The sequence below is a fragment of the Triturus cristatus genome, chromosome 5_1 (assembly GCF_964204655.1).
Source record: "Triturus cristatus chromosome 5_1, aTriCri1.1, whole genome shotgun sequence".
Taxonomy (NCBI): Eukaryota; Metazoa; Chordata; class Amphibia; order Caudata; family Salamandridae; genus Triturus; species Triturus cristatus.
The window spans coordinates 690,933,443-692,086,875 of NC_140587.1; the positions used below are offsets into that span (position 1 = coordinate 690,933,443).

Consider the following 1,153,433-nt stretch of genomic DNA (forward strand, 5'->3'; position numbering starts at 1 on the left):
TGACAGGGCTGGGGAAACCCAGAGGGGCAGGGCTAGGTAGCCTGGTGGTGAATAGAGAGATTGACATCCAGATGGGTGGGAGGAGTGCACCTGGACTCTGAATAGGGCTGTGCTCTGCCACCACAATGCTGGCTCCACCTCCTGTGGAGCGGCTGATGTCTCTGCCCTGCACCCTGAATAGAAAGTCAGAGTCATGTCAACAAAGTGCTCAGGAACTGGTTTGGACTGGGCAAAGGCCCCTCTACCCCAGAGGAACAAAGGAATTAGGGGTATAAGTATTATGACCCTGCTCCCAAGAAATTAGATCCTGCTTGACAAGAAGAACCTCTGCCTGAGGAGAAGGTACTGGGAAAGCTGCAAGGAGGAGTACTGTCCCTATCCTGGGGGATTGGCCTGCAGTGGTTGCCTTGCTGCTGAAGGAGAGGAGAAAGACTACAAAGGCTTTATTTCAACTTGTGCTTAAAAAGATCTCCAAGGGCTTGGAATAGAGCTTGCCTCCTGCTGAAGTCTCAGGAACAACAGACTTCACCCCCAGCTCCCCAAAGTTCTTTGGAAGTGCCTGCTGCTGTTGTTGGGCCTTTTGAGGGACAGCGTGTCACAAGGAGCTGGAAGCGCGACTCGATGAGGAGAAGCGTGCCGCCGTCGGAGCTGTTGTCGTCGCATCACGTAAAGGGTGTCGCCGCTGCAGCATCGCATCGAGCGGAAGCATCTCGCATCATCCAAGACGTGTCTCGCAACGCCGAAGAAGCGTGTCGCCATCGCAGCCATCCTAGCTGACGCATCGCACCGCATCAAGAGAAGAGTCTCGCATCGAGGAAGAAGCGTGTCGCCATCGTAGCTGTCGCATTGCACCGCATCAAGAAAAGCGCCTCGCATCCACGGAGAAGCGTGCCGCCGTCGGAGCTGCTGACGTCGCATCGCATAAAGGGGTGTCGCCGCTGCAACATCGCATCGAGCGGAAGCGTCTCGCAAATGTCAGAGAAGAGTGCCGCTGCCAAGGCCGCTGTCGTCGCATTGCGTAAAGGGTGACGCCGCTGCAGCTGACGCATCGAGTCGAGTCTTCTTGCAACTTCGGAGAAGCGTAACGCATCTGGAAGATCTTCACGTCTTTATTTCTTTGCACCAAAAATTTCATCGCATCAACAACGTTGCAACACTTTCGTTGCCCTGCGTGTCGCATCTAAAAGGTACATTGACTTAAAGTGTCGCATTCAAGAACTTAAGGGAACTAAGCAAACTTCTACCATCTCAAGTAACAGTATTGTGTATTTTTGTCATTTAATGGTCTTGTGGTAACTCTATATAAAGAATCCTTATTTTTAATATAAAAACCTGTGTGGTGTCCATTTGTAGTGTTGTCACTGGGTTACTGTATGTGTTCACAAATGCTTAACCTATAGTGCTCTGAGATAAGCCTTGTCTGCTCGCGCCAAGCTACCTATAGGGTGAGCAGGGGTTATTTTAGGAGTGTAACCCCTTACCCTGACTAGAGGAAAGGTTTCCTGCTTGTCACAAGTACCTACCTGTGCCAACCAGAGAACCCGGATTCTAATAGATTGCGAAACAACCACTTGTACTGTAAGATAGAAAAGTGTTGCTTCCATACCACGGAAGTAAGTTTTCTTGGATGTGTGTTAACTCCCCAAGGAATCAGTATGGACCCACAGAAGGTGGAAGCCATTATGCATTGGCAAGCACCACAAAATGTAAAAGAAATCCAGAGTTTTCTTGGTTTTGCCAACTTTTACAGGCGTTTTATTAGTAATTTCTCTGATGTAGTGTCACCTATAACCAGGTTGTTAAGGAAAGGGGTCAAGTTTAGTTGGACTAATGAGGCAGAAAGAGCTTTTACCACACTTAAGAACGCCTTTATGAGATCACCGATTCTACGACATCCGGACCCTTCTCGACCCTTTATAGTAGAGGCCGATGCCTCTCAAGTGGCTGTGGGAGGGGTTCTTTCTCAAACTGATCCTGAAACCGGACACCTACACCCTATAGCATATTTTTCTCGAAAATTGTCACCAGCTGAACAGAATTATACCACCGGGGATAAGGAGCTATTAGCCATAAAGAGGGTATTTGAGGAATGGAGACAATTCTTATTAGGAGCAAATCACATAATACTTGTACTCACAGATCACCGTAACTTACAATTCCTGAAATCTGCTAGGGCTCTACCTATGAGGCAACTACGCTGGACGCAATTCTTTAGTGACTACGATTTCCTGATTCAGTTCCAAGCAGGAAAACGAAACGGCAAAGCAGATGCTTTGTCCCACTTAGGCTAAGAAACCTCGGAAATGCAGGGTGACCCTCCCCTATTATAGCCCAAGACAGGATAATTGGGGTCCTAAGCTCCGAGGATGACTTTTTGAGAGCTGTCAAAAAAAAACAATCGTCCCCCGCTATGAAACAAACAGTAGAAAATCATGAAGTCACTAGAGAACAGGATTTCTTTTATGTCCAAGGGGGTTTAGTTCTCCCCACCCAGGCATTGAGGTCACAGGCACTAGAATGGAGTCATGCCCATCCTCTAGCGGGACATCCAGGGTATAGGAAGACTCTGGACCTATTAAGAAGACACTTTTGGTGGCCTAGTATGGGGAGAGATGCAAAACGTTATGTTCAAACATGTCATATCTGTGCCCAAGGGAAAGCCTCACACCAGAGCCCTGCGGGTTTGTTGCAGCCGTTACCTACACCACCTAGTCCCTGGCACACTGTGTCTTTAGATTTTATAGTGGATTTACCCCAAACTGCACAGGCAAATACAACACTTCTTGTAGCAGTGGATTTACTAATCAAAATGGCACATTTTGTCCCACTGAAGGCTCTCCCTTCAGCAAAGGTTTTAGCCTCTGTCTTCGTTCAACATATAGTCCGGTTACACGGCCTTCCATCTGTGCTAATATCAGATAGGGGAGCTCAGTTCGTTTCCAAATTCTGGAAGGGGATAGGAGCCTTATTACAGGTAGATGTCCGATTATCCTCTAGTCACCACCCTCAAACAGACGGCCAAACTGAGAAAGTAAACCAATGCTTCGAGCAATACATCAGATGTTACACCTTTTGGTCTCTAGAAGACTGGGATAAAATGGTATGGATTGCAGAGTTTTCCTATGACAATAGCTGTCATACATCCACATCCTTCTCCCCCTCCTACTGCAATTATGGCTTTCACCCACGCACACTACTAACATCCCAATCCGCTTCTTGTCCTGCCCCTGCAACCATAGATTTCATAGAGGGAATACAAGAGATACACAAGACAGCTCGAATTACACTAGAAAACACCAAGGCCTGTTATAAAAGGGGGGCAGATTCCCACAGGCGCACAGAACCCAAGTATCAACAAGGAGATAGAGTTTGGCTATCCTTGACATTGAGAGGACCTTGTAAATTTAAACCCATACAAGATATGCAAGGTGGTTAATCCTGTTGCTATGAAACTGGATCTTCCAGCTTCTTTGAAGATCCATCCTGTTTTTCATGTGTCGCTACTAAAACCAGTGGAACCTGGTACACATCACCCCAAGACTCCACACACTATAATAGTGAATGGGGAACCAGAGTATGAAATCGGGGCAATCATTGACTCCCGTAGAGTTCGAAGCCAACTCCAATACTTGATACATTGGAAGGGGTATGGTATTGAGGAACCTACTTGGGAGCCGGCCAGCCAGGTACACACTCCTCGAATGGTACGCACGTTCCATAGACTGCACCCAGATAAACCCAAGCCGGTTGCAAGGATTGTGGGGGGGGGTATACTGTCGGGACTACCGTTCCCGGACCATCTAAACTACCAAGATGGCCGCCGTAACTAGAGCGCATGCGCGGAGGGAGGTCAGGTGTGTGTAAAGTCCGACCTCCCACGTCTGCTGACGCTTCGCGCTCTTTGGAAGCTCTTGCTGTTTCTTCGTCAGGTACCTGGGGCTCCTGTGCTCGCCGCGTTTCCTCGGTTGCCCTCGGGGTTTGGAGCAGCGTTGGGTCACTGGTCTGCTTCCTGGGACGTTGGCTGCGTGGTGTGCCGGGACCGGCGTCCTAGCTGCGGTGATTGCAGTGGGCTGTAGCCTTCTCAGTGGCGTTTCCCTCGTCACGCACGCTCCCTTCTTCTTTGGCGCCCTCGGTGGTCGCACCTATAGGCGGTCCAGGTGGGACTACAGTGGACTTCGAGTGGCTTCTTAATTCCTGTAATATAAAACAAGAAAGAAGTAAAGACATTACGGTAACAGCGCTCTTGCGCTGCTTTTTGTACTTTGTTTCACTGCAATATATTTACCTGAGTTATCCTGGCACTGTGGGATCCATCTTCTTTTTATTTGGGGGAAATTAAATACACTTGAGAAAGGAGAACCTGAAGTTAAGTTGCCACATGTGTTTTGTTCACATGGCCTAAACATACAAGCAAGACGCATTATAAGGTGGGTCTGCATTATATGACAGACACTTTTCCTGCAGTTTTCCTCATATACACGTAGAGTATTCAGCATTTTTTCTTTTGTGGTTAATTTCAGGAGTGTTCTACATAGACCAAGAAGAAGGGAAACATTGGAACACTCCTCTTTATTTTCAGAGCTAGGTAAGAGGATAATTCATTGGGAGAAAAGAAAAGGGAATCAGTTCACATTAGTATACAGGTCCTTAGTTACATTTGTTTGTTTGTTGTATAGTCCTGTTCCTGTCCTGACGGGTCCTGTGCCACAGAGAGAGAGTCGTCGAGGGATTTTCAACCCTTGTTGTGTTTCCCCTCTTCCCCAGAGTACCATTGGCACTTTGACATTGTTGGGTGCGGTTGGTGTTTTGGGGAAGTTGTGGATATTGCTTCATGCCTCTGACGTTCCTGCAAGCAGATAGCGAATCCCGTCACGTTGGTGTTAATAAAGTGTGACAAGCTGATAAAAATTCTGGACAGCAGCAAAGCAAACGTAACATAGATTTTCTTCTGTATTCACAAAACCTGCTATTAATTATAACAGTAGGCACAATCTTCCATTTTAGCTCTGGTCTCGTAAATTGGGAAACCATGAGTCTTGCATGGAGCATTAGATTTATACATGCCCTGCTTAATGCCACTTTTACATATGCTTGTCTTTAATTCATAGGATTTTAGAATTGGTTTTGAGTAAGTGACTGATTGTTATTTTTCTATGTAGGCCTTCTTTGACAGAGCTAATACCTGCTTTTTCCAGATATCTTTTTGACCGAATATGAAGCAGAAGTGTTTGTTAGATTATCAATAATCAGCATTATGTCCTTAGCTGCAGTGTCAAAGTATAAGGCCAGCGGTTGGTCTCCTTGTTGAAGATCTCTTGTAAGGCCATCTTGAGTGTGCCTGGTTTTGCCTGAGTAACTAAGTAATAATATTTTATTAATGATGCCCTATATTCTAGCTCGTGCCCCGACAAAACAAACTCCAAATGCAGCTGGGATCGGTGGGTGTGTTTTGGTAAATGAAAAAACTACCTGTATGCAGTGCACTGCAGTTTGTCCAACACTGGTAGAAGCTTCACCGGATGAGCTTGAAGGCAATAGGAAATCCTCCGTAGCAACTCTGCCCTTATGATTCTTATAATGACTTCTGCTGATGGACTATATAGATGATTGTTTAATCGGTACAGGGTGAATATTAAACTTGTGGCTTTTCCTGTGATGTCCTTTAGATAAAGATTTGTGTTTCCACTTTCCATGAGCCACACACCCAGAGAGTTATATTTTGGTGTATGTGCTATTTTTAACTGACTCAACCTTCAATGCTGCATGGATCTGTTCTTGTACTTCCCGAAAACCTTTGCCTTAGGTTTAATTACATTGGCCACCAGTTTATTGATTAAATTATGTTTGTTTAATTCATCAAGTATGCTCTGCATGACAATTTTTATCTGATCAAGAATGACCAAGTCATCTGCATATTGAAAGATCTGTAGCTTATATGATCCAATCCTTGATGGAATTGTGTTCTCTCTTGTCAGTGCACTACCTAGAACTGCTGTGTAAATATTGAAGAGCATGAGGGCAAGGACACAGCCTTCGTTGGGGCTCGGGTTGGTGAATATTTAATCTGTGGCTATATTTTCTGTCTTAATTTGATGCAAACCCAAGTATTGGAATAAAGAGAAAAAATGGCTTTGAGTAGAGTATGTGTTATGTAGCATTTTGTTAGCTTAGTCCATAGTACGTTTCGATCTACCCCATCAAAAGCTGCAGAGTAGTCTGCAAAGCGTGCAGAGATAGGGGAACGAGCGTGCAGAGAGGAGTGATGTTCCATGTAAATCAGAGCGACTATTTTGAATGATTTTTGTTTGAATCCGGTTTGGTAAAAAGGGATTAATTGCTCTCCATACCCCCAAACATATTAACTATTTTCCCCTAAAAATATTTTTGCATGCATTTTTGCCTCAACATCAGTAGCACAATTAACTAATAATTTGTCAGGTCTTTGTTGTTTCCCTTTTTAGGTCGAGCCTAGCGCAGCGCGCATGCGTTGCTCTATGGGAGGCTTCTTGTGGGCACTCCACACTTCTTCTTAACTTCTCCGTGTGACTTTGGCAACTCCCACACATTCCATTGCCTTTGTGTGTGGCTTTCAATAATGAAAGCACGCAAATGCCCAAAGACGGGTGCATGACGTTTGGGTCTCGGGAGTGAGCAGCAGCGTGTAGGGTGCAAGCTGCATTCCTGGATCATATTACTAATTAACATAGCGCGGTTGCTTTCATTTTCGCTGCCGCGCTTGTTTTCTGTTCCATGAAGAAATCACATGGAGTAAACATTAACTTCCTCTTGAGGCACAAACGGTGTTACTTTACCCTGTCAGTAGAAAACTGCCGAAGCTGCATTCCTCGTGGGTGATTTAAATAATTTGCTCGTGTGCCGCGAGGCGTACAATGGCGCCTGGTTTTATGTATTTTCCTAAACTTTACCCGACCTCGTTTGAGTTGCGTTTTGCCTCCGGGAGCGAGTGGACATGCTTTGGTGCCGCAGTTATTTTTATTTTTACTCGACCCAAAGTCTTTCCAACATAGGTCCATTGAGTACCGTTCCGTGACGAAGCCGTGACACCAACCATCACGGGTCGCTTTTTAATATTCTTTTTAAAGAAAGGACAATTGATTGCTCATTCTCCTCGATGCAGTGTGTTGTAATAAGACCGATTGCTTTTGTGTTTTTTTTATCGTTTGGGATATTCCCAGGTGCTTTTTGCCAAATGAAACATTTGCTTATATTTTTGGACTTAAGATTTTGTTTTGTGAAACGTGAATCAGTGCAAATATTGTTCCACTTTGACGTTTGTATTAAATACGACATGCAGCTTTACGTGTTATTTCATGCATACCATGTATTTGTGAAGCGCGCACTCACCCATATGTTTCTTGGCGCTGAGTAACAGATTTTTTTGGGGACATCTAACTCAATGGTACACATTTGATGGACTTCAGGAGGATGAAGGGCTGATGGAACCCATAGACACCCATAGAGATCAAACCTGTGGTCATCGGGTCTCTGATGTGGATTCATTGGTCCATGGAGCCAGTGTCTTTGCCCTATGAAAGTCACTTTGCCAGCTGCTGATGTTCCAGTGTGCCCTGCGGACTTTTATCCTACCTGTGAGTTTCAAGTGCAGTCAATCTGCTGGGTATGTATGCTTTGTTTTTTTGTGTTTTCTAAATATATCCAATCAACAAACAAGTCACCAGTCGTCTGTTGTTTATCTCGTGTGGAGGTTTGCACAACGCCAAAGCATGCCACCGCTATGTCGCGCCACGACGTTTTGTGTGGGTATTGGACCAGTGCGTTCATTTTATATAATTTAAAAAAAGGGATTTTAATTTACCATTCTTAATCCTTATACAGGAAAAGCGGACAAAGTATATGTCAAACATTACACAACCCTATTTTGTATTGATAAATGTCCAAGTATAATCATCCTAAATCAGGGCTTTAAGTGGGATGACAAAACTGGGGGGTCTCTCAAAGGGGCGTGGCCAATGTAATTAAGGGTGTGGCTTAATTGTCAATGGTTGTTAACTGCATAATATAAATAAGCAGCAACTATGGCTTGTTGTATATAATATTGAAAAGGAGGCCAACGAACAGGGCCCCCTAATAACTGTTCCCAGTTTCACTGTGGTGCTTAAGCATTATTGTGTAAACAGAGCCCGTCTGTGTTTCTTTACAGCCGTGCACGTGGATGGCTTGTGCCTGCTGCGCGCTACGATCTTCACAGCATGCGCTTCCTGGCTGCACACGGCTGGCAGCTTCCGCGCGAGGTGAAGGAAGGGACAGGCCCCCATTACGGCGAATATATTGGCCGCCTTGAGTGAATTCCTCCCTCTCCCTCTTTCTTTCACTTCCCTGCACTTCCTCCTTCTTGCAGGCTCTCTTTCATCCCTGATTTCCTCACCTTTTCACCGTTTTACATCCTTTCTTTTCCTCCTTTGTTCCCACCTTTCTCTCTCTTGCTGTAGCTCAAATTCTGATTATGAAAACTAAGTCCTGGTCCCCGGAAATAACTTCCGAAGCTCACCACTTGCAACAACTGGCACAAATTAAGCAATTTGTCTAAGTGCAAATATTAATCCATCCTGACCAGAATAATATGGCGGTCCACAACTCCCGTCTGTGCTACTGATGTGTCTTCTCAAATATGTCAACGCAACAAAGAAACTTGCGCAGCAGGTACTTTCGTTCGATATTTCAGCTTTCGCTTATGCCCAAATACACAAGGGATAGGGAACCACACACACAGCATACCGGAACCAGCAATCAGAGAGTCTAGTCCTTAATCTTTCTTCGGTCACTTTGACACAGACAGAAAGTGAAGTACTTGAAAGGGGACTAGGTTTTGTGCCTACTGCACGGCTAGATCGCTTCCGATTACACTGTGAACTCTCTGAATTCTTCAGAAAATTGAAACTAAAGTCCTTTTTTGAGAAAAATAAATCTGATGTCCCTGTAGATCATCCCAGTGATACTACCTTACGTTTGAAATCTACATTTACACCTCCTCCACATCTGGTTCCAGCAGAAATTACTGTATTTGAACAAGCAGTTTTTAATGATGTTGAAGCCTTCCAGGACCAAGGAGCTTACAAGAACATGAGTGCGCTGGAGTTTCAAGCTCTTCAATCATTGCAAACCAATCCGTCCATTGTGATAAAACCTGCTGATAAGGGGGGAGGGATCGTGATCCAGAATGCCAGAGATTATGACTTGGAATGCAGAGGTCTTTTAAACAACTTGAAGAACTACATTCCTCTAACTACTGATCCCTCTCCAATTTTGAACACTACTATATGTAATCTTGTTGAACATGCTGAGACCAGCGGATTCATTAGCAAGCATGAAGCGGATTTTTTGACCAAGGGAAAAGGCATAATTCCATACTTCTATACATTGCCAAAAATTAACAAAAATAAGTCACCCCCTCCGGGCCGCCCAATAGTATCGAGCATAGGCTCTCTTTTAGAGCCCCTTTCCATTTTTTGTGATTTTTTTCTAAAACCCATAATTCAGGATACCCCTACCTACCTTAAAGATACCAAAAGTTTTTTGGCATCTTTACAAGAGCTTAGGGTAGATCATGACAATACTATCCTTGTTTCTATGGATATCAAGAGTCTTTATACGAACATTCCCCAGGACGATACCATCAAGGTCATTGGGGAAGCTTTGGACTCTATAAACTGGTCATTTCAAACACCGAAAGGATTTATCATTGAGTGTGCTACTCTGGCACTCAAGAAGAATTTCTTTGAATATCAAGGCACACTGTACCTCCAGTCCACCGGTACTTCGATGGACAGCACTTTTGCGCCGAGTGTGGCAGGACTTTCTGTTTTTGATTTTGAACGTAAATTTATCTTGAGTCAAGCTAACCCTTTTTCCTCTTACCTTTCCTTTTGGAAGAGGTATATCGATGATATTTTTATCATCTGGCAGGGTCCCGAGAGTATCCTACTTGATTTTCTGGCATGGATCAATACCTGTGACCCTCATCTGCTATTTACCCATGCTTTCCACAACAACAAGATGATTTTCCTGGATGTGGTTGTTACTAAGATTGATGGTGTACTATCGACTAAAACACACTACAAACCCACAGCCAAAAATAATCTTTTGGCCTTTTCCAGCTTTCACCCTCGACCACTACGGGAAAATCTCCCCTATGGTCAGTATTTACGAATTAGACGTAATTGCAGCAAAGTGGAGGACTTTCGTAAACAGTCTAAAGATCTTACACATAAACTGAAACAGAGGGGTTATCCTGGCACAATTTTGGCCAAAAGTTGTAAACGAGCAAGAAATCAACCTAGAGAGGTCCTCTTACAAGATTTTCCCAGACAGCCCACAGACATGCCATTAACGTGCGTAACTACCTACAACGTTGCCTCCAATGCTATTTCAAAATCCATTAAAAAACATTGGCGGATTTTGGAGAGCAACAATATGAAATGGGAAAAACCTTTATTTTCATATAAGAAAGCTATGAGTATCAAAGACTCGCTTGTCCACACGAGACCGAGGATCCTTAAGAAGCCAACTGAAATCTCTGTCCTTAACACCTGGGGCCTACCACCTATTCTTGGCCATTACCCATGTGGGTCATGTAGTGTTTGCCATCTCACGTCCCCCACAAAAACTTTAGCTTTGGAAACCGGTAAAACATGGATTCAACGTAGTCACACGAATTGCAACACGACTGATGTGGTCTACCTAATCACATGTCCATGTGATCTGAAATACGTGGGCATGACCACACGGAAGGTTAAGTTACGCATCGGCGAACATCGGAGTAATGCCCAATGCAAAAGAAGTGTGACAAAACTGACTGAGCATTTCCTACGTTTCAACCATACTGCGGATGATCTACAGTGGACCATCATTGAACAAGTGAAACCATCCTCACTGTTTGAAAAGGAACAGCGTTGGGTATATCGGTTATCAACGCACTTGTTGGGTCTTAACGATAATATCCCTTGGGGAACAGTTTTGAGGCGCAATAACTAGTGTTCTCTGTACTGTGGGGTTCCAATTTTGAGAAATACCCTCTACTTCTTAAACTGTCTAGTATCAAGGTTTTTGACTGGCTTTACAAGTTTTGGTTCATAAATGTACAATACAGCTAGTTTTAGAAAACTTAAAGCCTTTTTGCTCCCATTACTATTTTTTTGTATTCCGAGGCCTGTAATCAACATTTGGGTCTTGACTGAATTTGCCATTTGTGGCGGCTTGGTATTCCACATGCCTCCCCCCCTTTTGGTAATGTTTGCGCTGGACAATACTCTTCAATAAAGTTTTTACGAAAGGAGAGTTTGACGTTTCAGCTTTTTCCTGAGGGCCAGCGGCTTAGTCCTTCCTCCCTGTCTCTACTGACGATGTGCACGCAGACCGGCAGATGAGTTGATTTTCGGACTCTTCACGTTGGCCGTCTTCACTTAATGTTTGCGCTGGACAATACTCTTCAATAAAGTTTTTACGAAAGGAGAGTTTGACGTTTCAGCCTTTTCTGAAGGCCAGCGGCTTAGTCCTTCCTCCCTGTCTCTGCTGACGATGCGCACGTAGACCGGCAGACGAGTTGACTTCCGGACTTCCCGCTTTGGCCGTCTTTATTTAAACACGAATGCTCCATTCCTTGTTGACTCCGGGCTCGGCGGTCTTTTTAGGTGAAATCTCCTGTTTGAAGACTTGGACAACGTAAGTACCGCCCGTTAGAAATACTTAAGGTTTTTTCTGTGCTGAGCGGTACAGCGTGGTACTATGGAATAACGGGCTGCATCACAGTGAAACGTTCCCGTTTTTTCTTTCCCTGCCACAGTTGTTCTGTAGTCCCGCAACCCGCCTTCTTGCCCAAGGAGAACTCTTTTATCTACGTATACGTAAGCTCTTATTGTTTTTCCTTGTTGTTTTTCCTATTTTGGGCTGATCTGTTGCCCCATTTAAGACGTATATCACCTCAAAGTGCCATTTCCTAACGTGATCCACACTTACTCTATAAGATCATTCCATGCCTGATTATTGATCAAATGGCTCAATCGTCTTGTTTATATAGATTTTGGCATGTTTGTAATACTAAAACTAAACACAGCTTTCAAAATTACACGGAAGCTGTTGGATATTACCATGGGTCATGTAAATTACAGGGACCTCATTGTTGATTTTATTTTGTGCTACGTTTGATACTCGATCTGTCTTTTGATGAATACAACTTAGTGAGTATTATGTATGCTGATCAAACATATGTATTTTTTCACAGATATACGAGGGTTCTTTCGGAATAGTGGAAGGCCTCTACTGTAACCGTGAGTGTATCGGTTCGTTGCACCTGAGGTTAGGGTAAGCCTTAGCGAGCTTATACCGCCAAGGTGCATCTTTTTTCATGTTTAGGTCCTGATGAAAGCTTAGTGAATAACATTGATAAGCTGAAACATGTCGACCATTTGACCACTTATAGGATAAGTCTGACCAAGTTAAAGTCAGGAATAACTATCCTTCACTACCTTTTAACCTGTTCATGTCTCGTCACTATTAAAATGTTCTGGTGTACGACACGTGATTTTTAATCATTTTCTTAAATTTCACCCACCAATCACCTCACTTTTTCTAGTCTGAAGCTGCTGCTCCGCCTTAACATAAGCGTTGAAGCACACCGGAGGTGCACAAGGCACCCCTGGCTAAACCCCATGATGAAGCATGTCACCAACTATGTTGGAGAGTGAGGGTTTTATTTCATATCAGACTGATTCTGTCTCTGGCACTTCGTCCGATCACAAGGAGAATCACCGGACGTGTGACTTTCTCCTTCTCATCACACTCTTTTGTTGTTATTACATTGACTCTGGGGGAGTAAGAGTGTGGCTTAACCCTCTCTCTCTTGTTGTTTCTAGCTATATCTAGGCATCGTGCAGCTGCGAGAGTTTCTTTTTGGCTTAAGTGTTTTGAGATCACGTTTTGATAATTCGACTGGCACTACAATGGAAAATACAGGGCTTACGTATACTGATGCAGAGGTTGATGCTCTTTTAGCTGATTCCTCACTTTTTGCTGACTCCTCGATAGCGCAAACAATTTCACAGACGAGTGAGTGGGATAAACTGACTGAACAAAAACGATGCCGCATCCGTACCATCTTATATGGTACTATACTAACTGAGTACCTACGAAATAATGTGGCTCCTAAGGGTTTGTTGGTCACCAATGCTCCTCGTATTTTTCTTGAAGATCCCGTTTTTCGAAGGGACTGGGCCCAAATCGCGTGGCACTGTACTCGCGACTGGCTTGTACTAATTATAAAAACAGCTCTTAGACTCTCAGAGGCGCTAATGGTAGAAATTCAATTAACAGAAACGCACTTTCGGACAACTTTGACCGGTTATAAAAAGAAATTGGATGAGCTCAATAAAGAAATTAATGAATATAAAGACACCTTGACACAGTCTAAAGCTCAAAAATTTCAGAAAGATCTGAAACGTTTTTCGTTTATTAAAGTATACCCTTATGCAAACCCTGATTATGTTCCTCTAACTGATAGTAATGATCAGGCAGATACCACAGATGATAATGACTCCTTTTCGAGTGGCTCAAGTAATGAGAGTACGAAATCTAGACAGCGAGGTAGAGGTAGGAATAGACCTTACCAATACCAACCTAATTGGCAACCCTTGCCCAACCAAGTGAGTCTAGGTTACCATAACCAGTTTCAACCCCCTCAGTTCCCAATGATGGGCTGGAATCCTGGTTTTGTCCAGTTGCCTCCCTTTCAACATAATTCGTTCCGCCCTCCTTTTTTAGACAGAGGCCGGCGAGGACGGGGGCGAAGGAGAGGAAACAATCAAGTCCACTGGGAGCAGGAGGAAGGGATAGGGAACCACACACGCAGCAAGGCCGGAACCAGCAATCAAAGAGTCTAGTCCTTAATCTTTCTTCGGTCACTTTGACACAGACAGAAAGTGAAGTACTCGAAAGGGGACTAGGTTTTGTGCCTACTGCACAGCTAGATCGCTTCCGATTACACTGTGAACTCTCTGAATTCTTCAGAAAATTGAAACTAAAGTCCTTTTTTGAGAAAAATAAATCTGATGTCCCTGTAGATCATCCCAGTGATACTACCTTACGTTTGAAATCTACATGTACACCTCCTCCACATCTGGTTCCAGCAGAAATTACTGCATTTGAACAAGCAGTTTTTAATGATGTTGAAGCCTTCCAGGACCAAGGAGCTTACAAGAACATGAGTGCGCTGGAGTTTCAAGCTCTTCAATCATTGCAAACCAATCCGTCCATTGTGATAAAACCTGCTGATAAGGGGGGAGGGATCGTGATCCAGAATGCCAGAGATTATGACTTGGAATGCAGAGGTCTTTTAAACAACTTGAAGAACTACATTCCTCTAACTACTGATCCCTCTCCAATTTTGAAAACTACTATATGTAATCTTGTTGAACATGCTGAGACCAGCGGATTCATTAGCAAGCATGAAGCGGATTTTTTGACCAAGGGAAAAGGCATAATTCCATACTTCTATACATTGCCAAAAAATTCTCAAAAATAAGTCACCCCCTCCGGGCCGCCCAATAGTATCGGGCATAGGCTCTCTTTTAGAGACCCTTTCCATTTTTTGTGATTTTTTTCTAAAACCCATAATTCAGGATACCCCTACCTACCTTAAAGATACCAAAAGTTTTTGGGCATCTTTACAAGAGCTTAGGGTAGATCATGACAATACTATCCTTGTTTCTCTGGATATCGAGAGTCTTTATACGAGCATTCCCCAGGACAATACCATCAAGGTCATTGGGGAAGCTTTGGACTCTATAAACTGGTCATTTCAAACACCGAAAGGATTTATCATTGAGTGTGCTACTCTGGCACTCAAGAAGAATTTCTTTGAATATCAAGGCACACTGTACCTCCAGTCCACCGGTACTTCGATGGGCAGCACTTTTGCGCCGAGTGTGGCAGGACTTTCTGTTTTTGATTTTGAACGTAAATTTATCTTGAGTCCAGCTAACCCTTTTTCCTCTTACCTTTCCTTTTGGAAGAGGTATATCGATGATATTTTTATCATCTGGCAGGGTCCCGAGAGTATCCTACTTGATTTTCTGGCATGGATCAATACCTGTGACCCTCATCTGCTATTTACCCATGCTTTCCACAACAACGAGATGATTTTCCTGGATGTGGTTGTTACTAAGATTGATGGTGTACTATCGACTAAAACACACTACAAACCCACAGCCAAAAATAATCTTTTGGCCTTTTCCAGCTTTCACCCTCGACCACTACGGGAAAATCTCCCCTATGGTCAGTATTTACGAATTAGACGTAATTGCAGCAAAGTGGAGGACTTTCGTAAACAGTCTAAAGATCTTACACATAAACTGAAACAGAGGGGTTATCCTGACACAATTTTGGCCAAAAGTTGTAAACGAGCAAGAAATCAACCTAGAGAGGTCCTCTTACAAGATTTTCCCAGACAGCCCACAGACATGCCATTAACATGCGTAACTACCTACAACGTTGCCTCCAATGCTATTTCAAAATCCATTAAAAAACATTGGCGGATTTTGGAGAGCAACAATATGAAATGGGAAAAACCTTTATTTTCATATAAGAAAGCTATGAGTATCAAAGACTCGCTTGTCCACACGAGACCGAGGATCCTTAAGAAGCCAACTGAAATCTCTGTCCTTAACACCTGGGGCCTACCACCTATTCTTGGCCATTACCCATGTGGGTCATGTAGTGTTTGCCATCTCACGTCCCCCACAAAAACTTTAGCTTTGGAAACCGGTAAAACCTGGATTCAACGTAGTCACACGAATTGCAACACGACTGATGTGGTCTACCTAATCACATGTCCATGTGATGTGAAATACGTGGGCATGACCACATGGAAGGTTAAGTTACGCATTGGCGAACATCGGAGTAATGTCCGATGCAAAAGAAGTGTGACAAAACTGACTGAGCATTTCCTACGTTTCAACCATACTGCAGATGATCTACAGTGGACCATCATTGAACAAGTGAAACCATCCTCACTGTTTGAAAAGGAACAGCGTTGGGTATATCGGTTATCAACGCACTTGTTGGGTCTTAACGATAATATCCCTTGGGGAACAGTTTTGAGGCGCAATAACTAGTGTTCTCTGTACTGTGGGGTTCCAATTTTGAGAAATACCCTCTACTTCTTAAACTGTCTAGTATCAAGGTTTTTGACTGGCTTTACAAGTTTTGGTTCATAAATGTACAATACAGCTAGTTTTAGAAAACGTAAAGCCTTTTTGCTCCCATTATTATTTTTTGTATTCCGAGGCCAGTAATCAACATTTGGGTCTTGACTGAATTTGCCATTTGTGGCGGCTTGGTATTCCACATGCCTCCCCCCCTTTTGGTAATGTTTGCGCTGGACAATACTCTTCAATAAAGTTTTTACGAAAGGAGAGTTTGACGTTTCAGCCTTTTCTGAAGGCCAGCGGCTTAGTCCTTCCTCCCTGTCTCTACTGACGATGTGCACGCAGACCGGCAGACGAGTTGACTTCCGGACTTCCCGCTTTGGCCGTCTTTATTTAAACACGAATGCTCCATTCCTTGTTGACTCCGGGTTCGGCGGTCTTTTTAGGTGAAATCTCCTGGTTGAGGACTTGGACGCCGTAAGTACCGCCCGTTAGAAATACTTAAGGTTTTTTCTGTGCTGAGCGGTACAGCGTGGTACTATGGAATAACGGGCTGCATCACAGTGAAACTTTCCCGTTTTTTCTTTCCCTGCCACAGTTGTTCTGTAGTCCCGCAACCCGCCTTCTTGCCCAAGGAGCACTCTTTTATCTACCTATACGTAAGCTCTTATTGCTTTTCCTTGTTGTTTTTCCTATTTTGGGCTGATCTGTTGCCCCATTTAAGACGTATATCACCTCAAAGTGCCATTTCCTAACGTGATCCACACTTACTCTATAAGATCATTCCATGCCTGATTATTGACCAAATGGCTCAATCGTCTTGTTTATATAGATTTTGGCATGTTTGTAATACTAAAACTAAACACAGCTTTCAAAATTACACGGAAGCTGTTGGATATTACCATGGGTCATGTAAATTACAGGGACCTCATTGTTGATTTTATTTTGTGCTACGTTTGATACTCGATCTGTCTTTTGATGAATACAACTTAGTGAGTATTATGTATGCTGATCAAACATATGTATTTTTTCACAGATATACGAGGGTTCTTTCGGAATAGTGGAAGGCCTCTACTGTAACCGTGAGTGTATCGGTTCGTTGCACCTGAGGTTAGGGTAAGCCTTAGCGAGCTTATACCGCCAAGGTGCATCTTTTTTCATGATTAGGTCCTGATGAAAGCTTAGTGAATAACATTGATAAGCTGAAACATGTCGACCATTTGACCACTTATAGGATAAGTCTGACCAAGTTAAAGTCAGGAATAACTATCCTTCACTACCTTTGAACCTGTTCATGTCTCGTCACTATTAAAATGTTCTGGTGTACGACACGTGATTTTTAATCATTTTCTTAAATTTCACCCACCAATCACCTCACTTTTTCTAGTCTGAAGCTGCTGCTCCGCCTTAACATAAGCGTTGAAGCACACCGGAGGTGCACAAGGCACCCCTGGCTAAACCCCATGATGAAGCATGTCACCAACTATGTTGGAGAGTGAGGGTTTTATTTCATATCAGACTGATTCTGTCTCTGGCACTTCGTCCGATCACAAGGAGAATCACCGGACGTGTGACTTTCTCCTTCTCATCACACTCTTTTGTTGTTATTACATTGACTCTGGGGGAGTAAGAGTGTGGCTTAACCCTCTCTCTCTTGTTGTTTCTAGCTATATCTAGGCATCGTGCAGCTGCGAGAGTTTCTTTTTGGCTTAAGTGTTTTGAGATCACGTTTTGATAATTCGACTGGCACTACAATGGAAAATACAGGGCTTACGTATACTGATGCAGAGGTTGATGCTCTTTTAGCTGATTCCTCACTTTTTGCTGACTCCTCGATAGCGCAAACAATTTCACAGACGAGTGAGTGGGATAAACTGACTGAACAAAAACGATGCCGCATCCGTACCATCTTACATGGTACTATACTAACTGAGTACCTACGAAATAATGTGGCTCCTAAGGGTTTGTTGGTCACCAATGCTCCTCGTATTTTTCTTGAAGATCCCGTTTTTCGAAGGGACTGGGCCCAAATCGCGTGGCACTGTACTCGCGACTGGCTTGTACTAATTATAAAAACAGCTCTTAGACTCTCAGAGGCGCTAATGGTAGAAATTCAATTAACAGAAACGCACTTTCGGACAACTTTGACCGGTTATAAAAAGAAATTGGATGAGCTCAATAAAGAAATTAATGAATATAAAGACACCTTGACACAGTCTAAAGCTCAAAAATTTCAGAAAGATCTGAAACGTTTTTCGTTTATTAAAGTATACCCTTATGCAAACCCTGATTATGTTCCTCTAACTGATAGTAATGATCAGGCAGATACCACAGATGATAATGACTCCTTTTCGAGTGGCTCAAGTAATGAGAGTACGAAATCTAGACAGCGAGGTAGAGGTAGGAATAGACCTTACCAATACCAACCTAATTGGCAACCCTTGCCCAACCAAGTGAGTCTAGGTTACCATAACCAGTTTCAACCCCCTCAGTTCCCAATGATGGGCTGGAATCCTGGTTTTGTCCAGTTGCCTCCCTTTCAACATAATTCGTTCCGCCCTCCTTTTTTAGACAGAGGCCGGCGAGGACGGGGGCGAAGGAGAGGAAACAATCAAGTCCACTGGGAGCAGGAGGAAGGGATAGGGAACCACACACGCAGCAAGGCCGGAACCAGCAATCAAAGAGTCTAGTCCTTAATCTTTCTTCGGTCACTTTGACACAGACAGAAAGTGAAGTACTCGAAAGGGGACTAGGTTTTGTGCCTACTGCACAGCTAGATCGCTTCCGATTACACTGTGAACTCTCTGAATTCTTCAGAAAATTGAAACTAAAGTCCTTTTTTGAGAAAAATAAATCTGATGTCCCTGTAGATCATCCCAGTGATACTACCTTACGTTTGAAATCTACATGTACACCTCCTCCACATCTGGTTCCAGCAGAAATTACTGCATTTGAACAAGCAGTTTTTAATGATGTTGAAGCCTTCCAGGACCAAGGAGCTTACAAGAACATGAGTGCGCTGGAGTTTCAAGCTCTTCAATCATTGCAAACCAATCCGTCCATTGTGATAAAACCTGCTGATAAGGGGGGAGGGATCGTGATCCAGAATGCCAGAGATTATGACTTGGAATGCAGAGGTCTTTTAAACAACTTGAAGAACTACATTCCTCTAACTACTGATCCCTCTCCAATTTTGAAAACTACTATATGTAATCTTGTTGAACATGCTGAGACCAGCGGATTCATTAGCAAGCATGAAGCGGATTTTTTGACCAAGGGAAAAGGCATAATTCCATACTTCTATACATTGCCAAAAAATTCTCAAAAATAAGTCACCCCCTCCGGGCCGCCCAATAGTATCGGGCATAGGCTCTCTTTTAGAGACCCTTTCCATTTTTTGTGATTTTTTTCTAAAACCCATAATTCAGGATACCCCTACCTACCTTAAAGATACCAAAAGTTTTTGGGCATCTTTACAAGAGCTTAGGGTAGATCATGACAATACTATCCTTGTTTCTCTGGATATCGAGAGTCTTTATACGAGCATTCCCCAGGACAATACCATCAAGGTCATTGGGGAAGCTTTGGACTCTATAAACTGGTCATTTCAAACACCGAAAGGATTTATCATTGAGTGTGCTACTCTGGCACTCAAGAAGAATTTCTTTGAATATCAAGGCACACTGTACCTCCAGTCCACCGGTACTTCGATGGGCAGCACTTTTGCGCCGAGTGTGGCAGGACTTTCGGTTTTTGATTTTGAACGTAAATTTATCTTGAGTCCAGCTAACCCTTTTTCCTCTTACCTTTCCTTTTGGAAGAGGTATATCGATGATATTTTTATCATCTGGCAGGGTCCCGAGAGTATCCTACTTGATTTTCTGGCATGGATCAATACCTGTGACCCTCATCTGCTATTTACCCATGCTTTCCACAACAACGAGATGATTTTCCTGGATGTGGTTGTTACTAAGATTGATGGTGTACTATCGACTAAAACACACTACAAACCCACAGCCAAAAATAATCTTTTGGCCTTTTCCAGCTTTCACCCTCGACCACTACGGGAAAATCTCCCCTATGGTCAGTATTTACGAATTAGACGTAATTGCAGCAAAGTGGAGGACTTTCGTAAACAGTCTAAAGATCTTACACATAAACTGAAACAGAGGGGTTATCCTGACACAATTTTGGCCAAAAGTTGTAAACGAGCAAGAAATCAACCTAGAGAGGTCCTCTTACAAGATTTTCCCAGACAGCCCACAGACATGCCATTAACATGCGTAACTACCTACAACGTTGCCTCCAATGCTATTTCAAAATCCATTAAAAAACATTGGCGGATTTTGGAGAGCAACAATATGAAATGGGAAAAACCTTTATTTTCATATAAGAAAGCTATGAGTATCAAAGACTCGCTTGTCCACACGAGACCGAGGATCCTTAAGAAGCCAACTGAAATCTCTGTCCTTAACACCTGGGGCCTACCACCTATTCTTGGCCATTACCCATGTGGGTCATGTAGTGTTTGCCATCTCACGTCCCCCACAAAAACTTTAGCTTTGGAAACCGGTAAAACCTGGATTCAACGTAGTCACACGAATTGCAACACGACTGATGTGGTCTACCTAATCACATGTCCATGTGATGTGAAATACGTGGGCATGACCACACGGAAGGTTAAGTTACGCATTGGCGAACATCGGAGTAATGTCCGATGCAAAAGAAGTGTGACAAAACTGACTGAGCATTTCCTACGTTTCAACCATACTGCAGATGATCTACAGTGGACCATCATTGAACAAGTGAAACCATCCTCACTGTTTGAAAAGGAACAGCGTTGGGTATATCGGTTATCAACGCACTTGTTGGGTCTTAACGATAATATCCCTTGGGGAACAGTTTTGAGGCGCAATAACTAGTGTTCTCTGTACTGTGGGGTTCCAATTTTGAGAAATACCCTCTACTTCTTAAACTGTCTAGTATCAAGGTTTTTGACTGGCTTTACAAGTTTTGGTTCATAAATGTACAATACAGCTAGTTTTAGAAAACTTAAAGCCTTTTTGCTCCCATTATTATTTTTTGTATTCCGAGGCCAGTAATCAACATTTGGGTCTTGACTGAATTTGCCATTTGTGGCGGCTTGGTATTCCACATGCCTCCCCCCCTTTTGGTAATGTTTGCGCTGGACAATACTCTTCAATAAAGTTTTTACGAAAGGAGAGTTTGACGTTTCAGCCTTTTCTGAAGGCCAGCGGCTTAGTCCTTCCTCCCTGTCTCTACTGACGATGTGCACGCAGACCGGCAGACGAGTTGACTTCCGGACTTCCCGCTTTGGCCGTCTTTATTTAAACACGAATGCTCCATTCCTTGTTGACTCCGGGTTCGGCGGTCTTTTTAGGTGAAATCTCCTGGTTGAGGACTTGGACGCCGTAAGTACCGCCCGTTAGAAATACTTAAGGTTTTTTCTGTGCTGAGCGGTACAGCGTGGTACTATGGAATAACGGGCTGCATCACAGTGAAACTTTCCCGTTTTTTCTTTCCCTGCCACAGTTGTTCTGTAGTCCCGCAACCCGCCTTCTTGCCCAAGGAGCACTCTTTTATCTACCTATACGTAAGCTCTTATTGCTTTTCCTTGTTGTTTTTCCTATTTTGGGCTGATCTGTTGCCCCATTTAAGACGTATATCACCTCAAAGTGCCATTTCCTAACGTGATCCACACTTACTCTATAAGATCATTCCATGCCTGATTATTGATCAAATGGCTCAATCGTCTTGTTTATATAGATTTTGGCATGTTTGTAATACTAAAACTAAACACAGCTTTCAAAATTACACGGAAGCTGTTGGATATTACCATGGGTCATGTAAATTACAGGGACCTCATTGTTGATTTTATTTTGTGCTACGTTTGATACTCGATCTGTCTTTTGATGAATACAACTTAGTGAGTATTATGTATGCTGATCAAACATATGTATTTTTTCACAGATATACAAGGGTTCTTTCGGAATAGTGGAAGGCCTCTACTGTAACCGTGAGTGTATCGGTTCGTTGCACCTGAGGTTAGGGTAAGCCTTAGCGAGCTTATACCGCCAAGGTGCATCTTTTTTCATGATTAGGTCCTGATGAAAGCTTAGTGAATAACATTGATAAGCAGAAACATGTCGACCATTTGACCACTTATAGGATAAGTCTGACCAAGTTAAAGTCAGGAATAACTATCCTTCACTACCTTTTAACCTGTTCATGTCTCGTCACTATTAAAATGTTCTGGTGTACGACACGTGATTTTTAATCATTTTCTTAAATTTCACCCACCAATCACCTCACTTTTTTTAGTCTGAAGCTGCTGCTCCGCCTTAACATAAGCGTTGAAGCACACCGGAGGTGCACAAGGCACCACTGGCTAAATCCCATGATGAAGCATGTCACCAACTATGTTGGTGAGTGAGGGTTTTATTTCATATCAGACTGATTCTGTCTCTCTGGCTGTTCGTCCGATCACAAGGAGAATCACCGGCCGTGTGACTGTCTCCTTCTCATCACAGTCTTTTGTTGTTATTACAAATACACAACCATCCTTATTTTAGCAGCCGGAACGTAAGGCAAGGGGTGTGCAGTAATGGCGTGTATTTTTTGTTTGCAAGAACATTATTACGTTTAAAGTGCATGGCTGATTTGTTTATTTTTATTTACCGCTTTTGTTTCTTAAAGCTCTCGGTTCCTCAGAGGCACCCACTTACAAGGTCCCAAAGGCAAGACATATTGGCTATGCCAATGCTTGTTATAAATTGGATGCAGGATAGAGCCTCATGATGATTGCTTCTCTTGGGCATTCAGTAAGTGTTCTTTGTACAGTGGTGTTAAGTAATTCACCCAAAACCCTATGTAAGCTCTAAAATGATAGCCTCACAAACAGTTGGGACCAGGTGCCCTGTCTTCTCTGACTGACTTAAATACTTTATTAACAGCAACCGAATTAATTGAGCGAGTGTCATGTTTTTGGTTCGGCAGTCCAGTACTTTCGGAGTTGATGGCGTCTTGTGCACTCCTGTCCACGTTGAGCCCATGGACGTGCTCACTTCCATTTATAATATATGGATAAATAGGTTTGGCGTAGATTAGGAGTGAAATGGCCTGTTCATCTTTTACTGAATGGCAATTTCACTTATCAGTTTGTGAACAGGGAAAGTGAAATGGGAATTCGGTAATGAAATGAGATGATCATATTTCAAACTTCTTGCCTTTCTCATCGGTGCCCTAGCTTAACCACGTACATACCAGTACCATCATGGCACTCCGCCTTTCAGGAGCATATACACCAGCAGAAAGTTGCTTATGTTTGCTTTATGTTATCTTGCAAACTGTAATTACTTGTGCAATTATGTTCTTTTCTAATATCATTGTGTATGTATGAGAGTCTCAAGAACAACATTTACTGCATTATTGATACTGTAATCCACAGAGGTACTTTTTACCCTTCATCTTTTAAATCACTAACAACATTTGAATTAAAAATGCGGGCTCCACAGCAGAGAGCTACCTCTGAATAGATCTCAAGGGAATCCATAGCCTCTTAGGCAATCCAACACTTTCCATTTGTGCATTGTTATTTCCATGAGTTATCTGAATATTAAGAAGAAATACATACTGCTTTTCTGCATCTTTAAGGTATTTCCAACATTGAAATAGTAAGCAATGTTACAGCTGAGATTACTTTCTTTCTAGTCCAGCTGTTATCTGGGGGCACCTATATTACATGTAACCAGCCCAGTGGTTCACCAGGCAGCATTAACATTGCATGTGCATCCTCTTTCACTTACAGTAAAAATGGAGAGCAAGCTCTAGAATGTGCAATTACCATAAAAAGCAGTGTTTCCACAGAAAGGTCATGTTCTCATTAAAAAGTATGCATATTTATATGAATTGCAGACCTCGAATAGGCTGTTCATCAGTTTGCTCTTTGTGATATTCAAAGGACCCCAAAATTAATTGAATGAGGCTTTTTCAGCAATGGGCAATGAAATGCTGTGAACGTACATCTATGAGAATGTGCAACAGAGATTAAGGTGTAGTTCCTTCAGATGGTGTTCTTGTGGTATTTTTTTCTGACCTGGGGCAATGACCATCATTTAAGGTAATGTTTCTTTAAAAGACCTTGAAGATTCGTCAGCCATTCTGTGTGAGGCTAGATTTTTTGTCTATCTGCCAGTGGAGTAATGCAAAATGGTGCCCCTCCCTCAGCACAAGACACCCAATTGATGGACGGAATACAGAACAAATCAAAAGATTCACCCTCAGTCAAGAGATCTGGATTAAATCCATCATTCTTTTGCTCACCATGCCCCCCCTGTTCAGACCTGACCATCTGGAAATCAGTCTTGACCCTGTGCCTCATGGGAAAAGTCCAGCATGAGCTTCCAAGCCAGGTCCCCCCTGGACTGAAAACCAGCATCCTAGGGCTGGTTTCAGGGTTTCACCCCATATCAGCCAGGATAGCTTGAATCCAGTAGCACAGTGAGCCCTGGACCCACGTCTGGGCATACCCGGCACACTTAGGACAAGAAAGCAAAAGCCACACAATTGATGGTCAGAATGCAGAACAAATCAAAACATGCACCCCAGTCAAGAGATCTGGGTTAAATCTATCATTCTTTTGCTCACCATGCCACTCCAGTTCCGACCTGGCCATATGCAAATCAGTCTTGACCCTGTGTCTCATGGGAACAGTCCAGCCCGAACGGACAAGCCAGGTCCTCCCTGTACCGGAAACAAGCATCCTAGGACCGGTTTCGGGGTTTCACCCCTCAACAGCCAGGATAGCTTAAATCCAGTAGCACAGTGAGCCCGGGACCCACGTCAGGGCATACCTGGCACACTTAGGACGAGAAAGCAAAAGCCACACAATTGACGGACGGAATGCAGAACAAATCAAAACATTCACCCCCAGTCAAGAGATCTGGGTTAAATCCATCATTATTTTGCTCACCATGCCACCCCAGTTCAGACCAGTCCATATGTAAATCAGTCTTGACCCTGTGCCTCATGGGAACAGTCCAGGCCAAACTGCTAGGCCAGGTCCTCCTTGGAACAGAAACAAGCATCCTAGGACCGGTTTGGGGTTTCACCCCTCATCAGCCAGGATAGCCTTCCCCATAGAACTTTACGCCACGTACTCCCACAGCTAGACACAGTCTTTAAAGCAGCCTTAGAGGTGAGGTAGCTTGTCAAATCTATGTAGGAATCCATACTAGGGACGTTTTCTAAACCAGACCGGGACCCCCTGCTCCTGTCATCATACCGCCCTATCACCCTCCTGACTGCGGATTGCAAAATACTCAGGAAGATCTTAGCAGACAGAATCACGGATGTTCTCCCCCGTCTCATACACCCCAACCTATGCGGATTCGTGCCCGGCAGGAGCACCTCCCAAAACATATGCCGGCTGTTCCAGATCCAGGATAATGTGCGGGGCAGGTTCCCACATGTGGCGTGCCTTGTGCTGGATCTCGAGAAAGCCTTTGATACTCTTGCATGGCAGTATTTATTCGAGGTTCTGCAGCGGGTGGGACTGGGTCCCCAACTCATAGCGTACATCCAGTTACTGTACACCGGGCTTACCGCGCGGGTTAGAATAGGTAGGCACATCTCGCCCCCTATTTCAGTCATGCGTGGAATGCGATAGGGATGTCCCCTGTCCCCCATAATATTTGCCATTGCAATGGAGCCACTGGCAGTATGACTGAGGGAGGAGGGTGAGCTCTGGGGTATACCGCAGGAGGGCCATACACACAGTGTGTCCCTGTACGTGGATGACCTCCTCATCTATGTCAGGGACATCACGGTAGACCTCACCACTCTTTGGACAGTGCTCACTGACTTTGAGAAAGCCGCAGGGGTGAAGGTAAACTGGGCCAAATCCTCCGTTTACCCCCTGCACCCGGATGTACCTCACTGGGAGGTTAGGGTGGGAGACGCCACATTGTCCTGGACTAGTGATGCTCCAAGATTCATGGGAATTAGACTCTATCATACACCTCAGGACCTCCTGGAGGGCACCCACTATCGGGCCCTCCGAGGCCTAAAAAGCCAAGTCAACTTCTGGCGCACACTGCCCCGGCCACAATCGGAATGGTAGCTCTATCCAAAATGATCATGATGCCCCGGCTCCTCTACTAATTCGCCAGTGTCCCAGTTATCCCCCCACGCTCCTTTTTTCAAGAGCTAGACTTGTTACTGACCTCACTGATCTGGGGGAAGGGCCGCTGTAGAGTAGCCCTGACAACCCTGCAGCTGCCACAAGACCGGGTGTGGGGGGCTGGGAGCCCCATCCTTCGAGGCCTACTTCCTCGCAGCGCAACTGCAATGGCTATCGCGATGGACAGCAAGCCGAATCCTGGGGAAACGGAAACACAAACAGAAGCTATGTCAATTCTGGAACTGATCCGGATGCTCCTCCCGGGGACCTAGCCCAACTCGGCGCACCCCCTACCGGTCAAAGTGGCCAGATTCTGCACCCTACGAATCCACCGTCTATCCAAGGTGACGCCCATATACTCCCCATTATTGCCGCTAGCGGGCCTCCCCAAGGGGAAAGGGTACTATGCCACGGGTGAACTGCAAGTGTGGACAGAGTATGCGCTCACCGAGATAGAAGCCCTGTTCACTGACGGTCAGCTGACGTCGTTCGCAGGGTTGACTGAAGAGAATGGGCTTCCTGCCGGCCAGTTCCTATTACATCGATAACTGGTGGCTGACTGCAGAAAGACGTGGGACCTCACGGACGGAGAACCCAAGACACACCCCGAAATGCATACGCTCCTAAACATGGGGACGGGAAACACCTCATCACATGGATCTATAAATCCATCATGGAACTTACACGTGCACCCCTAACACGACTGAGACTCCACTGTGAGGAGGATTTCGGCCTGGCTCTCCACGACGAAGAATGGCTTACAGCACTAGAACACCACAAAAAAGTGTCCCGTAATCAAAGGTTCAAAAACATCCAATTTAACATACTGCACCGTGCATACCTTACGACGGCGCAGCTTAAGCGCTTCTTCCCAGCGACACAGTTTGACTGCCCCCGCTGCCACACCCCCGAAGCACCATTCATCCCCATGTTCTGGACCTGCCCCACACTTCAACCCCTCTGGACAACAGTGCACACAACTCTGCAGACGGTCATGGGCCTGGCTGGACTCACCACGTGGGAGGCATGTGCCCTAGGCATCTTTAAGCCACACAAGCAGAGAAAGGTAGAGACCCGATTTGCATTAGTAGCTATACTCCTCGCAAAGCGAAGCATCACAATGCACTGGCGCTCACGGGGTGGTCCCCCAACACTCGCATGGTGGGGGGCGGTTAAGAAGTGGGGCACGGCCCAGGAGGACATCATCAGACAGGAAGAGGCGCGCGGCACGCGACGAAACCCCATATCAATGGAATGGTCAATGCTCCTCCATAACTTTGTACAAACACAGGCCGTCCCGGTGGAGACTCCACAGGCCACCCAGAAGGAGTCAGGTCCAAATACACCTGGACCCTCACAAGACCCCCCCCCTGTAATAGGCCACCCCCTCGACCTCCCTGAGTGGATCACCCTGCTAGCACTGATGGGAAATCAAAGCTTGCTGATAATGGACCTGCGAGGAGCAACGCCCTTATCCCCCGCCCCCTTCTACCCGAGTTCTATCTTCCCAGTTCAGTTGTACATATGGATCATCCCCTCACACTGTCACACATAGACAACATAGGTCCAACACTCACTCCCCAGGATATGGGTATTCCATAAGGCCCCGCGACATCCCCAAACAGGCATGCATCTAGGCCTGCCCCATACACGAAGAGCGGCACCCCCCTCAACGGACACGCAGTTATTCACACTGAAAATGTTGACAATGAATGTTCTGCTAGGATAAACACTATCAACTGTTATATAACCTGTACGATGACTGTAAAATCCAATAAAAAGGTTTACAAAAAAAAACAATCAGCCAGGATAGCTTGAATGCAGTGGCACAGTGAGCCCGGGACCCACGTCTGGGCATACCGGGCGCACTTAGGGCGAGAAAGCAAAAGACACGGCAGAATGTGATATGGAGCCCCTGAGACTCCCATATCTCACAAATATTCATAGGCTTTAAGCTGAATGGGGGTGGAGGGTTCCTGAAGGGTGAGTCCCCTCTGCCCACAGGGACTGCAGGGGCCTTTGTACGCCCCTGTTGTCTGCATCATCCTATTACACTCTCACAGACAACTGAAACCGGGATATTTGCTCTATTCTCGTCTATTTCAGCTGCAATAGCCAAGCATTCACTAAAGCATAGCCAATGCATGAGTGAGACCCTGCTTCAAGGCAGGACTACCATGTGTTCTAAATGTAGCTTTATTTGAAAGTGTTCCTGTGAAGGTGCTTACATAGGTCACACTAGACACATGCAGTTTTATTTTCATTGTGCTGTAACTCACAACATATATTTCCTATTTCATCCAGGGTTCCCTGGCCATGCGCTAATAGTTACTTTCAAGAAACAAATCAAATTTGTCTATCTTGTCAGTGGCAGTACAGAATAACTTGTGTATTTATGCGGATGAAGCTTTCTGTTATTATGACGACACTGCTAGAAACTTTCTGTACAAGTCTGTTTGAAACCACCGAAAAAAATATTAGCCTCCGTGTCCTTAATAAAATCCAGGTTTTCTGCCCAGCAGGCTGTGAAAAATCTAAATTTTCCAGTCAATACAGTAAAATACATCTTTATGTTCCTCTGTTGAGAACATCTTATTTAAATTCACAAATGTACGAAAGAAATATCACTTGCAAATAGTTCCTTGATGAGTTGTGCTTAGCTATGAACTAGGCTAGATTGTATGTCGTCTGAAAAGGGGATAACAAACACTTGTCATTGACTGAGTTTGAGACCTCTCTTCCCTTGACTCTCAGGAGCAATAGGCCTTTCAAGTACCCTCATGGGGGCAAAAAGCGAATTACCAAGAACCCAGTTTATGCTCATGCTGGCGTCTGCAGGAAGTGTGGCAGAGGCATGATGATATGAATACCAAAAAGTGAGACCTATGAGATTTCACCATGACCATTTCTATTTGCTTCCCAGTTGTAACGCACTATAACTGAATATCTTCTGAACTCGAAGTGATGACCTTATTTCAAATACAAGATTTATTGTAGCTACTTTCATCTTTGCTGGACTGAATCTTGCTGCCAAAAGTAGTAAACACCTGTTCCTTGATATTGTTACCAGAAAAATTGGACATTTTGCCCTTTTATGAAGGCATGGATCTGCATTGCTGAGCCCATGAACTTGTGTTGATCAGGCTCCGTAGTTTGAAAGTTATTCTAGAACCATTACAAACTCAGATGTAAGACTTTACTGGCTAAACCATCCCCTGAAAGTACTGGGCTCAGGACATGATAAAAGCTGTGCTGTGGCAGCTAATGCATCGATTCCTGTACAGTTCTGTGACATTCTATTGCACTGCCCATAAAATAAATGATATACAAAAACCAGAAATAAAACTGACAGGGTTGCATTGGTCAGAAGAAGAAACACATTTCTTATCCTTGCACAGTGGTTCTTCCCATTCGAGCATTTCCAACTATGCAAAAACTCTTGACCCTCCACCCCCATAAAGTTGAGCCATCATCAAACATAGCTGTTGTCAAACTTCAGCAAATACGAAAAACAGCTAAGAATTCCCCTGTCCCTGAATCACTCTGGAGGCATCAACCATAGAAAGAAGCAGAACATGGGAAAGGGAGAGAAAACACACAAAAACTCTGTCATAAGGTTGTGTTTGTAAAACCTGGGATGGACTGCCATCTACTTATGGACTCTTGCTCTGACTCATTCTCTTGTGTTATTTGGAGTGAATGATGGATAAGAGCAATAAATACCAAACAGACAATGGTTAGGTAATGGCAATATATATCAGGTTCGGAAATCTTGCCTAAATTCAGGGCAGAGTAAACAGTAATGAGACTAGACATTGACCAGGATACCATTGCTGTTCTCCAAGATACCCAAGACCATCAGACTGTTGGTAAAAGACAGCAAACACACAAACAATAAGAATAGGTCAGAGTGAATCTCTTAGGGACTAACTAAAAAGGTACTGAGTAATGGGAAACATAAAAAAGGAGGGGGGACACAGACTCATGTGGACTAACTAAATGGAAGTGGAGAGCCAATACAATTATGAATCATTGTCAGATAAGAAGACATTAAGATAGTGTTGCAGTTATATATGCTCTGCTAGTAATGACCCAGTATTTGACTTCTTATCTTGGACTTTCCTACCCAAACAGTCTAGTAGCAGTTTAGTAGCAAAAACCAATACCCATTCTTCAACAGTTTCCAATCCCATCCCTATCCAAACTCTCTAATATTGGTGTGGGGATAAGAATGGAATGACATGCATATTTAAGATGATTTGGGTTGAACTCCTGTCAACTGTTGATTAGTGCTCCAGAAAAACATATCAAAAGAACTGAGAAGAAGAAACCATAGCATGAATACAACTGCTGATTGTTTACTTGTATACTGTGTGGTGCTTTTGTTGATCTGCAACATTGCCATCATTTTGTGTGGGTAACCAAGGGCTTTCACTGAGAAGAAACCACAAACACATTCAAATAAAGACTCGGGTTGGATTGCCTCCACACTAACTTTGAGGAATATAAATTATTCCTAACACAAGCCAAAAATGTAAAGGGGAAGCCTAGCTAAGCAAGTACCAACCAACAGTAATATCCTGGAATGTCGCAGTTCTAAAGCACACATTTAGCAATACTGAAGCCTTTAACTTCATATAAACTGGAGACATAGTCTGCTTGCAGGAAAACTTAGCAGTGAAGCTACATTTCGTCGAAGGATACCACGAAAAACAACAATCAGCTAACAAAACCAACTATTGCAGTTGACCATCTGGAGGAATTTTAATCTACATATTTACAGGCACAACGTTGGAAACAACTGTATTAGACACAGAAAATCCTTTTTTTCAAGCAATCATAATCAATGGATGTAAATTAGATGGTTGTATTAAGCCAGTACTAGTTAATGATGTATACTTAAACCTCCACAGGACTGATAGGATGTGAATTGTAGAAGGCCTCGTTGAAGCACCAGATGAACTAATTTGCAGATTCGCTACGCATGAGATCATATTGACAGGAGATTTTAAGGTGATGAGTTTGGGTAATAAATCAAGAGGTACACAGCTAGCTGGTTTGTTCTCCCTTGCAAGGAGAAGTGAATGATTATCTCCAAGTTCACAAACTAAAATCCAAACATGCCATCCAAACATCTAAGAAACCATTAAAAAAAATCCCACATTCAATTCAATACTGGATTACACCTTTGTGAGCAACCTCATTCTAGAATCATATCATGACTTCACTATAATCCAGCAATCTGAAAACAACCATCTCCCATTGATATCACTGTTTCACCTTGAGCACAACATCAGTGAACAGTTAAAGATAATGGGAACTTCAGAAGAGGAAGAGAATTATTCCCTAAAAAAGAGGTTATAGTGGAGCTAGGTCTTAGCTAATCATAAAAAAACATTACCCAAAAAAACGTTCGTAGTCAATCACTAGTTGATAAACACATCCTATCAAACTGGGACTCGATAATTGACTTGCTATACAACCATTGAAGGTTAAAAGGCAACTATAAAACAACAGCAATGGTGAGAGCTAGGTCATTGAATAAACCTATGATACACCATTGAAGTAAAAAAACTTTAGAGGCGCAACAAGAATTTACAATAACAAGTCAAACAAGGAGGCGGAGCTCCATCTAAAATGCTCCAAAGAACCCTTCTTCATTTTACTCTGGAATGCAAAGGTGAGACACCTGGAATCTGAATGGCAACACGTACATGCCTTGCTAGGGCATAACAACCATGTGAAATTTTGGCAATATATCAACTCTTTAAATTACAAAAATCATATAAGAGGGAATGTACTGGCCTGGGGAGCCTAAAACATGACACTCGCTCGATAAATGAGGTTGATGTTAATAAAGTATTAAAGTCAAGCAGAGAAGATGGGGAACCTGATCCCAATGGCTTATGGGACTCTCTTTTTAGAGCTGACAGAAGGTTTTGGGTGAATTACTTACCACCACTGTACCAGGAATGATTCCTGAACACCTAAGTGTTGCAATCATGGTGATGCTCCATCCTACACCAATTTACAAAAAGGGCAACAACAAAGACCCACCAAATTATCGGATAATTGCACTACTAATGTTGAGGAAAAAGTGTATCCAAAAATATTGTTATGGGAGCTAGGGGTTTGGGCATATAAAGAGAAATGATTCCCTTTTTACGAAACAAAAATCTTTCACTTTATATAATATACTTGCTCTGGCTTACATGGAATACCACTTCTCTCTGCATGCTTGTTCCCCCCTCTTTGCATACTTTGTAGGCTGCTCTGCAGCTTTTGACGGGGTGGATCAAAATATACTCTGGGCTAAGCTAACAAAATGGGGCATACAATGTGTTCTTCTCAAAGACATTATTTCTCCTTATTCTGGTATTTGGGTTTGTATCATTAGGACAGAAAATAATAGTCACAACTTGCATTTTCATCAACCAGGGCCTCAAACAAGGCTTTGTCCTTGCCCCATGCTCTTCAATCTTTACACAGTGGATCTAGGTGTGCACTGACAAGAGCGAACACAATTCCATCAAGGATTGGATCATATAGGCAAATGATCTTTCAATATGCAGATGACTTGGTCATTCTTAATCAGATACAAATTTGGCATGCAGCACACACTTGATTAAACAAATATAAATTAATCAATAAACTGGTGGCCAATGTAAACTAAGGTAATGGTTTTCAGGAAGTACAAGAACAAATCCATGCAGCATTGGAGTTTGGGTCAGCTAAAAATGTCACATAAACAAAAATATAACTATCTGGGTGTTTGGCTTATGGAAAGTGGAAACATTTATATTCATCTAAAGCACATCACAGGAAAAGCACCAAGATTAAAATTCGCCCTATACTGATGAAATAGTAATCTATATATCCATCAGCAGAAATGATTACAAGAATCATAAGAGAAAAGCTGCAACCCACAATTTCCTGTTGCCATCAAGCCCATCCAGCGAAGCTTCCACCAGTGTAGGACAAACTGCAGTGCACTTTATATATGGGCAGATGTTTCATTTACCAAAACACACCCATCGATATCAGCAACATTTATAGCTTGGTTTGTCGAGGCATGAGCTAGAATGTAAGGCATCATTTATCAAATATTATTACATAGTTGCTCATGTAAATCCAGGCACACTCAAGATGGACTTACAAGAGATCTTCAACAAGGAGGCCAACCCCGGGTCCTTATACCTCAACACTACAGATAAGTACATAAAGCTCATTATTGGTAATCTAACAAATACTTCTGCTTCATATTCGGTCAAAAAGACATCATAAAAAGAAGGAATTGGCTCTCTCAGGGAAGATCTACATAGAAAAATAATCAGTGGCTTATTCAAAACCAATTCTAAAATCCTATGAAGGAAAGACAAACATACCTAAAAGTGGCATTAAGCAGGACATGTATAAATCAAATACTCCACACAAGATTCATGGTTCTCCCAATTTATGAAAACAGAACTAAATGGAAGAATATGCCTACTGTTATAATGAACAGCAGGTTTTGTGAATACAAGAGAAAATCCATGTTACTTTTGCTTGGCTGCTGTGCAGAATTGTTATCAGCATGTCACACTTTATTGAAAACTATGTTTCTAAAACACAGGATTGTGACATGTAAGGCAGCCCTTGACTTCCACCTGGCAACAGAATTACCTTGATGTGGAAAACACATAATTGTAAGTTTTATTAGCATCAAATCCCTGAAAAAAGTTTGAGATGAAGATGGAGGACCCCTAAAAATGTTCTGGATGCTAAAAGAACACCTGCAATAGGGGTCAGAAATGCCTTGACACATTGGGGATGAATTGTGTGTGGTAACTCTCTGAAAGAGTAAGAGTATTGGCCTATGGACTCGGGAATATATACAAAAGGTATCTGTGTACCATTAACTTGAGCAAAACCCATGTTGGTACAAATTACCTTAAAAGTCTTAATTCCTTTCTATTTTTTTAATTGAAATGAGCGTTTATAGATCACACAGCTTATTATATTGTATGACATATTTTACTATTGGGTGCATCAAATTGTACAATTATAAGTAATTTAACAAAACAACAATAATCACAGCCATTGGGATACCATGAAAGCACTATGAACATCGTTTGTGACTTCCTTAAACTGGGTAAACTGACCAAATCACTTTTATCCACCTACCAGTCAACCAGGTGCACTTGATGGACTTTCCCATTTACCCTGGTCTCCCTAAAAACCAAAGGAGACGGCTTGAAGAATTTCTGGGCTTTTTACTTAATCCCAAAGACTCAAGTGACTTTTATTATAATGAAGACCCAACTGACATTTATCATAAACTATTTTTATATGCTGTTCTTCACCAGTGACGATGTCAGAATATTTAGTTCTTTTTTTTTTTATTATTTAAATATCTCTCTTAGTTTGAACTTACTTTTCTCATCTCTCAAAATAATTGAATTTGGTAGTTTGTACTTCTCCAAGTACTCCTGCATTCTGTTGTCTAACTTTTGAACTTTTGAAGAAGGTCTATTTATCGAAATTCTGTGAATGCCTTGATTTTCATTGTTGATTTCCCAAATAAATAATTGACTATGCTTTATTAGTATGTATTAACACGTGTTTTGAGTCTTTAAAATCAGCTTTCCGATAAATCTGTATGATAAATATTGCAAATTTTGAAATCTCGTTTTGGGCATGCTCTTGCTTGCTCCGGACCAAAGGCATGTTTGGGGCTTTTAGATTTACCCCGCACAGTGATGGTAAGGCCCATTCTGGGGACATTTGAAATGGAAAAGGAAAAAAAAAAGGTGCTTCATTTCCCGCCTATAATGTTCTGGTCTGCAGTACATATAGGAAGAGAATAAGAAAATGGTCATTTTCATTTAAAAGAAACCCCAAAATAAATCAGAGATTACTTTAGAAGTTCTTACCTTGCGCAAAATAATGTTCCCAAAAACTTTAAAGCAGATACCCACCTGTGGGAAATGACCATCTTCTGCGTGGTATTTCCCCAGATTTTTGCCTTCTGGTATTGGACCCATTTTCTTTTTACCATGGGTATCTGCACACTTTAATTCTGTTAACTAGGGGTAAGGTGCTGGTGCTCTCTCCCCTAAAACATGTTGCAATTGGTATACAATTAATTGGCACATTTAATTTACATTTAAGTCCCTAGTATATGGTACTACAGGTACCCAGGGACTTTCAATTAAAAGCTACTGGTGGGTTGCAGCACTCATTTTGCCACCCTCTAAAGTAGCACGGTAAAAATATCAGAATGCCTGCCCCTGCAGCCTAGGTATGCAGTTTAAACTGCCATTTCGACCTGGAGAAAAAAGCTTTTGCCAGGCGTAAAATTTCCTTCTTAGTAATGATAGGGCACCACTAATGTAGGCCCTAAATGCCCAGAAGGCAGGGTGCATGGTATGTTAAAAGTAGCACATATATTTTTAAAGTTTTACCTGCTCTAACAGTGAAAAATATCCACTTAATGATCAAATGGGATTTTATATTACTATTTTAGAAAATGCACTTTTAGATAGTTGCCATTTCTCTGTCTAGGTCAAAAGGGCTTTTTCCAGTGTCACCTTGCTGGTGAATGGCTCCCCTGAGGTGAGACGAGGACTGCTCCCAGACAGTGGACAATGGGGTTGGATGTGCTCAGCCTCTTTCTGAGCTACAAGGGATACCTACTGTGTCACTGGCAGATGTAGTTCACACGTAGGCCTCCCTCCCTTTGTCTTCCTAGTCAGCTTAACTCCAAACCCAGTGGATGTGGGAGCTGCCCCAGAACTGATATAAAGTCACCCCCAAGGAGGGTTTGCCCATTCCTCTGCATGGGCACATGGAGCTATGACCAAGGGAAGAAGGGTTCTGCCATGTTAGATTTAGGTAGACAGGGACATCACTGGATAATTTACAGCGAAACATACAGGAAGTGTTGCAAAAATCGGTAGGGTCACCTCTGTTTTTTATCTTATTGGTAAGGAAATGGCCAGAAGTTTTCCCCACCCAAAGGATGGCACTGGGCATACATGTGGCTAGCCCAGTACCGTCGTCAGAACACTCCTTGACCCGTGAATAATCGGAAAAAGGATTGCCCTGCTCTCTAAAGAAACTGAAGGAAGACTGGTCCTGCTTGCCTTGAACCCAGGATCCCTGAAATGAATCCAAGGGTTAGTTGGCTGACCTCCAATTTGACCCACAGGACATAAAACACTTCCAGAGTCCTTTTCCCCTGCAACTACCCAGCTGACTAGTTCCATCCTGACATTCCCTGAACCTTGCTCCTTGCCTCTGTTGGAGAGAGTCTAATGAAAAAGTAACACCTCACTGGTACTGGACCTTGAGCTGGAGTTAGAGTGTATGCCTCCTGTCCACAGTGCAAAAGCTGGGACTTAGAAACATTTCGCCAGCTTTTCCTCCAGAGAACCAGCGACAGACCAAGGACAACCTTGAGGCGAAGCCATCGACATTGAATCGCTGGTAGGATTCAACTGACTGGTTTGGCCCACTGAAGAAGACCTGACTTCCAGAAAAAGTATGAACATAGAGAACTTTATCGGGACCGACATAAAGTAGCAACCTGTCAGCGTCGAGGTCTTTCTGGGCACAGGCTTCAGACTTTGCCCCTTCATAGCTTCCCCGCCGTTGTCCAAGACTGCACTGGGTTCTCCTCTTTTCAACATCCTACTGTGGTTAAGCCCCACTTTGGATCCCACTTGCAGCCTGCCTCTCTGACAACTCGTCAATAACAACTTTTTACCCATAAATATTTCTAAGTCGGAAGGTAAAAATTTCACCAGACCAACCTGGTCCCTTTGCCTGAACCACACTGCATTGCAGTGGGAAACGGCCACTACAACGTGGTCGTTTCCATGCATAACATTAACCACGCATGCATTACAGCGCATGCGTGGTTACTATGAATAGCCTTTACCACGCATACCTTTACTACGAAATGCGTAGTAAAGGCATGTGTGGTAAAGGCTATTATTAAAAAAGGGGGCTTGGTGGGTCTCCCCCACCCAAAAAAAAATGCGAAAAAGAAGGGGGCTTGGGGGGTCACCTGTTTCCATCGCAATGTGGAGGCATTTGGCATTGTTAGAAGAAACGGAAAGACACTTCCGCTTCCTCTTTACGACGTGCAACGTCACAACGGAAGAGCTTGAAGAGGAGAGGTCGAGGAAAGGTAAGGGGGATTTTCGTTTTTAAAAATTAAAATGTAAGGGATGAGGAGGTTGTGAAGAGATGGGGTAGATTATTAGGGTTAAGGGGAGGGGTATTTGATATAAGGGTTTGTCGGTGGGAATCAGGAGCAGTTTATAGAATTGGGGCAGGGATCGGAGATAACCTTTACCAAAGAAATGCCATTAACATGCATAGATTCACAACGAAAATCGTTGTAAAAATATGCATGGTAAAGGCATTTTCGTGGTAAAGGTTATGCGTAGTAATTGCATACGCGTTGTAACGCATGCGTGGTAAAGGCATGCTTTGCAACGGAATGTGTTGTAACGTCATACAACCCATTGCAGTTGGCCTTTAGATCTGAGTTTGGCCTGGTCTAGCATGGATAGATAGCCACAGTTGGCTTTTTGGTTCTATTTTCATTTCAAGTATTTAGAAGTCGTATGTCCTGTTCTAATTAATGGATTTTCGGCATTTGGATGTGATATTATTCATCACTATTTACTCTATTATTCTAAATTGGGTTGGGAATTTTATTTTGATGTGTTTTCACCTTTCTACTGTTTGAGTACTCCATAAATACTTCACACATTGCCACTAAGTTAAGCCTGACTGCTTTGCGCCAAGCTACCAAAGGGTTAAGCACAGGTTTATTTTGGGACCTTTTTTGTTCACCCTGACAAACATTGTGGTTATTGCTTGAGGTGAATTCTCACCCCTCTCAATTAATACCCCAATTTCTTACACCACCTTTTGTAGCTGATCGCAGCTCCATGTGGGTAATGACTTTTCCCACTGGCCATCCGTTTATGTGAATTCAGCTTAGTCCGCTGATTTCAGCTCTGCACGCAAGCACTAACAGCATTTTTGGAACGCATCTCAAAGCATGACATGAGAGAGCTACAACTGCTAAGTCTCTACAGACCTTTATGTAGCTCTTCCTACCAACATATGGAGTAATTGTACTTAAGGGTTTTTGGTGAATTAGGATGTGTTTTGTGAGATATCCGTATCCCGTGAGCAGAGCAAAAAGGAGGAGGTAGTTATTTTAATATGAGTATCAGAGGGTTTAATCTTCATCTATTCCCTAGCACCGTAAAAAAGAACTATCAAAATATCTAAGTTACTTTAAATAAGTTTAAGAAGAGCTGGTTTGACATCGGGAGGAGCAACTTCTCTCACCGATCTCTGTTATTGCGTACAGCACATCGCTGACGCATTTGAACAACCACCTGTAAGACGCACTCCTCAGTGGCCCTCACTACACAGGACACTCGGTCCCCCTTCTCTTCTTGAAGAGTAGAGCGTCCTGTTGGCACTTATTCTTCTGACTCGCTACCCACGAGTACTCTCTCTTGCCTACCTCATTAAACGAGAGTTAGGTATTTGTAATAGTTTTCTCCTTGGTGTGCATGCTCTCACTGCATGCTCCATTCATCTACTTTAAGGATGTCCCTACATTTGTAGGTTTGATGAGACCCCTCCATCTCCTTTGGGGTCGAAACCTCATCAACAGTTCTAAAGTCTGTAACAGACAAGCTTATTTTGTTAATTTCCCAACAAGATATACTGTTAATTCATTTGAGTAGTTGTCCGTTATTCAACAAAAGCTCTCTTTCTTGTTCACTACTGTATGTAATGGTCATCATTGTTTTTGTGCTTTGACACTGGGGACACATTTAACACACTTAAACGATTACCGGTTCTGCCAATTACTTTAATTGAGAGTTCTCGGTGTGGTCAAGTCTGCCTTACTTGCCCTTTGAAATTGCACTACTGCACAATTAATCATTACAAATTTTCATTTTTTACCTGCTGTCCATTGTTACTTTTGTTGTCTTATATATATGTGCCAGTACCTAATTGGGTCTGGTGTGTGTGTTGTTAACCTTTTGTGAATATCTTTGAGATGTCATTTTTCTCATAATTGTATTCTATTACTATTTTTCAAATTGATTCGTGTGAGAGCCACTGTAGCAAAATATAACTTTTAGAAAGTTGGCATTTTGTTGCCTTAGCCCTTTGGTACCTGAAGCCTATCTCTGGGTCAAATGACTGAGTGCAGCTGACAGTTGGGCTTTGTGTATACCTCCTAGACAGCCACACACAACGGGGAGCTTAGGTGTGACTGGATGGGCCATCACTTGCAGGATGAGAAGAATGAGCTGGTCCCAACCCCGATTACACTAGTAATAGGCTATACCCTGTCTCCATACAAAGGGCTGCATACCTCCTGTAGTTAGTCTGGAGCCAGGGTCAGGAAGGCAGGACACTGGTGCAATTCAAAGGCATGCCTCTAGAAACTTCTCTCCACTTCAAAGGCACAACTGTGTATAAATACTGGAACTCTTCAGTACACCTCTGGACCTGTGGATACTCTGCCAGGAAGAAGGACTGCTCTGCTGCTCAAGGGGCTAGCACTCTTCTGGACTGCTGCTCTGAAGGAACTACTGCCCTGCTGTGGTGTCCTGCTGCCATTTTGTCTGGGAAGGAGAAGTGAACATGCAACTTCATGTTGAACCCAGGACACCAGAGTAACTCCAAGGGCTAGTCTGCTGGCCTAGTGACCTGAGCCTCAGGGACATAAAAGACTTCTCAACATCCTGTGCCAGTCCCTGGACCCAGCTGCAGCACGTTCCTGACCACCAAGCGGTACCCCTCAGGTCCTGGACCCTTGGTGTGGTTCAATGAGCTGAAATCAAGCTTTTGGGCTCTTCGTGACCGCGAACGTGTCTGTTCACACTGAGACCCCGCCTATTGCACTACGATTCTATACAAAGTGCCACAAGCCAGACTCTTCACACTCCGGTATCAAATGCTCACCGACAGCCTCCTGCAATGCTCTCCTTGCACCTTGCAGCCCTCTCCAATGTGAACGGGAGTCTTGGTGCTCTCTCAAGAAGGTAAAACATCAGCTAGAATAATCTAGGGACTGTAGCTGACCTGCACTTCATTGCAGTTGCCCTGAACATGTGACTTTGGCACAGTCGAGTATGCCCAGATACCTTAAGTTGATGCTTTGTGACACTATTTTCACTAAATTCTCTAAAAATCCATATCGCCATTTCTACTGATAGGATATTTTTGACATTTCGATCTTGTTTTTTAAATTAAATGTACTCTATTTTTCTAACTTGGTGTGGTATCCTTTTTGTGTGGTGTTTTTACTATTTGAAGTGCTGCAAAACTACTTTACACATTGCCTCAAAGTTAAGCCTGACTGCTCTGTACTAAGCTATCAGGGGATTGAGCACAGGTTAATTTGGGGTTTATTTGTATCGTGCCCTGACAAGGACTGTTGGTGCTGCTTGACTAGGGCTCACACCCCAGTCAACTAGTCACCCAGTTTCTCACAGTCACTTTGACCTTTGTTTTTTCTAAGAGTTTCACAGAGTTTTTAATGTATGTTAAGGTCTTAATACTATAACTAAATATAACATCTCTTTAATGGATTTCAGTATTTTTTATCCTATTCTGAATGTTCCATGAGTAACATCTTCTTCTAGCGTGAGGGGCATGTTTAGTACTTGGATGGGGAACTGCCTGGGACTTCCAGGCTCTGTAGGCATGTGAGAGAGTGTAGAAAAGTGGGCTTTGGAAAACAGGAATGTTGAAGCGTGGTTGAAGTTGAAGGGTGGTGGGAGAGCAGGCTGTGAACCTGTGCCCATGTCAACATACGAGGTATAAAATTGCAGTCTTCCATGACAGTGGCCATTCCACCCTCAATTGCGCCTAGTGTCACCTGTTATATGTGACTTTGCTTGCTTTGATTTCTATTTTTTTATTATGAATTTCTTTCTGCATCTTGTTTGTATTTCCTCCCTTAGATACCTCTACATTGCTTCTGCCTTCTTGCACATCTTTCTTGATTCGTTGTTTGGCATCCTCCGCCTTCCTCTCAGTACATCTAGATGGCAATGGTGAGACTTCAGAGGGTGATCACCATATTAAGGAACCTGAGAGGACATAGCAGTTGTAGGTGCTTGGAGATCTCGAAATGCTTCTATTAAGCAGTTCAAGTAGCATTATCCATCACCATCTAGGCAAGAATACTTTTAATATCTATCACCCTGAGAGATGCTTCTGTTAAGTTCATACAGACTTGTTCCTCGGATCACACGCCAATCAGCACCAGGCAGAGTGCTTGTACCTCTACTTGCTAAAAGGTTTTCTAGCTCAATAATTAAAAAAGCAAGAGATGAGACAGACTGCTGGTTGGTCTTATCTACAGAGATCAACCAACATTTTTCTATTATAATCTTATATGATATTGTCTAATAACTGTTTAAATATCATTTACATGCATGATTATTATAGGGGAGGATTTTAATTTTTTGCTATCAACAACCTCTGATTCTTTAAAACTTAACCCAAACCAGAGATGTTCTAGTGTTGAAAACCATCAAAGAAGAGGAAGGCATTTTAGACCCTGCAGATCTCAAAATGCTACCACTAAGGTGTTTATGTAGCACTATTAATCAGCATTTATGCTAGATTATTTTTTAATATCTAACTCCCTGAGTAACACTTCTGTTAAGTTTATATCGGATTGTTTCTCAGATTATGAAGCAATACGTTTAAGGATAAAACCTCCCCATTGCTGATAAAATTACTCTAACAGATACAGCTTAAAGACAGCCCAATTAATAGATGCTAAAATCACGATCTATATGAAAAACAGGTCATTTAGTAGAAAGAGTTCTACATTTTTCAGCAACCCCCCCTTGTCCTTCCCACATTTACTTCAAAATGTATACCTATGCGGGTGGAGAGCTCCACAGCTCTCCACCACATGACAGAGATCTCCTCACACAAAAGATTTGTAAACCTCATTCTGTAGTGCATGAGTAGTACTACTGTAGTTTAACTTTACCTACTATAAAATGCAGTTTGTGAATCAGGTATCTGATTTCTAATGATCATTTCCAAACTACACCCTTTAGTTTAATCTGTTTACACAATATATAAGGTGTGTGGAATAGTTGATCAGAAAATGGATGAATGCTCTTGACCACCCTGATTGAACTATTTATGTAAAGAATGGAAACAGTCCAAATCACGTTATTGACCCTTTAACCTTGTATGCGTGTAAATTGTAAACATATTCAAACAAGATTGTTTTATGCTTTAAAATATAAATGAAACAGAATTTTAGCCCAGTGGATAGTACATAGTTAAAAATAGAATGCTCTCTGGAAAAACGATGGATGAATGTTATGTCTGTGGAACCCCTAGCCATCAAACGGACAGTTTCTCATGGGACTGGAAGTTCACCCTCCCTGTGTCAGTGATTTTGGTTTGGCCCCGATTACGTAGGTAACAGTACAAACATATTGGGCATGTGTACATAATTCAGAGTGACTACCAGCTAAACGATTGCACCACATCCATGTGTTGTCTCTCATTTCCTGCGCTGGCCTGATACTCACTCTAGCACAACTGAACACACCATTCTGGCAACAAAGTGGAGACTGGATGACTCTGTGCAGAATGAAGAACACAGAGCATTTGTGAAAGTCCCACTCTACTTCACCACCTCAGGACAATCTTGAACCACTTGCTTTAATGGCGTAACAAAACTTGAGGAGGCCCCCCTGCACAGTACATGGACGGGGGCCCTCTCCCCATCCAACCACCAACCACTATTGCTGAGGGGGCCCCCTGGAGCTCAAGGCCCCCACGCACTGCGGGACTGAGGTGGCTTATGTTACGCCACTGACTCACCGCCTATTTTGGTTGACACAGAGCACTCTTCCAGAGTGTGTGCCAGAGGAAACATCTGGTGCTACCACTAGGTGCAGCACTTATATCGCTAGACCAACTTGTGACCCTGTATTACAGAAAAGCAGAGCTGAAGCAGCTATGTGCTTTTTCCCATGGTTATTGTGCTTAAGGAACAAGCAAGACCACAAAACACTCTGCAACACAGTTTACTTTTCAAATGATTTCCAGAGATGAATAATACAACAGTGAAGGAAAGACTGCCTAGAGAGTGTGCAAAACTAGAAAGCAAAATAGCAGATATCTCAAGTACAGGAGTACAGGTGTCAGACTCTGCCCATTTGAATTACAGACGATAAAGGAAGAAACTGTACATGGTTTGCAATGGCGCTACTTAACATTACTCATACTATTCAACCTTTTAACATGCTGTCTGCCCCTCCCCAGTGGCTGCTAGGTGGTTTACGTGGATATCCAGATTTAAAAATGACTTGTCTGCCATGAAAGAAACATACCCTGCAACAAAATTATATATACTGCTACATTAGCAGGAAAAGGGGTGTACAAAATGTTTTTTTTTTTACACTGCCTAAAATGTGGCCAAAACATGACTATAATGCTGCACTAACTAAGTGGACAATTCACTACACAAGCAAGGTGGAGTATGTAAAATTAATCTTCCGATAAGCCAAACCAGTCCCCACAGAGCCAATTGATGCCTTCTATGATTCTCTCAGAGAGTTGGCAAATACCTTTGTGTTTGATAATGTGGATGAAGAGATTAGGGTGCACATTATCCAAGAATGCCATTTTCCTAAGCTAACTAGAGTGATATTGAGATAAGACAAGCTGGTGCTACCAGTCATGTTCATGCTTGATAGATCTCATGAAATGGTAGACGCATGTGCAGCACATATGTTGCTATCTCTAGTTCGAAAACCAATTACAACAGAACCAACTGAGCCCTTGTCTGAAATAAGTGGCATGATCCACAAGGTATTGCTAAAGAGGGCAAACAGATCTTACTGTTACTGCAGAAACTCTCCACACAGGGGCACTCGCTGCCCAGTGAAAGATAAAACCTGATCAGCTTGCGGAAAGGCCAACCATTTTTCAACAGCAAAGCTCTCTAATGCTAGAAGCCAAGCCAAACAAAACAGTAGTGAAACTTCTGGAAGTAACTCAAGAGCCACACCAGAGGGACTAATCTGGTCAAAAGAACATGTCCATATCATCTCAACTGTAAGGGACCACTCAGAGCAGAAGAGACACTCAAAGCCTTGAAACCAGTTAGCTATGTAAGGATCCATAATTTACTGGCTCTCTTACAATACGTGTGATATCCTGGCAGGACTATACCACCTTGCAAGTGCAATGTTGGCGTGCTGGCATCATTACATAACTGCCATCTTCATTCCTCTGACCAATCCTGTTGAAATGCATCTACCACCGCTGCACCTGGGACTAGCAACTAACTGAAGTACCTGTCGATCTGAAAAGTCAACCTGCTGGCAAAGAGATCCACCTCCAATGGACCTTGTCCTCTCCAGCTTCCAAGCATTGTAGTCAGTCAAATACCTTGAGTGCCAATCTGAAAGAGAATTAAAGTTCCGTGGTGAATACTCCACAATTTATCCTGTGCTCTAAACAAAAATATCACATCTCCTTCGCAATGTCTGACAGATTCTGAGATTTTCTCCCTTCAAATGGATTTTTGTAAGACACAGCCGACATAATGTCCATTTTCATCAATACTGTCTGACCCTACAATACTCCCCTGAAACTCTTCAATGAAAACACCTGCTGCCAATTCCAAACAGTTTATGTGCAAACTCCTCTCCAAACCTGACTAAATTCCACCTGTCTCCTGCTCTCCTAGCCGAGCTCCCCATCCTTACAGACTGACATCTGCCTCCAGTACAAAATTTGTCCTGCACCCAAAATCGCTCGTCCATTCCAAGCCTCCAGATTGTGCAGCCACGAACACAGTTCCTGTTTTTCTTCCTGATTCAACTCCACTTTGTCGCTATAACATAAGCCCTTCCTTAATGCCTCTGCTTTCACCCTCTGTAACGCAATATATTGCAAATGCCCTGGAAAAATAGTCTGGATTGACGATGAAAACAGACATATTATTCTTGCCAAATCTCTCAATATTAAACTCTTTTTCTTCAAAACACGTAATGTCTCCTTCTTTAACATCTTTGTTTTCTTCCCAGGTAATAATAATGTTACTCTCACTGTATCTATCTGGAACCCCAAAAACTGGGCTTCTCTTCATCTATTAGAAAACCCAAACTCTCCAAGAGACTGCTCACCTTCTTTAATTGCTCTACCAACTCCTCTACAGGCTGTGACATCAACAGTATGTCATCCAAATAAACAATCAAATGAAATTAATCTTTTCTCAAATGAGCTACCACAGCCCTCATCACCTTTGTAAAGCACCATGGCGCTGACGTCAAACCAAATGGGAGACAAAACAACTGGTGTCACTGACTCCTCTATCTGAATTGTAATACCTCTGGCTTTCCTCTTCCATTGGTACAGTAAAATAAACATCTTTCAGACCTAGTTTTACTAACCAGTCCCTCTCCAGAAGCACATCTCCCATAGATGGATCCCCTCCATTTTGACATGCCTTTAAACTAGAAACCGAATCAGAGACCTCAAATTTATCACAGGTCTCCATCCGTTGTCCTTTTTCCACTACGAAAAGAGTGCCTACTATCCCTTTTTACTGTTCTTCCAGTGGTCGTAAAGCTTTCTTTAGTAACATCACCTCTATTTCCCTATTGACTTCTAAACTGTGAACCTGAGTCATATGCAACTCAATCGGTTCTTCTTTCTCAATCAGCAAATCTACAGATTCTATTGGGAATCTTGAAATGTTTTTAACACCCATGGCCCTCCTGTTATCCTTCTCAATTCATCCACAAACATCTTTATATGACCCCATTTATTTGGAAAAAATCAATTGGTGTCTACGTACTCACCTTGGAACCCTGAAGAATTCTGGCTAGTTCCTTGGATACTCCTGGTTCTCCCTGATCTTACTGGTTGTGGGAAAAATCCTGTTGTTCCTTGGAAGCCACTTCCAACACCTCTGAAGGCTTAATTATACTGGGACCTTTGCAGACCTCAGCCAGCATGATGTCCACGTCTGATGGCCCTACCAAAAACACTTTCCTCATGTTAGACTGAACTTTATCTTCCGCTATAAATATTGCCACAAATGTGCATAGACTTTTTAGTAGACCCTTACCAAAGAGCATCCCTCTTGCATCATCACTGGCCTCCTTATTTGCCATTTACCCCAATTTAGGATACCTTTTCATGAGTATTGTCTTTTTACATTCGGCTAAGAGCACACAGCATTGGTATTACCTAGAAGTATAGGGCCATATGTAGGTAAATTATATTTACCGATTCTTAAATACCGAATTTTACCGATTCGGTATTTATGAATCGGTAAATGTAATGTAGGTAAATTATTACCGATTCGGTAAATATCGGTATTTAAGAATCGGTATTTACCGAATCGGTAATATTGCATCCCTTCCCATTCATTCCTATGGGCCTGGAGGCCCATAGGAATGAATGGGAAGCCAGTTGCCATTACCGATTCGGTAAATACCGAATCAGTAATAGGGGAGGCATTATCATGGGTGGCAGGGTGTCACATTGACACCCTGTTGCACCCCTGATTCGTGCATGTGTGCACATGTGGCGCACATACATGCCCTAAGGGCATGTATGTCTGCCACATTGCATTTTTCAAATAGCACAATAATGCTTTTTTAAAGGTATTCGTCATTTACCATCAACTTTTAGTTGGTGGTAAATAACGAATCCACACACCGATGATGCACTCCCCCTACATAGCATTTCTGGATTCGGTATTTACCGAATCGGTATTTTACCGATTTCTTAATTTCCGATTCGGTAAATACCGAATCCAGAAATCAGCCCCCTACATCTCAAATAGCTAAATACCGGTTGGTAACGGGATATTTACTGAATTTCGTCCATTACCGACCGGTATTTAGCTACCTACATATGGCCCATAGTATTATTGCCCTTTGGCGCCACCCTCTTAATAATTCCACGTAAATGTTTTCCTCATTCAAGTGGTCCTCTTCTACCATATCTATTATTTTCTCTACTGGCCATATAACATCAAACAGGCAATCATGACATTGTTTCAATGATTGCTCTAAACCTTTGCGTGGGTCTCTCCCCATTTTAAATAAAAAAGTTATCATGTCAAGATCTAGATTTGGTGAATTGCACACCTTCTTCTCAATCACTGGCCATGAACACTCCACCCTAAGCATTTTTCTAACCTCTTTTTCCAAAGGTTTCCTTAGCCATTCCTCAATGAATCTACCTACATATTCTTGAGGCCACCAACCGGCACTTCCAGGATGGCAAATATCATAAGAACTAAACATATCTTCGCAGAGCGGGTTCTTAATTGTCACCTTTGATGAACAACCCACATCACCTTTTAGATCGTCATTTAAATTGTCATCCTGATTTAAATCGAATATGTATTCATCATACATCTTATCTGAACCCTGTGCGATGTCACCATATACATTCATGATTTCATCATCAGACAAAACTTGTGTGCTGCACATCGACCTTTGTTATGGAGTTAATTCCATCTTTCTTTATTTTGCTCAATGGTTTTTCTTCTAAATGTTTAGCTTTCTTCTGTCTTTTCCCTATTTTCACACTCTTTTCAGCCACCTCGTCTGACAAGGACCAATACTCCTTTCCAGGACCAACATCCTTTTTCTTTTTCTCCATAACAATATCCACTACTTCCTTTACAGAAGCCCTAACCTCCTTCTGAATTAACTTTTTTTAAATGTCCTCACAATTTCTAACTGCTGATCCTCCTGGCGCCACACTGCTATCCTCAGAAGCCATTTAGTTTAGCTTAAAACCTGTGCTTTTATTAGTAATCTGCCTTTCCTTACTAGAATATCCTTCTCCTCTGGCAATCGCCGAACAGCTGAAGTGCAATGCTGACCAACGTTAAAAAGCACCTTACACACTTCCATATAATGTAACCTTTCCCTTTCATAACAGCTCAAGCCAATGTGACTGCCAGTTCACGCGACAGCTGCTGACCTCGCGTGTGCACTGACGTTACCAGCTCCTGCCCGAGACTGGCTGCACGTGAGGAACAGCAGTAAGAGCTTATTTGCGCACTGCCGTTTGTAAAGAAATAGCAAGTGCACAATGCTCCCCACGTCATGCGCTCACACTTCTATACGATTAGGCCCATAATCCATCTATGTATACCTCTAAAATGTCAGCACTAGCACAACTCAGCATTTTAAATGCGCTGACAGACAATATTAGTTGAAACTCTTGCGCTTCAAGTCGCTCCTTAGTCCTCTTTTTCTCTTTTTCTCTTCTTCTTTCTCTCTCTCTTTCTTCTTATCCTTTTCTTTTCTTTTCCTCCTCTTCTTTCTCTGTTCGTTTTTTCTTTTTTCTTGTGGGTCTTTTTGTTTATCCTTTCTGTGATCAATTATTCTTACTTAAATGTAATACAAATGAAATGACATTATTAGGTTCTTATCTATCTGTCTTTATTAGGGTTTATCCATTATATATATTATTGCTCATATTTATTCTTTTTATTAGTTATTTATTGTTCAAGATTTTTTTTAATGTATTACATGTTGTAATACCTTAATTATTTATACTCTCTCTCTTAAATTAATAAAAAAAAGGAAAGAAAAAAAAAGTCGCTACTTAGTTCTTATGCCGCTGACTTTTCCTATACCCGATTACATACTAAATCACATTTTCATTCCGCTGATCTTAATAAAACACATGCCATCACTTATCAAAACCAGTAAAAGTGTAATAACGTACTTAATATATTATAGAATGACTCGCTCCCACTGTAACCAAAACCTACATAAGCCAAAGTAAACTATCTTTCAAACACCACTCGTACTGCTTCTATAAATTAGAAGCTTGTTAACTTATATCCATACAGCCTCAAACTGCATTCAAATAAGACATTCAGTACTTAATGTACTAATCTGAACAGGAGCAGCATTTAGAAGAGGAGGAACATTCTAATACAGTGTTATTTATGGGTTTTTAAGATTGCAGTTCTGGGTTGGTTTATTATTGTGAAAAGTTCTGTAAAGGTCCTGCGGAAGTGGCAATTAAAAGGTTGATGCATAATGGTAGCCTCCAGTCTTGTAATGAAATCAAGTGGATGAGACCAAAGAATATGTCAAACTGGTAAAAAAAATGTATACTGGCCCAACCATTAACACTGTAGGACATCAGTGCAGTCATTCAAGATGATGAGCGCCTAGGCCTGGCGAATCATGCCATAACATCCAAGGGATGGGAAGTCCTGATGAGCATGCTGTAGTACAGAACAACAGATGCCTGGACGTGGCTTGGAGTCTTGCACAATGTCTAAGGTGAATTATCATTACTGACGAGGCCCTTAAACCGCAAGTACTAGACCGGGCACTTAGGCATAATGCACACTAAGATGCACTTCCAGCCAAAATGATGGTTTACTGAGGTTGACTCTCAAGTCGAGAACACAGTGGCCTTTCATGCCAAGTTGCTGGACTCTCTGGCACTCCCACACTATAATCTGTGAAGAGATGTAAACAGTTCTGTGTACAGGGTTAAGCACAGACTTTGTGAGTTTGCCAGATAAGCAGCATTTGTTGGAGGTAGTTGATGCCTACAGTAAATATCCAGAGGTAGAGATCTTCCAGTCCATGGCTGCAGATGATCGCATAGCGAAGGTGCAAAAGATACTCGCTACCCATAGACTCCCAGAAGCAATCTGAACAGACCAGACAATCGGTCACCATTTCAAGTAAAGAGTTTGCCAAATACTCAACGTCTCTGAAGATCAAACACAGACAGATAATGCTGAAGTGGCCCCATGAAAATGGGGAACAGAAGATATTTGTTCATACTTTAAATAAAGTGGCACGGAGTTAGAAAATAATATTTTAGAATTGGCTGTCTACAAATTCCTCAGGGAATACCAGAACATCCCAACCAACTGGAAAGTTTTCAGCAGTTGTGTTTGGTCAATGTCTAGCCAAGGCCATTCCCTGACAACCCTCATATGCTTCTGTAAGTCACAATAACAGATTACTCTGAAAAGAATGAAAGTTAATATTAAAGTTAACAAAAGAAGGGAAGCAAACAAGAGAAACCTGTAGGTAGAAGATCCTGTACTTCTGTGAGACAGAATCAGCTGCAGTAAATTTAAGGCTTTATTTGAACCAAGATCATGGATGGTGACCGAAGAAAAAAGGACAATGATCTCTGCAGAAAGGGGTGGTTTAAAGATAACCTACAACATATCTTTCTTTAGTTTAAAGGCTCTATTGAGATACCGGAAGTGTCTGCACCAGGCCGAAGAGAGAGTTTGTAGGTGGATCATGCTAACAGTTCAGCCATTGGCATTTAGTGTGACTGCAGTCTGATCTCAGGACAGAGGCACATTGAATAATCCCCATGCATCAAGGTGACATCATCTTTCATCTTTGAGAACCACAGCCAGTGAAGGGGGTATAAGTACTCACTCAGCCCAATCCAATGCTGTTTCAAAAGTACCGAGACTTTGTGGTTTTACTCCTACAAAGACTGGACTTAGAGAAACACATTGTTAGAAAATATCAGAATGTCTTCTGCTGATAAGTTTGTTTTCTTTCCGTGTTTTGAATGTTATGTCTGTGGGTCTCCTAGACATCAAGAGGGGAGTTTGCCATCAGGCTGTGATTCCCCATCTCCTTGTCAGTGATTTTCTTTTGGTCCTTGTTATGTTGCTGAAGGTATAAATAAAGGTGGTGGGCTAAGCGATTGCACTGTCTGTGTACCTCTTGCCCCTCATGCAGACCTGATCTCACTGTGGCGCTGATCTCACTGTGGTACTGCTCTACAGAACAGGTGAGCACTACACTTCAACCCAATCACTATTGGACATATATGGCCCTACAAAATGCAAATGTGATCCTCATGATTGCTGGAATGAGGAATAACATGCAAGGTTTGCATGTTACTTTCCATTCCTTTGTTGTTAGATGCAAATTGCACATCTGTTCATTAGGGAACACCACATTATCACAAATTTCCAGGTGCAAAATTTGACCTTTTAAAATGTTAATCAGCCCTTCAATTGTGAATTATGCCCTCAATTAGAGGTTAGTACCAATAGTTGTTCCTTTTAGTTTTATCACTGATTTGATTTAGGCATTATTGAGAAAGGGCACATGCACTTATTGTGTGCTTGTACAACCAATCTTGATAGTAACAGTTAGAGCAAAACAGCAAAAATGCAGAAATAGGAGGATAGGTGGCCAAATTGCTAGAGCTGCTGACCTTTGCAATGTAAAAACAGGTGTGAATCCTGGTCTCAGCTTAACATCTTGTGATTCTAGGCAAATCCCTTTCTTGCCCCATGCTTAAAAAAGTCTAACGTTTTAAAGCCCTCTGATGCTTTCGTGCCGTGTTCGTGCTATATAAAAACGCAAAAAGATAAAAATCTACAGGCTTCGGGTGATTTTGGGTGGGAACACCCCTTGGAACGCAAAACAGGAATCCAAGTCATGTGAAATTGGCCCAGGTGCTAATTGCACATGTGTTATTTGCACCCGACTTGATGGCAGGTAAAACTTGGCAAAAACGTTTTAGGAAAATAGTGTCATATTTCTATTGGTGCACCATAGAGCATGTTCCTGAGTGCCCAAATCAGAATTTCATGCTATTTGAAAAAATGATTCCTCTCCAGATTTTACCTGATATAATCTTGAAGATCAGTGCATATTCTAAACCCAGTTATACATTTGTTATTTAAACACTCACTCCAACAAGCCTTAGTTTACAAGTTGTGGAAACATGCTAAATTGATCCCTCTGTTGAAAACGCCTCCAGCAGACCCTTAGATCTAAGCAAAATTCAGACATATTTCTCTCTTAAGGGCATTATCTAAAATGCAGGAGAATATAGTTATTGACTAGATCAACTGCTATCTCAAGGCCAATAATCTTTTACATGGCTCACAGTCTGGTTTCAGGCCTGGTCCTAGTACTGAATCGGCTCTGCAAGAAGTTACTCAGTTCATAAAGCTGAATTTAGATCAAGGTCATGCAGCTGCAGTGGTATTATTAGATCTCTCCGTGACTTTTGACACTGTATCGCATCAGATTTTGCTACAATGTTTAGCAAATCGTAGCATTTGCGGATCTGCCCTACTTTGGCTTAAATCCTTTTTTATTTGACCATTATTAATCTGTTCATTTGCCACTTTTCACATCCACAGCCAAGTCTTTGAAATGGGGTGTTCCACAGGGCTTGGCCCTGAGCCCTAAGTTGTTTAACATCTAATTTTCCCCCTTTGGCAGATATTATCCAACCATTCAGTTAGATGGTGGTATCAGATGCAGACAATACACAACTGCTGTTCTCTTTTGTGGAGGCTAACAGTGAAGTACAGAATTCCTTTCAATCCTACCTTTTGAGAGTGGCTGATTGGATAAAGAACAGCCATCTAACATCAAATTCTGCTAGAACCGAAGTACTGCTCTTTCAATGTTATCCTTCAATCTTGCTCGGTGCGTAGAGCCCTCTACAATTTTGTGCCCCTCCCAATCGGGTGGAGGAGGTATGGAACATAGGAGTCTAATTTGATAATCTTCCCATACAGGAAACCATTTAATTAAACTTGAGGAACCTACATTGGCTTCCGGTGCGACAATTAATTCACTTCAAATGACTATGTTAACTTTTAGGTCATTTCATAGCAGAGGTCCTGTGTGTTTGAGGGACAGAAATCAAGAATGCTATCCAATGAGAGCATTGGGGAGGCTGATATTTTCCCTTTTTGGCCCCTAAACTATGGAATGCCCTTCCACTCAAAATTTGTGTCCTCCCCAGCAAATAGATTTCTAAATAACAACTGAAAACCTGGCTATTTCAGTCATGGTAATTGGGCTTTCACTCCTCGAATTTCAGCCATAATGTAGCTGCTCGGTTGCTCGACAGCTACATGCTTTGCGAAGGGTTCATTCATTGTTTCAAGGCAAATAGTATGTGGTACAGCTGAGCCGGATCCAGGAATTTTTATCTGGATAGGCCAACGGTGCATTCAGGTGGGCTATGTCAGGCCCAATTTTTGTCACTTCTGGAGGTAACCTTCAAGCTCTAGATTACATCATATCTACTTCCAAACAGATACCATGATGCAAACATTAGACTCTAAGTGTATACAGATCATTAGAGGGTAGGGTAGTGGTAAATTGAGCAAAAGTTAATTTTAGGGGTGGGTAGTGGTAAAATGATATAAAGCTGAATATAGGGTTTAGGGGTGTGTAACGGTAAAGCATTTTGTGCATTGTAGCCTTAGTTTGCTTCTGTCAAATTAATTGGACAAACACCAGGAATACCAATGATTTGTGAGTTTAAATTGCAGGACTGGAAACAATGTCTGTGTTTGCATGGAGGAAAGTTGTCAACCTACACACAGGCGAATGATTCTGGTACCTCCAAAATTGTGTTTCCTAAATGGAACAGGAACTAAACAGAACTGCTGGAATAGGGATTGAAATCGCCAACTCTCTAGGCTGCAATCCTCTTATCCTTTGCACAGAAGCACGGGAGGGGACTCTATTATGTGGAAGTGTTAAAACTGCATTTCTACCATCTCAGACAAGTGAGTAAAAGGAGTAAGGAAGGTAAGCAAGGTAAGCAAGAATAGGTTAATATAACAGAAATCTGCAAGAACTGGTAGCAAAGCAGAGAGTCAAAAAGTGAAAATGGGCAGAAGTAAATCCTCGAGATCAAATGATAAGGGTCCAAAAGAAGTGGGTGAACTCAGAATAACAACGGTCTACCTTCAGGAGGTCTTTTAATCATAATTACCAGATGAGGCACCTCAATAAGATGCCACCCGTATCCCAGACAGACTGGAATCTGGTTCCGGGAAGAGTAGCACACAGCCATCCGATTCATTGTAACTCACTCTGGGTTAATCTCTCCTTTACTCTATTAGTACAACTACACAAAACATTGCAGTGATGCTGGCTGTGGAGTAGAGCATAAGGCAACTCATCACCACAAGCACCAGGCATGCAACTGGCTCACAGGTAAGCCTATATCAACTTTAGGGTGTTTGCCTCTTTCGCAAGAGTTGGTTGCCACTTACAAGAGGAGATCAAATCCTAAGCCCCTACGCAGAAGATATTCTCCTTCTTCCATATTCGAAAAACGTCCCCTAGAATAGAATTAGGTACAAATGTTGACCACTAATACTATGTTAAATGATCTGTGCATTCCAGCCAATCAGACTCCAAAAAAGCAGATTAAAATGTGTCTGTTTTACTTATGACGGTGTGTCAAACTTTTCATTTATAAACAATTTTCCATTTGTAATTTACATTTGAGAGCTGTGCCCCAGAGCACTTTAATTCTGCATATTTCTATGCTGGTCATAGCTTAGAATAGAATGCTTAGGGGTGTAACCAGCAATCTGCAGCACCTGTCGGGGGGGGGGGCCCGACCCTCTAAGGGGCCTCTCAATGCTTCAGAGGGCCTCATTCATCCCAAGGCGAATTAATATCTGTGAGATATGTGAGTCTTGGGGGCACCTCATTGCATTTTTGCAGATTAACCCCATCATTTACGTTACACCACTGTGAATGATCTGGCTCTATCAGGGTCCAGGAGATCCCACCACACCGGTCTGCCGACCCCGCAGCAGTCCTGAGAAAGGTGCATTGTGTTCTCACAACACGAGGCCTCCACTAGTTGAGGAAGAAATTACAATTTTTGGCTATATTTATAAACTTGAAAAAAATACATAAAAAGCCTCACTTCCAAAAATCTTCATCCCTGGTATCTGTGAGTGGCGTAGCCAGTGTGTCATGGGCCCTAGTGCCAGAAAGAAAATAAGCCCCCTGTTTGAGCTGTGAAACACTGCAATATAAGGGATCTGTGCCCCCTCTTGCCTCTGGCTCCCAGTGCCACTGCACCTACTGCACCCTGGTATCTAATGCCATCTGCTTACCAGTGTACCTGTCCTACAGGGTTGGAAAGGGGCAAAAGAAATCGACCGGGCACTAAAATGAAAGTGGCCCCCTTAGCGAACAAGAACTTAAAATATGTGGCACACATTTGCAAATCATGCCAGTTATTAACTTGTAAAGATACAGTGTATGGGTATTTTGCAAGATATGGGAGACTGCATGGATTTGTGTTTAATGTAGGCAATATTTGTGGTAATATCAGGGAAATCAATAGTAAAAACCAGCCCACAAGACTATAAAATAGGTCCACAAACTGCTAAAAACTGTCCCACACATTGTTCTGTCAGACTAGCCCATTGGGCACTACTTGATTGCCCTATAGGTCAGTCCGATCCTGTTGTCCTATCTTTGCCTGGGCTAAAATTCCGTTCCGCTCACGGAAATTGCGATAATTTGACATTTTCGCGTTCCGCGGAGAGCGCGAAAATGTAAAGATTTCCGCAATCCGCAGTTTACCGGAAATTTTTTGCTTGTTCGCGCTGTAAAATAATACATTCTCGCGTGCGCGCGATCGCCTTACCTGAATCCCCGCGTTCGCCGACAAGTTTTCCCGGTCCGGTCGCATTCTCCACGAGATGTTGGATTGTTGGTAGCCATTTGCGACAGTTCGCGCCCGCAGTAATGTCATTCGTCGCGCGATCACGTCTTTCTTCTCGCGATCATGCACCACGAGACAAGTGAAAACAAGATGGCCGCGCCCGCGAGCAACCGCATGGGTAAGTTGGCGAGCCGCGACCACGCAGAAAATACCGCGAACGGGCGGGAAAAAAACTTACGCATCTTCGCGATATTTCCGCGTGTTTGCGGAGATTTTTAACATTTTTGCGATAATTTGCAAAAGTGAATTTCGCAAATTCCGCCCACCCCTAGTCCTATCCTCACCCCAACATCCCTACCTTCCACCCAAAGTATCCAATGTCTCTAAAATAGATCACTGCCTCACTGTCTCTGTCCTGTAGCTTAAATTTCAAATATTAGTGGGTGTTACATCCCACACATAGGGTTGCCACATAGCCTGTTTTATGCAAGCCTCAGTGGAATTGTAATGCCCCGGCTAGTACTAAAATTAGGAACATCACCTAAAATTGGTATTTGTTCCACTTTCATACTTAAAATAGTAAATATAAGAAGAATGCAATTTGAAACGTGTTCACAGTAAACAAAATCTTCAGAAAGGGAATGTTTAAAAAGAAAACCAATTAGTTTACATTAAGTTCTATTTATGGATCATGTCCAAGCCTTTGCAGAATCTCAAAAACGTGAACAAATGGTCAGTCTTTTTCTGTGGGAAAGGTGTCAGCTCGACCCACACACCAGGCATGATATTATAAAAGAGCTGCAGGGCTCAGAAAAGGTGCAAGGCTATCACATGCTTCATTTCTGTCCTCAGGGGCTGGAGAGAAAAGGTGAGGTCCGCAGAGTAGCATGTGCAGCAGGATGGAGCCCCCAAACAGCAGTAAAGGTTGCTCTATGGCCGAAAAAAACCAGAGGATCTGGAAATCCAAATCATCCGTTTCGAAGAGAGGAAAGAATGTATTCCCCTCACCATGCCCCTAATGTGCTTTTACGAGAGTGTGGAGATAAAGCCAACCTCTCCAAAATGAGATGGGTCTCCTTTGAGGCCGAGACTCCGGCCCAATCAAACATCTCCAGTACCAAGAAGCAGGATCTGCTAAAACACTTCAACGTTCAGCCCACTACACAGAGCAAGCTAGAGGAATCTTGCAGGAGTATTTTTCCCTGTGACTGGGAGGGCCGAGGGGCATCTTTGAGTGGGCCTGGCCCACCCGGAAGCTAGAACCAGGCCCACCCTGAACACCCGCAAGAACCGAGCCTGGTGGTACGCAAGAAGCACATGGAAAAATACCACCGTCTATAGAATGTCATCTCAGGCCCAATGTTGCCTGCATTATCCTCCCTATTGTAAGTTGATAATAAATTGGAAGTAAAATGCAACAGACTCTAAATAAGTGCGAGTCTTATTCTTTCGATTCGAATTTGTGCTTCTTAGTGTCATTTTCAGGCAGCCGTGCTGATGAGCAGAATGATTCATTAACTGCATTTTGATGGTGAGCTGAATCTACAACTTCTGTTGTCTGCAACTTCATCTGAATGTATTATGATTATGGAACCCTCCCGCGGGAATCTTTTGCTGCCTCCATTTTTCAGGATTAGAAAACAGAAAGCCTGGAGCGAAAGGCGGCTGCCCAAATGAAAGGAGAGGAACCATAAATCACATTATCAACAATTGAAACACACATTACATGAAATGAGATTCAATTACAAACATGGTAATATTTCCCCAAGGGGGCATAAATGGGAAACATTCAATAACGATAGACAATGATATATAGCTACTGGCAATAACCTTCCGAATGGAGTCCTTTTATATTTGTCCTTTTAGACTTCTGTCTTTAAACGCATCTCCTCCTTTTATCCAACTAGGCCTAGATCCAGCACACGGATGCGCCGTGCCTCCAGATTCATAAACAGAAATACGAAATTCCTACAGCACATTGGCCTGTATTCGAGGCATATTCCATAAAACTACACAAAAACACTTGGACTGTATTAACAAAGGCAAATTCTGTTATAAACAGACGTGTATGACCAAATGTATCTTCATTGCATCTGCCAGGAATTCCCTAACGGGACACCTGGCTGGGTAAGCCAAGGGGCGCAGAGACCCCCCTGTGAACAGGTCTCTGCTGTGGAAAATCCCACACAGTGGGAATAAGACACCACCCAGAAGTATCTCTGGAACCCTTCCCCTGGCGCAGCTTAACCAAGTCGTGGGAATGTCTGTGAATGAGCAGTGGTTGTAGAGAGCCCCACCGACAATGTCTCCACTTTCTTTATGAATTGGGCCTTTTTTTTAAAATGATAAGTCGAATTATTCTAAATTCACTGTTGATGGTATGCGAGGCTCCTCCAAGATTGATGTGATGGCGAATGTGAGTGCAGACATCTTTGAAGTTGAATTCAAATTATTTTGTTACATCTTGGCCCGGTTTAAAGTTGTTCATGCCTAATTGACCTGTTTCAGTGTTGCAGCTCTGTATTCAGTCTAACTGCATCGAATGTTGCCACATTTTAAGATCTCTGTCTCTTTAACTGGAATTTCTCTTTCAGAGTGGTGGTCCCCATGAATGGAAGACCTGTTTGGCAGGGGAATTCTCTGTTGGAAATTCTGCCTCTGCCCATGTTGTATGGTAGAATTTCCATCATCCATGTACCCACTGGAAACGTACCCCCTAAGTGTGGTATATTGGTAGGGCCCATGTTGCTTGTCTAACTTAAGTGATGAGGGTGTTTCCTAACATGTGATTTATTAAGAAAGAATGCCACCCTTTCTCTGCAGGCCCCACCTCAGCCTCTGAGGCAACTCCTAATGGGGCAGGCTGCTGCTATTCATTCAAGACCATGAATATGGCAAGAGCTTGAATTATTCCATGGTAACAATGAACTGACTGTAAATAGGAAGGAAGGGGACCCGAAAGTGGGAAGAGTAGTCAGAAATTCAGACAAAATCTTAGGTTCAGTTGAAATAGGTGCAGAATCAGGGTCAGGCTCAAAATTGGTCGGATGCATAAATCATGTGGCATCAGGAGTAATGTGAAATTTTAGGTTGGACAATCAGAGCCCTGAGTCATCTGGCAAAGGAAAAAAAAACAATACCAATCGAGTTTGTAGGTTCAGAGTAAATATGACATAGTTGAGCTAGGAAGGTAGTCTGGGGTGTGTGTTCACTACAGTCAAAAACACACCCTGAACTGCCTTCCCAGCTCAACTGTGCCTAAATTACTTTGTACTATGTCCACCTCACAGCCAATGTAATATTACCGCAGAAGAATTCAAGCTCTTTCCATATTCCACGTCTTGTCCTGATGATGGGCCTAAAATGAATTTGGACCAAAACTCTGTCTGCAATTACGGCTAAAGACATATATGTTCAAAATGTGGTTGTGTAGGGTTTTTTTTTGCATGTATAATTCTACATGCTCCTAAAAACATTTTACTTTTTTAACTGTCCATCTCCCCATGTTTGTCTTCTACACATTTCCAGGTCCCCTTCATTTATACACTGTGTTTTCACTTTCTTGGGAATGAGCACTTCTCCTTCATAACTATGATTTTTGATGAAGGTATTCTTTTGCACATCATGGCTCATGTGACTCTTTGGTATTGACTGTGCATCACAGAGTTATAGTGATGCTGTTCTCCATGACCTCCTATTGAAAAGACTGGAAAGGAGGAAAGGTCTGGAAGGGAAATCAAACACATGGTTCAGCTTTTTTCTAGAGAGCAGTAACCAAACTCTTCACCTGGAAGGCCACTTTTCTTCCTCCAGACAGGTAGAATGTAGGATACAACAAGGCTCCTTCTTTATAATATCAGCCCGATGCCACCAGCATATTTATACAAGAAACACCAGGGACTAGATTAGATGTTGTGCGGTCATTGCACATCTGTAATCCTGCACTTGTATTACTGATTCCATAGTAATCTGTCCTTATTGGATGCAGAATTACATGGTTATAAGGTTTTTGGACTCATGAATGGGGAATTACCTTGGGAATTGTGTTTTTTCAGTGTAAGGGCTGGCAGGTTTTCACATTACTTAGGCTGTTTCCCACAAATACAATTCATTAGGTCAGCTTTCTGACATTTGGAGTCCACATGTTTGTCCTGGGTACAAGAGGGAGAGCAGGTCCCGTCTTCAGGGCTCTTCTCAGGCCATAGGCTGCCCAGCAGCTCTTCTTCTGTTCTTCTTAGGACCAGAGAGTGTTTTCTGAAATGGGTGCCTGGGGGTGGCACACAAATACCTGACCCAAGGTAGTGGGTAGGAATGACTCCTGGGGACGCCCTAACCAATGTGTTAAATGTTGCCCAGACTCAATGGCTAGATTTTTTTAAACCCCAATATGCTCGTAGCCTAGGTGAGGAGGAGTGTCCATTACCACGAGAAATATTTTATCAAACCCAGGTATTTACTATTACCTATGTCAGCTTGGCATTGGATTGTGTGACAGGGGGTAGAGCTCCAGGTATGGATGGCATTCCGGCTGATGTTTTTTTGAGTGACAGACCAACTTGGTGTCAATACTTTGTAATTCTAGCAAATGCTGTGGCCAGGGGTGCTCCAATTCCAATGTCCTGGAAGGGAGCAGAAATCATTCCGGTTTTTAAGAAAGGTGACAAATCCCTCCCAAGCAACTATAGACCCATCAGTCTTATTGACTCTGCGCAAAAATTGGTGGGTCGTTTAGTTTTAAATAAAGTGCAATCCTGGATTGAGGGAAATACCATTTTATCCCCTTATCAAGCTGGTTTTCGCCCCTGTACCAGTTCTGTAGATCAGGTTTTTTACTTTATTATGCTTTACTGGAGGAATGTGGTTTTAACTAAAGGGTCGCTCTACGCAGCTTTTGTAGATTTAAAATCGGCCTTTGACTTGGTTCCCCGATGCAAACTTTGGAGAGTTCTTGCTGAATTAGGAATGGCCCCGGAGTTACTGACTATTCTCGTCCGCTTGCATGAGGGCAATTTTGCTAGAATCAGATGGGGGGCACAGGGGGAGGTCACGGACACATTCCCTGTCGAGCGCGGTGTTCGGCAGGGTTGTGTCCTGGCCCCCACCCTATTTTCATTATATATAAACGGAATAGTTAACCATCTTCGTAGCTCCCCCACTGACGCCCCTGCAATAGCTGGTAAACATGTACCTGTTCTCATGTTTGCGGACGACACAATGATTATTTCAAAGACTCCTAACGGGCTACAGAAGGCAGTAAATGCTTTTGGTGATTTTTGTCAGGAGCGTGGACTTGTAATCAATACATCGAAAACAAAGTTCATGTCTATCAATCCACATAAATCCTTTAGAGGTAATATCATACTAAATAATACTCCTTTGGAGCAAGTAGAGGCTTTTACATATTTAGGAATCCTACTCCAGAGTAATATGTGTTGGAATCGCCATCTGGATATGGCAACCTTAAAATTCCATCAGCATGCGGGTGTTCTATTGTCCACATTCAAATCTTCTCTCACTAAACCAATCACCCCTGCATTGGAGGTATACAATATGAAAGTGTTGAGTGCCACCTTGTATGGGTCAGAATTATGGGGGTTTAATAATTTGAGCCAACTGTCTAAAGCAGAAAACAAAACCCTACGTAGTTTAGTTGGCGTCCCCCAAAGTACTCCCACTGTTCCTCTTTTACTTGATCTAGGTAGGAAAAATGTGGTTGATATAGTGAGGTTGCGTCCTCTCCAATATTGGAGGCGAATCTGGACCACACCAGAACTGTTACATTATGCTCAAGCTCTGAAGGATGTAATTCGGGCTGATCGATTCCACAAAATCCATTGGCTTAGCGAGATCAGGTTGCTAATAAAAAAACTAGACCTCAATTCCCTATGGGAAGCACCGGATTCAACATCCTTCCCATCAAAAAAGCAACTAAAAGCCACATATTGGGAAACGGTCCTTTCCACACTTCATACTGTTAATATGAATACTAACCTCACAAGCCGTTTTTTAAAATTTAAGTCTAAACCATGGTGTGAATCCTACTGGGATATTATTGAAAGTCCCCTAGATCGTAAACTGTTTTTTCAGTTTAGGGTTGGATCACTGCCAGTTAAAGCTTTTACCTGTAAATGGGTGCAACCTCCAGATGACAAATGCATTAAGTGTCTTGATATGGCTGAGTCAATTGTTCATTTATTTTTTGTATGTCCCCTATACATCGGTCCAAGACGCAAGTGGTTGAAACCCATCTGCTCAAACATGGGTACACGACGGCATTTCGAAGCTGTGAGGATATTGGAGTCAGATTGCTCCCCTTGCATAGCTATTGCTGTAGCAACATTTTTAAGAGGGGTTTGGATTATACGTTCACGTTTTGCACAATTCTAGCTGCTAGTTAAATAATTTAGGATGGTTTTATTATTGCTGGTTTTTCGGAAATTTTTTTTAGTGGCTATATATGAATTTTATGATGAATTATTCGACAACAATGAACTGTATTTAATAACTTCTTAACATGTGTAAACTTAGGTACTATTTAATTGTTTGTGTTATATGTATTGTTTGTGCTTTTATGACATGCTGTTGAATAAAGCTATTTGTATCCGTTAAATGCTACCATGGCTAAACCTGCCCTTTTTGAGCATTTTTAGGATGGTAGAAGTCTTTGACCACACTAACCTTGGGTTCTGAGGACTGAGAGTGTGAGTGGAGAGTGTACAATTGTAATCCCAGTGTCCTCTCACATCTAACATCATAGTCCAGTTTGATGCAGTCCTTGTATCTACAAGAAACTCAGAGACAGAAGTCTAATAGAACAAAAGCTGGTCTTTCAGCAGCCAGACAGCGAAAATACAAGAACTGTTATGGTATTCTGTTCTTGCCCTTTTGAAGTGCACCTCAAATATAATATGTAAAGTTCCAGCAGACTTGGCGCGGTAATGTCAAAAAGCAGCCCACTGTGATTGGAACCTGCCTGGATAGCTGGAAAAAAGAGGGCACAGGGCTATGTGTTAGTCACATTTGTCTGTGACAGGAGGGGTCTCATTCAAAGTTAATCACATCACAGGTAGAGCCCACAGGCCATCGTACCAAAGGAAGGGAAACACTACCCCTACTCAAGACCCTTTGTCCATTGTCTTAGTGCAATGCGCATACACTCCAGGGGAGCCATTTGGGGTCAGGTGACACTGAACACTGTCTGTAAAGCCATTCAGGTTTAGGCTGAAAAATTGGAACTTTCTAATAGTGGCATTTCCAAACTGGTAAAATATAATCTGACTTTACCATTAAGTTGGAATTTAATACCTATTAAAATGAGTCTTTGAAATATTTCTCAAGCCGCTCTCAATATGAATTCAGCCTTTATTAAATGTAATATGGCAAACCAATGTTGGTTTATGGGAGGCCAGCCTTGCCATAGTGAAAAACGATTTTGGAGATTTATCACTGCCAGGACATGTAAAAGATTAAATATACATATCCTACTTGTTAAATGCCATGCACCCTTCCCTTCAGGTGTTTAAGACCTACCTGAGGGGTGACTTAAAAGTATTTAACTGAAAGGGTCAGACCTGGCAAAAGGTGTTTTTTCCAGGTCAACATGGTAGTTTTGAACTGCACACTTAGACTGCAATGGCAGGCCTGAGACATGTCTTAAAGTGCTACTTTAGTGGGTGGCACAACAGAGCTGCGGCCCACTGGTAGCATTTAATGTACAGGCCCTGGGTACCGATAGTACCATATACTAGGGGCCTAATGGGAAATAAAAAGTGACAATTGTGCTTATGCCAGTTTTACCATGTTTCAAAAGGAGAGCACGTTACCCCTTCTTAGCTGAGGTAAAGTGTACAGAGTCCTATGGGCAACAACAACAGGTCTGGCAACAGAAGGCAAAAATCTAGGATGACCAAGTAGAAAGGGCTAATTTCCACCAGCTGCATTTTGGGTGCATCAGAATTAGCAGGCAATCAGGCCATAAGTATCATACCAGATTGATGCATATTGTAAAATAATGTGGACAGTCAAAGAGCAAACTAGATACTACAATGACATATGACCAGCTAAATCTCCAGCTGCTGTATAAAGGGATGATGGTCATGCCAACTCAATGAGACAAAAGCAGTATGACATATGTGGAGTCTGCAGGGATAAAAAGGCAAATCTTAACTATGGAGTGGTGCTATATTCATAGAAATGTTGAGATGTGGGGAGGACTCACCATTTGCAGTGAGAAGGAGGGGGAGCATCCTCTTGGGATAAAAGACCAGCTTGTCTCTGAAGAAAAACAGGGTAGGGGCAGGGACTGACCCGTTTGTGTTATAATACTCATTCAATATTCAACAACGCCAAAATTAACAGATTAGACAGAAAAGGAATAATGCAGAAAGTACCTCACAAACATTGCATAAAGACATCTTTCTTCAAGCTTGTCAGGATTTAGCCAAGAGTGCGAAGCATTGTTGTCCACACAGGTGTACGTGACAATATTAACAAGTGCCTTTCTATTGCATAACAAAGACTCTTCAAAGTCCACACCCTAAGATCTTAGCATTATGTTGGTGACTGGTGCTTCTACTCCACCAACAGGAGGCACGCAAGAGAAATTCTACTATGAGCTGATCCAAAATCTGAATGAGACTCTCATAAAACAATTGCTATATGAAGCTGACCCAAAAACAAGCAATCATTGAAAGGGTCTGACCAAAATCCTCTAACTGTAAATTTGTTGTTTCTGTCATGTTTCTGGCTAATATCTGGCTATTGACAGACCCAAAGCAAATCTAACAAATGTAAAATAGAAAAGTGCTAAAACCTTAACTAAAAAATGCTGGTAAAATTCTTGAAGCAGTCTTGCACAGCCAATGAAGAGTCAAATCAACATCAGTGCCCACTTAAATTGCTAGCAGAGTGCCAGAGGAACACTCCAGGCCACATGCTAGTGCCAGAAAGTTCATCAGCCAAACAAAAACAAATCCATAGTGGTTTATTAATGAGCAATCCATCCCATTGTTCAACACTCCACTCAGTATATGTCTTTTCAGGTGAATGGGAGCCATCGCCAACAAAGCCCAATCCCAGGGGTGAGTTTTGATTTTGTGATTAGCCATGATTACTCAGAGAAGCCTAAATGAGGGTTCAAGATAATGATAGAGTATAGACCCTAGGATTATTCTGGATATGAGTACTGGTGCTGGATGAAGTAGCTACTTTACCCATGAAATGGGCTGAAGTCCAGGACAATACACTTCTCTGAAGGCAGATGATGTTTCTTGACTTTGTTCAGTTTTGTCCAAGGTGAAGATTCCAACTGCTGTCCCAACATCAGTTATAATTTCCCGCTCACCCATGTCCAAGAACTGGATATAGAAAAGGAAATCAGAGCAGCTGATGCCTTGCAAACACCAATTCTGCATTTTCATACTAGAAGATGTAGTAACATAATTTAAATGAATGTTATCTACTTCTTCTAAAGAAGAAGATTGTTCTTCACTCATTGTTCAAAAAACATAGCCGTACTTTGGTGTCCTACTTACTGGCCATTATAAATTCTTACTTGGTGTCGAGATCACTATCTCATACTGTAAAAGATAAAAGCAGATGCAAAGATGTATTCCAACTTTAAAACTATCAAAAATTGGGTTACAGGCCAAATTGGTTGAGCCCCTACTCAAGCAGTCACAATGATTCCCTGTTAGGGTAAAGACACAAACAAACCCTAAATTAACCTGTGTTTGACCCTCTTGTAGCTGGGCACAGAACAGTCAGGCTTAACTTAGCGGCGATGTGTGAAGAGTATTCATGCAGCACTTCAAACAGTCATAAAGTGAAACACAACACAGGAAAAGCCCCATACCAATTTTGAAAAGTAGAGCAAAATATAGTAAATAATTTCAGACCAAAATGACGAATATCCACACAGTAGAACCAGAAATATGCAATTTTAAAGATGTCAGTGAAAATAGCACCAAAAAACACAAAGCGACAACTGTGGTTACATAGCTGTACCGCACCGGGGCAAAGTCCCAAGTTCAGACCAACCTCGATGGAGCGCGGGCCGGATGCAGGAACCCTGTTAGGCCTGCTGAACAAGAGTACAGTAAACCTGGTTGCAGAAGGTTGCACTGTCCCGCGTTGAGGTTGAGTTGCACAGCTGAAGCGAGGTCCTGTTGTGGAGATGCATCGCACAGCAATGGGTATGTTTTTAGAGCTGCTCCATGGTATCATAGCAGGACTCTGGGCCTCAATGTCAATTTCTGCCCTAGGCTTCCAGTATGCACACAGGGTTTCATGTGTGTTGAGGCAAAATAAAGTCAGGATACCAGATTCACTTGCAGTTGAGTCACTCAGGGCACTAGCAAATGTCCTTTACTATGAAGGGGGGTGGGGGCGCATTCCCATCCTAACATAGGCCATCTCAATAAAAAGAGCAGATGGCTCTAGATAACAGTACATGAATTAAGGGAACCGATTTTCCATGTTTAACAGTGTAGAAAATTGGTTTATTAGTTGAGGTGAATGGAAGCCCCACTCAAATAACAAAATCAATCTCTATCTCCTCTGGTACCTTGGCATTATGTAGTCAGGCGTAACTTAGAGGGAATTTATAAAGTATTTATGCAGCACTCAAATAGTAATACAATGAGACTACAACTCACATAACCAAATACAGTACATTTTAATAAATAAAATGACACCAAAACAACAAAATTCCAATCAGTATAACTGTAGATATAAGTTTTTTAAATTGTATGTGAAAATAGCACCTAGAAGCACAAAGCACCACTCGTGGTTATCTGGTAATGCTGGACCGGGGAAAAGTCACAGGCTCAGGCTGAATGGGATGGAGCTTAGGCTGGATACAGGGACCAGGTTATAGGAATCCTTGCTCCTATCCAAATTTCCACTACAAGAACCATAAGCCAAACCAGCCTGCTCTTTAAGGGACACCTTGAAAAGGATTTGGTTTGTCCATCGCGTCCTTTGATTCGAACAGGTGACAAACAGGCAAAGCTAGTAGGATGCTCGAAGGGTGCGATTGATCATTAGAACTGAGGTATATAATCACGGACCTGAATCAATGAGTGAAGTGTTTTCAGTATTTGCACTTGTGATATTTTGTGAGTTTAACTAGGGCCTAGCCTTACTGATTAAGGGCCTAACCCTGTGAGTTTACACTTTTAGAAAGTTGGCATTATTGTACTTAAACCATCCTGTGACTCTGCCTGTCTGTGAATGCATGTATGTGTTGTGTAACAGCTGTGCTTTGTGTACTCCCTTGACAAAGTCACACACAGAGGGAGCTAGAGTGTGATATTTGCATCCTGTTGTCCATCACCAGGCTGATGGGCCTTCCTGAGGTAGATTAGGATGGAGGAGCTGACACTTGCACCTGGAAAGGGTGGTGCCTGTCCAAACACAAAGAGCTGCATACCCCCTTGTAGTGAGTCTGCAGCCAGGGCAGAAAAAGGAAGGGACCTTGTGATCTTTGAAGTCTCCCCCACTTCAAAGACACAACTGGGTAAAAGTACTAGACCCCTGACACCACCAAATCAGATCTTTGCTGAAACCAAGGACATTCTGCAAGGAAGAAGAGCTGCTGTGCTGCAAGAAGGACTGCCACTTTGCTAACTGCGGTACTATGTTGGCTTGCTGCCTGCTGATAGCTGCGCTGTAGGAGGGACAACCACTTTGCTACCTGCTTTGCTGTATTGGCCTGCTGCTTCTTTTCTGGCAGCGAAAAGGACTGGACCTGCTTCTACATTCTGGAACTCAAGTTTCACCCAGGGCTTGCTGGATTACCCTCAGTTCTTAAAGTCTCAGGGCCATTAAAGATTTCCTTCAACTCTGCTCAGCTACTGGACTCTGTCATCTGTGATTCCTTACTTGCCTGACATGCCACTCCAGTCCTGGGCCTCATTTGTGGGATCTGCAACTGTTTTTGCTTTAAAACCGATGCATTACACTTCGACGCAGGTGATGATCAATGACATGGCCTCGACAGACTGCGCGGCTTGCCGACAATGGACAGCACGGCTCGACAATGGCACAGCACCTGCATCGTAATGGGGTCCGATGCAGAAGCCTTTCAGGAGATCTGAAAGGCTGTGATGCAAGGTCCTGCATCATCGCTGAGGATGCCGTCGATGAGGTGCTTGCAATGAATGCGGAGACCTGCGTCAAGGATGCAGCGCACATCGGCTGTTCCGATGGGGCTGCAGGGTGGCATCGCACAGCAGCTCCGATGCAGAGTTTTTAGGATGATCTACATCACACAGAGGGTACAATGTGGAATTTTTGGGAGGTGATGCGTCGCAGTGCGTCAGTTCTGCTTGGACCATAGTTGGGATGGCCAAGCACTTTCAGGCCTACTTCCAAGGGTCCAGTACTGGGGTGGCACTATTTGGGAGGGCAGGACTCATACCTGGCAGAGTCCAGGTGCTGGGCTCGATGTGGAGGAAGCCTGTTCTGTCCCTAAGGCTTTTGATTAGGAGGCCAGCCAACTAGCCCTTGGAGTCACTCTGGTGGTCCTGTGTTCAAGATGCAGGCCCAGTCTTTTAGAAATTGGACCTCTAGTTGGCAGAGGTTTGCACCCTGTCCAAGTAGAGACCAAAATCCTAGTCAGGGCAAGTCAGACCTAAATTAACCTGTGCTCACTCTTTTGTAGCTTGGCACAGAGCAGTCAGGCTTCACTTAAGAGGCAATGTGTAAAGTTTTTGTAATAATCCCCACTGGTTTAGAACAATAGAGATTATTTATCTGAGTAAAACAAGACCAAAATGACATCTAATAAAAAGAAGCGGAGTTATGAATTTTTAAAGAATAAACCAAAAGTAGTGCTTAGACGTCAATAGTTACTTGACATCGTGCCAAACTGGGGTGAATTAAAAGTTCATGCAGACCATGATGGAGGGCAGGCCTGCTACAGGACTCAGTCAGGTCTGCTGACAAAGCACCTTGGAAGGAGCAAGGGTTGATGTTTGAAGACTCCATGCAATCCTGTGGATGGAGGTGAAGCATTGGGGACAATCCGCACAGTTGATGAAGGCTTCTGCATCGGACCCCATTACGATGCAGGTGCTGTGCCATTGTTGAGCAGTGCTGTCCATTGTCGGCGAGCCGCGCAGTCTGTCGAGGCCATGTCATTGATCATCACCTGCGTCGAAGAGTAATGCATCGGTTTTAAAGCAAAAACAGTTGCAGATCCCACAAATGAGGCCCAGGACTGGAGTGGCACGTCAGGCAAGTAAGGAATCACAGATGACAGAGTCCAGTAGCTGAGCAGAGTTGAAGGAAATCTTTAATGGCCCTGAGACTTTGAGAACTGAGGGTAATCCAGCAAGCCCTGGGAGAAACTTGAGTTCCAGAATGTAGAAGCAGGTCCAGTCCTTTTCACTGCCAGAAAAGAAGCAGCAGGCCAATACAGCAAAGCAGGTAGCAAAGTGGTTGTCCCTCCTACAGCGCAGCTATCAGCAGGCAGCAAGCCAACATAGTACCGCAGTTAGCAAAGTGGCAGTCCTTCTTAGAGCACAGCAGCTCTTCTTCCTTGCAGAATGTCCTTGGTTTCAGCAAAGATCTGATTTGGTGGTGTCAGGGGTCTAGTACTTTTACCCAGTTGTGTCTTTGAAGTGGGGGAGACTTCAAAGATCACAAGGTCCCTTCCTTTTTCTGCCCTGGCTGCAGACTCACTACAGGGGGGGTATGCAGCTCTTTGTGTTTGGACAGGCACCACCCTTTCCAGGTGCAAGTGTCAGCTCCTCCATCCTAATCTACCTCAGGAAGGCCCATCAGCCTGGTGATGGACAACAGGATGCAAATATCACACTCTAGCTCCCTCTGTGTGTGACTTTGTCAAGGGAGTACACAAAGCACAGCTGTTACACAACGCAGACATGCATTCACAGACAGGCAGAGTCACAGGATGGGTTAAGTACAATAATGCCAACTTTCTAAAAGTGTAAACTCACAGGGTTAGGCCCTTAATCAGTAAGGCTAGGCCCTAGTTAAACTCACAAAATATCACAAGTGCAAATACTGAAAACACTTCACTCATTGATTCAGGTCCGTGATTATATACCTCAGTTCTAATGATCAATCGCACCCTTCGAGCATCCTTCTAGCTTTGCCTGTTTGTCACCTGTTCGAATCAAAGGACGCGATGGACAAACCAAATCCTTTTCAAGGTGTCCCTTAAAGAGCAGGCTGGTTTGGCTTATGGTTCTTGTAGTGGAAATTTGGATAGGAGCAAGGATTCCTATAACCTGGTCAGCCTGAGCCTGTGACTTTTCCCCGGTCCAGCATTACCAGATAATCACGAGTGGTGCTTTGTGCTTCTAGGTGCTATTTTCACATACAATTTAAAAAACTTATATCTACAGTTATACTGATTGGAATTTTGTTGTTTTGGTGTCATTTTATTTATTAAAATGTACTGTATTTGGTTATGTGAGTTGTGGTCTCATTGTATTACTATTTGAGTGCTGCATAAATACTTTATAAATTCCCTCTAAGTTAAGCCTGACTACATAATGCCAAGGTACCAGAGGAGATAGAGATTGATTTTGTTATTTGAGTGGGGCTTCCATTCCCCTCAACTAATAAACCAATTTTCTACACTGTTAAACATGGAAAATCGGTTCCCTTAATTCATGTACTGTTATCTAGAGCCATCTGCTCTTTTTATTGAGATGGCCTATGTTAGGATGGGAATGCGCCCCCACCCCCCTTCATAGTAAAGGAGATTTGCTAGTGCCCTGAGTGACTCAACTGCAAGTGAATCTGGTATCCTGACTTTATTTTGCCTCAACACACATGAAACCCTGTGTGCATGCTGGAAGCCTAGGGCAGAAATTGACATTGAGGCCCAGAGTCCTGCTATGATACCATGGAGCAGCTCTAAAAACATACCCATTGCCGTGCAGAAGACTACCATCTGCGTCCCTGGCCATATACAGTGAGTGATGATGACAGCATACCTTGTTTTTTTATTGATCAGCAACTTGAACAAGCCTTTTTACCAGATCACGGATATGAGTACAGTAGCTATGGGCCTACTTGAGTAAAGTTCTGCTCACATGCCATGACCAGACTATCCGCTGACATCCTTGTGTGAATGTCGATTCCTTGTGCATGTATGGTGCATGGTACCAGGACGGCACAATATTTGTGAGTGTATATGACTGTTGGTACAAGTGGGATCCATTCTGGATTGCCTCAGGTCAGACATTGCACAAAAATAGATGTTGTGAAACAGCCCCTACATACTAGAAGTGTATTGCCTACATTCCAGAGGACTAGGAAGTAACTTTAGACACAGAAGTATGGAGGGATGAAGACAGAACTTCCTTTAGAAATTCCATCTGCACTTTAGCAAGCGATTGCTGTAACGCCCTTAGTGAGCACTACCATTTGGTTAATGGTAGACAAATAATGGCGAGTCTGCAAGAACAGTAGCTAGTGAAAAATGCGTTTCTGGGGAAAGCCTAAGTCCCTTGTTTTCCTTTGAGTGGTCCATCATGGAAGGCTTATGAGATCCAGGGGCATATCTTGACACTAATGATGCAATGCTGTGGATGCTCCTGCTTAGAGGCTGAATCGCCAATACCTGTTGTGAGGAGCCATCACTTTGCATATACATTTTTCTGTACTGCAGGGGAAAAATGAACTATGAAAACAAATCAGACTAAACCAGTTTCTAAATCCAGACAGTTGAACAACATTCACTGTCTGGAAATGCTGTATAAAAGTGAGTCTCAAACTTACCCACACTGTTTCAGTGTGACCTGCTTCACTGCCCAACAAGACAAGCCACTATGTTCCACTGTGTTCCAGGACTGGTACATCTCTCATACTCAATCTCCTAAAGGTAAGAACACATCGTCTTGTTTCTGCAAGCTTTTCTGGAAAAGGCAAAAGGTTTGCCAATAACCCTGGGAGATACTGGCCTGCTGAGAGGGCAGAGGAGAGAGTCTTGTCCTGCAGGTGTCTACATGTCCATGGTAGGGAAACCAGCTGCCAAGCTCAGTGTAAGGCACAGAGGGTGCCGAGGAAATGTGGGAGAGTGGCAAGAGGACCTGGGAAGTGTCCAGGGTCCTCTAGATAACCTGCCCAATTGCTGAGTCAAATCTGACCGAGGATAGGAAGTATCCAACTTGCCAGTGTCCCCAAAAAAATAAAGCCTGCCCAATTCAGAGATGGCTGACTCTTCCTTTGTTGCACTACAGCAGTTTCACCAGAGCCCCAGACTGAAGGAGGAAGACCTCTCTTTCGTGACTGCTGGAACAAACTGCTATAGGTGTCATCGTGGAGCTGACCATGACGGAGGAAGATGGTGGGTTGCCCAAGTGAACCCCGGTGAGTGCAACTACTCTCCCTGTGCCCTGCTCACCGGCATACACGCACTTGGGAATTTCGAGTGTGCACCACATCAGGTAATTCCATGTGCCTGAGAAAATATTGGGTGTGAACTTTTGACTAACAGTTTGGTTAGACACTTTATTGAACATTGCTGTCCCAGTACAAGAAATACATAGTAATTTGCTACAGATTGACCTACGGGTCATAGAAAACTTAGAAGCTGCTCTGCTGCAACATAGTGACCCAACACCTAAGTTTTAATCATGATTACTTATATGTTTTCATTCGTTAAAGAACCCTGTAGACCTCACAGTGCATCTCTGAAGAGTTGCTTACCATGTTTGTACTGTATAAGTCCTGCTGTGATTAAAATACATATCTTTTTGTATTAAGTGCTTAAAATATATTAGGAGCACATGCCGCAACACAATGAAGAAAATTAATTTACAGTTACAATTATGCTTTTAATTCCATACAACCAATAATAACCTTCCAAATGTTACAGGCTTTACACTAGCTTACAATAGTTGTTCATTTTGTAGAGCTACCTGCAAATTCGGCAAATCATTTAAAAACAAGCATTGGCATAGCCAAAAGGTCTCGCCTTTGGGACCTTTTAAGTGTTTAGCCATGCAACAGTTGATGTTGTTGTACCAAGGATATTGTGCTGCATAACTAAATACTGATAAGGTCCCAAAAGCAAGACCTATTGGCTATGCCAAAGCTTGTTTTTGTTTTCTTTTAAGCAAGAATGTTGCTTTAAAAAAAATTGTGATTTGTTCGGCAATGAATTGTTAACCCGAGAATGCATTTATCCACGGAGGTTACTACTGCATGACAGTAGGCACTTTTTTTGAGTCGCTTTATAAGGCAGAGAAAAGTGGGAAGCGCAGGTAGGAGGGCGCAGCAACCCCACTGCATTGCTGGATCAGGGGGCCTTGTGAGTTGCTACACTTTTAACAGGCTGGCTGTCCCGACAGTTCCACTCCAGTATTAATGGCACTTCTGGGCAAGGCTGCTGAACTCTTAGGTGCTATCTATCAGTTGCTCATATTAAGGAGATCTCAGCTGAGAGCTTTGTCAGAGCAGCACACACAACGCAGGGGAAGCGCTGGATGCCCGTGAGAGCATCGAGAAGATCCGGATCCCAGAATGCACCACCATGGGACAGGGGGTGGAGGGTGGTACAGAGGGGCGGAGGCAGTGTGAACAAATGAGAAGAGTATGCACAGAGCCCGGCCAGGGAACACACAAAGGGAGCATGCTCCTTGAATGTGTTCACAAAATAGCTAAAACGTGACTTCTGCATTGTCCACATCAGGGGTGCAATCTGGATTTCGCGGCCGCGAATGTGATCCTGCGCTGGAAGAAAATGAAAGTGAGCGGCTGGCAGCACGGCCGCTAAAGTGATCCCGCGCTGGAAGAAAATGAAAGTGAGCGGCCGCAAAAGTAATTGCAGGGAGGGGGCGGGTATTGAAAGTGATCGCGGGGAGGGGGAAAAAGTGACGTGGCTGTGTGGCCATGAAAGTGGCCAGGAGCAGCAGCAGCCAGTGGGAGGAGCTGGACGCTGGAGGGGCGTGCGTTGAGGCATGGGAGCGAGAGGAATGCCAGATGGTGGCTGCGCGCGTGCACAAGCATGTAACTGCACGCTGGTGGCCGGCAAAAGCCTTTGGTAGCACTTTAAAAACCCGCTTACTAAATTTCTCGCAATGCAGCGCATGCGCTGGCTCAGGCAAGACCTAAAAAAGAGCGATAGCCCAGATCCCCTTACTTGCCATCATTGATGAAATTACATTTTTATGAAGTCAAGCTCAAGAATACGAAGAGAAGACTTTTATCAGCCTGTGATGCATTCGGCAGCACTTGCCCCGCCCTGTCCTGACACTTAGTTCAGGACAGGTTGCTAAAAAACAAAATGGTAATAAATAAACTTTATTACCAATTTATTTTTCAGCTCTGAGGCTTGTGGGACGACACTCCTCCGCTCAAATGGAGGAGCTGAAATGGAGGAGCTGCCCCCGCCCTGCTGTGATGATGAAAACATAAACAGTTGTAGCCATCACATGCATTTTATGAGGAAGCAGTGGTGTAACCAATCTTGAGTCCCCCCCCACAAAGTACGTGGAGGGCCTTCCCTCTACGGACTCACTCAGAAGCACTCAGGCCAGAGTGCTGTGCTGAGGGGGCCCCCCTGGAGCCCGGGCCCCACCCCCGCACCGCGGGGGCTGTGGGGGACTTTGTTACACCACTGGGAGGAAGCCATTGGCAAGTTGAAAGGATAGATCCAGACTAGACTCAATCTTTAAAACACTTAGGGGCATATCAGCAACAACCGGCGATAATTATCGCTAAGCGCACTTAGCGCTAGGATAATTATCGCCGGCTATCGTAGATTTTTATCACTGAGATAGCGTGCTTTTAGCAACGCTTATCTCAAAAGCGATAAAAATCCTAGCGCTAACTGCCTAACGTGAGATTATCGCTGGAAACCCAGCGATAATCTCACGTAGTGTGGCGTTAGCTTGTTGATAGGGCCCCACAAACTTAGCCATGATATCCACCTTCCATAGGATATCATGGCTAAGTCAGTCCTGAAGCAGGCGTAAGGAAAGTAGCGATAACAGGGGTTATCGCTACTTTTCCTGCCGCTATGCTTCATAGCGTGTGGTTTGATGATAGGAGAAATGTCGCTTAGTGACATTTCTCCAGTCATGTTAGGTCAGGGACGCCCACTTTGCATCTCATTAGAGATGCAAAGCTGGGCGTTAAGAATTTGGGCGCTAATGCAAGGTTTCACGCGTTAGCGTGACCTTGCTAATTAGGCGATAAAATTATCTATTGCCGCCCTGTAAATATGACCCCAATTTAGGGGCATATTATCAAGCCAGGCGATAAAATTATCGCCGCTTTAGCTGAGCTGAAGAAGTGCACAAAAACAATGCGTGCTGCAGAATGCATAGAAAGAAGAAATAAAAAGGAGAAATAAAAGCATTTCTCCTCATTGCGCCTCCTTACGCCTCCCATGGGGAGGCATAGGATTCTGACACATTCCTAGATTGACAAAATGTTGTAAAATTGTGAATGCGTCAGGTTCCATGGATGTTGTGTGGAAGCCCCCACAGCAACTCCATGGAATGCCCCATTCATGCATAGTTAAGTGTGAAAGGGAAATATTTACAAGGCCATGGCAAGTCATGCAGGGTGTCTTTACATGGCCTTGTAAATATGGGGAAACCCATTGTGCTGCCAGTGAGTCAATAAAAGTGACTCACCGGCGGTGCAATAGGCTTGTAAATAAGTACCTTTCTTCTCTGCATTCAGGGTGAATCCAGTTTGTTATTGTGGCATACGAGCAGACTTTCTGATTTAGTTCATTTCTCTTGGAGCATGATCGGGGCAAAAATAAAATGTTTGTGTCCAAGCTTTGTAAAAGAGAGAAGCACAGCAGTGCAATTCACCTGTCTTTTGATCGGTTACATGTGAGTATGCTGTTGTAGTTTTTTGCTGTAGGTGAGTCTCCTAGATAAGATGCTACTGCTATAACTCAAAGTCATAAAGATACCTTTTCATTTCTGAGAAAGGCTAAGAAATTTCAGAAGTCATGTGGCTACAACTCTACTCAGATACCAACTAGGAGGGCAACATTGTTGAACGGCTGCTCATTGCCCATGTGCAGATCATTCTTTTGGGTTAGATTTGGGTTTCAAGATTGAGATTGTTGCCAGAGATTCAGGAGTGTAATTATTGTTTTAGTTATTTTCAGGAGGAGCCCCGCAAGCAGTGATTCAACCACCATTGTGTGGTGGAGGTCAGCACCCTGTCTGCTGGTTGCACCATTTGCTTCTCTCTATTTTGAAGCTTGACAGTTACAAAGGGATATCTAACTTGCCGACTCTCCTGGACCTATCTAAGAATAGGCACAGACGGTACTTAAATAAAAGAGTGTGTATTATGTGCACAATCTACTTGTTTGCTGTTCTCTTTCCGGCAGAATTGGGCTATTGGCCTGCATTGAGAGATGTGCAGTGTGATGAACCTCAGTATCCCCCAGTAAAAATAATGGTCTTTATCACATATTTCATAGGCATGTACCCTGTAGGCCCACAGCCCACAGGAAAGGTGTGGGGCTCACGTCAGTGAGACAGTTCTGATAGAGGATTGTCTGGAGAGATTTTAGAGAGTCTAATCCCTTTGTTTCTCTGAGGAGGGCTTGTACCCATTTGTCTGTGTCTCACTCCAGCAGCATTTTGACATGGGCTGGAAAAGTGTATTTAACTCACAACATAACCTGTGTCAGCTGAGGTTCTTTTTGCGATTTTGCATTCACTGCACAACAGGCAAGAGTGGGAATTAAGTACAGAAACTGGGGCAGTAGAGCAAGAATTGCTGTACAATTGGTAAATGTTTTCTGCTTGAAAGGAAGGCTGTGTCACCCTGCCCACTGAATGGGGGAATCTTACCTGTATTTGTGAAACTCCTTGACTATGGGTGTTCCTACCCTGTAGAGATATTTTAACCTCTGATACGAATTGGGTTCATGAAGTGGGTTGCTGGATCTTCGAGGCAGAAACCTTATTTTGTAAACAATGCTGGAAAGGTCAATCTATGTACCCTCTGGATGGGGAAGATTACATACCCTGTTTGGTAAAATTTGTGGAATATATTGACAAGCTAGAAATAGACTGTAGAAACCATAACCAGATGAAAGTACAAGTTTACTTTATCATTATTGGTGAATAGAATACACAAACCAGCCAGGTTTAGTCTCTGTATAAGCTATTGTCATGAGTTGTGCAGCTGTGACCTTTCCCCTGGTAACTGCTAAAAATAACCAACTTCCCAGACTTGTTTCCCTCCAGCTACTTGACTATTCACGTGCTTGTAAACATTTAGTAGAGCAAAGGTAACTATGTGGCTGGCGGGAAATAGAAACACCAGCATGTCATGCTACAACACAAAATGATTTCAATGACATTTAGTTGAACTCAAAACAAGTGCAAAGTTCGTCATACAAACCCGTTGAACATTCATCCTATCATTAAACAAACAGATTTTCCTGGCTAGAAATTCATGTTTTGTAAATAATGTAAAGCTATTTTATATTAAAAAAATAACATAGTAATTTATAACTATGGACTGTGCAACACTTATTTTTGTAAAACTCGCTTCAAAGCAGTTTTTTAGACGATACATTACTGGCGTGTGCCTTACTCTGCCCCAAGGCAAGTTGAATGTGTGCTGCTGAGTCAATATTTGATCTTATGAGTAACCAAGGTTGTAATCAGCTTGATAGTGTTGCTTTTGAAACTGTACATTCTGTTTTTTTCAGACTGGACTTTTGCATTTTCTTTAGCCACCCTGCAAATGTATTGCATCATCAACAGCACAATGGCTTGATAAGCAAATGGGGCTCACAGTATGTCAATATCCTTTGAAAAACAGAGAGCATGATAGAAAGCAAGCAGCACAGAAGGCTGTTTGTGCAAAAAGGGAGAATGTGTGACAAACACATAACGTTTCCTTGAAAGTCACCAACATTTTCAAATTAAAGTTAATGGCCACAAATAAAGAAAACATCTACAAAGCCACTCAACCCAGAAAAGCACTGCTTAATTATTTGTGAGTCCTGTACTCGCACAGAAGAAACTAGTTAAGAAACTTCTCTGCAGATGGGAAATTCGTCACACGGTGGTTTTATGTTATATGAACTGGATGTAGGAGTGCGCTGTAATTTACGCTCACTTGCAAACGTACTTGTATGTTGGTTTTCACAAACGTCTTCCCAACACATTCCCATACTGGAAGACGTCGCAAATTTACTCCTTTAAAGGACAAGAGGAAATCCCTTTCCTGGGTGGCAATGGGCAAAGAAACCCACACATGCCCTTTAGGGCACCAAGCATTTTATTTGTGGTGTGTTGGAATGGTGAGGGCAGATTTTGATAGGGGTGGAGCCGATTTCGGTGCTGGGAGCTGGGGCTGCTGCTGCACGAGGGCCGTGCCTCCAGCTGGCTGTGATTTAAAACCAATTGCAAAACAATAGATTGTAAAGTGTTTTCAGAGTGTGTGCAGTCAGTGAGTTATTGTTTGCACACACGTCCAAACCCAGTTGGCAAAACAAAGGATTTAAAGTTTGTTCATTGAGTGCAGACAATGATTGGTGACCACCTAGTGTGCACACTTTAAAAGACATCCATTGGTGTTTGCAGTTGTTTTAATGGCCTGACATGAGGAAGAGATAATTGCCACCCAGCTCCTGCCTCCCACCGTGATGAGCAGCTCAGGCCTCTGCTCTCTGGGATGGCACCGGAAGGGGGGATCTAGCTGTTGTTGACGATCCCTGCCTGGGGGTGCCTCAGGCATAGCACCACCTGGTGGGCAGAGTGATGTCACTCCCTCAGTCCAAGACTGGCATCTTCTTCTGCATGTAAATTAATGCAGTGTGAGGTCTGTTTCACTGCGCGAGGACTGCAGACAGCGGGCCTGCTAGGCCAAGCCCATTGGGGGAACATACATAAGTAGTCATTTCTTGCAGTCCTAGTTGGGACGTGCACTTGCCTTCTTTTGATTATACAATTCTTGTATGTATGGAGAGGTGTGGTGCAGCGGCCAGGGCAGCTGACTTCAGAGCACAGGGTTCACGGTTCGATCCCCGGTTCCTGCGGCAGCTCAGCTCAGCACCATGTGACTCTGGGCAATAGCTCACTTAATTTCCACAACGGCCCCCAGTGCCTTGAAATCCGTAAGCGTGAGTAGTTCGCGCTTTACAAATACGGATTTAAATTTATATTTATCCCAGTGAGATGGACTAGATTAACACCCCTTAATCAAGGAAAGCTACAAGTGACCAACGTGAATTTATAAACTGTAGGATTTTGTAAAAAGGACACGTGTTGCTGTGCCCTGCCCTTTTGTAACCCAGACAAGGAATTTTCTGACTGGTCTAATTGAAGAGAATCGCTGTTTTAAACATTATTAATGACTTCCTTCATAGCCTGAGGCAGTGTAGTAGGCCAAGGTCTCGCAAGAGCTGGAGGATGGCAGATTACAGTTTTGACACTCTCACAACTTGAAGTTATGCTCAGACAGACAAAGCTACATGCTGACACAGGCGCACATGGTTCTTCGAATCAGCACACAACAGCAGATAGAAGCCTTCTCATCCTCTCATGCACTGCCGCTCAGTGGCAGGTCCTCACTAAGGTTGTCCCACTGTGCACAAACGAAAAATAAAATGACAATAAGATATCATTATTGCATTTTAGTTTTCCTATTGCATGCAATCAGTGTCCTGTGTGCAGTGTGGGGCGGGGCCGACCAGAGCAGGGAAAGAGTGGTTTGCACTCCCAAAGTGCGCATGAACTGTTTGGCCGGCCCTCTTTAGCCAACCAAACAGTTCATGAGCACTTGGCATGTTCTTACCCGGCTGCATTACACAGCCTGGTGAGAAACATGCACAGGCTCCCTGTCCCCGTCTGAGCACCGAACCACGGCGCTCAGACCAATCACAGCGCTGCATTACAGCGTTCTAATTGGCTCAGGGGAGCCTGTGTGCCGGGTGCTTCCTGCTGCCAGCCGGACTGGAGAAAGGAAGATGGGAGTGGAGGCAGGGGAGACAGCAGCTGGCCATTTCAAGGTAAGTATTTTTGTGCTTATTAACCCCCACCCCACCACCTCATCCAGTAACATCCGCTACTGATGCTGCCATAATAACCTTCATTACAGTGGCGGCTCCCCCATTGGGGCGTGGGGGCTTCGCCCTCCCTCCTTTCTCGCCGTGCGAGAAGACAGAAACATAATGGTAATAAGTACCATTTTATGTTTCTGCCAGCTCGCACGGTGAGAAAGCAGAAGTGCCTGGTTGGGGGTGGGCGGTCTTGCTCCAGGGCATGGGGGGAGTGGTTTGCCAACTGTTATGCATACTGACTGTTTGGTCGGCCACAGGCCGACCAAACAGTCACTATGCACAACAGTGGGCAAGCCACTCCCCCATGCCCTGGAGCAGGACCGCCCACTCTCCCTTTTCTCTATGTAGGCTGCTGCATGCAGCCTACATAGAGAAAATGGCCCGGGTGGGGCGCGCGGCAATGCGCCTCACCACTTGTGATTGGTGGAGCCTGGATGGGAGGGAGGCTCAGGCTGCCTTTGCTGATGACGAGAGCTGCAGGCAATGAAAAAACGCAGGACGGCGGGAGCGGGAGCCGGGACCCATCTAGAAGCGGGATAGTACGTTTTATGTAATTTCTTTTTTTTAATTAGCTTGTTTTTTAACGAACCTCTCCCCCCTGCCAGGGGCAGTGTGTAGGGTTAGGTGGTAGGGCTTGGGGTGGTGTTTAGGGTTGTGTGTTGGGGTTCGGGCTGGTTTTCTAGGGCTTAGGGTTGAAATTTAGTAGGGTTCCTGGAGTCTAGGGCTCAGGGCCCAATTCAGGTTCGTGCATAATGGTGTTGGGAAGGTTTCAGGGTGGTTTGGCTCGATTCCATCCAGATTTGGCTGATTTTGGGGTGTTTTTGTGGGTTTGCGTGTTTGGGTGAAAATTCGTCCCCGTTCCAGTGGATGGATTTTGGTAATTCTTGCTGAGATTGTTGGGAATCGCTGGAACTAGTGTCCCAGTGAGTTTGAAGATAATCGAAGTAGTGGAAGTGCTGAAAAGAGCATTTTTTGTGAAGGCCCGGATTGCATTGTTATCCAAGGGGCGGTGTAGGGGTGCGTGGAGAAGTGGTTTTTAGGGGGTTCCAGTTGCTCGACAGGAACGGGGCTGCTGTGAGTGGTAGGGAGGGGGAATTCATGGGTGTGCAGGAAGTTTGGGAGGAATCGATCGATGGGAAGGGTGTTTTTTGGCAAAGTCGAGGAAGGGAAACTGCTGCCATAGGAGCCCATGTTAAACGTGAGTTTTGCATGTTTTTGGGGTTCGATTGTAGGGTGGTGCAGGTGGTTCCGAGTGGATTTGCTTAGCTGGTATGAGAGTTGGGAAGGTTTAGTTTTGATTGCAAGTGGTTTGAAGAAAATCCATGGAGGGGAAGCGGTGTTTTGAGCCTAGTTTCAAAGTGCGTTTTGACGCGATTTTAGGCCTTGTGGAGCTCGCGGTAATGCACGTTTTCGGGATGGTAATTTGGGGTGTTCTAGGGTTTTGGGAATGGGTTTAGGGGTTGGGAGCAATGTTGGGAAGGTCTAGTTTGTGGGAAAAATAGCAGTTTGGTTGTAGGTTGAGGGGAAAGGGTAATTTGGGCCTGTTTTCTAGGTGCACTTTGTGCCATTGGCAAACATTGCCTGTAATGGGTAATTGCAGACGAGAGCCACAGGAGGGCGACTGATTTCAAGCCTTTCACTTGTATGCATCAGTGGCGGGCAGAACCATTGGAATTATATGGTTTTGTGGGTGCAACATTTTCTTCATAATTATGGATTTGGCGTATTTGCACCGTAATCCAGCACCAGCAGCATAATCTGTAGATTTTTAAAAAAAAATAGCTTTTAGCTCGAAACAATCGCCAACCACTAGCACAATTGAAGCACTGGTTACACCACCGATTCCCCCTTAAGTTGTTTGGGTTAGCTCCCTATGCTTGCTCGCCATAGGGCAGTATGGCAATAATTTTATGCTTACCACTTTTGAATGTCACCAGCCGCCACTGCTTCATTACCATGGTAAATAGCCACCACCGGCTACACGTATCATTCATCAGTCCTTGCCATTCTTTCCCAGTGCTTGTCTCGGCCACAGCTCAGACATTCTCAGGCCAAGGCAGCATCTCCAATCAAATAATGCATGCTCAGCTATAAGCACCATACTTGCACTTGCTTGATTTGATCAATCATAGAATACTGAAATCAGTTCCGATAAGATATGGCAACAATTGAAAGTTTATGTGCGCTAGGATTATGAAAACCATTAAAGAGTGACAAAAAAGGATAGACTTAGAAAGGATAATTTATGGCAGAAATGGAAAAGACACAAGCCATCAGAAGGGTGACACAGTGAGAAAACAAACTGGGCGACAATCGAGTGCAGTAAGACAGCAGTACATTGAGACCAAGCAGAAATAGAAGGACTGATTGTAAAATAGAAAGCAACAGGGCTTAATTTGTAAGAGACTGAGTGCCAGTGCCCAAAGCTTTGCTCAGAAGCCCATAACAGCCAATGCAGCTAAATGGCGGCGTGCCCATTATCAGAGGCTGCTAGTCTTGACTTTCAGCAGTGCAATGTCAGAGGCATTCCCAGCATGTTGGAAACAATTCTCAGAATGTTGTTCTAGCTTGGGGGAAAAGTGTGTTTTGAACAGGAATGCATTCATTCACTGCACAAATTCTAGAAATGGCGGCCTCCCGTAAGTGGTAACCAGACCCACATGATTTTATGGAAACGTGAATTGCAGGTACATTTAGTCCACGCCCTCCTGCAGCTTTTTCCTCGTCTGTTTATATTACTGGATGGCTGTAGGACTGATAAGTGGATTAAAGCAAATGCTTAGAAATGCTGTGTGAGCAATGTTCAATTTGTCCCAGTGGTGGTGTTAGAAGGTGGGGACACTGGGATTAGATATTGGGGACTGGGACTTATTTATCTACATCAGACTTCGAGTCAGAGAAAGAAAAGAAAGAAAAAGGCAGACAAGTGATAAAGAGGTATAGTACACATAGAAGACAGTGACAAAGGGAGAAAGCAGGGAAGAGAAAGAACCTCGAATAGTAAGATAAAGAGACAAGACGTATACAGTGATGTAAAAAAGAGGTGTTAATTGGAATCTAATCAAACAGCCTCGGTATTTTGCAACCCTGGTATTAGGCAGAGCTGACAGTAGACACCTAAGAGTCGATTGCACTTAGGAGCATATTTGCAAGAGCTTATTGCGTTTTGTGATGTTCTGGTAGCAATAAGTCCTTCGCCTGATTTACTTAACGTGGCTTAACGCCGCCTTGTAAATAAGGCCCCCTTTAACGCAGCGTGAAAGGGTTGGGCAGTGGTGTGTTGCGGTGGGCCTTTCGCCGCAACACCCATTGCTTTTTGACGCTGCCCCATATTTACAAGGGTGGCATAAATATGGGGCAGCACCAAAAATAAGACCAGGGAAAACCTGGTCTTAAACTGGCAAAACATTTCTCCTCGGTTTTGCTTTTTCTATGTGTGCTGCATTCTGCAGCACACATAGAAAAAGCAAATCACCACAAATGACTGTTACACATAAACAACAGCAGCACCCGTGCAGGTAAGAGCGGTGGCGCAGTGGGATCAGGTTGGAGGGGGATTCGACAAATGACCACAATGAAAAATTAAATAAATAATTGTTTTTCCCTCATCGTCGTCTGTCGAAATCTCCCCAACTTGGCCCCATGGCTCTTACCTGCATGGGCTGCTGCTGATAAACAATCATTAAAAAATGATGAGTTGCAACTTCTATGTGTGCTGCATAAAGCAGCATACATAGACATTACAAATCTCCATTACTGATTTCTTATGTGCAGGAAGGGACACCTTCCTGCACATGAACAATAATTCACCGCAACACAGGCACCCCTGCACTATTGTGCAAGGGTGCCTGCGTTGGCGTTAGGCAGCTAAATTTAGCGCCAGCGCTAGGGAAAACGCAGGGGTGCAGTGCATTATTGTAAATGCAGTGCATCCCTGCGTTTGGAAAATGTCAGAGCTCTGTGTTAGCAATCTAGGCTTAACACCATGCTTCAACAGTTTCCATGTAAATATGCCCCTTCATTTTTATCTTTTACAAATTACGCAATGCAGGGGAGCTTTGTGGGTGAAGTGCACGTCATTGTTTTATTCTTTTTTCTACCCAGCAGATGGGTGGTGGCAGAGGGTGGGGTTCCAAAGGCTGGAAAAGGGACATTGACAGCCTACAAAATACGCAATGTGCCATACGCTGCCTGATGAGGGACCAACACCAGTGGCAGTCCTCAGTTGTTCCTAATGTGGCAAACGCAACCTTTGGGATAAAATGCAAAAGCAATAATTTTGCACTCTTTATTGATGCTGTGTCAAGCAAGTCACATAATTCAATGCTGAACAGGGGAATCCGTCTTGATAGGATACAAATACACCATTCCAAAAATCTTCATGAAAAGTACTGGATTAAAGAACAAGCTGAAGGACATTGATGGATACGTATGAGTCAATCACCTGTAAGATAGGTCATTGCATTCTTAGGGGCTCTGAGTGAGCTCTTTGTAACCTGCACATCATAGGTTTATCAGGAGCCCAGTGGGGATGCTTGAGAAGATGCTGAAAATGGTTGAAATGGTGGCCTGCAAGGATACCTGTATGCATACAAAGAAGGTGGAAGTGCCAATGTGTGGCAGATCACTCAATGCAGACAGGACACAGTTTAAACAGTCATGCCCTTTTATTGAGCAATCCTATAGTGCAGGCTCTTCATACCGAGGAAGGAGGACAAAGGAGACCTATCTTTTCACTAATGAGCTTTTATTATCGTACATGCTCTCTTGTTCTCACACAGTCATTATCCAGGAATATTATTGTCATATTCCATTCACAAACTCCCATTGCCCAGTTTAGTTAAACAGGCCTACTAAGACCAGTTTCCAACAGCCAAAAGAAATCTCTCACTCCTTAGAAAGTGTTATGGAAATATGGAATTTTGTCCGTTACAGTTCATAGCCGGTTATTTAGTGTGCCTTGACTCCCTGTTCCTGCAGGGTATAGAAATGAGAATGTCCTTCGGAGAGTATACTTCTGCTTCCTAGCTTACTGTTGCAGAGATTCTGCACATATACAGAACTATGCGCAGGAAACCAGGACCTCAGTCTGTAGTGGTGTACCAAAATACCCACCTCGGTACCCAGAACCCCTATCCGACTAGCTATAGTGTCTCATTCGTTCTCCGTGCTACTGCGAAGCTACCGATGATCCCTCTCAGGATAAGTGGGAACAAGAACACTCTTTCGTTCAAACTCTCGTACTTGTCCACAACATGAGTAAATAGAGCCAAGGAATAGTTTAAAATGTTTACTTTAACTAACGTGCTCTATAATTCTATAATGCAGTACACACGCCAATACTAGCAACAATATGCATAAGATCAAACAAATCAGCATTGTTACAATTCCATATAGAACAAAAGGGGAAATCATATTATAATGATAGTGGGAACAGGTCTATAGCGCCTTGCCACCCTCCCCATACTAGAAGCTAGTTTATTATAATTATAGAAGACCTCCAGGCTTTGTCAGAGGGACCCCATACCTCCGAGTTAAGATGCAGGAATTTACATCTCCGGACAAGCACAGCTCTTCTATCCTGGAAAGCATTTCTCCAAGTGTGTTAACATGCATGCAATGCAATATTAAAAGCACCAGATTTCCAGGTTTGCAGCTGTGTTCTATTTTAATGCTAGGGACGTGAGACTGACCAAAGCAAATCAACAGAGCTCATTGTTTTTTTACCTTGAACACGCTGTACAGACGAAGAGCAGAGTGTTCAACTAGATATGTGAAATGCAGACAGTTCTCATGTGAAAGGGAGCAGGCAAAGTGTTTGTGGCATGTAGTAAAATGAGCAAAAGCTGCAAAATGGCGGCCAAGCATATCTAACTTATGCTAATTAAGCAATGTCTGCAGGCGTGTCCATATCCTCACTACATTACCTCCTACACTCATCCCACTCCTCCCAATTTTTAGTTGACTATTACCTCTACTAGGTGTTCCCACCTGCCTGCAGGGTAAAAGAGAGAGAGAGAGAGGTCACCATAGAGTATACTCCTGCTTCCTGGCTTCCTTCCATCTCTCCTCTCTCCCTTCTTTTTATAGCTGTTTGCATGCGCTGGATCCTCCCTGGTTGACTTTGGCCCATCCGGAATTAGTATCCAAGATGTAGGAAAACTGACTGTTCCCACCCATCTCTCTGTCTATCGATCAAGAGGAAGGGCCGGTACTGCAAACTCCTCCACCACTTAAGTTGTCCCCACTCTCTTCTTCTCTGTGTTCTCACTATGGCGAAGTCGGCATCCTCTACATTGCTACTCTGTCCTCACCTCTTCAGCGGTTCTGGACAGCTCGCTCCCAAACCAATATGTTCTGTACAACCTGCCGCAGGAGCTGAGCTAACATAACTCACCGGTGAGTTGGGCGTGCTGCTTCCCATTTCACATTGCTCTTTCCTCTTTCACAGTGAAGTCAATGAATGTAGTGTGCTTCTACCAGGCTAAAAAATCCACCGCTATGCTGGGAGCCAGAGGGGATGAACACTGCCATGCCAAGAATTACCAAAATATGCCAACGACTAACACTATTAATCAATGGCTGTCTTTATAGTACTACATACAATCATCATGCACTAGAAGCCCACAATATGACAAGCATTAATAAATGTATGGCAGTGCCTGTGTTGTACCAGAAATGATCATCCACATACCTTGACTGCCTACAGCTTGCCAAGAACTGACACAATTATATCAGGGCCAGCATTATGCGAGGGCGGGCATTGTCATTCCCTGGACTAGAACAAAAAATGTGGAAATAAATACCTCCGCTATGAAGGGGCAAGAGTTGTGGTAGGGGTTGCACCATGCACCATACATGCCAGTAAGATACCAGGATAAATGAGCATAAATTCTGTGCCAGCATTATTCCAGGAGTGGTCACTATCTTACTATGAATGATAACAGTATGCCAAGAAATACCATAATTATCTCTAGGCCTGTATTATGCCATCATTATCTATGTATCTACATTATACACGTAGTACACAATGTTATGCCATGAGTGCTTCCAATATTCAAATATTTTACCAACATTGTGCAAGGAATATCCCTCATTTATCCAGAGAAGGTACCCTTTTGTAGGGGTATCATTGAGGTCAAACCTGTGCTAGAAACAGACAATTCCATTCAGCAAAGCATCACAAACACCAATGATACACTCTATACCTCATATACACCCACATAAACACATGTGCATACTACAACCACACAGGTATATACGTTCACAAGCATACCCCAGCATCGACCACAAACACACACAGACAAACGAAAAAACAGGTATGCCTCAGCCACACAGAACAGTAACATTTTTACTTTACTTAAAATAAATTCTGCTCTGGCTCTACCCCTAGAGTTAGCCTGGATGGTGCCTTCTGTTCCTCTGTTCTTTCTATACACTGTTTTGAAGAGCCTCACAGTTTGTAAGTGGCAGTCTAGTGCCTGCAATACAGCCAATCACCATACACTAAGAACCACAGTGTAACTGGCTTTGCTACAGCCTTATGCTGTTGGTCATAATCTAGATGCGCATCCCGGGGCAGCTGTTAGCTTTGGAATATGGACATAGAGTTGGCTGCTGGATAGCTAAGGACGACAATTTTATCCATTTATCTATCAATGTGTATCTATCTAAGTAATCAATAACTATCAATATCAGGAATCTGTACTCTCTTTGAAATCAGCATTTTGTTGCCTTTCGGAGCTCTAGCCTTTGACCTTTGTTGTGGAGTGGACCTACAAAATAAGGTCTCAACACATGTAGTGCTTAGTTCTTGCCATTTAGTATTATGTGAGCTACCTGATAACAATTAAGGAAGGAGGCACTGAGTAGGTTTCACAGAACACATTGAACATGCATATACGTATGGAAACAGAGAACTTTTGTCTAACCCAGCTTGCTATCTGTAGACAGGCAGGCCTGTGGCATATGAGGCTCATTTAAAGTTTTGATGTAGATCAAAGACATAGTGGTTCTAGGTCCTCATAGTTCATTTGGGTTATGAAATAGGAATGACCATTCCCTTTGACAAATTGTGCTGTCCCCGGTGTACTTAAAAGGCAGCATTCTTTTTATGATTAAATTGAGGTAAATTATATTTCCTTATATTTCCTTATTAGCGCCTTGTACGGCAATGAGACAACGTTCTGCAGCTACCCCAGAGGCCACCTATGGGCTGAAGAATGTATTATGCCACCCATGAGAGACCATGCAAAATGGAACTACAGGCCTGCCATTGCAGCCTGTGTAAGTTGGTGCATGCACCACTTACTTAAGATATAGGTTACTATATCTAAGGGTCACTGCACTTAGAACCTATAACTCACCCCTCTAGCAGACCTTTACAATCCTGAGGGCAGGGTGCTTGGTTCAAAGTGAGAGGGTGCCCCTGCATGAGCAGGACACCCCTGCAGCCTATGGAGTCTATTCTCCCGGGTTGTTGGTGAAGCAGCCTTAGACTACTATAGAGGGGCATTATGCGACCGAGTGATGACCAACTCTAAAACGTCTGAAACAAACCCTATCGTGTTTGGTGTCAAACATGTTGGAATCATACCCCCACACCAGTAACTGGTGTGGGAGGTATGATTCTACTCCTCAGAAGCATCCTTCGTGGGGACCCTGGTGTTCCCGGTACCAGCCTTCGAGCTCCGGACAACACAAAATGGTTGCTGCAGACCAGAGACATATTTCTGCCCTCCTGCTGAGCCAAGCTCAAGCAGGGGAAGGCAGAACAATAGGCATCCTGTCGCAGGGCGGTGTGACCACCTCCCAGACAGGATTTAGTGTAGTAGGGCTGGGTGGGTGTGCTTGCCAGCAACTGAAAGTCTGCATGAGGGGCACATTTGGTGTCCCTGTGCACAGTCCAGTTCAAACCAGTCCTGGGAGCTGTTGGCTCCAACTCTGGCGCAAAACTGGACAAAGGACATGGGAGTAACCTCCCCCCTGTCCAGACCCTCCCCTGGGAGGGTCCCCTAAATCTTCCCAACCCTCTCTTGTGGGTACTTAAGGGCTTACCTGGCTGTAGGACCTTAGATTCATCATGGACAAGATTCAGAACAGAAACCACTGCACTTCGACTGTCTGGGCACTCTGGACTTCGTTGGACTTCGTTTCGGCCTGACTTCGTCTCTCTCTCAGTCTGCTGCATCATCTGTCCTTGTGCACTGTACAGGATCCATATGGGACCTGTAGAGCATCCAAGACACCTGAAGATAATCTCCCTTGGAGTGAAGAAGTCACTCCCCTGCATTCACAGGCACCACAACACTGCTGACAGTCTGCTGATCTCGAGCTCCTACAGACTCTGAAAGGCTCAGCAACACAGGAGGTGGATTTCTATGTCCCTTGAGGTCTGAGCTGCTCTCTTACCGAGATTGAGTTCAGAATCCTTCATGGGGGCTGCAATACTCAAACCCCTGTGCAGGGCGTACTTTTACAAGTGCATGTGCTTGTTGACAATCCTGCTACAAGTGCATTAGGCTCCAAGTAGCCCCCACCTCTGGCAACATTTCCTACAAAGATCTTCAACCACCTCACAACGAGTGCTCTGTGGCCTGTTCTTTTGTATAGCTACCCGAGGTCCTCTCGCAACTCCTGTGCCTTTGGCCTGTGGGTCCAATTGAGGGTCAGCTTTAATGTCCTTGGGCTCCCCTGATTGCTTGGGGCCTGCCCTGACTACCCTGTGTATTTTGAGTCTCCTGGACCTTGCTGGTCCAAACCGTACGGTTCATTGACTTCCTGCGTGGGTTGCTTTTGCCAAGGCTTGTTGTTGCTCTCGCCGGACACCGACCCCTCAACACTCGACATCCTTTGTGGTACAGCTTTCATCAAGCTCTTGGTTGTCCTCAACATCGCCTGGTCCCTGCAGCTGCAGAGTCAAGGTCCCCGTTAACTATCCTGAAGCACCCGACATCGGTGGGCATTCGTCTACCGAGCCACTGGCCACTCTCAAGTGACCCAGACTCTGTCCCCTCCGCTTTCAGGTACTCTTCGACAAGAATCCATGTTTGGATTCCAACTGACACTTTCTCCTCTTCCAGCAACGGCTCTTCTTCGAAGTCCTCCATTGGGTTCAACAGCGGTTTCCGACGCCACTTCACACCTATGCACCCAGCTTCCCTGGGTTAGGTAACTTGGGTACTTTGGTATCCACTGGTATGGTGTCTCTCCAAACTTCAGTCTTCCACGAGGTTTCTTCATAGTCCACTGGGAAAGGTCCTTAATCTTTAAAATTCCAACCGCGACTTGCACATAGACTTGTATGAGGCACTCGGTTGTGTACTCACACTGCACACGCACTCCGTGGGGTCCCTATCTACTCATCTTGGGTGGTTCCTTGGGATCCCAGCAATTCTACGTCCTCGGGACATTGTCCTGACTGGAGCCGTGGTTCTTATACCAACTTTGTTTATATGGTTTGGTTCCCCCCTGGGGCCCACTGTGTATTAGTGCTATGTACTGTGATTTATTTGCTATACTATTGTGTGCTTTGTGTATATCTCTGTGAAGGAGATACTGGAACGTACTAGGGAGTATTATATAATAAACACATAATTTTATAAATGCCTTGTGTGGTTCTCTTTCATTTAATCTATACTATAAGATTCCACTCTGGTAAAACAAGCTGCTTTACACTCCTTCAAGACTAAGCTGGAAGGCTGCCCTCCACAGCTACCACTTGAATAGCTTTCTAAGGTTGTCTGAGACCTCTTTAATCACCATAAGGGTTGTCTGGACTGGTGCAAGGTGCCCACTTACATTAGTGGGCAGTATATACCAGGCCAGCCTCTCACATTGGTGTGCAGCGGTTGGGATTCAAGCCTGAATTGTTTTACCTGATAAATCTTTGTATAGATTAACTGAAAAACCACTAGTACTAAGCACATATAATACAAGCTTAGAATAAGTAAGTTCTACTGAACTTGGGGTTGGGTAAGTTAAGGGTCCAGCACACCCTGCCTCCAACCTAAGAGAGTTTAGCTCCCACTAGGTAAGGTAGGTGCAACACCACACCACACTTAGTATGTCCACTAAAGGAGATGCCAGTGGCTCTCTACTTTCTAGAGACAGTGAACTTTCGTTCCAAGAACTGAAAGAACTGTATGCCTCTAGGAAGCTAAAGACAGGGAGGAGTGCCAACACTCAACGCTTGGTAGAGGTGTTACTGTTAGATGACCAAAGGAAGACTCCGGGTTCAGATGAACAGGATAGAGTGGGTGTGCCAGGGTATGAAGATAGGGCTGGAGTGGAACCCCCCCTTTGACCTAAAATCTAACCGGGACCAGGGGGAACCTGATGGCTCCTCCCTGGACAACTCAGATCTTCAAGAGGAAAATGAAGAAGGCCTTGGGGGGGGGGGGGGCTTTTCTCCTCCTGCAAGAGTGCAGAATTTACCAAGGAGATCTAGATCTCCCTCTGGAGAGTCTGATCACTCAGGACAGTCTGTAGGGGCCTCTGTATCTAGCAAGAGGGGCCACTCTTTTGATAGGGAATACCAACTTCTTGAACTTGAGAAAGCTATGCTTAGGCTCAGGAAAGATCAGCTGGCCCTTGACAAAGAGCCCCTAGAAGTCCAGAGAGCTAGAAATAAAATGGTTAGAGTCCCATGGTGGCAGTAACAGTGTCCCTAGCGTTAAGGAACATTCTTATGATCATAGGAACCTGAGCAAAATTGTTCCTCCCTAGCATGTTGGGAATGACATCCACAAATGGATAACTGCTTTAGAGAGGGCCTGTCAAGTTCATAAGGTCCATCAAGAGCAGTGGGCAGCAATCTTATGGCTCTCCTTTGCTGACACAGCTAGAGATATGCTCCTCACTGTTAGAGAAGAGGATGCTGACAATTATTCAGTTTTGAAGAGTGCTCTCATTGATGGGTTTGGCTTAATCACTGAACAGTGCATGATTAAGTTCAGAGACACACAGAAGGCACAGAATCAGGACTGGGTAGACTTTGTGGATAGTGCTATAAGGTTTAGGGGCTTCCTACTCACCATAACACATGACATTCCCTTAGCAGAACACCTAGGCCAAAGTAAGACTTGGAACAGGCTTGTCCCTTACTTTCTCTGGCCTCACATGTCTGAGGACACCGAGGAATTTTATCGCTCCAGTACCAACCGCCAAGCCAGTGGTAAGGCAGGTGGTACCACAAAGGCCCCCCTCATAGAACTACTCATAGAACTACCAGTGGTGGAGGTTTACTTTGAAAGGGTTGGGATTGACATAATTTGTCCCTTGAACCCTCCAACAGCATCTGCACACAGTTATATTCTACTGTTGGTGGACCATGCCACTAGGTACCCATAAGCAATTCCCCTTAGAACCACCACAGCTCCTGTGGTGGCCAGGGCCCTCCTGGGAATTCTTTCTAGAGTAGGTTTCCCTAAGGAGGACTTAACTGACAGAGGAACAAACTTCATGTCAAGTTACATAACTGCAATGTGGAAGAAGTGTGAAGTGAACTACAAGTTCACCACACCCTATCACCCACAATGCAATGGTTTAGTTGAAAAGTTCAACAAAACCCTCAAGGGCAGTATCAAGGGCCTCCCAGAAAAGCTTAGCTGAAAATGGGATGTTCTTTTGCCCTGCCTTCTCTTTGCCTACAAAGAGGTCCTTCAGAAGGGGGTTGGCTACAGCCCTTTTTTGAATTTCTGTTTGGGCATCCAGTTAGGGGTCCCTTGTGTTTGGTAAAGGAGGGATGGAGGTTATCTATCAAACCTCCCAAACAAGACATTGTGGACTATGTACTTGGTCTCCACTCCAGGATGGCTGAGTACATGAAGAGGGCAAGTAAAAACCTGGAGGCCAGTCAAGAATTGCAAAATGCTTGGCATGACCAAAAGGCTCTTCTGACTGTTTACCAGCCAGGGCAGAAGGTGTGGGTGCTGGAACCTCTGGGCAAAAAGGTGAAGTCACCTATCTGGTGGACCTTGGCACTCCATGGAGTCCACACACGGTGCTGCATGTGAACAGGCTCAAACCTTTTATAGACATGTCTGACATGGGCTTGCTCATGGCAACTGATGAGGGACAAGAGGAAGACAGTGACCCTCTCCCTGATCTCCTCTCACAAAGCCCTGGTGATGGGTCAGTTAATGGTGTAGCTTTGACAGGCAGCCTCACTGGCCAGCAGCAGATTGAGTGTAGGAAGGTCCTCACTCAATATAGGCACATGTTCTCTTTGACACCCAGTCAAACCACCTGGTGTACCCATGAAGTGGACACAGGTGAGAGTCTACACGTGAAAAAAAAAATCTACAGGCAGCCTAACTATGTCAGAGATTGCATCAGGACAGAGGTCCAAAAGATGCTGGAGTTGGGAGTCAATTGTCATCCTCAGCTAGTCTGATTTGCCAATAGCCAACAGTGAGGTCAAATGTGCTCAAGAATTTGGCTTACGCCAAAGTATCAATAAGCTCATCTACCCCAGGAATTGGGTGAGCATCAGTCCTAGTGACTGCATTGAACCGCCTGTAATCCAAACAAAAACTCATCTCTCTCTTACCATCCTGAGTGTGAGGTTCTGGTACCAGGACCACTGGACCAGACAAGGGCTATCTGAGGGTTCATTCACTACCAACTCCAGCACGCTGTGCAAGTAATTCTTTATTGTTCACGTATTACAAAACCCAACACATTTCGGCACACTTCGGCCTTGATCATGGGTTGGCGCCCATACTCCAACAAGTGCTTATGAACAGTTCAACAACGATGCCTCAGTAGTGCACAATATATTGAACAAAAATGTTGCCATATTGGACTGGAACCTCATTATCAGTATAAATACTGCTAAACCACATGCATAGCTCCATATGACAATTATACTTCATTCATTTTTTTGTATTTCCATAATCATAATCACAGAAGTACTGTGATAATTCAAAACATGTATATCAATTTATAGAAGCATACCATGCCTGTTGATATATCGCAGGCAATTATGCAGTAGCCCAGTAACCCAGTGAGCCACAATTATACATCATTATTGCAAGTGATGCACTATATTTATAAAATAATAATGTGATGTAAAAAAAGAAAAATGGAAAAAAGAAACAGGCTAGCTACAAAACCTAAAACTCGAGTTCTCAGATTATTGATAGTCCTGCATGATTATATTCAAATTATTCAAACATTACCATAATTTCATTGTGTCACAGAGATCCCTAACATAGCCCAAAAGGGAAAAATACATATGTGCATATACAATCAACATAATGATAATCAAATATATAAATCTTACCTCTCTGTAAATCCTAATCTTCCTTTCTCGACTTTCTGAAATCCCAATCAGTTCCCCATCTTCCTGCATGAAAATTATAACAACTGTTAAAAACATGAATAAAAACATAAAACAAATATGACTCACATGACCAGCCAAGCAGATTAAATTAAGGCAACTTAATTCTAACTTATTCCTAAATGTAAGCTCAGTTTCTTTGCTGTATTGAGGCCTTGCTGGCCCTTGGTTTCCATGAGATAGATAGATAGATAGATAGATAGATAGATAGATAGATAGATAGATAGATAGATAGATAGATAGATAGATAGATAGATAGATAGATAGATAGATAGATAGATAGATAGATAGATAGATAGATACTGAAAAAAACACAGTTAAATTCTGAGTTATGGTGCTGGTACAAGCGCGTAAAGTCACTGACATTCGTCTGGTAGGGCTAGCAGTACAATTGCTTACTCCCCCCTTTACTTCTTTTCCCCAGCACGGAAATATATGAAACTTGGAATGCCAAACCCCATGACTCACACCCCCACCATTTGTCCCTCTCACTGCACTGTGTCCTTTTGCCAGCTCTCCCTGTTCCTGTCTGCATTCAAATGCATTTTGGTCACTATGTGGCCCTGCATCAGCGGCGATAGGTGTTCCTTTTGGGTACAATATCGCCCTGCATCTGCTGGAATATTGGTTTCCCTTTTTTTTTATTTTGTTAATGACTCACAATATTCCAAAATGATATTGTGTAGATCCTCTCGCGGAACCTTAGGGGCATATCAACAAGGGCTTTATCTCTGCTTTTTTGGCTTTAAAAGCCAAAAAAGTACAGATAAAACTAGCGCCCTATCAACAACAGGGTGCTAACATGCAAATTTGCATGTTAGCACCCTTTTACTCTACGCTTACCCTTGCATCTCTAATGAGATGCAAAGGGGGCGTTCCAGAGTAAAATAATAGGAGAAATGTCGCTAAGCGACATTTCTCCTATTATCAAGACTGTCGCTAACCCTGTTAGAGACAAAAAAAGCAGCGCTAACCGCGGTTAACTCTGCTTTTTTACGTCTGGTATTTTTCAGACTTAGCCATGATATCCTATGGAAGGAGGATATCATGGCTAAGTTTGCCTGTCCCTATCAACAAGGTAACGTGAGATTATCGCTGGGTTTCCAGCGATAATCTCACGTTAGCCTGTTAGCGTGAGGATTTTTATCGCTATTGAGATAAGCGTTGCTAATAGCACGCTATCTCAGCGATAAAAATTCACGCTAGCCGGCGATAATTATCCTAGCGCTAAGTGCGCTTAGAGATAATTATCGCCGGTTGTTGTTGATATGCCCCTTAGTTTCCCTGTATCGGTCTACTAAGCAAAACTCGGGGGCCCGAGTATACAATCTGAAGTATGCAACCCCCTATTTACTTACTTTATAGTCTGTCAATCACGAGCAACTTTGTTGTTGTTGTGTCCCAAGTATAGATTTTTCACACCTTGAGTAACATGCATAAGGAGACTGACTATGAAGGCAGCCTGCCAGCAGACGGGAAATATATACCCCTGACAGGATCTATTCACTCAAGGCCATCTGTATTCCGTCCGTCACACATTAGCTTTACACTCCTCGCGTGTCTTGAAGGTCGGGCAGTCAGGACGAGCATCTCCCATCCCTCCGCTGATCACTTCCTGTTGGAGATCATTCGGACTGTGATTGCTGCCAGTGATAAGTCCGGCTCGTCTGCTGAGTTATTTCTCGGCAGTCTGCAGAAGGCGGTATCTGAAAGAGCTCAAGATGTCTGATCCTCGTCCGGCAGCCTTAGAGGGTAGCGCGGCGCCGCTTGGTGTGAACTTTCTGAAGCTTTCAAAGAAGAGTTTTTCTACCGAACAGTGGCGAATCACATTCAAAATTGTGCTCTTAGGAGAACAAGCTTAACAAGTGAAAACTACTTAGCGAACAAACATTTTTCAAAAAATCATTTTTCCTCCACAGGTCGATTTTGTAGATGTTTTTTCATTTCCCTGTTTTCTTATCTCATTAAAGGCTATATTGAGCAATAACCTTTAAATGATTCGGAGAATTCAATTTCTTCGCATGAATGTAAACTCTTGAGCACTGAAAAACAATTTGGGCTTCGGTTGGAAATGGCAGGTTTTTGTTATCCTGCCGTCCTCTCCCGAAGATGGAAATGAACAAACTGATTGAAACTTTCATTTAAATACGCACCCGGTGCCCGTTTCATGATGATCTCGCGGGGTGCCACAAAATAGTCAAGGACTGAGAATGTTCACAGATTACAGCTGGGCCACTGTCCGTTTGTGTAACCAATGTCTCTTTATGCCACTGAAGGTTAATGCTCATTCAGGGTAGTCAGTCCTTGATTTGGGTAAGAATGAGTGCTGAGTCCAAAAACTCTGCTCAGAAGCCTGCAGCTGGTGCTATTCCATGCTGCTGCCCAAAGACCAAGATTACAGTAGTCTTGAATGCATCTCATGCTGCTTTAAACCAGTACCAGGCACTTCCTGCCAGTTGGAAAATAGGCCTCTCCGCAGGGTCACGCCAAGCATTTTGCCTTGTTTCTCCAATTTTTCTGACCTTGTTTCTGTTGGCTTTACAACTCTGAGCACTTTACCGCTGCTGAACAGTGCCAAAGTGCATGTGCCCTCGCTTCTAAAAATGATTATATTGGTTTTTACCCAATTGGTATATTAAATGTACTTATAAGTCTATAGTAAAGTGCAGTACATGTGCCAAGGGCCGGTACATTTAATGCTACTAGTGGGCCTGCAGCACTACTTGTCCCATCCACTTAAGAAGCCCTCTAACCATGTCTCAGGCCTGCCATTACAGAGCCTGTGTGTGCCGTTTAAAATGCAATTTCGACCTGACAAAATAAACGTTTTTCCAGGCCCAAACCTTCCTTTTTAATACATATAAGTTAACCCTAGGGTAGGCCCTGGACAGCCCAGAGGGCAGGGTGCAATGAATTGAAAAAGTAGAACATGTACTTTTGAGTTTTACATGTCCTGGTAGTGAAAAACTCTTAAATTCGTATGTCACAACAGCAAGACCCATCTCTCCCTTTGGATAACATTGGGATTATCTTATTACATTTTACAAGAGACTTTTCCAACTTGGAAGAGATAAGACCCACAAGTGTTAATATCGATGAATGTGATGCCAATGTACACCATAATATATGTACACATAACAATGTCAATATCGGTAAATACGATGTCGATGTACGCCACAACAAATGCACGCATAATAATGAGAATGACGATAAATGCAATATCAATGACCACCATGTTATATGTACACATAATATCAAACTTGTATCATTGCTGTTGAATCCACTCAAGCAGACCTTCCCATCAACACAGAGTCAGAGATACATGGTCAGATAGGCCCTGTGACCCAAACCAAAGCCTACTGATTGACAGGTCACAGGTGGGGTTATACTTAGCCTGAAGACAAATGCGCAAACAGGGAAAACCCAGATCGTACCCACAGATAGGCAGCTACACCACAAAAGGTCTGAGGAGATTGACTCCAAAAAAAGGCGTTTGGCCAAAATACCACAAAGTCAGATGCCTCATGTAGTTAGGAACACTCAGCCAATCAGAACACAGCATGCACACTACACGCAGTGATCACGTGCTCCCCATGCTGGACATCTGGACACATACACACTGACCCATATTTGATCCCCACAAAATCAAGAGCCACCTGCGCCCCCTCATCAGTTGGTTGAATTTATGGTTTATGAATAGGCCCAGATTTTCGTGCTCTACAAGAATGTGTAATTGGTTTATTGTAATTCAAGGGCTCTACATAATGCCGACAAAACCTCTGTATATTGAGACAGTCTTCAGACACGACTCTGTTGCTACTCTCCCAGCCGCTGCATTTAATTAAAACAACTTGTTCCTGTTTTAAAAAACGCCTATTGTCTTTTACTTTTGTCCAGGTAAATTCATATCCGAGCAGCACAAGTCTGTATTCTCTGGAATCCTAATATAAAACCGTAACTTTTGGTGAAGTTGGATTTTCAAATTACAGTTTTGAAAATCCCACTTTTAGAAAGTTGGCATTTGCTTACTTTAGCCATTTGGTGCCTGCTGTCTGTCTCCGATCACATGTCTCAGGTGAGTGACGATTGTGCTTTGTGTATTCCTCCTAGATGGTCACACACAATAAGAGCATAGGTGTGACTTGATGGGCCATCCTAGAAGGATGGAAGGGAGGAGCTGGGCACAGCATCACTAACGCATGAATAGGCTGTGTACTGTCTACACACAAACTGCATTGAAACATGTTGATGGTGCCCCTGTCGCTCCTGGGGCACCAAAAAGGACCAATATATCAATCTTATCCCTTTGCAAGTGTTTATTGTGAGCTCCATTGCAGTAAGAGCTTCTGAACAACTTTTCTGCATTGATTTACAGCTGTTTCAACAGCCTCACACCACGTTTTTTCTTTGATATGGGTTCCACTTGGGCACCCATATGCTTTTTTCTCAACAGGGCTTCTCTGTGCCTCCGTGGTCCCTGCCAGTTTTCTGTACTTGAGCTGCACTCCTCATGCGGCATGCAGGAGCCAACTCTCTTCTCTGATCTCTTGCCTTCTGCGAGTGTGAGTGAGAAAATGCTGGCAGTGTGTCTCGCTTCTCTCTCCCTGACATGGGTGTTTTGAGTGAGGGTGGAACACTGCCTCACCAATGAAGCATGGTTGTGCTCATCCTTTTATTCTGTACCGGTTAGATGGAGTCCCCAAGAAAATTATCTGTGGTTTTGGCCCTCTGGGGTTTGTGCTCCAGGGGGTGAGGTATGCTCTGTGGAGGGTGACCCACTACCCCCACTCCCCATAAAAGATATTGAAAAAAGATTGTGCCAACTCACAGGGTCTTGGCCTTCCCGTGGGGCTTTGTCGATGATTAGGGCAGAGTGCTATGCGCTTCCTCTCTGCCCGGGCCACCTGGTGTCCATGCTTCTTTTGAGGTTTTCTCTGGCCTTGTAGAGCTGATATCAGTCATTCTATCCTCATTTTGCTCCTAGTGGTGAACCCTAGCCACCAGCAGCATTTACTTCAGGCCTCCTGGCCTCTAGAGCTGATTTTCATTAGGGAGCTGATATTTGCTACTTCCTTCTCAGACCTGTACTCTGGGGTTCTTATGCTCTCTCCTCTCCTGCTTGGGAGACATCGTCCACAGTCTCTCTGCAGCCAGTAAGCTGATCACCCTCCCTGCTGCTCTTGACAGGTCCCTCAGCCTCCTACTTGAAGGACACCTGTGTGTCAGTGGAGTCAAGAGCCAGTCCACAGAGGTCTTCTAGGAAAACATCAAGGTCCCCCAGCAGGTCTATTTTCCCAACTGTTCCTCAGGAGGCATAAAGGGGCCAGAGCCACTGGCCCTGGTGGGACCAATTCTAGTCCTGGGGGCAGTTAAAGTCATTCAGTACCTCCTCTCAGTTGCATCAGATGGCTTCTCCTTTCAGTTGGGCATTCTTTCATCATTGTCAGTGACAGGTAGTGTCTTCTCAAGAGTCTATCCCATGTGCAGAGTTTTGTAAGTGGAGGTGGAAATTTCTAGGAGCCAGGCACCCCTGGCCAATCCTAGGGTGTCACATCATCAATCCACCCCTGTCCCAATCCTCGCACACAGGAGGGAGACATTTAAACATGGTGACTTCAAGTGGTCTATGAATAGACCTTCCCTGGGAGACTGGGAGACTCAGCTCCATCCTCATCTGACACAGCTGTGTGATCCCTTCTCACCATAACTTCACAGGGGAGTGCTGTGTTTTGCTTCAGATGACTGACCTTCCTCCTTCGGTTCTATGGGCTTGGGCTTTTACGAGCCAATATACAGTGTGAGGAGTTAATTAACACATGCAGATTTCCTCCTCACCCCTTTCTTTCCCAGGAACTGTTAATGGCTATATTGTGGGGGGAGGCCTTAGGTCCTGTGGATGGACAGCAGAGCAATTAACTTGGCCCAGTAGTGTGGACATAGGCCTGGAATCTGATTATGACTGAGTCAGGGAATTATGATAATTCTTAAAGTGCCATAAGGAGTGTAGATATGATGAAAGTAACTGTGGACCTACCCTCAGGATGCATGTTTACCCTAACATTGAAACCTCACTGGACCCTATAGCCCTAAGTCCTGTGAAACTGTACTGTGGTTTCGCCTATATCATGTAATTGAGTTAAGCACCACAGACTTTCAGAAAGCATTACAAACCTACTCTATCACTGCCCACTCAAATTATAAAGCCTACTGCAGGTCAGCACCAATACTTGAACAGTCACTTCTGCGACAGGCTACCTGTGTGTAGATGCTGGCCTGCGCAACATGATAGTCTCACTTATGTAGTCAGCACACGTGCTCACATGTGGGTGCTCAGATGCTCATATGTAACCAGGCCAGATCGCCTTATCCTAGCTGCACAACAGCTTCCTTATCTTAAAAGGTGGACACTGGCGGTTAGCTCTTTCAGTCCATTTCCATAGAATTTGCTGTGAGTGAGAATCAAATGGTGAGACTCACTCACAGTAAAGGTCAAGGACCGGGTGGTCAAAAGCAAAATATCCAACGGAATGAAATCTGTGGAACCCATTTGATATAGCCTCTTGTGTCTTTAGAGAACTTTTCTTAGAACATAAAACTTATAATATATGAAATCCAGGCTATATGAGGGCGAGTGACTGCTCACATCAGCAGGAGCTGCTTGTGCAGGTAAGAGTGGTGGAGCACGGTGGAGGGACTCGACAGACGACGAGGGAAAATTAAATATTTATTTAATTTTCACTCGTCATCAGATTAGTCCCCATCCCACCCGCCCCACTGCTCTTGCAGATCAGTGGCCATAATTAGGAAAGCCATTCTGATCATGAGGGCTACTATTTTATTATGTTTTCTTATTGCTAACTATTTTAGGTTTGCTCACACGGTAGTGAGTAATACATAGAGGTCCTTCTAATAGTGAGTATGTTATTACATATGTATGGTATAAGATATCTTTTATTCAATAGCTAATAAAATCCATCACAGTAACAATATCTTTCCATATATACACAGGAACAAACACCATTAGAATTATAGAAGTACCTTAGGAACATATTAGTCATCGCTATCTCTTTGCATAATACAAACTTATCTTTCTAGAGTAGCTTCAATAAATATTTTAAGAAACAGCACAACACTCAAGCATGTGCATATTAGCAGCATTTAGAGCTGAGTTAGCCACGACCATAAACTTTAGGAAACCGCATATGATCTGTGAATCGCTACAACTAAATAATGTTGACATTTAAACTGTTGCGAATACCCAATCTGTGAAATGACGGTCATAAATAGACATGTCTTGCATTCGAATAGGCTAAACGGCAGCAGGAACATGTTTGATTGACACGTTATTAAAATTACAGAGTATGCCACTATCCACATCGGCAGAAAATGACTATTTTCAGCTTTGTTTCAGCTCCCCTAATGAGAATAAGCCAACTTGTGTCCTCATATTAACAAGCATTTGCAATGCAATAGGACTTGCATTTACGCAAGACCTGTTGCATTGCAAACTAATGCGGGCAGGCGACAGTGCATGAGGGGGTGCGGGCGAGAAGGCATCAGATTGTGGGAGGGGGGCACGGGAAAAAAGTAGTCTGTGCTGTAAAGGGGCCAGTAGAGATGGTAGGGCACAACTGACGACATGGCCGTCATAAGGGGGGACTAACAAGCCTACAACCAATCGGAAGGCAGCATTTAAGACACAAGCCAATGAAAATGATAGGCAGAGAGTGGACGGAGCTTCCACAAAGCTTCCACGCTATACTGAATACTGCATGCCTCGCAAAGCGAGCAGCACATGCACTGCAACGCTGGGCTCTACCTAATAAATGGAAGGTACTGCATGGAAGATACATTTATAGTGTATTCTGTGTATGAGTCAACAACTAAGACAGCATGTAGCACAGTAAGAACTCATATTTAGCTTATGAAATACAAGGGCCAGTTGTGTTACTAATATTAATATTTTTGAATAAGGAATGATTCGAATTTGGCTTCCATGCACCCACCTTTTGTTTTGCTGTCAGCGTGTATAAGGAATTTGATAAGTAAACTGCGAAAAACAAAATGAAGTACTACTTGTAAAGTTGCCCCACAGCAAGCTCTTCAAAGAGTTCTCCTCAAAATGTCTGATGTGATGCCATGTACAAAGACCACTGGCCTGTAAAGCCAATGATTGGGGAGATAAGCACAATTCTAGACTGGATTATCCTGCGGTTGAATACAGAAAACAAAAAAGAGTTCTATGAATATTGCATTATTCCAGGTTAAACCATTTCAATATTTTACCAGGAAAAGCCTTACGGGCATATCTGATTGAACACGTTGATTTAACTTCTTTCAATATAACAGCAATTGCTAGCCCTGATAGACTTCTAAATATTCTATGCACAGTCCATTTGAGTGAGGCTGCTGTTTAGGACTAATTACAATTGATCGCTGCCTTTCTCATGAAAAATAATGCCCGACATTCTTATATGTTTTCCCTGGAATTTAAAGGCTTGAATTAAATCTTGGCGGATGGGTTACTCAGTCACAAGGGAGACGAATATCCCGACCGCCAAAATATAAATCCCAGAAGACAATTTAGGATTCTTATTTCGGCTGACGGAATATCCGTTACCTGTTATGACTGAGTAACCCATCTGCCGACATCTAAATCAGGCCCTAAGTGTCTGTAGGGACGCCACTTCCCTGGTTTCTAATTTCCCTAAAAAAATAATAATTTTTGTTTTATATATGTTAAAGAGCATCCAATTCTACAGGCCCCAACTAATCCTATCCAGTAGGGCCATGTAGTCAATTTACTGGAGAATAGGGGTTCGTTTTCATCCTAATATTGGAGGTTATGAAGCAAAGGAATTGAGGGGCAGATTTATCAATCTTTTACACAGCCACCTTGCTGCACTTTGCTGTGTGCAAGGGAAAGGATAGGAATGCACCATATTTAACATTATGCAGTGCATTCATGTCCTATTCTAGCACTGACACACTCTTAACTGCCTAGTGCCAATGCTGGCATCCTTGCGTCATGGTACAAGGGTGCCTGCATTGTAGGCAGGATGGGTTTTGTGCAGGAAGAGACACATTATAGTTCAAAAACAATCCTGTGTGACATTTTCCTCTTTCCTTGTTGGCTGTGGAATGCAGCCCACATAGAAAGAGAAAAACACAAGGAGAAATGAAGATATTTCTCCCCATTATTCCGAACCTGGGGAGGCGTAGCTTTGTGATGCATTTCCAGGTTTGTAACTAAGAATAAATGCAGAATGTAGCACACATAGAAAAAGCAAAAATGAGGAGAAATACAAATATTTCTCCTTGTTGTGCCAATCTAATGCTTGCTTTTGCATGGTGTTAGTTTTTGGTGCTGCCTCAGATTTACTGATCATTGTAAATCTGGGGCAGCGTCAACAAGCGATGGGTGTTACGGTGGAACGCCCACAGCAACATCCATTGTACGTTCCTTTCATGCAGATAACTGCGTGAAAGGATACCATGGTGAACAAAGCGGCGTTAAGCCACAAAAAGTGGCTTAACGTCACTGTGCAAATATGGAGCAGGGCATTGCACCACTGGAACGTCACAAAAAAGTGATGTTCTAGTGGCGCAATTTCCTTGAACATATGCCCCTTAATTTCCTTATTCAGTTGCTTCTTTGTTATTCTCAAATGATGGGTGTACTAGCTTCTTTGTACAAATTAATATCTTGGTTACAATCTTTTTCTTGTGTGTCTCTTGTGTGTCATCTGGTGATGACAGTGAGTCATCAAAGACACAAAAGGTGATTGGAGGAATGCTTGCAATAAATCTAACCACTGAAAATCGGTCCGAGTAGCATTACAATCCATCATTCTTTTGACCAGCTTGCCACCTCATAGTAGACCCATTTATATGCTAATCTGTTGTGTTCCAGTTCCAAGAGCACTATTCTAGTCCAAGCTGCCAAGCCGGGTCTTCTTTGACTGAGAACACAAGCAACCAAAGACTGGGTTGGCTGGGCCTCTGCAGCTGGGTGCAGGCGCCACAGAACATGAAGGCGCTCCTCTGCACCTCTCTGGAAATGAGACACCTGTGGTGCGCATTGGTACAAGTCGCACCAGAAAATTTGGTCACACACACGAAGAGTTGCAAATTCCGTACCTCCCTTGAAATGAGACACAATGGTGCCGATTCCGATTCGGAAAAATAAAATACCGTACGACTCGCATCCGTATTTTTTTACGTACGAGTCGCTCAAGTACCGTACAAACTGGCAAGTACGATTCGCATGGGAAAAACTCCATACGAATCACATCCGGAAAACTCCCCCACAAGTCCTCGGGTCGGAAAATGTTTCTGACACATCCCCGGACGATTTACCGTATGAGTCGGAAAAATGAAGTCGGACCGCGCTAGTACGATCACTCCCGTTCTTTAGATTTTACAACTGTATGCTAAAAACACCGTACGGACCAAACTCCCACAGCAAGCATGGAGACACGTGTCCGCATACGTGCCGAACACCCCACCACAGACCCCGCATGTACGCGCAAAATGCCCCCCGGCCGCGGATGTACGCGCCGAACCCCCACCGCACCCGTGCATGTACGGACCGTACCCCCACCCCACCAGTGTACGTACGGACCGTACCCCCACCCGTGTATGAATGGAGCGTACCAACACCCCACCAGTGTATGTACGGACCGTACCCCCCACCCGTGTATGTACGGACCGTACCCCCACCCCACCAGTGTATGTACGGACCGTACCCCCACCCCACCAGTGTACGTACGGACCGTACCCCCACCCGTGTATGAATGGAGCGTACCAACACCCCACCAGTGTATGTACGGACCGAACCCCCCACCCGTGTATGTACAGACCATACCCCCTCCCCGTGTATGTACGGACCGTACCCCCCCGTGTATGTATGGACCGTACCCCCACCCCACCAGTGTATGTACGGACCGTACCCCCACCCCACCAGTGTACGTACGGACCGTACCCCCACCCGTGTATGAATGGAGCGTACCAACACCCCACCAGTGTATATACAGACCGAACCCCCACCCCGTGTATGTACGGACCATACCCCCACCCCGTGTATGTACGGACCGTACCCCCCGTGTATGTACGGACCGTACCCCCACCCCACCAGTGTATGTACGGACCGTACCCCCACCCCACCAGTGTACGTACGGACCGTACCCCCACCCGTGTATGAATGGAGCGTACCAACACCCCACCAGTGTATGTACGGACCGTACCCCCCACCCGTGTATGAATGGAGCGTACCAACACCCCACCAGTGTATGTACGGACTGTACCCCCCACCCGTGTATGTACGGACCGTACCGCCACCCCGTGTATGTATGGACCGTACCCCCCGTGTATGTACGGACCGTACCCCCACCCCACCAGTGTATGTACGGACCGTACCCCCACCCCACCAGTGTATGTACGGACCGCACCCCCCACCCGTGTACGAACGGACCGTACCCCCACCCCGTGTATGTACGGACCGTACCCCCACCCCGTGTATGTACGGACCGTGCCCCCACCCCACCAGTGTATGTACGGACCATACCCCCACCCCACCAGTGTATGTACAGACCATACCCCCACCCCACCAGTGTATGTACGGACCGTACCCCCACCCCACCAGTGTACGTACGGACCGTACCCCCACCCGTGTATGAATGGAGCGTACCAACACCCCACCAGTGTATGTACGGACCGCACCCCCCACCCGTGTATGTACGGACCGTACCTCCACCCCGTGTATGTACGGACCGTACCCCCACCCCACCAGTGTATGTATGGACCGTACCCCCACTCGTGTATGAATGGAGCGTACCAACACCCCACCAGTGTATGTACAGACCGCACCCCCCACCCGTGTATGTACGGACCATACCCCCACCCCATCAGTGTATGTACGGACCGTACCCCCACCCCACCAGTGTATGTACGGACCGTACCCCCACCCCACCAGTGTATGTACGGACCGTACCCCCACCCCACCAGTGTATGTACGGACTGAACCCCCACCCCACCCGTGTTCGTACGCACCCTACCCCAGGCCCACACACCAGCACCCTCACCCAACATCGGGCATGTACGAGTCGTACTAAGCCATAGCAAAGGACAGCACTGTACAACAACATGGCCCATGTACGCACCGTACAGACGCCAAAAACACTCCTACTGAACCATAACTAACCAAAAAAACACAAGGACAGTCAATCCGAGGCACACAACACCACAAAACATATCCAACAAGGCCAAATACATCCTATACACTGACCTGCAACTGACAAACAGAGAAACAGAGGCCCAAACCACTACCACTCCTTATAACACACCCACCCAAAGTTCAAACACAGCCACACCCACAAATGGACCAATAAAAAGGCACAACACACACAAACCATGATCCTTTGCAACAGATCCGCTGCTGCCAGACCCCAGAGACAACGCACTGCACCATACTTCAACCATCAATACACCTTACACTTGCACTCCTTCACACAACCACCATCCCAAACACACCCTCATCACATTCACACACACTCACCTGCACACCCACAACCATCCACACCCACACCCATCCACACCCCCACCCCCACAACCATCCACACCCACACCCCACACCATGCCCACCAACAAGAATCCAAAGTTCACAAAGGACGAGCTGGAGTCCCTTGTCGACGAAATCATCAGAGTCGAGCCACAGCTCTTCGGAACATTGATCAGACGGACCAGCATATCAGAAAAAACTGCCATGTGGGAGAGGATAGTCAATTCCGTGAATGCTGTTGGGTCCACCAGAAGGACCAGGCATGAGTGCCAAGCCAGGTGGTACGATCTGCAAAATGACGGACGAGCACAACCAGGCCAACATCACTGGAGGAGGGCCATCCCGCAGACCGGTACACTACCATCCCTGGGAGGAGAAGGTGATGACCACGCTGGAGCCGTTGGCATGTGACGGACTAGAAGGACTCCGAGAGCCTGGTGAGTACACAAACAACTCACCTCACATGGGGGGAACGCCATATACAACCCAAATACCAATCATGCACGCAACCCCCACAAAGCCAGCACCGGACACAACCACACTCCAAAAACACACACATGCCACTAGTGCCTCCATGCACCATGCCCCAAGCAAGGCCAGGCCAAGTCACAGGCCACACAAAACACAAACACAAGACAGGATGTCCCCGATGCCGGGAGGGTGGGCCTCAAAACTAACATAGAGCAACTCTGAAACACACAACAATGCCCTCGGCCCATATGGCTTAGGGCACAGCCATACCAACAGTGTGTCCCCACACAGTACTGTTTTGCCTGCTAATGGTGGCCGTGTTGCAGGACGACATGGGTATGAAGGCACAATTTGCACATAACAGCAGCCAATGAAGACGCAGCACACTGAAAGAGTGTCAGCACACACCGCCACAGCAGCAGTGCAGACTCACACACTCCGCCCAATGGGTGCCCGCAGAGAAGAAACAAAGCCACATGAACAAGCCAATGGCCTTTGCAAGACCTGCAAACTCCGTGTGCCCAGGAAGCTGGGCTGAGGTGACAGAGGGTGACACACAGAGGGAGGGAGAGGGGCAGAGAGAGGGACAGAGACAGAGGTGGACACAGGGAGACAGACAGAGTGAGGGACGAGGCTGACAGAGGGAGGGAGAAAGGGAGACGGACAGAGGGAGGACGCTGACAGAGGGAGGGAGAAAGGGAGAGGGACAGAGGGAGGAGGCTGACAGAGGGAGGGAGTAAAGGGAGATGGACAGAGGGAGGAGGCTGATAGAGGTAGGGAGAAAGGGAGATAGAGGGAGACGGACAGTGGGAGGAGGCTGACAGAGGGAGGGAGTAAGGGAGACAGAGGGAGACCAAATCACCCTTGGGTGGTGTGGCCATGTCCGCTCGTCAGCAGGTGGACTGTGTTCATGTAGACAAGGTTTGGCAGTGCCTTAACCCCCCCCTCCAACCTTTGATAAACACTAGGCCATGTGTCAATCTGTGCACGAGTACATCCGTGCTGCAGGCACAAACAGAACCGTACACCCAGTATACCTACCCACTGTGTTCGTCAGAACCCTGTCACAAATTGTTAAGTTACCTACCTGCATTCTCAAATAGCATTGAAAAAACACCATTTGGCCACGTACAGTGCAACACGTAAGGCGGCTCTGCATGGCTTGCTACGCCCGCTCACTACACTGCTGACTGCGTTCACAAAATATGTATCAACTAAGATTGTGTCACACATAGGTCAGGTGCCGAAAGCTGTGGCCAAGGGACATACCCATGCACAAGTGCACTGTGTGAGGAATGCTAGCCAAATCCAACCACCCAGAGGAACTGTGCCAAATCAAAAAATAATGAAACATGGATGTTGCATGTAACACAATTAACACTGTCTCTCTCACACACAGGTCAACGTCATCGATCTCCCCCCAACACTGGGGGGGAAGACTCACAGGACCAGGCTCTACGTGAAGAGGACCCCAACACCAGCGACGACTCTCACCACTCCGTGGATGACCCAGACCAACCTGGCCCCTCTGGTGTCCAACCACCTGCAGCACCTGCGTCAGGTACAACTGTGCCAACCACCACCCCCATTCCTGCCACATCCCAGGAGACACCCAGGAGCCCTGCCCGCACACAACAACGCAGCCAGTCTGTCCAGGAGGGACAAGGTTCTTCGGGCACCCAGGAGGAGGCAGGCGACACCGCAAATGCCATCCTTCAGGGGTCCCGGAGACTCGATGTGCCCACAACAGCAGGCCAGGTGCAAGTGGGCAAGGGTGGTGGGAGTGGAGGACGGCGGAGGCCCGAACGTGCCCAGTTGGCTCAGGACCCGGCTATGGCACACGTCAGACCCATCCTGGATGCATACCGGCGTGACTCCAGAGGCATCGCCCAGGTAGTGGAGACCCTCAATGAGATGAAGGCCCTGCAGGTTGAGCATCATGCCAGGATGGAGGCAAGACATGCAGAGCACTTGGCGGTGCAGAGGGACCTGAGCCAATCCCTCCGTCAGATCGCCCAAAGCCTGGCAAACCCTCCCTGTGCCAGCAGGCGTAGAGCAGCACCAGCCCCAGGGAGGGGGGAGGAGGAGGAATCATCTGACGGAACGTCCCTTGCACCGTCAAGCCAGGCGTCTGAGGGTCCCCGCAGGAAGGTGGGTCGTCCACGCAAGAAAACGTGAGAGTCAGCGGAACATCACCATCTCCCAGGTCACCTGGCCTGGCACCTGGCCCTATGGCCCAACAGCAGCACAGCAGCAAAGGACATTCTCTGCCACATGGCCTTGCTGGTCACTGTCTGACCAATGTTGACAAAGACTGTGGCACAGACTCTGATGACTGTCAATGGCAAGGACACCAACTCCCCCTGTGAACTTTGGATTCTACACTCCCGCCAAGCACCTCTTGTCACCCCCCCAAACACGTACCCCAGCACTAATTAAATTCATCACAATCACAAGATGATGCCTCCATTTTGCATTATTCCACTACATGTGTGTGTTGTAAAGTCAAACCATGCCTGATTCCTGAATTAACTTCGAACCACCATACCCTGGGGTCTGAGTCTGGCACAGGACACACATGGGTCACAACGTACCATCCAAGACAGACATGGAGCACCATACTCACCCATGATGGGCCCAACCAGCTGAGGGGGTGCCCGCACAACTGTGCCCACAGACCTATTTAGAAGAGCAACAGTCATGCGCAGAGGTCAGGGATCATGTGGAGTGTCCTGTGCTGGGAGTCCCAGGTATGTGTAGACACGTGGCAGAACCATGTCCTGCATGCTTGAGTCAGGTGGATGTGGCGAATGGTGGGCCAGCCAAGGTTGGATGCATGGAGATGGCACAATAGGGTGTTGGATCACAGTGCCACAAGGTTGTGTTGTGGGTGTGGGCTGCATCCTGAGGGTGTGCGTGGATTGAGAAGGTCATCCTGCAGCTGGCAGTGATCCACTCCCCCCATCTCTGTTTGACGTTGATGTGGCCTGGTCGCCGGATGTAGTAGCAGAGCTGTGCAGATGCACCCTGGATGTGGACAAGTATCATGGGATTTCTAACGCACATGTCCGTAGAGTGAAGGGTAGGAGTAGACACGGATGTCATAGTTGACCTGGGGGATGCTCTCCCTCTTGCCTAGAGGTGGATGGAACTGGGGATCTAGTGCATGATGCAGAGTGTGCTGCCGCATGAGGCGCAGATGCTGCTGATCAGCATAGCACATGTCAGCAAGCAATCCATGATGGACACCAGCTCGTTTGCGTGGACACTGGGTGCCCTTGCAGCAGGGCCTGCAGCAGCATGCGCCATGTCAAGGAAACAATGCCACAATTAGCACACAAAGACAAGGATCTCAGGAAGGAACCATGCAAAAGGTGCATGTCAAGGAAGGAATGTCTGGTTCAACATGGCACACACACACACAATGGATTCACATGCAGCACAGTGGCCTTCGTGGAGACTGACAGGCCATAAAACCTACACAGCCATGGACATCATGCACAATACAGAATCTAATCCCTGACAAACAGCTTGCATCTTGCTACTCTACACATAGACTCATATGCACCATCTCTGAGAACAATGGCAGACATGCCGCATGCACATTGGCAACAGACCACCATTGACAGAGATGAGGCACCTTGGAGGCAGAGGGACACCTTTATTACTCATGTGTGTTGGAATGCCAATGCAACTCTGTCTACACATACACAGGTCATGTGGATGAAGACGTGGGACCAACACTGGCATCCCCCTTAGCACCACAGATGCTGGAAATCCATGGCACTGGCACACAAGTGACAGGTGACAGCTAAACACCCCCTGCTGCTCACGGAGAGCCTGCTATACACCATTGAGCCCCTAATGGGGAATTCACACACCATGTCAACCCGGTGCAACCCGTATGTTTCCGAGGCCAGTGTTACACACATTGATGGCTTCATCACAATCCACAATCCCATTACAGATGACTGTCACCAAGTCTGACCATCAATTCAGGTGAATTCTGCTCCAGGTCATGTGCCCCATGGTGATTCTACATGTATGCAAAGTAACCAAACACGAACAGGAGCAGTGCACACACATTCCAAACAAATACCACTCCCAAAAAGCCGTGCTGCATCCCTTACCCGAAGGAGATTTTCGAACTTGTCCGTGCATGTAACGCTGAATCAGCACATGTTGCTGTGATCATGAGGAATAGCAGGAGAACAACAATGCCACCAGCAGACAGCATGCGCAAGTACCTGTGGGTGGGAGATACACCAGAAGTCAGCCAAAAGAAGTACATCCGCATGCATGTGCATGTACTCGACACGTATAAGGTTGTCAACATGCGAGGTGACAATGATGACTCAGGAAAGACATTCTTCTATTGCACCATCACTCGAGTGACACATCCAAACACACCTCAGACTCACTTGGAAGACATTCAGATGGACACACACATTGCAACACATGCCACACACAGCCCAATGCGTGCACACTCAGACACTGGAACTCACCACTAATCAAAGAAGTCGCATATGAGCCGACTCCGCATGTCCTCCGCCGCCTCCTCCTCCTCCACATCACTTGCCTCGTGCCCAAGCCCTTCATCCTCCACGGGTGGATGGTCCTGCTCATCTGGATCCAGGATGAGTGGCACAGCTTTCTCCACTGCCATGTTGTGCAGCATGCAGTACACGAGGAAGATCTTGCAGACCTTCACTGGTGCATATGGGAGTGCGCCACCGGTCTTGTGGAGGCAACGGAATCGGCTCTTCAGGAGGCCAAACGTCCTCTCTATCACTCGCCTGGTCCGCCCATGGGCGTTGTTGTAGCGGTGATCGGCTGCCGTTCTGGGGTTGCGGAGAGGCGTGATCAGCCATGGCATGTTGGGATAGCCAGCGTCCCCTACATGGAAACATAATGGACAAGAGTGGGTCAGAGAAGCAGTAAGACAGGAAGATGACGTTAAATACAGGACTGGCAGAGTATACCCACAAACAATGCATGCTCGTTCGTTGCGCAGCTGCAGCATCATTTCAGGCACCCTGCTACGCCTCATGATGTACGCATCGTGTGCTGATCCTGGAAAACGAGCACAGACATGTGAAATCACCATGTTGGCAAGACACACCGCAAGGGCATTAATGGAGTGGTAATGCTTGCGGTTACAGAAGGCTACCTCCTGTGCCTGTGGTGGTACCAAAGCCACATGTGTTCCATCTATGGACCCAATGACATGGGGCATCCCTCCCAGGGCATAGAACTCACGCTTGACAGCTGTCAACTGCTCAGGAGTTGGGAATTTAATGAACTCATCAAGGTGCTCCAACATGGCCTCTAAAAAATCATGCAGTGCACGGCTCAACAGGGTTTGGGACATCCCACCCACATGGGCAATGGTATGTTGAAAGGTACCCGTGGCCAAGAAATGTAGGGCTGCCATCACCTTCACGTTGGGTGTCAGTGCACCAGGATACCTGTGTAGCGGTTGGAGGTGTGCTGCCAGCCGTGTCGTCAAGTCCTCAATCAAACGTTGGGGGAAGCGGTAGCGGCGTATACAGTCATTTTCACGCATGTCAGCCAAGTCCGGAATTGCTCGAGGGAGAGGCGGAGCCCTGCAGTGAATTAGAAGTAACAACGAAGAGTGAGTACAGTACACCGCCAATGTCAATGTACTCAGCACATGGTCAACAGGCAATACACATATGCTACATACAGAGTCAGGTCTGTGCAATATGCCCTGGACACGTATGACAGCCATGTGACACTCCTACCAAGAGACAGCTCCACATGTTTATTCCCAACCTCATAATGCCATGCCATAAAACTAGCTGTGGGCCAGTGTAAGTGAGCAGGCAGACGCATTACAGGAGTGACAGACAACCAAATATGTGCAGAGGAAGGATGTTCATTGTACAGACAGGTTGCGGAACACTAGAGGCACAGGTCACATGTACTAGAAAAATGACACACCACACACCTTGCCATTAAGGAGTACATTTCAAGAATGATCCCACATACATTGAGAGTATGCAGATATGTCCTTGTTGTGAAACTCTGTGTCGATGCATACACACACACCTTACGTCGGATTCCACATGTGGCGTGGTATGCGTAACACTGTGCCATGGCCTTCTACACACAGACACATGTTGGTTCCAGCAACTGCAGATGCATTTGACCAAACACCTACAGCAAGCCCATGGGAACACACGACTCATACATGACATAGTCACATCGTGCAACGCGGGTAGTCACATGTCAGGTGTGAAAACCCCTGTAGCTGGCATGAGGGGACAGTTGCGTGTGTTGTTGACTGTGCCATGGCGGTGACGCTTTTCACAAGTGTTCTGTACTACATGCACACATGTCAAAGGAGTGAAGGGGATGTCTGGCACATACTCCACCATCACACATGACACCTGTACACATCTCATCATACAGCTATTGCCTTCACAACTCAGGAGTAATGTGCCACATTACAGCATGACACACCTGTACCCGACACATGTAGTACTGCACAGACATTGCCATGATGTCCAGCCTTGGACATGTATGTCAGCTCTATTCCTTTCTGTGTGCTGCCTGTCACCACTGTCAGGTGTGAAATGCACCGTACATGCGCTCTGAGGGCGTGTGTACGTTCCCCATCACTATGGGAGTGCTGCCGTAGGCCTACCCATAGTGAAACGGGCCGTACATGCGCGTGTACGGGGCGTATCACTATGGGTACGCATACGCGAGCAAAGCCATAGTGAAACGGGCTGTACACGCGCATGTACGGGGTGTATCACTATGGGTACGCATACGCGAGCAAAGCCATAGTGAAACGGGCCGTACACGCGCGTGTACGGGGCGTATAACTATGGGTACGCATACGCGAGCAAAGCCATAGTGAAATGGGCCGTACACACGCGTGTACGGCCGTGAGGCAGACCGATGGTCGGAAGCGGCGCCTAGCCCAGGTGAGGAAACGCTGGCAGGATATCCGGTGCTGGACGCCGAGGATTGCACGGGTCCTGCTGGGGGACTCACCTGTGACCCACATCCACAAGCGTGTGCTGGCGGTCGTCTTCCCTGACATGGACAGGCGCTTACAGGAAAAGCAGCAGCAGGAAGGGGGTAGGTACATGTGTGTTTGTTGTGTGTCACCAGCATTTGTAAGTGCACAGTTGCATGGACACACTGCCAGGGTTTACATGTGCAGTGCAGTTCCTGGTCCCCAAAGTGTAGCGGTGCTGTCCTTCCTCCCTTCCCCTCCTTGCCATGTGTACCCTGGTCTGTGTTTAGTCACACTTGCACAAGGTTATCTAGGCTGCCAGTTTATCGATGTGCCCAATGCTTGCAGCTTCATGTGTGGGGGTGGTTTTGGGACCTTGCCTGTGCCCTGTCCAGTTCAGTACTTGTGGGGTCAATGTCAGATGGCACTGATGCTGAGTCCAGACATAGGAGTGTCCTATTTTGTGGCCTGTGACATGATGTGCATGAGTGTGAGATATGCTGAGTGCAGGGATGGTGGATTGTGTTGCAGTCAGTACCATTCAGGACCATGGAGTAGTGTGGCCACTACTGTCCCCTGGGGCATCTTTTCCTAGGTATCATGTGTGTAATCCAAAAATGTCAACGATCTCCGTGTCTACAGCATAGGTTGTGCTCTGTGCCATAGTACCCTGCCACCATTTGTATTTACGTGAACTCTGCTACATGTGTCCACTGTACAGGCTGACCAAATGTCCCTTGTTCATACTCACGGGGGCCAGTGCCTGTGTGTCTTGGTAAAATGGTCTGATGATGGCCATTTGTAGATGATGTATTTGTACCGACGCACCAGGGTTTTTTTGTGTCCAATCAGGATTTCTTGCAGGCCATGTGTTTTTATTCCAGACTAAGAGATGTAAGTGCTTCCTGTGTCTCCAAAAATTGTCTCATGTAGGGGGTGGTTGGTGCGGGCAAGGCCTACATGTCTAAACCTGGAGTCTCCTTGCTAGGTCTGGGCAGTGTGTGATGTTTGTCTGGACATACACTCAAGGTGCAGTGACCCATTAATGTTGGGAATGTTTTTAAGTATGACCTTTGCAGCATGTGCCTACAGTTAATATACATGGTTCCTGCTCATCCCTTTTTACGCCAACGCTGTGTGCCGCAGATGCTGTGCTGTATGGTCCCCAGTGCCTGGCTCCTCTGTCCTAATCCATATCATGTTATTTGCTTTTGTGTCATGCTCTCCATAGTTGCTCAGTGGCATGGTGGGTCAACCACCTGTGTGTTGCAGGGCCTACATATGTACCTTGTATTGTAGATGTTACTCATGTTGCTTTTCAGGAATAGCACTGTGACCTATGTGGATTCTACTCCTGTGACATATGTATACAGGTGTCTGATTATTTTCTGTCTCTTCACCTTGCCCACAGCATCATCGGGGGACACCGAGGGAGACTGTGGCACGGACCGTGTGGGGGGAGCGAGCACCAGTGCCAGCAGTGCAGAGCTGTCTGGCACATCGAGTGGCACGGAGGCCGACGGGAGTGCAGCGGAGGACCTGTCCAGTCACAACACCAGCGACTATGACGCAGACGGGTCCGAGGCTGAGCACTCCGAGGGGGCGGTGGCTGGTCCCACAGCTGACACCAGCACTCCATTCCGATCACCGGCCTCCAACTTGCTCGTGTCCCTTCCCGCCGTGCTCGGTCACCACGTGTCTCCTTCTTGCCAGGCACCGCACCCCCTGCCCCTGTCTCCACTGCTGCCACCAATGCCGAGTCTGTGGATATCCTGCGGCAGTTGCGGGTTGGTCAGACTGCGACGCTTAATGTCCTCCATGGCCACAGCCAAGTGCTGAACCAGATGGAGGCATACTTGGAGGGCATTTCAGCCGCACAGTCTGACCAACGCAACTTGCTGAGGTCCATAGACTCGACACTGACTGCAGCAGTGGGTCTCCTGCAGCGCTACGTCCCACCCCCTACCCCTGCCCCATCCACACTTCCCACTCCCATGCCTGTCCCACGTACACCCAGAAGTCAGCATGCACGCACCCCACCAGACACAGGCACCACACCAGCAGGGCAAGGCAAGCGCACACCTCCTGGCACGCACACACAGGGTGAGGTAGGCACACCCACTGGGTCGGGGGGCAAACGTAAGTCACGCAGCCAGAGTGGGAGTCCGCATTCCGCAAAATCCACTCCCTCCAAATCCACTCCCCTCAGCTCTCCTGGCCACGAATCCAGCAAGGATTCCTTCATGGCTGCTCTGTCCCTGAGCCCAACTGTGTCACCACCCCGCAAGCGGGCAAAGGAGTCCCCGGTCAGAGTAGTTGAGTGCCCCCCTGTCCACACCCTCCCCCAGCGGCGCTGCGACCCATTCATCCACCCCCCCTCCTCCTTGGGGCCTGTGGTTCCTTCGGGTGCAGGGGAGACGCTGGGGGACCTTGCAACCGTGTGCAGCGCCATCCTCACCACCTCCTTTGGCGCTGCCCCACCCCCTGTGGTGGAGTCCTCCGTCCCTGCACCCACAACGCCTGCCCTTGCCCCTGCTGTCCCTGCGGTGCCAGGTCCTTCCCCCCACATGATGCCCTCCCCCCCTGTGGAAGACAGGGTGGTCTGAACTGTGCAGGCAAGCTAGGGGACACGCGTCCCACTGTGTCCCCCATCCAGCTGTGACTCATGGACTGCCCTATGGGCTTTGTAAATATTGAACTTTCTACGAACAAACAGTTTTTGATCATGCTGATTAAAGCCATTTGTGTTTCCTTTGAACACTACTGCTTTTCTGATATTGCTGTTGGTGGGGCTGCTACATGATTTTGGGTGGTGATCATGTGTTGGGTGTGTGGGAAATGTAGTAGTGTGCTGGTCACAGGGGGGACCCTGGTATCTGTGTGCCATCACAAGGTGTTAGCTAAGTTTCTTTGTTAATGTAAGCAGTTACTGCATGGTGAAATTGTCCCAAGGTGTGTTCCTTCCTCTGTGTACCCTGACATCTTCCCTGCAGGGTGTTTCCAATGTGTTGTGCTGAGCTGTGTGTACATTAGCTGGGTGTGTGACGGACCCCTTCAAATTTGGCCATGCATGCAGAGCGATGTCTCCACCTGCATCCTTCGTGGCATCCTTGGTGATCACTGTACTTGTGTATGTGGACTGTTGACATGACTTCATGTGGACATGTTCCCTTTTAGGCAGTATGCATGTGTGTACTCCCAGCCTCGCACACATGTGTTACATGTACTGCAGGGTCTTTGTGCACCTGACTGACAATTGTGGCCATTGGATCTGTGGGTACTCCTACCTTTTTCTTTCCATGGGCACTGCTGGGGGCCGCTGCACACATCCCTCCTGTGTCTGGGCACTGCTGGGAGGACTCTGCACCCACCCCTCCTGCGTCTGGGCACTGCTGGGAGTGATAGGCACCCACCCCTCCTGCGTCTGGGCACTGCTGGGAGTGACAGGCACCCACCCCTCCTGTGTCTGGGCACTGCTGGGAGGACTCTGCACCCACCCCTCCTGTGTCTGGGCACTGCTGGGAGGACTCTGCAACCACCCCTCCTATGTCTGGGCACTGCTGGGAGGAATCTGCAACCACCCCTCCTGTGTCTGGGCACTGCTGGGAGGACTCTACAACCACCCCTCCTATGTCTGGGCACTGCTGGGAGGACTCTGCAACCACCCCTCCTGTGTCTGGGCACTGCTGGGAGGACTCTGCAACCACCCCTCATATGTCTGGGCACTGCTGGGAGAACTCTGCATACACCCCTCCTATGTCTGGGAACTGCTGGGAGTGATAGGCACCCACCCCTCCTGTGTCTGGGCACTGCTGGGAGGGCTCTGCAACCACTCCTCCTGTGTCTGGGCACTGCTGGGAGGACTCTGCACCCACCCCTCCTGTGTCTGGGCACTGCTGGGAGGACTCTGCAACCACCCCTTATATGTCTGGGCACTGCTGGGAGGACTCTGCACACACCCCTCCTATGTCTGGGAACTGCTGGGAGTGATAGGCACCCACCCCTCCTATGCCTGGGAACTGCTGGGAGTGATAGGCACCCACCCCTCCTGTGTCTGGGCACTGCTGGGAGTGATAGGCACCCACCCCTCCTGTGTCTGGGCACTGCTGGGAGGACTCTGCACCCACCCCTCCTGTGTCTGGGCACTGCTGGGAGGACTCTGCAACCACCCCTCATATGTCTGGGCACTGCTGGGAGGACTCTGCACACACACCTCCTGTGTCTGGGCACTGCTGGGAGGACTCTGCAACCACCCCTCATATGTATGGGCACTGCTGGGAGGACTCTGCACACACCCCTCCTATGTCTGGGAACTGCTGGGAGTGATAGGCACCCACCCCTCCTATGTCTGGGAACTGCTGGGAGTGATAGGCACCCACCCCTCCTGTGTCTGGGCACTGCTGGGAGGACTCTGCAACCACCCCTCCTGCGTCTGGGCACTGCTGGGAGTGATAGGCACCCACCCCTCCTGTGTCTGGGCACTGCTGGGAGTGATAGGCACCCACCCCTCCTGTGTCTGGGCACTGCTGGGAGGACTCTGCACCCACCCCTCCTGTGTCTGGGCACTGCTGGGAGGACTCTGCAACCACCCCTCATATGTCTGGGCACTGCTGGGAGGACTCTGCACACACCCCTCCTATGTCTCGGAACTGCCGGGAGTGATAGGCACCCACCCCTCCTGTGTCTGGGCACTGCTGGGAGGACTCTGCAACCACCCCTCCTGTGTCTGGGCACTGCTGGGAGGACTCTGCAAACACCCCTCCTGTGTCTGGGCACTGCTGGGAGTGATAGGCACCCACCCCTCCTGTGTCTGGGCACTGCTGGGAGGACTCTGCAACCACCCCTCCTATGTCTGGGCACTGCTGGGAGGACTCTGCAACCACCCCTCCTGTGTCTGGGCACTGCTGGGAGGACTCTGCAGCCACCCCTCCTGCGTCTGGGCACTGCTGGGAGTGATAGGCACCCACCCCTCCTGTCTCTGGGCACTGCTGGGAGGACTCTGCAACCACCCCTCCTGCGTCTGGGCACTGCTGGGAGTGATAGGCACCCACCCCTCCTGTGTCTGGGCACTGCTGGGAGGACTCTGCAACCACCCCTCCTGCGTCTGGGCACTGCTGGGAGTGATAGGCACCCACCCCTCCTGTGTCTGGGCACTGCTGGGAGGACTCTGCACCCACCCCTCCTGTGTCTGGGCACTGCTGGGAGGACTCTGCAACCACCCCTCATATGTCTGGGCACTGCTGGGAGGACTCTGCACACACCCCTCCTGTGTCTGGGCACTGCTGGGAGGACTCTGCAACCACCCCTCATATGTCTGGGCACTGCTGGGAGGACTCTGCACACACCCCTCCTATGTCTGGGAACTGCTGGGAGTGATAGGCACCCACCCCTCCTATGTCTGGGAACTGCTGGGAGTGATAGGCACCCACCCCTCCTGTGTCTGGGCACTGCTGGGAGTGATAGGCACCCACCCCTCATGTGTCTGGGCACTGCTGGGAGGACTCTGCACCCACCCCTCCTGTGTCTGGGCACTGCTGGGAGGACTCTGCAACCACCCCTCATATGTCTGGGCACTGCTGGGAGGACTCTGCACACACCCCTCCTGTGTCTGGGAACTGCTGGGAGTGATAGGCACCCACCCCTCCTATGTCTGGGCACTGCTGGGAGGACTCTGCAACCACCCCTCATATGTCTGGGCACTGCTGGGAGGACTCTGCACACACCCCTCCTGTGTCTGGGAACTGCTGGGAGTGATAGGCACCCACCCCTCCTATGTCTGGGAACTGCTGGGAGTGATAGGCACCCACCCCTCCTGTGTCTGGGCACTGCTGGGAGGACTCTGCAACCACCCCTCCTGCGTCTGGGCACTGCTGGGAGTGATAGGCACCCACCCTTCCTGTGTCTGGGCACTGCTGGGAGTGATAGGCACCCACCCCTCCTGTGTCTGGGCACTGCTGGGAGGACTCTGCAACCACCCCTCATATGTCTGGGCACTGCTGGGAGGACTCTGCACACACCTCTCCTGTGTCTGGGAACTGCTGGGAGTGATAGGCACCCACCCCTCCTATGTCTGGGAACTGCTGGGAGTGATAGGCACCCACCCCTCCTGTGTCTGGGCACTGCTGGGAGGACTCTGCAACCACCCCTCCTGCATCTGGGCACTGCTGGGAGTGATAGGCACCCACCCCTCCTGTGTCTGGGCACTGCTGGGAGTGATAGGCACCCACCCCTCCTGTGTCTGGGCACTGCTGGGAGGACTCTGCACCCACCTGTCCTATGTCTGGGAACTGCTGGGAGTGATAGGCACCCACCCCTCCTGTGTCTGGGCACTGCTGGGAGGACTCTGCACCCACCCCTCATATGTCTGGGCACTGCTGGGAGGACTCTGCACACACCCCTCCTATGTCTGGGAACTGCTGGGAGTGATAGGCACCCACCCCTCCTGTGTCTGGGCACTGCTGGGAGGACTCTGCAACCACCCCTCATATGTCTGGGCACTGCTGGGAGGACTCTGCACACACCCTCCTATGTCTGGGAACTGCTGGGAGTGATAGGCACCCACCCCTCCTATGTCTGGGAACTGCTGGGAGTGATAGGCACCCACCTCTCCTGTGTCTGGGCACTGCTGGGAGTGATAGGCACCCACCCCTCCTGTGTCTGGGCACTGCTGGGAGGACTCTGCACCCACCCCTCCTGTGTCTGGGCACTGCTGGGAGGACTCTGCAACCACCCCTCATATGTCTGGGCACTGCTGGGAGGACTCTGCACACACCCCTCCTGTGTCTGGGCACTGCTGGGAGGACTCTGCAACCACCCCTCATATGTCTGGGCACTGCTGGGAGGACTCTGCACACACCCCTCCTATGTCTGGGAACTGCTGGGAGTGATAGGCACCCACCCCTCCTATGTCTGGGAACTGCTGGGAGTGATAGGCACCCACCCCTCCTGTGTCTGGGCACTGCTGGGAGGACTCTGCAACCACCCCTCCTGCGTCTGGGCACTGCTGGGAGTGATAGGCACCCACCCCTTATGTGTCTGGGCACTGCTGGGAGTGATAGGCACCCACTCCTCCTGTGTCTGGGCACTGCTGGGAGGACTCTGCACCCACCCCTCGTGTGTCTGGGCACTGCTGGGAGGACTCTGCACACACCCCACCTATGTCTGGGAACTGCTGGGAGTGATAGGCACCCACCCCTCCTGTGTCTGGGCACTGCTGGGAGGACTCTGCAACCACCCCTCCTGTGTCTGGGCACTGCTGGGAGGACTCTGCAACCACCCCTCCTGCGTCTGGGCACTGCTGGGAGTGATAGGCACCCACCCCTCCTGTGTCTGGGTACTGCTGGGAGGACTCTGCAACCACCCCTCCTATGTCTGGGCACTGCTGGGAGGACTCTGCAACCACCCCTCCTGTGTCTGGGCACTGCTGGGAGGACTCTGCAATCACCCCTCCTGCGTCTGGGCACTGCTGGGAGGACTCTGCACACACCCCTCCTGTGTCTGGGCACTGCTGGGAGGACTCTGCACACACCCCTCCTGTGTCTGGCCATGTACACTCCATACATACACGGGTGTGGGTACGGTCCGTACATACACTGGTGGGGTGGGGGTACGCTCCATTCATACACGGGTGGCGGTACGGTCCGTACATACACTGTTGGGGTGGGGGTACGCTCCATGCATACACGGGTGGGGGTACGGTCCGTACATACACTGGTGGGGTGGGGGTACGCTCCATTCATGCACTGTTGGGGTGGGGGTACGCTCCATACGTACGCGGGTGTGGGTACGGTCCGTACATACACTGTTGGGGTGGGGGTACGCTCCATACATATACTGTTGGGGTGGGGGTACGCTCCATACGTACGCGGGTGTGGGTACGGTCCGTACATACACTGTTGGGGTGGGGGTACGCTCCATACATACACTGTTGGGGTGGGGGTATGCTCCATACGTACGCGGGTGTGGGTACGGTCTGTACATACACTGTTGGGGTGGGGGTACGCTCCATACATACACTGTTGGGGTGGGGGTACGCTCCATACGTACGCGGGTGTGGGTACAGTCCGTACATACACTGTTGGGGTGGGGGTACGCTCCATACATACACGGGTGGCGGTACGGTCCGTACATGGACTGGTGGTGTGGGGGTACGGTCCGTACATACGCTGTTGGGGTGGGGGTACTCTCCATGCATACACGGGTGGGGGTACGGTCCATACATACACTGTTGGGGTGGGGGTACACTCCATACGTACGCGGGTGTGGGTGCGCTCCATGCATACACGGGTGGGGGTACGGTCCGTACATACACTGTTGGGGTAGGGGTACGCTCCAAACGTACGCGGGTGTGGGTACGGTCCCTACATACACGGGTGGGGGTACGGTTCGTACATGCACTGTTGGGGTGTTGGTACGCGCCGTACATGCACGGGTGGGGGTGCGGCCCGTACCCATGCCTTTGGAACATGGGTACGGGCCGTACCGCCATTATTGGGGTGACGTAGGGGTGGGTGTGGTACGACTCATACCCACGCTCTTAAGGCGTGGGTACAGTACGTACCGGACTTGTTGTGTTGCCGGTTCGCGTGTACATCCACTTCCGTTGCTGGACACGCCCCCACCCCCTCGAAGTGACCAGGCCCTGACGGTCAGGTATGTCCAAGTCATGTATGATTTGTGACTTGGGTGGGGGTTTTGTGTCCTGCCCCTGCCCCCCCCCCCTTTTCCCCCCCCCTTTGCCCCTGGGTGTTGTTCTGACCTTCTGCGGCGTCTGCGTCAGTTCCTGTAGAGCAGGTGGACTGCTATGAGGGCTGGGATGACACGTAGGTTCGGGTCCATGGCTGTCCGTCAAGTACAGGTGCTCCTTGCGCGCGTCGTCCTGATTTCCCGGCAGTTTTTGGCAGCCGGAGAATTTTATCCGTGCGGGGTGACGTCGGTGCGGTTCGTACTTCCTGGTTCGTGAAACGCTGCCTGAAAGCGTCCCGACGTCACGTCGGCGCTTTCCCCGGATCACATTTGTATGTATATTTTCGTCGGTCGGTGTTTTGTACGACTCGTACGGAAATGGTGTTTCCGTGCGAATCGTACTTCCATGTTTGTAATGTTTTTTTCCCGGGTACGAGTCGGACGGAGAAAATGCTCCGACCGACGGTTCGTACCCGGTTTTTCCCGGATCAGAATCGGCACCTATATCTGTTGTGCGTTTTTTTTTAGTCATACCAGACAATTCCAGTCACACACAAAGAAGAGTTGCAAATTCCCTACCTTCCTGGAAATAAGGAATAATGTCTAGTGCATGTTGTTTTGAGTCTCACCAGACAATTCCAGTCACACACAACAAAGTGTAGCTAATTCTGTATCTCGCTTGAAATGAAACACAACATCAGGTGCGCGTTGTTCTGAGTCGCACCAGACAATTCGAGTCACACAAACAGGCGCAAGTTCAGTAGTGCTGCACGAGGTAGACTGAGGTAATACTACAGGTATGCCCCCAACACCAAGGGTCGCAACCTGTAAATCGGACACCGCACCGAATGAGCACGTAGATGATGTGTCGCAAGAGAGAGATGTGGCATGATCGATGAAGCAGGCCACATGGGGTCCCACAACTGGTGAATCTGCTCACAACCAGCAAGGCGCTTCTAAACAATGCAGGGCCACCCTCCTGATGTGGGCAGTACTTCTTGGGGCTCCGAACAAGGAAATCCGGTAATCAGGCACAATTCTTAGCTCCACGTTCACACCACAACTAGCAGTTGGGATCCAGCAGATGACGTGGGCAATTAAGTGGGTACTGATCTCCAGGTGTGACAGGTAGATGATGTGGGTCCCTCACAGGAGGTCTTTGATGTCCCTGAGACCTCCACCAGAGAACAGGGGGAAAGCGAACAAGTCCTTGCAGAGCACACTTCATGGTACCATACAGCAGCAGGTACTCATCCTAGACCAGCCACTATTCAGGAAGGGTGCACTGTCCCTTCCAAAGACAGTAATCCTCCTTGTGCACAACAGAATTATCTGGCAGTATGCACCGCACAGTCCCAAGGTCTCAGATACCACATCCCCACAAGTGTATCTCTGCACTGCTGAATATGGCACCAGTAGCTATACTGCAGTGTGCCTTTGAAGTTGGGGGTGATTCAGAGGTTTTCCCTTTGAATTAAAAATGTCTTCCCTAAATTTCAGTCATGTCTGCCATGGGGCCGTGGAATGCAGATCTTAATCTTCAGTGGGGCCATGATCTGGCTCCCAGAGGCCAAGTGTCAACATCTCTTCCTCCAATCTATCCAGCCAGGCCCTCAGATGGCAGGGGTCTGTCATTCCAGTTGAATGCCTAATCTTTATAGCTGTCTCTGGGGAATGAACAAATGTGCTCCCCCATCCTCCAGTACAGACTGGAGTCAAACTAAAAGGCACACAAAGAGTTTTAGAGCAAAGAAACACCCACTTTCTAGAAGTGGCATTTCTAAGCTATTAATGACAAATCTATCTTTACCAAAAGAGAGGGATTGTTATTCTGAATCCAATGATAGGAAACATTATGAGGCTGTTCAACTGTATGCCACTATTGCAGCTTGAAGTAATTTCAACCGTTCTCCCATGTTAACCTATGGGAAGAACCTCACAGGTAGTGAAAACACACATGGGTATTCTTCACTAACTGGGCAGGAAACACACGTGTTCCTGCCCTGCCTTTCACCTCCCACTTGCTTCACCCCTTAAGGCTAATCCTAGGGGTGCCCTAGTGGTAGCGAAAGGTCCCCTCAGGTTTGGCCAATGATTTAGAAAGGCAACCTGAGCATAAGTGCAATTGTGCACACACAGGCCTGCAATGGCAGGCTTTGACACATGTTTAAATCAATAGGACAGGTTACCACGCAAACTTTTACAACACATGCCTTTACAACGCGGTTTTTACATCACAACATCCATTACAACGCATGATTTTACAATGCATGCCATCACAACGCATTTTTAGAAACTACACTTACAACGTATTCCATTACAAAGCATACCATTACAACGCATACCATTATAAGCATAATACTTTTAGGGCAACAGTAGTGTAAGTGTTGGATAGTTTAGGGGTAAAAATTACTATTCCCACTCCAGTGAGTGCAACAGTAGGGTAAGTGTTGGATAGTGTAGGGGTAAACATTACTATTCCCACTCCAGTGAGTGCAACAGTAGGGTAAGTGTTGGATAGTGTAGGGATAACATTTGCTGTTTCCCATTACTTACCTTATAATGCGTTGTAATGACATGCGTTATAGTGGCATGCATTGTAATGGTATGCATTGTAGTGACATGAGTTGTAATGGTTGCATTGTAATTGCATGCGATGTAAATGCTGTTGTGTTGTAATGACCGCGTTGTAAAGGTAGTGCGTTGTAATGGCTGCGTTGTAATGGTTGTTTCCCTGTTTAAATACTCCATGGGTGCAAGTGTGCACAGACAGGCCTGCAAAACAGGCTGGAGTCAGGTTTTTAAAACATCATACTTGCAAGTGCACACCCCCAGGCCTGCAATGGAAGGCTTCAGAAATGTTTAAAAACATCAGGAAAGCAGCCCTTCCTAAAGTGTGTAGGAAGGGCACGCACACTTTCACACTGCATTTACAGTAGGAAAGTGCTCAGGGCCCTAAGGCCACAGAAAGAGAATGCAAAACCCATGCATTGTTCCATGCGAAGAGTCGACCTCCTAGGTAGGGAATCCCCACATGGGGGTTCTTCACTACCTGGGCAGGGAGCACTCATGTGGACCTGCCCTGTCTTTCACCTATGACTTGCTCCACCCCTCAGGGCTTACCCTAGGCGTGATCTAGTGGAAGTGGAAGGCCCACTCAGGGTTGGCTACTGAGATAAAATTGCTACCCTGGGCATAGGCGCAACTGTGCAACCACAGACTTGCAATGGCAGGCTTGATACATGTTTGAACGACTATTCTGGTGGGTGGCACAATCAGTGCAGCATCCCACCATCAGCCAGTGCCCTGGGTATGTGGTGTACCTTTTTACAGGGCACTCACGGGTACAACACCTAAACCAATCAAGTAAGCACCACTTTCTAGCATGTGTAGGAAGGGTACACGAGTTTTCACATTGCATTACAGTGGGAAACTTCCCAGAGTCCTAAGGCCATGGAAAGAGATCCACCAAACACCAGGAGGAGACAGACAGACAGACGGACAGACAGACAGACAGATAGACAGCCAGCCAGCCAGACAGACAGACAGACAGACAGACAGACAGACAGACAGACAGACAGACAGACAGACAGACAGACAGACAAATAGATAGATGGATGGATGGATGGATGGATGGATGGATGGATGGATGGATGGATGGATGGATGGATGGATGGATGGATGGATGGATGGATGGATGGATGGATGGATGGATGGGTAGGTAGGTAGGTAGGTAGGTAGGTAGATAGATAGATAGATAGATAGATAGATAGATAGATAGATAGATAGATAGATAGATAGATAGATAGATAGATAGATAGATAGATAGATAGATAGATAGATAGATAGATAGATAGATAGATAGATAGATAGATAGATAGATAGATAGATAGATAGATAGATAGATAGATTTGACTATGTACTTGTAGATTGGAGGACTTTGTAAACATTTGTTTAGTCCTAAAGTTGCTGGTCATCTCTTTTATGTATGCATGTTTAATGGAAATCCAGTTTTATTTTCGAAATAAACATTGTGATTATGAACTTTATATCATTACATTGATTTGTATATTTATTATAAATAACAGCATCTCACATTTCTTTTTCTGCTGTTTTAATCCAGGTACAAATAGCTCACACCCAGGAGAGTGAAAATCCTAAAAAGGAAATTAGAGATCTCTCTGGGAATCGCCAAGTATATCTTTAAACAGTGGAGAGCCTCTGTCAGTGACAGCTATGAAAAGGAACTGCAAGAACTAAACGTTCGGCAAAATTAAAAATACTGGGGCAGATTTATGTTTCCTGGCACATCCCTGCAGCGCATCGTGGCGCAAGGATAAACAGATGCGTGATGCATCTGATGGCATAAGGGCGGCGCATTGCTGGAGTCATGTCGCAAGCACGACGCAACTCCAGCAATGCTCAGGGGCTTCCCATACCTAACATGCTGCGTCGTGCCTTACGCCTGCTACAAGCAGGTGCAGGGTTTTGACGCAGCAGCGTCGGAAAAGTGACTCAGTGAAATCTTGTAGATTTCACTGCGTCACTTTTCCGAGGCTTTTTCCGACGGAACGCCCACCCTGCATACATTAAACCTGACGCAGGTTTAATGGAGCGCAGGGCTTTACAACGTGACGCATCTCCCTAGATGCGTCACATTGTAAATAAGGCGCAACATAGCACATGGTTTACACCGCCGCTGCGTCACAGAAGTGACGCAACTGCGGCGTAAATGTCTTGCAAGGGACTTGTAAATCTGCCCCACTGTTTACAGTGGACGCATTGCAGAATCCGACCATGGTCTCTGCTAAAATGTTTGTCAATGTGCTCTCTCCAGGTCAGCTGTAAGTTTCAAGTTCTGCAGCCAGGCTCTTAAAAACATTAGTATACACCAGTTTCTCGTCATAATACAAAACCATATGGGATGCGTCTTACACTAGAATGTATATTATTTTGACTTGTAGATTGAGTCATATGCCCTCTTTCTTTACTTTGATGAAACCATGCCACAGAGAACTGGGGCAATATTTGACCTACGATGAGCTTTAATATAAATGTTCTCACCCTCGCTCTCTGTCTCCTCCCACAGACACATGTGCACAGTTCCTATCATGTTGCTACGGTGTTGATGTCACGTTGCGAAAGCCATATGTTGTATCTTGAAGCATGTTATTTTGCACATGCTTGTTGCTGTGCTGCTTTGCCTTGTAATGCGGGAGCCATGCTGTGCACGTGCCGTGGATGCTGTTTACATTTCCAAATGTAATTGAGCACCTTCTGAGGGGGTTTTCACAGTCTGCCATTCCGTGTAGTGATCGGTCATTTCTTTCAATAAGTTAACGGGATGCACAGGTGGAAGTTGTCAGAGGATGCGCTCCTTGTCATTTACTAAAGAAGAATAAACTCACCTGTAACTGGATCCTTACCAATGGTATTGTCTTTATTTGAGGGGGTCCTGAGTACAACACCATACCTAATTTCACTTGTTGAGGCTGTATTCCATAGTGTAAATTCCTCTGAAACAGTTACAAATGGTTTCGATTGAATCGAATGAATGAATGAATGAAAATAAATTTATAACGCGCAAAACTCAGCCCGATGGGCATCAAGGCGCCTAACATAATATATTGAATAACCATGCAATGCTTAATAATAGGCTTTCCCAAAATACCAGGTCTTGAGAGCTCTCTTAAAGAGGGGCAAGGATGAAATGGCCTTGAGCTCGCAGGGGAGAGCATTCCATAGTCGAGGGGCCACTGATGCAAAGGCTCTACCTCCCCATCTTGTCTTTTTAGTTCGGGGGATAACAAGGAGGTTCTGTTGAGAAGATCTGAGACATCTGCTGGGTACATAGTTAGAAAGCAGAGATCCCAGTCCGTCGGCCGGTCCTGCTGTAAGAGCCTTATGGACTAGGCAAGTAATTTTAAAAGAGATGCGTTGCTCAATGGGTAGCCAATGAAGATTCTTCCTGGCTAATGTGGCGGAGGCGGAGCAAGGAAGGTCCAGAACAAATCTCGCTGCTGCATTCTGTGTTACTTGCAGGCGATGTACCAATCCCTTGTTAATCTCAGTGTATAGCGCATTGCAATAATCTAAGCGAGATCCAATCAATGCTACCACTGTTTGTTTTCTTGCCTGCGGGGATAAGTAGTGAGCTATTCTGCGAAGGATTTTTAGAACTCCCCAGCAGGTAGCTACAGTTCTATTGATCTGTAGGTTCATGGCCAGCTCAATGTCAAAGATGACCCCCAGGTTTCTTGCCGACTGTGAAGGGGTCGGACAGGTTCCCAGTGATGGCGGCCACCATTCACTCGACCAGGCGTCCCTGTCCTTTTCGAATATCAGCACCTTGGTCTTGTCGCCATTCAGCTTCAAGGAATTGAGCGTCATCCAATCGGCAACCGATTGCATGCAACTCCTGAAGCTGAACGCTGTGGTGCTGACAGACCGTGGCAGGGACACCATGATCTGAGTGTCGTCTGCATACGACACTACCTCCATCCCCTGAGATCTTACTAGTCTAGCAAGTGGGGCCACATAGATGTTGAATAGGGTCGGACTTAGAGCCGACCCTTGTGGCACCCCACATTGCAAGGACTTTACAGGGGAGAGGTATTTGCCCATTTGGACCCTCTGCTCCCTAAGCTCTAGAAAGGAGGATAGAAGGTTAAGGGCGGGCCCCTCCACCCCCAACTCCCTCAGTCAAGATGTTAAGACTGAGGGAGAAAGGGTGTCGAATGCAGCGGTCAGATCCAATAAGACCACCATCGTGGTCTGTCCTTTGTCTACATTTATCCTGATGTTGTTGGTCATAACAGTGAGTGCAAACTCTGCGCTGTGTAGTTTTCTGAAACCATGTTGAGTCTGATCAAGGAATCCAGAGGAGTCCAGGAAGGCAGACAGATGATGGTTCAGGTGTATCTCAAGCATTTTGGCTGGGGCAGGTAGAAGAGAAATAGGTCTAAAGTTTTTTAGCACTGCAGGATCCAAAGAGGGTTTCTTCAGTAACGGCCTGACGATGGCCCTCTTCCAAGCCGAGGGAAATACACCGTGCTGTAAAGCACTATTCATAACCTCCAAGATGTAGGGAAGATAGGTGTCCCTGCATTCCTTCAGAGTTTTAAGCGAACATGGATCCAAGGGAGAGGAGGACTTCGTCCTATTCAGCAGGAGGTTAAGATTTTCCAGAGTGACAGGAGGGAATTTGGTAAGGGTCTTGTCAGGATCCTTTGACCATGTTTCTAAAATTGACAGATCCGTGGCTATATGTGTTCCCAGACGCTTCCTCTGTATTTCCAATTGCATGGAAATGTCTACAATTTTCATATGAAAGAAGCTTGAGATGTTGTCACAGAGCTCCTGAGAGCCTATTATAGGATAAGGTGTCTGTAATGAGCAGAGGGAATCTACGATTTTGAAAAGTTCCCTAGATGATGTCAAGGATGTAGTAATGTTGGAGAAGTGGTCTTGTTTGGTTTTGATAACTGAGGTCTTATAAATCTTTAGGGAACTTTTGTACAGTTCTCTATCCTTAGTGTCCCATGTCCTCCTCCACTGTCTTTCCTGTCTTCTACATCCTTGTCTCATCAGCCTAAGTTGCTCCCCAAACCACGGGGCAGAGGGTTTACGCCTCACAGCACACCTAGGGGTGGTAGGAGCTAAAATATCCACAGCCCCAGAAATGCAGTTGGCTAGTTCCGAGGCTGCCTTCTCTGGGTCTGAAGTCAGGAAAAAGGTTCCGAAAAACGGGGCCAGGGATTCATTAGAGATATTTTTGTAATTTCGCTTACATTCTCTTGAAGAAAACTCCTTCATGGGAAACTCTATACTAGAGGTGGTAAGTACGATAGGTACTGCTAAGTGGTCAGTCCAAACTAGCTGTTCCGGTGGGCCTGTCATGATCCAGGAGTCATTAGAAAAAATTGCGTCCAGCGTATGGCCTGCTCTATGTGTGGGTTCCCTGACCAGCTGTGTGAAACCGCAAGCATCTAGAGGATCAATCAAGGATATAGTATCTTTAGATGTGATGTCCTCTAGATGAAAGTTAAAGTCCCCTAGTATGGTGAAGTGCGGTTTGCCTGCATAAGGTTCTAATAATCTAAAGAGGTCACTGCTGAACTGTGATCTCAGCTCAGGGGGCCTATACATCAGAATCCCTGAGAATGACGAGGATGGTGATGATGAAATACAGAAATGAAGGGCCTCAAAGGGGTCTAATAGTTTTGACAGAGCATTAGTTCTACAAGTGAGATGAGACCGGTGAAGGATAGCTAGGCCGCCACCTCTACGTTTAACTCTGTCTAATCTCTGTAGGGCATAGTTCTCTGGGATGGCTAGGAGGAGATCATGTCCCGATGTGTCTGTGGCCCAAGTCTCCGTGATAAAAACCCATGCTGGATTCCTAGCTGTCACGAAATCGTGAAAGTAGATGTTATTTTTGATGATGGAACGGGCGTTGATCAAATAGCCTTTCTCAGCAGTGGCCTCATTAAGCAGTTGGCGAGGAGACTGAACATTGTTATTAAATTCGGGGATAGTGGATAAGTTAAACCTGCATGTACCACATAAATATCCTTCACGGAGAGCTTCCGGGGTGTGTCTATGATGGCAGGAGAGCGAGCTAGGTTTCATAGCAAGCAAATCTTGGATGGTATATGAGTGAGTTACCTTGGAGGAAAGCTCTAGATTCCCCTTACTCAGCCCGCCCTGCAGCCCGTCCTCAGCGCGGACGGGCTGAACTCTGGCGTAACTCCGGCGTTGACCCGACGATCCCTCTGCGCGTCGCCATGGCCTCTTTTAAATGCGCGGGCGGAGCCCTTGTGACACCTAGAGCGTCCGGATCGCCTTCCGGCGTGCCTCGCCTGTAATAAGATGGCCGCCGCCTGGCTTCAGAGCGTAACTGGAGTGAAGTGTAACCCGCAAAATAGCGGTGCGTTTTAGCTTCAGAGCAGCTATTTTATCGTGCAAGTATGTGGTCAAGAATTTTAAAAACAGGGGAAATGCAAAATCATACAAAAATGAAATATACAAATCGGGTAGTTTAAAAACGCCTAAAATTCGGCAAAGCAATCTTATGCTGTCTTCCTCAATCAAAGTCCAGCTGAAGCACGTGTCTTTGGACGTCCAGCAGCTTGAGGAGTCTGATCGAGCAACCAAGACGCAGTATTTGAGTCCTTCCCGCCACCACGAAGATGAAATATACCAAGCAGAAACATTGGTAGAAAAGTAGATGTGCAACAACAGAGCTACACTTTGCATGCCAAAGTCTATCAGAAGTAAAGCAAAGTTCGTAAAAATATAACAAAGCCCCAGCAACATTGACAGACCCAGAAAGGCCCCCACGTATTACCAAACAATGATTCGTTTTTGGCACAATTCATATACCTCAGTTACAGTCCAGCTTCTAACATATCTTGCAGCTTCTATCATATCTTGAAGACACTAAGGGACTCATTTACAATGTTTTGGCGCAGAGCAGTGCCGTAAGGCTACCTGATGCGCTGCCGTACAGCAAAAGAAAAGGGCAGGAATGCGCCGTATCTATGAGAAACAACACATTCATGTCTTTTTCCTCAGTGCTGGTGCACAAATGGCTGCCATGCGCCAATGCAGGCACCCTTGCACCATGGTGCGAGGGTGTCTGCGTTGAAATTAGGTAGTTTTTGTGGGGGAAGGGACACCTTCCCTCACAAAAACACTCTTAAGCCACCCCTAGAGAGGCCTAGGCTTTTGACACATTCCCAGGATTACAACTTGTTGTAAATCTGTGAATTTGTCAAATGCCATGGGTGTTAAGTGGGAACTCCCACCGTAACGCCCCTGGAACGCCTCCCCATCGCAGTGTGAGGTATCGCTATGTCGCCTCACATCATATCTACAATGCTTATGAAAAGCCCCACAGAGTGGCTTTATGTGGCTTCCGGAACGTTTTTAAAAGTAACATTGCAGCAACCCACTGGGCATGTAACTAAGCCCCTAAGAGTGCAGGCAAATTAGCAGCACATGAACAGTATCCTGGACAGCAGCATTGCATAGCACACACTCATGCTTAATACTATACCATGGGGCATCCCACCAGATGTTAGAGTCGTGAACATTGTGGTACAAAAATATATTCGCCAGAATACTGACCATAAAAATATTGCAACGGTAAGTATATATATATATATAGGTAAGTATACATTTTCTGTTCTTAACTCCACATCATGCACATCACAGTATTCTTCTACATTGTGTTCTGGCTGAAATATTTCTGTAGCACAATAATTATTTTCTCGATATTCGAACATACAGCCCTACCATAACTGATATCAAGCAGCAAACCAGATGTTGGAAAATTAATGAATAACTACACAATTTAGGATCATTTATTAATTTTAAGGGTTTAAAATCCTAAATTACGCCTGTGAAATATTTAGAATTAACAAATCTCAGGTTTTGTGAAAATCTTTGAATTTTTCAGGTTTGAAATTTCTGTTTATTTTCTGTTCAAGTAGAACATGTCTTGCAGAAGTCTGGCTCAACCAAAAAATGTCTTCTCAGATAATTTCTGTTCATGAATCAGTTCTCTTATGCTCATTTCTCATTACTTTTAAACATAAATGCCCAGAATTACGAACCTGACACACAACCCAGTGTAGCAACCAAAGAGGCTGTGCTGCGTGAGAGGGAGAGAGCAATAATGTGCCACACTTTCAGAGATGTGGCACTATCCTGCTCTTTCCCTAGCGCTGGTGCACAATCAGGGTGCCGAGCGACATGAACACACCTTTGCACCATAGTGCAAAGGAGTCTGCATGAGTCTAGCATAGGTTTTGTACTTGAAGAGTACACTTCTAGTACAAAATACTATGCTTAGACAAACTACAGTGTTTTATACAGTGCAAACTTGACCCAAAGGTATCGGGTATCAGGGCACTTTACACATGCACCAGTTACGTTACAAGTGGACACACTAATTTTTGTTAGGCACAGGGAGATTACGTGTTTTGCTCAGAATCACAGGATGTTGTGCGTCCTTGCCAAGACATGAACCCAGTTCCCCATATTTGAGGCTCCTCTCCCCTTTACAACTTTACAACTCTTCTCACTTTGAACAGCACACATGCAAAGTGGGAAAAGTTAGGAGAAATAAAAGCAGTTCTCCTTTTTAATGCCAGCTTTGAGTGGCATTCATTTTTGGCAAATAACCCTGTTTACTACTGTTAGAAGATGGAATTTTGCTTCAAAAACAATGGATGGTTGCTCAGGAATACATATGTACCACCCATGGAATGCCCACTTGATGCAGAGTAATGCGGAGCAGCACTTGTGCTGAAAAGTAAATCTAACAAAAAAAGAGTTGCACAGCTTTGTGTCACTTTTGTGGCACAAACACAGTGCAAAAACTTTGTAAATCTGGCTCAGAGTATGCCACTGTGTTCATTTCTCATTTGAGATACTGCCGAAATTAATTTTGTTTAATTTTTGCAAAATGTTGCAAAAATAAATGAGTGATTTTACGTGCGCCTAATTATTTTCATATATTATTGAATCCAGATGTCATATGTAATAAAAACAACCAGGTGAAATCGCTTACTAGTTCTACAGTGTTCCATATCCCACATAAAGCTGAAGTTGGTACACAAAGATCACCATATCCAATCAGAGGAAAACTTCAACAACCACAATGGACGAATATAAAACACGCAGGGAAACAAGTAAACATTGTATAGCTAAACAAACGATATACAGATAATGTCCTTCTCACTTTTACACTGTAATGTACTGAACTCTCACCAAGTAAACCCTCCACGTACAAATATGCCCACAAACCTAAAAGCAGCAAAACCCTATGTCAGCAGTGAGTGGAGTCCCCACATGGACAAACTGTAAAATCCAACACCACATTCACTTCTCAATGAATGTAACACAATCAAAAATTGTCCAGAAATGTACCAAAATATGACACAAACCCAAGGGTGCATGAAAAAAACAAGTTCAAGAGAAAGGACCACCACGTGGTACATGAGTTACCACTTCCAACAAGAGACTCATGCATAGACAGGTTAGAGGAAAATAATGAAGGGCTAAATCAGCCATCACCAGGCTTTATAGAGTATGTTGTAGAGTTTGTTGAACCAACACCCTTTTATCCTTTCTTATGTAAAGTGTCAAAATATATAGAAGAAGTCACCCCTCTGCCCATCATCATACAGACTCTTGAACTGAAAGGTGACACCCATGTAAACAACTACAACCCAAGTTGTGAATGACAGCTGGATCCAACACAATGGTCAGAAAAAACCGTGATGTCAGTGAAAACTTCTAACTCCCACAATAAGGACTCCGACACCACCAAAGACATCTGAATTCTTATGCAGGGGGAATTCATACTGAACCCACTCCCACACAACCAATTTAAACATCCCTTCCCAACTAGCTCAACATGATGCATAGTGTATATTCAACATCAACAATCTCCCAAGCACATTCGAGCAAAACACAGGTCCCTCACCGTTATGGTCAATTAAACCACACAAGGACTCTCAGACATAGAGGACACATAGACTTTGATATCTCTGCCCATATATGAAAGCAGAGGTTTTAAATCATGCAAATATGTTGACCTATTATCAAAACGAACTTTTGTCTGTGGTATTGCATGGCTGGTATCCAATATATCTACCAAGTAAGACCCATTTTCCTTCCTGAGTCTCAAATTACCATTTGTGCCTCTTACAACGCTCAAATAGTAATGTCGTTCCCACCATCTCAAGTTGACCTTACCCCCTAACCAAGATCATTAGAAGAGCAATTTCATTGATGGAAGGCCCCAGGATGGCCTTAATTACCTTGATGGCTGACATGACCTGTTTCCAATTTCGCAAAATCCTAGAGGACATCCCCCACATGTACAGAACTGAACCTTTTCCCACTCATTGGCTCCAGCACCTTTCAAATCTTTCTGGATATATGCAATGCAGCTTATATGGAGTCAAATACCAGACAACTATCTCATCTGTTCTATATTCTGATTGGATAGATTAATTTTTGGTATGTCTCCTCACAGCCATGCCCATAGGTTGCTGGTATACTCAACAACAATCCTTTAATTTTTTTCAGGATCCTATAATATTATGAATATCATTGCCATCTAGTATTTTCCCTTTGCAAGTAGTTACAAATATCTCATCTAACCCTTCTATTTTCTAAAGTCCAAGCTGTCATTTGAAGACTTCAGAAAGTTTAATCAGCGGCTGGTTTCTCAACGTGAACAGTAGCGACCTACCGTGACCACCGCGTTGTAAAATCTCACAGGGAGGCGGTCTAGCAAATGATTTTCTTCGCTTACACTCGCCAAGGTAACCTTTGCGCTCTACACAGAGTGCAAAGGGGGCAAAACTCCACAAACTTCACAGGCGGAGCAGAGTTCACTGCCCACCCCTAGCTTTAATTCATTGGTGTATGTGGGTGGGAAAGCGGGTGAGACCTTTTTTGAGGGAAAGTTCATCCTTTCTCTCCAGTACAGTGTTAGCAAGCTCTTTATACTACAGACTAGTTGATCTGTTTTTTGCTGGCATCCTGATGATGTCACAACATGTCAGAATTTCAAAATGAAAAAAACCCTGAAACAGGAGCAATGATAGTTTCCACACTTCACCAACACCACATACCATCATCCCCATGATTCCCAGAAGGCCTGAGGAAGAGGGAATGGGACAAGAGAAATAAATGGTGCTATCTTTTTGATTAGGTTCTGATATACAAATGCCACAAGCAAACAGACAGTGTATATCTTCATATGCCTGCTTGCACAGCTTGGCTTAATCTGCACCAAAGAAGTATTGATCTATAAAAAGTAAAGATGATCTGTGGCATGACTATTATTTGGAAGTTTTAACATACAAATATTATCTGTGATGTTCCTGCTGACAATCTTTCCATTTCCACTTCATATTATCAACTGAAACTTGCTCTTTCTTCTGGGATAAATGCAATACAGGTATTTCTTTATATATTATTTAATCACATTCACTGTTACAATAGGAACGTTGCTAAAGAGGGCTACCTTCATCTTTAATTCTAAGGAGGGCCCTGACCACCCCTAGGCCATGGTATTTAAAAAAAAGTAAGACGTGTATTTAGAGTTGTTTTCACTGTTGTAAGGCTATCTCTCCCATAGGTAACACTTTGATCTTATTAAACGTAATAAGTGATACCTTGAGTTTGGGAACAGATAAAGAACTGCTTCTTCTACTCATTTGAATTGTGTAGGAAATTGAGGCACTGGTTAAGGGAGATGAAACACTACACAAGCAGCAAGCACAACTCTCATCAGGGTGAAACACAAGCAAACCCCAAATTAACATGTGCTTAACCCTCTGGAAGCTTGACACAATGTAGTCTGGTTTAATGTAGAAGTAATGTGTAAAGTATTTATGCAGCACATTAAACAGAAAGAAAAAACCCACACCATTGTAGAGAAATAGAGTACAATGTAATAAATTATTTGACACCAAAATGACAAAAATTCAATAAGTAGTTCAGGAGATATGCAATTTTAAATGTTTTGTAGCAATCAAACTCTAAGAAGCCAAAAGCCCCAACTGCGGTTATCTGGTTGCGGTAGGCTGTGTCCAAGTCACAAGTACAGGCATACTGTGATGGAGCGCGAGATGGATAAAGGACTGAGTTCAGTCCTCTGAAAAGTACCTTATGGCCGGGGCATCGAGATGTGAATTCCTTGCATTGAGCTCCGCAAACCAATGTCAAGGAGCTGTTGACGAGGTGCAACAATGTGAGTTTAAGCATCGAGATGCATCGTTCAGCAGCGTTGTTGATGACTGTGGTTTAGACTTGCAATGTGAGGTCCTGCACCAGAATTGATGGCCGGCTGCGACGTTCTGCTTTGAGATATGTGGAATTGCGCCAACGTCAGAGAAGCCTGTTATGTCCCTATATCTGCAGACAAGGGGCCATCCAATTGACCCTAGGAGATGTTTTGAAGTCCTGGGTTCACAGAGGTAGGCTGGATTCCACAGGGCCGCTAACAGCAGCAGAAGAGTCCTGGGCAGCAAAGCTGTCCTTCATCAGCAAGCAGGTCAGCAGGGCAGACTTCACAGTTGAGCAGTCCCACTTCCACAGGTCCAGACGTGATCTGAAGAGGTGGGGCTGAGGATCCACTATGTATCCTTGGTGCCAGCTTTAAAGCTGCTGGACTTTTCCTCCCTCAAAGGTATCTGGAATTCCCTTCTGCCGTGCTCTGGCTCCAGCTTGTCTAGGGGTACAAAAGACGAATGTGAAACCCTCTGTGAGTGCGCTAAGGCAGAGTCTTTGTGATGTGCAAGTGTGGTAGGTGACAGCTCCTCTTCCTCATCCTGACAGAGATGGCCTATCCTGCCAACACCTATTCCCCATTTCTCTCAATTTCTGGGAATAATACACAAACGCTAACTGTCAGCTACACATAGCCATGTGACCCAACATAAACTGTGCAGTCCTCCGAAAAGTACATTATGGCCTGGGCATCAAGATGCGAAGTCCTTGCATTGCGTTCCGCAAACCAATGTCAAGGAGCTGTTAGCGAGGAGCAACAATGCTGAGATGCATCGTTTAGCGATAGACCGGTGGCAAGATGGCGGCTGCCCGACCGCTGCGAGAGTCACTCCCTGACCGCTATGCACTGAAATCTTGGTGAACCCTCGGCGTTATTCTTCACGAAATTCTTCTCTGTTTAAAAAAACTCTGGTGAAGAAGTTGAACCGGAGCCTTGCTGATCGTTTAGCAGTATCTCACAGCGCTACTGCGACGAGCAGCGGAGGTTTTTGTCAGCGGCGTGCAGTTATTTAGAAACCGGACGTACCTGCCGCCTGTGAAGGCTCTGCTTGCAGGGAATCTTCGGCAGAGATCCAGCTTGTACAGGATGGCTCCACGGAAACCTGTAGCGAAGGGGGGAGCAACCGGCACCAAGACTCTTCCTGCCCCCAAGAAACCGGCAGTTCCAAAGGGATCAGACGCTACTTGCACGCTTAGCCAGGAGGGGGCGGAGAGTATCGGCAGAGCTCCCGGCGGCGAGCAGTGTCCCGATGATGTAGCATTAAGACCAAAGATACAGACGGTTCCCGGGATGTTCTCAGGAAAGGGGGTAAGCGGTAGACAGGTTAAACTCTTGCTTAAGGACAAGACAGTAAATAAATCTCCAGTGTGGGAAGGAGATTTAGACACTGTAAGAAAGGATTTACCTAATACACCGCCTGAGATTATAATACCTGAAGCCCCCAATGCTCCCAATGTGCAATCGGAGGATGCTCATAATACCGGGCTTAATGAATGTGGGGGGCAGGAGGGAATAGTACTCAGAGATAAAGCACAGATTGACAACATGGAATTGGCAGCATCTGCAGAGCTCAAAGACTACAGTACCGATCTAGCCAAGGCAGGAGATAAAACCTTCGGCACACTGGATGGGGAAAATTTCTTCTCTCTAACTGATGAATCGGATCATACCAATGCTAGTGATCCTGATAACACTGAGCTTGATGCTTCTGGGGATGACAGCGACAGCCCCCCACAACAGCAGATACTTTGAGGAGGGCAGTTAATCGCACAAAGAGAAAGAGTTTTAATGGTCTGGAGAATAGAAGTTTTCACTCTGATACTAGCAAACCTGAGCATCTTCAGTGGGACTATTCCGGTTCTGGATACAGGAGCTGAGGAAGGAAACACAAATGGGTCCTTGTTTAAAGACCTAAAGGCTACTGGCAATAAGACGGATCCTGCCCCCTCTATGGGATTAATTTATGCCACACTTAAATCAATGCAGGTAGAGGCTCGCCAAGAGCATAAAAGAGCACAGCTTGCGAATAAAAAATTCAGGGTGCGATTCGCCAGACAACGAAAGCTTGCACAGAAATTGTTGCACGAACCGCTGCCTTGGAGGAACGTGTGGTGGGGCTAGAGGCCGGCCTGGAGAGTACTGATCAATAAACCACTGCAAACAATGCTTGAATGACTGATATACTCTGGAAATTGGAAGAATCTGAAAATAGGCAGCGAAGAAACAATTTACGATTGCTGGGTATAGAAGAAAATGTGGAAGGGAATGATATCCGTGGGTTCGTGCTGAAACTATTTAAAGCCGCTTTTCCCGAACTATCACACAGGAATTGGGAAGCCGAACTTCAGCGGGTGCATAGATTTCCATTGATGTTAAAAAAAAAATAATGCTGGCCCAAATACGAAACCTTGAGCTATCCTAATTTTTGGGGGGAACTTTTTATTGCATCAGGCAATATTCGAAGAAGCAAGACCAGATGCAAAAAGATCGGCTGAAGGGCAGACTTTTTTTGTACGGACGGATTTCTGCCATACAACGGTGGAAAGAAGATGGAGGCTTCGTCAAATGATTAGCCCCTTCCAAAAACAGGGTTGTGAAGTATATTTAATGAATCCAGCACACTTAAAAGTTATCCATCAGGGAAAGGTTAGGCTATTCACCTCAGAGATTCAGGCGCCTAACTATCTGCAGGAACTTATAGGTGGCTGAAAAAAGGTTGTTAACTCTGTTAAAGGACGTTAGTATACTGCTTATGGGGTTGTAGTTTTTTGGGTTTTTTCTTGATTAGGTCAGGGAGTGGCCTGGGAGCACAGCGGAATGCAGGAGGCATCACAAGGTTCTGAGGACCTTTTTTGCCTTAGTAAGGGGTGGGATGGGGTGGGAGAGGTGGGTGGGGTGGGAGAGGGGTGGGGGGAGTGGGCGGATCCGAACTATATAAGGGGAATTTTGCACGGTGTTGTATTTTTGGGATTTTCTAGATGTGTTAGGTTTGGTTGTAATGCATTTGGACTCGCTTTTCATTTTTGATGGGGAAACTTAGAATTGCTTCTATTAACATCTGTGGGCTAAATGATCCCGTCAAAAAGCGTAGGTTCAATCAGGACTTTCGGTTCTTGAAGGCAGATATTATCTGTCTTCAAGAGACCCACATTGAAGCTGGTAGAAGTAAGGTTATGTATTTTGATGGGTATCAACTGATTTCATGGACCACGCAGGATGTTAGAACTAGAGGTGTCGCAATATTCGCCCGGCGGGGTCTTGCCAATTTCCCACATTCCCTTACGGATAAATTTGGTAGATGGGTATTTCTACAATGTACAATTGACAATAGTTCATTTACACTATGTTTGGTTTACGGATCGGTATTAGATGACCCAGCAATATTTAACTGGTTGAACATAGAACTGGTGGGCTGGTCTCTCCCAATTATCCTATATGGGGATTTTAATTTTAATTTTAGTTGCCCGATATCTAACTATCCTGAGATAGCATATCAGGGGCGGAAACCCAAAGTTTATGAATCTCTATCCCAATTAAAGGAGTTTCATGGATTAACAGACATATGGGAAACGACCCTGGGTTTACATACTTCTCCGCCCCACATAGAAGATTGGACTATTTCTTCGTCTCTCAATGTATGGTTCAGGGCAGCAAAATTACTAAATTTCCGAGCGTAATTTCAGACCACAACCCTCTGGTACTGGAAGTTAATATTAAATGTAAAGTTCAAGCTACACGTTGGACATTTAACAGGGCTCTGTTAAATGATAATTCTTATATTCAATATATGGAGAGATGGATCCCTAGGTTTACAGAGGAAAACTTGGGCAGCACTAGTATTTAAAATGTTTGGGATACTCTTAAAGCAGGGATCAGGGGCGAAACGTCTAAATTTGACTGGGAGATCCAAAAAGAGGAGAAGAATAAACTTAATATATTATATGATGCATTAGGGAAGGCTGAAACTCATCTGGTTAAAGTTTTATCTGAGGGGGGGAATCAGACACTGCACAAACAAGGATTATATTTGCCAAATCTGCTATAACCGAAATCTCACTTACTAAATCAGCAGGTAGATACTTGGCCTGGCGGACCAAACTCTATGAGAGTAACAAAAGGGTGGGACATGTGTTGGCAGTTTGTGCTAGAGAAAAGGAGGTACAAACACGTATTATTGAAATCTTGGATCCTGATATTGGCTTAGTTAACGACCCAGAAGCAATACTTTCGGTATTCCAAAAATGTTCCCAAAAATTATACATGGAAGATATAGAAGATAACCGAGGGATCCAAGAATAGATAGAGAGATATCTTAAAGAGATTAAATTAGTACATCTCACCCTTCAGGACAAAAATATGTTAGAAGCTCCAATCAGACTGGAGGAAATTCAAATAGCTATAGAATCTCTCCCTCCTGGTAAAGCGGTTGGAACTGATTTTTTACCAGGTGAATTTTATAAGAAATTCAGGACTCAATTGACCCCCCTATTGCTCGAGATTTTTAACATAGTGCAAGGTGGTGAAGCACCTCCAGATTCCTGGAAGACTGCTAAGATCGTCGTTTTCCTGAAAAAAGGTAAATTGGCAACCGACCCTGGGTCATATAGACCTATTACATTGATCAATAGCGATACGAAAATGTATTCAAAATTTGTTGCAAATAGATTGGCGTTGGATATTAAAAAGCTGGTATCTCCCCAACAACATGGCTTTGTTCCTGGCCGGGAAACTATTGATCATATTCGTCGGACGATTGCCCTTTTTGATTATACCAAGGTTATTTATGGGCTGCCATGGCAAAAAATGGTCTAGGAGAAGGATTCATTAAAGCTATCAAAAGTATGTATAAAGAACCAACTGCTAGGATAGCAGTGATCTGAACAGGTGGGGCTAAGGGTCCACTATGTATCCTTGGTGTCAGCTTTAAAGCACAAGAGGCTTCTGGACTTTTCCACCCCCAAAGGTATCTGAAATTCCCTTCTGCCGTGCCCTGGCTTCAGATTGTCTAGGGGTGCAAAAGACTAATGTGAAACCCTCTGTGAGTGTGCTAAGGCAGCGTCTTTGTGATGTGCAAGTGTGGTAGGTGACAGCTCGTCTCCCTCACCCTGACAGAGATGGCCTATCCTGCCAACATCTATTCCCTATTTCTCTAAATTTCCGGGAATAATACACAAACGCTAACTGTCAGCTACACCTAGCCATGTGACCCAGCATAAACTCTGCAGGCACCAAATGGTTGGGACATGAAAATACCAACTATCTAAAAGTGGCATTTTTAAGAATTGTGACTTAAAATCCAACTTTACCATTTGTTTTTGGTGGCCAGCGGCTGGGGGACTTCATCTACCAGCATTCCCTGCTCTCCCAGGAGGGAGGAGCAAGCCCTGAAGTCTCGCTCTAAAAAGCGCTCAAGAACCTTGCAGCGCGGGATGCGCTCTTTGTTATTGGTGGCCAGCGGCTGGGGGACTGCATCGAGGAAGATAACTTGCCCTATTTTACACATTATATTCGTTTCTTGCTGCTGTTGTATCATCAGTCTCGTTGCTTAAATACTTATGGGTATTATGGTTATTATTAGTGTTTTTATTCATCAGCATCTTTTGTTTCGTGGGTGGGGGAGTGGAAGTCCCTGCCCTCCTGATTTGCAAGTCCATCTCTGATATGGGGAAAAGAAAAGCCACTGAGAGTGATAACATGGAGGGGGGAAGCTGGAAGGAGGTCGTAGGAAGGTTAGTAAAGCCAAAATGGCGCGTAAGTCAGCTGCTAAAATTGTGTTCTTAATCGTATTGATGACTTACTGGTAGATTGTCATGACATTTTGGCCTTACCCATAACCTCCTGCAGCCCTTCAACTCCACCTAGAATAGCTAGTCAGCCCGCTATTATAGAACCAGCAATTGTATCTCACATGGTATCTAATCATGTCAGTAAAACTAAGCGAATCCCGTCTATCTTTACCAGGCGCACTACACGAAGTACTAAAACATCCAGGCATAATAATAACAAGCAAAGCATTATAGGGGATAATGATGGGAAATTAGGGGCTCTCCCCTATTCTACTCAAGGGGCAAACAGTAGCGCGGGGAATGATAGAAGTGACTGCATTATCACCACTACTATCCCTCTATCAAATTGATATTCACCACTACAAGAACAGCCAGAACAAATGCTGGGAGAGCGGGTAGAGACACAGGAACGCAGTCTGTTAGATCTGGGGGTCTCTAGTTGGCAGAGGTAGGTGCCACTGTCCAAATAGGGACCCTTACTTCTAGTCAGGGTAAGGGGGATACACTCTTAAGATAACCCCTGCTCACCCCCTTGGTAGATTGGCACGAGCAGACAGGCTTATCAAAGGCAATGTGTAAAGTATTTGTACCAACACTCACAGTAACACAGTGAAAACACCACAAATGGACTCCACACCATTGCAGATAAATAAAGTACTTTTATATAAACTACACAAGACCAAAACGACAAAAATCCAACATACACAGTTCAAGAATATGGTTTCAAAAGAGTTCGTAGCTTAGCGACAAAATAATGCACATTAGCGTAAATTTTAGCCAACAGTAACTGGTGATGCAATAAAAGTTCCTAGCGGCACTCAGGCGTTGAAAAACAAGCAACAGCGTCAGTCCTGAGACCCTGGGGAGGCGATCCGACAACCCCGCTGCACGCAGCGGGCGTGTGCGACGAATTCGGCCTGTATGGGGAGTGAGGCAAAACTTGTATGGATTCCAAGGCGTAGCTTCTCTGGTAGAAATTTACTCGCAAAGGCACGATGCGACAATCTCGATGTTTCTGCGATGATGTTCGCAGCGATGAAATACGGCCCGCTAACGAGCGGTGCGATGATCTTCGATGGCTCTGCGATGATGTTCACAGCGATGAAATGCGGCAAGCTAATGAGCGGTGCGACGATCTCACTCAGCGGGGGCAGGTGCTGCGACGACCTTCGCGGCGACGGAAATTTTCTCGCTAAGCCAGCGGTGCGTGAAAAAGTTGCAGATCTTTTACTTCTTTTCTCTTGGTCAGCTTCCCAACAGCAGGCACCACTTCCAGAGGCCCCACAATTGGATCAAGCACTCTAGGAAGGGCAGAACTCACACAGCAGAGTTCAGGGGGAAGCTGGGGGTGAAGTCCTTTTGTTCCTGGGACTTCTTAACAGGAGGCCAGCTCTACTCAGGCCCTTGCAGATTCCTTCAAGCCAGGGGACACAGCACACACCAAAGTCCTTCCCCTCTCCTTGGCAGCAAAGCAACTGCAGGCCTTACAGCAGGTCAGTCCTTCTTCTTCAGTCTTCCAGCTTTCTCCTTGGCAGAGGTTCCTTCTTGATTCCAGGATGATCTAATTTTCTGTAGTCTGGGTCCCAATATTTATACGCCAAAATCCTTTGTCCTCTGAGGGCAGAGGGGCCTTTGCCCAGTCCAAACCAGTTCTGGAGCACTCTGTTTACATGACTCCTTCTTTCCTTTCACAGTGCAGGGCAGAAACATCAGACGCCCCACAGGAGGTGGAGCCAGCATTGTGGAGGGAAAGCACAGCCCTGGAGCACTTTGTTGACATGATTCCTTTTCTCCTTTCACAGTGCAGGGCAGAGACATCAGACACACCACAGGGGTGGAGCCAGCACTGTGGGGAGCAGGCACTGGCCTATTCAGGTCCCAGGTGCAACTCCTCCCTCCCATCTAGATGCAGACCTCGCTATTCAGCCCTGTGCTGGCTCACCCTGTCTCCGGGAATTCCCCAGCCCACTGGAATTCCCCAGCCCCTGTCACTCAAACTCCAGACAAGGAATACACAGCCTAGCAAAGGCAGGTTTGGATGGTTATACAAGAAAATACCTACTTTCTAAAAGTGGTATTTTCAAACACAGAATGTTAAAACCAACTTCACTAAAAGATGTATTTTATCATTCTGAGTTCAGGCATAATAAACCCGAATTTCTACCATGTTCCCTGAGTCAGTTTAGGATTATAAGATGTAATAATCAAACTGCCCACACTAGTACATGCTCTACCTTTCACATACACTGCACCCTGCCCAGGGGAGTACCTAGGGCATTCCATAGGGGTGTCCAATGTGTAAAGAAAGGGAAGGGTTAGGCCTGGCCAGTGTGGACTCTGGTCAGGGCAGCATGGCAGTTAGCAACTGCACCCAGGCACCGCGGTGGCAGGCCTGAGACACCATTTTAGGTCTACTCATGTGGGTGGCACAATCAGTGCTGCAGGCCCACTAGTAGCATTTGAATCACCAGCCGTGGCACACTTGGTGCACTTTACTAGGGACTTCCTGGTAACACAAATATGCCAATCATGGATAACCAATTACAATAACAATTTACCTAGGGAGCACTTGCACTTTAACACTGATCAGCAATGGCAATGTGCCCAAAGCATCTAAACCAGCAAAAACTAAATCCAGCACAGCGTCAAAAATACAGGAGGTAGAGGCAAAAAGTCAGGGGAATCCACGCCAAAGATGCCAGGTCTAACACTGTCCATCCCCAATCCAAGTCTGTATGTTGCTTGTACGATTACGCATAGTGAGGTAGTAGATAGGAGGGGGGAGGCTTTTCAAGCTCAGCAGCCTATTCAAGGATGTGATGTCAGTAAGATTATTACTGAACTTAGGGAAGAAATCAGTTCGCTAAAATCCACAATCTTAGCGCTTTCTAATCAAGTGAAGTTACTTGTGAATGAGGAGCAATTTAGAGATCAAGTGGCTGTACCATCTACTAGTCCCCCATTAAGCCATGCTCCAGCAACAGTAAAACGTGTAATTGCTATGCCTGTGAGTGACATAGTTCCTTTAATGTCTATTCCAGCCTACTGCCCATTAGGAAATCGGAACATAAATAGAAACATAAGCCATTTTAGAGCAATACGGGATGAGAACAAATTCCCTTCTATTTTTAGGCAGAGTCTAGAGAAATGCTCAACCAAGAGTATTTTTTTGATTAACATGCCTAAAATTAAATCGAAAAGCGATCATGAGGACCAACACTCACTGCTCAACAAAACAATTCATTGGATTAGAAAAATAAGGGGCTGTAGGTCACAATTAGGGACGATAGTCTTGGGGTAAAGAGATTGTCACATAGCGCCTCACCTACAGATTCTGTTGAACTCCATCTAAGCGACGAGGGGCTAGCTCATAATCTTATAGCCCTGGAGGCAAGTATATGCTCTCCTGTAGTCACCAATATTCAGATGAAATATAGTCCATTTACTTCATTACATTTGTGTGAAAATAGAAGGGTTGGTGCCCTGATGGGATCTGACTCATCTCTAGCCCAGAATGGTTGACTGTTGAGCGCCAATACTATACCCCATGTGAACCTAAGCCGTCATGATAGGAGTAATCCTCTTACGCCAGTGGTACCGATGATAGGAGAGCTTCATATTATTCTGTCACTTATGATGCAGACATACTGTCCCGATCCCTCTATTCCCTCACAATCTACCAGTGAAACCTTAATAACGGTATGCTCAGATAAGCTAGCAAACTCCTCACCTCCGCATGCCAGCCAAGTATTGGAGGAACCTTATCAAGTAGCTTCCCCAAGATCAGAAGATTGGACATCCACATTTCGTATATTGTCATGGAATGTCGTTGGGCTAAGATCAAAGTTGGCACTCCCCCATTGGATTGAATATATTGAGCAATTTGATGTATGTATCCTTCAAGAATCCTGGGCGACTGCACCCATTTTAATTCCTGGGTATGTTACATTCTCCCATCTGGCAGTTACTAGTCATCCAGGAAGGCCTGCAGGGGGTGTGGTGACATGGGTTAAAATGGAATTGCTTTTCTCTATTAAAGAGGTTAAGACTAATAGCCCTGATATACTTGCTATACGTTTAAGGGGCAGAAATGGTAGGATGATGGATATCTTTAATGTTTATGCTCGGGGCACCAAGGCAGGTACATGTTCATTGACTCTTCAAGTGGTAGAAAAAATTCTTGATGAGAGAGTCATCGTCACCACTAATAGTAGCTGGAGATTTTAACACTTAATTTGAGCCGCTGGATCTGATAGATGTATCATATTGCGATCTGATAGAGGTGCAATGGAATGTTCCTTCCCTTGGTCTACCTCCAATTAGAAGATGGACTCAAACAGCATTGCTAATTTAGGCTATAACCTTAGAGTATGGGCTTAGGGCAGCAAATGGCCGTACTCAGTCCGATAGGATGAGAGCTAATGCTTTTAATAGAACCACCTCTAGGAGTGGAAATGATTACATTCTGTTAGACGTGAGGCTGTGGCCGGAAGTACAAGACATGGTGGTTGGTACAACCAGTGATAGCGACCGCAACCCGCTTGAGCTTTACTACGCCATGGAGTAAATATACTGAAAGCTTGGGGGTTAGGCTTACGTCCATGGGGGAAACATCCGTTACCACGCAACCATTACAACGCGGTATGGTTACATCGTGGTTTTAACAACGCAAGTCGTTACACCGACTTGCACTGGAGGGCGCTGTAGGATAAGGAATAGTGTGAATTACTTTCCAACACCTTCCCTACTGTACGTAGACTGGAGTTGGAATAGTAATTCACACTATTCCTATGTCCAGCGCCCTCCAACGCAAGTCGATGTAACGACTTGCGTTGTTAAAACCGCAATGTAACATACCGCGTTGTAATGGTACGCGTTGTTACATCATACATCCGTCCATGGATGTGTATCCCACAAATGACAACAGACAATTAAAGTGGGCGAGTGTAGCAATGGATGCTATGAAGATCGATGACATTAAACAAGCTCTTCAACAAACCACCATAAAGCTCCAAATGAGTATTGAGCAGCAGGAGGATCTTGCTCTGATCACAGAAACCCACACGTGCTTTTTTAAACAAATAGCATCTCATTTCATTTGTTCGAGACCGCAGCGTAAGAAACCAATATCTACCCTGCAGCACTCATGGTTTAATCAAAAGTGCAAGGAAGCCTGGTTAAATCTGGCAGATGAGATCAAAAATAAGAACTCAGTGAATATTAGATTAGCTAGGAGTGCATACAAAAAGATCCAAAGGGAAGCTAAAAAGGAGTGGGTTGAGGACAGATGGTTACAGATTCGAGTTGCCTGTCAAAGAAAGCACTCTCAGCAATTTTGGGGACTTGTAACAAGGGGAGAGGCGGATAGACCGAGACAGCCGATCAACAACATTACAGAAGCAGCCTGGTTTGATCATTTCACAGTAGTATATTCAGGATTGGAAAGGATGGACAACGATGGTCTTTCTATGGATTATAACAGCATGCAGCCCAATAATGACTTATTTTCTCTGGCGAATATTGTTGAAAGTATTAATTCCGTACTCAAAAGCAAAGCTACAGTGCCAGATGGTGTACCTGGTGCTGTCTTTCTGTCTGATATCCCAAATTGGTAGTTGTACATCAGGTCTTTGGCTAATGGTATTGTAGCTGGTGCTCCCGTACCTCCATCTTGGCATGGAGCAGAGGTTATGATGGTCTTTAAGAAGGGGGATCGGTCGCTGCCTTCCAATTATAGGCCGATTAGCCTATTGGACGGGGTGCAGAAAGTTTTCTCCCGTGCCCTGCTCACTAAAATTGCCGATTGGATGGAGGACAACAATATACTTTCCCCTTACCAAGTAGGTTTCAGGAGGAAAATTAGTACCATTGATCAGGTTGATCATAGTCTGGATGCAGGTGGATGAGACTGTCTCTCCTTACTGGCCGGGAAGACCGTAACATTAGAGCAGGGTAGTCTTTACACTGCCTTTATTGATCTAAGGTCAGCCTTTGATCTTATCCCAAGGGCCAAACTGGAAAATCCTTTAAGATCTGGGGCTTCCACATGACATTCTGGCTCTTTTAGTACGGCTGCATGAAGAAAGTTATGCAAAAGTACGATGGAGGGATCAAGGGCAGTTGTCGGATCCAATAAAGGTTTTAAGAAGGGTTAGACAAGGCTGTGTATTGGCCCCCACTCTATTTTCACTTTTCATAAATGGAGTAGTTAAACATCTAGTGGAAGTCCATGCAGATGCACCTTTATTGGGGAGTGCAAAAATAACCACTTTCTTGTTTCCAGACGATACGCTTTTGGTTTTGAAAACTCCTAGTAGCCTCCAATTACTACTTGACTGGTTTATGTCTTTTTGTGTAATGAGAGGCTTGGAAATTAACATCAATAAGACAAAACTATTGCTAATGAATCCGCACAAATCATTCAGAGGCTATTGTTACTGGGTGGGATTCCATTAGAAACAGTGGACTCTTTTGAATATCTTGGTGTAACAGAGACAGAGAAACTAACCTGGAAACTGCATATCTCCAAGTGTAATCTCCAGCAGAGGAATACATCTGGGGCTTTAATCTTAGAGCATAGGGCATCACAAACAAAACTGATTGCTGCCCCGCTCCAGATATATGACCAGAAGGTGGTTGGTTCAGCCATGTATGGGGCAGAACTCTGGGGTTTTGACAACCTAGAGGGTTTGCTTCGTACTGAAAATACATTTTTAAGATCACTCTGTTCTCTCCCCCAGAGCACCCCACTAATTCCATTAAGGTTGGATATGGGCAGAACAACAATAATGGATAAGGCGAGGCTTCGCCCACTTCTTTTTTGGCTCCGCCTAAAACAGACTCTTGAGCTTTACCACTATTCAGCTGCCATGGACGAAGTGCTAAAGCTTGACAGTTTTAAAAAAACTGACTGGTTTAACAACATCCAGAAATGGCTTGAAGCACTAGGCCTGAGCAATTTATGGAAGGTAACAGATACCAGTTCTCTTCCCAGCAAAGAGTGGATTCAGTCACACTACTGGAATTGGGTGGCAGAGAGAGTTATTACACACACACAAGCATGCCGACTCAAGTTAGCATTCCTGGAATTTAAGTTGTTTGGTGTATATGAGCAATATATGGAGCTTATTACGATTCCTCAGGAAAGAAAGCTATACATTCAACTTAGGTTCGACTGTCTCCCTTTGAGATCGCTCACGGGATCATGGAACAGTGGCTCTTTGGCTACATCACATCACAATTCATGTTGTCCTGAGATTGATGAGATGAGAAAACACATTATTTTTGTATGTTTGTCTTACAAATCTGTAAGACACAAATGGCTAGCCCGTGTTTGTAGACAACTGGGAACCCGTTGCCATCAGGAGGCATTGTGCATCCTCCGAACAGATAAGAGTCCGGTGGTGGTATGCCCAGTGGCCAAATTCTTGGGGAAAATGTGGCTCATCAGGAGACTGGTAATACAGAATGTCTCAAGCAGACCCTTATCAAGTGATGTAACTCTAGCTCCTTCAGCTACTAGTGTAACCTGATGTCTCTATTCCTATTTTTTCTAAATTGAACACAGTAATACGGCACAATCTACTTAGATTTTGTTCATGGTTTCCAGGCATTGTTTTGCATTGGGGCTAGGCCTAGAGATTGATTGAGGTTCATATAGATATGTATGCTCCTCTGAATGTTTCAAAGTATTCTTTTATATGACTCATGCACTTTATTCACTTTAAAAGGCCCTTTTTCTCCTGAGGCTTTTATGGAAAGGTTGTCTGGCTCTAGCAAATGGGTTAATATATATGAAACATTGTTTTAGATTGAGATTTTATCTGATGGATTTCTCTTAATGATATTAATGTTTAATACTTTTTAAATTTTGTAACAAATTTTTATTTCTATTTTTATATTGTATAGTCCACAGGAAAGGGCCTTTGCGGGTATTTCTCCTTGGATTTTTTTTTGTGGGAGATTCTGTCAACAGTACATTCTATGTTTGATGTGAATAGGGACTTTATTGATTAAGATGCTATTTAACACTGTTATCATCTTAGGCTTTATAGTATAATACGTCAAGTTCTGCTTTTTAATATCATTGACTGAATATTGTACGGTAAGCCTATATACATTGATGGTCGTAAAGAGCAAACAACGTCTGATGAATGAATGGTTTTAGATTACTATTCTTTAGAGACCAAACTTGACTTCGCTACCAGCACCCACTTGAAAGATATCTATTATTGAACATAATAAGGTAACTGTAGGATCTGGCCCTCTCTGTACAGTCACACCCAAACATTTTGGCTTCCTCCTCCCCCTTTTTGCTGAATTTGTGTTTGTTTGCTTTAGGACTCTTGACATTTTACCCCTGCTAACCTGTGTTAAAATGCATGTGCTCGCTGCTTTGAAAATGGTAACATTGGCTTATTCACAATTGGCATTTTTAATTCACCTATAAGTTCATAGTAAAGTGTACCACATGTATGCCCAGGGCCTGTGAGTTAAATGCTACTGCTGGGCCTGCAGCACTGATTGTGCCACCCAGTTCAGTAGCTCATTAAGCATGTCTCGGGCCTGCCATTGCAGAGCCTGTGTGAGCAGTTTTAAACTGCCATGTCGACCTGGGGAGTTAACCCTGTTGCCAGGCCCAAACATTATTTTTTAATATATTAAGTCACCTCTAAGGCGGGCCTTTGCCAGCCCTAAGTGCCGTGTGCAGTGTATTTAAAAGGTAGGACATGTACTTTTAAGTTTTTCTTGCCCTGGTAATCAAAATCTATTAAATAAATATTTCATTACTGCAAGGTATATCTCTCCCGTAGATTAACATTGCGATTACCTTCTAAATCAAACAATCAATGATTTATAAAGGGTGGCAAATCACCCTTGAGGGTCTCAAGGTGCCAGAACCACTAACTGCTTCATGGTGATCTGTTGACTCAAAAAGCCAGGTCTTGAGTCCTTTCCTGAATTCCTGGTGTGATGAGGCAATCCTGAGGTGCGGGGGAAGGTTGTTCCAAGCTTTGGCCTCCTGTTGTGAAAAGGAGTAAAGGAGTGTCCTCCGCTGTTGCCTCGCTGGAAATGTGGGTGTCTGCAAGAAAGAGGAAGGCAGAATGTAGGTGTCTGGTCTGTTCGTGGAAGGTCATGTGTTTGTTGATGTACGCTGGCCCTTCGTTGTGCAGGGCTTTGTATGCGTAGTTCAACATCTTGAACTGGTATTTCTTCTGGATCGGGAGCCAGTGTAGTTTCTTGAAATGCAGTGTGATGTGCATCTGCCTAGGGAGGTCGAGGATGATTCTTGCCGCTGAATTTTGTACGGTCTGTAGTCTCTTCAGGAGGTGTGTGGTGATTCCTACATAAAGTGTGTCCTCATAGTCCAGCCTGCTGGTGATGAGGGCCTGTGTGATTGCCTTTCTCGTGTTGACTGTGAGCCACCTGAAGATCTCGAAGAGCATACGTAGGGTGTTGGAAGCAGGTGGATGAGACTGTTTACCCAGCTCCTCATAGATAGCTTGATGTCAAAGATGATGTCAAGGTTGTGGGTGTGGTCTTTTGGGGTGAGGGAAGGGTCGAGTTCAGCAGACCACAATGCATCATTGAATGGCAAGGTATTGTTCCCTAAGATGAGGACTTCCATCTTGTCTGTGTTAAGCTTGAAACACTTGTCCTTCATCCAGTCTGCGACGTTCATCATATACCTGTGGAAGTTGGCTCTAGTGGTGGAGGGTCTTCTGACAGCAAGAGGATGAGCTGGGTGACATCAGCATAGAAGATGATGTTGAGTCCATACGATCTGACCATTTAGGGCCGGAGGGTGTTGAAGAGGTTGTAACGCAATGTTATCCTATGGGTGAGGTAGGCTTGCAGTAGTGAAAAACAATTTTAAGAGTTTTTCACTACCAGGGCATGTAAAAGTTAAAAGTACAAGCCTAATGTTTTTAAATATATTATACTAGTTTGGGATTTTTCTTATTGAGTTGTGCTTTCACTTCAATACTCTTTGAGAGCTGCATACATAATTTACACATTGCCTCTAAATTAAGCCTGACTGCTTTGGCATCAGGCTACCAGAGGGTTAATCAAAGTTTTATTTAGTAACTTTTGTGGTTCATACTGACAAGAATTGTGGTTATTATTTGAGTGAGGCTTCCGCCACTCTCAACTAATATTGCAGTTTCTTACATAGGGAATAGCTTTTCACGCTTGGGTTACATTCAAAGTGATGAGTGAACAACTGTAACTTGAAAAGTGTAAGTATTGCATGTTTAGTTTCTACCCTTGGTCATCATATGTTTACTAACAGTGATATCAGCATATCATACAACAATAATTCTGTGCCAATATACATTCACTGAGATTTATAAAAAAAACTGTATATATACCACACAGGTAACTTCTTGTAGAGTTTCAAATATCACATGGTTTAGAATACTAAGGAATGTGAAAACAAACAATTGCATTAGAGGATGCAGCCTTAAATACATGACTCCTGGTGCAAACAAACAAGTGCTTCAAAGTTCGTAATCTGAAGAGATGTCGCCTTGTGAAGACAACAATTGCAAGTCTATATCCTAGCAATATAATTCTCTGGTCTTTCATTAACTTCGCAGAAGGACAAATGACAGGATTCCAAAAAGAAGTCTCTGGTCAAGCAAACTATGGATCACTATTACCTACCAAGCATGCTTTGGACCTTGAGGAACTTAGGCACAGATGTACATAGACTCAAGTTTGCGATTCACTATTAGGTAATCACAAACAGCTATGTACAGCATTGGGCCTAATTCACAGAACTAACTTAAGACAAAATCCCAAACTTACTACTATTTACTCATTTTGGTATTCACAGAAGGCACTCACTCATTTTGGTATTCACAGAAGGCACTTACTCATTGATGAGTAAGTGCCTTCTGTGAATACCAAAATGAGTAAGTACACTTACTCATTTTGGTATTCACAGAAGGCCCTTACTCATCATCAATGAGTAAGTGCCTTCTGTGAATAACAAAATGAGTAAGTGCCTTCTGTGAATACCAAAATGGTAGTAAGTTTAGGATTTTGTCTTCAATAAGTTCTCTGAATCGGGCCAAATGTGTTTTTTACTGTTTGTGAATCCCACTGGGTGAGAAATTGACCTACCTCATTAATATTCATGAGGTAGATTTCTGTGTGCGAACCATTGGAATTCGGTAAAACCACAGGGATGGTGGCCTGCTGTGGTCAGCAGACCACCATGTCTGTGAATGCTTTGGGGTAAAATATTGTTTTTTTTTTAAATGCAGCTCGTTTTCCTTGAAGGACCACTGCCTGCTCTTAAATTTTTTTTTACGACCATTCACGAATGAGAAGGGGTCCCTTTGGAAGCCGTTCCTGTTTGCGAATGGGTTACCACCTACTTGAAGTAGGCGGTAAACTGCAAATGTTTTGTGACTGCATTTTGGTTGCAAAACATTCAAACATACCAATGAGAGTTGATATTAAGACGGGACGCCCTCAACATGTCCCTTCCTAATAACGAATCACTAATGCAATTTGTGATTTAGTAATAGTTTACTGAATCGCAAAAAGGGATTTGGCACATAGGAAAATGCTATTTTCCAGTCCCAAAAGGCCCCTTTCTGTGAATTGGGCCTTTTGCGACATAAAAATAGTTAAAGTACATCTGGCCCTTATAATCTTTGCTTTGAAGATGACCCCATTATTGGCAAATCTTGTGAGAGGTGTGTGTGCTCATGAGACAAATAGTTCTTCTTGACTTTACTTAGGTGTTTTATGAAACATGTCCTTCTGAGATGTAAGGCTTCTGTCCAAGCATTTCTCACACCCAGAACACCCTTTCATCATCTTCAACTCCCAAAAACATGCAAGTTTAGGATCCTCAGAGTAGTGCATAAGGAAGAACCAGCACATAGGCGTATGCGTGACTTTTCCTGCATCTTGACACAGGTGCAGGAAATAGCCATCAATTCGAATTGGTAAAGCCTGGAAGACCTGCAACAATCTGAATCCAGCATTCATCTTTATTGCTTGCATCCTAAAGAGCTAAAATGCATATATGCTGTGACACTAGTGCATGTCATTCAACTGTTCTAGTAGAACCACAAATGTCACACAGTGCAAATGCTTGTTGATATAGCTAATATTTCACAAAATGCTAATCCCCTCAGAGTCACCATAAATTTATATTGAAGGCCAGGAGTTCAGATTTGACATATTGGCCTTGAATCCTCCTATTCTGCCAAACTCTAGCCTCTCCTTGATCGGTAAGAGGATAGAGTACCCTGAATGAGTCAACAAGAATTTAACATTGTCTTTAGATATAGACACATTATGTTTCTTCACCCAAAGCTTAAACCCTTCACTAATTTAGGCAATCTGATTTTACCAGGGAATGGTTCTATGGCCATGAAGATTAGGATGAGCAAAAATGGGCCATACTGTCTGGTCCTCCTCTAAAATTATAGTTTCCAGGTAAGGCATTAGTTGAGCGGTGGCAGCAGGTCATTGTGGGAATGGAATCACAGTCACAAACCCACACCCTTTTAATCGTGGCCTATTTACACATGATAAATAATTGTGTGTGTTCTTCTTGGTACCCGATGTCTGAACCCAGGGGTGTAGTTTTAGGGGGGTGTTTGGGGTGTAACACCACCCAAATGAATGCATTATTGGCATGTTTGTTGGGTCTGTGGGCCTTGAGTCAGTTCTGCTATCTCTGGGTTGTTTTTTTCATAGTGCACCAAAAATAAAAGACAATACAGTGACATTTGAAGTAAGAGAGAGAGAGAGACATAGATATACACGTGGTGGCTAAATTTCAAATTGTGAAACTAGATACCTTGGAATCAATACCAGTTTTCCTGCTTGTCCAAATTGTGTGATACTAGGCAAACATTTTCTTCACAAAACCTCCTTTTTCTTTATTATCTCATATGACAACACTTTTAAATACTTGAGTACAGGGTATACTCTGTAAAAGTATGTCTTATGTTTGATTTAATAGACTATAATGTTGCTCTATCTATAATATGAATCTAGGTCACATTTAGGGTTGACATGACTACTGACTTGCATCTAAATGCACTAATGGCATTGTTGTTGGGTAGGTGAGACATTAATGTTTCTAAGTTTATATTTAAAAAGGATTACTTTAAATAAATGTCTGTCTACATAGTTATATAATGTGATGTGCTATGGTGAAACGCTTTCACATCTTAAAGAAATACACTTTTTGGAATTTTGAAGAGTCTTTATTATATTATTATGTTTGTTGCACAATATACATGCAGAGCATGTTTATGGTTTAGCTCATGCATGGCTTCTTAGGACCAGATTGACAAAGATTTTGCTCTGGGTTTGTGTCACAAAAGTGATGCAAACCTGCACAAAATGTGCTTTTAGGGATTTACTTTCCAGGCCAAAACTTGTTTTGCTCTGGAAAGTGCCTCAATGTAAGGCAAAGCAAAGTAAAGAAGAGGGTGTGCCTTGAAAATACATTTAAAAGATATAATCCCAGCGCAGCGGCTCCAGGCTGTCACTCTGTACGTTACTAAAGTCATGTTCTCAGGGAGAACTACCAGGCCTAGATGCGGCGTAGCTCCAGAGAGGGGTGCTTCAGGTGTGACACGCCCAAATGCATTCTGGGCTTCATAGTTAGGTTTGGGGCCAGGTTTGCTATGTCTGGGTTGTTTTTTCTTATTGTTCTCATTTCACTAAGAACTTTTAAATTGTTCATTTTTTTGTAATGGAAATGTTTATAGCGTCAGTTTCCCAAAAATAGTAAATCTGCACCCACAGAAGTACTCCTTGAATGGTTGCAGGTTTCCTACTTATTGGAAATTACAAACATTGGCAGTAGTAGGCTTGGAAAGGTGTATCAGCCTCAGGTTTCCAGACATACTACTGGCAATAAAGCACAGAAAAGGTGATGGGATGAATGCTTGTAAATAGTCTAACCAGTGGCAATCAATCCAGGTAGCATTCCGACCCATTATTTTTCACCCACTCTGCCACTCTAGACAGAGGCCCCCCTAATGGAAATCAGTACTGTCCCTGCTCCTCGTGGAAAAAGTCACTCTCTAACCTCGAACATCTCATTGCTCCACTCTGCATCCCACTGCCCTTTTAGTTGGGAAATGTTAGATTAACCGGCATCTGCTTCCACCCCCCCTTAGAACCTCACTGACTAAGGTACGCCCCTGTTCCCCTGTCTGAACCTCACTGTAAGAGAGTTTAAGGCAGATAGGTACTTTCCGGTAGCCCTCTGCAAGTCCTGCCCTAGACGGAACATCATTCAAGATCTTGTAACCCACCCTTTCCGTCTCGTGACAGAGTTTGGTGGGCTCAGCAAACTTCAGTGTCCACTCTCTGTGTGGGTGTGTGTGTGTAAGGTGTGTAAGAACCAGCCTGCGTGAAACATTGCATCACAGAAATACACCATGTGCCATGCAGAGGAACGGGGGTCCTTTCATTGAGAACAGTGAACCAAGCTGGTCATAACAATCTTCAGAGATTACTGTCCAGACAAACAGGAAGTCAAACTCCTCTTTCTAAAGAGGTGAGCAGATCTCTCTGAGACTGTGCCTGTCAATTAAAACATAAAAACTTCCCGCAAAAGGGGCAAATGCAGGCAAGTGTTTAATCACACAACGTATAAAAGCAGTATTCCGGAAACAAGAAGATTTTTTCAAATTATTAAGATTTTGCATTTAAACATGTCCTCAGGTTAACAGGCAAGCAGTGGACCAGGTTCTGACCACTATGTGCTTACAGTTTTAACTCTCTGCGCCCAACCACTAGACATGTAATCCCCTGTCACTGAAGCAGAGCCCTCTTCCTGGATTCTTCTTTCTTTCATTACTAAACTCTAAGGTTGCTGCTTCCGAGGAGTCGGGTTATATTTCTATGAAATGAATGCCATTATTAACAACTCCCTCCACAGTTCTACAAATATGATGACTCTCCTCTAAAAATAGACTACACCTCCCAGAAAAATCTATTTAGATTTTTTCCAAAGCTGACTTCCAAGGAACATCTTACCATGATTTAGGCATGAGAGGTGTTGGAATGTGTGTGTCATTTTCTCGATTAATACGGACGCCGATGTGAGATGCGAGTGGAGTTGTGGTTTCTTATCCTGTAACACTGCAACCAAAAACAGATGCCTGTCTAATGTGGATGAAGAAGTGCAATAAAGATCACATCACTTAAAATTCTTTTTTTAATAATGAAAATCGTTTTACATGATGCTCTGGAAGAGAAGTAGTTTATCACAGTCAACAAGCATGAGATGGAGTAGGGCATGCAAATGTTGTTGCCTTCACTTACATTACAACCTTGCATACGGTGTATGTCTCCCAGAGACAGTTATGAGGGCAGGCGGGCACTGCTAAAAGCAGCAGTTTTCGTCACACTCAGGGTAAGAAAGTGCTGCAGGCTGATAGGAGCTAACCCCATCCCCTCAGCCTCTGCCATCTCCTCTCATTGAGAGAGCTTTCTGAGAGTCAGCCAGTGAGAGAAGAGATGGAATCTGGGCAACTACCGTTGCTGATGGCCTGTATCCCTGCTCTCATCCTCCGACTGTCCCCTGCTAGCCTTGGCCTCTCTGCTGCAGTCTTGGGACCGCTCTTTGTCGGTGTTAGGTATACTTAGGATTCAGCAGTGAGGGAGATCCTTGCTGAAACTTTCTATCTTATAGTAACGCGTGGCATGGCACCACAGGCCACTGCCCTCTCATCACAGTGGTACCCAGCTACGCATACATTCCAATAGAAAAACCAGAGATGGGAAGGAAGGATCACAGTGATGCCCAGATCCCTTACAAGGAGCCAAGATCACTGCTGCCACCTTGGAGGTAAACAATGAGGTGGTCTTGGACGAAAACACAGACATGTATTGTGTATTTTTGCATGAGTGAATTTTTGTGTTATCAAGTGTGGGTGGGAGTTAGCATGCGTAAGTGTGTATTTGTGCTTGTGTGTTTATATGTGCTTGTGTATGCATCTAACTAAATCTATGTGTGAATGAATGTGTCAGAGCTGACAGGTTAATGTTAACCCTGCAGATTGTGACACTGCAAAATATTAGCATATGTCCACCGATGGCATACTACTGGCCTATTCCTGACATATCTTGAGCACTGTTGAAAACATTGGGGCAAATTTACAAGCCCCTCATGTCATTTTCGCACCGCTGTTGCGTCACTTTTTGTGATGCAGCAGTTGCGTAAAAATATGCCCCAGTTACAACTTGATGCATCTAGGGAGATACGTCATGTTGTAAAGCCCTGCGTCACATAATACTTGCGTCAGGTATAATGTATGTAGGGTGGGCGTTCTCACGCAAAAAAGCCTTGTAGAAGTGACACAGTGAAATCTTGTAGATTTCACTGCACCACTTCTAGGACGCCACTGTGTCAAAACCTTACGCCTGCTCGGAGCAGGCGTAAGGAGTGACGCAGCACAATGTGGATAGGCCTCCCCATGCATTGCCGGAGTTGCGTCGTGCTTGCGACATAACTCCAGCAATGTGTGACTTTTGCGGCAACAGATGCATCAGAATTTCTGACACATTTGTCAAAGCTTGCACCAAAGTGCGCAGTATTGTAAATACGGCGCATCCATGGTGGCGCAAGGGTTTCTCAGGGTGGCACAGGGAAAGTGAGGCATCTCTACAGATGCGTCACTTTCTTGTAAATCTGCCCCATTGTTGCTATCTTTGACATAGTAGTGACCCCACTTTGGCATACCTTGAGCATTCTTAGCAACATTCTGGCTATCCTTAGCATAATATTGGTCCATCGTTAAGATACTGTAGGCATTCTTCACAACATTTTGGCTACCTTGAAATAATAGTGGTACATCCTTGAAATATTGGGGCCATTGTTGACAACAAGTTCCCTATCCCCGGTGCAAAACTGTCCCTACCTTAATTTACTACTGACATTTGTGACATTATTTTGGCTATGCCTGACCTATTAGTTAACTCTAATTGGCATATTATGGGAAATGTTAATTTAAATATGGTTAGCGATGCCATAACTGTGGTGAAAGTCCTTTCCATATAATGACATCTCTGGTATTTAATAAAGGTATATGGGAATAAATATCATAATCTGTCCATGCGTGGCAGTGGTTGATAGAAATTGGTGCTTGGCGGTTAAACAAAGAAGCGTTTACTAACATTTGCTAACAAAATTAATAGAATGTCTGGACAAACAATAGATTTCATTTCATGAATATTATACATTTTTAGGTGAGGGGGACTGGTAGGGGATTGACGTTCCATATGCCAAATTAAAGGTCTGCACTTAATAGCAAGATCTAGGCATTTTCAGAAACCAGCAAGCTGATGTTTGCGTTCAAATGGGTACATTTCTTATATTCATTACTAATTTCTAAGTGATAATCCATGCTAGGTTCAAAAGACCTTTTGCCAGTCTTGTACCAGAGAAGACCTATTGCTACAGCAGTTACTCTTTTTTTTTTCCAGAGTTTTATATAGCGCGATCTTGACCCGAGTCGGGTATCAGAGCGCTTTACATAGCACCAGTTACTTTACATGAGGACACACACACACACATTAATTTTTTTGTTTGTCTTTTTGTTAGGCACGGTCTTTGACTTGTCTATATACATGCCATCATCTTTATTGATAATGATGTTTGATATATCACTGTCTGAGCACAGTAAGGCTGGCGCACCATGCCTGCTTTTTTTATACTGAGTCTATGAATTGAATGATAGCACTGCTAAGCCATTGGGCTTCTTTTACACCCACATTCGATGACTTTATTATAAGATTTCTGTCATGTTTGCTTCCTCCAAGCCGCACCTTTTAAGTAGATTCACCAACATAACTGTATAACTGAGAATCTACTTGAAAGGGGTGGGGTGGATAAATCAAAAGAAGTAGAATGTAGAAGTGAAGAAAGATTCTGTATTTTGGAAAATTATAGGCCAATGGAAATTTCTTACCCTGATTTTCTGAACCACCTGTAACACATATATTTCAAGAGACAATATTTATGGAAAGTTTGCTAAAAATGCAATGGTTGGCACAAAATTCGAAAAGTCAAGGTTTTCTTCAGAAGGTTGCTCCCCTAGCATCCATGGGAAGGGCAAGGTTTAACTGGCTTGCCATGAAATTATTTGAATTTTTAATTTGTGCATCTTCAAAATCTCTTAATTTTTAGCCAATACAGGTAGAATTTGAGTTGCAAAATGCACAATATGCCCTTTTTAGGTCTCACCTACACAGCGAGCATGCGCTGCTTAGGAAAAGACCTTTAGTAATCGATTCCGTTTTGCTGCCAAAAATGTTCACGCATTGCATTGCTTTGAATGGCAACGCGTGCACGTTTGGCGTTTCCCCTGCAGGAGCGAGCTTTCAAACCATCTGTTTGTAATTAACCGATGGTTCCTGGTCGCTCCCGCAAGGGAAACAGGCTCCTCTCTCCCCTCCTCCTGATGCCTCCTCCTCAAACTTGGGGGCATATCAACAACAACCGGCGATAATTATCTCTAAGCGCACTTAGCGCTAGGATAATTATCGCCGGCTAGCGTGAATTTTTATCTCAATAGCGATAAAAATCCTCACGCTAAAAGGCTAACGTGAGATTATCGCTGGAAACCCAGCGATAATCTCACGTTACCTTGTTGATAGGGACAGGCAAACTTAGCCATGATATCCTCCTTCCATAGGATATCATGGCTAAGTCTGAAAAATACCAGACGTAAAAAAGCAGCGTTAACCGCGGTTATTTTTTGTCTCTAACAGGGTTAGCGACATTCTTGATAATAGGAGAAATGTCGCTTAGCGACATTTCTCCTATTATTTTACTCTGGAACGCCCCCTTTGCATCTCATTAGAGATGCAAGGAGAAGCGTAGAGTAAAAGGGTGCTAACATGCAAATTTGCATGTTAGCACCCTGTTGTTGATAGGGCTCTAGTTTTATCTCTCCTTTTCTGGCTTTTAAAGCCAAAAAAGCAGAGATAAAGCCCTAGTTGATATGCCCCCAAATTTTTTAACTTTCAGGGCGAGGCGCCCGCGCCTGTTTTTTATCAGAAAGCGAGCTTTGGGGGACATTTTATAAGGTTTTCAACATCATCTCATTTGTCCAAAGTAATGTTGTATGCTGTATATTTTCAGTGCCTTTTATGTACTCGTCGGTGCATGGGCCCTACACTTAGTTACATAAGTGGTCTCAAACTAACCGTTCGCTTCTATGGAGAACGTTGCAAGTCCCAAAGAAACAGCATTGTGGCGATGCCAGACATGTGAAAGCACTTGTGTGTGGAAAGAGGATTACTTTTTAGCCAGCACAGCCCTCCTCCGTTCTTGCACCACGAGTGGACAGTGCACCCTGTGTGTTGCTAGCAACTGCTTCCCTGACGGCTACAAACAGCTCGTGGGGACAGCGGGGTGGGCGTCAGAATAGCTAGCTGGGCGCAGTAATTACATATAACAGCAGCACTGTTGGATTACCTTCAGCTTGGTTCTTTGGCCTTCGACTCCAGCCACGTTTCCAGACAAGCATTTGCTGAAGCAGCGTAGGAATGCTTGGAACTCGTCCAAGAATTCTTTTGAGGAACAGATATTTGGAGGCATTCCCTTGAAAAGTACAATGTCACTTATTATTTTGTCCGACGTCCACTCTGCCATCCTGTTATTTCAGTGCACGGAGCAGTATCAATCATCTTAAAGAATGTTGTACCCTGCAATCTCAGTTTCAGAAATTGTAACAATTTCTCAAGCAAATGGTTCCTAAACTCCCAAAAAGGAGGTTACATGGCGTGTCACCCATTAAACTGCTGTTATTCACTAATCGTCCACGGAAACACGATATCAAACATAAAACAAACAAGCACTGAAAATGCAATAGGTCTTGCCTTTGATTAAGTTAAAGCCATTTGCTTTGCTAATGGTACTGTATAGCTAAGCAAATTACTTTAACTTAATGAAAGGCGAGACCTATTGCATTTTTTCAATGCTTATTTTAAATACCATCCTCCTCAACTCCTTGAGCCCTCCAATGAGAAGACAGGCCCACTCGTTCACTGTGTTTTAGAGTATTTATCTCAGTGACAACACTATCAAATTTCACCGACCTCCATTGCTGTTTAATGCTGCTCCAGTAGTCAGAGATTTTAACGAGACGTGACCAGCTCTATAAAGTGGGGGCATAATCCATACTAAAGCAAAGTCGGACCAATAAATTACCAGTACATTCTACCAAAAGTATTTTCTGCATGTAATGGAATAAGGAGCTTTTTTATGTTCACTTTTTCAACAAGGTGAGCTAATCTATAAATGTTATTGAGTCTCTGTCAGACACAGAATCATCTCAATTACTGCCCTGGTACCAGGGTAAGGAGGCAGCAGCCAGGGCTTTTACATGTGCTGTGGTACCAAATGTGAATAAAACTGGTCGAAAGGAGGATCACAGGTGTATTTCCCTAGCTACTGGGTGACAAATACGTCAGGACATGCTATGACATGTTTTCAGAATTTGAGGGAATTAAACATTTTAGTCAACTGTTTCACAGTGGTGGATCCAATTTTCTATAAAACAGCCACATAATCTGCCTAGGCCAGGGGTCTTGGTTGAAGTCCCATTATAGAACCCTGGACCTCCTTTTCCTCGATTTCCATTTCTGAGTACTCAGTCTCCTCTGTGGGTACTTTAGGGGTTCTTAACTCCAGCTATGCATTCCTTATATAATTCTGGTGATTCTGGTAAGAATATTTATCCTCCTGAAAGTATCTAAAGGCTTGAGGTTTCTGCAATTCTCCAAAAATGGAAGAACATTTCGGAGTTTTTAACCTGGGTCTTGTCCTTATTTTTTCCTGCTTTGAGCCTTTGGGCTTAGATACAACCATGTCACATTGTGGCTTAGGCCTCAATGTTGTATTGTCAAAATGCATCTGTATTTTATATTTCAATAATACATCTGATATTAAGTAAGGCATAGGTGTGCAGATAAAATACCCATTCTCTTGATGTTATAGAAATTAATGAAATCGTAAATCTTTGGTGAACTCATATTTTTAGCACAAATGCTTTAAGAAGATGTTTTAGATATGTGACTGACTTTATACCTTTCTAAACCGCTATTAAACCCAGTTGTTATACTGTAGCTGGTCTCTAGGGCTTTCTTCAATACACTGTTTCTTCAGCAAGGGTTAATTGAGTGAGGTATGATGAAGGGACCATTGTTTGAGAGCTGTGTCCAGTCCACGCAACACCCATGGAACCAGACACATTTCCAGATTTACGAGGAATCATAAACCTGGAAATACGTCAGTATGCTAGACCACCCTAGGGGTGGCGTAGTGAGGCGCAACGAGGAGAAATGTTTTAATTACTCCTTGTTTTTTTCCTCTTTCAATGCGTACTGCATTCTACAGCATTGAAAGAGGAAAATGCCTGTAGTGATTCTTTTCGTGCAGGAAGGTGCCCCTTCCTGCACAAAAACAATCTCCCCATGATGCAGGCATCCTTGCACCATGGTGCCTGCTCCGGCGCATGGCAGCTGTTTGTGTGCCAGCGCAGGGGAGAGCAAAGTAATACGACAAATCATTGTAAATATGTCACATTCCTGTGCTCTGAAAGTGTCGCAGCGTGGCAGAGCCAAAGGGCTTGCAGTGCCACGCTGTGGCACCTTCTTGTAAATCTGCCCCTTAGTGCCTAGGGATTAGCTACGTGTATTCATATTTTAAATACATAGAATTGGCTAATCCCAGAGCTCATGCACTGGGGCCTGATTAGAAGGTTTCCAGTGCAATAGAGGCGTAAACCAGCAGCATCAGTTTAAAAAACAGGGTTAGGTTATCACGCAAAAGAGCTCTTTCCTTACACTTATCCAGCAAACATATTACCAATTTTTGATCAATTGGTTTTTGGATGACTTCGACATCTTAGCCCATACCCAAGGACCTGTTCTCTTCTAGAAAATGCAGACCAAATGTTCTCCTCAAAGAGCTCATTACTAAGGGTGGGCGTAGTTCGCGAAGTAGCACTTCGCGAAGCTACGCAAAGTGAAGTTCGCACTACGCGAGCTACGCGTAGCACTTCGCGAACTGCGAAGTAACATGTTCGCACTGTGCAAGATGTTGTTTTCAATGATTGCACAGTGCGGACAAGCAACCGGCACTGTGCAATCATTGAAAATGGCATCTTGCACAGTGCGAGCTGTAGTTTTCTGCTGCTCGAGTAGATTTTTACTCGAGCTGCAGCTTTCTCAACGCGAACTGGTAGTTTCTCATCGCGAGCGGTCGCGAGCATACGCGACCCCTCGCAATGAGAAACCTGACCTTCTCGCGTTGGGAATCTCGCCGGGAGGTTTATTTTCCATGCTCGCGATCGCGAACAAGGAAAAAGTCTCGCCAGGATGTCATTTTGCTTGCTCGCGGTCGCCAACTTGACGTTGAGGACCGCGAGCAAGCAAAAAATGACCGCAGCACTACGCAACACTACGCTACGCGTGTTCGCACTGTGCTACGTGCAGTTCGCGTAGCGCGAAGTAGCGCGAACTTCGCAAACTACGCGAGCGTAGCGTAGTGCTTCGCCCAGGCCTACTCATTACCCTGAACCCTGCAAACCAGACATCGCAGCTCAATTTGAAGAACTGATCCAATCAATTGGACAAGAAACACTCCCTCCAACATCATAGGGCAAACAGAATAATAATACAGAGTGCCAAGAAAAATTATTATTCTGTCCATTTTTGCTTTGCCTCCTGACTTCCAAAGAACGCATCTCTGAACTTTACACCTTGCTCTTGCCAGCAGCTCTGTGATTTTTCAAGAAAAAGGTCAAGATTTGGACACCTATCTTGCTGCCAAAATGTCTTCCTAGGGCCCCAACCTTCACACCCTACAGACTCAGAGACATGGGGTATTTTTTTTACAAAGAAAATCTTACTTCCAGCTTACTTGGTAAGCTCACTGATAGCAATAGTTTTCTTGCATCTCTCTATTCAGTTAACCAAATTCTCTATTCAGTAAGATTTTAGGTCAAATTTACTAAGCGACGCTAAGCCACCTTACCTGGCTCAGCGTGGCGTAGTAAATATAGAGTACCGCAAGGCAGCACAAGTCACTGTGTTGTGTTTCCCTGCACTGAGAAGGCATTCCATGGGTGGTGTGTGGATGTTCCCACACATCCACCCATGGATTTTGGCGCATTCACAGAATAGAAGTAAGAAAACCTGGGAATACGTCAAAATGGAATGCCATCCCAAGAGGCATAATGAAGACAAATACGTTTTTTTGTCCTCATTACTTCCTCTTTCTACATGTGCTACACATAGAAATGTCTCTAAGGATGTGTTTTTGTGCAGGAAGGTATTCCTTCCTGAACAAAAACAATCCTGCCTGTAATGCAGGCTGCCTTGCACCATGTTGCAAGGGTGCTGCATTGGCACTAGGCTGCACACGCTGTGCCAGCGCAGATAGAGAGCATGAATGGGCCATATCTTAATAATTATGGCACTTTCCCGCCCTCTCCGTTTGACGCAGTGTAGCAAGATGTCTTGCTGCGCTGCGTTAAGTGTTAGTAAACCTGACCAATACTTACTTGGAACAATGGGCCACATTTATAAACATTTGACACAATGCAGCAAGCCTCTTTGCACTCTGCGGCATGAAAAAGAAAGAAAGGACAGGAATGGGCTGTATTTACCATCAAACTGCGCTTTCCTATCCTTTCCTAGCACTGGCTAGCCTAGCGCCAATGCAGGCCCCCTTGCCTCATGTTCCAAGGGTGTCTGCATTGCAGGCAGGATTGTTTTTGTGTGGGAAGTGACACCTCCCTGCACAAAAGCAATCCTCAGAGGCATTTTCCTATTTCTAAGTGTGCTGCAGAAAGGTGTTATGCTTTACCTGGAAAGATGTGTTGGATAAAATATTTCAACGTTGTACTTCTGCAGCAGTATGTCACGCTTTCAATATTTAGGGACTGAGCCATAGAATGGTTGGGCTGAAATGAAGAGTACTGTTAAGCAGTCACAACAACAGCCAATTCCAGCAGTCACAACAACAGCCAATTCCAGCAGCCACAACAACAGCCACTTCCAGCAGCCAAAACAGCAACCACTTCCAGCAGCCACAACAACCACTTCCAGGAGTCAACAGAATTCAGTTGGAATTTTGCCTACAACAGTCAGTCACAGGCCAGAGACTAGACACAATAGAGGAAACATTGTCCTATACAAGAAATATTTTCTGTAAGGTTCTCCCTAAAAACCAACCACATGCACTAAAAATAGCGAGAACGTAGCCCAAGCTCTTGGACAATAAAGGAAAGAATAAATAACAGCAAGTATATTTCACGATTTCTTTTTCACACGGTGTGCTCATAATAAACCTACTGATATTTCTGTTCATTTATTTTTCATTGACATGTCAGCTATTGAGAAGCAGTGGCATTGAACGCGTATGCTTCTGTGTCCTTGCTCTGTCAACGTTCGAGATTCCCTGAACACCGACCTCCAGTTATGTAGCGAAGTTCGACTGTAACCTTTGACTCAAATATTGACATGATTCACTATTAACAAAGATCTCGCTGGCAGAATGGCAAACAATGTCACTGTTTTTCACACAGTGTTTTCATTATGGCTCGTACACTTCTCTTTTTGTTTGAGTGCAGCATCCACTAGTCTTAAAAATGCAATTTGCCTGCAAGTCAAATAAAATAATCCAAGCGAACGTTCATGAACTATAAACGACAGCATTCCTTAATCTCTTCTGCCCTCTGGCGCACAGTCGATGCATAACATGCGGAGGACAGCTATACCAGAAGCATTAGTTAGTGAAACCTAATAAGAGTCAAATTGAGATCAGCAAGTTTAGAATGTTATTGCATGCTTTCCTATTCCCAGCAATGAAACTTTGGGTAATAAACATTTGCTAAGCATTAAGCTAATATTGCCTTAAAGGGAAATTAAATAGCGCGATCTGCGTTGCACAAGCAAAAACATAAGGGTCCTATTTATTAAGTAGTTGCGTCGCCATGCTCCCCGCAAAGGGGTGCAAGGGTGACGCCACGACTAAGTTAGATTTATCAAGCCATGCAAGACCACCTTGCGTGGCCCTGAGCGGCTTGATAAATCTGGAGTAATGCGACGCACGCAAATAGCTGCATTGCGCTACTCTGCCCCAGTGAGGCGATCTATGGGTTGTGGTGCATTCCCAGATTTACCATTAGTGGTACCCCGGAAATGCTTCAAAGTCCTACGGATCCCCAGGGGAGGGGTAACGAGGAGAAATATCTTTATAACTTCTCTTTTTTTCCTTTTTCTATGTGTGCTGCACACAATGCAAGAGGAGAATGCCTTAGGGGATTGTTTTTGTGTAGAAAGGGACACCTTCCTGCACAAAAGCAATCCTGCTTACAATGCAGGCACCCTTGCACCATAGTGCATGGGTGCTTGAGTAGGTGCTAGGCAGCACATTGTGGGCTGGAAACAGGGCCGGCTTTAGTGCTGGTGGTGCCCTGTAGGACACTGTTTGTTGGTGCCACAATGACCACCTCCATCGTGGATTCCTTCACTACCACCCTTTAAAAGTGCCCCTCAAGTCTCCATAACCACTCTCTCTCAGATGCATTTAATTAGTTTTGTAGCGCCACACATACCAGTGTAGGGTGTGAGAGCACTTTATATCTCACACACACATTACACAGAGACAATCAATCATAGGTGTGTAAATTAGTGTACAGGAAATGCTGCATAAGACAGAAGACTACAAGGTGTAGGAGTCACCTGTCATCCATACTGGTAGGCAGAATAGTTTAAAAGTGCTTAGTCTGGAGAAGCGTAAACTCAGAATTTAAAACGTACCACAATGGTTGGGGGTTGTCTTTACTAATAAGATTTGATGTCTACCCAAATGAAGCCTTTTTGTGACATTGGGATACTGAAAGAAGGGGAAAAAAATCATAAGCTTTAATCAATACCGAGTAGTTTGCATACAGCTCTCAATGCTCTATTTTAGGATTTTAATTTATAAACTGCAAGTAACAAAAGGATCTCTCTGACAAAAGCAGTAATCTACGGACCTATTTTCATTATATGCACTTTGGGACCTGCATAATACACGCTGTTTGCAGCAGGCATATTAACCCCTGTGCTTACTTATGATGAGTCAAAACTTCCACTAGACAAGGCTCCGATCTCTCTCCAGGAAGAACATTCGTCATCGGAGCTACTGTTACATTTTTATTGCTGCCTTGAAACTGCTGGAGGCAAGGAATGTGGCAGCAGGTGTTGTTCGAAACCATAATATACTTGGAAACAGGGTGCCCCCACCTGAAGTCAGCACCCAGTGTGGTGGCACTGGTCGCACAGCACAGGAGCCAGCCCAGGAGCCAGCCCTGGCTGGAAAAAGACAGATATGTGCTGTAATCTGTTAAATACAGCACATTTCTGCCATTTCCCCACTCAGCGAGGCACAGCAAGGTGGCTTGCTGCGCTGCATGATTTTTTTTATAAATATGCCCCTATACATATCGAAATATTTTGTGACGGTGTGAATGAAGCACAAATACATGTGTCTGGTTTTTGTCTGTGCAAGAGGTCATCTTAACCCCTTCGCTGCGGCGGAAATTCCGCCGCAGCGCTGGTGGGTGCGGGGGGGGCAGCACGGTGGCGTGGTGCTCATGACGGAGCCACTCCGTCATGAGCCACGGTTGGGCTGTGCTCATGACGGAGTGGTTCCGTCATGACTCCGCCCACAGCGCTAATCGACCGCACAGGCGGGGAATTAGCGCCGCGTGGGCGGTGCGGCCGCCAACGGCCGCAACATGACGGAACCACTCCGTCATGAGCACACGGCAACCGTGGCTCATGACGGCGTGGTTCCGTCATGAGCACGGAACGAGTTAAAGTATGTGATCCTATGTTATTTTATCTGAGATTGTATTGTATTTTGTGATTAATTATTTTTATGCTAAATGAATGTCATGAGAAAATATGGAAGAGTGGTTACAGTGGCATTAACTAGAGGTGTGAGCCTATGACTGACACCCTCCAACAAGCACAGATTATGGGCCAGATATATTAAAATTTTGCGTCCTCTTTGCACGACTTTTTTGGTGTATCCATGATGTAAAATGCTAGTAAATATTTTCAAAGTCATGCAAGGGTCAATCTGCGCTGCCTTTCGCGGCTTTGAAAACATATGTAACACAATGCAGCAGCTTGCACTGCATTGTGTTACATTTCATTTCGGGAAGCATTGCATGAGTGGAGCTTGGGAGTTCTCATGCATCCACCCATGGATTTCATGCAATCCCAAATTTACAAAGGTTCGTAAACCTGGGTTTGCGTGAGATCGCTACACCTCCCAGAGGATGGCGTAAGAGAAACATCTTTTTTTCTCCTTGCTATTTTCTCTTCCTATGTGTGTTGCAATCTGCAGCACACATAGAAGGCTGAAAATGCCTTGAGAGATTGTTTTGTTGTAGGAAGTTGCCCCTTCCTGCACAAAAACAATCTACTTGTAATGCAGGTGGTGCAAGGGTCCCTCAGTTGGCGCTAGGCTGCCTGAAGTGTGCCGGGGCTATGAGAGAGCACTTCTGCTCTCTCCGTTTCATGCTTTGCATGAAAGGTTAGTAAATCTGACTCTATATATTTAATATTCTAACATAAATTTTGAATGGCTTGCCTTTTAAGCTAAATATGTGCATGCATTTCTTTGCTATTTCAAGGAAATACACATTTTTTAGTTGGGCACTGTTGTTCTCACTTAAGTGCCAGTGACTAGGTCATTGAATTAGATATTTTGCAAAATACGCACTTATGATCCAATAATGAGTAGGCGGGAAAGGAGCCCTGTGTTCCTTCCCACCAGTTTTAGATTCAATAGGTATTGAGAATTCCACTAGGGTAGTGGTTCTCAACCTTGTGACTTCTGTGGACCCCCACTTACTCATTACTGGAACCAGCGGACCCTCACTGAACCATTATTGGAATCCGTGGGTGCCCAATGAGTCATTACTGGAAGCCGGGGACACTGGCATAAGCATTTTCAATGATTTGTAGTTAAAAAAACTACACTACAAATACAGAAACAAGAATCTATCGTACAAATATACAAATGCTGAAATATTTACAAACACACTTAAAAAAAAACTTAATGGGGAGGTTGGAGCTTTACTAAATTGAATTGAGGCCACTCCTCCATACCATATTCTCTTTGATGCACTTGTTCTGCTGCCTCAAATCAATCTGAGGATACTAACATAATTGTATCCTCCAATTTCAAATTCTTTAACATTTACAAAACATTTTAAAAGTTAATTTTTACATTTTGCTTCTTTATTTATATAAACTTTATTAATCTGATCATATTATTTAATTTTCGAAGCAGTCAGCGACTCCCTGAGTAGGCTTTGAGGATCCCCAGGTGTCACTGGACCACAGGTTAAGAACCACTGCACTAGAGGACTGGTCGCTTTTTCAGAGTACCAGACGCAGCACAGTGCTGAGTGCCTGTATTACGCACATGCTCCGTGTAAAGTGAATTCATCTATCCTAACATCTCTCATAGTTAGAGCTTTATTGTCACACAGTGCATCTCAGAAACAGAAAGAGAAAAAACTTGCTCACTGTTTCCGAGCTGTACTACCTGAAAATAAAGCACCAACCCAGCTTCCTCGCCTTTTACTCGTTACATTTATACTTGTCTTTGCCTCTGTACAGCACTCTGCTGCCTTTTAACCAGGTTTGTGCTTTAAAATACCATATGCATACATGCATACATACTAACTCAGAGAAATGTTGGGTTAAATTAATTAACTTTACCCACTGCACTACAGGTGCATAAAATAGTCACATGGCTCAGTGCTGCACCAACCTCTGCAGTTCTTATCCATTTCCCCCAGGATTTTCGCTGGACATTTACCCTGCTTTCAGAAGCACAGAAAATGCCAAAAAGCATTCTGTTACCATGCAGCTCAGAAAATGGGATTGTGATATAGATCCAGATCCATAGAGTCAGCAAATATTTTCTAAACTCGATGGGACCGATAAGTGGTGTTACCAGCCCCAACATGATCAAAGGAGTCCTTGTAATGAAGCCATGAGATTCTAAATGATTTTAATGTGTGCAGAGGTATGCATTAAAGATCTTTTGTTATTATTGACACTGCATTCTAGTAGAAGGTGTCTGTGGTTATTGGGGCCACTGGAGAGAGAGAAAATTGGCACTTTTTTTGCATATCATGGTGCATCAAAAGCGCTCTAAGTTCAAGGACCCTCCTGCTTTCTAGTGCCATCTCCATGGTGATGTCATGGTAAAGAGTGACAAGATGATGGTATGGGCCCTGAGAGAAGGTGCTAAGTCATTATCTATACATATCCAAGGATGTGCATTTCCAAGAGTTGACTGTTATACCATCCAGTCTGTTATTATCACCCTCTCACGTATGTGTTGAAGATGGGTCTGAGTCTTCTCACTAATATGCTGGTTCTAATATTGCAGCACATCATGACCACAGGAAAATCAAACAAGAGGATAAAAGAAATACACACTGACCTTCACCAAAAACATCTCAGGAAGGAAAGATGCAGCTTTCCACCAGGTCAAAGTAAAAAACACTCAGCCATATAGATTTTGATGGTTAAATTTGTTAACAAGCCTGAGGAAAAACAAGTGCAAAATGGTGAGATTCTTTTGCCCCACAGTTCCCTTTCTGATTGTTCTGTATGTTTTTGGATCAATCAGCCCAAAGACTTCTCGTAATGAGTTGGGCATGGTGGGTTACCTTAGGATCTTTGGGCTTACATGGTACACAGGTTGTAAGAAATTGAAGTATTAGTTGAAAGTTAAATCAGCAAGCAGTGTTAATTGTGTTCCCCATGCGGCATGGAGACATTGTCCTTGAGATCCTTTCATCATACTAGGCAAGACATTCATCCATTTAACTACAGATAGGAGGTTCTCCTGGTCATTTCTAACATCGATCGTGCATCATTTTAAGGATCGCATGTCAGCTCCAATAGGGTATAGGGGAACACAATCCAAGCTACATCAAGCCATTCCCTCAACACAAAAAGAAAACCTCGCACAAGACTTGCAGCATGTGCATGTGGTATATAAAAGAGAAAAATTGAGTGTAATTTTCTAAACGGAGATTATCACCACTTGCCGATTTATTATATCCCAAAGAGCCTGACCCACAAGTAAACTAGACAGGCATCCTCAGATACCCCACATGTTGCTCCACCATTTTTATGAGGTATTATCATAGGTGGTCCTGAAGAAGGTGGGGTTTCTACATAGTCTCCACCGAAACGTACGTAGATGGGACTATTCAAGATTCCGACCTACAACAGAGCAACGGCTGAGATATTTGTCACTTTCCAGTTGTTTTCTGTCAGTGATTATCAACAATGGTTGGAATAAACATGTATAGTATAAGTGAGGGAATGAATGTGTGAGAGTGTGAGGTATGAGTGGTATAGTCAGTTTTGGGGTCAGAAAATTGTCGTGAGTGATCACCCTCCATGAAGAAATGTATACACTTGTAAATAACTCCTTGTGTCTCAAAGACTGAAAAGATGGTCTATATATGTGAAATGTAATGTATTTATGAAACAGAATTGGTATCACCTATTGTATTACATTGTATAGCACTTTCTATATATTTGTAAAGCAAATATTGTTTGTTTTTACCTTTCTGAAAAAAAATGTTCTTCTCAATTAAGTCATACATCGTAGACTAAGAAACTAAAATTAAAAATAAGAGAAAATGGTTCAAATTAATGAAAAAATAGGAGAAAATGACACTGACACGAGTAAATAATGGTTTTATTTCAGAAATACTTTTCTCCAGCCTTGGGACCCATCCAGAGCCCCATAAGAAGCAATCCAGGTCGAATGGAACAGCTCATTGTAGTATAATAAGTGCTGCAGTCAACTAATGCTATTTAGCTTGCCGGCTCTGGGTACAGAAGGTGCCCTTTACAAGGGAATTACAGGTAAGGTAAATATGTCAGTCAATGAAGAATATTTTTTTTATTTAAATTTTGCACCACAAAGGTCTTTTTGATGCTTTTCTGGCAGACCATTTATATTTACAGAAATTCTTCAGTCGGTGGCATAGACAGGGCCTGTTCTAGAGCGGTGCGAGCTGTGCCACCGCACCGGGTACTGACTTTGCATGGGGGCGCCTGCTTGCTATACTATATTGTTTTTACAAGCACCTGTAACAGCGTTCCTGACCTCCAGCAATTTTCAGCCAACAATAAAAATGTCAAGCCTACTCCGGTGATTGACGTTCTTCCTGGAGAGAGAAAGAAATTTTGTCTAGTGGAAGTTTTGACTGGGGGATGTTTTGATTCATCATAAGTTAGTGCAGTGGGTTAATATGCCTGCTGCAAAGAATGTGCATCATGCAAATCACAAAGTGAACATAACGTAAATAGGTCAGGGGGTTACTGCTTTCCTCAGAGTCTTTGTTTTGTTACTTGTAGTTATTAGTTAAAATACTAATAAAATCAGTGAGCTATTAACTGTCATCAAAGAACTGAAATGCAGACTTCAAATATAGATTAGAGCGTATTATTTTTTTCCCCATACTTTCAATAGTCTAATGTTGTACAAAGTGTTGATTTGGGTAGAAATCAATTCCAATTATTAAAGATAATTCCCAACCATGGTCTTACGTTTTAAATTCTGAGTTTGTGCTTCTCCAGATCAAGCCCCCCTAAACTTTACTGCCTACCAGAATGGATGACATAGAAATCTTACCACTCTGTCTTATGTAACGTATCCTATACATTGATTTATACACATATGATTGAGTAACGTGTGTACAATGTAAAGTGGTCTGACACGCTTCACTTTTATGAGTGACCATATAAAACAAATTAAATGCATCTGAGTGAGAGTGGTTATGGAGACTGTTACGGGGTAGTGGTAGTGCGAGAATTCGTTGCGCAGGTGGTCATAGTGGGGCGCCAAAAACATTGTCGCACTGGGCTAAAGCCGGACCGAGGCATAGACACCAAGCTTATTCTTCCAACCTCTGGACAGTACCCTTCTCTGAAACATAGATACCATCCAAGAACTTTTGGATATCCTTGTTCTTTACGGTGGTGGCTTGCTGGATCAAGGCAGCTGAACTTGAAACCAGTTCAGTGTCATTCCCTTCAAGAATCAACTCGTCTTTCTGGGCTTGAGAAAGAACACAGTTAATGTTCCGCTCCTACTCACCAAAATACCAAACACTGCAGGAACAAAGATCATCCCAGCCCTCTACCCATGCATCTAATACTCTCGCCATATATATTAAGGTGAGAGCAAAAGAATACATTGGGAGAAAGTGGGGAAAAATAAGGGGGAATAAAGGACACAAGGCGATGGACTACAGTTCTAGGCTCCTCTGTCTGGCTGAGAACAATTTCCAAGAAGAGTACTGGCAGCTTCAGAAAAGAAGAAAAAGAAACAAGAAAAGCATTAATACCAATGAAATAGGAGCCAGCCCTCATACACACTGTCCCCAACAGTAATTCACAGGGATCTATCAAAACATAGCTTACCCCAGCAGAAACAAAGCGCAATCCTCATGGAAGGGTCAATATCCACAAAGTTCTGTGTCCAGCCTTTCATGTAAATAAATAAAAAATCCAGGAATAGTGCTGCTCCATAAAGTCTCTACGGGAAAAAACAATATGGTAAAAAAAAAAGCACACTAGTAGGAAAAAGGCTAAAGGGATCTCTTATAATAGTAAATGAAAAAAACACCAAAACCAAGAAGCTACTTAAGTAGCACTAAGAACATCTACAGTGAGGTGAGAGGGATGCACAAGGTAAATATGTGACAGAGGAAATAAGAGGCGTGAGACTGCCACGTCTCTGTTTTCACCGAACAACGTGCCTCTCCTCCGTACAAGTACCCACAACGAGGGAAAAAGAGGAGGGGAAGTGCCAAAGTCCAAACAAATTTTTCAGGTGAAGCCCAAAGAAACAAATGTCACTGTAGAGCGCGTACTCCAGTCCGCACTCCTGATGAAGGACAGACAAGGAAATGTCAGCGTGATCCTGAGACGCTCACAGCAAAGTCCTTCTGGGGGCGAAACGCTGTAAAAGAAACCAAGAGCGGAAGCACTTACAAGCTTGGATTATATGCTGAGCATACCGCCAGTGCATCCACAGCTGCGCCCTACGCACAACGCGGCTAGATCGCCGAAACAGAAAGAGGAAAGGACGAAGGAAGAACAGAGCCACTCCTACTCTACCGGACTACAGGTCATAATAGTTAACACCGGTACACAAAAAGTACTCCCCTGATGTCTTAACCATTTCCCAAGGGTAATGTTATAGATGGAACCTGATCAACCAGTGGTGGGAACTCCCTACGGGAAGTTGGGGACCTTGCGCCACTAGGAAGTGGGAAAGGAGACATGTCCTATTGTTTTATATTCCCTCACACACCCTAGTGGTGTCATGCTTCATCATCATGACACCCTTACGCCTAAAAGTCAGGGTGGGCTCGACCATATTTCAGGGAGCTCTTAGAAAGGTGTTTGGCCAGGGGGGCTAAAGATTAGAAGTCCACAGGCAGATCCCAGTTTACCTTTATTCTTGGATCTGTCAGGGAGATTAAAAGAATAGAATTAAGGGTCGTATGGGATATTATGGTCCTAAAACCCTAATGCCAACATGTTTCAGTCCGCTAATGCCCCTAAAGGGTGCTGGACTTTCTTCAATCTTTATCCCCCCTGGCCAAACACCTCTCTAAGAGCTCCCTGAAATATGGTCGAGCCCATCCAGACTTTTAGGCGTTAGGGTGTCCCGATGATGAAGCATGACACCACTAGGGTGTGTGAGGGAATATAAAACAAAAGGACGTGCCTCCTTTCCCACCTCCTATTGGCGCAAGGTCCCCAGCTTCACGTAGGGAGTTCCCACCATTGGTTGATAAGGTTCCATCTATAACTTTAACCGTGGAAAACAGTTAAGACATCAGGGGAGTACATTTTGTGTACCGATGTGCCAACACGGGAGGGTGTACCCCTCTCTCTAGTTCCTCTAGGCCCTTCAAGTAGCGAGAGCTTCCTCTCGCTATATTTGTGTATCATGACAGTTAAGACCTTGCCTCATGTGCACTCTGTGGATGTACTTCTCCCCCAAGAAGTTACAGATTTCTACTAGCGAGCAAGTTTCCTGGATTACTACGTTATTATGGAAATGAGCATACACGGACCTCATCTGGTAACGAAAGCCCAATTTGGCACCCTTAATCATGTTTTGAACATGGCTGCAGATTGTGCGCACCGTGGCCAGCTCTTTGCGATTACCCCACCATTTGTCAACACAAAGCTTCCTATGCTTCTTGCCTATGGGAAAAAGCTCAACATTAATATGGTTGAAGTCCCGGCGAAGACTTCTGCGAGGACCCTTCACAAAAACAGTGCTCCCTTTCAAGGTGATGTCCACCTTGTCGAGGATGTCCACAGTCTGGTTGTTGAGAATGGTCTTCATTCTCGCAGGAGACTAAATATGTCAGTCAAGGATTATCCCATTTGTCAGAACACATGCACTGGGGGCTGGCTAGCAGGGCCCAAGTGCAACACAGTCAAAATATTGAATAATAAATGCATTTAATTTAAATATATTAAACTAAATGTAATAATATTTATCAAAGGTTTAAATAAAAAAGGAAATAATTGTAATTAGTATTATTGTTATTATTATTTTCCAACATTAAACTATATGTATGTATATGGTTAACTATTTTAAATACATTAATTTACTAATATTTCCATTGAGTTTTTTATTTTAAGCCCATACCACTATTAATAACTTAAAGAATTAATAAAAGTTATTTAATTATATATTTTGTTTTAATTGCAACTTACATTATTTAATGCAAAAATGGTGTTGGCACTTTGTAATTAAATGATACATATGTATTATTATTATTATTATTATTATTGTTTAACCCTTTCGCTGCCAGGCCTTTTCCCCCTCCTGTGCCTGGCGCTTCCCCCGTGGGTGGGTGTCATGACGAGATAGTCTCGTCATGGGCACAGCGCGACTGTGCTCCATGACGAGACCATCTCGTCATGGGCACACAAGAGGTTAACATTAAACTATATTTATTTATAAGTTTAACTATTTTAAATTATTCACATTATTTACCAATATTTACACTGGGGCTTTGATTTTAAGTCCATAGCACCATTACTATCTATGGCAGGGTGTTGCAGTACCAGTGGTTGGCCTTGTATGGTGCTGGACTTACTTTAGCTCATAGCAGGAGTAATTTACTACTTTTGTGGGTCCCTTTTTGGCTGCAGTAGCTTTGCAAGGGCAGTTTGTGAATAGCTATGGGCTGACTCTTTTTTGGGTGGGTACACATCACTCCCTAAACCCCTCATCACTCACTTAAATTCTCCTTACTCCTCCCTAAGCTTCTCCCCTTTAGTAATAAAGATTCCCCATTTTTCCAGCCACAATCAAATGCAACTACAACTACAAGTGGAGCAGAGTAGTAACCTTTGGTGGGATAACGCCATTTCCAATTACAACTGAGACGATGTTTGTGCATCTGGACCTCATTTTACCTGCTGGAAAATCCGGCTGGTAACATTACTATGAGATTAGGCTTCAAATACTGCCTGGCTCAAGTCTTTGAGGCACGTTCAACCACCTTCTAGACTACATCCTACATTTTCCTCTGAAACCCTACCCATTCCGCCATCAACACCCCACCCAGACTCTTACATTAATACCCAGAGAAAGGATAAAACCTTTGGTCGGCAGTCCTGACACCACAATTACAATGCGACCTCACATGGTGTGGTCGTAAACTCCCATTTTTCTATTGGAGCTTGTGCTTAGCCACCTGCGTTCGAAAAACGGCCACAGCAGAAGCTCCCATGGAGAAATAGGAGCTTCTGGTAATCTCTGCACCGCGTGGCAGGCACCTTGCAGGGATTAACATGGAGGTGCCCCCATGGCCTCCAACCGGAGGCTACTGAGGGATGAGGACCATGCTAGTGGCCCCCAAAGTCGCTTTCTGATAGGCTTTTCATGTGGAAAGCCCCACATGAAAAGCCTGTCACCCTGTTGGAAACCGACATCATAATCCCGACTGCGGAAACGCTGTCCATGGGGATTATGAAAGGTTTCCAACTCCCGTCGGAAGCTAGTTTGAAAGACCGGCCAGTTTACACTCTGACCGCCTACATTATAATTGGGTAGTCGGACTGTAACCCCAACATGTCGGTCGGTAAGCGACATCGTAATCGGCCCCTTTTATTCGCCGTTCCCTTGGACAGTGCCTGGATAAGCCGCAGCAAATACATCTATTAATTTAAAGGATAAGGATGAATTTTGTTGAACATTTCAGTTGAGAGTCATATATGAAAGATTTATTTGAGGAAAAAGACAAAAACATTTTTCTTTTTTTTTGGATACAACATGATCTATTTCGAAAGTAAAACCATTAGCAATGATTTAGAGCAAGAAATAAAAAGAGTCTGTACAGAGTCATTTCAACCAGACACGAACTTCGGGGTTTGTCTTCCTCTTCCATGGCTCAAAGGAATACTTTGCTTCTATAAGCTTTTGAGGATTATGTGCGGGTGTAGGCACAAGTCTCTTCTGTAAAGCATTACTATGACAAAGAGTTCGGAGGACCTACTTTTAATGTAATTAATTTAATTTCGCTTTTGTCAGGTTAGAACTGAATTACTTTCAGTCAAACATTGGCTGCCAATGCGAACACCGGCATTCTGGTACTTGCAGCCCTTTACTTTCTAAACCTTTATATTTTTTCTTCAACTCAAAGTTAATTATACAAAGCCTTTGCACAGTCATGTATGTTTAATTGGCATTGTCAATCTTCAGAGAACCTTTGCTTATCCGTTGCTTTACTTTATAAGATTGAAAAGCCAAGTGTCTCCAGTGTAAGGTTTTTTTAAGCGTTTAAGCATTTAGATGTCCTTTCTCTACAAGAAGCAAGGATGTTAGGCTATTTGTTACATTTTGGCTCCACCGTCTGGACATGTTTGGTAGTACCATAATGCAGCAGACTTCTGTGGCCCTGCTATATTACTGAAACATCCTATGTAAAATGTTGTGAAGATTATCGATGATACAGTTAGAATTTGAGAGAGGCTGTGGCGTAAAGACCAGAACTGCTGAGTTTGAAGCTTTGAAACCGGGGGGCATGTTTATGGGAGGCTTGCGTCGGTACATTCGTGAAGCAAACTTCTAAGTCAGATTTATGAAGCCACGCAAAGCCACTTTGCATGGCCTCATAAATTTGGAGGAGTGCACCGCAGTGCAAATTGCTGCGTTGAGCTTTTCTGTCTTGGGTAGGTGCTCTATGGGCTTTGGGGTGGGGTAGGCAGCTTACACCCGACCGCATCCAGTTAATCGCTAACATGCCACCACCCAAGACACAAAAGGAGGTGCGGGCTTTTATAGGCCTCACTTCATACTGTAGGCAGTGGATCCCTCAATATGCATTTCTAGCAAAACCACTCATCCAGTTGACAACACAGTATCTATACTGGATGGTAGTCCATAAAATTTCTTGATATGACTCGAGTGCAACCACCCTTTGCGACCCTCAATCTTCACGGCCGTCCTTGTAGTCAGTAGAACCAACTTAGGCGACTTCCACCTAGGATCCAGTTGGGTCTTCCGGTCGAAATTCCTGACCAAAACCAGGTCACCAGGAACCACGTCATGGGGCTTCACCTCAGTATTATCGGGAAAAGCTGCGGTTACCTGTGAACGACAAGATTGTAGTGCAGACATCAAGGAAGCCAGGTAATCTGTCAGCATATTACAGTCAACATCAGTTATTTTGCGAGGTATAGGCGTCCCTCACATATTTGGTGGTCTACCGAAGATCACCTCGTACGGGGATAGCCCAGTTCGAGAATGTGCTACCATTCTCATGTAAAAGAGCGCAACTGGTAAAGCTACTATCCAGTCGACACCTTTTTCCCTACATATTTTGGACAATCTAATTTTCAGAGTTTGATTATGGCGTTCCACGAGACCTGCGGCCTCGGGATGCCGGACACAGTGGAATTTCCATTGGTAGCCTAGCAAAAGGGAAACGTGTTTCATTAGTTCAGATGAGAACGGCTGGCCGTTATCTGAGTAGACAACACGTGGTAAACCGTACCGTGGGAAGAATTCTCGAACTAACTGTTTGGCAGTAGTCGGAGCAGTGTAATCTGAAACCGGGTATGCTTCTGTCCAACGGGAAAGAGCACAGACAACTACGAGAACATATTTGAATCCTCGACATCGTTCCATCTGGATATAATCCATCTGGAGGACTTCAAAAGCATGATCGGGAGGTTGAAATCCACCCTGCTCTACGGGGATGCTTTTACCTGGATTAAACTGACAACATATCATACAGGTACGAACTTTTTGTTTAGCTGCTGCTCGCAAGTGCTTGTTGAACCAAATGTGTTGAATGCTGTCTAGCATAGCTTTTTCTCCTAGGTGCGCTGGACTATGTATTGTGTTAATGATGACTTGAACCATAGAGTCGGGAAGAAACCATATAGATTTTTCCTTCGTCATCCATCCTTGATCCGTTTGGATCCCTCCTAATTCAGTCCATTTCTTTATTTCTTCTGGTGTAGCATGTGTCTGTATGTCAATTACATCAAGGGCGGGATCCTTAACTGTCATGCAATGTGTTAGTGTCTGAACTATTGTCTTTGTCATGTCAGTTGTGAGAGTCTGATTCTGAGCAGTCTGTTTAGCTGTTCTGTCAGCTAGGTCATTACCCTGAGAAATGATATCGGTAACTTTTGTATGGGCTTTGCATTTCATGATCGATATTGCAGTAGGTAGATGAATCGCGTCTAATAGGGTTTGAATGAGGGGTCCGTGTTGGATGTGGGCACCGTGAGAAGTTAAATAACCTCTCTCTCGCCACAGTACGCCGAAGTCATGGACGACTCCGAATGCATAACGTGAATCTGTGTATATGTTGACTTTCTTATTTTTGGCTTGAATACAGGCTTGTGTCAGAGCGATGAGCTCTGCTGCTTGAGCTGACAAAGTGTTAATACGATTTGTTTCAATGACTTCAGTGTCTGTTGTGACTGCGTAAGCGGCCACTAACTCTCCTGTACTTGTTCTCATACATGACCCATCTACATACAATGTCAAGTCTGGATCTGACAAAGGGATATCTGTCAAGTCTTGTCTGGGTTTCGTCGTGATAGTAATAACTTCGACACAATCATGTGCCAATGGATCTGTTCCGCCCACTGGTAACAGTGTGGCAGGGTTTAACGTATTGCAACGTCTGATTTCTATGTGTGGCTGAAACAATGTCAGTTCGTAACCGGTGAGTCTCGCTATAGTCAAGTGTTGTGTTTGTGTGCGGTTCAAGAGAACCTCTACTGCATGTGGTACTTGTACTGTCAATTGATGTCCTAACACTATGGCATCGCTTTGTCTGATTGCTAAAGCTGTTGCTGCCACCGATTTCAGGCACGCAGGAAGAGCCTGAGCTACTGGATCTAATGTACTAGAGAAATAAGCACATGGTTTGTGTGATCCTGCTTGTTCCTGAGTGAGTACTGACAAGGCAGTACCTTCGCGTTCTGTAACAAAGAGTGTAAACTGTTTACTGTAACATGGTGTTGCTAAAACAGGTGCTTGGCATAAAGCTTTCTTTAAACTTTCAAAGGCGTGTGTATGTTCTTGAGTCCAAGGGAGGACAGTCGATGTGGCTGCCTCCTGTGTTGTCAACTGGATGAGTGGTTTTGCTAGAAATGCATATTGAGGGATCCACTGCCTACAGTATGAAGTGAGGCCTATAAAAGCCCGCACCTCCTTTTGTGTCTTGGGTGGTGGCATGTTAGCGATTAACTGGATGCGGTCGGGTGTAAGCTGCCTTCCCTCCTTGGACAGCGAGTGTCCAAGGTAAACAACTCGCTGGACACAGAATTGCAGCTTAGAAGGGGACACCTTGTGCCCCTTGTCAGCCAAAAATTTCAAAACCGTCAGTGACGCTATTTCACATTCAGGTTCGCTTCGAGCGGTGATCAGCAGATCATCGACATATTGAAGCAAGGCAGTGTTAACTGGCATGTGGATACTGTCAAGTTCTCGTTTCAGTGCTTGGCTATAGATGCTGGGGCTTTCTGTAAATCCTTGAGGTGCGCGTGTGAATTTAAAACTTCGTCCATTTAAACTGAACCCGAACAAGTATTGACTTTCCGGATCTATTGGGACGCTAAAGAAAGCATTCTTGAGATCGATTACAGTGAAGAACGTTGCTTCTGAGTCAATAGCTGTTAGTAATGAAGAGATATCTGGGACCACGGGGTATTGTGGTACAATACATTTATTTAATTCGCGCAGATCAATAACTAATCGATATACTGGTGGTGCTTTTGGATCCGTTCTTTTAAGAATCGGAATTATCGGGGAATTACATACATTGGAGTCGGTTTCGACAACCACTCCTTGTGCAATGAGCTCATCAATGATTTGCAGCAAAGCCACAACAGCATCGGGTGGTAACTTGTATTGTCGTATTCGTGGTAGTATTACTCCTGTTTTTAGTGTGACACGATATGGTGTAATATTCATGCAACCAACATCAGTGGGGCCTTGTGCCCATAAATGTGTAGGTAAATTCTGCAGTCGGTGATCCATGTCTCTGGACACGTAGTGACCTTTAAAGTCACGTAAAAATAGTCGTACTCCTTCCGGAGAACAACATATTATAGCTCCTAGAGCTTTCAATGTTTTTATACCTAACAAGTTTTCTGGACATGATTTAGTAAGCAATAAATCTGTAGTACGTGTCAATGGACCAATCGTAAGTGGAAGAGGTTGTGTCACGTCATTTATTATAGGTTTTCCTGAGAATCCAAGGGAAATATTCTGTGAGCCTGAGAGGGGTGCCCCTGGAACTTCACTGCGTCTTATAGTTGTTCTGCTTGCCCCTGTATCAAGTAAAAACTTTCTGTCTTCCCCTAATAGTTCACTATGTACATAAGGTCCCTCTTGGTCTACAGGAACCTCTATAAGGGGTAAGCCAAATTCCCTCCCTAGGCTATTTCATGTGTATCGCTGATAATCGGGATAATCTGCTTGTGCATACTGATACATCTGTTGTGTCGTTGCTTGTGTTGCAGCAATAGGCTGCGCTTGTGGTGGTGCTACGGTCTGTTGTGGAACTGTCTGTTGCGGAGCTAGTTGTTGCGGAGCTAACCTAGGTTGTGTATGCTGAGGAATTTGTTGTTGATTCTGATCCTGTCTAGGTGGACGTGGTCTCTCCTGAGTTCTACCTGTAGCAATATTATGTTTCAGGACGGGACAATCGTGTATATAATGACCTTGTTGTTTACAATAGTTACATGTCCCTTTCGTAGGACCTGCGGAATTACCCTTATGATGACCATCGGCTGGAACTGACTGAGCAACAAGCATTTTCATTTTTGTATCTTTCATACGTCTTTGTTCGTGTTCTTGCTCTTCTCTTATTCTATTGTGATGATATTGTAACATCTGTAACATCTGTGATGGGGTATTACCTTGCCAGGTACTTTCGAATTTCAATACTCTATTCTTGACTTGTAGCAGAGAATTTTCAACTAATTTTGTCACGAACAGATGCGGATATGACTCACTACTGGCTTTTATACCACTATTTATACCAAAACATTTTTCAAATCTGGAATAGAAATCACTAGTGTCTTCATCTGGCTTTTGTTTACAGGCTGAGATTGCACCCCAGTCTTCCTTTTTCGTAGTTAATAAACGTGGCAGTACCTGTACTAGTAGCCCTGCTAGTGCTGTAGTCTTTTCCCCAAGCCCTGATCCTGCAGCTCGGGCCCTCTCTTCGTTTTCTAATGCTGTCCAATCTATCTTTTGGTCTCCCACCTCCCATTCTTTTTCTTTGAGTTTCTCATAAACACCGGCGGGTAATAGGACTTTTAATATTTTCATGTTGTCGGGATAGGTATACTCTCCCATGAGTAACATGTCTTTTATCTCGCGGTGGAAACCAGCTGGGTCCTTGTCATGGCTGGGTACTACTTTCTTCATTTCCAATAATTCTAGTTTAGTTATAGGCGTGTACACAAACACGCGTGTAAAGTTATTACCGTCACCTCTGATTGGGTGTACTTCGCGTAACGGGTTCTGTCTATCTATATGATACATTTTTCTTCCCATGATGGGAACTGGAACGTGTTCTGAGCATACGAAATTTAAATATTGGTTTCGGAATTCTAGAATTTCTTTAATCAAATCAGTACTTGACCCTCTCCATATGTTCGTTAGTAGTTCTGTCAATATGTCAGGTAAGGATCCTGGATCGGAGTGTTGGCTTTTATATAATATAAGGAGGTGTTGAATCATGTATATGCTAGCTAAGCGCTGTTCGTATGGGTCAAGATTCAGAAACGTGTGTGCAAGTACATCATCATTGTAGTCGCTGGGACTGTCAGCCCATTGTACTGCTGACCTGGCTAATTCTTGTTCGTCCATGGAATCGAGCACATGGTACCCTCTTCGATCTCGGAGTAATTTATCAACGGCTTGGAATAGGTGTTCGGGGGATTTTGTATTTAACATAGGATTTGGAAAATGTCTATTATATTCTGGACGTATTGGACGTATCGGGTCGTTAAAGTCTCTAGTATTATTATGGGGTCTTCCTCTACCTACATAAGCTATTGTTTCGACTTGTTCTGATTCTTGCTCCTCCTCCTCTTCTGATTCTACTCTGTCTGTTTCTCGTCTTTCTTTATGTATTCGTTCTACTTCCTTGCGGATCTTTCGACTCATGGCGATTATACACGCCTGTCTATCGTGTTTCTCTTCTGATATGTTCTGACCCCATTTGACAAGTCTTTGCATGGTATCGTGATCTGCCCCGGGCCTGTCTTGATTCCTAATTACACAATTTATGAAAAAACGCAGTAGTTGTCTTTGGACATCCACTTTCTGATATTCCATAGCTTCGTTAATACTTTCTGGACCTTGCCCTGTTTGGACAAAGCGATATATTTCGTCTAGGTGTTCACCCATTCCTGGTATTGTCATTAAATATAATGTAGCTCGTCTTATACGTAGTGATGATATGAGCAATTTATCCTGTCTACCTGGTACTGGGTCGTATCTACAATCCACAAGCTGTTCTTTAAACATGTCGGATGTCGCTAATTGGGGTGTACGTTGGAGTGCTAAATCTCTAAGAGTCTGTTTATTTCGCGGCGGGGTGGCAAACATGTCTGTCGTACCTCCGGTAGCACCATCTGAGGCGCTAGGCACGAAAGGATTCGTTGGACGTAGGATAGAGATTGTAGATGCAGGAAAAACTGTAGAAACGGACGGACCTGTGGGAACTTGTGTAGGAGTTTGTAGTTGTGGGGATACAGACGGATGCTCTTGGTGTTGAACACCATCGGCAAGCGGTATGTGTGGTATGGCATTAGCATACTCGGGAGCTACGTCATCTAAATAGGAGGAAAGGAAAACGTCCTTTGCTGTTTTGGGATGTGCTTTTATCGGGAGCAATGGAGGGGTTAAATCTTTTGGTATTTCCGGGGTAGCCTTAGGTAACCCTTCGGCCAGAAGAGGATACATACCATTCATAAGAGTGTTTCTTTGTCTATCTACTTGTTCTGAGTTTACTCGGGTACCTTCCTCAAGTAATAGATTTTCTCGGGTTTTATTTGAACTCTCTCTACCTTTCTCTTCCTGTCTGAGTGCTTTTTCTGTACGTCTGTATGATTCTTTACGCCATAATTCAATGGCATCTTTCTGTGACTGTCTGGCTTTCTTTTTCCATAATTCTTCTTCTACTCTCATGATGCAATCTGCATCCCAGGTCCCCGTTGCGGGCCATCTCTGACTCTCTGGTAATTCTTTGGTGTAGTCCACCCATAAATCAAGAAATAATACGGCATCTAGACCATGCTTATGATACATAAAGTATCCTGGAGTGTCCCTAGGTGGGATGGGAACAGCTTCTTCGAGTACCCCTTTTCTAGTTTTGATCTGTCTTAGTTTCGAAAAGAGCGGCATTTTTAGATCTGGTTACTTAATCTTAAACACACTTAATACAAATAAACGTAAATAATGAACAGTCATTCACACCACAATATATAGAACGTATTAAAACATTTAACGCTTAACATTTTTAACGAACAATGATAACCAATAGAAAACTAGTTACTGACATAATACTGACACTAGATAATATTTATTTATATGCAAGACATACTATATATACTGCTAAACAGTACAGATACACTGCTGAAACAGTGCAGACCGGACTTGTGTACCCAAACCTGTCTTGACCGGCACAGACTATGTGCACGTTAAATGCCTCCCCGGTAATGGTACTCACCTGGTAGCTCGGAACGGAAGGCCTCGGAACGGAACTGAAACTGGACCGGACTGGACTCGACTCGACTGGACTCGGAACTTCGGAACCTGGTGGGCCTCTGTATACCTCGGATCTTGCTCTCTCAGCTAGGCTCTGGTCGGGATACTTCGCACTTCTCACCGCCTCGTCTGGGTGTTGATCGCAGCCTCAGTCGTCCCCGCTTGGCCGGAGGGAGATACAGGAAATCCTGCAGGTACGCGTTTTTTGTCCGTTCAGCTGTGGTAGGAGACCGGGCCTGCAACGCACCGCCGGCGCGTGAGATGAGAAAGTGTCCCTATTCGGGCGCCAATAAATACCCAGTAAATAGTAAATATTTCGTTACCGGTACTATTTTTTATGCGGTAAAGTCTTAGTGAGAATAACTCAGTAAAAATAAGAGGCAGAATCCGTGGTATTAGAGGTTTTAAAAGGCTTTATTCCTATACAAAGGAATACAATTCGAATTGTGGGCCTTCTATTCCATCACCACGAAAGTTCAGGAAGGAAGGGACATATATTATTGACAGATAAGCAGTTTTATAGAAAATGCATTACAGTGAAACAGATGCAAGAGGCGTAACAGCTGATAGTATAGATAAAAGGTACATACGTAGCTAATAGAGGCGTATACATGGGTGTAACTAAAATACGTCATTAAACATGATGTCACAAGTGGGTGGATCCACAGAAGAATCCTGCAATGTCAGCAGAAATATTTGGCAGAGATGCGCGCGCAGCCGCATGACGTGTGATTGACGTGCAACTAGAGAGTGAAGGAGACTTGACATTTAGCTCTACATGTGGAGACAGAAGTCTGGGGGTTATGTCAACCTAATCCCAAATCATATCTAATATCCTATGTTTAAAGAACTGTGTTATCCAAAAGGAAAGGTCTCTAGGATAGAATCTATTCTATACTGACTGTTAGTGCGTGTACAAGCGTCTAAGTGTCTACATGAGATGCGAGGGGATAGGAATATTCCATGGTAACGGGGCTATGAATTACTTGCATGAGGACAGCGAGGCCTGGCCCCTTTGCACGGTAGCTGGAGGAATGTTTACCTAAACTACTAGACAGGAATGCATCGGATGAGGAGGGAGGAGATAATCTTGAAGGTGAAATACAGTTTTTGGCAGGCGATAGGCTGGATCAGGCACCGTTAGCCGCACAGGGAGTAGGACAAAGTTCATGGATACAGATGCAGGCTCAGACTGGAGCTTTCAGAGGCAGAAGACAGGAAAAGGCTTGATGACAGAATTCAGGGCCTACTCGCCTGAATCTGTAAAATGTGGAAAGTGAACCACATAAAGTCGGTGGCCTTTCATACTTAGGAATGGAATATCTGACCCATTCATGGCGGATCTGAAAGAGGACTTGTTGACGGTGGACGCACATATATTTGCATCTTCAAAACTGGAGTAGGAGGGAACATACATGTACTTATAGCATGTACATGGAGCCGTTGGGGTCTACGATAGGGGACATAACTGATCACAAAATTCATATTTCCTCATTCCCTCCTTGTCCCCTACGGACCCTCAGGAGATATCGATCTTCATCAATCCATCGATCTGTTCATATAGCATCATTTGTTCTTCTTTCTTCTTCCGGGATCTTGAACGAAAACTTGGATGTGGGATACACGATGTGGCACACAGACCACAAATCGCTGGCCCACATTGTAGACATAAGCAGCAACTGAATAGTATGAGAAAGCCAATACCTAGGAAGGATAGGATTCTCCATCCCCAGGCTGACAACACGCCCCAGAACCAACCGGACCAAGTCCAGGTGCCTGGACTCTGGTGTATCTGGCTTATAATCTTATGAAGGCGGGTTATGGCTTTATATACTGACGGCGAATTTTCTGGTATGAAAATACAGCAACTTGATCCGATGACCCTACAAGCTCCGCCCCTATCAGCCAGGATGACGTCAAGGACAAGACGATTTTGAAGCACAACAATCCGCATAGCAGACTGCTCTTCTGTTAAATTGCCTAAAGCGGAAATAGTCTCGTTCACTACTGCTTCAAGGGTTCTGGTTAATCTACGTATCAGCTTACTATTAGTGACTGTACCTATATAGGGAAAGAATCCTTTATTGAAATCTGTGTATTTTTCCCATGCTGTTTCAGTGTAATCGACAATTGGGAGATCTCTCTGTTGTCTATTGTGTACTAAATTGGTATTTCTATGATAATCAGGAGGAGCTAGGAAAACAGGTGGCAGAAGGAATGCTATGTAACAAGTACCCTCCCAATCTAGAGGTAAACATATATATGCGGTCTGGCCACATATGAAGTAGGAATGATGGGAAGCTCTAAATGTAGACTTGCCTTGATCACTGAATTTTATTACAGTGGTGCATTTACTATGGCCCATGTGTATGGAACCATTCTTTCTTATACATAATTCCCCTTTTACTGGGAATACTGACATGGCGGGCAAGATTGGTGTAGTTTCAGATTCAACGTTCAGGATCATGAGGTTAAGTGTAAAATTACCTAATCCATATACTTCATTTTCTAGATCAGTTCCTGTTCTTTTGGGGAGTCCCTCCTTGTTAGGGTAGCAGACTTTAAGTAAAACTAGGTTCAGGTTTCCCCATACCCAGTTGTCTTGATAAACTGCGGAATTTGAATCTAGGGAATTAATCAAACTAAACCATGCTCCACAGGAGCCATTGTGTGTGAACGGATATGGAAAGAGGGGCAAAACTCCCTTATAGTTTTGATAGGGAGGGAGTCGGCCACATATCCAACAATTTGTGGCATTGCTGGTCTGATGGGAATGATGTAACATACTAATGAATGTGTTGTTGCGCAGCGCAAATCTATAGGACAATTCATGCGGAGGTAATTCGCTAAACGAATGTTCTGCAGTTATGTTGTAAGCACGTTTAAGAATAGGGTAATACATATGCAATAGTATGCTAAAAATAATGATCAGAAGACTTAGAAAAAACAAAATTAATAATGTTACTATGCAGTGACTACGAAGTGATTTACAATATACATGTTTTTTCAGCTGCATCTGTTGATTTCTTTCTCTATTCCGGTCTAGAGGATACATGTCAGAGACAAATTCAACCGATTCACCTTGGAGAGGACTTAAACAATCAAATTGTCTGACTTACTAGACCTCAATTTTAGTTTGTAAAGTTCTGGTTTTGTTAATTCAGCCAAGGGGAGCTTTGAGTCTGTCTGTGAGGGAATACAGGGTTGAGTATCTATACTGGATGGTAGTCCATAAAATTTCTTGATATGACTCGAGTGCAACCACCCTTTGCGACCCTCAATCTTCACGGCCGTCCTTGTAGTCAGTAGAACCAACTTAGGCGACTTCCACCTAGGATCCAGTTGGGTCTTCCGGTCGAAATTCCTGACCAAAACCAGGTCACCAGGAACCACGTCATGGGGCTTCACCTCAGTATTATCGGGAAAAGCTGCGGTTACCTGTGAACGACAAGATTGTAGTGCAGACATCAAGGAAGCCAGGTAATCTGTCAGCATATTACAGTCAACATCAGTTATTTTGCGAGGTATAGGCGTCCCCCACATATTTGGTGGTCTACCGAAGATCACCTCGTACGGGGATAGCCCAGTTCGAGAATGTGCTACCATTCTCATGTAAAAGAGCGCAACTGGTAAGGCTACTATCCAGTCGACACCTTTTTCCCTACATATTTTGGACAATCTAATTTTCAGAGTTTGATTATGGCGTTCCACGAGACCTGCGGCCTCGGGATGCCGGACACAGTGGAATTTCCATTGGTAGCCTAGCAAAAGGGAAACGTGTTTCATTAGTTCAGATGAGAACGGCTGGCCGTTATCTGAGTAGACAACACGTGGTAAACCGTACCGTGGGAAGAATTCTCGAACTAACTGTTTGGCAGTAGTCGGAGCAGTGTAATCTGAAACCGGGTATGCTTCTGTCCAACGGGAAAGAGCACAGACAACTACGAGAACATATTTGAATCCTCGACATCGTTCCATCTGGATATAATCCATCTGGAGGACTTCAAAAGCATGATCGGGAGGTTGAAATCCACCCTGCTCTACGGGGATGCTTTTACCTGGATTAAACTGACAACATATCATACAGGTACGAACTTTTTGTTTAGCTGCTGCTCGCAAGTGCTTGTTGAACCAAATGTGTTGAATGCTGTCTAGCATAGCTTTTTCTCCTAGGTGCGCTGGACTATGTATTGTGTTAATGATGACTTGAACCATAGAGTCGGGAAGAAACCATATAGATTTTTCCTTCGTCATCCATCCTTGATCCGTTTGGATCCCTCCTAATTCAGTCCATTTCTTTATTTCTTCTGGTGTAGCATATGTCTGTATGTCAATTACATCAAGGGCGGGATCCTTAACTGTCATGCAATGTGTTAGTGTCTGAACTATTGTCTTTGTCATGTCAGTTGTGAGAGTCTGATTCTGAGCAGTCTGTTTAGCTGTTCTGTCAGCTAGGTCATTACCCTGAGAAATGATATCGGTAACTTTTGTATGGGCTTTGCATTTCATGATCGATATTGCAGTAGGTAGATGAATCGCGTCTAATAGGGTTTGAATGAGGGGTCCGTGTTGGATGTGGGCACCGTGAGAAGTTAAATAACCTCTCTCTCGCCACAGTACGCCGAAGTCATGGACGACTCCGAATGCATAACGTGAATCTGTGTATATGTTGACTTTCTTATTTTTGGCTTGAATACAGGCTTGTGTCAGAGCGATGAGCTCTGCTGCTTGAGCTGACAAAGTGTTAATACGATTTGTTTCAATGACTTCAGTGTCTGTTGTGACTGCGTAAGCGGCCACTAACTCTCCTGTACTTGTTCTCATACATGACCCATCTACATACAATGTCAAGTCTGGATCTGACAAAGGGATATCTGTCAAGTCTTGTCTGGGTTTCGTCGTGATAGTAATAACTTCGACACAATCATGTGCCAATGTATCTGTTCCGCCCACTGGTAACAGTGTGGCAGGGTTTAACGTATTGCAACGTCTGATTTCTATGTGTGGCTGAAACAATGTCAGTTCGTAACCGGTGAGTCTCGCTATAGTCAAGTGTTGTGTTTGTGTGCGGTTCAAGAGAACCTCTACTGCATGTGGTACATGTACTGTCAATTGATGTCCTAACACTATGGCATCGCTTTGTCTGATTGCTAAAGCTGTTGCTGCCACCGATTTCAGGCACGCAGGAAGAGCCTGAGCTACTGGATCTAATGTACTAGAGAAATAAGCACATGGTTTGTGTGATCCTGCTTGTTCCTGAGTGAGTACTGACAAGGCAGTACCTTCGCGTTCTGTAACAAAGAGTGTAAACTGTTTACTGTAACATGGTGTTGCTAAAACAGGTGCTTGGCATAAAGCTTTCTTTAAACTTTCAAAGGCGTGTGTATGTTCTTGAGTCCAAGGGAGGACAGTCGATGTGGCTGCCTCCTGTGTTGTCAACTGGATGAGTGGTTTTGCTAGAAATGCATATTGAGGGATCCACTGCCTACAGTATGAAGTGAGGCCTATAAAAGCCTGCACCTCCTTTTGTGTCTTGGGTGGTGGCATGTTAGCGATTAACTGGATGCGGTCGGGTGTAAGCTGCCTTCCCTCCTTGGACAGCGAGTGTCCAAGGTAAACAACTCGCTGGACACAGAATTGCAGCTTAGAAGGGGACACCTTGTGCCCCTTGTCAGCCAAAAATTTCAAAACCGTCAGTGACGCTATTTCACATTCAGGTTCGCTTCGAGCGGTGATCAGCAGATCATCGACATATTGAAGCAAGGCAGTGTTAACTGGCATGTGGATACTGTCAAGTTCTCGTTTCAGTGCTTGGCTATAGATGCTGGGGCTTTCTGTAAATCCTTGAGGTGCGCGTGTGAATTTAAAACTTCGTCCATTTAAACTGAACCCGAACAAGTATTGACTTTCCGGATCTATTGGGACGCTAAAGAAAGCATTCTTGAGATCGATTACAGTGAAGAACGTTGCTTCTGAGTCAATAGCTGTTAGTAATGAAGAGATATCTGGGACCACGGGGTATTGTGGTACAATACATTTATTTAATTCGCGCAGATCAATAACTAATCGATATACTGGTGGTGCTTTTGGATCCGTTCTTTTAAGAATCGGAATTATCGGGGAATTACATACATTGGAGTCGGTTTCGACAACCACTCCTTGTGCAATGAGCTCATCAATGATTTGCAGCAAAGCCACAACAGCATCGGGTGGTAACTTGTATTGTCGTATTCGTGGTAGTATTACTCCTGTTTTTAGTGTGACACGATATGGTGTAATATTCATGCAACCAACATCAGTGGGGCCTTGTGCCCATAAATGTGTAGGTAAATTCTGCAGTCGGTGATCCATGTCTCTGGACACGTAGTGACCTTTAAAGTCACGTAAAAATAGTCGTACTCCTTCCGGAGAACAACATATTATAGCTCCTAGAGCTTTCAATGTTTTTATACCTAACAAGTTTTCTGGACATGATTTAGTAAGCAATAAATCTGTAGTACGTGTCAATGGACCAATCGTAAGTGGACGAGGTTGTGTCACGTCATTTATTATAGGTTTTCCTGAGAATCCAAGGGAAATATTCTGTGAGCCTGAGAGGGGTGCCCCTGGAACTTCACTGCGTCTTATAGTTGTTCTGCTTGCCCCTGTATCAAGTAAAAACTTTCTGTCTTCCCCTAATAGTTCACTATGTACATAAGGTCCCTCTTGGTCTACAGGAACCTCTATAAGGGGTAAGCCAAATTCCCTCCCTAGGCTATTTCATGTGTATCGCTGATAATCGGGATAATCTGCTTGTGCATACTGATACATCTGTTGTGTCGTTGCTTGTGTTGCAGCAATAGGCTGCGCTTGTGGTGGTGCTACGGTCTGTTGTGGAACTGTCTGTTGCGGAGCTAGTTGTTGCGGAGCTAACCTAGGTTGTGTATGCTGAGGAATTTGTTGTTGATTCTGATCCTGTCTAGGTGGACGTGGTCTCTCCTGAGTTCTACCTGTAGCAATATTATGTTTCAGGACGGGACAATCGTGTATATAATGACCTTGTTGTTTACAATAGTTACATGTCCCTTTCGTAGGACCTGCGGAATTACCCTTATGATGACCATCGGCTGGAACTGACTGAGCAACAAGCATTTTCATTTTTGTATCTTTCATACGTCTTTGTTCGTGTTCTTGCTCTTCTCTTATTCTATTGTGATGATATTGTAACATCTGTAACATCTGTGATGGGGTATTACCTTGCCAGGTACTTTCGAATTTCAATACTCTATTCTTGACTTGTAGCAGAGAATTTTCAACTAATTTTGTCACGAACAGATGCGGATATGACTCACTACTGGCTTTTATACCACTATTTACGCCAAAACATTTTTCAAATCGGGAATAGAAATCACTAGTGTCTTCATCTGGCTTTTGTTTACAGGCTGAGATTGCACCCCAGTCTTCCTTTTTCGTAGTTAATAAACGTGGCAGTACCTGTACTAGTAGCCCTGCTAGTGCTGTAGTCTTTTCCCCAAGCCCTGATCCTGCAGCTCGGGCCCTCTCTTCGTTTTCTAATGCTGTCCAATCTATCTTTTGGTCTCCCACCTCCCATTCTTTTTCTTTGAGTTTCTCATAAACACCGGCGGGTAATAGGACTTTTAATATTTTCATGATGTCGGGATAGGTATACTCTCCCATGAGTAACATGTCTTTTATCTCGCGGTGGAAACCAGCTGGGTCCTTGTCATGGCTGGGTACTACTTTCTTCATTTCCAATAATTCTAGTTTAGTTATAGGCGTGTACACAAACACGCGTGTAAAGTTATTACCGTCACCTCTGATTGGGTGTACTTCGCGTAACGGGTTCTGTCTATCTATATGATACATTTTTCTTCCCATGATGGGAACTGGAACGTGTTCTGAGCATACGAAATTTAAATATTGGTTTCGGAATTCTAGAATTTCTTTAATCAAATCAGTACTTGACCCTCTCCATATGTTCGTTAGTAGTTCTGTCAATATGTCAGGTAAGGATCCTGGATCGGAGTGTTGGCTTTTATATAATATAAGGAGGTGTTGAATCATGTATATGCTAGCTAAGCGCTGTTCGTATGGGTCAAGATTCAGAAACGTGTGTGCAAGTACATCATCATTGTAGTCGCTGGGACTGTCAGCCCATTGTACTGCTGACCTGGCTAATTCTTGTTCGTCCATGGAATCGAGCACATGGTACCCTCTTCGATCTCGGAGTAATTTATCAACGGCTTGGAATAGGTGTTCGGGGGATTTTGTATTTAACATAGGATTTGGAAAATGTCTATTATATTCTGGACGTATTGGACGTATCGGGTCGTTAAAGTCTCTAGTATTATTATGGGGTCTTCCTCTACCTACATAAGCTATTGTTTCGACTTGTTCTGATTCTTGCTCCTCCTCCTCTTCTGATTCTACTCTGTCTGTTTCTCGTCTTTCTTTATGTATTCGTTCTACTTCCTTGCGGATCTTTCGACTCATGGCGATTATACACGCCTGTCTATCGTGTTTCTCTTCTGATATGTTCTGACCCCATTTGACAAGTCTTTGCATGGTATCGTGATCTGCCCCGGGCCTGTCTTGATTCCTAATTACACAATTTATGAAAAAACATAGTAGTTGTCTTTGGACATCCACTTTCTGATATTCCATAGCTTTGTTAATACTTTCTGGACCTTGCCCTGTTTGGACAAAGCGATATATTTCGTCTAGGTGTTCACCCATTCCTGGTATTGTCATTAAATATAATGTAGCTCGTCTTATACGTAGTGATGATATGAGCAATTTATCCTGTCTACCTGGTACTGGGTCGTATCTACAATCCACAAGCTGTTCTTTAAACATGTCGGATGTCGCTAATTGGGGTGTACGTTGGAGTGCTAAATCTCTAAGAGTCTGTTTATTTCGCGGCGGGGTGGCAAACATGTCTGTCGTACCTCCGGTAGCACCATCTGAGGCGCTAGGCACGAAAGGATTCGTTGGACGTAGGATAGAGATTGTAGATGCAGGAAAAACTGTAGAAACGGACGGACCTGTGGGAACTTGTGTAGGAGTTTGTAGTTGTGGGGATACAGACGGATGCTCTTGGTGTTGAACACCATCGGCAAGCGGTATGTGTGGTATGGCATTAGCATACTCGGGAACTACGTCATCTAAATAGGAGGAAAGGAAAACGTCCTTTGCTGTTTTGGGATGTGCTTTTATCGGGAGCAATGGAGGGGTTAAATCTTTTGGTATTTCCGGGGTAGCCTTAGGTAACCCTTCGGCCAGAAGAGGATACATACCATTCATAAGAGTGTTTCTTTGTCTATCTACTTGTTCTGAGTTTACTCGGGTACCTTCCTCAAGTAATAGATTTTCTCGGGTTTTATTTGAACTCTCTCTACCTTTCTCTTCCTGTCTGAGTGCTTTTTCTGTACGTCTGTATGATTCTTTACGCCATAATTCAATGGCATCTTTCTGTGACTGTCTGGCTTTCTTTTTCCATAATTCTTCTTCTACTCTCATGATGCAATCTGCATCCCAGGTCCCCGTTGCGGGCCATCTCTGACTCTCTGGTAATTCTTTGGTGTAGTCCACCCATAAATCAAGAAATAATACGGCATCTAGACCATGCTTATGATACATAAAGTATCCTGGAGTGTCCCTAGGTGGGATGGGAACAGCTTCTTCGAGTACCCCTTTTCTAGTTTTGATCTGTCTTAGTTTCGAAAAGAGCGGCATTTTTAGATCTGGTTACTTAATCTTAAACACACTTAATACAAATAAACGTAAATAATGAACAGTCATTCACACCACAATATATAGAACGTATTAAAACATTTAACGCTTAACATTTTTAACGAACAATGATAACCAATAGAAAACTAGTTACTGACATAATACTGACACTAGATAATATTTATTTATATGCAAGACATACTATATATACTGCTAAACAGTACAGATACACTGCTGAAACAGTGCAGACCGGACTTGTGTACCCAAACCCGTCTTGACCGGCACAGACTATGTGCACGTTAAATGCCTCCCCGGTAATGGTACTCACCGGGTAGCTCGGAACGGAAGGCCTCGGAACGGAACTGAAACTGGACCGGACTGGACTCGACTCGACTGGACTCGGAACTTCGGAACCTGGTGGGCCTCTGTATACCTCGGATCTTGCTCTCTCAGCTAGGCTCTGGTCGGGATACTTCGCACTTCTCACCGCCTCGTCTGGGTGTTGATCGCAGCCTCAGTCGTCCCCGCTTGGCCGGAGGGAGATACAGGAAATCCTGCAGGTACGCGTTTTTTGTCCGTTCAGCTGTGGTAGGAGACCGGGCCTGCAACGCACCGCCGGCGCGTGAGATGAGAAAGTGTCCCTGTTCGGGCGCCAATTTATGTGGTAAATATTTCGTTACCGGTACTATTTTTTATGCGGTAAAGTCTTAGTGAGAATAACTCAGTAAAAATAAGAGGCAGAATCCGTGGTATTAGAGGTTTTAAAAGGCTTTATTCCTATACAAAGGAATACAATTCGAATTGTGGGCCTTCTATTCCATCACCACGAAAGTTCAGGAAGGAAGGGACATATATTATTGACAGATAAGCAGTTTTATAGAAAATGCATTACAGTGAAACAGATGCAAGAGGCGTAACAGCTGATAGTATAGATAAAAGGTACATACGTAGCTAATAGAGGCGTATACATGGGTGTAACTAAAATACGTCATTAAACATGATGTCACAAGTGGGTGGATCCACAGAAGAATCCTGCAATGTCAGCAGAAATATTTGGCAGAGATGCGCGCGCAGCCGCATGACGTGTGATTGACGTGCAACTAGAGAGTGAAGGAGACAGGACATTTAGCTCTACATGTGGAGACAGAAGTCTGGGGGTTATGTCAACCTAATCCCAAATCATATCTAATATCCTATGTTTAAAGAACTGTGTTATCCAAAAGGAAAGGTCTCTAGGATAGAATCTATTCTATACTGACTGTTAGTGCGTGTACAAGCGTCTAAGTGTCTACATGAGATGCGAGGGGATAGGAATATTCCATGGTAACGGGGCTATGAATTACTTGCATGAGGACAGCGAGGCCTGGCCCCTTTGCACGGTAGCTGGAGGAATGTTTACCTAAACTACTAGACAGGAATGCATCGGATGAGGAGGGAGGAGATAATCTTGAAGGTGAAATACAGTTTTTGGCAGGCGATAGGCTGGATCAGGCACCGTTAGCCGCACAGGGAGTAGGACAAAGTTCATGGATACAGATGCAGGCTCAGACTGGAGCTTTCAGAGGCAGAAGACAGGAAAAGGCTTGATGACAGAATTCAGGGCCTACTCGCCTGAATCTGTAAAATGTGGAAAGTGAACCACATAAAGTCGGTGGCCTTTCATACTTAGGAATGGAATATCTGACCCATTCATGGCGGATCTGAAAGAGGACTTGTTGACGGTGGACGCACATATATTTGCGTCTTCAAAACTGGAGTAGGAGGGAACATACATGTACTTATAGCATGTACATGGAGCCGTTGGGGTCTACGATAGGGGACATAACTGATCACAAAATTCATATTTCCTCACCATGCAACTCCCATGGATTTTCTTGCGTTCCCAGATTTACACGTACTTACAACCCTAGGACTGTGCAAAAATCTTATGCCTTCCTAAGAGAGGCATAACAAGGAGATATATCTTTACTTCTCATTTTTTCCTCTTTCTATGTGTGCTGCATTCTTTAGCACACATAGGGAAATAGCCTCTCAGGATTGTTTTTTTGCAGGAAGGGCACCTTCTTCCACAAAAATAATCCTGCCTACAACCCAGGCACCCTTGCACCAAGGATGATGGCATTGGTGTTAGCCTGCCAAAATGGCACCAGCACAGGGGAAAAGGACAGGAGTGCACTGGATTAGATAAATATGGCACATTCCTGTCTTTCCCATGTGAAGCAGGGTAGAGCAGCAAGGTGACTTGATACTCTGGCCTGTGCCTCAAAAGTCATAAATAAGCCCCAGGTTCCACTCTCTGCATCTGCTCAACATCCTGTGATTCTAGGCAAATGAAATCACTCGTGCCTAAAAATATTTTTAAATGTCCTTGTGTAATATAACTGGTGCTCAAGTAAAGTGCTCCGATACCTTCGGATTGAGTTTGCATTATTATATAAAACTGCAACAACAACAAAAAACCTACAGAGGAAGGTTAGAAGGGGCATGATCTGGCCCTCTCCAATGGACCCCACACTAGAAAAAAAATCATCTCTTAAGCACTTAGCTGAAACCTCAAAGAGCCACAAGGAGGTTATTTTTGCTCTTTGCCTCCTCTGTTCAGTAAATCTTCATTTGCAGCAAACATCTTCCCCAGAACCTAAATCATCAGAGGAAGACAAGGAATGGGTTACTACGTTGATATGCAAACATTGTGTAATATAACACAGCAGATAAATAAAGTGATTTTATATAACTAAGACAATTTTACTTTCAATCCTTTTGAATGTATACAATATAGATTTTAATCAAGAGTAAACGAGGCTGTAAAACTGTGCAGCATTGCAGAAGACATGGGAGATGGGCGATGGCATGAAAGCTAGATATGCTTGCAGTGCGAAGGTTGTATTAATTTAGCTCCATTTTTGATATGCTGTGTATTGGTTCTTCTGGAGAGGAAGATATTTTGTTCTAGGTGGACTGGTGAAGTAGAGGAGTGAGGGTCTTTGTCGGATCTGTATTGGGCTGGAGTTACAGATCCTTGGGGCTAGATCTATCATAAGATTGCAGTACCCTTGCGTCAGGCAATGTGATGCAATGGAAATGCAATCCTTATGTCATATTTACCAAGCAATGCAAGGCCACCTTGCGTGGCTTAATAATCGGCAGTAATACAAGCAGCGCAAGTCGCTGCCTTGAGTTACTCTGCAACAGGAAGGCGTTAAGTGGGTGCAGTGTGGGTATTCCCATACATCCACTCATGTATTTAGAAGCATTCCCAGATTTACCAAGACTTGTAAACCTGTGAATACATCACAGTTGTACGCCTTACCGATAGAGTCTCAACAAGGAGAATTATCTTTATTTCTCCTCATTGTTTGCCTCTTATGATTGTTTTTGTGCAGGAAGATGCACCTTCCAGGGATGTTCTGACGTGGGTGCCTGGAGATTCAACATTTATGCCTGGGTACACCCTAACCAAATGAGTAAATGTTCCCGGGCCAACCCTACCCACTTTAGGCATTTTGATGGCACAAGTCTTTGGCCACACTCAATGTGAGCTCAGAGGGCTGGGGATGTGTATGGGGAGTGTACTATGATAATCCTAGTGTCTGTCCATATTTAACACTAGATCCAGTTTAGTGTTGTAACTGTACCCCTAATAAGCACAGAAGCAGAAGTATGTTTGAACTCAGCAGGTTTTTCCAGCCATCAGACAGTAGATACACAAGAATTGTATTGGAATCTTGTTTCCCTTCCTTTCAAGTGCATTCCCCGTGTTATATGTAAAAATCCAGAGACAGAAGTCTTGTATAGCAAAAGCTGAGTCTTCCAGAAACTAGACAGTGTATATGAAAGAATTGCCTTACATGTTATCCTCATCCTTTGAGGTGCGCCCAAGTGTTAAATGTAAAACCCCAGAAAACCTGTCAAGCAGGAGTTGACATTCAAGCAAGATTTGACACTGTAATGTCAAAAAGGATGCTCACAGCCTCACCCTGCATATTCTGTCAGGTTCAGATGGGCCATCCATGCCCATTTAGGTCAGCCTATTGTTGGCTCCTGAGTTGCGTTTCACACCCATCACACCTTATTTAAATGCTACTTACTGGCCAACAAATGTACTATTACAAATATGTGTTTATTTATTTCCTAGCTTTTTCCTAACCGAAATACGCATTATTAAATGTAATAATGTACCCAGTGTTTTCCTATAAAACAGTCAGCCCTGCTACAGTAAAAATAGTTGTTGTTGCATTTTTACTATAAGGACATGTTTAATGTTAAATTCTTATGGGCCTGATTGCGAGTTTAATGGTGCGGCGGCGGGACCGCCCCGCCGCTACACCGCCAAGCGCCAAACTCACATAAGAACTGCCTATTGTTTTATGACTTTTTTAGCCATTCCCAGGCAATTCTTTGGTGATCCCACGGTGGTGCCTATCTAGGCACCGCAATGGGAACGTCCAAGGATGTTCCAGCTTGGCATGTACTGTGAGGGTGCATGTACACAGGGGCGCACATTTTGTGCCCTCATGTGTGCATCCACATTGAGTGAGGCACAAGGCCCTTTCTTTCCTCACTGCCACTGTTTTCATGGAGGAAAGACCTCCATAAAATCAGTGGTGTTGAGGGAAGTCGCAATATGCTTGGCAGGACCGCAACGGTCTTGTCAAGCATATTACCGTCTCAAGACCACTGTGCCACTGCAAGGGAATCATAGTTCACTGGTGAAGTCCCAGGGCAGCCTGACTGCCAAGGTCGTAATGCAGCGGTCGGAAGACCGCCACCGCTGCCCTACCAGAGCCTGGTGGTCAGAGGACCACCGGACTTGTAATTAGGCCCTATGTGTTCTACTTTTAAATACCATGCACCCTGCCTTATGGGCAATACGGCTTACATAGCGGTGGCTTATAAATGTTAGAAAAAATAATTTGACCTGCTAAAATGAGTTATTTTAACAGGTCAAATTTCCAGTTTAAAACTGCAATAGCCCGGCTCCAATTGTTGGGACCCACGTCTAGGCATACCCTGCCAACTAAGGGCAAATGAAGCAAACACTTGGAGATGATCGTGGGTCCCTTGCTCACTTTGCCACTGGATTCAAGCTAGCCAGGCTGATGAAGGCTGTTAGCTTGAAACCAGTCCCAGGATGCTTGTTTCCGGCGGTCCAGGGAAGACATGGCTTGGCAGTTCGGGCTGGACTGTTCCCATGAGGCACAAGGTCAATACTGATTTGATATATAGCTGTGTCTGAACTGGGGTGGCGAAGTGAGCTAAAGAATGATGATGGATTCAACCCAGATCTGTGACTGTGGGTGAGTGTCTGAAAAGTTTAAGCGCTCCGTCCATCATTTCCTTGTGTTTGACTTGGGCTATAGTCAGACACTATGTGCTGTTCTACAAGTGTATCATATGAAGGTTGCAGAATCTGCAATTTAAGGAGACAAATTGCGGGGCTTAATAGTCAGCAAAGAATTGCAAACTATTGAAAATAATTTTTTTTGGTCTGTCTGAGATTAAGGCCAGGTTGGCCGTTGACAGCTCTTCATTTACTGCTCCACATGAAACCTATTTCTGAGATTATAGCACCTGCACCATTATATTGGATTTGTTTACACATAAATCATAAGACATGAGACTAGATGCAAACACAGAAAGAAATAAACATCTTTTAAATTGACTTCCTCCACCAAATTGCTTGCTTATGTTACAAATAACGTGAAAGGGTTTGGGCAACTAAGTGAAAATCCTGCCTTTATAGAGAGCGATATTATACATTGATCCAATGAGGAATATTGGCTTCTTAAATATAAATGCACCTCCAAGGATTCAAAATGGGATCGTTGGAGTACAATTACACGTCTCATAAACATTTCATAGGCTACCAAACATATTTAGAGTGAGCACATCGTACTTTGTAACTTACATTTAGGTTTGGTTTTCTAGTTATTAGTACTTGTATCTCAAAGTGGGACCCGGTCAATTACAATAATGGCTTTTGTGATTGGAAATCAGAAAGGTTCGAAACTATCTGTAATTTTATATTTAGTTTAATTTCATATTCACGTATTGACACATTTAGTTAACTAATATGGCACCATAAACTATACCAACAAATTGGAACACTGGTCCAGTACAGATGAACCATAACTTCGTTTATATTTGGTCACTTATCTCTGGCAGACTTGTCTGCATACAGGAAAGCCCTAGTGTCAATTAATTGATGTAGATAGTAGATCTTACTTTAGTGGGACAATGTTGGTATTTATTTTTAATTGACTTAAGCAATCACTGCATTTCAATAAAAAACTTGAATGATCTTTACATTTCTAATGTTATTTATTGGTTTTGCTAACTCTTACACACAAATGTGCTGCCTTTTTAATTTGTTACTGTTGGACCTGGCCTTCTCTGCATGGTCACCCCCAACCTATTTGCCTTTTTCCCTCTACTTTTCACTGAGTTCGTTTTAGTTGATCTTTGGACTGTGCAATTTACCACTAAACCAGTGCTAAAGTGCTTGTGTTCACTCCCCTAAAACATGGTTAACTTGGCATACACCCAATTGGCATATTCAATTTACTAATAAGTTCCATGTAAAGTGTTATGCCATACACCCCGGGTCTGTAAATTAAATGCTACCAGTGGGCCTGCAGCATTTATTGTGACACCCACTTAAGTAGCACCTTAAAACCTGTCCCAGGCCTGCCACTGCAGCCTAAATGCAGTTTTAAACTGCCATATTTACTTAGCCAGAAAACCCCCTTACCAAGCCTTAAACTTCCCTTTTATTAGATATAGGTCACCCCTAAGGTAGACCCTAGGTAGCCCATGAGGCAGTGTGATGTGTAATTAAAAGGTTGGACATGTACTTTTAAGTTTTACATGTCCTGGTAGTGAAAAACTCCTAAATTCCTTTTTCACTATTGTGAGGCCTACTCCTCCTATAGGATAGAATTGGGGATTCCTTCATACATTTAGCAATCAGTAATGTCTACTTGGGAGCAGGTAACTGTGTCATTTGTGATGTCTTTGAAATTGTAATGAAAAGGCCTGTTTAATGGTAAAGTCAGGTTTTTGATTGCAATTTAAAAAATTTCACTTTTAGAAAGTTGACATTTTTTTGCCCTTAGCCTTTATGTGCCAGTAGCCTGTCTTAGGACATATGACTGGGTGTAACTGACTTTGTGAATTTCTCCCAGTCACACAATCGAAGGATATAGTGTGCTTTAATGGGCCATCTGCTGTCAAGATGAACCCAACTTGCAACTGAATAGGGAGTGCTCTGCCCCTATACAAAGGACCTATCACCTCCACATTGTCACTACGGCCAGATTGGAGCCAAGGTTGTGGAGTCAGGAAAGTCCATGTAGTTCAAAGCCATTTTCTAGAAGCCTCTCCCACCTTCCAGAAGGAGGGCACAAGGGTATAAAAAGGGGAACTCAGACACCAACTCTTCAGTTTGCTCATGGACCTGCTGAAGGACTCTCCGAGGACTGCCTGCTGCTGTTACCTGTGGTGCACTCCGTAAGACTGCTTTGCTGTACCTGGAAGGACTACTTTGCTGCCAGCAACCTGCTTTGAACCCACAGAGGCCAGCTCTGGTGTTGAGCTTGCCTCTTCGTCTGAATCCAGGGCTAGTAGAGTGACTACAAGGGCTAATTTGCTAGCCTACTGTCTAGAGCCACAGAGACACAAACGGTTCCCACCATCTTGGTCCTTAACTTGCTCACAGATGCATCCCAGTAAGAAGGCAGTACCGTCATTGCCATCGAAGTGATGTGACCCATTCCACCCCTTGAATCAAACTTCTGTCCCTTACCTAAGGAAATCTCTGCCCATAAGGATAGCAAGCAGCAGAGGCAACTGACAGCTGTCAGTTTCAACAGCCAGGCCCCAGGCCATCCACGTGCCTCTGATCTCTGAGGTTTCGCAGAGCAGTAACATCAGCCCCAGGTGTTAGGCACCCTTTTTCCCCTCTTCCTCCCAAAAGTACAGGGATGGCAGCCTGAGACTGGTCACTCAGCCCGGTGTCTGTACCCAGAGGCTAAACAAGTGACAGGGATGAGTCCTTCCTCTCCAGCCCCTCCATCTGGACCTCAGTATCCTGGATTTGGGAGTGGTATGCCGAAATATCTGAGCATTCAGGGCACCCTGGGCAACCCCCCCTCTTGCCTTTCCCAAGAATGCAGTCAATGGGCATCTGGGGACTAACTATCAACCTTCTCTGGGTCACATCCCCACCCCCCTGCAGGGATACTAGGACCATGGGGCAGATAAAGTCATGCCCTTGTGCCTGGGTTACCCTACACATCTGAATGGTGTACTTCTCAGGCGAAACTAGCCTTTCTACTACCATGGTCTGGCTAGCCCCAGTGTCCCTCAGAACAATGACAGGGACCCTTTGACCTGGTGAAAGGGACAACTCCCACCCTCAGGGATCATCAGTCTACCCTCTGAGTTCGCTCCACAACTAAGGGAATTAGGGCATGATCTATCACCTGCTTCTGGGGACTACCTAGCCCTAAGACCATATTGGCCTCGCCTGTAGAAATCCCACCAGTGGGTGGCTTGTTTGGACAGACAGAGCCCCTCTGCTTGTCTCCTTGCTGAGAACAATCAAAGCAGTGGGTGCCATGGGCCACCATCCACCAGAACCTTCCTTTTTCTCAGGAGATGCATGGGAACATTTTCCTTTCCCCTTAGTCTGGAAATTGTTTGGGTCTCGCTTCACCTCCCCCTCACTCTGCAGGAGGGAACCTGAGCCACCCTTCTTGGGGTTACCCCCAAGTACCTTTTTGGAGACTCAGGGTCATTTTTACAAGGAGCTAGCGCTGCAGCAGAGTAATTTTTCTTGTGCTGCGGTGGCTATTTTTTTGGGGCCCTATTATGAAAGTGACGCAAGAGGCCATTAGCGGCACTTTTTCAACTCCTGCACCTATTTTTCTCAGCACCAGATCAGGTTGCAGCTGTAAGCGATAATGATATGCAAGGTAGGCGTTCCCCTTAAAAAACATACAAAACTGATACATCCGTATTTACAACAATTTGGGAAAATAACTCTACAATAGCAGCAGGTTTTTACTGCAATGGAAATCAGGCATAGAAATGACACCTGTCCTCTACTGGCATAAAAGCAGAACAAACCCAAATTGCTCTGGCAAGCTCATCAGCACTATGGACCTACTCCTATTGCAGACCGGAGCACCAAGAAGACCACTAACATTACCATCACCACCACCATCATCTCCACAATTACAACCACCATCAACACGGAAGCACAGCAGGTGAAGGGAGCGGACATATCGCCAGAGGATTACCCTCATTGACCTCAGGGAGGAGGAGGTAACTTCCCATTACCGGCTCAGGAGGGAGTCCATTGTCCACCTTCTGCACCATATTGCACCAAGGCTACAGTCAACATCGCAGCGGTGCACCATCACCTCAGCTATTGGCTGTCCTACATATGCAGTAATCTGAAACTTTCCAACCTACCACAGCCAGAGTGGTGGGTGTATCCCAGGTATCCTTCTCTAAAGACCTCCCCGCCGTCCTGAATGTCATCATAAGCCTCACACCCCAGTACCTCTTCTTCCCCAACACAACACAACACAGGGAAACAAGGAAGGCTTGTATACCATTGCAGGATTTCCACATGTGTTGGGGGCAATGGACTGCATCCATGTGCAACTTGTGCCTCCAGTGGCTTCATCACACCTGTACCGGAATAGGAAGCACACGTGCAGGAAATCATGGACCGTCTCGGCCTCTTCATCAATGTCCTCGCAAAGTACCCGGGCAGTGCTCATGATTCCTTCATCTTCTGTCAATTCACCATCAGTGAGCACTTCCAGAATGAGACATATGGGAATGGCCTGCTGGTTGTTAAGTACGTCTCAAGCACATGACAGACCAAATGATGGTCAAATATGTTGGAATATATTGCCATATTAGTCTTGGGCTGAGTAAGGCAGTGCATACGTAGTTGGAGTGGATCTACATATGTGCAACATACTCCTACTATTCACACATGTAGAGACTGCCTACGCCACCGTGGGCCACTTGTACATGTGAACCGTGCTGCTGGAGCATCACTGGTCATGGTGCTCTGGTAGAGCAGGTGTCCAACTCATATCAATAAGGCAATGCAGAGTTTGTCTGCGTGCCCCAGCTTGGCCTCATAGATATGCAGTAAGGCAAGCCAGAGCAAAGTGCAGCATTGATGCACCCTACGTTGTGGATGTGTTCCATGGGCTTTGTGTTGGCTTTTCCCATGCAAAATCAATGAAGATCTCATACATTTCCACATAGCTGAGAATCAGAGCCCCGGGGAATGTTTGCAAATAGTGTGCTTCCCAAGGGGAGGTGAAATGAGGATACATAATTACATGTCCAATTACAATGTGACCTGCATTCTGCAGGACACATAGATTGAAGAAATTGCCTAGATTGTTTGCTTTTGGTGCAGGGAGGTGTCCCTTAAACTATTAAGTTATTTGAGGACACAACGCTGACATGCGTGCACCATGGTGAAAGGGGGGTATTGGCGCTAGTAAACTAATATGTGATGGTGTGTATTGGAGAACATTTTGCTGGCTGTGTGTAATGGGGGTAAAGGATAGTGAGTTCATGCTAGAATAATGAGGTGTTAAAATGCAGCTAACGGAGCATAAAATACAATGGATTTTGGGAGCTGTAGTAAGGAGGATGGAGTAGGTTCATGTAATTGGTTGGTTCGAAGGGGTGGGGCGATGACTTATAAAAAGAATGTCAACTTGTTTGCGTGAAGACAGAGAACAAGGAATTCAGGCCGTTAAAATGACCAAAGGTTAAAGAATGCCGTTTTTCACGGGGAGTGTAAAACTAAAATGTGGTTTACTTTCGACTGGTGGAGTTTGATGATCGGAAGTTCAGGGAGAGGTTGGTCTGAGTACTTTATATTTAGCCTGTAGACACGCGATTAGAGGGAAAACGTCAATGTAGGGGCTATTTTAAAATGAAGCATGTATTGTCAGATGCACTGTTAACTTTTTATCAACATCCTGTTCTGTTTTCTTATGTCGATGTTTTTTTTGTAGTGTACCCCTGAGGAAGGGCGATAATGAGCCCGAAATGCATTGGGAATTACGCTGACTACCGAGGATTATTTGTGTATATTCTTACTGTAGAAAAGGGCCAGGATTAGCATATCTGCAGTATTATATATAAAACACACAGCATCTCTTATGTGACATGATAAAAATTGAGGAACCAGTGTGAAAATTGTGGAATACAAGGAATAAAATTAATGGAAAATAGATAAACATGTGGAAAATCTGTTATGATTAAGATGTCAAGCTGTGCGCCCGGTTAGGAGTGATACTTCGCTCCAGCTTTTGATGAAGTTTCTAAACACGTGGCTGTTGGGCAGACCACGGTTCGGGCTGCACGCACACAGACTATATTGATTAACTGGAATTGAAAATCTTGAAGACAGGTGTGTACTTGGACACCCCCCTTTTTCGTGTATGTGGACGAACCATGGATGTGCTGTATGTTAGGAATATGGCACATTCCAGCCCTTCACTTTGGATGCAGGTCAGCTTAGCCAGATGACATCCATTACTGGCCTGTGGCAACAAATGCTGCAAGAGGCTCTGTGTGTGCATTCAATTGTTTGAAAGAGCTTCACTAATGCAACACTATGTGAAATGCTGTGTCCAACACCATGTTGATGTAAGGGATTCCCTTCCCTTAGTCTGTGTGTCCACAGGTAAATGTGGACATATTGCACCCTCGTAAGATCATGTCTACCCAGCTACATTGTACTAATCATCATATACACACATCCTGTCCTATGTGCACACATTTTGCAATGCACAAACCCCTCTATCAGTCCTCCAAGGCTCCAGGCTGTACAGCAAGGTAGAGTCTCATGCACAAACTACATCTCACATGACAGCCAACAACACAGTCATCTTGGTAATATTGTGCCTGTCTTAGAACAATGCTACACATTTCCTGCCAGCTCAGGCACAATCCCTGGACACTGAATTATGTGGAAAATATCAATCAATCAGTTACATTTATAAAGCGCGCTACTCACCCGTAAGGGTCTCAAGGCGCTGGGGGGGAGGGGAACGGGGGGTCAGTGCTCGTAGAGCCAGGTCTTGAGCTGCCTTCTGAAGGAGAGGTGGTCCTGTATGGTGCGTAGGTGGCTAGGAAGGGAGTTCCAGGTCTTCGCTGCCAGAAAAGAGAAAGATCTTCCTCCGGCGGTGGCTTTGCGGATGCGGGGTACGGCTGCCAGGGCTTGTCCGGTCGAGCGTAAGGTGCGCGGAGGAGTGTAGAAGGAGACGCGGTGGTTGATGAATTTTGGTCCGAGGTTGTGCAGGGCTTTGTGTGCGTGGGTAAGGAGTCTGAAGATCTTGCGGAGCATGCGGAGGGTGTTGAAGCATGCCGAGGTCACCGAATTGACCTGTCTGGTCATGGAGAGGGATGAGTCCAGGATGAAGCCGAGGTTGCGTGCGTGGTCGGTGGGTTGGGGAGTGCTGCCCAGGGCGGGAGGCCACCAGGAGTCGTCCCAGGCGGAGGGTGTAGGGCCGAGTATGAGGACCTCCGTCTTCTCTGTGTTCAGTTTAAGCCAGCTGTCTGTCATCCAGTTCACTACTTCTTTCATGCCCTCGTGTAGTCTGGTTCTAGCTGAGGTGGGGTTGTTGGTGAGGGATAAGATGAGCTGGGTGTCGTCGGCGTAGGATATGATGTCGAGTCCGTGTTTTCGTGCGATGTTCGCCAGGGGGGTCATGTAGATGTTGTAGAGGGTGGGGCTGAGGGAGGATCCTTGGGGGACGCCGCAGATGATCTCTGTGGCTGTGGATCTGAAGGGGGGGAGGCGGACTCTCTGGGTTCTTCCGGAGAGGAAGGAGATGATCCATTCCAGGGCCTTGCCTCTGATGCCGGCATTGCTGAGGCGACGTATCAGGGTATGGTGGCATACCGTGTCGAAGGCTGCAGAGAGGTCCAGGAGTATGAGGGCCACGGTTTCTCCTTTGTCAGTCAGGGATCTGATGTCGTCCGTGGCTGCGATGAGGGCGGTCTCGGTGCTGTGGTTAGCTCTGAAGCCGAACTGTGAGGGGTCGAGTGAGTCGTTGATTTCCAGGGCGGTGGTGAGTTGAGCGTTGACGATTTTCTCAATCACTTTGGCGGGGAACGGTAGGAGCGAGATGGGCCGGAAGTTTTTGAGTTCGGTGGGGTCTGCTGTTGGTTTCTTTAGGAGGGCGTTGAGTTCGGCGTGTTTCCATTTCTCCGGGAAGGTGGCAGTGGTGAAAGACGCGTTGATGATGTCTCGGAGGTGGGGTGCGATGATGTTGTCGGCTTTGTTGAAGATGTGGTGCGGGCAGGGGTCGGATGGTGATCCTGAGTGGATGGAGTTCATGATGCGGGTGGTTTCCTCGGTGGTGGTTGGGTTCCAGGTGAGGATGGTGGTATTGTCGGTGGCGGGTTCCAGTGGTGGGTTCGTGTTGGTTGTGGTGAAGCTGTTGTAGATGTCGGTGATCTTGTGGTGGAAGAAGGCTGCGAGGGAGTCGCAGAGGACCTGTGAGGGAGGGATGGAGTTGTTTTCTGCGTCGGGGTTGGAGAGTTCTTTGACGATGCCAAATAGTTCCTTGCTGTTGTGGGCGTTGTTGTCTAGTCTGTTCTGGAAGGCTGATTTTCGTGTGGCGCGGAGGCGTTGGTGGTGTTGGCGGGTGGCGTTTTTGAGAGCAGACATGTTCTCCTCGGTCTGGTTGAGGCGCCAAGTCTTTTCGAGGGTGCGGCATTCTTTTTTGGAGTCCTTGAGGTCGGGGGTGAACCAGGAGTTTTTCTTGTGGTTGTTGGTGTTTGCTTGGGTCTTCAGGGGGGCCAGGAGGTTGGCGCAGTCGGAGATCCAGCTCGTGAGGTTGTTGGTGGCTTCGTTGGGGTCTGTGGTGCTGGTGGGTTGCTTCTGAGAGAGGGTCGATGTGAGTTGTTCCATGGTGATTCGATTCCACTGTCTTCTTGGTGGTTGCTGGGTGTGGTGGTGCACGGTGGTCTTCTTGAAGCTGAAGTGGACACAGCTGTGGTCCGACCAGGCGAGTTCGGTGGTGTGGCTGAAAGAGATGTGTTTGCTGGAGGAGAAGATGGGGTCGAGCGTGTGTCCGGCGTAGTGGGTGGGGGTGTTGACTAGCTGTTTCAGTCCCAGGTTGGCGAGGTTGTCCAGTAAGGCGGTGGTGTTGTTGTCGGTGTGGTTCTCCAGGTGGAAGTTGAGGTCCCCTAGGAGGATGTAGTCGGTGGACGGGAGTGCGTGTGGGCTGACGAAGTCTGCGATGTCTTCGCTGAACTTAGTGCGTGGTCCTGGTGGTCTGTACATGAGGGTGCCTCTGAGGGTGGTCTTGGGGTCGCTGTGGATCGCGAAGTGGAGGTGTTCGGCGTCGGGGAGTGAGTTGTCGACGTGGGTCGAGATGCGGATGGAGCTTTTGTGTGCGATGGCGATGCCTCCTCCGGTGCGGTTGGTGCGGTCTTTCCGGATGATTTTGTAGCTGTCGGGGATGGCTATGGCGATGTCGGGTGTCGAGGAGGGGTTCATCCAGGTCTCGGTGAGAAAGGCGATGTCCGGGTTTGTTGAGTCGATGAGGTTCCATAGTTCGATGGCATGCCTGTGGACGGATCGGGTGTTGATCAGGATGCAGTCATGGTTGTTTCCGGGGGAGTCGTTCTTGTCGGATGCGATGTGTGTTCGTAGGCAGGTAAAGCGGCAGTTGCGGCAGGTGAAGGATCCGTGGGTCCGCTTCGGGGTAGCGCGGTAGCAGCCGGGCGTGCGGCCGGGGTTGAGGGCGGTGAGGGTGGTGGTGTCGTAGGTCAGGCGGGGGTGGCGGATGGGGTGGGGGTCGTGGGGACCAGGGGGACGGGTGCTGGGCGCAGTCCAGGCACGGACGGGCGCAGACGGGCTTGCCTTAGGCGCGCCTTCGGCACACCAGCGGCGCGCCCGCTGCACGCGTCCGCTGCGCCGCATCGCAGCGGCCGCCATATATGGGGTAGCCGGGGAGGGGGGGTCTGCTGGGAGGCGGGAGGGTAGGTGGGCCAATGGGATTACGCTTGAGGAGTGCAAAAACGGCGGAAAAAGCGGGAGGCGGGCGGCGGGCGGCGGGAAAAACGAGGAAAAAACGGCTTTGGGAAGGTGGCGAGAGAACAGGGGAAGAAGCGATGCGGACGACGAGAAAGGCGGGAAAAGGACGAGAAAAAAAGGCGGAGAAAAACAAGCACAACGAGCAGGGGCACCGGGCGCACAAGGGGGGGGGCCACGCACTCGGGGATACAGAAAAAAGGTGGAATTACATTCAACCAGGCAGTCTCTGAGGCAGGCACTCGAGGGTACAAAATAGAAGGAGGGAACCGGGCACTCTGGGGCCACACACTTGGGGAACAAGGAGAGAAGTGGGAGCGGCAGTCACGGGGGCACACAGGCAGAACTAGGCAACACTGAGGCAGGCAAGCACTGGTGGCACTGCGGAGGCGGGGGAGCGGCCTACCCTAAGGTCAAGGGTCGCTACCTCTGCCTCGCAGCGGCCGCCATATATGGGATAGCCGGGGAGGGGGGGTCAGCTGGGAGGCGGGAGGCGGGAGGGTAGGTGGGCCAATGGGATTACACTTGAGGAGCGCAAAAACGGCGGGAAAAGCGGGAGGCGGGCGGCGGGAAAAACGAGGAAAAAACGGCTTTGGGAAGGTGGCGAGAGAACAGGGGAAGAAGTGATGCGGACGACGAGAAAGGCGGGAAAAGGACGAGAAAAAAAGGCGGAGAAAAACAAGCACAACGAGCAGGGGCAGCGGGCGCACGGGGGGGGGGCACGCACTCGGGGATACAGAAAAAAGGGGGAATTACATTCAACCAGGCAGTCTCTGAGGCAGGCACTCGAGGGTACAAAATAGAAGGAGGGAACCGGGCACTCTGGGGCCACGCACTCGGGGAACAAGGAGAGAAGTGGGAGCGGCAGTCACGGGGGCACACAGGCAGAACTAGGCAACACTGAGGCAGGCAAGCACTGGTGGCGCTGCGGAGGCGGGGAGCGGCCTACCCTAAGGTCAAGGGTCGCTACCTCCGCCTCGCAGCGGCCGCCATATATGGGGTAGCCGGGGAGGGGGGGTCAGCTGGGAGGCGGGAGGCGGGAGGGTAGGTGGGCCAATGGGATTATGCTTGAGGAGCGCAAAAACGGTGGGAAAAGCGGGAGGCGGGCGGCGGGAAAAACGAGGAAAAAACGGCTTTGGGAAGGTGGCGAGAGAACAGGGGAAGAAGCGATGCGGGCGACGAGAAAGGCGGGAAAAGGACGAGAAAAAAAAGGCGGAGAAAAACAAGCACAACGAGCAGGGGCACCGGGCGCACAGGGGGGGGCCACGCACTCGGGGATACAGAAAAAAGGTGGAATTACATTCAACCAGGCAGTCTCTGATGGAGGCACTCGAGGGTACAAAATAGAAGGAGGGAACCGGGCACTCTGGGGCCACGCACTCGGGGAACAAGGAGAGAAGTGGGAGCGGCAGTCACGGGGGCACACAGGCAAAACTAGGCAACAATGAGGCAGGCAAGCACTGGTGGCGCTGCGGAGGCGGGGGAGCGGCCTACCCTAAGGTCAAGGGAAAATATCTTATACACTGTCCCCAAGCAGTGAGTCACTGTAATGTGGTTAGTCTACCAGTTGCACTGTACAATGCAAGACTCCAACATAACTCAATCCCCTTCCTAGATGTGGGTTTGGACCTGCCACTTTGATACATATGTGTTATGGTTGCGACAAGCTGGCTCTACTTAAAGAAGGCCTGTCAGGTTTTTGGGAAATATTGTTTGGTTTTAGACCAGAATTAACTCTGACCCTGCTGATTCTCGGATATGATAGGACTCTGGGTCTCAACAACGAGCAAAAATATGGTTTGTTCCTGGGGGCAGCAGTATACAGGTTATTATTGGAAACAAGATGGAAAGACCCGGAGCCACCAACCTTTCATATGTGGCTTGCTAGGCTCCTTGGGATATACAAACAAGAGATGCCTATATATGCTTGTAGAGGCAGACAGGCCAGGAACCGGGGCAGGAAGATCTGGGTGCATATCGCTGAATGGAGTAGAGATGTGAGGACGAACTAGTTGAGGTTCTCCACGAACCTTAATTGATAATGCTTGGTAAACTGTACTGGAATGTCGGTTGTTCTTTTTGTCTGTGTAAAATTTTCTAAATCATCAATTTTTTTTCTTCGTATTTTGTAAACTGTCTCCATCTTAATTTAATGAACTTTTATGTATTTGTATTTATTATTCCTGGATATGCTGATAATAAAATAAATAATAAAAAAAAAAATACAAAAAATAACTTAATCCCCTTGTGTACTGCCAACATAGTAGACATGGTGCACTGCCATGTGTATACTATCATGTCCCACATTGATATCCACTCACTACCCTCCCCATGCCAGTACACAATTAACAACATTGACTCCAACTTTCACAGCCAAATATGTGTGACTGAAGTACACAACATCATCAGTTCCAGCTACAGGTTGTAAAATCAGACATGTATCATTTCAGTACTGGCAATGGTAGTGGGTAACAGACACAATAGAGTAGTGTCAGAGATTTGACTATTCAATGACTAATTGACTCTCCTTACTGGTGAAATATTATCACCTTCAAGGCATTGGCACTGCCAAGTATGATAGATATTAAGTGAATCACAGAGGACAGCACACCTCTATGTGTAGTACAGTGTCAGTCATTTCCAATTCCTTCTTGGTGTAGGCCAAGCAAAGTGTATGAGTCATTCAGGACACATAACAGAATGTACATGAATGTGGCGCCATCCCTTGTCATGACTGTTAACTAATTGTACCCCTCCTGTCTTTGCAACTGACCAAAGATATCCTCTGCAGCCGTGGTTGATGACACCTCTTAAAACCCCCAGACGGAAACACAACTCAGGTACAATCATGCCCTAAACAGGACTCGGTCCATAGTAGAGCAGACATTTGGCATACTGAAATCCCGCTTCAGGAGCCTATATATGCCAGGGAGCCAATTGCTTTACTCGCCACGGTATGCAAATTTACACTTGTCTGCTGCATATTGCACGATATTTGTCTGCAGACAAATGTACCATGGCTGATGCCAATGAGGAGCAGGAACTACCAAACGATGAGGATGAGGAAGATGAGGAGCTACATCAAACTGTTCCATCAGTAGCAGCAACACGGCAGAGGGACCAAATCATTCACAATTTTTTGACTTACATCATGTCACAAAATGACGACTACATAAAATTGTGTACATATATATATATATAAATAAACATATGAGCACTACAAGTGTGTGTGCATTTTGATTTCATAGTCACAGTTAACATCAAAACATTCACATCACCTCTGCTTCTAATTGGTACACAGAAAATGTATGTAGCAATAGCATAGTATACCATCCCGTACAAACGAAATAGTGTGCATGCCAACTACCTGTAGCAATAGTCCTCCATTCACAACCACAATTAACATGGTGAGGTAACGCAGATAGTGTGCTATGACTCTGTGTGTGTCTCTCCTACAACTAGCCATTCGTACAGCCTCAAACTTGTGGATGATAGTAAGGTCAACTCATAGTATGATGACTATGAAGCCATCCACATAGTATGTGCATGGAAACACAGTCCCAAACCTACAGTCTACATATGCTACATCAAAAACTGCACCCACATATGAAATCCATTAGGACACTTCATATCACACATACAATTGCTACATACTATACTTTGCCAGTGCAGCAGTGAGAATGTTGCCACACTTGCCCCACTAGGGTAACATGCCAATGGGTCAAACATGGCCTACCATGTTGGTGTATTGCATTCAGATACAAAGAATGCCTAAACTCCTATCAGTACAGTCTGAGTGTGAATATTAAGACACAACACCTAGATTCAGAATACCTAACAATTGAGCATCAGAAATCACATAAAGCAAGGTCAATGCCGCCAAGGTACCAATTGTGTTCCAATGTGACTAGAAAATTGTAGGTGAACTTCATGTCTGCATGCATAGACACCACCATGCTTTTTTTTCCAGAAGTCTTATATATCGCAAACTTGACCCAAAATCTGGTATCAGAGCGCTTTACATGAGCACCAGTTGCGTTACATGAGGACATATGAATTTTTTTGTTAGGCACGGGGAGATTAAGGGATTTTCCCAGAATTACAGGATGTTGAGCGTCTTTGCCGAGACTCGAACCCGGTTTCCCCAGATTTGAGGTCGACCGCCCTAGCCGTTAGGCTACATCCTCTCCCCTTAAAGTAACCACACAACCTAGAAACATATTGTGATGGGTCCCAATGGCAAACATATTAATTTCTGTACTACACCTGGCTAGCTGTGGCTAGACAAGCTGGCTTTGTGATCCACAAATCACAGGCTACGCTTGGTGGGCAATTACTATGTGCAATTGCAATGTGCATATCCCACACTTATCCTTCCAGACTCAGCCGATGTATGTGTACCTCAACATGATATGGTGGGTTCTCTCTACACTTCGGTGCACATAAACCATTCTTGGAATAGTTCAACATGGCCAATGTGAGATACAGGATGCAGGACACATGGAAACAGATGAGCCAAGATTACATTAATTGATACATCCTTGTTCTGGCTCTACTGGGGATGGCTGTCAAGTTTTGGAGTGTGCTAGGTCCATCTGAGTCTCATCACTTGTCTCAGTGTCATACTACATGAGTATTGCTTGTGAGCACCCACTGTTACACACAAGCAACCACACCTTGATGCAGAGTGTAGGTATGGCGAGATTTACACAGACTTACTGTCGGCAATATGTAGGAGGTCACGCAACTGCTTGCATGTTGATCTAGCATAGGACCATCAGCATGATTGAGAATCATGCTGCCAACAAATGATGACTCTGTTACTTTGCAGTGGGGTATGACCCTTGAATATGAATTGCCTAACTCAACCACTCATATAGCATCTTCCATACCTCCCTTGCAGGTGGTTGCAGCCAATCGCAGCACTTGCCTGTGAGGGAAAATGTAACCCTCCCATGTATCCCCACTGCTTGTTGCATGCACTGTGGTACACAGCGCAGATTGGCAGTAGGCTGCGCTGATGTAGATATAGGTGCACTGGCACTATAGCCGTACTAGTTTGAAGCATTCCTGGGGCTAACTAAAGCAATGTCATTGGGTGCTAATACAAATTTAGCACACAGGGCACCTCTTGTAAGGTGTGTCCTTGCGCTACCAGAAGGATTTGGCCCTATGCACAGTGTGATCCCAGAAAAGCATGAACTCACACAAATGTACACTGTCAATACACATATTAAACACATGCAAAGGCAGTAATCAGGTCATCTCCACTATTCACACCAATACAGCAATCCCTGTAAATGATTACATGCATTACACATCCCAATACACCAAAAAACACTTGCCCGATTGTGTCAAAACAACACTTCCCAGCCGACAAGTCTGAATGACCACATAGTGCTTTGTCAGGCCTTGTGTGAAATCGACGCATTGACTGGTAGCGTAAAAAAAAAGGATGCATCATTTGAAAAAGTGACGCATCCGCTTAAGAAGTGATGTCATGTCTCATGCATGCGGGAACTAGGAAGTGTGAAGTTACTTTCATTTTCCCTTTAAGTCACAGTTTTGCTGTCTTTGTTACTGAGTGGTTGTGTGTTGTCTGTGCTGGAGAGTATTTTGGTGTGTGTTGTGCGTGGAGCTGGTTAGTTGTGTCTGCTGTCCCTGTAGTGTCCCCGAAGTTCTTTTTGTGCTTTCTTGTTGTGTATTGTTCTGTGTTCAGTCAGGTGTTTGTCTTCTGGGGTATTGTTGCAATAGGGCTAGTTATGGGTTTTTAGGCGGCTCTTTTTTGTTTGGGTGTTTGTTCTGGTTGTGTGGGGTCATGCCTGGGAAGGGTAGGGATCACCCCATGAGCTCAGACGAGTTTAGGAGCTTCCTGTGGCTGGCAACCTATCACCTGCCCAACATGGTAGCTAGTGAGGGACGTATACTCCTGGGCTACCCTGTGGCAGTGCGGAGGCAACGTTGGGAGAAGGTGCGGGCACTGATGCGGAGGCTGTTTGGAATCGACCGGACAGTCTATCCGCTGAAACATCGCTGTGGTTGGCAGAGAGTCATATCTGCTAGACTACATTGGCATCCAAGTTGGTGCATAAGTACACATGATTTGTGTGTTTTCCTCTGTGTCTTATTTACCCATTGATGAATAGTGGTAACATTAAGTATGGATCACATAACCTTTTGCTTAAAATAGCCATGCCCCCATGCAAGTGAGGAAAATGCAATGCCAATAGTGCTGGCATGATCTGTGCATCAATGCTGTCTGTGACACTGAGTGGGCCACACCAGTGTTAGTGTCATTTTAGGTGATACAAAAGAGTTCCTTCAAGTCCCCTTAAACAAACTACGGCTGCATAGTATGATCCCTGACCGGATGCAACTTGCTGCAATGTGCAGAATGCGCTAGACCATGTGGCCCCCACTTGCACAGCTCTCCTTAATTGAATTACTCAGCCCTTTCATACGGGTTCTTTGTAAGCAGACTACTCTATTTGGATCCAGCCTTAGCACTCTGTGCTTCACTTCAATGCCCCCTGCAGTGGAATTAATTCATTCTTGTACTTTCCCCGGCCTCTACCCTGCTCTAAATATCAGTTTCCTCACTATTTCTATGTCCTGAAGATGATCTCGATTACCTGTGATCGAAACGCCATCGACCTCCTACAACAAGAACTCCGTACATTCTGTATAAAATTCTTGAGGAGTTCTCCTATATGTTGTCAATGCAATGTTTATGTTTAAAAGTCACCATCACTTTATCACGTCACACATCTTGTCACTTACTTATGTGAGCACTTGATTTTTTGAAAAATCTTAAAAAAAATAAATAACTTGCATTATTCTGAACTTCATGTCCCTGTGCATATTACTCATCGCTACCTGAGATATTGATCATCAAGTACAACTGTAGCACCTTGTCACCTGAAGGGAGACTACCTACTTTGGACCTTGTTGTCCATTTCCGAACCACTGTTTTCTAATATATATCAGTAGTGCAAGGGGCTTGCAAAATTGCCCTCAGGTGTTCCTAGAGTACACAACCACCCACAGCTCTCAGCACAAAGAAATGCAAAGGCAGAGTATAAAACTTTTGTATTTGTGTATTGGAATGCAGCACACATAAAATACTGAATGATACATAGTAATATGCCGATGACCCTCCTTGGCAAACCTCCCTTGAGTAGTCACGCATTAATGAGGCCTGCCATGGCTTACACAGCTTAGCTAACTTGTGAATGTGTCAAATCACATATCACTGGTCCTGAACAGTAATTCCTATGTAAAAGGTATGGCTTGATGTCGACTATGGCTATGCTGTGCTTTGCACTGGCTTGCCTGACTCCACACCTCTGAATGCATAGCAAATCCTGCATGTTGGCTTTGCATGGCCTCATGGAGGTGTTTTTGAGGCCCGAGCCACTGGAGCTGTCCCTACATATCAGACTCCCGTTTTACATGCCTCTTGTATAAGAGGCGCACTGTATGCCAGAGGGGAGCGCACTCACATGGTTTTGTATCCAAGATTATACCACCCTGAATCTGACACATCTCAACATATCCTATACATGTTATTGTTCAATTTCCCAATAATATACTTAGGTATGCAAAGGACATGTCTGAACAATATCTGGTACTCTGCAGCATTGACAGGTATAGAACTCATCTAACTTAAGTCACAAGTACGCATAACGTGTGATGTATGTAGCATACTCATTTCCTGTTGTCAAAATTCTGAAGGCATGAGTACTGCAATACCATGCTGAGTATGGTCTGTGAGTTATGTAGGTGCAGAGACTCATCAAAATAGGCTACCATAGTGTAATAAAGTAGTAATGAGGTCAAAGAACTGGTTCCGCAAATTAGCCAACAGGTGCATGTTTTGGGTCATCATATGTATGTACAATTCAGCCTGCCTTACCACTGTGTATAATTTAGGCATGTCAACTGTGACATTTGATTACTTACAACCTGAAGGATTACATGGTCAATAGCTATGCATATGTACTGTGCGTTTATTGCATACAATATATGTGTTCTAATTTAACTGATTTGTTTTTACATGTTTTGTCTTGTAGGTGGCGAGCACCATACACAGTTTGTGGGGTGGATGGTTTCAAGGACCCCAACCTCACCAGTGAGTGCCTTCGTCAATGCTAATTGTGTGGTGCAAGAATTGAATGTGATGTCAGATGCAGTTTGAATTGCCAGATTCAATGTGCATTCCTACCACAAATAAACTTTTGTGTAATGAATAATGGGTCAGGAAAAATGGATGTTAAATGTTGCATGTGCATCAACCTCTGACTAATGTCAAGGAGAATACATAGCCAATCTGGGATGGGCCACATGATAGATGCTTGACAGGGGAGCCATGATCACAGTGACAGACTGTGTGAAAATATGTGGCAGTGGATACATATCTTAACATGGCCATTGATGTGAACACTTCGGAATGCATGTCAATTGCACATGCTATGACACTGGGAGCATGTAATCAACGGTGTCATGGTCCACCATGGACTTACAAAAGTTCAGATAGGAGAGGTTTTAAATGTCTCTGTGTGATGTAAGTTACTTATCCAGCATCCATTGTTACATATAATACCTGCCAAGTGTTCAGTATAGTTAGCAATGTGTCCTGATATGGATCCTTGCAATTTCCATTACACTACATTGTGAGACAATAGATGCCCTTTGCAGACATTGCACATCTTACTGTGGTGAATGCCAATGGCATAAAAACCATTGCAGGATGCAAAAGGCACACTAATGTTCAGTAAAAATGACATGTGTACCATACCATTGGTACTAAACACATTGCTCCTAAGCATACTATGTACTGACATGATCATACCTAGATGTACCAAGGTGGTGCAATTGCATTGTGCAACAATTGCCATGCCTTTGTACTTTGACCTTGGCAAAACTGAGATGATAGTTATTAGGCATGGGTATGCTCACTCTAAGCTGCAAGATGAATTTATGCTGTAGGGTCTACTACCTTTGATTTTGAGAAAATATTATTGTTTCATGATGTTTGTACCTGTTCCTAGTCACCATTTGCCTGACAGTTTTACTTTTTAGGTCTCGCAGACCTAGCGCTGGAGCAGGCAGGCGCTCCTCGCTCTGCGAGGCTTATTGTAATCAGTACAGGGCTTTGAAAAGCTCACCACACGCTTGTGCGTCTGTTTTTTCTTCCTGACAGGCTATTGGCTTTTGCGTGCGTCTTTCTAAGAAAAACAGCACGCAATTGGGCAAAGGCGGGTGCATGTCCCGCCTTTGCTCCGCCCACGGCCTATTGCTTGCGGTTACCCGCCCAGGCCACATCTGTTTTCAATTATCACGCACAGATGCGTGCGCGATAATTCTAAACAGATTGCTCGCTGTGGTGCGTGCGTGCGCACCACTCGTTTCTTCTTGTTCTGCAATGCGAGTCTGCAGTAAGGGGAAGTAATGGATCTGCAGTGAAGGGTTCTGCACCGAGAGTCTGCATTAAGAGACTGTAGTTGATGTGTGCGTGAAGTTGTTCTGCAGTGAAGTGTTCTGCAGTGAATGTCTCTGCAGACAGTGCAATAGTCCAAGTTTGCAATGGGTCTGCCCTGCCTTGAACATGGGGAGCCTGGCTCCCTGCCCTCTTGTCTATCTCTCACTCACACATACTGCCTTGCTCTGTAGTGGGTGCTGCGAGGGGCCGTGTCTGCTGCTGCTAAGGGTGTTTAGCTGCTGCTGAGGTTGGCATGTGCAGCAGGCGCCCCTTTGTGTAACGTTTCCCATAGAGTCCGGTACATTGCCGCATGAGCTCACCCTACAGATATATTCCTCGCAGACCTGGGTTTAATCTGCCGGCAAAGGCACCGGTTTGTGCTTCCACAGTATTGTTACATCCTTTGTGGAGAAAGGGAGGGGGCTGCAGCTTCCTGTTAACTCTTCTCCCATACGGTGAACGCATCCAAAGCTGCGTGTGCAGACAGACACATGATTAGTTAAATGTTATCATTTTGTTACCGCTTCACTGACGTTGATATTTCCGTACAGCAGTTTTTCAAAATAATGCTGTTGTTCTGTTTAAAAGTTAATGTATTTATTATTTTAAATTACCTATTTTGGTGGTCTTTTAAAATATTTTTACGCACCCATCATGACTCATATATTTTGATTGATGTTGCAGTTAAGATGCACAAACATTTGTGTGCACACGTTTTAAATCTTTGTTTATTGTAGTTAAGAAGTATGGAAATTGGCATAGGGTGTGGCTTGGAGCACACGTTCAACTTTTGTTTTCAAAGTCGTTACTGTAGCGCTTACATTTGGACATGTCTGCCTGGCTTCAGACGTACAGTGAAACAGAGCGCAGAAAAGTGAGCTTCCAGGTGACTGAATCTGGGGACGCATTTTTTGCAGTCCAGGGTGCTTCTGGTACCATAGCAAACTCATATTTTACGACAATGATTTAGTTGAAGTAAAACTAAGGCTCAGCCTCACAGAGTTTAGCGCTTAGTGTAGCCATCAAATAAGTCTGCTTTCATTACCAGGGAAGACACCAAGTGCGCCTTGGGATCGAATGCTGTTGAGTCATGTATCAACTTGTCAACTCTGGGAATCAGTTTTGTATTAGTAGCAGAATGACTAAAGCAGTGAAGGAACATCACATGCTACTATCATTTAATTTACAGTTTCAGAAACGTGTGTGGAGACTTCTACAGGACCGTAATTCTGTCTATCAAAATCGTATTTGAGCCAGTCCCAGAGCCTGAATTTTATAGGAGTATTTAGGCTAACCTGCATATCCTTTTTAGGTCTGGTTAGCGACAGCTTTAGCTGTGTGTCAGACATTACTATCTACATAAAAGAGAGGGGCAATAAGGTAAGCCCTCTCGATAAAAAACACATGTTCATCTGCTATATGTTGCTTTTAAGTCATTTATGCTCAATATAGTTTTTCCTCTACACTGTCATATATATGGCTGTTACGTTATAACATAAGCTCCTGAAATTTGCATGGAAGGGATGCACACTTTTTTTTCTTTCTGCCCAGAGCATATTCTTTAGCACGAATAACCTGTAGTCAGAGCTACATATACCGAATAAACACATGCAAACCTGAAGCTTTAAGCAACACACCAGGCGAGCTAACAGCAGAAAAGGTGCCGGTGAACAGATTTGATTGTTGCTCACTTTTTGCATTAGTTGCATCTTCAGTTAGTCATGTTGTTGGATGCTTTTGGCTCCCACTGGTATGCACTCCCGTCATTTTGAATCCAATAATTTGAGTGTCATAAAGTTTCTCTCATAAAAGTTTTTTTTGGGCCTGAAGCCTGTTGTATCACTATGGAGGCATCTCATCTTGGGTCTCACCTTAGACAGCATATGCTCTGTAACATTTTGTTATCTTACAGTGGGCTTAGAGCCAAGCTGTTGCTTACCATTTGTTGATCTAATTGTCACTCCCATTTGTTAGCATGCGTCGTTTTTCCTTCTTCTTGTCTTTATCCGCCCTCTGGAGCATTAATGCAGTACTATGTGTTTCCACTGCTTGCTTTTTCAGACACTACTTTTTCGTTTTTGTTTATGCACTCACTGAAAGTGCATGCATTGTCCTACTGTCTCCCTCGTGTGACTATTTCCCACCTCTCTGCTTCCTCTCTCTCGCCCGTATGCTTCTCCGCACTCACCCATGCTGCCTTCTCTTTGTGTGCTTGGTCCCCACCATCACCATGTTGCTGTCTTTTGCCCATGTGATCCTCCCACCCGCAATCCTATATTGCAGCTTCCCACCTGTGCCCTGTGTTGCTTTTTTCCCCCAATTATGTCCTATGTTCCTTCCGCACCTCATCCCCAGTGTTGCTTCTGCCCCCACCCACACCATCGCTTTGCTTCCATCACTGGTTGCTTCCTCCTACTTGCTTTAAAAACCATCTCCCCACCTGCCTTCCTTTTTACTTCTGTCATTCACCTTGCACCCCCGTGTTGCTCCCATGCCCACATTATCTTTAAAAAAACACTTTTTGTGTTCTTTTACATTTTTTAATTTTTTTATTTTAGTTACTGACCCATCTTGATTCAGTACTAAAAAGGAACAAGCATTGGCATAGCCAATCGGTCTCGCTTTTGGGACCTTATAAGTATTTAGTTATGCAGCACAATATCCTTGGTGCAACAACATTACCTAAACACTTATAAGGTCCCAAAGGCGAGACCTATTGTCTATGCCAATGCTTGTTTCTTAAACAGACAACATGAGCCCAGAGAAGAGGAGGCAGCACAACCTTAGAAAGGACCTGGACCACCACATACAACATGTTGCAAAGGCTCACAGGGTTTAGGTGTAGGTTTAGTTTTAGGTTTACATATTTGCAGAGCGCATGGCTATCCAGAGGCTTTCCAGCGCTAGATAAGTTGTTCTGACTAGTAGGGTGGAAGAGCGAGGAACCACAGAGGGAATCACCAGGTTTTGAGGCCTTTCCTAAAACGTCCGCATGCCTCAGCTCCTGGAACATAGAGTTCCAAAGTTTGGGGGCCAGATAGGTGAATGATCTGCATCCCCATCTCATCCTCCTGATTCTGGGGATTCTCAGTAAATGGCCATGAGCTGATCTTAGGGACCTGGTTGATACAGGAGGGCTCTGATCTTAAGAGGGTCATTGCTGTAAATAGCTTCATGAGCGAGGCATAGGGATTTAAACTTAATCATCGCTTCAATAGGCAGCTAAGGGAGATTTTGTATTGCCTCCCTCACTGGTTCATGGAAAGGAATTTTGAAACGTCTGCAGTTTTTTTGTCACATAATTTGGTGAGCCTAAATAGAGTGAATTGCCATAATCTAATCGGGACAGCACCAAACATTGTATTAGAATTCATCTTGAGTATTCCAGGCTGAGCTCCAAAATCTTACGGATCATTATAGCCCAAAGCAGGTTGCAGCAAGATTTTTTGCTTGGGACTCCAATACTAAGGCTGTGTCCAGTCACATTTCTAGGCCATTTATAGGGGAATTGGGGATAGGTGGATTTCCCATATCACTAGGCCGGCCAATCACAGGCCGGGGGAGAGGATTGTTCCTCAGTTGACAATCAAGGTTCAATGCATACATTTCACTTTCAGTTCCTCATTGATGCATAGGACACCTGTAACGTATGGATTGCAAATTGAGCAGTATTTCCCTTTCAGATGACAGGATCTGTCTCATTGTCTCACTACCACTGTACACCTACTCTGAATGGATGGGCCTTGTCATAATAGTCAGATTACAATCACTGACGTTCAACCCATTTCATCATGACCACAGTTGGTTATCTCAAGGGTGTCACAGTTCATTTTTATCAGACCCATGCACTTGTATGTGTACATGCATCCTCTGGCTGTTCTCAATGTGGTCCTGGCAGCGGACTTACTCCTACACGGTCCAAGATCATACATTGACTCTCATGTTCCTACAACACCTACATTATGCATGACCATATCCAATGGACTGACATGGCAGGCTGTTATAGAGTGATATGGATCAGGCAGCACCCCACATGGTAGTAGTGCTGGGAATGGTGACATGTACTACCCACTTTTCTAAGACAACAGGGCCCATCCACCTCAGCCTCTGACATTCCCAGACTCGTGTCTTTTGTGGTGACCAAGGGGTATATTTACTAGGAAATGGCACAAGGCGGTGCTGCGAGCAATTTTGCAGCACCGCGCAGCACCATTTAAAAAAACACTGGGATGCACTGTATTTATAAGATAATGACACACTCCTGTGTTTTGCCTTGCACCAGTGCTAACAAAAGCTGCCTAGTGCCAACACAGACACCATTGTGCCATAGTGCAAGGGTGCCTTCATTGCAGGAAATCATACCTGCAATGCAGGCACCCTTGGACTATGGCGCAAGGGTGTCTGTATTGCAGGGAACTATTGTTTATGTGCAGGAAAGAAGCAAAAACAAGGAAATGTTGCACGGAGCGCTGACACCTTTCAGACACTCACCCCCAATCACAGATCTGGATGAATCCATCATCATTCTTTAGCTCACTTTGCCACCCCAGTTCAGACCTAGCCATATGCAAATCAGTCTTGACCCTGTTCCTCATGGGAACAGTCCAGTCTAAACTGCCGAGCCAGGTCTTCCTTAGACCAGAATCAATAAACAACAGACAACCCTTTTCAGTAATATTCACGCTAGAAATGTCCCACAGAAAAGATAACTCTTAATCTTTAACATTTTTTTATTTTACTTTCAATTTTTTTTTTCTTATTTCAATAGGTTAATATCCATACTTTATAAAATATACATAAGTACATTTAGCCAAAATGAGAGAATCTCAAAAGACGACAAAGCTATACACTTTGGTGAAAGTACATGATTCAACACTATAATGAATAACAACACAAACAAAAACAATAAAAGTATCATTCAATGGGGGACAAAAAATACAGTAATTCAAGATAACAGACACAATATTAACAAAGACAATACATAACGATAATATACATTACAGACAATATATACAACACAAATGCGCCGACACGCGTTTCGGAATTCCATGTACCATCCTTCCTCAGGGCACTGATGGTGAATTCAAAATAATCAAAATTAACTCATACACAAATTTCATTCGGTACACTGACACTTCCAAATATAAGTCAGAGCTCCGTCAATAGTATCTGTGGGAACAGTTACAACATATTTTTATTATCTGAATTAATCATATATTTAGCATAAAATGTCTCTAAAGAGCTAAGTCTGAAAGTCAGTGTATTCCGATAGGGTGAATAAAAAAGAACCAATCCAGATCCATAGAGCTTGCGGAATCTGGGTCTATAAGAGTCAAGAAGAAGAATAGAATGAACCATAGAACAGTAGCCCAGTGGGAAAGAGTAGACTGGTGAATCTAGAGAAACTAAATCCACCCATATTAAAAGCAAAAAAACTCAGATTCTACGTACTTGTTATTGCCAGAAGCAGTCTATCAATAAGCAGTAGCTGAGTCTTTCGGGCTTTCTTCGTACGGATCAATAAATATGTCTTCAAATGAAGATATGATAAAAGGAGAGAGGCTGTTAGGTCAGGATATATCAGACAGCGAAGTAAATAGATATTCGCCGAGGTTCAAGTTTCAGGTCAAAACAGGCCTCCACTACAGGAAAAGGGGAAATTTTGATCTAAAAAGTCAAACAAAGAGGTTCTATAAGAGCCAAAAGGAGCACACACCAACCTATATCGGGTGAAGTGCTTATGTGTCCAAAGTGAGTAGCACACTGGATTAGGCGATACAATTTGAAAAGGACACATCCAAAGTTACTATTACCAGAAGAAATTATACGATAAGTGAACAGTAGAGCAAAAGTAGTTAAAAATTCTGTTTAGTATTACTATGGTAGCGGAACACCTACTAGTGTCAAAATGGCTTACTTGATATTTAGAGTAGCTAGAATAGTAGAGGTATTACCCTATCAGGTCCGTGCTTTTTCTAGACAAAAAGCTAGCACAGCTTTGCAATAATTCCAAAATAAAACAGATCTAAACACAAGAGAAAAAGAAAAAATTAACGATAAAGTTAAAAATATACATCCGCCTTGACGATTGTATATTCCAAAATACTTGTGGCTAGTATAGAGAGCCGAAAGTAAGGCTGATATAACATCTAGGGTATAATGTCAGATATAAAGACCGTGTACGGTCCATCATGACAACATATTCCACAGAGATTGTATACTATAGCTGAAAGGTGTTTTCTAGCAAAACAAGTAAAAGTTATAGGCACCCAAATGGGATCGCACTTACTCGATAGTGAGGTTCCTCTAAAGTTAGGGGTCCGCCATGCAGCTTCGGCTTATACGTAACCAGGAATACTGGGACTCCATTTTGGAGCCTGTATGTATAGGTCTAGTGTGTCAGTTAAAGTAACAAATAGACCTCACCTGAGGGCTGAATGCTCGTATAGCCCGCGGAGATCCTGGAAACACGACACAGAACCGTCGCCATATTGGATAGATAAAAACCCATAATGTAAACGGACTACATCTAAAGCTAGAGGAACGTCTAGTCCGAGTGTAATATTCAAAGTAAGCCTCAAATAGCCGCCATATTGAAGTTTCTCAAGGGCATAAACAAGACTATTCAGTCGAATAGAGAATAAAAAAAATAGATGCCTATAAAGGAAATACCCAAATGCACCTAAATAGATCAAAAAAACATATAAACAAACATTCTAGTAAATAACAAAAAATGTAGAGAATCATATCCAGATATGAAGGGCATCATCCGCCCATAGAAGTTAAATAGATTTTATAAGTAAACCGTACTATTACCAAAGCCACAAACTATATATTTTCAAATACATGATACGTATTTCCAATGAAAATTATTTTTTTATATATAGAGAGGGGAACGACGTTATAGATGGAAAAAGACGCCTGTGCACCCTATAGATATGGAGCGAGGCCTGGCATAATAACAGCCATCTTGATTAGAGGAAACAGGGAATCTCACTCCCAAATAGCTGAATGCGAAAGGGGAATATCAATAAAGAATATAGGACTACAAGAGGAACCAGATGGAAAAAATGACACCTATAAATAAAGAGAAAAGCCGTACCTAGAGGCCGTCATCTTCGATAGAGAAAACAGAAAAATTCTATCCCATAATACTAAACGCCTAGGGGGAAACACGGGTAGAGAATATAGAGCTGTAATCAGAACTAAGCTAGAATAAACACTCCGCTTCGTAAAGAAGAGGTAAATACAGAATAGATATAACATGGGTAGATGCAAAGCTTGAATTTACATAATGGCATTTTCCCAGGGCAGATATTCATTAAGGCCTGTTTCAAAGGACTGGAGGGGATATATCCAGAAGACTTCCCTTTTTCGTCTGAGGGCATCAATATTGCCATCTTTAGGAGTATGTATTAGTTCTAATATCAGCCAATTAAGATCTTTGATAGAATGTTGGTTCTCTAGCCAGTGCTTCACTAGTGGGGCTCCTATGAGTTTATTGTTTATGGCAGATTTGTGCTCACTGAATCTGACCCGCATTTCTTTACTGGTTTCTCCCACGTAACCTTTGCCACAGGGGCAAAGGATAAGATAGATCAGGTTCGAGGTCTTACAGTTGGTAATTTCTTTAAAATGAAAAATCCGGTTGCCCCATTGAAAGTTGGAGGTATAATGTGTCTACGGATCCTGCTAATCAGAGCGACCATCAATATTGGTCTAGCAATCGAGTCCTCACTTTCTCTGATACCTCAGAATCTGACGGTGAGGGAGGCCAGAATACCTTTGATAATTATGGCAATAGAAGAACGACCTTTGAGGGCCAAAGAAGAAACACTCGTTTTTAAGGTAACCGACGAGGGAATATGAGAGGGAGATAGAGAACCCAAGAGAGGGGACGATACCAACAAACAGACAATCCCCACAATTTCTACAAACAAGACGGAATCAATATTGAAGAGAATAGATTCCTCTATACATAGTAAACCTATTCCAATCATTAATCTCTCAAAGATTGTCTTAGACATCCCTTCCAAAGACCTACTGGTTAGAGGTCTTTCGTTTATACCTAGTACGGGCCTGAACTGCTTTGAACTAAATCAGGATCTTCAATCCTTTTTTCGCAAAATCCGTCTGAAAAGTTACTTTGAAAATCGGGATACTAGAGAGATTGAAAACAAATCAGGACTTCGACCAAAGTCGGTATTTACTCGCAATTTGGATGAGATTGGTCCTGAGATCGGGATCTTCGAAAAGGTAGTTAATACTAAAATCAACAATATGATGACATTTGTGCCCAAACCCATATTCAATTTGAACTATGAAGAATACAAGGCGATGCAGTCACTTTCCAATAACAAGAAACTGACTCTTAAAGCTAGTGATAAGGAAGGTGGGATTGTTATTATGGATTCTGACAAATATAAGTCTGAAATACAGAGGATGCTTAATGTTCCAGATAACTATATTAAAGTCATGAGCTATCCTGAACGAAGAATTAAGAACAATATTCTGGATATCACTCAAAGAGCCTTAGATACTGGGAGTATCTGTGTTCAGGAATTTGAATATTTGAATAAAGAGCATTTTCAGATCCCTGTTCTATATGGTCTCCCTAAGGTACACAAAGACATGGAGAATCCTCCTTTCAGACCCATAGTTTCTACCATCGGTTCCCTTACTGAACCACTATCCAAATTTGTGGATGTTTTTCTGGCATCTATAGTTAGCAACCTTCCAGCTTATGTGAGGGACACAGGTCACCTGATAAGCAAAATTGAAGGCCTAGAATTCAATGCCACCACAGATTTTCTTGTCTCAATGGATATCGAGGCACTGTATTCCAATACACCCCAAGTTGGTGCTTTGGAAGCGGTGAAAAGTGCTTTAGAACGAAATACGAATAATATAGACAACCTCTTTGTTGTGGAGTGTCTTGCGATTGTTTTACAAGAAAACTACTTTGAATTTAATAATACCATCTATAAACAGACTTTGGGCATCAGCATGGGAGCAGCATGTGCTCCTAATGTGGCAAATCTGTATATGGGTGCTTTTGAGAATAAGTTCATCTACAATGAGGTTGCTTCATTTTTCGAGAATATCACCCACTATTTCCGTTTTATTGATGACATCTTTTTTATTTGGAGTGGACCTAAGGAACAACTTTCAGAATGTATCCTATGGATCAATCTATGTGATCTACATCTCAATTTTACTCCTAAATCAGTAAGGAGAGAATTGAGTTTTTAGACATATGGATTGAGACAATTGATGAACACATTGAGGTTTCGCTGTATACTAAACCTACAGCACGAAACACTCTTTTGCAATACCAAAGCTACCATCCGTGCAGTCAAAAGGATAGTATTCCGTTTAGTCAGTTCCTGCGTCTCCGCAGGAACTGCACTTGCATTAAATCCTTCGACATACATGCCGAAAACCTGAAAATCAAACTTCGAAACAGAGGATATCCACTTAGACTTATCAGAGAGTCTTATAAAAGGGCTAAGTATTATAATCGTGACATCCTTCTGCAACATAAACCAAAAACAATTCAAGAAAGCTTAGTCTGTATGACTAGGCATTCCAGTTTTAACAACAAATTGCGTCAAGCAATTAATTCTTCTTGGCATATTCTCAACTCGGGGAACCAGATGAAGAATATACCCAAACCCGCAGAAATAGGAATCTAAGAAATGTATTGGTTAAATCTAAATTGCCCGAGAAAAATGGAATGATTCAGCGTTCCATTGTGGGGACCAATCCTATTTTAGGCACACATAAATGTGGCGGATGCCACACTTGTGCCTTCGTTACTAAAACCTCCAGCTTTCAATGGGGCAACTGGATTTTTCATTTTAAAGAAATGACCAACTGTAAGACCTCGAACCTGATCTATCTTATCCTTTGCCCCTGTGGCAAAGGTTACGTGGGTGAAACCAGTAGAGAAATGCGGGTCAAATTCAGTGAGCACAAATCTGCCATAAACAATAAACGCATAGGAGCCCCACTAGTGAAGCACTGGCTAGAGAACCAACATTCTATCAAAGATCTTAATTGGCTGATATTAGAACGAATACATACTCCTAAAGATGGCAATATTGATGCCCTCAGACAAAAAAGGAAAGTCATCTGGATATATACCCTCCAGACCTTTGAAACAGGCCTTAATGAATATCTGCCCTGGGAAAATGCCATTATGTAAATTCAAGCTTTGCATCTACCCATGGTATATCTATTCTGTATTTACCTCTTCTTTACGAAGCGGAGTGTTTATTCTAGCTTAGTTCTGATTACAGCTCTATATTCTCTATCGGTGTTTCCCCCTAGGCGTTTAGTATTATGGGATAGAATTTTTCTGTTTTCTCTATCGAAGATGACGGCCTCTATGTTCGGCTTTTCTCTTTATTTATAGGTGTCATTTTTCCCATCTGGTTCCTATTGTAGTCCTATATTCTTTATTAATATTCCCCTTTCGCATTCAGCTATTTGGGAGTGAGATTCCCTGTTTCCTCTATTCAAGATGGCTGTTATTATGCCAGGCCTCTCTCCATATCTATAGGGTGCACAGGCGTCTTTTTCCATCTATAACGTCGTTCCCCTCTCTATATATAAAAAATAATTTTCTTTGGAAATACGTATCATGTATTTGAAAATATATAGTCCGTGGCTTTGGGAATAGTACGGTTTACTTATAACATCTATTTAACTTCTATGGGCGGATGATGCCCTTCATATCTGGATATGATTCTCTACATTTTTTGTTATTTACTATAATGTTTGTTTATATGTATTTTGATCTATTTAGGTGCCATTGGGTATTTCCTTTATAGGCATCTATTTTCTTTATTCTCTATTCGACTGAATCGTCTTGTTTATGCCCGAGAAACTTCAATATGGCGGCTCTTTGAGGCTTACTTTGAATATTACACTCGGGCTAGACGTTCCTCTAGCTTTAGATGTAGTCCATTCACATTATGAGTTTACGTCTATCCAATATGGCGACGGCTCTGCGTCGTGTTTCCAGGATCTCCACGGGCTATATGACCATTCAGCACTCATGTGAGGTCTATTTGTTACTTTAACTGACACACTAGACCTATATATAAAGGCTCCAAGATGGAGACCCAGTATTCCTGGTTACGTATAAGCCGATGCTGCATGGCAGACCCCCGACTTTAGAGGAACCTCACTATCGAGTAAGTGCGATCCCATTTGGGTGTCTATAACTTTTACTTGTTTTGCTAGAAAAAAACTTTCAGCTATAGTATACAATCTCTGTGGAATATTTTGTCATGATGGACCGTACACGGTCTTTATATCTGACATTATACCCTAGATGTTATATCAGCCTTACTTTCGGCTATCTATACTAGTCACAAGTATTTTGGAATATATGATCGTCAAGGCGGATATATATTTTTAACTTTATCGTTAATTTTTTTTTTCTCTCTTGTGTTTAGATCTGTTTTATTTTGGAATTATTACAAAGCTGTGCTAGCTTTTTGTCTAGAAAAAGCACGGACCTGATAGGATAATACCTCTACTATTCTAGCTACTCTAAATATCGAGTAAGCCATTTTGACACTAGTAGGTGTTCCGCTACCATAGTAATTCTAAACAGAATTTTTAACTACTTTTGCTCTACTGCTCACTTATCGTATAATTTCTTCTGGTAATAGTAACTTTGGATGTGTCCTTTTCAAATTGTATCGCCTAATCCAGTGTGCTACTCACTTTGGACACATAAGCACTTCACCCGATATAGGTTGGTGTGTGCTCCTTTTGGCTCTTATAGAACCTCTTTGTTTGACTTTTTAGATCAAAATTTGAATACCTATTCCCCATTTCCTGTAGTGGAGGCCTGTTTTGACCTGAAACTTGAACCTCAGCGAATATCTATTTACTTCGCTGTCTGATATATCCTGACCTAACAGCCTCTCTCCTTTTATCATATCTTCATTTGAAGACATATTTATTGATCCGTACGAAGAAAGCCCGAAAGACTCAGCTACTGCTTATTGATAGACTGCTTCTGGCAATAACAAGTACGTAGAATCTGAGTTTTTTTGCTTTTAATATGGGTGGATTTAGTTTCTCTAGATTCACCAGTCTACTCTTTCCCACTGGGCTACTGTTCTATGGTTCATTCTATTCTTCTTCTTGACTCTTATAGACCCAGATTCCGCAAGCTCTATGGATCTGGATTGGTTCTTTTTTATTCACCCTATCAGAATACACTGACTTTCAGACTTAGCTCTTTAGAGACATTTTATGTTAAATATATGATTAATTCAGATAATAAAAATATGTTGTAACTGTTCCCACAGATACTATTGACGGAGTTCTGACTTATATTTGGAAGTATCAGTGTACCGAATGAAATTCGTGTGAGTTAATTTTGATTATTTTGAATTCACCATCAGTGCCCTGAGGAAGGATGGTACATGGAATTCCGAAACGCGCGTCGGCCCATTTGTGTTGTATATATTGTCTGTAATGTATATTATGGTATGTATTGTCTTTGTTAATATTGTGTCTGTTTTCTTGATTTACTGTATTTTTTGTCCCTGATTGACTGATACTTTTCTTGTTTTTGTTTGTGTTGTTATTCATTATAGTGTTGAATCATGTACTTTCACCAAAGTGTATAGCTTCGTCGTCTTTTGAGATTCTCTCATTTTGGCAAAATGGACTTATGTATATTTTATAAATTATGGATATTAACCTATTGAAATAAGAAAAATAATTTTGAAAATAAAATAAAAAAAAGTTATAGATTAAGAGTTATCTTTTCTGTGGGACAGTTCTAGAGTGAATATTACTGAAAGGGGTTGTCTGTTGTTTATTGATTGTGTTTCCCTGCTTCTCTTTCCCTGACTTTGATGGTACAGGGACCCTCTTCTGTATTATTAATTGACTTCCTTGGACCAGAAACAAACATCCTTTGACCGATTTCGGGCTAACACCCCTCATCAGCCAAGCAATTTTGAATCCAGTGGCAAAGTGAGCAAGGGACCACATCTGGGCATACCGTGCCAACTTAGGGCGAACAAAGCAAACACAAGGAGACACCTTCCTGCACATAAAAAATCTTCAAAGGTGATTTGTTCTTTCTATGTGTGCTGTAAAATGCCCCTTAACAGTTTCCCTTTCCCTTAACCATGCCCTGTATGACATATTCCAACTTGTAAATGTGGCACAATGAGACAATTTTGGAACAAAATTCCCTCTTGAGACAAAAAATCTTCACCCATTTCCACATGACAGGAAGAAAGTAGTACAACAATTGGCCGTTGTTTGTTATCCCTAACCAGCTACTACACAGTTATGACCCAGTCAGACACAGCAGGGTATGTGTATTTGTGAGGGTACCTTGCATTACACATGTCCCTTTTCACCTCCTTGCAATGCAATGTCTCCCCATTCAGAAAGAGTGGCAGTTCAACATGCACAGCAAGCACCTACTATGCACTGCACTAGCAGGAATCCATCAGGGCCACACACCATAATTTGTTTTGACACACATGAGGGCATATTTACAAGGGCATGGCACCACCAGAGCATCACTTCCTATGACACTGCATTCACACATTTCCCTGCTCCATGTTTACAAGGTGGTGCTAAGCTACTTTGTATTGCTTAACGCCACCTTGTAAATATCGTACCCTTTGGCACATTCTTCTGTGTTAAAGGGGCGTGCAATATGTGTTGCTGTAGGTGTGTCCATGCAACATGCATTACTTTTTGACACTGCCCCAGATTTACAAGTAATCCTAAATCTGAGGCTGCACCAAAAACTAATGACTTTTAAAAGGAGGCTTTAGAGTGGGCCAACAGAGAAATACTTGTATTTCTCCCCGATTCTTGCTCTTTCTATGTGTGCTGCATTCTGCATTCATGGCGCAAGGGTGCCTGCATTGCAGGAATGATTGTTCATGTGCAGGACGGTGTCCATTCCGGCACATAAATAATCCTGCCTGCAGCACAGGCACCCTTGCACCATGGGGCAGGGGTGCCTGTGTTGCCTGCGTAGGCGCATGGCTATTCTTTTTGCACAGGGGTGAACACAGGGGTGCACCTTATTCCTGTAAATATGCCAGATCCCTGCATTTTTAAAATGCCACAACTCGGCGCAGCAGTATTGGTTGTGGCAACATGCAACACCATCTCATTGTAAATATGCCCCATGGTCCTCTGGTGTACATCACTTACATTCACCCCCACATCCAGTCACATTTAATAGCTGAGAGAAGTTCAGGGGCTCCCTATCAGGCAGCTGAAACCTGTGTGCTCTGACCCGGACAGCCAGGACAGCTGCGTGCAAAATAGTTTAATCTAAGCTACTATGGACAGAGTTTTTGAAATGTCCCTTTGTTTAGATATTTCTCTTGGTCCACATATCCCTCACCCATCAGTTGGGCTGTTTCTCCTCTAACAAACCCATTCCAGGCCATGGATTTGCAGGCTACGTTAGAGTGCATAGGCTCAGGTGAGACAGAGGGGCATATTTCCTAAACATATGGTGCAGCACAGAGCCGCAAACCATCTTGCTGTGCCAAGCTGTGTCATTAGGAAAGTGCAGGGATGTTCTGTATTGCAACAACATAACGCATCCCTGTGCTTCACTAGGTGCTGGTGCACAATAGTCTGGCTAACGCCAACACAGGTACCCTTACACCAAGGGTGCCTTCATTGACAGTCGACTGCTGTTTGTGCGCCAGCACTAGCAGAAAGGACAAGAATGCACAATATCTTGTAGATACGGTGGATTCCTGCCCTTTTCTCTTGATGTAGGGCAGCACAGCTGGAAGGCTTGCAGCGCTGCCCTACGCTAAAATATTGTCAAAATGCCCATGAGAAATTTGTTTATGTTTCGTTTAACCATAGACGAGCCAGCATACTGCCTTTGGCCTGCAGACAGTGCCGCAGAGCGCTGGGACACAGCTGTCTGCATTGCACGACATGAACTAGTTACCCACATTTCCCCTTGTTGCAACTTACCCTGTTGCTGTTGTAGTTCGTCATAGCCAGCATTGTCTGGTCTCCTGCCATGACGCCTCGGAGATGACAGCTGACACCCTCTCCTGCAAAGGATCCAGCTGCTCCTGTGGCACTGAACTACCACCTACAGTCTGCATCACTGCCTTTAGATTGGTTGCCAGTTTCTCCTTTGTCCTGCGTTTGCAATCATGCCAACACTTTTTGCTTACTATCCTCTTGACTTTCAGCAATGCTGTTCACCTTGTCCACAATGGTCCTCCATATGGTCTTTTTCCTTTCAAATGACATTTTTGAGTTGCTGAAGAGCTGGTATTGGTGTTCCATCACCTCCATGATCAGGATTCTCCTCCTCACTAAACTTGCACTTCCTCTTCCCTTGGGACTCTGGTTGGTCATCCTGGCTGTTACTGGGATTGCTGTCCTGAGCTCTGCTCACTGAAGGCTGCTTTATTACTGCTTTCAGGTAAGGGTGCCATTTTTTCCACAGAGTGGCTTTTTTTATTGTTTTTTTTTACAGCTAGACACAGAAAGGTGACGCTAGGATGGCTAGCGTTTATTTTCTAGGAGTTATTTGGCTGAGTGTCACTTTTGCAGCATTAGCATAACATTTCTAATGGCACGGTTCACACAACATCGTCAGTTCTTTGGGCAATAACTTTTTGGGGCACAGCACTGTGGCAAAACAGCAATCCAACAGTTCTTGCAAATATACCCCTCAGTTGCTTACCCAAATGTCCGCCTACTCTACAACAAGGTTCCTGGGATCAGTAAGCCTACTATCCACTAGTTGTTGGCACAGTTCTGTAAGACATATATTGAGCATGTGATCACTCAAGATTAGGTTGTATAGACCAGCAAAACCATCCACCTTCAGTGCCTTGCTGCCATAATCTAAGAAGTCCACCCAGGATGGGTTTGGAATTCTGTGGCTGCACTAAACCTCTGACGGTACTTCTCTTGGGACAGCCCAAATTTGGAAAGACAAAATGGCATTCATGGAGGCATACTTGTTCTGGTCCTCTACCTTAAGTGTAAACAGGTTGTCCCTTCCCACCAAAGACATATTCCTCCACAACCTACCCTTCCAGTACTCCTCTGGGATGGTGTGCCCTCCGAGCTAACTCATATGTTGAGAACCATTTAACAATATCATATCCCACCACATAGATGGGCACCAGATCCTTGGGCATGCAGACCTTCACCTCTCCAGTGGGCGCTGCTGGTACACTGCCACCAATATGGCTGGCCTCCACCTGCTTGACTTTTATGTCCAGCTCCTTGAGACTGAGCTCATGGGCCATACTCCTCACTTCCGTGGCCAATTTCTTCTCCTCCAAGACTCTCTCAGCCTTCCTCTCCTTTGGTTCCAGCCTCATAAAGGTCATCTTCAGGTTGAGCTTGCTCTCCTCTTTCCTGTCCTCCACCTCCCCTGGGGTGAGGCTCCTGGCAGGCACACTGTTCCCTTCTCCATCCTGGGACTGCTGCTCATCTGCTGGTGTTGGATTGGGCTCTGCTTACAGCTCACAACCCTGGTCTATGTCCCTTCACCTTATGTCAGTGCTCGCTCCTCCTCTTTGTCATCACCATCATCCTCTCTTGAGAACGACAGCTACTTTTGCACCTCCACAAAGGTTGCAGCCTTTCAGAAGCTCGGCCCCCCTGAGGGTGTCGAAGTTGCACAGCTCCATCTGCATGAGTAAGGTAGGGGTACTCATATTTTGAAACAGGAGAAAACAGCCAATGACAAACCAAGGAAGAACTTACAAATAGGTGACTCTGATGTCAAGTTATTTATATGGGATTTTTGTGTAACACAAATCACAGTATGGTAATGGACAAACACAATCACTGATCCACACCACTGAACACCAGTCTGAGAAATTGGGTTGTTGGTTAACTGGGATGTGAGCACTGGTCAAGAAACAGCCACAATCCCTTGCAGAGTGAACAACACAAAGTCACTAAATTAACCTGTTCTTAGTCCATTGTAGCTTGCCACAGAAATCAGTCAGGCTTAACTTAGAGGCAATGTGTAAAGTATTTATGTAGCACACAAACAGCAATAAAGTGAAAATGCAACACAATAAAAATCTCAAACCAATTTAGAAAAATATAGTACATTTTATTAAATCATTCAACACCAAAATTAAAAAAATCAAATCAGTAGAACCGAAGTTATGAATTTAATTTTCTTTTAGTGAAAACTAAAGATTTATATAAAAACAAAAACTGCTCCAAGAACCAGGATCAACATGCTTGTTTTTGACTTAGCAGCTACTTCCGCTACTGTTTTCTCAGCAACAACAAATTCTTTTCATTGGTCCTTCGCCAAAGGGGTATCCAGCCTCGTGTAACTGGATGCAGTTACAGCCCCCTGCCTATTCTCACTGGAGATTATTGACTTCTATTTCAGTGACTAAGGGCCTGATTACGAGTTTGGCAGACAGGGCTACTCCATCACAAACATAATGGCTATTCCGTCCCCTTTATTACAATTCCATTATATCCTATGTAACTTGCAATACAGTGGGTGAGAAATCCATCATGTTTGTGATGGAGAATCCCATCCACCAAACACGTAATCAGGCCATAAGTCCGAATGTAGAAATCTTCACTGCGGCTTTGAGCCAAGACAACCTGACAATAATGCTCACTACTCGGACACCTCCTGCAGCCTTGCCGCGCTGAACTATACCTCTCAGACACTTTTTCTCAGAATTACTTCTATGTCCAAAGGTAAGCGCTGACTGGGCCCAATCCACCTCTTGTATCCGAACCATGCCTCATGGTGGTCAGCCACATTTCTCTACTTTGACCCAGTCTCTTGCGCGGCTAGATGTCCGATGTTGGCACTTTGATCTTTTAGGTAATTTAGGTAGTTTAAGAAGCTTTAAAGATTCATAACTCTGGTGCCACTGATTGTTGTTTTTTGTGACAAATATGGGGCGTACCATGCACCACCCATGGTACACCACCTTTTTGCTAAGTATTGCAAATCAGCGCTATGTGCTGCTTTGCGTTACTTTCAAGCTATATTCAAGCGTAAAACAGGTTTTACGCTGGAGAGTAAATAGGTAAAAAAAAGATTTCCATCGTTTTGTGGCACTTTTATGAGGCAAACACGGCAGTGAATCTTAGTATATAGACCTCAAGATGTCATAGTGGATTATTACAATTACAAACAATGGGCCAGCAGGACATCCTCTCCTATCTCTTGCTTCATGCCTTAATATCTAGAGAAAAATAGCTTTATGAAGTGGCTGTGTGAGCGCGAGTGAGAGAGGAGGCTGCTTCAAAGCACCGCTGTAACAACACAAATTAGCATTCACAACTCTGTTAAAAATCACACCAGAAAATTGCTGCTTTGATTTATTATTGGGGTCAGTGGAGGTCTTAGCTTCTGTTTAATTAAAATCTATTTCTTAGCGACATGGTTAGAAATCAAGTTCTAAGTGTTGCAATGACTACATCATTTCGTTTTATTTCTTTTGCCCACTTCAATGCCATTTAAAGTACATGCCGAGCTCAAAGTACGTTTGATCCATGTGGCACAAGTCTAAGAAAAATTCAAAGAACCTAGAAAATGTTTGAATTTGTCTGTCGAGATTAGAGTGGTAGGGCATGCACTGCCTAGGACTGCAATAGTTTATAAGACAATCAACCACCAGTTAAACGGGCTGGCACCACACTGAAATTGCCTCTGATGGAGCATGATTATTTGAGAATTATTTTGCTTGAACAAATCTGCTCATCAAGTGTGGACTAATATTTATTTAATAAAACATAAATAACAGTGTGATCTTGTGAAAACACATGAGAGCTTAAGACTGCTTCGTAAAAGCATGCAGGAGTGACACAACATGTGAAAGTTTTAAAACTTCATCGTAAAAGAATGCAGGAGGGCTGGAAACTGGTTAAATAGATACATGTATGTCATGAGAGAGAAACTTATAAATGTACTAAGAAATATTAGTGTGAAAAAGTAGTAAAATGCAAATCGTAATATAGAAAAATGAATATGATAAATGCCTAAAGTAAAATAATGCTTATAAGTTTCCCTGAACATAAAGATCTATATAAAAAATGATTGCCTATATTTTTGGGAACTATAATCAGGCTAGGTTTATAAGATTAATGAAAACGATGTTTTCCAATATTGTTTCTTATGTACTTTCTATATTTTTGGACGAATTTAATAATAGTGGGGCATATTAGCAAGGACTTGAGATAATTATCGCAAAGCGCGCTTAGCACTGTTTTTTTTTATCGCCGGCTATCGCAGAGATAACGTGTTATCATCAACGTTTATCTCAAAGGCGATATTAAATCCAGCGATAGCGGCGACTCCCAACAATAACGTGAGATATCCAGCGATAAAAATCCCATCGCTAATGGAAATCTTGCTAATAGGCAGGTGAGGACTTAACCGTAGTATCCACCTCCCATTGACTAAAATGGGTAAGTCAGGTTTCTACCAGGTGTAAAATCTAAGCGATAAACGTGGCTAGCGTGCATTTTTTTATCGCTTCGCGGGCCTTGGTAATAGGCAGAAGGTGTGTTTGCGACTGCTTTCAGTCGCTTTCAAGTTGAGAACGCCTCCTTTGCATGTCATTAGCGATAAATATTGCTGACATGTAAAGCGTTACAAAAACGGGCGCTATCGCCTGTAAGCTGTCGCTAATAGCTGTTAGCGACAAAAAGTGCCGCTAAAGCGGGGATACTGCCCTTGCTAATATGCCCCTGTGAATTTAGTCTTTAGAAATAATGACTTTGTGGTTTCTTCATGTAGGCCTAAAGCCTGTTGATGTATTTTTCCTGTTGTAGGAATAGAAGAATGTATTTTTTCCTGTTTATCACTAGTTTCCTTCCTACAATTAGAGTATTCTTTCCATGAATAAATTGTGTTAATTTTGTTGCAAGCTAACATGGAAGCGAGCGCGTGGATATGAAATGTTTTAATGTGCTTCCTATTTCCGAGTTGATTTGATATTGTATAAATGAACAAAAATATTACGTTAGAGTCCTGGATGATTTTAGACTGGAGAATGATCATACCACAATCACACCATGGAACCTAACCAATGAAATAATGTAAAACTGTGAAGAAGCTACATTTGGGAGGTGGAACTGTGAACCTTTTAAGGTATAACTACCCCATGAGAAACGAGCAGCTGCCGGCTATTTACCTTTCATTTTCTCGGGTGTGGCATGCTGTCGGTGCGAATTCTGACTTTCCTTGATCCAGACTTTTCTAAATTACTTCTGCATTTCATCGGCTGGTGAAGTTGCATATGCTAATAACTTACAGCTGAAGGGTTAGCTATTTTCTGACTATTGCACGCTGCTCTTTAGCTCATTGAATCTAGGTTCTTATGAAATCTTGAATTACATATTGAAATTGCAATGTGTTTCTTTTTTTTCTCTCTCTCCCCTCACTCCAGTTGTTGAATATGATATATTATTGCTTTGTACTCTGACTTATATTGTGATTCTACCTGTTATAATATGAAATAACACAAGTATTGATAATTCTAATGTGTTTTTGTGCATAGACCATTCATTTTAAAGCTTAGATATAGGTATCTTGATAAATATGCTGCGTTTTGCTTTCTTTATGTGAAAAATTATTGACCTGATATGTTTTGACTATTGTTGTTAGACAGGCATTTCTTCATTATAGTTCCTCATGAAGGAAATGCTTTCCTTCTCTAAATATCTGAGTCCCTATTAGCTCTTAGAAAAAGATCTATCGGAGGACCTCATGAACTATGAGTGGTTGTAAAGTTTCTAAGGGCCCAGACTCTTGGTTATAGTAAATAGTTATGTTTATGCTATATTGGATATTTACTAAAATCATCACCGCTTCCGCTGGATCACCTCCATGCCCAAAACATGGCAGTCACACAGGTTTATAGTTTTTGGAAATTTGGTCAGGTGTCTGGCTATCTGTAGCTCAGAGAATTCAGTTCAAGGCACTCTGCCTGGCCCATGAAATCTTGCGTTGCCCTGGGCCCTGGTGCATTCAAGCTACACGTTGTTGGCACATTCCTCTCTTGTCAAATAAATGATTTGACTGAGCCAACTTTAGCAGATAGTCTTTTTCAGTTCTTGTTTCTGGGATCTGGACCAGCTGCCCACCTCCATCCATCTGACTGCAAACCATACATCTTTTCATCAGGCTGCTAGTGAGCATTTGTTTAATTGGCATTACCTTCCCATGGGTGACCTTAGGGCAGAGGAGTCCTAGCATTAATGTACCTTTCAATGAACATCGCACTGATAAACACCTCACTCAATTAGGAAAGATTGTGCCAAAAGTTACAGTGAGCCATTGAAGGCAAAATATATTGAAGTAGTCCGTTAGCACAGAGGCATTCTATAGTGAGTCAGATGCCATTTTTTCAAGTGCTAGATTCACTGGGCAGAATTAGCCTTGTTTATTCAAAGGCCTTTTAAAGGTTCTCAAGCTGTGACATCCCCTTAACAGCTATTTGCTCACCAGAAAGATGGCAGACATTGGTCAACTTTGAAAACCCTGTCTCCCATCAAAACCTTAGATTTTGTAGATGAAAAATGGCTGACTGGTAATAGAGCTGCCCTTGAGAGCCCTGTGCATATTAATTCACTTAATTGTGAAGAACATAATCGATTTGAACTCCTTAGGAACTTGCCTATGATCTTCCTAGATACTAGCCTGTTCTTGACATATGTAAATGTGCGAAGAGCCAGGTACAGACTGGATACATCAGGTCACTGTGAGTTGTCTGTGACTTTCCAGGATGTCAATCAGTCTGCTTATCATACAAACTTGAGTTATTAACCACTATATTTGCAGAGCGAATGTGCATCTTAAGTGTAAATTATAGTTTTTTCAGCCAGTAAAGCAATATTCTTTTTCTTTAATAATGTGGATAGGAAATCACGTGTTGAAGAGGAAGAGACTAATATTATGAGGTATTCCTGTACAAAATAGTACCCACAAGTGGTGAGGCGATAGGTTGAAAATGACAGCTATCACACAGCACAGACAACACATCTGTCACACACAAAGGAATGCACCCCATATTGTCACTTCCATGTGGGAAACAGCAGTGTAGACCATTCCAGTCGTTTTCAAGGCTCCCTGGTCCAGAGTGAATTCATACAGATGATAAGACTGGGGGCATAACCTGGGTCTGACTGTCGCCATTGCATCCTGCCCGATTACTATGGTGGTGGTAGGACCACCACAAGACTACCGTTATCGCCAAGATCTTGAAACCTGCAGCACTGGGAGAAGCAAGCGGGAATTGTGGCGGTGTGGATGCAGATTATGACTTGCCTTTCCACCACGCAAAAGGCATGTAAAGGGTCCCCCAAGATGGCACCCGGGCAATTCTGCCCATGGCGGTGCATTGCAGGGGACACATGATGTGCCCCCACCCCAATTGTGCACGGTCGTGCGTGCACTATGTAGCATGCACAACGTGGTGCATGCCACATTATGCACTGAATGCCAAGAAATACTATAAAGTGTTATAGTTAATCTTACAAGAAATCAGAAACGAAGAGTAATCTAGACACTAACTGGTCACTGATCACAGAAAAGGTTTTAAATAGTTAGTCAGAAATGTCTTTATGAGCATACAGGGTGCCCACTCTGAAGCACTTGGAAAAATACAAAGTTTTATTATTGAGTTTGCTTTCTATGCTGAGGTATTGCACATATAACTTTCATATACTATCAAAGCCTCCCAAAAGCAGTAGCACACAATTCCTGGTCTCTGTGTATTTTGGACTCAGCTCTAAATGGTAATGTTGCTGAGCTTCAAGATACTTTTCTGCTGGCTGTCTCAGTAAAAGATCCATCTGGTTGCACTCTCAAGTTCTCTCATACATTTTCCAAATTACAGCTTTGGTACTGTTAGACCTGTCAGTCTTAGGGTGGTCTTTCCTCAAACCTTTTGCCTACTCACCACCAATTTTTGCTGAAATTAGTTTTTATTGGCCTTAGGAGTCTGTTCACTGTACCGCTGCTAACTAGTGCTTAAGTGCCTGTGCTCACTCCCTTAAATATGGTTTGATTGGCATACACCTAATTGGCATATTTCATTTACTTATAAGTGGCTTTCAGAGTGGTATACCATATACCCAGGGCATGTAAATGAAATGCTACCAGTGAGCCTGTAACACTTATTGTTCCACCGACTTAGGTAGCCCTCGAAAACATGTCCCAGGCCTGCCATTGCAGCCTAAATGCAGTATTACAATGCCATGTCTACTTGGCATTTAAACCCCTTGGCCGAGCCTTAAGTTCTCCTTTTATTACATGCACTACCCCTAAGATAGGCCCTACGCAGCCCATATGGCAGGGTGCTGTGTAATTAAAAGGTTGGATATGTACTTTTAAGTTTTACATGTCCTGGTAGTGAAACATTCATAGATTTCTTTTTCACTACTGTGAGGCCTACCCCTTCCAGAGGATAACATTGGGGATTTATTATTACATTTAATAAGATGTGATTCCAAATTGGAAGCAGGTGGATATGTCATGTTTGGTAACTATCAAATTGTAATGATAAATCCTTCTTAATGATAAAGTCATATTTTTCATTACAATTTCGCACATGCCACTTTTAGAAAGTAAGTATTTATTTGTTTTAGTATAGCGGTTTTACTCAAAATGCTTAACATTATAACGTACAAAGATAATGTAAAGTTTAGTGTAGCAACAGTGTGGTCAAGTCTGGTTGTAGCTGTCATTCAACAAATGATCCCTTTAAGAATTTTAAACATAGATAATGAAAATTGCAGATCTTACTGAAACTGAAAGTTGCTTCAGAAGCCAAGGTGTTAACAGGAGAGAGCCAAGAAAGGCAAGGTGAGAAGCAGAATGTAAAGTGTGGCTAAGAACATACGGAGAAACCAGGGAATAAAGACAAGGCGAAATTAGATGATAATAGCAATTAAAGACAAAGCTAAGAAACTAAACAAGCACTACACTTTTTCTTTTAATAAGCAGTGTTTGAACCACATTCTTGACGAGAAACTGTTAGAAATGAGATTTTGGGAAGGCTAGGGCATGCGTCAAAGCCAGTCAGAAACCACCACTCCAGTCAGGATAAGGGTGTTACACTCCTAAAATAACCCCTGCTCACCCCCTTGGTAGCTTGGCACGAGCAGTCAGGCTTATCTTAGAGACAGTGTGTAAAGTATTTGCACATAACCAACAGTAATACAGTGTAAGCACCACAAAAGGACACCCCACCAGTTTAGAAAAATATCCAATATTTTTATATACTTAAGACAAGACCAAAACGATAAAAATCCACAATACAGTACTTGAAAAGCTTCAGTTATCAAACTATGCTTGATGTCAATAGCTCCAGCGTAGCGAGCAAACAAATCCAAACAGTTCTGGCTGACCGCGGTGTCACGGGCCAGCTACGGTGTCGAGAAGACCCGCAAACAGTACCTTTTAGAAATGCAGGGCGTCGGCGACCTCTCATTGAGCTTCTGAAAGCACGGCGTCCGCAGGCTTTGGTTCCGGAGGTCGGTGCAGGAGTCGTCGGGGCCCTCAAAGTCCCATGCGTTGCAGATCAAACTCTTCTCTCTTGAAGTCAGGAGCGCTGGAGTCTGCAGGCGTTGGGTGCTGCGGTGTGAAGTGCAGCGGTGTGGCGTGTGCTGCCCTCAGGTCGTGGTGCGAGCAGCGGCTCGGTGTCGGCGTCAAATGGCATCGTCCAGTCCTTTCACTGCCCAAGAAAGAAGCAGCCACTGCAGGGCAGCAAAGCACACAGCAAACTGGTAGTTCCTCCTCACAGCTACTCCAGGTCTTCTTCTTGGCAGTCTTTTTGGTCCAAAAGAGTTCTAAAGTTCATGGGTCTGGGCCCCGATATTTATATCCCAAAATCCTTTGATCTTCTAGGTAGAGATGGCCTGTGCCCAGCCAGAACCAGTTCTGCCATCTCTGGTGTGACTTCCTGGCAGGAGGTGGAGACGGCATGGTCAGAGGTAGACCAGGCCCTTGGAGGTGCAATGAAATCTCCTCCCCATTCCCCCATTGTAGCCCAGGTCTATTCAGCCATTTCCTGACCCACCTAGACTATCTGGAGCCACTCCTGCTCCCCAGCCTTCTGTCCTCCAAAACCCAGACAGGCAATCCAATTTCCAGCAGAGGCACATGGGATGACTGAGGAAGAAAACACCTACTTTCTAAAAGTGGTATTTTCAAACACAGAATGTAAAAATCACCTTCACTGAAAGATGCATCTTTAGATTCTGAGTTCGGGCATACTAAACATTATTTTCCTACCTAATTCCCCGGGCCAGTTATGTTTATAAGATGTTATAAACAAACTCCCCATTCGAGCCTATGGGGAACAGGTAGCCTTGCAATAGCAAAAAAAACTAAATTGGCCGTAATTCGCTATTAGGACATGTCACAGACCCGGGCATATCCTACCTTTCACATACACTGCACCCTGCTCGCAGGGGTACCTTGGGCCTACTTTAGGGGTGCCTGACATGTAAGAAAAGGGAAGGTTAGGGACTGGCAAGTGTGTGCACTGGCCAAGTCGACATGGCAGTTACAAACTGCGCTCAGACTCTGCACTGGCAGGTCTGAGTTAGCTTTTCAGGGCTACTCACGCGGGTGGCACAATCAGTGCTGCAGGCCCACTAGTAGCAATTGATTTACAGGCCCTGACACACTCAGTGCACTTTACTAGGGACTAACAAGTAAATCAAATATCCAGTCATGGAAACACCCATCCATAACACAATTTACACAGAGAGCATATGCACTTTAGCACTGATTAGCAGTGGTAAAGTGCCCAGAGTCCTAAAACCAACACAAATAGGTCAGAAAAAAATAGGAGGAAGAAGCAAAAGGTTTGGGGATAACCCTGCAAAATGGGCCATTTCCAACAGGAACAGAGAAAGAAGAAAGGGGAAAAAGTTTGTGGGAAGACAAGACCATAAGCATAAATCATTGCAAATAGAAAAACAGTAGATAGAGAAAAAGAAAGGGAACTAGAAATTAATTTTAAAGAACCCTGAAGTAAAGTGGGTCAAATGTTAAAGAAGTATACTTTCATGAAACTGAAAAGAAATTATGAGAAAGTTAAGGCGAAACCCAGGAAAGAGCTGAGCCCCTAATGCACAAAGGTGAAAGAACAGATGGTGTAGCAAAGTGATCTTTTGTATCAAAAGCAGCAGAAGTGTCAAGATGTATAACAACAGGAGATTGTTTGTTATGTTCTGAATGAAGACGATAATTGAAGATAGAGGGGGCTATTTACAAAGGTAACTTACACTTGTGAGTAATTTATGCAATTAATTTACTGTTACAATGTATGTAGGGACTTGAAATAAAACACTAACAGGAAATAATGTTAAATTTAATTGAATTATTTAAAATTGTTGAAATGGAATATTTCCACATTTTAAAAATAAAACATATTATTTAATTTCAATTTTTTTTAACAACCTTTTCGAGTTTATAGAATATTTTTCATTTAAAAAAATGTATATAGTTAGAAAATATAATAAATACAATCAGGGCTGTTTAATAGAAAGTTACACATGTAAGATCACTCTTACATTTTTGAGGAACTTTACACCAAGGGGTCGATTCCGATCCTGTATTTTCTTTTCCCGTAAGACTCGTATCCGTATTTTTTTCCGCACGAATCGTACAACTCATGTCCGACCCGTGAAGTACGATTCATACGGGAAAAAGTACATACGGATCGGCCTGATCCGTACGAATCGTAGCGGGAAAAGTTGTACGAGACGGACCCGGACATTTTTCCGTACGAATCGTAAAAATACATTCCGAGCGTACAAGTACGATCCAGACCGGCTTTCCGATTTACGATTCATATGGAAAACGTCCCGTACACGGGGAATGAATTGTACATATGCAATGTCGGTGTACGCACCGTACATACGCAATGTTGTTGTACGCACCAATATTGCATTACGCACCGTACATACGCAATGGCGGTGTACTCACCGTACATACGCAATGTTGTTGTACGCACCAATGTTGTAGTACACACCGTACATAGCAATGTCGGTGTACGCACCGTACATACGCAATGGCGGTGTACGCACCGTACATAGCAATGGCGGTGTACACACCGTACATAGCAATGGCGGGGTACGCACCGTACATATGTAATGGCGGTGTACGCACCGTACATACGCAATGGCGGTGTACGCACCATACATAGCAATGGCAGTGTACGCACTGTACATACGCAATGGCGGTGTACGCACCGTACATAGCAATGGCAGTGTACGCACCGTACATAGCAATGGCGGTGTACGCACCGTACATATGTAATGGCGGTGTACGCACCGTACATACGCAATGGCAGTGTACGCACCATACATAGCAATGGCAGTGTACGCACCGTACATATGCAATGGCGGTGTACGCACCGTACATAGCAATGTCCGTGTACGCACCGTACATACATAACGCATGGGGGTGTGTGCCTGTACGACTCGTACCCCTGTAACGTAATGAACCATGGACACTGTAAAACAGCACAAGGAGGGTCTATTCAACTCGCAGAACACCACAAAACACGTCTATAGTGCACAAAAAATGGAAATGACTGACCTGGACACATCCAAACAGGCAAACAGAGGGGCAAACTCACAACCACCCCTTATAACACACCCACCAAAAATTCAAACTGAGGCCCACCCACAAATGGACCAATAAAAAGGGCCCACACACACAAACCATGAGCCTTTGCAACAGACTCACTGCAGCTAGAGAGCACACACCAATAACTGCACCCATCCACCTTAACATATACACCTTCACACAACCTCCTTCACACATACCCCCTCTTCACATTCAGACCCACACCGTCACATTCAGACCCACACACCCACAACCACCCACACCCTCACCCCACACCATGCCCACAGACAAGAATCCAAAGTTCACAAGGGAGGAGCTGGAGATCCTTGTCAATTAAGTCATCAGAGTCGAGCCACAGCTGTTTGGAACATTGGTCAGACAGACCAGCATAGCTGAAAAATCACGCCTGTGGCAGAGGATCATCGATAGGGTGAATGCTGTTGCACCCATCAGAAGGACCAGGAATGAATGCCAAGCCAGGTGGTACGATCTGCGGAGGGCGGTCAATCGCAAAATGAATGATGACTACGCCCAGAGCAACATCACTGGAGGTGGTGCGCCCCGCAGACCAGTACATTTCCATCCCTGGGAGGAGAAGGTGATGGCCCTGCTTCCGCCAGTGGGAGTACATGGACCACCCCCATTCCTGCCACATCCCAGGAGACACCGAGGAGCCCTGCCCACAGTGTACCACTGAGCCAGTCTGCAGGAGGGACAAGAGGCGCCGGGCACCCAGGAGGAGGCAGACAACACCACCACTGCCATCCCTCAGGGGTCCCGTAGACCCGATGTGCCCACAACAGCAGGCCTGGCTCGTGTGGGCAGGGGTGGTGGGAGTGGAGGCAGACGGAGGCGAGAACCTGACCAGCCAGCTGAAGTGACCGGTATGTCACACATACACAACATCATGGATGCATACCGGTGTGACACCAGAGAGTTCAGCCAGGTAGTGGTGACCCTCACAGAGATCAAGAACCAGCAGGCCGAGCAACACGCCAGTCAACAAGAACACCAAGGACGGATGGAGGCAAGACTGGCTGAGCTCCTGGCGGTGCAAAGGGACATAAGCCATTCACTCCGTTCGATCACCGACAACATGGGCAACCCTCCCTGTGCCACCAGGCGAAGACCACCACCAGCCACAAGGAGGGAAGAGGAGGAGGATTCGTCTGACTGAGCGTCCCAAGCATCGTCAAGGCCTGCATCTGGGGGTCCCCCGAGGAAGGTGGGTCATCCACGGAAAATACAGTGAGAGGCAGCGGCACATCCACATCTCCCAGGTCACCTGGCCTGGCACCTGACCTTTATGTGCGACAGCATCACCTCATTGACTGACATCATCTGCCACATGGACCTGCTGGTCACAGTCTGACTAATGATGCCAAACACTGTGGTCTGGACGCTGATGACTTCAAATGGCAAGGATCCCATCTCCCCCTGTGAACTTTGGATTCTATGGTCCCTGCATTGCACCTTTTTCAGTGCACAAATCACGCCACAGAGCTATAATTAAATAATTAATACGTGAAATTTTATGTTGCAGTCATTTAGCATGAGTCCACAACATATGTGTGGGGATATGTCAAAGTATGCCTGAGTGTGGAACTAACTCCAGCCATCCATACACTTGGATCTGAGTCTGGTCGAGGACACACATGTGTCTCAATGTATCACCAAATACAGACATGGAGCCCAATCCTCACCCGTGATGGCCTCAAGCTGCTGAGGGGGGGCTTGCAATACTGCTTAGACAGACCAATTTGGAAGAGTATCATGAAGGTGTAGAGGTCATGGGTCATGTTGATGTTCCCGGAGAGGGAGTCCCAGGTCTGTTTAGCGAGGTGGGAGAACTATCTCCTGCATGCAGTTTTTATGTGGATGTGATGAATGGTGGCCAGGGCAAGGTGGGCTGCATGGAGTTGGGCCAACGGGGTGTTGGATAACCGACGTCCAAGGTTTGTTTTGGGTCTGGGGTTGTGGACTGCCTCCTGAGTGTGGTTGAGGAGTCTGAAGGTGATCCTGCAGCAGACAGTGAGCCATTCTAGCTATCTCAGGTGGACGGTGATGTGGCTGGGGCTGGGGATGTTGAAGATGAGGTGTGCGGATACACCCTGGATGTGGACAAGTTCTCCTGCAGTTTTGCTGTTGTTCTACGTAGAGGCTGGTGCTATAGTTGAGCCGGCTGGTGTCGTGGACCTGGGGGACGGTCTGTCTTGCCTTGTAGTGGATCTATCTGTGGATCATTTGCAGCATGCGGTGGGTGTTGCAGCATGAGGTACAGATGGTGGTGAGTTGCATGGTAATTGTGAGCGATGGGTACATGATGAACACCAGCTTGCGTGCCTGGCCACTGGGTGCTGGTCAGGTGCCCAGACCAGTGGGACACAAGTAGTTGACCCAGCCGTAAGGGGACAATCCTCAGATGATGACCTCAGTCCTGTCCAAGTCCAGCCTCAGGTAGCTGATGTTCAGCCATTCGTCAACGGATCTCATGCCTTCTTGAAGTTTGAATCTGGCAATGGCTGGCTCTTTGGTGAGTTTGAGGAGCAGCTGGATGTCAATGGCATACGAGATGATGATGAGGTCGTGTGCGCATGTGATGGTGGAGAGGGGGGTCATGGAGACATTGAAGATCGTCACGCTGAGAGAAGAGCCCTGGGGCATGTGCCACATGACCCCAGTGTACTACATGCTGCAGGGTGGAGGCCGACTCCCTGGGCCTTGCTGGTGAGCTACTTTCTGATTTAATCCTGGGCCCTCCTCTGGATACCAGTGTTGGAGATGTGTGAGCTGACAGTGTGGTAGCACATGGTGTACAATGCCGTTGAGAGGTCACCATTGTTGAGCAGGGCAAAGTTGTCGTTGGTGGTGGCAATGATGATGGTTGCAATGGTGTGATTACTGTGGAATATGGTCTGGTGCTGGTTGCCTGGAGCTGGTTGCGGGAGGAAATTTGTCAGTTGCTTGTTGAGTGTCTTCCGGATGACATTTGCTGGGTAGGGAAGCAGGGTGATGTATAGGGGTGGGCGACAATTTCCGTTCCGCTTGCGGAAATTGCGACAATTCGACATTTTCGCGTTGCGTACGGAACGCGAAAATGTCGAAATTTCCGCGATCCTTGAGAGAACGGAAATTAAATAAAGCAGGGGCCCAATTTGAAGCTCAAATTCAGTAACGCATTAATCAGCACAAAACATTTGGGAGCGTGGAGGTGGCTTAGCACTAGCAGATGTGCCATCTACCCATTTCCACCCTGAAATGTTAGCGGATATACTTGATGGTGGTGTTTGCATCCTTCATTTTCTCAAGCGCAATCCTCGTGTAGAAATCGTGAGCGTGGTTAAGCAGATGTGTCTTCTCCCCATTTCCACCGTGAAATGATAGCTGTAATCCTTTGATGGTGGTCTTTGCATCCTTCATTTTCTCGAGGGCAATCCTCGTGTAGTTCCTGTGCCAAGGCGGTTCCTTCTCCTTGTCTGCCTCAGAGACACTGCTCTGACTATTATAAACAAGAGGCCAGTAACGCATTAATCAGCACAATACATTCGGGAGCTAGGTCGAGGCTGGGCAGGTGTGCTTTTCTCCCCATATCTACCGTCAAAAATTAGCTGTGATCCTTGATGGAGCACTGTGCATCCATGACTTTCTCGAGCGCAATCCCCGTGTAGTTCATGACACCAGGAGGTTCTGTCTCCTCATCTGCTGCTCTGATTGGTCTCTGGCCCTTTATAAACAAGAAGCATGTGAACTGCATGGAAGCCCTGCCCGTTTGGCCCCGCCCCACACACCAGCGGTGGGCATCGTCTTCCCGCCCTTTTCCCCCCTATGATGGACAGATGGCTCGAGGGACCCCGGGGCTCGTCTGCACCGTGGCAACGTTAAAGACACACATGGTCACTGTAGACAACTCTTCTGGCCCTTTACGCAGTTGTAGTATAGGAAAAGCACGATACATTTACCCAACGAGGTAGCACTTACTGATTAGCCAGGAGAAAGTACTCCAGTTGAGTAGAGGTATTACACAAAACGGTGGCATCTTCTTGGGTAAATATGCAGGGCAGGATTCATTCTGGCACGATGCTCCTGTCACAAACCCCAACCGGAAGCACTAATCTCCGCGATCACGCGAAATATCGCGAGATCGCGGAGATTTTGTGCCGTTTCGCGATATTTTGCGAAAGGAACTTCTGCAAATTCCGCCCACCCCTAGTGATGTACCAGGAGATCCTGCGGTACTGCCGTCCGTTGTTTAAGAAGGGCCGGGTCTCTGCATGCCTCCAGCACCCATGGAATGTGGCTAACTCAAAGGAGACATTCATGACGCACTGGACGTGGGCTTCAAGTATGGGGAATGATGTGGTTGAGATGTTGGCCTGATGGAGAGCCAGAGTGGATGGTGCACATGAACCAGGTGGTGTACTTGCTGCTGACGGGAGTCCAGAACCTGAGGGGGGTTTGTCCTGCGGATAATAGTGCTGTCTGCATCTGTGTGCCAAGGCTGTTGTGTATGGCCATGAGCTAGCAGTGGTACAAAGTTGCAAGGGATGTGATCTGCCTTGCAAGGGTGGGGTGTCTTGGATGGAGATCTGCTGTCAATTCACTCACAATGCTGATGAGCTCCTTGATGTCGTGTGTTTTGGTGTCTCGGCACTATCTGAAGTCCTTGCTGATGATATGGTGATGTCTGTGTGTGGTCTTTTCCAGGCCTGTAAGGTAAATGATGGCTCTTTGTGTTGCAAGGTTTGCACAAGTGTCCGGCTAGGTCTGTAGGAGTCCAGTAGGTCTGCCTTGTCCCAGGTGCTTTAACTGTTGTTGTGCTTCACAGGAAAGTCCGTCAATGTGGCAAGATTGTTGGATCAGTGGCTGATCCAGTGCGTGAGGTTTCAGGGTGTTGCGTTGGTGTTGTTTTGAGTGTCCCACACAGCTTGTCTGTGGTGACTTACATCAAGCATCTTTGGGGGATCGTTAGCGGGGTGTGGGGCAGTGTGTTGCTTGTTGGAGACGTCGATTAAAATGTTGATGGACCAATGATGGATGGTGGTGTGGTTCTCCTCCAGCCAGAAGTTACTGGCCCCCAGCCACATGTAGCCTGTGGAGGTGAGGGCGTGCGTGCAGATGTACGTGTTGATGGCTTAGCGCAATTGTGGATTTAGGCCTGGAGATCTGTAGATGAGTGTTACTCTAAGGATTGCCAGGGAGTTGCTGCAAACCCGGATTTGTGACTCTGAGGGTGTACTTGTGAATAAATTGCAATTCATCCTCTGGGATTGTTGGTGCCATCCCTGCGGGTGATCTTGTATCCGTCTGAGATGGCAATGAAGAAGTCGTGTGCTGAGGATGCTTATGTCCAGGTTACTGTCATGAAGGTGATATGTGGGGCTGTTGTGTTGAGGAGGTAACAGAGTCCAATGGTGTGCTGGTGGACGGATCGGGTGTGGAGTAGGAGGCACATGACCTGGTTGTTCTGACAGGGTCTGGTAGGCTGGGCAGCGCTGTGTAGGCAGTTGGAGTTGCACACTCAGCATGCAAAGGTGTCATGTGTGCGCTTAGGGGTTGCCTGATAGCAGGCGGATGATTGTCTGGAGGACATTGCTTGGAGGTTGGCTGCAGCATGAGTCTGTTGTGTGACGTGGGTCATGCAAAGACCAGAGGCTTGTGCACTGTGCACGTTGCAGACGCAGACGTCCTGCCTTTGGCACGGCGTTGGCGCAACAGTGGCACAGACAAGCTGCTGGCTGCATTAAGAATGGGTGGAGGGGGGCAGGGAGGAGCATTTTGGAGGCGTGTGGGTTGCAGAATCAGGGCACTCGGCGGGGCGGTGCCGCAGGTGAGGCAGCAGCAGGCGGAAGGGGTGAGAAACTAGGCAAAAAGTAGCACACAAAGACAAGGAGGTCAGAAAGGCACAGTGCAACAGGTGTATGTAAAGGAAGGAGTGTCAGGTAACTCATGGGTCACTACGAGAAAATGTATGACCAATCACCAAAAATGACGGCCACAGGGTCAGGCAACAAAATGCGGAGCTGCGCACAGGAGACACACCATCAGCATGTGTTCACATCCCATCGTGGGGAGCAACCTGCACAAATACATACACAACCAGGGACTTCATGCACAATAGATATTATTAGCCATGAAGAACTGCATGCATGTTGCCGAAGTACACATACACGTATGCTCAATATTTGACAAGTACGCCATAGATGATGTATGCAAACTGGCAAGACAGCTGCAGTGACAGAGATGAGGCACTTTGGATTGTGCTGAACACCTTTATTCCACATACACACACAAAGGGAAATGCATCCATGTGAACAGACTCACAGGTCAGTTGACAGAACATGTGGGACATACGCTGGACCCCCCCTTCACGACATGGATGATGTCAATCCCATTGAACTGGCACACAAGTTAAGGGGATGAACCAAACACATCCTGCTGCACACCGAGAGGCTGCAATTCCCCATAGAGCCTGTTGTTGTGATGTCCCACACTATGTCCACCCGTAGCATCCGCAATGTTTCAGAGGCAAGGTTTACACACATTGATGCCTTTATCAGATGCCACACTCCACTACAGATGACTGTCATGAAGGGTGACTATCATGCCATGGGACTGATGCTACATGTTATATGCTCCATGGTGAGAAGACATGTATGCATGGAACCACAACATGCACAGAAGCAGGCCCACACATTCCCAACCCGTACCACCACCAAAAAGCCTTGCTGCAATCCTTACCCAAACTGACATTTCCACATGTCCATGCATGTAATGCTGATTCAGCACACGTTGCAATCCTCATGAGGAATGGCAGGAGGACAACGATGACACGAGCAGACAACATGCGCAAAAACCTGGGAATGACAGACACACAAGAAGTCACCTTAAACAATTCTCGCCGCACACATGGACATTTACAAAACATGAACAATGTTGGACACATGTAAATTTCAAAGAAAGTCTCTCCGCAAAACTGTGTGGCATGACATCATCACTAGAGTGACACATCAGAACACACATCAAAGTCACTGTGCATTCAGTCAGTTGGACACACACATTACAACACATGCCACTCAATGCTACAAGCTTGCACACTCATACCCAGTGACTCACCATTATGAGAAGAAGTTGCGTATGAGCTGACTCCGGATATCATCCTCCTCCTCCTCCTCCTCCTCATCACTAGCCTCGTGAGCAAGCCCTTGATCCTCCACGGGTGGATGTTCCTGCTCATCCGGATCCAGGATGAGTGGCACTGCCTTCTCAACTGCCATGTTGTGCAGCATGCAGCATACGAGGAAGATTCGGCAGACCTTCTCCGGGGCATAAGGGAAGGACCCGCCTGTCTTGTCTAGGCACCGGAATCGGCTCTTCAGGAGTCCAAACGTCCTCTCAATAACTCGCCAGGTCTGCCCGTGTGCATTGTTGTACCGGTGATCTGCAGATGTTCTTGGGTTGCGGAGAGGTGTCAGCAGCAATGGCATGTTGGGATAACCAGAGTCCCCTACATGGCAACATCATGTAAAAAAGTGGGTCAGGAGATGCCGTAAGAGCCAAAGATACCGCAACACACAGGACAAACAGAGTATACCCACCAACAAGACATGCTCGTTCGTTGTGCAGCCGCAGCATAATTTGTGGCACCCTGCTATGCCTCATGATGTAGGCATCATGTGCTGATTCTGGAAAACGTGCACAGACATGGCAAATCAGAATGTTAGCAAGACACACCACAAGGGCATTTATCGAGTGGTAATGTTTTCTATTGCGATAGGCTTGTTCCTGTGCCTGTGGTGGTACCAAAGCCACATGTGTACCATCAATGGACCCAATTACATGGGACATCCCTCCCAGGGCATAGAAATCACCCTTGACATCTGTCAACTCCTCAGGAGTAGGAAATTGGATGAATTCATCAAGGTGCTCCAACATGGCTGCTAAAACATCACGCAGGACACGGCTGAACATTGTCTTTGACATGCCACCAACATCAGCTATGGTGAATTGAAACGTACCTGTGGCAAAAGAATTTAGGGCTGCCATCACCTTCATCTTGGGGGTCAGTGCAGTAGGATACCTGTGTCGCGGTTGCAGGTGTGGTGCCAGCTTGTCTGTCAAGTCCTCAATAAACTTGTGAGTGAATCTGTAACAGTGGATGCAGGCACGTTCCCTCATGGCACCCAAGTCTGGCATTGTTCTTGGGACAGGCTGTGCCCTGCAAGACATTGTTTGTTAGAATGAAGATTGAGAGTCTGCCAATATCAATGTCAATGAACATAGCACATGCTACACTGCTAATACACATCAGGTAACTATGGAGTCGGGTGTGTGCAATACATACAGGACACATATGCCAGCTTGCTGGCACTCCTACAAAAAGCCAGATACACCTGTTGATTGTCAAGTCTACATCACATGCTCTGAAATTAGTAGGTGGCCAGTCTGAGTGAAGAGCCACAGATATCATCGGAGTGACACACAACCACATAGCTGCATTGGAAGGATGTCATCTCATCCACACAGCTGACTGCTGATGTGGAGAAGTGTGGCTCAATGGTTAGAGCGGCAGACCCTGATGCAGAGGTCTGGCCCAGACCAGGGTTCAATTCCCGCCTCGGCGCGTCTTGGGCTCAATTTCCCCAGACCCGATAATTCTCGCCTCGGTGCCTAATCTAATCATGGGTCTCACTCTGCAACTCTGGGCAATAGCTTGCTTAATCTCCACAACGGCCCCAAAAGCGCTAGGATGCCTGGCTTTCACCTTGGGGGTGCCCAGGAGTGGGCACTTCACAGGGAAGGGCCAGGAAGGGTTCCACAGCGGTATGTGCACAGTGCCTGAGAGACCCTTTCGGGGGTGTGCGGAGTGCTATATAAATGCACTACATTTACATTTACATTTACTGCAAGGCACACGCACAGGTCACATGGAATGTCAAATGTACATATCAAACACATTGCGATGAAGGGGTAAACGTGACAAGAGAAAGACACAGCCATTGAGACAACGCAGACATGTATGTCTGGGAAAATATGATGTCCGATGCACACAGACCCTACAGCGGTGGGAATCCACATGTGGCATGGTGTGCGTAGATGTGTTCCATGCCCATCTCCACACAGACCCATGTTGGATGCACAAACAGCAGATGCAGTTGACGGAACACTGACATCCAGCTCATGGGAACACATAACACACACCTGACATAGTCACAAAGGGGCACGCTGATCGTGACATGTCAGTTGATAGAGTGTCCCTGTCCCTGGCATCAGGAGACAGGTGTGGGTATTGATGACTGTGCCATCCCACTGCTGCACTGCATGACACAGTTGGACTACAGACACACATGTGGCAAGTGTCAAGGTGATGTGTGCCACATAGTGCCCCATCACACATGACATGTGTCCACAGGTCATCACACATCAATTGTGCAACTAGATGAGATGACCTGTGCAATATCACTGGCTTCCACACCTAGGGCCTGCACATGACAGTATGCAATGACAAGTACTTGATGGACATCCTTGTGCGACTCATAGCCCCTCCATTCCTGGCATGTGTGTGCCTGTATTACCATTGTAAGTGTGTGAAATGCGTACCCGTATGTGTGAACTAGTGCGTACCCAGACATGTCAAACGCACTGTACTACTAGTGCGTACCCGTACGTGTGAACTAGTGCGTACCCGTATATGTCAAACGCACTGTACTACTAGTGCGTACCCATACGTGTGAAACGCACCGTACACCTGCTATCATCGCGTGTGTACGCTTCGTTTTTCACCATTGTACTTGTGCCGTAGGAGTACGTGTGAAACGTACTGTACACCCGCTATCATCGCGTGTGTACGCTTCGTTTCACCATTGTACTTGTGCCGTAGGGGTATGTGTGAAACGCACCATACACCCGCTATCATCACGTGTGTACGCTTCGTTTCACCATTGTACTTGTGCCGTAGGGGTATGTGTGAATCGCACTGTACACCCGCTATCATCACGTGTGTACGCTTCGTTTCACCATTGTACTTGTGCCGTAGGGGTACGTGTGAAACGCACCGTACCTGTGTGTGGATTTCAAAATTACATAGGGGACACATAAGGGACAAGTATTAGGCCCTAAATGCATGCTGGTTGTCATGGAGACAGAGTTTTCAATTGAAAAGTGTCGATCATGTGTCCTGGAGCAGTCAGTTGGCCACAAAATACAATATTGCAAAGTGGTTGTTGACTTGACATGATGCTCAAAATTTGAACAATGCGAATGCTGTCATTGGTGTATGTTTAAAGTCATTGGTGTATGTTTAAAGGGATTGGAGTAAACGTAGGATGCGAATGAGTCTGCCCAATCACTATGTATTCCTCTAAATGACTGCCCCTCAGCAAGACAGATATAAGGCAGCCAGAACCCATGAGAGGGCACTTGCCTGCACAACTTTCCAGTCGACCACACTGCTGCTGTCTCTGCTTCCTCTGGACCATGTCACGTACTGTGGAGAGGGCCCAGCCATTCACCCAGGAGGAGAATGAGGCCTTGCTGGACGCCCTCCTCCCACAGTACACCAAGCTGTATGGGAGACCAGGGGAGCAGGTGAGTGCTGAGTCTACTACCTTTGTCTATGCACCTGTTGTGTGACTGGCAATATTGTGTCCAGGTGGGACAGACATGCAATGTTGTTTAGAGTGGGCCCCGGGGGGGGGGGGACATGCTGATGTCTCTCATGCAGAGCATGATGTAGTTCCTGTGTGCACTCCTCACTTGCATTGTGCTTACTGTGACTTTCACTGCATAGAGCATGACACTTTCAGCCTGGCAAATCCTTGGTGGCTTTTTTTCCTATTGTCCTGAGGTGATTCAGTGGTCCCCCCGGTGTGACAGGTGACTGTACCAACAGATGTGTATAAGTTGAGTGGACCTGTGGTGAGAGTGTCCAAATGATGTGTACGACCTCATGGACATTGATGTGTGTGAATGTTCCTTGTCATGTGGGTGAGGGTCTATGTGAAGTGTTGCACCACAGCTGCATGGAGGAGGCAACAGACCAACCCATCTGATGTGACAAGTAAGCCGTGCTGTGTGTCTGACTTGCAGAGCTAGCATGACACCTGTGACACCCCACTGGCAAGTGGCACATGTGCAGAGTGAGGGTTGTATCCGCTGTTGTCAATGACAGGCGAGTGATCTGTGCTTGGGTGTGTCTGTCTAGTATGCTGATGGTGCGTCAGTGGAGTGGGACATGTGACTGCTTAGCATGTGCTGTCCTTCAGCTTGCTATTGCATGTGCTGCACAGTGTGTGGCATGATCAGTGAGTGTGTCGCACCCCTCATGCCAACCTGTTGACTTCCAATGCAATGTAGTGCATTGGGGCTTGCACACAGGCCAATTTCTTATTATGTATGATGTCATTCCTGTCTGCATCCTATGCCCTGTTCAACATTTCAATGATTTTCAAATGTGTGTCTCTGGGACATGGAGCAGGTGTATTGATGTTGTGTCACTTTGTCATCCTGACAGGTAACTGCCTACGTGAAGGGGGTGATCTGGAAAAACATCGTCAGGGCCGTGACATCTGAGGGGGAGGGTAGTCGGCAGCTGCCACAGGTCCGCAAGAGGTGGCAGGACATCCGGTGCTGGACCCGGCGGATCGCCCGGGTCCAGCTGGGGTTCGACAGTCCTCGCCCCCACGACGGCCGCCGACGCCTGACCCCCCACATGAGACGTGTCCTGGCGGTGGTATTCCATGAGCTCGATAGGCAGTTACAGGAGAGACTGCAGCAAGGAGGGGGTAGGTACATGGCTGTTTGTCGTGTTATGTGTCGCCAGCTTTTGGAAGTGCTCTGTAGCCTGGATCCGCTCCCAGAGTTTATATGTGCAGTGCATTTTCGATTCCCCAATGTCACCTGGTGCTCTTTTTCATCCCTTCCCCCTCTTGACATGTGACCCCTGATCTGTGTGTAATCACATTTGCACATGGTCATCTAGGGTGCCAGTAAATCTAAGTGCACATTGCTTTCTGCATCATGTGGGAGGGTGGTCTGTGACTTGTGTTGGTACCTTGCCTGTGCCATGACCTGTTCACTATGTTGGGGGTCCATATTTGTTGTCACTGATGATGATTCTCAACATAGGAGTGTGAGGTTTCAACTGTTGTGGCCTCAGACATGATGTGCATGAGTGGGAGATATGCATATTGCCATGATGATTGAACATGGTACAGTCAGCTCATTCCAGGACCACGGAGCAGTGTGCCCACTACAGTCCCCTGAGACACCCTGGCCTCCTAATCATGTGTGTCATCCAACACTGTGCGCATTCTCTGTGGGTTCAGCATAGGTCTGCCTCTGTGGCATTGTTCCCTGGCCTAGTTAGTGTTTTGCAAATGTGTGCTACATGTGTCCACTGGACAGGGATACACCATTTTGCTTGTGCATACTCACACTGGGCAGTGCCTGTGTGGCTATTCACAACAATCTGTTGATGATTGTTTGTCACAAATATGTGTTGCCAGCCCCACGAGGTGATGTTGTGTAAATGAGGCTATTTTTCCAGCACAGTTATTGTAACCCTGAATAAGAGGTGTCACTTCTTGATCTGTATCAATCACATTGACTCAGGAATGGGGTGGGGTGTGCGGGAGAGGCATACATGTGCAACCCTGATTTTTCATTTCCAGGTCTGACTTGTGTGTGAGACTTGGCTGTACAAAGAATCACCGTGCAGTGCCCATGTGATGCTGGCCAGTGCTTAATGTTCGTGCTTTGCAGCCTGTGTCAGTTTTTTAAAAACATGATTCCTGCTTGTTGGAAAGGCGTCTGCCGGAAGGGGGTTCGATACACGTCTTGCCCACCCCTTTGACCCACCTCTCCCAAGTAAGCCGAACCAGGCGCGCACACCCTGATCTGCACTGTAAACAGAGGGACACCACAAGTATTCTTTGTAGGACGATAAGTTCTTTTATCGATGATTTCAGGGATCTTTATGACCCAAAGGCAAATAGTACAGCAGTGGCACAACGTACCACAAATCAGTCGTGGGGAATGGGGGTAGCGGGACAGTCTTTCAAGATAGTGTCTCTGCGAAATACCCTGCGGAAGCTCACAATCCTCGAGCTGGAGGGTGTCGTGTCTCTGGGCGATCTCTTATCGAGTCGTCCTCAAGGGGAGCGCCGCGAGTCTCTCAGCAGGCACAGGTGGTCGGAGTTCAGGAGCCGCAATTCCGTCCGCAGGGCTCAGATGGTTCAATAGCTGGGGGGCCGCGAGTCACTCAGCAGTCCTAGGTGGATCAGTGTTCGGGAGCCGCGACCTCGTCCGCAGGGCTCAGATGGTTCAATAGCAAGAGGCCGCGAGTCACTCAGCGGGCCCAGGTGACTTCAGCGCTCAGGAGCCGCGACAGCGTCAGCCGGCTCAGATGGTTCCAGGTCTTTTCTGTCCTTGTTCCTCCGGCACCCCTTGTTATACTCCGCTGGTTCTTTGAAGTCCGGAGTGCTCGCAGAGGGGGGACTGGGGTGACGGAGGGGGTTCGGCGGGATTTCCTGCCGCTCACTTCTTTGGTCTTTTCAGGTGGGTCTGGGAGGGACCCCAGACGCTCGGTAGGGGAGGCGCCTGCTCCCCAGGGGCCGGGTGGCCGATTGAGTCCTCCCGGGGAAGGCGACCCGAGGTGTGACTGGGCTGGCGCCTCTGGGTCTGGCTCGAGGGTTCCCGCTCCCTCGGTTGGGCATGCGTGGTAGGGTGTTGAGTCTGTCAGGTCTCTGGCCGGCCCGTGGATCGGGGGTGGCTGGGGCGGCCGGAGTCGGGGATGTCGTGTCTTGAGGGTGGTTGCCGGTTGGCGGGACGATGGAGAGGGCAACGCCGTGAGGCCGGTCTCACACGCGTCCCCCCCAGCTGAAAGGCATGGAGAACTACCCATCCACTGGGGGGTTCTCCTCGCTGAAGCGGAAGAACCGGGACAGGCCGTCGGCGTTGGCATGATCCGTCCCGGGGCGATGTTCGACAGTGAAATCCATCCCTTGGAGAGAGATGGACCATCGTAGTAGCTTGGGGTTCTCCCCCCTCATCCGCATTAGCCACTGCAAGGGCCGGTGGTCCGTCTGTACTCGAAAATGGGTTCCGAACAAGTAGGGCCGCAGTTTCTTGAGGGCCCAGACTACGGCAAAGGCCTCTCGCTCTATAGTGCTCCAACGCTGCTCTCTCGGCAGCAGCCTTCGGCTGATGAAGGCTATGGGCTGATCAATGCCCTTGTCGTCAAACTGCGAGAGCACGGCCCCGATGCCATGTTCGGATGCGTCGGTCTGGACCACGAACTCTCGGGAGTAGTCAGGGGCCTTGAGTACGGGAGCGGTGCACATGGCAGTTTTCAAGGCGTCGAACGCCTGCTGGCACTGGGGGGTCCATTGCACCTTCTGCGGAAGCTTTTTGGAGGTCAACTCTGTGAGGGGCCCTGCGATACTACCATAATTTTTAAGGAACCTCCGGTAGTTCCCCGTAAGGCCCAGGAAGGCCCGAACCTCTGTCTGTGTGGTGGGGGGCTCCCAGGACTTGATGGCATCGATCTTCGGCTGGAGAGGGGCGACCTGGCCGCTGTCCACCTGATGCCCCAGGTAGACCACGGAGCCTTGTCCGAGCTGGCATTTGCTGGCTTTCACTGTCAGGCCCGCTTGGCGCAGGGCCATTAGTACTTGTCGGAGGTGCTGGAGATGCTCGTGCCATTGAGAGCTGAATACGGCGATGTCGTCAAGGTACGCTGCGCTGAACTCCTCGAGTCCGGCCAGGACCTTGTTCACCAACCGCTGGAACGTGGCTGGGGCGTTTTTCATCCCGAACGGCATGACCCTGAAGCGGTAGTGGCCATCTGGCGTGGAGAAGGCAGAGCGCTCTTTCGCCCCTTCCGTGAGAGCGATCTGCCAGTACCCGCAGGTCAGGTCGAAAGTGCTGAGGAACTGGGCGGCCCCCAGGCGGTCGATGAGCTCGTCGGCTCGGGGAATAGGGTGAGCGTCTGCGCGGGTGACCGCATTGAGCCCCCGATAGTCTACACAGAATCTTAGTTCGGGGCGACCCCTGGGGAGGCAGCCTTCGGGACCAGAACCACCGGGCTGGCCCAGGGGCTGTCGGAGGGCTCGATGACCCCTAGGTTGAGCATTTTCTGTACCTCGGTCTTGATGCAGGTGCGGACCCGGTCAGGCACCCGGTAGGCTCGGTGTCTCACAGGTGGGCAGTCGCCGGTGTCCACGTCGTGGACACACCAGTCGGTCACCCTTGGAATGAGGGAGAAAAGGTCTGCGAATTGTCCGAGCAGCTGGCGGCAGTCGTCGGCCTGCTGGGGAGTGAGGGTATCCGACAGTTTCACACCCTCCACGGAACCGTCCAGTTCTTTTGTGCACAGGAGATCGGGCAGGGGTTCAGTGTCCTCTTCTGCCCCCTCATCGGTGGCCAGTAGCAAACTCAGTTCTGTCCTTACGAAGTGGGGCTTGAGACGGTTTACGTGGAGGACCCGGAGGGGGTTCCGTGGGGATTGTACGTCGACCAGATACGTGACCTGGCTCTTCCGTTCGACCACCTTGAATGGACCAGTCCATTTGTCTTGTAGGGCGCAGGGTCTCACCGGAGCCATGACCCAAACCTGCTGGCCCGGCTGGAACTCGACCAAGGTTGCGTTCTGGTCATACCAGCGCTTCATTTCTTCTTGGCTGGCCTCGAGGTTAGCCTCTGCAAGTTCCCTAAACTTCCTCGTCTGTTTGCGGAGCGCCAGGATGTAGCGGAACACATCTGGGGGTGTCCCCCGGGGGCTTGTCTCCCAGCCCTCTTTGACCAGGCTTAGGGGCCCTCGAACGGGATGTCCGTACAGCAGTTCGAAGGGGCTGAACCCCAGAGACTTTTGGGGAACCTCCCGGTACGCGAACAGGAGGCAAGGGAGGAGGACGTCCCACTTCCGGCGCAGGGGCTCTTCGAGGCCCAGGATCATTCCCTTCAGAGTTCGGTTGAAGCGCTCCACCAGGCCGTTGCCCTGGGGGTGGTAGGGGGTCGTGAATTTATACGTAACTCCGCACTGCTGCCACAGGGACTTCATGTAGCGGGATATAAAGTTCGTGCCGCGATCACTCACAACCTCGCGGGGAAATCCGACCCGGGAGAAGATCCCCATGAGAGCCCGGCCCACCACGGGAGCCGTCACGGTGCGGAGGGGGATGGCCTCGGGGTAGCGGGTGGCATGGTCCACCAGGACGAGGATGAATCTGTGGCCCTGGGCGGTCTTCGGATCCAGGGGTCCCACGATGTCGATGCCGACCCGCTCGAACGGGGTACTCACAACGGGGAACGGTTGTAAGGGAGCTTTGCGTTTTCCGCCACTCTTCCCACTGCCCTGGCACGTGAGGCAGGACTTGCAGTGTGTTTCTACATTCGCTCGCATCTTGGGCCAATAGAAGTGGGTCACCAATCGCTGGTATGTCTTGTCTTGGCCTAAGTGTCCTGCCAAAGGTACATCGTGGGCCAGGCCCAGGAGGAGGCTCTGGAACCGCAGGGGTACCACCAGTACTCGTGCTGCGCCTAGCTCGGCTGACTTTTGCTCGCTGTAGAGGAGGACATTGTCCCAATAAACCCAATGGGTTCCGGTCTGATCACCGGCGACCTGGGCTTCGGCTTGTTGTCTAAGTCCCTCGAGGGAGGGGCAAGTGGTCTGTTCCTGGCAGAACTCTTCGCGGGAGGGCCCCCCTTCGCAGTGCCACTGGGCCAACTCGGGCAGTTCTTCGGGTTCCATCGGGGCCTCTGGGGCGGAAGGTTCCGGTCCTTCCCCTCGGTTAGTGTCTCCTTCTTCCTCTGAAGGAGGGTTGTCTGCTTCTGGTAGGGGGTCCCTGTTCTCGGGGAAAGCGTTCGGTAAGAGGGCTTCACCGCCCTTGGAGGGGGCCACTCGTGCGGTCATGGAGCGCGTGGTGGCGCAGACCCATTCCGGTAGGCCCATCATCTCTAGGTGGGCCCTTCGTTCTACCTGCCCCCACGGGGAATTTTCCAGGTCGTTGCCCAGGAGGCAGTCTACGGGCTGCTAGTTCCGGACCGCTACCTTCAGTTCTCCGGAGACCCCTCCCCACTCGAAGGGCACCAGGGCCATCTGGCAGAGGCTCTCAGAATTGTCGGAGGATACGACCGGACAGAGGGCCCCGGCTAGGATCTGGTCTTCGGAAACTAGGCTGCGGTGGACCGCGGTGACACTCGCCCCGGTGTCGCGAAGGCCCTCGACTCGGTGGCCGTTGATAGTCACCTGCTGTCGGTATTTCTCTGTGTTGGCGGGCAAGGGTGTCCCGGGGACCATTTCTCGATCCCCAAGGGAGACCAGGGCCATGGCCGCCGGTTCGAATTCCTCGGAGTCTTCCATTTCTTCCCCCAGAGCCACGGAGGCCATCTGCCGGGTCGTGGGGTTGGTCGTTGTGGGTCGCTGATACTGGGGACACTGGGGGTCATTGGCGTAGTGTCCGGGCTGCTGGCAGCGGAAGCAGGTGATCCTAGCTCGTGGACCTGGCCGTCCTGGGGCTCCGGTGCTGGCTGGAGACTGGGCCGAACCCGCCGCTGGTGGGCTGCTGGGGGGGCTGGTGGAGGACCCCCCGGCAAAGTCTCTTGGTCGGCCGTGGTTCCCTCCGCCCCTCTGGCGGGGGGGACCCTGACTGTGGCGGCCGTAGTCCCCCACGGGGCCCCGGGTGGCCCGGGTGTTCACCCAACGATCAGCCTCAGCAGCCAGCTTCCTAGGGTCGGTGAGTTTACTGTCTAGGAGATGCTGGCGCAGTTCTATAAAGCAATTGGCCGCTAAATGTTCCCAGGCGATCAGATCGAACAGTTCTTCGAAGGTGGAGACCTTGCTGCCCTTGATCCAACCGTCCAGAGCTCGGCTGTAAAAGTTCACGTATTCGACCCACGTGGTGCCCGGTATCTTTTTGCAATCTCGGAACCGTTGTCGGTACATTTCGGGGGTGAGTCCGTACCGGCCCACGAGGGCTTCCTTCATGTGGCTGTAGGAGTTCATGACCGCAGAGGGCAGATCGAGCAGAGTGTCCCTTCCTTCGCTTAAGAACCGGCTCCATAGGCCAGCCCCCCAATCCTTCTGCGGGACTCGGTGAGAGGTCATGGCGACTTCGTAGGCTTTAAACCACTGCTGGATATCATCGTTCTTATAATACTCCTTGACCACATCCTTGGGGATGTGAACTTTGGTTTCCCCGGCGGGAGCGGGCTGGGGATTCCCGGGCGGCTGTGACTTTTCGTGTCTAGCCCGCCACTCAATTTCCTTCAGGCCACGTTCATGTTCTAGCTGGAGTTTCTTTTCGTCGTGCTCCCTTTGGAGTCTCTTCTCTTCGAGTTCCCCTTGTAGCCGTAACTGCTCGACGGCTAACTTCTTCTCTGCCAGTTTTATCTCTCCCTCGATTTTTAGTTTTGCCAGTTCCAGTTCGTGGTTGCGGCTTCTCTCTCGGTCCGCTAGTTCCTCGGAGGACAGGTTCCCCTCTGGCCCGTTGTTTCTCGCCGGGGTGCTTGTTTGTTCATGGGTAGAGTCTCTTTCCGTTTGGGTCGGGGGCGCCCCCGTCTCGACCCAGGCTTTCAGTACCTTCTGGTAGTCTTCCTTTGTGCTCAGTCCGGTGGTAGCGATGCCAAGGTCTTTGCAAAACTGTTTTAGTTCTCTATGCGTGTAATAGTCCAATTGATCTTCTCGGAACGGTGAGCTTATTTCGGTACCTGTGGCACCCAGGGAGGTTTCTCCTTCCATTTCTGTTTGGTAGTGCGTCAGTCGTTTACTGCACGCTCTCCTTCGGTGTCGGCTCGGATCCCGTCGTCTGCCACCAAATGTTGGAAAGGCGTCTGCCGGAAGGGGGTTCGATACACGTCTTGCCCACCTCTTTGACCCACCTCTCCCAAGTAAGCCGAACCAGGCGCGCACACCCTGATCTCCACTGTAAACAGAGGGACACCACAAGTATTCTTTGTAGGATGATAAGTTCTTTTATCGATGATTTCAGGGATCTTTATGACCCAAAGGCAAATAGTACAGCAGTGGCACAACGTACCACAAATCAGTCGTGGGGAATGGGGGTAGCGGGACAGTCTTTCAAGATAGTGTCTCTGCGAAATACCCTGCGGAAGCTCACAATCCTCGAGCTGGAGGGTGTCGTGTCTCTGGGCGATCTCTTATCGAGTCGTCCTCAAGGGGAGCGCCGCGAGTCTCTCAGCAGGCACAGGTGGTCGGAGTTCAGGAGCCGCGATTCCGTCCGCAGGGCTCAGATGGTTCAATAGCTGGGGGGCCGCGAGTCACTCAGCAGGCCTAGGTGGATCAGTGTTCGGGAGCCGCGACCTCGTCCGCAGGGCTCAGATGGTTCAATAGCAAGAGGCCGCGAGTCACTCAGCAGGCCCAGGTGACTTCAGCGCTCAGGAGCCGCGACAGCGTCAGCCGGCTCAGATGGTTCCAGGTCTTTTCTGTCCTTGTTCCTCCGGCACCCCTTGTTATACTCCGCTGGTTCTTTGAAGTCCGGAGTGCTCGCAGAGGGGGGACTGGGGTGACGGAGGGGGTTCGGCGGGATTTCCTGCCGCTCACTTCTTTGGTCTTTTCAGGTGGGTCTGGGAGGGATCCCAGACGCTCGGTAGGGGAGGCGCCTGCTCCCCAGGGGCCGGGTGGCCGATTGAGTCCTCCCGGGGAAGGCGACCCGAGGTGTGACTGGGCTGGCGCCTCTGGGTCTGGCTCGAGGGTTCCCGCTCCCTCGGTTGGGCATGCGTGGTAGGGTGTTGAGTCTGTCAGGTCTCTGGCCGGCCCGTGGATCGGGGGTGGCTGGGGCGGCCGGAGTCGGGGATGTCGTGTCTTGAGGGTGGTTGCCGGTTGGCGGGACGATGGAGAGGGCAACGCCGTGAGGCCGGTCTCACACTGCTCATACATTTTTTGCACCTGTGTGTGGTTCAGATGCAACGCAGTTTGGACTTTGTGTGCTGACATCTGTGTGTACATTCTGGCTTGCCATGAGGGTGTCCCCACAGTACAGCTAGGCTTTTTTTCAACCCAATTTCAGGCCCATTAGCTTATGCATTGTCCTGGGTGTGGACATGTGTGCCACCCAAGATGACAGGCAGTAGGTCATATGTGTAGCCAACTGTGTAATCAGGTGACGGATGGCCATGTGACAACTGACATAATTCAAGTTGTTACTCTAAAATAATTGTACCTTGGCACTCACAGCACTTGTCAACAGTTCTTCATGTTTTAAATGTGGAAATTTGATGATTTGTGTTAAGAACACTGATGTGCCTGCATGAAAAAAGTCTCCCAAGGAAGTGCACACCAAACGACATTTCCACTTTCATGGAACACACTGGCACATTTTCTAAGAAGCCCCTGTTAGAATTAAATGGTGTTGCAGATTCTCCATATACATGTTCCCACAGTGCTCTTGATTTTGTGAGACTCCTTTGTTGTTGGTGATACAAACTGACGAGTCTCAAGACATCAAGACCTCCGTGGGCCCATGTATATGTACTTTCTGCAACACCATTTATTTCTAACAGTGGCTTCTTAGAGGAGGTGCCAGCTTCTTCAATGACAGTGTAAATGTACTTTTGTGTGCACTGCCTTGTGCAACATATTTCATGCAGGCACATGAGTGTTCTTTTCACGAAATGGCGAATTGGCATATTCAAAACATGTAGATTGTGTAAAGTATTGTGAGTCCCAAGGTAGCAACATTTTTTTGTTTTGTGTTCCAAAGTACTTACAGGTCTCTGAGTGTGGTGACACCTTGAGTATTGAGGTGTGTCAGTTTACGTTGGGTGCACCACTACTGTTTCTTTCAGGGTAAACAAGAGGTGGCATGACTTCATTGTATTCCTGTGCTCACCGGTTCACAGACACTAGCTTCTCAGTGTATTCCTCATTCAAGTTATGGCCTTTTGTGTTCTTTTTTTCCTGGTGTCCAAGTGGCATAGTGGATCTACCAACTGGGCAGTACAGGGCTTACATATGTGTGGAGTTATCTAGCTGTTACTCATGATTCATTGCCTGATATGCACTGTGACCAATTTCACTCAGCCACTTTTAGGAGGCGTTCCTGCGATGGAACACCCCCCCCTGCACAGGTATGCCTACTGCAGGTGCAGGGCTTTACAACGTGACGCATCTCCCAGATGCGTCACATTGTAAATACCCCGCAGCATGGCGCAGGATTTGCGCCGCCGCTGCGTCACAAAAGTGACGCAACAGCAGCGTAAATGAGGCGCAAGGGGCTCATAAATCTGCCCCAAAGACTTTTCCACTTATCAATGACCCTTTCAAGCAGTTTTAATGCAAAGCTCAGTCTGAGTATATCAGGTTTTGCATCAAAACCTGTGGGTGTTTCTGCTGATCCCCCCAGTAGCTCCCCCTTGACACACATCGATACAAAGTGGCGTAAAGCACCGCAAAGGCGTTTATGCACTGAGAAAAATAGCTCAAGACGACTTTTGTGCTGGATAGTAAATGGCATGTGCCTCTTTGTGTCCCTTCGCACTTGCACAAATCTTTAATAATCTGGGACTCTGTGTTTACTGAGGTACCAGAGCAATAAGATGCTATTGTGCTCGACTGCATCAGATGGAGTTGTTTGCTACTAATATATTGGGGCCATATTACTACATATTGGACTCCAAGCAGTAAAATCAACTAATCCTCTGCACCTGACTTTATGAGGACAGCAAAGCAGAGCTTTCCCTAGACACAGGGTAGGTCTAGATACTCAGAATGCAGTTTAACACAGTGATGATCATCATACTGCCCTGACCTTGTCCCAGCTGAAATACTGCAACAATCTGGACTTAGGGCCACATGTACAAACACTTCTGTTTATGATTACCAAATAGAGAATTTTTGCGATTCCCAGTGAGTCGCAAATAGACATACCTTCTGAATATTAACAGGATAGGGCTCAGCTTATGATCCATTTGGGATTGCAAAAATCACAGGGATGGCCACCTTGTCTATCATTGCTTTTCAATAAAGCAATCTTTTTTTTAGGTTGAGCCTGGGCAGCGCATGCGCTGCTTTGTGAGGCATGCTGTATTGAGGTATGGAATAGAGTGTCCGCACATATCCTGCCCATCTTTTCAATTGGCTCCTGTTACTGTCCTTTCCAAATCGTTGGTTTTGATTGATAAATAGGCTTAGTAGTCCCTCCTTGGTACCGCCTTGTAACCTCCCATGAGAACTGGATATTTTTTTCCTTGTGTTGTTACACGGTCAGCTTAATCTAGTCTGTGTTCCACTATTCCACCCATGACGTCGCAGCACGCCACCCGCTTTTACAATTTTGATAGTAATGGCTGCGGGTCCGCTATAACTATAGCGGTCACACTTATTTATTTATTTGATTTGCAGCGCGGTCCGCTTTAACTACAGGAGACATGCTTATTCATTTATTTAATTTGAAGCGCAGTCCTCTTTAACTATAGTGGACACGCTTAATTATTTATTTAATTTTCCAATGCGGTCTGCTTTAAATTTAGCGGCTGCGCTAGAGAACCTTTGATTATTTATTGTCTACTTTTGGGTGAAAGGGACCCATACTGCGCTTTCACTTTAATATTGGTCACGCCCCTTTCTTTAGATGCTGATCACTGTAACCTGAATACGGCAAGCAGTGTTTAAAGAAAGGGCACGGCCACCATTAAAGTGGTCTCGCTTTTGAGAGAGTTTGAACTATTGGCATTATAAATAACAATGCCTTTTATATGTGTGTTGGTTTTAAAAACACACAAATAAAACGCATTGTCATTTACAATGTCAATAGCTTAAACTCTTGCAAATGCGAGACCTGTTTAAAAAAAGAAAGGAGTTTTCTTTTCATTTTTTAAAAGTAGGAAGTGCTCCCATTGGGACCCCTTCCCATTTGCGAATGAGTTACCACCTACAAGAAGTAGGTGATAAAATGCAAATGCTTTACAACTGTATTTCGATCACAAAACATTCACACATACTACTGTTAACTGGTATTAGGAAGGGACATTCTAAACACCCCCCCTTCCTAATACCAAATGGCAAACCAAATTGTAAACGGTTAACGAATCACAAATAGGGCTTTGTGCATGTGAAAAACGCCTTTTCACATTCACAAGCGGGCTGATTCTGCAAAATCGGCCCGTTTGCAACCACAAAAATGCTTTCTACATGTTTGCTGTTAGATCTTCCCAGCTATATGCTTAACAAACCACAATATGTTCAAAAATTGGCACTGTGTACTTCTTGCAAGTTGCGAAAATGTTATCATATTTTAGAGGCTCAGTGAGCCCTTCATTGGCAACCGATTAAACAAATAGTGCAATTTAAGGCCCTCTGGCTTGCTCACAAGATTTTCTATGGTTTAGAAAAATCGGAATTAAAGAACATTCTCTTGCTGCATCCACTCTCTTCTAGGGTTGCTCTATGAGATTGCCACTCCTTTTTCTATTCAGTGTGAATGGGGTTAAAAACACACCTTGGCAGCTGCTCCTTTTTTACCTTACGCTCAAACTCTGGGAATGGAACCCTTTAATTGAGGATCTGAAAACTGGATAACAATTTGGCTCTTAGGGCTTGATTTAGATCGTTGCAGATGGGATACTCCGTCACAAACTTGAGGAATAACCTATCCGCTGTATTATAAGTGCCATAGGATATAATGCAGTTGTAATACGGCGGACGGGGTATCTGTCACGTTTGTGACAGAGAGTATCCCATCTGCTTAGATCTAAATCAGGCCCTTAGACTACATTGACATCTTTTTTTATTTGTGAAAATCTTCTGTCTTCTCGTGTTTATTTTTTTTAGCTTTCTGTTCTGTTTTTCAGAGCCAAGGGATAGTGTGCTTTATAAGTAAAATAATCAAAATAAAAAACAAAATAACCGTCAATAACTAAATATTTTATAAAAGAGAAGTACAATAATGTTGTAACTGAGTCAAGGCTGCTTGTAATAGTTCATGCAACTTTATTGTAGTTGGTTACATGTTCTGTAGTTCAGCTCAAGACTAGCCCCACCAGGAGCAGCCAGCCTGCTGCTCATCCCCTGTCAACTGTGACTTTTCTGTGACAATCTCCCAAGATTCCATAACGCATCATCACAGGAACATTCCACTAGTAGAGCATATGGTAGTTAACAATAAAGACAGGGTACTACATATCCTCTTTTCTTCCATATGGTTAACAGAAAAAACTACTAAAGTTGAGAATAGAAGAAGGAAGAAACCTGATAGACAATAAAGAGAAGAAAGCAACAAGGAGGGAACTTGAACATAGAAAAGAAACAGAGGAAATAACAGATGAAAAAGTGAGGAAACAACGGGTGAGCAGTCGAGGAAAGCAGCAGATAAATAAGATCCATCCTCCATTCTATAAAAAATCAAATGAAATGAAAAGAAGAATACAGCGAAAGAAAACAACAAGAAAGAAGACAAACGCGAAAGCACAAATGACTATCCCCTAACCACATTAGCTGGCCAGGCAGACATGCAAGGAGGTAAGGCATAGCACCAGAACAACACTCGGGTGAAACCAGATAGAAAACAAAGAAAATACTGACAGCAATAGAAGAGTTCAGAATCCACAGATGACAAAAGAAGAATAGATATCAGAAGGAAAACTGAACACAAGCAATAAATAGGGAAGAAGAGAGAAAATAACATAAGATCCCTCATTGAACCCCATTAACAAATAGATAAAATGAGCATAATAAGCTTGACAATGTAATGCAAAAATAACATTGAAACAAAACAACTCAAATGGGGTGAGACCCAAGAAACATACCCTAAATGACGGCAAGAAGATCTCAACGTAAAAGATACGAACAGGGTCCGCGCAAGGACACACCTCGTGTAGAGGTCATATGTTGTGCAACGTAGTGATGGGACTAACCCATGCGACACACCTCATGCAGAGGCGAAATGTTGTACACCGTAGAGATGGGACTGTAACCCATACGACACACCTCATGCAGAGGTAAAATGTTGTGCACCGTAGAGATGAGACGGTAACCCATATGACACACCTTGTGTAGAGGTAAAAATGTTGTGCACCGTAGAGATGGGACTAAAACCCATATTGTACACCCTGTGTGAGGTGATAGTATACTAGAAAGCTGAAGTAATGGGACAGAAACCCATACCGTACATCCCGTGTGGGGCAAATGTGTACTTAAAGATGGAACCTCAATCAAACAAATTGCCCAAAACGTGAGGGAGAACAAATGTGGTCAGGAAACATTTATGGGTAAGAACGCATGACTAAATTATACGTGTGAGAACACCTGACTTATCTTTAGAAATAAAGACGTGTGAGAGATGCAAGTAGGACTAAAACCTGTGCATATTTGCCCTGAATGTAGCAACAAAACACGGATCAAAGGGCAAGAGTTCTGTGCAAATGAGACCAAAACACCTACACAAGAGAAAGTAAACAGAACCTTATGGAACAACACCCACAGGGTCAAGAAAAACACATTATGTGAATAATCCCCTGTCCATCCGGAAAGGACACTATAGTTGGATGTTACTAACGGAAGAGAACAAAGATGTGGCAATAATGTCACTTCCTAAAATACAAAAAAAGTTAACGTCCATGTAGTACTGATGTGTGCAAACTCTAAAAAAACAGAATGAGAAACCGTTGACATACGTTGAAAATGTACCTCGAAACTAACGTTTTTTGGATGCTGAGCATCCTTCCAAACGTGCCGAGGGTTTTGCAACTACAGTGCTTGTAACTGTTGACTGACTCCTAAGAGAATCATCCGATCCCACATACTTGAAAGCCATGAGGACGACAATCCCTGAAGTACTTCCTGTAAAAGAAACACTGCATCGTTTTTGTGCCCGCACTCTATGTAGCAATATAGACCCAAACAAAAAAAACGTGGTTGGCAGAGTAAAGGAAGCACAACCCCAAGCAAAATGTGCCAAAGGGATCAGAACGCCACCAAACACAGGATGGCGGCATGTTTTCACACATCTGGCAGGATGGCTCAAAGCACGTAAAGGCACAAAACAAAAATAAGCAGCTCTGATTAGCTGCGCAGTAGCTCTGACGCGGTGAAGGCTTGAAAATCCAGGAGAAGAAAGAATGTGTCATAGAGGATCCCACGGTGAACAGAGCATCATGAAGAATCCCACAAAGGCACCGCAGGTAAGATTGTGCGCGCTATGTAGAGCTCGTGCCACTATTTTTAAATAGAAACAAGACTGTTGAAAAACGCTCTCTGTGGAAAATTCTCAGCTGCGCTCACAAATAATTGACACATATAAACTCACCACGCAAGAACTTGAAGGAGATGCCCAGCCTTGCCTTTGAATTAAACAATTTTCTCAAGTAGGCAATAGCTTGATGGGTTACGTAGCACACTTAACAGGAGACAGATTAACTCATCACAGGATGATAAGGAAGCAAAAGAAACACTTTTCCATAATAAAGTACCGGACCACATACAGTAATTGTGACAGGATAGCTCCAAACGCATGAGAGGTGTAACTTTAGATGTCAATGTCCATCTCCACAACACGTAGTCAGCATAAGACGCGAGAAAAGGATAGACAAATGTTTTGCTGTTGTGGCAGGAACTTCCCTCTTTGTGCGCAAAGCGGGAGTATGACAAAACAGTCCCACAGTCACTGACTGCAAAGTGAATCTCTTTTATTCTTGTTAATCCTCTGGGAAATTCCACTAAAAGGAGGCCCAATACCAAATGTAGACGGACACACGTAGCAGGAGATAAACACCTCTTTAAAGTCAGCAGGGAATGGCACATTTGGTTGGGGCGACCAGTGAAAAGGTCACTGGTGGGGCTAAAGGGTGCCAGTATGCTTAAGATTTGAAACATAAATTGGAACTCTTTACCTTGGAGATTGCTCAGGATTGAAGTTTCTGTGAGGTCGCATGTGTAGGTTGTCTTCAAGCTCGTCGCCAATAAAATGTAGTAACTGAGTCTAGGCTGATCGTAGTAGTTCATGAGACTTTATTGTAGTTGGTTACATGTTCCGTAGTTCAGCTCAAGACTAGCCCCACTAGGATCAGCCAGCCTGCTGCTCAGCCCCTGTCTACTGTGACTTTCTGTGACAATCTCCCAAGATTCCATAACTCATCATCACAGGAACATTCCACTGGTAGAGCATGTGATAAATAACAATAAAGAGAGGATACTACATATACACATAAGACAAAATACTCTAAAGAAACACAAAACTAACTAGCTTCCTGGTTAGAGATCTGATCCCACATGCTATTATAGTACTTACAGGCTAAGCATTATATTTGCATTTAACGTTGGAGTCTATGGCAAAGGTTAATATATGGAAGTGTTAGCACTTACCGGCACAGTTTCACAAGCACAGAGCCCAGGCTCAAGGACTGATGACCATGTGATTTAATGGGCAAGAAGGAGAAAAAGTGTCCTCCCCTTCATATAAGTCCTTCCACAAGGGATGCAACCAAATAGAAGGTGCCTGATTACAAGTCAGGCAGTTGTGAATGATGCATACTCACACGCATTTACACCCCCAAACTTGTTAGCTACTGGTTAGGTTTTTCTGCAACTGGGTTCATCAGAATTACTGCTCGGAGCAGATGGTAACTGTATGCGGAGAAAACACACAGAAGAGGTCGGGAAAATCTACCTTACATGGTGATTCCACATTCCCTGGGGTTTTACTCAGAAAACTTATTGGCATCTTGACACCCTCTACATCAGGAGATTGCCTTATTGCAGCTGCTAACTGCTCAAGAGCAGAGAGAAGTAAGTGTGGCTAGAGCGGTCAGCCCTCCTCCTTTTATGGTGTGACAGAGAACCCCTGCAGTTGACTTTAATTGTGCAGATCCACTTCGCTTTATTACTAACACTAGGTCCAATCCCGCTCTTTCCACGATGCAAAACAAGTAAACCTGTTTTTTTTTTAATGCCTCTTCATAATGTTGCTAGAAGAGCACACTGCTAGAAATTCCACCTGTGAGGCATGCAGCAGGCCACGAATTGCTAATCTCAGCTTGCTGCCCGGTTTCTTGGCTAGGATTTTAATGTATGTAGTAGTTAAGGAAATAAGTCAATAACTTGAGAAACTCCCTTGAGAAATTCCCTGATTTGCATGCAAGGGTAATATGTCTCTATTAAATGTTGTCCCCAGAAGACCAACAGAGTTGTTGGGGTCTTAAAACAATGATTTAAGTGCTGAGGGCATTTTAGTTTTGTTCAACTTATAAAATTCTATTGGAAACCCATTTTCCTGCGGTGATTAAATCTCATTCTTCGTTCTTTCTCCCTCGAAACTGTTCCTTATTGATTACGACACAGTAGGCGAATAAATTCACGCTAGGAACTCACCTTCCAATGTTTAGTGACTTGTTTTCTGCGTCATATAGTCTCTTAAAATATAAACAAGTTGTGTTTGTGATATCTAACAGGTGAGCCAGTAGATCCCCATTAATTTTCCTTACAGTAGGAATGACCAAATTGCATTTATATTAAATACGCTTAGTTAATACAAATCATTGCATATTATAAAGGAAACCAATAAAAAGGATTTGTTTTAAAATTACTATAAAAATACATCTCAAAACTGGAGGTATTATGATGATAACGACAATATTACCCATAAAACATGAAGCACATTAAGGCAAGTTTATGAAGCACTCACCAAGGTGTATTGACATTAAAGCAAAGCTGACTGCAATTAACACGGAGGCTTAAGGTTCGTTTAGATTGTTTTTTGTTGCAGTTTGTTTATGACTTGACTCAGAAATTTGATCGTCTGCAGATTGAGGGCCTAAATTCCAACATTTTGGCGCAGGGCAGCGCCACAAGGCTTCTTGCTGCGCTACCTTCCGTCAAAAGAAAAGGGCAGGAATGCAGCGTGTCTATGAGATGCGATGTATTAGTATCTCCTTCCACTGTGCTGGCGCACAAATGGCTGCCACGCGATAATGCAGGTGCCCTCGTACCATGGTGCAAGGGAGTCCGCTTTGTACGGCTGATTGTTTTTGTGCAGGAAGGGTCACCTTCCTGCACAAAAACAATCAATGGCGGTGTTTTCCTCTTTCTATGTGTGTTGCAGAATGCAACACAAATAGAGGAAAAAATTAGGACAAATAAAATTATTTCTCCTTGTTATTCCACCCCTGGGGAGGCGCATGGTTTTGAAGCACTCCCAGATTTATGCTATGTTGTAAATCTGGTAATGTGTCAAAATCCATGGGCGTTGTGTGGTAATACCCATCGCAACGCCCATGACACGCCTCTCTGACGCGGTGTGAGGCAATGCAGTGGCTTCTGCTGTGTTGCCTTACACCACATCAACGAGGCCATGACCTGCCACTCAGGGTGGCTTTGCGTGGCCTCATAAATATGAGTCAGCACTCTGCGTCGCTGGAGCATCAAAAAAAGTGACGCTTCAGCAGAAGACAGGGCTTGTAAATAAGCCCCTCAGTCTCATATTGCGCCCATTAAACAAGCAATAACTGCTTGTCGACAAGTCCTCACTCCTAGTATTTCAAAAGATTGAAGTAAAAATTTTCGGCCCTCTGTTAAGAAAGCTGGGTAGGTGAAAATAATTTGTGTAATTCTTTTTTTTTTTTCTTGAGCTTGGTTCCAGCCCTCTACAGGATTTGTTCATTCTTTTAGCAAGCCATTTCGGGCAAAGGTGCAAAGTTGGAAAGTCTCCTAGGTGCAAACTAATTTATTCCATTTATTTATAAAATGGATAGGTGAGGTGCTAAAATCTTTTAGGGCTGAATGGTGATCCAAGAGTGAACGTATTAATCCTCCCTAATTTATTAGGTGTTTCCACTACACACAAGGAGAGCCACAGGACTACTAGGAAATGGTCTGAGTTGACATCTGGCAGTGCCATCTAGGAAATCAAAAAGAAGTCAATGTGTGCTTGTTCCAGGTACACAATAAACAAAAGAGTACTCTCTGTCTCATGGGTGTAAGAGCCTTCACACATCTATTAGTTCTTGGCCATCTAGTATATCTTTTTTCGTAGTTTGTGTCTGCCAGTTTCTGAAATGATTCTGTAAAGACCCTGGCGGAAGCAAGCTTTACTACCATTCAGGTCATACACAGTGCCAGAGCCACTACTGTCTTTTCTTTCATTCTAATCTTAGTGAAAACCTATTTAACCTTGTCATGCCAGCAGGTTCTTACAATGTGTATTTGGAGAGTTTTATGAAAAAATATCTCAAGAGCTCCGTTCTTGAAGGATGATGAAGTTGCATTGTCAGTGTGCGCTATCCTCATATTACTCACAAGCACTAGCCCACCCAGGCAGTCCCTTGCCTGTGTCCTGCACCCCAGATTTGGACACGCCAAGACATAATTATGTGTGTCTGAAGTCACCTTCAGTTTTCTCTGTGAGTACGTTCTGTGAGGCCAAGGGAGATGTGCCCAAACTGGCAATATTAGTCTCCCACTACAGCAATGTGACTGGGGAAAAAAGAAGTAAGAGAGAGAATAAAACAAACAAAATGGGTTGGGAGATAGAAAACATGGAGGAACCTCAGTAAAGTATGATGTAATGCACACCACCCTTCCCTTCTGAGTCTCTCGATAGGTTATATGAAAGGTCTGATACTGTCATCCCTAAGTGCAGTTTATACAATTAAACTTGTTCCAAGCCAGACTAAGACCTCAAGCTCCATTATTCCTAAAGTCACGCAATGTAGGTACTCTTCCAGGTCAAGGTCATCTGTGTTCTGTACATATTAAACACATAAAGGAAATACGGAAATATTTACGGAATATGTTAGCCGTCATTACCCCTCTCAACCACGCCTTGTGGGTATTCAGCGTAAATCATTAAGTCTACCATAATCCCAAATTCTTGAATACTGGCATATTTCTGAACAGCATTCTAACAACATTAGCAGGATAAATTAAACATCTACACATGAATAGGTATGCCTTGTATTGTTGCTACCAGCATACACAAGGAATAAAGTATGTTACTGATACGCTGAGAAAGAACAAAGTCCTTCAGCCTGTCTCAGGCTTTTAGCAGGGACCTCATCTTGGCAATCCTCCTCTGCGACTGGGACCCCAACAGTCTTTCTTTGTCTGCCAATCATCTTGTAGCTGACTAGACCATTTCCCTCTCTGCGGTCAATTCCATCAATATTATCGAAGCTGTGGTGGGGTCAAAAGCATGTCATGTCAATTAATCAGTCTTGTCATGGATGAAGCGTCTGTTTTGGCATCTCCCAGAGGGTCCAGAAAACTCATCAGGTCCTCTGGTTTGTAGAATTACTTATTCCATCCATCTACCATTATTAACATTGTGACCACTTCCAACAATTCATTCCTTTCATGAAATGCTTTTCAAGAGAGCATCCCTAAGAGTGCATTGTGGACCATCTTTGTCACTATCACTTCTAGTGCTAGTTTCCTATCAAATGGAATATATAATCAAGTCATTTTTAGATTCCAAGAGAGTTAGGGGGGAACTTTTCTATATAGTTGATTGGAAAGGGTGTGGGTCAGAAGAAAGATCCAAGGGCATGCCTCATATCTAGTGAGGTCTTTCCATGCCAAAAACTCAGTCAAACCTGGACCTGCTAAAAGTCCTTTGGGGGATTGTGTTGTCATGATTTACCTCTGTGCCAATAAGAGGACATTTTGAATGCTCCCTGTTCCCCCATGTGTCTCCTTGAGACACTCCCTTGTGTCCAACACTGACCTTTTGTTGTATTGACCTCTTAATGTGCCAGTAAAAGGGCCATTATTGATTATTGTCTTAGGAAGCAGCTGCTCCATTCAGGGTACCTCTTGTTTCTTTGGCAGCGTGTGACACCCAAGATCTAGATACGAGACCTCAGGTGGTCACATGATTTGGCGGCCATCTTGGATGCATCTCTTCTTAAACCACATCTGGGAGATGCTTGAGTAGTTGGATTCACTTCTCATTTCAGAGAGGAAGCCTGTGAAACACAGTGTTTATTCCTGTAACCCTATACCCAGGCACCCCCTCAGAAACCATTCCATGACCTCCTGTCTTTAAAGCCACACTTCAAGAGACTTCCAGATATTTATACTTGTCACCCATGTTGGGAGAAAGCAGCCGCCTACCAGAGACCACTGAACATGATAAAGGTTGCTGTAGCGTCACAGGCCCATTTACTATTGATCTTGATATTTCCTGGTACTATTCCTCAGAGGCATTCACGTGGTCCTCCGATTATTCGTTTAACTGTGCCATGAGAGGTCGGAGATAGGGGATCCAATCCAGTTATTCAATGAGGGCCAGGAATTGGGTATCTGACCTACAAACTCGTGATTAAATTCATGTATATAACTCTGAAGACTATGCTATACAAATAGAAAATTATTACAACTAGACCAAATCTCCTGAAGAAATTCAGTCAGGCTAGGATCATACAAACAAATAATTCAGTTAGAGCTACACAACATAATACCACCAGGATCTGTTGACCAGAGACCTCTCTATTAGAATTCTCATCCTTCACTATTACTGTATTGGTATGCACAATCAATTATTGGAGAAAAGTCATAGAGAGACAGAATCAGGATTTGATGATGGTTAGATTTTTTATCAGTAAGTTGAGAAAAGTAAATACATCAATATCAGGCATTTGAATTTAGTAATGCAGAATAATCAAATGAAGCTCTTTCGGGCCATCGATTTCCAAAGTTCAAACGGAAAGTTCAGGAAGGGACATGAACCTTATCAACTCAAGAGTTCTCTCCCATGATGAGAAGAGTCCGGGAGAATTGCACACAGTGTATGCGCCAGACCATGGAAAGCCAGCAGAGTCTGCAAGAAACAAGTGATGTCTCTCAGTCCGCAAGGAAAAAATCCTCAACGGAAGTTGGCAAAATGTTGGAAAGGAAAATGGCAAATGGCAAAATGGCATCCTTAGCATCAGACCAACATGTAGTGTAATTTCCCAAGTTCCGTGGCAACATCTCCTGGGTAACCTCATCTGGTCAAACCACTCAGTCCATTGGTCAGTTTGTACAGGGTGATTTTCATGCAGCATAAAGAAGACACATTTTACAGAAAAAAAGGTAGCGATCATTATGTAAACTATCGAACCATTCATAAAAATTAGAGTCTGAACAATCGTCTTTTACCAAAGGCACATGAGAGAGTTGAAATGTTTCTCATGGCAGATGCTCCCAAAGTAACAAAAAGTTCATAGGAACTCTTTTTATGAAACAAACTTCCACATGCATCAAGGTAGGCTTTTGCGATTCCTTAAATGCGATTATTAAGGACTCGCAATTAAAGAATCGCAAAAGCCTTTGCATGTTGGATTCGCTAAAAAAATAGCGATTCCTAAACATGCCTTAATTGTGAGTCGCAAATTGCGAGTCACAATTAAGGAATGGCTTCCCATTCATTCCTATGGGCCTACAGGCCCATTGGATTGAATGGGAATTGTATGCGCAATTTACGAGTACCAAATAGGCACTCACAAATTGCATATGCAATTTCAAGGGTGCAAGTGTGCCAAAAGGACACCCTGTTTCACCCCTGAAATTGTAATTTGCACCCATGTTGTGCATACACATGCCCCAAGGGTATGTGTGTGTGTAACATGTAGCTTCGAAAAATGCACTTTAGTGAAGTGTTCAAAGGTTTTGCAAATTATCGACCTGTTGTTTTCCCAATAATTTGCAACCCCTTATAGCGAAATCACTATTTTAACCCTTTCAGTGCTCATGATGAGCTGAGCTCGTCATGGCACACAGTGGGCGTGTGCTCATGCCGAGTCCAGTTCGTCATGACACATCGCCATGGAAATCCCTCTGGTGCGGGCACCAGAGGGATTCCCTTTATGCCAAAAGAGCCTCGGGAGCTGGGGAAGAGCTTCCCCAGCTCCCGAGGACCCCCCCCCCCCCGGTTTCCCTGAAATGACGATCGGCGCGCACGTCGCGCTGACGTCATTTCTGTGAAACTGAAATTGAAATGAGCCAAGAGGCTCATTTTAGTTTCCCTTTCTACATGCTCAGGGGGCTATCTGAGGCCCCTGAGCACGTAGAAAGACGGGAGATGTATCGTTGGAAAGGGGAGAATCCCTACTTGGGGATCGCCACTGGTGGGCAATCCCCAAGCAGGGATCCACCCACTAGACACCAGGGAGGGGGTGCGCCCCTTGGGCAAGGGCCTTTGCTCCCCCCAATTTAATTTGGCACCATTTAGTCTTTTTGCCCCCCTGGAGGGCATATGGGGGCATTAGCCACCAATCTGCCCCCCGGGGGGCAAAGAGCCCACTAGACACCAGGGATTTTTTTAGCAAGTCAAAATAAGGGTGGGGGCTGCCCAAAATGGGCATGCCCATGCCCCCACACCCCACAATCATTACAGTTTTTCTTCCCCCAATGGGGGGCAGATGGGACATTGGCCCCTAATCTGCCCCTTCGGGGGGAATAAAGCCCACTAAACACCAGGGATTTGGTTTTTGCATTTTTTTAGGTTGGGGACTGCCCGAAATGAGCACGCCAATGCCCCCACCCACCTGCCACCATTACAGCCTTTCTGCCCCTAATCTGCCCTTTCGGGGGGGGGGGCGGAAAGCACACTTGACGCCAGGGATTTTTTTTTAAACAATTTTATTTAGGGTGGTGGCTGCCCGAAACGGGCACGCCAATGCCCCCACCCCCGCCACCATTACAGCCTTTCTGCCCCCCCTGGGAGGCAGATGGGGCAGTAGCCCCCAATCTGCCCGCCCGGGGGGCAGAAAACCCACTAAATGCCAGGGATTTTATTTTGCACAATTTGTTTTAGGGTGGGGCCTGCCCAAAATGGGCATGCCAATGCCCCCACCCCCACCACCATTACAGCCTTTCTGCCCCCCCGGGGGGTAGATGGGGACAGTAGCCCCCAATCTGCTCCCGGGAGAGGGCAGAAAGCCCACTTGATGCCAAGGATGTTTTTGGCGCATTTGTTTTCAGGGTGGGGGCTGCCCGAAACGGGCACGCCAAGGCCCCCACCCCCCCCACAAAAATGACAGTCTTTCTGCCCCATGGGAGGTGCAGAAAGCCCACTAGAAACAATGGATTTTTTTGTTTCATTAGTGTAGGGGTAGGGGCTGCCCAAAATGGGCATGACAATACTCCCACCTCATCTCTAGAGAAATTCCAGTCTTTCTGCCCCCCCGGGAGGGCAGATGGTGGCAGTGGCCCCTGATCTGCCCCCTGGGGGCAGAAAACCCACTAGGCGCCAGCGATTATGCAGGCTTTTTTTTGCGTGGGGGCTGCCCAAAATGGTCATACCAATGCCCCCACCCACACAAAAAATAGCCACAGTTTTTCTGCCCCCTTTGGGGGATTATCGGGATGAACCCACCCTCCCCCAATTCCACCCCAGGGCGGCAGAAAGCCCACTAGGCTCCGACTTTTTTTTAGCAATGTGCCTAACTGTGGATTTTGGGCCCTAGCGCAGAAGGCACGTAGTAAAACCTAGCAAACCTGTACATTTTTTAATACTAGACACCCAGGGGAATCCAGGTTGGGGTGGCTTGACTGGCTCTCACCAGGGTCTGTTACCCACAATCCCTTGCAAACCTAAAACTTTGTAAAAAAACAACACATTTTCCTCACATTTCTTTGGTGGAAAGTTCTGGAATCTGCGTGGATCCACAAAATTCCACAAACCCTGCGTTCTACAAAGTCTTACGAAAAAAATGGTACCTCACTTGCATGGGTAGGCCTAGTGCCCGCAACAGAAAACGGCCCAAAATGCAATGTGGACACACCACATTTTCACAGTGAAAACTGACCCTTTTTTTGCAAAGTGCCTAGCTGTAGATTTTGAATCCTAGCTCTGCCGGAACCTAGGGAAACCTAGCAAACCTATACATTTTTGAAATGTAGACACCCATGGGAATCCAGGATAGGGTGACTTGACTGGCTCTCACCAGGTTCTGTTACCCAGAATCCCTTGCAAACCTTAAAATGTGTCCAAAAAAACACATATTCCTCACATTTCTGTGGTGGAAAGTTCTGAAATCTGCGTGGGTCCACAAAATTCCACCCACCCTGCGTTCCCCAAAGTTTTCCTAGAAAAATGGTACCTCACTTGTGTGGGTAGGCCTAGTGCCCGCGACAGGCAAAGGCCCAACACCTATTGAGGAGACATCAAAATTACCTATCACAAAACAACCTGGTTTTGCAAAGGGGGTCCCATGAATTTTTGGCCCCGGGCTTGACGGCCATCTAGGGAAACCTACCAAACCCACACATTTTTGAAAACTAGACACCCGGGGGAGTCCAGGGAGGTATGGCTTGCGTGGATCCCCCAAAGTTTCCTTACCCAGAATCCCCTGCAGACCTCAAATTTAGCTGAAAAAATCACTTTTTTCACACATTTTTGTGTGGGAAAGTTGTGGCATCACCGAACTGACACAAATGTCCTACCACCCAGCATTTCCCCGGGTCTCCCGATAAAAATGGTGCCTCACTCGTGTGGGAGGCCCAAGTACCCGCGACAGGCAGGGGCCCAAAACGTAGTGAGCCGACATCAAAATTGCCTATCTCAAAACGACCTGGTTTTACAAGGGGGGTCACCTGGCTTTTTGGCCCGCTGCTCGGCGGCCACCTGGGGAATCCTACCGAACCCACACATTTCTGAAAACTAGACACCCAGGGGATTCCAGGGAGGTATGGCTTGCATGGGTCCCCCAACGTTTTCTTACCCAGAATCCCCTGCAAATATCAAATTTAGCTGAAAAAATCACTTTTTTCACACATTTTTGTGTGGTAAAGTTGTGGCATCACCAGACTGACACAAATGTCCTACCACCCAGCATACCCCGGGTCTCGAAAGACTTTGGTGAACGCGGGGTGGGTGGAAATTTGTGGATCCACGCAGATTCCAGAACTTTCCACCACAGAAATGTTGGGAAAATTTGTTTTTTTGACAATTTTTTAGGTTTGCAAGGGATTCTGGGCAACAGAACCTGGTGGGAGGCAGTCAAGTCACCCCATCCTGGATTCCCCTGGGTGTCTAGTTTTTAAAAATGTATAGGTTTGCTAGGTTTCCCTAGGTGCTGGCAGAGCTATGGTTCTAAAACCTCAGCTAGAAAAGGGTCCTTTTTCACTGCGAAATTGAGGTGTGTTCACGTTGCGTTTTGCAACGTGAGGTACCATTTTAACGGGAGACTTAGGGTAATTCAGATTTGTAAAGCAACTGTCATTACCTATTGACTTTTGATGCATTTCTGCCTTCCAAATGATAGACATTGTGTAAAAAAGAAGTCATTTTGAAAAATGACCGATAATTCTCATGCTAGTATGAGTATTTCCAATTTCGAAAATGTGCAAATAGCTGCTGTTTCTAAACTCTATAATTTGTTCCCATTTCAGAAATACATAGGTGCCTTTCATACCAATTTTCCATGTATCCATTTTCCCACAATAATTGATATGTACCCGGAACATAATAAAAAGCCATTGCAAATTGCTGCTCAGTTTTTTACTCTGGGTTCGTCGGGTTCTTGGTGAACCTACAAGTCCTATATATCCCCACAACCAGAAAGGTCCAGCGGATGTAACAGTATAATGCTTTCAAAGAGCTGTCATAATTAGAAGAAGTTACAAGTGAAAACGTTGACACAAAAGGCTGTTTTTTCCAACTAATTTCCAATTTTTCCTATATTTAACTGTTAGTTTCTATAAAGAAACCTTGATGGATCTACACAAATGACTTCTTGCTCAATTCAGAATTTTGCCTACTTTTCTAAAATATATAGCTTTCCAGGATCCATTATTGCTTTCATACCCATTTCTCCCATTAACTGGAAGGAGGTTGAAAGCACAAAAAAAAGCAAAAATAGGCTATGTCCCAGAAAAATGCCAAAACTGTGTAAAGAATGTTGGTTTTCTGACAAAAGTCTGTCATTCCATAAAAGCTGGGAAAATTGTGATTTCAGCCCCACAAACCCTTTTTTGATACCATTTGCAGGGAAAAACCCAGACGCTTTCATTTGCAGCCCTTTTTTCCCATTTTTCCCCCAAAAAACAAAATTTAGCTATATTTTGGCTAATTTCAGGGACCACTCCAGGGGAATCCACAATCCCTGGGTACCTTTACAATCCCCATGATGTTGGAAGAAAAGGACGCAAATTTGGCGTGGATACCTTATGTGGTCAAGAAGTTACAGGGGCCTAAGCGCGCACTACCCCAAATTGCCAAAAAAAGGCTTAGCACAGGGGGGAAAGGCCTAGCAGTGAAGGGGTTAAATTGCTTCTAGCATTGCATTTAAGGAAGCGCAATTTGCGATTCTTTAAATACAATTGCAATTTGCGATTTGTGCATTTGGGATGATGCATCCCAAATGCAAAAATACCTGTCGCAAAGGGGCAGATTCTGAAAACCTGCCAGTTTGCGGCAAGTTTTTAGTTTGATGCATGGGGCCTATAGTTTCATCCAACATTGCAATCATATGAGCTTCTCATGAGAACAGAATCGCGCAAAGGAAAGAAAATGCACACCTGAATTGAAATTCAGTTCATGAGATATACAATATAATTTAGTTGAAATACATATTTCGTCTAAGGATACAAAACCCTTACATTCTTTCTTCAATTTATGTTACTTGTAAAGCATTTTAATTTCATTGCAATTAGCATGTATAACTATGGAACGTTATTACATTTCAAAGGTACCAACGCATACAATTATTTAAAAATGTGAAGTAACTAAATTGTTTCCATTAATTCTCAAAAATACATGTATGAAGATTATTCTCTAAAATTTTCAATGAATTTAGAATTAGTATAAATATGCAGCAGCATTTATTTTTCTCGGGTGGTGCATAATTTAACATGAGCAAAGATAGTGTTAGAACCAAACTCTTCAATAAACGTTACGAAGGTTAAATAATTTACATTTAGTTCCACTAATTCTTCACATACATAATTATTCAAAAGAGAATGGATTAATGGAATTTCTATAACATGTGAGTCATCACTTTCAAAATTCCATTCCACATTGAAAGAATACATCATGGAACCTTAGCAAACATGGTCCTATGTTATTCAAATGAACATTTTCATCTAGTTATGCATGCTTTTAGGATGCAGTAACTATGTTTCTTTATGACCTTTTTCTCTAAAATCTTCAACTTATAATGTACACACATTGTGCAGGTTTGCCATTTTTCTCTCAAAAGGTGTCAAGATCAGTTTGATGTGTCAAGTGGGGGTTCAGCAGTTTATCTGCATTATCAAGGTCAATGCAATGCTGCAGCTGAAAGCTCAAGTTGGTCATTATTTATTTTTAATTTAAAAGACAAATCTGGCTATCAAGAGTGAGACATTTGTTTTGGAGATTGTAGCCAGAATAATCAAGAGCTTAGGGAGAGGAAAGATACAATTGTGACTTTTCACAGCTGTAAGAGAACAATCGACTCAAATCACAGAAACTGCACACCCTGAGACTAATATTAAAGTGATGTTGACTGTACATGATTATGTAAAACTGAACAGATATCCAAAGTAAGATCTTTGTTATCTAACTTGCCTTGGTAACTAAAGATTGTAACAAAATTAATTTGTCACATGAATGTAAGATATAGATCATTATATTCATCCAATAAAAAATTTAGAAAGCGCCTGTTTTTTCCTCTCTTCTGGCGAAACTTGTTTACCTTGATAGTCTATTCAGTTCAATCTGGAAAAAAAGGACTGGCTGGGCAGTAAAGTGGGGGATTTGTGGGATCCATCTCAATCCTGCAGCAGACACTGGACATGAGGGGCCGTATTATGAATATGGCGCACTTTCTCTGTGCCATGATGCATCTTTCAAAAGATGTGATGGGTAAGATGTGCCGGTTGCAAACAGACAGTGCACTGCATTAGAATGAATGTGCTGCCCCAGGGCAACCTCTAACTTGTGCTGCCCTGGTGGCAGCGCATTCAAGTGAAATACAGAGCAGCAGTTTAAAAGCTGCTCTGTATTTCACTTCTTCGGGGCATATTATCAAGGACGGCGTTAAAATTATCGCCGGCTTAGCGGCAGAAAGCTGCCGCTAAAGCGGCGATAATGGGCTTGATAATATGCCCTGGAGAATTCCAATAGAAGCCCATGTTCACACCAGAACATGGACTTCTATTGGAATTCGCAACACTGTAGTGTAGTGTTATTGTAGGGAGAGGACTGAAGGTAGCCTCTTCTTTTCTCTGATGAAGGGTAGACATGACCACATGGTACTCTGTATCAGTGTTTGAACACTCCTTCAACTGGCTGAAAATTTCAATGCAGGCAAGTTCAACAGCAGTATCATGGCAGGCCAGCAGAGCTGCACCAGGGCATTGTACATCAACATGGAACTCATGTTGAGGAAGCACCACAGAATAGTCTATGCAGGTCTGAGGGGGCTTCAACTTATCTGCTCAGTCCTTTGCTAGTTCATATTGGATCACTGCTACTCTGGGTACATGTAATCCTTCAGTTTGAAAATCCAATTAGTCATGTGACACAATTTCCCTCCTAAGACTTGATACAGTATTGGGCAGGCCTACCCATACTCCAAGAATGCAAGAAGAAGTGGGTCTAGAATGGCAGTGTCGTTTCCCTGACAACAGCATCCATCCTCCATCTTATATTCACCCCATGCTAAAATATATGTGACTGTTATGGCAAATGCAATCCATGCAATATTCACAAACATTTCTGTTAATAAATAAAATCTAAACACAAGTAGGCCCTGTTTACCAAAGATCTCTTTTAATGTATACTGCAAGGTCATTAGGCCTCACTCTTGAGTGCAGCTTCTTTACTGCAAAACTATCCAAATGCTGCCACTTGCCATACCTTTGCAAAAGCGTAGAGGAAAGTACTCCTGTGGGACTAGATGGCGGAGAGACCATTTTAATATCTTCTCATGTCTTAAAGTTTACCAAATAGTTAGTAATTTAGGTGGTCGTTACTGCAAAAAAAATATAATGATCCTTCTCTTTGTTGGATTCGATTGAAAGGAGAAGTTTGTCATTTAATCTTTTCACTCAGAAACAGCTGACTTCGGCTTAAAGATGACAACAATATCAGACATTCTCGAGTAAAGCTGTATACTACCTGTATATCGGTGAGCCAGAATCAGCTGGGAATCCATCTTTCAGATGTGTTCTCCCACTTGTCTACCTGATTGTCAGAACTGTTTATTAATCCCAGAAACAAATGTTTTGCTAGAATGTTATTAATTTCTTTCCTTATTATCTCAAGCTAACTCTTTTATATATAACTGCAGGATTCCAGCACAACTTCCAAGTGTTTGTCAATAAGGTCTGCAAGCATAGGAAAAATCATCTCAAACAATTTTAAGCATGATGTGCTGCTTATTGTGTAGTTACTTCTTACTACAGTGCTGCAGAAAACATACCCATATATCCATTGGTAAGTACGAATCTTATCAGCTTTTACTATCTGCGGTACCTGCCATAGAAATACATTGCTAACTGGGACAGGCCAGTACTTCATCCTTCCTAATTTCAGTTATCAACAACCCTGCATCACAAAAGACCCACCCACAATGTACATAAGATGAGGGTTGTTGACAGTTCCTGCTAAGTAACATGTGTTACTGAGTAGAATTAAGAACAGGTTCTAGTGAGAAGACAGAATAACTCAGGCAATCAGAAGCACCCCCCCCCCCCCAATGGAAGGCTGGAGCAAATGCTAGTAAGTAAAATGTGTTCCTTTGTAGGGCTGGTGATAGAACTGGGCAGACATTGGAAAAACTGAGGCAGAGGAAAACTATTCATTACTGTCCCATGATGCTGCCATCATTATTCTGCAATTAGTGCAACGGGTTCTGGGGAACATTGTTTGTCACAAATGATTTCTGAAGAGCAGCAACCACATCGAACGGATGTAAATCTAGGAGTGGGGATATGGGATTATATTTGGGATTGGTGTAGGACCACTCCTCGTGACAAACTAGTTCTTCCCTTTAAACACCCATACTTCAGCCTCAGGAGGGAGTGAACCTGCTTAGGGGTGAAAATGGCGATGACTTCTCTCCCTGCAAGAGTAATCACTGCCTGGCTACCAGAGAGCATTGAGAGTGGTTTCCTTCCTCTGACTTGCACTTCTCCCCCTCCATGTGTCTCTAGACCTGGAACAAGTTACATGCTGTTCTGCAGAGATACATGCACCCATGTTTTGAGAAAATACTTGTTTTACGGTGAATGGGTGTTGAAGAGCAGAAGAAAGCCAACCTGCTGGTGGAGGTTTGCCTTCTGGGGTTGCTCTCCCTGAGAAGCAGAGAGCTGTGGGGCTTCCTCAGCACAGCCCCACCTCTTCTAAATGGCTCACTACTTGCTATCTGGTTGCCTGCCAGCAACCAAACCCAATGAAAGATTCTTACCTACATGTTCGAAGTAATCAGTGATATGATCCAACGTACCTCACTAGTTCAATTGTCTGCCATGTTCTCAATTGATCTTTGATCCCAATTTGTCGCTTTTCTGGAATGCCATTGCCATTGAGCTGAAAGCTCATCAATCCCTGCCTGCCTAGGCTGCCCTAAACACCACTTCAGTCAAGGAGCCCACCAACATGATCTTAATGGCAGGAGAGTCTTCTAACAAACAAGGTTTGGCCCTTTTAACCCTTGGGTGTGGTCTTATATATATATGGTATGGAAAATATTTCACACTGCGGTTGTTTATAAATATACATGCTGAAAGTCTACTCTTGGACAGTGTTTCTGTTCAAAATGCATTTGCTGTCTCTAAATAAATATAAATTTATGAGAAAATACTGAGACCAGAAGCTGTTTCTCAGAGTCGCTTTATATGGGGTGGGGTGGGGGGGTTGTGCCCAGAGGGACCGATCAAGAAGTAGCTACGATGATCTGGGATTCTTGAATAACGTACCCCTACTTTGAAATATTTGGATCACAAGGACCCTGAAAGGCGTGGTGGTGGGCTGTGTGTCTGTTAAACCTGCATTAATCAGCGACTGCAAGAGGCACCACTGCCTTCCCCTGCTCGGAGGCTTCCACACAGCATTGCCGATCTCTGTTTCTTTCAGCCACATACATCTGCATTCGAACCAAGCTCAAACAGCAGCACTCTGGCTGGAACTCTGCTTCCACACAGGCTCATCGACTTGTCACTGCCATCTAAAATCCTCTAGACCTTGAACCAAAGATTAAATGCTTACAGCAACTGTGGCACAAAACTGCTTCAAGGCACCGCGTGATACAGCGTTGTTCAACCTGTTGTACTCATTCATACTTAAGTGCCTACTCAATAACCTTATCTCCATTTAAATATTTTTATTATAATAGTAACTTTCAAAATATGCAGCCAGTTTATTTAGAACAAAAGTCGCACAGGATTTACTTCTCGCCAGTCTGCTCTGGCATGCTTCTAATGATATCGGAATCACCTGGATCAATGATTGCCAATGTGCATATTCTGTAGTATTTTCCACAAGCTGTGCCCAGTTCAATGTTGTTCCCACTGTAGTGATGCACACCAGTCTTTGCCAACATGGCATAATACTCGATCTCAGACTTCCTCAGAGCAGGGCAGTTGTTGGCAAGGATAACCAGTTTGGCTTTCCCCTGGTGAATCATTTTCAGCGTTTGTTTGTATCCCAGCACATACGTGCCACTTTTCATTACCAGTTGGAGTCTCGAATTCATAGACTCAAGGGACTTTTTCGTCTTCTTGGCAGCCACCATCCTGACGCCGGGAGATGCTTTAGCGCCTCAAGAGACAAAACCAGATAGATTAAAGCTTCCCCAGCTAACTCCATGGGCGCCCTAAACCCTACCACACCCTCGCCCTTTACCACGGTGTCCCGAAGTCGGAGCTCCAACTATGCAGCCATTTGTGACAAATCTTGTTCATTGGATGTTTATCTTTTAATTGACCTGGATTGGGGCTGGAAGTTCCTAATAGCTTAACTGTTTTGTTGTTTGGTGAGCATTTTTGCCTTTCCAACTTATGTCTCTGTGGAAAGACTTGCCATATAGGGGCATATTTACAATGCCCCTGCAGCACTTTTACACCGGAGGAGCATCACTTTTGTGATGCTCCGGAGGTGCAGTGTGCCGGCCCATTCTTACAAGGCCATGCAAAGCCACCCTGCGTGGCTTTCCATGGCCTTGTAAATAAGGAGTAAGGCAATGCCTTACTCTGCGTGGAAGGGGTACTCCATGGGTGTTGCTGTTGGTGTTCCCATGCAACACCCATGGTTTTTGACACTGACCTAGATTTGCAACACAGGGCCAGATTACGAGTCTTGCGGTCCTTGGACCGCCAGACTCATAGCAGCGTGGCGGTCGTGTATCCAGACACCGGCGGTCCAACTAACCAAGTATAACTCGGGCAGTCAGACCACACTAGGACTGCCGGCTAAGCCAGGGAACCACCGTTCTCTGGTGAAGGAGCGGCAATCGGAGGCCTCAATATGCTTGGCGGATCGCCATGGTCCTGTCTAGCATATTACGAGTTTCCTCTCAGCCAGGCTTTTCATGGTAATTCCACTGCCATGAAAAGCTGACAGAGAGGAAACAAAGGGTGCCCCACAGGGCCCCCTTGTGCCTCAAACATATGTGGATGCACACAGGAAGGGCATAACATGTGCATCACTGTATGCATGCACATAATTTCCTTCAGGGAATGGACTTTCAAGTCCATGCCATGAACACGCCTAGTGAGGAGTGCCTAGTGAGGTGCCTGCCAGAACACTGAAAAATAGTAATCTGGCGGTCGGGTGGCGGTGACCTTCAGAAAAGCAGTGGCACAGTGGTATGTATTGTTGCGCCACCGCTCTGCTGTAAGGTCATAATTAGGCCCATAGGGTAAATCTGGGGAAGTGTCAAAACTAACGCCTTCCCAAAACAGGCGTAATGAGGAGAATTGTAAATGTTTACATTTCTCCTATTTTTTCCCTCTTTCCACATATGCTGCATTCTGCATTCTGCAGCACACATAGAACATGGAAAACGCCTCTTTTGATTTCTTTTGTGCTGGAAGGTGTCCCTTCCTGCACAAATACAATCATGCCAACAAGACAGACACCCTTGCACTATGGTGCAAGGGTGTCTGCGTTGGCACTGGGCTACAGTTTGACCACCGGCGCTGGTAGAAAGAACAGGAATGTGCTATATCTTATAGATGCAGTACATTCCTGCCCTTTTCTTTTGATGTAGGGCAGTGCAGCTAGAAGGCTTGCACCGCTGCCTATGCCAAAATATTGTACATTTGCCCCATTTATAGGGTGAACTGTAAGGAAGACACAGTATTCATTTTTAAACCTTTTTTCCTTTGTGTTTCAGATAGGTTGGATTTGTGGAAATGTAGTCGTAGCTCATATCAGTATGTGCTCTCTCTCCCATAACTTACCCTTTTAAAGCCCTACATAGGTGCCAAGCAGCAAATGCATGGACTAATGTGTTTTTACCATCTATCAAACAGCAACAGTAATGGTGTTTTGACAAAACGTGTTGGCGATATCTGAAATGCGTATTGTAATACGAAAAATCTTAACTATAAATATATCATGTTGAGGTGTTTTCAAATTTATTTAAAGTTCAGAAATATATTATACATATGAACATAAGAATGTTTGAGCAACATTAATTACTTTCCAATATTATTACTTTAAAAAACACACCCATTAACAGAGCAGGGATGCCCAAGTATTTTAGTGAGTATTCTGTGGGATTCCCTTTCCACTTACTAACAAAGACGGAACCAGGTGGAGAAACAGAGGAGTATGTACTCCTACATTCAATTACAACACAAAGATTGCTCCATGTTATATGTCTCACAACGTCTGTAGTGTCTGATATATGTGGATTCATTCCTCTGAAGGTTGAACATTTTCATGCACCCAAGGGTGGCACGTTCCATCATACTGCAAAGTATCAGTGTGGGCTGCAGCTCTTGTGGACACCCTGTGAGGATTGGTGTGGGTGACAAGTTTGAAGAGTTGCAGTGGGGAACCAGTAAGGAAGAGCAGTGGAAATTAACTCCACGTGGACATTAAATTATATTCTTGTCCCCAATGGGTAGACATTCAAAAGGGCGGGGTTAATTTGAATCAACAGAGGTCAACATGTTTCAGTTCTTACTCATGAGGTCTTTAGGCATTCTTCAAAACCTCTGCGCTATTCTGAACTCAGTGAATGAATAGAAAATATAAGAAATTGGAGATCCAAAACCAGTGGCAAATCATGCAATATAGGTCCATGGGCTGGAAAACCTATATATGTCAAAAAACAGAAAATTACAATAGCATTCAGGCAATGAGAGACAAGTAATGATCATTCATAAGGTAAGATTCAAGGTTATAGCATATCACATTATTATTATTATTACTTTATTTCGGCCAATTTGGCCATAAAAGTCACATACATACATAGAAAATCAAGCTGTAAACATGGCAGCAATTTAAGAAAATGGTACATGGAGAAAGAATAGCTTTTACAATTCATTTCATTTCAATTTTAAAAATATATAAAAATATTAAAAATGTAAGAGTTATGTAAACATATACACCTTTCCAACTCAGAGTACCTGTCCTTGTTTCTTACGGGTTATGTAGGCAGAGTATAGGAATTTACTTATGCTAAATACAATGTACTGGGTTGAGTTACTTATTTAGTTGTGCGATAATTTAGGAATATTATTTAAAAATGCAAAATACAGACACCTACAAAACGGACAGTGTGTGACAATACTAGTTACGCGACCCCCAGCGAATTCTCATGTTATGTTGAAATTTACCACTCATTACATAAGGAGTAAAAAATAAATGTTTGATCTTCTGTTTTGAGTTTAAAAATGACCGAAATGTGTGAATAAGATTTGAACTCTATATATAAAATGTACATATAACATGATATGAATAAAATGTATTTGATACACTCTCAAAAGTTCTCAGAGATATATTGTCACACACTGTCCGTTTTGTAGGTGTCTGTATTTTGCATTTTTAAATAATATTCCTAAATTATCGCACAACTAAATGTTAATAGCACCCTGATTTAGGAATCAATCTCAGGGGCACCCCTTGATTCTTTCAAACCTGGGTTGAGTTACTTTTCATGATCCTAAAAGCTATTGCGCAGGACCTAGTTCCCAAGAGGTTGCACATTGGTTTTAGCCATTTCTTTCTAGCATTCATGTAGGCGCTACAAACAAAAAACATGTGAACCTCATTCTCAGAACAGACGTTGGAACACATAGGGCAACACCCCGTTTTAACATTCAATTCTCCCAGTCTTTTTTGTGCCCATCTTTCGGTGTTGTAATTAAGCATAAGTATCCCGTATCTGAATTTTAAGTAAAGGGTTTTTGCAATGGGTGGCTCTATCTCGTCCAGGAATGGTTCAAAACGGAACTCATCCTTAAATGACAGAAAGACCTGGACTGCGGAGCCAACACTACTTCCATCCACTAAATTTCCGCTCATGTGGATCCAAAAAGCTCGCTTAACTATTAGTTTGGAAGAGGTGGACATTTTGTCGGGAGTCTCCCACATTGAATATAAGCCCAGGAGTGTAAACCATTTTTTAATATGCACTAGCCATTGGATGGAATTAAAGGAATCAAGAGTCATCAATTCATGTAGACCATTTCTATATTCTATCAGTTCCGGGGTGGACCAGAGCCTAACCCAGAATATTAATGGTCTTAGGATAGCTAGGTGGTCTGTTCTCCTAAAGTTCAGGTCAAGTTGGAGAGGTAAAAGAGGTGTACTATTAGGGACCCTTACAGAAGCACGCATGAATTTGTTGTCCAGATTTTGAAAACTATTCTTGGCCCATGTACCCCATATCTCTGCTCCATATAGCACAGCAGATTGTATTTTAAATTTAAAAAGTTCTAAAACCGGAGTTACACTTTTGCTCGTGCTAGTATTCATTTTGCATAAAATTGGCTTGACATTATGAAAAGTGTGCCACACTGTTTGGGTGATAGGAGAACACAGCACACAACATCCCGTAAACGGGAGCAACATAGAAAGTCTGACCCTTTTTGAGTTTAATACCCAGCCTCAACTCTCCCTCGAGACGAAACATGAACAACCTACATACTCAAAGAAATCATCTTCTTGGTTATTAACAACACATATAACAAGCATTGGCATAGCCAATAGGTCTCGCCTTTTTGACCTTATAAGTGTTTAGCCATGCAGCACATTATTCTGGGTCCTGTGATGCCAGAAATTGAAGAGCTATACAATTACTACACACTTTTTTTAGGTCTCGCCTGAGCCAGCGAATGAGCTGCCCTGCGAGACATTTAGTAAGTGGCTTTTAAAAGTGCTGCCACACGCTTTTGCTGGCCTAGCGCTTGCGGTTACGCACGCGAGCATATGCGCAGCCGCCAGCTTTCAGCATCCGATCTGGCACCATCTATCTTTTCTTATGGCTTAAGGCATCGCACGCGGTCACTTTCACTTTCACGGCCGCGCGGCCGCGTCACTTTCACGGAAGCGCGGCCCTTTTAGAGCAAAGCGTGCACACACACCACTCGAACGCAGCTGGTTTCGCATCACGCAGTTGGTTCCCCACCAACTCCACTTTTGAATATTAAGATGCAAACTGCTCTGAGATAAGGCTGCGGAGGGAGATGAGACAAAGGCGAATCTTCCCCCTTCTTCCTGCACTGTGAGCTGATTCTCGATTTTGTTTTGCCTTTTTGTTTTCTAATTTATTGTTTTGTTCTAAACGCTTAGTTTTTTTGAACAACGGCAGGCCCTCATCTCAATAGCTCATTAAAATCATTTGGCGCTTGAAATATTTTGCTTCCCCTTATTTCTTCTTTGGTGTCGATTTGCCATAGAGGCGCCATTATCCAACCTTCCCGGGCCAAAAAATCCTGTGTTATTTTGAATTACCTTATTAGAGAGAGACTAGAGGTTCCTGGGCGCGCCTCAAATCACACGTGCATATGCATACACACAGGTGATCAATTATGCATCAAATTACTTTTTGATTCTTTACTTTTGTGAGGCGTTTTCATGCTGTCGCACCTTAAAAGGCCGTACCTGCCGGCAGAGGATCACTCCGCACTGAATAACCTGCTTTAATTGGCAACTAGAATACAAGCGTGGCGGCCCCTGTGAACAGCGATAAACAGCTCAGCCGGGCTTCGTTTGCATTTGCCTTTTTTTTCACTTCTGAGCTGCTTGTTGTTGTTGGACTTTGGTTTAGTTTTCACCCTTATAGTGTCTTAAATGGCGCAATATGGCAAGTGGTCGTTGCCTTAAAAATCAAAGTGTAGCTGCTAATTATATTCTGTGGTCTGGTGTACATAAAGCAAGGTAATCGATGCACTTCACGCTGCGCAATGGCTGTTTGTATGCTGATTACTGAGGTAAAATATACCTCGCGCTGCAAATGAACGTACACAATGTGCCGTCAGCATTGGCAAGGTGTAGAGAGTACGTGCAAAGACCCATTGAACACCTCACGCGGCTGCCGCAATTACCAGGCAAAATGTCCCCAACCTCCTTGCGCCCCTTACTTCTCCTAAGTGTGATGATCTCCGCAGTACTCCCCAACGTTGGAGTAGTCACTGCACCCGGACCCAACACAACAGAAACCACCAAGAAGGTAGAGACTAGTTCTCATTAGATGAATGACCCTCAGCAACGACGTAAACATCACGTGGCACGCGTGTCACATCCTAGTTATGTGTCATTGCATGGAAATACATCGATAGCATATTGATGGGGGTAACGGGACCTGAAAACAAGTACGTTGTACAGACAGCCATGAAAGCATCACCACAGCATCACTCTGCACCACCACAGCATCACCCAGCACAACCACAGCAACACTCACGCCACCACAGCATCACTCAGCACCACCACAGCATCACTCAGCGACACCACAGCATCACTCAGGTCCAACGCAGCATCACTCAACACCACAACAGCATCACTCAGCACCACCACAGCATCACTCAGCACCACCACAGCATCACTCAGGGCCACAACAATATCACTCAGCGTCACCACAGCATCACTCAGCGCCACCACAGCATCACTCAGCACCACCACAACATCACTCAACACCACATCAGTATCACTCAGCATCGCGATTGCAGTAGTACACCACCACATCATCATCACTCAGCAAGTTTCATTCAGCATCACCTCAGCATCGTCTCAGCACCAGTCACCACCACCACTACCACCTCAACATCACTCAACACCACCTCAGCCTGCTCTCGGAATCTGCCATCTGTTGATTCTCCCCTAGCGTCTGGCCACTGCTAGTGTTATAATACAGGTACTAGTTCACAACCTTCAACCTCCAATTATTTATGCCCCCTCAAAATAAAACTTTAACAAACAACCATTGGAATAGGCAAAAACAAGTTGCCAGCATTGCAAGAACAAACGAAAAACTAGCATGGGCATAGCCAATAGGTCTCGCTATTGGGACCTTATCAGTGTTTAGCCATGCAACAATTGATGTTGTTGCACCAAGGATATTGTGCTGCATAACTAAATACTTATAAGATCCTAAAAGCGAGACCTATTGGCTATGCCAATGCTTGTTTACAGAAGGTAAGGAACCATTTAATGTGTGTGGGGTAGGAGGGACGGGTAGAGACGGCCTGCAAAACAATAATGCCTGCAAGAAAATAATTGCACTAGGCTCTACTTAAAAATATACACGTCATTACTGGCATGTGCCGGAGAAGTGATGTGTGGTATGCTTTGAGACCATGTATATTAAAGAAGAAGTAGGCCCATAGCATTCTCAACAAAATAAGAATCGGTGGAGAGAGAAAGCCAAAACAAAACGTTTGAGGCTCTGAATCCGAAAGAAGTTAAAAGACCCCGCTACCAAATCGGGGATGCAGTGCGGAAAAGGAACACAGAGGCGTGTCTCCTAATGACATACTGCAGATGCATGGAGGAGAGAGCCTGAGCACATCCATGGCGGGATCCGCTGGACGGAAAATAGAGGGGGGGGGGAGGTTTAACTGACCAAAGAGGGCAGCATGAAGGAGAGAAACAGTGCAGAGGCCAGAAGAGAACGAATGAAAGGAGGGATTACGAGATCCTATAAAATGTGAATAACAGGCAACCAACATGCTCATTTTAAACCTAAACCTAGTCTAAAACTATTTTTTCTTAGGACATGCATGAATTCTTCCTAGCAGTACCAGCTCCAGCGCCTAGACATGTTTGTGTACGAATAGCTAAGCAAATGTAATTAATGAGAGCGTTGTATTTGTTTATGAACAAGAGAAAGAGTGGAAGGAAAACAGAAGGAAAAAAAAGAAAAATGGACCAACAAAAGAAGAAATGGGTATGAAGAGAAAATGCAAAACAAGGAAAGGACGGGAGAAGACTGAAGACAAAACTGAAAAAAGGTTGAAACAAAGGGTAAGAAAATAAGAGACAAGAGCATGATGAAGTGAAGAGCTAGAAGGGATGGGGAAAGTATAGAACGAACATAGGAATGATTAACCGGCTCGGTAGTCAGCACCAACAGGGAGTAGTTTACATACAAACTGGACATACGATGGTGAAAATTGTGCTCTGGAAACAGGACAGCCATAGCCATTGGCCACAGTGAAAAAACACACTTAAAGCTTGATGAGAGAGATGCACAGACACACTTTGCACTAGTGAAACTAGACACAAGATCGGAGTGAGAGGCTAGGCTGGGCACAGGGCAGGACTGGACACTGAAACCGGCCCTGGCAAACTGCTTGGCCGGGGCCCCTTGGGGTGGAGGGGGGGTGCAGCCGAGCTGTTTGCTCGAGCTGGTTTCGGCTGATTTTGTTACAGGGGGCCAATATTGCAAGCCCACGGTAACAAAAACGGACCCCCAGAGGGCCAAAATCGGCCCCCGCACTAGCGACCAACCCTGGAAACTCCCGGTGCCCGCTATGGCCAGTCTGGCCCTGGCTGGGCGGTGCTACTCTGCAGATCATGGAAAACAACAGTTTATCATGGCGGGGGAGGAAGAGGCAGGCTGCATGAAGAGGGCAGGGAGGGAGGCGGCTGTTCGTAAAAGATGGAGACAGAAAGAGGAGACTGTGAGAAGAAAAGGCGGGTAGAAACAGGCGAATGATGTGAGCGTGGGAACTGGCAATAGATATCGGGGCGACTGGAGGGAGAGGGTGCGATGGAAGGGACGGGGGTCACAAGAGTTTTCTGTGCTGGGAGGAAGAAGAGATAAAGGAAGAGGGAGGAAATAAGACAGAGAGCAACAGAAGGAGGGGATGGGATAGAGAGATGTGGGAGGAAAGACAAAGAATGAAGGATGGTGGAGGGAGGGTTAGAGAGGGAAGCAAAGAAATGTGTCTGGCGAAAGGGGGAGGGGGAAGAGATAAGAAGGAGCTAAAGTGTGTGCTCCTGCAGAGGGGAGGGAAGAGGAGGCCGGAAAGAGGGGGAGCATGGCTGAAGGAAGAGTGCAGGGAGAGCGAGCGAGAGATTGATTAATCACGTCCTTCATGCGCACTGCCACCTCCTGGACTTCTAGTTGCAGAGAGAGAGAGAAATATCCTGGGCAGTGGAAATATCTACTCTCCGACCATCTATCTAAAAATGCAATGTGCGACCGGCCGCCCTGCTCCCCGCACATAGTGCTGGAGCTCAAGCATATACAGTTTATAATAAAAGTATACACATATTATACAATGTGTTTGTAAAGGTGGCGACAAGCGGTGTGATCAGGTATTCAAGTATTTGGGTGTTTTTCATTAGTTTAGATGGTAATGGGTGCCTTATTGTATAGAAGAAGCATATAAAACAAGGAGGCAATGCAGCTGCCGCCCTGCGTGCCGCTGCTCGCTCCCGCAGGCAAAACGCCGTGGGATGCCAAGAATGCAGCTGCCACCCTGCGCGCTGCTGCTCACTCCCGAGAGCAAAACACATTTAGAGAAGAGGTGGGACATGCACCCGCCTTTGGCCATTTGCGTGCTTTCATTATTGAAAGCCACACGCAAAGGCCAATCAAATGTGTGGGAGTTTCCTGACCCACACGGAGACATTTTCGGGGAAGTTTTGAGTGCTCACAAGAAGCCTCCCATAGAGCAGCGCAGAATTACATCAAGTAACAAAAAGCGCGCTTCCTGCGTACATTTTCTGCCAATTTGGTGCAATTCCATTGATCTGTATTTATGGGGAAATGGGAAGTCAACGTTTTGGTATCCCCCCACTTTTTTGGCCCCCATTTGACATATTAGCCTGACATTTTTGAAAAAGGAGACTAGGTGGATGAATTTTATTTATTGAAAGTTTTGTGCACATTCTTCATACGACACCAAAGTTATTAAAGAAATAAAAAAACACTCTCCAAGGAAACTTTGACCTAAGTGTAACTACAGAGTGGTGTCAGGTACAAAGTCAAAAAAGTGCTAATTTTGTTATATACATTTAAATGTTGTGACTAAAGTCATACTAAATATGTAAATGATATGTTATACAAAACATGTGACATGCTCCAACTGAAAGAAAGAGAGTCTCATTGGGAGCCCTTGGGCAGGAAAGATGGGAGGAGGGCAAGATGCATGGGTTATTTTTAATTATTTTGCAAAGGGTCTGAGACAGCTTCAGTCTTTGAGGGATGGGTGGTTTAGGGAGGTTCATTAGGGATGGATGGACAGGCAGGGCAAAAAAGATAGAGGAACCAGCTTGCTGTGTGCTTTGGAGAGATGGCTCAGGAAAGGAATATGAGAAGAGGAGGTGTTCATTTTTTCTTTTTACAAAGCAGAGGAGACAGGGCTACAGCCATCATAAGTGCAGGAGATGCAATGGTAGCAGGGACCTGGGAAAAGAGGTGTACAGTGCACTACAAATATGACTGACTTACTGCCTTAGATTTGAGTAGGGACATTTTCCTTGTATTTTCTAATTTTCTAATGATTGAGCCCAATGCCAGCAGTCATTGGATTGATGGCCCAAAGAAGAAGAGGCTAGATATGGGTGCTATTTTTCTACAATAAGGGCAGAGATCCTCAGAGTGGTAATCTGGGGAGGGTGAGACTAGGCATAGGAGAGAGCCAGCTTCTCAGGACCAAATCCTTCGTACATTAGGTGTAATGCCCCTGGGACTAGGCCTGGGTGGTAAATTCCGTTCCGCTTGTGGAATTTGCAGAATATGGGTAATTTCGTGTTCTGCGGAGAACGCAAAATTGCCCAAAATTCAGCGTTCCGCGATTTCGCTGAATTTTTTGCTTGTTCGTGTTCTCAAAATGTGTGTTCGCAAGATATTTCCCCCCGAGCATGCAAACAGCGATCACAAACAGTAAAAAAGCATCGCAAACAAGCAATTCCGCGTGTTTGCGGAATTTCTGCGTGTTCGCGGAGATTTTTTACCATTTTGCGGAGCTTTGCATAGCGCGACTACGCAAATTTTGCCCACCCCTACTTGGGACACCAGGTTCTGAGGGAACTACTGCACTCGAATTATAGCTGTCTTTTCACTTAAAAAGGTTGTTGGGGAGTGCTTGTTTTCCTTGCTTGCACTAGAACCATGCAATGTCTTTTTCATATTCTACATTGTTTTTTAGGGCCCTCTTCCCCTCAGACACTCATGTCCCCAGCTGCCGCATGCAAATTACGCACAATCGCTGCCTTTCGCTTATATTTAGAACTCCGAGGAACGCTCCGGCCTCATAGCATTCCAGTTTATAGCTGGCACGCACGTCTGACAGATGGGTGAGTAAACTTGACTCTCCACTGGAGGACATCATTTCTTCATTTTTGACTTAAGAGTTTTGTCAACATTTGGCTCTTTCACTCAAAGTACTAAAAAGTCAAATGTACTGGTCGCTAGATGGTGATTCATCCCAAGGGCATCCCCAGCGGTGAGCATCTTTAAATTAAGCATGTTTATCTCTTATCTAAGGTCATACCTCACTTAGGGCACATATCCCCTAAAGGCAGCCACATCTTTAATTTATTTTATTTGGCTGCTCTTCATGCTCGCCTGTCCCTGTAAGCCTTATTAGTTATTACACTTTCTTGTGTTTCACATATGCTTGCCAGCAAGACTGTTCCTTAAGATTTCTTCTACTTGGTTTTTCTCATTCACAGCATTTATACGGTCGAATGCGCTATTCTATTGACAGCAGTCTCTCTCCCGAGGGCGTCTCTCCCTGGCGGTGAGCTTTTTCAAATTTTCTTTTTTCAACTCCATGTGTTGTCTTCTCTTCCATGAGGGTGTGTCCCTGGCGGGTAGCATCAGTTTTCCAATTGGCTTACCAAGGAACATCTGTTTCTTACTGATTCGGTAAATGTATTGTTGACTAGGGCAACAAACTCTAACATTTTATAAATAGTGTCCAATGCAGTTTCTTCAACTTTGTAGGAAGTTGTTAGAAATTGGGTCACTCGTTGGCATAGGTTCGCACCCTGTCCAAGTAGGGACCACAATCCTAGTCAGGGTAAGTCAGAGACACAACCTAAATTAACCTGTGCGCAACCTCTGGTAGATTGGCACAGGACAGTCAGGCTTAACGTAAGAGGCAACGTATAAAGTATTTGTGCAACACTTAAATAGCAGTAAAACATTGAAAACCCCACAAAAAGACTCCATATCAGTTTAGAACAATAGAGAATATTTATCTGAGTAAAACAAGACCAACACAACAAAACTGCAGTTAGTAGAACTTGTGATGTGAATATTTAAAGATTAAATCCAAAAACAGTGCTTAGAAGTCAATAGAGCTAAAATGTTACTTGAGGTTGTGCTGGACTGGGGTAAATCCAAAGTTCCAGGCTGACCACAATGGAGGGCAGGCTGTCTACAAGACCCACACCGTGCCCGCTGAAAAAAAACCTTGGATGGAGCACACGTCGATGTCGAAGACTCCATGCGCCGGATCCGATTCATGCAGTCGGCCAATGTGTCAAAGTCAAGCCTGGCAGTCAGTGTCAAAGGACCGGCACCGCGTCAAAGTTGAGCCTCGTAGAGATATCTTCTGATCGGCGCTGCATCGGCATCGAACCTCGTAGTCGGGACCTGCTTCGTCATCAAATCGGCACTGCATCTGCATCGGAGGGCACTGCGTCAGTTCCGATCGGAACAAAGGGATCACTGCGTCGATTTCTGCAGAAGACAGCATCAGAAATCCACTTCTGAGGCCCAGGACTGGAGGGGGCACCTGAGGCAAGGGTAGGACTCACAGGTGGCAGTGTTCAGCAGCACCAGCAGAATTGCTAGAAGTATTTTGTGTTCCTGAGACTTCTGAGATCAGGAAGCAAGCCAACTATCGGCGAGAGAAACTTGGGTTCAAGGATGTAGAGTACAGGTCCAGTCCTTCTCACAGCAATGCAGGTAGCAAAGTGGCAGACCCTCCTATAGCACAGCAATCAGCAGGCAGTAGGCTAAAACAGCAATGCAGGTAGCAAAGTAGCAGTCCCTCCTAGAGCACAGCAGCTCTTCTTCCAGGCAGAACATCCTTGGTTCCAGCAAAGTTCTGTTTTGGTGGTGTCAGGGGTCTAGTACTTATACCCAAATGTGCCTTTGAAGTGAGGGAGACTTTAAAGAGGCCTTTGAAGATCACAACGTCCCTTCTTTTCCTGTCCTGACTCAGTACGGGGGAGGGGGTATGCAGCTCTTCATGTGGGGAGATGCACAACCCTATTCAGGTGCAAGTGTCAGCTCCTCCCTCACAATCTACCTCAGGAAGGCCCATCAGTTTGGTGATCATCCGTCAGGATGCAATTGTCACACCTCTGCTCCCTTTGTGTGACTGTCTAAAGGGAATGCACATAGCCCAGCTGTCATCCAACACAGACGTGTGTTCAGAGACAGGCAGGACACAGAAGGGATAAAGTAAGAAAAATTCAACTTTCTAAAAGTGGCATTTTCAGACTAGAAATTTAAAATCTGACTTCACCATACATTTTGATTTTAAATTGTGAGTCCAGAGACACCAAACTCCAAATCTCTATCTTTCTTCAATTGGAAATTACACTTAAATATGTTTCAAGGCAATCCCAATGTTACCCTGTGGGAGATATAGGCCTTGCAGTAGTAAAAAACAAATGTAGCAGTGTTTCTCTACCAGAACATGTAAAACTTAAAAGTACATGCCCTACCTTTTAAATACACTTCATCCTGCCCATTGGGCTGTCTAGGGCCTCCTTTAGTGGTGACATTATATGTAATAAAAGGTAAGGTTTGGGCCTGGCAACCGGCTCTGCAGTGGCAGGCCTGAGCCATGTTTAAATGACTACTGAAGTGGGTGGTACAAGCAGTGCTGCAGGCCCACTAGTAGCATTTAATTTACAGGTCCTCTGTACATACACTAGACTTTACTAGGGACTTATAAGTAAAGAAAAGATGCAGTTTGTGGATAAATCAATATTACCATGTTTTGAGTACAAAGCCCATGCATTTTATCACTGGTTAGCAGTGGTAAAGTGCCCAGACTCCTAAAGCCAGGAAAAATGAAGTCAGCAAAACAGGACCTCAGAAGGCAAAAAGTCAGCAGAAACCACGCCAAGGATGCCAGGTCTAACAGACGTCATGCCATTTGGCGTATATGTGGCTACTTAGGTTCATTTTTGTCTTTATACTCTCAGACTTGGACTCTCTGTTCATATGATTGATACCCATTGGACGGGTGACACACCTTTCATTTTTCTGTTTGATACACTGCATCGCAGGTTCTTTCCTGCTATGGTGTGGTGTCTTAATTGTTACAACATGTTTTGTGCACCCAAGCTACTACGGGGTCCTAGCTAATAGGTATGCCTTTTCCCTTTTCTTGCAGATTACTACCATTGTTTTGTTTGTTCTGATGAGGACCCTGACAAATTGTTGATAACAGATTTGAAACATTGGGATTTTACTAGTGGAGTATATTCATTGATTGTGTTAATCTCAATTCGAGTTTTACCAGGATTAATTTTCCAGGATGAATAGTCCCTAGCTGCCAATATACATATCAGATGTATTATTTATTTCTTCTGTACAGCGCTTATGCTAATGTCACTTTGCACTTTCACTGCATTGGTTCTGGAGCACCTGCGTAACTATCTTTACTATTGTCAGATTGAATTAAATAATTTGGCAAAACTCCTATGATGTAACTGTGAATTTTTCAACCTAGGGAGTCTAGGCTTGTGACTTCCCCTGTAGGGAACCATTATTTTGGTATGTGTTTCTGAAACCAGGTACCCAGGGTTATAGGATTGTCCCTTTAATGTTTTGATGCACTAGAACCATAGGCACCTTTGCTGAACCAGACTTGCTGCATACTTCGAAGCAATGGCCCAGTGATGGCCCAAGGTAAGGTAGCAAGATGTGAGGACTCTTTTTTCATATAAAGGCAGAAAATACTGCCTGATTCTTAGCCCACTGCACCCCAATTATGGCTTTCTCATTTCCCAAATGGGAAGAGATGGCCCATTTTCCTTCCTTGCTAGCATTTGGCCACAGGGCTTCCATTATACGAGCCATTGAGTGATAGCCCAAGGGACGGGGCAAAAGAGAAAGAGCTTTTGGTGTTCTTCAAGGACTAGACAAAAGGTAATTTGAAACAATTTTATAAGAAGTCGGCCTTACCTTAGTTTTAAGGGGGTGGGTTGAGGCTCAATACAAAACATGTTGCTCTCTGGGCCTCTGAACTAAAATGGTTTGAAACTTACTGTTTTAGAGGATTTTCACCATTCCATGTGCTCTTCATTTTTATCCAAAAGACTTGACACCAGTGAATGGCCAGTTCAACAGCTAAAACCACATCTCCAGTGCCTGCTACGTTTGTTTTCATTATTTAAAATGAGGAAGAGTATGACAGCATAGTTCAACCCACTTCCATGATTTGAAAAAAACTTAAGTATCCACTGAATGACTTTGATCAATTTTATGGCCCCATTTAAATCTTTGGAGATCATTAATATTATTTACTCTGTACCTTATTCAGCATTTTTAGCAATTTTCCGTACTTTGTAACAAATCTTGTTTTAATACAGTTTTATCTTTTAGCTGATTTTGTCTGGATCTTTATGTACTTCACATCTTAACTGCATAGCTGGTCACATGGCTTTGTTGCATACTTCACAATCACGTTCTTTGGGAAAAGAAAGCATTGGTACTTATGCCAACGAGCAAGGGTGAGCCAAAGCAGTCAACCATATTCCATCTGTGGGTTAGGCACAAGTCATATCACTGATATCAAGACTGTGGTCTCTCTCTTCAGTTGCCTAACATTCTAATTCTCTACAGGTGAAGAACGTTGTGACCCTAATAGTGCGAGCAAGTTCTAGCTGATAGGTATGAGGAAAACCAACTCAGTACATTACCACTTGCTGCCATATTGGTAAAGAACATGGTAGAAAAGACTCAGATTCAATGACATAACAAGCCTAAGACTTCTAGTAGTTTAAGAGAGCAGGCATCAGTTTCATACAAGAAATCCATAGTTCCATGAAGGATCTGGAGAATGAATGGCCTTTTCATTGTCATATTTGAGTACTAAGGGCCTGATTCACAGAACTAACTTAAGCAAAATGCTAAACTTACAACCATTTTGGTATTCACAGAAGACACTTACTCATTTTGGTATTCACAGAAGGCACTTACTCATTTCGGTATTCACAGAAGTTAGGAGTCCTAACTTTAGGACTCCTAAATTCCTTCTGTGAATACCGAAAGTCTTAAAGTTAGGATTTTTCTAAGTTTAGGAGTAGTAAAGTTAGGACTCCTAACTTTAGGACTCCTAAATGCCTTCTGTGAATACAGAAAGTCTTAAAGTTAGGATTTTTCTCAGTTTAGGAGTAGTAAAGTTAGGAGTCCTAACTTTACTACTCCTAAACTGAGAAAAATCCTAACTTTAAGACTTTCGGTATTCACAGAAGGCATTTAGGAGTCCTAAAGTTAGGAGTCCTAACTTCTGTGAATACCGAAATGAGTAAGTGCCTTCTGTGAATACCAAAATGAGTAAGTGTCTTCTATGAATACCAAAATGGTAGTAAGTTTAGGATTTTGTCTTAAATTAGTTCTGTGAATTGGGCCCTAAGTGTGATTCGTAGAAGCAAAACAGACTATTGCTGACAGTATGGACTTGTAGTTTGGCCAGTACCTTTTGCAAGGTTCTTTCCCAAAACTTTAAATTTACATACAGGTCTTAACTTTCGATTATCTGCAGTGGCGTGGGTCTTTCTTTATACAAAAGAGGGTTGTGCAGTTTGGATGGCCTTCAGAAGTGTGCATAGGCTCACAGAGGTGGCAACGTTGTGTATGAATATGTGGGCTTTTGAACTAATAGAATCTTTTGTCTGTCCTGAAGGTAACGAGGTGTCAACATACGAAAGGCAGATTGAGTTAACAGCATTGGTTATATAAGAGCGGGTAACTTCTTTATATTCTAACCAGTCCAGAAATAATCAAGTTAGAATGATTATTGAGTGGGTTGTGTCTGTTGAATAATAGCTTTGATTTATTTAATATTTGCTGAAAGAACTTGTACATCTTGCTGATAAATTCTTGAGAATGAGGCAGGTGATTCGGAGGCTTGGGATTAGCACACCTTATTCCATGACAAATATTGGTTTGCAGTGTTGAGTTAGTTGTTGAGTTCTACGACTTCTGCTGAGCACACAGACACAACATCACATCATACACAGACGACAACCAACTCATCCTCTCCCTATCCAACGAACCCAATACCGCCAAACTCAACTTTCATGACGGAATGGCAGCCGTCGCCGGATGGAGGAAGAACAGCTGTCTTCAACTCAACACAGACAAAACAGAGATACTCATCATGTGCCCACACCCCAATGCCTGGAATGACACCTGGTGGCCCTCGGAGACCCCCACCACCCCCATCAACCAAGCACGCAACCTCGTGATCATCCTGGAATCCGAACTCAACCAGGTCAACACCATCACCTCCTCCTGCTACCACACCCTCCTCCTACTTGATAGATTTTAAATTCCTTACCCTTAGTCGTATTTGTCATGTTGTGTTAAGTTAGCATGATGTGGTTAACTAATACTCTGTACTGGGGTGAATGTATGACATTGTTCTGCATTCTGTCCATCAACTGTTGTTTTTGCATTTGTCACCCTGAGTGGGAAGGGTATGCCCAGACGTGGGTCCCGTACTCTCCATGCGACTGGAATCAAGCTATCCTGGCTGAAGAGGGGTGAAACCCCGAAACCGGTCCTAGGATGCTTGTTTCCAGTCCAGGGAGGGCCTGGCTTGGCAGTTCGGGCTGGACTGTTCTTCTGAGGCACAGGGTAAAGACTGATTTGCATATGGCTGGGTTCAAACTGGAACGGCATGGTGAGCAAAAAACAATGGATTTAGTCCCAGATCTCTGTACTGGGGTGAATGTATGACATTGTTTTGCATTCTGTCCATCAACTGTTGTTTTTACATTTGTCACCCCGAGTGGGAAGGGTATGCCCAGACGTGGGTCCCGTGCTCTCCATGCCACTGGAATCAAGCTATCCTGGCTGAAGAGGGGAGAAACCCCGAAACCGGTCCTAGGATGCTTGTTTCCAGTCCAGGGAGGACCTGGCTTGGCAGTTAGGGCTGGACTGTTCCCATGAGGCACAGGGTCAAGACTGTTTTGCATATGGCTAGGTTCAAACTGGAACGCCATGGTGAGCAAAAAAACAATGGATTTAGGCCCAGATCTCTGTACTGTGGTGAATGTATGACATTGTTCTGCATTCTGTCCATCAACTGTTGTTTTTGCAGTGATTAACTAATATGCATTGATTCTCGTGTTTGCGGCCTACTAAATTGCACCTGCAGTATGGAGGCCCGCTTGACTAATGTGCTTCCATTTTGGATTTCGTAATCATTGCTTGTCTGTATTTGCACTCATGTTACGCCCAGAAATGAAACAGCTTGCTTCAGCAGAACATTGCATTTTGTTATATTTTCTGTACATGTCCAAGGTTACAGCTGCCCCTGCTAAATAGAGTAAGATTGTTTTGCATTCCGTTGGATACACTTCATGATGTTCTCACATTGGGAAGACGATGGGATTCCGCACAACGGTCTTGGGCCACTGATAACACGACCCACTGGCAGGTGCAGACCCATCTCCCTGTACCTCCTTTCTTCGTGCCCGGTTCCTGCTGGTAGTTTTCCACTGTGGGCATAGATGAAGTCCCCCGAAAGGTTTATTATGTATTAGCAAGTGTTGGGTCATCAGTCCTCTCGACGCACTCCTTTGGGTGAGGTTCTGATGGGGCTCCTCTATAGAGATTTATGATAATAAACGCTTGTTGTATTTTCTCCACTGTCTGACCGACTCTTCATTTGGGAAGGCATAGCAGGTGGTAGTAACCCGCGTGACCCTAACTGCCACGTCCTTCAGATGGTGCCCGAACAGGGAGTCCGCTAAAGGGCCCCCTCACCCATAACCAGGTCGTAGGGGCTGGGTTGGTATCTGGTCCGTCGGGTTGATCGGAGGGCCCTCATATACAAGACAGTGTTTGGTTCTTGCAGCTGCTCCGCCTCCCCGATCAGGCAGATCCCTGGCTAGTGGCCCTTGGCTGGAGTCCTAAAGGTGAAACCTTGTAGCTGACCGTTTGGTCCGAAGAGTCGGTAGTGGAGAACGGCTTGTGTAACCTGCGTGCACCAGGTGAGTGATTTGATTTGTGGAAAATGGCGCCATTGTATGGAACTTGGAAGGTCTGAGGACCCTTGAGGAACACAGAGTGCTTGTGAGCAGTCTGCCGGGCCAACTGGAAATTGGTTGCTTTGCAAAAGGTTCCGGGGCTGTCCACAGGTAATCTGACAGATCTTTTGGTGAGTTTATTGGAGGCTTTTGGAAGAGAGGCACAGTGTTCACAGTGAGGTGTGAGCAAACTACCAGACAGTCTTTTTCAAGGTCCGCGGCAGGCTTCGGAAAGCTCTCAGAAAGGTCTGGAGCAACGCTAGCCAGAAGGGTCCCAGATGAGTTCCGGGGAAGGTTTCGGAATGGTCCAAAGACAGTTTGTGGCGTAAGCCTGTCTTTGGGTCTCTTGAGCAGTCTATGGACTGCTCGTTTTGGTCTTGTATTGGTCTGGGACTGAGTCCAGACCTCTTGTGTAGACATGAGCCGAAGCGCTATGTCCTGTATTGTACTTGTAAGGTGAAGACACATGTTCTGTATTGAATAGACACTAGCCGATGGGCTGTGTCTGACATCTGTGACGGTTCTGAAAAACGGTCCTCGGTTTGTATTTGACAGGTCTGTGGACTCGGGTATGATTTTTGGAATTGTCTTCCTGAGTGTGATGCGATATTTAGGTTGCTGAGCCGTGTGACTGTGGTCGAGAGTGGTGTGGTTTGGAGATCAATGCTGATGATGACGAATGGCATGAATGTATGCATGGGCAGCGACTGATTCTTCGGACAGTTGGTTTCGATTTCTGGACGAGCTTTGTTGTTTTATCTTCCTCCCTTCTTTTCTCTCCGTTGTTTTATAATTATATGTATTGTTTGATTACTAGAAGACGGTGTATGCGTCCTATGTAAAATGCCTTGTTTTAGTAAGATTAGGTGTTTTGGATGTCGCTGTTGCTCTGCTGATGCACGGTTAGAAGAGAGCCAACCCGCACTTCTGGAGGGTACCCCGAGTTTTGATATTTATGTCAAACATGGTATTGGCTCTATTATTTTTATTAAGTTGTGGAATAAATACACCCAAGACAATCCTGAGCTGCAGTGGCCTTTTACTGGCTCATTTGATGAACAGAAAATTAATTATTTGCAAGACAAAATGTTTTCTAGGCGAAGTCCACAGTCTATGTTCGATTCCTTGAAGGTGTGGCAAAAGGAAGCGAGACAAAGACGTTTGAGGGCAGAGAAGGTGGCTAGGAGAGAAGAGACGCAGACTATCACGCAGAAGGCAGTAGCCTATGACAGGGCAAAGACAGAGAAAGGTATAGAATGTGAAGATAGGAGGTTTCGATTGCAGGTCGATAAAAGCTATGTTGCTATGGAGGAGGGAGATGAACTGATTGAGGAACTTCTAGACTCTCGCCCACCGCTGCCATATGACCCGCAGCGAATAAACCCTGCAGTTCCCATTTCCCCTGACTTGACCGCGGGGGTTGTTTCCTCCGGCACCCATGACACTACTGCCTCAGCTCCCCCTCAAGGAGCTGATGCCGCCCCTTCTGCCTTGCTCGTTTCCCCTCCCTTTACACCCCCCGTTCTGGATACTAATGTGGCAGTGCCAGCCTCAGCAGACGCTTCATCCTCCGCAAGCGCCACACCCCAGTCAGCGGTGCAGACCCCGGCACGTGGTCCCCCCGACCCAGGCCGGTCAGCGGCACCAGATCACATGAGGAAAGTGTTAATGAGCTGAACGGTGGGAACAGACGAGAAGCAGGTTGTAACGAATCAGGCAGCTCAGTGGGCTCGGCACCCGATCTGTAGTGTGGAAGATATCTGGAGTGTGATGAAGGATTATGAGCCTTTTATACAGCAGCATGCTCTTAAGCACATGTCGACCACTCTGATTGAGTTGTGGGAACAGTGTTTTGGGGGTTGGGCACCACAGAATATTTATGACATACGAGACAGAGTGTACATGACGGACATGTCCCCGAATGAATTTATTAGTAATGTAACTACCCTAGTGGGTTATAGAGGTTGAATTCACCAGAAAGTCCCACTGCTAGGGATCCAGAACCCTATGAGAGAGATGCACCCCATCTATCACCCTGAAGTACCGGAACTGCGTGATTCTACAAAAACTGTAATTAGACAGCGAGTTGATGCTCGGTTTCAAGAGAAATGGGTTTACACTCCTTGGAAGAGGAGTGAGGGTCTTTCCTTGAAGGGCCAGTTACCAGACCCAAGGAAGAATCCGTATCTGCGTATTATAAGGAATTGACAGAAGCGGCCTCTTCCACTGTGATGACATTAGCTGACATTGATTTATTTTTCGGTTTGTTGGTACCAGTTGATATATGGAGACAGGTACATGGACAGGACCATGCGCAGGAGTTGGGTGGTACATGGGACGAGATCAAAACATGTGATAAGGAACAGAGGCCCGGCGAGAAGCTGAGGGCGGAAATACTAGCCTTACCGGGACGCATCATCACCAACATGCATTCCCTTATCCCGCCGAAGAAAGTAGATTGGGATAAGTTTACTGCATGTCGACAGAATTTGGACAAGAGTGTGTCTGATTTCTTTACCAGATTCAAAGGGGTGTTTTTAGTCGGGGTGGGCGGAATTTGCGTAGTCGCGTTACGCAATGCTCCGCAAAACGGTAAAAAATCTCCGCAAGCATGCAGAAATTCAGCGAACACGCGGAATTGCTTGTTCACAATGCTTTTTTCCTGTTCACAAACGCTGTTTGCACGCTCGGGGGGAAATATCTCGTGAACATGCATTTTGAGAACGCGAACAAGCAAATAATTCCGCGAACCGGCGGAATGCTACATTTTGGGGAATTCTACGTTCTATGCGAAACGCAAAATTACCCAAATTCCGCAAATTCCAGGAGCGGAACGGAATTTATGGCCCAGGCCTAGTTTTTAGACTTTAGTGGTCAGGATTTGGCACAGGAAGGAGGAGTTAGACTATTTTTAAATAGGTTTGTCACTAATTTACTTTCTGAGATTTCCGCTTGATTACAGGCGGTGGAGAGTACTTGGACGACGTCCACCCCATCAGTGATACTAAGTATGGCTCAGTATTATGAACTTAGAGAGAATGAGAACAAAGACAAAGTCGAGAAGAAAGCAAGGGACCTAAAGATGAGGGTATTGTTACAGCAGGTTGCGAGAAGAGTGGGTAGAGGACAGGGTTCAGGTTTAGGCCCACAAGGCCCCAGATCCTGTAGGGGCAGAGCCTCGAGTGCACCTTTGGGAATAAATCAGTGCGCGAACTGTAGGAAGGAGGGACACTGGCAGAGTGAGTGTCCGGAAACACAGCTGAAAGGTGAGACCCTGAGGGGCAGAGGCTTCGGAGGCAGGGGTCAAGGAGATGTGGGACGAGGAGACATGCAGAGGGAGAATACAGGAGGAAATGGACAGAGCGGAAACTACTTTGATGGGTCGGGGGGACAACAGTACTATCACGATGACTATGACATGGACAGAGTGACTGGATTATCATACAGCTTGGACAGCCAAGGACAGAGCGTGGGACCAGTCCCGGTACCTGTAGATCAGCATGGACCTTATGTTACTGCGGATCTGCAAGGTTCCACTGACAAATTTTTAGTTGATACAGGGGCTATAAATAGCTCTGTTTCCCGTTCCCTGGTCCCGGGGGCAGCTCTGTCTGGCCAGAATAACATTTTGGTGGGTTTTTCTGGTGTACCGGTTGTTAGCCCCATTTCCAAGCCCCTTTCACTGACATTTGGTCCTTTTACAATTGATTCACCATTCTTATTGACGTCACATTGTGGGAAAAATTTGATGGGACTGGACTTGTTGAAGAGATTACATGTGACTATACATGGTTCTGGTGTTTACATGACTGTAGGTCCGCGAGTTGCCTTCACCAAACAATGCTTTGCGAAAGACGATCCTCTTCCCCCCGAGTTCCATGAGGTGGCACGTGCGTTATGGGCTACAGGTGATTCAGACGTTGGATTGCAAAAGATTCCACCTGTCTCTATCAAGGTTAAGCACGATGCCAGGTTGCCTCGGACTCCTCAGTACAAGATTTCCCAGGCACGAGAAAAGGCCCTATTACAGATTATACAGGATTTGATACAGTCAGGGGTGGTGGAGGAGACAGCATCGAATGTGTGTAACAGCCCCATTCTTCCCATTCTTAAAAAAGCCCCTGCTGATTCTTCTGACACTGATACAGATGTTTACCATTTCGTAATCGACCTGAGGGAGTTAATAAAGTGGTGGTTCCCCAATATCCTGTAGTATCTGGCATCACCACGATTTTAACTATAATTCCGCCAACTGCGAAATTTTTCTCCATTATCGATTTGAATAATGCCTTCTTTAGCATACTAATCCACCCAGACAGCCGCTATCTTTTCGGATTTGCCTTAGCCGACCGAACTTTTAGAGTCTGTAGTGCTCCACAAGGTTATATTGAAAGCCCCAGTATTTACAGTCAGGCTTTGAAGGCACAATTGGACTCCTTGGAACTCCCTCCTGGCAATGTATTGTTGCAGTATGTGAACGATTCGTTGGTGGCTTTGGATACTGAAGGGGGTTGTAAGGAAGCTACGGTAAAATTATTGTTACACCTGGCACACAATTGGCACAAGATGTCCCTTTCTAAATTTCAGTATTGTCGACAGAAGTTCACCTATTTAGGTCACCTACTGTCGAAGGAGGGTCGCAGACTAACACCCGGGCACATAGCAATAATTACTAACATGTCTGTCCCTAAGACCCAACGCGAGGTACATGCATTTCTGGGTATAACCTCATATTGTCGTCAGTGGATCCCTAACCTCTCCCTACTAACGAAACCTCTTCTTTACCTTACCACTAAGGATGTGCATGAACCTTTGCCTTTGACACCTGCATGCCAAGAAGCTTTTGACCAGTTGAAGACTGCGCTTTGCTCTGCACCTGTGCTTGACATTCCTGATTCCCAGAAACCTTTTGTGTTCCATGTACATGAGGCGGAAGGTTGCGCGCTCTCTGTATTAACACAGGGTTTCGGTTGTAAGCAGGAACCCTGCACCTATTTTTCTGCCATTCTTGACAACGTCGCCAGAGCGCTCCCAAGTTGTTTGAGAGCTGCAGTGGCTGTTGCAGAGTCTATTAGACAGTCAGCAGGGCTCATTCTTGATACTGATCTCACAATGATGGTACCGCACACAGTGGACACACTATTGAACAAGACAAAGACACAGCACCTCACCAGTGCACGTCTTACTGGATATGAATTGACTCTATTTGCTCCACATATCACCATAAAACGATGTGCTACTCTGAACCCAGCCACGTTACTACCCCTCCCTTCGGAAGAAAATGACAATGATGTCCATGATTGTTTATTTCGGACTGAGGAAGATACGAAGGGATGGGTAGACCTGACTGATGTTACCTTATCTGACCCCCAAGGTGAACTATATGTCAATGGCTCTTGTTTCAAATTGCCTGATGGCACTACCACTTCAGCATATGCGATCACCACATTACACACGGTAGTTGAGACATCACAGGTTTCTTACCAGTCAGCTCAGGCGGCAGAGTTGGCTGCCCTTCTACGGGCTTGTGAATTGAGTGAGGGATTGACTGTTAACATTTATAATGACAGCCAGTACGCCTTTGGCGTTGTGCACAATTTTGGGCTTCTCTGGGCGGAGAGAGGGTTCCTCACATCTCACGGACAGAAGATACAGCATGGCCCACTGATACTCAGACTGTTATCGGCATTGGCACTACCTGACAAACTGGCTATAATAAAATGCAGTGCACATAAAGGTGTGGTGGACGATGTTGGGAGGGGGAATGCGTTTGCCGGCCAGATGGCCAAGGAAACGGCCAGACTAAAACTGAACAAGATGTTCGAAACAGGTCCCGCCAGGTGGGTTCCAGACAATGGGATGCTCGAGGACACTGTTTAAAGTGTGCAAGAAATACAGAAGGAGGCGACTATAAATGAACTGAAAATGTGGGAGGAGAGGAGAGGATGCTTAGATCCAGACGACTGTTGGACTGACTTGTCGGATAAGTGTATGTGGCTCCTGCCCAATACATATGTTCTTCCTGTAGTTACCATTGCTCATGGTCCAGCACACATAAGCGCAAAGGGTATCTGCAAATTGTTAATGTCCGTATAACAGAATGAGAATATTTCTAAGGTTGCAACACACCTAGTGGAACAATGTGTGATTTGCTTAAAGCATAATCCAGGAAAAGGCACCCCTGCCCCTGCTGGTACTTTTGCCCTGCCTTCCTTCCCATTCGAGGTGATCCAGATGGATTACATTGAAATGTAACGTGTAAATAATTTGAAGTATGTGCTAGTGGTGTTTTGCGTGTTCAGTAAGTGGGTGGAGGCCTACCCGACTAAAGAGAATACGGCCATAGCAACAGCAAAGGCACTCTTAAAGGAGTACTTTCCACACTACGGATTGCCACGTGTGATCTGGAGTGACAACAGGAGCCATTTTAATGCTAGTGTCATCGAATTTGTATGCAAAGGCTTGCAGATAACACAAAAATGTCATGCTGCGAATCACTCCCAAATCCGCAGGTCTTGTTGAAAAATATAATGGTACTCTCAAGTTGAAATTAGCAAAGATACATTAAAGCACGGGATTGAGATGGCCAGATGCGTTGCCCTTAGCTCTGTTGTCCACAAAGGTGACAGCACACTCGAGGACTGGTTTGTCACCCTCTGAGGTGATTTTCGGGTGTCCTGCTAATGTGTGGGGCGTCCCAAGACCAAGATGCTTCTCTGAAATCGAATAACCTCTGTTGATTGATTATTTGTATGCCTTGTCTAAAGATCTCCGTTCTGTTCATCAACAGATATCTGCTGCCCTACACCCACTGCCAGAGCGGCTTGGACATCAGATTCAGCCTGGCGATTATTAACTTGTCCGGAACTTCCAGCGCAAATCCAGCCTAGAGCCAAGGTGGCGAGAACCAGCCCAGGTGTTGCTGGTGACTAAGACAACAGTAGAGGTAGAAGGTCGGAAGCACTGGGTCCACGTGAGACATGTGAAATGTGTACCCCTACCCCTGCAGTATGATTCCTAGGTGAAAGGCGGGATCACGGACCAGGAAGGAGAGCAGGTTCCTCGTTTTGTCCCCTTTTCTGATGCCCAGCTGAGAGAGGCAGGGACCGACAAGGACGGCTAGGAGGCTTTGCCTGAGGTGGCCCCCAATGAAGCAAGGGTTGCTTCAGATATTCCAGTTTCTGTGCAGCGAGCCCCTGGGTCCCGGTCCCCAACTGAATACGAGCACGCACCTCTATTTGTTGATCAGGAGGTGCCAGGGCATACTAGGTACAATCTGCGGCCCCGAAGAAAAGACAGTGCGCCAGGAGGACAATACAGGAGTTAGAGAAGGACTTGAGTGCAGGGTACAGGTGCTGTGCCTCTGGTGCATGTTAGATTAAAGTGAAGAATACGGGTGCACTGTCTGAGATACTGGACAGGATCGTTGAGGGTATTTGCTCCGGAGGGTGATTGCCCTATCCTGAAAGAAAGGCTTTTCCTTAGCCTGGGCTGCGATTGTTTTTCTGGGTTGTAAGTTGTGCAGCTCCACCGTTGGAGAATTAACACTTGATGAACGATAGGAGCCTGCCTGTGAGACTCAGATGGACACAGGGAGAAGACACCCCTCTGGCTGGTTGAACAGCGGCTTCAATTCCCCAAGTACTTTTTAGTAATGTACCTCTTTAGAGCAGCTCCTCGCCCTAATCCCCATGGTCCCGTTTGGTCCTTCTGGCCCCCAAAACAAAGATTGTTTTTGTGACAATAATTTGATGCTTGTACTTGCAATATTGTTTTTCCTGGAAGAAAAATATCTTGTGCACACTTTGATAAGTACTACTCCAACCCCTCCTGAACATATCATTGGTACCCTATCCCCTCATAAAGAGGAACACCGGAAGGCTTTCAAGATAATGTTTTTATTCAGACTTACACATGCTGTTTATAATACTACTAAGTGTTGGGTGTGTGGGTTATTGCCTTTGTCCACGCATAATGTGAAAAATTATGACCTGTGCCTTTGCCTTATGACAGCAGCTGTGAAGGTTGGTTTACCCTGATCAGTCTGGTCTGATTCTTCTCCCAACCAGATAAATTGGATTACAAAGGTACGAGATCCCGGTCATCAATGACAATGCAGGTGCGCCCTCAGCATAGAACCCAAAATGGTGTTTCCCCTGGCACTGAGCGTTTTGATCGCATTTTTGCAACTTCCTGTCACAGGGTGATAGGTAGGACAATGAGGATTAACGAAACAGATGTAGATAGAGACAAATTCCGCCAGCTCAACATATATCTGAATACTACCAAGAATTCCAAGCTCTGAATGTTACTGGAGATAAGCCCAAGCCTTTGGCTGTCGTGAATGTTAAATCCTCCTTCTGTGTCCAGGGCATGGGAAATATTGAAGTGGGTAATAGCAGTTGCAACATCACTTCTATACTGAAAATGCCTAAGAGTCCCCCACTGTTCCATCCTACCAATGTTTATTTTGTCTGTGGAAACAATGGTTATGTATGGTTACCTGAAGGGTGGTCTGGGTGATGCTATCTCTCTTACCTCCTTCCCTTAGTATATGTGGCCCCTTCTGACTATCATAAGACACATCGACTGCAGCGTAGACAGGTTTCCTTTTCCCAAGTCAAGAGGGTTATCAATGCAGATGACATTGATCAAACGGATACATCCTTGCAGGAATTCACTGATATTATGAAAGGGTTGACTCCATTTTGGTGCCCTATGTTCAATTGTCGTAACATACGTCGCCTTGCCAGATTAGTAAAGGGAGTCATCAACACCACTGCAGATATACTAACAAATATTACAGTTGAGCTTCAGGCTACAAGACTTGTCTCGCTTCAGAATCGGATGGTTTTAGATGTTATCTTAGCTGATAGGGGTGGAGCATGCCGTGTCATCGGGAGTAGCTGCTGTGTTTTCATAACAGACACTGCCCGACTGTTAATTTAGCAATACAGAAGTTACACAAGATTGCATCAGAAATACATGAAAACAATGGCTCCTGGTCGTTGACAGGATGGCTTTGGATTCTGATGTCATCATAGGGTTGGAAGATCCTTCTAGTTTTGATAGGTAGTGCAGGTATCATTTTCTCCTGTTGCCTCTGTATCCATTGCATTCCGGTGTGTTATACATATTGCATAAGTAAGCTCACTCCTGCAGTTCCATTGCCCAAGAACAATAATAAATATTCTCAAATGATGATGCAAGAAATACAGTCACTCGTGTTGATTGATGAAGGAATATTTGACTGTTGAGTGTAATTTTTTGAAGTTTATATTTGCTTCATCTCTACTTTAAAATAATAGCTAATGAATAAAGATATCTCATCTACCCCTTAGACTGATAAAGACCCTGCCCGATAGCCAATAAAGGCTTCGCTTAAGTTAGCTACACATGCTAAAAGGAGGGTCTGATAGATTTGAAATTCCTTACCCTTAGTCGTATTTTGTCATGTTGTGTTAAGTTATTATGATGTGGTTACGCAATATACATTGATTCTCGTGTTTGTGGCCTACTAAATTGCGCCTGCAGTATGAAGGCCCGCTTGACTAATGTGCTTCCATTTTGGATTTCGTAATCATTGCTTGTCTGTATTTGCGCTCATGTTAGGCCCAGAAATGAAACTGCTTGCTTCAGCAGAACATTGCATTTTGTTATATTTTCTGTACATGTCCAAGGTTGCAGCTGCCCCTGCTAATGAGAGTAAGATTGTTTTACATTCCGTTGGATACACTTCATGATGTTCTCACATTGGGAAGATGATGGGATTGCGGCACAGCGGCCTTGGGCCGCTGATAACACGACCCACTGGCTAGTGCAGACCCATCTCCCTGTGCCTCCTTTGTTCGTGCCCGGCTCCTGCTGGTAGTTTTCCACTGTGGGTGTGGCCGAAGTTCCCTGAAAGGTTTATCATGTATTAGCAAGTGTTGGATTGTCAGTCCTCTCAACGCACTCTTTTGGGTGAGGTTCTGATGGGGCTCCTCTATAGAGATTTTTGATAATAAACGCTTGTTGTATATCCTCCGCTATCTGACCGACTCTTCATTTGGGAAGGCATAGCAGGTGGTAGTAACCCGCGTGGCCCTAATTGCCACATCCTTCTTATTTCGCAAGACCTTCAAGTGGATCCCTCCCCGAACACAGAAAAATGGTCATGCACGCCCTCATCAGCAGCAGACTGGACTACGGCAACGCACTCTACGCTGGGATCAACAAGAACCTCACCCGTAAACTCCAGAACGCCGCCGCCACACTAGTCCTCAACCCACCACGTTTCTGCCACATTAGCTAACACCTGCCGACCCTACACTGGCTCCCCGTAGAGAAGAGAATTACCTTCAAACTCCTTACCCACGCACACAAGGCCCTACACAACACCGGACCCGCCAACCTGAATAACCGCCTCATGTTCCACGCACCCCAGTGCTAACTCCACTCAGACCCAACTCTCCCTCGCAACTGTACCTCGGATCAAGAAAAGTAGAACAGGGGGGTGCTCCTTCTCCCTCCTCACGGCCAAGGCATGGAACTCCCTCTCTCTCCTCTTCCGACGGACTACATCGCTCCCCAAGTTCCTAAAGGACCTCAAGACCTGGCTCTTCGATGGTACGCAGTGAACCTGGCTGGGCCGGAGGAACCAGACCCCCCTCTCTACCTCAGCACACAGAGACCCGTTCCGGGTGAGTAGCCTGCGCTTTACAAAAAAATGATTGATTGATTGACTGCTTGAGGATGCACAGATAAGGATGATTCTGTGAATATTAAAAATGTTCTCGGTTTTCTGACACACCTGTTACTCTCACTCTGTTTTATGTTGGACCAAAGCTACAACAAGCAGGATTTTGAACTTTTACGTTTGGCTGAGCTAGCTTATTCAGGAATTCTGTTGATCAGTTTAAAAAGATGCAAGTTGAGGTATCAAACATTGAGCAGTAAATTGTTTTTTGTTTAGTGTTTCGAAATGTAAAGTTAGCTCCTCAGTTTAAATATTATTTTTTAATTGCCCGAGTTGTTTTTTCATTTTTGTTTTTCATTTACTCCTCCCTGATTACGAGTTGTTCCTAATATTCCAACCAATGCATAAACTCTTGTTTATGTATGGGTGAGAATTCAGAGTTTGAAGGTATTTAACGCATCTGATGAATATGGGATGCGCTAAATAACTCAACATTTGTTACATTTCAGCAAGCTCAACCTGCCAAAATTTAACAGGGGACAGCCTATGGTATTTACCGTATCATGTGAATTTTTGGGTATTAAACACCAAAATCTGCATGTTATTCCCAATGAACTCGTAACAGGAGTTATTTACCGCACCTGGTAAATAACAAACCCTGTGGTATTGTTATTTATCAGCGATGATAAATAATGCCTTAACTGGTAATCAGTCATCTATTATGGAATTTACATTGTTGCATCAAGCAGTAAGAAAGTTGAAACTGATCAGCTCCATAGTCTATCCAATCTAAGAAGATAAAAGTTAGAAGCTTTTGAGGTTAGGTTACATTCTTTTTCTTTTTTAATATGTGGAAAAATTGAAAACTTGTACTACATGTTCAAGCGTGCAATTTCCATTACGGCTTGGCCATGCAAAGTTTCTGCTTCCCAAGTACATGCTGAAATCACCTTAGAGGATAGATGTGTTTTATTGTAAATAAAACAACATAATTAAAGAAGAGATTTGATATACATATTTACTCAGCACACCAGGGTACTTGTAAATCGTGGGAAATGTTACAGAATTTGGGAAAAAGACATACGTGCATTAGTGAGTCCAGTTTGCAATGGGCGCAACCAACAAAATTAAAATTCTCCGTGTAGGCCCCATATTGTTGCCAACTTTAACTACAACAAATCCTAATAATATTTGCAACCTGCAAAGCCAGTGACTTTCCAAAGGAGCATATTTACAACAAAATGTTGGAGCGTGGAGCTGCGCCAAATTTGGCGCTCAGGGATGTGATGTATTTACATACTATAGCGCACCCCTGTGTTTTTCCTAGTGCTGGCACTAAATTTAGCTGTCTAGTGCCAGCATAGGCACCCTTGCACCATAGTGCAAGGGTGCCTGCATTGCAGAAATTATTATTTATGTGGAGGAAGGTGCCCCTTCCTGCACATAAACAATCAGTAATGTTGATTTGTTACTTCTGCAGCACACATAGAAGTAGCAAATTGTCATTATTTAATGATAATTTGTATGCAGAAAAGGACATGTTACTGCACATAAGCAATAATTATTGGCATTTTGCTCTTTCTATGTGTGCTGCAGAATGCAGTACAAAAGAAAAGACAGAAACGAGGAGAAATAAAGGTATTTCTCCTCCTTTCGTCATTCAAACACCAATTGTGTTAGTTGTTGGAGCTGCCTCAGATTTGCACATCCTTGTAAATCTGAGGAGCGTCAAAAAAGCAATGGGTGTGGTGGTGGAACGCCGACAGCAACGCCCATTGCACTCCCCTTTCCCACTAAGTGATGCATGTAAAAGGGCCGTATTTACAAGACGGCGTTAAGCCACAAAAAGAGACTTAACTCTGCTTTGTAAATATTTAGAAGGGCATAGCGCCACAAGAACATCGCTAAAAGTGATGTTCTGGTGGTGCTTTCCCCTTGTAAATATACCCCAAACTCTTTTGTCTCTGACAAGGCCACTCATGTCTATCTTAAATGATGACCAGACTACAGAAACTGTCAGAGCAATACGTCAATATCCTGTAAATATCACTCTCCCTTATCCTGCTAAACATTCTCCTTAGGATCACGACTCCGTAACTGAGGCACGTAAATATGTGTAATGTAAAATTTGACTGCACAGATTTTTTTCAATGTACCCCACACCTTATCACATTCTGATTTTTGTGATCTTGTTTAAACCAGATCATAAGAAACAGACTTCTCTGGAGAACGCCTTCAGTTTCTCTGGAAAGTGCTTTGGCTCCCCTTGCGGTTAGGTTGCAATTATTCATCAGATACCTAACCTAACACATAAATAACAAACCGAGCACACACACACACACACACAAACATAAATATATCCTACAGCTGTGTTGACCCAACACAGATCACGGCAACAGACACTCAACCATCTGAGCTATCTTACTGGGATTGAAGCCAATAAACTCCAGGTTACATAGTTTTAGTGGCATTGCTCAATCCACAGATCTATGACCAGTTTTTTTCAAACTGTCTATACAATGCAGAAACCTTGCTGCTTATAAGATTTGAAGTACTTTAGAGCCTACTTATGGGCAGGTTTGCAACGTGGTGCAAAAGCAACACAAACTTTGTATGTGATTTATGAAGCCACGCAAGGCCTTGCGTGGTCCTGAGTGGCTCCATAAATCTGGAGTACGGCAACGAGGCACAAATCGCTGAGTTGCCTTACTCTGTCTGGGCAAGGCATTCTATAGGCGTTGCATGGGTGTTGCCATGCAACTCCCATGGTTTCTGATGCATTCCCAGATTTGCCAGAATTGGTAGACCTGAGTATGTGCCAAAAAGATACTCGTTCTCAGGTGAGGTGTAATGAGGAGAAATATTTGTATTTCTCCTCGTTGCTTCCTCTTTCAATGTGTAGGAAGAGAAATATGCCTCTCAGGGTTGTTTTTATGCAGGAAGGTGTTCCTTTCTGCACAAAAACAATCCTTAATGCAACACAGGCACCCGTGCACTATCATGTAAGGGTATCTGTATTGGCACTAGGCTGCCAAACCGGCCCCAGTGCAGGGGAAAAGGCAGGAATGCACCGTATTGCCTTAAAAATGGCACATTCTTGCCCTTTCCCTGTCATGTAGCAAAGTGCAAAAGGTGATTTGCTACGCTGTGCTGCATGACATTCTCGTAAATAGGTCCCTCAATTTATTCCATCCTATACAGTGTTGTATAAGAGTGCTTGCCAGCATTTCTGGAGCATATATAAATGGAATTACCTTGAGGCAGTTAATAACAAGGGTTATTACTAAGCTGAGTGGTACTCGTTTTATCACCTTTGGTGCATAAGAAGCTGAGTTGGACTTTCTGTGATTTGCAGTTGTGGTCCTGCAGGTTAAGCAGATATCTGAGTTACATGTGTAACCCATATCTTACTCAAAAGCGGAGTTGCTTCACATACACAATTATAAGCATTGCACCATGTTAATATCTAAGAGTGCTGTATCAGTGTGCTAATTTTTTTAAACATGCCTCAAGTCAGAACAGAGCTACTTTGTGAGACCTGTGTTTTAGTAGTGGGTGGCCAGTGCATATTGCAAATTAATATGGAGGTGCACTCTGGGAGCTTTAAAGGTTTCGTGGTTAAGTGCATGGTGTAGATAAAGCAAACGGGTGATTCATAAGAGTTCCCTGAAATATTCAATCCATGAATGTAGTGTATGAGGATGATCAAGGTAGATGTGCGTTGTGAAAGTCCTACAAATGCCTCAGTGCTGTGATATTAGTGAATGTTGGCTGTTAATAGAGGTGCGTGTATGTCTCAGCAGTGCCAAAGCTTTACCTGTTGTAGCTCAAAATAGATGTTAAATTGTGAGATTGCTGCAACTGAACACTTGGGGTCATATTTACAAGCCCCTATCGCCACCACAACTTCACTTTTTCAGACATTGAGGTGGCAATAGGGGTTTCGCCTTATTTGCAAGGCAGCATTAACCCTGCCTTGTAAATGCCTTTTAATATGGTGCAAGGGTGCCTGTGTTGGCGCTAGACAGCTAAATTTAGTACCAGCGCAGGTGGAAACGCAGGGCTTCACCATATTCTTGTAAATATGGTACAGCCCTGTGTTTCAAAAGTGAGGGAGCGTGTTGTTAGCCTTTTAGGCTTAACGGCACGCTTTGTCGCTTTCTCTGTAAATATGCCCCTGGAAGTCATTGCCTGGTGCAAGACAAAACAGAGTGGCACTGTAAATCTAATAAATGGATATGTACTTGTAAAGGAATAAATGTTGCTATGGCTGAACTGGGGATCTATTGTAAAATCTCACTTTCCACAATTATTTTATTTTATAGTACACCATAAAAATAAAGCTCTAAGTGGTAATTATGCTACACTTTAGGAATGCATAAAAGATAGTAGTGCATTCATGTAAAGTGAGACTAACAATCAGATTCACCAAAATGTAGTATGTATGTAATGGTACTTGTCCTTAGCTGCAACTCCCATAACAGATTCTTAGCTATTTTGAGGAACAGAAGACAGAGGGCGGTGATAAAGCTGACACATTCATGTACTGATAGCATTACTGACATCAGACCCAGTCAACAGCCTCACTGATTTGTCCTTACCCTCAATAGCTCTGCTTGCCTGGGGCTCAAACCTATTGGTAGTGCATTGACTATTCACTAATTGTGTTGATCAGCTCTGCTGTCAATAACCAAACAATATAACAAAGGGCATTAGGAGCTGGGCAGAGGGAATACTCCATCAGACAAGCATTGGCATAGCCAATAGGTTGCACCATTGGGACCATTTAAGTGTTTAGCCAGAGTTACTGGCGTTGCCAATGTCTTTAAGCTATGTTGTAGAGCAGTGTGGCTGCTGTGCAGCATGTTGAAAAGTTATAATAAGAAAATGTGTTAAAAGCATTTTTGTTACCATATATAACCAAGAAGACATTATGTACAACTGAACAACCCTATTAAAAAAAGAATTATCATAAAAAATGTCTTCTGGTTTGTTTGTCCTTGCAATGCTGGCAACTTCTTCCTGACTGTTCTATTGCTTGCTTATTATAGCTTTTTTTGTAATGGGGGGACATAAACAACGGGACGGTGGAGGTTGGGAAATAGTATCTGAATTGCAACACGAGCTGTGGGCGGACACTAGGGGAGAATCAACAGATGCCAGATTCTGAGGGCAGACTGAGGTGGTGCTGAGGCGGTAGTGTGTTGGGGCGGAGGTAATTCTCAGGTGTTGCAAAAGTATACCTAGGTGATGCTGAGGTGGTGGTGTGCTGGTGCGAAGGTGATACTCAGTTGATGCTGAGTGGTATTGAGGAGGTGCTGAGTGATGCTGAGGTGGTGCTGAGTGATGCTGTGGTGCTGAATCATGCTGAGATGGTGGTGCTGCACTGGTGCTCAGGTGGTGCTGAGTGGTGCTGTGATGGTGATGTGCTGAGGTGATGCTATGGTGATGCTGAAGTGATGCTGCGGTGATGCTGAAGTAGTGTTGCGTTGGTGCTGACTGCTGTTGAGGTGGGGCTGTGCTGGTGCTGAGGTGGGGCAGGGCTAGTGGTGATGCACTGATGCGGAAGTGGTGTTGTGCTGATGTTGAGGTGGTGTTGCACTGGTGCTGAGGCAGTGATACAATCGCTTACGATGTGTTTTCAAGAACAGTGGTGATACACCATGACAATGTTTGGTTGAAGAAAGCATTTACACCAAGCCCCCCTCCACTTACACACATACGCACACACACATTGTAGGAAGGTAGGATCTTTCTGCATATTTACCATCACTTTTTGCCTGGTGCTGTGCTGGTTTTTGACCAGTCTGACTGTGATCCTGCTAATCAGGACCCCAGTCTATCTGATTTCTCCCTAAATTGGTTATGTTATGTACATAGGTACACTCAAGATTGGATACTACGGTACCTTTGTCCATCCCTAGTATGTGGTACCCATGTACCCAGGGCATAGGTACCCCAGAGGCCTCCCATGGGCCCAAGCATGTATTATGCCACCCATGAGAGGCCATGCAAAATGTAACCTACAGGCCTGCCATTGCAGCCTGTGTAAATAGGTACACGCACCACTTACTTAAGATATAGGTTTACTATATCTAAGGGTCACTGCACTTAAAACCTATAAGTCACCTCTATAGCAGGCCTTAACAATTCTGAAGGCAGGGTGCTTGGTTCTAAGTGAGAGGGTGCCACTGCATAAGCAGGACAACCCTGCAGCCTACGGAGTCCATTCTCCCGGGTTGTCAGTGCATCAGCCATTTACAACATATATAGTGGCATTATGCGACTGCGTTATGACCGACGGCTGAAAGTAACTCTATTGTGTCTGGTGTCAAACATTGTGGAATCATACCCTCACACTTGTAACCAGTGTAGGAGGTATGATTCCACCCCTCAGAACCGAGTTACCTAAGGTCCCTGGTGTTCCCGGAACCAGCCTTCTAGTCCAGGACAGCACAAAATGGTTGCTGCCGACCAGAGACACATTTCTACCCTCCTGCTGCTGAGCCAAGCTTGAGCAGGGGAAGGCAGAACAATAGGCATCCTGTCACAAGGAGGTGTGACCACCTCCCAGACAGGATTTAGTGTAGGAGACCTGGGTGGGTGCGCTTGCTAGCGACCAAAAGTCTGCATGAGGGGGACATTTGGTGTCCCTGTGCGGAGTCCAGTTCAAACCAGTCCTGGGAGCCGCTTGCTCCTGCTCTGGCGTGAAACTGGACAAAGGACATGGGAGTAACCTCCACACTGTCCTGACCCACCCCTAGGAGGGTCCCCTGAATCTGTCCAACCCTCTCCCGTGGGTACAAAAGGGATTACATGGCTATAGGACCCTAGATTCGACGTGGACAAGATTCTGAACCAGAAAATACTGAACTTCGACCGATTGGACACGCTGGACTTCGCTGGACTTTGTTTGGGCCCAACTTCATCACCCTCTAAGTCTGAAGCATCGTCTGTGCCCGTGCACCATACAGGCTCCATGCAGGACCTGTGGAGCATCAAGGACAGCTGAAGATATCTCCCTTGGAGTGAAGGAGTTACTCTCCTGCAACCGCAGGCACCACATCACGAATGACCGATCTGCTGCTCCAGAGCTCCTACAGGCTCCAAAGGCTCCAGCAATGCAGGAGGTGGGTTTCTACATCTCTAGAGGTTCGAGCTGCCCTCTTACCAAGTTTGATTCCAGAATCCCTGGTGGGGGCTGCAATACCTGTACCCATGTGCACCCCGTTCAATTGCAAGTGCATATGCTTGTTGGCAGTTACCGAGCAAGTGCATTGGGCTCTGAGTGGCCCCAGCCTCTGGCACCATTTACTCCAAAGAACTCTGGCCAATGCTCCGTGGGCTGGTGCTTTGTGAAACTGCTTGAGGTCCCCTTGCAACTCCTGTGCCTCCAACCTGTGGGTCCGCTTGAGGGTCAACCTTGTTTTTCTTGGGCTCTCCTGGTTGCTTCTGGCCTGCCCTGACTCCCCTATGTTTGGTGAGTTTCCTGAATCTTGCTGGTCTTAACCGTAACCTTCTTTGACCCTCTGCATGGGTTGCCGTTGCCAAGGCTTGTTGATGCTCCAGCCGGACACTTACCTCTCAGTACTCGACATCCTTTGTGGAACAGCTCTTATTTGGCTCCTGGTTGTCCTGAAGCAACAGACATCAGTGAGCATTTGTCTACTGAGCCCCTGGTCACTCCTGAGTGACCCACACTCTGTCGCCTCTGCTTTCAGGTGCTCTTCACCAAGAAACGATCCTCTGGATTCCGACAGACATTTTCCTTTTTCCGAGCAGTGGCTCTTCTTCGAAGTCCTCCATAGAGATCGATGATGGTTTCCGACGCCACTTCAGACCTATGCACCAGGCTTCCCTGGGATAGGTAACTCTGGTGCTACGGTATCCACGGATGGGGTGGCTCTCCAACCTCCTAACTTCCACAGGGTTTCTTCAAAGTCCACTTTGAAGGGTCCTTAATCTTTAAAACTTCAACTGCGACTCTCCCATAGAATTGTCGTAGCACGCGTTCGTGTTCCCACACTGCACCCGTCCTCTGTGGGGTCCCTACTTACTCATCATGGGTGGTTCCTTGGGGTCCCAGCAATTCTACATCCTCTAGACACTGTCTTGACTCAAGTCGTGGTTCTTATACCACTATTTTAGTATATGGTTTGGTCTGCCCCTGTAGGCCACTGTGTATTAGTGCTATTTACTATGGTTTCTGTGCTACTGTATTGTGTGCTTTGTGAGTATCCTCGTGTAGAGGGTACTGTGTCATACTTAAAGAGTGTTATATCAATAAATACATATTTTTATAACTACTGTGCGTTTCTCCTTTCATTTAACCAATACTATAAAGTTGCAATCTGGTAAGACAAGCTGGCTAACATTCCTTCAAGACTAAGCCTGAAGGCTGCTCTCCACAGCTACCACTTTGATAGCTTTCTAAGGTTATCTTTGACCTCTTAAATCACCATAAGGGTTGTTTGGACTGGTACAGGGTGCCCACTTTAATTAGTGGACAGCATTTACCATTCCCACTTCTCACAAACATGCACGCATGCGAGCAGACCATGTAGAGCAAGGAAATTCCTCATCTCTCTGCTTTGTGGACCATGCTTTGCAGATATGTATTTGTTGAGAAAAAAACAAATGCACAATCCGCGCAGGAAAATGGCCCTCACGAAATACAAAGCAGATGAGTATCAGAGCTATATTAGTCATCAAAAAGAGCAAGACAGTTATCTATTTTCTAGGGTCTTGTAGAAAAAGGATTGCTGATATAGAGGCAGCACCTGTTTGCCACACTGCATTCACATGCCCTACAAAGAGAAAATGTGTTGCTTAATGCACTATTGCCTAATGTCGTTGTAGAAACACTTTCAACTTCGCATTTCAGTCACTTTTGTATGTGACTTTGTTGATGAGTCAGAACGAGTAAGGGATATCACTTGTTCTCTGGAAACAATTCCAATTCATTTTGTGATGCCTTCAGACTAGCCAACACGTGTTTTTCTCCCCTTACACTGGCCATCTGGCCTGGGGCTTCTTCAGGGATGTGCGTCAAAGACAGGTGTGTAGTAATTGTGAAGAAAGGACAGAGAAAACAGTTACACCGATCAAGTAGTGCACCTTTAGCAACCTTCGAGGAGATTATTTACAGATATACATACGAAGAGAATAAGTAGCACTTTAGCACATTCATCAGATGGCATCCTACCAAGACCGGAGAGCACAATGTTCCACCAGCGTTGAAGAAACCTTCTCAACCAGTCCAGTCACTATAAGAAATACAACAAGCAAAACTAACCCAACATCCGCCAGAAGTACCTTTCAAGCACTAGAACGCGCAATAAAAAAAAAACTCAAAGTGGTGGGAATCAGCATCTTTAAAGAAATATTTGGAAGCGGATAGAATTTAACGAGGGCTATGAATTCTTATTTGCCCACCATCCGATGCAGCCAATCCAGAATACATTGAGAAATGGAAAGGCAACCTAAGAGAATGCTCAAATAACGTGATCAGACAACCTAGAGATTTTTCTGAAAAAGAGTACAATAAAGCCAAAACAGAAGTGGACAACTTAACCAAACATATTGAGGACTCCAATTGGGGGGGGACACAACCAAAAAGAACTATGACATACTGAAGAACATTATAGACAAATTTGAAGAGGACATAATTAAGAGAAAAAACAGGAAATTTCACCGCGATCAGTTGGATTACCACTTCGGCCGTGTCTATACTTTTGCTAAACAATATGATACCAAGCTGGTAACTCATAACAACGAAGACAGCCAAACACACCAATCTGGACCATCAACCAGCTCAGACATCGATTCACCAGCGGCAAACCTGGAAAGCGACGCAACAAGATGCAAGGTAAAGTTTTTTGAGGAGGTCCTTCGATACAGACTAGGTATAAAAACAACAAATGCCCAAAATACTTCAACATCAACAGACGCCCTTCAGTATGGACAACCACAAACATCCACAGCAGGGGTGATAACTAGAGCAAGAAAGAAAGAGATGAGCAGAACATTTCAGAAATAGGAAATTTGGTGAAGAACCTCTCAAACACAACACTCTCCAATCCAGAGCTTCAACTACTGAACAAAGGACTCTCATTTTGCCCTACAGCTTCTTGGAACCTGGTCAAAACATACATTGACCTTTTTAAATTCACCAGAAAGCTGAAACTCAAAGTGTTCTTCGAAGACAGACCCAGACAACAATCGAACCCACAACAATTACCCATCTCTAACCTTTCCATTCAAGATGTGGCAAACATTGACTTACTGACTAACCTTAGTGAACAGGAGACGGACCCAAATTCCCTCATCATAATGGCCATGGAATTAGGAATTGATACATACCTGGCCATAGATACTAAGCTGACCAAACAATTGACCTTTTCCCCACTATGGCCGGCAGGTAACAGCATAGATGCCTTCCATCTAGCAGTGACTCATGAGCTGGAGAAAGAACACTGCAAATATCTCAGAAAACAGAAATTCCAGCCACAAAATATCACCACAGAGGAAAGAATGGCAATAAAAACATTACAGAACAACAAGGATCTGATTCTCAAGGAAGCAGATAAAGGAGGTAACTATGTGGCCTTGGATGTGGATAAATACATCAGTGAGGCACATCGCCAACTATCCGATGGAACATGTTACCAACTCCTCCAGCGGGACCGAACGCAAGGAATCCTGAGGACCCTCAGAGGAAAATTGGACACATGGCATAAATTGGAACTTATCTTCCATGACAAGGGATATCTTTACATCAAACATACAACCATGCCCACATTTTACCTGCTTCCAAAGATACATAAGAGGGCCTATCCACCTCCTGGAAGACCTATTATTGTGGACATCAACTCACCCTGCTCTAGAGTTGGAGAATTTATTGACAAAAAACTGCAAGTGTTGATGAAAGATATCCCGTCTTTTGTACAGGACAGCAAAGATATTCTTCTGAAAATCAGAGACATAGTTTGGGAACCTGATTTCTTCCTGGTGTGCATCGATATTGTGAGCCTTTATACATCAATTGAACATCGAGATGGAATAAAATCTGTCCATCAAACACTAAGGGCCCATCCAGCCAATTACCTGAAAATGAACAAAATGCTACTCGACATGCTAGACTTCTGCATGAATAACAATGTCTTCAGCTTCAACCAGAAGATCTATAAACAAACATGCGGAACCGCGATGGGGGCAAAATTTGCTCCTCCATATGCCTGTATCTTCATGAGTATAGTGGAGAGGTATTGGCTATGGGACCAAAGCTTTCCAAATTCACTCCACACATAGTTCTTGGGCGTCTTTATATAGATGACATTCTTTGCATCTGGCAAGGGGATCAACATCTACTAGAAAGATTCTTACACCGACTGGGCAATAATCCATGGAAAATCAAGACAATTAATACCTTTTCCAAAACAGAAATCAACTTCTTGGATCTGACATTCTATGTGAAGGAAAACCTCCTGCACAGCAAGCTGTACAGAAAAGAGACAGCGGTGAATGCCATCCTACAAGCAGAAAGCTTACCACCCCAAGCACAATATCAAAAACATTCCCAAAGGAGAATTACTTTGGATCAGAAGAAACTGCAGTGAAGACCTAATGTTTGAACAAAAGGGACAAGAAGCAATAACACTTCTAAAACAACGAGGTTATAATCGAGGCACTCTGCAGAAAACTCTAAAGACCATATCAAGGACTGAGAGAGCAAGTACCCTTAATCCCAAACCCCAACAAAACACAGGCAAAGACAACAGGATTAGATTTATTACAGACTATCACAATGGACATCACAACATTCAACAGATACTCAGACGCCACTGGCACCTGTTACAATACACACCTGGGCTTAATGATCACCCTCGTAACTACCCTGAAGTCAGCTTCAAAAGGGCACCCGGTCTAAAAAGAATGCTGTGTACATCAGAAATTGTGGATAACAGAAAAAGGATAACCACATTTCTAGACAGACCAGCAGGCTTCCACATATGCCACGACTGTAATGTATACATACTGGGGATCAACAAATCCATATGTATACCACTGCCATTGAATAAACAATTCAAAATCAAAGAATGGATCGATTGCAGCAGTAAGTTTGCCATCTATATGATTCTCTGCCCGTGCAATAAACCTCATATAGGGAGCACGATCAGACCTCTACGCACAAGAATACAGGAACATTACAGAAACATTAACGAGTACAACACATATATTTAGCTTAATTCCAGCCCCTATGATCCTGAAATCTGGGGTTTTAGTTTGGACTCCTGCGGTCGTTTTAGAGTTTACACCACTCTAAACTGGAGCCCTGACTTTTCTCGTGACTCACCGACCCAGATCCGGAAGGACCACGGATCGGATGCCTTCATAAACGCAGTGATCCATGGGCAATTTGCCCATGCCGATGGATCGCTGCAGATAGAAGAGCCTTTATCCTCCTTAATTCCAAGTAAGTGCCGCCACAAACTCTCATAGCTCACCGCTCGCTTTCCGAGCCCGAGCAGTATTCTGATTCTGGTCTCCTAGGTGTAGCGAGACCAGCCCCGCTCTTGTCAGACCCAAGCCAATTTGTTTCTCCCTCTCTTTCAGGTTTTACATTCATGCAACACTAGATATTTGACTTTTCTTAAGCCCAACTATACTTTGATATCTAACGGTAAGCGCATGTCGGGAATACCGGTGATTCCTTCTTATGTGATTCACGCAAATTAGACTCCCTCCCCCCCCACTATTCATACAGGTGTTTTTTCACACTCACCCTACCTGTCATAGGAGGCCTCTTTTACACCACGTTATACGAGAGCACCCACGCAGGCCGCAACCAATGATTTCATCACGGGAGTCCATGATTCCCTAGAGTACTGTCGCCAGATCCGTAATGCTATGTAATTTAAGATTATAAACTGGCCCTCGTAAACATTGTAACCATTTTCCTTCATCTATGTATGCTAATCTAAGGCTACACTTACTTCTTTCAATCCACCCATCCGCACCTGGAACGCAGATCCCTGTATCCTGGACTTCGTATGTATCATAATGTCTGTCATGACACTAATGCCTCAAAATTATTTTACCGACTATGTGTGCATATTGTTTACTGTGATGGTTTTGACTAACTTTAAATGTCATTTGACTTGCACTTTATCTGTGCATGCTGCAGTATGCTCACTCGGGTCTTCTTCCACTTTTGTTCCTCACATTCCTTCCCCCCAACCGCCGTCTTCCGCATTTAGACTGTTTGTAAATACTGTTTTGCCATATCAGTTCTCTTTTCGTGGCGTTTTTCTCATGTCAACCTGGATGTTTCTCACTTGTCATACAAATATTTGCAAATAACTGCAACAAATTGTACTTCTGAACTGATAACTATTGATGATCTTGACGTTTTCTGGTTTCTCTAACGACGGGTTTCCTATGTCTCTCCATCCTGATACCCTAATCCTCCCTATTGGCCATTCCCTCTGCCTTCCAATTTCTCCACACCCCCCACTCTGCATTCTATATCTCTTCCTATTTGATCTCTTATTCGTGTATATCTTTCCTACATTACCCCACGGGTATTTTCTAATCACATATATCTTCACTACTAAATCGGTGTAACTGTTTTCTCTGTGCTTACTTCACAATTACTACACACCTGCCTTTGACGCACAGCCCTGAAGAAGCCCCAGGCCAGATGGTAAGTGTAAGGGGGCAAAACACTTGTTGGTTACTATATGTTTCTTCTCTGTCTGAAAGCATCACAAAATAAATGGGAATTGTTTCCAGAGAACAAGTGATATTCCTTACTCGTTCTGACTCATCAACAAAGTTCTGTACCAATAATGGGGAAAGGGTCTCCCATAGTCATGAACGAGTAGACCATACCAGATCAACTCTTTTATCACAAGTCTACCAAGGCTCCGGACCCATTACCCCCCCCCCCCCCTCCCCCCCACCCTATGAACACTTTTGTATGTGAGCAAAGGGCATTGTTTCAGTTCTACAAACATTTTTAAAAATGCCAACTGCTTCCATGTAATTAAAAGCTCTGCATAACACCAGGTTCTCCTTTGAGCAAAGCAGAAATAAACACACAGCAGCAAGCTGTGACTGATGAGAATTAGTGACGGCTTCTGGGTGTGCCAACAACCACTGGACCAGGTGTGTTTGTCTGCTAGATGTGTGGGTTGATTGCTGTGGTTTATTTGTATATATGTATGTGTGTATATATGTATGTCTGTTTGTGAGTGAGAACATATGTCACGGCACTGCTGTGCCTAATCTCATGTTCGGTACACCACCAACCCTGGCACCCTCTGGAGGTTTCATGGGCACAGTAAACACCTGCTCCAAGACATATACTGGCTATTCTACTGTACAGAACAAATGCCGACTTTTGAAGAAAGCAGGGACAATTTTGCTGCAATACAAAAAATGATCTTTTGGCAGAAAGTATAGGTGAATACTTGTATAAAAAAGAGCAAGGTGGGTGCTGAAGTCCTGGGAAATCAGCATGGGGAACCAGGCCGCCTAGATGTATTCAAGCTTTCCATCATTTCAATCATACCACATGAGGCGGAAAAGGCAAAATTGAACTGCGCTCTGCGCAAATCTTTCATTTTTACAGCTGACTTGTGTGAGGCGCAGCATGAACTGAGGACTGTCTGAGTTGTCTTAAAAGACAGAGAAACCAATAAAACAGCCCTGTATTTTTCATGCCAGGGTTTTCATTTGTTTAAACAGCGTTAGTTATTGGTTGGCAATGAAATTATTTTTTAGCACCCTTGCACTTTGAACACATGTAATAAATGGGATAAGTGCTTCTACTTTTAATTGTGTTGAAAGGGTATTTACTGGGTCATGGGCACAGTCCATCCATGAATGTTCCACTTCTGTGCCAGGAAAACATCAGTAAATACCTACAGTCATTGTTGGACAATGAATATTAATAATCAGTGGCATTACCATGCTTACCCTTCTGGCCAAGGCTGCCGACTTTGTAACTGGGTAACCGAGTTCGAGTCCTATCGTCTGCTCACCAGCCTGTGATTGTGGACACATTACTTAATTTAACCATGCCTAATAAAAATGATATAGCAATACCCAAACATTTCAGAAATACTAGACTGTAGAATAATGAAGTGCAGAATTACTCACCGGCTGCATCAGTGTAATACGATGGACCCCAGGGACTCAGACGGATTGCATGTGCATATCTGACAGAGGTAGAAGTCCCTGAGTGTACATGAACACAGTGTCAACTCGTCCATGCTTTACAACACAGGAATCATGCCTCCGTACCAGGGGGGTAGTAGACATGGGCAGCCGCTATGCTTAAAGATTAAGCGTGGCGTGTTGCGAATGTTGCCCAAGTAATTAAATAGAAAAGAAAGGCGGCATTGGCCATGTTTGAAGATAAAGCCCGGCGTAATGCACTGATTAATGGCAGAGAGCTGTCCTGCGGTAGTGTTTTCACAAAAAATGTTTGGCATAATTTTAAAAAACTGACATGGTGGACAAGAACACAGCACCAACACAGCTGGAATGAAAACAAGCAGCTGGGAGCAGCAATGGGTGCCAAATCTGAACACGCACCAAAGACAGGAGCAGGAAACAATAAATACAAGCAAGCTGCGATGAGGGGGTGGAAAGAAAAAGTAGTGCATTGAAACAAAACATGTGGCCATTAGTGAAAGGATCCATGTAGCAGGGGCAGTAGCCAGGGCAGTAACAAAACAGCCACAATGTGGAAAAAAAGTACATTATTCACCAACGAAGGCAATGGAATTTGTAAAGGCAGACTAAGCAACCAATAAAAACTGGTGGGCGTGTGTGGGCATGTGTGGGCGTGTTCAAAGCCCACAGAGGGATTATGCCTCGCAGAGCAGCACAAGCATGCAGACTCTAGGCTTAACCTAAAAATGATAGCAATCGTGTCCGCTGTATTCCAAGTGACATTGGCAATGAGGCACTTGTAATGTGGCAGACAGGTCACCCACTTCATTTGCAATGAAGTATCCTGTTCACCAAACTTCAACTAAGGCCCTAAGGACCAGATGTACAAAATCGTAATTAGGAAGTTGCAATTCCTAAAGTAGGATACCCCCTAACCTTTACTTAGCGATTCCTGATGGGTTACAAATCAACCTGTCTCATGAATATTAATGAGGTTGGTCGCAGTTTGCAAACCATTAGGAAAGATAATCATCACAGGGATGGTGGCCTGCTGAGGTTAGCAGACCACCATGTCTGTGATAGCTTTTAAATAGAGCAATCTTTTTTTTAAATGCAGCTTATTTTCATTAAAGGAAAATAGGATATGTTTAATAAAAAAAAAATGAAACATTTATAAATTTCATTTTTTAAGAATGGGCAATGGTCCATATTTTGTTTAACATTCTCAAAGGGAAAGGGGACCCATGGGGACCTCTTCTCATTTGTCAAGGGTTACCACTGCCTTTCTGTAGTCAGTAAAATATTTATATTTGGAGACTAATACAGTCACAGAGCATTAATACATGCCACTGTGATTTGGTATTTGGAAAGGACACCCTAAACACATCCTTTCCAAATACCGAATCAGAAAACCAAATTGCGATTCGGTAGCAAGTTACCAAATCGCAACTTGGCTTTTGTATATTTCAAAATGCTTTTTTGCCCATGCAAACAGCCCCATTCTGCGAATAATGCCATTTGTGACCTCCCAAAAACTTTTGTACATATGGCCCCAAGTCCTCTGCTTACTTTTACTGTGGCATGTGGTTCTATATATTAATGATTCCAAGAATGTTACTTTTAGGAATACCATCCTCCTCCCTCTGGCACCCCTTACATCACCCAACCCTCTAACCTACTAACACCTCTCTCCACTTCCTCTTCCACCTGCTTATTGCACTATTGCCTTCTCAGCACTTCTGCGTCCAAGTCCTTACTACATTAGGTGTGCCCACCTTCTTCAGGCAAGAAATGGCTTAACTAAAAAACGAAATCCTGCCTAATCTCCTCCTCCTTCCAGTCTCGTGGGTCCCTGCCTTAGGCTTACAATGTGCTGTGTCTTTCTGTCTGCTTCCGCAGATAGCACTGCACAACCATAGCTGGGCCGGATCTACTGATCTGATTGCTTAATTTTTTCTTTCAACTCAGCTTTTTGTTGGTGATGTTTCTGTGTTGGTCTTCTATGTGATCTGTCACTCATCCTGGGGCCTTCTCCCTGAACTGGGGATTTTGTTGGTACTTCTCCTGTGGGCCTCTATTGGTTCTGCTTTTGGGTATTAGCTCTTGCTGCCCTCTTTTATGTCTGGGGCTAGTTGGTTGGCTCTTTATTGCTATTACCTTCAAGCTTTGTTGGGCCCTAAGTCTGGGTCACACTTCCCGGTGGTATTGCCTTTTGGATCCGGCCTTTTATTTTATGTCTGCTATTTTGGATTTTTGTAGATCTCATGGCTACTGGTGAAAAACTGTTCTTTGGATCAATTCTCCTTGGTCTGTCGTCCCTGGGATTTTCATTCTAGTTTCTGGGGTGAATTTTGTTGCTCTATTTTCTTCGGTCTATTGGTTGGGCTCCTGCATAGGGGGCATGGCATCTCACTCTGTATTAGATTGCCTCTGTGTTGTTCTCCTGCTATGTGTTGAATGGAGGTTTTGCCCTGTAAGTTTATTCTTGGCTGCATTCATTGTGAGCTGCTACATCCTTTGTTCTTTGCGTTTCTTGCACTGCTCAGGATTTTGTGTGCCTTGTAGGGATTGAGAAGTGAGCTTATTGCTCTGGGGTATATGTGTAAAGTAATGACTGGTTTCAGCAAGGTTTGAGGAGATTAATTTCGGATTACTTTCCAGTAATCTTCATCACTACAAATTTCATTTCTTTTCCCAGTATACCATCCATATCCTCCTTCTCAATGTCATCACCTTGATCCCCAGTGCATAGGGATGTCAGGAAATGCTGTAGTATCAGATCCTTTATGTTCCCTGTGAGGGAGCTTAGTGGTGGATGGAGGAGGAAGTAGGAAGGATTTGTTTTTATCTAGGAGAGGTTGACACATGTCGTATAGTAAGTACTAGGATGACAAAGGTTAACTGGAGTAATAAAGATTACTGTTAAGTAATTTATGCATTAGTTGGGTGCACTATTGTGTGCCTCAGAAAATATTAGCCCACCTCCACCCTCAAACACACTTAATAGGATGCATTGCTGTCTAATTTTCCTCTGCAATACCTCTGATATTTCTGGCATTGACCACCATTCAAAGAGATGGGTTGACACAGCATTGGATGTGGCTACCATGACAATTCTTAGATGACGGACAATGGACGCCCCCCTCACGTACAGACTGGATGCATGATATCACTGTTGCAGCATCCCACAAACAAATAATATACTGGTTGTTGGACCAATCTCCTGCCTTTGAACGTATTTGTTCCTCCTTTGAGCCAATGGCAGACCCCTATCCTACATAAACCAATGATCCCTAACCTCCTTTTGTCACAGAGCACAGGACCAGCTCAGTGGACATCTTCTGTGAAGACATGTCCCCCCCTTTCACCCTAATCCAGGAAAGGGACATCTGTTATTTGTAAGCGAATGGCTCGCCGTATGCTGATCTCCATTTGCCCAACAAAGACAACATGAACCCACTTGTCTTGGACTATTTGGCTCACTGACTTAAGTTAAAAACCTAACTGTATCCTATGTTATACATTGAGATTTACTGAAGAACAGATTGTAAATTTTATGTGATGGTTATAAAATTCTTAATAAAGAAACAATGCAAAAAACAATCCACTGATGTAGACCACTTGTGATGTTCTAGCAGAGCAGCAACCTGTTTATTCATTCACTTGGGGCTGCAACAGAAGGCATTTCATAAAGTAAAACATTTCGCTGTACAGAATTTTCAGAAAGCATCTTGTGACCTAAATGCACTCACATGTTTTGCTGCTGCTGACTGCATGTGGTTGCTAAACAGATGCTTCTTTGTTTCTCTAACTGAAGGCGGTGAACACATCCACATAGTCATTAGGTGTATGCGACGACTATGGATGGATTGCAGTTGTGTAGCCTGCTGCCACATTTCAAGCATGTAAATGTGCATTCTGCAGCTTTGACACAGTCACACTTAATTATTATACTGTACATCTACACATTCCCCAGGTATTCATTGCTTACCTCTTGCTTGCTTATGCGCACTCGAATCGCAAGGGCCTGTATGCTGCATTCCCTAAAGTACAACTGATGATATACATTTTACAGATAAACAAGGAAAGAGGTTGTGTCAGTCGCAATGTTAATGCCCCTACCACCTAACACTCTTGTTACTGTCAGCAAGTTTCAATCAGATCTCCACACGCCATAATATTCTGTGTACATCACCTGATGTTCGAAACTCTTAGAACAAAAATATTGTTGCTAAAGTTTTAATCTGCTCTTTCGTGGAAGACTTATGCTGCATCAAATACATAAAATAATTGCAACTCCATAATGGGTTGTCCTAACATTGTGAAATAGCAAATGTGTTATAAATGAGGTCTGTGGAAGTCACAGGTTGCACCACCTCAGTGGCAGGCTGTCTGTGTCATAATATGGCCACTACAGCCATCAAAGAGGCATCAGTGGCTACAAAAAAATCTAGATTGCATAAGAATATGTGTGGCTGTGAAAGCGCTTTGAATGCTTGGAAACCTTTTTCCAGAATGCACTGAAGAGCATCCAAGTCATCAATGCCAAAAATAAGACAGTCTCTCTGTCTCCTTGACAAACACTGAGCAAAACCCTAAGCACTTAGCACAATAGCCCCCAAGTCAAAGGCTTCTTCTTCGGACCAACCAATCCAGCTTCTCTGGCCCAACCTTCCAAAATCCTTTTCCCGAGCTCACCAGCCAAAGGGAAAAAGCTCCAGCAAAGCATTCTCATAAAGGCTATACCCGTGAACCTCTCTGATACAGAAATCTGGACTGACCTTTTTCAATAAGCAACATGATAAATTGCCCTGCATCCTCCCTCCTTTTCTGAGCCCCACCTTCTAAAATTTCCAACCAGCCTGTTCATAAGTTATCCTCATCTAAACCGCAAGCGACTCCACTACCATTCATGGCATCCTCTCTCTCCTACTGACCAGAGGTCTTGAGGCATTCGGGTCCTGATTGTGTCCGCCTCCGTGGCCAGTCCATGGAATCTGTTCCACTGTGAACGAGACAAAGCATCGGCAATGTCATTGTCCATATCAGGCACATGTCTCGTCCTAAAAACAATATCCAATGTCAAGCAACTCCACTCAAATTTCCTCAGTAGCTTCAACACTTGGGGATCTCTGGCAGACTATCTTTAGACCACCTCTACCACAGAATTATCAGTCCGAAAGAGACCTTCTTACCTGACAACTGATCTCTCCACAACGCTACACCTACCAAAAAGATGATACTGCGGCCACCCCACTTTCACTCCAGTGGCCATTCCTCTGCGCACCATTGCCCATGCAAATACAACTCAAAGACACAACCACTTGCTTCATCTAAGAATATTTGTGCATCCCAGTCCACTTCTGTTAAAGCTGCCAATGGACTCCTATTAAAGGATTGTAGAAAGACTTGCCGCATCCTCAGATCCTCTTTAACGCCTGCCGACAGTTGCACATGAAGATGTGGTAACGGCAGACCTGACAGTGCCAATTGCAACCTCCTACAAAATGTCCTCCATGCTCTCACCACTCAGCATGTAAACTTCAAATGCCCCTGGAGCACCTGCACCTCTTTCACTGTCACCTTGACCTTTGCCAACATTACCTCCAACAGCCACTGCATGGTCACTTTTTATCTTCCGGAATTATGGCTTTCATAGCACCTGAATCAATCTTGACACCAAGAAAGGACAACACCGAACTGGGTCTCACTGTATTTTCCACTGCCAGAGGCACCCCAAGTTACCTGATGACCTCCTGGAAACTTACTAGCAGATGCTGGCAGTCCATGGAACCGGGGTTTCCCACAAAAAAAGACGTCATCGAAGTGATGCATGATATACTCATGTCCTGTATGCCGTGTGAAGAGCCATTGTAAGAATGCGCTTAAGCATTCGAAGAGACCACACGAGATGGAACAGCTCATAGGGAATGCCTTATCAACGTACCATTTTTCTTCAAACTGTATCCCCAAAAGCTGAAAGGTGGCAGGGTGTACTGGCAGCAAACGGAAAGCCAACTTAATGTCACTTTTAGCCATCAGTGCCCCCTGTCAAACTCTTTCCAACAATTAGAGGGACACATCAACTAAGGAATATGACACTGAAACTTGCTCGTCTGGTATGAAATCATTAACTGACTGACCAAAAATGACCTGGTTCTTTTTTGGGTACCACTCCTATAGGGGACACAATTAAGTAATCCATCGGCCAATCATCAACGGGGCCCGCCATCCTGCCTTTCTGAATTTCTTTGGCTAATTTGCCACGTACCACCTCTTTGTGTGTGCTGGCTGACTTCAAGTTTAGCCCCTTAGTGCCACATCCTTGGGCCCTCGTAAGATAGCCTCAACCCCCAATTAAATCCTTGTACCAAATGCTTGCCATCATCCTTTCAGTCGTAGTAAGAAAACAAAAGTTCTAACCTTTCGTGCTGAGACATTTGTTGAAATCCCAGGAAGCTCCTGGTTGACTGCCTTGCCTTTTCCTGAACCACCCACCCCTTTCCGAGTGGGGCGACACTGAAAGGGTTGATAGACTATTGGCAAACCATTGTCCGTAAAAATCATTTTACCACATTTTGTGGGCCACATAGTGTGCTGCCACAAATCAATTTCAAGCTCACCCCACTGTGCCTCCAGATCCAGCGCCATATGGGGCCCGGAATTCTTCATCATATTGCACCCACGCGTAACCTCCTTAATTTATTTGGGCTTTTCTTATGATGTCTACATTTTTAAATAATGCTACCAACCTCTCCGGGTATTTTTCACAGAACACACTAGCATAACTAAGGAATGCTGGTGTCCAATTCTCTATGGTCATGGGCCCCTTCGGCCACTTGAACACCTCACATTCTTCCTCTTTTGAACCTTCTTTGGCCCTTAACTCCCTATGTAAGAGTTTTAGCATCTACGTGTACTCCCCCTTCCAATTCTTTTCCTTAGTGGCCAGCATAATGTAAACCCTCAATGGTTTAGATATACCCGTATATGGGAGTTTTTTTATTTTCAACTCTTTGCTATCCAGCTTCCCGGTCTTCCCTCCTTCCACTGTCTTCTTGTCCTGCTTCTCACTCCTACCCTCCACATTTTCAAGCTCTCCAGAAACTATGGTTGAAGACCCCGTCTGTACCTTGCCCGCTTCTGGTTTGCCTCTTGTGTCCCTGACCTCCTGCTTGCATTCCCTTTGTCCCAGCACAATGGCCTCTGCCTCTCCTAGGCTGTGCTCATCTGTACCAACACAGGTATCCCTTACGCAAAGACCTTTCCTTAAGTGGGCCTCCCAGCTGTCCAGAGGCTCCCTTGTCTCGACCCCTAAGGATACCATTTTGGTGGCATTCGCCCTGGGGTACCCAATCTGGCACCAAGATTGGTGTCAGCTCTGGGACCCACCGCTTCACCATCCATTCCTGCCTCCAGGTTCCACCCCATCGGATTCGAGCCTGCCGGGCACCTGGTTCCTGTAAAACACTACGGGCATATTGATTAGTGGAACCCCTGCCCTGAGCCTACCTGCCACTATTTCTCTTCCTCATCCCCATCCCACGCTTCCCCCTCTTCCAGGTCTTCTCATCGCAATCAAGCATTGACAGCTCCACTGCAATCTTTTCCAACCAATCTCGGGGCAACTTCACACTCCCACACATGTGTATGTGAATCAGCATGCACCAACGCCTCACAAACCAACTTCCACCGGTGGCCATACCTGGACCTCTCCATTGATGCGGGATGAGTCATCCCGTGTGTTGATGTGCTGGGGGTTTCTCAAAACCTTCCCACATGTTGCACCACTGAGGCCACACCAGACTTCCTTGAGGCAGTGATCTTGTCATCCCTGGCCGCTGTCCAGCTGGCCACTCAAGGCCGAGCCTTCACTTCCCCACTGGGCCAACAAGCCACACTTTGCTTTCACGAGCCCGCTACTCTAGCTTCCCCGTTGTCCCACAGAAGAGAAAAAAGGCCCGGTGTGCTGGTAAAAGACACACTCTGAACTAACTCAGACTCTTCCGAATTCAACCAAGCACTCGGGCTGCACATGATTCCAAGACAACCAGTCATGGGGCAGCCAGGTGTCCCAAACTACCAACAGACTGCGCTTGGAATGGAGAGCCCCCAGCCCCCAGCACCTTCCTCTGCAGTACACCAACCTGTACTAACTTCCCATACAACCTCAATGGAGGCAACCTGTGACCCCCCAGATCATACCAGCATCTTCCAGACCCCCTTCCTGATTTCCCCGATCCTCATCACTCCACTCTAGCTGGACTACTGATGGCAGAGTGGCTGCTCTTCTGATCATCTCCTGCACCACCCCCTCACCTGACTCCACTTAATCCCCTGACCAGGCCCCACCCAATACCTCACCTCCCTCTTACTGCCGTATCCCCCCTGATGTCCAGGGGCCTACTGGTCCCTGACCCCAGCTGGCTCTTGATTGAGCCTGGTGCCACTGTCCCAAACAATGGGATTCGAGAACCCTTTCTAAATCCTACAGTGTCCCCCTTCCTGTTCCATGCTTGGCCTTGCTACAGAGGGGCCACCACTGTCTTTAGCAAGATTGCGTTACACTTCCCTGAAATCAACCTGCACATAGTTATCTTCCTCCCCTGCTGCATCCTGCCAAGCGCCCTCACCTCTCTCGACCTCTCCCACCTCCTTGTTATGCGTTATACTGCCTTGATTAATTCCCTGACTCACCCGTACTGAGGAGCCTTTACCCTTCCCTCTGCTGGAGGCCCAGCATTCGTCCGCAGCGGCCCCACCCCTGTTCTCTAACGACAAGGCCTCCACTGCCAACAGCAAGGCCTTGCAATCACTCCCGGTTACTGCCTGAATTTTGAGCACCACCTGGTTCTCCAACTGTACATTGCCAGTATCGGAGGGCTGTATGGGCCCGCGCATGGCACCGTGGCCCACTGCACTCCAACCAGGGGCACTGGACCTGCTTGCTCACCTGGTGGATGCTGTCACAGGGGTCTGGCAAGGTGGTGATCAGACAAACACTGCTGTCACAAACCCTCTCTGCTACCTTCCTAATGGGGAGACCGCCACACAGCATTGCCCCATCTGTCAACAAGTCAAGGAACCCCCGCTTCCTCAAGAAACTTCAGCGCCTGGGTCACCATATCTTTGCTGGAGATTGATGTCTTCATCTTAAGTGTGTCACACAGCTGCAATATAGCGGCACGCTCTAAAAGTATTACTACTACTAGTACATGCCAAAAATGCTACCTAACAGGTACCAGCCACCATGTCACCTAGACAAAATGGTGACTGTCATCTCAAATTCCCTAACTATATACCCCTTGGGCTACATACGTAGCCCAAAAAATGATCAAAACCTGAACAGTCGTCTGACTGCTCCGCTTCCCACAAATACCTGGAGGGGCAGACCTACCTATGGGCAGCTGCCCTCCAAATCTCCATTCTATCGGAGCTATAAGAAAGCAGGGACAATGTCTAAGTATAATTCGTCAGAAAAGATGAAAGCCAATTACTCGCCAAACCTGATATGCCAATTTCCTACATTCCTTAATTGAGAAGAATGACATGGGCAACCATATGGAAGGCAGCAGGAGAGTCTGGAAAAAGCTTGCCCAGCCAGAGATCAAGAGCCTCCAATTCCTCCATAAAAAGGAAAGCTGCTGGGGTACAGTTTTTCCAGAATTTTGTCATGCAGGTATACAGTAATAGTTCGTCATTTTCAACTAGGGTGCAGTCCAGGTTCTCCTTTTTTTATAAACTGAGCAACCAATTAAGCTTTCCAAAGGTCACAGACAGTTCGGAATGACAGAGAGTTATTGAAGATTTCATTGATCCATTCACCATTACAAAGTGTCATGGATATAAACTATGAGATAGTGCAAATGCCATCAGGAAAACAGCATATCCTTTCCTCCATCTCTGCTCACCTTCCTTCTCTCCTTTTGTGTAATTTCCCATCCTTTACATGCACTCTTCTGTTCTTTTTTTGTCTGTCCTTCTCCCTGCATACCTTCGCCTCTCATTTTGCTGTTTTATCCATCATTTGCACCACTTTTTCTTCTGTCCCTACCACGCTCATTTCCTTTCTCTCATGGTATTGTATTACATCAGTATTCGTTCATTTTCTTTCCTTCTCTATTACTCCTTTTTCACAACTCTGTATCCCTATCATCCTACCCATTAAAGCCACCAGTGGGGCCCATCTACTGACCCAACGTTCTCTCTTGTACGTCTCCTTTATCTCTTACCCAAATCTGAACTGTGGCGATTCCTTTTTGGCTACCACTCCATTCATATCCTCCCCCTGCCACACCCATCCCACCACTACTTAGCCACGCTTTACAGGGCATCTAACCCAGGTGGGCAGGCAAAGCATAAATGGTTAAATATATCTCCCTGAATGTCCTCTCTGTTTTGGTCTGGTAGGGCCTGGAAAGGGCTTTGAAGCCATAACCCTAGCTTTGTTCCCTCATATCCTTTACCTAAATCACCTCCTTTTGCAACTGCTTCTTATCTTCATGTAACTAAATTCTCCCAGAGGAGAATTACTTGAGGTCTCTCAGCTCTACCCATTCTACATCCTTCGCCACTTTGCTTCCCAATTCCATTCTCCTTGCCCCATCCAACCCACACTATGGGGCATATTTATGAGAGCTTTGCATCATGCTTACACCACGCAATGTTGGACATGCATGACACAAACCTCTAAGTTTTATTTTTGAGGCTATGCAAAGCCACTTCATGTAGCTTTCAACTGCTTCAAACATATGGATTAATGCAACACAACACAAATTGCTGTGTTGCATTACTTTGTGCAAAAGAGGCATTCCATGGGCGTTCTGGTGGGTGTTCCCACGCAACTCCTATGGTTTTTGACGCATTCCCAGATTTACCAAACCTGGAAAACTTGGGAATGTGCCAAAAAGATACGCCTCCACAGGAGCGGCGGAACGAGGAGCAACATCTTTATTTTTCCTTGTTTTATCCATCTTTCTATGTGTGCTGCATTCAGCCCCTTCCTGCATAAAAACAATCCTGCCTACAACACAGGCACTCTTGCACCATGGTGTATGTGTGCCCCTAGTAGGTGCTAGACTGACAAAAGCTATCAAAACTGCACCAGTGCAAGGGGAAAAGACAGGAATGCTCTGAATTGGATAAATACAGTGCATTCCTGGCCTTTCCCTCTGATGCAGCGTAGCAAGGTGACTTGCTGTGCTGCCCTGCACCACACAACTCCTTATTATACCTGTAGGAAAGTGGGTTTCTGTTGCAGTAACCCCTCCACTTTTTGCCAGACTACTGATGCACTTTTACTTGGTGTGCCCTGGGTCCCTGCCAATCAGGTTCCCAGGGCCTGTGTTCTTTCCCCAAAACTAACCCAATTGGCATCTCTGGCCACAGGTCAGTCCTTGGAAATTGGTACCACAGAGAAGGCCTCTGAGGGCTGCAGCACTTATTGTGCCACCCTTAGAGGTCCTGTACCACTACACTCACACACTGCCTTTGCAGGTTGTGTGTTTTGGTGCAAAACAAAGTGAAGAGTCGACATGGCACACATATCTGTGTGCCCTGCATACAACCCACTGCCCTGGCATAGGTCAGTCACCCCTGTAGCTGGGTGCACTATACCAGTGGTGAGGATACAGGTGCATGAGCCCTGTGCCCCTACAGTGTCTAAGTCCATTCTTTGAGTTTGTCATTACGAACTCCACAGCACCATAATGGCTACACTGAAAATTGAGAAGTTTGGTATCAACCTTCTCAGCACATTAAACCCACACTGATGCCAGTGTGGGGTTTAATGAAAAATGCACACAGAGGGCATCTTAGAGATGCCCCCTGAAAACTAACCCACCACTCGTGTCCGGGCTGAGTGGCTTCTTTCAGCTGTCACCACCAGACATGTTTCTGGACCCCTGGGTCGAGAGCTGCTCTCTGGGGCCTGAAACAATGCACATCCTGGAATGAGGTGCCAAGCCTCCTCCCCCAGAATGGGCAGAGTTCACGAAGGGGAAGCTTCAAAGGCTTGCCACCTTTGTGAGCTCCCCAGGCCAATTGCTGCTTTGAGCAACTGGTTCCCACTAATTATGACCCCTACCTTGGGCGGGAGAACCGGTGGGAAAAGCAAGTGAGGAAGAGAGGTGTGCCCACCTCTGCCAACTCCACCCCTCAGGTGGGGGAGGCGAGGTGAAGCACAACTCTCAGTCCATGCCATCTTGAAGATGGGAGGACTCAGCCAACCAGGGACAGGCTCATGCCCCCCTTCTGCTGGAGGGTGGCATAATAGGGGGTGTACCCACCCCAGGGAGGGGACCAATTGGTCCCTGCCCTTTACCTACCTGTAACACTCCTAAATTTAGTATTTAGGGGCACCCCTGAACCTTGCTTCCTCAGATCGAGCCAAGAAACAAGAAGAAAAGAAGAAGGACCAAACAGCCATGCAGCAGCTAACAAGAGAAAGACGCCCACTGACTTGGCCCCAGCCCTACCAGCTTGTCTACCCCTCGAACCCGCTCCTGTGAAATCCCGGTGTGTCCTGCAGCCAGCAACCTCAAAAACCCCGGAGGATCTGCCTGCCTTCACTTCCAAAGACTGCTACTCCCGTGAACATCGGAACCTCTGGCAGCAGCCGGAAACCGCGAATATGCCCCACTCTGCACCCACCGTCTTTGGCTTGAGCTTGAGTGGGCAAACACCATGAGGAGGTCACCCCGGTGATTCTGAACTGAGATCCAGCAACCCCTGACCTGCCTAAAGCCTCCAGTCGATGCCTGCAGTCTGAATCCAGACGGCTCCCCTAACGCTCCCCTAACCGCGACCAGGAACTGGTACGAAGATCTGACCCCAAAAGGCACCCCTGCACCCGACACCCCACGGCCTTGTGTGCTCAAACCAATGGTGCCTAACCAACCCCTAACTTTCCAACTTACCTCTCGAAGTGCCTGCAGTGCTTTTGCAAACCGGAGGTTCTCGATTTAAAACAACAGGCCAGCCGATGTCGAAAGAGCACCCTGCACCCGGACGCCCTAGTGCTGCTGATGGTGCGCCTTTGGTGCAAATTTGTTTCCACATTTGCCCTCAGCTAAAGTCCAGGAGCTTTGCTCCCACAACCCAGTGGCCTGCTTTCCAGCAGCCACCAACCGGAGGCCCCCTATCCCCCATTGGATAACATTGGGCCTCAACACTCTGCACCCGGCCACCCTAGTGCCTCTGAGGGTGTAACAAGAGTGCATCACTGATGCTGGGGGACCCCTGAGTCTACCCCCAGAACCTTAACTCTTACTACCAAATACTTATCTAAAAACCGCTAACCATATTTTTCTCCATAGGATAACATTGACTGTTTTTCCTGAAAAAGTTCCAAAGTTTGGAGTTATGAAAGCTAAAGCAATTCTTTAAAAATGTACAATTTAACAAAAACACTTTTACTCACCTGTTTACCGGAAATGTCCTAGTGCTGCATCCAGGCATACAGCACTGACTAAGTAAAGTAATCCAAAAGTAACTTACCTGCTATTTTACTGAAAATACCATTAAAGTCTATGTACTGTATTTACAAGTGATTACATTTCTCTGAAACAATACTGTAAGTCAAACCAAAGTATGTATACAATTGCAATACAACTGTATACCATTCAGCATTTATTACTGTAAAGTATTTATTGCTTACCTGTGCCAAGCTTGCTTGGTTCTAGAAATAAAATACCTAAAAGAATATTTTTATACAAAAACAATTGGTCTGAAATTCAGTCTTTGAGTGTGTGAATTCATTTGCTGACTGAGTGTGTACAACAAATACTTAACACTGTCCTCTGATACTGTCTTACTGCTCGACCACACTACCACAAATAGAGAGTAAGGTTCTATCTAACTTTACCTCTGCCTACCTTTGGGGTTCCACTGGACACTTTACCTCACTTTGGTATACTATGTACAGAGCCAGCCTCCTACAATACCCCTCTGTTTCCCTCAACACCATTTTTCTTCTAATCAACACCAATACTCCCTGGTGCAAAAGATACAGGTTAGAGGTTGCACCCCTGTCACCCTGAAAGGATTCTTCAGATAGTATACTTTGAGAATTTTGAAAAGCAATCTCCTTGTAATGCCTTCTTGTTACTTCCAGCAGATGCAGGCAACCACACTATGGCTAATTGTATAAGATTCATTCCTGTGTGTTGCTCCCTGTCACTCATAGGTGGATTCCTTGGAGCGCATACGGCTGGTTGTATAATACCCATTCCTATGTGATCTCAGTTGATATCTTGATTACTCTCCTTAAAGTACATACAATGACTGGTTCTATAGCGGTTGTTCCCATCCAATCCTGGATTGGTATTCTCAGTGCATATGAGGCTGGTTTTAAAATAGCCATTCCTATTGATGACTCCCCTTCTGCTCCTTGATGGATTTCTCACAGCATAGACTATGATTGCTTGCATAATGGCAGCATCATGCCACTACTGAGTTGACTCATGCAAGAATACCTCATAACTGGCTGCATAATGCCCATTCCTTTGGGCTACACTCTGCTACTCCTGGGGGTGGGTACTCCAAGGATGTCTGGTTACATAATGTCCAGTCCAAAGGGTTGCTGCATAGTGGTTTCCACAAACAATATACTACTGCTGGTTGCATAATATCTATTTGCTATGGGTTTCTACCTTCTGCTCCTAAATGAACTGCTCAGAGCATACACCACAAATTGTTGTACAAAGCCCTTCCTATCTTTTTGCTCCTCTGCTGCTTGCAGGTGAACTTCTCAGTGCATACTCATTTGCTGACTGTATGATACACTTTCCTGTGGTGGCTATTCTGCCAATTATTGGAGGACTCCATAGAGCCTGTATAATAAATGATAGAAGATTGGACTTGGCCAATATATTACCCTTCGCTTGTGGGAAGTTTTCTCGGTTTCATATTTAATGTAGATTAAACTACATGATACAGACCACTACGAAGATGGTATGCATCGCATGTACAGCTGTTTTAGTCTCATACTTTTCTCCTGTACCACTATTTATGCACAGCTACACATTAATTGTGACATGGTGTGTTGAGGTGGTCATTCCACCACAACACCCATTGCTTTTGACACTGCCCCATATTTACAATGGTGGCGTAAATATGTGGAAGAGCCAAAATTAAGACCAGGGAAAACCTGGTCTTACCCTAGCGCAACAAAGAGAAATGTTTAATGTTTCCTCCTTTTTGCAGTTTCCATTGTGCTGCGTTGTGAAACAGCAAAATGGTATTGATTGTTTATGTGCAGGAAGGTGTCCCTTCCTGCACATAAACAATCACTATAAATAATTACGTTTTGCAACTTCTGTGCGTGCTGCATTAAGCAGCACACATAGAAGTTTCAAGACGCATTTTCAGATTGTTTATGTGCAGGAAGAGACTCCTTCCTGCACATAAACAATCATTCCCCTCAATGCACGCACCCTTGCACTATCGTGCAAGGGTACCTGCGTTGACACTAGGCAGCTAAATTAGGTGTCAGTGCAGGGGGAAATGCAAGGCTGCACCGTATTCTTGTAAATATGGTGCCACGCTGCGTTTCAGAAGTGGCAGAGGGCGGAGTTAAGCCACTTCCTTATAAATATGCCCCTGAGTATCTATTAGTGTACCACAGATCGTCAAAGACTAACCTCTTATGATATTCTTAAAGAAGGTTCTATGATCAAGCACTTTGCTGCCCTAATAAGGGTTAATGTGACATACAAGAATTTAATGTTGAATAAATAGCATTATTAATCTCTAAGCCTGGACCATTTTCCTAAACATTAACATAATTTAGCAAACTTTCCCGGCTGAATTAACTTTTACACTACAGACGCATGCAAATTTATACTTAAAATGTATCCTGTCCTTAATCAAAACATATTCTAATCTGGTGGATTGCACCTTCCACTTGCTATCATGAGATTTGCAGAGTGGATGACTTCACTATTAGAACCATGTCAATAAATTCTCAGAATCATCTCTTTTATATGTGTCAGCGTAACCTTTGGTATATTACATAAATTGCACATAACAGAGCTGTCTTTCTTAGTTTTACAATGCTGCATTTGATGTGCCTAATGAAATTAGCACAGAGTGAATGTCTGTGACAGAAAGCAGCCAGATGTGATAAATAGTTGTGCCTGCTATCACATGAACTATGAATCACTGTTTTATATGTAAAGGTTCTTAAAAAAATGCCAAACAGAGATGTCTATTGTGAAGTCATGATAGAGAAGTAAAAGCACAGTGAGCTTGCTGTTTTGAAACAGCGTAAAATCATTTTTGAAAAAGATAGCATGTGTCTGGTGTGACTCTGCAACATTATACACACACTTATGGTGCTTGTAGGAAATTTGCGCTTTCTGAAGGGCCCCCCAGATATATTTTGCCTTTTGCCGAACATACTTTTTGATGGCTAGAGAACTCTGTGCACCTTACCTTGCCAACCAGCAGTAAAGTACTTGTGCTTCTCCTTTCAACATGATGAAATTGGTGCACACCTGATTGGTATTTTTAACATACCTATAAGTCCCTAGTATATGGTATCAAGGTGTACCCAGGGCCTATAAGGTAAATGTCACAAGTGGACTGCGGCTCCCATTTTGTTATCATGACTGCCGGCCTCCCTCCGGTAGCCTGGCTGTGCAGTTTTAACTGCAAATTCATCCTGTCAAAATAACCCCTTTCGACTGGTCTAAACCTTACCTGTGAACATTTATGAGTCACAACTAAGTAGGCATTATTTCTCAGACAATATGGTGTATGGTATTTAAAAATTGGACATGTAAAGGTTAATATTACACATGTCCTTATTGTGTTTAGCACCTCAAAGATATTTTCAATGTACCAAGCCTGGCTGTTCCAGAGGAAAAAAGTGGAATGCAATATTAAATACAAATACTGTATATGGGAATGGGACTAGCTAGAAAAAAACATATTAAACAACTATTTTAGTAGTTATTAAACATCAAAGTCAACAATTAAGTCTATTGTTTTCTACATATTATGCAAAATTAACTTTTAGAAAGTTACCTTTGCCGTGCCTGAAATCCCTGCAAGCGAAACCAGCATTTTGGTCTCCCACTTTGTCCAGCTAATAATTAGCCTTTAATTAGTCATGAATGAGGTCTGAACTTGCTTTCAGGCGCAAACAATTGGCCTGGCTAGGGTGCATTTTGCGCTACGTAAATAGCTCCAAATGCCCTCTCGGCCCATCGCGTAATTCTGCGGAATCTTGCTGAATCTTAATGTAATTCTATGGACTTAAACAGATTCAAACTCTGTTAATTGCACCCACCCCTCATTGATACTGCATACTTTATACATTGCCTCCAGGTTAAGTCTGTCTGCTCTGTGCGATAGCTACCAGAAATGTGAGCTCAGGTTTAGTTAGTGACTTTAGTGGTTCGCCCTGACTAGGGCTGTGGTTGTTCCTCAAAATGGGTAGTCACCCACTCCCCTTAATACTACAATTTCTCCCACCTAGCATACACAAATCAGCCGTTGAATGATTCACACCTGAATCTGAACTGTAACATCTCAAAATTATGGTAATAGCATGTTATTCCCTGGTAACAAGAGTGAAAACTGCCCATGTGTGTTACCTGGCCCAGGAATTTACAATTGGTTTCAAGGGCTACAAACTGCAGGAGCAAATACTTGTGACTTCTACAGACCCCAACACTCCACCGCACAAGTGTTTAGTGTAATAATTCAGTCAATTCAGTGCTTAAACTCCAGGGTTGGACTGTCTTACAACCCCCTTATTCACATATAAGAAATATCACTGATGGGAGGCACTCAAATGGTCTGTTCAGTTCCAGATTTGCCATACGTATATTCAAGCAAAATTACAAAGTTCAAATGATACTGAGGTGATACTGTAAATCATGTGTCATCTAATTAGGAGAGTTAGTTGTCGTTGATTATAAAAAACATGTCCAATCTTTATTCTCCATTTCTTCTTCTTTAAAGACAGACAATAACACCCATCCATAGCACATCTTCCCCACAAGGAGCGTCATTGGGGGCTACAGAGTTTGTGTTTCATTCTTCTATTCTGAACCTTGTGATATGGTCTGACACTGCTCTGTCCCTTTCTTCTGTGTCGGCACTAACCCAGCTCTTTTCCAAGCTTTCTCCATGCTTTGTCCCTCTAGCTCATCTCTTTCGCTCCTCTTGTTCTGGATGGCAGCTCTGTGCTCTGATTATTCAAATGGATTTCCCCCAGTGCATCGAGATGACTTGACAACATTGCCTCTGTATCATGGACATTTGGGATTTTGTTTGCTTGAATATGCGTATGACAAAGCAGGAATTGAATTGAAATTTGAGTGCTTCCCCTGTGTGATATTTTTCATACCTTTCAATTCCTTCCCAAATTGTAATGCCATTTTGGGTGCAGACAGGACTTTCTTCGCAAAACAGAATTACCCGCCCCATCTTGATCGAGACACAAGGCAATTGCTACTAAAGATTGTGCGGAAAAAACTTTTCCATTAGAGGAACAGCTTCTATCAAATAATTGGTAATTTATTCAGACACAGGTTGGTTACTTAAAGAAAGTGGAGTGTTCTCCTGAGGCATTAGCTAATGTTTCAATAAATGACTCCATTGTGAAGGGCAAAGGCCATGCATTAGTAATGAGACATTTCCCCAAAAAAGTGATCTGATTTGATTTGTGACCAAAAGAGTACTAATTCTTTTAATAAGTAAGGCCTGAGACAAATGAAATATAGGCTGACCTACAATTCTGAGTATTATTAAAACTATACAGTCATAGTCAAACAGAGACTGTGACAAAAATATGTCACACCATGCACCGGTCTCTCACTGACCCCACAAACACATCATTCCCCTATACTATGTGACACCATTCATCAGACATAAATACCATCAGAAACGTAAAGAAAGTTAGGAAGGAGGAGTTCAAATTCACATTAATGCATTTCTGATGTGCCAAGAAAAATATAGCTGGCTCTGCGATTTAGAAACTGCCTCCACAGTAGTGTTCCAAAGATACTACAGATGTTAGCCCCTCTTCATTGGAAGAACCAGGAGACTGAAATATAACTGATCAACAAACAGCTGCTCCAAAAGCTCGCCGCTTGAAGAGAACAGGTTTTAAACTTGAACTCATGCGACAGAGATCAAAATTCAAATGAGATAAATCTTGTTATGTGATAGACTACCACAAAATGATCATTGAAGCAAAATAATTCAAATATAACGTTATTCAGATCAGCCGCATACCAAACCTTTCTAAAAAACGATTCCAGATCCACCAGCGCAGGTCTGCGCCAGAGACTGACATATGTATGAGTTTGACAATACCAGAAAGAATTAAAGCTTGACCTCACGCTGCCATAAGAAAGCCATCTGTACAAATTCCAGGTTTACTGCCTTTCAGCTGAAGACCAACATTCAAATCATGGTACAGACTCAACAATCAAAGTTTCAAATATGAATACGTCCCCCCCCCCCCATGCTTAACAGTTTGGCTTAGCCTTTGTGCCTGACATAAGTAACCTGGTCAATATATTATTTGTCTACCACTTCCTTCCAGATAAAGCTAAATAGACACTGATTACACAACTCATGAATAAACTTCAGCAGTCCCCAAAGATTCTCCATCATTCTCCAGGATCCAACATCAAGATCTCCATACTGAAGATGGCTCTCCTGCTTCTATATGCGGACCACCAAGCGGAAACAACTATGGGGACAGATGTACAAAGTGTTTTTGAGGTTGAAAACCCCTAGATTCTGTAAAATGCAGGGATGTTGACTGCTCAATCTCTCTCTTTTACAAAGGTACAAAGGTACAAAGCCAATTCTGTGATTGAATTTTTTTTTCTCCAAATCGCAAAATGGATTTAGAAATCATTACCGAATCACAAACGTCAATGGCCATTTTAGGGCCGACCCTTCAGAATAACAATACTGTTACCTAAGAGTGTCAATGGTTTGTGACCGAGGGAGTAGGTAGTGGGCGAGGGGACCACTGCTGCTGTCACTGAGGTTTTCCAACATGGCAAATAAAAAATAAAAAACTAAACAAAAGCTCTGATTGCTGTGAGGAAATAAAAAAAAATAGTTTTCAGTTTTTGAATGCAATCACCGGGATTGTGACCTGCTGCCCCCTGTAGATCACCATCCCTGTGATTATAGTCATCACAGATGGGTACTAATTGCATACTACTAAATGAATAGTTATTAGGCAGGTCATTCTGGCTATTTGTAAACGTGAGAACTTATTAGCAATAGGTCAGTTCTCAGAATAAAATAGTGGATGCAAAAATTCAGTATACAGCTTGTGACCACTACTAAAATATATATGTCTCTATATGTCCCTATATCCATAATTATCTTGAGGTTCAGGTCTGTAACTGCATTGATATCAGCTTACCCAATGCTCAAATCCTTAAACTAGAGAGGACCCCGGACCAGACAGCCAGTTTCTGCTTGAATCTTAAGATGTTCCGCAACATTTCCTCTGCCTTCAATTCCTTCCACTGGCTCCTAGTCCAACCATAGATCTCCTCAAGGTTCCTATACAAGGATGTTTGAAAGAATCCTGCAACCTTCAAACTCTGCCCTTTGGCTATGTTACAGGCAAACAAATATGATCGGAGGAGTGCAGTGAAGAAACAGTGTGACATAAAGTTCAGCATCTAAAGATCCCATTACTGGGACAAATTTGCCCCCTCTTTGATATATTTACCCCTTTACGATTATTGTAGGAAGGATTTAAAAGCACATTTACAAGAATGGGACCACCTCATCCCAGTCTTGAAACTGGGAGTGAGGAAAAGACACATCAATATTATTCCAATCACATCAGCAGCATAAACAGCATTCAAAGGCCTCTATCTACAATGGAGCAACCAGACAGATCACTTTCTACTAGGGATCCCTAGACATTTTCACTGGTTCAGCAAACACCAACTAAAGGTCTGTGTGGACATTGTGATCCACTGGCTATCCGTCCTATCCCTTGTCTGACATACTGCTCTGAGCTGGCCACAAAGGCAATATTTACTGGTGCAAGTACAACCGCCTTCATAAATAAAGGAGTAAAATTAATAAATGCCATATTCTCAACAAATTGTCTACTATCTACTGCTTCATAAGTAAGACATAGTCAATATACTGAGGCATTAGAAGTGCATGTGCACAGATGAGACGAGTACAATGTTTTGCAAAACATGCAGTCACTGCCCGTGCATGTAAGCATTGTGGGACGGGGTGGAGGCAGGCGGTGGGGGGAAGTGACAAATGCCAAAGTAGGGAAAATAAAATAAATGAATAAATGAAACCAGTTACCTTGTGCTCGCTGCATTGCCGAGTGGGTGATGCGGCGAGCGCAAGGTAAGCAGTTTTATTGATTTATTTTATTTTGCCTATTCCGTCATTTGTCACTTCCACACGGCACTTACCTGCATGGCCGCGACTGAAAAAATGTATCACCTTAAAAAGGTGCATTACCATGCAGCTAATACAGCTTTAAAAGGCAAAAAAGTGCCGAACTAGCTGTTCACAAAAACACTATGAAGTTACTACCATCTGTTTGGAAGACAGTAGTCTGTTTACTAGTCATATAGTAACTGTGGAGTGGCAAGTATGTGAGGAAGGAGGCAAGATAGGGACATTATTTTCTTCTTTAAAGATAATCTTCCCCGCACAGGCCTTCCGAGTTCCTTGGCAGGCTGCCATCCATATAGGGGGCGTAAAAACTTAATTTCCTTCCATCCATTAATGTCTCTTCTGAAAATGTAGGTTGTTATTAGTATTGCGCTATTGCTGTTGACTTTAAAACACATGCTGGGTGCTTCTGCACCTGGCCCGATATTTGTATAATGCCTCTTTTCAAAGGTGACTGTAATACCCCTGTCAAAAGATAACAGCGTTGCTGAGGGGTGTTGACAAGGGTAATGGTTCTCCAAAGACATTTGTGGTATGCTTACTAGCATGTCACCAGCTGGACACTTGCCACTGCTGGTTTACAGTGGCTGTATGATGTCATCTCCCTTCCACTGTCATGTGGAATGTTGTATATGTAATTTGACCAAGGTGATGTCACATAGCGATGTATTGAGGTTTGGGGACTGATGACAGTTGGCTTCTCTACTGGCTGTGATGGGCGAGATCTTCTGGAAATAAACCTGTATCGTTCATCAACTTTGGTTGCAGAGGATTCATTCTTTGAATTGCAACACTGGCGTAGTCGGCTGGCGCAGAAGATCTCAATACAAGGTGTCTTTACTGGAGTTAACTCCTAAGCTGAGCAACTTCCCGGTGAGAAATATCCATTCTTAAGGAATTTGACTTTCAAGTTTCATTGTCCCTGTTTCAGCTATTATGGGCCTTGCATTTTAATTTATCGGGTGTGACTGTGTCCACAACAAGAGCATATCACGCCTGTTGCGAGCGCATAAAACTGTTAGCCCGGGAGCTTTTAGAAGTGTGGGGACTTGCTGGGAGTCTGATAAATCATTATCACGGGCCTTGAATGTTTTATTTAAAGTTTGGGGGGGTGTCAGTGTCTAAAGGCATGCTTACAAGACCTGGCTCAAGCGCAAAAAAATGTTGAGCTGGTGAGCTGTGGGAAGCGCGAGGAGTCACACGATGCTGAGAGCAGCCCTCAAAACCATTGAGCTCATGAGCTGTGGGAAGAGCGAGGAGTCACGAGATGCTATGACCCGCCCTTGTGAGGTAATCTATATGACTCACCGTGGTTACATTTCATGGTCTTGACCTGCTGCGTTCTCGCGCTCTTGCATGTCCAGGCTGTTTGAGTGTAGCGGGAGTGTACAGACAGATGTACCCTCCGTCTTTAGACCTGTCTGGTGCTCTCTTCAAGCAGATTTACCATCCGTCTTCAGTCCTCTTGGTGCTTTCTTCACGCTGGTCTCTTGGGGTGGATCCTACATGGACCGAGACTTCTCATTGGTCTATGGATCTGCTTGGTGATTGGCTGTTGCAACCGATGTCCCGGTTGTCTTACAGACTCGTACTCTCTCAACACATGCTCGTCTGCTCATGATGCGCACACTATTACTTTGAAATTAATTTAAAGGCGAGCATGCATTTTAAGGGTCACTTTTGTGCATGCTTACATTTATTGAGATCTGTTTTTAGTTATTCTTCAGGTTTAGGTACCTTAGTGCATGGTTCAAGTCCTCTGCTCTCCTTCATCGTGTTTTTGTTCATAAGAAAAAAAAAAGAAGGTCTTGATATCATTATTAGTTGCTCAAGAGTAAGTCTCTTTACTTGTTGTGTGCACACTTCCTGTAAACATGCAGAATGTCACAGCTCCTCCATTCTTCATGGCAAGCCCTGGCATTCCTCCCATCTAATGGCAAAAGTGGAGAAAGGTGTTTGAGAGGTATGCTAAAGTGTGTGGAGCTTCTCTGAGTGCGGAGAGGAAAACTTCTCTTCTTCTTCACTGTTTGGGTTGAGGGGCAGGGTGTTTTCGACCATCCATGGAAGCTGAAGATCTGAACGAATATGAAGTTTGCATCCAAAAATTGGACAAACGTTTCTTACCAAAAGTAAGCACAATTTTAGAAAGGTATCAGTTTGCAAACACGGCTCAAAGAGATGGTGAATCTGTTGAAAGTTATGTGACTGATTTAAGAAAACTTGCATCATCTTACAAATTCGCAAACTGGGTAGAGGAATGGATTTGGATCAGTTCATGTTTGGGTGCAATATGGAGAAAGTAAGAGAGGAGCGGTGGCTTCTTGATGAACAGTCACTGGGGGAAGTTCTGTGGACAGCTAAAAGAATTGAACCCTCCATGCAGTGTGTAGCCATACTTAAGAAAGAGTGTGATAAAGATGTTAAGGTACAGGTGGTGAAAGAAAAATTTAAAAAAACACATTTGAAGACTCAAGCTGATAATGACGTACAGAAGGAAAAGTGGCCATCTGGCCAATGACAAAAGATGTCCAGCTCTGAAAATAGTGTGTAACAAATGCAGTAAAAAGGGGCACCTTGCTGTGGTGTGTCGGAGCAAACCTGAACCCAAAAGTAAAAAAAGTAGATGTGGATCTAGAGTGCGATAGTGGTGACAATGAAAAAGACAGGTTTGTGTGTGCTCAGATAGTTCTGCAAGTATCCAATGAAGGGAGTAGTAGACCTCGTCCCCTTGATGCCATCATGGTGGAGGGTGAAGTCACCCGTATTTTGTTTGACTCGGGTAATACGATCACTATTGTCAGTAACGATTTTTACAACGCTAAAATGAAAGGTAAAGTGACATTAATCAAACGTGATATGAAGCCTTATGCATCTGGGGGTGAGCCCATCAAGTTGCATGGATATTTTATTGGTCTGATTGAATATAAAGAGAGACTGGTCTCTGGGAAAATGTATGTTTCAAAGAAAGGGGAGCGCATTATAAGTTGGCTCCATCAGGGTGATTTAGGAGTTATGCTTGATCCCAATAGTTCACCTCTATTCAACTTAAGAAGAGAGTCTCTACTGTGGGTGTGAGCACTAACCATGAGCTTGTAGACACCTCAAGAAAGGACTTTTCAGAGAGGTTTTTGGGAAAAGTTAGGGTGCTTGAAGGATTATAAACTTAAAATGAGACTGAGGGAAGATGCACAACCCGTTTGTTGTAGGCTCAGAAATGTACCCATCTCCATAAGGGGGGATATGCAGAGAGAGTTTATTAAATTAAAATGGAATGGGATTATTGAGGAGGTAGAAGGCACGGAGTGGCTTGCTCCAGTGATAGCTGAAAAGAAAGACAATGGTGAGTTACGTCTATGCATAGATTTGAGGCAATTGAATAAGAATGTGATTGTGGACATGTACCCTTTGCCCAATATTATGGAATTATTGGTGTTACTTGGAGGGGCGAAGATTTTTAGCACAATTGATCTCACCTCTGCATACCATCAGGTTGAATAGGAGGAGTCCTGCAGGGACTATGCAGCATTCATCACTCCTTTTGGTACTTATAGATTCATCCAATTGCCTTTTGGTTTGATCTCAGCCTCTTCAATTTTTTTGCGTGCCATGGAGAAGCTGCTGAAAGGCTTAGAAGGAGTATGTGTATATCAGGATGACATCCTAATCTTTGGTAAGGATGAGTCTGAACATCATGCACAACTGAGAGATGTTCATGGGAAATTGTGTGCCTGTAACCTCACTATCAAGGTTGAAAAATGCAAATTTTGTTCGTACTCAATCGACTATCTTGGTCACAACATTACAGGGGAAGGCATCAAACCTAAGCTTGATATTGTTTCCAGAATTCAGGATATGAGCTCTCCTTCATCCAAGGAGGAATTGATGACGTTTTTGGGAATGCTAGAATACTACTCAAACTTTGTAAAGAATTTTGCTGAGCAGAGTGTGAACATGAGGTATCTCTTAAAAAAGGTGTGGATTTTGCATGGTCAGAGAGTTGTGAAAAGGAATTTATTTTTATCAAGGAGTGCCTCAATGGTGCTCCCTATTTAAAAAACTTTGACCCTAATAAGAACCCCAAATTAACCACAGATGTGAGTGCTAGAGGTTTGGGGCTGTGTTGCAAAAAAAGGTGTCTGACAAGTTGAATACCATCATGTTTTTGTCACGGAGCCTGAGAGATGCTGAATCCAGATACTCTGTTGTGGAAAGGGAAGCTCTTGCTGTCCATTGGGCTGTAAGAAAAGTAATAAAGTTTCTGTGGGGGGTGGACTTCGAGGTTCGCACGGATCATAAATAACCCCGGGCGGAGTTCGCGTAGCTGAGCTACACAAGCCTACGCGAAGCGGCAAAAAAACTCTGCAACTCTACGTGGAGTTACGCAGGCATGCGGAGTTGCCTGTTCTGCATGCTCGTGGAGGCTCGCGCATGCTCGTGAGATGTTTTTGACGTTTGGCTACACTGATTGCAGGTTTGGGGGAAATATCACACAAACTTCACCACGTGGTCGCCAATGGGCGCGGCCATCTTGTTTTCATAGTCTTTGCCTGGTTCTGGGGCCTGTTTTTCATCATTTGTTTTTTACACTGTTTTTTTGATCTTTTTTATTTATTATCTATCCCTCTCTCTCCCTAAGTGTATATTTTGCATTTTATTTCTACTTTATTGCGTTTTTTTACTTTTTCTTCTATTTTATATGAGTTGCTTTTTTACTTTCCTACTTCTTCTTCTGACTTTATTTTTTACTCCTACATGTTCTTTTCCGCCCCCACCCACCCAGAACCATGACTAAGGCGACCTCTACCTCTAGTAGTAAGGGGAAGGAAAAGGGGCCTGCACCCAAGAGCCGCCTTCCTTGCAGTGGACGGTGCCCAGAAGGGGTGCAGCCCCAGGCCCTTTTTACAGAGGCAGAGGTGGCCGCCCTTGTTTTTTTTGTACAGCACCACCTCCCCTTAAACTTGGCAGCAGGCGGCAGGCCCGGCTCCGGCTACGCTAACCAGGAGCGCCACTGCCGGTGGGTGAGTGTGCGCCGAGCAGTGTTTTGCTGCTCTGGGGTCCAGTGCACCGATAACCAGCTGACTCACCGGTGGTCAGACATCTTGGACCGGGAGCAGGACCTGCTGGACCTGCTAGGTGTTGAGGTCGTGGGGCTTGGTGAGTAGCTAATTATAATAGTATTGTGTGTTCTGTTCTGTGTTATTGTTATTGCAAATATTATTTTTTTCCAAATATCAAGAATGCTGCTACTTACATGCAGGTAAGTTACGTTTAAAAATCATATGTGATTGTTATTCTTCTAGACACTAGACAGGTGCTCGGCACTACTAATCTTACTTGTTTGCAACTTTGTGCTTGTTTGGGCTGATTATGTAAGAGAGTTTAGAGAACTTTAGTTAGGTAATGGTAGAGAGACTGCAGTCCTTTCATTTGTCCTCCTATCACTAAGATAGTGGTGGATAGTTAGTTTAGGTACTTAGTATTAGTTGGTAATATTTAAGCGGTCTACAAGACACTTCCTCCATTACGTCAAGTGCTGCTGAGTGCTGATTCCAGTCCTTGGTATAACCTTTTGTAGTCTGTTAGTGAGTGAGTAATATAGCAACTAAGTCATCAGCACATCAGCAGCAACCAACCAACAATTTGGTGTATGCAAATTTATGCATGCATTCATCTATGCATTTTTGAGGCCTAAAATAAATGGAAATGCAGACTTAGTGAACAATTGGCCCATCAAAGGGGGTTGATTCATTGATAATTTCCTATGAGATTGAAACTTAAAAGAAGCAAATATATTTTTGGCAATTCAATTCCAATGTCTTTGGAATAGGTGGGCCAGGTCAGGTGGTACTTAGGTTTGGGATTCTGGAATCAGAATTGAATTCTGGATTAATAAATAATAATTAGACGGTCCGCGAATCCCACAATCCTACTAGTTAATCAGATTAGATAGGTCAATTTTATTGCAATTGTTGTTTCCAAAAATGTTTTTAGAGCGTTTTTAAAAATATTTTATTTGTTTCACACCAATCATCAATGTTTGTCTCTTTCTTTATTATATCTTACATCATCAGCACCCAAGGGCAAGAAGAGGAAGGGGTCTGAGGCGGAAGCTGGAGATGCCTCCCAGGGCCAGGACCGCTCCTCTACTGAGGGCTCTACTGCTGGCCCCAGTAAGTACTCCTGTTGTTAATATTAATAATTATATTTCCCTAACTTTTACTGCACCTTATTTTTTCGAACTATTATTTCCATTTCCTAATTCTATTTTTTTACCAAATCTTCTTTGATCTATCTGTTTCTAAATTCTTGTTATCTGCCTCTAACTGCCTCTGACTCTGTACTACTACTATTAGTCTGTCTGTAGCTTGTCCAGTTTGCCAGCAGATATTTTACTATTTTTGATAGGAGAGGCATACTACTACTGTCTACTCTACTCTAGTACCCGATTTGTACTAGTGATGTATGTGGTGTATGTTTGTATTGTATTAACTATTTTCAATCTTGCTAGTGAAAAACAATAAATAGGGGAGGCGTATATGGCATCTAAAAATGTGTAATGTTTTTTGCGTACCGACTACCAGGGGCGGGGCAGGCGACGCCAGCCAGGAGGGAGCAGTGGATGCGGCAGATGCCGCAGTGGTGGGTGAGCCAGCAGCAGTTGCTGGCGGTGGTAAGTTATACTTATATTCCTTACTCATTGACAATAGCTACACGTTCGCTGCAAGGGTGTACACTGTATGTTGAGAGAGACTAAGGGGCATATTAACAACGGCCAGCGATAGTTATCGCTGGCCGCGCTTAGCGATAATTATATTATTTCAGGCTATCTCTGGTATTTATCTCCCTGGTAGCGCATTATTAACAACGTGTTACTCCAGGGCGATAAAAATTCCAGAGATAGCGAGGTTATCGCCACTTTGCAGGGAACATCGCTGGTTTTCCAGCGATGTTCCCTGCAAAAGGGCGATAGCCTTGCTGATACGACCCATAGGGTCATATCAGCATAATCCACCCCCTATGTTAGGGATGGCTAAGTCAGGATTTTAGCAGACTTTAGGTTTTGGCGAAAACGGCTGTTTTCGCCAAAATCTAAAGTGTGCTAAAATCATGTGGGCTGCCTTGTAAATATCGCGATGTAAACATCAGCGATATTGGCAAGGTAGTCCATCTTAGGACCGCCCAGTGACGCCCACTTTGCAACTCATTGGAGATGCAAAGTGAGGCGTTGCGAAAAAGGGTGCTAACATGCGATTATGCATGCTAGCACCCTCTTGTAAATAGGCCGCTGGTTTTATCTCCGCTATTTTGGCTTTGTAAGCCAAAAAAGCGGAGATAAAGCCCTTGTAAATATGGCCCTAAGTTGTTGTGTACAACGGTTGAAGAAGAAGACACCCTTTACTTAGCATTAGGAATAGCATTAGCGGCGGGAGTCGAGTAACTAATGGCCTCTTCTATCTGACTTCACTTCAACAGTTTTGTGGAGAAAACTAAGGGGCATATTAACAAGGAACAGGGAAAATTAATGCTAAGGGCGCTTAGCGTTAATTTTTTTAACGCCCGCTATCGCTGGATAATATCGCCTGGTTATCGCGTTATTAACAACGCTAACCACCTAGGCGATAAAAAATCCAGCATTAGCGGCATTTTGGGAGGTTATCGCTGGTAATGCAGCGATAAAACTACAAGGATAGGGATATCCTTGTTGATAGCCCATGGTGGACTTAGCCATGTAATCCACCTCCCATTGGACTACATGGCTAAGTCTGAAAATTAGCAGACGTAAAAAGCAGCGTTAACCGTGGTTAGCTCTGCTTTTTTTGTCTCTAACAGGGTTAGCGTGAAGCTTGATAATAGGAGAAATGCCGCTTAGCGACATTTCTCCTATTATTTTGCTCTGAAACGCCCACTTTGCATCTCATTAGAGATGCAAAGGGAAGCGTAGTGAAAAAGGGTGCTAACATGCGATTTTGCATGTTAGCACCCTGTTGTTGATAGGGCAATATTTTTATCTCCGCTTCTTTGGCTTTTAAAGCCAAAAAAGCGGAGATAATGCCCTTTTTAATATGCCCCTAAGAGTCAGACGGCCTTGATGGATGGGTTGAACTAAAAGAGAAGGAAGGATGAAAAGAGGCAGGAGCGGCGAGATGTCATATATGACTGGCAGAGAAGGATGCGTGGGACGCATAGTTGGCTGATAGGAATCAGATGCATGGGTGGTTGAAGGATGGGTGGAAGGTGTAAGAAAAGATGCCTGCCTGGGCGGGTGAAGCTGTATGGGTGATAGGAAGAATAGCCAGGGGTTTTCATGGGTCAAACTCAAAGGCAAGCAAGGAAGGACGACTGGGTGGTGGTTTACAAAAAAAAAAAAAAAATGTATGTTGTTGGTGAAACTAAGGTTTGTTGAGAGATTAAGAAGAATGATAGACATGTTTACTTTGAATGCATGGATGCCTGGATGGTATTCAATCATCATCACATAGGTGAAGACTGTCACTGGGTGAAGAGTCTTTGAAGAGAATATAAAAGAAAGATAAACCGCGCCAGAGTAGCAAAGCCAAGGAGGATAGAAGATTAGCATTAAAACAAATATAAGGCTAGAAGAGCAATGCAATGATTGATAAATGGAAAAATTGCTGGGAAGAGAAACAACAGGACTGTTTTTTGTAAGATTTTTGATTCAAGGTTGTATTTTCAGAATACTCCCTTGACTCACACTAGTTTGCAAGCACAGCATATATATTGTGTATGTATGTTATTGAGAGCCTCCCTCTGACTCCGAGGCCCACTCCCTTCCTATGTCATTTATTTTCGACTGTGTCAGCCTGCCATGGGTGGCCTATCGGCTGTATGGTTACACAATCAATCAAAAGTACCTCCTTTCGTCTCATATATAATCAATGATCATTTGGATCAGATATCATCTGCCTTGTTGTAGTTGTCAGGGTGAATGAGAAATTGAGCAGTTGCCATTGATGTAACAGAGCATGGCCACCCATAATAGAAAAATAAGATAATGGTGTCATTGTAGACTACAGCTTACCCACCTGCAGACAGTAGTAAATAAAAATAATGTGAGTCTGCGACACAAGTATATTTGTCTAGCGCGCAAGGTGACTGAGCTGGCATGCCTACAACAAGTTTAATTTAGCTAAACAAGAGAGAGAAGAAGAAGACTTGTCTACTTCATAGTGCCTAGTAGTAGTAATGCCTGAAACACCCACAAATGTTAGAGGCCAAGGAAGTGGGAGGATACTACAAATGTTATTTACTGTGCTTGCTAGTGCTACTGCGCCACTATGTGTAGAATCAATTTTGTGTTACTGTTTTGCTAAGAGTATTGGTTACAATTTCTTTCTCTTTGGACATTGGTTGGGGTTAGGGAGAGTGGTGGGTTAGGTGTTGTGAGATTTTTACTTCAGTTATTTTGTTAGGGAAATAAAATATTTATACTTAAAGTTTACATACGATGTAAATGTTTTGTGGGGGAGTTACTCTTTTACTTCACACGGTTTCCTTTGCTGCTGCAGGGCTGCAGCCAGTTTTTGATTTAAATAATCTGTCGATAGTGTGACACACAAACAGATAGATGCTGTACCCTCACTTGTGAGTGACTGGCCCTACTAGTAATGTCAGTCCCTCCTCCTAGTCTGAGCAGTCTGCAACTGGACTCGGAAGTGTGGGTGTGTGAATTAATGAATTAATTTCCATATTATTAATTATGCCTCCCCCAAACTTCTTCTCTTACCTGTGATTTTTGTTTATTTAAACTTATGCAAAGCAATGGCTGCATGGTGATGATGGTTTGGCTTCCCAAGATGCCATAGTGGGGGTGGTTGTAGTAGTAGACACTGGCAGTAGCATTTTCAAAAAAAGAAAATGAGACAGTTGGTTGCCTGAGGGAGACTCGAGAAGGGGCAATAGAAGTACAGTACACCAGAAGACTGCCAAAAAAGAAATCATGATGATAATCAATGCTATAGTAAAATAAAACATAATGGTGGCGGGGATAGCCTAGTACAAGTTACAAACTGTAGTTGACTCGACCTATGAAGTGGACAAGCGTAACCTTTAGTGGTGTAAGGATGATGAATCAATGCCGGCAATCAATTATGATGGATTATGTTCCTCTGGGAAAAAAAATGACATGCAAATACTGAGCATTTGTGGGCGGGCAGAAGAAGATCCTCGCCCTGCCTTGAGTTAGTGTTGCTTTCACCACATCCGCCCCAGCAAGTGTGTGATCAATTATTGGTGTAAATTAATTTGATTTAGTCACACCTCAATATAAATCACAAAGCCAGGGGTAAGAGGGTCAGGGTTTGATGAATGGTTGGAAAGGGGTATTTGAAGGAAAGGTTTGACAAAGACAAACACTACACATGGACAACATGCAATCTTGGCAGACAGCCATCATAAATCTGTTAAGGGAGAAAAAGGAAATGCATGCATGATGATGACTTGATATTTATTGATGAGTAGTACTAGACTAGTAGTACAGGGCAGCAGTATATTATTAATTATTAATATTATGCAATTGCCTTGCCTGTCTGCCACCAGAGAGACCCAAATTACATATACTTTATGTTCTGTTGTACCAGGCTTCCTTTTAAAGCTAGCAAAGAAAATAAAAAAATAGCTGTAGGGGTCAAATACATAAGCAAACATAATAAACAACACACACAGTCGTAAAATGATTGAAGAGAAAAAATGAATCAAATGAAATAAAAGAAGACGATACTATAAATTACTATGTTATGGTCAAATTGGGAGTTGCATCTCGGCATTCCTCTTGGTTTTTCCTTTCATGGACGTTCCGTCCGTCAATCTTGGGTGCCACTGCCTGCCTGGCAGATGCGGATTGGTAAGGTAAGTTTGAGTTGTTTCCCCAGTATAGCATAGGGTAAAGGCCAGCCTGTAAGTGTAGATGGAAAAACAAAAGGGATATTGAAAACTCAAGGTGAAAATTAAAGGTAAAATGCATAAATTAAGGAGGAGTGCAACAAGAACACTATCAGAGGTGGCATGGCTAAATCATGTATACTCTGTTTCCAGCATTAACCTACAACAACAACGGGGGCGTGGCCAACCGGGCAGCGAAATGGCCGCTCTGTGAGCGAGCTCCGCCGGCTGCATGAATTAATCCTGAAATAATCCTTCCCACTCACGTGAAGAGTCCCGTTTTCTGCACCGGAGGGTGTCGCCCAGCGAGAAGCGCTGCCGTCTGTCATCTGGAGGCTGCCGGAAACCGTGGTACCGAGCTGTGCCCCTGTCCGCCCTACCCGCGTGGACCCTCTGGAGCGAGCCCGCTGCTGTGAAGGTCGGGGGCGGCTGGATGCGGCTGCGTGAGGCCGGGGCTGTGCGGGCCTGGAGCGAGGTGGCCGGCTGCTCCCTCAGACCTGGAGAGAGTGGACGGGAGGAGACCGTCGCCGCAGGAGCGGAATCACCTGGGAGCCCGGCCGCTGTGCTCCGCCCGCCGCGCTGTGTGGAGCGCTGCCGAGCCTGCCTGCGCCCGACCGAGGAAGAGGTAACCCAGGCGGCGCGGGCGCCATTTTGCGAACACTAGCGGGGACGGCCGCGAGACTGGCCGGCGCAGCGCCTAGTGGACACCGGACTGTAGCCTGGCCCGCGCTCCTACACACTTGCTGGGATGGTGGTCGGCAACCGTTGCGGGGTGACCTGCGGACGGGGCTCGCACTGAGGTGACTGCTGGACACATGCTATAGACAGAAACTGACGCTGCTGCGGGCGGCCTGGAGGTGATTGGAACCGTGGGAGGCCACGGTGGTGCCTTAACATACCGCGCCGCCCCTGTGCCGGACACGGAGACTGTCGGATCGGGGACGCGGCTGGGTCGTGCCGGGCCCGGGCGCAACTGAGCCGGGACAGCCAGACTCCTGTGGACACCGGCGGATGAAGAGGGGGCGGCAGTGAGACTATATGTGGTGCCACAGGTGAGAGATAGTTGGGCTGCCTGTGGCCCGTCGCACCACACCCGCGTTGCCCGGCGAGGAGGAGTCTGCTTGGACCCGGCTGGCGGGTGCGATTTCACGCTGCGCCCCGACCGATCTGAAGCCATAGGAGCGAAGTGGGGGCAGGGGGGCTGCACCCCGAGGGTTGATCCCGACACACAGGGCGCTGTCTAAGATATACTGTCATACCGGACTGCCTAAGTGGGCACCTCCCTACCAGTGTCCGTGGCGGGCCAGACGCCATGGGAGGGAAGAACGAGGCGAAGCAGTCCCGGCTCACATTTGACCACAAGCGCCAGGCCAAGCAGCAGGCAGCGGAACAGGAGACGGCGGAATCTACCTCGCAGGGGTCGGGGCCTGAAAGTGAATACCGCGCTCTGATGCTTGAGGTGCGGTCGAGCCTGAAGAGTATTGATGCCAAACTAGACGCCATGGCCTCACAGCTGGAATCTGTCAAGCAACAGGTGGACTCGCACGAATCACGACTTGACAGCCTGGAGAACGAACGCACTGAATGCTGTGAGTTCAGACGGGAAACCAAACAACACCTCACGTTCGTGGACAAGGAACTGGAATTCCTCAGGGCCAAGACTGATGATTTAGAGGCCAGGTCCCGCAGATCCAACATTCGAATCACGGGCATCCCAGAGACGACGAACATGGGCAAGATGGAGCTCTATGTGTCGGAGCTGCTCCACGAGCTTTTTGATCCGGCACTTTCCCCGATGTTCGCGGTTGAAAGGGCACACCGGTCGCTGGGGAAGAAGCCGCCGGTGGGGGCGGCGCCGCGCCCGATCCTGGCTAAGATCCTGAACTTTCAAGACAGGGACCTTATCTTACGCCTTGCACGTGAAAAGGGGAAAATCGAACATAAAGGTAATAATATCTCCTTTTACCCGGATTTCACTCCTCTGGTGCAGGCTGCCCGGAAAGAATTTTTGCCTGCCAAAAAGCTGCTACTACAGGCTACCATCCCATATGCACTGTTATATCCAGCCAAGCTGAAGGTGACACACGAAGGCACCACTCACTACTTCACCGAGGCAAAGGAGGCGTTGAAGTTTGCTAAGCGGCTCGGCGGAGCTGCGGCTAGACGCACGTCGCCACGTGCGGAGATGGAAGACGGTCGCCTGAGTGACAATGACTGACCAGGGCGTGAGTAGGCGGCAAGTGCCACCCATGTTGTACATTGTGTGTTCTACGTGCTGGGTTGTCTTCTTCCCGCCGGTGACCACTCCTGTGGACCAGATTCATGTTTCCGGGGTGCCGAGGGAAGCCTATCCCTGGTATGTGCAATTTAATTCCCGAACTGGCACTCCTCGACAGGACAAGGGACTCGGATGTGTTGTGGGTTACTTATGGTGTAGCCACCCTGTGAAAGCGGGGGAGTACGTCTGGAGCACCACGCCCCATGGGGTGTCTCCCATTGTTTGTGGGTTTCATGTGCACACACGTTTTGCGTGTACATGGTGGGGATTTGTCACAACCTGATTGGGGGGTTGGTGAGGGTGGAGGGCGGCGGGGGGAGTTGGGTTCGTTAAAGTTTAACATGTTATGGTACGATGGATATGATTCTTTGCATTTCAACACACTGTTGCCACACGCAGGGCACGGGCTATACATTGTGATGGTGATACAGTGCAGGGGCGAGGGCGAAGAGACATCACGTGACTGATGGGATGACGACCGCTAGGTTATTGACGTGGAACATTAGAGGGCTTGGGGACTACAAAAAGGCTCGGCTAATGCAGGGGTATCTCGCCCGACACAAGATAGATATCTGCTTTCTGCAGGAGATGCACCTGTCCTCCACACCCTCACATCGGCTGAAGCACTCACGATGGGCGGGGGTGTACTCCGCTGTCTATTCGAATTATGCTAGAGGGGTGGCCATACTCATACGGGCCGGGTTGGATTGGAAGGAACACCACACTGTATTGGACAAAGAGGGCCGCTATGTTATCACCCATGGTGTGCTGCAGGGGAGGGAGATTGTATTGGCTGCAGTGTACGGACCTAACGTTGATGACCCCGACTTCTTCAGGGAACTATGGGCTCAGATCGTGCTACTAGATTGTTCCACGATTATTTTGGGTGGGGATTTTAATGTAGCACTGGTGGACGCAATGGATCGTAGGGGTGCGGGTGGGCCAACCCACATCAGAGCGCGACAAGCCGTTTTCAATATCATGACCGAGGGATTGCTGTCGGATATATGGAGAGATAGGCACCCCGCTGATGCTGTGGGGACTTGCATAACGAGCCAGCATGCGACATGGTCCCGACTGGATTACTGGTTGGTCTCGCCGGATGTGGCGACCTGGGGGGTTGAGGTAGACATTCAAGCACGGTCACTATCAGATCACGCCCCTTGCTTGCTAGGGATTCGGGTACCTGATGCCCCTACCCGCGCGTTCTCCTGGCGGCTACCCCAGCATGCACTTACAGACTCTGCTTTTACCGAAGAAATCAGAGAGGACATTGTGAAGTATTTTGAAACCAACACGGGGTCAGTGGCTACCGAGGCGTCCCTCTGGGATGCATTTAAGGTGGTGATCCGAGGCCAGTGTATTTCCAGGCAGGCCGGGGTTCTCAAGGCCATTCGCGGGACCCTGGGCAGGATGGGGAGGGAGTTACGGGATTTGGAGGTGAGATTCTGTGCTGCCCCGTCGCCTACACTGGCGGTCCAAATGAAGGCTAAGCTCCTAGAGTTCGAAACCGAGGCGCAGCGCGAGGTAAAATTCCTGGGCAAACAGGCGGAGGCCCGTCGGTACGGGGAGGGAGACAGACCTAGCAGGACCCTGGCGCGGCTGATCTCCCCGCGAGCGCAGTCCCACTTTATAGCCTCCATACGGGACGTGGGGGGTGAGCTCCGGCTAGGGCACGATGCAGTCCTGACTGCTTTTGCCCAGTTCTACTCGACCCTTTACACTTCTAGACAGACTACAGTTCCTGAGTCCCTAGATGCCTTCCTTGACTCGATCGCCCTTGTCTGGTTTAGCGACCACCACCGCCGCTACATGGATGTCCCGTTCACTGCCCGGGATGTGGCGCAGGTGATAAAGAGCATGCCCGCGCATAAAGCCCCTGGCCCGGACGGACTGACCACCACCTTCTATAAAACGTACGTCGACGAACTTGCCCCCAGGCTCCTCTCGGTATTTGCAGAGGCCCAGGAGACTGGTTCCCTGCCTGACTCGATGCGAGAGGCACTCATAATCACGCTGCTGAAACCGGACAAGGATAGCCAACTGCTAGACTCGTACCGTCCACTCTCCCTTATTAACGTAGACGTCAAAATCTACGCTAAACTGATTGCAGACAGGCTTCAACCCTTGTTACCGATGGTGGCGCTGCCCGATCAATCGGGGTTTATCCCCGGCCGTGCCACGTCCCACAATTTGCGCACGATATTTTCAGTATTACACCACCTACACCCCTCTATACAGGCGGCGGTCGTTTTCCTTGACGCCACGAAAGCGTTTGACTCGCTAGAGTGGCCCTACCTGTTTCGGATTCTTGGGAGAATGGGATTTAGTCCCCTCTTCATAAACCTGATATGGCCCCTGTATGCCGCTCCAAGAGCACGGGTGCGTGTAAATGGGCTGATCTCCCAGCCTTTTGGCATATCACGCGGGACCAGGCAGGGATGTCCTCTGTCCCCTCTACTTTTTGCCATTGCCATGGAGCCTCTGGCGGCTCGGGTCCGCCAACACCATACAGCCCGGGGTATAGGCTTCAGCTCTCGCAGCCTGCTGATCTCCCTGTACGCAGACGATGTGACGTTATATGTCGCCAATCCCGCCGAGAACCTGAGCCCACTGTTGAGGGAATTCGTGCGGTTCGAGGGATTGGCGGGTGTAGCGATTAACTGGTCCAAGTCTGTCGCGTTCCCTTTGACGGATGCCATATTGGAGGTGACCTCGGACTATCCCCTGCACTGGGAAACTGACTCGGTCAAGTACCTGGGGGTCTGGATCAGCCGTAACCTGAACGACTTGTGTTTGTTTAATTTCGGCAGGGCAGTAGACTGGCTGGAAGGGAAAGTTGAACTTTGGAATAAGCTCCCCCTGTCTTTGGTTGCGCGGATCGCCCTAGTAAAAATGGTGGTCCTTCCTAAGTTTTTATACCTATTCGTGAATGTACCTTTGCCCCTGACGACGCATTTCCACACACGGGTGCGGTCACTTCTGTTGACGCTGGTTTGGGCTGGGGGCCAGGCGCGATCTTCCTGGGCGCTGCTCACTCTCCCGTTGCCACAGGGCGGACTGGGGGCCCCAGACATGGCATTATACGCGTTATGCGCGCAGGTGCAATTTCTGCACTTCTGGGTGTTCCCCACTCCCTACCAACCGCATATTGCAGTGGAGACGGCAGCTGCTGCTCCTTTACCCCTAAGTGTGGCAGTATACGGAAAGCCGTCCCGCCCCTCCGGGGATGTGGACACGGTAGCCTTGCTTCGCTGGACATGGCGGGAGCTGAGACGGCGGGCGCGACTCCCCCTCCTGTATGCGCCGGCCGCCCCCCTGAGGGGCAACCCTTTGCTTCCCTGCCTGCTTGACAGAGGGGGGGCCGTGGTGATCAGAGGAAAAACACTGCACACCTTTGCCGATATCTACCCGGGGGGCACCTTCGGGGTTCCAGTGGAGGGTGAGTCTGACTCACAGGGGACCTTTATTGATCTTTTTACCCTACACCAGCTAAGAGAATCCTGCAAAACGCTATGGCCTCAATTCCCGGAGGAACCCCCACAACTCCAGGCATTACAAAACTTACTCTCGAGAGCTTCTCCCAAAAAACTGGTGTCCCGGCTCTACAACTGTATGCAAGAGCAGGCCCCTGTCGTGGTACCTACCTCGCTCACTGTGTGGAACGAGGATCTAGAGACCCCTTTGTCTGAAGAGCAATGGGCCTTTTGTTGTGGGCAATTGAAGGAACTATCACCTAATTACAGGCTGCGCCTGGTGCATTTCAAGTTCTTGCACAGGTACTACCGCACACCGCGATCGCTGCATCGTATGGGCCTGAGGGAGGATGACAACTGCTGGAAGTGTGGGGCCGAGCGGGCTACTTTCCTGCATGTGGCATGGAGTTGCCCGCGCCTGGAGGAATACTGGGTGAATATCTTCACGGCCATCAATCAAATCCTCCACAGAACCGACACGCCGACGCCACATCTGGGGCTGCTGGGATATGTTCAAAATACCCCACCAAAGACCAGGAAACTACACGCGCTACTGCTCCTATATGCTAAAAGGCAGGTGGCGGTGCGCTGGGGCCGTAAATCCGTGCCTAAATTTACAGAATGGGTGAAAGATGTTACGTATGGAAATGCACAACTGGAATGTTACTGGGAGTCGATGCCGACCGCTTCCCGTCCAAGGGACATCTGGGAGCCCTTTCTGCAGTGGACCCGGGAGGGGGCGGGCTCCCCCGACTCTTCACGTTCCCTGGCAGGGGCAGTTTCTGACGACATGGGTTGAGGAGGCTGGGGGCCGGGTGGGGTTGGCCTCGTATATTGGGCTCTAGCCTATTTTACAGCTGTCGGTGGCGGACTAAGTGTGCATGAATGGAGACGGGGCAGTGTGAGGGGTGGGGTGTTTCACCTTGCCTGGCCGGGCCGTGGGCTAGTGGGTGATATAGCTGGGACCACGTAGGTTGCGTCATGCTTGGGTCCGATACATACACAAGTTCGTCACTGCTGTGTGCCACTTGATATAGGTTGCCCCCTTTGCAGGTTTCGCTCCTAAATTGCCACGTGTAAACTGTTTGTGCACTGCTGATTTCCATCTGTACCAGAGTTTGTGTTGGTTTTGGTTATGTAAAAATGTATTTGGGTGTAATATGAAAACTGAATATTGCATTCACGCTGATTTACAGTACTTGATTTGTTCGGACACAGCCCGCTGATGCGGAAGCTTGGAGCACCTATAACTGTAATGTCATTGACTTGCTGACCTGAATAAACAAATTTAAAAAAAAAAAAGTCGCTATTGTAGATGACACAGTCCTGTAGGGGAAAGACATTGCTCCAGTGCGCTCCGTCCGCACTACGCATACGCATCATCACAGGGTCCGCACACGGTTTTGTTGCTTCGCGTACGGCTCAAGACAACGCCACGTGGCTGTGGTCCCTTGCTGACTGCTCTCTAGCCTACACTGCAGACAGCAGTGTTTACAATTCAGATCGAGTCGCTATTGCAGATGATGTAGTGTTGTAGGCAACAGACATTGCTCCTAGTAAGGCCCACCCGCAGCACGCATCATCGCTGGCTGTGCACATGCTGAATGCTTTTGATGTGGCTATCTAAGTGCACTAGACCTGATGGACCCTTTATGATACAATGTTTTTGTGTATTATTTCAGATCTACTGCCTGTATCTTAGTATACCACAAGTTATGGTTGTTTTACAATAGAATCTTTTCTGTATTATTTCACATCTAGTGTCCCTACTTTACTGCAGCACAAACTATTGACCCTTTTATTATTGAATCTCTGTGTGTGATCCAATGATTACTGTTGTAGTTGATGCTAGCAGCAACCATTCTCTGAGGGCTGCTTTACACTCACCCCACATGCATCCAGCACAGACGTCACTGAAAATGTAACCCTGGTAATAAAAAGAAGTTGAGCGCACGTGCCCGTACCCACTTCCACTAAAATAAAAAAAAAAAACCTACAACAACAACAACAGGACAGAGGCAGGCCCGCGGCGCCCACGCAACCTCCACTTAGCTTAGATTTTGAGCCAGACAGCACTGAGCACACATATACAGCAACATATAATTTTCCAAATTAAGTAACTAAATCAACGCACCGCTGTCAGTCATACCACTACACACGCCTCCACTACTACACAGACATGTAGGTCTGGTGTGGTTATTGTTGACTTGTTTACCTTTTAGGCCACTTCAGGAAACGCCTGAGTTATTCAATAAATCATCTACGATCCTACTGAATGACTGCGAGTATAGTATGGTCATCATGGTGTCCAACTCTGTAGTGTACCGGTGAGTCCAGATTCCAGAATCAAAAATGCAATGGATCGGCCTGCAGTAGTACAATTTTGTTATTAAACAACAAGAAGGGAAACATTGACTTGAGTCACTTTTTTCTGTGTAGATTATACTAGTACACTGCATGAACAACAACAACACAAACACCAATCACTCAGAGTCAGCGTCTAATGCATGCCATCATTTACCTGTTCTTAAGGGGCAGTCCCTTTCAGCTCGGAAAGGAGGATAGCTAATTAGTCAGGTTCTTTGGAGGGACTCGAGTCTCGACGAGACAGGCACACATTTCTTGGACTATTCTCCATCCAATGTCTGGCTTGAGGGAAATGGATTTAGGGTGAGTCAGGAGTGGACTGGAGCAGGACTCAGAGGAGTGGACTTACTACTTCACTGACTGCACACAGTTGCAACTCCAATCCGGCAATAAAAGAGTAAGACGGTGGTAATGTATTTGTTGTGATTCGAACCAGAAAGACAGAGACACACACAAATAATAAAAGTAAATATGCAAGAAAGAAAGTACCAAGTCGAAAGCCTAGTTGTCAGGGAAGTAGAGCTCATCCTGAAACTCTGGTGGTTCACCTAGAAGTAGGTCATCTAACATACTTACATGACCTAAGTCGCCATTATCATCTTCCTGGTGTGCTACTTCAGGTATGATGTAATCCGGTGGCATAAAATGCCGATTCATTTGGATCATGGTTAACCTCTCCACGTTTTGGGGCAAGAGACTGGTCCTTCTCACTGTCAGAACGACACCAGCAGCACTGAAAACACATTCAGAAGAGACACTTGTGACAGGGCAAGTCAGATAGTTTATCGCCAGCCTGTTGAGCACTGGCCATTGGCGCCTTTTCCCATACCAAAACACCAATGGATTTTGATCAATGTAGTCCTCTGTTGCGTCATCCAGATAGGCCTGGACCATCCGCTCAATGGTCTGGGGTGCTCCGCTTTGCTCTGCTTTTTTTGCCTTTGCCCCAGCACTGGACCTAACAAGCCTTTGCTGTAGAAACCGTTCCTGTGCCAATTTTGGTGGGGCTGATGCTCCTGTTCTTGTTGTTGTTGATGTTGTTCTTGGTGTTGTTGGTGGTTTTGACTGCTGTGAGCCAACAGCACTGCCCTCAGGCTCTGAAGGTGAACTTGGACGCTGGCTGCCCTGCAGTACTTGTTGTGGGCTGGAGTAGCGGGCCTCTAATTCCCAGCCCTGCTTTTTCTAAGTGACTGACTTCCGCAGCTATCCAAGTTTTGTACTTGACAACATCCAGTTCTGAAAAAGGATTCAATGTGTTAGTGTTCAGTACTGCTTTGTACTGTGGATCCAGAATCGTGGCAGAAATTTAATGGTTGGATGGCACAATGCCTCTTTGCACCCTTGTATTTTCAGATAAGCGAAGGGTTAAGCTCTCCACCAACTCATATGCTTCTTTTTTTTATTCCACACCTGCGTACATTGCAGACACCCCCTTCAGCTGTTCCTGTAGCATGTGCAACAATGGGATCGCGCGGCCCATAGTACAGTTCTCCTTGCTGACTTCACGTGTGAAGAGCTCGAAAGTAAGTAGTATCTCTGTCAGACTTTTAACTAGGCCCCATTGGTCTATCTCAATGGTCATGCCTTTCACAGTAGCTTCCGCTCTTTGCATGACATATTCATTGATTGGTCTGTATTGCTCAAACAGACGTTCAAGCATGTAATAAGTTGAGTTCCAACGTGTTGGTACCTCCTGGATGAGTGTTCTTCTAACTGGCTCTCTATGCTCACATTGAATGATCCTCAGCTGCTTCCGGGCTTTAAATGAATGGCTGAAATGTGTGCATATTCTTCTGCAGGTGGTCAGTAAGTGTCTGACTCGGTCTTCTTTTTTCAGAAAGTCTTGTTCAATTATGTTAATGCAGGGCGCCAAACACAAGACCGTAAAATATCTTTTCTCTAACCCCCACAAAAGAGATCCAGAGTGCAGTGATACACATGTAATCAGTGGCTTGGCAATGGGTCCATATGTCTGTTGTCAGGTGGATAGTGTGAACAGCACTTTGCTGCAAAGCTTGTCCAAGCAATTCCAGCACATCATGATGTAGTGCTGGAACAGCAACTCTGGCAAAATAGGGACGGCTGGGAACCTTTCATTTTGAGCAGATGGCTGTCACAAATTGAAGTAAACATACCCCTTCCACAAAAAAAAGGGAGGTGGTCCAGCGCTAATATTTTAGTCTGCTTCGCATTGTACAAATGTGCCGTTGGGTGGTTGCGCTCGTACTGCCCCTCCAACCTAAACATGCTGAGAATGGTAGCCTGGATTTTCTTCTTTTCCGGTGCCACTGATGCATGTGACTTATTGATGCCAGATGATCTTAGGCTCAACGCACGTTTTTTCATTGCAGTACTCTCTTGCCTGGGACCCCTTAGTGTCTCAGCCTGTCTCATACTCTTGTGCCACTGAGATGTTGCTGATGAGGATGTGGGTGGTACCACTGCACTGCTTGGGACAGGGCTATTTTGTGTACCATAGAAAATGTCTCCCTCTTGTTCACCTTCCACCACAATCGTATCTTCTTCTACTTCTTCTTCATCCCCACCGACAGCAATGGGTGCAGTTTTTTGGCCGCTAAGGTGAGCCTCCCACTGGATCAAGTGGTGTTTTTTCAGATGGGTTGTTTGGCCTCCAGTACCATAGTTTGTACCAAGCTTACACCGACTAACACCCCCACAAATAGAGCATATAGCAATGTTCACCTGCTTTGTGCTAACCAAAAAGAAGTCCCAAACCTGGGAGGTCAACTTTCTGGCACTACTGCTGGTGCCACTTGCAATGCTGGTTGAACTGGTAGGTGGGCGTGAAGTTTGACTCTCTGCAGTACCTACTACTGAGGTGGTACTTGTGGTGGATGTATGTGGCTGTTGGCGAAATATAGAAGTTGGAGGTGGTCTTGGTGGTATTATCTGTGTTGGTGGTATCCGTGCCACATCCCTCACAGCAATTTGGGATGGGGTAATGTTGATCTCCACTGGGGTGGGAGTAACGTCCATGATGACTGCCTCATCATCATCATCCTCCTCTTCTACATCTACCTCCATAACGCTGAGGCTTTCTGGAACCTTCCTTTTCCCTAGCCTTGTCTCATGGCATGTCTCACTCTCAGACTAAGGTGGTAGGAAACAAGTGGTGTTTATATCATCAGAAGGGGGGCTTTCAGAAGAAGTTGATGGACTAACCCTCCTTTTCCTTGCTGGGGATCTGGAAGACAATAGATCTTCTGAAAGAGTGGCTTGTTCTTCTTCTTCCTCTGCAGCAAGCTCAATCTCCTGAACTGCCCCTACTTCTGAAGGAACAACTACTGTTGGGGGTGGTTGCGGCTGTTGTTGCCCACTTATCTCAGTTTTATGCATTGATTGGGTACTATTTTGCGATCACGATAAGTCAGTTTCAACATCACTGCTTGTCGGCGTTGTCGTGATTAGACTGGCTGCCTCTGTGACGGACATGGGCATGGGCCTAGGTTGGTGGGGTGGGTCCACTGATGCGGGGTGCTGCTCTCAGCTTGCTCCCCAGACACTACTGCTGCAGGTGCAATTTTTGGTTTCCCAAAAAAGGTCTTGGGTGACATACCGGTCTTGGTAAGTGGCAGTCCCTTCTTCTCACTGGCAACTTTCTTGGTACTGGATCTGGTACCTTTCTTTGGGGCCATCTTGAAGATGTCAGCAGCACGCAGTGGCACAAGTTAAAGAGATGTCTGTGGTTACACGTCACGTGACGTCGTGCGCAGCAGGTCTTCTGTCTGACAGTACAATGGGTGATGTCTCCTCCTCTTTTGTGCACCTAAAAGCAAAGAAGGAAGAAGAACATCAGTGAAACGTGGCATTCATTGTTGTGTTTCAATTACTACTAGTAGAAACAAACAAATATAATATAGTTAACTTAGTGTGTGGTTTGTTACACTTGTTAGTGTTATTAATAATATTACATTTATTACCTCGGTTATTAAAAAAACATAACAATACAGTGTAGCCATTAGTGAGACTTTGACAATAACAAGGGCTTTCATGGTTGGTGTACTGTAGTGTACAATACACTCAGGAAGGATCGGAAAGAAGAAGAACAAAAATACAAATGTAACGGACCCGGTTTGGTATTGTGCATCATGTGGGATGCAACATTAAGGGAGCTGTAGCTGACAAAGAATGGAAGCAATAAGCCAAGAGGAAAAAATGAAAGACATGCAGGCCTATGGCAAAAGCACACTAACTACCACCAAAAAAATGGCCACCAGCCACATGGTCCCTCACAACAGCCACAAGCAGGAGGCCTGGAAAACAATGAACTCAAGCAGGCCTACATGGACACAGACTTTACAAAATGGCCCCTGGCCACATGGTGAAGCTCAGCCAAGGCAAATGCTGGCCCACGAACTATTACAAAAACACTGACACACTGGCCAGACAAAGGAGGTATGCTAAACAACACAGCTTCAATACAACAATGCCAAAAACAAAAGTCCACAGGGCTAAAAAAGATTTGCAAGGTACACAACAACAACCACACACATCCAACAAAGGCATTTATTTAACCCACATGAAAAAAGTGGGGGAAAAAAACAAAAACATTTTTTTGCATTTCAATCCAATGCCATCCATGCCCTAAATGATGTTTACATTAGGCCTGGGCGAAGCACTACGCTACGCTCGCGTAGTTTGCGAAGTTCGCGCTACTTCGCGCTACGCGAACTGCACGTAGCACAGTGCGAACACGCGTAGCGTAGTGTTGCGTAGTGCTGCGGTCATTTTTTGCTTGCTCGCGGTCCTCAACGTCAAGTTGGCGACCGCGAGCAAGCAAAATGACATCCTGGCGAGACTTTTTCCTTGTTCGCGATCGCGAGCATGGAAAATAAACCTCCCGGCGAGATTCCCAACGCGAGAAGGTCAGGTTTCTCATTGCGAGGGGTCGCGTATGCTCGCGACCGCTCGCGATGAGAAACTACCAGTTCGCGTTGAGAAAGCTGCAGCTCGAGTAAAAATCTACTCGAGCAGCAGAAAACTACAGCTCGCACTGTGCAAGATGCCATTTTCAATGATTGCACAGTGCCGGTTGCTTGTCCGCACTGTGCAATCATTGAAAACAACATCTTGCACAGTGCGAACATGTTACTTCGCAGTTCGCGAAGTGCTACGCGTAGCTCGCGTAGTGCGAACTTCACTTTGCGTAGCTTCGCGAAGTGCTACTTCGCGAACTACGCCCACCCTTAGTTTACATTCAACAGATGCCTCAGAAAGAGTTGTTTCATGCACCCATCAGTAGCTCTGGGCCTACTGGTTGGAAAACCCATTGGCAGAATAGGCCACGTAGTGAATCAATCAATTCACATCAATAATATTGCAAATTTATTAGAAAAAGTAGTGAACTGTATTACATTTTTTGCTGGATAAAAGAAGAAAAAACTGCATGCAAAACAACAAACAACAAGAAAGCATGGCCACCACAAAGAAGGCTTGCAGGCTTAATGCAGAAGCACACTGGCTGCCCCTTCACAAAATGGCCGCCAGTCACATGGCCAGGTGCCAACAACAAGAAAGGGAAGACAGACAATGCAGGCCTATGGCAAAAGCACACTGGCTGCCTTCACAAAATGTCCGCAAGCCACATGGCCAGGCAGGCTACACAACAACAAGAAAGTGAAGACAGACAATGCAGGCTTATGCAAAAGCACACCGGTTGCCTTCACAAAATGGCCACCAGCCACATGGCCAGGCATGCCACAAAAACAAGAAAGGAAAGACAGACAATGCAGGCCTATGGCAAAAGCATACTGGATGCCTTCACAAAATGGCTGCCAGTCACATGGCCAGGCAGGCCACAACAAGAAGCAAAAAACCAAAAGGAACAAAGGAAAGAAGACATGCAGGTCTGTGGCAAAAGCACTATCATCACCACAAAATGGCCACCAGCCACATGGTCACTCACAACAACAACAAGCAGGAGGTGTGGAAAACTATTAACTCAAGCAGGCCTATATGGACACAGACATTACAAAATGGCCCCAGGCCACACAGGGAGGCTCAGCCAAAGGCAAATGCTAGTCCACTATTTCAAACACACTCACACTCTGGGCAGACAAAGGAAGAGGCATGCTGAACAACACAACCTTAATGCAACAATGCCAAAAATGAAAATCCAAGGGGCAAAAAAAGGTTTGCAAGTAAAACCACACACATCCAACAAAGGCATTTATTTAACACACATAAAAAAAGTAAAATACCAAAAAAAAAACTTTTGCATTTCAATACAATGCAATCCATGCCCTACATGATGTTCCAATTCAACAGACGCCACAGAAACAGTTGTTTCATGCACCCACGAGTAGCTCTGGGCCAATTGGTTGGAAAACCCATCGGCAGAATAGGCCACATAGTGAATCAAGCAATTCAAATCAATAGTATTGAAAATGTATTAGAAAATGTAGTAAATTGTGCTAAGTTTTTTGCAGGATAAAACAAGAAAAAATTGCATGCAAAACAAAAACCAGCAAGAAGGCATGGCCACCACAAAGAAGGCTTGCAGGCCTAATGCAGAAGCACACTGGCTTCCCCTTCACAAAATGGCCACCAGACCACACCGACAAGAAAGGGAAGACAGACAATGCAGGCCTATGGCAAAAGCCCAATGGTTGCCTTCACAAAATGGCCGCCAGCCACATTTTCAGGCAGACCACACAACAACAAGAAAGTGAAGACAGACAGTGCAGGCCTATGGCAAAAGCACACTGGTTGCCTTCACAAAAGGACCACCAGCCACATGGCCATGCAGGCCACAACAACAAGAAAAGGGAGACAGACAATGCAGGCCTATGGCAAAAGCACACTAGATGCCTTCACAAAATGGCTGCCAGCCACATGGCCAGGCAGGCCACAACAAGAAGCAATAAACCAAGAGGAACAAAGGAAAGAAAACATGCAGGTCTATGGCAAAAGCACTGCCATCACCACAAAATGGCCACCAGCCACATGATCACTCACAACAACAACAAGCAGGAGGCCTGGAAAACAATGAACTCAAGCAGGCCTATATGGAGACAGACTTTACAAAATGGCCCCTGGGCACACGGGGAGGCTTAGCCAAGGCAAATGCTGGCCTACTATTACAAACACACTCACACTTTGGCCAGACAAAGGAAGGAGGCATGCTAAACAACACAGCTTTAATGCAACAATGCCAAAAACGAAAATCCAAAGGGCAAAAAAAGTTTGCAAGTAAAACCACACACATCCAAGAAAGGCATTTATTTAACACACATAAAGAAAGTTAAATACCAAAAAAAACATTTTGGCATTTCAATGCAATGCAATCCATGCCCTACATGATGTTTAAATTCAACAGACCCCACAGAAACAGTTGTTTCATGCACCCACGAGTAGCTCTGGGCCTATTAGTTGGAAAACCCATTGGCAGAATAGACCACATAGTGAATCAATCAATTAAAATCAATAATATTGCAAATTTATAAGACAATTTAGTGAACTGTGCTACATTGTTTGCTGGATAAAAGAAGAAAAGATTGCATGCAAAACAACAACCAGCAAGAAGGCATGGCCACCACAAAGAAGGTTCGCAGGCCTAATGCAGAAGCACACTGGCTTCCCCTTCACAAAATGGCCGCCAGCCACATGGCCAGGCCACAACAACAAGAAAGGGAAGATAGACAATGCAGTCCTATGGCAAAAGCACACTGGCTGCCTTCATAAAATGGCTGCCAGCCACATGGCCAGGCAGGCCACACAACAACAAGAAAGTGAAGATAGACAATGCAGGCCTATGACAAAAGCACACTGGTTGCCTTCACAAAATGACCACCAGCCACTGGGCCAGGCAGGCCACAACAACAAGAAAGGGAATTGAGTTTTAAAGAGTTTTAAAGAATTTGTAGAGCGCTCGTACACCAGGCGGTTTCTTGGCGCTATGTGATTACTACTGCTCAAGGGGCATGACAGCTGAGGGATCAGGGTGGTTAGGATTGGAAGGCTTCAGTAAAGAGGAATGTTTTGAGGCCTTTGCGGAATAAGGGATATTGGGAGCAAGACCTCAGTTGGAGTGGGAGAGAGTTCCAAAAGGTGGGGGCCGTGGTAGAGAATTTGGAACCTCCCCACTTTTTCCGTTTGAAGCGAGGTACCACCAGCAGTTGCTGGGTTGTGGAGCGCAGTTCTCTAGGGGGGATATAGTCTTGAATGGCTGTGTTGACAAAAGCCGGGGCAGTGCCAGACCGGGCTTTAAAGATGGTACAGCCAAGCTTGAAAAGAGCGCGTTGCCGAACAGGGAGCCAGTGGAGGGATCTGAGAAGGGGGGTGACATGTTGTGACTTGGGTGAGTTAAAAACCAGTCGGGCCGCCTGGTTTTGAACTAGTTGTAGGCGCCTCACGAGGTACGCAGGCATGCCATGGTAGAGGGCGTTGCCGTAGTCCAAGCGAGACGTCACCATGGCCAGGAGTATTAGTTTGAGGGCGGATGGAGAGAAAAAACGTGAGACTTTCCGGATAGTTCTGAGGGAGAGGAAGGCTGAGGAGACGACGGCACTGACTTGAGAGTGGAGAGAGAGTTGATTGTTGATTTTGAATCCAAGAGTTTTGACAGAGGGGACCGGCGTGGGTGGGGGGCCTAGAGAAGGGGGCCAGAAGGAGGAGGACCAGGGACTGGAGCAACCACCCGTCAACACCAATTCCGTTTTGTCGGGATTGAGTTTCAGGTGGTTGAAGTTCATCCAGTCCTGGATAAAAGTCATGATGAACTGAAAATTAGAAATTGACTGGGGGGAGGAAGAGAGAGAAAAAATAAGCTGGAGGTCGTCTGCGTAGTTGTAGACAGATACCTCCAGTTGCTGTAACGCAAAAATAAGGGGGGCAATGTAAAGGTTGAATAGCAGAGAGGACAAGGAGGATCCTTAGGGGACCCCGCACTGGACTGGGCAATAGTCAACTGAGTACTCGCCCAGGCGGACTGCTTGGGTGTGCCCACTCAAGAAGGAGGAGAGCCATAGCAGGGCAGTCCCTCCGATTCCCGCCGCCTCGACACGTGAAAGTAAGATGGTATGGTCCACCGTGTCGAATGCGGCGGAGAGATCAAGAAGGACCAGGGCCTGGGGCTGACTGGAATCCATACCTTCTCGAAGATTGTCCAGGACCGATATAATTACTGACTCGGTTGAGTGTGCGGGACGAAAACCAGCCTGCCTTGGGGCCAAGACGCTGTATCTTTCCACAAATTGGCTCAAGGTTCTGACCACATGGCGTTCCAGCACTTTTGCCAGGAAGGGCAGAAGGGATATGGGGCGGTAATTGACTGGGTTTGAGGAATCCGCGCCAGGTTTTTTTAAAATAGGTACAATCACCGCCGATTTGAGTGAAGGGGTAACAATACCCTGGGATAAGGAGCTGTTGAGAAACAAGAGAGGTGGAGTGGGGCAATGGGTATAGATCTGCTTCAGGATATAGGCAGGGCAGGGATCCAAGGGGGAGCCGGATTTAACCATAGGAAGAATGGAGGTGAAAGAATCGGTTGTGAGGGGGGGAATGGAGTCCAGACGAGCTACAGCAGGAGGGCAGCAGGGGTCAGTGAAAGAGGAGGATGGGGGAGGAATCTTGGCCTTGATCGTGCTGATTTTATCGAGGAAGAAGGAATTAAGGGAGTCACAAAGTGATTGAGAAGGAAGGGGTTTGAGAGAAGCTCTATCAGAATAAGCCAGGTCTTGGACGATGGAGAATATTTCTCTGGGCCGGTTCAACGCAAGTTGAATTTTGGATGAGAAGTAAGCCTTTTTGGCTTCCAGAATAGACTTCTTATATTGGGCTAAGAGGGTGGTGTATTGGAGTCTAGAGGTGGGGCAGTAATCTCGTCTTCAAAGGCGTTCCGCTTGGCGGAGGTTGAGTTTTTGAGTCTTTAGGCCGTTGGAAAACCATCGGTTGGCATCTTTGAGGCGTTTGGACGAGATGTATTTCAGAGGGGCGATGGAATCGCAGCCAGCCCACAGCCAGCTGTTGATAGATTCAGCCTGTGCTGAGGATGGCAGCCCTGAGAGGTCGGGGCTAGATGAAGAGAGTGTGGCCGACAAAGCCGCTGCATCAACGCGGTTCCATGATCGGCCCAGACGTTTTTGGCAGGGAGGGGTTTGGGGAGTGAGTGGGGACATAAAGAAAAGGTGATCAGAAAATGATCCGACCAAACGCAGGGAGAAATGGAGAGTGAGGTGACCGGACAGTCTCGGTACCAAATTTGGTCAAGGATATGTCCCAGCCTATGGGTGGGGGCTTGGACCGCAGAAATAAAATTGAGCGAACGGAGTGAGTTTGAGAACTCCTTGGAAGTTGCACATTCCGCGGGGTCGGAGGGCCAGAAGTTGAAATCTCCAAGGACTGCGATGGAAGAGTGGTTGACAACTAGGGTAGCCATCAGGTCTTGGAAGTTAGGAAGGAACGATTGCGGAGAAGATGGAGGTCGGTAGATAAGAACACACGTGAGAGGGGGGGTCAGGGAAAGTGAACGGGCAACTAGACAGTCTGATGAGCCCAGGGAGGAGAATGCTAAAGATTGGAACGTAAGTTCTTTGCGGGCAATCAGGGCCACCCCTCCACCGGGCTTTCCGGAAGAACGATCGACTCGGATAGCATAATAGGATGGTGGGAGTATAGCCAGTAAGGAGGGGAGAGAACTGTCCGAGAACCAAGTCTCGGTAAGGAATAGGAGGTCGGGTTTGTGGGACTCCAATAGCGAGAAGAGATCGAGCTGATGTTTAACTGCCGATCTGGTATTAAGATACAATGCGGAGATGGCTGTGGGACGGTGGCCAGTGGCAGACGGGACTGGAGGACAACTGGCGCGGGGCAAAGACCGGGAATTCGATTGGGATGAAGTTTGGGAGGATAAGAGGCCAAGTTTGGTAATTTGGTTGACGGTGGCATTCGCCAATGGCCACTTGCCTTGTAGCTTGATCAGCTGCGAGCTGGAATAATGGATAAGAGGGGTAGAGTGACCTGCCTCTGGCCTCGGTCGGTCGCGGACGGGCGCAGATGTGCTTTCCTTAGGGGCCTCTTCGGCGCGCAATCGGCGTGCCCGCTGCGCTCGTCCGCTGCGCTTCCTGTGGAGGCACATTTTTATGGGGAGAGAGTGGATGGGCGGTGGGCGTGGCATCCGAAGGGGGCGTGACCTATGATCGGAGCAAGGCGCTGGGATAGCGTTTCCCCGCCGTTTCCTATCAGCGGTGATCCCGCTTGTCAGCTGGAAGACAGACAATGCAGGCCTATGGCAAAAGCACACTGGATGCCTTCACAAAATGCCTACCTGTCATGTGGCCAGGCAGGCCACAACAAGAAGCAAAAAGCCAAGAGGAACAAAGGAAAGAAGACATGCAGGTCTATGGCAAAAGCGCTACCACCACCACAAAATTTCTACCAGCACATGGTCACTCAAAACAACAACAAGCAGGAGGCCTGGAAAACAATGAACCCAAGCAGGTCTATATGGACACAGACTTTACAAAATGGCCCCTGGCAAGTGACCACACAGGGAGGCTCAGTCAACGCAAATGCTGGCCTACTATTACAAAAACACTCACACACTGGCCAGACAAAGGAGGCATGCTAAACAACACAGCTTTAATGCAACAATGCCAAAAATGAACATTCAAAGGGCTAAAAAAGGTTTGTAAGTTACAACCACACACATCCAACAAAGGCATTTAACCATTTAGTTAACACACATAAAATAAATTGAAATACCAAAAAAAAAACATTTTTTAATTTCAATTCAATGCCATCGATGCCCTGAATGATGTTTAAATTCAACAGACAACACAGAAACAGTTGTTTTATGCACCCATGAGTAGCTCTGGGGCTAGTGGCTGAAAGGCCTATTGGCAGACTACTGGCTAGTAGTGAATTAAATAAATATTGCAAATTGATTTCAAAACTTGGGGAAAATGTAGTGAACTTTGCAACATGTTTCCTTTATAAAAGAAAACTAAAAGAAAAATTACATACAAAGAAACAACTAGGCCCCTTCTGAAAATACAGGCCACCCGCCACAATACATTTTTTTAAAAACGATGAAAAGTACAAATAAATATAGGTGCAATGCCCCAATCAAACAAGCAGCACCAATTTGCCAACTTACTTGTGAAATCTCAAATCCAAAAGCCCTCAAATCTAATGATATATGATGCAGCAGACACAAAGAGTGATCCTTCCAGCTCCAAATTCAAATGAAAAGTGAACAGGAGATTTACAAAGCACTGGGGGGAGCCTGCTGGACAGGAACAGGAAGTTGGAGACTCTGGGGCACTTACTTCCTCTACAAAAAAAAGGACTCCTTGCACAGAAAAGTACAGCCAAATGTCAATCTGAGGAGTTTTTTTAATCCAAATCATCATTTCAAGAAGGTTTTGATGCTGCTCGAGAGAGATTCTTCTCCAGATTGCAAATTCTGCATGTTTGGGATCGCGATCTTCACAAAACCTCCGCTGGAAGTCCGATGGCGCACCCGAATGACGTGTTCGCGATCGCACACTCTCGCGGGACCGTGCGGCCGGCTATCAAATCTCGTGGCGCTCGTAAATAGATGGGAAATCTCGTTGGCAAACTCAATCATCCCGGTAAGTCGCTCCAATGTGCATGAAAACGCATTTCGAGCACACAAACACAAAAAAACTCTGCTCCGTTACGGAGCGTGCAGTTATCGGTAACTCTGCATTCTACATGGAACACCAGGTTGCCAAAAATCCACAAACTCCGTGAGTGGAGTGGATTTTATGCCCTGGGTTAATTATACACCTCCGGTTGAAATAGTCAACAAGAAAGGGTTGGACCTCATCGCTAGTAAGATCACTAAGTGGGTCATTGCGTTACAAGAACATAGTTTAACCATGAAGTATATTCCAGGAGTAAACAATGGGGTAGCTGACACGTTGGCAAGCCTCATTCCTAAGGAGGTGCCCTCGACTTTGGATGTTGAGTTGGTGGAGGATGAAGATGAGGCTGCATGGGTGTGCTTGGTGTTCAAAGATTTACTCTTTCGGGGAACAAGATTGGTCCCTCCTAGTAGCCTCAGGAGAGATCTGATTAATTCAGCACATGAAGCGCATTTGGGTATTACAAAAACAAAAGAAAGTTTGTGTATTTCTTATTGGTGTCCTGGTATGGATAAGCAGGTGGAGCAAATTGTGTGTGATTGTCTTCCTTGTGTGATGAGTGAAAAATCAAAGAGTCCTAGGGTACAGCCCATGATTTTAAGGAGGTGGCCCACAGGTCCATGGCAGACTATTGCTCTCGACATTTTGGGGCCCATTCATGGTAATGGTCTTCAGGTGTATGTAGTGATGGTCATAGATATATATTCTTGTTTGCCTGAAGTTTTCTTCACCTCTGTCATTGATACTGAACATATCATTAGGTGCCTGGATCCTCTGATGTCCAGAGAAGGGGCACCTGAAACCATTCTGACCGATAATGTGGAACAATTAATTTCCATAGGTCAGTGGGTTACTGCTTCTTTAAAATAGCTCTTTTTGTTATTTGTAGTTTATAAGTCAAAATCCTAATATAGAAAATTGAGCTATTAACTGTCATCAAAGAGCTGCATGCAAACTGCAAGGTACATGTTAGAGCTTTATCTTTTTTTTCACAGTCTTTTATTATCCTAATCTTCCCAACTGGTTTATTTGGGTAGAAAACAATTCCTATTATTAAAGAAAACCCCTAACAATTGTGTTACGCTTTAAATTCTGAATTTGTGCTTTCCCAGAATAAGAACTCAAACTATAGTGCCTTCCAGTATTGATGACATATCACTCCTACACTACACCTTGTAGTCCTGTCTTATGTAACATTTCCTATACACTGAATAACACATATTATTGTCTCTGTGTAATGTGTGTGTGTGATGTAAAGTGCTCTAACACCTTACACTGGTATGAGTGGTGCTATAGAACTAAATGAATCTGAGAGAGAATGGTTATAGAGACTTGAGGTGTACTGTTAAAGGGTGGTAGTGAGGGAATCCATGGCAGAGGTGGCTATTAGGGGGAGCGCCAACAAACACTGTTGCACAGGGCGCCACCAGTGTTAAAGCCTGCCCTGCTTGAGACTGCTAGTACATTAAAGTACCCTCTTCAGATGCATAACATTACAAAACAACACATCTCCATACTCACCCCACTAAAGCTTTTTATTAAAAAAACAACTCTACTGGGTTGGCCATATCTATGTGTCAAGCTACATGGAGCCGCTCAGAATCCATGCAATCCAAAAGTCTCTCCGGAGTTCCTGAGCACCAGAATACCTCACAAAATGAAGAAGGGGAAAATTGTGAAGTGAAAGAAAAAACACAGGAGCACTTGCTGTGGTGGGATGTCATCAGGAATACTTAGTCTGGACTGATGTCTGTTACCAGACTTGTGCAATGAATGGCTTTCAAGCAGGAGGTGAAGTGAGCTCTCAATAGAGATGGCAAGTGTCAGACAGTCAATGGACTTGCTATATAAAGTAGGAACTTGCAGAGTGGAACAGAGTGGGGGATCCCACCCTGATCCATGATGAGGAGATGGTTATGAGACAAGATGTTGACCAGGATACCAACACTGATCTCCATCGAACAGCAGCAACCAGTTGGTAAACAAACATACAAATAGCAAGGACTAAAGCCCTGAAGGCAGAAGGGCAGAGCTGAATTAAAAAAAGTTGAACATGAGGGAAAAAAACCAAGAAAAGTGCTGGGATGCCAGGATGCGTGGATGAACTAAATCCGAGTGGTGAGCCAATACAACTAAAAAACATTAGCAGGCAGGCAACCAGAAGTGTAGTATGAAACAATAGGCTCTAAATCTATTGATCCTGAAACAGAAACCCAAGAGATGATCTTACCACCCACATGGTAGTTAGCTATCTAGTGATTCTCAAATGCCATTGTCCAGAGTTTCACAGTATCTATGATGTAGCTGCGTCTGAAGCTGCCATGGTGATGTTGTCTTTGGAGGTACAATCAGATCTTACTTTGAGCAAGGGACTTTGTGACCCCTTTTTCACACACATCTGGACTGAAATTCTGGTACAAGGAATGTTCCTGTGCATCCAAATCATTGTATATTGGTCCTAAGTGCTTTTCTAAAAAAAATAGGCAATAGGGAGACTAGAGGCAAGGCAAGGGCCACCTCCGTGCACATAAACAATCATTCCCTGCAATGTAGGCACCCTTGCATTATGGTGCAAGGGTGCTAGTGTTGGCGCTAGGCAGCTAAATTTAGCCCCAGCACTAGGGGAAACAAGTGTGTGCCGTAATCTTGTGACTACGGCACATCCCTATATTTTGAAAATGTTGACAGGCTGGGATAGGATAGTCTTTGTAAAATAATTGGCTATTTAGCTTTTGGATTTTGCTCAGTTTTGTTTGGTGGGGATTGTACTTTTTGGACATCCACAACTTGTCTAAAGTTTTCAATTTCTTGTGAGAAATGTGGCCACTTTTAGAGCAGTTATCTACAAATTCTGAGGGACATTTACAAGGAGTTAACGCCACCAGAGTGCCACTTTTTCTTACGGTCTGGTGGCATTACGTCCTTTGCCTTATTTACAAAGCAGCGTTCAGCCACTTAACGTGGCTTAACGCCGCCTTGTAAATAATGCCCCTATTCACGCAGCACTTAGCGTGTAAGGGGCATGCAAAATGTGTTGTGGTGGGAGTTCCGCCGCAACAACCATTGATTTTTGACGCTGCCCCATATTTACAAGATATGGGGCAGCGCCAAAAATATTGCCAGGGAATACCTGGTCTTAAGCAGGCAGTACGAGGAGAAATGTTTATTTTCTCCTCGTATTTTGCTCTTTCCACGTGTGCTGCATTGTGCAGCACACATACAAACAGCAAATCGCATGTAAAAATTGTTTCTGTGCAGGAAGGTGTTCCTTCCTCCACATAAACAATTCTCCCTGCAGTGCAGGCAGCCTTGCAACCAGGTGCAAGGATGCCTGCGCTGGCGCTAGGCAGCATCTTTAGCGCCAGCGCTAGGGGAAATGCAGGGGTGCGCCACACTCTTGTAAATATACCGCATTCCTGCGTTTTGAAACTGGCGGAACACAGCGCTTCCAATTTTGGGGTGACACCGCACTCCACCAGTTTATAGTAAATATGTCCCTCTGTGTTTTTTCTGCAGACTGAACAGTATCTGCTCTGAGCAGATTTCGGAGGTTTTTATCATCTATCTTTGGTTTGACAAATTTGTGTCGATGTTTATATGTGTTCTCCTTCCTTGTTTGGAGTGTGAAGAACATTTGGGTAGAGTGTTTTTGCCTGGTACTCTCAAGACAATTGGCTTCTTCTTCAGAGAAACAACAGAGTCTAAGTCAGGGGATATGGTTAAGGTCTTTCTTGGGGTTACTGAAGATTCAAGACTTGTAACTTTTTGCAGGTCGAGATCTGAGTGAAGAGGTAGATGTGATTATTTCACTGAGAGAATACAGAGCCAAAAGTTTTACCAGGGTCCTTGAGGAAGTCCTGGAGGCACCTAATTGTTCCACAATACCAATGTATTTCCATTCCAAGGAGAGGCTGTGTGTTCATTCTAGAGACATCTTGCAGTGGGTCGCGTGAGGTAGATGTGCCAGAGAGACTGATACAGGTTTAGATTCAGTTTGTGTGGATGATTTTTAGGCACTGTGCCATTTGGGTGAAGGTGAAGGTGTAGCCTACATTTGGGGTTCTCAGCACAGTTGAGCCCGACACTTATTCTTTGGTGGGTTGCAGCCCTTGCCTTCTGCTTCACCTGAGAGGATTACGATTGTAAACGAAGGGGAAGGGGGCGGGGCGCGATAGCTTTATTTTCAGATGGATACTTCAAGCTTTTCGCTGCAGGTGGATTATGGATACCGATATTTGCTGTTTCAGAAAAGTAGGTCGAGCGAGTAATGACACAGAGAATAATCAAGTGGAAGGTGCTAATGTTTCCCCCGATATTGTTTGCTTTGAGCCTTTAAGTAAGGAGGCAGATTTTGTCCTTCTAAGTCATTTGCCTGCGTCATATTCTTGTCATGCTTTTAAAGGAGATCGAACCAGAGGATTCCTGTTGGTAGAAAATGGAGAGTGTCAGTGATTACCAGCAAATCAGCTCAGGGAGCTCTGTGAACACCCCTGATATTTGTGTGACATTTGCAGGGCTGGCTCGATCTGTCATTCTGCCCAGGATGATAATGAGAGAACCATTACATTTGGTAACAGTTACTCCTGCTGTTTTCAGTGATACGAAATGAGGTGGGGAGAATATCTGCACAGATACAGCCTACCTCCAACAGGAAATATTACACGGAACACATCACGCATTCAACAAACTGCAGATACACCTTAAAGGTGGGTATCACTGTGCTCAGAAGAACATACCTCTACTAACAACAGCAAACAAACACTAATCACAACATATTACATAAAAATATTCATCACAACATATTACATATTACCCTGCACACCAATCTAGTACAGCTTTGATAGTCCATACAGTTGAGCATCAACAAGCTCACAACAGTACATAAGATAAACAACATACACAATGGCACACACTTCCTGTAAATGCACTTGGGAATAAAGAATTGTGCGGATGTGACTGATATTTTGAATAGCTCTGCTAGTGGGCAAGACATCAAATTAACACTGGCGGCTGCACAGGATCAGAAGCAGTGGGGCCTGATATTTTGAATAGCTCTACTAGTGGGCAAGACATCAAATTAACAGTGGCGGCTGCACAGGATCGGAAGCAGTGGGGCAGGGGTAGCGAAGGGGGGGTTTGGGTACAGACAAAGTAAAACAGAGAACTTACCTGCCGCATTGCTCCTCTCCCGATCTGGTCCCGGGCTGAACACACTGTGCAGGCTCCCAGATAGAAATTCCTGATGCTGATCTCATCCTGGGAATACTATTCCCAGCATGAGAGCAGCGCTGGGATTGGTCTGAGTGCTGTGGTCTGCGCTCAGACTGTACCTGGGAGCCTGTCGCTTTTCTCCGCCCAGCTGTTCAACACACGTCAGGTAAAATATAATAAAGTCTGTATTTCTTCAACATGCGGAAGCTTTGACATTAAAATGTCACATTATGGAACTGCACTGAGAAGTACATAGTAAAAGTGATGGGGCAGATTTACAAGCCCCGTACGCCACATGTACGCCGTCGTTGTGTCACTTTTGTGACGCAGCGGCAGCGCAAAGCCAGCGCCATGCTGTAGGATATTTACAACATGACGCATCTAGGGAGATGCGTCACGTTGTAAAGCCCTGCGCCACATGTGGGCGTTCCAGCACAGGGGGGGGGGGGGCATTCTGGCGCAGGAACGCCTCCTAAAAGTGGCTGAGTGTAATCTACAAGATTTTACTCAGTCACTTTTATGGCCATGCTGCGCCAAAACCCTGCGCCTGCTTGAAGCAAGCGTAAGGATTGACACAGCATGTTAAGCATAGGGGCACCCCGAGCCTTGCTGGCGCTGCGTCACGCTTGCGCTGTGACTCCAGCAATGCGTTACCTTTACGGCAGCAGATGCGTCACGCATCTGTCTATTCTTGCCCCATGGTGTGCCGCATTGTAAATGCGGCGCATCCATGGTGGCACAAGAGGTGTCTGCCGTGATGCAAAATAACTGGCGCATCCCTGCTGATATGCGCCAGTTATTGTAAATCTGCCCCGATATTTTTAAACACACACTTAGAACCATTCCTGCCCCAGCCCCACCCTGGCGACAGTGTCATTAGTGGATTAAGAGGCAAGGCAATTACCGTGTGAGCCGTGATTCTTATAAAGCAATTCTATTAAATGAAACTCAATAGGTTTTTGTACAGCTGGTATTCTGAGCTCACATAGGGGCATATGAACAATCCCCTATCACCACCACAATGTCACCTATATTGATGTTGTGGTGGCGATAGAGGCTGTGCCATATGTACAAGGCAACTGTGGCTTAATGCTGCCTTGTACATAAGGCCCCCTTTCACACTATGGTTAGCGTGAAAGGGGCGGGCAGTATGTGTTGCCGTGGGCGTTCCACCGCGACACCCATTTGTTTTGATGCTGCCCCCTATGTACAACGGTGGCATACATAGGAGGCAACTCCAAAATTAAGACCCGGTAAAAACTGGTCCTAAGATGGCGAAACGAGGAGGAATGCATTATTTCTCCTTGCTTTTGCTTTTTCTATGTGTGCTGCCTTGGGCTGCAGCAGCACACATGGAAAAAGCAAAATGCCATTGTTTGTTTATGTGTAGGAAGGTGTCCCTTCCTGACATTAACAAACTTTAAAAAAAATTCCATTTTGTCACTTCCATGTGTGCTTCATGAAGCAGCAAGCATGAAAGTGACAGGATGGCATTTCTAGGATTGTTTATGTGTAGGAAGGGACAGCTTCCAACACATCCTCCCCTGCACACAGACACCCTTGCACTTTGCTAAACTTAGCGCCATCGCAGGGGGAAACGCAAGGCTGCACCACATTCTTGTAAATATGGTGCAACCTTGCGTGTCAGAAGTGGAGGCTTGAGGCGTTAAGCCAGGAAGGCTAAGGCGTCTCTCCTCCACTTCCTTGTACATATCCCCAATATTTCAAAGTGCTTTCTTATGCCATAAAGTGCATGAGGGTGGAGAGAGGGTGACAGGCAGGACCCACATGAAAGCTCGCTACTTTCATGCTCGACCACCTCTATCTACTACATAACAGACAGCAAATAACAGAATAAACTAGAGAGAACAACACAGATTATATTCTTAATAGGATCACCAAACTCACAACAGAACCAGCCATGATAGTGCATATTCACAGCATGAAACCAATACACAAACATACAAACATAGACTTCAATCTTTGATGTCAGGGCATAAAGGTGCACAAAGCCGACAGCACTTCAAGACTATAACTAATGGCAATATAGCACATTGCAATGTCTATAAACACAGCATAACAAATATGCGATAGCATATCCACAATTAAACTTGTTATTAGCTGAAGAAAAAAAAGCAAATGAACTGAGAAATAACGAGAATCAATATAATGCCTAAAGTGCGTGTGAAAGATTTCGAAGAAAAGTATACTTTACAGCTGTAGACTGTAATATGTCAATAGAAGCCTGACTTGTTCCGGGCATTTGAATTGCAGGGACTGTTGTCACTTATTTAACCAACTTTTGGAGCAATAAAACCGATGGCCAGCAGATGGCAGAAAAGACACATTTATTCGAAGAAAATGTAGGTTAGTTTGAAAATGTCGTCCTGTTCAACTAATGTCCTGTAGATGCCGCGTTCGAACCATAGATTAGAAAATGTTCCGCATGACGTGTTAGTAAGCATGCGTTAATGAGCACAGGAAGAACGAAAGACACGGATAAATTCGCACATATCAGTAACTTGCGACTTTTGTGCACTGCCCTTAACACTCGTTACTTTTCTCGGACTTATGTTATTTCTACCATATCCCATTCATTTATTATAAATGCATATATGCTGCTCTTTTTTTTCTGCAGTACACAGGGCATTGGAATTCTGCGGCAAGGTTGAATCAATTATGCGGCGAGAAAAAGGCAAATTATGCAGCATTATGCTGCAGATTTTGTGATAGTATTGCTTCAGTATTTTGCCATTTTTAAACTTTTAAAACTCTCTGGGCATTGGTTGTACCGGTTTAGTACCCGATTATAACAATAAGCTACAAAAAGGTGACCAGTAAACCTTTGTAAAGGGCCTTCCACTGTGCGGCAACATGTCTTGCTGTGGCTTTTCTAACTTTTGAACCGTTTGAACTAGAAGCAAAAAACTTTTGTTAAATTCTGCAGATTATGTGGTTTATGATTGATTATGCGTCAAATGCGGCAAATCTACAATTATGCGAAAATGATGCGTGAATATTTACGAGATTTTACCAAAATGACACAGTGGAGGCTTGAGTGAGGCAGAGGTCCGAACACTTCAACAATCTTGTGCCTGTGAAACCCACTTGCAGGAAATTATCCATTGGCATAGCCACATAAAGAGAAGCAGAACAGGACAGGGTTGCCACCATAACTACACTATGGATTTTACAGCTGGGAGTTACAAGGAGACAACCACCACCATTTCCCCACCCCAACCACCCATCCCCCCTCACTACCATAAAGTTAACACAGGAGAATGGAGCGCATTTATCACTAGCAGGATACTCGTACTCCTAGGCCTCGGGGAGGATGAGTTAATCAACCTATTACCGGCTGAGAAGGGAGTCCATTGTAGAATTGCTATGACTGATTGCACCAAGGCTCCAGCCAACAGCTCACAGGTTTAGCAACATCCCTCCACTGGTGAAGGTTATGCCGGTACTACACATGCTGGCATCGGGGTCCTTCCAGATAGCAGCTACCAGAGTGGCCAGAATCTCCAAGTCATCTTTCTCCTCATTCCTTCCCTCCTTTCTGGATGCCATTATCCATCTGACACCCCGCCACCTCCTCTTCCCCAACATAGATTAACTGTAGCTGTAGACAAAACAATGGGGTTATGCCATCGGTAGGTTCCCACACGTGCTGGGTGCCATGGGCTGCACACATGTGCAACTGGTTCCCCCTCTAGCAACATCCCATCTCACAGGGACAGGAAACATACCCACTCCATCAATGTGCAGGCCATCAGGACCATCTGGGCCTGTTCACTAGCGTGCTGGCCAAAAACCCAGGGAGTGTGCATGACGCCTACATATTCAGGCACCCCTCCATAAATTATCGCTTCCAGAATAGACAATATGGGAATGGCCTATTTGTAAGTAAGCAAAACTCAAATACCTAACACACACCCTCTAACAGTCAGAAATGGATGACATAATACCCATCACTGTGTCTGTTGATGTAGATAGGAACATAAGTAGGAGAGGTGTGGCTCATACATGCGCCATGCATCATGGTACCCCACAAGGTAACATGATCCCACAAGTTACCAATGTCAAGACACGCAAGGCCACTATGGTTGCTGTTTAATGATGGAAGGGTACAGAGCAATGCATTGCTGAGACAAATGCTGTGTAGCATCACTGTGTGCAAGGGAGGGGTTCCATGGGGGTTGTGGTGGTGTCTACATGCCTCTCCCATGGTTCATCAGGCATGTCATGTATCCCACCTCCAACATCTGTGGTTTACCAGGCACTCAGCAAGACACAGAATATTCTTCAGCTAACCTTTGTCCTGCTCAGGGCCATTTTCCACTGTTTGGACATTTCAGAAGGTAGATTGCTTTACTCCCCCCCCAGTTGTGTGCAAAATAATACTGGTGTGTGCCATACTGCAAAATATATGTGTGCGGACTAATGTCCCCTGGGACATGGACCTATAACAGCAGGACCCGATGGAGGAGAATGCCGAGGGTGGAGACATCCAAAACACTGCTGCTGTCAATTGCAGTTGCACACACATTGTGCAACATATCTTTAATTGATCCACATGTTCGGGAAGGAAACATTAACCAACATATCATAAAGGTTCAACTTGAAAATTAGTGTTTGAAATCATTACTTGTCTTTGTGTTTATGTATCAGTCCCAGTGACTCATGTTGTACATTGGACTACAAGTGTCAGTTTACAGAGGTGACCATGGACTGATGCTGCACTTCACACATGGAAGGGAGAAACATAACGGAGCTGGAGTGAGCTGTAGAAACATGTAACTGGGCAGTGAGACTTGCACTTATCTGATGCTTAAAGGTACATGACCTACATACCTGCCCTTGCCCTGCATATGGTTCAGTAATGCGCTGGTACTTAGCTAGCTGCTCTGCACGACATGACCTTTTTGCCCACATTGCCCCTTGTTGTGACTTAACCTGTAGGTCTTATTGTTCAGTGGCGGCTCCTCCTCTATGGTGGAGGAGCATCGCCCCACAGCTTCACAACAGAGCTAACTTCAGAAACATAAAATTATAATAACTTAGTTATTATCATTTTATGGTTCGGTCGGCAGTGCTGCTCTGCTCTGGGAGCAGGGGAGGAGTGGTTTGCCTACTCCTAAGTGCGCAATGACTGCTTGGTCGGCCCTCTCAGGCCACCGAAAACAGTCATGCGGACTTCCCTTTTCTCCATGCAGGCCGCAATACAGCCTGCATAGAGAACATGCCCACCCCTCCAGCCCCTGGCTGAGCATCATGTCATGATGATTAGATCAATTACAATGCTGCATTGTAGTGTTTTGATTGGATTAGGGGAGGGAGTCTGGCTGCCTGCCTCCTATTCCTGTCAGAGGCAGGAGAGCAGGAGCAGAGAAGATGCAGACCCTGCCTCAAAGTGAGTTAACGTTTTTTTAATTCCCTCCCTCCGCACAACCCTTCCTTGCAAACCCAGCGCCCGCCTCACCACCCACAAGCCACGCTGGCCGCCACTGTTGTGGTTCCTCCTGAGTTGCACTGTCTTGTCCCAGAACTCCTGACGCCAACTCCTCTGGGATGACAGCTGCCACCAGCTCCTCCTGTTGCCCCGGGCTTCCTCCTCCAGTCTGCATTGCTGCCTACAGATTGTTGGCCAGTTTCTCCTTCGTCCTGCGCTTTATATCATGCCAGTGTTTTTTCAAGTCGGTAACTGTCCTCTTTGCTTGTCCCATGCTGCTACCCTTGGCCAATATGCACTGCTAAATTGCCTCTTTCTTTCCTAATGGCAATTTTGAGGTGACAAATAGCTGATGGTGGTGATCTGTCACCTCAGTAATCAGGATCGTATTCTCCTCCTCACTGAAGTTGCACTTCCTCTTCCCCTGGGAGTCTGTCTGGACATCCTTGCTGGTGCTGATTTTTTGGGGTTGTTGTCCTGGCTGTTTGCTCTCTTCTACCCGCTCCATACCAACCTTCTGTGGAGAGTGCCATTTTTTTTATTTTGCGTAATTTTTTAATACTTTTTTTCATGTTTATCTCACTGAGAAGTGACGCTAAGGTGGTTTGGGTCACATTACGTGACAGGAATCTATCTGCCTTATGACACTTTTACGCCATAATGCCCGCAACTGCGGCAATTATATTTTCCCGTAGCCAGAAGCTTAGGCAATTTTGAGACATAGAGGAAATATGGTGCATTCGTGGTGTATCGATTCATAACTCATTTTGACGCATCGCTGACTCATTTGATGCACCACTTCTTATAAATGAGGCACATAGTATTTACAAGATATTGTGCATTACTGTTGTTTCTGCCAGCACCGCGCACAGTTCAAGTACAATCCCAAGAGGCATTTTACACCTGCTCTGGGGAGGTGTAAGGTTTTGACGCTGCCTAGGTTAACGTGACTTTGTAAATCTGGGACAGCATCAAAATCCATGGGTGTTGCATGGGAACACCCACTGCAATGCCCATGGGATGCCTCTGAGAGGCGGAGTAAGGCAACGCAGTGCTTTGCGCTGCCTTGCCTTTCTCCATATCTATGAGGCCATGCAAAGCCATGCAGGGTGGCTATGGGTTACCTCGTAGATATGATTGAGAGGGATGTATGTTCTTATCCCGCATTCTTTTTCCCCGCAGGGGATGACAACGCGGCCGTTACAACGACCGCGTTGTGACTCCGCATACCATTACTCCGCAAGTCGGAACAACGACTTGCGGAGGGGGGGCGCTGGATGTTGGAATAGTATAATGTACTATTCCAACTCCAGTCTGTGCGGACTATAGGGAATGTGTTGGATTTTAAATCCAACACCTCATCCCTTCCCCCCCGCAAGTCGTTGTTCCATAATGCGGAGTAATTGTATGCGGAATCACAACGCGGTCGTTGTAACAACCGCGTTGTGATGCCCTGCGGGGAAAGAGATTTGTGGTAAACGTTGTTTACCGATTGAGAGGCCTGTGGCACCAAAGCAAGCAGACCTCTTGTAAATTAGCCCCTACATATATTGCAACAAACTATAAAGGAAGAGATAACAACTGAAAGACAGATATGGGATATAGTATGCTATTATTGAAAACGATGTATGGGGACAATACACATACATATGGATAGTGGATAGGCAGTTCACAGTAGGTACAGCAATGGCACATTTGCTGCTGCACTTTTAGGAAACACTGAAAACAGACGTTTCAAGACATGTTTTGCCTTGGAAGATTTTATAACATTGGCACATTCGTATTTTTGTCAGTATTCTCAAATTCTGATCCATCTCTTTTCCACTCTTGAAAGGGTCAAAATTTACTCGAGCACAGTGCTGCCGTAAATCGTCTTGCAAGATGCTCAGAGAAATGACTCATCCACTGATATAGTGCAGTGTAGAGGGAGGGCTTTCTGCGTTTGGAAAATATTAAACATTTGGAGAAAAAAAAATGAATTTGTACAGGGAATACCATTCGTGCTTCCAGAGTCCGTACAGCAGGAAAAGGAGTATGCATAGGCTCCTGGCATACTCCTGAGAATGTTTGAGAATGGGAACAAGTAAGAAAAAAAAGTTCAGGCGGAGGCCCACATTTGTTTTATACTTTTGCAGGCAATCGGCTCTATGTGCTCAATTCAATGCTAGAAAGATAGTGGCAATCAAACAAAGGTAAGTTATTAGGGGTGGGCGGAATTAGCGAATTCACTTTCGCAAATTAATGTTAAAAATCTCCGCAAACACGCGGAAATATCGCGAAGATGCGGAAGTTTTTTTCCCGCCCGTTCGCGGTATTTTCTGCGTGGTCGCAGCTCGCCAACTTACCCATGCGGTTGCTCGCGGGTGCGGCTATCTTGTTTTCACTTGTCTCGCGGTGCATGATCGTGAGAAAAAAGACGTGATCGCGCGACGAATGACGTTACTGCGGGAGCGAACTGTCGCGAGACAGCGCAAATGGCTACCAACAATCCAACATCTCGTGGAGAACGCGACCGGATCGGGAAAACTTGTCGGCGAACGCGGGGATTCAGGTAGGGCGATCGCGTGCGAGAATGTATTATTTTACAGCGCGAGCAAGCAAAACATTTCCGGTAAAATGCGGATTGCAGAAATTTGGACATTTTCGTGCTCTCCGCGGAACGCGAAAATGTCAAATTATCGCAATTTCCGCCAGCGGAACGGAATTTTAGCCCAGGCCTATAAGTTATAGCTGTAGAAAGCAAAAACGGGGCATTAAAAAAGGTGTGCGTATTACAAATAAAAATATGCATGCTGTAATGACTCACTTAAGTGAAGTGCGCACAGAAAACAATATTCACAAGCAAGCAGGCTGTGTGATCAGAATCCCTATCTTCCATTGAAGGAGAGTAAGGAAGCTACAGTCAGAGAAAGGCAGGGAAGTGTGCTCCCTCCACCCCCTCCCCCAATATGACTACTCTACCTAGCTCTAACAAGCACACACATCGTTTACAGGGGTACAGATATAAATTGTGCAGCAAGTGCAGGAGCACCGGGGCCCAGGGATGTAAGGGAATCTACTACACCCTAATCATGGCATTCTTGCATATGGGTGGAAACAACACCACTGTCATGTATTTAGCCACTGAAAGAATGGCGGTAAAGAGCAGTGCTTAATTTGTAAAAAAAAAAAAAATGAAGTGCCGGGGCCCTTCTCAGAAGGTCACTGCTGCCTGCACCATGCATTGTCACTGCCAGCACTGCCACTGACAGTACCAACATAACATCTAACCATCAGACTCCTGCAAGTGTGACAATTTAGGCTATTTCAGGCCCCACAAAGCTATCATAATGGCTTGTATTATTTCTTTTCAATACGATTTGCCTTAATAAATACGGTTGTTGTGCTCATCTAAAAAATAAACAGGCAGCACCACCATGTGTTGGACTATCACTAGAGCTTTTGGTGAGGTTAACTTTGAATTAATTGCAGAAACTGGAAAAATCCATATAGGTGGATGAGAGGCAGGCAGGATAGGATCCTCACTGTGAAAGTCAGTTGAATGAAATTGGTCGAGATGTGGGTGATGCACAACCTTAGTATGAAATGGAAGTAGCAATTAGAAAGAGAGATGCACTTTTGAAGATTTATACTTGTTTATCTATGTAAATACATAATGTGATAGATAGATAGATAGATAGATAGATAGATAGATAGATAGATAGATAGATAGATAGATAGATAGATAGATAGATAGATAGATAGATAGATAGATAGATAGATAGATAGATAGATAGATAGATAGATAGATAGATAGATAGATAGATAGATAGATAGATAGATAGATAGATAGATAGATAGATAGATAGATACGGAAATGCATTTTTTTTGCCAATAACTGTTCCGCTTGACAAATCTTCATGAAATTGTCAAAACTTCCTTTTTCGGGTTCAGCTGCCGTGTTGAAAGTTTCCGGGTGATCCGTCAAGCGGGGCTGAGAAAACAGGGGGGGTCCAAAATGTGTTTTCCCCATGCATTTTCCCATAGGGACTTTGAACATGACTACAGCCCGAACCACTGAACGGAATGACAACAGATTTGGCAGAAAGCTAGCCCCCCCCCATTATTATTTTTTTTATTAAAAAAAGAAGCAGGGCCCGGGGGAGTAGGGTCCCCGGGGTTAAAATTTGCTCGGGTGGGGGTCAGATCTGCCCCCTGCTCCCTTTTAGTTAAAAACATTTTTACTTAAAAGGCCTGGCCCCGGAGATTGGGTTCCCCAGGGCCAAAATAGGCTGTTGGGGGCCATGCGACCTCCCTTCCCCATTTAAAATAGGCCTGGCCCAGGGGTATGGTGTCCCAGGGCTGAGATTGGATTAGGCAAGGGGGTCCGCAAGGCCCCACTCCCCAAATAAATACATTTAAGCAAAATGCTTCAAAAAGACCAGCAATTTGCTGCAGAACCTGACCCATTTCACCACCACCCTGCAAACGCACCTCCTGGCGCACAACTGGTTGGGGGATGAAGTCATCTTGGCTGCAGAGGGTCCTTGGGGGCCAACTACCCCTCCTATTATATCCAGTAAGTCCCACACAGCTGGATTGTTAAGAGAACTTCAGAGACCATGCCCCCTTTCTTCACCACTCTGCAAGCACACTGCTGGTTTGGGGGTGAAGTCCCCTTGAATGCTGAGGGTTCTTAGGACAACAAGCCCTCCTGTTACTTCCAGTAAGTCCTACACAGCCTGATTGCTGAGAGGACTTTGGAGGCCACGCCCCCTTTCTCCACCACTTTTCAAACACACCTCCCGGCACACTGCTGGCTGGGGGATGAAGTCCCTTGGCTCTAGAGTTTCCTTGGGGGCCAACAAGCCCTCCTGTTACTTCCAGTAAGTCCCACACAGCGGAATTGCTGAGAGGTCTTCAGAAGCCATGCCTTCTTTCTCTACCACTCTGCAAACATGCCTCCTGCTGCACTGCGGGTTGGGGTATGAAGTTCCTTTGGCTCTACAGTGTCCTTAGGTGCCAACACGCCCTTCGGTTACCTGCAGTAAGTCCCACACAGCGGAATTGCCGATATGTGTTTAGAGGCCATGCCCCCTTTCTTCACCACTCTGCAAAGACACACCATGGTGCACTGCCCTTTATGGGATAAAGTCAACTTGGCTCTAATATGTCTTTGGGGGTCTACAGGCCCTCCTGTTACCTGCAGTAAGTCTCACACAGCAACATTGCTGAGAGGTGTTCGGAGGCCCGCCCCTTTTTTCCACCACTCTGCAAACAAGACTACAAGTTAAAAAAGCATCTAAATTCACTTACAATACCAAATGTTACAGGGACGTTATAGTTAGGAAATACAATTTGAAAAATCTTAGAAATTTACTTTAAAAAACTAAAGGTTACTGGGTTGTTATAGTTAAGAACTATAATTTTCAAAACGAATGGGGCGCTACGGTCCGCTCCTACCCTGAAAGTCTCGGGGGGATTCGTCAAGCGGGGGCTGAGAAAAAAGGGGGGTCCCAAAACGCGTTTTCCACATGCATTTTTCCATAGGACCTTTAGACACAGCTACAGCCCGAACGGCTGAACAGAGTTACTTGAAATTTGGCAGAGAGGTAGTCTACAGGTCGAGGAAGTGCCTTTTGTAGGTCTGGTGTAAATCTGTTCAGTAGTTCCCGAGAAAATAGCATTTAAATCAATATATATATCTGTGGCAGCTTACGGTGCGCTTACCGTGCGCTTACGGTAAGCTTACCGTACGCGTACGGTGACGTGCGCGAGCGCGATTCTGATTGGCTCTGTGACACAGCGCCGAGACACCCTCGGGTATTTGCGCGCTCTAAAAATCGCCAAAAATAAATAAAATAAATAAATTGGCTGTTAGATCTTAGTAAACATTTGAATCGGTCGAAACCAGGAAGTGTCGGCCGCCATTTTCTCTCTCGCACTCTGAGGGAGGGAGGGAGGAAAAACAAAGCTGGATAACATGAAAAGGGGCAGGCTAGACAGCTCCTAACCACATAGCCATGGTTAGGGTGTCCCAAAAGAACCCCCAAGGCCAAAAAATGTATTTATTTTTTTTTCAAAAAAACGCCGATTACGCTTACCGTACGCGTACGGTAAAAAGTAAATTAAAAAAATAACAATATCCACAATTCCCCCCCCATGGCATATGTGACTATTGAACAAATAATAGATAAGCGTAACATGGGCACGCGGTGCGCGTAGCGCACCGCGTGCCCACCGTGCGTGCACGGCACTAACTGTGTAAAGTGGGCGCGCGGTGCGCTTCGCGCACCGTGCCGCGCACGGAACGAACTGCGTGAAGTGGGCGCGCACGCCACGAACGGCGTAAAGTAACTTAGCATTTAAAAAAACGTACAAATTCACTGAAAAAACCATAGGTTTCACACACGTTATAGTTAGGAATTAGCATTTAAAAAACCTTGCAAATTCAATGAAAAACCATAGGTTTCACACATGTTACAGTTAGCTGGACCTTTCACTCGTAAAAAACCATTGAAATTCCCCCGTTATAGTTAGTGCAGGCAACTATAACTCACGCGACCGCAATCCTCTGCTGATGACATATGTGTCTTTATGAAAAAAAAATATTTGTAATATATGTATAGCTAAAATTTAATGGAAGAAGACATGGGCAAATAAGTGTCTAAATACAGTATTAGCATCAGCAGAGGATTGCGGTCGCGTGAGTTATAGTTGCCTGCACTAACTATAACGGGGGAATTTCAATGGTTTTTTACGAGTGAAATGTCCAGCTAACTGTAACATGTGTGAAACCTATGGTTTTTTCATTGAATTTGCAAGGTTTTTTAAATGCTAATTCCTAACTATAACGTGTGTGAAACCTATGGTTTTTTCAGTGAATATATATATATATATATATATATATATATATATATATATATTCACTGAAAAAACCATAGGTTTCACACATGTTATAGTTAGCGGAAATTTTACTGATAAAAAACCAATGAAATTCCCCCGTTATAGTTAGTGCAGGCAACTATAACTCACGCGACCGCAATCCTCTGCTGATGCTAATACTGTATTTAGACACTTATTTGCCCATGTCTTCTTCCATACATTTTTAGCTATACATATATTACAAATATTTTTTTTTCATAAAGACACATATGTCATCAGCAGAAGATTGCGGTCGCGTGAGTTATAGTTGCCTGCACTAACTATAACGGGGGAATTTCATTGGTTTTTTATCAGTAAAATTTCCGCTAACTATAACATGTGTGAAACCTATGGTTTTTTCAGTGAATTTGCAAGGTTTTTTAAATGCTAATTCCTAACTATAACGTGTGTGAAACCTATGGTTTTTTCAGTGAATTTGTACGGTTTTTTAAATGCTAAGTTACTTTACGCCATTCGTGGCGTGCGCGCCCACTTAACGCAGTTCGTTCCGTGCGCGCACGGTGCGCTTCGCGCACCGTGCGCGCACAGTGAGCACGCGGTGCGCTTCAAGCACCGCGCGCCCACTTTACGCAGTTAGTGCCGTGCACGCACGGTGGGCACGCGGTGCGATGACAAAGCAAGAAAGCACGTCAACAAATCTGTTTCTGCTTTCCTCCGTGACTATGGTATGGGTGCCATTTACCACAACAACTTGCGTTATGACATGCAAGACATTTATAGAGGAGATGGTGTGCACTTCAATGATGAAGGGAACAGAGTCTTCCTCTTGAACCTTAGACTCTGCATCGGTACTTACTTGTAGGTACCACTAAAAAATCATTTCATAAACACAACGGCTCTTTTTAGAGCCCCCTAATATCTAAACACTTAAATCTGATTTTCATTTTTTTTTTTTTTTTTTCTACCGTACGCTTACCGTAAGCTTACCGTACGCGTACCCCGTGATTTTTTTTAAAATCAATAAATGTTTTCTTTGTACTTTACAGTCCTTCTTTGACCCCCTCACAAATGTAAGGGGGTCTGTAACTCTCCTCATTGCCCCCTTTTCTTGTTTTCACTCTTTTTTTTCTGAGTGAAATACACAAAATGGCGGCCGCCGCTTCCTGGTTTCGGCCGATTCGAATGTTTACTAAGATCTAAGAGCCAATCAGAATCGCGCTCGCGCACGCCACCGTACGCTTACGGTAAGCGTACGGTAAGCGTACCGTAAGCGGGCTCAGATATATATATTGATTTAAAGGCTATTTTCTCAGAATCTACTGAACAGATTTACACCAAACCTACAAAAGGCACTTCCTTGACCTAGGGACTACCTCTCTGCCAAATTTCGAGTAATTCTGTTCAGCCGTTCGGGCTGTAGCTCGTTCTAAAGGTCCTATGGAAAAATGCATGGGGAAAACGTGTTTTGGGACCCCCCTTTTATCTCAGCCCCCGCTTGACGGATCCCCCCGAGACTTTCAGGGTAGGAGCGGAGCGTAGCGCCCCACCTATTTTGAGAAATTCGCGAGGATTCATCGACCGGCGCCAAAGTTATTCAAAATAGAATGTTGAGGTTTTCCTGTGGAAAAGGGGTCCTAACTATAACTACCTACTGGCGACCGCCAGTAGGTAATATATATATATATATATATATATATATATATATATGTATATATATATATGTATATATATATATATATATATGTGTCCAATCCCTCTCTGCAACAGAAGGGTACGAGCTGCACTCCTTTACGGCGAGAAAAGCAACGTTGGCGTTTCCTGATATATTTCGGTCACATTGACCTTCTTCAGAGGAGGGGCCAAGGCATCTCGAGGCTGAACAACACACCCGCTCTTCACTGGCAGCTTTTGAGGTGTTTGCCCCCTGGTGGGCGTCTCGATAGACGAGAGTCGAGCATGCTGGGTCATGTAGTGCGTTGACAGTCTCCCAGTTATGACCCTTTGGTGGGCGATGCCTTCTGCTTCCCGATCACCGTAAGCCCCACACAGTTCATTTTTTCACTGCTGGGGTCCGACCAAAGTCCGGTCCTTGGTGGCTGCCAACTGCCCTTATGCTTTCGCGGGAGAAGATTTTGGTCCGATTTCGGGCAGTATATTGGCGCTCTTTGCGGCGGTGCAACACTCCGGCAGAACCAAGCCGTTTTTATGTGTCCAATCCCTCTCTGCAACAGAAGGGTACGAGCTGCACTCCTTTACGGCGAGAAAAGCAACGTTGGCGTTTCCTGATATATTTCGGTCACATTGACCTTCTTCAGAGGAGGGGCCAAGGCATCTCGAGGCTGAACAACACACCCACTCTTCACTGGCAGCTTTTGAGGTGTTTGCCCCCTGGTGGGCGTCTCGATAGACGAGAGTCGAGCATGCTGGGTCATGTAGTGCGTTGACAGTCTCCCAGTTATGACCCTTTGGTGGGCGATGCCTTCTGCTTCCCGATCACCGTAAGCCCCACACAGTTCATTTTTTCACTGCTGGGGTCCGACCAAAGTCCGGTCCTTGGTGGCTGCCAACTGCCCTTATGCTTTCGCGGGAGAAGATTTTGGTCCGATTTCGGGCAGTATATTGGCGCTCTTTCCATCTAATGCAAATGTAAAATCACCAGAGCAATACCAAACAGATTTCTGAGACCAGCAACATGTGTAACCTGGGTGACTGACTACACTCCAGCAAGGGCAACCAGCCTTACTGATGCTCAATGTATTTGCATTACTGACTGCAACCTCAAACCCTAAAAGTATTCCTCATTTATACCACTACTTCAAATTCAATGAAAAAACCATAGGTTTCACACATGTTACAGTTAGCTGGACATTTCACTCGTAAAAAACCATTGAAATTCCCCCGTTATAGTTAGTGCAGGCAACTATAACTCACGCGACCGCAATCCTCTGCTGATGCTAATACTGTATTTAGACACTTATTTGCCCATGTCTTCTTCCATACATTTTTAGCTATACATATATTACAAATATTTTTTTTTCATAAAGACACATATGTCATCAGCAGAAGATTGCGGTCGCGTGAGTTATAGTTGCCTGCACTAACTATAACGGGGGAATTTCATTGGTTTTTTATCAGTAAAATTTCCGCTAACTATAACATGTGTGAAACCTATGGTTTTTTCAGTGAATTTGCAAGGTTTTTTAAATGCTAATTCCTAACTATAACGTGTGTGAAACCTATGGTTTTTTCAGTGAATTTGTACGGTTTTTTAAATGCTAAGTTACTTTACGCCATTCGTGGCGTGCGCGCCCACTTAACGCAGTTCGTTCCGTGCGCGCACGGTGCGCTTCGCGCACCGTGCGCGCACAGTGAGCACGCGGTGCGCTTCGCGCACCGCGCGCCCACTTTACGCAGTTAGTGCCGTGCACGCACGGTGGGCACGCGGTGCGATGACAAAGCAAGAAAGCACGTCAACAAATCTGTTTCTGCTTTCCTCCGTGACTATGGTATGGGTGCCATTTACCACAACAACTTGCGTTATGACATGCAAGACATTTATAGAGGAGATGGTGTGCACTTCAATGATGAAGGGAACAGAGTCTTCCTCTTGAACCTTAGACTCTGCATCGGTACTTACTTGTAGGTACCACTAAAAAATCATTTCATAAACACAACGGCTCTTTTTAGAGCCCCCTAATATCTAAACACTTAAATCTGATTTTCATTTTTTTTTTTTTTTTTTTTCTACCGTACTCTTACCGTAAGCTTACCGTACGCGTACCCCGTGATTTTTTTTAAAATCAATAAATGTTTTCTTTGTACTTTACAGTCCTTCTTTGACCCCCTCACAAATGTAAGGGGGTCTGTAACTCTCCTCATTGCCCCCTTTTCTTGTTTTCACTCTTTTTTTTCTGAGTGAAATACACAAAATGGCGGCCGCCGCTTCCTGGTTTCGGCCGATTCGAATGTTTACTAAGATCTAAGAGCCAATCAGAATCGCGCTCGCGCACGCCACCGTACGCTTACGGTAAGCGTACGGTAAGCGTACCGTAAGTGGGCTCAGATATATATATTGATTTAAAGGCTATTTTCTCAGAATCTACTGAACAGATTTACACCAAACCTACAAAAGGCACTTCCTTGACCTAGGGACTACCTCTCTGCCAAATTTCGAGTAATTCTGTTCAGCCGTTCGGGCTGTAGCTCGTTCTAAAGGTCCTATGGAAAAATGCATGGGGAAAATGTGTTTTGGGACCCCCCTTTTATCTCAGCCCCCGCTTGACGGATCCCCCCGAGACTTTCAGGGTAGGAGCGGAGCGTAGCGCCCCACCTATTTTGAGAAATTCGCGAGGATTCATCGACCGGCGCCAAAGTTATTCAAAATAGAATGTTGAGGTTTTCCTGTGGAAAAGGGGTCCTAACTATAACTACCTACTGGCGACCGCCAGTAGGTATATATATATATATATATATATATATATATATATATATATATATATATATATGTATATATATATATATATATATATGTATATATATGTGTCCAATCCCTCTCTGCAACAGAAGGGTACGAGCTGCACTCCTTTACGGCGAGAAAAGCAACGTTGGCGTTTCCTGATATATTTCGGTCACATTGACCTCCTTCAGAGGAGGGGCCAAGGCATCTCGAGGCTGAACAACACACCCGCTCTTCACTGGCAGCTTTTGAGGTGTTTGCCCCCTGGTGGGCGTCTCGATAGACGAGAGTCGAGCATGCTGGGTCATGTAGTGCGTTGACAGTCTCCCAGTTATGACCCTTTGGTGGGCGATGCCTTCTGCTTCCCGATCACCGTAAGCCCCACACAGTTCATTTTTTCACTGCTGGGGTCCGACCAAAGTCCGGTCCTTGGTGGCTGCCAACTGCCCTTATGCTTTCGCGGGAGAAGATTTTGGTCCGATTTCGGGCAGTATATTGGCGCTCTTTGCGGCGGTGCAACACTCCGGCAGAACCAAGCCATTTTTATGTGTCCAATCCCTCTCTGCAACAGAAGGGTACGAGCTGCACTCCTTTACGGCGAGAAAAGCAACGTTGGCGTTTCCTGATATATTTCGGTCACATTGACCTTCTTCAGAGGAGGGGCCAAGGCATCTCGAGGCTGAACAACACACCCACTCTTCACTGGCAGCTTTTGAGGTGTTTGCCCCCTGGTGGGCGTCTCGATAGACGAGAGTCGAGCATGCTGGGTCATGTAGTGCGTTGACAGTCTCCCAGTTATGACCCTTTGGTGGGCGATGCCTTCTGCTTCCCGATCACCGTAAGCCCCACACAGTTCATTTTTTCACTGCTGGGGTCCGACCAAAGTCCGGTCCTTGGTGGCTGCCAACTGCCCTTATGCTTTCGCGGGAGAAGATTTTGGTCCGATTTCGGGCAGTATATTGGCGCTCTTTCCATCTAATGCAAATGTAAAATCACCAGAGCAATACCAAACAGATTTCTGAGACCAGCAACATGTGTAACCTGGGTGACTGACTACACTCCAGCAAGGGCAACCAGCCTTACTGATGCTCAATGTATTTGCATTACTGACTGCAACCTCAAACCCTAAAAGTATTCCTCATTTATACCACTACTTCAAATTCAATGAAAAAACCATAGGTTTCACACATGTTACAGTTAGCTGGACATTTCACTCGTAAAAAACCATTGAAATTCCCCCGTTATAGTTAGTGCAGGCAACTATAACTCACGCGACCGCAATCCTCTGCTGATGCTAATACTGTATTTAGACACTTATTTGCCCATGTCTTCTTCCATACATTTTTAGCTATACATATATTACAAATATTTTTTTTTCATAAAGACACATATGTCATCAGCAGAAGATTGCGGTCGCGTGAGTTATAGTTGCCTGCACTAACTATAACGGGGGAATTTCATTGGTTTTTTATCAGTAAAATTTCCGCTAACTATAACATGTGTGAAACCTATGGTTTTTTCAGTGAATTTGCAAGGTTTTTTAAATGCTAATTCCTAACTATAACGTGTGTGAAACCTATGGTTTTTTCAGTGAATTTGTACGGTTTTTTAAATGCTAAGTTACTTTACGCCATTCGTGGCGTGCGCGCCCACTTAACGCAGTTCGTTCCGTGCGCGCACGGTGCGCTTCGCGCACCGTGCGCGCACAGTGAGCACGCGGTGCGCTTCGCGCACCGCGCGCCCACTTTACGCAGTTAGTGCCGTGCACGCACGGTGGGCACGCGGTGCGATGACAAAGCAAGAAAGCACGTCAACAAATCTGTTTCTGCTTTCCTCCGTGACTATGGTATGGGTGCCATTTACCACAACAACTTGCGTTATGACATGCAAGACATTTATAGAGGAGATGGTGTGCACTTCAATGATGAAGGGAACAGAGTCTTCCTCTTGAACCTTAGACTCTGCATCGGTACTTACTTGTAGGTACCACTAAAAAATCATTTCATAAACACAACGGCTCTTTTTAGAGCCCCCTAATATCTAAACACTTAAATCTGATTTTCATTTTTTTTTTTTTTTCTACCGTACGCTTACCGTAAGCTTACCGTACGCGTACCCCGTGATTTTTTTAAAAATCAATAAATGTTTTCTTTGTACTTTACAGTCCTTCTTTGACCCCCTCACAAATGTAAGGGGGTCTGTAACTCTCCTCATTGCCCCCTTTTCTTGTTTTCACTCTTTTTTTTCTGAGTGAAATACACAAAATGGCGGCCGCCGCTTCCTGGTTTCGGCCGATTCGAATGTTTACTAAGATCTAAGAGCCAATCAGAATCGCGCTCGCGCACGCCACCGTACGCTTACGGTAAGCGTACGGTAAGCGTACCGTAAGCGGGCTCAGATATATATATTGATTTAAAGGCTATTTTCTCAGAATCTACTGAACAGATTTACACCAAACCTACAAAAGGCACTTCCTTGACCTAGGGACTACCTCTCTGCCAAATTTCGAGTAATTCTGTTCAGCCGTTCGGGCTGTAGCTCGTTCTAAAGGTCCTATGGAAAAATGCATGGGGAAAACGCGTTTTGGGACCCCCCTTTTATCTCAGCCCCCGCTTGACGGATCCCCCGAGACTTTCAGGGTAGGAGCGGAGCGTAGCGCCCCACCTATTTTGAGAAATTCGCGAGGATTCATCGACTGGCGCCAAAGTTATTCAAAATAGAATGTTGAGGTTTTCCTATGGAAAAGGGGTCCTAACTATAACTACCTACTGGCGACCGCCAGTAGGTAATATATATATATATATATATATATATATATATATATATATATATATATGTATATATATATATATATATATATATGTATTACCTACTGGCGGTCGCCAGTAGGTAGTTATAGTTAGGACCACGTTTCCATAGGAAAACCTCAACATTCTATTTTGAATAACTTTGGCGCCGGTCGACGAATCCTCGCGAATTTCTCAAAATAGGTGGGGCGCTACGCTCCGCTCCTACCCTGAAAGTCTCGGGGGGATCCGTCAAGCGGGGGCTGAGATAAAAGGGGGGTCCCAAAACGCGTTTTTCCCATGCATTTTTCCATAGGACCTTTAGAACGAGCTACAGCCCGAACGGCTGAACAGAATTACTAGAAATTTGGCAGAGAGGTAGTCCCTAGGTCAAGGAAGTGCCTTTTGTAGGTTTGGTGTAAATCTGTTCAGTAGATTCTGAGAAAATAGCCTTTAAATCAATATATATATCTGAGCCCGCTTACGGTACGCTTACCGTACGCTTACGGTAAGCGTACGGTGGCGTGCGCGAGCGCGATTCTGATTGGCTCTTAGATCTTAGTAAACATTCGAATCGGCCGAAACCAGGAAGCGGCGGCCGCCATTTTCTGTGTTTCACTCTGAAAAAAAAAGAGTGAAAACAAGAAAAGGGGGCAATGAGGAGAGTTACAGACCCCCTTACATTTGTGAGGGGGTCAAAGAAGGACTGTAAAGTACAAAACAAACATTTATTGATTTTTAAAAAAAATCACGGGGTACGCGTACGGTAAGCTTACGGTAAGCGTACGGAAGAAACATGGCGTGCGCGAAGGAGATTCTGATTGGCCCATAGATCTTAGTAAACATTCGAATCGGCCGAAACCAGGAAGCGGCGGCCGCCATTTTGTGTGTTTCACTCAGAAAAAAAACAGAGAAAACAAGGAAAGGGGGCAAGGAGGAGAGTTACAGACCCCCTAACATTTGTAAGGGGGTCAAAGAAGGACAGAAAAGTACAAAAAAAACATTTATTGATTTTAAAAAAAATCACGGGGTACGCGTACCGTAAGCTTACGGTAAGCGTACGGTAAAAAAAATAAAAATAAATAAATGAAAAGCAGATTTAAGAGTTTAGAAATTAGGGAGCTCTAAAAAGAGCTGTTGTGTTTATGAAGTCATTTTTTTAGTGGTACCTACAAGTAAGTACCGATGCAGAGTCTAAGGTTCAAGAGGAAGACTCTGTTCCCTTCATCATTGAAGTGCACACCATCTCCTCTATAAATGTCTTGCATGTCATAACGCAAGTTGTTGTGGTAAATGGCACCCATACCATAGTCACGGAGGAAAGCAGAAACAGATTTGTTGACGTGCTTTCTTGCTTTGTCAATCTGCGGACAGAAATGATTGGACCAGTTCCATTTTTGCCTTTGGCATATGTTGGAAAACACAAAGGCAGTTTTAGGGAAAAGTGTAAACAGTTGTGCAAAGGTGTCCTTCATAAGCATTTCCAGACCTACCCCAGTCAAAGTGCCTAGGTCATTGCCACCACAGTGCACTATTATGAGGTCAGGGTGTTGGATTTGCATGAAGGATTTCACCAATGGCATCAATTGGTGCCACTTTAACCCTCTCTGACCAATCCATTTAATGTCTACATTTGGCAAAGCAAGGTCTCTCACCATATCTGTTTTCTCTGCAAACTTTTCACTCCAGAAGACATAGCTGTGCCCTACAATCCACACTGTGAACATCTTCAAAGGAGAACTGGATGCACTCAGGAGGTGTCTTTCAGTAGAATGGCAATATGAAAAGAAAGACAGTTTGGAAATGGAGGCATACATATTTTTTTCAAAACAAAAAGAACTGATTGGCTGTTTCATACCATTCTAGAATAAAAACTAGGCTGTATGTGTAAACTAATAGAAGCATGTTTTGTATTGGTACAAAAAAATGTGTTACCAAAGAACAGCACTATGGATTTGCTGTTAGGTTTGAAAAGTCAAGCACTCTTGCTCTGTGGAATTGAAACATTGTGTGGCGAACTTCTGACCTAACTCCACACAGCAGTGTTCCATGAGCTGTTGCTATGGTAGCAGGCGGAAGTCAAGTTGGGGGAAGGGTACTAGGCAGAAGTCAAGTTGGGGGCAGGGTACTTTTGGAAAAGGGTTGGTTTTCAACAAATAGAAATGTGTGATTACATTTGAAAAAAAGGGGGAAGCACTGAGATTTGAAACTTACATGTATATGTGTGGAAAAATAGAGGGAAAGTTTGCCATTATCTGGTTCTGCTGAGAGGAGAGAGGTGAACAGAACAGAGATCCTGGCTCTGATAATCTGCTGTTTGAGTGCCACATTTCTTTCACAACTAACTAATTTTAAAGGTGAGGTTAGAGTTTGAGAGGAGATGTATATGGTAAATTAAGAAATGAATAATAGAAATGGAAATTCTTTTTGTTGAAGTTGCGTTTATCATTTTCTGTTTTGGGAGAAATTTAAATGTGAGGAACATGTAAAATAATATGGACTATGTTTTCACGATAAATTAAGGTGTACTGGAAAAAAAAAGAATAGTTTAAGGGTTTGAGGTTGGACTCAGTAATGCAAATACATTCAGCATCACTAAGGCTGGTTGCCCTTGCTGGAATGTAGGCAGCCACCCAGGTTACACATGGTGGTGGTCTGAAAAAGCAGTTTGGACATGTGCATTTAAAAAAATCAAAAAAGTGGTTTCATAATGTGTCAGTCTGTAAAAGTGATTTTCACTTGCCAAAAAAAAAGAGCAGTAAGTGTGCTTTCAAATTGGCAAAGAAATTTCGTTTTGGGACTAATGTGAAAACATGACTCTGTGTGGAAATAGGAATTACAGGCAGAGATTTATTGCATTTTTTTCTGGTGATTTCACAGTTGCATTAGTAGGAAAAAGGGGGAGCGATTTTTTGGGGGAAGAAGCAGACTCTTAGCACACACCCATCTGCTTGCCATGTATAATCATGCACAGTATTTACAAGCGAGTGGGGTTTTCAGGTTTCAGTCTGTAATGCAAATACATTCAGCATCACTAAGGCTGGTTGCCCTTGCTGGAATGTAGGCAGCCACCCAGGTTACACATGGTGGTGGTCTGAAAAAGCAGTTTGGACATGTGCATTTAAAAAAATCAAAAAAGTGGTTTCATAATGTGTCAGTCTGTAAAAGTGATTTTCACTTGCCAAAAAAAAAGAGCAGTAAGTGTGCTTTCAAATTGGCAAAGAAATTTCGTTTTGGGACTAATGTGAAAACATGACTCTGTGTGCAAATAGGAATTACAGGCAGAGAACCATTTTTAAAGCAATTTTTAAAAAAAACAAATGAATAAATATTTTTTTGAGTGGGTATGGTAAGTCAATAATAATAATTGTACTCTCAAAGACCTTGTAATGTGATAATTGATTTTTAGTGTTTTTTTTAAAAAAAAAAAAAAGGTACGCGCACCGTACGCGTACGGTAAAAAAAAAAAAAAAAGTTTTTAAAAACATATGTAAAAAAAAGATGAAAGATAAGGTTGGCTCTTAAAAGAACTGTTGTGTTCATGCAGGGACAGAGGAAAGAAAGAATGGGAAAATTATTCAAAGCGACAAGTGTGCTGATCTATTTTGTTGTTCACTAGGGAAACACTGGTCTCCCTATGGCAAATTAGATCTTGACAAAAGGCGCATCGAATATCAACCCTCCGAAATCGAGGGTTCATTCCAGAGGGCCAGCAAAAGGAGATGCTCCCCCCACAGATGAAGGGCTCACCTGACCTGCAGAAGAAGGAGTCAGCTCTGCAGATGATGGTCCAGGCTGAGCTGCTGTGGATGTACTTGCTTGTCTTTCTGAAGAGTTACCTCCAAAAAGATGACCATGTGTCCTTCTGTGTACATCCTTGAGGTGTCTCTTCATGGTATGATTCCCAAAGGAATACTTCCTGTCAGGATTACCTCTTGAAAGTACACGCTGACACAGCTTGCAAGTTACTAAGGGTGCATTCACCTTTTGCTGGCCTTCAGGAAAAGTAAAATAATCCCATACATAAGAGGGCTTTTGTTTCCTCGCTCTCTGCCTCAAAACAGTGCTGCTAGTGCTAGCCTCACTCTCAGAAGAGCTCTGCTGTTCTGCCATCGTATCACAAAGACAACCCAGCTCCTTCTCCTAAGGGATCACAAGCAGAAATGAGGGGAATGGGTGTGGTGTAGGAGAGTTCTAGAACTGAAAGTAGTTTCAACCAATCAAAAGTTGTGTTTCATGATCACATGACCTACCGTACGCTTACGGTGCGCTTACGGTACGCTTACGTCAAAAGTGCGCATGCGCGTAAAAAAGACACGCGCTTGCGCTCATGCGCATAACAGACACTACCCGACACTTCCGTGTAACGTGCGCGTGTAGCGTACGCGCGCACGTGTCCCACGCGGAGTACGCGCGGCTACGCAAATTGCGTAACTATACGCAAGCAGCATAGAAAAATTACAGCCGTTGCGTAAACCGTACGCTAACCGTAAGCTTACGGTACGCGTACTAAAAAAATAATAAAAAAAAATAAAAAAAGTACTGCAAATAAATTTTACATGTTTATTTTAAAAAATATATTAAAAAAAAACATATTAAAGAATTTTAAAAATTTAACCATAGTCTTTATAAAAGGTAAGAAAAATAAAATAAAAATATGTTAAAAAAATAGAAGAAAAAAAAAACAATTAGCATTTAAAAAACCTTGCAAATTCACTGAAAAAACCATGGGTTTCACACACGTTATAGTTAGGAATTAGCATTTAAAAAACCTTAGAAATTCAGTGAAAAAACCATAGGTTTCACACACGTTATAGTTAGGAATTAGCATTTAAAAAACCTTAGAAATTCAGTGAAAAAACCATAGGTTTCACACATGTTATAGTTAGCTGGACATTTTACTCGTAAAAAACCAATGAAATTCCCCCGTTATAGTTAGTTCAGCTAACTATAACTCGCGCGCCCGCAATGCACTGCTGATGACGTCACATATTACATCACTCATGACATGGTCAGTGACATCACTCATGACATCACTGATGACATCTCAAATGACATCACTGATGACAACACTGATGACATCATCCTTGTGATAGAGTGGCAGACCTCCTCTTCCCCTAATATAACCTTTGAAACACGCATTCAAAAATAGAGACTAAAATTTTCAAAACAATGGACATACCAATAACAGTTACAACAACCTCTTCAGTAATTCTAAGATCCACATACACATCCACTCATTCACCAACAGTCCTATACAGTCACTCATACATGTACTCACTTATCATATGTACTCATACACCTATACATCCTGTTACACAATGCCACTCATCCATAGAGCTACTCACACACATAGTCACTCATGCTAATAAAGAATCAAACATACATTTACTTGCATATACAGTTATACACACACCACCACACTTACTTCTACGGAAACTTACACATACTTAGTCTTTTAAACAATCACTTATAGAAATACATACTTATTCATACAGGAACTCTTTCAATCTCTCACTCTCACATATACTCACATATATAAACCAATAGTCACATATACTAGTTTTAAACATATGTAGTTACTCATAAAGACACTATTGAGACAGTCATTCACTCACTAACACACCCATACACACACTCATCCACCCATGCAGTCCTGCACACATGCTCTGTTCAACACATACAAACAGTGAGTCACTCATTCATGCACCTATGCACTACATCATACCCCCCACCGAACCATGCAGACACTCAGACTAATACTCAAAAAACCAACTAATAACCTATATAGACACCCATGTAGCTACTCACCAACCCATGCAGCCACTTATACACAAAGTGAAAAAATGATACAGATATTTACATATTTAAATATTACTCACTAAGCCATGTATTCACTATGATACACTTAATCAGTCAGTTACACAATCAATTTTTCAAAAAGAAATCATCCATTTAGACAGTAATATACCCATTTATTCTTCTATCAACCTTGAGATATACATATATAAAACATATTTAATTTTCAGAAAAACACACATTCACTGGATGATGTCATCAGTGATGTCATCAGTGATGTCATTTGAGATGTCATCAGTGATGTCATGAGTGATGTCACTGACCATGTCATGAGTGATGTAATATGTGACGTCATCAGCAGTGCATTGCGGGCGCGCGAGTTATAGTTAGCTGAACTAACTATAACGGGGGAATTTCATTGGTTTTTTACGAGTAAAATGTCCAGCTAACTATAACATGTGTGAAACCTATGGTTTTTTCACTGAATTTCTAAGGTTTTTTAAATGCTAATTCCTAACTATAACGTGTGTGAAACCTATGGTTTTTTCACTGAATTTCTAAGGTTTTTTAAATGCTAATTCCTAACTATAACGTGTGTGAAACCCATGGTTTTTTCAGTGAATATATATATATATATATATATATGTATATATATATATTCACTGAAAAAACCATAGGTTTCAGGGACGTTATAGTTACTTGGTCATTTCACTCATACAAAACCATAAAAATTCTCCCGTTATAGTTAGTTCAGCTAACTATAACTCGCGCCCCCGCAATGCACTGCTGATGACATCACATATTAATCATTCATGACATGGTCAGTGACATCACTTATGACATCACTGATGACATCTCAAATGACATCACTGATGACATCATCCAGTGACTGTGTGTTTCTCTAAAGTTTAAATATATTTTATATATATGCGAAGGTGTATTGAAGAATGAGTGGGTGTATAAGTGTCTGGATGGAGGATTTAGTAGGTGCGTGACCGACTGTATAAGTGAGTGAGTAAATGTGTCTTACTGAATGCATGGGTTAGTGACTAAACTGTCTGAATGTGTGTATCAATATGTCTGTTGTTGTGTAAGCTGCTGCAAGTGTTGGTCAGTAGCTACATGAGTGTCTATATGGGTTATTGATTGGTTGCCTGAGTATTTGTATGAGAGACTGTGTGTGTGGGTGGGTAGGAGGTGTGTGACTCTGTGCATAGATGTGTGAGTGGTTGATTCACTGGGTGTATGAGTTCAAGAGTGCATGTGGAAACAGCTGTATGGGCGGGTGAGTGTGTGTGTATGGGTGTGTTGGTGAGAGATTGGATATCTCAGTGGTACATGTCCAAGTAACTATATATGTAAAAGGCAGTGTATGTGAGACTAGGAGTATATAAATGACTATATGTGAGAGTCAGTGATTGTGAGAGTGGCTGTATGGATGAGTGTGTACTTGTATCAGTGATTGTGTAAGAGAGTAAGTATGTGTTAGTATACGTTTGAATAAGTGATGTGGTGTGTGTATAACTGTATAGGTGAGGAAATGGGAGTGTGATTATTTTTTTTTTTTTTAGAGTTTTATATAGCGCGAATTAGACCTGAAGATATCGGGTATCAGAGTGCTTTACATAGCACCAGTTTCGTTACATGAGGACACATTCATTTTTGTTAGGCACGGGGAGATTAAGTGATTTGCCCAGAATCACAGGATGTTGAATGTCGTTGCCGAGATTGATTCTTTATATGACTGACTAGGTGTGTGAGTAACTCCATGGATGAGCGGCGGTGTGTGTCTGTATAGGTGTATGAGTGCATATGATAGTGTTGTATTGATGAGTGACAGTATGTATGAGTAATTGTAGGGGTGAATGAGTGGATGTGTGTGTAGACCTAGGAATCAGTGAGTGCATATGTAGTAACTGGTATTGGTGTGTCGATGGTTTCGAAAATGGTAGTCTGTATTTTACAGTGGGTGTATCAAAGATTATATTAGAGTGTGAGGGGGTGCATCAGATTTTGACGTGGATGATGTCATCAGTGATGTCATCAGTGATGTCATTTGAGATGTCATCAGTGATGTCATCAGTGATGTCACTGACCATGTCATGAATGATGTAATATGTGATGTCCTCAGCAATGCATTGCGGGGGCACGAGTTATAGTTAGCTGAACTAACTATAACAAGGGAATTTCTATGGTTTTGTACGAGTGAAATGGCCAAGTAACTATAATGTCCCTGAAACCTATGGTTTTTTCCGTGAATTTCTAAGGTTTTTAAATGCTAATTTCTAACTATAACGTGCCTGAAACCTATGTTTTTTTCAGTGAATTTCAATGGTTTTATAAATGCTAATTTCTAACTATAACATGCCTGAGAGAGATAACTCCGACGCCGCGGCTGATCAGAATTCCCCGCCGTCTTCTCCTTGCAGACTTTGCCTCTCCTACTGCTGTGCATGTAAAAAGGCCAAGGCCTGGGCTGTAGCGCCCTAAATAGGCCCTGAAACTTAAAGCCGGTGGGGAGCGGAAGTGACATCACACTCCAGCAATTTGCGCTCTTTCCAAGAAGACCAATGAGTTTCCGTTTACCTCCTCTCAGGCCAAAGAGTCTGGAATGGCCCTCAGGAAGGGGGATGGAGCCGGCACTTGTGGAACCCGGGACTTAATGCCGCACGCCGGTAAATCGTCACGCTTGCTCAAAATCCTTTCCAGATTCTCGACCCAAATAGTAGTACCAGTCAAACAAGCATTGCCAAAGCCAGTAGGTCTTGCCTATGAGAGCTAATTGCTTTGGCAAGGATTATTAGCTATGTTGTAGAGCAGCACGGTTGCTTTGCAGCATGTTTAAAAATAATGGAAAACACTCTGACATAGCAGGCACTAATTAACTTTTTGCAATTCAATGAACAATCCGGGGAATGGATTGGAAGAGAAGGCATTACGGAGAGAGGGTGGACAGGAAAGAAAGACCTAGGTGGGGGGGACAAGGCACACAAGAGACAATGGGAAAGCACATGGACACCGGGAGAGGTGGGGGAAGCACTTAGACAATGGAGGGTTAGGAGGAAGAGCATAAAGGCAAACAGACAACAGGGGGTGGGCATGAGAGGATGGGAAGCAAGCTGACAATGAAGGGCAGGATGGGATTGGGCAGCAAGCTGACAACAGAGGGTGGGCAGGAGGAGCCATGAAGGCAAACGGACAACAGCGGGTGGGCATGACTGTGTGGGAAGCAAGCTGTTAATGAAGGGCAGGCTGGGATAGGGCAACAAGCTGATAGTGGAGGGTGGGCAGCAGGGCCAGACATGGGTACCAAAGGCAGCCCTGGCAAAATTGCTCAAACCAGCGCTTCCTTCCTCTCATCACTCTTTCTATCCATCCTTCTCTCTCTCCTCCCTCTCTGATCTCTCACTTTCACTCCATCCTTCCCTCCCATCTCCCTTGTTCTCTCTTTTAAACCAGCCTGTACCTGCTGCCATTATTCTCGGGTATCTAGGGAAAGTGAAAATGGCACCAGCATCGGCTCTGTGGCTCCAACTCACTGGATACAGGCCTGATGGGATAAAAGTTCAGACTTGCCCTGGTGGGCAGGAGGGTGGAGCAAGCTGACAACAGAGGGAGGGGGGGGACAGGAAGGGTTGGGGCAGAAAGCTGACGGGAAGGCTGTGCAGGAGGCGATGGGGCAGTAAGCTGACAACAGTGAGTTCTGCAAGCTGATACTGAGGGTGGGCAGGTGGGGTTGGAGAAGCACACGGACAATGGAGGGCAGTCTGGAGGTAATGAGAAACAGTATGACAGTGGAGGGTGGGTGGGAGATGGTGGGGAAGCAAGCTGACAATGGTGGGAGGCCATAGTAGGGAACGGGAGAGCAAGTCGACAACAGAGAGAGGGCAGGAGGGGATGGGGCAGCAGACTGATGACAACGGGTGAGCGGGGTGGGGCAGCAAGATGACAACAGAGGAAGGGCAGGAAGGATTTAGGCAGCAAGCTCATAAGAACCAGTGGGTGACTGGTGATGGGGAAGCACATGACAACGGAAGGCAGAAAGGAGGGAATGGGGGGGCACAGACAATGGAGGGTGGAGGGGATAAGGAAGCACACAGACAATAGAGGATGGCAGAGAAAAGAAGAAAAATAAGGGTGGGGAGGAGAGGCTAGGGAAGCAAACTGACAATAGAGGGTGAGCGGTGGAGCAAATAGATGTAGCGGTGATAGGGAATCAAGAGCGAAAGGGGTAAGTAGTGGGGATGAAGCAAGAAGGCAACTGAGGGAGTGGAAGATAGAGGAACACCTCGGGAGAAAGAAGTACACGAGGGAGATGGTAGGAAAACACATGCACTCTCATAGAGTGCCTAAACAAAAAGAAAAAAGTAGCACCTGAAAAATGAGCAGTGGAAGGACAGAAGTAATGAATCTGCTCTCCAGGGGAGGGACAAACAAAAGAAAAGGAAGGCAATCATACAGAACCTGATAAATAGGTAGCAAGCAAATGAAGGTGACAATTAGGGCAACAAATGATAAGGAATGGATGGGCTTTAAGCCCACTGTAAGTTAACAATATGTCTTGCAACTGACCAGGCATGTGCTGTTTCAGGGGAGACCAAAAAATGAGCTGTATAATAAGATCCACATGCTCGCACATCAGTCATAAGCAAGATGGCTGCTCAGTAACGGTGACCGCGAATGTCCTCAGGAAAATATCTCATACCAGATTCTAAGCAAACAGATCAATAGCTCCTAACTCAAACATCTCCTACAGGTGTTAGTTCAAGTTTCTTCATTTATGAGAAGAAAAGTTTCAAACATTTAGAAGTGTTTCCCAGTGAACTCATCCTCATATGTATATATTCATATATGTATGTATGCAGTATTTATAAAGCGTGAACCTGGTCAGTGGAACGCTGTACATGCTCAAAGTCAATTACCAGTAACTGTTCAGTCTTATGGAGGCTGGGGCAGAGTCAGTTACCTTCCATGTTGACACACTACGTGCTTTGAGTCTTCTGGTGGCTCAAGTGAGAGCTTGGAGGATGAGATAGATGACTCTGCAACTGTTTCATGCTACACCAAGTACAAACAATCTCGTGGAGACAAGTGTGGTACTTGTGTAGTTTGAACCTAGCAGAACTTTGTACTAGGTCCCAGACAAAGGTGACTAGAATGGCATGCGATCCGCTTGTGCGAGACACCTTAGAGGGTTTGTATAATATATTACAATATTGGAGACCATAGCTAAATGAGGTATTTGCTGTCCGGTTTGCTAAAAGTGAATGCACACTCATACGAATATTAAAGTCATGGCACAAAAAGGCCGTTGGAGCCCAGCAGTGTTCATTTGAAGGTAGTTACATTTTCACAGCACAATACCTGTTCGGTAACATTCCTTTCTTACTGGAAACCTATCTCCTGGTACACTATCACAGCCGCTGGGCCGTGGCGGAGTGCAGGCGCACACCAGCACAACCACTTTAACAACGCTCAGTGTATCCTGGCCTCGGTAGTCGTTGTTTCTGCCTTTCTGCGCCCCCGGTTCACATGGTATAGTTGTTCGTGTGCTAATACACGGCCTCGTACGTTGCTTCATTGCAACTCTCCATTACCATTGTGATTATTTGTGTGGCAATACATTTCCTGATTCCAAACTGTCGAACAGGTCTGTAGGGGGTCCATTGCGACAAACTGTGAGGAAATGCAGTGGAACATGAACAACGGTAGCAACCGGCATGCATCGGCAGTTGGCAGTTTACAGCGTGCTCTGTCAGGCCAGTGACTGGGCGCCGTTGTGATAAAGGAGGTGAACTGCAAAATGTACATCCAAAAGGGGCCCGATGCAGTGGGATAACAGAAAGTCAGGAAGGACTGCTGGAGTCAAGATCAACTCCTATACGTCGCCTGCTCGTGCTGGTCGCTTGCAGTGCTGCCACCCGCTCAATTTTTGGGATGCAAAGTATAAGGTACATTATTTTTTCATAGTCTAGAGGATCATTAATAACAAAATACCTATATACTATACTTAAGATGCGATGTAACTGCTTTGACTTGGGAAAAGGTAAAGCAGATACTGAAAGGAATCGTGTCTGAGGGCAAAGGTTTTTTCTTGAATTGAGCGTTTGTATATCATGCACTGAGGTGTCCTGGGATGTTATCTAGTGAAGGGACGTGGTAGGTTGTAAGCAGAATAATTTTAAAACTGATTGGAACTCTAGCATCAGTTCCACGTTGTCCGAAATACAGGAGTAAAGCAGCACAGTTTTTTTCAGTGCCCCCGGGACCTGGCCCACCCTGGGGCTTAAATATAACGAAGCGCGGGAGCCCACGCTTCATTTTTTTATTATATTCTCAACCGGATTCACGCACCCAGCGCCAATTCGGCTGATTTTTTATCCTAAAAATCCTTTTTTTGGCCCTGGGGATCCTTGTGGGACCCCCTGAGCAGGCCTAGGGGGTCAGGGTGTTTCTACCCTGCCCCCTTTTCTTTTTTTTCACTTTTTCTTCTGTTTTCTTGTGACTCGGTTCTACCGAGTCACAAGATGGCTGCCAACACTTCCTGGTTTGGAGTGTTGACAGCCAATTAGAATAAAGCTTGTGGTCGGGAAGGGGGGCGCAGATCCACTGCGCCTATAGATATCGATATTTTTATTTTTTACATTTCTCAGCAACTACTGAACGGATTTATACCATTTTTGAAAAGGTCACTTTCTGAGCCAAGCAGTACCTTTTTGCCAAATTTGGTGTAATTCCGTTCAGCAGTTCGGGCTGTAGCCTTGGCTAAAGTTTCCTATGGGAAATTGATTTTTGACTCTTATGTTTTGAATTTCTCAGCAACTACTAAAGGGATTTACACCATTTAAAAAAAAGGTCGCTTTCTGAACCAAGCGCTACCTTTTTGCAAAATTTGGTGTAATTCCATTCAGCAGTTCGGGCTGTAGCCTTGGCTAAAATTTCCAATGGTAATTAACATGGAGAAGATACTTTTTGGGACCCCGATTTTTCTCAGCCCCCACTTGACAAATCACCCCCCAAACTTTCAGGATAGGAGCTGACCTGGATGAAACATTTTTTGGGAGAATTTCACAAACATTCGTCAAATGGTGCCAAAGTTATCGGCAAAACAAAAAACTAATTTCCAATGGAAACTAGGTTCTAACTATAACTACCTATATATATATATATATATATATAAACGCTCCTGTTTCATAGAAACACGCTGCACTCACAGGCCCCTTCAAATACATTTTAATGGCAAGGGCGCGTTTCGGCATTCCGCCTTCTTCTTGCTTGCGTATAAAATGAACTAAACAGCACTGACGCAATGGTGCATTTAAACTGATAACTGCATTTTCATTGGGCGCAGTAGTTGAAAGGGCAAAGGAGATTGGTTAATCGTAAGCAAATGTCTTTTCACCTCCATATTGGGGACTTTTGACATCCAATAGTGTTCCTCAGGAGTTAAATTCCAAATTTCCTTTCTTGATGATTCTTATAAACTTTATATATTGAGCCTCCACATGGGCAAACTTCCCGAGTGTACAGTTGGTTTTATGGTAGGTATCCGCTGTTCCCTTTGCTTGCTGCCAGTTCGATAACCTCTTGTTTAAAATGCCTCATTTTGCTGTTTTGATGCCTGCCTTGAAGGGGGCCCCACGTCGACCATGAGGCTTCACAGCACACAAAGCAGGAACCGGTCGAATGGCCATGTCTCCAACAGTCTGAATGACTGTCGACATTCGTCAGCAAAGATGCCAAAAATACCTTCCTGGTGGTGCAAAGCGCCTGTGTATTGTATACTCAGCTCTGTGTCCACCATAAGGCGACTGCTGCACTCTCAATCACGGGTGCACACGAACGTGGTGGTGGGCCCACTTGAAAATAAACGGTCCTGTTTCATAGAAACACGCTGCACACACGGGCCCCTTCAAATACATTTTAATGGCAAGGATGCGTTTCGGCATTCTGCCTTCTTCTTGCTTGCGTATAAAATGAACTAAACAGCACTGACGCAATGGTGCATTTAAACTGATAACTGCATTTTCATTGGGCGCAGTAGTTGAAAGGGCAAAGGAGATTGGTTAATCGTAAGCAAATGTCTTTTCACCTCCATATTGCGGGACTTTTGACATCCAATAGTGTTCCTCAGGAGTTAAATTCCACATTTCCTGTCTTGATGATTCTTATAAAATTTATATATTGAGCCTCCACATGGGCAAACTTCCCGAGTGTACAGTTCGTTTTATGGTAAGTATCCGCTGTTCCTTTTGCTTGCTGCCAGTTCGATAACCTCTTGTTTAAAATGCCTCATTTTGCTGTTTTGATGACTGGCTTGAAGGGGGCCCCTCGTCGACCATGAGGCTTCACAGCACACAAAGCAGGAGCCGGTCGAATGGCCGTGTCTCCAACAGTCTGAATGACTGTCGACATTCGTCAGCAAAGATGCCAAAAATACCTTTGTGGTGGTGCAAAGCGCCTGTGTATTGTATACTCAGCTCTGTGTCCACCATAAGGCGACTGCTGCACTCTCAATGACGGGTGTACACAAAACATGGTGGTGGGTCCACTTGAAAATAAACGCTCCTGTTTCATAGAGACACACTGCACTCACAGGCCCCTTCAAATACATTTTAATGGCAAGGACGCGTTTCGGCATTCCGCCTTCTTCTTGCTTGCATATAAAATGAACTAAACAGCACTGACGCAATGGTGCATTTAAACTGATAACTGCATTTTCATTGGGCGCAGTAGTGGAAAGGGCAAAGGAGATTGGTTAATCGTAAGGAAATGTCTTTTCACCTCCATATTGCGGGACTTTTGTCATCCAATAGTGTTCCTCAGGAGTTAAATTCCAAATTTCCTGTCTTGATGATTCTTATAAAATTTATATATTGAGCCTCCACATAGGCAAACTTCCCGAGTGTACAGTTCGTTTTATGGTAGGTATCCGCTGTTCGCTTTGCTTGCTGCCAGTTCGATAACCTCTTGTTTAAAATGCCTCATTTTGCTGTTTTGATGACTGCCTTGAAGGGGGCCCCTCCTCGACCATGAGGCTTCACAGCACACAACGCAGGAGCTGGTTGAATGGCCGTGTCTCCAACAGTCTGAATGACTGTCGAAATTCGCCGGAGAAGGTGGCAAAAATACCTTCCTGGTGGTGCAAAGCGCCTCTGTATTGTATACTCAGCTCTGTGTCCACCATAAGGCGACTGCTGCACTCTCAATGACGGGTGTACACAAAACATGGTGGTGGGTCCACTTGAAAATAAACGCTCCTGTTTCATAGAAACACGCTGCACTCACGGGCCCCTTCAAATACATTTTAATGGCAAGGACGCGTTTCGGCATACCGCCTTCTTCTTGCTTGCGTATAAAATGAACTAAACAGCACTGACGCAATGGTGCATTTAAACTGATAACTGCATTTTCATTGGGCGCAGTAGTTGAAAGGGCAAAGGAGATTGGTTAATCGGAAGCAAATGTCTTTTCACCTCCATATTGCTGGACTTTTGACATCCAATATTTAAAAAACTTTTCCTATGGAAACTAGGTCCTAACTATAACTACCTACTGGTGACTGCCAATAGGTTATATATGCATATATATATATATATGTATATATAACCTATTGGCAGTCACCAGTAGGTGCCAATAGGTTATATATGCATATATATATATATATATATATATATATATATATATATATATATATATATATATATATATATATATATATATATATATATATATATATATATATATATATATATGTATATATAACCTATTGGCAGTCACCAGTAGGTAGTTATAGTTAGGACCTAGTTTCCATAGGAAAAGTTTTTTGACTAGTTCGATAACCTCTTGTTTAAAATACCTCATTTTGCTGTTCCATAGGAAAAGTTTTTTGACTTGCTCATAACTATGGTGCTGTTTGACGAGCCTTCATGAAATTTTCCATTAAATAGTGACCTCCTGATTCTAGTTGTGTATGGAAACTTTCGGGGGGATTAGTCTAACGCGGGCTGAGAAAAAAGGTGTTTCCAATGTTAATTCTTATTGAGAATTTAGCCAAACTACAGCCCGAACCGCTGAACGGAATTACACCAAATTTGGTAGAAAGGTAGATCTTGGTCTAGAAAGCAAACGTTTTGTGATTTGGTGTAAATCTATTCAGTCGTTTTTTGGTGTGGACCCTTTGCAAATCCTTTATGGATCGTTGTGAATCCACCCGCCATCGGGAATGCAGTGATTGGCTGGCTGCAACCTAATTAGGAAAATGCTGCAACCACCATTATAGACATCGGGGAATGTTCACTGGCAGCAAAAATAAAAATGAATTATAGTAGAAGGGGGCAGGGTAGATGGACCCTGGCCCCCTGCAGGCAATATAGGGTTATGTGAGGGACCCCTGATGGAGAAGAAAATAGCCAGAAACATATTTGTTTTGCTTGCGTGAGGATTCGCAAACCTGCTGTGACACTCAGCATGGCCCCCCATGTCATTTTGACACGGATTCACGAATTCTGCAAAAATAGTTTAAACAAAATACACACTGACACTCACTCATGCACCACTCCCAGACCCACTCAGACACTCACGCACCCACTCACAGACTAATTCAGACACTCATGCACCCACTCACAGACCTACTTAGACACTCAAGGCCCGATTCACAGAATTAACTTAAGACTAAATCCTAAACTTACTACTTTGTTGTATTCACAGAATGCACTTACTCCTTTTGGTATTCACAGACTGCACTTACTACTTTTGGTATTCACAGAATGGATTTACGACTACTAACTTTACGTCTGCACTCGGGCCGGAAATTCCGGCCCGGAGTCGGAGCTTCCGGCCCGGAGGCGGGGCTTCCGGGCCAGAGGCGGAGCTTACGGCCCGGAGGTGGAGATTTCGGCCATGGCTAAATCTCCGCCACCGGCCGGAATCCGCAACCAATGGTGACCCAAGTGTGGGATAGATATGGCCCCATTGCCTTGATCCAGTGAGGAGGAGAGCAGCAAGAGTTTTGACCAGCTAGAGCCATTAGAGCACTTTGTCTGGTAAGTCAAGGTAAATAGCATTTTCATAGTCTAAATGACTCTGGATATGATTCACAATTGCGGTGTTGTAGGTCGGTGGACAGATGTACAGATTAGTCATTTAAGCTGCCAGAAGCAAGTACAAGTTGTTATGGAAAATTGGGCTTTTAAAAAACAGGTCTTCATAACTAAGCATTCAAAATGTTCTCACCACCTTGAGAATAGTGGGGACAAATGCATCAGGAGGATAATGGTCTGAAGTCTTTGTAGGAGAATGTGGTGGCTGATGGGTCCAACATGACTAATGCCCCTAAACCACCGCCTACCAATAACTTAAGCAGATCATCAAATGAGGGGCAGTATTATGATCCCATTTTCTGTGCTATGCCTCCACAGCAGGGATCTGTGCTTTTTTGGAAGCATCAAGTTCATACATTGAATCAAAATATCTCAAAGGTTTTTGGTTTTTTAAAATATGTTTTTATTGAAGTTTAAACACCAACAACATGAGACTCACATAGCGTCATATACATAACAGCAGTGTTTAGCAGTAACATACTTCATTACCATACAATTATCAAAGAAACATCATCTGTTGTACATTACACTTGTGCCATTATCGGCCTCACACTCTTAGTGTTTACTTCAAGCAATATTACCACCAACCTGATCTCAGTAACCCAGGACAGGGACCACATAACCCCCATTCCAGTTGTGCACTTTAGGGCCCAGATGTAGCGCCTGCTCTCCCCTCATTTGCAATTTCACCTCCATCATCAGCCTTGCCCTCCACATAGGTTTTAAACAATGCCCAGAAATGTTTTGGTCTATTTTGTGGTGGAAGCAAATCACTATAAACTTCAGTTTGCGTGCTACATAAAGCATATCCCTCGACCTTTGTGCAAGCATGGGAGGAGGTCCTCGCATCCAACATGTCGCTACACATCGTTTTGCTAACAACAGACCCATATCAATTAATCTCCATGCCCCCTTTGGTATTGCCTTGAGTATCCCAATAAGGCGAGCCCTGACTCTGGCATCAACGTCAATTTTGCCACTTGGTTTAATTCAGCAAAAATCAGCCCCCAAAAATGTGCTATTCCAGGGCAGGTCCAGGCCAAATGAAAAAAATCAGCAGCCTGTGCATTGCACCTATCACAGGTCGACTCCTCACAGAGCCCGTACCTATGTAGTCATTCCGGGGTGTAATAAATCCTGTTGAGGTATTTGATGTGTATTAATCTATGCCTCCCATTCAAGGATATTCGTTTTGTGCTAAGACAATAGAATGTCCACATATCGTCCGTGATGTCTTTCTGAAGATCACGCTGCCAGGCCAGCCTCGCCTTAGTGTAGTCATCGCTCCTAGTAGACATCGAGATATGATAGGCCATGGATACTATTTTGGCAGGGACCTGTTGAGTGATAAGGTTGGTCAGGGCTTTCAATTCAGGGGGTTCTGACATGTCCACACCCAAAAGCTCACTGCGTGACGGACTCTGTGAAATTGGAATTGTGTAAGTAGGGTCGGGGTCTCGTCTTCTGTGCCCAAATCCCCCCAGCTATTCGCCACACCATCTGAAAAAAGGTCTCCTATTGTATGTATCCCAAGTGCACTCAGTGCTTTAACGACCCCTTTATCTGCACATGACGATAACCGTCAACACCAGTCAAGTCTAGCAACAGGAGAATATAGGATGACACCACCCTGGAGCTGTAATAGATAATGCCAAGCGTGTACGGCAGTGTGGAGGGAGTCCATAATCCCCGTCAGTCTATCAGGGTGCTTAAACAGCAAAGCCCGGAGTGGGGTGGGGTCTGCCACAACAGATTCTATACAGATGTACGGTATTTCAAGTGGCCCTTGAACCCAATGGTATGCCTGCGCACTCTGAGCAGCTCTGTAATATAAATCCAAGTCAGGGGCTCCAAGTCCTCCCATAGAGTACGGAAGAGTAACGCGCGCCTGCTTACCTGCCCAAGCCAGATGGATCATCAGAGATTGGAGTCGCTGGAAAAAAACCTTTGGCAACCCCATAGGAATATTTGTGAAAAGGAATAGGAAACGAGGCAGGATAAGCATTTTCATAATAGACACCCTACCCATCAAGGACAATGGCAACCGAATCCATCGCTCTATGTCTTCTTCGAGCTTCCGAGTCTGTGTGCAATTTAATACCCAGATATCTCACCGCTTCCATAGACCACCGTAACGGGTATTCTGGCTCAAAGACCTTAGTGGATGGAGTTAGAGGAAATATTATAGACTTGCCCCAGTTGACACACAACCACGACAGGGCACCAAAATGCACCACTTCCCGTAGTATTGGGGATAGGTTGTCCTCAGGTTTTCGAACATACAGCAACGTGTCATCCGCATAAGTAGATACAACCAGTGCGTATCCCGGGAACCTTATGCCTCTATGGCTATGATATTCCCGTAGTGCGCAGGCCAGGGGCTCGGCCACTCGGGCATATAGTATAGGGGACAGGGGGCAGCCCTGTCTAGTTCCTCTGGAAATCCGAATAGGGTCTGTGACCAGGTTGCCTAATTTTATGCGGGCTGTGAGAGAGTTCTACAGCACCCCAAGCAATTGAATAAAAATCGGTCCCACCCCCATCCGAAGGAGGACATGTTGCAGGAAGGGCCATTCGACAGAGTTGAAAGCCTTTTCCATATCTAAAAATACCGCAATAGCGGGGAGCTCCGGTCTAGTATGTTGTAGGGCAGCAAACACCGTACGCAGATTATACGTCAAATTTCTTCCCGGCACAAAGCCAGCTTGTTCTGGCGCTACCAGAGTGGGCACTAGTGGGATCAGGCAGTTCGCCAGAATTTTTGCGAAAATTTTTGAGTCCACGTTAATAAGGGACAGAGGCCTATACGAAGCACAATCATCCGGGGTTTACCCGGCTTGAGTATCGCAACTATAATCACTTCCCTCATGGATGATGGCATCATCCCAGTAACGCACATATCCTCAAACAATGTAGTTAGGTGCGGAAGTAGTATTTCTAAAAACACAGTGTAGAAGGCTACCGTCAGGCCATCCAGTCCAGGAGAGTTCCCTGCTCTCATACTTGATATCGCAAGCAATAACTCCTCCACTCAATAGGTCGCATTAAAAATTCCCGGTGAGTATAAGTGATCCGTGGCAGTTTGATATGGGTCAGATAATCTGCCACTTGCTCGTCCGAGCTGCCTCCCCGGGAGGTATATAGTTCTGAGTAGTATTGGCAAAATTGCTCCACTACCTCCGCATCTGTGAGCAGCGTGTCGCCGTCCGGCGACACGAACTCAGGAACCACCGGCGGTTCTCTGCGCTGCCTAAGCAGTTGTGCGAGTACCGCCCCAGGGTGCTCCCCTTCTCCATACACTTGTGCTGTGGCATACTTGCCCAAATGTTTAACCTCCGCATCCGCTTCTACATAGAACTCTGCCAGGGTCGTCTTTAACTCCTGCGCAATCGCCTCATCAGGCCCAGCGAGTTGGGTCCTTTCTAGGGATAACAGCTTCCGTTTCAGGTCTGTAAGACGTTGACGTATCGACCGGAGGACACCCGCATGTTTAGACATAGCCACTCCCCTTATGTATACCTTAAATGTTTCCCACACAGTCTGGAAGCTGTCTACTGACCCCACATTTTTCTCAAAAAATATTTCAATAGCTTCAGCAATTTCTTCCTTGAAGACTGCGTCTAACGGCGAGTAGGGGGGAATCTCCAGGTAAAGGGGGTATGCACGTTTTTGGTGTGTCGAGCACCAGCAGTAATGGGGAGTGGTCAGAGTAGGTACAGGGAAGAATCTTACACGTACGAATAGATGTAAGCAGTTGCCTAGTCACAAACCAATAATCTATTCTGGTGTGGAGGTTGTAGTATATGGAATAGTGTGTGTTTTCTCCTTGCATCGGGCGCCAGTGGCGCCATACATCACACATGTCAAAGCGAACCAGCGTGCTATCCATAGCTTTAGTGGAGGACGATACACGCCTCTCCGGACAGCCAGATCTATCCAGTGCCGGGTCCCTAATGAAATTAAAGTCGCCTCCCCAGAGGAGTCGGTCGACCAAGTGTGGACTTACAGTTTCAGTCAGTTTCAGGAAAAAGTCTAGGTCGTCATAATTTGGTCCGTATACATTAACCAACAGGAATTCGATCCCCTTCCCTTTGCATCTTGTGGTTACAAATCGACCCTCCTTGTCTGTCTCTACAGCTTCAAGCTTCAATGCCTTCTTATGATTCACCCACGTCAATGCCCCTCTCGCATGTGTAGTGAATCCAGCAGCGTGAGTGTTACCTTGCAGCCCTCTAAGGCGCAGCATAGGGCTGTCCAGTGGCAAGTATGTCTCCTGTAACATTGCAATGTCAAAATCGTGTCTGTTTAAATAACTCAAGACCTTACGTATTTTCCGATGGTCATTCAGGCCGCGCACCTTCCATGTGAGTGCATTTACCGTGGCAAGGCCCGTGCCTCTAAGGGTATTATCCATACTTTATGTGTTGTGGATTTACATGTTGCCACCGGTCTTGCTCCACTGCCGTGTAAATGTACATGCTATACATGCCAATTCTAAGTGTACTATTGCCAGAAACTAGCATTGCGAGTCTCGATACTGTCCCTCCCCCCACCCACGCCGGGCATACACCAACTACGCCTGGCCGACAAGATCCCTCCCATCTATCCCCAAAAAACCCCAGTAATAAACTTAAACAGTGTGATACACCTTAGGGCAGATGTTGTGAGCCAGAGCAGTGCATGAGCTATAGGGGAATCTAGCGCAAGCTCCAATACACTGTACAACCATCTTAGTTCTGCCGCAATAATCACCTCCACTACTAGACATCTAAAACTTTGAAGAAGCATTGTCAGCATTCCTTCGGTAAACACCATTTAGTTTGTATAGATTTGGAATCACTACTAGAAACCTTGGAGATCTATACACCGCCACCCACCATTTCAGCATTCCAAAATCCCCCCCAGCCCCGCCCTCATCCCTAATGTAAGGTAGCATGCCACGCCATTATTTTGCTTACTGGAACCCCAGCGGCATCAAGTTCAGTCCTGTTCATCAAGGCTGCCACCAACAGCTCCCTGCAACTCATCTATCGGGCTGGGGCTTTTCTCTTTGGGCCACTCCTTCAAAGCCTTTTGGAGAATCTTTGGCTCCGTGAAAATTCGGGAGTGGCCATTCCGGTTAACTTGTAGCCTGGTAGGGTATAACATGGCATAGTCTATATTCAGGTCTCTCATCTGCCCTTTCAAAGGAGCAAACTGTCTGCGCGCCTCTTGGACACGCGCTGTGAAGTCCGGATACAGGGAGACGGAGGATCCCTCATATCGCAGAGATTGTTTGTTCCGAGCGGCTACCAACGCCAAGTCTCTGTCCCTATAGTTCAACAGCCGCGCTATTATAGGTTGAGGGGGTGCCCCAGGTGGAGGTCGGGAACCCAATGACCGATGCGCTCTCTCTCTACCACAAACATTGTAGAGAACACTTCATCTCCCAGCAATGTGGTCAGCATCTTCGCAACAAACTTCTCCATATTACCGTTGTGCGTCGATTCAGGGACTCCCGAGACCCGTAAGTTATTGTGGCGTGAGCGCGCTTCCAAATCTTCATCCTTGTCTTGAAGAGCCTGTAGGACTCTACCCATTTGCTTGTGATCAGTGTCCATCGACGTCTGTGCCTCTTCCACTTCAGTGACCTTGCGCTCCGCCGTTCAAGGCGCTTTGCATGCTAGTCAAGCCTTTCGGACATCCTGTCCATTTGATATGACAGCGCGTCTATTTTGGTGCCCAAACACGCTGTGCTACTTTGTAGATCTTTCTCCATTAAAACCAGCATTGAGCGTATGTCGCATTCCGTTTCATCAGAGGTCGTATCATGGGTGGCATCACCCTCATCAGTAGTATTGTCCCGGCCCTCCAACTTCCTGGGGTCAAAAGTGAGCTTAGTTTGGGTGCGATTGACTCTGCCCATGTTGTTACATGTTGTGTGGGAAGGATCAGTTCAGAATACAGAATGCCGGAGCGGCTCGCTGGTGTCGAACAGCAACTGTCTCAATGATCCAGGTCACCATGGCTCCCCGCCATATCAGTTCCTGCTAGTTTCGCCAAGTAAAAGCCTGCTGGTAGTGGAAGCCACGTCTCCATCAAGTTCAGCACCAAAAAAATCAGGCTTGCAGTGGCGCCAGAGCAGCTAGCGTACTGCGCGAGTTTGAGGTGCACCACGCATCAACTAGGTCGGGCCAGTCTCCCACGCCACCCCACGCTGCTCTTCCAGAGTAGTATTGTCTCGTCAATTACACACTGCCAGGCGCCAGAGACTCCCTCTATAATCCCATGCGCTCCACTGTCAGGGCTCCGCACCAAATGCCAGACACCACTTGTGGTATAAATGGCCCCCGAGTTATGACGGAACAATCTTGGGCAGGGCACGGCCGCGCAGGTACTCAAATCTCAGTGTTCTTAAGCTTTGCTTGCCGGAGCGCCAGATCAATTAGTAATCTCCTTGTTAGTTGTTCTAGCCGCTACGGTCATTGATCAACACCACCAGGTCACAGCTGAGGTCCGTTAGTGTGAGATTTGGCTGCGTGCGCTTGGGGAGCCAGCTGCGTGTTCCAATCGTCCGAGAGTGCAGCCGTCCCAGTGCCTCCCGCCCCGCACTGCAGGACACGTGCAACCACCCCTGATTTGTCATCCCAGGCCTCAGGTGCCTGGAGTTAAGATGGCGTCCGTGACCGATCGTGAGGGGCCGCAGGCAGCACATCCACTCCAGTTAGCTCCGCAGGCACAGCGCTCTGTCACACAAAGCGCCTATAAGCCTCCTTGCAGCACCAGCAGTCACCGTCCTCTGACCGCTCTAAAAGGCTGTGATCACTGAGTAGAGTCTGTCCACTCAAACCATACCGCACACGGCGCTCGCGGGTCCCAGCAAGAGCAGCTTACCAGTCCCTCCGGTCACTATCTCTAATGGACCGCCTCCCAGCATGTGAGTGTCTCAGGCCAATCTCAGGACATGCCACTGAGTCACTGGTGGCGAGCTGTCCGCTAGACCAGGTCGGGTAGGACAGTGGGTAGCCACCCCCGATGGGTGGTCCTCAAGGACAGCGGTGGGTGTATCAGTATTCGCCGGCAGGCCACCTCCCTAAACGTCTCCAGCAAGGCCGAAAGGCAGGGTCCAAGCAGCGCGGCATCCACTCCTCCTAGGGCTGGGGAGTTCGCAGGCTTGCAGGCAGTGCTCCGAAGGGTCCGACACCGTCGATTATCATGGGTCGCCCACTGGACTCGAGCGTTTCAGGCACCTGGGGACGCACAGCGCTCCAATTGCGAGGAGCACGACCCTACGCCCCCCGTCCCTCCTCACTTCAGAGCGGCGTCTTCATTCCGGTCGAGGGCCGCACCAGCGCGCTCCCAGTGCTCGCTGCAGCAGCGGCGTAGAGGTCTCCAGAGCGATTCTTCACGTTGCCTGTATTTTTGGATCACCGCGCTGTGGCGTTTCCGGGCTGATATGTCCAGCAGAATCAGGATAATTACAGGATTGCTCGGCGGCTGCCCAGAGCCAAGCACTCAAGCAGCCATCTTGCAGCTCGCAAGCTCCGCCCCCTCAAAATATCTCAAAGTTATTGCAGGATTTTCTGATGGCAGAGCTTGGGAATACAAAGAGGTAATTACTGCCCTGGACTTCTGCCATTTGTTGTCAGCAAATCATGTACTAACATGGAGATATTTTGAGTTAGTCTATGCACTTTGTGATTCTGAGCAAGTCACTTAGGGGCATATTATCAAGGACGGCGTTAAAATTATCGCCGGTTTAGCGGCAGAAAACTGCAGCTAAAGCAGCGATAATGGGCTTGATAATATGCCGCAGAGAATTCCAATAGAAGCCCAGGTTCACACCAGAACATGGGCTTCTATTGGAATTCTCACGGGCATATTATCAAGCCCATTATCGCCGCTTTAGCAGCAGTTTTCTGCCGCTTAAGCGGCGATAATTTTAACGCCGTCCTTGATAATATGCCCCTTAATCTCCCTGAAACTTAAAAAAGGAGAAAGGAAAAAAATGTGTAATGTAACGTGGTGCTCTCGTAAAGCGCTAATGTTCTTGGGCTGAGTTCACGCTATATAAAAATGCAAAATACAAAAACAGCTATTTCAAGCACAGATGAGCGGCCACTGATATAAGCCATGCACAGTCAGGTCCTTCCTTCTGCAAACTTTCAATGCTCACAGAAGCGCATTTGTAGAGACACATTTCTAATATCACCGCTATTATGGTTTTGAGAATTCATATATCTATACACAGTTTGCACAGACCTGTTTGTGACAGCTCATTAGCAGCCTGTATTAGCACACATATTTGTCAGCCAATTTTTGTGTTTAGGTGTACATGGTTCTTTGGGTGGGGGTGTGGTAAAACGGAATAATCTTGTCTGCTTTCTTGTTCGTATACATGAGAGCGTTTATCTGGCTGTTAGACTAGAGGTGGGTGGGTCACTGAAAGCTTGAGCCAGGCTTGAGCCTGAAGCCTGGCTCTGGCTCAGCTCGAAGTCCTGTTGGAACCTCAAGCCCACAAAGAGCCAAGCTTTTTGTGGCTTATGCCTGCTGCCTTCCATCTACCCAGAATGTGGCATTACAGCCAAAACTGCAGATTTTGAAACTGAGGAACCAGGTTCAGACATCGGGTCAACATCCTGTGATCCTCTGCAAATATCCTTGCATCTATAACAAATGAATGTGACCATGTGTAATGTAACTGGTGCTCATGTAAAGCGCACCAATACCTTGAGGTCGAGTTCCCACTATATCAAACCTGCAGAAAAATGCACAAAGTGATAAAAACAAAGCATTAACATGAAAAAGGAAAGATAATTAGATGTCTATGTAGTCGCTGATTTATACAAAGTGAAACCAGAAAACCCAGATAAATTGTGTATTCCCTGGTTATATTGTGTGATCTTAGGCAAATAATTTATTTCACCAAAGCCCCTGTTTCTTCATTATCACATATGAAAGTACTTTCACATATGTGAATTCAGAATACTAGTTCTACAAAAACATATTGTGTATGATTTAATAGCCTTTAATGTTGCCCTATATTATATAACCTGGGCCACCGAGAGAAAACAGCATAAAATATGTTTCTTCATATTAAGAATGCTAAACTCCTTTCGAATTTTAGACAACAGGTGAACAGTCAGAGATTTGAAAACAGGGATTATCACAGAAGTGAAAGCAAGAAAATTGAGGGGCACCCGGATAAGCTTCACATCTCAATTTCTCACCCTTTTTTGCATATCTACGAACCAAAGTCATCAGTTATAGTTGAAAGCCTCCGGACATTTTGACACACCAGGCGTGGAAGAACGCTCCTTCCAGTTCTAACCAGCCTGTCCACATCATGTGTTGTTTTCAAGGAGAATGCGATAAACAAGGCCGGGTTCGCTAGTGTGAGCCTGGGAGGAGCTACAGAGGACCCATGCTAGGCACATGACGGTCTTACTGTCTGCGGCCTACACACAGAACTGACCCTGGCTCTGCAGCTCGCATGTGCTTCACAGGCCACCCCTGCGCGACTTCAACAGTCTCACAATTCAAAAACATTCTCCGGGGCCTTACATTTCCTATGCAGGTTTTTATTGGTGTCAGTATATGATCTCACCGGCGCGGTCAGAGTCACCTGCCAAAGTGGTAATTTATTTTAATTGGTAGAAATGGGGGGGTTCAGAGAGCCATTTTGGAAAGGGACTATGGCGACGCCCGATGTTTCTTGAACTTCGTGACACAAAGAATAGCATTTACAATCCGCTTCATATAATATAATAAAACCCAAAATACATGACAACAATACAAGGTCGTCCACGCGTATTTTTTTTTGTTTTGCATCTTTTTATATAGCGCGAACTCGACCCGAAGGTATTGGAGCGCTGTACATGAGCACCGTATTTTCATTACATATTCAGGCATGGCACGGGAAGATTAAGGGGCATATTATCAAGCCAGGCGATAAAATTATCGCCGCTTTAGCGGCAGAAAACTGCCGCTAAAACGGCGATAATGGGCTTGATAATATGCTCTATGGAATTCCAATTGAAGCCCATGTTAAATGTGAAGGACGTCTAACATGGGCTTCAATTGGAATTCCATAGAGCATATTATCAAGCCCATTATCGCCGTTTTAGCGGCAGTTTTCTGCCGCTAAAGCGGCGATAATTGTATCGCCTGGCTTGATAATATGCCCCTAAGTGATTTGCCCAGAATCACAGAAAGTGGACGCGACCTCGAGGCTCGAACCCTGGTTTCCTGCACCAAAGTCGGCAGTTTAAGCCGACGGACCACATCCTGTAGTATTACCAAACGGGCTGCCCAACCCCAGGGCCGGCTTTAGGGCGGTGCGACCGGTGCCACCGCACCGGGTGCTGGCTTCCTGGGGGCGCTGTGCTTGAAAGTTTATTATGCTTTTGAAGCACCTGCTGCAGCGTTTCTTTCCCCCGGCAATTACCAGGCCTCACAAAAATGTCTCAATAACTCCTGTGATAAATTATCGTCCTGGAGAGAGATCAGCATTTTGCATAGTTGAGGTTTTGACTTGTGTGAAGTTAGTGCAGGGGGTTAATATGCCTGCTGCAAAGAACGCGTACCAAGTAGATTACAGAGTGCATATAATGTAAACAGATGAGCAGGTTACTGCTTTCAAAAGAGACATCCTTTTGTTACCTGCAATTTATAACTCAAAGTCCTAATATTGAATAGTGAACTATTCACTTTCATCCTAGAACTGCATACACACTGCAAAGTATACATTATTAGAACTTTGATTATTGTTGCAAAAAGGATTAATTTGGCTAGAAATTGATTCTTATTATAAAAGAGAACTCCCAACTATGCTGTTTCTTTTTCGACTCTGAGTTTATGCTTCTCCACACCAAGCACTCTTAAGCTATACTGCCTACCAGTATGGATGACAGTATGGATGATATGTGACTCCTACGCTTTCAGTCCTTTGGCTTATGTAACATTTCCTATACACTGATTTGCACACGTATGATTGATTGTCTCTGTGTAATGTGTGTGTGATGCAAAGTGCTTGGACACCCTACACTGGTATGAGTGGCGCTATATAACCAATTCAATGCATCTGAGTGTGGTTATGGAGACTTCGTCACTATTAAAGGGTGCTAGTGCGAGAATCCGTGGTGGAGGTGGTCATTGGGGGGGGCGCCAATAAACATTGTCGCACAGGGCGCCACCAGCACTAAAGCCGGCCCTGCCCAACCCATGGAACACCCTTGCTCTACCATTAACCACAGAGCGCTCCTAAGTATACATGTGTTAAAAGCCCGCAGGTGACTTGAAATTAGGCTTGTTTTTGGTTCTGTGTGAATCCCAACACCACTGCGAGCCCTGAAAACGCTTGTGGAGGCTCAAGTCTCTGTACATGAGCCAGGAGACATTCCTTGTAATACCTCTGCAGTTCCAGAAGTCACTGGTGCATACATGCCAACATTTTAGGACTGGGAAGTGGGAGATTTTGAAACGGAAATAGGGAAAATTTAAATTCCCCATTGACTTCTATTGAAGAAGATGCAATTTCAGGCGGGAGACAGCTTAAAGAAAGCCATTCTTGGCTTGAAAATCGTGAGTCTCCCGCCTGAATCGGGTCTATTGGCATGTCTGCTGTGTGATTTGTAAAGAAGCGGCTATCTGGCTGATGGAGGAATAATGGAGATGAAAGAGTCAATGTATATTTTGTGTTTCACCATGCCACTCTCCAGACGCATTTAGATATTCACAATTTGCAGGTGAGAAATTGAGATAAATTAATTTGCCCAATACTAGGGGCCTCATTTATGAAAAGTGACGCATCGCTGTTTTCCTTTTCTTTGCGCCCTCCTTGTGACACCAATGATGCGTCATGTTTACAGTATGACGCATCATGTCGCAAAGAGTTACAGCTGCGTCAGTTTTTCTGACGTATCTGTAGGCGCAAAAATGACGCATTGCTGGAGTGTGTCACAAAAGTGATGCAACTCCAGCAATGGGTCATTACACATGGGCAAGTCCCATGTGAAATGTGCCTGTGCGAGTCTTACGCCTGCCATGAGGCAGGCATAAGATATTGACGCATTTGCGTCCTAGAAGTGGCGCAGTGAAATCTTATAGATTTCACTGCGTCACTTCTACGACCCTTTCTTGTGTCGGAACACTCCCCCTGCATACATTATACCTGGCTCAGGTATAATGTTGTGCAGGGGGTTTACAAAGTGACCCATCTAACTAGAAGCGTCACTTTGTAAATATGGTGCAACCAGGCTAATTTTTTTCGCTGCTGGTGCGTCACAAAAAGTGATGCACCGACGGCACAAAAGTCACGCAAGGGCTCATAGATAAGCCTCTAGGTGTGTTAAAGGGTTAAGCCAGAACTTGGATTCACATCAGGTGCTAAAATACTAGACACAACTGCTATCCAAAGATGAAGAAGATGGTGTATTACTTGAATTAATGACATATAGAGGACCTGTAAAAACAGTTAAACAGTCATTTACAAATGCAAAATCTCTTATATCAGTTAAAACTTATCGATCTGGGGTTTCAGAGAGAAGAATGGCTAAGCATGTACACTGGTGTATGTATATGAAGTATGTGGACTGGTACTTCTTCCTCTCTTATTTAAGCTTTTAAGGCTGTTTAAAGACTCAAAATGGGCTATTAAATAACAACCAATGGCAAAGCCAATAGGTCTCGCCTATGCAAGAACTATTGGCCTTGCCAATGTGTTTTAGCCATGTTAGTACACCAGTGTGGCTGCTGTCCAGCATGGCAAAAAGTTAGTGGCATAGAGGAGAGTGGCGTGGATTGTCGTGGAATGGAACGGTATAGTGTCATGTTTTGGAGTGGCATACAGTGGAGTGGCGTAGAGTAGAGTGGACTGATGTAGAGTGCATTGGCGTAGAGTGTTGCAGAGTATTGTGGTGTAGAGTGCAGTGGCATAGAGTGCAGCTCCATATAATTCAGAGGCATAACATGCAGCATCTTAGAATATAATGCTGTAGATTTAAGTGTTGTATAGTAGAGTGTAGTGGTGCAGAGTGGAGTGATGCAGAGTAGAGTAGAGTGGCATAGAGTACAGTGGCGTACCGTGTAGTGGTGAAGAGTAGACTGGCTTAGAGTGCAGTGGTGTCAAGTGGTGCAGAGTAGAGAGACATAGAATGGTGCTGAGTAGAGTACAGTGCTGTTGAGTGCAGTGGTGTAGAGTGCTGTTCTGCAGAGAGCAGTGGCATAGACTGGAATGCTGCAGAGTGCAGTGGCATAGACTGGAGTGCTGCAGAGTAGAGTAGTGTAGAGTGTAGTGGCGCAGAGTGTATTTGCATAGAATGCAATAGTACAGAGAATAGTGGTGTGGAGTGCTGGGTTGCAGTGCAGAGGGCCATAAAGTGCAGTGGTGTAGATGGGCATAGAGTGCATTGGCGTAGAGTGCAGTGGCATGGAGTAAAGGGGCATAGAGTGCAGTGACATTGAGTAGAGTGGTGCAGAGTAGAGTGCAGTGGCGTACAGTGGAGTGGAGTGAAATGGTGTAGAATAGAGTAGAGCGGAGTGCTGTAGAGTGCATTGACATAGAGTGTTGCAGAGTATAGTGGCGTAGAGTACACTGGAATAGAAACCAGCACCGCACAATGTAGCGTCATAGAATGTAGTGGCACACTTTAGAGTGATGCATAGTAGAGTGCAGTGGTATAGAGTGCAGTGATGCAAAGTGAAGTGGTGCAGAGTAGAATGGCATGGAGTGCAGTGGCATAGAGTGAAGTGGTGCAGAGTAGAGTAGACTGGCATAGGGTACAGTGGCATAGAGTTCAGTGGTGTAGAGTGGTGCAAAGTAGAGTGGCATGGAGTGGCTTAGAGTGCAGTGGCGTAAAGTGGAGTGCTGCAGAGTGCAGTGGCATGGAGTGCTGTAGTGCAGAGTAGAGTGACAGTGAGCGCAGTGGTGTACAGTACATTGGTGTAGAGTCAGTGGCATAAAGAGCAGTGGTGTAGACTACAGTGGTCCAGAGTAGAGTGCAGTGACGCACAATGCAGTGGTTTAGAGTAGTGGCCTAGAGGGCAGTGGCACAGAGTACAGTGGCACAGAGTGGAATAGAGTGATGTAGAGTGCAGTGGCATAGAGTATATTGTTTTAGACTAAAGTGAAGTGGCAATGAGTGGAGTGGTGCCGAGTAGAGTGAAGTAGCCTAGAGTGGAAGGCTGCAGGATAGAGTGAAGTGGTGTAGAGTAGATTTGTTTCAGAGTGGAGTGGCGTAGAGTGAAGTGGTGCAGGGTAGAGTGAAGTAGTGTAGGGTGGAATGGAGCAGGGTAGAGTGCAGTGGCATAGAGTAGATTGGCATAGAGTAATGGTATAAAATTGTGTGGAGTGCAGTGGCATAGAGTGCAGTGGTGTCGAGTAGATTAGAGTGGCGCACTGGGAATTGGCATAGAGTGCAGGGGCATAGAGTGGAATGGTGCAGAGTAGAGTGCACTGGTGTAGAGTGTATTGGCATAGAGTGCAGTAGCAATGAGTGCAGCGATGCAGAGTGGTATAGAGTGGAATTGTGCAGAGTAGAGTGGAGTGGCCTAGACTGGAGTGATGTAGAGTGCAGTGGCGAAGAGTACAGTGATGTAGCATGCATTGGCAAAGAGTACACATACATACAGTGACTGTTATGGTAATGTCGTGTATATATTTTGTTGTAGTGAGTAATTACTGAGTATGTTTGACATGCCATCCCCCAATGCACATGCAGCCCCAGTGTGAAATGTTATAACTTACCTTTGACATGCAAGTCACCGCAAATCTGAAATACCCAGCAGACAACCAATATGCAAAGGGTGACTGGCGATGGATATAGTAGTTGTGTTTGCTTCCAGTAAAGGAAGGGTGCACATTAGTGAAGGTTTTCCATGTAGTGGGGTGGCTGAAGGCCCATGCAGGTACAATCAATAGCACCTAAAACATGAGCAAAATCGTCAAAGGCATAGAATCTTGCCTCCCTGTGCCTTTCTTCCATTGACTCTGGCCTGATGATAAATTGTGCAGTTTCCCAAAGATGCATTTTACTACCTAATACAAACATCAAGATTGGCATGCCTGTGAGATGCCTACATTGTCAGAAGGGCAGTCAATATTTTGGTATGGACATGGATAGCCTGGAAACAGGCTTAGTTGTATCAAACTCCTGCTCCCAGTGTGCAACCATGTCAAGGATCACTTCTACGGAGAAGCTTTATCTGGCAACGACTGCTTCCATTGACTTGCCAAATATATAGATCCTTTGCCTGTAAACCCTTTCTGTCCTTCTTAAATAAATGCTCCTCAGAATGAGGGGTAAAGCTGCATAACTGTCAAAGTAAATCAAAAAAGGCTGTTTCACATGCAAGTTATTTCTTATATTGTCACCCTGCGAGTCACTGGTTGGTGTAGTAATGAGTTTCACCTGTTGATGAGTGGTGGAGTCCTCCCTCCCTTCCCTTCTTAGATTAACAGGTATATTTCATGTGTTCTAAGGCCTTTTGCCATGTATTTAAAGAAAAGTAATAAATATTTTTTCGAAAATATATTGAAAACATGTTAGTCATACAAGAAACATGTATTTATTTCTCCTATTTTCTCTAGTTTTGTTTGCTACTTCCATTGCTTTCTATGGGGATGTGCTGCACTACTAGTGACTGGTGAGGTATGGTGTTTGACGTACTCCACAGCTAGGCTGGAGGACAGTTGATCCTGTTTTGTCTCTATTTAGTTTTGTAGCAGAATTAGAAGAATATTTTGTGAACAGAATGGTTTCACTCATTTGTGGGTGTGTTTTGTGTTAGCATGTCCCTTTATAAAACTGTCCTTAAATTTCCCTTAACTCCTCACACTTTGTGGTAATTTTAATCCCTTTTCCAACAATAACTCTTGGTCCCTTCAACATTTACTACAAAATGTATACCAAAGTGTGCGGAGATCCATGCCACCACTTCAGAGATATCTGTATGTGCATTTTGTAATAGTTAAAGGGGACCACTGGAGTACTACTTTACATGTTCCAAAATTAAGATTTCGAATTAGGCCCTTAATTTATACTGAAACACTAATAGAAGACATACAAACTCTCATACATAAGTATGGTTATATGAAGACTAAGAAGAACATTTCTATTACCTTCATTCTCATTCCCCTAAATATACCCTCCAAACAAGATCAAATGCGACACTCAATCAAGGATAAAGCCATCACATATTTGTGCAACTCCTTAACTTACTTTTTATATGGCCAATTTGGTCATGCATACTTAAAGAAATATCTAATATAAATTAACTATTTTTGATGAAACATCTGCACAAATTCCACCCTTGGCGGTCAGGCCAAAAACAAGAGCCATTCTATTTTACAAAAGGACAGACCATTGAGCTACTAATTTGTCAGACATCAGCCCTAATGCTACAGCAGTAGAGATTGCAACTTCTTCTAAGACATTACCTACATTCCAAATGTATTGGATTGATAGGACTAACCACTGCATAGAGAAAATGATAGAAAAGAAGCAGCCAGTTTTCGGATACTCCTCTAAGCAGTCTTTTCCTGTTTGGATGTGTGGCTGGAGTGTGTCGGATTGCTGGGTCAATATAAGCAGGGTAGCAGGAACCAGACACGCTTTGGTGTCACAGACAAAGTAAGCACCAGCTGCTCTTGAGAGCAGTTGCAGGATTAAAGGATTCCTAATAGAACCTCCAAGTAATAGGGGCTAGATCGAGAATCTGGACGTGCCCAAATGAATAGGTCGCTATCGTCAATAAAGATGCTGCCATTTCAAGATTTAACACTCATTCCACAAGCAGCACCAGCAAGGTTGACAGCAGGGGACATGATGTCTTGGTTAGGGAAACAGAACCCTCCAATTAAAAAGGATATAGAGACAGACACAGTTTCACAGTCATCAGAGTAGTGCCCATGTAAGTACAAATCAAGGCATTGTTCTTCTTCATCAAAGGGTATGCCCCTTCGGGCATCAGTTGGCACATGAGCACAGATCCAGCAAGAGTAAAGATTAAGGCTCTGTCAATATTCACATAGAAAGTGTAGGTCTCCTCACTGTAGAAAGATCATTGATATTGTAGGTGGGCAGGCAGGGTGTTGTTGATCTCTGATCCCCTGCCACCTGACTCCTTTAAACAGAGTCGTGCCGAAGAAACATGTATGTTCATTACAGCAGGAACAATAAACCTTCATGCTACCTGCTTATCTTATCTTGTAGGTACGGAGTCAGTTGCAGGGTTGGAGCTTCTAGATCTGGTGGTCCTCTTGCAATGACCGCCATGCACACAGCCTGGGTTTCTGTGGCTCTTCATAGAAGTGTCTGTGATGAGCAGAACTAGAAACGAACCACACCAACAGGGTTGGAGGCCAGTCTTCTGCTTATTGACTCACACGTAAACCCAGACTCCTGGATGCGGATCATGGCAAGTTTTAGTAGGACAGATCAGTAGGGAAGCTCAGACCTAACAATGCAAGTTGTAAAGACAGTGATTAACTTGATTTAATGATTTAATCGGCACATAGCTTAGTCCTTTGGCTAGGGTTGGCTATCCAGGGGAATGGCACCAGAACATTTGTATGTCACACAAATCTTTGAGGGCAGATTTACTAGACTTGCATTGTCCTTGTGTGAAGCAATTTGTTCCAAGGCAACACAAATTCTTAACTGGGATTTACTCAACCATGCAAAGCCACCGTGCCTGGCTTTGCGTGGTTTAGTGATGACAAAGCAACACAACCCAATGCACAGCGCTGCTTTGCATTACTTTGTGTCAGGTACGCATTATATTTATAGAGCATGAGCGTTCCCATGCATCCACCCATGTATTTTGATGCAAACCCAGATTTATAAAGATTTGTAAACCTGGGTTTGCACTAGGCCTGGGCTAAATTTCCGTTCCGGTCGCAGAAATTGCGATAATTTGACATTTTCGCATTCCGCCGAGAGCGCAAAAATGTCAAAATTTCCGCATTCCGCAGCTTAGCGATAATTTGTTTCTTGCTCGCGCTGTAAAATAATACATTCTCGCGCGCACGCGATCACCTTATCTGAATCCCCACGTTCGCCGACAAATTTTCCCGATCCGGTTGTGTTCTCCACGAGATGTTGGGTTGTTGGTAGCCATTTGCGCTGTCTCGCGACAGTTCGCGCCCGCAGTAATGTCATTGGTCGCGCGATCACGTCTTTCTTCTCGCGATCATGCACCGCGAGAAGAGTGAAAACAAGATGGCCGCGGCCGCGAGCAACCGCATGGGTAAGTTGGCGAGCCACGACCACGCAGAAAATACCGCGAACGGGCGGGAAAAAAACTTCCGCATCTTCGCGATATTTCCGCGTGTTTGCGGAGATTTTTAACATTTTTGCGATAATTTGCGAAAGTCACTTTCGCAAATTTCGCCCACCCCTAGTTTGCACCACAATGGTGTCCCTTCGCGACAGAAGCCTAACAAGGAGAACTATATTTATTGCTCCTCGTTAATTCCTCTTTCTATGTGTGCTGCATTCAGCGGGACACTTAGAAAGAGGAATGTCCTGTTAAGGATTGTTTTTCTGTAGGAAGGTGTTCCTTCCTGCACAAAAAACAATCCTGCCCATAACACAGACACTCTTGCACTATGGTGCAAGGGTGCCTGCATTGACGTTAGGCAGTACGCAGTGCGTTGGTGCAAAGAGAGAGTAGACATTCTCCATTTTCTTGTAAACATGGAGCATTTCTGCCCTCTTCCTTTCACATAATGCAGTGTAGCAAGATGCCTCGCTGTGTTGCATTGAGTAGAAGAATGATAAATCTACCCCGAGATTTTTTTGTTTTTTAACATGGAGTTGAAAAGCTCTACTTCTCTGGAGGACTTGGGAGTGAAAGTGCTGTTTAATCCCTAAAGCATTGCATAATTTCTGAACTACAGAAGACTCAAAGTGGGTAGGGTAGCCATTTTGTAGTAGTTATCTTCTCAGTATAGGCACAGTGGTAAGCTTCGATCCAGCTAGAAAACAAGGACATATGTTGATTTACAGCATTTGGATGAAGTCTATCTGTGGACAAAGTGGCCCATTGGAATTTAAGTGAGCTGCTGGAGTGCTTTTGATTACCTTTCTAATATTGTGGGCTTGCAAGTAGCAGACTATTGGGCAACAAAAGGGTCAAATGGAGCAGATCAATGGGCACTTGTGATATAAAGCATGCTGCCCCGTTGACATGGGTGATGCTATTGCACAATCCAATGAAGTGGAGGAGGAGGAATTTCATGCCAACAGCTGTCTGTGTTTTGTCCTTTCATACTCCATTGGGATCCCTTTTACAGTTCTGTTTCATTCCAGCTTATTTTTGGCCTCAGAGGTGCATTCCTGCAAATCAGACAAATCCTTTAGAGTTGGCATAGAGTTAACAGTTTGAGAAACATACAGGGGTATAGCTACTAAGATTTTGCGTCATGCTTGCATCACAAATTTATCAACGCAAAATATTTTTTTCAAATTATTTTCCAATGGAGAACTTGTTTTGTACTGAAAAGTCACTTGAAAGTAACACAAAGCAGCACCTATAACTGTTTTTCATTACTTAGCGCTAGTGGGGCATTCCATGGGAGGTGCTTGAGGGTTCCCTTGCAAACACCCACGGTTTTTTAATGCAAAATCCTATTTACTTGAAAGGTAGACAAAGTTTTGCATCAAAAAGCAGTGCCCTTTTGAAATAGGCACCAATGAAGGAGAAATGTTTTTATTTCTTCTTTCTTTCACGACTTTGTAAGTGTGCTGCATTGTACAGCGCACATACAAAGTAGAAAACATTTTAAAGTTACTATAAGCATAGTATTTGTACCGGAAATACCCCTTTGCACTAAGTGTGTGTGGTGCTCAGCAGTCTGATTGTGCGACAGCGCTAGAGAGACAGGAGGAGTGTGCCATATATCTGTAGATATGGTGTTGTCCTGCTCCCTCCTTCTCATGTAACACAACACAGCATTTTTGGGCTGCTGCGTTGTGTTGTGTGAGAATTTAGTAAATAGATCACACAGAGTTTTTTCAGAGCTACAGGACAAGGCAACCTTTTTGGTGGTCTGGTCAACAAAGGTGTTTCCTTTAGATAGTTCATCTTGAGAGGTTTGATGTGCAGCAAGAAGGTAGCATGAGAGCTTCCAGTAACCCATCAAAATAAATACTATTCTTAATTAGGGATCCTACTGAGGGTAAAAAATATCCCTGCACCCAGAGGAGACCAAAATCATGGGCTACTCTCAAGGCATATTTTGACTCTGTAAATAAAGTACGAATCTTTTAAGCAACAATAATACAAGCACTAGTGAAACCAATCAGTTCAGCTACTTGAACGGAGTGCCCTTGAGGTAAATGTCAACTTCAGCAATTTGATATAGAGTACATATAGCGTATCTGGACAAACATTTTTAACGCAAGCTAAATCAACATAGTATACAAGACCGCAGCTGGGTGTTGGTGCATCAGACAAATCAATATAGGACTTAGTGAAAAGACCAGATACAGTGAGGCAGTCATGTGACTCTGCATCTTGGGCAGTGGGCAAGAAGGAGGTGGGATTCTGAATGGTCATTGAATTAGACTGAATTGAAAGGCAGAGAGCAAAAGAATCATACACCATAAAGATCTTGGTATGGATAGATAAGTGTTGGATTTCAGTGGTGAGCAAAAATACAACTACATCATGAGGTGCAGTGACAGTAAAGTTGGCAACCAGTAGCAGCTAGTGCCCGATAAAATTAGTGGGGCCGCGCGGGGGCAGCAACATACAAACAAACAAAAAAACGTACCTGACGCACAGCACTCTTCTCATCGCTGCTCTTCTGCTCCTCTGGGCACAGACTCCCAGACTCCACTGCGGCCAATCCCGACGCTGCTCTCACGATGAGAGCAGCGTCAGGATTGGGCAGAGCTCCCTGGTTTTGTGCTCCATCGGGAGCTGGGAGCCTGTGCCTGCTGGTCTCTCCACCCAGCAAGGCAGCTGGGTTAGAGAGAAGTCATAATACGACCAGCCAAACCGTCATGCGCACTGACAGCAGTGCTGAGCAATTTCCCTGCCGCAGTGCTGTGGTCTCGCTCACAAGGAAAGGACGAACTAAAAATAAAATAATAATCATTTTATTTTTCGTCTGCCTCTGCGGGCAGCGAGGCGACGCTCCTCTAACATAGGTGAGAAGCCGCCGCAGCTGGCAACAAGAACATTATTTTCAGATTCTTCCATGAGGTGGACAGCAGTTCCAGAGATCACGGACAAGACTTATGCAACAGGTTTCTTTTGATATTCCTGATCTTGCACCAGAACCCATGAAGCAAGTTCATTTTTCACGGAAGTACAATGTAATGGTATCAGACAGCCCTAAAGCAGGGGCAGAGGATAACACAGGAAAGGCAAAACTGAAATTTTTCATTAGAAGCTTTGTGGCCTTATTTTTGGTCCAAGGAGCTAGACGCAATAAAAAAAATCATCTACATGTTGAACCAAAGCAGATCCTCTCAGGAAGGCAAATATGTCCAAATCTTTCTAGAGTGCTTGAGAGAAGATAGATGGTGACTGGGTAAACCCTTGTGGTAAGTGACACCACATCTGCCGTACCCCTGCAAACAAGAACGAGAAAATGTACTGGCTGTCAGGGTGTATGGAAATTGAAAAGAAAGATGAGCACATGTCTGTTACTGTGCTTACTTCACAGTCCACTCCTCTCAGGATGTCCTACAAGTTGGAGTATAGATTTTGAGACCTTTGAATGAATTCAGGATGTTCTGGCTGGTCATGGGGGCTGGATAGTATGTTAGAGCAACCGTGTTTACAATGTCCAAGTTGTCCAGTTGGGGATGAATGTACTTGAACCATCTCTTGACCCATTCTTCCATCGCCCTGAATACCAGCACTTAGTCTTCACCCACTCCAATCATTTTGATTCCCTATTCTTACCTACCCACTCCTTCTGGCAGTGACTGAAATGACTACATTTGTAGAGATATCAGTTTGAATTCATCTTGACTCTTTTTTCTTTCTTGAACTGCCACACAGTAATTTGTAATAAAATTGGCTAGGCTCTTAGGTTGCTAACCAATGGGGGTGGGACAGAATTGTTCTTGCACCGGGGGCAGCAACCACTGAACAATAGCACTACCTACATCTTCCTGTGAATTCACTGTAGCTTGTGCAATACTAGAACAATGTTCAAACACATCTTTCAAACAACCTAGATAATCGGCAGGAGCTTCAGCTTTGTTTATTTGCGGTGTCTGATGTGAGTCCAGTCAGTTTTGACCGGGTGCACATCTGCTGCAGCATTTACCAGTGCATCTCCTCCAGCAGTGAAAGTGGCTTCATCACCAGGAGCATGTGGAGGCCAACTACCCTTTTCGATAAACCTATCTTTAACTTCCCACAGTACAGTAGGTGCAATTCTTCGTTCACATCAGCCCAATTAGATTTGTAACACTCAAATAGTGTTTGCAGCTTTTCAATGAATTTCTGTGGCTTATTCTGGATATTTAGGAACTGTCATTTTATATTTACTAGCTTGGCAGTGGACCAGGGGACATATATATTGACTTGGACCCACACCCCAGGGTCACGATACTCTGATAACGGGAGGAAGGCATCTGCAGGTTGGAAATGGGCATCTTGGAAGTTGCTATTTTCTATATCACTTGATGACGGGTTTGCTCTAAATTGTGGGAGTTTCATTATTTACTTTGTTGTTGGGCATCAGAATGGTTTAGTGCCAAGTGAGAACATGTTGCATGGGGAGAATAATAATTTGGAGTAGACCTCTCATCTTCCACACACTGCCTTCTTGGACTTCGCAGCTTGCAACACTTACAATACCCACTGCGCTCACTTGCACCCGTCAACTGGCTGCATTACTGCGACTGTTGCTTTTCTAGGTGTCAGAGCCGGTGAACCTCTGGAACTATCGGTTGGCAAGGGGAAATTCGAAACATCTAACATCTAACAAAACATTGATTTGCAATTGTCTTGCTGTTAGGCTCCATTAGCCTTTTTCTAATGGTATTTAAATGATTTATCACCCTCTGGAAAGGACTTCTTCCAATCCTCAATAGTGAGACTCTATTCTATATACCTGTACATGTTTTTCCCAAGCTGGTGGTACATTAAATGGGCAGGAGTCCCATTTTGCTGAGCCTTTTGTCGTGTTGTATCTTTTCTGCTCTCATCGCTCTAACTACACCTTCAGTCACAACCAGAAAAACAGTAAGGTGTCTGCCAGCCCTGTCCTGCAATTCATCCAGTGGACGGCATGGGGAAGAAGGAAAGGGAGGTTAAGTTGGGGCCAACAGATCTTTTCCCATGTGTCTCTTGTGGAGGGAGATAGGAAAGTTCTTGCATGACTGAAAATTGACCTCTTTGCTTTCAAACGTCTCCAGTCATAGCCCATCAAGACTTGCAGAGGTTCAGGTGTGGCTAGGTCAGTGCCTCTCTTTCAGTCATATATTCATGGGCAAAGACCTTTGCTGGGATTCAAGACACTCCTTTGTCTCTTGTTTCCTCATTCTTCCATCTTCCTAGAGACTCCTGCTCTGTAAAGTAAATTTCAATCACAATTCTCACTCTTAACATTCTAGGACTACTCCATATCTACCCCATACCCAGTTTGCCCTGTTGTCACCTGTAAAGGCAACAACTTCCACAAAACAGTTGATCAGCACAATCAGACTTCACGTGTCTTTAAATTTCAAATCAGCTGGTAATGACTAACCTGATCGGTGATTCAAAAGCCAGAGCGCCCTCCACCCAAATTACCCCCTGGAGAACTCTCCAGCTTACCTTTCGCACCCAGGGTTGTTGTGTCTAGTCTGATCTGTTTCTTCCTCCTTGGTCCTGGTCAAGCGCAGACACTTCCTAGGCCACAAACCAGGCCAATTCTCTTTGCAGTTGTAAAATCTAACAAAATGCAGTGTGGGATTTTTGTAAAACGCAATGCAAATCATCAGTGGAATGAGTGGAATGTATTTCAACCTAGCTGCAATTTCAGATGTCAGCAGAGGGTTGAGGTCCCTGAACTGCTTATGAGTCACTAAGTATTGAGGGATTGGAGTGATGAGAAGTTTTGTTAACTTGCTCAGTATAATTATGGAGTACTCTGATATGCATATGTTGGCAGAGGAGTTGTTTTATTTTCCTCAATAAATACTGCTACAGAATTTTTTTTTATCTCCCAAGCAATGGCTGCAGGTGTGTTTCCCTTCAGAAATACATGACATCATTTACCTAATGTCCCTGGCAAGAACCTGGATAAGCTGTTCAGCTTGCAACCTTGCTGGACTTTGCTGATCAGACTGGATCCGAAGCATTAAGGTGTACTTTCAAAGAACAATTGAATGAAAATATGTCAGAAGATGAAGTTTGCATTGTAAGTGGTCAACTTAAAAGGCATACACAACAAAACATTGCAGAGTAGATACTTTTGACTAGGACATGAATTATCATTGCATCTTTATGAAAGGCTATGTATATACTCACGGCTTTACTTTGTGAACAAGAAAGACATAAGCTCAACCAGATGTTATCATAACAGCACAGTAAAACAAATAATACTTTATGATAGGCTAAGCTATGTAATTAGCACACACTTCCTAAAACAAGGTATGAACCAACAATTAAAATGATCGTCATGGCATCAAAATAAATACATTAAAGAACAGACGCTGGGTGTCAGTTAGTAGTTAAATGCTATGCTGTGTTGCAGTCTAAAAATTAATACTTGATTCCTATCACCATACCCTACATGGAAAGGGACACATCTATGCCCTCTGCCCGAACAAACCCAGAGAGTACACCAAGTCACTACCCTTAAAAGACAGTCGGAGTAGGCCAACCTTTAGGAATAATTTTAATAAGGAAGGATTCTACTCTAACCATTGAGAGAAGGAATTACAATCTAATTGGGTTTTGCATATGCCACAGATCGGCCCTCCCGCCTAAGCATATCAATGAATCCAATGCACGATGACTCTGAAAGTACTTTCCCCTACCAGCCATTCCCCACAAATGACAAGTATCTTTGAAATGCCCGCTCATGGGCTTGTTTTGATTTGTGCTATAAGCTAGCCGCTACAGGTCTGGTAGGTCAGGGCACCAGTGGGAATGCTGATGGTCTCTAAGCGGCTTCAAGGAGGAAGTGTCTGAATTCCTGCAGCTTGAAGTGAGATAAAGAATCAGCAGCATTGTTTGATACACAAGGCACATGTTTACCCTTGAATAGGATATTATTTTTCAAACACAGCAAGATGAATTCTTTAAGCAGTCTAGGCACCACTTTGCAGCTAGCTCTTATTTTATTAAATCTACCACAGCCATGTTATCAGACCAAAGAAACACTGAATCAGTGTGCACAAGTGGCCAGACCACATTGTCAAGGCCACCACTATGGGAAAATGCTCCAAGAAGGCTATGTTATTTTCCAGACCAGACTCAAACCACTCTGCAGGCCACCACTGTGCACACCGATTCAGTCTCAAAATTGCCCTGAAATAAAAGCTACCCGCAGCATCAGTGAATAAACATAAGTCCATATTAGACCTGATCTGGGCCAGCAACACCACTGGCCCACTAAATTGCTATAAAAAGTACTCCCAGATTTTTGGATTCTGTCTCACTTCTACTGATGCCTATATCTGTGAAGTTTTTGCTTAAGGCATCACCTAAGCTATAGATTTGTGGAATGAACACCCAGGGGAATAAATAGCAGTGCAAAGTTGAACTGACAAACCAGTGCCTTTAGTTGGTGGAGTGTGGAATTCATAGCCTCGGAGAAATCACTTAAGAACTACTTAAACTACTCCAATTTCTCTTCAGGGAGCCTGCAGACTCCAGCACTGGAATCAATCTCAATGCCTAAGATGGTAATCCTTGTGATCAGACGGCATCTTATGCCTTGGTTAATGGTACCCCAAAACTACCCAGTAGGATAACAAAGTTCTGAAGAACTTCAATGCATTGTGATAATTCAAGGGGACCCAGGAACAAGAAATCAGCAAGGTAGTGCAGCATCCATGGGGATTCTGCTGCTCTTTTGAATACCCTCTCAGGAAGGAAGAGAACTTCTCAAAGTATGTACAAGAAACAGAGCACATCATAGGCATACACTTGTCAGCATTGAAAGGTCCATCAAACTGGTAGCCTAGCAACTGAAAATCTTCTGGATGTACTGGCAACAACCTAAATCCTGACTCAATGTCAACCTTTGCTAAAAGCGTGCCTGTGGCAAACTCTTGGGGCCTTGTGATAGCTTGGTCAAAAAAAGCATAGCTCACTGATTACAGGAAATGATCAGTAGCATCATAAACAAAGCTCCCTTTAGGGGCCAACAAGTTATGAATTAGGCGGAATTCTATGTCAGGACTGAAGGCAAGGATTATGCTTTATGCTTTCTTCACTTTTTTTTACAGCAACCATTTACTTGTATCACCAACAAACCACATTTCCCATGAAATACTGGGAGTTGGTAAAAACAAACAATGGACAATGCAGTCCCATCAGTTCACAACTGGCCAATCCCGAGGCAGCATCCCCTTCACAGTCCTTCATCTCTGTCCTTAGTGCCTCTTTCTTCGCTGCTCGCAGCCAGACATGCCACATTCCTTTTTCTCTTGCTAATTCTGTGTAATGTTCAGTGATTTACACTGTGTGAATGTTTTCAGAGTGGGTTGCGGGTCCACGTTTGCACTCCTAAGCGACCATATGCTGTATTCTGGTGACTGCAGAGTGCAGAGGAGTTCTCTTTCCACTAGGTGGCACTGTGGTAACACCGTTTTTCAATGGTTGGCATTGAACGATTTTGGAATTCCTGTCAGCCAGGAGCCAGAATTGTGCACTGCCTGCCTGAGCCTCGGTTGAACCTGAAGAGTGATTCCCCTTCTGTAGGGGTCTGTACAGCCATATCAGTCTGGGAGAACTGCATTCTGTAACTCCCTTCATGGTAGAGGGTTGGTTTTGTTTTTCACCCTTAAGGTCCCAGGGTCTGTACTACTGCTTGTGGATGCACCAACCTAGAGGAGATACACTGCCAGGAGGCTATTTTTCACCCCATAATTTACTCAATCTGACACCAGGGGGATGGTGTTACAAGGGCTGAGACCTCTGCGCTGAATGGTGGATTTGTCCATTATTGATTTACTGGACCCCAACACCAAAAACTGCAGCGCTCTGCGCTGATCCAAATGGCAAGTGCTTTCCAAAGGTTGCAAAGCACATTGGCAAACAAGCCTTAGGCACTTCACCTTGCCTTTCCTTCAGATTGTACGTTTCCCCAAACCCAGGACCATGGAAGAGGACAGTGATGTCCTATATGAAGGGGACCAATTGGCTTCCCTCCAATGGGACACAGATATCTATGACGCAGTAGATGCGTCATATAAATCTGGGCTGTGGAGGAGGTCATAACTCCTATGGAACAGCGCTTATTGCAGAAAATTGGGCACGAGTGTGCAAAAATGTCCAAACTTCACGGTCACACATCCCCTGATCCCCAACTACATGCCCAACATGTGTATGCTGATCCAGTTCCGGCTAAATGACCTCATGAGGTGGGGGTTGATCATGACACATTCAAACACCTTAGACAGGCATTTCGGGCCCAAACCCAGCCTTCTCCTATGCCTGGGACCTCCCTGGATCTGGCCAAAGGGTCTACAGACCCGGCATCTCCCTCCCCCAGATGATGATGCCCACAGGGACACGGATGATGATGCAGGCCCATCTCGACCTTGGAGTCCCTCCCCTACACCCCTGGCCACTGGCCTCAGTGCCCTAGATGACGGGTCGGACATGCTTGACCCAGAGGAACTCCTCGACCCCCGTTCGTCCGAGTGGGCACCCTCTACAAAAGTGGTGAAATATGTGGCAGGAAGAATTAGAGCCTCGCTGGGGAAAGACGCCCACAATTGCCTCAAGGCCGAGTGCCTCCACCCATCGTTGGATTGGAAGGTAGTCCTAACCCGTGAACTGGATCCCAGAATAGCCACCTTCTAAGCCAAATTCATTAAAGACCCCAAAAAGGGCATCAATAGGTCCTGGCGGGCATGCCAGGATAAACTTCTGGACGCACTTGGTCCATTGACCAGGATCCTAGATATGGCAGTGGATGACAAAGTCTCAGGATCCCTCATTTCCCCAGAGGTTGGGCACAGCGCCCAATTGCCTTCTTGAGCAACGCTAATTGCACACTCTCAACTGAGAGGATACGTTCCTTTTTCATAAAGGTGGACCCCAAACTTGAAGACCTGGCGCACTCCGAAGCTGGAGTGATCGTGGAGGGGGACTATTTGGTGAGCCATTTATAAAGGAGCTTGGGAAATCTTTTAATACTTTCATGTCACTATACAAAGCTCAGTCCTCTATAAAAAGGGTTTACTCCTCTCGGGTTTTCCATGGGGCCTGCCGAGGCAGGGACCACTCAGCCGGCCAGTCTTACTCCCAGAATCCTCCAAGAGGGCAAGGCTTCAGCTGTAGTCAATACAAGGATCAAGCCCGTTCTATTCAACCAGCGGCTGGCGCTACAGAGGAAGAGGACATAAGGGTTTTGACGCTGCCTACACATCCTGTGATTGTTCACCCTTCTTCCCTCAAAAATGTAGGGGACTGTGTGGTGAATTTTTTCCAGGTGTGGCTGACGATCACAAGCGATGCATGGGTTCTGCAGATGGTTCAAGGGTTCCACATAGAATTCTACAGGTCCCCACATCATGCTCCATACCAATTCTGTTCTCAAATCAGAAGGCAGATTTGGTGGAAGCAGAGGTTATTTTTCTGCTCAAGAAAAGTGATATTTGCCCCACTATCCCCCATCTGCACGGCTTCATAAGCAATCTTTTCCTTGTAGACAAGGCTGATAGGGGCAGAGACTGATGATAAACGTACTCAAGTTCAACGTGTGGCTGGTGTACCAGCACTTCAAAATCGAAAGATTCCACCTTTTTTGTGATGTTTTATGACCCTCAGACTGAATGGCCTGGCTGGACCTGAATGATGCATATTTGGTAATATCAATCTTTCAATCCCACAGGAAGTCCCTCCAGTTTATCTGGTGGCGCCCGGTGTTTCCGTTTTAAATCCTGCCCTTTGGACTCTCCTGTGCCCCTTGGTGCTTCACGAAGGTTCTCAAGCTGGTGGTGGAACACTTGCAGACACAGGGGATCCGACTCATCGTTTATCTCGACGACATGCTTCTTCTGACAGAGGATCCATAACAGTTGTCGGCCCAGCTACATCTAGCAGTCAATCTGCTCCAGAGCCTCGGCTTTGTCATAAACGAAAAGAAGTTGCTTTGACTGCTGCTCAAAAAGCGTTTTTTCTGGAGTTCCTCATCGACTCCAAAGAGACTACCCTGAAGGTGGCCAAGATTCGACACAAGCTGTGGAGAATGTTAACTCGGCAAAGGGTGTCCTTGCGGCAGCTTGCCCGTTTGGTGGGTCTACTATCATCATCCATACAAGCCCTATTTCCAGGACCTCTGCACTAACAGGTCCTTCAGCAATTAAAAGTAGTAGACCTGCGAAAAGCCTCACTTATTCTCAGCTGGTCACCCTCTCGGAGGAAGCGCGGGAGGAGATCCACTGGAGGCTTTCCCACATGGAGCATGTATCGGGAGAGCGATTTTTGGGTCTGCTCCTGACCTCATTATACACTCTGACGCCAGCAGGTCAGGCTGGGGCGCTCGGTGTGGTGAGTTTTCCACAGCCAGGATGTCGTCTCCTCAAGAACAGAGATTATACATCAACTGTTTTTCTGGCCAGGTTCTTTGCAGTCCATTGCTGGATCCGGGACACGATTCAGTTGTCTGTCCTACTGAAGATGGACAAAAGTCAAGCATCAGGTATATAAATCATCTAGGGAGCACCCGATCCAAAGTACTCTCTGACCTAGTGAGCAGTATTTGGCAATTCTGCCTAGCCCCCCAGATCTCAGTCATGGCAGAATACCTTCCTGGTCGTGGATTGGCAGTCCTGTCACTTCCAGGACCTCAGCATTTGGAAGCTCCATCCGGAAGTCTTTGCCATTCTGCAGACCAAATGGGGCCAGTGATCGGTGAACCTTTTTGCCTCCAGATTGAATCACAGACTTCCCAAGTTCTTCAGTTGGAGGCCAGATCCCCTGATGGCGGCCATGGAAGCATTCCTACAGGACTGGAAACTCAAGAAAGGGTATGCTTTTCCCCAGTTCACAATGACTATATGGGCATCAGCTAAGATCAGACATCAGCGGGCGGACGCAGTGTTGGTCACCCCGATTTGGAGATCTCAAGTGTGGTTTCTGGTTCTTCTGGAACTTTCTTGGGATTTTCCAATCCCTCTCCCTCTATTTCTGACTCTCCTTCTCAATCCGGATCAGATTCTGCACCAGATGGTGCTCGAGGGTTCCCTCTGCCTGATGGCATGGCGGATTAAAGGGGTAGATGGTTGCTCCCAGGACTTTTGACACAAGATGAGGACCTCTTGTCAAAGGCCTGGTCTGCTGGCACCATCAAGCGATACCATTTTGCTTGGGCGAGATGGTGTCATTGGTGTTTGTGACGGGTTTGTGATCCCATGGGTGTTGACGTTGTTCAGTTTCTGAATTTTCTGGCTAGTCTAGCCCAGAAGGGGATGGTGTATTGCTCAATCAACTCCTTCCTTTCAGCCATCTTGGCTGGAAATGTGCCCGTGGAAGGGTCCCCTGTGGGGGAACATCCGTTCATGTTTTGCCTAATATGGGGCACCAGATTATCACTGCCACTGGAGCCAAGATGCTCAATTCTTTGAGACAAAAATAAGGTGCTCAATCTTTTCCTGTCATGGCAACCAAATAGGTTCCTGTCAAGGAAGGAACTCTCAATGAAGCTCACAATGCTGATCTGCATGGCATCATGCAGGCGGGTCTCAGACATCCAGGCTTTGGACAATACTGGAAGGACCTTCTCACCCTTGGGGTGTCTTTTATGCTCAGTAGGCATGCCTAAACCAATAGTAGGCTCATACAATACCCGGATTTTCCAGACTCTCCTGAGTTGTATGCAGTTTGATGCCTGAAAGTCTATTAGGAAATGTCAGCAGAAAATGAGGTCTACGGGGGACAGGTAACTGTTTATTGTCCTCAGGAAGCCGCATAAGGTGGTGTCCTCCCCCGCCATAGCCTGCTGGGTACGGTGGATCATGCAGGAGGCTGGAGTGGATCTAAACATCTTTGGTTCTGTTGGACTTGGCACTGCTTTCAGGGTCATCCCTAAACTTTTTGGCCTTCCCCCTAATTTTTTCCTGACATAAGGTTGGTGGTTTCAGTACTCTGGGCACTTTAGCGCTGGTTAGCAGTGCTAAGTGCAAAGTGCGTGTGCTTTCTGCCTTCCATATGCTTACATTAGGAACCCCCCCTTATGGGATATCTCCCCCATGGTAGAAAATATGTATGCCATGTTTGGTATGTGTGAGATAGAAATATTAAATGCTGTGCAATGGTGTGCACAGATTTATTTTCACCATTGTGGAAATGCCACTTTTAAACCTTGTGTGAGAAAGTTGCTCTGTATATACTGTTCCTTAATAGGTACAGGGTGTACAGAGTCCACAGTCCCCAAGGGTTTGACAGAGGCTAAAGTTAGATATAACCTTACTCTCTAAAGTGGTAGCTTGGTCGAGCAGTAAGGCAGTATCAGAGGACAGTGTAAAGCATTTGTTGTACACACTCAGTCAGCAAATGGTCTCACACACACAATAACTGAACTCTAGGCCAATGGTTTATATATAAAAAATATATGCTTGTTTTATTTTAGAACCAACAATTGGATTTAAAATATACTTTCTCAGAATTAGATGTTTTATATAAATACTTTTGCAATATGCAATTGACTTTTGTAAACAGTTACAAGTGGTTGCAATAGGCAACCACGATTTTAAACACAACAATGCTTTGAGCTCAATGGAAATTTCAAGTTATTTGCAACAGATTACTTTTAGGATTACTTTCAGAATTCCAGGACTGGATCCTAGATTCAGTCCTGGGTCAGTACTTAGAATCAAGTGATGAAAGTCGACTTAATTACTGTAATGATTTTTAAACAATATTTAACTATTTCAAAAGTTGACACTTAAAAAATATTTCAAAGAAAACAATCAATGATTCCCTATGGAAGAAAATTCAAGTTGCAGGTACGGGCTGTTCTCGTTACTTTTGTAATCCAGTACTGGGTGCCTAGGCTCAGTACTGGGACCTTTATCCAAAACAGGTAAGTAATTACGTTTTCAGATATTATACGATTTTTAAAACATATTTCAAGATTGCAGAAATTGACACTTAGAAGAAATTTCACAGAAAAACAGTCAATGATTTCCTATGGAAGAAAATTGGGTTACGGGTAAGTACAGTTGAAAGTATTTTTCAGAGTCAGTGCTGGGCACCAAGATCCAGCACTGGGAGCTCACCTAAGAGCAGGTGAGTATTTTCGTTTTCGTTACTCGGCTGATTTTTGGTGAATATTTTAAGATTTGAAAAGTCCACACTTAAGAAGAAATTTCATGAAAAAGCCTGTCAATGTTACCCTATGAAGAAAATAGAGTTATCGGTTTAAAGGTAAGTACTCGACTGGCAGAGTTGAGGTTCTGGGCATAGACTCAGGGGTCCCCCAGGGTCAGGTAGGTACAGTTGGTTCACCCTCAGCGACTCTAGGGCGGACGGGTGCAGAGAGAGTTAGGCCCAATGTTATCCTTTGAGGGATAGGGGGGCCTTGGTTGGTGGCTGCTGACTGGCAAGCCACGGGACTGTGGGAGCTGGGCTCCTGGTCACTTACTCAGGGCAAGTGGGGAAGTAGGTAGGTGTAGAGGTTGCACTGCCAGGGCCACTCGGGCAGCTGGGTGCAGGGTGTTTTTGAGCCTTCGGGCACTCAATTGATTTCAATGGGAAATCTCCGGTTTAGAAAAAGACTGCAAGCTCGGGACGAGGATTCTTCAGGTGCCACCACCACTTCGAGAGGTAAGTTGGGTAGTTGGAGGATAGGTAGGTACCCCGGGATTGGGCACAGGGGGCCGCGGGGTGCCACGTGCAGGGGTGCCTTTTGGTGTCGGGAAATCTTACCATCTGTTGATCGCGGTAGGGGGGGCACCTTGTTCTGAGGCTGCAGGCTTCTTCAGGAGTGTCGAGGGAGGTCCTTGGGTGCCGGACTCGGGGTCACAGTCGCCGTGGGGTCGTCCTCGTGGTCTTTGTTCACTCCGGCACTGGCCAGGCTTGGCTGGTGCAGAGTGTGCTGGGTTCGCGGTTCCGGGCTGCTGCCAGGGATTAATAATAATAATAATAATAATAATAAAGCGTTTTATAAAGCGCATGGCTGCACAACTGTGTATCCCCGCGCTAATTGCTGACAAAAAACTCCTTACAGCTCACCGAGACAGAGAGACAGGGAGATGTTAATAAGGGAAGAGATGAGTTTTTAGTTTAGCTCTAAAGGGAATTTCTGATGGTTCCATTCTCAGATGAACTGGCAGGGCATTCCAATGCTTTGCTCCAAGAAAACTAAAGGAGCGACCGCCCAGTCTTGCTCTATTGATCCGGGGAAGTTTGAATTGTGACATACCCGAGGATCTGAGGTTTCTGGTAGGGCGGTGGATAGTTAGAAGATTTCTCAAATAAGTGGGTCCTTTGTTGTGTGCAATTCTGTGGGCATAGCAGAGAGCCTTAAATCTGATTCTTTCTCTAACTGGAAGCCAGTGAAGCTTGGACAAGGTTGCTGTAGCGGATGTTCTTTTTGGTAGACCTAGTACCATGCGGGCAGCCGCATTTTGAATGCATTGAAGCTGGTGCAGTTGTTTTTGGTTCGCACCTAAAAGGAGAACGTTTCCATAATCCAGGTGGGGCGTTATCAGTGCATGCACTAACGTTTTCCTTGCTTCAATGGGAACAAGATCAATAGTCTTACGTAAGATTTTTAACGTGCCCATACATTTGCCAATTGTTTTATTGACTTGTGTTCTTCCCGACAAATCCGAGTCAATCATTATTCCTAGGTTTTTGACCCTTTCGACTGGGTGGGGGCAATCGCCCAGAGTAGTAGGCCACCAAGCCTGGGACCATATGGAGGTTTTATTCCCTACCACTAGCACCTCCGTTTTGTCGCCATTCAAACGGAGGCAGTTATTATCCATCCAGGTGGCGACCGCTGCCATGCAGCTAGAAAAATTGGTGGCAAATTTTTCGCTGTCTGGGGTGAGTTTGAACATGAGCTGGGTGTCGTCAGCATAACTGACAATGCCCACCCCAAAATTCTCTACGACTCGAGCTAGGGGTTCCATATAGATGTTAAACAGGGTAGGGCTCAAACTAGAGCCCTGAGGGACCCCATAGCTGATGTCGCGAGAAGATGATTTGAAGGGTGGGCAATGTATATGGAATGATCTTTTGGAGAGAAAAGATTTAAACCAGGCAAGGGCATGATCCCTTACTCCAATGTCTGATAGTCGGGACAACAGGGTGTCATGAAGCACAGTGTCGAAAGCTGCACTTAAGTCAAGCATGACAAGTGCAGCTGTCTCCCCCTCATCTACCATCTTGCGAATGCACTCTGTGGAGTACAGAACCGCCGACTCCGTGGAGTATCCAGGTCTAAAACCAGATTGTGTCGGATGAAGTATGTTTCCTTCTTCTAGAAAAGTCATCAGTTGTTTATTGACTATTTTTTCTATAATCTTAGCGCATTGTGGCAAGAGGGAGATGGGTCTAAGATTTTGATATTGAGTAACCGGAATGTTAGGTTTTTTTTTGAGAGGGATGACTTGTGCTGTCTTCCATGCTTCTAGGACGTAGCATTCTTGAAAGGACAAAGTGATCAAGTGTCTGATTTGATCAATGAGACCGTTGTTCATGATGTCTTTAATTTTACCTAAAGGGCACACATCATTAGGGGATCCTGAATGGATACTAGTGATAATGCTGATCAACTTTTCTTTGTCAGGAGTGATGAAGCGTGTGAGCGTGGTTTTTTGGGTAAGGAGTGGTTCTTTCCCTTCTATGACATGGTTTGAAAAAGTGGCATGTATTTTCTCGACTTTATTGACAAAGAAGTCAGCTATCTGATCGCATATGTCATCAGAATATGTGTCCTGCATATCTAGGGTAGTGGTGTTTGTAAGTTCCTTATAAATGCTAAAAAGTTCTTTCATAGGGTTAGTTGCCTCTTCAATTCTTGTCTGGTAAAAGGAACTTTTCTCCTCTCTAACCATTTTCTGGTATGATTTTAGCTCTAGTTTATATAGTTCCTTAAGCTCACGGGAGTAATTTTTCCTCCACTTGCGTTCTGTCACTTTACAGTGTGATTTCGCAAGTTTTAATTTTTCCGTGTACCAGGGTTCAGATTTGGTTCTTCTAACGGGGGGTTTGGACGTCCACGGTGCAATAGTATCGAGTGCCTTGCTCAGCCATGTTTCATAATTCTTCCAGGTATCTTGTAAGGAGAGTCCTATTGGCGGGGTGTGTTTCTGTAATTCACTGACCATACGTTCCGGGGTGTAGTTTTTCCAGTTTCGTCGTTTAGTGAACAGGGGTTTGTTGGGGGCTAGCTTACTCTTGTTAATGGGAATATAAAAAGTGATCAGGTGGTGGTCAGACCATATGATAGGTGTAGGGGGGAGTATTTCAATGTCCTCCCAGGTAGAAAAGACTGGATCAAGAAGATGTCCCTGTTGATGCGTGGGGGAATTTGATAGCAGTGTTACTCCTATCGCCTGTAAAGCAGTTCTAAGTATTTGGGCTTCTTTAGCATTGTTATCTTCCAGATGAAGATTCAGATCACCTAAAATCATGAAGTTATGATGTTTTATCGCTAATTGAGTAGCTGATTCTATAAGCTGGTTACAGAAAGAAGTTGCGTTTCCAGGGGGACGATATATAAGAAGGCCGGTAATGGTCATCAATGGGGTCATTTTTATTGAGAAGGTCCCACATTCGCTATGAGTATTAGCAGTGTCAGTGAGTGTGCATTGTAATTCCTTTTTGCAAATTAATGCAATTCCACCTCCACGTAGTTTAGGTCTGTCGATTCTTAAAAGGCTATAACTCAAAGGTATCGCCTCTACGATGTCAGGGGCTAAAGAATCGTCTAACCATGTTTCTGTGAGAAACAGCACATCATAATCTTGTGACTGTAGTATCTCTCGCAATTCCGTCTTGTGTTTTACCATCGATCTACAATTTAGCAGCAGCATTTTGAGTTTGGGTGTAGGGGCCTTATATAGAGGAGCCTTGCTGGAGGAGTAGTTACATATGTGACAGTGTTGCGGGATACAGTTGGGGTCAATGGCATGTAAACAAAGTTTGTTGGCGGTCTTACCCAAGTTGTGTAGAGTCGCGCTAGAGTAGCAGAGTCTCAGCTGGTCCACTCTCTTAGCAGAGCTTATATCGATGGTAGAGGAGCCAGAGTGTCCTGCCCCGCGCCCCGGTCGTTCGCGGACGGGCGCAGACGGGCTTGCCTTATGCGCGCCTTCGGCGCGCAATCGTCGCGCCCGCTGCACTCGTCCGCTGCGCTTCCGGTGGGGACACATGCTTTATAGCAGAGGGGTCCAGAGGGGGCGTGGATTAGAGGTAGGTTTTAAGTAGAGCCTCTACTCATGGGAGTCCCAGGGGCTTAGAGCCAAAAGGTAGCCAGGTCCTCCGGGGTTTGTGAGGTTGCTGGCCACAAGAGATGCCGGGTTGGAGCAGGAGCAGGTTCGAGGGTTGACAGGCCGGTAGAGCTGGGGCCAAAGCAGTTCGTGTCTTCCTCTTCTTAGCAGCTGCAGGGCAGGTCTTCTTTCTTCTTGCTCTTCTTTGTATTTTGGAATCTGGGGAAGGAAGGTTCAGGGTGCCCCTAAATACTAGATTTAGGGGCGTTACAGGTAGGTGAAGGGCAGGGACCACTGGGTCCCTGTCCTGGGGTGGGTACACACCCTATCCTGCCTCTCTCCTGTGGGAGGGGGGCAGTAGCCTAGTCCTGATAGGGTAGGGCTTCCCATCTTCAAGATGGCGAGAGCCCAGAGATGTGCTTCACCTCGCCTCCCCCACCTGAGAGGTGGGGTTGGCAGGCTGGCACATCCCCTGTCCTTATTTGGGGTTTCCGGCCAAAGCTTCCCGCCAGAGTGGGGGGTTGCAGTGGCCTGGGGAAGCTCACAGAGGCGGCATGCCTCTGAAGCTTCCCCCTGCCCATCCTGGGGGAGGAGATTTAGCACCTCGCCCAGGATGTGCATTGTTGCAGGCCCAGGAGAGCAGGGGCTCTCCCACCCAGGGGTCCAGCAACATGTCTGCTGTGTGGCAGCCTAGGCAGCCTCATAGCAGACGTGGATTGTAGGTTAGGTTTAAGGGGGCATCTCTAAGATGCCCTATGGGGTGCTTGGTACATTAAATCCCACACTGGCATCAGTGTGGGTTTAATATGCTGAGAAGTTTGATACCAAACTTCTCAGTCTTCAGTGTTGCCATTATGGTGCTGTGGAGTTCGTGTTTGACGCGCACTCAGCACCATGTACTCTTAAATGGCAGCACTGCACTTACAGTGCTCAGGAATGGACCTGGGTACTGTAGGGGCACAGGGCTCCTGCTCCTGTGCCCACACCATTGGCATAAGGCACTCAGCTAGAGGTTTGGCTGATGTATGCCATGGCAGTGTAGGTGATGGGCATGGCACATAGGGATGTGTGTCATGTCGACTTTGTTTTTGTCTTGCACCCAAACACTTAGCCTGCAAAGGCAGTGTGTGTGTGTGTAAGGGTACAGGGCCTCTAAGGGTGGCACAATGAGTGCTGCAGCCCTTAGAGGTCTTCCCTGATCACAAGGCCCTGGGTACCTAGGGTACCGTTTACAAGGGGCTGACATGTGGCCAGGGTTTGCCAATTTGGGTTTTGTTTGTTTTAGGGAAGGAACATAGGCCCTGGGCACCTGATTGGCAGGAGTCCAGGGCACACTCAGTCAAAGTACATTCAGCAATTCAGCAAAAAGTGGGGGAATACCATGCAAGAAAGATGACACTTTCTCACACCTTGGCATTTTGGTGTGCTGTGTGCCTGCCTTGTGCAAGGCTGGCTTCGCCCCCTGGGGTGTGTCTGTCTCCCAGACCCCAGCTCATGAAGGGAGGAGGGAAGTCTGGCAGACAGGGTGCTCTACACCTCTCTCTAAAGCAGTTGAGACCGGTTTCCCCAGAGACCCTTACAGAAGCTTCTGGCCCTTTCTAGTAGGTGGGGTGAGGAGACTCCAGGTGGGGGTGCTTGGACTTTTATTTGGAGGGGACACTCTGCCAGGAGGTACCGCCGCAAGGGCCTGCGTGCTGGCCCCTGAGCCCACCTGTACCCCTCTGCTGTCCACAGGGCCAGGGAGAAACCTTTGCTGGAGTGAAGACTGCTGTGCCAGGATGAGTGCCACATTATGGGAGTTGACTGTTCCAAGGAACTGCTGTCCTGTTCTGATGAGCCGCCCACTGCCTACTGATCTTGCCCAACATTGCCTGTCTGCTCACCCTGGCCCCCTAGTGCCTCGTGGGCACTACTTTAGTGTGTGGGACGCTGAATCTTTGCCAGCTCTAGCGCCTCGTAAGCGCTACACCTAGAAGCTGCCCAGGAGAAAAGGAGCTGACGCCGGCAGTGCTGTGCTGCCAGCGTGATACGAGGGAATCCCAGCGTGTGGGATTCCCTCTGTGCTAGTGATCGAGGAACGGGTGCCCACCCCACGTTGCACCAGGAAAGAGTGGGTGCCCACCCCGCTTTATACTTCAACATAACGGGAGCCTACCCCGTATTGCCATCCTTCGCGGGTGCCAACCCCGCTTTGGCATTATCCTGAGCGGGAGCCTACCCCACGTTTGTGCCCCCTGGAGAAGAATCCACATTCCAAGCGGGGCTCCCATGTGCCAGGGAGAACCCCGCGTGAATGCTGCTTTGAGCGGGTGCCCTTTGGCGGGTGCCCACCCCGCTTGGTACGTTAACTTAGGAGGGAGCCTACCCCTCATTGCTGCCAGGAATTGCCGCCAGGAATTACCGCCGCAGGCCCGGGGACAAGGGAGAGAAGAGCCGTGAGAAGGACAGCGAGGGCTTCTCCCGTGACGTCAGGGGAGCTGCACTGGGATTGGCACCGGTGGAAGCGTCATCAGGAACCGCCTTGAGGAAGTCCCGGCCCGCAGAAGAGGAAGCGGGAAGTCCGGAGCCACGCGGGCTCCACATCAAAGTCCCGGGTCCCAGGAGGGGGCCCGGGTGAAGCCAAGTGAGGTGGGGCGCTGCTGATGGCGAGCGGGGCTCCCGAAGGTCAGTGAGAGCCCTGCGTGTGCCAGCAGGAAGAGCCTGGGCCTGACGGGAGCCCACCCCGCCTGCGTGCTGCCGTGCTTGCAGCTGAAGGAGGCGCTGAGGGAGGACACCGGAGCCTCGCGGACCCCAGTAGCTGCAACCAGCGGAGTCCTGGTGAGTGAGGGGCTCTTGGAAGCGTCGAGGGTACCGGGGGCCCTTTCCTTGAAGGCCGGAGCAGCCCCGCCTGTCCTCCCCGACTCGCGATATGACTGGCTGCCCCGAGTGGTAGAGGGCAGCCGCGATCCTTTTGGTGAGACATTTGGGCATTTCCTTAACTTTGAGTCCCAAAGGGGGGCTCCAACGTGCCTAGAACTGACTTTATTATGCATGACGGCCCCGCTGGACAGTGGGCCGCTGCAGTGTGTGGCACCTCATGTTGTTTAGAGTCCCAGAAGAGGGGCTCCCTAGGCGCAGTGGCGCGAGAGAATAATCGGCAGTGTAGTGGGCAATGATTTTAGGTGTTACTAGGGGTGCACTACTATGCTAATGTTATGCATAATGTTTTTCTGCTTACTTACGATGATGCCTACATGCTCCGGTGATTATGCCCTATGCTAATATGATTAGGCCTAATGTTATGCATGATGTGATTTATGCTCAGGAGAATGCCTAATGCATGTGATTTTGCCCAATGTTATGCAAAGATGTTTTCATTCTATGCATACTGCAAACGTGATTTATGCTAATGAGGAATGCCTAATGTCCGTTCATGCCATGATGTTTTAGGGCTATGCCACTGCTACTGATGATGCCTCCATGCTAGTGTGTTTAGGCCTAATGCTCTTCCCTAATGTCATTATTGGCATATGCCTAAGGATGATTATGCATATTGCATTTATATACCTGACGTAATGTTTTCCTATGATGTTTCAGGTTCATGCCTGATTACGTTTTTATGACTTATGACTAATGTGATGATGTCTTATGTTTATGCCTAATGCTTATTGCAATGTTGCTAAGTGCATGGCCTTGTCAGTAGGTACAGGTGGTTACGCATTTATTGCTGATGGTCTTACATCTATCCCCTGTGCCTTGTGATGGTTCTGGCAGTGGCCCGATTGGCCCTGCCTTGTACATAGTCCCCTGTAAATTGCTACCTGGTGCCGCCTGGCACAGTGCATATGTATCTGTGATGGTTCTATAATGTGGCATACCTAATACACAAGTTGTTTTTTATATAACCTGGTGTTGGGTCTCTTCTGTAGTGTGCCTAGTGTTACGCCTGTGAGTGTGGGCTGCACAGACGCTTTACACATTGCTCCTGAGTTTAGCCTACCCGCTCCGCGCCAAGCTACCCCATTTCCAACAGGTTCACACTCCACTTTTGGTGCAATGGCCTCTAAGGCATTCAGTTTAAGTGCCTGCTTGGAAGATATTATGAATGAAGCCAACTGTTCCTCAGATTGTACCTTTAAGAGGTTTAATTTTAAGCCAGTGTTAGATATGGCTTAGTTGGTGGTAAGAAAGCTTTAAACTAGCATAATCATCGCCTCCAATCCTGACACAAAATTAGAAAAGTCCTAGCTATCATAAAGGAAAGTTTCAACTCTATTAAGGACTCAGAGGCGAAGATTAACCCACCCGCACATTGCTCATCCGGGAGACCCTCCCTACAAAGAGTAAGTAGATCTGATATGCTTTCTTGGCATGATGTTTGTGAATTAATGCTGAATCAGTAATGTGTGCAGTAGGCTCTGCCTTGTATAGCATTCTCTGGGGATTTCCATTGGTAATTCCATTTCTTCTTCCAGGAACAGAGACTGGGAAACAGGATTCATGAGAAAAGGGCCATGGCGTGACTTGTGCGATGAAAGAGGCACTAAGGACTGAGATAAAGGACTATGAAGGGGATGATGCCTTGGGATTGGGCAGTTGTGGACTGATTGGACTGCATTGTCCATTGTTTGTTTTTACCTGTTCCCAGTGTTTAATGGGAATTGTGGTTTGAGGAGATACAAGCAAATGGCTGCTGTAATACAAGTGAAGAAAGCGTAAAGCATAATCCTTGTCTCCGAGTCCTTAATAGAATTGCAACTTTCCTTTATGATAGCTAGGAAATGTTGTATTCACCTGACTCTTTCCTAGGCATCATCCCCCAGTGGTGAGCCTACAAATGTTTAAAATGGTACCACAATGAAGGGACACACTACCTTGCTCAGCCGGCGATCCTAAGCAAATTTTCACTTAGCCACCACCATGTTGGTCTGGAGGGCCTGTTGATTCTCCAACTATCTTCTCTGCTGAGATCCAAAAACCATACATAAAACCTTCATTAAGTATCTGTGCAGTCCATGTGTTGATATCACCTTTTGCTTGGGGGTCAGAGCCTGTAGGTTTACTGAGGAGTGAGCTGTAGCAAAAGGAGATGGCTCAACAATGTTTCTGTTGACTATTTCCTTCCCTTTTTCAAAGCATTTGAACTCTGGGTGGGCTGCCAAGCAACAGAAAGAGCAGTTGTGCCCAAATGTGCAGGTACCAGGAGGCCTGGTACAGGCCTTTTTATTGTAACCCCAGCAGGCCTCCCTTTTTTCCCCTCCCCCTACACTGGGCGAAAGGGCTCCTGTGTGCTTGCTTCTGGCTCTTTAAGCATCACATGGCACAGCCAAACATTGACGTCTGTCTGATCCCAGAATAGTATCTAGCCTGAGGGGTTATTTCTCCTGAATGCTCTATCGTATTTCTTTCAAGAGTTCGCCCCAGATTTGTCATGTGCACACACTGTCATATTCTGGTCGCATGACAACTGCTGTTCTTTCTCTGGAACCTATTCAACCATGACCGCATTAAACATTGTACACCCTTTTACCCAGTTCATCAATGTCTTGTCAAGCTTTTGCCTGCGGTATGTGTGGGAGCAATCTCCTGAATGTACACATTCCATACAATGCTTAACCTCTTCCCTAGCAAGGGTGTCCAAAATCAAATCAAATATCTCCACAAATGCCCCTTTTTGGGCCTTCTCCTTCACCTCTGCCGACAAATGCCTAGCCATCTGGTCTCGCTCAGATTGCACAGAACAAAGTCCCACACTAGGCAAAGGTAAGTCAGTACCTGTTGAAACGGCCTCCTTGCTCACGGCTGTGTGTGCTGGTATCATCGCACCAGCCACCCAAGTCAGACCCGCCACAAGAGACTGCGCTGCTTGTGCTGAGATTGGTATGGAAGCCACTGCGCTGCGCCATTTTGGTACATGACCATGGCTTGCTCTTTGGCCTGATCCCCCTCTCAAACTGAGCACCCAGCCAGCTTGCCCTCTCCATATTATTCCTTTCAGGTACCCCTGTAGTTACTCCACCTAAGAGGGCCAAGGACAGCCCCCCCAATGTTAGGCAGCCAAGCAAGACTTTTGCTAACCTAGACACCAAACCTTGCTTTTGTCCGGAAGTGGGTCCTAATTGCAGATCCCCAGTGCTTGGCCATCCACCAGGTATACCAGCTGCACCGCTCACAGCCATGCAATTGTCCCCATTCTGAACAATGTTATTGCTGACCGCAGGCCCTGCTACGGGAGTTGACACATGCTGATGTGGTGTCCCTGCCCGCCCAGTAGTAGAAACACATGGGGTTATCCATTCCCCCCCCCCAGTGCTCTGCCCCACATGCCCTCGCCCCTTCCTAGGTTTCTTTGGGGCCGGGGGGAATGTTGGACTTGGTGGGAACCCCCTTCTCCTTGGTCGCTCCTGCACCTCTACATCTGTAGGGGCTTCCACCCTATCTCTTGTGAGAAGCATTGGGGACAACAAAGAACAGCTCATTCATAGCATCAGGCTTCTGTATAACCAGCTCATGTCCCAGTGCCTGCTGTCCCCGTTTGTTTCCCTCTTGCTAGTCTTTTTGTGAACAGACTCCCACACGAGGTTGCAGTAAAAAACACAGCCAACTGTTATGATCCCAATTAATAATGAACCACAGTGCCCCTCTTGACTCCGTAACTCCTTTCTCCAGCGCTTGGGTAGGGGTGAGCCGGTGTCGGGATTCACAAAAGCTGATGTTGAGGAGGTGGAAGTGGGCAGTCAGACACCACACAATAGCAGCCCATACCAAGGATTGAAAAGCATAGGACCATCCCAGGTGTCCTTCCACACTATGTCTAATTTACAGGCCTCATGGATGATCACCCAGAATGCGGCCTCAGGCAGCTCCTTCTAAAACCCAATCAAGCCTCACTGCTGGAACAAAACCAGCCAGGATGCAGAAAACGCAACTGGAACTCAACGTGTCCTGTCCACTGTGCCTGGGATCAATTACAAGAATCCGTGGTTGAAATTGCACGAGTCCACCCTGCCTGCCCGTAAATCAGCCAGTGGCAGCCCCGTGCACCAACAAGGAAAGGACTGATGTAGGAGAGGAAATGGGAACCTAAAAAGGGGAAAAACACTGTGGGCCGCAGCCGTGCTCTATTCTAACGAGCAGACATCAAAACTGTGCAGTCATTGCCTACCACGGCATCTAAGCTGGCATAAGGGGGAGCCGCCGAGATGCCACCATGCCCAATCCAGCGAGCGGATGACAAAATGCACTGAAAGGCGAGCAGTCCTTGTCTGCAGCAGCTCCTGGGCTGCGGGACTCCTGAATGATGGAGAAAAAGCTCAGATGTCATACAATTTGCTCACGTTTACTAGATATCCACCGGAGAACCCCTACTCCTGGCTATTGGGTGTCCTAAAATAAATGCCATATTTTAGTATGCAGAACTTCTACTTTACATGTCGCTTATCAGACACCACAAGCTGTTGGCGTAAAGACCTATTGTCAGCTTATAGTAGACTTAGATTCCGCCCATTGCTTAGCATTGGTTGCTTTACTGTCACTCTCATTTGTTTGCCTTTTATTCATTAGCTTGTGTGGGCTTTCCTTTCTCTTCTTGTGTTTGTCCAGTCCTTGGAACATTGCTCCATTACTCGTGTTCTTCCACTGCTTGCTCTTCAGGCGCTACCTTTTTTTTCTGGGTCAAGCACTGCATGAGAGTGCATATGTTTTCCAGCAGTCTTGCTCCATATACTTCTCCCCCACACACTCTGTGCAGCTCTTTATCACCTGTGTGGTTCTTCCCCAAGCACTCCATGTTGCACTTGCCTTCATGTACTTCCCCCACTGCATTGCGTTATTGCCTTTTTCCTTAAACCTCCTCCTGCTCAACTTTGCTGTCTCTCACCTGTTGTTTCTACCCCCAAAGCTTCCACCTCCCCACTCTTTGTTGCTTCCCACCTCCTGCACCTTCGGTGTTGCTCTTGGTGCCCTCCATGTTGTTTCCCCCAACCACGCCCCTTGTGGTGCTTCCCCACCCGCATCCTTTGCGATATTTCTCCCATCCTCATCCTTTGTAACAGTATCCTCCACCCCTGCTTTATAAAAAATAAAAAATGCTTTTGTGCTACTTGTTTTTTTTAATGTTATTATTTACCGATGCAGCTTGGTAGATGCAAAGAAAGATCTCACGTCATTTTGTAGGCATGAGAGTGCACTGTGACACATCTACAAAATGCTGCTGTGTTATAGTAGCACATTTTGCGTGTGCAGGGCTAGAACCATTGGCAAAGGCATTACTCATATTCTGTGCATGGGCATTGTGAGAGTCGACGGGATGCTTGCTTCCTTGGCTCCGTGTACTCTGTCATTCCGTCAAAACATGAGCCAATCGGAAGGTCACGAGACGGTGTTCTGCCCAAAGAACCCTGGAGCCTCTAGCTGTGAGAAGGAAAGGAAATCTGTTGTCTCAACTGGGAATGGCAGCTGACCTTTGCTCACTTCCTTTCGCTCAGTTCCCTTTTCTCGAATTTTATTTTCAGCTCCTTTATGTCTCATTTTCCCTTCCACTTTATTACACTTGCTGACCGAAGAACACCTGTTTACTCTAACGCCCGAGCTTTTCATGTCCCAGCCGAGACACGCTCCTTTGACACCAGGCCTCCGACTTCATTCCTGGAGGTAAACATCCTCCCAGGTCCGTGGAACGTGCCTGCCTCTGGAATGCGATGTCTTGTCTTTTAGGTCACTGCTGTGCAATTTCAAGGCAGGCGCCTACACGTTCAGATTCCTCTGACTTTAAAAGTCACGCCTAAACATCACTTCGCCACAGCACAGCATACTGTCTACTTGGAAACTGTCGCAGCACGTTTCAGGTGACCAATGTTAGCCCGTCCCTCTTGACAGGTGGGCTGGCCTGTGGTGAAAGCTAGAGCCTTTTTGGAGCACAGCGCCCCTGAAAGGCCGTGTTGAGTCAGGCACGTGTCGGCGTTGGCACGAGCTTGTGGCTGCCCCGCCCAGCCGTCCAACCTGCAGTGTACCCAGGCCAGTCTGCCTGTCCTCGAACTCTTTAATCAATCCTCTCGATTCACCCTCATACATGAACTCGAAACGATGCCTTGGGAGCAGTGTCCTGAGGGATACACTGACTAGAGGAGGGTTCTGTCAGTTAGTGTGCAAGGGGGTGGCACGTGGGTTTTTTTTGGTAGATTTTTAAAGCGCGAACTCGACCCGAAGGTATTGGAGAGCTTTACATGAGCACCAGTTACGTTACACAAGGACACATTCTTATTTTTATTCTTTTCGGTAGGCACGGGGAGATTGAGTAATTTGACCAGGTTGCACACCGAAAAGAATGATTGCGAGAAGAGCCAGGTGCATGGTGCCCCTCACCATTCCAACATTTGTGTATTTTATTTAATGTTTTTTTAACAGTGATGCTGTACAGGAAAGGGCCGTGGACCAGAGCTAATTTGTGTAAGTGGCGGGCAGCTCTTACCATGGAAGGCACCTAGGGCTGACTCGCCTTGCAATAATGTAACAGATTCAGTTAAGGACATCGCAATGATGCCAGAAATCCTCACGGAAAGCAACACTGTTACAACTGAGCGCTCCAGACATTCCCTCAGTGAATCGGCTGCTCACCGCCTTCTTAATGTTATACAAACTTGCTCATCACAAAACCCCCCCTACCCCCGCCCCACCCCGCTGATAGACAGGGAAAGTACGGCAATTTCAACAATGTAAAACAATGGTCTTAGAAAACCAGCACAACGTGTTACTGTATCTTAAGTGTAATGTAACGCAATGTACAGGTTCTGCTTCCGTGTTTGAGCTGCTCACAGTCCTGACACTGGCTGGGGACACCAATATACAGTTCGATCTCACAGGAGGTGGGACAAGCCTACATGGCACTTACTGCCAAGACTGATGAACAAGACACGCCAATTTGGGAAACAATTAGGTCGGAAGTTCGTGAAGTTGAACGGAAATATATCTTGAAAAAAGCAAAAACTAGTCCAGGATAGTCTAGCTCTGCATTGACATCAATGAATCAATAAATCAATCAATCATGGTATTTGTAAAGCACACTACATACCCGCGAGGGACTCAAGGCGCGGGGGGGGGGGGGCGGGGGAGCTGCTACTGTTCGAAGAGCCAGGTCTTGAGAAGTCTTCTGAAGGTCAGAAGGTCTTCGGTCTGCCGTAGGCAGTTGGGGAGGACAGCGAGGTGGGAGAATGATCTGCTGCCGGCGGTCACTCTTCGGATGCGGGGGACGGTGGCGAAGGCGAGGTCTGCGGGCGGAGCTGGCGGGTGGGGGTGTGAAGGCTGAGTCGGCGGTTGAGGTACGTTGGGCCGGTGACATGGACATTGTTGGTCATATATGTATGTCACTGTTCGTTAAAATTGCACATAACTTTATCTATACCACACAAGGAGGCCTTTCCATTCATCCAGCAATTCACACTAGCACCTTTTTTTGCTCATGGTCCAAATGATTAACTCCCCGATGTGCATGGATCACTGCACTCCTACCGTGGACGCTTTCATAGGAACACAATGGACACACCAGACATCAGTGTTTGCATGCTAATGCTGCACATGCCCAAGTTTTAGATCTTCAATTACCAAACCTCTATGATGAGCCTTCTGCATTCTTAAAAGAATGCGCCTCTGATATAGTTCCATGGCGACGTATTCTGTAGTGAAATAGTGCTTAGTTTGTAGAAAAATAAGTGTGGGGCCTAAGAGTCAATTGCAGCATGCACCACCTGGTGCCCCTGCCAGCGATGCCAAACCCCATCATGTTCCTTCAAATGCGACCATTCATACGATTCCAGGCCACCTAAAGTTGTAAGAATGTCCTGGGTGCTGGTCATATTTAGTTTGTGTGCTGAATATTTAATAGATTAACACTCTGCAGGTATCCTGTGCTCCAAAGTAGTCTGACAGCACCACCATGTGGATAACTGTCATAAACCAGTGCAGGAATTTTGAATTAAGGTCCCGTGACTGAAATACCCACTCAGGCATTAGTGCGCTTTACTAAGGAACAGGACTGGGGGTTCAATGGAGCTTCATAGTAGATGGAATTCAAAATGCAATTTTAAATGCATAAAAGATCAATGTAGCTTTCACGTAGGTTGTAGAGTTTCACAACCTTTACCCGTTCAAATGAAAATTTTATGACGGAAAATTAGCATGAGTAATTTAATACAAAGTATAGGGAATTGAATTAGACTGGATGTCAGACACTGGAGAGAGTGATATTGGATCAGTAGTGATATGAGTACTTTTTAAATCTAGTCTACGATGGGTTTGTACTTATTGCATGCAGGATGAACTTCCAGACTGCTGGAGTACTTCATAGCAAGGCTTGCGTTATAGTACCTGTTTTTTGAATGGCGGAATTTCCAGCCAGAGAATGTCAGCACTTGGGAGAGCTGGCTATTCGAGCAGTAGCAGCGCCCCCCCCCCCCCTCCAGCGCCTTGAGACCCTCGCGGGTGAGTAGTGTGCTTTACAAATGTTCTGATTGATTGACTAATTGATTGATTGCACCTCCCGATGAACAGGTATGTGTATTGGTGTAAGCACATGAACACGTTTGCACACTGTGGAGCAAATTTAAAGAAACTTGTAGCTCCAATAAGGAGACAATTGAGAAGAAATAAGATTGGTAAAATGTGTTCTGAACTCTTGGTTCTAGAAACGAATTGAGCTGAGGGATGTAGGGCTGTTTTTAGGGAAGCCAGGTGCAATCTAGGGATGCCTATCAATATAGAGTTTCCGTAGGCAATTCTCGATATGACTAACCACTGTACTAATGCTTTAAAAGATCCGCAGGGAAAAGTAGTTTTTTCCACAAATGATCCTTATTTAGAATTAAGCACCTCAATCACCATTAAACAATCTCAACATACTACTCTTGATTGAAACCTGACTAACTGAAAAATCCTGCCCAATATTAGACCTCTTCATCACACTTAGATACTTGATGATGCACAATGATCAAAACAGCAACAGAGGTGGAGAGTTTGCCGTGATGTATAGAACGCACCAAAAGCGCACTAACATAAATAATTATTAGATATCTTCATTCTGTGACTCCTACTTTATTTCACAGCACCTGCCACCCTTAGTGCCAAAAACCTGAAATTTCCCACTCAACGAATGGATTTCACAGTAAGGTGCAGCTCTATAGCCAACAATATTTTTCCAGGAGTCTTCAGCCTGCATTAGGGAGATATAGGTGACCCAATTGTAACTCTACAAACATATAGATTAAGATAATGACTTAGGGCCTTATTACGAGTTCAGCGGTCCATAGGACCGCAAACATTTGGTGGCTGTCGGACAACTGCCACACTTCGGGCCTGCTCGCAGTATTATGGATGGGACGGTTGAACCGCCACACCCACTGTTTGTGGAGGAGTGTGGCTCAATGGTTAGAGTGGCAGACCCTGAAGCAGAGTTCTGGCCAGGGACCAGGGTTCGATTCCCGCCTTGGTGGGGCTTGGGCTCAATTTCCTCGGACCTGTCTATTCTCGCCTCGGTGCCTATTCTAATCACGGGCCCCACGCTGCAACTCTGGGCAATAGCTTGCTTAGCCTCCACACCGGCCCCAACAGCGCTAAGGATGCCTGGCTTCACCCTGGGGGTGCCCAGGAGTGGGCACTTCACAGGGAAAGCCAGGAGGGGTTCCACAGCGGTATGAGTATCAGCGCCAGGAAACCGCAAAGGCGACACCGCAAGGTGGCCGTCTGGTGACAGTGCGCTCTATAAGTACCTTGACATTTACATTTGACATTTACATTTACATTTACCCACTGCAAACGCTGGGGATCCAGGATCCCGTGGCAGTTCCACAGCGGTTAGAGGCTGAAATTTGCTGGCAGTGCTGCAGCGGCACTGCGAGCAAATTTCGAGCTGCCTCTCCACCGCCCTTTTCATGGTGGTGAGCCCACCATGAAAACGGTGGCAGAGAAGCAAGGGCCCCTAATGTCTCTGGGCCTGGGCACGCGGGCCCACTATAGCTCCCCTCTAGATTTGCACCCCCAGTTCTTACCGTGCAGGAAGGTGCCATCAGCACACTGAGAGCAACTGTCTGCTCGTTAGGCTCTTCTATGAGCCTAATAGACCGCCTAAACGGGGGGGGGGGGGTGGCAGCACCACAGCTTTGGCATCCTACAGCAGACGGCATGGTGCACCATCCGCTGTAGGACTGCCATGGTCATAATCAGGCCCATAATCTTGTTTTGCTCAAAGCCAACTCATATGAAGGATTAGATCTAGGTAGGTCTATCTGCGAAAGAAGGAAGCATCACATTTGATCGCCCCATGCATATAGAGGTCAGACCTCAACCTAGTTGCATTTACCTTCCTAGGGGCATATTATCAAGAAACAGAGTTAAAATTATCGCCGCTTTAGCGGCTGAAAACTGTCGCTAAAGCGGCGATAATGGGCTTGATAATATGCCCTTGAGGGTTCCAATAGAAGCCCATGTTTTGGGCTTCTATTGGAATTCTCCATGGCATATTATCAAGCCCATTATCGCCGTTTCAGCGGCAGTTCTCTGCTGCTAAAGCGGCGATAATTTTAACTCCATGCTTGATAATATGCCCCTAGTCCCTAAAACTTACACCACGCCACAGGTCAAAACATTACTCCAAAAATCTGGGTAAGAGATTACAGAAACTTCAATACACCCAAACTAGAATTTATGATTGTGTTGGTGACTTCAGAGAAACAAGTCAGATTTTGAGAGAAAAAGCCTCACAGCCAACAACAATACAAACAATAAAATGACAAATAATTAAGAATAAAAAGTCAGCAAATCAGTTCTTAAAAGAAGAACAAAAAATTCTTAAATTAATATAGTGCATATGTTGGAAATAAACCTGTACAATAAGAACCGTTTATGCTCCAGTCACAAAAGTCATAAAAAATGTTATAAGTTGGGATTCAACAGAAGTGAGATAAATAGAGGAAAAAAGTCACCATAAGGAGCAATTTAACATTGATAGAAAAAACACGAACTCACTGACTAGTGTGAGTCTTCCAAATACCACGCAAAAAGTCACCCTAAGGAGCTATTTAACATTGATAGAAAAAACACAAACTCACTGACTAGTATCAGTCTTCCAAATACCACCAAAAACTGTGAGACATTTTTTCTTTTCTTGGATGACAAAATAAATAATTAAACTTTTCTACTTTCCACAAAAGGTCCCCTAACAAGAATGACCGCCCTGTAAATTGGCAGTGGCCTACTCTGCTATTAGGGAGATGATGCATTACAGACCTTAGACCTTCCTCGCAAGAATCTGATCCCATCCAATCATTTGAAATCTATTTGTCCAGCAGTCACCTCATATTAGACAAATGCAATCAATGCCTCTCTGAGCCAAGGAATTATTCCTAACTGCCTGAAAATAAAGCAGGTTTCACTATAATTTAAAAAAGCCTAATGCAAACACGACGGACCTAAACAACTTCATGCTTGTGTTCAACATATATTTTGCAGGAAAAATTCCATTCTACACAGCAGATCAATAGGCATGTGTTATTTTTTTAATCCAGTGTACATTGCGGTTTGTGCAGGGTGGAATTCCAGACTTTTAGATCATTTCTGTAGAAGACTCGCGTTATGTAGATTTTTAACATATCTAACTTTGTCTCATAAAATCCAATGCTTTGTATGAGACCGATTCAGCTTCAGCAACTCAGTCTATTCATGTCTTCCAAATAAGAGTGACATAATGCGTTCAGAAAATGTAATCCTGCTGGATCATAATGAAATCTGACCATGGGCCTGATTTTGATCTTGGTGGACGAGGTACGCCATCACAATGGTGACGGATATCCTGTCCGCTGAAAAATAAATCCCATAGGATATAATGGGATTTATATTTCGGCGGATGGGATATCCGTCACTGTTGTCACAGAGTAACCCATCCGCCATGATCTAAATCAGGCCCTAGAACTCTGATCACTTTTAGCAACTTCAGAGGACTCCTATACAAATAAGGATCTATTTTAAATCTGAGTACATAATACATCAGATAACAAAAGACTCCTTACAATTTGATAAAACAAATGTAAAACTTACTCCCCAATATTCATCCTATGATCACTTGCCCTTCTCATATGTGACATCCCTAATGTCAAAGTTAAGAAATCGGTGGCCAAGCATTCAGTGAGTATGATTGAAGAATGTCATGGGATAACTATTGTCTGACAAAAAACTGTGTACTAAATATTGTTTCCAAAAATATCACCCAATAGGGATTAATAATAAAAACTGTAGTGTGTGTAGTGGACACATGCAATTTAACACAAGATATCACATATCAATACTCCCAACAGATGATATGCCAGAAAATAGTAATGAGGGTCCTATGTCCTAAATAATTAATGGCTTTGTTGGTAGATAAACACACACATCTTCTATGCTGGATTGCTGATCCTCTGGTTTGCGGTAATTCTGGAAAAAGATAGAGACCCAATAATTCAACTATGCGCACACCGGAGGAAAGCAGAGAGGTATATGTTAGATATGGTCATATTTTTCAATAGAATAATCACAGTGTGAGACAAGCTTTTTTCAGTGGAAAGGTATTCCTAATACTATAAAGATAGGACTGAATAGATGGAACTCAGGAACAACATCATAGTGCAGTGCATCAGAAAGGATAGTGAATTCCTGAAAACCTTCAGACTGTAGCGTAGGTGATGGATGCAAAAACAGTAAATTGATCCAAAATTGCTTCAGACAGTAACATGGTAAGAACACTGCTCAGCAAGCATCCCTTCAAATAGCTAGGAATCCGCAGTGGGAGGTGAGATGTTGTAGGTCACATTTCCTGGCTTGGCTCCCAAAATCAAATTTCCCTTTTGTCTAGAATTAGTGTTGCAGGGCTGGAAAGCATAATTTTAAAGAAAAGTGCACCTCAATTTATGTTTGGGTAGTATGTGAGTGATACAAGATACTGAGCAAATGTCCCTACATCAGCAAATGAGACAGACTCTCCAAGCAAAAGCAAGAGGCATATTTATATTGTATTATAGACAGTTTCTAGTATTGATAACATGAATAGATGCTCACCAAGAACACAGGAAAATGCATATCTGAGCTCCTGAGAGCCAGCAGTAAGCCTGCACGAATAGTAATATTACAAATTCAGGAGAGCAAGCTGGTTTCCAAAATGTACATTTCAAGTACCAGAGAGCATCTCACCTCACCTTGAAGATGGGCACATCCCGGTGAGCAGAGTTAGAATGAGCAGAAAAAACATTGCAGTTACAGTTTACTATAGTCAAGCATGAGAGGTTTTACATTTCACAGTAGTTGCCACTTATCAATGGGTTGTTAGTAAGATGTGTATCTGGCTTGAAGTAGCCACAGCTGCCATGGAATGAAGATGCTGTTTGCTCAAGATACATTTCTCCACGCATACCTACTTAAGGCAAAGTTCACGTACTTAGTTTCTCTCTCAGTGGAGCTTGGTTTAGTCAACTAATGTCATATTCCAGTGACTATCACTAAACAGCGCTTTCACCTAAGATCTGCTTTTCAAGCTTCACAATCAAACCATGAAATGACTGACCGTGAATCCAGTAAGATAGTGAACTACTCACCATTCAGTTGGAGCCCATGTTATCTGAAGGACCCCCCCCCCCCACACACACACACCCAACCCCTTTGCAATGTACCTCACTTATAGGCAGGGTACCTTCCTCCTAGAAAGGGTGTCTCCTTCCTCAGTGTTGGGAATGCCAACTCTCATAATATACTGTAAGACCACATTAGAAATATGTTAAGAGACCAGGTACTGCACCCTTGCAACTGTGTTCTCCTTTGGATCAGTTAAAGCACTCCTAAGAACTGCCAATTGAATCACATATGGACCAGTTTCAGCTTCCAAGGGTGCAGTCAGCTGTGGTAGGTATCCCATACACCATTCCCAGCAGCAAATCAGGAGACAGCTGTTAAGGAACTGCCCTCCAGTATCAATTTTTATCAACTGATCTGAAATAACTTTTTCTCCCTGCCCCCAGAGTTCTCACTGACTGCTGTGCCAATGCTAGAACTTTCCTTCCAATCTCCTGACAGGTGTCTTTGTGCTTACCTAAATAGTAGTTGGTATACTCCTGGGTAAATGTTTATTGGCTATAATAATCTGTGTATTGACTTTGCAGTTCCCAGACTTCTAATTGGCCAGGTTTGCATCTAACTGTTTCTAAAGGGCAATACTTAGAAACTAAGCCATGATATCTCAGTGAGCACCCAAAACTAGGGGTGGGAGAATTCGTGGAATTTGACTCTGTGGAAATCCATGGAGTTACATAAAAACTCTGCAAGATTCCGAGGAGTTCCACCAATGGGTGGAAATAGGCATGTCACGCTTCTTGTGCTGTGATTTAGCAGTGGAAGCGCGTTCTGCGCTGAAATATCAGCACAAACAGCACCACGTAGTGCACCAGAGACACAGCTATTTGGGTTGGTTTTGCTGCCCCGCTTGAGTAGATACCTTAATATATATATATATATATATATATATATATATATATATATATATATATATATATATATATATATATTACCTACTGGCGGTCGCCAGTAGGTAGTTATAGTTAGGACCACGTTTCCATAGGAAATCCGCAACATTCTATTTTGAATAACTTTGGCGCCGGTCGACGAATCCTCGCGAATTTCTCAAAATAGGTGGGGCGCTACGCTCCGCTCCTACCCTGAAAGTCTCGGGGGGATCGGTCAAGCGGGGGCTGAGATAAAAGGGGGGTCCCAAAACGCGTTTTTCCCATGCATTTTTCCATAGGACCTTTAGAACGAGCTACAGCCCGAACGGCTGAACAGAATTACTCAAAATTTGGCAGAGAGGTAGTCCCTAGGTCAAGGAAGTGCCTTTTGTAGGTTTGGTGTAAATCTGTTCAGTAGATTCTGAGAAAATAGCCTTTAAATCAATATATATATCTGAGCCCGCTTACGGTACGCTTACCGTACGCTTACGGTAAGCGTACGGTGGCGTGCGCGAGCGCGATTCTGATTGGCTCTTAGATCTTAGTAAACATTCGAATCGGCCGAAACCAGGAAGCGGCGGCCGCCATTTTGTGTATTTCACTCTGAAAAAAAAGAGTGAAAACAAGGAAAGGGGGCAATGAGGAGAGTTACAGACCCCCTAACAATTGTAAGGGGGTCAAAGAAGGACAGAAAAGTACAAAAAAAACATTTATTGATTTTAAAAAAAATCACGGGGTACGCGTACGGTAAGCTTACGGTAAGCGTACGGTAAAAAAAATAAAAATAAATAAATGAAAAGCAGATTTAAGAGTTTAGAAATTAGGGAGCTCTAAAAAGAGCTGTTGTGTTTATGGAGTCATTTTTTTAGTGGTACCTACAAGTAAGTACCGATGCAGAGTCTAAGGTTCAAGAGGAAGACTCTGTTCCCTTCATCATTGAAGTGCACACCATCTCCTCAATAAATGTCTTGCATGTCGTAACGCAAGTTGTTGTGGTAAATGGCACCCATACCATAGTCACGGAGGAAAGCAGAAACAGATTTGTTGACGTGCTTTCTTGCTTTGTCAATCTGTGGACAGAAATGATTGGACCAGTTCCATTTTTGCCTTTGGCATATGTTGGAAAACACAAAGGCAGTTTTAGGGAAAAGTGTAAACAGTTGTGCAAAGGTGTCCTTCATAAGCATTTCCAGACCTACCCCAGTCAAAGTGCCTAGGTCATTGCCACCACAGTGCACTATTATGAGGTCAGGGTGTTGGATTTGAATGAAGGATTTCACCAATGGCATCAATTGGTGCCACTTTAACCCTCTCTGACCAATCCATTTAATGTCTACATTTGGCAAAGCAAGGTCCCTCACCATATCTGTTTTCTCTGCAAACTTTTCACTCCAGAAGACATAGCTGTGCCCTACAATCCACACTGTGAACATCTTCAAAGGAGAACTGGATGCACTCAGGAGGTGTCTTTCAGTAGAATGGCAATATGAAAAGAAAGACAGTTTGGAAATGGAGGCATACAGATTTTTTACAAAACAAAAAGAACTGATTGGCTGTTTCATACCATTCTAGAAAAAAAACTAGGCTGTATGTGAAAATTAATAGAAGCATGTTTTGTATTGGTACAAAAAAATGTGTAACCAAAGAACAGTACTATGGATTTGCTGTTAGGTTTGAAAAGTCAAGCACTCTTGCTCTGTGGAATTGAAACATTGTGTGTCGAACTTCTGACCTAACTGCACACAGCAGTGTTCCATGAGCTGTTGCTATGGTAGCAGGCAGAAGTCAAGTTGGGGGAAGGGTACTAGGCAGAAGTCAAGTTGGGGGCAGGGTACTTTTGGAAAAGGGTTGGTTTTCAACCAATAGAAATGTGTCATTACATTTGAAAAAAAGGGGGAAGCACTGAGATTTGAAACTTACATGTATATGTGTGGAAAAATAGAGGGAAAGTTTGCCATTATCTGGTTCTGCTGAGAGGAGAGAGGTGAACACAACAGAGATCCTGGCTCTGATAATCTGCTGTTTGAGTGTCACATTTCTTTCACAACTAACTAATTTTAAAGGTGAGTTTACAGTTTGAGAGGGGATGTATGTGGTAACTTAAGAAATGAATAATAGAAATGGGAATTGTTTTTGTTGTAGTTACACATGGTGGTTTCATAATGTGTCAGTCTGTAAAAAGAGATTTTCACTTGGCCCGAAAAAAAAAGAGCAGTAAGTGTGCTTTCAAATTGGCAAAGAAATTTCGTTTTGGCACTAATGTGAAAACATGACTCTGTGTGCATGGAAGAATTATAGGCAGAGATTTATTGCGTCTTGCTCTGGTGATTTCACAGTTGCAGTAGATGGAAAGGGGGAGCGAATTTTTGGGGGAAGAAGCAGAGGCTTAGCACACACCCATGTGCTTGCCATGTATAGTCATGCACAGTAATTAGAAGCGAGTGGGGTTTTCAGGTTTAAGTCTGTAATGCAAATACATTCAGCATCACTAAGGCTGGTTGCCCCTGCTGGAGTGTAGGCAGTCACAGAGAATACACACGGTGGTGGTCTGAAAAAAAAACAGCTTGGACATGTGCATTTAAATAAATTTAAAAAAAAGGTTTCAGAATGTGTCAGTCTGTAAAAGTGATTTCAAATTGTAAAAAGAGATTTTCACTTGGCCCGAAAAAAAAAGAGCAGTAAGTGTGCTTTCAAATTGGCAAAGAAATTTCGTTTTGGCACTAATGTGAAAACATGACTCTGTGTGCATAGAAGAATTATAGGCAGAGATTTATTGCGTCTTTGTCTGGTGATTTCACAGTTGCAGTAGATGGAAAAGAGGAGCGAATTTTTGAGGGAAGAAGCAGAGGCTTAGCACACACCCATGTGCTTGCCATGTATAGTCATGCACAGTAATTAGAAGCGAGTGGGGTTTTCAGGTTTAAGTCTGTAATGCAAATACATTCAGCATCACTAAGGCTGGTTGCCCCTGCTGGAGTGTAGGCAGTCACAGAGAATACACACGGTGGTGGTCTGAAAAAAAAACAGCTTGGACATGTGCATTTAAATAAATTTAAAAAAAAGGTTTCAGAATGTGTCAGTCTGTAAAAGTGATTTCAAATTGTAAAAAGAGATTTTCACTTGGCCCGAAAAAAAAAGAGCAGTAAGTGTGCTTTCAAATTGGCAAAGAAATTTCGTTTTGGCACTAATGTGAAAACATGACTCTGTGTGCATAGAAGAATTATAGGCAGAGATTTATTGCGTCTTGCTCTGGTGATTTCACAGTTGCAGTAGATGGAAAGGGGGAGCGAATTTTTGGGGGAAGAAGCAGAGGCTTAGCACACACCCATGTCCTTGCCGTGTATAGTCATGCACAGTATTTACAAGCCAGTGGGGTTTTCAGGTTTAAGTCTGTAATGCAAATACATTCAGCATCACTAAGGCTGGTTGCCCCTGCTGGAGTGTAGGCAGTCACAGAGAATACACACGGTGGTGGTCTGAAAAAAAAACAGCTTGGACATGTGCATTTAAATAAATTTAAAAAAAAGGTTTCAGAATGTGTCAGTCTGTAAAAGTGATTTCAAATTGTAAAAAGAGATTTTCACTTGGCCCGAAAAAAAAAGAGCAGTAAGTGTGCTTTCAAATTGGCAAAGAAATTTCGTTTTGGCACTAATGTGAAAACATGACTCTGTGTGCATAGAAGAATTATAGGCAGAGATTTATTGCGTCTTGCTCTGGTGATTTCACAGTTGCAGTAGATGGAAAAGAGGAGCAAATTTTTGGGGGAAGAAGCAGAGGCTTAGCACACACCCATGTGCTTGCCATGTATAGTCATGCACAGTAATTAGAAGCGAGTGGGGTTTTCAGGTTTAAGTCTGTAATGCAAATACATTCAGCATCACTAAGGCTGGTTGCCCCTGCTGGAGTGTAGGCAGTCACAGAGAATACACACGGTGGTGGTCTGAAAAAAAAACAGCTTGGACATGTGCATTTAAATAAATTTAAAAAAAAGGTTTCAGAATGTGTCAGTCTGTAAAAGTGATTTCAAATTGTAAAAAGAGATTTTCACTTGGCCCGAAAAAAAAAGAGCAGTAAGTGTGCTTTCAAATTGGCAAAGAAATTTCGTTTTGGCACTAATGTGAAAACATGACTCTGTGTGCATAGAAGAATTATAGGCAGAGATTTATTGCGTCTTGCTCTGGTGATTTCACAGTTGCAGTAGATGGAAAGGGGGAGCGAATTTTTGGGGGAAGAAGCAGAGGCTTAGCACACACCCATGTGCTTGCCATGTATAGTCATGCACAGTAATTAGAAGCGAGTGGGGTTTTCAGGTTTAAGTCTGTAATGCAAATACATTCAGCATCACTAAGGCTGGTTGCCCCTGCTGGAGTGTAGGCAGTCACAGAGAATACACACGGTGGTGGTCTGAAAAAAAAACAGCTTGGACATGTGCATTTAAATAAAATTAAAAAAAAGGTTTCAGAATGTGTCAGTCTGTAAAAGTGATTTCAAATTGTAAAAAGAGATTTTCACTTGGCCCGAAAAAAAAAGAGCAGTAAGTGTGCTTTCAAATTGGCAAAGAAATTTCGTTTTGGCACTAATGTGAAAACATGACTCTGTGTGCATAGAAGAATTATAGGCAGAGATTTATTGCGTCTTGCTCTGGTGATTTCACAGTTGCAGTAGATGGAAAAGAGGAGCGAATTTTTGGGGGAAGAAGCAGAGGCTTAGCACACACCCATGTGCTTGCCATGTATAGTCATGCACAGTAATTAGAAGCGAGTGGGGTTTTCAGGTTTAAGTCTGTAATGCAAATACATTCAGCATCACTAAGGCTGGTTGCCCCTGCTGGAGTGTAGGCAGTCACAGAGAATACACACGGTGGTGGTCTGAAAAAAAAACAGCTTGGACATGTGCATTTAAATAAATTGAAAAAAAAGGTTTCAGAATGTGTCAGTCTGTAAAAGTGATTTCAAATTGTAAAAAGAGATTTTCACTTGGCCCGAAAAAAAAAGAGCAGTAAGTGTGCTTTCAAATTGGCAAAGAAATTTCGTTTTGGCACTAATGTGAAAACATGACTCTGTGTGCATAGAAGAATTATAGGCAGAGATTTATTGCGTCTTGCTCTGGTGATTTCACAGTTGCAGTAGATGGAAAAGAGGAGCGAATTTTTGGGGGAAGAAGCAGAGGCTTAGCACACACCCATGTGCTTGCCATGTATAGTCATGCACAGTAATTAGAAGCGAGTGGGGTTTTCAGGTTTAAGTCTGTAATGCAAATACATTCAGCATCACTAAGGCTGGTTGCCCCTGCTGGAGTGTAGGCAGTCACAGAGAATACACATGGTGGTGGTCTGAAAAAACAGCTTGGTTTCATAATGTGACAGTTTGTAAAAGAGATTTTCACTTGCCCAAAAAAAAGAGCAGTTTGTGTGCATTCAAATTGGCAAAGAAATTTCGTTTTGTGACTATTGTGAAAAGAAATGTAGTAATATATTTAAATACAATAAAGGATTTTTTTTTTAGTTTTTTTCAGGTATTACTGAAGAACAGTGAACAAAATTTAAGATGCCTACAAAATCTCGAGTTCAAAAAACGCTAAAAAAAAAACTATATTTGAAGACAACTGGAGGACCAAAGTTAGTAGAAGATGCTGATGTTGGGAAAAAGAAAAAATCTTCTGGTAAGCAAAAAAAACAATTTCTAAACAAAATATTCAAAACAAAGAAAAATGTACAAAATGTCTGTTCTCGGAAAAATGTAACAAAACATAGAGAACAGCAAAAAAATGAGAATTTAGTTAATGCAAATATACCTTCTGCAATTGAAAAGTTTAACATAAACAGAAAAACAGCATTTAAAGAGATACGTAGAAAAATGTTTCAGAGAAGAGTTATGTCCAATTTGATAAAGGATATAAAGAAATATAAGCAAAAGGCTAAATATTACAAGAGAAAAAAAGAAATTGAAGCCATTGCAGCAAAAGCATTAGAATTAAAAAGGAAACTATTCATATTAATTTTGAATAGGATGCGTACATTAGATAAAATGGTTAATGTACTGAAATCACAAAGCAAAAGCAAAAGAGTAGTGAACAGAACAAACTTTTGTAAAGTGTTTTTAGGAAAGTGGATGCATAGTTCAAGTAGTGAACCTTTTTTTAATGAAGAGAGCTATTTTCAAAGTAATAGTTTGCTGCATGCAGTTGACACCAGAGGTCGTTCATACGAAGTAAAAAATGGTTGCATAATGGAGAAGGAGATAATGGTTCCAAGAGATGAGGTACAAGTGATGGCAGATGAGGCAATGGGGAGACGTCCTAAAGCCCCAGTGTACACTTGGAATTGTAGTAGTATTTGCACTGTGCGTCAGGAATCTATTGACAGATTTCGAGAGTTTCTAAGAGAATATAGTAAAAAAAGTGTAAAACAAAAGATTAAGGTGCTTCAAAGTCTGGATCCATGCAGAGTGAGAGAGAATACTGGTTTGCAGGGTCATTCTCTTGCTTGTCTATCTAGAAAAGTGTGCAATAGTGTTTTCCATCATTTTAGGATGCTGGCTGTTCATCATACTGAAATGAGAAAGTTTGTGAGACGGTTGTATTTTGCCAAAAGTCCAGCAATAAAGTTAAATGAATTGAATAGGGCTCTGTTCCGAGGAACGGTATCAGATGTAGAGAAGGTTGTTGATGAAATTCAGTTTTGTTACTTTGGTCCTGAACAAAACAGTGCAGAGAAGGACACAGTAAATGAGGCAGAAGTGGAAGAGAATGTAGAACCTTGTGTAAGTAAGACATTTAATGATCACATAACAAAATTTGCAATAATCTCTAATGAAAGACCAAATGTTACTTGTATTTGTTGCCGCAGAACTCATTATAGAAAACAAACTAGGAATGTTGATCTCTACAGAAAGAGTGAAAATGAAGATAATTATAAGTGGATGGATTTTGCCACATATATATTTCTTGAAAATTGTTTTGAATTGGGTGAAGATCAGCGTATTTGTAAATACTGCTACAACAAGTTAGAGGAAAATAGAATGCCGACCAGAGCTGTACATAATAATTTAGAATTGGATGCTATTCCTGCTGAACTTTCTGAATTAAATACATATGAGTCTATACTCATTCAATGTGTTCATCCGTTCCAGACCATAGTACGTATGGAGCCCAAAACTGGTAAATTACCTCCTTCAGATTTACTGAGAGGTTTAAAAGGTAGAGTGGTGTATTTGCCCTTGGATTTGAAAAAAAATATGGAAACTATTGATGCGGATACTTTGGAAACTGAACCATTAATTATTCTGGTTAATGGTGTACCTACAAAGAATAAGAAGATTTGGCAGGAGCTGGTAGATGTGCGGAAAGTACAAAGAGCAAATTTGTATTTGAAAAAAAATAACAAATGGTATGAATCAATTTATATAGAAGAAGAAGAAGAAGAAGAAGATTTACAAGGAGACACAGAAACACCAACTGGACAAATTGAAAAAGTGGACAAGTCAAAGGAAGAAGAAATTTATGAACATTTTAGCATACATCCTCTCCATTCGAAAGAAGTTATGGGAGACAATATTGATCTCTTTCAGATGAAGAAAGCAAAAGGAAATCCCGTGAGTGTATGGGAGGAGAGCTTGGAAGCTCGATGTTTTCCCCAGCTGTTTCCTAAAGGAAAAGGAGGACGATACGATGAACGTCCAGAACAGATTCCAGCTTCAGAGTATCGAACTACAAGACTATATGCTGAAGATCCCAGATTTCGACAAAGTATTCCTTATTTGTTCCATCTTTTATTTGAAAGCGACTTGTCTGCACTGTCTTATGCAGTAAATCACATTTTAAAAAGTGGAGTACATTTACAAAATGTGTCTGCTAAGGATTTTATGGAGAAAGTGCAGCACCGAGATGATCATTTGGAAACACAACTGATCAATCTGATGGCTTGTCAGCGTGGGACAAATGAATATTGGTACCGACGCCATGGTGAACTAAAATGCATGTTACGCAATTTAGGAACACCAACATGGTTCCTTACCCTAAGCTGTGCCGAGTACGCTTGGGATGATTTACTGGATTTTCTACGAGAGGCCAATTCAAACATTAAAAACATCGAATACAAGACAGCAGGAGAACTGTGCTCATTGGATCCGGTTAATGTTTGCAGATATTTCAATCATAGATTTGAGGCTATGATATCGTTCATCTGCAATAAAAAAAATCCACCCCTTGGAGAAGTAGTGGATTTCTTTTGGAGAAAAGAGTACCAGGCAAGAGGTGCTCCTCATATTCATATGCTGCTGTGGATCAAGGATGCCCCAAAGTTTGGAACAGATACTGATGAAGCAGTGTTATCTTACATTGAAGAATATGCAACATGTGCTATACCTAAAAGCACAGAAGAGAACAAGTTAAAGGAGCAAGTTCTACGTTTCCAAAGTCATCGGTGTGGAAAATACTGTCGACGGAAATACAAGAGCAAAGAAAAATACTACACTAAATGTCGATTTGGATTTCCTAGACCTGTTCTTACAAATGGAAGAGTCAACAGTTTTATGTCAGCTGTGAGACATACTATCACAAGAAAATCACCTAAGAATACCTACAACCTTAAAAGAAAAGAAGAATCAAAAAATATAAATGACTACAACCCAGTCATTTTATCCATGTGGAACGCTAACATGGATATACAGTATGTTGCTGACAATTCCATTGCTGTTGCTCGATATGTAACGTCTTACATTACGAAATCAGAAAAAACAGAATTGAAGGAAATGTGGGAAGAGATTTCTCACGAGAAGACTGTCAGTAAGAAGCTGTACAGTTTCAGTTTGAAGATGTTATCGCATCGAGAAATTGGATCCTACGAATGTTCAGATAGGTTATCTTCTGCAAGTCTCTACTCGAAGTCAAGAAGAATAATTTGGGCAAGTTTAGGCCTTGCAGCAATGAGAAATCGGGTACTGAAATCTGTTGGAGAAATTGAATATTTGGCTGAGAATGACCCAGAAAGTACAGACATATTGAAAACAAACATGTTGGACACATATTATCCCAAGAGAAGTCATCATCTGGAGAACATGTGTCTCTATGAAGTGTTACAGAACTACATTTATTCACGGAAAGCTGCAGAAGACATCAACAGTGGAAAATATAAAGTTGTTGGTGAAGAAGGATGTTTGGTGAAGCAAACCAAAGGAAGTTTGATAAATCACCGGAAGCTGAGTTGCGACACTACCGACAAGAAAGAATTTTACTACTTGGCTCTTTTACAGTTGTTTAAACCATGGCGTACAGAGGATGAACTACTGGGAGAATTCCAGAGCTATGAAGATTCTTTTAATGCTTGCAAAGACAGCATACAATGCAGTACATTCTCAACTTATCTGCAAATGTTAAATGAAGAAATTGAACAGGAAACTACAATTGCAGCAGAAATAGCTAGAGACAGTTCTCAGGACAGCCAAAGTTCAGGAACACACAGTCAAGATCCCCTAGGACAACCAATCGTTGAAAATGAAGCATCAATAGCCATGAATGAAGTGGAAACGGCTATGAATCAAGCTCAAGAAGAATTTATAGACTTAGAAAATTTGGAAAGACAACTGAATCAAGAGCAGCAACAAATTTATGAAGAGATCAAAAACAAAATTGATCACGGATTTCTACATATCAAAAAAGAGTGCTCATGCACATCATTTCATCCAATCAGGATGTATGTAAGCGGACAAGCTGGCACTGGAAAAAGTTTCCTAATTAAAGTCATCAGAAGCTACCTAAAGCAAAAAACGGATTCTACTTTGTCTTGTGTGGTTACTGCTCCAACTGGGTTAGCAGCATATAACATAAAAGGAATCACCTTACATCGTTTGCTAATGTTACCAGTGGAGCATGAGAACAAAATACAATTCAACAAGCTAACTGGAGAAGCAACCTTGGAAGTTTCACGAGTATTGAAGAAGATGCAAGTTCTCATTATTGATGAGGTGAGCATGGTATCAAACTTAATGCTTGCCTTTGTGCATTTAAGAATGCAGCAAATTTTGAAGACAGACTATGACGTGTTATTTGGTGGAAAACACGTCATAGTTTTTGGGGATCTTTTGCAACTTACTCCAGTTAAAGGACAACCAGTGTTTAATACTGTGACACATGAAGACACGAAGAAGTCATTGGGAAGCATTGGAAATACAAATATTTGGTCCTTCTTTGAGTACAAGGAACTTACAACTAATATGAGGCAAGCAAACGATGAAGAATATGGAAGTATTCTGAAAGATATCAGGATTGGACTACTCACAGAAGTTGGGAAAAAAGCATTACAGAGTCGGCTGCTACATAATTTATTTCCAAAGGAAGAAATAGTTGCAGAGAAAATATACAAGAATATTGCAGAAAACAAAAGTGTCATCTGCTTAATGCCAACTCTACGTGAATGCTCAATATTTAATGAGGAGCTTTTGAAATTGGAAAAGGAAGACATCAGGAAATTGGAAGCAGTGGACAAAATTGAGGATGGAAGAATTACTGTCACAGTAACAGGCAAACTGAAAAATAAATTGGACTCACTAGAGAAGAACATCTCCAAAACAGCAGGATTAGAAAAAAATCTATATGTTTGCATGAACTGTAGAGTGTTTTTAAGGAGAAATTTGGATGTTGAGAAAGGCTTAGTGAATGGAGCGATGGGAAGAGTTGTGGGTTTTATTAATTATCAGAAAAAAGATGGAATTGAATGTTTAAAAATAAAATTTGATCAGATAGAGGAAGTTAAAGACATTTGTCGTTGTTCAGTTCGTTTCATGCTTGTGAAAGACTTATATGTACGTAGGAAGCAGTTTCCGTTTTCACTAGCATATGCTGTAACTATCCACAAGTCTCAAGGATTGACTGTAGATTGTGCATTTGTGAACATTGGTTCAACTGTGTTCAAAGAAGGTATGGCATATGTAGCTTTGTCACGAGTCAAAACATTATCAGGTTTATTCATGATAGACTTTGATGACTCAAAAGTTAGTGCTGATACAAACTGTGTAAAGGAGTATAATAGATTAAGAAGAAGCTATGCTCCTCATTTAGGTCAGTATCCTGTGTTGGAGAAACGTGTAGTTTCTCGTAAAAGGAGAAATGAGAATATCTGTAATGAAGATATAGAGAAGAGGAAAAAAAAGAGGAGTGATGTAATTGCAAACAAAAAGAAAAAGGACAATGAAGAACAGGTTGTAGGATGTCATTTTGAAAATAGCTCTGGTGTCAACTGCTACGCTAATGTAGTGCTGAATGTTGCATTTTATCTGGAAAGTTTGCAAGAGCAGATAATAGTAAATCAGGGAAAAAGATTCTGTTCAGAGCTCAGTCTCCTTTTTCAAAAGCTGAGTAAAGATAAAACTCAAATAGAAAGTGCTACTGATATTAGAAAACTTTTAGATGTATGTTCAGGACGAACACAGTTTTCTCAAAATGAACAGCAAGATGCACACGAATTTTTGATGTATTTTCTTCAGGTAGTGGAAGAAGAAGGAGTTCCCATTGACATTTTTTTTGGTCTCTCTTATAAATGGGAACATAGTTGTGATAATTGTTATAATATATGTGGCTCTATTGTTGATAATGAAAGGTTTATTTATTTGACATTGCCAGAGAGTAAAACAGTCACTTTTGCAAAATTAGTTAAAGATGCTAATCATAGCATGAAATGTGGTGAGTGTAATTCTGACATGTTATCAACATTAATTTTAAGGGAATACGGACAGTATGTAATTTTAATGATGCAACGATGTAGAGCTGATGGATCAAAATTGGATACTTTAATAAAGAAGTTTACAGGACAGCAATTATCAATTTCAGGAAAAACTTTTGTAACTGTTGCAATAATTTTCCATGATGAACCTACTGTTACTTCTGGACATTACACAGTTTATCTAAAATGTGAAAAAGGCTGGACACTGTGTAATGATTCCCAATTGATTTTCAAACAACGTTTGCCTTTTGATTTAGCAAATTCCTATCTAATCTTCCTGAAACCTAAATTTTAGAGAGATTTGGCAAGATCTGGACAAAATAATTTTACCATTTTACTGGATTACCATTGCAATTTTGTAGAAAAAAGATTTTTAAAATTATCATTTGGCCTAAAGGAAAGATAACCAATTGTAATGTGGACTTTTTTAATTTTTAATGCAATTTTGAAAAACCAATAATTTAGAGATAATCGGTAACTTCTGCACATTTTAAATTTTGGAATGCTATTGGACTGCCATTGGAAATTTTTTCAAAAATGATTTAAAAAATTACTATTTGGCCATGTGGAAAAGTAAGCAATTCTATTGTGGACTAAATAAATTATTCAAAAAATTTTCGTGAACCAAAATGTTACAGAGAATTGGTGAGATCTGGACAGATTAAACTTTAGAATTTTAATGGTTTTCCCTTGGAAATTTATTCCAGGAAAAAAAAAAAAATACTATTTGGCCTAAAGGAAATAAAATCAGATGTATTTTGGAGTTATTTGAGATATAATTTTGTGATTATACTTCTGAAACAAACATATCAGACGGTATTTTAAAGAAAAAAGTATTGTTTTTAGATGATATTTTTTTAGAATAATATGCATTTCTGTAATGATAAGTTTAAGTGAGAAGAGATTCTGGGCTTTTTTAATACAATCTTTGAGATTGTTATTTTTTTTTGCCCGCTGTAAAATGATGAATGCAATTGCTTTCACAATTTATAGTGAAATGCAATATATTCTGAAAACAGCAAAAATAAGGCAAAAATATTTTTTGGTAAAAAATGTAAATATGTGTACTGTATTATAAAATGGTTTAAAAATATTAATACTTTTTTCTTTTTTTTCAGATCGATATAGAAAATTTTCGGAAACTACAACCATTTTAAAAACTATTTTTTAAAAAAACAAATGAATAAATATTTTTTTGAGTGAGTATGGTAAGTCAATAATAATAATTGTAGTCTCTCAAGGACCTTCTAATGTGATAAATGATTTTTAGTGTTTTTTTTAAAAAATAAAAAAAAAGGTACGCTTACCGTACGCGTACGGTAAAAAAAAATAAAAAAAAGTTTTTAAAAACATATGTAAAAAAAAGATGAAAGATAAGGTTGGCTCTTAAAAGAACCGTTGTGTTCATGCAGGGACAGAGGAAAGAAAGATTGGGAATATTAGACGGTACGACAAGTGTGCTGATCTATTTTACTGTTCACCAGGGAAACACTGGTCTCCCTATAAGTAATTAGATCGTGACAAGTGGCGCACCGTACTTCAACCCTCGCAAACCGAGGGTTAATTTCCAGAGGGCCAGCAAAAGGAGATTCTCCCCCCACAGATGAAGGGCTCACCTGACCTGCAGAAGAAGGAGTCTGCCCTGCAGGTGATGGTCCAGGCTGAGCTGCTGTGGATGTACTGGCTCGTCTTTCTGAAGAGTTACCTCCAAAAAGATGACCATGTGTCCTTCTGTGTACATCCTGGAGGTGTCTCTTCATGGTGTGATTCCCAAAGGAATACTTCCTGTTAGGATTACCTCTAGAAAGTACACGCTTACACAGCTTGCAAGTAACTAAGGGTGCATTCACCTTTTGCTGGCCTTCTGGAAAAGTAAAATAATCCCAAACATAAGAAGGCTTTACTTTCCTCGCTCTCTGCCTCAAGACAGTGCTGCTGGTGCTAGCCTCACTCTCAGAAGAGCTCTGCTGTTCTGCCATCGTATCCCAAAGACAAACCAGCTCCTTCTCCCAAGGGATCACAAGCAGAAATGAGGGGAATGGGTGTGGTGTAGGAGAGTTCTAGAACTGAAAGTAGTTTCAACCAATCAAAAGTTGTGTTTCATGATCACATGACCAACCGTACGCTTACGGTACGCTTACGGTACGCTTACGGCAAAAAGTACGCGTGCGCGTAAAAAAGACACGCGCTTGCGCGCATGCGCATAACAGTCACTCCCCGGCACTTCCGCGTAACGTGCGCGTGTTGCGTAAGCGCGCACGCGTCCCACGCGCAGTACGCGCGGCTACGCAAAGTACGTAACTATACGCAAGCAGCGTAGATAGATTACGGACATTGCGTAAACCGTACGCTTACCGTGAGCTTACGGTACGCGTACTATAAAAAAAAAAAAAAAAAAAAAAATCTGGAAATAAATTTTACGTTTATTTTAAAAAATATATATAAAAAAAATATTTAAGGATTTTAAAAATTTAAGCATAGTCTTTATAAAAGATAAGAAAATTAAATTAAAAATATGTTTGAAAAAAATGAAGAATAAAAAAAAAAAATAGCATTTAAAAAACCTTGCAAATTCACTGAAAAAACCATGGGTTTCACACACGTTATAGTTAGGAATTAGCATTTAAAAAACCTTGCAAATTCACTGAAAAAACCATGGGTTTCACACACGTTATAGTTAGGAATTAGCTTTTAAAAAACCTTAGAAATTCACTGAAAAAACCATAGGTTTCACACACGTTATAGTTAGGAATTAGCATTTAAAAAACCTTTGAAATTCAGTGAAAAAACCATAGGTTTCACACATGTTATAGTTAGCTGGACATTTTACTCGTAAAAAACCAATGAAATTGCCCCGTTATAGTTAGTTCAGCTAACTATAACTCGCGCGCCCGCAATGCACTGCTGATGACGTCACATATTACATCACTCATGACATGGTCAGTGACATCACTCATGACATCACTGATGACATCTCAAATGACATCACTGATGACATCACTGATGACATCATCCTTGTGATAGAGTGGCAGACCTCCTCTCACCTTAATATAAGCTTTGATACACACATTCAAAAATAGAGACTAAAAATTTCAAAACAATGGACATACCAATACCAGTTACAACAACCTCTTCAGTAATTCTAAGATCCACATACACATCCACTCATTCACCAACAGTCCTATGCAGTCACTCATACATGTACTCACTCATCATATGTACTCATACATCTATACATCCTGTTACACAATGCCACTCATCCATAGAGTTACTCACACACATAGTCACTCATGCTAATAAAGAATAAAACATACATTTACTTGCATATACAGTAATACACACACCACCATACTTACTTCTACGGAAACTTACACATACTTAGTCTTTTAAACAATCACTTATAGAAACACATACTTATTCATACAGGAACTCTTTCAATCTCTCCCTCTCACATATACTCACATATATACACCAATAGTCACATATACTAGTTTAAAACATATGTAGTTACTCCTGAAGACACTATTGAGACAGTCATTCACTCACTAACACACCCATACACACACTCATCCACCCATACAGTCCTGCACACATGCTGTCTTCAACACATACAAACAGTGAGTCACTCATTCATGCATCTATGCACTACGTAATACCCCCCACCGTACCATACAGACACTCAGACTGATACTCAAAAAAACAACTAATAACCTATATAGACACCCATGTAGCTACTCACCAACCCATGCAGCCACTTATACACAAAGTGAGAGATACACTTAATCAGTCAGTTACACAATCAATTTTTCAAAAACAAATCATCCATTTAGACACTTATATACCCATTTATTCTTCCATCGACCTTGAGATATACATATATAAAACATATTTAATTTTCAGAAAAACACACATTCACTGGATGATGTCATCAGTGATGTCATCAGTGATGTCATTTGAGATGTCATCAGTGATGTCATGAGTGATGTCACTGACCATGTCATGAGTGATGTAATATGTGACGTCATCAGCAGTGCATTGCGGGCGCGCGAGTTATAGTTAGCTGAACTAACTATAACGGGGCAATTTCATTGGTTTTTTACGAGTAAAATGTCCAGCTAACTATAACATGTGTGAAACCTATGGTTTTTTCACTGAATTTCAAAGGTTTTTTAAATGCTAATTCCTAACTATAACGTGTGTGAAACCTATGGTTTTTTCAGTGAATTTCTAAGGTTTTTTAAAAGCTAATTCCTAACTATAACGTGTGTGAAACCCATGGTTTTTTCAGTGAATATATATATATATATATATTACCTACTGGCAGTCGCCAGTAGGTAGATATAGTTAGGACCTATTTTCCATAGGAAATCCGCAACATTCTATTTGGAATAACTTTGGCGCCGATTGGCGAATCTTCGCTAAATTTTCCAAACATTTGGCCAGCTCCAGTCCGCTCCTATCCTGAAAGTTTCACGGTGATTCGTCAAGGGGGGTCCCAAAACGCGTTTTCCCCATGCATTTTCCCTCAGGACCTTTAGCCGCAGCTACAGCCCAAACTGCTGAACGGAATTACACCAAATTTGGCAAAGAGGTAGTCCTCAGTTCAGACTCGTGCCTTTTGCTTAAATGGTGTAAATCCGTTCAGTAGTTCCTTGAGTAAATTACAGTTAAATGTACATATATATCAATGGCCTCGGAGGATCCTCTCACCCTCCCGATCACGAGCTGAATTTTAATTGGCTGCCAACACTCTGAATCAGGAAGTGTTGGCAGCCATCTTGTGCTTCGGAAGAACTGAGGCACAAGAAACCCCCAAACAAACGTCGCAAAACGCGAAAATTGGGCAGGGTAGAATCACCCTGACCCCCTAGGCCTGCTAAGGGGGTCCCACAAGGACCCCCATGGCCCAAAAAAAATGTTCTCTTTTTTTTAAAAAATGGGAGGTTGCGCGCTGGATGCGCGCATCCTGCCGATAGCAAAAAAGAATTCAGCGCGGGCTCCCGCGCTAAATATGCTAATTTGCCCCGGGGGGCCAAATCCCGGGGGCATAATGGAAAATTAAGTGTGGGGGGTACCAATCCCACCCACACTGCCCCGGGGACCGCCACCAGCGGGGCTCTAACATAATATATGCGGGGGGCTCACTGCCCCCCCGCAGCCCTGGGGACCGCCACCCTGCGGCTTCTTTAAAATGGGTGGGGGGCTCTCAGGCCCCCCAGGGCTGCCACCCCCCGGGGCTTCAAAACATTTGGTGTGGGGGGCTCTCAGGCCCCCCAGCCCTGGGGACCGCCACCACCTGGGCCAACTACAAAATGTGGGAGGGGGGCTGCGCGGCCCCCCTCCTGGAGCCTTGTATAGGCCTTGGGGACCACCACCCCCCAGGACCAGCTTCTGCAGTGTCCCGGGGCGCCCACCCCCTGGGACACTGTAGTTCGCAACGAAAGGGCAGGAGCCTCGTGGCTCCCGCCCTGTCATTGCAAACTGCTTTGCTTCATTGAAGCGATAGCAGGGAAAAGGGGCATGGCCTCTGAACACCTCTCTGCAACGCAGCTCCCTGGCGCATACTGGAGGTACCTGGTGGGCTAGTTGGCCACCAGGGGACCTCAGGATTCAATGGGACTTTATCCCCCAACTTAAAACACACCACGGGGCACGTTTGCACAGTGGTGAAGGTGGGGGGCGGGGCCTGAGGTGATATGTGTGCAAACACGCCCTGTGGCGCGTTTGAAGTTGGGGAATTAATTCCTCTTCAATCCAGAGGTCACCTAGGGGCCACCTAGCCCACCAGGTACCTCCAGTAAGCGCCACAGAGCTGCGTTGCAGAATGTTGTAGAAAGGCACGTGGCCTCTGAACACCTCTCTGCAACGCAGCTCCCTGGTGCATACTGGAGGTACCTGGTGGGCTAGTTGGCCTCCAGGGGACCGCAGGATTGAAGAGGAATTAATTCCCCAACTTAAAATGCGCCACAGGGCGTGTTTGCACACGTCACCTCAGGCCCCACCCCTTTCCTTCACCATTGTACAAATATTCCTCTAAAATCAGCCGAACTATGAATTCTGATTTACTCACCTGTTATCAGGAGAGAACCCAGTGCTGCATCTTTTAGCCCAGCCCTGACCCTGAAAAGTAATTCTAAGCGTACTTACCAGTGACTTGTATGTCCTTCCATAGGAATCCATTGTGTGGTTTTCAGCAGAAAAGTTTCTAAGTGTCTATTTTCACAAACTAAAAATATTCCTAAAAAATCGTCTTTATGGCTTAAACACATTCTTTCAACTGTTTACAGGAGATTCACCAGTGCTGGATCCAGGATCCACTACTTACCTGCTAAGTGAATTTTCTGCCATAGGATAACATTGGTGATTCTATGTGAAAAAATTTCGAAGTGTCAACTTTCAAAATACAATAATATTCCTTAAAAATCACTAATGTAACCAAAACGCTTTTACTCAACTGTTTACAGGAGATGTCCAAGGACTGAATCAAGGATCCAGTCCTGTGGTTAGAAAAGTAATCCATAAAGTAACTAATTGCATTTGACAAGAAATTCACATTGAGCTCAATGTTGCATTGTGTTTGAAATTGTGTTGCCCATTGTAACAACTGTAACTACTGTACTTAAAAGTCTATTGCCTATTTGCAAAGTATTTGAACTAAAGTAATTCATTCTGAGAAAGTATATTTTGTATTGCAATGTATAATGTAATTATAATGTAATTAAAAAAATATCTACAAATAAATAGTTTAAAAAATGTAGTAAATCAGTATAAAAAAAATCAGTATAACAATTAATACATTAAAAATTGTCATTTACAAAACCTTTGAAATTCACTGAACAAACCATAGGTTTCAGGCCTTATATAGTTAGGAATCAGCATTTAAAAAACCTTAGAAATTCACTGAAAAAACGATAGGTTTTTGGGGTGTTATAGTTAGCTGGACATTTCACTCGAACAAAACCATTGAAATTCCTCTGATATTGTTTTTTCAGTGAATTTCTAAGGTTTTTTAAATGCTAATTCCTAACTATATCAGGCCTGAAACCTATGTTTTTTCAGTGAATATATTTATTGATTTTTGCACTAGCAATATGATGTACTCATTTATGTTCTTACTGTCCAGTGGGGGCATATTGTGATAAAATAATATATCAAAAGCATAACCGATTAGCTTAAGATTAGAGAGCTCATAGAGTATTGTTGTAAGTCTGGTAACTTTGGTAATTCTGTTAATTTTTAGATTTTTTTATGTAAAGATCTTGCACTTTAATTGCTATTTTGCACAGAAATCAAAAATGTTGCACTAAAAATCAGATGTACTGTAATGCACTTGCACTGAATTGAAACCTGTTTTTATTTATTAACAGAATCACGGACTGGATATGACTTAACATTTGGGCACTTGCCCGAGATTTCTTTGCAAATGGACAGTGTGACCGACACCATGATTAATTGACAAGTTGATTCATAGTATAACGCGATTGATATCTTAAATTGTGTGTTATCCAGAGAATATATCAGAAAAAAGCAATTATTAGTGGGAATTACATTTAAGGTGACATAGTGTCAATTTAGTCATGTTAAACTAATAATAATTTTTCCCAATGAATCATTCTCTACATTATGTACTGAGCTTTTAACATATACAATATGGAATTTTTAAACATTTTATATGTGAACCTATTAGTGATTTTAACTAATGGAATAAGAAAAAAATCGGTCTAATGAAGAGTAATGATGGTGTTTCATTTGCGTAGTCTGTTCACTATATCTATTTGACAAATAATCATGTGACCTTCCCTGTGTGTTTAAAATTGGTGTTTTTTTATAGACTTCCCAGTGTGAAAAAGGCAAGTGTGCCGAAACGCGTAAAGCTAAGAAAATAAACGAAAGCTGGATGGTGAAGCTCACCCAAGTGTCGGAGTCTGATTTCGGTAGTGAAATTGGAGGTGGTTTGAATATATATATATATATATTCACTTAAAAAACCATAGGTTTCACACACGTTATAGTTAGGAATTAGCATTTAAAAAACCTTGCAAATTCACTTAAAACACCATAGGTTTCACACATGTTATAGTTAGCTGGACATTTCCCTCGTAAAAAACCAATGAAATTCCCCCGTTATAGTTAGTGCAGGCAACTATAACTCACGCGACCGCAATCCTCTGCTGATGACGTCAGATATTACATCACTGTATTTAGACACCTATTTACCCATGTCTTCTTCCATTAATCTTTAGCTATACATATATTACAAATATTTATTTTTTAGAAAGACACATATGTATTCAGTGATACCTGTGACCCTACAAGCAATGTACGACCAACAGCGGTAGAAGAAACAAAGAATATCACTGGCTTCGCTTCCCCATATATAAATTATAGTGACCAATGCCAGTGTAGTAGGATAGGATATGAGTCTGCCATCATTTTATGAACAGCATGGAGAATCATACGTCTTTACACTTCAGGAAAAACAGTCTTCAGTTTCAAAACCCATTCCCAATTGGAGTTCCACATTTTTTGGCTTGAGGAGGAGGAATCAGACCCGTTGATGAAATCGTAGCTCAGAGGATTTGTATACGCATTTTGCCATACTGCTTCTTCCCAGAGACCTCTTGCCAAGTCAGGAAAGAATGAACAGAAACTCTGAAAGTTGTCCCCAGTTGGCTTTTGTGGTATTCGTTCCATGTTTTTGGCAACAGCGCCAGTGAGGATCCTTGAGCACGACCCCCACTGCTGCAGTTTCCATGACTATCCCTTACTCAGATGCAGTGCTGCAAACTCAGGACCTGGTATAGTAGCTGAGAAGCAAGATTTCAAATGGTTGGGGGGATAACAGTAGAAAACGCCAAAGTGCCAAACATTCCGTTCATCAAGCATTGGTGGAGCCTTTACAATCACTTTCAAGTGAATTTGTGGATACTTTCAAACCAATCTCAATTATATTGGTAGATACCTTGAAACCACTCCCAAGCCCTCCTCACAAACTTTATTGGAAAGAATTCAGGAGGGTCTTGACCTAGCAAAAATGGCTGTTCCATGAGAAGTAGTTATAGTCTTCTGGCAACAGGGGGTGGTCTGGAGGTGCCATATGAGCTCTCAGATCACCTAAGAGTTTTCTGTTAGGGATCACCCATGAGAGATGGCATTACCTCTATTTATTTGTTAAGCGGTTGCAATAACTTTTCAAGGAGATGGCATTTGATCACCTGACCAAATCATTTCCCTTTATAATGGCCTTGAACTATTTAATGAGTAATTGGGACTTTGTTTTCTTGGTTTGGTCTGAGCGCAAACTTATGATCCTCCGGGGTGCTTCGTTCTGAAACTGGGCCTGCCTTCCATCATCAGGCAAGTCGTTATTATAAGGAAGTGATTATTCAAGATGGACTACATTCTCATGAGGGGATTACATTGAACCACTGCATTCTCAAAGATTGTATGACTTTGGATAAAGCAGATAGCATACCGTGGCTAGCGTATGTTAGAGCGGCATGCGCTAGGCTAGGGCGCCCGGATATGTACTCTTTTCCACAGAATCTTAAGAAAGAGGATGTAAGGTGGGTCAAGCAGCACTTTCGAAATATGTTGGAAGCTGAGAGGGAAACGGTTGAGCTTTGTAAACCAATGGTAAGATCATCTTACCAACTTTCGTCGTCTTTGGCCATGGAACCTTATTTAAAATATGTTACCAAACCATATCATCGTTTCCTACTTATAAGGTTCAGGTTCAACCTAATACATTTTGTGCTTGGCTCGTATACAAAGTGGGGCATCCCAGAAGATTCCCCACCCTGCACCTGCGATTTCTTTTCTACACAGGATACTCTGCACCTAGTTATGCTTTGTGAACATTATTTGGTGGCCCGTAAAAAATTTATTTTCCCTATCCTGAAAGACTTAAACTTTGCTCAGGTACGGCCGGCTCTATTATATTTACAGATGTTGAACTCGGTACAGGTCACATATGGTGTAGCTTGTTTTTTGGTAGCAGCCGCTAGACAAAACAAAACCAGTCTGGCCCCAAAAATCAACCACCAAACCTGACACTTGCAAATATGGTACTCCTTATATCTTTAACATGTTTCTTTTATTTAGGATTTGCAATCACTTTTAAATCTGTTTTATTTAATTTTAACCTTGTTTTATGTATTTTGTAATGCTTTTATGGTTTTTAGTAACCGAATAAAGTTCTTTGACTGACTGACTGACATTCTCATGTTAGAGGTCAGTTAAGGGAGTTATGCTTCCTCCAAACACTGTTAGTATATGTATCCTGCAGGCTGAGTCCAGGGCAAGGGAGGCCTTGTGTATCTTGGTTCTGCCAGGGGGCACTAATTCTTCAGTTTCAACTACAGGGAGATGGTTACTCATTTCGAAGACTTATTCCTCAGTAATTGTCAAAATGTTGCCTATTCTGCAGGGATGATCCATTCAAAGGAAAGCGTCATTCTCCGCAGTAGACTGGGTGAACATCTACAATTCAGTCACCTGGGTGTCCTCTTCCATATTTGTGAATCATCTTGGGTTGCACTGCACGTAGACAAATAGGTGTTGCACCAAATTCACGCTACTTTGTCTTGTATGTTACCCAACCCCTCCAACTCTTATGGAAATGCAGCTGCTGTGGCGCATATACCCTGGTTAGATTGCTCGTTGCCAAGAGGTGTAGCTCATGCCATATCGCCATAGAGCCTTCCGGGAAGGGATGACCCTGGGATGGCAACAAGGGACACAAACTGAGCTTGTATAGTATGGTTCTCCTGAAATTGGGGATTTCAGCACTCGAGCAGAAATTCTTTGATAAAACATGCCATCACTGAATATTTCTCATACTACAAAAGCACCGAATGGAACAAATGACACCATACCTCTTCAAGTAGGCGCCTAGAAGTCTTTCTCAAATGAGCGCTTGATCTGATTCAAGCTTTAGTGAGCCACGTGTAATCGCTACTGGGAGCCTCACTGATGACTGGTGTTAGCTGGTGAATGCGGTTGTTTTCGTTCAGAAGAGATTTCCTTGGATTAAAGAAAGAATGCAGATAGTTCCTACCTCGGTCATAGTCCTCCTCTTGGCGCCTATCACAGCCCTAGAACCACACGTCGGTACACCGTTCTTGTTTTCCGTCTCAACTACGCAACTGCATCTCTATACTCAACTAACTTTGATGCGTGGCTGGAACAATTGTGACCGTTTCTCACACGGCGGAGCTCTCGTTGAATCGTTAAAGACAGTGTTTTCTTGCAATGCAAGTAGTGTGGAAAATGAGTTCACTTTCAGACACTGAGCATTAGAGTGAGCACCGTCTGCAGTGTCTGCACACTACCCGGCGAGGAATATTTGTTTCACTCTCCTCTGCACTTGTTGTGGCATTCCCCAAGATTAAGAAGTTATGCAGCTTGACAATGCACTTTGCTCAGGCAAGTCCTGACAGCCCGGTTGGGATTTTTCTTTGGCGGACTCATTCCAGCACCTGTCGCGCGCGAGCCAGGGGTGGTCCGAGTGCAACTTGCCTGGGCTGGGGCTGCTGCCAGCCAGTCCCGCAGGGGTGCACGGGCGCAGCTCTCTGCTGCGAGGCGGGCGCTAGCATTCTGAAGAGCAACGCTGCTCAAACATATATTCGTTTTTAGAGGCACAGAAAAAAGAAACTCCGAAAAGCAATCATATTTTTCAGAGTGTGAACTTCTGCTCCTCCCGAGCAGTGGCGTAGCTACCATTGGTGCATCAGGTGCAGTGGCACAGGGGTCCAGCGCCCTGAGGGGCTCGTTGAACCCTGGTCGTTGCTTTATTTTACTACACCAAAAACAAATGGGACAATTTCCGTGTTTGCACTACGCTACTGCTCCCGAGACATGGATGTGAATTAAATGTTTGTTGTGTGCAACACGCGTGTCCATCTGGCTTCAGAACAACTAAAGGCAACTAACTTTGTTATCACAATCTGCGCCCCCTTTACCTGGGGAGTCCCACACGTCCGTGTGTGCGTGCACTGTGGCATCACTGAACGCGCCCCCATCACTAGTGCCAAGGAGGGTGCCAGCGCGGGTAATACAAGACTGCGACTCTGCTCAGGACATCTCTTCTTAACAGAGCTGCATGTTCAAGGGACGGGCGCCCAATGCCACACTGTGGGCTTGGGAAACAGCTTTATTACAGAGTTTATCTTTCGAATTGCCAGTAAAAATGTCTGTTTATAGCCAACTTATTAGAAAAAACTGTGGGTGGAATTATTCCATTGGCTCTCAAGTCTCAAAAAACGTTCTTGGGGAGAATATTCCATCTCTGCAGAATGGAGCCGACTCGCCTGGTTGGAAATAAAGCTAAACGAATTTCGAGGCAGCTTTCAGTTCCTAGCCCAGCCCCACAGATCTCATTTCAGGGCCAGCTCAGATACTCCGAAATGTCAAGGCGACCTGCTGTCTGGGCACGGCCCCACATGCTTACCTCCTAATGAGAACACACACACACACCCGTTCGTTTACACAAACTTTATTATTGAAAACAAGGATTCCTGTCGAAGTTCTCACTTAGAACAAGTGGCTTTTCAGTGGCGTAGTTCCGGGGTCTGCCTCGGCCCCCCTGCAGCTGGACAGTGCACTCTCACATACAGAGCCCCCCCTTACACCACAGCTGTCTCGGGGGCGGGGCTGAAACCTGAGCCGACCTCCTAACTTGGGCAGGCGGTGGGATCTTCTCCACAGTCCTCAGCGCGCTACCAGCAGAGCGGCCGCGGCTGCAGCAGAAGAGAACCGCGGCATCCGCAGGCGCTGATTGGAGCAGGCGGCCTGGGCGGCCCGCCCCCTCATGCACCTGACAGGCCGAGTATTTACAGCGGGCGCAGGGGGCGCGGCACAGGCGAGGGCTCCGCACACTGACTGGGACATGCGATAGGGAGCCGGGACCGTTACACGCAGCCAGGGAGCCCTGGGCGACGCACGCCAAGATGCCGCGCTCCTTCCTGGTCAAGAAGCATTTCAACTCCTCCAAGAAGCCCAACTACGGCGAGCTGGACAGGGACACGCACACAGGTACGGGCGGGGGCAGCCCAAAGCAGGGCTTAGGATGGTCAAGTGGTTGTTTGAAACAAAAATAAAAAAAAATACATATATATATATATATTGGGTATTTTAATTCAAGAAATAGGGCCGTGCGCGGGGCTGTCTTATCGCTCGGTGCTCTGATGTTCAAAGGAAGGCTTTCGAGGAAGGCTTTCAAGGAAGACATCACCAGCTAGTTCAAAAAAACTTTTTTGTGTAAAAATGTAAAGTTTTAATAACTTTCCAAACCGGAGCTGCTCTGTTGTGCTTGTAAGTTATGACGATGTAATACCTTGAAGTGCACTTTACTCATGCACTGAAGTCCTTTGCGTGAACCTGCTCATTTTACACCGGTGTCGAGAATTTGATGAACTGCTGTTTCACTTTATAACACATCGAACACAGCATATCTGGCCCCGACTTTCCCTCGTGCACCTGTTTTCATAGCCATGTACGATGTGAGCACACTGGATTAAATGCACACTTTCTGTGCATCCCCTGACATTCAATTAGTAGTTGCACCTGTCCTTACGTCCTGCAAGAGAACAGTTCCTAGAAAAGTGTGGGAATCTAAAACATAGTATTTGTGTGAATATTACAATGTGTGTTTGGACCTCTGCCTGTGAAAGCACGCTCTATAAACACGTTTTTGCAATAGTATGTATTGCAGTGCGGACTTTGGTATTAGTGCATTGTGTTTTGATCACTTTTATAAGTAACCTGTAGTTGCGGTAGTTCTTGTCCATGCCTTGTGCTTTTTTATACTAATTCTTTGTCGTTGTTTCCTCTTGCAGTGATTTTTGCACCTTACCTTTACGACAGCTACCCCGTCCTGCCCCACGCCGACATCCTCAGCTCGGTGGCATACAACCCCATCACTGTCTGGACTGCCACGGGGTTGCTGCCCTTACCCGGCGAGCTGTCTCCTCTCTCCGGATACCCCCCGTCCTTAGGGCGGGGCAGCCCGCCCCCGCAGTCGGACACGTCTTCCAAGGACCACAGCGGCTCGGAGAGCCCCATCAGCGACGAGGAGGAGAGGCTGCAGTCCAAGCTCTCCGACCCCCACGACCTCGAGGCCGAGAAGTTCCTGTGCACTTTCTGCAACAAGTCCTACTCCACGTTCTCCGGACTGGCCAAGCACAAGCAGCTGCACTGCGAGGCGCAGTCCCGCAAGTCGTTCAGCTGCAAGTACTGTGAAAAGGAGTACGTCAGCCTGGGGGCTCTGAAGATGCACATCCGGACTCACACCCTGCCGTGCGTTTGCAAAATCTGTGGCAAGGCCTTCTCCAGGCCCTGGTTACTGCAGGGGCACATCCGAACTCACACTGGTAAGCAGAGCGGACTCGCTACACACACACTAAATCTCACCACACACACACAGTGTACTGACTAAACGGGGGGTCGCGCTACGCACCTTCAAGGTGATGGCAGTGTTTGTTTTCATTAATTGGCTCGCGTTGTCTTTAATTTTAAGAGCAAACGTCTGAGGGGCTGTTTGTTTCTCAAGTGGAGCGGTTCCAGTAGTGATGAGTCTGGCGAACATTCCAGTTGGCCAATTGTAAATGGTTTTTGCTGGATTCCTGTTCAGGCATATATGCATATATTCTCTATGGGATTCTGGATTGGTCAGCTAATGGACAGCGTTTGAGAATCCTCAATAGATTCCAGCTCTATGTTGACACTGTGGTTTGGTGTCTGTTGGTGGTTATTAGTTTTGTATTTTATTTTCATTCTACTGGTAGAGTTTTATTTTGCCAGTTTACCCCTTACTTTCTGCTGGGTCTGTAGGCTTCCATATTCACAGCCACACTTTTTGGATCCAGTAGAAACCATTTGTATTTGTCAAATGGAGAAAATAAGGGACTAATACTGTGTGCGTAGGAGACTTTGGGAAAATGTAAGTAATCCTTAGACGGCGTTGAGGTTTTGCCGTCTGTGCATGTCTGCCCGGAGGCTCTAATCACGGTTACAGCTCAGCCTGACTCACCCTGCCGGGCCCTGCACAGCCAGGCCTGTTGTACATAAAGGCGGGCTGTGAGCTTGTGAGGGGGCGGGGAGGGGACAGCGCTGCTGCCATATGACCGGAATGGTTTGGGACACGACTGTCCATGAGGGTCAACGGCATGCCAGGTCTTTAGCACCCCGCCCCCTCCCCCCACCACCACGTGATGTGTCTTGATGTATTTGGGAACCGTTAACGTATTAGTGGTTATTCCACAAAAGTGGGGCGAGACAGACCCTTGTGGCGCTATGTCGGACGCAGCGGAATTAGAAACAGAGAAAGCACTTTAGAAGATGGCAGTTAAACCTAATTGTGATTGGACTGCCCCTGTGGAGGGAAATCTGTTGTAACGCTCTGAGTGAGGCCTGTACAGTGCCGAGTAAGGCATGTACAGTGTCACAGCAGGAACTAAATCACTGGTGGGCGCTTCAAGACTACGCAGGATGCTTTAGTACTTCAGTATGGCTGTTCATAACAGCACTTTTAAGCAGTGCTTAATTTGTGCCGGTGTTTTCCTCTGCTCTGTACCGGCACTTACATGTCAACACGGGACTTATAGCAGTCTGCCACATGGTGGCACTGTTAGTCTGGTTAAGAGAAGAGCACAAGGGCAGTTATTTATGAATTCAAAATATATCTAAAATATTTAATGCCTGCTGCCCAATTCATTCTTATAGTTTTAGGGTCCTGCAATAGTTTGAAATGTCACACTTGTAGGAGTGTGATGGTTTGTAGTTGTGTTGGTACTGTCATTGGCCGGGGCAATGGGTAGTGCGAGTTTTGGTAGCCCTGCCCCTGGCACTTATTGTTTTACAAATTAAGCCGGCTTTTAGGTGCTGTCATTTGGGGCGATAGGGACACTGGGATCCAAAGGGGTTGATTCCTGTTTGATTCATGACACATGTTTTGGGTGAAGCCGGGAAATTTCAGAAGTCAAGACCCGAATCATCAACAGACGACGTCTTTCACAGACAGCCATACACCCCCCCCCCCCCTCCCCGCCTGAGAGCCCCCCTTTCAATTAATCAAATTATGGGTGTGCCACATGATACACATGCAGTAGAACGCGTGCAGATAGATGTATGGGGGCAGTGTCGTGCTTTATGTTGCATCTCTCAGGATGGCAGAACCACCACCATGTCGAAAGAGTGTGCCTGTCGACAAGAACATGACATGTCTGGTCTGCACTCTGCACCACAAAGAAGTCTGAATCCTGATCTGTGCACCCGCTCACTTTCATGCTACTGAGAGGTGTGGGTAGCACGGTGCTCTCTGCACTGACGTTCCCATAGAAGCACGGCAAATGGTGCCCCATCCCCTGGGTTTAAGAAGTCGACGCACTACATATAAATGTTGAGTAGCATACCAGTCAATTCGTAGAACTCCTACCTGGTCGCTTAAATATTTACAAGGGTTGAAGTGAATGGGGAATAAATCGTTCAGAGTGATACAGGTTTGCAAACACGACCACGCTATTAAGTCAATTTTGTTTATGCGGATAAACGCTCTCGATATGACGCATAGTTGACAGGTATGTCAACTAGCGGCATGAAGGCGGACCAGGGAGGATGCTGTCCTAGTGGCGGGAGGGGGGTCCAAACCAATTACTACGTTGCCCCCCTCCCCCCCCCCCGCATTTGCTGCTGAAAGAAACAAAGGTAATATTTTCAGAATGTGACGGTCAGTTGTAGAGTCACAAGATGGTCTCTAAAAATAAAAGTACGGGGAACGCAAAAATGTTTGTAAAGTTGTGGAACTTTATCTAATAATCAGTGCGCCAACTCCGTTCCCATCACCCACTTCACCCTCTCAGGCGTACCCTCGTCCCGTGTTAAAAAAAAACCCCAAAAAGCCAGACCTCTCCGCATTAATTGAATACAATTGAAATTGAATTCATGGCTGTCTTATTTGTGAGATGTTTATTTCTCTAACCTCAATGTGTCTTCCTTCCTTTCAGGAGAGAAGCCCTTCTCGTGCCCGCACTGCAACCGAGCCTTCGCCGACCGATCTAACCTGAGGGCGCATCTGCAAACGCACTCTGACGTGAAGAAGTACCAGTGCAAGAGCTGCTCCAAGACCTTCTCCCGCATGTCCCTGCTGCACAAGCACGAGGAGTCGGGCTGCTGCCTGGCGCAGCTCGAGGGCCGCCTGCCTCTCCCCGTTTACCCGGACTGAGCAGGGACTGCAGCGCCCCCTGCGGGCCGAGATGATCACTGTGGGCGGGAGCGGAAGTGCTCCCAAGACCGTCAACGGGGACCGGAAGAAGCGGGCCGAGAGAGGGGCAAGGAAAGAGGCAATAGGGCGGCGACGAAACATGGCAGAGAAGTTCCAGTGGCCCGCTACTAAAGCTTCCAACGAAGAAAATGGAGGAACATCTCTGTTTTAAAGGACCGGGACAAAAGTGCATTCTTTGATACAGAATTAACAGGGCGCAAATGTTTTCTCATTCCTGCCTATAACGGTTTCATCCAAAGAGAATGTATATTTGTAGACGATATTGGTAAATATTCTGGATATTATAATCCCGCAATCGTGCCTCTGCACAGAGACCAAGCCACGTCTGTTCCGCCCAAAGAGAATGCACACAGGAACAGTAATGAACCACACTGACATGGCAATGTGAAAATGTGAATACTTCTACTGTGACAAGCAGAAGGAAATATGCCATGTAGTATGAAATATGCATTCCCAGTGGTTTGGAATTCATCCCTAGCGGCAAGGCACGAGAAGACGCTTGGGATATGTAGCGCAACTCCATCCCTTTAACTTCAGTTGTTCTGATCAATATCGCATCCTGATGTCGTGATATGAAATATACCAAATTTCCTGACACAAAATGTCATCCTTTAAAGTGTGTAATGCTGTAAATGTATGCACGAACGGCGTCCATGGTTCTGAAGTGCTCCTAAAAGGTACTTATTCTAATGGGAATTTCATTTGACCAGTTATAAATGATATCTCTTGAAATCCAATTTCTGATATATTGGTCCCGAGTCACAGAAGTTCAATGGGGAAAATGTGCATTTGCACATATGCTCATTCATTTAAAAAAAAAAGGGGCTACGTGTGCACTCTTTGACCCATGTTTATTTTTGCCACGCAATGCAATACAGCAAGACAACTTACTGCACTGTGTGAAAGGGTAGGAATGTGCCACATTTACCAATATATGGCACATCTTGCTCTGGCGCACTCAGTGCAGCCTAGCACCAACGCAGGCACCCTTGTGTCATGGTGCAAGGGTGCCTGCATTGCAGGCAGGGCACCTAACTGCACAAAAACGACCCCTAGAGGCAGTTTTCTCTTCCCAAGTGTGCTGCAGAAAAAAAGGAATCAATGAGTAGAATTAAAGAAATTTCTCCTTGTTGCGCCTCCCCATGGAAGGCGTACAGTTCTGATGCATGCCCAGGTCTACCAGTGGTGGTAAATCTGAGAATGAATCAGAATGCGTGGGTGGATTCATAGGAACAGCCATGCTACACTGATGGATCACCTTCCCTGGGCATAGTAATGCAAGGCAGTGACTTACAGGATGGCCTCCTGTGGCTTGAAAATCTGATTCTAGGTCTTGCTTTGCCCTACGTAATCTGGCATGGTGCAAGGGTGAAATAAAACAATAAGTCTGCCCCATTGTGTTTTCGTACATTTTGGCCCCTTCCCTAAATACTGTGTTAGGCACAGTGCTGAGGGGTAGTGTAGGCAAAGATTCCAGGGCATCCCATTATCAGACATGCTCAGCCATCTCAGCCTAGTGTACCCCCTCTTTTCTCCTGGAAGTCATGATCTAGTACAGGGCTAATGTAGAGAAGGCACAACACAGGTAGGTTACAACAATGTCCCCTCCATTCATCCATGACTCTGTACTCCACTACTAATGAAATAATTTTACAATAGAGTTTGCATTTACATTTCTACCACCGATATACATGGGGTGGGTATGTAAGTATTACATATTGAGAGGCGTTGACACTTTGAAGTACATAACTGTCAATTCTACTCTCATGAACCCATGTGATATGGGGGGCGGACCCTGAAAGCAGCAGGTCCTTTGTCACCATGTCATCGAGGATCTTGGGTGCAATGCATAACAGTTTTTTACTGGTCCTCTGTAATTTCGTTAAGGTTTGCCTTAATTTCTTTTAATTTATGCATTGCTTGGAATATTAGGGCACCAGGAGTTAGGTGTTAACATGCCGCAAACCGAAGTGCATAAAGTGACTGAAAAAAGCAAGCAATTTATCTACTACAAACCTAAAACCTTAAACATACACTCTGTGCCTTATAAAAACAACTTTATACATTCCTTGCTCATGCCTGACCAAAAATCGTTTTCACACTGAGGTCTTTCATGGAATTGTGTAGCCCAGTTATGTAGGGAAAAGTGCAAAAGAGGGGCTTGATTGGAGTTTGCCAAAGTTTATTTGGAATATGTTCAAATGCACAAAGAATATGCAATGATGTTTTAAACAATCTCTACACTGCTATGCACCACCATGTGCCTTACGAGTCTTAATCATTTTGTATGATGTGTGAATAAAATGTACATATGTCTATTTTTATATGTCGGAATGTATGGTTGTGTGTAAAGGAAGCTGCAGGCTTACTGCCCCAGCCTCTGGAGAACATGAAGAAAAGAGTAATGTTAATACATTAATGATGTTTTCTAGACACTTTTTATTTTTAAAGAAATAAACATAATTTGGATATAACAAGTTGGTGTGTCATTTCATGTATTTGAAGGTACAGGGACTTGTATTCGGTGTTTGGGGTAACAATCTGTTTATGCTCGCTTGTTGCTAATCTATTTTTTTTAAACATTTATTTATGCCGAGGTTAGGAAGTTTAATTCCTCTACAATTTCAGTTGAAAATCTATGACACAATAAATTTGGGTAATATGGAAACATAAAAAAGGCCATCATATACTTAGAGGTACGATCCCAGAAGAGGCCCATCCTGACCTTTTATGACCAACCTGGATCGAGAGGAACTTAGCCACAGCGAATGACGTAATGAGAGTGTCAATGATGTCTGACAACAATAGCCAATGTTACATTTTGTGAACATTTTTAAAGTTCATGCAATAATACCTTCCCAAAATTGTTAATTCTGTTTGCGTGTCAATATTTGTATATAACTAAAGTTTCTTAAACGCAGGATGCTTTGTTTTAACCAAAGTACACATATATTCGCAAAATACAAACAAATATGCTCATGATAAATATTTGACTAGAAGCCCATCATCACTGTACATCCTCCTCTGGACCCATTTTCAGTATTTTATCATACGCAGTTTCACAGTGGAGTGCAGTCTCTGGAAACCATGGTTACTAACAACATACTCCTCACGCTCCTCCACAGTCCTCCTCGTGAAAACAGAGACAGGAAAGTACAAGCCAGGACATCCATATTAACCTACATTGTAAGAGTCATACCCCTCTGGGGACATCAAAACTATCAAAACAGTTGTAGAGATAAATGCACATGAGCGGAGGGATTGATGTAAAGTATCTGTGGCCTCATTTATAAGGACTTGCGTTGCTGTCCTATGCCATTGGGAAAGAGGAGGAATGCACCTTGTTTATGAATTACGGTGCATTCCTGTCCGTTACCACTGCACTGGCACACAAGTGGCTGCCTAGGGCCAACATAGGCACCCTTGCACCATGGTGCCTTCATTGTAGGCAGGATTGTGTTTGTGCAGAAGAATCACCTTCCTGCATAAAAACAATCCCAAGAGGCATTTTCCTCTACACATGGAAAGAGGTAAAAATTAGAAGAAATACAAATATTTCTCCTCGTTACAACTGCCCTGAGGAGGCATAAAACCCATGGGTGCTTCACGGGTAAACCCACCACAATGCCCACGGAACATCTCCTTGATGCAGACTAAGGCAAGGCAGCGACTTGCACTGCTTTGTCTAACTCCATATCTATGAGGCCATTCAAAGCCACGCAGAGTGATTGAGAGGCTTGCGCCATCGAGCATCAAAAAAGTGCCTCACGGGTCACGCAAGCCTCTCATAAATATGCCCTCTGGGGTTAAAGGTTGCAAAATCTATTTTATCCATCAAATTCTACTTGTCCATTCTACTGTTGCAGGTAAAAGTGAATATCTTTGGGTCGTTTCATCACTGTGGTACTAGAGAAAAAGATCAGTATATCAGCTCTATTTGGTGTCAAACTCATTGTATTTCAAGTTACCGCACTTGCAGGGCGATCTGCCATATGCCTAAAACTAGGATTATGGTTGTGGAATCCATAGGTTTAATAATGTCCCAACTGGAAGTCAAAAGTAGCAGACTGAGCGCTATAATACCAACCGCACATCTAAGACCTGCTTCCGCTTTCTCTGTTCCAGGAAGGAAGACTATGTGGTTTGCAGTGCTTTACAGACACCACAAATAAAGTTCATTTTATACCTGGGAGGCAATGAGGGGATGAAGCATATTTCATTTGCTACAAAGTGTGAAACATATTTTGAGTATGGTTCCCCAAGTTTTTATGTTGCAAAGTTTATATTTATGACAAGAGGAAGTACAGTCTGCAGTCCATAGATTTAATGAATTAAGTAATGTTACTTTACAAGCATTGTATTTGCTTGTTTCTAGCATATATACTGTTCGGTATCATAGTCAGAGGCTGGGCACCCATTACACTTCTGGTTGTAGTTGATCAGAGTCAAGATTGTCCCAATGGTTGTGCTTTGTGTTGGCTTTATCCGAAAGAATGGACACATGTATTTGTATTTAGGTTCCTGTTACATCATATCATGTTTCGATGTAGTGTGTGGACCTGTGAGCGTGTCAGTGAACTTTGCGGTTTGTTACATGCATCTGAGGTGCAAAGTTATCCATTGGTCCACTTGTTGTGGTTATTCAGCGGCATCAGAGATGATAATATGTGTTAGATGCAATGTGCACTTGTGGTGTATTTAAGTTAGTAGTTCAGGTATATGCAGGTTCGTGAGACATAGGTTGATATATGTAGGCACAGAAAAGAATATCGATTTGAGTCGGTAAGGATTATCCATCTACTTGAATAATCGTTTTTTAAAAATCTATAGGTGGTAGTAGTTCTCACTGACTTGAGACAAGTTAGACTGCTATCCTTATATTTATCTTATTTTATTTCTACTGTGTTCTTTTGAGTAGTGGGCTGTCCGATGGGAAAAATCATGAAGAGAAAATAGTGAAATTCTTGCATTTACTGAGACATATCTCTAGCAGCAGTTATTTAGTTAAGATAAAAGACTGAATAAGCAAGATAGGATATTACTCGCCCTCTCACTTGAGGAAAAGGCAGGTGAGTAGAGGCTTTGAGTACCCCTTTGGTAATCTATTATTTGGCTGTGCAGCTTCACCTGACTTGAGTATACCTGACTCGTGCTTTGCTCACTCAGCCTGTGAAGGGGCAGGACCGCAATCATCCTGTTCCAGGACAGAGGTGATGATTGGGCAGACATGAACAATTGGTAATCCTAAAGCGAGTAGATGAGATTGGGAGGAAAACAACATGAAAGGGACAGAGACGTTTTAAGGCATGGGCAAAGTGGGCTCTGGCCCAGGGCCCCATTCTTTCAGGGGGCCCCTTGTTAGAGCCAGCTGCAGACAGTTTTGCCCTGATGACCTTGAATAATTGTTAAACAAATTGTTTAAATACTGTTTCCTTTAAAGTTATTTTTAATGTGAGTGATGTGTGTGAGCCTATTTCAGACATTTTTCAGCGAAATGTTGTGTTTGAATTTCATGCAACATCGATAAAAAAGTTTTCTTTAGATCAAAACAGGACCTCATATGAGAAATGGGAGTGAGTCACAGAGTTTATTTGCAGTAATATTGATGATCTGCTGCTGTGTTACAATATTGAAAACGTCATTATCCTTTAATATAAGATGAAAAAACTTTAGAATTCGGAAGAGTGTGTCTGTGCACTGTCAATGACCTGGTCAAAGAGGGTCTGAAAGAGTTGAAATAGGATAATAAATTAAAATCTGCTCAGAACAGGGGCCCTCAAAATTCGTTGGGCCTAGGGCCCCCAAAAACCTTAAGATGTCCCTGGAAAGGGAAGTTTCCATGGAATGGGGGTGATGATTTCCCATTCAACGACTAGGTAGAAACCAATAATTTTAAGGAAAAATAAAGTGAATATGAAGTGCCATTTTCAATTGCAATCTATGGCCACACAATCTGGTGGTGCATAGATGTAATGGAATATGGCAGTGTTTTAGTAGGTGGTGACTTTAAATACACTTGAAAGAATGAGAATGTATCAGGTGCTGGCATGTTTTTCTTCTAAGTTAAGAAAAATACTCATGGTAGAATCATTTCATGGGACTAAAATGAATGCAAGTTATCCAAGGTTTTCTTAACTTTTGTTGCTGATTTGTCTCGCACCTATTTGGGTGGAAGACAACCCAAAGCATTTATCTTGTTTTTTAGGATGAACTTCCCTGTGTTACTACTGATACCACTTTCCTTTCCTACTCACTGTATCACCTGAAGAGCCCTTTCTAAGAAGATGCTTTTTCTGAGTCTACCTGCTTTCTCTGCTCTATTTGTACGCACTAAAATATTTCGCCCATATTTCCTCTTTCTCTACTTTCCTGAAAGCTATGATGACTAGAGCCAGTTATATGGAGGCCATCCTTTTTGCTGAGCTCCATAGAAAAACACAGGCCAGACCTGTAAAAAATGGCCGAGGGGCAAACCTAGCTAAACTTAGCGGGAATTCTGATTTGGGCCAGAACCAACTATTAGACCTTCACTGAACTATGTCTAATCTATAAGTATAATTTGGGAGATATGACTTCCACAAATGAGACACAATGCCCCAGGTGAGACATCAAAAAGATTGCTGCAGTAGTTATTCACCTGTTTTTTGTCCTAGTCAAAGCAACTCTGTTTACAGTCATACCTACTTATTGTATGTTTTAAGGTTGGAAAGACCATATGTACCCCTTTAATCTCTTATATGGACTTGGATGTTAAATGCAGCAATGAAGACTTTGATATCATACTGCTGAAAAAGCTTTCGGTGAACTATGTGTCATGCCTTTTCTTTTTGTCCTGCTGCAATAAGTAGTTACGGGCCAGTTCTGAAGCGTATATTCATTATTTATCATGATGCCCCCTGGCATTGGATATTTGTGCTCTGCTCAAAAGTGGGTGAAGCTCCTATTTGAGTCTTGACTCTCATGAGGAGCAAGGTGTAACATTCAAAGCTTCATCTAGGAGTCGGTATTGCTTAGGAATAACCCTGGGCGTAGTTCGCGAAGTAGCGCTACGCGTAGCTACGCAAATTGCACTTTGCACTACGCGAGCTACGTGTAGCACTTCGCGAACTGCGTAGTACCCTGTTCGCACTGTGCAAGATGCCATTTTCAATGATTGCACAGTGCGGACAAGCATCCGGCACTGTGCAATCATTGAAAACGGCATCTTGCACAGTGCGAGCTGTAGTTTTCTGCCACTCGAATAGATTTTTTCTCAACGTGGACTGGTAGTTTCTCATCGCGAGCGGTCGCGAGCATACGCGACCACTAGTAATGAGAAACCTGACCTCCCCGCGTTGAGAATCTCGCCGGGAGGTTTATTTTCCACGCTCGCGATCGGCAACTTGATGTTGCTGATCGCAAACGAGGAAAAAGTCTCGCCGGGATGTCATTTTGCTTGCTCGCGGTCGCCAACTTGATCTTGAGGACCGCGAGCGAGTAAAAAATGACCGCTGCACTATGCTACGCTACGCGTGTTTGCACTGTGCTACGTGCAATTCGCGTAGTGCAAAGTAGCGCAAACTTCGCAAACTACGTGAGCGTAGCGTAGTGCTTTGCCCAGGCTTACTTAGGAACTCAAGGAAAGGATAGCACCATCAATAAACTCAAAATGGTCAAATATCTAGTCAGAGCTGTTCATTATTAGAGCATTTCTACAAGGACCTTTAGACCCTGTTGGGAAGCTCGCCAAGTCAGTGGAGCGCTTGGCTTCTGCTGCAATGTCGGCAGATCACCCACCATATCTAAAAACCCTCACCTGCTTAGCAAAGACCTCTATGATTCCAGAGCATCTGCTGTTGCAACAAAAGAAGTGATGACAGAGATGAATGCCAAGTGGACCACGTGACTTTTCACCTGCTCGCTATTATTTTTATCTTTTGGTCAAACTCCCTAGGCAGGTGTTTTGTGGAAATATTTAGGCCTGATGTGTAGGGTTGGTCAATGTGTGTGGAGGTCTTTGCTTCTTTTCTCTGCATGGATACAGATTGCCACGCATGACGTAACCCACCACTGAAAATCAGTGATGATCGACTCGCCTTAAATAGGGCACAGCAACCATCGCTGTGAACCAGTTGTCGTCAAGGCAACACACTGCCAGATCAACAGATTCCAACAGTGGAGCTAGCCGAGGTTCCACTGATGGAAGGTTCCTCCAACCTCTGAGAGGGTTGTGGGAACCCTTAGATTGACAGAAAGGCATTAGTTGGTTTTTGCAGATTACGTGCACCACCAACATTTAAATGACCCAAATAGTTCTTTATTTTTGCTAAAGATCAATAGAACAGTAAATCAATGGACAAAAATACTAATCAGAAGATGCCTACCACCTTCTGAGGATGAAATATGCACACAAATATCATTATAGTTGTACCATCAGTAGGTTCTGCAATTGTTGAAATATTGAACCATGCAACCCACACCGACTAATGTGGAATGCAAATTAAAACCAACATACTCTCAACAGGATTGTAGGAGCACAAGACTGTACTCTGATGCACTAAAATATTCTCTAATTCGATGCTGTTTAATACGGAACAAATAAGAAGAACTGTCAGTGTAGCCATTATGGTGCTGTGGAGTTCGTAATGACAAACTTCCAGCACCATATACTCTTAATGGCAGCACTGCACTTACAATGTCTAAGAATGGACTTAGGAACTATAGGGGTACAGGGCTCCTGCACCTGTACCCTCACCACTGGTATAGTGCACCCAGCTAGAGGGGTGACTGATCTATGCCAGGGCAGTGGGTTGTAGGCATGGCACACAGGGATGTGTGCCATGTCGATTCGTCACTTTGTTCTGCACCAAAACATGCAGCCTGCAAAGGCAGTGTGTGAGTTTAAAGGTAAAGGACCTCTAAGGGTGGCACAATAAGTGCTGCAGCCTTCCCTGGTCACAGTGCCCTGGGTGCCTATGGTACCATTTACCAGGGGCTGACCTGTGGCCAGAAAGTGCCAATTGGGTGTACAAGGTACAGTTTTGGGGAAAGAACACAGGCCCTTGGAGCCTGATTGGCAGGGACCCAGGGCACATCAAGTCAAAGTGCATCAGTTGTCTGGCAAAACGTGGGGGAGTTGCTGCAACAGAAACCCAGCTTCTCACACTGAGTCACCAAATTGGGCAGAAACTAGGGGGCATGTTTATGAGCCCTCTGCACCACCGTAGTGTCACTTTCTGTGATGCTCTGGCCCGGCAAACCGCAAAATCACATTTATGAGGCAATGCAGAGTGACTTTCTGAGGCTTTGAATGGCCTCATAGATATGTAGTAAAGCAAGGCAGAGCAAATTACTGCATTGCCTTACTCTGAGCTAGGGAGGCGATCCATGGGTGTTGCAGTGGGTGTTCCCACGCAAACCCCATGGATTTTGATGCTTTCCCAGATTTACAAGACCATGTAAACCTGGGGAAGAGCCAACACCGTTCCCCTACCCTGGGAGGCGTAACAAGGTGCAATAATTGCATTCTCATATTTTTCTCTTTCTATGTATGCTGCATTCTGCAGCACACATAGAACGAAGAAAAAGCCTCTCAAAATTGTTTTTGTGTATGATGGTGGCCCTTCTTGCAGAAAAACAGTCCTGGCAACAACACAGGCACCCTTGCACCATGGTGCAAGGGTGTCTGCTTTGGCGCTAGGTGGGCGAAACAATGCCATCGTAGGGGGAAAGGACAGGAATGCACCATATTAGATAAATAAGGTGCATTCCTGTCATTTCATTTTGACATAGGGCAGTGCAGCAAGGTAACTTGCTGTGCTGCCATACGCCACATCCCTATAAATCTGCCCCTAGGTCTTTACCCAGAAAACTGGCCCTTTGTGTTTTGATCTAAATACGTTCAGTAGTTTTGTAGAAATTAAGGTTTTAGATGTATGTATAGTTCATGCCACAGAGGATCTGCGGACCCAACAGATCAAAGATAATGATCTGATTGACTTTCACTTCATCAACATGTTGCAGCAGCCATTTTGAGACTCGTGGTCTCAGTTCCCATGTCCTGAAAAAAGAGTAAAAAACATATCAGAGGATTGGGTAGAGATTCCCTGATCCCCTAGGCCAAAAATGCTTTAAAAAAAAATTGTATCATGGTTATGCATTAAAATTCAAATAAAAAATGGTGGGCTCGCACCATTTTTAGATACAAGCCCCCACTTGAGAAATTAAGGTAAAAAATGTAAGCATATTTCACTCAGTGGTACCTTCAAAGATCCACCCCAGAGATCTGCAGAGTGACAAGCTCAATCCTTGCTTTGTGACTGACTGGCCGCAGCCTGAAGATAAAGTTGTGGCTGCCATGTTAGGACTCGTGGACTCGGTCCTCATGTCCTCACGTCCTAAACAAATAAAGTACAAATAGCATAAGGAGCAGGGTAGGGGTATTCTGACCCCCTAGGTGTCATGGGAGAGTTCCAGTGGGACTCCTCATGAGGTGCAGAGGGTTTAAAAAAAGTTTTTGTTGGTGGTGCAGTGGATCCACAGCTCAAACACGGCACCCAGTGCGGCCCCAATGTACTCTGCAATGGATCTGCAGATCCTAGACACCATTTAAACACACCCATCCCCCCACACACACATAAGCTTCACATGCACGACTAACAGTGTGACATACCTTCACACACATTCTCTCTCACACAAACCACATCCACATAAACACTCATACATACACCTAGACATGCACCTCCACACACTTTCCCTTGCACACACACAACTACACCCACAGAGACACCTATATGTACTCAGTCATACACATACCCAGACATGGACCTACACACATCCCCACACATCCAATCACACAAACACACACAGACACACACCTCACACCTTCCCTTGCACAAACTCATAACTATATCCACATACTCACCTCCACACACCCAGACATAAACCTCCACACAAATTCCCTCACATACACACACAACTACACTCCACACACCCTCACACACACTCCCCTATCCACACCCATACACATTCCTATACACATCTCCACACACAGTCCCTCATACACACATACATGCCACTGCACACACACTCACACAATCAGTAATACACCCTCTAACACTGCACCTACACACACTTCCACACATAATCCCTCATCTTGTGCATGCACACACACACAACTACACTACCACACACAGGCAAATACTTGGTCATGCACACCCAGAAACACACATTGCCATGCCCACATACACACATTACACTTAGTCATACACACACCCAGATACACACTTACACCTTCACACACATTACCTTGCACACACATATTCCTTTACACACAAACAGCTACACTCATACACACACCCCACACATTCAGTCACATACACATCCAGACATGACCTCCACCCACATTCCCTCACTCACATACAACTAAATCCACACATACCCAGAGCCACACACACACACACACACACACAGACAATTTGGAAACATATGAGTAAAAAACAACAGTTATTAAATAGTGTAGAATTTATTTTTTAAATTGTTTACATGTTGGCAATTGTAGCAGAAGAAAAGTGAAACCGGAAGAGGAGTTATAACAGAGAAAAAGTAGTTACACTATTACAACACTATACTGTTTGCTTTCCTGAACTATTTACTTTTTGTTGTTGTAGCCCTGTCTCTGTACACACTGAAGTTCCAATTAGTGGTAAGTATATTCCACCACACAGGTTTCACTGTGCCCAAAGTACTCACAGTGACGTGACCAATCGAGATACACCCCCACAGGCACTCATATACATATACATTTACACAGCCACAGGCACACACAATCAACATGTAAAAACACACACATAGGCACACACTCACAAAAGTCACACACACATAGATACACACACACACATACAGCCAGACATACATTCACCAAACTGTCACATATAACAAATACACACACCAATGCACTCACACACATATCACACAGATACATATATGTTTATACTTCAAGAGACATATATGCACTTTTATTAGCACATACACACCCCCTTTTCCATGCACACTCATAAACATAGTAACATACAACCATGCACAGACAGACACATACATATACACACATGGAAATACTTACAGACATCAGTTAGGCAAACATTTAGGACAAACACACACACACACACACACACACACACACACACACACACACACACACACACACACATATATCTACACACAAATATCACCCAGATATTGACAAACATTCACAAGCACATACACAGAAGCTTCTACTACCACAGACACATCACTTCACACACACATATACATAAATAGACTTCAGCACCAATGGATACTCAGACACACGTACATATACACCCCGCCTTAAACACACCCCACACTTACACACACATATAAGACACAAACCCAGGCACACATCCACACAATTATGTTACATATATACAAACACACATACACACAGATTCACTTCTAGAAAAATATACACGCACACCAACTCACATACAAATCCATCCCAAACACCCATACAGAAACTCATTAACATGCAGAACAGAGACATATGCACACACATATGTATACACAATGACATACACACTCCCACTTTCATAGACCAACCCTCATGTACATTCACATCTTCACATTCTCACCCAGTCTCATACAGACACACCTGCCCATACACACGAATGCACCTCCACAAATGCACAGACATACACTCATATGTATAAAAACAGACACATAATCCATATACATGCTTTCAGCATTAGTGGTCAACAACAGCCTTCATGAATGTAGGCATCTGCTGCTGCCTGATACTGACAGCCTGACAACTTTCCTGCACAGTGAGCAGTATGTGACCATTGTTTGGAGTTATGGTAGATGTGATGGAGGTCCCTGGGTTATGTTCATTAGGACTGTGTCTCCAGGTGCTAAGAAAAGTCCAGCTGTAGATGTTGCTGCCTCTGCTGCATCTTGCTGCATCTCGGTCCTTGCCAGATTTGTGGGATGGATTGTTCACATGTGCTTACACATGCTGGAGGTTCCATGTGAATATTTCTTTCCTTTTCCCAGGGACACTATTTTACTGCAATTAGTGCATTGCACTATTTTAACCAGCACTTTTTTTCACCAGAAAGGATGGTGAAGAACTTCCATATAAAATATTCCTTCTTTGGTGATCTTTCTTCCTCCTGAAGGTTTCTTTCTTCTTGGGAAGCCATCATACCCTGCTATTGAAGTGACAAAAAACAGTTTTCCCAAAAAATCCTGTTTCCAGCTACGTGCCACAGCCAAATGACTAAGCAAGGGTGGAAACGTCTTGTTAAAGAAGGTGAAGACTGTGTTGAACCATTTAGAATTGTTCTTTGGATATGTCTTCGGAATCGTAGCACATCTGTTGTGCTACCATGAAGCCACCGTAGATTCATAAATGTTGTAATAAACAGGATGAAACCAGTAATGGAGAAATTATATTGTAGTTTGGTGTCCCTACGAGTAAACATCTAGCCTCAGTCACAAATAACATAACGTCTTACATGCTCAATACATTAAAAAAAATGTTGAATCAGCGGATCCACTACGGTGCCCGGAACAGGAAGTAAAAGCCTCATGCAGAGACCACATGGGCCTGCCAAGTGGCTTTGCAGTAGATCAGCAGATTCCAGGTACTAATAAAAAATTAAAACCAGTGTTAATGTAAGTTCCTAAAAACAACAAAGGGGGAACTATTATTGTAGCTAGGTGCATAGTAAATCTAAAACAAAATCTTTAAAAAAAATGGAAAAAATAGAATTCACTGAAAAAAACTAAGGTTAAAGGTACTTTTATACATACATACATTTTGAATTTAAATTTCCCCAAAACTACTGATCAGATTTACTCTTCTGTAATATAGATCTAGTCTTCTGCCAAAATTTTGTGTAATTCCCCAAAGCCATTTTTTCTAAATCGCTAATTAAATTTCCCATGCAAAATTATATGGGGAAAACACGTTTTGGAACTCCACTTTTTCTCTGACTCTTTTTGATGGATCACCCCGACACTGTCCAGGAAGGAACTGATGTGGATGATATATATATATTTTCACCAAAAAAAACAAATGCTAAAGTGACATTATAGTTAGGTGAAACTTCTCTGTGACAAAGTACCATTTTAAATTTTAAAAAACACTAAATTTCACCAGCAATAGTTATCTCTAGTAAATATAACTCGTGCCTTTAAGGTAACTAAGACGCAGCCCCGCCATGCACAGACATTTTAGATGTTGCAGTAACGTTATTAATGATGTTACAGAACATGTCATAAGTGATGTAATATGTAGGGTAATTAGCTGTGAATGGTGAGGGCGCGAGTTATAGTTACCTTAGTTACCTAGTTACTGCTGTACTACTGGGGGATGGCAGCTTTTTTATTTTTTATTATTGGGGCCTGGGATTACTTATATCATAATAACTTATCAAGGCCGAAGGGCAGCAAGGTATCCCTACCTTGCCCCTTATATTATTTTTATATAACCTCAGGGCAGAGGACTAAGTCTCTGAGTCTTTAAAGGGCTGCCTGCAACGTTTTTGCTCATGTTGCAGGCAGCCAATAAAAATGCTCGCTCCTGCGGAAGCATGACTCATATGGGAGCAAATTAGCCCAAAGGAAAAAAGCCCCCCTGGGCCAATCAGAAAATTCTTTTTTTTATTGTGTTAGAGGGACTCTCATAAGAGTCCCTCGAACCCAACCATCCAGATATACAAATATATTTGTTTCTCAATATTTGAAAAACTGCAGAGCAGATTTACACCAAATCACAAAAAAGCACACTTTCTGGACCGAGATCTAGATTCCTGCCCAATTTGGAGCAATCCTGTTAAGCAGTTTTTGCATAGCCCTGTTCAAAAAATGCATGGGGATTTTGCATTTTGGGACCCCCCCCTTTTTCTCACTCCGTGATTGACACATCACCCCAAAAAATTACATGTAAAAGCAAGATAAAAAAGAGCACCTTTTTGGACAGTTTCATGAAGATTTGTCAAATGGCACTAAAGGTATCTCCAATTCAAAAAGACATTTCCTATGTAAACACTGACCTAAATCTAACTACCCATTTATATCACCCATAATATTCATTAACCAAGAGACCGAAATGTTGATATGTTGTCTGCTTCTTGTTTTTGCACATTGACTAAACAACCATCAAAAAACACAGACAATAACAATGAACAAATTATTTTTTATGGACCTTATAAAACACAGAAGTAGATTAGCATATAGATGCCTCACATCACTTGATAATATGAGACTGTTAATAAACATTGGATATATATGTGCTAAAATTGAACTGCTTATACTCTGCAAAGAAATTAACTGAACATAACTCTAATTAAATCCTTCTTGACATGTACACCATTATCAATGCATTTTCTACAGATTTTCTTCCATTGATTAATTCTGTATCTACTTTCCAAATCATTAATTCTATATTAATTGCTGTATGAACCAATGTATGTTTTCACCTTTCATTGCTGATTTATTGAAATTACTTTTCAAATCTTGCTTTGAAATTTTCCCTTGATTGAATTTGTTTTGTTATGTAATGGATTACACATCACTATGAAGTTGTCCCTCCTTTTCTGCATGTATGGTTTTCATTTGCATATGTAAAGAAGGTAGAAGGAATCAACAGAGATTTGTGAGAAAGAACAACATCATTTTAATGTACATTATTAATATCAGGAATAACTTTACTGCTCAGTGGTCAGAGTGGCAATTAAATGAATGGTTTCAATAAACAGGTTTACTATATGAGGGTCAGGGTATCATTAGGAATGTACCATTTTAAGAAAAGTAATCCAAGTTCCAGCATTGCAGAGGCACCCATTGCAGAGGCATTGATCTCAAGACCAGACGTGCAATTCACAATGGCTGACAGAGGTTGACAGATGCGGCTGGAGAGTGCATGTAACTGCAGTTATGCGTGTGCCTAGTGGCTTGTTGGTTGTCAAGCAAATCTCCAGTGGTCTATTGTGTTCTATTGCAGCTCTTTCCCCATCAGAGAGACAAACCGTGACAAATTTCAAAGTGTTGCATGTGCCCATTAGCCTGTTGTCACAAATTAATGGCAATATAGGCCAGCAATTGCACAAGGCCATGGTAGAGTGTTAGTTTCTTCTCCATGAGCTAGATGATACTGAAACAGGCCCTCTAACATGCGACCATCAGCCCTGGCTCGTTTCCAACAAAAAAGCTTATAATTCATTAAAGGAGGGCACCACATACATCGAGTATGTTTAGGCATGAAAAAAAGTGGTATATCTAGGCTATAATCTTGTGGCCTTTCTTGGGTTTTTAATGTTATTTTGCATTCTGGCATAGATGGTACATTATGACAACTCATGCCAAAAGAGCAGTAAGACTTGAGCTATTTTGGTTGGATTCTGCTCTACCCTCTTGCTGGTGCATGTTTCATTCTCAATTATGTGACTGTTGCACATAGTCTTTGTATTTCATCCTAGTGTATATTGCCCATCTGTCAATATGGTTGCTGACTTTCTACTTTTATCCTTCCTTATAGTGAACCATAATGAAGAAGGTATGGCAGGCAAGTGTTGGAGCGGTAATCAGCTCACAAATTTTAAATATCACAGGTTACCATCAAACAGGCTAATTCGTGCTCTGTGGTTATTCTGCTTCTGGTCAATGAGAACTTTGCTGTTGTTTTAGAGAAGAAGAAAACAATGCATCATGCATATTATCATAACAATCATTAATCTAATTTTAGTCAATAAATAGAGTTGATGTAAGTTTAAATCGTTTTATCACATCTTTAGTAGATCATCTTTATTTGCAAATCACAAGTTAATTCAATAGTCCATGCATGACAGAATATAAAATCAATATTGGTTAATCAAATCATATGATAAGTGCATTCCCAAGCACGTTCCATAAAGGAAAGAAACCCTATTCTAAGAATCGGGTGGAGATGGAGTTTGTCAGAACCCATAAAGAGTTCTAGTCAGAGAGAGTGAGAGAAAAGCATAAAGCTTCAACATTTACATCAGCTCAAATAGTTCAAAATATTAAAGCAAAGAACTTCCCCTAAAGAGAGGTTCGAGAAACTGAGTAAATCCTCTAAGCAATGTGACATAAAGTCTGGGTTAGGGAATAATGGAAATGTAAAAAAAAGGAATGGGAACCTGCACTAGGAATACGCACTATTATAGACTACACATTTTGCAAAGTTTTTGCAACATGTTGCTCTTCTCGTCTCCTGTCAGCCAATCAGCATCTGACGCTCTCCTAGGAACAGGATCACTTATCATCTTCTCACAGGAATACAATAGTCTTCAGAAAGCAATGTCACGTTTGACACTGCTTTATGACAATTATGGATTCAAATGGGGTTTGCTTCCCTCAGGCTTACGTTCCCACATACATTCTGCATTTTCAACCTTCTAATATCTAAATATTTGACAATAGTCCATGTGGAAGTTGAAATATCTATAATAATGAAAAGAAAACATTTTGCATTATCACCGTTGAAAGGGAAATACAAGTAGGTTAGAAAGTTAAGTGCATATTTTAAAATTGACGCTACAGTGAATGAACTCTTCATTACCCTATTCAATGACAAACATGTATCATGTATAAAACAGTGATCTTTGTATAAACAGAAATATTCTGCAGAAATACTTGAAATTTTATAAGCAACTTATTATTTTTACAAAACACGATCACGGAGAGGTAAATAACCAAACTTTTTATGTGTGTTTAGCATGCTAAGTGCATTATTTTTCATCAAATGTGCATGTTAACTCTTCATGTTTAATTCAATTTTTTTTATATTCTTGTTAATTTTAAAATTGCTATTTCAATCCCCCATCTGATGGTTATATTGACCATCACATTTCGTCACAACGAATCCTTAGAGTTCCTTCTTACTCTCAGTTGAGTCTTTCCGTTTTCTTTTACAACTCTCATAATATTTAGCATGTCTTTATTCTTCATAAGTGTAATAATTTAATGCTATATCCCCTTCCATCCATCTGTCTCTTTCTGTTATTTTTCTTAATTTTATACAAAATCTAAAACATTTGTAAATTGCAAAAAAGTCAACGTGTAAATCTCTACAATTTCTATTGGAACACATATTGCTCTAATAATTCCATTCCCAGCTGTTGAACTTGAGAGCCAATTTCCAATAACTGAAACTTCTTTGCCTGAATTCTCTAACTCACTTGGTGTCTCTAATGATTTTAAATCAGGTTTGAGGTCAGAAATGTTCTTTGTGAATTCTAAACTTTTCTTACTTTCATCAGGCATGCATGTACAGCAATGCTGACCTTTCAGAATCTTGCACACACCGCCTTTTTCTGTGAGTAAAATGTCTAATGCTAGGTAATTCTGCAAAACCATGGATCTAATAGCCACTAATTCTGCATTTTCAACTAATAAAGCTACAGAAGTAAGTACTAGTTGCCAGTTTGTCAACAACTATTAAAATCTTTCTAATCTTTCATCATTCAGTACAACTCCTACTTGTGGTATGTTTGCGCCAAAAATGTCGCCAACTAGTTGTGTTCCGTCACCTATACTATGTATGTATCTGTGTGATGTCAACATCTTGGGAAACAATAAAGCTGAATAGCAAATACTTTCCCAGTCAGCTGGCATTTGAAAATAAGCATCCTGTCTCCAAATGAAATAATCTCCAGTAATTACATTTTCTTCTCCTTGCAAAATTTGCCATGCACCCCTCATAATCTCAAATGTGTATTCATAGCTACTAATTCCTCCATGTCTACTTCTGCTTTGGGTTCTTAATTAGTAGACGCGGGGCAGACGTCGGCGCTGCTCCTTTTAGATCTTAGCGCCGCGTTCGATACTGTGTCTCATGCCATTCTGCTGAATCGTTTATCTAAGACTGGAGTTACTGGCATGGCTCTTGGGTGGCTGTCCTCCTTTCTTGCTGATAGGACGTTTCAGGTGGTTGCTCCCCTTTTGCTTCTGGTGTTTTTCCTATTGGCCAGGGGGTCCCACAGGGCTCGTCCTTGAGCCCCCTGCTCTTTAACCTTTATGTTCAGCCTTTAGCGGATGTAGCTAGGAGCAGGAGGCTAACCATGGTTTCCTATGCCGACGACACTCAGTTGGTGGTGGCTCTCTCGAGTGACCCCGAGCAGGACACCAGGAAATTTTTAGGCGACCTCTCGGCGATCACCGAGTGGATGTCCGCTAACTGCCTTCAACTGAATGCCAACAAGTCTAAGGTGCAGTGGTTGGGAGGGAACCATGACTGCTGGAGTGAACTGTGGTGGCCCAAGAGCTTGGGTGTGACCCTACCCCTAAGCCTGTAGTGAAGAACTTAGCGGTTTGGATGGACAACTCACTTAGCTTCCAGATTCAGACTAAAAGGGTGGCAGGAACTTGTTTTGGTCTGTTGCGCGGGCTCAAACCGATTCTGGCATTTTTTGATGCTTCGACCAGGCAGACTATTATTCAGGCCCTGATTTTGTCCAGGCTGGATTATGCCTGCTCGCTGTACCTGGGAGCGAATAAATCTGAAATTCAGAGGCTACAGAGAGTCCAGAATGTGGCCGTAAGATCTCTTTTGGGCTTGCGCAGAACTTGCTCAGGGACCAGTGCAATTCTCCACCTTGACTGGTTGCCTGTAGCCAGGCAAATTGAGTTTAAGGCATTGTGTATTGCCTTCAAAATTCTGAAATTGGCATCTCCCCAAATTCTGTCTGACCTTCTTCTACCTTACATTCCTACACGATCACTTCGATCTATGGGACAATGTCTGGTAGTGATTCCCCGGGTGAGAAGAGTCATTGCCATTCTGTGGAATTCTTTGCCAGCCAGCATTCGAGGGCTTACTAACTACTTTCATTTTAGGAAAGCCATCAAGACATTTTTGTTCCCCTCCCTGTAGGCCTTCAGTGTTTCATGCGTGCGGCTCTTTTGTTGCTCAGCGCAGAGACACCTCTTAGCTGAGGCAGCTGTCGCGCTCTATAAACCCGTTAACATAACATAACATAACATAAACACATAGTTTGCCTTTTGTCTTCCGTCTAATTTCAATTTTGGATAAATTGTTTTCTTTCTAAATTTGTCTCCTTTCTTCCAAATAGTCTTCAAAACATCCTTCTCTCTGTTATTACTGTGTGAAATATTTGTGTTTCTTCCCTCAAATGTCATAATACATTTTTTTATTTCTAGGTTTCATTAAGCAGGTTAAATTGTTTTCACATGCCTTAACACTAACTATAGGAATGGATGGTCTAAATTAGAACCAAGCTGTGCCCGATTCTTTTTCTTGCGAGTGTAAATTCATGCTCTTACTCTGGAAAGAACTAACACATAATTTGAATAAACGTATTCAAAGTGTTCTCCCCTATATATTAATGTAAGCAAAATACTAAATGTTAATGCATACGATAGAGGTATATGGTGATAAGTCAGCTCCTCTGCAGCTGAAGAAGATAAGTGGCATAGACGTAGCATTCCTTTGCATCCAGTGTCTGTATGTATTCTTGTACGTATCTAGAATAAACATTAATAGAATAATCTTCTTGTTTATAATTGAAGAATGAAGCCTTTAATTCTGTTTCATCTACCCTGTGTGGGTGTTGAAGTTTCAAGCTTATACATAGACTTCTCTGCTTCTGGTGTCAAATAAAACCCTATTAATGTTGTTATAATCACTGATACTGTTACTAAAAATCTATTAACCATTATATTCTTACACCTATTTCTATTTATACAACACCTGCTTTTCTGTAGTAGATTGTTTAAGCAAATATATAGCAATAATTTAGAAGTTCAGTTAAAATTTTCTCAAGCAGGTTCTTTTTGCTAATTGTAGTTGGTCTTCTTTAAACAGTCTCTTTTTCTTTAAGCAATTAATTTAATCCAGCGTTTATTTAAGTCATCATTAACCCTACCCTGTCTTGTATGTTCCCTACTCTTCTTCAGCAGCCTTGGGCCAAGAATCTTCTTTAGAAACAAAGACATTTCAGTTTTTTGCACTTTCTCAGTCAACAAAGTCTTTCAGAAATCTTTTTTCAAACATCTCTTTCCCAAATTTGTTTTCAAATTGATGCCATGGGGGTTTAAACAGTTCTGATCCCACAGAAAGCAAGTTTTCCACTGGCTCATTTAACACTTGATTATCGTATGTCTATTCAGGTGCAGAATTCCTCTGACAATGAACCGAGCTTCTTCTGTGTCACTTACACTGCTTAACTCTATTACATCTGTGAATGTTGGTGGTATGCGATCAACTAGCACATTTGTTCTTAATCTTCTCGTCCAGCACTTGGTCTTTCACCCAGATCCCCTGTTTGTATTTGTGCTGTCTTAACAGTTGCCTCAGGCTGAGATCTAGAAGGAGCTCTAGAATGGGGTCGCACCCGGACAGAATGGGGTGACCAGGAGGAGTTTCAGTATTTTGAGGGAGCATATCGATAACAGGTGTCCTGGGGAATTTCATGTTAAGGAACAGAAATTCATTGTGAGTCAAAAAACCTTCTGTTTTGCCTTCATCTGTGATATCCAAAGTGACACTTCAAATTTCACATGTGGGGGCTGTGTCTAGTTTTAAGTAATGATCGGCATTGGACAATTTTCTTAAAATCTAAGTTTTATATGAGTCAATATCCTGAACCTTTGTTGAGCTATTTGATTACCAGGTCTTGATTGAGTTTCAATCTGATAACAGCTTGTTTCTTTTGTAAGGGGAGATTACAGGGAATGAAACTGTGTTCTTTCTCAAGTACAGAAATTTCTTTAAAGGATCAACCTCTTAAAAGTATCATTACTGAGTAGGAGCCACTTCTTCGTCCCCACGAACTGCCCCAAATTCTTGGAACTACAAAAAGAGATGCTAAGGTTTTTTCAGAAAATTCATCTATACTCCTTTTTCCAAGATGATCCCAACACTCCAAGTATGGCCAACACGAACCTCCGCACAACTGCTTACCTGCAGATAGACATACTTTTGAGAAGTTGATCCTTAAAGAAATTTCTGTAATTGAGAAAGATTGCAGTGTAATTCTCTATAATACACAAAAATACTGACACTCCCCCGGTCGCCTCATTGTGTCTGGGTGCGGCCCCATTCGGGAGACCCTAGGATGATATGTAGATAACTTTATCAAACATTTCATACCTAAAACAGCTGTTATGTTAAAGACAGCATGGACATGATCAATTTAATAGAACATTTTCTCTACGACCCTAGCACTGAAATTCTCTGTACATTAGATGTAGAATCTCTCTACACCAATATTCTTCAAACAGATGGTCTGGATGTCATCGAGAAAATTCTCAATTCTAGATCCCGCCCACATGCATTTCCCACACCCTTCATTCTACACTTACTCAAGATTTGACTTTCACACAATTTCTTTTCCTTTGACAGCCAATTTTTCCAACAAATCACAGGTACATCGATGGGAGCAGTTTTTGGTCCAAACTTTGCAATACTGTGTATAGTAATCTAGAAACTAACATAATTTTAGCTCCCATTATTCTTTATCTCAATAATGTCACCATTTGGAGGTGTTATATAGATGACATTTTTCATATATGGCATTGCACTGAAAGTACTCTGTTTGAATTCCTCTGCTGGCTTAACATGAACTGCAATGGCAGAAATAGCCTTCCTAGATCTGATGATCAAACATGTTGAGGGTGAACTCTTCACCACATTATAACGTAAACCTAGGGAGAAGAACACTCTCCTCTACTATGGCAGTTACCATCCCGAGCTTTGAGGGACTCACTCTCTTTTTCACAATTCCTCCGCAGAGAAGGAATTGCTCCTTCAAACATGACTACATTCGAGAAGTCAATATCCCGGCTGTCAGGCTGACCACCAAAGGATATCACCTAAATATACAGCAATAATTCACAAGTTTAGTAAAATTTTCTCAAGCAGGTTCTTGTTGCAAATTGTGGTTAATTTTCTTTAAACAGTCTCTTTTTCTTTAAGCAATTAATTTAATTCAGCTTTTATTTACAATCATATTCTTAAACTCATCCACCAGAGGATATGCTCGTAAACTGGTCCGCAAATCCATCAAAAGGGCTTGGTATTGTCCCTGAGAAACACTGCTTACTCCCAAGACCAAAGACAGTTCATATTGTCTAGTATGTGTGACAACTTTCTCACCTGTCTCTAATCAAATTAGGAAATGTTTCTTAAACACTGGGCTATACTTAATGACCTCATTCTAGAGCGTCCCTTATTTGCTTCCTATAAAACAGTAACAATAGGGATAATTTAGTTAGAGCCAGCCCTCCCCAAAAAGCAACTCAGACTCTTGTAGATCTATGGGATATGCCCCCATGGGACATTCCAAATGTGTCAATTGTGATGTTTGCCAATTTACAATTGAAAGCAAAGATTTCAGATGTGGTAACATTGATATCGTTCTTAAACAGTTTTCTAATGGCAACACTGTAAATGTTATCTTTGCAATTGTTTGCCCATGCAATCCTATCTACATTGGCCAAACAACACCTAAATAAATTTGGATGAGAATCTGCCAACACCGAAGCTGCCTATGTTGCACGGTACTGAATGCACCCCTTATAGACCACTTTACAGAAATGGGACACACCGAGGACAATATCCAAGCAAGTGATCACTGTTATCAAACCACCACCAAGAGGTGCCGACTTGAGTTCCTTACTCAATAAAAAGGAACTAAAATGGATACTCCACACCAAACTTTATCACACTGGTCTGAACAAATTGGAGGATTGGACTTCCTTGATTTGAAACCTTACCGGCACAGTGCACTCTACCATACACCCTGTGCGGTTTCTGGAATCAGTACCAACTTCAGCTGCTTTCTTTGTATACATAATGCGATGGGCAATTGTCTATCACAAGTATGCTATTAAATCCTATATTGATCCAACTTGCTCCTTCTCCTTGTAAATGGATATATACTTTCTGCTTGTCTCCTGCTTGTATGTATATTCCATTATGGTTTCCACTTCACCCTTAATGTGAAGTATACTACAAAAGATTAATTCTGACATTTTTCATTTCCAAGGCTCATTAGTAATGGATCAACCTTTTTCAGGGTATGTTCCCTTCTAAATGGACATAGCAATTGTTCTTGACTCAATATCTGTCCCTAAGACCTCCGTTTTCAAAATAGCCACCCTGTCGTGTCAGTTCTCTCAATTGTCCTCTATCCCTGATCCTTACTCTGCAATATTGTTTCCACATTATCTTCAATGTGTAGTATACTACAAAAGACTTATTCTGAAATTTTTTATTGTTAAGATTTATTAGTAATTGATTATTCTCTTTTACGGTCTGTTCCTTTCTAAATTGACCAAGCAATTGGTTCTGTGCCTTTGACTTTTACTTCTAAAATGGCTGCCCTAACGGGCCAACTGTCTCAATTATCCTAACTCTACTGAGCCCATCTGAGGTTTCAATTTTGCTCTACATTCGGGTGAAGTCATAAATGTAGTGACGTCTTTGTTTCTTGATTGCTCTGTTTCCCATTATGCTGTGGTGACACAGTGTTCCCATTAAACTAGATAATCATTCACACTGATATTGTGTAGGCGCACACGTGGCTCGTCTCCCTGTAGGTCCTGCATGGCCATGACGTTTAGAACCTTAACCAACCCTCACTTTTTTATTTTTAGGTGCACTCCCGATACCTTTGCAGTGTTCTTTCTCACCCAATCAGCTAACTGTGAAACTTGCCGGGTTTCAAATCAGTGCTTTGTTTCATTTATGGTTAAGTATTTTTAGGCGCACTCTTATCTATTTCAGACTTGTTCCGGCACCCGCCATTCTATGGTTGACACCAATGATTTATTCACTATGCCCCGTATTTTTGCTGAGATGATGACCTAGGTCTGTTTGTAACTTATTCTCCACCTGCAATACCATTTTACTTTTGCCAGTACCTGCCATCGAATCTTGAATTTTCCTTCCTTTAAATTGACATTGGTCTGCAATTTTACTCCAAAGCTGTGGGGCTTCAGGCCTTGCCGTACCAGATTAGGTTAGTCGCAATATCTCTTTTTTTTACATGATTAACAGCCAGCACTGCCCGACAATTACTATTATTTTTACTTCACCACCGTTGGGCTCCAGGCCTTTTTTTCCTTCAATATGTTGTCTTTATCGTAATTTGTATTGACATGACTGTCAGTCAGCACTGCTCTGCAAGTAGGTGTCACGTCACTCATCACATTAGTCGCCCCTCCTCTTACATAGCAGCATGCCTGCAGACTTCACTGTGGCCACCAATGCATACCTCACTTCTACATGTTTCAATTGTCATCCATATCCTTGCATCCTTTTAATTGTTCTCTTTTTTCCCTCTAATTCTTCTCTTCTCGTTTTTTCTTTTTCTTGATTTTCAGCAGGAAGTTGTCTCAGGCATCACTTGTTGCGTCCTGGTGAGGATCCTATTATTATATTAGGGATTGGAACATCGTCAACTTTAGCACCTTGATAAATATTTGTTTATTTCTTTATCATTATTATTAAGTGCAATGGTGTTTTTCACATGGCTGTGGCCCAGTCTTGAAGTGCATTATAGGCACTGTTAGTTCAAATGCCTGAGTTTAGTAACTCACTTCTTTTCTGAATACTGTCCTGTTCTTATGTTTTATAAATCTTTTAAATAAAAGATATATTATCCACTTGGATTTATAAAGACATAGCTACCATTGTTTCTCTGTTAATTACATGATCGATTTTTTTGTGATGTAAGGGACTTACTGTTCCTGTACAAATGTCACACAGTGTTGGCACAATTCTTCTGCAAGCATTCTAAATCTGGGATTAAACTAGTTCTGTCTGAGTACTCTCACCATTGCATCCCTTCCTAAGTGTGTTCAACCATGGCAGTATTGTGTCATTGGAAACAACAAACTGTCTGACAATACAGATCTCCCATCTGCTGACATCCAAATGTCATTTGCATGTTTCTCACATTCTGCTCTGATCCAACCCTGTTGTTCTGCTTCTATAACATCTTTCTGCAATCTTTAGGCTCTTCCCATGTATCAGTCACTGACATCAACATTGGGAAAACAGTGCCCTCTTTGGATTCATGGGAGTAAACCCTGTTAAATGTGCAAGCCACAAGTGCACAATATTGTGCAACTCCATAAGCAAATCTTTTTCCAACAGTGACATATCCATTGTCACTCCTGTTAGCTGACATTTAACAACATCAATTTCTGCTGGTTTCTGATGGGCCTCGAGCAACTTTCTTACATGTTCCCCTTTCCTAATTGGGGTTCCAGATGAAGTCATAAAACCTCTTTGCGACCATAACTGTCCAAAATCACGGACGACACTGAAGCCATACTGACTATCTGTAAAGATAGTCACTCTCATTTGGGCTGTTAAACTATAACCTCTTATAAGGGAATTTAATTCTGCAACTTGTGCTGAAGTCACACCTCAAAGCCAGGAAGAATCTACCTCTTCTTTAATTGTACAGACAGCGTAAGCTGCTCCTGGGGTCCCTTCATTTCCTCTTAGATATGAGACATCAACAAGCATTACAAAATTATGTTCAATCAAAGGTTCATCTGTTATGTGCATAAGTCTGTGACATCTAGACAATCATGCTCAAATTAATCTCCATTGCACTGTTAATTTACAGAGAACAGTCTGGATGGGTTTAAAATCTGGAAGTGTTTTAAAGTTGCATTATCCACTGCTAAAATCTGCTACTTGTATTTAGTCAGACTACAATTCGTCATGTAGTGGGTTTTTGGCCTGGTTAGCAAACTTTCTACAGTGTACAGGACCATAACAGTTAAAGGGTATCCCATCACTATGTTCTCACTACTTTCTATTTTATCTCCAACAGCTGCTACTGGCTTAAGACAGCCAGACAGCTCTGAAGCTGCAGGTTAAAGGTGATCGAAAAATAAGCCACAAGTCTACTTGTACCTCCATGCATCTGAGTAAGCACTGAAAGAACGAATCCTTCACTTACTGCAATACAATGTAAACATCTTACTGTAACAAGGCATTCCCAGTGCTGGAGCACAACTGAGACTTTCTTTCAACTCTATTAAGCACTTGTTGTCCCATGGAAGTGGATCACATGTTTGTGTGTCAGCCTCAGTAAAGGTTTAGCCACTAGGGAAAAGTTTGGTATCCACTGTCTACAATTGGCAACCATTCCCAAAAGAGTTCTGACTTCTCTCCGTGTTCGAGGTGCATTCATCTTTGAGATGGTTTTCACTCTCTCAGGTGACACTTTCCTTGTTCCTTTCTCAATGATATGTCCCAAATATTGGACTTCTTTTTGACAATATTGCAGCTTACCTGAAGACACTTTGCATCCATTCTCAGCCAGGTGATTTAAAAGTGCAATAGTATTCTATTTACAAGCTTCTCGTGAATCTGATGCCACAAGCAGGCTATCAATGTATTGCACAAGAACATCTACAGGGACTCCAGATTCTATTTCAAGATTTGGTTGAAAATAGGCAGGCTGTCTGTATACCCCTGTAGATCCTGGCAACATGCGGAAACTCTCTCTCTAAACATGAATGAGAATAAGAAGTGTCTGTCCTCATGCAATGGAACACGGAAGAAAGGCTGACACAAGTCCACAACAGTGAACCATTCTGTGGTGCATGGAATTTGGAAAGTATGTTGTTAATCTTTTGGAGGAACTGCACAATCTGATATTTACCATTGGGCTTCTGTAAACCTATGATCAGAGAGTTGCCAGGGTTCCCAACAATTTCTCTTAAAATTCCTTTTCTCAGCATGTTCTCAATTACTGGAGTTATTCCTGCAATTGTTTCTGGGCTCAAATTGTAAGTGGGTTTTCTTGGATACACAACGTTTGATTTTACCGTGACTCTAACAGGTTCTACATACACCTTTAATAAGACCAATATCTTTTCTTGTAAAATCCCAGACTTCTGGATTTACTGTCTCTTTTAAATCAGGAGGTAAATATTCAATTGTTCTCCTACAGCTGTTTCTAATCAGGCTATTTTAAACCCTATGTCCCCATCATGTGTTTGAAACTCAACAACATCAGGTGTACAGTAAATTGTGCAATTCAACTATTTACACAATTAATCTCTCCCTAACAAATTTTCAAGACTAGAATCACAGGCAACAAACTGATGATTTTCTTCAAATGAACCAGTTTTTACAGAGACCTTTTCTGAAACGGGGTTGGTAATCTGTTTATTTGAAACTCCTACAACTAGGATCTTCTTTCCTGAGAGCGGTAGGTCTGGAAATTCTACTGTTCTAACAGTGGAATTGGTAGTCAATCAAAGATGACACTTGGAGGCCAATAACTTATTCTTCTGCAAATGGTCCACTTTGCATGCTTGGCACAGTCTTAGAGGTAGACCAATCTTCCTCTCCCCTCAAGCACAATCATTGGAAATTGTCAGACCCAAAACTGTCATTGCTTAACATAGTGAATTGTTGAAACAGGTTCTGATTTAGAAATGGATTTGTTTCTGCATTGACAGTTACATCTGCTCAAACAGTACTTTCTGCATCTGATTTCGTCCTTGCATTGGGGCATTTCCGTTTACTCTATCAGGATTAAGGATAAAGTCTACATTCCCTCTTCCAATACCTGATTTTGTTACAAGGTGACAAGGGATCATTTTCTTCTGATGCAACAACTATACCTGAATTCGGGTCAATTGGACTACTTCTACCCCGTGAAATACCAAATCCTCCCTGAACATTTTTAATGTTGCATTCCAGCACCCTGCATTCCACCTTGTTTTCTTGAAAACGACTGATTCTGAAAAGCTTTCTGAGCAAACTTTGTCTGGCCCAACATATATATTTCTCTTTAAGATTTTCCTGCTTCATTTCTTGTTCATCACTGCAATACTTTGCATACCTCAGAATCTCATCCAACGATTTTGCCTGCCAGCAAATCACACCCTGTTGTGTATGCGTACTGATCTCTGGTCTTACTCCAATAACAAACTGAAATATGAAAAATCCCATATCACTTGATTCGGGATAATCCCTTCCACTGTGCTGTTGAAAAATCTGAAACGATCACTCACAGTACTCATGCATTGATTCTTTTGGTTCTTGTGAAGTTCTTTTAATCTTCACCCAAACAATATCTTTTGCAGGAACTTTACACTCCAGAAATGTAATCACTGCTTCATCTTTATTCATGACCACAGGAGATGGTGCATTAGTTAGAGCATCTCTCGTTGGCTCTGCACACAGCCATTTTAGAACAACTTTACCTTCCTTCGGCACTACATTGTCAAATAATGTATTCAAATAAATCCACAGCACTTTTGAAATCTTAACAAATCTGTCAACTTGTGTGTACCACTGTACAGGCTTGTCTCTCAATTTTGGAAAATTATTCGTAAATGCTTCACGATGTCCCCTACTCCACGGTACATGAACATATGCTCTTCCTGTAATTATTTTCTCAAAAGTTAATCCAAAGCTTCTCCTTCATCTGGGTGACCTGTTGGTAGTTTATTTTTTATTTCATCTGCCTCTGACTGTTTCTTTTCATTTTTCTTTGCCCACTTATTCTCAAATTTCTCAAAATCACTGCATCTACGAACACATTTTACTAATTCAGTAATGAGTAATCGCATCTCCGAAGAACGCATTGTCTCAATAGCTTCATCATCCAATTGTACCCTTAAACTTTTCTGAAATTAAACAGTTTTTGAAATATCGACATAATATTTTCTGGCTGAACCAGTCAATTTATCATGAGTAACTGCTGCTCGTCCAGTAATTTCTTTACACAAATATATCAGCTCCTTCCCTTGGTACTGATTCACATGCTCATATTCCAAACACCCTCTTATTATTTCTTCTAATTCTATTTTTAATCTCGGACATTCAATGGTCTCTCTTTCTCTGTCTGTGAATTCTGTGATGTCGAGATAAATCCTGTTACAGATGCTCCTCCAACTGCTCCTTAAGCTACTGCATTTGGAATAACATTAATCGGAACAATCATTGTGTGAATCTTTAATGATTGTGCTATCACAACACTAGTAACGGATGGCGGTACAGTTACAACTGAAGCAGTAACACCCAGAAGCATCATTGTAGGATCATTTTCAATCCGTGCATGCCCACCATTTGAGACAATAGGTTGTACAACAGGCTGTGCTATCCGTAATGGTATTTATATCTGAAAAGTATGCAGGTGAAAAGGGACTGTAGACACTATTACATTAGATGTCGAAGTACCCTCAGCATTTGTTACAGGGTGCACATAAGGTGGTGGATGCGCGGTTAACAATGCATCCAAAATTTCATTCATTGATAAAAGTTGCCTACTGAGTGGATATTTCACCTACTAAGTCATGATTTAGATACTGCACCGTAAAAGCATGCAGAATGTTAGAATAAATAATCATGTAGTAATGAGAAAATATGGTATGAAAACGATAATGTTATGCTGAAGCATTTACGTATTTTATGAGAAAAGATGGGGAAAAACTGCAACCTTGAGAATTTATATTGTCACAATATTAGTGTGCAATGAACTAACGTATTTTGTTTTACTGCATTAGTACATGTGTATTGACATTAACTGAACATAAAGAATCTATTTAACAGCAAATTGACATAGATTTGTAGAAGGTTGTACTGGAACGGACTGACGACAGATGACTAAAGGTACCGCCTACTTCCGAGGATGTTAATCTAATTAAATGGAACATAATGATCCTAAAGAAAACCGTGAGAAATGGATTACTTAATTCTTCCGGATGTGTCTAATTTACCGATCACCACTTAACAGGCTATTGTGTATGACAAATTAAACCCCCATGGACTGATGCAATTGATACTTTAAGGGGTGTGAATTTGAACTGATTGGAGTAAAATTGCCCAAATTAAGGTGGAGTCGCCGCTGTCTGTCTGATTTTCCTTGCTTTCCCTGACTGGCATGCTGGTGGTTTTTCCTTCGATCCACGCATGTTGCTATAACAAATCTTTCCTTTCTTTGCCCATTTCCACTTATTTTGGGTCGTATAGACTCTAACAAACTGAACTCTAGTGAACCTGGACCTTATCCTGTGCCATTGCCAGCTGGCAAGGGTGTGCGGGAAATAACCTTTAGGCTGAGAGGTTATCTGACTCCTGATACGGCAAGATTGATGCTTTATAACAGATACAAACTGATTACTTGAGGATAGATTTAAAAAAACAACATTAATTGGTTTGTATGAGCATCACTGAACGTGTAAACTCATATACTGTGTGGTTTTCTTTGCATTAGCCTTGTTATTAAATCTGATCTTTAACTGCATTTCTGTCTTTTCCTGCATTCTTGAAGCATTAGATAAATGTTTTTACTAAATTATCTTTATTGATTCTGTCTAGTTCTTTTGATGATATTCTTTGTTTAAAGGAATCTATACTCATGGCTGATGAAGATGCTAAGTTATGCTGAGTCATTAGTTTGAAGTTAACAATTATCTATTCCAGGTCCTTATAGGATAATTGTTAATTCCCCAAATATTCTAGTCCCTTATAGCTCAACATATGATTCAGCGGAGGACCTAAGAAATGGTAATGGTAGCAGCTTTGTAAGGTGATGCAAAGGAGAAGTAAATCAACAGAATTGATATGGGTTATGGGTCTGATAGTTTGAGTGCATGCTAATGAAGTTAGGGAAAATTAATTCTTGTGAAATGTTTCCCCTTGCGTTTCTGCTGCATCACCTTCCTTTTCAGTGACCTTACACCATTGATGAAGCCACAAACATGTATGTAACCCCACATTTGTTGTCATATAATGTGCTGGTGTACCTTCGAGAGGCACATCTACACCTTCCCATGCCAGAATTGTCCCATCTCCTCTCAAAATACTCTTAAACCATTTAAAAATTTCATGATTTTAGATTATTCAATAATTTGCAAACAACGTAATTCAACTGCACAATGTTTGGATTCTATTCCATAAATGTCGGAATTCTTTTTCTCCAATCCTGTAAAAGCTTTAATACTTGGAGACTCGCTAACTAATCTTAATGCAGCACTTACACAGCAATTGACCTATAACAGCACAGTACTCTGTGTCATCATCAACAATCACAGTGTGTCAACACACCAAACAACCAATCACAGCGTGGCACACTATGGGGCTAATTTGGATGTCAGGTCGGAGGCTTTTTGACCGACATCCAAGGTTTCAAATCCGACAGCCTTATTACAATGAAGGCTTTCGAATTTGAAACAGGCCTGTCATTCCGGCTGCCTTCTGACAGGCTCAAAAGCCCGCTGGCCAGTCGGAACCGGCACGTAAACCCTTAAAGACGGCATTTCTGGCATCGGGATTACGATGTTGGTTTCCCAGAGGCTTTTCATGTCAGGCTTTCCGACATAGAAAGTCTGTCGGAAAGTGACTTTGGTGGGCCCCAGCAGTGCCCCTTGCAACATTGGCATGGGTTGGGGGTCTGGGGGGCACATTTGGTGCCCCACTGTCAATCCCTGCACCACGTGGTACACACTGTGTGGTACCTGCCACATGGTGCAGGGATTAACAAAAACTCCCATTTCTCTAAGGGAGTTTGTGCTGTGGCCGGTTTCTGACTGCAGCACAAGCTCCCATAGAGAAATAGGAGTGTAAGACCGCACCATGTGCGGTCATATCTGAATACTACGGTCAAGACCACCGACCAAAGGTCGGTCAGTCCTGATTCTGCAACAGTGTTGGGGGGACGTGAGTCCTCTCAACATTGTTATGAGGCCCTACGACGTATGATCTCACACCTTGCAGTAGCTCACCCTCCTTTACAATTTTCTCTTGTGCACACAATTCTACAAACTTAAGCAAGCACACATAAACAATCTTTGTCTGCTCAACTAAAGAAAACAAAACAAATTCAACAATTGGAATATGAAGGTTCTTACACACTCCAACTTTTCCCACCAAAAAGAATCTCACACACGCAAATTAAATCTTGACTAGCGGGAAATCACCTTAATAAATGTAGCTTCATCGTTTGAGCAATTTAGTTCTGCCGACATCAATCAATATTAGTACATTAACCACAGTTTTTTCTAATTTCTATCTCAATTCCTATCTCATCACGACCTACACCACAAATCTCTAGCAGACGATAAACCCATAAAGTGTATTCTAAACTTATTTCAATATCAGTATCAATATCAATATATCTATATCCTGGGATCTTAGGCTATGTCGAGCCTGATAACCTCTTCAACTTCTTCACAATAAGCACATAAACAGCAATAATTCATCCAACTGCAACGCGACAATATCAACAACAACAATTACAATTACAACTGCAATGCATATCCCTATTAATACTCACACCTCCAATACAGTAACCACCTTTGAAAGTGCACCTTGTCAGTCTTCTGATTCTGGGCTTTGGGCTATGGGATTCAGACATTACTCTTACTCGGGGTAGTTATTTATAGTTCTTTATCTCATAACAATTACCATACCTCTGCTACCAAATTTGTTCGAGTGGGAATCAGATCACAAAATTAAAATATGACAGTTTATCATCAAATGGGCCAATTTCAGCCAGGGTTTTTCATTTTCTGGTTGATTAAATATTTGCTGTAGTTCTAGAGAAGAAAAAAATGCATCGCATATATTATTGTCACAGTCATTAATCTAATTTTAATCATTAGAGTTAATGTATGTTTTAAGGTTTTTTATTAATCACATCTTTTAGTAGATTATCTTTATTTGCAAATCGTAAGTTAATTCAATAGTCAATAAATGACAGGAATATAAAATCAATACTGGTTAATCAAATCATATGTTAACTGCATTCAAAAGCGCATTCCATAAAGGAAAGAATCTCTATTCTAAGAAACGGGTGGAAATGGAGTTAGTCAGAACACATAAAGAGTTCTAGTCCAAGAGAGTGAGAGAAAAGCATAAAGCTTCCGTGTTTAAATAAGCTCAAATAGTTTAAAATATCGAAACAAAGAACTTCCCATAAAGTGAGGTTTAAGAAACACAGTAGATCCTCTAGACAATGTGACAAATTCTGGGTCAGAGAATAATGGAAAAGTGGAATGAAAGAATGACAACCTACACTAGGAACATGCACTTTTATAGACTACACATTTTGCGAAGATTTTTCAACATGTTGCTCTTCTAATATCCTGTCAGCTAATCAGCGTCTGATGTTCGGCTAGGAACAGGAGCACTCCTCATCTTCTCACACAAATACAATAGTCTTCAGAAAGCAATGTTACGTTTGCAACTATTTTATAACAACTGCGAAGTCTCATGGAGTTTGTCAAGCTTAGGCTAACTTTCCCACATATACTCTGCATTTTCAACCTTCTAATATCTAAATTTTAGACAATAGTCCATGTGGAAGTCTAAACATCTATATTGATAACAAAGAAAACATTTAGCAATATTACCATTAAAAGAGAAAAACAAGTAGGTTACAAAGTCAAGGGCACATTTTAAACTCGGTGTTTCAATGAAGGAACTCTTCATTACCCTATTAAATGACAAAAATGTATCATGTATAAAACAATGATCTTTGTATATGTAGAAACATTCTGCAGAAATACTTGAAACTATATAAGCAAAGTATTAATTTTTACAAAACGTGATCATGGAGCAGTCAAGAATCAAACTTTTTATGCATGTTTAGCATTTTCTATTCAAACTTGCTTTCAAGCAGTTTTCAAGCAGTGCTACTTTAATCCTTTTGAGGCATAGTATGAGTAAATAGTGCAGAGTTTAATTTTATGCATTCTAAGTGCATCCATTTTAATCAAACTTTAATTCTGCATGTTGAATTGAAACCAAAGTTATTTTCTTATTAATTTTAAAACTGCTATTTCACAAGCCTGCTATCAAAGGGGCCCCTGCCCTGTGGAGTTCCTCCCAGGAAGCTATCACACCCCACGTAGCGCCCAAGGGGCCTGCAGCATGTGCTTGGGGGAAACCTACATTTATGAGATTTTTAAGAGTGGTTACAAGGGGAAAAATAAGACAGAGGAAGGGAGGGGCAAAGAAGATGGTGTACTTACCTCAAGACCTTTGCTGACTTCTTGCGTACCAGTATTTACTAATCAGAAAGCTTGAAGAGGCCTCTGTGAAGAAAATGACATATTTAAAAAAAGAGTTTATCATGGCCACAAAACACAACATCCACAAATGACAATACTGAAGGAACAGTTTTTTAGGCATGAAGCTAACATACACACTATGCAAAAACACTCCAGTAGGACCCAACTGTATGCAGTAAAGTCAAAAATGTTTGGAAAGGAGTTCAAGGAGGAAAAAAAGGTTAGGGATTAATAAAGATGAGGCAAATACAACAGCTTTGAAGAGAAGAATGTGTCCATCACTATCAAAAGAATCACAATCACTGGTCTGCGTTTGTAGGCAGAATGACTACTCTAATAGGGTAAGCCAACTTGAGGGGCTGGGAGGCTTATGCTTTGGGTCTTCAAGTGCCCTAAACAGAACAAAGTTGCTGCCTGTTCCCTCAAACTTGATTTGCTCCTTCCCAAACAGGCAATTGTCTTGAAATGGAGGGTTGCAGTGCATCCCACCTCAAGACATCAGGTTACACTCAAATGGGCTAAGGATGAGAGTAAGAATCAGCATAAGGATGAAATTAGAAGCCTACGCAAACACCTAATCACAAGCGACTGGGACAACCTGCTGCTTACCCTAATAGAAGAACCTAGAGATGATAATCTACCACTTTATTTGTTCCTATGCCTCCTTCACAAATCTCTGAACTGCTCATACCCTCAGGCCCTGTCAGAGATCTGGGTACGCGCATGGCGCTCTCCCTGGCACTTGCAAAATACCAATCAGATACTCTTTTTGCAGCCTGATTCTGCATTCGCCTACGTTGCTGATCCTAATCTTCCCCTTCCCCACCTGTGGTCTTTCACTCTACTGGTCAGCAAAAGATTGTAGATGTTCACTTGCCACTGGATGGGGTTGTGGCAGCGTATTTGTTTAGAGCTGCTAATAACACTGCCCGCCTCCCTGCCTCTGGGATTAATGGATGTGTTCACTGTTTTTGTTCCAGTGGTTATTACTTACAGTCTATGTCAGACTCTCAACCCCCATCTTTGGAGGTGCAGAGGAAGGGGGTGTTCTCTGTGCCAGCGCATGGACCATAAAGCTTCTGGAAAGCACTTTGAGGAGCAATACTTCTTACCTTATACTCAGTGTAGTTTCCTGTTCAATTTTGAGATATCCGACTTGCTCAGCGAGCCATGGCCTGAACCCTCGCACAGAACCTAGGACAGATGCCTCTATCTCAGATACCAATAGACTCCTCCTGCCAGAGTGGGGTTTTCTGACAGAAAAATAAACAGTTCATCAGAGATGTTGACAGAAGTATGGGTTGATTTTAATTAATATGGAGAACGAGTAGAATGGTCAATGGGAAATCTTAGCCTTGCAACTGTGGCGAGTAAATGAGGGTCGATAGGCTGTGAAAGGAATTACAATGAGGTAGTGAAGAGTGAGAGGCTTATTTACAAGCACATTGCGCCACCGGTGCGTCACTTTCATTGATGCACTAGCAGCGCATTGGGCTTCCCCATGTTTACAAGCACATGAAAGTCACCCTGCGTGACTTTTCATGGCCTTACAAATATGTTTTCCATTCACGCATAACTCTGCGTGACAGGGGTGTTCCATGGGTCTTGCTGTGGGTGTTCTCACGCAAAGTCCTTGGAACTTAATGCATTTCCAGATTTACAACATTTTGTAAACCTGGGAATGCGTCAGAATCATACGCCTCTCCATGGGAGGTGTAAGGAGCCACAATGAGGAGAAATACTTACATTTCTCCACTTTTTTATGTCTTTCTATGCGTGCATTCTGCAAACCACAGCACGCATAGAAAGAGGGAAATGCCTTTAATGATTGTTTTTGTGCAGGAAGGTGCTTCTTCCTGCACAAAAACAATCATCCTATCAGCGCAGGCACTCTTGCAAAATGAAGGAAGGGTGTCTGCGCTGGTGCACGGCTGCTGTTTGTCCGCCGGCGCAGGGGAGACGGACAGATATGTGCCGTATCTCGTAGATATGGCGTATTCCTGCCCTTTTATTTTGATGCACGACAGCACAGCAGGAAGACTTGCTGCGCTGCCGTGCTTCAAAATATTGTAAATGAGGTCCTGAAAACTTTGAGGTAAGGGAGATCCCCGAGGTCTGAAAAGGTACAACCTGCAGTTCATTGGGCAGTGACTGTGGGTCCAAGAGACACCTGATACGAGGGGAGAAGATGAAATATTTCAGGAATTGATTCCTAGTGAGGGGTTGTTGCTGTATGATGGCATTGTTTGCAATTTCGGGCATTTTGTATTCATTTTTCATTTTCAGTAGATGTGTCTGGCTTATCAAACCGTAGTAGACCATATTTTTAGCATTGAAAGCACAGTTTCTACTTCTCGATTTCTTTTGAGTCAGACCAGCGGAAGGAAGGGAATCTGCATAAAATGTAGAAAACTGAAAAACTAGAGAAAAATACTCTTCCACTATGTTTCTTAGATAATTCTGAAAGGGTGAATCCCGATCTAGCATAAGTTATCATTTGTAAATAGCTGCAGATGTCTGAGATGCTGCGATATTGCTTCATTTATTCCTGATGGATGAATAGGAATAACAGATAAAACACAATTGTTCTGCTTTTCACTCCAGTGCTAGGGCCAAGAAGCATTACAGAGATGTGATCAAGACCAAAACCTAGTGTAGTGATGTGCTATAAACTCCAACTTATATCCAAGATTCTTTTTAAAGATATGTGCTCCGGTGCTCTTATAAGCTCAGATGCACCATAAACTGTTGCAATATTGCGAAACAAAGAATGCAGTGAAAATCCGCGAAAGGAACATGAAAGGCAGGTTTCTGAAATCCCTCTTGAAATTTGGAACATAAATGAATTTCTTGGAATAAATGTAGATGATATTCACAAAGTGCTTTAGTAACTCCAGCTTTGAGCATTGTTTTGTTGCTGTGCATAAGCATGACAGATAGTATAGCACAGAGGAGTGGGTGGGGATAATTGTTCAAACATCCTGGGTGTGCTGGCTACTAAACATTTATCCACCCAGGAAGTGTGGCTATTGCATGACTTCTGGGCCCTCGGGTGTCCTTTGCTTCGTACACACCTTGAAAATCAAAACTTGTAGAGCACTAGAACCGTGCATGACCCTGTTTGTACAGGTCATTGAGACATTGCTGATGTTAATTTGTGTGTGAATTTTTGGGTTTCTCATTTAGCACAAACCAGAGAATCCATCGTGGTGGAGCAGGATTCACATCTCGTGGCAGGCCGGTTCTAGGGAGTGAAGCAGAGGCAAAATCACTGACAAAGCAGAAACAATCTGAAAATAATGTTGCCTTCCCAATAAAAGTTAATCAGCCAATTAAAACACACATATCTTGGCAGTGATTTATTTTACTTTCTCCTTAGTGTAAGACCATTCCTAACTTTCAGCCCAATAAGAAAAACAAGCATTTACAATGCAATGGTCTCGGCATTGGTAAAGTTAGAGCTATTGGCATTGCTCATGACATTATTTTTGTTTATGTTTTTGTTTTTAAAACATCGAAAGAAACAGCATTGTTATTTACAATGTCAATAGCTTAATCACTCTCAAATGCGAGACCTATTGCATTTGCACCCACACACAGAGCCACACACACCGAGCCACCCACACACACAGAGCCACTCACATAGAGCAACCCATACACAAATAGAGCCACCCACAGAGCCACCTACACACACACACACACACACACAGAGTTACCCACACACAGACAGAGCCACCATGCATAGAGCCACCTACAAAAAAAGCCACACACAGAGCCTCCCACACACACACAGAGCCACACACACACAGAGCCACCCACACACACATGCGGAGTGCTTACTAAATCGCGTCAATGCAAAAGGCGCGGTATAATCAAAATGTTAGGTCATGAAACTCTAGGAAGCTAGAATTCACCAAGTCAAAAGCCAGGTCGCATTAGGACGTACGAGTCTATAAAAGACCACAATACAACGTGTCAATGAAGAGTGATATACCGAACAAACAGTGCCGAACACATGTATATTCATGCAAGTCTAACCTGGAGGCAATCTAAAGCCGAACCTCGTGTCTGGCCATTGACCAGATTTACCAGCGTTCTGACCGGACCTGAACAGTCCCAAAATCAAAGAGAGGGGCGACTCGCATACAAAAAAACATTAAAACCATGTAAACAAGAAATAGATCTTGTACATTGCAGAAACGAGAACAAATTACTGGACTACATCACACCCTTTATGACTGTCATAATAACCGTGGTTTAGTGTGTGAAAGACTGGCGAGAGTGCATTTTATTTGGCACGAAGCACACTTGCACCAGCATTCTTTAATGCCTAACCAAACAACTTCGGTTTAATTGAAAAAATATAAATACTCGTTTAGCCCTTCTTTCATCTAGGGCTCTGTCGTGATTGCACAACCTACATACAGCAAGACCTCTTCCCATTGTCCATGCAGGTTTGTGTAACAACTTTTCCAGGTGGGGTTAGTACGACTATTATCATAATGGAGAAAGTAAAACTTCAAGTCCCAGAATCCAAAGTGCTTTTAGCTAAACAGTACGAACTGCCTAAACGGCAAGCACGACACTGAATCAAAGGAAAGCAATTCCATTGTGGCATCAAAGTCTGTTATGACTACACTCCACCCCAGCCGTTAGGGACAGGTGATTTGCTGGTCATGCAGACAAAAACCACGCCTTAAGTACAACGGCTGCAGAATGACACCTCGCGCAGACGAATCGCACACAAAGTGTGTGACCTCCCAGCCTCTATGGCCTGGTCGTCAACAGCACGGAAAGGTCCTGGCAGCTAACACTACAGGCCCTGCCACTGTACGCCAATGTCCATACCTTTCCCGGCTGAAATGTTGCTGAATAGAATCTGCGCCGGCTTGTCTCGGTCCTTGTAAGCGCCCTTGATCTTGGCGCCGGTGCCAGCGGTCAGCACTCGTGGGGTGGCGTATTAGGGCATGGTACTGGCTGTTGTGCGTGCGGCGGATGGATGCAGATACTGAGCTTCCCCTTCTCCAGCCATCAGCCCTCAGTGAAAGGAAAAGGAAGCTTCCAGTGATACGCCGGTTAGACAGGCGGGGCGTCTCTGACGCCTCTTGGGTGACGTTAGAAACTGCATCTAAGGCACAACCTCTAAGAGCAACAAAAAAAGGACTAAAGACAGGGGCGCGGCAACAGAAAACACGCCACCTCGGCAGCCACACAGTAATGGTACACGTTCAATGTAAACGTTACGAAAGACAGCATAGTAAGGGATTTTTCAACACTTTTATAAGTCCTCCTGAAGACACTGGCATCCGTGAAATACATTACCGTTTTTAATTATTTATAAAGAATTCAGTCAAAAGCTGATCAAGAACAGTATGTTGATAGCGGGGCATTGCCGGCCAGTTTAAGGATGAAAAATGCGTCCGGACGCCGGGACACCACCGCCTTTCTCCGAGGCGAAGCAGAAATGCCTCGGAGAAAGGCAGCGGCGGTTTCGGATTCGGGGGCGTGTTCTCCTCTTGCCATTGGCTGGAGGAGATAATCAGAAAAGTTACAAGGTGCGGGTGAGCACAGGTACACTAGATTAAAATGTACATATGCTCAAGTACTTATGTGTATACGTACATGTGCATATAGATACAGGGGTGACGATGCCCGTGTACAGGTACACGTGATTTAAATGCACGTATGCTCTGGTACTTATGCGCATACATACAGGTACATAGGATCGGGTGACGGTGCCCATGCAGAGCTACATTTACACAGGTTAATATATCCAAGTAATGGTACTCATGCATGTAAAGACCTAGGCGGGTAAAGGTGTGCATGTACAGAATCATGGGTGCAGGTTGATGGATCCAGTAGCTGAGGTACATAGGCACAGGTGCATATGTACGCAAGCGCATGTATACATGAACTGACAGAGAGGGCCTTTGCTGGACTAGAGCTCCCTGGGCGGAAAAGTATTCCGGCTCCCTCGCGGCGGCTGGTGAAGCAGCGGGAGGGGGGGGGCGCAACTTTTCTTGTTCCCAAGTCAGTCCCTGGCTCATTACGCCAGAGGAGTGACTGAATTCTTACGAAAATATATTCACTCCTCCCCCCAACTCACCGGGATCGTTGCAGGGTAGCCCAGTCGCGATGGAGCGGTGGTGTTGTTGCTGTGTGACAGCGAGGGGTTAGACGGAGTTGAGGGGGTAAGAAGAGGGCTGATGGGGTGTTAAAAACGCTGCGTGCGGCACGTTCAAATGATTAAAAACACTTTAAAATTAGTAATTGGAGCCAACTGAACAGGACGCTGCTGTTTACAGGCATCTAAAGCACAGAGTGCCATGCGCCCATCTAAAGGTTGGCGCCCTGGGCCTGCGCCCAGCTCGCCCATTTTAAAACACAGGCATAAGACGTGCCCGTGTCCCTTCCTACATATGTTCATATGCGCATGCACATTGCACAGGATACATATGTAGTGATTCACAGGCAAAGAGCTGGACATATCTCTGTGCCCAGACCACAGAAAACAAAGGTGTCACCGCCCTTAGAAATGAGGGGGGAGGGGTTACGTCTGAAAGATGAAATAACGATAACCTGCAGGCTAAAATTACCCGGTGCCTGCACTGATTGTTCCACCCACTGAGCTTCTTGGGAATGAAGTAGCAAACTGCTAGAGACAATGAGTATCTAATATAATATTTATGTAAAGCATGTTTTGGGTGGACTTTTCAGTATACTCCTGCGAAAGCGCTGCTGTGAAAAATCGTACATGAATCTGAAAGAGGACAGAGAGTTGCCATTTTTGAATGGCAGATGACGTGGAATTCGGCTGTAGCGCGGATTATACACCCTCTCCCAAAAGATGAAAGGCTGGGTGAGCTCTGCCGGTTAAACTAGGGCATATCGCTCTAGCAGGATCTCAGTTTCAGTGAGCTATAGCACGGGCTTAATGAGAGAGGAGGTACATTTCTGGCGTATAAAGTGACTACCACAGAAGAATATGTGCTTTTTTTGTAGGGCTAAGGTCTTTTCAGAGCGCCGCGAGTCGTGCAGGGCGCTGTGTACCCCCTCCCCCTCCAGGCGGAGGTGTGCATGCTCGCCAGGAAGGGCAGGCCCGGGACGCTCCTGGCGGACTCGGTACATCCACCGCCTAGTGCTCAGCCCTCAATTGTACAGGTGGACGAGCGGGGCCCGCTGCCAAATTCTTTCGGTTCTCAGGGAGTGGTGGGAGTGAATTCTTAACCGCTCCTAAAAAGGCTTAGCTTCCCTCACACACACACATCAGTGACAATCTGGGGATAGCCGAGGCGCCCTTCGGCAACTTTACCGACTCGTGTTTTCCACTCCAGGGAGGCTGCGTCGTGGTTCCGTCCCCTGTCCCTGGACGCGCCCGGAAGCAGAGGCTGGTAGGTGCTCTTGTAGGCTCGCTGTCTGGGACGGGGCGCGCTTCCAAGGGCAGGCTGGGGGCTCGGGGACACTTTCACATTAAAAGCCTTTCGATTAATCGAGCAGCCGCGCAGCTCTCCCGGCTCTCTGTAATCGTACAGTGAGTCGGTCGGAGCTGGTAAAACGTAAATACCTTCACAGCGGCGCCTCTGCGTACTGACGTCACCAACCTGTAGTGTAATGCACGATCTCCAAGCAGCACCTTGATGCCGTGAAATACATTACCGTTTTTAATTATTTATAAAGAATTCAGTCAAAAGCTGATCAAGAACAGTATGTTGATAGCGGGGCATTGCCGGCCAGTTTAAGGATGAAAAATGCGTCCGGACTCCGGGACACCACCGCCTTTCTACGAGGCGAAGCAGAAATGCCTCGGAGAAAGGCAGCGACGGTTTCGGATTCGGGGGCGTGTTCTCCTCTTGCCATTGGCTGGAGGAGATAATTAGACTTCTTAAAAAAAACACGCCCCCGAATCCGAAAAGGACGGGGCCTGTTCAGAGTGACGGACCTCTTCTCCAATGGCTGGCCAGCATTTAAGAGGCCAGCCAATGGAGAACAGGGGAGAAGAGGGGCGGGTTCAAGCCCCTCTTCTCCAAGTCATTAAATCTCGGATCGAGACTGCGCAAGCGCAGCCTTCGAGCCGAGACCTAATAAGTTAAATATAAATGACTGTTTTTACGTATCTATATAGTACACCCCTGGCTTTTCTATGTGCTGTAAATAGAACAGAAGTTAGTGTTATTCAGTTTATGGCACTTTGTTTACCGAATTAGAAAAATTGTAAACAAAAGAAATGTTGCATTCTGACATTGGGTGCAATAAGGAAAATTATATGGATCATTCTGCTTTGTTCACATGACCTACCTGTACATAGATGGGTATACTTACAATCACTGTGCCTTATGCAACCATGTATATGTAAACTGCTGTGCACTGGTTTGAATACAAGCAAGGACATCTCACCATTTCATCCTTCTAAGCTTGATAAAATGGAAACAACTAATAGGGACGTTTGTCACTCCCAGTACTACAAAGAAGTAACATGCTGCAACAAACACAGTATAAACTTAATTTATGACATACCTGTTTAATGTAAGAAAGAGGTTTCAATGAAAATTAGGGTTATAATAGGTTATGCTACAACACACAAAAATACAAATCTCAAAATACTGTAACATACCAAGTAAAATGTTTTTTTTAAAAGAACAGACATCATTGCATAGCCGTATACAAAAGCTGCAACTATATTTAGGTCGAGCCTGGGCAGCGCATGCGCTGCTCTGTGAGGCATGCTGTATTGGAGTATACACTTGAAGTCCCGCCCACTCTCCGCCCATATTTGTCATTGGCTTGTGTCATTGTCCTTCGTAAATGCTGGCTTCTGATTTGTAAATAGGCTTGACAGTCCCTCCTTAGTATCGCCTTGTCTTCATTTGTAACCTCCCATGAGGACACCCCCTTTTACATGTGTTTTTGCTTGGTAGGCTTTAATTACAACCTCCAAACACTATTTTGTTTAATTCTTTTCGCATGACTGCTGTTGCAGGCAGGACACTCTCTCTCGAAACAGCTTTATTATTTTTTCTTCATAGCACAGCACGCCACGCTGATAGTAGTGGCCGTGCCTTTGCTTTACTTGATGTGCCAAACACAGCAGCATGTGTTTTTTTAAAAAGCTCTTTATTTAATTCTTTTTTTTTTATTGCCCCATGCCGCACTTAAACTTTAACGTCAGCCACACCCCTTTCCTTAAACAAGCTGAGTCTAAGGAAAGGGGCGTGGCCGTCATTAAAGTGAAAGTGCGGCATGGGGTGCTTTTACAAAAAAAAGCATTTTTTGTCAACACTGCTACCAATGCTGTCTTGGTACTCAGGTTTAGTGTCTAACTGTTCCCCCTTTAAGTTCTTAGCAGATGGTTTTGTGTTCCATGCAAAATGAAGTGCAATCCCAATATAAACATAGAGAGTGGAACCGAGTGGCATGAAACTGCCCCTGTGAAGAAAATGAGTCTCCACCTAAACAGGAGTGCCTCAAACGCAGAACTTTCCGACACACCTATTCCCAGAACTAACAGTCAATGTGTGTAGATAATAAAATAATTACTTCTGTAGAAACATTGGTCCAGCCACATGGGTGTCCAAGTGAATCATAATCATGACTCAAAGAGAGATTCTCTTGACAACTTGTAGTCAACGCACTTTGAAAATGACAAGATATGATTCAATTTTTCTCAGCCCAATAGCACTCACACAGCCATATTTTAGACTGTCTGAAGTCTGATAATCTGAGATTTGGGAAAGCCAAGGTGAAGGGCATTTTCATAATATAATTTACTGAGAAAGTCACTTGAATAACAAATCTTTTGACATTAATGTGGGGGTAATGACAGAGTTTTCAGGACAAGACATAGACTAGCTTACCTATCCGGTAAGTAAAAGTTAAACCTAAATCAAATGTAATGCCCAGGTTTGGGACTTTTTTGACCCACTAGGGTGCCAACCCAAGGTAGCAACCAAACCATCATGCTGAGGTCATGATAGAGAGTGCACGGGCCTAGACCACAAGTCCCTCCACCTTCTTGGAATTGTTTTTAATGTGTTTGCTGACATCCAGTCTGCTACAGCTACTAGGCATGCTTGGAAGTCAGAGGACCTGGTGGAAGAATCATCTCAATACAGAGACTTTACAGTTCATACACGTCAGACATGCCCTATAGCATGCAATAATGGCGAGTATGTCTATGCATAGAGGCCACTGGTCACAAGTAATGGCATTAGCCTATTACCTCTACTAGTACTCTGCCAACAGTACCCATTGAGCATGGCCTGCCACTGTGCCCAGTGGGCACTAGGCACAGAGAACGGTCTGCACCTATGTCCTGTGGTCAGTAGCCCTGCTCGCAGAACAAACTGGACATGTCCAAATAGATATCTCCAAAGTGGGCAGATGTTGTCAGTGCATCTTCATGGCCCATCACAGTTTCTTCATGGTCCTCCGGACCCAAAATCCAGGAGCCAGGCCTGCCTTGTCGTTGGCTGACTAGGAGGCGGTGATGATTCTAAGCCTTTATGTTGTTTTACACAGAATTTTGCAAACTCCACAGTTCTTATAAGAGGCTTTCACACGTGAATTAGCCAGTATGGAATGCTAAGCCATATATGGCATGGATAGCTGAAGTTTTTATCGTGTGAGCAAAATCTCTTGTAGATCCCTATTACAGGCCTCCCCATAATTCAGAGTTTCCTAGATTTATTCCCCAGCATCATTTCCCAAACTGGGAATTTTTCCTCACAAAGAAAAGTTGTGAATGTGCCCTTTCTTATGCATTAACTGTGAAATTGTTTTCCTCACAACTTTGAAATTGGATGGATGTCGCCAGGGTATGCAAGGACCAACTTTAAGGTGAAAATCCAAATGCAGAAAACTCTGAACTATGGACAGACATCTTAGGATTCGTGAGAACTGCAGCAAGCTCATGAGAGAATATCTTTGCCACTTTGCACACCTGTAATATATTGATTGCTCTCGGATTACTGAGTTCGGAAAGTATAAGACTAGTAAAAGTGCTGAGTTGTTTTGGGTTTCCAAAGAGAGTATACCAGAAGGGGGTAGTGTCTAACGGAATGAGTGTAAGTTACAGCCTACATTTGATTATAACAAAGCTCTGCTATGGTAAGGAAATGCCATAGCATCTTATTTCCTCTGAATTAATTCACCACAAGGAATCGAAAAGCGGGTACTATTGATGCTGGTGCTGATTACTTTTGGCCCAACAATTTCCAATACTGTGCATTTTTATGCTGACAAAAATATGTAAGGGAACAGGCTGAAGGTATATATTTGTACGGAGCAATGTTCTCAGAGTAGTACATTCTGTAAGGTGCACCCCCAGATGTGTAAATAATTCTCCTACGTTTCAGGAACAGTTTGAAGGCTTCATATAAAACAAACACACATGTTTCACTAAGAAAATACAAGTGAAAGGCAGAAAAAGACTGGGGGGGGGAGGGGAGGCTGGAAAAAAAGGCTCGTCACCAAAATTAAATGACATAGTGCTTAAAAATAAAAAAAGTCGATTGATGGATGACACATGTAATCTGTATGAAGAAATCCCTCTAAAACCCAGGACGTGATGTAATCTCTGTCCCTTTGCTGTGTATTCGATCTAAGAGTGATCAGTCACACAGCCTGTCCTAAACAGGACTCGTTTCCACCACAACACTTTACAACCTGCTTTGAACAAGGTGCAGCGATGAGGTAAACCAACCCTGAGCAGACAAATCACAATGCGTGGGAGTCTGCTCTCATTAACGTTTTTTTCTTTTAACCACAGATACTAGTGACATGTATGTTTCATGAATGTCATGCACGGAAAATCTTACAGCCTCCACACGCACAAGGAGAAGTTTATACAGTATAAGTCATGCAACTTTGGATTCTGGTGTTTTTCCAGCGAATCTGAGAAGGCCTCAGACACACTTGAAATTTACCACGCAGTCACTTTATTGACCTGCACTTACACGCTATTCACTTTGAAGCCCCGGGTTCCCATTGGAAGCTGTTTGGCCTCGTCAGCTTTCTGTTTTCCAAGCAATGTTTAAATAGATTACTCTGAATGAAAATACATGTCTGGCGGTAAACACGGACCGCCGTAGGCCGCAAATGAGAGGGCGTGCTGCTTCCCAGCTGCGGCCCATGGATTTTGAGGTCAAATGCCACACTTGCAAGGAAAACTACGTGCACTGTAGCAGGTGCATCCACGTACGTTGGCAGAAGAATGATCTTTCTACCTAAAAAAAGAGTCCCGAGCGGCCCTCTTTGAACCAGGTTCGAGTCTGGCGGGTGGCTCAGGCATCCCGTGATTCTGTGCAAATCACTTAATCTCCCTTTGCCTAAAAACATAAAAAATAATAATGAATGTGTCCGTCTGTAATGCAACCGGTGCGCATGTAAGCGCTCTGATACCTTCCGGTCGAGTACGCGCTATATTAAAACTGCAAAAAAAATATATATATATATATCAATGCGGAATTTGACTTATGCTTGACTTTGCCCTTCAGCCGGAAGTAGGACTTCAGTTAGTTGATCCCCTAAAGAGGAATCCAGTTGGAGCTTTCAGAAGTTTATGCGGATCCTCAGCTGGTAATATTTGTATCTGATGGAATCCTATTAGCGCGTTACAACCTCTCTGTGTGCTCTGCCTAACCTGTCTCTCTCTTTCCCTCTCTGGTATCGGCTGGGCATATTTCCTCGAGTAGTCGCCGAACTTCAGACACGTTCGGCAGAGGACCCAACCACTGAAATGGGCTTATTAATTTTAAAAAACTTACGAACGGGTTTAAATTGAATAATGCAGCACATTCAATGCACAATCTTTCCTCTCTGTGCTAATTTAATTTAATGTATGATTTCTAACTTAATAATATGCATTATTAGTCTAGTGGGAAAGTATGCGATGATATACTTTAGGCTTGCAGTGTGCTCTGTCTGGTACTGGCAATATGTGTGAAAAGTCCCTTTTCCGTCAGAGTGACAGCTGACAATGCATGATCCCAGGGAGGCCAGTGGTCCCTCGAAGGCGTTTTCGAGAAGCAAACGTGGAAGTCAAGTAGACACCTCTCTCGCCTCTCAGTCAAAGCATTGCTTGAGTATAGTGCTAAGAATAAAGGGGCATATCTACATGGCGGCGATAAAAAATGATCGCCGCTTTTGCGGCCGTTTTCGGCCGAAAAGCAGCGATAATTTTATCGCTATATCAACAAGATCACGCTATCGCGTGAATCCTTGCCTTAGCACCTGTTTTCTGAACGCCCAGCTTTGCATCTCTAATGAGATGCAAAGTGGGCGTTCCTTCCTGAAATAACTGGAGAAATGTCGCTAACCAACATTTCTCCAATTATCAAGGGAATCACTAACAAGCATAGCGATAAGAAAAGTAGCGCTAACCATGGTTATCGCTACTTTCCTTACGCCTGCTTTTCAACTGACTTGATATGGAAGGTGGCTATCATGGCTAAGTCAGCCTTGGCCTATCAGCAAGCTATCGTCAAACGTTGTGCAATTATCGCTGGATTTCCAGCGATAATCGCACAGTTGGCAGCTTGCGCGTTGAATGTCATCACTTTGGAGATAAGCGTTGCTGATAGCACGCTATCTGCGCGATAAAATTCAGCGTTGGTCGACGATAATTATCTTCGCGCTAAGAGCCCTGAGCGATAATTATCGCCTGGCCTTGATGATATGCCCCAAAGTTAGTAGCAGTAGGCAGGGCTAGTAGAATGTCAGGGTGGGGTGGGATGTGGTGCGATTGCAAAGGGGTAGAACGAAGCAACAAAAGAACTTTTCAAAAATCTATTTCCATGGAATGTCCCCAGTACTGATCGTGGAACGGCAGGATGACTCAGCGAGTAAAATCATTTCTTTACTTTGGTCTGCGTGTTACTGGTCGGATATTTAATAGTGAAAGTGTGTTTAGCATTCCACCTTTCCATGCGCCATAATCTCATGCTATTAACACCTCGGGTCATTACTTACACCAAAGCAAATACACACAACGCGCTAAACTGAGACTTGTGCACACACAGACATAAACGAACCTAGCGGGCCAGCATGTGTTTTATTTGCAGTCAAAACTAATGGGAGAACTGAGAGTGAACACTTTTGTTTTTTTTGTAAAACTATCACGACACCTGAGAGTGACAACTGTAGCAGAACTCTCAAGTTTACCTATACTGCTAGCACCCGCCGGCACGTCACGTTTGGGGTCACTTCAGAGGTCACTGGGTTTAGCCCAACTCTAGAGGTCTTCAAGCACTTGTCGGCTTGGAAGTTACCTTATTCAGCAAGCGGTGTCAGGGGAGTTTCACAACCCTACCGCTACAATAGAAGCAAAGTGCAGCACTTACGTTTTTAAAGCGCCACCTACCTATAGGCAGCTTAGTTTTTCCAGAATGTGGGGGTCATTCTGATTTTGGCTGCTCAGGTCGCGGAACCTGTTCTGTTGTGTTTTGTATTACAGAAACAAGCCCTCGATTCCCTAAAACAAAAGAGAATTGTTGCTGCCCGTGGGAGGTTCTCCCTGCGACAGAGGAATATTTATGAATTGTTCACATTTACAGCAATGGGGTCTTGGTGGTGGGCACGGCCCGAATGAGTAACAAGGGTCAGAAGGATCAGACGGGCCCGGGGACGGGCTGAAGGCAGTGTGCCCACGAGCAGTCACAGCTGGCAAGCAAGGTGGGGGGAAGGGTTGAGCGGGGGGGACAGTAATTAAAAAAAAACTTACCTTCCTCGACCTCCGGATCAGCAGCGCCGCCGCCTCAGCTCCTGCCTGCCGCTGCTCCTGGCCGCGTTTTGCCTCGGCAGCCTCACTCCCCTCCCTGAAGCCAATCACAACACTGCAATGGCAGCGTTGTGATTGGTAAGGCGCAGCGGAGAGCGCCCCAGCTGGGCCATTTTCTCTATGTAGGCTGCATGCAGGCCGATCAAACAGTCAGTACCCACAACAGTGGGTAAGCCACTCCCCCCTGCCCTCGAGCAGGACCGCCCACCTGCCCGCCCACAACCAGGCGCTCCAGGCACTTCTGCTTTCTTGTAGTGTGAGAAGCAGAAATGTAAAATGGTAGTTTTACCATTTTATGTTTTTGCCTTCTCGCATTGCGAGAAAGCAGTGGGGCGATGCCCCCAGGCCCTTATGGAGGAGCCACCACTGGTGTTGGCTTTTCTGGAATGCCATGATGTTCGGTTTCAAGATAGTTTGTCTGTGAACGTGAGATTGTTCCCAATACCAGCGGCCTAGACCCATCTAGAGGTGGGGCCAGATCTTTTCTTTTTTGGTTTCAGCAGTTTTTTCACTCTAAGCTGAAAGGAAATCATCATAGTTCTGCACTGAGCAAGCACAACTTTGTGTAACAGTTGCGGGCACGGAGAACCACAATCTTGAAACCCCAAAATTTACCACAATCAGAATTCCCATAATTCCAGGAATTGGAGACACAGTTAAACCTCAATTTAATGAGGCAATGTGTCCCGAGTTAAGGCACCTCTAAAAGCATCAAATTATCAGAAATATAATTTATTAAATACAGGGGCTAACTTAATAGGATTTGAAGGATTTCATTACAAAATACAAAAGTAAGGGGATACAGAGTCGATACCATGAAGGCTTGCAGTATATAGGGCAATCCAGAGAACTGCAAAATCAAAAAAGTCCCAAATGGCCAGCCAAATTGGGAGAGAAACAGACAGCATCCCTAGTATAACAGGAAAGTATCTGGCTTACCCCAACAATTGAGGGTTTTTATACATCATTTTCACATATGAAATTAACAGAACTGCAGAATCATCATAGTATTATTGAAAATATTACATTAATAGCAAATCAAAGCACTGTCTCATAAAACATCATATTGACTTAGCACAGAGATGTTTAAACTTTTTTGCTCTGAGCCCCTCAAAGTAAAATGTTTTGAAGTCAGGCCCCCCTCCAAAATCTTATGGCAAAGATTGGGTGAGTGGAAGAGGCAGAGATTTATGAGATCATTTCATAGGTACTCTTTCTATAGCTCATAATATAAAATAAAAGTGAGACTTATAAAAGAGTAAATTCGTCAAAAAAATACAGAATTGACCCAAACACTCTACTCGCCTTACCTGGGGTGTTTTGGACCCTTCACAATCCTGGGTCCCTATTCAACTTCACCAGCTGCACTAATGATAGCTGCGGCTCTGAGTAGCAAACTATCTCCTCTGCCGCCTTCATCCCTTCTCCACCAGGTCTGATCATCATTCCACTCTTCAAACAGGCTCTCTATCTCTCAATATAAGCCCTTTTTTAGGTCAAAGCCAGCCAGATAGTCTGCTGTCTGGTTCGCTAATGACATTTTGGGACAATCTGAAAGCTTCACCCGGAATGCATTCCGCCCATTGCTTACCATTGGCTTTGTAACTCACATTTTCTGGCTTTCAAATTGCTGGCTTTACCTGTTTTAGACAGTCCAGGTTCAGTTTGAAGCCTCAGACTGCAAAGAGCCTGTATTTGATTTTGGCAGATGGCTTACTCCTTCACAACGGTGATGGATATGCCGTCCGCCGAAATACAAATCCCATTATAACTTATAGGATACATATTTCGGTGGACAGGATATCTGTCACCGTTGTGATGGAGTAACCCATTCTCTGAAATGCATTTTCACACTACCTCTCCTTGCATTCTTCTACTAGGGCTCCTTTCTGTGAACAGACCTGCACATTTTTTTCTTCTCTTGTCCCATTTGCTGTGCATTCTAAGACAGAGATCAAATGTCAGGCTCTGTCTTTTGAGGGAGCTTGGTGTTATCTTTTCTTTCACTGACTTCAACGTGAGACGGGTTATAAGACAATCTTGCTGGATACTGGGGGTAATCTACTCTGCACCACTGCACTCTACACCACTTTACACCACTCTTCTCTATGCCACTACACCCTACCATGCAGCGCTCCACTCTAAGCCAGTTCCCTCAACTTTGCACCACTCCACTCTAAGAGACTTCACTCTACTTTGAAACAATTTACTCTACTATTCCACACTCTTCACTACTCTACTCCACTCTGCACCACTCCACTTCACGCCACTGCACTCTATGCCACTGTACTCTAAACCGCTGCACTCTATGCCAAAACACCCTATGCCAATGCACTCTATGCAACTGCAATCTAAGTCACTGCACACTATGCCACGGAACTCTACTCTGCACCACTGTAGTCTATGCCACTGCTCTCCATGCCACTCTACACCACTGCACTCTACTCTGTAACACTGCACTCTCCACCAATGAACTCTACACTACTCTACTCTGCACTACTGCACTACTGCACTGTATGACTCTGAACTCTGCAGCACTACACTCTACACCACTCTTCTCTATACCACTCTACTCTGATCAACGCTACACCACTGCACTCTATGCTACTTTACTCTTAGCCACACTTCCCTACTCTGCACCACTGCACTCTGCACCACTGTATTCTATGCCACTACACTCTATGCCACTCTACTCTGCACCACACCGCTCGGCACCACTTCACTCTATGCCACTGCACTCTCCTATTCACCATTCTGATATACAACACTGCATTTTATGAGACTGCATTGTGCGCCACTGAATTCTATGACACTGCACTTTATGTACTATACTTTGCAACACTCTACATCAATGAACTCTACACCAGTCCACTCCACTTTATGCCACTCTATGCCACTTCACTCTACCCAACTGCACTCTATGCCACTGCCCTCTACTCTGCACCACTGTACTCAATGTCACTGCACTCTATGCCACTCTACGCTACACTACTCTACTCTATGCCACTGCACTGTACACCAATGCACTCTACAGCACTCTACCCCACTGCACTCTAAGGCACTCTACTCTGTAAAAACTAAACTCTACACCACTCTTCTCTGCACTACTAAATTCTATGCCAATGCACTATGCCACTCTACTCTACACCAATACACTCTATGCCACTGTACTATACTCTACTCTGCACCAGTCTACGCCACTCTACTCTGTACCACTCTATGACACTCTACTTTGCACCAGTCTATGCCACTCTACTCTATGGCATTCTACTCTACTCTGCACCACTGCACTCTACACCACTCTAGTTAACTTTGTACCACTCCACTCTGCACCACTGCACTCTATGCCACTGCACTCTGCTATGCAACACTGTAATCTGCACCACTGTATTCTACAATGCTGCATTGTACACTGCTGAATTCTATGCTGCTGCATTCTACTCCATTGCATTCAATGCCACTTTACTCTGGAACACTCTACTTCAATGCACTCTATACCAGTCCACTCTAGTCTATGCCACTCCACTGTATGCCACGCTACGCAACTTCACTGTATGCCACTCCAACACACAACAGTCTATCCCTCTCTACTCTATGACACTCAACTCCACTTTTCACCATTCCACTTCATGACACTCCACACCACTCTCCTCTATGCTACTAACCTGAACAGCAGTCATGCTTTTCATAGTAAGGCAGCCATCATTGGGTTGCAGTGGCCACTCACACCCCTGGCCTCATTGCCACAGAACCTGCTGCACTAATGGTAGTGATGGCCCTTTAAAAAAATAAGACCCGCTTTTATCACCCCCACACTTTCCAGGGGGCATCTCTTAGAGGAAGCTGTCTCTGTCCATTTTTAAACAATAAATGAGCCCCCTCTTCTCTCTGACACTAACCATTAAAATATATTTTCCTCTTTCTCTTGGGCAATAATCTGAAGCCCCAGGGTTCCGCAGGATCAGGGCACTACATCTTAATGCAACCCTGTCTGACTCCTACCTGCCAACTTTCTATACAAAAAACAAAATCAACTATACCCAAAAGGTTAAGCCTGATCTTGAGATCTGATCTTCAGATGCCTCTGACTGAAAGTGAAAACTGTTGGGAGAACTCCTGCGCTGTAAAACTGACGGAGTGATAGAAAACTGAAGATAAAACAAACCTTCTCATCAGGTTGCTTACTACCAGAAAGAAATGGAAAATTGTGCAATTAGTTAATTACCAAATATAAAGGCTGCTTGAGAGGTAGTTTAAGCTTTTTCTGATGGAGTCACATGGGGTGCCACAGTGACAAATATCTATTCTTCTTGAGAGGTAATGTAATGGTGTTACTAGCTGAGTTCTGGAATTTGTCCCTTTAATGGTCACTTATTAAAGTGTTTCTAGGTATAGTCAGATTACTTTTTACCAGTCCAATGAAGCTATGTGATTCTGCAACTGTGGCAGTGGTTAATTTGAGCTCGTGGTTTCCGATGCTCGGCACTAGCGCTTAATTGTTAACACCTGCACTTTGAGGAACTTCGATTTCTGATCGCGATCGAATCGACCCGCCATTTTGTGCTCCGCCGCCATTTTGTGTTGCCATCACTCAGGCAGCACGGCGAACAAAGTCTATTCTGCTTTTTTCTGCAGCTTCGTGTTAAAATAGCCCTTCTGCCTCTATTTACAAAGCTGGTGTTAGGACTGGCCGAGTACACTAATCCCTGTCTGGTTTTCCTAATCCCCGTCTCAACTATCTGTTGGTTCACACTATTCTTTTCTGACTTTATCTTATCGTCTGGCCTTCACTGTCCTCTGCTAGCATTCTCTCATTTCACAACTGTCCTCCAACACACACAAACGTATCTCGCCACCTGCAAGTTTGTTACGAATCTGTTAATGAATTAGTTTGAGGGAGGGGTGACAAACACAGTTGGAGGAGAGGTTTCTTCGAGTCATCTGACACTTTTGTTTTCAAATCTCTCCTATTGGTCCTGTCCTGTTTTCCAACTTTACTTATTGGCTTTTTCTTGTATGCTCTGGGTGTCTACTTGGTTAATGTATATGTTACTTAAATGGTATATAAGGTTGTGCGCCACAGAGTGAAGTGGCAGTCTCCTGAGAACCTACCTTGTGTACTTCTGGGATAACTGTACTAGCTGCAGCTAATAAATCTGATCTTCTAACGCCTAACAGAGTGTCCCGTGTCTCTGTGTAACTGAGCAGGAGAACCCAAGAGATTAAGGAGTACCCTGCGCCGCCAGGCCCAAAAGGTTCTGGCTCTTCAACTGGCGCCCAACATGGGCCGGTTTCAGTGGTACCGGTTCTGCCTGAAGGTCGTGAGGAACCCCGCAAGAAAATTCCAGAGGATTCGCGTGCCACGTTAAGCGACCCCTGTATGTCGAAAGTGGTCCGAAGGTCTTTTGCAGCGCGGTTACTCCTTCCTGACGGCTACTAACGACCGCTGCCCTGAGTGCCGCCCTGCCTTGGCCCTTCCTTTGATGATGTATGGTAAGGCGAGACGATAGACGGGCCTCTGTTGGTGTGAGAAGACGTCCTTAGTTAAGTATCTTCGTGGGTCGCGCCCACTATTTTTGTCCTTTGTTTTTTCATAGCATTTGTGGTCCTTAGATTCGACTATTGCAATAGCCGAAGCCGAGGGTAAGTGCATTTGTGCTGCGTAAACTGAGTTTTTACTCCCTTGAAGTTTGTGAACAGTCAGGTGAAATCACGAAATGCCTGGTCTGACTAAGTTTGGAAAATTTTGTTGCTTTGGTTGTAATAGGGATTCCCGACTTGAGGACTCTTGTCCGATTCCTTCGGTTGGAACTCCCACATATGAGCTCTATTTGAAACATGGTATTGGCCCCATTGCCTTTAACGAGGCATGGACCCAATACATGAAGAAAGATGGTGTTCTAAAATGGCCAGAAAATGGTAGCTTTGATCCCGATGTGCTAAATAATTGGGAAGCAGCCCTATTCAAAAGAAAAGCCCGGCCGGCAATGTTTGACTCTTTCCGCCTTTGGCGTAAGGAAGCCAAACAGAAAGAAATTAAGCAAGCAAAACGAGATAGGAAAGCACAGGGTATGACAATTATACAGGCTGCTCAACAATTCAAAGATGATGAAATTGATAATGCGACTGAAATTTCTGAGAGACAGCATCGCATGGCGATAGATAAATGCTATCCGGTGCTGCCTGTTTCCCCTTCTGAAAACAAGAAAGATATAGAAGAAGATCCCCTAATGTCCCATTTATTGAGGTTGCCTCCGCCCTATGCACAAAGTGCTAATGCACCCCAATTGTTACAGCCTGTTCAGCCGCCAGCGGTACCTCCGCCCGTTCCGGCTCTTCCGCATTTGCCTCCTCCAGTATTACCGCCTCTGCCAGTGTTACCATTAACTTCAACTTCTTTGCACTCATCTCCTGATCTTAGATCTCCTTTGCCTTCTGCTCCTCCTGCAATTATTGGTTCTCCTCCTGTCAGTTCTCCTAATATTTTGTCTCCAATTCTTATGTCTAATTCTCCGTCTGTGCGTAAGCGTCTCACAGACACTGTCACTGGTATTCTATCTCCTTTCTTTGAAACTTTAAATGTGTCTCCGGCTTTTGCTCGAAGACAGTCTCGTAGTCAGTTCCCAGATTTTGAAGAACGAGAAAGGTTAGACTCTCTCGCACGTAAATGGATCAAGAAGGGTCCTCAATACAGTGTGTCCGATATTATGCCTACTTTCTCACAATGGAATGCGCCTACGCAAAGATATGTTTTTAATGCAATGTGCGATACTCTCATTAAAGAATGGGAAGATGTGAATTCGAGTCCGATCCCACAAGATCTGTTAGATGTTCAGGCTGATTTTGATAAAGGACTTGTTGTGGGTTCTAAGGTTGAGAAAGCTGTAAGGACACTTATTTCTTATAGATCCTTATTGTTCTCTCAGGCTTTCTTTGATTCTAATCCGTTGGTTAAACTGACACTGAAAAATTATCCCATGAGAGAGGTTCCTCCAGTATGGAAGGAAGAGGTTGCAGCAGTAGGTGCTAATCCAGCTATTCCTGCTCATTTTCAACGTATATGGGTACATGTTCCATGGAAACGATCTGAAGTTTTGGCCCTTAAGCAGACTCTACCAGATCCTCGTAAGAACCCTGCAGGTTGTTACAAAGAATTATCGCAGACAGTAGATGTTTGCATCATGAATTTGGCAGATATCGATATGTTGATGGGAAATGTAGTCCCACAGACAATATGGGCTAAGATTCGTTAAGAGAATCACGCACAGGAATTAGGTGCTACTTGGGATTTTATAATTGCCACAGATTGAGACCAAGTGGGTGGTGCAAAGCCTGAAGCTTTGATTTCAGAACTCCCTGGTAGGATTATTACATTAATGAAAACTATGATGTCTGCATTGAGAGTTAATTGGGATAAACTAGCAGTATGCAAACAAAAGAAAGATGAAGTGTCTCTGATTTCTTCACTCGTTTCGAGGAGACATTTATCGATCACAGTGGTAAAGATATGGCTACAGAGGGTGGACAGCGATTATTTGTGGACAAATTCGTATTTAATTTGCTTCCCGAGCTGTCACACAAATTGAAAGACTCTGAAAGTTCATGGGCTGTTTCTTCCTCTGCCCAGATATTGGCTACTGCACAATATTATGAAAACAGCGATAAAGAAGAGAAGGAATAGCAAGAGAAAAAGACGAAAGAATTAAAAACGAAGGTTCTCTTGCAACAAGTTTATCCTCCTCGCTATGTTCAGCCTCAGTTTCAACAGCCTCCGCAGTCTCAGAGGTTGTATCAAAAACCTGAATCATGCATTCCGCGACCTTTGTTAGGACCTAATCAATGTGCCTATTGTAGAGAAGAAGGTCATTTTAAGAATAGTTGTCCGGTTTTATTGCAGCGCAATGGAGCATTATCTGCTCCACGAGGTCGTGCTGGCCTCCAGTCAGCAAACAGAGGTAGAGGTCGAGGTGTGTTGACTCAAGAACAGCGTGCCCTTCCTTCTCCCAATTCTGTGAACTATTTTGATCAGCAAAATGTTAGGTCTACGCAATATTATAATGAAGATTGTTATGTTGAAAACGGAAATGAGAGTCTTCATGCCAACTAGGACAGCCATGGACAAAGTAAGGGAGTTGTATCGATTCCAGTAGATCAGAGTGGTCCTTATGTTAACGTCACTACAATGGGTGTTTTAGAGCCATTTCTTCTAGATACTGGGGCGATGAGAAGTTCTATCATTCATTCTAAACTCCCTGGGGCACCTTTGTCTGGCTTAACAAATGTTTCTGTAGGCTTTTCTGGCGCCCCTGTTCGTAACCCAGTTTCTTGCCCTTTGCCTATTTCAATTGGCCCTTATGATTTGGAAGCTCCACTTCTCTTGACGAATGGTTGCGGTGAGAATCTGTTGGGTTTAGACCTACTGAAAAGAATGCATGCTACGATATATTGTTCTCCTTCTGGTGTACATCTTACTTTAGGACAGAAACTGATTTCTCCAATGTATTTGTCCAAAGATCAGTTTCCACCTGAATTGCTTTCTCTTCCAGCAACGCTTTGGGCCACGGGTCCGAACGATGTGGGTTGTCTTGAGATTCCACCTTATGTTGTCACTCTTAAGCCCAATGTTGAATTACCGCGTATCCCGCAGTATAGAATTTCTACTGAAGGTGAAAAAGCGCTTTTGGAAATCATTCATGACTTGATTCAGAAGGGTGTGGTTGAAGAAACAAGAGGTAACACATGCAATAGTCCTATTCTTCCTGTTCTTAAACGCACTGATCCTTCTCAGTCACCTGTATATCGTTTCGTAATTGATCTTCGGGAGGTAAACAAAATTGTTGTACCACAATTTCCTGTTGTTCCAGATATCACTGCTCTGTTGACAATACCTTCCACAGCGACTTGGTTCTCTGCTATCGATCTAAAGAATGCCTTCTTTAGTATTCCCATTGCAGAAGAGAGTAGGGACATTTTTGGCTTCTCTCTTGGAGGCCAAAGCTTCCGGTTTAAGTGCGCACCTCAAGGCTATTGTGAAAGCCCCTCTATTTACAGCCAAGCTTTAAAATGTCATCTTGATACTTTCCATTTGCCGTCTGGTGCTGCTCTTATCCAATACATGGATGACTTGTTAATCGCTGCTGATTCAGAAGATATTTGCAAAAATGTTACAGTTGCATTGTTACGCCATTTGTTTAATCTGAATCATAAGGTTTGACCCTCCAAACTACAATACGTTCGTAGAGAGGTTACCTACTTGGGTCATCTCCTATCAAAGGAGGGACGACGATTAACACCAGAACGAATTCAGGCGATTACGCAAATGACTGTGCCATCTACACAAAGGAAGGTACATGCCTTTCTTGGTATCACCTCTTATTGTAGGCAGTGGATCCCTAACTTCTCTCTGATAGCCAAACCTTTGTTGGCCCTCACTTTAAAAGATACGCCTCAACCCCTTCCATGGACTGATGAGTGCCAAAAGAGTTTTACCGACTTACGTACTGCTCTGTTTTTCCGCTGCTGTATTGGGTACTCCTGATTACAGTAAGCCTTTTACGCTCTATGTTCACGAGAGAGAAGGTTGTGCGTTGTCAGTTTTAACACAGCGATTTGAAGACAAACAGCGACCATGCGCATATTTTTCGGCTACGTTAGACCCAGTAGCTAAAGCATTGCCCAGTTGCCTCAAAGCGACAGCAGCAGCAGCAATTTCTATTCGACAGTCTGCTGGAGTGGTGTTGGATAACACTCTCATTGTCATGGTACCACATGCAGTGGATACCTTACTAAATAGAACGAAAACGCAGCATCTTACGAGTGCTCGTCTAACTGGATATGAGCTGACACTTTTGTCTCGTCACATACACATCAAACGATGTAATACCCTAAATCCAGCCACTCTGTTGCCCCTTCCAGATGAGAAAAGCGTTGAGGACCAACATGATTGTTTCTTTCGTACTGAGGAAGAGAAAAAAGGAAGAATTGACTTGAAAGACAAACCGCTAGAGAATCCGGATGGAACTCTATGGGTAGATGGTTCTTGTTTTAAAATGCCTAATGGGGATACAGTTTCAGCCTATGCTGTAACTACTTTACATACAGTTGTGGAAACAGCACGTATTAGGCATAATTCAGCTCAAGCAGCAGAATTGATAGCTTTAACAAGTGCATGCGTACTTTCAAAAGGGAAGAGAGTGAACGTGTCACCGACAGTCAGTATGCCTTTGGTGTAGCGTTCAACTTTGGGCGTCTTTGGAAGGAAAGGGGATTTCTCACTTCACATGGCACCAAAATACAACATGGTCAGTTAGTGACTGATTTTCTTGAATCACTTGCCTTACCCACCCAAATAGCGATTGTGAAGTGTAGTGCACACAAAAAAATTACAGATGACGTTGGTCGAGGAAATGCATTTGCAGACGAAGTAGCGAAAAAGACAGCGAGAGATGCAACAAGTCGAATGTATGTGGCGGGTCCTGCAAATTGGGTTAGAGAGAGAGGAATGTATGAGGATACAGTGGAAAGTGTACGAGCAATTCAGAAAGAGGCTACAGAGAAAGAGTTGAGCAAGTGGAGAGAAAGTACAGGAATGTTAGATGAGATGGGTTGTTGGGTGGAATTATCTGAACACTAACGTTGGCTGTTACCAGATGCCTATGTGCTCCCAGTGGTTACTATGGCGCATGGTCCAGCCCACTTAAGTGCAAAAGGTATATGCAAACTTCTGGCTCCAGTGTGGCAAAATGAAAGAATCCCAAAATGTGCAGACAATGTAGTGAAACATTGTATTGTTTGTTTGATGTACAACCCGGGAAAGGGAACCCCAACTCCAGCGGGTCACTTTGCTCCTCCACCATATCCATTTGAGGTGTTGCAGATCGATTATATTCATATGGAGCGATGCAACAACCTCAAATATGTTCTGGTGGTAGTATGTGCCTTTTCAAGATGGATAGAAGCATACCCTCTAAAAGACAACACAGCTTTATCCACAGCTAAAGTTCTACTGAAAGAATTTTCCCCCAGGTTTGGTTTGCCGCGCATTATCTGGAGTGACAATGGGAGCGAATTTGTTGGCCAAGTCATGCAAAAAGTTTGTGAGGGTCTTGGTATCAAGCAAAAGTTCCATGCGGCAAATCATCCACAATCAGCGGGTTTAGTGGAATGCTACAACGGTACATTGAAGTTAAAACTAGCAAAGGTTCAGGCTAGTACAGGACTCAATTGGCCTGATGCTTTGCCATTGGCTCTACTGTCCACCAGAACTGCAGTACACTCTCGTTTGGGACTTAGCCCTTACGAAGTGGTTTTTGGACGCCCGGCTAATGTATGGGGAGTCCCTCGCCCTAAGAAATACTCAGACTTGCCATATCCAATGTTGATTGACTACTTGCATGATCTTACGACTAAATTGCGTGTTCTCCATCAACAGGTTCAGAGTGCTTTACCAGAGGCTTCCACAGACCCAGGTCATTCCATCCGACCAGGTGACGGGGTCTGCACCAAGAATTTCCAAAGAACGAGAATTTTGGAGCCCAGATGGAGGGAGCCTCGGTTGGTGTTATTGACCATGAGAACAGCAGTTAAAGTCGAAGGAAAGAAAAATTGGATTCACGGCATGCATAGTAAGAAAGTGCCTTTGCCTTTACCCTACGATCAATGAGTGCGCAGGGGCATTGGTGACTCTGAGAGTGAGAAGGTTCCACGATTCGTACCTTTCAGTGATGCACGTCTGAATGGGACATTGTCTGAGAAAGAGGACGACGACATTCTACAGGAAGCAATATCATCACATCGTCGCTTAGATACGACCAATCCACAAACATTGTTCCAGGATCAAAGCACACCTGGAAAAGAACGATACAATCTGAGACTTAGACAAAAGAACACTTAAGATTTTTTTCTCTCTTGTGTAGTGTTCTGTCCCGGTTGCAGGGTCACGGTAGGAGTCTTGATTGTGACCTGAGTAGTGGCCATAGGCCTGCAGGACTTGCAGTGTCATAGGACGGCAGATAATCATAATTGAGTGATCGAGGAAGATTGCCGTGAGCATCCATTAGAAAGATGGAAACTACACTAGGCAAAAGAGAGAGAAAGGATGAAATGAAAAAAGAATCCTGTAAATTCATGTACAGTCGTTTTAATATAACCTTATGTGTCGTTATACTATTGTGTATTGCTCTGGCGTTTATAGGTTGGATTGTTTATGCTCTGCAGCAAAAAGTTGTCTCTCCTTCTGCCTCTTCGTCTTCTTCTACTATCTCTCCACATCTCTTTCATACCCTTCCTCAACATGAACTCATTAGAAGAACTGAATACTACAACAATTCCTTTGTCCAGTTGTTACATCAACACCAGTTAGTGGTCAATACGACTGACTGATGGGTGTGTGGACTTATGCCACATACCACAGAGAAAGGAATGCCATATTTGGTTCTCCCGTTCTCCTATGAGGGTTCCGCTTGGGCATATTTTGTCATTTTCTCCAATGCCTACCAAAGTAAGTTCAAACGCTCCATTAGTTCACATATTGGTGGTCCAGATTTTAGTCATAGCTCATTAATTAACGGAATGGTAGCAATGGCTAAAATCATGGAAAATAGTAAGATTTCCGTGGATGAAAGAAAAGCGTATACAAACTGGAACGTCACCCATTATGTCACTAGCCTTAGTGATAAGGTCAAACAAAGAAAATCTCCACCAATTTGGACGATTCCTCATCAGGGAAATTCCTGTCTGCAAATTAATGATCGCTCTTCTGACACCATACAAAGAAATAACTGTTCCCACACGTACATTTATTCCTCTCAGAACTCGCCTCCTCTAGTGCCATCTCAGGGCACATATTTTATCTGCCACAATAGAGCTTACACATGGTTACCAACGGGTTTTTCTGGTACCTGCTATATAGCTTTCCTTCTTCCCCCTACATACACCGCTTCTGCAAACTATCATCGAAACAGATATGGCAGAGGGATTATTGATTCGAAAGACACAGCAGGACAAGAGGGAGGAGATTTCCTCAAAGGGTTTCTTCCTTTTTGGGGTCCAATGGCCAACAGCAGAAATATAAGGCAACTGGTCCGTGTCGTAGAGACCACAATAGACATCACTGTAGGAGCCTTAAGTAATATCACGGCAGAACTACAGGCGGACCGTCTTATGACCTTACAAAATCGGGTTGCCTTAGATTTTGTTCTTGCAGATCGTGGTGGAGTGTGCAAACTGATCGGGTCAAGTTGCTGTATTTTCATACCTAATGACGCTCCGACGGTATACCAAGCTATCTCCAAGTTGCATATAATCTCTGAGTCGATTCACCAGGACGAAGGAGATTGGTCCTTTTCGGAGTGGTTTTGGGGACTACTGTCCAAATGGGGTTGGAAAGCATTAACATTTCTCGGAATAATTTTGACCATTATTTTCTACTGTTGCCTTTGTATGCACTGTGGTCCCACCATCTGTGACCTATGTGCTACCATGTGCATCCCTAAACCCAAATCGCCAAGAACAGAAAACATAAGAATGATGTTACAGCAACAGCTCGATGACCTCATGGCTATCGACATTGACTCAGATTAACATGAGTCTATCTTGCCTGAGTTTTGGCAAAAGGAGCGTCTGAGGAACTTCGATTTCCGATCGCGATCGAATCGACCCTCCATTTTGTGCTCCGCCGCCATTTTGTGTTGCCATCACTCAGGCAGCACGGCGAACAAAGTCTATTCTGCTTTTTTCTGCAGCTTCGTGTTAAAATAGCCCTTCTGCCTCTATTTACAAAGCTGGTGTTAGGACTGGCCGAGTACACTAATCCCTGTCTGGTTTTCCTAATCCCCGTCTCAACTATCTGTTGGTTCACACTATTCTTTTCTGACTTTATCTTATCGTCTGGCCTTCACTGTCCTCTGCTAGCATTCTCTCGTTTCACAACTGTCCTCCAACACACACAAACGTATCTCCCCACCTGCAAGTTTGTTACGAATCTGTTAATGAATTAGTTTGAGGGAGGGGTGACAAACACAGTTGGAGGAGAGGTTTCTTTGAGTCATCTGACACTTTTGTTTTCAAATCTCTCCTATTGGTCCTGTCCTGTTTTCCAACTTTCCTTATTGGCTTTTTCTTGTATGCTCTGGGTGTCTACTTGGTTAATGTATATGTTACTTATATGGTATATAAGGTTGTGCGCCACAGAGTGAAGTGGCAGTCTCCTGAGAACCTACCTTGTGTACTTCTGGGATAACTGTACTAGCTGCAGCTAATAAATCTGATCTTCTAACGCCTAACAGAGTGTCCCGTGTCTCTGTGTAACTGAGCAGGAGAACCCAGGAGATTAAGGCGTACCCTGCGCCGCCAGGCCCAAAAGGTTCTGGTTCTTCAACTTATGACTGCTTCCCACATGGTGGTGCTGTTTGTCTAATTTAGAGATAACACAACAGTCATTTACTAATTCAGTACACATTAGAAATGACTAATATGTGACACCAAAGCCACTCTTATAGCTTTGTGGATCTGGAATGGTTTCAACAAGTTGTGATGGTTAGTAGTTGTGTCAGTACTGGAGGTGTTGTCAGGGGCATTGTGTGGTGCAAGTTACATTGGTCTTCTGACCAGGGCCCAGGTACTTTTTACATTTTTTATAAATTAAGCACTGGATTGCAGTGATTTCTGTAAAAATATTGATTTGTCACATTTATCGCATTTCATGGTCTGCTGCATTATCTGCAGTTCTTAACTAAAATAAAATTGGTTGGTAATTCAAATGGATCAAAAGTTGCTAATAACATGGTGAAACATGCTCCTGCACAGTGAAGCCATTCACAAAGTTTGACTAGTCATAATTCAATTGCTTATTGTTGCATTTGGGTGTTAAACTGTTACTGATAAGGTGAAATCTCTGGCTAGACAGTGTTACTGTGTGTTAAAGTACCAAAATAATGAATACTATCACAGTATGTGACGCATTATGCTACATAATTTACCATTTTCTTGGCACATAATTTAGGCAATCCTACCACATAATTTGCTGTTCCCCTGTCACACACGAAGAGTTGCCGTGCTTATTACTAAAATATAAAGATACAAATAATGACTTACATATTCACAGTGCTATCTGCCACTGGATGGGACCTCATTGCATTATAAATAGAAAATTTACTATTCCCCATTATGCCAACCAGAATTCACACAGAGAGATCTACAGTGAGTGAACTAGCCAACTAGGGTCTCACAAATTAAAGAAAACATTTTATTCACCAAATAGTTTAACTGGCCTTTAGATTTCATTTAAGGTGTAAAAAGAACAAAACAGTTACTTAAGATTTTGTTTCTTTCACCACATCCTTGACAATGCAACCCCACTCTCTGACCCTTACCGAGTGCACTCAGAATTACAGTTCCCCCAGTTCTGTATGTACATAAACCATTGTAAATGAAGACAGCCTCGAAATGTGCCAAATAAACAAGGTCAAGCTTCCAGGCTCTCTTCTTTTACAGGTACTGGCTGGTCCATTTGCACACCCCTGAGAATGGAGCAACGGACCCGCAGGGGGTGTGGCCCACTTTTCAAGAACTCTGCATTAGCACCTACTAATGAATAATTATTCTACTACCTCTATTCTAATGCCTTCCAGAGACGGGGTAATAAACTAGATACATGAACATCAGTAACCTACCATGAATGTATTAAGAGTGAATAGGGTAAAGTCAACTAACAGAAGAACCTTGAAATGTGGTTAAAGTTTGTGACTTAGTTGGGGAAAGTTCATCGAAAACAGCATGGACAATGACATTAGAAACACATACATAATATTCTGCTTGACTGTGTTAGAAATGGGGCTTCTGCTTGGCTGGGTATGCACCTACGCCAGATAGAACCCACTACTCTAGTCAGGGCAAGTAAGTTACACACCATAGATAGCCTGTGCTCACCCTCTCATAGCTGGTGCAGAGAAAGCAAGCTTTTCATCAGAGGCAACGTGTAAAGTATTTCTGCAACACATACACACAGTAATACAATGGAAACACAACAAAAAGAATCTGCACCAATTTAGAAAAATAGCAAATATATTTATGTAGGGAATAAGACCAGAATGATAAAAATCCAATCAGTATACAAGAAGAAGCTGAATTCTATGCTGGTGCACTCTACGCCATTGCATTCAATGGCACTTTATCTGCAACACTTTACGTCAATGCACTCTGCACCAGTCCACTCTAGTTTACGCCACTCCACTGTACGCCACTCTACACGACTTCGCTCTATGCCATTCTATGCCACTCTATGCCACTCCAACACATGACACTCTGTGCCACTCCACTCTATGGCACTCAACTCCACGTTTCACCATTCCACTTTATGACACTCCATGCCACTCTCCTCTATGCAACTGACCTTTAGCCATGCTGAACAGCAGCCACACTGATGTAGAGCATGGATAAAACACATTGGCAAAGCCAGTTGCTCTTGCACAGGTGAGGCTTATTGGCTTTGCCAATGCTTGTCATAGTAAGGAAGCCATCATTGGGCTACAGTGGCCACTCACACCCCTGTCTCATTTGCCGTAAAACCTGCTGCACTAATGGTAGTGATGACCCATTATAAAAATAAGACCCCCCTTACATCACCCCCCACCGTTTCTCTTGCTGTGTGACCAGAGAGTCAAAGGTTTTAATCCTTGTTGGCATGATGGGGAATAGTAAATTGTCTATTTATAATGCAATAAGGTCCCATCCAGTGGCAGAAAGCACTGTGAATAAGTTAGTCATTACTTTTATCTTTATATTTTAGTAATAAGCACAGCCATCTCTCAGAAAAAGCTGTCTGATCAACAGCTTAAGAGATATTCCTTTTATCAGTGTACATGAAAAAGCAGTGCTTTAGATCCTGCAGGGCAAATAATAGAGCCTTTACGGTAGTTCCTCATGAGTCCCACAATCAGATTGTGGGTTTTGTTACAAGTATCCAAAAAGTATGGGTCTTTTAACTGCGAGGAGAGCAGTAAACTGATGTTTGGGACTACTGGGGTCCGGTTCCGGTGCTTAAAGAGAACAAACCAGGTCCACCCCACTATGAAAGTGAATTCCGGTTGTACCCGGCTGTGAGGGGCACAGCGAGAATGCTAAGGACTGCCGGACTCAACTATATCACAAGCCGGTGTGCTCCTTTTAGGAGGATTAAGGTCCCACCAGGAAAGTCATAGTGGGAGTGGGGCCGATAGAACTGCTGCGGAGAGCGACATGGGGACCGCTCAGATTCGGTCTAAATCTGCAAACACAAGGCATACAAGGAGTGGTTGTGAGGAGCGCAGCCAGCAACACAAGGGCCACTCTGCTCCATTATTGCTGCCGCCAATACAGGGTTGCGCAATTATTGGGAGCATGGCACGGCACGGTTCTTGAGCCCGCTCAGGTCTAACTTCCCCCCCCGTAGGGAGTGCAACACAGTGGGGGCCGGCCACCCTTATATCACACTACCTTCGGGCCCACAGGGGGAGCTGTTTTCCACATGGCGTGGAGTACCAGACAATCGCTCAGCTTGGCTGGGGTGGTTGAGGATGTCGATGTTATCTCCTCGAAGTCTTTTTGCCCTGGCAGCGAGGAGGGGTTTCTGTGCTGAGGTGCTGGGGCTCAATTCTCACTCTGAAACCACAGCAATATTGGAGCTGATTTCAGGTCACCAGTTAGCCTGGGGCGCAGGACAGTTTCACTTGCAGGCATGCCTTAAATTCTGGTGGGAAAACCCGCAGCACGCTGAGCCCACGGCAATTAGACAGCGCAGTAGTTTCAATGGAAGGAAAGCAGACTTGGCTCTTGTGAGGTCTTTGAAGGCCCTGAAACCGTGAGGGAAAACAGGGGGCAAGCCAGCAAGCCCTTGGAGTCACTCTGGGGTGTTCTTGGTCCTTTGTCAGCAGGGCAGAGGTCAGCAGGCAGCAGGGCAGGTCAACCAGGCAGGGCAAAAGTTCCTTAGAACAGTCAAACACAGTAAGTTGGCAATTCTATAAGTACAACAGCCTTTACTCCAGCTTAAATTCGTCCAGGTCCAGTAGTGTACTCCTTTGATAGGGCCCTCATACTTATACTCCAAAGTGCCTATGATGTAGGGGGTGATTTCAAAAGAGCCTTCTGAAGTGCACAGGGATCTCTTTCAGCGCAGCTCTGGCTCCAGAATACCAGTAGAGGGTAAATCAGCCCTTTGTGTGCAGGCAGGTCACAACCTATTCAGATGTAAGTGTAAACCACTTCCCTCTCTCCCTGCGTAGGATAACTATCAGTATACAGGCAAATGCAGATGTATGCCCTGTCTCTACCAGCCCTTCCTTTAATGTGGCTGTCTAGAGTGTATGCACAAAGTGAGCTGTCACCCAGGCCAGATGTCAATTGGAAACAGGCTGCAGGCACACAGAGCAAAGTGAAGAGCATAGAAAGGTCCACTTTCTAAAAGCGGCATTTCTAAAATAGTAGTGATAAATACAACTTTACCATTAAAGAGAATTTATTATTACTATTCCAACCATACCAAACATAATAAAGCTACTCCTCTCTGATCAGGAATTACCACTTAGAGATGTATAAAGGGATTCCTAATGCTGGCCTATGAAAGGAGTAAACCTCACAGCAGTGGAATTTTATTTTAGCTGTTTGTCACTGCCAGAACATGTAAAGCATAAAAGAGCATGTCCAGCCTTTTAGTTATACAGCTCCCTGCCCTTAAGGTCACATATGGTCTACCTTTGGGGTGACCGAGGTGCACTAAAAGGGGAGTTTGGGGCTCGGCAAGTGGTTTTAAATGCCAAGTCACAGTGGCAGTATACTGTAATGGCAGGCCTGAGACAGATTTAAAAGGCTACTTGTGTGGGTGGAACAACCAGTAGTGCAGGGCCACTAATAGAATTTAAATTACAGGCCCTGGGTATATTTATGCCACTCTACAAGGGACTTATATATGCCAATCAGGTACACACCAATGTCACCATGTTTTAGGGGAGATGTACATGCACCTTAGCACTGGTTAACAGTGGTAAAGGGCGCGGAGTCCTAAGGCCAACACAAAGATACAGCAAAAAATGGGTGGCAAAAAGTAAAAAGTTGGGAGAAGACCCCCATAAGGTTGACAGGTCTAACACTATGTGCTGCAGAAATGACAGACAGTGAGATGGGCAGGAGGGGGGAAAGAACATGAGTGACAAGGGTGACATCCAATTTGGAAAATATGGCTGCTAGTCCCTAATTGAGGCCTAATCGACAAGAGTTAGGAAAAAAACACTTTTAACACATCATAGAGCCTTCATTTCAAAAGCAACACAAATATATCAGTGTGTACAAGAGTAATCAAGTGTGAGACCACAATTTGCATGTTGCTCATATTGCACAAAAAATAAATGCACAAAAATCTTCTACAACATTCAGAAACACTGGGCACACACACATTCTTCATCTCCGTTCACCAATTCTACAAAGATGATGCACAGCCCTGAATGAAAATATCTATCATTTCTAATGATGCTGGTGTGATGAATATTTTTTTCATGTCAAGTATAACTCATCAATATTGTATGGCATAACATTGTTTGACTACATAAGAACATTATGTTACAGTATTGCATAAAATACATTTTATACAACTATCAGATTGTGTCCTGCTAATGAGCCAAACGTCTCTAGCGACTTCTCCTCTACATAATCCACACAGCGGTAGGTTGTGCTCTATAAAGGTTGCGCCACTTAAGTCATATTGAGGCCGTATGTGTACTACCTCGACTCTACATCTCATATGCCTCTCACTCTGATCCTTTTCTGTTTTCCCACTCCTCCCAAGCCCCGATCAGCTATATAAGCTCAGCCATAGTGTAATTATACTCTTTCATCCAAGCGCTGCTCACTGGGGCGATGCCGCTCCACTTGTTTTTAACACTGTCTTTTCTGAGATAGTCACGCGTTCCGCATGACGGCATTTGCCGGCTCTCTTACGTGTGCGTTCACCTACATAACGCACTACTATGTCTCAACCGTGGCAAGGCTCCACACCTTTGCGTTTCCACACTGCAAATCACGGTGTACTAAACCCACTACGTGACAATCCTCGGTTGCCAATAGATTAGCATGTGTAAATCGCACAGCCTCATAGCATCTTTAAGACTAGACATTTTTAAACCAGCTGCTGCACCACTTCAGCATGCAGCATGCTCACCATATGTCTTTACTGCATCCATAGGTACCACCACTTGGCAGATCCATTCGGATTACCACAGCACATAAGATTGCATTTTATAATTGCTGAATCTCACTGCATTTATGCTATCCATTTGTCATATGTATATATATGTTGTGTGCTGTCTCTTTCTTCCCCACAGGTCTTTTTTCGCTTTGGTGTCCGTAAGTAAGCAGACACCCAGTCCACACACTTTAGCGAGTGTGTAGGTACAATAATAATGTTTTGTTTTCACCTTTCATGTGGCACTACTCACTTTGCCACTCACCACTTTCACTGGTCCTGAAGAAAGACCCACTTACATTCCTTTGCGGGCTGAAACATGTAGACCCACCACATAGACAAATATAAGATAATTATTTCTTTTTTTAGTTGCATCACGTATAATGTTTTAAGCATATCCTGAGCCGCCATCAATAAAATTAGAAAGGCAAGGATTCTCAGAGGTATTTTTAATCCACATCACATCACACCTTCGCACCACACCAGCTCCGCTGTAATCAGGCGTTGTAGCACAACCGGGGGGCATTCGGCCACCCAGTTGGGAGCCCAATGATGAAGCATGACACCAACCAGGTTGATGTGTGAGGGGTCTTTTAACAAACCCAGTGGGTTCCCAAACACTGCCTAGCAGTGATCGCACCAAACATACTTGGGTTCGTCCATCATTGTTTAAACTTCTACATCCAAAAAGACTAACCAACACAATAGTCCTTCTCAGGACCAGAGTCAAGCATTTGAAAAACTTTTCAGTGGCTCTTGCCATTTTCTCTAGATGTTTGCATCTTCTCCTTGGCCCCAGATGCAACTGTGTAGTAAACTGGGCTGCTTGCAGATGCCCCCCCACTTTCTGCCCCATTTGAACTGTTGATGCTGTGGTAATTGATCTGAAAGTGTGCTGGTCCTGCAAACCAGGTCTAGCACCAGTGCTCTTTCCCCTAACCTGTAAATGTGAATTGGTACACCCAATTGGCAAGTACTTTTACACCCCTGTAAGACCCTAGTATATGGTACCAGTGGTACCCCGGGCAGGTATGTAAATGGGGTACCTTGGATGCAGCTCTCTCTTGTTGTGCCAGCCTGAGTGACCCGAGTTAAACCGAAGTCTGCAGGTCTGCCATGTCAGACCTGCACAATCAGCTGCCTGCTCGAGTTCGACCCTGCACACCCTCACAGCATTTACTATATATCAGTCACCCCTAAGGTAGGTCTCCTATAGCCCAGTAGAAAGGGTGCATTATATTGTATGTGTGGAAGTATATGTGCAAGCATATACTGCCCTGTGGTAGCATTCTAAACGTTATCTTACCACAAGTGACTGGCGGTCCATCGGATAACATGAGCTGCATATCGGCAATACCTATATCTCCATGATGGCCCAGACGATTTCTTTCGTGTTTAGTGTCAAACTTTTTGAGGCAATGGTGGTGTTGAGGTTTAACCTGCATGTACCTAGGTGGCACTTTAAACAGTGTCCACCAAGTTAACCCAGTGTTTTCGTGCCTTGGTGGGCTTTTTCAAAGCTTTGCCACCAATACACATGTCGGACATCATGCTGGGAAGTGTGTGCCACTACCAGAGGTCAGAGACAAAGGACCTGTGTGAGCAAGAGGTGACACCTCCATCCTCACAGCATGGCTAGTGAATTACACCAGTGTGACAGTGAGCCTCAAAGGCTTCACTGGTGCCACTGGACAAAGGAACTGTAACCCCACCCGAGGACAAAGCCTCCCACTACCCCAGGCACTGTTTTTTGTAGGCTGCAGGGAAATTAGCTATGCAGGAAGACGTCCACCTCCACAAGGCTGACCACACCTCTACCGGCTGGCAGCTGAGGTGCACGACCGAGGATGGTTTTGGCTATCTTGAATGGTGGTTAGAACTCAGGTTCTGACTAGTTTTAGTGACATACACCCACAGGATGTCATCACTACGGGGGCAGATGAACAGCAGGACTAGATGCTCATTGGCTACAAGTCCTCACACCCACTAACACCCCCTAAATGGAGAATTTAAGGGGCACACCCCAGAGAGCAGAATCTCAGATTCAACATGAAACAAGAAGAGACGCGTGTCTGCACAAAAGCAGGACTGCACAAAATGAAAGGCATGAAGTACAGCACCTGTGACAGCCACCCTGCACCAGCTGGACTACGACTCACCCAGGACCAGAGACTTGTTCCAAAAGGAAGCTGAATCTCTCGGCAATCTAAAGACTTCACAAGAACTCTCTAGGACTAGAGGTATTAGTCCCTTTCAGTCAGCAGGCATAAACAGCTAAATCCACGATCTTGAAGTCCTATTCCCCAAGCCACCCAGCGTGACCACTCAAAGTCCTTGGGCAGGTGGCTTCTGGGTACACTAGCCCTGACCCTCAGAGAGGCTCAGCTTTCTACAACGTTCCCTTGGGCCTCTGGATAAAGAGTTCCTCAATCGGAGTGCTTGCAGGTACCAAGGCTTGTTGGTGGTCAGACTGACTGTAGTCTGTTTTGCTCGACATTTCAAGAGAAGAGATTTACCTGTACAAACAAGAAGCCACCCCTGTGGTTCCATCGGAAAGATCTTGCATTTGTTTTTACCCTTTCTTGGCACGCCTGCCAGATCCTCTGGCCGGGGATCTGGTTCAGCACAACGGATAGCCAAGAGTACCTCTGCACCAAAGTCCACTGAGCCAGGTAGTTCGAATCTGCCTGGAGACTCCTGATCCAGGGCGAGATCCTTGCTTTGTTTACAAAGAGTTCTGCTCAACTCACCCAGCAAGTACTTTTTAACTAAGGTAACCATTCCAATACCACTTACTTGATTGACAGCTCCGTTTGACAACTGAAAGTACACATCTGCACCCTGCTCCACTGAGCCAGATAAAATTGTGCTAGCTGTCATGATCTGGTCTAGGGACTCACGAGTACTTAACTCTAAGTGGGTTGCGTTGAACTCACTCTCTAAGTAACCAATTGTTTTTCCCATTGACTGCAACATTAAATGTTTTCACACTGCTAAGTACTGCTTTATTTAATGCTTTAAAATTGGTAACTCCAGTTATACCGTATGTATTCATTATCTTTTAGTGTCTACAAATATATACAAATCTGAGCTATTTTTATAAATTAGTGTCGGATTTTTCTTGAGCCTTCTCGAATACTTATTGTCCATGTTGGTGATGTGAAATGCTTAACACATGTTCCTCTAAAGTAGCCTGTCTGCTCATTGCCACTCTACCTGTACTGAGAGAATGTGTACTGAGAGAGTACCCGGGGTTCATATTTGTGCATTGTGCTCGTATTGCATGGCAAGGCACCCCTGCCTTACCACATAATACTTTCACCTTGCAACAACCGTTAGATGCCCACTAGCCCTTATTTTATTGCCCAGTTGAATAAACATTAAATTCTCAATGTACACTCTCACTCCCAGTTCGCTTACTCTACTTGAAATTAGTAGGCTTAATTTCCTTTAATTTCTATCCATTTTCAAAGTTTGTGTACAGTGTGTGAATACTCCTTTAGTCATTACTGTAGTAAATTATTACAAGAAAATAACAATATACCCATGACATTCATATATGTAGTAATAGAAACAAAACCTCTATACTTCACATATCAATATAGTGTCAATAATTGTGAAATGATATGCAAATACATTGGAACAAGCACCAAAAACAAATCCATATGACAAAAGGCAAATTCAATAACACAAACCAGCAACAAGCTGGAATATAAAGGAGGCATGGGGAAAGGATGTGGCCTTACGGCTCGAGCGGGCGACCTCGAAGCTGGGGAACCGGGTTCGAGTCTTGGCAGGGACGCTCAACAGCCTGTGATTCTGGGCAAATCACTTCATCTCCCCGTGCCTAAGAAAAAATGAATGTGTCTGTCTGTAACGCAACTTGTGCCCATGTAAAACGCTCTGATACTTTTGTGTCAAGTTCGCTCTACATAAAACTCCGAAAAAAATAACATTTAAGACTGGGCAGAATTTTGTTTTGTGGGATGTGGAAAAAGCTTAATAATTTCCAAAATATTGGATGCTGTATGAATAGTAGAGGACATCATATACACAAGACTGTAAACTGAGAGGCTATGTGATACACTTATGAAAACAAAGCAAAAAGTGTGTCCATATGCCACACGAAGAGCATGTGTCACTTGGTCGAGCAGAAGGGAGCAAACCGGTTAATGTGGAGACAAAAACTGTCCCTTGGAATTGGTCACAACTGGAAACATTTCTTTATGTAGTCTATTGCATGTAATAAATGGATGTGAGATGCATGCCTTTACCCCAATGCCTTTACAACACAGCCTTGACCAGTCATGACTTTTGCACGCAGATGCCTTTACCATGCATGGCAAAGTATTTTTAATGTAAGTAAAACCTATATATACATGTATGTATATATTCACAAAAAAAATAAAGGTTAAAGTCACATTAGAGTTAGGCGAGAATTGTAGTAACAACATAATGATTTAAACAAAAAAAAACAATTACATTCACCAGTTATAGATATCTCTAGTAACTTTAACTTGTGCCCTATGGTAATTATAACTCACGCCCCCGCCAGCGCGAGGCCATGAAGAAGACGGGATCTCAAACACAAAATCACCATGCATTTTCCATAGCCTTTTTTAGGCATCACTACTGCAAAAACTGCTGAGTCCAGAAAGCATGCTTTTTGTGAGTAAATTCGTTCAGCAGTTTTGGAGCTATTAAGCTTAAAAAATATTTTTCTATCTAGATAGTTGGGTTCAAGAAACTCTTGTGAGTGTCCCTCAAAACCAGTTGTAAAAGATAGACCTTCTGATTGGCCGAGGTGGCATTTTTACCAATGGCTCAAGGTTCCAGCGATAGCAAAGCTCTTATTGGCAACCATGTTATTAAAAAAATATAAGGGGCAGGGTTGGAATACCCTGCCTCCCTAGCACTTGTGGGGGAGTCCCAGAGGGACCCCAGGACCAAAAAAGAAAAATAAATCTGGCATCGTTGCCGCAATCCTGCTACACTCCCTTAGGATTGTGGCAAAAATAGAAAATTGGCCAGCTATTTACACTATGTGGGGAGAGGGGTGGAGTGGGGCCCCCTTCACAAATATGGGCCCCGGGGACCCCATCTACCGGGGTCAACTTATACACAAACATTTGCAATGCAATAGGTCTCGCATTTATAAGAGTTTGAGCTATTGGCATTGTAAAATTACAATGCCTTTTATTTATGTTTTGGTTTTAAAACAAATAAAAGGCATTGTCATTTACAATGTCAGTAGCATAAACTCGCATAAAAGCAGTGTGTGGAGTGCAGCAGTGTGCAGCGTGCGGCAGTGTGTGGCGTGCAGCAGTGTGAGGCGTGCAGCAGTGTGAGGCATGCAGCAGTGTGCGGCGTTCAGCAGTGTGCGGCATGCAGCAGTGTGTGGCGTGCAGCAGTGGGTGGCGTGCAGCAGTGTGCGGCGTGCAGCAGTGTGTGGCGTGTAGCAGTGTTTCGTGTAGCAGTGTGAGGCATGCAGCACTGTGTGGCGTGCAGCGGCGTGCAGCAGTGTGCGGCGTGCAGCAGTGTGCTGCGTGCAGCAGTGTCGTGCAGCATGCAGCAGTGAATAATGCAGCAGTGTGCAGCAGTGTGTGGCGTGCAGCAGTGTTTCATGTAGCATTGTGCGGCATGCAGCAGTGTGTGGCATGCAGCAGTGTGTGGTGTGCAGCAGTGTGTGGCGTGCAGCAGTGTATGGCATGCAGCAGTGTGCGGCGTGCAGTAGTGTGCTGCGTGCAGCAGTGTGTGGTGTGCAGCGGCATGCAGCAGTGTGTGGCGTGCAGCAGTGTGTGGTGTGCAGCAGTGTGCGGCGTGCAGCAGTGTGAGGCGTGCAGCAGTGTGCGGCATGCAGCAGTGTGAGGCATGCAGCAGTGTGAGGCGTGCAGCAGTGTGTGGCGTGCAGCAGTGTGTGGCGTGCAGCAGTGTGAGGCGTGCAGCAGTGTGAGGCATGCAGCAGTGTTTCGTGTAGCAGTGTGAGGCGTGCAGCAGTGTGCGGCGTGCAGCAGTGTGTGGCGTGCAGCAGTGTGTAATGCAGCAGTGTGTAATGCAGCAGTGTGCACAGCAGTGTGTGGCGTGCGGTAGTGTGCGGCATGCAGCAGTGTGTGGTGTGCAGCAGTGTGTGGCATGCAGCAGTGTGTGGCGTGCAGCAGTGTGTGGCGTGGTTTGTAAACAACAAGAAAAGTGGACATCAAAGGAAGGGTGGGAGGGAACGAGCATATGGGGTGTGAGTTATAACAAAAGTTAATTGTTGTAAGAGGGGATCCAGGAAGTGAGGCCGAGCGCGCGCTGGTGAAAGCAGTCTGCTGCTTTCAAGTCCGATGCCAGATGCCAGCTTTGCGCTTGAATGCCTCACATGCACTGGCCATAAACCGCATTCCTAAGGTCTTGTGCCCCTTACTAAATCTCTCTGAATGCGTGAGGCGGCGCATGCGCAGGAAGTAGCTGGTGGCAAATGGAATGCGCGTGGTTGTGCGCGTAACCGCCACCCGATCCGCCTGGGAAGCCTTTGGGAGCATTTTCTGAAGCCCCTACATAAGTCTCGCTGGGCGATCGCTTACACGATAGCCAGGCGAGACCTCAAAATGGGGAGGAATGCACACGGCCCCCCTCCCTGAGCCTGTTGCGGCCCCAGGGACCCCATCCCCTGGGACCAAACACTTATTTACAGAGGAGAGAGGAACACAGCCCCCCTCTCTGAGTCCATATGAAGACCCCATCCTCTGGGGCCAAACAATTAGTAGAGGGGAGGAGGCATGTTGACCCTCTCCCCAAGCCTTCCAAGGTCCCAAGGACCCCATTCTCTGGGCTGGTTATTTAACTGTGGTCCGGGGCACCCATTCTCGGGACACAGTGGTTTCCCAGCCCTTAAAAATGCAGGGAAAGATGTGTGCTCCCACCCGGCGGGAGCTTTAAAAATGCTCCTACCTTTAGGTAGTACACTTCTGTCTCCAGTGTGGGAGCCACCCTGTAGCCCCAAATCATATGGCCTTGCCCTGAGGATAGGGCACATTTGGGCTTGGGGAGGGGGCCACATGAGGCATCCCAAATAGTAAGGTATTTGGCCGTGGGGGATGGGGTCCCAGGGCCTCTTAAGACACAGGGAAGAGGGCCATGTACCCCCTCACCTATAATTAAAATATGGCCCCGGGGGATGGGGTCTTTAAGGCTCATTTTGGCTAAAGGAGGTGTGCCACATGCCCCTCTCCCTTGATGTAAAAGTATTTGGCCACAGGGAATTTAGTCCCCAGGGTCTCTTATGTGCCCTCCTCCCCCATAATTAAAGATGGCCCCAGAATGGAATCCCCAGGGCCCATTTGGGCTGGGGGAGAGGGGGCAAAAATCCACTACCCTAATGTTGATGTATTTGCCCCTGGGGGATGGGGTCCCAGGGCCTGTTAAGGCTCAGGGAGTTAGACCACACGCCCCCTCCCCATATGGTGGCTTTGGGCGGGCCCTGCATGACCCCCTTCCTTGGCAGGGTATTGGATGCTTGCATGGGGATTTGATGCAGGACCTGGCCACAGGCCAGACCTTGCCGCCAACCACCCACTGCGCATGGCCAAAGACCATGTGCAGTGGGGGTTGGCTTTACATATGGTAATAAAATATTACTTTGCTTTAAAAAAAAACAACCTAGAAATTCACTGAAAAAACAAAGGTGAAAGTGATGTTATAGTTAGATGAAAATTCCAGTGCCAACGTAACTTTTTAAATATATAAAACACTGCCATTCACCAGTTATAGTGCCCTAAATTAACTATAGCCTGCGTCCTTGCCATGCACTGATAATTGCCTCCCATATTACATCACTCATGGCATGTTCTATGACATCACTGCAACATTTGAAATTATATAATTGATGACAACCCTGTGCATGGCGGAGACATGAGTTATAGATACCATAGGTCACGAGTTATACTTACTTGATATAACTATAAATGGTTAACTTCAGTTGTGTTGAAAACGAACGATACATTGGCACTGAAATTTTCACCTAACTATAATGTCACTTTAACCTTCATTTTTGTCAGTAAAAATATACAAACATATGTATATTGGTTTTACTTTTATTAAATATACTTACCACATGTGGTAGAAACATGCATAGTAAAGGCATTTGTGTTGGAAAGGCATGCGTGGTAAAGGATTTGTTGTAAAGGCATGCGTGGTAATGTCATACATCCATTTATTACACCCAATGATCATCTGTCTTCATGCACTTGCTAGCTATAACACTTTCCATTCTGTTATTGAGGTATGAAATGAGTAACATGAAAAGTTTGCATAAGGCATGACAGGAGAAAAACACCAGCGTGCAATAGCGTCATCTGTAAATAATGCATGCTTTTGTATCAGTCAAAAGCCACTGAATGTGCTCGGCAGAAAGTATTAAAATGGGAAGGGGGAACCTTACCAACTTAATAAAATCACCTTGATTAGGTCTCAAGAGAAACCTCAGTGAAGCTCTCCTCAACCCCTGGTAGCTATGGCACAAACAGGAGGCAATTCCTTAAAGAACTGAGTGTAAAGTCCAAGCACTAGCAACAATTTTAAAGTCTGGCAAACAACACAATAACACTCCCATACCAATTTAGAAAAGAAGAGAGAAATGTATTAAACAAATTTGCACCAAACCAGTTAAAGTTGGGTACAGGAACCCAGGGATATGAATTTTTTTAAAACTATAAGGCAAAAAGTGCCTAGAAAAAGTAATTCACCAATGTAAATTCAGTTAGCAACTGACTAGGACCTAGGCAAAATGTCAGCGACGTTGAGATACAATAAGTGGGTTATTACTTTTAAAGTTTTGATTATGGAACATAGACTTCTTTCAAGTGGTCAAAGGCTTCCAGTCAAGGTCCTAGGCAGATGCTTATGAAGTTTCCTGAAATTTGGATATGTCATCACTGAGTGCTCACTGAAGCTTTTGATTTTGGCACCTTAAGCTCTGAGTGGTTCAAAGCTGGGTTTGATAGCCACCATAGTTGCTTCACCACTGGAACAGGTTTGTCACTTCATCACAGTCTAACGTTTGTCTTTAGATTTATGCACTGGTTTGGTTGAAATACCTCCACCAACAGGGCAAAATTGGAAGCCTTAGCCAAGAATGTCTCCATGAGGTCAGATACTTCTTGACTGCCTTGAGTGTGCCTCAGTCGACAAGCTTGAGCACCTTCCCCCGTGGTCCTGCGGAGGTGGAAAAAATGACTAACACTTTTCTCCAATAGCAGGAAAACTTCTTTCTGATCACCCCTGCAGCCTGGTTCTTCCAGACAGGCTTCTATGCACATGTATATCTCTTTCCTGAGCTCCTGCATGGTCTACTCCTCTGTGATCTTCTGGACCCATTTGAAGTCCGAAGTCATTATGCTAATGATGTTTCTGGAACAGGCAACCAAGAGTTCACCCACTTATTCTCAATAGGTGGAGGTGAGGTGCAAACCTTATCCTGTGCACTAGACCCTGATTAGAAAACATTTCCTACTCTATCCTTTCTAGTCATATGGCTACATACCTTTGCAATGTGTCGTCTTTGCTTTACTGTAAAAATCTAAGGATCCCTAATTCCAAAATGGATAACCCATAAACTGAAGAACATGCTTCTCCCACTGCTGGTACTGTATCTGAAAAGTCTATGAGGGACGGGTGATTGAATGGGAGTACATCATTTTGGATTCATTTGGCATCACAAAGTAAAAAATAATGTGGATTGTCCTTTGTTGAGCTAGCTCTTCTTATCCTCTCCCAGATGGCTAATCTTAACCCCGTTAAGTGGTCTGTTGGAAACACTTCTGTGTCACTGGGCCCAGGTGCCAAGCCATTGTCATCTGGAGATCAAGGGATGTATATTGGGCTTCTGGAGGTGAATTGAGTGAAAACACTTGTTCTAACCCTTTTTTGGCTCAAGCTGCTCAAAGTACATTTTTATAAATTTACATTTTCACTAATGTTATCAATCAATCAATCAACCAATCAATCAATCAATATATTTATTTGGTTATTGCATAACAATCATAAAAGTGCATCCAAAAACACACAAAACAAAATTAAATACATATGATACTTTGTTAAAAAAACTTCCAATGTCTAAACACCACCCAAAAGACATAAGTAAAAAAGTTAAATACATATAACATCTTTTAAAAATTCATCAAATTACGCAGACAAATGCCATTCTTTAAAAACCTCCAATCGCAGAATACACCAAAGGGTTGGACAACATATGTTAGAAGTAAAGTGCAGGTTTGTGCTGATAAAAAACATTTGATTTTAAAATTGGTATTAAAAATGTATGTTTAAAAGGTGCATAATATTTACAGAAAAAGATAAAGTGCATCAAAGTCTGTGCAAAGATCTCACCACAATTTAAAATAGACTCCGAGTTATACTGGCCGAAGGGAAAGCACAACTAGCTCCTTATGGTGTGTTAGTCCTGGCATCCTTGGCGTGATTCCTCTGACTTTTTGCCTTCAGACCTCTTGTTTTTGTTGACTTCATTTTCACTGGCTTTAAGACTATGGAAACTTTACTACTGCTAACCAGTGATAAAGTGCATGTGCTCTCTCCTTAATACAAGGTAACTTTGGCTTATCCACAATTGGCATATATAATTTACTTATAAGTTCCTAGCAAAGTATACTACAGGTGCCCAGGGCCTGTAAATTAAATGCTACCAGTGGGCCATCAGCACTTATTGTGCCACCCATTTAAGTAGCATTTAAACCATGTCTCAAGCCTGCCACTTCAGAGCCTGTGTATGCAGTTTCAAACTGCTATGTCGCCCTTGCAAGTTAACCCCCTTGCCAAGCCCAAACCTTCCATTTTAATACAAGTCACCCCTAAGGTAGGCCCTGGACAACCCAAGGGTAGGGCGCAGTGTATTTAAAAGTTAGGACATAAACTTTTAAGTTTTACATGTTCAGATAGTGAAAAACATTTAAATTCATATTTCACTACTGCAAGGACTATCTCTCCCATAGGATAACATTGGGAATACCGTATTGCATTTTATAAGGGTAATTTTCAATTGGGAAAGGATGGGACCCTGTAGGTTGGTGTCTCTGGAATCACAATTTAAAATCACAACTTATGGTGAAGCCAGATTTTAAATTGTAATACTGAAAATGCCACTTTTTGAAAGTTGGCCTTTTCTTACTTTAGCCATTTTGTGCCTTCTGCTTGTCTCTGCATACACATCTGAGGTGGTTTACAGCTGGGCTTTGTGCATTCCTTCTAGATAGCCACACACAGAGGGAGCTTAGATGTGACTGATAGGCAAGCCACATCCTGATGGGCCATCCTGGGCAGGATGGTAGGGAGGGGCTGACACTTAAAGATGAATAGGCTGTGTACTTTCCCCACACAAAGGGCTTCTAACCCCATTTAGTGAGTCTGGAGCCAGGGCAGGGAGTGCAGGGACTTTGAAAGACATCACTTTTAAGTCTCCCCCACTTCAAAGGCACAACTTGGATTGTGTACTGGACCTCAGACACCATCACTTCATTACATTTCTGGACCTGTAGATACTCTGCCAGGAAAAATGACTGCTGTGCTGCTACAAGGACTGCGACTCTCCTGGAATGCTACTCTGCTGGGCACCTGCTTTGGTGTGCTGACCTGCTGCCCTCTTGCCTGGGAATGAGACGAACTAGGCCTAGATCTCTCCAACACAGAACCAAAGTGACTCCAAGGGCTTGCAGGCTTGCCTCCTGATTGGAGTCTCAGGGACATAAAAGACTTCCAAGTCATCCTGCTATAACACCTGGACTCTGCTATCTGAAAGTCTTGTCCTGCTAAGTGGTGCCCATCCAGTCCTGGACTCTTGTAAGTGGGTAAAAGGTGCTGCTCCAGCTAAAATCTACTCATTGATGGCCTTGTGCTGCTCAGAACCAGCACATCCTGTCGACGCCAAAGCATCTCCGCTGCTGCGAGGATCAAGTGCATCACATCTCCATCAATGCCGACGCATCGCTACTGCTGCAAGGATTGAGGACTTTGCATCGCCGATGGCACAGCACAATACCTCAGTTCCCGATGCATCTCTGACTTTGCGTGACTCCGAGCCAACGCATCACCAACATCCTAAGGATCGACGTTGACGCAACCCCGAACTAAGGTACTGTTGTAGCGGGCCAAAGCTGGCCTTTGTATTTGACCTGTGCTCCATGTGGTGCTGGCTTGAATGTTTAGTTTTGACCTGGTCTAGTGTGACCAGATAGCCCAGGATGGCGCTTTATGGGACCGATTCACAAAGGTAAACTTACACTTTCATGTAAGTTTACGATTGTTTGCTATTCACAAAGGGATTGACGAGTAGTATTTTTTTGAATGCAGAGTCTCTGCACATAAAATGGCCTATCTTTTTATGTGCAGAGTCTTCGCATTCATAAAGATACTACTCCTAAATCCATTTGTGAATAGCAAATAATTCTAAACTTACACAAATGTGTAAGTTTGCCTTTGAGAATCAGACCCTGACATTTCAGTTTATTCTTTAAAAATTCATAACTCTGGTTCTACTTATTGGATCTTTGTCATTTTGGTCTTGCTTTGTTAGTTAAATTAATCTCAGTTTGTCTAACCAAGAGCTGTTTTCACTGTTTAACTGCTTGACGTGTTGCACAACTGCTTTACTCATTGCCTCTTAAGTTAAGCCTGACTGCTCTGTGCCAAGCTACCAGGGATGAGCACAAGTTAATTTAGTGTGTGTTTGTGACATACCCTGTCTAGGATTGTGGTTCCTACTTGGACAGGGTGCATACCCTGCCAACCAGAAACCCAATTTATAACATGGTGGCTAACCAAAATTTGGTTAGTAAAGACCTTTCCCACACGTCGTTCACATAGTCTAAGTAAGGTTCCAAACCATCACAGGTTTAAGTTCTTCCTCCTCACTGATCACAGTACTAAGAGTTGAATAGAATTTCTTACCAAAGGTTCAACACCCTTAACTATCAAATGTGGCGAAGTGAACAATTCAGGTCTGCCCAAAGATGCTGTGATACTCTTAATATTTTTAAGCTATTTAATGTCAAGACCCAGATCACAAGCCAGGCTGTCAGTAACTACCATCCAATTTAGCTTGGCCTGCTCATTACCGCATATAGAAATCAAAAAGACAAATGGGTAAAGCTTAAAGTAGTCCACAACATAGGAAAGCCTGAACAGCTCGTGAGAGAAGAAATGTGGGCTAGATGGTGAAAGTGCTAGCTATCAGGAGCAAAAGCGATTCTCCTCCTGCTGCAGTTTCATACAATATTGATAACTCCAAATGGCAGCCATGTGCTTCAAAAGTGGTATACATTTTCATTTATATATTTCTAAAATGGATAAAACAGGTTTATTTCCTACCTTTGTGGCAAACTCAAAAACGTCCCCCACTGCCTGGTTAAAGCAAAGACATACATGGGAAATTAAGGGTATCCAAGAGCTTCGCACAAGTAAGAAAAGTTGTTAACTCTCAAAATCGGCCTCATCTTAAAAGTAATTGGCCTAACATTAGATCTTTGATGGCCGAAGACCATATATTGCATTTGGAAATATTGGTCTCAAGGTCCACGTTATCCATGAACCTAACAAAGCAGTCACCAAGGCGGCTCAGGCCGATCGAGGTATGGGCAATTAAAATGGAATTGTCTCTGTATAGCAGTGCCAGAACTGGCAAAGACCCTACCCTTGGCAGATGATCCTGGCCAATGGCAGTCAAGATATCACTGAGACCATTACTATATAAAACAAATAGAAAGGGGGAGGAAGCAGCCTTGGTGTACCCCTCTATCTAATCTAAATGGTGCTGTAAGCTCTCCCTCTGCACCATATTTTATAGATTCGGATATGCCACTGTGTAAAGGGAGTAAGAACTTCACAAGGCCTTCAGACAGGCCATCTTTGCCAATATATCCCACAATTTTGATTGGTTAATCCGGTCAAAGGCACTATTAAAGTCAATAAAGGGTAGGTCCTCTTTTATCTGCATTGTAATTTTAGACAATACAATGTTATTAAACAATTGATTTCAGCAATGAAATTGGTTTTAAAGCTAAGTAAACAATAACACTGATCCATTTTGGTAGCATTTTCCAATGCAAAGATATAACATTAAGATTTTTTATCACATCTGTGCCTGTTCATTGAGAATCTAGCTTAACCTACAGAGCGAATACTGATTTTGGCTATTTAGTCACTGGGAAAGTAGCGTGCAACATTTTATAGATGACGTACTTGGCCCTCCGGGCTTACACAGCACATTTTAGGGTTGACCTGTTAATATATGAAAATAGCTGTTCCTTAATGGCAAAGCCACTTTTCTTCCTATCTGTCACTGCAAGGCCCTTAAACAGTAGCCCAGTTAGAATACAGCCATCTATTTTAGCCACATATGTGGGAGGTGTCACACACTGCAACCTACATATTTCAATTAACTTTCATGCCATTGGTGCAGTTGTTACACCATCTTCAACAAACTTGAAGGGAAGTTAAATAAGCCATTTGATAGGACATGTTTTAGGGGGAATCACATGCACTACACTACAGTTTAGCAGTGATAAACTTATAGAGTCATAAAGCCAGCAAAAACTGACAGAAAACAAATGGTGGGACCATGACAAAAATGATGCTGCTCTTTCTTTTTATCTTCTGTGTATTGCGTTTGCATTTATTGCATATAGCTGATGCATAGTATTGAGTCTCTGTTCTAGAAGCAATGTTTGAGGCAGAGGGAGCTGGGGCCATGCTTCTCATACATAGACACCTGCAAAGGTTGCTGGGTTAATGTCCACCCTTTTCAGCTCAAACTGTTTTTTGCCCCAAGGTCAACATATCTGGTGTCCCATCTGTTTATTTGCTGGTGTGCATCCTGTGAGGAGAGCAACATGATTCTCATACAAAACTCCCCTCCCATAATAGTTTTTAAACAAATCCATCTGGCACAGTTCAATGGGTAAAGGAGGCCAGATGGCACCAAAGGATGGAAAGGATGGGATGAGCATGAACTTAAGATACTTGTGAGCAGATTTACGATGATGTCATGCAAGGCAATGCAGCTAGATAACTTGCTGCACTGTGTGACAGGGAGACAGCAGACATGCACCATATCTACTAAGATAAGATGTTCTCCTTCGCTGGTGCACTGAGTACTGCTTACTGCCAACGCAGGCACCCTTACAGCATAGTGAAAGGGTGCTGCATTGCAGGCAAGATTGTTTTTGTGCAGGAAGGGATATATTCCTGCACAAAAGCAGTCCTTTGAGGCAGAATGCAGCACACATTGAAACACGAAACAATGAGAAGAAATGAGGATATTTCTCCTCGTTACACCTCTGTTGGAAAGGCAAACTATTTTGACACATTCCCAAGTTTACAAGTCTTTGTAAATCTGGGTTTGCGCCAAAATCTATAGGTGAATGCATGGGAATGCCCATGCTCCACCCATGGAACACCTTCCAAATGCAGACTAACACAATATAGTGATTTGCTCTACCATAGGTTACTCAGGATTTACTAAGTCATGCAGAGTCACTCAAGGTGGTTTTGCATGGTTAAGTAAATCTCACTTAAGCCTGTTCTTTGCCTTGCATCATCTTGTGTGATGAAAGGGCAAGGCAAGGGCTTAGTAAATCTGGGCCAAAGTAGCAAAGTTTAGTCACGTTTTTGCTGGTGATTAAACCTGCTTGGTGTCACATAGATCCTGGTCTCTCAAAGTTCAGTGTGTTCAGTGCAGCCACACACACACACACACACACACATATATATATAAATCACTTCTCCAACCATATGGTGCTAAGAAACTCCCATCCTGGCGGGTTGGGGCTCATGTGCATTTGTCGCAGCATAATCTATCCAAACGAAACATGCACTCATACATCTAAGAACGCAATACGAGCCACTCCAACCAATGTTCTGCAATAAATATTTTTTATCAGCGTACAGTACATTATGGGTTTGACCACAAATTGACTCAAGCTGCCGGACCTGATAATATGCCAGCGATAATTATAAAAAATCGCCCGGATTGGTGGGTGGAGTTATTGCACAGGTTGTTTGATAGAATTTTGGATACTGAGATCATATCCGAAAATTGGAAAGGGGCAATTATCAGACCAATACACAAAAGGGAAATGTTAACACAAAAAATACAAGTGAACAATGGATTGAGACAGGGTTGTGTATTTGTCCCTCTGCTCTTCTCCTTGTTTGTCGCTGACCTGCCTGCGACATTAGCTGCCGCAAATGGTCTTAGCCCCAAAATGAATAGTAAACATGTGGCATGAGGATGATCTTGTGATTCTAGACCAGACCGAACTAGGTATCCAAAGGAAGTTAGAGAAATTTGAGAGTTATTGTAGATGGAAGAAATTAGGGGCATATTATCAAGGGACATAACGCCGCTTTTTCGGCACAAATCGCCGAAAAAGTGACGATTTATTTATCGCACAATGATCAAGGCGGCGCTAACATGCATAAGCGCATGTTAGCTGCCGTTTCCCTGATGCTTTGCATCTTAGCGATATACATCGCTAATTAGATGCAAAGTAGGCGTTCCTGCCATGAAACAACATGAAATGCAGTATTTACAAGGCGGCCCCGGAACTGCGTTGCAATTTAAAAGTCCGCGCAAACCGCGATTATCGCCGGATTCTTACGCCTGCTTGAAATTTGACTTAGCCATGTTTTCTATGGGAGGTGGATCATCTGGTTACGTCCACTCTCCTCTATTATCAATCTTTTAGTTAGCGTATGAAATCATCGCTGGATTTCACACACTAATGAGGATCATCGCCGTCTATCGCTGGTTTGTGCATCGCCTGTTGACAGAGCGTTGTTAATACGCCGCTAACACGGCGATGTAAACCTGCGATAGACGGCAATAATCAAATTCGCGCTTAGCGTGACTTGCGATATTTACTGCTACCCGGGGATGATATGCCCCTTAGTTGTAAACATGGATAAGACAAGAGTACATTGCTTTGGAAAACTAAAAGAAAATGTAAGTGGCACCTCGGCTCGGAGAGAATTGAAGTAGTAAATGAATATAAGTAATTTGGAGTTTGGTTCGAGCGGTCTCTTAAATGGAAATCTCACCTGAAGGCTTTAAAGGCCAGGGCTATCTCCTCGGTGAGTGGGCTGAAAAAAATTAATAAGGCCTTTGGAGAAATGTCATGTAAGCCAGTGCTAAAAGCGTACGAAGCAATGATGCCCAAACAACTCCAATATGGAGCTGAATAGCTATATATCAGTGGAAAAAACAGGTGGGATGTAGAGGAGGGGAAATGCCTGAGGTATTTATTCTCACTCCCCAGTTCAATTGTGATTCATGTATTAAGATTAGAAACGGGCATGGCCTCGTGGAACATGCTGGCCGCAAAAGCCCAAATAAGATTCTGGGGAAAACTGAGTAGGGAGGACAAACAGAAAATTGCTGAAAGGAAATAAAAATGGGCAGTAAAGGTTAGGTTTAACCTGGCCGCCGTCTGCAATGCAATGAAGGTAAAACTGCTTCCGCAGACACTTCAAATCGAAATCTCCAGGGGAGAGCTAAAGGCGCTATGCACAGAATTGTCTAATGAAAAGGATTATCAATATTTAACTGAGAAAAAATCTGTATACTTTATGTTAAATGCATGGCGGAATAAAGTGAGTTATCCATATGTGGGTACCGTGCCAAACCAGATGTTAAGAAAAGAGGTATTGAGAGTAAGAACTGGACTCAACCCCTGTAAGATAAGCACTAATGCAAAAGCAAAAATTATTGGTATAGGAGGTAACTGTATCTGTGGGTTGAACACCAAATGTGATATGCTGCATATTTTGTTGGTCTGCTTAAAACTCAAACAACAGCGGCAACAATGGTTTCGCCCAATATTATTGAAATATGAAATTAGGACCCGAGGGCATGCCGTGGAATTTTAGCTGAGATGTGTTTTTTAGCTATCACATGTGCTATAGGAAAATTAATGAGGGCTGTCAGTGAAAAGCTTCTTGAGAACTAGTAGGGGTATGGATATGTTTTATAAAACTATTAGCAGATTTTATTGAAGGATACATTTTATCTGAATATTTATATATTGTTTTATTGCTACTTGTGTATTTTATCATCTTTTTATTGCTGTATTGTTTAAAGACCACTGGTCTAAATAAACATATTTTTTACTTTGACTTTGACCACAAATGGATCTTGATCACATGACATACAGTGGGAAGTTCGCCTTAACAAATAAAAGCATGTGAAAGTGAAAAAAGACTTTAGGTGGACATCATTGAGTGGGTAGAACCAAACAAATGATTGCATCTAGATGGCATAATATCCAAATTACTTAAGTCAAGAAAGCCAGTTAATTATTTGATACTTATGTCCTAATATATTAACATGGAATACCACAAGTTGGTTACCACACTCCAAATTGCAAGACTGAAAACATTGGCTGGGTATAAACATTTAGAAGTACTCCATTTCAGAACATTCCTGGCTCAGTTTGGTTCAATAGTCACAATGTAAATTATTCATTGCACATGTGTGCATGTTCATAACGGCCAATTTGCCCTTGTCTCCAAACTAATAGCTTTGCAAAGTCTCTTCTACCTCATTACGGTTGTTCAAACTCAAATCACCTCCTTGCCTCCAGAAGTAAATTTCATATCGGGCATTAGATTTAGTATCTTACTTGTCAGATGCACTGGGGCACCCACCTTTAAATATTATGGGCCTGGAGGATTGTGTTCCCAGGGCCAAAATAGGCTTGAAGAGGGGGCTGTGTTGCCCACTTGCCCTTCAAAATAATTACAGCCCTGGGTTTTGGGTCCCCAGGGCTTAATGAGGCTCGGGAGGAGAGACATGTGGACCCTCCTTTTTCAAATAAAAAAACAGTGTTCCAGCCACTTTCCAGGCTGATGGACATCTCTACTTACCAAAGGGACCCAAGCGTGTTTCCTGACGATTTTGATGGCACATTCTTGATGCAGAGGACATCTCCATCAAACAAAGAAGCACTTACTTCATATAATTAAGAGGAAGTAAACCTGCTTGGTGGAGGTTCAACTCTTTGACTGTAGTCTCATCGTCTTCTCTATGAGGATTCATTTTGTCACTGATTTCTGTATAAAGATACTCGAGAAACAATCACATTGCCAAAATTACATGTACACTAGGACACTGGAAACATTATCCCATCTTCCTTTATACAGGTGTAGTGTAAAATATGCACTAGACATTCACCAAATGAGATAGCACTTACTAATTAACTAGTGGAAAGTGCTCCAGATGTGTAGAAATTTTGTGCAAATCTGTGGACCTTCTTGGGTAAATACACAGGTGAGGTCACATATTGGCCCTGATGCTCATTTCACAGAATTAAACCTCATAGGGAAGCACTTACAATTATAAATATGGCAGGTGCCCTAGTTGAAGCTCCACTCCTTTAAAGGTCAAATCACCCCAACCTCTCGCACCTGGGCAAGGCAAAGCAAGTGTGTTTTTTCTACAATAACACGTTTAAAACAGATTTGAAATCCCTGATGGAGGTGACCACATCGTTGATTTATTGGAACACAATCTCTTCTGATGTGACTGTCGAAGGTGAGTGGGTACTTTCTTATCATCTCCTGGTCTGAGAGCAGAGTCCATGGTTCTACTCTTTAATTACTGCTTAGAATGCAAATACACATATCACCTACAAGCCTAGCCCGTTTGGCCCCGCACCTTCCAGGTTAGAAGTATGCAAGGGTATTCTGGCCCATTTCCAGGCTGACGGACAGCTCAACTTACCAAAGTGAGCAGAGCGGGCTTCACAATGAATGTGATTTGCATTCTTGATGCAGATAAATATGAGGAGATCTCCACCAAACAAAGAAGCACTTACTTCATATAATTAAGAGGAAGCACCCTTGTTTGGTGAAGATTCAACTCTTTGTCTGTAGTCTCGTCATCTTCTCTACATAAGGATTCATTTTGTCACTGATTTCTGTATGAAGACACACAATGAACAATGACATTGCCAAAATCACATACATTGGAGACATTACTTCATGGTCCTTTTCACATCTGTAATGTAGAGTATGCATTAGACAATACCAAAGGTTAAAGTAACTTTATAGTTAGGTGCAATAAAACTATCTGTTTTTGTTTAACAAAAACCTTATAAATTCACTGAAAAAGGTGGTTAAATTGACATCATAGTTAAGTGAATATGTCAGTGAAAATATTAATATTTTAAACTAAAAAAAACACAGAAATTCACCAGTTATAGTAAGCAGAGCTAACTATTACTTATGTCCTCACCATGCACTGATTATGATCTCACATCACTTATGACATGTTTTATGACATAATTTATAACATCACTGCTGACCTCACAAACTACATAAGTGATGATATCATGAATGACATCACTAAGCACATCATCAAAGCTTCTTTTGTACACATTGCGCATTATAAACAGGTATTGCATTAGAGCTATGAAATTAGATACAAAGTAGCTCAGAATTATAAAAAGAATAACTAATGCATCCAGTCTCAATAGGCGAAGCAAGCTTTTGTTATGTGCAACAATGACACTCTTCCATACACTGAATGTGTAGCCAAGCTCATGTTGCCTAACAACCACAGATAAAAGGGTAACCTTTACTGCACACTGTGTTCAATCGGTTTACAATTATTCAGAGAAAAACGTGTTTCCCAAGCCCTGTTACATAAGTAATAACCTACTATAGACAGTCTTTACCTATATCAAAACCCTCACAGTCACTGAACCTATAGTGAGAAATGAAGGGGATATCAATAGAAAAGTGGGTACTGTAAACTGTGTTTACGCTATGAAGACAATTTACTACGTACCTTACTGTTTTCAGACAGTTAAACTCTCATGAGAAATAGACCACAGCGTACTAAGAACAGAGTGCACTCTATAAAAATCTTGTTGAAAGAGAGACTATTCAATAATAATTAAAATAACCTAGGTCTGAAGGTGCTAAAGATCATACTACATGCAGCCTTCATTTGTGGTAAAAACTTTACAGATAGTCCATCTTCTGAACCAAAAGAAGCACATGTGCATAGGTAGTACCTGATGCCCACCATCTTCTATGTTATGTAGAAATTGTCATGCTAAGATGATTCTGTCTAATAACTCAAGGCTACTTGAAATACCTAGTATGTAGCACATAGAATCTTTGCCCTGTTGGAAACTTTTTCTGCAGTACCAAACAGCTAGTGTGGAACATACTGAAAACAAGCTAACAACTGTCACCTGCAGAGTTACTCTTCAATACAAAGATTTATGAGTGATGTAATATATGAGGTCATAAGCAGGGCATGGTGAGGGTGCAAGTTATAGTTAGATCTGTTAACTATAACTGGTGAATGTCTGTGTTTTTTAAAACAAAACAGATCTTTTAATCTTACCTAACGATAACATTGACGTAACCTTGTTTTTTACAGTGAATTGCTATTTTTTTTATAACATAAAGTAATGTTTCATTACCATATTTAGAGCCAACCCACACCACGCACGACTAAAGGTGATGCACAGTGGGGGGTTGGCCGCAAGGCCTGGCCTATGGCCAAGACCTGTGGCCAACCCCCCACAGGCAGCCAACCCAGTACTGTGAATGAGCTTTAGGCCATGGGGGGATGGGCACAGGACTTGGTCTGCCACCAGGTCCTGTAGCCAAACCCCAACAGTCAGAAAGTAAGCACTGACATTATCTATCTATCTATCTATCTATCTATCTATCTATCTATCTATCTATCTATCTATCTATCTATCTATCTATCTATCTATCTATCTATCTATCTATCTATCTATCTATCTATCTATCTATCTATCTATCTATCTATATATCTATCTATCTATCTATCTATCTATCTATCTATCTATCTATCTATCTATCTATCTATCTGTCTGTCTGTCTGTCTGTCTGTCTGTCTGTCTGTCTGTCTGTCTGTCTGTCTGTCTATCTATCTATCTCTCTCTATAAAAATATATATGAATAAATAAATATATATATTACACGCGTAAACTCAAATTACGCAAGTTTCACGCATTGCACAAGACTAAACATAAAACATAACAAGCTGTGGAACCTCTAGGAATTCTAAGCCCGCCAATCGTAACAGTCAATGACTATGATTTGATGTGTAACCTACGTGAATTGCATGAGGAAAGTACGGATGTCGGATTCGCAGACACCGAGTTCTTTCCCAAATTGGATATGCCTGGTCTGATACAATTTAAACCAAGATCCACCTTCAATCCAATCATGTTGCATGATAATATTGACATCTATAATGAACTTGTGACCAATCAACTTAAACAACTTCATATGTCAACATCACATGTGCGGCGTAGGTATTCATATCAAAACAGCTGTTATGGGCAACTAATGAAGAAATTGCAGGGCAATGACAATGTGATCATTCGTCAATCAGACAAGGGCGGAAATGTCGTCCTTTGGCCTTGAAAAATGTATGTGGAGGAAGCACTCTCCCACCTGAATGATCGCCAATGTTACAGACGCAGTGACTGGAAAACCGTCAGAGTAGCATGGAGCGACTTCCACACAAACTTGTTATCATGGAAGAGTGCTTGGTTGCAGAGTATGGATGAATTTAAGTTTCTCAAGGTAAACCATCCAGTAATACACAAGGATCCAGTGAAGCCTCCCGGTAGGCCGATAATATCAGCAAGAAACAGCATTATGGAAAAAACACCTCGCGATATATCGACTACTTTGTGCAGGAGCACGTTAAACATTTACCATCATACCTACAAGATACGGGGGATTTTCTGAGGAAGATTGACAATCTAATATGGCAAGATGATTACTTGTTAATCACCCTCGATGTCACTGCGTTATACGTAAGTATACATCATTTGGACGGCATCAAAGCAGTTGAACATTTTTTAAGGACTAAACCTTTGGGTATGTTGAACCATAACAAAATGCTTTTCGAGATGATGTCAATTTGTGTAAACAATAATTACTTCTTATTTCAGAGCCAGGGTTTTCAACAGATGAGAGGTGTGGCTATGGGGGCTTGCTTCTCCCCAGTTATGCCTGCTTGCATATGGGGATGTGGGAGGAGCAAGTCCTCAGGACCAGGTTTGAAAAAGTTCTTGCTGACAATATAATTGCATGGTATCGTTATATAGACAATCTATTTCTCATCTGGAAGGGCTCTGAAGCAGCAGCCGTTTTGTTTATTCATGAAATTAATGACAACAATCTCAACTTACGGTTCACAGCACAAATTAGCCAGGAAGCAATCAATTTATTGGATGTGCAAGTGTACATCCAGGATGGCTGCTGGAGACCAGGTTGCATCGCAAACCAACGGCGGGCAACGCGGTGCTCCATGCCACCAGCCATCATCCCGATCATTTGATACGCGGCATCCCCTGTGGTGAGATGCTGCATATCAAACGTATCTGCAGTGTGGATGAGGACTGTTTTAAAGCTCAGAGTGATAGTAAGAAAAGGTTCCTGGCTAGGGGCTATACTGTTGAAATGGTCGACAAGGCAATCATGAAAACTAAGTCCATTTCCAGATCTGCAGCGTTAGGTCTTAGCCCTAGATCAGGTGACATGTACAATGCACCTATCTCAACTGCTGAACCTCCAAGATTAATTATGACGTACAGTCGCCAACATTGCACTTTGTGTAAGATCTTCAATAAAAACTGGGTCGTAGTTTGCAATGACCCCGTGATTGGCACACAGAGGTTCCAAAAATCACTTTTCGAAAAGCACACTCAATGAGTGATATGCTTGTAAAAAGTAGTCCAGAGGTAGTGACCACCAGTACATGGTTACAGACTACCAAAGGGTTCGTCAGATGTTCATTCAGCGTGTAAGGCGTGCAAGCTAGGAAGGAGCAAAACAACTTACAAAACTCCTTTTCACGATGTGCCCTCAGTAATATCTAAGAGGTTGACATGCAAAACTGATTTTGCCGTTTATGTGCTGGAGTGTACGTATGGTCTGCAATATTTGGGTTGCACCAAGTTGCAGATTCACAAGCATATACTCCAGCACATGAGGGCAATCAGCAATAATGACGCATCTTATCCAGTAGCCAGGCATTTTAAGGAGGTCCATGGCAGCTGCCTGGATCACCTTAGTTACTTTGTGCTGGACATGGTTCCGCCACTCAGACGTGGTGGTGACCGAGAGGCCTTGTTGAGGAAATTAGAAACAAGGTACATCCTCGAGTTGGACACAAAGACGCCCAATGGGCTAAACCCGAATGAGGATTTTTTCACCTGCCTGTAACAGCTCATTATCCGATTCATTAACTCCAGCACATTTTAACAAACAGAAATCCGTATGCCTGACCTCCTCACATGTAACTTTAGTTATTTTAACATTTTTAATCAGCACATTTATTAGCACAAGCACTTTTTTTATGGCAGAATAGACATCAGGTCACTGGGGCCCTATGCATTTTTATTGATGGCGCAATGAAATTCAGTTGATTGTTTATAAAATCACCGAACAAATTACACACTAAACTTGATTTTAGATATTTATGATGTAATAAATATTTATTACGGTTTTAGTACTTTGGCTATAGAACTGTTTAAAGATTTCTATGAAAAGATCAACTAATTTGCATACTATACTTTATTTTAGATATTTATGATGTAATAAATATGTATTAAGGTTTTAGCATCTTAGGTATCTTGGCAGCTTTTTAAAAAAAAATATTTAATAAGCTGAGTTTGTTTGATAGCTAATTGTATTTGTGGGTTTGTAGTTGGTGTAACTCCCCACGCTGAATTGAGCCGCAGACTAGTTTAAATTCAAAAGTGTTTGATTTCATTTGAAATGCCATCATTGCTCTAAATATTTTTTGCAGCATCATATTGTTACCATTATTACTAGTGTTAACACATCACATTGTAGTAGGTGCGGATCGACTAGGGTGTTATCCTTGGCATTCTTCGCATTTATGTAACATACAATGGGAAGGCCCCCAAGTAAGAAAAACAGGAGATTTCTCTGTTCAGGTCAGTGGGATTTTGACGTATTTCAAATTGAATTTATTTAGGATTCATAAATACTGGCTTATTTGCACGTTATTATGCAGCACTGAAAGCTTATTTACACAAGTTATTTATTGCCTGTGAGGCCACCCATTGTTTTAAAATTTGTGGCAATATACAATTTTCCCGCAATTTTGAATCATTTTAATAAGGTTCAGTAACATTTGCGTATTTGCACATTTCCATTTAGCACGGTCTGCTTATTTGCACAACTGTTTGGATGTTTATAATTGTTTAGTACAGCAATGTTTACGAAAAGCATATCATTAGAAGTGATATTTCTTCTATGTCTATCTGCATCATTTTCACGTGGTATTGTACTGTCACTTTCAATTTGTGGGTCACTCCTCATGGCTTCATGTGAACAAGGCCTCCTTAAGGCCGAAACACGTCATGGCGGTGGTGCTGGGTGTACTGATGGAATAAAGAACCTTGCACGAAGTTTCTGGGTCTGTGTTCGTCTTTTCAAAGCTATTGGGAGTTTCAGGCAGAGTTCTCTGCATATATATATGCACATATATATATCTATATATATATATATATATATCCCCACAACGGTTCCGTTTCACCAGGATTCCTCAGTGCTCACCACGGGTGCGGCTCCCTGCGGCAGAACCACGCCGCTTCCATATAACACTATATTCCTTTTACAAAGAAAAACGGGACGCACTCCTGGGGTTGTGCACAGCTTTCGTTTTTTAATCTCCACAGGTCAAAAGCGTAAAGATCTACGTGTTTCGGTATCACAGATACCTTGTTCACGATCAGATGACCGCTCCCTCCCCCGCGTTTAAAAAACATTACAAACATGGAGATACGTCATTTCCTGTCAGGTGATGGGAGCATCGCAATGTACTATGGGTGCTGTAGTTTTTTGTTGAAAATACATGAAACTTATATGAAATTTAATCAAATAATAATATCATTCATTATAATCTTTAAAGGAAGACAGTTCTCATTTACTTTCCATCCTGTGACGACGGCTTTTAATTCATTTCTTTTTCTTTTTTCCTTTACTTTCCTTTCTGCTCTAGCTTTTCGCCCCTTTTCGCCCCTCCAGTGGGATTCCATTATTAATTATTTATCTTTAAAGCCTCCATTTCATTAGAGTCTTTGCCCCTCCAGTGGGGATTGATAATGAGCATTGTCCTATATTAATATATGTGCCATCTTAAATGATATTCCTTGTACTTCCCATTGATTTATTATTTGTTTTCTCTCTTTTTTTTGTTTATTTCTTGTACTAGAAACTTTTTCTTTTATAAATGAATATAAAACTCCTCAGATTGATTTAGGCCATGTGGACTTAGAGTTCGAAGTTTTAATATGTATCGGGATTCTTTCTGTCTTAAAAGTTTCTCCCTGCCCCCACCGCGGTCTTTCTTTGGGACTGTCTCAATACCATAAAACTTCAGACATTTCCAATTGCTCTCATGATGTTGTTCCATATGTTTCGCAATCACATTTGATCTATCCTTGTGGATAGTTGCTCTTACATGTTCCATTATTCGTTTTTTTAATTCACAGATGGTACTTCCTACATACAATAATGGGCAAGGACATTCTACCACATACACTGTGTATTGTGTCTTACACGTGATTAGTTTACGAATCTCCCACATTTTGTTGTTAGCCATTTTGATCTCTTTTGTTTGTTTGGCAATCTGACACACCTTGCATGCATGACATTTTAGAAATCCTTTCGTTTTTAGCCATGTTTCCTCTATTATCTTTATTTTTAAATGGCTGTGAATTAGATGATCTTTTACATTTTTGGCTCTCCGATACGTTATTGTTGGATGTTTGCCTACTATTTTACTCACTGTTTCATCCAAATGTAAAATTTTCCAATTTTTTCTTAGAATTTGGGCAATTTCTTTACTTTCTTGTGAGTAATCCATTATTAACCTTATCGGTTCAGGGTCACTGCCTTTTCCTTTGTTGCGCCGAATTAGACACTCCTCTCTGGTCTTTTCATTTGCCTTAGTCCAACATTTTTCAACATTGCCTCTATTGTATTTTCTTTTGTTGAATCTTGTCATTGTTGCCTCACTGGGTTTCTGCCATTCTGTCTCTTCGCTACAAATTCTTCGAATACGAAGAAATTCACCATACGGGATGCTGGAGATAAGTGTACGTTGATGAAAGCTTGTTGCTTCTAAAGTGGCATTTGTTGCAGTGCTTTTCCTATGTAATGTGGTTTGGATCTGATTATTTTTGATGTAAATCTCTGTGTCCAAGAAAGTGACTCGTTGGTCACTTATTTCATAGGTGAATTTCAAACCTAGCGTGCTGTTATTTATAGTTTCAAAATATTCTTAGATTTCCAGAGTTGACCCATCCCAAATGATGAGTAGATCGTCAATAAACCATATCCAACTAATAATTTTGTTTGTCATCTGATCATTTCCTGTATTCCATGCCACTTCCTTCTCCCACCATCCCATTGCCAAACAGGCGTAGCTGGGACTGAATGAAAATCCCATGGCAGTCACGTTATTTTGGCGATACACCTGCTCGCCGAATAAGAAAATATTTTTTGTTAGGCATATTGAGATCATGTCTAATAGCATTTGATTGTGATTTTTGTATTGTATATTTCGATCTTGTAGAAAAAAATTGCATGCCTGTAGGCCCATATCATTCCCTATATTAGTATATAGGGATATGACATCCATTGTAATTAACTGATAGGTTTCTTGCCAAGGTGCATTTTCGAGTCTTCGCAACAGGTCACTAGTATCTTGTATGTAGGAACTAAGTTGTTCAACATATGGTCTTAAAAAGTAGTCAATGTAGTTGGCAATTGGTTCTAATACTGATCCCTTTGCCAATAGGATTGGTCTCCCTGGTGTTTTTTTCTGATCTTTATGTAACTTCGGCAGGAAGTAAATTGTGGCCGTCACTGGGTGGGGTACTCCTAGATATTTGTATTCCTCTTCATCAATTAAATTGTTTGTTCTCCATTTATTAAGTTTTTCATCCAGATCTCTTTTTATTTCTGCTGTCGGATTCATTTTTAATTTCACATAGTATTTGGTATCTCTTAGTTGACGATGTGCCTCAGCGATATATGCTCCCTTGTCCCAAATCACTATGTTGCCACCCTTGTCGGCCATTTTTATTTCAATCTGGCCATCTGATGCCAAATGTGCCAATGCTTCTCTATCTTGTTTTGTTAAGTTATCCTCATAATTTGAGCCCTTGATTTTATACAGATCTTGAATTACCGCTTCTTGGAAGAGGTCTACTTTATTTCCCGGTGGTAATTGGGGGTAGAACTTCGATTTAGATTTTTTGCCACTCAACCCTGCTCCAGATTGTATGGTTGCTTGACTTAGTGACATTTCCTCCCCCTCATTTGTATCCAAATTTAATAATGTAAAGAAATTGTCCGAATCTTTTGCTGTTAAGACTGATGTTGTGTCTTCCAATTTATCTGCTTTCTTTTTTTTTTGATTTTCCTCAAAGAATTTTGCTAACTTGATTTTCCGTATATATAGATATAAGTCAATTCTCACTTGAGCCAAGTCCATTTTCTTTGTTGGGCAGAAATGTATGCCTCTCTTTAATAATAAGGTTTTCATTTCCGTTATGTGTCTTTCTGATAGATTGACTACCTGTAGTTCATCCATCATTTTTTCCTCCTCTGGCGCATGCTTCGTGTCTCTGTTCCGATTTTCTCTGCGCTCTCCTTTGCACCTCTTTCCCCTTCTCTTGGGTTTCTTGGGGTCCACTGGCGCCCTCTTCCTTTTTGTTGGTATTGTGTGGTTCGCTTTTGTTCCCACTGTCTCTGCTGCAAAACGAGGCGCATATCCCCTAAAAAACTGAGTTTTCCTTGGTCTGGTAATATCCCAGATTCTTCTTCACTTGCCTCAGTTGATAATAAAGATGAGACACTACTTGCGATATTTCCTGCATTGCTAGCCGGTGTTTGTTGTTTTAGTAAATCATATTTTCTCGAGAAAGTGAATATGCATCCCTCAGCATAATCTACTGAGTCTCGAATGAACTTATTATGTTTGCGCTCTCACACAATATCTTCATGTTTCTCAATTTGGAGTTCTAGCTCCTCTTTAAACTTTGTCATTTCATTGGTCATTTTGAGTTGTGATATTTCTCTTTCTGTCTCATTCAGTTGTTCTTTAATTTTCTCCAATCCAATTTCAATATGTTTTACTAATATTTCAATTAATCCAAGTGAAGACTTCAGTATAAAGTCACCCCATTCCTGCAGTAATTCATTTGAGCTGTCTTGATGGCTCGGCATTAGCATTATTCTCAAACCTCTTGGTACCCTCTGTACTTCCAAATATTTTCTTAATGTTATGTGTTCCCATGATTTATTAATTTCTTTCCGGCTTAATTTCTCCCACATCCTTAGTTTACTCTTTGTGTCTGATTTATCTGTTTCTGGTATCGTATTCCTTTCCTTGTCCACATTTCCTTTATCAAACATCGTTGTCAATAATTCATTTTGTTTCGCTTCTCTTTTCTCCATTCCCTCGCTTTTGATTTCCTTTTGCCGCTGTTTTTATTTTTCTACTTTCTTTTACTGCTGTGATTAACCCCAGCCATACTTCGGTTGATAGCCTTTTCAAATGAGCATTCCTCCTGCGCACTCCCACATTGAAGTTTTATTGCAGTTTTCTTTCGCTCCGGTTATCCCCCTTCCGACATGAAACTGTCAGCGCACGTTACACTTTTATGCGCGATTAATTTACAAAGTCAATTCCTCAAGAACACCAATACACACTCTTACCTCGTTCCCGAGCGGTGTGTTTCCTTAGTTTTCCGTTATTTTCCTCTGTAATTTACTGCCAGCGGTCACTGTTCCTGGTACTTTTATCTCCCCACAACTGTTCCGTTTCACCAGGATTCCTCAATGCTCACCACGGGTGCGGCTCCCTGCGGCAGAACCACGCCGCTTCCATATAACACCATATTCCTTTTACAAAGAAAAACGGGACGCACTCCTGGGGTTGTGCACAGCTTTCGTTTTTTTATTTCCACAGGTGAAAAGCGTAAAGATCTACGCGTTTCGGTATCACAGATACCTTGTTCACGATCAGATGACCCCTCCCTCCACCACGTTTAAAAAACATTACAAACATGGAGATACGTCATTTCCTGTCAGGTGATGGGAGCATCGCAATGTACTATGGGTGCTGTAGTTTTTTGTTGAAAATACAAGAAACTTATATGAAATTTAATCAAATAATAATATAATTTATTATAATCTTTAAAGGAAGACAGTTCTCATTTACTTTCCATCCTGTGACGACGGCTTTTAATTCATTTCTTTTTCTTTTTCTTTTTTCCTTTACTTTCCATTCTGCTCTAGCTTTTCGCCCCTTTTCGCCCTTCCAGTTGGGTTCCATTATTAATTATTTATCTTTAAAGCCTCCATTTCATTAGAGTCTAATATATATATATATACATATATATTTATATATATTTCACTGACAAAACAGAGGTTACAGGGATGTTATAGATAGGAAAATTATTTTAAAAAACTGCTTAAAAATTCACTGAAAAAAACCAAAGTTTATAGGGGCGTTATAATTTGACTCAAATTTCACTCGCAAATATTCAGTTAAATCCAGCAGTTATAGTAACCTGAGCTAACAATAACGTGTGCACCCACAATGCACTGCTTATGACCTCACACATTACATCTCAAATGACATAATTGATGACATCACTGATCATATCATCCAGTGATTGTGAGTGTTTTCTAAAACTTTATGAGTGTTAAACAATATATACTAAGGTACTACAAAAGTTAAATTAGTATACTTTGTGTACTACTAATGAGTGATACTATTTCTAACATAAATTATGTGAGTGGCTCTGTGACTGTGTGTATCCATGTGTTAGTGGGTGTCTGAGTGTTAGTGGGTGACTGGGTATGTGAGTGGCAGTATGGGTGAATAGATGGGTTGGTGAGTAGCTGTATAGTTCAATGAGTGGGTGGTCACTTTATTTAACTTCCACCATTGTCAAAGTGGCCAACAAAAGTGAAGAATCCTTGGTAGCATTCAACTATTCTTCTGTCAAGGATCACAGTACAATAATCCAGTCAACCCCAATAAAGCAAAATGTTTATACAGCATCTTCAGAACCAAAAGCTTCAATAGAGCTGCCTAAATCTCTGTACACAACAGTCAACATACTTAAAGAATTAAGATACTCCCGAAGAGCACTACCTCAAAAAAGCAATCCCCAAATCAATATACAGTAGAAAGAACATCCAAAGTAATAGGATTGGGCTGACTGGATGGAGCCCCAGGCCCAAATGGTACACCGCAAGCGATCTACAAATCGGACCCTGACTTTTGGGCGGTACCGCTGTCTTGTTTGTTTTGCGAGGTGGGCAGCACAAACACACTCCCCATGTGCTGGAGAGGCGCAATAATAAACCCATTGTACAAAGGAGGTGATCGAACAGATCCAGCAAGTTATAGAATGATCGCCTTAATAGATGCCGAAGCAAAATATTATGCTTCACTGATCCTCAGTGACCTAGTCGACTGGTCAGAAAAGAATACCAACATCCCTATTAACCAGTCCGAATTCCGCAGGGGTGTCGGCGAGACCACGAGCATCCTTACTCCAGGATTATTGGCCGACAAGAGTCTACGGCAGCAAAAAAAATCTATATTTATGTTTCATAGATTTAAAGCAGCATTTAACCAAGTTAACAGAGGTCGTTTGTGGAATAAAGTAAAGCACTGGGGTCTCTGGGAACCAACTCTCCGAGCCATAATACAACTATACACAAACACGGGGATGCAAGTTATAATTGCTGACGGCAGGAGGCTGACAAGGAAAACTGGTACGGAGATTGGATTAAAACAAGGTTGCCTTCTAGCACCACACCTCTTCAACCTCTTCATCCTTTTTATGGCTGATCACTCGCCAATGCTAGATCAGGTTAACTTGCATTCTCCACGCCTGGCTACATAGCCCATCACACATCTATCCTATGCTGATGACATAGTACTATTAAGCTATACAAAAGTAGGCTTCCAAAGAGCGATTAATGTATTGGGACACTTTTCCAAGGCAAACATGTTAGAAATAAACACAACAAAAACAAAAGTAATGAATATAAGTCGTCACACCCAGAAACAACGGCCGTTCAAACTCGGCAGTATAAATCTGGAAGCAGTCAGCTATTACAAGTACCTAGGTGTACATATAGATAATAAACTCCGCTTTCAAATACACGAGTACCTATTTAAAGAAGGAAACAGCCTAATATTTGCCTTCTGTTGAATTGCATAGAGCCTAAAAGGCCCATTGTTTGGCCCATTACTAGCAGCCATCAAAGCAAATCTTATGTCGACCTCGGCAAGTGAAGTTCAGCACGGGAAAGATGCAGCAACTTTGGAAAGTTTTCAAACACGGACATATAAAACAGCATTTACCCTACCTCGGAACTCCTTACTGGCGCAGGCTAGTTGGTGTTTGGACTCCAACAGCAGCATATATAAAGAAGATATGTATCAATAAAAACATGGTACAAAATCTAGATTAATCAGCAAAACGTACTTACCAATGCTCTCTTGAAGGCACCAGAAGATGACCTCCAATCAGCTTACACCAAGTACCTACAGTCATCTTTAAAGCTAATGTACATGACAGACCTCTGGCAACAGAACTTACCGTTCTGCGACACCTGATTACAGTGGAGCTGTTTTTTTTTTTTGAGTGAGTGTGATGAAGTGGTGGATTAAAAATACCTCGTACTCTAACTGATAGTTACTTTAATCCCAGTGGTCCAGGGTATATTTAAAAACAATGAGTGGATAACGTTATAAAGACTGTTCATTGTATCTTAGTTATCTGGCCTTGCAATCATACATAAAACTGAAACCTGAAACATACTTGGGCTTGACATACTCTGCCTTCATAAAAACAAAGCTGCGATTCAGCTCGCTACTGTCTAATGCAGATCAACCAAGCTGGAAATATAATGGACCAAAATCATGTGGCCTCTGTGGAGCATCAGAGCAGGACTTTATCCATCTAATATCCATCTGTCCCGGTTTAAAACCAGATTGACGTTTACTATTTAAAAAAACTTTTAACATTAGGGGTATCTGCACCTGCAGATCTGCAATATTAAGATATCCCGACCGGAATGACCCACAGCTTAATTGTAACCTGGTAAAATTCTTACTTCAGTGCAAAAAATTACTAGGAAACAAACTGATGGGGATAGCACAATAGCAATTTAAGCCAATGCTGTACAAAACGGACCTTGTACTCTTTTTAAATGTATGTATTATTGGAAACTTAAATCGTTTTTTAATATGTATATGTTAAGTGGCGCAACTTACTTTTACTGGCATATTGTTATTGTTTTAATTAACTTAAACAATAAAGAATGAGTGACCATATGGGAATGTGAGTGGGTAGTTTTCTGGGTGTTTGAGTGGCTATTTGGATGTGTGAGTGGTTATGTCGGTTTGTGAGTGGGTATGTGAATAGTTGTATGGGTCTGTGAGTGGGTGCGTGAGTGGCTCTATGGGTGTGCAAGTGGGTTTGTGAGTATCTGTGCGGGTCTGTGAGTGAGTGTGTTAGTGGCTGTATGGGCATGTGAGTGGGCGTGTGAGTGGCTGTATAGGTCTGTGAGTATATGTGAGAGGGGTTGAATGGGTGTGTGAGTGTCAGCGTCTCAGTATCTCATAACAGAACAAAACCCCTCCTGCCCCTTTATCTAACAAAAGTCCACAGTTGTACACAAAAATATTTACCCAAATGGAGTGTTTTATACTAGTTAATTAGAAAGTACTACCTAGTTGGGTAAATTTCTAGTGCGTATTTGGTGCTACTTTTTTGCCTTGGCCAGGTCCCTGAGGGACCACAGCACCAGAGCTTGGGGTCAGGGTATTCTTTCCCTGACCCCTTCTCTTTATTTTTTCATTTCTTTTGGAACTTGGCTGAAGGTCCATTATACATCAAACAGCCCTGGGGAGGTGGTGGTCCCCAGAGAATGGGGGTCCCGAGACCCCCCTGAATTATTTCGTTTTAGCTCCGGGGATGCTTTTTGTGAGACTCGACTTGCTGCCAACACTTTCTGTTTTGAAGTTTTAACAGACAATCAGATCTCAGCACGAGATCGGGCGGGGTCACGGAGCCTTCGCATCTCTAGCTACAAATCTGGATTTTGGTTAATATCTCTAAAACTACTGAACTGATTTACACCAAATCACAAAAAGGCAATTCCCTGTACCAACATCTACCGTCCTGCCAAATATGGTGTAATTCCGTTCAGTAGTTTGGGCTGTCGCCATGTCTAAAGTTCCTATGGGAATTAACATGGGCAGAACGTGTTTTGGGACCACACCTTTTTCTCAGGCCCCCGCTTATTTCACCACAAAACTTAGAAGAAAGCCGCTGAAGTAAGTGTTGTATTAGTTCTGAAAATTTCACAAGGATTCATCAAATGCTGTGGCATCGTTTTTTGGATCATACAGAATTACTTTACTGTCTTCATTTAGGGCCACATGTAGTTGACATTCGTGACAATAGTGGTCAATCACAACTATAGTGTGTCTTGGAAACACTGACTCCTGATGTACATGAAAAAGGCGCTGTATAATACAAATTATGCACAATAAACATAGTTCTGTCAAGCTTTCTAATTACTGGGACTCGTCTTCTGCAGCTTGTACAGATATTTCGCTGGCATTTTCTGTGCAGGAAAACGCTGAAAGTATTTGTAGAATGTATACTCATTGTATACACTTTTGTATCCTCATTACACACAATATTAATTAAACATTTTTGTCAGTTGTTAAAGGCGAAGAGACAGATAATTCTGAGTTTCTCTTTACTAATCAGGAAGCGCGAATTTGAAGTTTCATTTGGAGTCGTGGAATCTCGAAATTCTCTGATGTTACAAAGTTTCAGAAGTAAAAAAATGAACATTGCTCACTCGCTCCAGTTCTGATTACGTTTATGCATCCAACTAAAAAAACAAAAAAGGTGGCTGGCATCCAAAATATCTAAATGTATTCCAAGACACAACGTTTTCCCATTGAAAGAATGGGAAGGCATATTGAATAAATACAGATCAAAACTTAAGATGTTTCTATTATCAAAATACCACTTCATTACAGCTTGTTATTACAAGCAAAGGCTCAGATCAACAATCCAATTCACTGCCCATCCATTAAAGAAATCCACAGCTGTTTACATGCTGTTTGCCAAATGTAAACATGCTAATCATGCTTTTAGGTAGAAGCCCAGCATTTAGAGGTTTTCTTCCCATTTTGACAGTAGTAAAGTTAAAATTAGCTTTGTCATTTTTTCAAGTGGGAGTTTACAGTCATAATAAGAGTGGAAGGTATCAATTAGGTTTTGCTGATGCAAACATAGGGGCAGATTTACAAGCCCCATGCGCCACATTTACGCTGCCGTTGCGTCACTTCTGTGATGCAGCGGCGGCGTAAACCATGCGCCACGTTGCGCCTTATTTACAACGTGACGCATCTAGGGAGATGCGTCACATTGTAAAGCCCTGCGCCACATGAAGCCTGCGTTAGGTTTCATGTGGGCGTTCCGGCGCAGGGTGGGCGTTCCGCTTTTACGTCCATGCTACGTCAAAACCTTGTGCTTGCTTGAAGCAGGCGTAAGGAGTGACGCAACATGTTAGGCATAGCGCGCCCCTGAGCATTGCTGGAGCCGCGTTGCGCTTGCGACACGACTCCAGCCATGTGCCGCTCTTACGCCAGAAGATGTGACATGCATCTGGCTATCCTTGCGCCAAGATGCGTCGCATTGTAAATGCGATGCATCCGTGGTGGCAAGGGTATTCCGGCGTGTCGCATCTTTGCCGACGCATCCCTGTTATTATGCAGGGATGCGCCAGTTCTCATAAATCTGCCCCATAATTTGCAATTTACAAATAAATAATTCTTAAAACAATTGCAATTAGACTATCATATTATGAATCGTCACTGCATAAAATCTTCCACCACTGTGATGAGATCCAGTGGCAGCTCCTATATGTTTGGGACTGAAGTCGATGCCTCATAATAGATTATTTTCCATGTCTATTTTGATTTATTGAGTGCATAACTACCAGAAAATGGTGTTGCCCTGCAGCTAGTTTTGCTGTTAAACCAGTAGATTACTTCTAAAGAAAATAAAATATTTTTTTGATAAGCAATTATATTGATTTTTGTAAGAGACATACGTGATAAGACAAAAGAACCACAGCCAGCTCAAATCTCAGCTCACATGCGGAGCATAGTGTCCTTAATGCTTGTACAAATGCTTAATAAACAATAAAGCAGAATAACATACACCACATCTCGCGATTGCTCACCGAGAGCATTAGTCTTCTATCGCCCCAACCCATTTACCCCACACCCTGCGGTATTTCTTTGGGCATCCACTGGCCTCGTACATGGGCCGCTCCTGTGCTGCGCACCAGTCCACCCCCCTACGCCACCGCGACATGGCAGGGGCAGTCGAGTTCAGCCAGTTTGCCACGCCCCCTGCGCCACCGCGACATGGCAGGGGCAGTCGAGTTCTTCAAGTTTGCCGCGATATCTCTTTCAGCCACCATCAGGGCTGTAGTCAGAAAAAGTTTGTCGGCTCGAGAGCAGTCCAGCCCCTCGACAATTCCCAGTAGTATATTCATTGGGTTGAAAGGTACTTCCCAGCCAAGGACCTCAGTAAGTTCCCCTCCCAAAAGCGTGTGAGTACAGAGCAAAGCCATACCATATGGAAGAAATCAGCCTGTGGCTGTTTGCAGCGTGGGCAGGATGTTTCGGGACGGAGCCCAGTGCGGTGGAGGCATAACGGTGTGAGATAAGCGGCGTGTAAGTAGTATATTTGGACCATGCGAAGCCACTCTGAGAAAATAAAATATTTTGAGAGCTTTTCTAAATGCTAAATGTTCGTCAGTCTAGTTATTTTGGTAAATCATCCCATAACACACTGCAGCCAGATATGCAAAGGGTCGGCCTCCCTGTCCAGTCCCACAGATTTTTTGGGGATTCATGATGAGGTCCTTTGCAGATTCATAGACTTTTTTGTAGCGGGTTTTGTGGCAGATGCATAATATTGTAACTTCAATGCGCTTCAATGGGCCATTCCCCAGCTTCTGCAACACCATCCGCAAATTCATTACCCCCTAGTAATTGACTCCAACCACTAAATTTTTCTCAGTGACCTCAACGTCCACCTCGACAACCCTGAAGACGCCAACTCCAGCAACCTCCTAGAAAGCATGAGCAAAATTGGCCTCACCCAGCTGGCCTCCAACCCACACAAAGCACATGACACACACTGGACTCAATCTTCTAGCAACAGAGTCAAGTACAGTCATTTTACAGAACTCACCTGGACCGACTACTCCAGCATCCACTTCACCATTGCAGGTTCCCCAGACACCATCACCAGACCCTCTGTTCCTTCCACCGAAACTGGAGCAGAGTGACTGAGACCCAATGGGCTGATGCCCTTAACTCCACCGATCCCAATGCCGCAACTAACCTGGAACAAGACGTCCAGAATTTCTCCACCTGGATTACCAACAGCGCTGACAGGGTCATCCCCATCAGACCAACCAAGACTAGCACAGCCACCAAACAAGCCAGCTAGTACTCACCGGAACTCAAAACCCTGAAACACAACTTCAATTGAATGGGAAGAAGATGGTACACCACCAGAGACCCCAACAGACTTAGCCACCTTAAAGTCAGTCCTCAACAAATACCACAATGCCTTAAGGACACAAAAAGAGATGCCATAGAGGACTGCATCAAAGCAAGCATTAACAACAGCAAGAAACTCTTCAGCATCGTCAGAGAGTTCTCCTGTTCGCCAGCCACCAAGAACTCAATCCCCTCTTTCCAGTAACTCTGTGACACACTGGTGAACCACTTCCACAACAAGATATCCACCATCTACAGTAACTTTGAAACCCAACCCATCGACCTCTTCGACCTCCACACACAATCGGATGCCAATCACCCATTTACCGCATGGGAACAGCTCACCATGCAGAACACCACAGCTATCATGAACTCCATCCACTCTGGAGCACCAGTGGACCCCTGTCCCCACCACCTTTTCAACCTGGGGAGAAACGAGCTCAGTGGGGCACTCACCTTCATTCTCAATGCTTCCATCACCATGGCGGACTTCCCCATTGGATGGTAACATGCAGAGGTCAGACTCTCCCCAAGAAACCCTCCGCCAACCCCAGCAAACTCTAGAATTGCCACCCCATCTCACTGCTTCCCTTCCCTGCCAAAGTCCTCGAGAGGCCATCAACCTCTTGCTCACCGAACACCTGGAGAGAAACAACTTGCTGGACACTTCCCAGTCCAGCTCCTGCACCAGCCAGACACCAAGACCACCCTGATCGCTGCCACTGACGTCATCAGAACCCTTCTTGAACAAGGGGAAACAGTTGTCTTGATCCTTCTCAACCTCTCGGCGGCGTTCGACACAGTATCCCACCACAGCCTCATCAAAAGGCTCCCCGCATTGGTATCCAGGGATACGCCCTCAAATGGATTGCTCCTTCCTCACAGGTCGCACCCAGAAAATATACTCTTTACCTCGGAGCCCTAGACATCATCTGCGGAGCCCTCAAGGTTCATCCCTCAGACCTACCCTGTTCATCACCTACATGACACCTCAGTCCGACAGTGGCAGAACCCATTTCCTCAACATCATATCCAACATATAAGACACCCAGTTCATCCTCTCGCTCACCAAAGACACCTCCACCACTAGAACCAACTTCCACAATGCCATGATTAGTGTCGCCGATTGGATTCGGACCAATTGAATGAGTTCAACACGGAAGTGCTCATCTTCAGGAACAACACATCCCCGTGGGACGACACCTGGTGGCGTGTTGACCTCGGACTCACAACCTCCCCGACACACCACGCCCGCAACCTCAGCATCATCTTGGACAGCAAACTCACAATGAAATGCCAGATCAACACTGTCACATCTGCCTGCTTCCACACGTTCCGCATGCTTCGGAAAATCTTCAGATGGATCCCCGTCAGCACTAGAAAAAACGTCACCCAAGCCCTTGTCACCAGCCGGCTGGACTATGGAAATGCACTCTACGCTGGAATTACCTCACAACTCCTGAAGGGACTCCAGACAATATAGAACACAGTTGCCAGACTCATCCTCAACCTCCCTAAGCAGTCTTACATCACCCCCACCTCAAGAACATCCACTGGCTCCTCGTCCAGAAAAGATGTCAATTCAAGATACTGACACACGCCTACAAAGTCCTCAATGACCAAGGACCAGCATACAACAACCAATGCCTACATTCCCACCACCCCCCAAGACACCTGCGCTCTGCCTCCCTCACCCTCAGCGCATCCGCAAAGGCCACAGTGGAAGTCATCCCTTCTCCTACTTTGCCGCCAAAGCCTGGAACAACCTTTCCCTTTATCTTTGCACATTACCAACCCTCACAGAATTCAGAAAGGGACTCAAGACCTGGCTCTTCGGTTGTGCCCAGCGAGACCTCAGCGCCTGGAAGCCCTGACTGGTGAGTAGCCGCACTTTACAAATACTGATTGATTGATTGACAGATTGAACGGGCAGCCAATGCAAGAGGTATACCTGATGAGAAACTGAAAACCAGCGTGTAAGACCTACCATCGCTCTGACAGCCATGTTTTTAATACATTGAAGATTTTAAATCTGCTATTTGTGAGAGCAATATACATTATCTGCTGTCATCAGAAGCATGATATTTTCCCTAAGCTTTAGATTTAAAAAACAAGGGACAATTTGGCAATTTCATCAGATCATCAGATGTTTGTCATCAAATATGAAACCAAGGCTGTCCACCTTTTTATAGCAGAGTAGGGCAATCACCTTGTGATGCTGACCACCAAATCTATGACCAAGCACTAGATTCTCCTCTTAAGATAAATACCTGTGTCTTGTCCAAAATCAATTTCGGACAGATTTTTTTCCAACCAAGTGCAACACTCCCGCAAAAGTGACTGATCCACTGCAGCAATGACATCCATTCTGATAATTAGTTGAGTGTCATTTGTATAAAACATTGCAGGAACTTATCAAACGTGCTAGAGGGGCTACATATATATCGGAGTCTAGGGCCTCAGGGTTTGTTCTGTGGCACTCCACACTCCATAGTGCGATACACCAATTTTTTATATGTTTTCAGGTCCCTTTTATTGTTGTTTAATTTGGTGTGAGCATGATACTATACCACCTCTGTGGATCATATAAAAAATGTATGTCATGATGAGTCCATAAAAGTGTTTATTGGTGAAAAATGTCAACATCTGGTATGTAATTCTAGATAGAAACGACTCTATTTTTACTGCATAATGCAGACACACTAAAAATAAAGATTGTGAGGTGGAATAGTCTGACATTTTTATGACTGTTTGAAGGCTCTTTAGTACAGGGGGATCCAGAGTGCATCTCACTTAGGTTAGTGATTAGCTGAGATAGGATCCTAAGCAGTAGCGTCTGCTACCGGACGGGGGGTGGTGAGGTGAGAGGGGGGTTGAATATGAGAATAAACCACTTACCTTGGAACGGCCGGCCTTCTTCCTTTCTGCAGTCCGTCCGGCAGCAGGAAGCACCCGGCACACAGGATCCCCAGAGCCAATCACAACCCTGCAATGCAGCGTTGTGATTTGTCTGAGCACCATGGTTCGGCACTCGGACGGGAACAGGGAGCCTGTGCATGTTCCTCACCAGGCCTGGTGAGGAACATGCAAAGTGAGCATGAACTGTTTGGTCGCCCCAAGAGGGCCGGTCAAACAGTTCATGTGCACTTACTGAGTGCAAACCACTCCTCCCCTGCTCTGGCCAGCCCGCCCGCCCCACATTGAACAAGGACACTGACTGCATGCAATAGAAAAAATAAAATTATAATAACAATAGGTATTGTCATTTTATTTTTTATTTTTGTGCAGTGTGGCAACGATCCTCCGTCTTAGCGGAGGAGCCGCCACTGGTCCTGAGTCTAAGGTGGCAGCAGCACCCAGCACTGGGTAGGTAGGGATAGAGTTAGGAGGTAGTGCTCAGGGCAAGCATAGTTTGACTTAGATGATGTGAAGGAGGGGTAATTGTTTTCATCGTCATTCCTTTGAACACCGATGATAAAAACAAGGGTGGTCTAATTGATTCAACTGACCCTCACCACTTGGTGTTGCTTCTGTGCGGTGAGGTTCTGTAATTCTCGAGTCTGACTCCATTTTGTTCTGTGCCACCATTTTGTGTTGCCCTCACGTAGGCCTGTGAAGGTAGCCTGGCGAATAAAGTGGCCTGGCCTTCTTAGTTCATGTATACATTAACTAGGTTTCTTTTTGACTATGAAATGAACTGTAAGAAACTGACCTCTGCACCTGAAACTGACCCCGCAAAGCCAATTTCCCTGATCGATCTTTGTCTGAGATTGCCAATCAATGTTCAGGACATCGTTAACTTTTAGTTTCCTTGCACATGCCTTATCTTGTTCAGCATCTGTTACCGTTTCTTTTTTTCTGTTTCTTCATTACATGGGTTATGCTTTCAATTATAGGTTTGTCCGGCTTGTGGAGATTGAATTTGGGACATTCCTAATAATTAACTTTTGGGTTGGGATACTGTAAATTGAGTTTTTGTTTTGTGACACTTTGTTTGAAAATGTACCTTATTGGCTAGAATTTTGTGCAGTGGGTGTACATTTATAATGTGAATATTGGGTATAAAAGGAGACGTCTCGCCTTAGTAAAATGAGCAGTCTCCTGAGAATTTACACCGTGATGTATTTCTAGGATCACTGTTACTAGCTGCAGCTAATAAACTTGGTCTCTGATGCCATCCAGAAGTATTCCATGTCTCTGTATACCAAGACAGGTGAACTCGAAGATCTTAGGCGTGCCCCTGACGCCGCTGGGTTAAACCCAGGTTCTTCAACTGGCGCCCAACGTGGGGCGACTTCAGCGGTACTGGTCCAAGCCCAAAGATCGTGAGGAGCCCCGTGAAGAAATTCTGGAGGACGGCCGCCACTTCATCGACCCCTGCATGTCGACGTGGACCGAAGGTTTTTTTCTGCGAGGCTTCCCCTTTCGGACGGCTGCAAAGGACTGCTGACCTGACTGTCGCCCTGTCTTGGACCCTCTTGTGATGATTTGTAAGGCAAGACGTTAGACGGTCTTCTGGTGGCGTGACAGACATTTTGGTTAAGTATAAGTGGGTCGCTCCCACGACTTTGTTTTGTTTCTTGGTTTTGATTCGGCCATTGCAATAGTCGAAGCCGGGGGGTTCGTATATTTGCGGGTGTATCATTTTTGATAACCCCTTGAAGTTTGAAGCAAGACTAGTGAGCTAAAAGATGCCTGGTTTTAGCAAATTTAGGAAATGGTTTTGTTGTAGTTGTAATAGGGATTCCTGATTGGAGGACTCGTGTCCGATACCTCCGGTTGGAACTCCAACTTATGAGCTCTATTCAAAGCATGGTGTAGGTCCCATTACCTTTAATGAAGTATGGGTCCGTTATACAAGGAAAGATGGTGTTTTACGATGGCCCCCACATGGTAGTTTTGAATCAGATGTTTTAGATAACCTAGAAGTTGCGCTATTTAAGAAGAAAGCCCGGCCAGTGATGTTTGACTCTTTCCGCCTTTGGCGTAAGGAAGCCAAACAGCGAGAAATTAAGCAAGCTAAGAGAGATAGGAAGGAAAGGAATATATCGGTAATGCAAGCTGCTAGGCAGTTTAAGGAAGATGAAGAAGATCGTGCGATTGAAGTGTCAGATAGACAACATTGCATGGCCATTGACAAATGTTACCCGGCTTTGCCACCTCCCCTTTCAAATGTGACTGTAGACCCTGAAAAGGATCCTTTGATGTCACATTTACTGAGATTACCACCCCTTCATGTGCAGGGTGCTACTGCACCTCCGTTACCTCCAGTTGTTGCACCCCTTGTTGTCGTTCAACCCCCTGTTGTTGTTCAGCCACCCGTTGCTTCACAAGTGGTTCTTCCTCCCCTGGCGCAGCCCCCTCCAGGGCCGCCAGCCTTGCCACCAGCCTTGCCTCAAACTCCTTTGCCTTACACTCCTTTATCTTCGACTTCTCTTATTTCTGTCCCTACGTCTCTGTCACCTCAAAACACTTTGTCTCCTGTCCTCATGTCAACATCTTCTCCTTCTGCTCGGCAACGAATGACTGAGACTGTCACTAGTCTTTTGTCTCCTTTCTTTGGGTCACTGAATATGACCCCTGTTTCTGAACGTAAGCAGAGACGTAGTCAGCTCCCTGGTCCCGAAGAGCGGGCAGTGTTAGATCTCCTTGCTCGTAGATGGGTTTCGAATACCTCCAAGTACAGTCCACAAGTGGTTATGGATATCTTCCTACAGTGGGAGGCACCAAAACAAAGGTATGTTTTTGATGTCATGTGTACCTTCCTTCGTCAGGAGCGGGAAGATAATGAGTTGGGTTCAATTCCACTGGAATTGCTTAATGTTCAGTCTGAATTTGCTAAAGGGACGATAGTGGGTTCCGATGTTGAGGAAGCGGTAGAGACACTACTCACTTTTAGGTCTAGACTTCCACCTCAGTCATTGTTTGAACCTGACCCTTCTATTAGGAGAAAAGTGAAGCAGTATCCTATGAGAGAGGTTCCCCCTGTATGGAGAGAGGCAGTTGTGGCTGATGCCGCTCATGGTATTGCGGCTGCACCGGCTCATTTTCAGTGAGTGTGGGTGCATGTCCCTTGGAAGAGAGCTGAGGTCCTGGCTCTTAAGCAGACTTTGCCTGACCCCCGTAAAAATCCTGCTGGTTATTATAAGGAGTTGTCTCAGACAGTTGATGCGTGTGTTATGAATTTAGCTGACATAGATATGTTGATGGGTAATGTAGTTCCTCAACCCTTGTGGGCGAAGATCCGTCACGAGAATCACGTGCCAGAGTTAGGAGATACTTGGGTTAATATTACTGCTGCAGATGGTCGGCAGGTAGGAGGTGCCAATCCTGAACCCTTAGTTGCAGAACTACCTGTTAGGATTATTAATTTAATGAAAACTATGATGCCTCCTCTGCGGGTGAATTGGGACAAGTTAGCAGCATGCAAACAAAAGAAAGACGGGAGTGTGTCTGATTTCTTCACTAGGTTTGAGGAAACATTCATTGATCATAGTGGTCAGGATATGAGTACAGAAGGTGGTCAGAGGTTGTTTGTAGATAAGTTTGTTTTTAATTTACTTCCTGAACTTTCTAATAAGTTAAAGGACTCTGAGAGTTCATGAGCTGTTTCTTCTTCGGCTCAGATATTGGCTACTGCACAATACTATGAGAATAGAGATAAAGATGAGAAGGATAAAGTAGAGAAGAAGACTAGAGAATTAAAAACAAAAGTTCTTCTGCAGCAGGCTTATCCGCCTCGCCCTAATCAGCGTCAGTTTCAGCAACCTTCCCAGTTTTAGCAACCCCCACAGTTTCAGAAACTGTTGCAGAAGCCTGAGTCTTTTGCTTCGCGACTCCCACTAGGCCCTAATCAGTGTGCTTATTGTAAAGAAGAAGGTCACTTCAAGAATAGTTGCCCGATCTTGCTACAGTGTGCGAATGGTATGTCTGGTCTGAGAGGTCGTGGTGGTTTCCAACAAGTACCTAGGGGTAGGGGACGTGGTACATTTCCCCAGAATGAGCGTTCCTTTTCCCCTCAGAATTCTATGAATTATTTTGACCAACAGAATGTTCCGACCGTCCAGTCCGCTCAGTACTACACTGATGATTATTATGTTGGAAGTGAGAGTGCTGGTTTTAATGATAGTTAGGACAGCCATGGACAAAGGGAGGGAGTAGTGTCAGTTCCAGTAGACCAGAGTGGACCTTATGTTGAAGTGATTACATCAGGTGTGGCAGAACCTTTCCTTTTGGATACTGGTGCAGCAAAGAGTTCTATCATGCACTCTAAACTCCCCGGCGCACCTTTGTCTGGCTTGACCAATGTTTCAGTAGGATTTTCTGGCGCCCCAGTTCGTAATCCGGTTTCTTGTCCTTTGCCCCTTTCTATTGGTCCCTGTGAATTGGAGGCTCCCCTTATTCTAACGACGGGCTGTGGCGAGAATCTGTTGGGTTTGGACTTGTTGAAAAGATTGCATGCGACATTACATTGTTCTCCTTCGGGAGTACATCTTACGGTGGGTAAGAAAGTGATTTCCCCTATGTATCTGTCTAAGGATCGCCTTCCACTGGAACTGCGTTCTCTCCCTGATACACTTTGGGCTACAGGTCCCAATGATGTTGGTCTCTTGCAGATTCCACCCTACGTTGTTACCCTTAAGTTGAATGCTAAATTACCTCGCATTCCCCAGTACAAAGTTTCCAGTGATGGCCAAAGAGCTCTTTTAGAGATTATCTATGATTTGGTTGAGAAAGGTGTGGTTGAAGAAACGAGAGGTAATGTGTGTAACAGTCCTGTTCTGCCTGTCCTTAAGCGTACTGACTCTTCTCAGCCACCTGTGTATCGGTTTGTGATCGACCTTCGAGAGGTCAATACGATCGTTGTGCCACAGTTTCCTGTTGTCCCGGACATTACTGCTTTATTGACTATGATCCCTGCCTCAGCTGCTTGGTTTTCTATTATTGATCTGAAGAACGCTATCTTCAGTATTCTGATTGCTGAGGAAAGTAGGGATATTTTTGGCTTCTCTTTAGGAGGCCGCAGTTTCCGGTTTAAGCGCGCTCCTCAAGGTTATTGTGAGAGTCCCTCCATTTACAGTCAGGCTTTGAAAACTCAGCTTGATACTCTTGCATTGCCTTCTGGTGTTACTCTTATACAGTATGTTGATGATCTGTTGGTTGCTGCTGATGATGAAGAGATTTGTAAAGAAGTTACTCTTTCTTTGACACCTGTCTGACCTTCATCATAAAGTGTCACCTACGAAGTTGCAGTATTGCCGCCGAGAAGTGACCTACTTAGGTCATCTCTTGTCGAAGGAGGGAAGGCGATTGACCCCAGAGCGTATTCAAGCAATTGCCCAAATGACTGTGCCATGCACACAGAGAGAGGTGCGTGCCTTCTTAGGTATCACCTCGTATTGTAGACAGTGGATTCCGAATTTTTCTTTGGTAGCGAAACCTTTGTTGGCACTTACTCTTAAGGACACACCACACCCTCTTCCTTGGTCTGACGAATCTCAGAAGAGTTTTTCCGAATTGCGTGAGGCATTGTGTTCTGCTCCGGTGTTGGGTACCCCCGACTACAGTAAACCTTTTACACTTTATGTACACAAGAGAGAAGGTTGTGCATTGTCAGTGTTGACGCAACAATTTGGAGACAAGCAGCACCCATGTGCGTATTTTTCAGCTACTTTAGATCCGGTAGCTAGGGCGTTGCCTAGTTGTCTAAGAGCTACAGCGGCAACGGCTGTTTCTATCCGACAGTCTGCTGGTTTGGTATTGGATAATACATTGATTGTGATGGTCCCACATGCAGTGGATACCCTATTGAATAGAACGAAGACTCAACATCTTACCAGTGCGCGTTTGTCAGGTTATGAGTTGACGCTTTTGGCTAGCCATGTGCACATCAAGCGGTGCAACACATTGAATCCAGCTACATTGTTGCCAATTTTTGTAGAGACAGATGCTCAGGAACAGCATGACTGTTTTCTCCGGACAGAGGAGGAAACGAAGGGTAGAGTTGATCTGAAAGATACTCCTCTTTCGAATCCTGATGGTACCCTATGGGTAGATGGTTCGTGCTTTAAGCTTCCGAATGGAGAGACGACTGCAGCATATGCTGTCACAACTTTGCACACGATTGTTGAAACAGCACGTATTGCACAGAATTCAGTGCAAGCAGCGGAGTTGATAGCATTGACTAGAGCGTGTGTGTTGTCAAAAGGAAAGAGAGTGAATGTTTATACTGATAGCCAATACGCATTTGGCGTGGCTTACAGTTTTGGTCGCTTGTGGAAAGAGAGAGGATTTCTTACTTCCCATGGTACGAAAATTCAGCATGGACAATTAGTGAGTGAACTTCTTGAATCACTTACTTTGCCGACCCAAATTGCGATAGTGAAGTGTAGTGCGCATAAGAAGGTTACGGATAATGTGGGTCAAGGGAATGCGTTTGCAGATGAAGTAGCGAGAGAAACGGCGAAAGATGTGATGAGTCGGATGTATGTTGCAGGTCCTGCCAGATGGGTTGTGGAAGGAGGAATGTGTGAAGATATAACAGAAAGTGTGAAGATGATTCAGGCAGAAGCTACTGAGAAAGAATTGAGTATGTGGAGAGAGAGTACGGGAATGTTGGATTCAACAGGCTGTTGGGTTGAGTTGTCAGAGCACCAGCGATGGTTGTTGCCGGATGCATATGTGCTTCCGGTGGTTACTATGGCTCATGGGTCGGCTCACATTAGTTCAAAAGGTTGTTGGCTCCGGTATGGCAGAATGGTGGAATTCCTAAGTGTGCTGAGAATTTGGTTAAACACCGCATGATTTGCTTGATGCATAATCCTGGAAAGGGAACCCCAACTCCAGCGGGTCATTTTGCTCCTCCAACGTATCCATTCGAGGTGCTGCAGATAGGCTATATTCATATGGAAAGATGCAATAACTTGAAGTATGTCCTTGTGGTTGTTTGTACCTTTTCCAGATGGATAGAGGTCTACCCCCTAAAGGATAATACTGCCTTGTCTACAGCCAAGGATTTGCTCAAAGAATTCTTTCCCAGATATGGCTTGCCGAGGATGGTATGGAGTGATAATGGAAGTGAATTCGTGGGTCAGATTATGAAGAAAGTATATGCGGGTCTGGGTATCAAGAAGAAATTTCACGCTGCGAATCACCCCCAGTCAACAGGCCTGGTCGAGTGCTATAATGGCACTCTGAAGCTGAAGTTGGCCAAGGTGCAAGCGAGCTCTGGTCTTAGATGGCCCGATGCCTTACCATTGGCACTTTTGTCCACGAGAACGACAGTACATTCTCGCGTGGGACTTAGCCCATACGAGATTGTTTTTGGACGCCTGGCGAATGTCTGGGGTGTGCCGAGGCCTAAGAAGTACAGTGATATCGAGTACCCTATGTTGGTTGACTACTTACATGATTTGACTGCTAAATTGCGTGTTCTTCACCAACAGGTCCATGACACTTTGCCTTCAGTTTCTGTAGACGCAGGCCACACGAGTCAACCTGGCGACTGGGTTCTAACCAAGAATTTCCAGAGGTCAAAGAACTTGGAACCAAGATTGACCGGTCCTTACCAAGTCCTGTTATCAACTCGGTACCCATTGCAATAAGATACCTTTGCCCTTACCGTACGATAAGTGGGTCTGGGAAGGTGTTGCCGATTCCGAGAGTGAAAGGGTTCCGAGATTTGTACCTTTTAGCGATGTACATCTGGAATGGACTCAGTCAGAACGTGCGGATGATAAAGTCTTGCAAGAAGCTGTGCCGCCATGTTTGAGACTTGATACTACGCACCCAGAGACACTCTTTCAGGATCAAACTGTGCCTGGTAAAGAACGCTACAACTTAAGGTCTAAAAAGGACAAATAAAATTTGATTTTTTTTGTGAATTACACTCTTTCAGACAAGAGACTATTTTTCTTTTTCTTTTTTGAACCACCATCCGGCTTCAGCTGCAGGGTCGCGGTATAAGAACTTAAGGGGTGGCCCGCGTATTGACGAAAGGTCTGCGGTTCTAGGGACGTCTAGGACGCCTGGACGCACACTTGAGTGAAGAAGGAAAATTGCCGCGAGCAGCACGTTAGAGGATGGAGTCTGTTGTAACTGAAAGAGATGTTGAGAGAATAGATCTTAAGACAAGATTTTGTACATTGATACATAGCAAATGTTTTATAATATTGTGCTTTTTGATGTTTTTAAGCATCACATTAGCTTGTGTGGGTTGGACTGTCTATGCTACACAACAGACATCTGCACCCACCTCCCAACCTATGCTTTCTTTCACTACTGTTTCTTTGCACCAGTTTTATACGTTGCCTGAACATGAACAGACAAGGAGATCAGAATTTGTCAACAACTCGTTTATACAGTTGTTGCATCAGCATCAGTTAGTAGTAAATACCACTAATTGTTGGGTTTGTGGTCTTATGCCTCATACAACAGATAAAGGTATGCCATATTTGGTTTTGCCTTTTTCTTTTAATGGGTCTGTGTGGGCTTTTCAGACCATGTTTATCTATGCAAATGAGGTACGCCCCTTACGTTCCCTTAAAGATAACTCGAGCAATAGTGCCTTAATAAGGGGAATAGTAGCTATGATCCGAGATATTGATGCATATAATGCTATCCTTAAGGATGAGGTGCAAGCTTACATTGGTTGGAATGTGACTGGATATAGTACCAGTTTGACAGAGAAGGAGAGACGAAAAAGGTCTCCCCCTATTTGGATTGTACCCCACCGAGGCCACTTTAGTTTTCAAGGTAATGGTCGGAATCCGAAAGCTCAGCTAGGTAAGAGTGTGTGTGCTCAAACCTATGTCTATTCATCTCGGACTTCTCCACAGTTTGTGCCAGCTAAAGGCACATATTTTGTTTGTCATGACAGAGCCTACACATGGTTGCCACTTGATTTTTCAGGAACGTGTTATGTGGCGTTTCTACTTCCCCCTACATACACTACTGCTTCAGACTATCATAGAACGAGATATGGTAGAGGTGTCTTCAATAAGGAAGATACCGCAGCACACGAAGTAAGAGATTTCTTCAAGGGCTTCTTGCCCTTTTGGGGTCCTATGATCAATAGTAGGCATATTCGACAGCTTGTCCGCGTTGTTGAAGCTACTATTAATGAGACAGCAGGTGTTCTTAGTAATGTTACAGCTGAGCTTCAAGCGGACCGCCTTATGACTTTGCAGAACCGTATGGTATTAGACATCATACTTGCAGATCGAGGTGGAGTATGTAAATTGATTGGATCCAGTTGCTGTGTTTACATACCAGATAATGCCCCTACAGTGTACCAAGCCATCTCTAGGTTGTATAAAATCTCTGAGTCTATCCATGTAGACGAAGGAGACTGGTCATTGACGGGATGGTTTTGGGGACTGCTGTCTAAATGGGATGGAAGATTTTGACATTTCTTGGTATGGTTTTAACCATCCTTTTCTCTTGTTGTCTTTGCATCCAGTGTGGTCCCGCCATTTGTAGTCTTTGTGCTACTATGTGTGTTCGGAGACCTGTCCCAAGAGAAGTAGAGAATAATAAGATGATGCTACAGCAACACCTTGATGACCTAATGAATATCGACATAGACCTAGATTCAGATTAACATGAGTCTTAAGTTATTGCCTATGTAATGGCAAAAGGAGGGTCTGAGGTTCTGTAATTCTCGAGTCTGACTCCATTTTGTTCTGTGCCACCATTTTGTGTTGCCCTCACGTAGGCCTGTGAATGTAGCCTGGCGAATAAAGTGGCCTGGCCTTCTTAGTTCATGTATACATTAACTAGGTTTCTTTTTGACTCTGAAATGAACTGTAAGAAGCTGACCTCTGCACCTGAAACTGACCCCGCAAAGCCAATTTCCCTGATCGATCTTTGCCTGAGATTGCCAATCAATGTTCAGGACATCGTTAACTTTTAGTTTCCTTGCACATGCCTTATCTTGTTCAGCATCTGTTACCGTTTCTTTTTTTCTGCTTCTTCATTACATGGGTTATGCTATCAATTATAGGTTTGTCCGGCTTGTGGAGATTGAATTCGGGACATTCCTAATAATTAACTTTTGGGTTGGGATACTGTAAATTGAGTTTTTGTTATGTGACACTTTGTTTGAAAATATACCTTATTGGCTAGAATTTTGTGCAGTGGGTGTACAATTATAATGTGAATATTGGGTATAAAAGGAGACGTCTCGCCTTAGTAAAATGAGCAGTCTCCTGAGAATTTACACAGTGATGTATTTCTAGGATCACTGTTACTAGCTGCAGCTAATTAACTTGTTCTCTGATGCCATCCAGAAGTATTCCGTGTCTCTGTATACCAAGACAGGTGAACTCGAAGATCTTAGGCGTGCCCCTGACGCCGCTGGGTTAAACCCCGGTTCTTCAGCGGTATTCACATATTTTGTGATGCATATTTTTAGGTGGTGTGCCCTGTTTCCAATCTGTCATCCTCTCTTTCCAAAGTATTTTTGAAATGGTGATTTCTTTCACTACTAGAGATATGCTAGAATAGTAGCATCCTCCATATTGTCACGGGCAATTCATATTTCGGTTGTTTGATCTAGGTACTGTTATTTGTTTTCTATAGAAGGTCCTTAGGGAGAATTTAGCTTAATGAATATCGCTATTTTTTAACCTCCGTCGTAACTAACACAAAAGTTTCTACCACCTTCTCATTTGTTTCCCCCACAATTTTAAAGTCATTCGCACCTCTCTCAATATTATTTACCAATTCCTCATTCAATACCTGAATTTCCATTTTTATCATCCAATTTCTGATCCCGAAAACTGTTAGAAATAGTGTTTATTTTTAAAGTGTAATACTCTAATAATGTATCACACTGATCTAAAAGAATGCGTTACTGATGTAGCACAATTTGCTGGATTAGACAGTTCTTCCACATTCTTGAATATCTCTATTGTGCTATTGTTAATGGAGTAATTCATGTGGAATATAGTTTAGCTCTAGTCTCACTTATCCATTTATATTGTCTAATACCATTGGTATAATTACCTTGCTGATTAAGTAAAAATCTTTCCTCCAATCTCTTTCTAAGGCCTAACTTCCTTGTTTGTTCCTCCTTAGTGACTCATTCTGCCAAGGCGCTGTTGGATTTTTATGATGTATTTTAAACAACTTTGCTGGGGCTAGTTCATCATTTACTCCTTCAGGCTACTGATTAGTGCTGCAGACTGCTAAATTGACACCCGCCTATATAATAGGACTGTATCTGCAAGATTAGCTTGAACCTTGCATGATGTAACACTTGTAAAGGTATGTCTTTATATTATCTTCTGTGAGAACTGAGCAGAATTCACCATGTTCTGACAACATATGCCCACTGAAATCAAGTAATCCAGTACGTCCCGTTTGGATTACTGTAACATCCTCTATCTGGGGGTGACCAAAAGAAATCTGAACATTTTGCAGAAGGTCCAGAATGCTGCGGCCTGGGTGATATTAAATATCCATAGGCGGGCATCGGCAGGGCAGCCTTGAGGGAATTACACAGGCTCCCTATACAGGCTAGAGTCACCTTTAAGGCGCTGTGTTTTTGCCACAGGATCCTCAACGAGAAAGGGCCGAGGTATCTGCACCCAATAATTAATGCCTATAGACCTACCCGGAATTTGAGGTCGTTGGGCACTGCTAAGCTGATCGTGCCTAAGGTTCGTAAGGTACGGTCAGGAGGTAGTTCCTTTGGTTTTCTCGCGGCTAAGGCCTAGAATAACCTACCTATGGAACTGAGGACATATCCATCGGAGACAATGTTCCGTAAAAAACAGAAAACCTAGCTTTTTCAATCCCTCCCTGGGGATTGGTGTTAGTGCTGGTAGTAGCCCTTCTCGCATCTTAGGGCCTGTGGGCCTGGGGGTGGGGGATTGGGCCAGTTGCCGTGGTCTGTGGTGTCCCGGGGCGGGGACACTCCGTTGGAGTAACCAGGCGCTTTACAAGTTTAATATTAATAATAATAATGATCCAAGCAGCTCATTTTCGTAGCCAATAAAAGATTAGTGACAGGAAACAAGTGATGATACATTGTCCAGCAATGTGGGAGCTATATTATTCCTTTGTGTAAGCTTCAATTGCGCCAAAGATTCCACAAAATTCCTTTCTTCCAAGGAGCTTTTCTGTATAGCGATATTAAAAATACCCTCATTCCGCAGGTTAAAAGCAGATAGTGCTACAGGTTCATTTAATTGACAAAATTCAGTTCCGAACTCAGAAGCCATTCGGGGGTGCGGACCGAATACATGAAAGCAGATGTTCCCGTAAAAGTGGGCTATAATATAAAATTCACAATTACAATTTCAGCTATGTTAGCTGTGTACAGGTAACATTCAAAACCTACACAGATCTCCCCAAAATATGATCGCCATCTCCGCCTTTTGTTGATTTTATCAAGGTGATGGATTTTATAACTGTTAGGAGTAGCTTTATTCAACTTGGGTTGTGATGTGTGGACAAGACGACTGGAATTATGGGGCAGGCAGGACCAATTACTGTGACACAGTTGACTGTATTATGTGGAAAGAGAAGGACAAATATGCAGCATAAGTTAGCACTTTTTGTGACAGTATTACTTCATTATTTTTGTCTATTTACACATGGTAGCACTATCTGGGCAAAGAGTTTACCTTATTAGAAGCAGTTTAACACCAAATACAGCAATAAGTAATTGAAAGATAAGCAGCCAACTTTGCAAAGGTCCTTCCACTGCACATGAACTGGTATAACTGCCTTTAAAGTAACTTTTAAGCTGTTTGAGCTAGAAACATTTTTTTAGAATAAAATCTGCATATTTTTCAGAAGGTCAAGGATTCTGTGGCAACTGTGGCAAACCCATAATTATTCAGAAAATGCCATGGTTGAAGAATCACATAATTCCAATGGCCCTCTGTTTAGTTTACCATGTTTCTGTGATGAATAAAATATCTAAAACTACAAAATAACTTCTTGCACCCTCTACCAGTATTTTACTAAAGATCTGCTATGCATGGGCACTCGATGCGATGGCAAGGGCTTTAATTGTGAATCCAGCCTTGCCCCAGTATGTGTCAGTTGTTCTAAGTCCTTACCAAGTTGTAGCAGGTCTAAGAATGCTACTTATGGCTATAAAGGCTTTACATACCTGCACAGGAAGGAAACAATGACACAGCTGGCATTAATTATTGTGCGATCCCTTCATAAAAATGCTCTACACATTGGTGAACTTCTCAGAGTTCGACACCGGATATCGCAGTGGCGATTCCACAAGGCTATGGTATGCTACACTGCGACAGGGTAGACAAGAGGGGAGGTGGGGTATTGTTGGTTTTCAAACAATCCCTCAAATGTTCCCCAATTTAGGTTACAGACCTTCAGGGGGCTAAATCACTTGGCTTTCCTCTCTCTCTATCTGCCAAAAACAAATTAGCCAGGATTCTAATTTATCGACCACCGGGTTTTGCTAGAGAATTCTTGGCATCCATAGACAAATGCTTATCCAAGTACTTCCTCAAACATTCCTACTTCACCCTGCTGGGAGATTTGAACTTGCATAATACCTTGTTTCCACACAGTTGGCTACTCCTAGAAACTATGTCCTCTTGGAACATGAAACAAGTAGTAAACTGTCCCACCCATGCAGCTGATGGAGCAGGTAAAACAAAATTTTGTATACCTCCTCTATTTTGCACGAAAATTAATTACGTAAATATTCTAAGTATTAACTCGTACTAATTAGTTTGAAGTGAAACGACTAATCAACCTTTACACCTTGATAAACATGAGATACACGTGGGACTAAAATGCAAATTGCATGGCAAAACAATTAAAATAATTAACTGTGGTGCACAAAATAACTTTAGAATGTGGTGAAATAGAGAACTGCACGATTCATGTTGCTTTTGTGATGGTCTGTGCTTCCAGAACTGCAGAATGGTGAGTATTATTGCTTTAATTGTTGCTACAAGCTAGGAAAATACTAAAATATATTAGGATTAGCGTGGGATTAACCATTAGAATCTTCATTTTTATATTCTAATTACTGTTATGTCTGTTTTTGCTAAAGTTGGCATTCGGGCCTGCTAGGCTGCAGTACTTAAGATGGAGCTCCGGATGATGTCGCCGTCATGTGAGCGCGAGGCATACTGTGCAGAATCGGACGGCTCTGGAGATCTCCAAGTGACCTCATCTCCTGTAAGCAGCCTGTCCCTTGTCAAGGATAAGAGCATGGAGGGTTGCCAAGTGATGAACGGTGTGAACTACCAAGGGAACAATGGATTATTAAAACTCTGGAACTTTTGACTGTGAACCACAGAAGAAGAAATACATTCACACTCTGCCATGCCAAGTCGCATGGGAAACCAGTCACACATGAGAAAAATTTGAGAACTTACAAATGTAATGGGATTAGCCAATCAGAACAGTTTCTACCCCTAAAATTGTTGCATATTGACCTGAAATAAGCGGGAAAAAGGGTATAAAACTCTCATCTGCCAAAGGGTGGGGGGGTTCTCTGGACTGATCGTCTATGGCGTTGGGTCTATGCTGAACTGAGGAAGATTTCCATGGTTTGCCTTGGGTTTCTTTAAATTTGGGGAAGCAATTCCATCTGATGATTTGATTATTGCTGTGTGTTGAAAAGTTTATCCTGGAGATTGTAGCCGTGACTTTGAATATTGCATCCATGTGATTGGAGGGTCACCCAACTTGAGAGCTTGGTAAATATAAAAGCAATGCGAAATATATATGCTTATGCTTTAAGGATTTAATGTTTTCCTGAAATAAGAATGGACTATGTTATATGCTGTAGCGTCTAAATGCTAATGCAGAGCCAATTAATATTAGATAAACAAAATTTGGATTACTAAGAAATGAGTTTGTGGTTCTTTAATTAGGTACTGATGAATAATCAAATGCTTCCGAGGCTTTAATTGTGTTTTAGCTGGTTCTAAATCACCATCAACCAGACCAACTAATTGGTCCGTCGACCAAATGGTTGAGTGCCTTGATGTTAAAGTCAGGATTCTATAGGTGCAAATGTATATAATATATATAATGTAAAGAAATGTAATCCTGATAGGTAACAAGGTACCCACACATGTCTAGCGCTTTTTCTCCTGTGTACAGATTCGAGTGAGACGAGTGTGTGTTGGTGTTATGGGCCCCACCAATGAATGAATGTATGGATGAGTTAGCGTGATGATGAGTCTGTGACACAGGGAGAATATGTAAATTTGCCCCTTCCGCTGGAGCACAGCCAGTCACATTCTTGACCCTATTTTACGAGCGGTCAGATAGAAGTCCAAGACATACCTATGAATGATTGGACAGAGCATTCCACAGTCCATTTTGCATTGAAGCTGGATCAGTGTTTGGTAGGTAGAAGAACCATTCCAGCCCTTCCCCATAGAAATCGGTCTAAAATATCTACAGAATTGATAACAGCCACACTTTACTCCAGTATCCTGAAATTAAGCAGGTATATTGAGTCTGACTCTCGGTGACTAATGATTGGTTATTACATATGGAAAACATGGTGGCTCCACTAAAAGTGAGTTCAGGCACAGCTAAGATGCTTATCTGCCTCTTGGTTAAATGATGAACTTAGGAAATAGAGGAAGCTCTGCAAGAGATTAGAAAGGAGCTGGAGGAAAGTGTACTTACTGGCAAACAAAGAACGTTATAACAGTGCACTGAAAGTTCATCATCCAGCTATTAAAAGGGCTCAAGTTGACCTGTTTGCTAGAGGTTTTACAGACTTGGATTGCAGACCCAGAGATGTCTTTAAATTAGTAGAACATGTACTCACCCATATGCACTGCAAATACCCATAGAAACTTCTCCAAAGCTATGCTCACAGCTATCCGACTTCTTTGAAACAAATCAATGATATTGTGGAGGTACTCACAGAAACTAATAGTCCCCTGTATTCGCTGGGGTTGGAAGAGCAGCCATAAACCTCCTCTCATACATTGGCTAGCTCTCTGCTTGAGTTCAAGCCCTTGTCACTATCAAATTCTGAACAAGTATTAAGAGCCTGCAAATCCAGATTGAGTGTTGATCCATGCCCTCCACATATTCTGGCGGTCAAATGTAAAATGATCAAGCCTATCCTCAACCTTCGCTAAATAGTTCCATTAGCTCGGCTAGATTGCCTAGCTGTTGGAAACAGGTAAAACATGTCCCCCTGCTAAAAATAATCAGCTGATAGGTCAGTAATGGCAAATTTTCATCTAATCATCCTGTTACCAGTCTTCTCTACGATTCTGGAGAAGTGGGTCATCAACAACTCTCCGAATACCTGGAACAACATCAGCTATTACACCCCTCCCAATCTGGTTTTAGACCAGGTTTCAGCACGGAATCCACTTTGGTTGAGTGGGCGGTGGACCAGGGAAAACAAGTGGCTCTGCTACTCCTGGATCTATCTGCAGCTTTTGATACTGTGTCCCACCCCACCCTTCTGCAGCAATTAGGAATATTGGTGTCAGTGGGTCAGTCCTGGACTGGCTTTGTTCCTTCCTATCGGACCGTAGTCAAGCAGTCTGGATGGTGCCTTACTCGTCAGAACCCAAGTCCCTAGTTTTCGGCATTCCCCAAGGGCCAGCTTTGAGATCTACATTGTTTCATGTGTATGACACCACTTGCTGCACTTATCAAAACCTTTGGCATGCAAGTGGTGTTATAATTAAATTACACGCAGATTGTCCCCATGTTGGACAAAAATGTTCCCAATTCCTAATCAACTTCAAGGCTTGTTTCTCTGCTGTATTGGATTAGATACACTTGAGGAACCAGCAGTGCACCTCTAGTAAAACCGAGATACTACTGTTCGGCTCACCCCCTCCTGTATGGGACAGGCATGTTTGGCCCAGTCACAAACCTTCATAACCGCCCCGACAGCTGCTGTATTCAATCTCTGGGTAAAATTTGATATCAAAATGTCTTTCAACACACAGGTTAGTCCTGCTTTAACCTTCGAAAATCCTTGCTCTAACTTTTACTGGGGCAATATCAGAAAATGATTGTTCACGCCCTTGTTATTTATCAACAGGACTATGCAAATGCGCTTTACTTGGGCCTTCTAGCATACCAACTGAAAAGATAGCAGGTAGTCCAGAATGTGGCAGCTCAGCTTCTTAAAGTCCCTAAAAGAAGTCATATGCAGCCGTATCTTATGGAGCTACACTGGCCTCCCATCAAATACAGAGTATTTAAGGTTTACATAACACTCTCTGATACAATTCTATGTGCCATTCTTTATAAAGGTCGCAGCATTACAACTGCTTGTTCTATCAAGTTTATGTAGTTCGAATTTGTAACAATACAATTGCCCAAAATGTACTTACTGTCTGTCACGCTGCCAGGTTTTGTTTATTTAACAAACAGATGTTTAAAATTAATGTTTCTGTAGTTCGTATAATGCATCTTTACCGTTGCCTGTCTCACAGAATACAGATGACCAAAGATAGTATAAACTCCCACATCTTCCAAAAGAATTGTTACATCACTCCATTTGACTAGTGCCTGGTTCAAAAGGTTACACCTACACCAATCTATCTTACTCAATATAAACTATTCCAAAAAGTTATGTAGCTGTTTGTCCAAATTCAGACCTAATTTCACTGCCTGCAATTTACAAATCCATCTCGCTTCTAATTGCCTTGAGCGGAGACACCTATCCCCACCTCTGGGATCTGCTTTCACTTCATAAATTCCACTCAATTTGAAACTTTCTTTTTACAGCATTATGTGTACACACATGTGGCCAATGGATACATAGCATCATTACTCATGCATACTCTGCGATGTTCTTGTATCCGCACCTGCAGTTATCGTGTGGTGCTGCCCAAATATATCTTCAAATGCAAAAACAACAATTGATGGACAGAATGCAGAACAATGTCATACATTCACCCCAGTACAGAGATCTGGGCCTAAATCCATCGTTTTTTTGCTCACCATGCCATTCCAGTTTGAACCCAGCCATATGCAAATCAGTCTTGACCCTGTGCCCCATGGGAACAGTCCAGCCCGAACTGCCAAGCCAGGTCCTCCCTGGACTGGAAACAAGCATCCTAGGACCGGTTTCGGGCTTTCAGCCCTCGTCAGCCAGGATAGCCTGATTCCAGTGGCATGGAGAGCAAGGGACTCACGTCTGAGCATAGCCAGAAACCGGTCCTAGGATGCTTGATTCCGGTCCAGGGAAGACATGGCTTGGCAGTTCGGGCTGGACTGTTCCCATGAGGCACAGGGTCAAGACTGATTTGCATATGGCCATGTCTGAACTGGGGTGGCGTAGTGGGCAAAAGAACGATGGATTTAACCCAGATCTCTTGACTGGGGGAGAATGTCTGCATTGTCAGCATTCCGTCCATCATTTGTTTGTTGTAACGCTTTTCGCCCTAAGTGGGATGGGTATTCCCAGACGTGGGACCCGTGCTCACTACGCCACTGGAGTCAAGCTATCCTGGCTGATGACGGCTGATAGCCAGAAACCAGTCCTAGGATGCTTGATTCCGGTCCAGGGAAGACATGGCTTGGCAGTTCGGGCTGGACTGTTCCCATGAGGCACAGGGTCAAGACTGATTTGCATATGGCCATGTCTGAACTGGGGTGGCGTAGTGGGCAAAAGAACGATGGATTTAACCCAGATCTCTTGACTGGGGGAGAATGTCTGCATTGTCAGCATTCCGTCCATCATTTGTTTGTTGTAACCCAAATATATCTTGTCACATCCAGAATTGATTACATAGAATACATAAGTGCTCAAACAGTTGATAAAGGGTTTTCATGCTTAATTGTGGTGGTCTAACATAATTATTTGTTTTTATTCGATCCCAAATGGCAAATTGCAGTTACCACATGTAAAGAAACCCAATGGCAGACTCAGCCAAGATGTCGTCGGATTTGTGCGGGGTAGAGTGTGACTTGAACTAAGAAGGTCTCTAATAGTCTGGCTACACCGATACATAATGGATGGTTTGTCAGTAATCATGATCTTAAACCAGGTAAAACAGATCTCAATGCTTTTTCAAGATTTTATAGATCTCTTGGTTAGTATTATTATATGTAGTTACAAAGGACAATTTGTTGAAGTCCTTTCTTTTGTTTTTGGCCTGTAGTGTACTGGCCAGACTAACCACTCTAGCCCTCTTAGTGACATCTCGCAATATTCAATCGCTGTAGCCTCTCCTCTCAATATATTTGTTTAACATTCTGATCAAAAGCACTGTCCTCACTGCAATTGCATCTAATACATATTATTTTCCCTAAAGGGGATAGCATTTTTAGTGCTAGGAAGATGACAGCTATCATAGTGAAGGATGCTGTTGGATGCTGATTTTTTGCAAAGCGCTGTGGTGTTTATTACCCACAGCATACAGTTTGATATCTAGGAATTGTATTCGACCTTTTGATATATTAAAGGCTAGTCTGGCAGCATATGCATTCTGATTAAGATATTCAAAATATGACCTCACTGTTCACAGAACCTGTACAGATGATAATAATTTCATTAATATAGCTTCCCAAATAATATATCTCTTTTTCCCAATCTTTAGCCTCCAAGGGCCAGGCGTGCACCTTCTTCAGAATGCATGATCTGGACACCCTCATGCACACTCCTGATGGCTTCAAACCCCAACTTTCACTGAACACCAAATCAATTGGATTCACCCTACACAACAACCTCTCCATCAAGGAACACATTGCCAAAAAAAGGTCTGGTACCAACTCTCTCTTATAAAGAAAGTTGAACCATTTCTTCCAGAACTGCATGGAGGTAATGCCCTAATCCATTGCCTCCTACACTCCACACTGGCACATTTTAGGGGTATCCTACATGCCGCAGCACACCTCATTCAAGGCCTGAAGAAATATGATCACATCACACTCACCCTGATGATAGTCAATTGGCTCCCTTTACCAGCCTGCAACAACTTTGAAACTAACTGCATCATTTACAAAAACCATCACAACCAGCCTGCTTACTTCGCAGACAAGCTCACCATCTCTGGTGGTTTTCGGAATACCTGCAGCCAGGACACCATCAGACTGCAACCTAAGAAGTGTAATAAAGAAGAAAAAAATAAGAGAGCAGGCCTTTTCAATCTATGCGCCCAGGATCTGGAATCATATCCCTGTATTCATAAGGACAGCCCAAACACTGCTTCAGTTTAGGAAGGAGTTGAAGTCTCACTTCTTTCAAGAATACTACATCACAAAGCATTTACCATCCACAACTCAGATTCCTCTCCTATCACTCGATAACTTCAAGTTTGCATTTGACCATGTACAGCGCTCCGCTGCCTCTTGGCTAGGTTTGCACTATAGACCTAACATATGCATACATACATTTAAACCATCCCAGTATTGGAGTGATTCAAGCACAACATTTGGCCAGCTACTGGTACAGAAACACACTTCCAAAATATTAATTAGAAATAAATGTGTTAGTGATGGTGGGTAATTGTTTTTAATTATTGGTTAAAATATGTGTGTAGAAATTATAATAGCTACATACTTTTTATATTTAATATGCATTTAATTTGATGAGCTAAAAAATGTTTTAAACTATTTTACATTGATATTTATTAAAATTGTTTAACGTTTAAAAAAAAACAATAACCTTTATTAAATTTCTATATACTTTTTCATATGGAGATCTCCACCGTGGTGATGAAGATCTGTAACAACAGGGGAATAATTACTAGTAGTAACTTTACACTCATACAAATTGTTGTAGGAGGTTGAATTACCTTCCCATTTGAGGGGGTGGAGATACGTTTACATCTAGGTGCAACTTTTCACTTGGAAATGGTGAACAACAAAAATATGGAGAGCTACACCTAAGTGTAGGAGTAGATCTACACAAGACAGAGTAAAGATGCACATGTATATTTACCTTTGTGAATCGCCTCAATCTCTCTGCCATTGAGGTTTTGCCATGAAAGTCCTTTTCTTGTCTTGTTCTCTCTTCACCAACATGTTAACAGCCATGCTTCAGTTGCTTATCTGTGCATTCTTCTGCGTACCATCACCTGTTGTTCGTGAGCCTAGAGTATTGTAAAGGGAGCCAACTCGGTAATATGCTGGCAGCTGACTCCATGAGGTGCTCTTATCCATGCACACTACAGCTAATCTTATTTAGAGGCTGTGAGAGGGGGGTTCTTCTCCACAGTACACGCAGGAGAGCATCTCGTTTGGAGGCAGCAAAGTACGTAGGTCTGCGTGTTCACTGCTGGATAGTGACATCTGCAACCATTAGTGTATCATAGGGTTTCAGGGTTGTCCTTTTGTGGTATTACACATTTGTGTATCTAGGCTTAAAATGCGTCAGAGCTCACTCAAGGGTTCAACCTTCTGATCTCGGCACATTGAGTACCATCACATTTGGTAAAAGTAGCACACTGTGGGGGATATTTACAAGCATATTTACAAGCCCCTTGCTGCCAGTCTGTCACTTTTTGTGATGCACCTGCGGCGCAGTGTGGTACTCCATATTTACAAGGACATGTAAAGCCACCCTGCGTGGTTTTTCGTATCCTTGTAAATACGGACCCTTTTCACACAGCACTTTGCGTGAAAGTGGCGTTCCATGAGTGTTGCTATGGATTCTGCAGCATTCCCAGATTTACGTTTAGTAAACCTGGGAATGTGTCAGAATTCTACGCCCCGTAGGGAGGTGCAGTGAGGCACAACAAGGAGAAATACTTTTATTTCTCCTCATTTTTCCCTCTTTATATGTGTGTGCTGCAGCACACATAGAAAGAGGACCATACCTCTCATGATTGTTTTTGTGCAGGTAGGAGTCCTGCCCAAAACAATCATCCCCACAACTCAGGCACCCGTGCACAATGCACCATGCACACAGTCTATTGTGCACCAGCACAGGGGAGAGCCCAGGGATACATCATATGTGTTGTAAATATGAAACAAATCTTTGCTTCGGAAGTTACAGCGCGGCACAGCCAAATAGCTTGCGGCACCACGCTGTGTTACTTACTTGTAAACATGGCCCTGTATTTGTTGCAGCCAGAAATAGCAAAATCTGCACACACTGCCATAACCATCTTCATCCATGGACCTAATCACTCACCCATCTATTCATCCATGCACTCACAGATTCAACCATTTCCTTGAATGCAAACACTATGTCTGAATCTCTTGAATACTTCAGGCTAATTTTTAATCACCCATACTAATCATTTGGAACAGAGCATATTTCGAAAGTGTGGTATTTTTCTTCAAGAGGAATAGTCTTGATAAATAATGGAGAAGTCTGGCGTCACTGCTTTAATTGCACCGAGGTGTAAGAACACGTCAGACTGTCAGCCCTAAAACCTGCTGACTGGCGAGTAATTGGCCAGCGCGAGATCACTGTGGCCATAAAGTGTAACAAATAACATTACCCCATTTTTCAATGACGCTTTTGTCCTCTCCTCGTGCGTGATTGCATGAGTCCCTTGGGAACTGACATGATTATAAGGAGCACATTGTAAATTACAATAGATTTCCCCATGCCATATCCTTAGGCAAATAGTAAAACGGGAACATATCCCCAGGCTATGCAGAGTGGCCTACGGTTGTTCTAGCTGTGCCAGGTCTGGATGACCAGTGCTGTTGTCAGATCACTGTCACGGTCGGTTCAACCAATGCCCGTCAAATGTTATATTCTGGAAGAAAGAGGCCGCTTCTTGCACTTCAAAGGCTACAAATATCTTCAAACAGTGCAAAGAGATTGCACATTCCCTGTCGAGTCATCTTGGTTCACTTTCCAAATCAAGACAGATAAATGCATTGGATGACAAGCGAAACGTGATTGGTTGGGGAAACGCGTAATTTGAGGTAGTAGTTGCATGCGAAGCCCAATGCCTCTTATTTTTTGAGGAGCACCACTTGGTTTTCCTCAACATCCAGAGAAAGTGAAAAAAAACACAAAAGGAGGGAAAGAAGGAGAATGATAAAGATGGAAACACATTGACACGGAGAGAGCAGGTATGAAAACGGCCATTCAAGTGTGAGGTAAAGGGGCAACGAGTGTCTGTCTGCTGGTGGAGGAAACAGACAAGGGGCCTCATCTACAAGAAAATGAAGCAGCGCTGCTCTGCTAGCCATTTAGCTGTGAAGCTCTGCAGCATTTTCAAAGTGCAGGGATGCGTCGTATTAACATCAATAAGACACATCCCTGTGCTTTCCCCTGCGCTGGTGCACAATTGGCTGCCATGAGCATTCCTTTACAAAAACAATAATTAATTGCATTTTCCTCTTTCTATTTGTGCTACAAAATGCAAATGTTGTAAATCTGGGCAATCGTCAAGTTCCATGAATGTTGCATGGAACCAACACAGCAACACCCATGGAACGCCCTTTTCTGCAGAGTAATGTGTGAAAGGGCCCCATATTTACAAGGCCATGAAAAGTCACGCAGGGTGCCCATAATGTCAACCTCAGCCTCTACCTCTGCCTTGGGGACTACATCCCCCACTGTCCATCGTGCCAGGAGGTGCCAATGCGTTTCTTTTCGTGCCGGACGGCGCATAAAGCCAGCCTTGGGCTCCCGCAGCACCAGGAAGAGGCAGGACAGGGTCATCCCTCTTGACTTTCCAACGAGGGACATTGACTGCACCATTTCATCTAAACACACCAGAAACTGTGGCTATAACTGTGACCTTAAGGATCATTTGGGACACTTTTATGCCTTTCTTGTATTTACCTATTCATACCTTGTTTCTCCCTTGAGTGAATATTATATTGCCATACTACCGGCTTAGCAACATGGGTAAGTGTAAGGCTACGGACGGGGCTCTTAAGGCACGCCTACCAGGAAGAATGATGGTGATGTACTCAATAGAATTGATTCCCTTTTGTCAGAGCGCACTGACATTATCTCGTCCAATCCTGGGCTATCTAACCTAAGTCCAACGGTCCATTCTAGTCCACCATCAAAGTGAACCCACCAAATGTTTGAAAAACCACCTATGAAATCTTGTGTGTTAGTGCCAGAGGGGAACAACGGCCCGCCTAATCCTGTCTTTCGTGACAGTCTACAATCAGCCCATGAGACTCCAATGGTAGAATGCAGTAACAGATGTTCTGTAGTTGATAACATTGAGTCTGAACCGAAGAGCTGCGCTCCAATAGGGAGAGATTGTATGAACACTGAGACTTTGATTATGTTGCGGAGTATGATGGAAAGTCATCAAAGAGCTAAAAGAGCAAGTCATAATCCTTCTTGATGGTGTTGGACATCATGCTGGGGGTATACTAAAAACTACATATGCTGCTGCAGGGGTGTGGGAGTGGATGTAGAAAGATCAGAGAAGTGCTGTGTTAAGGTTAACCCTCCATCTAGGCTCCTAGACCAGTGCTATCCGCCACCAGATGTAGGTGTCCACCCCCACCCAGCCACACCCATGATATCATCACGTAAGGGAAAAACTGCTGAATAGATGCCTTTGTGGAGGCTGTATGGAGGGGAGACCGTTTGGAGAGCTTGGGGATGTAAGCAAGGAGCAGTGGAGGGGGCCTAGGGGTCCAGTGCCACCCCTTCGGCTAGTCCATGATCGTGGAATAATGGAGGGACGAGGGGGGTGGTAACTGGGCAGCTGTATACCTCACTGATGTTCCAAAACTGCCCATTGGGTCATGAGAAAACAAGGAGTCTCTGACAAACAAAGTCATCCACTGGTTCCGTGAAATCAGACACTGTCACTCGATAATCAGGAGTGACATTCTAGATGTGGAAAGGCTCCCAACCCTAGCTTGTATACAAGACCTTATCCGGGTCTCTTTTGTGAGATACGACCTAGTGGAGGGACTCATGGCGGTCGAAGCATGCACGATACCTAATGCACTTACTGTCATCCAACTTACATTTTGTGCTCTGTTAGACCTTTTGAGACCACAACGTGCTAAGACCGATAGGGGGTCAGGTGAAGAAATCAGCGCTGCTAGTAGGAATCATCATCAGTGACTAGAGCGCATGATCCCTTGTACTCTGCATGTAGGTAAAAATATGGGGGCTGAGAATTTGCTGCCACTCCTCCTACAAGAAGAGGATCCTCCCAGAGATAGGGAGTTAGATTCAGGGCAGCCAAGCAATTGTTTGCATAGGCAAGAAGGGCCAATGTTAATATCAATTAACAATACGCCTATTGTTAGTAATCCAAAAGTTAACCCTACCTTACACAAGGCTGATTCAACCTTGGAATCCTTGGTAAGGATTGCTTCGTGGAATGTAGCAGGCTTAGCCAAACTTTTGCCCGATGTCGAGTGGGGAGAATTTATTGACACCTATGACATATGTATATTCCAGGAAACCTGGTGTCTTACACCATTTTATAGGAGTGGGTACACATTTTTGTGTGTCGAAGCGACTAAGAGTATCAAGGGAGGGCCCTCAGGGGGACTGGGTATTTGGATTAAGACCTCGCTTCGATGTACCTTTAGCACTTTGCCCTGTGATTCCAAGGATATTTTAGCACTCAGACTCCTGTTCCCCTCTGGTCGGTCTGTCCATAAAATTAATAAATGTCTATAACAGAGTAGAGGGTAAAAACAATGAAACCACTACTATTTACCAACTTGAGCATTTGCTTCTGAATCCCGGGGCAAGAGACCATATATTGGTGGCAGGTGATCTCAATGCAACCTTTGAGCCAAAAGTTGCGGCCCCACATGACTGAACCTTTGAGTTAAATAATCAATGGGGCATGTCCCAGTTCGAACTGCCCAAGGTAAGATGGTCACCAAAAGCAGGCCAGTTGCTGGCATTATCTCTTGAATATAATCTAAGAGCCACTAATGACATGTGTATATCGGACCACCGGGGTAAAGCCAATTTTAATAGACCGGGACACTGTAGTAAAATAGATTACTTCCTAACCCATGTTGAGCTATGGCCCGCCATCATGGATATGGAAGTGATCAAATGACTAGACAGTGATCACAATACCCTCAGCTTGTCATTGAGTATTAAGAAAACCTCACATTATGAGGGTAGGGGTTACAGTGATATTGGAGCACTCCAGCCCACTAATAAACTCAGATCTATTAGGTGGGAGTGGGTAGTTAAAAACCATGCAGTGCTAAATATCATCAATGGAATTGTTAATGCTGATTTTGATCGTCTGTCCAAACTCCCTAGTACTATGAGAAATGAAATGATGATACAAACACATGAAAAGCTAGGGGAGACTATAAGGAATTTCTTGGGCAAACCAAGAAGAAAAATAAACCTTGCCTTAAAACCGAGCCCTGGTATAACAAAGCCTGCAGAGTGGCGAAACGTGAGCTCCTTGCTGCCATTAAATCTAAATCACAGGTAGAGATTACTAAATCTAAAGTGCATTCATTATAGGGTAGAAATCACTAATGCAAAAAGGGTGTGGGAAGACTTGTTTTGGTCGGATCTGCATGATGCCTTGGTCAATGGGGACACCAACGATAAAACTGCAGCTGTGGCTTCCAGGATGAACCAACCTGCGCTTAACTTTTGTATCCAACCAGGAGAGTGGGTTGCACTTTTTAGCCTACTGTACACAGTCATGCGTAGGATGGATAATGACAGAGACATCTTAGATGTGAGTGCGGCTGCATTTGAACCTAACGATCTGCAATTTTCGCTCAGTGAGACTGAAAAAGCAATTAGCTCTTGTGTTTCTGGACGTGCTCCTGGACCCGAAAGAAAACCCAATGACTTATATAAAGAAAATCTAGAAATTTGGGGTTCTTATATTAACTTACTCTCTAATAGTTTCCTCTCGGGTATGGAAATTCCCCAGTCATGGAAGTTGGCAGAAATAGTTACTATTTTTAAGAAGGGGGACTGTGCACTTCCCGTGAACTGTAGGCCCATTAGCCTTATAGATTCCCTACACAAAACCGTCCGCAAACAGGTCCTTGTCGATCTCCCAGATTGGATCAGCAAAGGGAATATTATTTCAGAGTGGCAGGCTGGGTTTAGGGCACAAGTGAGTACCCTAGATCAAATCTTCCACTTTATGTGTATCTTCTGGAGGGAACTGACCATCCACAATGGCAAATTATATGTTGCCTTTGTTGATCTGCGAGCCGCTTTTGATATGGTACAGAGAGTGAAATTATGGGAAGTCCTTGAAGACATGGGTGTGCCAGCTCCACTCCTCAACATCTTTAAAAGACTTCAAGCGAACACCCTGGCTCAAGTGAGGTGGGGGGATAATATGGCTCTAACGGAGGTGATTCACATTGATAAAGGAGTTAGGCAGGGGTGTGTACTAGTGCCTACCCTGTTCACCCTGTTCATCAATGGTGTCATTAGTTTTTTGAGCAAGGATGATTGTGACGCTCCGAAAATAAGAGGGCAACGGGTCCCTGCTCTACTTTTTGTGGATGACACTCTACTTATATCGAAGCCACTGCAGGGGCTCCAACAGCTGCTTAATGATTTTTAGGCATTTTGCCTGGAACGGGGGTTGGAGCTGAATAGCTCCAAAACGAAATGTATGCTTTTTTCAACTAACCTTACAACCAAATGCAAGAAACGTCTGTTTGTAAACTAGTGACAGGGTTTCATTATCTCGGTATCAAACTCACCCAGAACATGAGTTTGGGTCCCACAACTGGAAAGAGTGCAGCTCTCCCTGATTCATCAAACGGTGAATATAGTGAAAATTCATAGGAAACAATATCCAGAAAGATGGCATCAGCGTTAGAGATCTGTAACGTCAAAGCCCTAGGTGCAGCCTTATATGGTGCGGAGCTGTGGGGTTGTTCAAATTGTAGCGATCTCTCAGTAATTGAACAAACATTTTTTAGATCCCTGTTGAATCTTCCGGTGTCCACACCGCTGATTCCACAATATTTATATCTAGGCCAGAAAAGGATTGCCCATAAAATTGCTCTGCGAATACTCATGTTTTGGCACCGGCTATGGTCCACTGCAGCACTTACGGCCTACAGGCTGGGTCTTTGTGAATTAATGACACCAACTTGTGTGGATAAGATTCCCTGGTTGCGCACAGCTAAGCATGTGTTACAAAAACTAAGACTAGATGCATATTGGAGTCAACCAGAAACCCTTCGTCAGATTAGTAAACTCAGTCTCAAAGCTGTATACTGGGGCACTGCTGAGACTGATTTGATGATGAATTGTAAGGGATCACTTTTGGTTGCTTTTATGAATTGTAAACAGACACCATCATTTTAGGCTACAATAGATGAAATTGAAACCCCGCTAGCAAGGAAACTATACCTGAAGTTTACGTATGGAAATTGGGGCAAATCTGGAGACAGGGTTGAAGGAAATTGTCCCTGTTGCCTGAGTCACTTGAGCACGTTTTATTTTTCTGCCCCTTGTACTACCAATCTCGATCCAAATGGATAGCCCCACTATGTAGAAATCTGTGAGTAAGAAAGTACAAGGAGGCCTATAGAATACTGCAGACAAATACAACGCATATGATCGTATTCTGTACAGCCAAGTTTCTAATGGCTATGTGGCTCAGGCGTACCAAGTACTTCCTCTGATAGTTCCTAGGCTGCACCATACTCTAGGGTTCCTGCTAAAGCCGTATTGTGGGCCTTGTGCCATTAAACAAACATTCCTCTTTTACATTTTTAAGCTTTTTGATATATTTTATCACTGCTTTTTGAGTATCCTATGATGAAGTCTTCAAGTACAAATAATGATGTAATTTTTACTGCTCCACCATGCTGCTACTGTAATGAACTTTCCTGGTACAAATATTGATGCACTCTGATCGCTCTATTGTGCTGCTATTGTAAATAGATTGCGAATGATTGTTTATAATGTTATGTCTTATTTGTATCTGTGTTTGTAAGTGTCTTGTTTTATGGTGTACCTTTAAGATCTATAGTGATCGAAATGAAGTTCTTTGATTGATTGTGTAAATATGGGCAAGCCCATTGCACCACCAGTGCGTCAAAAAAGTAATGCACTGACGGCGAAATGGATTTCTAAATAAGCCCCAACAGGTGAAATCAAGACTACCCAGTCTTGTTATTCGACACCCTGACCTTGGATAGAACCAGCCGTCAGCTTCTGAGCAAAACTTTGGGCCACATCGCTTATTCTTTTACAAATTAAGCATTGGATAAGGTGAAGTAGGTCCAAGGTTTTAACTGTAGAAAATAGTGGGCCTCATTTATGAAACTTCTTGCGCCACCGGAGCATCACTTTTTGTGACACTCTCTGGTGCTGGAGCCTACTCCATATTTACGCGGCAGCACTATGCAACTTTCTTTGGCTTTATGATGCCTCTTGAATATTGTTCCCTTTAACACAGTTTTCTGCATTAAAGGGGCGTGCGATGGGTGTTGCTGGGATGTTCCCAGCAACATCCATGGCTTTTTGACACTGCCCCAGATTTCCGAGAAATTTTTACTTTGAAGCAGTGCCAAAAACTTATGCCTCCCCAGGGAAGGCGTAAGGGAGGCACAACGGGGAGAAATATCTATATTTCTCCTAGTTTTTTCTTTATCTATGCATAGAAAGACCAAAAACCCTCTTGTGACTGTTTTTGTCAGGAAGGTTTTCCTTCCTGCACAAAAATAATCGTCATATTCTGAAAAGGAGCATACAATTGAGCGTAATTCCTTAATTAATTATGCATATGTAATGTCAATGCGCTGGTAATCACCGTTTCGTCCGTTTGATAAACTCTTAAAAAGATAATTGCCTTTGATCATTGCTGGTGTGCTATCCACTCGGGTACGCAAGGCCATCAGTCTATCCTCAACGGATAGACAGGCAGCCTTGCATACCCGAGCGGGTAACACGCCAGCAATGATCAAAGGCAATTATCCTTTTAAGTGTTTATTGAACGGACGCGACAGTGATTTCCAGCACATTGACACTACCTCTGACAATAAAATAAGCTTCTGGGTGATCTCCAATACGATAATTTCAATATGAATCGAAGGCATTAATTCCTTCAAGATTTTACCGAACAGACGCTACGGTGGTCACCAACGTATTTAAACTACATCTGACATGAGAGAAAGCATCTTGGTGATCTTCAATAAGACAATTCCAACCCTGAGGAAGTCCATGTTGGACGAAACACGTTGGCTGGGTTGATGCATGTGACTACAAATAAAGAATAATTGAAAATAAGAAATATCAAGACTCCTTGCACTCTATTTTTGCTTGGATTTTGTGGATCCTATAATATTATGTATAGTTTGCGAAAGAAAGATGTTTAATTACATGCTTGTGCATAATTAATGAAGGAATTACGGTCGATTGTATGCTCCTTTTCAGAATCTGATTACCTCGAGAGAAACTGACTATACTGGTGCAGCCCCTATTGCCCACACTGTTCATCTTTCAGTTGCCAGTAAGGTGACATTTTTATCCAGACAGCATTGTCATGCGTATAAACGACAAAATAATGGAGTAATACTGTCCAAAAATGGGCATCATTTTGCCTCATATTTTGTCTTTCAATGACACATGATGTAGTCAACTTTACCATATAATTTGGTGCTCCCATACCAAATAATTCCAGTGGCCCTGGGAATTATTGTCCAAATTATACTCAAAGTCTGGGGGCAAACAGGAGCCTGTGCCTCAACTGGAATTGGCAAGGGATTGGGAGTGAGACCCTCCGAGGCATTTCTTTCTTTCCCGGTCGATGTGGGAATAGTATGTCACTGACCTGACTCTTGCATTTTAGTATCTGGGACATTTTGCACTGATTAATAGATGGTCCGTGAGGTGACAACAATGTCAGAATGGCTCTTAATTCCATACAGTTATAGAAAGAGTGTTTGGAAGGGAGTAAACTCACACAAACGTTATGGATAAGAGTTTAAAGGCAACTACTCCTACAAGGCTGTTTGTGACCCCCATTCGTCTGTCATTTACATTTTGCATGTATCAACCACAGTACACAGCATGCAGCAATGGGCTAGTCCTCTGCAGACTCTTACATCGAGAGTGATGTCACTTTTCCTGCTAACATATGCACATCCACCTAAATGAGTTGCACTTTCAGTGGCAGGGCAGGTCGACTTATTATCAGCTCCTGTTCAGGAGCCACAGGGCAGACAACTGCAGAGTTTGAGGTTGCTGGCCATTGGTATCTCAGCAAACTGGGAAAGTACAACCCTTTCCACACACTCAGGTTAGCGATAGTGAGCAGTCAAAGGCTTCTAAGGGAGGTGGGGTTGGGGGCAAGAGCTCAGAACGGTGTAACAGAACTCATGTATTGTCTATCCGAGTTCTGATCTTTTGTGTAAAAGAAAGTACTTTATTTCACAGAAGAACTAAATACTGCACAATTAGATGTGGATGTACTGAAGGGTTGTAATCTTAAAGAGATTTAACAGTGAGGTGCTACACCACCTTTTTCTGGTGTCCCCTCTCCTTGCCTGGATTAGGATCCCATGACTACAGTCCCCAACACACTAGGCTTTGGCATCGATCAGGCACAGGTGGAGATGGCATTAAATATTCACACTAATCAAAAGTGCACCTCATTTGAGGCAAAAGTCCCAAGCAAACGTGGCAGACTACACTCTGTGTGTTGGTCTCCGCTCCCAGGTGTAGGCGAAGCCAGGCGTTGACCTGCTGGTTGTCATTGCAGTGGCAGCAGCATGGTGGATGTGGTTTGCCCTCATGGTGGCGGATCGACTCTAGTGGCCGCTGCGGGGGTACCCATGCATCAGGATGAAACCTGTGAGGGAGATTTGTGCAGCAACCCTCATTTTCAGCACTGGCTGCCTTCCAGGCAGGTTATAGACAGCGATTCAGATTCCATAGTTGTAGCCTTCGGGCTGTGTTTTTGTGGTAGAGGGCCTTCAGCAGTTGTTGCCTATAGATTGATCCTAGATTCTCACTTCTGCAGCGATGCAGCTTTATTCACCTCAACATTGGCAGTGGAACAACCAGTCTTTCGATCCTGTGGTGGACTGCTGGTCAGCATGGTGGTATTTGATCTTCAGAGGTCTTAATGTGGCTGAAACAGGAAACACACAGAGAGACCGGAGGACACCTTCAGGACACAGGTTGCTCCTCCATTCTATAGGATAGTCAGCTTTCTCTTAGTGGTGCACATGCTAGCATCAAGCTGACCTTCTACTCCTTGGCAGTCTGTCCACCTGGAGAGGCAGGCATGGTTATTATAATTTTTTTTGCAGTTTTATATAGCGGGAACTCCACCCGAAGGTATTGGAACGCTTTACATGAGCAACAGTTACATTACACAAGGACACATTCATTTTTGGTAGGCACAGGGAGATGGAGTGATTTGCCCAGAATCACAGGATGTTGAGCTTATGCCGAGACTCAAACCTCGTTCCCCAGCTCCCAAGTCGGGAGCTCTGGCCCTTAGCCACATCCTTATTCCCTCACTCAGTAGGTAGTCAGGCAGGCCCTGTCATCATCCACCTCACTTCAGTATCAGGGTCTCTGCATTCCAGCCACAGGAATGCAGGAAACACACTTCAAAAAAACAAAAAACATCCTTCATCACGTACATGTCATGTAATGTCTTATATATTGGGCATGCCAACTGCACCATGTCTAAGCATCAGTGTATAAATATTTTAATACTCTCATGTGTCTTCATCTCGAAAATCTATATACAAGTGTTTGACTACAGAGAAGTGGCCCCTGTTCACAACTATAGTACATTTCAACTCACGCTAGGGTAAGTGGTGTGATTGAGAGAGTTCTCTCAGGTATCCCATATTGCCTTTGTTTTGCAGTGAATTCACATAACATCCAGGAAAATCTCCATGATTGTTTGCCTTTGAGCACAATAGTTGTGTAGAACATGTCACACCCCTGTTTTACCTACAATCATTGGTTAGCCAAAACCATACATTAGGTATGAATGCATGAGTACGGTGGGGATCTACCCAGCCCTAGGCCACTGACCCAAATGGGCATTAAGAACAGCCAAACTTGCATGTTAGCAACAGACTGGATATGCCAAACATTGATCTAGAAGACATCCTATAGTCATCCATTTAACCATACCCAGGGTGCTCATCAATAAAAGTGATATCTTTTTGGTTTACCCTGAGGCAAATTTAGTTTATCTTGATCCCAGCAAGTATCCAGTTCGCACTTGTGGTGAACTCCCTCAAAAGGTTGAGTCTGTCCCGGTGTTACTTACCTACTAGCATGGAAGTAGGACACCAATGATTAAGCATGCCACAAAAATGTGGGTGAAGTGTCCTTAACCATTACCTTTTGATATTGATAATACTCTAGGGGCCCGATAACCATGTTCAATTACTTACTGCACCTTCTGGGATATTATACTTGGATAGGGAGGCTGTGCGACAGATCATAATTCCTCTAACTCACTTTTTGATGATAACAGAACTCACTTCTACTGCCAGGGGAAGCTTTCCACATCCTCCATCTAGTACCATGCTAAGCCAGCAGCATCTATATGGCTCCTACTGGCCCCAGTACTTAGACTCACACAATACATATAGGGCCATATTCTCAAGGAGCTATCGCGGAATTAACGGCACTTTAGCGCAGCCAAACTTGCGATACATTTATCACCCCAATCACAAGCTGGTGCTAACAGCCCATAGCACCAGTTTACCTGTGATAGCATCCGCAAAAAACATCGCCACAGATGACCCTGGCAACTATCGCTAATGAGATGCAGAGTAAGCGTTCTCATGCAAAAAGTTGCGACAACACCACTCCACAACATTCTCAACGACCAGCCACATCGGCAAAAAGACCACAAAACATGCAATAAGGCGCGTTAGCAGCAGAAAATTAACACCTGCTCTGACCTGGTGCAAAGTCGGAAGGCAGCCTGCAACAGAAAAGGGAGCCCAGCCCAGAGCCACACCTGAAGAACAACAGATGCCATGGAGCCACTGAACATGCGTGCCAGACACCCAAGAGGGCCACAACACCCACCACCACCACCGCCAGAACCCCACCTCCCCGGCACACCGCCCCCCCCCCTGGCCAAAGACATGCCACATCAACTACATGGAATCATGTACCAAATAATCTGCCTGATGTCACATAATCACATCTGGTGACATGTAAGTGTCGTCACAAGAATGAGCATCACACATTCACCTTCGAAGCAACAAATGAAAATGTATTAAAATAAACACAGAACAGAAATGAAGACACATGGCAGCTCCCCTTGGTACATTCCATAGTACACAGGCTGCAAGACAAAAATCATGATGAGAAGGTGTGTCCTGTGCACATCAAGGGACAGAGAGAGAGCGAAGGAGAGAGAGAGAAAGAGAGGGAGAGAGAGATAGACGAACAGAGAGGGGGAGAGAGAGATAGACGGACAGAGAGGGGAAGAGAGAGATAGATGGACAGAGAGGGCGAGAGAGAGATAGAGAAAAGAAGAGAGGGACAGGGAGAGAGAGTGCCGACACTGCGCACCCAGGCCACACTGGTCACCTGCTGCCACCGGTGTGTCTCCAACCATGTGCCGGTATGTAGTGCAGTTCACCAGGTCCCACATCTGAGACAGACCCATCATCTGTAACAGAGTCCAGATATATGAATGGCATAGTACATAAAAGTGCACACAACATCATTGCCTGTCTGCTCCTGCGCACCAAGGCAGTTGCACCCCAGCCCCTCCTGCTGCCCAGCGGTGCATACCTGCCCCTACGCACCCAGGCCTCACTGCTCACTTTCCGTCCTTGGCGTGTAGTAATGAGGGCCCACCACGTGCCGCTGCAAGCCACAAGCCCGCAGACATGGCACCCTCCACATCATGCAGCCCCGCTCCGCAGGCCACCAGATCTCACTTTTGGTGCTGGGTCTTGATTTCGCCATGGCAGAGGACATACCAGTGCACCCGGCCTTATCGCAGGCTGCACACCCGCTCAGCCCTTGAGGTGCCACTAACTCTGTGACCCACGAGGCCACGCCACGTGGCGGTAGGCCCCCGCTGTCCGCTGGCTCAGACCTACACTGCGGTCCAGCAGGGCACACAAAACCTGAGCAGTCTGGACCGCAGGGACGGGGCATCATCGTAGGCTGCACACCCGCTCAGCACTTAAGGTGCCCATACCTCAGTGCACCGAAAGTCACCATCCCGTGGTGGTGTGCCTGTACCTGCGGCATTGTATCCGGTGCCACCAAGTCTGTGCCCTGCAAGTCATGGACCCTCTATGATTGGGTATCGTGGTGCGGACGCCATCATGTCACCTCTGGGCCTGCAGTATGTGATGTCGCAGGCCCCTGGGCCCCCATGCCTACATGCACACCACACGGATACACCCGAGAGAGATTGGAAATGGCAACGAGCACATACGCCCAGCCCTTTTTCTTGGCAGGGTCACATGTGCTGTGACGCGTGTGCTGGATGGGTGTGTTGTGGGTGTACACCAGCCGTGAGGGAGTGACTGTGGCATGCTGACAACTATACCTGTGACCAGCAGATCCCTACAGGGAAGACCTGTGACATAAAGCACTGTCATCCCCCCTGTGAGCGTAAGCAGAGTGGGCTGGCCTGGCGTATGCTAGTCGAGCGTAAGGGTTGGAACAATGACCCCGGGGCTCTGGGCGTTACCCCGTACGGGGCTGGACAAGGAAGTAACACATGCGTGTGTCTCTGTTGTTGCGTTGGCGCCACCCGGTTTCACATTTGGCAATGTGTCACCCTGTGACTCAAGTCCAACGACATGAGCCACATGGATGTAAGAGAAATTCACTGACCCTACATTCATCCATACTAACACATTTGAAAGACCATAGACACGACATATCTGTGTGATTCGGAATGTTGCATCTGGCCATGCAAACCCCACTTTAAAATGTTGGCCCGTGGAGGGCCGGCCAGAGTCCTTCAGGGAATGACAAGTCCAAAGGAAGAGGAAGAGTTCAGTCAGCAGTCTGATAGCTGTGTCATTGGCAATCATACAGAAAATGGAAGTCCATTGCGAAGTCTAAGGTGAGTGTCGCAGTGTATCGGGAGACAGTGGAAGGTGATGATACAGAGGGCAGAATAAAGCTCAAACCGGCCATGTGGCAGAGATGAATGCTACAGTTTTCTCCGTACCAGTAAGGCGGTTTCATCCGCATCTTCGTCCTCTGCTGTGCAATGTGCCTCACTTGTGGGTGGTGCTGGCCTTTCTCCAGCACTGTGTGGCAGTGACACCTCAGGCACCGGAGGTGGAATGACTGCCACACTGTGTGGCACTGACACTTCAGGGGGTGGAGATGTGGATGTAGTTGTAGCAGCAGCATGCATACTAACACATTTGAAAGACCATAGACACGACATATCTGTGTGATTCGGAATGTTGCATCTGGCCATGCAAACCCCACTTTAAAATGTTGGCCCGTGGAGGGCCGGCCAGAGTCCTTCAGGGAATGACAAGTCCAAAGGAAGAGGAAGAGTTCAGTCAGCAGTCTGATAGCTGTGTCATTGGCAATCATACAGAAAATGGAAGTCCATTGCGAAGTCTAAGGTGAGTGTCGCAGTGTATCGGGGGACAGTGGAAGGTGATGATACAGAGGGCAGAATAAAGCTCAAACCGGCCATGTGGCAGAGATGAATGCTACAGTTTTCTCCGTACCAGTAAGGCGGTTTCATCCGCATCTTCGTCCTCTGCTGTGCAATGTGCCTCACTTGTGGGTGGTGCTGGCCTTTCTCCAGCACTGTGTGGCAGTGACACCTCAGGCACCGGAGGTGGAATGTCTGCCACACTGTGTGGCACTGACACTTCAGGGGGTGGAGATGTGGATGTAGTTGTAGCAGCAGCATGCATCAGCGCCAGGCCTTGTGGCAGGAATGCCATGAGGATGGTTTTGAGGTCATTGTGGAACCAAGCTACCTCTCACTGCTGTGCAGCCGTGGCAGCCGCTCTTTCCGCATTGGCCCGCTCCATGTTCTCCATGATCCTTCGCATGAGTCCCAAATCCCGGGCGAGCTCGCTGGAGCCACTCTGACTAGACAGTCATTCTTGTCTCAGAGTCGGGACTCTGGCGATGTCAGCCATGGTTCGTTAGAGTGCATGGAGTGGACTGTGGGTATCCGTTAGGGACTGTGAGTGGTCCCTGATGGGACTTAGACACCCAGGTATGGCATCTAGTTTGTCTGTCCAGTGGTCGAAGTCCACCTGCACCTGTTGAGCCAGCTGCTCCTGGCATCCCAACACACGTCATTAGAAGGCAATGTGTTCTTCCTGGGGGACCTGGGAGGCAGCTGTGGTGGTGGGTGCTTCCTGCTGTGTTGTCTGTGCAGGGGGTGGGGTGTTCCCGTTGCAGCTGGGCTGCCCTGCTCCTGGAGGTGGGCTGCGGAGACTGTCAATGAACTCTCGGAGGGTGTCAGAGTTGAAGCTGTGGAGGTCCTCTTCGTCATCAGAGAAGAGAGGTTCAAGCTGCTCTGCAGGATGTGTTGACTGTCCCTTTGCAATGTGAAGGGGAGATGCAGTTTGACAATGTGTTCACATGTGTGTTGTCGGATTGTACATGTTCACATACAGACTGCATGACTGTGTACATTGTGGCTGTTTGGGAGGGGCTGCCTATTTGCTGCGGGAAAGTGGACATTTCAACAACATCACAGATGTTTGAACTTGTGCATTGGCTACTCACATTTCCCTGAAATGTCACTTGTGATTGGCCAGTGTCTGCACCCAGTGGACGCCAGTTGTGACCTGTGTTCTGTTGTGGACGTGTTGGGGTTTGTGCCACTTTATTGTCCGTGTTGATGTGCTCTGCATGTTATGTGTGCGTGCTGCATTGGGGGGAGTGGCCCCTGCTGCTCTGTTTTGCTGCCCCTTAACCCTTTTATGTGGTGTGCCTTTGACTTCTGTGCTTGTACAGTGCTGACATGTAGCATACTTGGGTACATTGTTCTCTTGGTGGGAGTTGGGGTCTTGGGCATGGTTTGCCTGCAGATGTGCTCAGCTCAATTGTGCATGTGTGCCATTGTGCCCCTCTCCCCCGTCCCCCCAGTCCCTGGTCATTACTCACCCTGGTGCTGTTGTGTCTGGTCCTGTTGAGCAGTGTCCGGTCCCCGACTCCTGCCACCGTCTCCCCACTGATGACTGTGGACACCATTTCCTCCATGTCGTCCAGCTCCTCCTGTGGCGCAGGACTCCCACATCCAGTCTGCATTGCTGCCTTCCGGTTGTTGGTGAGTTTCAGCTTTATTTTGCTCTTGACGTCATTCCAGCGCCTCTTGACCTCTTCCATTGTCCTCTTCAGCACTCCGACTGCATTCACCTTGTCCACGATGGACTGCCATAGTCCATTTTTTGTTGCCAATGACACAGTGGAGGCGACGAACAGTAGTTGATGGTGTTCGACCTCCTCCGTTATCAGGATCCTGTTTTCCTGCAGACTGAAGCGCTTCTTCCTACTCTTCTTCTCCTTGCCCTTCCCTGACCCCGACGTCCCAGGCAGCTCCCCTGGGGAGCTTGTGGGCTTCTGGTTCTCCTCCGTACTTGCTCTGGCAACATCCATCGTGCTTGGCTGTCGTTTGGCATTTGTTAGTCAGTTTTTTTCTACTTTTATGGTGATTGTTCCCACCTGACGCGTGTGAATTGTAGGCCTGTAGCTGGTTTTCGCTGATTTTTATATCGCGATTGGCCTCCTCGCAGCTTTTTTTGCTTTTGTGTTTCACATTTTGCGGCATGGCATTAATTTAATCACAGTCAGTTGAGGCGTTATCTGGGGAATATCCCATGGTACCGCCGAGTTGTGAATACCTGGTTAACACGGCGTAAATTTCCCGCGATGGACTGCGATGTTGAGGGTTGCATTAAGTAACTTTTGCGATAGTTATCGCATGTTCTTGAGAATATATCCCATGGTCTTAACAGGGGCAGCTGCTGCCAATCCGTGGTGGGAGGGCAGGAACAAAATAAATAAACGTACCTTTTCTGCCAGCCGCCGCGATCTTCTGCTCCCACGCCGCACTGCCTCGCTGCTCCTCTTCCCAGCACTACAATTCCCATGAGCACAGGCTCATAGACACCACGCACTCCCAGCGCTTCTCTAATTCTATTAATCCCACCAAGAGAGAAGCACTGGGATTGGGTGGAGCGGGCCGGTTTTGCTCTCTAACTGGGTCTGGGAGCCTATGCTCCCGAGCAATATGATATCTCCAAGGAACAGCCTGGAGGTATCCAAGTGCGCATGTCGGTTTGGCCGGCCGTGGATGGACGGTCAAAATGACATGTGCACTTTCAGTGTCTACAACTCCTCCTACTGCTGTGTGACACTGCGGCATGGCCCGCCACACCCTAGACCCAGATGACGCAAAGTAAAAATAAAATGACAATAAAGTAGTTTTATTGTCATTTTATTTTTCTTCTAATTGCTGCATTGCAGCAGTGGGGTGATGCTCCTCCATGGCGGAGGAGCCGCCCCTGAGTCTTAACATCATACATGTGCTTCATACTCACTGCACATACACATACTCGACATGCACATGAGATGTCAGTTTAGGGTTCAAGGATTCGCATAACAGCAGAACATTACATGACAAGAGCCGGTAAGCTCGCATCTCCTTGATACAGAGAAAAACGTCTTGTCACATTACTTATTCACAAAACACAGAACTCTGCCACCCCTACTTTATGTGATACACACAGGACATGGACAGTAGTCCAGTGTCCACTATGAGAGCATGCTTTGTGAACCCTCAAGGTCACATAACAAATTCTGGACTTTGCAGAACCATTGACAGGCCTAGGCATCGCTGCACACACTAGATTAGCGTGACAAAGGGTCAGAATAAAAGTCAGCATACCTGTTTCACTTGCAGACAGACAATCAAAGCAAAAGTGCATGTCCAGGTGACATTTCCTTCCCAGCAGCAATAATTTACTTTGCCAGTGATTTTTCTTTTGATTCTTTATCATTTTGTTATTGTGTGGTTAAATTATCTATTCAAGGTAAAGTACATCAAACCCAACTGTACTATTTTGTGCCAATGGGAATCATATTTTTGTTGACATGCATTAAAACGAAAAAGGGTTTCTATACCTGTTCCTAACACGTCTGACTTCTAGGAAGCACTTGTACTCGTCCAGTAAAATTATATGTGATTGGTAATTTATTTGAAAGTTCAACTTTTTAATTGCAGGCATTTGGCTGCCTCATTTATGCAGAATGCTGTCTTTTTCTTTCTTCTCTTTTATTTTTGTGGCATATGCGTGCAATAAACATAATAAAAGTATTGAATTATCACAACTGTTTGCCTGGACCAGACCTATTGGTTTTGCTAATGCTTGTTTAGTAAATGTGACTACTGTTGTTTTAGGCAGAGAATGTTTTCACCGTTTGGTAGAATTGTAGCTGGGTGTTTGTGCTTGCTATCACTCACATGAAGCCAATTCAACTTTTCAACAAAGATGGGTTTGACTGGAAAAAAACACAAAGGCCTATCATTATGATCAAAGTACATATGATGTCAACTCCTTGGACATTATTGTATAGGGTGTGCAATGTCAATTCTATACCCATTATAACTCTGGTAAAAGGATGCCAATGTGTACTTCAAAGTGCCCTAATAAGGTAAGAGTAGCCCCAGACAAATCAAAAGGGCACACAATGAAGAAGAATGCATTAGGTGTTAATGGTGACACCTGATGCAACATTTTTTTTAAATGCAGTTAAAACCATTATGATCTTCAAACACATACTTGTGAGAAGTTGGCCTGGCATATGCTGTCCACTAGTTATGGTGGGCACTTTGCACCAGTCCAAACAACCCTTCTTGATGAATGGGTTTAAGACAACCTTTATTGAAAGCTATCCTAGTGGTAGCTATGGAGAGCAGCCTTCAGGCTAGGGGGTCTATTAGGATGGCGGGCGGACTCCAGTGGGACAAACTCTGGTGACCCACCTATGGGAGAGTCAGGACAGAGGGGTGGCTACACCCATGTCTTTTGTCCAGTTTCGTGCAAGAGCAGGTGCCGGTTTGAGCTGGACTATGCAGAGGGACACCAAAAGTGCCCCCAGTGCAGACATCAAAGCCCTCTTAGAGTGCACCCACCCAGCCCCAATACCCTAAAGCCGGTCTGGGAGGTGTGAACACCTCCCTGTGACAGGAAACCTATTGTCCAGGCCTCCCCTGCCGGAGTTTCGTCCAGCAGCAGGAGGGCAGACTCGTGTCTGTGGCTGGCAGCATCCATTTTGTGATGCCAGGGTCTGTGAAGCTGGTACTGGGTGTACCGGTGAAGTCATGGTTCTCCCTCTAGTAGGGTGGAATCATACCTCCCCCACCACTTACTGGCGGGGAGGTATGATTCCAAGGTGTTTGACACCAAACACAACATGTTTCCATGCAGCCATTCCAAAGTTAGCATTTACTGCGAGGTTATAATGCACTTAAGAGAATATGGTTTGGCTGCATCACAAACAACCCCGGAAAAAAGGTTCTGAAGGCTGCAGAGGGTCTCTGCTCATGCATGGGCACCCTCTCACATAAAACCTAGCACCCTGCCTTCAGGATTGATAAGGCCTGCCATAGAGGTGACTGATAGGTTTATATGTGCAGTGATATAGATAGATATAGGGAGCCTATATCTAAGTAAGGGGTGCATACACCACGTTACACAGGCTGCTGTAGCAGGCCTGTTGTGTCATTTTGAAAGGCTTCCCAGGGGTGGCATAATACATGCTGCAGCCCCTGGTAGGCCTCTGGGGTACCTATGCCCTGGGTACATAGTATACCATATACTAGGGACTTATAAGGGTACCCCAGAATCCAATCTAGAGTATACCTAAAGTACATGGAATCCATTTAGAGAGGAAGCAGCTAGGCTGGGGCCCTGAATAGCAGGGTCCCAGCCAGAGTAAAGTTGAAAAGCTGTGAAACAGCAGCAAAAAGTGGGGGTAACCATAAGAAGCAGATCCTACTCTCCTACACCCCCCTCCCCAAACGTAAGGACATCAAACTAACCTTGACCAGTTGAGTCTTCATGTTCTAAGTGGAAATATCTGGAGAGTCCATCTGCATTGGCATGGTTACTCTCAGGTCTATGTTCCACTGTATAGTCCATCCCCTGTAGGGAAATGGACCACCTTAAAAGTTTTAGCCATAAGAGGGGCTTATGGTCTGTCTGAACAATGAAGTGAGTGCCAAACAAGTATGGCCTAAACTTCTTTAGAGCCCAAACCACAGCAAAGCCCTCCTTCTCAATAGCTGACCCACGTTTCCCATCATTAAATTGTGATAACACAGCCCCTACCTCCAACTCAGATGCATCTATTTGGATAATGAATTCTTTGGAGTAGTTAGGACTTTGCAGAATGGGAGCAATGCACATGGCCTGCTTCAGGTCATCAAATGCATTTTGACAGCTGACTGTCCACTGAAAGTTCTTGGGCATTTTCTTAGAAGTTAAGCCATTCAAAGGGGTCACTATGGATCCATAACCTTTGACAAATCTTCTATAGTACCCAGTCAGGCCCAAGAAAACTCTGACCTGAGTGTGGGTGGTTGGAGCAACCCAGTCCATGATGGTCTGGATTTTGCTCTACAATGGTTGAACCTGGCCTCCATCCACAAGGTGGCCTAGGTACACAACCTGACTCTGCCCTATCTGGCACTTAGTGGCCTTGATAGTTAGGCCTGCTTTTTGCAGGGCCTCCAAAACATTTCATAGGTGGACCAGGTGATCCTCCCAGGTGGAGCTAAAGACAGCAATATCATCTAGATATGCTGCACTATAGGCTTCCAGGCCTGTAAGGACTTTGTTCACCAACATTTGAAAAGTGGCAGGTGCATTTTTCAAACCAAAGGGCATCCACACAAATTGGTAGTGCCCACTAGGGGTAGAAAATGCTGTCTTTGGCTTTGGAGGATTTCTTCTGTGAGCTGAGGCCGAACAGTGACGATACAGCGCTGTGAGCCTAAGACTAGTCTTCTTAAAAAAAACCTAAATTGAAGTTAAAGGGGAGCAGTCCATCTTACTAACTAATGCGTCACAGCAGGATCAAAATGTCAACTAAAGCAAAATCTTCTACGTGAAGCAATTAACAGCACCAGAGGCAGCATGCTTTTTCCTAAGTGGAGCTCACAGAACATAGAAGAAAATGAAAGTAATAACACTCACAACAGAAGACACAAAAGTACCTCAAAGAGGTTCAGTTTACACCGGGTCGATTTGCCCTGAAGATAATCCCTTGATCTCATAGGGATTGGAAATGCGTCGGCACCTTTAAAACCATGAGGGCACGCTGCAATCAGTAGCTAGTTGGCACGATAGGAATTATGATAAAAAAATAGACACCATTTAAGTCCCAAAATTTTTCCCCACGGTTCTAGGAACTCCCAAAAAGCTAGTTAATCAGTCACTATGAAATGAGTTCCTAATTAAATGAATTTGACCAATTGATGGTGTAATGTGACATTTTGCACTTATTTGATTTTTTTTGCACTAGTTTGATTCGTATTTATTGGCACACTCATTATTTAACCCGCATTTTTAGATTGATGTGATTGTTTGTTTGTATCCAATTGTGCCTTAGGCAAACATGTAAAAAATACATTAAAATGTAAAACATGGCAATGAAATAGCCAAGACCAGGTATAAAGCACTTCTATTGCTCTAATAACTGCTAAAATAAAAGGCAGGAGCTAAAATAAAGTGGTCAGGTTCCTTTTGTTTAAAAAAACGTCATCAGCTAGTCTGATCTGCCAGTAGCTAGCTATCAGGTCAAATGTGCTAAGAAACTTGGCTAAGGCTAAAGTGTCTATTAGCTCATCTGCCCTAGGGATTGGATGGGCATCAGTCCTAGGGACTGCATTGAGACCCCTGTAGTCTACACAAAACCTCAACTCTCTCTTGCCATCTTTGGTGTGCGGTTTAGGCACTAAGACTGCTGGACTAGCCCAAGGGCTATCTGAGGGTTCAATAACTCCCAATTCCAACATCTTCTGGACTTCAGCCCTGATACAGTCCCTGACATGGTAAGGTTGCCTGTAAATCTTATTTTTAACAGGCAGACTGTCCCCAGTGTCCACTTCATGAGTGCACCAGGTAGTCTGAAGTGGAGTCAGTGAAAACATATGTCTAAACTGGCTGAGAACTTTTCTGCAGTCCGTTTGTTGCTGGACAGTGAGGCTGCCTGCCAAGGCTACACCATCTAGCGATCCATCATCAGTGTTCTGAGAGAGCAGGTCAGGGAGTGGGTCACTCTCTTCCTCCTGTCAGTAGCCATGAGCGAGCCCATGTCAGCCCTGTCAACATATGATTTGAGCCTATTGACATGGAGCCCCCTGTGGGGGCTCCTGGGAGTTCCAAGGTCCACCACGTAGGTAACCTCTCCCTTTTGCTCAATTATGGTATGGGGGCCACTCCACTTATCTTGGAGGGCTGCTGGGGCCACAGGCTCCAACACTCATACTTTCTGCCCTGGCTGGTAAACAGTCAGCACAGCGTTTTGGTCATGCCAGGCCTTTTGTAATTCGTGGCTAGCCTCAAGGTTTTTGAGTTGCCTTCTTGATGTACTCAGCCATCCTGGAGCAGAGACCAAGTACATAGCCCACAATATCCTGTTTAGGGGGTTTGAGAGGTAACTCCCTTCCCTCCTTCACTAGACACAATGGATCCCTCACTGGATGTCCAAACAGAAGCTCAACTGGGCTGTAACCAACCCCCTTCTGTGGAACCTCTCTGTAGGCAAAGAAAAGGCAGGGCAAAAGTATATCCCATCTGCACCTAAGCTTTTCTGTGAGACCTTTGATCATGCCCTTGAGGGTTTTGTTGAACCTTTCAACTAACCCATTGCATTGTGGGTGATAAGGGGTGGTGAATTTATAATTCACACCACACTCCTTCCACATAGCAGTCAAGTACCTAGGCATGAAGTTTGCATCTCTGTCTGATACTACCTCCTAAGGGAAACCCACTCTAGAAAAGATTCCAGGTAGGGCCCTTGCCACCACAGGTGCTGTGTTGGTCCTAAGGGGAATAGCCTCTGGATACCTAGTGGCATGGTCCACCACCACCAGTATAAACCTGTGCCCAGATGCTGTTTGAGGATCCATGGGACCAACTATGTCAATCACAACCCTCTCAAAGGCAACCCCCACCACAGGTAGTGGTATCAGGCGGCCTTTGGTGTACCACCTGCCTTACCACTGGCTTGACAGGTGACACAGGAGCGACAAAACTCCTTGGAGTCCTCAGACATGTGAGGCCAATGAAAGTGAGGGACAATTCTTTCCCAAGTCTTGTTTTGGCCTAGGTGTCCTGCTAAGGGAATATCATGGGCTAGTGTTAATAGGAAGCCTCTGAACTTTAGAGGTACTGCCAACCTCCTGGTGGCACCAGGCTTTGGGTCTCTACACTCTGGGGACAGGAGTCCATCATCCCAATAGATCCTATGGGTTCCACTAGCATTCCCAGCAGCCTCATAAGCAGCTTGCCTTCTGAGGCATTCAAGAGAAGGGCAGCTCAGCTGCTCCTGGCTCAGATCTTCCCTGGAAGAGCCCCCTGTCCCCAAGAACTCAACCTGGTCAGGTTCAAGCTCCTCTGGGACAGATCCCTCTTCAGGACTGAGATCATCTCCCTCAAGAGACTGATCTGCCTTCTGAGTCAGGGGGGAAGACAATGCCTTACCCCTACTGCTCCTTTTCTTTGCGGGGCACCTGGTCCATTGTTCCAGGATCCAGGGCCTGTCCAGTGTTAGACATTTTTGCCTGTGACCTGGTCATAGCAAACACATCTGCAGGAATTCCCAACATTTCTGCATGGGTCCTAAGCTCCACTTCAGCCCAAGCTGAAGTTTCTAAATCATTGCCAAGCAAGCCATCAACAGGGAGGTCTGCACTTACCACAACCTTCTTAGGGCCAGCTACCCCTCCCCAGGTGAAATTAACAACTGCCAACGAATGGTCTGTCCTGACATTGTTAGCATTGGTCACTTTTCCCCAAGTATGATTTGCTCAGGAGCCACAAGATCTTTTGTCACCGTTGTGACACTTGCTCCTGTGTCCCTGAATGCCAAGCCCTCTTTTCCATTTATCAAAGGCTGCTGTCTGTATTTGCCCAGATTACTGGGACTGACAAATAAGGAGGCCATATCCATGCCTCCATCACAGACCAGTACAGCCTGAGTAGGAACTCTCACTAGGCCAGAGTCCATCTCAGATCCCAGGGTTAACCCTACTGCACCCTTATTCTGAGTACCACCACTTGGAGTTGAACTAGGGGGAACAGTTGCCTTAGGGGCAATGGTGCCTGGAGTTGAGTCCTTGGACTTGGTACAATCACTTGTCCAATGGGTTTTTCTGTTTACAGATTTTACACCATGGTTTCTTTTGGCCTTTTCCTTTGTTAGATTGGGACTCCCCACCAGATGCAGATTTGTGGGGCCCTTGAGAAGACTTCTGATCTTTTCCCGTTTCCCCACCCTTATCAGAGCTCTTAGAATCTTGCTTCTTGGAGTCACCACCTTGGTTCTGAACCTTCTGCCTCACCTTGGTTCTGACCCATTTGTCTGCCTTCTGGCCCAATTCTTGGGGAGAAGTCAGATCAGAGTCCACCAGGTACTGATCCACAGCTGATTTTGACAATTATTAAGGATCTGCTCCCTCATAATTAAATTGTACACTCCTTTAAAATCACACACTTTACTGCCAAGTAACCAGTCTTCCAGAGCCTTAGTAGCGCAATCTACAAAGTCAACCCAGTCTTGAGTCTGTGCCCTTTGGGTATCTCTGAACTTTATCCTTTATTGTTCAGTGGTTAGGCCAAACCCATCAATCAGTGCACTCTTCAAGACTTTGTAATTGTCAGCATCCTCTTCTCTAACAGTGAGGAGCTTGTCTCTACCTTTGTCTGCAAAGGCGAGCCACAAGATTGCTGCCCACTGCTCCTGAGGGACCCTCTGTACTTTACAGGCCCTCTCAAGTGTAGTTATCCATTTGTGGATGTCATCCCCACTCTGGTAGGGAGGGACAATCTTGTTCAGGTTCCTATGGTCATGAGTATGATCTCTACCTCTAGGGACACTGTTGCTGCCACCATGGGGCTCTAGCCCCCATCTTTGTGAAGCTCTCTGGAGCTCCAGGGATTCCCTATCTAATGCCAACTGCTCTCTCTTGATCCTTAGCTTAGCTTTCTCAAACTCAAGCAGTCTGCATTTCCTCTCATAAGAGGACTCCCTTTTCTGAGAAGTAGAAGTCCTATGAGAAATAGAGTTCCCACAGATGTATCAGAATGATTAGATTCATGAGAAGGAGATCTAGACCTTCTAGGTACACTGTAACCCTTCCAGGTGCAGTAAAGAGGGGACCCCTTGGGTCCTCTCCCCCACCCCCAGGAAAGATTGGATTGTCCAGGTTAGAATCATCTTGATCCTCCTGGTCAGCTTCAGATTCTAGGTCCTGGATGTTTTCACTTCCAGGCCTGTCCTTTTCTGCTGCCCCACCCAACTTGCCTGCCTCATCCGACCCTGGGGTCTTTCTGAGGTCATCTAAAAGCAAGGTCTCTATGAGGCGTTGAGTCCTAGGATTTTTCCCTGTCTTCAATTTCCTAGATGCACACATATTTCTCAATTCCTGCAATGAGAGGTGGTCATACTTAGTCAGCAAGGAGCCACTGGCTTCTGCTCTTTAAGACATACTAATGTAGTGAGGTGTTGCACCTACCTAACCTAGTCGGAACCACGAAACTCTCTTGAGTTGTAGAAAGGGTGTGCTAAGCCTTGACCCACCACTCTAAGTTCAGTAGAACTTACTGTATTCTAAACTTGATTTATGTGTACCTATAGTGGTTTTCAGTTAGTCACTCAAAGAGATTATCTGGTAAACCAATAGCAAGCTTGAATCCAACCGCTTCACACCAATGTGAGAAGTTGGCCTGGCATATGCTGTCCACTAGTTATAGTAGGCACCTTGCACCAGTCCAAACAACCCTTATTGATGAATAGGTTTACAACAACCTTTATTGAAAGCTATCCTAGTGGTAGCTATGGCGAGCAGCCTTCAGGCTAAGTCTTGAAGGAGTTGAAAGCAGCTTGGTTTACCAGATTATAACCTCTTCAATAACTAAATGAAAGGAGAACCACACAAGGTATATATATAAAATATATGTATTTATTTCTAAACACTCTCTACTAACCTCTTTATGAGATAAGAGAGCAAGGCACACAATAATACAGTTCTAACACGACAGTAAATAGCACAATATACAATGGGCCCCAGGGGGAGATCAACCCATATATTACGAAAGTGGTATAAGAACCACAACTTGACTAGACACAGTGCCTAGAGCACGTAGAATCGCTGGGACCCCAAGGAACCAACCAAGGTAGTGACACAGGGGACACACGGGGGACTCTTGCAGTGTGAGGACACAGCCGCGAACTCCGTACAATCCTATGGGAAAGTTGCGGTTGGAATTTTAGAGTTTAAGGACACTTAGGAGAGGACTTGGAGCAAACCCTTTTAGACTTAGAAGGTTCTAAGGCCAGCACCCACGTGAGCATTGGAGTACTCGTGTTACCTAACCCAGGGAAGCCAGGTGCATAGGTGTCAAATGGTGTCGGGAATCTTCGATGTCGTCAATGGAGAGTTGCTGCAAAATGCTGCTGCCGTGGAAAGTAGAAGTGTCCGGTGTGATCCAAGCCTGGATTAAAGATGTGAAGAACCTGAAAGCAGAGGGGACAGAGTCTGGGTCACTTGCCAATGACCAGGGGCACGATAGACGAATGCCCACCGATGTCGGCTGTTTCAGGTGTGACAAGGTGAAGCTTGACTCCACTGCCACGGAGACCAGGAGGCGTCAAGATGACCACAGTCTGCAGACGAGCTGTCCTACGAAGGACGTCGAGTGCTAGGGGGTCAGTGTCCGGATTGGAGGCCAACAAGCCTTGGCAACGGCAACCCACGCGGTGAAAGTAAAACGGTTTCGGTGTGGACCAGCAAGGTCCTGTGGACTCCCCAAATGACGGAGAGTCAGGGCACATCTGGAGCAACCAGGTAAGCCCATTGAAAGTCAAAGTACCCTTCTCAGGGACCCATAAGTCGACGGACAAAAGATCGTGAAGGGACCTTGAGAGGAATCCCTTAATACCAGGCCACGGGTCACTCGAGGAGTGTAGGTTAGCAATCTTTGGTGGAATTACTGCTCGGGGTCTGGACTATAAGTAGCCCAAAGCACAGCCTCAGGGATTGCCAAGAAGCATATGTGCACGGTGTCAAGGGGTTCGGGTTGCACGGTCCCCACAAGGGCTTTGGATCTCAGAGTTGCAAAGAGCACGGATCAGCCTCGGGGAAGGTTGGAAACTCACCTCTTGTGTTGCAAAGTCTTTGGAGTCCTTCAGGAGCTGCATAGATGCAAACCGGACAGATGCGTATTTGGTGCCTGCCTTGCAGGGGAGTAACTCCTTTACTCCAAGGGAGATTCTTCGGTCATCCAACATCGTGTAGATAGTAGAAGCTCTGCGATTCTGTAGCAGAATTTCGTCCAGGTAAATCTAAAGTCCTGTAGCCAGGGGTTCCTACTTTATACCCAAGAAAGGGGTGGGACAAACTCTGGGGACCCACCTATGGGAGGGTCAGGACAGAAGGGTGGCTACACCCATGTCCTTTGTCCAGTTTCACGCCAGAGCACAGGCTGGTAGCACCTGCAACTGGTTTGAGCTGGACTATGCACAGGGATACCAAATGTGCCCCCAGTGCAGACATCAAAGCCCTCTTGGAGTGCACCCACCCAGCCCCAATACAATAAAGCCTGTCTGGGAGGTGGTCACACCTCCATGCGACAGGAAACCTATTGCCCAGACCTCCCCTGCCGGAGTTTCGTCCAGCAGCAGGAGGGCAGACTTGTGTCTGTGGCTGGCAGCATCCATTTTGTGATGCCAGGGTCTGTGAAGCTGGTACTGGGTGTACCGGTGAAGTCATGGTTCTCCCTCTTGTAGGGTGGAATCATACCTCCCCCACCAGTTACTAGCGGGGAGGTATGATTCCAAGGTGTTTGACACAAAACACGACATGTTTCTATGCAGCCATTCCAAAGTTAGCATTTACCGCGAGGTTATAATGCACTTAAGAGTATATGGTTTGGCTGCATCACAAACAACCCTGGAATAAAGGTTCCGAAGGCTGCAGAGGGGCTCTGCTCATGCATGGGGACCCTCTCATATAAAACACAGCACCCTGCCTTCAGGATTGATAAGGCCTGCCATAGGGGTGACTGATAGGTTTATATGTGCAGTGATATGGAAAGATATAGGGAACCTATATCTAAGTAAGGGGTGCATACACCACCTTACACAGGCTGCTGTAGCGAACCTGTTGTGTCATTTTAAATGGCTTCCAAATGGGGTGGCATAGTACGTGCTGCAGCCCCTGGTAGGCCTCTGGGGTACCTATGCCCAGGGTACATAGTATACCATATACTAGGGACTTATAAGGGTACCCCAGAATCCAATCTGGAGTGTACCTAAAGTACATGGAATCCATTTCGAGAGGAAGCAGCTAGGCTGGGGCCCTGAATAGCAGGGTCCCTGCCAGACTAAAGTCGAAAATCAGTGAAACATTAGCAAAAAGTGGGGGGAACAATAAGAAGTAGATCCTACTCTCCTACAATACTGACCAGTGACCAATGGAATTCTTACTGTTACCAATTGTTTAACATATAAATTGAGTGGACATTTGCTTCTCCTCCCAGGATTATCACCTCCCGTTATTGGCTATGTGATATATTATTTCACCTCTCGCAAAGTGGGTTGTCCCAGTCAAAGATTTTACTTCCTGATATACTCTCTAAAAGGGAAATTTAAATTCTTCAGTGTGGCAAGGCTGCAGGCTGTACCCAGCAAAGTCCTCTAGAAGTTGCATAGCCATTGAACAAGGCCCCATGAAGCCATTGGTGAGAAAAGTTCAGAGTGGAAAGTCCTCCCACGGGTGGACACTTTTGTGCCTTCACACAGTGAAGATTTCTACTTTTGGGCTTCTTTGGAGCTCAACCCCCTCCAGCGGAGCAAATCTGGAAGTCCCCTTGCTGTCAAACAACTTTGCTTTGAGGTCCTGATGAAGCTCTGGGTGTTTTAAAAGTCGGAAAAATATCTAAGTTCCAACTTTTCAGACTTTCTAAAGCAGCTCCTGTTAGCCACTCTTATGGCTCCCAGGAGCCCAGCCGGAGGACTAAGAGGCCAGGATTCTCTTGGCTCCTCCTCCTGCTTCCAAGAACCCAGAGACAAGACATAGGGGCCAGGACACACTCCAGCAGAGACCACCAGCTCCAGGTCCATGTCCATTTGTTACTGCTCAACTAGACACTTCAGTGAAAAGACTTCTTGCAGCTTGTTTTGTCCAGGTCAGGCAAGTAGCCCTTGAAATCTACTTCCCAGTCCTGAGTACAAGTGGGAGCATGTCTAGCACTTCAGGTTCCCACAAAGGTCACAAGAGCAGGTCCAGTCCTCCTCTGTTCTTCATCAGGCCCTGATGTGTTCCGATGAACTATGGGTAAGAAAGATGTCACTTTTGTAGGTTTCATTAGCCAGTGGGTGATGGTGACTGCTTTACACTCTGAACCAATGAGAATAAAGTTCCCCGGGGCAACCCTGCCCATTTTTGCAGCACATCAGTTTGCCTTACTTCAAACTATCCCGTAGTGCACAAATATTAGAAAACATATTAGCACCCTTCTGCCTTTGGAGCCTGCTGTTGTGCCAACAAGGGTTGTGTTAGGTGAAATGAGCAGTCAGCTCCTCATCAATTACACCAAACAGGTTCTGGGACCAGTCCCCCCTCCCACTGGGCTGGTGTCAAGCTGGCTACAGATGGCTCAAAGAACAAAGCCTTCTCTTCCCCAGGCCTCTCTTTACACTTAACTATGAATGGGCAGGCCTCACCCTGGCCCCTTTCAAGTTAATGAAGTTCCTGAACCTTCTGCAGCTTTCCTTACTGAGGTGATAGGAGTCACATACCTCAAACCCAGGTTTACCTGCTAAAAGGCCTTAGCCATTGTGTTTGCCCTGGGAGCAGTTTTCACACCTCATGAACGCCCAGTTCCTAAATATTTATTACAAATCCTACTCCAAAGTGAATCAGATTTTTAGTAAACACTAAAAATAGTGGTCCCATCATACTGACAGCTTGTCCCAAACCAAAGATACCATGATCTTATTCTGAACTTCAGCTATTTACATAGGACATCTAATGCCTTTTTACAGTGAAAGTAGCTTTTGGCTGACTAGCCACTGTCAGTATATGCCAGAGCTACATTTTTACATGTACCATTCACAAATACTAGGCTCCCTGCCTAGTGGGCCACAAGGCTAACCTAGGGGTGAATTAGTTAACATTGAAAAGTGGGATACCTTCCTGTCAAAAAGGGTTATTTTGGCAGGTTTGTCTGCAGTTTAAAACCTTCAGTAGTCAGACAGCACATGTAGAACTAAAACCATGTTTTTACTTGTCACCCTACTGGATGGCACAACATGTGCTGCTGTTCACAGAGGACATTTAACTTTTCTATGCCAATGGTGTACTTTCCTGCACCATGTACTACGGCCTTACTAGAAAGTTAAACATACCAAATGGGTATTAGCCAATATTATTATGTTTTGAGGTTCAGAGCGCATACACTGGGTACTGGAGAAACGTAACCCAGTTTGCAGAGGTCAAAAACCAGCAATAACAGATAGCTAAAAATGTGGTTGGTCTCGCAAAAAGAGGAATTTTCAAACATTATACAAACAACATTTAGACAGTGGCATCAATATATTTTATTACTTTTACACTTTTAATGTCTCTAGCATAGGCTTGCAAAATAGAAATGCATTTAAAAAATGCAGACATGCAAAGACAAGACCTATTGGCTTTGCCAATGTTGTTACTCCTTTGGCGTTACCTTCTGTATCCCCAGTATCTCTATATTCTCTTGCAGTACTGCTCTGTGACAAATTTTTCCTGAGAGCAAAAAAGATAAAAACATTTTCCTTGAAACCAAGCCATGCTCAGCTTCATAGATTAAGGAGCATTATGAACCTCAGAACCAGATATGACCAAGACAATTAATGCTTCCATTACCATGGTTCAGTACCAAAAGACCTGAAATCGGCTCACACCACTTCAAGCCCTTTAAACTTGATAAAACATAGCTTGATTGTTAAATTCCTTTTCACGATGTAGGGGAGAAATGTCTCACTTCACATTGAAGACCATTTCGAATGAAAGAACGTCCATTCTTATCACTAGTCATGCTTCAGATCCAAGAGAGGTTAAAAATTCGACAATTGCAGTGATTAGATAATACCAGTTCCTATAACTTGACAAAGATAGAGCCAAGGTCCAGTCACTGTTTTACTTGTCAGTTGCATTTGACAAAGTGGGAAGGGCTTAAAGTCTTGAAGTTGTAGTAAATCGTTTCCCAAAAGACAGAGAAACAAGATGGAATAGCAATAGCATAAATTGCAATTGCATCAATTAATTTGTAAACAAACGAGAAACAAATGAGCATTCTCATCCCTCAACATTGACTCAATCTAGGTGGATTAAGTCCACCATTCTCATGTGTTATGAATTGGCTCAGTCTCTTATTCCTTCAGTCATTGAGGGTAAATCCACTAGAGGATTTGTCAGCCTCTTCGTCTTCTTTTAGAGGGGCTACATTGAGAGATATTTGTTGTGTAGGCACATGGAAATTTCCACATACTTCCCTTTCCCATTATCGAGTTCATTTGGATTAAGCATTTTCTAATTATTTTGGAGATCATGTGCTATCTGCTGTTTTAGACATATAATTTCCTTTTTGTCATAGGAGATATTATCCTATGTTAAACTTGTGTATTAGCATCCATCAGGAGTTGGTGTGATGACCTGCTATGGTGTCATATAGTCAAGCACAATTGCTTAGGTATTATCTCGCAGATAAGCGTTGGATCGGGGAAGCTGGACAAGGAGGAAATGCCCTGGGCTACTTACCAGTAAGCATAATTTTTTCGAGTCCAAGTCTTCCGCGAAGGTTCATCAATAACACATCAACACCCAAAATATCCCCATACCACAATATCGAGTCATAAATATAGATGTCAAAAATATCGACATCCCATATTTATAAAGGTAAGTACAGAAATATTGAAACAAAAATATTGATGACATAAATGTAGATGTAAAACATATTGTTTTTTATATATATATATATATAATAAAAAAATATTAAATAATAAACTTAATTTAAAAAATACATAGATTTAATATACATGTAACAAAAATAACAAATGAACTTAACCTAAAAAAATTAAACACACATTTATAATTAATATATATATTTACTGTAAAACAATAAATAAACTATTAATTTAAATTTATTTTATAAGTTTAAAAATGTATAAAAATGTAACAAATATATATCTATATATATATATATATATATATATATATATATATATATACATATACCAATAACGTAAAACTTATGTTAAAAACCAATATAATATTAGTTAAAACATTAAACTATTTAAAAATATTTAAACTTACATTTCCCACTCGAATCAATACAACAGTAGGGAAAGTGTTGGATAGCGGAGAGGTAAAAATTACTATTCCCACTCCAGTGAGTGCAACAGTAGGCAAGTGTTGGATAGCGAAGGGATACAATTTAATATTCCCACTCCAGTCAGTGCTACAGTAGGGAAAGAGTTGGATAGCAGAGTGGTAAAAATTACTATTTCCACTCCAGTCAGTGCAACAGTAGGGAAAGGATTGGATAGCAGAGGGGAAAAACTTAATATTTCCACTCCAATGAGTGCAACAGTAGGGTAAGTGTTGGATAGGGGTGGGATAAAAATTAATATTCCCACTCCAGTCAGTAGAACAGTAGGGAAAGTGTTGGATAGCGGAGGGGTAAAAAGTATTATTCCCACTCCAGTCAGTGCAACAGAAGGAAAAGGGTTGGATAGCGAAGTGTAAAAAATTAATATTCCCACTCCAATGAGTGTAACAGTAAGAAAAGGGTTGGATAACGAAGGGGTAAAAATTACTATTCCCACTCCAATGAGCAGTAGGGAAAGTGTTGGGAAGTGGAGGGATAAAATTGAATATTCCCACTCCAGTGAGTGCAACAGTAGGCAAGTGTTGGATAGCAAAGGGATAAAATTTAATATTCCCACTCCAGTCAGTGCAACAGTAGGGAAAGAGGTGGATAGCAGAGTGGTAAAAATTACTATTTCCACTCCAGTCAGTGCAACAGTAGGGAAAGTATTTGATAGAGGAGGGGAAAAACTTAATATTCCCACTCCAATGAGTGCAACAGTAGGGAAAGTGTTGGATAGCAGGGGGATAAAAAATAATATTCCCACTCCAATCAGTACAACAGTAGGGAAAGTGTTGGATAGCGGAGGGGGAAAATTGCTATTCCCACTCCAGTCAGTGCAACAGTGGGGAAAGTGTTGGATAGCAGAGGGGAAAAACTTAATATTCCCACTCCAATCAGTGCAACAGTAGGGTAAGTGTTGGATAGCGGTGGGATAAAAATTAATATTCCCACTTCAATCAGTAGAACAGTAGGGAAAGTGTTGGATAGCGAAGGGGTAAAAATTACTATTCCCACTCCAGTCAGTGCAACAGTAGGAAAAGTGTTGGGAAGTGGAGGGATAAAATGTAATATTCCCACTCCAGTCAGTGCAGCAGTAGGGAAAGTGTTGGATAGCGGAGGAGCAAAAAATAATATTCCCACTCCAGTCAGTGCAACAGCAGGGTATGTGTTGAATAGCGGAGGAGTAAAAATTACTAATCCCACTCCAGTCAGTACAACAGTAGGGAAAGGGTTGGATAGCGGAGGGGGAAATGTTACTATTCCCACTCCAATGAGTGCAACAGTAGGGAAAGGGTTGGATTGCAGAGGGCAAAAAGTAACTATTCCCACTCCAGTCAGTGCAACAGTAGGGAAAGTGTTGGATAGCGGAGCGGTAAAAATTTGTATTCACACTCCAAAGAGTGCAAAAGCAGGGAAAGTGTTGGATAGCGGAGGGGTAAAAATTACTATTCCCACACCAGTGAGTGTATATGTAGGGAAAGAGTTGGATTGTAGAGGGATAGAAGTTATTATTCCCACTACAGTCAATTCAACATTAAAAACAATCAAAATATCAACAACAACAAATATTTGAAAACAAAATGAATTAAAAAAATATATATATGTAAAAACAAATATATTTAATATTAAAAAGAAAACAATAAACATATTATAATTTTAAATACATATCACAAATACCTACAAATATTACATTAAATAAAATATTAAAATATTTTTCAAACAAAGAAATATTTTTAGTTACAAATTATTTATAAACAAAAACATTATTACATACATTTATCTTATTTACATCCTACCCTATAACGCCACACAATTCACAACCCGCATCTAAATAAAAAATAAAATGTACTTCCATAATTAACATAATTAATTATCAATTAAATAAATATTATTGATTAAAAAACTAATTAAAACACATAAAAAACAATTAATTTCCCATCCTATACCCCTATAAACCCCACAACCCACATCAAAAGTTAATTACAAAATTCTCATATTTAATTTTCAATTATTTAAATATTATTAATTAACAACTAATTATTAATTAAAATTAAAAATAAATTAATTCCCACCCTTTACCCCATGTACCCCACTACCCGCACCTTAAAATAATTACACAATTTCAATATTTAATTTTCAATTAATGAATATTAATTAACAACATAGGGGCCGATTCCGATTCCGGCTGCAAAACGAACTGACCGACACGGACCTGGACCGGATACTGACCGACACGGACCAGCGCCGTACGACCCGTGCAGTACGATGCAACGCGTATGAATTACAACCGACACGTACGGAATACAAACCGTAGGGAAAATAGTGAATCGGCCAGAAAACCGACGCGATTTTCACCGACCGACACAAACCCGGAATGAACCCGACTGACCTGTACCCGCGATGTCCGATCCGCGCAGTACGATGCAATGCGTGTAAAACCAGACCGACTCGCACAGAGACCAAGCCGCACGACCGACACGCACAGACAACCGGGCACACAAACAATAGAGACCTTCGCAACCTATGCGTATGAAACACAGAAGATAAGCAGCGTGAACGAGGCGGAGAAGCCCGCACGAGACAACATCAGCGTCCGTATCCGTCAGATGAAAGTCTCCTTCATGCCTACAAAACCCAAAGGAAAAAAGACAAAAAAAGGACCAAACAAGCAATGACAAAGCCAATAAATATCAAATTAAAAAAACCTGGGACAAAGACACACCCCCAACTCCAACTATATAAAGGACTACAATCACTACCATCATCCCTTGCAAACAGAAGACACAGCCAGCAGAAAACATCATTACCCAGCAACCACAGACACACTCACAACTCACCCATCACACAACTCACACGCCATCAGCACCTCATCCAAATCCACACACACATACAGCCAGCAAAACCAACACCAACCCACCCTCACTTGTACCCTCACACACACATCCCTCACCACCACCACCCATCACCATGCCCCCGAGTAAGAATCTAAACTTCACAGATAGTGAGTTAGAAGTGCTGGTAGACGAGATTATCAGAGTAGAGCCACATTTGTTTGGTTAATTGGTCCAAAGGACCCCCATGTCACAGAAAACCAAGATGTGGGCGAGGATTGTGGACAAGGTGAACGCTCAAGCACCAGTAAGGCGCACAAAGGACGATATCCAGAGCAGGTGGTATGATGTGCGCAGGAGGTTTAAGAAACTCATCGAAAAAGATCACGCCCTGAGTCAGTGCACCGGCGGTGGCCCTCCTGCCAAACCAGTCTACTTCAGGACCTGGGAGGAGAAGGTGCGGGACATCCTACCACCAGAGAGCGTCCATGGGCTAACAGACATACCAGAGCCTGGTGAGTACACAAACAACACACCCAAGATTATGTGGCAAGGGGACAGTGAAACCATGCACCGCAAGCAAAGCTACAGTAACCAATAGATAATCATCCCAAGATGTGTATGCCAGTCAGACAAACACAATACCTGCCATCTCATAGTGACTTGGAACTGTGTCATGACATGCACCAACCTACAAACAAATAGAGCAAGGCAGTGGCACAAAGCTAAATCGACACTGCCAGACAGTTTGCCACCACAAACACACTACCTCACAGTGCAGCTGACTGACAGGAAGAAATAGTGGGGATGCAGGTGAAGTGAGTGTATCCAAAAGCATGATGGGGCCTGTAGTCACAGATAATGCTCCCCCTCCTGATTGGCCCATCAAGACCTCTTTGAAACATGCCCACATCACAGGGAGTGTAAAATGACTGACAAGATGGCTGACCCTGGCTCCTGCTGTGGGGAACACAAGGCCCTGGTAGGGCATGTGCGTAAATCAGAAGCAGGACACCACTGACTGACATCCTGAAAGACAACTTGCATTCCCCAAAATGGAAGCATGTTTCATCGTGGGATGTCTGGCCGGGTGGGAAGGAGGACTGACAGCTTTGACCATATTTACCAGCATGTGGAGACACACACACCCCTCAACACAAACTCCACACAACTCACCGGGTAGAATGCATTGACCCACACCTCTGTGAAATATCAGCAAAAGATACACCGTACTGGGTGCTGCTGTGTGAAGCACAGGGGCTCCCTTTGGATTGTAGCCAAACAAACACCAGGATTTCACTGTCAGCCATCTTGCCATTGCTGTCACACCCCCTCACAGGTAAGCAGAGTCAAGAGGATGGAGGTATGGGCATGCTGGGAAGAGGGGTGTAGCCAAGAGTATGATGGGAGTCACAGTCACAGACAATCTACACCCACCCACATGGCCTAGCAAGTTCTAACTGAACCATACTCGCCCCACAGGGAGTGGGAAGGAACTGACAGGATGTCTGACACTGGGCTCTGTTGTGGGGAGCACAAGGCCATGCTGGGAAACGGGCACCAACAAACACCAGGACTTCACAGTCAGCCATCTTGCCATTGCTATCACACCCCCTCACAGGGAAGCAGAGTCAAGAGGAAGGAAGTATGGGCATGCTGGGAAGGGGGGTGTAGCCAGGAGCATGATGGGAGTTGCAGTCACAGACATTCCCCACCCACCCACATGGCCCAGCAAGCTCACACTTAACCATGCTCACCTCACAGGGAGTGGGAATGGACTGACAGGATGTCTGACACTGGGCTCTGTTGTGGGAAGCACAAGGCCATGCTGGGAACTGGGCAACAATATCAAACTCTGTCCCTAACAAGCTGGGAAAAGGCAGTGTACAGGCAGGCATATGTTCGTAAAGTAGACAATGTCATGTTTGTGAACCATCGATGCATGTAGAAACATAACTCACATTGTGTGTCTCTTTCAAACACAGGTGGTGCTGGGCACCCAGCACCAAATGAAGAGGATTCCCAGTCCCAGACTCTAGCGGACACTGAGCTCTCTGGTTTGACTCTGTCTCTGTCCTCTTCGGATGACGACGACCAACCTGGCCCCTCCGGTGTGAGTCATCATGCAGCACCAGCAGCATCAACATCTGCACCCCCTGTACTTACGCCTCTAGCATCTGGAAACCGACAGTGCACCCCCGCCAATTCAGACAGACCAAGGCCACTGAACACCCACAGCACAGGGACACACAGGACCCCCTGGAAGCTACAGCAAACACCACCAGCAACACCACCCAAGGGGTCCCAGTGTCACCTGTGTGTCCCGCCGCTGGTCCTGTCCGTGTGGATAGGGGTGCTGGGAGGGGTGGGAGGCAGAGGGCGCGCCTTGCAGAGGGGTCTGGACTGCATGATGACCCCCAACTGGCACGCATCATAGATGCGTACCAGGATAGCACCAGAGGATTTGGCCAGGTAGTGGGGATCCTCAAGGACATGCAACAGGAGCAGCCTGCCCACCATGCCCGCATGGAGGCCAAGTGGGATGCCCTTAATGCGGTGCATCGGGACATACTACAATGCCTCCACCAGATCAACACAAACCTGTCCACACCTCCCTGTGTGGCCACAACATCTGTTGCAACACCATCTGGCAACGCCACAGGGAGGGAGGAGGACTCTGGCGGAGAGTCCCCTGCACAGCAGAGGCCTGCACCTGAGGATCCCCCCCAGGAAGAAGAGGGGTCGTCCAAAAAAGGACATGTGAGAGGCAGATGTCCCAGCACATCCCCCAGGGCCTCTAAACCTGTTCTGGACAATGTTTTTTGTGCGCAACCCGTTCACCTTATCCAGTCGCACACAACTCGCCCACATGACATGGAGGGTTCATGTTGGGCCAATGTAGAAGATGACTGTGGACTTTACTCTGGACATTTCATCTACCAGCACATCCAACTCTAATGTGAACTTTGGATTCCAAAACCAATGTACAGCACCCACCATCCTGTGCACTTTCCTCACACATGTTTGAAAATAAACTCACCAGTACACCATACTTGCCTCTGTTGTGATTCCAACTTGTCATGTGTCATGGAGACACACCACTATGGCACCACAACACATACTCACCATGGCCATGTTACTCATCCCACACAATGATGCTGACCTGAAACACATTGGCATGCACAGACACAACACCAACCCCAGTCAGTGGTAACAAGTCCACAGGTGAGGTAAGCAGGTGTCAGTCAGATGTGGGAAGACAGACAACACACATAACAAAGCATAGCACAGGTTCATTACACATCAGCAACATGTTTATTCCACAATAGTTGCAAGGTAATTCTACGTAACAGTGGACACACGCTCACAAAGTGTTGGAGAATTGAAGTCCAGGGATGTGTGGTACATCAGTTGATGGGAATTGACAACTTCCACACTGGTGTTGGATTCTGGGTGTTGAGGTCGGTGGTGGCCAAACAACAGGCAATGTACCCTGGGAAGGACAGACAAAAGACATAGTCAAAGCACAGCAGAACAGGAGACAAATGCAATACACATGCACAAAACATGTCACAAGAAACCTACACAAAAACAAGTTAGCAGTACTACCCTATTGTGGAGGCCACACCACCTGAATGGACACATCAGTGCACGCATCCAGTCAAGTGGCACACAGACACACTCAGACAGCAACAGAGCAGCCACAACACATTCCAGACTAACTCCATACATTGACATAACAACCCTGGAAACTCACATTCAGGTGAAGAAGTTGTTGATGAGCTGTGAGCGGACGTCACCCTCATCCTCATCATCACTGGCATCTTGGCCCAGGCCAGGATCCTCCACAGGTGCCGGAGGTTTGTCATCGTCATCGTCATCCTGGATGAGAGGCACCTTTTTCCGCACTGCCATGTTGTGTAGCATGCAGCATACAAGGATTATTTTGCACACCTTTGCAGGCTCATATGGGAGGGCCCCTCTGGTCTTGTCCAGGCAGCGAAAGCGGCTTTTCAGCAGGCTGAATGTCCGCTCAATCACTCTCCTGCTTCGACCATGTGCCTCATTGTAGCGCATCTCGGCTGGGGTCACAGGGTTCCGGAGGGGTGTCAGCAACATGTTGGGGTATCCGGAGTCACCTACACACACAAAAATGAACAAGTAGCTGAGTTTTGTAGGAGTGCAGAATACAACATTGACAAACACACACAATGAGATACAGTCAGTACACACCAACAAGCCAGTCATGCTGAGCTGGCATCTGTGACATCAGCGTTGCAAAGCGACTACTCCTCATTATGTAGGCATCGTGCGCAGAACCAGGGAACCGTGCACACACATGTGTGATAGAGATATCAGCAAGACATTCCACCAGAGCATTGATGGAGTGGTAGTGCTTCCTGTTCCGGTATGCCTGCTCATGTGCCTGTGGTGGTATCAGGGCTACATATGTCCCATCAATAGATCCGATGACGTTCAGCATCCTCCCCAGTGTATAAAAGGCATCCTTTATTTCAGGGAGTTCAGCTGGGCTCAGGAACTTGATGTACAGGTCTAGGAAATGCAACATCCCCTCCAAGACATCGCGTAGCACCCGACTAAACATCGTTTGCGACATACCACCAGCAGTAGCCACAGTGTACTGGAAGGTACCAGTAGCAAAGAAGTGCAGGGCTGCCATCACCTTCACCTCTGTGGTCAGTGCTGTAGGGTATGTCCGGCCAGGTAGCAGATGTGGCGCCAACTGCTCCGCAAACTCCTCAATCACTGGCCTGGTGAAGCGGTACCGTCTGATGCAATCGCGTTCCTGCATGGTCGCAAGGTCTGGGAATGGTCTATGGACAGCTGGTGCCCTGCAGTACAGAGATGCACAAAGGAAGATTGTCAGTTCATCCACCCATGTGGCCATGACCAGGCTCAATATCACATGATAAAACATGACATTACACAATGTACTGAGGTGTGTGCTGTTGGGCATGGACACATATGTCACGTACATGACCATCACCTCACATCTCAATTCCACATGTCCACATGAGTCCCATGTAGTGCAATGGCCAAACATCTGGCTGTGTCAACCAACCTATGTACTGCTGTGATGTTACAAACACACAGCACAGTGATAAGTGAGGCCTGATGTCTCCCAGGCATCACAGATCTTTGCCATGCAGAAACCCAGGGTCCCTGTATTGCCACACCGACACTTGCATGGATATAGCGTATCATGTACACACCACAAGGCAAGCGTAAGTCCAACAGGTAGTGGCCACTGTTGTTCCTGCAGGCCCTACATGTACGTCTCTTAGACACACACACACCATCAAGGTTGATGCATATACCACATGGATGTGGAGACTGTCACCCATTGGGCACATTTGCTCAGACACATCTGAGACACAACATGCACACAGACTGTGGGTGCACATCAGTATTGTGGCTACAGGTCTCACTGTGACATACATGCCATCACCCCCTGGACTCAGGGTGTATGTGACATGGCCCAAACATATCCAACATGAAACTGTGTCCGTGACTCATGCCCATTACTGTACAATTGCACATCACAGTGGTAATGTGCACGACACACAAAGTATTCTGCCCCCATGTACACGTGCACAGCCTGGGAGTGGCTGCACAAAAGTGCCACCCAACAAACCAAATGTGCCCCCCCCAAACACCCAGAGAATGCAGCCTTACATGCCAATTGGGACACTGTGTGGCCAATGCTGTAGTGTGGTAGGTGTGCACAGGTATCCCTGGCAAGTAATTGTGTGTTGAATCCGTCGAATAGTCACACCAATGAGGTCCGACGCGGGTGACAATGCGTACGCATTGCACGGTTCATGACTGAGCCGTGCGTATGCTTTGTCATTGACTACAATGAGGTCCGACGCGGGTGACAATGCGTACGCATTGCACGGTTCATGACCGAGCTGTGCGTACGCTTTGTCATTGACTGCAATGAGGTCCGACGCGGGTGACTATCATGCATACGCGTCGGGCAGGCATGGTCCGAGACAGGCGTACGCCTTGGCCATTGAATCGTATGGAGACGGGTGTGTGTGCATTTTCGAAATAGGAGCTGTACAGTCAGTTGACCGAGCCGGGTGCACCCATTGGCTCTGGAATGTCATGGAGACGGATGCAGATTCAAAACTTGTACGAGTTGTGCACTGGAAATTCAGTTGGATGCCTACAACAGTGTTGCAATTTCAAGTGTTTCATGAAGGTGAAGATTTGAATGATGCGGAAGGCGTGTACGAGTCGTATATTTCCATGGATTGGCCAGATTCATAGAATGCAACCGTGTTGGACCTATCACTTGGGACACATGGCACAGATTCTGCCTCTGCAGCACAGATATAAGGCTGGCTGGCCCCCAGGGAGCTCACTTACCTGCACTACATGCTACTGTACCAGATTCCTGCTACCACTGCTGCTGTCTCTGCATCCTCTGGCTCCTGCTATGGCACGTACTCTGGAGGGGGCCCCAGCCTTCACTGAGGAGGAGAACCAGGCCCTGCTGGATGGGCTCCTTCCACAGTACAGCAAGCTCCATGGGAAACCAGGGGAGCAGGTGAGTGTGCAGTCCACTGCCTTCCTAATTATGCATGTTGTCTGACTAGCAGTACTAGCAGTGTGTACACCAGTGGCAAGCATTCTCACTGACTACTTTCATCCCCCAAAGTGTGAAGGTACATGTAATGAACAGGTGTCCTGCTGCTAAAGTGCATTAGTGCAAGCTTAAACTATCCAGGCATTGTTAACATGTCAGACATGCAGGTGATTGGTCCTTCCCCATGGTTGCACTACCTGTGTAACTCAATTCCTTTTGTGATGATGACATGTATATCCAAATGTGTGCAGCACAAAACTCGGGCATGTGTGTTAATGGACTTTTAACTTTGTCATCCTCACAGGTTGATGCCCACCAGAAGCAGGAGATATGGCTGACCATCGCCCGGGCAGTTCATTCGGTGGGGGTCTACAAACGCCGGATCCGCAACTGCCAGAAGAGGTGGCAGGACCCGGAGGATAGCTAGAGTCCAGCTGAAGCTGTCACCCTGACCCCCTACATGCTCCGGATACTGGCGGTGGTCTTCCCGGACCTGGATAGACAGCTGAAGGCCAGACAGCAGCAGGAAGGGGGTAAGTCCATGCCTAATCTTTGTATTATGTCTGACAGCTAATTGCCGTCTTTTGGCCTGGTCACACTTCCACATTACGTAGGTCTTGTAGTCCAATACTCAGGTCCCTCAATTGTGTGATGCACCCTTCTCATCTATTCCACAGGTGTGGCCCCTACAGTCTGTTGCTTGTGTCACTAGGGCACTGTGTCCCTGCAGTCAGCTATGCTTCATCTACCGGACAGCATCTGTTCCCGTAACTCTGTTGTGTGTTTCATGGGTGGGTCAATTGTTTGCCCAATGCCTGAGATCTGACATGTGATCTGTGTGTGCCCTTCAGATGTGCTCCAATTGCTGGTCTGACTCGCCACGTGTGGCTGGGGTATTCCAAACAAACCCATGCAGCAGGGGGCTCCAATTGTGGGGCCTCAAGAGTATGTATATCAAGTATGTCACACTTGCTTAGCCACCTGAATACTGTCCAGGGCCAAACACTGTTTCATGTAGATCTGAGCAGTCATGCCTCCTCAAGGGCATTTAGAAAAACTCTGTAATCCCACTCCTGTGTATTAAATTACAGGTTGTGCTTAGTGACATGTGCCCTCAGGTGTCTGCCTCTGTGTCATTATGGTGTGGCTTGTTGTTACGTACAACTGGGGTGTCCATGATTCAGAGGGTCAGCAGGACATCTGAGATGTGACTGTGAAAGACAAGACCTGTGTGACATATAGGTGTGTGATCATCTGACAGCGCACAATGGTGTATGCAACTGTGTCCTTCATGACGCTGGGTTGCATGCATGGCAGACTGCGATGTGTTAATGTACAGGGAGTTGTGTTTACAGAGACTCATATGTCTGATTTGCATGATGTGGGGTCTTCTGAGTCCTGGATATGTTGTTTGCAGGGGATGGGCAAGTGCGCCGGTCATCTGCAGAGTTAGCTTTACCCCTGAGCTAGGATTGTGAGTCAGTGCATATTGTTTTTGTCTGGATGCCCTGCCCCTGTGACAGGAGACAGGGTTGACTGACTTTCCAGGCATCCCAGTGACATGGCATTTAACTTGCTATGAGTGATCCTGCATTGTGTTCAAGTGTGCACCATGCACCCCATTGTGGCATTGCCCATCAGGACATGAGAACATCATAGTGTGTGTTTCTAGCATGCATCACAAACATGTGAAATGAGTCTCTGCCCATCCCTTCATCCGGACACCTGTACTGAGTCGTAGCAAGAGATGTGCTGTGTGTATAGTGACATACTCCTACATGTTCACTTGCATGTCCAACTAATGTGTGGGTGGTGCATGCCGGCACATTGGGATATTAGCATCCAACATGCAACAGACATATTTGTGCAAGTCAAGGAGTGATATGTGTGCCATGGTTGATGTTGAGAATGACAATTGGCTTATTTTAAACAGTGTTGGCACTTTGAGCTGTGTTCAGCTGATGATGCCAGGGCTTGTCCTGTGATGTGATGTACTCACTGTGGTGTGTGCAGTCGGTGCAGGTGACTGATGTTGTTCTCTTACTTCCTATTCCTATCCAGATACATCCACGGCCACAGGAGGGGACAGCTCCATGGACCAGGAGGAGCCACAGAGCCTGACAGGGACAGAAGGAGAGGAGTCGGGGGACCCAGTGGCACGGAGGGCGAGTGGAGCCACACAGAGGAGCCGTCAGCACCATCACCCCAAGCTGAGGGTCACAGCAGCTCTGAGGATCACTCCCTTGTGGAGGTGGGTGTCAGCAGCCACCAAACACCAGCTAGTGAGGCTGTCCCCGCCACCGCCACCACCACCACCACCATCACATCGGCTCCCATCCCAGAGGTCCCTCTAGGCTCCCGTGTTTGTGAGCATGTCTCCTTTGTGCCAGGCACCGCACCCCCTGCCCCTGTGTCCCCTGTTGCCCAGAGTGAGGAGTCTGTGGACTTACTTAGACAGATCCATGTAGGGCAGACGTCGATGCTGAAGGTCCTCCATGATCACACAAGTCTGTTGACGCAACTGGTGTCGTTCATGGAGGGCATTTCATCGGGCATGTCTGCCCTACAGAGGACCAATCAGTCCATGGCCTCCTCCCTGATGACAGCAGGGTCCCTCCTCCAACAGTCCTGCACCCCTCCTACCCCTGCACCACCCTCAATTCCCAGCAGCCTACCTGTCCCAAGCACAGAAGCACCTGCACATTCTCACAGAACCACAGACACGGGCAGCACACAAACACCCAAACCAAGGTCTAGACGTGCACACAAACAAGCGCAGGGGACTGATACCACACTCACAGGGGCTGGTTTGCAGACACACACACAGTCATCCACAACCACTCCGCAGTCCTCCGAAACCTCTCCCTCCCAGCCCCCTTCCCTTGCCTCACCTGCAACCCCATCTCCCCAGAAGCTCTTCCTCTGTGACCTTGGCCTCTTCCCCACCGACCCAGTAGATCCAGATTCCAAGGGGAAGTCCCCACACACAGAGGAGAGTGCCCCTCACACCCGGACACCCTCCCCCAGGCACAGTCAGACTGAGACTCCCACCCGCAAGTCCCCCCGAGCAAGAAGAGCAAGATCCCCCCGCCACCACGCAGCTCCAAGGCAAAGTCTCCGTCCTCCATCCCCCAGGCCACCACTCCAGAGGTTCCCCCGCCACTCCCTGCCCCAGGTTTCCCCACCCACAGATACACCATCCCCAAAATGCTAGGTCCTCCCCCCTACCAATTGCTCCTCCACACATGGTCAGACAGTTAGTGCCACTGATGTGGGGACCGTGTCCCCCCCCCTGTCCTGCCGACCTCACCTGCACCTCATTCCGCTCCCATGGATGTAGGCACTGCAGTGGAGTCCACGACCACCCCGTCTGACTTGGGCACTGCAGTGGGGACCCAATCCACTCCATCTGACTTGCCCACTGGAGTTGTGCCGGCTCCCACCCCATCTGACTTGTGCCCCACAGTTGTGACTGCACCCACCACTTCAGTCAGCTCCACTGCAGTTGCAAGTGTCTCGCCTGCATCCCCCACCTCTTCACTGCCTCCTTCTGCTGCGCCCTGATCCTGTCCCTGTGGTGCCTGGCCTGCCCCCATGTATGCCCCTCTGAGGGGAAGACCCCGGTCCTTAGCAGTGCAGGCAAGCAACGTGTGACAGTTGTCACTCTAGTTCACTCCTTGGCATTTGGACATGGACTGGCCATTGGCAATTGTTTGAATGGATGTTTAACTTTTAATTTCTTTATCCCTGTTATCTCTGTGATCCCTGTGAACTTGATTTAGCTGTACATTATGTTGATGATGTTTAACATGCCCTTGCACCTGTAATGCCTGGTTTCCAATGTTGAATACTGATGTGTTGATGTGAGGTACTCCATGTGGTCCATGAGATACGTATCCTATTCTGGTGGGTATCCATGTCATCCTTTGCAGCTACCTGGGTGTGTCGTGATCAACCTTTTGTGAACATCTCTGTGAACATTTCATTTGCATGGTCACATCTCTGGCTTGCACCCATGCACATATGATGTGCTTCCCATTGTCCAATTTGTCAATTTCACAGACTTTCTGTGCATCACCACCGGACCTACAGGTGTGGGCATCATTGGTATAGGAGCAACTGGGTCCTCTGTGCAACTTGCTAGACATATGTTTTGAGTATGTGCAGATGACTTAGGGGAGACTCACATACCCAGGCTGTTGTGACCAGAGCCTTCATTGTGTGGTAACTGATAGCTGACTGACCAAGTGTTCTGCCGACATGAGTGAGACGTGCTGTGAATATGTTTGGCACAGCTGGGCTTCAACAGGAGTTGGGTCCCCTCAAGTAAGTGTGTTGTCCCGTGACATGGCCTGGGCCCATGGTGTGTGTTGTATGAGCATGTGTGTGTGTCCACATCCCTTTTCATACACAGGCAGTGTTCCCTTGATATGTTCCTATTGTTGATGTGGTACTGTGTTCATCCCACTACTTTGCCATGGGCTACCAGATGTGTGGGTGCATGACACACTACTGTTAATTGGTGTATCATCATTGGGACTTGTCAGTTCTGAGTGGTGATGATGTTGTCAGACACAGATGGGACACAGTCAGGGTTCCCCAAGGCACTTTTTTATTCGCAATATCATGTAGTTGTCCCTAGGTGGTACCTTTCAGTGATTGAGACATGTGTATGTGTGTGCGACTGCTCCCACTAGTCAGGTTCAGGGCTGCAATGTTGGCAGGTGTCAGCATGTGTGCCTTGTGGTTCTCCTTCGCTTCTGCATTGTCCTGGGACTGTGGCAGGTATTCTGAAGGTTACGTGAGCTTTGACGTCATGGGCATGTACCGCATACTGTGCAGTATGTCTGTCATTCCACAGGGTTGTAAACTGTCCTTGTGTGATGAGTTCCTCCCAACATTTCTGTGTTTGTCATGGGTGCATGTGCAATGTCACCTGTCCATGTGGGCTTCACGGATGCACATTGTTGCAGTTCAGGGTGTGTGGTGTTGAGGGTGGACTGATGTAAATGTTTGCATGGATGGTCCCCTAGCTCCTGTTTGTCCATGGATGAGTGGCCATGCTGAGTGATTTGTGTTTGTGTATGTACGTTTGTGGAACAGGACACATGTCTGGGTTTCCCAGTTTGTACAACATCTGCCTTTGTCATCACAGAGAGGGTGTCATGCATGCTTGTGTCACCCCAATGTCTGGTCACTGGGGGTAGTGCTGTTGTCTGTCAGTCTCTTGCTGTGTTAATTGGTGTTCATTCAAGCTTGTGTCACATGTGTCTGTTGTGCTCCATCTCATCTCACAATTCCTGATTGCCCACTAAGGGTGTCCCAATGCTGGTTTACTTTTGTATGGCACTGTGTCCACATCTGTGTCACTGTGGTTCAGCCCCCCTCTTGTGTTGTGTAGTTGCCTGGGGATACTGAGACACATACACACACACACACACATGTTGTGTCAGATGTGCAGTGCCTGTTTGTGTTTGTGCATCTGCATCAGTGCATTGGTATTGCTGTTGTGGGCCTTTGTCTGGATGCTTTTTCTGTGATTTTCCCTGCTGTCCCTGTGAGTCATATCACATCATTGTGCACATTCATTGCTGGCATGGAATGGGAGTTTGTGAGCTGACACCTACAGTCTACACAGGTTGTTTTGATTAGTGTGTCTATTTTCGAGATGTGTGTATGCTTTGTGATGGTCACTTCTGCTCTTGTGTCATTGTACACTGTATGCATTGTCAGCACCCCATGTGTGGTGCCTGTCTGCACATGGCCGAGAGTGTGTTATGTTTTCACAGCACTGTTAGCCTCACCACATCTCTGTGGGAATGGGACACAACCACTACTTCGCCCCAGAAGTGTTTAATGTGTTGGGATCAGGGATCATACATGCTGTTTGTTATTTGCAGCTTTGACCATGATGACACTTACCTTTTGGTCACTGTGATGAGGGGGGGTTAAACCCCATCACCATAATGCTCAACATCTGCTACAGTTTGGAAGCCCACACTTAACTTTTGTTCCACACAGTGAGGTGTGTTCTTTTTACAATGACACAGTGCTATAGTGATGCTTGCCTTTGGTAGGGCACACTCATTTGTTGGTCACACATGTGCTGTTAGTTACATTGTATGTTCGAAGTCATAATCACTGTTGTGGGCATTTGTCACAGACTACACACTGTTGACATGATGTTAGGGGGGATGTATTTTGCTGACATACCTAATATTGGAGTATGATGGATGTGTGGCGCATCACCCATCCTATGAGTGGGGGTGGCAGGGGTGATGGGCAACAGGTCCCCTATAAGTGGGGGTGGCAGTAGTGATGGGCAACAGGTCCCCTATGGGTGGGGGTGGCAGGGGTGATGGGCAACAGGTCCCCTATGGATGGGGGTGGCAGGACTGCTGGGCAACATAAGCCCTATGAGTGGGGGTGGCAGTAGTGATGTGCACCAGGTCCTCTATGGATGAGGTGGCAGGAGTGCTGGGCAACATAAGCCCCATGAGTGGGGGTGGCAGTAGTGATGGTCTACAGGTCTCCTATGGCTGGGGGTGGCAGTAGTGATGGGCAACAGGTCCCCTATGAGTGGGGGTGGCAGGGGTGATGGGCAACAGGTCCCCTATGAGTGGAGGTGGCAGGGGTGATGGGCAACAGGTCCCCTATGAGTGGGGGTGGCAGGGGTGATGGGCAACAGGTTCCCTATGAGTGGGGGTGGCAGTAGTGAAGAGCAACATGAGCCCTATGGCTGGGGGTGGCAGTAGGGATGGGCAACAGGTCCCCTATGGGTGGGGATGGCAGTTTTGATGGGCAACATATGCCCTATGGCTGGGGGTGGCAGGGGTGATGGGCAACATAAGCCCAATGGGTGGGGGTGTTGGTGGTGCTGGCCATGCAACCCCTATGGTGGCCTGTTGTTAGTAGCTAGGATGTGGATCCCCTGTGTGTGTGTACCATTTTGTGGGTACGTGTCGTTTGTTTGTGTGGCAAGTGTCTGACTTACCGCCTGTGCCGCCGGCAACGGGTCCTGATCCGGTCATGGATGTAGAGTACTGGTATGACCTGCGCGATGGGATTCATGATGTGTTTGTGTCGTACACGCTGCTTGTTGCTCCGTCTCGTACCCACTGCAAGCTGGTCCATCTCGTAGCCGTGAATTGAGTTGTGGCACGAATCGTAGCTGATATGCTTGTTTTCCGGATGATGTGACGTGCAGTACATGGCGACCCGTCCGGCGTGTAGGAAGTACGCATCGTACTTGTCAGGGCGGAACTTCTATGGATACTGCTTCCAGGTGACTAGGTTCGGTGTTCGGAGTTACGAATTGGACGGAGAATGGAGCTTGAATCACAGCCTACGGGTCTGTCGTGTTTTTGGCAGTTATGCGCATCGTACTTAATCTTCAGGATGGACCGGCTACGGGTACGTGTCGGTCGCACGGTAAGGCTACGGACAGTTCTCAGAGAGCTGTCCGACCCGGGTTCGGAATCGACCCCAGATTATTTAATTAAATATCAATTACTTCCCACCCTATACCCCTATAAACCCCACACCTAAAATTGATTACACAATTTTGATATTTAATTTTCAATTAATTAATATAAATTAATAACTAATTGAAATAATTAGAAATAAATTACTTCCCACCCTAAACCACTATAAACCCCACAACCTTCACCTAAAATTAATTACACCATTTCCATAATAAGTTTCAATTAATTCATTAATATTAATTAACAAATTAATCATTAAATAGAAATAAATTACGCCCCATAATTAACACTATAAAATATCAATTAAATAAATATTAACAAATAAAAACTTTCATTAACTTATCATAATTAAATTACTTCCATCCCTATTCCTCTATAAACCCACAACCAGTTACGGAACTAAAAAACACAAAATTTTATTAAAATCAAATTGATTACTAGCAAAAATATAACACATATATTAAAAAACATAAACAATACTTATTCAAAAAAATATGTCACATACCTTTAAAATATATGCTAAAATACACATAACACTAATTAAAAAATCGATATATTAAACAACTATTTTTTTGCAAATTATGTTATTGATTTCTATATTTTTTTAAACAATATTCCTTACCTTTAATTCGATATTTTTGACCACGATATTCTTGATGACGATATTTTCCACTGACGATATTTAGGACTTGATATTCCTGTAGATAATTCCAACTCAATATTTTGTCTGCACACCTTCCGCGAACAGTCCAAATTACAGGAGAGTGGTATTGATTGTATATTTTCTGTGGGATTCTATTTTATAGAAATTTATGAAAATGACAAGACGCTTTGAGCTGCAAACCGGGGGCAGAGGACTCCATCTCCCAGGAGCCCCAGCGGCAGGAAGGGCCACCAACGCACCGCCATCGCGACTGGAGGTGTCTAAAAACAGCAGCGCACTCCCGCAGCGCGGACCGCTTGAGCAGCAAACCAGGGGCAGAAGACTCCATCTCCCAGGAGCCCCCGCGGCAGGAAAAGCCCCCAACACACCGCCATCGTGCCTGGAGGTGCCTAAAAACAGCGGTGCCCTTCCGCAGCATGGGACACTTTGAGCAGAAAACCGAGGGCAGAGGACTTCATCTCCCAGGAGCCCCCGCGGCAGGAAGAGCCCCCAACGCACCGCCATCACGCCTGGAGGTGCTAAAAACAGTGGCGCCCTTCTGCAGAGTGGGACGCTTTGAGCAGCAAACTGTGGCAGAGGACTACATCTCCCAGGAGCCCCAGCGGCAGGAAGGGTCGCCAACGCACAGCCATCGTGCCTGGAGGTGCCTAAAAACAGCAGCACAATCCCGCAGCGTGGGACGCACGTGGGCGTGCCCGGGCCGCGTCTGGGCAAAGCCCGGGCCAAGGGCGGGCCTGTCTGTGCCCATCCATGGCCAGAAGAGGCCGGGCCACATCCCTTGGTTCCATTAACTGAGACACCAGAAAAAAGCCAAGTAAAGAGAGCGGTGGAAATGTCAAGGAAATAACCCTTACCCTTGTTGCTGAACTTCTCTTATTGAGGACTTACGTATTTGCCTGAGATGGAGAGAAAGAAACCTACGCCTGCTCCTAAATGTACAGATGCCACATTAGATGGCTTCCTTCAGAAGGCCGTGGGGGCGATTAATAAAGAAATTGAACTGGCCGAACGAAGGCTTTCGTTGGCTCCATTACCACCACTTGCAGACTTGAACATGCACTCTGCTCAGCCAGTCCCTCTAACAACCGTAGAGGACCCTAATGGAGTAACACCTGCAACGCCACCATCCCACGGGAAGAACTCCCAATCCCACTTTCACCCACTGTTATTATTCTGAGCCAGGGCCCCCCAGGTGGAGAGTCAAAAGGCATGGGGGTCCAAAAAGCGGCTGGGGAAAAAGGAAGCACATTGACCCAACTGGGACTGATCATCGAGCTCTGGGACAATTGCCAAGGGTCAAGAGGACAAAGCAAAACCCCCCCGGACCTGTGGGAAGACCCAGAGGGGGAGGTGGGCCTGCAAAAACCCTATCTGATGTGGATATGGTGTCAGCCCGATTTGGGAATATAGTGTTGGACTCCCTGAAGCCTATTTTGTCCCGGCTGGCTCGCATAGACGAGCAGCTTGGCCAATTATTGTTGTTATCATGGGAGTTCGACCGAACAAAGTGGGTTCAAGGAAAGATGTTCTTTGGGTAAAGGCTCAGTAGAGAGGGGAGAAAATGATACCCTTAGTGCTCCCAAGAGTGGGAGGGCTGTACCAGATGGACCTATAGTTACAGGTGTAGTGGCTAATACATCAGATCCTCACCCATATAGGGACAAAGGGCACCTAATTCCCGGAGCTCTGATAGGCATAGCGGAGAGAGTCAAGGGAAAAAGAAAAGGCGCAATACGGCCCGAGCCAACCAGGCAGGATGATATCATACTAAACCTTCCGCCGGAGTATACGCCCTACACGATGGTTCTGACAGGGGTTTCACATCCTCCACCAGGACATTATGAAAGTTGTCAGAGCCTCATTAATAAATCTGCCTACTAGTGTACCAGTAAAATAAAGCCCCAGGTAAAATGGCACAACCACATGGCAAGGCGGGTGAGCTGGCTGGGGAACACACAAAAAGATAGAAAAGGTGACTGTGTGGTCTTGAATATTAATAATAGGAGGTGGGTGGACGTAGCCCTACATCATCTTAGAGACTCCTCCCTGGAGCAGATACAGGCCTGCCTGTTGGGTTTCTTCTATCCTTATCACCAAGGGGGCACTATGAGCCTACTGTCTTGCCCGTGTTTCCAGAATAGAAACCCCATTCCTCAGCCTTCCACATTGCTTCATCCCAACTGTTTTGAGATATTGTCTGGCTTAACAGAAATCGATTGACTACCCTTGGACCCAAGTAGCTTAGGCAAGATGTTAACGACAGGAGGGAAAACCAGGGGAGTCCATCATGTAGTGGATAGAACGGAAAGGAACGGGCCGGGGACAAATTACTCTGACTACCATACACATAAACTACCTGATACTTTTATTAACAATCCCGAGTTGGAGACTGTGGTTCACTCACCTAGCTCTTCTATTTCCCCTAATTCAGGAATGGTGGGTCTGGTTTGGTCTCCACGACTCTTAGCCATAGGGAGGATCTAATTACAAGGCCTCACAAAGCCTGCCCTTTTAGAATTATCTCCTGGAACATCGCTGGTATCCGCTCGAAATTTGAGGATGAAATTTGGGTAAAGTATGTAATTGCCTTTGACATTATTTGTACCCAGGAAACATGGTACAGGGAGAATATTGAATTAGATGGCTACTGTTTTTTTAATGTCCATGTAACCGCCTCACCAGCAGGGAGAGCGAAAGGAGGGCTGGCGACACTGATCTCAATCAAGTATGGGTCTATCAAATCAGAGTTCTTTATTGATTCACCTTGATATCAACTGATTCTGATCTTTAACTTCTTTCAGGTAAAGACCCTTTTGATTAATTGGTATTATAATGTTTTTGATCCAAATAGTTGTGATATCATTGTAACCCTGAAGGAGGAAATTGATAAGATCGTGGAGAAGTGGCAGTCCCTGTGTATCTATTGGGTGGGGGATTTCAATTGCACCTTATGTCGGCATAGCTCAAACAGAGTGAGTGGGTGAATGGACACTGAGGGTCAGCCACTGACGCACTTTATACATACTCCACAGGGTGGCGTTTTAAATGATATAATTGTTGTGAAATATCTGCTTTTTGTTGACACCTTGGTCAGTAACTCGGAAACTTAATATCCTACCCATAAGAGCAGAGGCAGGGAAAGTGTCATTGACATCATGTTAATATCTAAAAAATCTGCCTTCCTTTTTGACAGTTTTGAGGTGGAGCCCAATAACGCCACCGACCATAACCCCCTCACTGCCTCCCTACACGTAACTGCCCAGGAGGTGGAAAGTGATGGTCGCCCCCTCCAGTATAACTTAAACCAAGGGGTGAGAATGAAATGAAACAAGATAAACCCCCTCCAATTTGAGCAGAGTATTGTCAAAGCTAACTTAAGCTCCATCCTGGAATGCCTAGATCAAGGCACCCCCCCAGAAATGGTCATACGGGGATTCCAGGGAATTTGCAGGGATGTATCCAGTAGTAAAAAGGGAAACTCAGGGGCCTAAATGGTTCAATGCAGAGTGCACAAGGGCCCAAAAGGACCTTAAGATGGCACTACATACAAGCCCTCAATACAAAACCCTAATCAAAAATGCAAGGCAGGCATACAAGAGCATAGTTACTCAGAGGAAGCAAGAACTGAGAAGGTTGGCCTGGGCGGATTTAGAGAGAGCAAGTTCATTCAAAGACTCTAGGAGTTTCTGGGAAGTAATAAATCGCCCATTATTTTCAAAGGATTCAAGGGGAATGGACTCATTGATTCCAGGGAAAGTGTGGGAATCGCACTATTCAAACATATTCAACCCAAATGGTATTTGTAGGACTTGGCCCTTTTTGGCTAAAGTTCCCTAAACTTTTTGCTTTCCCCCTAGTCCTTTTTTCTGACATGGTGTTGCCAACTTAGATGCTTTGGACACTTTGCCACTGCTAAACAGTGTCAAAGTGCCCTGTATAAAGTGTAATGGTAATTGGTTGTCAATGAGTGGTATGTTTGCCTTACTAGTAAAGTCCCTAGTAAAGTGCACTATGTATGCCAGGGCTGGTAATGCAAATGCTACTAGTGGGCCTGCAGCATTAATTGTGCCATCCACACAAGTAGCCTTAAAAAGGGAACTCAGGCCTGCCATTGCAGTGCCTGCGTGAAGTTTGTAAAACTGCCATGTTGTTCTGACAAGTGCACTCACTAGCCATCCCTTTCTATGCACATCAGACACCTCTATGTTAGGTCTAGGGTACCCCCCGGGCAGGGTGCAGTGCATGTGAAAGGTAGGACATGTACTAAGGTGTGTGCCATGTACTGACAGTGAAATAATCTCCATTTCGTTTTTCACTGTGGAAAGGCCATCTTGGCCATAGGATAGAATGGGAAGGCTGTGTAATATGTTTTCCAGATTATCTTCCTAAAGGCTTAAAATGGAAAGATGACGTTTAGTATGGCTGAAGTCACAATGTAATAACACATCACTTTATGAAGGTGGTTTTTGCATAGTGTGTTTAGAAGCCACTCTTTTAGAAGTGGCTGGGTTTTTGTGCTCTGACATTTCTGTGTGTCTCTGCCTGGTTGTGGATTGACTGTCTGGATTTGAAAGCGATAGGATCTGGGGAATGTCTTGACCCAGGGGAGGAGGTGAGACAGCAACAGGCTGACCTGCATGTGGAGTGCAAGGGGAGGAGTCACCCCTAGAGGTGAAGAGGCCTGGGTTGCTGCTATAAAACAATTGTCCCATCTCCCGCTGAGTGATTGAGAATCCAGACCCCCACTAATCAAAGGAAGAAGGTGTCACTGGCAGGGAGGCACCCAGAACTGGTTTGAACAGGGGTCAGTGCCCGCTGAACACAAAGACTTCAAAGCCATTGAGGGGTATAACTATGAGAGATGAAGCCCCTGAACTTTGGAGAATGGCTTGATTAAGATTGAACAAGGCTGGAGCTACTTCGTGGTCAAGAGGAACCTTTGCCATGGAAGAAACAACTGAATAGACTGAAGGAAAGGACTGACCCTTGCTGTGTGTTCTGGGGCTGGCCTGCAGTTTGCTGTTTTAACCAAGGAAAGGCTGAAGGGACTTTGCTGTGTGCTGTGTCCCCCTGCTTGAAAGGACTTTGCTGTGCTGTGTCTTGGAGTACCTTATCCCCAAGGGCCCGAGGTGAGCTGGCTCCCTGTTGTGGAAACTCAGGAACACAAACGTTTCCAGGAGAGACTCAGTTGCACTGTGTGCGGTTGCTTGTTGCAGCCTGAGACCCTCGTAAGCAGTGCCCTATGATCGTGGGCACCTGGAGTCCAAGTGAGGATCAGCGATGCTGTGTGCGTGTGCTTTTTGCAGCCTGAAACTTTTGTGAGGATTGTCCAGTTGTTGTGTGCACCGGAATCCAAGTGAGTCTCACAAAGCTGTGTGCGTGTGCTTTGTGTAATGTGAAGCCTTTGTGAGGATTGCCTTGTTATCATGCACCCGGAATCCAAGTGAGTCTCCACGATGCTGTGTGTGTGTGCTTTGTGCAGCGGGAGGCCTTTGTGAGGATTGCCTTGTATCGTGCACCAGGGATCCAAGTGAGTCTCCACGACGCTGTGTGCGTATGCTTTGTGCAGCGGGAGACCTTCGTGAGGATTGCCTTGTTATAGTGCACCCGGAGTTAAAATGAGTCTCAGTGACGCTGCATGCGTGTCCATCGTGCAGCCAGAGACCTTCATGTGGAGTGCCCGGTGATCGTGCACCCGCAGCTCAAGGAAGTCTCAGCGACGCTGTATGTGTGTGCTCTGTTTCAGGCAGCCTGAGATCTTTGTAGCGGTAGCGGCCCGGACCGGCAGCCCCAGAGGAGCTGAACCGCTGGCCCGAGCCCACCGTTGCCAAGTCCCAGAGATTGCATCGGAGGCCCAAGTCGCTGGACGAGGAGAGGAGTGTGAGTTTGCGCCCCCAGGTAACGTGTTTTGACTCCTGGGGTGGGGCGTGGGCTCGGAGGGAGACGCTCTCTGCCTCTTTCTCATTTCAGCAGCGCGAGCCTCTGCTTCGGCTCGTATAACGGCCCGTATTGCCAAGGGAGTAGCAGTATCGGGCCGGAGTGCGAAGCTGCACTTTTTGTGTTATACCATACCTTGGGGGCAACTGTCGTCAGAGGCTACCTGCGAGTCAGCACGAGTGGCGGAGAGACCCCCTGAGGCACAGTGATCGGTGCTTGAGTGTATTACGGATTGCTCTATTTCTGCATAACGGAGTACCTGATTGTCGTATTACACATTGCATCATTTCTGCTTAACGAAGTACCCGATTAGTGTATGACGCATGGCATTATTTCTGCATAACGAACTACCTGATTGTCATATGACGCATTGCATAGTTTCTGCAATTCGAACTACCTGATTAGCGTATTACGCAGTGCATTACTCCTGCATAACGAGCTACCTGATTAGTGTATTTCGCATAGCCTTATTTCTGCATTATGACGTACCTGGTGGTTGTATTACGCATTGCATTATTTTTACATGGCAAAGTACCTAATTGTTGTGTTACGCATTGCATTACTTTTACATTGCAAAGTGCCTGATTGTTGCGTACGCATTGCATTATTTTTACATTGCAAAAGTGCCTGATTCTAGCATTACGATCTGCATAACATGGTGTTAGGATTACAGTAGACTGTTTAGAAGTGCTCATTAATATCGCCAGAACTTACAATTGCTGGCTGGCCTAACAACTGGCGTCATCATTGGGTTGCTGTGTGCGTGGTTGTAAATACTTTACACATTTGCCTTGAAGATAAGCCTGGCTGCTCATATCAAGCTACCAAGGGGGGGAGCGGGGCTATCTCACAAGGAGACTTTACTTTCCCTGACGTGGAACCGTGGGTCCCTATTTGGACTAAGGTACCTGCCTCAGCCAACCAGGGATCCCAGGTCTAACAGTATTATTGACCAGGTAAAATGTCAAGACGTCCCATTAAACCCAATTACTGCACACCACTTGAGCGCTTCCCTGTCAGTGAGTGAGGTTGAGGATGCCCTCAGTAAAGGGATACACCTCAAAGCCCCAGGGCCTAACGGGGTACCCCTTGATTTATTTAAAACCAATACCCAACTCTGGGCACCCCTCCTGACAAATGTCTTTAGAGCAGCGATAATCTGCCCTATTCCCCCATCATGTAAAGAGGCCATAGTGGTACCTGTGTACAAAAAGGGAAATAAGGAAGACACGGCCTGTTATAGGCCCATTCCCTTAACCGACGCTACGCTTAAGGTGCTGGGGAGGGTCATTTTAGCGCCTTGAGACCTGGGAAGATTCCTCTGGGCTAAAGTTCCAAACTCAATATGGTTTTAGAAGAGGTTTGGGGACAAATAAACAGTGCCTTAATTTGGAATTGATCATGGGCCAGTACATGAAGTCAAGGAAGGGGTCAATCCACCTTGCCTTCATGGACTTGTCCAGTGCTTTTAACACAGTCAATAGGGGAAAGCTGTGGTCCCTGATGGGGAAATGGGTTTTGAGGAATCTCTTGTCACCCTCCTGCGTAGGTTGCACGAGTCCACCACGGTAGCAATACGATTTGGCCTTGGGGGAGAGAGGATCAGGCCTATTGTTTCTACAGAGGGAGTTCGTCAGGGGTGCATATTGGCCCCCTTTCTCTTCCTTTTGTACACAAATGGCCTAGAATCAGCCCTAATAGATCAGGACTTAGACTTCCCCAGAATTGGAGGCAAACCGGTCCCTTTACTGGCATATTCGGACGACACAGTTTTAATGGCTCTAACTGCAAATAGTTTACAGAAGTCCCTGAACGTTTTTACTGATTTTTTGTCAGCTTTGAACCTAAAAGTTGATATGACTAAATCCTACATTATGGTTTGTGGCCCAAGTCAAACGAAATCAAGAAAATTTATTGTAAATGGCAAGAAAATTGATAAGGTCTCCAATTTTACTTACTTAGGCAATGTTTTTAATAATAAACTGAACTGGGACCATCCTATTACATCTAGGGTGCAGAATACTAGCCGTGCAATTGAAGGTCTTTTCGCATGTAAATTGGGCCACAAGCCAGTAGCGGAACTGATTACTTTATACAAATCAAAATGCTTGTCTGTCGCTAACTACGGGGCAGGAATATGGGGAAATCACAAAAGTATACAACTACAAACATTAGAAAACAAGTTTATAAAAAGATTGTAGCTGATCCCAAAAAGTACCTCCACAGTGTTCTGCCACTCTGAGGTAGGGATGGATTTTATTGCGGATCGAACTAATATCACCCCACTGATCCTTTGGGGTAAAGTCTGTCTGTCAGAAGACTTAAAGCTCACAAAGGAAATTATCAAGGACTGTATGACTCTGGATAATGCCGAGGCTATTCCATGGCTCTGCTATGTGAAAGGAAAATTCAATGAAATAGACCTAGGGCATTATTATGATAATCCTGCCTGCATCAATATAAACATGAAATTGATCCTAAAAGATGCATATTTTGTCGAGTTTGACAATCGCCGGCGGCAATCTGGGCTGCAACTTTATTTAGATCGGTCCCTTTTATATCAACAATTTTATTTGTCTTCTACCACGAATGTACAGTTTCGATTCCTTTTGACTAGGTTCCGGCTTTGTATGTTGCACTTTCTTGTGGCCTTTCCTAAACAGATGAGTGGTGCAATAACCTTACTCCTTGTCCCTGCAATAATTCAGCACAACAAAGCACTTTGCACTTTATTTTATTTTGCACACTTTACAAGGAGCCAAGGGCACGGTTCCTTATTCTAATTTTAAGAGAAACTCGCTCTCGTAACCATCAGGAGGGCTTTAATCTCTTACACTCCTTGTCTACTGAAGTTATCTGTACTGCAGTATTACATTTTATTAGAATTGCACTCTTAATAAGGAAACGGTATGAAATGTAAATGAAATTGGTGCTTTCCTTTTAACTCTGAATTTTAAATTTGTCTTCTAATTGTGGAATACTTTAGTTATGTGCCATATTATTGTACAATTTCGACATGTAAATTTTATCCATCTTGTTTGTATGTTATACTTTTATGGTCCATTCGAACCGAATAAAGTTATTTTGATGATGACAAGAAGTGATGACAGTGTTCTCCTTTATCTACTGGCTGCTGAGAGGCCATGTTGGAAGGATTTCCAGTCAGCTAGGGAACAGATTCTGCCAGAAGGAGAAGAAATATCACAGGTAAAGACTGTGTCAGGGAAGCTTTGGACTCCGAATAATGAAGATTACCAGTAAGTCAGCAGGGCATTAGTGGAACAGAGTTTGTTCTTGCTCATTTTGCATTTAATATCAAAGCAGCCTCTGCTTTGTTCAAGCAAAGAGCATGGACTGCAAACAGGGCCACTGGAATTATGCAACAGGGGACCAACTTATGTGGTAGTGTCAGCTAAATTATGCAGCAAGAAAAGGCAAATTATGTTTAATAATTGAGCACATTTTATGATTGCATTTCTTCATTACTTTGTCATTTTTAGGATGAGCCTAGGCAGCCCTTGCGTTGTCTCTCCGAGACATGTTCCATACACTTTGTGGGCTTGCAGCCCGCCCATTGCATTATTATTCATCCCTTTGATTGTCCTTTAAAAACGCTTATTTGCTAATGGTGAATCCTTCCTCTCTGTCCCTCTCTTTTGTGTTTTGTTTCTTCCCACGGAGCACCACCCAAGTACTGATATCTTTACGCGCCGGTGTTTCTGTGTTTGTATTGAGGGACTACTTTTTTCTTTGTTTCCTGCTTGTGTTACACTGTTTGACTGTTTTTGGTGGGTGTGCATTCAGCTTTGGCACCCATCACTGCTTGCATTTTATTGCATCTTTCGTAGTTCACTTAATCTCCCTATGCCATCCCCCGCCACTATCTTCTGCCCATCGCTGCTTCCACCTTCCTTCTTGTTGTCTCTTCACTCCCACTCTTGCCCTCTCCTTCACCTGTTGTTTCTGCCATCCTTCCCACACCTCATGTTCCATTACTTATTGCATGTTACTTGCTCCACCCGTCCCTCACCCCTTCCATCATGTTACTTATTTTAAGAGCTCCAAATGGAGACTGAAAAGGAGCACTTTCAGACCGCTAATAATTTGCCACATTCATGCTGGTTTACAGTTTGCTATTTTGAGATAACAAAACATCAGAAGCACTCTGCTTTTAGAGTGTTCTCATGCAGCAAAAAAAACATGTAAGCAAGACTGAAGACCTTTGTAAACAGGCCTGTAAATCTTGTTCTTATCTTGTCACAGTTGCTGAGCATTCAAACACAGAGATCAAATGTCAGACACTGTTTCCCCAAGGGCATGTGTTTATTTTTCTTTCTTTCATTTCAAAGTGAGAAGATTTTTAATGTCCTAGTGTGGCTTGTTTAACTTGCATTCAATGATTTGGATAAAATTATGGAACAAATTCTTGGTAACTGTGAATTTCATCAGCCAATGTAAAAGAACATTTTAAATCTATTAACATTTTTAAAAAAAACATTCTCTTTCTGCTTCCCCACTGCTTCGTGACTTATGTCGGCGACTTAGTTTTGCCTTCAAGCATTGTCTAAGTGTTTTTTCTCCCAAGTGAGCGGGCTCTTCAGCAAGCTTCACAAGGCACAGCCTGCTGCCCCCACCAGGAGGAGCAGTGTATCATTAACATCTTTGGGCTCTGCAGCAGCAGTCACGGGCCGGGCCGTCATGTATGCCGCCTGCCTGCCTCCCATTAAAATTCAGGAACTGTCACCACTCTGGGAGCTACGCGGCTCCTCAATACACCACCACCCACGCAAGAAGTGTTGATTGTGGCACTGGTTTTAACTGTGACGGCCAAGGCCACATTGACAGATCTGCAGCATTAAATAAAATACGAGTCCATTCATAGATATGAATTTTTGTGTTTTCGGTGGTTTGCAGAATGAGTGCTATATGATTTTAGGAGCATTCCACTGATAGAGGTCTCCTTTAGGACAGTTGTGGCATCTGTCTCAGAGACTCTAGGGGGCATATTATCAAGGACGGCGTTACAATTATCGCCGCTTTAGCGGCAGAAAACTGACGCTATAGCGGCGATAATGGGCTTGATAATATGCCGCAGAGAATTCCAATAGAAGCCCATGTTCACACCAGAATATGGGCTTCTATTGGAATTCTCTGCGGCATATTATCAAGCCCATTATCGCAGCTTTTAGCGGCAGTTTTCTGCCACTAAAGCGGCGATAATTGTAACGCCGTCCTTGATAATATGCCCCTAGAATCTTAATCTTTCCAGACCACGCCCTCCCTCTTCCTGCACACCCTTTCCCTTTGTAGCAAACAAAGTTTGTGTAACTTCCTTCTCTGCTTTGGAGAACCTCCGGCAGGAAAGGGGTGAACTGTTTTAATGCGCCCCATAACACCATTCTGCATGTTGTGCGAGAGTGAGGACTCGGTGTTTCGCATGCCACTCCAGGATTGGCAGGCCGCCAGCTTCTTAACAGAGATTTACAGGAGGTCAAGTAAAGAGTCCATCCCCAAGGACAATGAGAACATATGCTGCAGTAAGTAACACTGGCACTATGATAGAGCAGAGATATTATCTTTCATTATTTACATCAATTTTACATGAAAATGACAAAATGTGAATTAGGCTTCGCATTTCAAAAACTACATGCAATGAAGTTCTAATTTAACTACTGCTTCGTAAAAGCAAGCAGAATGTTAGTAGCGTTTTTCTGATAACACATAACAGTTAGTAAGTAGATGTGAAAACTGATATTTTAATGCCGCATATACTTATGCTTAGGTAAACGTGATGAATAAACGATAACACAGAAAATTTCTACATGACAGTAAAATGTTTCATATGTTTGAAAACAGATAGTAGTACTAGTGTGTATAAAGAGCACTGACATTGAAGAAAAAAGTATGTGTTAAATGAGGTTATGTTATGATTTGCCTTCTTTCGTAAAGTTTATCATTGATGTGCCTGTAAACCTTGTATGCTGTAATCACATCTAATATGCAAAAGAGATTTGCAAAATGATATGTGAAATGATGGTGAATATTAAAATCGTTAGGGGTACCCCATACTTACATGAACTAACTGCAATTTATAATGAAGTGATATTATTTAAGTTTAATTTTTAATTTAAGAAATTAATGCATTACTTTATGTAATGCAAGATTCACATTTTAGCACAATTTCATCATGCATGAGCTGTATTTCATGAAGGCCTCAAACTTCCCTTCATTTGCTAGTGTGAACTTATGAACTAAGCATTCTAAAGCTTATGGGAACTTTTCGTAAAATGACTACTCGTGTTCTAACACTAAATAGCCTTCTTTGACATTTTGTAGCTTACTTGATTAGACTTGTAACAAAAGTGGTATTTCCTAGAGCAAACGCTTGAGAGTGGACAGACAAGGAATGAGAGCTTGAAATCGCCTACTTTCTAAATGCAACAAATGATAGAATGACTAAACAACAGTGGTTCTAAGGGAATGAAGTAATGGATTACTTAATTCTTCCGGATCTGTATACTTTACCTACTACATCATCTCATCCTATCATGAGCAACCAATGGGACAGAGTGGTCTGACAAATTTGGTGATGTCAAGGGATGTAAACCTGGAATTGAATGGAGTATGATTGCCTACATTTTGAACTGAGGGGCATCTCCCCTCTACCCATCTTGCGGTACAGAGACTGATTATTGGGACCTCCAGAAACACACATAAACGGTGACAAAATATTGCAACTTAATGTGCTGGAACCTTTTCGGCTGGAAGGGTTTGCATCAGAGCAGCTGTGGCATTAACTCTGCAATGCGGAGAGAGGCAGACAATTCTGTCTATGAACTGGAACTGGTCATTTGGAACTTACTGAACTTGCCTAATAGGGTTGGTAAGAGGGTCAACAGATTTCCCAACCAATTAATTTTCCTTAGGATAAATCTCCCTGATCTAAGGAAGATTGTTTCCTTCATATTTGGATCTTGGAGAGTTTGCTTATTAAATCTGGTCTATTTTTAGGTCGTGTTCTAATTATTTGAATCTAAATAGTAATTACAAACTAAAGATAAATTACTCTGTTGATTCTGTCTCATTATTTGTTTATGGCTAAATTCAATTTTGATTTGGTAGTTAACTAAAATAGAGGTGGGATACCTTGAGAGTTCACACACAAGATTGAATGATAACAAATATCTTATTCCAGGTCCTCATATGATAATTGTTCATCCCCTAAATATTCCAGTTTCTTTCAGCACAGAACAAGATGCAGCGGAGAACCTAAGATGATTTGATATGGTAGCTGAGGCTAATTAGGGATAGGGGAAAATAAATTAAATAAAATAGCTTATGAGGCCCAACTTGTTATAATCTGTCGCAACTCTTAATTGTATGCCTTCTCCCTTCCTTCCTGACCTTCCTTTCTTCCCTGATGACTTAGGAATGCCTGGAGTTCGAGCAGGCCTTGGAATTGCAATCGATGTTTACCTACGACAACAAACGTATAACTTCCTGTTAAGAGCAGCCTTACAAATCAGCATAGAGCCTTTTTTATTTTCCTTCTCTCACAACAAACATGTTATCATAATGGCTGAACGACTGCTAGGTAGTCTTGTTAAACAAATATAGTTCATGACTGGAATTAAAATATATTGTTTTGGGTATGTTCCATTAGACGCACACACCCTTATCAGTAATTAATACGCACTCCCGTCCAGGACCCCCACCAGCCATCCCATTCACCACCCTCACCAGATTGCCAAAGACAATAGCTCATCCATAGACAAGGCCTGTTGGCTTTGCCAATGCTTATTACACATGGTAACACTGTCTGTGCAAATGTTTCATTTCATTAGTACTAGCAAACAACCAAATACAGCAATATGCAACTGAAAGATGACCAGTCAAACTATGCAAAGGTCCTTCCACCACGCGGGAACACGTTGCCATGGTTTTAGTAAAGTTTGAGTAACTTTTAAACCATTTGAGGTAGAAGAAACTATTTTGGGTTAACATCTGCAGATTATGCAGCAGATGATGGTGGCAAACGTGGCAAATCGATAATTATGTGGAAAATGTGGCGGCAAAAGGATTGCATAATTCCAGTGACCCAAACTGCAGGGGTATTGTGAGCAGATGACAACAACGTATATACTACTGGGCCATTTACTGTAAGAGTCCCCAATGGCTTCCTGCTGCTACCATAAACCCAGTGCTTAATTTGAGCCTGTGATTTCTGGTGCTCAGCACCGCACTTGTGACTGTCTGCCTCAAGGTGGTGCTGTCTGGCTAACTAGATGCCCATAACAACAGGTAATTATTAATTCAATATACATTAAAAATTACTTTTACCTGCCACTCAAGCCATTCTTATAGCATTGGCGACCTGAAATAGTCCGATTTGTCACACTAGTAGGAGGAGTGTGATGGTTTGTAGTTGTGTTGTTACTATTATTGGCAGCATAGCAGGGTGCAATGTGTGGTGCAAGCTGCAGTGGGCTCCTGACGAGAGCCCTGGCACTTTACAAATTCAGCACTGCATGAGCTTCAGCAAGCATTAATACCACTGTCAGTATGCTTGTCTTCGTGGCAATAGACATGCGAAAGTCAGTGGATAGCAGTGGCACGAACAACGGGGCATATTATCAAGAACGGCGTTAAAATTATCGCCGCTTTAGCAGCAGAAAACTGCCGCTAAAGCGGCGATAATGGGCTTGATAATATGCCGCAGAGAATTCCAATAGAAGCCCAGGTTCTGGTATGACGAGCAAAAAAACGATGGATTTAGGCCCAGATCTCAGTACTGGGGTGAATGTATGACATTGTTCTGCATTCTGTCCATCAACTGTTGTTTTTGCATCTATGGGAATTCACAAGGGCATATTATCAAGCCCATTATCGCCGCTTTAGTGGCAGTTTCCTGCCGCTAAAACGGCGATAATTTTAACGCTGTTCTTGATAATATGCCCCAACATCTATTAATATTGTATATTTGTTTCTGTACGCGCAGATGAGGATCAATGACAAAAGTATCTGCAAAAATGCTATCATAGAGAACCACTAATTTGTTGCCAGTTATATATGGTTAGTTCAAATGCAATTTTTTTAAAATAACTGTTAAATGTGGGCCAATACAAAAACATTATGGACATATTACTGATGCAATGGTTTATGGGGGAGGTATTCCCCAAACAAACCAATGCAAAACAAGTGACTGACTGAAACACCTCTGTTAATTGTGTCTGTTCTATTAGTTGTTTTGTTGACAGGAGCTCTGGCGACAGCAGGGTGTCTGTCAAGCCTTAAATAAAAATAGGATAAAACATCCATCGTTTTAATAAGTTCCTTCTAATGTAAGTCAAAACTAATGTGTATATTAAAGAGTGGATTCATATCTCATCAGTGCCCCTTGTTAAGTGAGGTCATCGGTCTAGTAAACACCACAACACTGAATCACTTTCTAACAATCATCTCTTTTCATTTACTCCCTAGCCGTAGCAGAGTTTCATGTGCTCTGTCATGTGTCAAACTGTCCATCCATCCGCTGATGATTATCTGTGCTCTCCATGGGAGTCACGGGGGCATCATGCTGATGCAGTGTCAGATGTAAGGAAATAACACATTTATGTGCAGTGGCGGGCGCAATGACTCAAACCTGCATGCACTGGTCAGGGGAAAAAACTCCGAGGCCCGCATACCACTTGCATTTGACATCGAGCTGAAAAATCACAAACATGAAATATATAATTATTACAAAAATTAGGTATATTGAAAAAGTAAGGAGGCAAACCTCATTTTTTAATCTTACACGGCACAGATATATATCTCAGACCGATTTCTATGCTTGTTTTGAGTTGGCGTTCGCTATCGGAATATGCATTGCAAGGTGTGTGCTCCTAGAGCAGGCGAGGAGAATGTTTGCTTTTTTTATTCCATGTTTGCACATGCCGTCAGCTTCTATGCCCTCATAAAGGACCCCCTTTGTACAACCCGTGAATGACGGTCAAGCATATTTCAAGACACCAAAATAGCCCAGACACAGAGATTCCTGTAAGCAGCATGCACACCCAGAAAGCCACTGCTGAAATCTCACTGGGTTGGTTCATGTGTAGGGTTTTAGTCTGAATACTATCCTGTGACTAGAATGTGTGTGAAAAATGCTGCATAGAGCCCTTGAGGCCTGGTTCTCAAAAGGACATCTACTTGCGGAAATCTCCGCATATGTAGATATATCAACTACCAGAAACTGGCCAGAAATCTCCAAGTGAAGGTGTTCACCAATCCGGGTGGAAATATTTATACAATAGTAAGATTTATGAGACTTCACAGCAATACAAAAGAGAGTGGAGCCTATTATGACTGAAATTACGACCATATAGTGGCTAGTACTGTTACGACCCGTTTTCACGGAGATGTCACCTCTCCTCTGCTACCGAGAATAGAAAAGTATAAGAAAACAACATTCACCTGACTCGAGTCACACGCACCTGACCAACATAAACCCTGCAAGCACATAATTCTGCCTACCCCCAATTGTATGCCTTCTTCCCCTTGGACTGCATTAGTTTGTTTGCTGACACAAACCCTAAGATCTGATACAGCCTCGAGGATGCAACCAATCCCACTAAGTAGGATACAAGACCTTTGTTGTTCAACCCTGCAGAGAACTATATGGCCATCCTCCATATACACTCTGTGAAGCGTAGAAAGTAGTTACGTGACAGGTTCAATTAATGCATTTTGGGTTGAAGGTACACACCATGGCCGACCTAAAAAATAGCAATATGAGAGGAGGTACTTAAGAAGATGTTTTCCTGGAGAAAGACCTGGATTTACTGTCTATCTCACTCTCCTTCAATGAATGTATAATTTCCACCATGTACACTGACCTGCTATGTGGCCTGTCTGTTCCAGGAAATCCCAAAGTCAGGTCAGGTGAGAACATTTATCAAATCACTAATTCACTACATTACTACTTACCACTCATGTCACAACTCTTCTCCAAAGATTTTCACACATCTCACTCACACACAGTGTTAACTCCATAAGAGTGTACATTCATTTTAAGATCCTTATTGCACTCTAGCATTCTTTTATCCAGTACCTATATCAAATGTATTGGTAACAATTGCAGGAGTAGCCTGAACCATAGATGGGCCACCACCGGGCATCACGTCTCCCTACATTCCTATCAATGACACAGGTGTGCCATATTGATATCAAACACCAGAAGATTTTGTCTTTGTTTGTCATCTCTCAATACTGACATTATTAGTTTTTATGATGGTTGGTGACAGAAAATGTATCTCACTCAGTATCAAATTCATAGACCTCTATTGTCCTAATACACATGATGTGATTCTTTTCTTTGAAGGTTCTGTGTTGCTTTCCTATACCCCAACTGTCATCAAATCCTCTTCTGCTCCAACCAGTGCACTGACAAGTAGACTCAAGAGACAAGAGACAGATGGCAGAGCCTGGTAGGTCTTCAGCAAGATCAACTTTAATTTGTATAAACCTATGGGGCATATTTACAACGCGGTGATAGAAAAATTATCGCTTCTTTTGCGGCCGTTTTCGTCTGAAAAGCGGCGATAATTGTATCGCCTAATTAGCAACGTCATGCTAACGCATGAAACCTTGCATTAGCGCACCTAGCTTTGCATCTCTAATGAGATTCAAAGTGGGCGTTCCTGACCTGACATGACAGGAGAAATGTCGCTAAGCGACATTTCTCCTATCATCAAGCCCCACGCTATGAAGCATAGCGGCAGGAAAAGTAGCGATAACCCATGTTATCGCCAGGGCAGGACTGGGAACCAAAACCGGCCCTGGCAAAGTGTTTGCCCGGCACCCCCGGGCTTGGGGGTGCCGCCAAGCTCTTTGCCAGGGCCGATTTTCGGGCGATTTTGTTACAGGGCCGATTTTGCAGCTATGCTGCAAAAACGGCCCTGTAACAAAAACGGCCCCCACCGGTGCGGCGCACCGGGGGATTGCCCGGTGCCCGCTACGGCCAGTCCGGCCCTGGTTATCGCCACTTTCCTTACGCCTGCTTCAGGACTGACTTAGCCATGATATCCTATGGAAGGTGGATATCATGGCTAAGTTTGTGAGTCCCTATCAACAAGCTAACGCCACATTTTGTGAGATTATCGCTGGGTTTCCAGCGATAATCTCACGTTAGGCAGTTAGCGCTAGGATTTTTATCGCTTTTGAGATAAGCGTTGCTAATAGCACGCTATCTCAGCGATAAAAATCCACGCTAGCCGGCGATAATTATCCTAGCGCTAAGTGCGCTTAGCGATAATTATCGCCGGTTGTTGCTGATATGCCCCAAATTCTCTATTCATAACTAGGTGTAGCAAAGTATCCCACAACATAGCATAATATAATCCCATGTTCAGCATTAACTAAGTGGAATTTCTAGTTGGTGAATATATGTGTATAGTCTCTCTGTCATTATTTCAGTAAATACACCTTTCCTTGGTGTTAGTGTATCAAGAGGTGTATGTATGCCACTTATCACCCACTCTTTTTTTACCAGTTTCCCCATTACATGTTAGAATTTTTGTGCATTTTATATTTTTGTGCATTATTAACAAGGTGTAGAACGTGGATTTACTTTCGAATTTACATGTCCATTCTCGCATGGATCGATTGCATTTGAAACAAATTTTCTATGTCTTGCTAAAGTGTGTTTGTCTAGCTTATGTTAACTTGGCCTCAATTTGGCCTCAACGCCATTTTGCTTAAAATGGATGTCTCCTCCTGCATGTTCACTTTTCATTATTTTTGCCGCAAACAGTCAAACGGAGTCTTAGGTGCCGATCACGATCCGGTAAAAAATATCCCCGTGCGACTCGTATCCGGTCTTTTTACCGTACGAATCGTACAAGTGCCGTACGAACTGGCAATCACGATTCGCATGGTAAAAAGTCCATTCGAACCGCATTGGGAATCATTCCCCACACGTCCTCGGGTCGGAAAATGTGTCCGACACGTCCTCGTACGATTTACCGTACAAACGTGAAAGGTGAAGTCCGACCGAGGAATCACGATCCATCCCGTGCGTCCGAGGTCACAACCGTATGGAAAAATCACCGTCCGCACCGAACTCCCATAGCAACCATGGAGACGTGCCCGCATACGCGCCGACCCCCCCCAGCCCCCGTAGGTACGCGCCGTCCCCCCCCAGCCCCCGTAGGTACGCGCCGACCCCCCCCCAGCCCCCGTAGGTACGCGCCGACCCCCCCCACAGCCCCCGTAGGTACGCGCCGACCCCCCCAGCCCCCGTAGGTACGCGCCGACCCCCCCCCCAGCCCCCGTAGGTACGCGCCGACCCCCCCCACAGCCCCCATAGGTACGCGCCGACCCCCCCACAGCCCCCGTAGGTACGCGCCGACCCCCCCCACAGCCCCCGTAGGTACGCGCCGAACCCCCCTGTATGTACACCCGTGTATGTACAGTGCGTACCCCCCGTGTACGTTCGAGTCGTACCCCCCCGTGTACGTTCGAGTCGTACCCCCCCGTGTACGTTCGAGTCGTACCCCCCCCGTGTACGTTCAAGTGATAAAAGTCGACTTAATTACTGTTGTGATTTTTAGGCAATACTTTTCTATTTTAAAAGTTGACAGAAGAAATTTCATAGAAAACAGTCAATGATTCCCTATGGGAGAAAATTCAAGTTGCAGGTAAAGTAGGTTCTTGTTACTTTTGTAATCCAGTACTGGGCTCCTAGGCTCAGTACTGGGACCTCTATCTAAAACAGGTAAGTAATTAAGTTTTCACTGTTTGTACGATTTTTAAAGAATATTTGAAGTTTGCAAAAATCGACACAGAAGAAATTTCACAGAAAAACAGTCAATGATTTCCTATGGAAGAAAATTGGGTTACTGGTAAGTACGGTTGTGAATATTTTTCAGGGTCAGTGCTGGGCACCAAGATTCAGCACTGGGATCTCCCCTAATAGCAGGTGAGTATCTCTGTTTTTGTTACTCGGTTGATTTTTGGTGAATATTTTAAGTTTTAGAAACTTACACTGAAGAAATTTCAGAAGAAACCAGTCAACGTTCCCCTATGGAGGAAAATTGGGTTATCGGCTTTTGGGTAAGTACTCGACTGACAGAGTTAAGGTTCTGGGCACAGACTCAGGGGTCTCCCAGGGTCAGGTTGGTACAGTTGTTACACCCTCAGCGGCACAGGGGCAGCCGGGTGCGGAGTGAGTTAGACCCAATGTTATCCTATGGGAGGCAGGGGGGCCTTGGTTGGTGGCTGCTGACTAGCAGGCCACGCGGCTGTGGGAGCTGGGCTCCTGGTCACTGTACACTGCCAGGGCCACTCGGGCGGCTGGGTGCAGGGTGCTTTTGAGCCTTCGGGCGCTCAATGGATTTCAATGGAAAAGCTCCTGGTTGAACAAAGGCTGCAAGCTCGGGGACGAAGATTCTTCAGGTACCACCACCACTTCGGGAGGTAAGTTGGGTAGTTGGAGGATAGGTAGGTACCCAAGAGTTGGGCGCAGGGGGCCGCAGGGCTCCGGGTGCAGGGGTGCCTTTTGGTGTCGGGAAATCTTACCCTCTGTTGATCGCGGTTGGGGGGTACCTGGTTCTGAGGCTGCAGGCGTCGTCAGGAGCGTCAAGGTGAGTCCTTGGGTGCCAGATTCGGGGTCACAGTCGCCGGGGGGACGTCCTCGGGGTCTTTGTTCACTCCGGCACAGGCCAGGCTTGGCGGGTGCAGAGTGTGCAGGGTTCGCGGTTTCGCGGTTTCGGGCTGATGCCAGGGATTAGAAGCGGGTTTTGAGCAGAGCCTCTGCTCATGGGAGTCCCAGGTGCTTAGAGCCAAAAGGTAGCTAGGTCCTCCGGGGTTTGTGAGGTTGCTGGCCACAAGAGGTGCCGGGATGTAGCAGGAGCAGGTTCGAGGGTCGACAGGCCGGTAGGGCTGGGGACAAAGCAGTTGGTATCTTCCTCTTCTTAGCAGCTGCACGGCAGGTCTTCTTTCTTCTTGCTCTTCATTGTTTTTCGGGATCTGGAATCTAAGGAAGGAAGGTTCAGGGTGCCCCTAAATACCAGATTTAGGGGCGTTACAGCCCTGGGGTGGGTACACCCCCTATCCTGCCACTCTCCTGTGGGAGGGGTGCAGTAGCCTAGGCCTGATTGGGTAGGGCCTCCCATCTTCAAGATGGCGGGCGCCCAGAGATGTCCTTCACCTCGCCTCCCCCACCTGAGGGGTGGGGTTGGCAGGCTGGCACATCCCCTGTCCTTATTTGGGGTTTCTGGCCAGGCTTCCTGCCAGAGTGGGGGCAGCAAGTGGCCTGGGGAAGCTCACACAGGCGGCATGCATTTGAAGCTTCCCCCTTGTCCATACTGGGGGAGGAGACCTAGCACCTCGCCCAGGATGTGCATTGTTGCAGGCCCAGGAGAGTGGGGGCTCTCCTACCCAGGGGTCCAGCAACATGTCTGCTGGGTGGCAGCCTAGGCAGCCTCCCAGACCAGACGTGGATTGTAGGTTAGGTTTCAGGGGGCATCTCTAAGATGCCCTCTAGGGTGCTTGGTACATTAAATCCCACACTGGCATCTGTGCGGGTTTAATGTGCTGAGAAGTTTGATACCAAACTTCTCAGTCTTCAGTGTTGCCATTATGGTGCTGTGGAGTTTGTGTTTGACGAGCTCTCAGCACCATGTACTCTTAAATGCAGCACTGCACTTATAGTGCCCAGGAATGGACCTGGGTACTGTAGGGGAACAGGGCTCATGCTCCTGTGCCCACACCACTGGCATAGGGCACCCAGCTAGAGGGGTGGCTGATGTATGCCATGGCAGTGTAGGTGGTGGGCATGGCACACAGGGATGTGTGCCATGTCGACTCTTTGTTTTGTCTTGTACCCAGACACTCAGCCTGCAAGGGCAGTGTGTGTGTGTGTTAGGGTACAGGGCCTCTAAGGGTGGCACAATGAGTGCTGCAACCCTTAGAGGCCCTCCGTGGTCACATGGCCCTGGGTACCTAGGGTACCATTTACTAGGGGCTGACATGTGGCCAGGGTTAACCAATTTGGGTTTGAGGTTTTTAGGGAAGGAACATAGGCCCTGGGCACCTGATTGGCAGGAGTCCAGGGCACACTCAGTCAAAGTACATTCAGCAATTCATCAAAAAGTGGGGGCATGCCATGCAAGAAAGATGGCACTTTCTCACAGCGGCAAATTAATATTGAGCTTTTAAAGATTGAATTTGGAGAAGTTTTACAAGGAACAGTTGACTTAAATAGACTGATGTCTTATAATGTGCACACAATTAGATATTTGATCCGACAAGCAGCAAGTTGTGAGAATGAAGCACTTGATAAGCTTTAGGAACTAGCTGAAGAATAAGAGGTTGACCTATGCAGAATGAGGAATGTACAGAGTAATTATAACATGTATTTGACTAAAGAGGAAATAAAAGAATCTGGTTTGGTGAATTTATGAGCTCACATTAAGGATCTAGTTCAGAAAAACAAAGACTAGAGAGATTTGAAAGAGTACACAGAAAAGTGAAAAAAGAAAGTTACTAGTAAAAAGAAAGATACAAAAGCAAGAAAGAAAGCAAAGGTGATTGTTAGTAATCCAGCACCAGAAACAGTGTCAGAATGAACTCTGAGAGAAAAGAATGGAGGGAATTATGTGCATGAATTTTGGACTAGAGGTGATCTGTATGCATTAACAACAAATTTTCTAAAATTGGGAAAGAAACCTGATAAATGGCAGTGGTGATTTTGAAAATGCTCTGGATTGATTTGGAAATGTTATTTGAGATTATTGTTCCTTATGATTTATGGACTAAATGTAAATCGGCTGTTGCTCGACCAACTGAGGAGACAGCTAAGGCAGCAGTTAATAGTGCTCCAGCTGACATAGTTGCTGACAAATTTAGAGCAGGGATAAAACATTTGAAAAAGAAGGTGCTAGAGAAGGAAGTAAATTGAGCAAATATCCTGCAAGCTACACATATGCGGAAGCAGTTGGTGCATACCTATTATGAGAGGCTTATGCAGATTTACAGACAACACAGTGGGGTATAATAACCGGAGAAGGAAGGTGTTAGCGATTTCATATTGTGTTTCATTCTGGGTTTGTGTCCTGAAGTTAGTTCTCATAGTCAGCTGAGTGTGGTGTGTTGGCTGACTATTGGAATTGATGGAATCCTGAAATATACTAAACACTGTGGTGATTGTCTTGATGTGGAGCAGAAAAGGACAAAGGAGAAGTTGATGACTGCACACACAAAACAGATACAGAGAAGTAGCACGGATCAGATCTTAAATTCTGATTTGAATTGTGTGCCTCCTGGCAATTTTTGAATGAATCGAGCACAATGCAAGGTATGAGAATGGGAAATGAGATGGTACAGATTTAAGGTTGTGGAAGAGGAGTTGTGGGTAATTCTGGAGGGAATGCAAATATTAATTTGCCGAAGAAGAGCACTGCTAGTCAAATCGAGCATTGGACGTGCAATTGTAGGAAGAATCCAGATCGAATCCAGAATGATTTTTTTCCCCCAGATGTGCCAAAATGTAAATCAGATGCAGGTTAGGTACCTCAGCCACACCGGTTCTAGCACAGAATGTGCAAAATCAAAGACAATTGTGTTTGAATATGCCTGTAGCACCAGTGATACACCAAAATATAAGAAATAAGATGCCTTACAGTTCAGGGTACTAACAGAATCCATTAATTCTGGATCATGATTTTCCTCAGTTTTCATCAGAAACTAATTTACAATGACAGTGCCTGAGGGGTAGGAGATCTGCAGGCTTGGTGGAGTCCAAGAGATGGTAGATGGTGAGGTGAATGGCTTGCCTGTACCATTTCTAATTGACACTGGTGCTACTCACTCTATGGTTAGTTCCGTGGAGGTACCAAACCAACATTCTCAGGAAGAGAAGTCCAAGTTGTAGACATTAGCAATAAACAGATTTTTAACCAGGTTACAGCAGATGTTCCAGTTAAAATATAATCAATGGAGAACAATATTAGCCTACATTGTGTGATTCAATGCCTGTTAATCTACTAGGTAGAAAATTGCTTTGCAAAATTAACTACGCGATTTATTACACACGCAATCAAAACTCAAGATGAAGACTCAGAGGCATATTTATGGGAGGCTTGCACCGGCTCTGCACCATCAATAGTGATGCAGCAGCGGCACAAGCTTTAAGTCTTATTTATAAAGCGACTCATTTGCCAAAAGTCCCATCTTATAAGGCTGCGCCACACATAATATAATATATACAATGGAGGTGTTCGGACGCAAAAATCGTCTTAATTGTAACAAAGTCATATTTATGTATTTTTTGCCAGTGCATCACGCATCATTGTGAAGTACATCGTAAAGCCTGAAGAGCACCAGAATTGCTGCACATTGGCAAACCGGGCGTAGGAAATAACTCAGTGGCTGTGGTACAAAAAGAACAAGCCCACAAAACATGTTGGCAAGCTCAACTATGCCATGGAGGTTGTTATCATGCATCTAGGAGTTGGATACCAGCGCGTAGGCAGTAAAGGAGGAGAAAGCGTGTTTCGGCAGCATAGCCCTTATTAACCTCAGGGAGAATGAGGTCATAAGATTCAACAGACTCAGGAGGAAGTCCATCATTCAATTGCTCCAAAGATTGGGTCAAGACTCCAGCCACCAGCTGCAAGGCCCAATAACATTCCCACACATGTTAAACTAATGGCTGTGCTCCACATGCTGTTTTCAAAACCACAACCCAAGAATTTCTAGGAACCAACGGTACCATGAAAAAAGACAAACAGCGGTCCCTCGTTAATATATGTACATATATTATCTAAAGAAACATAATAGTGCCCAACGGTTGTTCCAATGACAGTAAACAAGGAATTTTTATTCAATTTTTCTGAAAAACATGAAGTAGGGAGTTTACCCCCACCTGGGTAGTTCCAAAACAAGTGTTAAACAGACAAAACAGTAAGCATACAAGCAGAAAAACCAAATGTTACCAGTGAATGCACAAAAGATGAGGATCACTCGTTTGAAAAACAAAACACTTCTGCACCTAAGCAAATAGTTTATACAAAATCAAACAGATCAGAGTGCGGGTCGACGGCGTTTCGATCCCTTAGCAATATGGGATCATCATCAGCACAACATATAGTTTTTCTAGACATAACTCAATAGTACAATAAGAATATTAACACCTGTTGAGGCAAAGAAGTAGGGGTGAGAGACAAGGAGAGTTTTTATAAAATATAGGTTCATTTTAAGTCCCGGGTATTTATTCAATCTTCAGAGCATACAAATTTATCAGAGCATGCAAAGCTAGACTCAGTCATCAACCTAAAAGGGTCAATCATATTGTGCCTCTGGAAGTGGTCCCTATCCGGGCATGCTGACACGGTAACTAGGAAAATGTTACTTGATCAACACTTGTGTATCTACTTGCTGCTTTAGGAAACATTCCATATTCCCTGACAAGATCAAGTGATATACACACCGGAATATCTGCTGACCTGTTTATATTCCTCAAGGAAAAGGGAGAGGATCAGCATAGTTGGATAGCATGGCGTACCTATGGACAAAGAGAATTGGAGGTCTATGCGTGAAAATTACAATTGACGTTAGGAGAAGGAAAATATGGAGTAGAATGTATCTGTCCCAAAACATATTGGGTTGGTCAATTTGTATACATCCATGAACTAATTGTGGGTCATGTAGTAGTCCAGTGGATTGTTAATAGGGATGTACCTGCTACAAACCACAATGGGTAGGTCTGTATTTAAACATCCATGAACTTATCAGGTGTCCAGTAGTAGTTCAGTAAAGATTTACCAATCATAGCCTGAGAAAATGGAATGAATCTTAGTATAAGACATGTTGCTTTGTGGGCTAAGAGAAAGATGTTAGTATGGGCAGAGGAGTGGAGTGTAATTTCTACCTGCCCCTAAATCATAGGGGATGTTGCAATCTCTACCGCACAGCATGGTCTAGAGGACAACCAGAGATTAGCTAATCTAAGATGTAGCAGTGGTCGCTATGCACTGCATGAGTGCGATGATTCCAAGAAGCCAATGGAGCCCGACTATATTCCAGAAATAGAGAATGGGGCCCTATCTCCAGACTCTTGACCATTAATAATAGGCTAATGAATCTGCCTGTTCTACAAGTCAATGTAATCCAGTGTAGTGAAAGTAAAGGGGGCCATCGGAATCGGCCCCAGAGTGTCTGTAGTCGTAGCTCTGTGTAGTCTGCGTCTGTAGTATTACTCAAATACGTTAATTGATATGTTCAGAGTGGTTGTGGAGCACATATTTCCTTATCACATCAAAATGGGTATTCTTCGGGACATAAAACTCTAGTGCTGCATATATTACAAAAAATGTATTTGGAGTAAGGACCCGTGTGTGTTTATGCAAACTACAATAAATTAAGGAGAGGAAAAAGAATCATGGCTCACCTGATGGGGGACTGAAAGAGATGAAGCTCAAATGGTCCGTGCAAACAAAAGTGCCGAAAGAAATGAAAAATATAACCCCTAAAAACTGTACTTCATACAAGGGTATTTAAACTACTTGAAAAACTCCTAGAAAAGATTGTGAGCAGAAAGTCTCTATTAACAATAGATAGAAAACATTCTCTCACCTCACAACAAGGATGGAGGGAATTTCATCAGTTCACTGATAGAATATCGATGGTAAAAACATTGATGGTAAAAATATCGAAAAAATATCACCTCCCTATACTTAAATAGGTAAGTACAAAAATATTGAATAAAAAATATGTAAGTTTAAAAAAATGGATGTAGAAAATACAGATTAAAAAATATAAATAAAATAAAATATTATATATTAAATATATAAAATATTAATATTATCTTTAACAAAATGAATTAAATTTAATATACATTTTAAGTAAATCTAAAATGTAAACTTAATTTAAAAAATCTAAACACGCAAACATAAAGATTTATACATGTGCATATATTTACTATAAAATAATGTATTAATTATTATCTTTATTTAATTTTTAAACTTTTAAATTATATAAAAATTAAATATATACATATATCAATAATTTAAAATAAAAAACATTCTATAATTAATTAAAACATTAAACTATTGAAACAAATTTACATTTCGCAATACAGTAAATACAATAGTAGGGAAAATGTTGGATAGCGAAAAATTTAAATTTACTATTCAAACTGCAATGAGTGCAACAGGAGGGAAATTGTTGGATAGCAGAGAGGTGAAATGTACCATTCCTACTCGAGTGAGTGCACCAGTAGGGAAAGTATTGGATTGTGGAGGGGTAAAAATTACTGTTCCAACTCCAATGAGTGCAACAGTAGGGAAAAGTTTGGATAGCGGAGGGAAAGAAATTACTATTCCCACTCCTGTGAGTGCAACAGTAGGGAAAGTGTTGGATAACAGAAGGGTAAAAATTACTATTCCCACTCCAATGAGTGCAACAGTAGGGAAAGTGCTGGATAGCAGAGGGGTAACATTTACTCTTCCCACTCCAGTGAGTGCAACAGTAGGGAAAGTATTGGATAGCGGAGGGGTAAAAGTTACTATTCCCACTCCAACGAGTGCAACAGTAAGGAACATTTTGGAAAGTGGAGGGGTAAAAATCACTATTCCCACTCCAGTGAGTTCATCATGAGTGAAAGTGCTGAATAGCGGAGGGGTACAATTTATTATTCCACTCCAGTGAGTGCAACAGAAGGGAAAGTGCTGGATAGTGAAAGCATAAAAATTACCAATCCCACTCCAGTGAGTGCAACAGTAAGGAAAGTGCTGGATAGCGGAACGGTAAAAAATACTATTCCCACTCCAGTGTGTGCAACAGTAGGGAAAGCATTGGATAGCAGAGAAACAACAATTACTGTTAACATTTAAACAATTCAAAATAATTAAATAATCTTAAATATAAATAAACAATATTTTAAAAAAATATAATTAAATATATTAAACATATAAAAAGAACACATATTATGATGTTAATTACATAGAAGAAAAAGGTACAAATATGATTAAAAATATTTATTTAAAAGGAGCAAATATTCACAAACAAATTATTTAAAACATAAATGTGTTCATTTTTTTTCCTACCCTATAACACCACACCAATAAAAAATACATTAATGTTTTTATTTAAAATTATTTCCATGATCAACCTAATTATTAATGAATTTAAAATATATTAATAAAAAAAGAACATTCATTGAGCACAGATTCGTTAAAACACTATAATATCCATAACACACACCTAAAATTAATTAAACAATGACCATAATTAATTACTAATCAGTTAATTTAAATTAATTCCCAACTAATTATTAAATAATTATGAATACATTAATTTACAAATGTACCAATATAACATCACAATTAAAAAATATTAATAAATAATAATTATTCAATAAATTCTATATAATTAAATTACTTCCCAACCTATCCCCCTATAAACCCACAACCCGCTACGGAACTAAAAAAGCACATTTCAAATAAAATAAAATGAATAACTACTATAAATAATAATTAAGGGGTCGATTCCGATCCTGTAAAAAGGCCCTACGAATCGTCATACGGAGCGTTTTCTCCGTACGACTCGCACCCGGTAAACTGTCCCTACAACCTAGGAAGTACGATTCGTACAGAAGCCTATTTCCGTACGAATCGTACAAAAGACCGTATGTGGGAAAAATACCTACGATTCTGATACGGAACAGCTTGTACGCGACGTCCGGACGTATTCAGGCAGCGGTTTCCGGCCCAGCAAGTACGATTCATCCCTACGTCACTCCGTACGGCTCTTTTTCTACGGGAGTAAAACACAGCCGGAAAAGCAGAGTTTGACGCGAACTGCCACGCAACGGAGCCCCGTTACACGACGTACACGCCATGAACCCCATCGTACGTGTCATCCCGGTCCTCTTGGCCTACGACCTGGTGCACCGCACCCGACGCACACGCCGCAGAAGGTGAGAACAACACCCACGGGCCGGTGGGGTGAGGGGCACGAAACATACCCCATAACCAAACCCAAACCTATAATATGGAGGCCATACATTACCAGCAGGGTCTGGTCACTTTGGGGGGCGTGTCCAGCAACCCCTGCATACCGCAACAACAGAAGTGGACGTGTACGGGGCGTACCACATGTACCCCTACGGCACCATTACAACAGTGGCACGGACCGTACCCATGCATGTATGCGTGGGTACGGTGCATACCACACGTACCCCTACGGCACCATGACAACTCAGGTACGGACCGTACCCACACATGAATGTGTGGGTATGGTGCGTACCACACGTACCCCAAAGGCACCATGCCAACTCAGGTACGGACCGTACCCACGCATGAATGCGTGGGTACGGTGCGTACCACACATACCCCTATGGCACCATTACAACTCAGGTACGGACCGTACCCATGCATGAATGCGTGGTTACGGTGCATACCACACATACCCCTACGGCACCATGACAACTCAGGTACAGACCATACCCTGGGTACGGTGCGTACCACAGTACCCCTACGGCACCATTACAACTCAGGTACGGACCGTACCCATGCATGAATGCGTGGGTACGGTGCGTACCACGCGTACCCCTACGGCACCATTACAACTCAGGTACGGACCGTACCCACGCATGAATGCGTGGGTACGGTGCGTACCACACAAACCCCTACGGCACCATGACAACTCAGGTACGGACAGTACCCACGCATGAATGCGTGGGTACGGTGCGTACCACACGTACCCCTATGGCACCATGACAACTCAGGTACAGACCATACCCATGCATGAATGCGTGGGTACGGTGCGTATCACATGTACCCCGTTACGGCAGCAGTAAATTTGGGATAGGGTATTTACACACGCCAGGAATGTGGGCCTAGAGGACTGGCCCAGCATGTTACCTTCATATTGGTGTGTGTGTGTAGGTCCAGGCCAGCAGTGTACAGCCCCAAGGGGGTGCGTGGGTGGGTGCATATGACTCCCAGCAGCGTCCAGACATATGAGGGGTGGGTGCAGAGGACTCCCAGTAGCGTCCAGACCTATGAGGGGTGGGTGCATATCACTACCAGCAGCGTCCAGACATATATGGGGTGGGTGCATATCACTACCAGCAGCGTCCAGACATATGAGGGGTGGGTGCTGAGGACTCCCAGCAGCGTCCAGACATATGAGGGGTGGGTGCATATGACTCCCAGCAGCGTCCAGACCTATGAGGGGTGGGTGCATATCACTACCAGCAGTGGACAGACATATGAGGGGTGGGTGCATATCACTACCAGCAGTGGACAGACATATGAGGGGTGGGTGCATATCACTACCTGGAGTGTCCAGACATATGAGGGGTGGGTGCAGAGGACTCCCAGCAGTGGACAGACATATGCGGGGTGGGTGCATTTCACTACCAGCAGTGTCCAGACATATGAGGGGTAGGTGTAGAGGACTCCCAGCAGCGTCCAGACCTATGAGGGGTGGGTGCATAACACTACCAGCAGCGTCCAGACATATGAGGGGTGTGTGCAGAGGACTCCCAACAGTGTCCCACTCCCAGGAGGATGGATGTCTTTCACACACTGCATGACACACCACATGTGGGTGTGAGGACATATAACACATGCATACCCACCCATGGCGGATGCAGCATAATACACACCCAGATTTCATGCCAACAGACTGTATAGTCATGTAACTGCATACAAAACTAAGATAGCCAAAGGGAACACACACTGTCAGGCACATCCCAGGACTGATAGGAATGTCCAGGTGCTGGTCCAGCCACCAAGATGTTGTCTCTCATAGAAGGAATAGGGTTCAATTCCACCAGATACAATGCCCACAGTTGTGAATAAGGTGCCCAAATACCCTGCACAACAAATACCATTTGTGTGGTAGGCCGTGATTACACACATGCATAGTGCTGAAAAGGGCCAATTTGTCCCTGAAGGCATTCCTACATACCCAAAACACAAGTACAGTGGCTAGCAAGGATGGCACAGACGATTCAGCAGGAGACATCAGTTAGCAGGCATGGCCATTGTTGAAGGGATCCCTCACCAACAAAGGAAATTTTGACACAGGTCAGCACAACAATTGTGCAACTGTTTGCAGGGAAGATGTCAGGTGCCACAGTGGAAGGAACACTCCTTGGGACAATGTAGCCAAAGAAAAGGAACACACACTACCAATGATTCTTTGCTGAGACATTGTGATGGCACACAGATACCATGGTCCACCTCATGACCATCACACAAAAACATTTCTCAGAACCCTAACACATTACCAGAACAACAACTCCAGGAGCCTCATCACCAACATCAAGTACCTGAAATGCAATAGTGTTGAAAGTAACAGAAAAGGCTTTATTCAGCACACAAAAAAATAAATTAAGAAGACACGATCTACAAAGGCCAATGGCCAGTCCTTTGTTATAGTCCAAGGGTGGACTTAGGGGACTGTGTCCACCCCTACCTTGCCTGCACAAAGTAACCTTAAGGTTTGTCGACCAGGGGGGGGGCATCATCTGTGGCAGGACCAGGCACTGCAGGGACAGGAGGGGGTTGGGTAGGTGTGGTGGGTGCAGGGCTGGACGTCTCCACCACAGGGGGTGGGGCAGCGCCAAGGGTGGAGATGAGCTCGGCACTGCACACTGCTGCCAGGGCGTCCAGAGTAACCCCTGCACCTGAAGAGACCCCAGGGCCAACGGAGGGGGGGGGTGGCCGAGGGATGGGGTGCAGCGCTCTTGGGAGAGGGGGTGGACATGGGGGTGGACTCAACTCCCCTGCCCAGGGACTTCCTCGCCCGCTTGCGGGGTGGTGTCACAGAGGGGGTGAGGGCCAGCCCACCCACGTAGAGCTCTTTGGGTGACAGTTTGGCAGGGGAGCTAAGGGGAGTGGTTTTGGAGGGACTGGGTTGTGAGGACTGCGGACTCTGACTGTGACTGCCTGTCTTTCGTTTGCCCCCAGACCCTGTGGGTGTGCCTACATCCCCCTGAGTGTGCGTGCCAGGAGGTGTGTGCTGTGCCTTACTTGGGGGTGTGCTGGATGTGTCTGTTGGGGTGCGTGCCCGTGACTGTCTGTGTGTGCATTGGGCAGGCATGGGAGAGGGCAGTGTGGATGGGTCCGGGGTAGGGGGGGGAACGGAGTGCCGCAGGAGAGAAACTGCTTCCGTCAGTGAAGAGTCCATGGACCGCAGACTCCTGCGTTGCTCAGACATCATTGATGACATGCCCTCCACGAACGACACCAACTGTGTGAGCAGTTTAGTGTGTCCATGGAGGACATGCAGCACTGATGCCTGACCAACCTGCAACTGGCGCAGTGTGACCACAGACTCTTCACTGAGGGCAGCAGGGGTGACAGGGGCAGGGGGTGCGGTGCCTGGTCCGAAGGAGACACGGTGGGACCCTGCATGGACAGAAGGGACGGGAGCAACTTGGAGGGCAGAGAAGTCAATGGAGGAGGCGGGTACAGATGGTGGGATGCTGCCAGTTGTTGGGGCATCCTCCGCCTCCTCAGGGAGTTCAGCCTCGGACCCGTCGGCGTCGTAGATGCTCTCGCCTCCAGACAGGTCCTCTGACTGACTCCCCTCCGTGCCACTGGCTCCTGCTGACTCCACAGCACTGGCGGCACTGTCGCTGGGTCTCTCCTCAAGGTCCATGCAGGTGTCTCCCTTGCTTGCGGATGATGATGCTGTGGGCAAGGAGAAGAAACCAAAATGCATCAGTCACCTGTATACATCTGACACATGAGCACAAGAACAATTGGTCACAGTGCATATCAGGCAATGCATCATGAGTAACAGCTAGCCTACTCCGCACATATGTAAGCCCTGTACTGCCCAGTTGTTAGACCCACCATGCCACTTTGACACCAGGAAAATACATACACAAAAGGCCACAACTGGAATGAGAAATACACTGAGAAGCTAGTGTCTGTGAACCGGTGAGCACAGCAATACAATGAAGTAATGACACCTCTTGTTTAGCCTGAAAGAAACAGTAGTGATGCACTCAAGGTAAACTAACACACCTCAATACTCACGGTGTCACCACACTCAGAGACCTGTAAGTCCTTTGGAACACAAAATGAACAAATGTTGGTACCTTGGGACTCACAATACTTTACACAATCTACATGTTTTGAATGTGCCAATTGGCCATTTCGTGAAAAAAAACACTCATGTGGCTGCATGCAATATGTCGCACAAGGCAGTGCACACAAAAGTACATGTACACTGTCATTGAAGAAGCTGGCACCTTTTCGGAGAAGCCACTGTTAGAAATAAATGGTGTTGCAGAAAGTACATATACATGGGCCCATGGAGGTCTTGATGTCTTGAGACTCGTTAGTTTGTATCACCAACAACAAAGGCGTCTCACAAAATCAAGACCACTGTGGGAACATGTATATGGAGAATCTGCAACACCATTTAATTTTAATATTGGCTTGTTTGAATAGGTGCCAGTGTGTTCCATGAAGGTTGAAATGTCGTTTGGTGTGCGCTTCCTTGGTATACTTTTTTCATGCATGCACATCAGTGTACTTAACACAAATCATCCAATTTCCACATTTAAAACATGAACAAATGTTGACAAGTGCTGTGAGTGCCAAGGTCCAATTTTGCAAGAGTAACAACTTTAATTATGTCAGTTGTCACCAGACCATCCGTAACCTGATTACACAGTTGGCTACACATATGACTTACTGCCTGTCATCTGGAGTGGCACACATGTCCACACCCAGGACAATGCATAAGATAATGGGCCTGCAATTGGCTGGTAAAAAAGCCCAGCTGAACTGTGGGGAGACCCTCATGGCAAGCCAGAATGTACACACAGATGTCACCACACAAAGTCCAAAATGTGTTGCATCAAAACCACACACAGGTGCAAAAAATGTATGATCAGGATTCATGTTGGTAAAATAATGACACAGGCTGCAAAGCACGAACATTGAGCACTGGCCACCATCACAGGGGCACTGCAGAGTGCATTTTTGTACAGGCAATTCTCACACACAAGTCAGACCTGGCAATGAAAAATCAGGGTTGCACATGTATGCCTCTCCCGCACCCCCCCCCCAATACCTGAGTCAATGTGATTGATACAGATCAAGAACTGATACCTCTTAATCTGGGTTACAACAACTGTGCTTGAAAAATAGCTTCATTTACACAACATCACCTCGTAGGGCTGAAAACACATATTTGTGACAAACAACCATCAACAGATTGTTGTGAATAGCCGCACAGGCACTGCCCAGTGTGAGTATGCACAAGCAAAATGGTGTATCCCTGTCCAGCGGACACAGGTAGCACATATTAGCAAAATACAAACTAGGCCAGGGAACACTGCCACAGAGGCAGACCTATGCAGAGCACACAGAGAAAGTGCACAGTGTTGGATGACACACATGATTAGGAGGCCAGGGTGTCTCAGGGGACTGTAGTGGGCACACTGCTCCGTGGTCCTGGAATGAGCTGACTGTACCATGTTCAACCGTCATGGCACTATGCATATCTCACACTCATGCACATCATGTCTGAGGCCACAACATTGGTCATGCGTGCTGCAAGGGTGTCCAGTTGAAAGCTCACACTCCTATGTGGAGAATCAGCATCAGTGACAACAACTATGCACCCCCAACATAGTGAACAGGTCATGGCACAGGAAAGGTACCAACACAAATCACAGACCACCCTCCCACATGATGCAGAAAGCAATGTGCACTTAGATTTACTGGCACCCTAGATGACCATGTGCAAATGTGATTACACACAGACCAGGGGACACATGTCAAGGAGGGGAAGGGATGAAAAAGAGCAACAGGTGACATTGGGGAACAGAAAATTCACTGCACATATTAACTCTGGGAGTGTATCCAGGCTACAGAGCACTTACAAAAGCTTGCAACACATAACACGACAAACAGCCATGTACCTACCCCCTCCTTGCTGCAGTCTCTCCTGTAACTGCCTACGAGGACTGGGAAGACCACCGCCAGGACACGTCTCATTTGGGGGGTCAGCCGTCGGCGTCCGCCATAGGGGCGAGGTCTGTCGAGTCCCTGCTGGACCCGGGCGATCCGCCAGGTCCAGCACTGGATGTCCTGCCACCTCTTGCGCACCTGTGGCAGCTGGCGATGACGCTCCCCCTCAGATCTCACGGCCCTGACGATGTGGTTCCAAATCACCCCCTTCTCGTAGGCAGTTACCTGTCAGGATGACAAAGTGACACACCATTAATATACCTGCTCCATGTCCCTGAGACACACATTTGAACATCTTAGAAATGTTGAACAGGGCATAGGATGCAGACAGGAATTACATCATACACAATAAGAAATTGGCCTGTGTACAAGCCCCAATGCACTACATGGCATTGAAAGTCAACCGGTTGGCATGAGGGTTGCGACACACTCACTGATCATGCCACACACTGTGCAGCACATGCAACAGCAGGCTGATGACCAGCACGTGCCAAGCAGTCACATGTCCCACTCCACTGACGCACCCTCAGCATACTAGACATACACACCCAAGCACAGATCACTCGCCTGTCATTGACAACAGCAGATACAACCCTCATTCTGCACATGTGCCACTTGCCAGTGGGGTGTCACAGGTGTCATGCTAGCTATGCAAGTCAGACAAATAGCACAGCTTACTTGTCACATCAGATGGGTAGATATGTGGCCACCTCCATGCAGCTGAGGCGCAACACTTCACATAGACACTCACCCACATGTAAAGGAAGATTCACAAACATCAATGTCCATGAGGTCGTACACATCATTTGGACACTCTCACCACAGGTCCACTCAACTTATACACATCTGTGGGTACAGTCACCTGTCACACCGGGGGAGCACTGAATCACCTCATGACAATAGGAAAAAAACCACCAAGGATTTCACTGGCTCAATGTGTCATGCACTATGCAGTGAAAGTCACAGTAAGCACAATGCAAGTGAGGAGTGCACACAGGAACTACATCAGGCTCTGCATGAGAGACATCAGCATGTCCCCCATCCTGGGACCCACTCTAAACAACATAGCATGTCTGTCCCACCTTGACACAATATTGACAGTCACACAACAGGTGCCTAGGCAGAGGTAGTGGACTCAGCACTCACCTGATCCCCTGGTCTCCCATACAGGCTGGTGTACTGTGGGAGGAGGGTGTCCAGCAAGGCCTGATTCTCCTCCTGGGTGAATGGCTGGGCCCTCTCCACAGTACGCGACATGGTCCAGAGGAAGCAGAGTCAGCAGCAATGTTGTCGACTGGAGAGTTGTGCAGGCAAGTGCCCTCTCATGGGTTCTGGATGCCTTATATCTGTCTTGCTGAGGGGCATTCATTTAGAGGAGCACATAGTGATTGGTCAGACTCATTAGCATCCTACGTTTACTCCAATCCCTTTAAACATACACCAATGACTTTAAACATACACCAATGACAGCATTCGCATCATTCAAATTTTGAGCATCATGTCAAGTCAACAACCACTTTGCAACATTGTATTTTGTGGCCAACTGACTGTTCCAGGACACATGATCGACACTTTCCAACTGAAAACTCTGTCTCCATGACAACCAGCATGCGTTTATGGCCTAATACTTGTCCCTTATGTGTCCCCTATGTAATTTTGAAATCCACACCCAGGTACGGTGCGTTTCACACGTATCCCTATGGCACAAGTACAATGGTGAAACGAAGCGTACATACACGATGATAGCGGGTGTACGGTGCGTTTCACACGTACCCCTATGGCACAAGTACAATGGTGAAACGAAGCGTACACACGCGATGATAGCGGGTGCACGGTGCATTTCACATGTACCCCTACAGCACCAGTTGTACAGTGCGTTTGACATTTACGTGTACTACTAGTGCGTACACGTACGTGTACGAACTAGTAGTACACGTACCCGTACCTTATGCCCCGGAGAAGGTCTGCTGAATCTTCCTCGTGTGCTGCATGCTGCAAAACATGGCAGTTGAGAAGGCAGTGCCACTCATCCTTGATCCGGATGAGCAGGAACATCCACCTGTGGAGGATCAAGGGCTTGCTCACGAGGCTAGTGATGAGGAGGAGCGGGATATCCTGGAACAAGATCACAGCCGACCAGCTCGCCGCTTCCCTGAGCCAGCACCCTCCTGCCAGCTCAGCGAACCCCAGCCAGGCCGCCGACAACCTCATGAAGTGGATCAGCAACTGCGCGGACGAACTCGCCCCACTGAGGACCCCGCCCAGCAGACCCGGCAGCAAGAAGGCCCCATGGTTCACCGACGAACTCAAGAGCTCCAAGACGAATTGCCGAGCCCTCGAGAAAGCCTGGAGAAAGGAACCAACACCGGACAACATGACCACTCTCAAGCTTGCCACCCGGAAGCACCACCAACTGATCCGCGCCGCCAAGAAAACTGCATTCAAGGACCGGCTGGACAACAACGCACACAACTGCAAGGAACTCTTCAACATCGTGAAAGAGCTCTCCAACCCCAACGCCGGAAACAACGACATCACCCCATCGCAAGACCTCTGCAACTCCCTCGCCTCCTACTTCCACAACAAGATCGCGGACATACACAACAGCTTCAGCATTCAACCGACGCACGCCACGACCACAGCAACGCCGCCCACCACCACCCTCCGCGCCTGGACTCCGACCACCACCGAAGAAACCATCCGCATGATGAACTCCGTCCACTCCGGATCTCCGACCGACCCCTGCCCTCACCACGTCTTCAACAAGGCCGACGCTGTCATCGCACCCCACCTGCGGGACATTATCAACACCTCCTTCAACACCGCCACCTTCCGTGAGAGCTGGAAGCACGCCGAACTCAGCGCTCTACTCAAGAAACCTACAGCGGACCCCACCGAACTCAAGAACTACCGCCCCATCTCACTCCTCCCGTTTCCTGCAAAAGTCATCGAGAAGACCGTCAACAGACAGCTTGCCGCCTTCCTCGAGACGAATGGATCCCTCGACCCCTCACAGTCTGGCTTCCGAGCCAACCACAGCACCGAGACCGCCCTCATCGCCGCCACCGACGACATCCGGGCCCTGATGGACAACGGAGAAACAGCGGCCCTCATCCTCCTAGACCTCTCCGCGGCATTCGACACTGTCTGCCACCGCACCCTAGTGCAGCGCCTCAGCAATGTCGGAATCCAGGAGAAGGCACTGGAATGGATCGTCTCCTTCCTCGACGGAAGAACACAGAGAGTCCGCCTACCACCGTACAAGTCAGAGGCCACCGAAGTCATCTGCGGCGTCCCTCAAGGATCCTCGCTGAGCCCCACCCTCTTCAACGTCTACATGAGCCCCCTCGCGGCCATCGCACGCCAGCAGAACCTCAACATCATCTCCTACGCTGACGACACCCAGCTGATCCTCTCCCTGACCAACGACCCCGCCGCCGCCAGAGCCAACCTACACGAAGGGATGAAAGATGTAGCCGAGTGGATGACGACCAGCCGCCTGAAACTGAACTCAGACAAGACGGAGGTCCTCATCTTGGGCCCCTCGCCCTCCGCCTGGGACGACTTCTGGTGGCCCCCCGCCCTGGGCAACGCACCCAAACCGACGGACCATGCACGCAACCTGGGCTTCATCCTGGACTCCTCCCTCTCCATGACCAGACAAGTCAACGCCGTCTCCTCGTCATGCTTCAACATCCTGCGCATGCTACGGAAGATCTTCTGGTGGATCCCCACGGAGACCAGGAAGACAGTCACCCAGGCCCTCGTCACCAGCCGACTGGACTACGGCAACGCCCTCTACGCCGGAACCACCACCAAGCTCCAGAAGAGACTCCAGCGGATCCAGAACGCCTCAGCCAGACTCATCCTCGACATCCCACGAAACAGCCACATCTCTGGACACCTGAGGAACCTGCACTGGCTCCCCGTCAACAAAAGAATCACCTTCCGTCTCCTCACCCACGCACACAAAGCCCTACACGATCAAGGCCCGAGCTACCTCAACAACCGAATCAACTTCTACGCTCCCAAACGCCACCTCCGATCAGCCAGCCACGCCCTTGCCGCCGTCCCCCGCATCCGAAGAGCGACTACAGGAGGAAGGTCCTTCTCCTACCTGGCCGCCAAGACCTGGAACTCCCTCCCGACTGACCTGCGCTTGACCCAAGACCATCTCTCCTTCAGGAAGAAGATCAAGACCTGGCTGTTCGAGCAGTAGCGGCACCCCCCCCCAAGCGCCTTGAGACCCTACGGGTGAGTAGTGCGCTATATAAATGTCATTGATTGATTGATTGATTGATATCCGGAGTCAGCTCATACGCAACTTCTTCTCATAATGGTGAGTCACTGGGTATTAGTGTGCAAGCTTGTAGCATTGAGTGGCATGTGTTGCAATGTGTGTGTCCAGCTGACTGAATGCAAAGTGACTTGGATGTGTGTTCTGATGTGTCACTAGAGTGATGATGTCATGCCACACAGTTTTGCGGAGAGACATTCTTTGAAATTTGCATATGTCAAACATTGTTCATGTTTGGTAAATGTCCATGTGTGCGGTGAGAATTGTTTTAGGTGACTTCTTGTGTGTCTGTCATCATGAGGATTGCAACGTGTGCTGAATCAGCGTTCCATGCACGGACATGTGGAAAGGTCAGTCTTGGTAAGGTTAGCAGCAAGGATATTTTGTGGTGGTACGGGTTTGGAATGTGTGGGGACTGCTTCTGTGCATGTTGTGGTACCATGCATACATGTCTTCTCACCATGGAGCATATAACATGTAGCATCACTCCCATGACATGATAGTCACCCTTCTTGACAGTCATCTGTAGTGGAGTGTGGCGTCTGATGAAGGCATCAATGTGTGTAAACCTTGCCTCTGAAACATTGCAGATGCTACGGGTAGACATAGTGCGGTACATCACAACAACAGGCTCCATGGGGAGTTGCAGCCTCTCCGTGTGCAGCAAGATGTGTTTGGCTCATCCCCTTTAAATTGTGTGCCAGTTCATTGGGATTGACATCATCCGTGTTGTGAAGGGGGTGTCCAGCGTATGTCCCACATGTTCTGTCAACTGACCTGTGAGTCTGTTAATATGGATGCAAATCCCTTTGTGTGTGTATGTGGAATAAAGGTGTTCAGCACAATCCAAAGTGCCTCATCTCTGTCACTGCAGCTCTCTTGACAGTTTGCATGCATCATCTATGGCATAATTGTCAAAGATTGAGCATCTGTGTGTATGTGTACTTTGGCAACATGCATGCAGTGCTTTATGGCTAATGATCTCTATTGTGCATGACGTACCTTGTTGGATATGTATTTGTGCAGCTTGCTCCCCACAACGGTATGAGAACGCCTCCTGATGGTGTGTCTCCTTTGCGCATCTCCGCATTTTGTTGCCTGATCCAGTGGCTGTAATTTATGGTGATTGTTCATACATTTTCTCGTAGTGACCCATGAGTGACCTGACACTCCTTCCTTTACATACACCTGTTGCACTGTGCCTTTCAGACCTTGTCTGTGTGTGCTACTTTTTGCCTAATTTCTAACCCCTTCCACCTGCTGCTGCCTCACCTGCGGCACCGCCCCACCGAATGCCCTGATTCTGCAACCCCCACGCCTCCGAAATGCTCTGCCCTTCCCCCTCCACCCATTCGAAATGAGGCAGCAGCTTTTCTGTGCCACTGTAGCCCCAGCGCCGTGCCAAAGGCAGGTACGTATGCCGCAGCAACATGCACAGTGCACGACCCTCTAGTCTTTGCATGACCCACGTCACACAACAGGCTCATGCTGCAGCCACTCTCCAAGCAATGTCATCGTGACAATCATCCTCCTGCTATCCGGCAACCCGTAAGCACACACACGACACCTTTGCTCGCTGAGTGTGCTACTCCAACTGCCTACACAGCGCTGCCCAGCCTAAAAGACCCTGTCAGAACAACCAGGTAATGTGCCTCCTACTCCACACTCACTCCGTCCACCAGCACGCCATTGGACTCTCTTACCTCCTTAACACGACAGCCCCACACATCACATTCATGACAGTAACCTGGACAAAAGCATCCTCAGCACATGACGTCTTCATTGCCATCTCACACGGATACAAGACCACCCGCAGGGACGGCAACACCAGTCCCGGGGGATGAATTCCTATTTATTCACAAGTACACCCTCAGAGTCACAAATCCGGGTTTGCAGCACCTCCATGGCAACCCTCAGTGTAACACTCCTCTACAGATGCAGGACTACATCCACTATTCCACTAAGCCATCAACACGTACATCTGCACGCACGCCCTAACCTCCACGGGCTACATGTGGCTGTGTGCCAGTAACTTCTTGCTGGAGGGGAACAACACCACCATCCATCATTGGTCCATCAACATTTGACTCCACGTCTCCGACAAGCAACACACTGGCCCACACCACGCTACCGATCCCCCAAAGATGCTTGATGTAAGTCACCACAGACAAGCTGTGTGGGAGACTCAAAACAACACCCCCGCCACACCCTGCAACCTCACGCACTGGATCAGCAACTGATCAAACAATCTTGCCACATTGACGGACTTTCCTGTGAAGCACAACAACAGTTCAGGCACCTGGGACAAGGCAGACCTACAGGACTCCTACAGACTTGTGCAAACCTTGCAACACAAAGAGCCATCATTTGCCTTACAGCCCTGGAAAACACCACACACAGCCATCACCATATCATCAGCAAGGCAGTGCTTAATTTGTAAAATATGAAGTGCAGGTGCTCAAATGTTTTTGGGAGGCCACACCTACTTTTCTTCGGCTCCACCCATTTCCTCCACTGGCTCCACCCATTCGATTAGCTCCTCCCACATCCTCAACTGGCACTGCTAAAAGTCAGATGTAATACTCAATCGATCTGAATTTCAGCAAGGGAGCCTTTCTCATAGTAAGGTTTTGAGAGGAGGTTCCCCTGCCCTGTGAACATTTTGAAAAAGATTAAACCAAAAGTGCATTTAATGCAAGATTAAGTAAAGCATGTGAAATGTAAGCAGAAACAACATGGTTACCTTAACTATCTCTCACTCACTATTCAGAAATCAGCAAGCGGTTTTACCTGAAAACTTAAGAAGATGACTACAGGGCCATGAAGGGAACCGTTTCACTGTCCATTGCTTATATCCTTGCAAAACATGAGCAGTATGGTTTAAAAAGACCACATTAATAAACACAGAGCCATTGTACACATTGGGCCCGATTCACAGAACTAACTTAAGACAAAATCCTAAACTTACTACCATTTTGGTATTCACAGAAGGCACTTACTCATTTTGGTATTCACAGAAGACACTTACTCATTTTGGTATTCACAGAAGTTAGGGGTCCTAAGTTTAGGACTCCTAAATGCCTTCTGTGAATACCGAAAGTCTTCAAATTAGGATTTTTCTCAGTTTAGGAGTCCTAAAGTTAGGAGTCCTAACTATACTTCTACTAAACTGAGAAAAATCCTAACTTTAAGACTTTCGGTATTCACAGAAGGCATTTAGGAGTCCTAAAGTTAGGACTCCTAACTTCTGTGAATACCGAAATGAGTAAGTGCCTTCTGTGAATACCAAAATGAGTAAGTGCCTTCTGTGAATACCAAAATGGTAGTAAGTTTACGATTTTGTCTTAAGTTAGTTCTGTGAATCGGGCCCATTGTGTTTTCCAATACACCCATCAACCAGGTATTGCAGTACCTCCAGGAATGGTACACTTTCCCACCTGGGGACAACAATGCTGTTCACAGAAAGACGAAAGTAGCGCTTCAATGCAAGTCTGTAAAGTGAGGCTGAAGTTTTTGGATGTGGTTAAAACCAATCTGGCCATTTTGCAATCCTCTGTCTTGCTTTATTTAGTTATGTATTTATTTTTCATATTTAAAACCTTTTATTTCTCTCCCTCCCGAGGCTGCACTTTGGAATAGAAAATTGTTAGAAAAAGGGCATTTCCCGCAAGAGTGTTTTTCTTTTTTGCATCCATTTCACAGGGAAGCAACTAGATGAAAGAAGGAAAAAAAGGTTGTGAACCATGTTTTCAAGTCACGGTTTTCAGTTAGTGAGGAGCAAGACAGAAAGAGAGGGAATATTAGGAAGAGGGGGGGCAGCTGCCAGCAAAGAAGAGGACATTGTCTATGTCTTCTCTGGGCAGTAACGAAGAGACAGAGTCCTTTTCCTTCTCTGCCCTCCCCGAACGTCCACGAAAGCAAGCCGAGCCTTATCTGAAGGCCTTTACTATTTCTGCCGTCCTGGGACACAGTTTTGAAAAGAAAAAGTAGGGGAACGGAATCCTTTTAATAAAAGAAGTAGGGGCACGGTGTGCCCTTCCGATCCCACCCACTTCGACCACTGTGTGGAAGCCATCAGCAAGCATAAAAAGTTCTGCAAAGCAAATAAGGCACCCGGCTGGAAGCACTCTTCTCCCCACACCAAAGCCCAAAAAAGGGCTGCATGAAGTTCCATCATCTATAAATATAGGTGAGCTGAGTATGAACTCTTCCTCATGAGAACACTTCCCTCCATCCATCAACTTTCATTTGTTTTTTTGTCATCCTTTATCCCTCCATTTGTCCAGGCGTCCAGCACCCAGTTGGCCTGCATGTTCACTGGAGCCAGAAAAGCCTAACAATGGACTGAGTGATCCCAGTCTGTGCTGTCGGCTCGCACACCTTTTGATTCCATGGATCAGACAGCAGCCTGCCCACTTTAACAAAGTGCTATCCTATGGGATACGGAGCTGCTCATCCGAAGTTACTAGATTTTAGCTGCAGGATTGCAGATCTCCATTTTACAGCACAGAGTTCACAGTCTAGGAGTGATCAGACACATGCTGAGAACATTTGGCTATGGTGTTGAATCCTTTTACCGGTTTAGGTTTTACCATTTTTAAGTCATTGCATCATGTTTCAGGAGTGTTCACAATCATGTAGTATACAGGCCAAGTAAGAGACCACCAGAAAGTGAAACCAAACCAAACTGCATTTTGTGGGGAACGGCCTGAGAAGTGAAGAGTCATGACAGAGTGCAGTCTTAAGCAACCAATGTCAACACTATTTTGGGAAGTACTTAATAAACATGGCAAAAAAATGTAAGTCACAAAAGTAGATCAGGTGTTTGGATAGCATCAGATATTTTTCAGTGTTAAAATGCTTTATGGTAAAAATTGAGACTGTTAACTAAATTGTAACATAGCAACTCTACTATCTTGAATAAAAGCCATACAATATGTCTAATAAAACAATAAGGAAAAGCATTATTGTCAAACAATTACCCCAGCTTATATCTGAAATTTGGTAAAAATTGAAAAGAATATCAACATATAGCAACACCATAAGAACCTTCAGGTGAGGCCTGCATTTTGACCAGGTGTAGGCTGCTACTGAGAGATAACCTCAAGCTATTCCGATCCTACTGGATAAGGCAAAAGCTTTTTATGGCTCATAGTACCATGGGACATGAACAAGGACAGGAGTTTTTCCTTCACAAAACAGCATAAAGCAGGTAGTCGCTTCCATCCTTCCATTCCTTCTATTCCTCCCAGGTTGTTCCATCCCATCCCTCCCATATTCTAATGGCACACACCATCACTGTTCGCTATGGTGTACCACTTTGAGAAACAAGCTTTTATTGGCAACACCCTAAGTCTAGGCTTTAATTACCAACAGCGTCAACTCTTTTGAGTAACTAAATATTTTAAGAATCAAGATCTCTTCCAAGTGATATAAAAAGCTTATGTTGTGCAGTGCTGTGAATTTGAACCGAATTCATCCTGCGTGGCCGCGGCTGCTGCGCGCCATGTTTGTACAACAAAGCAGCTGTGCGTACACGCCAGGCAGGGCCTTGGCTTTCTCTCTACTCGAGTCGTCTCTCTACATACAGTAGCGGCAGGCAGGTCCGTACTGCGGCAGGCCCCCACCCCTCCCCCTATTGAAAAATCACATTGTGCGGATTGGCATTGGTTTAGGTTAGGAACTTGAACCAGGGGACGGTCAAAGATAAAAGTGTGTGTGTCCGATATACTGCCTACCAAGGCTCACCATAATCACCAGCAGCAGTACACACAAGCTGCTGGCTGGACTTCCGGTAGGACTTCTAGCACTGCCCAGTGACCGCATTATTTCTCTCTGGACTCCACTAGCTAGACAAGGTGGAAAACTAACAGAAGCTACTGCAGCAGAAAGTCCGGCCCTTGGAAGCTGCGGCTTGTAAGCCAGGCCTGCCCATTTTTTCACCTTCATGCTCCATTACAAGCTGTCCCAGACGCTTCAGTGACCTTCACTTAACAGATTAGCACTTGTGACGCCCCCCAATGCCACACCCACGTGGTAGAACGCACTACTGGGACCTATGCCAATGCTTGTTTTATTTGGGGTAGGAGGGGGTATCTCGAGGGTTGTGCAGTGGGAGTAAAGAGGCCCAGTTTTTAAGTTTTTCTTTTTACATATGACATATAGCTCCCTAAATGCTCCTCTCCCCTGCTTATATGTTGGGAGCAGGGTCAGATGATTAGGGAGGGCCATATAGAACAAAAAACTATTGAGTGGGGAAAATATGAATAACGGTGATGTTTTTCACTTTAGGGTTACTGGCATCCAGTGGTCGAAGTGGGCGGGATCTGCAGGGCACGGCGTGTCCCTACTTTCTTTCATTTAATACAGTCCGTTCCCCTACTTAATTATTTTAGATGTGCGTCCCAGGACGTCCGAAATAGCCCGGCCGTTCGTGGCTGTTCAAGGACGGGCGGGCACAGAAGGAAAAGGGCTGTCGTTTCCTTCTTGCCCAGAGAAGTCAAGGACAGTGTCCACTTCTCCTGCTCCACCGCTAGCAGCCGCCCCCCTCTCTTTCTCTTATTCTCTACCTTTTTGTCGTACTCCAGGTCACTTGTTGAAAACTGTGACTTTTCTTTCCTCTGCTTTCCTTCATACGTTCCTCTGCGAAATGGATCCAAAAAAAGAGGAAGCACTTTTGCTGCATATGTCTTTTTCTGACATTTTTCTATGCAGCCTCGGCAGGAGAGAAAAAAAGGTTTAACATTTGAACAATAAATACATAACTAAATAGAGCAAGAGAGAGTGGTCGCAAATTTTATTTAAGCATTAGACGACGTGCATTGTATGAGCATGTACCCCTTTTTCGGTTTGCTTCCTGTCCTCAAAACACCAACAGTTGCTCTGGAGACATTTGAACTGCATTTACTTCACAAAGCACGAGCGCGTTGTAACACACAATCAGAGTGACCTCTATGAGAGTGATTTCAATCTCCCTGTATGTGCCCGGCTGTGTCTGGCTAAATGTCGTTCCGCACTTTCCATGTGATGCGGTCCCTTTAATGTGCTAGGTGGCTGGTAGCTCCTGCACATTAAATGCCCCCGCTTCTGGGCGCCGAACACGCTGCTGGCTATGAAAGGCTTGCTGGAGGCTTGTGTGCTTGGAGAGGCTTCCCGAAGAGGACTCGTGTCTTGTGGACAACAAAACGCACACAAAATTTTATTTATGCGTTTTTATATAGCGCGGCCTTCCCGAAGGTGTCAGAGCGCTTCACAATCGGAACAATAACGTTACATGAGGAGAAAATTAAAAGTGTGCATAATACAAGAGCAAACGTTACGTTACATGAGGAAAAGTGACAATTGTGCAAGTAACAACAGTAAACAGGATACTGTGTCGGTGTCATAACTACTTAAGTTAACATCAGTCTTACCCGTTTCCTGCTGTGTGGGCCGGCCGGCAGGGACTCGGACACAGCCGGCTGCGATTAGGCCTGGTCCGAACGGGTGCAACTACTGCTGGCCTGCTGCTGCTTAATTGTACCAGACACAGTACTACTAGTAGTCTAGTACTGGCTGATCGATGCCCTCAATTCAACCGCGCCACCAAGGTCGTCGGGTCGGGCGCCTTGGGCGCAGGGGCTGGGGCCGACTTGAAGGCAATGACTCATCATGGCGAGTGAGCTCAGCTGCCTGTTGCGCGCTGCGGTGGTTATGCTGGGGCGTGCCAATGTGCAAAAAAAATCTGGCACGTTGTCGCACAGCCCCTAACCAAAATCCAGCCCAAAAAACGCCCAAACCAGTGTCCTCCTCCAGCCCGCCCACAGCAGCAAGTAAATGGCTAAGGCCGGCACGGCACGCAGTGCGATGATGCCGCCATCATGACATCATGTGATCAACACCGTTTAATTTGAATAATAATACAAACTACAGTGTGTGTGACTCTGTGACTGACTCACTCACTCCTCGGGAGATGCATGCGTAAAACACGATGAGGCACGGAACGAAAGTCTGACAGTAAGTACAGACACACATTAATGTACGTTTAAGTTAAATAGAAAAATGTGACGTGCGCCTGGTGTGCGCAGTGCAGCCGAGTGTAGACCCGGCCCTGTGAAGTAAGTGCCGGTACTAAGCACCGGAAAGCACCGGCACAAATTAAGCCCTGCAGCAAGGACAAGTGGAGATCCTTCAGATAGTGCCTAGACACCCAAACACACGACATCACGGAGCTCATCAGCAGTGTGAGTGAACTGACAGCAGATCTCCATCTAAGACACCCCAGCCTTGAAAGGCAGATCACACATCCCTTGCAACTTGTACTACTGCAAGCTCATGGACATACACGACAGCCTTGGCACACAGACGCAGACAGCACTATTATCCGCAGGACAAACCCCCATCAGGTTATGGACTCCCATCAGTAGCAATGACACAACCTGGCTCATTGCAACATACATTCTGGCTCTCCATCAGGCCCCTTCCCACACAACATCTAAACCACATCATTCCACATCCTTGAAGCCCACGTCCAGCGCGTCCTGAATGTCTCCTTTGAGTTTGCCACATTCCATGGGTGCAGGAGGCATGCAGAGACCCAGGCCCTTCTTAGACAACGGACGGCAGTACCACAGGATCTCCTGGTACATCACCCTGCTTCCCTACCCAGGAAATGTCATCAGGAAGACACTCAACAAGCAAATGACAATTTTCCTCCATGCAACCTTCTCCAGGCAACCGGCACCAGACCATCTTCCACAGTAATCACACCACTTCAACCGTCAGCATTGCCACCACCAACGACAACTTTGCCATGCTCAGCAATGGTGAGGCCACCACCCTTGACCTCTCAATGGCATTCTACACCATGTGCTACCACACTGTCAGCTCACACATCTCCAACACTGGTAACCAGAGGAGGGCCCAGAGTTAAATCAGAAAGTTGCTCACCAGCAAGGCCCAGGGAGTCTGCCTCCACCCTGCAACATGTAGTACACTGGGGTCATCTGGCCCATGCCACAGGGCTCTTCTCTCAGCGTGACGATCTTCAATGTCTCCATGACCCCCCTCTCCACCATCACATGCGCACACAACCTCATCATCATCTCGTATGCCATTGACACCCAGATGCTCCTCCAACTCACCAAAGACCCAGCCATTGCCAGATCAAAACTTCAAGAAGGCATGAGATCCGTTGAGGAATGGCTGAACATCAGCCACCTGAGGCTAGACTTGGACAGGACAGTAGTCATCATCTGAGGATTGTCCCCTTACAGCTGGCTCAACTCCTCGTGTCCCACTGGTCTGTGCACCGCACCAACACCAAGTGGCCACGCACGCAAGCTGGTGTTCATCATGGACCCATCGCTGACAATTACCATGCAACTCACCACCATCTGTACCTCATGCTGCAACACCCCCACATGCTGCAAATGACCCACAGATGGATCCACTCCAAGGCAAGACAGACCGTCCCCCTGGTCCACTACACCAGCCGGCTCAACTACAGCACCGGCCTCTACGGAGAACAACAGCAAAACTGCAGGAGAAGTTGTCCACATCCTGGGTGCATCCGCAAACCTCATCTGCAACATCCCTCACCCCAGCCCCATCACCGTCCACCTGAGATAGGTACAATGGCTCACTGTGTGCTGCAGGATCACCTTCAGGCTCCTCAACCACACTCAGGAGGCAGTCCACAACCCCAGACCCAACACCGACCTTGGATGTCTGTCATCCAACACCCCGTTGGCCGAACTCCATGCAGCCCACCTTGCCCTGGCCACCATTCATCACATCCACATAATAACTGCATGCAGGGGATAGTTCTCCCACCTCGCAAAACAGACCTGGGACTCCCTCCCCGGGCACATCAACATGACCCATGACCTCTACACCTTCATGATACTCTTCCAAATTGGTCTGTCTGAGCAGTATTGCAAGCCCCCCCCCTCAGCATCTTGAGGCCATCACGTGTGAGTATTGGGCTCCATGTCTGTATTTTGTGATACATTGTGACCCATGTGTGTCCTCGACTGGACTCAGATCCAAGTGTAGGGATGGCTGGAGTTTGTTCCACACTCAGGCATACTTCGACATATCCCCACACGTATGTTGTGTAATCATGCTAAATGACTGCAACATAAAATCTCATGTCTTAATTTTTTATTTATAGCTCTGGGGCATGATTTGTGCACAGAAAAAGGTGCTATGCAGGGACCATAGAATCCAAAGTTCACAGGGGGAGATGGGATCCTTGGAATTTGAAGTCATCAGAGTCCAGACCACAGTGTTTGGCATAATTGGTCAGACTGTGACCAGCAAGTCCATGTGGCAGATGATGTCAGTCAATGAGGTGATGCTGTCACACAGGAAGGCCAGGTGCCAGACCAGGTGACCTGGGAGATGTGGATGGGCCGCTGCCTCTCATGGTCTTTGCCATGGATGACTCACCTTCCTCGCGGGACCCTCAGATGCAGGCCTTGACAATGCTTGGGACGCTCCGTCGGACGAATCCTCCTCCTCCTCCCTCCCTGTGGCTGGTGGTGGTCTTCGCCTGGTGGCACAGGGAGGGTTGCCCATGTTGTCGGCGATCCGACGGAGTGAATGGCTTATGTCCCTTTGCACCGCCAGGAGCTCAGCCAGTCTTGCCTCCATCCGTCCGTGGTGTTCTTGATGACTGGCGTGTTGCTCGGCCTGCTGGTTCTTGATCTCTGTGAGGGTCAGCACTACCTGGCTGAACTCCCTGGTGTCACGCCGGTATGCCTCCATGATGTTGTGGATGTGTGACATACCGGTCCCTTCAGCTGGCTGGTCAGGTTCTCGCCTCCGCCGTCCTCCACTCCCACCACCCCTGCCCACATGAGCCTGGCCTGCCGTTGTGGGCACATCGGGTCTATGGGACCCCTGAGGGATGGCAGTGTCGGTGTTGTCTGCCTCTTCCTGGGTGCTGCAGCACCTTGTCCCTCCTGGTCAGACTGGCTCAGTTGTTTACTGCGGGCAGGGCTCCTCGGTGTCTCCTGGGATGTGGCAGGAATGGGGGTGGTGGTTTGCACAGATGGTCCTGAACCAGGTTCTGCAGGGGCTTGGACACCAGAGGGTCCAGGTCGGACGGGGTCATCCGCGGAGTGTTGAGAGGCGTCACTGCCGGTGGGATCAGGTTCCTCCCGAGCCTGTGACTGTGATTCTTCCCCCCCATTGTTGGGGGGATATTCATCACGTTGTCCTGTGTGTGAGAGACAGACAATGTTAATGCTGTTTCATGCAACATGCATGTTTCATACACATTCAAGTTGGCACTATTCCTCCAGGTAGTTGTATGTGCCTAGCATTCTCCTCAATGTTCACTTGTGGATGGGTATGTTGCAGGGGACAGATTGATATGTTCTCCTGAGTCTTTGACATGTCGATTTGTGGCTTGGATGCTTCTTCGGCTATGTATTGGTCTTGTTGTGTTGCATGTCCATTGTGACAGTGGGTAAATCCATTGCCTGTCCTGGTGGTGTCTGCTGGTGTAAGGAGTGTGTGTGACAGGGCCTGCTGGTGGGTGTAGTGTGATTTTGCACTGGGGCTCCCAGGTGATGTAGCTGTCCCCCCATGGAGCATGCTGCCATGACAGTGAGTGTGAGTTCCTGTCCTAGTTATCTGACCTTGTTGTCTTGGTGTTTGTGTTTGCACTGGTCACAGGAGGGCCTTGTGCTGCCTACACCCAGGCCGAGTGTGAGCTATCTTGTCAGTACTTTCCCAATCCCTGTGCATTGCGCATGGTGCATGGGTATGTACCTGGGCCATATGGGATGAGGGCAATTGTGTCTGATTTATGATTCAAACATGCGTTTTGTGCCACCCACCCTCCCAGCATACCAGACATCCCTTCTTGGGTTGGTGCTTCATGTAGCATGGGACGTAGCATGGCCTTGCTTTCTCAATGGGGCATACACATGTTATTGGCATTAGCATAGTTTTGACTGTGGTTCTGGACGGTGATGGCTTGGGGGTAGTTGCGTGCATTTGGTGTAGTTGGGGTGTGGATGGCATTACCCCCATGTTACGTAAGTTGTTTGTGTACTCACCAGGCTCTGCAACTCCTTGGAGCCCATGTACTCCCACCGGCGGAAGCATGGCCATCACCTTCTCCTCCCAGGGATGGTAATGTACTGGTCTGCGGGGCGCACCACCTCCAGTGATGTTGCTCTGGGCGTAGTCCTCATTCATTTTGCGCTTGACCGCCCTCCGCAGATCGTACCACCTGGCTTGGCATTCATTCCTGGTCCTTCTGATGGGTGCAACAGCATTCACCCTATCGATGATCCTCTGCCACAGGCGTGATTTTTCAGCTATGCTGGTCTGTCTGACCAATGTTCCAAACAGCTGTGGCTCGACTCTGATGACTTCATTGACAAGGATCTCCAGCTCCTCCCGTGTGAACTTTGGATTCTTGTCTGGGGCATGTTGTGGGGTGAGGGTGTGGATGGTTGTGGGTGTGTGGGTCTGAATGTGACGGTGTGGGTGTGAATGTGTAGAGGGGGTATGTGTGAAGGAGGTTGTGTGACGGTGTATATGGTAAGGTGGATGGGTGCAGTTGTTGGTGTGTGCTCTGTAGCTGCAGTGAGTCTGTTGCAAAGGCTCATGGTTTGTGTGTGTGGGCCCTTTTTATTGGTCCATTTGTGGGTGTGGCTCAGTTTGAATTTTTGGTGGGTGTGTCATAAGAGGTGGTTGTGAGTTTGCCCCTCTGTTTGCCTGTTTGGATGTGTCCAGGTGAGTCCTTTCCATTTTTTGTGCAGTGTAGACGTGTTTTGTGGTGTTGTGCGAGTCGAATAGACCCTCCTTGTGCTGTTTTCCAGTGTCCGTGGTTCAGTACGGTACAGGGGTAGGAGTTGTACAGACACACGGCCCCATGCGTTGTGTATGTACGGGGCGTACGCCGCCATTGCTATGTACGGTGCGTACACCGCCATCGCTGATGTACGGTGCGTACACCGCCATCGCTATGTACGGTGCGTACACCGCCATCGCTGATGTACGGTGCGTACACCGACATCGCTTATGTACGATGCGTACACCGGCATTGCTATGTACGGTGCGTACACCGCCATCGCTATGTACGGTGCGTACACCGACATCGCTTATGTACGGTGCGTACACCGACATTGCTATGTACGGTGCGTACACCGCCATTGCTTATGTACAGTGCGTACACCACCATCGCTATGTATCGGCCCCTAAATGAGAAAACCCAATCACCAGAGGACCACAGACATCTGCCCTGGACCCATACCGAGATCTACAATGTTCAAAAGGAAGTTATGTATTTTTCCGCTTCTAAGTACCCTATGTCTTTGTTGGGTGCTGCTGCACCTATTCACTTCTAAAGAACTGCCTGGTCAAATGGAGTCTTTAAAAAAACTATCACAGCGCTTGCATAGGGATCTCTACCATGTCACTTATAATTACAATAATCCCAACAGTAGAATCCCACATGCACTACATAGCGCCCTCTTGCTCAACATGTGGTATCAGCACATGACTGCCGTGGGCTCTAAGGCATCAGCCAGGTCACGTTATGTCTGTTCACTGATACCACATGAAGTAGGCACAGACAGAATTTATTTGTCCCAAGAGGTGGCCCCTGAAAAAGAAAAATCCTTCTCCACTTATACCTATGCAGAATTAGGACCACAATCCATCCCAATAAGGTAGATTCCCACAGAGTGGTAGTGAATCTAACCCAATGTGAGACCAACCCAACAGCTCTAAACTTTTTCACCAAGCCTAGCAATATCCAAACTGAGCCAGACAGGATGTGCAGGAAGGTCACCATAAGGGGGAATACTATTTGGCTCCGAGACATCCCAGAAAAGAGATTCTTGGAGGTAGCGAAACCACCAACTCAATAAACAAACATATCCACTCCTGCCTCCATTTGGGGTCCAGGGGGTGGCCTTGGCACATCTGGGGCAGTCTTCTCTAACAACAAGTGGACCCCAGACATGGAGTTCCTGTGCATGGCTGTCCAACTTGATGATACAAAGAGAAATGAGTCTCATAAGGGATGGTTGAACAAAATCATAGACCACCCCATGTCAGGAAATCTGGGATACCTAGGTGTGTGGATACACTTGGCTAGAAGGGAAGGGGAAACCCCTAATTGTACAGAAACGTACACTGTATCCCTTATGTTTCTGAGGTGAAGTAAAGCTTCCACTGGCCACAAATGAAAACTGCAGCAAAATCCTGCACATTCCGGATATGCAATGGGGCAACTCCACACTGATGGATATGTGCTGGCAGCGCGCCAGGTTTGCCTACACCCAGCTCATCCCTGGATGGTGCAGACTCTGTTCCCTGGTCTACCATACACCCCTCTACCCTGGTCATTCCTGGAGAAGCACTATCAGACTTGTACCAGCATCCGCTAAGGAAGATGACAACCTTGCTGCATCAGACATGTAAAAAACAGAAGTGCAGATTATTTTGGCTGGGATCAGTACAGGGACATTCCAGAAGAATTCAGACTGTTCTCGAACATACAAGTATCGGCGGGAGGGTCCATATCGTTCTTCACTGTGCAGATGAAAGCTAATGCCGGCTGGTTCCAAATAACCAGGTGTGAAAGGCTTAAAATGATGAACAGCACTCAGCTCGGCCTTAATTTGATCACAGAAGAACTGAGAGCAATCCAGATCATGGTGATGCAGCATTGGTATGCATTAGACTGAATGACCGCGATGGAGGGAGGGTTGTGTGCCAAGATTGGAATGTTCTGCTGCATGTTTATCCCATGGAATGACCTGGGGAATGGGACATCTGGCCATCCAAGCACTGCACTGTTTATAAAGTGGCATGCGTGAGGAGAAAGTTGACCCTGAGCAGGAGCAGTTCTCAAATTGGTTCTCCTGGTTCCCACGGTGGCTCTCCAGTCTGTGCTCATCATTGCTGCCAGTTTTCATTGTGTTCATGTTTTTGTGTGGTTCCGTGCAATTGGGGACTTCCAGTCCCCAAATTGAATAGAATGCAAGTAACTAGAAAAATAGTAATTGTCAATTGCTTCCAATAAAGTAACTGTCATTAAGTATGGATTAGATATTGTAGTTGAAAATTCAACTAGATGGGGGAATGTTAATCCTGAAAAGGTTGATGTCAATGTGAATAACAATACATTCAGGTTTAAAAATGAAGTTGCATCTTTGTTGATAAATTCACCCGTTATGAACTCCACGTCAACCTTGACTCAGACATATGTAGCCAGGCAGGCTCTGGGACCCTGGCCCGAGGTCACTGATTAACAGTTCACAGGTGGGGTGGCACATAGCTGGCAGAGAAATGCATGAACAGGAAACCTCAGTTCAATCCCAGAAATAGAGGCAGAGACGCCACAATGGTCCAGGGATTTTGGTTCCAATAAAGCACACATGGCTGGAGGGGTACACATGTCCCCAAAACACCCTAAACTCAGATGCCACATGAAGTTAGGAACAAATAGCCAATCAGGACACAACACACACAGAACACGCAGTGATCACGTACTCCCCATGCTGGACATCTGGACACGTTACCCACTGGCTGCATTGTGTCTACGTAAGGTCAAGGCTACCTGGATTCCTCATCGAATACATTAATTTATGGCTCAAAAGACAGTGGTTCACATTCCTTACTAAAAAAGGATCACCTGAACTATTTTATGCCATTTAATGAATTGTATAAAACCCATGTCAGATCAATTGTAAGTTGAGACAGTCCTCTGACCCTATGCCTGTAACTGTTTCACTGGACACACTGTTTAATTAAATAAACTGTTCCTGTTTTGCAGAATGCCTCTTGTCTCTTGTTTTTTCAAGGTATTTCATATTCAAGCAACATTGCTCTTCATAAAGCTAACCCCTCATTGGAGGGTGTCTCACCATTGGACATGCATGCAAATTGTCATCACTTTGCAGGGGCAAATATAGTTGAAGATATCATCACAGATCATGAGTGACATTTGTTATGTTCAAAGGCTTAGTCTCAGGTGTTGATGTTAAAATGTCATATGTGAAGAACGCATACATTTATGTTAGGAGCTCCACTAAACACTACACTTTGTTGTCAATAGCATATCTTGCCATAGTTGACAAATTACACATTTACATTTTGTGTACAGCAATGCAAGCATTCTCCAAGGCCTCTAACATAATACAATAACCTGATGAAGTAGCAATGTGTGGCATTAAACAGCGAAAGAAGACAAGGGAGATGTTTGTCTAATATCACATTACCTCATGAATACAGAAATGGTAAGTGTATGAAGCATCCATGTCAAAATTCAATGTCTGAACGGGGAGTGATCCTGTTAGGGTAGAGATGGGTGGGATAATTAACTGACAAATCAAACAATGGGAACAACTTACACCATGGATCCATTCACTATTTTGAGCAGGTTACGTAGTATTTCCACACCACTCGATTCCCACTTTTGTTGGGGATGGTGACTCTATTTTCTATTTGTATCCAGGTCCTCCCTCTAGTGTACCACACCTTCTTGCACTAGACATCACATAGGATGTTAACGTTAAAGCATGTAAATCAAAACAAACCTTTTTAAACACTCAGGACCACATAAACACTTTGTACTCTGTAATCTGCTCCGTCTTCCAATATTATATTCATACAAATGTGCAGGACAATACTTTACATACCTATAAATGACATGACTCATAAAGACTTTGACTCACAAGTAAATAACAATTACTACATGTTTGACAACAACAACAAAAACATTGATAAGTGTCCAACATATATACCATACTTTTTTCTTATGTATATATTGTACTGTTTTTTGTAATCAAACTGCATAAATATTCATACATTGGGTATCCTATATACAATGACATTTATTGTCATAGTGATAAATTCACGCTTTAGTTAGTATATATTTTCTTTTCGACTTCTACATAATCTGGCGTGTGCTGGAAGGCCCTATCAGGATTGGGGTTCACACGAAATGTTAAGGAACAATCAAGTCAAGGAAAACTGAATTCTCTTATTCTTAAACATAATATTTATATGTTCCTTGCTGCGGATGCTAAATGCCCTCAAATCCTTAAAAAATTACGCTGACACGTTCCGACCTGCTGTATGGGCCTGTCACTTTATTGAAGGCCTTCCTCAGGGTTTGAAGTTGTTGGGAATACTATAAATAAGTGCACACACACAGAGGGCCTAGAGGAGATTTAAGGACATGCGTGGTCACACTCCCCACTTGTCAACAACTATACACAACGAGCTCATGGGTCGAAACTGAGTGGCTGAGAAGAAGGTGGATTTAAGAGAACCAAGCGCAGGCAGGAACAGGAAGCAGGCAGCCTCACTCCCTTCCTCTAAGCAAATCACAACTCTGCAATGGCAGTGTTGTGATTGGTCGGGACGTCACCCAGCCAGGCGCAAATGGAAAGCCCATTTTCTCCATATAGGCTGCACTGCAGCCTACATGGAGAAAGGGCAGAGTGCACATGACTGGCTTGTTCGGCCATAGAGGGGCGAACAAACAATCAGCACCCTCAGCAGTGGGCAAGCCACTCCTCCCCTGCCCTAGAGCAGACCTGCCCTCCCCCAACAAAACCCTTCTCCTTTCTCACAGTGCGAGAAGCAGAAACAGAAAATGCTAGTTATTACTATTTTATGTTTCTGCATCTTGCAGAGCGAGAAAGCAGTGGGTTGATGCTCCTCTGCCCTAGTGGAGGAGTCGCCCCTGTATAAGTCTTGTGTCTACCCTACTGTGTTAATTTCTTAGTTCTGTTGATGGGAATCGGTGTTCAAACAATGGATGTATCTTAGCGGAGCAATTAATTCTAAAATTGGTATGCTGTTTTCCGCGTGTGTCTAACCTCTTATTCAAGTGGCTTCCTCTCCCATTGTGGGGATGTTCCTCTTCTCGCTTGATTTCACCATTCTCTAGATGTCTAAATAAGGATGTCGGAAGTTGTCCCCAAGGCATGTTGGGGGATGTGGTTCTTTCAAATGTTTTCAAATGCCTTGTGGGTGTTAGATTTAATTTGTGGCATAGTATTTCTTATGCATAGCACATATGTGTTTCTAGGACAAGTGTATGTCCATCTATTATATTAGGTTTTACTTGTACTTATTTCTATATTTCTCTCCTCTACGATCCTTTGCTTGAATTGCATTTCTTTGTCCCTTCGCTCCGGAGATGGCCATAATGTTTATGGCCCTACCTGAGGAGAAATTGATCTATGATAACAATCTATTCAAGGAACACATCTACATATGTTAGAGATATGAAAAGGATGTGCTGTTGATTTGGAAAGGCTCTAACAAAAATATTCTGGAGTTCACTGGTTGGTTGGTTGAACACAAGTAGCCAAGGTATCCAGTTTTCCATGGCTACTAATAAGAAAGAGATTATCTTCCTGGACATAACAATGAGACACAAGAACAACCAAATTTACACCACACTGTAAACAAAAGAAACAGACAGGAATACCTTCCTACATTACTCAAGCTTTCATCAAAGAAACTTGAGGGATAATCTACCCTACAGTCAGTAAAAAGGATGATTACTTTATGAACGCAGGGAACTTCATCTTAAAACTAACACAGCAAGGTTACCCAAAGAAACTGTTGAAACGTGCCATGAAGAGAGCCTGGGACACACCAAGGGAGAATCTACTTGAGCTAGGCAATAGATGCAACAGCAACAAGATGGTGTGTGCCACCACCTTCTCTGGAGTGACACATATACTGAAAGAAACCATCAAGAAAAATTGGAGAATAAGGAATTGCCCATGTTTGCACCAAAAAAGAAAAACAAGTATCAGGGACAACCTCGTTAGACCAAACTCTACCTTAATCACCAAGACCGCAAAACTGAGCACCATGCTGAGTTTACCACCAGTGAGGGGACACCACAAGTGTGGCAATTACTCTAATTGTGAGTATACGATTGAAGGAGAGGAGCTCATTTATAGACAAATCAAGATCAAGCACACAGAGTTTACTAACTGTAACTCTAAGAATGTTGTTTATTGCATTATTTGCCCATGTGAAAAAGTCTACATTGGGAAGACAAATCAAGAAATACTCTAACACATCATCCAACATAAGTCACGCATTAGGTGCATAACACAGAATGTACCAATGGTACAACACTATGTACAGATGTATCACAACTCGACAAATTTAAATTGGACAGTACTAAGACAAGTCAATGCTTCAGATCCAGAACCGATCTTGCTAAGACTGGAAGCTCAAATCATACTTCACCTACGTACAACAGAAAATGGCCAGAATGAGGTGACAGAACTTAAAATCACAATTTTGGAGAGAATATATGGAAGAGTACAACTCAAGATAAAGGACAAAAACACACACGTGTCACTAGTAAGAAATACTATGCCAGGAATTAAATATAAAACCAACGAGGCACCGAACATTGTTTCTAGAATACAATGAAAACATAAAAGGCAAGCTTCATGACAGGTATGTCTCAAACAGAGATATGCAATTCAAGCAAAGGATCGTAGCGGAAAGGAATATGGATATAAGTAAGAGTAAAACCTAAGATAAGGGATGGACATACACCCATGCCAGAAACACATCTGTGTCACGATTATGAAATACTATGCCAGAAATTAAATACAACACCACAAGGCATTCGAAAAAACAAAGTAAACGGCAAGCGTCATGATAGGCAAACTAAAAAAGATACATGATAAATGCAAAGAATCGTAGCAACATTTGAGAAAATCACATCGTCCAAGGTGCCTTGGGGCCAACTCTGGCATTATCATTTACACATCTAGGGAATGCAGAGGTCAAATGAGAAGAGGAACAACCGCACCACGAGAGAGGCCGCCGCCTGAATAAGAGGTTAGGCACACACAGAAAGTAGCATACCAGCTTTATAAATTAATTGCTCTGCCAATATACATCCATTGTTTGAACACCGATTTCCCTCAACAGAAGTGAAGAGAGCGTGGATCTACAAAGGCAGAGTGGACAAAAGTGTGCATGAAAAAAGAACACAGTAGGATAGAAACAAAACATATTTGATATTGTAACTTAATCAGACATGAAGAGGCACTCCATACAGTAGCATTTACAGCTCTTTCTTCTTTCTTAGCACCGGCACTGATCCCCAGCCCCAAATTGAATGGCAACATAATCCAAGGGTGCCTCCTGATCAAGGAGGACTCACGCCTCCACCTGAAATATAAGATTCTTTAATACATTCATTTATCTTCCCCACAAACAGCTAGTCACAAATAATAAATAAAAATTCAATAAACTCTATGCTGAAACCAGAATGCCCTATTCAGTCCCTTTTCCCCAACCCCTCTTGTCTTCTCTCCTCTCTGATTTTAATTTTACTTAGAAGCTGAGCTCTTCAATGTACAATATACTCGAGCAGCAACGCAGTGGCAAACTTAGTGAAGAAAATACCAGTACATGACCATGTTGAGCCGGATGTGATTATTGGACATAATGACATACTCTCAGGTTATTTAAACCCACTATTTGTACATGTCTTATTTATAGTATCCTCCAACACTTCAAGCCCTGAGAAAGACCTTCAATAAAGTGACAGACCCATGCAGAAGGTCGAAACACGTCAATGTCACTTTTAAGGATTTGAGGGGACTCAGAAGCCGCTTCAAGGAACATATAAATATTGGGCCCGTTTCACGAAGGCAATCTGAGACAAATGTCTAACTTTATCACTTTTGGTATTCAGAGGTCATTTACAAGTCATATCTTTACATTCTCAGTCAGGCCGGAATCTTCGGCTTGGGCCGTTCTCTTTGCACCCGGGCCGTACTCTCTGGATCGAGCTGTACTCTTGGGCTGGATGAAGTGCAATCAATGGGCCGGACAGCAATTTTTACAAAAAGGAACATTAAGAATGTGTGATAAATGGTAGAGGAGGTCAAGATAATCAGTTTGGGCAGGGACAAGGGTGTGGTCGGACACTACATCATATCCCAGAAAAGTTTGCTCCTTTGCAACATGGTACATGCAGTCCACAATTTGCGCTCCATTCAGTGTTGACTGTAGCGTCAACAGTACAGTCAACACTAAGGGGAGCGCAATGTTGATTGATACGTCGCTTATAAATATGCCCCTAAGTGTCAAGGACACTAAAGAAGAAAGGATTCACCCTGCTTCAGCACCTAGACACTGTCATTTGTCAAGCTGACCTGCCCAGTGTAGCCACCACAATCCTGGAATTATGGAAATGGTCCTGAGGTGTATGATCCGGCAGAAGAAATGCTTCTACTGTAGGTCTCGCACATTCTCCCTTTTGTTCAGCCCTGAATTCATGCATCTCCCATGTTGGGCAGCTCATATTCAACACATCGCACATGTTATTTGAGTCTGATTCACCACCTCTCCACAATTGCGTGTAAGTAACTGTACAGCAGAAGTGCTACTGTGCAGTGTATCTATCAAGCAAAGTCCTTTTACATAGCAGTGCGTCAGAAAAATCAGCACATTTGTCGGAAACGAGCGGGACACGCTCAGGATATGGTGCAATGGGTGTGTCTGGCTGTTTACTAGTGTACATGTTAGTTTCAATTTCTTCTACTCACTGTTAGTTTGTGCTGGGCGTTGGAGATTTTTTGGAGAGTGTCTGTGCTGTTGGTAGATTTTTGGTCTTTCGGTGTCTGATCTGTCCCTGTTTTGTGTGTTTTTTTATACCCCTTGAGTCTTTAAATATTGTTTTGTATAAGTATTTGTCTTTGTATTGGTGAGCGTATTTCTTTTCAGGAGTTTTCTAAATCAGGGGTAGGAATAGTTTAAGGGGGTACACTTTTTGGGGTTTTGTGTGCCCCGGAGCGATAGCAACATGTCGCGAAGGGGGAGGAATTTTCTGAGGGAGAGTTGGGTGGTCTCCGATGGGTACTCATACATTATTTGCCCAAGATGCTGGCCGCTGGGTGTGGGGTGAGCCAGGGGTAACCAGCCAAAGAATAAAGACAGGTGGGAGCCTGTGCACAGGTACCTGAACAAATACTTTGGGCAGGATCAGACCGTTGTCCAAATAAAGAATCGTTGCACAGATGTGGAGGCCCGGGAGGCAGATCTTGGGGACCACCTTGGACTGGAGATCAGAGGGCCATGTATGTGTGCACCATCTGCATGTAGTGATGTAGCTATAGCAGTAATGCAAAATGTAAACATATAAGATACATTATTTGTTTTGTTGTATTTTCACATTGCATCATGCAACATCCAACATATACATTGTAACTAAATAATGTAAAGGAATTAAGATACCTAAGGGAACTTTGTGTGCCTCAGGGGGCATACAATAGGGCAACATAAAGCAACACAGTGGCAATAGTTGAATTGCCATACACTTGCAAAAGGGGCTGATCAATGGGTTGTGGGTGGTTGTATACAGTGAACATGCATGGTATTATGAGCATTCCCTTATGTAACATATGTGAAGGTACAGAGATTGCTTCCAAAATGCCAGAGCAACACCATTGATGACTAAGCAGGAAATATATCTTCAATCTACATTCATGTGGAATGTCCCATGTGTGCTGCATTGTGCAGCACATGTACACAGATTAATATGCCTTAGACAAATATAAATGTGCGGTAATCTGGTCCCTACAAAGGCAACACAAAACAAACCTGCTTACAAGGCATGCATCCTTGCACACAGTTTGAAGGGGCCAAGATTTTTGGATTCTCAGCACTCTGTGCACCAGTGCCATTGAAACCCATATTTGGCTTTTATGAAGTCACATACAATGTGTACCTGTCCTTTACCATCACAGCCCCACTTCTTTCTGCCTAGGGGCAATGGTGTTGCCCATGTGTCATGGTACAACGGGGCCTGACATGATGCTAACAAGCATAATGGATAACATCACATGCCTGTGACATGCTTCAGGCAGGTGATGAAAGATACCTCTGACCTTCATCATCCACCCACCTCAGCCCTAAGGCTGACTAGCTGCCTCCGATATTAATACAATATACACATAGGTGTGTGTCAAGAGTGTTGACTACATCTGACATACTGGGATGACATAGGCATTAACAATGCATGTAGGCCATGTGTAACAGCACTATTTACCATGCAATGTCCAATTTGGTGCCTGTTAGGTGGATATCTCCTATACATGCAGGGTGAGTTTCAGGGATCCCAATGCTACCAGTAAGTGTAATGAGTACATGTATGAAGATTTTTGACGTGTGAGTGTAATCTATGTGAATTGTAACATTGTGATGTGTTTTGGGAGGATTTTAATCGCCTACTATACAATTTACAGGCAGTGTGAAAACACAATAGAACTAGGCAACAGATTTATTTTTAATGAACAAGAAGGAATGTCATAGTGGATGTAGGGAATTAGTAGCAGGCACACAAGATTTAATCATCTTTGATGTTAGCATATCTATAGTCTTGATGCTTTTGGCACAGAAACCATCATCTGGCCATAATCTTCAGGTGTCCCACAAAAGCACATTAAGTGGTACCACAAAAGGCACGAAACACATAAATCATGTATCTACATTTGTAGCAGCAAAGACAATTGAATGTTGCCGAGCTAGTCTGGTCTGGTTTCTTTAGTATATGTCCAAATTTGTGTATGACACAGGTGCTGATGATGTGCAATAATATTACACAGACTTTGTTACCAAGTATGAAGAGGAAGGTATCATGAAATCAGAGTAATACAAAATGTATTCCATCCAAATGCAGCATACTATGCTCATAAATGCTGCATACATTTGATCTCTCTTGCAACATAATTACAGTGTGACTGGCCATAGGTATATCTGCTCTGTAAAACTTAAAATGTTTGTAGATACATACCTGTCCCTGTAAATGTGTGTATTCAAAAGCCAAATTGAAACTCATGTAGGACAGTGTCAGCAGGGTAGCAATCACAATCTAACCATTTTACTATGCTGTGAATGTTGTTGTGACAGGGCAACGTTTGCCTGCATCATGGATTGACTCATGGCAGAAAACGAAAGGCATGGCCACTTGTGTTTCAGTAAGGGTTTTAGTACATTCTCATAAGGTCCTCAGAATCTTTTATTTGTTACAGTACCCTGAGGTATGGCTGTTTTAATCTAGCCTCAGGGTTACCTGAGCCGCCCTCTGAGTAGGCCATGTCATCACTATGTGAAATGGTGTGACAGAGAAACATTGACACTGATGTCCTGGAGGCTGTAAGGCTGTTGACCTCCTACTCTAGGTAACCATGGTGTTGTCTAAATCATTACCAGAATGACTGACTGTTTCACATTGTGTGAATGTATGCATTGCAGGGTTCTGGTCATATTGTTTTGCAGATCTTAACTGCATGTTAGCCTTCAGATCTCTGTACAATGTGTAATTTGTAGAGGCCATTGTGCAATTGTAATTGCTGTAAAACCTATGGAGGGGCAGTAGGCCTCAATGCGTGGATTCAGAGCCTGATTTAGATCTTGGCGGACGTGTTACTCCGTCACAACAGTGACGGATATCCCGTCCGCCAAAATATAAATACCATACGATATAATGGGATTTATATTTCGCTATGACGGAAAAAAACACATCCCACAAGATCTAAATCAGGCCCTTAGTCTAAATGGCATGGTCTGGTCAGCTGGCCAAACATACTAATCTGCTAATTGATTGGCATTGAAATGCCAGCCTCTTGCCCCGTATAACCTGTAGGTTCCATTTCTGGTAGGCATTCATACAATGCAAGGTATTTAGTAAGGTTGCTGCACTGTGTAAAAGTTCAAATGCAGGGATGCACATACTGGGAGACTAAGTTAGACTGGCTAGCATCAATGTAGTGAACCTGCACCATGGTACAAGAGTCCCTGCATTATATACCAAACTGTTTGTGTACAGATGATTACTCCAGCATGCATACACACTGTACTGAGATGCATTGTCTCATTTGGAAAGTGCACAAATGCAGCTCTGGGAGGATGTAGGTACTGAAATATATTTAAGTTAAGCTCACCATGGATTTTCTACAAGTGTATACCGGAAGCTTTTTGTCAGATATCAATGCATTTGCCTGAGGGACAATTGTTGAAATGTACCTCAGTAATGTTTTGCAGGAGATAAATGCCAAACCCTTGTCCATGTATTGGCTACCTGACACTGAGTAGGTAAATTCAGCAATGTGTGTTGCCTTGTGTGACTCCAGGTAAGTCATGAAATGCAGAGACACACTGTTAGAAATGGGGGTCTCTAGTTGGCAGAGGTAGGTGCCTTTGTCTAAATAGGGACCCTTGCTTCTAGTCAGGGTAAGGGTGATACACTCCTAAAATAACCCCTGCTCAACCCTTGGTAGCTTGGCATGAGCAGGCAGGTTTATCTCAGAGACAGTGTGTAAAGCATTTGTGAACACATACAGTAATACAGTGAAAACACTACAAATGGACACCACCACAGTTTAGAAAAATAAGTAATCTTTATCTAAACCAAAACAAGACCAAACAACAACAATCCACAGTATCAAAAATATCCTTAATAATAGGTTATTCACCCAAATAAAGGTTCTAGCAACAAATAACTCCACCTGGAGTTATTACGACGTCGTGACAGATGAAAATCCCAAAGTACAGCGCCGACCAAGAGGTACGCAGCGTCGGGCCCGGAGTCAAGCAGACCCACAAAGAACAGTACCTGGAATTGATGAAAGCAAAAACGGTGCACGGCGTCGGGGAGGTGATGCTTCGTTTGTGCCTGCAGCATTGGTTCCTTACGACCCCGGGGGATGTGATGCCTCTGTTCCTTACTGCAGCACGCGGGAGGTGAGACGTTGGTTCCTTACTGTGTCGGGGAGGTGACGTCACGAATGGCGGCAAGGCGTAGGTTCCTTACAATGGTGCGATGTCGATGTCTTAGGGAGTCACCCATGTTGAGGATCGGCTCCGCGTTGATGAAGCACCGCACAGGTGAAATCGGGGCTGCGGTGCGAGTCTGGACGTTGCGTCGTGGACATCACAAGCAGTGTCCTCAGCTCGGGTGCAGGTGCTGGAGCGGGTAATATAAAAAAAATTGTATACCCACCCCATTTTGCATGTTGTTTTACTAATTAGATTAATTAATTAATTATAATCGAACTAATGGTTTGGAGTGATGTGGAAAATACTTACCAACCTTACTAATATATGAATTACACGTGGGATTTGCACCTGCATGGCCTAATTAATACATGAACTTAATTCTGTATGCATATTAATGATAGACAATTAGAATATTGCATGATATATGTTGCTTTTGTGAAGTAATTGTGATTTGTGCTTTATTCAGTAAGTATAAACCGCACTGAGTGTTGCTTTTGCTAGATAAATACACACACATATGGGTATTAGCGAGGGAATAACATTTAATTAGCCATTTCTATGTATTAATGAAGTTTTTGTGTTTCTTTGCTTAAGTTGACCATTTCGAGTGGCCATAAAATGGCTGACCTCTGTATCTGATGAAACCGGCTCCATTGCTCAAGGTTCTGGGTGAAGTGCGCATGTGTCACCGCTAGCAACTGTGGCCTGGACCTGACCCCAGATGAACATGTGCCCTCCAAGGACAGTCTGGGACATCAGCCAAATATTTTGAACAAAGACTGTTGTGTGAACCGGAACTGACAAGGGTCATAACCCAAAAGACACTTTCGTGAGAAACCAAAAGGATGATCCCTGATTGTCCAATCAGCGAACTCGGATGCCCAAACTTTGATACTTTTAACATTGATTTTACTATAAATTATGGTAGAATAGAGAGGTAAAAAGGTTGTTTTCCAATTTCCTGATGTTATGCTGACGGAGAGGACGGTGACACTGCAGGACAGCTGTTTCCCTGAATCTTTGACAGACTGATTGGATGCCCAAATTTCCTGATGAACTGAACTTTCAAATTTGACCGGCATAGATTGACGAGACTACTGGATTTGACTTAGAAGACGATAATTAGCCAGAATAGGTAAATATGATGGTCAGCTACTTGAACAACTAATGAATTTACTTGCATTAATTAGATAAAGAATTGTTTTGATTCATTACAGAAATGAGTTGGTTTGTTTATTTATGAAAATGTATTAATGCGAAGGGAAAAGAGAATTAGATAATCATTTAAACAGCAACTAGCAGATCCACCGCCAAAATTATGGGAGGAATACCAAAGATGGAATATAGGGCCTAATGAGCAACAGAAGGTGGTGTAGATTTGACACTAATTAGGGTAAAAGTAGTATTTCCTTCTCATACCAGCGCCTGGAAGATAATCGCCTCCCACACGGATTAATGGTGAGTGAATGTTGGTGTTATGGGCCCCACCAGCGAATGTATGGATAATGTGTGTATGTGAGATCTTTGGTCTGTGATAGAGGGAGGGATTTTGCACTCAACGCTGGAGCACAGGCAGGGGCCACGATGAGGCTTCGGTGTCGGGCCTGCGGTGCAAGTCGGGGTGGTGAGTCGTGCTCTTCACGAGCGATGCCCACGGCTTCGGTGTTACAATTTCTTTCTGTGGCTGCTGAAACAACAGTTCCAGATGCAGAGAGACAGAAGGGATGAAGTCTTTGTGTCCCAGAGACTTCAGAACAGGATGCAAGCTCAGTTTCAAGCCCTTGGAGATCTTCTTCTTCAAGCAGGTGACAATGCAAACAGCAAAGTCCTGTTTCTCCTTTCCTTGGCAGCAAGCAGCCACTGTAGGCCAACATCAGACAGCAAACAGCACAGGGCAGTATTCCTCCTCAGCTTATCCGGCTCTTCTCCTTGGCAAAGGTTCCTTTTGATTTCCCAGAAGTGATCTAAAGTTCTGGGGTCTGGGACCCAATATTTATACCACAAAATCCTATGTTCTCTGAAGGCAGAGAGTGTCTGTACCCCAAAACGACCCAGTTCTGCCTTCATTGGTACAGCTTCCTAGCAGGAGTTGGAGACAGCATTGTTAAAGGCAGACCAGGCCCATTCAGGTGAAAAGGAAATCTCCTCCCCCTACTCAAAATGCAGCCCAGGTCTATTCAGCCCAGACCTGACTCATCTGATTTCTGGAGCCACTGCCCTGCTCCAGCCCCTGTCATCCAAAAGCCAGACATGCAACACACAAACCTAGCAGAGGCACACTGGATGGTTAGGTAAGAAAAATACCTACTTTCTAAAAGTGGTATTTTCAAACACAGAATGTAAAAAACCCCTTCACTAAAAGATGTATTTTAACATTCTGAGTTCAGGCATGCTAAACTTTATTTTTCTATCTTGCCCAGAGTCAGTTATGTTTCTAAGGTGTTATAAACAAACTCCCCATTATATGCTGTGGGAACAGATATCCTTGCAATCGTGAAAAACGAAATTGGCAGTATTTCACTTTCAGGACATGCCACACACATCAGGGCATGTCCTACTTTTCACATACAATGCACCCTGCCCACAGAGGTACATTGGGCCTACCTTAGGGGTGACTAATATGTAGAAAAGGGAATGTTTAGTGACTGGCAAATGTGTGCACTTTCCAAGTCGACATACATGGCAGTCCCAGACTGCACACAGGCTCTGCAATTGCAGGCATGAGTCACATTTTACAAGCTTCTTCTGTGGGTGGCACAATCATGGCTGCAAACCCACCAGCAGCATTTGATTTACAGGCCCTGGGCTCACATAGAACACTGTACTAGGGTCTGACAAGAAAATCAAATAAGCCAATCATGGAATCACTAATCCATAAACACAATTTATAAAGGGAGCACTTGCACTTCGGCACTGAACAGCAGTGGCAAAGTGCCCAAAGCATCTAGACCAGCAAAAATGGAGTCCAACACAGAGCAAAACACAGGAGGTAAAGGCAAAAAATGGAAGGGAGACCCACGCCAATTGTGCCAGGTCTAACACACACTACCTGGACTTTCTTACTTTATCCACTTTCACTAATGTTGATTACCAAGTTTCACCCCACTAACATGCTACAATAGCAACAGTCAAAGTTTCAATTTCTGGACCATGTATCCAATTACAGATAAACACATCATCATGAGTGTGACTCATTGTTCTGAATGATATGGTTGTAATCATATTGTGAATATATTACCATATTGTGCACCTACATTGACTGCACTTGACTCAGTTTTCCTTGTTCAAGTAGGAGATGTCTTCGTACTGAAGGGAAAACTTCCATATCTACTTTTCAAAATTTAGAGTTGGTTTGGACAGGCACATATGAATGTTAGCTATTATTACACACATCATGTACATTTCCAGCTTGAACTAGTATTCATTAACTTTACCTTCCTTAATAACATGACAGACAAGGATGTGAAGACATTTGAGTTGTGAATGGATCGCTACCGCCACATCAGGTGCATCTCCATGGCATAGAGAAAGATGGGCAAGCTGCATAGGATGGTCAAGGCATCGGGGTCCTGTAAGTACCAAAGTCTACCGGACACAGCAGAATCCAGTGTTTCACAAACAACAGGTGTTCAACAGCAGCAGCAGCAGTCCCAAACACAAGCCACAGCCAATACATCTGCTGACTTACAGCCGCCAACGGCATGGGCCAGGAGGCCCAGAAGAAATAGGGATTCCGTTCTCAAGTACTTTATCCTCAGGAAATTGAGGAAGTTGAACAAGAGGATGGATGGCTTCCAGCAGGAGCAGGCCAGTCTGTGTGAACTTGTGGTGACCTTGCAGGAGGCCATGGTGTAGGTGTCTGCACTTGTATAGACTCTCCCAAAGGACATTACCCTTCTCGTTTTTCCTTCTGTTGTTAGTTTGTTATAGTTGCTAGGCATTGTGTTAGTTAGGTTTTAGGGTAGGTATGGTGCAGTTAGATGTTAGTTTTTAGATAGGAAATTAGGTATTTGTTTATAAGTCTGCTTTCATAATTGTAGGTTTTTATGTGGGAGGGGGGTTGATGTTTAGTGTTTCGAAAAAAATGTTACATTATTAAAATGTATGAACAAATACCAAACAAATATATGTTTTTTTAGCTTTACATGTATAGTTAATATATATTTAGGTGTAGTTGCTGTTTGTTTTGTACCCATCTATGGGCCTAAATTATGAAGGCCTTGTGACACTTTTGCGCTGCTGTTACGTTACATTTCATGACGCAGCGGCAGCGTAAACAATGCGCCACGTTGTGCCATATTTACAAAGTGACAAATCTAGGCTGAGGAGTTACCTTGTAAAGCCCTGCTCCACATCATACCTGCGTCAGGTATAATGTATGCAGGGTGGGCGTTTTTCTGCAAGAAAGCAAGTAGAAGTGTTGCAGTGAAATCTATAAGATTTCACTGCGACACTTCTAGGACGCCAATGCGTCAAAACCATATGCCTGCCTCATGGCAGGCGTAAGGGTGGCACAGTGCCAAAGGCACAGGCCTACCCCAGGATTCGTGACGTATCTGTCTTTCCTTGCGACATGGAGCGCCATACATTAAATAAGGCTCATCCATTGTGTCGCAAGGAGGGCACTGTGAAAACTATTGCATTGCTGTTTTGTCGAAGCGATGCACCCGTTTTCATAAATGAGGCCCTATATGTATTAAGGAGAGGGGTTGATGTTTAACTTGCCATTTTTGTATAGTGGTTAGGAGATGAGTTAAGCTAGTGTTAAGGTTAGTTAGTGTAGGGTATGTAGTTATAGGTTGTTCATATAGATTTTAGATAATTAAAGTTCTTTCTACTTTCACCAATTAGTAATCATTTCATATCTAAGAGTTATCATTGAGTAAGTCAAGTTGAGAACATGATGTAGCTATTGACCTGCAGTCTTTTAAGGTATTTGTTGCTTTGTCAGAGGCATATGGGCAGGTGTTAATCTACCTCACATTGAAGTCATTTAAGGACTCTTTACCATTCTTTTGGCACTGTAAGGGGTGCCCCTTTGAATGATTTTACACACATCATAACACCAATAGTCTCCTATGGTGGCACTGTGTGTGAAAGAGATAGAGCAGGTATAGTTAGCATGCTTTTGTCACTACAGATTCCTGGCTGCACTGGGACACACACTGGTGGCAGCCACTTTCGCACACACCTTTGCACCATTGTGAACGTTGGTTGTAGTTGTTAGCTGAATGTGTCCACACCTGCCTGAAGAACTTCCATCATCATTGGCATTGACTTCTTGCTTAATGTAGCTCTTCATGCATGCATCTTTAGTTTACAGCTTTCAAAGTGTTATGCATATAAGTCTCCATGTCCTCTTCCCTGCTTTGATTATGGTTCTGTATTCTGGCTCCGGAGCAAATACATTTGTGTACAATGTATAAAATATGTCATGTGTAGTTACACTCACATTCAAAAGATATGAGGCCTCTCTGGGGCAGTGGAACTCATTTCCCCTATGTATCATTATTAATCATTTATCAGTTGACACAGAGCCCCATCAATCAGCCCTTGCATTTCTTTCATACTGACATCCAATGTATTGGATTGGCCTTGTACATTGTGTGGTACATGCAAATTGCTAAATACAAAGGAGTATGGCCATGAGTATCTGCCTATTATCAGTACAACCATACTAATGTATGTACTGTAGGATATTTTCTACGTGAACATTGAGGCTATTATATTATGATGATCATGTTGTCAGGTTCACTGAGATAGATGTATGGGGATGAGTGGAGCAGTGGTATGGACTCACATGACTCACAGACCCAATTATAGCAGGTAAGCATTTGTGTGTTTAGTAAGAGTTTTTCATTGTGTGTCAGTCAAGTAACTGCAGCTTATTGTCACACCCTGACGGTGCATTGGGAGGCAACACTTTCCTCACTACGCCATTGCATTAGATATACTTGGTGTTTGTGCATTTCCAAAGACATCAGGTGCTAGTGACTTTAGCTCACTCTTCTTGAAATGCTAAGAAGTGGGCAATGATAGTACACATCTACCATTGTATATGTTGCCTTTTCTTCAACAAACGCGCAATACTCTGGTTAGTAAGAGTGAATTTATTTACAAATGTGGGTCGGTCACCTTGAGCATTACTGCAGTGTTTGGGTCAACAACACCAACATTGATTGTGAGCAAAACATGACCATGCAGACTCCAATTGGGAGACATGTCAGGCGACATGTAGAGGTGAGGCACGTACAAATTGCCATTAGGGAAGGTAGATTTCTTCAAAGGTACAGATGCAGATAAGATCAACAGTCGCACAAGCAAAGAGGTACAGTACTGGGTGACAAAGTAGGTGGCATGATGATAGGCACAGAACAACTTGGAAACTGGCCAGGAGGCACAGACAAATGATACCTGTCAGTTTGCCGCCAGAAACTGGGGTACTCCACATCTTCTCCCCTGATGGATGTTGTGCCTACCCTGCAGTTGGTGGTGTTTGTGTGGGAGGCATCTGAGGCACACACATTAGGGGCAGAAGATATGGTATCCCAGTCCCACCAGAATTTGTGTGTGCCAGTAAGGAAGGCAGCATATTGCTGAAAAGGGTCTAATGTCTTCTCGACAAGGCAACTTACGCTCCATATAGTCCAAGATTGTACAGAAGGCCCCCAGCTGGGTAGCAACCACACTGGTGTCAGATGTGGAGGGTTGTTGTTCTTGGTTCTCCCTCATGACACTAGCATTGTCAGCCAGGCACTATCCATGCTATGGAGGCAAGGATAGGTGTCTCTAAATTCCTGAGACATATCCTTATTAGGACTGAGTCACGTACAGACTCATTCAACTGTGCCCACTAGGATCTCCATCCCAGCCCACACATCATCAGCCATTTTCTGCTGGACTCCTACCACTCGCTGTTAGAATTCAACTTGGGGGTACTCGGAGTCCACAGCAGGCCTTTGACTGTCAGATGGGGCATATCCTGTGTGTTGGCTGATTCTCTGGCGACCCTGCAATGCTGTCATTCTTTGCCATGATGAGAGGAGATTTAAAGGAGTCCAGGAGTTGTTGGAAGGTGTCATCTTCCATGGAGGGGCAGGATGGCATCACCCACAGGTTGGTCATCAAGGACAGGCTGCGATACAGAAGGTATTGTTTGTCCCTTTGAAATGAAAAATAAATATGTCATTATTGATCTATGGTAGATGTTGACATAAGTAATTAAGAGGGGACAAGCAGACTTTATTTTAATTTACTTTATAATACACATGGATGGGGAAATTTCTTCCTACAAGTAAATGATGCCATGTTACACTGTTGTTGCCTTTCACATGACATTATCTCTACATTGTTCAGACAACCATGTGTGACAAGGGGGTCTAATTGTGTGATACAACACTATGCAACGCAGTTAGGCAGCTTGATGGTCTGTCCTACCTGAAAGAAGGCATACAGATGAGGGCCCCATTTAACATATTGATTAGCTTGCTTTTGAAATGGCCATATTAATGTAACATTCACTTATTGTCACCACTTCTGAGAACAGTGCACCAGGTCCCCAGCATACCTGCCTTCCCTTTAGCCATCAGTAAGCCCACAGCACTGACAAAGTAATGCTATCTTCCCATCTTTTGCATGTAATTCTGCACTCTGCTTTTCACATTGTACACCACACCAATCTTCCTTGCTGTGTTGTCTTGCTTGTAATTTGTGCAATCATGTGGCTTAGCGCTCATATTTGACACACATCCACACGACCTATATACACTGCCGAAATAGGTAAGGCCATGTATTTACCATACTTTACTACTTTGCGTTGAATCCAGTAGTTTCCTTGCACACACAGTCATTTCCAGAGTCCAGAACAGTAGACACTGAGACCCATCTTTGATGGGGATAGACACTATCACACTTGGAAATATGCAACTGCTCAAGTTCACTTTATTTCCTCATTACCCAAGATACTCATCTGTAGAGTAGCACAAATGTCTTCACTCAGCACCATTCACTTGAACTTGTACATGACTCCTCTGGCAATTATCAATCTGGCCAAGGGACTCTAATTCATCTCACCCATTGATGAAACCCAGGTCATACATAACCTCTCAGGAGACACAAACACCACCAATATTTGTCACCCTGGTGTGCATCATTTGCATTCACCCCATCCCACCCCAACATTCATTTGAGCAAGAGGTGAGGTAGGGTGGTCTCAAACTTGGCAGACAACACCTGTTAAACCTTCACACAGAACATAAATACAACTGCATGCAATATGGTTTAGTGCTAGTGACTGTACATCTGGCTCTTCACATGATCTTACTCCGAGAGCCTTAACATACTCAGCACCTGGATCCCTTTATGGGTGGGAAGTTAATCCTTAGGCAACCCCATTACATTACATTACTTTATACTCCACTTTTGCACTTTTGGCTGCCTAACCCCAAGACAAGCACCCTTACTTTATGGTGCAAGGGGGGCCTGCATTGTCCCAGACATATCTGTAAAGTTTCCAGTGTCCATGCATGATGTGCTGTCCCAGGCCAGATTCTTTCCTTTGTATTGTAGGGCTTGTAGTCCTAGTCAATCATGCTGTACATTCCACTACAAGTCCCAGTATTAAAAGAAACACCTGGACTGGGGCAGCACATCACGCATGGACTTAAAAAACGTGGCAGAGCTGGACTGGACTGAATAAATAGTCACTGCCCAAGATAATTATATTTATGAGATGGATGAGTTAATATGTGCGACATTCCTGCCCTAAGTAAGCCAGGTATAACCAGACGTGGGTCCAAGGCTCACTGTGCCACTGGATTCAAGCTAGCATGGCTGATGAGGGGCAAAACCCCTTGACCGGTCCTAGGATGCTTGTTTCAGGTCAAGACTGATTTGTATATGGCTGGGTCTAAACTGGGGTCACATGGTGAGCGAAAGAACAATGGATTTAGCCCAGATCTCTTGGCTGTGGGTGAATGTTGGATTTGTTCTTTTTTCCATCCATCATTTCTGTGTTCTTTGCTTTCTCGCCCTAAGTGTGCTGGGTATGCCCAGACATGATTCCTGGGCTCACTGTGCCACTGGATTCAAGCTAGCCTAGATGTTGAGGGGTAAAACCCTGAAACCGGTACCAGGATGCTTGTTTCGGGTCCAGGGAGGACCTGGCTTGGCAGTTCAGGATGTACTGGGTCTAAACTGGGGTGGCATGGTGAGAAAAAGAACAATGGATTTAACCCAGATCTCTTGACTGGGGAGTGAATGTTTGATTTGTTCTTCATTCCGCCCATCATTTGTGTGCTTTTTCCTTTCTCATCCAAAGTGTGCTGGATATGGCCAAACGTGGGCTCCAGGCTCATTGTGCCACTAGATTCAAGCTAGCCTAGATGTTGAGGGGTAATACCCCGAAACCGGTCCCAGGATGCTTGCTCCTGGTCCATGGAGGACCTGGCTTGGCAGTTCGAGCTGTACGGTTCCCATGAGGAGCAGGGTCAAAACTGAGTGGTGTATGGCTGGATCTAAACTGGGGTGGCATGGTGAGCAAAAGAACGATGGATTTAACCCAGATCTCTTTGCTGGGAGTGAATGTTTGATTTGTACTTCATTCCGTCCATCATTTGTGTGTTTTTTGCTTTCCCTTACACACAGCTCAGTGCACCACAACAAAGTGACCTCTGAACTTGGTAGAAACGCGTATACTGGAAACTAAAGCAAAAAAAACAATGAACTGCTATGACCAGTTCTGGAAGTCCGACATAAAACAAACAAGACACTTGTATGTTTGGTACAATCAACAAAGCGCAGCGAAAAGCAAGTAACAACCAAAATACCTCCACTGAGTGGGCGAAAATCCTGTGTAATCGAAATCCTGTGTCACTGAAAAAACATAAACCATCTAGAGTCAATACAAAAACCGCTTTTAGGTAAAAAAGTCCAACGAACCGACTGAGACGTCCGATGACAAGTCATGCCTGGCACCTCACCTAAAATGCCGTCAACGGTCCTGAGCAAAGTTTCCATGTAGTTAGATTCTGCGGTTGGATGCATGGCGTTAGAGATGACTCTCGTATTTATGGAAATGCGAGCCCGCAAACCTGCTAAGGTCACGTGTTGCCATTTCAAAAAGCTTGATGTTATCGTTCAAACTTGTTGATTGTACCAAACATTCAAGTGTCTTGTTTGTGTTATGTCGGACTTCCAGAACTGGTCATAGCAGTTCATTGTTTTATTTGCTTTAATTTCCAGTATACGCGTTTCTACCAAGTTCAGAGGTCAACATTGTTGTACCATGACAGTTATATGTCAGGTAGGTGGTTTGTTTGTCCCTCACGTTCACTTGTGTGCATCTTGCAGTTTCTATTTTCTTTAACTTTATTTTCTCATCACTCGAGAACAAAGAACTCGTCACTGTAACCCGCACTATGAAACAATGGTGTTTAACTATTTTTGGTAGCGACACAATATGCCAATTGATTATTGTTTTTACCACCTCGATATATGTACTTAGCATTCATTTGTATGTTTCTTGCATTGCAGTGGCCCCCGAAGAAGGGACACAGGGTCCCGAAATGCATTTGGCTACCCACAACTGATTGTGAATTACAAGCATCATAATCTCTGAATCATTGTATAATGTATCATGTACTGACGCTTTGTACAGGCTATAGAAAAAATAAGCAATTCCATGTGTTTTTCTCATACTATTGATTCATCCATAGTATACAATAAGAATAATTATTGTATAAAAATTCATGTTTAGTTTGAAGTTTCTTTTTGCAAAAAACTTTGTTTGTTTACATTGTTGACCTTGTTGAAACTTGATTACGCTTATAGAATTTACATCTGTAGTGCACGCAGTCTTTCAGGTGAAGTTTCACTTGATTTAGTTATATGAAGTTAAAAGAACTTGCCAGAGAAAGTACTAGAAGAATCAAAAGTTAGAATTGATCAATGAAGAACCAGAAGAAGTTGAAATCGATTCAGAGAACAGTGAGAGTGAATTACCTCTTGCTAAAAGACGAGCCAGAAAGGGAATTCCAACCAGAAAAACAGTGCACCTGAATGGGTGTATCTTGCATCGAGTCTACAGAAGAAAAAAAGCCAGATACAGAGATCTACAGTCCAATAAATGTTTGCCAATTGATCTATGAAAATGGGTTAAGCATATATCAGTCTTGACAATGGTCAAATTCATTTTGAGCTGTGCAAAGTATCTAGATGAACAAATGAAGTTTTGAGATCATAAACTGGAAAAAAAAAGTTGATTTTGATGTTGTTTTCTGATGATTATTAAAAAAAGAAGGCGAAAGAAGATCTATTATTGCTTTTAAACAAAACAAGAGTTTCTTGAAAATTGTTTTTTAAGTTTCATACTCTTTTAAATGTTGTTTTTGATCTCAGTAGAAATGGCATACAGCAAGTAATGTAGACTTGTTTGCATGATCTTTTTGATAATGACACTAATAGTCTGAGTTGGCTTGCCTTATTTTACCGGTAGGGTATGTCTCCAGAGAGAAAGAACTAACTGCGATACATAATAGGGTTGAGTCTAATGCATAGATATGTAGGAAAAGTTTAGTTAGTGGATTTAATGATAATATTTATTTTTTAAAAGGCTGGGTGAATATGTTGATATTAATGGAGTTAAAAATTGCTTGCTGTGTGGTTTTTCCCTTCTTCTGCAGGAGAAGGTGAAACATATCTACAGCTACCTGTCTTAAAGTTTATCTTTTAATGTTTTTGTTAGTATATTTAATATGCAGGATTTTCTAGTACCATACCTGTTGGATTTCAAAGTTTCGCTGGAGAATCTTCCTGTCTTTGAAGATGCTGGGAATAGGGTAACTTATTGAAATATTTGAGTATATTTGCACAAACTAACCATAACACTAAACAGACTAAAAAGGAGTATGTGTGTAGTTTAAGTAGAGAAGAGTAAGAATGTTTTATGGAATATAATGATGAGAGTGAAAAGGTTGAATTGGAAAGATGAGAAGAAAATCAGAGAGCAGATTAAGGTTGAGGAGGAGTTTAGGTTTTCAAATTTGAATCCAAGATTGACAATGGAGTATGAGAGAAAGGGTGAATTCTGTATACTGTGTCATCGAGCTAATAGGCATCTACGCTAAGACAAGCAACATCTAGCAGTCGTCCCCAGAATTAAAAGAGTCAGAAGTGGTGGCCGGTTATTCTCATACAATGCCGCCAAACTTTGGAACTCCCTCCCTCTTCAGCTACGAAGGGAAACTAATCACCTGGCCTTCCGCAAGCTGCTGAAAACATGGCTCTTCCCTAAATGATTCTTCGAAGCTTCAGTTACTCTCCAGCGCTGGGATGCCCACGGGTAGCCATGCGCTCTATAAATGCTGCTTCATTCATTCATGAACCTACAGACTTAGGTCAATAGAATTTGTGTGGGAGAGTGAGTGGGAAAGAAGTGATGTTATGAGTGTGATTTCCTGGTTGGTTAAGAATCAATACTAAAAGGAATTTATTATGTCTTTGGTAAAACTGCTTTTTTCAACATACTTTGTAAATGGGTAGGTTCTTGCTATTTGCTTTTAGTATTTCCTGGCGTTTATTATGTGAATGGAATAAATGATGCTATTGGTTTGGAGAGAGTGAAGCATTGTTTAGGGCAGTTGATATTAGATGTATTAGGAGCTATGATTCCTTCTATAGAAGTGACTATGAATGATATGCAAATTAGATTATCTACTCTTGTTGATAGGCTTGCCTCTAATTCTGCCAGAGATCTAATGCAGATTAATACTGGGTTAATTGCTATGCATGCACTGATAATGCAAAACTGATTAGTGCTAGTTATCCTTCGTGTTAAGGAAGCCAGTGTTTGCAGGGTTTTGAAGGTAAGAGACGACTGCACCTTCATTCCCGATAGCAATAGGATTATTAATACCTATGTCTGTAATATCACTAATATTTCTCATGCAGCCTAAGTTTTGGAAGAGAATGGCTTGGGGGAAGCAGGAGGTTCCTGGGTTAGTCAAATAGAAAATGGGTTTAAAAGGTTGGTGGATGGACTGATAGTTGAGAAAGTGGTGTGATAAAGAGGGGAACAACCTTTAGAACGCAGTCATTACAACGCATTACCTTTACAACGCAGTCATTACAACGCATGTCACTACAACGCATGCCGTTACAACGCATACCATTACAATGCATAGTTTTGACCCCTACACTATCCAACAGTTACCCTACTGTTACGCCAAAAGAAATATGCCAGGTAATGGTATGCGTTGTAATGGCATGTGTTGTAAAAAATATGCATTGTAATGGATGTTGCGATGTAAAAACCGGGTTGTAAAGGCATGCATTGTAAATGTTTGCGTTGTAATATCATATATATTCGATAAGGACAATACTAACCCATGTAATTACCCTTGTAATTATCGTGTTGATCTGTGCTATTGTCCTGTTTCTCTCAAAACTTCCGAGTTTATGTTTCTAAATTGTGAGTGTAAACAGTAAAGTGGATCATCTAAGAGAAATCATAAAAAAAATTTAGATGGACGATGCCAGAGATCGAGTGCATAGTCACCTAAAGCTGTTGGAGGAATCAAATCACAATAAGCAGGACGTGATGCAGACTGTGTTATAACTGTTAGATTAATTTGGGGATAATGGAATAATAATAGGAGGGAGTTTGTTAAACTGTTTATGCATTTTATATTTTTGTACATTATTAACAACATGCAGACTGTGGACTCACTTTTAAATTTACATGTACACCCCGACATGGTACTATTGCACTTGAAACAAACCTGCTATGTCTTTTTGAAGTGTGTTTTCTGGCTTATGTTAACTAGGCCTCAATTAGCCATCTACACCATATTGTACAAAATTGATGTCTTTTCCTACTTCACTGTTCATTATTTTTGCAGCATGCAGTCAAGCACAGTCAAATGTGTTTATTTCCATTGATGTTGTTTTTGCTATTCTCAAAGAAAACATTCCAACACAGTCATAGAAATTTGAACTTTTCAATGCCCTTCCTCTAGCTCACTCTACTGCATTCATTTGCAACAGTTTGCTGTTGCTCCTGTAACTAGTTTGTCCTGCCATCTTCAAAAGACATTAGCATAGAGTGGGGAGAATCAATATTCATGTGGTGCGATAGTGCTTAAATGGTGAGGCAATGTGATGTTTTATTGAACTGTGTTTTGATTTGCTAAAAGTATATTTCATTTGCTCACACCATGATGATTTTGTAAAAGCTAATGATTTCCAATGCAAGAAACCAAACGGAATATAAACCCCAGATTGTGGGGGTGAGCCAGAACTTCCCTGCAATGCTGCTTGGGATACTGTCCATTTTCTTATTGATTTTGCTGCTCATTTGGGACTTGGACTTTTTTTTCTGGTTTTGCACCTTATTCTGTATTGTCATATGTACTGAGAGCCTTCATGACATTGTTGTTTATGCAGCTACTCCTTATAATTTCTGTACCACACTTTTGAATTTTTATAATAAATAATGTAATTGTTTATCCCTGTTTTAGAACTCAAGTAATGAGTCTGTCCTTACTTAATTTAGTGTATTTTGATATGTTGTAAGGTGCCTTACCTCAGGGACACATTGCCTCATTAAATTAAGGTTTGTCACCGTCTTCAATTCATCCACACATGAGTTTCCAGTTGAGGTAATACTTTGGGGTGTACAATTTTAGGGGTTCCTTGTGCCCACACATGCCATTGGTAAGTTAGATATTTTTTATGTCATCCTATCTAACAGTCTCTCAAGTCATGTCAATGTCTGCCCACAAATAACAACTTTATCCCTCTATCTGTTTCAGGAAATGATCATGTGCTGGCTTATGCCATGTGCATCAATGACATATTACTATGTAATCACAATTAACTGTATATGGAATATTTTCTAACTGTGTGTATGTCTCTCTTTACAGTTTCAGTGATACAGTGGCCCCTGGTGTGAACACTCCCAACCAACATACATTGGGAACATATTGAAGCAGCAATTTGGACCTCTTCAATCTGTCAATCAGGTAGGTCTATGACAACAATACATGTAGTACTATCTAGAATAAATTTCCCTCTCTGAACTGAAAATCTCATGAATGTATCTTTTTGCTGCTTTGATAACTTTTTTAACTAAGATATTTTTCGGCAGTTCTACTGTAACAATTCTGATTTTTCCACTAGTTTTTTCACATGCTGCTGGATCTAAAGAGGTATGTCCACCACCTTCTTTCAGGACAAAGGTTTAGCAGTTGACATCTAGGAGTCTGTATGCAAAAGAGGTATCTGTGGCAAGAGCAGGTAAGTCTTTATCACATGTTATTTTTTGTCCAAATATTAACCAACAACTAACACTGTGTAATCTAATGCATAATTTCTCTAGTAAGGCTTCATCTGCTGCTTTCAGCTTATGTACTACACCTCTGTTTAAGGCATGTACACAATTTGAATTCTCAAACACACTAATTGCATAACCCTTTTGGTTAACCTCCTAGAGTCTGACAACGATGCCTCACTGACAAGAAGTGGAGGACAGAGTACAACCCCAGGATGAAATGCTATCCATCCTTAAAGCTACCATGTCTGAGGCCTTCACAGTTAAAGAGGAGGAAAAGGAGAAAATTGTTGGCCCACCCAGGAAAACCTCCTGCACTCCATAACCTCAAGCTATTCTGAGCTTAAGTTCTGAGCAGCCAGACATGCAGACTGCAACCCCCATCCTCCTCTCAGTGGCCTTGGACCACCACCATGAACAATTGTTCAACCAATTATTTACACACACCACTACCCTGACCTTTATAATCATCACAAAATGTGATGTATAAAGAAAAATAATTTCTGCTAAACACTTTCAGAACATATTACTTGCATTTAACTTTTACCTGCATGTCATCTCTTGTGTGCCTGACCATGAATGTGGATCCATTAGAATAAAGTAATGTAATGTGTTAGAGACTGCTGAACATTTAATAACCTCCACAATAACTCAATCACAAACATCTACGAGCACTCTACACACTCTCAAAAAGTGAAAAGACTATTAGTTCAGAGGTTTACACACACATATATATATATTTATACATACATATATATGTCCTTTCGATGTAGCTCTATGGCGCCGAATCCTTGGCGCGCCTTTTGCGGTGCAGCTTCCACGGCAGAGCCAAGCCGTAATCTATGTTTTCAACCCTCTTTTCCAAGAAGAATGGAGGTGCACTCACAGGTACTTTTCACTATATTTTCCTTTTATTTTATCCTCATATCATGGGTCATCGCTTCAACCAACGCGTTTCAGTCTCCTCCGAGACCTTGATCACGGTTGATATCTCGCGCTTAGTTACAAAGTATATACTTTTTCAAATACTCATCACGTGACTTCCTGTTACCTCACAGGTGGAATTGTGGGACATGTAGTTTTTATCTTTTGATCAGTTTGATCTCATTTATCATGTAATCATATCACAATCATTTACATTTATCCTATATTTTTTTCCTGTTTTCATTTCTACAGAGCAGGTTTTTCCAATGTAATACGTTCTACATTTTTATGATAAACTATGTACAATTCTTTTCTTTTAACCCTCCTGTGGGCATGCTTGGTGCCTGGGTCCATTTTGTTCAAAGAAATATATATTTATAAATAGCATTTTAAATTATCATTATCATTTTTCTAACATATGCAAGTATTGTTTCCCCTTTTTAAATAATGCTCCTTGAGTGGTGTTTGTGTTACTCTATAATTTTAATGATGTCTATGAGAGTGGCCTGCTCTGACACGAATAGGCCATGTGTGATGTTTGACTTACTGTTATGGTTGTCAGGAGTAGGTTTAACCCTGTTTGCTCTGAAGTACTACTGGAGTAGATATGGGCATAACTTTGGTGAATAGCAAGTTTATTACTTGTTTGTGGTTTATGATTTTGTATTTGTATCTCTACTTGTGTCCCTCTTTAATTTTACCCTCTTTAATTGTACCGGAACTCCATCCATTTAGTAGGAGATTATTCCAATTTTTCAACCACACTCTCTTGCCCATCCCTCATTAACACCAAAAGTGGAGACCTCCGCATTTGGAGTTCTCCATACTTGTGGCACAGCTTTCTGCATTTTAGAGAGATATAGATCTCCGGCCAGAGATTAGGGAATATAATTTGTGAGTATGTAAAGAAGTACTACTAGCGTACCACTTTAAGTACTAAAAAATGCTTTGGAGAATAGGTTCCAGGGGTATTTAATTATTTTGCTTTGTAAAGCATAAACTCAGTACAATTGTGCCTTATAGTCCTGTAGAGATTGTTGAACATGCAAAAGAAGATGAAACATTTTTATTGAAAAAACATTGGCAGCAGCACAATTGTGTCATAACCAATATCAATAGAGTGGGACATCATAATTATCTTAAAGACTATGGGCCACATGCATCAAAAGAAAAAACAGTTGCAAACAGGCAGATTGTCAGAATCTGCTCCTTTGCGACCTGTAGTTTTGCATTTGGGATGCATCATCCCAAATGCAAAAATCGCAATTTAAGGAATCTCAAAATTTGCGATTACTTAAATTGCAATTGCATTTAAGGAATCTCCAATTGCGATGCCTCAAATGCAATGCATGATGCCATTGAAAATAGAGATTTCGCTATTAGGGGACGCAAATTACCATCAAATGAAACTTGACGGTAATATGCAAAAACTAAAGTGCATTTTTCAAAGTTCCTGGTTACACACACACATGCCCTTGGGACATGTGTGTGCGCAACATGTGTTCACATTACAATTTCAGGTGTTCAATAGGGTGTCCTTTTGGCACCCTTGCACCCTTGACATTGCATGCGCAATTTGCCAGTACCTATTGGGTACTTTCAAATTGCGCATGCAATTCACATTCATTCCTATGGGCCTCTAGGCCCCTAGGAATGAATGGGAAGCAATTCCTTAATTGCGACTCGCAATTTGCGAGTCGCAATTAAGTAATTTGTAGGAACCACAATTTTATTCGCGATTCCTACATGAATAGGCAATAGTGATTCTTTAATTGTGATTCCTTAAAAATCGCAATTAAAGAATCGCTATTGACTTCTTTGATGCATGTGCACCAAAGGTTATTATTACAGATAGATTCTGAAGCAGTATAAATATGATATATCAGAAGAAAACAGATTTCTCTAATTATTTAAATCTTGGTTCATCCGAACAATCATGTGCATAAGAATAACATGGTAAGATATAGTGATATGGTTACAGATAGATTTGGGAAATTATGGGTGACCTAATAAAGACACAATATATTTTACAATTTAAGTTATAATTATAAAAAATAAGTAAGGAATAGGTATCCTGTGGTGTTAAGCTAGTAGCTTACACTATACGGTGGTAAATAGAATGTTTAGCTTACCTAGCTATGGTGAAGCCTGTATTATATGTAATGTAGTGTATAGAATGTAGTGACAAGGGTATTGGAACTCCTGAATGATAATGAATGATAGAAATGTATAGGGCGCATGGTTACTGGAAAGAGTGTCCTGGCACTGAAGCAGGTTTCCCCACTATCAACACCTACCCTTTAGTTGCAGAAGAGCCACGTTTCAACAGTTCTTTTAAAACTGTCAGGTCGTTTATAGATCTGAGAGTCACAGGGAGCAGGTTGCTGGCATGGGCTTCCACAAATTCGAAAGATCTGGCCCCAGGAGTGGGATGGCATATCCGAGGGACTGAGGCCAGGCCTTTTGAGGAGGACCTCAGGGTTCGGGAAGGCGTGTGGAAGGTCACCCACTTCCTGAGATAACATGCACCTGTACCTTGTAATGCTTTAAATAACAGCAGTAGCACCTTGAACGTAATCCTCTTCCTCACAGGGAGCCAGTAAAGAGCCTTAATGTGTGGAGACATATGGATCCTGGGATTAAGCATGAGCACCAGTCTCGCTGCTGCATTCTGGACTACCTGCAAGCAGTTGAGAAGATATTCGGGAGCACCCAGGTACAGAACATTTGCATAATCAAGTCTGGAGGTAAGCAGTGCCTGGATTACCGTTTTCCTCGTATTTAAATATAGCAGGGGTAGGAATTTCTTCAGCATACGCAGAAGCCCGAAACAGGTATCAGCTACTGATTGAACCTGTGATCTGATTGAGAGGGAACTATCAATGTGGACACCCAGATATTTGACTGTGATTTGAGCGGAGGGCGGAGGAGACATATCCCCTGGCCACCAGAGTCTCCACTCAACCGGAGGTGGTGAACCAAAAAAGATAATCCCAGTGTTATCCTGATTACACTTCAGTTGGTTCCTCAGCAGCCAATTAAACACCCTGGTGAGGCAAGATCTAATCTTACCACCCTCAAAATCAGCTCCTTTTTCACACGAAAAGAGCAGCTGGGTATAATCGGCATATGAGATTATAGTGGCCCGCATGCTTCAGCCAGTCAAGGGAGTAGAGACATACATAGATTGAATATTGTGGGGCTTAGTATAGAGCCCTGTGAGACCCCCCACTTTCGAGTTGGGAATGGTGTCCGAAAACAATGGGGTACACACTTCCTGACTTCTATCCTCGAGAAAAGAGGATATCTGCAGATCCCCGATGCCAAGCTTCTTTATCCTGTCGAGGAGCCTGGTGTGTGGAACTGTATTGAAGGCCACTGACAGATCTAATAATACAAGAATAGCTCTGCCCCCTGATCCAACTTCTCCTTGATATACTCTGTCCCTGACTGGCTAGTATGCAGGAGGCAATTTTTTTCCACATACTCTAATATGACTGTGTTTACGTGTGTTTCCAACACCTTGGAAAAGTACGGGAGCAAAGATATAGGCCTGTGGCTGGCAGGCATTTTAGGGTGCGCCGAAGGGTTCTTTAAATGTGGAAGAATTTTAGCGTGTTTCCAAATAAGAGGGACATGGACCGCTAGCAGAGAGGTATTCTGGACCTCATTAACCATAGGGTTGAGGGAAGTAGCCACCCTGGACAGCAGTTGAGCTGGGCATGGGTCTGTCGGAGAACCTGTCTTAAGGCACTTTATGATAACAAGGGATACATCCAGCAGAAGCTGTGGTATTTGCAAGAGAGCGGGGGGTTCACCCGAGTGCCCCTCAACAGCTGGGACCATCCTGTCAGGATAGTCATCAGGCGGTACCTCCATAAAGGAGTTCTAGGCACGACCTGTTCATGGAAATATTTTGCTAACTGGTTGGTCCATTCAATTGATGGCAGGGAATCATTAATAATGGACGACGGGTTGTAGAAGGACTTTACAATTTTAAAGATCTTCTTTCCTTTGTTGTTGGATGTTTAATTTTATCTTCCAGATAGCTTTTTTTTTGCAGACTTTACTATAATATGGTAGACCTTCAAGGTCTGCCTATATTTGAGTTTGTCCCCCCAACTATAATGTTTCCACCACTTTCTTGCCAGAGCCTTACAGGCTCTTTTCTTAGATTTTGCGGATTCATTAAACCAGGGGCAGAGAGCTTGGGTTTAGTGGAGGCACGTGTAATCAGTGGAGCTAACTCATTAACTGACCGCCGCACCCAGGCTTCTAGCCGAAGAGCATCCTCATCCGTCTTCCCTGATAGATTAGGGATAGAAGTTTCAAAGCCATCCCCCAGCTCTGCGTGAGAGTTTGTATGGAAAGCTCTATACCTGCCTTTCCCCAGTTTCCACATTTATGACCCATTCTCCGAGAGAGTGGCCATCTAAAGCTAATTAGACATTGCTCCGACCAAACCAGAAGGAGAGGCGGGTCAGTCTATAGTTTAACATTTGAAAACACCTGGTCTAAAATATGCCCTGCCCTATGCATATGGAGAGACACAATAGGGACAAGGTTAAGGGCTGAGAGAGCCTCAGTCAACACGGAGACCTCTGATTCTGTAGGGATGTCCATATGAACGTTTAAATCACCCAAAATGACAAAATGACTATATTTGAGGGTCTGAGATGCAATCGTCTCATTAAAAGATCTCAGGAAGGATCCTGAAGGTCCTGGTGGTCTATTTATCAGGGCATCAGCCAGGGATTGATGAGGGGCTAACATAAAACAAAATCCCAGACATACAGCCCAAAAATGACTATATTTGAGGGCCTGAGATGCAATTGTCTCATTAAGAGATCTCAGGAAGGATCCTGCAGGTCCCGGTGCTCTATATATTAGGGTACCAGCCAGGTATTGATGAGGGGCTAACACGCAACGAAATCCCAGACTTTCAGTCCCATCCACGGCTCCCAGAGAAATGTCTATACAATCATAATATTGCCTAAAAATGATTGCTACCCCCCTTTACCCCCCCCCTTTCCCAGTGAGGTGATCCCTCCTCAGGATCTTATACCCCGGGGAAATGGCCGTGTCAAGCGTAGGATTGGAGAACTCAGTTAGCCAAGTTTCTGTTAAAAACATGAGGTCAGGTTAGATGTCCAGGAGAAGGTCAAACACCTGTCTTTCAAGCTTCTGCATGGAATGAGTGTTAAGCAGGAGGGCCCTAATGTTACCCCCTGTTTGTCCTTACCAAGGCTGGTTTCGCTACTGGCGACCAACATAGGGGAGGCCTTAGCTACATGTGGAAGGACCCAGTTACAGCATACACAAGGAAACGGATTCTCCTTCCCTTGATCCATGACATCTCCCCTACAGTGCAGCTCCATACGTAATTGGTGAAGCATTGCCCCATCATACTGTAATCTCAGCTCTGTGTCTCTGTACAAACTGGTAGCGTTCCCGGCACCGGTCGCCTCCAAGACGCTTACAGGCGCAGACGGGCTTCCCTTAGGCACGCCTTCGGTGCTCCAGTGGCACGTCCGCACAGCGCCTCTGATTTTAAGCTTGATGACTAGAGCGCGCACTGACCCGAAAATTGCGCCGCTCCGTGTCCATGTAGGGTAAAAAGTCAGTTGGTGCTGATCCTCGGGGCCCTTTACACTGGTATCCTGTTGCTCATCTCTTTATCCACAATAAAGGCCATTTGGAAAACCAATCGGCTGCCAGATCATTCATCTTTACATATTTGGTGATCGGATGGGATCCTTACGCAGTTTTTTTTTTTTAAATAGAGAGGTCTACTTTCAAGCAAAGTGACTTTAAGGTACTGTTGGGGGTTTCACTTGGGGCCTAGGGATCGCCTATGGTGGAGACAGCAAAGATAAAATGATAATAACACCATGTTATTATCCTTTAATTTTTTTCTAGTGGTTCTGAAAGTGCTGGGCAGGGATGGGCTGCTCTGCTCACAGAGCAGGGCGAGGAGTGGTGGGAAGTCTGTAAGTGCGCAGGATGGTTTGGCCAGCTGTCTTGGGCCGGCCAAGCAGTCATGCGCACACTTAGCGTGTTCTCCACCTAGATGTATTGCACAGCCTGGGTGGAGAATATGCACAGCCTCTCAGTCCCTCTCCGAGTGCCGAACCACTGCGCTCAGACCAATCACAAGGAGAGGCGGCTGTAGAGAAGGTAAATTCAATTTATTTTTCCCTTTTTATTTTTTTTCCTCCACCACACTTCTAGTGCCCCATAGCAGCCTCTACTGGGTGGAGGAAGGGCATATGGAAAACCATTGGCTGCCGGTTCATTCATCTTTACATATCCTCGACCTGCCCTAAAGCAGGCAACATGTTTTCATTTTAAGCATCTCTATCCCAAGCATCTTATTAATAATGGGATTAAAGCAGCCAGAATATAAAGACTTTTTTAGGGTCAGTTAAATATGACACCAACTGCTGTACCGACATTTGGACTGTTTGGTCTGGTGCGAAAGCTCAAGTCAGTGGGTGCCTAATGTTCTTGTTTCTACTTAGACTGCAGACGTTGGGGCAAATTGCAAAAGCACATTTTTATGTTGTCTCTCTTAAACCCCAGCATCAGTCATGTTCACCTAAAAGCTCAAAATTTCTAGACGCACTTACAGATTCTGTGTAAATTGTGGGTAGTTTTACTTAAACACATTTACAGCTTTTTTGTTTCATTTGCGCGCTGTATGGGACCTCTGTAGGCGAGATTTGTGCTCGAATGCTGAAACACACTTTGCTGTGTAAAGAACTGATTTTCAAGAAAGGTTAAAGCATTAGTAATTACATCCTGTCAGACACAACTTGTCTCAGTCTTTGAAACTTGCCTCTCAGTGCCGGTGAGCATTTTTTTCTGCTTGAGCAAAACATCTGAAACACCAGCTAGCCACGGGATAGTCATAGGGCACATAAAATACCCGAGGCACAGAGTTTCTAACAATCATTGGTGTTATAAAGCAATTACAGTGATGTATGAAGAGCAAACTTCTCAGCTTCACAGGAAACATACACGCGGACATGTCTAAAGTGCGTCTTAAGGGACAAAGCACCGCATTTTCCTCGAGCTAGTTTCCTCTTTAACCTTTCAGCTTATTTACTTGGAAACCGTGTTCACTGAATTTTTTGAAGTGGCTGGTTCATTTCACTGGAAAGCCCTATAATACATTTCTTCGGATATGTCTACTCTAATATCTTGGTCCTCATTTCATCCACCATGATTAAGATCCTGGGGCCTAATGTAATAAAGACTTTTGCTTTCACAAACCCTGCGATTCGCAAAATCACAGGTTTTGCCAATGCAAAAGTATTACGTACAAGTACAAAATCCATTTGCAAGCCTTTCTGATTTGCAAATTTTATTGTGCGATCCATTCAGAATTGCAATTAGGAGAGGGCATGAATTGGGCCTCCCCTCCAAACTGAAGGTCTATTTACAAAAAAGTCACAAAGTGGAGCGTGGCAAGTCACCTTGCTGCTCTGCACTGCATGATAGGGAAAGGGCAGGACTGTGCCGTGATTAAGGCATTCCTGCCTTTTTCCCTGTGCTGGCACCCTTCTGGAAGCCTAGCACTTGTAGCGGCTCGTGGAGGGAGTGCCGCGGGTTGGTAGGTTGGGTGGGGGGTAGTAAACTCCGGCTCACGGCCGACCGGAGTAATGTAAATAAATAAATAAAACGAATTACATTGCACGTGCTGAAACGCACCTTGCCCCTCCCCTGCCCCGCCCCATCGCTACGCGGCACTCCCTCCACGAGCAGCTACTGCCTAGCACCAATGCGTGCACCCTTGCACCCTGGTTCAAGTGTGCCTAAGTTCCATGCAGGATTGTTTTTGTGCAGGAAGGTCCACCTTCCGGCACAAAAACAATCCTGAGAGGGATATTCCTCTTTCTATGTGTGCTGCATTCTGCAGCACACATAGAAAGAGGAAGTAACGAGGAGGCGCATTCCCAGGTCTACCAGTTCTGCTAAACCTGTGAATGCGTCAAAAACCATGGGAGTTGTGTGGGATCTCAACAGCTCAATAACCATGGAACACCTTCCCAGGGCAGACTTAGGCAACTCAGAGATTTGAGCTGCATTGCTTTGGTTCATAAATTTTACTTAAAGGTTTGAGTCGCGCATTTACCATGTTGCGTGGTGAAAACGTGACGCAAGACATCATGTAAATAGGCCCCTGTGAGGCACTGTGGTATATGTCAATGATTTGACACCGTCCTTGGCAAGATTAAGCTGAGAAAACTATAGAAAGTAATCAGGGCTTTAAGTTCTCATATGCTGCTGCCTTTCATAGCCTGTCAGACCAGGGGTGGGAAGGGTTCTGCAACAGGTACCAAATAGTAAGCCGGAGGTAGCAGTCACTTCCCCTGGGACAGATAATTCATGTTGATGGGCCTATCTGCAAGTGAAGACAAAGGGGGCTCATCACAAAGCTTAGCTTTCACATGAATAAATCTCCAAGTGTAAGTTTATTCTTATACGTTTAAGTAACTTTACTACTTTTGGCGATTCACCATTTATGAGTGTAAAGTTACTCGAAAGTGTCGGTTTACATCTTATATGTCCCCACCCCCGAAACAAGAGATGGAATCAGTAAAAACATAATTTATGACACTTGAGATACTGCTAGGAGTGACTTTACGACCATATATAACATTCCACACACTTGGAGGAAACCTCTACCATTGAGGTTGAAATCCCCCAATGGTAAAGTAAAGGGAACGTTATAACAGTTAATTTTAAAAAAAAAAAAGTCTATTTTTTTTGTTATATGTTAAAATAAAGATATTTTAAATGTTTATTTAGAAAGAGGGACAAATAAAAAACAAAAAATTCAATGGCACCAATTATTTAATTTGAATTAGGACAATGGCCAAGATGACAACCATTTGAGTCACGTTTGTCAGAGTTCCATGTCAAGCTTCTGTTTCTTGTTAATTACACCGCATGTATATATAGGGCTAGTCAAGCCTCACCTTAACCCCCAGACCCCAACACTCCCTGGAAGCATCATAGGGCATGCATGGCATGGTAGGTGGACAGTAAGAGTGTACCAGGATCACATCTGGCAGTAAAGTGAGGAAAATAGTCACCGGGCTGCCCATGGGCATGGGAAGAGGACCTCAGCGGCGAGCGGAGACCCAGACCTGGAAGATCCAAGAATGTTGACTATAACAGACTAGAATAAGTAGGTGGACCAATTACTGTACTGAATATGATACACCTTTTCCAGAGCAGGTAGAAATCATGTAACTTAATATATGGATGATTAGGTTGGTGGCAAGACGGTGCTCATAACGGCAACCTGATGTGTACATATTGCAATCTCGATGAACTGTCTTGGAGAGGCCCTCAGGATTTGTTTAGCTCATGGTGTAGCTGCTATTACAACTGACCGAAGCCCACTGGACATTAGTGCATAGCTGTGAGGGAGCCAGCCGCTCTTGAGATTAGAGCCTGGGTACAATATTTTCAGGGGAGTCATGGACTTCAACTAGTGGGGGATGCATGCCCACGTCTGCACTAAATATGTAGCTGAGGGACCCAATCTATCAATTGTGTGGTGTGACTGAACTTTGTTTTGTTTGAGTAATGAATTGACGAGCCCTACTGGAGAGGTGTTGCAGTAGGGAAACCGAAAAGCACTAATTCAGTGACACTGATTAGGGAATACGCCTAGATGCTAGTGTACAACTCTGACCAATCTGACCCACTGCGACATGTAAAGTCAATGTTGGTTGAACATACTTAGTAAATTTGATAAAATAGTGCAAGCAGTTCTAGACATGAAAAGTACCCTGGAATCTAAAATAGATTCATTGGCAATAGATGTTGGGCTTCTGATGGCAGATTATAGAAAACTGATGGAGCGAGTTGAGAATACTGAATTGACTTTAATGTCACTGCGACCAACAGTGTTGAAGATGCAGATGCAACTGAAAGCGAGGAAAGTGGAGTTGAGACACCTTAAGCTCAGAGTGGAGAATGCTGATGGGCACTCAACTTGCAACAACAGTAGGATCATTTGAATCCTAGAGCAGTCAGAATGCCCTACTAGAGAACTGTTCCTCAAAGATTGGAGGGTGCATTGTGTCCCTGGGCGTCTTCTTATGCCAGGCACACCGTTGAGATCAATTGAGGCCAAATTATTTTACTACAGAGACCTCTTATTGCAGCTCTCAAGAGCCAAAGACCCATGGCCCATCAATGAAAGTGCATTCAACACTAACCAAGATTACACAAATGAAGTCCAAACACAAGGGGGTCCTTTATAGGGGTCAAGAGGCAGCTGCATCTGATGGACCTCAGCTAAACCCTCATGCACGTGGCTTAACTCAGAGTTATAGCAGACAACAAGATGATCTTCTTATTGCCATGCGATGCTTGGTCATGTCGCTAAAAGGGGGAGCTGCTATCCTGGAAGACGTGCAGAGCTCCAGTGGATGATGACCTACAAATCATAACAGGAAGAGACACGGTAGACATGCTCAAAGGAGACCTACTAGATAACAAGCATCTAAAGAAAGAGCGCAGGTGGTGGTGAAAGTTCTGATAACATCAGATCACAAGAAGATGCACCTGCATCTAATCCTGATATAGTGACAGCATCTGGGGAGGTGGACTGTGGGAGAGTCAAATTTGGAACTAAATCAAGCACCTGACTTGGTGCCTGTGCTGTCCGAGTTCATCATCTGCCTAGACATGAAAGGACAATGTTATTGGGAACGTTTACAGCTATAAGAATCGGTTCTGTAACTGATGCGTGGAGAGGAGGGGGGGACGATACGGACCCCAAGGTTGACACTCTACACCAGAGTGAAACACCAACATAGACACTTCTGATTATTGTTTAATTTGATGATTGTTTTTGGCAGAGCACATGTTGTACTTCAGGCCCAGGATGGGAGTTGTTGTTGTTCTTCAGAAGGGTTACTAGAATGATGTATAATAGATCCAAGAAGAAATATATTTAACAAATTTATGGCGCCTAAGGGGGATGGGCACACCTATAAAAAAACATGCAGAATTTATGAATATTTATAACGTAGGCAAATACATGTAGCTGATCTGTAGGACATACGCCTGATTAGTATGGAAACTTCAGAAGTTGACCAAAAGAAGGAGAGGGCAGCTGATAAGCACGACTATGCCAGAGGAGTATTTACATGGATTTCACCAGGATGCCATTTGATCTGCGGAATAAATGTATCAATTCAGAGGGCAGATATGTGGTGGCAGAAGGAATACTCAATGGAGACCCTTTGGTTCAGATAACCATTTATGCCCCTAAAAATAATCACAATGTATTCATTAAGACACTCACCCGACAATATTAAGCAATTTACAAGCACCATGCATATGGGGAGAGGGTTTTATTAGTATACACAATACTGAATTAGACAGATCAGCTTCCACATTACTGAAAACACAAGACATTAGGGAAACATCATTTTCAGAGGTGGGTGGAAAGAAAAAGTTTCAAGATATGTGGAGGCTTATGCATTCAGATACCAGGGAGTGTTAGTATTACTCTATTGTACACCATGTGCACCCCAAATTAGACTTGTTCTTGCATAATGAAGAAGCTGGGATGAAAATATTAGGCATGGAATACCTAGGCTACACATTAACTGATTATGTCATGGGGTAGGATGCAAGTACAGATCTTCACCTGGAGACTGTAAAATAAGGTGTTTCTTGATCCCCTGTTTAGAATCATCATAAGTGATATTATCACACATTAATGAGAATGAGGGGTCTGCAATGAATAGAGCTCTGGAATGGGAATGGAAAGTGGTAACACAAGGACTCTGCATCAAGACAACAAATGGTTTGAAACACTCACTTATGAAAGACATAACTGAGGCTAAGCAGCGCATTAGAGAGTAAGAATCTATGGGGAATATTTACAAACCCCTATCGCCACCACCATATCACTTTTAGTGACGTTGTGGTGGCGATAGAAGCTTCGCCTTATATACAATGCAGAGTTAAGCCACTTAACGTGGCTTGACGCTGCCTTGTAAATAAGGCCCCCTTTCACGCTATGGTTAGCGTGAAAGGGGCGGGCAATGGGTATTGTGGTGGGCGTTCCACCGCAAAATCCATTGATTTTTACGCTGCCCCCTATTTACAAGGATGGCGTAAATAGGAGGCAGTGCCAAAATTAAGGCCAGGGAAAACCTGGTCTTAAACAGGCGAAATTAGGAGAAATGCTTTATTTCTGCTCGTTTTTGTTGTTTCTATGTGTGCTGCATTGTGCAGCACACATAGAAACAGCAAATTGTCATTGATTGTTTATGTGCAGGAAGGTGACCCTTCCTGCACATAAACAATTTTTAAAAAAATGAGGCTTTGCAACTTCTATGTGTGCTGCACTAAGCAGCACACATAAAAGCTACAAAAAGTCATTTAAGGATTGTTTTGTGCGGGAAGGGAGACCTTCCTGCACATAAACAATCTTCCCCTCAACACAGACACCCTTGCACTGTGGTGCAAGGGTGCCTGCGTTGCCGCTAGGCTGCTAAGTTTACTGCCAGCGCCGGGGGAAAGGCAGGGCTGCACCATATTGTAGTAAATATGGTGCAGCCCTGCATTTCTGAAAGTGGCGGAGTGCGGTGTTAAGCCAAGAAGGCTAATGCTGCACTCCATCACTTTGTTGTAAATATGCCCCTATATTTGTTAGTGGCCCAGAACCTCCCTCTTTTGGCTCAGGGACTTGAACTTGGTGGGCAGACTGTGGAGAGTGGACTATGAGGAGTACGTGACCCGTCAGCACTCAAAAGCTTGGCTCCTGATGACTGACACCTCTAATGCCACGATTTCGCCCATTAAATCACAGCAGGGTGACATAGTTAACACGCGAATGGACATTAATAAGACTTTGTAGAATATTAAAAACAGTTCTAAGCTACCCCACAGGAGAAGGACATGTTTGTATTTCCTGCTTGTTGGACTTGGGCCTTTTGGGCAGGTTCACCCCTAAACTTTTTGCCTTTCCTGTGACCTGGTATTGATGGTCCAGTGTAAAGTGCGTGTGCTCTCTGAGTGCGTGTGGTGAGATTGGCCTGCCCTCCCATAGGAATGCATGGTGGATATGTGTGTCCATGGTAATTCCTGGTGTGAGAGGAGTGCATGGTCAAATTTAGTATGTGCGAACTCGTGAGAATAAATGCTGTGCAATGATGTGTGCAGATTTATGGTGACTAGTGGAGAAGTGCCACTTCTAGCAGTTGGCATTTCTGTGTGCTGTGCGTCTGCCTGCCTGATGTGAATGGCATGTCTGGATTGTGATTGAGAGGAGCTGAGAGGGCTGGGGAATTCCAGGAGCCAGGGTGAGTCTGCCCGGTGGTGAATGGAGAGATCTGCATGTAGATGGGAGGGAGGAGTTGCACCTGGGACTTGAATAGGACTGTGCCTTCCCTCCACAATGCTGGCTCCGCCCCCTGTGTTGTGTCGGAGCACTTAACCCCCACCTGACAAAGGAGAGAGGAGCTGAGCACAACAAAGTGCTCCAAAGCTCCCCCAAACCAGTTGCATCTGGTTTTTCCCCCAGCCCTGTGCTGTGTCACAAAGGGAAATGTTGTATAAATATAGGGGCTGTGACCCCATGAAAGTGTTGTGTGATCCTGACTTGAGGGAGGGGGGCTTGCTGCTGCTGGGGCCCAGGAGGGACCGCCATGGGGACTGCCTTCCTGCTGGAGGGCCCTGTGTGCTGGCCCCTGGGCCCAGCTATCCCCTTGAAACTCCACTTGCTTTTACCTGACCTCCAGAACCTCTCCGGGACCTTGGGCTTCATCTGGCTCCTGGGAGCACTTTCCTTTAATGATTTGTCCAGCAGGAAGAGAGCATGGGCGTCGCAGCGCGAAGCTGCCACCTGTTTTGAGGGAATACCAAAACCGAGCAGGTGCCCACCCCGCTGGTGTGCCTAATTGCGGGAGCCTACCTTGCTTATCTTTGTATCTACATGCGGGTGCCCACACCGCTTATGGCCGCTTTGACGTTTTCTACTGCGGGTGCCCACTCCGCTTTGTATTTTGCCTTCAGAGGGAGCCTACCCCTCATTGCACCCAGAGAAAACGAAGACTGCCGGGCCGCGTCTCAGCGCGACCCGGAAGACAGGCGCCATTGCCTGTTTGTGGGTGAGGCCACAGGCATCACTTCTGCCTTCCCCCGGCTCGGGGAAGGCGACCCAGAAGACCGGCCATGGCCCCTACGGGGCTCCCGTTGTGAAGTGGGAGCCCCGCGTGCCGCACCAGGATGCCGATTCCAGGCAGGGCTCTCCTAGGAGGAGAGAGAGCCCCGCGTGTGCAGCTCTAGAGGAGTTAGGTGGTCCCAGGAGGGGACCCGGGTTAAGAGGAGGCCTGACCGGAGTCTCGAGGGCTCCCCGGGGGAAGTCTCTCCAGCGAGAAGCAGAGACCAGAGCGCAACCGGGAGATGAGAGGTCCCCAAGCAGCCCGGTGAGTGGGGCTGTGTCTTACAGTACTTGGGGGCATTATTGGCTTACCGAGCCCCGTGTGGCTCCAACGTCTGGCATGTTGTGTTTACAGAGCCTCGGTGGCTCCAACGATGGGCGCATTGTTGGTTTAGCACCCTCGTGGGGGTCTAGAGGGCCAGAAGGGCCCGTGCTTTCCCCCAGTTTGCCCATATTCCCAGCTGCCCCACCTGACAGTGGGCAGCTGCACCGTTCTTGGGAGCAAGTTCTGTTTTGCGCCTTGTTCTCAAGCTGCCCTGCGAGAGCGCAGGTAGCCACCGTGTTTTGGGGGGCAATCTTGCATAGAAACACAGCGCGCTGAGGAGGCCCAGATGTGCCATGGCCCCTTCATGATGTTCATTCACAGCTGCCCAGCAAGTAGTGGGCCGCTGCACCGTTTAGGCGCACAGTTCTTTGGGGGCATGTTTTGAGTTAGGAGTGAGATGCACTCCTTTGCCCCATACTTTCACAGCTGCGCAGCACTTAGTGCCAGCTGCTACGTTTAGGCCTGCGCAGATTGCACACCCTTGACTTTCACTGCATTGGCAGCACACACTGACTCTTGGGACATAGGGCATTTGAGCCCCCTTTTTGAGATGGCCAGTTGGCCAGGGGTACTGTTAGAATTGTAGGGCGCCAGGCCCTAATATGATTATGTGGTGCTAGGAAATGTGATTCATGTAGTATGATTTACGCACCCTGTGTTATACCTCTAAATGTGGTTCTTGTGGTTATGAGGTTGTTTTGCATACTATGGTTTATGCTAGTGAGATTATGTTTCACTGTGTGATTTATGCCCCTAATGTGAGTTATGCTTAGGAGGTTATTGTCTAACGCGTTTAGACTTATGAGAGAATTGCATAATGTGTTTATGCTGGTGAGGTTGGCACAGAATGTATTTGCGCCTAATGTGATACTGTGCATAATGTGGTTTATGTTACAGGCTGATGCTAAGTACAGTGGTTGCCAGTAGTTACTGGTTGTGTTCTATGTTTATGATAAGTTCTACATTTACTAAGTTCACTTTGTGATGGTTCTGACAGTGGTCCAGTTGGCCCTACCAGGTGTAAATAATCCCTTGTAAATATGATCTAGTGCCAGGTGGCACCATGTATATTATGTGATTACTATTCTAATGTGTTATGAGAATACAAAGGCTATTTTTGATATAACCTTGTGTGGAGTTCCTTTTGTAGTGTGCCTGGGATGTTGTTGCTGTGTGCGTGCGCAAATGCTTTACACATGACCTCCGGGATAAGCCTGACTGCTTGTGCCAAGCTACCAAGGGGGTGAGCAGGGGTTATCTTTGCCCTGACTAGAGTGGTGGTCTCTGCCTGGCTTTGGCACAAGCCGTAGCCAACCAGAGATCCCATTTCTAACACTGCTTATTTAAATACTACTGACACATAGATTTAACCCAGCACAATACCTGGCAGTAGAAGACCCAATATCAATAGGAGGAATTCTCTACGACAATAGACCAACATTCGAGAGGTAAGACCCAGGGGGCAGATGGATTCCCTGTCCAGGTCTGCATCACCTACAAAGCCCAAATTGCCCCAGTGCTTCTACAAATGTATGAAAATGCACAAACAATTGATAGGGAGTGCTAGACATGAAATTCTTGCAGTGGTATTCCCCCAAACATTTTGCCTTCTCCTACCCCCTCACATGGCTGAATTTGTTCTTGCTGGCTTTAGGACTCTGCACACTTTACCACTGCTAATCAATGATAAAGTGTTTTTGCTCTCTACTTCAAGCATGGTGAAATTGGCATTAGACCTGACAGCCTTAGGGTGGTGTTCCCCCAACTTTGTGCCTTCCTCCTCCACTTTTTCTGACCTTGTTGTTGCTGGTATTAGGACTCTGCACAATTTACCACTGCTAGCCAGTGCTTGTGCTCTCTCTCTCCCAAAAATAATTTACTTATAAGTCTGCAGTAAGTGGCACTACCGGTACCTAGGAGTTATAAATTAAATGCTACTAGTGTTCCTGCATCACTGTTTGTGCCACCCACTCAGGTAGCCCTTTAACCATGTCTCAGGCCTGCCATTGCAGAGCCTGTTTGTGCAGTTTATACTGCCAGGCCTAAACCTTCCCTTTTTATACATATAGGTCACCCCTTAGGTAAACCCTGGGCAACACAGAAGGAAGGGTGCAATGTATCTAATAGGCAGGCCAATTACTTTTAAGTTTTACATGTCCTGCTAGTGAAAAATTCTTAAATTCATTTTTTACTACTGCAAGGCCTGTATCTCCCATAGGATAACATTAGAATCACCCTATTAAATTTTGTTAGAGTCATTTCCAAATGGGAAGATATAACTGATTCAAGTTTGGTGTCTCTGGAGTCCCAATTTAAAATCCAAACATGATGAAGTCGGATTTCAAATTGCTATTCTGAAAATACCCCTTTTAGAAGGTTGGCATTCTCTTACTTTAGCCATTTGGTTCCGGCAGCCTGTTTTTGATCACATATCTGGGGTGAGTGACAGCTGGGCTCTCTGTATTCCCCCTAGACAGCCACATACAATGGGAGCTTAGGCATAACTTGATGGGACATCCTGGCAGGATGGGAGGGAAGAGTGGACCCAGTCTCACTTACACCTGAATAGACTGTATTCTGTCCCCACACAAAGGGCTGCATACCCCCTGTAGTGAGTCTGAAGTCTCACCCACTGGGTATAACTGGACCTCAGACACCACTACTTCAGTACACTCCTACACCTGAGAATACTCTGCAAGGAAGAAGGACTGCTGTGCTGCTAAAGGACTGCTACTCTGCTGGACTGCACTCTTCTGGACTCCGGCTTTGCTGTGCCGATCAGTTGCCCTCTTGTCTGGGTGAAATGAACTGGACCTGCATCACTTAACCACAGAACCCAGGGTGGCCATAAGAGCTAGCTGGTTGGCCTCCTTATCTGAAGCCCTAGGGAGATAACAGGCTCCCAACCCCTGTACCTGGACTCTTCCTTCTGTAAGTCGACCCTGCCAAGTGGTGCTACCCCAGTCCTAGATCCCTGGAAGTGGGCCTAAGGTACTTGACAGTGCAACAGATGCATCTTCTATGCTGAGCGACACATCCCCGAGCAGAACCGGCACATCTCCTTGGCTGAGTTGCGCATCCCTGACCTGAATCAGGGCATCATTGGACCCGTCGCAAAAGGTTTGCATCACTGCTGCCTCCCGCATCCTGAGACCAAAACATTTCCTTTGAAACTGCTGCTTCGCAATGTTTTACCCGGTGCAAGCTCCCTGCATCCCTCATCGACAGCAGCCTCGACGACTATGCTGAAAGTCAGCATTGCAGCTTCATCAGAATCAACGCATTGACTCTGCTGCACCGCGCTGCCTCAACACTGGACTTTGCATTGCCAGCCCCGTTGACAGGATAAGGGGTGGGCAGCAGGCTCTGCTCTGCTGGTGGAGTTCACATAGTTTTACGCCATTCCACACTCAGTTTGGAGCGTGGAGTTGGGTGAAAGTCTCTGGAACGGAGTTTACTGGTGCGCGCTCAGCTTATGATGTTGATGTTACCCAATGCTATGGCAAGCTAAACTAAACTTACTGCACTAATCCTGACTCCGAGAAGGAGCAAAGGTGCCCGCCCTGGACATGTAGAAGGAGAATGAATGCGACTGCAGAGATGATCCTGCAGTGTCCCGTGGAGCGTCTAATAGTAATCCCCTGTCACAGGCTGTGCGGCTACCTGCCCAGGGTAGCAGCAATAAGTCCATGCACAGCCAGGCAGCCAAGTGAGCACCGTGTCAGCGGGATCCCAGCCATGCCGAAGTCAAGCAAGACCCCAGAGGTGTTGAAACAAGCCCTAGGCGAGGATACACCACCCGAGACCCACGCTGCGCAGTCCGCTCACAGTCACAACCTCCTCCAGTACCCTGCTGTGACCACAACCTGCAGCAGCTGCAGAAAAAAAGGTTCAGCTGATACGACATGAAGGTGCAGTATGCAGCGGTGCACGAAGACTTGGGGTGAGTACTTGAGTTGTGCTATGTCACGTGATAAAGTTGTCTTTGGCTTGTCTTTTGGAGGTGCCAGGGCGCAATGCAGCCCCTGTGGCATTCGGCCGAATCGCTTTAGGTTCCTCCCAACTTCTTAGGATACTCCCCATTGAGCACAAGGAGTGGCAAAACCATGCTCTACCTGCGGAAAGAACTCTGTGGAAATAGGCTACATTTTTCAGCAACTCCACAGAATTCCGCGGAGTGAAACTCCGCGAGCCCTGCCCAGGCCCAGACAGGATCCTTGATGTCGAAGCAGCAGGACCTCACACTGCAGCCTCATCGCTTCTCAGAACTGATGAATCGTCCCTGCTGTATAACTCATCTTAATACCACCTAACATGGAGGGTTTGCCACAAAGCCCCTTTGTTCCTGGGTGTAAATAAACAGCGGAAAAAGAAGGGATTGATCAAATTTTACTTATCAACAATGACACCAGAAAGTGTCACTGGATATCAGTTTCCAATCACTTGTAAATTATATGTGCAATTATGACACACAGAGTCTGTGTTGTTACACTTATCACCATCGAAATACAAAAAACAATTATACAAAACAGACAAACATGTCATGTTGTGTTACATTAATTTCCTTGTGGCTTCCTGTGTTTTTCCAGTAAAGGTAAAATGATTTTCCCAGATCTTTGAGTATACAATCCACCTGAAGGTAGTCCTTGTCTAAACGGGAAGCGAGGCCAAAGGCATGCTAATATTCCTAATTCTGTCAGACAACATTTATAAGTGGTAGACTAGGGAAGACATTTGGGAGGTCCATCAGTATCCTAGCTGCTGCATTTTGAAGGGTCTGCAATCTATGTTGTTTGTGGATTTGGGAGCCTACATTTAAGGCATTACAACAGTCTAATTTAGAGACTACTAGGGCTATTGCGACTGTTTTCCTTAACTCAATTGGAAGGAAGGGAAGGATTTTTTGGTTATTCTCAGTGTGATAAAACAATATGTTAACTGTTGTAGATAGTCCATGAAAGATAGTTTAGAGTCAAAAATGACTTCCAAGTTTCTAGATTTCTGAACTGGCAATGTGAGTGACCCAAGATTGGGGCCCACCAAGTTATGTCCCAAAAGGAGGTACTGCTGCCAAACACCAGTCCCTTAGTTTTTCAGAGTTTAATTTTAACTAATTCTTCTGCTTTCAGTCAGCGATTCTGTTAAGGCAGATATTGAATTGTATGGCCACTTTTTCTGGATCAGAGGAGAAAGACACGACAATTTGGGTGTCGTCGGCATAAGAGAATACTTAGAGTTAGATCTGAGGGGTGATATATACATTATAAAGGGTAGGACTCAGATTAGCTTGGAGCGTCAAGATGGAAGAAGCACTCTGAGAGTGCTCCAGATCTCTCTGTCATCCACTACCATCCACATCAGAAGACTTATCTCACTCCAAATCAGTCAGCCCCATGCCCAGGACCATATTTTTTGCAGTGGGCATGAACATGGTGGCTGTACTGGAGCCTCTGATTGACTGTGTTGGGAGCTCGATCCCGGCCCATGGCAGTGAGTCCAGTGGAGTTGCTGTCTCCCATGACCCTGCTGCGATCTGTGGCTGGGACCCGCCTGGCTACCCAGTCCTGCCTGCTCCCCCTGGCAAACCAGACGTCAGGAGACCTGGGCCTCTGTGAGGCCTATCAGTGCCCCGGACTGCTACTTCTGTGGCACGACTTCGGGGGCATGGGCACTCTCTCCTGAAGTGGTTCTACGGAGGCCCTCTGGGCTATCCCCCCACAATGGTTGCCCGCCTTTCTGAACCTGCGTTGCCATGCATGATGCCCAGCCCTGATGATCTGCACTCCTGGCCCCTGGTGAGGTGGTGAGTGCCGCAATAGTCAAAGTCAAGGAGGAGATTTATTGTGTGCACATATCACCCAGAGGTCTCACGGCGCTTGCCTACGACTCCACAGGAGCTGGAGGTCAGATAAAGGGACGTTATAGATGATCAAATAGGTTTTTAATTCCTGGCTGAATCGCTTGTGATCTGTTACAGAGAGTAATTGAAATGGAAGTTTATTCCAGAGAGCAGGTGCAAGAACAGAGAAAGATCTACCGCCATTCCTGGTGGTACGAATTTTACGTGGGGTAAGAAGAGATTTGGTGCTTGAGCTGAGCACCCTATTTGGCTGGTACCCGCTGAGTTTTTTTGCGAAGTAGCTTGGCCCGTTTCCGTACATGTTCTTGTGCACTAGACAGAGGATCTTGAGTCTTCAGACTAGGCGCTGGTGGAGACCTCAAAGGGATGTTTAGTACAAGTCTGGCGGTAGTGTTTTGCAAGACTTGAAGTCTAGAGTAGAGCTCTTCATTAATGGAGGCCAACAGGGCATTTCCATAATCGAAACGGCTTATGATTAGTCCCTGGACAAGTGGTTTCCTCGATTGTGTTGGGATCCATTGAAAAGTTTTACGTAGACTGCGCATTATTCCATAGCAAGTGCTGATTATATGGTTTATATGATTTTTCATTTGACAACTGGTTATCAATCATTACTCCAAGGTTCCGCACCACGGGTTTTGGAGATGGACAGGGACCCAAATTGTAGGGCCACCAGTCATTCGACCACAATTTGCGTGCCCTACCGAAGAGAATGACCTCTGTCTTGCTACCATTAAGATGAAGATGGTTGGTACGCATCCAGTTATCGATGTGGGTCATGCTTGCTTTAATACAAATCTTAGTGTCGGTGGGATCAGGGCCTGGGGTGATCAATAGCTGGGTGTCATCAGCATATGACACCACATCGAAACCGTAGAAACTGATCACTTTGGCCACAGGTGTCACAAAGAGGTTAAAAAGCATGACACTTAAGATGGAGCTCTGGGGGACTCCCATTTTTACTGTCCCACTGCGGGTGACCAGGGTGCTGATCTGTACAGTGGTAGTTTGATCAGTTAGAACTTCTGAACCAGTCCAGGCCACACCCCTGACACCCATCTTTCAGAGACATTGTTCTAAAATGCTGTGGGAGATTGTGTCAGCTGACAGATCCAACAGGACAAGCATGGCTGACTGCCCATTATCCTGGGCTAGTCTGATGTTGCCAACGACCTCCACCAGCGAGGTTTCAGTGCTGTGGGCGGCCCTGAACCCCGACTGTGAAGGATACAGGTGGGCGGTGAGCTGCTTTTGACTAAGGACTCAAGTACCTTTTCAAAATAAGGAAGCAGGGAAATTGGACGGTAATTGCTATGTACCATGGGATCAGCAGTAGTTTTTTTTAGAATGGACTTTGCCCTTGCTGCTTTCCATCTGACTGGGGCTACTGCTTGTGAAAGTGACATATTAAATAAATCAGTAAGATTTCTAAGGAGCGGGGAGGAATAGTTGAAAAAAACGGGGTGAAACAGGGGCTACTGGAGAGCCCGATTTGATCTTAGCCAGGGCAGTTGATACTTCATCTTAGGTAAGCATAGTGAACTCTTCTAAAAGAGGGAGGGAGATGTCAGAGTCATTGACAGAATTTTTTGTATCATGATGCGGAAAGGAATTATGAATCATGATGATCTTTTCTTCGAAAAAGGTGGAGAGTGTGTCTGCCCATTCTTGTGAGGAAGGATTACATGGCTGGGCAGGAGGAGTGGTAAATTCCTTTAGTATTTTGTAGAGCTCCTTATTGGAATTGGCAGCTTTGTCAATCCTTTTGATAAGATACAATTTTTTTTGCCTGTCTAATGTTGTCTAAATAGCTTCGGTGGATAAGTTTATACTTTTTCTGATCTTCGATACTTTTGGTTTTCCTCCATTTACGTGCAGCGTTCCTACTGGAAAGTTTTTCGACATTCAACTGCTTAAACCCGGTCCCCAGCACTGGTGCTTTTGTTACTGAGGGCCCAAATTGCAGCATCGCTGCAAAACTGCCCCAGTAACACAACTGGCCCCTACTTCTCCACTTCTCCAAAACTGACCCCCAGCCTTCCAGGCAAACGCCTGATAACTGCTAAGGCCAGTCCAGCCAGGGGGGTGGCCTTCGTATTGGTGACTGGCGAACAATGGTTGTGTCATGTTTGAAATGAGAAAGTGCAGAGCATTTGCAACCACGACAAAGCTACACTAATATATATATCAGGAAAACTGGGCAACCGGCGTCATTCCACAGTGCCAGTGAACCTCTTCTTTACCGACTAACTACACAGTGGCAGCTCAGGGACATCTTAAGGACTTTGAGCGCCCTCGGCCAAACGTATTTTGAGGGCCTCTGTGAGGATCAGCTTTGAATTTATGATCCAGTTTCATCTTTCTCATGTCCTTTTGGCCAGATCACAAACAGTGCACAGACACACGGGTTCAAATTCCAAATGTGTTTATAGTTAATATTCAGGGATAGTGATGTATTTTTCCAATATTGTAACACAGTAGAAGCCCACTAACACTACTGCAAATAATCACTGTGACATCCTCCCATTTCTCATATCCGAGATCCTGTTCAAATCTAAAATAAACATTTTTTATGGATGTTGCATGTAACAAAACCACATTTGTCAAAAAATGTCTATAATACAATCTCACACATTACCCAGATTAAATAAATGAAAGGAGAATGCTATTTGCAATAATCTGTTTAAGAATTATTCAAGGTCATCAGGGCAAAACTCTGCAGAACAGAGCTGGCTCTACCAAGGCGAGGGTTACTCCACTCTTTAAAACTGATAATCATAGTTCACTTATCCACTCTGAAGATGGTTTCTTGGATACGCAGGGGGGAATGTACATAGATGTCCACCATGTGTGCATTCTGAGTCACTAATATATGTTAGTGATTCTGAAAGCACGCATGGTGCTTTTAGGCCTGCTCAGAGCTTTAAGTGGGATGAAAAAACTGGAGCGTCTCTCAAAGGGGCATGCCTGATGTAATTAAGGGCGTGGCGTAAAAACGCGTAAGCTAAAAATCTTTGCTTAGCATAGTGTGCCGCCCGACTGTTATTGTGCTGCCTCTGTCATTGCATCCAGATATATAATACAATAAGTAACATTATGCCTACAACAACCCAGGACTATTGACTTTACAAATGGTTGTTAGTTGCATAGGATAAATAAGCAACAACTACAGCTTTGTTAAATATATTGTAAATGCCTCAGTTCTAAAATGATCTATAAAAAGTCCTCTGAAGTTACACCAAAGGCTTTCAGCAGTTGAGATTTTTTTTTACCCTAAGGGTGAGGGCAAACATTAAGAGTCTGATTGGGACCTGTGTCAGCACCGACTTAAAAACTCAGCATCGGCAGGACCCAGCCTACTTAAAGCCCTGGGCTTGCTGCATGCTTTTTTTGTTAATAGTGTGTGGCTGCGGGCAGATTGTGTGCATTTTTGAAAGTATACATGTTAATTGCAGCAATTAACATGAATACTTTAAAAAATGTACACAATCTTCCCGCAGCCACGCTCTATTAACAAAAAGCATGCAGCAAGGCCAGAAGCAGGATGTGTGCTTTCAGAATCACAAACATATCTTAGTGATTGTAAAAGCACACGTTATGTTTTTAGGCTTGCTGCATGCCTTTTGTTAACAGAGGGCGGCAGATTACTTGCCTTTTGGAAAGTGTTCATGTTAATTGCAGAGCCCAACATACTAATACACGGGGCTGCATTTAACATGAGAACTTTCAAAAAGTCACACAATCTGCCGTGCTCTATTAACAAAAGGTGTGCAGCAAGCCTAAATGCAAAATGTGTGCTTTACACGTTGTTCTTTTGTGCCTGATCCAACGCAGTACATCCTAACTCTACTGACAGCATCAGGTCTTTCAGCATCAGAAACAGCTAGTCCAACCCAGGGTTCAAACCCTACACAATTCCAGCAGGTCTGTCCCTGCTCAATGCACTGTAACCCTTTACATCGTTCAGAGCCAGCCCATCCAATTTAAAGCAATTCTAGACACATTCACAAAAACCAGTGTGGCCCTGCCAGGTTTATTCTAGCCCTTTAACCCCAAATAGAACCAGCCTGGTCTTGTCCAGCCCCATTCCCAGCCTGAACATTCCAGCCCTGCGCAGTTCTGTTCAAACGCCATAAATATTCACACAACCCAGATAGATCAAGCCATTCTAGCTACATGTTCATCCACCAGAACCAGCCAACAGGGTTGCTAACAGGGTGTTCTGTTCTTTTATTGGCCTGACCAGTAGATTAATGTCCAAGCATAAAGGTTTTAAATCCCTTAAAGCCTGTATTTTTCCATTATTTCAGCGCATATTTAAAACTTAAAACATGAGTAAAGCACTTTAAAATGTGTTCCATAGCTGTTTTAATGGTCCGTGGCTGATAAAGTAAACAAATAAAGCAAAGCAGTGTTAAAATGAATAGGGACTATCTTGTATGACTTCCAGTTTCTCCTGTGTGGGTCTTCGAAGAATTTTAAAACATAATTTACTGAGAAAGCTGGCGAGGCTACTGGCCTATCCCACTCCACCATGACACATTCACAGCACAACTCACCAGTGACAAGTGCTGCCGAGTGATTTACTGCCAGGATGGGAGCCAGTGGGGTCTTCATTGGGCCGAGCGTGGCTGAGGGGACAGGCGGTGCTCTGCAGTGATGATTGCAGCGTGCATAACCTGTCTTGCTTCGGCCTGTAGGGCGATCCATCCCCGCTGCAGGGGTCTGGCAGCGATTTTAAACGCCTCTTTTCATACGGCCAGCATGGACTTTCAGGACATTGGTGCAGGAATGGAAAGAGGACAGATGATGGTGCTTTCGAATTGCTCAGCAAGTACACAACATGCAACGCTCTAATCATGCCCAATAGACAACAGCCCCGCCAGTCAACACCTATGGGGCTGGGAATGCTTACATTCTTGTGGCAGCCGCTGGCATGTAACGGAGCGGGGGAAAGAGCCTTCCATGCATATATAAACGAAGCTTGCTGAAGGCAGCAGCAAGTGTTATGCCCTGCCTTTTCTGAGGTAGTTGCAGAGTTGAGGGTCAGTGCGTGCACACCCGGAGAACAGGGTAGGGGGTCTCAAGTTCTGAGCACCAGTGTCCGAGCGCATAGTGGCTCAGAAAAGGGCATCTTCCGCACCACTGCAGCTAAGTGCACAACTCAGCAGGCGCACAACACCCATTGGACTCAAAGGGCTTCAGCCCCCCCCCCCCCCCGTCGTGTGTGGCGCCCGGGATGAGACAGCTTCGCGGGCACACACACAGCCGCACCCAAGCACTTCACAGGTCTTTAAAAGACCATTTACGTGTTAATGAGGCCTTGCTGTTGTTTCACCCCTTCTAAGAGCCCCTGCAGCTCCACTCTGCCTATTGCTTAAAGATTCAGCCCCCCCGCCCGAAATCAGCTCCACTCTGTCTATTGCCCCCCGAAATTTTTTCTTAGGCACCCCCTCCCCGTAATTTGGCTCTAGTTGCGCCTCTGTGCACAAGGGCGCTGGTTCCTCCTCATCTCTGCAGTAGGTTCAGAGAAGCATCACGGCAAGCAGCAGAGACAACAGATTGTCTTTTCAAAGTCAGAGAAAACTGGGATACTTGGCCTCAGCTTCTGATCTCACAAACCGCATCAGGATCAGACTCTTTAACATCAGCAGCCCAATCGATACAGTGAAGGGACTCTCAGCAAGCGCCACCCGTTGCCTCCGGTCTGAGATTTCTAACGTGCCCGTAACAGCTGCTCTTCTATCTGGCTCTTCAAACGTGCCGCCACTGCTCATAGCACTTCACCAAGAAAGTGACAGTTTTACCTTCGTTCCGCATCATGTCATTAAGCAAATTGATTTGAGGAAAGGGCACTTGGTGACCTGCGCGCTTTGCAAGCGTGTGTGTGCGCTGGTGAAAGGCCCCATGCGCAGGCGCTCACACGCGCATGTTACAGGGAACTATGGTCCCTAGTAAAGTGCACTGAGTGTGCCAGGGCCTGTAAATCAAATGCTACTAGTGGGCCTGCAGCACTGATTGTGCCGCCCACGTGATTAGCAAGGAAAGGGTACCTCATACCCGCCATTGCAGAGTCTGAGCGCAGTTTGTAACTGCCAAGTCAACTTCGCCAGTGCACACACTTACCAGTCTCTCACCTTTCCTTTTCTTACATGTCAGCCACCCCTAAGGTAGGCCCAAGGTACCCATGTGGGCAGGGTGCAGTGTATGTGAAAGTTAGGACATGCCCCGGTTTGTGTGGCATGTCCTGATAGTTAATTAAGGCCAATTTCAGCTACCTATTCCCTGGGGAGTTTGTTTATATCATCTTATAAACATAACTGGCCCGGAAAATTAGGTAGGAAAATAAAGTTAAGTATGCATGAACTCTAAAGATGAATCTTTAAGTGAAGGTATTTTTTACATTCTGTGTTTGAAAATACCACTTTTAGAAAGTGGGTATTTTCTTGCTCAGTCATCTGGATGACAGAAGGCTGGGGAGCAGGAGTGACTCCAGATAGTCTAGGTGGGTCAGGAAAGGGCTGAATGGACCTGGGCTGCAATGGGGGAAAGTGGGGGAGATTTCCTTGCATTTCAAAGGGCCTGGTCTGCCTCTGACCATGTCGTCTCCACCTCCTGCCAGGAAATCATACCAGAGAAGGTAGAACTGGTTCTGGTTGGGCACAGGCACTCTCTGCCTAAGAGATCAAAGGATTTTGGGATATAAATATTGGGGCCCAGACCCCTGAACTTTAGAACTCTTTTGGACCAAGAAGTCTGCCAAGGAGAAGAGCCGGAGAAGCTGTGAGGAAGAACTACCACTTTGCTGTGTGCTTTGCTGTGTTGGCCTGCAGTGGCTGCTTCTGTCTTGGGCAGTGAAAGGACTGGACTGAACTTTCTGCAATCTACTTTGTGAGTTTCTCCAAGGGCTTGAGGTAGAGTTTGCCCCCTGTTCACGAAGTCTCAGGAAGACCAAAGACTTCAAGCTCTTCTGCCCTCAGCATTGGGGACTGTGTGTTTTGTGCTGCAACCGAAGAAAACGCAATCTGACGACGTCTATGACGCCACTGCTGACTCTGTGTCCTGAAGGCACTGCAGAGGGCACCGCCACAAAGCCGCACCGCAACCCTGGTCTCACTGACGATGCCTGCTGATGCTGCCACTGAGACGCTGCTCGTACTGTGACCTGTGACACCGCACTCCGCACCGCCCCACTTCACGACGACGCCTTGGTATCCCCGACGGCGCCGCTCCATGCCGAAATCTACGCCGCTGCTTGCACCATGGTTCGAGGGCACCGCTCGTAAAGTTACACGATGCACCGCCCTCATCCCGCACCACAGCCTTGGCCTACCGATGCCGGCACCATCGACTCCAGTTCGTCAGCTGACTGCAGCGCTTTCGCAACGACGATGCCGCTGCTTGCAGCGCGACCTGCCAGCACCACAACGAGCACCGCTTTCACTTTGCACCGCGACCCTGGTCTCACCGACGACGTAATCTGATGCCGCCACCGAGACCTGAGGGCACCGTACGCAGCACCGCTGCACTTCGCACTGCAGCACCTGACTCCTGCCGACGCCAGTACTCCTGACTTCAACAGAGAGGAGTTCGATCTGCAATGTGTGTGACTTCAAGGGCCCCCGACGACTCCTGCACCAACCCCTGGAACCAAGGCCTGCAGACGCCGTGCTTTCAGAAACTCAACGAGGGTTCACCAACGCCCTGCATTTCTAAAACGTACTGTTTGCGGGTCTTCCCGACACCGTTTTTGGCCCACGACACCGTAGTCAGACAGAACTGCTTGGATGTGCTTGCTCACGACGCCATAGCCGGACGGAGCTATCGACATCAAGGAACTGTTTTTTCAAGCATATTCTGATAACCGAAGATTTTTAAGTACTGTATTGTGGATTTTTTTTAATCGTATTTGGTCTTGTCTTAAGTATATAAAAATATTGCATATTTTTCTTAACTGGTGTGGTGTCCTTTTGTAGTGTCCACTGCTTACACTGTATTACTGTTGGTTATGTGCAAATGCTTTACACACTGCCTCTAAGATAAGCCTGACTGCTTGTACCAAGTTACCAAGGGGGTGAGTAGGGGTTATTTTAGGAGTGAAACTCCCTTATCCTGACTAGAGTGGTGGTTTCTGCCTGACTTTGGCACATGCCCTAGCCAACCAAAAATCCCTTTCTAACAGCTCCTGACTTGAATAATCCATTTTTGCCATAGCCTACGTTCACCAAGCTGGGGTTGCTTGTGAAAAAGATAGAAACAGGCAGGGATCCTGGTGGCAAGCGGCGGTCGGGCGCAGACGGGCTTGCCAGCAATAGCTGGAGATGACCTTGAGATTTAAAGTAAGGCCCTCCAGCACTGTTGAATACCCCACCTTTGCTGCAGGCACCTGCCTATTGAGACTGGTACAGTCCCCCTGGGGACAGACTGGAACATAGGCATCACGTGTTCCCCTGACTACTGGAGGACTACTGCTTTTCTCCCTCTTGTTCCTGTGGCCACAGACTCAACTTTCTTGCACTAGGGGTTAGGGGGATGGCAATCCACCTGTCAGTGGCCCCTGGAATCTCTGCGGCCCATCTACTGGCCCTTCTTCACCTGAACCTTGATGCCTTGCCTTCTCCCACCAGCCGGCCAAGCCAAACCACCACTAACCTGCCTGCAGTCTACTGCCCGCCCGGGCCTTGTCCTCTGGAGTTGTCCCTGGCATTCCTCAGGTGATGGGAATGGTGGATCCCTCAGTGGAGAGGGTTGGACCTGGTTTTATTGGACTGATCTGCCATGTGTGGCCCCTCAGGCTCTACTTCACCCCAGCCGGGGTCTTGAGGAGCCTACTTGCCTTGCCCCCATGTATGACCCGCTGATCTCCATCCTTGTCACAAAAACTAGCCACTGCCTCATCGTGGAGATGTGCCCTCCCTCAGGGCTTGGCTGCTTGTGCTCCCACGGCTGAGTGGTAATTGAGCCATTGCCCCCTGCTTGGGAGTGTTGTGTTGCTGCTACCCTCTGTAGCCATGGGCAAGGACAGACCCGCCCACCTGATTGTTACCCAGACTCACATAGACCAGTATACCACCGGCCCTGGTACTGGCTAGACCAGGAGTGGCACTGCTGAGAAGTCTTTTATGTTGGAAGGGAATCTACTCATGATTGTTCAAGCCATCCAGACCTCCTAGGCAGCAGTGGAGGCCAAGATCAGTGGGGGCGCATAGATGTCGTCCTCAGGCACCAGGACATGCGCAACTTGACAGCCAGGATCAACTTGACAGCCAGGGCGAGGCTCACTTGTTTATGGTGGAAGATGACGTTTCTTTGAAATCCCATGTTTCCAGTCTCCTCATGCATACTACGGAGCTCAATCGATGCAACGAAGATGCAGAAAATTTACACAGACGCAACAATGTATGCTTAATTTGGATCCCAGAGGGCAGTGAATCCCAGCCAGTTGCTGAATTTCTTGAAACCTGGATCAAATCCTGGATGCCCGTATATCAACTGTCCCCCTGGTTCGCGATAGAGAGGGCGCACAGGGCCTTGACTCCAAAGCAGCCACCAGGAGCACAATACAGTCCAATGATCGCTCGAATCCTTAATTACAGGGACGCTATCATGAGAGAGGCCTGCTCTTGCCCCGACCTTTGCTTTGGTGATGCTAAGGTCCTCCTATTCCCCTATTACACCATGTCGGGCTAGCAGAAATGACATTCCTACCTGGCAGTCAAGCAGAATCTTCGGGCACTTGGCCTTCTGTATCGACTCCTGTTTCTGGCCAGGCTATGTGTTGTCCATGCAAATCAGTCCCATTTCTTTGACACCTCGGAGGCTGCATGGACATGCCTCACTGAGGAGCGTTCACTCCACGGACCTGGTGGGGCTTCCCCTTGGGACAATATAACAAAAGAGAGAAAGGGATTTCACAACTAAGTTGTAAGGGGTACTCCCAGTACCCTGAGGTATACAAAATAAACAAAGAAGGGGGTATCCTTAAATGAGAGAAGGTAAAGACCTTCTGTCTGTTAGAGAGTTCTCAGAGAAGTAAAAGGAGAAATTATTTCTTTTTTATGAAACCCCTCACTCACCAACATAGTTGGTGACATGCTTCATCATCGGGGTCCACCCGAGCAGTCGAATACCACTCGGGTGTGCTTCAACGCCGGATTACAGCGGAGCAGGTTTGTTATTATATCAGTACGTGTAAGTGACGTGAGTGAGTGAGTGAAATAAAGTTAAAAGTAATCCTACTGTACTCCCTAACAAATTTAATATGGAGCAGCATGGTCACGGTTAAAAAAGTGGTGAAGTGTAATACTAATGTAGGTTTAATTTGACCTAAAGTATTATCTAAATATTGACGGTCTACATGTTTCAACCTTTGAGTGTAATCACAGGTTTTCGTCAGGACCTATCGACACACCGGGCGGTCTACACGCACTAAGGTGCATCCAAACCTGGAGCGTCTGTGTGCCACCTACATATATTTGCGAAGGTGGTAAAAAGGGTTCAGGGAGTCCTCTGTGTACAGATGAACCTGAAAAAAGCACATACAGTTCTGGGCAATCTGAAAATGATCTATTTAGAATTAGAATGAACAGTGCCCATTTCCGTGTGAACTCTCATTTTTGCGCATATAATCACCTCATTCTGAGTTATGCGCCCCATGTAATTACCATTGGTTGTTGGAACCGAGCATTCGTTCCATATTATGCGAAATTAGCATCAACCCACTAAATCATTGTGGAAATCGTGGGTGTCTTACGGCTACACAGCAATTGTGAGTATACTTGATGTGTGATTCTATAGAGCGGACAAAGACGCACGTGAAAAAGACTCTATTTGTGACATGCGTGCGCTAAGGAAATTATTTAAAAACAGAACACGGTGGAGAAAAGGAAACGACTCAAGACTCACTCGCGATTCTCACTCGAATCGTGTCATGGGCTCATAAGGGAGACAGACGGTGCTGCATTACTGTTGGACAAGAAACACAAAACACGGGCGGCAATGGTCAGAACACTTAACTCTAAGTGCCTCACGTGTGCGTGGCCACCAGCTCTTCCCTGCATACTCTTACCTCAGCTCACCGACTGCCTGCCACAAACCTGCGGTGCTTCCCCCAGGCGCCCGGATGTTACTGAATGGGCAGCAAGGCTTCAACTAAATACTCCTCACTTCCTGGTTATACGTCACATGACTAGTGGGCGTGGCCTGGAGTGAGGAGACAATTCTTAAAGCGACAGGTCGATTTCTGCCGGTGAATGGCTAGTCATAGGTGAGAAAATAAAAGGAGTCAAGAGTGATTATTAAAAATATATTTACATGGAAAAGGACCTTCCACACGTAGGAGGAATGCTACAGAAAGGAAAACAGTAGTTCAGTTAAAATTACATGGCACAATGAGGTTATTTGTTCAGCACAGAGTTCCAAGGTATGCAATCGTTCATACCATGTTTGTGGGTGGACAATCTGTGTATCCAGCGTTGGGAGCCAGGATCAACTGGACTGGACTGGACAACGAACACACCAAAGCCAAAACAACATCGAACCCGATCATGTAGGGAACACAGCACTAAATTATGTAAATCCTTCCCACTGACCCTCATGGTGAGGTGACACTGCAACTACACCTCATACGTGAAGAGATCCTCCTTCAGTCCCTGGAAGCAGCAAAACATGTGTGGCGCACCACGACAGTCAGGGTCTATGGATGGGGGACAAGAATGGGAAGCTGTTGTATTGGTTGGCTTCTCTACCACAGGCAAATTCAATAACACCCACCCCACTCTCCCTGATATAGTACAAACATTTTCCCACAACTACGGTCGGCTTTATATGGTTCCCTCTTAATTCCTACATCCCAGAAGCCATGCAAACAACATATAACTCGACGCGACTCAACATAGAGTGTTAGTACATAAACCAATATCAATAACCAATAATCAATAAGATATTTACAAGCAATAATCACCGAACCAAACAATAAAAACCATCCTCTGCTACCAGAAAAACAGTTGCAGCGTGGAACATCAAATTCCCCCTTCGTCACAGACCAATTATCTCAATAGCAAATTCACTCAAATACATTCATTGGTGGGGTCCATAACATCAATACTCACACTCAGTTGATCTGCTTCCCTAGAGGAATAAGCTTCCAAACGCTGACATGAAGGGAATATCTTTACCACACTCTAAATACATTGACTTCAACCCTAAGATATTCCTCTCATAAGGAGATGAATCATTTAGTTGTTAACTATAGTTTTAGTGATTAAACTCATTTATCTATACACTATTCTTTATCCTAATTCTCTTCTTCAAATAATCGACACAACACATTTGTCAATTAATCAAATATTCTTCATCTAAGAAATATTGCAAAATCGTTAGAAATCATCATCAGCATTGCAGAACATCATATTTACCTAATCTGGCTAAAAGTCATCCTCTAAGTCAGTCAGGTCGAGGAAAAATCTTTATTTCATAAAAGTTAGGCCGCAATTCAGTCTCTCAAAGATTCAGGATGACAGCTGTCGAGCAGTGTCACCGTCCTTTCCGTCAGCATAACGTCAGGAAATCAAGTTCGTCAAAGAAGAACGTTAGCAATTAGTTCAATTCCCTACCTACTGTTATAATGAAAATAATGTCAAAAAGTATCAGGATTGGGGTTTCAGAAAGTTCTAATTGGTCGACTTGGGGTCGAGGGGTAAAGTTCTCATAGAGTCAGCATAATGAAGTCATCGCACTTGCTGGTTCCGGTTTTCAAATTGTCTATTGTCTTGTCGTTGGCGAAATTCCCGGAGCAACCTTGACTAGGGCTTCAACTCCTAGGGTCAGGACCAGGCCACTGCTGCTGGCGGTGACGCCTGCGCACTTCACCCAGAACCTCGTGTTGTCAGGAGCAGTCACGTTCAATGTCTCGTTCAGACATTTTAACTAGGCCGAAATGGGTAACTTAAGCAAAAGAAACACAAAAACGTAATTAAAACATAGAAATGGCTAATGAAATGTTAATCCCTCGCTAATACCCTTATGTGTGAGTAATTATCTAGCAAAAAGCAACATTCAAAGCGTTTATACTCACTTAATAAAGCACAAATCACAATTACATCACAAAAGCAACATTTATCATGCAATATTCTAATTTTCTACTATTAGTATGCGTACATGTGTTAGTTTACAATTAGTTTAGCCATGCAAAGTGCAATTCCCATGTGTAATTCTCTTGTTAATATGATTGATAAGTCTTTCACTGCAAACCAATTAATAAAATTACTATTAGTTAATTATTCAGATTAATATAAACATGCAGAATGGGGGGGGGTATACAAAATTTTGTACTACCCGCTCCAGCACCTCATGGTGAGGTGACACTGCAACTACACCTCATACGTGAAGAGATCCTCCTTCAGTCCCTGGAAGCAGCAAAACACGTGTGGCGCGCCACGACAGTCAGGGTCTATGGATGGGGGACAAGAATGGGAAGCTGTTGTATTGGTTGGCTTCTCTACCACAGGAAAATAGAATTGTGCCAGAAATCACAGACAAATTCAATAACACCCACCACACTCTCCCTGATATAGCACAAACATTTTCCCACAACTACGGTCGGCTTTATATGGTTCCCTCTTAAGCGGACCCTGAACTGGCCTCCCATTTCCTTAATGATGTGTCGCTTCCACGCCTCTCCTCTTCTGAAACTCGGGCATTACAGACAAGCCCTTAATGATGGATGAGGTCGGAGCAGCCATCTCTGTGGTGGCATCTGGAAACACCCTCGGTCCTGACAGGTTCCCTGCAGAGTACTATATGACGTTTCGGGAAACCCTGATTCCCACCTTCTTGCCCAATGCACTGAGGTGTCTCAGAAAGGTGCCTTTCCCTCAGAGTTAGATACTTCCACTATACTGGTAATCCAAAAGAAGCAGCCGCCCTCTGCCTCCTGTGCTGATTACAGCCATGTCTCCCTCATTAAATGCAAAGTTAAGATTTACACAACGCTTTTGGCTACCTATCTCAGGAGTGTCCTCTCAGTGCTCATACACCCAGACCAATGCAGCTTTATGCTGTCCCATAGTACGAGGCACTGCCTCAGATGCCTCCATGTTCCCCAGGCCCACCGTCATCTCCTTCCATCCAGTTTGGCCTTGCTTCTCACCAATTTTGAGAAGGTGTTTGACACAGAGCACTGGGACTAACTGAGACATGTGGTGCACTGGGCTGGACTTGGCCCCTATTTCCTTGGGCTCGGTCAAGCTCTCTACGCCGGCTCCACAGCATTGATTTAGGAGAATGAAGTAGTCTCTGTTGTATTCCCCAATTAGCCGTGGGACTCAGCAAGGCTGTCCCTTGTCTCCTCTCCTCTTTGCACTGGTGATTGAACTGCTGGTGTACGCTACCCGTTGTGATGCACAAGTTCTCAGAAGGAGTGGGAGTACAGGACATGAAGACCAGATAGCGCTGTAGGAAGACAGTATCCTCCTTTACATTGCCGACCCTGAAGTGAGCTGCCCCGTTGCCTTCATATCCTTCACTGATTTAGAGTGGCCTCAGGCCTCCGAGTGAATCCATCCAAGTCGGTGTTGGTTCCATTGGCCCAGACCAAGGATTGTTTTGATTGGCAAGACAATATCCCTTTACGCTGTCTCAGCTTAAGGTATTTGGGCACTCCACACAGAACTTTCCTGGTTCCTCAACCTCGAGCCCTCACATGAAGGGCTGAACACAACCTTTATAAATGGCATTCCCTACCATTGAATGTGATGGGTTTCATCGACCTCTATAAGATGATGATTCTGCTGAGATTCATCTATGTTTTTCAGAATCTCCTGATATCCGTGCCGCGGAATTGGTTTCGCATTCTGAACAGAGTTGTGATCTCTTTCCTCTGGCACAAGTCTAGGCCTCTTCTGGCCCTTGCCCATTCGCAATGAGCTCTATATGCTGGTGGCTTTGGGATGTCCAACCTCTATCTCCACTATCTTACCTCACAGCTCCTGGTAATCCATGATTAGTTCAACCGGGGTTGGTCAGACCCCGCCTACCATTTGGAAGTATCACTTCTGGGGTTTCCACAAATTATGGCCATATTTTATGAATCCCGATCCCTCGTGCCGCTCCAGTGGTGACCAGAGTGGTTTTCTTTGCATGGAGGGCAGTACTCTGCCACACTCAGTGAGACACCAAACTTACACAACAAACTCCCCTCTGGCACAGTACCTGGCTGTAGGAGGTAGCGATGCTACAGAGATTTGGGAAGTGGGACCTCATCGGCATAACACAGCTTGGGATGTGTGGTCCGAGTTGCATGTGTTGTCCTTTCAAGAGCGCCAAGAAACCTGTGCAGTTACCCCCCAACAATTCTATTAATATTTGTAATTGAGACACGCACTCCACACTCACATATCCCGGGTTGACCCTATCCCAGAATTTAGCCCACTGGAGGCAAAGATTCTCAAGGATGTACTAGGTAGGGGCGGCATCTCTACAAGATACTGTTGGCTAATCATTACGCCTGAGCTCACTGGATCACCTTGAGACTCGGTCGGAGTGCTGGCTGGGTTCCCTCGAGGATGACGACTGGCGGGATGCACTGATAACACCTAGGGTCATCTCGATTGTGCCTATCTTACTCCGGCCAGGTTGCCCCAGGCGGGTCTCGTCTCTGAACCATGGTGTGGCTATGTCCTAAAATTTTGGATGTCTGGACTGCAGAGGTGAGAGAGCTGATGGATGTCCTGGGGTGGAACCCAATGTCACCATTGATGCTCCTGCTGGGGGTCATGGAGAGCTTGGAGGGCTCAAGAGCAGACCAGGGCATTCCTTGGTACAGAACTCATGGTGACCAAAAGATACATTTCAACTCGCTGGAAGAACCCTTTCCCTTCTACCCTTTCAGTGGAGACAGGAAGTGGACTGATGTGCACAACAAGAGCAGCCTGGGTAAGAAGCCTGGGGGTGCCTCCAAAAGCATAGTCATGTGTGTGGGAGGTGGCTAGGGCATTGAACTGTATTTGTACCAATGTGTTTCTTCTGACATATGTTTTCAAAATATCTTCCTGGTCTGTACCGTGTATGACTGCTTCAATCACTGTTGCTTTGAGAGCCAAGTGTCTTGTTCACTTTCTGTGCAAATATTAAATGAAAGTGTTTATTAAAAAAAAAGGTTAGGACTCAACAAGGATCTCTGAGGGACCCCGCAGGGCCGCGCAGGGAAGAGTGAAAGGGTCAGAGGTTAAGTCCATCAGAGTGACCATGTGCTTTCTGTCAGATAGAAAAGACATAATCATTTTTAAAGCCATACCCTTAATGCCAATGCATTTGAGACGTCTGACCAGAAGAGAGTGGTCAACCGTGTTGAATGTGGCCGAGAGATCAAGCAGAAGCAAAGCCGCCTTACCTCATCTGTCTACAGTGGCTCTAATATTTTCCATGGTCACCACTAGGGTGGACTCTGTACAATGGTTGGGCATGAACCTGTGCTGGGTCGAGGAGGTTAGTGTTATCCAAACGGTCAGGATTTCTTGGTTCATGGCCTTTTCGATATCTTAGCTGGTAAAGGAAGACACAAAATAGGCCTATAGTTCTTCACCTCAAGGGGATCCAGTGAGGGTTTTTCAGAAGAGGCAAGATGGAAGCCTTTTTCCACATAGCTGGAAAACAGCCAGAGGAAAGGATCTTGTGCAAAAGCTGAGCAAGGTGAGCTGAAATGGTCTTTGACATAGGGAAAAGAACCTGAGAAGGTAGGGATCCGAGGGGGCATCTGATTTAGAGATTTCAATAAGGATTGCTACCTTCTCTTCGATCAATGGGGTGGAGTAGGTCAGTGTAGGAGGGTATTGATCTGATTTAGCGCTGATGGGTTCTTCAGCTAACTCTGCCATTGAGGACAGTTCAGTACTACCCGATATAGCAGTGAATCCAGAAAATATATAGTTTACTTTAGTAGAAAACTTTTCTGCTATTTAGTTGCATGGTTGTTGATTAGAGTAAAGATGCTTTTGTTACAGAAATTGAATAGTGACTTAATTGTGCTAAAAAGCTCTTTGGTGGAATTACTACCTCCTGTCATGTTTTTTATTAAATAAAATGTGGTTTTCATTACACCTATTATTGATTTCTATTCTTTTATCAGGATGTTATATTTAGGTTTTTTCCTCTGGGCTTTAGTTCAGGCTCCAGAGCTGCTCTTGGTACCGACATTTCCTTTTGAGTTCTCTAAGGGGCATATTTACAAGCTAGCAATAAAAAATTATCGCCGCTTTTGCGGCCATTTTCGGCCGAAAAGCGGTGATAATTTTATCGCCTAATTAGCAAGGCCACGCTAACGCGTGAAACCTTGCTTTAGCATGGGGATTCCTAACGCCCAGCTTTGCATCTCTAACGAGATGCAAAGTGGGCATTCCTGACCTAACATGACAGGAGAAATGTCGCTAAGCGACATTTCTCCCATCATCAAGCCCCACGCTAAGAAGCATAGCGGCACGAAAAGTAGTGATAACCCCTGTTATCGCTACTTTTCTTACGCCTGCTTCAGGACTGACTTAGCCATGATATCCTATGGAAGGTGGATATCATGGCTAAGTTTGTGAGTCCCTATCAGCAAGCTAACGCCAAACTTCGTGAGATTATCGCTGGGTTTCCAGCGATAATCTCACGCTAGGCAGTTAGTGTGAGGATTTTTATCGCTGAGGAGATAAGCGTTGCTAATAGCACGCTATCTCAGCGATAAAAATCCACGTTACCCGGCAATAATTATCCTCACGCTAAGAGCGCTGAGCGATAATTATCGCCGGGTGTTGCTGATATGCCCCTAAACTCTTTGCAATACCAAGGTGCCAAGAGCGTGGACCTATAGTTTAGCCTCATTTTTTGGTTTTCTAAATGAGAAACTGCTAATCCAATCGGCATAGTTGGCGGATGCTTGCTCACTATCATCAGTGATTGTGGGCTGGAGCTCACATAGCAGATTGTATAATTTCGAATCATCCATTTTTTTCCAAGGGTGGTATTTTATCGCTGGATTTTTGGTGAGGATAGTAAGTTTGAACATTACAGCCTTATGGTCTGTTCATTCCAAAGGCATTGCTTTTTCGATCACTAAGTCATGGTTTGTTTGTGAAGATACCAGCGTGTGATTGGATTCATGACAGTGGTTTCACTAATTGTAAAAGGTCAAAACTCTATGGGTTGTTAGTTAAATGCTTTATAACCTTCTCCTCTATTCGTTCAAGGTAAAAATTCCCTAGGATTATGAAAGTGGGGTAATCTACACAGGTTTCATAAAACTAAGTAGTGATTGAATAAAATTCTCCCTAGGGCCTGAGTGACGGTAAAGCAGAAGGCCGTTAAATGAGTAAGTATTGTAAAAAAAATTAATTAAACATGAGGGCTTCAAATTAAGGGGAAATAGGGAGTTAAAGGTGGCTTTGAAATGATTGCAGTAATTAATCACTATCCCACCTCCTTCACTTGTGTTGCCTAAAACAACCCAAATTATGTCATAGCCTTCAGGAATAGCTGTTTTGAAATCTGGGTTAAATGCCGCATCTGCCCATGTTTCCGTTAAAAAAGAAACATCTGGATTTTATACCTCCAGGAGGTCGGCGAATTCATGTTTATTACACATTTATCAAAACAGCAGCCTTTGAAAAGCATACACAGAAAATTAACTTTTCCAGAAATACCTAGGAACCCATAAACATGACATCCTCCAATCAGGACCCAGGAGTCCACATAAAGTCCTAAGCAACTTTCCGTGCTCCCTCTTTCAACTCTGCTCCTGCAGCTAAAGATAAGTCCCCCTTGCTCCCTGTTCAATTCATCGTTGTTTATTGCTGTTTATTTGTCTGTTGTCTGGCAATATCAGTTTTGGGTACTCAGCACTGTCTTGAGTCAAAGGGTTCAGCAGAAAAACTCTGAGATCCTTACAGGCCGATATTGAATTTTTTCTTGCCTGCATTAGCTTGTGTGCTGTGCAGTCCTCTGACCTCTAGGTGGAACTTCACGGTACACGGCCCATGCCTCTATGTGTCTCTACTCAGCATGCATCTTTCAATCGTCCGACCAAGATTGAAGAGGTGCACCCATGGTCACTTAGAGCCTTGTCCCATACTGCCTGGAGACCGAAGCCCCTCAGCGAGGGGTCTCTGCTGCTTGCCTAATTTTTTGTGCCACCCCACAGGTCTGTATCTCTTGTGAGCTGACGCACCACATGGTCTGTTTTTGTTTAATGACCACTCCAGCCTGTGCAGGGGGACTGTCCCGAGGCAAGTTAACACTTCAGAAGATGGATTTTTATGCCCCCAGCCACGTGCCCTAGTCTGAAGCCTCCTGTCTCTTCCTAATCTGCTGGGTCCCCCAGTACAACATTATGCAATGCTCTAGGCCTGCTGGTTTAAGAGTTCCTCCTCTTTTATTGATTACTATGCAGAACTCAGAGAGTACATATTTGGAGGAGACAATTTCCCTCATCCTTTGGGATGATGACTTATATGAGGCAGTGAACACCTCCAGTTGCAGGGGAGTCTCCGAGGCTATGTCCCCCCTAGAATAGCACCCTTACAGGCATATATAGTGGAGGAATCTTGTAAAGCCCTCCGGCTGACATCACTACCTTAGGGTGTCCTGGGAACCATATCTCCAGTCTGGTTATGCCTGCACGCGAACCTGCAAATCAGAAACAGAAGGGAGGTCGACGTAGACTATGATGCCTTTGATCAGCTAAAGAAGGCCATTTTGGAGCAAACTATGCTGCTTAACCCAGACCCTACCATAGAGGGTAATGACTCGGGAACAACGCAGATGGGGACAATTCCCATAGGAACACAGATGGGGAGTTGGTCCGCTGTAGACCTTGGCGCCCAACCACCAACCCCAACCTCACCCCTGGGTCTGTTCACCTCTGATTCTGCGTAGAATATGTTGGATCCAGACGATATCCAACAGCCAAGGTCCTACAAATCGACAGAAAAGATGGGAAATTATGTGGCGGGGCTTTTGTGCAAACCACTGGAAAAGAAGATGCATAGCATCCTCTGGTGCCCTAGAAGTCCTCAGAAAGCAAGGTTGCCCTTGCACCTGAAATCAACCCCAAAATGGGCATGTTTTGAGTGAAGTATTTTAAGGATCCCAAGAAGGGGATACATCGGTCTTGGAGCTCCTGCCAAGACAAACATCTGGATATTATGGGGCCCCTTACAAAAATCTGTAAGGGCTCTATCAACAGAGAGGCGCAGGTCCTTGTTGATCAAAGTGCATCTGAAGTTGGGATACAGAGCTTCTTCGGTAAGCGGATGCGGTGGCCCCAGGAAATCTATTTGGTGACCCGTTTATTAAAGAACTGGAGAAATTTGTGGCAATGTTCATGTACCTGGATAAGACTCAGGTCTCCATTAAGAGGAATTTCATCCCTCATGTTTTCCAATTGCCCAGCCATGGCAGCACTACTCAGCTGGACGGTTCTCTTCACAGCTTCCCTCCAGGGTACAAGGCTCCAAACGTGGTTAATGGCAGGTCTTGTTTCAGAACCTTCTTTCCTTCGAGAGGCCTCAGATTCCAGGCCGCCAGAGGAGGCTTCAGGGGACACGCAAACCTGGCATCCTCTAACAGTAAGTGTTTGCCCTTCTTCCCAATAAAAAGTAAGGAGCCGAATGTCAAGATTTTTCCACTAATGGGTGTCCATCACAGCGGACACATAGGTGTTGCAGACACTCCAAGGTTTTCACATGGAATTTTATTGATCCCTGCATCAAGTGAAACATCCTTGCATCATCACATTCTCAGAGCAGGCCTCTATACTGATTGATGTGGAAATCCACAGTGGTGACTGTGAGTCTTCCGTCACCGAAGGTGGCAAAGATTCTGCAAGAATTGGGGAAGACCCTCTAGAAGAGAAATGCTTCACTACTTCAGATTACCCTGCTGTCTTCTTCCATCCAGGCGATCTTCCCAGGTTCGCTCCATTATCAGGTGCTGTTGGGTCTCAATGCTCATCACTTCCGCAGGGGGATGATCTACTCAAAACTGGTACTTTGATGAACGAGGTGAAAGAGGAAATCATTTGCCGGTTTTCATACATGGAAGCCTGGAACGGCAGAGCGGTATTCTGCTCCAATCGGATCTAGTCACAGAATCCAATGCCATTAAATTAGGCTGGGATGCTCTTTTTTGGGGAACTCTCCACAGGCAGAAAATGGTCAGAACACATACCAACGTTCCACATCAATTACTCCTCGCCGGCTGCTTTCTAGTCCAGTGTTGGACCATGGACATGATACAGCCTTGTGTCCTTCTAGGCTATTTGTTATATCAAGCACCTTGGGGGGACGAGGTCCAAAGCTCTCTCGGACCTAGCAAGACCTTATGCCACTTTTGCTTGGACAATCACATCTCTGTGGCAGTGGAGTATCACCCCACATGCTTGTGGAGGCTGGACCCTCAAGTGTTCTCAACCATTTCAGACTGATGGGGTTCTTTTTTGGTGGACCTGGTTGCCTCGCTGTAGACAGACTGTACCCACAGGCAGCAGTGATGGATGTGTTTTTGGGGACAAAGAGGTGGGTTATGCATTTCCCCCATCCTCAATGATTACAAGGGCATCAGCCCAGGTGCAAAAACAGTGGGCGTATGTGATCACGGTCACCCCACTGTGGGGATGTCAAGTTTAGTTTCTGGTTCTGATGGAACTTTCTTTGGAATCTCTGATTCATCCCCTCATGTTCCCGACTCTCCGTCTAGGTCTGTTCCAGACAATGTACCGGATGGTGCTGGACAGGTCCCTTTACCTGATGGTGTGGCAGATTACAGGGAATGCTGGAAAATCCCATGGCTTTCGAGACAAGCTGAAGTCCTCCTTCCTAAGGCCTGAGTGAACAGGATGGTAAAACATTACAAGTCAACCTGTAAGAGATGGATAGGTTGGTGTCTTCAATGATGTGTGGATCCAATATATTCCATATTCTCAACTTTCTGTCCAGCCTGGTGACAGATGGAATGGCATACAGGTCGGTAAGCACTTTTTGTTCAACAATATCAACAGGGCAAATCCCAACTGATTATTCGCCAGTAGTAGAGTCTGTCTTTCTCGACCTCTGGAGCCTCAATACTCAATGCTTTGGCATGTTATCCAGGTCCTTAATCTATTTTTGCCTGGCAGCCCAATAGGTTCTTTTCGCAGAAGGAGATTTCTGCAAAACTGCCCATGAATGTGAGTCTTCTTGTGTCCTACAGGAGGGTCTTGGATGTGAGGGCCCTCAATATTACAGCTAGGGTATTTAACCCAGATGGGGTGACCGTTACAAACTGAAGAATGGCCACAGTCAATTCTAGGATAATTTTATCCCCGCCATTTGATGAAGCCCCTAAATTGTATGTGGTGTAATGCTTGAAAGCATATGAGGACATGACTGGGGAATTACTCCCTCATGGGGAACAGCAATTGCTCATATAATATAACATTTCCTAGCATTGGCCACAGAAAGCTTCAATTCTTTTAAGGACACAGAGATAGAATTATCCCACCTGGCAAGATACCTCCTTTATCTCACTTTACCTCACCCTGTTACTAGTAAGTAAAACACTTGTTGTTGCTATCAGTTCTAGGAAATGCCTGTATTTCATTAAGACGAGTAGGAAATCTGATAAGATGCTGGGGATTTTAATTTGGTTTGTTTTTCTTAATAGGGGTAGATGGCTCTAAACGAAAGTAGGGAAGTACTTTCAATGCCGTGACTCATGCAAAGAAAGAGGGAGAATGGAAAGTGGTATAGGATTTTATGTGGAGTCCTGTTGGTTCTAGGAGAGTTCGTTTTTTTGTGTGCTTTGTAGTGGCTGCTGTTTTGATAATGATTATTTTGCTTTTCTGCATGATTTATTAAAGAATGAGTTTGCTGGAGACACAAAGCCTTGATAACCCACAATAACGCTGGAATAAAGAAAAGGTACGTGTGGAGAGTGTCTACATGCTTTCTAAAGACCACAGGTAGGGCACCTGTCTTAAAGATTAGTTGCACAAAAAAGAGTAGAATGCACACAGAGAAGTATCAATAGTGAAAATCACTCCTTTGAATTCAAATCTATATCATGAAAAGACCAGATCATTCAATAGATATTTAGTGGTGGCTTTTATATTGAATTCTTCAATTCTTTTGTGTTGTGCCTTCAGACTAGTCTTGGGAGTTTTTGGCCCAGTAGCTATGTAATTGCTTTCAGCTCCGAAAAGTGAACAGAATCAAACCATAAGCATTAGAATGTATGTATAAATCAACACCTGGAGCTGTGAGGACGGGAACTCCTACTTACAGTTATTGTGAGGTTTGCTGCACAGTCACTAAGTCTCCAGCACAGACATTGTTGTAATGTGGACTAAGTCGACCCTCGTTGCCTCTTGTAAACAATGCGACATATGTAAATTGAAGGCCATAGCAATGCTGCACAAACTTGTCAAATCTGCAAGAAGGGCTGTGTTACTTTTTAAGGCAGCACTCAGGAGCTTTGCAAAGTTTGCTAAGGATACCTGTCACCTGTGTGACGTCGCTCGTGTAAATTGTCAGAGTCCGTTGTATTACACCGCTGAGTCTGTAGCAAAGGTGATGTCATTTTCTGAAATGTAGATTTTTGTGATTAACGGTTATACTCTGGAATCATTTTAAAACCACTAAATGAAGAGTTTTGATGACCAGGCTTGGACAGGCCTAGCTAGTAATTGGGTGATGCCACAGGGCCTGACAGTAAAGATCACGGTGGCCTGTTAATAATTTCATTATGGGCTGTTTTTGAGGTTTCTTACTGCTTTGTTAAATATATTAAAAGGAATAATTTGCCACTTATTCACCACCATATGCCTTTTGTAGATAATCCCTGTAATAAGTGTTTGAAATTCTGTCTATTTGTGGACAAAAATACTGGTCCAATATGCCTTAAATTGCTTTAGTTTTCACAAATGAGTATGCAGTGCTACCACTGCATACACAAACTGGGTGGAGTTAGCTTGTAATAAACTAGCCCCAGTAAAAACTCTATTTCCTAAAAAATCATAACCCTCCGCTCCATGGTGTATGGAGGAATTTAGGAACCAAAAACGTATTTGCAAACGCTTTGAGAGGAGCTGGAGGAAAGACTACAAAGAAACAGAGAAAAAGTTATACAAAAACAACTCCTTTTCACTGCAAAACAAAAGTTCTACGCAAATTGAATTGACGTAGCAAAAATTTAGTTAAAGAGCTTTTTAGAACAGTATCCAGCCTGGCCTCCCCGTGCTCAGCCAAAATTCAGTCGAGCCAGGAACTATGCAAAGATATCGCCAAGTTCTTTCTGAATAAAGTGGAGATCATCTTCTCGGCGTTTAATGGCCCAAGTGCAGCAGGGATGGCCATCGTAACGGAGGAACATAAGTCAGTGGCGGTTTCCTCCATACCTTTGAAAAGTTTGCACCGTTATCTACGAGTGACACCCACAGGCTCCTTATGGCAGCAAGATCAGACTCTCCTTATGATCCCTGACCAGTCTCCGTGGTCAAACTGGCCCCGGGTCCGGTTGCCCTATCACTTACATCCATTTGCAATGCTTGTTTGAAACAGGGCAGTTTCTTAAACTCTGGAAGATTGCCTCAATACTGCCACTATTAAAGAAGCCCAGCTTGGACCCTAAGGACCCAAACAATTTTTGCCAAATTTCGCGCCTTCCTCTCCCAGCAAAACTCATTGAGAAAACAATGAATCTACAACTTAGTGCCTTTCTACATGAAACTCAAGCCTTGGATCCCACCCAATATGGCTTCAGAGAAGGACATAGTACAGAGTCCACTCTCATAAAAGCCACAGAAGAAATTAGGGAGGCCGTGGATCGGGATGACAAAGACGCCCTAATCTTACTGGATCTGTCTGCGGCCTTTGATATGGTCCATCATGACCTGTTGATGGATCGTTTGAAGGCATGCGGGATCCAGGCCAAAGCATGGGAGCTTTTGAAATCCTTTTCACCATACAGATTACAAATTGTGTCTCTGGGCGAATACCATTACAAACCTTTTGCTCTGCCCTGTGGAGTCGCGCAGGGGGCATCTTTAAGCCCTACACTTTTTAATGTGTATGTTTCATCCTTGGCCCCCTCATTAGCTCCTTTGGTTTTGGCCTCACCTTGTTATGCAGATGACACTCAAATTATGGTGTCTCTGCTACCAGGACAGGAAGTGGGAATAGGCAAATGCTTCCAAGACTGTATGGAAGCAGTCGGGAGGTGGATGTCGCAAAACTGCCTAAAGCTCAAGTCCGGTAAAATGGAGGTCATCCTATTTGGAAACGATGCCAATTTCTGGACCCCAAACTGGTGGCCAGACTTTATGGACACTCTTCCTACGCCCACCAAAAAAGTTTAAAACTTAGGAGTAATAGTGGACAATAGGCTTAACTTTGGTGACCAAGTAAATGCAGTGGCATCGTTCAAACGATCAAGAAAATACTGCCATTTCTAGCACCTGATAGTCGGCGAACATCGGTTACAGCACTTGTCCTGTCAAAGCTGGATTACTGTAATAGTCTTTACTTAAACATTCAAGATCGGTTTGTGAATAAACTCTAAATGTTGCGAGATGCGGTCGTCAGATTGCTTACTGGTACGCCCAAGTTTTCATCAATTTCCAGAGAAATTAAAAGACTGCACTGGCTTCCTGTGAGGAATCGGGTGCGTTTTAAATCCCTCTGCACCGTTTACAAGGCCCTTCAAGGAATAGGACCTGACCATCTGAAACGACAGTTTCAATGGTACACACCCAAAAGAACTCTTCGCTCGCTTGGAGCCAAATTGGTGACAGTACCACCCACAAAAAAAGCAACCTGGGGTGGGAAAAGCTTTGTGGCCTGCCCGGCAAAAGCCTGGAATGACCTCCCTTTCTACTTGAGAAATGCCACCGATCTCTTGACATTTAGGAAGGGATTAAAAACCTGCCTTTGTGACAGGTACCATAACGTTCATTGCTCAAAGGGCTAGTAACTAGCACCAGGAAAGCCTTGGGTAACCGTTGAGCTTTAGAAATATTTATAACATAACATAACAGATAATGCACCACAAAGGTACTACCAAAATAGTGCGTCACAAAATTCTAGAATTGTGATTTGTGAACTTGGGGCACTTTTATCTTCTAGCATCCCAATCTGTTGTATGTCATGGTCCAACCATATTAATGAAGGAAGTTCTTTAAAATAGATAGTGATGTCAACGTTGTTATTGGGCGCTTTCATACAAGCACTCATAAAGCCAATGGCGCAAATAAATTTGGCTTTACACACATGGGCGTGGAGTTCCTGAAAGTCATACAGCTGCACCAATGTAAGGTCATAGAACCATAGGTGCACTTTTGTGACTTTCTTTAATAAGGAAACCATACTGTTTTACACGAACTATATTGTTTTTACACTGATACTTTAATATTACCTCGGTGAATATAGCATGCATCAAGCACATTTAATTAATAATGCTTTAGAGAAACGGTATTTAAAGTTGTCCTCAAAAACCTTTTTTAGTTTAGTAAAACAATGTATAGCTTTCCCTTTAATTTCAAGTTGCAAATATTTTTGAGTACATTAGATTTTTAAAGCTAACAATTTGCACAATACATTAGCAAACTGTGTGGAACCTCTGCCCCTTTTTTAAACCTGCAAATATTTTTGGGGATGTTGTTCACTTTCAAAACATAAACACCAGTCTTCCGTCCATTCTGCCGTATGTGTTTGCATTGCTTTTAATAAAGGAGCATTCTGGGAGCATTATAAACAGCCACAAATTGTTACATGTTGAAAAGATGTGTGCAACATTGTTACGTTATAACCACTGTCATTATTACAAGCTTTGCTTGTAGGTCACTGTTTTGTTAGTGCGAGCACCTTAAATTAAAGTTTTTCATTAGTACACCTTACAGATCATTTTTAACATCTTTTACATGTGGATGTATATCTTGCTCTAGCAATAGACACTCCTCTCCTCTGCAACCATGGAGTGATTCGATATTTACACCCTTTTTTAATGTGCTAATACGTGTAAAGTGGCCAATGTTCAGTTTATGTTCTAGTTGGACCCTTGCATTGGGGTTTTTCAATGTAAATCTTTATATACTGAAGGGTTGTTTCATTAAAACCGAACACTCAACACTGCATCAACAAAAATAGTGCAGTACTGTATTTACAAAATGCTAATTACCTCATCAAAGACGCATATACAATAGCGCCTTGCTCGATTGACACTAAACAGGAAAGCGCACTTTCAGGATAACTGATATTTTAGGTAGTTTGGGTGATTTTTGTACCTGAGGTTACCTCAAGGTCATAGCATGTATATTTGACACAATGCTACTTCATGTTACTTTGAATAACTTCTGTAGGTGTGAGGTTGTGTAAAATCCTGTGGGTGTTTACACTGTCCCTTCCCTGGTACATCCACTTTGCAAGCATTATCATCAGTTGCACTCTAAACGCAAGACCGGTTGACATTGCAGTGGCATCAACTTTTGGCGTAAACATCATTTTACGCATAAAAGTTAGGTGATGCAATCATTTGCTTCTGCTAGTGTCACTATCTAGGACTTGAACGCCAAACAAAGCCTTTAGTAAGTCGGGGTCTAAATATAAACTCATAGAACTGTCTCCAAATATACCTTCACACTGAACTTTTTTCCGACCACGGAGAGGTTTGGATTCATAACTTTCCAAACTGTGGTGCTTCTTTGTTCAGCCTAAAGCGCATTAAATCAATACAATGCTGCAAATGCAACCAGCACTTTAAAATCAACTCGGGGATAAAAAAAAGGACACACAATAATCCCAAATGTGAAATAACATGCATTTAATCCTGCTAGCTATTACCAATGTCATGAGAAAATAGCACAGCTCATTAGATGCCTGAAATGTCTGCTTCATGGGAAAATGTCAAGATTAGCCTTATATTACATAATTGTCTCCTTTTTTATTTCAGCTTAGTTGATCTCATAGCTTTTTTAATTTCCTGTCTTTTTCCTTTTGTGCCAAAATAAAGGATGCTGATATATCAAACCCTTCTGCTAGTGTGTGTGAATATACAAAAAAAAATTAAAAGTCCCTCTACTCTTATGCCTGTCTCTATAGTGTAATGTCCAGTTATAATATGCCCTTTGACTCTGTGGGTTCTAATGTGCCTCTTTGGCCAAACAGAAGGCAAGACTTATTGTTACTACCATGTTAGTACCATGTCGTGTTAAAATCCTGATGGAAGACAAAAGTCGTACCATTATTTAAAAAAGAACTCCTTTTTGACACAACATATGCTGCAACAGCCAGGCTCTGGCCTTAATCATGAACTTATATACTTGAGTGTGAATTTGACATTACTTTCAGCGAGTCTTTATTGTTTTTGCAGTGGTTGACATTATAGCAGCAACAGCACATGTAGTAACAATTTGTATACTATGGGCCAGATTCACAGAACTAACCTGAGACAAAATCCTAAACTTACTACTTTTGGTATACACAGAATGCACTTACTACTTTTGGTTAAACTTACTAATTTTGGTATTCACAGAATCCACCTACTACTTTTGGTTAAACTTTCTACTTTTGGTTAAACTTACTGCTTTTGGTATTCACAGATTATATTTAGTAGTTACTACAACTAAATGCCTTCTGTGAATACCAAAAGTAGTACGTGCATTCTGTGAATACCAAAAGTAGTACGTTTAGGATTTTGTCTCAGATTAGTTCTGTGAATCAGGCCCGTTGTTTCTAGGGTAGCATTCCATATGGCTCCATTAATTCTTAGGCCGTGCATGGTACATGAGTAAGGCATGTTATGTTGGGAGTCTTTAAAGAGCACAGTGGTAAAAAAGAAAGGTGTAACAGCCACTTAACCATGGTATCACCTAAAAGAACTGGGCTGGAATAGATGAGGTAATGGGAAACATTGTGTATTCTAAACAAGTAACTTTAATGTTCTCCCTTATATTTCTACGCAGAATAAGTAGAACATTATTGTATACATATCCATAGAGTTCCACAGCTGAAAATGATGCCTCCTGCTGTGAATCTGTCACGATGAAGTCATGATGACGAGTACATATCTGCGTATCTGGACCCCATGAGTCCAGCCCCATCACATAAACCTCATATAAATGAGTCCCTTAAAATTCAAAACAAGTTCATTCTCTCTCTGTTTTTTAATATATATATATATATTTTTAATTGAGCAAGAGGTCAGAAAAGAAACATCAATCTTTTAAGAATCATGTAAAGAGAAACAAAAAACAGTTAACTTAACAATTATAAACATCCAATAAGTCGCATAATCCATTTCATAGAATAAATAAATAAATAAATAAATTGCAGAACTATAAGAACCTTAATTCATATAAAAGGTTCGACCAATTATATTTAGCAAAAAAACCCAAAAAAAACAGATACAATTCAGAATATACAATCGGTAAAATATTTCCAGGAAGGCGTAAATCTTTTAATTGCTCCCCTTCGATTAGCATAGGCCTCTTCAAATTTTTTAGTGCGCTTCATCTTGTTGAACCATCTCTTATATAACGGTGCTTCAAGCGACCCCCAATTTTGCAATATTTAAGAGCGAGCCACTAACACAGAGATAGCTAGAAAATTACCCTTGGATTTATCTAACTTAACCTCTCTACTAGAAATGACAAAAAGAACTGCTTCCACTATTGGGAGATAAGGTTTCTTTATTGCTCTGCTAAAATATCCAAAAAATGTAGACCAAAACATCTCGAGTTTGGAGCAAATTAGAGATATATGCCTCCATCCTCCTTCAGTTGGGGAGAGGCAGCGAAAACACCTGTTCTCAACCTGAGGGTAACATTTATTTAGGGACTTTGGAGTATAATAGGCCAGCCAATGTGAAAGAAACGCCATTCTCTTAATGTTAGCAGCTCTGAGGATTTTATAACCAGAAACTGAAATATTACGCCATTCTAGTCTAGAAAAGGAACATGAAGTTTCCAAAGCAACCCTCTCCAAAACATTTTCGACCAAAGAAGATTGATTTTGGGGTCTCAATAATCTATACCAGTTTCCTACCCCTCTCATATTATTCGAAAAAAGAGAAGTGGCAATCTTGGAAGGAGAACCGCTCAATGTTATCTTATATTTATTAAAAAAATAAACAATTTGAAGATATTAAAAAAATGAGGGTTTGTTGCGATCGTAACATCTAAACAGAACTTCTTCCTATGTAATAATCCTGTCCTGAATAAAAAACTGATTGACTGTACCCAGCCCGGAATCTTGCCAGGTTCTAAAGTGAGAAGAGTGTATATAGAGACCCAAATCTCTACATTCATTTAACTTTAATACGTATAATCCAGAGAACCCGCTCTGTTTAAAAAATACCTTCAGTCTGGATATAAAATCAATAAGCGTTTTGTATCTAGTTTTTTGGGGGAGTTTCGAACTTTTTAGGAAAGTAGGAGTTTGAGTTCCTGCTTCTGCAATCATTTTATTAATAAAAAAATTATATCTAGATTTTGTATTAGATAGTAGACAGGCAATGAAATCAGGGAAAGCAGATTCGTAATATGAGCGTATTTGCGGTAAGGCTAAACCACCTGATTCTACATCTAGTTGAAGAACTGAAAGTTTAACTCTGGAAGCCTTTTTGTTCCAAATAAAAGATCCAATCCTCGAATCTAGTCTTTTAAAATAAGTAGTATTTACCTTGATGACAATATTTGAAAAAATAAAAATTAATAAAGGTAGTATCGACATTTTAATAAGCGCCACTTGGCCTATCAAGGTTAGCGGAAGACTTGCCCATCTTGCCAAAAGTTTCTGTATTTTAATACTGGTAGCCGCATAATTCAATTTGACTAACTGGCTAAATTGTGCGGTTACGAATATACCAAGATACCGTATAGGATCTGTTTTACGAGCCTGCTGCTCAAAATTATCCGGGAGGAATTCCGATCCGGTATTTAATAATATACACTCCGTTTTTGTTGGATTAATCCTATATCCCCCTATTGATTCGAATTGAATAAACTCGGTCATAATCCGATCTATATTTAACCTTTTAGGACTTAAGTACAAAATGGCATCGTCAGTGAATAGCTTGACTTGGCCATACCTGCTACCGGGGCTTGAATATTCATAGTACCCCTTATTTTGATAGCTAAAGGTTCAATAAAAAAAGTGAACAATAAAGGTGATAGGGGACAGCCTTGCCTGGTTCCCCTATTAATATCCACTGAACCTATTTGATTACCATTTATAACTATCTGCGCCTGAGCCCCCTGATAGATGTTTTGTAGCATAGAAATAATTTGAAACTGAAAATTAAAACTTTTAAGCCCAAAAAATAAAGCATCCCAATTAACAAAATCAAAAGCTTTTTCTGCATCGACCATCATGATACAAGCGTGTGTCGTATTAACATTAAAATAATCCAATGCTTGAATCAAATAGCCAGTATTAGATGTCATGGTCCGCCCTGCAATGAAGCCCTTTTGATCCTCATGGATTACCTGTTGGGCCAAAGGGGTAAAGCACTGTGCCCAGATCTTCATCATAATCTTATAATCAGCGTTCAAAAGGCTAATGGGTCTATATGAATTAAGATTATTGGGTTCCTTACCCTTTTTAACGAAGCTAACTACGATAGCGCTCTTAAATTTGACCGGAACAGCACCACCAGTCTTAACGAAGTTAAAAAGTTTCTTGAGGAATGGAGTCAACTCTTTTGCAAAAGTTTTATAAAATTCGATGGTTAATCCACCATCCCCAGAAGCTTTTGCCCCAGCCATTGAGTTTATAACTTCCAGAATCTCAGATATTACTATTTCACTTTGAAGTTGTTTTACAGAGTTTAAGGATAATCTGTGAAATTCTACTCCTGCATAATATTACTGAATCGCTTCAGGCCTTATAGAATATTTTGTGGTGTAAAGTTGTTGATAATGTTCCGAAAATACCCGGGCAATCTCAAGTCTATCTGAAATGACTAAATTTGTCTTAGGATCTAATATCTCTGGAACACAGGCAGACTCCTGACGAGCCTTTGAAGCCCAGGCTAGCATTTTCCCTATCATTTGACTTTCTTCGTAAACTTTTTGCATATAAGACTGAGAGCTATTCATTTCCTCGAGAATAAAGAAATCTCTCAAATTCTTCCTAGCTTCGTCCCAGAGACCCTGTGCTGGAGAATAACGAAATCTGGAAGCATTTTGAAGAGAGAGCTGAGGTTTTGTGATTTTTTCCAACCGTTTTTTGCCCTTACCTACAGATACTGCTATCATTTGAGCCCTCACCGCTGCTTTAAAACCACCCCAAACCGAAAAAATATTTCAGCTGTACCTTCATTCCGAGTAAAATAATTAGTGATCCATACCCTAAAACTCTCGAGCCACAGAGGATCCTGAAGAAGGAGGCGGTCCATCTGCCACCTGGACCTCCTCTTATCATAGCCAAGCTCGAGATCCAATTGAACAAAGGAATGGTAAGAAAAAGCATTACAGCCAATTTCAGCGTCAGCAAATGCTATAGATCGTGAAATCAAAAGAAAATCAATTTGTGAGGCAGTACGAAACTGACGAGAATAATAAGTGTATTCCAGAGCTATCTGATTAAGCGAACGCCATGCATCAATCAAATACAAGTACTGCATCAAACCCTCAAAAGCTTTCTTTGTCTGAGGTTTTAACTGTTTTTTATTCATATTTGAGGTATCTATTGTTAGGTCTTGTATATAATTAAAGTCCCCCCCTATAATAATTTTCCCTGCCTGACCAATAAGAAATTTATGAATTGTTGATAATATTGATGTGTCGTCTGAAATCGGCCCTTAGTAGTTAATGAAATGTATAATATCGCCATCAATTTTAGCTTTAATCCAAATCCATCTACCTTGAGGATCACGATTTACTTGTAGAAATTCCTAGTCAATAACTCTAGAAAAATAAATTGCGACCCCTCTCATGGCGACCCCAGCTGAGGTAAAAAATGCACTTGAAAACCATCCTGGAATAAATAATTTTGGTAAATTAGTTTTCAAGTGAATCTCCTGTAGAAAAAGAACTTAACCATACTGCCATATTTTTGCCTGTTTAAAACACCATTAGCATTCAACAATATGATGCGACATCTACTCTTTGTATTCATAATCCCAATGAGATAAAATCTTTACATTCCATTTCCAATTCTGATTACCCCTGCTCATATTTTTATAGTTGAGAGCCCCCTTCCTCCTACCTCTACCCCAAAAGTGCCCACCCAAAACACTGGCCCACAACGCAAAGACATGTGACCTTCCCCGCTAACCACATTTCCACCCCCCTTCTAGTCTACTGGTGCCCTGGTCCCCCACACTTGACATCTTTTCACTGTTCCTGAAGATCTGCTTACCGATCGTTTTTTTTTCAAATGTGTTTTTTAGAGCTTTTCACAGATTTAAACAACAGCAACAGATATTGCGTCAAACATAGTGTTGCAGTTTCAAGTGGTATATGTGATATCTCCTTGCAGAATGATACAGCTGGCAGCGCAAATGTGCCCATGGTGAAAATGTCACAGATAAATAGAGAAACAACAAGTCATAAATTAAAATCCAAACGAAGAAGCTCAGAAGTCTGCACTAAGTGTACGGGGAGTCATGTTGTGTGTGGAGAGGGGGCTGCCAGCGGGAGCACCCACCAGGGGTATGGTTCAGACAGGATAAATAAACAGTGCCCGGGGAGGGGTGGGTCACAACCAGTCCCGGAATGGGAATTGAAACCGGCCCTGGCAAACAGTCCAGCCTTCCCCCCTGGGGTGGGGGGTGCGGCCGAGCTGTCTGCTAGGGCCGGTTTCATTCGATTTTGTTATAGGGGGCCGATATTGCCCCCGGTAAAAAAAACAGCTAAAACTGGACCCAACCTGGCAGCTCACCGGGGAAACGCCCTGTGCCTGAAACGCCCAGTCCGGCCCTAGCCACAACCTCGAGGGGACAGTCGATGGGAGCGCAATGGCAGTGGGGATTCGCGCATAGTCGTGGAATGGTGTGTGATGCGTTGGTGTTGAGTCCGCGGGTCTCTGTAGTCTCCGTGCATCGCTTGGGGTCATTCACCCCATCTGCATGCGTGCGTATACTGATATGTGTGCTGTGCGCACAGGTGCAGGCTCAAGGTGGACGCACGTTGTTTTTGGCTTCTACGTTAAGCAGGAAGGTCTCCCTACACTCGCCACTGGTGCAGGAGATCCCTCCCATTCTGAGTCACTCATGGGTATGGGCCTCTGCTCGAGTCCACGTTAGTAGGTTATGGAGTCAACATTTGAAATCAGGAGGGGCGGAAGCCTTGCACACCATGGCCACTTGTTGTTTAAACAGAACAAAGGCCAGGTCGATAAATTTATGTAAGTGTTTGTTACCTTTCTCCTGGGAGCGGAGCTCTAGCAGGCAGGAAGCAGGCATGGGAGTGAGATTATAGGCTGCCATCTCAGTCACCACAGCAGTCACCTTGTGACAGACCGGCTGCAACACCTGCCTATCTCACTGCATGTGATAAATCTCCATCTCCTGTAATGTAAGCCAGGAAATGTGGGGGATAGTGTCGAGAACATGCGTTTAATGCACTGAGTGGAAAGGTAAGCATGATGTACGTAGTTGAATTGTGTGAAGCGAAACCTGGGATTACATTATACCCCCTTTACCAGTTGAAGTGCCCTCATCTCATGGTCTGATGGAGCCATATTAAGTACCATGTAAAGAGTGGTGATAGCGCACCATGTGCTGTCTGACGACAACAGCGTGGTCAGTACCATTGAGGTAGGATACTCCTCCTCCACCCATTCTATGTGGCTTGCAACTCGTGTTGTATGGTATAAAAGGTTAGGAACTGGCCAGCACCTAAACCATAGGTGTATGTAACATCTTGAAAGGACATGACGGTACCCTCTTAGTAGAGCTCCCCTAACTGCTTGACTCCCATATCCCTCCAAAGGGCCATATCAATGCTCTGTGTCGAGCCATGCAACCACAGTAGTTCCCAGATGGAAATTGCATGTGAGTGTTGCTGTTCTTAGGGTGAATCTCCAACCTCTCTTACTGTAGTTAAATCTTCGGAGAAGTCATCGCATGACAACTGTAATGCCTAGTCTACTCCATTAAGTGCAACTAATTACTGGATCTCTGAGTGAATTGGATATAAGAGAAGCATTTGCAAGCAAGGACCTTTTCTTTACTCTTGCTGTTGGCTGGTAAGATTCACCTCACGTGACACAATAGAATTCTGCATCATATTAGAGAGAGAAAGAAAGACTTGCTCCAATAATTTCTTATCTACAGAAGCCCACAGAAAATATTGGGGTCTTCTGAAGCTGGTGAAGGTGTGAGATAGAGAAGCAGTTTTTTTTTCTTCAAATGCATTACACAGCTGCTAGATGCCTTAGATGGCTTTGTATATTTCAGAAAAGTGATTGTAGACTCAGATGTAGTTCTTGAGAAGAAAAAGAATGACTGCAGTGCTCCAGTACAATATATGTACTCCTAGCTACCACAGCAGATGCAATGGAAAACCTGTAGTTGGGAACAAGATGGTCAAGGACTAGATACAGTGTATCTGAGTGGTGGGTCATTTCTAAGGATCTAACAAGCCTAACGTATGAGACACCTCCAGGGGAAGCCTACTGAGAAGTAAAACACTGTAATAAGCACCAAGTCATAGACTAAATAGAAGAGGTGAGTTTCAGGTAATTGTGAGACTTCATAAAGACTTTATACATGCAGGTAGGTGTAGCAGCGATACCTGCGTATGGAGCAATGTGCCACCAGTCAGTTACATCTAAGTGGTCAAGTGGCAAGAAGATTTTGGAAAGCTTATCTCAAGCCTCTGGTGGGTTAATATAGCTGGAAACTCTTGTAACGATAGTGTGATGTGTGGCGATCCGCAACTTGAGTGTTTTCACTGTGATATTTTTTTGACTGAAAGCAGGCATGTCATTTTAAGGGCAGGTCTAATTTCAGTGTCTCAGGTTAAAAATTAATTAGACACATGCTTCAGGACACTTTGAAGATTGAAACAATTGCATTGTTAAGTTCTGTAGAGAAATATTTGCAGTATTCTTTCAGGCAGTGAGCACCATATGACCCCCTGCAATTTTTTGAAAATAGTGCATCAAGGTGAGGATTCCACTAACATGACGTAAGTGATAAAATACATTAATTTGAGGCATGATGGAGAGATTACTGTCATATACCACTCCCTGGAAGCATCTCTTCTGAAGTGGCATGGGGGCTGGGTCCACTGAGTTTAGCAAATAAAAGGCACAGGTGAAAGAACCAGTGGGCCAAGGAGTAGCATTACAGTCTTTTGACTGTAAAGTCAGGAGACAAAAGTGAAGTTATCCAGGGATGGTCATGCTACAAGCAGTGAATCCACACAGATCCTCCCATTAATTTGAGCAGAAATTAGTGTTTTTGCAAAAAGGCAGTGGCCAATATCATGAATTCTAAAATATGAGCTAGTGGGACAATGCAGATTTGAAAAGGAATCAATAAGAGGGCAAATCATGGACATATACACTGGCAATAGTGGTGGTGGTTGAGAAGACGGTATCTACCATGACTTGCTTGATGCGTTTATTTAGGCTGGACGAGAACCATGACAGGATCATCCCTTCAACTTCAAAATGCGCAGCCAGGTTTTTGAGCAACATACTGTGGTCATTGATCTCGTGAGCTACAAAGATGTCCAGAATAAACAGAGTATCCACATAGCCAGAAGAGAAAACTCAGGCTGGTCATAGCTCATACCATAATGATTTTGTCATTTACTTCAAACTGAAACTTCAGCAACTTTGCCAATGTCACACAGTTGGCAAACATAAAAAGTGGCAGTTAAATATCTTCTAAAAAGTAGGGGTTTTGAGTGAAAAGCCCAAAAGTCCCAACCACGACCTCCATGGCATGGTTTGCCATTTATTCCTCCCACAAATCCAAGTTTTCGTGGAATGTTTTGCCTCACTTTTTTAGGTCTCGCTTGACCCAGCGCATGCGCTGGTCTGGCGAGACTTTTAGTGAGGGCTCAGAAAATGCTACCATGGCCAGCCTAGAACTACAGTGCATGAGGCGCACGCATAGGAGCGGAGGCACCATATGGCAAACCTCATCATGCTCATTAAGCGCCCGCGATCACTTTCACTTTCGCGGCGCCCCTTTGATGTTCTCTCTCGTTCAAAGAACATCAAACATCAAAGAACATGTTGTTGTGTTAATGCTTTGTTGTGCCCGTTTGACTTACAACGTGCTTTCTCTTTCCACAAACTCGATGTTTGTGTTCCTTTATTTTGATATGCTTTTAGTATTACTGTCACACACAACCACAAACAACCACATACAACCACAACCACACGCACAACCACACAAACAACCACACAACCACACACAACCACAACCACACACACAACCACACACAATCACACACACACATCCACACACACACACATACACACATACACACAACCACACACACACACACAACCACACCCACCAACACACACAACCACACACAACTTCAAACACACAACCACACACACACACAACCACACACACACACACACACACAACCACACAAACAGCCACAACCACACACACAACCACACACAACCACACCCAACCATACATCCACACACACCCACAATCACACCTGCATCCACAACCGCACCCACATACAACCACAACCACACACAAAACCACAACCACAGACACAACCACACACACACAACCACACACAACCACACATTCAACCACACAACCACACACACAACCACAACCACACACACCACACACAACCACACATACAACCACACACAAAACCACACACACAACCACACACACACAACCACACACACACAACCACACAACCATGCACACAACCACACAACCACATACACACATAACCACACAAACACACACAACCACAACCACACACACACACACACACAACCACACACACACAACCACACACACAACCACACCCAACCAAACATCCACACAAACACCCAAGTATCCACAACCACACCTGCACCCACAACCACACACACAACCACACACACAACCACACACAACCACAAACACAATTACACACACAACCACCCACACAACCACACACACACAACCACACACAACCACACACACACACAACCACACACACACACATACACAACCACACACACAACAACAACCACAAACACAACCACAACCACACATACAACCACACACACACAACCATTCACACACACAACCACACACACACAACCAAACACACAACCACACACACAACCACACAACCACATACACCACACACACAACCACACACACAACCACACACACACACAACCACACACAACCACACACACACAACCACACACACAACCACACACAACCACACATCCACACACACACTCACAACTGCACCCACAACCGCACCCACACCCACAACCACACACACAACCACACACACATGACCACACACACACAACCACACACACACACAACCACACACACAACCACACCAAGCATTGGCATAGCCAATAGGTCTCGTCTTTGGGACCTTATAAGTGTTTAGCCGCGCAACAGTTGTTGTGGTTGCACCAAGGATATTGTGCTGCATAACTAAATACTTAGAAGGTCCCAAAAGCGAGACCTATTGGCTATGCCAGTGCTTGTTAAGAGTCTGTCAACTTTGTGAGATTGGCGAAGATGGTGATGTTTATATTTTTCACATCTTCAATCATTACCTCACTACTATCTTCAATATTAACCAACCTTCTATGAACTATGACACTGCTCATTCCGGAGGCTGTGCCCTCTACTCCTGTTAATCAAAAGCTAGCCAAGACGCATCCTGTGCTACCTCAGAGGTTGCCCAAGCATAAAGGTTAACACAACATCACTAAAGACACATCATTAGAACAGAGAAAATAAATAATATAGCCTTAGAGGCCGCCATAGCAGGTTCTACCAGCCATTACAGGCCCACTCCAGCCTTCAGCCTCCTGGCTTTTAATGGCCAGGAGAGCCCACTACGAAGGGCTCTAAGGCTATTAGAACATTCCACACCTAGAGGGCAGAATTTTCTAATTTGTAAAACAAAGGCCTCACAGTGCCTGAGGGGGTTGAAATCCCCTCGAGCTCCATGAGGCCTTTTTTCACACCTGTTACAGTGAATAAACATTGGAATGTTGATGCTCCAGGCGTCTACCAGCCATTAGAAGCCCAGAGCACTCTACTGTCTTCAATGGAGCATTCAACATTCCAATGTTCTAATATAAATAACATACATTCAGTCTCAATGCTGGTCTACTGTAACTCACCCCTCTTCAGCTGAGTGAAAACTAAGCTGTAATAAGTACAAAACCATGCTTCATTTAGAAGCTAGTTTTCAGAATCATGACACAACTCATAACGCATCTTCACTGTTTTTCTTTTGAACACAAGAGTATCATGAAAGCTGTCAGCACCATCATAAACTATTCTGAAACCGGGTCCACACTACATCTAATTGTGAATAATACTTTACTGTTTGCCAAGATCAGAGTGCTTGTGTTCTGTTCCTGAACTCTATATATTGTCACTGAACAGGACTTCAGTGGCAGAAATAATCAGTTTAAGAAGTTGTTTAAGAAATTAAGATTCAAGAAAAGTTTTGTTGTAAATCAAATTATACACTTCACTTTGCTATTGGGTTATCCCAAATCTTCCTTTCCCCTCTATCCCCTCTGCCATCTTGTTCCTTTTCCTCTCCATTTTCCCTCTGATCATTTTCCTTCCTTAGCCCTTTCTTCCTAGTTCAGGTTTGCAGACGTTCTGATGCATTTTCCGGTATCTTAAAGCTTAGAAAAAGTTTACCAATGGCATGAAGTGTTATAGTAATTACATTTTTCAACGCGGTCTGCAGCTTTCTACGAATATTTAAAGAAACCCTAGGGCATAATCAGTTTTACATTGAAGTATAATATTTTCATGTACAATCCTACGCACATCAAAACCAGGTAAGAGATACAGATGTTCCGTTTGCTCCCACCTACGCCAATATCTTTATGGGAATCTGTGAGAAGGCACACACATGGATTAAGAGCACAAATCATATTTTTGATGCACGAAATTTTACAAAGTTAAAAATTAATGCTTAGAACTGTGATCTTACCAAGGGTGTCTGTAATATGTAGGTACACCTGGTGAGGAGGAGGCAGGTGTAAGTCAATATTATATGTTACATTTGTGGTAAGACCTTTTTTCATCATCAGTTTAGGAGGGTACCTTGCAGTGCAAAGAAACACAGGTTAGAAATTGCCTTGAAAAGTATATTTCGTGCACAGTTTATAGGACATAATGAACTGTATACTTCAAGAATTCAAGTGCAATTCTGTTATGGATTTGTAGATAATTAATAACAAGTAACTGATCAACGAGACATCCACACTGTTTCATTGTGGTGAACACACACCACAAGTAAAAACGTTAGTGAAAACTGATTTTTGTGCAAAATACAGTTTGTGTTTTGTCGTGTGAGTTAAAGGACATGCTCTTTAGTTGTCGTGTGAATAAGATTCTTTATTTCTAGATTTAATTTGGGGATAAAAAGTAGGGTTTTTTCGAAGGGAGATATATATACGGTATATGAATTAGTACGTCCAAATAAGGATGTAGGCTAGCCAATAACCAAGTAATTGTTCAATGTCTCTATTTGCTGTCCCAGTGCTTTTCACTGGGATAATCTTTGTGACTGTATGAGCCAAAATGTTGTGTTTCTACCCTCGGGTACAATTACACTGGTCTTCATCAGGATTGGGTCCCTAGATGTTAGAAATGGGATGAATGTAATTGTAGTGTTCTGTTTCCAATTGATGATGCGGTGTTCCGTAACCACCAAATCATCTCTGGAATGTCAGGAGCGCAGTTGGTGAGACAGACCTATTGCCTGATGTGGTCAGGCCTCATATCTTTGGACCTAAATAAAGCCTATCTTTGGAAACATTACCGTCTCTGAGGGTAACTCTTGCATTTGGCGATGAGCGACCAGTGGACTTGTGGAACTTTGTGTCAGAGACTTTTACCAACTATCTTCACCAAGCATCAGTTTAGACGTGCTAAGCATGGTGAAGTCCAAACACAGCTAGCAAAGGGTTTGTGGCAAGTGAAGGTAACTCGTAAAGGTACCTTGGACTGATTTCATGCTGTATTGTGTCAGAGACGGCCAACGGTTTTCAGGTGCGAAGAGTAGCAGTTGCGGCAGAGGAGGCTCGGGCCTGTTCTCCAGGAGCAGTGGCACGCCCTAGAGGAATAGCGACTGAGACACAGGAGGTGCTCACGACGTTCTGCGGGCTCGTTCTGAAGAAATTGCACCCTTTCATGTCACTGGAAACATGCCGACTGGCTGCTTGGTAACCTAGCCAGGAGAGTCTTCATCCCTACGGTAGCGTCTCCCCTTCGGATGTCAGAGAAGATGCTGATTGGTTGTTACTGCAACATATTGTTCATCAGTGTGGAGCCGGGTGCTGTGGCTGCTTCTGTTGCAGACATGAGCAGCCTACCTTCGCATTCAATGTGGAGCCAGGTGCTGTGCCTGCTTTAGTCATTGGCGCATGCAGCTTACCATCACGCATTGTTTCCACCAGCTGCTTGGAAATGCTGTGGTGATACACTCACCTTTGCTGGCAAGATCATTCAAGGCGTGTCTGCGGTGATACACTCACTTTAGCATTTATTTATTACTGGCATGGCGTGAGCCTAGAGTGGGTCAGTTTCACGATGACACACTCACCTTGTTTGGATAATTGATTCTACAGTATTGTTTCAAGGATACAGAAGGAGTGTCTACTGTGATATGCTTATTTGGGGGTGATTTTATCTGTAAGTTGTCTCATTTGTGTTTGAGGCATTTGCTGTATAGCCTGCATTAGGAGGAATTAGCATCTCCTGTTACTTATTTCACATGGTTTGAAGGGGTTATTAGTTATTAGCGCCACAGAGGCACCAACGTCCTCTCATTGTTGCTGTGTCAGTGCGGTACACCCTGGTATTGCATCAAACACTGGTGGGATTTAGAAGAGGGTATTTTATTGGTTTGTATTATTGTGTTGCAGTTTTTCTCTTATTTGAGTCATGCCGAAAGTCACTGCCCCTCCTTTTTTCTTGATGTAACCTGGTGATCCACCTGAGTTTTGGTTAAAATGGAAAAAAGTGTTCAGCCATTATGCACGGGTGTGTGGCATGTTACTCATTACTCGTTACCAGAACGCAAAATGTCGCTGTCGATGCACTGTCTGGGCACCGACTCTCAGGAAGTGTTTGAGCATCTTCCTGGCCTGATGGATAGAGATGCTGCAAATCTTAATGAATATGAAATATGCCTAGAAAAGTTGGACTTACATTATTTACCCAAATTGAGCATTGTGCTAGAGCGCTATCAATTTGGCAAAAGGATGCAATGGCAAAGTGAATCTGTTGAGCAATATGTAACGGAATTGCGCAGGTTGGCGTCAACCTGCAGCTTTGATGGTAGCTGTGAAGAGCAACTGAGAGAGCAATTTATGTTGGGGTGTTCATTACAAAAAGCAAGAGAGTTTGTCAAAGAAAGACAATTCTTTGTTGCACGAAGGGCTCACCATGACAAAAACGTTTGAGCGTTCCAAGGCGTATGTGGACATTATCCAGGGAAATGCTGTAGTACGGATAAGGCAGAAAACGTAACTGTGAAGTTTGTTCAAGACAAATCTGCAAAAGGCAAGGTGATGCAGGGAAAAGCAGATGCTAAAGTCACAAGAGCGTTTTCAGGGAAATGTTTCCGGTGTGGAAATGTGGACCATATGGCCAATTTCAAGGAGTGTCCTAGCGAAAGGTGATATGACACTATTGTGGGACGAAGGGCCACTTTTCGAAGAGTTGAAGAACTACGAGCAAGACAAAGAAAGGGAGGGAGGTGGAGTACGATGATGATGATGAGGACAATGAAAGACTGGTTGGTGAAGCCACTATACGCCAAGCTATGGAGGGATCATCTGATGGGCCCATTGATACGGCTCAATAGGGAATTGTTTAGAATTTTGTTTGATTCAGGTGCAAAGATAATACTTATTCCTAAAATATTTTATTGGCAAAAGCTAAAAACAAAGGTAAAATTATTGAAACTGGATGTGACACCGAAAGGATACGGTGGGGACCCAGTAAGCTCCTTGGGTATTTCTGGGATACCATTGAATTCAAGGATCATGTTGAACCTGGGAAGATTTATGAATCAATCAAAGGGGATTTCCTGATCAGTTGGTTTCACCAACGGGACCTGAACGGATATTTTGATTCTAATGAGGACCCTCCGGTTCATGTTAAAGATGTTCCCACAGTGGGTATGATTGCAACCGGTAGTGGTACATGGATGGAGATGTTTTCTGATGTCTTTGAGAAAAGGTTGGAATGTCTCAAGGACTACATGCATATGATGAAACTTAAATTTGATGCACAATAGTTGCCAAAGTATGAGGGGTTCTGATGTATGTTAAAGAAAGCATGAAGAAGGAGTTGGACAAATTGATTGACAATTGGATAATTCAGATGTTTGAAGCATCAGAATGGGTCGCGCCAGTTGCGATGGCACACAAGGGCAATGGGGAGGCCAGACTCTGCGTGGACCTTAAAGAACTTATCAAGTCAGTGGTTGTGGATTATTATCCACTTCCCAACATTAATAAAATGATGTGTTCCCTAAATGGCACCAAGCACTTTTCCATGCTTAACCTGACGTCAGCATACCACCAAATTAGGTTTTCCCTCTCCTCCCAGGGACTGCCCACTTTTGTCACTCCCTTCAGCACTTTCAAATTTCTCAGAATGCCATTTGGGTTGATTTCATAGGTTGACGGAGAGAATTTCAAAGGTGTCAAAGGGTTGAAGGTTTATCAGGACGACATCCTGGTATATGAAGCAGAGGTTGATGAGCTTGATAGGAGGCTGAGGTCCAGGGAACGTTGCAGAATTGTTGGTTGATGTTAATGCCTGAGAAGTGCAAATTTAATTTCAGCAAATTGCATTCTTAGGTCAGACGGTCACAGGTTTGGGCATTTGGCCAAACAGTTGGTTGGTGAATGCCATCAGAAGATCTACCACCTCCCCAAAGAAGAATTGGTTAAATTATTGGGGATGGTTGGATTTTACAATAATTTTGGTCCCAGGTTTGCAGACAGAACAGTGTGCATGAGGACCTTACTTGGTAAGGGCAAGGAATTTGTGGATATTAAAAAAACAGCCTAGAAAGTGCATCTGATTTTGGGAGTTTTGACATCAATGATGAGATGATAATAATGACTGGTGCCAGTTTACGGGTAGTGTTAATTCAGAATTCTGGTGGCCAGAACAGAACAATCTTGTTTGTCTCAAGAGGCTTGAGGGGAGCTGAGCATAATTACTCCGTGGTGGAGAAAGAGGCTTTGGGAGTGTGTTGGGCTGTGAGGAAGCTCAGGAAGTTTCTGTGGGGACACAGGTTTGAGAACAAGACCGATCACAAGCCTTTTAAAGACATCTTTTCAAAGAAAAGCTCAGGAAGTTTCTGTGGGGACACAGGTTTGAGAACAAGACCGATCACAAGCCTCTTAAAGACATCTTTTCAAAGAAAGACATTGATTTGGTGTCACATCATATCCACAAGTGGGCCGTTGCACTGCAGGAGTTTGAATTTGAAGTGTCCCATGCACCTGGGGCATGTAATGTACAGACTGACTGTTTCTCGAGGTTGTGCCATGCTCAAATGGTAGGTGATGTAGAGGATGGTGATTATTTTGCTGGGGAGGATTTTGACGAAGAGGTGAAGGTGTGTTTAGTAACCGATAGGGTGATTCAAAGGCAGAGTGGAAGAACAAGCTCCACAATGATGTGGTTTTGCAAAAGTGATAGAGATGGTTTTGAAAGGATGGCGTGCAAAGAACAAGTGTGGTTAGGAATTTCTGGGATACTCGGAAGTGAAGAGTGAGTTAGCCGTTGTGAACGGATTACTGCTGAGGGGCTGTTAATTGATTCCGCCTCGTAGTATAAGAAAAGATTGGTGAGTCAAGCACATGCTAGTCTCATGGGCGTATCCAAGTGCATGGAGAGGGTCCAGCCATGGATTTGTTGAGAGGGAGGAAAGAAACTTTTTAGAATGTTCAAATGTAGAACTCAGCCTATGGTGGTGAGAGAGGAAGCTGCTGGGCATTGGGTTAATATTGCATTGGAGAATCAGGCCTATAAAGGTAAATTATTGTGGCAGGTACGTGATTGTTTGTATTGACATGTAGTCAAGGTGGCCTGAGATCAAGTTTGTAAACTCAGCAGAGTACAGGGAGGTTATAGGTTTTTGGAAGAACTTTTTGAGAGGGACAGTTTCCCTTCCTCTATACTCACTAACAACGTTGTTCAACTGGCCTCTGGGGTAGTGGAAACATTTTTGAAAGATAGAGGGATTAAGCATAGAAAGGTGGCGCTGTATCATCCCAAATCTTATGGTGTTGTTGAGCGTTTCATCAAAGTGCTCAAATAAAGTCTGTAACAGTCCCTACTGAGTTGTGCTATATGGGAAAGTGAGATGAGGAAAAAAGTGCCAGAATTTTGCTTCAGACTGTATTCTACCACTTGGGTTTCTCCTTTCCAGTTATTCAAGGGGAGGGTTCCCAGTTCTGAAAATGTTTGCTGTATGGGTGAATGTGAGAAGGAAGAAAGTGGATGAACAGGTGGGAAGTGTCGATGGATGGAGAGAGAGAGAACATGTGAAGAAGGTGAGAAGCAAAGAACTCTATGATAGGAGAAAAGCTGTGAAGAAGACTCCTGTACAAGTGGTGAACTGAGTAAAAATCAGATCCTCACGTAAGGGTGGTCAAACTTAAAAGTTTAGTCAACCTTTCAAGGTGCTGGATGTCTCAAAGAATGCTGTGAAATTAAGTGATTACAGGACCTGGAATTTCAAAAGAGTTGCTAAGTGTTATCTAGTGGAGCAGGAATGTGGTGGAACTTTGTTGGGGGACCTTGAGGCTGAGACTTATGGAGAATCTGTAGTGGATCCATCTGCAATTCAAAATATGAGATCACAACAGGAACGGAAAAAGCCTGTGCTTTTACAAGACTGTTTTTAAGTTGTCTTATTTTTATATATATATTATTATCATCTCTCTTGCAGGATGCTTGTTTCTATGTGTGTTAAGTTGTGTGTGAAGTTATTATCCCATTTCTAAGGTTTTGGGGATTGTATTGGGTGAGGTGGTGTTCTGTTTCCAAGTGATGATGCTGTGTTCCGTAACCACTGCATCATCTCTGGAATGTCGGGAGTGCAGTTGGTGAGACAGACCTATTGCCTTATGCTGGTGTGGTTTGGACACATATCTTTGGACCTAATTAAAGCCTATCTTTTTAAATATTACCATCTCGGGGGGTCACTCTTACAGGACCCTAGATGTTAGAAATGGGATGGATATAATGCATCAGACTTAGTGGATTTCACAGATGGTATCATGGGTGCCAGGATTTTAGAGCAAAAGGGTTTTCATACCTTTGAGCAGGCATCATTCAAGTTCAGGACTGTGGGTGAAAGTGGCAGATAAGAGGTTTTTGCAATTATTAAAATGGTGGTATTCCATAACGGTAGTCAGTGTGACAGACCTACATGTAATCTTACCTTTGGATATACACATTGTTCTATAGGCGTCTAGAAAGACAAAGGTCGGAGGAGTCAGCAGTTTGGAAACCATGATATTGGCACATGGGTTTCCAGCGTGCAGGTGAATAATTTACCTAGTTAGTGTTGTAGCCTCTTTCCATGTTATTTTGGGGCTGCTTAGTGTTGCTTAACACAATGAGGATGCACCTTGTGGTTGATCTACATGGAAGAGTGCATGTCCTTAGACATGTTTTAGCTTTGATGTCTCAGGGACCTGGGGATATGTCGGGAAATGCTGGAGTGATATGTATTCTTGTCTGCTCACAGTTTAGGATGTCATCCCATTTCAGAAAACCATATCCCGGGCAGAGTTAAAAAGCAGACAGCAGCTTAAGGGTCCGGAAGAGTTCAGAATCAACGTTTGGGCAGGTGACATCATTTAGTGGGATCATGGCAATTAAAGTCTTTTTAATATAGAAAACTGGTACAAGGGATGCTGAATCAGAACATGTATTGAAATGTCATACTTAGTCAACTGTTTTCGTTTGTCTGGTGGTTCCATTGAGATATTGATCAAGTTAGATGTTGTCAGAACCCCTTTCAGAGGGCACTCAGGGGCTACTGGGCCCAACCATGATGGTTGAGGCATTTTACTCTGATGTCCCGGGTCCCAACCTACTATACATCCTGTTCAACTGGGCCAACTACCCCTTCTGCACTTGACTCTCAGTAGTAGCTGTGGTCGAAGAGTCAAGGAAGGCTCCCTCGGGGGGATGTAGATCCAGGTCAGTGTACACGACTCATAACTCAAAGTGCAGACAGTCCGACAACAAATCTATGTCCAGCCAAATACTTGCTTTTACAAGAAAATGTAGTATTTTATTTCTAACTCTCCACATGTAAAGGAATACAACATTCAGAAGCAATAACACAATCCCCCTTGAGGTCGGGGATCTAGCAGTTGTCAGGCACATCACTGTCCCACTATCCTTAGTGTAATAAGTCCAGAGGTATTCCCCATTCACTGTTGCATCGGGAAATGTAAACTATTAGGCCACACACATGAGTTCCCTTTTCACTCTTCAGAATTTTTGTCAAAGTGTTATGGTGCCACAGCACCTTCAGCAGTGAATCCACTGGTGCCCCAAAGGCCCGGTGCCAGTCTTACCTTCTCCGGCGGTGTGACAGTGTTCAGCGGTGCAGTAAGTGCCCTCTCCTTGACCAATCCCAAGTCCTGGTCCTGGTCCTGCATGGTGAAATCGGGATGCTTGCGATGGATGTGACGGCACCCGGGGGCGCAGGCTTGGTTTCCAGTGATCTGAGCAGCTCCCACTCGGTGACTACAAAAGGTAAATTGTGCTTTCCCTAGCAAAAGAGGCGGGGGAGTTCTTGAACTTCCAACTGGAGCTCGGGCAAGTGTGTGACATCCTCGGCAGTGTCCTGTGAGCCTCAGGGAAACAGCCAGATGCAGTTATTGGGCTAAACCTGCAGGTCATAGCAGTAATCCTTTTGTCTGGGCCACGACCCGACCCGTTGGCCCCGGCCATACTGGCAATCCCTTCAGGCATACGGGGTTGACGCTTGACCTGCTATCGGCAGCCGCCCTAAAACAATTCTTATGCTTTAGCCCAATTAAGTTCACCAGTGGCCCCTTCTGGCATAGGGGGTCACCGTGGCACAACGGTGCAGGCCTGGTACTTCTCACATGGCACACTTCACATGTCTAAGATCACGGTGATCCTCTCCTGGCATACAGGGGTCACCGGACTGTACCTGCATATGAGCACCCAATGAGTGCACAGCTGGGCTCCTCACACCTCGCTCAGGGATTCCTCTCCGCAGGTCTCCCTACTTGACCTTGATTCTTCCAACGCTCTCCTCTTTCTCAAAGGGCTCACTGGTCTTGGCAAGCAGACAGGTAATGGTGCTCCAGGCAAGGTGGTCTTGGTGTCCCTGGGTGATGTCCAGTCACCCAGCAGGGAAACTGGCAGGCCTTGGCTTCCCTCTTCACACAGCCTGTTCGACTGCTTGGCAAATGACAAATGTTTGGGAATTCAACTTCCCCTTCTTATAGTCCTTTTCCAGACACCAAGTTAGATTCTGGATCTTTGAAGTTTTATGTTGGGGTTCTGCTTCTTTTGTGGGCACTTTTCCTCTTCCTTCATGAAAGAGATCTGTCACAGCAGGCACAACCCCAAAGCTGATTGTCCACAACACAATTCATTGGAGTGACCAGAATTCACACCTGGATGTCATTCCCAGTCAGGGGCGGTGGGTGAGATTTTAAAGTGGTGGGGCGCAAACGAATTAGCATACAGCACCGTAGCGAGCGAGCGCAGCGAGCGAGCCCGAACCCCAAAAGGGGGGTTTGGGGGGGTTACCCCCCCCTAGAAAATATTGAAAAAAAAGAAGAAAAATCAGGCATTTTCAAGCAAATTTGAGAAAGCAGGAAGGTTAATAAAGCAATTGTGAAAGTGCAGTTATTACATTAATAGATGGCATAACATAGGTAGCTGCTTATTCAGTATTACCACAGAGCTTCATACATTCTGTCCTATTATGCTCAGGTGCTGAATTCAGACTATAAGACTCATGGAAATCTCAGCTCTAAGAGTAGAAGAAGTTGCACAGCAGTGTAATTGGAGTAAGTGGGGTAGATTGGAGTAAGTGGGGTAGATTGGAGTAAGTGGGGTAGATTGGAGTAAGTGGGGTAGATTGGAGTAAGTGGGGTAGATTGGGGCGGAGTGGGGTAGATTGGGGCGGAGTGGGGTAGATTGTAGTAGACTGGAGTAGATTGGGGTACATGGGTGTGAAGTGGGCTAGAGTGGGGTGGGGTAGACTGGAGTTGAGCGGGGTAGACTGGTGTATTGGAAAGGGGTAGATTGGAGCGGGGCAGAAAGGGGTGGGGTACATTGGAGTGGAGTTGGGGTAGTCTTGAGAAGAGCGAGTGGAGTTGGGGTGAAGTGGAGTTGGGGTAGACTTGAGAAGACCAGAGCGGGGAAGGCATGGGGTGGGGTAGTTTGCTGTGGAGTAGACTGGAGTGCAAGATTGTGGGAGAGTGGAGTGGGGTAGATTGTAGTAGAGTGGAAAACATTGAGAGGATTGCAGTGAGGTAGATTGCAGTAGGGTAGATAGGCAGACTGGACTGGTGTAGATTGTGGTTGAGTGGATTGGAGTAGATTGTAGTGATGTAGATTGTAGTGGAATGAGGCAGGTTGGGGTGGATTGGCCAGGAGTGGAGAGGGGTAAAGTTGGGTAGACCCTAGTGGGGTAGACTGTAGTGAAGTGAGATAGAGTTGACTGAAATAGATTAGTAAAGAGTGGGGTGGGTAGAGTTAAGAGGGTCAAATGGTGTTGAGTGGCTTAGATTGGAGTGGCATAGAGTGGCATGTCAAAGTCGAGGGGCATGTCTCTGAATCAAAGGGCATAGACTGAAGGAGAGTGTTGCAGAGTGGAGCGGCGTAATGTGGAGTATCCATCGTGTGGTAGCACACTGCCTTTACAGACAACACATTTCCAATTGAAATGACCATAACATTGGTACAGACATGCAGATTTTTAGCGCATAAATGATAATGTGTGGAAATAGCATTGGCTAGTGTATTGTGTTTTCATTGTATTCAAATATTTGTTTCCAGACTCCAATACAAAAATTAACTTCATTATCTATTTATAATTCTAATATAGTGTGAAATATCAGCACTTTTCATATTTGTTGTGTGCTAGAAAAAACCCTTTCCATTTCATAGCAAGATTTCACATAACTCTCTCACTTCGAAGTCAGAGAAAGAAAAGTAAACACCAGGCTCCCAGAATGAAAGCGGCTGACATTTGACCTTTGTATTTCAATAACCAGCAAACGTGACAAGAAAACAAGTGCAAAAGGGTAATAGCTCAGTTCATCACCCAATGAGACAACTGCAAAGCAGAAGCTAAGGCAAACACAGGCAATCACAGATATTGAAGTGCAGTGTCTCACAGTATGCATAATATATCAGAAGCCCACTAGGAAAGGTGCAATAAAGCACACAATACTAGAGATTCATTGTCGACAATCCTAGAGTCACGGAGTAAGTCATTTTGATTACGCTGCCATCAGATTGACCCTAATCATAAAGTGTACATTTTGAATGAATCCCATTCAGCAGAGATTTAGAATATAACATATTTAACACATACCTAATCCAGTATAAAATATTCTCTCATTCGCAAATCTAAGAAAGGTACCTTAAGACATGGAAATACATAAATGCATGATATATGTATTGTATCACAACTAAAGCATTACCCTAAAGTGCTTAAGTGCAATCATGATTATGCGGTGTCAAAGTGTATTCTTCGCTTCTAGCCACACCTTCGCATGACTGCTCTCAGTTCACCAGTCTGTGTGTTTTAATTACTACAGGCCCCCCTGCTGTCCCTGCTCTTGTTAAGGACCCTTGATGCCACAGTGGAAGAATACATTTCAGGAACAATACAGAGCTAGGCAAGCAGAACATTAAAAGAGTGCCGAGCCAGAGTCCAGGCAGTGCTCTGTGTGGTGTATAATTTGCCATGTAAACCTATGCTAAAGGCTCAAATTTTAAAAAGGTAGATTTGTTTAACTTGGATGCGTTTTAGTTCAGAGACCTAGAATTAATTTCTGCATGGACTGGAATTTATGAGAAGTTATTGGTTCTAAATGTCAACTTTGAAACATTCATGCCTGCGAGGACGATGCTTTTAGTGAACCAAGAGGCAAGTCAGCCGTCATGTGAACACTGCATAGGTTTTTATAACATAGGGGGTATTATTAAAGTCTTTTAAACAAATGAGGTTGTTGATGACACATCCTTAATTGAGTTTTAAGGTAGGATGATAACAGAAAAGAAGGCACAGTGAAATAAGTTAATGGGCCAGGGAAACACACATTTTGCCAAGCAGATATACCATTTGAAACCAGGTTTCTTGGTTTTACGTTGCAACATTTAGCCTCTCGATGAGGCGGCGTAGTGACAAACATAAGTGTGTGGGTGACAGAAACCACAAGAAGACTTGGCGTGAAGTTCCAAGAACACTTCTTTCAGAGCCAGAGCTCAACATCTGGCTCTGGCCTTCAAAGGCTCACCTACCTCTACAAAAGTAACTTTGAAATATCCAAAATACTGACATTTTGTTGCAGGATCAGCTTCACAATCATTATAATTATAGTTCCAATTACACCTAAACTGTCAATGACGGTTTCTTCCTGTCGAGGGATGAATCCTCCTGCATGGACACAGCTCCACGAATGACCCTACACTCACACTGGTTCACGATTCCCCCAGCACTCGCACTGGTACTTCGGTTACGCATTTCTCACACAGCTCATCTTTCACGCTTCCCGTCCTGAGACAAGACCACACTGGTCACCCAGTTCTCACATGGGCACCCTATTCACCCTGCACTCACTACTCACCCTGTACTTCCACAGGCATACCTTTCACCCTGCACTCACACTGCTCACTCCGTGTCACCCAGCACTTACACAGGCACACCTAACACAGCATACATTTAATTACCCAACTCTCGTGAAAGTGTACATACTTTGAATATCTGTTCTTCCTGCATTAGTGCATGCCTACTCTCCGTAACTAAAATACCAGTGCAAGAGGGGAAGAGTGCGCTGAGGAATAGCACAGGAAAGAAGACTGAGTGGGAACCAGAGGTGGCTGAGTGGGAGGTGGGATTAGTCTTAGGCCCTGAGGAATCAGCCAAAAGGGAGTAGATAAAGCAGGCAAAGGCTGCTGGAGGGCAGCAGCACAACAGATGAGGTTCAAGCACTGCAACTGTGGCTGTGAGCTTGTGTGGGAATCGAGCAGGGACTGATCGCTAAGGGTATAGCGCAGGTGGGGTGGAAGAAATCCCATGCCCAACACTGAGCCCCAATGGATTTCATAACGACCACTATGAAGGAAGGAATAGGTCACCTACAGCCACAAGTGCTGTTTTGCAGCTTTTGAAGAAATGATGTAGACCGGCATCTAGGCTGGTTTTCATTCTTTTCCTTTAATGCCTTTAGTGCGGCATTTCTACCTGCACACACTGTGCCCTTGACTTCCAATGAAATGTAGAATTCAGTGAATAGTGATTAACGGACTATATAGACTTGGGTGGCACAACGAGTAAAGTTGGTCACTCTGAATACATAACCTTTCTGGTTGAAGGCATGTGCCAGACCCAGTTTAGGGGCTGAGCCACGGCCATAGGGCAGGGGTGGTTCACCTCAGATCTCCTGTAATCTGTCCTACTATGGCTTCGCAAACTAGGCCAAGTACAACCCCTTCAACACGAATTTCAGTGGTACCGCTGGTGAACAGCCACAGGCTTCTCAGGAAAGTAGGGCAGGGGTGTACAAACTGAACGCTCCGCAGCACAAAATTGTAGGTCCAACTCACTGCTTTAATTTGATACGAAAAGGACTTTAATAAACACTTAAAACGGTATATGACAGCAGTTACAAATCAGCCGGCCCAGCATTTCCCCATGTTTCCCCAACCGATCCTACCTGTGTGTCCTCAGTCCTCAGCCACCGTCCAGTCCACGAGTCACGACGACCACGAGGCTCAGGCGACGCGCACGAAGTGAACCCGACCGTTACCGGATCCAAGCAGCACGCTTACCTTACGTCAAGCTCGGCATCCAATCAGGATTGCCCCTGCTCATGCTGCGCGGTGACCGGCCAATCCTGGCGCAGTGGCGCTGCATGCAGCGCCAGGATTGGCTTGGAGGGCATAGTGACTGCTCGCCCTGTCGCCCTTTTGCTGCCAGCGCTGCCGCCAGCAGGTCCTGCACCCCCCCCCCCCCTACTAGCTAATGGGGCCGGCCTGGGTGCGCATGCTCGGGCAAGTTGCTGCCCGAAGTATACATGCGGGGAAAGGGGAAAAAAAAAGTTTTTAGACCTGTCAATCATCCGGCTTCAAATCAATGACCACACCAGCCAGCCCGCCCCCCTGCACACTCCCGATAAAGTCGGGTGCTGCCCGGCGCCGCCGGAATAATGTGCGCAGTAAATGGTAATTTGGACATTATATTTTAATTATTTAACGCGGGTATTATTTAACGCGGGTCCAATCAGCAGGGCTGGTGGGGCTACGCCCCTACGCCCCAATGGACGCACCGCGGCTGTTCCCAGTGATATGTGTATCATAGGGTTAATCCTAGACTTACTCTTTATGATTCTCTTATCTGCCGCATTTCCCTTCCTTAGATGTGTCCAGGCCCCCTCCTGGTGATCTATCACTGAATCATTGAGCAGTCTTTTGAGATGTAAAGGGTGTCTGTTGCTTTTCTAAAGTGTGTCCTCGCCCAGCTCACAGAAATGCAGCAATACACAAACCTGTCTGGAGGGATTCCCTCCCTCCTCATGTCTTCAGCAGGCAGGCTTAAGTTACCCAAAATGGAACCCAGGGCCCTCCATACACTGTACCATTGCAGGCACACTCACTCATAGCACACTTTCTGTTCAGCACTAATATCTCTGTGTTTGGACAAAACACTGGATAAAAAAATCTTGTGTCAAGAATTTCAGGATCTCATATATAATGTGGACAGTAATATAGAAGGTAAAAATGTTGTTTTAAGTGTTATATTTAATATCAATGTGAAAAATATTGATGTAGTAAATATCATTGGCTCGATATCATTTCTTTAGTTTAAAATAGAATGTAATGTATTAGAGCTTATTTATTTTATGTGTTTATATATTTTTTTATATTTTTTAAAGACTTTAATTTTCTTTTAGTAGTGGGATGTTGGATTAGTAGGGGATAAGGGTGGGGAATTTTTCCAAAAATATATAATATCATTTTTTATTTTAAATGAATAATTATTTTGGCATGCATTTTTTCAATTGATTAAAAAATGTATTTTAGTATATAATATATTTTTATTTTAAAATGTAGGGGCCGATTCCGATAGCCGGTCGGACAGCTGTCCGTAGCCTTACCGTGCGACTGACACGTACCCGGAGCCGGTCCATCCTGTAGAGTAAATACGATGCGCATAACTGCCAAAAACGACCGACACGTAGGCTGTGATTCAAGCTCCATTCTCCGTCCGAGCCGTAACTCCTAACGCTGAACCGAGTCGCCCGGAATCAGTATCCATAGCAGTTTCCGCCATGACAAGTACGATGCATACTTCCTATGCGCCGGACGGGTCGTCACGTACGGCACATCACAGCATCCGGAAAACAAGCATATCAGCTTCGATTCGTGCCACAACTCAATACATGGCTACGAGACGGACCAGCTTGCAGCGGGTACGAGACGGAGCAACAAGCAGCGTGTACGACACAAACACATCATGAATCCCATTGCGCAGGTCATACCAATACTCTACATTTATGACCGGCTCAGGAACCGACGCGGACGGCGCAGATGGTAAGTCAGACACCTACCACATAAACAAACGACACGTACTCGCAAAATGGCACACACACGCAGGGGATCCACATCCTGGCCACTAACAACAGCCCACCATAGGGGTTGCATGGCCAGCACCATTAACACCCCCAAGCCATAGGGCTTATGTTGCCCATCACTACAGCCACCCCCACCCATAGGTCTCATGTTGCCCATCAGTACTGCCACCCCCAGCCATACGCCTTATGTTGCCCATCACTACAGCCACCCCCACCCATAGGGGACCTGTTGCCCATCACCCTTGCCAACCCCACCCATATGGCTGATGTTGCCCATCACCCCTGCCACCCCCACTCACAGGGGACCTGTAGCCCATCACCCCTGCCACCCCCACCCATATGGCTGATGTTGCCCATCACCCCTGGCACCCACACTCACAGGGGACCTGTTGCCCATCACTACTGCCACCCCCACCCATATGGCTGATGTTGCCCATCACCCCTGCCACCCCCACAGGGGACCTGTTGCCCATCACTACTGCCACCCCCAGCCATAGGGCTTATGTTGCCCATCACTACAGCCACCCCCAGCCATAGGGCTTATGTTGGCCATCACCCCTGCCACCCCCACCCATAGGTCTCATGTTGTCCATCACTACTGCCACCCCCAGCCATAGGGCTCATGTTGCCCATCACTACAGCCACCCCCACCCATAGGGCTTATGTTGCCCATCACCCCTGCCACCTCCACCCATAGGTCTCATGTTGTCCATCACTACTGCCACCCCCAGCCATAGGGCTCATGTTGCCCATCACTACAGCCACCCCCACCCATAGGGGACCTGTTGCCCATCACCCCTGCCACCTCCACCCATAGGTCTCATGTTGTCCATCACTACTGCCACCCCCAGCCATATGGCTGATGTTGCCCTTCACTACTGCCACCCCCACCATAGGGGACCTGTTGCCCATCATCCCTGCCACACCCACCCATAGGATGGGTGGTGCGCAACACATCCAGCATACTCCAACATCAGGTATGTCTGCAAAATACATCCCCCCTAACATCATGTCAACAGTGTGTAGTCTGTGACAAATGCCCACAACAGTGATTATGGCTACGAGCATACAATGTATGTAAGTAACAGCACATGTGTGACCAACACATGAGTGTGACATACACAAGACAAGCATCACCATAGCACTGTGGCAATGTAAAAAGAACACCCCTTCACTTTGTAGAACAGAAGTTAAGTGGGGGCTTCCAAAATGCAGCAGATGTTGAGCATTGTGATGATGGGGACTAAACCGCCCTCATCACAGTGACCAAAAGGTAAGTGTCATCATGGTCAAAGCTGCAAATAACAAACAGCATGTATGATCCCTGCTCCCAACACATCAAACACTTCTGGGGAAAACTAGTGGTTGTGTCCCATACACACAGAGATGTGGTGAGGCCAACAGTGCTGTGAAAACATAACAAACTCTCGGCCATCTGCAGACAAGCACCACACATGGGGGCCGACAATGCAAACAGCGTACAATGACACAACAGCAGAAGGGACCATCACCAAGCATGCACACATCTCGAAAATAGACACACCAATCAAAACAACATGTGTAGACTATAGGTGTCAGATCCCGAACTCACATGCCATGCCAGCAATGGCACCTAACAACCAGGATGAATGTGAACAATGATGTGATATGACTCACAGGGACAGCATGCAAAATCACAGAAACAGCATCCAGACAAAGGCACACAACAGCAATACCAATGCACTGGTGCAGATGCACAAACAGGCAAACTCACACTGCACATCTGACACAGCATGTGTGTGTGTGTGTAACAGTATTCCCAGGCAACTACACAACACATGAGGTGGGCTGAACCAACTGCACATACCCAAAACATATGTCTACCAAGTTGTACAGATGCCCCAGTTGCTCCTATTACAATGATGCCCACACCTGTAGGTCCAGTGGCGATGAGCACAAAGTATGTGGAAGTGACAAACTGGACAATGTGAAGCACATCATATGTGCAGGGTACAAGCCACAGATGTGACCATGCAAATGAAATGCTCACAGAGAGATGTCCACAAATAGTAGATCCTGACACAACCAGGTAGCTGCAAAGGATGACATGGATACCCACCAGAATAGGATACATATCTCATGGACCACAGAGAGTACCTCACAGCAACACATCAGAATTCAACATTGTAAACAAAGCATCACAGGTGCAAGGGCATGTTAAACATCATCAACATAATGTACAGCGAAATCTAGTTCCCAGGGAGAAAGAAAAAAGCTTTATTCAGCATTTATTTTAAAAGTTAAACGTCTGTGCCAATGGCCAGTCCATGTCCAAATGCCAAGGAGTGAAGTAGAGTGACAACTGTCACACGTTGCTTACCTGCACTGCTAAGGACCGGGGTCATCCCCTCGGAGGGGCATACATGGGGGCAGGCCAGGCACCGCAGGGAAAGGATCAGGGCACAGCAGAAGGGGGAATGCAGGCAAGACACTTGCAACTGCAGTGGAGCTGACTGAAGTGGTGGGTGCTGTCACAACTGTGGGGCACAAGTCAAATGGTGGGGGTGCTGGCACAACTCCAGTGGGCAGGTCAGATGGAGTGGATTGGCTCACCACTGCAGTGCCCAAGTCAGACGGGGTGGTCATGGACTAAAAAGCAGTGCCTACATCCATGGGAGCTGAATGGGGGACAGGTGAGGTCGGCAGGGGAGGGACACGGTCCCCACATCAGTGGCACTAACTGTCTGACCATGTGTGGAGGAGCAAGTGCTAGGGGGGTATGGCCTTAGCATTTTGGGTATGGTGTATCTGTGGGTGGGGGAACCCGGGCCAGGGAGTGGTGGGGGAACCTCTGGAGTGGTGGCCTGGGGGATGGAGGATGGAGACTTTGCCTTGGAGCTGCGTGGTGGCGGGGGGGTCTTGCTCTTCTGGCACCGGGGGGACTTGCGGGTGGTGGTCTCTGTCTGACTGCGCCTGGGGGAGGGTGTCCGGGTGTGAGGGGCACTCCCTTCTGTGTGTGGGGACTTCCTCTTCCCCTTCTAATCAGGATCTGCAGGGTCGTGGGGAAGAGGCCAAGGTCACAGAGGAAGAGCTTCTGGGGGGATGGGGTTGCAGGTGAGGCAAGGGAAAGGGGCTGGAAGGGAGAGGTCTCGGAGGACTGCTGAGTGGTTGTGGATGACTGTGTGTGTGTCTGCAAAACAGTCCCTGTGAGTGTGGAATCAGTCACCTGCGCTTGCTTGTGTGCACGTCTAGACCTTGGTTTGGGGGTTTCTGTGCTTGGGACAGGTAGGGTGCTAGGAATCATGGGTGGTGCAGGGGTAGGAGGGGTGTGGGACTGTTGGAGGAGGGACACTGCTGCCGTCAGGTAGGAGGCCACAGACTGATTGGCCCTCTGTAGGGCAGACATGCCTGAGGAAATGCCCTCCATGAATGACACCAGTTGTGTCAACAGACCGGTGTGTGCATGGAGGACCTTCAGCATCGATGTCTGCCCTACATGGATCTGTCGACTCCTCACTCAGGGCAGCAGGGCACACAGGGGCAGGGGGTGCAGTGCCTGGCACAAAGGAGACATGCTCACGAACACGGGAGCCCGCAGGGACCTCTGGGATGGGAGCCGATGGGAGGGGGTGGTGGTGGTGGTGGCGGGGTCGGGGACAGACTCACTAGCTGGGGTTTGGTGGCTGCTGTCACCCGCCTCCACAAGGGAGTCATCCTCAGAGCTGCTGTGGCCCTCAGCTGGAGGGAATGGTGCTGACGACTCCGCTGTGTGGCTCCACTCACCTTCCGTGCCACTGGGTCCACCCGACTCCTCTCCTTCTGTCCCTGTAATGCTCTGTGGCTCGTCCTGATCCGTGGAGCTGTCCCCTCCTGTGGCCGTGGATGTATCTGGATAGGAATAGGAAGTAAGAGAACAACATCAGTCACCTGCACCGACTGCACACACCACAGTGAGTACATCACATCACAGGGCAAGCCCTGGCATCATCAGCTGAACACAGCTGAAAGTGCCAACACTGTTTAGGATAAGACAATTGTCATTCTCAACATCAACCATGGCACACATATCCCTCCTTGACTTTCACACATATGTCCGTTGCATGTTAGACGCTAACACCCCAATGTGCCAACATGCACCACCCACACATTAGTTGTACATGCACGTGAACATGTAGGAGTATGTCACTATACACACAGCACATCTCTTGCTACTGACTCAGTACAGGTGTCCGGATGAAGGAATGGGCAGAGACTCATTTCACATGCTTGGGATGCATGCCAGCAACACACACTATGATGTACTCATGTCCTAATGGGCAATGCCACAATGGGGTGCATGGTGCACACTTGAACACAATGCAGGCTCACTCATAGCAAGTTAAATGCCATGGCACTGGGATTCCCTGAAAGTCAGTCAACACTGTCTCCTGTCACAGGGGCAGGGCATCCAGACAACAACAATATGCACGGACTCACAATAATAGCTCAGGGGTAAAGCTAACTCTGCAGATGACCGGCGCACTTGCCCATCCCATGCAAACAACATATGCAGGGCCCAGAAGACCCCACATCATGCAAATCATACATATGAGTCTCAGAAAACACAACTCCCTGTACATTAACACATCACAGTCTGCCATGCATGTAACCCAGCTGCATGAAGGACACAGTTGCATACACCATTGTGCGCTGTCAGATGATCACACACCTATATGTCACACAGGTCTTGTCTCTCACAGTCACATCGCAGATGACATGCTGACCCTCTGAATCATGGACACCCCAGTTGTACGTAGCAACAAGCCACACCCTAATGACACAGAGGCAGACACCTGAGGGCACATGTCACTAAGCACAACCTGCAATTTCATACACAGGAGTGGGATTACAGAGTGTTTCTAAATGCCCTTGAGGGGGCATGACTGGCCAGGACTAAGTGAAACAGTGTTTGGCCCTGGACAGTAGTCAGGTGGCTAAGTGGCTAAGCAAGTGTGACATACTTGATATACATACTCCTGAGGCCCAAAAATTGGAGTCCCCTGCTGCATGGGTTTGTTTGGAATACCCCAGCCACATGTTGCGAGTCAGACCAGCAATTGGTACACATCTCAAGGGCACACACAGATCACATGTCAGATCTCAGGCATTGTGTAGACAATTGACCCACCCATGAAACACACAACAGATGCACGGGAACTGATGCTGACCGGTACCTGAAGCATAGCTGACTGCAGGGACACAGTGCCCTAGTGACACAAGCAACAGACTGGAATTGTTAAATGGTAGCGGCAGTTTCAGTCGATAACCTTCCAAGTATTTGCCCGGCGATAATCGCCTCTCATACCACTCGATAATTTACCAATAAAAGAGGCAGGCGCCGGAGACTGGAAGGCAGGAAACAAGGTTTTATTCCGTCGGAGCAGAACACATCAGATCAGACAGCAAGGTATCGTCACGAGGTGCTCTAACCGCATCTCTGAGACCTGGTCTCTTATACACTGGTTTATTGCTTTATTACACATAGTACATTCTTGAGATTCTTTTGAAGTACGGGGGAATATCCCCTGGAGCCCCGGTTCAGATCCGATCCCACACATGGATACAGTAGAAGTTCCCACCCCACCCACAGTAGGAGATGGCTATTGCGCAGCAGGGTATTCCGTCAATTCCCGGGGGTGTGTGTGACCGGTCGGGTCTCAGGGGGTAGGGGCTTTGATCTACTGTAATCCCTTTGATGTGGGGTGTTTCCCTTACAGTAGGGGCAATAAACTGCATCCGCAGGGCTAGGTGATGGCCTGGGACCAGTTCGGTCAATGGGGCGCAGAGGAAGGGGGTTATCAAAGGAGAGGCATGACCATGTATGGGTTTGTCGGTCGGAAGTGGCTCCGTAGCAGGGTCGCGCAGAAGGAGAGGGTTTATGGCCTGTATGAGAGAGCGGGGGTGGCCAGCGCGCGGGGGATGCTCGCAGCGCCAAGGGGACCGCGCTGACGATTGACAATGAGTGGGGAGAGAGTGGGGTGCCTAAAATGGCGGCCGTGCATTCGCTGTGCGTGACGCTGGGGAGAGGCAAGATGGCGCAGATGATGTTCAGTTTGCACGCTAAATTTCCACAGTCCTCCCTTTTAACATATCTCGCCAGCTTGCCTAGTTCGGATCTATCCCCATAATACCCCGTACCTCCACCTCGTTCAGAGCTTTCATCCGCTCGGTTTCAAAGTCCAAAGTCTTAGGGCAGATGCAGTTCATAAAAAGCGAACATAAAGGTGGCAGACACTGAATCCCCAAGCAACATCCACATAGTATCACAATTGGTATCAGGATAAATGAAAACAGCCTCCATCCCCAACCTTTAATAGTGTCCCAAAACCAACTCCCCAGCGACCATTCTTCTTGTTCTTGATGGACCTCTGCGGACAGTCTGTGGAGGTGTTCAATTGCTTTGTAGACTGAGGGTGAGTTATCCGGTACGTAGGTACAACAGCTGGACCCAATGATGCGGCATGCTCCTCCACGATCTGCTAGAACCACGTCTAGAACAAGGCGGTTCTGGAGGGCCACCAGGCGGACGGCCTGAAGCTCAGCGGTGTTGTTGGCGAGGGCGCCAGCTGTAATGTTCATTGCCGTTTCGACTGCCTGGGTTAAGTGGCGGATGGCACGGCTGTTTGCCATTGGACCCCAGAGAGGAACAAGGCCTTTGACTGCGTCCATGAACTGTGCTCCGGTGGAGTCGGCCTGAACAATGTCTTTGGCCCGTTTCTGTCGGTGTTGGTTTGCTGGAGCCACATACGTCGGAGGAAGGACAAAGGCGATGTAGCAGGTGCCTCCCCAACCTTTCGGAAGCCAGGTGTAGGCCTTAGTACCGCAGATGAAGTACATATTCGGGGAGGCAACAAAGGAGGGTGGGTCAACTGAGTCCAATGTTCGGGTGATGAGGCAGGAGCTGTGGCCCACCAGCTGTGCCCCCAGGCCTTCGAGGCATACAGACCCAGTGATGTTGATGACGGACAGGGCCACTGTTAGGGTGGCGGCCGTTCGTTTCCGGAGGTAAGAGAAGGTGGGTCTGGCTGGATTGTTGAACACTTGCATTTCAACTCGTTCTTTGGCAGGGATGTCCATGTGAAAGGAAGTGTTCGATCTCAGAGGGCAGAAGAGGGCAGAAGTTCTTCCAGTTTTGTTCAGCCAGAACCCATGGTAGAAGTGTGACATGGTTCTGCCGGAAGTGGCATTGTCCTTGTAGCTTTCTTGCAGGAGGATTAGCCAGGCGAGGCAGGAGCCATGGACAGAAAAAGGTGAAGGGATAAAAGGGATAGAGTGTCCAGTGGCATGTGGTAGCAGTCCACAGATCCAGCAATTAGTGGCGTTGGTAGCAAGATTGTGTTGGTGGAGCAACTGTACAAAGGAGTTATTCCAGAACTCCTTACGCCTTTCTCGGAGTTGGGGTGAAAGCGAGATCAGATGATGTTCTTTCGTGGTGGTAGGTTGAACGGTGGCCAGTAATGTCTTATGAGCGGGTGTGCTCTCCTCCATGATCCAGAAGGCGACCATGAGGAGAAGGCAGAAGAGAAGGGTAATGAAAAGTGCAATAGTCTTTAAGCTGTGCATTCGGTCAGTCTTTGGGTTTCTGTAGTGGATCTTCGGACGTCCGGTTGCTTCCATCATCTTCATGTTGGGCGCTTCCATCACCTTCAAGAGACTCGGTAGCGGGCAGAACCACAGACTTTGTTTGGTTTCTCTCCTGGTGGCCTTTGGGGTGACTAGGCTACCGCTTTGAGATTTTCACTTAGCTTGTGGTCTGCTTAGCCGAAGTTCTCTCCTTTCGTCGCAAGTTATACCCTTCTTTGGATGGCACAGTGGGATCAGGATATCTTACTAACTCGAGTGTCTCTGTATCTGGGCAGCGGCTCAGGGATGGTCGATCTTTGTCCAGGAGTTCTTCTTGGGCGGTGATGCTGTCCGTGGTTGTCAGGGTCGGTGATACCTTCTTGCAGTGGTGTGCATGCAGCCAATTGCGTTTCCCCTCCACTCGAAGAGCTGTTCGGGTGGTGATCAGGACTTGCAGGGGACCCGTCCACCGGGGCTCCAGACTCTTGGTGCGTTGGAAGTTACGCACTAAGACGAAGTCGCCGGGTTGGATGTCGTGTCCCGGGCCCCTGGAAACATCGGGAATGGCGTGCAGCACCTGCTGATGGATAACAGACAATGTCTTAGTTAGGTTATACAAATAGTCAGACATGAGGACGTCCGGGACGTCGTGGATGGACGATGGTTTTGGTGCAGTCCAAAGGTTCATGGGCCGCCCGAAGACGACCTCGTAGGGGGTTAAGTGGTGTTTGGTGGGGGTGGAACGCATTGATAGCAATGCTAGCGGGAGAGCGTCTGGCCATCTTAGCCCTGTGGTGGCGACTATTTTTGCTATCTTAAGCTTCAATGTGGCATTGTGTCGCTCAACCAAGCCTGCAGATTGGGGATGGAAGACCGCGTGGAACTTCTGTTTTACACCCAACCCCTTTAAGATGAGTTGGATAACTTCGGCTACGAAGTGGGGGCCATTGTCGCTCCACAAAATTCGACAAAGGCCGTATCGGGGGAAGAATTCCTTCAGTAGTACTTTTGCAGTAGTCATAGCGGTGTTGTCGTGGGTTGGGTAGGCTTCCACCCACTTGCTGAAGGCACACACAACGACGAGCACATACTTTAAACCTCGGCACCTTTCTAGCTGGACGTAGTCCATTTGTAGGACTTCAAAGGGGTGATTGGGGACCCCAAACCCTCCCCGGGGTACAGCAGTTCCTTTCCCAGGGTTGTGTTGGAGGCATACTAGGCATTGTTGGACCAGTCGTTTGGCTGAGTCTGGTATTCTGTCGTTGTGCCAGACTTTGGAGATGAGTTCGATCATGGGGGCAGACCCTATGTGTGCGGGGGAGTGTGCCATGGTCAGCATGGGGATCAAGTATGAGTCGGGTAGCAACCATTTGTTCGAGTCTTTAGTTCGCCAACAACCGTCATCGTCCTTCAATCCTACCCGGGCCCATTCAGTTAATTCGTGTGGTGTGCTGGCTAATTGGATATCCCTAATCGTTTCCCTAGCATCCTTCCAATTCTCAGTTTGTGACCTGGTCACGTACATGCGGGTCGTGGACCTATTCTCGGCTGTGGTTCGGGCAGTAATGTCAGCTAGTGCATTTCCCTGTCCTACAATGTCTGTCACCTTCTTGTGTGCCTGGCATTTGATCACAGCCAGCCGTGTGGGGAGGAGGACTGCTTCGGTCAGGGCAGAGACTAGATCTCCATGCAGGATGGGTGTGCCATGCGAGGTCAAGAATCCCCTCTCTTTCCATAAGAGCCCAAAGTGGTGAACTACCCCGAAGGCATACTGACTGTCTGTGTAAATGTTTGCGGTTGTCCCTGCTGCCAGGATGCAGGCTCGTGTGAGGGCAATTAGTTCAGCCGCCTGTGCGGATCGCTGGGTGATGCGGGCTGTCTCAACAACGGTTCGGGCCGTGGTGACTGCATAGGCAGCTGAGGTGGTGCCATCGGGGAGCTTGATACATGAGCCATCCACCCACAGTTCTCCGTCAGGGTTCGGGAAGGCAGTATCCCGGAGGTCAACCCTACTCTTGGTCTGTTCGTCGGTGAGGGTCACACAGTCATGTATAGGGGACGCATTGGGGTCAGTGTCAGGGAGAGGTAGTAGAGTGGCTGGATTCAGAGTGGTGCATCGTTTCAATGTGATGTGGGGTGCAAGCAGAGTCAGTTCGTACCCAGTCAGTCGTGCGCTAGTCAGGTGTTGAGTTTTGGTTTGGTTCAGGAGGGTATCAACAGCATGGGGCACCAATACAGTGAGGGGGTTCGAGAGCACGATCCCCTCACTTTGTCGGATAGAGACAGCAGCGGCGGCTACTGCTCGAAGGCAGGCGGGCAAGGCTCTGGCTACGGGGTCGAGAGTGGCAGAGAAGTAGGCACAAGGGCGTTGTTTAGGGCCTATGGACTGGGTTAGGACAGACAATGCGCATCCCTCCCTTTCGTGGGTGTAAAGGGAGAAAGGTTTAGTGTAGTCTGGGGTTCCTAGGACTGGGGCTGAGCAGAGGGCGTCTCGTAATTCCTTGAAGGAGGATTGGCATTCGGGTGTCCAGGGGAGGGGGAAGGGGGTATCTTTAGCCAGTAGGGAAAGCAGAGGTTTTACGATAAGACTGAAATTTGGCAACCACTGACGACAAAAGGAGGTGAGGCCCACTAGGGACCGCACTTGCTTCTGAGTTTTGGGAACAGGGGTTTCTAGGATGGTTTGAATTCGGTCAGGGGTAAGTTTCCTCCCATCTTTGGATAGTAGGTGGCCTAGATACGTTACTTGGGGCTGGCAGAATTGCAATTTCTTTCTGGAGACCTTGTGACCGTTCTCCGCAAGGAAGCGAAGGAGGTGAATGGTGGCCGTGACGGCAAGAGGGGTGGTGTCGGCCGCCAAAAGAATGTCATCGACGTACTGTATCAATGCCACTCCATCGGGTAGTTGGACTGCATCTAGTTGCCTCTTGAGGGCTTGGCTGTAAATACTGGGACTCTCAGTGTAGCCTTGGGGTGCCCTACAGAATCTGTACGAACGGGCTTTTAAGGTGAAGCCGAACAGGTAGCGGCTGTCTGGGTGGATGGGGATGGAAAAGAATGCGTTCTTGAGGTCAATAACAGTAAAGATGGTGGCGGTGGATGGAATCAGGGTGAGGATGGTGGTGATGTCTGAGACTACGGGGTACTGGGGTATGACTACTTTGTTAACCTCTCGCAAGTCAACAATGAAACGGTAGGCTTTCTCATCCCCCTCGCCTTGCTTCTTTACAATGGGTAGGATAGGGCTGTTGCAAACATTACTCACTACTTCTTCTACCACTCCTGCCTCGACCAGGGACTCGATGATTTCCACCAATGCCTTCTCGCCTTCGGGGGATATCCGATACTGAGGAAGCTTTGGGAGCACTGCGTCCGGTCGGACGGTTATGTGTACCGGGTCGATCACCATGCGCCCTACATCTGAGTCGGTTTTAGCCCATAGATGTGAAGGTAATGTGTCGAGTAGGGACATATCAGCATCGGTTATAGAGAGCATACGCCGAGTGTGACAGGGTCTGAACAGATCTGGGTTATCGTGTAGGATGACTCGAACTCCGTCTGGGGAGCATCTGATAGTGGCTCGAAAATGTTTTAGCAAATCAAGTCCCATAATAGCATCGGGGGTGTTGGAGGAGAGCAGAAAGGTCGTGTCAGTGGTGTTATCTTCCAAATCAAAGGGGATTGGTGCTGATAAGGGGTTAGTGGAGGGCGTTCCGTCAAAGCCTATTGAGGTTACGTGTGAGCCAGACAAGGGTGCCCTAGGAATCAGTCGTTTAGATAACGCACTACGTGTCGCCCCAGTATCTACCAGGAATGGAGATTTTGTGCCCAAGACCTTAGCGGTGACGTAAGGACCTTGCTGGTCAACACGGAGTTCGACTGGATCCCTCCCTTGCCCCTGGCGGTCCTATGCGAAGTCATGAGTGCTTTCATAGTCGGACTGCTGACACTGGTTTTGTCGGGGGCGATCAAAGGTGTTTGGTCTGCCTGGCCTGTCGTTGATGGTGTTGTTCGTGTGCCCTCGTCCCTGTTCTCTATTTCTGGGGTCATATGCTGCGTCTCTGGGGCCCCTATTCTTGTTCATTTCCAGAAGGACCGGGCACTGGGATTTCCAGTGTCCGAACCCTCTACAGAACGCACATTGATTTCCATCTAAGTCCCTCCGTCCGTTGTAGGGTGTAGGTGCATGGTCTCTAGGGGGTAGCTTTCTAGGGGCGGTTGGTTGGTAGTTCTCCTTCGGGGGTTCCCTTCCTATTGTCACCCCTTGCAATTGTGCTATCATCACCCTCTCCTTTAATTCCTTTTTCTTCTTCTCTGACGCCCTATCGTTCTCGTTTTTCTGGTTTTCGTAGTATTGGGCCATCTGGAGAATTGCTGCGGGTTTGGAGGCTGCCCAACTACTCTCGCTGGTCTGTAGTTTCTGGGAAACTTCTGGCGACAGACCCTTTACATAATTCTGGACAAAGAGGTGGTGTCCGGTTGCGGTGGTCATGTCTTGGCCACTGTAGTCGGAAAACACAGTCTCGAATCGGGAGAAGTATTCAGACACGTCTTCCTGGGGTTTCTGGCGGCAAGCCGTCACTATCGACCAGTCTACCTTTCTTTCAGGGATTAGAGTCTTCAGCTTTTGTACAATCTTATCTGGGAGCTCTAGGATGGCTTTCGGGGGTTTCTGTCCTGGTTCTCGCTGTTTATCTATGGTATCGAGTTGTACCCAGGTATATCCGAACGGCTCAGCGTGGTCAACTTTCCGGATTTGTTTCCACACATCAGCCGGCAGACATAGCCCAAAGAACAAGTCGATATCTGCTAACGTCATTATCGTTGAGCCTAAGGCTGTACCTAATTCAGTGTAGAAGGCAGTCGGGTTCTTTCTCAAGTCGGGTAGGGTCTTTCTAAAGGTCAAAATATCTTGCCGGTCCCACGGCTGGTAGACCCAGTTATATACAACCCTTCCCTTCGCATCTTGGTGGTTGATGTCGTCGTGTGTTCCCTGACCCCGTGGGGGGACCCAGTAGGGGGCAGCTTCTTTAATGGGCATCATGGCATCGGCCCTTCCTCCCTGGGGTTTAGTTGCTATGGGGGTTTCTGTTTTGGTTGTTTGTCCATGTTCTTTAAGGTGTCGGTAGACCTCGAGTGTACGAGTGAAGAGGTTCGCTACATCGCCCTCTCTTTCTTCTCCGATGTCTACCTTTCTATATAGGGCCGCTAAGCCTTCGGGACCTTTATCGTGGTACCTATCCTCATATGCATTCAGGGCGTGATAACAGAGCCGTACGACAAAGTGTCGTCTGCGGTTGTCGGCATACGATTTATACACATCCGTTATATACTCCTCACTTTCTTTTCGCTCCACCAGCGTCCCTACTATCTTGTCAATTCCTGCTCGTTCATCTTTAGTTAATCGATTCATTCTGGTGGAATCGTTCTTTCTCATCTCATGGTCATCTAGCGTTGTAGCCGACGTTGGGTTCAGTACAAGAGGCTCAGCCGGCGCGGAGGCCGTGAGGGCCGAGGCCCCTGTACTGCTTTCGTTCGTGTTCGGGGGTTGTGGGTGTTGCACTACTGGTTGGGAGGGTGCATACGGAGGGGGCATGTAAATGGTCGGGGGACCTAACAGTAATTCGTCATTCGTTTGCTGCTTGGAGGACAACACAGGGTAGAGCAAAGAAGGGGTCCTGACAGCGTACTGGTCTGAGGTTTCGGGCTCCTGTCTTAGTTTAGTTTCCCTTCTCTCCTTTATGTCTTCTTCTAACTTTTTAGCGGCAAGGTGAGCTGCCTTTCGTAATTCCTTTTCTGCTTTTACTTCTTCCCTCTTTTTCCGTTGCGTCGCTTCTTTGCGCCACATGCCAATACTGTCAAGCATAGTAGGCGTTGTCTTATTGCTACGCAGAGCTACTTCTAGCGCTTCTATCTTGCGGTCGTCGAAGGATCCCATCAGTGGCCACTGACTTTCGGGCTCCTTCTTGGTATATTTATGCCACAGCTTGCTATAAGCCACGGCGACTAGTCCATATTTAGTGAACATGTCCTTATTAGGGGTGCCTTCCAGTGGAGCCGGGTGGTTCACCTCTAATAAGCGGTCCGGGCAGAACCAACTACCAATCAGTGGGGAGAAGATAGGCATGACGGGTTTCAACGGGGACAAAAGTCAGCACTACCTATCTTTTCACTGCTTGCAAAGACTAGACAGAATATCTCTATTCCTCGTTATTTGTAAGCAGAGAATACCTCCAAAGAACCAATATCGAACAACTAGTGTTCGGACAATCAATCAATCAATCAATGGGGAGATAAAGATAGGCACGACGGGTTTCAATGGGGACAAAAGTCTGCGTTACCTACCCTTCACTATTTGCAAAGACTAGACAGAATATTCCTATTCTACGTTATTTGCAAACAGAGAATATCTCAAAAAGCACTATTCTTCAAAACAATCAATGTTCGGACAATCAATCAATGGGGAGATAAAGATAGGCACGACGGGTTTCAATGGGGACAAAAGTCTGCGTTACCTACCCTTCACTATCTGCAAAGGGAGAGAGAGAGAGTATTTCTACTCCTCCCCGTTTGTAGACAGCGAATATCTCAAAAAGAACAATCAATGAGCAATACTAGTATTCAAACAATCAATCAATTATTTCGCACTTTTGTCGTGTTTCACGACCTTACCCGGACCGCATGGACAGTTTCTCGTCTTCCGCCTCCAGCGCCCGATCGTCCTCTATTCTCCGTATTTGCCGCGGCACTCCTGATGGTTCCCAGTCAGGACCGTAGATCACTCGAGAGAGGTCTGCTCGGAACCAGTGAAGTTCGGATGATCGGCTGCCAGACGAGGGTCTATTGGGCAGGAGCTCTCCCGATCGTTGCAGTCGTTCACTCTGTCGTCGGGACCTCTCCCACTGGATCCACGTGTCGCTGATGGGCCCCACGTTTGGGACGCCAATTGTTAAATGGTAGCGGCAGTTTCAGTCGATAACCTTCCAAGTATTTGCCCGGCGATAATCGCCTCTCATACCACTCGATAATTTACCAATAAAAGAGGCAGGCGCCGGAGACTGGAAGGCAGGAAACAAGGTTTTATTCCGTCGGAGCAGAACACATCAGATCAGACAGCAAGGTATCGTCACGAGGTGCTCTAACCGCATCTCTGAGACCTGGTCTCTTATACACTGGTTTATTGCTTTATTACACATAGTACATTCTTGAGATTCTTTTGAAGTACGGGGGAATATCCCCTGGAGCCCCGGTTCAGATCCGATCCCACACATGGATACAGTAGAAGTTCCCACCCCACCCACAGTAGGAGATGGCTATTGCGCAGCAGGGTATTCCGTCAATTCCCGGGGGTGTGTGTGACCGGTCGGGTCTCAGGGGGTAGGGGCTTTGATCTACTGTAATCCCTTTGATGTGGGGTGTTTCCCTTACAGTAGGGGCAATAAACTGCATCCGCAGGGCTAGGTGATGGCCTGGGACCAGTTCGGTCAATGGGGCGCAGAGGAAGGGGGTTATCAAAGGAGAGGCATGACCATGTATGGGTTTGTCGGTCGGAAGTGGCTCCGTAGCAGGGTCGCGCAGAAGGAGAGGGTTTATGGCCTGTATGAGAGAGCGGGGGTGGCCAGCGCGCGGGGGATGCTCGCAGCGCCAAGGGGACCGCGCTGACGATTGACAATGAGTGGGGAGAGAGTGGGGTGCCTAAAATGGCGGCCGTGCATTCGCTGTGCGTGACGCTGGGGAGAGGCAAGATGGCGCAGATGATGTTCAGTTTGCACGCTAAATTTCCACAGAGGGACCACACCTGTGGAACAGATGAGGAGGGTGCATCACACAAATGAGGGACCTGAGTTTGGTACTACAAGACCTATGTAATGTGGAAGTGTGACCAGGACAAAAGACTGCTATTTGCATGTCAGACATAGTACACAGATCAGACATGGTCTCACCCCCTTCCTGCTGCTGTCTGGCCTTCAGCTGCCTTTCCAGGTCCGGGAAGACCACCGCCAGGACACGGAGCATGTGGGGAGTCAGGGTCCGGTGTCCACCCCTCCTGCGTGGAGGTGACAGCTTCAGCTGGACTCTAGCTATCCTCCGGGTCCAGCCCCGAAGGTCCTGCCACCTCTTCCCTGCAGTTGCGGATCTGGCGCTTGTAGACCCCCACAGAACGACAGCCCGGGCGATGGTCATCCACATCTCCTGCTTCTGGTGGGCATCAACCTGTGAGGATGACAAAGTGAAAAGTACATTGACACACATCCCCCAGATTTGTGCAGCACACATTTGGATATACATGTCATCATAACAAAGGGAAATAAATTACACAGGTAGTGCAACCATGGGGAAGGAAAAATCACATGCATGTCTGACATGTTAACAATGCCTGGATAGTTTAAGCTTGCAATAATGCACTTTAGCAGCAGGAAAACTATTCATTACATGTACCTGCACACTTTGGGGGATGAAAGTAGTCAGTGAGAATGCTTGCCACTGGTGTACACACTGATAGTACGGCTAGTCAGACAACATGCATAATTAGGAAGGCATTGGACTGCACACTCACCTGCTCGCCTGGTGTCCCATAGAGCTTTCTGTACTCTGGAAGGAGCCCGTCCAGCAGGGTCTGGTTCTCCTCCTCAGTGAAGGCTGGGGCTCTCTTCAGAGTACGTGCCATAGCAGGAGCCAGAGGATGCAGAGACAGCAGCAGTGGTAGCAGAGATGTGGTCCAGTAGCATGTAGTGCAGGCAAGTGAGCTCCCTGTAGGACAGCCAGCCTTATATCTGTGCTGCAGAGGCAGACTCTGTGCCATGTGTCACAAGTGATACGTCCAACACGGTTGCATTCTATGAATCTGGCCAATCCATTCAAAAGTACGACCCGTACATGCCTTCCGTATCGTTCAAATCATCACCTTCATGGAACACGTGAAATTGCAACATTGTTGTAGGCATCCAACTGAATTTCCAGCGCACAACTCGTACAAGTTTTGAATCCACATCTGTCTCCATGACAGTCCTGAGCCAATGGGTGCGCCCGGCTCGTCCAACTGACTGTACAACGCGTATTTTGAATATACACATGCACCCGTCTAAATACGATTCAATGGCCAAGGCATACGCCTGTCTCGGATCATTCCTGTCTGACGCGTATGCATGATAGTCACCCGCGTCGAACCTCATTACAGACAATGGCAAAGCGTACGCACGGCTCGGACATGACCCGTGCAATGCGTATGCATTGTCACCCGCGTCAGACCTCATTGCATTCAATGACAAAGCGTACCCGCGGCTCGGACATGACCATTGCAATGCATACGCAGTGTCACCCGCGTCGGACCTCATTGCAGTCAATGGCAAAGCGTGAGCACGGCTCGATCATGAACCGTGCAATGCGTACGCATTGTCACCCGCGTCGGACCTCATTGCATTCAATGACAAAGCCCTACACACGGCTCGGACATGACCCGTGCAATGCGTACGCAATGTCACCCGCGTCGGACGTCATTGCATTCAATGACAAAGCGTACGCACGGCTCGGACATGACCTGTGCAATGCGTATGCATTGTCACCCACGTCAGACCTCATTGAATTCAATGACAAAGCATACGCACGGCTCAGACATGACCCGTGCAATGCGTACGCATTGTCACCCGCGTCGGACCTCATTAGTGTGACTATTATACGGATACAACACACATATACTGGCCAGGGACACCTGTCCACACCTACCACACCACAGCACTGGCCACACAGTGTCCCATGGCATTTAAGGCTGCATTCCCTGGGTGTTTGGGGGGGGCCACATCTCTTTTTTTGGCTGCCAATTTGTGCAGCCACTCCCAGGCTGTGCACGTGTACATGGGGGCAGAATCCTTTGTGTGTTGTGCACATTACCACTGTGATGTGCAATTGGACGGTAATGGGCATGAGTCACGGACACAGTGTCAGGTTGGATATGTTTAGGACAGGTCACATACACCCTGAGTCCTGGGGTGATGGCATGTACGTCACAGTGAGACCGGTAGCCACAATACTGATGTGCACCCACAGTCTGTGTGCATGTTGTGTCTCAGATGTGTCTGATCAAATGTTACCAATTGGTGACAGTCTCCACATCCATGTGGTATATGCAGCAACCTTGATGGGGTGTGTGTCTAAGAGACGTACATATAGGGCCGGCAGGAACAACAGTGGCCACTACCTGTGGGACTTACGCTTGCCTTGTGGTGTGTACGTGCTACGCCATGTCCATTGCTGTGTTGATGTGGCAATACAGGGAGCCTGGTTTTCTGCATGGCAAAGATCTGTGATGCCTGGGAGACATGAGGCCTCAATTGTCACTGTGCTGTGTTTTTGGAATGTTGCAGCGGCACATAGGTTGGGTGACACAGCCAGATGTTTGGCCATTGCACTACATGGGACTCATGTGGAATTGAGATGTGAGGTGGTGGTCTTGTAGGTGACATATGTGTCCATGACCAACAGCACACACCTCAATACATTGTGTAATGTCATGAACTAGCATGTGATAGTGATCGTGGTCATGGCCACATGGGTGGATGAACTGACAATCTTCCTTTGTTCATCTCTGTACTGCAGGGCACCAGCTGTCCATCGTCCGTTCCCAGACCTTGCAACCATGCATGAACGCGACTGCATCAGACGGTACTGCTTCACCAGGCCACTGATGCGGAGTTGGCGGATCAGTTGGTGCCACATCTACTACCTGGTGGGACATACCCTACAGCTCTGACCCCAGAGGAGAAGGTGATGGCAGCCCTGCACTTCTTTGCTACTGGTACTTTCCAGTACACTGTGGCTACTGCTGGTGGGATGTCGCAAACGATGTTTAGTCGGGTGCTACGCGATGTCTTGGAGGGGATGTTGCAATTCCTCGACCTGTATATCAAGTTCCCGAGCCCAGCTGAACTCCCTGAAATAAAGGATGCCTTTTTTACACTGGGGAGGATGCCGAACATCATCGGATCTATTGATGGGACACATGTTGCCCTGATACCACCACAGGCACATGAGCAGGCATACCTGAACAGGAAGCACTACCATTCGATCAATGCTCTGGTGGTCTGTCTTGCTGACATGTCACTCACACATGTGTGTGCACGGTTCCCTGGTTCTGCACACGATGCCTACATTATGAGGAGTAGTCGCATTGCAACGCTGATGTCACAGATGCCAGCTCAGCATGCCTGGCTTGTCGGTGTGTACTGACTGTTTCTCATTGTGTGTGTTTGTCAATGTTGGATTCCGCACTCCGACAAAACTCAGCTACTTGTTCATTTTTGTGTGTGTAGGAGACTCCGGATACCCCAACATGCCGTGGTTGCTGACACCCCTCAGGAACCCTGTGACACCAGCTGAGCTGCGCTACAATGAGGCACATGGTCGGAGCAGGAGGGTGATTGAGCGGACATTCGGCCTCCTGAAAAGCCGCTTTCGCTGCTGGACAAGACCTGTGGCACCACCTGTGTTTGGAAGAGACACACAATGTGATTTATGTTTCTACATGCATCGTTGGTTCACAAACATGACATTTTCTACTTTTCAAACAGATGCCTACCTGTACACTGCTTTTTCCCAGAGTTTGATATTGTTGTTGGCCATTTCCCAGCATGGCCTTTTGCTCCCCACAACAGAGCTCAGTGTCAGACATCTTGTCAGTCCCTTCCCACTCCCTGTGAGGAGTGTATGGTTCAGTTTGATCTTGCCTGGCCATGTTGGTGGGTGTAGGTTGTCTGTGACTGCGAGTCCCATCATACTCTTGGCTACATCCCCTTCCCAGCATTCCCATACTTCCTCTCTCTTGACTCTTCTTCCCTGTGAGGGGTGTGACAGCAATGGCAAGATGGCTGACTGTGAAATCCTGGTGTTTGTTAGGCTACAAGTCCCAAGTGAGCCCCTGTGCTTCACACAGCAGCACCCAGTACGTGGTATCTTTTACTGATATTTCAATGAGGTGTGTGTCAATGCATTGTACCCAGTGAGTTGTGTGGAGTTTGTGTTGAGGGGGGGTGTCTCCCCATGTTGATTAGTATGGTCAGGGTTGTCAGTCCTCCTTCCCATCATGAAACGTGCTTCCATTGTAGGGTGTGCAAGTTGTCTTTCAGGACATCAGTCAGTGGTATCCTGCTTCTGATTTGCACACAGGCCCTAGCTGGGCTGTGTGCTCCCCACAGCAGGACCCAGTGTCAGCCATCTTGTCAGTCATTTTCCACTCCCTGTGATGTGGGCATGTTTCAGAGAGGTCTTGATGGGCCAATCAGGAGGGGGAGCATTATCTGTAACTACAGGCCCCATCACTCACTTCACCTGCATCCCCACTATTCCTTCCTGACAGTCAGCTGCACTGTGAGGTGGTGTGTTTGTGGTGTCAAACTGTCTGGCAGGGTGTATTTTGCTTAGTGCCACTGGCTTGCTCTATTTGTATGTAGGTTGGTGCATGTTATGACACAGTTCCCAGTCACTATGAGATGGCAGGTATTGTGTTTGTGTGACTGGCATTCACACCTTGGGCTGATTGTCTATTGGTTAGTGTAGCTTTGCTTGCGGTGCATGGTTTCACTGTCCCCTTGCCACACAATCTTGGGTATGTTGTTTGTGTACTCACCAGGCTCTGGGATGTCTTTTAGGCCATGGATGCTCTCTGGTGGTAGGATGTCCCGCACCTTCTCCTCCCAGGTCCTGAAGTAGATTGGTTTGGCAGGAGGGCCACCGCCGGTGCACTGACTCAGGGCGTGATCTTTTTCAATGAGTTTCTTGACCTTCCTGCGCACATCATACCACCTGTTCTGGATGTCGTCCTTTGTGCGCCTTGCTGGTGCTTGGGCATTCACCTTGTCCACAATCCTCGCCCACATCTTGGTTTTCTGTGAGATGGGGGTCCTTTGGACCAATGTACCAAACAAATGTGGCTCTGCTCTGATGATCTCGTCTACCAGCACTTCCAACTAACTATCTGTGAACTTTAGATTCTTCTTTGGAGGCATGGTGATGGGTGGTGGTGGTGAGGGATGTGTGTGTGAGGGCGCAAGTGATGGTGGGTTGGTGTTGGTTTTGCTGGGTGTATGTGTGTGTGCGTTTGTATGAGGTGCTGATGGTGTGTGAGTTGTGTGATGGGTGAGTTGTGAGTGTGTCTGTGGTTGCTGTGTACTGGTGTTTGCTGCTGGCTGTGTCTCCTGTTTGCAAGGGATGATGGTAGTGATTGTAGTCCTTTATATAGTTGGAGTGGTGGGTGTGTCTTTCGCCCATGTTTTTTTTGGTGGTATTTATTGGCTTTGTCATTGCTTGTTTGGTCCTTTTTTGTCTTTTTTCCTTTGTGTTTTGTAGGCATGAAGGAGATGTTCATGTGACGGAAAGGGACGCTGCTGTTGCCTCGTGCGGGCTTCTCTGCCTCGTTCACGCTGCCTGTCTTCTGTGTTTGGTACGCGTCGTTCGCGGCGGTCTCTATTGCTTGTGTGCCGGGTTGTCTGTGCCTGTCGGTCTTGCGGCTTGTTCTCCGTGCGAGTCGGTCTGGTTTTGCACTCATTACATCATACTGCACAAATCGTACATCGTGGGTATGGGTCGGTCGGCTTCATTCCGGGTTCGTGTCGGTCAGTGATATTCGCATCGGTTTTCCGGCCGGATCACTATTTTCCCTACGGCTCGGTCGTACGGCTTGTATTCTGTACGTGTCGGTTGTAATTCACACGCGTTGCATCGTACTGCACAGGTCGTACGGCGCTGGTCCGTGTCGGTCGGTTTGTTTTGTGGCCGGAATCGGAATCAGCCCCTTAATGTGAAATAAGATATATATAAACAGATTTGAATACAATTCTAAATATTTAAAACATTTTTGAAAATTTTAAAATAATTTTATATCTGTATTTATTTACATGTTTAAATGAAAAGTATACTTTGTTTATAGAATTGTTGTAATTGTGCTAAAAAAGTTACAAATAATATTTAGAAAGAAAGAAATATATTGTTATAATGTCAGTCAAAAGGTTTAATAATTTTGTGATTGTTTTTTTAGACAATGTGTTTTTTGAAAAAATGTAGTTGTACTTAAAAAAATGTTGTGAATGGTAGAAAATATCAATTACAATTTTTTGAAATATTACTCAATAAAAATACATTTTACTTTTTTATTTCATTTTCTATATAATTAATAGTAGCTTAAATGAGTGTGTTATAATATAACATTTTAGAAAAATATATCATTTCCCTAAGTGTGATAATGTGTAGGTTAATTATGTATTTTGTATTTGTAAAATATTGTATTGTAGGTAAAAAGTTATATTTTGAATTGGGTTTGATTGATTTGCATTTTTAAGTTTGTTTTTTTCAATTTAAGTGGAAATTGTAAATGTCACCCCTTTAGTGTCCACCAACTTCCTCAAGTTGGTTTAGATTGGTGTGGGAATAATAAATGTCACCCCTTTGCTGTCCAACACCATCCCTAAGTTGTTTTAGGTTGGAGTGGGAATAGTAAATGTCACACCTTTACTTTTCAACACCTTACCCAAGTTTGTTTTACTTGGAGTGTGAATAGTAAATGTCACCGCTTTATTGTTTAGCACCTCCCCTGGGATCATTTAAATAGGAGTGGAAATAGTACATTTCAGCATTTTATTGTCCACCACATTCCCAAAATTGGTTTAGATTGGAGTAGGAATAGTAAATGCCACCCCTTTAGTGTCCAATACCTTCCCTGAGTTGATTTAAATTGGAGTGGGAATAGTAAACGTCACCCGTTTAGTGTCCAACACCTTACCCGGATTTGTTTAGATTGGAGTGGGAATAGTAAATGTCATCCCTTTAGTGTTTATGATTTTCCCCAAATTTAGTATGATAAAAAAATGTCACACATATTTTTCCATTTTTATTTTTTGGTAATTTTAATTTATTGTATACTTATACATTTTTCAAACATATTTCTAAAATAAAAACAATAGCAATTTTAAAGTGAAGCAAATAAGATTTTTTTTATTGTAACAAAAAAATAATTTAGATTTTATACATGTTTGTATAATGTGCAATTTACATGTTACTTTAAAGTCAATATAATTTTTACACATTTTTTAAAACTTTTTTGCATACATTTTCTAGCATATTTATCATTAACATTTATTAAATAATTGTATATATTTATATTAAGATTAGTAGTAATTGTTTATTTCAGATTTTCAATCCATAAAACATACATATGCAAGAAAAAACACAAATATCATAAATACAATGGTAAAACTAAATGAACATTCTCATAAAATCTGTTTAAAATATTCTGATGAAATCAAAAGTGCACAATTCAACAGTACACAGTACTTCATATTTTAAATTCCTTGCAAAAAAACATTCCACAGAATTTTGGATAAAAGGCCTTAAAATATTAAAGTAGCTGCATGCCTATTAACTTATTATTGTATAGTATAAAAACTATAAAGTCAGCAGGGACATAATCACATATAATAGTAGGGTGGATGTAGTGGATGTGCAGATCCTGCAAGGTTCTTCTACTAAGTTTAGCTGACAAAAATCACCTCTTGTGTATCTGTTTTTAATATTCTAAATGCAGGGCCAAGAGACCTGATGTCTAATAACTGGCATAGTGGAATAATCAATTTTCTCCTTGTGAATTTGTAAGCCACGCAAAAGAACATAAGGTAAACTAGTGATTCAGAAGCACTATAACAAGCAGGGCAAACAGTCCTAGAATTCATGGTTCTTGCCGATCTGGCTGTAATCTGCAGCTTTGGCAAAACCCCACACCTAAACTTTAGGTATAACTGTATAGGGAGCGAACCCTGGATGACATCTAGCGTAGGTTCATAAGAAGGAGCGATCTTATGATCGAGGAATTGATCTGTCAAGCTCCCTGATTTGCAGTTCTTGATGATCTCTCCCCAGAAAAATTCCCTAATCAGTTGCCTTGGTATCAAATAAGAATCATCTGGAAAGTCCCAGAGACTCTCAAGAGTACGAGATTGCAACATTTTCCTTATGTAAGACAAACATGGAATCCTCAAGTGTCCTGCTGATTTTAAAATCCCTCTGAGAGGGGCTCTATAGGGTTCAAGCTCTGGTATTGTCCATAACCTATGCCAAAATAATAGTTCCTTGACTGAACAGTTAGTGAAATGGGATATAGGTCCATGTCTTGCATCAGTGGGAGAGTTGGAGAGCTGTATGGAAGATATGTGAAATGCTTGAGAAACTTGTTTTCAACTCTTGAGTGCTCATTTGTGGATGCATGGTGCCAAAGATCTACACCATAAAGGGCAGAGTTTTTGCCTTAGCCTTGTATAATTCTAACGCTGGTGCTACACTTGTTGATTTCAACTTTTTTTACCAAATTTAAGATAGCCTCACTCTCCTGCTGTAGTTTCAATGTGCTTTTGCTTATTTCAGTCTTCCAGCTGAGATTATAAAACAGGGTCACCCCCAAATAAATGAAGTCAAAAACTTGCTCTAAGGATGTATTGTCAGCAACTATTCTTGGTTTGATTGATTTGTTAGGATTGAACACCATATACACCAAGGTCAGCACAAAACATCAAGAAATGATTTAAAATAGATTGGAGATCTCTTGGTGTCTTTAAGATGAGAAGGGTATCGCTGTGAATAATAACATGGGGTATTTTGCAGCACCAACCCTGGGGGCATCATTATTTTGGAAATTCAAAATTCCTGCCATGTCATTAGCAGAGAGAAAAGAGTCAGGCCTAAAATGCAGCCTTGCTGCTCTCCCCTCTCAATTCTAAAAGCATCTGTGTGTTCCCCATTCCTCCCATATCTCACTTGAGCTAAGTTGTTCTCATTGAGTTTTATGAAAGTTTCGAAGATGTTTGTTGGTACTTCCATGCTAGCAAGCACTTCCCACAGTTTACATTTTGAGACAGTGTCAAAAGCTGATTTAAATTTTAAGATCCACAAAAATGACATACATGTGACCTTTTCCTAATTGGACAGTTTTCCAGTAAATCAAATTGAACCTAAAAAATTTGATCAAGGGTGCTCACTTTAGGGTGAAATCCTTGCAAGTTTGTAAATATATTATTTGACAATCTTTAATACAATAGTTTACCCAGGACCTGACAACAGGAGATCTTTTTTTTTTTTTTTTTTTTTAAACCGTTTATTACAAAAGTTCAAAGAATATACAAAGATGGGCCTACAACCTTAAGGCCGGCCGCTAGCGAACAAGAGGAGCATATGATACACACAGTAGAATGCATGCTGCGGCAAAGGGAAACGTACAGGAGTTAGCAGCGTTGATGGCCACACCATCCGGACCCCACATAACGGTTTCTTTTTTAACATAAATAACAACAAAAAATCAAACCACAAGGCAACCCACAATCGAAAACAGCAGCACGTGCTCCCCTAGAAGGGGGACCCTACCAATCTATAGGAGTATCAAGGGGGGGAGAAGGTCAGGACAGGGACTGGGTGGACTCAGTGCCCGGTACCGGAGAGCTAGACCGGCTAAGGGGACGGGGCAGGCGATGGATCGGGCAATAACGGCGGGGCACAGATTCCCCCGCGGTAGGCGTTCCAGGGGCCCCATACTTGTCCCAGGCTTACTTCTCGCTACATACACCACCTTTTCCCGAAACATGCACCAGTCCATATTTTCCTTCCAGGCCGAAACAGTCGGGGACCTCTGGGAACCCCACAGTTGAGCAATATCGCGCTTGGCCAACATATATCCCAGAGTCACCCACCACGTCTGTGGCGCCGAGTAGTCGGTTGGTTCCCACACGTTCAACAGGCATCTCCTCGCTTCGGGCAGTAGCGACACACGCGTAACCACCCGCAGGACCTCATGCACACCACGCCAGAATCGCTCCACCTCTGGGCATTCCCACAAAATATGAAGAAAGGTCCCCAAAGAACCACACCCACGCTTACACAACCCGTCCACAGCATAGCCCATACGCAATAGCCTTGGCCCCGTTATGTAGACCCTATGGAGTATCTTGAGCTGGACGAAGCGAAGGCGGGCCGGTATGGCCACCTCTTTCGGGGAGGCCACCGCAGAGACCCAGTCCTCGTCGTCCAGCTCCAATCCATCGGCAACCCAAGCCTCACGAAGAGTAGTCAGCAATCCCGAGCGGTCATTAATACGTTTTTTATAGATTAATGAGATCGTGCTTTCCGGTACATGTCCATCTAGCACTCTATCCTCCAGAGGGGAGTACTCCGGGATGGAGGCGACGTCCGGGAAGGCGGAGCATAGTGCATGACGGATCTGCATATACCGAAAGTACTCCCTGTCCTGCAACTGGAATTCCGTCTGCAGCATCTCGAACGTTTTGAATCCCCCCTCGTCCAGAGATCCCCCACCCTGCTGATGCCTATCATGTCCCACTTCTCGAAGCCCTCCGAGGTCCACAGGGAGCCCAACTGCTCAGATGCGTATAGTGGTGACGCCCGGGTCAAACGATCCTTCCACCCCATCGCTACATTAGCCGCGTGCCACACTCGTACCATGACACGCGTGGGGCCCGTCAGACGTGCGTCGAGCGAGCTGGAGTAGAGCGCTCGATTATAGTCACCACCCGGCAGTAACATCTTATCCATTTCAAAGGCCGGGTTTAGGGCGGGCCCGTATAGGCCGTGATTAATCGCAGCCAGCTGGGAGGCCCAATAATACCGTTTAATATCCGGGAGGGCAATCCCCCCATCATACCACGGGAGCGTCAGCTTCGCCAGGGCGATACGCGGTCTCCCGTCCCAGAACAGGCGGCGTTGCAAACTCTCCACCTCGCGGAAGTAGCGCGCCGGGACGAGGTCCATTGTATTCTGCAGAGCGTACAGGAAACGCGGCAGCGACATCATCTTAAACAATGCCGCCCAGCCGAGCGGCGAGAGCGGCAAATGCCGCCAACGCGCGACATCCTCCTTCAGGCGCTGGAGGGGGGGAAGCAAGTTCCGATCATACCGGGCCTCCGCGTCCAGGGTAATGAAGACACCCAAGTACCTAAATCCCTGCGGGGCGATCTGGATAGGACAGCCCCGCGGAAGGATAGGAGCCTCCCCAGAGAGAACATACACGCACGATTTAGCCCAGTTGATGACAAGGCCGGAGTTACGACCAAATGAATGCAATACATCAACCAGTACTATCAGTGATTTACGTGGGGAAGCCAGGTACAGGAGAATATCGTCAGCGTATAGAGATACGCGGTCCTCATACTCGGGGGTCCAGCGGAGACCACGAATAGAAGGTTCCCACCGCAGCCACTCCGCCAGGGGCTCCAAGGCAAGCGCAAAAAGGAGCGGCGATAACGGGCAGCCCTGCCGCGTGCCCCTGCCCAACTCAAACGGAGCCGACACTCTACCGTTCACAACCACCTGCGCCAGTGGGTCAGAGTACAACAATTTAACCCAGCTGATAAACCCTGGGCCAAACCCAAATTTCGCGAGCGTCGCCCAAATATATGGCCATTCAAGTGTGTCAAACGCCATAGTGGCGTCCAAGGACACCAAGATGGCCGGCTCCCGTATGAACGGGACACGTGCGAGCACCCCATGCAAACGCCGCAGGTTAAGCACTGTGTTGCGATGGGGAATAAAGCCAGACTGGTCCTGGTGGACCAAGTCACACACTACGCCGACCAGCCGATTGGCCAACACCTTGGCGAGAATTTTGGGCTCCGCATTCAATAACGAAATGGGTCGATAGGATGTGACCCGGTCCCGTGGCCTCCCCTCCTTGTGGACAACCACGATGGTAGCCAGACGCTGGTCTAGCGGGAGGGAACCCACCGAGTGGGCCGCAAGGAACATAGCACGGAGATGCGGCGCCAGCGTATCCGGTCGCAGTTTATACAACTCGACGGGAAGACCATTAGGACCCATGGCCTTGCCGGAAGCGACCGAGCGTATGGCGAGGGCAATTTCTTCGGAGGTTGGAGCGGCGTCCAACGACACTCTGTCCTCCTCTGAAAGGGAAGGCAGCGCGATATCTCTGAGCAGGGCATGGGAATCCTCTTCAGAGCAGGAAGACACCGGGGAATACACCCCACGGAAATAGTCCGCGAAGCAGGAGACAATTTCCTCCGGTTCAGTAACACACACACCATTCGTTTTCTCAATCAACGGGACAACTCGACTCGCTCTCTCTTTTTTGTCCAGCCACGCAATCAATTTACCAGCCTTATCACCCACATCATACAGTCTCCCCTGTTGCTCTCTACTGAGGCCCCTGGCCGCCTCCGTGACGAGGGCCTTATAGGCCGCTTGCTTGAGTTGGAGAACATGTAATTTGTCATCTGTCACCCCACATTCTAGATCACCCTCCAACTCGGTTATCTCAGCTTCAGCACGGGTCACCTCCTCCCGCTCGCGCCTCCGGGAGTGGGAAATAAGGGACAGGGCCTCTCCTCGAAGTACTGTCTTGAACGCCTCCCACAGTGAGACCGCCGATGACACAGACCCCACATTCTCGTCAAAATAGCGCTTAAGGGATTTAATCAGCTCTGCGCCAATGGTGGGGTCACGCAGGTACCAGGGATGGATCGGGACCACCCTACCCTCTCCCCTCGGCAAAATATCAAAGTGCAACAAGAGCGGGGAGTGGTCCGAAATACCCCGTGCCAAATGGCGCACCTCTCCCACCCTCCCCACATAAGCCGCTGGGACCAGGACATAATCTAGCCGTGAGAGACTACCATGAGCCCCTGAATGGAAGGTGTACTGTAGCTGCGTTGGATTTTTCAAACGCCAACAATCCACCAGCCCCAGGGTATCCAAGAGGCCAGATAACCACGCTTGGGCCCGGGGGAGATCCCTAGGGGGGTGACGATCAACAGTTCCGGAGACCACAGCATTAAAATCCCCCCCCACCACTAGAATCCCCTCCGGAAGGCCAAGGAGGAGGCGCCCCAGGTCCGCAAAGGTGGTCGTCTGCAGCCCCGGCGGGACATATACTGACACAAAAACGACCACTCTGCCCTCCATTCTGCCCACCAAAACCGTGTAACGTCCCCTATCGTCATGGCGCACCTCATCTATCTCCAACGGGAGCGAGTTTTTAACCATAATGCCCACACCCCTTGAACCAGACGTGAAGCCCGAATGGGCCACAAGGCGGTAGCCCCGTCGATTCATAGCGCAACAGGAGTTGCCAATGAGGTGCGTCTCCTGCAGAAAAACTATATCGGGCGAAATTCGCTTCAAGAACTGCAGGACCACACCTCGTTTTATCCTGTCCCCCAGTCCATTAACATTCCAGGACAACAAACTCAGTCCCCTACCCCCCATCGTAAACAGAAGTCATCACTCGTCCCCCAGAGAGCACTGTAGAGATAACACAATGATACGTTTGCCTTGCGGTGTAAACGAACAACACCCCACCCCAACCCACCCACTCCAACAAAACTCCCCCCTCCCTGCACCCCTGCATGAGCCCGGACAGCCCCCCCAACTTGCAGTGTGCCTGTCGCCCCTATAGAATGAAACTAGCTAAACCCCCTATAGGAGGAAAGAGTACCCCTTCTAGACCCCACACAACCTCCATGGGAGGGGAATGTACAAAGACAGACGCTTGATCGAAAGTAGCATCGTATTCGTCCAGAGTGAGGCCCAATATTGACCCCTCAGTCTCGATCCAGTGGGCCGTCTCCTCCCGCCGCCCCCCCCGCCATCTCGATCATGATCCCCAGACAGAGTGTCCAGCCAGTCCCCGGCCGCTTCGGGACGATCAAAAAAGTGCGTGCGACCATCCACCTCCACTCGCAGCTTGGCCGGGAAGAGCATGGCGTATTTTAAGTTCAGGTCCCGAAGTCGGCGTTTGACGCCCAGGAAGCTCAGTCTCTGCTTCTGGACCGCTTGGGTGAAATCAGGGTAAAAGTTCACCTCCATATTTTCCAGCTTAACCGGCCCATGTAGTCTGGAGGCTTGCAGGATCGCGTCTCTGTCCCGAAAGTTAAAAATCCGGGCAATGAGAGGTCGCGGAGGGGCTCCGACCTTCGGCCTTCCCCCGGGAACCCTGTGGGCCCTCTCCACGGCAAAAAATTTACTCAGTCCCCGAGGCTGGAGATGGGTAGCGATCAGGTCCTCCACAAATAGATCCGCCGCCGCTTCCTCCCGTCCCTCGGGTACTCCGATGATGCGGATGTTATTCCTCCGGGCCCGACTCTCGGAATCCTCAAGGCGCCGATCCATAAGTGCACTCGCCTGAGTAAGCCGGCGCACCTCCATTTGTAGTGCCGCCACCTCAGTCGTAAGGCCCGATGCGGTTTGGGCCAAAGAATCAACTCGGTCGTTGGTCTTGGAAAGATCGGCCCTCACCAGGCCAACATCCACAAGGACCGCGTCGATCTTCTGTGCCAGGGTGTCGAACCGCTGGCCCACCGAGGCCTTCATCTCGGAAATGGCGCCCATGACGTCGTGGAGAGTCAGATCCGTGGGCAAGTCCGGGGCATCAGAAGGGCCCTCAGGGGACTTGTGCGGTCCGCCGGGAGATCCCCTCTGGAGGGTATAGCGGTCCATACTGTTGGCCTGATGGACGGTGCCACGCCGGGTCGACTTGGTCTTTGACCGATCTCCATCTTGTTTCGTGGCCATCGCCGCTGGTCCCACAATCGCACCAGCAACGCCGTAGAGGGCAGGCAATCAGGGCCACGAGCTCCGGGGGGGCCACCCCAGATCGGCGGGGTGGGTCACAGCCGGCAGGCAGGCAGGGTCCCCCAGCGAGGCCACACCAACACAAAAAGCTCCGCGATCTCACTTGCAGGGACGGTGCGAAAGCGAAAGCGAAAGTGCGGGGTACGCGACTCGCCAGGCCCGGCCCGCCGTTGTTGTTCACTTTGCCACTGGGTCACCCCCAACTCGAATCCGGGGTCCGGCGAGAAGAAGGCCGCAAACTTCAATCGGTGCTCACTCCGGCACCCGAGGTCCGATTTGAGAACGGAAAACGGGTACCACCTCAGCTCAGGCTCACCAACACAGTCCCCTCAACCGAGGCAGGATGAATTCAGGATAGACGTAGGAGGTTGCAGAGGTCCTCGGGAGCCTCGCACCTACGCGGCCATCTTGGTTGCGCGCTAGGCTCCTCCTAACAGGAGATCTTTTGAAGCCCGTCGATTAAGCTGATAGGTCTGTAGTTCCTGGGTTTGTCCCTCCGACCTTTATTTCAGATTGGGACAATCGCTGCACTATGCCAATGCTCAGGTATTAGACCCCCTTTTAAAATTGCCCTCATTACTAGATTTAAATATGTATGGCCTAGATGCTTGTCTCAACAGTGTAAATGTTGAAGGGGATGCAATCTGGACCCATGGCTTTAATAGGGAGAATGAATTTCTGCACCCCAAAGGAATCTGCGTGGGATATCTTAAGGGTACCTACTTGCCCCTGGGTAGTGGTGGAAGGGATTTCTCTGGTCCAAATGACCTAACCACTGCAATCCTTAGCAGGGTATAAGTAACTCTGAGAAATTATTAACCCTCTTACATGGATCAATACAAAAAACTACTGGGCAAGCTGTGGAGTAGCTGCCATGTGCCAAAATGGCCCAAAATGCTTTTGGGTCCCCAACTTTACTACGTGTATTAAGTCTCTCCAATTATTTGCCTCCCAGGCACTTCGAGCTTTATTAAGCTCAACCTCATACATTTTCCAGACCTCAGGGAAACTACTTTGCTTTCCCGCTTTTATATAACGTAGGAGTAAACCTTTTGCTTTCCTACACTTAATTATGAGTCTGGCGGTCTTTGGACCGCCAGAATCATGGTGGGGTGGCATTGCCAGTCATCCGACTGCTACATTATGACATTGCCGGTTGTGTCAACCTGGGATCGTTGACTCCGCCAGGTAAGCGCTGTTCACTTGGCGGTGGAGAGGCAGTGAAGAGACATTAATATGCTTGGAGGGACCGCGGCGGTCTCGCCAAGCATATTATGACTTTCCTTACCGCCACTGATTTCATGGAGGTCTTTCCTCCATGAAAACATTGGTGGCGAAGAAAAAAAGGAGGTCCTACAGGGCCCCCTTGTGGCTCACTCTATGTGGAGGCACATGGGTGCACAACATGTGCCCCCCTGTGTGCATGCACCCCCCAATTCCAGCACGGCATGGGCGTCACAGTCTATACAGTGCGGGAACTTCCTTTGATATTCCCATTGCGGTGCATATTTTAAAGGCACCGCCGTGGGAATGCCAAAGAATCTCCCGCCAATAACTAAAAAAGTTATAATGAGTGGGCGATTCTCATGCAGGTTAGGCGGTGGGGCGGCAGGGCGGTCCCGCTTTTATGCTTTATGGGATTTTATGCTTATATTTAATGTATACTTCACAATTTTTGTAATATCGTTTACAACATTGTTTGACATGTTAAACATTTATTATAATTTGTTTAATTTTTTAACATTTATTAAACATTTTTTGTATACTTCCTGTGATTTCTATGGGGAGATAGTATTTTTTTTTAGTTTCATTTGGTGACCAATTGTTTTACGTCTAATTTCTATTTTGCAGTCTATTGGTGTTTTTTTGGGTCGTTTTTACAGGAGGCAAGTTCCAGTTAGGTGTTGCTGTTCACTGAAACATGTAAGTCCCTTTTAGGGCTTTTATAAGGGTTTTGAGGGTGGGGGATGTAGTGTGGTAAATATTTAAATTACCTGTACTAATTTTTATGCGGTAAAGTCTAGTAAGAATAACTCAGTCAAAATAAGAGGCAGAATCCGTGGTATTAGAGGTTCTGAAAAGGACTTTATTCCTTACAAAGGAATTATGGTTCGAACCAGGCAATCATATTCCATCACCACGAAGGTTCAGGAAGGGATAGGCAATACATTATTGACAAGTAATCATATATATATGAAAAGCATTACATTAAGACAGATGCAGGGGGCGTAACAGCTGATAATACAGATAAGAATACACATACGTAATGAAAATAGGCGTAATAATAGGCGTATACTAGAAACGTCATTTGAAATGATGTCACAAGTGGGTGGATCCATAAGAGAATCCTGCAGTGTCAGCAGAAATATTTGGCAGAGATGCGCGCGCAGCCGCATGACGTGTGATTGACGTGCAACTAGAGGGTGAAGGGGAATTGACATTTAGCTCTACATGTGGAGACAGAAGTCTGGGGGGTCAGGTCAACCTAATCCCAAATCGTATCTAATATCTTTGTTTAAGGAACTGTTTTATCCAAAAGGGAAGGTCTCTCGGACGGAATCTATTCTATACTGACTGTTAGTGCATGTACAAGCGTCTATGTGTCTACATGAGATGCGAGGGGGCAGGAATCTTCCATGGTAACAGGGGCTATGAATTACTTACATAAAGACAGCGAGGCCGAGCCCTTTGCTCGGTAGCTGGAAGGATGTTTACCTAAACTACTAGACAGGAATGCATTGGATGAGGAGCGGAGCAGATAACTTGAAGGCTGAATACAGTTTTGGCAGGCAACAGGCCGCGTCAGGCACTGTTAGCCGCGCAGGGAGTAGGACAAAGTTCATGGATATGAATGCAGGTCCAGGCTGGAGCATTTCAGAGGCAGAAGCAGGAAAAGGCTTGATGGCAGAATTCAGGGCCTACTCGCCTGAACTGTAAAACGTGAAAAGTGAAACATATAAAGTCGGTGGCCAATCATACTTAGGAATGGAATATCCGACCCATTCATGGCGGATCTGAAAGAGGACATGTTGACGTTGGACGCACATGTATTTGCGTCTTCATAGCTGGAACTGGAGGGAACATACATGTACTTGTAGCATGTACATGGAGCCGTTGGGGTCTAAGATAGGGGACACAATTGACCATAAAAATTCATATTTCCTCATTCCCTCCTTGTCCCCTACGGACCCTCATGAAATATCCATCTTCATCAATCCATCAATCTGTTCATATAGCATCATTTGTTCTTCTTTCTTCTTCCGGGATCTTGAATGAAAATTTGAAGGCGGGATACACGATGTGGCATATAGACCACAGATCGCTGGCCCACATTGTAGACACAAGCAGCAACTGAATAGAATGAGAAAGCCAATACCTAGGAAGGATAGGATCCTCCATCCCCAGGCTGACAACACGCTCCAGAACCAACCGGACCAAGTCCAGGTGCCTGGATTCTGGTGTATCTGGCTTACGATCTTATGAAGGCGAGTTATGGCTTTATATACTGACGGCGCGTTTTCTGGTATGAAAACACAGCAACTTGATCCGACGACTCTACAAGCTCCGCCCCTATCGGCCAGAATGACGTCAAGGACAAGACGATTTTGAAGAACAACAATCCGCATCGCAGACTGCTCCTCTGTTAAGTTGCCTAAGGCGGAAGTAGTTTCATTCACTACTGCTTCAAGGGTTCTAGTTAATCTACGTATCAGCTTACTATTAGTGATTGTACCTATGTAGGGAAAGAAACCTTTATTGAAATCTGTGTATTGCTCCCATGCTGTTTCAGTGTAGTCGACAATCGGGAGATCTCTCTGCTGTCTATTGTGTACTAAATGGGTATTCCTATGGTAATCAGGCGGGGCTAGGAAAACAGGTGGCAGAAGGAATGCAATGTAACAGGTACCATCCCAATCTAGGGGTAGGCGTATGTATGCGGTGTGACCACAGATGAAGTAGGAGTGACGAGAAGCTCTAAATGTAAACTTGCCTTTATCACTGAATTCTATTACAGTGGTACATTTACTATGGCCCATGTGTATTGAACCATTCTTTCTTACACATAATTCGCCTCTAACTGGAAATACTGACATAGCGGGCAAGATTGGTGTAGCTTCGGATTCAACATTCAGGATCATGAGGTTAAGTGTAAAGTTACCTAATCCATATACTTCATTTTCTAGATCAGTTCCTGTTCTTTTGGGAAGTCCCTCCTTGTTAGGGTAGCAGACTTTAAGTAAAACTAGGTTCAGGTTTCCCCAAACCCAGTTGTCTTGATAAACTACTGAATTTGAATCTAGGGAATTAATCAAACTAAACCATGCTCCACAGGAGCCATTGTGTGTGAATGGATACGGAAAGAGGGGCAGAACTCCCTTGTATTTCTGATAGGGAGGGAGTCGGCCACATATCCAACAATTTGTAGCATTGCTGGTCTGATGAGAATGATGTAACATACTAATGAATGTGTTGTTGCGCAGCGCAAATCTATAGGACAACTCATGCGGAGGTAATTCGCTAAAAGAATGTTCGGCAGTAGCATTGAAAGCACGCTTGGAAATAGGATAATACATGTGTAATAATATACTGGCAATAATAATCAGAAGACTTAGAAAAAACATAATTAATAATGTCACTATGCAGTGACTACGAAGTGATTTACAGTACGCATGTTTCTTGAGCTGTTTCTGTCTATTTCTCTCTCTATTTCGGTCTAGAGGATACATGTCAGAGACAAATTCAACCGATTCACCTTGGAGAGGACTTAAACAATCAAATTGTCTGACTTGCTAGACCTTAGTTTCAGTTTATAGTTTTCTTTTTCTGGCTTATCAACCAGGGGGAGTTTTGAGTCAGTCTGTGAGGGAATGCAGGGCTGAAAATTCAAGTCAGATGATAGTCCATGAAATTTTTTGATATGGCTCGAGTGCAACCACCCTTTGCGTCCCTCAATCTTCACAGCTGTCCTTGTGGTCAATAAGACGAGCTTAGGCGACTGCCAGCGAGGCTCCAGCGGGTTCCTTCTGTCGAAGTTCCTTACAAGCACAAGGTCCCCCGGAACCACGTCATGGGGCTTCACCTCAGTGTTATCGGGAAAAGCTGCAGCTACCTGTGAACGACAAGATTGTAGTGCAGACATCAAGGAAGCCAGGTAATCTGTCAGCATATTACAATCAACATCAGTGATTTTACGAGGTATAGGCGTCCCCCACATATTTGGTGGTCTACCGAAGATCACCTCATACGGGGATAGCCCTGTTCGAGAGTGTGCTACCATTCTCATGTAAAAGAGAGCAACTGGTAAAGCTACTATCCAGTCGACACCTTTTTCTCTACATACTTTGGACAGTCTAATTTTCAGAGTTTGATTATGTCGCTCCACGAGACCTGCTGCCTCGGGATGTCGGACACAGTGGAATTTCCATTGATAGCCTAACAGAAGTGAAACATGTTTCATTAGCTCGGATGAGAATGGCTGGCCATTGTCTGAGTACACAACACGGGGCAAACCATACCGTGGGAAGAATTCTCGAACTAACTGTTTGGCAGTAGTCGGGGCAGTGTAATCTGAGACGGGATACGCCTCTGTCCACCGGGAAAGAGCGCATACAACTACAAGGACATATTTGAATCCTCGACATCGTTCCATCTGGATATAATCCATCTGGAGGACTTCAAAAGGGTGATCGGGGGGTTGAAATCCACCCTGTTCTACAGGTACGCCTTTTCCTGGATTGAACTGACAACAAATCATGCAGGTACGTACTTTCTGTTTAGCTGCTGCTCGCAAGTGTTTATTGAACCAAATGTGTTGAATACTGTCTAGCATAGCTTTCTCTCCTAGGTGCGCTGGACTATGTATTGTGTTAATGATGACTTGAACCATGGAGTCAGGAAGAAACCATATAGATTTTCCCTTCATCATCCATCCTTGATCCGTTTGGATCCCTCCTAATTCAGTCCATCTCTTTATTTCTTCTGGTGTAGCATGTGTCTGTATGTCAATTACATCAAGGGCGGGATCCTTAACTGTCATGCAGTGTGTTGGTGTCGGAACTATTGTCTTTGTCATGTCAGTTGTACGAGTCTGATTCTGAGCAGTCTGTTTAGCTGTTCTGTCAGCTAGATCGTTACCCTGAGAAATAATGTCAGTCACTTTCGTATGGGCCTTGCACTTCATAATCGATATTGCAGTAGGCAGATGTATTGCATCTAACAGAGCTTGAATAAGGGGACCGTGCTGGATGTGGGCACCGTGAGAAGTTAAATAACCTCTCTCTCGCCAAAGCACGCCGAAGTCATGGACGACTCCGAATGCATAACGTGAATCTGTGTATATGTTGACTTTCTTATTTTTGGCTTGAATACAGGCGTGTGTCAGAGCGATGAGCTCTGCTGCTTGAGCTGACAATGTATCGATACAATTTGTTTCAATAACTTCAGTGTCTGTTGTAACTGCATAAGCGGCCACTAACTCTCCTGTATTTGTTCTCATGCATGAACCATCTACATACAATGTCAGGTCTGGATCTGATAATGGAATATCTGTCAAGTCTTGTCTGGGTTTCGTCGTAATAGTAATGACTTCAATACAATCATGTGCCAATGGGTCTGTTCCATTTAATGGCAAAAGTGTGGCAGGATTTAATGTACTACAACGTCTGATTTCTATGTGTGGCTGGAACAATATCAATTCATAATAACCCGTCAGTCTTGCTATAGTCAAGTGTTGTGTTTGGGTCCGGTTCAAGAGAACCTCTACTGCGTGTGGTACTTGTACTGTCAATTGATGTCCTAACACTATGGCATCGCTTTGTCTGATTGCTAAAGCTGTTGCTGCGACTGATTTCAGGCACGCAGGAAGAGCCTGAGCTACGGGATCTAATGTACTGGAAAAATAAGCACATGGCTTGTGTGATCCTGCTTGTTCCTGCGTGAGTACTGACAAAGCAGTACCTTCACGTTCTGTAACAAAAAGTGTAAAACGTTTGCTGTAACATGGTGTTGCTAAAACAGGTGCTTGGCATAAAGCTTTCTTTAAGCTTTCAAAAGCTTGTGTATGTTCCTGAGTCCAAGGGAGGACAGTCGATGTCGCTGCCTCCTGTGTTGTCAACTGAATGAGTGGTTTTGCTAGAAATGCATATTGAGGGATCCACTGCCTACAGTACGAAGTGAGGCCTATGAATGCCCGCACCTCCTTTTGTGTCTTGGGTGGCGGCATGTTAACAATTAACTGGATACGGTCGGGTGTAAGCTGTCTTCCCCCCTTGGACAGCAAGTGCCCAAGGTACACAACTTGCTGGACACAGAATTGCAGCTTCGAAGGGGACACTTTGTGCCCCTTGTCGGCTAAGAAATGTAAAACCGTCAGTGATGCTTTTTCACATTCTGGTTCGCTTCGGGCGGTGATCAGCAGATCATCGACGTATTGAAGCAGGGCAGTGTTAGCTGGCATGTGGATACTGTCAAGTTCTCTTTTCAGTGCTTGGCTATAGATGCTGGGGCTTTCTGTGAATCCTTGAGGTGCGCGTGCGAATTTAAAACTTCGTCCATTTAGACTGAATCCGAACAAATATTGGCTTTCCGGATCGATTGGGACGCTAAAGAAAGCGTTCTTGAGATCAATTACAGTAAAGAACGTTGCTTCTGAATCTATGGCTGTTAGCAATGAAGAGATATCTGGGACCACGGGGTATTGTGGTACAATGCATTTATTTAATTCTCGCAGATCAATAACTAATCGATATACTGGTGGTGCTTTTGGATCAGTTCGTTTAAGAATCGGAATTATCGGGGAATTACATACATTGGAGTCCGTTTCCACGACCACTCCTTGTGCAATGAGCTCGTCAATGATTCGCAGTAAAGCCACTACAGCATCTGGTGGTAATTTGTATTGTCGCATTCGTGGTAGTACTACTCCTGTTTTGAGTGTGACTCGATATGGTGTAATGTGCATACAACCTACATCAGTGGGGCCTTGTGCCCATAAATGTGCAGGTAGATTCTGTAACCGGTGATCCATGTCTCTAGACACGTAGTGACCTTTAAAGTCACGCAAAAATAGTCGTACTCCGTCCGGAGAACAACATATTATAGCTCCTAGAGCCTTCAACGTTTTTATACCTAACAAGTTTTCTGGACATGATTTAGTAAGCAATAGATCTGTAGTCCGTGTTAATGGACCGACTGTGAATGCAAGTGGTTGCGATACTTCGTTAATAGTAGGCTTTCCTGAAAAACCAAGGGAAATATTTTGTGAGCCTGAGAGGGGTGCCCCTGGGACTTCGCTGTGACTGATAGTGGTTCTGCTTGCCCCTGTATCGAGTAGAAACTTTCTGTCTTTCCCTAATACTTGACTCTGTACATAGGGACCCTCTTGGTCCACAGGAACCTCAATAAGGGGTAAGCCAACTTCCCTCTCTAGGCTATTTCATGTGTAGCGCTGATACTCTGGATAGTCATTTTGTACATACTGGTACATCTGTTGTGTCGTGTTTTGTGTTGCAGCAATAGGCTGTGGCTGTTGTTGTGGTTGTGGTGCGGTCTGTTGTACAGCTGGCATAGGCTGCATATTCTGAGGTACTTGTTGTTGGATCTGATCCTGTCTAGGCGGACGTGGTCTCTCCTTCGTTATACCCGTAGAGATATTATGTTTCAGAACTGCGCAATCGTGTATATAATGACCTGGCTGTTTACAATAGTTGCATGTCCCTCTAACAGGACCCGCTGAATCATTGGACTGCGTCGTACCCTTTTTATGACCGTCAGCTGGAACTGACTGAGCAACGAGCATTTTCATTTTCGTGTCTTTCATACGTCTTTGTTCATGTTCTTGTTCTTCTCTAATTCTATTGTGATGATATTGTAACATTTGTAACATCTGTGACGGTGTGTTACCTTGCCAAGTACTCTCGAATTTTAATACTCTATTCTTAACTTGGGGCAGGGAATTCTCAACTAATTTTGTCACAAACAGATGTGGATACGACTCACTACTTGCTTTTATGCCACTATTAATACCAAAACATTTTTCAAATCGGGAATAGAAATCACTAGTGTCTTCATCTTGTTTTTGTTTACAGGCTGAAATTGCACCCCAGTCTTCCTTTTTCGTGGTCAATAAACGTGGTAGTACCTGCACTAATAATCCTGGTAATGCTGTAGTTTTTTCCCCAAGCCCTGAACCTGCAGCTCGGGCCTTTTCTTCGTTTTCTAATGCTGTCCAATCTATCTTTTGGTCTCCCACCTCCCATTCCTTTTCTTTGAGTTTCTCGTAAATACCGGCAGGCAATAAAACTTTCAATATTTTCATAATGTCAGGATAAGTATACTCTCCCATGAGTAACATGTCTTTTATCTCACGGTGGAAACCTGCTGGGTCTTTGTCATGGCTAGGTACTACTTTCTTCATTTCTAATAATTCAATTTTAGTTATGGGCGTGTACACAAACACGCGTTTAAAAGTATTGTCATCACCTCTGATTGGGTGCACTTCGCGTAAGGGATTCTGTCTGTCTATGTGATACGTTTTTCTTTCCTTGGGGGGAACTGAAACATGTTCTGGGCATACGAAGACAATGTACTGGTGCCGATATTCTAGAATTTCTTTAATTAAATCAGTACCTGAACCTCTCCATTTGTTCGTGAGTAATTCTATCAGTATATCAGGTAGGGGACCAGGATCGGAGTGTTGGCTTCTATATAATATAAGGAGGTGTTGTATCATGTATATACCAGCTAAACGCTGTTCGTCTGGGGTAAGGTTCAAAAACGTGTGTGCTAGCGCATCATCACTGTATTTTTCAGAACTGTCAGCCCATTGTACTGCTGACCTGGCTAATTCTTGTTCATCCATGGAATCGAGCATGTGATACCCCCTTCGGTCTCGGAGTAATTTATCAGCAGCCTGGAATAAGTGTTCAGGAGACTTCGTATTTAGCATAGGGGCTTGAAAATGTCTGTTGTCTGGACGTATCGGACGTGTCGGATCATTAAAGTATCTGGTATTGCTACAAGGTCTTCCCCTACCTACATAAGCTATCGTTTCTAATTGTCCGGTGGGCATTTCTGATTCTTCCTCCTCCTCTCCCTCTGATTCAGTTTTGTCTGCCTCCAATCTGGCTTTATGTATTCGTTCTACTTCTTTGCGGATCTTTCGGCACATAGCTACTATACATGTCTGTTTATCATGTTTTCCCTCTGATATATTCTGACCCCATCTGGTAAGTACTTGCATTTCATCCTGATCTACCTCGGACCTATCTCTGTCTCTGATCAAGCAGTTTATGAAGAAGCGTAACAGTAGTCTCTGTATATCCACTTTCTGGTATTCCATGGCTTCGTCAATACTTTCAGGGCCTTGCCCTGTTTGGACAAAGCGATATATATTGTCTAAATGTTTAATCATTCCTGGTAGTGTCGTTAAATATATTGAAGCTCGTCGTATACGTAGTGATGATAGCAGCATTCTGTCATTTTTACCGGGCACTGGATCATATCTACAATCCACAAGATGTTCCTTAAACATGTCGGACGTTGCTATTTGGGGTGTACGTTGGTTTGCTAAATCTCTAAGAGACGATTTACTTCGTGACGGTGGTGTGGCAAAAATTGCTGTCGTACCTCCTGTCGCACCTTCTGAGGTGCTAGGCACGAAAGGATTTGTGGGATGTAAGGTAGAGACTGTGGATGCAGGAAAAGCGGTGGAAACAGATGGACCTATTGGAATATGCGGAGGAGTTTGTTGTTGCGGAGTTGAGGGCGGATGATCTCGGGGTTGAGCACCATCGACAGGTGGAGTGTGTGGTGGAACATTAACATATTCGGGAGCTACATCGTCTAAATAGGAGGAAAGGAAAATATCTTTTGCGGTCTTGGGATGTGCTTTAATCGGGAGTAATGGGGGTGGCAAATCTTTCGGTATTTCCGGGGTGGCCTTAGGTAAACCTTCGGCCAAAAGAGGATACATACCATTCATAAGAGTGTTTCGTTGTCTGTCTACTTGTTCTGTTTTTACTCGGATACCTTCCTCAACTAATACGTTTTCTCGGGCTTTATTTGAGTTCTCCCTACTTTTCTCTTCCTGTCTGAGCGCTTTCTCTGTGCGCCTGTGCGATTCTTTACGCCATAACTCAATGGCATCTTTCTGTGACTGTCTGGCTTTCTTTTTCCATAATTCCTCTTCTACTCTCATGATGCAATCTGCATCCCATGTCCCAGCTACGGGCCACCTCTGACTTTCTGCTAGATCCTTGGTGTAGTCCACCCATAAGTCAAGATATAATACGGCATCTAGGCCATGTTTATGATACATAAAGTACCCTGGAGTGTCCCTAGGTGGAATGGGAACAGCTTCTTCGAGTACTCCTTTTCTAGTTTTGATCTGTCTTAATTTTGAAAAGAACGGCATCTTTAAACCTTGCTACTTGATTCTTACTCAAACTGGACTTGAACACAATTAATACAATAGACACAATAATGAACACTCATTCATACCACAATTTTTAAACACAGTAAAACATTTAACATTTAACATTTAATATTTAACGAACAATGATAATTAGAAGAAAACTAGTTACTGACATAATACTAATACTAGATAATACTGGATTATATACAAAACATACTGGATATACTGCTAAACAGTACAGATACACTGCTAAAACAGTGCAGACCGGATCTGTGTACCCAAACCCGTCATGACCGGCACAAATTAATGTGCACGTCTAAATGCCTCCCCAGCAACGGTACTCACCGGGTAGCACGGAACGGAAGGCCTCGGAACTGAACTGAACTGGACCGGACTGGACTCGACTCGACTCGGAACTTCGGAACCTGGTGGGCCTCTGTATACCTCGGATCTTGCTCTCTCAGCTAGGCTCTGGTCGGGATACTTCGCACTTCTCACCGCCTCGTCTGGGTGTTGATCGCAGCCTCAGTCACCCCCGCTCGGCCGGAGGGAGATACAGGAAATCCTGCGGGTACGCGTTTTTGTCCGTCCAGCTGTGGCAGGAGACCGGGCCTGCAACGCACCTCCGGCGCGTGAGATGAGAAAGTGTCCCTGTTCGGGCGCCAATTTATGTGGTAAATATTTAAATTACCTGTACTATTTTTTATGCGGTAAAGTCTAGTAAGAATAACTCAGTCAAAATAAGAGGCAGAATCCGTGGTATTAGAGGTTCTGAAAAGGACTTTATTCCTTACAAAGGAATTATGGTTCGAACCAGGCAATCATATTCCATCACCACGAAGGTTCAGGAAGGGATAGGCAATACAATATTGACAAGTAATCATATATATATGAAAAGCATTACATTAAGACAGATGCAGGGGGCGTAACAGCTGATAATACAGATAAGAATACACATACGTAATGAAAATAGGCGTAATAATAGGCGTATACTAGAAACGTCATTTGAAATGATGTCACAAGTGGGTGGATCCATAAGAGAATCCTGCAGTGTCAGCAGAAATATTTGGCAGAGATGCGCGCGCAGCCGCATGACGTGTGATTGACGTGCAACTAGAGGGTGAAGGGGAATTGACATTTAGCTCTACATGTGGAGACAGAAGTCTGGGGGGTCAGGTCAACCTAATCCCAAATCGTATCTAATATCTTTGTTTAAGGAACTGTTTTATCCAAAAGGGAAGGTCTCTCGGACGGAATCTATTCTATACTGACTGTTAGTGCATGTACAAGCGTCTATGTGTCTACATGAGATGCGAGGGGGCAGGAATCTTCCATGGTAACAGGGGCTATGAATTACTTACATAAAGACAGCGAGGCCGAGCCCTTTGCTCGGTAGCTGGAAGGATGTTTACCTAAACTACTAGACAGGAATGCATTGGATGAGGAGCGGAGCAGATAACTTGAAGGCTGAATACAGTTTTGGCAGGCAACAGGCCGCGTCAGGCACCGTTAGCCGCGCAGGGAGTAGGACAAAGTTCATGGATACGAATGCAGGTCCAGGCTGGAGCATTTCAGAGGCAGAAGCAGGAAAAGGCTTGATGGCAGAATTCAGGGCCTACTCGCCTGAACTGTAAAACGTGAAAAGTGAACCATATAAAGTCGGTGGCCAATCATACTTAGGAATGGAATATCCGACCCATTCATGGCGGATCTGAAAGAGGACATGTTGACGTTGGACGCACATGTATTTGCGTCTTCATAGCTGGAACTGGAGGGAACATACATGTACTTGTAGCATGTACATGGAGCCGTTGGGGTCTAAGATAGGGGACACAATTGACCATAAAAATTCATATTTCCTCAGTAGGATGGATGTGTAAAAGTTGGGTAAAGAGTTCTTAAAGAGTTTTTGGTATTTTAGATAAGTTTTAATACTGTTTTGCACTCTGTTATTTGTCACGTTTTTTAAATGCATTATTAATATATGATTATGTTGTTGCTAAAATATGTGATGTTATTTCTGTTTTGATAATTAAGGGCCTGATTATGAGTTTGGCAGTGAGGGGACCACCAAACTCATGGTGGCGCAGAGGTGACAGTCCAGCCACTGCCACATCTGTGTTACCTGTTGGTGGCACAGCGATCAGGGGCTTACAATATTCTGGTGGTGCTGCTGCGGCATATTACGAGTTTCCTGACCACCAGTGGTCTCATGGATTTTCTTTCTCCATGAAACTGCTGGCGGTCAGGAAACGAAGGGAGCCCTACAGGGCCCCCATTGCCCCATGCATGATGGTGCATGCAAGGGGCACAACATTGTGTGCATGCACCCCCAGTTCCTGCACGGCATAGACTGCACCAGTACAGGCTGTGCAGGAAATGCCTTTGACGATCCCATTGTGTTGCACTTTTCATAGGCATCGTGAAAGAAACGCCCTCCAGGGACTAAAAAAGCTGCAATCTGGCAGGCAGTGCTCCCACAGCTTTGGTGGTCTTAGAGCGGAGCAGCAGCATGGCGGACCAGCTCCAAGACCACCAAAGTAATAATTAGTCCCCAAGGGCCTCATTTGGATGTCGGTCAGAAAGTCAGAGGCTTTCTGACCGACATCCATGGTTTAAATTCCGACCACCTTATTACAAAGAAGGTGGTCGGAGCTTAAACTGGCAGGTCAAACCGACTTCATAATCCTGATGGCGTCAACGCCGTCCTTTCAGGATTATGTGCTTCTTGCGACTGGCTGACGGGCTCCTGAGCCCTTAGGAAGATAGTTGGTTTGACAGCCACTTTAAACTCCAACCGCCTTCTTTGTAATAAGACGGTCGGAGTTTAAAAAAATGAATGTAGGTCGGAAAGCCTCCTATGCATCGATAAAATTTTGTATTGCACAAGTATATGTTTTTTTTCCAAAATTACCATAACAGATGTATAGAGATATAGATTTAAGATTTTGTAGTGACAGACGTGAATCGAAGTAGATCACAGCAGGTTTATTATTACATCCAACTCCCACGGGCACGACGCTTGCCTGTGGCTTACAGTAAATCATCAACAACGGTTATAACTGTCACATGCCGCGTCACAGCGCGAGACACAGAATGTACGCCTCGCGCTCTAACAGCGCGAGGCAGAGCCGGCCACTACATATCTCCTTTTCTTAGAAATAAAAGAAGCAGAGAGAGAGAGAGAGAGATAGAGAGAGAGATAGAGAGAGAGAAAAAGAGAGAGAGCGAGAGGGAGAGAGAGAGAGAGAGAGAGAGAGAGAGAGAGAGAGAGAGAGAGAGAGAGAGAGAGAGAGCGAGAAAGAGCAGGAGGAACATAACAGTGGAGAGGAAAAAAAACACCAAACATCATTGACGGAATCTAACAGGAATATTGCATGTTCTAGTACTCCTCCTGACAGTGGCGTGGCTGGGAGAAGAATTCGGGACATCAAGTTCACCGTGAGAAAGCCTAAGAGAGGTCTCACTTCTCGACATAGGACACTTGACATCATTGTTCATATTTTTAACTTTCGCCACCTTGTTACTATTCCACCAGTCTTTGCCATTGACTCGAACAGCATTACCACACACTTTATCTACAACCACGATCTCACCATACTTGGCTTCTCCTTTCCTTACAAAACCTGGTTTCTTTATTCTGATCCTGTCTCCCACAGTAAATTCTCTGATCTTAACACGCTTTCTTTCATCGAAGTACTCCTTTTGTTTGACCTGGACCTCCGCAGACTTGGACCTCACTTTAGCATCCATCTCCTGGGGAGATGAAAATGATTTATTCCATTTAGACATCCAAGCTGGCCTAAACTCGGTACATGGTTTTCTACCTCTCAATAGTTCAAAGGGGGACACCCCAGTAGACGAATGGGGAGTGGTTCTATAGAACCACAACATAGTCCTGACACTATGGGGCACATTTTTGTGGTGGGCAAGAGCCCATTTGACACAATCACCAATGACTCTATTAAGTCTCTCCACCAAACCGTTGGTTTGAGGATGATAGAGAGAACTACGGTGATGAATGATGGCAGATTCTCTAAGAAACTCTTGTACCTCAGACGATACAAATTGTACCCCGTTGTCCGAAATTAAAGTTTGGGGAAACCCTTCTCTCATGAATGTTCCTCTTAAGAAGTCAATGATTTCTTGGGAATCAACCTTGGAGACAAACTTGGCCTCGGGCCACTTAGTGTAGTAGTCCACCATGACAATGGCGAATTTACACTGTTGGGGAAGGCTGTGAAAGGGTCCTAGAACATCTATGCCAAGTTTTTCCCACGGGCCACCCGGGAGAGGAATGGGAGTGAGGGGAGGACAACTAGTGTGAAGAGTTTTGTCACTTGACGAACACACGGTGCACTCTTGCACCATTTCCTCAATATCTCTATCCATTTTGGGCCACCAAAAGTACTCCCTTACTCTACGCTTGGTTAAAGTGGCACCAAGGTGCCCCTCATGTGCTTTTGTGAGAAGAGTGGGTCTGATGTCCACCGGTGGAACAAGTTTCTCTAACCTGAACACCAGACCATCTTCAATAGAGAGTTCATCACACACTTTGACATAGGGTTGTAGCACAACATCTACATTCTTTTCCCTGGGCCACCCTTGGGATATATATTTCATAAGGTTTTTGGAGACTTCATCTCCAGCCAACGCCTCCCTCCATTTTTCCTGATCAATAGTACAAACATTGCTAAGTTCAACACTAGCTATGATATAGTCCTCCTTTTCATCAAAACAGCATTCATCTATGCCCTGTATGTCCTGACTCGTATTAGCAGGCAAACGTGACAGAGCATCCGCTCTTACATTTTTTCCCCCAGCAATATGTACAATCTCAAAGTTGTATTGTAAGAGTTTGGAGGCTAGGCGTGCGATGCGGGGAGTGGCCCCCCGGCTATTGGTGCACCCTAAAATCACTACTAATGGCTTGTGGTCCGTTTGAAGAATGAATTTTTGTCCCCACAAATAATTTTTAAATTTTTCAATGCCCCACCAACATGCTAGGAGCTCCTTCTCAATGACCGAATAGTGAGTTTCGGCTTCTCTTAGTACTCTAGATGCAAACCCTACGGTGTGTTCTTTTTTGTCTACCATCTGTGTCAACACAGCGCCCAGTCCGTAACTGCTAGCATCAACAGTCAGCGTGCACTGGACCCCTTGCACAAATGGCTTCAAGGCCTTAACCGTGCTGAGTTGTTCCTTGATCCAGTCAAAGGCAGCCTTGCACTCATCATCCCACACAAATTCACTTCTGTCTTGGAGCAGCTTGGAAATGGGACGAATCTTTGTAGCATAGTCTTGGATAAAGCGGGCATAAAATTCTGTGAGACCTAACAGAGACTTGACACCAGCTTTGTCCTTGGGAGCGGAAGCATCAACAATGGCTTGAACCAAACTTGGTTTGGGCATGACGCCTTCACTCGATATGGTGTGACCCAGATAATCCATCTTGTCTTTAGAAAATTCACACTTGTCCCTTTTTAGGACCACCCCATGTTCCTGGAATATGGACAGGATCTTGTTCAGTGCAATGTCGTGTTCTTGTTGGTCTTTTGCGAACAGCAGAATGTCATCCTGGAATATGGCCACATTCTTTATTCCCTTCAGTAAATTGACCATAACCCTCTGAAATACAGAGGCTGCTGAGGCCAAACCGAAAGGCATACGACAAAATTGGAACAAACCTGCAGGGGAGTTGAACGCTGTGAAATGGCGTGAATCCTTGTCCAGTTCAATTTGGTAATACGCCGAGGCCAGGTCGAGTTTGGTGAAGACCTTGGCACCCTCGACTACACCCAGCATTTCCGATATGTTCGGTAGAGGATGCGAATCCACCCAGATGACCTTGTTTAGATTGCGCAAGTCAATGCAGATTCTGAGATCATTATTTTTCTTCCTTGCCACGACTAATGCAGAAGACCAATCAGACGACTCTATGGGTTCAATAACCCCTCTTTTTTGCATGGACAAAAGTTCTTTCTCCAGGTCTTCTCTGATGCTGAAAGGGATGCTCCTTATTTTGTGTTTTACAGGTACCACATCACTCTTTATCTTGATCTTGTGTTTGAATCCTTTGATCTTTCCCAATTCACCTGAAAACACTTTGGGATATTTATTGAGTAGTTCCTTGACCTGTGTACGATCCCGAACCACTAGAATCTGTTCCCTGGCTCCAGGGCACAGCATCATACTAAACAAACCTTGGTGGAACCATCCTAGTATGTCTAGACCATTGACAGCGACATATACTTTTCCGTAAATGTGTCTGTTCTTGAATATCAAGATGTCCTCAAAGTACCCCATAAGTTCTATGCTTCTCCCTTCATAGGATACAGGTTCGCGATCAGGCGGTTGCAGAGGCCTGTGTCCCCATTTTCTCCTGAACAAAGATTCACTGATCATTGTGATCCTGGCACCAGAATCTACAAGCAGCCTCACACTCTCTTCCCCTATACCGATGATGGCATAGGGATCTACACAGTCATCAGGATTACCACTTTTTATGTTCCCTTCCCTAACAACCACTATCATGTCCTTGAGTTCGCAAAGGGTGTCGTCACTGTCACTCCCACTTGCATCCATGGCACATGCTACCTGTTCTTTCTTATGTTTTTGGCTTTGACAAACCTTATCATAATGTCCCAACTTTCCACATTTGCGACAGGTAGCATTTCTCGCAGGACACGGTCTACCACTTTTCACATGGGAGGGATATCCACATCTGTAACATATATCAGTCCTTTTGAAGAAATTATTATTATTAGGCTGATAATCTTTTTTCCATTCATGTTTTTTAAAGCGAACAGGAGTGACGACTTCAATGCTTTTACTCTCCAGTTCCTTTATGGAAGATTGTGATGTTTCAATACTTTTCGCTATGCGAATAGATTCATCCAGGGAGGGATTTTCTAAGGATAAAAGTTTTTGTCTTATAGTCTTGTCCAGACATTTTCCAATAAATTGGTCACGAATCAACTGTTCACTGAAATTTTCAAATTCGCATTCCGCAACCAACTTCCTCAAAGCAGTAATGTATGTGTCAACATCTTCCTCATTTTTCTGCATTCTTTTAAAAAATTTGTGTCTAGACACCACCACACTGGGCTGCTTATCAAATCTGGTTTTTAGTTTTTTCACTGTGTCTTTGTATTCATCAGTTTCTTCGTCTTCTTCCACACTTACATCCGGTAAATGTTTAAGGGTTTCTCTTCCTTCATACCCCAGGGAATGGAGTAGTAAAAACTTCTTCCTTTCTGCCCTGAACCTATGTGCTCCTATAGCACCCAGGTAATTTTCAAACGCGTCGAACCATTTCCTCCAAGGCACAGGAGGTTCGCCTGGTGTGTCCAGGAAAGGAGATGGTGGAAGAATGGACTGCATCATGTGAAATTTCCTTTGAAAATGCAAATGAGGAAATATGTATTTTAATAATTACCATAAAGTATTTAATGGTGGCAATCAGAGCAGACAAAATAGTCTGTTAATAAATGTTCAAGATGAGCCACAACATATGAAATTGCCTCTGTGACCTCCACACGGGAGATGGAAAGATAATATATGTTTAAATCCTTGTGAATTTCAAGGTCGTGCACTCATAATGTCGTTTTTCTATTCTTCCCAAACGTAATTTTGCTGCAAAGCGAATGTGAATCCCACTTGTAAAACTGCCCAGGTTAATCCAGTTGGAGATGACTAAACTGCTGTATAAACCAAGTGCAGAGAAGAAGTTGACCCAAAAGAGTCTGTAGCTTTAAGAGCTGGGCGGGGTTACATCAACAGCAGAGACGCGCGAAACGCCTCTCGTTCACGTTCTCTCACCTCAGGCTGTTTCATACGATATCCGGAGCCGTCAGGAGACAGGAGACCACAACGCTGTTGAAGGCTGAGGCAGGAGACCTTCGACGATCGTTAGATGTGAAGAGCGGAGGACGTCTACAACATCAGGTACCTGAATGGGATAGAGCTGTGGGTTCTGTGGGAGTCGAACTCGTCGCCAGTTTCAATTGTAGTGACAGACGTGAATCGAAGTAGATCACAGCAGGTTTATTATTACATCCAACTCCCACGGGCACGACGCTTGCCTGTGGCTTACAGTAAATCATCAACAACGGTTATAACTGTCACATGCCGCGTCACAGCGCGAGACACAGAATGTACGCCTCGCGCTCTAACAGCGCGAGGCAGAGCCGGCCACTACAGATTTGTAGTCTGTACCCATTCTATCCAGAGAGAGTTATTTCTTTCAAACAAAATCAGAAGAATCTCAGCCACCAAGGGAGGACTTGGGGTTGGCTAGCATCAACACCAGGGGCCTGATTACGATCTTGGCAGATGGGATACTCTGTCACATTCCTGACAGATATCCTGTCTGCCGTATTGCAAGTTCCTTTATATCCTATGGAACTTGTAATTAGGCGGATGGGATATCCGTCACGTTTGTGATGGAGTAACCCATCCGCCAAGTTCTTAATCGAACCCTTAGTCAAGACTCAATAACTCACGGCGAGCAATGAAATTTCATCTGACCGGAAGCCTGGTGAGGTTTCTTCTACAGCTTTTGCAGTTCCTCTACAGTCTAACTCTAAATCTCTTTCCTTGCTATGCTGGAACATTGCAGGTTTGTACAAAATAGAGAAAGATGGTGACTCCAGCTTTTTTCAGGTACAGAATGATATTATTTTTATGCAAGAATCATGTGTCTGCAAGCCGCCAGCTCTTCCTGGTTACCATACTTTTCAAGTGAAGGCCATACAGGACAATCGTAGGGGCAGGGCAAATGGGGGTCTAAGTGTTTTTATTACAAAAACTGTCAGTATTGATTCTGGGGCTGATAACATTCAGGTAATTATCATAACTTTGAAAGAGGGCAGGAGCCCCTTTGTTCTGATGCACGTATATTTGCACTCCAATGCTAATTTTAAAGCCATCAAATAACAGGTAACAACTGTTACTGATCACAAATACAAATACCTAAACACTTGCATTATTTTAATGGGTGAATTCAATACCAATCTTTCAGACGACACCTCGGAAGATCCGATAATCATCTAGATTGATAAACTCTGAGGAGTTCCCTGGGCTCAACCCCCTGCTCAACATAGTGATTAGATGGGCCACCAGGTAAGTAAGATGCTAAATGCTGATCACCTATGTTTTTAAATAGCAGGGTGGAGGGTGACGACCCTACCAGTGGTGCGGCGGACCCGCACCGGAAATCAGGATGCCACCGCCATGGTGGCGGTGGCATACCCATCCACAACATTGTGGCGGGCGGTAATTCGCTCGAAACTACAGAGCTAGGGGATCCAGCCACCATTTTTGAGAGCCATGCAATCCTTATACTAGAATACCTGGATGCAAGTGAAACTCACTGACAAATGGGCACATCTTGCAAAAGATAAAAACCAACAGAGGCCTTAAAAGGGGGTGTGTGCTGGCTCCATTGCTTTTTAATTCACATGCAGCTAGTCTGCCAGCCACCATGAAGATACAGGGGACCTGTAATCCAAAACTAGCCTCATTACAACTACAGTGTCTGCAGTATGATACAGTGATCTTGGATCACACTGCAACAGGATTACAAAAAGCCCAAGATGCACTAAACACTTACAACACATCTAATAATTTAAGTTTAAATTTTAACAAGTGTGCTGTTTTAGTGTTTAGCAACAAGTTCTGTAAGTTGACTCAGTGGCCAATCAGGGATCAGTTTGCAGCAAGACAAAGAAAGTACTGCTATCTAGGAGTCTGGTTTGATGATAAAGGCTCCCTGAGAGAGCACCTTGGTTACCTGAACTCGAAAGCAGCCTCTCTTAGGTTCACCATTAAATGTATCTACAACAAACTGGATGCTCCTTCCATTACACCATCACTTATGGTCATATGTGCAAAGTACCTGCCTTCTTTGGTATATGGTCTCCTGGTTTTCCGGGTTTGGCTAGTATGTGGCTTAACAGATTGCTCTCCAAGCTCTTAAAGTATGTTTTTCAACTTCCTGATTCTGCTAGTCACTGTCATATCAGGCTAGATTTCAACCACACTCAGACATTACTTTTACTCATGGTACAGTTTCTTGTTATTTGTCATAAGTTGTGAACCCCCAGTATATCCCGATGAAGGCAGCAATCTGGTCTGCCACGTTTTAAGACCCCACCAGTCAAGCTCCTTGGAAAAATTATCTTAAATCTGCTTTGTACACATTACAGGCTGATACCTTTGGGAATCTGCCAACTTCAGTGGCACAGTTTAAGAAGGTTTAGAAAAAACAGGTGAAAGTTATTTCATATGTAGTTGATTCGGCAGCTTTCAAAGGTAACATATTTCCGTGTATACGGTTGATTCCTATACAATGTAATTCAGACCTACTTGGCAACTAGACACTCCTTAATACATTAACGATTTTTTCTAGTTTCTCTTTCTAAATTCCATCACCTATTCCAAAACCAGTTACCGCTTACGCGGCAGCAAGAAGGAGCCTTTGATAATCATGTCATGCATATGTCCACAATTGCTCTGTGAAAGAATGAAACGGTTAAGATACAGATTTCTAAAAAGCGGCTGCCTCGGGGTCAATAAGGCTGTACGATATGGACTTAATGGTGATAATTTGCAAATGCCATATGCTTCATGCAATAGGCAATCAAGCTGGTAACTGCGAAGGTCGAATGAAACTTATTACAAACAACTTTTATTTATTGCAGACCTTATTACTTAGTTGAGATTTTCAATTGTAAATGGCTTAGTTTAATTTAACCATTTTAAAGCATCACACAGAGGCTTTTTTAATTGTATTTTTAAGGGCAAACTGTATATTTTTAACTTTATTGTACTGTTACATACTATTTAGTTTGTTTGGTATTATTGCTGGCTGGACATTTATTGGTTTTTAAAGGATTTTTAAATTATAAACTAAATTTAGGACGTGTTTGCTGCTGTCTGTTGGTGGAATTCCCACCTTTTAAGGTTTTAACTAACTAAATGAAGGTGTTTCATTCATTCGTTCTGTCCTTAACTCCTGTAGCAATCTTTGCGTTAAATGATCCACTCAACAGAGCTACATATAGTGCTACATGTTGCAAAATATGTGTTGTCCGCTCTTAGTGTGTATACATTCTATGTTAATTTCATTCAGGCCACTGCAATATGAGTGAATGAGTAGGGCTTACTTTATGGTCAGCTCACTTGTACATGTTTAATTGAATATTGCAGAGGTATTGCAAATACTACAGGAATATACATTTGTTTCGTGAATGTACATTCATTGCTCGCGACGTACATTCTTTGAAATGACTGGCATTAGTACATTTGGAGGTACTGCCATGAATCACATTTACATTTGTTAGCCTAACTCTTCAATTTCTTGCCTGCATATATCTTAATTACACTGAGTATACATTTGATGAGGTTCCGTTTCAAGCGTTTCATATAGTTAATGAAGTTAATATTATCCCAGCTTCCTCAGAGAATGGCTATTTCATTTTTAATAGATAGTAACTGAACTTGCAATGATAATCAGACTGTGGAGCATTGATCGCTTAGGGCACTATTAAGAGTCGGGCGGAGTGCTAGTCCTGTATTGGATACCATTCTGCCTAATTACCAGTGGCCCAGTGATACCACACCCAGATTACTCAAGAGTCTGTGCACAGAACCTGATTTCGCAGGCTGGAATATCCAGTAAAATAACTTTGGGACTGGGCAGCAAGTATAGCCAAGACCCTGTCCATGGTCCCTCCCCGAACCCCTTCTAAGGCATAAGGGGAGCATAAAATGCTCTCTCCTACCAGGCCACATCCTCCTCTTCCCTTGTCCACCCTGCACATCCGCTCCCTGCATCCTCGCCCCGCACAGGCTTCCCCTTACAGGAGAACGTTAATCTCCACTAAAAAGGGAGCACCTTGTCCTCACAGTTATTTTTCATTCAGTAAGCATTAACTCCAAATGGAGATTTAGGTGTTGAGATTGGAGAAATCCTTTAGTTTGCATGGAATACATCGCATGCCATTACAATACGGTCATTACATCGCATTCGATTACATTGCAAGTCGTTACCACGACTTGCTGTAGGGGGCAGAAGGTGTTGGATTTACAATTCAACACCTTCCCTGCTGTTGCACTAACTGGAGTAGGAATAGTAAATTATACTATTCCTAAATCCTGCACGCCCCCTACAGCAAGTCGTAATGTAATCGTATGCGATATAACAACGCGGTTGTTGTAACAACCGCGTTGTAAAGGCATGCGATGTATGGCATGCAATGCATTGCATGCGTAATAACAACCTATATTCATGGAGACACGGTCGGGAGTTATACATCCTGGCTATAGAGTATTTCTATGCCTAAATCCACCTAACTTGAAATGTGGGTCTTAATATTTCTTTAGACATTCACTGAATTTGAATTTGTGCTCTCTGTGCACACCCAATCTGTACATGAGCTTTGAAGATGGTTTTCTCAAATAGAAGACGATTTTTAAATAATTTTTTACCATTTACTAACCTAGATATGGGCCAGGTTTTGTAAAATTTTAAAAAAATTGCTTATAAAGACAAATTACATGGCAGATTCTCTGATAGTATTATTTTCATGCTTTTGAGGTATGCAAAAACATGTTTTGTAAATCCTCACACTTTTAATTTATATGGCAGAGTATCTAACAATTCTGGTAAATCCATAACTATACAGTAAGCAATGCAGCAACAGACTAGCATAAATCCACAGGCCTTAGCTGTTGTCTATTGTTTTATCAACAATTTATTCATGAAAATAAACAAAACCTAAACAGGAATGAAAGATTTCCTAGCTAACGTAACGGAAAGTTTCAATTCTATTAAGGACACGGAGGTGAGGATTAGGCTTCTCTCTCTTTACTTTAATCTATTTAATTTACTCCAGCAGCCATTTTAACATGTGGAATAGAAACAGAATAAAATACATCTCCCATGAACATCCGGGAGGGACATCATCATATTCCAGCCAATCAGGGTATAGTCCGTCCAATAACAATCCGTGGAGACCATCTATATCCCTCTTTCTTCCTGCAGATGACAATCGCCATTATCACTGCTCCTGTTTATTGGAATCAGCTCCTGCAACAAAGGAATACCCATTACTTGCCATGGTAATGACAAATATTTTAACATCATAATGCCATTAAGGTTAAAGCCAGAATTACAACAGTGAACAACATAGGTTTCCATTTCAGTAATCAATCTTATAACCATAACATTTCTTACCAGAGGACAAGGGTGAATTATTTGTCTTAAGAATTCATAGGGTGGGCTAATCCTCACCTCTGTGTCCTTAATAGGATTGAAACTTTCCGTTACGTTAGCTAGGAAATGTTTCATTCTCTGGCAGGACCCAGGGGCGAGGATTCGGCTAGTTCAAAGCTTATCCACTACCAAACTTGCCAGAGAGGAAACCAGTCTGCAATAAAAAGTCCTAAAGGTGGAGTCATTTGACCAGTCTGCTGCATTAAGGATATCCTCATGGCGAGCTCCTAGACAGAATGCTTTTGAAGCCATGGCCCCTCTGACTGAGTGGGCTTCGAAACGGGACGTATCAATCCCTGCTTCTTGCATGATCAACCTGACCCATCTGGCAATCATAGGAGATGAAACCGCTTAGTGGGGTTTGGTCAATGCGATTAGCGATTGCTTTCCCCCATGAGGACGGAGTTCCCCAGTCACAACCTCATAAGCTTTAATAGCATGAACCACACATAATTTAGAATTCGCTCGTGATGCTGGATAAGAAACAGATCTAGAATTAGTTTTCGTTCTGCGAGAGATGTGAAACAAACCTCTTCCGGGGTGAACACCCTACCTGTTATATCCAATGCGCAGACATCTGTAACTCTGCGACATGATAAAAGACATAAAAGCATTGCCAATTTTGCCGATAGTTGTTTCCTGCTCAGATACTTATTCAGAGGCCAAGATTGAAACAATGAAAGAACCTTGTTAACATCCCAAAGGGATGTGTACTAAGGGTCAGAAGGAACCAAAGTCGAATTCCTCTCAACAGTTTCCCGACCAACGGGTGTTCCCCGACCGGATGGCCATTCACCTGCAAATGTCCTGCTGAAATCGCCGACCTGTAAGTATTAATTGATCGGTAAGCGAAACCTTGGGAAGCCAGATCTGCTAGGAAGTTTACGACATGGACAACGTCTGCCCCCAAGGGATCAACTTGGTGTTGATTACACCAACATAACCATTGTGACCAAGCAGAGTTATATCGTCTACTTGTATTATCCGCCCAGGCCTTGGCGAGATATTAGGAAGCTTTTGACGAAAGGCCTCGGACTTGCCAACATTGCCTGTAACCCTTCAGGCCGTGAGACGCAGAGACCCGGTTAGGACCAGCTGGTGAGGATTGTCTTGAGGATAACGGAGGAGATCTGGAACGTGTGGTAGAGGATTGGAGAATTCCAGGAAAGTTCCATCATCACTGGAAACCAAACCTGAGATCTCCAAATTGGTGGTATCACCACCACCCCGCCTTCTGTTTGCATACTTGCACTGTCAACCTGGTTCTCATCGCGAAGGGGGAAAGGCATAGGGTTGCTCCGTGCTCCAATCCTGTAGGAAGGCATCCAAGGCTGTCACCTGTGGATCCGGTCTCCAAATGCAGTAGCATGCAAGTTGGAAGTCCAGCCAAGATGTGAATAGGTCTATGGAGAAAGGACCCCACCTGTCCTGGATTTGCCGAAAGACCTGTGGCTTCAGTTTCCAGAGGAAGACATCTCGCTAATGGCGAGAGTGCCAGTCGGCCACCTGATTGAAGCTTCCTGGGAGATGCTCTGCCGACAAAGATATCTGGTTGGCAAGGTAATACTCCCAAAGGGTTCGGGCTAGATCCAACAGAGTCTGTGACTTCGTCCCTCCCAGATGGTTGACGTAGCGGACCGCTGCCACGTTGTCTTCAGGAGAACAGAACATTTCACCTTCTGTTGGGTCCAACAGTGGATTGCTAAGGAACCCTCTATCAACTCCAAGCAGTTGATATGTAAAGAACGTTCGACAGAGGACCATTTTCTGCCTGTGGAGAACTCCCCACATCGTGCGCCCCATCTGGAACCGCTGGCGTCTGACTCGATTATGAGATCGGTTGAGAGCCGAAGATCACTCTGCCATTCCAGGCTTCCATGTGGTTTAACCACCAACCCCTCTCCTCTTTGGCTTAGGGTAATAGAGGAACCATCTGTGAGTAGGAAAGACCCTTCCACAGATGTTTGATTTTAAGGTGTTGCAGGGTCCTGTAATGGAGTGGACCCAGAAAGATCGCTTGGGTGAAGGAAGATAGAAGCCTCACTATCCTTGCTAACTGTCAAAGTGAGATGTGGGATTTGGCCATCATCCTTCGTAATTCGTGTCAAATTTTGGCTAACTTCCTCATTAGAAGGCTGAGAGTTGCTTCTGTTGCGTTCACTACAAAGTCCAGGAACTCCATTGACTGGGATGGGACTAGGGCTGATTTTCTCTCATTTATCACGAAGCCCAAAGACTCCAGGAAATCTATTGCGGTCTGTAAATGTCTGGACAGTCAAATCGGGCATTGATTCATAAGGAGGATATCACCGAGATAGACAATAAGCCTCATCCTCTGAGCTTGAAGATGTTCGACAACCGGCTTCATAAGCTTGGCGAAGAACCAAGGAGCCGAGGAGAGCTCGAATGGAAGGGCGGTGAATTTGAAAATTTGGGACTCCCAATAAAACTGTAGGAAACGCCAGTGTGGGGGAAAAATGTGTACCCCTAAATAGGCATCCTTCAGATCTAGGTGAGCCATCCAATTTGAAATTTGCTGTAGGTCCCGTAGGAGGTGTATACCTTCCATTTTGAAATGGCGGTAGAGTAACCAAGAATTGAACTCCTTGAGATTGATGACCGTTCTCTGTCCACCGATGTATCTTTTCCACTAGGAAAATGTTGGTGACTAAACCGTGCGGATGCAGCACTGAACGTGTTATTGCCCCTTTTTGTAAAAAGGTCGCCCACTTCCTGGTTCACCAGCGCTCTCTGATCGGGAGGAAAAACCAACGGGGTGTGTGGGCGGGTTTGCGACGGTGTCCCATAAAACTCAATGTGGAAACCTCCCACTGCCTGAATCACCCATGCATCTGAGGAGAGCTCCCTCCAGTTCGCCCCCTGATTAAAATCCCCATAGGAATCTGAACTCTCACCTTGTGCATTATTGAAGATGTGCCTCTCTGGCCACCTCTGCCCCCATGACGATGGGGGTAGGTCTTCGTCTGATAGAAGTTTCCAAACTTCCCGGGATCTTGCCACTGGCCACGTCTGGATTCTCCACCTTTGGAGGCTGTTTGGAACGGACGGCCGGACGTGCGCCTCCTACATAGTCCGGCTGATGCAAAAACACAGGGGTGAAAATTCTCTTAATTGAGGATTGCGCCTTGTCTAAGGAATTAAAAGTGTTGACAAATTTGGCCAGTTCCTTTATAAAGGGGTCCCCAAATAAATTCCCCTGAGGTATTGTCCCTGCCTCCGACGTGGAGAGTTCCCCCAATTTGGTTTCAATTTTGATAAGGAGCGACCTGCGCCTCTCTATGGAAATTGCACAATTTGCATTTCCCAGAAATATTATTGCCCGTTGGGCCCAGTTGGAAGGACCCTCCGGGGATATGAGGAAACCCGAGGCTTTGCGTCTTCCGCCATATCCACTATTTTGGCCAGGGGCCTAGGTACATCAAGGAGTTTATCTTGACATGAGTGCCAAGAACGAACGATCACCTTTTTAGGGTTACATACAAACTTTGCGAGAAAGGTGGCCATATTGGGATCTATCTCTGGTGTCGTGGCCACCTTTCCGTCCAGACATTCTGTCTTAAGGCAGCCTCTCGCCTCTTTGTCCAGAGGTTTCGAAGGCGGCTGGCCATGTAGGCTGCTACCTTAGGGGCCGGACACCACTCCACTGATCTAGGGTGTAGGAGGTCATCTGGATTTAATAAATCCTCGTGGGTGGGTAGATCGATGTCCGCTGGGATGTCTGTCCCTCCCAGGGAGCTAGGCATCGAGTGCCATGGTCGAGAACCATCCCCTTCCCCATCAGTATTGTTGGGAGAATCCTCTCCATCCCCTAAATCCGTCTGTGGTGGAGAGGGTGGGCTTGTGTTTGAGGGACCTGGTATCTGGGTATCTATAATGGGCTGGGCATCTAGAAAAGCCTTCTTAAGGCGTGCAAAGGCATCCAAATCAACCCCAGGAGCGTCTGCACGCTTATGCTTTTCCACACTCTGAGGGGTGACGCCAGGTGGGTTAACCGCCGGTGTAGGAGGTAGGGGGGCCGGGGGCCCTTGAGGATCTTCCCTCTGTTTGAGGGGTAGCTGACACTGCGCTTGGAGTGCTGCCAATGGCTTCTCCAATGGGGCCACCACCTGCATCACCACCCGTAGGATGGATGCGACCATGACCTCACAAAACTGGTCATTGATAGGGAGGTAAGTAACCTCTACCTCTTCTGTATATTCCCCAACCTCCTCATACTTCATGAGGGTAATAGTGTTGTAAGGGAAAATATTCCCACAGAAAAATGAGGAATTGTAGTCACAAGGACAGTTGCTGCAAGTAGTGCACTTATAGTAGGGACTGCCCCCCAATTTATTGTGGGGAAAGTGCCTGGGGTGACCCTTGCCAAGATGGGAATGAGTGTGTCTTACCCCGCAGGGGGTTAATCCCTTCAGGCACCGGCTTGACTGAAGTAAAGGACATGCAAAGGTAATTGAAAGAAGGATTTCTATTCAATTGCCATTCACGTGTGTCAATTTCAAAGCCTGCAGACGCGCGCTCTCCTCAACCATCCCACGATGTTCAAATACCGCCAGAACACTGCTGCCTCAGCTTCAAAGCTGACGTGTTCTGGTCGCCGCTGGGGGTAGAGAGAGGCTCGCTGCGTACATAATCAAGCGCGGGCCTCCTGCCAGTCGGAAGACAGCACCGTGCGCAAGACTTGTGAAACTGACCCCGTGGGAGTCAGGGCTCCCGCTGTGCCTGTAATTATAGTGTAAACAACAGTTTAACAGCACAGGGAGCGGCCGCGGCCGCAAAGCACAACGTCGCACAGCATACAATCACCAAACAAAGACAGAATAATTGAGGAGAAAAATACGGAGCACTTATCTGATTGCTGCTGGAGCAGCGAAGAAAGAGGGATATAGATGGTGTCCACGGATTGTTATTCGACAGACTATACCCTGATTGGCTCGAATATGATGATGTCACTCCCGGATGTTCATGGGAGATGTAGTTTTTTCTGTTTATATTCCACATGTTAAAATGGCTGCTGGAGTAAATTAAATAGATTAAAGTGAAGAAAGAAAAGCCTAGTCCTCGCCTCCGGGTCCTGCCATAGAATTCCAATCACTGTCCATTGTTAACTGCAATCAGAAGAAAACAGCTTTCTCACTACACCAAAATAAACATGCAATGAGAAAAGACAAAACAATGTATGTGAAATATGGCCCTATTTTGGCATCTCAGGGTTTTGGTGACATTAACAATCCACCGACTTTCGTTCGGCCTTGTGGTATATGTTGTCACCATAATCAGTATATATGAAATATTGGATTATATCACACAGTTACCCATTACGCATTCATTCTCTGTCTTTCTGTCTCTAACTCAGCGTGTGTGTGTGTGTGTGAGTATATACATATCTTTAAGATATATATGTATAATTATATACACACCCACACACACATATATTACCTACTGGCGGTCGAAAGTAGGTAGTTATAGTTAGGACCTATTTTCCATAGGAAATCTGCAACATTCTACTTCCAATAAGTCTGGCGCTGGTAGACGAATCTTCGCAAAATTTTCTAAACTTTTGGCCAGCTCCGGTCCGCTCCTATCCTGAAAGTTTTGTGGTGATTTGTCAAGCGGGGGCCGAGAAAAAAGGGGGTCCCAAAACACGTTTTCCCCATGCAATTTCCCATAGGACATTTTGACGCAGCTACAGCCCGAACTGCTGAACGGAATTACACCAAATTTGGCAAAGAGGTAGTCCTCAGTTCAGACTTGTGCCTTTTGCATAAATGGTGTAAATCTGTTCAGTAGTTCCTGAGAAAATTAGAGTTAAAAGTACATATATATCTATGGCCTCGGAGGATCCGCGCACCCTATGCGCACCCTGAGCGCACCCTCTGCAAACCGTGCGCACACCTTCCCGATCACGCGCTGAATGCTAATTGGCTGTCAAGTGTCTGTCAACATTCGAAACCAGGAACTGTTGGCAGCCATATTGTGCCTCGGTAGAAGCGAGGCTGAGGAAGTAAGGGAAATAAGTGTGTGAAAGATGTAAAGGGGGCAGGATAGAAATACTCTGACCCTCTAGTGTTGCTTAGGGGGTCCCAGAAGGACCCCCCGGGGCCCCCTTTTAAAAAAAAAACAAAATGGCTAAATGTGCGCAGGGTGCGCGAATCCGGGCGTAAAAAAAAAAAACAAAGCGCGGACTTCCGCGCTTCCTTAATAATTAGCCCCCGGGGGGCCAAATCCCAGGGCAAAATCTGTTAAAATTAATGGGGGGCCCAGGGGGGCCCCCCGCCCCAGGGACCACTACCCCCCAGGTCTAGAAAATAAATAGGGTGGGGGGCTGAACGGCCCCCCAAGCCCTGGGGACCACCATCCCCGGGGCTTTATTTATTGAGGGAGGGGGGCTGCGTGGCCCCCCTCCTGGAACCCTTGAGGGCCCTGGGGACCACCACCCCCCAGGGCCAGCTCCTGCAGTGTCCTGGGGTGCCCACCCCAGGACACTGTTGTTTGCTATGAGAGGGCGGGAGTCTCCTGCCCTCCCATAGCAATCTTCGTTTGGATTTTGAAAGAGAGAGCAGGGAAACCTGCTCTCTCTCAAATTCCAAACGATATTGCTTTTCCACACGGGGAGCTGCATGTCAGCAGCTCCCCATGTGGAAAAGCAATACCATCTCCTGAAGGACGCGGGGAGCCGGCTGAGACCGTGGGGGCATTGGGGCTCCCCCCACAGTCCCCACCGTGTTTTTATAAGCCCCGGGGAATGGGGTCCCTGGGGATAGTAAAATTTAGTGATAAGGGCTATTTTTTTTTTTACGGTAAAATGAGGAGTCGCGCATCCTAACGCGTTGGGTGCACGATTTCTCTCGCGTAGGGTGCGCGGTTCCTAACACGTTGGGTGCGTGACTCCAAGGAAAAAAAACTGATTTTTGTGGGAGATATACAACAAGCTTAAGTGTTTTGTTCTTGAGTGGCACTAAAAAAAGCCGTTATGTTCATTGAGAGTTTTTGGTACTTATAAGTAAGTACCTATACAAAGTCTAAAGTTGTTGAGGAAGACTCTGTTTCCTTCATCAGTAAAGTGTACTCCATCTCTCCTATACATCTCTTGCATATGAAAGCGCAGATTGTTATTGTAAATGGACCCCAATCTATAGTCTCGGAGAAAAGCAGAAACAGATTTATTCACATGTTTCCTAGCTTTCTCAATCTGTGGACAAAAATGATTGGACCAGTTCCATTTCTGCCTTTGGCATATGTTAGAATACACAAAGGCAGTTTTGGGAAAAAGTGAAATCAATTCTGCAAAGGTGTCCTTAATAAGCATTTCCAGACCTACCCCAGTCAAAGCGCCTAGGTCATTGCCACCACAGTGCACTATTATGAGGTCAGGGTGTTGGATATGCATAAAGGATTTTACCAATGGCATCAATTGGTGCCACTTTAACCCTCTCTGTCCAATCCATTTAATGTCTACCTTTGGCAAACCTAGGTCTTTGTGAATGCCTTTGTTTTCTGCATACCTTTGGCTCCAGAAAATATAGCTGTGTCCCACAATCCACACTCTAAGCATCTTGAAGGGAGGTCTGGATGCACTCAGATGGTCTCTGTTAATGAAATGGCAGTTTGAAAAGTAAGATTTTTCTAAAATGGTGGCTAAGATGCAGTTTTGAAAAAAGACAAGAAATCATTGGTTGTTTGACAACCTTCTACACTGAAAACTAGGGTGCAGAGAGGTGTTCTGAGGCCACGCCCCTTTTTAAAACACTCTGAAATGCAGATCCGTGGCTCTTATTCTAGGTACCTGGTGGGCTAGTTGGACCCCAGAGACCCTCAGGATTCAAGGGGAGTTAATTCCCCAACTTAAAACGCGCCATGGGGCGCGTTTCCATTGTGGTGAAGAGAGGGGGCGGGGTCTGAGTTGACATGTGTGCAAACACACCCTGTGGCGCGGTTTAAGTTGGGGAATTAATTCCCTGACTGGTTAGTCAGACTCTGTTACCACCAGGTCTGCCACTCTATCACAAGGATGATGTCATCAGTGATGTCATCAGGGATGTCATTTGAGATGTCATCAGCGATGTCATGAGTTATGTCACTGACATGTCATGAGTGATGTAATATGTGACATCATCAGCAGTGCATTGCGGGCGCGCGAGTTATAGTTAGCTGAACTAACTATAACGGGGGAATTTCTATGGTTTTGTACGAGTGAAATGTTCAACTAACTATAACGCCCCTGAAACCTATGGTTTTTTCAGTGAATTTCTAAGGTTTTTTAAATGCTAATTCCTAACTATAACGTGCCTGAAACCTATGGTTTTTTCAGTGAATATATATATATATAAATGAAACTGTATAATATGGGTTTATATAGAGGTGTGCGAAGTAGTTACAGAGCTTAGTGCTTCACATGTTTTAAAGTCTCCACTTTGTGACATGCAAGCTACCAATTTGTTTTGTTTTTTAATTAGAAGCAGGAAAAAATGGCCCTGTGTGGTACCTGTAATGTTATTTTCACAAGGTCTGACAGAAAGCCTGTAACAGGGTTAGCATAAAATATCACGGCAAAGTTATACCTATATAGTCATAAAGTGAGGGTACTACGCATATATGGGTAACATGAGACTATTCCCAGTGATCAATAATAGAAGAAGAAAGGACAGGCAAAAGAAGGGAAAAAGGAAAGAAAGAAGAAGAGAAGGGAGGGAAGAGCAACAGCTAGTCGAGCTGTATCAATCACTTCCAACATTCTATGCATATGTTGGCACCAGAGCAATCCGATATTGGCAGGCCCAACACAGTGCAGCAGCCTAGTACAAGTAACAATGGTTAGTACACTTAAATACATTTATACAGGTCGTGCGTCAATAAAGGTACAGGATATAGATAAATGGTAGGCACATAGTTCATGGAGGTTCGTAAGAGTCTAGATACGTATCCAAAAAGTTCCACATCATCCGGGATGAAGGTCTCCATGGAGAGTTTTGTAAAGCTATGTTGTCTGCCCCTCTGAGGTGGATGATCCAATTTGTCCAGCTTTTATAAGATGTCTTACTCGTGTCCTTCCAGTTGGTAAGAACCATTTTCACCGCAGAAGTTAGCAACAGGTCAAGTAGATCCTTGTCAGAATCAGTTCTCAAGTTTGTGCCTATGCAGGCCATGGGTAGGTTGAAGTATTTTCTGTCCATAGTACACTTAAACAAACCTGTTACAAAGGCAATTTTTTTATCCCAAAACGACTTAAGTAATGAGCAATGAAAGATAAGATGGGCTAAGTCCCCCATTTCTTGGTTGCAGTTCCAACATGTTGCATCATTTCGGAGCCCTAATGTGAATAATCGGGTTTTTGCTGCTACACAAGACCGGGCGCATGCTGCATTCTTCAATGTGCCCTTTCTGACAAGCAGCTTTCCTCCCCTTCCCCAAAGCCTGAACTCCTAGAGCCGTAGGACTTCTTGCAATGGGGAAAGAGAAGCTTGAAGATGGTTGGTCAGTGGTTACTGTGTCAAAAATGTCAAAATCGGACAGATAATATTATCTGAAATAACAGAATTCCAAAAACCCTTTGTAATATTTTTGCCAGCTCCCTCTTTATCGTCATGGCCCACTATTGCCTTTTTGTCTCCCTCCCACATCAATAATCCTGGAGATGGCTCAACGTACACATTCCCACTTCACATGCACAGTGTAAATGTATAGGACATTCACCAAGTTGATGGGTTCAACTCTGTTTTGGTAATAATTTGGTTGCCGGTCTTTAAAGCTGTAAAAAGTGGTTCAAATCCGATTTGTATTCCCTAATATGGATCTTTGGAGAGTTACCCTGAAAGAACCAAGACGTAAGGGGAATCTATAGCAGAAGAACATTTTGTCAAGATACCTTCACAATATTCTAAGCTAAGTCACCCCTACCTCTGATCTGCCACACTGCTACCACAGATGGACTCACCAGCCTAACATTGAAACAGAAATGTCTGTTTATCACTCCATCACATAGGAATGTTTAGCCATATCCATGGAGAACAACTGTCATCGCTGTCTTCTCCTTTGGCACCCCTGGCACAGATCTTGCTATACCTGTTATCAAATGTCTGTTTTCCTTTTACAATTTAAATTTCCTTCTCTGCCTTCTGCTTGTTTTTTGTATTTGTTTTCATTGGAGCACTTTACATGAGCACCAGATGGAATTACACAAGTTCATAGTTTTGTTTAAGGCACAGGGAGATTAAGTAATGTAACTCCCACTATCCCTATCATTTGGTGAGTTGACGTCCATGCTGGGCGGTGTCCTCTGTGTCCCCGTGCATACCAAAACCAGATTCACAATCATTCAATTGGCAGCAAGCAGTTTGTAAGTTGCTTCCGCATCACAAAACTTTGCAATGAAATGCAGTCTGTTTTGAAGTGACGTATGCAGTGCTCGGAATGTTCCTGCCTATGCTTTGTTACTGTCAACATTCAAAGTCTCATGAGTGAATTGGGTTTACATTTGGCATCTGCCATTCTCGGGAGACCCTTAACAGTTTGAGTATCTCTGCGAGCCGCTTCTCTTCGTTGGGAAAGCATGTGATAAATATTTACGCGTTGCATTGACACGCGGCCTGCAGTGTTTTATTACATGCTCGCTGTGTTAGACCATGACTGTAAGTCAAGACTGCTGCCAATGTTGTTGGAACCCTGCTTCCACCCTGGGGAAACTCTGCAGGAGATCTGAATGACTCACTCTAGAGCCCGGCGCCAATTGTAAGGACTATTCATCACTAATGTAGCGCTAAACAAGCCTTATTGGACCACAATCATTTTTTCTTTGTTCATCTTAGCAGCAAACTATGAAAGATATATTCTGTGACATGTTGGGATGGAAGGGCCATTGTAAACAATGAAATCCTCATTTAGAGGGGGTGCCACGTCAGGTTCAATATCTGGGGGTCTAATATGGGAGGAAAGGGCGTGGCCCAACACTTGGTATGCACCATCTCCACCCATCCTTGTTTCTGGTACTAGAATATTTAGGACGACAGTTCGGCAGAGAAATATACTCTGTCCTAAACTTTATTTACAAATCTATTGCATCATTTGAGTTAATATTAGGAAATCTTCACCGAATGGGACCGTATGTTTGTAAACAATATTTAAGACACCATATTTATGCCAGACAACATTTTTGCCAGCAATATTCTGCCATACAACCCTACCAGTAGGCCTAGGTGAAAATTTCGTTCCGTTCGCGGAAATTGCGATAATTTGACATTTTCGCGTTCCGCGGAGAGCGCGAAAATGTCAAAATTTCCGGTTTCCGCAGCTTGGCAATAATTTGTTTCTTGCTCGCGCTGTAAATTAATACATTCTCGCACACGCGCGATCGCCTTACCTGAATCCCTGCGTTCGCCGACAAGTTTTTTTGATCCGGTCGCGTTCTCCATGAGATGTTGTATTGTTTTTAGCCATTTGCGCTGTCTCGCGACAGTTCGCGCCCGCAGTGACGTCATGCGTCGCGTGATCACGTCTTTCTTCTCGCGATCATGCACCGCGAGACAACTCAAAACAAGATGGCCGCGCCCGCAAGCAACCACATGGGTAAGTTGGCGACCCGCAACCATGCAGAAAATCTCGCGAACATGCCGGAAAAAAACTTCTGCATCTTCGCGATATTTCCGCTTGTTTGCGATAATTTTAAACATTTTCACGATAATTTGCGAAAGTTAATTTCGCAAATTCCGCCCACCCCTACCTACCAGTCGTGTAACGCAAACTAATGCCCTCCTATGCAATGTGAAAAAGGGGACCCTGAAGGATTTGGGGTCCCCTCAAGGGTTGGGTGTCCTCCCCAGCGCTGCAGGGGATGCTGGGGCTTTTGTTACACCCTTGAGCCCTGCATAAGTAATGCATGTGTCTCTGTCTCCAACACAGTCTTACTGCATGCGCACAAGCCAAGAACAGCACAATTGGCTGAAGAGGATGGGATATGACTCTCTTGGCAGTCGACCCTCCACCTGCAAACAGAATTAACAGCAATGTAATAATAATGCTGAAGCCAAGATGTGTTCATTTAAAATGTAAGTATAAAGGATGCAACTGTAAAAAAGAGGGATCATGCACAAATGGGAAGGCCTACTCCCAGATCATCTCAGCCACTACCACACGCCAAAAAGTAGCATTATGGACATGATGTAAGGGGGCGACAAAGATAAGTGACAAAACAAGAAAAAACACTTGAGTGGAAAAAACGGTGCTAACCCTGTCCACAAAAAGGCAAGGAGCACGTGCACATGGTTAGCACAAGAAAACATGAAGGATAGAATCCGAACAGAGAAGGCAACAAATAATAATATATAACAGAAAACAGGCAAGTGAGAGCACATCGTTCTCACCCAGATCACATCACAGCACAGCTACAGTCACCTCTATATCACCTTGCAGGAGATGATGCCTATAACTGCCAAATACAAGAGGCAAGAAACCTTCCACAAGTGGCAAGCGAAAGCACTTTGAGATGGTGTGCCAGTTCAGAGTGCCTGTGCCAGTCTCTTAAGGCAAAATAAGCAAATTTGTGAGACCAATGGAAGCAGACAACTGCAGCTTATGACAATGTTATGGATGGAGATACAGCTAAAAAAGAAGTACATAATATGATCAGTGAACAATGTACCACAAAACTTCACAACTTAAGTTCCAAACAGTCATTAAAGACTATACAATCACAGACTCATTAGCGATGATGAAAGTAATTTTTTTTAAGTTCTTCACACCTTACCACATCCGATTCTTCGTGCCACGTGCGTTACAATCTATGCATTTCTGGCGCTGATAAGTGTTTCTTTTTCAGTGCCCTCACATCACACAAAGTCTGATATTTCTGCTTCACAACAACATACCACACCCTTCTCAGCTGCAGCGCAGCAGACAACAAAAACTCATTCTGATTACGAGTGCATAATTATTCAAAATTGGTGACCTCCTAAAAGATTATCATTGTCTATTGTCAGAAATTGGCTGCATGAAGGATAACATAATTTGCCTCTCCATTGATGAAAATGTACAGCCTGCAGCTCTCAGGCACCAAAGGCACCAAAGAGTAAATTTCGACATGAGACACAGTCTAGAAGTAGAACTTCATAGACTTGATAAGGCTAACACAATGAAACGAGCGGAGAGCCCAATGGCACAGGTTTTGTCAATAGTCATTGCATGAAACCCTAAAACATGTTGTGCAATTCAAATCTGCAATGACATGTGGCAACGTAACTATGTGACCAAGAGAGAAATGTACACTCACAGTTGGTGAACTACTGGTGGAAGTTATTGAATCAAAGTAGTTCTGAAACTTTTCCATCTACTACTAACATTTACAAGATCCTGCCTCTAGATACATAAACACCCTCTCCGCCAACGTTGAGCTTTACAGGTCCAAGAAACTGAATTTCTTGATTTCTAGCACTGCTGATGTATTCCAAACCTATATCCAAGAAATTCTTCCCAGAATAGTAAGAATCATGAATGTCAGTGATTAGATGTTAGTCCATACAGCCTCCATTGATGAACGCAATGACTGACTTCGAGCAGTACTAAAGATAATGAAAGAGATGGGCGCCAGAGTGCCTGGCTTCAAAATGGCCACACTCTAGTGAGGCTCCTTGTGTTGGCTCCACTATCTGTCGCCCTCGGGGCAGCATTCACTGCTACTGTAGCCTCTGTCGGACTCTAGGGGGGCACCCTGTGGCCCTCAGCTGAATGTTGCTGTCAACAACCCCATTGGGAGGAGCAGGGATCGAGTGATGGACCTGATCGAGCTGCTCTGGCATCACCTAACATGGTGGTGCTAGCAGGGCAGGCTTAACCGATGGACCGCAATTGCGGATCACCGGTGCCCCAGTTGCTTGCAATTGTTCATCTGCCTTGGCTCCAGCCTCTGGTAGGACAGTGGACATATGGGTGGAACTGCTGGCCCCCAGGAGCCATCCTGCATTGCTGCTGGTGACAAGTGAGAAGGCCTAGGGGAGAATGAGGTGAACTGTCGGGCCTTCTCGTGCCTCTTTGCACCATGGCTTGACCTGAGGGTTCGGGACCTGACCCCCCTTCTCCCCATACTGGTTACTGCCTCCCGGACCCCCTTTTGCACACACGTCCGGACCAGCTCCATACATGGGAGCAGCTGGAGACTGGGAAATAGGCGGAGTGAGCCTTGGATCTGGGGGTCCCATGGGAGTTGGGGCCTGACTCTCCACACTCTAAAGGGCGCTGAGGCAGATGAGTGCCAGATATCTGCTGAGACACCACCTGGAGCACTGTGACAATAGCCACAGTGGGACTACCACTCTCCAGGGCCTCTTTAGGGACCCTTGTAGTGCGAGACTCTGCCAATAAAGACTTTCGCAGGGAGCCAGCCAGCGGGCCCCTTGTGTGAGGACTCTGTACAATTGGTGAGGTCGGGGATGCCACTCGCAAAATATTGTATGACCGACCACCATTTAGAATAAGACATTTATCACTCATAATCCACCAGAGAATAATTTACCATGATGGGGAAATCTGAAGCCAGACAGGTTAAATTGTAATTCGAGACCAAGAAGGTAGCCAAATCATAACAAGACCCTGTACCTCTGCCTATCATGACTCCTCGCTGGATGTGTGTACATAAATGCTACACATTCAAAAAGGCCTCACATCAATAGACACTAAAATAGATGCACGCACTACAAGAGTTGACAAACTGACTAACGCACATGATAAGCAAGAGAAATGCATTACCATGGCAGAGAGCCTTATCTCACAGCTGGAAGATGATACTACTGGTCACAACGAAAATTTCCTTGAAATGGGGAAAGGACTCAGCATCATAAAAGGAACGATCAAAGACTTGGAGAGGCCAGATCACGCCGCAACAATTTGCGCATAGTGGGCCTCATTGAGTCAACTGCCACTGGAAATAGGGCTGACTACACAGAGTGACTACTCAAAAATCTTCTGGAAACCAAATATATTTTCTTTTTTTTTTAGATTGAAAGGGCACCTCGATCCATGAAGAGGACTTGAAGGTCTCTAGCTTTTCCAGCTTCACTCTGGCAGTACAGGAAGCATGCCATGAGTATGTAACCATCAAACGCAAACTACGCCTGGCTGGAGTACAATAAGCAATCTGAATATCTGAAAATCACAAACAGTGGAAAAAGTCATCTTTTTGCCATCTAAGGCAGCAGAGCCATTTGTGAAGAAGTTGCTCAGGTGCCAGCATGCAATGTTGCGTAAGGGAGTGAAGGCGCTGGGGGATAGAGCAAGTGCTAGGGAATGAGTCAGTCATGCTCGCATGGTCCATGATGAAACAACGGAGTATACCAGCCTTGGCGTGCCCATTATGCATGATGCTGGTGTCTGCGAGCATTTGCTCAAGATAGCTGCCCTTGTCTTTCAATCCCCATTTATTGACCGGTAGACACCTTTACTCTGGTGGTGTTGACCGACCGGCACTCTGGACTACCCCAAGGGGCCAACCCGCATCTGATTGTAGATATTCAGAATAAACTGCTTTTCCTTTTTGTTTTTTGTTGTAGATGTTTGATTGTGTTATACTAGGTGCCTTTACTGGCAAGTTGTGGTGGCTGGTGTGGGAATGAGAACAAGGGTACTATATGCCTGGCACATGCCTTGAAGACTGACCACTGCACTCACAAGGCACATGCAACCCCCACATACAGTGTACAATTCAGCAGCCTGAGCAACAATAAGACACTATATTCTACTATGTAGGTGAGCAGATTAGTGGAAACCCTTCCTCTGCAACTATTAACCTGAAATGTGAGAGGGTTTAGTAACCCAGGAAAAAAAAACACAGGTTGCACCATATCTTAATCAGCACAAAACAGATATTGCTGTCCTGCAGAAGATGTACATTGTGTTGCACTCCCAGACCCAATTTGCCTCCAGGTGGAGAGCTCACTGCTCCTTTTCCAATCACTCCTTCTATTCTCGGGGGGCGGCCATCCTTGTTAAGAGGGGGATCCACTTTTGATTGTTGCATGAGGAAAATGACCCTCAGGGTTGCTATAACATAATACAATAGATAGTTGCTGGCAAACGCTTCGCAATAATGATCTCCTATGGCCCCAACACAGATGACCCCGACTTTATAAGAAGTCTATGGATCAAATGCCAGGTGCTGGCCCCATGTACCATACTTTGGGATAGAGATTTCAATCTTGTTCTAGATAGGCATATTGACTTCTCTAATGCCACCACACACTCACCATGCAGCGGAGACAACGATCACTGATATTTTACTCACACACGATCTGAGAGACCTCTGGAGAACCTGTTTCCCAGTCCACACTAAGGACACGCACATTTACAGAACTCATGGGTCTTGGGCACGCCAAGACTATTGGCTGGACACACCGGATATCAGCGAGTGGAAAACTGACACAGACCACCTCTCACGCACCCTGTTTGACCACTTACCTGTTAACTATCAGTACCCCTATCCCCAAGCACCATTCTGTCACTTGGAACTTATCCCCACTATCTCTAATAGACACTGCATTTGCGGACTACGTGGGTACCAAAATGCTATGTTACTTTCAAACTAAGAGGATCAGTGTGCTCACTAGTAGTGGTATGGGATGCATTTAAGGTGTATATGATACATGGGGTCCGTACCGCACTTCGAACCAGACTTGATCGTGTTGAAAGGGAAATAACAACCCAAAAAGCTGACTATATAGCCACATTTGTGGATACAGCTGAGCTAGAGGGCAAATATTCACACAAATACGCACAAGCCAGGACTTATGGAGAGGCAGAGAGACCACGTAAAACTCTGGCCATACTCTTGGGACAAGATAAATATATTCAAACCATCACACACATGAAAAAAAGAGATGGCACTATAGTTTAGGAGGCAGCTGACATTCTGTTGGAACTGATTGACTATTACTCTACTCTGTACACCTCACGTATCACACCGCAGCTTGGATTGAGGGACTGTATATACGTTTTCTTGAGGAGTCACTTGCTCTGGAGGAAGTCCAGGCTCCCTACTTTTAAGGCATCGGGAAAAATGGGTTCCTGGCTGAGTTTTATAAACAATAGGAATCCCTATTAGCCCTGGGGTTATTGCAGCTGTCTAACAAGGCACTCTAGCAGGGAACACTCTCCCCTTACAATGGGAAAATCCATCCTTACGTTACTGAAACCGGGCAAACTGGCTGTTAACCCTAACTCATTACCTGCCATTATCGCTCATAAACCTAGACTCCACAATATTGGAGAAGATACTGGCACTCCTCAGGCCCACTGTAGGATCAGGCGGGATTTATACTGGACAGGTCCATGTCACACAATTTACACACTCTGGGACCGATTCACAAAGGAAAATTCAGATGAAAGTCTAACTTTACGACTTTCGGTATTCACAAAGGTTACAAATAGTAAATGCACTTTGCGAATATCGAAAGTCCAACTTTACGACTTTCAGTATTCACAAAGGGCATTTACGAGTAGTAAATGCCCTTTGTGAATACCGAAAGTTGTAAAGTTGGACTTTCGTCTCAGTTTACCTTTGTGAATCGGGCCCTCTATTCATCCTGTTGCACTAACTCCTCGATGTGACCAAAGCCTTCAATTGGGGTTTGACACCTTCCATGTCATGCCTATGTCAGGGTGCAAGGTGGCACTGGTAGAGCTGGCAGGCAGTGTGTCCGTATCAGGAATCACTTTGAGTGACTTGGACAGCTATTGGTGGTTTTGGACAGGCCAGCTGAGATTCACAGGAGAGGCCGATGAGGTGCCCAAAGCAATGGGATGGGAAGTATGCTGCTGAGAGTCATAAGTCACCCTGTTGACCTGAGCTAGATTGGTACCCCTCCTGGGACAGTACAGGTGGTGACTGTTGAGGGGGAATGCCATCATCTGCATCCATGCCATGTCTGGTGGATGCTAGTGCATGGGTAGCGCAGGTCGAATAAGCAAGTAGTGTGTCCATGCCAAGAAACAGTATTGGTGGGTTAGGAGGATTTGAACTTTTTTGGCAAGTCCGAAAGAGGATCAAAGCAGGGGACAGGGTGCACAGCAGCTAACAGACAGATGTGCCTCTACTGCATGAGAGGCCCCTTAGTGTTCAAACTATGGATAGGTAGGAATTTGCTTAACTACCAGAAGGTTAATAAAAATGTTGATTTGTCAGTCATTAGGTTTCACCATGTTGCACACCCCTACATGTAATGTGTTTCCATAAATTACATTTGTCGCCAAAATTAAAACATCATGACATGTTTTAATGTACACAACTTCAAATCCCAGTGACATAAATCTGTTTATGGAATACAGACACTACACTAGCACAAACCTATTTGCATGAGAAGGCCACTCATGCTGTGAATACTACCATAGTCACATGTGGTATTAACCATATGAAGCTTGCTCATACTTTGTAAGCAGTTTACATAGTCTTAATGAATAGAAATTTCACCCTTGATTTCAGACCTTCACCTCCCTGTCGGTTCGCACAAAACCCATTTTTGTTGCAATATTATCAGTTAATATCACTCTACAATTCTGCTGGCGATGAGCAAACACCTTTGATGTATTATATAAACTATAGGTCCTGTTTTGTTTTTATAGTTTTTTTTTCTACATTGTCCTAAGGTCACCTAGTGGTCAGGGTCGGATTGGTAAGGTGGGCACTCGGGCAATGGCCGAGGGGCCGGTATCCGAGTTCCACCTGTGGGCTGCTTTTTTGGGGAGCCCTGGGGACTGGTTTGGGCGGTGTCTGTGTTGTTCGGATGCTACAAGCAGCCCACTGGGTGCCTGAGTGGCCTTTCTGGAGTCGGATGGGCGTCCATTACCTCCCTTTTATCAACGGGCAGAGGTGTCACTCTCTTTCTCTCGCTGGACCGGCCCAATATGTATGCATGTTGAGTGGGGGCAGGGGGCCTGAACAGAAGTGGCATCACTTATTTTTAGGTGTGTTTCACCAGTGTGAACTAATCCATGCATTTTGTTTATCTAAGTAAAGTTAAGAGAACATGCCTCTGTCAGAGACCCCCCACTCTTTTTATAAAACTTCGCCGAAGCAGTTTTTTCTGGAAAGGCAAAATGCAAATGTGGGCCACATTTTTTTACCGTGCCCGGGTCGATTTCTAATCCCAATTCAACCCTGGCTTGCACTTCAGCAAAGTGAGCACACACAATATTAATACAGAGCAGTTAATGGATAGAATTGATAGGAAGACAGAAGATAAAGAGAAATATTAGGAGGGGCAGTTCAGAGGGATGAAGAAGGGGAGAGGAGTTGGCCTAACGGCTAGGGCAGTCGACCTAGAATCTGGGGAACTGGGTTCGAGTCTCAGCAATGACGCTGAACATCCTGTGATTCTGGGCAAATCGCTTAATCTCCCCGTGACTAACAAAAATGAATGTGTGTCCTCATGTAACCTAACTGGTGCTATGTATACCCGATTCGGGTCAAGTTTGCGCTATATAAAGCACTGCAAACAAAAAAAACATTCAGATGATAACTTGCTGGGTAAAGGTGGCATTATTTAACTATTAAATAAAAGATCACGGAAAAGAGTGGATCAGAGGCAAAGCACAGAAGAGAAGAGGAGAAAAGCCTAGGGTTAAAATATGGCCATTGGCATTATACTTACACCAAAAACTGCATCTCAGATTATTTGAAAGAGTAATTAAAAAGGTGTCTTCAACAGCAACCAGAAGATGATGTTGTTTGATTGTATTCTTGTGTGGTTGGAGGGAATTTCAGCTCTTTGGCCTCCGAAAATTTCTACCCTCATGTTTCCTACAGTTGAACTTCTGACAGCAGATAAGCTGTGACTTAGAAACATTGAAAGCTCTGGTTAGGTTATTGTGTGGAGTCAATTTCTATAAATAGCTGGATCATTTTCCATAGTATATCTTGTGCAAAGGAATGTAAACATTATCCATGCTCTACATGGAATGCAAGAAAGGAATTTCAGATCAAATTTTCTGTGGTCTTTTTAGTTTGAATGCCTTCTTCAACTTGGATTTGGATTCTCTTTAGTCTGTCAGTTAGATTATTAGAAGGCCCTCTGTGCATTATCATAAATTGTAAACTGTGATTACGGACCTGATCAATCCTACTTATAAAAGTTATTTGGAGTGGAATGTTATATTTTGCAGAGCATTGAGAGGTGATAGTTGGTTTTAGTGACCACTGTGTTGATTTGGCTTTTCGCCTGTTCCCTTGGTTGTGTCTGTAACCTTGCAGGGACTGGAAGGGCTTGTCTCCCTGCCTCTATCAGCATCCCTTCTTTTCCCGCCTAGATTTATTTTCTCTCTGGAGATCAGGGAGCAGCACAAACAATTTGGACCAAGTTCCGTCTGAATTTTTGCAACTACTGATTCATACCTCTTCCATGGAGAAAGCCTGAATGGTAATTGTGAAGATGGCCCCCATCTAATACACCATCTTGTAGAGGCCTATCTACCTCTTTACAACATTGCTTTTATTAGGGATGTTTGGTCTTTTGAGAGTTAATATCGCTGGGCTAGCATACTAGAAAAATACCCACAGTGACAGAGGAAAGCTGCATTTTCTTAATATCAGGGTCAGGGTTTGGAGCATGGTGTTCATGGTTGGGAAAAAGCAGAAAAAATAGAAATGACCCACACATGCTGAGAAAAACTCTCAGCACTTCACAGTCTTTTTTTTTTTTTTTTATAAATGAGGAGTTTGTTTCTGAAAAATTAAAACATGCCAACAGGGCCATCATGACATACTACCCTGCCCGGCACTGGATTTTTGCCATGCCATTTTGGCCGAAACGCTATTAACAAAAAATTCTCCAATCTTGTGGTGGGAATCTCTAAATATTACAGACAGCCTCTGCCGGGACAGGACTGGTTCCCTGCCACCCTAATGGTCTGGAAGCTGGCCTACAAAACTCAGAATAAGCTTCTAAGCTAGAGGGTGACCGGCAGAATGTCTTGGAACGTTTACTAATTGGTTATAACCAATCACTGGCATGTTGTCTAGAACTTCAGAGTATGTCCTATCCACCCAAAGATTGAAGTCTTCAAATAATATACTTCTTAAAGCTATTTTTTCTGAGGATGTAATGATAGATCCATGGCCTATCCATGGAAATATTTGTGGTAGCCAGGGAAACAGTTTATAATTAGTAATGCAAAAGATTAGTTGGGTTGGCTATTCCTTTTGTGGTCACACATTCAAAAGATTCAGTGATTGAGATTAAAATGTAAGTGCATGGTTAATCATCAGTGCGTATTGTCAATACTTCTTCATCCCTTATAGACTGCCTATTTTTGCAAATGTTACTGTATCGTGGGCGGAGCATTTCATCCAACGTATTCGTTGCATTGTCACTGAACCAGGTTTCTAAAATTAGTATTAGCTTAAATGTATTTCAAGCCTGATGTCCTGAATCTTCAGAGAATATTTCATCACTGAATGTGGATTTAAAAGGCTTGCCATAAAGGGGGATCAGTGGTATTGAGTTGTGTGGTTATATGTTTTTTTGGCAATATGATATTGAGAAATATGTCCACTAGATAGCTCATCTTGCCAAAAGGCCCTTCTATTTATTAAAAAAACTCCAAAGAGCCTTATAATCTAGACAATATAGAAGAGTTTTTAGTCATTAGCGCACTATCAATTTAGCTTCAAACATTTCTCCATCCCAACAAATTGATCTCAAATCAGTAAGCTATCTTCAGATGGATTTCTTTTTCTGTGCGGCTTGAGAAGGTTTGATATGTCATCCTTTATTTAAGAGTTTTATATAGCGCTGGCTAGACTGGGGGCTATCAGAGAGTTTTACATACATTGTCATGGCAGTGTTAGCAAACATAGAGTAATGAAAGCTTGTTGAGAGTTAGATCAGATCATTTCCTAGACAGAAACAGTACAAATCATATACATTTCGAGGAAGAGACTATCTTTGTGTGCTATCTATTGGAGCCCGAAGGATTAAGGTACCAATTGATGAGAAGATCTTTTCATTGTCTTTTGAAGCTGATGAAGGAGGGGTCTGTTTGAATATGTAGTAGGGGGAGCTCCAGATTTTGGGGTCATTGCCCCCCAAAAATGTGCTGGGGCTTTTTGTTTATGTTTTTTGGGTGAGATGAGAAGTAGGGTGTTGGTGTTTCTTAGAATTTCAACTGGCCACCCTTTGTGTGTTTGGATGCAAGATAGGCTGGTTTACCGGTGTGGGGGGATTTAGTAGGCTGAGACAAGGAGTATTGAAGCAGCAGCAGGTTTCGATCAGGAGAAGCTTAAGATTATTCAGGGAGGGTAAGAAGTGTTAGTGTCTTTTGACTTCAGTAATCATGCTTGCTGCCACATTCAGAGTGGCTCTTAAGTTAGCTAAGTGTGACTTTGCAATGCCAGCGAGGGTGACGTTTCCGGAGTCTAGTCTTGAGAAAACCATTGCTTGGGTAGCGACTTTTAGATCATTCAGAGGGATGAATGATTTTGTGTGGAAGTTTTAAATTGTAGAATTAACTCTTCTCAATATTCTTTATGAGTAGGTTCATGCTTAGACTCGGGTCCTGGGTGATTCCTAGTGATTTGACAGACTCCGCTAGAGTCAATTTGCAACTAAAAGCATGAATTGTGTTCAGTCATTCTTGGACTTGGGTGGGATGACCATTGTCAGATAGGAGAAGGATTTCTGTCTTGTCTTGGTTGAGTTTCAGGTGGTTGTGTGATAGCCAGTTTCAGACTTTGTGAGAGTGGTATTTAATCTCAAACAAACAAGGGGATAGTGGGCTTATAAATAATACTAATTATTATTTATTAAGGTCCAGCATACATGCCCAACAGACAGTGGTATTTAATCGTCATAAGTCCTCTACGGATGATATTTCTAAATAGAGCTGAGTGTTGTCTGCATAGAGGTGGTATGTGATGTTAGCTTGTTTGAGTATGATGTTAGAAGTATGATGGTGAGGGGTTCCATGTCGATATTGAAGAGAATAGGTGAAAGGACTGAGCCTTGGGGGACACACCTGGTCATGGTGGAAGTATCTGATGTCAAGATGTCTATTTTTATTTGTTGGAATAATTTCTGAATCTCTGGACTGGCAGAAATAGGCTGATAAGGCGCTAGACTGTATCCTATCTATGTTCACATAAATATGCAGCCACTGATAGCACTTTGCTTGAGATTTTAATAAAGTTCAGATCCTCTTATAAAATGCTGTAATTTGCTAAACAAATACAAATGCTAATACTCACCATTTTCTTGTTTATGGATCCTCAGCTTCGGCCCAAAGTAGTCAGGTTGGTATTTCATTCTTTTTAACAACTTGAACAGAAGCCATTATTGCTTAGGCGAAGCACAAAAAACGTTTTGAACCCATTACAAATTATTACCGGATGAAGCATTTTAATCTGACATGCCTCCCCTGTTCAGAATATTGTTCCCTATTTGACCAAATTTATATAGAAAATCACAAATGAACAAATCTGAATGAGACACCAGTTCACGTGCTAAATGTAACAATGTTCCTATCCTAAGGCATTGTTTGTGCATTTGGAGTATCCGAAAATTAAAAAGCTCTCAACCAAAATGTTGAGGTGCCATTTAACTGATGCCTGTAAGTTATTGTATCTAAACAGCAAGGCAGGGCCAGTCCTATAGTATTGGATTATGTCATTCCAGGCTCATGTAAAAGAAATGCAGTTTTGATTGCTGACATAAGTTTGGGTAAGGAGAATCTGATAAAACTGTAATGGAAACTAAACGATTGGAGACTGATAGTCTAATATCCAGAGAGGTAATTATTTACTCTTATAGTTCCATCAGGGCCCTATTGCATAGCTGCAAAATCTGGCTTCCATTCACAGACTATATTTTATGTCTTATGGGAGCTGGAAAACCAGCTCTCTCTAGCCTTAATTCATTATTGAAAGTCATATATGTCCTCATGTAACCTGGCATCCTATCCAACCACAGCAACGCTGGGAACTGTCCTAATGTAGGAAAGATCATAGCAGGCAATCATTATTTGACTCTTTTTCTTACAAAGTCATTTGATTTGTTCCACAAAATCAGATGCTCGAAAAAAGAACATTCTACAGTGATGGAATGTGTACGAATATTACAGTTCAGAAGTTCTGCGTCATCACCTGCAGACTTCCAAGGCTGACATTTAAGTTTAAGCACTCAATACAGTAAACGAATCCTAGGTTTTATAGTTGGCAGTAAATACTACATTTTGAAATAATGTACGTTTGCAAACCTTTTCTTTTTTAAATAATTCTCTTGAGCAGTGAACTATCTAAGTAATGCATCAAAGTGTGCAAGGGAGGGGAATACAGCATTTCATGTAGGATTTGGTAGCTAGAGATCTTTAGTCGTAGTCGGGTGATCTTTGTTTAGAAAAAAGAGTTACAGAGAAGATTGAAATTCTCTATTCTAGCAATGTCGATCGCAATCAGTGTGTTTATGAACACTGATGAACCTTTTCATTGCCCTCATACTTCCTTCAGTGTTATTGTGTTGTCTTCTTCAAAATTATCTTCTCAATCATCTAACCTGGAACCCGCAAGGGAAAAGGAAAAGAGGAAGGCCAAGAAACACCTGCCGCCGTAGCCTCGAGGCTGATTGCAAGGAGATGGGTTACACCTGGAGTCAGATTGAAAGAAAAACAGAGAACAAAGATGGCTAGAGAGCCCTGGTTTCTGGCCTACACCAAAGGAGGGGTCGTAGGCATCCGTAAGTATCTGGTCTGAAATAGGCATTGTACAAACAAAAGAAAATAATCATCAGAAAATATGACAACTTCATAGTCAGGTACAATATACGCGTAGGATGCCCTCACCAGGAAATGCCGATCACCTAAGACATAAAGGTAGAAAGAAATTCATACCTTAATGATGCATAGAGGAGAAAGCAAACAAACGGGCTTATCAGAATGGAAGGGCATGGCAAAGAGATTTTGTACATGGTATTAGTTCAGAAATGGACAAGGAGTGAGGGTTTTAACTTTCTATAAGTGGCAGATACGTTCCCCAACAGCTCAGTATATTATAGGTTCAGGTTATCTCTGGATGGTTGAAGTTGTCTGGTTTGGTGAGGAATTAATTAGCTCTGAGCGAAACTATATGACAGTGGCACGCACTACTTTCATAATGACTTTTCCAAGTCACTTTCCCATATAAATCCAAGGATGCTGGTGGAGCTCCTGAAAGATGTTCTGTGTCTCATATTAACAAAAATGCATAAGCGTGAATTACAAAGGTCACTGCCATGTCATAGTTAGGGAGGTGCTCGATCTAACATTACTATTGGGTTCTACATGCATCAAGAACCATGATTGACACTGGCCCTACTAAATATTGTACACATTTCTACTCTGGTGAGCTGGTACAAGGGGAGAGTAGAAACTGGAAAGGACACCAGATACGATCAAACTCCAGTATATGTAAGACCAAGCTTTATTACAAACACAGGTAATAGTTCTGTGTCCTAGATAAGAATCCGTCAACTGCCTGACATGCTAATATATATACAAGCCCCCAAGGATTGGAAAGATGCCACGCACGCTGACAGTCCAACCAACTCCCAGAGCAACATATGAAATAGACACAAGCGTGTGACACCAGTCACGCTCGTGTCTACTTCAAATAATAACAACAAGCATTGGCATAGCCAATAGGTCTCGGCTTTGGGGCCTTATAAGTGTTTAACCATACAACAGTTAATGTTGTTACACCAAGGATATTGTGCTGCATAACTAAATACTTATAAGGTCCCAAAAGTGATACCTATTGGCTATGCCAATGCTTGTATTATATAAGACTGCTAAGACCCCTAAAGCTGTATTTTACCCAGACCTAAAAATGAATGCTTCAGATGAAAGTGTAGGGCACTGCGCCTAAAATGACCCACCCGGCTTTTGTCACCATGGCACCCTAGGTTCCGCAGTTGTAGTGCATGGACTAAAGAGATATTATATGCATCATCGAGGTACTTTGATGATTTTTTTTTTTAAAAAGACAATAGGTAATTGTGTCTTGCATAAATGAATGCTAAGTTTTGCATACCGCAAGTCCCGTGCTAATACATCCATTTTCCCGAATGTTGGTAATAAGGAAAAAAAACAAAACAAGTAAGTAAGAAAGAAGAGGCGATTTCAAAGGCTCAAGGGATTAACCTAAAAAAAAAATCAACAGGAATCTATTTGCAAGCGGTTTATCTACAGGGTTACGATAATTTTTCACACAGGGCCCATTTCTGGTAAAAATAATTACAAGTGAAACTCAGTGAATTTAAGAACACGTTTGACGAGAGTGTACTGGTTTAGATATTTTTTATTTGACTCCATGCCAGTCAGGCAGGATAATGCAAGAGCAACGTTGACTTTTTTTTTTTAAAGAAATGAAATTCAGCAGTCATATCGGAAGTAGTGTTACATTATGCTCTGCTTGAAAGGATCTCACGTAAACATTTACAAATCAACCGGGATGACGACTAGAACTAAATTAGTTTTTCCTTGCATTTATAGGTGGAATCTTGAATTCCAGGTTGCAATAAAAGTTTAAACAAGCAGGAAGTGTGATAAGGGAGGGGGGTAGGGCACGTCGCGCGCACTAAGGCGGAGAGAGGCACGCAGGCTGGAAAATTGTGTTTTTTCTTGCATTTCTAGGTGGAATCTTGAATTCAAGGTTGCAATACATGTTTTGGTTTAGATATAACGTAGGCGGCAGAGAGGGGGTGGAAAGAGCATGTGAAGGGCAGCGCTGCATTAGTGCAAGTTGAAATGTGGTCAGACAGACCCAGCAATACACAAGTGTTGCGACATCATATCTTAACAGGCGCGCGCCTCGCACTTAAAGTTTAAACAAGCAGGAAGTGGGATAAGGGAGGGGGTAGGGCACGTCGCGTGCACTAAGGCGGAGAGAGACACGCAGGCTGGCAAATGGTGTGCACTTTCACGGCCGCTTTGATGTTCTCAGTGGCCACGTGGCTCACTGAGAACATCAAAGCAGCCGCGAAAGTGATCACGCAGGCTGACAAATGGTGCACGCGCCCGGCGCACATGCACTGTAGCTGGAGGCCTGAAAAAAGCCACTAGTTAGCACTTCCAAAACCTGCTTACTAAAACTCTCGCCAGAGCAGCGCCAAAGCGCTGGCTCAGGCGAGACCTAAAAAGGAGTAAATGGCTCCCAAGGCACAAGCGTGACATAATTCATGCCATGCTCGTGGGTACACCAGGGAGACAGCATTTTGAGGTTTTCGTGCATGAGTGAAGATGTGTGCAGTCTGGAGAGAGAAAGACTGGGGGTGGTTGTAATGTGTACAAAGCAAGAACAATAGGAGAGTGTTTTGACTGTTACATGAGCGAGTTGTAGAGATTGTGGGCATTTGTTTGCAAGGGGCCATTGCCCCAGCCCACTGGGCAGGGAACTACATGCCAAATGTAAGTATGCCCAATAGCTTGGCAGGGATAAATACCAAGAAAGTGTTTGTGCTGACCCGGTGAGAACTCTTGAACCATAACTGAAATGCTGGCCAGCTGGCATGCCATGGCAGTATGTTGGCATTTCTGTCTATATAAAAAACACTCAACTGCCCTGACATGCTTGTGGGAGTCAAATTCAGTTTTTTCCTGCCCAGGTGCACCATGCCTCATGGATGGAATGAATAACTTGACGTAACAGTACCTACTTAAAACATGACCCTTGTGTAGCTACTTTGCCTTTGCGCAACTACTAATGCCTACAAGAGACAGGTGCCCACTGAGCAAAGGCACAATATGGTGCAAATGTAAAATACAAGAAACAATCCTCCTTGGTTGAAGTCACGAGGCTAAAGACTGAAGACTGATGAGCCAGAGATAAATACTAGCACTAGAGAGACCGCAAACCCACACAAGGTGGAACCAGGGCAGAATAGGACCAGCAAGGAAAAAAACAAGCATGAGAAACTAGAGGAAAACATCAATGGACAGGAATAGAAGTGACAAAGGGTCAAAGAACCGGCGTAAAAATGTCCCAAATGCATTTTGACGCACTGTCCCTAAATCTACGAGAACCTATCTAACGGAGAAACAGGAGGTAGAACGGACAGAAACCGGAAATGACTTGCAGGAAGAGCCGAGTTCATTTAGAATTGGGAAGACTGCTATATCCAGTGCTGTGGAAATTTCCATCTTAGGTTGGTGTGCAGGAGAGGAATGAGAAGTAGCTAAGACAAGAACTGAAAATGTGACAGTCCATCTTGTCTTGGAAATGCAGCGAGAGCCAGAGCTGTGAAATCATCTCTCTTAGGAAGGTCCTAGTGGGTGTCGGGAGTTCACGGTGGTGCTGCAGGTTCATCGCAGTCAGTTTTCCAGAAAGTGAACCATCACAATTTCCATGAACTCTGGAATAATGGCGCACGGAGAGGGAGATCTACAGCAATGTGGCAAAAGGTGACAACGCCCTGAAATAGAATACTGCACAAAAAAGACATAGTGCTCACCAGGAGGCGCGGTGAGTCTGAGTGTAGAGTGTGAATACGAGGACACTTGCTAAGGGGGTTTGTGAGTTAGAAGGTGCCAGAGAATGGATCTCTCTGTTGGTTAGAGTGAGGATTTGAAGAGGACAGTGTTCTGTGCTGAGTTTCGTACTGATTAGTGGTGAGCAGAAGCCACCCTGGACTGTTTGAACAATGTTCTTGGTCAAAAGTTAATAAATGTGACCAATTGTATACAAGTATGCTGTGGGAGATCGAGGAGAAAACTGATGCAGAATTCAAGTTATTCATGACATGGGCCACAAAACGGGTTTTATTTGATTGTAGGACGTGTGTTGTTGAATGGTGTGTATGGTGAGAGCTTTAGACAGCTATTACTGTGGTTTCAATGAAAGAGATCACTTTCATGTCAGTGTTAAAGTTTACGTCTACGTTACTGCCATCAGCTGAGGTGGTGAGGATGATGAGGTGCAGGAGGTGGATAATATGGATAAGGTAAATTTATGAATTCAGCTGAACTGAGCTAGAACCGTTAAGTAGCATATGGCTATGATGCCATCAGTAATTTTACCTTGAAATTGAGAGGCAAGAAGTAGAATGTTAGTGTCATTTGAAAATTAAACACAGGGTCATTTAAATTACTGCGTGATTTCACTAGGAAGGTAGTGACATGAGAGAAGATGTAAGGGACTTCACTTTCTGGGATCACGATTGGAAGGTGCAAGGTAACACCAGACAACAGTGAAGTTTCCTTTGTTGAACGAGACCCACACCAGGGCTATTCCAGGTATCGCCAGACGGGACATGCCTTGGAGTATGGAGATGCAATGAACTTGGAAACTTAGATGAGACCAGTATCGGTAGAGTGGAAACAGCAAAAGCCTAGTGTAAGGATGCTGAACACATTGCTGGTGGACAGTATGGACATAACACACTCAATCAATGAAATAGAGCTTGACATATGTACATTATTTTCTCATTTGCAAAAATAATGTGACAACCATACCACTTTGCTTCACAATTCCCATGCATCATGCATCATCCTTCTGTTGAGGCAACATCTTTTGTCCAATAAAGCTCCAGCCTGGGAACCATTAATCAAACAGCAGTTAAACAAGGAATTAAATCTAACAGCTTTAATTTATGTCATGAAAACAGACATAGGCAACTCATACATTTGTAAATTGAGAACTGTTACAGTGCCAGTGAACATCTGTTCACTATTTACACTGACTGTTTAATTTGGATGCATAAGTTTAGTTTTGAAGACGGCAGTGCATGGTAACAAATTAAGCCTTTTGCTGCACTCTAGTTTAGAAATCTAGCTTTGTTTATAGTTTCCCATTTTATTACCTCATCCACTTGGCTAGCTCGTCTCAGGAAAATATTCCTTAAGCTTAGTGCTAAACAAAGCATATGGCAATCTCCAAGTCACAGGCAGTGCAGTGACCAGAGTGACAATATCTGCACTATTGAATGGAAGATTGCTAAAGGCATGCGGGCCAATTATATAAACTGCTCACCGGGTGTTAATTTACAAGGTTTTATGCAGCACCACTGGTGGCTGGTGACCTTTGAAACTGGCCAACATAAACAGATGACCCAAGTTGCATGCAGGTCAAGTGAACAGCCTCATTTCCCTCAAGGCGCTTGAGAAAATGGGGCCGAATGCTGACTTTTGCAGAACAAATTTCAAATAAGTTTGCCAAAATTCCACAGGTTTAACAGAAATCTGTGAAGGGCTACTGATTAAAATATTCAGATACTTTTCTGACTTGCCAAGCAAAAACTGCCCCCCTAGAGAGATAATGAAAGGCAGGTTCATCACCCAAAAAACCTCCAAATGTGATAGCAAAAGAAGAATGCTATTACTGCTTGTTATTTGAGGCTGAGATATGTTACTTTTTGGCTTGTATTGGTAGTTGGAGGTTTGCTGTGTTGTTTTTATATGGATTTGATTAAACAGTAGTGTTTTAAACTTACTGTGTGATCGGTAATTTTGGACTTTTCCAAATCAACATACTATAATGTTGAAATAAAATGCATTTTCTGGTACAATTTCCGTAAGGTTTCTTTAGAAAGACATAGGGCCATATGTATCAAACTCCCGTTTAGCGATTCTCAATTAGCGATTTTTTGCGAATCGCAAGTTGAGAATCGCGAAACGGTATGTAATTAAAAAATCGCAATAAAATAGCGATCCCTAAAAAATCGCTTTTTCATTGTGACATTTCAATTAGCAATTCTTTATTCTGAAAAATCGCAATTTAGCGAAAATCGCAAATTAGAGAATCGGAAACTCAGGTGCAGCTTGATGACATCACAACCAGAAAGTGTGACCAACCATGCTTCACCTGAGTTTCTGAAGCACAGTGAGAGAAGGAGTGGAGGTGAGGGAACTCTGCAGTGCAAGAAACAATGGTAGACACTGGAGACATGGCCAGCCAGGACAAACAGCAGCAGGGGGAACCGCAGAGGAAAAGAAAACATACGTTTTCGGAAACTGAGCTGGAGGTCCTGATCCAGGAAATGGTGATAAGCCACGTGCAGCTCTTTGGCAAAAAGTCCCTGTGGGTGCCTGAGACACGCAAGCGGAGGATATGGGCTGATATCCAGCGCAAAGTAAATGCAGTTGGCGTCAGAAGTGCGGAAGATCTAAGTAAGTGCTGGTACGATATGCACCAGCGCTCCAAGGAGAAGGTGGCTGCCAGGTTGGAGCAAGCCAAGAAGACTGGTGCTGGGACCTCTACCGCCACTGACTCCATACCACTAGAGGAACTGGTTGAGGGGACCCTGCTACCAGAGAGTGTAATGGGTGTGTCTGAACTGGACAGCTCTGCTTCCGGTACCAAGACAAGGTAAGAAGCATGCCATCACACCCCTGATATCCCCCAACTACCCCCACACACCCAGTAGCGACCCATGGGCAGAACAAAACTAAAACTCCAGTTCAGGTACACAAGCACACACAGCAATGCATTATGGGAGATGTAGTCACATGCACATTACAGTGGTGCATTTACACCCAGCCAGAACCTAACAGCATGTGCGCATCAGGAAAGGCAAAATACAGACAGACAGGTCCCATGTAATTCCAAACAGTAAAATGTAATGCATGACAAGTGCAAGTCAGGACAGAAAATTAATGTGTGCCTTTACGTCCACAGCACCATCAGAAACACCGGAAATAGTCAGAGGAGGAGAGGACGAATCCCCTAACCCAGAGGCAACAGGGCAAGAGGAGGAAACGGAGGAGGACAGCCCAGTAATCCCTCCAAAACGCAGCAGGCGGATTGTAGTGCCACCACTGCCCCCATTGGAGGATGAAGGCCCGGACACTGATGGCGATGTCCAACCAGTCCCAGCACAGCCAGAGCCACAACACCGTGCTGATCCGATCCCGCCAGTTCCATCCAGGCGCAGGGCACGTGCATCCACCAGTGCAGGAGCACTCAGGAGAGGACACAGTCTTCGGCGGGCTGAAGGTTACATGTTGGAAGTACAGCGCCTGCAGGCGAAAAACATAAAGTTATTACAGAGGGAAATCAGGGTTGGCTTCATGGGCATGACGGGTGCCCTGGAGACACTAAAGGCAGATCGTGTTGCTAGGCGCAGGGAGATGCAGCGCCTAGATCTCTACACCAGGGCGGTTAACCGCCTGTCCTCAGCAACAAATGTGCTGTCAAGGCGCAGTATATGTATGCAGCGTGAGGTGGCACACAACAGCCAGGACGTGGCAAGGGCCCTGGTACATATCACATCTGCTGTGGATGAGCTGCGGGCAGCTCGCACTACTGGCCCAGGAGTCCTCACTCCAACAGATGAGGATGCACAATCTGGCAGGAGCAGCATCACCCCCCGCCCCTCCCCCGGATAGGCGCCGTAGTGGGTGTCACAGTAGGGCTACTGGGACAGGTGAGGAGGGCACTGTGCACCCCCTGCCAGGGGCTCCGACCCGACAGCGCCGCACTTGAGGTGCACTAACTTGGACCAGGAGATGGGTGCATCAACCCAGTTTACATGGACACTTGCTCCTGATTGTACAATCGCACTGTGATACTAACATGTGCTGGGCATTGGATGATACATTGTGTGGTACACAGGCTGTGTGCCGTCATTTATCCTGAAGTTAAGGAAATAAAACACAGTCTCACAACTGATATTTAGCATTGTGTCATATTTCTTACCTAGAAATAGTTGCGTGTAATCTCATCTCGCCTCTGGCGCCCAGCAGCTGCACCAATTACACCGGCTGGCATGCGTCCTGACGCTGGCCCCTCATCATCTGATGAATCCGATTCACTTAGCTTCACTGGGGTGCCTTTCCTGGTGGTGATGTTGTGTAGCATGGCACATGCTACCAATATCTTGCAACAGGTTTGGGGGCTGTATTGTAGTGCCCCTCCACTCTTATGTAGGCATCTGAATATGCTCTTGAGTATCCCGAAGGTCCGCTCAATGGTACATCTGGTTGCTATGTGGGCACTGTTGTACCTCCGCTCCCCAGCGTTGGCAGGATTCAGGTAGGGAGTCAGTATGAAATCACGGACCGCATACGCACTGTCACCTGTGGGGTGGGAGGAATATGGTTAAACACTGTCCTGCCAATGCTATCCTTTACTAGTGTGTCCTTTGTACAAATGCATTTACCTAGTAGGTATCCCTCCCCACTTGTGAGTCGACGGTGTATCCCACTGTGGCGGAAGATGAAAGCGTTGTGCGTGCTGCCTGGGTATTTTGCGACAATGTCGGTGATGATGTGCTTGGCATTACACACCACCTGTATGATCAGGGAATGGTAGGATTTGAGATTCTTGAACACATACTTGTTCTGGGAGGGGGGGATATGGCGACATGTGTCCCATCTATGCATCCAATGACGTGGGGAAATTGTGCTATTTGATAGAACTACTGCTTGGTCTGGTATAGTGCCTGTGGTGAGCAGGGGAAGTGGATGTGGTGATGCAGCCTCTGTACCATGGCATCAAGGAACGTGTGGAAAAAGCGCAACAATGCACTCTGTGAGACCCCTCCTGCTGAGGCTATCACACCTTGGAAGCTACCTGATGCCAAGAGGTGCAGTGAGCACAGGACCTGGATGTGGGTGGGGATGGTGTGTGTCCTGTGTGTGGGGTGTTTAAGGATAGGTTTGAGCTCCTCAATTAAATAAAGGATGCTCTCTTCATCCAGCCTGTAGTTTGAATGGGTCTCCTCCTCAGTCCGCTGGAACAGGGTTATGCGCACACAAAAGATCCTCTCCTGGCATCTCCTCCTCTGTGCAGCAGCTCTGAGTCACAGCCTCCTGGCTATCACATACAGCCCAGCCATTGTGGAAAAATCTGTTGCCTTGTGGGCCTCCTTAAATAGTTTGCACCTGGTTACCACCTGCTCAGACTTGGTGGTAATTGCGATTCTCAAAATTGTGAATTTCGTTAAATCGCAAATTGCGATTTTTTCATACATTTCATTGCGATTTCTGAAAATGCGATTTTTCAAATTGCGATTTTCGCAAATTGAAAATCACAGTTATGGAAATCGCACTAATAGTCACAGAATTATTGGTTCGCAGTATGAGTAATCGCTATTTTAGCGATTCCTTATTTTTGCGATGCGAGAATGTCTCATACATCGCGTTTAGCAAATTTTTAGTCGCAAACGCTGTTTTTTGCGATTCGCAGCGTTAGCGAGTAAAAATTAGTTTCTTATATATGGCCCATAGAGTTTACAGGCAGCGCTAACATATATAGCATGGAATTTAACAAGGACTCCTATCCTTTTTCAAGATGTCTTTTTTCACTTCTACTTTCAAAGGTTGTACATTTAATCTTGCCTCTTTTAAGTTTATTGATCGGGGATTATTAGTGAGCACCTACTTGGAAGGTGCAGAGTGGAAAGATTAAACGTGTAGTAGCACTTGTAGTGTCAGGCAACAACAGCAGAGGTTAGAAGGCTATCTCAGATGAGACAGATGTCACAGAGGTAGGTTCTAGGGCTACTGCTCAAGTAATAGTGGCCTTACAAGATGAGACAGCATACATATGCCTTACATTATCCAAGGCCGAAGGCTCAGATTGAAGTAGCGATGGTAAATATTTACATAAAACACTATCAAACAGCAGCACCAATAACACAATATGGAATCTGAGGATGAACTCTGTGAATTATATCATTAGTTTACACATGAAAATGCTGACAAAGTCTGTATCAATGATTCACACACATAAGCACAGTTACACAGAACAGGAAAACGGTGTACAAAAACACGGATAGACACACTGGCAGTCCCAAAGATAAACAAGGACACAGACACATATGTGCACACAAGCACATACACAAAAACAAGCATTTGCAGTGCAATAGGTCTCGCATTTACGCGAGTTTAAGCTATTGCCATTGTAAATGACAATGTCATTTATTTTTTTTAAAAACCAATACCAAAATAAAAGGCATAGCCATTTACAATGCCAATAGTTCAAACTTGCGTAACTGTGAGACATATTGCATTGCAAATGCTTGTTCTATATTGTCTTGCCAGGGTCTGGACATTGACAAAAAAACAACTACCTTCCTAGACACAGCGCATGCTTTTTTAGGTCCAAAACGTACCTTTTTTTAATGCAAAACCACCTTTTCAAGGCCCAGTTTTAGCGACTTTTCTGTACTTGGTGCTCTCATCTGCCCCCTTAAACTGTACAAAGTGCTTGGCAAGGTAAGGGGCGACCCCTCCCTGAGCGCGGCTGTGTTTTATCCTCTGATAAAAGGAGATGTGGTAAGTGTGGCCCGTAATCCGGGTTCTAGTTTCAAAGGGGAATCCACCAGCCAAGCGGCGTCATCGTTCAAAACCCGGACAGGCGGGAGGGAGGCGCACGCGTGTGAGAGAGAGAGGCATAGTGTGCGAGGAGAGAAAGTACAAAATGTAGGGCCAGGGAGAAAGGGGTGAAGTTTGAGGGATGAAAAATACAGGTCGGGGGTAGGTGGGTATGAGGGGTGAGAAAGTGTAGAGTGAAATGAGAAGGGGAAGATGTGGTAGTGGGGAAGAAAGAAGATTGAAGTGGCGGTAGGGGAAGAGGGTTAGGGAGGCGGTAATAGTGAAAGGGAAAATAGCACACGGGGAGGGATGGGTGTGGGGGTTAGGGAAATAGGGAAAGTTGCAGAAATCGAAGAGGTTACAGAGGGAAGTAGACATGAGGGTGGTGGAAAGGAGATAGGGAGGAAGGGAAAGAGGGAAGATGGACAGGGATTAGAGAGGGGGAAATCAGAGGAAGGAGAGAAATAAGGAAAGAAAAGTGGACACATGGGAAAAGGGTTGGGGCGAAATTAGAAAGAGAGAAGGTGAGAACTGGGAGAAAGATACAAGGGAAGAGAAAGTGTTATAAAGGCAGGGAGCTGGAAGAGAGCAAAATGAGAAAATGTAAATGAAAGCAGTGAGAAAAATGGAAATGAATGGAGTGAGAGGTTCGATCGTAGGGAGGAATGGAGAAAGTGAAAAGACAGGGATGGAAATGAAGCTAGAGAAGAGCAATGGTTCGCCTGGAGTAAGGAGATAAAAATAAACAAGAAGCGCGAGCAAAAAGAAGACGGAGTAGGCGGAGCGAGTGAGTGGCCCTGACGTATGGGCGAGGAGAGAGGTGCGTACGCACGCTTGGGAGAGCAGTCTGCTCATTTTCAAGCATTGCACTTGTGCTTGTGGCGCGACCCTGCTCGTTCCCGCAAGGTGAATGCTAGGAGTACTATTTCTTGTCCTACTTCTGTAAATTCTTGGGAATTCAGAAAAGCTGTATAGCCGCACTTAATGCAAGGACATATACAATGGGTACACTTTTGAGACTTTCTTTAATAATTGGGCCCCTAATTTGGTCTGGCATTGGCTACAACCTTTTGCTTTTATTAAAATTCTGACTCTCTCTCTGTATTGGCTGGCTTCGCTGTGAGTCATAGCATCCTGCTCTTTCACAAGCAGCATATCGGCACAAAAAGTAGTTTTGTTCAGTGCCAGTAACTACTGTGGTAGTTTGTGCTTTTTGAGACTAAAAACAATTTTTGCTTTTGCTAATGTTTGTTATAATAGTGAGGGCCCGTCAGATCCCACACCAATAAGGTTGCACAAAAACCATGCCAAAACAAGTCTCACATTGACAAAACTAAAAAGCTGACCACCAATTTCAGACCTACTGGTTTTGCCAATGCTTGACTATTTTTTGTTTCCCATAATCTTATTGGAATTGGTTACACTGATTTTCCATTGTGAATATTTTGGGGAAATACTAGCATGCATCAACACATGTTACTAAATGATGCTGCAAAGAAATGGTACCTGACGTTTTACAGTAGTTTAGCTAAATTTTTTATTTTCCTGCTTTCATTTTTTTATGAACATTTTATTTTGATAGCAAAGAATCATCAATCTTGCTTTCAAGCTTCTAGAAATATTTGCATCAAATCAGAGAGCGTTCTGGGAACATCATACATAGCTTAATATTGCTAAACTTTGGAAACATGTACACATTTTTATACTGGAACCACTGTCAGTGGTGCAGTCAGAGCTTACAACATTTACTTAGAGTGCTCAGCCTAATAATAAAGGCTTTCAGGTAATGAACCATAGATACAAGTTTGGACAGCGTTAACAGATGGACAAAAATATTACCTTAACTGCAGACAGTGCCCTTCCCTGCTCCAAAATGTGGCACTGCAAACTGGCAGCCAAAGGGTTTGTGCTGTAGAGGGTTGGGCCTACTTGTCCCAAGGACAAAATGTACATGAAAAAGGAAGCACAGAAAAGGCTCCAATGACAATGCTGCAATACAGTGTTGTAATGGGTTTCAAGTGTCCTGGTTTGACGCTCAACCAGGTAATGGGGTCATGTGCTTGCTGCATGGAGAACAGGGAAAGTGCACATGACTATTTTGAATGGCCTGAGAGGACCACTTAGGAGTGGGCAAACCACTCCCCCCTGCTCTGGGAGCAGAGCAGCTCCGCCAGCCTGCAAAGCATCAGGAAACATAAAATTATAATAACCCAAAGTTATTTTTTTATGTTTCCTTTACATTGCAGTGCACTGCTTAAAAACAGTAGAGCCACTATCCTTTACCTTTGCGGAGGTGATGCCCCTGGTCCTGCTATATTTGTAAGAACCCTATAACACACTTGATGTTGGGAAATTTACTCCTACAGAGATCAGGAAGTATCAGGGCATCTTGAGGGCCATCAGAGAGCATCATGAGACGTTCTTCCCTAATATTATCCCTCTTTATGTGTATACCTCTGATTGCAGGACATGAAACATTTGAGTTTGTTTATGATATACTTCTAATTGTTTCATCAGTACTCTATCCATTATATAGTTAGGCTATGTTTAGATTTCAGATTAGCAAAAAGCTGCACACGAGTGTGTGCTTGTAAATGAGCAGAGCGACCGCTAAATGCCCTCCTATGCAGCGCATGCATGCTGCGTAGGCGAGACCAAAAGAGTAACTGACCCACAACCAAACACAAATACACAAACACATTAGCCTCCTTCACTAATTCAGCATGCACACCAAACCCCCAATATCGCACACATATCTGCCATTGTATGATATGTTGCTGTGCTTGGTGCACCGACATCTCTCATTTCCCTTAGCCAAGACTCCTTGCCAGTTGGCTAAGCTGTACATAATATCATAACATAATGAGGTGTAACTTTAAATGTAAAAAAAGGGCTCACATGTTCAAATATCTTAAAAAATAATGGATGCATTTCACTGTGTCATCTTCTTGTCAGCATTAAGTAATTATCAAGATTTGAAAGGAATAACTTTGAGGAAATCCTAGTAACAAACATTTCTATAACTATAGCAAGAAAATAATTCTTCATTTAAATAATCTCATAAATTCATATAGAGTATACATTGTTATGGGGCAGTTCCATAAATGGTCATCTAAACCAGGAGATACAGTGAAGCAGGGAATACAATGCAAACACTTAGAAAAACTATATACCCCAGTTAAAGAGTTTGACCTATTCTCAAACTAAAAATGGTTCGAGCATCCTTTTTCTGTATGGTCTAAAAGGTCAAAGCTCCAAACAACATAGGGGAGGTGAAATAAGAGGACAAGATAGTACTGTCTGACTCCTTACAACCGCTTCTTCAAATTGGTAAAACACAATGCCGGAAAAGGATAAGTCAAAATGTTATCTTGAATAGATCACTGGGAGGATAAAAGATTTTGAGTTGGATGCAGACATAGCGCTCATACTCAAAATGTGTACTATAGACAAATTGTGTCCATGGTTTTTGCTAAAATCATTATTGTGTGTCCCAACAACTACGGTTCAGGTAGAAGTTCAAACAGAAACATCTCTTTCTAGATGTTCAGCGGCCAAGAATATATGAAAGCAACATTTTAATGTTCTAACTGACAAGACCAACATAATAAATTCTTCCCAAATGGCTCAAATAGTTTCAGGCCAATTCAAACATGCAATTATTTCCTCCCTCCAAAAAATGCCTGACCTTCTTGTGTTGTGCAGCTTTTTGCTAATCTGAAATCTAAACATAGCCTAACTATATAATGGATAGAGTACTGATGAAACAATTAGAAGTATATCATAAACAAACTCAAATGTTTCATGTCCTGCAATCAGAGGTATACACATAAAGAGGGATAATATTAGGGAAGAACGTCTCATGATGCTCTCTGATGGCCCTCAAGATGCCCTGATACTTCCTGATCTCTGTAGGAGTAAATTTCCCAACATCAAGTGCGTTATAGGGTTCTTACAAATATAGCAGGACCAGGGGCATCACCTCCGCAAAGGTAAAGGATAGTGGCTCTACTGTTTTTAAGCAGTGCACTGCAATGTAAAGGAAACATAAAAAAATAACTTTGGGTTATTATAATTTTATGTTTCCTGATGCTTTGCAGGCTGGCGGAGCTGCTCTGCTCCCAGAGCAGGGGGGAGTGGTTTGCCCACCCCTAAGTGGTCCTCTCAGGCCACCCAAAATAGTCATGTGCACTTTCCCTGTTCTCCATGCAGCAAGCACATGACCCCATTACCTGGTTGAGCGTCAAACCAGGACACTTGAAACCCATTACAACACTGTATTGCAGCATTGTCATTGGAGCCTTTTCTGTGCTTCCTTTTTCATGTATATTTTGTCCTTGGGACAAGTAGGCCCAACCCTCTACAGCACAAACCCTTTGGCTGCCAGTTTGCAGTACCACATTTTGGAGCAGGGAAGGGCACTGTCTGCAGTTAAGGTAATATTTTTGTCCATCTGTTAACGCTGTCCAAACTTATATCTATGGTTCATTAACTGAAAGCCTTTATTATTAGGCTGAGCACTCTAAGTAAATGTTGTAAGCTCTGACTGCACCACTGACAGTGGTTCCAGTATAAAAATGTGTACATGTTTCCAAAGTTTAGCAATATTAAGCTATGTATGATGTTCCCAGAACGCTCTCTGATTTGATGCAAATATTTCTAGAAGCTTGAAAGCAAGATTGATGATTCTTTGCTATCAAAATAAAATGTTCATAAAAAAATGAAAGCAGGAAAATAAAAAATTTAGCTAAACTGCTGTAAAACGTCAGGTACCATTTCTTTGCAGCATCATTTAGTAACATGTGTTGATGCATGCTAGTATTTCCCCAAAATATTCACAATGGAAAATCAGTGTAACCAATTCCAATAAGATTATGGGAAACAAAAAATAGTCAAGCATTGGCAAAACCAGTAGGTCTGAAATTGGTGGTCAGCTTTTTAGTTTTGTCAATGTGAGACTTGTTTTGGCATGGTTTTTGTGAAACCTTATTGGTGTGGGAGCTGACGGGCCCTCACTATTATAACAAACATTAGCAAAAGCTAAAATTGTTTTTAGTCTCAAAAAGCACAAACTACCACAGTAGTTACTGGCACTGAACAAAACTACTTTTTGTGCCGATATGCTGCTTGTGAAAGAGCAGGATGCTATGACTCACAGCGAAGCCAGCCAATACAGAGAGAGAGTCAGAATTTTAATAAAAGCAAAAGGTTGTAGCCAATGCCAGACCAAATTAGGGGCCCAATTATTAAAGAAAGTCTCAAAAGTGCACCCATTTTATATGTCCTTGCATTAAGTGCGGCTATACAGCTTTTCTGAATTCCCAAGAATTTACAGAAGTAGGACAAGAAATAGTACTCCTAGAAAATATTTGTGAACAGCATTTTAGCATGAGCAAATTTGCATGTGTAGATTTGCTCATGGGAAAATCTGTTGAGTGTTTGCAAGTTCACTTTCCCTCCAACCACTTCTTTCCCACCTCTGGAAGAAGGTTTACGTCTGCCATTGTCAGGAGTAGATTTCCAACTTTTCTCAGTATGGGAAAAGATTAAAGAGGAGTTGTTGAAAACCCTTAAAGCATGCAAGTTAGTAAGTTTGCACAGACTCAAAAGGGCATGCTAACCCTGGAGTTATTGCTTACCACTACCCAGTATGTAGATCTGCAGAAACGTGGCAACATAAGGGGATTGCAAGTATTCAAACACTACTACAGTATGAGCCCTGGCATAATCAGAGAGGCTATATCAGAGCTCTTATTTAATGAAATTGCTGCCACATATTGTCGCCACACTACATAGTACCAAAGGGACAAGTGAATTTTTTACAGGACATGGAGATTTAGGAAGCAACCTGCTCCATGGACGAGAAGATATTTTATTAAATTCACCAACCCTGGCATTCAACCCCTAAACCACCCAGGGTAACAGATTTTATTAGCAACTTCGAACATGACAGTCTGATTCCCAAAGAATCTGTGGAAACAGATCTAACCGCTTTGTTTGGTCACTCTTGCATGCCCAAGGTAAACACAAGAAAGATACGATAATGCATTTTCAAACATTTATTGATATGATCATATTCTTACTAAGAAAGCATGAGTTGTGAATATTAAAAGAATGAGACATGTTACTGCAATCAGCATTATTAGTATGGTAAACAATATAAACAATTCAACATGTTAAATGCTGCTCATATTTGCTAACTCCTACCTGTTTCTAATACTATACTAAAGAGAGCATAACAGTAGTACCCTCTGCCAGATTAATTGGGCTAGCCTAACCCCCAAACCACAGTTTTAGGTGTCAGGAAAGCCGGTCGCAGTGTACAGGTTATCTTCCTTAGCAGGATGGAGGTCGGAGTCAGCAGGACTGCATCTCAGTCACAGTTTGCAGAGGTTCTGTGGTAATCCCAGCATGGAAATGCTCCTCTCAAAGAGCTCTAGCATGGAAGCTGTTTATATAATAAAATACTGTTCTTATCAAACTGTGGCAGAGGCGCAGAGCAGCTCATTCAGTTTCATCTAGCTAAAACGAAGTCTCTCCTAACGAACACAGAAAGAAAGGAAAACAATGGCATTGTGTTCCTCATGTATGACTCTGAAATTAACTGTACAAACTACAGGGTGTCAGTGCATATCAGAGACTCACATACAGAACATTCACGCATTAGCAGAAAAGTGTGTCAAAAGGCACCTCAAGAAAGGTATGTCAGCCTGTGAGCTGAACCTAACATGGAGACTACACGAGAGCCATACACCACCCTCCCTTAGTCAAAAAAGAGACTTACTACTACACATAGCCACTCTAAAAGTATATAAAAATCTAAGCATTCCACAATATAAAACTTTAATAATATAAGCAAAATCAAAAGCCATCAAAAAAGGCCAATTAAAAAATCCTGCAAACTACAAAAAAAATCAGAAAAATCATAAAAAATAGAAATAGTCTATGAGGCGTCTGTACTACAGGATGGTATCCCGGAAAGGTCCACCATGACCAGAAAGTAATTTGGTTCCTGGAGGGAACTTGTATCTGCAGATCCATAGTAGCCTGAACAGCATGTTCCAAACAACCAACTTATTGAATACAGGCCTCATCAGCAAAAGCAAAGGCCAGGTTTGATAGTATAGTCACAAACATGAAACCAGACGACATAGATCCTGGAGTGGAAGCATCTATTCAATCTGGAGCGAGAACCTCATAATATGCATCACGGAGCAATAGTAGCAACATAGGACAACACTGGGGGTGCACTCTCAATGGACACTCTAACAGATCCATATCCATAGTCGGCGCCAAGCACCAAAAGTCAACTAAACACAGGCTGTACACTCTGAAACCACACAGGCCGAACAGACAAAGACTAGTTGTCTTTCAATTACAGTAACAAAGATAATCCAAAGTACTACACCATATTTTCACGGCACAGAAGGACGTGTGGCAATAGCATCAACATAAGGCATTGTCATGGAACATACATTAGCAATAAAAATAGGGCCAAAACACTAATTAACAAGAATAATACCAACGGAATGCCTTGAAAAATGCTTAAAAAGAGAGAGCATATAAAAGACAGAAAAACTCCAAGTACAGCCTGAAATGCAGAAACAAATAAAGACCTACGCACTTTTAAAAAGTCTACTACTTCAGTGGTGTTTGATGCATTCAAAATGTGATGCACAAGTTCACCAAAATGTAGTGGCAGATTGGTGCACAAGAGTGATTGTACTTCTGAGGAATACCAGGCAACTCGGAGATCAAAAGTTTCTTGGGCAGATGTTAATGCCATGTCTTTTTGAAACAATAAGGCTTTCAGTAGGCTTAACCTACCAACATTAATATCAGAAATAGGGACTATTAGCCACACGATAATTCCCCCAGCTGTGTGTGTAGGAGGATATAGTACATTCATACAGCAAGTTACAAACTTGGAAACTGCTACAATGTAGGGGACACCCGGCATCATACTACAGCAATCTTGGTAGTTCAGAATCAAGTAACTTCCATTTGAAAGCAACAAAAAAACCTGGTTCATTCAAGGATGCGGGAACCCCCTTCAAATAACATGCCAATTGGCCATGGACACAACGCTCCATGCGGTGTTATCTCTTTAAAAGTAATGAATGGCTCAAGGAAACTCTGCATGTATTCCCACAAAGAAAAACCTCACAGTCACCACTCACACATCTGTAATCGAAGGGAAGGAATCTAGTTTCATGCAAAAAATTGCCGTCCATCAACTCATATCTGCCTACTTGAAAGTGTTTAAGACAAGGTGAGGAATGAATTGTAGAGGTCCTCAAAAGAATGAAACCATGAATTACCCATATATCTGAAGGTGCTTCAGGCATAGTAAAGGGCAGGTTTTTTTTAAAACGCTCTAAATGAAGCATAGTATAAGTTACATCCTTCTTTGCTATGCTGTTGACTATGTGACAAGTTATTGACTTTGACCATGTAAAAGAGCAGCCATGTCATTTTGTATGATGTCAAAAGCAGATAACACAATATTATACAATGAATAAATATAAGTAGACAATGTGGTCAGGCCACTATCTACAACAGCTAATGTTTTTTCTAAATTATCCTTGTAAATTTGTTTCAACCATTCAGCAGCTTCTTGTTCTGAAATCTTCCAAATCTCATTATAAGTTTCATATATGAAAAGTTTAAAACGGGGGAGTTCTGGGGCCTAACAAAAAACCGTGCAAATCCATATTGTCTGAAAAAGGGATAAATGTTGCTTACCAGTGGACAAAGTTGAGTGTTCTAGCCATTGCTGGCATATCTTGCCTACACTATAGGTAGTTACTACACCCGGATGTCATGACTGGGCTTATCGGTGGTCTGTCTGCTAGCTTTAAAACCCTTAGTGGAGTTTTAAAAATGCATCCATTTCTTATTGATAATGGCATTACTCCTAGTCCTACTCCCTCGCCTTCCTTCTTAACCAATGGGGCTCCCTTGCCTCCAATAAAACGCTCCCACTTCTCCATAAATACACCCCTCGCTCTCTCCTCATCCTGTATGTAACCAAGCCAACTGAGACACTCAGTAGCTCTATACCGGGAGGGCAGGAGGGATCGTGAAAGAAGGCGAGGGAGTAGGACTAGGAGTAATGCCATTATCGATAAGAAATGGACGCATTACCTCACGTCCCTCCCTCGCCTTCCTTCTTAACCAATGAGGACATAGCAAGCAAAATAGAAAAGGACAACTGAGTCAGAAACACCAAACAACAAAGAGTGCCTAATGCCAACACAGAACAACCTCCACAGCCACAGAGAGGACAAAATCATGTGACTCAACACAGAAACAAGAGAAACCAACTCAGCAACCCTAAAGAGCTGCCCAAATGAGAACAGAGAGGACCAAGACGCAGGCCAACAAACTTCACCACAGAGGGACCCCGGAAGACAGCCCCCGCAGTCAACAACCAGAAAGCAGAAAGCCCTGAACATCAAGGAAAGAAAACAGACCAATCGCCACATCAGTGCAACAAGACCAAGAACGCAACCAACCACATAAAGAAGCGGAAGAAAGAAGGTCCCGACTCAGCAGGGCCCCATGCGCTTCACAAAGCGTACAAAAAGGGAACAAAAAGGAGGGCAAAGCAAAGCCTCCAACACCCCCAGAAAATACCAATAGCAGGAAAAGTATGCACTGCCCTGGGAATGACGCCAATAACCATGAAACGCCTCAAGGAACCCCCAACATGCGACAGACAGACCCAGGGAAGCACCATTCCGCAAACACTGCACCACCAGAAACAGACTGGCTACAGCAGGAACAACGGGGGCACCACACACCCAGATGAAACAAGCTGTCCAGAAAATGCAGGCTCAAAAGAGCAGAACAAATTAACCACAAGGTCTGTCAAGACACTGCTAACAGCTCAGGAGCACCCAGGTCAGCCAAGACACACCGAGCAACTGCCAAGCCGGCAGCACAACATCCCCAACGATCTGACAGTAAGAACCAGAAAATACAGCTGAGATGGAACCTCAGGAGTGACCCACCCAAGAATTAGCTCCAGCTCTACCATGGGAGGGACCCTCACCAGAAAGCAATCACCCAAAATGGGGAAAAAAGACAAATCCCAGAACCAGAGACCCATGACCTGACAAACCATCCACAGGCAAAGCCAGAGGATACCGTCTTGCAGACCAAATGGTCTGCACCAAGGCAGATTCCCGAGAAGCCATCATAGACAAGCCCAACGAACAGGCACAGGGCCAGGAAGAAGACAGCCCCTAAATGCACAAAGCTCACAAGGAAATAACCCAACCCTGTGTAATGAAAAAGAAAGCCAGTGGAAATAAAGCACAGATCCGCGAACTGGGCACCGCCCTAGGAGAGGAAAGAGGAGTCACCTAAAAGAAAGTCCAACAGCTTCAGCACCAACCACCCCACCAGGGAAGCTAGAAATGCACCTACATCAGCGCCACCATCCACAATGCCCCCCAGTGGGAAGACCATCGAGAGACAAGAAGAGACCAGAACCCCAGAACCTGCCCAGACTCCAGCCAAGCACACCTCCCCAGTCCCAACCAGGAGAGGCATGCGTCCACACCCACCATCACCATTACCAGAGGAGACTGAGAGAAACTCACATAGGAGTACCCAGCGCCAGCTAGCACCACAGAACCCAGGGGCTCAAGCCGACCCTCACCGGAAGACTGGAAGACCAAGGGAATCCGGTGACCAAAGAAAGAGAGAGAACCCAGATGACCAGCTGGAGCAGAAGACACCAGCACAAGAACCAGAAACCCTACTCGAATGCCAACGACCCAGGGACCACAACCAAACCACAGCAGCAGCGCAGCCAGGGTCATCAAGGACCGTACCAGATGTGGAAAAACCGACCAACCTCCTCTGGGACTGAGAAGGCAGATTCCAGTGAGTCAGAAACCTCGAACCGAGGACCAATAAGTCGGGCAAGGCATCAAGGAAGATTGCACCCAAACGGACAAAAACCCACGCCCCAGCCTGCATCGCAACCCCACAATCCCATGATCCACCAACAGGGAATACAGGAAGCCGCACCAACAGGTCGCAAAAGGAGGGAGGACCAAAAACACCCTCACCACGACAAAGAAACCACCCTAGGGACAGAACCACAGAAACGCTCCGGCGAAGATTTGAGGCCAAAGAGGAAACCAATTCTGACAAGTTCAAAACCCATTGCAAAACATAGGACTGCTGCTAGGGGACTGCGACTGGAATGAGCCGAAAAGCACACACAGGAGACCCAAAACAGACAGGCCGTGCAAGATCAAGGGGCACCAGCCAGAGCAGTGGCCAAAGCCACTCCGGACCCATAAAAACATCACTCACTGGTGGAACATGCATGCAGGCTAGTGTGCAGACAGTGGCCCCAACAACCAGGGACCACAGAACAAACAGAGCCCATCTGCTGAAGGAAAAGAAAATGTCAGAACCAGCTACCCAGAGGCAGAGCACCCCTTGATAGACAGGGACAGGAGGCTGACAGTGAAGCACCCCGACTGAAACAGAACAGTACGCTTAGGAAATGGTGAAGCAATAACACCAAAGGCAGAGCGAAGGGCCAACAGAGTTGAGGATGGCATGAGGGATGACACCTGTCCCAATCTAGTCAAAGACCACCCATACTGGCCAAGGCAAACAACCATACATAAAACATATGAAAAGGCAAGGCAACCACACCTCAACGAGAAAAAGAGCCCCCAAAAGGAAACATAGCAAGGAACCATGCACACCAGAAACATACAGTGACCCAGCCATAGAGAACTTATAATCGCAACCAAAGCCCCATGAGCCAAGGGTAAAAGAGCACATAAAGTGTGCAGATAAGGCCGCAAGCGACCCTGCCAGCTGAACCAACGCCGACATCCAGAACATAGGGAGGCATACCAAAATGAGGAGCCGGAACAGAGCCCAGGCGCCCTGAGAGAGCAACAAGGACTCAGCCCCAACAAAGCCAACTGTGTAGGAGTAAAATACTGATAAGAAGGGGTAACTCCATCCAAAGTCGCCTGTAAGGAAGCACACTCCCAGACCACAAGCATAAGGCATAGAACAACCCACATAACTTCTGCATACCCCGAAGAAGCTGTGGGAATCATCTGGAACCAATGCTGAAGGATCCCCGACCTGACAAAGAGCACGGGCACGGACACAAGAACAGACCCATAAGATATAGACTGGAGGCCACAAGCAGCAGCAGCACAAATCAGGGCCAATATCCCATCTTTGACACAAGGGGTAACAACCCCTCCCCAGGACTCCAAGAAAAACAATGCAAACAGGATCCCAAAATATAATCCATTGCTTTCCTTATCACCTACAAACTTCACTTCAGAAAATGCATGACATTAACTCATTCTCAATTCACGTATGTGTGACCGATTTTCCTTTTTTAATTTTTTTTAAATTGTATACCATATTATAAAGCAGAACTGCACAAGAGGTGTGGACCATCGGGAAGCAACTGAGATACACCCAAGGGTACCCACATCCAATAACCAACCAGGCCTGACCTCCAACAAGCATCAGAGATCAGATGACATCAGGTGCACTCAGGGTGAGAAGCCCTGAGGCCCAACTGGCAACAACGAAAAAGACAACCCCCATCCATGGAAAGGAGCATGTGCCAGGCTGCAAAAACACCAAACCAGGATGGCAAGAGATAAGACCACAAAGCCAGGCCACAACAACACAATCCAAATGGAGCCCTGTGCAGGGCACAAACATACATGTAGTATGATCCTCTGCCAGCTTGTGTGGCAATAACTCATTTAATGTTTTCAATGATGTTAAGCTCTGCCATCATTGCAGCGAATGCGACCCGCAAAGACCCTGTACCATTAGCACATCCACCTTGAAAGGACGAATGGCTGAGTCGGCCCACTCAATGCCAAACAGGGTCAGTGCAGATGAAGGGAGCAGGAGATGAGCCGGCAGAACCAGTGCCTCAGATGCCCGTAAATACACAGAGTGGGAACACCAGCAGCCCAGCGACCAGAGATCAAACAATCCCCCCCACGCAACACCCAAAAGGGGACACAGGAAAACGGGCACAAAAACCCACTCCTACCGTCCTTTAGAAGAAAAGAAGTGCCCCAAAATGTGTCCTGCCATGCCAGAGATGTGGACCCAGAAGCGCAGCCCCAGCCACTGCAGGACAGCCGGACTCTGTCGACAACTGCCGATAGTGATCCTTCCCTGTCACGCAGAAGGGAAAACCCAGAAGACACTACCAAGCCAGGAGAACGCCAGCAGAAGCACTGCAACTGCCAGGTATCCAGCAATTGAAGCTGAAGGTAAGTCCAACATGGAGACAAAAAAGAACAGGATGAGGAGGGGGCCAGGGGTATTTTTTATGGAGAAGTGGGAGAGGTCTATTGGAGGCAAGGGACCCTCATTGGTTAAGAAGGAAGGCCAGGGAGGGATGGGAGGTAATGTGCATTGCAGCCATTAGTGTAACGAGGTCAAAGCAACTACCCATCTAAACCGTAAAGTGAAGAGTTGTATATACCATTCTGCACCATAACATTAAGCAGCTTCTCTGTAATATTAATGTAATGTTGCCATTTATAAAATTATGCAAAAGAGGGAATGCTAGGAATATTTAAGTTTTTAGCTTTAGCTAGTCCAAGACACGTAGTCTGTTGTACTATTTTATTTTAAAATATCATTTGTCGAAGGATCAAACAAGCACTAAATAAGGCATCAATGCCCTTGACTTCCCAGTGTCTTATAACTCAAATTGATTTTAGATCAATACTATTTTTCCAGTAGTCATAAGCCATCATGGTCAAATTGGAAATGAACATGTCTGAATATATTTATTTGGTTTGTGTTAGAATGTTTTTTCATTACTTGGGAAGGTGTAAGTCTATAATAAAACTAAACTGGGTCTGTGGGGACATGACTAGTAAGGTAGGAAAACTTTTTCAAATACTGTTTTAAACTTTCTACTGGTGGAGTCAGGCAGTGTTCCCAATATGTATAGATAAGAACAGCATGTGATGCACTTTCTCTGTGTAAATCATGATGAGTATAATGATAGCAAACTATTTCACCATAGTTTGCAGAATTCAAATACAAATCCTCATTTTTGAATAGTTTGTATGAGTCTAATTCAGATAACATGTTTGAAAGAGTCGGAACATCCCATTCACCAGATGGAACCTGGAATAACAAAATCATCCATAGCAATCTTAAAAACGTATGGAATTTTAAAAGTTTCTGTGGGACCAAAAATGTCCTAAGGGTCTGCATCCCAGACAATAGCATCATGGACAGGAAATGCAGTAATGTTCACAAGGGACAAGTCACTTCGGACCTTATGTGAGGAAGACTGGTGAGCAATTACTTCAGATACCAGTTCTAGAGAAGAACATTCTGGGAGATAGTGTCCATTTAATAACAGAAAAAACACTGTAATAAATCCAATCCAGATGAAGAGAAAAACCAAGGAAAGGAAAATCCAAAGGTAGTACCAAGGAAAGATCAGACAACTCTGTTTAAGCAAAGAGAACAATGGACGTGCACCATGCAAGGAAGTATGTGAGGAATCTGTAAAAAAATCATCAATGTCGGCAACGTAACCAGAGGCAGTCTGTTCAAAAACAGGAACGGTATGAGGCTAAAGAGAGCATGTGGGTATCTCCAAAGGCATTTGATAATATATAATTTCATTATCCGGTACGGCAGTAGAAAAAGGCACAAGTGCAGGTTCAGTATCAGAAGTCCCCAGCCGGGGACTAATTAAATTAGGATTGCTTAATTTGTGTAGAGGAATCTCTTGCAAGGTACCAAACAGGGGCACAAAAGCTGGAAGATGCTTAGACTCATCTTCAAATACTATTTGGTAATAGTCTGAAGCTAAATCCAGCTTGGAAAAAAACTTTAACCTCCTTCAATCCTGCCAACAGTTCTGAAATGTTAGGCAACGGATATGAGTCTATCCATATTTTCCTGTTTAAACAACGAGGGTCCACACACACCCTCAGCTCCCCACTGTATTGGCAAGCCACTACTAAGCGGGACCACAGTGAGGATTCAACTGGTTCAATTATACCCCTTTTGCATAGCAAGTCCAGTTCCTTCTCTAAATCTTTTGAATAGCTAAAAGACACACTTCTGAGTTTATGACTACCTGGCTCCCTCATTCTCAATAATTTTGTGTTTGAACCCCAATATCTTGCCAAACTCAACAGAGAAAACGTATGGGTGCTTGTTCATAATATTTTCTAGGTCTGGTTCATCTCTAATGGCTAAAACCTTCTCTTCAGTTCCAGGTTTCAATATCATGCCGAAAAGTCCCTGGCGAATCCAACCCAAAATTTTGAGGCCCTTGTTAGCTACATATACTCTGCCTGCTATCCTCTGACCTTTAAATTCTAAAATGCCATCAATGTAACCACATAGGCAAATGCTGCAACCTTCATAGGATACAGCCTTCCGATCAGGAGGTAATAATTTGCTGTTTGACCACACTCTATCAAATGGCTCACTGGTAACCATATGTACGCCAGAATCTACTAGCAATGTAATCATTCTACTACAAACTAAGATGTCGACAAAAGGATCAACCAATAAGTGGGGGTCCTAAGTCTTTATGTCATCTGGCTTTACCACTAGGGCCATGTTCCTCAAATCTCTACCAATGCTGTCTATCCTCAACAACACCTTCATCAGTAGTACATTTTACAGAAGATGTCATCCTAGACCTGCGACTTTGGCACACTTTGGCGAAAGTGCCCTAATTTGTTGCAAATCCTACATACCACATTTTTTGCACAACATTGTCTTCCAGCTTTAGCATGCATATGATTCCCACAGCGGAAACACACAGCCTGCTGAGTGAAAAATAATTTAGATTTCTCCGTCTGTCTGGTATCTTTTTGGAGTTTGTTCACATTTGTGTTCACAACCCCCACTTGTTCCGCCCTCTTGAAATCCTGTTCCTTCGCCAATACTTGAGAGGTGACTGTACGTTTTGTTGTTTAAACTGTTGCATCAAAAGATGGATTTCCCATGGACAAAAGTTTTCGGTTTTTGTTTTATTGTTTTATCAATACAGTGACAAATAAACTGATCCTGCACCAACTGATATGCAAGATTATCAAATTGGCATTCTGCCACAAGCCTTCTCTGAGTGCTGTTATATACGTGTCTACATCTTCTCCTGCTTTCTGGACTCTTTTGAAAAATGTATGTCTGACAATCACTAAATATATACTAGTCAAACACACATACAACCCATGAAGTGGGACTGCCACTAAGTCAACTGGCTACTAAGGATGAATAAAGATAATCTCAGCAGTGGTCAGCATACTTCATGTGAAAAACTGGACAAGCAAAACGTACAAGGAACAGGTTTACTCAGCATTGCAGCAGATGTAATTGGATTTGTAATGTATCAGCAAGAAAATTTGTGCATGTCAGAGATGAAATTCAGCTGTGCTGTTCTTCAGCACATTTACAGTTCGTTTTTCCTTTTGTAAAATGTTAATACAAAGACACACAATAAATCTGCAGGTATCAGAAGTGCTTTGCCCTTAAGTTCACTCTAAATGCTTTAATACCTGTGTGCTGTGCGTGTCAGCGAGTGCCAATTCAGTTGAATATCTGAAGCTCAAGCGTCACACAAAATCAGGTGAAACTGTGCGTGTCAGCGATAGCACTCTTCCTTTGAAGGCTGAAAACATGTGATTTTCTGCTCAGCTGTCACTGGCTCCGAAGCACTGTGAACTCTTTGTGTCTGTTACACGCACTTTTTGCCTTCAGTTACGTTGTCTTCCCAACTCCAAAAAGGCTGCTCCACATACACGTCTTCACACTGTGCTTCAAGCTCGCACATGTGTGTCACTGCCACAACTGGTGATGCATTCCATTAGTCACTGGCTGCATTTCACTTCCATTGCAACACACACCTGGCCAGACATAATCACCACACAAACCTTCCAGGAAAGCAGTCAGTTGAGTCCTCTAAGCAACACAGCAGTCCTTCTGACAGAGGTTCAGTTCAAGATCCAGAAATCTCTGATTTGGTAGTGTCAGAGCCCTGGTACTTATACCCAAAAGTGCCTCTGATGAAGGGGTGACTTCATAGGAACTCTCTGAAGTGTGAAGGAAGTGACCCATTTAGGGCCACCCGGGTCACTAATGACCACCTCTCAGCCTTCCGTACTAAATGAAGAGTCAGTCAGATAGTAGAGTATACAAACCAATAACTGTTAATTCATATACACTCAAAGTGGAGCCCCATCTGCCCAGTCACTAGGAGTGCTGCAGAGGTATCTGAAATCAACAAGCATAAAGATACAGTATGTATGTTTCCTAACCGGGTGAAAACACGCACACAGTGGAATTTTCCAGGCTGGTGCAGTTAATAGAGAAATACAGAAACAAGCATTGGCATAGCCAATATGTCTCGCCTTTGGGACCTTAGAAGTGTTTAGCCATTCAACAGTTGATGTTGTTGCACCAAGAATATTGTGCTGCATAACTAAATACTTGTATGTTCTGAAAGGCGAGACGTATTGGCTATGGCAATGTTTTTATAGCATAACTATGTTTCCAAACACTACTACAAAGTAATGAATTGTGTGCTACTGAAAAATCTTGTTCTAGATTTCTTGCTTAAAAACGCAAATGTGGAACAGCTTTACATTTAGTTTTGATGCTAAAGTAGCCTGAAGGCTAAAAATACAAAATGTACCTTCTGAGCAATATGCAGTAATATTTTTTTAGCATACATAAAACACCCAATTAGAGAGAGGTAGTTTGGATTTTATGTTTGAGCTATTGGCATTGTTAATATGTGTTGTTTTTGTAAGTCTTGTAAGTCTTAAAAGTGTGTAACCAAAGATATTGGCAATAGTTTGTCCAGGAATAACTGACAAATGTTTGTTAGTTTAAATTTTATTGCAAGAGTTTTTAGCTAACATTTTTAGTACTTTAAAGTAAGTTGAATGGCAAAAAATATTTATGACGTACATTTATACATGTTTTATAAATATATTCATTCTGTTGCAATATATTTTAATATTTTTGTAATAAGGCCATTGCAAAATATTACTTCACATGTCTGCGGTAAATATGGCATAAGTGCATTGCATAAGTCTTCCACATCTGTATTGATCATAAACCAGTCAATTAGACGTTCATTGCTAATATTCATAGATTGATATGTTTCAGTATTGTGCACTTGTGTTGTTATTGTAGATGGCCCCAGAAATCTGTGTGCCCACAGCAGCCACAGATTCAAATTAAAGCAGGGCTGACTCTAAGTTTCATCCTTCCTATAACCTGAGAAGAGAGGCAGCATGTGCTAGGAGAGAGCGCTTGTTTATATGGTGTGTGTAGGGAGCAGCCCCTGTTTTAATGTTTTATACAAAAATACATGCTAGCAGATACTTTTGACAACATACGATTATTTTTAGTGCAGCTGCTAGATATGTAGCACAGTTATTGGCAGAGATCAACAAGCCACAAACTTGTTTAGGAGAAGACAGTTAACAAGGGAGGGCGAGGGTGAGACAGGCAGAGGAGAGAGAGTAAACAAATATAAAGAAGCGTGCGTGGCCGCGCTAATTAAGAACAGATGGACCCAGAAATCTGTGCACACGCAGCAGCCACAGGTTCAAATGAAAGCAGGGCTGACTCTAAGTTTCATCCTTCCTATAACTTAAGAAGAGAGGCAGCATGTGCTAGGAGAGAGTGCTTGTTTATATGGTGTGTGTAGAGAGCAGCCCCTGTTATAATGTATTATACTCAAATACATGCTAGCAGATACTTTTGACAAAATACAATTATTTTTAGTGCAGCTGCTAGATATGCAGCACAGTTATTGGCACAGATCAACTAGCCACAAACTTGTTTAGGAGAAGACAGTTAAGAAGGGAGGGCGAGGGTGAGACAGGAATGGGGCGAGAGAGTAAACAAATATAAAAAAGCGGGTGTGAGGCCACGCTAATTAAAAACAGATGGCCCCAGAAATCTGTGAGCACACAACAGCCACAGGTTCAAATTAAAGCACGGCTGACTCTAAGTTTCATCCTTCCTATAACTTGAAAAGAGAGGCAGCATGTGCTAGGAGAGAGCGCTTGTTTATATGCTGTGTGTAGAGAGCAGACCTGTTTTAATGTTTTATACAAAAATACATGCTAGCAGATACTTTTGACAAAATACAATTATTTTTAGTGCAGCTGCTAGATATGTAGCACAGTTATTGGCAGAGATCAACAAGCCACAAAAACAGATGGCCTCAGAAATCTGTGCCCACACAGCAGCCACTGGTTCAAATTAAAGCTGGACTGACTTTAAGTTTCATCCTTCCTATAAATTGAGAAGAGAGGCCGCATGTTCTAGGAGCGTACGCTAGTTCATATGGTTGTGTGTAGAGAGCAGCCCCTGTTTTAATGTGAACTGATAATGTGCACCGGTAATGTTATAAAAATAAATGTAAACAAATAAAACCAGGGTAGGCACAGGGAGATTAAGTAATTGTTCTTGGCAGTGATCAACAAGCCTTAAACTTGGTTAGGTGGAGACTGTTAACAAGGGAAGGCGAGGGTGACTCAGGCAGGGGAGAGGGAGTAAACAAAGATAAAGAAGCTGGCGCGGCCACGTTAATTAAGAACAGATGGCCCCAGAAATCTGTGCACTCGCAGCAGCCACAGGTTCAAATGAAAGCAGGGCTGACTCTAAGTTTCATCCTTCCTCTAACTTGAGAAGAGAGGCAGCATGTGCTAGGAGAGAGCACTTGTTTATATGGTGTGTGTAGAGAGCAGCCCTTGTTTTAATGTATTATACTAAAATACATGCTCGCATATACTTTTAACAAAGTATGATTTTTTTAAGTACAGCTGCTAGATATGTAGCACAGTAAATAGCAGAGATCAAAAAGCCACAACGTTTTTTAAAAGGAACCGGTGGACAAGGGAGGGCGAGGGTGAGGCAGTCAGTGGAAGGGAAAGTAAAGAAATATAAACAAGCGCACATGCCCGTGTTAATTACAAACAGATGGCCACTGCGCACTGCTGCTCGCTCCCGCAAGGTGGATGCCACCACAAGCACGAGTGCTTGAAAAGTGCAGACCAATTTCTAAAAATCATCTCCTAGAGCAGCTCATGCACACTGCACTAGGCTCGACCTAAAAACGGTCTCGGCGCTCATATCTTACACAATGTAACATAGTCCAAGGTCGTTCCATCCAGAGTCAGCCACCAGACAAGTGGGAGAAGGCCTCTATCTAGTGAGAAAGCTGTGTGCTTACATAAACAGTGTGCTCATTACTGAAACAAAACCTAAGTGAAGAAACGAAACTCAGAGAGGAGCATTTCTGGGAATTGAACTAGATCAGTTTCAACCAGCCTGAAATGGCACCCAAATCGAAAATGGCTAAGCGAATGCTAACTTACATGGAGCACTGCGTACGCAGAAACAATTTCTATTCTAACAAGTGCACAAGGATTCCTTTCAACCCAGTCCTGTCTGCCAGGCTATCTGTAGGTGATAATCAGCCCTTTGTCTGAGAACAGGACACAACCTATTCAAGTGTAAGTGTGAGCCACCTCTCCCCCTTTCTGCCCAGGAAGGCTATCTGAATGTAGATGAACCCTCTTGAGTTTGTGGCTGTCTAGAGGGAATGCACAAAATGTAGCTGTCATCCAGGCCAGACATGTATTGGAGACAGGCTGCATGCATACAGAACAAAGTTAAGAGCAGAGAAATGTCCACTTTCTAAATGATATGAAACGTGATGTAGCTACTCCTTTCTGATCAAGAATTGCAACTTAAAAAGTGTTTTAAGGGATTCCCAATGCTAGCCTATGAGAGGGGTAGGCCTCACAGAAGTGAAAAACAAATGCAGCTGTTTGTCAATACCAGGGCATGTAAAATTTAAAAGTGCATGACCTACCTTTTAGTTACATAGCACTCTGCCCACTGGGCTACCTTACACCTATCTTATGGGTAACCTATGTGTAATAAAAGAGGAGTTTAAGGCTCGCCAGGTAGTGTTAAATGCCAAGTCGAGTGGCAGTAAACTGCACACACGGGCCTTGCAATGACAGGCCTGAAACCGGTTTGAAAGGCTACTTGTATGAGTGGCACAATCAATGCTGCAAGCCCTGGCTATTTGGTATATCACTTGACAAGGGACTTATAAGTGAACTAAATATGCCAATCAGGCATATACCAATGTCCCCATGTTTTAGGGAAGATGCAAATGCCCTTTAGCACTGGTTAGCAGTGCTAAAATGCTCAGAGTCCTTAATCCAACAAAGAAAATTCAGCAAAAAGAGGAGGAGGAAGGCAAAAAATCGGGGTAACCCTGCAAATGGGGTAATTTCCAACAATTTCCAATAAGGAACTCAATCAAATCTACGCAGTGTTTCTTTCAACATGCATAAAAATGTGAAAGCCATTTAACTAGTCTGGAAGTCTAAATATTTTCAAGCATAAATATTTAGGAGAAAACAACTTCCTTGGCAAAAATACAAGCCAACATTTAGGCAGCATTCTTCAGGCAGGGAAACAGTCAAAGGAAGAACTACACATCGACTGACTTGCTTCAGGAATTACAAAAGTAAGCCTCATTTTTCTGTGGAAAACAAATGTTGGAAATCGTTCCAGATGCACTGAAGATATTACTGCATTTTATGGAAGCACAATCAAGAACTGACACCATACAAAATAGTTTGGGGTTTTCCAAAGCAAGGATGTTGTCCAAAACCATAAGCTACTGCTGATTTTAAAGCAGTCTTTTCTACCTGTAACTGCTAAAGAAGAACCACAATATCATGCCTCTACAGCATAATGCAACACTGGTCGGCGCTATGTACAAGTATCACATTAGGTCGCATGCAAAATACAGCAATAGGCAGACTCTGGAGCGGAGACCAAGTCTGAACTGTAAACGACTGCTCCACTCACATGCACCTTCAGATAGAAATTATATGAATAAGGGCTCTCTCACCAACAAAGCTCTTCATAGCCTGTGTTGACGTTATTTTCTAAAAAACAAATCAAGAGATAAGTCTCTGCATGATCCCTAGGATCAGCTAGTAAGACTTTATGTGTCCCTTTGTTCAAAATACACTGTCCTGGAAAAATATATTTCAGGAATCATGTTCTCAAATAATCTACCCCGTCCTTAAAATGGTAACTTAACATTTCTCCTTTTGAACAAGTGCTGTTTAAGAGACGATCAACACCAGCAGATTGTATTGTATTGTATCGTAATTGCATTTATATAGCTATTCCTACCCCATTCGAGTCGTCAAAGCGCTTTTTCGGTGAGTAGCACGCTACTCCGGAACCCATAAAGGATTAGTGTTAAATTAGTATAGTGAAATATGAAAGTAATTTGAGTGGTGGATAGGTTAGTCAGTTATTTGGATTCAGAAGGATAGCTGAGGGATAGAAGAGGGAAAAAGGTTTGCATTTATATAGCACTTTTTTCCCCCTGATGGGGTGTTGAAGCGCATTTCTCGGCGAGTAGCACGCTACTCCGGTCCCCATAAAGGATTAGTGGTGAATTAGTATAGTGAAATATGAAAATAATTTGAGTGGTTGATATTAATCAGTTATTTGGATTGAGAAGGATAGCAGAGGGATAGAAAAGGGAAAAAGGTTTGCATTTTTATATCGCTTGCTTCCCCTGATGGGGAGTTGAAGCACTTTTTGGCGAGTAGCACACTACAACGGAATCCATTAAAGGATTAGTGTTGAATTAGTATAGTGAAATATGAAAGTAATGTGAGTGTTGGATATGTTTGTCAGTTATTTGGATTGAGAAGGGTAGCAGAGGGATAGAAGAGGGACAAAGGTTTGCATATATATATATAGCGCTTGTTACCCCTGATGGGGTGTTGAAGCGCTTTTTCGGCGAGTAGCGCGCTACTCCCGAACCCATAAAGGAGTAGTGATGAATTAGTATAGTGAAATATGAAAGTAATTTGAGTGGTGGATATTAGTCAGTTATTTGGATTGAGAAGGGTAGCGGAAGGATAGAAGTGGGAAAAAAGGTTTGCATTTATATAGTGCTTGCTACCCCTAATGAGGAGTTGAAGTGTTTTTTTCGGCGAGTAGTACGCTACTCTGGAACCCATAAAGGATTAGTGGTGAATTAGTATAGTGAAATATGAAATTTGAGAAGTGGACATGTTAGTCTGTTATTTTGATTGAAAAGGATAGTAGAGGGTTAGAAGAGTGAAGGATTTAGACTTTTTTATTGGGAGGTCATAGCAGTAGTGGAAGACTTGGGATGGTCTAAAAAGGGATGCGGAGGGAAAGAGTCAAAGGGAAGAGTATAGAAAGGCTTGTTTTGGGGGATCAGTATAGTAAAAGAGGTGTCAGATGGTGCAAGGAGGGGTAGAGTATGGGAGAATCTAGAAAGGGCTATTTTAGGGATCATAGTAGTGGTATGGGGTTTGAGATGAATGAGAGAGTGGCTGTAGAGGATATTTTGATAGAGGTATAGGGTGAGAAATAGGGTAGTGCATTGGATATGCTGAATCAGAAGAAAGTAATAAATATAGAGATCCATAAGTACAAGGAAAGTTTATAGATGCATAAAGGAAGTAAGTTTATCTAGATTAAAGATATTGATACAGGTATAGGGTGAGAAGTACAGTAGTGCATTTAATATGCTTTTTTTGTGAGCAGAGTAATACATATATAGATCCAAGTACATGGAAGGTGTATAGATGCATAAAGGAAGTATAAGTAGATTAAAGATACATTCGATAAACTCTGGTTTTCAAGTGGTTCTCAAGTGTAGTCCATAATTTTGTACTGTATAAATCTACTCTCTAACTTCCTTGGAACAATTTTCCAGACAACAGACAAGCCAAATTGAAAAAAGACTTAGCAGATCAACGGAAAAAAGACATGTATTGTGAGAAATGCTTCCTGTAGAATCAGTTTTGGACCTGGCATCTTTTGGCATGTATCCCCTGTGTTTTTGCCTTCTGACCTCCCGTTTTTGATAGTATACTGGACTTCGCTGTTTGCTGGTTTATTGTCTCTGCGTGCTTTCTCACTGCTATTCAGTGTTAAAGTGTAAGTGCTCCTACTGTAAATTGTGTTGTGATTGGGTTTTTATGACATAACATATTTGATTTACTAAAAAGTCTCTAATAATGTGCACAGGTGTGCCCAGGGCCTGTAAATCAAATGCGACTAGTGAGCCTGCATCACTGGTTGTGACACCCACACAAATAGCCTTTCAAATGGTTCTCAGACCTGCCACTGCAGTGTCTGTGTGCAGTTATTACAGCCATGTCGACCTGGCAAGTACACCTGCTTGCTAGGCCCTAACCTTCCCTCTCCTTACAAGTAAGACACCCCTAAGGTAGGCCCAAGGTACCCATGCGGGCAGGGTGCAGTGTGTGTGAAAAGTAGAACATGTAGTGGTGTGTGTTACATGTCCTGATAGTGAAATACTGTGCCTTTTGTTTTTCACTGTTGCAAGGCTATCTGTCTCATAGGTTAACATGGGAGTTGCTTTGGAACACCTTATAAGCATAACTTTCCCTTAGGACAAGATAGATAACTGGAGTTTTGTATTCCTGAGCTCATAATTTAAAGATACATCTTTTAGTAATGATGGTTTTTTTATTGTGTGTTTGAAAATGCCACTTTTAGAAAATTGGCATTTTCTTCCTTAAACATCTGGTGTACCTCTACCCTTTATGTATTCACCGTCTGGGTTCAGAATGGCAGGGGCTGGGGATAGGCATTCACAGTAGACAGACATCAAGGGGAGGTTGAGGTGTGTCCTGACTTTCCTGGGTGCCTCATGGTCAATCTGAATAGACCTGGCGGCATTTAGAGTAGCGGGAACAGTTGTCACTTCCACCTGAATGGACTGTGGCTGCCTTCCACATAACTGTCTCCAGCCCCTGGAGAGAACCTGACCTGAGCCAGGCAGACCTGGTCTATGTATGCCAGAGGAACTTTTTTTGTACCAACTTTGAATGAAAATGTGGTGTAAATATTGGGGCCCTGACCCCAGAACTTTGGAACTCTTTGAGACTGAGAAACCTGACAAGAAGAAGAGCCAGAGAAGCTGTGAGGCGAGACTACCACTTTGCTGTGTGCCTTGCTGTGTTGGCCTACGGTGGCTGCTTCTGTATTGGGCAGTGTCAGGACTGGATTGAAGTTTCTACAACTTCTTCTTCTGAGTATTACCATGGGCTTGAAGTACAGCTTGCCCCCCCCCCCCCTATTCAAGAAGTCTCAGGAACAGCAAAGACTTTGCCTTCCTCTGGGTACCACATCTGGGACTGTGGGTTTCAGTTGCCACAGGGGGAAACAGTAACCCGATGCTGCTGCGGGCTACATGGCCATGGTTTGGGGGCACCGCTTATAAGTTACACAAAGCACCGCCCCGTCCCACTCTACAGTCTTGTCCCAACGACGCCAGCCGCATCAACCCCAGATCATCAACAGGCGCCGCTGCTTGAATCACGACCTGTCGTCACCGCGACGAGCACCACCCTAGTCCGCACCGCATCCCTGATCTCACTGACGCCGCTGGTCGACAGCCACCAAGCCACTGCCTGCACTGTGACCTGGGGGCACTGCACACCTCACCATTCCACTTCACACCGCAGCCTCAACGCCCACCGCAGTCGGCCCGCATCGCTGCATTCAGCTGGAACCCGCACAGCTGAGGTAGGGCGGAACTGTTGGATTTGTGTGTTCACTACACCATGATAGCCACTGACGGAGCGATCCACTTCAGGGAACTGCATTTAAAGTCTATTCCTTTTTCGCATTATTCATATTTTGATTACTGTATGGCTTGATTTACAAAGATAACTATTGGCTATTTTTCTAAAACTGGTGGAGTGTCCTTTTGTTGTGTTTGCACTGTATTAGAGTGAGTTATGTGCAAACTCTTTACACATTGCCTCTGAGATAAGCCTAACTGCTTGTGCCATGCTACCAAGGGGGTGATCAGGAGTTATTTCAGAAGTGTATGCCCCTTTACCCTGACATGGAAGAAGGGTCCGTACTTGGTCAAGGTGCAAATCATTGCCAACTAGAGACCCCCATTTCTAACAATCAGTCACGGGAATCTCTAGAATTCCTGAATTCTGGAGTCATTTTGCTTAACTTTCTAGGTGCAGAGGGAAGAACAGAAGTGGCATTTGAACGCCTCCCTGATATTTCCAACTAAGGATGGTTTGACCAACCTATAAGAGTTAATTAGGAGGAAATCGTGGTGTAGAAGACACCACAGTTTCGGAATATAGAGTGGTGGTTGTTCTGTGTTTCCCAGCTGCGATGCCCATCTCTTATGTGTAACTGAGTTATTGCAATGTATTCAGTACCCATTCCAATCCTTCCTTCTGTATGACTGCAGGGACACAGAATGGGTTTATTATATGGCCACTTGTATCTCCATCAATGTATGTTTTCTAGTAAAGCTGCTGTCTTCAGACATAGGGACTGGGGGATGGACACAAGACGACTGTCCCTATCAATAAATGTTTTCTTGTTTCATTTTAAACTTCACCCCCTTTGTAAAGTGGTCTCTGAATGAAATTCTAGTTAGAACACAACTAAAGGGTCATCTCTAGTTTTAATAAATGAGTCCACATTGGTCAAAGCGCAGTTTTCAGTATGTAGAACGTTCCTATGCTTTGAGAACACTTAACTTAATGCAAGTAATTAATTATTTTAATTTCTAAAATGAACTACAGGAACAAAGATCTGTTTCAGAATAAAGAAAGGATAAAAGTATGACACACTCATGCCATATCAACGTCTCCATATCATCTGTTAAAAAATGTATAAGTATTTAAAATCACATAGTCATTCCGGTCTTCCAAAGCAGTAAGGGGCGACAGTAAAACTTTATGACATTCAAAATGATTGTTATATTTTCAGTTTCAACATATGGAGATATTAGGACAGTCTGTCATTTGCTACACTGGAACGGGTACGAACAGATATGCCTCACCCCATGAAATAAAGGCCTGTCTGACTTTTGGAAATTCCTACAGCTCATAAATTTGACTGCGCTTTATTTCCTGTGTCTGAAAAATTACTCTTCTTTGAAAGAAAATGGTTCGCTACCAAGTCTCTTTTCCCAGATCATGGCGTGAGTGGAAAGACTGACAAGGACCATGCAAGCCGTATAGATTTCATCCTATGCTCTCTAGACCACTCCTTTATTTATGCGTTTTTATATAGCGCGTACTTTACCCAGAGGTGCCAGAGCTCTGTACAATATAGGATCAGACATTATGGTTACATATTTACAGAGTATACATTTGATAAAAATGTCACATTGCAAACTAAAGTTGGAGCGATTGTGTTTACAAATATTCCACAGTTGAAGGGTAAGGTCGAAATAGTTCTCCAGTGAGGAAAATGAAACAGTCAGTCAGAGAATTATTGGTAGCATTTAGGACTGTACAGCACCACCAAACCAAAAACATGAATCTGCAGGCCGGTCGCAGGCAACATGGTTAACCGACTCCCGTGATCCTGTCATTATCGCTTTTACATTTAATTTGATTACATTTCTTGAAAAGACTGCCCTGCCAAGATACATTTAATTAGAATTGTGACAAACACGTTTGTTTGCAATATTACACTGTAATCGACACTTTAGGTGTACCACGTTTCATTGGTGGCAGCATACAGAAAACTCCAGAATATGGCTGACCTCCAGTGGTATAGCTATAGTTAATGGAGCAGGTGCAGTGCACAGGAGCTGTCTCTGCTAAAACATTGTCACTGCAGCATTAGGGCCCTTGCTATGTCACTGTTAACCTCTGGCTTCTCTCGCACTGAAACCAAGTATTTTGCCTCAGGCTCGTGGAAACCTACCCTTTTTTTTTTTGCGGTTTTATATAGCGCAAACTTGGCCCAGTGTTTTTGGAGCACTTTACATGAGTACCAGTTACATTACACAAGGTCAAATTCAGTGAGTTTGAAGTGCTGCTTAATATATGAAGACTCTGCACACCCATAAACATTGACAACTTGACTGTGTGAAAAAAGTCACTTTAATGAGACAAGTGCGCATCACATGAGGATACCTTTGGCCAATGCCATAAAGATTACAAATTGACACGCCTCACTAATAACCCTTGGACACCATCGCCTTCTTCTTTGGTGGCATCTCTTCCAGTAACTGTAACAGCACACCTTGCTGCTCTCCTGGTAACCTGGCTTCCCCCCTGTCAGAATCAATTTCAATACCCAGGTATGATAGCGCCCTCTTGAGGCCAACTGTTTGTTGTGGTGCTAACGGCACCCCAATATGCTGCATCACTTCTCGAAACATGTCTGTTAGACCTGCTATCCTTAGGGCCTTTTGCTACCTGTTTTTGCTGATTCTTTTTGTTGGCATTAGGACTCTGAGCACTTTACCACTGCTAACCAGTGCTAAAGTGCATGTGCTTCTCCCTTAAGCATGATGACATAGGTCACAATAGAACGGGGCTTAAACCTACACATCATACTAGAAAAGCATGCAAAAAAGGAAAGGCTGTACGTAACGTTCGTTGATTTAACAGCAGAGTTTGATTGTGTCATCCATGAGAAGGTCTGGTCGGTTTTAGAAGAGATGGGTGTAAACGTTTTAATAGCTACCTTCTTGAGGCAGTTGTACTCAGGGGCAAGGGCAAGAGTCCGTTTCAGGAGAGGTGGTGAATGCACTGAGCACTTTAGCGTTAGAAGAGGAGTAAGACAAGGGTGCATTCTCGCCCGTTCCTTTTTTCGTTATATATAAACAAATTGGAATCTGTTCTGATACAGGAGTGCAAAGATTTACCTGTAGTGGCAAATTGCCCTATTCCCGCACTTCTATATGCGGATGATTCGGTCCTAATGGCCCGCACACCGCTGAGTCTCCAAAGGGTGGTAAATGCTTTTGTTAATTTTATGGCAAGCCTGAGCCTCGTGGTAAATTGTTCTAAAACATTTACAATGTACTGCGGGACGGGACTAAAAAAGAAAACTACGACCATTTTTATAAATTCAAAGGCTATAGAGTGCACCAAGACCTTTTCTTACCTGGGGATTTTATTTGATCATTTGGGGCTGTGGTCATTGGCGATTAAGGCAAAAAGATTGCTATTGGTTAAATCGATCACGGACCCGCTAAATTGCAGGAAAAAATTAGGAATACGCGCTCCTGCAGAAATTTTACCAATATATAGGGCAAAATGCGTATCCATTGCTACGTACGGTGCCGGAATTTGGGGTTTTGTAGGGGTTAATGCCGTACAGTTGGCAGAAAATATGTTTTTGTGGTCTCATCTGTCTGTACCAGACAGCACCTCAACTTATATATGTCACCAAGAATTTGGGGTACCGTATTTAGAGGATACAATTAAGATACAACCCGTCCTCTAGTGGCATAAAGTATGGACTGCAGATGAGACAGATCTGAATAGGCAGATATTGAAGGATGCTTTGGTAATGGATGGGGTCGGAAATATAAGATGGCTAGCCTATGTCAAAAAGTTTATGATCAATCTAGGCCATCCAGAATATTATAAAGATCCCTACACTATGCAAAATGCGTCTAGGAAAGAACTAAAAGTAAGTTGTTTACATTATTTGGGCAAAGCGAGGATTACAACTGAATTAAAGAAACCAACAGTGCAAGCACATTTTTCGATTTTAGTAACCCCTAAGATACAGCCATATATTGCTCTGATCTCTGATGATTATGAAAGGTTTCTCTTGACACGTTTCAGGTTGAACATTTTACTTTGAGTGCTAAGTTTCCCTGTACAGAACGACTGGTCGAGAGCTTTATGCAATTGCCCATGTGACGAGGTTTCGGCTCAATCAACGATACATATATCGTTTTTTTGTAAGCTTTAAACCATACCGAGAAAGAGATGAATTATTCCCGTGTTAAATATATTTGGGATTAGACAATGTTACCCTGCATTTACGACCCTTCAACAGCTTGATGATATTTTTATAACTGCATCTGTAATTGCCTTTTTGAAAAATGTTTGTAGATCTCGGAAATCAATTATGATGTGACGCAATTAGTTATATGTATTTTTAACCCTGAATAATGTTTTAATAGTTCTGATATATGCACTGTACTTTTTTTGGTTAACTGTAATAGTTACCGAATAAAGAACTTTTGATTTGATTTGATTTGACATAGGTGTATACCTGGTTGGCATATTTAATTTACAAGTAAGTCTCTTGTAAGGAGGTATGCCATATACCCAGGGCCTGTACTTCAAATGCTACTAGTGGGCTTCCAGCACTAATTGTGCCACCCACATAAATAGCCTTTCAAACCTGTCTCAGGCCTTCTACTGCAGTGCCTGTGTGTGCAAAGTACTGCCACTTCGACTTGACATTTAAAACTTCTTGCCAAGTCTTAAACTCCCCTTTTATTACATATAACTCACTGCTAAGGTAGGCCCTAAGTAACCCTAAGGGCAGGGTATCATGGAAGTGAAAGGTAGGGCATGTGTGTTTTACCTTTACATGGCCAGGCAGTGACACACAGCCTTATTGTATTTCACTACTTTGCGGCCTACTCCTCTCATAGGCTAGCATTAAGAATTCCTTAATTTACTTTTAAACTGTAATTCCTTATCAGAGAAAAGTAACTTTTTCATGTTTCATATGTTTGGAATGGTAATGATCAGTCCTCCTTCCTGGTGAAGTTGGATTTAACATTACTATTTCAGAAATGCCACTTATAGAAAGTGCACACAGCAACACACATGCAAGTACTGATTTTAGTTGATCATCATTTCGTTAGATCACACATGACACTGGATGTGACCAAAAAACATGTGTTTTTATTTATTTTCTTTCATTTTAGGAGTTCATTTGTTCATGAAAACTTTTTGGGGAAATTTACATCGGTTTTCTCAAGAACAACATATAAAACAATATGCCAACAGACCACAAGCTAAATTTTGACACATATAATAAAAAAAGTAACATCAAGAATTTTAACGTTGGACATGACCTGGACATGAAATAGACAACAAATTCTACATAACAAATGAATAAGCTCGAGTTCAGTGCTTCAAAAAAGAGTGAATGCATTCAATAACAGAAAAAAGAAAAAAAAAGAAATAAACAAATAAATAAGTGAAACAAAACGATAAAGCCCAAACAGGTTGAGACTTATATGACTGATTTTTACACAACCTTGTTAAGGGCAGCGACCAGACAGTGGACTATTCAGGGCATCCAACATAATTTTAAAACTGTTTATCAATCTTTCACACGATTTAAAAAAGAGGGGGTTTAGCCTGATAGTGTATTTTCATACACTTGTTTGGTCACATAGCAGTCGACGCGTTTCAAACCCAAGTATAAATTAGTAGGGTTCTCCTCAGGACCAAGAACTCATAAAGAGCTCTTTTCGAGATCAACTGATTTTTTCTGTTAGGTAACTCAATAATCAGCCATAATATTCTAGTCCCGATATTGTGTGTTGTGAAATGACTTTGTATGGATTTTCCCAGGTGGAGTGCAGCCTCTTATTCCGGGCAATTTAATTAATTATTCCTGTAATTGTGGAATGCCAGTGCGAGGGGAGCTGCTTTTGTCTTGATCTTGCGTTGGCTTTTTGAGTGAACTTTATTGGAGAAATGGGCGCAACTTTTCAATCTTGTGTTGTCCCTTAGACTTTCCTTTTAGTTGCACCGGCGCTCGGAACCATTCTGTTGTCCTTACTCGTAATATTGGCCTAGCCTTACTGATTATGGGCCAAACCACCTCTATTTAATTTACTTATAGAAAGTGGACATTTCTCTGCACTTACTGCACTGTGTGCTGATAGCCTGTCTCCAATACATGTCTGGGGTGGATGACAGCTACACTTTGTGCATTCCCTCTAACCAGCTGCAACACAGGAAGGATAGATGTGGCTGAGTACCTAGCTACATACATCAGCATTCTGAAGGCCTTGCCTGGGTAGGATGGAAGGGAGGGGCTAACACTTTACTTGAATGGGCTGTGTCCTGTCCCCACACAAAGGACTGATTACCCCCCACAGATAGCCTGGCAAACAGGGCTGGGTTGAAAGGGATCCTTGTGCACTTCAGAGGGCTGCTTTGAATTCACCCCCACATCAAAGACACTTTAGTATATAAGTACTGTGTCTTTGACCCCCTAAAATCAGACACTTCTGGATCTTGAACTGAGCCTCTGTCAGAAGGACTGCTGTGTTGTTTAAATGACTCATCTTTGGATTGCAGACTTGGAAGGCCTGCTTTTCTCTTGTGTTGCCCTGCTGCCTGTTGCTCACTGACTCAGCTGAAGGAGAGCTGGACTCTGCCTTCACTCCAAGTGATCTCCAAGGACTTGTTGGCTTGCCTCCTGTTACTTGAGGCTCAGGGATATCAATGTCTCTACCCCTGCTCCCGTGCCAGGCTCACTGGAAGTGGCCCACATACTTGCAAGACAGACTTTAATGCATCTCCTGTCTGCGTGTAGCATAACCAGTGCATTGACCTGGTTGTGGGAGAAAAACCAGCCCATCGCATCGGAACCAGCACTTTGGCTTCAGAGATCAACGCATCGGACAGCGTAGCGCCGCTGCTGAAGCTTGGTGGGATCAGCGCATCCCCTCAACTGCGTAGCAGAATACAGCACATTGCTCGGCACCTCTGACGCTTTGCCTTCACTGCGTGAAGATCAACACATGTTGTTGTTTGAGACCAGGAAAGGTACTTGGTTCACTGGCTCCTGTCTGGTTCCTGTAGCTGGCTGGAGCTCCATCATGGTCAGCGTGAAATTTGACTTTGGCCTGGTCCAGCGCAACCTTAAGTAACCTTTATAGAGCTACTTGCTTCTAAGCGGTTTACTGCATTCATTCCTTTAAAATTCAATTTCTCAACTTCTATACATTGGATTTTTGTTATTTTAGTCTTGTTTTGTTCAAAATATAATAATCTATTTTTCTAAACCTGTGTGGAGTCTTTCTGTGGTGTATTCATTGTGTTACTGTGTGAGTGTTGCACAAATTCTATACGCACTGCCACTTTACACATAGCCTGTTTAGATAAGCCTGACTGCCCTGTGCCAAGCTGCCAGAGGGTGAGCACAGGGTATCTTTTTGTGTGTATCTAGCTTACCCTGACTAGAGTGGCGGTTCCTACCTCGCCTGGGTGCATACCTCAATCAACCAGGAATCCCATTTCTAACATGGGGTGTCAGCAGTGAGGATAGGGCTTGTGTTTGTGCAATACCATATAGTAACTCCTTGCTCACTACAACTCAATACTTAGACCAATTTGAGCCTTTTTCATTTCTTCCTGTTCTGACATCTTTTGATTTTTCCAAAGTCCTTTTACCCAAGTCCCATTTTTTCTGCAATGTCTGTGGTCGTACCTGGCAATATGTAATTTGAGCTGGCCAATCTCAAGGCATACACAGTGGCCCAGCTCAAGGGGTTCTGCCAGGACTCAGGAGAGAGAGGTGTTCCATAAGGGAAGTGCCAAGCAGACAGGGCTTCAGAAACCCTTAAGAGCATGGGCATCAGCCCACCCAGAAGGAGAAGTGGATGTGGAGGAGGGATCTGAGTCTGAGGAAGGATCAGAGCGTGAACTGACAGACGGTCTCCCAGTACCAGAAGTTCACTCTAGACCAGGCAGCAGTGTGTACTCAAAGAACCTGTCCCCAGAGAATTTGGTGGCCAGGAGGGAGGAGAGGAAACTCAAACTAGAGCTTGCCAAGATTGACAGGGAGCAAGCCCTTTCTAAGCATGAGAAGGAGCAAGCTCTAGAAGGGAAGATACCAGCCATGGAGGAAAGAAAGATGGCCCATGAGCTTAACCTGAGAGAGCTGGATATTAGAGCCCTCCAAGTGGGGTCCAGCAACAACAATAGTGGTGGCCGCATAACTGCAGTGTCTTCACATGAGTCCAGATTTCACATCCCAAAAGATATGGTGCCCAGTTATGGAGTGGGTATGACATAGATAATTGGTTGGCAGCCTATGAAGTGGCTTTTAAATTGCACAGGGTCCCAGAGGAGTTCTGGGGGTAGTCTTTGGCAGTACATGCCCACGATGGGGAGGCACACACTCCTTACATCAGAGGTGGAGGACCAGACCAACTACACTGCCAAGAAGAACATTTTAGTCAGTAAGTTTGGATTGACCACGGAAAAGTACAGGCAATGGTTCAGGGCCGGTTACAAACTGTCTATACAAACATGCATGAATTTCTTGGACTATGTTGGTAAGGCACTGAAGGGCTGGGTGAGAAGCAGCAAAGTTAGTGATTATGAAGAGTTGTACAACTTGTTTTTAAAGGAGTACATTTCTTGCTGAGGAGGCAGACCTCTGGATGAGCACCAGAGTGTCCAGAAAGGTATCTGGGGGACTCGCAAAAGGGTGGTCAGGGTTTTCACCAGAAGAAGGAGGGGGGAGAAAAAGAAGGAGTTCTCTTCAGGCTCCCAAAACAACCCACAGGGGATATGGTTGGTTCACATTCCCATTCTGGCCACCAGAAGAAAAATTACCCTGATAAGATTAAGAAGCCTAGGTCTCCAAAGTGCTAAGAGTGCAGTGAGTATGGACATCAAAAGGGGGATCCCAAGTGTCCAAATAGAGCATACTCTCACACTGGAGAAAACAATCAAAGGGTGGCTAGTGTAGTGCTTGGGGAGGAGTTTGTTCCATTTAATGAGGAGGGTTTCGTGCGGTTACCCTAGTGTCCCTGGGTACCAGTGAGAAGGTTCCAAATATCCATGTGCCCTCAAATACGACAAACTATAGGCAATGGGTCACCACTAATGGGCAAGAAGTTGAGGCTCATGAGGGATACAGGAACCAGTATGACTAAGGTAAGGCGTCAACTGGTTTCCCCAGAGCAGGTAATTTCCCATGCATGTATTGGTGGCTGACAACAAAGAGGGTCACTATCCTGTGGCCCTTCTTTCATTTGAGTGGGGGTGTTCAGGTCTTCTGAAAGCTGCAGTGAGCCCTGCCATGCCTCTGGACTGTTTGCTGGGTAATGACCTTGAGCACACTACCTGGAAGGAAGTGGAGCTCAGGGCTCATGTGAAGATGTTAAGGTTACCTGACTGGATCATTGCTACCACACAGCCCATGGCTGCCCAAGATGGGAGTCAAAAAAGGGCTAAAACCTGGAACAATGTCCTAGCCAGCTGCTAAGAAGGGGATAGGCGGAGGGAGTGGGATACCAGACCCCGAATGTACCTCCAGCAAGATGGATGGAAAATCTGCGGTGGCCGCCCCAGAGTCCACTGAGGAAGACATGGCTTTCCCTGGTACCTGACTGAGCTTGCTGGATGGAATGTGGAAGGAGGACCCACCAGGGAGAAGTTCTGTAGGGCAAAAAGGAAGGGACCAATGTGGGCAAGAAGCAAGAGGCTGAAGCCCAAGCAGTAGTCTGGTAGTCACCACATACATTTACAGGGAGGACAACCTCCTGTACAGTGAGCCCAAGGCTCCTGGGCATGGGATAGCATGGGCCCTGGTGGTCCTCCCATGCTACAGGGCCTTTTTACTGGAGCTGGCTCATGAAATTCTCCTGGCAGGACACCTTAGCCAAGACAAGATATTTGCAAGGATTGTCCCCCACTTCTATTGGCTTAGGCTCAAGAATTCCTTAGATGCATTCTGTAGGAATTGTGTGACCTACCAGGTCAGTGGGAAGTCAGGGCAGAAAAGTAAGGCCACTCTTAATCTCTTGCCTGTCATTAGCATCCCCTTTGAGAGGGTGGGAATCTACACTGTTGAATCTATGGATCCAAAGACTGCTTCAGGCAACAAATGTATACTGGTTCTGGTGGATCATGTCACTAGGTATCCAGAGGCAATCCCTCTGAGAACCATGACTGCACTCACAGTGGCAAAGGCCCTGATGGGGATTCTTACCCGAGTGGGTTTCCCCAAGGAAGTTGTGTCTGACAGGGGCACAAATTTCATGTCTGCTTATATGCAGTCAGTGTGGAAGGAGTGTGTGGTAACTTAAAAGTTCACTACCCCATACCATCCACAAACCAATGGGCTTGTTGAGAGGTTCAACAAGATTCTGAAGGTCTGTCTGAGGAAAACGTGGGATATCTTCTTACTATGCCTGTTTTTTCACACAGAGAGGTGTCACAGAGTGCAGTGGGTTTCAGCCCCTTCGAGCTGTTGCATGGGCACCCAGTCAAAGAACCTCTGAGTCTGCTGAAAGAAGGGTGGGCAAAAGCTCCCAGGACAGTACCCCAGAATGGTAGTGAGCTACATGCTGGCCTTCAGAAGCCAGATGGCTACGTTTTTAAAACATGCTTCCAGTAACCTTGAAGCCAGCCAGGAAGTTGTGAAGGAGTGGTATGACAAAAATTCTATCACTGTGGAGTTTCAACCTGGTCAGAACATGTGGGTGATGGAGCCAGTAGACCCCAAGGCCCTCCAGAATCGCTGGAATGATCCTTATGATGCGACTGAAAGAAAGGGTGAGGTCACCTACCTGATGGACCTCAAGACTCCTAGGCAACCACTCAGGGTGCTGTATGTAGACCGCCTCAGACCACACTTTGAGAGGCCTGATCTTACCACGCTGTTGGTGACAGATGGAGAAGAGGAAGAGGTGAGTGAACCTCTCCCTGACCTCTTGGACTCCAATGAGAAGGATGGGTCTGTGGAAGGAGTAATCCTTTCCCCCACTCTAACTCCTGATCAACAGAGAGACTGACACCAAGTGTTGGGACAGTACTCTTCTCTGTTCTCCCTTATCCCCAGGACTACCCACCTGTGTACCCATGATGTGGACACAGGGGACAACCTCAATGTTAAGAATAAATCTTACCGTTTGTCAGATAAGTTGAGTTCCAAAATTAAGGCTGGAGTGTCCTTGTTATAAATGGCCCTTTTTGCAAGGTTATCCCCAAACTTTTTTGCTTCTTCGTCCTATTTTTCCTGACCTGTTTTTGTTGGCTAAAGGACTCTGGGCACTTTACCACTGCTGATCAGTGCTAAAGTGCATATGTTCTCTGTGTAAATTGTTACTGTGATTGGTTATCCATGATTGGCATATTTGATTTACTGGTAAGTCTCTAGTAAAGTGTACTGAGTGTGCCAGGGCCTGTAAATCAAATGCTACTAGTGGGCCTGCAGCACTGATTGTGCCACTCACCTACGTAGCACTGCAAATGTAACTCAGACCTGCCACTGCAGTGTCTGCCTACTGGTGAAGTTGGATTTAACATTCCTATTCTAGAATAGCTGCTTTTAGAAAGTGGGCATTTCTCTGCATTTACTGCTCTGTGTGCCCGACAGCCTGTCTCCAATGTACGTCTGGGGTGGGTGGCAGCTACACTTTGTGCATTCCCTGTCGATAGCCACAAACACAGAAAGGAAAGGCATGTCTGAGTACCCATCTACGTACATCTGCATTGTAATGGCTTTGCCTGGGAAGACTGTGCCTTGTCCCCACAAAAAAACTAATTACCCCCCAACAGATAGCCCAGCAGACAGGACTAGGTTGAAAGGGATTCTTGTGCACTTCAGAGGGCTGCTTTGAAGTCACCCGCCACATCAAATGCACTTTTGGCTATAACTACTGGGTCCCTGACCCCTGAAATCAGACACTTCTGGATCTTGAACTAAATCTCTGTCAGAAGGACTGCTGTCTGCTTAAAGGACTCATGTGTGGCCTGCAGACTTGGAAATCCTACTGTTCTCTTGTTTTGCCCTGCTGCCTGGTGCTCTCTGACTCAGCTTAAGGAGAGCTGGAATCTACCTTCACTCTAAGTGATCTCCAAGGGCTTGTAGACCTGCCTCCTGTTTCTTGAGACTCAGAAATATCAAAGTCTCTACCCCAGCTACTGTACCTGGCTCATTGGAAGTGGCCCAAATACTTGCAATACGGATTTTGATGTATTTCCTGTCTGCGGGTAGCAGAACGGGCACATCGACCCAGTTGCGGGAGTAAAACAGGCACATTACAACAGAACCAGGGCTTTACCTCCAGAGATCGATGCATTGGACAGCATATCGCCACCACTGCACCTTGGTCAGATGGACGCATCGCCTCAACTGCATGGCAGAATCTGGCGCATCGCTCGATGCCTCCAGACTCCGGCACCCGTCTTCAGAACTGACACATTGCCTTCACTGCGTGGAGAAGATTGTCGCATCTCCTTGTTTATGAGGAGGAAAGGTACTTTGTTCACCAGGGCCTGCGTGGGTCTCGTAGTCGGCCAACACTCCATTGCGGTCGTCCCGGATCTCTACTTTGCTAACGTTAAAAGTGACTTAAGTAACCTTTTTAGTGCTACATCCTTCTAAGTGGTTTACTGCAAGTATTCCTTTAAAATTCAAAATCTCAACTTCTATACATTTGAATTTTTTTCGTTTTGGTCTTTTGCTCAAAGTATTTTTCTAAACCAGTGTGGAGTCTTTTTGTGGTGTATTCATTGTGATGCTGTGTGTGTTGCACAAACACTTTACACATAGCCTGTTTAGATAAGTCTGATTGCTCTGTGTCAAACTACCAGAGAGTGAGCACAGGTTATCTTTTAGTGTGCATCTAGCTTACCCTGACTAGATTGGTGGTTCCTGCATGGCCTGGGTGCATACCTCAGACAACCAGGAATTCTATTTCCAACAGTGTCCAGCATACTGACACATTCAGAGGGTCAGCCAACCTATCCAAAAGAAAATCATCCAAATAGTATGTAACTGTGTGACACCTATAATAGACTAGACTTTAAAGTGCATTGGAGTATGAACTGAATAAGGCCTTATCAACAAACAAACAAAAACAGCAATGTAACTGACTTCTCAACAATTCATAATCATCAGAATGGTCCTACCACAAGCTAAATGCAGACTTGATATTCATTTTTGTCATGTAGACCCAAGTACCAGCCTTCCTCACCAACTCAATCAAAGGCCATCTACTCAAGCATAGCAGACGGCCAAAACTCCTAGTAAAATATAATCATTCACCGAACCACCCTCCGGCCACGATAGATGTTGTATAAGTCTACATTCACAGTGTGCTTTTTTGGGAGCTACTCCAATTAGAGATACAATCAAATTCTGCAAAGGCCAATCTTCAAGAGGACCTTCCATTCTCCCATCACTTACTTCCTTCGTCAGTTTTGTCCACACAACCATCTGTAATGCTTTGGCCAACCAAAGATTCTCCATCCACCTTGCAATCCGAGCACCAGCATAGCCCAAAGTGAGACCAACTGTAAAATCTCTTCCTAAGTGCTCTGCATCATCCTTAGCACTGTAAAAATGCAACCAATATAGTAATTGTTCCATCTTAATTGGAATTTGTGCCTTTTCCCACTGTCCCGGAGTGTTTCTCACTGGTCCTGTTGGCCCTCCCTGATGTACATATGCCCCCTAGTTTGTCCTGTAGCCCCTTGTTCTCCCTGGGATGCACTAGCTGGCAACTCACAATGCGTGCTGTGATGCTTACCACTATATTTTGAACAATCATGCTGGAATAATTTCTTACAATGTATTGCAACCCTAGCTAACCCCATGACTTCTGTCCCACCTGGTTTCTCTTAACTGTGCCCATCTCACCCTGGGTGGGTAAGCTTTGAAATGGTCAGTAAATAAGAGGAAAACCACTTGCTGTATAAGTGGTAGACATTGGCCTACTGGGCGCCATCGTGTGCAACCACAAGTCATTATCCACCTCACCCCACTTCCCTTCTGTATCCTCCAACAACCTGGCCTGGAGTTGCTCATCATATCTAACCCAGGCCAGTCCCTTAAAGGTAATTTAAGCCGTACTTATAACACCCATGTATTTAAAAAGGGATGTGAACCTTTCTGGGTATTTCTCACAATACATTCTGGCATATGTGGGAAATAGAACCATCTAATTTTCAATGGCGCCTGCACTCTTGGCCGCCAGCACAACTCGTACTCCTCTTCCTTAGATCCTTCTGTTGCCTGTACTTCCCTCTGGAGCATCTTAAAAAACTCAATATACTCTCACTGTCATAAGGTAGGTCGCTGAAGGCTTTGTTATGTCTATATAGGGCAACTTGTGTTTTATCTCCTTACTTTCCCTCTTGTCCTTACCATCCCCCTCTGTCTCCAATACAACAGCCGTTCCCTTAATTTTGTCATTGCTGTCACCTGTAATTACTTTCTCCTCTGTACCTATCCCTTTGTCCTTTATGTACTTCCCTTCCATTAATGCATAAGCCTATCCCCCTTAGTGTCCACACCGATGGAGCACATGTCCCCTGGCACTATCTCTTGGGCACCAACTTTACCTGGCCGTAGGATCAGGCCTGCTCCGAAGATGTACATCCAGACAAGGCATTGCTCTTCCCGGCCGAGGATCATCTGTAAGGTTGAACCCTTCTGCCATTCTGAAAAACACCAACTAGTTTCACCACATTAATTCCTTGTGCCCTTGTTTATCACCATTACAAAGCAATAGGGGGAACCCGTGCGGTCGTGGGACCTGGGTAGGGATTGGTACAGAACGCAGTGGTCCCATAAAAATCATTATAATCATACAATACTTAGTACCCAACGTTACAAAAGCACCTCAATAAATTGGGTTGCAATGTTCTTTATAAAGAGTGTCAAATGATCACAACAAAATGTATTATTTCATATCATACAGTTGCTCCACAATCAGTGGAGAGGGTGTAAATAGAAGTGCTTGCGAATAGGTGAGAAGAAGTTAGAAAATTACATGTGAAGAATAATATATACAATATATACAATAGTCATAAGGAGATTTTAAATGTGACCTGACTGGAGACACCTATTGTCATTAGTATTCCACAATTTGGTAGATACACCATTACAATTCTATGTTATCTAGATGTGGAAGAGAATTCTAGTCCAGGTAGATGGATATTGAAATGTCGACGTTTCGATCGCTAAGGGTGGGAAGGGCCACTTGAAACTTGCAAGGGGGTCTTCATCAGGACAAAATGGGAGCAATCTTGACCCCACCACTGGTAATTGCGTGGGGAATTCTGAAAACTTGCGTATGGGCTGATGGTTCCAATCAAAAAGAATGAATGGGCCCTTCTCAGGGTACAGGAAGGTGATGTGCCACCAGATCTCATTGAGTCAAGTATGGGCAGCAATGCATGTGTTAAAGGTAACTAATGCCTTGTTTCTCCGGTGGCCGAATGAATCGGACAAATTCCTTATTCAGGGGAAGGCAAATCGAATGACAGCCGCAGCGTCTTGTTTCACCAGCAGACCATCCCCATTGCACCCAAACCTACTCCCTCTTACTGCTATTTCCCCTTCCTCTAGCTCCCCTGTTTCATCCTCATATTCCAACACCACTTTGTCATCTCTTTGCACTGACCATCTCAGCATCTTTGCCAGCCCACACCACCATCACCAAACTCATTCAACCATGCATCTTCTGTGATTCACTGTCATCATTGGGAAGGTCGCCCTCTACTTTCTCTGTAATGCCACTTAAAGGTCCTGTGAAATGTTCAGACTGGTACCACCAGGCCATGCAGTTGCTTCTTGATAGGGTAGTTGAGCCATATTGGGCTCTTCTGGTTCCTCTGCTGCTCATCTCCAACCCGAGCCAAGAGGAACTCAAGTGGTGACTCCCCCAATTGTGATGGTGAAGTCAGGATAATAATCATAATAAGTTAATTTATATAGCGCTTGGTCACTCCACAATTTAATGTCCCCACGCTAGGATTGCCCTGCAAGACCTACAACTGAACTAAGCTAGAAGGGAACAGAAACAGCAAAAAACAAATTGAGCCAAGACTAAACAGAACTGCGCCAGATAGACCAGACAGCAAACCCTGACAGTACCAGTTTAAGACAGTTGAAAGAGACAAGGTTGTTTCTGAAGGCTCTACTCTGAGTTGAAGGGGTAAGGTGTTCCACAATTATGAGGCTCGAAAACCGAAAGAACAGTCACCCATCTGGGTTCTTTTCATATGCAGGGCCACAGCAAGAGCTGCACCAGTCGACCTGAGACTTTGACTGGGCTGGAAAAGTTTCAGTAGAGAAGACAGATACTAAGGGCCATTGCCATTAAAGGTTTGTAACATAAGCACAAGGCTTTGAAAGAAATTATTTTGCTCAGAGGTAGCTAGTGCAATTTGACAAGGGCCGGGCCAGAAGGAGCACCTCTTGCTGCTGCGTTTTGCACTCTCTGCAGCTTTTGCAATCTACCCAATGAGGCACCAATATTGAGTACATTAAAATAGTCCAGTGAAGTCCAGTTAAGACATCACAAGTGAATGGACTATAGTTTTCCTAGCTGCTATGGGGATAAGATCCAGGATCCATGATCTTTGCCAAAGTTTTGAGCATACTAAAACATTCCATGACAAATGCTAAATTAGAGTCAAACCAGACCCCTTAATTCTTCACTTTAAATTTAAAGGATTTAAAATATAACAGTGATTGGGGTAGTCAGTACTAACAAGACTTCATTTGTACCTAAAGGAACCATTTTTAGCAACCTCAGAATAACAACAGATTGAGAGGAAAGCCAATAAGTTCTAAACCCATGTTCTGCAGTTTGCATGCAGCTCCTTGATGCCAGTTTCTAAGTCACTGTACTATATTAGAAGAATATCAACTTATGAAATTCAACTAACAAACAGATCTCTATGTTAAAAGCAGTAACCAACTTACCTGTCTACATAAAATATAAGTCTGTGATCTGAGTGTAACACGATATGCTTTGCAGCAGTCACATTAATATTGATGCTACTTTAGGAGCCACAAATGTGACTAAACAAAATACAGATCTCTCCAGCAAGTGTCTTAACCACCATAGTTATCTAACTATTTTTAAAAAAAAATTATTTTTCAAAAACCTTTATTGAAAATCTTGCATATCAAGTTACAATGTACATAGGCAGGGACTCCGCACTAAAAGAAAAGAACCACATATTTTACATGTATCATGGGAACAATTGAACAAAAGCAGCTCATAGCAGAACCTGGAGCGAAATGGCAGGGGATTGAGTGAGAAAGAGATAAAGGGTCGCCCTGAGGAGGTCAAGTGCTGGAGAGAAAAGCAGCAGGGAGCCAGCAGAAAGCACAGAGGGGGAGGCAGCACCCTACAAGTCAACACCGGTGACCGCCACGGACAGAGTGCCGGCGGGGGACGCCGGAGAGGCTGCGGGGGCTAAAGCGCTCTGGCGTAGGAGACGAGGGGGCCCCAGATGTCAAGCGGGCGGGAATCAACCGGCATTAGATCCTAGAATTCGGATAAAAGCATCTGACAGCGCGCAGCGTCCTCAAGCCAAGCGAAAACCGTGGGCGCGGGTCTCTGACCCCAGTGCATGGCAACCCTACGCCGTGCGAGAACGAGCAGCATAGCAGTGAGCCGGCGGGAGGCGTCAGGGCAATATTTCACGAAGCCTAAAAGACATAGCAGCGGATCAGGCGTGACAGGAGTAGAGGTGATTTCAGTGATGGCGGTGCACACAGCCCGCCAATATGCAGAGACCTTTGGGCACAGCCAGGCAAGATGGGAGAAGTCAGCAGAGGGGGCAGAGCAGCGGAGACACCTATCGCTGGGAGTGAGGTCCATTTTGTGCAGCTGGACAGGGGAACGGTAGAGTCTATGCAGATATTTGAAATGTATGAGGCGCAGGCAGTAGTTGGGGGACAGCTGTTTGGTCTGCTTGCAACAGTACAGCCAGTCTTCCTGCGAGAGGTCGGTTCCCAGGTCCTCGCTCCAAGCCGCGCAGGCACGGTCAGTGGAGATCTGGGATTCCGCCAGCATGAGGGCATAAAGTCTACAGAAGAGTTTGCGTGGGGAGGTGGATGTGTATGCAAAGTCGAGGGCAGCCAATGGAGGGGGGCTGAGGAAACGCGGGGTGCAGCTCCCTACAGGATGCTCTAAGTTGGTAATACAGCAGAGTATCCATGGGGGCAGACTCGGCTGGAAGGGAAAAGAAGCCACCGGCCGGGTAAAGGTCAGACAATGTGGATAGCCCCAGGCACGTAGCGCGTTTGGCTGTCCCGGCGGTTTGCAAAGGGGGGAATACCGGATTGTGTGCGAGGGGCATGGCACTGGCAGAGTGCATACTAGCGCCGGAGTATCTACGAAGGCCGTTGTATGCCCATCGCAGGGTCTCCACGGTGTCAATCTCACCACGCGGGGGGTTTACAGGGGCAAAGATGGTGGTCTGGAGCGGCCAGGGGGCTGCAAGATCCGCCTCCACCGCGACGTGAGGCTAGAAAGGAGTCGGTGCAGCCAGAAATGAAGAAAGCGGGCCTAGGCGCTAAGAGCATATAGTTTGAAATCCGGGGCGCCCATTCCACCTCACAGTGAGGGAAGCATGAGGATATTGTAAGCGATTCTAGGCTGACGCCCGGCCCAGACAAGAGAAATAATGAGGAAGCGAAGTTTACAAAAAAGATGAGCCGTGAGGGGGATGGGAATGTTCAGAAACAAATAAAGAAGCTTCCGGAGCACCACCATCTTCGCGATGGCTATGCGCCCCACCAGAGATAGGGGCAGGCGCTGCCAAAGGTGAGTCTTAGTTTCAAGCCAAAATTGGCCCTCGAGAGTTCATCCACATCCCGGCTGAGCCAGATGCCCAGATATCTAGTGGGTTTTTTTTTGTTTGTTTTTTTCCCAGCAGTTCGGGCTGGACTGTTCCCATGAGGCACAGGGTCAAGACTGATTTGCATATGGCCATGTCTAAACTGGGGTGGTGTAGTGGGCAAAAGAACGATGGATTTAACCCAGATCTCTTGACTGGGGGAGAATGTCTGCATTGTCAGCATTCCGTCCATCATTTGTTTGTTGTAACGCTTTTCGCCCTAAGTGGGATGGGTATTTTCAGACGTGGGACCCGTGCTCACTACGCCACTGGAGTCAAGCTATCCTGGCTGATGACGGCTGATAGCCAGAAACCGGTCCTAGGATGCTTGATTCCGGTCCAGGGAAGACATGGCTTGGCAGTTCGGGCTGGACTGTTCCCATGAGGCACAGGGTCAAGACTGATTTGCATATGGCCATGTCTAAACTGGGGTGGTGTAGTGGGCAAAAGAACGATGGATTTAACCCAGATCTCTTGACTGGGGGAGAATGTCTGCATTGTCAGCATTCCGTCCATCATTTGTTTGTTGTAACGCTTTTCGCCCTAAGTGGGATGGGTATTCCCAGACGTGGGAACCGTGCTCACTACGCCACTGGAGTCAAGCTATCCTGGCTGATGACGGCTGATAGCCAGAAACCGGTCCTATGATGCTTGATTCCGGTCCAGGGAAGACATGGCTTGGCAGTTCGGGCTGGACTGTTCCCATGAGGCACAGGGTCAAGACTGATTTGCATATGGCCATGTCTAAACTGGGGTGGTGTAGTGGGCAAAAGAACGATGGATTTAACCCAGATCTCTTGACTGGGGGAGAATGTCTGCATTGTCAGCATTCCGTCCATCATTTGTTTGTTGTAACGCTTTTCGCCCTAAGTGGGATGGGTATTCCCAGACGTGGGACCCGTGCTCACTACGCCACTGGAGTCAAGCTATCCTGGCTGATGACGGCTGATAGCCAGAAACCGGTCCTAGGATGCTTGATTCCGGTCCAGGGAAGACATGGCTTGGCAGTTCGGGCTGGACTGTTCCCATGAGGCACAGGGTCAAGACTGATTTGCATATGGCCATGTCTAAACTGGGGTGGTGTAGTGGGCAAAAGAACGATGGATTTAACCCAGATCTCTTGACTGGGGGAGTATGTCTGCATTGTCAGCATTCCGTCCATCATTTGTTTGTTGTAACGCTTTTCGCCCTAAGTGGGATGGGTATTCCCAGACGTGGGACCCGTGCTCACTACGCCACTGGAGTCAAGCTATCCTGGCTGATGACGGCTGATAGCCAGAAACCGGTCCTAGGATGCTTGATTCCGGTCCAGGGAAGACATGGCTTGGCAGTTCGGGCTGGACTGTTCCCATGAGGCACAGGGTCAAGACTGATTTGCATATGGCCATGTCTAAACTGGGGTGGTGTAGTGGGCAAAAGAACGATGGATTTAACCCAGATCTCTTGACTGGGGGAGAATGTCTGCATTGTCAGCATTCCGTCCATCATTTGTTTGTTGTAACGCTTTTCGCCCTAAGTGGGATGGGTATTCCCAGACGTGGGACCCGTGCTCACTATGCCACTGGAGTCAAGCTATCCTGGCTGATGACGGCTGATAGCCAGAAACCGGTCCTAGGATGCTTGATTCCGGTCCAGGGAAGACATGGCTTGGCAGTTCGGGCTGGACTGTTCCCATGAGGCACAGGGTCAAGACTGATTTGCATATGGCCATGTCTAAACTGGGGTGGTGTAGTGGGCAAAAGAACGATGGATTTAACCCAGATCTCTTGACTGGGGGAGAATGTCTGCATTGTCAGCATTCCGTCCATCATTTGTTTGTTGTAACGCTTTTCGCCCTAAGTGGGATGGGTATTCCCAGACGTGGGACCCGTGCTCACTACGCCACTGGAGTCAAGCTATCCTGGCTGATGACGGCTGATAGCCAGAAACCGGTCCTAGGATGCTTGATTCCGGTCCAGGGAAGACATGGCTTGGCAGTTCGGGCTGGACTGTTCCCATGAGGCACAGGGTCAAGACTGATTTGCATATGGCCATGTCTAAACTGGGGTGGTGTAGTGGGCAAAAGAACGATGGATTTAACCCAGATCTCTTGACTGGGGGAGAATGTCTGCATTGTCAGCATTCCGTCCATCATTTGTTTGTTGTAACGCTTTTTGCCCTAAGTGGGATGGGTATTCCCAGACGTGGGACCCGTGCTCACTACGCCACTGGAGTCAAGCTATCCTGGCTGATGACGGCTGATAGCCAGAAACCGGTCCTAGGATGCTTGATTCCGGTCCAGGGAAGACATGGCTTGGCAGTTCGGGCTGGACTGTTCCCATGAGGCACAGGGTCAAGACTGATTTGCATATGGCCATGTCTAAACTGGGGTGGTGTAGTGGGCAAAAGAACGATGGATTTAACCCAGATCTCTTGACTGGGGGAGAATGTCTGCATTGTCAGCATTCCGTCCATCATTTGTTTGTTGTAACAGATATCTAGTGGGCCTGACGCCCATACAAACGATACTCTGGAGTGAAGGGAACAGTGGTGTCCGTCAGAGGAAAGAGAATAGATTTACCCCAGTTGACCTGGATCCCAGATAGACCCCCGAAGCGCACCACCTCGCGGATCATGGGGCCAAGATTTTCTTGGGGGTTGCGGACATAGAGTGTGACGTCGTTCGCGTACATGGAGATGACCAAGGCACGAGCCGCAAAGCCAAGACCCCTCTGAGTGTGATGCTGCTGGAGTTTAGCGGCGAGGGGCTCCATAGCTACAGCAAAAAGCATGGGTGAGAGAGGACACACCTGCCTAGTACCCCTAGCGACGGAGATAGGCTCCGTGATTTGACCATTGATCCTGAGGTGAGCCATAGGGAGGGAATAAAGAAGGTGGATCTTGCGCAGAAAAACCGGGCTACAGCCTAAGCGAGGGAGAAGATAAAAGAGGAAGGGCCACTCAAGAGTGTCGAAAGCTTTGGTAGTGTCCAGGAGGGCAGCCACTGCCGGTAGTGCGGGGCTCTGCCTGCCACTGCCTGCTGCCTGCCGCCGCCCGCTGCCTGCTGCCGCTGCCTCTCTCCCTCAGGTGGGGGTCAACTCCTGTTCCCCGCCGGACGCGTAGCTTCTTTTGGCGCCTTTTCCCGCCACCGCTGCCCCTGGTGAGTCGCTTCTCCCGCCGCTGACCCCAGACCCGCCTCCCCTCGCCTCCCATTGGTCGCCCAGCCTCCCGCCTCCCAGCCGACCCTCCCACACGGCTACCTACTTAAGGGGACCACGGGGGACCGGTCAGTGTGACCCACTGTGCCCTCACGGCCGGTCACTCCTTACCTCTGCTCTGCTCCGCTGACGACGCCGCCTGCTGCCTGCCACTGCCTGCTGCCTGCCGCCGCCCGCTGCCTGCTGCCGCTGCCTCTCTCCCTCAGGTGGGGGTCAACTCCTGCTCCCCGCCGGACGCGTAGCTTCTTTTGGCGCCTTTTCCCGCCACCATTGCCCCTGGTGAGTCGCTTCTTCCGCCGCTGACCCCAGACCCGCCTCCCCTCGCCTCCCATTGGTCGCCCAGCCTCCCGCCTCCCAGCCGACCCTCCCACACGGCTACCTACTTATGATGCCCCCTGAGCGACCGCGTAGCAGACGCGCGCAGCGGGAGCGCCGATTGAGCGCCGAAGGTGCGCCAAAGGTAAGCCCGTCTGCGTCCGTCCACGCCTGGACCGCGCCCAGCGCCAGACCCCCTGGCCCCTGCGCCCGCCAGCCCCCTCGCAGGACTTCGCTACGCTCATCGCACTCAAAACCGCCCGAGCCCCCGGATGCTACCGAGCGTCCCCGCGACGCACCCATGGACCCTTCGCCTGACGATCCTGCAACTTCTCCTGCCTCCAAACAAGCACCACGCCCACCAAGACGGACAACAGCAACCACCTCAAGTGCATCCTGCTCAACACCCGCTCCGTCCACAGACACGCCGTGGAACTCTGGAACCTCCTCGACACAGCATCTCCAGACGTCGCCTTCCTCACGGAAACCTGGATGAACGACTCTTCAGCTCCCGACATCGCCATAGCCATCCCGGACGGCTACAAGATCATCAGGAAGGATCGCGTCAACCAGACCGGAGGAGGCATCGCCATCGTACACAAGAGCACCATTTGCATCTCGACTGACTCCATCGACGTATTCAACGCCGCCGAATATCTGCACTTCCAGATCCACACCGACCCCAAGACTACCCTCAGAGGCACCCTCGTCTACAGACCCCCGGGACCACGCGCACAATTCTGCGAGGACATCGCAGACTTCATCAGCCCTCACGCCCTCCCCTCCGCCGACTACATCCTCCTCGGGGACCTCAACTTCCACCTGGAGAACAACAATGACCGCAACACCACCGCCCTGCTGGATAACCTCGCCAACCTCGGACTTCAGCAACTGGTCAACACCCCCACCCACTACGCCGGCCACACGCTCGACCCACTCTTCTCGTCCAGCAAGCACGTCACCTTCAGCCACTCCACCGGACTTCACTGGACCGACCACAGCTGCGTCCACTTCAGCTTCAGAAAGAACACGGTCCACCATCACCCGAAGCAGGCTCCCCACAGAAACTGGAGCAAGATCACCGCCGACCAGCTCGCCACCTCCCTCAGCCAGAGCCCACCTGTCAGGACTACGGACCCTAACACAGCTGCCCTCGACCTCACGCAGTGGCTGACCTCCTGTGCCGACGACCTCGCCCCACTGAAGAACCCCCTCACCAGGCCCAGAAGCAAGAAGGCCCCCTGGTTCACCGACGAACTTAAGGACTCCAAGAAGGCCTGCTGCACCCTCGAGAAGGCCTGGCTCCTCAACAAGACCGCCGACAATAGAATAGCACTCAAACTCGCCACTCGCAGACATCACCAGCTCATCCGCACCACCAAGAAGAAATCTCTGCGGGAACGACTGGACAAGAACGCCCATGACAGCAAGGAGCTCTTCAACATCGTCAAGGAGTTCTCCAACCCCAGCACCGGCAACAACGACATCACTCCCTCACAGGACCTCTGTGACTCCCTCGCCTCGTACTTCCACCGCAAGATCGCCGACATCCACAACAGCTTCGACATTTCACCCCCGCACCCATCGGTCGAACCTTCGCACCCCGCCGCCACCCTCCAGACATGGACCGAGGTGACCCCCGAAGACACGTCACGCATGATGAACACCATCCACTCCGGATCTCCGACCGACCCGTGCCCGCACCATGTCTTCAACAAGGCCGCCTCTACCATCGCACCCCACCTCCGAGACATCATCAACACCTCCTTCAACACACAACCTTCCCGGCGAGCTGGAAGCACGCCGAACTCAGCGCTCTGCTGAAGAAACCAACAGCGGACCCGACCGACCTCAAGAACTTCCGCCCCATCTCGCTCCTTCCTTTCCCCGCCAAAGTCATCGAGAAGGTCGTCAACAAGCAACTGGCAGCCTTCCTCGAGGCGAACGGATCCCTCGACCCATCACAGTCCGGATTCAGAGCCAACCACAGCACCGAGACCGCCCTCATCGCAGCCACCGACGACATCCGAGCCCTGCTCGACAACGGCGAAACAGCGGCACTCATCCTCCTAGACCTCTCCGCAGCATTTGACACTGTCTGCCACCGCACACTAGTCCAACGCCTCAACGACACCGGCATCCAAGGGAAGGCTCGGGAATGGATCATCTCATACCTCTCCGGCAGAACACAGAGAGTACTCCTCCCTCAGTTCCGCTCCGAGGCCACCGAAGTCATCTGCGGCGTCCCGCAAGGATCGTCGCTCAGCCCCACCCTCTTCAACATCTACATGAAACCCCTCGCTGCCATCGCACACCAACACAACCTCAACATCATCTCCTACGCCGATGACACCCAGCTGATTCTCTCCCTCTCCAGAGACCCCGACACCGCCAAAGCCAGCCTGCACGAAGGGATGACAGACGTCGCTGAATGGATGAACATCAGCCGCCTGAAACTGAACACGGACAAGACAGAAGTCCTCATCCTGGGACCATCACCCTCTGCATGGGACGACTCCTGGTGGCCCCCGGCACTAGGCACCGCACCTGAACCGACGGACCACGCACACAACTTGGGCGTCATACTGGACTCCTCCCTATCGATGACCAGACAAGTCAACGCCGTCTCCTCAGCTTGCTTCCACAACCTCCGCATGCTCCGAAAGATCTTCCGATGGATCCCGACCGAGACCAGGAAGACGGTCACCCAGGCTCTCGTCACCAGCAGACTAGACTACGGAAACACCCTCTACGCCGGTACTACAGCCAAGCTTCAGAAAAGACTTCAGCGTATCCAGAACGCCTCCGCCCGACTCATCCTGGACGTCCCCCGACGCAGCCACATCTCGTGCCACCTGAGAGACCTGCACTGGCTCCCTGTCAACAAGAGGATCACGTTCAGACTCCTCACCCACGCACACAAGTCCCTCCACGACCTAGGCCCAGGGTACCTCAACAGCCGCCTCTCCTTCTACACGCCCACCCGCCAGCTACGTTCCGCTAACCTCGCCCTCGCCATCGTCCCTCGCATCCAGAGAGCCACCGCTGGAGGAAGGTCATTCTCCTACCTGGCAGCTAAGACTTGGAACTCCCTACCCGTCCACCTGCGGATGACACAGGACCACCTGGCCTTCAGGAAACAGCTCAAGACCTGGTTGTTCGAGCAGTAGCAGACCCCCTTCCCCAAGCGCCTTGAGACCCTTACGGGTGAGTAGTGCGCGATATAAGTTCCATGATTGATTGATTGATTGATTGATTTGATGGAGAATGGCAAATATGGTCCGGAGATTATGCGACGTGGCGCGGCCCGGAATAAAACCAGACTGGTCTGGGCGAGCTATCAGGGGCATGAGCGGAAGGAGGTGGGAGGCCAACAGCTTAGAGAAGATCTTATTATCGGTGTTAATTAGGGACAGAGGTCGGTTAGAATCCCGAAGCTCGGGGGACTTGTCCGGCTTCAAGGGAAGCGTTAACAGGGCCTCGCGAAGCAAAGGAGGAAAGTGGCCGCACTCAAAGGAGTCGTTATACAAAGCGGCGAGATGCAGGACCTGGAGGGATGCAAAGGCTTTGTAAAAGGATGCAGGTAGACCGTTGGAGCCCGGAGCCTTATCACCAGGTAGACCATTAATGGCAGCCAGGATCTCCTCCTTGGTGAAGGGTTCGTCGAGATACCCCTGGTGGCTGTTGCCCAGCCAGAGAAGCTCCAAAGTGTTGATATATTGGTCAAGTATGTCGCGCAAAGGCACAGCCCCAGTGGTGTCGATTTGACAATAGAAGGTGGTGAATCTACCCACCACCTCATCGGGAGAGGTCGTTCTATCCAGGCCACCATCCTGGAGAGCTGTGATATAGGAGGCAGCGTGAGGTTAGCGTAGGAGATTGGCCAGAGTCTTTCCCAGACGATCCCCCTCACCAAAAAGGTGCGCCCTAGCCTCCCTACCCAGAAAGTAAAGTTTCCTGTCAGCCTCATCATTAAAGTCAGAAAGTTTGCCCCAGAGCTGCTCAAGGATGTCAGGGTTAGGGCTAAGAGAATGCGAAGAGTCAAGAGCCTTGATTTATCCCTCCAGTCGCTCAAGGGTACCCCAAAGAGAGCACAGTACACCAGCCTGCTTAGAGATACATTTGCCCCGAATCTTTCCCAAAGAGTGGAAGGTGAATCAACGGAGCCGGCGTTAAGGTAAAAATAATTCACAATAGCGGTTTGGATCTCATCGCAGAACACTGAATCCCGGAGCGCACTGGGGGGCAACCGCCAGGCAAACATACGCCACGGGGAATGCGGGGGTAGCAAGCTGAGTCAGACGGGAGCATGGTCAGAAAGGGTACTTGCCATATGTTCTACGGAGGTGACCCACATGAAAGCAGCCGGAGTAGTGATCCAGAGGTCCAGGCAGGGCCAGCAGGCCAGAGAGCCTGTCACGCAAGTGCCCTCGCACGCCCCAGGATGGGTATGCCTCCACGCATCGAGAAGTGAGTTGTCGGTGAGTATGGAGTGAAGGAGAGAGGTACCGCGTGGGTGCAGAATGCGGGCCCAGAATGATAAAAGGGTGGCCGAAGGTGTAATGTTGAAATCACCCCCCCAGAGCAGTGCGGCAGGGCCCAGGGAGGTGATGTGTTGCCAAACCTGAGCAAAGAATTCAGGGTCATTGGAGTTGGGGCTGTATATCGCTGCAAGCATCAGGGATTGAGCAAGGAGGGTGCCACGCAAAATAACAAAGCGCCCCCCAGGGTCCACAATGACCTGAGATGTATGCCAAGGAAGCTCTTTACGCAATAAGATGGAAACCCCGCGAGAATAACAAGAATAGAAGGAGGAGTGAGTTTCACCCCAATGTCTGGAAAGAAGACTGGAAGAAGTGGCGGGCAGCAGGTGGGTCTCCTGGATAAAACAGATGTCAACCTTATGACAAGCGAGGTGGGCATGTACTAAACGGGCCTTACGATGGTTGTTGAGACCTCGGACGTTCCACGTCCAGAAAGTGATGTCCGTCATATCGCTATGCCAGAGAAGCGAATGGTGGATAAAAACAGATGCAAAGAGAAAGCCAGATGTGATTGGAAAGGGATGTGCAGTGCAGAAGTCAATGCAACAAATGACATATTACAAAGAAGATCATAATACAAAAAAAAACAACAAGCCTCGAAGAGGAGGCAACAACCCCAATGAACCCCCCCACCACCCACACCAACCCTCCAATTGGGTTGAGAAACCATCCCTGCCCACTCAGGATATTCCCAGCAGGGAATAGAAGGATCAAAAAGAAGCACTACCAAAGTGAGTGGGACCCCCCCCCCCCCCCAACCTGCCACCCACTCCAACCCCCCAATCAGGTTTAGATCCCAATCCCACCCACCCAAGGAAACCACAACTGGGGAATAAGAAATCACAAGTACCAAAGGGAGTCATCCCATGGAGGCATGGCTCTACCAGGCGTACAACCCCGCCACAAGGACAGGGTGGCCAAGCCACGTAGAAAAGTGGACAATAATTGTTGTAGTACAAGAGACCATACAGTGCAACATCCCCTGCACCACGGGAACATCAAAACAGAGCATAGCAAAAAATAAACAACAATGAACATTCGAAGGCCATCAGCAATTGCAAAAAGTAATGCCAAGAGTGGAACAATGCTGAGAGTCAGTCATTATCACTTGTGCCACCCCCATCTTCTGGGCTGGAACTGGGTGGAGGCAAGCGTTGCTGCTTGTCCAATTTCTTTGCATAGGCCAGGGCAGCTTTTGGCTCGGTGAAAATATGCATGTGCGCTCCACATTGGACGCGCAGTCTGGCCGGATAGGCGAGGGAGTAGGAGACTTAATGTTTCTGGAGCAACCGCTTGGCCGGGAGGAATTAGTGTCGGGCGGCCTGTACTGCCATCGTGTAGTCGAGGTAAAAGTCAAGGGAATCTCACCTTTATCTCGGGCAGCGCGGAGGATCGCATCGCGGTCCCTAAAGTTTAGTAATTTAGAGATGATTGGGTGAGCAGGCAAGCTGGGGGACGGCCGTGGACCCAACGTACGGTGTGCCAGCTCAACAATAAAGACGGAGGACAGAACATCACCAAATAGCTCTCGAAGAAGTTGCTTGACAAAGTCTGCCATTTTGGTGATGTTGGAGGATTCGGTCACACCCGTAATGCGAAGATTGCTCCTACGGGAGCGCGCTTCCAAATCCTCATTTTTATTTTTGATAAGTTCCAACACTTTATCCATCTGGAGGAGCTTCTGATGATCACCAGCCATGGCATCCTCAACCTCCGAGACCCTCGCCTCCACCTGGTCCAGCTGCGCGTTATGAGAGTCCACCCTGGACTTGACTGTGCCCAGACGGGCTGCCAGCTGGTCGAGCTGAGCAGCGATGCCTGAAACTGTAGCCTTCACATCCAACATGATCGTTTTAAGGTCATCTTTGCGCGTAGGGCAGGTTTCCGATGAGGGAGCAGATTCACCAGTGTCCAAGAAGCGCCATCTTGCCGAGTCGATCTGCACTGGTCAAATGCCATCTTGGGCTGTTTGGGGTCCACCTTTCCCATGCCTGAGCCACCCCAGCCAGCCGTGCCACCCCGGACCACACAGCGGGACAGATGCAGGTAAGAAGTCCACGGCACGACAAAGCCGATCAGAAGCGTAGCCGCTGTGGAGGAGGTGACTGGCGAGCACAGCTAGAGCCGGGACCCAGACAAGGGGCCGCGAAGAAGGAAGGAGGCGAACCAGCGGCACAAGTACACATAGGCAGGAGCTGCAAATGAGGGGCACGCTGGGCGAAGCACCAAAGCAGCCAGCGTGTGCTCAAAATTAAGGGCAGAGCAGCGCCACAGCCGGAGTCCGTGGAAGATGGCCATCAGCAGTAGAGGGGAGGAAGCGCAGGCTTGAGTCCCCACTCGAGAATGAAGCGGTGAGGGAGCAGGCCAAAGGGTGTTGAAGCAAGCAGGCGGCAGCGTGGGGGTCAGAAGTGGCGAAAGTGGCACCCCGGAAAAGAGCCCGCAATCACAGGGCAGGCCCCTCGCAGCAAGTGGAAAGCCGGAGGGCCACGATGCAATGAGGCCAGGTTGTCAAGGCTGCAGCGATGGGCTCACATAACCGAGGGGGGGCAGAGAGCAGCGGGAAGACGTGGGGAGCACGCCGCCCGCATCGCGGGGCCTGGGTCCAAACAGGAAAGGCAGTAAGGGTAGAAGCGCTAAAGCGAGCGCTCACCAGTGAAGGATGCGACCGCAGGCCTCGTGGTACGACACATGCACCACTTACCCCGCAGCCAACCACCACACACACCGCGCCGCCCTAGCAGGCCAAGACAACCGATGGGCAGCAGGAATCGGCGATGAGGCGCCCCAGCGTCGGCGATGCAGTCCAAGCAGGATCGCGTCCCCACATCACCGCGGTGGAGCCCCAGGCCGCGCTCCGCCGGGGAGGCCCGGCAGACATGCGCAGGCCGATGTCGCCATCAGTATCTCGGTGCCTGGGAGAGCGCAGATGCCGGCAAGAGGATCAACAGAAGCCCAAGGATGCAGGGGGTAAGGATCTGCAGGGGTGGAGGGTCAGAGCCACCCCAGTCCGCAGGATGATGCCGGATAGAAAGGCTTGGCCGGCAGAGCCCACTCAGAGTGCAGCCATCTTGCAGCAGGCCAAGCCACACCCCTCATAGTTATCTTACTATCATTATTATTTCCTGAAAATTGCAGGGCACTCAAAGATCTCTGCAGCAAGTGACTTACTCCTGTAAGGTATTTTAAAATGTAGCCTTTTTGTGACCAATGAGGTTGCCAGAACAGATTTACTGTCATGTTTCTCCTCGTCACTTCTTTGCAGCAGAGGTTTTAAAAAAACATAAATTTATACGTTGGCTATCAGACTTAACTTTTCATGACTCCACCAATTGTGACTCAATCCCCTTTCTGCTGCAACACTTTGACCCCCTAATTAATGGGTTACAGAAGAATATTTGTTTCCAATTCCAGTACTGAAAGGGGTTAAGGGATGTGTTGTGTCGTGAGGACACTAGGACCGTGGGGTGGGTAGCTGGACACTGTACACCTCTTCCTGTTTGGGGATAGGAATAAGCTGAAAGGTACAAGGGACCTTCCACAGTGAGGTAGAGCACAGACAGCATGGGTGGAGATTTGCTCCACCAGATGTAGAAGAACAAATCTAGTCGAGAGGTCATTTGCAATAAAGAATAGTTTGAACCACCTACTCCTGAAACTTCTTCACACAGGACACTAGGCGATGGAGCCTCTACAAAAGAAGAAGGAAAGACAAGAGATCAAAGAGGAATGGGAGCAGTAGAAAAGGAGGGTGAGAAGAAGGTGGATAGAGAGAGCAAAGCAAAAGCATTTCAGCAAAGGAGAACTGTTGACCTGGAGTGTGAAAATGAGCAGCAGCTACAGTACAAGAATTTTTGAAATCCTGAGTCAAAATTATATTTTCTCATTGTTGGACTCTCTTGCCCCTGGCAATCAGGCCATATTTTAGGCCTTTAGTAGCGATCTTGCACATGCCTGTAGTGATGTGGTGATACAGCTGCTTACTAGCCCTGGGCCCTTAAGAGGAAGGGACAACCAGAGATAAAATACAGAGGCAAGGGGGACGGGCAAGAGAATGGAAAGAAAGAAAAGAGAAAACATAAAAGATAGAAAACAAAACAGGATTGAGAGAGATAATTTAAAGAAAGGATATGCCCTTCAGAGATAAGAAAATAAAAAAGGATCGTGAGGATGGTACAAAGAAACATGGGTCAAGAAAGGCAAATTAGAGAGAAAAGATAGAATAGATGGAATGAAGGGACGCGTTGGAGAGGTTACATGAGGAACAGATAAAGGGCAGAGAAGAAAGGGAGGGAGAATAGAGAGAGAGAATAAGAAGGCTGTGCAACAGAAAGGGGAGGAAACAGACACACAGAGATGGGACGACCAAACAGAGAAGAGATGGAACCGAAACAAGGAAACACGATGATGATGAAGGGCAGGATAAAAAGAGAAAAGCCAACATTGAGGGGATGGAGAGTGAGTGAGAAGAAAAAGAGACTCAATACAGTCTCATTAAAGAGAGCTACCTCAACCCCTGTCATAGGAGAGATCAAGGGAAGAACAGGCCAACCTCCAGCACCACAAAACACAATACAACACACAACAGAAACAAACTGCCACCAGAGAGGACAAAGGCCCAAACAAGGCCAAAATTGCAATGCTGAAAAGGAACATAATGGGAGTTCTCTTATTTATATGTCCAGTCACAAAACTTCCTTAAACTAGACATTGCTTCATGTGATAATGCTCCAGCGCGGAGTGAAAAATCCCTCCCTCTATCACAGACCAAAGATCTCACATACACATATTATCCATACATTCACTGGTGGGGCCCATAACACCAACATTCACTCACCATTAGTTCGTGTGGGAGGCGATTATCTTCCAAACGCTGGTATGAGAAGGAAATACCACTTCTACCCTAACGAGTGACAAATCTACACCACCTACTGTTGTTCATTTAGGCCTTATATTCCATCTCTGGTATTCCTCCCATAATCTTGGCGGTGGATCTGCTAGTTGCTGTTTAAATGATTACCTAACTCTTTTCTCCCTTCACATTAATACATTTTCATAAATAAACAAACCAACTCAATTCTGTAATGACTCAAATATGTTTTATCTAATTAAATGCAAATAAATTCATTAGTTGTTCAAGCAGCTGACCATCATATTTACCTATTCTGGCTAAATATCGTCTTCTAAGTCAGATCCAGTAGTCTCATCAATCTATGCCCGTCAAATTGGAAATTTCAGTTCATCAGGAAATTGGGCATCCAATCAGTCTGTCAAAGATTCAGGGAAACAGCTGTCCTGCAGTGTCACCGTCCTCTCCGTCAGCATAACATCAGGAATTTGAAAAAACAACCTAAATTACCTCTCTATTCTACCATAATTTATAGTAAAATTGATGTTAACAAGTATCAAAATTTTGGGCATCCGAGTTCGCTGATTGGATAATCAGGGATCATCCTTTTTAGGTTCTCACGAAAGTGTCTTTTGGGTTATGACCCTTGTCAGTTCCGGTTCACACAACAGTCTTTGTTCGGAATATTTGGCTGATGTCCCAGGCTGTCCTTGGAAGGTACATGTTCATCTGGGGTCAGGTCCAGGCCACAGTTGCTAGCGGTGACGCATGCGCACTTCACCCAGAACCTTGAGCAATGGAGCCGGTTTCATCGGGTACAGGAGTCAGCCATTTTGTGGCCACTCGAAATGGTCAACTTAAGCAAAGAAACACAAAAACGTAATTAATACATAGAAATTACTAATTAAATGTTATTCCCTCGCTAATAGCCATATGTGTGTGTATTTATCTAGCAGAAGCAACACTCAGTGCGGTTTATACTTACTGAATAAAGCACGAATCACAATTACATCACAAAAGCGACATATATCATGCAATATACTAATTGTCTATCATTAATAGGCGTACAGAATTTAGTTCACGTATTAATTAAGCCATGCAGACACAAATCCCACGTGTAATTCATATATTAGTAAGGTTGATAAGTATTTTCGACATCACTCCAAACCATTAATTCGATTATAATTAATTAATTAATCTAATTAATAAAATAACATGCAAAATGGGGTGGGTATACAAATTTAAGCATTACCCGCTCTAGCAATAACACGCCGTGGCATCAACAGAATAACTTGCAAAAATGCTGAAGGTTTACAAATTGTGTGGGGATTTCCAAGTGTGCAAATGTATGTTACATAAATTTATAGAGCTCCATTATAAAGGCAATGTACCTCCTTACTGAGAATGCCCCCCTTGGAAATCGCCTCCCACACAGGAAAAGCATGGCAAAGCTCAACCAGGGGGGCTGCCCCGTCTGGCAATCCCCTTGGGCGCTCTATTCAGACACACTCACCCTAAGGCTGATAGAAACTGTAGAACATTCATAATTCAAGTACTCACAGCCGCACTCTCACAGGTGCCTAGGCTTTGTTACTCACCTCATCTCATTGCGTGCAGCCCCTCTTAGCTACATGTGCAGGTCTTTGTGCTCTTTCAGCCAAATGTACACCATAAGGCCGATTTAATAGTCTCTCTCTTATGTACCTACAGGACTGGGATTCCTACACAAGCTTGTTATTATTGACTGAAACCTGGGGTGGCAGGCTAAGAGTTGTGCAATCTGTGTAATCAGATTGACATTAGAATATTCTAGGAAAGAAATGTCAATTCACCCTCCAACCAACACCAACAGCGCGCCACCAGAATGATGGAGCTCAGTTAAGCTGTGAGTGATTCAGGTGAGTTGGAGAGGTGTGTTCAGAGGCCAGTCACTGCTGGTGTCATCAGGAAGGGACTTACCTGTCAAATCAAAAGCCCCCCCCTCCTGCGGCTCCAGGCTGATTCACCAGCGCAGCAAGGGCGCCAGAGTTCTTTCCACCGACCCAGGGATATTATTCTGGGAACGCCGAATCTGCGCCTGGGGTGAAAACTGTCATTCCCAGTAAACGCTAGCTGCTGAATGAGCACTGCCCACTCGCGGTCCCGCTGTTCACATCTAGTTTGTCAGCGCTTGATTCGATAAAGCGCTTGTGTCCTTGACACACCTGGCTGTCAAGAAAATGAATCTTGCGAGAGACGTCAATGTTTACTGTCAATGTTGCAAGATTATTAGAAATGCATGCAGAGTAGGCGTTTGTCAACAAAACGCCCTGGACCAAGCAAATGCGTTGCCCTTTCGTCATTCCTTTGGCATCTGCTCTACTCTGTCTCTCCTCTAAGCGCTAAAAAGTAAGGAGTCGAGTTACTTACTTGGGGGGAGCAACGTCATGTTTTGAACGCATTGCGCCCCTCCGAAATCAGGCGCCCTGGGCCTTTGCCTAGCTCGTGTATGCCTAAAGCCAGCCCTGGATGCATGCATGTAAGTGCGTAATTTCCATTTTCTCTGCATCCTACTCATTCCAGTACTAATACGAGCAGGACATTTTCAGGAATGCATTTTTTTCTGTTAAGTGCTTTGTGCATGTAATTAAAGTCGTTCATATCCGGTTGTCAGGACTATTTGTTTTGGATATAAGCTCCCACAGAAGTACTGCAGGCAGTACGACAGGTTGGAACAGTGGCGTCCTTTATTTACCTGTAGCCAAGTCCAAGAAAGAAGTGAGGTGCTGCTTGTCTCGCGTTATGTGTCTACAGAGGGTCTTCCTGCCCGAGCTTGATCTCATCCCGCCTCCCAGTTTTCTCGCATTCTTTCGGTCACCCATTATGGCGCCCTGACAGCGATGCTCTGGAAGCAGCGCGCTGATTGGACGAGCGACAGGAAACAAAGCATTCTCAGAGCGACTGCCGCCCCGGGCCACTCTAATTACAAGTCCCTGCGCTGCTTGAAGTTACTAGTCAGCTGACATGCCCGAACTGTGCGCAGACCTTCAAGTGAACTATCACACAAAGCTGAATGCATCACATGTTTTTAAAGCAGCTGCTGGGTGTCACGGTAAATGAGGCAAGGAGATGACAGGTCACATACCCGCGTATAATAAATATCCTCTGAGGAGTAACAAGACCCCCAGGGAACCGTAACGGTCCGAAGCTAGACTAGTGTGCTGGATGGCAGGACGAGAAAAGGTGACTGGGTCTGCTTCTTTCCAAGAAGACTCTCTGTGGATTTGTCATTTCTATTTGCAGAGTCACGCGCGTGTGTTTTTAGGCTATAACAGAAAAAAATAATATTTACTTAAACAGTGATGTAATTCCTGCTTTGTTTCCCAAACACAAAATAAAAGGGCCTTTTTTCTTAAAGATAAAACAATGAAAATGCAAAAAAAAAAAGTGCTAGCGAAACGTAGACATTTTTCACAATTTAAAGTTATGCTCTTTTGCGAGCGAAACATGAGAAAATAATGTTCATTATTTTCTTCAAGGCTCCCTCCCTCAACTTTAATACACTGCAGCCAGAAAAGTGTTGCTTTTCCTAAGTGGTTAGAAAATAGGCTTCTGTTTATTCTCCATATTAAATTCCAGCAGGAGTTGTGAGGTTATAAAAATATTTTTCATGAAGAAAGTGCCCTGACAGAACAGGCGATGCTATTGGCAATCACACTGCACGAGGCAGCAGGACCTGGAGCATAGACTCTCAGCCACCATTCATCTTGCCTTGCTTTGGGTGCATTTGTGTAAGAAAAAAAAACGTGTTGTCACCTGTTTTTTACGAAAGTCTGTCTCGAAGGGGTCTTCTTCACATACTTCGCAGGCCCCCCCAGATTTGGGCTGCATGAAACTAGCGACTCGAAAAAGGAGACATGACACAAACCTGTTGACTACAAATCCATATTCAAAAACAACAGTTGATGGACAGAATGCAGAACAATGTCATACATTCACCCCAGTACAGAGATCTGGGCCTAAATCCATCGTTTTTTTGCTCACCATGCCCTTTCAGTTTGAACCCAGCCATATGCAAATCAGTCTTGACCCTGTGCCTCATGGGAACAGTCCAGCCCGAACTGCCAAGCCAGGTCCTCCCTGGACTGGAAACAAGCATCCTAGGACTGGTTTCGGGGTTTCACCCCTCTGCAGCCAGGATAGAATGTTATGAACCCAAAACCGGTCCCAGGATGCTTGTTTCTGGTCCAGGGAAGACATGGCTTGTCAGTTCGGGCTGGACTGTTCCCATGAGGCACAGGGTCAGACTGATTTGCATATGGCCATGTCTGAATTGGGGTGGTGGAGTGAGCTAAAGAATGATGACGGATTAAACCCAGATCAGTTGACTGGGGGTGAGTGTTTGATTTGCTCAAACGCTCCGTCCATCATCCCCTTTGGTATCGCTTTGACTACAAATCCATAGCCATGAACTACCTGACAAAGTCTCTACACTTTTAATGCGTAAGCACATTTTTGATGTTCAAATTATGTGGATCCACATGGTATATATAGCCTGCAGAGCCCAAGTGGATCATGTCTTTGTTGCTTGACCTTATAGTTTGCTTCTTATTAGTGCTTCTGTCTTGCTCTTTCGGCAGAGGAGTAATTTCCCTCAAAACTTTTACCACAATTTTTTGCAGAGGTGAGGCAGGGCTCGCAGAAGGCAAAGCACTCAAGCTTATTCTTAGGTCCTAACTTCCTGCAGGGCTGTAATAGTAAATCTACAAATTCTTGGGAAAAGACAAACTGGAGCCTCTGCACATACCGTTTTACTTTCCCTTTAACAAGGAATAGTGGACCTGGTATCATACATCAGCCAGCAGTGCTTCAGAGATTCACTTGCAACACAAAAGAGTTGGGCAGAGAACATTTTCAAATCCCGCTACGGATTCTAAGTACAGGTGGGTAGACTCCTAACTACTTTGGCTCTCATCAATTGTGGAGCTTCTGGGTGCTTCATTGGTATAAGGTGTCATGACAGAAGTGGTTTACTAAAAAAAAAAAAGGAAGTTTTTAAACCTACTGAAGGACCTAATCTCTGATTTCTAGAGAAGTGTGTTGAGAAACTCCCTCCTTGGGAATGGCATTAAATAATGGACACTCCGAAACCAATCAGATTGGCTTCATTGAAACTCCTACCTTCAGTAAGGTGTTAGGCATCCCTTGGTTTGGAAGACACAAACTCACTAATAATTGGGTCAAACAGACCGTCATCTTCTGCTCGCAAAGCAGCAATCAGCACCGATTTCCTAAAAAGGGCTTTGAAAAGGTTCTTTCTTTAACATGCTACATGAGAAGGTTGATCAAACACCGATAGCAGAAGCATTTATGGATTTTCAGGATGTCCAGTAAAAAAGGAGCTGATCAATTTCCACCTCATTGCTTTTATTATTGTGCAATTAATTTGATTCCTGGAACAAAGATTTCACATCGGAGAATATCCACTAACAGCGAAAGAAGATATGATTCTCAAGTGCATATTACTGAACACCTTGAGAAGGGGTTCATTCATCACTCCACTTCACCAATTGGGGCCCCCAATCTTCATCGCCAAACCGGGGGTGAATTTCGACTCTGTATCCAGTGCAGAGAACTCAGTACTGTAAAAATCCAGAAACAGTTACCCCATTCCCTTAATCCCAGACACCTTAGTTCAAATTAAGTCAGCAAAGATATTTTTTAAAGATATATCTTGGAGGAGCTTACAATTTGGTACCTATGTAACAATGGGATGAGTGGAAGACTGCATTCAACACCAGATATGGACACTTTGATTATTTACTAATGCTTTGGTATACACAATGCACCCCAAACCTTTCAATATTTAGTGAATTATATTTTCTGAGATTTCTTAGACTCATATGTCACTATCCACATTGCTAAAAGGTTGATATTTTAGGAATCATTAGAAGCACACCAAAGACATGTCAAAGAGGTACTAAGACGCTTAAGGGTACATTCACTATTTGCAATGGTAGAAAAATGTTTATTCGAAGTACCAGAGGTTGTGTTCCTTTGGTCTCAGATTTTGCAAGAAGAAATAGGGATATGAACGAAGTCAAAGCTGTATGGCAATAGCCAGTGCTGAGAACTGTCAAGGATATTCAGCGATTCTTTGAATTACATTTTTTTTATAGCCAGTTTAATCCCAGCTTTTCGAAGATTGTATGCCCCATCTCTTAGCTGACACAAAAAGGAGTTTCCTTTTGTTGGGGTAAAGAACAAGATGAATCATTTGAAACACTTAAGAAAGAATGTATGCATGGGCCTATCTGGAGGCTTCCAAATTTCACACTGCCGTTTCTTGTTAAGACGGGTGTGTCATCTATCACTATTGGAGCTATCCTGTCCCAAACCGACCTGCTAACAGATGAAACTTATCTTGTGCTTTAATATTCCTGAACTCCGACATCATTGGAAGTTAACTACACCATCTATCACAGGGAGCTATTGGTGCTAAAGAAAACCTTGTCTCTTTAGAGGTTGTATCTGGAATGGGTTCAGCATAGAATACTGGGGAAAATATTCATTATAACAGTAGTTGCGATGATTAATTTTAAGAAATGGGTCGTATTCACAAAAAGGATAGCGGTAATTATACGATCCCAATGGTACCAATATCAACAATAAAAAGGTTTGTGCTCTTAAAAAGCAGCAATAGCGGGCGGATGCATTAAAAAAAATGAATAAGGATAGACTGACTGCTATTAAATGGATTACCAGTATCACATAGAAACTGAATATAGTAGTTAGTGAAACACAAGGGGTGATATATTTGAAATTTACATCGCTTGTTTAGCCAATGAAAACGAGACAATCAAGCTACAAGGGGACAGAGAGCATGGTTATGACATTGAAACATACAACACTCAATTAAGATTAATAAATTATAACTCAGTCCATAGAAATTGATAGTGACCACTATGGCATTTTCATGTTATGCATGGTATGGTGATACAGGACTCACACATCTTTTGACTTTCTAATACCTCTAAATAGAACGTGAGGGAAGACAGAAGAATTTCTCTTGTAACGCTGAGGTATTAAGAATTTTTGAAAGCGGTCTTGCCATGACAAAACACATCTAATGAATAGGGAGTTTGTGTGGAACGATATAGGAGTGCCATACCAAGGAAAGAATATAATGGCACTCAAGGTATAATGGTGGTAGCCTAGGCCCCTTAGAGATAATATACTAATAAGTATACATTTACTAAAACCCTAAGGAGAAGTTTAACTCTTGCCAACAACAAGTGGAAGTGCGAATTAAATTCTAAATTAGTGGATCCATAAGGATCCTAGATGATGTGAGTTGATGGAACTATGTAGCTTGGCCTATTTGGTATGTGGCATTTATAATTACCACAATGGGGGTTCTTTCCAGGCTATATATATTATTTTAGAGAATAATACCCCTCAAGAACATCCTGAACAATTTAAAGAAGGCGGTGGATCTAAACAACAGGCTGAAGGTAACAGTAGTTAAAATATATCAGAAAGTTGTGGTATGTAGCTAGTAGTAAGGAGTTAAGAATGAATGACACAGCTAAAGAGACTGCATGAATGATGAATAAGCAAAACACATATGTCCGTGTTCCTATTAAGACTAGTTTATACAGTCCAATTCTGGTGATTAATTATGCGTTGTGGGATACGAACAGTAATTTTGTGTAAGGTGAGTGGATGATTGAAGAGGAGTGATGAGTTGGAAGTATTAGTGACCCATATAACACTGAAATTGTGTATGTAAATATGCCTATTTGAAGTGTAACTGTGTATATTTTATATTTGTTTTAGCTAAACCTCAGTTGTAAATACTCTGTCCTGAAGAAGGTGGTCTTTATCAAGTCTTATCCACAAAATACTGCGTCGACAACTTGTAATTTGTAATAGACTAGAGAATCTTATGATATCTGTTTTTAACTTATTTGATGATGTGTATATTTAATTTTATTGATGGATGAAGTTTACTTGGCATATATATATATGCATTAATGTACTTTCTTGATAACAAGAATCATATTGAAAATATTTTGTATAAGAAAATAATTTTAATAAATTAGATATTTTTCCATTTAACTATGTTCAGTGTTTAAATAACAGAGAGATGGAGAGTAAGGATATTTTCAGCCCAAATTAGATTCTATAAAATGATCTTGTACAATGGAGAACTAGAGTGAGTGACAACAAAAGGAACTTTTGTCTGTTCTCAGCATAGAATAACCATGTGGAGAGATAAAAAAAAAATTAGAATACCTTAAGTCCATTCAATGTTCTTTCCCAGATTTGACTATGTAGTCAGCTACCAGCCAGGCAATTTACATGGAAAGGCTGACGCCTTATGTAGATAAGGAGAAGAACTTCAACTTATCAGCAGTTCTCCAACTTTTCTGTCATCTCAAAACAAGCTACTCAAATCAGAGGGAAAATTGGCATAAGAAAGACACAAAACACAGTTTTGGGGGCCAGATCTCAGATACAATATTGATGATCATGTTAAGCACTGTATAGTATGTGCTGAAACTAAAAGCTTAGGATCGAAACCAGTGAAAATTTTACAGCCATATCCCACTCCTCAACAATCTTGGTCCCGGGTATTCAATGGATTTTGTCAACGATCGGAACCCTACAGAATGAAAGTCAGTAGTTTAATTTACAGCAGACGATTTCATGAAACATGGTAATTTTATTCATTTTAAGAGATTTTCCACTTCTCATTCCGTAGCCATTACCTTTGTAGAGAAATGGGGCCAGATGTGCGATTTGCGTAAAATTGCGACTCGCAAATAGCGTTTCGCACATTACAATGTATCTACACGTCGTCCACACAAATAGTGACACGCAATTGATTCGCAACGCAAAATTTCAAGTCTCAAATTGCGATACTCTTAACTCTCACAAATTGCGTACGCGATTGAAAGCATGCATTTTGCATGTGCAAATAGCGTACACGATTGAAAACATGCATTTTCCATGAGCAAATAGTGAGTTTCAATAAAATTTGAAAAAAAAATACCTTCCTGGTTGATCTGAAGGACCCCAAACCAGGAAGTGGTGTCTATGTAGATTCCGGATCATAATTACAAGCCCATGGCAAGGTGCAGCAGCTCAATTGAACACTGCTACACAGAGAGAACAGCACAGCAAGATGGCCAGCCAGACTTCTGATAGAGAACGGATGAAGAGGCTGCGTAAACTTAAATTTTCAGAAAATGAAGTTGACATCATTATCAATGAGTACTGCAACAACCACGAGCAGCTGTTCGGTCGCACTTCACATACCGTGCCAGAGTCTGACAAGCGCAAAATATGGTGTGAGATGCAGCAGCGTGTGAATGCCCTCGGTGTTGCGGACAGGTCAATAGATGACATCAAAAAGAGGTGGTATGACCTCCGTTCCAGGGTAAAGGAGAGAGTGGCTGAACGTCTTACAGTTGTGCAAGAAACAGGAGGTGGCCTATCAAACCTCCCAGAAGCCTTCACAGTAGAGGCAATGTTGGAAGCCACCATAGAGCCAGAGTCTGCCGTGGGAATTGGAAGTCTGGACACATCCCAACCTCCACCACCCACAGGTAAGTGAGAATTGAAAAACAATGTATGTCACACTCAAGCCAGCACCCCACATGCATGCACCACATACAGGCAAAACTGCATGTACATGCTCCGTCTGCATGATGAAAAACTCACAGTTAGTGCATCATGGGAAATGCATTACATGACACAAACATTGCTGTTAGGGACTGATAGAGTTGTGAACATAGTACAATCACAGAGATACTGACTCAAAACATTTCCTTTATTTCTTCTTTTTCAACATAGATACATCTTTGGGATTAGAACCAACTGAGGAAGATACTGACCCTGAGCAGGAGCATGGGCAGATGGACCAAGGGCTGTATGATCCCAGTACTTCTTTTACCTTGGGTAGTGCACAAGGGCTTGATACAACAGCCCCACAGCAGCAGACAACCAGACGTCAGACTCTGTGCACACATTTGAGCCAGTAATCCCGAAGGCTGCTCCAAAGCTGTAGGCACGCTCCTGCCAACACCATGGCAGTTACTCCATCTCCTTCTGCTGGCCTGGAGAGTCCATGCTCAAAATTCATCAGCTGCAACACAAGCAAATGAGAATGATGAAAATTAAGTTGAGCAGGGGGTTTGACAGGATCACAAATCAGATGTCAGAGAATCAGGCCCTTATGGAGCGCAAAATGGATGCAATGACAGATGCTATTGTGCAGCTGTGCACATAGCTTAAAAAGGACAGGGCACATAACTGTAGGATGGAGCGCAGCAGGTCACATGACATGCACTCCATGACAAGGGCAATTGGACGTCTGGCGAATACAACCCGCCTGCACAGCAAATGCAACCTAGCACTGCAGGTAGAAATGGGCCACTACAGTGGTGATGTAGCGAGGGGACTACAACAGATCACAGCTTCTGTTGAAGCTCTGCAAACCAGCCTGGTAGCTACAGGAGGAGGTGCAGACACTGCTGAAAGTGAAGTGTCCAGCCACAGCAGTGTTTCCACTGCTGATGCCCCAACCCAGCGGAGAACCAGCGGTCGGCACTCTATGAAGGACAGGTTGTCCCATATATACAGGCAATATGACCTTAAATTAAGGGCATATTTAAAAATACAGTTTGATTCTCTCTTGTGTAATTTCTGTGGCATATTTGTGAATGATAATGACTTACCTTTAAAAGTAATTTCTGGCTATGTGGTCTCTGCGCCTTCTCCCCTTTGCTGCTGTGCGTCCCTCATTTGGTTGTTGTGCTGGGGGTCTAGGCTCTTCATCCCCCGAGTCTGCATCTGACAACTCCATGGGCAGCCCCCGCCTGCATGCAATTTTGTGGAGTATTGCGCAGCTTGCGACAATTTTGCAGGCTGTCTCAGGGATGTAATTCAATGCGCCACCACTCTTGTGTAGACACCTGAATCTTGATTTTAGTATGCCAAACGTGCACTTGATGACTGACAACGTGCCTCTATTTGTGCCCTGTGGTATCGCCTTTCATGTGTGTTGGAGGGAGACAGGAACGGTGTGAGGATCCATGTACGCAGGGCATACGCACTGTCACCTGCAAAAAAAAGTTAGATTTTGAGACAACATGCAGAAAGACATTACCTGCTAAAACTTCTCACTGTGGGTGTGGGGGTTCATTTCCCAGTAGGTAGCCTTCATCAAAATCACCTCTATCTAATTTCCACTGTACTTGAAGATATAAGAGTTGTGTGTGCTACCTGGAAATTTGGCTACAATGTATGTTGAGTGAATGTGTGCTTTTCCTATTGCGGAATAAGTATTCTATGCATGATGGTGGACATATGGGCACATGGGTCCCATCTATGCACCCTATGACCTGTGGGAATCTTGAAATTCTATAGAATTGCAATTTGGTATTTTCAATGATCATTCCTTGGCATATAGATTTGTTCATGTATGTGGTGTAGCAGGGTATCTAGGAATTTGCGAGAGAAACGTGAAAGCGCACTCTGTGAAACACCTCCAGCCACTGAAATTACATCTTGATAGCTACCAGTGGTCAATAGGTGGAGGTAGCACAACACCTGCACATTTGTTGGGATTGTATTGCTGCGCTGAGTTCTGCTTTCCAAATGTGGCTTTAGGGTGTCAATGAGGTCTAGGATGACTGCTACTCAGACTGTACTGTTCATAGATCTCTTCCTAGTCTTCTCAAACAATGTCAACCTCACTCCAAAGATCCTGTCCTGTAGAGCTGCACGTATACGCATCCTCCTCACTATCATGCACATGCCTGCCATTTTGGAAAGGTTTTTAGTGCATTCTCGGCCTGTTTTTATAGTTTGTGACTGGTTATCACCTGCTTTAGGTTAGTGGTAAATTGCATGTGCAAATGGCCCATTTTGCGCATAGTCTCATTGCGAGTACCCCGTACATTTGATTTTGCGAGTCAGTATTTGTGACTCTCAAATTGGAACACGCTAATAGCGTCCACTTTTTCTGGGACTCGCTATTCATTCGTAACGCTATTTTTCAAATTGTGAGTGCATATCGTACATAGCGTACGGCCATTTTTGCATGTGCAAATCAATTTGCAACCGATTTTGCACACGCAAAATGGTCGTACATCTGGCCCATAGTGATGTTATATGGATTACCTACTGTTGTTTTCACTGATCGAGGATCCCAGTTTATTGCAAAGTAGTACAATACACACCTACAAGATACCATCCCCAGGCTGATGGGCACTGTAAGAAATCAGGTTATTGGTTGAGGGAGATGGAAGCCCCACTCAGGCAACAACCACAATCATTGTGAACCAAAACAGTCAATAAATTGACATGTGCTTAACCCTGTGGTAGCTTGTTACTAAAGCAGTCGGGCTTAACTTAGAGGCAATGTGTAAAGTAGTTATGCAGTGCACAGACAGTAATAAAGTGAAAACACAACATAAGTAAAATCCCAAACCATTTGGAAAATAGAATAAATGCTAATTAATATAAAATGATACCAGAATGACAAAAAATCAATCAGTAGAACCAGAACTATTGATTTTTAAAGTTGTAAGTGAAAATTGCATCAAGAAATAGAAAGCGCCAACTGCTGGTATCTGGTTGTGTATTACCATAACAATGTCACAAGTACTGGCTGACTGCACTGGAGCCCAGACCAGGTACAGGTCAGAGTTCGGCCGCTGTGAGTTGCACCTTGGCGTCCTTGGTGTTGAAATGTTGGTTCCTGTGTTGGTATGCCCCAAGCTGTGTCGGGTCCAGTGAAGCTGCCACTTAGGAACTGTGAGGTGCTACAATGTGAGGTCCTGTGTCAGGTTGCGTCCCACTTCATTGGTTACGATGAAATCGCCAATCGGGTTACGCGGTGCTGCGGTGCAAGATCATGCGTTAGGCATCACTTCGCTGCATAGGTCTCAATGAATCCTTGAATTGCATCAAGAAGAGTACTCTCTGACTCCAGCCAAGGGTCCAGGACCTGGAGGATACCTCTTGGTGATTAGCAGAGGCCAGCAGCAGGGATCAGGCAGGTCCTGTTTCAGCAGGTCACCTGGGCAGATGCAGGGAGGCCTCTGAAGCTTGCTGTAGCTCACAGAGGAGTTCAGCCAACTGACCCTTAGAGTCACTGTGGGTAGCCTGGGATTAAGACACGCAGGTCCAATCTTCCTTCTCAGAACACAAAGCAGTCATTCAAGTATCAAGGCAGTCATCAGGCAGCAGGGCAGTCCTTCTTCTGTATCTTCCACATGTCCAAGAGTGTTCTGAGAGTGGCTCTAAATGTCCAATATTTATACCTGGTGCCACCCTTTGTGTGGTGGGTCTCTCTGTCCTACCCTCACATACGGTTCTGGAAAGTTCTTCTCCTGTCAAGGCTCCAGGCTTTTAGCTGTGGCAAAAGGCAGGACAGGTCTGGTATTCCTTTGTGTGTGTGCAGGAGGCAAAGCCCTTTAAACTGTAAGCGAGGCTGGGTGCAGTCCCACCCCATTCATCCTACCAGGATGGCCCATCCTGTGCACATCTAATCCCACTTTGTGCTACTGTCTGGAGCCAATATACAAACCCCAACAGCAGAGTTATGCACAGTTATGTGACCCAGGACACTGGCAGAAGGCATCAATGATGGTACAAGTGATTGCCAACTCAATAAAAGTTTCCTTTTCAGAATTGTAACTTAAACTCCAACTTCATCTTTAAAGAGGATTTTAAATTGAAATATATTAATTTGTAAACAGCACATCTCTACCTGCTCCCATACTAAAGGTACCACTTATGAAGTGTCATATAATTTGTGAGAACCAACTTCATTTGTACATGCCCTTCGACTGATCTCAGAATTGCATAAGAGATGCCCATCTAAACCAAGTCCTTGCAGCAAGGGAATCATATAGAGGGGAATGGGGTACTGTAAAGTCACAGCACACAGTATGGCACAAGAGAAGGCAAACGTGAAATAGATGGCATAGATCACAGTGGAAATTACATTGTTTGACATATAAAACAACACTTCACAGAGTCAGATTAGCAGCCCCAAAATCTAAAAGACTGACACACACAGACACATTTCCAGGTTAATAGTGGCAGTTACAGTATTTAGGCCCAACTCCTACTGAATTCACTTGCCTGGCAACCACTATATTTGTGAGTTCTTGAAACTTGCATTAATTCACACCCGGCTTGACTCATCCCTTTACTTCTATTGTTTACCCCCTGTTTGGTTCACTTGTGCCCTTTCCTATTATCCTCTTGCTTATCTTTTTGTCATGTTTGTATTTCCCATGCAGTCCTCCTCCTCCATGGTGCTGCAGCAGTGGCCTTTTTCTTCTTCGGCTCTATTGCTAATTTCGTGGTACACCTGTGACTAGTTACAATATGCCATCTGCTTCCACAGGGTACATCTCAGTCTGTGGTATTTGTTTATAGTACTTTCCATCTGTGTGTAGACCTCCTAGTAATTTGTATTTTCTCACTCACAGATGGAGACCTAACCTTAATAAGTCTGACTCAAAATACTGTGCCTAGGAATTCAGTTGGGATCGTCCCACTCCTCACCTTCATGATTATTTCTTTCTTTTCCCATTAGCCTGGGTCTTCAGTACCATCCTTACCTTACCTGCATTCAAGAGGATCATTTGGCCTCTGGAGAGAGAGATGTGTTAGTTATGTCACCATTGTCAATAACGAGCCACTGACTGGAGATGGAATGTAGTTTGCTATGCAATGTCGAAATATACAAGGGAAAACTAAAATCCATGCAACATACTCTAAACTGTTGTCAGTTGGCACCAATAAACTTGGTAGAGCCAACTAACTATGGGTCTGGAAGTGTATACACTGTAGGTACACTCGACTCCACATTCCACATATTCTACGACCTAACCAATCAGGTATGCAGTCAAATTATAATTCAGATATTCTAGTAATAGTGGTGTGCTAATTTGGTCTTCATGCAAAATCTCTAATAATAGTAGCGATTGTGAGAATCTCTAAATTTGTCATTAAGGTGGTGTCTATATATGTAAGTACTGTTTTGCATTATTTTCCTTAGCCATATTGTGTTATGTGTCAGTATGTTTTAGGGGCAGCATTAAGTGTGTTTAATTGTAGTATGCCATTCAAATGACCTAAGTTGACTCAGTACATATGTTGAGAAGCAAGGATCCCAAATATGTAGCCACTAATGCCTCCTTCTCAATTACTACATAGTTTCTCTCATGTGCATTCAAGGAACGAAATGTAAAAGTAATTGTTTTTTCTTTGTCACCACACCACTGCAAAAGGGCTGCTCCTCTCCCACATGCATTCAAATTAACGGTGACAAATTTCCTCCAGAAATGGCGCGTCTTCAGTTTTCTTCTTCACTTATTCAAAAGCATTTAGTTGTTCATCAGACCACACAAATGTCCTTTCCTTTGTTAATAACCTTTTCAATGGTTCCAATTCTACCAGCAACCTTTTGAAACAATTTTGAGTAGTACTCCAGTAACCGCATGAATGATCAAACCTGATCTTTATCCTGTGGGGCAGGAGCATGCTCGATTGCCTTCACCAAATTATTTGTAGGGCTCACTCCTGGAGCAGAAATGGTATAGCCCAAATACTCAACTTCTTCTTCTAAGAACCTATACTTATTTTTCCTTAGTATAAGTCCAGCCTTTCCAAATCTTAATAACACCTCCTTCAACACCAAATTGTGCTCTTTTATAGTTTTGATGAAAACGAGTATATCATACCGGATAAAACAGTACATGACTCTGACGTCCCAGAATGTGACTCATCGCCATATGAGAATACATTAAATTACATTCTACACAATTAAAAAGTTTGTTTATGTTTTTTATTTTGAATTCCACTAAAATTGTTTCTTCTTTGTGAGGCAGTCCTCTGAAATCTTAATATATTCCATATACTCTAAATGATAGTTATCCAATTGTATTGCCTTTTAAATGCTTTTTAAATGCTTTCTGAAAGTGCCCAATTAATTTTGGACATCTACTACTTCTTCAGGGATATATGAATGAAGTAAAACCAAACACATACCAAATTAAACGTTACATATATTCCAATGAAAAAAGGTCAGCCACCAAGGTGATCCCTGCCGCGACCCGAAACAATTAAATACTCACAAAGTAAGCCAACATAATTATTTATCTGGCAGTATAGCACGCCATGCAACTGTGCACATAAAAAGACCCAGTTCATGTGAAAAATGACAAAGGAATCAGCCAAGTGACAAAGTATTCATAGTCCATGCTGGTGAACCATCCCTAAAATAAACCACTGTTTTGTGCTGCACCGTGGTTTACATAAAACCAGGTAACATCCATGAAATGTCCATGGTGGTGATTCTTACAGTACATAATATGCTATGAAAAAATAAAACATCCTATAACGTTTGATTTTGTATACGTTTGGTTTCAGAATAATGGTATTGCCCCTGAAGGGATAGTATTTGAAAGGTTTTGGCCGATGATATTCTGCGTGACCGGGTATTATATAGTCTATGACATATAACTGATGCATTTTATGGCTTGAGGGCCTCTGGATGGAAGGCCTGCCATGTCAGCATGAAAGGGTGTGAACTCAGGAATAAAATGATCATTTGTGGCGTGCCATTTGAACTGTTTATTGTGATTGTTTTGAGTCATCACCCTTTGAAACACGCTGGCAGCAAAAAACAGTCCAAACGGCAATTGTGTGAACTGGAATACTCAATAGGATGTACTGAAGGCAGTCAAAAACAGAGTCTTCATGAAATTTAATTTGGTGGTAGGCACATTTTAAATTTACCTTTGAAAAATGCATCCCTGCATTCAGCATCAACACCATTTCACTGAAGCTGGGCAATGGGAAGCCATCAACCACAATGTTTTGATTCAGATTCCTTAGGTGCACACAAAACCTCAGGTTTCCACCTGCCTTTTTAGGGATCACTACTGGTGAAACTGATTGTACTGCTTCAAATATTCTTTTCTTCATACCTCATAGCTATGGGTATCTTTCTTGCTCCACGTCTAAATGGACTGGCTCCTTTGTTTCATATGATTTTATGCACGTAGCCTTTTAATGACTCTCTTTTCTGCAAACCCCTTCACATCCCCTTCATATATTTCTTCAACTTTGGTTTTTTCTACCAGTGAAGAGTAAAAATTGTTTTGCTATGGCTGATGAATTGTCACTAAACTGAAGTAATGGCAGCAGATGGGTCTCTTCACAATAGGGGTTTATTCATGACAACAGTTTGTGAGATTGGTGCCCCCTCTCCAGCCAGGATCCAACTGATTTAGCATGGAACACACTTCAGAATATTCATTAACATTTCTAGCAACACAATTGTGCAATTTAGTCACTTTCCATTCCTGCAACTGCGACAGATTGACTGTTGGCTTTGAAATTTGGGGTTCCTTCAGGTTCAAGGGATAAAAGTCCTCCTGTGGGAAAGAGAAGGTTAGATCTTTCCTTTTGTGACAGACAAAGCAAGTCCTGTTTTTTAATTAACTTCTTTCGGCACACGGCCACAAAAGTTTCGACAAACGAGCAATACAAATTTAAAATACATTTTGTTTTCTAAAAAACATTAAAAAAGATAAAAGTTCCTTTGCAAGCTAAAATCATACTTATACATAGGTGTAATAATGGCCATAGAATTTCGAACCAATTTGACATAAAAAAAAGAATACAAATCATTTAATCTTCCCACCCAATTATTGCACTTCAGTGCGTTTCCTAATGCCCATTGCTGTTTTATAAAAATTTAACACAGCAGTGCAGTCAGTCAGTCAAAAATCTTTATTCGGCTTAATGACAGCCATAAAAGAACAGATAAAACATTATTTTAACAATTATACACATAATAAGATTTTAACCAACTCAAATAATACCCAGGAATTCATTTTCCAACAACATTACGGAGTCGAACTGCAGCGGAGATATACTTATAGACCATAAGACAGGTGAATTCATTGTTTAAAACAGTGAATGCTCTACAACCCTTTTTTTTACCATCTCTTGGTTATCTCTTTCATGCTTCAGAAGTAAAAGAAAATCACTTTTTTAGCTTTGTCTTAGGAATTGCAGATATGTTTCCGGGACTGTTAAAACAATCCTGCAATCCCAACTTCTCCAATTGTTCTTGCAGATAAGAGAGCCATGGAATTTATTTTACATAATCCAATTTTAAACAATCTAAAATTATGTCACGATTCAGGACTGGTTCCTCTTTTAACCAGATGCTACGCCAAAGCATCAATGGTGCTAATTGTGTGCGAAAAGATAATGGTGTAACACCTAATTCATTATGGCACATAATGGCAGGGGTGCTTTTAGGTAGTATCAACACACGTTTTAACATTAAGTTCTCTGCTCTTTGGAGGCCCGATGTGTTTGAGCAACCCCAGACTCTAGCGCCGTATAGTGTAACGGCGCATGTTCATGCTTTATAAATATCAAAAATTACTTTTATGGGGCGAGAATCTAATTTTTTTGTAAATCTAAAAATGGCCTCCATGTTTTTATTGAAGCCTCTAAGTTTTCATCTTAGAGGAAGCTTTTCCTGCTACCAAGACATGTGACTTGGCAACATTTGTTTTTAACCCAAGATCGCTCATAAATTCATTAAAACTAATTAAAAGCCTTTGTAAACCCACCCCGGTTCTCGACATTAGGATACAATCGTCCGCATATAACAGGGCTGGTAAAGTCCTGCGGCTTATTGTTGGTGCATCTACGTTTCCAATTCTGATATGGCTTTCTAAATCATTTATATATAAGCAGAAAAGAAAAGGGGCGAGTACACATCCCTGTCGGACCCCACAATCCATCTTTATGGGTCGGGTAAGCTCACCAGTTGCTCCATAGCGTACTCTTCCAGTGACACCCTGATGCATTGCAGCTAAAAAGTGGACGATAGAGGGATCAATGCCCATAAGGAGCATTTTCTCCCACAATTTCCCCCTCTGCACCCAATCAAAGGCAGATGTCAGGTCCATAAACCCCAGGTATAAGGACCCTGACTTAGCCATGATGTATTTGCCAATGACCAGGTGCAGGTTAATGCACTGTTCTACAGTGCCCAGGCCCTTCCTGAAGCCATTCTGGACAGCGGACAACTTCCCATTTTCTGTAACCCAAGTCTCCAATCTCTCCAGTATTACTCGTCCCATAATCTTACAAGTGCTATCGATTAAAGAAATAGGTCAATAGCATTTGGGATCAGATCTATCGCCCTTTTTAAATATGGGAACTATTGTAACTGATCTCCATGACTCCGGGGGGCCCTGAGCTGCATAACATCTTAATATGTTTGTTAATAGCGGGTGCCACAAGGGGGTATTTTCTAAAAATAGGTCAGCGGGTATGCCGTCAGGCCCAGGGGCCTTGTTCTTTACAGTCTGGGAGAGCGCCCTGTTTACCTCATCTAAGTTTGGGGGTTCCGAGGGGCATGCCAGATGTTGGAAGCGGACAGCCCTTTGTTTCTCAGTGCTGTTGCTATAGAGGCCGGCAAAGTGTTTTACCCACGATTCGGGCATAATTGTTGCATCGATATGACCATTTTTTATGTCACCAAAGTATTCTTCATTAACAGTTTTCCAAAAAAGTTTGGAATCTTTACTCTGTGATGCCAGATGTAACTTGCCCCATGCCTCTTGCCTAATTTCCTTCTTGCGTTTCTCCAGTGCGCGTTTATAATCTATGCGCGCCTGTCTCACTCCCACCCTGTCTCGTGGTTTAGGTTTTAGGAACTTGATTAATTTGTTATGTAATTGGGAGCATTCCCTGTCAAACCACCTTTTATTTTTCTTTGAGCTATTCAACTGGTTTTTAGTTAAGAGCGCCTTTGTTGTCTCAGTTATTGCATTATACGATTTGATCATGGATTTAACACTTAAAATGTTCTTCCAGACAATCCAGTACTTGTGCAAGGTTGCTCTTTATAATCTCCTCCAGAACAATTTCAGGGTTGACAGAGGACCACTTCCGAGTTAACCCCCTATTTTTAGTATAGGATAAGGGGACTACCTTAACTGGTGTGTTGGGATGATCTGGTAGGATCGCTAATTGTAATGTTAGTGGGTAATGGTCTGTAAAATGTATTTTAGGAATGTTAAAAACCACGGTTTCAAAGTTAAAATAATCAGACAAAATATAAAAATCAATTAGCGTCCCTTGACCTCTTCCAACTTATGTTACCACATCAGAATTTAAAAACTCAATGAAATCTAAGGTTAAGAAAAGTAAGAATTTTGACAATAAAAAATTAAAAATGTTCCCACAAGGATTGTGCTCAAAGTGATAGCCGCCCGCCACATCCCTTGTTAAATGGTGGCATGCTTCGCGTTTAGACAGTGAGCACAATTGACAATTAAAATCACCCCCCCAAAGTATTACATAGTCCATTTTTATCTCCTCAATGTGTTTCGTAAGTGCAGTTTCAAATTACTGGGCAATGGTAATATTTGCACTATTAAAATTATTGTGATAAAAATTAATAACCACAAGGGTCAGGTTTCTCTTCAGTGAGATATTTATGATCTGGAAATGTGGGGAGTACAGCTGCAGTTTCCTAACTCTGCCATTTAATGTTGTGGAGATCGTAGTTAATAAGCCACCTTTATCATGACCACCTACAGATGGTCTAGCTGATGTGTGTACAGAGTAAAAACCATTTATATAAGCTGGTTCACGCATCCAAGTTTCCTGTAAACAAATTATGCTGAATTTGCTACTAAACTCTACCCAGTCGTTAATGCCTAATTTGTTAAACAGACCCGCTACATTCCAGAAGAGACTACCATGAGTAAATGTGCTGACATAAGAGGTGTCTTTATTCTCTACACAACCGGTGTCAGTTACAACACTTTCTTCTGTCATCACATTTGTTATTACAGTAGGATTCACAGCACCAGCTAGCTCAGCAACAGGGCGTACTGGCAGGAGATCTAATGTGCCACCATTGAATGGATTAGGAGAATTGAGCCCTGAATAATAATATGTCGGGTGTAATAAGCATTCCTGATTGGGATGACCCGGAGCATTTAAAATTTTGATATTAGAAAACGACAGGGAAATGCCTGAGGGAGCAGGATAACTATCTCTTTCTATGTCAGCTAAAACATGCAGAAAGGTTGGATTTAAATCTGGATCACCAGACTCCCTCAACAACTGACCATTCAGTCAGTCCACTTGATCTAGAGGAGAAAAGGGGTTAAAAGTTGGAATCATAAATGGGGAGAATAAGTCCTGTTATTGGAGCACCTAGGAAAAGTATTAGTCTGTAAGGGGTACTCAAATTATTGTACTTCCTTTTATATGGTCAAAATGGGCAAATATTACAGTCCTGAAAATATAGAGGACAATGGAGTCCTAGAGACCTCCATCTGTCATTTAACATCCACAAGCAATCACATGCAGGGATCATTCAAAATTATGATATGGATTTTAGGATATCAGTGATACCCAGTTGGCAATGAAATGATATTAGAGGAAGTAGTATATAACTGCCAAGACAATATGTAGTTCTAGATACCGCAAATTATACTCGCTGTATAGACAGTGAAAGTTGGGATCTTGATGATAGCGGCACTCTTTAGGAAATTATTATTTCTTGCCTTGTTCTCCCCATTTTTGTTTGTTTCTAATGCTCGAATCAGGTATTTGACCCCTGGGTAGCTGAGACCTCCTAATCTAATCAGGCAACTGCCACTTGCTATCTGCCATGAAAAACATTCTCCTTTAAATTTGCCTTAATTAGTACTTTGGTAATGCAACTGAAATTGTTTATGAAGGTTTTGCAGTTGCACAAAGTTCAGTAGTGGGATGAAGAGCTTGCTCTAAGGTTTCTTTTCACACTTCCATCTAAATGGGTAACAACATTATAAGACCATGTTTCTGTAGCAGCCTCCTTTAAAACATATTACATTTATAAATATACCTACGTTCTCACTATCTTTCAGGATACTGCTAAAAACCTCTTATTTGTAGCATCCAGGCAATCTACTATGAATGTATTATTGTAATCATTTGATTGTGACATTGTTTATGCATATTTTAGAAACCATCAATAACAATAGGTGGATAATAGGTTGATTGGTTCATCATATGTCCTCTCAAAGCTTAAAGCATGCACCAAAAACGACATTCCGGAGCTATATCTGCTTGTGATATATGGATCAGTTGTTTGGCGAGATAGGACCTAAGGTAGGGCCATCCCTTAATTTGGATGCCGGGGTCCTCATCACCTGAGGCAGCCTGCTTCAGCATTGGACCTGCTCTACATCGAGTGGGGTTTGCATAATCTGACAGACATCCTTGCAGAGATATTGCATCCTAAGTTCAGATGCTGGTGTGACTTATTGAACTCCCCCGAATTATTAATTTTCTTTTTATTTTATCTAGAGGGTTGGTAAATGCACACTGAGCCAAAACACAAAGGGAATCTAAAAATTACCTATGGATATCCCGCGTTAAACATGTTTTTAAAATGTATTTACAGTTTGATTCCATGGTAGGGTTAGAAACAACAACAGGGGAATCCTTGAACCTAATTATTCACAGAGTCCAACTAAATGACATGTTTTGTGCCCCTGGTGGCCCCATAGGGTCTGTGACATTTGTCAGGACTACTTTAATGCCCTAATCTATACAGTACAATTGAAGAATTTTATATAATTTCAAATCAAATTGTGCTTTATATTTTTTAAATTCAAGATTTTTTATTGAAAATTTTTCCAGAAAACAAACTAAAATGAAACAGGGGCAAGATCGAAATGAAGACATCGCCAGTTACATGGGCAATAAGCAAGAAAGCAACATGTGCTGTATATTTTAATCAAACAATTTCAAAAAGTAGACCTGCTGTTTTGAGGATGCAAATTGTTCATTTATTTGGGCAACTGTTAATATTTGGGAGGTCTTACCTACACACACAGATATTTATTATATTGGAGTCTTATTTGAGTTGTTACAATGTTTTCGATATTTTATTTTTTGTAGTCCTCATTTATCAAATTATGCTCCGGGTTTCAGAAGGCCAAGACCAGACCCAAACCAGATGGAAGTCAAGAGAGGCACCTGGTCTCTCCACAAGGGAGAAAGGATAGAAATATCCCGGGGTCAAAAGATGTTTATACCTCCTGGATGGGCAGTGACACTGACTCCTCTAAAAAACAGGTGCTAAACGGTAGGTGATCCAAACACTAGTAGCATACAATTAATCATTGACCCATAAGATCTAAAAAAAAAAAAACTCAAGCATATGTCATGCACAAAAATGGAAGTGAAAGTAGTCAGGGTTAGGAAAACAGAAAAGTGAAGAATGAGAGAAAAAAAGCATAGAAAAACATGCTACAGGGGAGGACTTGGAGAGGTTCTGTGCTCAGTGAGATAAGCTGAAGACATAAAGCTTAAACCAGTCATTCCAAAGTTCCCAAAATGTTGTTCTCTTGACACTAAGCCAATAAAAATTGGTAGGGGGACTAGACAGGGATACCTTCTCTCCCTCCTACTCTTTAACCTCTACATCGAACCACTGGCATGCAAATTAAGGGCATGTCGGAATATTCATCCTTTTGTTTGTAATGGTTGGGCAAAATAAATTGGGCTATACGCAGATTACCGTATGATCTTGACAGGGGACTTACAGCACTCACTTCCTGCACTATGAGAGCAGTTGGAAGGATTTGGGAGGGTATCTGAATAATCCATCAACCAACAAAAAACCAAGCTAATGCAATGGAACACATCCTACAGGAGTGACCAACAAAACAGGAGATAAGATATCTGGGAATCCAAATAGTACACAATGTAGAGAAGATAGCCCAGGTAAATTTCGATAAAGTAGCTGCTGGTGTCAAATCACAGCTACGAGCATGGGGGGGCTTTTCCACTTTCCTTTTTGGGTAGATCAAATCTCCTAAAAATGTCAATCCTCCCAAAGTTCACTTTTGTGTTTAATACCATCCCGTTGGAATTTAAGAAGAACTGGTTTAAGAAAGTGCAAGGGGAGTTTTTCAGTTTTATTTGGGGAAATAAAAGACCTAGAATCTCCTTGAAGAAGTTTAGAAGAAAGAAAGAACACGGAGGGATTAGCAGTCCAGATCTCTACCAATACTACTGCGCTTTCCACCTTAAGAATTTTCGTCAGTTGTTGATGGAAAGCTCCTGTCTGTCCCTGCTCTTTAGGGCCCTTACGGTGAGCTCTCAGTATCAAGTAGATTTCTTCCTTCTGAAGTTTGGTCACCCCAAATGGTTTAAGAAGGTGGGGTTAAAGGTCTTTTTAGCGGCCTCTAAGGTATGGCATCAGGTGAGGTCGGCTCTACAAATACCTAACTATTGCAACATAGCGCCTATCTGGGACTCTCCAGGCACTCTTGACTGTTTATTGGACACATTACGGGGCTGTGGCATTCTCAAGTGGGGGCAGCTCAACAAGGATAGCAAACTAATCTCATGGCAACACCTCTCAGAGATTTCTGAAAGCTCGGTTTCTAAATTAAAATAAAATCAACTTTTAAGCTGGGTTAAAACGTTGGGGGAGGAGGGTAAAGGGAACATGAATTTGACGTCCAAGGTCTGTCTACGCTCCACTCCACGGAAGGAAATTGCAGAGTGGTATCGGATGCTAATTCAAAATGGAGAAGAAACACAAATCCCATTCCCAGAGATCTGGAGGAGGGAACTGCCAGGCGAAGACCTTGAATCTTTAGGGCAAGTGTCTATGTCTCATTTGTGGTCATATGTGAAATCTGCTCCTTTAAGGAAGAACCATCTTTTTAATGTCCACAAGGTATACTGGACGCCACAGAAACTATCGAAGTTGGGGAGTTGTGTAATGAAGAAGCGCCCTAAATGTGGAGGAAACAACACGAATGAGGCCCATATGTTTTGGCAGTGTCCATCAATCCAGCTTTTCTGGCAGAAAGTGGGTAAGATCATTTCAGGCATTATGGGCCAGGAGATTAAGATGAGTTTGGTTCTTGCGATATTTGGAGTGGTCCCGGATGGGGTAGATATTCGGGGTATCATCTTCGTTTTGATTCTCCCTGCACGAAGGGAGCTGTGTGCTAAGTGGCTCCTCTCCTGTCCCCCATTGAACAGAGAGGATTGATTCTCTCTGTACAAAAAATGTCCTATCTTGATCGGGCTAATGTTTCCAATATTGCATGAATTTTAGCCGGCTGTTTGAGAGCCACAGGAAGGTTATATTACATAAGATGAAGCTAGTTAAGGCAATTCTAGGGGATTTAATCATTTAGCCCCTCCTGATAAATTTTTAATTCGTACATCCATCATTGTTCCTTTTCGAAAAGTCAGATTTTTACATTTGGGCTGTCCATGAGAGATTCCAATATGACCCCTTCCAATCTTTTTAGGATGATGAGTTTTCCCTAAATAGTGGTCGGTCATTTTTGTGATGAATCTTTTGCATTGAATGGTGTTTCTGTGTTTGTTGATCCCGATTTTGGATTTTCTTATAGTACTTCCCATGTACTACAACTTACAGGGACAAGTTATCAGTATATTACCTTTATGTATGACAATTAGTATGACTCCACTTGTTCTGGAGTCTTATGTCAATTTCGTTACAGGGGACACACATTACAATGTCCACAGGGAAAGTGATAGGGGTGAAGCCCCATTTGATGGTAACAGATTCTGTACTATCTATTGGACACCGTGTAGTATGTGCCAGAATGTCACATTGATTCTTAGGCGAACAAATGTTGGATCATGGTCATTTTTCCTTTGTTTAGGATATGCCGGTTTTGACTTATTACTTTCTTGATGTCATTCAAGAGTGGAGTGAAGGTGATGTTTCAGGTCAACATGTCCAAATTGGGATTTTTTGTTTGTTTCCAGAAGATCTTCTCAGTGAGTGTTCCTTCTATTGAACATTTCTTCTCTTCAAGTTTCTTCAACAGGGTATTGGCTTGTAATCATGCAAGTGTACTTCACTATAGTGACCGTTACACAAATTTTCTCCCAAAGCTTTTGGATGACAACTGGTGAATTGCTATATATTCTCCATGTTTCCATTCCAGATGATTAATATTTATTAATCTGTTCCATGCAACAGCCAGCCCAGTAATTTTTTTTACTCTGCGCCATTCCCAGGCATCTACTTTCCCGTTGTCCAAGCAAGCAATTGTGAAGGGTGGTTTCATGGTGACGCATTCATTGTGTCTTTCCATCATCGCATAACCTGTTCCTCATTTGACAGTCTGCCCTACGGGGCACATTGTTTGGGTAATACCTGCTCCGTAAAGTCCCGAGGTAGCCATAAAGAAAAGGGGCGAAACGCACCGACCTACCCAGGATGAAAGGAGCTAGCATACCATTTATTTGTTATGACAGACCTATGATAAAAATATAGTTCTATGCAATTGAAACATGTAATGCACTGATAGGTTTAGTAGGAGGTGCAGTTTGTACCCGGAGATGGCTATTTCTGTTACTTTACCACGAAGGTCCATTGTCCGTCATTGCACACTCTATATGATCACTTTGCGTCTTTTACATATATTGCAAATATGCATACCTTATTTGAATAAGTAAAACATCTTTTTGACAAGAGAATAATGTTATTTGCCGGTGCCTCCTTTTCCTGCAGTACAGCAATGCCACTATTTCATTACAGATCATAGAAATAATAAAGATTTATGTCAAAGGGTGTCTAGGACATCATTGAGGTGACAAATAATAAGTCTTCCTATTACTTGGTCATTGGATCCATCCTGCTAGAGGCACGTTAATTTTTTTGATTCACCTAATTTAGACAGGCAGAATTACAGGTCAGTTTTTAGGTCTCGTCTGAGACAGCGCTTTAGCGCTGCTCTGGCGAGACTTATAGTAAGCGAGTTTTGGAAGTGCAAACAGTGCTTTTCAGGCCTCCAAATACAGTGCATGTGCCCTGGGCGCGCGCACCATTTGGCAGCCTGAAAAGCACTGCCTGATCACTTGCTTTGATGTCCTCAGTGAGCCGCGGGGCCACTGAGGACATCAAAGTGCACACCATTTGCCACCCCCTTGTTTTTTCCTTTGATCCCTATCTTTCCCTTCCTCAATATCACCCTCTCCCTGCCTTTTACAACTGCGGCCCGCACCACTGCGCCCGCCCCCACTCCCCCCTCCCACTCCCTCCTCGTCAGCTTCAGTGCGCTCTTGTTCTGTGCCACTCGTTTTTCCTCGTTTTTTGTGCCTTTCTGCCTTCTGTTCCACTCGTTTTCCCTCTTTTTGTGCCTTTCTGTCCTCTGTTACACTCGTTTTCCCTCTTTTTTTGTTCCTTTCTGCCCTCTGCTCCTCTCGTTTTTGTGCCCTTCTGCCCTCTGTTCCACTCGTTTTTGTGCCCTTCTGCCCTCTGTTCCACTCGTTTTTGTGCCCTTCTGCCCTCTGTTCCACTCGTTTTTTGTGTGCCTTTCTGCCCTCTGCTCCTCTCGTCTTTTGTGCCCTTCTGCGCCACTCTTTTTTGTGCCTTTCTGCCCTCTGTGCCACTCGTTTTCCACTCTTTTTTGTGCCTTTCTGTCCTCTGTTCCACTCGTTTCCCTCTTTTTTTTTGTGCCTTTCTGCCCTCTGTTCCACTCATTTTTTTGTGCCCTTCTGCCCTCTGTGCCACTCGTTTTTCGTGCCTTTCTGCCCTCTGTTCCTTTCGTTTTTCTGTACCGGCTTGTGTGGAAACGCATATAATTGGGTGAGTATCTGTGCATTTATCTGTGTATGCTTATTTTGCTTGCATACCACTTGGTGAATATCTGAAAGTGTGGGTTTGTGTGCCTTTTTGAGCTAACCAGGGACATTTCCACCTTAAAGATCAGGGAAAATATTTTAATCAAGAAATATTTCCATGGTTTGTCAAATGTCCTGGGCATACGCTGGTATTCAGTGAATATAAAAATGTGTGTGCATTGCAATGTTTGTGCAATTATATGCATTTAACAACAAATACATAGACAAAAAGAATGCTCTACAAATAGCAGAACTGTTGCTGCGTAATTGTGCACCGCTTCACAGCAAGAACATATCAAATTAACTGCTTGTCTCCAAGCCACGCCCTTAGCTTCGCCCCTTCTGTTACATTTAGTTAGTGCCTGCATTTATTTATTTTTCCATTTAAAGCACTGATGCTTCCAAGTACATAATTCTCCATTAGTCTGTACACGTTTGCCTAGATCTCTGAATAATATTAGGTTCAATAACTCGAAAGAGAAAAATATACAAGAACAGTATTTCTTACGAAACGTCCCTAAACCTATAAAAATTAGCAGAAAAGAAGTTGGTCATTTAAAGAAGCAGCGAGTGCTTTCCTAAGAAGAGCTCTTCAGGAACCAGCCAGCGCCACGTTGACTGCAAGGTGACATGTTTACGTAGGACCACGTTCCCAGAACAGATGGCTGGCTTGTCTTTACCCACGCAGAGGAAAGGAAATTAGGGCTGCACACAGAACAAGCATTTGCAATGCAATAGGTCTCGCATTTGCAAAAGTTTAAGCTATTGGCATTGTTCATGACAATGCCTTTTTTAATCTATTTTATAAAACAAACACATAATGGCATTTATTTATCATTTACAAAGCCAATAGCTAGTGTTGCATTATTATTAGCAATGCCAGCTGCTCACACTTTTATAATGCGAGACCTATTGCATTGCAAATGCTTGTTACTGTTTGCTGCCACCAGGAACATCCTGGCGGTAAGGGGCAGTAGAAACTGCTACATGCTCCCCTTGCCATAGGAGAGGGCTCCCATGGTGAGGGGAGCAAATGCAATTTTTTAGTTTCCAAAAGAAAATCCTGTGTCAGGATTCTCTTTTGGAAAATATGAAAATAATATGTGCTGTACAGAGATCCTTCCCACTGACGGAGCCCTGCCCCAAACAGAAAAATCCATGCTGCCACCACCGCGCTTGTGCTACTTATATCATGGCAAAGAAAGCAGCCTTTCACCACTATGATGGTAGTGGTTTGAGCGTCCCTCCCGGCTAATAGACAGCAATCCGTGAAATAGGCAATGTCATGGCACACATGCATTATCCATGCTCATCCATGACAACAAAAATCAGCATTAGATATCCAAACATCATTACTGTTGGAGAACTCAAGCCCGGGGTGCACTTCCATCACCATGCAAGTGACTTTTCCATCCCAGCAGCGACCTCCTGGGGGATATTCCTGTAGAATGCATCCACATCCAAGGTTATCAAGAGGTTCACTGGTGATGTCATATTTATATGCAAATTGATATTCAGGATATCTTTTATATCTTGCACATAAGATGGAATATGTTTGACCATCGACCTCAAGAAGAAAAACACAAAACATGGACAGCGGTTCCAACAGCAAGTCAGTCCCTGAGACAATGGTTCTCTTGTGAGGTGGAATACGATTCTTATGAATCTTAGGCAAGACGCAGAATTATTGATTTTTTGGTTCTTTTTTCACAAAAAAGCCAGCCTTGACATTTTTGTCCTTCGTTTGTGTAGGGGTGATAGAAGAACTAGCCAGGGCCCAATGATGCCTTCATGAGAGATGAAGTCGGCATTCCAGGCCTAGAAACTGCTGAAAGTGACAATATGGAGGAGGTCCAGCAGGCTTGGGGGAGGTAGGTAGCACTGGGAAATATTTGCCCCATCTCACTCCCATGGTGACTGTGCTGTTTGCCAACTGGATCAGTGCTGTGCTAGATGTGGCACTACGGGTTCCCTGCATTTTCATCATCAACACCAATTTCAACTCATAACTAGACCTGAGCATGCAGCGCTGGACATCGCGGCCCAGATCCTGCTGCACCCCTTGGGTGTATTACTGTCTGGTGTTGTCTTGGTATTATTGCAGCAAACACGTTTCAGTCTCATTTTTGACTATCCAACCTGCTAGTTCTGTATTGTGAACCATCACTCTGCTATCTTTTGAGAGGTTCTTAGTGAGGTCCTCAGCTATATCATATAATTATTGGCATCGCTCACTAACAAAGAGTCTGAAAATCATTCTGTGTAGATTAACCCTTATCAATTCATTTAAGAAGTCCAGCAGTGCTGTAAATCCATAACTCTATGAAGAGATAAGGAATGATAGTTTATTAAGTGTCAGACAATGGGATTAGTTAAAACTCCAGTCTGGGGACAGCGAAAATAATGTGCCACACTATAGCTCAAGAAGACATAACGAACAAACGCTTACCATACAAATAATGCATAGAGAGTCCCCTTAAAACAAAAGGACTCTTTTGGCATATGCCTTGCCTATCAACGAGACACAGGACATACTTTGATTCTGACTGGAAGACACAGCTGGTGAATAAAACTAAAGCACATAGTTTGCACCAAGTCCCCAAAACATGCTTTCAGTGCCCCAGGTTGTGGTGCAGTTTGTATTCTCTTTAGGTTTCCCCCACATGCTTTCCTTTGTTTTTGTGCACCCATGATCTTTCCAGTAAGACTCAGAAAAAGGATTCAGGAAATACTCCACAGCATGCCCTCCTGTAATCTTTGATGAATCCACAATGAAGTACCAACAACAGATAAAAAACTTAACTGGTAAAGTTCTTATGATGAAGCAGGTGTCAAAATGAGGAACTTTTACACTGGCCCCTAAGAAGGAAGAGAGGAAGAGAGAAAGAGAGAAAGAGAGAAAGAGAGAAAGAGAGAAAGAGAGAAAAAGAGAGAGAGAAAGAGAGAGAGAGAGAAAGAGAGAGAAAGAGAGAGAAAGAGAGAGAAAGAGAGAGGAAGAGAGAGAAAGAGAAAGAGAGAGAAAGAGAAAGAGAGAGAGAAAGAGAGAGAGAAAGAGAGAGAGAGAGAGAGAGAGAGAGAGAGAGAGAGAGAGAGAGAGAGAGAGAGAGAGAGAGAGAGAGAGACCGTACTGAGGACAATCAAACCGAGGATGGCAGAGTGTTGTACCTAGAATTAGAACACCACATTCACAATGGCTTTTCAGAGCATTATAAACATGGCATCAGGGGAAGAAGGGCCGGCTCTAGGGTGGTGCGACCGGTGCCACCGCACCGAGTGCTGGCTCCCTGGGGGTGCTGTGTTTGCAAGTTTATTATGTTTTAAAAGCACCTACTGCAGTGTTCCTTTTCTCCACAATTACCAGGCGTCACAAAAATGTCAAGATAACTCCTGTGATTAATGTTCTTCCTGGAGAGAGATCAGAGTTTTGTATAGATGAGGTTTTGACTTATGTGTAGTTAGGGCAGAGGATTAATATGCCTGCTGCAAAGAACGTGTACCAAATAGATTACAGAGTGCATACAAGGTAAACAGATCAGCAGGCTACTGCTTTTAAAAGAGACATCCTTTTGTTACTTTCAATTTGTAACAAAGTCCTAATATAGAACAGTGAGCTAATAACTGTTATCATAGAACTGCATACACACTACAAAGTATACATTAGAACATTGATTATTGTTGCATTAAGGGTTAATTTGGCTAGAAATCGATTCTTATTATTAAAGAAAACTCCCAAACTATGCTGTTTCTTTTTCGACTCTGAGTTTGTCCTTCTCCACACCAAGCACTCTTAAACTATACTGCCTACCAGTATGGATGACAGGTGACTCCTACACTTTTAGTCCTTTGGCTTAAGTAACATTTCCTATACACTGATTGATTGTCTCTCTGTAATGTGTGTGTGATGCAAAGTGCTCGGACACCCTACACTGGTATGAGTGGCAAAATATAACTAATTCAATGCATCTGAGAGTGAGTGGTTATGGAGACTTGGTCACTGTTAAAAGGTGCTAGTGAGAGAATCCGTGGTGGAGGTGGTCATTGGGGAGGGGGTGCCAACAAACATTGGCGCACTGGGCGTTACCAGCACTAAAGCCGGACCTGAGGGGAAGAAAGTAATATCTAAGATACAGATAAAAAGCGAAACCATCTTCATCCAAGCCATGTTCACCAAAGCCTAGTCGACCTAGAGTATCACTTTGTCCTTGTGTAAGCAACTGGTGCTCATGTAAAGCGCTCTGATACCCGATACCTTTTGGTCAAGTTTGCGCTATATAAAACTCAGAAAAAACAATCTATTCCGTTCAGCAAGCACCAAGGTACATCTCTGATCTATCACACATTTGGCTGCCGAAAGTTCTGCCATCTTCCCCTTCTCACTCCCCGGAAAAAATAATGAAAAGAAAGAAAGAAATTCTAGGTCTTGAGGCCAAGAGACGGGAGCACCCTTTCACTTATCATGTGGATTAACTGTAACCAGCTTCTATTTTAGAAATATTTACACGAAAAACCTACGAATGCGCTATGCATCAAGGAGCATATCATCAAGGCGATGCGATAAAATTATCGCCGCTTTAGCGTCCGTTTTCAGACAAAAAGCGGCGAGAATTTTATCGCCCTATCAGCATGGACACGCTAACGCGTGAATCCATGCCTTAGCGCCTGTTTTCTGAACGCCCAGATTTGCATCTCTAATGAGATGCAAAGTGGGCGTACCTTCCCAAAATAACTGGAGAAATGTCGCTAACCGACAATTCTCCAGTTATCAATGGGCACGCTAACAAGCATAGCGATAAGAAAAGTAGCGCTAATCACGGTTATCACTACTTTCCTTACGTCTGCTTTTAGTTTGACTTAGTCATGATATCCAATGGAAGGTGGATATCATGGCTGAGTCTGCCCTGCCCTATCAACAAGATATCGCCAAATATTGTGCGATTATCGCTGGATTTCCAGCGATAATCGCACATTTGCCAGCTTGCGCCTTGAATTTTATCGCTGTTGAGATAAGCGTTGCTGATAGCACGTAATCTCGGCGATAAAATTCAGCATTAGCCGGCGATAATTATCCTCGCGCTAAGCATGCTGAGCGATAACTATTGCCGGCCCTTGGTGACATGCCCCCAAATCTCATTGAACCACATGTAAAAACCTGAGCGTTTTGTACTCTGTCATTGGGCTATTCTTGGGCTACACAACAGTGTACTATGAGCATACTCTTGCAGAGTTGCTGATTTTTGACTTACCCACAACTCACACATTCTCCTGCTTTTGTCTGTGCCTATGTATTCACGATATTTTCTCTTGTATCACTTGATGCAGGTAACGTGAGCATTTTGTAAGAAGGTGTAATGCTTGCGATTACTCTAAAACCATGTCTAACCAGTAATTCGAAGGGCATTTTGCATGCCAGTAAATATAGCTTTTGCTCCCGAGTACTCTAAAACTATGTCGAGTGGTAACTCACAAGAATCTTGTATGCTAGCCATATCTGGTTTAGGTTTCCTAACGAATAGCAACACAAATTATGCTTGCATCAAAAATGCTCGCTAAAGTCTCAAATTTAAGGAGGATCCGCCCACCCCTCGCTCTCAATTACTGTTACCTCATTTGGCTTTCATAACTTGTGCGTCAATTCAGCATAGGTTGCACGGAAAAATGTAACTTCACACACTGCAATGAGCAGTTGGCCTCTTGATTTTACAGATATTCTGACTCGTATAATAAGACAAATAGAATAATGTCACAAATATTATTTTTCTGGTAGGATATCATTCACTAACTCAGTATTCACGATAATAAGAAACCAGGGGGCACATTACCAAGGAACAGGGAAAATTAACGCTAAGGGCGCTTAGCGTTAATTTCTTTAACGCCCGCTTTCGCTGGATAAGATCGCCTGGTTATCGCGTTATTAACAATGCTAACCACGAGGCGATAAAAAATCCAGCGATAGCGGCATTTTGGGAGGTTATCGCTGGTAATCCAGCGATAAAACTACAAGGATAGGGATATCCTTGTTGATGGCCCATGGTAGACTTAGCCATGTAATCCACCTCCCATTGGATTACATGGCTAAGTCTGAAAAAAAGCAGCGTTAACCGTGGTTAGCGCTGCTTTTTTTGTCTCTAACAGGGTTAGTGTGAAGCTTGAAAATAGGAGAAATGTCGCTTAGCGACATTTCTCCTATTATTTTGCTCTGGAACGCCCACTTTGCATCTCATTAGAGATGCAAAGGGAAGCGTAGTGAAAAAGGGTGCTAACATGCGATTTTGCATGTTAGCACCTTGTTGTTGATAGGGCGATATTTTTATCTCCGCTTCTTTGGCTTTTAAAGCCAAAAAAGCGGAGATAAAGCCCTTGTTAATATGCCCCCAAAACACGCGATCGGTCTATGGGTGTCTGTTAGAGGAATGAGTGGGAGACCTGAGGTGCAGTTTATTGAGTGGGATTAAAGAGGTTGGTTGGTGGGTTAGCATATGTGTACATAAAGGTGTTTCCTTTACTTGAAACTTATATAGCACGCAATGAGCCTTTAATTTGTCATATATGTGCATTTGGTAGCCTGGGGCGAGTTTCCACACAGTTTGGACGCTTTCATCCCAAACCTAGTGTGTTTCAGTTTTGTGGAGATGTGCAGTCAGTGGGAGTAGATCTCTGCAGGATGAATGTATCAGCGTTAATGAATTGTGGGTTTCTGGTGGATGAGACTGGAGAACCACATCCGACTGCTGACATATTTTCACAGATGGTATGCATGCCCTTTGCTCCTCTATTATGTATGTGGCGTAGGTAGTTGGCAGCAGGCACTGTTGTTGGGTGACTTACTGGTAACTTAGCTGCAGGTCTGTGATTTGTTGGAGGTGTGTTCAGAATTTTATTTTTAGTGTTGGCTGTTGACTGTATTATCACAAGGACAAAGACTTGCTTAAGAATACAGCTCAGTGCATATGAGAACAAGCAACAGAGGTGTTACTACAAATGTGAGGCAGCAGGATGCCCTACAGATGTAACAACAATAAGATTATTGATGCAGCCAAAAACCCCTTGCATGCGACAATAGGGCACCAAGTGCCGTGGGGCAACGGGGCAGGAGGGAAGTCAGAGTGTGTATGGAAAGGATGTGCTCATTTATGTCTGGCATGCCTGTGGCATTGTGGCATGGGGTACTGATGTTGAAACTAGAAAGAATTTGGCACTGTATCTGGTACAAAACTACTAACATAAATTAAAAATATTAAGGAATGTCACATGGTGTTTGAGATGCACTCCTTTGGGATTTCACTTCTAAAGCTATATTTGCACATGAACCTGATCGAGAAACTTTATTTGGGATACGTTTGGTCAATGTACTGTATATCATTTATTTGGTGAAATATCCATATGTATTTTGAGTTATGAAAGCTGTCTTCTTCATTGAAGAAGTCGGTTGTTGACTGGATTACAAAAGTTGTCTTTTAGTGTTAAAATGTAAGTAAAAGTGAATATGTTTGTAAAAGTGCCAAAGGTACTGATTAATGATAAGGAGTTTCAATTTGCGCACACACAAATTACAAGATCTGCATGCATTGCACCAGTTTTCGTAGAACAGATTTGCTTTGGCGACAGACAATTTTCCAACTTATTAACAATGCAAAATGTAATTTTAGGTAATCCTTGTGCTGTCTGGTTACAAAAGGCCTATTGCCAGCTTAACAAGAGCTTACAGTCATCTCAAAGCCTGCCGGTTGCTTACCATTGGTTGGCTTTATTGTTACCTGCAGTTTCATTACTCTATTTTCATGACTTGCATTGTTCCTCTTGTGTTTGTCCTTTCACTGGAGGATCCTCTTTACTCGTGTCCTTCCCCTGCTCACTCTTAGGGAACTACAATTTTAGGTCTGACTTGACAGAGCATCTTCCTCCTTACCTTATGTGATCAACAAAAAGAGCTCTCAGAGTACTAGTAAGAGAGGGATATAGGCTCTACCCATATGTTGGTTTCACGGATTCCAGGATTTATTTGAGCTAAAGTGTGCGCGTCTGACAGGAGGCCTTTTTTTCCATGCAGCATGGCTACATTAGTTATGGTGTACTAAACATAGGAGGGCCCATGAAAAGCAGATAAAGGAGTGGCAGGACCAGCGTAAAAAAGAACTTTAAAGACAATTAAATCTGCCAACCCCAAATCTTACTATTGGTGTAACTCATAAATAATAGTATAGTCATGTACTCTCGAGCAAAAAACATACAAAATTAATTTGTTTATTTGTTCCATACACTTTTGTTATATAATATTCATCATTATAACATATAGAGGTACATTTCCATGTCAGATTACATAAAGATTCAACGTGAATATAAACTTCACAAACCAAATAAGACAAAATACTCAGAACAAATATATACATATATATATATATTTCACAGGCAACCCAACATTCCTCTCTTACTAAAATGTTACATCACATTCATACTAGTGCCATTCATGCTACAATCATTCTCACCCATTTACAGTACAGATCATTAAAAACAGTACCACAGTGGAACCAGTTCATATTTTTGTATACAAGAATAGATACCAAAAGTATCACTCAATACTCCTCACTGATTTCGCTTTTTAACAATACATACACTTTTATAGTGGATTAGACAAGATGACTTTATTTAATTCAAGATTATTCTGCAATAACAAATATAGTGTGTTCCTCTGGCTCACATTTAGGTTGTGGTGTTGCCGACTCGCGTTCCAGTGCAAGACCAAAATGCTGTACCACCTTTTTCAGTGCACTACAGAACAGACTGAATTTGTTATGGTGGCAAGCCAATGACCATGGATGTCAGAATGATCTGTTTATTCTTAAATGTTCCAATAAAGGCCGGCGACCTGATGTATTTATTGTGAAAATTGCAATATCAGTCCACTTAAGGCTGGTTTGTTATTGTGTATGAAATCCTGCAGAGAAGGTTTTTGTTACTTTGAATCTCATAGAGGATTTTGGTGTTCGTTACCCACTTTGACATACTGCAGATGCAAAAGTTATGCTGTTTGATAGTCCTTGTTAGGTCCTTTTAGGAGAGATAGTATTTTGCCTATTCAACTGTAATTTTGTTTACCTTTGTAATTTCATGACTGTGTGCAGGATGGTTAACTTGTGTGAAAGCTTATCCTGAAAACAGCAGGCTGAGTTAGTTATGGGGACAAGGCATAGACCTCATTAGTGCGCTGGGGATAGTTATGTCAGATGCCATAGGTTTGGTCTGTTTTTTACGAAAAGTAATGATCAAGGCAGAAGGCCTGGCTTATTTATTGTAAAAAGTATTTGTTAAAACCAATAGGCCTCGAACAGTGGATTTGTGTCACACTATGTTACAGGCTGTACCCAGGTATTTTGTTACATACCATTTTACAGCTCACATAATTGGGAAGGGTTTTTATACTGTTCACCTACTCTGACAAATCCTGGTAGTAGAAGATTTTCTCTGTGATGATTCTTATTATGCTCTATCATGAGAGATTGCATATTGTTTTGCCACTTTTTTCATCTACAGTGTAGCACATTCCATGTGGCCATTTGCTCTGAATCAGGGAATCCTAATGGAATGCTGTTGCACATAGTGTATCATTGTTTTACCTTTCCAAGATGGCCAACATGTTACCTCTAAACATGGGAGACAAGCTGGAATTCTAAAACAATGATAGAGCATGTACTATGCCACTGCAAGGTAGACATCTACTGCAATGCTTAGTTTTGCAATGCAAACATTTGCACAGCGTGTTTAGAATGCACCATGTTTATTTGTTTCTATTTGCATTATTTTAATTTATCTTCCACAAAGATGTTGAGTTTGTGTTTGTGTTATTGTCATTCTGTCACAGAGTGAAAACAAAGCAAAAACCAAAGGAAATGATGGACGGAGTGTTGAACATTGCAAGCACTCACCCCCAGTCAACTGATCTGGGTTTAATCCATCACCGTTCTTTAGCCCACTCTGCCACCCCAGTTCAGACATGGCCATATGCAAATCAGTCTGACCCTGTGCCTCATGGGAACATTCCAGCCCGAACTGCCAAGCCATGTCTTCCCTGGACCGGAAACAAGCTTCCTAGGACCGGTTTCTGGCATTTCAGCCGTCTTCAGCCAGGCTTGCTTGAATCCAGTGGCAAAGTGAGCAAGGGACTCACGTCTGAGCATACCCTGCCAACTTATGGCGAACAAAGCAAAAACCAAAGGAAATGATGGACGGAGTGTTGAACATTGCAAGCACTCACCCCCAGTCAACTGATCTGGGTTTAATCCATCACCGTTCTTTAGCCCACTCTGCCACCCCAGTTCAGACATGGCCATATGCAAATCAGTCTGACCCTGTGCCTCATGGGAACATTCCAGCCCGAACTGCCAAGCCATGTCTTCCCTGGACCGGAAACATGCTTCCTAGGACCGGTTTCTGGCATTTCAGCCGTCTTCAGCCAGGCTTGCTTGAATCCAGTGGCAAAGTGAGCAAGGGACTCACGTCTGAGCATACCCTGCCAACTTATGGCGAACAAAGCAAAAACCAAAGGAAATGATGGACGGAGTGTTGAACATTGCAAGCACTCACCCCCAGTCAACTGATCTGGGTTTAATCCATCACCGTTCTTTAGCCCACTCTGCCACCCCAGTTCAGACATGGCCATATGCAAATCAGTCTGACCCTGTGCCTCATGGGAACATTCCAGCCCGAACTGCCAAGCCATGTCTTCCCTGGACCGGACACAAGCTTCCTAGGACCGGTTTCTGGCATTTCAGCCGTCTTCAGCCAGGCTTGCTTGAATCCAGTGGCAAAGTGAGCAAGGGACTCACGTCTGAGCATACCCTGCCAACTTATGGCGAACAAAGCAAAAACCAAAGGAAATGATGGACGGAGTGTTGAACATTGCAAGCACTCACCCCCAGTCAACTGATCTGGGTTTAATCCATCACCGTTCTTTAGCCCACTCTGCCACCCCAGTTCAGACATGGCCATATGCAAATCAGTCTGACCCTGTGCCTCATGGGAACATTCCAGCCCGAACTGCCAAGCCATGTCTTCCCTGGACCGGAAACAAGCTTCCTAGGACCGGTTTCTGGCATTTCAGCCATAGGTTTGGTCTGTTTTTTACGAAAAGTAATGATCAAGGCAGAAGGCCTGGCTTATTTATTGTAAAAAGTATTTGTTAAAACCAATAGGCCTCGAACAGTGGATTTGTGTCACACTATGTTACAGGCTGTACCCAGGTATTTTGTTACATACCATTTTACAGCTAACATATTTGGGAAGGGTTTTTATGCTGTTCGCCTACTCTGACAAATCCTGGTAGTAGAAGATTTTCTCTGTGATGATTCTTATTATGCTCTATCATGAGAGATTGCATATTGTTTTGCCACTTTTTTCATCTACAGTGTAGCACATTCCATGTGGCCATTTGCTCTGAATCAGGGAATCCTAATGGAATGTTGTTGCACATAGTGTATCATTGTTTTACCTTTCCAAGATGGCCAACATGTTACCTCTAAACATGGGAGACAAGCTGGAATTCTAAAACAATGATAGAGCATGTACTATGCCACTGCAAGGTAGACATCTACTGCAATGCTTAGTTTTGCAATGCAAACATTTGCACAGCGTGTTTAGAATGCACCATGTTTATTTGTTTCTATTTGCAATATTTTAATTTATCTTCCGCAAAGATGTTGAGTTTGTGTGTGTGTTATTGTCATTCTGTCACAGAGTGAAAACAACCATGAATCAGTGAACGAGTGAATCAGTGCAAAATGAGTGACAGAATGCGTGTATGATGAATTATTTAATATTCAATCCATCAACAACACAAGACACTATCATACATTGGCCGGACCTATTGGCATTGCCAGTGCTTGTTCTTTTGCTTGAGCAATCCATGAACTGCATGGGTTTTCCAGCTGTCTCGCTTGTGTGCTTCCCCTCCTTTCCCTGTTGCTCTCTGTTGTCTGTGTACCTTATTGCATCTTTTTTTCATTTTGCGTATGATGTTCAGCATTAATGTTTCATTTTGCTGATTCTGTACATCATGAGAAAAAGACATTAGCCGTGCCAAAAAGAACTCAATTGCCATTTTTACTGAGTGTAGTTGTCATTCTTGCACTAATGAAATAATGATAATTCTATTTTGCACTAGTTAGTTAGTACAAATCTGTAATGAAATATGGACTCCACAATTCTGCAAGAATAGCAAAAGGTCTCGATGCTTCCTCACTTCACTATAAGATTTTGCACAGCTCTTTATTTAACATTTCTGGATTTGTTCTTCATCCAGATGGGGAAATGGGAATTGGATTAGACAGAATGAACACTGATGCGGCACCACCCTCTACTGTACCGGATAGATAACTTTAAACTCCTACTCTAAAAGAATACCTCACCTTTGGATCTGTCAAAAAATAACAGGTAAGAAGCGTAATCTTTCACGGCATTCAGCACTTTTATTATCTATTCTATTACTAACACACCTCTCGAGTTAAGGTTCCTTTTACATCCTTTCTTTCTCTTTAAGTTTTCAATATCGTTTTCACAAAACTTTTTTAAATCAAGGAATTATTCATAGGATTTAAAGGTGCAAATACTCCATATCATTCAACAATGTTTGGTATTACAAGGTTAGGATAACACTCATTGTCAATGTCTGAAAATGGGAGGATGGCGGAAATACATTTTTCAGTTCTGTCCCAAGAACAGCAATGCAATGTCAACCTATTCACACTGTTCAAATACAATTGCTGCTTTCTTTAGGTAATCCATCATGAACTATACTACACACTAGCAACAGGTGGGGCACCGGCCAAGACCTACCCAAATCACCCCCCCCCCCCCGGAATGGGAATTCCCTTAAGGGAGACAGAGACTCGCAGAAACCATCACTGCGTTAGAGAATATACTATTCTGAGGCCGTATTCATTACAATCAACATAAGCACGACATTTATATCAACAGAATTATTCAAATATCCAAACTTTCGCATGACATTTACAATATTAACATCAAGAATCCTTAGAGGAACTAATACATGTCATCTCCTAGCAACAGATCCTCAAAAGGAGACATGGCTGGCCACCCCCCAGGCACCATGGCATTGACTATTCCAAATGATTCGGGACCGTGGTCCCCATATCGCAAAATGCATATCACAAGGCAAACTCACCTGCCCCCTCAAAATAGAGGGAGCGTGGGCCTGCATGAAAACTGGATCCCAAAATACCATGCCAGAGCCAACCCAGGAAGGGATCGCCCCTGGCACCCAATGGGATGGGCCTGGGCAACCAGGCCATACCTTGGTCCCCTGGCGCAGACGCCATCCCCCGACATACTCCGGGACCATGTAATGGAGTACCATGAGAGGCTAGGGACAATCGCTGTAGCGGGAGTTCCAACCCTTTTCCTCCACCTCTATAGCGCGCGCTACGAAATTCGTTTTATTTATTTAATTGTTTACTTACCTGCAATTATCCATATTCCGGTTTTTAGAACCCCCCACCCTGCCCCTCCCCCGCCCCGCCTTTCCGCCCCACGGAACTCCCTCCACGGGCCGCGGCTGGTTGCCAAGCACCTGTGCTTGGGGTTAAGCTTCATTTTTAGGCTCATGAAATCACGTGATGGAGTCTGTGGGTGTACACAACCAGTTTCCCTAGTAGTGCATTCTGGGTATGGTAGTTTAGACTTAAACTAACATGGACTAGCATCACCCTAATGTGTAACATTTTCTATCCACCGTAGAATTCATTGAGCACTAAAATAAACATTTTTCTACGGTCCTTCCATTTATTTCTTTTAAACCAGATTGCTCCTATTTTCACCTCTAATCAGTCAGTGATATTTTCTGCTTGATAAATATGATTTTTGTGAACACCTTTGTAGGAATGACCATCTTTTGCATGGTCCACCCCAGATTTTTGCCTGTTTTTGTTGTCAGTAGATCTCTGTGCAATTTACCTCAACTAATCAGGGGTAGAGTGCCTGTGTGCCTGTTGTAAACATGATGAAATTGGCATATCCCTACTTATCATATTTAACATATTCACATGTCTCTAGCATATAGTACAAAGTGTATTTAGAGCCTGTAAGTTAAATGTCACTAGTGGACTGCAGCATCATTTGTAACCTGTCTGTTGTAGTTTTAAATTGCAAATTGGAACTGTCAAAATAACCCCTCCTGACAAGTCAAAACTAGGTGTGGGCGGAATTTGCGTAGTTGCCCTACGCAAATTATCACGAAATTGCTTTAAATTTCGGCGAGCCCGCGGAACTTTCGCGAAGACGCGATGTTTGCTTTTCCTGCCCGTTCGCGATGTGTTTTTGAGTGCTCGTGGGGAAATATATCTCTAACTTGCCCATGCGGTCGCTAATGGGCGCGGCCATCTTGCGCGCGATGCTTATTTCCTGTTCCGGGTCGAATGACGTGTTCGCGATCGCAAACTCTCGCGGGATAGCGCAACCGGCTACCAACAATCCAACATCTCGTGGCGCATGTGAACGGAATAGGAAAACTTGTCAGCGAATGCAGGGATGGGGGAAGTCGCTACTGCACGTGCGAGAACGCATTTTTAAAGCGCAAACAAAAAAATACTGCTTTCGCAGCGGATCGCGGAAGTTTTGACATCTTCGTGTTCTCCGTGAAATGCGGAAATGCCAAAACTTCTCAACTTCCACGAGCGGAACGCAAATTTTCACCCAGGCCTAGTCAAAACAATCCTTTTAAATATTTATGTCACCCTTAAGTAGGCTGTATTGTACATAAGTCAGGGTATATGATATTCAAAGTAGGACATGTAAAGATGTAATATTAAACATGTCCTTATAGTAAAAAAAGACCCAAAAGCTATTTTCACTATAGCAAGACTTGCTGTTATTAGAAAAGAACTGGGTTACGTTATTACATTTAATAATGATAATTTTGTTTAGGAGACAGCTAGACATATAATTCAAAGGCTCTTTTTAATAGCTATTCAAAACCTAATTTTATGGTAACATCAAACATTTAATAACTAGTAAGGAAAAAGTACTTTTAGAAATGTACCTTTTTTCTGCCGAAAGACTCTGGAGGACCATTTGCATGCACTCCAACTATCATCTGGCAGTTGAATAGCCCACTGGATGATGTGTGAATAATGCTCCTAGAATAGGGCAATGGCCTTGGATGTGGAGTGGAGTCGGTCCCTTGACAGAATGGTCAGTGGACTGAGCCCAGGAACTTGATTAACTTCAAAGAGACCTATCCTGTCACAGTCAAATATTAGCTGACACCTGAATAAGCCCTTCCTTTATCCACCCACTCAGGCAGGCACCAATCACAGTGAGAGAAGAGCTTCTCCTCACACTGATTTTGTGTGACCACAAAGGAGGGGTATCCTATTTCCATGGCCACACTCTGGGGTAGGCACACAAGCTCTGCACAGGGAAAAAAGGAAAGGTTCTGCTATCTTTGTTAAAAGTAGATAGGGACACTGTGAAATTGTTTGTAGTCGGTAGAGTTGCTCCGGGTAATGTTTCCCTATTGGTTAGGAAGGGGCCAGGAGTCTTCCCCATACACAGGCTGGTGCCAGGCATAAATGTGGCATCCACAGTACCCCATCAGAACACTACTTGGGCCTGTGAAAGATCAGAAGAGGACTGAACTTGTTGTTTGAGACTTCAAACAAACCCTAAGGAACTGGACCTGCTCATTCTCTTATACCGAGGACAAATGAATAGACTGCAGGGGTCATAAGCCTGGCCTCCTGTTCAAGCTACAGGGACACAACAAGCTGCAAGAGGTCTTTCCTGCAACTGCCCAGCTGGCTAGTGGCACTGCACATTGACTGTATACTGCTGTTGGCCTCTGATTGACACCCTGTGAGTCTCTAACTGCCTTCACTGATGTCGTGGGTGCTTTAAATGTGTACTCCTGTGGTGGATTGGGAATAAAGGAATAAAGTCAAGAAGATAAAATCTTGACCAGGATGAACTTGGTTGGTATATCCGCCCTGCACTCCATCACGGTCAGAGTCAAATTGGGCTTAAGTCCTGGTCTACTGCAGCCATTGTCTATCATTGGCACTTTATGCTTCTTGATGCCATCCCTACATAAAATTTAAAAAAGTCATATCTCTGGTTCCCTTCATTGGATTTCTATTATTATGGTGTTATTTTGTTTACAAAACATTGCTCTATTTTTCTAATTTGGTTTGGGGTTTTTATTGTGTTGCATTTCGATTTTATCAATGTTTTGGTACTGCATACATACCTAACACTTTGCCTAAGTCAAGCCTGTCTTCTCTGTGCCATAGCTACCTGGGGGTTGAGCTTAGGTTAATTTAGTGACTTTGAGATTCATCCTGGGAAGGGTTTTGATTGTTTCTTGAGGTGGGTAGTCATCCACCCCAAATAATAATCCAATTTCTTACAATCTTTGTTTCACTCTTACATCTTTATTGGTCACATGTTTTGCATTGTGCTTTTAACCCCCTTCTCCAGTGCCTCTTCATGATAATAACTTACTTTTTATGAAGCGCTTACTACTGCAAGTTTCCCATTGCCAGTGATCTTGATTGCATCTTGGTTGCACAGATGCAGTTCTCCCCATCCACAGGTTATCATCTGTCATATGAATAATATACAGGACGCACCCACCAAACCAGTCTGGGTCATGAAACTCCCCTTACTGTTTGGTTGCAGCTAACCACCAGATGAAATATATTTGCTCTAAACTGAAGAATAAAAGTATTGTTTAGAGTTAAGTGATAAAGGAAAAAACATTTGAACTGTGAAGGAAGTAGTAAATCTACCAGAGAATCCTCCAACATAATTTCCTCTACTACAGACATAGAATACATAAATACGCTTGTTACTAAGTTATTGATTTTGCTTGATGCATTGCTCGGTGGTTTAATTCATTCGTTGTGATAATCAGAATAAGATCTGCCACAGATCTTAATCCTTCTGAAAATCAATTAATTGGATTGGATCATTCTTAACATCTGTTTTCAGCACAATACTGGACTAGGTCATCTGTTTACACCCCCAGCTTATTAGCTTGTAAACTCATTCTGAAAACCCACAGTTGCAGTGTTTGACTGCTGCTGTGCTCATGGACTTCACATCACATGCCGTGTGCCAGGAGTCCCTGTAGCATGACTGCCGGACAGTCAATTTCAATCAGCTGCTTTCTGTTTACTAGACCTAGATGTGTGTTCATGCAGGCTTTCCTTGCCTCTTTCATCTTTGATATGTTTCGTCTTCAGTTTTACACATCAACTCAAATGAATGAGGCCTTGGCTAAAATCTAGGGGACATTCAGAAAATGTATTTCGTAGTACTGAAAATATTGCTAAAGTAGTAGCACTCCTGCACTAAATAAATGCTGTTTAGAAACCTAAGTCGGGATACCTTCAGCTCTGCCTCTCCTCTCTTTGCAGAGATCTCTGCTTGGTCTCAGATATCTCCTAATATGTAAGTATACGTATTAGCAGTAAATGTGGGCGGGTCGGGCGGATCGAATGGAAAATAGGGAATACTTGAAATAAAATGGGAGAGGTTTAGAGAAATTTAAGAAGAGATTTGGGAGGGACATGCTGATACAAAACACCAACCCACAAAGGAGTAAGACAATTGCAATTGAGAAAATACACTACTTCAGTTACTAGAGTCCAAAAGGAATAAAAAAACTGTGAATGCATTTCAGTCCAGCTTGGACTGCCTCGTTATTGGCAGTGCTTAATTTGTGCCGGTGCTTTCCGGTGCTTAGCACCGGCACTTATTCATCAGGGCCGGGTCTACAGTTCGCATCTGCCACAATGCCATACAATGTGCAAGTAAATATAATTACCTCACTGATTCACCGCAGTGTTGTTCTTCTCCCGAGTCTCCGTGAAGAGTATTGTGGCTTTGAGAGCCAATAAAAGATTCCAACCATAGATATCCATGATGCGAGTTTACCTTACGCCCTTTGTTCAGTGTTGTCGGTGGGCGTGACACTGATTGGGCTCGATTTGGTTCTACGGCTGTGAGTGCAGCAGCGCATGCGTCGATTTTTTTCCAAAATGACACACGCACCCGACAAATCACCAGCAGTTCAACTCGACGTCGAGGGCAGGCAGCAGCAGGGATATTAATAAAGGCAGTGCTGCCCAGCAGTAACTGTAAGTAGCCAAACCAACGCTGCTTGCTAATAAACAGACTGACTTGGTATGAAGTGTGAGTGAACTGAGTCGGAGGCCTGCCGTGAGCAATCATGCCTCCAGCGCGGGGCACCGTGCTCAAGTACAATGCCACGGCCAGGAGGAGGCTGAAAGGGTTGGGCCTTTAACTTAACCCCTGTCATTGACTCATACAAAAATAATGTTTTTTCAGTGTGTTTCATCATCTCTTACATTTACTTCTTCACGGTGTGCATTGAAAATGGCGGTATGCTGCAGTTAGAAAGTTTTTCTTTCCTACCGTCAACATCAAGCCTCGTGGTTGTTTCTGCATGCAGCAGTGCTGTGGTGGTCACCGGTTCCTGATGTCACATGGACCTGTTGGGCGGTGGGCTATGCCATCTGTTTCTGCCTGGCCTCTTTCACTAAGTTTGTGGTTGATGTTATTTAACTTGACTTCATTCATTGTGCACGTTTAGCTTCAAGCCTTCAGTGATGTTCGCTGCAGGCCAAGTTTTGTCTGTGTTTGTGTTGCTGGATGTCTCGAGGCCCCGGAGTTCTGCTCTCTGCAGAAATAGCAGTGTGTGGCAAAATGTCACTATTTACGGAGTCTGAGACGCCTAATGAGGCAACAAGTAGTTCAACTGCTTAAAACTCCAGCGCATTATATGGTTAACTGGGCATACATGCGAACATGTATGTCTGTGCCCAAAACCTTCACGAATCCCATTATTATTCACTGTTTATAAGATCGTTCTGATTCTGAAAAATCAGAGAGACTTTTCGTACGGGTCAGTTCCTGGGTGGTATTAGAGGTCAAAGTGCATGTGTTTTAATATTTTTTATATAGCGCAAACTCAATCCGAAGGTACTGGAGCGCTTTTTACACTTACACATTCATTTTTGGTTGTCGAGGCACAGGTGGATTAGGATTTAACCAGAATCAAAGGATGTTGAGCTGATGCAGAGACTTGAACCTGGTGCCCCCACCTCCACCCGGGGCCCCCCAGCTGCAAAGTCGTCTGCTCTGGCAGTTACCCACATCCTTTTTCCTCTACTCTAATTTTGGCGGCATAACACTCTTGCCCGTTGTTTATGGTTTTTCTGGAGCGCTTTTCGCTGACAGTCTTGGCGCTAGGAGCACTGATGGCAGTTAATGAGCAACCATGCACTGCGCAAAGTTCATGATGTGGCAAGTAATAGCCAGTGCCAGAGGTAGGGGTCCGAAACTCTTAAAAACCTGTCGCTGTAAAGAGCCCACTTAAGACGAGCAAAAAAACCCTCATAGCTCAGGGGCCTTTCCATGAAGCAAGTGATAGGGCGATTGGACAGAAACACATGGCCAGTCCTATGGTTTGAGGCACCAAAGATTTTTAAATTACTCACGCTGCTTCACCCGCTGTGAAAGGAACAAGGCAGAGACATAGCCAGAGCAGCAAAGACTAGAGAATAGTGCAAGCTTCTCTAAGGATTAGCTTTTGAGCTTTTGGTAGGTATCCAGTGTTGCAGTGGGATGGGATTTACACCATGCAGATCCTGGGTGCAAACTCAAGTACAAGCTGCACTTGAGTAGTGGACCTTTAGTTCCGGGTTGAAGCTTAACCAGTGCTTAATTTGAGCCGGTGGCTTCCAGTGCTCGGCACCAGCACTTAATAGTCAACACCAGCGCTCTCGATCAAAAGTATTGGAGCGCTTTTCATGTGCACCAGTTAAGGACACATTCATTTTTGATAGGCACAGGGAGATTAAGTGATTTGCCCAGAATCACAGGATGGTGAGCCTATGCCGAGACTCGAACCGGATTCCCCAGCTCCAAAGTCCGCAGCACTGGCTGTTATGCCACATTGTCTCCCCGCTTGTAGGGTTTCATAGTTACTACTTGGTACTGTTATAGGCGGCATTAATAGGAGCAATGGGCTGGTGCAACTACCTCCTGACGAGAGCCCCAGCACTTATTCTATCACGAATTAACCACTGGGTGCACCCACTCCACTATCCCACCGTTCAGCTCTTGGAAAAACACCACCCACCACCGTATACTACCTAGTGTTGCAGGATAGATTATTTCACACTGGTACATCTGGCTTTCAGCAGTGCCAGTTGAGGATGTGGGCGAAGCCGATGGAGTAAGTAGGAGTAGCCAGAGGAAGAAGTGGGTGGAGTCAGGAAACTGGGTGTGGCCTCTTAAAAAAAATTGAGCACCTGCACTTAATATTTTACAAATTAAGCACTGGTTATTGGTAAAGGTTGTATTGATAACATGCATTTTTTAAATTAACTTGGTGTAGCCTTTAAAAGGTGTTAGCCAACCTTTTGGCTTTGCCAATGGTTGTTGCTAAGACTGATTAGCATTGGCAAAAATAATAAAATGTTGTTGCATATGTGGAACAGTATTGTCAAAAACTATGCGTGTGCAAAATATATGTCAAGGTGCTTCTGGAACCATTTTTTATTTACTGCTTCAAGATGGCAGACCAGATTTCTGACTGGTAATTTAAAATATTCTAAAAAGTTAGCAAATTGCCTTTTATAGAAAGAAGCCACACACTAGCAAATGGCAGTTACCAAGTCCTTCAAATGAAATATAAACAATAAAATAATGGGACGAGATGCTGCAGTGAAATAACAGAGGAAGAGGGAAGACAACTCAACACCACCTAGTGGTGATGAGCAACGAGCAATGTGGGGCAAAAGAGCAATGGAGGAGCTTGTGGGAGGTGAAAAAAGAGAAAAGATAGCAGAGAGGAATAGGGATGGGTAGAGGAAGCAACAGACCAGCTTCGGCATGGGGATATCTACAGGGGGATATGAGGGAAGTAACACTCAAGGTAGAGGGCAAGTAAAACACATGCTCTAATGGAGTGCTAAAATAAGAGTAGTTCCCTAATTGAAAGCAACTCATCCAATCAGCAGGATGGTAATGAATCAATGATCCACAGAAGGGACAAACACAAGAAGGGGAAGGAAAGCTATTGAATAAAAAGACAAATTAGATTCACAAGAAAGACAATTAATGATGGGCTGACAAATAGTCCATGGTAAGTGTTAGCATTGTACACCATAGGTCTTTCATCACAGTCTGTAGGGTAGACTAAAAAAGTCTGGAAAATCTTGCATCCTTCTTCTTGTGAAAAATCCCACCAACCGGAAGGAAAGCTATTGTTTTTTCCAAGAAGCTTTAATTTGTTCTTTTTTCAAAGAAATCATTGAAATTAACTTCAATAATTCTGGCCAGAGCCTGAAATTCTTCTGGCTTTTCCTGGAATACTTGTGAGTGAAATATGTTCATATTAAGATTATGTGACATCCAGACGACTGCTGACACTGAGCTGTGACCCAGTGTGGGAAAGCACATCCTACAGCTGCATTTCGGCAAAGGGGTGGACATGCATCAGTAATGCCACTTGGGCCCTGTCAGTGGTGCTGGAGCCAGTATTACATCTGTGAAGTGATGAAATACTTCCTCTGAAAGATTCGCGCTGAGAACTATCAGTGCAACAACTGAAAAAATGGCACATGTTTAAATGTAAATATGCAGTGATGAAAGAGCATTGCTTGTTCGCAGCTTTGACAGAAGGAACATCTCTCTTCATACCAAAACCACAACAGCTTACAATCAACATTGCATGCGAAAGAGTTTTTGTTTCTCGTTTAAAGACCAGATTGCTTCTAGCAATAATGGGGTCAATACAAAACCTTTAGAGCTATTTTAAGCAAATCTTCCTTTACTTCAGTCCAGTATTTGTTTTTCAGGGTCAACCTGATCTTTCCAGTCATCCTGCTGTTTTCATTCTCCAAAAACATCCTCATGCAGTATTTGTAAAGCTGCACTTTAGCATGAATACATCCGGACCAAGCAAAATTGCATGCGGAGGGTGTAGTAAGGGCTTGGGGGAGGGGGGCACCCAGCTAGCTTGCTGGCTTCTCTAGTTTGTCTGTTAGAATGAGAGGGTGCAGCACAGCACAGACCCTCTGCCATCTGAAGCAGGACCCTCCCCACCTTGTTCTGTCCCGTTCCTACCAAGAGTAGGCATAGGTCTGAGTCTCAGGAGATGACCAGCAGTAGAAGAAGATGCCTCAAGGGAAGCAGGAAGGATCTCGGTTTGTAACCAGTGCCCCGAGTGCTCTCCTTGGTGCTGCCATTTACTGAATCTCCTTCAGAGATATCTTAAATATGAAACTATCTCCTGGTGTAGGGTTGGTCTAAACCACCGATAACTGTTTTCCAGAAAGATGTTTAGAATATTTTACTACTGATTGAGAATTACTCAGAGACCCATACACTAGAGTCATTATTCTCACTTAGATGCAGCACTCCTTAGTCACAAAGGCACGCAACCAGGAAAGCGAACTTGGACTATCTTTAGTATGGTTTATGTTGGCAGATACTATATGTTATGTAATAGAAATGCTGGGTTGATCTGTATAGCACTCTGACACCCTTGCACTCTGTACAATTCCCAAAATACAAAAACTTATCAAGGGGAGTTGATCAGGACAGGTGCAATTTTAGGGTAGTGCTTTGGTCATTCACCTATTGGATAATTCAGTGCTTAATTTGTAAACAAAAAAGTGCTGGGCCCAAAAGTTTTGATTGGAAGCTCGGGGTTGGCGCTTTGGAAGGCCAGAGGATGAATACAAAGGCTGCATAGTCTTTATTCCACCTCACGCCTCTTTAGTTCACCACCAAGCACTCCCGGCCTCTTTATCTCACTATTGCAGGTTTTATCATACTTGGTTTCTCCTTTTGACATGGTTTTTCAGTCTTTTGTCTTCCTTCTTTTTTCCCCTTGTGTGTTTTTGTCTCTCTTGCTACGGGTGAAACGCTGATGAGGAAAAAAAATGCCAGTCCCCAACAATCATTGACAATGCCAATAGTTCTGGCTTTGGCCACCAGCCTGTCAGGCCCTCATCAAGTCTAAAAAAAATTGGCAAAAGAAAGAAAATGGTAAGAATGAGAAAGAGAGAAAGAAAGAAAGGAAGGAAGAAAAAAGGAAAGAAGGCAGGCAAAAAAGGAGGTAACAAGGGCAAAGACGGATAGAAAACATGTAAAAAGCAAAGAAGGAAGCCACACATAAAAGGAAGGAAGGCACAAAAGTAAGGATGAAGGAAAGATGACAAAAAAGGAAGGAGGTAGGATACATGGAAAGAAAGCAAAAAAGAAAGAAAGAGGGATAGAAAAAGGGAAAAAGGAAAGAAAGAATAAAAAGGCACAGAAGATATAAAGAAATAAAGAAGGAAATAATTAAATAAGGATCAGAAGAAGGAAAGAAAGCAAAACGAGAAAGAAAAAACAGAATCAAATAAAATAAGGAAAAAGGGAAAAAAGAAGTAACGAAAGAAAGGAGAAAGAAAGAAAAGAAGTAGAGAAAAAGGTAAAGAAAAGCTCAAAAGGAAGAAAGCAGGAAAAAAAGGAAAGCAGGCAAGACAGACAGAATGAATGAAAGAAATAATGGAAGAAGGCAAGAAAGAAAGAGGAAAAGAGGCATAAAAGGAAAGGAAAAAGGCAAAAAGGATGAGAGAAAAAAAGTTAAAAGGAAAGCATGCACAAAAGATAGAAGGAAGGAATGAAGGACAGAAAGAGGGAAAAGGAAAAACGAAAAAAGGAAAGAATGAAAGAAAAAAGGAAAGAATACAAGAATGAAAGGAAAGAATTAGAGAAAAAAAGGAAAGACAAGAAAGAAAGAAGGCCAAAAAAAACAAGAAAAAAGAAAGAGGAAAGAAGGCAAGATATGAAGAAAAGAAAGAAGGAACAAAGGACGAAAGGAAGAAAAAAGGAAATAAAGAAAGCAAAAGGAATGAAAGAAGGAAGGAAGAAAGGCAAAAAAGAAAGAAAAAGAAGAAGGCAAAATAATAGTGAAAAGGGAAGGAAAGTCAAAAAGAAAGAGATAAGGAAAGAAGACAAGAGGCCAAAAGAACATTCTGAAAATAAGCACTGTATAATCTGTCGAGTTTTTGTTGTGGAGTGTAAGTGAAGTGGTCAAATCCAGTGCCTTCAATTAGGCCTGGCAGAATTTTTAATTCATCTGGTGGAATCTGAAGAATTTTGGTAATAGCGAATTACTTTTGTAACACAGAATTACTAATAAATTCAAATTCCGCCACTCTGCTGTCGGAATTAAAAATGATGTTAAAGTTTAGCAACCACTTGTTAAACCTGTCAACCTTAGGGTGGTCTTCCCCCAAACCTTTTGCCTGCCCTCCATTTTTCAGAACCAACGTTTTGTTGGCCTTTGGACTCTGTGCACTTTACCACTGCTACCCAGTGCTAAAGTGCTTGCACTCTCTCCTTTAAAACATGGTAGCATTGGCTTATGCCCAATTGGCATATTTAATTTGCTTATAAGTCCCTAGCAAAGTGGAACTACATAGGCATAGGGCATGTAAATTAAAGGCTACTGGTGGGTCTGCAGCACTGATTGTGCCATCCACTTAAGTAGCCGTTCAAACATGTTTCACGACTGCCATTGCAGAGCATGTGTGTGCAGTTTTAAACTGCTGTTTCAATCTGGCAAAATAAATCTTTTACCAGGCCCAAACCTTTGTTTTTAATACATATAGGTCACCCCTCAGGCTGGCTCTGGACAGACCAAAGGACAGAGTACATTGTATTTAAAAAGTAGGACATGTACTTTTAAGTTTTACATGTCTTGGTAGTGCAAACATCTTAAATTAGTTTTTCACTGCTTCAAGGCCTATGTATGCCATATGATGCCATTGCTGTTGTCTTATTACATTTTATGTGTCATTTCCAAATGGGAAGATACTTCATGTTCATATTTGGTGTCTCTGGAATCACAGTTTAAAATCCTAACTTATGGTGGTCAGATTTTAAATTGCAATTCTGAAATGCCACTTTTAGAAATTTGGCATTTTCCTGTCTTGAGCACTTTTGTGCTTGCAGCCTTGCTTGGGTCACATGACTGCGTGTAGCTGACAGTTAGACTTTGTGAGTTCATCCCAGACAATTACACAGTAGGGAACTTAGGTGTTCTTACCGGGTCCATCTACTGGGAGAATGGGGGCTGAGCTGAGCACAGCCCCACTTACAGCTGAATAGCCGGTGGCCTGCATTGTCACTTTAGCCAGCGTGGAGCATGGGGAGGAGGGATAAATTGCATGCACTTTAAAGCCACTGTCTAGAAGCGTCTCCCACCTTCCAAAACCAGGGCACCCCTGTATAAAAGAGGGACCTCAGACACCAACACTTCAGTACACTTTTGGACCTGTGGACACTGCCAGGGAGAATGACTGCTGTGCTGCTCCAAGGACTTCTACTCTGCTGGACTGCTGCTCTGAAGGAACTGCTGCCTTGCTGTACTGACTTGCTGCTTGTTGGTCTCTTGCCTGGGACCTGAGAGTGACTCTAAGTGCTAGTCTACTGGTCACCTGAGCTGAGCCTCACAGGACATAAAAGTAACCCTGGTCGGAGCAGGTGTAGTGCCTCTACCCAAAGTTCCACGGAGTTGGAAAGCAACTCCGTGGAATTTCGCTCCGCTCCGCTCCACGCCCTCCCTCCTCCCAAAATAATTAAAAGTGATTAAAAGGCACTTACCTGCCCTGTGGCTGCCTCCTCTGCGACATCGCAGCTCTCCTTCCTCCTCTTCACAGTTTTTCTTCACTGACAACCCCTACATTGTACGTCTTGTGAGTGCACATGCGCACACGCAAGACGTACAACATAGGGTTATTAGTGAAGAAGGATGGCAAGGAAGAGGCAGGAGAGCAGCGATGTCAAGGAGGAGGCAACCACCGTGCAGGTAAGCGACTTTTAATTACTTTTAATTACTTTGGGAGGGTGGAGGGGCTGGCTAACTACGCTCCACCACGGAGTCGTAGTTTTGCTTGAACTCCACGTTCACAAGCAACTTGGAGTAAGCAAAACTACGTAAACCCCACTGGCGGAGCGTAGTTACCCACGCAGGCTCACATAACAGGCTACCCAACAGTTCCTGACCCCCAATCGGTGCCTCTCAGATCTTGGCCTCTTTGAGTGGCTCACAGGCTTTTAAATCAAGGTTTTGGGCTCTTCAAGACTGCAAATGGGCCCGTTTGCACTGAGTTCAGCACAAGCCTCCGCCAGCCTATTTCGTTGCAGAGGAGAATCGAGAGCCCGCGAGGGACTGCCAACAAGAAGCTCCAGCTTGCCCAGCCTGCTCTTTGCACCATGCCAACTGCTGCCCGTGATGCTCTCTTTGCCCCGTGCAGCCCTCTTCTATGCGTAAGTGACACTTGGCGCAAAACTCGAGAAACTGAAACTTCAGCTGGACCAAATGTATGAACTGCAGCCATTGTTACTAGGCACTGCTAGTCTTTTAGGATCACTCGAGCAGTGGCAGTCTTTTGTAGCTACACTCACAAGTATGTTGAGGAGGAATCAACCACAACTGATATGTACTTATATTGACTGACTGTTGGCAATAGGCCAACATGATCGAGGAACACAATACCGAAGTGTTTATCGGATATAATCAGGGAAGTAGGTGCTGGCCTTACAGTAGTTGAATGTTTTATTTGCTGGCAACTGTTACATTGTTACAGTGAATGTTAGCATTCTTTGGTAAACAAGGCTGCCAGTAGCTGTAGCACTGACACAGTAGCATAGATGCCAGCGTGAACTGAAGCTAACCCTTCAAGTAGTGCTTTAATCCGATCTAATCTAGTTTACTCATTAGGTATACCTATCCCCAACTCTAGGTATAAAAACAACATGAACAGTATCCTTTGCAAGTCTATAAGAATATTTGAAAGGTAAACCCATCAGGAGGCATTTTGCCTTTCAATGTTGCTTGTATTGCCACCATTATGTCTGCATCGATGTTTGTCAGAGATTAGGCCACACCAGCCATCTTAAAGGCTTGCACCTCTGTCTCTGAAGCTAAATCCGCCACACCAGTTAAAGTGAATTCCTTCACATTATGGTTCAGGGTGTGCTATATATGGACCAAAGAAAGGTTGTCTCTAAGTACAGCAACCTTTCCCCAAAAGCTGTTTTGCTTTAACTTTATACCTTTGGAATCTTCAAATCCATTTAGGTGCCAGTGTAGTAAGTCAGCATTGTAACCTTCGGCACAGAATGTATTTTACACATCATAAAACAGAGCTCTGTTAGTCTTCCCAGATTGGTTACTTTTAAAATGTCATCTCTCTTCCTTCCATCTATAATAGCCTAAATGAGGGCCTATATTAAGTACAGTTTCACACTTTTTTGATCTTTGAAACTGATGTCCTAAATTACTATTTGTTTCATCATATCATAGAAAAGGGAATGTAAATCAATTCTTCAATCAATACATTGCAATTCTCTGTGTGTGTATTTTCCAAGTGTTTTAACCTACATAAACCTTTTTGCAGAGACACAGGATTGAAGATATGCAATTTTCCTTCCTACAGTTAGCATGTTCCTGGAGAGACACCCTGAAATTTCCAATTTGGCTTTCCTTTGTAAAAATGCATACACTTAAAATGCAACCACTTATTTGTCTTTAAATAAGAGTTAACCCACACATGCTTGATCCCTTTCTTTATTATATCTATTGGTGTGGGCAAATTCTACTGTTATGAAAATATCTTTTCTTGATGCAAACTGAGGTTTATATAATTTGAATGTAATTTTTTCTATTTACATTTCTAATCTCATAGCTGACATGGTTATAACTATATACTGACATTGTTCATTCTTTACTCTTATTTCTTTATCTTTTATATCAACTGTATTATCGATATTTTGGTATTTGGACCTTTCATATACTGCATGTATGATCATATTTGGAAAGCACCTAATAAAAAATATGTGTTCTTCATTGTTTAGACATGTTTACAGTATTTCTCCCTTGTGGAACATTTTTTTTTAATTTGTAGAAACTGTCCCTAAGGTAAATATACTATAAAACTTAGTTTATGTTTACTCTTAGAGTGTAATAACTTGCTACGCCCTGATTCCTTGATTAAATGTGTTGTTTGTAATTGTAAATCAAGAAGTCCGAAAAGTCTATCTAGATATTGCTGTATGTCATTGGGAAATTCAAATTATCATCCAGAACGGTCATTTATTCTAACATAAATAACACATCTTCCATATTGCCTTTCCATATAAATGATATATCATCAACAAATCTATTTCATTTTCCCACTCGTAACTTGAATGAATTATTTTATCCATATATATTTTTGTTTAAAATCTGCCATATATCTCGCCTAGACACATGGTGCATATATGGCCCCCATGCTAGTTAATTTCTTTGTAAAAATCTTTTTTGCAGATGAAGAGATTTTCAGTAACTCTCCAAGTATTTCCAAGCAGCTAAAGAAAAAATGTCTAGGTACTTTCGTTTCTATTAGATCACATTTCTAAGGCAGGTGTCAATACTTTTAATATTTTCTTTGTGAGGGACATTTGCCATGTTAGGTTTCCTCATCAGATGTGACAAAACATTCCTTTGTGGCATCATGTTGCTGTCTTATTTATCATCATCATTAAGTCTCTGAGATGTGATTTCATCTGTTAAACAATGTTTTTCAGAAGATGTTTGTATATTGTCTAACAGCTTGTAAGAAAGCTTTGAATCATCCTGAAATTAAAGGATGAAAGGGGGTGTTTGGGATAGCCTTCTGGACAACAGGGAGAGCATGGCTGATGGACCTTGTGAATTGTTTTTCTTCAAGATGTTCCCTTCACTTTCACTGATCCACTAATGATTTAAACCATCTCCAATCTCACCTCATATTTTAGATGTATCTTTAGAACTTAAAAGGATGTTCCCAACCGAATGTATCCAATATTGAGAACTTAAAGGAGTTCTAAACATTATCCAGGAGCTTCAACAATTTGTCATCTTATTTTGCAGTGTTCATACATAATCCTGCTCCCCTCTGGTCTCCAGGTTTCTCAGATTGTATCCTATTGTTCTTTGCTTGATCCTTCTTTCAATGTCTTTCAGATCTTTAGTTACTACTTTTTTGGGTTTCGCCTGCACAGCGCTTGCGCTGTGCTTGTGAAATCACCTATATTTAATATCTATTAAAAGGGGGCTTCTAGTTGCTTTTGTGTAGAACATTTTTTTTAACTTCCTTTGGCTGCATGCATTTGCAAAACTTCCACTAAAGCTGTTCATACTGTTTAAGCCCCATTCACTGTCGAGATAAGAGCTCTTCCCATGGAAAAGGCAGACAGCTTCTAACAGCATGTTGGAATGCTTACTTTTTATTACTTAGTTGTGTAAAACCGATACTTTAGTCTTAGACCATTTGTGGCATTTCCTATTCATGCTTCAGTACCATTCTTTGCATTTTGTAGGCATTATTGGATTGATTTTTTTAGCTTCATCTATTTAGTCATTATGATCAAATTCTAAATGTTGTAAGAAACATTGTGTGTTAAAACCTAAATTAATATACAAGAGCTGTGCTATATTTGACTACTAAACAGGCAGCCACAAGTGTAGTTACTATGCAGACAACAGGGTCATGATTTGAATGATGCAGCAGGTGCAGTAGCAGTGGGCCCAAAAGTTGTCAGAACTCCTCTAAACCCATATTATTGCTATATTTGACAACTAAACAGGCAGTCGCAATAGTAGTTACCTTGCAGTTAAAAGGGACTTGATTTGAATGGTGCAACAGGTGCAATGGCACTGGAGTGAAAAGCTATAGGGATCCCCCTAAACCCGGATAATTACTAAAATTAAAAAATAAACATGCAGTCACAAGTGCAGTTACCTTGCAGACAACAGGGTCATGATTTAAATGGTGTAGCAGGCGCAGTGACACCAGTACCAAAAACTCTAGGCACCCCACTAAACACTTAAAATTGCTATATTTTAATACTATATGGGCAGTCACAATTGCAGTTACCTTGCAGTTAAAAGGGACTTGATTTAAATGATGCAGCAGATGCAGTGGCACCGGGGCCAAAAGTTGTCATAACTCCACTAAACACCAAATATTGGTATAGTTTAATACTAAACAGGCAGTCACAAGTGCAGTTATCTTGCAGGCAACATGGTCATTATTTGAATGGTGCAGCAGGTGCAGTGACCCCGGGCCCAAAAGTTATCTGAACTCCTCTAAACACCTAACATTGCTATATTTTACAACTAAAAAGGCAGCCACAGGTGCAGTTATCTAGCAAGCGCTGGTGTCATGATTGCAATAGTGCAGCAGGTGCAGTGACACCGGTACCAAAAGTTCCGGGCACCTCACTGAACACAGATTATTGCTACATCTTACAACTAAACAGGCAGTCATAAGTGCAGTTATGTAGGTAGTACTAGGGTCATGATTTGAATGGTGCAACCGGTGCAGTAGCACCAGGCCCATAAGTTATCAGAACTGCTCTAAACACCAAACATTGCTATATTTATCTACTAAATAAGAAGTCACAAGTTCAGTTACCTTGCAGGCACTAGGGTCATGATTTCAATGGCGCATCAGGTGCAGTGACACCGGGGCCTAAAGCTCTAGGAACACCTCTAAACACCAAGGGCATCATTAGGCCATCCTGACGGAAAACGGAACCGCCCACCATAAGTCTGGTGGTCCTGTGGGGGAGATTAGGATGCACCTGCTGCAATGGTAAAAATGCATGTTGCGCATTTGCATGCACAAAGTGGCAGGCACCGCATGGTGCCTGCCGCATTGTGCATGCTAATGCAGGGGGATACCATAGGTATCCCCCATGTGCGCCCCCCAGCCCCCAACTTCCTGGGCGGCCGCAACGGGCTGCTCCCTGCCTGTATACAAATAAACATATTAAACCCTTTTCTGCCCGATCGACTCGTCGACTGGGCGGAAATGCGGCAGACGGTCTTCCCGTCCGCCGAGGTACCCCCCCGCCATACTGATATGGCGGGGGAAATGAGAGGCGGGTGGGGGAATATGTCGGGCGGATCACCACCGCCATGCGGGCGGTGGCGATCCCCCGACATACTAATGGACCCCCAAATATTGCAATATTTTATTACTAAACAGGCAGTTGCAAGTGTAGTTACTTTACAGGCAATAGGGTCATGATTTGAATGTTGCAGCAGGTGCAGTGGCTCTGGGCCCAAAAGTTGTTAGAACTCCTCTAAACACAATAATATTGCTATTAGATCAATTAATTCTATTATCTCCCTCATTCATTTTTCAAAAATTTGCTATTACGTACCTGCACTATACCATTAGTAACAGCACAACATATTGCTTTTTTGTGTATAAAAAAGTCATAACACTTTAACAGACTTTCTGTAACTTATATTGTACAACTACTCAACAAGCTACAACTTACAACAAAGAAACAGCTTATTATTAGTTATCACATAGGCAAAACCTGATGTATATACCAATGCTTTTTTAAATACTGAAATCTCATTTTATAATTCTGAGATGGGGGTTTAGAATTAGAACTGTGTACTGAGTGCTGTCAAGTCAGACAATGGGTCTGATTGTCTTTGTTCGAACAATTTTATTAAGCACATTTTAAAGACCAATTTGTTAAAATCCAAAAGAGATTGAAAAAAACTTTTCTTTGCTGCTACAGGATAGAACATTTTTTTTTAGAAAAGCCGTCTCTGATTCATTGAGTGGGAGACTTGACGGATTAATCACCTCTGATCTGGTTTTAAATTGTCTGCATTTATTTAAATTACATTCTCACTTGTCAATTTTGCCTATGGTGGCCTTGCCGTAGTATTAGGCCCTTTCTTTTTGGCCCACCCCTTTTCTTTCCCTCTAATGTTTGTGTTCTCTGAGCAATTCATTCCTCTGTTAAATGTTTTCCTCCATCCCTTGGGTTGGTGTTACTAGTCTCACTGATTCAGATTCTTCTGAGGTATTCAAGCTCCATGAGAAGATGAAAACTTTTTTATAAAATATTGTTTCATCCCCGGTTTGACTATTGGCTCCACCTTTTTTAAGAAAATTATCATACCAGAAAAAAGGCTAAACCCACATTTGATCATAATTGCCTAGAGCTCATTTCATATTAATTTGATGATTTTCTTGTGCAAGGGAATTCTTCCTGGGGAAGGTTTGAAGTAATGCCTAACTGAAAATTTGTGGAGAAAATTGATGAGCAAAAGAGATAGATGGGCTACAAAACACAGCAAAGTTATAAAATCAGATGTACAGTGTCTGAAATATTACTTTTGGGAGGATATATTGTATTTTGCTGTCCAAAAATTAATTTAGACCACATGCATATAGATGGCACGGGATGTCCTCTGATATAGTATACAAACTAAGGGTTCTAAAGGTTTTTATATGTTAAAAGTCTCTTGAAATGTATATTGTAAGAAATATAAACTTATGAGAAATGTCATGATTCTCTAGGAAATTAATTGGCATGATGTAGTTCTCATATACAAATGCCCCCTCTCTGAGTGGACTATCAATGCAGGCATGAACTAGTCTTTGGTTAGCTCAGCTGCCCTGTACAAATGTCAGGTGCCTCCCACATGAGCCATGGATCCCCAAACAAATTGAGGCACCCACAAAAATATGTGGATCTTTGAAGCCCTTTAATTGAATTATTCCAACAGGCAATTGGGTCTACATTAAGCGTTTTGTATGGCAGTTATCCACATCCTATTATCAACTGCAAGAACACGTCTAGCTTGGATCGGAACACCATGATTATTTAGCTTATTCGTCAGTGCATATCTGCGACATGCATGAATTCAGAAACATTCAGTTGTCCTGTCCTTTGGTCACACTTGTTGCTTAGTAATGAGGCACACAGGTTTGGTTCTACTAAACTTGCTATTGCACTGCATGTCTGATTCCATAACTACATTAAGCTAACCTACTCTGGCCTGTCTCTCTTACATCAGCCTCTTCCTGCTTTCCTGAAAACAGAAAGTGTTCCATCTTCAGTATACAGTGCACAACTCACTGACAGTTTTTTATCGCTCCTTTTCTGTAGGACAGTATAAATCACTCTTTAATTGCCTTGGATTACATACTCATGGCAGATTGTGCATTATGCAAGTGCTAATAAAGAGCAACAACACCAATTTCTGTCAATACTTTACTTAACCTACAATATGCATCAGTGAGCAAACAAAAGAAGTCACGAGCAGCTCATATTGGAGAAAATAGGTGGGGAAGGTGGAAGGGGGGCAGGTGATGAAGGAGACTAACAGCTTCACTGCGCATGTGGGTTTGGCCGGCCTGGGACATTCGGCCAAACCCACATGCCCAGTGTAGGCAGTAGCCAGCACTCCCCACCCAGCCTGTCACCACCCTGGCCCCGCCCCGAAGCCTCGCACAAGGAAAAATAAAACAATCGTAAAACAGGTTTCAAACCCATTTTATTATCATTTTATTTTTCTAATTTTTTATGAGCTGGCAGGGGAGGCTACGCTCCTCCAACATTGTGGAGGACCCGCCGCTGAAAGAAGTGCAACTTTATTTACTGTCTCTATCCGGTAATAGAAATATGTTAGTACCAGCTAATATTAAATCATTCAATGGGGAAAATGAAATTGCAATTTTTAAGAAGTAATGAAATAAGAACTACTATCACATTTGTCATATAACATAATGGTTCGAAATTATGAAAAGACGAAAGGGTGCATGTAAATTTAACATGAAACAGTTGAACAAAAACAAATGCAAAATATGCAACTCAACAAATCCTTGGTACACCGAAAAGAGCTGCTTGTATTTTTGAACTTTCTGAAAACTTTAAGATTTCTGTATGTTTTATAGTAGGCCTGGGCAAAATTTGCGTTACAGAGTCATAATTAGAGCATTTTTGTGTTACTCCTGTTATGCCACATTCCTGAAATTACAATATTTCGCCACATTCTTTTATAACATGACATTTATGGAAAAAAATTCACCATGATTGCACCATTAGCAGGAAAAAGATGTGAATGACAGAGATCAACTGACTGTTATTCATGGTGCTTTTGTTTTCATTTGCAGTATTCTTTTAGTGCGAAGTGCATCTTCATGGCCAAAATGGACATGAGCACACATGAGATACTGCACCCAATGCGAGTTTCACATTTTGAATGGTTACACCTAATATTGCATGCTTTCCATGAAATTTATGTAATTTGCTTTTGCTTTATTATGCAAAACCCTATTTCATAGCCCACTTAGACCCCGATTAGGTGTCTGGAGGTCCACGGACTGCCAGACTTGCTGGGTCGAGGCAGTGGCGGTCTCCCCATTACCCTATTATGTGATGGGTGGTTGGACAGCCACAGCACCGCCGCAGCTACCAGGGAAATGCAGTTCCATGGTGGTGTTGCGGTGGTGTAGAGGCATCCATATGCTTGGCGGGACCGCCGTGGTTCTGCAAAGCATATTAGGAGTTTTCTCTCCACCAGGGTTTTCATGAAAACCCTGGGGTAGAGGAAACAAAGGGGACCCTACAGGGCCCCTTGGTGCCTGTGCACACTGTGGATGTACACAGGGGGGCACAACATGCCCCCCCTAGGTGCAGGCACACCAGTTCCTGCACAGCATGGACTTTTCAGTCCATGCCCTGCAGTGACTGTTTTTGGCGTTCCCATTGCTGAGCCAATTTTTAGCAGCACTGCCAAAAAAGCCTGCCAGAGACGAGGAAACTCTTAATCTAGTGGGTGGTCTGACCATGGCTTAGGCGGTGCGGTGGCAGGGCACAACCGGCACTGCACTGCCAAAGTCAGAATCGGGCCCAAAGTCACCTTTAAGGCAATCTGTTGGTGCTAACCAACCACTTGTAATACGCCATAAAGAAACACCAGCGTAGGAAACAAGATAAGGTAAGAGAAACAATGTTGTTCCTGCTTCCTCCCACCTTCGACTAAAACTAGACTTGAATGAACTCTTTTCTCGTAATTACAGGGCTTTTGTTGAAATGGGAAGATCAGCATTATACTCTCAGGTGAGTAGGGTGGCTGGAGAGAAAGTTGGGAAGACTTTGAATGTGAGAAATTGAAATCATCTGACCTTGGAACAATTTACAACTAACTCCACAAACAGGAGAAATACATTGAAGCAAGTTGGTGCTCACTTTCTTACAACCAAAATATGAATGCCCACCCTGAAATTTAGTTTTATGCACGCTTGATGTAGATATGCCAAGGAGGTTGAAAGGAATAGAATTATGCATCAGGATATGGTGACAGGTTTGTAGTGAGTGTGTCTGTGTGTGTTGTGACATGTTTGTGGAAAGTTTGCATTAGTATGCATTAGTTGATTTTTATTCTCAAACTTGAAGACCAATACTCTATTACTTCTTCAAAGCAATTCTCTTTTCTGAAATTCTTAACTTGTTAAAATGTATGACTCTTAGGAACCCACCTCCCAATGTATTTTCCTGTTTCTTTAACAATATTTAAACTCTGACTTTAAGCTGGTTACTGCTCGTGCTATGTTGTCCCTCTCTAATGCTGGTGTTTCAAAAAAGGGTTCATTCTATCCTAATGCTTCCTTCCCTGCTCACTGTGGAGTGTGCACATGATACTACTATTCTCTCAATTAAATATACATTCTGACTTTCTTAGGCTCCTTTATTACCATCCCGAAATAATTCTCCCCAGAAGGTGCCTTTTCATGCTCCCGCCAGCATTACTACACTTTTCGTCTTCATAAAACCATCTACAATCTCCATCGCCTTCAGAAAATAAAATTCCACACTCAAAAATAATAGATATACCCTATATTACATGAACAAACTACAACTATACTATAACCTTGCAATACAAATTTTCCAGTTCTCCTCTTCTTCCAGTTTCCATGTCTCTTGCCACACCCACCTATGCAGCAACCTGCTCCAGCTTACCTTCATCTCAGGACACAATTTTCTTATTGTAACCAGGTCACTTCTCATGATTTTAGTCAGTTCAAAGCCTGTAAATTGCAGTAAATTATTTTCACGAAGAGGATTGATAATATTAGTTTGTGCAAAATGAGTAAACACTAGTCACCTCATGCCTCACACTACAGGTCATATCACCACTGCTTCTGCTTAAATGTAATCCAGCTCTGTACCATAGCCCTCCTGATCAGCATGTTTACCAGATCATCTCATAATGGAGTAGCCACAGAGCTGAATCCTTAAAGTTTTCCCTTTCTCTAAATTTGCAAATAATATAACAATATATTGGTGAACAGATAGATTTGAGACATGGAGCTTCTAACAAATAGGGTCCAACTGAATCAAACCTCTTATGACATTAATAGGCTTTGTACAATGCTTCCAGAGTGGTTAAGCTGATGAAAAACTAATGCTTAGATTAAAAGCTTACAGGAAGCCTGAGTAATAGATAGAATAAGGGGACAGATAATGGAATTAGTACACCTTGACCCTCATTATGAGTCAACAAATAATTCAGATCAGCTTTAATAAAAGCATATTAAGAAAAACACTATCGAAATCCAAGAATATTGCCCAAAAATATTACTTTCCTTGATATCGCAGGCCATCAAATACATTTAAAGTACTTAAATAACAAAAACAAAAATAAAGAGACACTTTGGGGCCGATTCCGATCCTGGAAAAATTTTCCCCGTACGAATCGTATCCGGATTTTTTACCGTACGAATCGTACAAGTAGCGTACAAACTGCCAAGTACGATTCGCATGGGAAAAAGTCCATACGAATCGCAGTGGGAAGATTTCCCCACACGTCCTCGGGTCGGAAAATGTGTCCGACACATCCCCGGACGATTTACCGTACGAATCGGAAAAATGAAGTCCGACCGCGCAAGTACAATCAGTCCCGTCCTTTAGATTACACAGCTGTATGGAAAAAATACCGTACGGACCGAACTCCTATAGCAGCTATGGAGACAAGTGCCCGCATACACGCAGAACACCCCACCCCAGACCCCGTATGTACGCGCAAAACACCCCCCCAGCCCTCGTATGTATGCGCCGAACCCCCCCCGGCCCCGCATGTACGCGCCAAACGCCCCCCCCCCGGCCGCAGATGTACGCGCCGAACCCCCACCAGTGTATGTACGGAGCGTACCCCCACCCGTGTATGAATGGAGCGTACCAACACCCCACCGGTGTATGTACGGAGCGTACCCACACCCCACCAGTGCATGTACGGAGGCGTACCCCCATCCGTGTATGTACGGAGCGTACCCACACACGTGAATGAATGGAGCGTACCAACACCTCACCAGTGTATGTATGGAGCGTACCCACACCCCACCAGTGTATGTACGGAGCGTACCCCCACCCGTGAATGAATGGAGCGTACCCACATCCCACCAGTGTATGTACGGAGCGTACCCCCACCCGTGTATGAATGGATCGTTCCCCCACCCGTGAATGAATGGAGCGTACCAACACCCCACCAGTGTATGTACGGAGCGTACCCCCACCCGTGTATGTACGGAGCGTACCCCCACCCATGTATGTACGGAGCGTACCCACACCCTACCAGTGTATGTACGGAGCGTACCCCCACCTGTGTATGTACGGAGCGTACCCTCACCCGTGAATGAATGGAGCGTACCCACACCCCACAAGTGTATGTACGGAGCGTACCCCCACCCGTGTATGAATGGATCGTACCCCCACCCGTGAATGAATGGAGCGTACCAACACCTCACCAGTGTATGTACGGAGCATACCCCCACCCGTGTATGTCTGGAGTGTACCCCCACCCGTGAATGAATGGAGCGTACCAACACCTCACCAGTGTATGTACGGAGCGTACCCCCACCCGTGTATGTACGGAGCGTACCCCCACCCGTGTATGAATGGAGCGCACCAACACCCCACCAGTGCATGTACGTAGCGTACCCCCACCCGTGTATGTACGGAGCGTACACCCAGCACCCCCTGTATGTACGGTTCGAAACACCACCACCGACGGTGCGGACCAACACCCTGCCTGTGTCTGTACGTACCCTACCCCAGGTCCCTACACCAGCACCCTCACCCAACATCGCGCATGTATGAGTCATACTAAGCCATAGCAAAGGACAGCACTGTACAACAACATGGCCCATGTACGCACCGTACAGACGCCAAAAACACTCGTACTAAACCAGGACAAACAAAAACAACACAAGGAGAGTCAATTTGATGCACACAACACCACAAAACATGTCCAACAAGCCCAAATACATCCTTTACACTGACCTGCAACTGCCAAACAGCTAAACAGAGGCCCAAAACACAACCACTCCTTATAACACACCCACCCAAAGTTCAAACACAGCCACACCCACAAATGGACCAATAAAAAGGCCCAACAAACACAAACCATGATCCTTTGCAACGGATCCACGACTGCTAGACCACACAGACAACGCACTGCACCATACTACATCCCTCAATACACCTTACACTTGCACTCCTTCACACAACCACCATCACAAACACCCCCTCATCACATTCACATACACACACCTTCACAACCACACTCACACAACCATCCACACCCAAACCCCCACAAACATCCACACCCACACCATGCCCACTAACAAGAATCCAAAGTTCACAAAGGAGGAGCTGGAGGTCCTTGTCGACGAAATCGTCAGAGTCGAGCCACAGCTCTTTGGAACATTGGTCAGACGGACCAGCATATCCGAAAAATCTGCCATGTGGGAGAGGATTGTCAATGCTGTGAATGCTGTTGGGTCCACCAGAAGGACCAGGCATGAGTGCCAAGCCAGGTGGTACGATCTGCGGAGGACGGTCCGACGCAAAATGACGGACAACCACAACCAGACCAACATCACTGGAGGAGGGCCGGCCCGCAGACCCGTACACTACCATCCCTGGGAGGAGAAGGTGATGGCCACGCTGCCGCCGGTGGGAGTAGACGGACTAGAAGGAGTCCGAGAGCCTGGTGAGTACACAAACAACTCACCTCACATGGGGGGAACGCCATACACAACCAAAATACCAATCATGCACGCAACCCCCCCCAAAGCCAGCACCAGACACAACCACACTCCAAAAACACACACATGCCACTAGCGCCTCCATGCCCCAAGCAAGGCCAGGCCAAGTCACAGGCCACACAAAACACCAACACAAGACAGGATGTCCCCGATGCCGGGAGGGCGGCCCTCAAAACTAACATAGAGCAACTCTGAAGCACACAACAATGCCCTCAGCCCATATGGCCTAGGGCACAGCCATACAAACAGTGTGTCCCCACACAGTACTGTGTTGCATGCAAATGGTGGCCGCGTTGCAGGATAACATGGGTATGAAGGTACAATTTGCACATAACAGCAGCTAATGAAGACGCTTCACTCTGAAAGAGTGACAGCACACACCGCCACAGCAGCAGCGCAGACTCACACACTCCGCCCAATGGAAGCCCGGAGATAAGCAACAAACCCACATGAACAAGCCAATGGCCTTTGAAAGACCTGCAAACTGTGTGTGCCCAGGAAGCTGGGCTGAGGTGACAGAGGGTGACACACAGAGGGAGGGAGAGGGGGAGAGAGAGGGAGGGATACAGAGGTGGACACAGGGAGACAAACAGAGGGAGGGAGGAGGGTGACAGAGGGAGGGAGAAAGGGAGACAGAGGGAGACGGACAGAGGGAGGAGGCTGACAGAGGGAGGGAGAAAGGGAGACAGAGGGAGACGGACAGAGGGAGGAGGTTGACAGATGGAGGGAGAAAGGGAGACAGAGGGAGACGGACAGAGGGAGGAGGCTGACAGAGGGAGGGAGAAAGGGAGACAGAGGGAGACGGACAGAGGGAGGAGGTTGACAGAGGGAGGGAGAAAGGGAGACAGAGGGAGATGGACAGAGGGAGGAGGTTGACAGAGGGAGACGGACAGAGGGAGGAGGCTGACAGAGGGAGGGAGAAAGGGAGACAGAGGGAGACGGACAGAGGGAGGAGGTTGACAGAGGGAGGGAGAAAGGGAGACAGAGGGAGACGGACAGAGGGAGGAGGCTGACAGAGGGAGGGAGAAAGGGAGACAGAGGGAGACGGACAGAGGGAGGAGGTTGACAGAGGGAGGGAGAAAGGGAGACAGAGGGAGACGGACAGAGGGAGGAGGTTAACACAGGGAGACGGACAGAGGGAGGAGGCTGACAGAGGGAGGGAGAAAGGGAGACAGAGGGAGACGGACAGAGGGAGGAGGTTGACAGAGGGAGGGAGAAAGGGAGACAGAGGGAGACGGATAGAGGGAGGAGGCTGACAGAGGGAGGGAGAAAGGGAGACAGAGGGAGACCAAATCACCCTTGGGTGGTGTGGCCATGTCCGCTCGTCAGCAGGTGGAATGTGTGCATGTAGACAAGGTTTGGCAGTGCGTGAACCCCCCCTTCAACCTCTGATAAACACTGGGCCATGTGTCAATCTGTGCACGAGTACATCCGTGCTGCAGGCACAAACCTAACCTTACACCCAGTATACCCACCCACTGTGTTTGTTAGAACCCTGTCACAAGTGCTTAAGTTACCTACCTGAATTCCAAATAGCATGGAAAAAACAACATTTGGCCACGTACAGTGCAACACGTAAGGCGGCTCTGCATGGCTTGCTACGCCCGCTCAGTACACTGCTGACTGCGTTCCAAAAAGATGCATCAACTAAGATTGTGTCACACATAGGTGAAGTGTCAAAAGCTGTGGCCAAGGGACATACCCATGCACGAGTGCACTGTGAGAGGAATGCAAGCCAAATCCAACCACACAGAGGAACTGTGCCAACTCAAAATGAATCAAACATGGATGTCGCATGTAACACAATTAACATTGTCTCTCTCACACACAGGTCAACGTCGTCCATCTCCCCCCAACACTGGGGGGAAGACTCACAGGACCAGGCTCTGCGTGAAGAGGACCCCACCGGCAGCGGCGACTCTCACCACTCTGTGGATTACCCAGACCAACCTGGCCCCTCTGGTGTCCAACCACCTGCAGCACCTGCGTCAGGTACAACTGTGCCAACCACCACCCCCATTCCTGCCACATCCCAGGAGACATCCAGGAGCCCTGCCCACACACAACAACACAGCCAGTCTGTCCAGGAGGGACAAGGTTCTCCGGGCACCCAGGAGGAGGCAGGCGACACCACAAATGCCATCCCTCAGGGGTCCCGGAGACCCGGCGTGCCCACAACGGCAGGCCGGGCTCAAGTGGGCAGAGGTGGTGGGAGTGGAGGACGGCGGAGGCGCCAGTCTGACCAGCCAGCTCAGGACCCAGTTATGTCACACGTCCACAACATCCTGGACACATACCGGCGTGACTCCAGAGGCATCGACCAGGTAGTGGAGACCCTCAATGAGATGAAGAACATGCAGGTCGAGCATCATGCCAGTCATCTACAACACCATGGACGGATGGAGGCAAGACTGGCTGAGCTCCTGGCGGTGCACAGGGACGTAAGCCAATCCCTCCGTCAGATCGCCCAAAGCCTGGCAAACCCTCCCTGTGCCACCAGGCGTAGACCAGCACCAGAAACAGGGAGGGAGGAGGAGGAGGATTCATCTGACGGAGCGTCCCTAGCATCGTCAAGGCCTGCTTCTGAGGGTCCCCGCAGGAAGGTGGGTCGTCCACGCAAAAGACTGTGAGAGTCAGCGGAACATCACCATCTCCCAGGTCACCTGGCCTGGCACCTGGCCCTCTGGCCCAACAGCAGCACAGCAGCAAATGACATTCTCTGCCACATGGCCTTGCTGGTCACTGTCTGACCAATGTTGACAAAGACTGTGGCACAGACTCTGATGACTTTCAATGGCAAGGATACCAACTCCCCCTGTGAACTTTGGATTCTACACTCCCGCCAAGCACCTCTTGTCACCCCCCCCAAACATGTACCCCAGCACTAATAAAATTCATCACAATCACAAGATGATGCCGTCATTTTGCATTATTCCACTACATGTGTGTGTTGTAAAGTCAAACCATGCCTGATTTCAGAAGTAACTCCAAACATCCATACCCTGGGGTCTGAGTCTGGCACAGGACACACATGGGTCACAATGTACCATCCAATACAGATATGGAGCACCATACTCACCCGTGATGGGCCCAACCAGCTGAGGGGGTGCCCGCACAACTGTGCCTACAGACCAATGTATAAGAGCAACAGTCATGCGCAGAGGTCAGGGATCATGTGGAGTGTCCTGGGGTGCTACTCCCAGGTATGTGTAGACACGTGGAAGAACCATGTCCTGCATGCTTGAGTCAGGTGGATGTGGAGAATGGTGGGCCGGCCAACGTTGGATGCATGGAGATGGCACAATGGGGTGTTGGATCACAGTGCCACAAGGTTGTGTTGTGGTTGTGGGCTGCATCCTGAGTGTGTGCGTGGATTGAGAAGGTCATCCTGCAGCTGGCAGTGATTCATTCCCCCCATCACTGTTGGACGTTGATGTGGCCTGGTCGCCGGATGTAGAAGCAGAGCTGTGCAGATGCAGCCTGGATGTGGACAAGTATCATGGGAGTTGTAACGCACACGTCCGTAGAGTGCAGGGTAGGATTAGACACGGATGTCGTAGTTGACCTGGGGGATGGTCTTTCTTGCCTTGAGGGGGTTGGAAGTGGGGATCTTGTGCATAATCCAGAGTGTGCAGCAGCATGAGGCACAGATGCTGCTGATCTGCATAGCACATGTCAGCAAGCAATCCATGATGAACACCAGCTCGTTTGCGTGGACACTGGGTGCCCTTGCTGCAGGGCCTGCAGCAGCATGCGCCATGTCAAGAAAACAATGCCACAAGTAGCACTCAAAGACAAGGATCTCAGGAAGGAACCATGCAAACGTGTATGTCAAGGAAGGACTGTCTGGTTCAACATGGCACACACACACACACAATGGATGCACATGCAGCACAGTGGCTGTCGTTGAGACTGACATGCCACAATACCTACACAGCCATGGACATCATGCATAATACAGATTCTAATCCCTGACAAACAGCTTGCATCTTGCTACTCTACACATAGACTCATATGCACCATCTCTGAGAACTATGCCAGACATGCCGCATGCACAGTGGCAACAGACCACCATTGACAGAGATGAGGCACCTTGGAGGCAGAGGGACACCTTTATTAGTCATGTGTGTCGGAATGCTAATGCAACTCTGTCAACACATACACAGGTCATGTGGATGAACACATGGGACCAACACTGGCACCCCCCTGTGCACCACAGATGCTGGAAATCCATAGAACTGGCACACAATTGACGGGTTACAGCTAAACACCCCCTGCTGCTCACGGAGAGGCTGCTATACACCATTGAGCCTCTAATGGGGAATTCACACACCATGTCAACCCGGTGCAACCCGTATGTTTCCGATGGCTTCATCACAAGCCACAATCCCATTACAGATGACTGTCACCAAGTCTGACCATCAATTCAGGTGAATTCAGCTCCATGTCATGTGCCCTATGGTGATTCTACATGTATGTAAAGTATCCAAACATGAACAGGAGCAGTGCACACACATTCCAAACAAATACCACACCCAAAAAGCCGTGCTGCATCCCTTACCCTAAGGAGATTTTCAAACTTGTCCGTGCATGTAACGCTGATTCAGCACATGTTGCTGTGTTCATGAGGAATAGCAGGAGCACAACAATGCCACCAGCAGACAGCAAGCGCAAGTACCTGTGGATGAGAGACACACCAGAAGTCAGCCAAAAGAAGCACATCCGCATGCATGTGCATGTACTTGACACGTATAAGGTTGTCAACATGCTAGGTGACAATGATGTCTCTGGAAAAACATTCTTCCATTGCACCATCACTCGAGTGACACATCCAAACACACCTCTGACTCACTTGGCAGACATGCAGATGGACGCACACATCGCAACACATGCCACACACGGCCAAATGCGTGCACACTCAGACACTGGAACTCACCACTAAGCAAAGAAGTTGCGTATGAGCCGACTCCGGATGTCCTCTACCGCCTCCTCCTCCTCCACATCACTTGCCTCGTGACCAAGCCCTTCATCCTCCACGGGTGGATGGTCCTGCTCATCCGGATCCAGGATGAGTGGCACAGCTTTCTCCACTGCCATGTTGTGCAGCTTGCAGCACATGAGGAAGATCTTGCAGACCTTCACCGGTGCATATGGGAGTGCGCCACCGGTCTTGTGGAGGCAACGGAATCGGCTCTTCAGGAGGCCAAACGTCCTCTCTATCACTCGCCTGGTCCGCCCATGGGCGTTGTTGTAGCGGTGCTGGGCAGCCGTGCTGGGGTTGCGGAGAGGCGTCATCAGCCATGGCATGTTGGGATAGCCAGCATCTCCTACATGGAAACATCATGGACAAGAGTGGGGCAGGAGAAGCAGTAAGACAGGAAGATGACGTTAACTACAGGACTGCCAGAGTATACCCACCAACAAGACATGCTCGTTCGTTGCGCAGCTGCAGCATCATTTCAGGCACCCTGCTACGCCTCATGATGTAGGCATTGTGTGCTGATCCTGGAAAACGAGCACAGACATGTGAAATCACCATGTTGGCAAGACACACCACAAGGGCATTAATGGAGTGGTAATGCTTGCGGTTCCTATATGCTACCTCCTGTGCCTGTGGTGGTACCAAAGCCACATGTGTTCCATCTATGGACCCAATGACATGGGGCATCCCTCCCAGGGCATAGAACTCACGCTTGACACCTGTCAACTGCTCAGGAGTTGGGAATTTAATGAACTCATCCAGGTGCTCCAACATGGCCTCTAAAAAATCATGCAGAACACGGCTGAACATGGTTTGGGACATGCTCCCAACATGAGCAATGGTATTTTGAAAGGTACCCGTGGCAAAGAAATGTAGGGCTGCCATCACCTTCATCTTGGGTGTCAGTGCAGTAGGATACCTGCGTAGCGGTTGGAGGTGTGGTGCCAGCCGTGTCGTCAAGTCCTCAATCAACCATTGGGGGAAGCGGTAGCGGTGTATACAGTCACGTTCCCTCAAGTCAGCCAAGTCCGGAATTGGTCGAAGGAGAGGCGGAGCCCTGCAGTGAATTTGAAGGGACAACGAAGAGTGAGTACAGTACACCACGAATGTCAATGTACTGAGCACATGTTCAACAGGCAATACACATATGCTACATACAGAGTCAGGTCTGTGCCATATGCCCTGGACACGTATGCCAGGCAGGTGACACTCCTACCAAGAGCCAGCCACAAACGTGGATTCTCAGGCTCAACATGACATGGCATTAAACTAGCGGTGGGCCAGTGTGAGTGAACAGGCAGACGCATCACAGGAGTGCCAGACATCCGCATATGGGCAGAATAAATATGTCAATCACACAGACAGGTTGCGGAACACTAGAGGCACAGGTCACATGTAATGTAAAAAGGACAGACCACACACCTTGCCATCAAGGGGTACATGTCAAGACTGATCACACATACATTGAGAGTATGCAGATATGTCCTTGTTTTGGAACTCTGTGTCGATGCATACATACACACCTTACGTCGGATTACACATGTGGGCTGGTGTGCGGAACAGTGTGTCATGCCCATCTACACACAGACACATGTTGGTTGCAGCAACTGCAGATGCATTTGACCAAACACCTACGGCAAACCCATGGGAGAACATGACACACACATGACATAGTCACAGCGTGCAACGCGGGCATTCACATCTCAGGTGTAACATTCCGTGTACCTGGCATCAGGGGACAGTTGCGGGTGTCGGTGACTGTGCCATGCCAGTGACGCATGGCTCAACAAGTCTGTACTACATGCACACATGTCAAAGGAGTGAAGGGGATGTGTGGCACATAGTGCACCATCACACATGACATGTGTACACAGCTCATCATACAGTCCTTTGCTTCACACCTCAGGAGTAATGTGCCACATCACAGCCTGACACACCTGTGCCCGACACATGTAGTACTGCACAGACAATGCCTTGATGTCCAGCCTTGGCCAAGTAGGACAGCTCTCTTCCTGTCTGTGTGCCACCTGTCACCACTGTCAGGTGTGAAACGCACCGTACATACGCACTGATGGCGTGTGTAGGGTCCCTATCACTATGGGAGTGCTGGCGTATGCGTACGCCATAGTGATACAGTCCGTACCCACGTGTGTAGGGTCCGTACCACCATGGTTGTGCAGCCCTAGGCGTACGCCATGGTGATACGGTACGTACCCGCGTGTGTAGGGTCCGTACCACCATGGTTGTGCAGCCCTAGGCGTACGCCATGGTGATACGGTCCGTACCCGCATGTGTAGGGTCCGTATTACTATGGCGTACGCATACGCGAGCACTCCCATAGTGATAGGGACCCTACACACGCGTGTACGGGCCGTATTACTATGGCGTACGCATACGCCAGCACTCCCATAGTGATAGGGACCCTACACACGTGTGTACGGTCCGTTTCACTGCATTTGGGGTGCCCTAGGGCCGTGGAACGCACCGTACCTGTGTGTGAATATTGGAACAACATAGGGGACACATGAGGGACAAGTATAAGGGCCTAAATGCATGCTGGTTGTCATGGAGACCGAGTAAGTTTGAATTTTTCCATCAGGTGGCCAGCAGAAGTCGGTTGGAAACAATATACTTTGTTGCAAAGTGGTTGTTGACTTGACATCATGCTCAATTTTTAAACCATGCAAAGACACTCACTGGGGTAGGTTTAAAGGGATTGGAGGAAACGTAGGATGCTAATGTGACTGACCAATCACTCTGTACTCCAGTAAATGAAACAGGCCAGCAAGGCAGATATAAGGCAGCCAGGTCCCATGAGAGAGCACTTGCCTGCACATCCTTTCATTCCACAACACTGCTGCTGCTTGTGATTCCTCTGGCACCATGTCCAGGTCTGTGGAGAGGGCCCAGCCATTCACCATGGAGGAGAATATGGCGTTCGTGGATGTGATCCTCCCACAGTACACCATGCTGTATGGTCAACCAGGGGAGCAGGTGAGTGCAGACTCCACTAGCTTAGACTGTGCCCCTTTTTGTGACTGTGACTTCTGGCATTGTGTCCATGTGTGACAGACATGCAATGTTGTCTGGAGTGGTTCCCAGGGTGGGGAAGGCCTCATGTCTCCCATGCAGAGCATGCTATAGTTCCTGTGTGCACTCCTCACTTGCATAGTGCTTACTGTGACAATCAATGCATGGTGCATGCTACATTCTGCCTGGCTACTCCTCCTGGGAATGTTATTTCTACAGTCCTGATGTGATTCTGTGGTCCCCCCAGTGTGACAGGTGACAGTACCCATAGATGTGTGTTTGTTTAGTGTACCTGTGCTGTGAGTGTCCAAATGATGTGTTCGTCCCCTGGACATTGGTGTGTGTGTGTAAGTCCCCTGTCATGTGGGTGAGTGCATTTGGGGAGTGTTGCACACCAGCTGCATGAGGGATGGATATACCCTGACCATCTGATGTGAGCAGGGAGCAGTGCTGTGTGACTGCCGTGCTGAGCCAGCCCCACACCTGTGACACCCCCCAGTCTAGTGGCACATGGGCAGAGTGAGGTATGTACCCGCAGTTGGCGATGGCAGGTGATTGTCCTGTGCCTGTGTGTGTCTGTGTACTCTGCTGAGGTTGCGTCAGTGGGCTGGGGCATGTGACTGCTTGGAGGCGCTGTACATAATCCTGGTGTAGCTTGTGATGCACAGTGTGATCCAGGATCATTGATTGTGTGGCACCCCTCATGCTACCTGTGTATGTTCAATGCCACGTAGTGCATTTGGCCTTCCCCAGAGGATAATGTCCCTATGATAAAGGTGCAATGAGTTGCCTGCATACCATGGCCTGTTCAAACAAGACAAGTTATTAATATGTGTGTCTCTGTGTCATTGCTCAGGTGTATTAAAGTATTCTCACTTTTGCATCCTCACAGGTAGGCGTCCATGCCAAGGGGGAGATATGGAAGCAAGCCGTCAGTGCCGTGAGGAAGACGGAGGGTCGGAAGCGGCGCCTAGCCCAGGTGAGGAAACGCTGGCACGATATCCGGTGCTGGACGAGGAGGATCGCACGGGTCCTGCTGGGGGACTCACCTGAGAGCCACAAGAACTGTGTGGCGCCGTCGTCTGACCCACATCCATAAGCGTGTGCTGGCGGTGGTCTTCCCCGACTTGGATAGGTGCTTACTGGAGAAGCAGCAGCAGGAAGGGGGTAGGTACATGTGTGTTTGTTGTGTGTCACCAGCTTTTGGAAGTGCGCTGTTGCATGGATACACTGCCAGGGTTTAAATGTGCAGTGCATGACCTGTTCCCCAAAGTACACCGGTGCTGTTCTTCCTCCCTTCCCTCCTTGCCATGTGTTCCCTGGTCTGTGTGTAGTCACTCTTGCACAAGGTTATCTAGGCTGGCAGTTAATCCAAGTGCCCGATGCTTGCAGCATCATGTGTGGGGGTGGTGTGTAACAGGTTTTGGGACCTTGCCTGTGCCCTGGCCAGTTCAGTCATTGTGGGGTCCATGTCAGTTGGCACTGATGGTGAGTCCCGACATAGGAGTGTGTCTTACAAGTGTACTGCCTTACAGCATGCATGTCCAATGTTGTGCCATCTGACATGATGTGCATGAGTGGGAGTAATGCATAGTGCAGGGACGGTTGCTTCAGTTGCAGTCATATCCATCCAGGACCATGGAGGAGTGTGGCCACTACCGTGCCCTGGGGCACCTTTTCCTAGGTATCATGTGTGTCATCCAACAATGTGGACATTCTCTGTGTCTTCGGCATAGGTTGGGCTCTGTGGCATTGTACCCTGGCCTCATCTGTATTTACGTAAACTGTGCTACATGTGTCCACTGTAATGTGTGACCCAATTTAGCTTGTGCATACTCACAGTGGGCAGTGCCTGTGTGTCTTGGTACGACAATCTGATGATGGTTTATTGTCAATGATATATGTGGACAGGCGCACCAGGGGTAGTTTGTGTACAATCAGGATTTAGTGCAGGCCTTGTGTTTTTATCCCAGAGTATGAGATGTAAGTACTTCCTCTGTCTCAATCACATTGTCTCAGGTAGGGGGTGGTTTGTGCGGGCAAGGCCTACATGTAAAAATCTGAAGTCTCCATGGTAGGTCTGGCCTGTGTGTGATGTTTGTCTGGACATACACTCAAGGTGCAGTGACCCAGTCATGTTGGGCATGGTTTAATGTATTAGCTTTACAGCATGTGCATGAAGTTAATAGACATGGTTCCTGCTCATCCCTTTTTTGGCAACGCAGTGTGGTGCAGATGCTGTGCACGATTGTCCCCAGAGCCTGGCTCCTCTGTCCAATTTGATATCAAGAAATTTGCTGTTGTGTCATGCTCTCCATTGTTTCTCAGTGGCATGGTGGGTCAACCAACCGTGTGTTGCAGGGCCTACATATGTACCTTGTATTGTAGATGTTACTCATGTTGCTTTTCAGGCTATGCACTGTGACCTATGTAGATTTGACTCATGTGACATATGTATCCAGTTGTCTGATTATTTCCTGTCTCTTCACCTTGCCCACAGCATCGTCGGGGGACTCCGAGGGAGACACTGGCATGGACCGTGAGGAGGGATAGAGCACCAGTGCTGTCTTGTCTGGCGAATCAAGTGGCACGGAGGCCGAGGGGAGTACGGCGGAGGACCTGTCCAGTCCCACCACCGACTATGACGCTGACGGGTCCAAGGCTGAGCTCCCAGAGGGGGCGGAGGCAGCTCGCACAGCTGAAAGCAGCACTCAATCTCTGCCCGCCCCCTCCATTACCATCACCGGCCTCCCACTTGCTCGGGTCCCTTCCCGCCATGCTAGGTCACCACATGTCTCCTTCTTGCCAGGCACCGCACCCCCTGCCCCTGTCTCCACTGCTGCCGCGAATGCCGAGTCTGTGGACATCCTGCGCCAGTTGCAGGTTGGTCAGACTGCGATGCTTAATGTCCTCCATGGCCACACCCGTGTGCCCACCCAGATGGAGGCATACATGGAGGGCATCTCAGCTGCGCAGTCTGACCAACGCCAGTTGCTGAGGTCCATAGACTCGACACTGACTGCAGCAGTGGGTCTCCCGCAGCACTGCATCCCCCCCTACCCCTGCACCATCCACACTTCCCACTCCCATGCCTGTCCCAAGCACACCCAGACGTCCCCATGCACACACCCCACCAGACACAGGCACCACACCACCAGGGAAGGCCAAGCGCACACCTCCTGTCACGCACACACAGGGTGAAGTAGGCACACCCACTGGGTCAGGGGGCAAACGGAAGACACGCAGCCACAGTGGGAGTCCACATTCCTCACAACCCACTCCCTCAAAATCCACTCCCCTCAGCTCTCCTGGCCAAGATTCAACAAAAGATTCCTTCATGGCCGCTCTGTCCCTGAGCCCCAGTGTGTCACCACCCCGCAAGCGGTCAATGGAGTCCCTGGTCAGGGTAGTTGAGTCCCCCCCTGTCCACACCCTCCCCCAGCAGCGCTGCGACCCACACTCCGACCCCCCCCTCCTTGGGGCCTGTGGTTCCTTCGGGTGCAGGGGAGACGCTGGGGGACCTTGCAACCGTGTGCAGCGCCATTCTCACCACCACCTTTGGTGCTGCCCCACCCCCTGTGGTGGAGTCCTCCGTCCCTGCACCCACAATACCTACCCTTGCCCCTCCTGTCCCTGCGGTGCCTGGTCCTTCCCCTCCGCATGATGCCCCCCCCTGTGGAAGCTAAGGAGGTATGAACTGTGCAGGCAAGCTAGGGGACACGCGTCCCTATGTGTCCCCCACCAGGAATTGGACTATGGACTGCCCTATGGGCCTTGTACATATTGAACTTTTATTACCCATTTTTTTTCCTGCTGAATAAAGCAATGTTTTTTTCCTTTGAACACTACTGCTTTTCTGGTATTGCTGTTGTTGGTGCTGCTGGCAGTGCTGGGAGGACTCTGCACCCACCCCTCCTGTGTCTGGGCACTGCTGGGAGTGATAGGCACCCACCCCTCCTGTGTCTGGGCACTGCTGGGGGGACTCTGCACCCACCCCTCCTATGTCTGGGCACTGCTGGGAGTGATAGGCACCCACCCCTCCTGTGTCTGGGCACTGCTGGGAGGACTCTGCACCCACCCCTCCTATGTCTGGGCACTGCTGGGAGTGATAGGCACCCACCCCTCCTGTGTCTGGGCACTGCCGGGAAGACTCTGCACCCACCCCTCCTGTGTCTGGGCACTGCTGGGAGTGATAGGCACCCACCCCTCCTGTGTCTGGGCACTGCTGGGAGGACTCTGCACCCACCCCTCCTGTGTCTGGGCACTGCTAGGAGGACTCTGCACCCACCCCTCCTATGTCTGGGCACTGCTGGGAGTGATAGGCACCCACCCCTCCTGTGTCTGGGCACTGCTGGGAGGACTCTGCACCCACCCCTCCTGTGTCTGGGCACTGCTGGGAGTACTCTGCACCCACTCCTCCTATGTCTGGGCACTGCTGGGAGTGATAGGCACCCACCCCTCCTGTGTCTGGACACTGCTGGGAGGACTCTGCACCCACCCCACCTGGGTCTGGGCACTGCTGGGAGGACTCTGCACCCACCCTTCCTGTGTCTGGGCACTAATGGGAGGACTCTGCACCCACTCCTCCTATGTCTGGGCACTGCTGGGAGTGATAGGCACCCACTCCTCCTGTTTCTGGGCACTGCTGGGAGGACTCTGCACCCACCCCTCCTGTGTCTGGGCACTGCTGGGAGGACTCTGCACCCACTCCCCCTATGTCTGGGCACTGCTGGGAGTGATAGGCACCCACCCCTCCTGTGTCTGGACACTGCTGGGAGGACTCTGCACCCACCCCACCTGTGTCTGGGCACTGCTGGGAGGACTCTGCACCCACCCCTCCTGTGTCTGGGCACTGCTGGGAGGACTCTGCACCCACCCCTCCTATGTCTGGGCACTGCTGGGAGTGATAGGCACCCACCCCTCCTGTGTCTGGGCACTGCTGGGAGGACTCTGCACCCACCCCTCCTGTGTCTGGGCACTGCTGGGAGGACTCTGCACCCACCCCTCCTATGTCTGGGCACTGCTGGGAGTGATAGGCACCCACCCCTCCTGTGTCTGGGCACTGCTGGGAGGACTCTGCACCCACCCCTCCTGTGTCTGGGCACTGCTGTGAGTGATAGGCACCCACCCCTCCTGTGTCTGGGCACTGCTGGGGGGACTCTGCACCCACCCCTCCTATGTCTGGGCACTGCTGTGAGTGATAGGCACCCACCCCTCCTGTGTCTGGGCACTGCTGGGAGGACTCTGCACCCACCCCTCCTATGTCTGGGCACTGCTGGGAGTGATAGGCACCCACTCCTCCTGTGTCTGGGCACTGCTGGGAGGACTCTGCACCCACCCCTCCTGTGTCTGGGCACTGCTGGGAGTGATAGGCACCCACCCCTCCTGTGTCTGGGCACTGCTGGGAGGACTCTGCACCCACCCCTCCTGTGTGTGGGCACTGCTGGGAGTGATAGGCACCCACCCCTCCTGTGTCTGGGCACTGCTGGGAGGGATAGGCATCCACCCCTCCTGTGTCTGGGCACTGCTGGGAGGACTCTGCACCCACCCCTCCTGTGTCTGGGCACTTCTGGGGGGACTCTGCACCCACCCCTCCTATGTCTGGGCACTGCTGGGAGTGATAGGCACCCACCCCTCCTGTGTCTGGGCATGTACGCTCGGGACATACATGGGTGTTGGTACGCTCCATTCATACACGGGTGGGGGTACGCTCTGTACATACACGGGTGTGGGTACGCTCCGTACATACACTGGTGGGGTGTGGGTACGCTCCGTACATACACTGGTGGGGTGTTGGTGCGCTCCATTCATACACGGGTGTGGGTACGCTCCATTCATACACTGGTGGGGGTACGCTCCGTACATACACTGGTGGGGTGTTGGTGCGCTCCATTCATACACGGGTGGGGGTACGCTCCATTCATACACGGGTGGGGGTACGCTCCGTACATACACTGGTGGGGTGTTGGTGCGCTCCATTCATACACGGGTGGGGGTATGCTCCATTCATACACGGGTGGGGGTACGCTCCGTACATACACTGGTGGGGTGTTGGTGCGCTCCATTCATACACGGGTGAGGGTACGCTCCATTCATACACGGGTGGGGGTATGCTCCATACATACACTGGTGGGGTGTTGGTGCGCTCCATTCATACACGGGTGGGGGTAAGCTCCATTCATACACGGGTGGGGGTACGCTCCGTACATACACTGGTGGGGTGTTGGTGCGCTCCATTCATACACGGGTGGGGGTACGCTCCGTACATTCCCGTACCCACGATCTGCAGGCCTGGGTACGGGCCGTACCCATGCCTTTGGAACGTGGGTACGGTGTGTGCCAGCATTGTTGGGGTGCCGTAGGGGTACGTGTGGTATGACCCGTACCCACGCTCTTGAGGCCTGGGTAGGGTGCGGACCCCCAATGGGGTGCCGTAGGGGTACGCACCGTACCCAGACCTTCGGAGGGTGGGTACGGGTCGTACCACGCGCACCCCTACATCACCCCAACGATGCTGGTACGGCCTGTACCCATGCCTTTGGAACGTGGGTACGGGCCGTACTGCCATTGTTGGGGTGACATAGGGGTGGGCGTGGTACGACCCGTGCCCACACTCTTCAGGCGTGGGTACGGTACGTACCGGAATTGCTGTGTTGCCGGTTCGCGTCAACATCCACTTCCGTTGTGGCGGACGCTTGCGTTGCTGGACACGCCACCACCCCCTCTAGGTGACCAGGTCCTGCAGGTCAGGTATGTCCAGGACATGTCTGATTTGTGACTTGGGTGGGGGTTATGTTTCCTGCCCCTGCCCCCCCCTTTGCCCCTGGGTGTTGTTCTGACCTTCTGCGGCGTCTGCGTCGGTTCCTGTAGAGCAGGTGGACTGCTATGAGGGCCGGGATGACGCGTAGGTTGGGGTCCATGGCTGTCCATCGCGTACAGGTGCTCCTTGTGCACGTCGTCCTGATTTCCCGGCAGTTTTTGGCAGCCGGAGAATATAATCTGTGTGGGGTGACGTCGGTGCGGATCGTACTTCCTGGTTCGTGAAACACAGCCAGAATACGTCCCGACGTCACGTCGGCGCTTTTCTGGATCACATTTGTATGTATATTTTAGTCGGTCGGTGTTTTGTTCGATTCGCACGGAAATAGTGTTTCCATGTGAATCGTACTTGCATTTTTGTAATTTATTTTTGCCGGGTACGAGTCGGACGGAGAAAATGCTCCGTCCGACGGTTCGTACCCGGTTTCTCCAGGATCGGAATCGGCACCTAAATATCCCCCCACAATAAAAAGACACTAGACATAAAAAATGAAAACTAATAATCTAGCCTAATTTAAATAATAAATTATGAATAAAATACACTACACTAAAAAAATTAAAAGACAAAAGTACAATAGAATGATTACATTCATATTTAATGTGTTTCTACAACATTATATAAAATTAAAAGTAAACTATTAAATATTTTAAATTACCATTAATAAATAATACAGCAAAACAATATATATGTATACTAAATAGTTAAACCGAACTATATGTAACATTAATACATTGTTAACTTTATGACAGAGCATCATTTATAAAACACATCCAAACAAACAGGTTCACCAAATGTGGTTAAAAAATCTACAAGTCAAACAGCAAAGAAACAAACCAAAAGCATTAACCTTAGAAACAGTTCACTAAGTACCATGCTTTATTAATTTAAAAAAGTATTTAAATGACATGTAAATGTTCAATATACTGTTTCACCAACAAAACCTGCAGTTCAAGAAACTGAAACACTGTCAGATGTCTGAATCACACCACAAAAAAGACAACTTCAAAGAAAATAAACAACTTAAATGAAATGAATTAAACCAACTGAATTTAAATAACAAGATCTGAAAGAAAAAGCTTAGTTTGAACAACTACTAATTATATCCATTTTTTCCTTGCTCTCTAAATACAAATACATAAAATGGATTGAAACTGAAAAGAAATCAGCACTGAAAATAAAGTCAAATACACATTCTAAAATCAACACCATAATGACAAATAAAAAGTAAGTAAAAAAACATACTGCATTAATAAATACATAAGTAAAAACTTATTTTTTTTAAATAAACTTAAAAAGACTTTTTTTTAAACTAAATCTAAATTCAAAATTAATCATGGAAAAACAATACTGCCATTTTTTACCAACAGTCCAAAGAAACACAGGCAGCAAAAACCATCTAAATTAACAAACAATTAAATTAAAATTTCTGAAAAGCACCAAAAACATCTGAATGGTGAGAATAAATGTACAAAAATGTTTAATAAGTGTTAAATTAAGAATCTAATAAAAGGCTATTATTAATTTATACATAATTTAATATTGTATAACCCTCAGATTAAATGTCTAACAGAGCCCCACACACAAGATCTCAGCAACATATTTACATTAAACCTCATGTGAAATGCATGCAGTGAAGAAAGTACAAGCAGTGAAACAGCCCAATGGAAATTTACAAAACATTATTCTAATGCATATTACAGTAGGCTAACTAGAAAGAATAGAATTGTTGAAAATTATGGAGAGCACAATCACTCCTCCAACATAACTACAGAAAGTAAAGTAAGAAATGTACTGCAATGAAACTAGTACGAGCTCACAAGTGCCTACAGGCATAATTTAAAAAAAGACTATAACTAAGGTTCCAAGGTATACGGCATGCCAGCTCCCTGCACTTCCCAATTTAAAAAGACTCATAGCTAGAACTAGAAAAGCAACCAAAGAAACACCTGCTGTTCCTAAAAGATTTGAGAATATAAACATTCCTCAAAAAACAAGGGGCCTGAATACGAGTTTGATGGTGTGGGAGCGTGGTGCCACCCCACCGTCCTGCTGCCGCACCGCCAAACCCGACCACCCAGCAGATTTTGAGTTTTCTCATTGATTGGTGGGTGGTCCTCTGGCGTTTCCACGGGTGTGCCTTTGGGCCTTATCAGTCCATGCCATACAGGAACTGGTCATTCATGCAGACAGGGGGGCACACCATGTGCCCACCTATATACACCAACATGCATGAGGCAAGGGGGGCCTTGTATGGACGCCTTTGTTTCCTGACTGTCAGCCATTTCAGGGAATAAGAACATCCATGAGACTGCTGACGGTCAGGAAATGTGTATTATGCGTGGCGGTGCCGCATCGCACCACCAGCATATTGTGAGCCCCTCACTGCTGTGCCCCCACCAAGGAATGCGGTTCCCCGGTGGTTGTGTCAGTCCAATGGCAGTCAGACGACCAAAGTTGTCATATAGTGGTCAGACCGTCAGTGTGGCACTGTGAGTTTGACACTCCACAGACCACCAAACTCATAAGCAGTCCCTTAATCTTAACACACACAAATTTCCCTTTCCTTTTGCATGACAATGAGAAAAGAATAGTTATATATATGCTACTAACAATAAACTACTAAAACTTGCCCAGAGCAACGTGTGGATGATGGAAAGTAAGTTCAAATTGTGCCCTCTACCATTCTCACAAATCTAAGCAATCAATTTAGAATACCAAAACACCAACATACTGTTAGTTTATGCACTTTGCCAGACAAATGAAGTGCAACATATCAAGAACTATTAAATTAAATTAAATCCAAAGCCAACAATTAAAATCCACCATCAATTATTATTAACTTTAAGCAAGCAGTAATTTCAACCTTTTTAAAAATATATCCAAATACATCCAATAAGAGGTGTTGTAAGTATCTGGTGACACCTGCAAAAACTGGCATTGAGTATAGAATACTCCACAAATGTTGAATTTACCCATGTTTTAAAAAAAACGAATGTCCCTAAAACTGAAGTAGCAAAGCATTACAGCTTATTAATAGAATCACCATGCTACCAAAGACATGAACAAAAATTAAACCTCTTGTGGACTACTTTGAAGATACTTGTGTTGGCAGACTGCACCCTTCTGGTCACAGACACCAATCCAAGTATCATATACCATTATAAGATATTTGTGACAGTATCATGGCACAACAAGCAAAAGCTAGCAAATCAGTGAAAGGGTAGCACAGCTCCTTCCAAGACCCTTTAGGACAAAGACACACTAAGCTGTATACATTTTTCGAAATTGTAAAAAAGAAACAATACTATAAAAAAAAACACCCTTGATATCCTTGTTTCCATTTATAATATACATTGCCTTCTTTATCTAACTGAGTGCTTCTCTTCGCTCTGAGAAAAAAACTCTCCATTTTAAAAATTCTTCACCCAATTCCCCTACAAACTCTATGTCACTGCCCCCTCATACGCCCTTCATCTAGTGGGCCTTGAGTGCAGGAGTCATGTTACGCTACCCCTGTGGCACCTTATGGCGCTATGATTGCATGCCAGAGCTTCCCCAATACCCCTGATTCTATTATGCCTGAGCTTGCAAGCATTCACTGAACAAGTGAACCAATGGCTTGCCTTGCTCTCGCTGTTACTAGGGTCTTTGAGTGTTTTCCTTGTGCATGTTTAGACAAAATGAAACATTTGTTTCCCTGTTAATTGATTCCATCTGTTAGTTTGCACCTGCTCTTCCTGTGAGGTTAAAGCCAGTGTACTAGCACATATTTACTTCAGGAGTCTTGGAAAACCTTCAAAAGTGCCACGTGCTCCACACCCCGCACCTGATCCTGCTGTATCCATTGGACTCTGAACATGTGATATATACCACGCCCAAACCTGAGCCCCTTGCTTGTCCTTCGCTTCCTGCAAAACAAGCTTCCTTTTTACCCACTCACCTGAAGAATAGATCGGACCTATGCAGCTCACTTCTCGGCTGCAGTTCTAAGCTCCTCCAGTGATTCCCTTGGCTCCAGCTCCCTTGACACACCCTTTGTCTCTCCCTCCTGCTCAGCTACTCCAGTTCCTCAGCAACACCCTGAGTCAAGACCTACAGACCTTCTTCGAACTTAGGACAAGTTGAAGTACAAGGCTAACCGCTTGATATCAAGTTAGTGCACACTATTATAGTGTAAGCAGGCCAGAGTATTGGCATATTCAAGACTATAGACTTGTCTTCAAGTTTCTTCCCAGTGACTTCTCTCCAGTTCACCTTGGTTGTTCTCGCTCTGGAACCCTCCTGCAACCTTGGAGTTTGAACTGTGTTTATTCAAAGACTTGAGACTTTTCTCATAGTTTCTCCGATGAACAGTTGTGCCAAGAGAATTCTCCTCTGAGTGCACGATTCATGTATGAACCTTTACCGAGATTTATGTGACGAGTTTATCTTTAGGTGTCTCCTTAACTCCAATCTGTATTTCAAGTTATTCCTTGGGAGTGTATTGCTCCAATCTGTTGTTCCAGACATTCTGTTTCCTTGTTGTGTTTCTGAAAGAAACTGTAAGTATATGTTACTGAAGTTATTGCAAATCCATTGTTTGAGAGGCCTGTAGTATATTGATGGTAATTGCATCTTTTTCTTGTTTCCAATGTATTGTGTCTATGCTAAATTAGAGGTCATGGTCCTGTGTAAATCTACCAAGCAGACTCAGAAGGTCTCCAGTCAATGCTGTGCTGCACAGTTGCTGATCGGAACTAGTACCACAAGTCTCTCTTTTCTTATGGTGTCCCAACCCCCCATCCTCCTAGGGAACACGTGTGACTAAGGGTCTGTTCCTCTGCATACCCAGTTCTTGGGAGGGATAGGAGGTCCAGCAATGGCGCTAGTATAGTCTTCGCGGTTGGAACCAGGTGAGTGCATAACACCCTACATCCTGCTTCAAAAAAATAAATAAGAAAAAAAAATATCAATAAATGCACAACAGAAGTTATATACATTTTTGATTTTTTTTAAAGTACGGAAACAAAACTACACAAACCAACAAAATAAATTGTAAATGTTTTCAGTCTGGATTACATGGTGACAGTCTCCCATTCTATGTTTAGATCCACAAAGAGTGTAGTGAGGTTGTGGGCATTTTCATGACATAGGGGTGCACTGAGTGGTTCCATTGAGTTCAGAAAATGTACTTTGCTTTATCCTCCTCTTTTATCTGAGTTTCCAAAAAACCTTAATCTAAGTAATGAACAACTGTATCAATCTTGATTACATTCTTAATGTCATGACCGAATAGGTGCTGATCCTCTGAAAAAGTACACAAGCGACAGAACAACTTATCAGCATGACTTTGTCAACAAATATGTAAACGCCAAATTGTATCCCTAATAAAAATCTCAGTGTACAGTAAGAGCTTAAACACTGCTTTTACAGCACACTTCAGTTTTTCGCCCCATCATAGTATTTTCTTACTCTATGGCGTTTTCAAAATGGAAATATTTCACTATACAGCCTTCCACTCTCATTATATCATTAATAGACCCCCCCCTGTTCTGTTTAGTAACAATCACAATTGGTTGAATCTCATGTTTTACACATGATATATATATATCTGAATTCTAACATACATTGGCACACGTTTTTGTGAAACATAATTGCTCACACATTTTTTTACAAACTTTGAGGGGTCTATTATGATGTAGGGCTGATTGCCACCGCCCGCATGGCGGTGATGATCCGCCCTACATCATACCCCGCCTACCACCTATTTCCCCCCGCCATAGTAGTATGGCGGGGGACCTCGACAGACGGAAAGACCGTCTGCCTGTTTTCTGCCGCTCGACCAGTCGACCGGGCGGAGAAGGGGCTGCATATGGTGGCGGTGTCTCCTAGACACCACCATCCATATTAGCATTGGTGCGGGAAGTAGCCTTTTCGTGGTGGCGTTGCCACCATGGAAAGGCATGCGGATTTTGCATTCGGGGGCCCATTGCGGGCCCCCAGGTGGCAGGCACCACGCGGTGCCCTGTCACCTTGTGCATGACAATGCACAACGTGCATTCCCAGCATTGTGGCGGGCGGTGCTGTGAGCACCGCATGCCGCAATGCTGGGAATAGAGGATGCCACCCCCACGGTGGGGGTGGCATCCTAATTGCAGGTGCGGGACTGCCGCACCACTGGCGGCCGGTCCCAGCACCGCTAATAGGCCCCTAACTTTTTTAATGTGCATTTGTCTTCCATTTTTAATACATTGCTTTAACATTTCTGTTTAACATGTTAATTTTTTTTACTTATATTATATACATATTTTTTTTAATAAAATCTTTAATACTTATTTTACATTTTTCTTCAGATAAATACACTATATCTTTTTACATTGTATATGAAGAAAGATGTTTTATATAATACCAATTAACACACATATTTAATATATTAAAATTTACAAGTATTTTTTACAATTTTGTATAGTTTTGAAATATATGTTTAAATTTTCGAAAATTTACATTTTTATGTTTCACCACATTTTTATATATGAAAGTAGAGACTTAAAAATAACATATTTTATTTTGTATTGTTCTGTATGATGTTTAAAATTTTTCTTATATTTTTTAAGCTGCCATTTTATTTTCCGCTTTGTCAATATCTTAGCCTATCTTGTTTTTTTGGACCATTGCTAGTTGTGTTCTGTGGCGGTCCCCCGTACCAGTTCTATTGGTCAGGTAAGATAACTTTATTTTTTTATTTTTGGGGTTTTAGTATTTGGGGGTTTGTGTTCAGGATTAGTTTAGTAGCGGAGGGTAGTGTTTGTTAGTTTTTTTTTGGTTAGTGTTAGAATTTATAGTAGCCGAGTGTGATAGGCCTCATTATAATGTAGTTTTAGGTATATTATGTTTGTTAGTTATGTCTTGATTGTATGTGTGTTTTTGTGACTTCTTTATGTATTGTAACAGGTGATAGTGCAGACATTCAACAGTAGCATCCACATGCACCAAGGTCACTACTTTATACTTCCCCATCACAGCATCCAGCCTCCACCAGAAATATTGACAACATAGACATCTTTTCACTGTGGTGCAAGGGTGTCTCCATTGGTGCCTGGCAGCCAAAAGTGTGCCAGCACAGTGAGAGAGCAGAACTTTGCAATTTCTAAGTAGATATGGCGCAGTTCTTGTCTCTCCAGTTCATTTGACGCAGCGCAACAACTTTATTTGCTATGCTGCATTGTGTGAACTTTTTGTAAATATGCCCCTTACATAGGTTTTCAGGTTATTTATTTGAGTGCAAAATAGTGTTTTCGCAAAGAATAGTCATTTATGAATTCTTCATGCATACTATTTATGATTTTTTTATTTGGTATTCATTTTGAGAAAAACTCGAATTTCCACCACAATTTAATGATTCCTTATTTCGGCCCTTTGCTATACAACTATAAGAACCATTATTTTTTTGCCTTTAGTGTTTTGGGTAGTGCTATTATAGCAGTTGCAAATCAGTTTGCAACTGTGTGTGACTGATTTTGTACATGAGGTCGCTACTACCTAATGTAAATATTATTTACACCAATTTTTTCTTTCTACCTGTTATTTCCTTGTGTGTCTAAATAACTCCAAATAGTATTCTAAAAGTGTGTTTACAGAATCAAGAAGTTCTCCTGTGTCTCTGTGCTATTCTGGTGTTTGACTCCATTTTCTTGCAGTGCTGTGTAATAAGCACGGAAATATCAGAGATTGGTCAGTCGTTAGATCTGTGGAAGTGACAGCAAGGGTTGCCTGATATTACAAAAAAGGGGTTTAGGTAGGTGTTTTTGTAAAAGGTGTTACCACTGAGCAGCTGTCAAAGAAGCACTGCCCAAATGCCTATGTTCTAAAATGATGAGGGCCTAATCCTGCTTCAACAGTTGGTGCATCATGTCCAGGGCAGAGCTCCACTGCATTTCAACCTCTAGGATGAGTTCAAGGTAGTCAGCTGCTTAAGTTCATGCAAACCTATTGTGAGTAAGTGCCTACAATGGATGATTAATCATATGTTATTTGGCCTGACCCCACTCTTAAAAGAATCAAAATGTGTCAAGGGATGCTTTTTCTCCTTGTTGAGAGAAGAAGTCCTTTATTATGTCTTCTCAAGCCTCCATTAACCTAGTAAAATGTTAGAAAAGCAATGATCAATTCAACAATAATTCCAGCTCAATAATTGTCTCTGTGCAGTGACAAGTAGGTTGTGGCTGGGGAATTTGCAATATTGAATATTTTGGTCATAAAATTTAACAAATAAATTGTGTTTTAAGACAACCAGTCTCCACCAATTTGGTGCATTGTGCATTTAGCTAATGCATCAAAAATTAAAAGGCAGTATTTTACATGGTGAAATGATGAGAAACCTGAACACCACTGGCTTAAACTCCACTGCAGCACTGGATAAAGCAAATCACATGTTAGCAACAAGTAGCAGAATTGAAGTGCTCTTCTCCAAAACAAAAGAAAAGACATATCACGTATGCAAGCTGGAATAATGACATGTACAGAATTTAAAGCAGACTTGCCAATTTGCTGTATGCCTTAGCAGGTACAATGTATCTACATCCATTGATAAATGTCAGGAAAGTTCAATCTCTTCTGAACTTACTGAGCCTGCTCTAGCAATGTTTTGAATGATCGGGCCACACTTGAAGAAGGCACATCTGTGAGTGAAATTCATGGATTTTATGCTCATTTCTCTGATATTCCCTTGCTAAATCACCTAACCCCATAGTGTGGCTATGTATGAACAATTTAATTTTATATTCCTTCACAAAATTTCACAGAATTCCTCTTCAATCAAAATTCAAAAAGTGCATGAACGTTTACTTCCTGTAATCAAACCCTTTTATCAGCACACATTTTGTAATGACATACTCTCACTTCCTCAGGGCAATACTATCTTTACTCCAGAATTAAACACATTTCTTCACATTTCTAACTAAATGATAAACAAAAATACAAAATGAAAACAAAATATTACTGCATCGTTCTGCCTTCTGACATCATATCTCCTTTTACTAGAATATTAATCTAACCAAGGTATTATAAAGACAAATCACTGGTCATTGCGGCCTAAAATCAGGGCCAATGGAATTATTGGATTTTGTGGCCGCTGTGTTTTCTGCATAATTATGGATTTGCCTCATTTGCCACATAATCCATCAACTACCATATAATAAACTAAAACTGCAGTGACATGTTTTTACCTGCAGTGGAAGGCCCTTCGCAAAGGTTGAATGGTCACCTTTTTGTTACGCATTGCAGTGTTTGACTGTTAAACTAGTACTAATCAGGTGAAACCTTTGCCCATACAGTGTTAACATATGTAAAAGTGACAAACAAATGAAGAAATACTATCACAATATTTGCCACATTATTTCTCATAATGTGTCTTTTCTTGAGGCATAATTTAGGCCACCCTTCTACATAATTTGGCCCTCCTCCCCTGCTGCAAAACTGCTGCAGGCCTTCTATAGTCCCAGGCGTATAAATGACAAAGAAGGGCTGTTTTGCGAAACACTATCAGCTTTGCCACACCAAAAACTTAGAAAGGAATTGTGTTTTTGGAGATTATGCTATGGGGTTAAACCCCAATTTAAGGACTCAAATGTAAATAATGACCGTAGGGATGTTTCAAAGTGTGCTTATTTGAAAACTTGGTCTCTTTCCAGGCCTGAGGATAAGTTTGATGTTTTACTCTTAGCAGAATGTTGTCTATTGGCTACTTCAGGCCCTGGTCTGATCAATGCCGTGCCCAAAAGGCATACATTTGCCTATGAGAATTTGAAACTGGCCAAAAAAAGAAGTGGTGGCAGTAATTTACAAGGAGGATATCATAGTTAATGTTCAGCATGACTTTAATGAAGGAGTGTGATAATTTTCGATTTTCAATAAAGAATGCTAATACCAGTGTCGTGGTTGTAGTAGCCTATCGTCCTCCCGGACAGTCCTTTTTAGTATAAATTTTTTTTATTGATTTACTCAATATTATTAACTTCTGCTGGTATATTAATTGTGGGTGATTTTAATTATTGAGCCAATGATCTAATAGTTCATGTTTGGTGGATCCTTGTCGTTGGCCAGGCAATTTCTCTGTTAAATGTACGTTAAGGTTGATGTGGCAGGTATCAAAGGTGCAACTTTGAAATAGTTCTGTTTTTTGCGGTCAAACCAGACTCAGGTTGTAAACTTAGGCCTATTTACCAGACAACAACTTGCCTCAGGGACCCTCCTTCCCCCCACCGTTATTTACCATCTTTGTCATTCCTCTAGATAGCCTGTTGGAAACGACAGGGATAAAAGCTTATATGTATAGTCACGACACTAAATAGTGTGTGTAGAATACAACTTCACATCTCAATTGAAGTTCCAACACACCATGTGATTAGGCTGAAATTGGATGGGGGCAACTAATTGAAAATCAACACAGATAATACAAAGACTTTGTTTGTGAATGGTCAGAGTGATTGTTGGATAGATGCCTATGGGCCCAAGAAATGGGGAAAATACCCACCCGATCAGCCTCAGTCAAGAGTCTAAGGATTACAATTGATTGTCAGCTGACTTTATGAGCCCAGATTTTCATCTATGTTATCCTCCTGCTCACAAAGTCTGAAAATTCTATGTAAGATCTTTCCTTAGCTATCAATGGAGTGGACTACAAACAAACAGCAGCTTGAGCCTCTTTGGGTTTCATCTAGACTACGCAAAATGTTAGTACTTGGAGTTCCCAGCATATACTTTATCCCACATGAATTCTATTGATATGTTTACTGTATTGATGTGTCTATAAAAAGAATTTCATAAATGAACATGAGTTAATGTTAACATAAATGATCGCCTGTCAAGCAAGTAGCAGTCTCACCAAGTATTTATTGGTGGCAGGCAAGTATGAGAAATCTGACCTAGCACAAAAGTGCATTGACTATAAGGATCCAGTAGCAACTCCCTATCATTCACTTAAATGAAGAAGGATAAATATGAAAAGCCTTGATTGCTGTTCACTCATGTATACATTGTGCATCTATACTTACATTATAAGAGTTTAGCATACCAGCTGTATCTCTCTCTTCAACAGCAGTGGCAGTGGCACTTTATCCCCCTCTAATTTAAGACAATCATGGCCTGATTCACAAAGGTAAATTTGTATTTTAGTGTAAGTTTACAATTTTTGCAATAACAAAGGATATTTCGAGTAGTATCTTTACAAGTGCGTATCTTTTTATGCTGCGGAGTCTCAACCATGAGTGCAGAGACTCCGCACTCGTAAGGATACCACTTGTAAAATTTGTGAATTGCAAAAAGTGTGAACTTACACTAAAGTGTAAGTTTTCTGTTGTGAATCAGGCCCTCAATATTCATAATTACGATATTACATTGCCTGACACAGCCTTCAAATCTACTACCATAAGTCCTAACCATCATGAAGTGAGCTTTAAGACAATCCTTGAATAGTAGGGCACTGTGTTCAGCTGTATATTTTACACATCTTGGACAACTGATCTATATTGTGGTAACCAGGTATCACAAGGCGTAGACTATGTCAAAAAAGATCAGTGATCACAAGTATCATTTAAAGAATATTTATTTGCACAAGGACATTTACGAGGGACTGCATGCCAGTAAAATAATTCCTTAAAAGTCATGCCTTCTTCAGTCACTAGAGTCTCTTTTTAGATTTCCCTAACTTCAAAAACATGACGTTCATTCTTAATTCAAAATAGCTAAACAAATAAAGAAAGCAGGGTGGTATACAAGTGGAGCAATCATAATTTCAGAATGCCATAAAATTGTGAATAATTTTTCAGTGAAGTATCTTCAATAGGCGTGTATTAATCACATTTTGATTCACTTGTATACAATGTGCACACCTTTCACAAAGAAACCTGCACCAAAGGCTACATGAAACACACCTAGCCATCAGCATTGTTTTTCTATTTGCGTTCATGGAGCTACCTATGCGAAACCGTACAGGTAGCAAAAACTGGCGTCCAGTTTTTAATTTGTAAAATAAGGAGTGCAGGTGCCCAAAGCTCTGTTCAGAAACTCGTAGCCCAGTGCTTAATTTGAGCCAGTGATTTCCGGTGCTAGGCACCAAAACATATTTGTGAACACTGGCACTTATGACAATCTGCACTGTTTATCTAATATGAGATTAACACAACTAATGACTAATATCAGCTGCCCAAGCCATTATTTTAGCTTTGGAGTCTGGAATAGGCTGAAATGTCATACTCGTAAGGTGTGTTGATTAGTCGTGTTGATTCTGTCACTGGTGGCACATATAGGGGCAATGAGTAGTGCAAGCTGCAGTGTTTGCTTGACGAGGGAACCAGCACTTACTTTTTTACAAATTAAACACTGTCGTAGCCAGCTCTATTAAATGTTGGTTCAATGAATAGCAAGGATGCCTAGTCTTCAATCCACCTAAGGCCTCACCAATCCACTGCCAGACACACCCTACTCCTTTATCTCACTCGTTTAGATCCCTGCTTTCTCCCTTTAAGATGGTTTTTCTTTTTTTCTCTTCCTCCATCTTTCGACTTTGTTTGATTTCCCTAAACGTTTGAAGCAGAAAAATAAGTGCTGGTTACCGAAAAAGAGTGGTTGTGGTTCACACCAGCAAGTAGCGCCTCAAATTAAGCATTGCTGGTGTCACTGTCATCCATTGTATGCTGCATTCGATGTACAGTAAGATATTTGTACTGTAAATTCTGCAGATACAAACAAAGCTTCTAAATGAGAGTGTCCACTTTGCAACAGTTCTGATCTAAAAAGAGGAAAATGTATGTATTGAAGAGATTATAAATTTTATTGCGAAGCATTTGGTGATGTATAGTTGATATACATTCTTCAAGTGGTACCCTCAAGAGATCAAGTCATTGTTTGAACTGTAGAAGCCAATAAATGCCATTGTGACCATGTCTCTCTTGAACAGTGAAGGCTTATAAATGGCAAGCTTCTACAGAAGGAACAGTGTCACTTTAAATAGATGACAATCACTGTGCAAGCCTGACTTCGTTATTCTATTTAGAACATTGTGTTGATCTAACTTGTCTTGTTAAGTGATCTTCCCCCACACTGGTGCCTAGATCTGTTCATCTAATAAATACTCCCACAGTCTGAGGTTTTGGTGGCGTGTGTTGAAGGAAGCGCCTGTAATGATACTAATGTACTTGCTCATTGGTTTCAGTTGTTGTTGAGATCCTCAAATTGCGTATTTTGTTGTTTGTAAATATCTGCAAGGGACTGTACTAATACAAACAGTTTCTGTGGTGAAGTTGATTTGTTTCAACAAGAAAGAGTAACACAGTTGAATCATTGTTATTTTTCATCTGTCTACCTGATTTGCTGTTGTTTTTTGTGCAAAATCTGAAAAAATACCTTGTTAGTGAAAGGCAAATGCACCTCATGACGATTTCTAAGAGTTCAAGATTTAAAACTCCAATCAATGTATAAAAAGATATTGTCAGTGGTACAGAAAACATTTGAAATTCAGACCAATTCCACAGTATTTGTCATACACCAAAAGAGAGATTTACAGATATTAGATTACAATAAAAGTGTCTAATCTGAATTATGATAGCACAAATAAGTACGTCCTGAACCAAATTAATTCGAGGTTAAATGAATTGCACACCTAAAATACAATTGTAAAGTGACTGCATTGCTGAAGGAACATTTGAATATCTTTTTCTGACACAATAATGAAGCATTATTAACGAGGGAATACAATACTTCAAGCTAGAGGATAGTCAGGATAGTTTAGCGGCAAAAATTCTAATGATTGTGTAAATAATAAGCTGTCTCTTGGCCAGCCAAAGCCTATTATGTGCATTTCTCAATCATTGGTTTGCTATTGAGATGATGCCTAATATTTTAAAATATCTATCCATCATTCACTTGATATCTACAAGATTTTTAATCTACAGGATCCTTGAAACTGTAAGCTATATTTATTTTGTCTTACCCTGTGAAGCTCTTAGAGAACATCGTAGCTGTATCATTGTAAAATTACATTGAGCAGAACTATGTTTTGGATGCGTTCCAGATTTTCTTTGTCCAAGGTGATACTTCTTCTGGCCATCAATGGTTTAAGATGTGAATAGATGGTAATTTCAGTTGGATAAAAATGTTTTGTCTCCTGAAAACACAAAACAATGTATGCTTTCCCCTTCCAGACTTGTTTTCATGCAGAGTTGGGATTGACAGCAACTACTGATCCATTCTAAGTCTACCATTGGGTCTGCCATGGGTGTGTTTTGTGCATCTTCAGTCTCGCTGTATGGACATCATCTTGAGCAGAGTTGGTAGGTATGCTGTCTGCATGGCTCAACAAAGCTCTAAGACACTTTCTAGAGAAGCTTACATTCCTTAAATTGAACATGAACTACCACAGATAGCTGGGGGGGGGGGGGGGGTGACATTTCATATTCTCTTGTGAAAATTATGTTTACCACAGGTTTATGATCAGTCTACAACTCAATCATTGTACTCCAAACAGAAGTATTAAGATGTTTCATGTCCCTCTACATGCAAGCATCTCTTTCTTGATTACACTATATTAACTTTTTGCACCTCTCATGGTACTTGAAACAAATGCCACAAGTAGTTGAGAACCTTGCTTTTTCTGCATTAACAGAGTTCAAGACTATATGCAATGGCATCAGTTATTATGATTGTGTTGTCCTTTATCTCATATGGATTGAAAATGTAGACCTCTAAGCAATTTGTAATCTTTTTAAAAGGTTCATCGTAACTTCTTGAACAGTGCAAAATGAAATTTATCTTTACTGACAGCAGTAAGTAGCACATTTTGCATAATATTCTACAGTACCTAAGAATAAACAGAACTTGACCTTGTTCTTTGGACATGATGCATCTTCAATTGCCTTAACTAACTTTAAACTTGGTCTTATAACCTCACCAAAAATGTACTTTCTTTATAGCAAACTGGCTCTTGTCAGACCCCACAGTCAAACCTGCTTTGCTTAAGACTTCCAATACCTTTCTCAACATCTTATCATGTTCCGCTTGATTCCTACCCAAACCTTGAACCTGGAAAATGAGTTACTTTTGTCAAGCTTTGAAGCAACTTCTGTATCACCTGTTGATATACTGCAGAAGTACAGAAAGACCACAAAAGGCATTGTCACATATCTAAATGCAGACAGTTTGGCAACAGGAGTAATTTGACATGGTGATGGGCAGTATATTAATCTAACGTAGAGAACATTACAGTTTCACCTATTGTGACTGATGGTGATGTTTTTTTTATATCTTAATCTTCGGATGTACTCAATAAATACCTCCCGCCACTGTCCGCATGGACCTTTGTCAACAAGGAGCAATCAACTACATTCAACACATATCAATAAAATCAGAGTACAGTCAATAAAGAGAACTTGTGTGAGCTAGAGGGTTTTATTTTCAACTTTTAGTTTTTCATTATTTATTCAATAAGTATTATTCTTTTAAGTATCAGCATTAAAAAATAATATAATCCAATAATCAATATGTCAATATAAGAAAGAATACAATATTGGTCAAAATAACAGTTCATATTGTAATAATGCAGAAAGTGTGTTCCATAAAAGAATGTCCCTGATCTAAGTTACATTATGATGAAATAAAATAATGTGTAAGTTCAGATTTCAAACAAAGAGTTCCGATGAGAGAATGAGTGCTTAGGCATGAAGCCTTTGCATATCATTTGAAGGAGAGATCAAGCTTGAAAGTATTCTCAGCCATAAATCAGCAGACATTGAATAGATTCAGAAACTAGCCTAAGCAATATCCCATGAAGAGAAATACAATCTCAAGAAATTCAGAGATGAGTCTCCAGCAAATGCAAGTGAGAGAAGCCCCACTCTAGTCTAGCACACATTAACATAAACACGAAACATTCTAGATGGTAACGTGTGTCTGTCAGATGGATGGGCAGAAAAAGAAGCGAGGAGGCCGTATAGGATTAATAGTGGACCTTTTATTTTGATTGTTCACTTGATAGTTGCAAAAAATAGGGGTTACTCCAACACTGAGTCCAATATACTGTTTTAGGGGTTCATACAACAAAGAGTCGCTTCTTCACGGTCCTCTCTCTTCTGGTTTCTTCTAGGCGCTTCTACGTCTTGAAGGAGGGGTCCCTAGTAGCTTGCAAGGTAGTGGAACAATACAAAAGAAAAGAAGCGATAAGTATGGTTGCTATACCTATTGATATTCTTTCACCACACCCAAGTGGAGGAGTTTTTGCTGTAGTGAGTGGGCAAACAAAAGAGAGAGAGAGAGCATGCATGCACATACTGTTACTAAGATTTTCAGGTCTCCATTACTTCTTTCATCGGCTGTTTATTAGTCTCCTGATATTCCTTAGGAGGCCCCTTTTTATGGGAAAATGGGGGGGGGTGACTCAAGGTGGTGAGAAAAAGGTGCGCAAAAGAAGGAGAAGAAAAAAAATGAAATCACATAAGGATGAAATCAAATGTGCATCCTTGGTGGGAGTCTAGGCCCTTGTGGAGTGCGAAAAGGGGGCGTAAAGTAGTGAAGCTCTGGTTTACACCCACTGTTTTGACCCAAAACCCGCCCTTCACCCCTTTCCCCATTCTGTGTGATGCTGCAACTCTCCAGAGTTGCGGAGGATCCTGTGCTTCCTCCGGGAACCACCACTCCTCGGGCCAGATGTCAGGATCCTCCCCGGTTTCAGCACTTTAGTGGAAGTGTCTTTCTTGGCGAGGTCTCTGTGGGTGACTTCCTTCGTTACGACTGTAGCGTCTTCCTCCTCACTGGCATCTTCTTCTTGGTGGGTGCTTTCCCTAATGGCGTCCTTCTCACTGTTGACGTCTTCTTCCACTTCCAGGTTGTCCCTCGTCAGTTTTCCTGTCTCCTTTTCTCCTCCCTCCGTTGCCCTGATTGACCCTGGTGTAGCACACCCTTGGTACATGGTTGGTCCGGCCTCTGAATCGCTGCGTCTCCACCCTGCGGGATTGAATGAGAGTCCCTTTTTAGTGTTTGCAATTTTCCCCAGCTCTTGTCGTCATCGGGGCGTAGGATACACGGAAACCACGGAGGCGTAGCGGGAGGTAAGTCAAGGGTTCCGGGGGGGTTGAGATGTTTTCTCACATTCCCCTCCCCTAACTTTCTTGTTCACAAGAAAGGAGTCTGAAGGATATTTGGACAAATAGTCTACGTTGACCTGCTCTTTTTCTTTTTTATGTAGGATGGTAAAGCTTAATGGTTGTAATGTTAGGAACCAACGTAGGGTTCTTGGGTTATGCGACAGCCATTCAAATGGGGCATGGTCTGTATATAGGAGAAACTCTCTACCTTCTAGGTAATAACGAAGAGTCTCAATAGCCCATTTGATGGCTAGGGCTTCTTTCTCTATCACCACATATTTAGTTTCTCGTGGAAAGAGCTTTTGGCTGATATATATAATGAATATGACTCTTTACTACATGAGTCGTTACAACACGTGCCTTCACAACGCAGTCGTTAAAACTACCGGGTTGTTACCAAGCAATGCCATTACTACGCAAGTCATTACATCGACTTGCAGTAGAGGGTGGCGTAACATTAGAAATGTATAATTTACTATTCCAACTCCAGCCTACGCAGCAGAAGGGAAGATGCTGGAATAGTAAACTAAACTATTCCTAATGTTAGAGTGCAATCTACTGCATGTCGATGTAATTACTTGAGTAGTAATGGCATTGCGTGGTAACAACATAGTCATTGTAGCGACCGTGTTGTAATGGTATCACAGACTAATGACCGCAATGTAAAGGTTATTTTCCATATAGAACTGGTCTCTCGTGATTCATGTCATCAGTCTGTGACAATAGGGCCACAAGACCGTTTTCTGTGGCATCATTTTGTAATAAGAATGTTTTCGTATAGTCAGGACTCAAAAGAAACGGTTTTGATGTATTGATTTGTTTTAGACTGTGTACTGCCTGCTTTTCTTCTTGAGAAGGACATTGAAGACGTTTTGCGGTATGTACGTCTTTTTTGAGTAGGTCAGTTAAAGGAGAGGCTAAGTGTGAGAAATGTGGGATAAAGCACCTGTAATATCCCAACAGTCCTAAGAAGGCTCTGAGGGATTTTCTGGATTTAAGAAAGGGTATCTGGGTGATGGCAGAAACTTTTTCTTCTTGTGGTTTTTTACAGTACTTCTCCCAAGAGGTATCCCAGATATCTTAATGTTTTCACAGCTAAGCAGCTTTTGGCAGGATTAATAGTTAACCCACTATCACCTAAAGCCTGGACGATTTGCGTTAGATGCATTAGGTGTTTCTTCCAAGAAGTACTATAAATAATTATATCATCTATGTAGGCCGCTGTAAAATCTGTATAAGGTTGTAGTATTATGTTCATAAGCCTTTGAAACGTGACTGGTGCACCATGCAATCCAAAGGGCAGTATCTTTAACTGGAGTAGGCCTTTAGGGGTGGAAAATGCTGTTTTCTTCCTGTCCTGCTTTCTTAATGGCACCTGCCAGTAACCCTTACACAGGTCTAGCGTAGTGATATATTGCGCCTTCCTTAGTCTTTCAATCATTTCATCGACCCTAGGGAGAGGGTAGGCATCGAACTTAGGCCTGGGCGGTAAATTCCGTTCCGCTTGCGGAATCTGCAGAATTTGGGTAATTTGACGTTCCGCGAGAACGCAAGATTGCCAAAAATTCCATATTTTTTTGTTTTTTCGCACTTTCAAAATGCGTGTTTGCGAGATATTTCCCCCGAACATGCGAACAGCGTTCGCAAACAGGACAAGAGCATCGTGAATGGGCGGAACAAGCAATTCCGCGTGTTCGAGGAACTCTGCATGCTCACGGAGATTTCTTACCGTTTCGCAGAGCTTTGCTTAGAGCGACTACGCAAATTCCGCTCACCCTTCGAACTACGAAATTTTGTTTACTTCACAAAAGTCGATGCAGAATCTAATTGACCCATCCGGTTTTGGGACTGTCACTATTGGGGAGTTCCATTCGCTTTTGGACGGTTCTATAACCCCTAATTCTAATATTTGCTGGATTTCATTGTCTATTGCTTCCCCTCTGGCTTCTGGGATACGGTAAGGACGTAGCCTAACTTTTCTCCCAGGAAGAGTATGGATTTCATGCTCTATGATTGTTGTTCTGCCCGGGAGTAAGGAAAATACCTCTTGTAATGGTTGTAGGGTATCCCTCAATTCCTGTTTTAGTGAATCAGGCAGTTATGCCTCAATGCTTTGTTCTGCAAAGATAAGGTGTTAGTCCCCACCAAAACAGGTAGTAGACTTTCCCATTTCTTTAACCGGTTAATGTGATAGATCTGAGTGTTTTTCCTATGAGGTCCATTTCTAGTTTGTACGTTACCGGAGTTACCTTTTCTATCATTTTGTATGGACCCTGCTACTGGCCTAACAGTTTTTGCTCTGAGGTGGGCATCATAATAAGGACCATGTCTCCTACTTCCAGGGTTTGTGATTTTGTCTTTTTATCATATTGCTTGTTACATGTTAGCTCTTATGATTGCTCTCACCTGGTTAAAATGGGTCCTTAAACTGGTTACATAATCCAGGAGAGGCTTTGAATCATCTTTTTCTTCTTCCCACCCTTCTCTAGCTATATCCAATAGAGTTCGGGGCTGTCTTCCATATAATAATTCAAAGGGAGAGTAACCTAAATTCTTCTGTTTCCCAGAGCGAATTGCAAACAAAGCTAGGGGAAGCATGTCTTCCCATTTCCTTGCTTCTAGATTTAACAATTTCTTTAAGGTAGTTTTTAGAGTGGATTGTATCGCTCCACCAATCCGTCTGTTTTGAGGGTGATATGCTGCTGTGTGAATTTGTTTGATCTTAAGCTGCTGACAAACCTGTTGCATTAATCAAGATGTGAAGGGGTTCCTTGATCTATGACAATCTCTGTCGGGAAACCAACCCGAGAAAAGATGTTAATCATGGCCTTGGCTACTTGTGTCGTGTTGGGGTGTCGTAAAGCTACAGGCTCAGGAAATCTCGTAGCGTAGTCTACTAAGACCAGTACATAATGGTATACAGTACGGGAGGGAAGGATTGTACCGAGTATATTCATTCCCACCCTAGAAAAAGGTTTTTCAATTACAGGTAGGGGTCTTAAGGAGACCCAAGGGGGTATATAACGACTGTTATTTTGACAAACTGAACACTCTTTATAATATCTTCAGACTTGTTGGAATATCCCTGGCCAATAGAACCTGTCTACGATAGCTTTCTCAGTTTTATCTGCCCAAAAATGCCCCCCCAAAAAATGACTATGTGCTAAGAATAGAACTTTTTCTCTGAAGGGTTGGGGTACTGATAATTGGATTGGCATGGTCTTCCCTCCCTTTCAGTACAACAAGCCTTGTTGTACAAAAAACTGGAGACCTTCTTGGTGGAGATCTTCCCAGTCTGTAGCTTGTCGCCAGGCTTCTTGGAGCGTAGGTTCCTCTCGTTGGGCTGAATAAAAGTTTCTATCATGGTCCCACAGTATGTATCCAGTATTGGTTAAGACCAATGGAGATCAGTTTTTCTTTTCTTTCCTTCTCTGCTTTCGGCTTTTCCGATCTTTACCAATGTTCAGCTCAGGGTCTGGGTCTTGGGAAAAAGGAGCCGTTTCTCTCCATGCAGGTTCTTCTTTCCATGTCTCACAGAAGAGTTTATCTATGTGGGGGTAATCCTTACCCAAGACTAGTGATTCAGGTAGTTTGGGGATTAGGCCTACCCGCAAAGGGATAGGGGAGGGTGGTGGGTTGATGTTGGACGTGAGGTTGCATAACGCTTTGTAGGCACCCAGTGTCAACTAGGGCATCTTCCCCATTAATCATCACCCTCCTATGAAAGGGGTGGGTATCTCCCTTCTTATTACAGTATAGAGCCCGGGTATACCCCACCTCCATGGGCTCTTCTTTTTTCAGGCATGAGCGAGCAATGTGACCAAAGGCTCCACAGTGAAAACATTGGTAACCAGGTTGGAGTGATGGTCGGGGTGTTGTCGGCAATGATCCTGGGATCAGTGTTACTGTGTCAGTTTTTCGGGGTTGAGGGTGAGCCTTAGAGAATCTGGGTGGTGTCTTACAAGGATGTTTCCATGAATGCTCTTCTCTGCCCTTTTGCAGTTCTTGGGCTCTGTTAAATGCAGTAGCTATTTCTACAGCTCTCTCAAGAGTAAGGCCTGCATGTTGTCGGACCCATCACTGTATAGGCGGGTGTAACGACGTAAAAAGCTGTTCTAAACAAATATTTTCTAAGATTTCTTCTTTAGACGAGGTCAACGACTTGAGCTATCTTTCTGCCATGTCACTTATTCTGAAATAAAGAGCTCTGGGGGTTTCCTGTGGCCCCTCCTTGATCTGTCAAAGTCTGATTCTATAGGTATCCTCATCTATACCCGGACATTCCAAGACACTCCTTTTTATTTCAGGGTACGGGGTAGTAGGCCGACTGTAATTCTCCTGTCAACAGAGGTCCTAGGTATTTTCCCCATTTGTTTTCTGGCCACATGGCGGCCCTAGCCATCCTTTCAAAGTTGGAGAAGAAGAAGTCAGGGTCTTCTCCTGGAAAATATTGTTGCAATACCACTGAGGGTAAAGAAGTGTGTCCTTGTGGTTGTCCAAAGGCTTCTGCTAATTTCCGTATTGCAGACCCCTGTAGTTGGCTCTGTTCCATGAGGGTTTTATGTAATGTTTCTCGGTCTGCTTCTGCTACCTCGAGGAACCGACCCATGATCTTTTCCCGTCTCTCCTGTCCTTTCACCATCTTAGACACAACGGCCTCCATTTCCCCCAATCCCACTTCTGACATCACTTGTCGGAGGGATGGGTGGAAAAAGAAGCGAGGGGGCCATATAGGATTAATAGTGAATCTTTTATTTTGATTGTTCACTTGATAGTAGCAAATGATGGGGGTTGTTCCAACACTAGAGTCCAATATACTGTTTTAGGGATTCATACAACAAACAGTCGCTTCTTCACGGTCCTGTCTCTTCTGGTTTCTTGTAGATGTGTATACGTCTTGAAGGAGGGGTTCCGAGTAGCTTGCAAGGGGATGAACAATACTAAAGAAAAGAAGCAGTAAGTATGGTTGCTATACCTATTGATATTCTTTCACCACACCTAAGTGGAGGAGTTTGTGCTGTAGTGAGTGGGCAAACAAAAGAGAGAGAGAGCATGCATGTGCATATTGTTACTCAGATTCTCAGGTCTCCTTTCTTTCTTTCATCTGCTGTTTATTAGTCTCCTGATATTCCTTAGGAGGCCCCTTTTTATGGGAAAATGGGAGGGTGACTCAAGGTGGTGAGAAAAAGGTACCCAAAAGAAGGAGAAGAAAAAAAAACAAAGTCACATAAGGACACAAGCAAATGTGCATCCTCGATGGAAGTCTAGGCCCTTGTGGAGTGAGAAAATGGGGGGAATAGTGAAGCACTCGTTTACACCTACTGTTTTGACCCGATACCCGCCCTTCACCCCTTCTCCAGAATCACGTACCACGTGATGCCGCAACTCTCCAAAGTTGCGGAGGATCCTGCGCTTCCACCGGGAACCCTCACTCCTCAGACCAGAAGTCAGGATTCTCCTCAGCTTCAGTGTCTTCAGTGGGGGCATCTTTTTCGGCGAGGTCTCTGTGGGTGACTTCCTTCGTTATGTGTGTAGCGTCCACTTCTTCACCGGCGTCTTCTTCCTGGTCGGTGCTTTCCCTAACGGCATCCTTCTCACTGTTGGCGTCTTCTGTCACTTCCTGGTTGTCCCTCATCGGTGTTCCTGTCTCCTTTTCTCCTCCCTCTCTCGCATCTGATTGGCCCTGGTGTAGCACACCCTTGGTACATGTTTGGTCTGGCCTCTGAATCGCTGCGTCTCCGCCCTGCGGGATTTAACGAGAGTCCCTTTTTAGTGTTTGCAGTTTTTAGCAGCTCTCTTCATCGTCATCGGGTCGCAGGATACACAGAAACCACAGAGGCAGAGCGGGAGGTAAGTCAAGGGTTCCAGGGAGGGTTTGACATGCTTTCTCAGAGTGTCATTTTATTCTTTCATGATGACCAATAGGATTTCGGAAAACCCTTGGGAAAAGGGAAGCTCCCGATCTTCTCACTCCTGCAAAAAGGGCTACAGACAGAAATCCTTGAAACGATACATCATTCACATTTTACGGTTCAGACAGTTCTTCCCATAAATCATCTTTCATGTTTTGCATACCTGTCGAATGATCGAGCCTGAGACGCACATCGACGTCACACTCGCATTTTCTGCATCGAGCAAAGGAGTGAGGAGCGGCAGCAGCGGCAAGCAAGCAGAAAAAAACTCCAGGAACCACCTGGGTGCCAGAGGCCGGGAGCCTGATAAAATATCCCGCTGCTATAGTTGACTTCCAACCCGGTGCGGCAGTAATCCTCCCGGCCTGATTTGCGGACGCATCCACCCTCCTGAAAGGCCTCGCCCTCTCCTCACTCCTGCCCTCATTGCTTTATCATTGATGGCGGAGAAAACCACAAGGTAGGATGACTTGCAGCTGGGGGTGAGTGAGCGTGAGCACACCCTGATCGAGCAGCTTTAAGCAGTCTGCCGCCGAGTGTGAGCCCAGGTCCCTGCGGAAGCAGTCTAGCTAGTTCTGGGCACGACTTGCGGGGAGCCAGGTGAGCTCCCGCTCGGGTAGTTAAACAGCCCCCCACGCCATACCACATTTCCACAACTTCGCAACCCCCTGGCCTTGAGAAAAACCTGTTAGCAGTGACAGTGGCAGTGGCGGCTCAGGGTAGGAGTGGTCACAAGGTACCTTGTTGATGGTTCCTGCTCTCGCTAGCTACCCCCTGACTTCCTAGCCAGTCCCACCCGGTGGTCTTTTAGCTCCCCAGTTCCTGTCTCTAGCACCAGTGTACCTGGTGTCTTCCGATTGCTATCAGTTCAGGATTATTAAATTCATCGTTCCACAGCCAACGCCTTTTTACAGTCCATGTTTTGCTCTAAGCTTAGCCTAATACTAAAGCCAACGTTAAAGCCATAGGGTCTGCTTCATGGTCCATCACTCAGGTGCTCGTACGACTGCCTCATTTACTGTGGGATATTTACAGGTCATCCCTGACGATAACATGATATATTGGATAATATTGGGCTGCTTACTGGGCTACTCTTCAGGCAGTTGCCTGACACTTTTTATCCCAACCCATATCAACTTCTGCAAATCAGGTCAGGAGGAGATTTTTTTTTTTTTAAAGCGGGTGACAATGCAGGCTAAAGAGGTCAACCTGGGACTTCATGGAAATAATTGCATCATTTTTCGAGACAAAGTCAATCACGAGAAAAAGGTACGATCTTCCTCAAGCCAATTTGCTGCAAAGGGGAGTGGAGTAAATCTCCTGGAGCATTTATTTTGGGGAGCTATTATAGCAAGGTGACTGCCACGATTCTTTTTAACACCCTTAGCATGAACTAACAATAACAAGGATGAAATCTGGTAAAGTGCGAGGCAAGGCACAGGCCCCTACTAAAAGGAAGCGAGAAAGAGAGACTGCACCAGGAAACATAATTACAAAAAGGAAACCACAAAACAAACTAAGCGGGACTGATATCAGTCACCCCCCTGTCCTGAGGACTAATAGTGCTATATATGGCTTAGAGCCAGAGTCAGAGCTCGACCCAGAGGCCGGCCCTAAGGCATTAACCACTCCTGCCTGTATTGCAACTGGATCACTGACATAATATCGACACTACTAATATCGAGCAACCAAATTTTCGACACACCAATATTGACCACAAAAATATCGAAATCCTATATTTATTAAAAAAAATATAACAATAAAAATATCGCCAGTAAAAACACCGATACATATAATCTCAAAAACAAAAATATCGTAAACAATAATATCATTATGAAATAAACATACAAAACAACAAAAATATAAAAATTAAAAATATAGACCACATTATTATAGTGAATACACAAATAGCGATGCCCTAAAAATAATAAAAATAACACAACACATAACATTAAGAAAATAGTACAAACACACACAATATAATTAAATAACTAAAAATAATTTCAATATTAAAATAAAACACCACTACAAAACATTTAACATAACTCACACCATCAAATACATAGGTTTTACAAACAAATTAACTAAAAGAAAATATTTTATACATTTACTACATTATAACTTACAAATTTAATAATTGCATATTACTAAATATACAAATAATATTTAAAACAATTAACATTAAATAACAGTTACCAAAGAAGAAAACAACGGCCAAAACAAATTAAACCCATTCTTAACAACCAATGAAAAACAACTACTAACCAAATAAACCTATAAAAATGGAGGAACAGTTAAATGAACACTATATAAACAAAATTAAGAATCAACATACATCTGTATTACACCAGCAAAGCGATACCAAAGGGGATGATGGGCGGAGCGTTTGAGCTAATCAAAGACTCACCCCCAGTCAACTGATCTGGGTTTAATCCATCATCATTCTTTAGCTCACTCCACCACCCCAGTTCAGACATGGCCATATGCAAATCAGTCTGACCCTGTGCCTCATGGGAACAGTCCAGCCCGAACTGCCAAGCCATGTCTTCCCTGGACCGGAAACAAGCATCATGGGACCGGTTTCGGGTTCATAACCCTCATCAGCCAGGCTATCTTGATTCCAGTGGCAAAGTGAGCAAGGGACCCACGTCTGGGCATACCCTGCCAACTTAGGGCGAACAAAGAGATACCAAAGGGGATGATGGACAGAGCATTTGAGCTAATCAAACACTCACCCCCAGTCAACTGATCTGGGTTTAATCCATCATCATTCTTTAGCTCACTCCACCACCCCAGTTCAGACATGGCCATATGCAAATCAGTCTGACCCTGTGCCTCATGGGAACAGTCCAGCCCAAACTACCAAGCCATGTCTTCCCTGGACCGGAAACAAGCATCATGGGACCGGTTTCAGGTTCATAACCCTCATCAGCCAGGCTATCTTGATTCCAGTGGCAAAAAGAGCAAGGGACCCACGTCTGGGCATACCCTGCCAACTTAGGGCGAACAAAGCGATTCCAAAGGGGATGATGGACGGAGCGTTTGTGCTAATCAAACACTCACCCCCAGTCAACTGATTTGGGTTTAATCCATCATCATTCTTTAGCTCACTCCACCACCCCAGTTCAGACATGGCCATATGCAAATCAGTCTGACCCTGTGCCTCATGGGAACAGTCCAGCCCGAACTACCAAGCCATGTCTTCCCTGGACCGGAAACAAGCATCATGGGACCGGTTTCGGTTTCATAACCCTCATCAGCCAGGCTATCTTGATTCCAGTGGCAAAGTGAGCAAGGGACCCACGTCTGGGCATACCCTGCCAACTTAGGGCGAACAAAGCGATACCAAAGGGGATGATGGACGGAGCGTTTGAGCTAATCAAACACTCACCCCCAGTCAACTGATCTGGGTTTAATCCATCATCATTCTTTAGCTCACTCCACCACCCCAGTTCAGACATGGCCATATGCAAATCAGTCTGACCCTGTGCCTCATGGGAACAGTCCAGCCCGAACTACCAAGCCATGTCTTCCCTGGACCGGAAACAAGCATCATAGGACCGGTTTCGGGTTCATAACCCTCATCAGCTGTACTGGGGTGAATGTATGACATTGTTCTGCATTCTGTCCATCAACTGTTGTTTTTGCATTTGTCACCCCGAGTGGGAAGGGTGAAGAGGGGTGAAACCCCGAAACCGGTCCTAGGAGGCTTGTTTCCAGTCCAGGGAGGACCTGGCTTGGCAGTAAGGGCTGGACTGTTCCCATGAGGCACAGGGCCAAGACTGATTTGCATATGGCTGGGTTTTAAACTGGAACGGCATGGTGAGCAAAAAAAGATGGATTCAGGCCCAGATCTCTGTACTGGGGGGAATGTATGACATTGTTCTGCATTCTGTCCATCAACTGTTGTTTTTGCATTTGTCACCCTCAGTGGGAAGGGTATGGCCAGACGTGAGTCCCGTGCTCTCCATGCCACTGGAATCAAGCTATCCTGGCTGAAGAGGGGTGAAACCCTGAAACCGGTCCTAGGGTGTTTGTTTTCAGTCGAGAGAGGACCTGGCTTGGCAGTTCGGGCTGGACTGTTCCCATGAGGCACAGGGTCAAGATGATTTGCATATGGCTGGGTTCAAACTGGAACGGCATGGTGAGCAGAAAATCGATGGATTCAGGCCCAGATCTCTGTACTGGGGTGAATGTATGACATTGTTCTGCATTCTGTCCATTAACTGTTGTTTTTGCATTTGTAACCCAGAGTGGGAAGGGTATGCCCAGACGTGGGTCCCGTGCTCTCCATGCCACTGGAATCAAGCTATCCTGGCTGAAGAGGGGTGAAACCCCGAAACCGGTCCTAGGATGCTTGTTTCCAGTAGAGGGAGGCCCTGGCTTGGCAGTTCGGGCTGGACTGTTCCCATGAGGCACAGGGTCAAGACTGATTTGCATATGGCTGGGTTCAAACTGGAACGGCATGGTGATAAAAAAAATGATGGATTCAGACCCAGATCTCTGCAGTGGGGTTAATGTATGTCATTGTTCTGCATTCTGTCCATCAACTGTTGTTTTTGCATTTGTCACCCCGAGTGGGAAGGGTATGCCCAGACGTGGGTCCCGTGCTCTCCATGCCACTGGAATCAAGCTATCCTGGCTGAAGAGGGGTGAAACCCCGAAACCGGTCCTAGGATGCTTGTTTCCAGTCCAGGGAGGACCTGGCTTGGCAGATCGGGCTAGACTGTTCCCATGAGGCACAGGGTCAAGACTGATTTGCATATGGCTGGGTTCAAACTGGAACGGCATGGTGAGCAAACAAACGATGGATTCAGGCCCAGATCTCTGTACTGGGGTGAATGTATGACATTGTTCTGCATTCTGTCCATCAACTGTTGTTTTTACACCAGCAAAGACCAGAAGAAGCAAAATCCCTGCCAGCTTTCTTCTTCAACATAACACTGCCACATCCAAAACTTCGAATTCAACTTTACAAAGTAAGTACAATATAACACTTATTTGATAATGTAACAAAATAAAATTAAACTAATCCTAAACAAACTAAACAAATAACCTAATGTTAATATAAAGCATATCTCCTCTAGAGAATATCCAAACTACACTCAACTAACTACAAACAACATTCAAGAAGCTCCTCCAAAAAAGTAAGTATTAATTAAAAAGATACTAATCCAACAACTAAAACTCCCAACCCAAAAACCCCACTAAGTAACCACACCCCAAAATAAAAACAAAATACTATTAAACAAATAAATAAAAAAATACTTTTCTTCAACAGAAAAAAAACAAGCAGTGCATCCAAAGACCAACAGAAAACATCAGAAAATCCAAACATTTTAACAAAATCAAACATGTAAGTATAGTTAATTTTTTTACTATTTGCAATACAATAAAAAAAAATGTATAATGTATGTAACATTTTCTAAATACATTTCTCATAACAGTTCAAATATCAAAATGACTGAAGGTGCCAAATGTATAACATTGCAAAAAGGAAGACTTTTACTATGCTATATGGGATATGTCTACACCCAAGAAAAACAAATAGGCGACAAGATTAATTGGAAATGAACCAAATACTATTCCAATGCATGTTATGGGAGGGCAACAACAAAGGAAACTACTGTAATAAATGTCAAAGAGCATAACCACCCCCCTAATATAGCTGAGATGGAAGTAAGAGATACTTTAGAAACTCTTAAAGAGGCTAGTACTAGCTCTCATAAACCTACAACATAAATACTAAAGAACATCCTACCCAGAGTTCCTGAACATGTAACTGGACAATTACCCTCCATCTCAACTTTATAAAGAATAATTGCTAGAACTAAGAAATCTACTACTGACACCACACATGCCCCCAAAACATTCAGTGAAGTTCAAATACCACCTAAATTCACTCTAACTAATAACGAGGAACAATTTCTTCTTTATGATAACAAATCTAATAAAAAAAGGATTTTAACATTTGCAACTCCCATAAAAATACAAAAACTTTAAACTTATTAAACATAAATAGTGGATGGTGCATTTAAAATATGTCCCAAACCATTTTTCCAATTATACACAATACATGGACAGTATCACAATAGTAACATCCCCTTCATTTAAACACTATTACCAAAACAAAACCAACTACCTATGTAGAACTGCTAACAAAATTAAAGCAAGAAATAAATAACTACTACCCACAAAACATTATCATAGACTTTGAACAGTCAATGATACAAGCCTTCTTGAATAATTACACTCACACAGAAATACAAGGTTGCTATTACCACCAAGCATATGGATACACCTTCAAAAATCTATCCTCAGTACAGAACATGCAACAAAAAGCAACTTACTGTATGGAATAAAAAAACGAATTGCACTAGCCTATGCCCCAATAACAGAAGTTGCTGAACACTACAATTTATTAATTGAAAGCCCCTATTACCAAACCAATGAACATAAACTAAGTCCCCTACTAGACTATTTTGAGGATACCTGGGTGGGAAGACTACATAGATCTGGACATAGAAGACAACCAAAATTCCACATTCCATGGTGGAATGTATACAACAGTACCTTAAACAAGGAAGCAAGAACTAACAATGCTGTGGAAGGATGGCATAATTCCTTCCAAGCCACAATGGGAAGAACCCAACCAACCCTACATAAATTACTATATTCAATCCAAAAAGAACAAAGCTACCAACAACTAAGGGGCAGATTCCGATGTTGTTTGGAAAGCATTCGGACCGAATCGGTTCCGAAATGCTTTCTGAACGACTCGGATTGAGGGAGTCGGACCCAGTGATTTGAATGCATCCGGAAGCTTCTGGATACGTGTTGGTCGGACTCCCATTGACTTCTATGGGAGTCTGTGTTCTGAACGTGAACACAAGCTCCCATTGAAGAAAGGGATGGCTGGGGAAAAATGTGCACCCTGTTCGGGCATCCCATGGTGGCTGCCTAACTGTGCATGGTTGGGATGAGGAGACCATGATTACCCCCAACGGGCCCTATTCGGCGGGCTCCGGTGAAGGGGGGCCTGCTACAGGTCCCCAAAGAACGATTCCGACAGCTGTTTCATTCCGGATAAACCGATTAGAAATGGCTGCCTGAATAGGTCATCTGCACATAGGCAATACACATGTAGACCAGGTTGGACTGATGACACAGATGACTTGTACAAACATGCCTGTCCAGTGGAGATTGTCCAAGTCAGGGAATCTTTCCATGTGCCCAAATGTAAGCACAACCTATGTGCAACAGTGTATACTAAAGATGCGAAGTAGCAACCCCAAAGAGAAAATACGGGCCACAACATGTAGCCAACATCACACCCTGAAATTACAACTGAGGATGTCATGGAGACATATCTGAAAAGTACACAGATTTCAGGGACCACATGGAGAACATCCCATCAAAAAATCATTCTGTTATACCTTTGTAACACCTGGAGAGCAGCAAGTCCATGACACTCATCATCAACATCATGTACATTTGATGCAACAATACTGGATAACAACAATTGACTTTATTGGGGACATAACTCTTTGAAATCGTTTAGACCACAATGTCAAAAGGCCAATAACCAGTCCATTTCTGGGAGTCCTCACAGGGTGAGATGTGACACATCGTCAACCATTGATTGCCTGCACTGCTATGGACAGGGGACATCTCCCCTTGGAGGGGCATACACATGGGCAGGCCAGGCACAGCAGTAACAGGATCAGGGGACAGCAGAATGGGGCAGGGGAGGGCTGGTGGGTGCAGGAGTGTCACTAGCAACTGCAGCGGAGGTGTCTGACACAGTGAGCGCCATCACCACGGCAGGGCCCAAGTCTAATGGGGAGTGTGCTGACACCAATGCAGGGCTCAAGTCAGACGGGGTTGTTACCAGCAGCACTGCAGTGGGAATGTCAGATGGTTGGGACGGGGCCTTCACTGCAGTGCAAAACTCCAAGGGAGTGTCATGGGGCTCAGGTGAGGTTGGCAGGACAGAGGGGGGGACACAGTCCCCACATCAGTGGCAGGAACAGGCTGAGCATGTGAGGTGGGGGTGGAAGTGCATGTGGTAGGAGGAGATGGCCTAAGCATTTTGGGGACGTGGTATTGGTGTGTGGGGGAACCAGGGGCAGGGTGTGGTGGGGGGACCTGTGGAGTGGTGGCCTGGGGGCTGCAGGATGTAGACTGTGACTTTGAGCTGCGGGATTGGGTGGTCTTGCTCTTCCTGCTCCGGGGGGATTTGCGTGAAACACATGATGTACACTTTTCTGATGCCCATAAATTGTCGTTGATGCTACATGGCTGTGTGTCAAATACCCCTGGCACATATGGTGTGCCAAAACATCAATTGGAACATATATCAATTGCCCACACAGAGTACATGTCTTTTTTTCAGGCAATGTGCAGACACATGGAAACCATGTGCCTCCCACATGAAGACCAAACAATGCACCAGTCGCAAATGCTGTTCACAACGTTAAGTTTGTACAACAGTAGGGACACACAACCCAAGTTACAGAAGTCACAGACTAAAAGGGTATCAGATGAGAATGGGACACGACCTATTTTTGCCACATGACTCCTGTACAAGCAGACAGGAGATCTGTGGAAGTGTAACCAGGATGTGGGAGTGCAAAGAGCATGTGAGACATTGGGCACAGAGAATGCATGCACTTACCCCCTCCTTGCTGCTGTCTGGACTTTAACTGCCCATCCAGGTCCGGGAAGACCACCACCAGAATCCTGAGCATGTGGTGGGTCAGTGTCCATCGTCCGCCCCTTCTGCGAGGAGGCGACAGCTTCAGCTGGACTCTGGCAATCCTCCGAGTGCATCCACGAAGGTCCTGCCACCTCTTCTGGCAGTTGCAGATGCGGTGTCTGTGGCCCTCCACAGAACGAACAGCCCGGGCAATGTTAAGCCAGATCTCCTGCTTTTGGTGGGCATCAACCTGTGAGGATGAAAAGGATAGAAAAAGTCCTTTACCACACATGCCACATGTTTGTGCATCACACAGTTGGATATACATGTCTTTCTCGCAAGTGTATATGATGAACACAGGTAGTGCAGATATGGTGATTGACAGTTGTCCTGAATTTTCAACAGGGAAACATTGCCTGAGTATTACAACCGTGTGAAAATGCACTTTTCATGCACAGTACCTGTCCACTACAGGGACCTACACACCCTGGGGATATAAACTACTCAGTGAGCATGCTAGACCAGGGGTCTCCAACGAGTAGCTCGGGAGCTACTGGTAGCTCGCCAGTACCCTCAAAGTAGCTCTCAGAGGTGAAGTCATTCCCAGTATCTCATTCAGAGAGTCTATGCAGAGACTCTAAGCATATTAAAAAAGGCAGCACTGCTCATCTGAAGATCTTTAGCCAACCAGCCTACAGCAGGGACTCATCTTAACAATCAAGCACACACTGTGTCGGCCTACTGAGTCTGCCAGATGGCCATCTTTATCCAGTCTCGGAGTAAGTCACAAGGTGATTGTCCATGTGGTAGTCCCCTGCTTTATCAATTTCACCATGTTTGTGAACAGTGGGCTATACATGAAGAGTGGTAGTGGTAGCCTAAGCAGTAATCAATGTTGACCCACTAAACTGTGGGACTGCAGGAGTCAGAGTGAAAATGTTTCAGTTGGGTGTATGAGCAGCCAAGGGCAGAGGAAAGCTATAATCCTTAGAAGAGAAAATTAAGAGCCTCATCTGCATTTATTTATGTGTGCGTCCATTATAAACATTATTGCTTCCTGTAAGCTACACCTGGTGTCAAGGACTACCAAATGGGTATGCTAGCCCCCATCATATGGGTTTTGTCTGTGGCACAATTGTGTCAGTTCATGGCATAATAGTGCCAATGACATAATTGTGGCCATCCTGAACTAGTTTGGGTATTCTTGGTCTAGCTATGGTATACTGGCAGCCATCAGTGACATATTAACAGCATTGCTGCACTATATTTAGGTGTCCCTGATACAATTGTGGCTGACCCTTGCATAATAATGGCCATGACTAATAATACAGTGGCTATCCTGGTCTTTATGGTGTCCAGCCTTGGCACAATTGTATACTGGTGGGCATTATTGGCATTATATAGTCGTCCTCGGTGCTATGGTGCCATGGCTTATGACTGTAATACCGGAGCATTCCAAGCAGTCTGTCCATGTGAGGCATTTGTACAGGTGAGTGTTCAATTGAAATACCAAGCTGATGTTTGGGGGCCCTGTATTTCCAAAAAATGAAAATATGTATTTTAAAGGCATTTTTTTCAAACAAAGGTTTTCTTCAGGAAAATGTATTTTATTTGCCTAAATGGAAAGTGGTGATAGAAAAATCTGAGCATTTTCAGAAATTGATATGCTGATGAAGACAAAAAGTTGCATTTCCAAACACATTCAAAGTTGATACTTTAAAGATAAGTCAAGCTGAATTTAGGAGAATTATTGCTGTGGTTATATCCTTTGTGCCACAAGGCATGTGAAGATTTTAATGTTACTCTATCAGTCTGGTGGGGGCATTTAATATTGATAAGTGTTTCCTTAGCATTTCTTCTGGTAACATCGCCTGGAATACTTGGTTGGCACTATGATAATCCTGCTTAGGGTGGTCATAGTGTAATGTTTACATGTGCTGTCAACATTTTACAGTGATACAATTTGCTAGTAGCTCGACAGGACTTTCCTTGAGCTGAAGTAGCTCTCAAAACAGAAAAGGTTGGAGACCCCTGTGCTAGACACTGTTGAACACAATTTCATTGGTGCCAGTCAGACAACATACACAATGAATAAGGGATGTGGAGTGCACACTCAGCTGCTCCCCTGGTGTCCCATACAGCTTGCTGTACTGTGGAAGGAGGCTGTCCAGCAGGGCCTTGTTCTCCTCCTCTGTGAAGGCTGGGGCCCTCTCCGCAGTATGTGCCATTCTTGGAGCCCGAGGATGCTGAGACAGCAGCAGTGGTAGTAGAGATGTCAATCTTGATCATATAGTGAAGGCAAGTGAGCTCCCAGGTGAACAGACAGACTTCTATCGGTGCTGCAGAGGCAGATTCAGTCCCATGTGTCAAAAGCGATAGGTCCAACACGTTTGCATCCTATGAATCTGGCCAATGCATCGCATTGCATGCCTCATACACGCCTTCCGCATCATTTGAAATATTCAAAAGCATTGCAATGACGAGTCTGAAACATTGTTACAGGCAGCCAACGGATTTTCAAGAAACCGATTTGTACCAAGCTCAAATCCGCGTCTGTTCCTATTGAAGACATTGTGCAAGGTGTACGTGCAAGGCGTGCGTGCGGCTCCGTCCACCCGCGTCGGTCCCCTTGGAAGACATTGTGTAAGGCGTGCGTGCAGGATGTGCGTGCGGCTCCTTCCCTATGTGTCCAACGCGTCTTTCGCATTGGTCATCCGCGTCAGTCACCATAGAAGTAACTGTTTAAGGCGTGCAACACACATAGCTTGCCATTGACCCATGGGCACAACAACAATACAGTCTGTGACACAGTAATTCAAAGTGCATGTCAGGCTGCATTACCTGTGTGTGTATGTGGGTAAACATGTGATTTTGTATGTTTCACTTAGTGGCACCCACTCCCAGGCAGGGCATGTTGTTATGGGGACAGATACAATTGTTGGCTGGACACATAACCACTGTGTATGACAACAGTCCATTTCAGTGCAAGAGACATGTACACAGTTCCCGGTGTACATTGTGTATGTCATGTGACATACATCCTAACTCTTCAGTGGAATGGTAGGTTCCTCACAGGGTGTCACAGTGCCACATATGTGATGTTCATCCACAGTATGTGTGCATTTCCATGCAGAGATGATTTAATGTGCTCAATGTCAAACATTCACAACATCCCCGTCTATTGTAAATGTGAGCTGATGTTACGTCTGTGTGTCACAGACATCCATGTGTGAGCTGGCATGAAATCATGGGGCACTTCATGTGTGTGTCATGTGTGCATTGTGTTGTGCATATGGGACGCCACATCATGATGGTGTCCATGTTGGGGGCGTGGTCTGCACCCCAAGATGGTGGTCGCTTAAGCGATGAGCTCCGGGCCGGGGCATTGCATCCGTTTAATAATCCGTCATTCCCTACCTTGTCAGACGGGGTGTCCAGCGCTGATGGTTTGTCCTTACTGGTGGACTGCCCCGACGGTGCTCCCCGGAATCCTGTGACCCCCGCGGAGGGGCCTATTCAGAGGCCTGCTGCATGGTTGGAGCTGCGGCCTGCCCTGAATGCTGACTGGGCTGCGGGCAACTGCTCCTGGCAGCAGTGGTGACTCTGGCTCCCGGCCCGGGGCCTCTGCACCCTCTCTTTGGGGCCGCTGCTGCTTGGTTCTGCCTACACCCTGACCGGGCTTGCTGGTGTGCTCCCGGTCGCTGCTTGGGGGTGCGTGGAGCCTGTTGGTAACGGGACCGCCTCGCGCCACGCATCGGTGGCGGGTCCCCTGCTGTGCCTGCGCTGGTTTGCTGAATGTAGGGCTGGATGGAGGCGCTTGAGGCTGGCCACTGACTGCTGCTCCCTGATTCCCCCGCAACATCGAGGTGAGAGCCACTGCTGGGCACGGGACCTGCGTGCAACGCCTTCTTCTCTTCTGTGATCTAGAGTGCGGGTGGTGCCTTGGGATCTCCGGGCTGTTCTGTGGACTGGCTGGGCCAAGGGATACAGGGACTGATTGGGGTGTCCCCGCTGCCCCCCAGCCGGATAACCAAGGCAGTGCGCCCCATTATTGAATAAGGGGGCTCTTTCGCGCCACAAGTCGGTGGCGGATACTTGGCTGGCCCTGTAGTGAACCGTGCTGTGCTGGGGCTGGCGACAGACCGAGACGAATATTCTGCTGCATCTAGGGGCCCATCTTAGTGAGGAGGCTGGAGGGGCACCGGGCTGCACCGTGGACTGCTTGGGCTCTTCACCCTGGGAGCCGCCTGTTGTTCTCTTAAAACCCCTTTACTCCGGCCCCTTTCCAGTGCATTGGAGGGACCCACTATAGTGTCAGCTGTCCTACTCCGTCTGGGTGTCCCAGGTCACTATTGCAACTGGGTTGTGTGGCGTACCTGCTAATATCCTGTAGTGGTACTGCCTGTTCCTGGCGTGTGCTTGGTGCCTGCTGTGGCTCCGCTTCGGCTGCCCCCCTGACTGTGTATGCGGCAGAGTTTCTGATATTTCATCACTGTTGCCGAGTGTTCCTTGTAGTGTCACGCCATGGCGCCAGCCATGGGCAAAGGAAAGCCTAGAGCGTCTACAAGGTCGGGGAGAGCGGGTTCTCTCTCTCCGCCTTTGGGCCATTCATCCACCCTTTCTCATCATGCAGACGGAAATCTTGGTACCAATGCTTCAGTGGACAAACTGGACATGATTTTGCAGGAAATCTGTGATTCTTGCTCTGTGTTGGAAGCGCAACTGGGCATGATCTCAGTAGATCTCAATTTATTGAAAGATGATCATAAGAAGCTTGTTGAGAAAGTTAAAACTGTTGAGCAGAAGGTGGATAGCATGGTACCTCAAGTTCAAGCACATGAAGATCAACTAGGTCATATGCGTCAACAGATCGACTCCCTTCAGGCCCGGGCTGGTGACGCGGAAGGCCGGGCACGCCAGAATAACCTCTGAATAGTAGGTCTGCCAGATAGAACGGAGGGCTCCACGCCCACGGAATACATAGAAAACTGGCTAAAGACTAGCGTGGCCCCGACCGGATTGTCCGCACATTTTACAGTTGAACGGGCACATCGTGTTCCTACACGTCGACCAATACCAGGCGCCAGCCCATGACCCATCTTGGACAGGATTTTAAATTTCAGGGATCGGGATCACCTACTGCAGGCGGCGAGGGACAATGGTCCACTACAGATTGACAATGCGAAGATTTCAATATTCCCCGATTACACCCTGGCGGTCCATCGCAGAAGATTTTCCTTTATGGAGGTGAAGGCACGAGCCCGGACAGCGGGCCTGTCGTTTGCCTTATTGTTTCCAGCTAAACTGAAAATCCTCTACAATCAACGTTCCCTGTTTTTTGATACTCCTGACAGTGCTTGGGACTGGCTGTACAAGACGTTCCCCAATGTCCAACCTATGAGACGTATGGACTCCTCGTTGCCAAAGACACAGCACCCCCCTCAGAGGTGTAAGAGAGGGCTTCTTACTCAAAGTTCGGCCTCCAGTCACCTGATTTGTCAACAAGTGCTGGAAGACAGGCGAAGGGCACTACATACTGCCTCAACCTTCCACACCACTCGCCCATCTATCAGTACCAGTTCGTCTGAAGTAGGGGATGCGGACACTGATTCCGATGGCAGCGTTGCACTGTTTACTTCTGTGACCACACAACTTAGCAATGATATTTAGCCGCCGCTGGTTCTTAGTTATGTGACACGTAACTTCGTATGTCATTCTCAGCCTGTTATTGACTCTCTGTCCAGTCGAAGTGCTGTTCTAAATATGCTCATTTACCTAACTGGTAGTATGTCATGAAACTTGCATGTTTGTACGACAGGTGGGGACGGATTAGTAGGTCCCTTGGCCCGGCCCGCATTCTGGGCGTTTTCATGTATTGTTCACTGCTATTGTGTGGATGCTGATAGTGTTAGCGACCTTCCCCCATAGGCGTTAGCATTTGTTGAATGTGAAGCATACTACTCTTGTTTTCATGGTTTGGTTGAACGAAGTGTGGGCGTTGGACCCAGTATTGGGACATTGTTGAGTTATTTGTATCTATGCCGCATAGTCTGGGGATTGTGGGTGGGTGGGTGTGGGGTGGTGGGTGGGGTTGGGACCTGGGGGGATTTCTCATTACTTTTCGATGATGCCTGCTGTTAATTATTATACTTTTGTCTCAAGGAACGTCCGAGCTATGGCGTCTATTGCTAAACGGCATAGAATAGCTGCACAATCGCATCGTTGTAAAGCACATATAATATGCTTTCAGGAGACACATCTGGTTCCCTCCGAAACTATGAAACTACACAGGAGATGGCAGGGTCAATTTTATGCGACAGCATATTCGGCCTTTTCTAAGGAGGCTGCCATCTGGATTCGGGCGGGGATCCCCTTTTCCCTTAGTGACAGTAAAATTGATGACCAGGGCCGGTTTTTCCTCCTATTGGGAGCATTAGACGGTAGACAAGTAGTGCTGGGGTCCCTATACGCTCCGAATGTAGATCAAGAAGCATTTTTAACACAGGTCTCCCGAGCACTTGCTGACTGGTCCCATCCCCCCTTATTTAACACAACGGCGAGGGCGCAAGATGTGGCCTTAACACGTTGGGCACGAGGCTGGAATTTACTGGACGAATGGGGGGCTCTGCATGTGAATATGAGAGAATATTCCTTTTACTCTTACCCCCACAAGTTACATACACGTTTGGATTACTTTCTTTGTTCCCCAGATTTATCCTCTTCTATTCCACAATGTGAGTACCTGGGCAAGACTATATCTGACCATAATCCCATAGAGTTATTGTTGAATTGGGGCCGCTCCCCTGCTCCTATTCCAACGTGGAGAATGCAACCTATACAATTGGAGGACAAGGTGTATCGGGCCGCATTGGCTACAGCTATTGATACATATTTTGTAGAGAATGAGGGTACTGCCTCGTCCAGATCTATTGAGTGGGAGGCCTTCAAAGTGATTTACGCAGGGTAGCCATGGGGACTTTGGCAGGGTCGCGGAGGGAAACGATCAGGGACATAACGGACCTAGAGAGAGACTTGCAGGCTTTGGAAGTAGAGGCTCAGAGGAGTTCTGACAGTGTAGAGCCACAACAGTCAGCCAGGATTAAGTATGCTGAATTGCTGGAACGCTTACACATGATAGATTTTAATACCTACACACTGCGCACACTCTCCGAGGCGGATAGGGCTGGTACATTTTTGGCAAGACTGATCCAACCTACGGTGTGTCCAACTCCCATTTTAGCTATGAATACAATCCATACCACGTTGGTTATCTCTCAGGGTGAGATCAATGCTGCATTTCAGGAATATTATGCTCGTTTATATACCACCCCCCTCTTGGATGTCTCGGCTCCCACAGTCTCATTCTTGACTAGGGTCCAACTTCCTATGGTTTTTGATTCGATCGCTAAAGACTTGGCAGCTCTGATACCTATTGCAGAGATCCGGGTAGCATTAAAGGCATTGGCCCGTAACAAAATGCTGGGCTCCGACGGTCTCCCTGTGGAGTTTTATTCAACTTTTGCTGATAAGCTGATCCCTAGGTTATTGCAACTTTATACTTCCTCCTTGGCTGACGGTGTCCTGCCCTCCACCAATAGGGAGGCGATAGTCACGTCTTTATTAAAACCTGATAAGGAACTGACTGACCTTCTGTCTTATAGACCTCTTTCGATTCTTAATACAGAATACAAGAAACTCAGTAAGGTTTTAGCATCGCGGCTACTTCCACTCCTTCCTTCATTGATCCATACGGATCAATGTGGATTCATACCCCAACGCAGCACCTCTCTGAATATCCGCCGACTCCATGCCCTAATGCACGCAACGTCAGAAACCTCACCTCTTGCTGGTTGCTTGTCTTTAGACGTGCGTCAGGCCTTTGATACCCTAAGCTGGCTTTATATGCTAGCGGCATTGTCTAAATTCGGCCTGCCCCAGTAATATTGTAAATGGATTCAATTGTTATATACTAGTCCTACAGCGCGAGCTAAGATGGGTACGACCATCTATCCCTCTTATACTATCTCCCGGGGTATGCGCCAGGTTTGCCCCTTATCCCCCATGCTCTTTGTGTTAGCCCTCGAACCTCTTGCGCAATATCTGCGTCAGGTCATGGTCCCTTATGGCATCCCCTTGCATGGAGTGATACACTCGGTATCACTATACGCTGATGATATGTTGTTATATTTCCGAGATTTGGATGCCAATAAACACACGATAGCCGCTGCCTTTTCTAGTTTTGGGGAAATTTCTGGCCTGTGTCTTAACGCCTCTAAATCAGTCGCCTTCTCCTTCTATAATACTTATACTTCTTCCGCTTTACAATTTGGCCAGATGCAATTCAGAGTTGAACCTGTTACTTTTAAATATTTAGGAATTAACATATATAGATCCAAAGCTGATACCATAGATGGTAATGTAGAGCGCACCATTAACTCGTTACGCTCCCAGATCGCCTTCTGGAATACGTTGCTATTGACGGTGGCGGGCCGCTTGGCGGTGTCGAAAATGGTTATGTTGCCCGCCTCCTTTACTATTTTGTGAACCTACCGGTTGTCCTCCCGGCCTGGATTTTTAAAACGATTGACACCCTGTTGACATCCTTGATATGGGGGATGGGCAGACACAGATTGGCGCTGACTAAGTTGCAACTACCTAGTGTTGCGGGGGGCATGGGGCGCCTGATTTTAAAATGGATTGTATAGTGGGACAATTACAGTGGATGGCATATTGGTTGGCGGGTAAGAATTTATTTGAAATTGGACGCTTCCTGGATTTTTTTAAATAAGGAACCCTTCAATCACAGTTATGCCCGGGTGCACAGCAGCTGCGTTACCCTCCTTATTTGCTGCAAGTTGCAATGCATTATTGGAAACAAGCTCATAAATTGGCAAAATTGCCATTTACATATGCCCCGAACATCCCGCTCTGTGGGCTGCCTACTAGGCGTGGGATAATCTCGATGAATCAAATCAGTGGGTGGACGCGGGAGGGGGTGTGGACAGTTGGTGATCTCTTCTTGGAGGGCCACTTGACGCCCCACGATGAGTTTGCACGTACTTATTCGGTGCCAGGAACCCTGTTTCTCACTCATGCTGCAATTGTGCACTTTATTCGGAGTTATTGGTAAATAGTTCAGAAAGGACCTCCAACTTTTCACTTGCTGAAATGGCTACACGTTATGGGACACGGCCGGCACTTGGTGCGCTGGCTCTATCGAGGCTTGAGGGAACATTTACATATTCCGTTATTACACCTCAGGCAGAAATGGGACATGATATTAGGGTGGGAACTAGATGACAGGGAATGGGCCCAAATGTTAGAACCCCCTCGGCGTGTCTCTCGTAATTGTCGTCTAAAAACGATTCAGTTATTCATATTGCATAAAGCGTACCTTGCCCCGGAGACGATACGAAAGATGTTTCGAACTGCGTCCTCGGCATGTCCAAGGTGTAAGGCGCCTGAAGCTGATTTTCTTCATATGATATGGTATTGTCCGGAGCTGCGGGGGTTTTGGTCTGAGGTGGTCCAGAGTCTGGTGGTACTGACAGAGCGCACGCCATGGGACACAGTAGAGGCCTGTTTCTTGGGGCTCCTCCCCTCCCTAAGAAGGTGAAATTGCTACGCCGATTTGCAGGCTTAGCCTTGATGCTAGCTAAATGTATGATCACGCAGCACTGGAAGTCTAAGTCAGCGCCCCGTGCAGGCACTTGGCGTGAAGAGGTGATCAGGTGGGCGGTTGCTGAGAGGGAGACTTTGCAGCGTGAGGAGTATAGGGGACTGCGAAAACGGCCAATTTCTTTGGATTGGGCGCACCTAGTAGAACTATTTAAGGCTGCCGGGGGGATTGAGTTGGAAGACTCAAAGGTTGCAGTGCAGGGAGGTGGTACGGGTGTCTGATTGCTAATGATCTGATACCTGTGCTCACTCTTCCCTCGTGCCTCCCATTTCTGTCCCTTCTCTCCTACTCCTCCCCTTTTATTCTTCTCTGCTCTTCCCCTTCGGGGGGCACCTTTTACCACCCCTTCCTCCTCCTCCCCCCCCCCTGACCCCACTTTCCTGGTGGTACCAGACCTGACAAACACCAAGTGCAAGAACATCAGCTGGGTGTATTGTCTACGTGGCGGCAAATGGGTTAATTGTTTAGTTTGGATGTTGTTGGGGGTGGGATATCTTGGGTGGGAGTTTAAAGGAGTACTGCGACTAGTCGATTATAATTGGGTCATCATTCAGTATAGCAGTATACAGTTTGTACATTAATACTGCTAATATGGTTGCACATTAAGTAGATAAATGCTATATTGTTATTGGAAATGTAAACAAAATGCGTAATATCGAATGTGTACACATGTATATTATCTGCAGAACTCAATAATTTTTTTTTTTTTAAAAACATGATGGTGTCCATGTTGCAACACAAGGTCCCTGTGTGTGTCTGTCAGGAACCTGTGATGTAGGGTAGACATCTGTCCTCACTAGTCACTGTGGTGTGTGTTTGGTATGTGACACTCGTGCTGATGTACTGTGACGGAGCCCATTGATTGCTCACAGCACAACAGGGACCTTGTTGTGTGGCTCTGTAGAGCTGAGATGTCAGATGATGGGCATGTATCTGATATGTGTGTCCATACCCAACAGCACACACATCATGTTCTTGTGTCCTGTAATGTAGTATCAATTGCTATTTGTCATGTACACTGGCGCATAGATAGGGGGAATGACAAACTGTCTTTGCTCTCCTATGTACTGCAGGAGACCATGGCTGAACGTGACTTCATGTGACGGTACCACTTCACCAGGTCACTGATCGAAGAATTGGCAGACCAGTCGGTCCCACATCTGCCACCTGCCGGACATACCCTACAGCGCTGTCCCCCAGGGTGAAGGTGATGGCAGCCCTACACTTTTTTGCCACCGGTACTTTCCAGCACACTGTTGCTACTACTGGTGGGATGTCACAGACTATGTTCAGCCGTGTGCTTCGGGATGTGTTGGAGGCAATGTTGCATTTCCTCGACCAGTACATCCATTTCCCAAAGCACAACAACTAGCTGACATCAAGGGGTACTTCTATGCCCTGGGCAGGATGCCACATGTCATTGGCTCCATCAATGAGACACATGTGGCTTTGGTACCACTGGAGGCACATGAGCAGACGTAACGGATCAGGAAGCGTTTCCACTCTATAAATTCTCTTGTGGTTTGTTTGGCAGACATGACCATTTCCCGTGTGTGCAAGGTTCCCGGGCTCAGCGCACGACGCCTACATAATGAGTAGTCGCATCCCAACAATGATGGCACAGATGCAGTACCAGCCTTCCTAGCTTGTCGGTGTGTACTGACTCCTTAGCATTGTGTGTGTTTGCTAAAGTTGATTTGCACCCTATTTTCACACTCAACTAATGTGCAATTGTCTCTCTGTAGGTGACTCCGGATACCCCAACATGCCGTGGTTGCTGACACTCCTCAGGAACCCTGTGACACCAGCGGAGATGCGCTACAATGAGGCACATGGTCGGACCAGGAGAGTGATTGAGCGGACATTTGGCCTCCTGAAAAGCAGATTACGCTGCCTGGACAAGACAGGAGGGGCACTCCCATATGCACCTGCGAAGGTGTGCAGGATAATCATTGTATGCTGCATGCTACACAACCTGGCAGTGCGGTAGCGGTTGCCTCTTATCCAGGATGACGATGACCAACCTCCACCTGCCGTGGAGGATCCTGGCCTGGGACATGATGCCAGTGATGATGAGGGTGATGGTGATGTTCAGAGCCAGCTGATCCAGAACTTCTCATGAATGTCAGTATACAGGTATGTGTTGTCAAAGTATTGTGTCAGCGTGACCTATGTTGGTGGTGCACTGGTGCTGATTGAGTGTGGCTGTATGCTACTTGTCAGGATGCTTGCTGTGATGTGTCCTTTCTGGTAGCCTGTACTCCCAAACAGTGTTTACCTAATTGTTAGGTTGTATCTCGGTAGTTAGTGTTTTGTTTTGAGCATGTATATTGTTGTTGTTTGCTGTAAATCTGTGTTTTTGATTGTGTTTTCTGTCTGTCCTTCACAGGGTACTTTGGATGCTGTGTGGTGCGGTCTGAACCCCAAGACACAGATCCTTGTTCCAGAGTGCAAGTACTCGTTGTCCCAACCAATGATGTGCCAAACACCCGTGGACTTTCATCGTTCACCACATGTTTAATTTTCTGATCACTGTCACGTGAGGTTAACGTGCATCAGTTGTGGAATTCTCACAATGTGAATATTTAATAAACCTGCCCTTCACTTTGTGATGTTCTCCGTGTGTGTCCACACATCCAACAGTAATTCACATCCTGTACCTGTGGACTGCTTGCCAATGACCCAGGATTGGTGTTGTGTGTGTGCATTCCACTGTATTTCCTGTTGACATCAGTGTTAACGAGGAGTTAGGGGCACTGGTAAGTATGTGTTGTGTTGTCCTAGTGGTGTGTCTCCCTCATATGTGTCACATTCACATCACTCATATAACGGTGTTCGCATTGCTGTATTAGTTTGCATGCACATTGTTCCTTAGCAGCTCATCATCGCCATGGCACAAAGCAAGTAGGATTTACGACAGAGGCAAGTATTGTGTGATTGTGAATTTATTTACAAACATGTGTAAGGGTGGTGAACGGAATTTTCAGTGCTGTACAATGTGATGGTAATCCAAAGTTCACAGGTGAGTTGGTAGTCTTGGTAGATGAAATGTCTAGAGTAGAATCCACAGTCATTTGGTGCATTGTCACAACTTTGACCCTCCATGTCAAGTGGGTGATTTGGATGTAGGTCGACAAGGTCAACTGGTTTGCACACAAAGGACGTTAACAGGAGAAGGTGTTGGGTGCCTGGAGGACATGCATGGCCATCAGCGTCTCAATTGCCCTTCTTCAGACGACCCTTCTTCTTTCTCGGGGGACCCTCAAGTGCAGGCTGCTGTGGTGCCGAGGGCTCTCTGCCAGAGTCCTCCTCCCTCCCTGTGGCTGTTACGGATGTTGTGGCAACAGATGTTGTGGGCGCACAGGGAGGTGTGGTCAGGTTGGTGCTGATCTGGCAGAGGCATGTTAGTATGTCCCTATGCACCGCTGTTAGTTCATCCAATTTGCCCCACTTACACTCCACCCGGGCCATGTGGGGGGCCATGTGGGAGTCCAAGCAGGCATGATGGGCAGCCTGCTGTTCTTTGAGTTCATTGAGGATCCCCACGACCTGTCCAAACCCTCCGGTGCTTTCCTGGTACACATCTATGATGGTTCCGGGTGTGGCTCATCATGCAGTCCAGCCCCCTTGGCAGGCCGTGTCCTCTGCTTGCCCACCCTCCCACCGCCCCAACCCACACGGACAGGACCTGCCGTGGCCGGCCCAGCCGACACTGGGACCCCTTCAGTGTTAGCGCCGGTGGTGTTGTCCCTTGCTTCTGGGGGGCCCTGTGTACCTGTTCCATTGTTGTTATGGGGCCTGGGCCTGTCCGTGTTGGCATGGGGACTCTGTCTGGTGTCTGATGTGGCAGGAGTGGTTGAGGGGGGTGCTGATGTTACTGCTGCTGGGGCTGCACGATGGCTCATGCCAGAGGTGCCAGGTCGGTCAAGGTCGTCGTCCGAAGAGGACGGAGAGTGATCCACGCCGGGGAGCTCAGGGTCCGCCAGAGTCTGGGACTGGGACTGTTCCTCAGGACCTGCTGTGTCCCCAGCATCCCCTGTGTTTGGAGGAGACACACAATGTATGTTATGTTTCTACAGACCTCAATGTTTCACACACATGGCATTTGAAGCTGAACATCATTATGAGAGTCTGTACATTGCATTGTCCTAAGTTGTGACAGACAGAGGTTGATATTGTTGGAGCACTTTGCAATGGCAACCTGGAGCATTTCGATGTGCACGTCAAGCTGTGTGCATGACCAGCTCATGTATTGATCAATTGTCTGTAGATGCCCATTGCCACTCAGGTTCTATCACATGCCACTGCTCTATTATCCCTGTCCACATTTGTGCTTTAACAATGACATACGTACAATTACACATGGGGTATGTGGCGAGCTTGGGGCATGTGTTGTGTGATTCTTATCTTTCCTCTGTGCTTCACATTTGTGTGTCTGTGCAACATGGTTGCAGTACGGTATGCCTGAGATCCAATGTGAGATACTAATTTGTTGTCTGTGTTCCTAGTTCACATCTCTTTTCATACAAGTCATGGTATTAGCATAGCTAATGAATTTGGTGCTTAGTTTTGTATGTGCTAACGCCTTCTATCTCGTCGAATTCCTCTACAGTGAGAGGGATTGGTCACAGAAGCTCTCTTGCTTTTCAATGCTCATTACAGTGATGGGCAGAGGTGTTTGTGTTGCAGTTCAGCTGATGTGAGTTGCATGCCTCCTTAGATGCAGTCCAGGTTAGCCATTGTGCTTGGGGTCACCATGACAGTGAATGATGTGTTGTATGAATGATGCGTACTACGCAGACCGATGTGGGATTGAAATGCAGCTCACACCTGCACATTTTTTTAATGACACCATGCTACAGTGTCAGCTATGTGTGTGTCCATTCTAGTCACTGTCAGGTGTCCACTGTCAATGATGTATAGGTGACATTGTGTGTGCTTGTTGCTATGTACTATGTCTACATCTCCCCAATTGTCATCTACAAGACACACCTTCACAGCCAGGTCAGGGGACACCACAGGGACACCGCATCTCCAGAGAGTGGGAGGATACCTACAGTTCCAATGGGTGTGAGTGTAGATGTGTTTGAGTTGGCCAGTGCATAGGTGTGACTTGCAGACATTTCATACATCATGACCATGTGTCATCCATCTTGTCAAGGCATTTACTTTTGGAGTAACTGGTCCCAAGGGTGTACTTTGTTCTGGTTGAGAAGGTGTACTTTGAGGCGGCATTGATGGCATTTGGAGTCATTGCAGGACCTCCTTAACCCACAGAGGCCAGAAAATCCCCCATGTGTCATGCTTCCATTGCAGGAAGTCACAATTTATGTTCAGGATGTCTGCCATTGGTGTCCTGTTGTCAGTTAGAGGCCAAGGCCCAGCAGGGCCTTGTGCTCCCCACAGCAGGGCCTAGTGTCAGCCATCTTGGCAGTACTTTTGCACTCCCTGTGAGGTGAGCATGGTTCAGTGTGAGCTTGCAGGGACATGTGGGTGGGGGACTGGTGGCTGTGAGTGCAACTTCCATCATGCTTTTGGCTCCACCCACCTTCCCACAATACCTGAGCATCCTTCCTGTGGATCTTTTTCCCTATGTGGTGGTGTACCTGTGCTGACAGTTTGGTAGGCAGTGGTGTCCTAGTGTTTGTTTGTACTCAAATCCTGAAAAGCCCATGTCCTTCACACAGCAGAACCCAGTGTGGTCAATCTTTGTGGGATATTCAAATGGATTCTGAGGGAATGCATTAGACTAGGTGGGTTGGGTGTAGTTTGTGTTAAGGGGGGGGGAGGTGCAAGTGCCTGCTGGTAGTTGTAGTCAGAGCTGGCAGTCCTCCTCCCCCAGTCCAGACCTCCCACCATGCAGCATGCTTCCATTTCAGGGAGTAGTGGTCACCTTTCAGGATGTCTGGCATTGGTGTCCTGTTGTCAGTTAGAGGCCAAGGCCCAACAGGTCCTTGTGCTCCCCACAGCAGGGCCTAGTGTCAGCCATCTTGGCAGTACTTTTGCACGCCCTGTGAGGTGAGCATGGTTCAGTGTGTGCTTGCATTGACATGTGGGTGGGGAACTGGTGGCTGTGACTGCAACTCCCATCATGCTTTCTGCTACATGCACATTCCCAGCAGCCTAACCTTCCTTCATTTTGACTCAGCTTTCCTGTGAGGTGGTGTGACAGCGGTGGCAAAATGGATTACAGTGTTTGTTGGTTATTTCTGGTCATGCCTTGCAGTATTGGTCTTTAGGTTTGTACATGTTAGGATGTAGTTCCATATTACTGTGGGATGGCAGGTATTGTGTTTGTGTAACTGATATACACATCACAAGATACTTGCCTTTCCGTTGCTATGGCTTTTCTGGCGGTAATTTGTTACACAGTCCCCTTGACAGTGTGAGGTGTGAAGCACGCCGAAGTGAAAACAGGAAACTGTAGGGTTGTTTGAAGGTCGTAATGTAGAAGGTAAACCAGAGACCTCATCCTCCAACAAGCAGATTCAACTGAAGTTACATTCAAGAAGTAACATTCCACACAAGAGCATTCTGAGAAGGAACACTAAAGAAGTACAAGCACAGGGTAAAAGGAATGCATGACATAAGCATATGACATCACCAAGTCATAACACTACACAGTGCTATATGTGTGTTGCCACACAATTTTGAGTGAATTGGTTGTGTACTCACCAGGCTCTGGTATTCCTGTTAATCCATGTATGCTCTCCGGTGGTAGGATGGACCGCACTTTCTCCTCCCAGGACCTAAAGTGCGTTGGTTTGGAAGGAGGGCCACCGCCAGTCTGCCTACTCAGGGTGTGTTCCCTGTCGATGAGCTTCTTGACCCTCCTGCACGCATCATAATACCTGTTCTGTATATCGTCCTTTGTGCGCAAACAAGGTGCTTGTGCGTTGACCTTGTCGACAATCCTCTCCCACATCTTGGTTTTCTGTGACATGGCGGTCTGTTGGACCAATATGCCAAACAACTGTGGCTCTACCCTGAGTATTTCGTCAATCATGACTTCCAACTCACTATCTGTGAACTTTGGATTCTTCTTAGTGGGCATGGTGCTGGGTGGTTGTGGGGATTGATGGGGGTGTATGTGAGTGTGGTGGGTGTTAGTTTTCAAGTGGTGCAAATGGTGTAGTTGTTGTGTGTTGTGTGAGTTGTGGTCTGTCTCTGCAATGTGGTGGTGGTGTCTGCTGTCCTATGCCTGTAGTTTGCAAAGGGTCATGGTAGGGATTTCTTGCCATTATATAGGTGGAGTTGTGGGTGTGTCTTTGTTCCTTTTTTTTTTTTATTGGCTTTGTCATTTGTTTTTTGGGGCTTTTTTTTGTGACTTTTCCTTTGCTTTTGTTGTGCATGATGGAGACATTCGTTTGACTGTGTCGGACGCTGCCAGTGGCTCGCACGTGGTAACCCGAGTCTGTCACACTGACATTTCTGCTGTTTTTGACTTTGTCGTATCCGTCGGACGCAGAGGGGTCTGCAGTTTGCTAGCTACTATTTGCTGTGCGTCTTGGTTTTCATGATCGTGCTCCGTGCGAGTCGGTCTCAATTTACACGTTTTGCATCGTACTGCGCGGCTCGTGCATCGCGGGCACATTTCTGTTCTGTCAATTCCTGGTGCGTGTCGGTGGGTAGGATTCCCGGTCATTTTACAGGCGAATCACTGATTTTCGTACTGTTCGGTCGTTTGGCTCGTGTTCAAGTGCGAGTGGGTTGTAATTCACACGTTGCATCGTACTGCGCGGGTCGTACGGCACCGGTCCGTGTCGGTCGGTCACCGTTCCCGGCCCGTGTCGGTCGGTACGTTTTATGGACGAAATCGAAATCGGACCCTAAATGTTTTATTTTTTGTAATGTAACATATTTTGTAAATATTTTAATGTAGATAATACTATTTTTAAACACAGTAATTATTCAACATTTTTTATTTTATATAATGTAAAAAATGGTAAACATACACAAACACCGGTCCGTCCGACATCGGAATCGGGGCCTAAATAGTACCTAACTACCTTCCCCCTACTCCTATATTACTAAACATACATTAACCGATGTGACGCAGCTTCCAACTTCCAACCGTGAGCTTCTCCCTTCAAAAACAACCAAAAAAACAACACCGCTAGACTAAAAAAAACAAGATACTGAAAACAAATTGCCCACCTAATTGAACTAAAAAAATAGTATTCCCCATTAAACTCAATTTAAAATGAAAATCTTAAATAAAGAAATGTATACAAAATATCTACAAATGTTACAAATGTAAAAAATGTTTTTATCTTATGTTAAAAATTGTACAATGTATAGAAACAAATATTACAACATGTATAAACATTTTTACTATACATTAAAAAAACATGCCCTTCTGGTATGAAAAATATTTATTGACTGTTTATAAAAATATGGAAAAATTGTAAAATGTGAAAAAAGAATTTATATTTACATAATACTTTCCTAAATTTATAATGTTTATATTTCTTATACATTAAATAATATTATATAAACTATAATATTATTCAATATCAAAGAAATAAAAAATTTAAAAAGAAAATATAACACAAAAATGTTTTGAATAATAATATAGACTGTATATAATTATTTAATATATATTTTAAAAATATGAAACAAATACAAATAAAATGAATACAGCTATGCAAGGCACCCAATTAATTATTCTAACATTTGAAAAATATGTATATGTCTACCCTTTTTTGCATTATATAAAATAAAAACTTGTTGAATAATTACTGTGTTTAAAAATAGTATTATCTATATTAAAATATTTACAAAATATGTTACATTACTAAAAATAAAACATTCGTTATTATGTTATTTTATAAAAATGCATGCAAAATATTGTACATAAAATTAAGGGGTCGATTACGACCCCGTTCGGAAGGGCTCCGAATTGGATTCGGGCTTGCCGAATCTGATTCGGAACCCTTGTTTCCGAACGAATCGTACTCAGTTCCAAATGACCGATTACGATGCCCGGGAACCGTAAGGGCTGTCCAAATCGGTTCCGAAAGGCATTAATGCAGGTTGAGCCTTTCTGAGCCGAATCGTGCAGCTCTATGGACTCGGTTTCCGAACGAGCGATTATGATGAACGATTCGGACAGCCGTTCTGCTTCGGTTTGCCTGGAACTAAACGTTTGTTGGAATCTTTCTTTCGGGGCCCGTAGTAGGCCCCCCTTCACCCGGGACCCTAAATGAAATAAAAATAATTTACTATTCCCACTCCAAGCTACATTAACACATGGAAGGTGCTGGACACTAAACATATATAATTTACTATTCCCACTCCAAACTACATTAACTCAGGGAGGGTGCTCAACACTAAACATAAATAATTTACTATTCCCACTCCAAACTACATTAACACAGGGAAGCCACTGGACACTAAACATATATAATTTACTATTCCCACTCCAAACTACATTAACACATGGAAGGTGCTGGACATTAAACATATAGAATTTACTACTCCCACTCCAAAATACATTAACTCAGGGAAGGTGCTGGACACTAAACATATATAATTTATTATTTCCACTCTAAAACACATTAACTCAGGGAAGGTGCTGGATACTAAACATATATAATTGACTTTTCCGTCTCCAAACTACATTAACTCCGGGAAGGTGCTGGACACTAAACATACATAATTTACTATTCCCACTCCCAACTACATAACAACAAAATTAATGATTTATAAAAAAAATACGTTTAACTAAAGATTTCTGAATGTTATCAACATTTGAAAAAATATAATACAATTAAACAAATATTTAAATTTGTTCTAAAATTTACCAAACATCCCAACATGTTTAAAATCTCACAAACATTAAACCCTATGAACCCAACAACCCACTCATAAAAAAATGTCCTCCAAATTTAATTTTTCTATAAAATTGTATTCTTTCATTTTTTTAAACTCCCCACCCTTATCCCCTATAACCCAACATCCCACTCCCCAAAAATGATTTTTAATTTTTTTAATTTTCTTTTTAAAAATTTAAATAATTTAAACACTTCCCACCCTTATCAACTATAAACCCAACATCCCGCTCCTAAAACAATTATTAAAAAATGTTTGTAACACTTTTTAAATGTTTTAATAAATATTTTAAAACACTGCCCACTCTTATCGCTTATAAACATATCATGCCGCTCCTAAAAATAATGTACATTTTTTTAACATATTTTAAGAAACTCTTCCCTACAAACCCAAAATCCCACTCCTAGAAAAAAAAAAATCTTTTCTTAATTTTTTTTTTAATTTCAGATTTTCTTTACATATTTTAAAACACTCCCCAAACTTATCCCCTATAAACCCAACATCCCACTCCTAAAAAAAAGTAATAAAACAAATATATACAAATCAGCATCTCCTGTAAAACTGAGGGCATCTTATACCACCACAGCAAATCCCCTGGTGACATGTAGCTCAGAGATTGGGGGAATATCTGGAGTGCAAGAAACTAGCCGACAGGTCCAAACACTGAGAAACCTCAAGTTAAAGGGCCCGATTCACAGAACTAACTTAAGACAAAGTCCTAACTTACTACCATTTTGGAATTCACACAAGTCACTTACTCATTTTGGTATTCACAGAAGGCACTTACTCATTTCGGTATTCACAGAAGGCACTTACTCATTTCGGTGTTCACAGAAGTTAGGAGTCCTAAACTTTAGGACTACTAAATGCCTTCTGTGAATACCGAAAGTCTTAAAGTTAGGATTTTTCTCAGTTTAGGAGTAGTAAAGTTAGGACTCCTAACTTTAGGACTCCTAAATGCCTTCTGTGAATACCGAAAGTCTTAAAGTTAGGATTTTTCTCAGTTTAGGAGTAGTAAAGTTAGGACTCCTAACTTTAGGACTCCTAAATGACTTCTGTGAATACAGAAAGTCTTAAAGTTAGGATTTTTCTCAGTTTAGGAGTAGTAAAGATGGATGTTGAGCTAAAATATTTTTAAACATTGTTATTGCATGATTTGGAATCTTGGTCGCATGGCAATGGAAGACTTCCCCTAAATCAAACTGGCTTTCTAAGGGGCCAAGGAACTTTAACTAATCTCATTACCCTGAGCCTAATTACAAACAGAGCAAAAGCAACTAGTATACCTCTTTACATGTGCCTCGTTGATTTTAAGGCGGCTTTTGACTGTGTCCCACGGAACAAGCTATGAGTCAAACTTCAGCGATGTGGCATTCCACCCTACATCCTAAGAGCAATTAGGCTGATATACTCTGACACATGGGTCACGATAAAAATTGGAGATGACACATGCATAACAGAGAAAGTGCAAACAACAACTGGCGTAAAACAGGACTGTGTTCTAGCCCCCCTTCTTTTTAATTTATATCTACACAGCTTGATGGGCCTATTGCTCATGCACCGAACGTCGGAGGACAACAAATGTCACACTTCTTATATGCTGATTATCTAGTACTGTTTAGGGACACTCAAATAGGCCTTCAGGGGCTGCTTAATTCCCTTGGGATTTACACTGAAAAGAATGGCCTGGAAGTAAATTTTACGAAAACAAGTGTGATGGTATGCAATCATGCCCCCAAGAAAAGTCAAAAATGGCTTCTGAAGGGAAAATAGAATTGATGAGGTTAACATCTGCGTATATTTAGGAGTCAAAATACAAGCAAACGGCACCTTTCCTTCTCAGAAGAAGACGATAAGGGCAAAAGCACAGGCTATCAATTATGGATTCTCCTCACTAGCCAGATCCATTTGAGGACAAGAGCTGAAAACCTTGGGAAAAATTATGAAAGCCAAATTGCTGCCAACTCTCACGTACGGATCGGAGATAATGCTGGGTTACGAGGCTCCTCTGCTTGACAAACTGGTGATAAGAGCCTATAAACAAACCTGTAGGCTCTCTTGGTCGGCCTCTCCTACCCAGCTCCGTCTAGAATCCCTACTTACAAAACAGTCACTTGCCAGGCCAGCGGCATTTGTAAAGTTTTGTTATAACCAGCAGAAAACACTATGGCTAACTTAGTATGGACCAAAATCAATTTACAAGGGGGAAATTACCTCCATATGAAGCATATTGAGAATAGCATTAGGATGCTTGAACTGGGTGACTTGTGGAACTCTAAGATCTCTAGGCAAACAAAGAAAGCAAACAAAGAAAGTGATAAATAAATTAACTTGATTGCAAAGCTGGACGTCAGATAAAGAAAGTCTGTTTATACGCTATCATGGGTGGTTGGTGCTGAAATCATATTCTACCTTAAGAGAATCCCACATTAGACCTCGTACCAAAATGGAGGACGATTGGACTAAGTGAAGATCGGACCTGGCCCATATATTCAATTCTATCCCAACACCTAGATTTTACTATTCAGAGGATAGTATGCTTCTACTACACTGCACACATTACTGTCATGATCCCTTAGACAAACAACTACATTTCATCCTCATCACTACTCTCACTAACTTTACCTTGGGCTCTATTCACACATGTCCAACTATTTTCCATCACCTTTGCATACACAAGAGAAATGTCCTATCTTTTTATAACTGAGGTATATGATGTTAACTGCTGGACAATTATTGAATTTAGCAATATGTTTCTGACAACTACAATAGAGAAATGTTAACTTGCTCATTCTATCTCCACCATTATAAGCTTTATACTTATCTGTACTCTTATCAATCCCTACGTTCTAACATCTAAATACAACTTTTACCATACTTGCCCCTGCCCCACTGTCCACTACCTTACTATAGTTTTTCCTGATATATTTTGAAACATTTTCTAGCTTTTTTACATTGTGCACAGTTTTATATGAAAAGGTTTATGTTATACACAATAACTTTCCCTAGGTTTTTTAGATAATTTGTCTTGCTTAATAAGTTGGTCTCTAATAATTTCCCAATGCAAATATTTAAATTTAGATGTGGATGCAGGTGTGCATAAAGCTGAAGCATATCAGTTAATAGTTCCACATTGTTGTTGATTTCTAGAAAGAAAATTATGTTGTTCTAACATGACATTATCTTTAGACTTGTAATTGTCTTCAAATGCTTGCATAGTCTGCATATACTTATCGACCTCATCATCAAGAGTCATACCACCCTCACCAACTCCTTCATTATGGGTTTCAAGGTCAAGGCATGAGGTAACATTCAGAACATGGAATGATGGCGAAGAGAGGCGATAGCGGTCTTGGCTTATCACGTCTCTTTGCCACTTTGGAAACGCTAGGCTGCACCATATTACCAAGGATACGGTGCAGCCTGGCGATTCCCTCTGAAATGACGATAGTTACACAACTTAGCGCCAGCGCAGGCACCCTTGCACCAGAGTGCAAGGGTGTCTGCGAACAGGGAGGTTTGTTTATGTGTAGGAAGGAGTTCCTTCCTGCACATAAACAAACCTAAAATGACATTTTGTAAATTTCATCTGTGCTGCTTCGTGAAGCACACATGAACGTTATGAAATGGCATTTCGAAAAACGTTTTTTTCATGTACAGGAAGGGTTCACCTTCTTGTATATGAACAGACAAAGGCAATTTGCTTTTTCCATGTATGCTGCACAAGGCATCACACATGGAATAAGCAAAAACGAGGAGAAATAAAGCATTTCTTCTCGTTTTGCCACCTTAAGACCAGGATTTTTCTGGTCTTAAGTTCAGCGCTACCACCTATTATTGCCAAGCTTGATAATAGGTGGCTGCGTCAACTTCAATGAGTGTTGCGGTGGAACGCCCACCGCAACACCAACTGCACGCCCCTTTTCACGATAAGTTTATCGTGAAAGGGCCAAATTATCAAGGCAGCGTTAAGCCAATTAACGTGGCTTTAAGCCACGTTAAGGGGCTTAACGCTGCCTTGATAATAGGGTGATAAGATTATCGCTGCGTTATTGGCAGAAAAGTGCAGATAACGAGGCGATAATTCTCTTGCTAATATGCCCCAGAGTGTTTTAGGGGAAAGAGTTGCTGCTATAAGGAGATGCTGTTGGTTCATAACCAGTTACTCCGTGTTCCACTGAATTAATTAAAATTAATTTAGTAAAGAAAGACCTTCCTCTTCACCCTCACACATTTTGAGGGGGATCTCTGCCCATTCAACTGTAAAAACATATTTAACTGTTCCCTTGCCTGAAGAAATTATCTACCCATTCCAGAGTGAAATGAGACTGAGATCGAAGTTTGTGAATACTTAAAAGTCCACAAGTTTGTGAATGTGCATACACTTTCCAGAGCTCCCTTGCTGTGGAATGCTCTCCCACCTCCAATGTGAACAAACTTACTTCCATATAATATTTACACCACAGTATAATAATGTTGTATAAATACCTTTATTTATGCACTTCAATTGCTGTTTTGTAATTACAGAACAGAAGTTACAAATAAAAACCAAGCAGCTTGTGTATGAAAGTTGAACTTACATACACAAATGCTTTTGTGATTTGAGACCAAAGGCGTTGCCCCCTTTAATTGGAAATATGGCATCACCATAACTGCTGAACTTCTGTCTGTTTGTAAGGGGCCAAAAACCTCCGGATCTTCATCAACAAAAATCTCAACATGATGGCCCATGCCATCAACGCCTCATGCTTCCATACCATGAAGATGCCGAAGATGATTTTTAAATGGCTCCCAATCAGCACCCAGAAAACACAAGCAAGCTGGACTATGGGAACAGCCACTATGCCCGAATGAACAGAAACTTCACCAGAAGGCTGCAGACCATTCAGAACTCAGTAGCTAAAATCTCACTAAACCTCCAACGCCACACTCACATCACACAACATCCTGAAGGAGTGCCACTAGCTCCCCAGTCACAAACAAGCACAATTCAAATTCCTCACCCACACTTTCAAAGCAATACATAACACTGACCACTCATACCTCAACAATTCTATCTGCTTTCACAAACCTTGCAGATGCCTCCGCAATCTGGCCTCCTACTTGCACAAATCATACACATGCAGAAAACCAGATCTGGTGGTCAAGCCTTCTCCTACATAGTTCCTAAAGCATGGAACAACCTGCCTAAACACATAAGAGCCTCCTCATCGCTTCTTGAATTCCACAAGAAGCTGAAGACCTGGCTTTTTGAGTAGTCCCACTAGGCCTTAGGTGTGTATAGATCACTTTTAGGATACTATTCCGAATGATAGTGCGCTCTACAAATCTGCATAACATGACATTAAAGGGGAAATTAGGTGCTGCGATCAGTCATGGTGCTGGGCTCTGGTGGGGTGGAAATTAATGGAATGCTTTTTACACATTAAAAGGCAAATCAAGACTTGGTATAGAAGCTAGTGAAAAGCAGTGAAAAGCAGACAGGTATTTAATCAAGACTAGTCTGAGTTACACCACAGTAGAACTAAAACAGTTTTTACATGTGCCTTAGCTGATGAATGGACATGGCTCTGTACCCCATGGATTTCCTAAGATAGACTATTACTGCATGACCTTCCTCTTAGTTGTTTTTGTTTTGACATTTTGGGCCAGATTTACGATTGTTTCATGCAATGCAACACAACAAGACAACTTCCTGCAATGCATTGGATGAAAGGAAGAGAGCAGATATTCTCCATGTCTACTCAGATTTCTGCTCTCTTCCTGCACTGGCGTCAACGCAGGGACCCGTGCACCATGGTGCAAAGGTTCCTGCGTTATGAGCAAGATCGTGTTTGTGAAGAAAGGGATGCCTTCATTGACAAAAACAATCTTTAAAGGCATATTCCTCTTTGTATGCTTGCTGCAGAATGCAGCACACATGAAAAGTGGAAGCAGCTAGGAAAAATAAAGATATTTCTCCTGGGTACACCTGGGTCTGGGAGGCACACTATTTTGACACAATCTGAGGTTTACTGACCTTAGTAAATCTGGGGTTGTGTCAAAAACCAAGGAATACCTCACTGATGCAAGATAACGTAAGGAAGAGCTATTCAATGCCTTGCAATACTTTGGATGTACTAAACAACGCCATGTATGGTGGCTTTCAGTGATTTGCTACATCCCACTTAAGGAATTGCATTGCCTTGCGACAACTTGCAACACAAGCTCTTAGTAAATCTACCCCTTAGTATCTTATATGGGGAGAAAGAGAGTAACTAAATCGTGATTTTGACGAATAAAGACTGAATGGTGTTGCAGATTAAGGGAACGATTCAAAAAGGTAACATTAGACCAAAAGTCTTAAGGCCAAAAGTCTAACTGTATTACTTTTCAGTATTCAAAAGGTAAGTTATTACTTGTAACTCAACTACTATCAATTTTCCCAGCAGTAACTTTATTAGTAATAAGTTTATTAGTAGTATGTTTAGTACAAAGTATAAGTTGGAATTTTGTTATAACTTTACCTTTGTGAATTGGGCCCTGCATGGCTGATTGTGTCCATAGCCCTAAACCCTTTAAACCTGAAATGCCAAGCTTTTTCTGTGACCTGTTTCTTACCTCGAATTTATGACCTACTAATGACTTACACACTGAAAATATATTCTAACATAACATTCTGAACACAATGGAATATCAAAGTCTAGAATAGCCACACAAACATTCATTTTGTTATTAGTCTTTTTTTATTTCAGAGTTTTTGATATTGCAAAGCTAGACCCCAAAGAGCAACAGAGTGCTTTAAAGCAAAGGGTAATAGGAGAAGGCCTTTTTTTTTTTCTTTTTTTTTTTCTTTTTTTTTTTCTTTTTTGTGTCCTCATTTGCCATTACCTCCAACCACAAAAGAGACGCCAACCACCAGACAAGTCTGCCTTAAAGTGTTTTAACGATCTGTCCTCCATGATAACCTTTTTCAAGCAGAATTGACTTAATAGGCGGGAGGATAACCTCTTGAGTAGAGAAAGAGGAAGCTCCAGTCAATGGTGTTTAACCTGACAGACCCGGGTAATACATACGGGAGAGACAAGTTCCCAAGGTCTTCTGGAGGCTAATTAGCATAATCATAGGACCCGGGGGTGTGGAAATTTAGCGTGCAAACTGAACATTATCTGCGCCATCTTGCCTCTCCCCAACGCCACGCACAGCGAATGCGCGGCCGCCATTTTAGGCACCTCACCCTCTCCCCGCTCATTCTCGATCACCAGCGCTTTCCCCTGACGCTGCGAGCATCCCCCGCGCGCCGGCCACCCCCGCTCTCTCATATAGGCCATAAACCCTCTCCTTCTGCGCGACCCTGCTACGGAACCACATCCGACCGACATCCCATACATGGTCATGCCTCTCCTTTGATAACCCCCTTCCTCTGCGCCCCATTGTCCGAACTGGTCCCAGGCCATCACCTAGCCCTGCGGATGCAGTTTATTGCCCCTACTGTAAGGGAAACACCCCGCATCAAAGGGATTACAGTAGATCAAAGCCCCTACCCCCTGAGACCCGGCCGGTTGCACACGCCCCCGGGAATTAGCGGAATTCCCTGCTGCGCGATAGCCATCTCCCACTGCGGGTAGGGTGGGAACCTCTACTGTAACTATGTGTGGGATCGGATCTGAGCCGGGGCTTCAGGGGATGTTCTTTCAGGCATCAAGAGAATCTCAAGAATGTACTATATGTAATAAAGCAATAAACCGGTGTATAAGAGACCAGGTCTCAGAGATGCGGTTAGAGCACCTCGTGACGATACCTTGCTGTCTGATCTGATGTGTTCTGCTCCGACGGAATAAAACTTTGTTTCCTGCCTTCCAGTCTCCGGCGCCTGCCTCTTTCATTGGTAAAATATCGAGTGGTATAAGAGGCGATTACCGCCGGGCAAATACTTGAAAGGTTATCGACTGAAACTGCCGCTACCATTTAACAATTGGCGTCCCAAACGTGGGGCCCATCAGCGACACGTGGATCCAGTGGGAGAGGTCCCGACGACAGAGTGAACGACTGCAACGATCGGGAGAGCTCCTGCCCAATAGACCCTCGTCTGGCAGCCGATCATCCGAACTTCACTGGTTCCGAGCAGACCTCTCTCGAGTGATCTACGGTCCTGACTGGGAACCATCAGGAGTGCCGCGGCAAATACGGAGAGTAGAGGACGATCGGGCGCTGGAGGCGGAAGACGAGAAACTGTCCACGCGGTCCGGGTAAGGTCGTGATACACGACAAAATGCGAAATAATTGATTGATTGTTTAAAGCTTTGGAAATACTAGTATTGCTCATTGATTGTGCTCATTGATTGTTCTCTTTGAGATATTCGCTGTCTACAAACGGGGAGGAGTAGAAATACTCTCTCTCTCTCTCCCTTTGCAGATAGTGAAGGGTAGGTAACGCAGACTTTTGTCCCCGTTGAAACCCGTCGTGCCTATCTTTATCTCCCCATTGATTGATTGTCCGAACATTGATTGTTTTGGAGAATAGTGCTTTTTGAGATATTCTCTGTTTGCAAATAACGTAGAATAGGAATATTCTGTCTAGTCTTTGCAAATAGTGAAGGGTAGGTAATGTTGACTTTTGTCCCCGTTGAAACCCGTCATGCCTATCTTTATCTCCCATTGATTGATTGATTGATTGTCCGAACACTAGTTGTTCGATATTGGTTCTTTGGAGGTATTCTCTGCTTACAAATAACGAGGAATAGAGATATTCTGTCTAGTCTTTGCAAGCAGTGAAAAGATAGGTAGTGCTGACTTTTGTCCCCGTTGAAACCCGTCATGCCTATCTTCTCCCCACTGATTGGTAGTTGGTTCTGCCCGGACCGCTTATTAGAGGTGAACCATCCGGCTCCACTGGAGGGCACCCCTAATAAGGACATGTTCACTAAATATGGACTAGTCGCCGTAGCTTATACCAAGCTATGGCATAAATATACAAAGAAGGACCCCGAGAGTCAGTGGCCACTGATGGGATCCTTCGACGACCATAAGATAGAAACGCTAGAAATAGCTCTGCGTAGCAATAAGACGACGCCTACTATGCTTGACAGTATCGGCATGTGGCACAAAGAAGCAACGCAACGGAAAAAGAGGGAAGAAGTAAAAGCAGAAAAGGAATTACGAAAGGCAGCTCACCTTGCCGCTAGAAGGTTAGAAGAAGACATAAAGGAGAGAAGGGAAACTAAACTAAGACAGGAGCCCGAAACCTCAGGCCAGTACGCTGTTAGGACCCCTTCTTTGCTCTACCCTGAGATGTCCTCCAAGCAGCGAACGAATGATGAATTACTGTTAGGTCCCCCGATCATTTACATGCCCCCTCCATATGCACCCTCCCAGTCAGTAGTGCAACACCCACAACCCCCGAACACGAGCGAAAGCAGTACAGGGGCCTCGGTCCTCACGGCCTCCGCGCCGGCCGAGCCTCCTGTGCTGAACACAACGTCGGCTCTAACGTTAGACGACCCAGAGATGAGAAAGAAAGAGTCCACCAGAATGAATCGGCTAGCGAAGGATGAACGAACAGGAATCGACAAGATAGTAAAGGCACTGGTAGGATCCCTTTTTTTGACCTTACAAAAACTAAAATAACGCTAGGAGTTAGCCCTTTGTGGGACATATGAAACCAAGGGGAGGAGTCAAGCTCACGGTCGAGACGACCACGAGGTAGCCCGACTCCATTACTCTCGCTACCTAAACATGTCTGCCCCACTGCCCACCCCGCCCAATAAGCATGACAAAATCCCGCACAAACGGAAGCCTGCTGACACCCACCATCGACGTCACCAAACTAGGGCTAGATCGCGCACAATTGGGCTATGTTATTTTTCCGATTGCACAGTAACCTCCTTGTGCTCGTCATCAGATTGCAAATATGTACAAACACTCCAACGAAGTAGTATAGTTATAACATTTTAATAACTTATAGGATATAACAAACACGCCAACAGGGTAAACAGGTTAAAACACGTTTTAAAACAACTATTTACATGACAGTCTGCTGCAACCTCCATCCCAAAGCCTTAACGTCCACGTGACACCGTCCTCGCCTCTCCTTCCTCGAAATTGCAACATTGGCCTGTTTTGGGCGGTTCTTTTAGTCGGCTTTGGGCTATAAAAGCCATGCAAAAATCCATCGACCTCAGTGGCGGACGACTGTGCGAATAGGCCGGAGGCTATACGAAGCGCCGAAGTTCTGGCAACCCCAAGGCGGAGCCCGCCACGCTGTGCGGGCCTTTCCGCTTTCTCTTCTTTCTTTAATGAGGGCTGATGCCCTGGCGGGGGGAGGCGACGCAGACGGGCCTCCCCCACCTCCCCAGGTGGAGGCTCGCCAGGCACCCCAACCATCTTTTTCATCGGCCTGCAGAATTTCACCCTGGCACGCTGTGCGGATCTTCCCATTCTCTTCTTCCTCCAATAACGGAGGGGTGCCCTGGCGGGGGGAAGCGACGCGGACGGACCTCCCCCACCTCCCCAGGTGGAGGCTCGCCAGCAGATGAGGGCACCCCAACCGTCTTTGACTCGCCGGCCAGCTAAGCTGCACCCAACCGTCTTTGACTCGCCGGCCAGCTAAGCTGCACCCAACCATCTTTTTCATCGGTCTGCTGAATTGCACCCTGGCACGCTGTGCGGACCTTCCCATTCTCCTCTTCTTTTAAGGGGTGACGCCCTGGCGGAGGGAGGCGACGCGGACGGGCCTCCCCCGCCTCCCCAGGTGGAGGCTCGCCAGCAGACGTGGGCGCCCCAACCGCATCTTTCACACGTCAGCCAGCTGAGTTGCGCCCTGCCACTTCATTCGCCGTTCGGCTGAACCGGCGCCCCTGCACGCGGCCGCCAGGCAACCACCCAAGCACCGGGTTCACCAGGACTGCCGCTAGCACCCGACGTGAGGAGTGGGCCCCCGCAGCAAGGTAATCGGGGACCCACCCCGGTGGTGATACCATCCAAACTGCTGTCGTCACTGCTACTGGAATCACCCCGGTGGCAGTACCATCCGAACTGCCGCTGTTACTGCTGCTGGCTCCTCTCCGGTGACTGTACCGAAGAGCTGCTGCTACTGCTGCCCTTGAACTCCGGCGGTCGACTCCTCCGGATCCAGGCCTAAAAGCCCACCGCGAGACAATTCTGGACTCGAAAGCTTGTCTGCTTGGGCATGGGCCCCACCCTTGACAAGATGCTCCCCTCAGCCTTGCAGAATCGGCTGGAGTCATTTGACACTCGACTCCCGCGGACTTCCGGTAAGGACAAACCGCCGCCATTGCTCTTTGCCCCGGACGGCAGCCACCTTGCCTCCGCTTGGTGCAGTGAGAAAGACTGGTTCGAAGCGTCGGCGGAAGAACCCGCCTCCTGCCCCGCCCCAAGAACGAACCATGGCATTTCTATGGGGTCGCAGTGACGCCATGCTGACGCAAAAATTGACGCTAACGAAAGTTCTCGAACTACTGAAAGGGATTCTGGTCCAACAGCTAATTCATGGAAAGACTTAGACTGTACTCTGGCCCGACCTCGCCCCAAGATGGCGCCGATGTAGGAGAGGCCTACACACCCTTGTGGCGTCCCAGTCACGTGACATTTGTGTTAAACAGATATATATATATATATATATGCGATGCTTCCACACATGATGGTCGGGGAGGGGCGGCAAGGGAACCGATTTTATGCCGTAGTAGCGTTGCTCATGACACTCGACGCCTCCCCACCACGTGGCCGGCCTGAACGGTTGTAGGCCCGTATCTTGTATGCTGACATTGTTTTAAATAAAGGGTCTCTTGAAAGAATTACGGAATCAGTGCCATGACTAATCACATAGGTTGATAGAGATTTCTTCATTTGAATAAATGATTATTACCCCCAAGCAATAGAAAACAGATAATGCAGTCCCCATTTGCCTGAATCTTTTTGATTAACGGAATTTGTACCCATCACACCTATCTTTTCCAAGAGTTGTTAAACCATGGTCAACCATAGCTCAGGGTATATGCCGAACGCAAGGTATGGTATCTTGCACCCTAATACACGACCAATTGAGAAATGCATATATGACAAGGGAACCCGAATTTAGGAAATGAAATAAATTAGAGCATCTTTGTCTCGGACAAAGAGAATAATAGGTCTGTGGTATCACCCATTCCTGCGACTAGCCTGGTACGTGGTAAGTAGAACTTTTTCGATCTGCGCGCGCTGGGGTACTTTGAATACTGCACATCCCCTCCCCTCTTTTTTCCCCTCTATAGGTCACAACGAAGTTCCGACTGAAGAGTGGAGTGGACATGGACCGCACCGAGTTCAATATCAGGGAAAAACATAGACAAACGTTGTGAGATAGTGCGTAAAATTACAGACCACCATTAGGAACATGAAAAACTGTATGATATGATTGTGCGTGTGTACTACGATTATACGGCATGAATGTGTATGCATTTTATATTTGGGTCACTTGAAGAGAGCGCCACTGTATGATTGAAGTGCTCGTCCACCGATCAAAGGGAGGAGAATAAAGGGTCCGACACCCCCTAGGATGAACTACAAAATACTGAAAGTACGCAGCATAGAAAAAGAGGACAGGAAAGGAGAGGTCCCCATACTCAACGTAGCCCTGAGTCTCCGTCTTGCATGCATGTACCGTCACACCCTACCCGGCATTTGTGTGTACGTGATCACCGAATTTATGTCTTTTCCCCGCTTGTGTTTTCTTACATGGAACAGACCCATGCTACTCCATGTTGTGTGTGCACCAAGTGGCCTATTTTCTTACCCATCTCTCTCTCTCGTTTTGTGTCGTATGTATGCCAAATAGCCTACTTGATGCACATCTCTCTCTCTCTCTCTCTCTCTCTCTCTCTCTCTCACTCTCTCGCTCTCTCGCTCTCTCTCTCTCTCTCTCTCTCTCTCTCTCTCTCTCTCTCTCTCTCCCACTCCCTCCCACACTAAAAAGCCTTCTTACCCTCTTTTCTGTTTGAATAAATTAACGACACATACCTCCTCGGTAAGTGTATAATTGGCCTGGAGCACGGTGGTGTTCGAACAAATTGACTGAAACAAAACGACCGTACTCTGCCACGTTACTACCTCTCCTTTCTACAAATATTGAGCTTGATTGGCTGAGAAAAGAAAGGACAGGTAAGACGACTGATGTCTCCCAATTTGGCCCTCATCACGGGGACTATATGTCAGTGGTTTCCGTTTTTCAGAGCTTTAACAACCCCATCTCCACCGCCCAGAATTACCCCCCGCCCAATTACCCCGAAATAGAACGTCTAAAGCACCCCGCCCTCCCAAGATAACCCCAGCCCTATACTAGCCGCCTCACTAATAATACATCGCCTAAACTGTTAAAGGGTTACCTATTGTCGCCAGCAAAAATAATGCTTAGCCTATGTTCCTCCCCGAGATGGATACTCGTGAACCCGTGACAGTAGCACCTCGCACTTTCTTTTCATAAACTTAGCAGTCCTCGGAAGGGAATATATATATTAACAAAACTTGTGTTGAGACGAACGAGCCTCTGCCGGAGAAGCCGGTTCGAATTTTTAATAGACTAGAAGGTTGACAGATGTCAGGCTTCCTGCAACCAGTATCGGGCGCAGGAATCAGCACCTAGGGGGCCAGACGATGGACAGAGACACCCACAGAAACTTGCACCACAGCAATGATTAATAGATTAGTAACGCACACACTAACATCAGAGTTAAAAGACACCAATCATGCAGCAACCGATAAAAACATGTCCGCAACTACTCGGTGGTTGGGAGAGAGGATAAAGTATGTAAATGTCTTCCCTGCCAACTCTCTAAGACTTTTGTTTCTTGTACCCATTTAAAGATAACGTGCTGCCATCGGAAGGGAGGGGTCGGACGTGACGCACAGCCTGACTGCAGACCTTGGAACATCTATGACATCGACCAAGGGGGAGGCTACGAAGCAAAAAGGGCGTGGGACGAGACACCATTTTCAGGATGATAAGCGCGAGGGGCTACATCGAGACCCCCTGCTCACCGACCAGCGTGCCTGAAGTCCCAACCCGTCGGGCCCGATTGATGGGCCCAGTGCTGGAAAATTCTGCTCCCCTTGGTCCACATTTTTGATCTGATCCCACTCCACCCCCTCTTCCCTCGGCGTCCCGAAGCACGTCACACCCTTCTCTCTCTCACCATCTTTTATATGGATTATGAATCTGACCTACCCACAGAAGAACAAAAGGCAGGTACCCTGTCTCAAAATACCTATGGTGAACTGTGTTAAGGAACGGGGCTGTGATCGGAGGACAGTGAATGGTCACACCCTGCAACGTGAGAAATTGGATTTGAGCTGGACCTTAGCTCCACCGCCGGTGCTCAACAGTGCCAACGAAAGAAGAACAACAATGAGAGCTTACCAGTGATAGCTCTTTATCAAAAGGACACTGGAAAGAAGAACCCATGTCAAAGTCGAAAATCCTCTCCCAACCACCCTTTTTTTATACTAACTATCTTCTTATCAAGTTTTTATGGTGTTGCATCAATCACTTCCGACTGTACACTGAGAAGTTAAGGAAATGTAACTTTGTATAGTAACATCCATACAAAACCAGCCATGTACACGACTACACTGTAACTCTGTATGTACTACCTCCTCGCCTACTTTATCACCTGTAAATAACTATAAGCAAATGTGTCAGATTACTCCTGCATGCCCTAAAAACTCTGTATCTTTAAGGAATGTACGAAAGACATTAACGATATTATAGCTGAAGGTTAACGAAGAAAAATTACGGCCAGGCAAGCTGGCGAGATATGTTAAAAGGGAGGACTGTGGAAATTTAGCGTGCAAACTGAACATTATCTGCGCCATCTTGCCTCTCCCCAACGCCACGCACAGCGAATGCGCGGCCGCCATTTTAGGCACCTCACCCTCTCCCCGCTCATTCTCGATCACCAGCGCTTTCCCCTGACGCTGCGAGCATCCCCCGCGCGCCGGCCACCCCCGCTCTCTCATATAGGCCATAAACCCTCTCCTTCTGCGCGACCCTGCTACGGAACCACATCCGACCGACATCCCATACATGGTCATGCCTCTCCTTTGATAACCCCCTTCCTCTGCGCCCCATTGTCCGAACTGGTCCCAGGCCATCACCTAGCCCTGCGGATGCAGTTTATTGCCCCTACTGTAAGGGAAACACCCCGCATCAAAGGGATTACAGTAGATCAAAGCCCCTACCCCCTGAGACCCGGCCGGTTGCACACGCCCCCGGGAATTAGCGGAATTCCCTGCTGCGCGATAGCCATCTCCCACTGCGGGTAGGGTGGGAACCTCTACTGTAACTATGTGTGGGATCGGATCTGAGCCGGGGCTTCAGGGGATGTTCTTTCAGGCATCAAGAGAATCTCAAGAATGTACTATATGTAATAAAGCAATAAACCGGTGTATAAGAGACCAGGTCTCAGAGATGCGGTTAGAGCACCTCGTGACGATACCTTGCTGTCTGATCTGATGTGTTCTGCTCCGACGGAATAAAACTTTGTTTCCTGCCTTCCAGTCTCCGGCGCCTGCCTCTTTCATTGGTAAAATATCGAGTGGTATAAGAGGCGATTACCGCCGGGCAAATACTTGAAAGGTTATCGACTGAAACTGCCGCTACCATTTAACAGGGGAAAAAAAAAAAAAAAAACCCTGGTCGTCCTATCTCCAATTTATTAACAAATCCCAAAAGGACAAATTTCTTTTACTGCATGATCTGGCCAAGTCAGTTTTGGAGGTTTCATACATTGATGTTAGCCAAGCTGCATGTGATGGGGCTTTGGTTTCCACCCAGAATTTACATATTTGTCGTCTTGCCAAAAAAATGGAGTAAAAAAGAAAAGACTTTGCCTGTCCGCATACATTTTCCTCCAATCCAAAAATTATTAACGGAAGAGTAAGATTCAATGAAATACTTAAAATCGAATCCAAAGTAACCTTTACTTCTTCCCAAAATAACCTGATGGCAGGACAATCCCTAAACATATGGGTGTCTGTGGCTGCAACCAGATTACACTTATTACATTTCTTCCCTGGCAGGAACTTGGAAAGCCTTTGGGGTGAAAGGTAGGCCCGATGCAAGGTAAACAAATGGTTGCGTCTTAACCAAGCTGGTTTGACTGTTTTATAAAGAAAAGAAAAAAGATCTCATCCATAAATCCTCACATTGAAGGCCCAATTCATTTCCCCATAACTCATCTGGCAAGGCAAAGTCTCCATCTGCCTCCTCCACCATAAGCCAGTACCAGATAGCCACTTCTTTACCACCTTGTTGCTTTCCCACCAGTTGTTGTTCGAACTGGCTATATTTCCCCGGTTGAGATCCTTTCCTGTTAACTGCTCGAGCCCAACTATCCAACTGTATATATTTGAACCTAGAGAAGGCCATACCCACCTTTTCCCTCAGCACCTCCCAGTCTTGTACCCTTCCATCCACCAAAAGCTCTACCCATCTTAAGATCCCGGCATCTTTTAACGGGATTGCTAAACTATCTTGCATACAAGGTGGGAGCCCAGGAGAATCCCACACCGGGGTGAAACTAGAGTAATAGTGTAACCCGACTTTTTTTTTTTATCTGAACCCAATTTAATATGGCTGACTGCAAGGTCTTTAATCTGACTTTTTTAAAGTATTTCATGTCTCCAAACTTGAAAAGAAATCCATCCGGAGGGATGTCTACTCCCCCTAACATAGCCCTAAACATAACCCCCAAAGATGAAGCTGCGGGAGTTTTGAGAAGCATCCTGGAATAGGTCAGCTGAAATGCCCATGCATAATATACCAAATCCGGGAGAGCCAGCCCTCCCTTTTCGCTCCTTCTTTTCACCTTCTTCCAAGTCAGCCTAACTGTTTTGAAATTCCAAATAAACGAATTTATTTCTCGCTGGCTTTTTTCCAGTTTTTTCCGTTCAAAAGACGAGGGAATAGAATTAAAAATAAAAGTGAACTTTGGAAGGATGGTCATTTTAACTAAATTTGTTCTCCCAAAAATCGAGAGTGGCAGAAACGACCAAGAATTCAAAAGTTTCCTACATTCCTTGGCAACACGGTCTAAATTGCTTTCTGCCAGACTTCCTATGTCTTGAGCAATACGTATTCCCAAGTATCTCATAGATGTTACAACATTAAACTGTGCGTTTGGGACATTCCAACACATGATCTCTGTTTTGCTGGCATTAATATCATAGCCAGAAATTTGCCCAAATTCTCCTGCCGTTTTAATTACCATTGGGAAGGCTCTCTGCGGGTCTGACGTATAAACCATGATATCGTCCGCGTAAAGCGCTGTCCGTTTTTCCCATTCACCAAATACAAAGGGAGGAATGTCCACTTCCTCTCTTAGAACTTGAGAAAACGGC

General features: G+C 44.7%; 2 protein-coding genes and 1 pseudogene across 3 annotated transcripts; 1 reads left to right on the top strand and 2 right to left on the bottom strand.

The window, feature by feature from the left end:
* Window positions 1–175,608: 175,608 nt before the first annotated feature.
* On the bottom strand, window positions 175,609–178,089 carry LOC146831370 (large ribosomal subunit protein uL6-like). 2 transcript variants are annotated; one of them, XM_085604147.1, is made up of 2 exons: window positions 177,691–178,089; window positions 175,609–175,795 (listed from the first exon to the last, which is right to left on the bottom strand). In XM_085604147.1, exons 1-2 carry the CDS (start codon window positions 178,080–178,082, stop codon window positions 175,609–175,611), a joined length of 579 nt encoding a protein of 192 aa, XP_085460273.1. In that variant the 5' UTR covers window positions 178,083–178,089. The 2 variants fall into 2 exon arrangements, with proteins under 2 accessions (XP_085460273.1, XP_085460274.1); XM_085604148.1 differs by having other exon boundaries at window positions 175,609–175,781; window positions 177,677–178,089.
* A 115,143-nt stretch (window positions 178,090–293,232) lies between these two features.
* Window positions 293,233–293,626, bottom strand: LOC146831371 (large ribosomal subunit protein eL30 pseudogene; annotated as a pseudogene).
* A 217,948-nt stretch (window positions 293,627–511,574) lies between these two features.
* SNAI2 (snail family transcriptional repressor 2) lies at window positions 511,575–518,628 on the top strand. Its single transcript, XM_085605650.1, has 3 exons — window positions 511,575–511,905; window positions 512,709–513,242; window positions 515,874–518,628. Exons 1-3 carry the CDS (start codon window positions 511,821–511,823, stop codon window positions 516,089–516,091), a joined length of 837 nt encoding a protein of 278 aa, XP_085461776.1. The 5' UTR covers window positions 511,575–511,820; the 3' UTR covers window positions 516,092–518,628.
* The last annotated feature ends 634,805 nt before the right edge of the window (window positions 518,629–1,153,433 follow it).

Coding starts and splice junctions, on each gene's coding strand:
- LOC146831370 (XM_085604147.1), bottom strand. CDS start 178,082: ATGAAGACCATTCTCAACAACCAGACTGTGGACATCCTCGACAAGGTG. Junction 175,796..177,690: donor AGAGTGCACATGAGGCAAGG/TCTTAACTGTCA, acceptor GTAGGAGCGGAA/CATTAACTGTGTTCTTTCTC.
- SNAI2 (XM_085605650.1), top strand. CDS start 511,821: ATGCCGCGCTCCTTCCTGGTCAAGAAGCATTTCAACTCCTCCAAGAAG. Junction 511,906..512,708: donor GGACAGGGACACGCACACAG/GTACGGGCGGGG, acceptor TTCCTCTTGCAG/TGATTTTTGCACCTTACCTT. Junction 513,243..515,873: donor GCACATCCGAACTCACACTG/GTAAGCAGAGCG, acceptor CCTTCCTTTCAG/GAGAGAAGCCCTTCTCGTGC.